At 38.1% G+C, this 1,153,433-nt stretch overlaps 8 protein-coding genes, 6 long non-coding RNA genes and 1 pseudogene across 46 annotated transcripts; 9 read left to right on the top strand and 6 right to left on the bottom strand.

Moving 5' to 3' along the window:
- Positions 1-290: 290 nt before the first annotated feature.
- On the bottom strand, positions 291-10,642 carry LOC113444541 (V-set domain-containing T-cell activation inhibitor 1-like). Its single transcript, XM_026713352.2, has 4 exons — positions 10,440-10,642; positions 8,934-9,338; positions 6,138-6,422; positions 291-533 (listed from the first exon to the last, which is right to left on the bottom strand). Exons 1-4 carry the CDS (start codon positions 10,501-10,503, stop codon positions 499-501), a joined length of 789 nt encoding a protein of 262 aa, XP_026569137.1. The 5' UTR covers positions 10,504-10,642; the 3' UTR covers positions 291-498.
- A 7,878-nt stretch (positions 10,643-18,520) lies between these two features.
- Positions 18,521-23,362, top strand: LOC113444519 (cystatin-B). The gene is made up of 3 exons (XM_026713321.2): positions 18,521-19,090; positions 21,741-21,842; positions 23,070-23,362. Exons 1-3 carry the CDS (start codon positions 19,025-19,027, stop codon positions 23,196-23,198), a joined length of 297 nt encoding a protein of 98 aa, XP_026569106.1. The 5' UTR covers positions 18,521-19,024; the 3' UTR covers positions 23,199-23,362.
- LOC148127202 (uncharacterized) lies at positions 23,068-26,240 on the bottom strand. The gene is made up of 2 exons (XR_015742066.1): positions 25,565-26,240; positions 23,068-25,530 (listed from the first exon to the last, which is right to left on the bottom strand). It is a non-coding gene; the product is annotated as an uncharacterized LOC148127202 (long non-coding RNA).
- Positions 26,241-30,771: 4,531 nt separating this feature from the next.
- On the bottom strand, positions 30,772-47,884 carry MIX23 (mitochondrial matrix import factor 23). The gene is made up of 5 exons (XM_026713277.2): positions 47,730-47,884; positions 43,670-43,795; positions 37,740-37,886; positions 35,526-35,585; positions 30,772-34,817 (listed from the first exon to the last, which is right to left on the bottom strand). Exons 1-5 carry the CDS (start codon positions 47,778-47,780, stop codon positions 34,767-34,769), a joined length of 435 nt encoding a protein of 144 aa, XP_026569062.1. The 5' UTR covers positions 47,781-47,884; the 3' UTR covers positions 30,772-34,766.
- Positions 47,885-51,530: 3,646 nt separating this feature from the next.
- Positions 51,531-62,347, top strand: FAM162A (family with sequence similarity 162 member A). Its single transcript, XM_026713276.2, has 5 exons — positions 51,531-51,677; positions 51,864-51,998; positions 58,147-58,249; positions 59,952-60,060; positions 62,058-62,347. The coding sequence occupies exons 1-5, from the start codon at positions 51,653-51,655 to the stop codon at positions 62,145-62,147; spliced, it is 462 nt and encodes a 153-aa protein (XP_026569061.1). The 5' UTR covers positions 51,531-51,652; the 3' UTR covers positions 62,148-62,347.
- A 3,947-nt stretch (positions 62,348-66,294) lies between these two features.
- Positions 66,295-105,851, bottom strand: KPNA1 (karyopherin subunit alpha 1). Of its 6 annotated transcripts, XM_087926215.1 has the most exons (15): positions 105,745-105,851; positions 99,966-100,086; positions 99,499-99,632; positions 94,943-95,050; positions 91,976-92,075; positions 84,611-84,705; positions 81,972-82,103; positions 81,578-81,666; positions 81,076-81,175; positions 77,460-77,623; positions 75,720-75,798; positions 71,196-71,321; positions 70,535-70,662; positions 69,605-69,783; positions 66,295-68,754 (listed from the first exon to the last, which is right to left on the bottom strand). In XM_087926215.1, the coding sequence occupies exons 3-15, from the start codon at positions 99,625-99,627 to the stop codon at positions 68,567-68,569; spliced, it is 1,617 nt and encodes a 538-aa protein (XP_087782341.1). In that variant the 5' UTR covers positions 99,628-99,632; positions 99,966-100,086; positions 105,745-105,851; the 3' UTR covers positions 66,295-68,566. The 6 variants fall into 6 exon arrangements, with proteins under 6 accessions (XP_087782341.1, XP_026569060.1, XP_087782346.1 ...); XM_026713275.2 differs by lacking the exon at positions 99,966-100,086; XM_087926220.1 differs by lacking the exon at positions 71,196-71,321.
- A 50-nt stretch (positions 105,852-105,901) lies between these two features.
- On the top strand, positions 105,902-139,191 carry FBXO40 (F-box protein 40). The gene is made up of 6 exons (XM_026713350.2): positions 105,902-106,025; positions 107,563-107,675; positions 112,468-112,573; positions 124,077-124,106; positions 128,224-130,101; positions 137,094-139,191. Exons 4-6 carry the CDS (start codon positions 124,104-124,106, stop codon positions 137,337-137,339), a joined length of 2,127 nt encoding a protein of 708 aa, XP_026569135.1. The 5' UTR covers positions 105,902-106,025; positions 107,563-107,675; positions 112,468-112,573; positions 124,077-124,103; the 3' UTR covers positions 137,340-139,191.
- A 2,413-nt stretch (positions 139,192-141,604) lies between these two features.
- Positions 141,605-149,010, top strand: SYCE3 (synaptonemal complex central element protein 3). The gene is made up of 3 exons (XM_026713359.2): positions 141,605-141,740; positions 146,942-147,050; positions 148,754-149,010. Exons 1-3 carry the CDS (start codon positions 141,726-141,728, stop codon positions 148,918-148,920), a joined length of 291 nt encoding a protein of 96 aa, XP_026569144.1. The 5' UTR covers positions 141,605-141,725; the 3' UTR covers positions 148,921-149,010.
- A 16,746-nt stretch (positions 149,011-165,756) lies between these two features.
- LOC148127203 (uncharacterized) lies at positions 165,757-192,835 on the top strand. Its single transcript, XR_015742069.1, has 3 exons — positions 165,757-165,997; positions 168,849-169,027; positions 191,902-192,835. It is a non-coding gene; the product is annotated as an uncharacterized LOC148127203 (long non-coding RNA).
- On the bottom strand, positions 170,047-738,338 carry ADGRL3 (adhesion G protein-coupled receptor L3). Of its 26 annotated transcripts, none has more exons than XM_087926189.1 (29): positions 738,125-738,338; positions 617,752-617,817; positions 573,903-573,987; positions 545,290-545,424; positions 525,883-526,126; positions 505,893-506,106; positions 464,055-464,164; positions 433,242-433,256; positions 427,129-427,929; positions 396,973-397,053; positions 383,097-383,399; positions 379,875-379,978; positions 371,588-371,773; positions 362,602-362,640; positions 360,138-360,321; positions 352,433-352,555; positions 342,596-342,804; positions 342,019-342,195; positions 330,971-331,180; positions 324,848-325,068; positions 299,737-299,803; positions 296,335-296,426; positions 281,741-281,767; positions 268,721-268,889; positions 256,315-256,440; positions 247,010-247,106; positions 222,682-222,810; positions 191,888-191,905; positions 177,384-179,848 (listed from the first exon to the last, which is right to left on the bottom strand). In XM_087926189.1, the coding sequence occupies exons 5-29, from the start codon at positions 525,938-525,940 to the stop codon at positions 179,052-179,054; spliced, it is 4,557 nt and encodes a 1,518-aa protein (XP_087782315.1). In that variant the 5' UTR covers positions 525,941-526,126; positions 545,290-545,424; positions 573,903-573,987; positions 617,752-617,817; positions 738,125-738,338; the 3' UTR covers positions 177,384-179,051. The 26 variants fall into 26 exon arrangements, with proteins under 26 accessions (XP_087782338.1, XP_087782333.1, XP_087782335.1 ...); XM_087926190.1 differs by lacking the exon at positions 738,125-738,338 and adding an exon at positions 737,779-737,985; XM_087926191.1 differs by lacking the exon at positions 573,903-573,987 and having other exon boundaries at positions 342,019-342,192.
- On the top strand, positions 213,229-227,291 carry LOC148127204 (uncharacterized). Of its 2 annotated transcripts, XR_015742072.1 has the most exons (4): positions 213,263-213,296; positions 215,301-215,319; positions 216,861-216,916; positions 225,840-227,291. It is a non-coding gene; the product is annotated as an uncharacterized LOC148127204 (long non-coding RNA). The 2 variants fall into 2 exon arrangements; XR_015742071.1 differs by lacking the exon at positions 225,840-227,291 and having other exon boundaries at positions 213,229-213,296; positions 215,298-215,319; positions 216,861-217,898.
- LOC148127205 (uncharacterized) lies at positions 569,248-571,188 on the top strand (annotated as a pseudogene).
- Positions 617,402-719,551, top strand: LOC148127206 (uncharacterized). Of its 2 annotated transcripts, none has more exons than XR_015742067.1 (4): positions 617,402-617,638; positions 645,383-645,481; positions 669,040-669,181; positions 718,078-719,551. It is a non-coding gene; the product is annotated as an uncharacterized LOC148127206 (long non-coding RNA). The 2 variants fall into 2 exon arrangements; XR_015742068.1 differs by having other exon boundaries at positions 617,402-617,626.
- Positions 738,339-738,701: 363 nt separating the features above from the next.
- On the top strand, positions 738,702-760,576 carry LOC148127207 (uncharacterized). Its single transcript, XR_015742070.1, has 3 exons — positions 738,702-738,823; positions 759,682-759,878; positions 759,974-760,576. It is a non-coding gene; the product is annotated as an uncharacterized LOC148127207 (long non-coding RNA).
- Positions 760,577-883,792: 123,216 nt separating this feature from the next.
- LOC148127208 (uncharacterized) lies at positions 883,793-918,900 on the bottom strand. Its single transcript, XR_015741467.1, has 3 exons — positions 918,834-918,900; positions 918,259-918,298; positions 883,793-883,883 (listed from the first exon to the last, which is right to left on the bottom strand). It is a non-coding gene; the product is annotated as an uncharacterized LOC148127208 (long non-coding RNA).
- Between the last annotated feature and the right edge of the window lie 234,533 nt (positions 918,901-1,153,433).

A 1,153,433-nucleotide genomic window follows, 5' to 3' on the forward strand; every position in this document is an offset into this window, starting at 1 on the left:
GACACAATTCAATGAGACCAAAGTCACTGGTTGTTGCAGACCTATGTTTATATTTGATTCCCATTGTTTTTATTACTTTTAAAGTTTCTTAATGGCAGGATTGGTTTAACAATGAAATAATTTCTCTGGACTAGAGGCTAGGTGGGCTCCCCTCAGCCAGATGTCTTCTACCACCGAATGGCATCTGTTGGGGATGGTTTAGTATAGGAGATGGGCTTATCAGCACCCCCCGCCCGCCCCCCGCCGGTAAGTATGAAAAAACTCAATCCAGTCTTGGTTGTCCAAATAGATTATTTTGGCAGTTTTTAATTCAATTCAATTTAATTCAAACATCTAACAGAATGATATAAACAATCCCTCCTTTCAACATGCAAAATGTATTGTCTCATTTTCTGTGTTTTCCCTCTTCCTTCTGCTGTTGCAGGCACTGTATCGAGCTGATATGATGAAAAAATGAGTGCTTATTTTCCCTCGCTGCATCAACTTGGTGTTGATTTTCTAGTAGTGATTGTACATATTGTGATATTTCCTCTCTAGAAAAAGAAAAGTTAAAAAGTTAAAAGAAATCCAGCCATACAAACAACCAGTTAAAAAGTTACTCCTGCATATCTCAAAAGTGCTTTTTCAAATGGCAACCGGATTATGTGTTTTTCTTTGAGGAAGAAGACGTTTCACTTCTCATCCAGGAAACTTCATCTGTTCTGACTCAAACCTTTGAGACAATCATGACCTGGATGACTGAGAGTCTCCATAGACATTGTCATGCCCCTGTTAGAATCTGACTCCGAGGGAGAAGAGGAACAGCCAACAGGGAATGGGAGTGTGGCTCCGGAAGTTGTGGAGGAGGCTGGGGAAGGGTACAGGCCAGCTGGGCATTCAGTGGAAGACCCAGGCCCACCCCCTCTTCATCCTAGGGCACGCAGGGAGGAATGGATAAGGGAGAAACGTGAATGGCCTGGTCTATGGGGGAGGAAAGGGCCTTGATCCCCTTCATGGACTGCAGCTGTGAGGACTGTTTAAAAGGACAAACTGTGCCTGGGCCAGTGCTGGAAGCAAAGCATGAAAATATTTCTAGTCTGTCTGTTCTTATCTGAGTTCTGGCATCCTTCTCAGTGTGTTTCGATATCTATGGACATCTTCAAGCCCTTATCCTGCCTTGTCTCCTTAATTGCTTCAGTGTGGTTTGTGTTGTTTTTTTCTATTTATAATTTATAAGTATTTTGAGTTTGAATGAAGTTCTTCCTTTTCGCAACTGTTTGTGGGGGAGTTTTTTCTCCAGTTAATGATATTTGGAACTTTGAAGCTAAGTTGAAGGAATTAAAGGGACTTCGCCTGTTTTTGTGACTTTGTTGCTTTTGTATCCCACTCTGGGTCCTCACAGATATTTACCCCTACATATTTATACCTATATACATACTTATTTATGTAGTCCTTGACTTACGACCACAATTAAGCCCAACATTTTAGTTGCTAAGCAAGACAGTTGTTAAGTGCATTTGGGCCCATTTTACAACCACTTTTGATACAGGTGTTAAGTGAATCACTTGCACTGTTATAAATACATGCTAGTGGCCAAGCATCCGAATTTTGGTCATATGACCTTGGGGATGCTGCAACAGTCTTGTGAAAAACAGTCATAAGTAATTTTTTCAGTGCCATTGTAAATTCAAACCATCAGTAAATGAATGATTGTAAGTTGAGGACTACCTGTATCTATATCTTCTATATATCTATACATACACTTTTGGTTGACCCATCGGACCAAACTTGCTAATATTTTCTGTCTGGTTCTGTAGCAACTTCATTGCTATTAAAGGTCAGATACCAACATTTTGAAATCCCAACTACTGCATCCATTTTACATGGGCTAAGGTGTATTTCATAGTTTCCTATGTAAAATATTTTCCCTGTTTACTGATGTGCTTATGCTACACTTTGTATGGATTGGAAAAAGTTGATTTCCTGAAACCTTTCCACCTCTATCATAGGAATGTGCTACCTGAAACATCATGATACCTTTGATCTAGTTTCATGCAGCCATTCACCCTAATTTCAAAGGCTCTTTTACTAGCTATCATTTCAGATCATTGGCAAGAACAACTTGCCCATCAGATTCTGGGCTCTTCCTCATGGTCCACTAATCACAGTATGAAACTGCCTCCCTAATCAGCGTTAAAGGGCACATCCTCATGAGGCTGCCTTGGGAACTCCAGCCCACTGCAGTAGCAGCCCAAAGACATATTTAGAAGTTCTCACATTAAAGGTGTGCTTTTAGTTTTCTCCTGGAACAAGAGTTCCTGTTTTAACCACTTCAACATCTTGCCAAGGATGCCTAGGGAGGGCATGGCTAGTGATTGCAACCTGCCCAGCACCTGAGGCTATTGGCAAGCATAGCTTTCCAGGACATCTTCGGCTTGCATGACAGGAGAAACCAAGAGTGTGTCACTCATTTTCCAGGAAAGTAATCCCCTGCCTATTATATCTCTTTTTCAAGCTGGCAAGGAAAGTGGTGAAAGCTGTTTTGAAACATAGATTTTGCTCTAACCTGCTGCCCCTGGTGATTTAATCCCCTTTCATTCTTTGGGATGTGGGGGGAGCAAAAGTGGGAAATGCTGTTTTTAAACATGGGCCACTTTGTCCCCATCTTTCCTGCTAGGAGAGAGAGTGGGGGAGAGGGAGAGAAGGAGAGGGAGAGGGAGGGAGAGAGGGAGAGGGAGGGAGAGAGGGAGAGGGAGGGAGAGAGAAAGAAGGAGAGGGAGAAGGAGGGAGAGAGGGAGAGGGAGGGAGAGGGAGGGGGGAAAGGAAAAGGCAGAGGGAATAAATTGTTTAACACTCCCCCACTTTTTTGGAAGCATGTCCATCAGTCTTCTGGAAGATTGCCTGTTTTCAAGTAGGTGCCCTTCAGTACCACCCCCACCCCCAATCAGCTGCAGGACTGCCGGATGTGCCAGGGCTGGATGGGCAACTTTACTGCAGGGGATGATGTTATGTTCTGCCTGATAAAGCCGACAGTTTCCTGCTTACTTGGATAGAATGAATACTCCCATGCAGACCATCCATTCCTGCAGATGAGTTAGTTGGGTTCACTCAATAAAGCACTGGTTGCTAGAACAGACAGAACTACTTCCCAACAAACACTGATCAGCTAACCATATTTTGATGGCTTGTTCTACCACTTGTGAAAACTTGTCTTCTCCTCACATAGCATTGTTTCTTCAGGCTGGTGAAGCCAAGAGAATTTCATCAATTACTCTCCTCTGATTGCCCCATTTGAGTCTCTTAAGAAGAGCATCATTTGCTTTGCTCACTGCTGAGGCAGAATGAGATTCATCAATGAGGGCAGAATAGAAATATCCCAGGATGGTTTTGTGATGCTGCATGGATTGGAGGAAAGCACAACAAGGCAGTCATGAGGAAGAGCACCCCCGCTTGCCCGCTGCATAGTGTCTTCCCCGTATCATCCAACTCACTGAAATGATTTTTTAAAAAGCTGTCATTCACCATTTACAGCATTATAGCATTTTCAGTGTCACCCGCTGTCATTGCTGTGGCAACCTATCAATAACGAAGACTATTTCTTCCATGGCAATAATTGAACAATGGTGTGAGATATTACAAATCACTAGTGTGGAACCAAATATTACTGCTATTTTTCTACTGTGGCGGATGCTCTAGAATACCCTGCAAATCACTAGTGGGGCAATGATCTGTGATGAGAAAGTCAAAGAAAAAAGAGAGTGCCAGAAAGATAAATAATAAATAGGGCCATTTACAATTTATACGTTGGCTCACTAGCAAATAAGTCTTCTAAGAATCTGCCCCTGAAGAGAAGAACGCTTTCCCATTTTGCTATAGGGACATTTACAGGTTCATACTCATTCAAAATTTCAGGATAAGTACTTACATAATCTTATATCAACACAAATTACCACAGAACGTGGCCTAATCCTCTCTCACCTGAATAGAACTTACTTCTACACAACTAACCTGCCAGGAGCCATTTTGTTTTCTCAGAGAGGTTTGTGAGACTCCCCTTGGGTAGCTGCATCAGCAGTACTGCTACATCTTTGAACTAAGTATACCAATCTCAATTATTAAGTACACTATCAATTGCTATATTAGAAATTAACTTTTTCTGTTTTTTTGCAAACAGAAAATGGAGATATGCATATAAAAAAACTAATTGGGCCCCACATTCTGTCTACTGTTTGTGAGAGAGAATAAAACACTTTTGACGTTCTAAACACCTGTTCTTTAAAGTTGCCAAATTAACTGATAATTACCATATTTTTTGCACTATAAGACAAACTTTTCCCCCTTAAAAAAATGGGTGGAATGTCTGTGCATCTTAAAGAACAAATGTTGACGAACCCCCCCCCCCCCATCTTTTGGGCATTTTCGGCCTCCATCCATGCACCCCGTTTTTGGCCTCCATATGTCCCATTTTTCATCCCTTCCAGGTGGTGGGGATTACTGCCGCTGCCTATTGCCACCTATTGTTGCCTATCACTACCTATCGCTGCCGTTTGCCGTTGCCAAAAGGCAGCAATCGGTGCCAGCACTAGCGATCGGCAGCAATAGGCAGCAATCCCCACCGTTTAGAACGGGCCGAAAATGGGATGTGCAAAGGCCAAAAATGGGGCACAAAAGCGCTGAAAATGGGGTTCACAAAGACCAAAAATGGGACGCGCAGGGGCATCAATGGGCGGCGGCAATGGGTGTTGATGGCAGCAATGGGCGGTGGGGAGGCCAATCCATCCACCAATCAGCTGCTCATGCTAAATCAGGCTGTGCTGAAGCTGACCAGCCTGTTTGCTGCAAGGAAGCAAAATGCTGGGAGGCAGAGGCAGATTTTTTTTTTCTTGTTTTCCTTCCCAAAAGCTAGGTGAGTCTTATGATCTGGAGCGTCTTATAGTGCAAAAAATATGGTAAGTTTATTTGAATTCAATGGAATGTATTTCTAAATATGTATTTTTAAAATTGAGGTGTCAACAAGCATTAATTGAAATGAGAAGCCAGTTTTCTAACTAGGAATAAATGACACCTTGTTGAGTGTCAAACCAGAAATGGCTTTTAAGATACCACAACTCTCAATCTGAACCTTCATGAATATTCAGAAGAGTAGTGTGGAAGTTTTTGCTCCTTCCTCTTGCCTGGACAGATGGATAATCAGATCCAGCTGATTGTTTTCGCATGTGGCCAAACTGCTTTCAAGAAACAGGAGAACTATATTGGGTCTACTAATACTAACTCAAGAGAGAACAACAGGGGTGGGATTCTACCGGTTCTGTACAGCTCTACAGAACTGGTAGCTCTGAAGAGCAGCAGACACAGAACCGATTCTGTGTCTGCTGCTGTTTTGGCCCACCTGCCCTCCCGGGTTCTTACCTCTCCTTTATTTCCTGCTTTTTCAACCGCAGCTGCTTTGCGTGGCACAGCTGCAGTGGAAAAAGCAGGAAAAAAGGGCTTTTCCAATCACTGTGCACCCACATGCAGCGCTGTTCAGCTGTCCGGGAAGCTCAGCAGGTCGTAAATTGCACTCACGCAACTCACTCAACTCTCACATGTGCATGAGACGCAGAACAACAGAACCGGTAGTTATACCAGTCGGATCCCATCCCTGGAGAACAATCTACACAAATTGTTGGTTTGGTCCATGATTCTACATGTGTGTGCATCTTTCCTCCATTACTTCTGATATTCATCACATCTTTGTTTGTCTGTGTATCTCTCTCACACACAAACTACTATAGAACTGGAGAATCTGTAATACCATAGCATTCCTGAATATAACTGCCAGATTCCATTAAGCATTATGATTGGGATGTATAATCAGCAACATCTCAAAGGCCAACACTCATTCTTGCACTTTCACCCTCTCTTTGTTGAGCTGCCCTCTCCTTCATGCCTCTTGTATTCTGTACCACAGTCAACGGGAACAAGGAAAAATCCATATGCCTTCCTCCTAGCCCAATAATTGGTTTAACCATTTCCCACCACTGAAAGATAGCATTGTGAGCAAGGTTGCTGGGAAGAAGAAAACAGCTACTCTATCATGCTTAATCCATGCTCCTTTGCTTAACAACGTATTTCTTCTTTCAACACCCAACAGAGACTTTCAACAAGAAATCACTAACTTGGAACTTTGTGGATGGACCTAACAGGTCTGTTGAGCACATCGCTCTCTTCAATGTGACAAGTGTAGATTTCATGGAGTAACACAGGGTAATGTAACGTAGATACCACTCGGTGGGACCCATCCTGTTTCTCTTCCAGAATCTCTGTTTTGGAATAGCCGGACAGATCCTCTTCTTTGCGGTTACGCCAGGTTACCTTAGGCATATGGTACCAGCCTGCTGAGATGCACTTGGCTACAAGTATGTCATCGACTGTGCTGAACTGCACCTGTGGCTCTTCAGCATCTAATTGAGAGAAGTGGAAAAACAGAACAATTACTAATAATCTAATTACAGCTTTGTAACAATTGCTCTGAGATGTCTCAAACGAGGTTTCCAGAGCTTGTATTCTTCATTTCCAGTAGTTATCAATTCAGTAGAGGCATTGGACATCCAGACTGTAGAACTAGAAGAGCTAAAGCCCTAAATATATAGAAAATGTGATGTGGGAAATGCTGGATTAGAACTTCTGAAAATCTGCTGTAGGATATTTTTTTTAGTATTAGTAAGATTCATTATATCTTAGCTATGACTTCCAATGTCTCAATTTCTTCAGAAGAAAAATAAGAAAAAAAATGATAGGGCATAAATTGTGGGTGTGAGAAGGAACACATTATTTCCAGAAAATTAATCTTCAAAGCTTCTCCTTTACTTATATAAATACTTCTGTTCGGCATTGATAGTCATGTCCCTTGTTCTCTGGTTACTTAGTTTCAAGTTCACCTCTGACTCCCCAAAATATACCAGTTTTATTGCCTGGTTTTACTTTTGAGGATTATCACTCTGAGAGCTATTCCCAATTTACTGCTGATCATTTATTCTGTTCCTCTAACTCAGCAGTCCCCAAACTTGGCAACTTTAAGACTTGTGGACTTCCTAGAATTCCCCAGCCAGCTATGCTTTGCTGGCTGGACATTTCTGGGAGTTGAAGTCCACAAGTCTTAAAGTTGCCAAGTTTGGAGACCTCTGCTCTAACTTTCCTCTCTTACTTGCTGCCCTGCTTTAAGTAATAATATAAAATAGATTCCTCTATTTTCATAATATGACTTAGCAGAATGTGGGAATAATGCAGCTAGGGTTGGTTTGTGGTGTATGCTTAAGAAATAAAATGTACATTTTTGAAAGGTCAGTTGAAATTGCATTCCTCTATATTTACTGGAAAAACAAGGCTCGTGTTGATCAAATAATTTTTTAACTGGGAAACAACTTCACCCTTCTAAAATCTTAACAAGATAATCTTTTAGCCAATATTCATGATTAACTATGTAAGAATTTGCTGAGATTTGCTTTGCTTAGAAATGCAATTTCTCCTAATTAAGCAAACTACATAACCACTCCAGCTTATTCTTCTGTTGCTATTTCTAGGCCTTTTCAGCTGAAGGAATAAAATATATATTCAGAAAAAGACTCTGTGTTTTACTAGACATACCAGCAATTTCTGTGGCATTCTGGATTCTCTTACATTAATAAAAATATTCCTCTTGAAATGTTAATGCTTTTAATGTCATCAAGCTCAGGCTCTGTGCATACGTTTTAAAAAAGCAAGCTATCTTATAGAAACAAAGTCGTAAAAGAAATCATTTTCAAAAATTACCAAAGGTCAAGTTAACAGTGGAATCTTGATATTTCTCGCCATTTGGAAATAGGACGCACTACTGTTAGTAACCTTTTAAGAGACCTTAAGATGACAGGTCTCACTTTATGGTAGGTCCAGTGTTCAAAAATTGTTCCTGAAAAATCATTTACCCTTCATATTCTGACTCAATTTTGATTGTCTAAAGATTGAAACCAAGAAATTTTGAGTTGCAACAATTTTGCAGTGTATATACAAAAACTGTTGGAATCTAAATTTATGCTTAATTTTTTTAAAAATATGCTGTGATATTTTAAAATGTTAATTACTCTCTATTATTCCCTGTTATTGTTTTTATTGCATATTTTACTATCTATTGCTAAGTCATATATCCCTCAGTCTATGATTTGATTTGTTTTCTAAGCAAGATAAAGTATTAAAAAATCTGGTGAGAGGAGATATATTCACTTTGAAATGAGCATTCTTCTACAGAAGTCAGGCTTATTGCAAAATAAACAGATAAAATTCATACCAGAAGAAAAAAAGTGTCAGCAATTTATAAAAGATAAATCACACACCACAGTTCTCCTGTATTAGGTATTTTCAACTGGGCAAAACTGGAAAACTGTCATGCCCCTGGTGGAGACTGACTCTGAGGGAGAGGAGGAACAGCCAACAGGGAGTGGAAGTATGGCTCTGGAGGTTGTGGAGGAGGCTGGGGAAGGGCAGAGACTGGCTGGGAAGTCAGAGGAGGACCCAGGCCCATCTCCTCTCCATCCTAGGGCACGCAGGGAGGAGAGGATAAGGGAGAGACGTGGTCTACTTGGGAGGAGAGGGCCTTGATTCTCTTCATGGGCTGCAGCTGTGACAACTGAATAAGAGAACAGACATATGTACGGGTGAGCGCTCGAAACAAAGCGTGGAAATATCTCTAGTTTATGGTTCCACTCCGAGTTTGGCGTCCTTCCCAATGTGTGTTCTGATATCTGTGGACGCCCTTATCTTGCCTGGTTTGTGTTGCTTTTTTGCTTCTTCTTGTAACTGTTTGTGTGGGAGTTTTTTGTCTTCAGTCAAGGATATTTGGAGTTTGGAAGCAAAGTGAAGGAATAAAAGGGGCTTCACCTGTTTTTTATGACTTTGTTTATTTTGTATCCCACCCTGGATCATAACAAAAACATTCTTACCTTCTACAACAAGCTTCATTTTTCTTGACCCTCTGCCCCGGGAATTAGTGGCCTTGCATATATACATAGCCTCATCAGAGAACTGAACCTGGTCCAGCATGAGGGTCAGGCTGCCCTCTGGAATCTCCTCCTCATCCACCCAGACTCTGCCTTCATAGAGGGAATTCCGCTCTTCCACTTGTTCCATGTTGTTGCTAAAGCTATATATCACCTTCGGATAAAACTGATAAAAATCATGAAGTCCAACAAAATATTTGTAAAAATCATCATCTTCTACTTCATGCTCCTCCTTGATATCTTCCCTCTCCCAGGTGAAGGATAAACCTTCCGTGCTATCCACAAAGGAGAACTGGCAGGGCAGAGAAATATTGTCGAACGGACGTACCCTGAACACATCCATTGCATCTAGATAATGGAATAGCCATCTTAGATTTAGCCATCAAGGGGGAAAAAAACCAATCAATCAATCAATTGCTGATATGAATCTAATATTTCCCGTACACCACAAGGATTAGATAAGCTATGCTTTTTCTCAACCATTTGTAACTTAAATAAAATAAAGCATACTATATAATTGCCATATATTATTTTCTAGATCAGTTAATTACATTCCTGGTACAGATCTCCTACATACTAACCATCTTGCTGAGCTTCTTCTTCCTCATTTATCCAACTTAGCCCAACCTAACTTGGAAATAGGAGCATCTATGATATTCCTTGCGTATCATTTAAACAGCATCTGAGAGCCTCAGGTGTGCCTATCCATTTGCAATAATTTCTGGCCGTCTCCCATCACAGGCTTTGAAAAGAAGGACTAGGGTTGACATGATAGCAGTTTTCCAATATTTGAGGGGCTGCCACAAAGAAGGGGGGGCTTAACGTATCCTCCAGAGCATCTGAGGGCAGGACAAGAAGCAATGGATGGAAAATAATCTAGGAGAGAAGCAACCTAGAACTAAGGAGAAATTGCCTGACAGTGAAAACAATTAACCAGTGGAATGACTTGCCTCCAGAAATTGTGAAAGCTCCAACACTGGAGGTTTTTAAGAAAAGACTGGGCAATCATTTGTCTGAAATGGTATAAGGTTTCCTGACTGAGCAGGGAGTTGGACGAGAAGACTTCCAAGGTCCCCTCCAACTCCTATTCTGTTCCATTCTGCTTTTCAAAACTTTTTGAGGTAGTTTTAGTTATCAGTTAAATAAAATATAATCCATGAAATAATGTCAATATAGTATATTGACAATTATATGTATTATCTAAACATAGATTAGAATATGATTCATTTATAATCTAAAATATAGATTATTTTACATATTTTATATATAAAATTCCTGACATGGAAAATCAGGAATGCCCTTATCAGGTTACAAAATTGCATTCAGAAACTCACCAGCTCATCATGTTAAAACTTAATGGACAAAATACATTTTCTTAGGTATCTTTCTCTTTAAAATATCACATTGATCATGGGGGGGATTGAAAACAAGAGTTCAAAGTTTACTTACTTGCATGATAAATAAGCAATAGAAGGAGTGAAGGGCAGATTAGGAGGATTGCAGGGGGTGCCATTTTTCCATTAAGAAACAAAGAGGAGACTCTCCTGCTTAAGCTCCAGGTTCAAACTCAGCCTGCCCTCCTTCTGCTACCAGCTGCTGCTCCTTTCCCAGGAACTCCTCCTAACCATTGCATCACTGAGTTAGCTTCCCCTGAGCTCTAAGGCCGGGAAAACAACTCGTGAAATGTACAAAATCTAAAATAGAGCTCAGATACGCTTACATACAATGTCCACACAGTATGTATGAAGTACACACAGTAGGCTTTCTTTTGGAAGATGTATACACTCTCACTTAGGCCTAGTTTGGGCATTAATTTCAACACAAGGGGATCTTGAAATTGTATATATATCTTGAAATTTGGATATGTATGTATGTATGTATGTATGTATCTATCTATGTATGTATGTGTTGTGACTCAGAGGTTTGAACCTGCTCTGTCAGAAGACATAGGCTCGAGTGATGAGGAAGATCTGGCATTAAGGTTTGAGCCTGCCTTGTTGAGTGACATAAATGGGAGTCAGGAGGAAGAGGAGGACTTGGTATTGGGGTTTGAACCTGCATTGCTGGAAGTTTCGGAATGCTCATCCTCTCCAGGACCTTCCTCATTAGTTATGCCTCAGGTATCGGCAGATAAGCAGGAGAACGTGCCGGAGTCCTTGGATGAAGATCAAACTGAAGAAAGTTGGTTTGATGCAAGGAACAGATGTAAGCAGAAACAAGCACAAACTGGAAGGAGACGTCGAATCAGGGACTGAGGAAAGAGATTGACACGCCCCTCAGGGACTATAAGGAGGCGTATTAGCTTTGAATCCCTGTTCGGGTCAAACTTGTTAATTTGCGTCTGCAGTTTGGACAAAGTATTCTGTTTGCTGTTCATCTCTGATTTATAGTTCTGCTCATTATCAGAATTTGCAGACAGCTTCTGGGAAATCTGCCAACGACGAATTCAGCCAAAGGAAAGTTAACTCTGTTGTTCCTGATGTTGTCTGTTCGTGCTTTTTCCTTTGGACATTTGGACTCTCAACTCGTGGCCATAGGTGAGACAGAACAAGTATGTATGTATGTATGTATATTCAAAATTTTAAGCCTCTGCCTGCTAGCATTTTTCAATTGAAATAATGTTTTAAATACAGCATTTTGAACTGAAAAAACCTGTTTTGAACTCAAAACATTTACATTCAAAGTATTCTGCACACAAAATATTCTCATTTTGAACTGAAGTGCAAAGTGAGATTTGGATTCTGCTTTATTAGAATTGCTTGCCTATTTTTGTTTTGGTATCAATACATGTTCTCAGTATCAGCAAAACTATTCTATACCTTGATGGTTTTCATTAATTACAAATAATCCTATATGTTAATCAGGGGTAGGATTAATTTTTTTTAATAACCGGTTCTGTGGGCGTGGCTTAGTTGGTGGGCGTGGCTTGGTGGTCATGTTATTGGCTGGGCGTGGCCAACTCAATATCACTCACATCGAGGCACGCATCTCCTCGCCTGGCCTCTCATGACTGTGGGGATGCTGCAACAGTCATAAGTGTGAAAAATGGTCATAAGTCACTTTTTTCAGTGCCATTGTAACTTTGAATGGTCACTCCACACAAGCAAAGTACCAGCAAAGGAAGGGGAAAAAACTCCAGAGAAGTTCCTGAGACAGGAAGTCTAGTCCTGCCAAGAACGTAATAAGGGTTAACGGAGAGGCAGTTTCTGTAAGGAACACCAGAATGTTTTCTTCCTGCCTTCCTTACAGGATTAGGCCAGTAATTTCTTTTAACAACCGGTTCTCTGAACTGCTTAGAATGTTAACAACCGGTTCTAGTGAATAGGTGTGAACTGGTAGAATCCCACCCCTGATGTTAATATCCTCTCAAGTTTTTGTATTGATAGAAAAATTCATACAATACCCACTTCTATAAAGTCCAAACAGAGAAAAGCATACAGAATGGAGCTTAGTTTGTAGCTGCAGATGTTGGTTCATGTTTTCTATGGACCACTAATTTAACAATAGCACTTAGATTTATACACCACTTCACAATGCTTTACAGCTCTCTCTGAGCAGTTTACAGAATCAGCATACTGCCCCCAACAACCTGGACCCTCATTTTACTGACCTCAGAAGGATGGATGGCTGAGTCAATCTTCAGGAGCCCATCAGGATCAAACTCCAGACTGTGGGTAGAGTTTGCCTGCAATACTGCATTCTAACCACTGCACCATCAGGACTCATCTTTACGAATCTTCTCAGAAACTAATCCTCTCTCTTAGATGAAATAGATTGACTTGCTGGTCCATCTTTTCTTTTTATTTTTGTAGATTGAAAAACATTATTATGAAGAAACAGAATTAAGTAGGAAAGCATGCAGTGACAAAAGCAATCAAAATAAAGAAATAAAAAACATTACATATGCAAATATTTTAAAAAATCTATATTTACTATTTCTATGCCAAAGGAGATTTGTACAGATTAAGAAAATCTATTAGGAAACTTTTATTAGTATAGCAGCCAAAGGTAAGTGGATGTGAATTAATACACTGCTAAAAAAAATAAAGGAATACAAAAATAAGACATCCTAGATCTGAATGAATGAAATATTCTTTTCAAATACTTTGTTCATTACATAGTTGAATGTGCTGTCAACAAAATCACACAAAATTTATCAATGGAAATCAAATTTAGCAACCCACGGAGCTCTGGATTTGGAGTTACACTCAAAATTAAAGTGGCAAAAAACACTACAGGCTGATCCAACTTTGATGTAATGTCCTTAAAACAAGTCAAAATGAGGCTCAGTAGTGTATGTGGACTCCATGTGCCTGTATGACCTCCCTACAACGCCTGGGCATGCTCCTGATGAGGTGGCAGATGGTCTCCTAAGGAATCTCCTTCCACACCTGAACTAAAGCATCCCCCAACTCCTGGACAGTCTGTGGTGCAACGTGGCATTGGTGGATGGAGCGAGACATAATGTCCCAGATGTGCTCAATTGGATTCAGGTCTGGGGAATGAGCGGGGTACTCCATAGCATCAATGCCTTCGTCTTACAGCAACTGCTGACACATTCCAGCCACATGAGGTCTAGAATTGTCTTGCATTAGGAGGAACCCAGGGCCAACCACACCAGCATATGGTTTCACAAGGCGTCTGAGGATCTCATTTCGGTACCTAATGGCAATCAGGCTCCTCTGGCAAGCACATGGAGGGCTATGCGGCCCCCTAAAGAAATGCCACCCCACATCATTACTGACCCACTGCCAAACCGGTCATGCTGGAGGATGTTGCAGGCAGCAAAATGTTCTCCACGGCGTCTCCAGATCTTGCCACATCTGTCACATGTGCTCAGTGTGAACCTGCTTTCATCTGTGAAGAGCACAGGGCGACAGTGGCCAATTTGCCAATCTTGGTGTTCTCTGGCAAATGCCAAACATCCTGCATGGTGTTGGGCTGTAAGCACAACCCCCACCTGTGGACGTCGGGCCCTCATACCACCCTCATGGAGTCTGTTTCTGACCGTTTGAGCAGCCACATGCACATTTGTGGCCCGCTGGAGGTCATTTTGCAGGGCTCTGGCAGTGCTCCTACTGTCCCTCCTTGCACAAAGGCAGAGGTAGTGGTCCTGATGCTGGGTTGTTGCCCTCCTACAGCCTCCTCCACATCTCCTGATGTACTGGCCTGTCTCCTGGTAGTGCCTCCATGCTCTGGACACTACCCTGACAGACACAGCAAACCTTCTTGCCACAGCTTGCATTGATGTGCCATCCTGGATGAGCTGCACTACCTGAGCCACTTGTGTGGATTGTAACTCCGTCTCATGCTACCACTAGAGTGAAAGCACCACCAGCATTCAAAAGTGACCAAACCATCAGCCAGAAAGCATAGGAACTGAGAAGTGGTTTGTGGTCACCACCTGCAGAACCACTCCTTTATTGGGGGTGTCTTGCTAACTGCCTCTGCTTTCCACCTGTTGTCTATTCCATTTGCACAACAGCATGTGAAATTGATTGTCAGTCAGTGTTGCTACCTAAGTGGATAGTTTGATTTCACAGAAGTGTAATTGACTTGGAGTTACATTGTGTTGTTTAAGTGTTCCCTTTATTTTTTTGAGCAGTGTATATTTGTTATTGTAAGCTTTTTCAAAGCTTTTTGTTCTATATCAAAAGCTTCAGCCAAGGCAATTTCCAATGCTATTAAACATCACTAAGCCAATGATGAATTTTACTTCTCCATTGTTTTCTACTATCACATCTGCAGGTAACAAAAAAACAACTCACCCTTATTTGTTCAAGGAAACAATGCCGTTCTGAGAAGAAGCACGTCCAAGTGTCAGATCTTTGTTTTTTTTAGACCTAAATTATTGTTGGTTCATACTATTCTATTCTTCCTGGCAGATCACCTCCTTATCACTCTCAATGACATTATTCTTCCCCAAATGTTTACATAAACCTTAAGTGAAAAAGACAAGTCCTGAGTCAGAACTATGCTAAAACTTATTATTCACAAACATGAATGCAGGATTAAAAGCATCCTATAATGGATAATCCTCAAGACACAAGCAGACTTGAAAAGAAGGTGCATGCACAATGCACCCCCTTCCCCTGTGAAATTTTAAACATCTTTGGGTAGACTGACTACAGAAGGCAACGGCGTTGCACCAGCATTACAGAAATAATTCAGATGCAGGTGAAGGGAACATGCCTTTGATTTAAAAGTCCCCATCTTTCAAGTCCCCATCTCAAAGGCAGATGTTTTCAAGATTTGTCAATGTCAGGGGTATGCAGAGCAATATAAATTCCAGATTTATTTTGATTATTGCAGTACAGATCTTTTTTAATAATTAAAAAAAATCCTGACAAGAAATGTAATTGCTCAGCCCTGAGAGCAGGAAAAAAATTAACTTATACAATATTTGCTGATATTCAAAATAGCCAACTGACTCTTGGAATCTGGAACACATCGAGTAGGAGTCATATCTGGACTGCAATTAATCCAGCAAACACTAGAGGGCAATAAACTACACTACAGTAAGTTTCCACTATCAAGTTGCTTAGCTTCTTTGCAGCCCAGCTACAGCTATTTTCTTAGAGCTTTTTATGGAACTCAGTATCCTGAAATTATTATTTCATTATTATTATATTATTATTATATTATTTATTTTAACTCCACATCTTCAGTCAACTCTCTTCCATATTATTTATGCTTCCACAAAGTGGGTCAAGTTGAAAGAAAGTGAGAGGGCTCACATATGCTACCCAACATTTCTCAATTAATTATATTTCACAAGTCCAGATACTGAATTATTGTCAATTTCATTTCTGAGTTGACTCTTAGAAAATATTAGCAATAAGTTATTTCTCTGGTTGGATTTGCACAAAGACTTTTTCAGAATCTACTGAATTTGGAAACTGAGAATTAAACTGAGACTTGAAGACTGGGCCCTATCCAACAAAATGCAATTCAGTGGTGAAAGAAGACCTTACTTAGGAAAGGAAAAACAAATGAACAGATATAAAATAGGTGGTATCTGGCTCATCAGCATTAACTGTGAGAGGGATCTAGGAGTCCTAACAGACCATAACTTAAGTATGAGCCAGCAGTGTGCTGCAGCTGCCAAAAAAATCCAGTATAATTCTAGGTTACATGAACAGAGGGATGGTATCAAGATCAAGTAATGTGTTAGTATTGCTATATACTGTCTTGGTATAAGACCACAGCTGGAATACTGCTTCCAGTTCTGGTCACCATGATACAGAAAAGATGTTGAGACTCTTGAAAGAGTGAGATTTCCCCCTCAACTTATAAACTAAAAGCTGTGGTTTTCTATCAGTTCTTTGATTGCTTAGTCCAGGGATCTTCAAATTTGATAGCTTTAAGATGTGTGGACTTCAACTCCCAGAATTCCTCCTCCAGTCATGTTAGTTCAGGAATTCTGGGAATTGAAGTCCACAAGTCTTAAACTTGCCAAGTTGGAAGACCCTTGCCTTAGTCCATTAAGATCAGGAAATTTCAGAAACCATTTGTAGTGATGTTGCTCATAATGAGACTATTGCTACTGCTGTGAGTTAGACAAATTTTAAAAAGTGCCCTGTAAAATTATACGAAGTGCCTCGTCTTATCAGCCCTTTATATAAAAAATTACTAAGAACTCTTCTGTGTTTGAATGTGTTTGAATCTTTAGAACATGAGTGTCAAACTCCCGGTGTCACGTTGCTGTCACATGATGTTTTGTAACATTTCCCCCATTCACGGAACTGGGGCGGATGTGGCCTGCATGTGACATCCCTGTTCTAGAAGAAACTATCAACGGCCAACTCAGTGGTAAACAAACAATGGTTTTTACAACTGAAGTGTCTCAGGAATATGAAGTAGAGAGAACTAAGAAAGTGTATTTTTGGTTCATAAAGAAATAGATTAGATGTGAAAATTAAAAATATATACATGCTATGGGAATAGAAAATGTAGAGGGTGAAATAGTCTGATAAATGCTGATAAATTTGCTGCAGTTTATATACAAATATACTATATCGTTTAAAAGTAATTTTAATTTTTGGTTTAATTAACTACAGTGAGTACTAGTTGATCAAAAATCCAGTACTCAGCATGTTAAATGCCATCCTAAAGCAATTAAATATTTATATAGTCTCCTTTTCATGCTAGCATAGATCCTGAAATATTGTTAGTAGTATCATTCTATACAGCTTACATGGCACACCCACTATTGGACATGGATTAGCCACTTTGTGATCTTGGGATCACTACTTTTCTACCCCCTGTCTTTTCTCTTCTCTGGGGAGGAATCCTTTGGTAAGAAACCATTGTGAACCTATATTGAAATGCTTTTGTCTGCTGCATGTAAAACTTCAGATATCCAGGGTCACATTGTATCTAGGCCCCCATTGCCTGCGGATACTGGAACAGAACCAGTCTATGGCATCACTTAGGTGATCTGGGGTGGAGATATAAAACTGAGTATCGTTAGCAGCTCTTCCATGGTTTGCTTAATGTGCAACTGTAACTAAAACACAGTTACAAAGTTTCAATTGCGCAGCTCAAAGCTCAGGACCTAGAAGCTTCTACAGCATTGCAATATTGTCATTGTATGTGTTTATTATTAGATGAACATTGCTTTTGAGCATCCATAGTTCAGCAAATATTGTATCATGGACACGGACACATTTGTGGCCATGTGCACTTCTGTCAAGTCCCTGTATACAAGGTAAGTGCAAACCTTCAAATCCAGTGAACGACCACCTCTGAGCACCCTTATAGTTAAAACTGTTCCAAAGCATCTAAGATTAGCTGGAGATCATTTTTACTCAAAATAAAAATAATTATTGCTAATACATTTTTGTTCCTTTATCACTGTGGATCTGAGGCATCAATTCATAAGAATCAGGAACAGATGGTCCTCGACTTATGACAATTGAGCCCAACATTTCTATTGTTAATTAAGTTTTGTCCCATTTTACGACCTTTCTTGCCTCAGTTGTTAAGTGAATCACTGCAATTGATAAGTTAGTAACCTGGTTGTTAAGTGAATCTGGCTTCCCCATTGACTTTGCTTGTAAGAAGTTTGCAAAAGTGACCTTGGGAAACATCAACTGTCATAAATATGAACCAAGTTTATCTGAATTTTGATCATATGATCATGGGGAGGCTGCAAAGGTTGTAACTATGAAAAACAGTCGTAAGTCACACTTTTCAGTGCCATTGTAACTTTGAATGGGTCACTAAATGAACTGTTGTCAGTCTTTTAACAACTTAAACATTATTCTAGAAACAAGGAAAACTAATACCAGGCAAGGCATGGATTTTCCCATTTCTATGCTCCTTGGGCAGGTGAGTGTGTTGTCATCTTGTGCTTTGTTGTTCACAAGGCTCCGTTTATCATTCTTTTGCTTTAATTCATTCAGGAGGGATCCCTGGTAATACTTAAAATGATCGTTAGACTCCACCCACAGGTGATCCATGCTTTAATGTTAGGCATTGCCAAAAAAGACTGGCTAGCTGTGATACACAGGATTTGCCGGCGGCCTCTGGGGGATGACGTGTAAAAGTAAAGGCCCGTGCTTCCCATACATGTTTTCGGTTTAGATTGAGGATTATGTGCAAACGCTGCCTCCATATTAACAGACCGGCCAAAATAATGGGGTTGCATTTGCATTCTGTCTGCAATCGCGCAGCGTTTAGGAACTAAGACGCTCAAATAAAAATGACGGGAGTTAGAAGAAGCGTCTCTTCCTAGCCTTTATTTCCACGCACTATTAACTGAGTCACCGACATGAGCCAGCCGACACCCTTCCCTAAAGCCTCCCAGCTTTTTGACTGACTCACAGCGCATGTTTTCCAAAAATGGCTTCGGAACCCGGAAATACTCTGTCCATCGAATGAGATGCTTGGTCCTCACCCCCCCCTCTGGTTACGCCCCTGACGAGACAGCTGATACAAGGCCTGGACGGCTAGGGGCGAGGGGCAGGAAACGCTGAGTTTGTGGTTTGCACAGCGAGTGGGCGCCGCTACCTCCTTTCCCTCCACCAGCGATGTCGTGCGGCGGACTCTCCGAGCCAAAGGCAGCGACTGCGGAGACGCAGCAAATCACGCAGGAGGTAAAAAGAAAAAAAGCCAACTTGGCATCCTCGCCTGACGACTTCTTTCCCTTTTCTCCCCACGGCCCCTGCGCTCGCCCTGAAGCCTTCAGTTGGTTGTCAAAAGTTTCTAACTTGGCGCCATCTGAACAAAGACTTTCTCCTTTCTAATCGGGGCACTGGGACGAGGGGGGCTTAAGGGTATTCGGAGGTGGAGGCTGCGATTTAATTGTCGTAGCCTTGGACGGAAGCCCGGGTAGTGGTGGGATGAAACTGCTCTGCTTCTTGCCTCACCTTTTCAACCAACTGTGGCTGTGGTTTGACCAAAAAAATCTAAGGAGCTCGGTTGGAATCTGCCGTTGGGTGTCCCACGGTAGCCGTGTGGATGCATTTTAGTTGCTCATAACGAGCCCAGATTGGAGGGCGTCGCCTCCTTCCATTGTTATTTTCAAGTTCCCTTTAAAACACCCAAATGGCAGCAGTGAGTATTGCCCTCCCCCATAGATAATCTTCAGCCTGTAAAGCCCTTCGAGATAGACCAGACAAGAAGTACAATTATGAATACTACCTCTAACTTTATTGTAAGAGTATATTAACAAACTGTTAAAAGCCCACAAGTATTTCTCCCCCTCCTTTTGCTTCTATTTTCCAGGAAACTAGGGAGGATCCCTTCTGAGACCTGTCCCATGCCCCCTTTCCTTCTATAGGCTGAGATATCTTTTGCAGGAGAGATGTCTAGCAGCTTGTTGTGAGGAAAATAGCTGGAGGAAAGAGTATCTGGTATATTTACAGCCTTGAATTCTATATGAAAGAAGCAGGATAATTTAAAAAAAAATCCAGAAATTATTTTGTGAAACATTTAAACTGATATTTTAAAGTTGCTGCTTCATTCCGGGGACCCAATTGTCACTCAGGAAATAGCATCTATTTTCTGGTATTGTATTTCTTTTAAAGTTTGAAAATTACCTGAGTCAGACACTTCAGTAAAGAGCTGGTTGAATATCCAGAATTAAATTTTTGCTTGTGCTTTGCAATATTGTAAAGATTGCATTTCCATACAAGATTTGTAAAATTATCTGGGCAGAATGTTCATTCATAAGACTGACCAATTGGAAGAATATGAGGATCCTGATTTAGGACAAACAAGCAACAAGAAATCCCCCTCCCAAATATTCTTATTTAATGAGAGGATAAAACATTTGCTCTTAATGCACTACTTCATTGCAGTGTAGCTCTGCTTTCTCTGTTGCTCTTTCTGATTATCTACCAGGCACAGCAAAGCAAATATATCTTTGCTGGTTCCTGATATACCTTGCGGTGTTACAGAGTTTAGCAAATAAAGTTTTGTGCATCACTTTCCACAGAACAGGATAATTTCTCCTATTTATTTCTTCAAAATTACTTTGCAGTCATTATTATTTTGCTGGTCATTGACTGAATAAGCAGTATTTCATTTCATGGTTATTAGTTCCTCGATTATTATTTTCTAATTTACAATTGGGCAAACATTCATGATTGACATAGTGACATATTGTTAAACTATAATGACCTTACAATAAAAAAGAACATAAAATGTCCTTGATTCTGGCATACTTTGTACTATGAAGCAAACCACTGTGATGGTTTAACATGTGGCATAAGCTAAGTTAGTTGTGGCTGTATTTATTAAGTTATGTTTCAGAAAACAGTGACATAATGCATTTTCTAAAAGCAGCCCATCAGAATTGCTCCTTTTTGTAGAATTAGAAGTCATATGAGTTGAAATAATTTGCTTTATTATGTGAGTAATCTGTATAGGAATTTGGTTCTAGAGCAGGACTCTAAACACAAGTGCACTGAATTCTACCTGCCCTTGTAGAATTAATTTTCAAATAGAAATGATGATAAAACATCAAACATAGGCTTTCCATTCTAACAGTAAAGCAAAAACCAGTTGAATAGTGCTGGTTAATTAAACTTTCTTATAAGACAGGATGGGTAACCTGTTGTTTTTTTTAAATACCCCTAACTGTATGTATTGCATCGGAATAAATCCCATTGAGATCAATGGAGCTTCCATCCCAGTAAGACAGAATAAGATGGTAAATTTAGTGAGCCACCGAAATTTCTTTCTTCATTTCTACTAGATTTGGACACCCAAAACACTCCAGAACAATTAAACTAAGCATAGTCTAATGTGAAATGTGAAACAGAAAAGGAAGGATTGTACAAATAGTCACAAAACATAACAGTTCATGTTTAGCTGGAAAAGAAGAATGGTTTAATTCTTCATCTGTGATGCAAACACTTCTAATTCTAGGATCTATCCATCAAATGCTAAATGGGGTAGAACAACTGGCTCTTGGGGCCAACCGGAGTGAGGTATAATTTGTAGAAGTGTGCTTGAACACCCCAAGACTGAGGCATTATAAAAATATAAACTTGAACAGAAGCATGGAATAAAAACAGTAAAACATTGCCTCAAGAATGTACCACATTTGGTTTGGGGGCATTTCAAGCTGGAATGCAGATGCTTTCAGTGATATCTTTTTAGAGACCATCTTTTCAACTTTCATTTTTTTATTTCATTTCTGCATTTTGTATTTGTATCTTCAAATAATGACTGTGGCATTGCAGGATGTGTGTTTTAAACAGCAACAACATGCATTTTTCTCCTTTTCTGTTCCCAAAGATAAAGTCACAACTGGAAGAAAAAGAAAGCAGAAAGTTTGACATCTTCGATGCCGTTTCATATAAAACACAAGTAGTTGCCGGAATAAACTACTTCATCAAGGTAGTACATGTGGTTCCTATAAGATGCTATAGTATAAATTTCTTCTTGCATAGGATTACCTTATCTGGGTTGTAAAAACACCCAATATCTCTTTGCGACTCTCTAGCCATCATTCAGATTTTACAGCCCAGATTTCCCCAACTTTTGTGAGTGATAAACTTCATCTATCGGCTGGAAATGAAAACACTCTAGATTTCCCTATAAGTGGCAATAGTCACTGCGCCTGCTGCCAATTAAAAGAAAAAATATCTGTGTTCTAATATTTGCTGCCCAGTTAATAGATATAATAAAGGTGGTTCAGGTAATATATGCAGGAGCTGTACAACTCCCATGAGTGCTCTGTGCCGATAATGGTAGTGGATCAGGAAAAAAAAAAGGCCAAGTCAGTTTTTTAAGTTGTATAAATGCAATTCATTTTGCTGTGTGATGGATCGAAGGAGTCTCTGTCAAGACCAATAACAGGTTTGATAGAGCCCTTTGCAACCATGGTGCACAGAGCATAAAGGGATCGTGTTAATACTACTTTATAATGCCTTGGTAAAATCACGCTTGGAACACTACATCTAGTTTTGGTTGCCACGATATAAAAAAGACATTGAGACTAGAGTGTAGAGAAGAGCAACAAAGATGATTAGGGGATTGGAGGCTAAAACATGAATGGTTGCAAGAATTTGGTATGTCTAGGTTAGTGAAAAGGATTAGGGGTGACATGATAGCTACCTTCCAATATTTAAGGGGCTGCCATTAAGAAGAGAGGGATCAACCTATTATCCAAAGCACCTGAAGGCAGATTAAGAAGCAGTGGATGGAAACTAATCAAGGAGAAGCAACCGAGAACTAATAAGAAGCTTCCTAACAGTTAGAACAATTAATCATAGGATGAGTAGTCTCCAGAAGTTGTGGGTGCTCCAACATTGGAGGTTTTTAAAAATAGATTGGACATCCATTTGTCTAAATTGGTATAAGGTGTCCTGCTTGAGCAGGAGGTTGGACTACAAGACCTCCAAGGTCCTTCCAACTCTGTTACTCTAAAGTCCATTTTCAAGGTAGGAAAGAGGGAGATGCCAAAATCCTCCCTTTGATCTGGATGCAGACACCACCCCCGCCCCCCACTCCTAACCTTCCTGAGATATTGTAAATTGTTTATAAGCAGTATTTCTTGCTAATTAGACTAACTTTCGCTTTCTCTGTCTGGTATTGGATCTGATTGTTTTTCTTATTTTCTAGATCCATGTGGGGAATGAAGAGTACTTTCATGTCCGAGTGTACCAAAGGCTCCCCCATGAAAACAAGCCAGTGGAGCTCACTAATTACCAGAGCAAGAAAGAAAAGCATGAGGATTTGACTTATTTCTAAAGAGCTACTTAGAAGATCTTTTGTTACATTCCTATGGAGTATATACATCTATCTATACACATAGTGCTTATTTTGCAAAAGTAAAAAAAATATCATTTTTTATAAACATGTTACTGTTAAATCTGTACTACACATCTTAATTCTATTAAAAACAAATGATATGACATTAGTTTTGCATGTAATTTGTTGTTGGAGCTCTTCTCTTAGCCAGTATATTGGTTAGGTAAAATGGAGGTGCAGGGAGAGGCTAAGCTGTATCAACAGACGGACAGTTATCAAGATCATGTGAAGTGTTCGTACCACTTTATACTGCTTTGGTAAGGCCATACTTGAAATACGGTACTTCATCCAGCTTTGGTCACCAGGATACAAAAGCAATATTGAGACTCCAGAAAGGTGCAGAGAAGAGCAACAAAGATGGGGGGACTGGAGACTAAAACATACGATGAACATTTGCAGGAACTGGGTATGTCTAGTCTAACCAAGAGGAGGACTGGGGTGACATATTTGAGGGGCTGTCACAGTAAAGGGGTCAACCTATTCTCCAAAGAGGGCAGAACAAGAAGTAACAGATGGAAACTTATCAAGGAGAGAATCCACCTAGAACTAATGTCCTGTCAATCAGAACAATTAATCAGTGGAACAGCTTTTCTCCAGAAGTTGTGGAGTTTTTTAACAAGAGATCAGACACATTTGTCCAGAATGGTATAAAGGCTCTCCTGTTGTTGGACTAGAAGACCTCCAAGTCCCTTCCAACTTTGTTATTCTGAGAAAGTAAAAGCTTGCTCTAAGTGGAGAACTCTATTTGTTGATGGGCATCAGGAAGTATGGTGGAAAAGGCTCTGTGTTTAAGGCCAATACTACAGTATATTTTGACCCCTGTGCTCAGCCACAAGGCCTGTTATCTGAAGCCCTGATACCTTTGGACTCTCTGGGTGTTGCTATTTAATACCAGCTTGGCCTGCAGTATCTAGACCCTTTTCAGTCAGGATTCAGGCCTGGTTATAGTGCTAAGACAGCATTAGTTGTCTCTGTGGATTAACTGTGGAGGGTCTGGGATGAGGTGGTCCATCCATTCTGACCCTCCTGGATCTTTCACTGGTTTTAGTATCACTGATTTTGATAATTTCCAGGACTAGCTCTGGTTTGTTGGGAATTGGAGTTTTGCTATGGTTCTCCTTCAGTAGGTTCCAGTTGGTGGACACTCTTGGCCTCTTCAATTTGGGGTGTCTCAATGCTTGAGGCAGAACTGAAGAAGCTTCTTGGGTGAGAAGCTAAATGTCTTCAAGGAAAAACAAGAAAGTCCAGTTACTTTTGAAAAGTCAATGCTTTGAGTCTTTTACTCTTCTTCAACATCTATCTACTTGATGCAGCTTGGAAGAGCTTATCCGATCACATGTTGTATATGTCTATCTTCCAAAGTAGTTCAAACTTAGAAACCAAAGTCATGGAAACTAATAGTACTTTTATTATAAGGTTATAGTAAATAAATTTTGAAATATGGACCCACTTCCCTTTGTCTTCATAAGAACCAGGGAGGGTATGTCTGAGATGCTTTCTATACCGTATTACATTTCTGCCCTGAACTTGGGTTTTGTTTTTTTATTTGACTGTTGTCTTAGCTCTTCCTCCTGTTATTTCCTCAAGGTTACTTCTTACAGTGTGGTATTATCAGTGAGTTTATGATACCCAGCTACTCATTTCCATCACTGGCCAACCAAGCAATTCTGACTGAGTGCCTGGATACTATAAGGATTTGGATAGGGAGGAATCGGCTTCAAAATTAAATGATTCTGGGTTTTTGAACCCCTACCCCAAAGTTCTGGCAAGACATCATCTTTGATTCTTGCTGGTGTTGCACATCTCTGGACAGAGCTGGTAGGGGATGTCCTCCTAGACCTAGACTCATAGTGCCTGCTCAAGATGGCGACTATGACACAGATTAATCTTGGGAAGCAATTGCATCCATTCCTGGAGCAGGAGGCCTTGTTTGCAGTCACACCTGGTTGGTTTACTGCAATGTGTTCTACATGAGGCTGGCCCTTGAAAACCATCCTGAAATTGCAACTGGTCCAGAATGAGATTGCAGGTGCACTTTTGGCACTCTTGTGGTTTGCTCATGTTAAATAGCTGCTGTGTGAGCTGGACTAGCTTTCAGTTTCTGGGTGTGATTCAAAATACTTGTTATCTTTAAAGCTTTTAATGATCCACAGTCAGGTCATTTACGGATTGCATCTTGAGGGTATCTGCCTATTCCATTAGCAATAGCAGCAATAGCAGTTACGTTTATATATGGCTTCACGGTGCTTTACAGCACTCTTTAAATGTCAGCCTATTGCCCTCAACAGTTTGGGTCCTCATTTGACCCACCTATGAAGGATGGAAGGCGGAGCCAACCTTGAGCCAGTGAGAATTGAAATGCTGAATTGCAGCCTGCAGTCAGCAGAAGTAGCCGGCACTACTGCACTCTAACCACTGCGCCACTATGGCTCATTAGGTCTGCCGAGTGAGCAGATTCCAGGTTCCTTCCTTAAATATTGCCATTTAGTGGGATCTAGGCAGTGCCCCCTGCTCTTTACTGCACCCTTCCTCCTGAGATCTGGTAAGCCCTGCCCTTCTAGCCTTCCAAAAGCTTTGACTTTCCCCAAAAGGGTTGGGATAATGTGAGGCTGAAGCTAAATGGAGCAGTCAATGTGCTACAACTGGGGACACCAGGAGTTTAGTATTGTGGGTTCCTCCCCCCCCCTATTTTTTTATGTTTTTAGTATTGTTTGTGATCTGTCCAAGGTTATGCTGTGTAAGGTGAGTGTATAAATCAAATGAGCAAGCAAGGAAGCAGTTTCAACTTCTCCATTTCTCCTATTACTACTCCGTCATGGGCCACGAGTCGCCTGTTCTTTTTCTAAAAAAATAAGGTTAAGAGGGAGCAGTTACTGAAAGAATTATGTCCTTACTCATCAGTTGCTCATCTGATCCATGAGTCAACTGCAGCTGTGTGACCCTCCCCCTTGGACCACATGCTCAGACATTTGCTTAGCCAACAGCCACTCAGAAAACCAGTCCAACAACTCTTTCCAAACCTAATAATTTGCTGACTCTGCCTGATCTGTCCAGGAACAAAGCAAAAGATAGCAGTAGAACCCGATTAACAACACAATAGTTCAGCAAATCACATATTGTCTTCCTGGGCTAATAATTGCTCAGGAAGAGGCCCTTCCAAAAAAAAAAAAGAGAGAGAGAGGTTAGAGTAAACACAAATATCCATATTCACTTCTGACCAACATTGTCTCATGTTGAAAAAAGAAATTGCATATTCTGGAAGTGCTCTGTTTTTTTCCCCATTGTAATTGAAATGTTTTGAGGACGTTGACAAAAATAATGTGCCTAGAAAGAACAGCAGTCGATTGCTTTATACCGCCACCCTTTGGCTCCAGGGCATCTACTCACTTAGAGGAGCGGTGAGTCTTGCACAGCTAATGGGGAGAAATCAGGTGGTATTGACTTGTCGAAAGTCTGGGCAGAGATTCCCAGAACAGATTTGGAAATAGGTTTTTAAAACAAGTCTAATCAAGCAGCATCTAAAGTTTATTTGTAATTGAGCAATAACGCTTCTCTGTCACTTCGATGAATGTTTCTCAACCTTGGCATCTTTTAAGATTTGTGCAGTTCAGCTTCCAGAATTCCCCAGCCACCTATCGCAAAGTCACCAAAATTCAGAAACACTGAATAAGCTCACATACCTCAGCAACAACCTTAGAAAAAAAACAACAGAGGAACATTGTTTTTTATTTGGAAAGAACCAGTTGATGGAGAGATGGATAGGATCAACGCAATTACTGGAATAGTTATGGGACAGCTATGAATTTTTATCAAAGATGGTTGCTAGGAGTTAAGCCTAACCACATTCCACTTAATTAGTTAACATATGTAGATCTATGTATTCATTTTTTTAAAAAAAATCTATTAATCCAATTTACCATATTAGTATTCTTTATTACAATCAAATGTATGTAATCCTTTTTATATTATTTAAACCTACATTAAGAAAAAGATGCCTAACATCTATAAACCTTTAATCTTTCTTTTTTTTTTTTGCTCCATAAAGGGAGCCCCCCGCCCCCCCCCCGAATAAACCTATATTAGGAAAAGGATGCCTAACCTCTATAAACTTTAATCTATCATTTTTTTGGTAATAAAGACCATAAAAGAAAAACAAAACCACAGAATTTCCCCTAACTAGTTTATTTCTGCTTCTCCAACTTACAATCAAGCTTCCTTAATATTTATAAAGCAATTCTTTCTATCCATCATCTATTGTCCTCCTTAGTGCCTCAATTCTTATTCGTTTTTTTACTTGTTTCCTACTCGTATCTATGTATTCAGATGACTACAGGAAATGGTGCACCTCATGGGAGTAGAACAAGCCAACCAATGGAGGTGGGGCTTGTAGCATAGGATCACTGCCTCTTTTAATGCATCAACCCATATTATCTAAGTGATGACAACTCACCATTATGTTACTGAGGTCATGCTTTTTAAACCATACATGGAGTCCTTGGCTTACAGCTGTTCATTTAGTGACTATTCAAAGTTACAGTGGCACTGAAAGAAGTGATTTATGACCGTTTTTCACATTTATGACCATTGCAGCATCCCCGTGGTCAATGATCAAAATTCAGATGCTTGGCAACCAGTTCATATTTATGAGGATTGCAGTGTCCCGGGATCATGTGGTCATCTTTTGCAACCCTCTGGTAAGCAAAGTCAACGGAGAAGCCAGGTTCATTTAACAACTGTGTTACTAGCTTAGTAACTTCAGTGATTCAGTTAACAACTTTGGGAAAAAGGTCGTAAAATAGAGCAAAACTCATTTAACAAACATCTCGCTTAGCAACAGAAATTTTGGGGTCAATTGTCATAAGCTGAGGACTACTTGTAGCTACAAGCATTGATTCCCTTAGTTGCTGAGCTCCACAGAATAGAGTGTATTCTGTACAGAACAGAGACTGTCTTTTCATATAATATGTGCTAAGTATCCTAAGGGGTATGACTTGAAATATTTTACAATATTTGGCATTGTTATCTGACTAGAGTATCTGGCTAGATAATGGTTAACAAGTTGCACTGGATATGAACCTGAAAGGAACTGTAAGAAAGGTTGTCAGTCAGGTTCTTTTGGTATGTTCGGTCTAAATGACCTAGGGGAAAAAATGGGAGACGACAAAATGAAACTTTTAAAATCTACTGGTAATCTTCTGGTGCTGCTGGTTGGTGCTTACTAACTTTACTTTGGTGCTGCATAAGGGATTCTCAATTCTACAGCAGAGGCCCAGCCTCTTCTAAGCATATCTATGACTCAGAATAGACTGACATTTCATAGGATCTTTTTGGGTTGGCTGTGGGGCTTGGAGGGAGGGAGGGAGAGAGAGAGAATTCCAACCCACAGCCATTCCCTTGTGGGGTGCCATAGGGCTCAGCTTCTACTCGCTTCTTTTTAACAAACATGAAACCATTGGACAAAGTATTATCACTATGCTTTACTTATCCATCCCTGATAATCCAAGTGATGCTGTGGCCACCCTTTCTCAGTGCCTGGAGGCTGTAGGGGATGTGGATACAGGACCACAGGGTTCAGCTGGACCCTGGCAAGATGGAATGACTGTGGGTGCAAGGCACCTCTTAAACTGGCTGATATAGTCTTCAGTTCTGGATGGGGTTGCACTGCAGACAGACTTGGTGTGGCAACCTGGGAGTCTCCTGGACTCGCGATTCCTGTTCAAAGAGCGGGAGGGCCGTTAGGCAACTTCATGTTGTGAACCAATCGCACCCTTATCTGGATCATGAGGTCACTTATGTCCTAGTCATCTCTCAGTTGGATTACTGCAATGTGCTCTACATGGGGCTACCTTTGAAGAGTATTCGAAAGTCCTAGGGTGCCACATATAACACCACTGCTGCATGATCTGAATTGGTTATTAGTTTGCTTCTGGGTCCAATTCAAGACTATAGTTAATTATTTTTAATACCCTTAAAACCCCAATGGCATTGGGCCTATTTGAGGAGTCATCTCACACCAATGAAACTAGCCTGTCCCACTCATACCAGCAGAAGAAGCCTGCTATGGACCCTATCTACTAAGGAATTCAGGCAGGTGGGGTCACAGAGAAGAGTGTCTTTTGCTGTGGCCCCACCCTGTGGAACACACTACCACTGGAGATGAGAACCGTTCACACCCTTTTAGCTTTCCAGAAGGGCATTCAAATTTGGGTTTGCTGGCTGGCTTGGAGTCATGAGAAGGGTGCTCATCACTGGAGGTTGTTGATGTGGTAAGAAGACCTCAACCCCATCCCATCTGTCTTCTTGATCCTGGTTTTCTGCATAGTTTTAAAATGTTAATGTGCAATTTGCTTTTCTATGTATCTTTTTCTGTTCTTTAAGCTGCCCAGAGTCACCCTATCGAGGAGATGGGTGCCATATAAATTTAATAAATAAATGAAGTCCAAATGTGATTAGTTTAGTTTTGGCTTAGCGTGTGAGAACGAGTCAGTATGTTACAGAAATTGAAGAGATGACCAGTGAGACCCAGGTTCAAGTTTCTTTTCCAATTTTGGGAAATCACTGGTAATTTGAGGCCTACCTCACAGGGGTATTTTTTGTGGAGATAAAATAGAGATTCCAAGTAAGTTGAAGGAAAGACAGATATTGTGTTTCCCTGAAAATAAGACCTGGTCTTTTTTTTTTTTTTCCTCTAAAAGAGGCATTAAGTCTTATTTTTGAGGATGCCTTTTTGACTGTCTCACCTTGCGGTGGCAGTACCAATAGCCCCATCCCAGAGGAACCCATGTGGCCACGGCCAGCCCACTTCTGCAGCCACCTACCACTGCTCACGCACAGCACCCCCTCCCAGCCTCCATTTTGGAAAGCTGAGAAACGAGCGTTGCACCCGTTTCACTACCAGAGGCCTTTCGCTGTCAATCCAGAGCTTGTTTCTTGGCTGCAGAAGCCTTTCCAAAGGCCTCTGACAGCAAAATAGAGGCCGGGTGGGGTGGGGGGGATACATGTCAATCTGGAGCAATAAGCAGCATGTGCTCCTGATTCTTGAACTTCACACTTCATTTTATAAACATTTATACACACCACGCGAGTTTGTACATGTGCTCACTCAGAAAAATAAATTTGTTCTAAACAGACATGCAACGTATTTATTATTGAAGATGCTGTCTTAGTTGTTTATATTTTTGTTGATAATGCTCTCAAAATGTTACACAAGGGCTTTGAATAAGGGACACTCCAAGGTCTTTTAGGGCTTCTCTGCAGCCCTAACATGATGACTGACTCAGTCATGCAATACTGACAATGGGGTTGACTTAAAAAAGGGGACGTGTATAGATTAACTCAGAAAAAGAAATCAAGGGATAGCTTATCAGACCCTCAGATAAGAAGAAAAAAGAAATCACCAATAATCAGCAAGTAGGCCAACTCATTAAAGGATAAGGAAACATGCCGTAGAATGACCAGAAGAGCAAAATCCTACATTCTTTAAGGAAACATTGAAAGAGACAGATTAATATGCTTGTTTTAGAGAAGAATTTATGTCTGAAAGATACAAAATGTAACAGGGCAACAAATGTTATGAGAGATATGGTATTTTTGAGTAAATGCTGCAAGAAACTTCCTACTAGCAAGTTGCTAGCAGAATACACAACTTTGTTAAATCAGATAAACCTAACTCAGGATCTGAGGAATTTCCTACAAATGTAATCAACAGAAGTATGTAGCCAACCTTTATTTAATTATCCATGGAGGCATTCAGTCCCGATAATTCCTTTCACCTCTTATCAGTGGCTTTGTTTGAAACGTCTCCAAACTTGGTAGCCTGAGCTTCCTTTAATACTGAAATAATTTTCTTCATTCATATCTTGTGATCTTTGGATATTCATATATTGCACCATTCTAATAAAAAATTAAAATCTCTTTATTGCTGAGCAAAATTCGCATTGACATTATTGACACAACCATGTGATTTTATAGATAACAGCATGGAGATTGTTTGCCAGTCTTTGCTCAGGAGGTTTTTCAGTTTCCCAGTTTGGCCCAAAGCCCCAGTAGTCTCCATCAACATACTAATGAGGCCCCACTAACCCTGCTTAAGGGCAGCAAATTCTATCACCAGCTGAGGGACACTAAATACTGTACAAATGTTTTGAAACTTAATAATGTAGAAGAGCTCCATCAAGACATCTATGTTATTAAAGTTTGGTCAATGTTGAAACTCCAAATATGCCTATCAAAATAGTGTTTCCGTGCAAAAACACTAGAAGTAATTTTCACTTTTATGTAAAATCTTCAACGTTTCTCAAGTCATACATATTCCTCTGGCTATTTACTTTCAGGATAAATGTTATGTAGAGCTCAGAAAAAAGGTATAAAAAACTAAATACATGATATGGGAAAAAGAGAAGGAAATTTAACTGAAACGAACATATACCAACACTATGCACTATTTCTCCATACTTTTTGATCTTTGTAAATCATCCTAGCTCCCACCGTATTAATTTATCATTTGATACTTTTGTTTTTGCAATTCATCAACTCTTTCAGTTGTAATTTTTTTCAGTCTTCCTCTTGACCCCTATAATCTTCCTTCATAATTTGTTTTACAATTGATTCTCTTTATACAATCAATTCCCCGTAAAATACTAAAATACTTATAATCTTGCTTTAGAGTACTAATGGTGTAATACTAATAGTGCAATGTACTAATAGCATAATCCTAGATTCCTGAAGGAATTGGCCGATGTGATCTCAGAAACCCAAATATATCTTTCAAAAACTCTGGAGCATTGAGGAAATACCAGAAGACTCGAAAAGAGCTGATGTGGTTCCCATCTTCAAAAAAGGGGGAAAAGTGGATCCAGGAAACTACAGATCAATCAGCCTGACATTAATATCTGGAAAGACTCTGGAAAAGATAATCAAACAGTCCATTTGTGAGCACGTAGAAATGAACAAGGCAATTATTAGAAGCCAGCAGGGGTTGTCAAAAACAGATCATGCCAGACAAACTTTATTGGCTTCTTTGACAAAATGACTAAATTAGAGAAGTGCTGTAGACATAGTTTACTTAGATTTCAGTAAGGCATTCGACAAAGCAGATGGCAGCCTACTTCTTAGTAAGATAGAAAAGTGTGGCATAGACAGCATCACTAGATGGATTCACAACTGGTTGACCAACTGCACCCAGCAGGTAATCCTCAATATATCTACAACTACATGGAGGGAAACATGCAGCGGAGTGGCTCAAAGTTCTGTCTTAAGCTATTTAACATCTTCATAAATGATTTTCATAAGGGGACAGAAGGGGAACTCATCATATTTGGAAACACCAGGGTGGGGGAAATAATGAACACTTTAGAAAACAGTCTCAATGTACAGAAGAATCTTGACAGACTTCAACAAAGACTATCCAACAAAATGCAATTAAGTGCTGAAAAAAATTAAGATCATACATTTAGGTAAGAAAACCCAAATGTACAGATATAAAATAGGTGGTACATGACTCAATAATTAGTGACTGTGAGAGAGATCTATGTGTCCTAATAGACAACCCCTTAAGCAGTGTTCTGCACCTGCTAAAAAGCCATTCAACCAAGATGTGGAAACATGAAAGATGAAAAATAGCTGGACTGAATAGTTTAGAAAACCAAAATGAAGCAGGAGATTAGTCTATCTATTTCTGTAACCAAAAGCAATAGCATTGAGATTAATATTCCACATCACAGCGCTTTATAGCATTCTCTGGGCTATTTACAATGTAGAAGCATTATTGCATATTGCCCCCAATATTCTGGGTCCTCAATTTATCAACCTCAAAAGGATGAAAAGTTGAATGAACTCCTGACTGTAGGCAGAGTTTTCCTGCAATACTGCACTTTTAACGACTGCACCACCAGGGCTCCAATCATTTCTTCATAGCTAACATGGTCTTCAAACAACCAAAAGGATGCTTTTATACATGGGCATAACCAGGGGTGGGATTCTACCAGTTTGCACCTATCCGCTAGAACCGGTTGTTTACATTCTAAGCAGTTCGGAGAACCAGTTGTTAGAAGAAATTACTGGCGTAATCCTGTAAGGAAGGCAGGAAGGAAACATTCTGGTGTTGCTTACAGAAACTGCCTCTCCGTTAACCCTTATTACGTTCTTGGCAGGACTAGACTTCCTGTCTCAGGAACTTCTCTGGAGTTTTTTTCCCTTCCTTTGCTGATACTTTGCTTGTGTGGAGTGACCATTCAAAGTTACAATGGCATTGAAAAAAGTGACTTATGACCATTTTTCACACTTATGACTATTGCAGCATCCCCACAGTCATGAGAGGCATGCCTCGATGTGAGTGATATTGAGTTGGCCATGCCCAGCCAATAACATGACCACCAAGCCACGGCCACCAACTAAGCCACGGCCACAGAACTGGTTGTTAAAAAATTTGAATCCCACCCCTGGTCATAACCAGATGGAGACACAAAATTAAATATAAAAAATACCAAACTAATATCAAACAGATAAAACAACTGTCCTTGGAACTGGAAAGGATGACAAGCAGCCAGTTGGATGGAGTCAGTTACAATGGTGATGGGTGCACCATTGGAAGTTCTGAAATATTTCCATAATGATGAGAGTCATAGATTCTCATGTTGTCAACACCAATTTGATGGCACATAATCAATCCAAAACCAAACTGTCTCTACAAGCATCCCTTAAGTGTTATGCATAACTATATTAAACAACTAAGATGATATCGTATCATATATATCAATATGGAACTCTTTACTAAGTATTGTATTTATTCTCACAGTACTTTACTTCGATCATACAGTACTATTATCACATTCAGAAATCAAACCTGAAATCCATATTCATACAAAACATTCCAAAATTCAACCTTACTAATTATTTGTGTATGCTTTACTTAAATCAACAAAAATTTCTAAGGGCGCTAGGGATTGGTTCCGTGGAGGGCAGTTTTTCTGAGGACTGGGGAGGCGTGGTTTTGAATGCTGCCTGGATCCTGCACATGTGCAGATGGGGCTTTGCTCATTGCGGCCCAGAGGTTGGGGACCTCTGCAGTGTAAGTCTTTCTCGTCTCTGAAACACGCCATCACAATGTGATGTGATTACTTTAGGATTATACAATGTTGGTAGTTATAATAAAGTTTTGTTTACCATCAATATTTCTCACAGTCTGAAAGGAACCTACATAATTAGCAGAGTACAACGTTGTTTTATATGTAAAAATCTTCAGATATATGAGAGTAGATAAAAGTAAAGTATATTTGCTTCTGTATCAAAAGAGGCCAAGTATGTGACATCACATTCCATCTGAATATTTTTAATGTTTTTTCTTCTAATATCTTGTACAAATTAACAGTTGGTTGATCTTTATTAGCAAAATCACTCATAGATCCCGTGGGTTTTCAAGAGGTCCCATGCATTTTGTTCCATGTTTCTTTTCCAGTTTATTTGCATGACTGAAGACCACTTTCAGGGGAATCTCCCCCCGCATTTGCATTATTGGGTCTTTGGGGGCTTATAATGAGTTCTGCAGCGTTCATTAAATATCTAAAACAGCAAAACAGAAAATTGATTGATACAAATGTGAATGGATCCAAATATCTAAAAACTTAATTAGCTTCTGTGCTTCAAAGCAGTAATCAGAGCCAAATGTATGTGCTCAGAAAAACAAAACTAGTGATATCTAGTTGTCCAGGTTTGTAAACTTTCAGAATAAAAGGGGTTAAATAACTGGTTAAAATATTTCCACACATGGAGGGCAAATGTTTTTATAACAGAACTGTTCCAAAGTTCTGATGGCAGCATCCTTGTGGTCACATGACAGGAATTACATGATCTTTATGGCCAGTTGCAGTTCTGTGCTCATGTGACAGGATTTGCTACACTATTTTTGTCAGAAATCAACCTTTTCAGCTGGTTCCTGGCAAAAAATGCCCATAGGAATGCATTGACTTGCTTAATGAATGTGGTGTTTGTTTAACAATTGCAGTGTTCACTTAATGACTGCTGCAAAAAGGGTTATAAAATCAGACTGGTCACATGGATGTCTTGAGTTATGACTTATGATGGAAGTTCTGGGCTCCATTACAATTGAAGACTACTTGTATGCATTTTTTTTTGGATGTAAGGTATTTCTACTTGATTTTCATATTTGGATTTAAGTTGAACTGTAGTTCTCTTCCTAGCTTTCATCCCCCATCAATCAGAGCCTTAATATGGTATGACAAAAATTCACAAATTAGGACTGTTCCTTACCTTCCAGCTTCTGTCATTTACCACTTCTTCAACATTTAACTCTGACTGCATTAATTTCAACTACAAGAGAAAGAAAAGAAGAAAGGCTTTAAAGACATTTGGGATTGACCATAAGCAGACAAACTGTATAAAAATAGATTTGGATAAAAATATTAAAAATATACTTAAAACAGATTAAAATAAAACATTTAATCAAGTTTTCTCACCATTCAGTAAATAAGTCTTCCTATGAAAAACTGGAATTTCATTGTAAAATATTGAGGAATTAAATATTAGAAGTAGTAAGCATTTTATAGACATTTAGAAGAGAACAAAGCTAAAATTCATATTGGTGAGAAATTAGAAAATCTTTTTTCTTTTCAGCCCAGCTGAAAAATTGCAAAATCAGAGAATATACTTTTGAATGGGTTATTTTAACTTTAATGCAACATTTTATGTGCAGCAGACTTAATTTTGCTGCGATTTACAATATTTGCATAATGATGTCATCAAATGATGCAAATTATATCATTTAAATCTATTTATTTCAGTGGCATAATGATACAATAACACAAATAATTAGATCACCTGGGTGATGATGTTGTCATATAGATGGCGTAAATCCCCACAATGACAAATTCTTTATTCAACATATGTATCTTTATAATGACACATTATAAATGTGTCATCCTAATTAGCTGTTAAAAAAAACAGGTTTTTTTGGTAATAATTGCAGTTAATTTTAATATTAGTGAGTCAAGACAAGAATGTCAGTCTTATTACATCAACAGAAATGTAGCAATGTATATTAAATCATTTCACATTTGTCTTATAAAAATTTTGCAGATTCTGATGCCTGAAATTACATTCATATGGAAAGTAGTTAGTAGAGCCTTATTTTCTATCCAGTTGACCCCTCTGCAACCCTTTAGGAAGAAACTGAGGGCTCCAGCTCACTGTTGAAGTTGCAGTGCTCAAAGTATGTTAGTCGCCTTGCCCTGTACTGCTCTCTTCTGGACAAAACATGATTTCACAATTTGTTCTGTTTCAGGAAACCTTTTTTCTTTTGTCAATACTCAGATTATTTAACAATAGATAATATGCCAAATGTTTGGGAAGCCACCCGATGGCAGTTGAAATGGATACAGTACATTTTAAGATCACAAAAATGTAAAAAATTGATAGAGCATGGGATCTCCAAACTGTACTATCATTACAGAAGAGTCTGCACCATTCACCTGTTTTTCTATATCTAAATAAGCGTCCCAAGGACTGCTTAGAAATTTAGATGTATAAAATGGTTTATAGATTAAATTTTCATGTTTGCTTTCCTTTCAAGTTGTGTTTGACTTCAGCTAGCAAACATTAATAATAATTTAATTATTAATTTATATTAATCAATAGAACATCTGTTTGTACAAGTTTCCATAAACAAGACTTAATTATGTGTGGTTAACAAGACATGAATACTTGTACATGTAATACAATATAAAACTGTGTGTATATGTGTGTGTGCATATATAAATTTTGTTCAGTATATGAGAAAATGGTACTGATGGTAGATTCCTTATTTTTGTCTTTCTGTTTGTGTGTATTCCTTCAAGACAGTCGTGCAACTACTTGGACCAGACCCTGCAGTTTACCTAACATTTTTGGAAATAGTTTGCTATAGTAGTTTCCTATGGTTGAGAGAGGGTGATTGGCTTTGCACCTAAGATAGGAGTAGAACACAGGGTCATTTTTTTCCCCCGAGTAATCCTGTTGTATTACCAAGCTGATCTTGGCTGAGCAGGCTCGGGCTTGCTTAGAATGAACCCCCAGGGCTCAAGGTGAAACTGGGAAGTTGAACTAATATCCTGAAATATGACATGGCTGGTCCATACTGTGGCTGAGAAAATTGCAGATATGCCCACGAAGATGCCAGGTGTTGAGCTTCAACTGAAGAAGGCATTGCCTTATCTAATAATACAATCTGCAACAGCCAGTTTGTCAATTCATGATTTCTATTTCTATCTGTTTTCTCCAGTGAAACATGGGTATAGAAGAATATCTAATGACAGAAACATTTGTTAGAGAGAACTGGTCCTTTTCCAGCATTAGGATGATTATAATGTCAAACCACAGATAACTATTTTTGTAATTTTACATATTTTACTTTCCTGTGCCACTGGAACAGTCAATTTTCAATCATATTTTATATAATAGAACTTAAAGCAACCAAATTTTGCTACTTACTTTTGTCTGCTCTTTCCTGAGTTGCTTTAGTAATGTTATGTCATCTGGAGATTTCTTCCTCTCTTCTTGAAGAAGTTTTACTACATTAGAAGTTTGGGCAATACAGCTTTTGATTATTCTCTCCCTACTTTCATGGGCTTCTTTCAACTAAATAGACAGTAAATATAAACAAAGAAAACTAGATAAGAAAGCAGTTCAATAATGAGTTAAATGTTAAGTAAAATAAAAGCAGAACTTGAAGAGGCTTTCATAAAATTACCACTTTCCATGCACATGTAATGGACATAGCAAGAGCTTCTTATTATTCTAAGGACTTTCTGTTCATAGCTCACCCAGATACTGTAGCTATTAAATAAGTGGTTAGCAGAAAAACCCTTGTCCTCTAAAAATACCACTTACACTCACTTTCTTTGAAAAGGGGGTGTGGCAAGGGTCCTAAAGGAGCTTCATTTAACCTTTCCTTGATTTGTCTGCACACTCAATTGCAATGCTCTCTGTTCAAACTTTTGCCTATTTCAAGGCCTGTGAAATAGATGACTATTTGTATTTATGTAGATCTACTTGACAATAACTAATGCTGTGTTTAGCTACCTTAAATAGGCAGGCAATCTGAAATCAAGAGAAAACCTCCATTTTCTTGGTCATCATTTTCCCTCCTTTTATCTACCAATGGAGATGATGAAAGTGTCACCTTCTTATACAAGTAAATAAAATACAACTCGTGAATTTAAAGGAATTGAAGATTTGATGGTTATCTTCCAAGCATTTGTCAATATAATGACAACAAAATGTCTTCCATTTAGATTCCAGATGAAAAGCTTCTGAATACTGCTATATAACAACTTAATAGCAAGCTTATCAAATCTCACAAATCGATTTTGGAAGGACAATTATGCAGGACAAAACAAAAATATTTTCCATGGAATGTAACATACAACTGCAATATTTTGAGCACATCTTAGTAGGGCTTTCTTAGTAACTGAAGAATTCCTCTGTAAGTGAAAATATTGACATTTTGCTGGCTAAATTACAATAATTTCAAAGAGGAAATAGCTATTTTGCTTCAAAAATATTTTGAGATAAAAAAGGTTTAGCACTGTCAAATTACTGAACAAGATATGTGCAAACTAATTTATTTCTTATGCTGCTGAAAAATGAAAGGGCATTTTGAGGAAAGCAAACACAAAATATAAAGTTCCCACTGTCCCAATAGGCTATGGATCCTTTTCCAGAACCAAGAGTTGCAAAGTGGCATGTATAAGCAGCATGTATTGCATTCCACTAAAGTAAACTTCATCAACATGTTTATGGCAAAGCTTTAGTAAGCTGGATAGAACAGTGGTCACTGATTATTAAAGCAACATGGTTGGTTTACAATAAAGCATATAAAATACCTAAGATATAAATGTACAAAATTCAAGAACTTCAGCTCCATCTTAACAAAATAAAATTAGGTTGAAAACTTAAACATATACTTTAGTGGTTCCCAAAGTGGGTGGTACCACCCCCTCGGGGGCGGTGGGATGCCTTAGGGTGGGGTGCTAAAAGGCAAGGGAGCCAGCAGGGGGGGCTCTAAGAGGTGGCAGGGGGGCATTCGAGGTGCCGACACTCATTGACTGTAGCACCGCTCCGGAGCCGGTGCCTCCAATGCGGAAGCGGTGGCACGTTATGTGCTGCCGCGGCCGCGTTCGATGCACCACCCCTGCCACCTCTTAGCGCCCCTCTGCCGGCCCCCTTGGGGACGCTAAGAGGCGGCAGGGGGGCGTTCAAGGAGCCGGCCAGCCCTGCAGGTTCACCCATTGATTAACACTGCTCTGGAGCCAGCACCTCCAAAGTGGCAGCACATTGGGAAAAGCTGCCACCCCCGCTTTCCCAAAGTGCCGCTGCTGTTGCATTCTGTCTGTCTGTCTGTCCGTCCATCCAAAAGTTCTGTCTGTTTGCCTGACTTCCTGCCTGCCTCTCTCTCTCTCTCTCCATCCATCCATCCATCCATGTTCGAAGCGCTAGCCCCACAGGCACATCGGGAAAGTAGAGCAAAGCCAGTCCGGTAGGGAGGGAGGGAGGGAGAGAAGGAGGGAAGGAGGGAGGGAGGGAGAGAGAGAAAAAGAAAGAGAGCGAGACCTAATGCATCAGATTGAATGAGGCCTAGTTTAGACTGAGGCCCTTTTCCACATTGAAACATCTTTGGCTTCTATTCAAGGTTTTGTGGATGAAACATGGTCAAGACTATCAGGAAGCTCTCACACTTTGTTGAGGCTTTAAACAGGATCCATTGGACTAGATCTCCACCCTAAAAATTACTTTTCCCCAATGTACAGTATTATAGTGCCAATTCTGAAGAAGGCAAAACCAAAATGTACTGGTAAATTACGAGCACACACACACACACACACACACACTCCCTTGTAACCCTGCTGGAGCAAGTGATTGGACTAGAATAGATATCTCATTATCTTTCTCCTCCCTCCCTCCTTTATTTCTTTTTCTTTCTGTCCCTTCCTTCCATCCCCCATTCTTTGTCTGTCCCTTTTTCTTTCTTTCCCTTTTCTCTTTCTTTTCTTCCTCTCTTCCTCTCTCTTTTTCTTTTCTCTCTCTCTTTGCCTCTCTCAGGCTCACCCCTTTAGATCAGGGGTCACCAAACTTTTGGACCTCAGGGACCACCAAACTCATAATTTTAAATCCCGGAGACCACTAATATGAATTTTGACTGACGGTGGCTTTCTGGCGTTGGTGGGAGAGAGAGAGAGTGAGAGAGATCTGATCCAACCTCTCTCTCACACTCTCTCTCTCACACACACAGGCAGGGGTGGGATTTAGACCCCTGATCTAAAGCTGTCAAAACTCCAAAAACAGGTCAAGTAGCTCTGGAGAGGCCACTCATAAATTAGAACACTTGCTAAACAACCGGCCATTAAGTGAGGACCCCTTGTATTTGGTTTGCCAGTCACCTGGCCATGCCCATGCCCACCCAGTCACATGACCAGCAAGCCACATGCACCCAGTCATGTGACCAGCAACCCACACCCCCAAATTAGGCCACACCCACAGAAATTTGAGTCCCACGCCTGGGTGGGGGGCACTGAGGATGAGTTTGTAGCACCAAGGGGGCAGTGGACCGAAAAAGTTTGGGAACCACTGATATACTTGATCATATTTGGAGAAATATCAAGACTCAATAATATGAAGAAAAAGGATATAATAGAAATATGGATATTTTGTTTAAATTTCTATTAGAATGTAATTGACTCTGGTACTGTGCTGGTATCTCTTAATGAAGCTTACATCAATATACTGTACTTAAAAGAAAGTTAACATGATGCCCATTGTCCTGATTAGCAGGATGGTGTCACCTTCTTGGCTGTTGCCCAATCCAGGGAAAAGAAAGGCAGTTTTAAAGGGTTGCAGAAAGTTGGTAGGTTTGTACCCCCATAACTTTCAAAGCACTTTTGTAACTAAATCAGAATCTTGTATCTGTATTACATGTTAAAATATATTGTTTTCAATGTTTATAATATTCAGCTGTAATCTGTACTGGCTACTGACAGTCTACAACAATAAAACAATACAATATAATAAAACAATACATTAACTTCCTCATCTCCTCAAATATTCGCTGGAAAAGCTACTTTTCCTGCTTATGGAGGGCAATTAAGATATGTGCTGATTTGATCTCAGGAGCTATTCCGTAACATAGGGTTTGCAACAAAAAAATAATGTTTGTGAGTCTGTGCCATCTTAGTAATGGAGTAATGTCTTAGTAATGGAGAACTGTTAATGGATTTTGTTGGGGAACATGTACCACAATGTAGATTCCACTTGGAGGAGGAGGAAGCCCCAAAGTTACTTAGGAGCCAAGCCATCTAGGATGTTAGATGTCACTTTGAATTGCATTCAGAACCAAATGCAGGATTTACAGCACTGACGTTATGTGGATGTGATGACTGTGAGCTCCACATTTTGCACAAACTTCAGCTTCCAGTATTCTTCAAAGCAGCCTTTTATATGACATTGTGAGGCAATATGTGCATGAATGGGCCTCTCTGGTCACCACCTCTACCTGCCTAATCTAGTTATAGCAAGAACCCCGATTGCATAATTGCTCCTTCAAGAAGTGGAACACCCCATCCAGAATTATAAATGGAGCTGGCAAAGAATCTCCCAAACAAACATCAACTCCATTTTGTTTGAGTTCAGTTTCAGTCCATTTTGTCCCAACCAAACTCTAACAGCTTCAGGTAACAGATGAGTATTTCCTTCGGCCTGACCCGAGTAGTGATGTAAAAGGAATAGCATGTTGGGGCAACTCTAATTATCTGAGATTGTTGCAAATTGACGTGCAAAGATATTAGAAAGCTTGTCATATCCATACTAATTTTTCACAGATAAGGATTTGACAGTCTCTTTGGCTAACTTACTACAGTAGGATTGCTACTTTTGTAAAGTAGCATATTTCTCTGAGGGCAGGACATTAACAAATAACAGCAGGTTGGTGGATAAACTCTCAATGCCTATTTGCTTATTTCTTTTATGTCATGAATATTTTATTTATTATTAGATTTATACCTTGACTTCTACTCGGGAATATAAGTAGCATGCATAGCACTGTTGTTGGTTTTACTTGTTACTTTTTATTGTGGTTGGCCTATTCCCTGGTGCCAAGTCCACTATAAATATTTGTTTTGTTTGCTTTGTGTATTCTTACAATGAAATAATAGTCCCAGGAATTTTTAAAATGAATCACAAGTCCTTTTGCTCCTCATACGTCCAAGTAGACATATGAGGAGCAAAAGGATTTTGGCTAAGTCTTTTCTGTTGGAAAACACAACAACCTGTTTTATTTTATAGTTTAATTTGGGGCACAAACCCTCTTGGCCTGTGCAATAAGAAAAACTAATATAGATTAGGTCTACTGCATGTACAGACAAACCTGAGGCTCATGCACCAAAATCAGTATAATTAATTGGTGGTTTTTAAAACCCTTTCTGGCTATAATATTAATTGATCTAAAAATCTGAGCTGAGACCTGTGGGAGCTACAAAATTGCCAAAGCCATTTTTCTTGAGACACATTCCATACCTATACAAAAGTAATAATTTACTTGAGGCTGAAAAAAAACCCCAATAATTGCTATCTGCCAATAGTGCACGTGCCAATTTATATAAAAACTAGTATGGGGAAGTTAAAATGCAAAATTATGATTGGGGAGACTCAGGTTTTAGATCTCCCCTAGGAATGAGAGCCACTGAGTGACTTTGAACCAGTCACTCTCTCTTGTCCTAGCCTGGAAATAAAAAATATCAAGCCACACTGGATCAGTGTGTGTGTGTGTGTGTGTGTGTGTATTCTTATAGTGTTAAATACACTTAACATTAGCAATAACTATACAACATAATATGACTAACTTTATAAGATCTGTTTTGAATAAAATAAGACAGAAGTACAGTTATCTTTATATATTTTTGTATATAAATGTACTTAAATAATTAAAAGCAGGATACAAATTAAATTGGCAGAGTTAAAATGATACACAAACAAGAGGGAGTTTGGAAGGAACAGCATTGCCACAGATCCTATATTATATAGTACTATGGAGGAGAAAGAAGTACAATAATCTCTGTCTCCTATTTGAGATAAGTATCTTTTATTGTATATGACACAAGCAGGAAAATTGGTGACAAGAACAATGAAAGAACAATACTGGTACATGCTTATGATTAAAAAGGCCAGCAGATATGAACTGCAAGAAACAGCTAGATGGCAGCAAAGAACTACAGAAAATTCTCAACCTTTGCTGACATCTAGTGGTCACCTAAATGTTGGCATTCCCAGATCTATAGCACTATAAATTGCCAATAATCATAACATCTGGTGAAAACAAAATCAGATTTTAAATGAAAAAAGCAATGAAGAGGAAGGACAAATATATTTACCGAATGATGAAGTTCTTCACAAGTTTGCCTAGCATCAACTTTTCCTGCGAAAGAAGCTGTTGGAACTGTAGTATTTAATTCATGGACTATTCTGTCATCAATTTGTCTTGTTACCCTGAGCAATTCCTGGGTGGGAGGGGGCAGGGGAGGAAAAACTTAGACTTAATGTTGCAAATTTTAAATTAAAAGAAATAAACAGTATGTTAGTAACCAGATCAGGTAATATATTTTTGAATCACATATTTAAAATTCCTAGAAACTTGCAGAGTATTTTTCATGTTGGTTGTGCCAGATTACTATAATAGATCATAAGATTGAAAGGAAGTCTAGAAGTCTTCTAGTCTAAACCTTGCTCAGGGCAGGAATCTCCAGATCAAAAGCCATAGTCAACAAAAATGACTGTCTACACTTGAAAATTTTGTGATGCCTTTTACTGGACAGGTCATTTGATTCCTTCTATGAAAAGAATAGCAAATTAAGTTGTGGGAGTATGTTTTAATGCCTACAATAACTTCATTATCTTAAATGTATATTTGACCTGGAATTCAACAAACTGGAATACATCTTGTTCCACCCTTTTTCCATAATACAAGAAAGATGCTGAGGAATTGGAAAAAAAACACAGACGAGTGACAAAGATAGTGAGGGGCTTGTGGCTAAATTCTGTGAAGAATGGTTAAAGAAATAGAGTATATTTCACTTAAAGAGAAGTGGAGACACAAGAGCAGTCTTCCAACTAAAGGACTGCCTCCTGGAGTAATGGGTGCTCCATCACCAGAGATTTTCAAACAAGACAGCCATTTTTCTGGGATGGTCTGAGGATTCTTCCACTGAGTTGTGACTTGCAGTAGAAGACTTCCAAGATCCCTTCCAATCCTACAATTCTATTACTGTATTTACAAAGTACGTTTCTCAGGGTTAAGCTAGCCATGATTTACTCATTCAGTCTGTATAATGCATTGAACTATAAATTATCTACATTGGCTATTTACTTAACACAATAGAGTACATTAATTGCCTGATTTGTGGTTTAGGATGTTGTGTGGACATGCTTTCTCACAAATAAATCTGACTGAACATGGATATATTATGGAGAAACAGAGGTGCATGTCATCAGAGTATACATGATGCCCAATCCATTTATATCCTCTGCTTGTTGATGCCCTCTTCTTCTCTTATTCTATTTACGATGCCTCCTCTCCCTACCTCTCCATTTCAGGACATCTCATTTTCCATGTGTGCGCTAATATTCTCAGAAAGGGAGGGAAATAGTTAAAATCCATGAACAATCACTTATATTGTCCATCCAACCAAACCTGAGACAGACATTCAATGATAGTAACCTAGCTCCTGTTGAAGCTGCTGTCTTCCTAACTCAGTTCTCATCAAGCAGGAGTGAATTCCCCACCCTCATGTTACCTTAGCTGAACATGGAAATATTCTCATACAACTCACTCTTTTACCCATTTATTGAATTTACAATAAATCATTGCCCTGATTTACAACAACTTCAAAACACAACAAAACATCCACAATAAATTAAACATAAAATAAAATTAAAATTGTAAACACAATGTCACAATTCACTTCAAAGCCCTCTGAAATAAATTGATTTTAATTAGCTTTTGGAGGTCTACTATCAATGGGGATGTAAACTGCCCAACCCTCGAAGTGATTCCAACTGAGATACAGGATCAAGATTCAACTGAGATACAGGATCAAGAAGTCTGGAGAAGGATCCCACTAAGCAGCAGGATCATCAGGATGACACGCAGCTTATCTTTGTAAGACACTATAATGCCATGCTTCCCAAACTTTTTCCTTCATTACCAAAAGCACTTATCAGAAAGTCCTTTTTATCCAACTTAGATTAAACATTAAGTTAATCTAAATGTCCTCTGTGAATGTGCTTATATGTCATTATCCAAGAAAAACCACTTTTACCCAACCCAAGTTTGGGGTGCGCTGGTATAATAGCTAGGCATTCACATTCACAGAGAAGGGAGTCTCTAGCTACAAATAAGATCAGTGTCATCTCTTCTGGGTTCACGGAGGTTGCTTTTTATGTGGCTGTGTCCATGGGTCTGTATTCATTTTTTTAAAAAATATAGACTTTTTAAAATTGTAAGCTGACATTTTGAGTCAGGTGCCTTGAAATCCAAGAAACAAATAAAAATCTAGAAGGGAAATTCTCCAAAAATAATACCTTATCCAGTCAATTTTGGTAATGCAAAACAGGAATAGGAAAAATAATTACCATGCACCTATACAAATAGTACTCCTGAAGGGATACATTCTTTGTTACTTCCAGTATAGCACTAGGGTGCTATTACTATGACGGGCTGTTCAACTGGTGAAAACAACCAAATGCTAGAGCAGGGCGGTCAAACTCGCAGCCCGTGGGCCAGATGTATTACGCACTTGCCATACCCTGTTTAGCAAACAGGAAGTCACTTGATGTCGCCCTGATGACGCGAGTTTGACACTTCTGCGCTAGAGGGTCTCAAAGCAATTCACAACTGGTTCTGGGATCAATTCTGAATTTGTAATTAATGCAGTATTTTGCCATTACAGTAACTGTAAACCCAAATGTGGCTTAACTTTTATTGTTCTGCTATGCTTCACACAATTAACTTTTAGACCACAAAATAAAGTAACAGAACTGAGTTATTCTGGTTTCAACAGTCATAATTCCCATTTTTATCCTGGCTAGCCCTTTTATCCCATTACACTCAACAAATAGACCATGTTTAGTGATTCTTCACAGTTACAACAACAGTGCTGAAAAAGTTTGCAATTGATCTTCATGTTTACCACCTGTAAAGCTGAAATAAGGTTGTAAGTACATTCATAGTTTTACTTAGTGTTCACTTCCCTTAATAATGGAGTTGCTGGTTCCATTTATGGTAGCTAAAGTAGTATTACCTGTATTTACTTCTAAGGGCAATGGTTGCAATCCCATGCCTATTTTCATCTAAAGAGGCCAACATTCCAGGTCTTGTCCTAATATTCCTCGCTACTCTAAGTAACAGTAGCGACCAACAAAATGCAGTGGAACACCAGCAATGACATGTTTGTCTCCAGCACTGATGTCTGTGGTATTGTGTTGAAGCAGCATCGGAATGCTACAGAGACTTCTTTTCATACTAAAGAAAAGGATGTCTGCTCCCAGGATAGTTCACTTTCCTAATGTTGTTATTCTACCTCAAGAGACCACCATTCCTGCTCCAGTCCAACCTTTTCATTCAGGGGAAACTATTCAAACCCGTTCTCCCTTTCAATATGGTTAAAATAACAGAATGAAAAGAGCAAGATTACATTCTCTATGCCTTTGCAATACTTTAAAATTATATTGAAGCTACCATAAGAATTATTACAGAAATATAACAAAAAGAAATGTGTAAATTAACTCTTCCCCTCTTTGGTCTATTCTATTTCGATTCAGAATTTGTCCATGCTTTATTCTGCCGCTCATTGTACCCGATAGTCTCTCAGCTCCCACCTCCTATTATCTGCCATTTGACCCTTTCCTTTTCGCGGGACAAAGGAAGGTTCTGATTGACATTCAGCTTTCTAAAAAGGATCCCCAAGGTCCTCCGGAGAGGCAAAACATTCACCCTCTCACTTCTTCCTTCCCTCGTGCAATGCAGTAATGCCGATCTATTTTAGAGAAAACTACAAGGAAGAGCGTTTCTAAAACCACGAAGACACTACACCCAGGCAGGCATCCCTCCACGCACGTGCACGGCTGTCGGGTGTGCTGGGCAAAGGAAACCTTTTACAGCAACCAGGAACCCGGCTCTCCTTCAAGCCCCCCCCCCCCCCACAAAACGAGCCTTCCACGCGTGAAGAATCATCTCTCGAAGTCTGCTCCACGTTGCTGTCCTCGCCCGCTCCGCTCCCCCTCTACGGCGCGAGCAAAGGTACTCCCGAGAGCGAGGAGGCGCAGCAGCTCCACATCGGGAGGCGAATCTGCGCGTGCCAGCCGACCGCGGGGAGGGAAACGTCCCGGGCGCCTCTACGCCGGGCTCCACCAGCCTCGCTTTCCTCCTCTCCGTACCTGAAACTCAGCGAAGTCCTCGCAATTTAGACCGGAGCCGGGCGCTGCCATGTTGGAAGGTCTCAACGCAGCCAATTGGAAGGCGTGATGGGGGCAGACCCGCCCCCTCCTGCTCCTTCGCCCCGCCAAGAGCCTGCTTCCGCGGGATCCCGAGCCGGGCCGGAAGTCGCCGGGCGTCTATTGTGCTGGCCGCTGGGCTTTCAGCTGCTCCCTGGGACTGATGGCCTGGAGCGTCTGGATGCAGGTGGTTAGAGATCTGGAACTCGTCAAGTAGTGCTTCAAACCTATTTTAAAAAGCAACAGCAGCCGCGTTGGAGATGAAAACCAAGACCTGCGGCCGGTCTTTTTCTCGGAGCAGCTTTCTTGGGATGTTTTGAAGCTCTTGTTTAGGCAAGCCGGTTAGGAAAAATAGCTCATTTAGTCCATGCAACCGATCTTGAAGCCATGTGCGAACCAGGGCATGCCACAAAGGAGACTGAAGAGAGGTTGAAATGCACCATTCCAAACGGCTATAAGAAATGGACTTTTAGGGATAATAGTTATTTAAAAGAAACCTTGTCAAAAGTTAAACTTCTCCTTAAAAGCTAGTTGGGCACTGATGTTCTGGCCACTGTACACATGATCAAAATCCCAGAGCTTGGCAACCTACCTGTACTTACAACCACAGGGGTGCTACAACTTCCCACACCTGCTTATCTCCCTCCATGTCTTCCTCTTTGGCCACCCTCCACCAATGAAGCCTTCAAAAATTTTACCAAAGCTTGTGGTTGGATGACACAAAGAATGGCTTGGCTTGATCTAGGGTTTGTGGTAAACAATGATTCTTGGTTTGTAACTGCAATGGGGAGTTGCTTTTGCAAGTTGGTGCAGTCATTTGACTTTTTGTTTTATAACCACACACAATAGCAATCCCAGTCACAACCGTGGTTTACCTATAATCTGTGCAATTCAATCGGTGTAACAACCAGTTTGGTGAGCTTGCACGGTGAGTGTGCTCAGACTGGTTTGCCTGAACCAGTCCAAACCGGTAGAATCCCATCCCTACCTATAGTGCCTGTGTGTCATTTGTTTCGGAGAAGGGTGGCATCAATGGTGGTAAGGAAATAGAGCATCATTAGTGAGACTGGGGTCCCCGGCATATTCTTTCAGGTTGCTGATGTCCTTTAAGGTGTATTTGCCTTCTTTGAGGGAATCCTATCAATGACAGTGACGACTCTGTGGGAAGGGAAAAGAGACAATTTCAATACAAATTGAGTAAAGAGAGGCTACTTCTGTGCATGATGCATCTCCCAAGCTGGAGGAATCCCCCAATTTAGGAGCTGTTTCTTCAATCTGAGGTAGAATCATAGAGCTGGAAGGGACCTTGGAGGGCTTTTAGTCCAATCCCCCAAGGTTGTACATAAGTGGTGGATTTGCACTGTGACACCCAATTTATTAAAACACTATTTTTAAATTATTATTAAAACACAATTAACACTATTCAACACCACTGATAATACTACTATCCTTCAAAGCGACCTTGATTATGTGTCTAAATGGTCAAACATCTGGCAACTCCAAATCTCGACCAACAAATGCTCTGTCCTACACATTGGTAAAAAAAATCAGTACACCAAATACAAACCAGGCAGATATGACCTTGTTGATGATCCTCACTCTGTCAAGGACCTTGGAGTTCTCATATCAAATGACCTAAGTGCCAGAGCTCACTGTAACAGCATTGCCAAAAAGGCATTAAGAGTTGTAAATCTAATCTTACGAAGCTTCTTCAGAAATATCGAATTGCTAATTAAAGCATACAAAACTTTTGCCAGACCAATACTTGAATACAGCTCATCAGTCTGGAATCTGCACTGCATATCAGACATTAATACAATCGAGCGAGTCCAGAAATATTTCACGAGAAGAGTACTACACTCCTCTGCTCGCAACAGAATACCCTATATCACCAGGCTTGAGATTTTGGGCTTGGACAACCTTGAACTATGCCACCTACAGTTAGACTTAAGCATTAAAATTATCTGCTACTATGTCCTTCCAGTCAATGACTACTTCAGCTTCAACCACAACAATACAAGAGCACACAACAGATACAAAATCAATGTAAACCGCTTCAAACTTGATTGCAGAAAGTACAACTTCAGCAACAGAGTGGTCAATGCCTGGAATGCACTACCTGACTTGTTGTTACATCCTCTAACCCCCACTCCTTTAACCTCAAACTAACCACTATTGACCTCACTCCATTCCTAAGAGGTCTGTAAGTGGCATGCATAAGTGCACCATTGTGCCTACTGTCCCTGTCCCCATTTATTTGTACCTGTTTCTGTATTCTTACTCATGTTTATACTTATATCTATTATCTTGTAAGTGATTGACAAATCAAATAAATAAATAAAATAAATTTAAAACCCCTTTATGGCATGAGATCAGTTTATCTGAGGGACTGCTTCTCCCCAGAGATTTCAGCCTGTCATATATTAGATTAGGCAAAGAAGGCATGCTATAGATACCATCAGCTAGAGATCTACATTTCTGTATCCCAGGAGACATTCCCCTTTATAAATTCAATCATGTATCATAATGTTCAGGGGTCACTTTAATCAGACATCTCCCTTGTTTTCACATTTAAATCTCTGGTAGACATGGGGTAGATGCATATAACTCAGTATATATCTTCACATTCCTCCAGATAAGTATTGTTTATTCCATTATCAAAAATCTTGCCAGGCTTGTAAATATGCAGCCCTTACAGCTGGTGAAGAATAATTTCTAGGCATCAATTTCCAGATTCTTTTGATCTCTGTTTTCAAAGTGATGGAGTGAGGTCTCATAAACTCATGGTTCTATATTTCAGTTTTGCACTAAACAGGCAAAAGTTATAGACCCTCAGCTGGGTTAGACAGTGGCTTAGAGCTACTGAGTCCAACTCTATAAGGAAACAACAGTATTATGAGGGCAATTGAGTTGGACCAGGAACCAGCGGAGAGGAGATGTATCCGCAGGAAAAACCAATAAATGCTGCTTGGTGCTGGTCACCTGACTTCTTCTTTGATGTAAAAGTGGGTAAAAGGTATCTTATACAGTCACCTTACAGCTGTTGTTGGCTTGAAGGAGGGAGTGGTTACAAAAGACTTCTTAAGCCTACATTATTTTTATGGGTATGGCAGAAATAAGATGCTGCCAGGGTGTATTTGTATTTTATTTAGGTGCAAATGAGGATGGGCTCTGTGATTCTCTATCATGGAAAAATGAGAGGCCAAATATCTACTAACAATGCAGGCATTTAAGGTAGTCATCAGATTCTTTTAGTAACATATAAGGCAGTAAGAGGGATTGTCCAGTCTAGGAATTCTATGCCACTATAAAAAGCAGTTATTTCTGGTTGATGACCAACTTGTATGGGCTATTATTACAATCCCAGATTTTTTGTTGGTCCCTTCCCACACTAGATCCAGCATTCTAGTCTCAAGGCTATATTTTACCTTTTCCAGTGAAAGAACCAATCTGAACATGTTGATACTGTATTTTTATCATAATATATTGGCATCACATTAAAGAAAATATGAATTAACTCTAGGAAAGCCCCAAAGGGCAATGAAAATTATTTCCACCCCTGAAATAGTAGACATTTTATCACATTAAAGTTAACATAAAAATAGTTTCTAGAGTAATGAAGCTAGCAGCAGAAATCCATATTATCCTAAGGAGCAATCCTTCTCCTCCTCCCTGCGCTCCACTCTCGCTTTTATTTGAAGTTCGCGCTGGTTCCACTAGTCGGCCTCAGCCACCCAACCACTCCCGCTTGGCAAGGGGAGAGAGGTGCCGTCGAGCCAGTACACGAAGAAGAGGCTGGGAGCCGGAGAGCGGAAAGGCCGGAAACTCAAAGTCGGATCGCGGAAATCCAAGGACGGTTTGCGATCATGTCTGAGTTATCCTTGGCTGTTGGTGGGTGCTTCTGTTGGCTGCTAAGCAGCTTTTAGGTTTTCTCTCCTTAGAAAACGGAGCCCCTTCTTTTCCGCTCGGTCCCGTAAAATTTACCCGATCTTTCGAGCTAGAGGAATCGGAAGCCAAGCGATTGAGTTACTTCATTTCTCGCCTTTAATTTAACACGCCTGCTTCTTTTTCGTCCAGGCAAAATTGTCAGGAGGTTGGACAAGAGCATTTTTTCGGTTGCACGTGCTGCTAAAAGACCGTATTCCACAACTAATAGGTTGCGTTGCAAACCTGAGAAGGCCGATGAAAAAAACCCGCATTTCAGAGAAACAGGTAAAGTGGAGCCTTCATAATTTCTTGACGAATCCTGTGAATACTTCGTTGGGAGCAATTCACATGGTATAGATTTATGCCCCAAAATGCAGGAAGCTGTTTTTTTTCAGAGAGTTGGAGAATTTGATTTATTTGTGGGATCAATAGCCTGTGCTTTCTAGTTCTACTAAGATCGCTGTCGCAATTAAATTTGGTTTTGATCAGGCTTTTAACTTGGAACATATGAGAAAATATTAAGGGCCTAAAAATAATATGAATGGAAGTTGACACATCTGTGGGTTCACACAGTATGCTGAACCAAAATGTGATTGCTTGTTTTTTCTTTCTTGGTATGTTATGTGAACTGAACCACCGTTAGCAAACCATGATTCTTATAGCTTGTGGTGTGTCAATCCAGGTAATTGTGGTTTGTTCTGGTTAGATGGACCATGGGTTATGTTTTTGGATGAACACAGCCAGTAGATGACTACATTGTATGGTCTATTCCCTTAGTTTTAAAACTGTATATGCAGAAAGACAAACTGCAATTTTAGGAAGTTGTATATATGTACCAAACTCTCACACTCAAACCATTCAGAGCAAATTTTTAATTTGCCCCTCAGGAAAAAGAAAGTCAGTTTGGTGTAGTGGTTAAGGTGTGAGGCTAGAAACCAGGAGACCATGAGTTCCAGTCCCACACTGGGCAAAAAGCCAGCAAGGTGACCTTGGGCCTGTCTCTTTCTCTCAGTTGTAGGAAGCAGGCAAGGACAAGCCATTTCTGAAATCTTGGCAAGAAAAGTTCAGGGCCTTCTCCAGGAAGTCACAGGTGTCAAAATCGGCTTGGTATTTTTACTTTTTTTGTTTTGTGTTGTAAGGAATTCACGTTCCAGAAATATATGTAGTTAAGAACTGTCTTAAACATTGTACCAAAGTTGACAGAGGGATGTCAAAATAAAATATAAACATACTTAAAATTTAGTAGAACAGAGTGGACCAATAATATACAGTCATCCCATATATAGATTCTGGGATGACAGGGAAGGATATGGAGTCACTCTTTTTGGAAAAGAGGGTATATTAAATTAGAAACAAAGCATTTTTCTGTGTTGGATTTCTGTATCATTCCCTTGACTGAAGTATTTGAGAATATCAAGGAAGAATAAATATTTTATTAATAGTTGATAAGAAGGGGCCACTTAGGCATACAGTCCAACTCTTTGCTGAATCTAAATTAAACATTCCAAATAGATAAATATGCCTCTGCTTGAACAATCTAGTCAGGGAAAACCACTATATCAATGGGTAATTGATTTAAATATTGAATTGCCCTATTTGCAGATAGGAGGAGGAAGGAATAGTAGATATGTGTGCCAGCCTGAGTTATTTATAAAAATAAAGGCAGGCTATAAATATATAAATAAGTAAAAGTTAGAAAGCAATCAGAATCTTTCTTTTGATAACTTAAATCCATTATTTTGTCTCATGTGCTCTAAAGAACAGATGTAGCCTTCTCTATATTACATCATTGCACATATTTGAAACATTCCTATACATTTTTTTCTTAAGATTAAAACTTTTCCAGTTCCTACCATCTATTTTTATAAATTTTAGTTTGACAAGGAATCTTCAACAAGAAATTGAGTTATGGTTTTGGAACCAGTTACATATTTTTTAAGTGTCATGCCATTCCCCTATTATCTAATTAGTTGAATAATCAGAATGTCATGATGTACAATATTTCCACAATTTATTAAGGAAATTACTCAACTAAAATATGAGATAAAGTTAATTTGACTTTTTGACAAATCTGAACTGATTTATAACTGTTTCTTTCAAAATGTTTTCACGTAGACCACGTTATGTTTGGTCTAGAATCTTCTCATTTATTGATGGCAAATTGACAGGCATGTAGTTACATATACCTTAGTTTGTACCTATTTTGATTATGATCAGTTTCTAAATGCTCTTACATTTAAGCAAGCCACAATTAGTATGTGAAGCTTCCTGAAACTAGGCTCTCTGCTTTAAAGGGGATAGCCACCGAGAACACTTGAGACATTATTAAATGAACAACTAAAGCTTCTCAATGAAATGAATAACAGAGCTACTTGTAAAGGTTTAGAGTAGTATTGAGTTACCTGTGACACAGCAAAATCCAAGCGAGTTCAATCCTTTGCTTGCTTATACTTAATAGAGACAAAGTTGCGAAACTAAAGCTATAACCCTATGAATTTCCTGAGAGATTCTAGGGCGTGACTACCCTGAACCTCTTCCTTCCTCATCCAACTCAGGATTGTGCAGTTGTTTAATCTGGTCCTCTCTCTGAGAAAGCTCTCAGTTGTCAAAACTCTCCCCAATTTCTCCTGATGATGCATATTCCACTGCAGTTTGTGAGTATACAGCAGCACGGAATTGCATACTTGGTCACTAGTGGCATTTTTGCCAATCCCACTGTTGTATCAAATGAAACCGCACAGGAATTGTGTGCTGTTTTTTGGTAGACAGTAGCTCACAAGAATCAAAACAATGGACATGGTTGAATATTCAGATATAATGGTGAGAGCAGTTTTTCTCAACTTTGGGAAGTTTAAGCTGTGTGGGGAATTCTGAGAGTTGGCCCATGTAAATTAAAGTTGCCAAACTTTAGAAAGAATGGGTTAGAGCACAGATGTCAAACTCAATTTCATTGAGGGCTGCATCAGGGTTGTATTTGAACTCCGTGGCCCGGTGCGTGTGGCCGAGTTGGGTGTGGCCAGTTTGATGTTACTCTTGTTGGGGGCACCCTCCCAGGCTCCATTTTCAGCTGTGACGACTTTCTGCAGTGTTCTGCCACGCAGCACTCCTGAGCTCCATTTTCGCTGGCAGAGCACCTGCAGGCCATTGCAGCCAAAAACAGCTCAGTGCATGGCCCTTCCGAGCTCCGTTTTGCTGGCAGAGGCGCCATGGGCCAGTCCTTAGCTGTTTCCAGGGTGGCCCTGCAGGCCACATCTAAGCACCCTGCAGGCCGCATTTGGCTATGGGCCCTGAATTTGATATCCCTGGGTTAGAGTGACTTGTAGACAGGAGTCTACAAGTCGCACCTATTCGCTAGAACCGGTTGTTAATAATCTAAGCAGTTCAGAGAACCCGTTGTTAGAAGCAATTATTGGCCTAATCCTGTAAGGAAGGCAGGAAGGAAACATTCTGGTGTTGCTTACAGAAACTGCCTCTCTGTTAACCCTTCTTGACAGGATTAGACTTCCTGTCTCAGGAACTTCTCTGGAGTTTTTTTCCCCTCTTTTGCTGGTACTTTACTTGTGTGGAGTGACCATTCAAAGTTACAATGGCACTGAAAAAGTGACTTATGACCATTTTTCACACTTACGACTGTTGCAACATCCCCACAGTCATGAGAGGCCAGGCGAGGAGATGTGTGCCTCGATGTGAGTGATATTGAGTTGGCCATGCCCAGCCAATACCATGACCACCAAGCCATGCCCACCAATTAAGCCACACCCACAGAGCCGGTTGTTAAAAAATTTGAATCCCACCCCTGCTTGTAGAGTTTTTCCAAGGAATTGTCCCCCACTGTGCTGATCTATCTACTATTTTGAAACCACATGCTTGTGATCACAGCACTGAACATTGATTTTCTAACTGTTTTGAATTCATAAATATATCTGATGGTTGGAAATGTGGTGTAACCAAGGATACTGAGCTATTTTTTTTCTTTTGAGCCCTATTTTGGGGGATATGTTTTCTTTTCCTTGTATAATGTATGTCACTCAATTAATTCTTGTAGTTCTTTATGAAATGTTTCATCACTAAATTCTATCTTGCTAACAAAAGGTGCATTCTCTCAGTTGCACAAAGCATGCAAGGTGAGTGGATTTAAATTGTATGTTTTGCAGAATTTATGTTTTCTGGCTGGACTGATAATAAATTTACCGTGAAAATTACAAATGTGCACTTACAGTGAGGATCATATCTTGATGATTAATGGTTGCAGCAAAAATCAATGATTATATGAGTGGCTTAAGGTTTCAAAACGTTGATTTCATAAAGTTTGAGAGAATGTAAGGCAGAGGTCTCCAAACTTGCAACTTTAAGACGTGTGGACTTCAACTCCCAGAATTCTCCAGCCAGCTGGCTGGAGAATTCTGGGAGTTGAAGTCCACACGTCTTAAAGTTGCCAAGTTTGGGGACCCCTGATGTAAGGCTTCCCCCTTCTTGCATAATGAATATATAGTGCAATGGCACCCTCATCATTTCTTTTCTTATCTCTTATTATTCAGCAGTAAGATTTTTTTTTCTAGGTAAGTAAACAGAGATTAAGTTGCAATGTAAACTTTTTTCAAACAAGCAATTGCAATATTAGCAGGTGTGCTACTACTATTTTACACAGGCTCCAGTCTCAGGGGAGTTAGCAGGTTTGATATTTTGAATCTTATTTTTAGTCATTTATGTTTTGAAACTAAAAAGCATATACAGGTCACCCTCGACTTACAACCATTTGTTAGCGACAGTTTGAAGTTACAGTGGCACTAAAAAAGGTGAAGTACAACTTAAAAGTATTGCAGCATTTCCAGTCACAGCATCCAAATTTGGGCACTTGACAACCAGCATGTCTTTACAATGGTTGCAGCATCTGAGGGTTATGTGATTTCCATCTGGGACTTTCCCACCTGGCTTCAGACAAGCAAAGTCAATGGGGGAAGCTGGTTTCACTTAACAAGCACAAGATTCACTTAACTGCAGTGATTCACTTAGCAACCTCATGACCCCCCCAAAATAAAATAAAATAGATTGTAAAACTGAGTGCAACTTATTTAATAACTGCCTTGCTTAGAAATAGAAATTGTTTGTGATTGCAAGGACTACCTATATGTAATACAGCCCTCTTTGTATTTTTACAGTCCTCACAGCACATTAGATTAGAATGATGTACTCAGACTAGTTCGTGAGCCTTCTGCTGACTGAGGTTTTGAATCCAGTTTAATTAGTGCAAAGCCATGATATTTCCTGTGACACTTTATGGAAGTGAAAGTTGAACTGAAGCAAGAGAGGTAGATTGTTGATGCTTTTGATCTTTGGTGTTGGTCTTAAGTACCACAGGCAGCAAGAAAACTACAAGTCAACCCAGAGTTCTCACTTGAAGCACAAATAATGAGGTCAAATTATTTTACTTTGGATATATTACACCCAGCTCTCTAGAAAAGGCTGCTATGAAAATATCCTTTTGATCTGAATATCAGGAGAGAACAATGAAAGGAGGAATAATGGCAGGAAATCTGGGAGTCACAAAAGTGAAATGTTTACCTCTGCTATCACATAGGAGTGGGGGAATGAATGCCAATTGCACAGTTGCTTCTCTTTGTTGTGGGCTAAAACTGTCTTCATTGTTGAAACAGGACGGCCATTTGTGCAGAATAGTATAGGAGCGTGATGGCGAACCTATGGCACATGTGCCACACGTGGCAAGCAGAGCCATTTGAGCAGGCACGCGAGCCCCAGCCAAGTTTACCTGCACTGCACATGCGCACGTCTCCCAGCTGATTTTCAGCTCTTTTGAGGCTGTTTTCGCTCTCCTGGAGGCTTGAGGAAAGCCTCTGCATCCTCAGGAGGCTGAAAAAAGGGCCATCCGGAAATACCGGAAGTGCCTGTTTTCACCTTCCGGAGGGCCTCTGGAACTCGAGGGAAGCTGTTTTCACCCTCCCAGAGGTTTGAGGCAAGCCTCAGCAGCCTCGGGAGGCTGAAAAACGGGCCTTCAGGAAATACTGGAAGTGCTGAAACAGGCCCATTTTCAGGCTCCAGAGGCTTCCCTCCAGCTTCTGGGAAGGTGAAAACAGTCTCAAACGGGCTGAAAATCAGCTGGGAGGTGCATGCATGTGCAGTGCAGGTAAAGGGGTGGGGTGGGGGTGTTGCACACGAGCAGGGGGGGGACAGGGTGCATTGCATTGTGGCTGTTGGCGCATGCACGCTTTCGACACACCACAACAAAAAAGTTCGGCCTCACTGGACTACAAGATCTCCAAGGTCTCTTCCAACTGTTTTATTCTCTATTCTCTGTCTGTACGGTACATTACCATGGGATGGGGTTCCTTGGCTGTGATGTTAGAATTCAGTTCTGATGCTGCCTTTTGTCCTTGGGTTTTCAGGTGGTGCATTTTCTCTTTTGTTTCTCCTGCAGTGCGCTCCTCTCCATTTAGCCACGAAGTTTCTGAATGGGATAAGAAACTGTTGCTGTGGTCAGGTCGCTTCAAGAAAAAAGAAGATATACCTCAGCATATTTCGTATGTTCATTACCCATTAAAAATGATCGTCACTGACACCAATTGTTTCAAGTAGATACATATTTTTCATGTGATGAAAAGGCAGATGGTCATTGGTGGGAGATGAGGACATGTTAATACAAGAGCAGCAATCTGAGGCCAACTTGCTTATTTTCTTGGAAGCTCTGGTGCAGCTTTTAGTTTATAGTCACCTTTGGAATTGCTGTCAGTTGAGCCAATTTGCTCTGTCTATAATGCAGTTTGTAAACTGGCTACAAAATGCACTCTGGACTGTAGATTATTTTGTCTACAAAATACTCCCATCAAGATCTAGAAGAATATTATCCTATCCTCATGAAATTTTCTTTCTCAAGATTAAACAATTTCCCCCAATCTCTCTTTGTAGGACCACTTTTCCATCTTCCTGTTCCAATTTGTTTGGAACAACAATCAATAATCAACAATCTTGAAGTATTGTTTTTCCAAAGCTTGACACAAAAATCTAGATTTAGTCTGACAGATGTAGAGTAGAACAGAATTACGGCCTGTGATTTGGAAACTCACATCAAATACTTAAGTCATTTCTTTGAGGAACTACCAAAAAGTTTGTCTGTTTAGTTTAGATAAAGGCTTATAAAACATAATAGACTTATAAAACATGTATTCTGGGATATTCAGTCAAGTGGATTTTCATCTGTTTTAGGCTAAATAAGGCTGAATACTACTGTGGAATTACAATATTGATAGTTTTTGGTAGACTGGCTTAAATAGTGATTTTTTAAATTATATAATTTTTTTGTGTAAAATTTTTAAATTTTATAAATAAATTATTAGGGAACTGGAGATAAATGTGTATGATGAATGCCTGCAAGAATTAGTCTAAGGAAGAGGACTAGGGGTGACATGATAGCAGTCTTCCAATATTTGAGGGGCTGTCACAGAGAAGAAGGTAATCAAGTCAGTATAGTTTCTCCGGCTTGAGCAGGAGGTTGGACTAGATGATTTCCAAGTTCCCTTCTGTATTCTGTAAATTTGGTGAGAATAACGTTTGTTGGCAGCTAAATGGAACGTCTTGTTCAGAGGACATATTTCATCTGCAAAAAACTCTTGTAAGGATGCTGAACTAAAAAGTAATTGTAGGTATGATTCAGTAAGCACTATTAGCTTTCCCCAGGCACATCTTTGTCCAGATGTTTAGATTTCCTTAGTTAATATGAGCAATGAAAATTCTGGAATTGAAGCTCAAACATCTGGCTCACATTCAGATTGGAGAAAGCTGTCCACTGTTCTTAACTTTCATAGTACAAGCCTACCTTTTACATTTCACTGTCATTGCTATTGTCATGCAAACATGCTGTTTCATCTTTTCTCATAAGCCTGTATAGGAAATTGCAAACATCCTACTGTAATTAACAGGAAGTATGATTGCTTTTCAGTGACTCATCTATGGAGTCAGTCTCTTCAAATGTTTTGTTGCAGAAGAGAATTGCAACAGAGATGATCCATCACATAGATTTGATATTTTCTCCTGTTGGAATAGGTTATTATCTCTCTAACTGAAATGGCAATATCACAATAAAGTAGAATAAAAACAGAGCAAATGCTTTAAACTGTTAAACTAGTAAAATTTAAGTTTAAGTTAAAACCATGGGAGGATTGCCTTCAAGATCTTACATACAGTATAGCCATTTCCATGGGATAACATTATGTTTGCTTTTTAAAGGGCAAAGATGATGAGTGCAACAAGGAGCAAACTTCGTGTGAAAGTTGCCTACTTCGCAATGGCTTTCCTGCTTATGGGTTTTGTATCTGCAGTTATCATAGGGAAACAGGTTAGTAGAAAATGGTTACAGGGTTGAAAGTGAGAACAAAAGTATTAATAGATTACCCATTATTCAATTATATTTCAAAGCTCATTGAAAATAGTGTGGAGAAGACCCTCTGCAATAATTGACAATAAAAGTATGACTTTCCTAGCCCCTGCCAATCAATCTGCCACTGTCCTATGGGACTGCATTATTTTCTCCCTTTTGTTTAAACATTTTCCATGGAGTAGAAAACACTTAGTTTATATGAGCCAATCAGTCAAATCAGTCAATCATCTATCCTAAACAGTGCCCAACGAGTCTCTTGGGTGCTCTCTTCCTTATATACATAACAATGACTTCATGATTGTTGTTGTATCCGTCATTTGTCCAAAGAACTCCAACCACATACTTTACATCTCTACCCCTGGTGACCCGAATGATGCTCTTGCTCCCCTCCAGTGTTGGACACTGTGGTGGCCCAGGTAGGGGACAGCAATTTCAATGCAACTCTGGCAAGACCAAACTCTGGCTTTGGATGCATGGAGCTTCAAGATAGCAATAGCACTTAGACTTATATACCGCTTTATAGTGCTTTACAGCCCTCTCAAAGCAGTTTACAGAGTCAGCATATTGCCGCCAACAATTTGGGTCCTCATTTTACCCACCTTGGAAGGATGGAAGAGCTGAGTCAACCTTGAGCCTGGATTCGATCTGCCAAATTGCAGTAGTAGCAGCTTGCAGTACTGCACTCTCACCACTGTGCCACTGAGGCTCCTAGATCCGGGACTCCCAGGCAGACCCAGTGCACAACTTTGGGGTTCTCCTGGACTCTTGACTTCTGCTCACAGTAATAGCCAGGAGAGTTTTGCCCAACTTTGCACCCTTTGTGCGTCAGTTGCACCCCTTCCTGGATCAGGAGTCCTTGCACTCAGTCACTCAAGCTGTAGTCATCTCATGCCTGGACTATTACAATGCACTCTAATGGGTTATCCTTGAAGAGTATAGCTCGGAAGCCGTAACTGGAGCAGTATGCAGCAGTACAGGTAGTTCTTGGAGCCTCAACTGCCCCATGATATACTGCTGCTTCATGAGCTTCATTGGCTGCTGGTTTGCTTCTGGCTGCAATTCAAGATGTTATTACCTTTAAAGCGCTGTATGGCTTGGATCCCAGGTAACTGAGGAACTGCCTCACCCCAATGAGATTGGTTCCCCCCATCCATGCCAGCAGAGGGGGCACTCTACAGATCCCGTCAGGCAAGGAATTCCAACAGACAGGATCCTGAAGAGACTTCTCTGCTGTGGCCCCTGCCTTTTAAAACATGCCTCCCAAGGTGAGATCAGCTGCACTGATCTTCCTGACCTTCCCAGGGGCCTGAAGACCTATCTCTACTAGTGCGCCTGGGTCCCCAACAAGGGGCCCATCACTGTGGAGGTGGTTAGTAGATTGAAGACCCTACCTCCCATGTTTATGCTTTCCCCCCCAATGAATTTTTAGTATAACTATGATTACAGTTATTACTGTTTTTAATGTTTCTGTTTTTAATGTTTTAAAGCTGCCCAGTGTTACCTCCAAAGAGATGAGTGACACATAAATCCAAAAAGACAAAACATACTTGAACATGGAGTACCCCAGTAAAAACATAGGCTGCCCACTTACCTCTTTTCTGTTGCAGATTTCAGGCTTATAGAATTTATACATGTATGTATATTCTTAGAACAATGAATGTAAATGGAAAAATGGTAGCAATTGAGAGATATTTGCTGCTCTCCTAAGATCGAACTGACCTGAATAAAGTCTGTAGCTTAGAAATATACCTCTGGGTTATTTTAGGAAGCAGTTGTTTTGCTCTCACTACTGCTGAAGTTAGAAATCTGAACGTTTGCTGATTTACTCTGTGTTATCTAGTAGATAACCAAATTTATCTTCTGTCCACTCCTGTTAGGGATATTTGCCATGCTCTGGATATAATGACAGGATTAATTGTCTCTTAACTTTCCATGTTATGATCATTCTGCTGCAGGATGCTCCAAAATATAGATCACTGCGGTATATGCACCAAAGTGTTGAGCCGATAGAAGAGACTGCTGAAAGTACTTCTACCAAGCCATAATCAAAAAGATTAGATCTGTTGGTGTGCAATTTTCATCAGGATTTGGAAGAGCAACAAAGGAAACATTTATTTCATTTTTTCACATTTCAAAAAAAATAAAAAAAAAATTATAGTTCAATGGTAATTCTAAAATTTTCATTCTTTCTGATGGAAGACTCGATTTCTGACTAAAACAAAAGCACTTTTTGTTTTTGAAAGTCTGAATCTATGTATTAGAATGTTTCTTTAAATCCTGGATGCTGGGGGGATGTATGTATGTATGTATGTATGTATGTATGGCATTCAGCTTTGTTGGTATTTTCCCACGACATTGTAGTTGTGCTTTTAAAGTTGTAGCAAAGTTTGGAGATCTCATCTGCCATCATCAGGCTTCTGTATAGTGTTCATCTATACAGAAGCCTGATGATGGCAGATGAGATTCTGCCGAAACTTTGCTACAACTTTAAAAGCACAACTACAATGACGTGGGAAAATACCCGAACAAAGCTGAATGCCATACATGTAAGTACCTGTGAAAACTTAAGAATATATATTTGTAACCTGTAAAATACACCCTGCTCTAATAATAAATGGATCTATCCAGGATACTGAATTCATCTGAACTGGGTAACATATACATGAATGGTAAAATAATTCGTACTTATTCCCGCTTATATGTAAACTTAAACAGATTTGCCTTGTTAGTATAGCCCTAAAGTTGTATCTCTTTAGTATGTTAGTCTAGTAATTGTATCCAAAATTCTTTATACTCTTGGACATTTTTTTCCATTTCATGAAATAAATGTCATGTATGATTTAATTTCAAACCAGAATACCGAAATGCAAGAAATGCATGGTATTTACAGCAACTATCTAAAAGCTACCTGGAATATGAAGGCCTTAAGAAACCATACAGCATACTTTTAATTGCTTCCCAATATTGCTCATGCCAATATTTATTTCAAATGGAAACTCATTTTTTTATTAAATGGATATTTGAAAAGATGCAAAAGGCTGGAATTTAAAAATAGATTCATTCCAAAAGTTGCAACTGAAGTTTAATGTGAAATTAAGTATTAAATTAGATGGTACTTTATGTCTTATTTGGCTGGTAAGAGCATCTTAACCTTGTACTGTAGTTACAGCATGTGCAAAAGAACCAGCTTTGTGCACTAGTTATGGAAGTATAGTTGATAATATTGAAAGCAAAGCAGGTAGCATCAGTTGGAAAGGCTATATTTCATGTTTTTTGTAATGTAAGGTCAATAGGTGGGGAGATGAACTATGGTAAGAATAGAGAAAAGCCTGTTTTGAACATCAGTTTTAATATTAATCTTCACTAAGGAAAGCTGGTCATGCCCAGTACAGTTTCTTATACAGGTAATCCTCAATTTACAACCACAATCGAGCCCAAATTTTCTGTGGTTAAGTGAAACATTTAAGTGAGTTTTGCTCCATTTTACGACCTTCCTTGCCAGTTAAATGTATTACTGCAATTGGTAAGTTAGTAACCCAGTTCTTAAGTGAATCTGGTTTCTCATTGACTATGCTTGTGAGGTCGCAAAAGGTGATCACATGACCCTGGGACATTGCAGTGGTCATAAATATGAACCAGTTGGCAAGCACCTGAATTTTAATCACATGTTCATGGGGAATAAGGTCATAACTTTGAAAAACAGTCATGTCACATTTTTCAGTGTTGTTGCAACTTTGACCAGTCATTAAACAAATTGTTGTAAGTTGAGGACTACCTATACCATTTCAGAATTATGCAGTAGCAGAACAAATTGGGAAGGAGGCAGCATGTTAGAAACATTCTCACAAAATGACTTCCATGATGGGTATGGCCAATCATAAAGGACAAAGTGGAAGGGCATACCATCCATTGTTTCATCTTTTTTTTTAAAAAAAAATAGACAATTGGGGATAACACCCCCCCCCCAAAAAAAAAAAACACCCAGGTGAAGCCACTTGCTTTTTCCCATTGCAAAAAAAAATAAATGTCTATGGGTCTTTTGTGTGCTGGAGCATGCCAATTTCAAAATTGGTTAAATTAAAAAGAATCTTTAAAAATGAAGTCAGATTGTCAGAGAACCTGGCTGACAATTGACAATACAACTCAGATGGGATTCCAAGTACAATGCACAGAAGATATGTTTAAAAGTTTGAAAAGTAAAGCATTAAATTTAAATTAAATGCAGGAAAAAACTGAGAAAGGAAACAACTTAAAAATAAAATGCATCTCAAATTATCAAAGGAGAACTGAATGGAGAAATTCCCATGTGCATTATTAATGGAATCATACAGGCTTTACTAAAATCTCTTCTGTGCTTTGTTCAGCACAGAATCTGTATCTGGGGCACAAAAATGATTCTCTGCAATAACCATCTCTTTTGGCAACCTATGCTCAAATTCTTACTGTGTTGTGCTTAAGAATGATATATAGATAATGCATTTCATAAGGCAACACCCCAGGTTTTAAACTGCAGGTAGTAACTATTTTCACTTAGGATTTAGTTCAGGACAAAATGACATTTCATTAAGACACACAAGTGCTGTCTCTTCCTGACTGCAGAAAGATTTCCTTAGCTGTTAATTGCCAACAATTTGGCGGAACAGCCAATTTACCATTGGGGAGCTGTCCTTACACAGCAGTTATGCTAACCATAGTGCTGTCCATGCGTACTTAGCAATGGCATTCTAGCAACTGGATAGCAACTTGAAGTTCAAATTCTCATTATTCTACTTTACATTTCTCCAAAAACTATGACAAAGATAAACTTATCTGCATTAATGCTAAATTAAAATCTCCTGATCTGCTCCTAATCTGCTCTTGCATTTTTGGGATTTGTCAGTGATGTGTAATTATTTAAAATTTACACATTTTCTTAAGACAAAAAGAAACATTTTATGCAATGTAATTACTCACTTGAATAATACTGATTATATCCTGTAGTTTTGGCCAAGCTTGCTGGCAGAACCCAATCTAATTCTCCCTTTCCAGTTAAAAATGTCCATTGCAGTTCAGGTTCAGAAATAGATCAAGGTACAGGTAATCCTAAACTAAGGATCAGTTGTTTAACAACCAAAGTTACAACATTCTCAGAAAGGGTGCTTTATGAGCTGTACAGCACATCTGGCTATTGCAAAATGATCACATGATCTCCATGATCCCAAGACTGAATTTCTAGCAAAAGTAATGTCCTTTCTGTATATTAGATTCAGACTTACAACCACGATTCACTAAATGATGACTGCAAACATGACCTAAAATTTGGGTCCGGTCATGTGGTATTTTGACATATAACTGCAACAACCTATGACTAAAATTCAGGTCCCAATTGTGGTTGTAAGTTGGGGACTATCTGTAGAATTATACAAGAGGGTTAGCCTTAAGTTTTGAAATTGGCCCTGAATTCATGAAGTGATGGAAAGTACAGGTTATCACAGAAGGAAAAGAACAATTTGTCTTTCCATGTTCATTTTCCTTCATTCTTCTGGCCTATGTTGGAACTATTAAAAGAGCATGGGTCCTCCAACCTCTGGGCTGTGGCCCATACCAGGCCGTGGTCTGTTTGGAACTAGGCTGCACAAGCAGCGTGCGTGTGGAACTCCACTTGTGTGAGTGGTGGGTGCTTGTGTGAGCACACAAAGCTCTGGTCACACAAATGGACCTGTGCATATGTGCACGCCTGCCACTCACAAAGAATCATCCCATCCCACTGCATTAGAGGAATCTCTGCTACTGCCAAAAATCTTGTGAATATAACTGTGGATATGTACATAGGATACTAAATCCAGTGTTGGCTTTCCCTAGTAAACAAAAGGTTTAGAAGCTCTTCAAAGGTCTTTCCAAACTCTCCCACCTCCCCCTTTTTTGAATCACTTTAAGACAACATAACAATTACAGTCCTCTTTCACATTCCATTCAAGCCACCTGAAAAGTGTTGACACTTGTTTCAGGAGTTTATCTCCTCTCCTTGGCTCCACATTAAACAAAAAAAACAAATAACTACCTTCAACAGGCTACAGAACTAGTAACATTTTACAGCTTCATCTATCTAAAATACTTCAATTATACAACTCTGGACTGTACAGTCTATTTCTATATTTCACCTGTATAATAAATCTAATTAACTCTTCTATAAACACATACACACTCCATTCATTTGAATATATGATTTAATTCACCCTTTTGAAGAGAGAACTGTCATTATTTACTAGAAGAAACACCAATGCACCATTATTCTAGGAGCTTCAGAGAAAAACTTCCACTGTGAAGTTTGTGTAAATATACATATATACATACACATTAGCAATTGTCCCAGAAGAGTGTGTATGTGCATGTACAAACTAAATATGCACACACATTAGTACTGGTGTACATGATACATTTCAGTATCACATACACACTTCATTGAAGCTGATTTACAAAATACGTAGCTCTCTCTAGAACAACTATGCAATAAAGTACATGATTTAAAGCATATTATATAGAAACAACATGTAGTCAGAAATTTATCCTTTAAAAAACCCAGCCACCAAAAAAAAAAAAAAACCGCTGTGGAAACAAAATGGACTTTTTTTCATCAGTGTTTCTACCATTCTTTAAGAAAAAAAGATGATTATATAAAATTAAAAATGTTAAAGATTGCTCATTTACTATTGAACTGCCAACTGTGTATTGTTTGATTTCCTATGCGTAAGATTTTTTTACCCATCTGACTTCTGGTATTAAAAATGGGGATCTCTTCCCAAAGCAATTCTAGCCAGTCAGGAAGCATGATTGTCGCATCATCTGGAGTCAAATTTGTTATATGTACACAACAATTAAAATGAGCCCATAAATTCCTTCTCTCACGTGGGGCCCAACAATCTGGACAATCAACAAAATGGACAATTAGTTTATTGCAAAATGTACCATCCCAGCCATCTTAGCTCTATTTTTAATATCCCAAGATCAAACAGGAAATTCAACTGACATCGTAACCTATGGTGCACCTTCAGCATAACAGAGTGCTATCATGAATACAATAATTTGGATTGTGGCTGCAGATATCAATGGAAGCTTTGTAGGACACAGAATTCGCTTCAGAGTTTGACAAAGTAGTATGTTGTAGTTGATGCTAGTTTTCTTTTGTAAAGCGTAAACAAAGGTCAAGTTAAATTGAATGAAAATGCCACTTAATTCATTCATAGGACAACACTCCTGAAATAATTATATTATACTACCAAGATCAGGGAACATGAATGTAGGAGAAGATCAAAGCAACTGGTATTCATTTCCAAGGTCTTAAATCCAAACTTATTAGAGACCTCCAACCTCATCTTACCCAAATGGTATTCAAGCTCTTAGCTGCTGCAGAGGCTTGAAGTACTAGTTTTTCATTGGAGATAGCTGTATTGAAAACTAAATGAAAGGTGCAAGAGTGTTAAATGGCTGAAGTGCTTATAGTTTAACCATGAAACAGATTATTATTTGAGTGTGTTGGAATCTATTATACAGGGCAGATGGTTTCTGGTATTTTTTAATGAAACTGTCTGATTTGATTTAGAAACTGCAGTTTGTGAAAGCAGATGCAAACCAGGGATCAAGTGTCCTAGCATCAATAATTTAGAATATTAACCATACATACAGCTTTGTTTGATGGAGCTGTACAAAAAATTAAGTTGGAAGTTTTCATCACATCAGTGGTGATGTGAAAGTACGCTTTAAGAGCTTTTAAATAAGCTTTGCTAATTTAGACAGTGTACAGAGGTTTTCTCTATCAATGGCCCAATTTAGAACATGTCAAAGAAAGTGCTATGTAGAAGGATGAGCTGATTCCCTGTCTGCATTGAAGAAAGTGAGGAACTCCAAATCCTATGCAGTCAAAATGGGAGCACTGAAATCAGCTTGCTGACAATTAGCAATATTCCTAAAACCTGGAGAAAGGTATTCATGGGCTGCCATAAACACAGGGAATAGAAATAATTCTAATCATATATGCTTATAAATTAACAGGAATCCAGGCTGCCGCACAGAAGAATGCCACTCAAATTCTGAGTCTGCATTAACTATTTCTCTTAAATTCTTTGAACAAGGCAGGCACCTAAAGGAATGCATGGGAAGGAAGAGTCTCTCAAAAGTCTCAGTAGACAGTAAAGAATGCTCCACATGGAAATGTCCTTGTTTTTGAGATTCTAGGGTTACGTTTTCAGTGTATTAGGAAAATAGGAAAAATCAGGAAAAACAGTATCTTTACAGAAGTGCACCAGTTCCGAACAATGGGCTCAGTATTTAAGATAAGCCCTTATCAAAGTGGCATCCTACAACTAAGAGCCAAGTATTTTTCCAGTTGTGTTTAAGGTAGTGTATGTGCAAAGCAAGCAAATTAGCTCACACATTTATGGTAAATGAGACCACTCAGAGTTCTACATTAATGGCAGACAGGAGCACTTCAGAGCTGGAAACCTTCCATGGGAGCCTCACACTGTTGGAAGATATATTGTTGCTGGCCAATATCTACTTGTGGGACAATGTTGCTGTCTTCTTCTTCTGTCCCAAAGTAATGCTCAATCAGGTCAAAGGCCTTTTGATATATTTCTTGGTTCTCATGACTTTGCAGGAATTCAATCTTATCCAGGCCTGCAAGAAAATACAGAATTTCCATCAAATTTTGAACTGGAAGATATAGTTGCTCTATTTCAATCTTTCCCTAAACCTAGAAACTGAACTAACAGACAGCCTGAACTCACTTATTCTTATGCAAACTGTAAAAAAAACTAGCACTGCTATATTCAAGGTGCTATAGGTCCCTTTGGCACTAAAGTTGGTTGAGCCTTATTAACTAATGTTCTCTTTACTATCTTAGAATCTGCAGATGTCAGCTAGACAACAGAGAATGCAGTGTACAAATAATTACATGTTCTCCAAATCTCTTAATGTTACAGTTGAAATAAATATGATTTGTTTTACCCAATGTAGCCAAGTATAGCTTAAATGGCAAGATATGGCTTCCACAATCTTTTGTTGGGTTATATAATAGAATTAGAGAATTTTCAAATCTTGTTCTTATTTTGAGAACAAAAACCAGATTTATATTTGTACTAATCTTTTCTATGGCAATATACAAATATTATTTGAAATGGAATATAGGAGGCAACTAAAAGGAAGCATATAGCAAAGATGAAGGCAAAGAGGCTTATAATAAGTGCTTTAGACAGGGAGTGAAAGAATAGGCACACTGCACTAAATTTCAAATTAAAATGGAAACAATGGAAAACAAGCTAGACCAATCTACTGGATATTATTACTTTTTTATCCCACCTTTTTATGTATGTTAACTCAAGGCAGCAAGCATAAATACTCCTGCCAATTTTCCCCATAGCAACCCTATAAGGCAAGTTGAGCTGAGAGGGGAGCTGACCTAACTGGCTTTCCTGCCAAGGCGGGCTTAGACCAACTCAATCTTCTGGTTCCTAGCCATCATCCTTACCATAGGCTTCTTCGATGAGCGCACAGTATGGATTAATGCCAGTGCCACTTCTTCTTGCTTCTTGCTCACCCAGCCTCAGAATGTTTTCCAGTCCATTAAGTGCTACCTGCACAATCTTTGGATCCATCACGGTAAGGAGATCGCAGAGTGGTTTGATGCAACCAAGTTCTACTAGATATCTGAAAACCATACCAATTGGAAGTCACTCAGAGGATTTTGTTGATCAACATGCACATCATAGTTATATCACTTGTAAGGACAGATAATTTTGAAACATAAAATTAATATGACTCAAATGTTCTAAATACATAAGGAAGATTATTACTGATAAATAATCAATTTTCTCTGGGAAAGTATTCAGTCAGTAGTAAAATAGAAAAACTGCTAAAAAGTATTAAAAGACCAACCTAAAGAATTAATGAAGATATATCAAATAAAATAAGTTGCAGGCCAGACAAAATAAAACATGGAATCGGCTCTTACCACAATTCTTCTATTTTAAAGTATCTGGGAGCAATTACAGGAAGGGCAGGCAATTGTTATGCAATGGAGAAAGGGTTTGGTTGATGTTTGGGTTTTTTTTGGGGGGGTGGGGTATCTGGTTTCTAAAGGAACAGAAGAAAGTTGGCAGTGATGTCATTGGAAGATGGAACCAAAATTGCTTATTTTCATTTTTTTGAAAAGTCTGGGAGGTTTAAAATGTAAAATAATGCATTAAGCACTGTAGAATCTTATTATTTTTCTTCTGCACTTTTAACCACAATAATATAAATATCTGCATTGTCAAAAATGGCACTCTGATGAATTTCAATAGCATGATTTTGGGGGGTCGTTTTAAGGGGGTCAAGAACATACAGCTCTTGGATCTCCACTCTTAATGTTTCGTAATGGTTCTGATCAATCATCTATGAGCAATTCACTACCACTTACTTTATTTGTTCTGCTGAGCCACCTGATGTTGCATTAGTGATCGCCCAAGCTGCTTCTTTTCTTGTCCGAAACTCAGCAGTTTGCAAAATATTTATTAGAGCTGGGAAAATATTGGCATCTATGACAGTCTGAAAAACAAAGGATTTAATATCAAATGAAAATTACAGACAAAAAACCCATCTTCCTAGAGTTAATTTAAATAAGAATTTAGTGGTAGTCATAGCAATGTGCATTTACCCCTATTTATGTCTACACTATATTATTTGACACCAGGTAACTGGTAGTCCTTGTTTAGCAACTGCCTTGTACAGAAACCATTCACAATTACAGTGGTGATGAAACTACCTTTGCAACTAACCCCACTTTTATAAACTTTGAAGGTCTGTAAAGCAAATGAAAGCTGAAGTAAGATCATTACCCCAATTATGGTTTCACTTAATCACAGCTTCACTTAACAACCAAGTTGCCAGTCCCAACTGTGGTCACTAAATGTCAATATAGCTGAAGTTCAGTTCTCTTAAAAGTTTCTACTTAGAAATACAATATAACATTTTTTGGATTACCAGGAGAAAGTTACATCCTTATCAAAAGCTTTATAAAGACGTTTCACTTTGCCCTTGCTAATATGTCCCTATTTCTCCCGCCCGAAAATGTTAATTACTTGAATCTGTGCTCTGTTTCCGGCTGTAATGTTTGATATTGTCCAACATGCCTCCTTGTTGATTGATTCTTTAGGACTACTTAACAAGTGTAATAAACTTTGCAGGGCTGCACAGTTCAGTATTACCTAGAAAAAGGGAGAATAGGTTTTAGACTATACTCAGATGATGTATTGACTTTAAAGAAATTGGGATAATTAACAGAAGCACAAAACATCATCAGAAAGTGTGGTCCTAGACTTCAGCAAGTAATTAAAAAAGAACCTTAAGAAAAACTTTCAGAGAGAAGCATGACAGCAGATGGCTTATCCAGTAAGAAAGGACTTGAGGGATGGTCAGTGGAAACAAATATGAACAATGACTATCAAAGGCTAAAGGAAACTCTCCCCTGAGTGGAGCTCATAGCAGCAATATGGGCCATTTGCAAGTTCTGTGATGCTTCTTCAACTATAGCCCTGGGATCCTCTTACACTCCCCCAATTCAAGTACTAACTAGGTCCACCCCCAACGAGACTTTTGAGATTAACCAAGAATGGCTGAGGGCTATCATGCTGTGGCATCAGAAGCAGCACTCTACGCTGATGTGTTTCTGTTTCTTTTTGCTGTTTACTAGTGGGTTTTTTTTTTTTTTGGTATTTAAGTGAGGATTTGGAAATGTGAAATTCAAAACAATGGAATAATAAAGGATATTAAAGGGAGATAGCAAGGCAGACCCGACACACGTGGCAGACAGAGAGGTGTGGAAGCAGTACTCAAGGACATTAGCGGACCTCGCCCGAGCGCGAGACAAACGCTGAAGAAAAAGAAGAAGAAGAAGATTAAAGGGAGATAGCACTCAAGCTGCACATCAGATTGATTCCATGTAGTTCCCTGGTTTTACTGGACCCTGGATGGAGATCACATGTATCTGCATTCACATATGGCTAGTGGGGGGCTAATGGCCTTAATGCTGCTGGGCAACAGTCCCTGACCAAGGCAGATCTGAAATGGTACACTTGTTTTGTAAGTCTACAACACACATGCATCATGGAGCCAACATGCTGGCAGCAGATCAGAGCCCAGACTGAAGAAACCTACTCTGCTCATAGCATCAGGAAGCATCTTCGTGGATGCGCAGGTCTGTGCCTTCTAATACTGTTTTTTTAAAAAGATTGTTAAGTGTAAAAAAGAAAATTTCTTTTTTTGCTCAGCAAAAGAGTGGTGCGAGCACACAGCAGCTCCTTTTATGCTGTGCACAAATGTTTAGGAGGCAAAAAGCACTACAGAGAGGATTTTTATGTGTTTTGATGGAGCTTGGGCAGGAGCAGCAATCTTGCCCTTTTCTTTAATCCAGCTTTTCCCAGCGTGTATGTAATGATAAAAATATTGGGTTAGGATTTTAGAGAAATTTGGGAACGGAACTTGCACAAAAGCTTACTGGGTTATTTTGAAACTCTCAGATCAATCAAATTCAGATGTTTTGCTGTGAAGATAAAATTAAAGCTGAATATGCCATGTAAGCCATATTCATAATCAATATGTTTTCAAAGAAATTCTCAGGAAAGTATTAACATAAGCAACAACTGAATACATAATTTTATTTTCTAACAGCCATCCAACACTAAGTTACCAGCAATTCTCTCAACATACTAAATCTGCTGCTTGAACCTGAACTACAGATCAATGGCAGGTTATGCTGACTGGCATCTGCCACAGAAGTTTTATTACAATAGACTGTGGACTAGGATTTTGAGCTTAACTGATTATTAGGTAGCCTACACATTTTTTAAAAAATGTGCAGATAACTAACTAAAGTCTTTGCTACATCTGCCTAAATAATAACAGGATAGGAAAGAATCTGAAAGCAAAACCAGTCAGTAAAACCAATTTACGTATCAGATTGGTAGCAGAGGATTATAGGAGAGCCGCAGATTTGACTGGTTATCTGACAGCTCTGCTGAGCTGTATAGAACTTTTTATGTTGCCCCGATTCTAACCTGAATTAAGGAATTACAGGATCATAAAAACATAGTAGCCATAATTTTTAAAAAGTATTTAGGCAAGATCTGAGAAACTGAAGAGCAGTTAGCTTAAACTTCTTTCAAGCAAACTGATAGAAATGGTAATAAAAAAAAAGCTGCTACATAAAGGACAAGTCTCTCTGAAACAAAACCTAAAATATTTGGAATATCAACAGACATGTGGATGGAAATGTACCAGAGGTGGGATTTTACCGGCTTGGACCAGTTCAGGAGAAGTGGATGTTAAATGTGCATCTGGTTCGCCAAACTGGTATTTGAACTGACCAGATGCCCCCCGCGCCCTCCCCCTTCCCAGGAGTCTCCATACAACCCATTTTTGATGCAGGTAAGTACGGACCATGTGGAGGCTCTGGGAGGGGGGAAAATGGGCCTTCCGGAATTTCCGGTAGGCCACGCCCACCCAGCAACTGGGTAGCAAACCGGTTGCTGGGATTTTTGAATCCCACCCCTAAGATATACCAATCATCACAATATACTCAGATTTTCAAAGTGTCTTTGATAAAAATTCCTCACTGACCTATCCTTTAATGCAGCAATTCCCAACCTTTCTGGCTCCATGGACTGGCGGCAACAGCAGCAGCATTGCGTGGGGATGGTTTCCCGCATGCAACCTAGATCATGTGCATGCAAAATCTAGATCCTGCACATGCACAAAGGAGGCTCCGTGCACTTGCCCGCTGCTTGCACGGCCCAATTCCCAGCAGGCCATGGATTGGTATCAATCCTCAGATTGGGGGTTGGAAACCCTGCTTTAATGGATGATTTATGGTTAAAAAAACAGAAAACAAAGAGTAGAATACACGGGCAATTTTCCCCACTGGCAACTAGAAAATTCTGAGAAAGATGTGGTGTCAATTCCTGTAAAATTAAGAAGTATTTAAAATGCACTAGTGTAGCAGATCCAACATAGTTCAGAACAGACGTTAAGCTGGAAGACCATGGGAAATCTGGGGATGTGTTTAAAAATGATCCAAAGAATCTAATAAAAAGGGTCAGCCTTATTATAGAATATATGAACTATTAGCCAAAAACTATCAATTATAGAAGACCTAACACATAATAGCTTTTCATGTAGCAGATAATCCTTGGCTATTTTCATTTTCATCTGAAGTAGCATGTACACTTACTGTCAAACCATAAAATCAATGCTTAATCACTGCTAATCAGAATATCATAGAATATTTTATCAAATACTTGGGCAAATGCTTGAGTCAAATATCAATAAATGCATACAACCAATAAAAAACTGATGATAATCTATGTTGCTCTTTGGCAATTATTGGCTATTATGATTTAAGGATGCGGTTAAGGTGATGGAGGATACAGAGTGAGAAGAAAAATGTTAGCCTACACCAAAGACTTATATTATTCCTCAACATCTAAACAGATTTTTCTTGAAGCCTAAGCATGCTGCATTCCCCCCTTCCCAACCATCTCAAAATCAAAGGATTAGAATAAAATTGGTTACAGGACAACTGACTAAGAGAAACTGGAGTTATCAATAATATTGATTGATTGACCAACTAATGTACTTCTAGCTATTTGAGGACCTGATTTTCCAGTCTTGCACTTGGAAATAACAAGCATATTTATGGATACAGATCACTACATTATTTGATACTCAACCACTCATCTGTTTAAACACCACTAAGATCAGATTATTTACATTTGTAGATTCATTTTGAGGAAGGAGAACATGTTCAGAACCAAATGTGTAATAACTAACATTCCTGTGTTAAAAAAAGCAGCTATCATCAAGGAACACCTACAAATGTAGGTAGTCTTACCCTGAGAAAAATGGTTGGATTCATTTCAACAGTACTGTCCAATAACTTTCCATTATTTAAGGAAGTTTTTAAAGTCCTAATTCAAGATTAGGATCTTATTGAAATGTTTTTGTTTAAGTATTTCCACACCATTTTATGATACATGATGGATCTTCAGGCATTACAGAAAATTCATATGTAGATCTGGTTGAAACCACCTGCTCAACCACTCAGCAATGGACTCTCTTTAATACATTAATAAGCAACAATATGTGTGACCCTCACAAAAAGAAAAGCACATACAGCAAAGAGTGAAGAATGAGCTTGGTCCTCCCTCCCCCAACTCACATTTTTATACCAGTTTTTATTCAAATTCTATGTAAAAAAACCATGTTCTTCAGGGATAAGTATTAATTCAACAATTTTGTATTTTGTTACCAAGAGTTGAACAATAAGAATTAAAAGGCAATAGATCCTATTTCTAAACCTTTAAGAAGGAATATACCAGATCATGTGAAATTATTTATGATCTAAAGATATAAGTACATTTCAAATAGATAAAATTTACAGGGAGACACATACCTATTCAGCAAACTATGTGTCTCAGACCCTGTAAAGTAACATTCAGCAAACCTCAAAGTACTGAAATCTGAAGTATGATAAGGGAACCATGTTGGCTTTTGGGAAAAAAAACTTGTTTGAAATGAGTACATTAAGTTCCTGTTTGAAAAGTTAATACCTGGGTCTGGATATCATCTCCTGTAACAATATTCCCAACTGCTCGCAAGGCAGGTGATATCACTTTGTAGTCATTGTGCCTAAAACAAGAAAAGGGTGCAGTTTAACAGATATAATCCTCTGCAGTAATCAAGAAGCACAGGAAGACTCCAAAAAAATCCAAACCTGATACCACAGGTGAAATTATTACTAGATTATAAAATATACACAAATGTTTATTCAAATATAGATATTCTGTGATGCTATGTGGTGTCATTGTTTTAATACTACCTTTTTTCAATGAATACTCATGAACATATGACATTGTAATATTTCTGGCTGTGTTTTGCTTTTGGGTTTTATGTAACAGTAATACTGAATGTTGCTTATTATAATATTGCTGTACAGTTGTTAACAAAGGCTGAAACCAAATTTGTCACATTTCTTGAAAACAAGTCATGAAAGGTTAAAGAAAAACTGCTTATCAAAAGTAGACAGAACTACATCACAGTCTGAGAAGAACCATGTGAGTCCATATATGAAAACTATGTACAACTTATATATTTAAATTACCAATAATTAAAAAATACAAGATGGAGAATGAATAAGAATCTATCTTCTAGTGTCAAATGGATAAACCATGTGTAAAAGAAGTAACATATCTGAATTCAGTACTTTTTAAAAAAATACTATTTGTTACTTTGGGGGGAGGGGAGTCTCTGAATAAAAGAAAAATATTACCCTAATGGAAGTCCAGAGTGAATACAATGTTAGTAAACAAATTCCTGTTTGAATTTTCACTACTCAGAAACTATAGCAAATTACTAAAAAATATAAGCAACGCTCAAAACTTCCCTAATTTATCAGTTTATTTGGGAGCAAAGTGGATTTTTTTTCCTGGAACGTATAAAAAGATTTAACTCAATGTCTTTGTACAAGACTACACTGCATGTATAGTTCATATTTGTTTAGTATTACATTTCAGAATGTTAAGCTATGTGATCCAGCATTATGAACATAAAGTCCAGAATTGTTCATGTTAAATTTTGTAATTTTGGGAGATCAGAAGAAGCTATCAGATGAGGGTAGGGAACCATATATATACAAAACCATATGAAGCGCTAATTTATTACTTCCGTTCCTCTTGGCCAATTGTGGATATCTGTTGTTCATGTGTGGGAGTGAAAGGTATGCAGATATGAATCTGCTTAAGCAAAATGTGTCTATATTGTCCTCATTAAAGCTAGTGTTAACCAAGGATTCTTTCTATGCTGTTCTGTCATTTAGTATAGATAACCCAGTCATCCTTAATCCCTCCGAGTTTATTATCTCACTGAGACGTGTGCAGTTCCCCACAAAAGCCTCCAACTATTAAACTTGGTTACATGTCCAGCAATGTCAAGATGCCCCTTCCCAGCTGTTCATGAACTGTGAATCATACAAAGGAAGAGTTGGTTATATAGCCCTCAATGAGTGGCAAAAGGAAGACTGGGCAACTAAAAGAGATATTGCAAATGAGCAAGTTTTACTTCCAAATAAACACCTTACTCTGAAAATTATTCTTCATCAAGATCATAGCTAGATAGAAAAATGTGCTGTAAAGCCAAGTTGAGTGTTTCTTTAAATGCTATTCAAAAAGGAGGCACTGGAACCAGATGAATCAATCACTGAATGTGCAACGAACATTGATTCAATCTTACACTGATACAGGAAACAGAATAACTCAATTAAAAATCACATTTACTTCATCTAAAATCCTTACATCAACAGTTCTACGAGTCTCCTACACACTCCAGCATCAATCACAGCCTGAATTTTATCATTCGGTCCATCAGACAAGTAGGAGAGAGCCCAACATGCATCTGCTAGAACATCTGTATCATTAACAAACAGCAGCCATGAAAGGACACTCAGACATGGTGATACCTACAAAGGAAGAAAGAGGAAAGTAATTAATCAAATGGTTTCTATTAAAATGACTCAAGAAATGCCAAAATTGAATTCTTATATATAAAAGGAGTGCTCCACTATACATCAAGTGTAGAGTGTAAAACTGAACCAGTCCAAAGATTAAATAATTGGAGTAAAAATGTATGTAACAAATGGATTATCTCTGTTGATTTTAATACTCTGAAATTAAGAAGAATTTCAGTTTCTACTGAAAAATAAAACCAAAATTTAGAAACCAATTCCTCTTTCAGATTTTACCCAAACTGAAATATGTATTATATGACAAATTGCTGGTCCTTAAAATGTCTGTCCATTTAATAATACATTTACTTTTGTATTTGATTTTGCATAACATTTGGAACCTTACAGAGGTAAACAAATTTTTTGTTGGAAAGGGCTCCTGCTTTCCATGCACATAGAAATTACTGACTTCCTGCCTAATTCCTAAAGAATAATTGTGGCTTTAAAACAAGCCAAAGATATAATTACCAGTACATGTCAATGAGAAAGAAAAAAGATCTATCAACATTTTCTTTTTTTTTAGTTTCTTGGAGAACATTTTTTAAACAGTAAGTATGGTGGAGATTTGAATGCTTACTCTGGAGTACGCCAGGAGAAAACAGGCAATAGAGAAGGAGATATTCTGACTCTCACACTAGGACAGCAATACAGCTACTAAACTTTCTTAACACCATATTAATTCACCTATTTTTTTAAAAAATAATGCAGCTATTCATTAAGACAGTTACTCTTATCCCTTGACCATTAGGTTTACTCCAAAACTTTTGAAGAGGAATTCTGTCAAATAATTTTTGAAAGTCCAAATGAATTATATTGATAAGGCCATCTCTAATCACTTGATACTCTCAAGTGTTTTGTTGATGAAATCAAGATATACTGTAATTGCACTTACAGTATTCCCACAATGGGTTTTCCTATTCCCCATATAGCAGCTTATCTGTAATATTTTCCTCAAGTAGACAAGTTACCATGTGTTCTATACCCATCACAAACTCCTCCTGTCATCGACTATGTGGGGGAGTGTCCTTGGTATGAAAGAATATGCATTCATCTCAGTCTTCTTCGAAATTATTGTCCAGCTCCAGCTCACATACTTTGGAGAATTCAAGAGGTTTACTGACGCTTTCCAAACCTTTCCAAGAGTCTTCCCCAGAAAATCCCCAATCCAGCAACAAGGAAAACCCTCTCCCAACGTTTACAGCTCAGTTCCGGAATGACTACAGTATGAATCCACAAAGCTGGAGAAACCCTCAAGGCAAGACAAAATAGAAGCAAGGCAAGGTACAAATACCAAATCCATCGTCCAGGGTCTGGAGACAGGATTCAAGGCAAAAACAAGTGCAAGAGCCAAGGCACAAATCTAGGGTCTAAAATATCGTATTTTTTTGGACTATAAGACGCAGTCTCCCAAAAAAAAGTGGGTGGAAATATTTGTGTTTCTTATGGAGCAAATGTTGCCAATGCCCCACCCACACGCCGTCCCCACCCTTCAGCCTCTGCCTCCCAGCAATTTGCCTCCTTGCAGCAAATAGCAAGATCAGCTTCAGCACCGCCTGATTTAGCACAAGCAGCTGATTGGCGGTTGGATCTGCCTCCGGGAATACCAACGATCAGCTGTTCTAGGCTGTGGGGATCTCTGCCACCCATCCATGCCATCGCCGCTGCCACTTATTGCCGCCTCTGTGTGCCCCATTTTTGGCCTCTGCGCAACAGATTTTCAGCTTCCAGCATCCCATTTTCGGCCCTTGCACACCTTGTTTTTGGCCCGTTCCAAGAAGTGGGGATGAACGCCAATGTCGCCTATCCCTGCCACCTGAAACAGGCTGAAAATGGAGGCAATAGGTGGCAGCGGTATTGGGCAGGAACAGTGCAGATGGGTGGCGGCGATCAATGCAGCCTGGAACAGCTGATCAGGAGACAGATCCAACTGCTAATCAGCTGCTTGTGCTAAATCAGGCTCTGGTGAAGCTGACCAAATTGTTGGGAGGCAGAGGCAGGTTTTTTTTTCCTTCCAAAAAGTTAGGTGCGTCTTATAGTCTGGAGCATTTTATGGTCCAAAAAATACGGTACATGGTCATGGTAGGAAGTTCAGCTAAGAGGCTGGTAAATGCTAGGTACCAAAACAAATGAATTTTCCTAATGTTGCTTCCCTCCTCCTCCTGCACTAAATAGTGGCACTCAGTGCAGCCCATCACGAGGGGCAAGGCTGCTGCTTCATAAGTAAGCGGGCTGGCCTCCATTGCTCCTGTCTCTTCTATACCCTTTGTGCTCTTGGACTGGATGGAGGAGACAGTTCCTTCTCCTCCTGCTGGCCAGCTGCGGCTGGGCACTTTTTCCACCTGAAGCCTCAGGGCTGTCCTGCTGCAGCTGGGCTTCAACTGACCCATGCTCAGCTAGCTGCTCATCTGATCGCTCCTTGTGATCACTCTGTGTGTGGACTTGTTGCTGTCTGCTTAAAGCCACTGGTTACCACCTGTTACTACCTCTCCGTAACATGCCTGGAAGCGGCTCATCTTCTTTCGAGCTGGCATCCGGAGAGGCATTCAGGAAGCATCCGAGGAGGCCATCACAATTATGTCTTTCTCCAAGTTCCTAACTCTTCTTTATAGCCAGTTATTTTTTTGAGGACTGTAATAAAGTTAATAGCTCCCAAATTATCTCCCCTCTGTATTTCTTCAACTCTATCGATCAACTATCTGGTGTTCAAGAGAATGAATTTCTTCCCTGAGCACAGGAGGTCAGTGCATCAAGCACAAGCCTATGACTTACACAGATGAGCACAAAAGTGACATCCTATGCAATATACCAAAAATAAAGCAGATATTGGCAAGCCTGGCTTTCTGTTTCTTTAGAAAAGTTCTTGTTTAACCATAGGAGCTATGTTTTACCTCCTATGATATATTTCTATAGAATTTGGACCCCTGTTTTCTTCTATGTAGATCTCATTTTTCACTCTGAAAAAAATCAATGGTTTTGAATAAGTTTGCAAAAAGGGAAAGAAACTTCCTGTTGTTTCTCAATTACTGTACTTGAAGTGCTTAGCCCCCTCTACTATTAATAATGAAAAATTAGCCACTTCTTCTCTATGCAGGAGCTGGTTGCTATTCCAAAGAAATATTCCAGAAAGATTATTTATAGTTTACAGTAACATAGCAATAATAGGTACAGTTGAGAATGAGAAAGTAATTGCGAATGAGGCATTCTGGGAAAATAAACCTATTGTGAACAACTTTTTCCACAAATAGAAAAAGTAACAGGAAAAAAAAAACCCAGAAAAAAACAAAAACTGAAGATGCTTCTTGGATGAGAAGCAAAATGTTTCCAAAGGAAAAAACTCAAGAAAGTCCAGTTGCCTTTGGGAAAAAGCACCTTTGGGACATTAACTCTTCTTGAATTTTATTGTGTACCTTAACAAAATCTGGAGGAGGGTTCTTCCCTCTGCAAAGATTAGATAGTGCCCATACTGCATTTCGAGTCATGGTAAGACGATTCTGTTTGGAAAGCAATCTGAAAATAGAAATAAGAGGTTTGCAATATCATTTTCCTGCATAGTTGATTGACTGTATATTATATATTTATTATTCAGGCTTATGGGATGCATTACTTATGAACCAACTGTAAGTGTCTTTTTATTGTTAATAAGAAATTACCAATTTGTGAAACACTTCCTTATTTTATCTACACTACACTTTTTATTTCATTTTCATCACGGAAATGAAGGGGGCATAAGTCAGTTTCCCCTGTGGTATTCCATCCAAGCACAGAACAGATCCAGATTATTTAGTTGTAGGATGGCCTGTCAATTCATAAAGTGGAATGATTTTGATGCATTTTGCTAGTAAATAGTTTCTTTTCACAAAGATTGTATCACCCTTACTAATAAATCTGAGTACCATTTGTATCACTTACTGTAATAGAGGGGGCAAGATGTTGCAGTCGAGTACATAGTCTCTACACATGGTACTATCACCTGCAATATTACCTAGAGCCCAAACAGCCTGAGAAAGAAAGAAAAGAGTCAGTATTAAATATGTTTAGTAGAATCTTCAGTGTCCTGTATTCCACTACGAAGACTTTTATAGTATTATATTATCCATCTAAGAAGATTTAAAGACTATACCTTCAGGCTAACTATCAGTAAAACAATACAATTTAAACAGCAATAAATCATAAAGTCACAGTAAAACAAGACACAGCATAGCAATCTAGTAAGATAGAATAACACGATAAAGACAAGTTTCAATTGTGGGGAAATCCATACTATTCTCCTTTTCCCTTTTTATTTTCTGAGAATCTAACTAACCTGTTCCTGCACATCTTCAAATTCTGAGCTGAGTAGTTCTATGAAGATAGGAACAGCTCCTGCTTGGATCACAATCCGAGTTTGAAGGGAATTTCCAGAGGCAATGTTAGTCAGAACCCAGGCAGCTTCAAACTGCATTAGGAGATAGAAAAAGCTTCAGTCACTGATTTTTAAAATATAACATTAAATTCCATTAGTTTATACTCATTTGAATTTACAAGGTCACATATAACTTACCAATAATAACAAGAAATACAAGGATGTCTTTAGTATCTGAGTATCTAAGTATCTATGGTTTCTCCAGTGATACTATCTAACTTAGAGAGGTAGATCAAGATGGATCTGAAGAAAAGGTTCTTAGATATAGAAGGTTAAACAGAAATTGCTGCTTTCATTCACACTATAATTCCAAATAACCACCTTTCAGTGTCCAAACCAGCCTATTTATATCATAGCAGTTCTCAAATTTAAGAGAGTTTTATCTTTAGCTCAATTTAATATTCTCCCCAGTTTCCCGGAAGGGAAATATAGGAAAACTCCATATGAAACTCAATATTGCCCTTATGATATGGGTGCCATAGAAACCACAGCCATGTTCTTCTGTATTACCAGTTCTACAGAGCCATTCGCCACCAGTTCATTACCTTTCTTTTCTTTAAATTTCCTAGGCACTCTGACAGCTTTTAGTTGTATCATCTGTTAAATAATCAAGAGAAATTTCTCTAAAAGTAGCAATTTTTTTCTAATTATATGTAAGCTTCACCCACAAATTGTTGCTAGTAGTTCTAGTAGGGGATAGTTTTGTGTTGTTCATTTTACTGATCTAATATACATTGGTCAATGACCAAAATAAAGTTCTATATGTCTGTCTATCTAGTAATCTATCACAATTGAGAGTCCTTGCTTATTGACCATTCATTCAGCAACCAAAGTTACAGTGGCAATGAACAAGTGATAGTTACACTTGATCCCCAAAGTTGCAACTGCAAAGCCCCAGCCACCCGTGCAATGCACAGCGCACTTTATCATCTTCCTCCCACTACTGACAAGGTGTACCGCCCAACCTGGTCCTCTGTGGTTGTTGGCTGCGCCAAGCCTTCCTCCTGAGGCTGCTTGTGCCCTTCTCTGAATACCACGCTCCATTCTCACAATGCTTCAAAGAGCTTCTGAGGCCTTCCAAAGCATTGCAAGATGGTTGTGCACACCAATCTCCAAATTATGCATGTCATTCTTCCAATGCTTCTGAGGCCTTCTGATGCAACACAAGAAGAGCATGTGCAAACTGAGGAATGGCAGGCACAGTCTTCTTATGAGGTTTTGGATTTCAGAAGCCATTCAAAGCATTAACAAACAGGGCAAATTATTTGTAGAATGGTTCACGCTATTTGGATCATTTGTCTTAGGCACCATTAAACTTACATTTTTATAAACAAGCCATAATGCAAATTGTGGTTTAAGGCACATATACAAAATGATTAATATGGGGAAACCACATAAAAAGGAAGAGAAAGAAAAAGATTTGGCTGCTTAAAGCCCACCATTTTAAAATGAGCATCTTGGATGCGATTAAAAAAAAAAACGGGATGGATGGGTGGGGGAGAACTCTCCAGAACTATTTGTCTTTATTTTCATATCTCCAATTATGGATACTGAAATATTTGCATCCAGGTTTGCAACCCTTTCAAGAGAGAGAGAGACAGAAATTCATAACAATAGGGAAAAGCTTCAGGGAAGGTAAACAGCAGCCCTTAGTCATCAGTCTACTACCTGAACAACATTACAAGACTCATGGACCAAACTAGTATTAGTTCAAGCTAATACTGATCCTTTGGACAGATTTATGTAAAGAACTCTATCAAACAACGCAATGCAAATCGTGACAAACCCACATATTCCACTTTTGTAGCCTTCCACCTTAATTTAAACTCAAGGGATTTTGCACACAAACATCTCACTAGTAGAGGGGAAGATGTCATAGCACATCAAGAATGTCATTAAAGTTTATTAAACATGCATTTAGTTGTATATTTATGCAATGGTGAGATTCAAATATTTTTACTACCAGTTCGGTGGGTGTGGCTTGGTGGGTGCACTTTGCGTGCATGCATACTTTATGTGTGCATGTGCACCAAATGCACACTTTGCACAGGCGCGGAGGTGTTCTAACTCACCTCCTGCAAGCCTGCACGATCCTGATTGCTTCAGCAGCTGCTGCCCACTCTTTTGTGCTGCGCAAAGCAGCTGCGCTTCAAATTCAGCGGATAAGGTGAGTATGGGAGGGCGGGAGGGCAGGTGGACCCAACAGCACAGGGAGAACCAGTTCGATCTCCGCTGCTTATCACTGCTACTGGCTCAGCATAACTGGGCATAAGCGGTAGAATACCACCACTGTACTTATGCATTCATTTGGGAATTTAAACAATTTATAAACAAATAAATAGGAAATAAAAACTAACATCCATGGTTTCACTGAGTGGAAATAAACTAAAATGAAACCATGTTCTTTGTAAAAATAAAAATTTTAATGATAAAAGTTTTTGAGTTATCATACAGTACCTTGACTGCAGTGAGTTTAGATTTTTTAAAATTATGTATGAATATGCATTTTACAAACTAATGAGCACACACAAACATCACACCTGTAATGTGCAGTTTTCCTTCCGTTTCAGGAACTCCACAAACCTTGCAACAACTCCTGGTGTGCTAATAACTTCATCTATAGGAGGATTTGGTTCTGTTTGAGATGATACAAAATGAAAATATATTAAAATAACGCTGTTATTCTTTGAATATGAAGCAATTTAACATTTGGGCAAATAGCTACAGTATGGTCTGTATCATAAAAGCAAAATCATTCTTTTAAGATATGGACTGAAACATATTTTGAACCAGATGCTATTTTCTCAAAAAGGGAGCAGGGAAAAATGAAAATTAAGATAATTAATTGTTAATTAAATGATAAACATATAGTTTCACTCACCTCCAACTTTTAACTGATTTTAATTATAAAATATATGATAAAATTTAGTATGAAGTGCATAGATTCATGTTAAAGGTGTCAACTTATAAAACATTCCTATGTCTGTTTTAGTAGTTGCCATAAAAAAGGGGGGGGGGAGGAAATCTGGAAGAGCTGTGCAGCAATTTTAAATTGAATGTACTTACCTTTAAAAGATTGTAACTAAACTACCAGAGCTTTTGCCCGTGAATATATTTAATTACCCACCCTGTGAACATGCTTAATTGGAGAATCTGGTTTATGAGACATCCAGGGGAGAGGGGGGAAATGGGGGCACAGGTGACTGTAAATTACATATGCCAGAGTTGGCTCCATACAGGGCAATGCCAGTATGTTGCCTCTAATAAATCCTTTGAAGCTTTTTGAAGTTTGGCTCAAGAATCATGATTTAATTAGGGCGATTGCTGGAATCCTGACAAAAGGTTTTAAACTATTTGTGCACTCATATATCATCCCAACTATTTCTCTCTCACATACAGACAAACATAAATTACAGAATTTAACTTTTCACCAATTGATTTTCTGCTCCTATGAAATCAAACAATTCTAGGGCAACAAATGCAGACAGGGACTCTGTGCTTTATTTCTTTCCTTTTCTAAAATATTTATTTTGTTTGTCTGTCTCAAAAGAACATGCCTCCAGTTGGGTAAACTGAAATTCTTCAGGCTTCCTTCCCTTCCCTTCCATCTCAGTTCAATGTCCTTTCTCTTCCATCTCTGGCCTGTTCTTATTGGATAGGCCTTTTCTCCATAATAGAGAAAAGAACATTAGAGACTGTAAGCTGTAAAAAGACTTGAAAGAAGCCATTTTATCACTATGTTATTTCCTTAATAAACCTTACATTTTATTTTTTTTCATGCAAGTGCCTGCTTCAAGACTAGGAATTTGAAAGTAGTCATTGTAAGAATGCGAGGCCAGGTGAGGAGATGCGTGCCCATCTGATCAATGTCACAATCCCTCCTCCCATCTAATGACAACAACAAATATGCAAAAGTGTAGAACCAGGTATGGTTGGAACTTCAATAGTCTCAAACTGTAATTTAGCTATCTGAATGGTTCTAGAAACAGGAGTGTTTGCTGAACGATTCTTTTTTTCACAGCGAGAGGGAAAAAAGGACAATTTTTAAAAAGCAGCACATGGGAATGATATAACAAGTGATTCTAGAAGAAATAGGCTTCCCAATTTCTACTTCAATAAGAGAAAGCAACAAAAATGAGTTTTTGTTATATAGTGCAAATACAGAGACAGAAGATAAGCAGCTGAAATTCAGCAATTCTATTTGTGATCTATATTTTTCATTCTTTCCTGTGTATGTTTTCTTCAATTTAATGTTATTGGATTAGCTTTCAATGCACTTAACTGTAACTACCAATAATCCAGCTATTTTATGCTAAATATCTGCATCTTTATTTTAATAAAGATTTTATCTGCAGCCTCTAAACCTGTTCAACAGTTTTCCTCAGAAATGTGACTTGACTTTACTCCTTAAAGCAGAAGTGTAAGTCTATTCCGGTTTGGGTTTCTTCACCGACAGACCAAAATCCACGATCGTGCGCGGTTTCGATCTGTGCTTGCCGCTAGAGCGCCCCGATCCTTCGCATTCAGGCCAGAAGCCACCCTGTAGAGGTGGTGAAGAGGGGGGAGATTGCTAGCCAAGTGGAGGGGAGCCGCATCTCTCCTCCTTGGCTGGTCTAAACTCCCTCTCCCGAAGGCGGTTGTAGCGGTGGTCAGAAATGGAAGACAAAGAGGAAAGCAGGACGGACCAGGCTAAACAACAGAGAACATTTAAGCAAGGTACCCTGAATCTAAAAGTACTTAGAGGGATACTTCTGAAAGAAGATTTTTAAGTGGCGAAGGAGAGAGAAAAGGAGGTTAAAAACCCTTTTCTTAAACCTTTATATTGACAATTACAAATGGTATGGAAAGAAATTCATGTTAAGCTATTTTTACACTAATAGGCAACTTTAAGCTGAAATCTAAGTGTCAAAAGGAGAATAAAGATTTTTCTTTGGTCATTTTAAGGCCCTAAAAAGGAGAAGAGTGGAGGCAAAAGGGTGGAACCTGGAATAATGAAAAAATGGAGTGCCACCTGGCAAAATAAGGAGGATTAACAGTGAAATTTTGAAAAGACTCCCGAGGATACATTGTAACTGAAATCTTATTAAAAGGTACAGTAACCCACGGAAAGGAAAAGTAAAGAAAGAAACAAGGAACATTCTGGGATCATTTGGTGATTTAAAAAAAAAAGTTTTTGGCATTGGATTTTTTTTTCTTTTTCTGTTTTGACTTAAAGTCAATCGGGTGGTTGTTCAAAAGTGAGATTCTGCTGAAACGTCGCTACAACTTTAAAAGCACAACTACTATGACATGGGAAAATACCCGAACAAAGCCGAATGCCATACATACATACATATATATTGTTTTTGCTATGTTTTTAGAATTTTTCTTTTTAATTTTCAAGGGGAAGTACCAAGCAGAGTCTGAATGATGAGATCTACATGATATAAAATAGATATTAGAAATTTGAATGTTATAATTTTAGAATGCACAAATTTAATGTTTAATGAGATTTCATACGATAATAACAATAAGACTTAAAAGTGTTGCACTCCGATTGGCAATCATAGGGGGAATTTTGCTTTTTAAGAATGTTGGAAGAGAACATATGAAATTGTGAACAAGACAGACGAAAGTATAAGTATAATGAATAAAAAGATATTCAAATTTAAGTAAAAGAAATACAATTGAATAAGAAGAAAATGAGATAACCATAAAAGAAAATTAAGAGAAGTAAAGGGAGAAAGAGTGAGAAGTTGGAAAAAGAGTAATAAGATATGAAGTTGAATACATAAGATGAATATGCATATGAAATTGTGTCTGTATGGAAATGTGATAACCTGGAACCATGCTGTACTCAAATAAGATGGTTTTATTTGCTTTGTTAAAACTCAATAAAACTTTCTTAAAAAAAAAAACCAGAAGTGTAAAATGCCATCTTTTTATGTGACATTTTGAAATGTTTTCAATATTTTTTATTTTGTATTTTAAGTCTAACTTTTCCTTGTGTTGATTTTGAGTATCTTTGGTAACAGGTAAGGAAATATTAAATAAACGAATAGTGAATACTCTACATCTACTCAGAAATTCAACTGAACAAATCTAATAATAGTGTAGAGAACATCTGGGTTAATATAAGTGGGGCAACAAATAAAAACTACTATTGTTGGTGTCAATTACTGTTTGCCCACATAAGGAAAAGACCTGCAAGTGTATCTAAAACCAAATTGCAAATATTTTTTAAAAGGAGGGGGAGGGGTTTAATCATCTAAATCAACCACTAAGAAAAACTCTGTCAAGTATAGTTCTAATCAAATTTCTGATTTGTGTCAAATTACCTTCAGAGGGTGAAGGAAGGTCAGCTGTTCTTCACATGATTCTAACAAAAATATTAATAGTCAATTAAATTTAACTATAGTCAAAAACATACTTTAAACCTCAAAAAGTGGATTTTATTAAATGTAGAGCAATAATCAAGAGGATCCTATGGCAGAATATTCTTATGGGAATATTAAGATACGTAAGAATTTCTTTTAAAGGAGATACTAAAAGCATTATCACAAATAATTCCAATGAATATAAAATGAAGGGCATAAAAAGAAGCCCATATGACAATTAAAAAGCATAGTGCTATTGAAAACTAAAGTTCAGAATTTGTGAAAGATGCTGAGTATAAAGATCAGTGGTGGTATCCAACCAGTTCTACCCGGTTCTGGAGAGCGGTAGGAGCAATAAGCAGCGGAGACCAAACCGGTTCTCTCCGCTGATCTGCTGGCTCTGCTGCTGGACCCACCTGCCCACCCAGGCTCCCACACTCATCTTTATCCGCTGAATTTGAAGCGCAGCTGCTTTGTGTGGCACAGAAGAATGCTGTGCGGCAACTGCTGAAGTGACTGGGATCGTGCAGGCTTGCAGGAGGCGAGTTAGAATGCCTCTGCGCCTGCGCAAACGCCTCTGCGCCTGTGCAAAGTGCGCATTTGGTACACACATGCACGCAAAGTGTGTGCACGCACACAAAGCGTACACACCAAGCCACACCCACCGAACCAGTGGCAACAATGTTTGAATCCCTCCACTGATAAAGATGAATGCATTAAGCATAGAATTATAAGAATCAGTACAAACAGCCCTCGTACTGTTTGCTATTTTTAACAATTACTTGATGTAGGAGGCATAAATAATGCTTATTCATTCTGTAGATGGCTTAAAATTGGATAGGATAGTTAATATCTTTACTAGAAAGAGAAATTATGATGATGTAGCTGCAAAAATGACAAATACAACTTCACTCTGGATCAAAAGAATTATAACTTCTAAGTCATTTTGCATTGGTCTAACTATCCCAAATACTGTGTTTCATTCTGGGCCTACATTTTAAGAATTCAGGAGAATGAATTCAGGATTCCAGAGAACTGGAACATGTTCATAGAAAAGTGATGAGGATGATCAAGGAACCAAAACCTAAGTTCTGTGAAGTGGGTTGAAGGAATTATGCAAAATCAAGTCTTAAGGACTGAATATTTAGAAGAGAATAGGAAAGCCCTGTTCAAATATCTCACGCAGAAATTATTCTTTGAATACAAAATACAGAATCCAAATTGAACAATGGATTTAAGTTGCAGGAAGGCAAATTTCAATCAGATTATAAAAGTGTTCTAATTGTAACAGTAATTCAACAGGTGGGAAATTTGAGTTTTGACAAATTGTGAACATAATTTAAAAAAAAAGAAACATGATAAACTAAGTAGTAACAACTGGTTATATTCAATATGCTAGTAGTCAGATATTAAACATTGCCTTTAAGTATTAATAAAGACCAAGAGTAGCATTTAGATCTTCATTTTGTGTTGCAGAATTAAGAAAATGATTACATAAATATAAGAAGGGTGTGTGAGGGTGCGTATGTGAGGGTATGTGAGAGAAGATATAGGAAAACTACAAAAAATGTTGTGAGTGTTAAGTGATTTACAAAATAAGAACCCAACAGCAAAGATGCTATGCAAAATCTACTAGAAGCAAACAATTCCTTGCAATTTCCATGAAGATCCGTTTTCCTTCAGTGGATAGAGGGAAATACTTTTCTGGGTTGCTCTTCCCATTCAGTCTGTTAGGTACAAATAAAGATTTTACATGCTCCTACTCTGGAAGAAGCAGCCCTACCCCTTGAGTTTTTGTGATAAACTCCTTCAGAATATAGAAGGATGAAAAATGAAAGAAAGGAACAAGTGTTTTCTCTTCCTCTGCTGGGTGAGCATTCACTTGAAAAGGATAGATGCAGTCTGTGCCCATCAAGGTGGCAACTTTTCTCTTCCTCAAGATGCTGGTTGCCTCACTTATTACACAGAGAGGAGGTTCCCTGTATGGTAGTGTAGTCTCCTTTGCCATTGGGGGAAATGGGCCATGAGGATTGAGTGGGGAGAAGTCTGCCAAGGTTACCTGGTGCATCCAATGGCAGAAGTCCAGATGAAACGCCGATCACTTGGTCGTGGGAGATGGGGGATTGGCTGCCCGTTGTCTCTAGGCTTAATCCCTTCCTACCCCATGGTCTCTCAGCTCTTCAAGGGGATTGAATGAGTTCTGTTCACCTGCAGAGGTGACACAAGTGGAATCTATTGACTCAGCTGTTGAGCTAAGAGCTGCTCCTGGGATAGTCTGTGGAAGGGAGGCTGCTGCAGAGGGGTCGGGAAAAGACTTTTAGGAAGACGAGTACCTTTTCAAATCAGAGACACTGTATGTTTTGATCCTCCTCTTAGGTCGAGTGGAGAAGAGCAACCCAGGCAAGCAAAATTTCCTCCACTGTGAAACACTGGATCCCTAGATGCACACTGTTTTATAAAACTGAATAAACTTTAATCTTGTTGAGAAAGAGAAGAGCAGACTTCATCTACAGAAAAATCTACATATTTAACTTTTACGGACAGCTTATGCACTAGGTCATTCTCTATTTTCCGACTTTGTGCTTTCTATGACATCATCCCAAAGTATAGTGTAGTAAGTATGAATACATGTATATGAATGAATGATGAATGGAACAGGAAATTAAAATATATTATTATTTAGAATTAGATAAGATCATTTCATCCACTTGTTTCTCTATATATTTATCCATCAAAGTTATATAAAATATGAATTATTTTACACTGTGTTCTAAATTTCTTTCCTCTACAACCTCTTTGGGATGGTGGGTATTATCGGGTATTCTGAAAACCCAATGTGAGTGCAGCTGCAAAATGATTATTGAGCGGGCATATAGTTGAATTGGAATAAACAGTTGCTAGAGCAATGCGGTGATTAGGATGTGAAAGGCAAAATATTTTGGGATGGACATGGAACACCTGTTAGGAATTCCTAACTAAATGTAGCTTTTCTTAAGAATCTATTCCTGCTGTGCCAGCCACAAAAGACCAAAAAAAAAATTCAGCTGCTTTAAATTATTTGAGTCAGGTGCAATGCACACATCTCTGAATGCTCTGGATTACATTCTGAATTCACCTCACTGTATAGCTTCAGGGCACCAGAATGCTAACTACAAATCTTTACCCTCCACCAAGACATGATCTATGTCCTCTATTTACCTTTGTCTATTTTCTGGACATGAAACTGAAATATAGGGAAGCAACCATTCAGCTTGTATTTTTCTAGGAGAATTTAGGGATCACAGGCATTCTCAGAAATTATCAAATCGTTGCACTTTTGCTCTACATTTTCAAGATCCAATGTTTTTAATTATTTTTTAATGTAGGAAGGAAGTTGAACAGGAATGAGCCTGATGAGCATCCAGGGAGGTTTCTTTGGCATTGGTACTCCTCAGCTCCTTATCTGGCATCCTGTTGATGTGTAGTAACTGCTAATAATAGGACAACTTTGATGGAAATTCACAAGACATGCCTAGGAGCAGCAACTTTCTCTAGTATTTTTGCACTCACCTTTTGAAAGAAGTTTTCGGAACTTTTGGGTAGCTGAAAGCTGCTGCTCTGGGCTGTTGGAAAAGATCATCTCAGTCATGTCAGAGGTGATCACTGCATTCTACAATTCCAAATGGAAAAAAAATTAACTAAAACACTGCTTCTAAATTCAAAAAAATTAAATTGACTCATTTAACAACTGTGGCAAGAAAGGTCATAAAATCGGGCAAAACTCACTTAACAAAAATGTTGAGCTCAATTGTAGTTGTAAGTCAAAGACTACCTATACAACCTAATACAGGTAGTCCTCGACTTACAACAGTTCATTTAGTGACCAAAGTTACAGCTCTGAAAAAAGTGAGTTATGACCATTTTTAACACAACCATTGCAGCATCCCTATGGTCGCATGATTAAAATTCAGAAGATTGGCAACTGCCATGTATTTATGATGGTTGCAGTGTCCTGGATCATGAGATCAACTTTTGTGACCTTCTGACAAGCAAATTCAATGGGGAAGCCAGATTCACTTAACAACCATGTTACTAACTTAACAAATGCAATGACTCACTTAACAACTGTGAGAAAATTTGTAAAATGGGGCAAAACCGACTTAACAAATTTCTCACTCAGCAAAATAAATTTTGGGCTCAACTGTGGTCATAACTCGAGGACTACCTGTACCATGTTCACACCAAACTATAAAGGATCTTCATAGTAGTTGACTAAAGTTCTCTTTCCCCTTTGGTGTTTGAAGGCATCCAAACATGGACTAACTCAGACTATATAGAATGGAAACAACCTACTGAACCTATGAAACAAAAGGACCTGTGGCAAAACTCAACATTCAAAAGCTTCTACAAAGCCATGACAATTTAATTTTATACATTATTGAATATGAATGGGTTATATCAAATTGAAGCACTGTCGCAGGAACATTAACAGAGAATACTAACAGGACAGCTGTGATCCTAAAGAATGGGAACTGTAGTGAGACAGTTCCTGAAATATCTTACTATAAGTAGCTAAATAAGTTAGGCTGTAATCATTAGGCCAGGTGAAAAGATGGAGCTAGTCAAAAGGACTAAGTATTTTTAATATAAGTTTTTAATGCTGTAAATCCAGTTGTAGCATTAGTGATGGATGGGAAATCGTCTCTTGAGACCTGAAAAAGATCTGTTTCAAACTTGCAAAGTCCCTCTAAGAGACAAATAATTTTTTGGAGATTAAGAGCTCTGTTTGGCTTTGTGCTGAAGACTTTCAGGGACCAAAGCCTGAGAGAAAATAAATCTCAGGTTGAAATGATTTGGCAGTCAGGCTTTGAGAACATGTAGGTTCTACAAAAGGAATCTATGCATTTCAGGTGAGTTAGAAGTGTTGGCTTTTTGATAAGAACAGATCTGAAAGAAAGTTTGCCTGAAAAAGGAAGGAGATATAAGGTTTGCCTTTTCCAGCTCTAAGCACTAAGAGGCCATCATATGTCGCTCATGTGTTGATGGAGATTCAGCATAAACTTATTACTAAAACATCCTTCAGAGCAAGGGTTTCCAATCTTGGCAACTTTAAGCCTGGAGGACTTCAACTTCCAGAATTCCCCAGCCAGCAAAGCTGGGAGTTGAAATCTGCCAGGTTTAAAGTTGCCAAGGTTGGAGACCCCTGCTTCAGAGGGAAACTGGAATGGTAACTAGTGTTGGTATGAATAATTACAGAATGCTTACTGGGCATTTACTTCCAAATCTACACATTGTTTCTCCTAAATTTTCTGTCTATTTTATATTTACTTCTTATATCAATTGATATGACCACCCATCTCATAATTACAACTCTCTGTTGTACATAGGATTAAAACCAGACAATACCAAAAACACTTAGCTAGGAAAGAATGGCAGCCAAAAAATACCCCCAACTCAAATAATACATTGCTTAAGTTCCAGAGAGTGCTAGTTTGGTGCAGTGGTAAGACATCAGGTTACAAACCCAGAGACCATGAGTTCCAATTTACACCTTAGGCACAAAGCCAGCTCTCAGCCCTAGGAAGCAGGTAAGGGCAAATCACTTCTAAAAATCTTGCCAAAAAAACTGCAAGGACTTGTCTAGAATCAGGCACAGCTGAATGGAAGAAAAATCAATTTATTTAAGTTTCAGATTCAATCAGGGCTGTAAAAAAGTCTGCTATTGATTTTGCTAGAAGCAATATCAGGTTGAAAGAAGATATGGGACAAAAGCTAGCAAGAATGAAGTTCAGTAGTTCAATTCCCCCTTTAAATAATCAGGTATAGCTTTGAAAGTGGTGTTAGGCTAGGGTTTTCCCTCCATCATTGCAAATATCCTGCAGAAATACTTTAACTATAGACTTTGTTTCTCCTATATAGAACAGAATGACTATGTCACTGTGCAACTTAAATACCATGTAGATTGTTTATCTGCAAGAGGCTTAAAACTACTGAAAATAGCTTATAAATACAATAACACATATATAGTGCATAGCCCAACTGTTATTTATCTGGGGTTTTTCCCCTGAAGGCAAGAACGTAGCATAAAATATACAGTGGAACCTCGGGTTGTGAACGCTTCTAGTCGTGACCAAATCAGGTGACAACCAGAATTTTTGCTTCTGTTTTGCTTCTGGTTGCGAACAGATCTTCGGGTGGCTACCAAGCAAAACCGAAAACCACCATGGCGATTTTTTTCTGCTGTGGCGATTTCCCCTTCAGCGTCAAATTTTTTTGGGTCCGTGCATGCAGACGGTCATGCTTCCAGGCACAACCAAATCAGGTTGCGACCATAGTCCTGGAATGGATTACGGTCGTGACCCGAGGTTTCACTGTACTTATTTTGAGACTGTTCATGAATTAGTAGATATCTTGATTCCAGAAAACTGTGTTTTGCGTTATAGCTTTCGAAATGATCAATAATGAAATTATTACAATGGCTGATCACACAGTCAGCCAGATGTTCAGACTGGATTTGGCATTTTATTATGGACTTACAGATGTCATTTCCATGTTATTCATTTGAGTTTCATGGAAACCACCATCTGACATAACTTCCTCCTCTGTCTCTTCATCAGCTGTAGCAACATTTCTACGTTTAAATAACTAGAAGAGAAATGCAATGATATTAAATAATATTAAAATTAAAAGTATGTAATTTAGAGAAAACAATTCACAATTTATCAAACAATCATAAGGTCCTAGACTCTATAACCTCTTCAGTCATGTTTGAAAAAAAAATGCTAGGAGGGGCACGAAATAATATAACTGTTGGAGAAAATGGCGATTATACAATCAGCTATATACAATGGATATAAAGCCTACACATTTCTGTTAAAGTGTCAGATTTTTGAAATGTAAAAAAAATCAGACCAAGATAAATCACTTCAGATTTTTTTTTTCAAGCTTTAACATAACATAAAAGCTGTACTATTCAAAACAAATTGAAATCTTTTAGGTGGAAATATAAAAGAAAGGTACATAAAGATGCATAACATAAAGATGCATAACCTTAAACAAATACCTTGTTGAAGCACTTTTGATTTTATGACAGCAGTCTTTTGAGGAAGGAGCCTGGCATCTTGCCTTCTGAATCTTTGTCCATTCTTCCTTGCAAAAGTGCTCCAAATCTGCCAAAATTTCAAGGTGATCTTCTAGGCTTTTCAGGTCATTCCCCAGAATTTTAATTGGATTCCAGTCTGGATCCTGGCTGGATCATTCAAAAATTTTGATCTTCTTATGGTGAAGCCATTATTTTGTTGACCTAGAGGTATGCTTCAGGCTGTTGTCATGTTGAAAAGTGAAATTCATCTTCACTGTCAGCATCAGAGGCCTGAAGGTTTTATGTCAAAATTGAGTGATATTTGGAACTGTTCCTAATTCCCTCCACCTTGATTAAAGCCCCAGTTCCAGCTGAAGAAAAACAGCCCCAAAGCATAATATTGCCACTACCATGCTTCTCTGTATGGTGTAGTTTGATGCTCAGTGTTGTTTTGTGCCAAACATACTTTTTAGAATTATGGCCAGAAAGTTCAACCTTGGGTGTCAAATTTAATCACGTCACATGACCTATCGCCACGTTTTTGCCTTTGCAGAGCCAGAATGGGTGTGGCCTGTGCATGACGCATCTGATCTGTGGGCCGCCAGTTTGACAGGCCTGCATTAGACTATAACATTTTCCCACATGCTTTTGTCAGACTTGACATAGGTTTTTGCAACAAGTTTGTTTTTCTCTGTAAGAAACTCTTTTGTTTTGCCACCTACTCCACAGCCCAGACATATGAAGAATACAGTAGATTGTTGTCACATGAAATACACAACCAGTATTTGCCAGAACTTTCCCGTAGCTCCTTTAATGTTGTTATAGTCCTCTTAGCTGCCTCTCGGACAGTTTTGTTTTTTCATCTGTTTTGGAGGAACGTCCAGTTCTTGGTAATGTCACTGTTGTGCCCTATTTTCTCCACCTGTTGATGACGTCTTCACTGCATTTCATGACATATCTAATGCCTTGGAATTTTTTTGTACTGTTTTTCTGACTGATATCTTCCAACAATAAAATCCTTTTTATGCTCTGTAACTTCTTTGCAGACCATGACTTTTACTGTAAGAGGCAACTGAGTAAATGCCAGAAAAATCCTACACCTGAACTTTATGTGAGCTTGATTAAAGTCGCTTTAATTGATGGCATGTACTGACTACTATTTAACATCAGTATGAATGTGACTATAACATATAGTATGAATATAGCCATAAGTGTGCACTTATGAGGACGTGCACACTTATGCAACCACGTTATTGTAAATTGTTATTTTTATCCCTAAAAGATTCCACTTTGTTTTTTCAATTGAATTATACAGCTTATATGTTGTATTAAAGGTTGAAAAAAAGATGATGTAATTTATCTTTTCTGATTTTTTTAACATATCAAAAATCTGGCATTTTAACAGGGATGTGTAGACTTTCTATATCATTCGGATACTGTGGAAGAGTATAAATTGAGGCAAAATATAAATATTGTGCGATGTATTTGAAAAATCCTATTCCTCCCCCACTTTCAGCTGTCATGTCTATCTTTATCTAGCTCAGGGCTGTCAAACTCCCGGCCTCTGGGCCGGATGCGTCATGCGCTGACAACCCCATGCCCAGTTTAGTGAAGGGGAAAAAAATCCCGATACATCACATGATGCTGTCGTGATGACGTCAGTTTGACACCCCTGATCTAGCTGAAAGAGTATAGATATTCTGCTGTACATCCATAACAGAATGACACACAGCTACTAATATCCTTTAACCTAAAGTAGTGGTCTCTGAATTTCAGTTTTGTTAGTCCACTTTAAGTGGGATGTAAGAGTATAGAGGAGCAGGATCATCCAGTTGCCTGTGCAACAGCTTTAAAACATGAAATACTAACCTTTCCAGAAGATTATCAACTAAATCATAAGTTTCCAAACTTTCTTAGTTGCTGGCTTCCTTAGTTAATTTAGTTTGGGAGTCACAGAGCTACATATTGAAAGGGGCTCACAGCTCCTAATTAAACTATTTATTTCACATATTTTAAAATAATCAGTGACATATTTTCTGTTAAGTTGGAGAGTAGGTAATAGTAAGCACTACTAATTTTTTTGGCCTTGGGGTAGAACAAAAGAGATTTTCTGAATTTCAATAGTTTCCAGTAGCAGAATACTCAACATATTTTACATTATTTCATATAAAATATAAAGTTCTTTAAATTACTGCAACACAATTATACTTAGAAAATTCATGTAATGTTAGAAAGAACATTATGAGTAGAACTCTTTTATCCAGTACTTGAAACCAAACACCAAAAGCATATCGAAAAGCTCATATTTTCTTCTTCCTTATTATTTCACAAGAACATAATTACAATTTAAGAAATTTAAGTTTCTAAGTAATAGGGAAGAAAAAAAATATGAAGTATGTTCAATGAACAGTATATAATAAAATGTATTCCAATCTGAAACTTGTTACATGTACATGGGAAGCAGTAAATTTTGTATAACACATAACAAAATTTAGATAAACTTTGAATAAGAGAACCATGTCCTTTTTGAAAGTAAAAATTATAAATAGAGCCAATAAGAGTGACCAGATTTCTTTAAACGTGTGCCAGCCTAAAAGATGCACTGTAATAAATGTATTTTATAGTTTTGTTAGCCCTTTCGTCACATGGGCAAAGCCTTTGCCAAATGGGACGCCCTTTTATCTCCCTGCTGTGGGATGGCCATTGAATTGAGCTACGGAAAATGCTAAAGGGTTGATTTGGTAAATATTTAGCAGGATGAAGAGGCTAGTCAAAAAATATCTTTGGGAAGAAATGCTAGTTTAATTGGCTAGCAATATCCTCAGTTCACTGTCTCAAAACTGTTGCTTCATTCTCATGTTTGAACATGCAGGGCTGATTTAAGGAAATTCCAGGATACATCAAACTTATCAATAAGAATCCAGGGTGCCAGACTTAAAGGGGCAGTATGTGAAAATTTTGGCCCAGTATCTAATAATGTGTAAATAGTTATACTGCCAGCCTCATGAGATTAAAAAAAACCTGCATTTAAGACACAGCAAGGAGCTTGGAATGTTCCTTAGAAATTTTATTTGAATGCTTTCTCAAAACAAGGAATTGTACAAGCTTAGTTGGGTACAAAAAACAGCTGAGCTCTAACACTTGGAGTATACAAGTAATAAATAATTCCCCTTTAATATATAAGAATGATAGCAATGCTGCACTAACTATCTCAACTTTTATTATTTTATTTATTATCTATATATTCTCTGCATTTTCTGTGAGATCACAGCATGAAAGGCTATGCATATGCCTTGAAATTGAAATCAAATGAGTCTTAATAATATATGTTCTTAGGAAATCCATGCTAATTTCAAGTAATCACTGAATGTTTTTCAAATGTTTACAGACCTGTCACTATGAACTGCACTAGCATCTTCCTAGGTATCAAAGTCAAACTGATTGGCCTTTAGTTCCTGGAACATTCTTTTTCTTATTTTTGAAGATAAAGTCAACATTTGGCTTCTTTTACTTAACTGGCCCTTCATCATCCAGGAAATTCATAGATATGGCCAGTGCCAATAAATTATTTCAAATACAAGTACTACTTTTAGTAAATAATTACATAATTTTACTGTTTAAATTTTAAAGATTTCTAAACTGTAATCACACATACACACACATAAAATGTTTTTATAACATGCCAAAAAGTATGTCTTTCTTAAAATCAATTAAGAATTCCATTAAACCAATTAAATTTTGGGGAAATCCATTGACTTAGAAGAATTAAAATACAGGAACGTAAAGCATTAGAAAATTTTACAATCAGAGAGGATTTTATTCATTTCTGTTTTTAATTATATTTGAACATATTACTTTATGGGAAGAATATTTTTCTTCTGTTTTCCCCTTTTGCTCCTTGATAATTTGATTTTCCACTAAATATTTAATGTATATATATATGTACGTATGTATGAGTGTATCTGTACGTATGTGCATATACATTTTCAATGTTCCTAGCATTTCATTCTACCTGCTCCTCTCGTTTTTGCTTCCGCAATTGAAGGCCCTCTTCTTCCCGACGGCGACGCATTTCATCAGGGTTCAGAGACTTGTTTTTATAACTTTTGAGTCGAAAATTCTCTTTGCCTGAAGATGTCATGGTTTCTAAACAATGAAGAGATTAGAAAGGAAATCTGTGTCAAGTGACATATAACTTTATGTTTTTACTTCAAGTGTATATTCTTTAAAATCAATAGTGAAAAGGGTTTAGAGGAATTATCTTGTTTGAGAAAAAAAAAGTTTGATAAGCTATTTTTATTCTTCTTAAAATTGGCCTCATTTGTCTAATTATTACTAGAGATATTTCTTAGCAACTATCTTGCCTTAATAAGAAAAACAAGCAAATTAAACATAATCTCAAAAATAAAAAAAAGAAGAAAATGCAAGCAAACTGGAACAAGCCAAATCTGAAAATAGGTGCAATCAGAATAAATTTACCTGGAAAAATGAACCAAGAATCAGTGTGATTTCTTCCTCTTTCTTTAATAAATGGACTAAAGCTACTTGATATCTTTCAAGTTTCTACAACTTCCCTTCTCCTTCACCTAATTTACAGCCACTATAGATATAATGTTAAAGAGACACAAAGATTTAGATTTCTGACTTGTTTTTTTCCCCATTTTTATTGCTCATTCTTCAATTTTTCTTGACCACTGAGAATCTAACCAAGCTAAAACCAGAGCCCCAAAAAGTCTTACCCAAATAGATTCTTACTGCTGGTAACCTAAAAGTAAGGAATTCTTCAATTCAAGCTTTACTTCAATTTCACAGCCATATCTATATATGTAATTCTCAAATACTGATCAGTGTTAGTTTACAATTCCAGACAATGTTGGTCCAAAACGTTCACCAGGTAATAATTTCACATATACATAAAAGAGTTTTCTAACAGGATATGGCTCTTTTTGTTTTATTTTAATCTCATGCTTATCTTAAAGATTTATTTCACCTTGATACAATCAATAAACCAATTTTGCTCAGCAATTCAACTGTAGATTGGTTACAAATACTGCATATAGTTCTAGGCAAGAAGAACTTGACAAACAGAAGCATATCCAAAGGAAAGCAGGCAAAGATTAGTGTTCAGGAAAGACCTGAACTATATCAAATATAGTTAATAGAATAACAGAACTGGAAGGGACCTTGAAGGTCTTCTAGTCCAATCCCTTGCTCAGGCAAGAGAACCTATACCATTTCAGACAAGTGGCTATCCAGGCTCTTCTTAAAAGCCTCCAGTGGTAGAGCACCCCCAACTTCTGAACGCAACCTATTGCGCTGGTTGATTGTTTTCATTGTCAGGAAATTTTTCCTTAGTTCTGGGTTGGAGAAACTGGGTATGCTTAATCTGGAGAAAATGGTGGGGAGATATGTTGGCAGTCTTCAAAAGCTACTGTGTAGAAAAACACTGAATCATTTGGTTGTTCCAGAAGACAAACAATGGCTTAAATTACAAGGAAATGGATGTTTTATGGACTTTAGAAAAAAAAATCCCTAATGGTTATGGCTCTCCTACACTTAAGCAGATTGCCTTATTAGGTAGTGGATTTTAAACAGAGAATGGAGGAAAGCTTTGTACTATGTTACACCACAGTAACAGAAAGTATTAGAAATAACTATTTTGGCAGTCAACCTCAAGCAATGAAGTTGTGAATTAGGTAGCTTAATAAAGTATAAGCTTTCTATATAAACTGATTTTAGGCTAAACGAAGATCTGAGGAAAGAATTTTAGTTACTGGACTCTGCACTCTGAAAGATATTGGTCCAAATGGTCTTTGGCACCAAAACTACTGCTACCCCATAGCAACTCCTAATGTAAACAACTGGAAGGATTTGAACATTTGTTCTGAAGGCTTCTTTATCTCTATAGGTAGAAGTAGGGGTGGGATTCCACCGGTATAACAACTGGTTCAATGATTGCATGCTATTAAGTGGTATGTAAGTCTAAGTGCTATTGCTTTTGTTTTCTGATTTCTACACAAGATACTTTCTCTTTCTCATTCATATGTTCATGATTGATAGAAAAGTCTAAATTTGTCTCCTTTCCCTCTAGCATTATATTAAACAATGTATTCCCAATATCTCTGCAAGCTTACAATGTGCAATCAAGAACCCATTCTCTACCAAAAGCTAAATATTTTTGCATTAAATGCCAGCTTTCCTCTCAATTCATCTACAAATTTGCCAGTCTTCTCTATAAACCTGTATTTGAATGCCTGACTTGTCATCCAGTTCTAGAAACATTCATTAATTAGGCTCATCCGTTCTCTTCCTTTTATTATTCCTCTTCTTCTTGTTTTTCCAAAGACAGAATTAAAAATGCATTCGTGTGTCTGTGAATTTCTCTCAAAGGTAAAACTGACTCAATTAAGAGGAGCTTTTTTGTGGCACAGTTCACAATTTCTTAAGAAAATGATTCCAAGTGCTTGGAGAATGATGACAATATGTTACTGGAATGGGCATGATCAGTTCTGGGGGCATTTTGTATTTTCATAAACATACTGTAATCAAAATGCTGTAAACAAAATCAAAGACACTGCCATATATAAATCCAGACACTAAGATGAAATGGACAATAAGCTTCATGTTGAACTGACAATAAGACATGGTGAGGCAGGCAGTAAGAAGGTAGTTGGGATCAAATCTGGTGATTTTATAACAATGTAGTATAAGAAAAAACAATTCAGAAAAGTAACACATATAACAAACTAAGAGAAAAATATGTACATATATTATTGTAAATAAGTAAAGGAAAAAACTCCTTGAAAATTGTGTCAGAAACAGAAAAATTCCAAAAGTGTATGCCAACTTGCTTGAAAATTCTCTTATTCATCCTTCTGTACAAAGAGAAAAAAAATGAAAAAGAGGCTATTTCCAACATTGAAAAGCTACACCTTTCAACAATCCTAGTATATATGTATCTATTATTGTATTTATTATTTTGACTACTTCCCCTGTGCAAGAACTCCACAATTCTTGGTGCTTTGATAAATTCCAAATTTATAAAACACAGCCAAGGATGCACATGCACCCTTACTAAGCAAGATCATTTACTTATTTACTAAATTTGTGTCCTATCTTTCCTCCATGGGCCTGAGCTATCTTACTTGAGAAATTCTCCTTATTTTAATATTTATATCCCTCCTAGGAAGTAGCCTTGGTTGCAGGAAACTCTTGAGTTTCCATGAGAGTGTACCCTTGAATTCTCTACAATATTAAATCACAATGCCACACAGTCTTTCTATTAATAATCGTGTAAATAATATGTGGAAAATAGTCCAAAATATGTCAATCACAGGATAAGCTGAGACCATGTGAGTTAATCTAACTACAGAAATGCATTGCCAAATAAGGTAATTATAACCAACCTTTGTTAAACATTATCCGAGATGTCCTATAAATAGAAAATTTTCTGTTGTATTATTTTTATTTTGAAATAAATGTTATTAATTAAACTAGCAAAAATGTTCAGCCCATATAGCATTCATTGAGCTGTCCATGAAACTTCTCACGGTAGACAGGTACAAGTAGGAGAGATGTTGCTGGGGCTTATAGCATCAATTTCACTCCAAACTCTCAAAAAATGGATCTATTCTGCCTACTGATAGAGTTCAACCCTATGATATAAAATCCTCAAGCTCACAAAAGTTGCATGCCTTGCTTTAAAACAAAATTTACCAGAACAGGGTACTTGCATAATACCATAAGACAAGACAGATAATTAAGAACTTAAGAAATTCAACAAATCTTCTAAAAAGATTTTAGAAGCATCCAGAAAAACATTTGCCATTTACTTACAAGGAAGTTCCACTTACATACTTTTATATAAGCATGGACAGAACTAGTGTGTTTTGGAATAATTCCAGTAGAGGGGTGAAACATAAGAGACTACCATTTCAGAATCAAAGTACTTAATATAATGACCAAGAACAGTAAAGAAAACAGAAACAACTTCCCCTGAGCTACCATTCCAGAAACATAAACCATGTCAGTTGAGGGAAAATAAAAATATGATATGTTCAAGTAATAAGCTTAGAGAAAGTCCTTAATTAAGATCACACCTATTTAGTCACTTACAATAGATTTCACTGTGAATTAGACAGATTGATATATAAAAAGAGAAAGTTACAGCTAGAGAGATGGAATAAAACATCTAGTTAAACCCAAAACATATTGCAGGAATTAAAAACAGCAGTCTGAAGAATTCCTTCATGTCTCATTGGCAATGCTCCTAAAATAAATAGCACAAGCCCTCTGACAAATACTTCAGCTTTATATATACATAATGCTTGTACAATATTGAAATGGAAATTGATTCCCTTATCCCCAAGTAGCATTTCATAGACATATCTATGTTGAACATAAGGGCAGGGGTCAGTATATGCTATTATCATTCTCAAAGAAAATGTAAGAATTGTAGCTTTAAAAGAAAATATTCCATATTTCTCTGAGCTTGAAGTACCTTAGCATGCATGCAATAAATAATCTTTACACATTTTTATCCACTGAGTCAAAGTTATTCTTATATGCTTAATATAGGCAGGTGCCGTAAATTATCGGGTGGTTTAAACTTTATTTGGATAAACAACTCATCTTCAACTTTGCCTGGCTCAAGGGCCACTTTTGGTTCCTGAAGAATATGCAGGGACATGTGGCCAGAGAAGGACAAGCAGGTACAATTGATGTATGCTTGGTATATGTACGTCAGTTTATAAACATATCACAACTTAACATAATTTTAAAATCCATGTTTTAAAATAAACTGATTCTCCATTCTATATCTTTAAAATGAAGCAATAAAACAATCTAAAAGTGCTAAAAGTTGTTAGAATAACTGGAAAAATGTATGGTACCAAAGTACCATAACAAAGATTATAAGTCATCCTCTTGGGGAGACCATTCCTTATGAAGCAATACCAAGGAACAGAATACTTCTGATTAATCAGGATAAGCAACTCTGAGGAAGAACTTAAGATCCAAGTAGATAAGTACCAAAAGAGATGTACCACTTGTAGCTTGAATGTAAACTGTTTAGGATTTTGTAAATACCAATATGTTGAATTTCACTTGGAAACAGTATAGGGTTAGAGTTAGTAGAGGGATCAAAAATATATCAATCATTCTCATAGTGATTTAACTGTCCTCCTTTGAATTGGAGAATACCTAAACCATGTACTTGATCTTTTATGGAAGTGAAATTCACTTTGTAACAGAATGAGTGCAAAACACTCACCTACGATTATAATCCATCTTTAATATCAACATATCTAACATTTCTCTATCCAGGATACCAATCCTTTTTAATTGGTTGGCTAAGTGATTATATAATTTTGATTCTGGAAGAATCCAAAATCAACAGCTACAAAGAATGAAACTAGGCATGAGGAAAAAAGACGGATATGAAATTCCGTGTGTATGGAATTTCACTGACTGACCTCTGAACTTCACAAGAATGGTTATTTGTGGTATCTCAGAAATCCCTGAAGTTATGTGCAAGTCAACAGGATTTACTACTTACAATACTGTTATCTCTCAGAAAAACAATTTGGTTAATTGTCTCCTCTGAAACAGCTACACTCTGGGTCTAATGATAATAATTAACAGAAAAATAAAGATCTGCATACTCTTAAACATTTGGGCAAGACTCGCTTCTTTGTACAAGGAGGCGGAGGGGCAATTGACAGGGATTGATCCCCCCCGCCCAAAGGAAATAAGATTGGTGTGAAAATTCTGTTCAGTATTTTATAAAAAAGGACCAAGCTTCATACAATGGGAAAAAGCTCCCCAAATCTTCCACAGGTGCCAAGCTGAGTCCCTGGAACTATCAAACCATCCCAGGTAGGAAATGCCAAGGCGAACTTTCATTCTAAACCCTGGAAGGAGAAGATAGGCCATGTCCAGCTACTTCATGCCTTCCGAGTAACCCCCTACCTTCCAGCGTCGCAAGTCAACACCTCAACGCCCCGCGAGTAAGAAGCAGCAGCCCTGCCGACTTCTCGAGGGGCCCCTCCCCCCCTCCAGTCCGCTCCCCTTTAGGGGGACGCCAGGCTCAGCCTGCGGGCGCCCCCAATCAAAAGGCCGCGCACACTCCTTTCCCCTCCTCTCTGGCCTGCTCACAGCCCTGGACGAAACGCAGCCCTGCGGCCGCTCTCTCTTACGCAAGGCCGCCCCCTCGGATCAGGCGCGCGCACACCTCACCTACCACCAGCACCCCCAGTACCTGCGGTTGCGGCCGGCTAAAGAGCCGGCCTACACGGTACCAAAATCCTTCTTGGGCCCAAGGCGCGCACAGGCGCCCCTCCCTCTACGCAAGGCGAAGCCGGGTGCGAAAAGCTACAGCGCGCAGGCGCGGTTGAGCAAGCCATTTGGCGCAGCTTCCGGTCCGCCGTACGTAAATAAGTCTAGGTACAGAAGCGGCTTGGGGAGAATTAAGTTTCCGACGAGATCCGGAGCGGAGGTTTGCCGTACTGACTTGCCGTGGGGGTGCAAGAAAGGTCCCATGTAAGACGCGCGAGATGCGTAACGAACGAGCCGTTTCTTTAGCTGCTTCTAGGGCGGAAAGTATAACCGGCCGACATCCATCGCTTTGCTCAGCGAGCCACTGAATGAGAGGAGGTTGCAGCTTCTTTCTTGGTGTTTGCGCACCTTCGACAGGGAAACTAAAGCCAGCGGGGTTGCCCACAGAGAGGAATTCACAAGGAAATTTTTTTAAAAAAGGAAGCAAATGGGCCATGAGCATTCCTCATAACGATGATTTTAAAAAGCTGGATTTTATCATAGTCTTTAATTGTTATTTATTATTATATGGTAGAATTTTACTTACTGATATTTACTGAGTGTTTTTATTTGTTCTGGTCTCTGGTCTTTGACTGTAATAAACTGAATTGAATTGATATTTTAAAAAAGGAAATCCAAAAGTGTGTTCTTTTTGGATACCCTTGGTGCAGCTCGAACACTGAACATGCACATTTTCTAAAATGATCCCTCTGCAACTTTATCCAATAGATCTTGGAAAGAGGTAGTAGATTCATTGGGAAGTCTGCATCATTTGTGGGAAACTTAATAAAAGTTTTCTTCAGGAGATCTGACACAGAACTTTATTTCATGTGATTTTCCCCCCAGGTTCCATGGGAAATTATGGATTGCATCTTTTTATACAGAATGATTTGGTTCACTCTCACAAAAACATGGACAATCATTTTTTGTAGGTTCCACCAGAAGCCATCTCTTGGTACAAATAACATCATATTATACCAAAAACAAAGAAACATGGAATTTTTATTTTATGGCATTAGTAGTACTTTTCCAACATTGACTTCTTCGGATAAATCTTAAAATAATCTACAAACTAATAAAAGCATTGGATATGAAACCTACTGGATGAAATGATCAGTTTCTGGTGTCTTTGTGGAAGGGGGTGTTGCCTCTCTGAACATCCTGTAAAGCAGTTCCATGCTGTGTTATAAACACACAAGGTGTTTGGTATATCATTTTTTTTTACACCTAATCCAGAATACATCGTTCAATGCTCAATGCTTGAAATCTCAACCATAAAGCACACTGTTTGGTTGCTGGAGGCACAACCCCCAGTTTTATCCCAAATGGTAATATTGCTGCATCATCACTATGCATCAGCCACAACACATTTCCCTGCCCTATGCTAAGAACTGAACTGGTTATTGTAAGAGTGGGTGATGATCAGAACAAGATGGAATTCTAGGGGACATTAGAAGACAAGAACTGAGATGCCAATACAATCTTGCAGCATTATCTTCGGGAAAGACTGTATGAAGCTACTATAGCGTGCCAGACAGACCAGAGTGTTGACATCCTGTGGTCTCAGTACTAATATGGCTGTACTTCTCCCATTCAGTTCCTGGCTGAAAAACTCATATTTATTTGAAACATTTATATTGCTGCCCATCTTATAACAAACTTTGTCAGCTTCCAATTTAAAATTAAAATAACCATATTAAAATGATAACCCAACACATTAAAGAAAAACCTGGTATGATATTCACTCATCTTGTCCCAGCAGTTGTTGGAAAAGCCAGGTCTTCAGTGCTGTGCAAAAGACCAGGGGAGTAGAGGTCTGCCAAACTTCAGGAGGAAGGACAGGGGCTGGTTTTTGGCAAGCCACTGGCACATCTGGTAAGTTGATGCCATGCTGAAAGATCTGAATGGATAAGCTGTTCCATATGAGTTATCCCAAGCCTTTCCGCAATGTAAAACTGTTTTGAAGTCTCAAGATCCTATAGATCTAGTTAATAATATAGATCTAGTTAATATTAAATATTATTATTATTAAATATCCAGACAATTATAAGTATAAAAATATTAAAATTAAAACTGACTAAAAAACCATGAGGTAGGTGGACAAGCACGACATTAAGACGTGCTTTCTGTCTTAATGCACCAACCACTTCTAGCCCAACAGCTTCTCCTTCAGAACTCAATGCCAGACAGCATAGCCAAGTTTTAAAAATTTTCTTGAAGGCTAAAAGGCGCATTGTGGGGGTGGGGGGGAATCTTACCTCCTGCAGCAAAATATTCCAAGGGGATCTCACCAGCTACACAGTAGGCCCCTTCTGCCAGCACAAGTGGGGTGGGCCCATTCCATTGGGGAAGGATGGTTCTGCAGATATCCTGCACCCATGCCATAGACTCATTAAAATTCAATTTTAATTTGAGTTTTCTGTGCTTGTTGCTTTATCTTATTTTTGACTATGTAAAGCTTTTTCAGTAAACTTTTGATATCTAGAGATCTGATCTCACTGGTTTAAAAATCAAATGTTATAGTTAAACTATAATTACATGCAAGGCAGCACAGAACTATCCTTGAATTTCAAGAGAGACACCAAGTTCCTTACAAAGTTTGTTAATTCCTGAGCTTTGGGCCAGAGGTCCTAAAACTTTTTTTTGCTATTTTTTAATACTGGATGAAAGGCAGAAGCACTAAGAGCTCCCCAGCAATACTAACTGTAGTTCATCATGAGTTTCAGTTTTAGTATCAACAACCCTTCATAATTATATAATTACTCTTGGGAATGGGTGAACTGCTAGATCTCTTCTCCCAGTCTGTAAGGCATTATCCAGTGTGAGTGGAGGAAAACAATAGGCTGTTAGGCTGCAAAAATCAAACTAGGAAATCTCATTTCAAAGCCATTTCTGGAATACAAATCTATGAATGGAATATCTCAAATTCGTGTGCTTGAGTTTATATTGGAATTAAAATATACTGCATATTACTTTAAAAAATAGAATGAAAACAAGAATGGAAAGGTACCCTGTTTCCCTTTTGTTTTGTGATGTTACTTTCTGTTGCCACTTTTGCCCATGAAAACAGGCTGGTGAATATATACATGTTGCCCTTGACCTATGACCACAATTTAGCCCAAAATTTATATTGCCAAGTGAGACAGTTCCTAAGTGAGCTTTGACCCATTTTAGTTACTTTCTTGCCACAATTATTAAGTGAATCACTGCAGTTGTTAAATGAATCTCACCTCCCCATTGACTTTGCTTGTCAGAGGATGTTGTGGTTAGCCGGCATCAGCTGCAGACAGCTGAGGAGAGCGAGGACTCAGATGAGGGGCCAGGACCATTAGAGAGTGGACTGCTGCCTTCAGAGATTGTGGGGCTGGCAGCAGCGATGAGGAGGTTCCCGAGGAGCCTGTGCCAAGTGCGTGTGCGTGCAGGATTGCTCGCAGGAAAGAGCAGCTACAACAGCATGGGCGACTCGGGAGTAAGGCTACAAGGTAATGGCCCCTCCTTCAAGAAGATAAAAGGGAGCTGTGCAGCGAACATTCTTTGTAGGAAGCAAAGACATTTTGAAATTCAGCCTCGTGGACATTACAGTTGGTATTTGAAGACTCTTGTGTTGTAAACTATTTCTTATCTGTTGTTTTTTGGCAGCCTTGCAAAAACTTGGCAAGGCTCTTTCTTGTCAGAGCTAATTAGTTGGAAGCATCCTTTTATCTGCTGCCTTTGTCTTGTGTTTGCTTTCTTGGAACCAGGCTTGGGTCAGAACAGAGGATCTCAAAAGGTGACATGACCCAAAGACACAGCAACCACCATAAATATGAACCAGTTGCCAAACAATAAAAACAATCCATGAAACTACAGGATTACTGCATGTTGTTAGCAAATTGTATGCTAAACACCTAAACCACAAACTTCAAAACTGGATAATCTCAGAAGGCATAATTAAAGACAAACAAGCTGGATTCAGGGAAGGGAGATCAACAGTTGATCATAGTTTGGTATTCACCACCTTGTACAAAAATATACATATAAAAAGAAATCTTCTCTTTTTGTAGCCTTCCTTGACTTTAAACAATCCTTTGATTCGATATCCAGAAGTACTCTCTGGAATAAACTAAAAAGTACTGCTATTGATAAACCCCTCCTCTATCCCATATAAAAACTATATTCTAACTCCACCTTAAAAGTAAGGTGTAACCCACAAGGGACTTTATCTGGCTCAATAAGTGCACAAAGTGGAGTATGCCAGGGATGAAGACATTCAAGTACCTTGGGATGGTTTTCCATAAGAAAGGTATTTGGAAGGCACATCTGAACCATACAATGCAATCAGCTATTAGGTCTTCAAAGGCTATCAAAACACTTTCTTTTACCTTGGTGGAGGACAATTAGTTCCTGCAGCCTTAAAACTAGTTGAGGCTAAAACACTGAGACAAGTTCTCTGTGGGGCACGAACAGGATTTTTTTTAAAGAAACCATGCAAACAAAATTCCTGTGATCCATTTTAGCTGCACCTAACGTGACATCAAATGTGCAGTTGAGAATTGAGACAGGAATGGCTCAAATTCAAATAAGGGCCTGGTTGAAAATTCCATTCCTCCCAGTGGGTTTGACCCTTTTAGTCCTGATAGACAACTTCCCCTCCCCCTATGAACAAGCGATGGAGCATAAGCTGGCTTTCTATGGACCTTCCCCACTATTTTTTATACCCCAGGATCAAGCCTAGCAAGTGGTTACCAATAGAATAGGAGACATACAGTTCCAGCTAGAATTTAACAGGATATCTCTCCACAGCAGAAACCGTATTAAATGGGGTGTGTGGAAACCAGCAAGGTATCTGAAAGATCTGACTTTTCCTAAGAGCAGAATAGCATTTTTTAGAGCCAGCTCTAATAACATCCCCTCAGCTTTTCTTCAGGCCAGGTATGATAAAACTCCAATAGCTGAGTGAATGTGTACATTTGGCAATGGGGAAGTTGAAGATATCTTATATTGCATTGCAAGTTCTACAGGGACATCAGATCAATGTATATCCTCCCTCTATTGGAGAGATTTTAGGGAAATCAGATAATTTCTATGTGCACTATCTCCTAGAGGTTTCAAATCCAGATACCATTCTTGCAGTAGCAAAATTTTGTGCTGCTGTAATTATAATAAGGAAAAAACACCTAAATAATTACCGGTAACTATCCTTATTCATATTATTACTTTGCTTAGTTATTTTCCAATATTTTTAGAGAACATATTTATTTTAACATTTAATTTTTGTGCTGGTCTGTGACTGTAATAAAGATTGATTCTGATTCTGAATCTGCCAAACATCTGAATTCTGATCATGGTGACTTTGGGCATGCTGTAATGGTCATAAGTGAAAAAAAAATGGTCAAATTTTTCAATGCTGTTGTAACTTCAAACAGTCACTAAATGAATGGTTGTAAGTCAAGGACTACCTGTATACAATTACTAAACAGCTAGAAACAGTGATGAGATGGGACATAGAACTGGGAAAACAATTAAGAAGGGAATGGCAGGTTTAATCACAATCTGCTATTGACCAATTTATAGTCAGATTGGGATTTAATTCAATTGTCAATATTTTCTCATATTGCGTGCTCCATTTTAACAAAACTTGGAAGTTTATCCAAAAGCAAACTGGCCACAATGGGAAGTATTTCAGTTTTGGACATGATATGTCTGTAGTGAAGATGTGTCCTTATAGAGGGCAGTCCTTTATTTCAGAAAACCATTGTTTACGTTATTAATTTTTTTAAATGCACTTTTGTCCTTTAGCTTTTAATCTACAAAAAGTATCACACAGTCTTTCACATTCATGTAAACTATGGAAATTGAATTGCTTTTTTAAAATAAATGTACATATACTGTTTGATTTTAGATATTTTTCTTAGAATGGACGTTTTGTGAAGTTTTCCTTTGTTTTGCTCTTTAAGGGTTTTTTGGAAAGCAAAGTTATAAATATAGCAAATAAATATTGTTATGCTTATGAACCCCTTTTAGATTTTCCCTTTTCCTGGTTTGTGCTTATTTTTTTGAAGAAAATGTGTTACTGTAGATGTGCTTCAAAATGAGGTTAAAAAGAAATTTGCAAGGAGTAGGATAGTAGGATCCATGCATTAGTCAAAATAATGGCCTAATTCTATAAAACCAGAATAAAACTCATTAGAAAATGGAATGAAAAGCTGCTGCCTAGGATGGAAGAAAAGAACAACCAACCCATATATGCTTTCAAGCATCTTAACTATGATTTGGACTTGGCTTTATTACTTAATGTTTAATGTCAGTAAGATTCATAATGATAGTTTAAACTTTATGTTTTCAGATATTTTGTACTGAATAAAGATTTGTGATCTGGCTGCTAAGTATGGAAAAGGTTGAGGAAAAATATTTGTAGTGAAAAATAAAAGGCAGAAGGAATGCAAAACTTTATAATACAGCAAAGAAAATATCATTGCCCTTTACTGGTAATAGTGTCCTTTATTAAAATATGAATCACCTGTTCAACAGCAACTCTGTTAAATATCACTCTAGCAGTAGTGGAGAGAAATACCATGAAAGGACAGTGTTCCATAAAGTGAATCATGCTGCTGAGTACATCAGTTTTATTTTTAACAGTCCATGTCACATGGATCCATTTCAGTTATTTTATTTCCTGCCTCCTCAGATTTCTTTGTACAGTGTTTTGCTCCAAGCATTCTCCGGCCATTTCAGCTCAACTGGATAAATCCAAGAGAACTTTGTGTACATGAAAAGAGATTGTACATTTAACGGTAAGGCTTTTTTGTGTTTTTAAACCCTTTCGAACAGAAGCTGGAAGATAAACACTATATTGTTATGTCAAAATCACCATCAAAAAGAATAACATGCAGTTAATTTGCAAATTGTTTTGTCCAAATATTTAGACTATTTTGAAGCTTGAAGGATTGATTAAAGTTGGGACCTACTGTACTTCCATTGGAAAATAAGAAATATATATCAAGTTAATTAACTGAAGAAAGATATTAAGCATTAACCTATTTGAGTTAACTGCTTCAGATACTTACCTCCCTAAATCCACCAGCACTTGCACAGTTTATGTATAAGTTTACATGTAGTCTTAAAGTTTTCTTATCTTGGTTACTTTCTTTTCTGTCTTGTATTTATTCCACTTCCGTCAACAGATGATAGTCAGCCTAAGATATGATCTCATCTTTAGAATCTCTTTTCAATGCCAGGGCTCCCTCCCGTAGGACATTAAATCAAAAGAAGGCCAGGAGTGCTCTTATTTCTCTTCTGATAAGCTTAGAGGCAGAGTGGACAGAATGATAATGTAATGACATCACACAGTTGTTGGCACTGGAATGTCAGTGGCTGTGCATTGTTTTTGAAGTGTGTTAAACCTAACTGTGATTTATATACCATTCTTGTTTTATGACAAATACCATGGGGAATTGTATTTTATATTTCAGGAATTTGTCACTACTCATCTAAGATGAAATTTCTGAGAGGAAATGGGCTGGGGACATTTAAAAAAAGAGCCTTTATAGCTGCATATAGCCCTCAACCTATCTATCTTTGTATCAAATAATAATGAGGAATCTTAGTAAATGAAAAAAAAAACTTTGTACTAAGTAATAATGATGATTTGTAATAAATGAAGGGGGTACAATGGCTCAGCAGTTAAAGACATTGAGCTTGTCAGCTGGAAAACTGACAGCCTGGTTTCGAGACCTGAGCACTGCACAACGGGCTGATCTCCTATTACTTGCCCCAGCTTCTGACCACCTAGCAGTTCAAAAGCATGCAAATGTGAGTAGATGAATAGGCACCACTTCAGTGGGAAGGTAACAATCACTTAAGTATGAGTCAGCAGTGTGCTGCAGATGCCAAAAAGGCCAATGGAGTCATAGGTTGCATCAATAGAGGGACAGCATCAAGATCACTTGAAGTTATAATACCATGTTATATTGCACTGGTAACAGCAAACTTGCAATATGTGTAGTAGAGCTGAGCTGGGGTGATACATACCATAGGTTCGCCATCACGGATATAGGCCTTCCTGCCTTGAACAAGGGCTTGAATTAGGAGACCTCCAAGAATCTTTTCAACTCTATTACTCTGTTATAGGAAGACTATTCTGCAGGCTAGCAGTACTTTATGCAGACAGAGGTCTGAGCAACTAGGAGTCAAAAGGAATGCAGTAGGTCATTTTTTAAAAGTTCTTTTTTATCCCACCTTTATTATTTTTATAAATAATGCACACACATATTAATACTCCTTCCTCTGTTTTCTCCAATAACAACCCTGAGAGATGAGTTAGGCTGAGAGATTGAATGGTCCAAAGTCACCTAGCTGGATTTCATGCCTAAGGCAGGACTAGAATTAAGTCTCCTGGATTCTTGCCTGAAGCCATAAGCACTAGATCAAACTGGCTCTCTCTCTATAGTCATTTATCTATGAATGGATATACATACATACAATATACCCATATCCAGACTTGTATACCTGTTTCTGTCTGTGTCTATACAGGTATTCCTCATTTAGTGACATCTTGATTAGTGACAATTTGTAGTTATGGTGATGAAAAAGCAAAGGAAAGCTGAAGTAAGATCATAAGCACAGTTGCAGTTTTACTTAGCAGCTACTTTGCATACTGATTATTTGCTGGTTCCAACTGTAGTTGCTAAGCAAGAACCATCTGTATTAGAGTTTCTGTCTTTGTTTGATTAGAATAGTGGTTAAGTAGAGGCAAACTACTTCATGATACACATTGTCCATGTTTTCCAATGCCAAATATGATTGTTCATGTTGATTTCATGAGAATAGAGTTTGCCAAAATAAATGACAATTGTCTCTCTGTTTTCTGTCATTGCAGAGTAGAATAGAATAGAATAGAATAGAATAGAATAGAATAGAATAGAATAGAATAGAATAGAATTCTTTATTGGCTAAGTGTGTTTGGACACACAAGGAATTTTTCTTGGTGCATATGCTCTCAGTGTACCTAAAAGAAAAGATACATTTGTCAAGAGTCAAGAATGATAAAGTTAATATTGATGATTTAATCACAGTCATAGGGTACAATAAGCAATTAAATCATACTAAGAAACCATCAATAAAAATCATTAGGATACAAGCAACAAAGTTACAGTCATACAGTCATAAGTGGGAGGAGATAAAAGGAAGGATGGGAGGATTAATAGTATTAGTAATGCAGACTTAGTAAATAGTTTGACAGTGTTGAGGGAATTATTTCTTTAGCAGAGTGATGGCGTTTGGGGGAAAAACTGTTCTTGTGTCTAGTTGTTCTGATGTGCAGTGCTCTATAGTGTTGTTTTGAGGGTAGGAGTTGAAACCATTTATGTCCAGGATGTGAGGGGGTCTGTAAATATTTTCACAGCCTTCTTTTTGACTTGTGCAAAATACAGGTCCTCAATGGAAGGCAGGTTGGTAGCAATCGTTTTTTCTGCAGTCCTAATTACTCTCTGAAGTCTGTGTCTGTCTTGTTGGGTTGCAGAACCAAACCAGACAGTTATAGAGGTGCAGATGACAGACTCAATAATTCCACTGTAGAACTGTATCAGCAGCTCCTTGGGCAGTTTGAGCTTTCTCAGTTGGTGCAGAAAGAACATTCTTCATTGTTTTATGATGTTTTTGATGTTAGGTGTCCATTTGAGGTCTTGTGATATGATAGAACCTAGAAATTTGAAGGTCTCTACTATTGATACTGTGTTGTCTAGTATTGTAAGAGGTAATAGTATGGGAGGATTTCTCCTAAAGTCTACCACCATTTCTACGGTTTTGAGTGTGTTCAGTTCCAGATTTTTCCGGTCATACCACAAGGCAAGTTGTACAACCTCCTGTCTGTATACGGATTTGTCATTGTCTCGAATGAGACCAATCACTGTTGTATCAGCTGAAAAACTTCAGTATTTTAACAGATGGATCATTTGAGATGCAATCATTGGTATATAGGAAGAAGAGAAGTGGAGAAAGCACACAGCCTTGGGAGTGGGGGAGCTGTGCTAATTGTACAGGTATCAGATGTGATTCTGCCTAGCTTCACCTGCTGCTTCCTGTCTGTTAGGAAGCTTATGATCCACTTACAAGTGTGTTCAGGTATTGCTAGCTGGTTTAGTTCAGTTAGAAGAATGTCTGGAATATTGGTATTGAATGCTGTACTAAAGTCAGAAAAAGACCCTTGCGTAGGTATTTGGAGATTCAAGGTGTTGTAGGATGTAGTGCAGAAGTTAGGGGAGAAAAAGTACTTCAGGAAGCAGTTCAAAGGAAGAGTTCTGAAGAATAAGTACCATCTTCAGGCTGATCTTGTCTCTTTATCACCATTTTGAACATGATCCTGTTTTCTTTGCAATATAAGAGTGCTGCCTTCTAGGATGTTTTTTCAACTTCCCACTCTAGCCCACAGCCCTGGTGTAATTTGGACATCTAAGTACTAATCCAGGCCCATCTTTTTCTTCCTTCCCAACCCTGACAAAGTCAAGCAGGGAAAAGGAGAACAAGTAGTCCATCTCTGGTTTGCTCTCTGTCCTTAAGTGCTTCTTATATTCAAAAGAATAAAAGTACAAAGAGTCAATGTTTTTGAGTTGCAACTTCAATGCTATATTTATTTAAAAAGGTAAACCGACGTGATATATAGCATTTCTGCACTAGGTGTTTACAGCATTATTCATATATTGCTGTGGTGATATAAAGCCTGTCTTTGATAATGATATATTGCCACAACAATGGCTGGAGTATGTTATAAATCACTAGTACAGTACTTGTCATATTTCAAATATAGAAGCATTGCACGTTAATATAAGTAAGTTTATTATTTATTAGTAATTCAGTTATATGGCGTTTACAAATAAGCCTTCTGTGAAGAGCAATAAAGATAATATTCAATAAACTACAGAAACTTCTACATGTTAATCACAATTAAAAGAATCTCTATGCCCTTTTCTTTTTGGAAGACTAACCAAGTATCTACATACTGAAATGAATACGTTTTTCCGAGGGATTTTCAATCTTTCATGTTTACTTCTCCTCCTTGCAAAATTATCTTGTGTACCTGCAAGGGGGAGGAATAAACCTGCTTCTAGATTTGTTATATCTACTGGTAGCATAAGAGAGTCTTTGGTAAATTTTGCACTTAGGACAATTTTAAAAATCATTTTTAAAAAATTCTTTACTCCTATTGTCATACACTGAGAGACTTTTATGACCCTCATAAACTTAGACAAATTTTCCTAGTAAGATTATTACCAGGATTTGACAAGAGACTTATGAGAAAGAGCATTGTGCTCTTCTTTCCTTCATTTAGTGGGAACATCCTGATAACCCAGGAGAATCAGTCATAACCTCGAATAGCACCCCAGATTGCATAGTGCCTCTTAGCAGCTTAGAGATTCAAGGTCAACATGAAGATGAGGTTAATAGTTTTTCTTTTAAACCTTTTTTCTATTATTGTGATGAGTGGAAACTAGGGCACCCATTAAATTTTATCAATGGATGCAGCCTCAGTGTTCATAGAATTACATAGGCTGAGGTGGGAAATCAGAGGTGGTATTCAGCAGGTTCTGACCAGTTCTGGAGAACCAGTAGCAGAACTTTTGAGTAGTTCGGAGAACCAGCAAATACCACCTCTGATTGTCCCAGCCCCCATCTATTCTCTGCTTCTCAAGTCCCAGCTGATTAGCTGGGTCTCCTTTTGTTGCCCCGCAAAGAAGAACGGAGCTGGAAAGCAGGTTAGTGGGCTGGGGAGGGAATGGGGATTTTGGAGTAAGCTTCCCCCAGGAGTGGGGAGGGAATGGAGATTTTACAGTATTTCCCTGCCATGCCCACCAAACCACGCCCACCACACCACACCCACCAAGCCATGCCCACAGAACTAGTAGTAAATTTTTTTGAATCTCACCACTGAGGGAAAGGCAGGAAACAATATTGCTAAGATTAGGTCCCTCTACTCTTCCAATAGACCTTGTTAAGGAAGAAAAAAAGCAAAATCATTCTTATACCTGTTATAGGAGTAAAGAAAAAAAAAGTGGGGGGGATTCTACTTCCTAACAGAGGTGGTATTCAGCAGGTTCTGACCAGTTCTGGAGAACTGGTAGCGGAAATTTTGAGTAGTTCAGAATACCATCTCTGATTGGCTCCACCCCCATCTATTCTCTGCCTTCTGAGTCCCAGCTGATTGGCTGGGTCTTCTTTTGTTGCCCTGCACAGGAGAACGGAGCTGGAAAGCAGGTTAGTGGAAAGCAGGTTAGTGGGGTGGGGAGAGAATAGGGACTTTACAGTATTCTTACCCCTGGAGAAGGGTGGGAATGGAGATTTTACAGTATCCTTCCCCTACCACACTCACCAAGCCACACCCAGAAAGCCACACCACGCCCACCAAGAACTGCTCACAGAACCGGTAATAAAATTTTTTGAATCCCACCACTGTTCCTGAGCCATTTTTTTTTTCTGAAGGAGGTTTCTCAGTTAAGACATGGTCCTCACTTAGCAAGAGGTAGAAAAGTAAACTTAAGCCTAACCCTGTTCTTGTTCAGTCACTAAGTCATGTCCAACTCTTTGTGACACCATGGACCATAGCATCCCAGCCCCCACTGCCCTCCACTGTCTCCCTGAGTCTTCCCAAACTCATGATGTTCGTCCATCATGTTCGAAGAGGACCTTGACATCTAGTAGGTATTGGGCTGTCCGCGGTGTGTCTGCAAGTGGCTGGTAAGGTCTATACGGGCATGGAATGTTGTGCCACATGTTGTGCAGACGTGTGGGCACCATTGCTGCAGCATTTGCAGTTCTGGCTTTGCGGAGTGCTCGCTTCTTTCGTGCTTTAGTTGTTCTTCTGTCTTCAAATGTCTGGCAGACAATATTGAACTGATTAAATGGCAGAATCTCTGGCAAATAATAGGAAATTAACAATGGCCACGGCTTATAAGGAAAACTTCTACAAGATGTTTTACAGGTGGCACCTCTCCCCAGCAAGGCTTGCCAAAATGTACAAAAATTTATCCCCAGAATGCTGGAAGTGCAAGGACTTACCAGGTATGTTCTACCACATGTGGTGGACGTGTAACTATGCAAAAAAAATACTGGAGATTGATACAGACTTGGATGGAATAAATGGTGGGAGAGCATATTCCATTTAAATCAGAATTATTTCTCTTGGGAATAATGATAGAAGGTTACATTGGAAAAATGAAACCATACCACCAGAAACAGAAATATTAAGGAAAATAATGGCTTGTGCAGAATTGCATAGGCTAACTTTAGAATTGAAAAATAAGGGGGAATCAGTTTAATATGAAATGTGGAATAAGTTTTATCAGTGATTACAAAAAAGAAGGGAAGGTCGGAACAAAAATAGCTAGGATAAATAAAACCAAAAATCAAATATTATATCAATAATATGAAAATTAATGGTTTAGCAATATCTTTGTATGAATGGTAAATGTAATGCCAAAATGGTAGCACTGTTGTATATTTACAGTTGTAAACATATATGTGTGTGTGTGTGTGTGTGTGTGTTTTCATAGATTTTCACGGGCACAGGTATGCAGGTCTTGGCATGTTCGGGTCTTTTTCCATGTAAGATTGAGAGCATCTTGGCAATGTTTCGAAAAGGTCCTACTCACCATCTTCAGGCTGGTGCTTTTGGCTTCATGCTTGTGCAAGCAAAGCATGATCAGAGCTGCCGTCTCCCTATATATACTGGTGGGGAGGTTGGCTGTGTTCTCATTTCTTGATTGGTGGATGGAGTTGATGTTTGCAGATTGGCTGGCTTTTTCATAAGAACATGTGTGGCTGAAGTATTTATTGGCTGTGTGTCTATCAGCCTCCTGTGTTGTAACCTCCTGTGTTGTTACACAGGCCCAGGAGCCCCAAAAATGCACACAGTCATGTGGTAACTCTACTTATGATCACAATGACTTATGACCAAAGTTCCTGCCTCAATTGTGGTCATGAGGCGAGGACTACCTGTAGATTTAAGTGTGCTGTAGTCAGCTTTTTTGCTCTTAATTTATGAAATTGGGATATTACTAAACTGAATAGTTCTTGAATTCTTGGGAGGAATATTTGGATTTTTTACTTTGCTAGATATCAGTAGCCCAGCTGAGCTGTTAAAGACTTGTGTGAGCAGAAAGTGGTTCAACAGTTCCATAGTTTAACAATATCTTTTAAAAACTCATTAACCCTTGTAAAGTTTCAGAAAGCTCATCCTTTGATAAAATATTTGTATGTAGTATGAATAATGAGGCTAACCTCTAATAAATAATTCTTTTCCTGGCCCACCATTGAAAGCTGTTTATTTTGGCTTTGCTTTTTCAAGGTCACTGGTAAAATTGAAGATTTGTATATATAGTATCAGCTGGCATGTTACTCACACAATTAGCAGTCAGTTACAGCTGCTTCACTTCAGAAATAGTGGATATACTTGTAGAACATTCAGAGTGGGAACATTTGAAAAGTATCCTGGGTTTTTATCATAAACAGCATGAATAGACTTAGACTGATTTAGTACTACTAAAGTTCTCTTTCTTCCTACTCATCTTCTTCTCACTCAAGATGGCTATGTATCAATCAGCATGCTAGTTATTTTAAGAATCACAGACTGGAGCTTTAATAAAGAAAGTTAATGTGACAGAAGTGTCATGAAGATCATTTATGAAAGCAGTTTAGTTAACTTGATCAAAGGTAGAAACTATAATGAACAGCTAAAGCATCCTGAACTTCACTCAGAAGAGATTCTCTGAAAAGAGCAACTGTATATCAGTAAGTGACACAGGGAAGGACCTCCATTGGACCTGTTCACCAAGACAATAAATGACAGCTCTAAAAGATGTTTCATTCCATTTACAGCTCCAATTCTGGTATATGGAAAAAGGAGGGATACTTAATTTACTTAACATTTCCTTGACTGACAAAGAGATTGTCAGAACGTTTGCAGCGTGACTACTATAATGAGACAACCCAGGAGCAAAACACAGCACACAGAGGCTTAGACATTTAACAGTGGTTTATATACAAGACATATACTGTAATATATATGGTAGGCAATCAAGCTTGCTGATAAGCAATCAATCTTCTTAACTCTACATGGAGAACTCTGCAATAGATATAGGACACAAGGAGAGAAAACGTACTCTCTAATGGCTGCCGTTATATAGATACCTCTTAAAGTGGTAAAGATTTCTGTGGACCCATCCTTAATCTAAAAAGGCAATACCAATGCTGATTCATTCTCATTGCATCAGCCTTGCAGCAACTGGTCAGCTCTTAAATCTCAATACCTTAACAGAGATCATCTATTTTTAATTGTTTTACTGGTTTAGCAAAAATCTGTCAACTTAGTCAGCTTAGTTAGTGCATTGATGAGATAACACTTAAAGCAGTATAATCTGTGGTAGGGGCAAGTTAGAACACTTTCTAAGGATGGTTGCAAAGATGATGCAAGGACTTAAAAGCATGTCCTTTAAGAATAGCTGATGGAACCTGAAATGTAAAAAGAAGACTGAGGGAAGACATAATGTCAGATACATAAAAGAATGTCATAGGGAAGATGATCAAGAACTAGTCCCCAATGCCTCAGAAACTAGGATCAGAAATAATGGATACAATATGCAGCTACTTAGATTTTGCTTAAATGTAAGGAAAACACTTTCTGACATTACTACTAACAATAATTGGTGATTCTTCATCTCTGGAAGTTTTTAAGAAGAGAGAGACAGTCAAGACAGTTATGTCAGGAGCTGGTTTGGTTAGCAGTTAAGGCATTAGAGTAGAAACCAGGGACCAGGAGTTCTAATCTCATTTTATGTATGAAGCCAGCTGGATGACCTTGGGCCAATGATTCACTCTCAGTTCTAGGAAGAATGTCATGGCAATCTACTGCAAAACCTTGCCAAGAAAAGTGTAGGGATTTGTTCAGGCAGTCATGAGGGGTTCAACAAGCCTCAAATTACAAGATGAATGACAAATACATTTAATAATAATAATAACACTAACTTGAAGACAGATAAAAATGTAATGCCACAAAGATGATTTGAATAATTTTCCTGCATGTTTCAAAGGGTTGAACTACATCAGGGCTGTCAAACATGTGGCCTGAGGGCTGGATTTGACACGCATTGGCCATGCCCATGCCCGGTTTTGAGAAGGGGGAAAAAGTCATGATACGTCATGTGATATTCCCATGACTACATGAGTTTGACACCCCTGGACTAGATGATCCTAATAGTCCCTTCTAACTGCAGAATATTATGATTCATTAGACTTGTTTATTGGTTCTGTTTTAATTATACAGGGAGCTGACGAACTGTGATTGTCTTATACTTCTCTTTCAGAAGTTGTTGTAGTTATCAAAAGCTCCAAAAGATAGAACCAAGTTGCATGAATTATTTACTATGGCTTAACTAAGCATTTTCCAGGTTTTTATATACATATTTTAAATATTTTTAGAGTAGTAGTTATGGATCAGGTAATTATAGCTGGAAATTTTTCTTTTTTTGGACTATAAGACAATTTCAACTAATTTTTAATTCCCCTACATGGAAAATGCTATAAGTGTAAGGACTAAAGTTTGATTTGGTAGTTAAATTCTTTGCAACAAGAATTTGTTTTTTTCAATTCAGATTTATTCCTGACATATTTTTTAGCATCCCACCCTTTAGTTGACTGGTCCATCAGAGAAGAAAAACTGAGATCATTATAACTTGGTACAGAATATCTGAGATATCAAAATAATTTAAATTTTCAGAACAAATCTTAATTTAACAGCTGCCTTTTTTACTCACTGCATTAAGATGTGCTATATTAATATTTGAGCCAAGAATATTACAAAATGAATTATTTCCTCATCTGTCAGGATGCCTTGTGGAATTCATCAAGGATTATTTTCATCTCCTCCTATAGTAAATTAGGTTTGGGGACTATTGACCTGTCTTAATGAAAATTGAAGGATATTCTGAATACAAAAGGAACTGGCATTCAACACATATTATTGCATGCTGATAATATATATCTGATTGATAATTATCAAAGTCGTACATAAAATTAGTTGATATAGTATGAGCATTTGATAAATTATCAAGTCAACTAGTTGAAATAAATCTCACATACTCTCTTATCTATGGAAATATGTAAAAAAAGGAGTCTCATATGTTGTTTAAATTTCAAACAATATTTTGAAATAATTCACCTGAAAAGTATTTATTTGGAAAAGTAAATATTTGTTTATATTACTATTATGCAAATGCAATCTCACTTACTTCTTTTTGTCAAACTGACTTAGTAACAATATCATAATCTGAAATAGCAACCTTTTTAAAAGTGCTCAAACCTTAATGGCTAATAATAATGAGAATGTCATCTGGTGAAGCTTTCCATCTTCAGTATGGACATGATCACAAAGTCAGTTATACTTAATCATATGTTGAATAGCATGAAAATTTCTGAGAGGAGTCCATTTACATATTGCATATTTTTTACATATCGTATATGCAAATTATTTCATATTGCATATCTTAAATGTTGCATATCTTTTTAAATACAGAAACATGAACAATGGATAGTCAGTTGCATTTTTGTCTCTGGGTTTAAATCAATTAATTAGTTTTACTCCTAGTAATCCTAGCATTGAAAGCATCAGTTATACTATGGAAGAAGTTGTAAACTCATTATGTAGCTAACTAATAGCATTGAAGAGTTTACTGTATGTCAGAATATGTGGCTTTTCTGCTTCTAGGAGGAAAAGTAAATGTTTCTTATAGTCAATCTATTGCAATATCATAGTATTAAGAATGAGGAGACCCACATTCACTTTGATTTACCAAAAACATGTAATCACTAATAGGGCGACATTACAAAATATATATATGGATCTGGTTGGCTCAAAATTCCTTCTTTATTCTACTGTTGGTCTTGACTGGGAGAAAGTAGGGATTCATTATTACTGTGTTAACTGCCCCTGCCCAAATTATATTAATTGCTGTTTAAGTGTTGACATGCACAACTGTTGGGCCCTGCCTAATGATGCAAGGAATAGGTATAATTTTCAAGGGGAATAGACTCTCAAGCCATCCTAGGAATTCTGGTAAATTTATCTTTTATCCTTCTCCTTTTATTCTAATAATAAAATGTCAAATACAATCTGTAAACTAATGGCATTAAAACCATACTTTTGGTATTGCTTTTCAATAGTATCTCTTTAAATGCAGTATCACACATCTCATTTTAAATTTCAGGAAGGAGCTGATCTCTTTTGATTAACTATTTTAATTTTTCTTCCAGAGACATCAAAGACAACTGACTGGAACTATGGTAGGTACATTTGAAAAATAATAGTTATAAAGAAAACATGTGTTTTTTTGTTAGTGTCATTTACCCTTCAGTTTTGTTTGAGGTGGTGATCTAATAATGGTTCTCTATAATAATTGCCAGCAGGTAAAGTCTCTCAAATGTTAACTGAGTTGGCATAGTCTGCTAAATCATGTTTGTTTCTCTGGTTTATTAAATGAACTACAATGGCCATTTTCATACAGAAACAAAAAACCATGTTATGAATGATGAGCGGGCTTCTGTTAAATTTCTGTTTCTCAGCTTCTTATTTTCTCTACTTCCCAAATGAAGAAATGGGATATTAATCCAATAATTAAATCAATAATAAGCTCTAAAAGCACTTGGTATCCTTGAATATTGCTTAAATTGATAGTTCAATAATTTCATAACCCTGTTTTTATAGGAAATAGCTATCTGATGCTAATTGCTTTTTGTGCTGATGAGTATAAATTGTTTAAAAAAATCTATATGGCCAGTCATTTAAGCAACTCTGGAAGTCCTCAACTATAGTTAAACAATTAGATGTAGAAATGAGCAAATTTCTATAATTTGAAATTTTATGTCTAAATCTCAATTCCCTACTCAGTAAAAGAATGCAAATTAATGTAATTAATGTAAATAACCTGTTTCAAGTTGCTTAATCTGTTAAGAAGACAATTAAGACATTTTCTTGCTTTCTTCTTATCTCCTTGTTTTTTGCTTATTCCTTTTTTCTTCCCAAATTATCCACTGGTATATTCAAACAGTCCATCTACATATTAGTACACTTGCAGCAGTGATTTTTAAGAGATTAACAGATTTGGAAGGGACCTTGTAGGTCATCTAGTCCAACCCTCCACCCAAGCAGGAAAGCCTACACCATTTCTGAAAGATGACTGTCCAGTCTCTTCTTGAAAGCTTCTAGGGATAAAATTCCCACAACTTCTGAAGGCAAGCTGTTCCATTGGCTGATTGCTCTCACTGTTAGAAAATTTCTTCTTATTTCCAGGTGAATCTCTTCTTGTTCAGTTTCCATCCATTATTCCTTGTCTGACCTTCAGGTGCTTTGGAAAATAGCTTGACCCCTTCCTCTCTGTGGCAACCCCTCAAATATTGGAACACTGCTATCATGTCTATCCTGTCTATCCTGATCCTTCTCTTCACTAGACTAGCCATGCCCAGTTCCTGCAACCGTTCATCTTATGTTTTAGTCTCCAATCCCCTAATCATCTTTGTTGCTCTTCTCTGCACTCTTTCTAGAGACTCAATATCTTTTTATAGCATGGTGACCAAAACTGGATGCAGTATTGTAGGTGTGGTCTTCCTAAGACTTTATAGACTGGTATTAGTACCTCACTCGATCTTGATTGTATTCCTTTCTGTTAATGCAATTTAGGATTGCATTGGCTTTTTTGGCTACCACCACTCACTGTTGGCTCGTATTTAATTGGTTGTCCACTAAGACTCTAAGATCCCACTCACAGTTACTGCTATTAAGCCTGATTTCACCCAGTATATATGTGTACTTTTGGTTTTTCTTGCCTAAGTGTAAGACCTTTCTTTACATTGAATTTCATTTTGTTAGATGGGGTCCGGTGTTCAAGTCTGTCAAGATTGATCTGTCCAGGTTATTGGCTATTCCTGCCAGCTGAGTATCATCTGAAAATTTGCTAAGTTCTCCTTCTATTCCCTTATCTAGGTCATTTATGAAGATATTGAAGAGTACTGGGCCTAAGACAGAACCTTGTGGCACCCCACTGCTTGCTTCCCTCCATGTAGATGTAATACCATTAAGGACTACTTGTTGATTTTTTTTGTCTAAGTGCTATGTAGAGAAGAAAAACAGAAAATAGATCACAAACTGTTCAAAGTTATAATGGCACTGAAAAAAGTGACCTATGACCAGTTTTCACACTTATGACTGTTGCAGTATCCTCATGGTCATGTGATCAAATTTGGGTGCTTGGCAACTGGCAGGAACTTATGAGAGTTGCACTGTACTAAAGCCATGTGATCACCATTTGTAACCTTGCCACCTGGCTTCCAACATGCAATGTCAATGGGATAAGTCAGATTTGCTTAACAACAGCTGGATTCACTTAACTTCAGTGATTTGCTCATCAACTGTGGCAAAAAGGTTACAATGGGGCATAACCCAACAACTGCTTTGCTTAACAATGGAAATGTTGGGCTCAATTGTGCTACTAAGTCAAGGATTAACTGTAATATATTTCCAGGTTCAGTTTAGGCTTTATTTCTCCAATTAAATGTTGGTCAAACACTGGTTGCTTCTTCTCTGATTGTAGGCGGACAACCACATTTAAAAGAGAAAGTAGCTTTGGGTAATGGGGAAATAAATTTCAGCACCTGGGCAAATACTTAAGGTATGTGCTGACCAGCTAGCCTCTGTTCTTACAGATATGTTCAATCTTTCACAGCGTCAGGCCTTGATTACATCATATTTTAAGACTGCTATCATTGTACCAGTCTCCCCCCAAAAATATAATTACATGCCTAAATAATTACTGTCCAGTTGCTCTCACTTCCATTATGATGAAGTGTTTTGAGTGATCGTTAAAGGACTACCGTATATTGTTTCATGCCTTCCCCCTACATTTGACACATTACAGTGTGCTTATCAGAAGAACCGCTCTATAGATGATGCACTTTCTTGCATGCTTCATCTTAGTTTGACACACTTGGAGAAGAATTCTCATGTGCAAATGCTGTTTGTTGACTTTGGTTTGGTGTTCAACACAATCATTCCTCAGCATTTGGTGAACAAACTGGGCCTATTAGGTTTTAATACTTCTTTATGTAACTGGATACTTGATTTCCTTATTGATGGGCCCCAGTTTGTGCAAGTTGGAAGGAAAGTTCCAATTCCATCTCCTTGAGTATAGGTTCCCCACACGGCTGTGAATTTGTTACTGTTCACCTTGATGACCCTAAATGCTGTGTCAGGTCTACTATGAATCATATTGTGAAGTATGCGAACCATACAGCAGTGGTGGGGCTTATCCAGGATGACAATGAAGATTCTTATAGGGAGGAGGTGAAGGCTTTGGTGGACTGGTACAATAAAAATAACCCAGTTTTGAATGTGAACAAAACAAAGGAGATCATGGTTGATTTTAAAAAGAGCGGCATAGTCATATTCCACTTTGTATCAAGGCTTTGTATCAGCTGTGGAAGTGGTCAGTAGTATTAAGTATCTTGGGGTACAGATAACTAACTGGTCTCTGAACTGGTTTCTCCACATGTCATCCTTAGGGAAGCATGCAAACCAGCATCTGCATTCCCTGTGTTGGATGAGGAGAACACATCTTTCTCTTTCTGTCCTTGCTACTTTTTACAGAGGAATGATTGAGAACATTTTAACAAGTGCATCAATTTATTTGGTGGTAGCAGTGCCTCAGATAGAAAGTCCATACAGAGAATAGTAAGGACAGCTGAGAAGATTGTAGGAAGCTTGCTTCCAATTATTCAGGATACTGTTTACAAATGCTATGTGCTTAGAGCTCAAAGTATTGTTAGAAACTCCAAACACCCACTTCACAGTCTGTAGCTCCCTCTGGGAGGAGATATTTATAGCAAGACTACAAGATTTTTTAACAGCTTTGTTCCTGATTGTAAATTTTCAGGATTCTTTTTTTTCACCATTCACATGTATACATTTGAAGTAGACTTTGATATTTCTCTGTGTCTTATATATGTGTGTATATACATAATGGTTATCTTTTGAAAGCTGAATTCAACGAAATTTCATTTTAATGTATGCTGATTAGTGTACATTTAAAGTGACAATAACATTTCTATTTTATTCTATTCTAATTTCACTGTAGGTTCAGGATTCATGTTTTGTGATGATTCAGACAGTTGTAATTTTCTTATTGGTTATGGATGAATAGTTACTTGATTTTTATATTAAAAATTTGCAGAGTTGTAGCTATATCTCATCGTTATTTTGAAAATGGCTGGTTATCTGCCAAATCTTTTTTTGTGTAAAACATTTCATTTACATTTCAGCAGGCAGAATTCTTTTAGCTATAAACATTGTTTCAGTGTTCCTAAATGCTTTGAATACTTGCTTTTCTTTTTTCCCCCTGCCTTCTTTTAGATTAGCAGGCGGCGGACTCCACTTGGACTACATAAGCACTGTGAGAAGTGTTTCAACAAATACTGCCAAGCTCCAGCAGAGCCTTCAGTCTCATGTGTGGTGATCAGTTGCCACTCTCACTGTGGTGCTGTTTTTCATATGTGCAAAGAGGATGATCATAAACTCCTGTGTCCCCTGGAACAAGTTTCATGCCTTAATTCTATTTATGGCTGCCCTTTTACAATGGCCCGTTTTAAAGTGGCAAAACATCTCCAAGTTTGCCCTGCCAGCATAGTTTCCTGTTCTATGGAATGGAACCGTTGGCCATGTACAGATTCTGAAGCCATTCTTCATGAGAACATTATGAAGCAACAGCCCAAGGAAGAGTGCCTGGATGTAGCCATAGCTCTGAGAGATCAGGCAGCTCTCTTTAAAGCACTCAAAATGGCTGAGCTTTTCCCAGAATGCAGAGGGGCTTGTACCCTGGAAGAAACAACAGATGATATTGACTACTTTGAAGAAAAAGCTGTTGGAGGAATTGCTGAACAGAGCACCACAAATGAAGCTGAGGCAGCTGTGCTCACCCAGCAGGAACTTGAAAATCTGGCGAAAACTAAAGAAGGGGTGGACTTGATTGGTTACAAAAGCTGGGAAACTATGTTTAGTAAAGAATTTAAAGCATGCCAGGAATCAGACCTGTCAACCAGAAATACAAAAAATGCATCTGAAAGTGGATCTCCATGTAAAGAACATGATTCTGGTAGCACTGTGGCAGAAAGCAGCGGTACAGAAGGCACTGAAAAAAACAAAATCCATCAAATCAATTTAGCAGCTGAAAAAACAGGGTTGGCTCCATGGCAAGATGGAGTGCTAGAGAGACTGAAGAATGAAGTTCCTGTTGGGGAGTATAACATGTACTTGGTGCACCATGGAAGGATGCTCATACATTTTGGTCAGATGCCTGCTTGCACTCCCAGAGAAAAAGACTTTGTATATGGAAACCTGGAAGCTCAGGAACTGAAAACTGAGACCACCTTCAGACCACCACTTAGTTACTGTGGCAAAAGAGCAAAGCTTGGGGATCCTGTGGCACATAAAAAGCCAGGTAAGAGCATATCCCTGGATACTTCAGAGTTGGACATAAGTGTTGAAGAACTTCCCAAATCAAACACAATAAAAACTACACTGTTGTGCGCTCTTGAGAAGGAACTAAAAGGTCATGAGATATCTAAAACAAAGTCCACTGATGCCTTATATGTGGATATCGGGACTCAAACATACAGCTTTGTTGCCCAACCTTTTTCTTCAAAAACTGTTCTAGCAGATATTTTGGATACAAAAGACCCACCAGACCTCCATCTACAGCTCCATAGTGAGAGTGTTACCCAAAGATACAACAAAAGCAGCTCTGCATTTACATTCTCTTGCAACCACTTTTTTAGGAGAGATGAATTTTCTTCACATTTCAAGAATGTTCATGCAGATATCCAGTCTTCCCTAGATGGGTGGTTCCAGCGTCGCTGCCCACTTGCCTATTTGGGATGCACTTTTGTTCAATATCCTTGGCATCCTTCTGAGCAAAAGACAAATGTTATCTACAATCAGCACCTCATGGCGTTTGCTGTTAAGCCAGAGATTGATCCTGTGCTCTCAGAAGCCAAGAAAAGTATAAGAAGTAGACAAAGGATTGAAAGGATTGCTCTAACTAGTCTTCCCTTGGAGATTCTGAAATACATTGCTGGATTTTTGGATAGTGTTAGCTTGTCTCAGCTGGCTCAGGTGTCAGTACAGATGAGGGATATCTGTGCTACTCTGCTCCATGAAAGAGGAATGGTTTTTCTGCTATGGAAAAAGAAAAGATATTCTCATGGAAGAACATCATGGAGAGTCTGTGGAAAGGTAAGCCCTGGGGGCACCAAAAGTACTATCAGCATTCCAAGTATTTGAGAGTTCCAGGTTTTCCCTAACCCCCCCAAACCCCCAAATCCAACCCTTGCACCCAATTGTCCATCACATTGTCTAATTCTCACTTTGTTCCAACTGGAAACTATTCCCAGTCACTCCCCTCCAGGTGCAGGGTAACATGTTCTTGACTTTCTGAGAAAGGAATGTTGTTGTGGCTAATCTTCCACCATTCCTTTGAAATCCCCCCTCCCAAATTCCCAGGGACTGAATGTGGCAGCCCAGAAGCCTCAAAGAAAAATGGCTTCCAAGCTGACAAGTACAGCAGAATTATCCAAATAGAAGGACAGGGGGATATTTATATTTGGCTTCTAAGTTATGCATATTTTAGCATTACAAAGTGCAGGTAGTCCTCAACTTACTCATTTAGTGACTGTCCAAAGTTACAATGGTACTGAAAAAAGTAACTTATGACTATTTTTCACATTTACAACATTTGCCTCATCTCCATCGTCATGTGTTCAAAATTCAGGCACTTGGCAATTAACTGATATTTATGACTTGCAATGTCCTGGGTCATGAGATCACCTTTCTGACAAGCAAAGTCAATGGGGAAGCCAGATATACTTAACAACCAGGTTACTAACTGAACAACTGCAGGGATTCACTTAACAACTTATGGCAAGAAAGATTGTAAAGTGGGGCAAAACTCACTTAAGAAATGTCTCACTGTTATGTATTGGTACTTTCCTTTTATGCCTTATAATATATTATTTATCTTTGGTCAATCCAATTATACCAACAATTCCAGCTGTCATAGTATAGTGAAGTGTCTTTGTTTTTTAGCGCCAAAGTCAATTTATCCATTTCTGCGCATCTTGAGATTTTTTCAATAATCATTTCTTCTGATGGAATTTGGTGTTGTTTCCAATGTTGAGCGAAGGCTAATCTGGCCGCTGTTAAAATGTGTATTGTTATGTATTTAGTTTTTTTGGAAATTTGCTTATCAAAAATCCCTAGTAGGAAGGACTCTGGTTTGTATTCGATCTGCTCTTTGGTGATTTCTTCCAACCAAGTTTTGATTTTCTTCCAATACTTTTGGGTTTCTGCACAGGACCACCACATATGGAAAAAGGTTCCTTCTTTTTCCTACACTTCCAGCAATGCGGACTCATGTTGGGGTGCATCTTCGCTAACCTCAAGGGGGAGATGCCATCTATAGAACATTTTATAAAGATTTTCCTTGTATGCTGCCGATTTGGTAATCTTATTGTTTCTGCCCCAAACTTTCTCCCATTCCGCTAATGTGATGCTGCGCCCTACATTCTTACTCCAAGCAATCATATTTCCTTTTACGATTTCTTCTTCTAGTTCTGTTTCTAATAAGTAGTTATAAAATTTTGTTATGTTTTTTTATTTGATCCTAATAAAATTTTATCTAACTGTTGTAGTTTGTTATTAATTCGAATTCTTTTTGTCTTGTTTATATCTGCTTTGAATCTGAAGATAAACCCATTGATCAATTTTATGTCCTTGCTCTTGAAGATCCAGCCTCGGTTTCAAATTTCCTTGTGGGTCTAATAAGTCTTTGTATTTAATCATTTTAGTAAGCTCCAAATTGTTTGGGTGAATCATTGCCTCCATTGTTGAAATCCATACTGGTACTTTTGTATAATGTTTTTTCCTTATTTTCCTCCAAATTGTTAATAGTGCGTCTCTAATTAAATGTCTATGGAAATATTTTTGACTGGTTTTCCCTACGTCCCATAGAAAGGCGATATAAGTTAAAAACAGGTGTGGTTTTATGACACAAGTTAAGGTGATGAAAACAAAAGAAGATCTTGCAAACTGTTAAATAAGAATAATTTTAATCCTGTAACCTCTTTCTTTCTTTTCTTAAAATTCTTTCCCTCTCTTCCTCTTCTCTTTTCTTTCTTTTCTTTCTTTCTTTCTTTTGCTTATTTGTGTATGTATTGTGACTGGTTTTAATTGTAAAAATTAATAAACTATATTTAAAAAAAAAAAAAAGAAATGTCTCACTTAGCAACAGAAATTTTGGGCTCAGTTGTAGTCATAAGTCAAGGACTACCTGTAATTTTAGTTAAACATGAACATACTACAGTTTAAACAATCCTGTGACAAGCAGAATTGCATGATTATAGAATTTGACTTAAACTTCTCAAATGAAAGGTCAGAGTTTCCAAATGACAAATTTCTAAATAATTGGCCAAACCATAGCCCCCAATTCCTCTTTGCCATATAACATTAGATTCCAAGCTCCATTTTTTTTATCTCAGTGACAAACAGTTATGTATTGCTTAACTGTGAGCACACTGCATGAAGCTGCGTTGTTCCCTTGCCTTTTAAAATTGCTTGCCTTTGTGAGGGACATGTGCGATTTAAAAATTTGATAAATGAAAATAGAAATTATGTAACTAACTGATAAAACATTGTGATAACAGCTCCATTGAGCTAAGTAGCAAAACCTGTTCAACCCTGATTTATCTTTAAAAGCTAAGTAGGATCTGATCAGGTTGTGCTTAAATGGGGGACCCCCAGGAAATACTAGTGATAAATAGCCTTGGAATATTAAAAAAAAACCAACCTCCCTTAAAGAAGTCAATGGCATAAGTCACTTACATAATGCTTTCAAAAAAACTAGGTAGACATATGCATGAATATAACAGCAGTTTACTGTCAAGTCTACCTCTTTAACAAGAGTTCCACTGAAGTTTAATCATATATTATTATAAATACTATGTTTGAACAAAGATTGTGAATCCATATCCTTTATGTTTTATGCCTATAAAACATAAATACCTTATGCCACCAGACTTGAAATTCTAGACCTAGAAAACCTTGAATTACACCGTCTTCGGTCTGATCTAAGTATGGCATATAAAATCATACATTGCAATGTCCTACCTGTCAATGAATACTTCAGCTTCAACCATAACAACGCAAGAGCACACAATAGATACCAACTCAAGGTTAACTGCACCAAACTTGATTGCAGGAAATACGACTTCAGCAACAGAGTGGTCAATGTCTGGAATACTCTACCTGACTCTGTGGTTTCTTCCCTAAACCCCAAAAACTTTAACCTTAGACTTTCTACTATTGACCTCACCCCTTTCCGAAGAGGCCTGTAGGGGGCATGCATAAGTGCACCAATGTGCCTACTGTCCCTGTCCTATTGTTTTTTTATCTTTCTTATATGTATCCATGTATTCATAACTATGTTTTTACTTATACCTATTATCTTGTAAGCAATCGACAAATCAAATCAAATAAAAATAAATAAAATAAATGAATAATCAAAATACATATAATTCATTTTAACTAGACAGGCATATAATCACCCTCTACGAGTACTGGTATCCAATCTCAAAAGCTGCCATTTTGCTAAGTACCCAAAATTTCTAAACTTTGCTTTATTATAAAGGTTATTTTTAATTTATTTGTTTTTTTATGTTACCTTATGTTCACTTAAATTTATAAGTGAGCTTATATCAGGTCACAGTAACATTTCATAATATGCATGACACAAACTTCACATTTGCTATGAAGTACTACAAATTGTTTTGTTGTGAATATTCTCATTTAATACTGTAAATAATGTAATGTTTAATTGGGTGTTAGAAATATACTATAAGGTGATACTATTTTATTCGTTCATTCTATTTTTTTCTTGAGAAAGGAATCATCCAAACATATAGAAAAAATTAAATGAATACAGATATTGATAAGAATGTAGGTTTTATTTCATTTTTTTCCTGCAGTATATGCAACTAAATTGTCCATGGTACAATCATAATGAGGATAGGCTGACTGATTGGTTTTACTAGGCTTATATGAATCTCAACCAACTCTTACTAAGTTACAACCCTATGTTTAGTCATAAAATATGGATTATAATCAATTACTTTGCACCCAGGAGTACATGAATAATTTAGCCTATTATCAGTTGTGGGCAAGGGACTAATGAAAATAAACCAGTAAAAGTATCACAAAATAATAGAACCAGCTTCAGAAGAAATAAGAGAACAACCAGCTTCAGAAGAAATAAGATGTTATTACCAAATATTTGTACACTTGTTTGTGGAGCACATCAAGTATAGAAAGAGGCTCACTGCTGTGTAGCATTTAACGGAATCAAGTCAACCAACACCCTAAAAAACACTCACTGCCAAAGATGTGCTTGCTAAAAGAGTAGGTTCCTGCAGGAGGTATAGAGGATCACAATGTTCTCATTGTGTTAATGGCAAAATGTCCAGAGGCTTCCCTGCACTGTATATGCAGGTATGAAACAAGTATGCACTGCATATTCCTTGCTGCTCAACTCTGATAGATGCAATAATGTGAAAAGTCTTTGCTACTCATTGTAATATAAAATTTGGACAAGGAATTTATCATAGATTTCATGTTTGCTGACAGGAATTATTTTTAATTGAAAGAGAGATTGAAAGAGAAGCCTACAACATTCTGTTTGATGTAAGAACTGCTGATCCTCATGGCTTAACCATTAATACCAACAAGACCAAAATATTCATAACTGAGGACTCTCAGGCCACTTTAATGGAGTTCAGATTGAGCAAGCTGAACAATTTCAATATCCTGGTTCATTTATCCAAAAACAGAAAGCAGTTGCTTCTGGTATAAACAATCCAATCAGCCAGGTTGCCTCAGCCTTTGGAGCACTGACATGATGCCTCTGGCAAATAAAACGGCATTAGCATTGCTAGAAAAAGCAATTCTATCAATCTTTAATATTTCCAATGCTATGTAAAATTTTAGCAATTTAAATGTATGACAAAATACAAAATGTGCCAAGTGTGATAGGCCCATAGAACCTCCAATCACGTAGTTATACTGTGGATCATTACTGGATGCAAGCTAAGTACTTTAAATTCAAATTCAAAATTCCTGCTCAAAGAATAAACAATGGATCAGCAACTTCATAGCAATTAGATTTTAAAAATATCCAGGTCATTTCTTCCAGGGCTCTCTGCAACTGGAAGTCTAACAAATTCTCAACAACCTTCTTTATAAAGGGCAAATGATGGCTTCATGGAAAAAGGGTAAATCACTACTTCCTTCGAGATGTCCCCCAGTCTAAAGTATTTTGCATCTCTCTAAACTAGATCTAAAATGTGACTTGACCATGAATGTCTGTGTTGTCACTGATTCTCTCCCAGACAGGAGCCAAGTTAAAGTTTCCCATAATCATGGGCTAGGAAAAAGAAAGCTGAAATTAAATCCAGACAAGATGGATTGGTGTTAGTCAGTAGAAGCTGTACATGGAGACTGAGTATTTTGTGTGATGTTATATTATCTCAGAAATAATAGATATGTAATATGGCAATGCACTTTGATTGTTATCTCTCACTGAACATAATTAGCAGCTGAGCGAAGAGCATCTTTATGTAATTATGACTATAGTACCAGCTACAAAAGTCCCTGAAAGAGTCAAGACTATGCTTTGGTTACATCTTCGGATTATTAGAGTGTACAATATGTAGGACTGTTTTTACATGTGTCAGAACTTACCACTGGTGTAAAATGAGGCAACTAGGCAGTTAACAATGCAAAGTTCAAGGATTTTATAATTGGAGGTCCATATTGATTATCAATTTTGTCACAGGTAGAACAGTGCATTACAGTTAATCCTGAAACATGAAATGACTTAGACATTGACAATTTGAGGGACAATATATCCTATTGCGAACCTGGCTAGGTGATAACATCTATAGGAAAGATCATAGAATCATAGGGCTGGAAGGGACCTTGGAGGTCTTTTTGTCTAATCTCCTGTCCAAGCAGGATACTTTATTCCATCTTAGACAAATGGCTTCTAATCTTTTCTTGAAAACCTTTAGTAATAGAACATCCATAGCTCTGGGAGGTAAGTCGTTCCGTTGGTTAATTCAATGGCCCCTCAGTGGGCACCTGGGACTGGTTCCATGGAGAGAGGTTTTCTGCAGACCAGAGGAGGGGTGGTTTCATGTGCTGCCTACATCCCGCAGATGGGGCTTTGCTTGTTTGCATGGACCAGTTTCTGGCATGCCGTGGATCGGTGTTGGTCCATAGACCGGGGAGACCTCTGGATTAATTGTTCTCACTGTCAGGAAATTTCTGTTTAGTTCTAAGTTGGATTTTATTTAGATCCTCCATGAATCCAAAGAATTATATATTTTGTATTTGAATCAGGGAAACAAGAACATTCAAATAAGAAGTATATTAACATCTGTACCCATACCACATCCATAGCTAAAGTTATCTAGAAATTTTACTATAATTTCCAACCATCTCAATTAAAGCATTTAACCAACAACTTGTTATATCAACTTCAGATGGTAACTACATAGATCAAAAATGGGCCTAGGAATCACATTAAAATAAAAAATATTTCCTCCTATAGAGAATATTTTATTTATCAACAGATACCACAGATAGCATAGTTTTCCTGACAAGCACAATAGTGAACATCTGGTGTTTGACTAAAAACATTCTGAAATACTCTTTAAAAAAGGTAGTAACATATGACTTAGAGGTTTAAAAAAAATCAATGCAGACTACAAAACTGTGGATGTCCTTGTTAACCAGTACTTGTCCAAGAGTTTTAAAGAAATCATATAAAATGCTTTTTCAACATCTAAAAAAAAAAATAGATGCTGGATTTTTAGTGTTTTGACCTAAAGCACATCATTAAATATTTTGTTAAAATCAAAGAAGTATTTAATTCCTATAATTGATACTATCTTTCATTTTTTAAAAAATCAGAGAGTATTTATTCTTTCAATGTGATCGGTGGCCACATAAATTTAATGAATAAAAAACACTTTCCTGTTTTCAAAGTTATTGAAATAATTAATATACAAATATTGTCCATACTTTCCTTTGGTTCATATAGGGAAGAGCTATTTGCAAGATCTTACTATCACAATACTGATATTTTCTTACTCTCTTTTGTTCATCTCTTTTTCTAGATCTGGAAATTTAGCACCCTGTTCTCCACTATCGATAGGTGGCAACTCAGCGATATTGCTTCCATAGCTGTACACTTGAAAACGTGCCCTTTTTATGAAGTGGAACATAAACGGGATCCTATTTTGCTTACAAGCATGCTTATATGTCAGGAACAAACAGAAGAGAATTTGGTCTCCACATTTAAATGCAGACATGGATGTGGACCTGGTTCCAAGAAATTTCAAGAAGACTGCACTGATTTCTGAAAGCACATGTCAAAGCATTTGGGATTCTTTGAAATGAGCTGTATAGTCTGTTTTAATAGGTTAACAAGGTTTTTTTTTATAGTTTGCTGATTGGTCAGGATAATATACTGTGCTCTAATTTTATAATGTTTGGTTCCTACATTGACTCTAGAAGTTCTAGAGGACTTTTTTGTTTATGAATATTATCTACAATAGTGCTGTTAACTATTTTTTCCTCTTTCCTGCAGGTTTTTTAATCTGCTTATTTTATCTGGTTTATTTAAATTCTTATTGCTGTTTTGGTCTATGATTGGACATTTAATAAATAAATATAAAACAGCATTATTAAAACCATTAATAGATATAATTAAGTGTACTTAAAACTAAACTAACCCAATTGAACGGCCAAATGCGCATTGGAATAAAATTACTTTAGCTCTGAGAAGAGGGTCTTCTATAAAACAGTTTGATAACATTGGTCAGCATAGATTTCTCAAGAAGTCTTGCTAGACTTCTTCTTGATTATTTACTTTTTTATTAGATTATTTGTTTAATTGATTGTGGAAAATGGGGTAGACATATCTTTATTTTTTACATAACGTAAGTAGAATGAAGAATCAAGTGGGGTGAGGTGCCAAAAGCTTCAATTCTGGACCTCTTTACTCATTAATATTTTTATTAAAGTCTTAGGTAAGATAGTGGAAGGTATCAATAGAAGATAATATTTGTAATTCAGGGTTGAACTGTGGGGTCCTCTGAGCTTGGTGGTTTTCGTGCAGACATTTCATTATCAAACTAGGTAACATCATCAGTGCAAGTAGGGACTGGGGTTTGCTCTTATTTTAATATAAGTTCAGAGAGCATCAAAGAAGGAATGGCTATCAGATCTAAAAGATACATTGTAATGGAGTATTCTTTCACACTTTAGACACATTAAAACTTTAAATGTTCTTATTTTTTATGGTAGAACATGAATATGTTAGACCCAAGGTTTAATTAATTGTTTGGGTTCTTCCTCAATTATTGCAATAAAAAGTATGCAGTATATTACTTGGGTTCAGTTTTCACTTTCACCATCAGTTCTCTCAATTCAACCTTCTTAACCACTAGAAAGCTCTGACTGAAAAATTTCCTCAAACACTATGTCAAAGATTTACACAGCACTTTAACTGAAGGAAAAAAATATTCATTTGTTGACATTGGATCCCCCGTTATTTTTATTTTGCTGCTTATTTTGTATTTCATTACCTCTGACATCAGAGTCTACATTTGTAGAGACCAGGAGATAGAGAATTGGCTGAAGAGAAATGGAAAACAAGAAAAAGAAAACAGAAAGCTCTGCATACTTTCTCCTGCCCCTTTTTTTCCTGGTAGCCCAAGTCCCAAAATTTTCTGCTTTTCAGAATTGCTCTGAGTTCTCCGAGTCCCTAAACTTTTCTTTATATTTCTCCTTTTTTTAAAAAATATGCTGATTTACATTCCCAAAATTCATACTCCACTCCCCCCATTCTTTGCTTATTTGCCTAGTGGATCCTAATGCCTGATGTGATCCTTCATATTGTCCCTCTTGGCTCATCAAGAGTGGTGTCCATATTATTGGGGGGACAAGGGAATATGATAGCTTTCTTCAGTGAAAGAAAGTCTAATCTGTTATCCCAGAATGCACTAACTCGTTGCAAGCAAGCAGATTCCATTTATGTTCGTTATGCATTTGGATGTGGTACTATTTTAGTGTGTATGTTTGATATTAATTATGCTTTAATGCTGTTTTATTTAAAGCTTTAATGTTCCTTGAGAGCTGTTTAAGAGAATGCCCTTGTAAGTTAAGATTGGACAATGCATAAATTATCTAAATAAATACTTTATGTGATCACTTTTATGTATTTCATATTTTTTTCAGTTTCATGACATAATATTTTAGAATTCAGCAGCAAATATGAAGGATCTATAAAGGCTACATCTAGGTCTGGGGAGCCATTGTATGTGGTCCCGAGGACTCAGATTTGCATCTTACAATGCATATGTATTTAACATGAAATGGGAAGAAATGGGAAGACTGGAATTCTACCCCTATTCGAGCACAGAGTTCTATGAATGATTTTGGATTAACCATTTTCTTAATCCAACTAGGTTTCTTGTAGAAATAAAATTAGGAAACTGCTACTTATACTGCCTTGACCTCTTAGAGAACAAGTTCAATGTGCATGCAGTAAATAGCTCAGGTTTATATTATATCCTACTATAAATAAATGTTTTCTATATGACCAGCCCATTTCCATTTTAATTATTTCACTCTCTTGATGATATTGTATATTTGTGTTTGTTCTCTAATCCATATGCAGGTCTTTCTATCTTGTCTTGTAATGCGGAGCATGTATCTTCCCATGGCTCTTTGCACCACTGGCTTATGTATCGATTTAATGGTTGTAAAAGTGGCCTCTTCCAGCATTTCCAGAAGCCTCCTGCAGCAACAGTTTGATCCTGAAAACAGACAGGGTTTGTTAATGTAACTGATATTCATCTCATATGACGTCAAACATTATTCTGAGCACTGAATAATACTATAGATCGAATGTTGAATTCTTAGTGTTCTCTGAACTTGGTTATCATCATTGATTGAGGAGACTTACTGTAACCCATTTCTGCTAGTGACCCTGTTCTCATTACACATTTAAAAACCCAGTGGCTCTTATATGATTTAACTGACCAAATCAATCATACCCCAAGAATTAACATCCTTGAGCGTCAGCAGTGCACAACCAAGGAGGACCTGTTTTTTTGGGTAGTAACTGTTTTTAGGATTCTCACAAATGCAGCAGAAGAAGCGGGATTTGTGTGTGTGTGTGCGTGTGTGTGAAAAATAAGTGCTCTTTATTGGCCAGAGACAAAAGTTCTCTTTTTGTGAAGTCTCCCTAGAAAAGGCCTACTCAATATACATCCCATAGATTACATGCATCATTATTTTTGGAAGAATAGCCATTCTATTATGTCCAAACATTTCACCTGAAAATAGGATCTGCCACCACCATATCTTTCACAAAGAAAGGCTTCCAAACATCTCAAACTGTTGCTGCTATTCTATGCCTTCAGCCAGTGAAGTCCTGATTGGTACAGCAAGTGATATTCCTCCAAACAGGAGGAAGGTGACCATCAGGTGCCCTTCAGCCTCCATTTATCTAAGGGCCAAAGAGGAGAAGCAATTCGCACCAGCCATATAGGCGTTGAATCTTCTTTTTATCCTGTTTTCTTTTAAAACAATTATTTTTCAAAATTACAGTACAAAACAATTGACAGACTGGGGGTTAGGGACTTCTGATGTAATAGATACAAACTAGAGTTTTTGACTGGCTGTTAGTTCACTATATCTCTGCTAAAACCCAATTTTTGCTTTAAGAGACTCAGAGAGCAGTTCAGGGACACTCAGACTCAACTTTTAAATTTATTTTACTTATATTTTGTGTGCTATTGGTTGAACATCCATGAGTTTTACAAAAATAAATATTCTTCTTAAATTAAAACCCAACCTTGATTTTTTTTATCATAAACCTACCTAGTACTATAAATCAACACCAGAGGAGGAAAATTTATGGTTATCTGAGGGACTGTCTCTTGCCGGTCACATCTACTCGACCCATTACAGTGAGGAGGCAGGGAATGCTGTGGGTCCCATCCCTGAGGGGGATGCACCTGGTGGGACCCAGAAGAAGGCCTTCTCCATGGTGGCTCCCTCTCTCTGGAAAATCATTCCCCCAGAGATTAGAATGGCCCCCACTCTAATACTCTTCCGGAAGGCACTGAAGACCTGGTTTTGCCTGGGGAACCCAGAGTGGGATGGAGCCCATCAAATGGCTAGTGTGATGTGCTGTCATGGGGTGGGGGGTGGGGTGAGAGTTGGGGGGTGGGTGATTTTTATTTATTTATTTTCCAGGTTTTGTTCTATTGTACTTTATTAATTTATTTGATTCTGTTTATTAGTTTTTATTGGGTTTTTTTTTGTATTAAATATGGTTTTACATTCTGTAAGCCGCCTCGAGTCACCATGGGTGAATAGGCGGCAATATAAATTCAATAAATAAATAAAATAAAATCAGAACACAAGTGCTCGATGCAAAATGGACAAATATTTTTTTTCTCAATTGAAAGACAAAATTATATATAACATGTGCGTGATGAGACAATAAGCGTCCTACTGTACGTGAAAAGTTAATGAATTCTTTTTTTTTAACATCACACGCCCGATGAAAGTTGTCGGCAGAAGTACCGGGTACGAACGCCCAGGGACCTTCCCGCTGCGGCAGCCGAGCAAAGAGGCGCGTGGGGGCGTCTCCCGCACCAACCGCGCGGCGTCCTTTCTCTTCGGACGAAGCCGAGGTCCAGCCTCAGCAGCCCCGGGGAAGTGGAGGAGGGATGGCGGGTGAGAAGGTAGGTCGGCCCGGGGAGGTTGATGCTGGCGGCTCAAGGGAAGCAGATCGAGTTCACCCTGGTTGCGAAGGCCGTTAGAAACCGTTTGTGAAACCGGGGCGGGAGGCAATGGAGGGCTAAACTGAGGGCGGCCTCTCTCTCTCTCTCTCTCTCCCTCTCCCTCCCTAGTTAGGTTTAATGTAGCTGCGACCGTTTCCCTGTGTGAAGATCGTTATCGTGGAAGAGGAGAAAGGGCTGCTAGGGACCACCATCCTCCTCCCGAGATACCGAAGGGGACAAAAAAACTTTTTTTTTGTCAAAGTCCCGCGTTTCCCCGCTGTCTGGTTTTTCTAGCCAAGTAGTTTGGCGGTAGTTGAGAGAAGTCTTGGAGGAAGTTCGCGTTTCTTAACTCAGCGCGAAAACCGGTGATCCAGTATAACTTATCGTTCCTAAAATATTTACTTCCTGTCTCGTGTGTACGTGTGTGTTGCGTGTGTTAAACCTCAGTGAAAAGTATTGAAAAAAATAATAAGTGGAATGAACTACGTTAAGCCAGTCTTCCTCAATCACGGGGGCGGCGAGCAGTTTATCCCGTAGGGTTCTTTAAAAGTCCTTCGTAAAAATAGTTTCATCCTTCATGAGGGCGGGAAATACTAATGACTTGGTTTAATTTATACCCCAATCCGACATAATTTTCATAGAACTAAGGTCAGTGGAATGAATATCCTGTTACCTATTTGTATCTTTCCGACTTCGGTTTACTTGCAGATAAACATGTTTTTGACGGCTGAGAAGTATATACCACTGAAGTAAAAAAAATATCTGAATGATAAATTATATTTCAGCAATGTTAAACATAACTTTCTTTGGATGTAAGTCCTATTAAATGGAATACCATGGACTTCTGACTAAATGTTAAGATTAATGTGGCTATATTAAGATTAATGTGGCTATATTACATGCAAGCTTAATAAACATTCGTTAAATTCATTGTGAATATATTGATATATAAGTAGGACATTGCAGAATTAAAGTAGTTTTGTTTAGGTAATACAAAACTTTGTGATTTTGTTTTTGTATTTTGCTTGTATATTTGTAGTAGAGACAAAACGCTGCAAAGTACAATGTATATTTTATATATTTCATTTGTGGTCTAGAAGGTTGCCATGTTCAATATCTCTTCACTTAAATACACTAAACACAATCCAAACTTGTTATGATATTATGAACAATTTTTATGAAGTAAAACCACAGCCAAATTCCAAGTAATTGGGATAGAGAATGACCCACATTCAGATTTGGCTTAAAAATAAATAGCTTCATTTAAAGTAGGTTTCCATCATTAAAATAGCATTTTGAACAGTAAACCCAGAACAGAGTATTTCATTTGACACACTTCCAATCAACAATCTAATCAAGTCCAATAAATAGGTTTGTATGTCTTTATTACTGCTCTTAATGAGATAATTCCTAAGTATTTCAGATTCATTGATACATGTGGGATAGTTATGTACTTCAACCTTGAAACTATAAAATCTATTCCTTCAGTTGTGAAGGGCGTTCAATATCATTTTTTCCAATTGCTTTAAAGGAGCAATTTACAAATTATTTACAAATCATTCAGTGTTTGGAAAATGTATTGACAGTATTCAGGCAGTAGTGTACAAAAGTATTTGTATTCACAAACAGAAAATAAGAACAAGATCTAGGATTCTAGTACGGATAATATTTTGCCACTCCAAAGGAGAGGTGTCTTTAGCATTAACCCTGTGTGAAGAATTCCTACCAAAGAATAACGGAACTACCAGAACATAGGCTATATACCCAGACTTACATATCAAAAAGATACAAATATGTACTGCCAGCATATTTTTTTCTACCTCATTTCCATGACTTTATCTCATCCATTTATCTGTGAGACAGGCATAAATCATTAGCTATACAAGTATTGTAATAGTATTTCCTTCTTTATTCTAATATTATTCAACCTTAAAATGTGTAAGTCTGGTATTTGCTAATCTGGGACAGGTATAATAGAGGGACAGTAATGGGCAGCATATTTCATTCTGATATAACATTCTGATTTAAAAACATATAAACAGTACTACAGCATGGTTGTGGAAAGAGCCCTTAGATTCCACAAAAGGTTTCACAAAATGATCAATCCTGACCCCTAAGGTTGATGGGACTAACCAAAGGTCAGTACTATTATTTGTACTACTGTTAGTTAAAGTATAATTTATTTAATTATTTTCCTACAAAAAACTTTTACAAGTCAGTGAACTGAAGAGTTTGGGGACCCCACCTTTGATCATTAAAATGTTTGAAATAGCATCTTTGGTAACTTGCAGGTTTAGCTTTCTATAGTAGCAAAACCCTCCTTTTTTGGCAATTTTCTTTGGCCTGAGATGGTTTGGATGGCCGCCTTAGGAAGCTTCTTATAAGCAAACTGCAACTATCCTCCAAGGAGAAAATACTAAAGGCTCTGAGCCTCAGGATTTCACAATATCCAGAAAGGTGAGAAGAAGGATGCTAGCAAAAGAGGTGGATTCTGGAATCCTTCTCTCTGGAGGAAAAAATGCTATTGAACCTGGCCTTCTGAAAGGCTCTGCTCAGAAAGTTCGGTTCCTCCAGAGTGAGGGAGGGTTTCCCCTCCTTGCATGAAGGTGAGTAAAATTCCTCAGTGTGCTTGGGTGGGGGTGGGCATGTCAAACCCTTTGTCCCGTTTGTTAGCAACTTTCCTCAGAAGCAGGCAGAGAAGATTGAAAATTGCAATCACACTTGTCAACTAGTTGTAAATGTGAACAGGTTGCCAAACAAGTTGGCAGGTGTCCAAAATGTGATTGTAACTGGAGGAGGGGAGGAAGGTAGCACAAGTGCTTGGAAGTGCTTGGTTCTGTGACCATCGTGACTGTCAACAGTTGTTAACCCAGTTGAAAGTCCAGGACTACCTAGTTAAAGGAATGTGGTATTTGAGACATATTTTTTTGTGATCTACAGGGATCATATCCTGTTTGGTTTTCGTTTTGAAATTACGTTAAAATTCTGAAATCTGTTTCATTTGTCTAATAAATTAATGGTTATTCGACAAAGATATTTTTGACTAATCAAAACAAGTATCTAACTTATTTTAAAATAAAGTTAAGTGATTCAGTAGACTTCAGTATAAGCAATAGTAGCATTTGCTATTTAAATTTTTGGATAAGAATGTGAATAAAAACAATTGTGCTGAATAAACATTCACACTGGGAAAGATTAAGATTATCCTACATATTAAACAAGTGTTTCACAGAGGAATTCTATTGAGGAGAAGGAGACAAACTGAGCAATGAGTTAAAAGAATTGTTACAGGAGATAGGACAAAAATGTGGATATATGTTCACTGTTCAGTGTTCACAAGGCAGCAGTCTTGGGTTGATTATTAGGAAATACTTCTACATAGTAAGAATTGTTCAAGAATGATGCTGAACTTTTTCTTTGGAAATATTTAAACAGAACCACATGATCATTTATCAGTAATATTATTATAACTGATATCTGCATTGGGCAAAGGGTTGGACTATATCAATCCATTGCAATAATCCATATGTGAGAAAGACCTGGAGAGCAGATGAAGAAATGCTACCTAGGGAATGGCCAGATAAGAGAGGGCATAGCTTGCAGCTGCATAATGGGCAGAGAAAAAGGCTCAGAAGGGACCCTCCCTAGTTTCTCAGGATGTAAAGGAGATGGTGGGAGATTTATACTTTCAGATTTGTAAGGTTGTGTTCACGTTGCTTTACAATAAAGTAGAATGAGCTCATCTGCTTGTGTTTCCTGTCTGGTCTGGTCCTACCTGGGAAGGCTGACAGGAGATGACTAAGGCATGAATGATTGAGAACAGGGCTCCCAGCTCCAGGAATAGGCACAATTAATATATAAGGCAAAGTTTTGCAAATATGCCTTCAACCACAGTTGCTACCTGCTCTTTCAATAGGAATTGTGAATTCAGAAGGACCCCCATGTCTCCAAATAAATTCAAATGGCGTAGGACTACCCCACTCAAAGACAAAGTTTAAACATTTTCCAGTTTTTGTAGGACCCCAAAACTGGCAGCTATTCAATCCTGGAACGATTGGACTGGAGTCTGTGGTTCACCATTCAGATCCCATAACCTCTATAACTGTGACAAAGCTTGTTAGCTTCACTTGATAGCAATTATGGTGGAGATATAAACTTGAATATCATAAGCGTGGTGGTAAGACTGCAACCTAATGTTAAAAAGGAGAGAAAAACACCTGCGGTACCCCACAAAGCAGGGGCCTAGAGGTAGACTGCTCTCCTTCAAACAACACTGGTTGGAGCAGGACCTGAAGGAAGGAGGAGACCATTCCAGGACAGTACTCAATCAAGTAAGTCAGTCCAAAAGATTACCATGGTTAATGGAATTGGAGGCTGCTGAGAGGTTAAAAAAAGTATAGAATGAATGTAACCTGGACTATATTTGATTGGAAAAGATTCACATAATCCATTTCTTCAGGACCTTTCCCAGGAAAAATGTTGGAGACTGGATGAAAATTGTCCTGATATGCAGGATTCAGTGATGATTTCTTCTTGAAAAAGGAGCATAGACCATAGCCGGTTTCAAGCATCAGGACCATCCGTTCTCTCAAGGAAGAATTTGCTACTAGACAGATCAACCTACGTGCCATCTTCCTGGCCTTGACCAACCAGGAGGAGCTTGAATCAAAATTGCATGTACTGTATCCACAGTATCAAGAACTCTATTCATTTCCTCAAGTCTACTAGGATCAAAATAATTATAGATAACCCAGGATCAAGCTTCAGTCAAATCCATAGGACTTGCCCAGCTAAACTTTAACTTGGAACAAATCCTAGCAATTTGATCCTTCCAAGATCCTCCTGAAACCAGGAAGCATGTCAAAGTATGCACAAGAAGAGTGCAATGGTGTGATCTGTTTGAAGGCATCACTACTGCCATATTCAAGTAGCGACCAGGGCCTTAACCAAACTTAAGAACAATCTCAAGCACCCTCTGAAACCTGGATGGGTCTGCACTCAAGAACTATTTTTATTTATTGTTTCTAAGTTATGCTGGGAATATTCTGGTTTGATAAAATGCTTAAAATGAATATTAAAAAATATTAAAACTATCATTTTATTGCATGCATCAAATATAGGTTCACACATGCATTACTATTAATATCATTTTTTTCTATTAGATGGCTAAATGTGAACCCTGCGAAAGAAGTTATGATAACATGGTAAAAATGCTTGAAGATTTGAACAGGGATTTGGAAAAACTTCTGGAAGACATGGAAAAATTATCAGGTGTGACATATTCCTGAAGTGTATTTATATATTGCTAACGAATTGTCAGTTCAGAGTAATAAGAATTTACTGCAATTTTTGTAGATGTGCATTCGAATTACAATGCTTATTAGTAACTTGTTAAATTTGATACTGTGTTGGATGTGCATTCCCATTTGGTAGCACTGGTCATATGTAGTATATAGTTAAGAACTATGGGTTTTTATGCTAGAACAGTTTTATGTAGCCTGATCTGTTTCTGCAGATTAGTATTTCATGGAATTAAGCTTAATGTGGTTTGTTCTTAGGGACTTTGTTATTTTGCTTTTTCTGAAAAATTGCTCATTTAAGTATATTTCCATAAATATTTAAGTACCATAATTATTTTTCATTTTTCAGAAGAATTTTTTAAAGTACTAAATTAAAATAATTTCTTATATGAATTTTCACCATTTTGTAAATGTGCAGACCCAATTATAAACACACTAGTAAAGAATGCAAATTTTTGTTTATCTTGGTTAAACATGGCAGGTATTTTTTTTCTGCCTTTCCATATAAAATGTTGCGTATGTATTAAGGGCCTTTAAAAACATGTTGTCAAGGAAGCAGATAATATGTTGGGGGAAAAGATTGAATATCTTCAATTCATTATGTCTCTGTATTGAAATCCATCTTTCCAGATTAGGTTTTCCAGTTCATTAAAGAATATTGTATTATTGGAAATGTTTAATGCATTAAAAAAACTGAAAGAAAAACTCCAATAATAAGGCTAAGTGATGTGGTTGCTAAGCAAAATACTGTATTACATGACCCTGATGGACTTAGGATCTCACTTCCACTGCAGTCATTAAGTGAATTATCCACAGTCGTTAATCAAGACATCACATAACTACAACTTTCAATTTTACTGCCAGCTTCTCTTTTGACTCTGCTTGTCAGAAGCTGGCTGTGAAGTGTGCAAATGGTGATCATGTGATTGCAGAATGCTGTGACAATACCCACCAATTACAAAGCACCCAAATCTCAATCATGTGACTGTAGGGACACTGCAATGATTATAAGTATGAAGACTGGTCATATTTTTTCAGTACTGTTGTAATTTCAAATAGTCGCTAAACAGGTAGTCATTTGACTGATTTTGCTCTCATTAAAATATCATTGTACAAATAAAAATTTGGTCTAAGACATTGTAAACATGTAGCAACTATGATAATATAAATCAGATTATGTAAAAAAAAAAACCGTTGACATACTCCTGTGTTCATCAGGAACGCATTTCAGGGAAGAGATTTTAACTTCCTTTTTATGGAGAAATTCCTGATTCATTCACACTACTGTTTTTAATGGACTAACAACATTGTGTGATTACTGGTAATTATTTAACAAATTTGTTTATTACATATCTGTACATTAGAGCATAGTGTCCATGTTAAAAGTAATCAGGAATGCACACATAGTCAAAACAAGAAGTTTTATAATTAAAAATTGTGACACAGAACTACTCTGAGGATTAGGGAAATGGAAAACAATAGACAAATAAACTATTTTCTGTAGCATAATACAAAAATTTGCAAGCATCGGCTTGCATCTTTAAATAACATATTTGAAAAAAAAATGGAAATAGAATTGGCAGTTCTGTTATTGTTTATTTTTTATTACTTTCTCATTCATCCCATTCAAATTCACCCATTGAATCACTGAATTTATCTGTTGGGTTGTCCCAGTGCAGGCTACTTGGATGGCTTATGATATGGTGGTAATGCGTGCTAATCCAGACTTGGCCAATTCAATGAGACGTCTGGAAGATGCCTTTCTCACTTGTAAGGAAGAAATGGAGAAAAACTGGCAAGAAATGTTGAAGGAGACTAAAAGTGCTGAACCAAAACAATAATTGTTTTTGAAATCAGTGGTAGAAGAGTTAGTATTGAGTAATGTGGTCACTGTTTATTTACAAAATACATTTAAAAAAATATGTTCTTAAGCTGTGTCTGTTTCAATTTTTATTCTTGAATGAAAATACTTCAAATGTTTAAGCGGTATGCACAACTACAGTATGATTTTATTTTTTCATCATTGATGATGTCAGTCACAAAACATTCTTCTCAAATTTATTTCCCCTATTATCCTGTAAAATTAATAACCTTAAGAATAGGAGTTACTGAAACTAAAGTTACTGATGTCTTGATCTTACTATATATATTTACATGAAAGAAAAATTTATAAATTCAATCCAGTTTATTCCCAACAGCATTTGTACCAGTGCAGACCTAAATCACAAATAAGATAAGAATAATTTGACCACAAGAGGGCACTCACACATAAGGATCAATTTTAGAAAAACAAATCTTACCAACACAGGTTGTATCCATATATACAGTAATAGACAATTCAGGGAAGAGATAGGATAGATGATAGATGTATGTCAAGACCAAAAGATGGAAATAGAACAATATAATTCATGAGAGGTGAAGGGATAGAAGATGAAATAAAGACATACGCTTTTTAAAAAAAAATTGAGGCAAGTCTAGAGGAGTTGGAGGGAGAAAAGTACCTTCTGATATGAGATAAAGAACCTACAGAATGGCTACCCATACTAGTGAAGTTAGCAGAGTAGAAGAAGATATGTTTGAAATTCTTGGCATTGATTGACAAGGAGAGAAGTCACATTTGGAAAGTGATGAGGTAGAAGCACGGATGCACCAAGAAGATGCAAAGAATCTGTTTAGCCTTCTACGCTTTTCTATGTTCAAGAAGGTAGAGGGAGATGGGAAAGTGACAGGCGAAAGTGGAACAGAAAGCATTCAAGACCGAGGAGTGAACCGTCATGACAGAGAAAAGTTGCCCTTGTTAGGTAGTACAATATAATAGATGCAAAAATTGTATGTATATCAAGATACAGAGAGACTGTTTGGATAAGGGTCTCTTTCTCTTTATGTTCAAAAGATAGGAAGGCATCTCACCTATTATGAGAGTAAGAGTGCTGTGAGTAAGTTTTGGTGGTAGTGATTGCAGTAGTGGTGCTTCAAGTCTCCAGACACAAACATGTCATGCAATGCATGCAGAGAAGGAGGCTGAAGCTCCACCCTCTTGAAATCTCCAGGGAAGCTGATTGAGAAGTGACCATTGTCGTGATTACTCTGCCAAACAATAGATACTATACAGAATCTGGAGACAAAGTCTTCATTGGAATTTTGTTTTGTATATGCAAAGACCGTTGAAAGGTGGTTTCTGTTACATTTTCCTATAATAAGCACTGGCTACCATTTATTATTGCAGTTTTATAGTGTTCATAAGTCCCATTCAGGTGATACATTTTCATGAATGTGTACTCCCCAAGCATAGCTGACACCTGTCCCCATGAGTGTAAGACAAGGAAGGTTCATAGAACATGTAGTGGTGCTGTATTTATGAACTATTGACAGTTCTGATGACACAGCATATCTTTATAGAGGGTTCCTTTACATGGGAGTTAGTAGTTCAACTACAGTATGTGGCAAGTATACCACACAGTATATTTTCAGAATAGGGTTACTGTTAATTACTTTCTAGTAATCAGTAACCGCTCTTTCATTACCTTTTCTTAATTATGATGTCACCCAGTCAAAAACCGTATGATCAGGATGCACTTCTGCACTGATACAAATGTTGAGTGTTGAACACTCATAGTTGTTTCTTAAAGCAGGAGATACAGCAGCACACATTGCTTCCATGTTTCCTTTCATTAGTGCTGCGAATGCACCTGTGCCTGAAAAAAAAAGATCAGAATTTTAAGATTTTCAGAATTACTTGCCATTTGTGGTTTACGTTATCTCTATGAAAACATACAAGTCTTGTTTCCTGATTCTCCCCTTCCCCCACCGCAAGAATATCAGTAACAGAAAAGATATGGTGGTACACCAACTGACTGCTCCAAACCTGTTTCTAGAAAACTTGGCTACAGATTATTCTTAATACATTTTTGCAAAAGGCTATTATATAGGGCTCTATGGAAAACTGTATGAACTGTATGAACCTAATCCTAACCTTTGCCCTTAAATATGAAAACAGATTTGTTTCTCTCTCCCCCCTCCCCCCTCCCCTTGTTTAGAACAGCTCCCAATCTCCCACATTCCTTTCAGTAACTTCTAGGGCAGGTTAAAAAATTAATTACTTTGGGTCAATCTACTGTTATAAACAAGATTTCTTCAAAAATATTTAAAATCTCTTTTAAGTTGTCTAAATTTCTGTCAGCAGTCTAGAAGTTTGCAGATTCAGTCACCAAAATTATGTTGTTTTGGGCAACTTGGAACTGATTAGCTGTGGGAAACAGCAAAACAAAAGATTCTGTTTTAGCTTGGTGGAATAGGATACTAAAGATACTAAAAAACAAATACACCGGCGAGAAATCCCAACCAAGGCAGCTGCTAGCATTTACTCCTAAACAGCAGCATAAAAAGAGCTGTTGTGAGCTTTGTACATATCCTTGCTCAGTGGAACAGTAATATTTTACATTTGAAGTGCCAGAAGAATAGAATTCCAGCTGGACAAACTTAAACATTTTTGTAATAAATTGCAAAATTGGACTGTAGTGACAGAACATAGGAGCAGGAGATGAAATGCATACATTTAAAAAATTCCTAGATGAACCAGAATGAAATATGCCTATGGAGTCATCCAGGTCATGGTTGTCCCAAAGGTGCTTTTTCAAGAGGCAACTTGACTTTCTGAATTTTCTTTGGAGATGTTTCACTTCTCATCCAAGAAGCTATGACCCATGATGGCATTGCTGAATCAAAACAGGTCATAACCACTGGCTTTGAGATCATATTGTATGATGTGCTATGATGAATCAATGACTGAGCCCCAGCATCCGATGAATAGTTATTTACTCCACTCTAGAGATTCCATGATTTTGTTATAACATCCCAGTATCCCAAGAATGAAATCTGAGAAAAATGTCTCTGGGTTTCTGAATTTCAAAGGTTATTGTCAAGAAAACATTTGGATGATTGGTTCAAAGGTTTGTTTTTCTTCAAAAGCCAGGACAGTATTCTATAAACTAGACAATTGACTATTTAAGGGTAAGATGCCTAAAGTGTGAATCAGAGGTGATTTTATCAGGTATTACCTGACCAACTTTGGCTGAAGAAAAGTCAATGCAGGCCACATCAGATTAATAATTGGGTAGGACACCACCAGGAAAGTTTCGGCTATAAATCTCAAAAAAAGACAAAAACTTTTCTATATTGCTCCTGGGAAAATTACATAGGTGTTTTGAAGTCACCAGGAATTGAGCTTGATCTGAACAATTTGATTTGTTTTTGCTTTTAAACAGATAAATAAGAGCATTTCACAAACAAGTGAAAGTGCTTTGTGTTGATCTTAAGTCATTTTATCTAATAGGGAAATGTTGTATTTATTTCCAAGGTATATTGTCTACGACTGAGACACCTTCCTTTCCTTTTGCCAATTTTTTTTTTTTTACTCAGGAAATGGCTTTATATGAAACTTCATCTCTTGCTTCTCCAGAACCTTCACAGTTAGAAAACTGGAACCTGTTTTTATAAACTGCAGGTGGTCCTCGACCTACAACTACAATGGAGCCTACCCATTATAACTATATCTTTAAGCGAGATGAATACTGCTCTCTCCAGTGTGGTTATTAAGTGAGCACACAGGTCATTAATGACTGTGCAAGGCATTAAGCTGAGCATGGAGTGCCTCAGGTGAGAAAGTCTCTGGGAGGCCCAGAACAAGCCCAACCCACCTGGCCTGGACTTCCCAAGACCTCCCCCAGCCACTGAAGCACCAAATGGTCTGGTTCCTGTTCCTCAAGTCCTGAGTCCCACAGTCTCTTCCTCACTCCCCATCACCAATTGCACATTTATCTTTAGATGAGTTCCAGAAATCGTGTGAGGAAAAAGGGCAGACCATTATGTCCCTTGGTGTTGCTGGACCGCATGGCTCCATCTTGGAGGCAAGTGCCATTTTTGGAGGAGACACAATACATTACAGGCACTTTGAAAATGGCCCCTGTTTCTGCAAATACAGTTCTGAAAATGGAGTAGATCAGAAGTGCATGATCACTGGCCCAGGAAAACCTTGTGTAGACTCAGTAGGTTTCTAAACGATGGCTTCAGATTAGAATTGGTTAATAAACAATAATTGCTAATTAAAGGTAATTAACTGGTTAATAAATGACTCAAGTTTTGTGATAAATAATTTAGAATATATCTATCCCTAAATAAAAAAGGCAATGAAGATTTGGTCCTGGGCACTATCATTTTTGAAGAATACAAAACTCACCTTAAAAGGTGAGTTGCAGAAGGGGTTGCAGCAAGCCAAGTGAAAATGGTTTGCAGCATTTCTGGGATCTGTATATAGTCCTTCAATATATACTGCTTTCCTTCCAAGTCTAGCAACTTTTAGAAATTGAAACCTGGCAAATCTGTTTACCAGTCAAAGCTGAGACAATTGTTACAAAGCAAGCCAAGCAATTTATCTGCCCAGTTGCCTTGAACAAGCTGATAAATTAATAAAAGTACTTGTTGAAGTATTCCCCATTAGGAGAATGAGTGCACTCAGGGAAATGTAGTGAGAGTGGTGTTGAATAACACACAACCAACACACAGATACACTGAATAGTAAAATGTAGGTTTTACTTCCAGTAAACGGGTAAACAAAGTCCAACAAACAGTCCGCATCATACATGGTTAAAGCAGGTAGTATTTTTTTGAAAATTTTATTTGGGTTTTCACAAAAGCATAATACAAATAAAACATTTTTTTAAAAAAATAGCATGGTGCCGGGTTACACTTCTTCATACAGATACAAACTCAATTTCATGCTCATTTTTGTGTTCTATTCCATATCTTATTACTGTTTTACATTTTCTACATAGTTTTCTCCCTCTTTTAATTTTCTCAACCTTATTTTGATTATCTCATCTCAATTCAAATCATTATATTCATACTTTTGTCTGTCCTGTTTCAATTTCATATTATCTTTTCTCATTAAACAAATTTTCTCCTGTAGTTACTAATTGGAGTATGACACCTTTATATCTTTTAATTTTATCCATTCAACTCTTATTTAAACTTCAATGTATACCTTTAAGATTATAACATTCAATATAATACATAACTTCCAATCAAATTCTGCTTGGTACATTCTTAAAATACACACTATATTCTTAAAAAAAGATTATAAATATATGTAATTAAGACACCCATTCCATTCCAATTCAATTCTATCATTAAAATTCATTAAAATCTTAACATCTTTAACATTTCTTTTCAATTAAATATCATACTTCCTGGGAACACTTATAAGCTTTCCATAATTAATTTTTTTCCCCATATTTCTTTTCACTTATATTTTATAAATCATTAATAATAATTAAAATGTTCCCATCCTTTCCTAATTTAATTCTCTCATTCGTTTTATTTCATTTGTTTATTAACAAACATTCCACTAAATTACGATAAATATTTTATCCATCATTTTAAGCATATTTTCAAAAATTATTTCTATTTGTAATATAACAATACTATCTTATGTACCTTTGCAGAATCCCTTTTACAATTAACTTTAACAGTTAATTATCTCTAAACAGGCTTATACTTTCAATTCGTATACCTTTGCCCTGTTTCTCTATATCTTGTTTCTGTCCTTTATAACTTCTTTTCCTTTTCTTCTTCCCTCTCTTCTTCTCCTCCCCCTTTTACCCCCTTGTCTCTCTACTTCTAATTCTCTCTTCTGTAATCCCCTCTTTTGTTGCTTTCTAATATTATACTTTTTTTTCAAACTGTTCTTCCTTTTTTGGGTTGTTTTTTCAAATCTTAAACTTTTCATTCTCTTCCCCCCTTTCCTTTTTTCTCCCACATAAAATTACTTGATCATTAAAGATGGCTTCTTTTTTGTCCCAATCTTCTTGTTCTGCAAGTGTTTCTTGTTGTTTCTCATAGTTCCAGATCTCCATTTCTAAGAGTTGAAATACGAAGCCAAAAGAACCTCTCCCTTCTTGTGCATCTTCTTTGTACTTTTTAGTTCCATTTTCAGTTCTTCTAAAAGTGATGCCATTTTAAACACTTTTAAACAACCTCCCAATTGATTTTAGTCATTCAAATGCAGTAACCAAAAATCCAGAAATCACCAAGTAATCTAAATACTCCCAAACTGTTTCTTCTTGCTTCTTCTTTCACTTTCTCTTCCTGGGGTTTTACTATTTTGTTGCCATATTTCAGTTAAAATGTATCTTTTAGAAGTCTTGTTGAGATTTTACTGTAAGTTCTTTTTAATTCCAGGCAGTCTTCTCCCTTCCAGATCCTGCCCTTTTATTCTTTTTCTCTCCTTTCCTGCTTTCAAAAGCTTTTAAGTATCCAGAAATCTTTATTATCCCTTTGACATTTTATTTTCAGCTTAAATGCCTATTGATGCCAAAGTGGATTTTTTTTTCAATTTCTTGCTTAGGTCTCTTAGCTGTCAGTATAGGGAAAGGAAGAGAAGAAAAAACCCAAATCCTTTCCCTTTTCTATCTCCTTCTCCGCTTGAAAGTCTTCTTTGGGAACAGTGTTATTTTTTTATATAGTTTAAATTCCAGGGTACCTTAGTTGTTGCTTTTGCTGTTTGACCTGGTCAACCAAAACTTTCTCTTCTTCCTCCTGCACATTCTTTTCTTTGAATTCTTCTTTGAGGTGGCCATTTCTGACCACCTCTACAACCGCCTTCGGGAAAGGGAGTAATGGCCAGCTGAGGAGGAGAGATGTGGCTCTCCTCAACCCTGCAGGCACTCTCCCCCCTCTTCACCACCTCTACTGGATGGCTTAGCCCTGAAACCAGCCGGCTTGGGGTGCTCCAGCGGCGAGCACGGATCGAAACCATGCACAATCGTGGTTTTGGTCTGTCACCGAAGAAGCTCAAACTGGAAATCCTTCCATATCTTTTTTATACTTTGTTTGCACCTGCAGGTAGGGCCACCAGTCTAATTTGATTCCTCCTTCCTTCAATTTTTGATTTGTTTTTAGGTTTCCATGATTATCTAATAACTGATTATACCTGAACATTTTAGAAATATCCATAGTATTTGGATTGAACATTGCTTCCATAGTCGAAAGCCAGCCCAGTATCTTAGTATAGTGTTTTGATTTAATTTTACGCCAAATCTCTATTAATGCCTCCCTAATTACATGTTGCCTAACATATGAATATGTCTTTTTATTTCTCTCTCATAGGATGGCATGCCATCCAACTTGCAAGTCATGTCCCTCTAGCATTAATGTTCTCCTGTTGTTTAAGGATATCCAATCTCTAATCCAAGTTAATGTTGCTGCCTGTTGATATATTTCCCAATCAGGGAGTCCGAAACCACCTCTGTATCTATTATTCTGCAATAGTTTTAATCTGATTCTAGGTTTTTTACCTTCCCATATAAATTTTGTTATATTATTTACTACCCCATAGAATTTTTTGTTTAACTGTACCAGCACAGTCTGAAATAAGTATGGCCATCTTGGTAGCAAGTTCATCTTTATTGCAGCAATCCTTCCTACTAAGCTCTTGTTGTATCCCATAAATTCTGGAGAGTTGTATTTTGATTCTTATTTACTTTAAGGAAAAATTCCATTTCTTTTCTAATCATTTGTAGGTATTCTTTTTCTTTCAGTATTTGTGTATCTAACATCCATCTTCTATTTTTTTTTGTTCTTTCCAAATTATCTGTAAGGGATTATGATCTGCCCAAGTATTATTCAATATATCTATATATTTTACATTGTTTTCTAATTCCTTGTTCATCCAAACCATATCTATTCAGGACCATGATCGATGGGGGCTTGAATAAAAAATACATTTACTTTCCTTCCCTTTTAACTCTAGCAGAGAGCTCTTCTGATGGGGTCAGTTCTTGAACCTCAGTTCTTTCTTACTCAGAAGTAAGCAAGTTTTGGCAATGAGGCTGGTGGGGGATTCATGCTTCAAGTTTGGGGGAAGTGGAAAAATTGTCTCCATTCAAGCTGTCAAACTCAGGAACAAGGCCCTTTGGATTCCTGAACAGATCTGTACAACTCAACATTTTCAGAGCCTTTCCAAGGACCCCACTTATGTAATTCTCCCTTGCAAAATTAAGGGTAGCTGTTCTAAAACTCCTCTGATGCTCCATTTCCAATTTGGCAAGGAAACTGCTATCACCTGAGGAATTCTTAAGCTGCCACTCATGTTACCCTACAGTCCTGAAGAAAAAAAGACTATGAGAAAACGGTAGAGGGGAGGTACATATTTTATAAAATAGGTGCTCTACCCACTGGGCAGAAAGACTTTATCTTCTCTCCTTAATCAGTGGATGGGGGGGCATGTGAGACGACACAATGAAGGTACCTGAGTGCATGCTTAAAGTGCAATAAGCTAAGTAAGTTTCTTGTGGTCTGAAGCAGAGGTGGTATTCAGCTGGTTCTGACCAGTTCTGAAGAATCGATAACGGAAATTTTGAGTAGTTTGGAGAACCGGCAAATAGCACCTCTGACTGGCCCCGCCCCCATTTATTATCTGCCTCCTGAGTCCCAGCTGATTGGCTGAGTCTTCTTTTGTTGCCCTGCACAGGAGAACAGAGTTGGAAAGTAGGTTAGTGGGGTGGGGAGGGAATGGGGATTTTGCAGTATCCTTCCCCTGCCATGCCCACCAAGCCATTCCTACCAAGGCACGCCCACCAAGCCACGCCCACCATGCCACACTCACCAAGCCATGCCCACAGAACCAGTAGTAAAAAAAATTGAATCGCACCACTGGTCTGAAGCCTAACTAAAAATTATGGCACAAAAGGTAACGTAGGGTTGAGAAAAGGAAAACAAAAATTCCATTCCACCCTCTAGCCCAGCTTATTGCAAGTGCTGAAGCTTAGCTAACTGGGGAGAAGACAAAGCTTGTTTGAAGCACCTTCTCCAAGAAATCCACTTCCTTTCCTTCTCTATCTCTGTTTCTGATAAAAGGAAGGATTCATGGTCACTCTTGAAAGAGGGTGCATGGCTAGTTTTGATCTTTGAGTCCTTTAATTTTTCCCCAGTGATGATGATCTGGACAAGAAGAGGCAGGGACTCTATGATAGAGGAGATCTTCAGTGAGTTGGTAAGTCATCACCATTTCCTTGCCTTTGCAAAGGCAGAAGCTCTCTCTCTGTGGCTTTGATGATATGCGAGCAGATGGATGGGATGAGGCTGGGGTGATAGTTTTGCATCCTGTTCTCTCTTTTTCTCCTTAACCCTCTTCTCTGCTGTTTTCCTTTATGCTGAGTAATTTCAGCTAACTGACATAGATAGGAACTCTGGTAGGCTGGTTTTTAGCTTATGGGTGGTTTTGCAAAAGTGTCAGCAAAGAAAGAACAAAGAGTCCTCCGTGTTCCTTCTTCCGCTACAATTTTCTCATGAGTAAAGACAGTTGGATATAGTGCAACTTTGCCAATCCAATTACCAGATGCTACGGACCTCGAGTTGCCTCCCTTACTCAATAGGGCCAGTCCTGATTTGACAAATCTGAAACTGAGAACCTCACATTCTCTCTAATTTTCCAAAGCAAACAATCCCCTTTAGCCTATATTCAGTTAAAGAAAGTTTAGATTGTAATTTTAGAATTCATCAAAAGTAACGCTGCCTTCAGATAAGACCAACTGCCTGGGGGACACAAAGTAGGAAATGAGTCCCGATCTGTTAAGGTAGACAGCATCTCAGTGGGTGAAGATATTATGGCAGCTTCCCAAAGAGGAAGGGTTCAAAGACTTTGGTGCATACATGGGCTTAGGATTTGTTTTCAAGAGGTGAGTTTATCAGATCCCTCCTTCCATTCCATTTGGGACATTCCTCCTAGGACCAAGAAGCGACAGGGATATGCTGCAGGGGAAGCAGTGGAGGCCAACATCTCTTCCAGTCTATGGATAAAATGGGATTTACTGTTCTTCTGGATCGCACGAATCCATTTCTTTTGGTCTTTATCTAGCAGTTGTCTGGAATTAACTTTTCCAGATTAGATACCTGTCACATGTTTTCAGTTTGGGATAAAGCCAAATTCTAAAGATAAACATTTAAATGAATATAAATACAGAAAAGGGGAATCTTTTTATTTTAAAGCTTTTTCTATATTTTAGTATGTCTGATTTGCAAAAGATTTGGTACTTACTAAGGTTTTGTTGAGATTCTTGCTCTACTACTTGCAGGTGTACTGAAGTGATGCTTCCTTCTACATTGGGTCCCCGCTCCCTTATGGTTTGGTTCTAGGAGTTAGCCTGCTTTTTTCTGTTCCCATTTGGAGAATTATATTATGGAAGAGGAGTACTTGTTAGCAAAATAATTACTTTGTGATTGTTAGTACAAACTATTACAGTTCCAAGGTTCACAACTTTTCTGCATTGGAATCTTTGGTGATGGAAATAATTGTGTCCACTGAAATATATGCAAATGTCTTTTTAAATTCTTCTCTGCTCTTCTTTGCTCTGCTCTGCTTTTCTGTATTCAACTCTTCTAGATGAAGACAGGAATAAGAATTGGGAAAAAATGATGTACCTTGGAATGGAATATTGTTTGAGAGAGCATGATAAAAATCATAAATGTGGGTCAGGCCTTAATCTTTTTATTATCAAGAGTGGACTTCTTGGAGTAAAAAGAAAAGTAAGGAAGGAAAAGTTGTTCAGTAGTAAAGTCTCACCGGCTCAAGGTTGACTCAGCCTTACATCCTTCTGAGATTGGTGAAATGAGGACCCAGATTGTTGGGGGTAATATGTTGACTCTGTAAATCAGCGGTTGCCAACCAGTGGTCTGTGGCCCACTGGTGGACCATGAGAAAATTTTGGTGGGCCGCAGAGAAATCTCACCCCCAGAGCACCCCCTCAAAGCAATTAATCCAGGCTGCGCAGAAACACAAGGCTGCGCCACCCACATGGCCTGCGGAAACCCTCCCCGCCCACTCACTCCTTACCCAGAAAACTTGCCTGCTAAATTGCTACTTTTCCTTTTTCCAAACATCAGCTGTTCTGCTGTGCTGGGGGATTTAGATTAACTAGGAAGCAGGAAATGGTTGGATTTCTTGCTTTCTAGCTAGTCTTTAGATCTTCGGCTCTGCTTTTAAGCACAGCCGAACCTCCCTTAGGACTGAAGTTTCTATTATTCAGTGCAGACTCACGGCAAGCAAATTTGAGAGACTGAGCTAGCCGATGGCAGATAGATAGATCACTGAATGATTCTGTGAGCAACTCCATCTGCCTGCCTGCTTTGCCTGATTTTGGGTAACAGTGGCTCTTTTTTTATTAAAAAATTCAATATTTACATACATGGTGTGTTGTGAGTTAATTTGTGAATTTTATGAGTTTGCTTGCAAGCAAATTTTATGTGACAGACTGAGCTAGCCAATGTCAGATAGACAGATTTCTGAATGAATCTGTGATTTTGTGAGCAACTCAATCTGCCTGCTTGCTTTTCCTGATTTTGGGTAAAAGTTACTCTTTATTATAAAACATTCAATATTTATATAAATATTTATAATATTTACATACAAGCCATGCCCAGCCAGTCACATGACCACAAAACCACACCCATAAATTAGGCCATGCCCACAGAACTGGTTAGTGGTCCCTGGGATTTAAAATTATGAGTTTGGTGGTCCCTGAGGTTTAAAAGGTTGGTGACACCTGCTGTAAATCACTTAGGGCTGTAAAGCACTGTGAAATGGTATATAAGTTGAAGTGCTATGTATAGAGATATATTAAAAGATGGAATAATTGTCTAGAAAAAATGGATAAAAATGAAATTATTGGTCAGAGAACATTGAAAAATGTTAAGATTGGAAAAGAATATGGTATAATTGGAAGTGGATATTAAAATATGGGTGTAGTTTGCTTATGAAGTGACTATGCAATTTATTCAACATGAGAGTATGCAAAAAAACAAGAAGCCTAAATTAAACCCTCAATAGCTAATGTTGAGATAGGTTACATGCCGCAACAAGGAGCATGAATTTTAAATTAATGTATCAGAGACTAAGATAGTTGTGTTTGACAGGGAAAAGAGAGTGAACAATAGGAAATTATATGTACTGTAAATAGCAAAGAAAAGACTAAGTAGATGGATTTATGTATCTTGATACAGTTCCAACTAAAAATGGGAAAATGAATGATGTTAAGATTTGCAAATGCTGGGAGAAGTGGATAATATGTACAGTAGCGTGTATAAAGACATTAATATTGAAGTAAGCAAAAATGGCTTTTTGCCTACTTTATTATATGGAAGTGAGATCTGAGTCTTAGGAGAAACATATAAGTTATCCAGTGGTGGGATTCAAATTTTTTTACTACCGGTTCTGTGGGCGTGGCTTGATGGGCGTGGCAGGGAAAGGATACTGTAAAATATCCCATCAATATTGGCCGGTTGTCCGAACTACTCAAAATTTCCGCTACCGGTTCTCCAGAACTGGTCAGAACCGGCTGAATACCACCTCTGAAGTTATCTGAATGCAATGAGAATAGGGAACTTGAGAAGCGTGTGTGGTATGTGCTGAATGATTAGAGGCTAAAGTCAAAAGAAATAAGTACATTGAAATGATTAAATCATATAGAGAGAATAAATGTGAGAACTGCAAAACAAATATACGAAGAGGGGATAAAACATAAGGAATCATAAGGCTGGAAGGGACATTGGAAGTCTTCTAGTCCAAAGTCCTGCTCAAAGCAGGAGACTTGACCATCCCAATCAAATTGTTGTCCAGTCTATTTTGAAAACCTCCAGTGATGGAGCACCCCCAACTCCTGGTGGCAAGCTATTCCACTGATTAATGGTTCTCACTGTCAGAAAATTTCTCCTTATTTGAAAGGAAAGGAAAAACAGAAAAATAAAGTTTGGATGGAACGTATGGATTTATTAGAGACAAGTGAGAAGTCCCCCCCCCCCCACCCCAAAAGGTAATGTATGAAATGGTGCATGGATGTGAGGGAAGCAAGAATGGTGTGAAAGAATATCAGAAAAATGAGAGGTATGGCAAATGTTGTGGGTGTAGCCTAAATTTGGCTGAATTTCCTTTTCTCGTGTCCTTTGTTTTGTCTTTGTTTTACTATTTCTTTCCTTTTTCTGTGCTTTGCGCACTGTTGCTTATCTCAAAAAGGAATAGACATACAGTAAGTATATTTTGTGGGTTCTGCAGTAATCCTGCAGAACTAATCAGAAGTGCAATAGTTTTCATTTCAATTACATTTAGAATTGCACAATTTATTTACACGGACAGCTACTGAAAAAGACACATTGACAAACACAGAGGAACACTGCTTTGACATAAAATAGATTTTATGCAATTGTACAACTAAGAATTTTATTGTTTCATATCTTCTAAACATTATTACTTTGCAGAAACTACCGCATTATATGCTATTCAACGTGTTTGGAATAATTTGAATTGAAATTCTTCAATTAATTTTTAAAATTCCCGTATTTTTCTTTTACTCACTAGAGGGAGCTCCAACATAAGAAATATTTATTTGAAATTAAATATTCAGTTGGAATTATATGAAACTGTAATGAAACTCAGTTCCTAATATACAACTTGATTGTTCAATAACTATTTTAACTTACCATGTTTAAGGACATTTTTCTCCTTTTTTCCATTTGGTCATTTATATATCATATTATAAAATGTTATTGAATGTTCTTTTTTCTGTTTTTGTATTCTTATTTATACAGGTAATCCTCAAATGACAGTTCACTTAGTGACCATTTGAAGTTACATGATCACTCCTCCAAATATTTATGACACAGTCCTAAAATTACGGATGTTGCAGCACCACAGCAGTTGTTCACCCTTATGAACCTGCTGGGTCTCCACATAACCCCTGGTGGATCTCCACAATTACTTTCCCCCTGCCACACTGGACTCACCTTGCGAAGATCTACCTCCTCTCTGCTGCGGTTTCTTTGAGAGTGGGATGATTTCACTTCCAGCATCCGATCAGCTTGCAAACATTTTGCATGGAGATTGGAAGCTTCTGAGGGCCGTGATTTCATGGGACTTCAGGCCACGAGATCACAGCACCCAGAAGCTTTCAGTCTTCTTTTTTTTTTTGTAAATTTTATTTGAGTTTTCACAAAAAGAAAAGAAACACAATTAAAACATCTTTTTTGAAAGCAGCATAATCCCGGGTTACATTTCTTCGTGCAGACACAATTTCAGGATCATGCTCATTTTTATATTCTATTCCATATCTTATTACGATTTTACATTTTCTACATAGCTTCTCCCCTCTTTTAATTTCCTCAATTTTATTGTATTTATATCATCTCAATTCAAATCATTATATTTATATTTTTTATCTGTCCTGTTTCAATTGTCTATCATCTTTTCTCATTAAACAATATTTCTCCTGTAGTTACTGATTGGAGTATGACGCCTTTATATCTTTCCCCTAAAGTTATAACACTCAATATAATACATAGCTTCCATTCGGATTCTGTTTGGTACATTCTTAAACTACACACAGTATTCTTTTAAAAAAAAATTATAAATGTATATAATTAAAACAACATTCCATTCCATTCCAATTCAATTCTATCATTAATATTAGTATTCATTAAAGTCTTAAGATTTTTCACGTTACTTTTCAATTAAATATCATACCTCTATGGGAACAATTATTAGCTTTCCATAATCATTTCTCCCACTCTTCACTTATATTTTATAAAACATTGACTAATTAAAGTGTTCCCATTCCTTCCTAATTCAATTTTCTCATTTATTTTATTTCATTTACTTTATTCACAAACATTTCACTAAGTTACACTAACCATTCTATCCCTCATTCTAATCATATGTTGTTTCCAATTTTCTAAAGTTATTTCTATTTCAAACATAACAACATAATCTCAGGTACCTTTACAGAATCCCCCTTTCAGTTAAATTTTCACCCATTATCTCTAAATAGATCCTGTTTCTTTATATCTTGCTCCGGACTTTTGTAACTTCTTTTCTTTTCCTTCTTCTCTTCTTCTCCCTCCCCTTTTTACCCCTTTGTCTCTCTACCTCTACTTCCCTCTTCTGTATTCCCCTTTTCTGTTGTTTTCCAGTATTATACTTATTTTTCGAATTATTTTTCTTTTCTTTGGTTGTTTTTTTAAATTTAAATTCTCCATCCTCTTTTCCCCCTTTCCTTTTTCTTCCCCACATAGAGTTACTTGTTCATTAAAGATGGCTTCTTCTTTGTCCCCGTCTTCTTGTTTTGCAGTCTTTTCTTGTTGTTTCTCATAGTTCCAAATCTCCATTTCTAAAAATTGAAAAATGAAGCCAAAGGAACCCTCCCCTTCTTGTGCATCTTCTTGGTACTTTTAAAGTTCCATTTTCAATTCATCGAAAAGTGATGCCATTGTAAAAAAATTTAAACAACCACCTGATTGATTTTAGTCATTCAAATATAATAGCCAAAAATCCAAAAGTCACCAAGTAATCCCAATACACACGAACTGTTTCTTTTTGCTCTTTCTTTTTTTTCTACTTTCTCTTCCTGGGGTTACTATTTAGTTGCAAAGTTTCAGTTAAAATGTATCTTTTAGAAGTCTGATTGAAATTTTACTTTAGATTCTTTTAAAGTCCAGGCAGTCTCCTCCCTCTCCCAGATCCTGCCCTTATTCTTTTTCTTTCCCTTCCTGCTTATAGAAGAAAGTTTTTAATATCCAGAAATCTTTATTGTCCCTTTGGCATTTAGTTATATTTTCAGCTTAATTGCCTATTGATGCCAAAGCAGATTTTTCCAATTTCTTATTCTTAATTGTCAATATAAGGAAGGAGAGAGAAGAAAAAAAAAGCCAAACCTTTCCCTTTTCACTTTCTTTCACTGATTCCGACTCTTCTTTGGGAGCGATGTTATTTCTTATAAAATGTAAATTCCAGGGTACCTTAGTTATTGCTTTTTCAACTTAGCCCGGTCAGCCAAAACTTTCACTTCTTATCTTCCTCCTGCATGTTCTTTTCCGGTTGAGTACTTCTTTGAGGTGGCCATTTCTGACCACCGCTCCTACCGCCTTCGGGAAAGGGAGTTTGACCAGCTGAGGAGGAGAGATGCGGCTCTCCTCAACCCTGCTGGCAGTCTCCCCCTTCACCACCTCTACGGGGTGGCTTAGCCCCGAAACCAGCCGGCTCGGGGCGCTCCAGCAGTGAGCCCAGGCAGAAACCGCGCATGATTGCAGATTCCTGTCTGTTGCCGAAGCCCTTCAAACCAGAAGTCAGAAGCTTTCAGTCTTCTTAGTGCAAAATATTTGCAAGTCGATGGGACTCTTTGAGGCAGTGCAATTTCATTCCCTCAAAGCATCCCATCACTTTGCAAATGTTTTGTGCAGAGATTGGAAGTTTCTGGGGACCACGATCTTGCATGGCAGAGAGGTTGGAGAGGAGAATCTCACTAGTTCTTCACAAGATAAGTAACCTGACATGGCAGGATGTGGAGGAAGCAATTGTGGGGAGCATGAGGTATCTCTGTGGGTTGGGGAAGGCCTTGGGTGGTCTTAAGCAGATGGCGTCTTCCATGACTACCCCCCCTGCATTGCCTTCCTCACCCTGAGATACCTCATGTGCACTTAACAACTTGTGCATTCAATTAGCCAATTTCACCTGTTCCAAACTTGTGCATTTGGGTTTTCTTTCCTAAGTGTAAAACCTTGCTTTCTCCATATTAAACTTCATTTTGTTGGTTAGGGCCCATTGTTCAAGTCTGTCAAATTCTTTTTTTTTTAGATCCTGAGCTGGTCTTCTGGGGTGTTAGCTAGTCCTGTCAGCTTATTGTCATCAATAGTCACCTGGCTGGGTTGGGTGGCTATAGAAATTAAATGAATAAATAAATAAATATTTGAAGGATATTGAATTGCATATATTTGCCTCCAGTGAGTCTGTCAATATATTCCAGTATCTGGAGACCATGAGGATATGGTTGAATTTGGGGCCTCACAGATTCTGGAACTGGAAAGATTTCATCTTTGTCTGAGGTAAGTGGCATTTTGTTCAGATGTGATGTACAGGTGGCCTCCATGACCAGGATGGTCTTTGTATAACTTTGTCTTAATGCCAGTTGAACTCATTACTGGCTCAAGGGTACCTGCTCATGGTCATTCATGCCTTAATTGTCCTTTGATTAGATTATTGCAATATGTTTTACATGGGGCTCCTCTTGAAGACTCTCTAGAAGCTTCAATTGGTCCAGAATGTGGTGATGCATTCTGGACCAGTAATGGGCATTCCTTATATTTATGTAGCATCTCTTCTCCACAAACTGCTATAGCTCTCCAAAGGCTTCTGGGTGCAATTCAAGGTACTAGATATTACCTTTATAGTATGCATGGCATAGGCCCAGTTTTTTTGTGGATCACATTCTCCCAACGGTTATCTGCCTATTCCACATGCTACAGCAGGCAGGACAGACTCTGGGTCCCTTCTCTGAAAGAATGTCATCTTATGAGACCTAGGAGATGCGCCTTTGTGGTGGCAAACCCTGATCTTTAGAACAATTTCCCTCCTCCCATATACAGTTGGCTGCCATCCTGCAGACCTTTAGAAAGTAAATCTCCAACTCATTCCCCAAGCATTTAATCCAGGATAAATAGATTGATAGGGATACAATACATTTCATTTCTGATCATGATTTGTTTTATTTTCTTTTACTGGCATTTACCAATATGTTATTTTCTTTTGTATTTTTAAATAATTTTATACGCTGGTCAGTCATATTGTTTAAGTTGGTAGCCATATAAATATAAAGATATGAATGAGGTTTTCATCCCAACTGGCAAACCTCCCCAAACCTCTAAGCCTGTATATCATTGTTCTCTCTCTTGGATGTGTGGAGATATAAATATCCAACAGAGAGAATACTTATTATTCTTCAGTTTAACACTTATTCAAGGATAGACATGTGTTGGATTTCTAACTCCTTGTTAACCAAGCCCATAAATGTGGAAGTTGCATCTCCTTATCCAGATCGTAATCCAATGATTGTAAGACTAAACAGTGAAATTTCCAGATCAAAAAGGTGGAGACTTAATGAACTTTTATATTACAAGAGAATATTATATTCTAGTGCTATCAGGAACTGTAGATCTTCCAAATCAATTTCACTTCTGATATCTCTTTATTGACAGTATGGGATGTTAGCAAAAAATTCACAATATGTTTGTTGATCTCTCTGGCATTAAATTAGAAAGCAAACCACGAGGAAACAGAAAGATTCATTCTGTTAGAATAAAGGCATTAATTCAATCTAGTTTTGGGTTTAGAATAAAAGATAAAAGTAATACAGAATTAGGTAGAGATAATGGGGGCAAAAATTTATAAGAAAGGTAATCAAGAAAAATGTTTTCTAAATAGCAGTAATTCAGATAAATTGACCTATCAAATATACAAGAAACAAAAAAGCATTAGGTTCATTCGGGGTGGAGTTAACATGTTTCTGTGACAAAAGAGAGCATTATTCCAGATTATAAAGCAGATCTAATTCCCAAAACATTAACAAATATTTGATTAAAACATTATTTACAAAATTTACAGATCAAGAAAAAGTACACTTTAATCAAGTGAAGACAAAAATAAAGAAGCAGGACTCAGTTATATTTCTGTAACAAGTCTTTCCAATAAATTCTGGTTACTGAAGTGATGAATGGGATTAGGAAATCACGCAAGGAAATTTTTATTTAATTTTTTTAGATGAAGGAAAGAGAGCTTTGACTTGTCCAGAGTCATTCCTAACTGTTTTATTATTAAAAGTAGATTAGATGAAGGAAAGAAAGCTTTGACTTGCCCAGAGTCATTTCTAACTGTTTTATTATTAAAAGTAGATTATATGTTTTTATGGCAATACTTACAAAAAGAATAAATAAAATATATTATTTAAGTGAATGATACATTTCAATCAGATTGGATTTGTTCCAGAGAGGTATGAAAGACATATTTTAAAAGTTACTGACAAAGAAAGAAATTGGTTGTGGTTTTTTTGATGTAGAAAAAGTGTTTGACAATTTGGAATGGCTTCCATATTTGCAGTTCTGAGAAAAATGAATTGTGATAATAATTTTTTTCATTTGGACACAAATATTTATAAAGAACAAAAATCCATGGCAACATAAATGGCTCTTTAACACAACAATGCACCATCTGCAGGGAACACAGTGTCACCTCTTTTCCCCATTTTTATTTTTCTGGCTTTAGAACTATTAACAATAAAAATATGTCAAGATAATATTTCGAGAGTTACATTAGCAGCTCAAGTTCATAAATTGAAATGATATGTTGATGAGGTACTCCCAGTAACCAAGCCAAAACATTCCTTTATACTCTTAATGACATAAAAGCAATATGTTTTTCTGTAAATTATTATTGGAATAATCAACAAAAATTCCCACTATATAAAGTGACCCTAAACATTTAGAGTGGTAGCAATGCTCCAGTAAGGCTCTTTTCCATATAATATGTAGTTTCCTAGCTGCCTGCTTATTGCAAAGATGGAAAACATATATCTGAGTTTTTGCTGGCTTTGGTCTTAACTGGGATCCAGCTTTGCCAGGTCTTCAATTAAATGTTGCCAACCTCCTCAAATGTTTTCCCCTGTTCATGCATTGCTCGATTATCAGCATACGTACATTTGTTACTACCTTTAGGGAGCAGCTGATCATTGGTGTAAATATTAAGAAGAGCTAGAGCCAATATACTACCCGGTGGTAAGATGCTCCTTTGATTCCTCCATCTACCGTATTTCACTTTCCCTGGAATTCCACATGTGGTTCTGAAGTAGTTTCCTAATGATATTTGTAAGTTTAAAATATTCAGGTCATAAACTTTCTGTTTCAGTATTCTTAGATTGATGCCATCACCATTGCCTGGGGAGGATCAGTTGTGGGGTCTTTTCATGTGCCTGGTAGGAGCTGGAGCAAAGGACAGAAGCTCACCCTGCCCAACGGCAAAACTCAGCATCTTAACCACATGAGTAAACTTGCTTCTGAAAGCATGCAAATACTGGAGATAAGAAGGTAACAAATCATCTTTGGAAAACTCTGTCTCCATTGGCAATGAAATGGAGATGAGCTCCAACCCTAGATTAGGACATGACTGGACAGGGAGAAACATTTACCTTTTTAAAAAAATCTACTATTTGGAGAAAAATGCTTGTCCAGATTGAAACAAATGGGGTTTTTCATTTAAAAAGAGTTTACAAATTGGGAGTAGTATTAATTGACCTCCTCCTCTTCATTGTTTAGTAACTATTGAATGAAAAATTTAAATCTGCCACATTACATACTGATAGATTTCATTGTTTCTTTGTTACTACTGGTGACATTTGCTAACAAGATGCAGTATTTAAATATGTATAATAATCTGAGTATACCCTAAACATTAATACTAAGATGTGGGGATGGTCCATAAATTTTCCTATTACCATTTGGTTATGATTTCTTCTATAATATCCTCTAGCTATTTAGATTGAATGAATGCTTTGCTATGGTCATTCTGCATCATAGTGCAAGTCCATTTGATACAGATGAAAGGCTTCTCCAAAGTTCTGCAACTAGAAAGCAACAGTGTACAAAATGCAAATTAGAACTGTCCAGAACTTGAAATACTCTGTTTCAACTTCAAAAAACAGGTGTATCATCTCTTTATTAACTGTTTTGACCTCAGGATGTTGGGTCATTTCAAATTTCTAATACTTAACTATATGAAAAAGTTTTTGAAAACTAGGCTCGGTAATAAAATGTGAACCTGGTGTTGTATAGTATTGAGAAACCAAAACAATGTCAAAGTTTTTATAGATACCAGCCCCTGCTTTTGTAGCATTTTGAAGATCTAAATCATTGATCAATCCCAGGTTAAATACATAGATTCAAATAATTTGAGCTTTGTAGAGATTCTGCTTTATTACATACCCTTGCGATTCTGCTATAAAATTGAACAATTTAATGTGAAATATGGATGATTATGATACAGTACATATCCCTAGGATTAATAATAGTTTGTTACCAAGTCTTAGTCAATTTGTACAGTACTTTCCTTTTTGGCCCATTCCTGGTTTGCTCTTTCTTTCTACTTGAGAATCAGCAAAAAGCTGTTGTTTATGAATATATAGCATATATTATTTGGGGGTAGTTGCTACAAATTTTTCTATATTAGTATGTTTAACAACATGTGGGGTTTTTTTAGATATGCAAAAAAAAATAAAAATTGGAGGGTGCATATATTCCCTGAGAGTTGCATTTGTAGTTTTGTAAATCTTCCATTAGTGGATTTTTGAAAGTGGCATTAAGCTTTTTATGTGAGGGGTTTTTTTTGTATGCATTTTCCAAGTACCAACAAAGCTGGTCAGACAGTCCCCCTGCTGAGATGAAGGGAGAGATCCAGCCCAGGCCAGGGTAACGAGGGCTGATCTATAAAGAAGTATGGTCATCGTTGTTGTTGGCTAGTCCAGGGCTGTTGGCTGAAAAAAAGTCCTGAGGAAGGGTTCAGAAATTGAACTTGATAAAATATTTTTTTTTTCTTTTTGCAAACAAAATTAACATTTCATAGAAATATGACCAGATGTTTTTTCTTTACATGAAAGTATTTGTCAACAGATTAAGATTTTGGATTTATCAATAGTATGTAGAGTTTTTGCAACAATTCATAACTGAATATTATTTGTAAATCAGCTGCTCTGGGATAGAAAGGAATATGTTGGAAAATAACCTGCAGAGGTCTGAGGCAGATGGGGATTTGGGAGGGAGGTACTTTGCTTGCGACGATCTGCTGCTTTCCAAGGATTCTTCTCCCATGAAAGATAGGCATCTGGCCAAGGGAAAAGTTTCTGGGCATTTTAAAGAGGATACCCCCAGCCCAGTTCTAGGAAGAAGAAAGTTGCTTTGTAAATCCTTTCTATGGCCCAGAAATACAAACACAGAACATAACAAAGCTCAACAAACAATTGAAGAAAATCCTAATAACTGTTAGAAATCTTTTAGGATAAATTATTTTAAAAAAAACATTAGACTTAAATGTCCAGATATAAAAACAAGTTTATTTGGATATGAAGAGGAGACAGGAAGATTAAGGAAGGCAACAAACACACAAGTCTATATGAAACCAGTAAAATCAGCTAGTTACATGTTACCAGGGTGTGTAGGATCTCAGCTTTCAAAGCAGTACAGAGATGTTGGTCTGAAATCAAAGCCAGTTAGTATCCAGGTTAGATGTCATTAGATAGGCTGAGAATCTCATTTTTATGTATTTCTGAGATCAGCAAATGCCAGTCTTTTAGTGAAGACTGGGAAGATTTTGTTGAAGAGAATTCCACTTCTGCATCATAGTCACCGTTACCTAGGCTGGCCATATATTTGAATGATAAAAAAATCCTTCTAATTTGATGTGGTAAGGAGACTTGAATGCATATTAGAGAAAAAAAACATAAGATCTGGATTATTCAAACTTTCTAGCATGTTACCAATTTCCCAGCACTAAAGGAAGAAGAGCATCAACTTAAGTTTTATCAGAATGCAGGGATTTGTTCCAGGATGATAACAGATGTAATAATTAGGATATTTCTTTATTTCATAGCTTTCTGGTAAATTAGCTTAATTCTGGTCATTTATATTGTTCATCAGGATTTTTTGTCAATTCTTTCAAGATGGGCTGAGAGAATAGGGTATGAAAATCCTGCAAATTCCCAGTTATATTTCTTGGTGTGTTGGAAGGCTATGTGAGGGAGTTGCTCACTGTTCATTTAATGGCAAAGCTTGGGCTATTTAAGATCTTCCTCGGATTAGTTCTCAGATCAGTACTCGCACTTCATTACATGGAAAAACCTCACATTCCATTGACTTGAATGCAGACTGGCTTCATTTGTAAATGCTTAGAACTTTTTTTTAAAAAAGAATTGCACCTGAAATAAAGTCCACTTTAGAGGAAATACTCCTGCTTTTTATATTTCTGTTTTCCAATCTCTTTAGGCACTGTTTTAGACCCTGAGTGACCTGCATGGTTATACTAATAGTTAATCAATTCTCCCAGGGCCAAAACAGAACCATCCATTAACATCCAGGCAACAGTGGCAAAATGCAGAAAATGATAAAAGACTAAAAAGGAAGCATTGCTCCCCAAGAGCCCTGGGAAACAGACTTTCTCAGTGGGCACAAAACATATATGCAGCGGGGCGGGGAGTTCAAGGGAGAGAGGCAATGTATCTCTAAGAAGAGATGAAACTAGAATTTGGACTAGAATTCTGAAAATGTGTGCCTCCCGTTGGAAGAATCTCAAGAATCTCTGCTGCTTTTCTAGCCCCCTCCCTTTACCTTGCATTTATGCTCAATGGAGAAAGTGCCCTGTTTGTAAGCAAAATAGTAACGATTTTGCACAATTTAGGAATATCTCAAAGGAATGGAGCATTTGGAATCCTGATCAGAAGTACTCTGCAATGCAATGGTTTTAAGTTTGTATTTGTTCTGTCTAATTCCAAACTCAGGCAAACTCTTCATTTGAAGCAAAATCGGGGTAAAAAATATCGATTAGTTCCTCAGTACCAGGGAAATTTCCAAGATACCATATGTGGGAATATTTAAATTTGCACAGCCTCATGCACATATTCCAAAATGACATAAGGATACAGCTTAGCTTGTTGTGAAGATATGAGTGGATAGTGAACTAAAACGATTATTGTATCTGGCAAATGTGAGGGAGGTAAAAGAAAGAAAACAACAGTTATGATTCAAGAGGAATGTAGAGCTCATATCAGGATGGGAAATGTCCATGCATCTACCAGACAGCAAACTTAGTTTATGATTCCTAATTATGGTAGGGAATGTCTGGGTTTAATTTAACCATCTAAGTCATTCATATCAATAAATTTAGTAGGTAAACGTCTGCTGTAAGTTCTTACATTTTTCGTATCAACTTTTGTCCTAAGAAAAGGAAGTGAAAGGCCCAAAGGAATCAGAAATGTGGAAAATTGTTTGGGACATGGTACAGAAGATAAGGAGGATGCAGTGGGAAAGAAATGGCTTTACTTGTCAATGACACCCTGCATGTCAATTTTGCTTCCTATCCCTTCCCCTGCTTCCCCTTAGTAATGCAGGGAATTAATTCAATAAAAAAGGCTCGTGGGTGTATATAAACCATTTTTGGGGGAAATGGTGTAGATAAATATAATTGTTGGTAATCTGGTGTTCAAAACACATTAGTTAATATGATTTGATCTTATGCTATGGTGGCTCTCATTCAAAAAACATTTATTTTTCTTTTTGAGCATTCATGATTTTTATAGATGATCATATTCTCTTAATTATATTGGAATTAACAGAGGGACTATATAATTAGATATTGCATAGTTTTATGAGTGCAAATAAAAATATTTTAAAAGGGCAATATTGGAAGGATAGCTATTCCTTGTCAATTCCTATAAATTCATGTCAAGTTGAAGTCATTATATGGTTATTTAACAATGTTACTTAATAGAAAATAAAAAATAAATAAAATATAAAGAAATATATACAGTCCAAATTTTTAAAAATAGTTTTCCATTTTTGACTTCTGGCAGCAAAATGCTTGTTCAGATATTAAAAACAGTAACTTCTTCAAACTGCTGTAAAATGGGAATGGGTATCCTTATGATTTGTCAATAATGGCAGGTCAAGAAAGCTTTGGTATGTGAAATGACATCCCAATGTTAGGACAAAGTGTCTGATGTGATGCATATTTCCCCCCCCCCGCCCCCCCTTTTTTTGTAGGCATTCAAATTTGTCTTACACACTCCATCTGGATTTTTCTATGTGTTCGGTGCAAACAGATATTTTGTATACCTGAACGAGGTTTCTGTAAATATCAATTAAATCTATGGTTACAAAATGCTGGGACACAAAATGTTAGGACCTCCTAGAATCAAGTGGAAGACAGGGATGAGATAACAGCATTTCAAAGTTGGAATGAAAAGTAGCGTTTTTTTTAAAGTGGGAAGTGGAAGGCAGGAAGGAAGTGGACTGCAGAGGAACAAAGGGCTTATTCTGCTAGATCAATGGTAGGAGTTAAGATTGGAGGATGTTCACCATGAACTTAAAAAAAAAACATTCTCCCTTCCATATGGGTATATTTTCAAATGCTATTCATGTGCCCATTTTCCTGCAGTCATGCTACATCACTATATAACCTATAGTTTTAGGAGTATATTTAAGATCATATAGGTTTAGGAATGCCGGCCACTCTTAAACTGTGCCTTTAATAGGCACAGTGCAGTAGGCACAGGCCTAATGTAAGGATGGATAATGTGTCACTCTATTCCTTGCACAACTACATTTGTGGCATCATTAATTATTGGGAATGTTGGCTAGGTTTGCTGGAGTTGTAGTTCAGCAAGATCTAGGCTTAAAAACAGAAAGGAAAATAGTGCAATCATGCCATCCGAGTTCTTAGTTTCCTGTCCTGAGTGGAATCCTGAACAATAGCAATTCTATACAGTTGTCATATATTGCAACATTTTTGTTTACAAAGACCACTTATTAGTTGAATAATTATGTCAACAAGGTGTTGTGATGGAATGTAGTCTGGATTCCCCAGAAGAAGGGAGTGCAAGACAGTGAAGTTTAGATCATTTGAGTGGGAGAAAAAGAGCCAGAACGGCTCTTCCATTGGGAGTCTTCGAAGACTATCTTTAATGGTGTAAGTAGTTTGTTTAGTTTGGAAAGATTTCATCTATGGACAAGAAACAATAAACAAAACTGCTCAGAAGAACTTCAGTGTGTCATTCTTAGTTTTTGGAGCCCAACTGGTGTTTTAAGAAGACTCTGTCCCTAATTTATGCTACTGGTATCTAATATATATTAGCTATCTAATATACAGTAACAACGTTTTGAGTGTATGTTTGAAATGCAGGGTCTATGCAGGAAGACATGTCATGAGGTGTGGCCAAATAAGCTGACAAATCAGAGCGGGAGGAGTATAAGATTTAGTCTTCGGGTGTGAGTTTTATGTTCAGCATTTAAGTCTTACAGAGTCAATGAAATGGCTCTCCTACCACTAGAGTTTAACAGCCTGTGTGTTTCTAACGTGTTGTGTGTTCCTATTTGCCCCACAGAGCTAAGTCATATATTCATTGAGACTTGTAGTTCTTTCATGGTACCTTTCTTACTGGACTTATCTCTCACAGAGAGACCTTCTTTGTCACAGAAGCTGCAACAGTTGCTCTTTCACCGGCTGCTTTAATCTTTCTTTCTTATCTTCCCCTGCACATATGGCAAGGGAGCAGAACGCCTTCTTTGGTCAGGTTTACAGCTGATAAGTAGTCAGCTGAATCTTGGCAATGCATTGTGTCCACATAGAACTGAATGATTGGGCACTGACATTTGCACATTTGTGTGGGAGGAAAACACAGAGGAAAGAGAAAGATGACAACAGGCGGTGGGGCTGTGGAGGTCCATACTGTTGATTTTAGTACACTGAGATAAGAAAAATGCAGTAATAAAAGAACTGTCTTTTGCAAAGGACAGTTATCATTGATGAACATTTCTGTGTGTTGTGTGTTGATTGGGAGATGGAAAGAGTGGACGAAATGTCATTTCCCTCCACACATTGATTCAATCTTGATTGTCACCTTCATTAGGCTAAAAGACGGGTATGAAAAATATTGGTCTGCTTCCATGTAAATTCAGAGAAAATCTACCTGAGATGTTCCTAAAAGTTAGGAAAATGTGCACAACACTCACAAAAGTAATAAATTATGTTGGTCACATCTCATTTCCTGAAATGTTATCTTCTATGTTCTTTGTTTCTTCTCATATTTTCCTAATCAAGTCACTTAAAAATGATTAATGTATGTGTCTCAGTAAATCAACTTCAGATAGAACTGGTGGATTTTAATTTTATTTTGCAAAATCCTGCAAGCAAGTATCAACAAAAGAGCACTTAGGTTGGGGTGTATGGAATAGCAAAGGGATTTTATCTACATCTCTTCAAAGGATACAATTCAGCACAGCTATTTGATCTCCTCCTGAATTTAGAAGGCTTTCTCCATGGTTAAAGCCAGTTAAAGCAACTGAGAGTAATATTGCCTTTCCAGAGAATTAACAAGGACCAAGTAGTAAAACAAGAACAAAAGATCTAGGAGAGACTTCAAATGTATTTGCATTTCTGTTTCACAAAACAGAATCAAATTAGCCATTACTGTACGTGAATGCCATTAATGCAAGTAATGTACCCTTCATAATACAGTAGCTTCAACCAAGTAAGAGCTGGAACATCCTTGAAGCAGCTACTTCTGTTTCAAGGAATTCGTCGAAATGCTTCTGAAAATGGAAATAATGTAACAATTAATATTTTTCTTGGGATTATGATAGGGAGAAGAGAATTAAGCAAATCCCAAAGCTGATCAAGATGTCCCTTGCTCTGTATACAGGCAGTCCTCGACTTATGACCAAAATTGATCCCAAAATTTCTGTTGTTATGTGAGACGTCTGTTAAGTCAGTTTGTACTCCATTTTATGACTTTTCTTGCCACAGTTAATCACCACAGTTGTTAAATTAGTGCCATAGTTGTAAAGTGAATATGGCTTCCCCATTGACTTTGCTTGTAAGAAGGTTGCAAATGGTGATCACAGGACGCTGGGACACTGCAATTGTCATAAATATGAGTCAGTTGCCATGTGTCTGGATTTTGATCATGTAACCAGGGGGGGATGCTGCAATTGTAAGTGTGAAAAATGGTCATTAGTCTCTTTTTCCAGTGTCGTCGTAAATTTGATCACTAGATGAACTGTTGTAAGTCGAGGACTACCTGCACTACATCCAGTTCTAGTATTCTGGGTAGCTGTAGCAGGAAGATTGAGTTAATTCCCAGTTTTGTCACCTCTGAGTATCATAAGGGCTATTGCTGTTATCCACAACTGCAAATATGAATTCTGCATTCACAGATTACTCCAGGAGTGCCCTACAGCACTCACATAATATCAGCAGTGGAGTTAAGGGCCTTCTGTTATCTGTTGGAATTAACTCTTCAAAATGGCCACATAAAAGATGCACAGGGACTGTTTCATGCCACTATGTTATGGGCTGGTATGATCTACAAAGATCCATCAAACAGTAAATGCTACATACAGTATAAATATGGTAGAAAAATGTATGTAAAAAAAATAGCTCATCTTTTTAGCTAAAGCTAAAGTCAGCGTGTCCCCAGCTAAGCCCCAGGCCCTTCCTTTTTATGCCTGCCTCACAAGTTTAGATACCTGGCTTATTTCCTTCTCTACATCAGTCTGTGCTGAGTAATCCTTTCATTTGTATAGCTACCTTCAGCACTAAAAGAACTAATATTCTTTTGCTAAAGATAGAAAGGGAGATAAATCAGAAGAGACTGATTGTACAGGACATATATACAGTGCCTTCTAAATCTTAATCAGTTGTTTATTGGTTGGCAAACAAATTTCACTGTTACAACAAATATTAGTAATGAGGTCATTCAACTGGGTGACCATACAAAATGCATCATAAATTAAAAAAAGAGTAAAATCTGTGCTGCTAATTTACCTCCTGGGAAGGTCTACATTACTTTAAACCTTGTCAAATAAATACATTTCCTGTTAGGAAAAATAATGGAAGGGTTTGTGTGTGTATATATACATACATACATACATACATACATACATACATACATACATACATACATATATATATATATATATATATATATATATATATATACACACACACACACACACACACAAACCCTTCCATTATATATATCTCCATCCACTTCAAAATAGGCTTTTAAAAATATCTTTGCTATGAAGCAGTTTTTCAAACCATCGCAGTGAAAGTTCCTAGCCTGAGGTTAGATTTTGACTCCTGTAAAGGCATTATGTTCATCTGCATAAGTCCCATTATGAAATCCCAGCTACTGGAAGGGACATAATGCCTTGGTGAAGGGACTGATGACCACAAAGGCTGCTGCATCTTATCAGTTGTGCCCTGGAAACACGTGGGTCAAATTTCTAATCTGAAAAAAAGAAACTGTTGGCAAATCCATAGATAAAAGAAACAGAGTATATTGTGTGGATGTTATCTGTGTCTATATGCACATTTATATATATTGCATACTGACACACAAACACACAGTGTGATATCACATAACCCAAAATTAAAGAATCATTACTTTGTTTACTCAGTGATTTTTTTAAAATGAGAGAGAGGAATAAAAGGCCAAATAAAGAATACATGAAAAGAATTGTTTCTACTGGTAGACAAACTTGCAAGACCAGCACAACAGAAAAAGGGTTTTTTTTCCACCACATTAACAGGGACGCAAGTTTTGGCGGAACAAAGAGTAGACTATATGTGCAATGCTAGTATCTGTACATTACATAGGAACTGTTCCATTTTTTCTGCCATTAGAATTATCATCAGTTAATACAGAAAAACATAAAAATATACCATGTAGCATACAATTACCAACTTTCTATTTCATTAGATTTTGTTTGCTCCACAGTTCAGTGAGCTTTGGCTAAATTAAGTGGTGAGAGAGAGAAAGAGAGACACACACACACAAAAAAACCCCCAAACCAAAAACCAAAACCCCAAACTATTATGTGATACAGATTCAGAATAAACAGTTTTGCTATTTTTGCTTCTGTTTTGTGCAGCACTCCAATCTAGACGCATCATTGCTAGTAGTTTCAAATGCATGTTTGGCCTTTTGTAAGTCAGGTCCTTGGTACTAAGAAGACAGCACCCAAAGATGCTTAAACAAATGCAGTATAATGTGAGAAGGCCACACAATGGACCACTTCCTTTTGCATCTTATTCATTAGCATATGGTCTCTCTGATGTGACGCCAGTGTATGTGTTGGGTGAGGGGGAACAACAGGCAGTTAGCCTTTTTTTTTCCTTCGTGGGCCTATCAATTCCATTAAAAAGTTATGAGAACTGTTGGTTGTTTAGAACAATATGGAGTAGGAGAACACACAATATTACCACTGCTTTGATTTAAATCCAGACAATAATCCAGATGTTGTACAGGGAGCATTTGTTTTATTAAAATGTTTACTTAGTGTTCTATAGACTAGTGACCAAGTGAGCTGGTCCTTTCAAGGTTTCTTCTGTCAGGGTCCCATCCTTGTTTGGTGGAACTATAAATCCATCACTACTGCCCCGCCCCAACTGATAGTAAGTGTGTAGCTGTTGGATATGGTTCCTGGAGCCCAAGTTTGGCATACTCTTGTAGTACACATCATCGCCATCGCCACCTTTAGTTGATGGGGGATCGGTCTGAGTGCTGGTGGTGACACTTTCTGTGCCTGGCATGCTGGCCAGAGCAGGCATACTAGTGTAAAGAGAATCCCTATTCGGTGACTGGAGATCTTCTGTGTGCTCATTGGTTAGCAAGGGAAAAAAACTTTCGCTGTTGTCTTGTGGAATCCGTCTTTTGCTATAATGGTGAGGCTGGTGGTTCTCTGCAGAATATGCCCTTGGGGGTAACAGTGGGGCATCTGATTCCTCATGAATGAGTTCTAAGCCCAGGTTCTCCTCCTGGTTAAACAAGGTGACATCATCGAGAACAATGGCATCGTCACTCCCACTGCCAAGATTATTGACAAATTTGTTCATCAGATTCCTACTTTGTTCATTAGAACATTCATGTTTGTTCAGGTAGGAAGGTATATAATTGGAAGTGAGTTCTTTCAGAATCTTTTTCTCTAAGGCAGTCTCACTGTGGTTATAGCTATGGTCAATTATTTGCACACAGTTGCTCAAGTACTCACTGCTAGCAATGCTGTAGCTATTGCCGTGGTTACCATTCAGTGGTAGAGTATCCATGACACTTGTATCCCTGGCATTGTTCAGAAGCCCCTCTGAAAAATATCACATAAGAAAATTTGATTTGTACCAAAAAGTATTTGTATATACTCTTGATTTGCATGGCTACTGTCCTAAGAAACAATAATATACTGTTTGTTACAATATACAGTAATTGTGTAAGAAAGGGAATAAAGAGAAAAGAAATTATATTGGGTTTCAAGACATGGAAATATGGATTTAAACCTTATCCATTAACTATTGTTTCAATTTGTAAATTGTTTGTCTTCCATAGTACACTGAAGATGGCTAAAAAGTCAGCATGTAAAGTACAAACAGTTGAAATCTAATTTAAAAAATTCTGAATTAATTATTATCTGAGCTCAAAAGGCCTGGTTGAAGAGAAGGATATTCTTTTCTTGTAGACTAAAAGAGTGGGAGTTAAAATTGATTAAAAGAAACTGGGATTAACACAAATAAAGATATTTTGTGCTCAACAAATGGGGCATTAAAAACAGTAGCCTTGCTTGCGAATCTCAATGCCTGCTCACTTTCATACTGTGAAAGACACTTCTTCAGACAGTCTTGCTCTAACATTTTTAACTGTGTTAAATTTTTTTAACCAATTTAACTATGCTGAGAAAACAACTGGCAACTACAGGTCTTTCAAGATAGGTTTAAATTAATTTAGGGCTCTGTATGCTTTGAAATGAACTGTTGTAGTTCAAGCTGTATAACTTTTCAAGCTAGTAGTGAAGCTTCAAAAAAATGCTTTAAAGAGGTGAGCCTATGTGCCTGTGTGTTCCATAGTATCTATCTTACATTTTAATGCATACATGATGTTATTGCATACTAGTTAACATCTTAATTGCTGCAGTTGAAGTATCTGGATACTCTTTAAAGTTAGTTCCATATAGGTTATACTAAAGTAGTCTAACTGTGATAGAACCAAACCAATAAATATGAACTCATCTAACTGGTTCAAAATGGCCATAACTGATATAGGAGACAAATTCTAGAAATGCATTACTTTGCCACCATTACCATCTAGACATCCAGAAACAGCTGGAATTCAAGAAGCATTCTGGGGCTCTTGGGCTATTTTTTTCAGGCTGGACTCTAATACCAAAACTTAATTTTTTTTTACTGATTAGCAGCAACTGCATGTTATACATATTTAATTACAACTTATTCATCTTATATATTGAATCTTGAAAATAAAACCTTAGATATGGGAATTATAGGCCTACATTTAGAAGGCCATAAGTTTCCCCATCTTATTCTAATTGACCTAAGCATTGGCAGTTCAGATGTATCTAATTATGATTATTAGGTACATCAAATATAATCAAAGAAGGAGTAAGGCAGTGATAGGCAGAATTCAGCTCATTCCCATACCCCCCCAGAACTTTGAGAAACTGAATCTGAGCCTGTTGTAAATGATAAACAATGAGAAATTTAGTCAGAATACCAGGTGAAGAGGGCTCAGAAATCTTCCATAATAAAAACCTGTCCTAGTTAGCATAAATGTTTTCATACCAGCTATATTATTTGAGTAGGGATGGGAAGAGATTGATAATTTTGTTACTGCTACTATTAAAATATTAAATGTTTGACACTTCAGCAATCTAACCCAGAGATCTATCATACAGATTTACTTTCTTCCCATTCACAAATTAAGGCATACAAAATTTCTAAATATTGTGAACAATCACATGTTTATTGCATTCCTTAAATGCGAGACCGGTAAAATGCCAAGAAACCTGTTGCTTGATTCTCCACTGTTTTTGTTTTAGAACAGAGCAGGGATATGTGCCAATAGATGCCAAAAAGGATGAAATAAAGGAAGTAGTACTGGAAGGACTGATTTTAATTCTTCCTCTCGTGTTAGTTTTCTGAACGAAATCATATTGCCCCTGCTAACTAATTTATATTCTGGAATTAATAGTTTCTTATGTATTCCCTTTAAACACAGACATGTACTACAATTATGAACACAGAGAATGATTTCCCACTATCCCTCTCACCATACTTCATTAGCTATCGCTACAGTCTTGACATATTTTAATGCAACAAAACCTACCTATATAGAGCTTTATCACTCAGATAATATAGTTAAAAATTAAAATAATAAAATAAGCATCTATGATCATATCAACAGTCTGAAATACTTAGTTGGTATAATCATGATGATAATTCAAATCAACCCCAACTAATCTGTTCCTTTAATTTACAAATCAACACAAATTGATTCATCTTCAATTAATTGCCCACTTCAGTCATGCTCCTAAATAACAGCCTTTCAATCAATTATTTCATTTGTATTTACCAATCAAGAATAAAAAAGAAATAGAGTGGACTAAGTTTTGGGTGGCTGATTCTATCCGATAAGGAAGCTAAGGCAACGATAATTTATGTAAAAGCATTGGGGAAGGCACCCAGGATCCAATAGAACCCTTCCCAAAAGTAGTAGTCTAAAAAAGCTTACCATCTTTAGACTGTTTGAGATGCAAGGAAAGTTCTCTACTTTTCCTGCTGCTGCTAGTCCTTATTGTCCCTTCTGGGCAAATTTCCCAGTAGCTTAGTCCTAGGCAAGAATCTCCAGATCTTTAGGAAGGGTCTCCAGATGAGTTTGGTGAGAAGCGCCCAGAAGGACACACTTCCCAGGACAATAATTATAACGAGATCATCAGGGCAGGGAGCAGGCCACTTCACATTTTACTAGTCAAAATAATCACTATCTGGGCCAGCTATCCTCATCAGCTCTTTGGCTGCTTTATGTCACTGAGCTTTAAGGTTAGGCCTGCCTTCCAAAATACGCTGAGAGTTTTTTAAAAAAGGCTCTTGGATGCATGCAGTTCCCTAGTATCCACCCTGTTTAGGAAAGAAAGGCTTCCAGGTCCTTCTCAATAAATATGTAGAGCATTACATGGTCCTAACCATAAAGAAGGCTGAATGCCGAAGAATTGATGCTTTTGAATTGTGGTGTTGGAGAAGACTCTTGAAAGTCCCTTGGACTGCAAGGAGATTCAGGTCAAATTAGGATGAAATCCTTGTACAGAGTATACAGTTAGAAGGATTTAAATTGTTTAAAAGAAGCAGACTTATATCTCTACAGAAACACAGCAGAGCAATGATGAAAACCGTCTTGAATATATTTGAGTCAATATAAAAGGAAAAAAGAATGACATTGCTATAGGCATATACTACAGGCCACCCAACCAAACAGAGTTAACTAGGTTAACTAAGGTATGCAAGAAGCATACTACAATAATAATGGGGGACTTTAACTATCCTGACATCAATTGGGAGACAAACTCTGCACCTAGTGGAAGATCAAATCGACTCATGACAGACAACATAGCAGACAACTTTGTCTTCCAAAAAGCAGAGAAGGGAACTAGAGGGACAGCCATTCTGGACTTAATCCTCACTAACAGAGATGAAACGATGGAACGTGTTGGAAGTTACAGGAACATTGGCAGGGAGTGACCATGCAATATTGGAACATTATGCAAACAGAAGAAATACAACAAAGTCAAACTATAATCTTGGACTTCAAAAAAGCTGATTTCAATAAACTTAAAGAGAGTTTCGAAAGGATTCTATGGATGAGAATCCTCAAAGGGAAAACAATCCAGGAATCTGGGGAAACTTTGAAAAATGAGATTATAAAAGTCCAGTCTAGCACAATTCCAATGAAGAAGAAAAATAAGAAATCTCAAAAGAAACCAGCATGGCTGTACAAAAAATTATCTAATAAACTGAAAAACAAAAAGGACAGATATAAAAAGTGAAAAAAGGGGCAAATAACCTAAAGTAGAATATCAGAAAATAGCCTGAACCTTCAAAAATAAAATCAGGAAAGCTAAGGCTCAAAATGAACTAAGGCTTGCAATAAAAGTCAAAAATAACAAATATAAGCTTTTTTCAACATGTAAAACACAAGAAAAAAAGTCAAGGAAACGATTGATCCATTAATGCAGGAGTTCCCAACACCTGAGCTGTGGCCCACTACCAGGCCTTGAACCATTCGGAAATGGGCCATGGAAATGGGCGAGCACGTTCAATAGATCATGCTTGTGCAAGCAGTGGGCAGGCCTGTGCATGCATGTTCCATTTGTGTGAGTGGCAGGTGTGTATGCCTGCCACGCATGCAAATAGAGCTGTGTACATGCATGCTTGCCTGCCGCTCACACAATGGCCAGCAAAGTTGGAACTCAGCATTGATGAGAGAAAATGGCAAGAAGGTGGTGAGCAGCAGGCACAAAGCAGAACTGCTCAACTGCAGTACAACCTATCCAAAAAAAGAGCAAAGAGCTGTAAAATGCAGATTAGTCATGAAAGTCTAAATAAGGAAGCAGCAGCAGATGGAAACTAATCAAAAAGAGAAGCAACCTAGAACTAAGGAGAAATTTCCTGACAGAACAATTAATCAGTGGAATGACTTGCTCCATCACAGGAGGTTTTTAAGAAGAGACTGAACAACTATTTGTCTGAAATTGTATAGGGCTCCCTGTTTGAGCAGGGGGGTGGACTAGAAGACCACCAAGGTCCTTTCCAACTAGGTTATTCTGTAGTCAATGCTAAATAAAACCAACCCTGATTGTTCTTTGGAAGGACAGATGCTGAAGCTGAAGCTCAAATACTTTGGCCACTAATTGAGAAGAGAGGACTAATTGGAAAAGGCCCTGATGTTGGGAAAGATTGATGAATAAAGAGAAGGGCTTGGCAGAGGATAAGAGAGTTATATAACACCATTGACATGAATTTGGGCATGAATTTTCCAGGAGACAATGGAAAAGGGGGGTTATTGTGCTATGGTCCATAAGGTTGCAAAGAGTCAGACATGACTTAGTGACTGAACAACAAATGGTCCTAAACTCAGTTGTGGCAGCCTGTGGCTGATCTGACTCAGAAGCTACGCAAGTCTAGCCCAGTTAGTAGTTGGTGGGAGGTTGTGAGGAAATACTAAGGCTAGATAGAGAAATAAAAAAACACCCAGAAGAAGACAATGGCAAGCCACTTTGGCATCACTGCCAAGAAAGCTGAATGAAGGATCCATGTAGCAGTTTAGAGTCAAGCTCAAAATTACTGCACTTTGCTGATTCCCCCCCGTTCCCAGAAATGTAGTAGGTAGTCCTCAGATTGCAAAGGCAATTGCCATCTCTAAGTAATGCAGTTGAAAAGTGCAATATCAAATCACTAGACTGCTTAATGATGGCAATCCCAGCAGTCCCAGTCGCCCCTGGACTGCATGGGTTATTAACTGAGGATCTCATGTGATGACATGGGAAGAAGTGGGGGTCCCAGGCAAAGAGGCCACTAGGCAAGACCTATGAGTGGGTGAGTGTTATGGGCAGATATTATCGAGCATGTGCAAGTATTTAGGTAGGGTGGGTAGGCTGGCAAAAACGTGATGGGAGGAGTTTGCAATCTTCTGCTGGCTTCCCCACTAATTTTGTCAGAAGCCAACCAGGAAGTTGCAAATTGAAATTGTATGACCATGCAACACTGCAACCATTATAATTGTGAGCCAGTTGCTGAACGCCCAAATCATGATAAAGTAATCAGGGATGTTGCAACAGATGCCTCATCTTCCTTGTTTATTGCCATTGTAATTTTGAATGGTTGCTGAACAAGGATTATAATCTGTGGACTAACTGTAGTCCTTGTGTTTGGTCATAAAAAACATTCTGCACAAGATAGTAGGCAACTATTTCTGTGACACCGCCAAGAAAACTTCATTTACATTTACATTTGATTTGATTTGTCAATCGCTTACAAGATACAGGTATAAGAATAAACATAATTTTGAATTCATGAGATAGAAACTTATAAGAAAAATAAAAAACAATAGGACAGGGACGGTAGGCACGATTGGTGCGCTTATGCACGCCCCCTATAGGCCTCTTAGGAAGGAGGTGAGGTCAATAGTAGTCAGTCTAAGATTAAAGTTTTTGGGGTTTGGGGAAGAAACCACAGTCAAGTAGAGTATTCCAAACATTGACCACTCTGTTGCTGAATTCGTATTTTCTGCAGTCAAGTTTGGTTTGGTTAACCTTGAGTTTGTATCTATTGTGTGCTCTTATATTGTTATGATTGAAGCTGAAGTATTCATTTGCAAGTAGGACACTGCAATGTATGATTTTATATACTATATTTAGATCGGACTGGAGGCGGTGTAGTTCTAGGTTTTCTAGGTCTAGAGTTTCAAGTCTGGTGGCATAAGGTATTCTGCAATGAGTAGAGGAGCAGAGAACTCTTCTTATGAAATATTTCTGGACTTTTTCAATTGTGTTAATATCAGATACATGATATGGGTTCCAGACTGATGAGCTGTATTCAAGTATAGGTCTAGCAAATGTTTTGTATGCTCTAGTTAGTAGTGCGATATTACCAGAGAAGAAGCTATGTAGGATTAGATTAACAACTCTTAATGCCTTTTTAGCTATGTAGTTACAGTGGGCTCTAGCACTTAGGTCATTAGAGATGAGTACTCCAAGGACTCTTTAAACTTGGCTTCAGGAAAACTTTCGCTTTTCTTTTTTCATGTTGATTTGAGAGCACTGAGAAACCAGTTAATATACCTAGCAGGGTATTTCCAGGACTATTTCCAAGCAAACAGGTAGGTCTCAATGGACTCAACAGAATAAGCATGCATAACATTTCCCCAAAACTTCTCTTGTGGTACTTTTGAATGATTTAGTTTCCTTTTCTGGAGACCACTAGGTGGACTTTTTGGTGCAGTTGGGGCCATTCTGAGTCTTGCTCTTTTTGTTGCTCAGAAGCAGTGAGGTAAGTTCCAGCAGTTCAGTCAAGTTGCCAGACATTCTTCTGCAACCATATGCTTTCTGTGGCCAGAGACTTAAAAAAAAATCTTAGCAGGTGTTGTTACTGGAAATGGGTGGGATGAACAGTGGAATGCTAATATCTTAACAATATGCAAGACAGCAAAATTTAGGGTAATGGGGATCCTGGTGGTATGATTCTGGGACACTAAATAGCAGAGAAACGGCTGGCCTCATGAAGATACGGCTACTAGACTGCATAGCCACTTCTCCAGAATGGTGTGAGGATTCCTGCACTGGCCAGGGAATTGGACCAGAAGACCTCCAAGCTCCCTTCTAACCATCTGATTCTATGTTTCCAAGATCACAAAAAGGTCCTTAAGCTGCATGAGTTTATATGCCAAACACATCTGGAAACCTTCAGTCCAGACAGAGGTAAACAGCTGAAGATGGTCCCTGCCATCTCCTCTAGTATCCCTTGTTCCCTGCTCCCCAGGTGTGAAGTTGCAATCCACCACATTGGAAGCCAGGCATAGAGAAAAAGAATTACTGTAGAATCATGGAGAAGACCCTGCACACTCTCCCAATAAAATGACTCTGGAAACAGGAAAGTGAAGAATTCATGGAGTCAGTTTGAAGAACTTCTGACAGCATGCTGGCTAAACCATCTTTAAAACAAAATGAAAAGTCCATCTTCCAATTTGGCTTGTATTGGCAAGGGCTAAAAAATGGCCAGAGGTTCAGTTGAGGCTCAATGAGATTGGGCATTACATTATTAGTGTTGTTAGTCTGAAAATATACACATATCAGGAAAGAAGTTTGCTATTGAAAATTGAGCATGCACAGGTATAGTCATTCCTTTAAAAAGTATTAAAAGCATTAGTAAAAATTGAAAGAAAAAATAGTTCTGAGAAAATGTATATGACAAAGCAGAGTAACCTGAACTTTAAAAAGGGCTTCTAAGTCATTCATTCTTCCTTACATATGTACATAAAGATGTACATAAAGCTTGTTTATATTAGGCACAATTGCAAGAATAAATATTTGAAATTGTTTTCAGTTTGTTTTTCTTTACTCCACCCCCCCTCCTTCCGCCCTTTGATCAACAGGCCACCTTTGGACAGTAAGCCAGATGAGATTTCACCCTACTTTCTGGTCAGATAACTGCTCCAGATTTCTATATAGCTATTTGATCAGTAAGGCGTGGTATAGTATGGTTTTCCCGATGGCGGACACAGCAAATTGGGGTAGTAGAATCATTTAGGGAGGACAGGCAATGGAGACCAGGAGATCATCAATACACATTTGAAGAAATTGCTGATACATGTCTTTTCATTTTGTTTTTAAAGAGATAAGCAGCATTTAGTGGCAGAATGCAGTATACTGCAAACCATGTGATGTTTGCTTAATTCTTTTCATTCTGACTCAGTAGCAAATCTAGTAGTGGATATTATTTCTAAGTCTGCATAGAATTTCAATCAGTGGAATACCATTCAGAGTACATTCATCTCAGATTAAGCAGAAAACTTGAACTTCCAAAAAGTCCTGCACCAAAATTTTCTGAATAGCAAACTTACAAACCATAAACTTAATTATCTCTTAATTAATTAATTATGCAATATTGTTTCAATCCTTCCCTTTTTTCCTATGATCTCAACTGCATCCCCAGTTTTATTCCCATAAAAATTTTATGAGCTAGATTGGACTGAGAGTAATGAGCATTCCACAATTGAAAGGCACAAATATTGTGCTATACTAGCTCTGTTATTAGAAAGTGAAATTGTCTCCTGAACTTAAGAGCCAGAGCATGCAAATCTGATAAAAAGAGCTACATGGCATTAGCATTAACCTATAGAAATTATTGTATTTAAAATGTATGGAGGACTCATCAATTAAAAATATTGGAAAGGTGGCTTAGATATGGAGGTCAGTGCCATTAATAACTGATTGATAGCAATAATGACTGTCATACCTTGAACATGGAAGACTTATATGTGTTAACTATGTAAGAGAGAAAAAAGGCATTATCTCTGGTGTTCTTGTGGATTTCTAGAACACATCTGGTTAGTCTTGTTTGACTTAGTTAGGCTTACCTGATCTATTGAACTAGAAACTGTCAACAAGATTTCTACATTCAGTGAACCCTGAGGATTCTATCACAAACATGTTCATGATTATGTTGCAAAGAGATGACCACGTTCTCCAACCAAAAGATATAAAAAATAAGGCCACTTGGAGTGCAACGAGGCCAGCACCAGCACCAGTTAACAGTTATTCCTGCTGTTATAGTTGATATGCACAGTTTAAATAAATTCCTTTCTCATATAAAATTTTGCTTATTTAAATCAGATTAATGATTTTTTTAAAAAGGAATGTTATTACTTTTATTTGCAATATTAATTCCCCAAATTGCCTCTCGGCAATGAGCTTGCACAATCAAACTATACGTATGTAGTTTCACGTCAAACTCAACCCTAGATGACTTCAGGGACTTGCCTGTGCAGTTTTTTTGGAATGATATGGAAGTGGCTTGCTGTTGCTTTCTTGCAAGATGTTTTTTGATGTCTGAATCTAGCCTATAACCTTGTTTTCCAATTTTAGAATCCCTCTGAGGGCATCTATACCTAGATAGCATTAAGGATAGATTTCATAGATTCAGTGTAACTTGTGGATAACTGCAGTATAGCTGGATAACTTCTGGATAACTTCTGGATAACTGCCCTATTGCTATCCCAAGAGTGGTAGATGACTGACCAATGATTAGGGCAAAGAGGGAACATGCTGAGGAATTCTGAGGTCAAATCAGTGGTGACTTTAGATCCACACTTCATTCCTTTACAAACATACTGTATGTTGTCTTTGTTATTTTCTCCTTATTGAAGCCAATGGGGAGCAAAAATACAAACAAAAACAAAAAACCACTTGGCCTTCTGCTGTAGGACACATGACCTTGGATACTGGTCTACCCATTACTTTAACATAGTAGTGTTTGCTATCTACAGAATAGTGACAATTATAACATCTATAATTATATTTCCTGTTCTCCATTTTTTTAAAAAAACCATTTTGCTGCAGCATTTTAGAAGAATGCAATAAAGTGGTGATGCCTTTTATCTTATTTTGGAAGATGTAATATCCAAAAGTGGATTTTCATTTTCATGCAATAAATAGCAGATGCCAATGGCTTATAAATAAGAATATGATTAGTTATCTACATTTATACCATTTGGGCCTAACCCTAACCCTAATCAAACCCTAATTTGATAAAAGTGTTTATCAAATGTTTAATAAAATTATTTTAGTTCAGTCAAATAGTGAACCTGTGTCTCAGTCTCATTTTCAAAAATGGTAATTGTTAATAGTGGACAAGAACATGAAGGAGAGATAAACACACATCAGTAAGTGTTTAGATCAAGCCCCCACCTCCCCAACTCTTCAGTGCATCAACCCTTCATGAAGCTTCAGATTGTTCATCAATTTGAAAATATTGATTATATAAAAATAATACCATTTTAACAGTATTACTACTAATAGTGGTACTAATACCACTACTACCATAACAACAGCAATGACATCAACTCCTTGGTGTAGCCCCAATGGCATCTTGGATAGTCTCATTAATTGTTAGGGATCAATATTGACCACTTTGTGGAAACCTGGTTTAGATATGTATGTTTATTTTCAGTATTTTCAGTTTAAAAAACCCTCCTTGGGAAAACAATTTTTCCATCTTTAATGTTAACTGAGAAAGTTACACTGTAGATTGCTGGCTGGGGACTTCTGGGAATTGTAGTCCACACATAAGAGTGTTGCATAGGTTGAGAAACACGGACCAAGACTACACAGTAGTCTTGCTTCTTCCTGGAGTCTGACACCTGTCAGACAACTATAACACATATCAAATTTATTACAGTAGATGTTTTCTCTTCTTTGAATTAATTTTTTACTAATGACTGAGATTTGAAGCTTTGGTATTTTTAACTGGAGCATAGGCACTGTTGCTTTGTCCTAACATGCCCAGCTGATCTTCACACTTTCCTGGTGGATGCAAAGTAACTGAGTTCCTAGCTGATGGCATCTTTAGATAGGTACATACTGCAAACATGGTTTTGTCATACAACAGAAAAAAAAAACATGCTTTTCTTCTTTTTTAACATTAGGGCAAGCACTATTACATTCAAAAACTAGTTCCTTTTCTTAGCTGATCCTACTAAAAGTATTGTGATACGGTTCCTATTTGGTTCCGTCAGTTATGTGAATCAACGCACTTCTGAAATAGCTGGAGTTGGAAGTACCAAAAAAGCATCTCACTGCAGCTTTTGGTGATAACCCTTATTTAGAATAACTAACAGTCTTCAAGCACTCACGATCCATCTGAGTATCTCTAATATTATAATCTTTTAAACACATGCAAAAGATGAGACATGCAAAGGGTTCACATTTTTCTGTTAATTGAGATGCTATTGCCAGAAAGAGCAGACAAGGCTAAACCAGCATCGTTTTGTGGAAGTAAATTGCTGGCCATTTGTTGGCCTTTCACTTTCAGAAAAAGACAAAGTTTCTGAAAACAATGAATTCAATCTGCATCTGTAAAGCCCTGTGATTGGGGAATATGCAGACCTTATAATTTTTCTGATCTTAAGTACATTTTTTCCCCAATTCCCCCCCACCCATAATGTTTTCAGGCGTATTTTACCACACTGTAATTCGGGTGTTATAGTATCTATATTTCATATAGACAGAAAAAAGTATGAGTGAAAAATAGCCATTACAGATGCAGAACAAAATCATTCATTTTCTGTCGTGTAAATTGATATTAACAATCCACATAATAGTTGAAGGTTGGAAAGATTAGTGGATCACTCCAAGCTGGTTATGCCTACCCATTAAGGCATTGTTTCTTGCTTTTTCAGCAAAAGCATACAGTTATTAGTTGGAAGTTATTATTTTTATATATTTGAGGAAAATAAAAGATTGCCTTGCATTGAAAATGAATATAGTTCTCATGAAATGTGCCACAGCAAGAAAACAGTATGATTTTGCAGACAAAAATATTCTTAATTAAAAAGAAATGTCATTCTCATACAATTACACAAAACTAAACATACTGGATGAAAAACAAAATGAAACAGACACGACATATCCACTATCTGTATATAGTTATAAAATATGGCTTATTATTCTTGATTCTGTATTGTGAGAGATGAATTGTTTTTAAATATGTACATCACTGATATATGATGCATTAAAAAGTGAACTAAAAAAATTACATTTGATATGCAATGTTTAGCTTTACTCCCATACTTGTCTCTCTGTAGGGCTCTAAACGACAGCATGAAGAAAAGGAAAGAAAAAACAACAAGTAAGCTTACAGTGACAATAGAAGAAATATGAATCAAAAGCAAATTGATGATATGCAGAAAAAAGTATTAACAGAAACTATTTCAACTCCCTGAAGCAAATGAATTTATTTACATGGGTTGTTTCTATTTGAGTATAAGTCACATATTTATAATAATAAATGAAGTTGTTTTCACCTCATCATCGGCTTTTTGAAAGAAAAAATCAAAATTAGAAACTGAAATTGAAAGTATCGTGGTATATATCCATATATAAAAATATTTAATGTATATTATACTGGTAAATATTTTTTTGTTAATTACATCATCTGATGCATAAATATTGAAATCCAATTCTGTATTAACATGGGTGTTTCTCTTTGTGGATATCATGTTAGCTTTTTTCAGCCATAATATTCTGTATACTCTTAAACAAACACTTATTTTGAGAAACATTTCAGAAACAACATCAAGCATTCTAAGTGCCGAGCCTGATGCAATTGGTAAAATACTGTTTGGATCCAAGAACACTTCTTAGTCTAATCAGAAAACTTCAGTGAAAGCTGGTCTTAATAAATAGAAATGCTTGGAATAAACAGATTAGCTGTCAACAATGTTGCAAATCCAATTTCATTTTACTGAAGGTTATTTCTGAGTAGTTTGGAGAACTGGCAAATACTACTTCTGACTGGAGATTTTACAGTACCCTTCCCCTGCCACGCCCACCAAGCCACGCCCAAGAACCAGTAATAAAAAAATTTGAATCCCATCACTGGATTGAATGTTTTATTATATAAAAAATTTGCAGGTTTTTTTTGAGACATTTTGTTTAGTTTTGATGAAAGATAGAAATATTAACTGTAGCTATATTAAAGTGTATAATTGATTGCACATGTATGCACTATACCAGGTGGTGTAGGCTTGTTGGATTATTTGAAGTAATTTCTCATATGGAATAACATTGACAATTTTTTGTTTTCATACCAAAATAACAGGGTCTGACAAACTAACTTAGTATAAACTGGCTGTTTTTTATAACTGCTGTTTTTCTGCTCTAAAAACCCATGTTTTAAAGAGCAAGTATACTTCTACTACAGTACTTATATTCCTCTCTAGCTTTATTCTTACACAATTCCTGTACATTCCACACAGTTCGACTAACATGGTAGCAGGAAGAAGCTTATAAGAAATACAGGTGGTCCTCACTTAACAATGCTAATTAGGAACAGAAGCTCCATTGTTATACAAAACGGTTGTAAATGGGAAAAATATGATGTGCTACTCGGCAAGGGCAGTTATGACTCTCCTGATTATTGTTGTTAAGTGAGGACCATGTGAGTTAATAAGCAAGGACCTCACTTGACTGTGACTTGTGACTTCTTGCCAACTTCCTGTTGATTTGCTTGTTTGAAGCTGAAAAGAAAAGGTCACAAATCACGATCATATAACCATGGCGACACTGATAAGGAGTGGTCATACAATGTTCAGTGCTGTCATATGTTTGAATGGTCACTGAGTGGTTGTTAAACAAGGGCTACCTGTAGATGTGAAAAGTCTCTTGTCTGGCTTTCTAACTCTTTCCAACGTACTCAGATTGTAGTAATATATTCACAGGCATCTTACTAACTACTAATTAATCACTGAATACATAGTGACCCTTCTTTTCTTGCACCTTTGACTCAGTCTTGACTCCTAGTGGCTGCCTGGACAAACCCTTTTGGTTTTCTTGGTAAGATTATGGAAGATGTTTGCCTATGACTGCATCCAAGGGCTGAGAGAGAAGGCCTGCCCCAAGATCACCCAGCTGGCTTCGTGCTTAAGATAGGATTCGAACTCACAGTCTCCTTGTTTCTAGCAGAGTTCTTTTAACTACTACACCGAACCAGTTCTTAGTGACATAAGACTCATTAGATATGTACTGTAGGACTAGAACTCTGTGTAATATTTTAACATCCTACTTTTAATTTCCAGATGAATAGAAGGTGCCTGAGAGAAAAAGAACTGCATTTGTAAACATTTTTTTAAAAATAAATGTAGTGTTGCCTGATCAGTCATATTTATTAAGAGGGAGTAACGGAGCTCTCATAAAACTTGAAGGAGTGCACAGCCATTTTTTTTCTAGAAAAAAAGGAGAACAGTAAGTTCCTTTCATTTCCTTCATGGCAGAGTATGGGAAAGTCATCACTGTCTTTTGTTGAATGTAATACAAGCAATAACATAAGTTTGCTTACTGTTCCTTCTCACTAAATAAGGATCACTTTAACCTTCACAGCCAGGTGGTAATTTATTGAAAAGAAAATATGCAAGCTGGAGGAGGAGGAGGAGGAGGAGGAGGAGGAGGAGGAAAAATGAATTACAAAAAAAGGCAACTTCCTCTTCCCTCACCCTTTGTATTCCACACAAAATTAGAATTATGATTTTTTGGCATCATTCTAGTTTTCTCTGTTTCTTGATAACAAGCAGTGAGTGAGCTATGGTTCATCAAGCAGTTCACATTTATCTCCTATGATTGTAAGAAGAGGTTTCTTCCAATCAAATCATGTTAATTACTTAAGCAGTGAAAAGATTATTGAGTTATTATTCAACAATCTGCAAATGCCACTATTAATGAAATATAATTATCTTGAATAAATTGTTTTATTTCTTTTTGATGTGGTTATCTATGATTTTCATTCCCAGTAATGTGTACATTACAGTGGACCTTGACTTTGGTTGGGGCATGACTTTAGTTCAGACTAAGAGAGTGAGAGAGGAGACTTCTATTTCTTTAGGGAGGAATCTACCAGTCAGGATCCACTCTATCTTGATCCTTGGGCTTTCATGAAGTTCTCATTCTGATCTCTTCCTCCTGAGCTGCAGTGTGTTGGAAAGTGTTTCAGTCAAGCAGCAGTGATAAAAGCAGGAGACAGACAAAATGACACTTTTGGCATTTATGTAAAATGTTATGATTGGGAAGGAAAGTGTTTTGTCCAAAACTGATTCTTGCAAGTTCAGGTAGTCACAGTTCCTGGGTTGTAAAAATACTAATGGTAGAGAAAAGTTTAATTTTAATATTTGCTTCTTGATGAGGTTCTGCCTCCCATTCAGAGCAGCTATTGAATTAGTTGAACAAACAACTGATTTCATTTTGAGGGGGGAAATGTGATTTCATCTCTTGTACTACTGCCTCAAGCTCCCAACTCCAACCATCAGCTTCATTATAATCAGAAAGTCATTTGTATGTGCATGTGTGTTGCTTCTCACAAAAATTTTTCTCTCTATGAAGGCATTTTTGCTGTAAGGGTCTTTAGATTCCCCCCTCTCAAAATGATGGTCATAGATTTTTCAAATGTATTGATATTTCCTCATACCAATTTCTATAAAATATGGCCTATTTTTTTACATAATTAAGATAGTTTGCTTTATAATGTTAATAGCTTCTTATTCAAGTTAATTCATACTATTGCTTTATAAGAAGGCCATTGTTTGTAAATCAAAATTCACTTAAAAATCTCTAATCATGGAGAGCATCTTAAATATTAGATTTATTAAATATAAATATATGTTACTAAGGATTATTCAATTGTTCAAACAATTTTAATTGATTTACATGACTACACAAACTGTATGTAGATTACTTATTGCAATGTCAAGGTTACTAGCTAAGGATACAAAACCTGAAAACCCGAGTACATATTTTCTTTACCTGATGGCTATAGTTAATGGAGGATTGAAAGCAGACAGACATTGAAACTGAAGTAAAAAATATGTGACTTACACCCACCTTTACTGATGAATAGTAAAAGAGAAGGCAGTCTACCTTTGGCTACTGCAATATTCAGAGCAGGCATGTTGGAAGGAAAATGAAAGACCACTATATTCCCTTTGAACTGATGACAAGAATGTCAGTGGAATATCTGGATGCTTATATACTACTAACTGCTATATAAGCTAGCAATATATAAGTTTTAACTAATATGGCTAGAAAAAAATAACACAAGAGGAGAAAAGAAAAGAAGTGAAAGATAACTAGAAAGGAAATCACTTAAACTTAGAGAGGTCCTAGCTATCTCTCCGTTTTTCTATCTATTGCATATGTTATGTTTTAAAGGAGAGAAGATTGTGGAATGAGGTAAGGGGTTTCTGAGTATGCAGAATGTCTACTGAGTCTGCTTTCTGAAGGGAGGAGAAACTTATCCTTAAAGCAATGTTTCTCACCCTTGGGAACTTTAAAATGGGTGGACCATGTTTATTTAGGGTGAGAAGTACTTCCCAAAAGTGTTGGGAGGGAGGAAACACTAGAAAAGCAACCAAGTTTAGGGCTAGTTGTAGACTTCGTAACTCAGATTGAGGCAGAGGGATCAGATATTTCTGAGTCTAAATTGGGTAACCCAAATATATGTTATTGTTGTTATTATTGTTATTATTGTTATTATTGTTGTTATTATTATTATTATTATTATTATTATTATTATTATTTTGTTAGCGTTTCTGTTGCTTCTGCTTTTATAGTTTTCTTTCCCTTTTTGACATTTTCCATTCAGTTTCCTCAGTAAAATTAAATTATTACTAGGCCATTTATTGAACAAAGATAACATTGTTGATAGTAATATTCTTATATATTTATGCCAGTTGAGTGACTGATTTAATTAAAATCTGGAGCAGTGGTGGTATTCAACTGGTTCGCACCGGATCGGGCAAACCAGTAGCAAGAATTCGGTGTAGGTCGCCGAACCGGTAGTAAGTTCTAGCCGGCCACTCCCCCGATCCGGTTGCCCTCCCACCTGATGCTTGCTTATCTGCCCGCCTGACATTCGCCTAGGATAATTTCTTTTTTTTCCCTCCTGACAATCAGCTGTGCATGGATCAGCTGTGCCGGGATTCTCCTTGCTAAGGCCCAGGAAGGCAAAAAATGGAGGGAGGAGCTCAGCCCCCCCTCCATTTTTTGCCTTCCAGAGTCCCAGAGGAGCCTTAGGGGAGCAAAAACGTCTCCTCGAGGCTCCTCTGAGGCTAGGAAGCTCCCAAAATGGAGCTTGGAGGGATGCTTTGCGCCCCTCCCATGCTCTGTTTTTTCCTTCCTGAGCCTCAGAAAAGGGGAGCAAAAATGCCCCCGCAGAGGCTCCTCTGAGGCTAGGAAGGTCCCAAAGATGGGTGGGGTGGGCAAAAAAGCCAAAAAAAAAAAAGCCACACCCATCCAGTCACATGGCCATGCCCACCAAGCCACGCCCACAGAACCGGTAGTAAAAAAATTTGAATCCCACCACTGATCTGGAGTGTCTTTGATATTGGTCATGTTCTTTCCTGCAACTAGATATTATACATTAGATTAATGCAATGACAGATGCAAAGTTTGAAAGTTAAAGTTCTTTGAAATATATTTTAGTTGAAATTTTTTGTTCATATTTAAGTCATGTTTCTTGTCTTGGAACAATTGCAGAAAACTTGTTGGAATTCAGAATGTCCTTTGGTATCATAATTCAGTTTAAAGTGATCCTGAGGAATGAAGAAGAAAGTAGCAGATAACAAGACCCAGGCTTGCATTTCAGGAATTGTGAATAAAACTGCCCTAACCATAATAATCGTCTAACCATAATACTAGAAGAAATGTCTATCTTTTGGTTTAAGAAATGTAAACTGGGGTGACAAGAAGTTTGAGGTATTAGCTGCAAGGTTAGGTCTGGTTAACTGCCTTATAGCTGAATCTATGGAGTTGGGGGATTTTCCTATGTCCATTATTACTGGATGATGCACTGTTCATTCATTACTGATGATGCACTGTTTCTCTCCTTTGCCAACTCTTGTCAGGGGTCTGGGTCTGTTTGGCTGGAGCCCAGAGGTCATTATTAGATTAACACTATCAAGAATTCTTGTTTCAGAACTTTATTGCTCCAGATCACTATCTTTCTCCTAGACATTGTTACATCAGTGACTAAATTATTCTCATAGGACAGTTTGGCAATCAGGAGAAATTATCTTTCCTAAAGAAGGAACATAGACAGGAGATTTTTCCATGTAATCAGTTCCTATACAGAAAATAAGCCTTAGCACTAAAGAACATAGTACTGATTTCACATAATTCTTCTTTAGAGAGTTGTGGGATTGATCTATAAAACACTTGTATAAAAGAGATAAAACTGAATATGGCAAAGAAAAATATAAAGTAACTATGAGCGAATGAATTGCAACTGAATTCTCAAATGTTTTATCACAACAAATGAAACCTCAAATAATGTCTTAAATATGTAAAAATCCATCATGCCATTATTTCCTTTTTGGGGAAAACAATGTTTTGCAAAGTGCAGAAAATAATTAAGGAATAGTAAGCCAAAGAAATAAATCATGAGGTAAGAAAAAGGAATGGGAATAAATATAGTTTGCAATAGCACCACTTGTCATATCTCTGTATACCTTCTGAGCCCTACAAATCATTCTTTCTTCACCACATTCATACAACTGCATGGTAAACTGCCTTTTGTTTTTAAACATATGAATTTCATTCAGCCATGACTTTTCTCAATCATTTTCTTCTTTCATTCATACTACTTCTCTCTGAAGACTCAGGCTTTATACATTCTCTCTATATCGCCAAACCACTTCCATGTACTTTTTTCATATTAGTCATTCATCCTTGCATTACGTCTCCATTGATCCAACATCTATTCACTCTTCACCTTTTCTTGTTTTACCCTATATTCTAGTTTTCCCATTGCATTGAACTTTTAGATTTCCCCAGCTCTAACTGTATACAATTAAGTGGGCAAAAGCACTTTCTCATTTAAAGCCAGTTTTGTTTCTTTTGACAAATATTCACTGCAATATATCCACATACTATTCACCAGCATTCTGCTAAAATACTTTAATTCATCTACATTTCTTTGTTATTATCCCTGCTCAGTATTAAATAATTTGCTAAGCATTCAATTTATGCTTTCAATTCATGCTTTTCTTCCATCATATCTTCCTCTTTTTTACATTGTGCTAACAACTTTTGTGCAAAATATCTTGTAGTTCCACCTGATCACTTTTTCATATGCTTTCTTTATATACCAATAGCCATGAAATTAGCTTTCTCACATCTATATCTTTCTCTTCTGAGAAGCAAAAATCTGATCAGTTCATCCTACCTGACGTAATGTCCCAAAATTTGCAGTTCCAAAATAATTATTTTCTTGGAGCATTATCCTTTCTTGCTCCATTCCACCAAGACCTGACCAAGCATATTTAGCATAGTAATCTCCCTGCAGTTTTGCATTCACTCTTTTTTATATCTGTTTGAAGCAGTAGAATAATCAGGCACACAGTCTTCACACAAATATTAAACAAGATGCACAATCATTTCCTACACAAACCACCTCCATATCCTAATACATCTCCCAGTCCCACTGTAATGTTTCTCCTGAAGCCTTCTCACAACTTTGAATTCTTTTCATCTATTCTTTTCTTGGGCAATAAAATTTAAAGCATTTGTTTGACTTTGATTTCTCCATATATTATTCTCATACAGATCTTTAAAATACTCCTCTGGTGTTCTGCCTCTTCAATTTCATCCTAAATTGTTTTTAATTCCATTTGTTCTGCTGCTGGCTACTTGTTGCTCTTTTTCTTCCCTTTCAAAACCATTAGAACTAAACCTTGCTCTATATTTTTCTGCCTCTTTAATTTAATTGTTCTCTTTGACTCCAAATTCAATTATCTTTGTTCTCTTTATATATGTCTTTCTCTCATTCTTATTTTTTTCAGTATGCATTTTCCCTCTTGTCCACCGCCTATTTTTGTCCATCATTCCATCAAGTATTTTTTTTTGCTTTGTTTTGTTCCCCATAAGAGTAACAAACAGCTTGAGTGCTTTACTTTAGGGTAACTGAACAGTTTCAATGCTATTCTGTAGAATATACAACCTAGATTTTAGTCACATATTTAATCTTTGTTGCTAGGGGACAGCATATTTCCCATGATAGATTGCCTGGTATACAAACTGGTGATTTCATTCCTCTGAGGGGGCATGGAGGGAGGCCAGCACACATTGCCTTCTAGGTGCTGGCACGCGAGTGTGTGCAAGTGAGCACGCACATGATTATTGGCACGGGAGCCAAAAAAGGTTAGCCACCACTGACCTAGGTTGTGCCGCCATGGCACGGCTAATAAACAACCAGATTTTTCTTGCTAAATGGCTTTTATTAGCACATTGGTCCGAATCCCAACATCAAGCCAACTCTCTCAAAACTAACCGAAAACAACAGGGATTCCTGAGTACTCTCCACTTTCTCTCTGATGCCTGGGGTGCATGGAAAAAGACTCAGGCCACCATGGCAGAGGGCAGACTCTCTGAAGAAAGTCTGTTCCTGGCAACCCAGAAGGAGGCAGATCCTACTCCCATCCAGGGAACTCCAGGAACCCAAGGGCAGCCATCTCTGACCATGGAAACTGAGACATCCAAGATGCTGCCTCAATGACCAAAGCGGGAAGGGTTGAATATTGGTGGAAAAAGTCCCAAAAGCAGCTGAGGCCAAATTTCTCCACCCTATCTCCCGTCATTTGGGGAAACCCATAAATGAACTAGGAAGACTGAAGTGTATGAAGGAGTAGGAAGAGGTCAGAACCCCAACATCCCTACTTGGGACCCAAGGTGAATCCTGGAGTAATTGGGGGAGAAATTCGACCGAGCCACCCTTCGCAATGAGAGGCAGTCGTTCTGCCCAAAAGAAAGGGGGAAAGAAATGTGTGTGTGGGTGTTACTATCAAACTCCCCAAAGGGAGTGGAAGCCAAATCCAACCCACAAAGCTCCAATTAGCTAGCCTAAGTTTAAACTGAGCTAACCACGGAGCAACACCGGAGTGCCCATGCGCATTCATCCGCCCAGAAATGGGGGAGACAGATGAGAACGCAGCCCCCTTCTTCACCCACCAGAAGGAAACAGCCTGAGGCTGTCGCCAGTGGCTGCTCCGCGCAAGCTAGCGGCTTGCATGGGGAAAACCTCTCTCCATGAGCTAGAGCTGATGGAGACCGCCAAGCGCCAACAAGATGAGGGAGCAGCAGTGTTGAACGAGTGGCTCAGATTTAAAATTTAATTTTTTAAAGATTTAGATTTTTTTAAAATTTAATTTTAAAAAAATTATTTTTTGAAAAAAAATGGTTTTATGAAGGGTTTTATTTTTTTTTATTTTTGGTAATAAATTGATCTAATTTTTACTTTTTGAGACTTATTTTTGTTCTTTTAAAAATCAAGAACAGAGAGAAAAAAATAAATGATTAAAAATAAAATACAAAAAAGAAAAACACATTTAAGGCCCCAGTTACCCAGGGAATAGAAGGGTTGATGTTACTTGCATCTTACGTAATGAATTAATTATAGACCTTGCAGTGCAATTGCAATAGAATGGAATTTTTAAATTCTAAAATTTCAAAAATCTATTTTGAAAAAAAAACAAATTTAATTAAAAATTTAATATTTTTAAAAGATCAGATTTATTCAGGAATTTATTTATGATCTTTTGCTTCCTCTTGAGTTAAGACTGAATATGCAGTTTTGCACTACTATTTCAGCTGCTGCGTTGAAAACTGTTTTTCTGCCATTCTCAGCTGTTGTGCTGCATGTCTTCTGATGCCATTCTGTCCTGATACCATCCTCTCTCTGTATCCTTCTCCATATCATGCCTTCTCCCTCTCCACCTCTTTTTTCCTTCCTTAGTGCTCTTTCACAGAATTCTTTTCACTAGGTTCCAATCCTTCTGTTCTTGCATTCCCTTTCCATTCATTCTGCTGACAAATCTGTTGCATTCACTTTTCATTCATTCTGTTGCAAGATGTATATTCTAATCTACACTGATCTAATCTATCCATAGAATTCATCCATTTCTTCTTACTACCATTTTAATTTCACTCTAGGTTCTTTGATATTTTTCTATCTGCCTCTTACATATTTTTTCTATTTTCCCAAGATCTACTCTTGATATTATAAAATAGCTATCTGTTTCATATTCAGAAACTCTCATCATTCTTGTATTTTTCATTACTAGCACTCCTAAATCTTTTATTATAATCTATCAACTGTCTCATTTTAATGATTCTTTTCATCTGGGTGCATGAATAAGCGCAGAAAAAGTAAACATTTTTCTATACTTCAAATGGCATTCTTGGTTTGTCCAAATGATCCATTTTTTTTCCACATTCTTTTTCCTCTCAGAATATTTCCTGTTTCTCATTTATTTAAAATATTGCATGGTTTTCTCCATCTATAGATTTTTTTATTGTCACAATTTACTAAAGTATTAGAGACAATTATTGCATTATCTGCATATAGATTCCTCCTTTCATTTGCAATATAAAATAAACATGGGTGACATCAATTCATACTTTCTGATATATATTTGAACTCCTATAGTTAAACTTATACCTTTTTGCATGTCTTTGAAACCTCCACCCACTCCACAAGAGCAGGTCATCTTCATTCAGATGATTGCATCCTTTCCCTTTCTCCTAAGTTTCATAGACATACTTTTCTTCCTCGTGTCAGTAAATCTATGCTCTTTACCATATTTAAAAATGGTTAGGTTTCCCTTCATTTGTTAATAGAAATGCAAAGGCTAGCTAGGCTACACTATGCTATGCTATGAAGTTGATTATGCAGCCTTCCTCTTACACTGAATGTAGTAATGCTGGCTGGGAAATTCTGAAGTTGAAGTTCACCCATCAATTTATGCTCTTTCAATTCATGCTTTTCTTCCATCATATCTTCCTCTTTTTACATTGTGCTAACAACTTTTGTGCAAAATATCTTGTAGTTCCACCTGCTACCAAGTGGCTCTCAATGACTTTGCTTTTCTAAAGAATGCAATGACCAGCTGTCTGCAAAGAATATAAATAAATCTTTCCATTCCCCACCATCACACTTTTTCATATGCTTTCTTTATATACCAATAGCCATGAAATTAGCTTTCTCACATCTATATCTTTCTCTTCTGAGAAGCAAAAATCTGATCAGTTCATCCTACCTGACGTAATGTCCCAAAATTTGCAGTTCCAAAATAATTATTTTCTTGGAGCATTATCCTTTCTTGCTCCATTCCACCAAGACCTGACCAAGCATATTTAGCATAGTAATCTCCTGCAGTTTTGCATTCACTCTTTTATATCTGTTTGAAGCAGTAGAATAATCAGGCACACAGTCTTCACACAAATATTAAACAAGATGCACAATCATTTCCTACACAAACCACCTCCATATCCTAATACATCTCCCAGTCCCACTGTAATGTTTCTCCTGAAGCCTTCTCACAACTTTGAATTCTTTTCATCTATTCTTTTTCTTGGGCAATAAAATTTAAAGCATTTGTTTGACTTTGATTTCTCCATATATTATTCTCATACAGATCTTTAAAATACTCCCTCTGGTGTTCTGCCTCTTCAATTTCATCCTAAATTGTTTTTAATTCCATTTGTTCTGCTGCTGGCTACTTGTTGCTCTTTTTCTTCCCTTTCAAAACCATTAGAACTAAACCTTGCTCTATATTTTTCTGCCTCTTTTAATTTAATTGTTCTCTTTGACTCCAAATTCAATTATCTTTGTTCTCTTTATATATGTCTTTCTCTCATTCTTATTTTTTTCAGTATGCATTTTCCCCTCTTGTCCACCGCCTATTTTTGTCCATCATTCCATCAAGTATTTTTTTTTTGCTTTGTTTTGTTCCCCATAAGAGTAACAAACAGCTTGAGTGCTTTACTTTAGGGTAACTGAACAGTTTCAATGCTATTCTGTAGAATATACAACCTAGATTTTAGTCACATATTTAATCTTTGTTGCTAGGGGACAGCATATTTCCCATGATAGATTGCCTGGTATACAAACTGGTGATTTCATTCCTCTGAGGGGGCATGGAGGGAGGCCAGCACACATTGCCTTCTAGGTGCTGGCACGCGAGTGTGTGCAAGTGAGCACGCACATGATTATTGGCACGGGAGCCAAAAAAAAGGTTAGCCACCACTGACCTAGGTTGTGCCGCCATGGCACGGCTAATAAACAACCAGATTTTTCTTGCTAAATGGCTTTTATTAGCACATTGGTCCGAATCCCAACATCAAGCCAACTCTCCCAAAACTAACCGAAAACAACAGGGATTCCTGAGTACTCTCCACTTTCTCTCTGATGCCTGGGGTGCATGGAAAAAACTCAGGCCACCATGGCAGAGGGCAGACTCTCTGAAGAAAGTCTGTTCCTGGCAACCCAGAAGGAGGCAGATCCTACTCCCATCCAGGGAACTCCAGGAACCCAAGGGCAGCCATCTCTGACCATGGAAACTGAGACATCCAAGATGCTGCCTCAATGACCAAAGCGGGAAGGGTTGAATATTGGTGGAAAAAAGTCCCAAAAGCAGCTGAGGCCAAATTTCTCCACCCTATCTCCCGTCATTTGGGGAAACCCATAAATGAACTAGGAAGACTGAAGTGTATGAAGGAGTAGGAAGAGGTCAGAACCCCAACATCCCTACTTGGGACCCAAGGTGAATCCCTGGAGTAATTGGGGGAGAAATTCGACCGAGCCACCCTTCGCAATGAGAGGCAGTCGTTCTGCCCAAAAGAAAGGGGGAAAGAAATGTGTGTGTGTGGGTGTTACTATCAAACTCCCCAAAGGGAGTGGAAGCCAAATCCAACCCACAAAGCTCCAATTAGCTAGCCTAAGTTTAAACTGGAGCTAACCACGGAGCAACACCGGAGTGCCCATGCGCATTCATCCGCCCAGAAATGGGGAGACAGATGAGAACGCAGCCCCTCTTCTTCACCCACCAGAAGGAAACAGCCTGAGGCTGCCGCCAGTGGCTGCTCCGCGCAAGCTAGCGGCTTGCGGGGGAAAACCCTCTCTCCATGAGCTAGAGCTGATGGAGACCGCCAAGCGCCAACAAGATGAGGGAGCAGCAGTGTTGAACGAGTGGCTCAGATTTAAAATTTAATTTTTTAAAGATTTAGATTTTTTTAAAATTTAATTTTAAAAAATTATTTTTTGAAAAAAAATGGTTTTATGAAGGGTTTTATTTTTTTTTTATTTTTTGGTAATAAATTGATCTAATTTTTTACTTTTTGAGACCTTTGTTCTTTTAAAAATCAAGAACAGAGAGAAAAAAATAAATGATTAAAAATAAAATACAAAAAAGAAAAAACACATTTAAGGCCCCAGTTACCCAGGGAATAGAAGGGTTGATGTTACTTGCATCTTACGAATGAATTAATTATAGACCTTGCAGTGCAATTGCAATAGAATGGAATTTTTTTAAATTCTAAAATTTCAAAAATCTATTTTTGAAAAACAAATTTAATTAAAAATTTAATATTTTTAAAAGATCAGATTTATTCAGGAATTTATTTATGATCTTTTGCTTCCTCTTGAGTTAAGACTGAAATATGCAGTTTTGCACTACTATTTCAGCTGCTGCGTTGAAAACTGTTTTTCTGCCATTCTCAGCTGTTGTGCTGCATGTCTTCTGATGCCATTCTGTCCTGATACCATCCTTCTCTGTATCCTTCTCCATATCATGCCTTCTCCCTCTCCACCTCTTTTTTCCTTCCTTGGCGTCTTTCACAGAATTCTTTTCACTAGGTTCCAATCCTTCTGTTCTTGCATTCCCTTTCCATTCATTCTGCTGACAAATCTGTTGCATTCACTTTTCATTCATTCTGTTGCAAGATGTATATTCTAATCTACACTGATCTAATCTATCCATAGAATTCATCCATTCTCTTACTACCATTTTAATTTCACTCTAGGTTCTTTGATATTTTTCTATCTGCCTCTTACATATTTTTTCTATTTTCCCAAGATCTACTCTTGATATTATAAAATAGCTATCTGTTTCATATTCAGAAACTCTCATCATTCTTGTATTTTTCATTACTAGCACTCTAAATCTTTTATTATAATCTATCAACTGTCTCATTTTAATGATTCTTTTTCATCTGGGTGCATGAATAAGCTCAGAAAAAGTAAACATTTTTCTATACTTCAAATGGCATTCTTGGTTTGTCCAAATGATCCATTTTTTTTCCACATTCTTTTTCCTCTCAGAATATTTCCTGTTTCTCATTTATTTAAAATATTGCATGGTTTTCTCCATCTATAGATTTTTTTTTATTGTCACAATTTACTAAAGTATTAGAGACAATTATTGCATTATCTGCATATAGATTCCTCCTTTCATTTGCAATATAAAATAAACATGGGTGACATCAATTCATACTTTCTGATATATATTTGAACTCCTATAGTTAAACTTATACCTTTTTGCATGTCTTTGAAACCTCCACCCACTCCACAAGAGCAGGTCATCTTCATTCAGATGATTGCATCCTTTCCCTTTCTCCTAAGTTTCATAGACATACTTTTCTTCCTCGTGTCAGTAAATCTATGCTCTTTACCATATTTAAAAATGGTTAGGTTTCCCTTCATTTGTTAATAGAAATGCAAAGGCTAGGCTAGGCTACACTATGCTATGCTATGAAGTTGATTATGCAGCCTTCCTCTTACACTGAAGTAGTAATGCTGGCTGGGAAATTCTGGAAGTTGAAGTTCACCCATCGTAAATATCTATGGTGATTCTCAGTCATCAGTCAATCTATGCTCTTTGGAATGAACACCCTTCAAATGGTATGGGAGTATGAACAGATTTCCAGAAAAATTGTAGACTACAGGTAGCATTTGAGCTTCAGTTTGAGATGCAGACAACACAGACTCATCCCCAGCAGCCTGTGCCTGTGTTCAACAGGGAAGGGATAGGACAGAAAACATCCTGCAGAATGCACAACTCCACAACACAGTCTTTCAGCAGTTCCAATTTCCATTTGCACTTCTCAGGTAACCCTAAGGACACAGACAAGCTACCAAGTGGCCTCAACGACTTTGCTTTCTCTAAAAGAATGCAAATGACCAGCTGTCTGCAAAGAATATAAATAAATCTTTCCATTCCCCACCATACAGTCAAAGCTGAAGAAGCTTCTTGAATAAGAAGCAAAATGTCTTCAAAAAAAGACATCCACCTCAAACTTGTCAAGATTGAGAAACAAAGCTTGACACATAAAAGGATATTCTAGAAGATGCATAATTAACCATTGACTTTAACCCTGATTAAAGGAATTAATGGCTTCTTCTGAGACAGAGTACTAGACAGCATCAGCATATGGTGGCAATATACTTCAAAGATATCAAGACCTCTCCCAGTAGTCTTATATGAATAATAGGCGCAAAATGGAGCATTGTGTGAGATAAGATAATCTAGGTATTAAACAGTAAGCAACATTAAAGATGGCCTGACCAAAAGGTTGAAGCCTACTGTTAAAAGTGTTCACAAGGATCAAAAGTGAGTGATTCAAAGTGACCCTGAGAGAAATTATGGACATTAATAAAAGGTCAAAGGAAACTAATAGAAAATCCCAACACTCCTCAGCTTCCTAGTACCAAGGCAGCAGAAGCAGTCATGCTCACATATCTTGGCTAAAAACACTAGTCAAGTGGGTCCAAAAAATAGCACCCTCCAGATATTTTTTTCTCATAGCCAAAAATGGTGCATTTGAGTCCAATCAATCACTTCCCCAAGGAAAGTTTCTTCATAACCGCCTCCTTGAAACTCAGTCTATTGTTAAAAGTTATAGTGTGGTTTCGCTCTGTGTTCTAGCTGAAGCCACATTATTTAACTCTGTTGAAATAAAGGTAGCCTGTAAGCCTTTGAATTTGACTTTTCCATGTTTAATAAATAAGAACTCAGACTGAGAGTATTTAAAGGGCATGCTGAATAGTAATGTACTTCTTAATTATGTCAAAACATCGAACATGAAGTATGTTAAAAATAGCAACACCACCCTCCATCAATTCTAATAATTGTATTAGAATGCAATTTCAAATTAAGAAATTCTTTTTTCTAAATCTGCATTAAAGACGTATATTACCTTCTCTTTTTCACTCCTTGCAAATGAAATGTTTTATTCCCTCATTAATGTATACTGAGCCAGACCTCTCTATTCTTTTCTCATAACATTTTTATTACCATAGCACAGCATTTCTCACTGTAGTTTATGGAGAAAAACAAATCATTAATATTTATGAAATCACAGAATTGAAAGAGGCTGTTTAACTATACAGTCCAATTCTTTGCTCGAAGGAGAAATTTAAATGAAAATCATGCCCAACAGATGGCTGTCCAACCACCATTTCAGCTTAGTGAATGGGAGCTCATCATTTCCCTAGGAAATTGGTATTAAACATCAAGCTGCTCTTATGACTATGTTTTTTCTCTTTTCTAGAATCTGAACTTATCATTTAAAGCATTACGTTGGGTTCTGGGTTCAGAGACAATAAAGGAGTTGCAGCTCTCACAAATATGGAGAATGCTAGCATGTCTTCAAATCTGTCAATTTTCTTCATTTCTAGTCCTATGATGTTTCTTGCCTTCTTCGAAACTGTTCCAATGTGTGTAGATTCTTCTTACATATAGTGGCACCGTGGCACTAGAAGTTTGGATCTGACCAATGCAGAAGTACTACTTCCTGTGCTTTAAAAGTTTGACATCTATTGATGCTGTCTAAAATTACATTTTCTTTTTTTCGTAGTCATATACCACTGGTGTTTGTAATTAACTTCTGTTCTAAGATCATTTTCCCAGCACTGTTGCCAGGCCAGATATCCTTCCATTCTAAACCTCTGAATTTAATTTGTTTCCTAGAGCACATACACTTTTCATTTATGTCTTTTAGATTAATATTCTGTTATTTTCAACCCATTTCCTTAATCTATCAAACTCATTTTTATTTCTACCTTCTAGATTATTAGCATTCCTGTCCAGTTGTGTGCCATTTGCAAACCTGCAAAGCAGTCTTTCCATTTTCTTCTTGAAATAATTCATAACAATGCTAAAGAGACAAGCTCTAGAAGTGACCACCCTCCCTTGAGTCTGATGAGCAGAATTGAGAATTCTTTGACTGTGCTTCTCAAGCCTGTTTTGCCATGTCATCCATCCATCCCACTGGTTTAGCTATCAAAAATGGATTTGTTGAAATAAAAATATATCTGCAATACTCCCACAGTCAAATAAATTAATCAAAAGGTGAAATCAGTTTATTCTCGCTAGATTTGTGCTTGATCAACCTATGTTCACTTCTTATAATAAACACATTGTTTTCAAGGTAACCTAGAACCTCTGCTGTTGAGAGGATTCTCTTCTGCACGGAAATACAACATCACAAGTATTTAAGTGAGGGTGGGGTTTGTTTGGGGTTTTTTGGGGTATCTAACTCTTGTTGGTTAATTCCCAGCAAGTTTTTCAAGTTGCTGTACAAAATATAGCAACACCAGACGGTAGGATTACAGTCAGAAAGAAAAGCAAAGACATGAAAATCAATATGGTCAAAAAGCCTTGTAAAAACTAAAACGAGAGATCTTCCACATTATTTATAAAAGGATTGAGGGAACAGGACATGTTTGATGCGCTCAAGTTCCCAGACTCACACAACAAAGAGTCCTCCTGCATTTTTCATTAGTACCTAGGACAAAAGTCACAAGTGAGGACAACAGAATCCTATTACTGTCCCCAGGAAATGCATGCTATCCCATGAATCCTTGTACTAGAAGTGCATAAACAAAGCCTAATTATATTATCAATATCTCTATTAAACAAGCAGACAGGCAGCAGGGATATGGAAGGGAAAAGGAGAAAAAAATGGGGGGGGGGGGAGGAATCAGAACATTGTTGACATTCCAAGTCACAATTCACAAAAACTTACAACTACATCTCCCGTGTTTCCTACTTTCTTTGTTTACTCCGGCAATTCTCTTTTTCCTTCTCACACTACCTTCCATATGGCCAATTTGCTGTGGGGACAACACACTGTGGGTGGCTGGAGGGAGAGCCGAGCAGGCAGTTGAGCGAGTGAGTGGTGAGCAGACTGCAGTGTGGTAGCGATGGCTGGAGATTCCTATTTTCACACACTGCTGCCGCTGCTACCATTGCTGTTGAGCTCCTGGCTGAAGAGGCCAGGACAGTGGTGGTGGTGGGTGGGGCAGTGGCAGCCTGGGCACCCCATATTTGCATGCTGTACTGCCCCCACCATCTCCAGCCTCTTTGGCTTGGAGCTCAGTGTGGTGGCAGCGGAGATGGTGGTGGGTGTGAGAATGGGACGGCCTGCCTACCACCATCCCCCCGCCGTTCACCACACCTACTGGCACTGCCATCACCATCACGAGCCTCTTAAGCCTGAAACTTGGTGCAGTGGCAGTGGTAGTGGCAGCAGCATGATGTGTGAAAATGGGAGGAGGCAAGAAGTTCCAGAAGGCAGGAGCAATAGCAGAGAAGGGCCTCCTCCTGGACCCCACCAGCCGGAATACTTGGACTGACAGGACCCACAGCATGTCTCCTCTGCCAGCATGAGTGGTACAGGCCAATCCCAGTGGTCCCTCAAGTAACCTGGACCCATGCCATGAAGGGCTTTAAAGGTGATCACCAATACCTTAATTGTACTGGAAGCAGACTGGTAATTACTGCAGCTTGTGGAGCAGTGTTGTCGCAGGGGCCATTCTTCCCCCCCCTCCCCAAAATACCCACACCACTGCACTCTATGCCAGCTGTAGCATCCAAATGCTCTTCAAGGGTAATCCCATGTACAGCACATTAAACTAATCCACTTGTGTGATGACTAGGGACTGGTCCAGGAAAGACCACAACTGGCACACAATATGAAGTGCAAAGGTTCTCCTAGCCATAACTGCCACCTGTTTCTTGAACAGGAGTTATGAGTCCAGGAGAACTCCCAAATTGCAGACTGGGTCTTTCTGGGGCAATGCCACCCCATCCAGAGTCAAAGAAGACAAAGTCCCAGATCCCGGATCCCTGTGTACCCAAAGCCACTTAGTTTTACCAGGGTTCAATCAAAACTGTTGTCCCCCATCCAGGCCCTCACAACCTCAAGACACCACAAAAGGGAAGCAAAAGGGAAGCCACAGTATCACTTGGGTACTAAGAATGGAAATATAGAGTAGAGTGTCAGCAGCATACAGTATATATCTTAACGGATGATCTCACCCAGCAGTTTCATATAGATGTTGAAAAGAAGTGGAGAAAGTACTGAGCCCTGCGGTACACCACAGAATAGTGGCCAAGGGCTGGAGCTCTCATTCCCTATCAATACAGATTGGTACCTGCCACAGAAAAAAGAGTCGAACCAGCGCAGAAGTGCGCCATTCATCCCATCCCCTGCAGCTGGCCCAGAAGGATGCGAATGGTATTGATAGACACTGAAAGGTCAAGGAAAGCAAGGATGGTTGCATTACCACCATGTTGCTGTTACCAGAGATCATCGATAAGCGTGACCAATGCTGTCTCTGTCCCATAACCAGGCATGAATCCTGACTGAAGGGGGTCCAGATAATCCATTTCATCAAGGACCTCTGCAGCTGCAAAAACCACCACCTTTTCTACAACTTTCCCTAAGAATGAGAGATTGGAAACTGCATGAAAATTGTCTAGACAGGTGATGGTGATGGTGATGGTGTTTTAAGGAGGGGGTGAACCAGAGCTTGCTTAAAAGCATCCCAAAATATCCCCCCCTCTAATGATGTATTAATCACTGTCTAGACCCACCTGCTAGTCACCATCCTGGAGGCTTTCCCCATCCAGTAGGGACAAGGATCTAACTGAGAGGTGGTGGCACTGACAGCATCAAGGGCCCTGTCTACTTCATCAGGGCCAGGGGCATCCCATATTCACGTTATATATTCACTGATTCTAACTTTTCCTTTAGGGCAGGGGTGTCAAACTTGCCGCCTGTTTGCATCACATGTTAAGTTTTTATTCATAAAGATCCTACTGAAAGCCTTTGAGGAAATATTATAGATCTAGATATATCTGCTGTGAAATCTCAGGGTCCTTGTTAATGCTATTTCCTGTATATCATAAAAGAGCTGGATTATAACAGTCCAGAATGTAAAATCTACCAACTGACTAGCCATGGAGAAAGAAAAATAATCCAAGTATTTATTCTAATTGTCACACTGTGAGCACTCCATATAAATTGCTCATTGAAGTAGACAGATAGATGATAGATAGATAGATAGATAGATAGATAGATAGATAGATAGATAGACAGATAGATATTTAAAATGATTATTAATTTCTATTTTTTCAAAAATTGCCCATCATTACCAGCTGATTATATTTAGAGAACGAAGATTCATACTATCTCAATATCAGAAGACATGTTTTCTGGAAGACATTAAAAATTGAAGTAATTATGTAATGAAGAATAATGTAGACACCTAGACACCCTGCCCTAACTGGCATTAAGCTTAAATTAAAATTATGAAACAACCAAAAATAAATATTTAGGCGATACTGAGTAACTATCAAAACAGATTCATTAAAATTTCTAAATTAATTCTCAATAACCCAAGTGGCTCACTTTAACTCTATGCTTCTGTGGTTTTAAATACAGTTTGTCCTCTACTTACAACTACAACTGAGCCCATTTTTTTTTTTGCTAAACGAGACATTTGTTAACTGAATTTTGTCACATTTATGACCTTCCTTTTCCACATTTGTTAAGTGGATCACTGCAGTTGTTAGGTTAGTAACACAATTATTAAATGTATCTGGTTTCCCCATTGATTTTGCTCAGAAGATCTCAAAAGGTGATCATGTGACCCCAGGACACTGCAACAATCATAAATCTGAACCAGTTGTCAAGCAACTGAATTTTGATCATGTGACCAAGATGCTGCAATGATTGTGAAATCATTGTGAGAAAAACGCTGATAAGTCATTGTTTTTTCCAGTGCAATTGTAACTGAATGGTTACTAAATTAACTGCTGTAAGTCGAGGATCATGTGTTTGCTTTTGGATGTTGGCAACATGTGTAATTTACCAAATCTTATGCTTCTGATATATTTATCCTTTATTGGGTTGGTATTATGCTAAATTTTGAATTAAGCAGCAAACTGACAGTAGGTAGTAATTGTAGATAGTTAAAGCCACTGGGCTCACATTAGTAATGCTACATTTGCTTTGAACTGTTTACATTTTTTCATGGCATTTGTAACTGCCTGAAGCAATGTTATGTATGAAATCTTTAAAATGAATAAACAAATTAAGAAAACTTATGTTTATAAGCAAATTTAGGAGGTGTTTTTAAAGGTGAAAACAGCAATAGAATATATATACATGCTCTGTTCTCTAAGGTAAATTAAACAAGTTGGGGAAACAAAAATGTCATGAATATGTATATAGCTTTCTCCAAGTCTATTTTTGCTCCTTAATTGCTGTGCACACAAATAAAAATAATGTGATTCTTTTATGTTACAAGTTTAAAAGGTATGGATGGAAGAATGAAAAAGAAAAACTACTACTTACACCTAGATAATCCTTGAATGTGAGTTAACAAACTTTTGATATTTTGGGATATTTCAAAATGAATCATCTTGTGCTAACAATTAAGAGATTCTGAAATGTAACTTTAGAACCTACTCCTATCACAAAATTGAATAAATTAGGATCCTGTCATGGGATGATCTATATCCATGATGGTGAATCTATGGCTCCGCGTGCCACAAGTGGCATGCAGAGCCATTTGTGCTGGCATGCAAGTTCAGGCAAACTTATCTCACTACACATGTGCACGCCTCACAGCTGATTTTTTTCTGTTGATTTGTGGCCTTTTTTGGCCTCCCAGAGGCTTGGAAAAAGCCTCTGCAAGGCTTTTCAGGCCAAATTATAGGTCCATTTCATCACTTCCTGTAATACCAGAAGTAACAAAATGGGCCTATAATTCAGCCTGAAAAGCTTTGCAGAGGCTTTTTCCAAGCCTCTGGGAGGCTGAGAAAGGCTTCAAACCAACTGAAAAATCAGCTGTGAGGCACAGTGCAGGTAAAGGGGGTGGCGGGGGGATTGTGTGCACATGTGTAGGGGGCGTGAGGACATGCATTTACACTTCGGGTGCTGGCACGCGAGTGTGTGTGTGCTGGCGCGCATGCAATTTTTGGCACAGGAGCCCAAAAAGGTTAGCCACCACTAGTCTATATGATAATTTTTGCATTAAGCCATGTAATTTATGTAAATAATAATCAGGAAACTTGCAAACAATAGAGGCATGTTCTATGTACATATCCAGAAAACATTTTCATATATTGTGCACTGTTTCATGTACAGTTTCATGGAGTTCTCCAGTTGTAAAGACATTTTTGAAAAAGATACTAACTGTCAGTTAAAGATGCAGGTTTTAGTTTTCTGAATCTTGAATTGTACCACTCTATATATTTTGATTAGTACCAGTTTTTAGATTTTTACTTGGCAGAAATTCTTTTTTTGAAAGTTTATATGGATTGTTAAAAATGAAATAGATTTGCTATATCTCCCATCACGTTACTATTGAATCAAATACATTTATATCGTTCTAATGATAAATTGGTGTTGAGAGGTAATCCAGATCTTGAAATAGTTTTGAAAATGCCCTTATGGAAAATCTGGATAGATGATGATCTCTATATCAGATAATCATCTGGATGATAATGATGCATTTTTAAATAATTTTTTATCTTAAAATATGAATAATGTTTATCAGTTTCTGACAGTATGTACAATTAAAGCATTTGTTGATATCTTTATTTGGACCAGTGACATGTTCAGCCTCAAAGTAATTAGAAAGAATCATAAAATTCTATGAGACTCCAAAGTTTACAATTTATCTTTATAAATATTCATTATCAATACATCAATTCAAGGCTTAAAGACTAAATGTCATTAGAAACTAGTGACCCATATTATTCCTAAACAGTGGGAAAATGCTTTAATCTCAATATTGGCAACTTTATTAGGTTTTAGAATATGGCTTATATAACAAAAAAATAAAATTATAAATTTCATAAAGCTTATTTTGTTTGTACAGAAAAAGAATGTGCATCATTAAAATCTATGTATTGCAATTTCCTGAATAATTATTTTTGGGGAAGAAGTAATTGCATACATTAATTTCAAACAAAGTTTAATATTTTCAGATGTATATATATTCTTTGGAATCTCTTAGCTACTGCAGAGAAACGGAGAGCTGGACAATGGAAATAGATTCTCTAGTGCCACAAGATCAGTTCTTCAAAACTGAAAGACACATTTATGGCCCCAGCTACCCAGGGAATTGAAAAACTGATGCCTCTCATGTATGAACTGCCTATAGACCTTGCAGGGCAATTGCAATGGAAATGGGATTATTTTTTTTACTGAACTGTTATATAAAGAATCATGCATTCATTTATTTATGCATGAGTACGGTTAATCATACAGTTTATATTATTGTAATTGCATTGTTTTGTTTTCTCTTTTTGTATTTTGTTTTTATTCATTTTGTTATTTTTTCCTCTCTATTCTTGATTATGAAAAGAAGAAAAAAGGAGACTTTTCATGTGAGTCTTGATTGCAATTTAATGTATCCACCAATCTCATATAATTTTTCATTTTACTAGCTCCAGCTAAAAAGGATATAAAACCACAATGAAGAATTTGATCCTATAAAAACAAACTGCTTAAAGAACTCTGTCTGGATTGTCTTATTAACACTGGGCTTTCCATTTGTCAGATCTTTTCTATACCTCTATTTCTGTTAGAGTAAAAAATTAATCTAAACAGTTCCAGACATTTATCTCACTGAGGGACTCATTATTTTCACAGAAGTCTTAATATTATTAAAAATCCTTTGAGAATTATAAACTTTCTGGCTATTCAAAGTTCAGGATTAATTGACTTGGATTCTTCCTCAGCCTGGTAACTCTTTGCTATAAAGTCACTCAGTGGTAACGTGTTAAGTTTTTCTTCCAGGCCTATTTCTGTTGAACTGTCATTGTGGTATAAAATCGGGAGGGTGTAATTTTTTTCACAGATAATATCACTGCCCCTTTACCATAATCCCTCACCCAGTTCATAGTCCTTGCAATAGGAGGACAACATGATGGAGATCAGAATTCCTGTTTTCCTCTGCTAGAGTTCTACCTTTTAATCAGTTTTGTCAAGGTAGCTTGCTACTGTGTTTTGATGGCTACATAAATTACTCCACTGAATTAACACTACTGAAAAAGAGAACCGTTGAATTTGAAAACTAGAAGGAACCACAAAGGCCATCTAATTCAACCTTCTGCAGTATTGCAGGAAAACTAGTTAAATAAACTTTAGAGATGGCTGACCATCTTTTTAATAAAAATTTCCAGAGGTAGAGAATCTTATTATAATTGACTTTGTGTCTTATCACATCTAGCTCACCTTTGTTGTTACTCATAATTTGTGTGTTAGTGTAATGTCAATAAATATAAATCTGACTATGGTAAAGGAAGAGAGCAATGAACAATTAAGAGAGGAAAAAAGATAAGTTAGTTCTGGGAAACAGGAAAGCATGAAAAGAAACTTAAAGTAATCCCATTTTGATTTAATTTGGTATAAGATGAAGTAAAACAAACTCTGACAAGCTTTCCAAATTCTGTTACTCTGCAATACTATAGAATATTCCTGGAATCCTTTCTGCATCTTTTTCATGGCTTTGCTTACCTCAAAGGGTTGACATGTACAGACATTTAACATAATTGGTTAATTGCTCTATATTCAATCTCTCCTTTTTTAAAAAAATTATGTGTACTTTCTTTGCTTCATTGTTAATGTAATATTTTCCAAAAGACTTTGTTTTACTGCTGTATTTAACTATTACTTATCAATTTGTTACTCACCAATTCTTCTTATAACTCCTGCCTCCTTAAATTCTACTTTAAAACCTTCCTGATCAAATTACCAAGTTGCCACCCAAAGATGAATTTGTTTAGTAACGACTAAAAAAGATGAATTACATTCCCATTTAGCAACTACATATCTCTGAAGTTTGCATCATTCGTGAAAAATGCTATGTTGCTTGCACCGACTATGCAATTAGTTCATTTGATTTTTTTTCTCTTTTCCTTGACAGGTTTTTGTCTTCAAAGGGAAGAACTAATGGAGAATATCACCTTAGCCCCAAGATAAGTAGGAAGGGTCCATGATTAGCAGGTTCAATGAACTTTGACATTCTTTCCATCTTAAACTGAATTTGGGCAGTTGGGAGATAGAATATATGTTGAAATGAAAAATCTTGGTGAAAAATGGGAACTTCTGTTCCTCTCATGTTTTATCTACAAACACAGTTTCCTCTTGTTTTTCTTGGTTGCTGATAGATTACTTCCTCTGTAAAAAGTTGGCAGAGTATTAAATTTGAAGGACTTTTGGAGCTCACTTATATTTCTAGAAGTTGCTATGGATAGTGGAGGTTGGAGCTGGTTGCTAACTACTACAAAAACGGTCTGTTTTGCTTTTAAAAGTGTCATGTGGCCAGGTCCCTTGTTGAAGTTGCATGTTTTGACTTTGGTTTCTTGATTGTTGTGAGCAATGACTTCCACACTGCTATTCAGTAAGTCTTCATCTTGACAAATAAGGTGTAAGGTTGATGCTCTAGCATCTACTCCACCAAGTTTCGCTTTCCAAATTTCCATTAATTGATTCTAGGTGAAGTCCATATTATTCTGGGTAGAAGAACAAACACGACACATCTGTTGCAGATAATTGCTGGAATTTTGGGCCACGATGCTTCTTATATGCTTTCCTGAGGCAATGTTAAATGAAATGTATTTCCCTCCATTTTCCTGGAGCAAAACATTTCCATTTTCTCTTTCCTTTGATGTTTGCTCTTCCTTGGGCCTGGATAGAAACAGCCAAAGCTCTGTTTTCCTTCACTGACTAGTTCATCAACAATTTCCACCAATCTAAGGATGCTGAAGGTTAGATACGTTAAGGTGAAAAAACAATATTTTGGAAATACGGATGTTTAAAGATTTTAAGGTCTATACACTTTAAGGTCTATTGAACTTTGAGTCTATACTGGAAAACATGAATTTGAAGTGGGATAAAACAGGTCTCCAGGCTTTTCAGTTTACCAGTTTTTGAGAAGTTATTGCCCAAGAGGTACCATTATCCTAAGCCAAAGAAAATATCTATGCAATAAGATACCTACAAATAGAACAAGAACCCTGAGTCCTTTGGCTTTTCTAGATTTATTTATTTTATTAGATCTATTTGCTGTTTCAATCAAGTTTTACTCTGAATGGCTTATATTCCAGAAAGGTAGTAAAATCAAACACTAAGCATATCAACAAACAATAAAATAACAATATAATCTATGTAATAATAACATCCTAAATACTGAGGAACAACCATAACACACATGCCCTCCAGGCTATCCCCTCAGTCCCTGAATATCTGCCATTTAAGTTTTAAGGAATTTACAAACAACAAGCAGGCTTGATGTCAGAGGAAGAACTCTTGATCTTCCACTTACAACCCTTTTGCACACTTCACAATTCTCAGGAGAGAGTCTACAGGGTAAATTTGTTACCATCAATTTTATTCCAGTAAAAGCTAACAACCTCTCATTGCAATGGTTTACTCAAGCAGTGGCAAGTTCCAGACCTGCTTTATTCTCATTCTAGTTTAAGCCAGGCAGCTGGCATGTGCTATGGGCTAAATTCCTTGTCAGAATAAGATTTAGCAGCTCATTTAGAATTCAATTTTTTATTAGACAAATAAAGAATTAGTCAAGATTTGAAGACAAAAGTAGAAAATAAAACAGTAACAAAAGACAATGCCTTCTGCAGAATTTACTCACCAGTCAGGAATATACAGACAGCATGAAGGCAGAATAAGTAAAGCAAAATATAACCAGTACATAGTACAAATGATTTTTTACTAAATGAAATCCAAAACTCTAATCAGAATCCAACATCATTATTCCCTAAATGGAAATATTTTTTCCAGGATCTTCAAACTCAGATTCTAAAGGCTGGGGGCATTGATTTATCAGGAGCCAGCACCGGTGGAGATATTTTAACTCCTCCTGTGAGAAAAAAAGCAAAAGAGAAAAAATGGAGCTGCCCCTTTCTTTTCTTAAAAGCTCTTCTTACTCCTGACTGGCTCTTTAGTGTTTGTTTTTCCTAGGCTTTGTGTCAGCACACTACCTAATTTGTCAGGTTATGTCTGGCAGAAAAAAATAGGATTTCATCTCATGCCTTCATATCCCAACCTTCTGGGATCAGGAGTTGCAGACAAAGAGTTCACCTCCCACAAATAAATCATACAGGTAATCCTTGTTTAGCGACTACTCATAGTTATGATGCTGATAGAAAAGTAACTTTGCAACTAATCCTCACATTTATAACCTTCACAGATATGTTAAGCAAAGAAAAGTTCAAATAAGACAATAAGCACAATTGTGGTTTCACTTAGCGACACTTAAGAACCAAGTTGCCTGCCTCAATTGTGGTCACTAAAAAGGATTGCCTGTATTGTTTTATTATTGTTACACATTCTATTTCCTGGGATAGTAAGGCTATGTACTAAATATACCAAATTTTGAGATCGTCTATCTACGTCAAGCTTTACTTCTCTAGCTATATGCAACATGGAATTTTTTTGCTGTGTGATCCAGGTATCCCAGTTTTTAATTAGGGGTAAGAAAACAGACTATGGTAGATTTCTAGTCTAAGTTCCTTATTCATATATCCCAGTGATTGTTTGGAAAATCAATTTGCAACAGTTCCCTCCCACACCCTTGGGATTTGATCTGAAGGCATTCATCTGCCCTACCAGAAGGTCTCATCTATCAAATGATGGGAGGGACCCACTTTGTAGCAGTGCCCATCCAATTCTCCCCACTGAGGCTTCTAACCTCCTGAACTTCTAAAAGGCCTGAAGATGTTGCATGGTCCGCAGGCTCTGGGCCAGGATGTGAATTGAGCTCAGCACGTATAGCTGGTGTGAGCTTATTATGATGCCTACTTAAAAGTATGATGTTTTTTTTAACTTGGAGGGTTTTTTTTCTTACGATATGAGTTTGATTTTTTTCTAAGCAGCCCAGGATTATATTGTGATGAGTGCCCATTGTGTGATGATAAACCTTTTAGCTAGACAGATAGACAGACAGACAGATCTGTCCATACTTGTTATTGTGGGGTCAGATTATTATTTACTTCTAAACATAGGGATACAAGTTAGATCTATGAAAAACAGTCTATTTAAGAATTATGTTGGAATTTTCACACTTAAAGCCATTCAATGAATTTCTATGGTAATTTGATATGGGCTATTTGGAAGTAGCTCAATTTGATTATGTGTTTTCATTCAGATCAAGCTTCAGATAAATGGAGTTTCTCTAAAGTCTATTATGGAGAAAAAGGCAGAAATGGTTATAGTTTTTAATCAGTTAATAAAACAGGATGAAATGTACAGGCAAGTTGGTTCATTATGCAAGGAGGAAATATGCCAGGTATGGTACAAATTATGCATTTGTTTTCAAACCAGGTTAAAATCTTTAGCAAGGGATGATGGTTCTTTCCTAAATGAAGTGCAGTTGGTTGTTGTAGCCGAGGTGCAAGTATAACATATGAACTTGCTGGTCTTTTCTACAATGCTAGTCATTAGGGAAGGCCAGCTTGCTAATGCAACTAGCATAAAAACTGTCACAATTAATCAAGATAAATAATTGTAATTATTTTCCTAGGTTTTTCTCTCTATGACCACATTTTCTCTGCTTTTTAGGGAACTGTGATAGGGTTAATCAACAGTCATGATTATAACTCAGATTCGAGGGCAAATCAGTGAACTGCTGAATCCAATATTCTCCCTCCCTCTCTTCCACATCATGCAATTTTACATACATGACACAAATATTTTGTGTACATGTGCCTGTGCAAAACTGTGCCACTTTGTCTGCATAGAAATATATTGGGATCAGTTTTGTGTGACTTCAGAATCAGTTGTAAAGCACTTCACTGGAGTACAGATAGTCCTTGATTTATGACCAATATTGGGACTGGAATTTCCACTGCTAAACAGGACAACTGTCAAGTGAGTCTTGGTTGATTTCATGACCTCTTTTTTGCCACAGTTAAGTGAATCACTGCAGTTGCTAAATGAATCATGTCATTTAAACAAATCCAACTTTTCCTATTGTTCGTGCTTGTTGGAGCTGACGGGGAAGGTCACAAATGGCAATCATATGACCCTGAGATGCTGCAACCATTGCAAATACATGCTTGTTGCCAATTACCCATATTTTGACCATTTGACCCTGGGGATATTGTGATGGTCATAATTACAGGGACTGGTTGCAAATCAATTTGTAACAATGCCGTTGTAACTTTGAATGGTCGCTAAATGAAAGGTTGTAAGTTGAGGATTAACTGTAGATGGATACCAATTGATCCTGGAAACCAATCCTGAAGAACAGAATGAATCAAGAGAAAAAGTTCAAGATTCCATAATCTACTATGTATTGACTATGGAAACTTCAACATATTGGTGATTTATTGTAATCTTTAGCTGAAATGAAACACTTGTATATCAGGAGAGCTGTTTACCAAGAAACCCAGATTTAAAATATTAGCAAGATAAGCCCTGACATTTGGCCAAACCATGTTTTCTGAAATTGCATATAAATTCATGTGAAACAAAAGTAACTTTGTGTAAAAAGCATGCAAACCTAACACATGATTAAATGAATAATTCTGCCATTCTATGCATGGGCAAGGGACCATGTTCCTTTTTTTTTGCAATTAAATCTCCAGCTGAAAGTATGTATTTTAACTTCATCCACATTAGAATGAAGATGTTATACAGATGAACACATTTGAGTTGTAATGTTGCAGATCTGCATATGTTTATTTGGGAATAAAATTTAATGGGACATATGTATATGTAATACTCCATGGAGGAAATTTAATTCCGATTTATCTGATGTAAACATTAAGAAATTGTAGTATCTTGTAAAAATAACATAATATTTGCAAGGAAATTTTTAAAAATAATTTCTTATGATGGTGTACAACACAATTATCCATTATTTTAGTTAATTTTTGAAAATAAAATGTAGTCATATGAGTAATGTTATAGAATGAATAATAGCTTTTAGATGCAATTAAATCCATTTCAAAACATAAAATACATCTTATCTCTCTGGGTGAAAGAGAAGTAATTATCTACCTATTTCAGAATCTTTGAGGTTACTGCTGTGATCTAAATTTCAGGCAACTATTGCAAGGAATAAAACAACCTTGGCTGTAATTAATAACACCTATGCATTATTCTGCAGGATAATGAGGTCAACTAATTCAATCCGGGTCACGTGGAATGGTATACTAATCAACTGTGGCTTTTAAAATGAAACTAGTGGACAATTTGCTAATATTCAGCTGTACTAATCTTAGTGGAATGTAAAGACAGTCAACTTCAATTTATTACCATTTTTTAAAGGGAAACACATCTGACTTATACTCTGTCCTCCTCTAGTTATCCTTTAAATTTGAAAATAAATGGTAAGCATCACTTACCTTGGCAGTGTTCCTGTTTCTCAAATGAATGATTGTCAAATAAATATACAAGAGATTAAATGGATAGAACTGAAGAGCAAATAAAAATGAAAATATCAAAATTTATATATATATATATATATTTGTATATATATATATATTTTGTATATATATATATATATTTTCTGATTAATAGGATGAAAAAAGATTTTCCAAAATTAATTGGGGCATTTTGCCAAAAAGCCTGGAAGAAATGGAAGGACTTTGTGAAATGCATGGGGAAATATTTGTGCTCAATTAGAAATAAAGAAAAGAAAACAGAAAGAAAGAAAAATTGTGTCTATAAAAGCACATCATGGGACTCTCACTAAAAAAATGAGAGAAACTCCACGACACCTGGTGTGTTGTACATGCTGACAGAAGGGTTGTTATAGACGGCCGATTCCCCGAGCAATGTGTTATAAGGGTTGTTAGTGCCATGAGGACGAAGGAGAGCATTGGTTATAAGATGGTTAGCCATGGCTCCTGGAGCAGCCAAGAGAAAGACAAAACAAAACAAAACAAAAAGCAAAAAAAAGTCAATCAGGCAAATTTGAATTAAAAAAAAGAAAAGAAAATATTCAGACTGACAACAATTTAAACAGTCCTGATTAAAAGCAGCCAGTTATTTCAAGCAACAAGCTAAATGCCATCAATGCAGACACTGCTGACAATGAAGACAGAAATGGATTGCGGTGATGCAAAACCAACTTTTGAGAATGTAAGTTGAAGTGTTACTCTGCATGCCTGCTACATTCAACCCTTGTGAGAAACTTGGTAGAAAAAGCCAAACAAATATAAGGAAGACAGCCAAAACAAAATGGCACAATTAACACCATCATGTTAGTCACAATTTTTCTTCAGAGTTCTCTAGGTTCTAGGCAAAAGGATTTAGGATACTCAAATAATAGTACAAAAAGTAAAATAAAAAAAGATTACTTTGAGCAATAATGCTATAATGTTCATTGTCCTTTTCTAACAGGATCTCCCCTAAGTCAGATTGTACTTCTGGTGAATACTTCATGATGATACAGAAGCTTATTATACCACATTCAGATATTATGGTTTCATATTCCATATTTACAATTCTGTTCTGTTTTTTTTTTTTTACAAAGAACCAACTCTCAAACTTTTTAGTAGCCAAAATTGGCAAATTTTCCTGATTAACTGACTGATTGTGTGCTGTCAATTTGTTGTTGACTCTTACCTAAACACAGAAACAGATTTTCTTTATGATGAACTGTCCCTAAACTCATCTTTGAACTCTTCCAATAGTGCCCTCAACAAGGCCCAATCTGTACTTTGCTCTTGATATAAAGTAATCCACCCAGAAACAACACCTAAAAGTTAATTCAGCGATCACAGATATGAAAACCCTTATCCATAGAAATTAGATTCCAGACAAGATTGATATGAGCAATCAAAGTTAAAGAAAAATAATGTTTTTGCCCAGCATGAGAGTAAACAAGCATGTTCCAAAGTCTGCCTAAACAAACAGCCTGATTAAAAATTATTGTCTTGTGAAGCTTTCCTTTATTTTAACAGAGTTGTTGCCAAACATTTCAAGAATTCTTGTTTTTTAAAAATGGATAACCTTCTGTCAATGATTGGCACAAGATGAGGTTCTGACATAATTCCAGGATGCTGGCCTTGTGCAAGAAATAATTCTGCAGGGCCAAAAACTGATGGATGGTTTGCAGGCTGTCCAGTTGACCATAAAATGCTATAGGAACTATATAGGAGAGGAAAGAATGGTGACAATAATGATGTAAAAGTATACTGTACAAGACAAACCTTTCAGATGGGATGTAAGATACATTATAATAGTAGTACAAAAAATGAACCTGGAGAAATGCTCAGTATTTTGGCAAACCAATCAGGAACCTCTTTTCCTTTGCCAATGACTATGAAAAAAAGTGAAGGCATCCGTGGTGCTCCAATTGGTGCTCCAAGTGAAAAGGGGCATATTGTTATTTTTTGGAAAACTGGATGTCACTAAAACCCAGCAAATGGAACTCAGGTACATAATTTCCTTATTGGAAATATCTATAGGTATGACCATCTATAGCTGTGATGGTGAACCTTATGGCATATGTGGCATGCAGAGCCCTCTCTGGGGGCATGCATGCTGTCATCCCAGCCCAGCTCCAATTGCATTTCTCCGTCAGGTTTCACTCAATCAATTCCAACTTCTCACGAAAGAAAAAGATCCCGTGAAGTTGGAATTGATTGAGGGAACTTTTTCACTTGTGCAGGGTCCTGTCCTCCTCCTGAAGCCTATTACAATGCAGAGCCACAATGCGACCCATGCAGCTCTTTCACCTCTCTACTGCAGCTCCCTGTGGCCCTGTTGTGGCAGAGGAACAAAACAGCTGTCGCTCTGTCGTGGTGGTGGTGAGGGCTGGAGTCTTAGTGTGGGAGCCCTTGTACTTGCTTTGCGCGGCAACAGGATTCCACCTTCATCATGGTACATTTGCTGTTGCTGCCAGCAAAGAAGGCTGGGAGAGAATGGTGGGGGCAGATCTTGCGGGGTGGGGGCCATCTCTCAAGCCTGACTTTCCTCCTCCCTTGTTGGCAGGGCCAAGAGAGAGAAGGGGCGGCATGGGGAAGCTCTCCCCTCCCCCACTGAGTGCTGAGCACAAAAGCCCCCGGGGGGGAGGGGGGCAACAGAAGCAAGCCTCCATCTCAGCAAGCTGGGCCTGGAAGAGCATGGAGAGTTGCTGTCAAAGTGCTGGAGGGTCAGAAAGTGCGCTCCGACATCACCCTAACATGTGTTTCCAGTGCACGCTCCTCTGTCTCGAAGTGGGATTGAGTGGGGGTAAGGGAAAAGGGAGCAGGGAAAAGGATAAGGGTGTTTCTAGGAGGAGAAGCCTGGCTGGCTTTCCTTTTGGCATAGAGTGGGGGGAAGACCCAATAAAAATCCAATTTCCTCCAGGATTTCCGGTTTGAAGGGCTTCGGCGACAGACAGAAATCTGCGATCGTGTGCAGTTTCTGTCTGGGCTCGCCACTGGAGCGCCCCGAGCCGGCTGGTTTCAGGGATCAGCCACCCCGTAGAGGTGGTGAAGAGGGGGGAGACCGCCAGCAGGGTCGAGGAGAGCCACATCTCTCCTCCTCAGCTGGCCATTACTGCCTTTCCCGAAGGCAGTTGCAGCAGTGGTCAGAAATGGCCACCACAAAGAAGAACTTGACTGGAAAAGAATGTGATAAGAAGTGAAAGTTTTGGCTGACTGGGTTAAATTGTAAAAGCAACAACCAAGGTACCCTGGAATTTAAATTTACAAAAAATAACATTGCTCCCAAAGAAGAGTTGGAAGCAGCAAAGGAAAGTAAAAAGGGAAAGGTTTGGCTTTTTTTTTTCTTCTCTCTCCTTCCCTATACTGACACTAAGAGACTTAAATAAGAAATTGGAAAAATCCGCTTTGACATCAATAGGCAATTAAGCTGAAAATAAAACAAAATGCCAAAGGGATAATAAAGATTTCTGGATATTAAAATCTTTCTTTTTCATAAGCAGGAAGGGAGAGAAAAAGAATAAGGGCAGGATCTGGAAGAGGGAGGAGACTGCCTGGAATTAAAAAGAATCTAAAATAAAACTTCAACAAGACTTCTAAAAGATACATTTTAACTGAAACTTTGAAACTAAATAGTAACCCCAGGAAGAGAAAGTGGAAAAAAAAGAGCAAAAAAGAAACAGCTTGCATGTATTTGGACTATTTGGTGATCTTTGGAGTTTGGGTTATTATATTTGAATGACTAAAATCAATTGGGTGGTTGTTTAAAAATTTATACAATGGCACCACTTCTGGATGAATTGAAAATGGAACTTAAAAAGTACAAAGAAGATGCACAAGAAGGGAAGGGTTCTTTTGACTTTGTTTTTCAATTCTTAGAAATGGAGATTTGGAACTATGAGAAACAACAAGAAAAGACTGCAAAACAAGAAGACTGGGACAAAGAAGAAGCCATCTTTAATGAACAAGTAATTCTATGTGGGGAAGAAAAAGGAAAGGGCAGAAAGAAAATGGAGAATTTAAGACTTAAAAAAACAACCAAAGAAAAGAAAAGAAGTTACAAAGGACCGGGGCAAGATATAGAGAAACAGGACCTATTTAGAGATAATGGGTGAAAATCTAACTGAAAAAGGGATTCTGTAAAGGTACATAAGATTGTATTATTATATTAGTAATAGAAATAACTTTAGAAAATTGGAAACAACGTATGATTAAAATGAGGGATAAAATAGTTAGTGTAATTTAGTGAAATGTTTGTGAATAAAATAAGTGAAATAAAATAAATGAGAAAATTGAATTAGGAAGGAACGGGAACATTTTAATTAGTTAATGTTTTATAAAATATAAGTGAAGTGGGGGGAATTAACTATGGAAAGCTTATAATTGTTCCCATAGAAGTATGATATTTAATTGAAAAGTAATGTTAAAGATGTTAAGATTTTAATGAATATTAATATTAATGATAGAATTGAATTGGAATGGAATGTTGTTTTAATTATATACATTTATAATTTTTTTTCTTTTTTTAAGAATACAGTGTGTATTTTAAGAATGTACCAAGCAGAATCGGAATGGAAGTTATGTATTATATTGAATGTTACAACTTTAGGGGAAAGATATAAAGGCGTCATACTCCAATCAGTAACTACAGGAGAAATTTTGTTTAATGAGAAAAGATAATAGATAATTGAAACAGGACAGACAAAAAATATAAATACAATGATTTGAATTGAGATGAGATAATTAAAACAAAACTGAGAAAATTAAAAGAGGGGAGAAGCTATGCACAAAATGTAAAATCGTAATAAGATATGGAATAGAATATAAAAATGAGCATGAACCTGAATTTATGTCTGTACGAAGAAATGTAACCCAGGATTATGCTGCTTTCAAAAAAGATGTTTTAGTTATATTTCTTTTCTCTTTGTGAAAACTCAAATAAAATTTACAAAAAATAATAATCCAATTTCCCCCAATAAATGGGGAAAATAAAATAAGAGTCCAAAAACAGGGGTGGGGGTCTATTCATCACAGGATCGGGGAGAAATCAGTCAAAATCTGAGTGGGAGGCTATTCACAGAGGGATCTGCCTGGGTCTCTTCTTCCCTCCCCCTTAGATTCCCCCTCCTGGCTTTCTTCCCTAGCCTCATTTTTAGGAGGGGTAAGCAAGGTGGACAATAGTAGCTAAAAGGCTGTGAGGGGAGATTAGGGTTTATTAAAGATGGGGATGAGGAAAAGATGCTATTCCTTTCCCAAGGACCCAGGGAAAGTGGAATAAAAATAGGGTGTGTGTGTACGTGTGTATAAATTACAGCCTAGGATAGCTACAAACAACAGCTGCTGTTATTTTTGCTGAGAGGTTCTAAGCTACACAGCATTCTTTAATAAATACTAACAATGACGAACCACAATATACAGGATTAAGGGAAGGAAGATGGGGGTGGGATTCAAATTTTTTAACAATCAGTTCTGTGGGCATGGGTTAGTTGGTGGGCATGGCTTGGTGGTCATATGACTGGCTGGGCGTGGCCAACTCAACATCACTCACATCGAGGCACACTTCTCCTTGCCTGGCCTCTCGTGACTGTGGGGATGCTGCAACAGTCGTAAGTGTGAAAAATGGTCATAAGTCACTTTTTTCAGTGCCACTGTACCTTTGAATGGTCACCCCACACAAACAAAGTACCAGCAAAGGAGGGAAAAAAGAGAGAAGTTCCAGAGACAGGAAGTCTAGTCCTGCCAAGAATGTAATAAGGGTTAACGGAGAGGCAGTTTCTGTAAGCAACACCAGAATGTTTCCTTCCTGCCTTCCTTACAGGATTAGGCCAGTAATTTCTTCTAACAACTGGTTCTCTGAACTCTTTAGAATGTTAACAACTGGTTCAGTGAATAGGTGAGAACCTGTAGAATCCCACCCCTGAATGAAGGTGAAATCAGAGGAGGGGGGAAGGAAGAAAGGAAAGGAAAAAAAGAAAGGAAGGAATAAGGATGTGATGGCCCTCCAGAGGCTACTGCACTACACTCCCATCATTCCTGAGTTGTGCTGTTAAAGAAATTCAGTGCCACTAAGGAGAAGTGAAAAAGTGATTGAAATTCCTCACAAAACCTCATTATTCAAGTTAAATCATCAGGTTGGCATTTTGTGATGAATTAAGTGCGTTTTGCGTTGCAGTTTGGGCACTCAGTCCCTAAAAGGTTCACCATCACTGACCTATAGGAAACCTAGTGCTTCCATCCCCAAATAATTGTAGATTAACTTGCATAGCAATAGCAATAGCTGTTAATATACCGCTTTATAGTGCTTTATAGTCCTCTCTAAGCAGTCAGCCTATTGCCCCCAACAATCTGGGCCCTATTTTACCAACCTCGGAAAGATGGAAAGTTGAGTCAACCTTGAGTCTGTCAGAATTGAACTCCTCACTGCAATGAGCAGTGAGGTAGCCTGCAATGCAGCAATCTAACCACTGCACCACCATGGCTCCTGTCGGTACATATCCCTATTAAGTTAATCCAGTTGGATGATGATGTTGAACTGGATTTGTTGCCCATTGTTCTGTTTCATCCAACACTGAATGCATTTTATAATAATAAAAATACAGAGTACAACAATAGTAACGCAATTGAAAATATCAACATTAATATCAAGGAGTGATGAGTCTTTATCATCTTTCTAATCCTGGAAGAAGCCATCTGCTTAGGGAGTGTGGTCCATAGCTTGGGAGCCAAAAGGAGAAGGTTGTTTCCTGCAGACCTGAACATCAAACTTCTGACAATGGGGGCATCTTCAGAAACTTCCTGCTGATCAAAATAATCTTTTCCCAAGAGCACAAGGTTGTGTGCATAAGGCTCCCTGATGCAATTTGTATTCATAGCAACAAGACTGTGAGATAGTGATTATCCTAAACTCACACAATAAGCATCCATGGCTGAGGCTTGAGTTGAATCTGAATCTCTCTGCTCTTAACTGCTATACCACACTAAATACTAAATGTGGAATGGATGTTTTTTACAACACTGACAAAAGTTGTACAGTTTTAAAACAGAATGTTTGAAACTACATTTTGAAATAAAAATAATTTGCATTTCGATGTTTTGATTTGAAATTAATATTCTTATTTCAGCATTAACATTTGAGCTTAGTTGCCAAGATATGTAGTATATACCATATTCCATGGTGATGTAAATCATATAATTACCAAGTTATAATTTATAAATTTAAACATACTCAATTCTCACCTTTCTTTAATTTTTAGGAAACAATTATTTAGGGCAACCTGTTCTCCTTTACAATGAATTGGATTACAGCCCCCAACATTCTTAGCCAGCATGGCTATTCCAAGTTTAGCAGATTGGAGAAAGTATGCATAAAATATGATGGAACTAGTTTGAATAAATACTCATTGCACTGAGAATAAAAACCCATGAATGACTTCCAAATGTTCAAACCATTTCTGCTTTAGGATGAAGAAAGAGAATTCCAGTGCACATTTTGTGCACTAAAACAAGTGTTGCAAATATTAGATAAAAACAACATGATATACAGAATACAGAATAAAAGACTTGAAAGGGACTTTGGTGGTCTTCTAGTCCAGCCCTCTTCTTAAGCAGGAGACCCTATTCCATTTGGGATAAATGGCTGTCTGATCACTCCTTAGAAATCTGCAGTAATGGAACACCCACCATTTCTGAAGACATACCAACCCATTGATTAATTGTTCTCGCTGACAGGAAATTTCACCTGAAATTTAGATTAGATTGCTCTTTGATAAACTTCCAACCGTTATTTCTTGTCCTGCCCTCAGGTGCTTCAGAGAATAGATCAACCCTCTCTTCTTTGCGACAGCCCCTCAAATATTGGAAGACTGCTATCATGTCACCCCTAGACCTTCTCTTCATTAGATTAGACATATCCAGTTCCCGCAACCATTCATCATGTGCTTTAGTCTCCAGTTCCCTAATAATCTTTGTTGCTCTTCTCTGCACTCTTTCTAGAGCCTCAACATCTTTTTTACATCATGTTGACCAATGGACTCAGTATTCCAAGGATGGTTTTACCACTAACAATATAAAAGCACTACTATCACTTCACATGATTTGTATTCTATCCCTCTGCTGATACAGCCTAAGACTGAATTGATGTTTTTGGCAGTTGCAGCTGATCTGTTTCACTGATTATTGTAAGACATCCTGACTATGTTTATAGTAATTACCAGAATACATATAACCAAAATGCATGGGGCTTGGCTGGAAAGAAATCTGAGCAAATAGGAACAAAAAAGCTCAACCTCTAGTATATTCTCCATATTTTAATATCTATGCTATCAACTTCAAAAGAACAGAATAATTTGTTTATGGGCCATCTGTGGGGTCACTTGAAACAATCACCAGAAAACAATTATTCATGCCATGCTTTAGCTGGCTGGAGACCTTCCCCAATTTTCTTTTAAAAGAGCTTTCTTCATGCTTATTTCCTCAGATATTTTGTGAAAAGGACAGAAATGAACAATGGTGTTTCTGTCATAACTTTTGGGAATTCTAGAAATGTTTTGGACTTTGGGTATGAGATAGTACAACTTATCTTAACTCGTCAGGCCAAAGAATTTGAGCCTCAGATCTCATCCCTTATCATTAAGTAAAAGTAAAACAATTACTTTAAAAGTAAACAATTTATTGCTGCCCAGCACCAATGGATGTCTGGTGTATTACATTTGATACATTTAAAAGCCTTTAATACATTTAGCCTGGACTAGTCAAAAACTGTCAGCTGATTTTAAGTTACGTAGTCCTCGTCTAGCAACTGCCTTGTACAGCAAACTTCAGTTATAACAGTAATGAAAAAGTAACTGTGCCACCAATCCTTGCATTTAAGACCTTCACAGGTCTGTAAAGCCAAGACAAGCCAAAATAAGATCATAAGTACAACCAAAAGTTTACTTAGTGACCATTTCACTTAATGACCAAGTTGCTGGCCTCAGTTATGGTAACTAAACAAGAATTACCTGTAATTGGCAGTTACGATTTGTTAGCATGAAAGATTTCCTTCACAACTTGGGAGGGGGCACAGACAGTTTAGTTCACGTTATATTAAGTAACCTAGTTAATTAATTAAACAATTACATTATGATCCCTCAGCTTCCACATTTTTTCCTCTAATCAAAGCATGATGCAAAAAGAGAGCTGAAGGGGAGTCACTTAGTTCATCAAGTCTATTCTGTGCTCAGTGTTCCTTTCCCTTTGCTCGAGCTCATCTCCTGAATGAAAAATCACCACTATCCTTGATAACTAGTTAGGCTACTTCCTTAATATTGGAAAAAGCACAATCTACCCTTTTGTAACATAAAAGCATTATTCCAGTTCCTGTTTTCTGGAAAGAGTCTTTAACTTTTTGTGTGTGACACCAGACTTGAACATTTCTATTGCTTTTCTTCTTGGTCGCTTATCCTGAAAAGAAAATATGCCTTGTTCTCTCTTTATCTTTGTAAGGGCTTGTTTACAATCCCTGATTATCCTCTTCATTTTTCTTTGAAGCAGTTCCAGCTTTCTCAAAACGTGGTGCTCAGAACTGGAAGCAGTAACTAAGAGGGACTCTAATCACTTCCAAAGAGAGAGGAAATAATATTTTCTTTTGATTTGGAAACTCACTGATCCTGCACTCGTACTTCCCTTTTAGCAGCCATGCCTGCCGATTTATTAATATCTTTTTATTCTTTTCAGATCAAATACAATTTCCAAATATATTTCACACACACTGTTATCAAGTCATCCTTATCCTATACCTGCTTTCATTTTTAAGTGAACTTTTTAAAAATGCTTTTGCATTTTGAAATAATTCATTCTATTATTTCTAGTCCATTTCTCCAACCAATCAATTTTTTTTTGTTTCCTTCAGTATTAGCTATTCTACCTAGTTTTGTATTAACATCATTTTTGATAAGATTTCTTCCACTTTTTCACCCAAGGCATTAGCAAAAATAAATGGCACCAATGTTAAACCTGAAGAGAAGCTTAGCTTGCCAAGAGTATTTGTGAGGGGAAAATCCTGGAATATAGAGCTGTAAAAAGGAGAAACACATTTTTTTAAACTCTCTCTCTTCCTTGTCCAAATTCTTATCACTACAGTCTTGCTGGGCAAACCCCATTTCATTCCTGGACACCATGAAAGGATTTAAACAGGACTAAGAATAAATAAAGACAATGATGATAGTTAGGGGATGCAAGTTGAGTCCTTAGCCTTTGGAAAAGATACCCAAAGGAGAAAATGATGCCTTTCTTCAAGTGCCTAACAATTTGTTCTCCGTTCTCTCAGAGTGCATGTTATGGAATAATGGGAACTGAATAATGCTCCCTTTCCAGAAGAAATGGGTCAGTCATCTGTCAGGAATGCTTTATAATGCTATACTGTGCAAATAAGCCTTGATGCATTTATGGGCTTAACACAAAAGGCTAAAAAAGATACATGAAACAGGATATGTAACATTAGAAAATAAATAGAAAGAGACATCTATTTACTGTCCAAGTGGAATATTTGGGTTAATGCTCTTATTATTGTTTGATTTGCATTTCATCCTCAATGTTTTGAATATCTTAAATAATATACAACATGTTAGATTAAAGGTAAAAATGCCAAATAATTGGGAGTTTTCTAACTATTAAGGGATTTTTGAAATAGCTAGGCAGTTTTTCTAGATGACTTTCTCTTTTATACTTATGAAGGAGGAGGGCAATAATATTGGTGTGGGAAGGCATTTGAGGGCACTTTAAGGTTTAATGTAATGGTCATGCTCTTCCTTATACTTCTTTTATAATGGTAATGTTATATAATATAAGACATTGACAATTGAGAAAACTCGGGTTTTTTAAAGAGTACAAATATTGTACTTAATTACACAGTGACTACTTGGAATTTAAAAAATTCAGAACAAAGATACTTTATTTCATGTTCTGATAATAGCAAAAAATAAGATGGAGAAATGTCACATTTTCAGATATAAAGGAATGGATTTCAGAGATGAGTGACTTAATGGCAGTCATTTGAAAGAATGATAAATGAGTAATAATGGTGGTGGACTTTATTTAACTTGAGATTTGCTTAAGGCAAAAACTGTCCAAATATTATAATTCCAGGAAATCTTGGACATCTCTTGCTGACAAAGTAGGACACAAAGGATCACATATCCTGGATCTGATTCAGAGAGAAGACTTCTTAGAGTGGGAAAGGGCATCAGGTAATGGCAGAGTGCTTGATTTTACAGGAAATTAAAGGTGAGCTAATCAAACACCTACTTTGAATTAAAAAAAAAACATTTTAAACAAATGAATGTCACAGCAAGTGGCTGTTCTTAGCTAACTAGCTTAAACAAAATTAAGCAAGGTCAGGCTTGGTTAGTATTTAGTGGGAGAACAGCGGAAATCCAGGGGCTGTAATCTACCTTGCACAATCAGGGAAGAAACCATATCTAAAGAGGACTGTGACTATATTCTTGCCAAGAAAACTATATAGACACCGTAATCATAACATATTGTTTCAAGAAGTGAAAGAAGGAAGCCAGCTGACTAAGTTGAAAGGCTGAAAATCAATCCAGATCCATACTGGAGATGAAAACAGGAACTAGTGAACTAAGAAGAATGTCTGAAATTAAAGAATTACAGCAATTACAGAGCTTGTATTGGGAAATGAAATGCACAAAATTTGCTAAGATTCCTGAGAGATGCTAACAGCAACAAAAACGGCCAATTTTGATACTTCAAAGAAAATTTGAAAAAAAAAAAAACAGTGTACCAGTAGCTCGGTGAAGATGTCAAATAGCAAAGAATTAAAAAGAAAAGTCAGAACTACTCTACTTCTATTTTCATTTAATCTTATCTGATAAGAGGTTATATTTTCCTTCAGGCAATTGTGAATTGTAGGTCACAGAAGTAGGATTTTAGCTGGAGTTTGATAGAAACAGTTCCTAGAAAATGGATGAAGTGTTTAATGCTGCATTTGTCTTCGGTAAATGCTATTTTCAGCCAATTCCTCAAGAGCATTTTGAAAGATTGCCTTCCACATATTAGCTACTCCACCCAGGTTTTTGTTATTGGCAATTCTGATTAGCAGATCTGTCTGCAAATGTTAGATGAGTAATATGTAGTTCCCCATATTTTATTATTCTCTTTTTTTGAAGATGGGAAAGGTTGCCCTCTTCCAGTTATCTTGACTCTTCATTCATTTTCCAGGACTATTATTTTTCTCATGCTCAAGGCTTATCAAGTCCACTGTCAATTATTCCTTTTTTTCCTGCACCCTGAGGACAATGATTCTGCAAAGAACACTTACAGCCATATTACTATGATCTTTGAAGGTCTGAGGAACGAGTTCAAGAATCTGGAAGCTCAAGTGGTGGAAACAGGAAACTTTTCAGGTCAGCAAATTACATAACAGTATTCTAACACATGTAGAATTCTGTTTTGGGGTCCACTTTAATGTCTTATTTTCAGCCATTTTACAGTATTTTTGCCAGTGCAAATTTGCCCACATGTTCCTTCAATGTCCTTTCTAATACAACTTGAACTCTACTTACAATGAAGCTCCACCTGTTCTAAGGATTATTTTATTTGCTTTGTTTGCTATTGCTTTCTGCAGGAAAATAATTGTCTTAATTTTAGGATTTTATTATTACGTAAGCATTTTTATGCTTTTATGCTGTTTTATGTTTTTTTTAATCACATGACAACTATAAAGTTATACACGGGTATAAAGGGGGAAAAAGAAGAATATAGGTGAATAACTGAGTATGTCAGTGGGAGAGATTTGGTTTCTGTGATCATGGTTTGCACTACCTGACATGAAATGGGTTGCATCTCAGAAGGACTTGTAAAGTTTGGCCAAAATATGGCAAGCTTGATTAGCAGGACATACTGAATTGTGTACAACCTAGAGATGGAAATCCTACAATAAGGACTTATGCACTGGAGAAAGAAGAGGATATGTTGTTACAATGGGTCTTATTAAACATTCAGTGAAAAATCAGAAACAACACTGGCTCATAAAATGCCTGACATGCAAATGACATGACATTCATAGACAGGATAGGATGATTCCCATGATTAAAATATTGCAAGTGAAAAATATTACTTATTCAAAAAAAAAAAACCCAGAAATAAAAAGGGAAGGAATAGGCTGAGTGCAGTCAAAAATATATTTTGGAAAATCTCAAAAGTATTTTAATAAAGTCAGAGCAAGATAAATAGGATTACATAGCAGGAGAAGATGTTTTTTTTTAAAAAAGTATATACTAAAAACAAAATTGCAAGCAATTCCAATTAGGAAAAATAGGAAAGACAGCATAAGAAGTCAATGTAGCTGCATAAAAATTTACTGAAGATCTGAAGATAAAAAAGGACACAGATGGGAGATAGAAAGATCACCAGGATACATATACATAAGCTACAGAGATAGTATCAGAAAAACTAATCTCACATGAAGTGAAGTTGGTACAGGATGCAAAACAGAACAGAAACTATTTAATTATGTGAATAAAAAAGAAGACAAAATCGTAGTATTCCAGCTGTTTAATGAAGATGACAAAACGCTAAAATGCAACAAGAAAAGGACAGAGCTATCCAGCTTGTATTTTGGCTCTGTGTTCTCCAAAGTGGGGGCATATATTCCACCAGACAACTGTGAAGAGGAACATGAAGGGGCAGAAATGAAACTTGAAATTGACAGAAGATTGTCAAGGAATTCTTTCAATGAGGGATAGGTGTATTGCTTTCTAGAATACAGAAGAACTTTGCTGATGGTCTGGCTGATCCTTAATGTCTGATCTTCGAAAATCCCAGAGACTGGATGAGATGCCAGATGACTGGAGAAGAGCAATTGCAGTCCCTCTCGTCAAAAAGGAGAAAAAGCAGAATCCAGCAGCACAGAGCTACAGTCAACCTGACACTGTAGCTGGGAGAATTTTAGAGAAGACCATAAAGAGACTGATTGAGAATAACACAGCTTGATGTTAGCACAGTAATTACCAAAGGTCAACATGGATTTGTCAAGAAGAATTCCTTATTTTCTGAATGGAAAATTTCCTTAGGGATTCAGTAGACATTAAATATGTTAATTTCAGGAAATCTGATTAGGAAGCTAGTTAAGTATGGATTGGATAGCATGTCTATTACATGGATCCACAGCTGGCTTGAAAAATCATACTCAAATAGTGTTCATCAGTGGTTCCTCATCAAATTGGAGAGAGGTATCAAGTGGGTGCCACAAGGATCAATCCTGGGTCCTCTACTCGTCAACAGTTTCATTAATGACTTGAATGAAGAGATGGAGGAATGCTTATCAAATTTGCAGTTGACACAAAACTGGGTGAGATAAATAATACCCTAGAAGACAGAAATAAAATTCAACATTGATAGGTTAGACAATCTAGCTTGAATATCTAGAATGAAATGTAATAGAACATGCAAAGTTCTATGCTTAGGAAAAAGAAATAGAATATAATAGGTATAGGAAGAGGATACTTGTAGAAGATGACCTATGTATTTTCCTCGAACTCAGTTCTATAATTCTGTGAAAATAGTAATCAAGTAAAAAGTTTATTCTGTATACATATGGCAAGTTTAGTTTTCAGAATATGAGATCAGAATCTGTGTTCTTTTAAAGATAACTTTCAACATTTAATTCTGCAAAAGTAATAACCAAAATACTAAAATTTTAATATATTTTCCTACATTACTGGAAAAAAGCTATTACTATTTTAAAAGATGGTATATTGATAATTTACAGGTGAAAGTCAAAAAATTAGAATATCGTGCAAAAGTTTATTTCAGTAATGGAACTTAAAAGGTGAAACTAATATATGAGATAGAGTCATTACATCCAAAGCAAGATAGTTCAAGCCGTGATTTGTCATAATTGAGATGATTATGGTTTATAGCTCATGAAAACTCCAAATCCACAATCTCAGAAAACTAGAATATTGTGAAAAGGTTCAATATTCTAGGCTCAAAGTGTCCCACTCTAATCAGCTAATTAAGCCATAACACCTGCAAAGGGTTCCTGAGCCTTTAAATAGTCTCTCGGTCTGGTTCAGTAGGAATCACAATCATGGGAAAGATTGCTGACCTGACAGTTGTGCAGAAAACCATTATTGATGCCCTCCATAAGGAGGGAAAGCCACAAAAAGTAATTGCAAAAGAAGTTGGATGTTCCCAAAGTGCTGTATCAAAGCACATTAATAGAAAGTTATGTGGAAGGGGAAAGTGGGGAAGAAAAAGGTGTACAAGCAGCAGGGATGACCGCAGCCTGGAGAGGGTTGTCAGAAAAAGGTTGGGGACTTTCACAAGGAGTGGACTGAAGCTGGAGTCAGTGCATCAAGAGCCACCACACACAGACGGATCCTGGACATGGGCTTCAAATGCCGTATTCCTCTTGTCAAGCCGCTCCTGAACAATGAACAACGTCAGAAGCGTCTTACCTGGGCTAAAGAAAAACAGAACTGGTCTGCTTCTCAGTGGTCCAAAGTCCTCTTTTGTGATGAGAGCAACTTTTGCATCTCATTTGGAAACCAAGGACCCAGAGTCTGGAGGAAGAATGGAGAGGCACACACTGCAAGATGCTTGAAGTCCAGTGTGAAGTTTCCACAGTCTGTGTTGATTTGGGGAGTCATGTCATCTGCTGGTGTTGGACCACTTTGCTTCATTAAGTCCAGGGTCAACGCAGCCGTCTACCAGGAGATTTTGGAGCACTTCATGCTTCCTTCCACAGACGAGCTTTATGGGGATGCTGACTTCATTTTCAAGCAGGACTTGGCACCTGCCCACACTGACAAAAGCACCAAAACCTGATTCAATGACTGTGGGATTACTGTGCTTGATTGGCCAGCAAACTCGCCTGACTTGAACCCCATAGAGAATCTATGGGGCATTGCCAAGGGAAAGATGAGAGACATGAGACCAAACTGCAGAAGAGCTGAATGCCGCTATTGAAGCATCCTGGTCTTCCATAACACCTCAGCAATGCCACAGGCTCATAGCTTCCATGCCACACCACATTGAGGCAGTAATTGCTGCAGAAGGGGCCCAAACCAAGTACTGAGTACATATGCATGCTCATACTTTTCAGAGGTCCGATATTGTTCTATGTACAATCCTTGTTTTATTGATTGCATGTAATATTCTAATTTTCTGAGATTGTGGATTTGGGGTTTTCATGAGTTGTAAGTCATAATCATTTAAATTATGACAAATCATGGCTTGAATTATCTTGCTTTGCATGTAATGAGTCTATCTCATATTAGTTTCACCTTTTAAGTTAAATTACTGAAATAAATGAACTTTTGCACGATATTCTAATTTTTCGACTTTCACCTGTATACCCAGACATTTGCAATACTGAATCTTATATATTTTGTAATCCTGTTTGCTGTATATTTAGTGTTAGATTCTTATTTCAGACATGGAAATACCCATTCAACCAATCTTTAATGCTCATCACAGGTATGAAATCAGAGTATGAGTCTGGAAAATACCATAAAGAAAACTGTACAAATTCAGCCCTATGAAGAGAAGACTGAGGGAGATACAGTAGAAACTCAAAATAGGGAAACTCACAAAGAGGAGAAAAAGTTCCCACAGGAAATCACTTCCTCCATTTCTCTCCAAAATAATAACAGTGGTCCATCATGTTGTATTATGTTTTGCGGATCAAGACCATAAGGGACAGGAGTGATGCTCAATCACAAAATTTCTTACAAGATTTCTAAATTTTTAATAATCTGAAATCGAACCAAAAAGGGGCACAGTCCAAAGACTGTGAACTGACATCCACTGTCAGAACTAAAAAAAAAAAAACATATAGTAAAGAAGGTAGCAAAAGGAGTTTTGACAATGATGCAATAGAAAGATTTGTAGATAGAAAAAGAGATTCCTTGACAAAAGGCATGTGGGCCTCTTTTTATTCTTCTGAGTCAATGGAGGGCTATTTCTTTCCATTTTATTTTTTATTTTTATTTTATTTTTTATTTCAACAGGATGTGGAATTAGTTGGAAACATTAGTAATTATGCATCTTTCACTCATATGTCTGAAACTATAGAAGGCAGCTAAGGCACCAGAAATAGATCTGACAGCTATTCTATGGGTGGGAACGAAAACCGTAGACAAATCCCCAAGGTTTGGATGAGTAGCTAAAAACATCTTTCTCAAGTGGGCACCCAAAGGTAAGATTATAGGATGTTTTCATACATTCTGGCAGGATGGGAAAATATATGCTATCATCTAAGACAAAGAACACAATGACAGTGCCATGCGTGGTAGCTTGCTCTCACATTTTTGAGCATTCAGATGTTTTTTGCCATAAGTCAAAAGTCAGAGGTATTTTATATAGGAAAAGGAAAATAAACACGAGGAAAATAAATTGGAAAAGTAACTTTTTTTTTTTGCATTTTCACAAGAGGAAGGCAGAGAAAGTCCTAAGAACATTATTGCTGTGGCAGTAAAACCACCATTGCCACCCAAAAAATCTGAGGGAATTGTGGGAAGTGGCTCCAGTCAATTTTTTCCTCAGCAACCTAACATTTCTTATGAAGCATCTGTGCAAGAGCATGGTCTATATGTATGATGCATAAAGACTAAGAACAAGGATTTTAAAAGCCATCAAATATATACATAGCACTTAAACTTATCTCTCGCTATTGTTGCCAATATTGTTTTGCCATTTACATTTTACAAGTATTTTTCACTTCACATAGAATAAGTCATCAGATAGTCAGAGATGGATAAAGATACTCATATATGTTATAGTCATAATTACAAGGGCCTACATCTCTTAGAATATTTAGAATCTCTTAGAATAGTGAACAGGAATTTTAACCCAATCTTGATATTTCTGTGTGTCATAAAAATAGAAGGCAGAATGCCAAACCACTATTACATTTTTAGTTTGAAGTAAAGAAATGTTAAGTTTGCATTTATAGTCAGAGATAGGGTAGGTGCAGTTGTGGCTGGTGGTCAGTCGGGCTAGTAGGGCAGGGTGACAGGTATCAGAAAGAGCCAGGGAATTCACAAGCAAAGCCAAATGTTTCTGTCTTGCAAAACTCACAGAGAAAGGTATTTTCAGAAATTCCCTACTATGTTTATGGTGTGCGGTTTGAACAACATGAAAGGGTTATTCTTCCATTCTCAGGCTCACTGCTGTAGTCCCAGCAGCTGTCATTCCACACTCTTGGTTCCTCCTTTCCACCAGAGCAGCTATCATCCCATTCTTCTCCTCAGGAAGCTTCCATGTTACATTATCGGCAGTTTTTTTTCCCTAAATGTAGTCAGTCTCTGTGATCCACCCCTTTAACCCAGGTGGGCCCACAAGAAAAAGTATCTATCTGGTCTTGCTCTTCTTCTCAGCAGCCATCAAGCAAAGATAGAATGATCCAACAGCACTTCTCATTCCCAACCTGGAAACAGCTGCCACTACTTCATTTCTAATACATGCAGTATTTATTTTGATAGCCTCAGCCGTGTGAACTGATATGGTACTCTATTCCTCCCACTGGTTCCAACAGGCCAGCCAGTGTTGTAGTTCCAGAACTCTGTAAGAAACTTGCCTGCAACTCCTGTTCGCACATATATTAATGTTGTAAGCCACCCAGAGTTGTCTTCTAGCAAGATGGGCAGCAAACAAATTTAACAAACGAACGAACAAACAGGCTTTAATTTCTGCATGAAGGGAACAAGTATGGTGGTGCCCTCTTCTCCCTTCGCTTAGTTAGTAGTCTCTTTTGGAGAGACATTTTGGTCTCAAGGAAATTCCCTCTGTGCCAAAGCAGAGTCAGAGGTTAATCCAGTGGCTGTTTTCTTTCTATTTATTGGGCTAGAGGAATTTGGAGAAGGAGCTTTATCTTGCTGTGCATCCCTAATCACTAGGACCATGCAAAGCTTTGTCACTTGCTCATGCTTTGATCAAGCCATTCCTTTGAAAGCACTTGGCCAAATAGCATGGTAGCAATATGCAGTCAATGTATTGATTTTCTTGTCCTTCCTGTTCTGTGTTGTTCAGCAATTCCTGCAAGAGCCCTCTCTCATGACAGTTGAGGCTTTGTGTCATATGAAGTACCTCCTTGAAGCAGATTGTGTTGCCATGACAAGGAGAATCACAGTCTTGTTCAGGCAAGCCCAAGCCACTTCTCATGAGTTTACAAATTACCCTCCTCGTAATTGTTCTGAAGTTTTAAAAAAAATCATGCAGACTGCAACATAATTGTCCCTGTGAAAACTAAATTGTTGAAACACCAAACCACTGATACTTTTATTATCCACATGATTCTGATTCAAGCCACATAGCACAGGATAGTTGGGGGGGTGGATTTATATTATATAAAAGCAATATAAGATGGAAAATAATATTTCAAACCAAACAAAATTGAGATAAAATCACCCAAACCATCTATTTATAACACAAAAAGCTGATGTTACTCAATGCAAAGGAAAGCAGAGCTGATAATCTGTAGTACCCGAGTTAAGGATCAGGAAATTATAGGCTGAGCTCTTACCTCTGCAAAGTCACCGGAATATTTCTTCTATTCCCACCCCAATACCTCAACTGTAATGCAAGGAAGATGCAGACTTATTTTGTGGGCTCTTTGAGGGGACTCAATCAATGGAAAATTTGGATTATGCAAAGGAAGCCCCATATAATTTTAACTAGGTTCTGTATAAGTTTGAATAATTCATTTAACTTCCTCATGAAGCAGCTGTGTCTCAATAGATTACAATTTTAGAATAAGAAGCAAAGGGTAGGCTATTTGGATCAAAAACTAAACCTAACTTTCAAAAGATAGTCATGTTAGTCCAGTAGGGCATGGAAATTTCTACACTTCAGAAAGACTTTTCTTATGGCCAACCCAAATCCTACAACTGGAAAATAGTTAATTTATTTTTTACTTCTGAAGCAAAAGGACCAGAATTCACTTTATTCTTTCCTCTACGACCATAGCAACCTTCCATCGTTTTTGTTGTAATTCTACTCCAATACACTTTCTATTTCCCCTCTTATTCACACATAACTTTCATTCATCCGTCTGTACTCTTTCTCTACCACTCACATTCCTATACAACTGTCTCTGTGCTAAAATTTTTATATAATCATAAACCCACAACATATAATGATTTAAGCATAGTGTATGCACAGACCAAATAAGAATTTTCATTTTACAATAAAGATAGAATATAAAATCAGATTGTCAAATAGATTGTCAGCAGCTGGCTAGATGATGAGGGGAGCAGCAAATGAAAAACCCACTGAAATAAGTGACAGAGAGAATTCAGGGAGTAGGTATCTTCTGGGTAAGGAAAAAGAGACAACATTGATGAAGAAAAATAGGTAAGGAAGGAAATAGAGAAGATGATTATACATTGCAGACAATTTTCCATATCTCGGGCTTCGCAGAGACTAGAAAAACAAGAGGTTTTCAGGTGAATGTGCCTGAAGTTTGCTCTCTGCTCCCTATCAGTAGGATTGCATTTTGAAAGAATCTCCCTCTTTGCCATAAATGAGGGTGAATAGGTACCCAAATACTTAGAATGATTAATTTACCTGGTTCTAGGCTTTCTTTAGGACAACAAGGTTTCTAAAAGCCACTTAAAACCCCAAGCAGAGAGCCAAGATTGTGACTTCTCCTAAACCAAATTCCATCCCACACCCTGTCCCTGCTCTCTGTTTCTTCTGCATATTACCAACTTATAGATCTGCCACAGAACTGGATATTGTATAGTCTTTACCATTGTAAATTTATGTCTACTACATGGAGGTTTGGGCCATAGAAAAATAACCGATCTTGGAAACAGATAAAATCACCTAGCCTTGCAGTTCTTTTAAACTCCAATCTCTACAATTTGTTCTGTGACTTTTAATCTTAGTGGTCTCTTTATGCATATTTTAACTGTTTTAATTGTCTCTGGGATTTTGTAAGTCACCTGATATTTGATGAAGTGGGTGGCCCTAACAAAATTAATAAATTGAAAGATCTTGAAAGGACTCAAGAGGAAGGCAATAATTGAAACATGTTAAAAATTTAAAAATGGTAGTTTAAAGCTAAAAAAAAACCCCACATCTGGATTAGAAATCTATAAGCCCCTGCATTTTATCTATTTTTACAGAGGACAGCTAGATAGTTACAGGATATCATAACACTTACAACATTTAAGCCTAAAAATACGTATGTCTTCCTTGCTCTATATTCTCAAGATCAGAAGCTGCTGCAGGTTCTCTTCTGCTCTTTGTCTGCTTCCTAAATGTGGCATCTTTTCCTCATACATGGTGCCAAATAATCTACTGAAAACAGTGAGCTGGGAGAAAGGCAACTAGGGCCCCCAGCAAGACAAGTCAAGATGAGAGTGTTGATGATCATCCATGGCTTACAAGCGGTTGGTCTGCATCCAGGGAGAAAGCTTTTTAAAAGGCAGTAATTAATATTGCCATCAATATTTATACTTTAAAAAATTACTCTTTGAATTTATTTTTATTATATTTGGAAACATAAATTATCTAAAGGAATCCCTGCACTTTAACATGAACATTTAGTACAGTATCTTCTTTTAAGCGGAAGGGTTTTTCTCTTAGCGCTGCTGTAGGAATACTTACTTCAAATATTATTTCTCACCTGAAGGGGGCAGATTACATTTTAAGTGAGATTGAAAGAGGCTAATGGGGAAGCAGATATAGTTTTTATGTCGTGGGTGCGTCTAGCAAGATGAGTGGGAGAAAATTGAATCTTCTTTTCAACCTTATGGGCAGAGCTACAACTAAGCAGTAAGATATTTGGCCAAAAGGAAAAAAAAGAGGGGGAGGGAGTTTGTAATATTTTAAAGTGAGATATTTCTTTTAAACAGTAATGGTTCTTCAGAGTTTCTCAATAGTTAATTCTGCCGCCCCGCCGCCCCCCCAAAAAAACAAAAACAAAAAACATTGCCCTGAAAATTCAGATAGATAATATGTTTTCTCTTATGGGAACAGACCTATTGCAAAAGGTCAGGTGGTGATTGAGAAAGTGTTAGTTACATCCATCCTGTTCTGGTTATATTTATAAGGAAAGAGAAAGTGATAATATAAATAATAAACCTGAAGTGATTAAGGTGTTAGGGAGGGAGGGAGGGAGGGAGAATCATAATTAGATTGGCCATTGTTGAGAATTTTGGGAAGAATAAAATTTAGATATGTGGAGGATACTGAGGCTGGGGAAGACTGACACAGTTGAGGGAAGCTAGGGAAATAAAATATTAATTTCAGTTAATGAATTTATGGAAAAAAGATTCTCACATAGGTGTCTCTATTTTGGGAGGCAGCTACAGTAGACCAGGTACTCTAGATGATCAGAAATGGATTTAGAAACAAAGCTAAATGTCCCAAGAGCATGTACTGTAGGTGGCTCAGAATTTAAGTAATAAAAAAAAATTTGGATAGCTAAGTGAAAAGGTGGCAGGGCAGAGATGATGAATGCGAAGTAATTCTAAACACAGACACCTTCCTAATTCACTTGAGGTTAAGACTACTTTCATTGTCTACAAGCAGCTGAGTCCTGGTCTCGTCTGTGTGGTGGTGCTGAGAACAATCTTTCAAATCTCATTGTGCTATACCTCATTTGCTTTTTAAGCTCATTTAAATTAGGAAGGTGTCTTAGCATCTTCTGCAAACTTTTGCTTGTTTTTTTTTCCTTGTGGTTTTTTAAAGATCTCATTCATCTCCATCAAAGTCTTTTTTCTTATTATTGCAATATCTTGAACTTGAAGAACAATTTTTAACAAATGTACAATAATGGCGATTAGAAGTTCATGGCAGAATAAGTTAACAAAGGAAGTTAGTTTCTATTTGGTCTCAGTCTTTTCCAATAAGGTAGCTTCTTATGGTCCACTAGGTGATTATAAAGAGCAAAATGAAGGGCTGTAGTTTGAGGTTAATACACATATAACGAAGAAAACTTGCTAACTTCAAATGAGTTTTAGTCTAGAGGATGAATTATATCCTAACATATAGAAGACAGTGACCGTGTTGTCCATTATCTTTCAAAAACATTGGACAACAGGTGAAAAGCCAAATGACTGAAAGAGGGCAAGCATTGCTTGTTCTCCAGAAGAACGTGGGGAATTACAGGTGAGAGTATGGCATCTACCTGGGGCAATTCTAGATCAGAGTATCTTGCAATGCATGGAAGCAATGCAGTGATTATCAGCATGGAATGGGAATCACTGGCTTTGTGAAAAAGATCACAGAATTTCAATTATAATTATAGTATATCATTGAAGTACAAAAGGCAAACATGAGCTGTATCAAGGAAAATAAGGTTTCTGAATCATAGGACTATTATTTCCTGTATCCTACTAAGCTCTTCTTAAGATTTTAATAGTGTTCTGGGAACCATGCTTAAGAAAAGTTGAGAAAAAAAACACAGAACAATGTCACAGAAGGACAATCAGGAAAGTCATTGGAAGGAATGAAAAATATTTGGAAGAACTGTACAAGATATGGTAGCATCTCAAACATGAAACAGAATTATGGTAACCTCATTTTTTTTCTGGCTGTATTTTTAAGTTAGAGACCCATCTGTCCTCCGTTACAGCTATTGAAGCTTGTACAGCATGAGTAAAAATGCCATTATTTTCATGGCTGTAGTTCTCATGCCCCCAGAAGGGTAGAGGAAACCATTCAGAAAACTGCCATTACTTACAATTCCCCTGGAAGACTAACACCCGTCATCTTGCATCATTCTTGGGATTTTCAGAGGGGGGAAAAAAAAGGCAATGCAAAGTGACATTGAAAGACACTGTCTTGCCTTCCTCCCCAATGGCTGTTTCTCTGTAGCCAAAATCTGATTGGGGATTTCAGATCTGTTTTTCAGCACTACTTTTACCCTCATTTTCCCATACAAACATACACTTACCCTCATTGCTGCTCCAATTAACATTCCCAGAATTTTTGGAGAAAGTTGTTTTCTAAAGCTAGTGATCACACAGTGTTGTGTGTGTGTGTGTGTGTGTGTGTGTGTGTGTGAGAGAGAGAGAGAGAGAGAGAGAGAGAGAAAACATTCCCCAAGAGGAATATTCTGGCATGTCTTTTAATGGAGTTCAGAACATTGGTGTCTTTGATTTTGGAAAGCTTTAATTTTAGATCCAATGTTGAGGCTGGCTGAAAACATCTTCATTACATTACTACATGTAGGTGATATCCATATGAATTTTCCCACTGACCTCTGAAAGACTCAGGAAGGCTATGCTGGGGAAAGGGCATAACTCGACATTATGCAGCAAGTTTTCTCCATCATGGAACCTTCTCTTGGACTTCAGAGTTTAGCAGGATCTACCAACACCTTTCATGGGTGGCCGTTAAGTTTGACAATATTTGTTACTGCAATAGCAGTAACATTAAGAAGACAGATAACTTTACCTGTCTGACCTCAAAACTATTCTGCCTCACTGCTGCTACTCCTTCTGCAACTGACTTTCAACAACATTTAATATCCATGTTAAAGAACTGAGAGAATGTTAAAAGAAATATTTTCTATTAATGAAATACAGTGCACAATGGATCTTTTATTCTGTGGTAACATTTTAATTCAAGGGAACAAGATGCTACATGTTGCAAAGCATTGCTGTTTAGATTCTTCATAATTACAAAGGTCATATGTATTTGAAAAGTCCATAATTACCTCTGTTAAGTGACGCTGAACTGTTTATATCACCAGTGATGAAGGAGGATTCTGATTGCTTTCGAACAGTGTCATTCCACATCCTGCGAATTCGGCTCTGCAGAAGCACAAGAAGAAGGGGCAGAAGATGAATATCAAGCAGAGGATCCATAGGAAACAATGACCTGCTTCTTTCTGTGTCTGTGGAGATGGCTTCTGGCAGTGCAGGAAGTAAGCAAGGTGTTTTGATTTTCTCTCTGAAATTGTTCTCCCCTTCATTTCCTAGGGCAAAGGTGGACAATATGCAGCTTACATGAACACCCTCCAGAGATGCCCACAGTGGGTCAAGTTGAAAGTCTTGGACCTTTTCCCCCCCTGACTTGGGGAAACCAAGTGCATTAAATCTCTCAGAAGCTCATGCACTTATAAGACCACCTAATACCTTCTACCCTGGAACAAGGTGTGTGGGGGGTTCGCTTGTTCCTTTTCAAGAGTGTTTTGGAGTAAAACATGTATGTTAAAGTTCAAGACAATTTCCACTTCTTAGAATTCACCAAAAACTCAAAAAAAGCTTATTGTCTTCAGCCCGCTCACTCTATAACAACACAAATTCACAAACCTTTCTTTTTTGTCCCTTAAACAAGATAAAAAGTAATAAAGTGGACTTCAAGTCAGAAAGTTACCCCAAACTATGCTAAAATGTGAATAAATTCATCTAATCCAGGATTTTTTTCCCTAAATTGGAAACTTGCAAGCAGTACAAGTGCCAGTTCAGTAAAGGAGTTAAAATGTTGTCTTTAGTTTTACTCTTAGCCACAGAAAATTCCTGGCTGAGTTAATGTTGCCCCTTTTCTCTTAGTCCAACCGCACAAGTCATTGTTGTGGGAAAAGATACGAGGAGGAGATATGCTACTTACGGTACCCTGAGCTCTTGAATAAAAATCAGTAGGTAAATAAAAACAAAAGTGTTTCCCATTCAGTTAATGTAACGAAAACATAATACTCATTCTACCTCTCTAACATTCAGACTGTCACTAGGAAAGTAAGTGATATTGTTGAATGCAAGTATCTGAGATAACTGCTCAGATAAATGTAGGATAATCGTTCATAAATTGATATATAAATTGAAATGTATGTTCAATTCCCAAGTCTAGAAATGTAATGAGGAGAAGAAATGTGGCATGCCTGATGCTTTATGTCTAAAATATTCTGAGAAAAATTTAATGCAGTAATTTGGATTATATTTTTCACTAGTTACATTAAAATTTCATTTGCAATGAGTTTCAGCATTTTCCATAAACCTTTTTGACACTAAATTCTGTTAATGAAATATAATGTATACATACATGTACAGCAAACAATTTCAGAAGAATAAAATATTAATTCTCAAACTGAACTCAAAAGACAACTTAATTTTGGCACTTTTATGCCACCCTTCAAAGAAAGGTAAGATGTATATCTGGTGAAAAACCTGATTTAAATTTAAATTTAATTTAAGTTCAAATTCCAGCTTTCCTCTAACAGTATTTAGATTTTATGTGTTCTAGTCTTTAAAAAATAAAGGGAAATACATTCACAAAGAAATCACAAGTAGTCTGAAGACAAGCACCCCCACATAAAAGTGTTCAACCACCACCCTGCCCCAAAGCCTGGGAGAGCAGCCACTTTGAGATCCTGAAAATTTTCAGGGTGGGGTCATCTGGATCTCAATGTGTGTGTGGTGTGTGTGAGAGAGATGTGTGTGTGTGTGAGAGAGAGAGAGAGAGAGAAGGAGGGAGGGAGGGAGGGGGCAGGGAGGAGGGGGGAGAGATAGAGAGATTTTTCCAGAAGACAGGTGTCACCAGAACAAAAACATGTTTCCAAGGTCCTACAAGATTTCACAGTTTAATCAACAGGACCCAAAACATATCCACTCTGCCAGAACTCGTTGGACAGACAAAACAATTGGAGGCATGCTTTCCTGGTCTTATGCCAGGAAGGGCTCTATAGGTGATACCTGACACCTTGGATTGCACTGCCAATTGACAATCAGTTTATTTTGTGTAGCAATGGGTTGACGGTGGCCTAATGGAACCTGCCATCATTGCCTGTGCTGTTGCATTCTTGCTAACTGTAGCTTTCAGATAATCTTCGAAGGTAGCCCCCATGTAAAGTGCATTATAGCAATCCTTTCATTAAGGCATGAAGGATCTCTTAGGCCAGGAAAGGGCACAACTACTACATAAGAAGTATGTGCACAAAAGCCTCCTTGGCCTTAGCTATCATCTGTTTGGTAAGTATAAGCTGGGAGTATAAGAGTCATTTGGTTGAGCTTTGTGGTTATAGAAAATAAATAAATAGATAAATAGATAGGTAGATAGATAGATAGGAAGGAAGGAGGAAGGAAGGAAGGAAGGAAGGAAGGAAGGAAAGAAAGAAAGAAAGAAAGAAAGAAAGAAAGAAAGAAAGAAAGAAAGAAAGAAAGAAAGAAAGAAAGAAAGAAAGAAAGAAAGAAAGAAAAAAAACAACCCTTGGTAGTCCATCATGCTTGGATGACTACATGCAACCATCCACAATAAAAAATGGAAGATCCCAAGACCCAGAGCCCAACTATTTGCAGTCACTCATTCTTGTTAGGATTGAGCCTCAGTCTCAATCCTACATCCAGACCACATCCAGACCTGGGTAGCTTTCAGAATTTGGGACAAGACCTTGGTCGTATCACTTGGATGGCCTCAGCCCAAGATGCATAATTATTTATCATCACTTTAGTGATATTACCAAACCTCAAGCCAGTCACAAAGAGTCACTACCCACACCAGTCACTACCCACATCATCAAGAAGCACAACTAATGCTGTCTCCATCTGGCTTAAAACCCATCTGAAACGAGTGCGTTCATATTCAATCTAGACTGGGCAGATAATAATAGCGAATATTGATAGATCTATCTGTCAATATCTCAGCATCCACATTTATCAAGGAATGAGAATTAGAACAGGATAGACTTATAGGAGAACCATTTTAAAAAAATGGTTAAAATGCAATAAAATAAAAGAAATCAAGATTTTTTTGAACCGATCAATTGGAAATCCACCACTTTAGGAGCTGTTTCCAATTTAATAGATTTCATGTTGAAATGTATCTATGCAAATTCCATTTCTATGGAAATTTCTCTATTGTTTCTAATTTTGATGACAAAAATGATGAAAACTGCAACTGTCATAGCATATGTTCAGCATATTCCGACTACTGCACAGCATATGTAAGTAAGTAAGGGGAGAGTTTGATTAAGGACATAGTTTCATTATGTCCTTTCCTGCCCCTCCCCCCACAGATAACAATAGCTCTTTGTTGGCTTACTGGTTTTTAAAAATACTTTAAAAACAGGCTTTTAAATGAATATTTTTAATTTTGGTTTTAATTAACTGGCTTTCATTCCGAGATTAAATTCATTATTGTTCATGCACAATAACATCAGCATGACTGTGGCTGATTATTGTTATATACAATTTCGTAAAATATCTGTCAAAGGTGTTTATTTATTAAATAATAGTTTTGTAAGAATAAAATATAGATGTTTCTAATTATAATCTCTACATATAGTTTTTTTGTCTTTTTGTATTAGGAGTCAGTAGTAGTATAATTTTAGTAATTCAGAAGTGTGGAAATAAAGGGTTATTACGGGTAAAAAATTGATTCAAATCTGCCATATGTCTGTCTATCTGTCTGCCTCTATCTATTATTACCTAGAGGTAAAATGTTACTATTGTACTCCAATACAAAGCTTGTTTTTCCTCTGCAGAAATTTCAAACCAAACTAAGAACCTAGTTATTCAGTGCTACAGAAACCTGGAAAGTTGTGAAATAGTTATGATGTTATGATTAAAAAAAATAGCATGCAATAAATAAAACATTAGAGGTTCCTTCTTCTTGGCAGATGCTTGTAAGGCAGGACATAAAAATATATTAATTTTAGAGAAATAATGATACAAGTTTTATAGATAGTGAAATATGTGGTATTAGCAAGAGAAAGAACAAGGAAGTATGAAACGCTAAAACCACAAGGATGATCTGTTGGTCACAAAGTCATATTTGCCAAGATATCTTGTCTCGTTTGTAACAAAACCACAAGCTAGGGAGTTTAGTAAGATGGGTTTGTGACATCCAGCCATCCTAGCCTAGCAAGAGGGGAGGGGGAAAGCTGTGTTTCAAGTAACCAATGAATGACTGACAAGTTATATTTCTGTGTTTTGCCCCTTCTGAAGAAGCATATAGGCATGTGCTGTTCTATAAGAAAGTTGTTCAGAAGTGACTCTCACTAAAATACTGTGAACCTGTTTGCGCAAATAAAACCAACTTATTTTTGGATTCCAAGGTCTGAGTCTCGTAATTTCCTGCAACACCTGGGCCTTAAAAATTCTCAGTACTCTGCTACAGTGCGATCTAGAAAAATCATGTTAAGATTCATTCATACCCTACTTGATCTTCTTTCTCTCACAAGCATACTTCAAGATTTTTGTTTTCAAATTTTGACAAAGGTCTGTCAAAACTGAAGCAAGGAAACGGATAGAACACAAAGAACACCTGTGAACAGGTAATATTTCACTATATATTATTTTTTTATATACGGGCTCTAGATGACTTCACCTAACCTCCCAAATCTGCAAACAAAATGGCAAAGATAAGGTTCCAAAAGTAACCATTTTTGCCTGCAAATTCTGGTTAAGTTCTTCTAATTTTGCTGCATATCACTCAGCACGAACCCCACGCTCCCACCTGTGAAATTTTGGGTCGAAAATCCTTTCACAAGATACTAATGACTTTTAAATTATGTTAAGGCTATGAATAATATTAGCACTTTTTGACTGTTTTATCTGTTCTTAGCATTTTTTAAAAGAACACTTACTTTTATATATTTATTATTATTGGTTATTCTGTATTTTAACAATAAGGAACTTAACTAATGAACAATTAATTAAGATTAATAAACAATTTGGCTAAGAAACATTACAAAACCAATCACATTCGCAGGAGTGCAAATTACTCAGATAAAGGCTTTGGAAAATTTAAAAGAAAAAGAACGATGCTTGAAGAATAACAATATTGAAGGCAGCTTTCGTTTTCCTTACGGCCACTGAAAGCATCTTCTCCAAGGTCCCCCCCAGCCCCCCAATCAGTCTCCCTGCTATTTGCTGGTCAGCCAGCAGACCAAATCTTTAACAAGTGAGAACCATGTGGAAGCAATGTCTTACAAAGTATCCTGAGCTGTTAGGATTGCATGTGTTCCAACCAACACATTAAACCGTGTTTAGAAATCTTCTATTAATCAGTGGAGAACCAGTGTTCAAATATGACACCATGTCATAGAAGTCCATTCAATGCCAAAGCAACAAAATGTGCATTCTGACATAGTACTGTGACACAATAGTGCCCTTTAACACCCATGTCATGACATCAAGTGCATGTACATAATTTGTGCTGCTTTGTTGCAGTGTTCTCTCTCCTTCTCCCCCCACCCGCCCACACACTCCGGAGATGCCCATGTGCTGTTTCCTAAATAAAGGTAAAGAAAGAAAACTCCTTATGCATTTTAATGCAAAAGTACATTTGCAACCCCCCTCCAAATAATTCTTGAATCTGTTTGTGTACTTTACCAACTAAAAACTGAAATGTTGAACGATCAACACCAGAGAGTAGAGAGATGAGTCTCTGATGTGGTGCCCTGGAACACAAGTTGACCCACCAATTCCATCTGTAAAGCAGCTAGCATGAAGTATTTCTCAGCACTCTATACCAAGATTCTTGTGGGGGAAGTCTGACCAGGGTTTCACTGTACCCTTCCCCTTTCTGCAATCGGAAGGTTATATAAAGGAAGAGCCCCTGTTTGCAGGAAAAGAGAGAAGACCAAGCCAAAAAGAAAGTGGCAGACAAATACTTACTAAACAGCAGAAGGTAAGAGTTATAGGTCCATTTTGGGGATAGGGACAGAAAGGCAAGGGAAGAAGGCAATTCCTATAAGCAGGCCTTTCATTATAAAAAGCTTTACACAAGTGAGTGTTCAATCTCGTTTGTTTTTAAACATTCTTCCTAAAGTTTAACCTACTCATGTATTCTATCCCTATGCCACTAGCCTTATCACTTATAATCCAAGATCCTAATTTATCTCTTAGCCAGTAACTAACATTTTATGCTGTATTTTCTGTGCTATATACGTATATAAATATATTTTTTCACAGTGAAAACTTGCTTCAAGGTCACATAGTGTGGATGAGGTAGAATGAGCTACCTAGCATTTGCTCCTGCGGTCAGATAGGATTTACTGGGTTTTCAGAGACTCTCTTCTGCTGCTTATATAACTGCTCTGGGCCTGAAGCTGTACCCTTAGACCAGAGGTCCCCAGACTTGGCAACTTTAAGATTTGTGGATTTCAACTCCCAGAATTCTTCAGCCAGCCTAGCTTGACAAGTTTGGGGACCCTTGCCTTAGATACTGTACATTCTTGAAACCTCAAAGGAGTGGTTAGTCTTTGGGTTGTTCTTCAATGCTGGCACTGTGAGCTGGTGCACTACCAGTGATTAAACTTCTGTTAAAAGCTTGGGTCATCTGATGACCACTGCTGTCATCATTCTGGCGTTACTCTCTCCCTTTCATGGCTGCTTCTGTTCTCTCCTAGCTCTTCAGGGCTTGAGTTTTCTTTCTTTGTTTATCTCATTTCCTTCCCAACAATAAAACCTATTCTGATGTATTGAACCCCTTTTAAAGGACAGGCTCAAAATAGGAAAACTGCACCAGTGTTTTATCTTTTGTTTAATGTAATGTCACTATTTTAGTCTTTTCTGGAAGCACATTAAAGGAGATGGACAAGTTAAGTCTGAGGCAGCAGTTGATAATGAAGAACAGGAGCAAAGGAAGAAATGAGGAACATGTCTCCTTTGAAAGGAAGATAGAGAAGGCAGAACTTTTTCATGGTATTTATTGTGGAGCAAATTGGCAGAATAATGGAGTAGAATCCGAGATCAGCACCCTGAAAGGCACTGAAAGAGAATTCTGAGTAACTTCATGGGCATACTACAAAAAAGGGGCTACAGCATTGCAAGTTGGACTACAAAATAAAACATTGGGTTGTGGGAAGGTCTCCCATTCAAGTGTCCAAGCAGAAACAACAAAAAGGGAAGAAGTGTGTGTGTGTGGCGGGGAGGAGAATAAAGCACGGCTGTTCATAGCATTTCACTCACCAAGACATAAAAACATTTTATTATGGCTAATCTGACCAGATCTGGTAGCAGTTGATACATTTTCATTCCTGCCCACCAAAATAAGCAAGACACATCAGAGCCATTCAATGCTCATCTACTGGTGAGGAACGGTGTTCCCCATTTTCTCTGTTTTATATTCATAAACAAATCCCTTCCCCCCAAAAGAAAGTAAAATAAGTATCCCACCTTTCTATAACAGTGGCATATTTGGGGGATTGGATGGGACGAAACGGGCTCCAACTCAACCCTAATAAAGCAGAGTTGCTATGGGCTCTTGGATCCTGTGGAGACAAGGATTTTCCATCTTTAGTTGTGGATGGGGTTAGTGTAGACCCTGTGCACAATCTGGGGGTCTGGGGATCCACTCTGGGGATCCAGGGATCTGCTCTGCATGGGGCTGCCCCTGAAGAAGATTTAAAAACTTCAACTGATGCAGAATGTGGCCGCATGGCCAATAAAAGGTGTCAGATATACAACACACACATAACATCACTTCTGCATGAGCTGCATTGGTATGTTCCTGGGTGCAATTTAAGGTGGGATCGTCACCCTTAAAGCTCTACATGAGTTGGGATTGAGTTACCCAAGGGGCCACCTGTTTTCAAGAATCTCTACCCGAATGTGGTATATTTACACATCTTTTTTTAGCCTGTCTTCTTTTTACTGGTTGCAGGGTGTGTTATGTGTGTGTGAAAAGTCCAGTCCTTTCTGATAATCTCTCACTTGGTTTAACCATTGATATACCTGTTGTACATTCAGATAGGAAATGGTGAACCAGCCAGGATTTATAGGAGCTTGCCCTTCTCATTGTATACAGAATGTTTGTGGAAACTGTGACCAGTGAACAGAAATATCTGTTTGAAAATATATGTGTGTGTTTGAAAATGTTACACAATGGAGCAGATGAGACAAGGAAGCGCAATTGCAAGCTGCAATCCATGCTGGGACAAGACAAAATGAAGCTGATGTGATCTGTTCAAGTCTCTCAATGAAGCATTTCTGCCTATGGTTAACAATTTGTGTGGAAGAACTCAAAGTTGCACCAATTTCTTTCTTTCTTTCTTTCTTTCTTTCTTTCTTTCTTTCTTTCTTTCTTTCTTTCTTTCTTTCTTTCTTTCTTTCTTTCTTTCTTTCTTTCTTTCTTTCTTTCTTTCTTTCTTTCTTTCTCATTCTTTATATAGCTTGAGTGCTAGCGACTTTGAGTGGTTGACACTGAACAAGCACGAGGCAAAGCATGATAATTTCCAGAGGATTTTGGAGACATAATGACTGCCAGAGCAGTAATGGAGGGTCTTTTGTACCTCTGTGGCTTTCATGATTTACAGTCAATGATTTGCTTGTAGCTGTGATGAACAATTACAGTAAGCTTGTTTTTAAGTAAATGCCTAAGCATATATAGATACCCATTACATGTCCTCCCCAAGACCAAAAGACAACTTTGCAATCACATGAAGGAAAAGCTTTATGACCCTCAGAATAAGAGTACCAGGACTAAGGGAAAACCAGTTACAGGGACTCATTGTTAACTGTATCTTGCTTATTCCTGTCCACATATCCTTCGAAGGATTTGTTAATATTTCTAGAAATAAGTTATATAGCAAACAAGATAACTGCATATCATCAAAAGTGCTATGATGTGGCCTTCAAAGAGAAATGAGGGATCTGTGCCTAGGCATGCATGAAAAAAAAAATGGGACCCCTGGCCAAAATGAGTTTTCATTTTGAGCTTTTCAAAGTTCTGAATAAGTCATAATGACAATTCTTTTAAGACTGTACTTTTGTAACATCTTCTATGTATTTTTTCTTGTTAGCCACGTTGAACACGTTTCGAAAGTATCAAAATGCAATTAATAACAACAGCTAAGTATTTTTTTCTCTCAGAACACAGAATCTGGGGCAGAATCTGACATGAAGTGAAAATCTTCTATTTTTATAAACCCCCGTCAGCCCATTTTCCTACTGTATAAGTAAACTGTATAAGGAAATTGCTAAAGAAACTTAGCTGAAAAGAACTCTAACAATTATGACTGAAAAGTTAATTATTTGGGCAAAGTAACTACATTTTTTCAACTTAAGAAATACTTTTTACCTGTGATCCTGTGGAGTACCGTCCAGGAGTTCGTGACCCAGAAGTTTTTCCTGAGCCGATGGAGTTCTCTGTACTTTTCCCACTACAACAATGTGTACGCAGGCATTTCCCATATTCTTTACGTACCTAACAAATTAAATCGTGATATTTATTAGCAGGAAATCCATTCTTCAATTTTGAAAATGATTTTGTATGTGCATGTATTGGGAAATTGATTCAACTATAATTGTTTCTGGACTGCTACTGTCATATTTTAAAATATATAGTATTTGCTATCAAGGTGTCCAATTAAAAATCCAGGCTTTTTGAGGAGTAATAAGAAATAAAATTAGATATTTTGGAGGTACAAAAAGAAAGTTTATCTATCTAATTCAGAAATTTCCATTTTCCTCTGCCAATATGCCCTACATCTTTGCATGTATGGTTCATTCATTCATATAATCACCTTTCAACATAGATAAGTACAAGATGATTGAATTTTTTAAACTTTACAGTATAAACCAGGAAACTTAAGAGCACACCAAAAAAACCTCCATAAAGCAGAGCAAGTCCATCTAAAACTTCTTCAATATGAAGTAGAATAGAAAAATATATCTTATCCATGGCTACATAGATCAGAAAAAATATAATCGGTATTGGGGTCACATGTATTTCTTGCCAACTCGATTCCATTTAATTTCTCAGCTAATTATTATTTGTAATTTAGCCACTAAAATGCAGATACTTTTATAATTTACATTTTAAATCAATTTACATGAAAAAACTCTATATTCTATTAATTGTTAAGTGAATATTTATTTTCATCTAGCCAAAGTCTATTGCAGGAGAAATGTATAAATACAGGGAAAAAACAGCATAAATTGGGAAATAAAGAAAAAACCCCACTTAAATACATTTTCCTATTATAATTTTAATATTTGTTTTAAATTTTGAATATTGTGTTTTAGTTGCTGCTTGAATTTTCAATATGAATAGAGAAGTAGAATTAATAACCCATCAACCAATCAATCCTTAATAAATACATCAACTGCAGTTTCAGACAAACACAGCTTTCTGGCTATTAATGCAAGCTATACAAAATGATTCTCAACCACTTTTAACTCAAGTTCCATTCCATGATGCCATTTCACTGCTGGCTAAACTGTGACAAGAAATTTCTTCCTGATTAAAAACCTTTCAGCTGAATTTTGTGCTAGTTGGAGATTGCTACTCAGAAGGACTTAATGTAACGACTTCATTGATTGGTTTATTAGTTTATTACCTTTCTTTTCCTACAATAAACAAAACAACTTATGAGAATGTGTGAGAGTAGTTCAATTAAAAAATTCAGAAAATATCATTATTCATAAATGTCATTATTTTCACTTTCTATATTCTAATACTCATATTATGGTTGTATCTATTAACTGAGACCTAATAAGAAATCTATAAGTGAAATACAGCAATGAAAAGATAGAATTTCTTTAAAAAGAACATGAACAATGGAAAAGGAGAAGTTGCATTGATTATTAAGAAATATTCCCAGCTTCTTAGAATTAAAGACCAAGAGAAGCTGGGTAGCTAGATATTGATGACATAATCACATGTTTTGAAGAACTCACCAGAAGAATTACAAACACTCAATCCAGGTAAAATAATGCCCATGAGATCACAGAAGCACCCAGACTCCTACTAAGCTAAATATACTAATCATTTTTAATTCACCATATGAGAACTGCTTAATTGTCTAAGATTGGAAGGCTCCTACTTCCCGTTAAGATCAAGGATCAGTATTTGTATAATGCTTTCTCTTCAGTGGTAGCTAGACATCTTCTGCCATAAAGCCTTCATATCCAGTTATTCACTTCTGAAGTATAATGCTTCAGATTCTGGAAATTCTATTTAGCTATTTTGCATTACTTTTCTCAATTAGACTTTAAAGATATTGAAAGGGGAAATATTTAGCTAACATATAATGTATTTTGGCATCTGAATTCTACCTAGAATGTGCCCTTATTGTCATTTGATGTATGAATACCTACAACTTGTCCCTTCTAAAAAAGGTTAGAATTGTGCCAAGTATAAGAGAAAATTTGACACACACGTTCTACCTGGAAGTGTCCCAATTGTGTCCCTATCATTTCAGAAAAGTATCAAAAATGAAATTCCCAATTACTAAGCTCAAACTAGAATTTATCTGAATTTGAAACAATTCCAGAATAGTTTCTAGTATAGAATATTAATTGATTTGGTGAGATTCTTTTCAGAATTTGATAAAATAGCTTTACAAGACACCTGCTTAAGCAGGGGTGGGTGACCCATTATAACTCCCAGATTTTCGGTGCTGATACATCTCTACCAAAAAATTAAAGTATAAAGGGAGAGCTTCAAGGGGATTGTGTATTCTTACTAAGGAATAATTGCAATGGCAGGTTGAGAAATCATATAACAGGAATAATTTGCTTCATATACTGGCCATTAAATTCAGATATAAAAATGTTGAGCTTATGCTGGTAAATGTTTCATTTACCAGCATAATTTTGTTCCATAAAAATACATCCCCTTATTACATGATATGAATATAGTCAATACAGTGAACTCTCAAATAATTTTTTGATAATCACCATTGGCATTCAAGAGATAAATAAAGATAATAATGCTGGTCTAAAGTTGACTGCTGATTTATAAATGTAATTTTCAAATTCTGGGAGGCAAGGATAATGATTATGTATACCCATCCATCCACCTTACACTCAAACATGTTAGTTAACTGAGGGATGAGTCAGAATAAAATAAAATGGTTAATATGATCCAAAGTATGTCTACCAAGGGAATGTGATATCGCAGGAGTGTCAAACTCGCGTAGTCACATCATTGTCACATGACAGCATGACTTTCCCCCCCCCCTTCGCTAAACTGGGGGTGGGCATGGCCAGCGTATGATGCATCTGGTCCGCAGGCCATGAGTTTGACACCCTTGCTGCATAGTTTCAAATCAGAGAATGCTATCAGTTGGGTCTTAACAATCCACTCACTCACAACTGACTAGCAGTCAGTCTTCAATGCATTCATAAATTTGTGGCACATGTTGACTAAAAACATCTATTAATCAAACCCTCCTCCAAAAGTTTCCTTATAGATAGTTCTCCCAGGTTTGACAAAGAAGCTCATTTGATGAAAAAGTGATTGAAGAACCAGTTATGAGATTTGCTCAGAGGCATTCCTTTGTATATATACAGGCTAGGATGCTATCTCTAAGAAGAAGATACAAAAAGCTCATTAATTCAAAGGAGTGGGGGAGCCAGGCTGCTTCAAATTGATCAGGACATGAGCTGTCAGCAAGAAGTCATAATTCAGCTATATTTTAGCTGGGATCCTGAAAGAATGGAGATTCACATTCAATATACCAATCACAGCTGAGGACTGGGAAAATTAATATCATCACCTGTTTGCTCTCTGGAACCTGTTGAGAAACGGTTACTAAACAGCAATTTACCACCTACTGAAACTACACCATGGCTACCAGTATTAGAAAAACAAGATTAAATCTATTACAAAAGGTATGAAGAACAATAAAGCTCCTGTTGAGGACTTTCTACCAGCCAAGCTATTAAAAAATTATCCAACCATGAGCCTCTCTCTTGGTAGGTTTATTTATACATATAAATAGTGTCTGTCATATTGCAGTCAGGGGGAAGATGGCAGTTGTAGTTCCTAAAAAGGATTCTAGCAATTACAGGCTCATGCATCTAATGGATATTGTGGCTAAAATATATGCCAGGTTCCTCTTGAGGAGAGTTGAGAGCTGGGTAGCTGACAAGTACTGTACATTCTTGCAGAAGGACAAGCTGACTTCAGACAATCCATTATTGCTTGAACCATCTAATTACCAAATATGTCAGTAAGGTGACCCAGCTGATTGCTGCCTTTATAAACCTTAGTGCAGCATTTGAGTAAACAGAAAAATATTATAGAGGAAATTGAAATTAATTGTCCTCAATACAGAATACAGCCTGCTTGCACTGACCAAAGTCCTTTAGACAAATACTGTAAAAAGTATATTGTAAACTGCTTCAGGGTGCGGTTTAGGGTTAAAGAAGTCATGACAAGGAGAATTGACTGCCTTACTCACAAAGGAATAAGACAAGGGTGCATAGTTGTACCATTGCTATTCACTCTATATGTTAATGACTTACCACGACTGATTAAGGATTCTGTACTACACATGACTAAGGTACTCAACATATGTTACTATATGTTGACAATACTCTTCTATTTTCAGTTGCATAGATTGTTAAGACTTGGCTACTGCCCTAATAATTCTTTGATTATTAATACATCAGAATAAAGATCATGGTTTTTAAAAAACCATCTCAGCCATAGATGGCTATTAAATGGTCAGTCAATTGAGCAAGCTAACGTATTTCCTTATTTAGATGTAATCTTCTATGATACTGGATCTGGATTCCCTCATCATCAAAGGAGTTCACCCAGAGAAGAGCAGGTAGAAATTCAGTGTTATAAATTACAAAGCATTAGGATTCAGATGTTTTAGCTCCAATTAATGCATGCAAAGTCAAAATTACCACTATACTATTATATGGAGATGAAGTTTGGGGCTTACAACGCATGCCATTACTATAACAAACACAAGCATAGCATCATTTGGGTGTGGATAAAAGAAGCTCAGCTGCTGCAGTATGAGTTGAATTAGAAATTTAAACAATTTGTTCTTTGTCTAAAATCAGGCCATACAATTATTGGTGCAAACCAAGGCTACGAAACTAAAGACCTCAAAAATATGTCTAATAGAATAGGCAAAATCTCAACTGGGGACCTTTTGGATTGCACAACTGACAAATTATATCAGGAATATATGGTCTCTGTTGTCTGACTCTTTCTGGAAGACAAAAGAAAAGATTTTTGCACAAAGAATTTTAGCTATACTATAGATACTTTGAAAGACACTGCTATCCTCAGTAAGCTGGTACATTGAAATGGATTAGCTGCTTTAAACACACTTCCCAAATTACCAAGTATTAAATACAGAAATGCTCAAGAACGTTAGGGAGGTATTACTTCAGTGAAATTTGGGCAGATGGATTTGTGATGAATGTACTTTTTTTTTTTTGAAGCTCCAGAGGTAAAGGACATAGCACATATATTTTTTGAATGTCAACTGTATAAGAGTCACATCTTGGATTTCACATTAGACAGCCTTTTGGGATCTTTGCATTAAAACAACTTATTTTATGTGAGGTCAGAACTCCAAAATAATATATAATATGGCCCTTTATCTGAACAAAACTGCATATGTGGAACTGGCTGGTTACTGTTAGTAATGATATAGAAATACCATTTTCATTTTCATTTAGTTATGTCTTTTACTCTACTTTATAACAAGTAATCTTATTCTATAAAATATTTTTTATTTTGATTTGGCATAAAAACCAAACAATAAATCATTAAAGATACAAAAATGTGAAATCACAGCTGGTTTAGCAGGTTTTGGTTTCATTCCATCCAGTTCTTCCCTAGGACCTAGGATGTCATAATGTATTAGTGTAGTATATGTTGTGGATCCAAACAGTGAGGCCTTTTGGAACTGACAGATAGAAATTTTGTTAACATGCATATTTTACAAGAGCCACCCAATATTTTTGGGATATTCTTATAATCTTATAATTATCATTTATTATATACAGAGATTTCACTTTGTCTTACAACTTGTAGTCTCATCAAACTACATTTGCTATTTTAACCATTCTTCAAGTTGGACAAGTTTTTTAATTACATTTTTTTGTTTTAGCTGCCAACTTATTTGAGTTTGACCATTTCACTGTTGATTCCTTATTCAAACCAAACCAAAAGGTACCTGTTGTAGCTGTTATTTAGTTTGAGAAGCAGCAACAGCAGTAAGAGTAATAATACTGTATAATTATAATAATAATCCTTGGGACTAATCAGTGACTGAGAAACTACTGGGTCTTTCCATGGTACCAAAATACATCATAAATCATATTGCTAAGGCTAAACTTGTTATATTTATCCACCCTTTCCGACCATGGCATAAAACAGTAAGTTTTTATGTGCCTCCCTTTTTGTTTATGTGCTCCCCAGGACATATATTGGATTACAACTACATCCTTCCATTACTATCCTTATCTCCATGCTATTTTTCCATGACGAACTATGCTAAAATGACTCACTATGGTCTCATAACATTTTCATTTCCAAATAGGTCATCAAAAGATGAATAATTTTAATAGTGACACAAATCTTAATAGATTAATCAAGATGACTAGTGGAGTCAAGCTGGCCCCTGCCCTTTTACTCAAGTGGAAATGAAACGGATGAAAAGTAGCAGGCATCAAGTCTAGACAGGGGTGGGTTTCTACCAGTTCTGTCTACCTCTGTAGAACCGGTAGCTCTGAAGAGCAGCAGACATAGAACCGGTTCTATGTCTGCTGATGTTTTTGCCCACCCGGCTCTTACCTGACCTTTATTTCCTGATTTTTCAACTTCACCTGCCAAACAAGCCACAGCTGCAGTTACAAAAACAGGAAAAAAGGGCTGTTTCAAAGGCTGCGTCTCTGCACACAGCATGCTGATGACGATTTACAGGTGCTTGGCTCACAGTGTGCAGGGAAGCTTGTAAATCCGGAACCAGTAGTTAACCCTGTTGTATCCCACCCCTGAGTCTAGCCATGGTTCCAGCTTACTGACTGACCTTTCGAGGTAGATGGTCATTCTTAAGATCAAGACGTGCTATTCGGAGGCCAGTTTCTATGTAGTCTTGATGAAAACAATGAGTGTTTATGTTGGGCCATTTCAAAAGAATACGTAGGTGGGTGCTAACAGAGTAACATTGGATATCAGAAAAAGGGAGAACAAACATGATAGTGTTTCTGGCTTGCTGGAACAATCATCCTATGTTTACATACTAAACCTGTTAAAAAGGTTGATATGACAAGAGCAAGCTCCACTGAATATTGTACACTACTTTCTCCTCACGGTCGAACTATATTGTCTTTGGTTTTCTTTTTATTTCTAACATGCCCTTTTTATTTATTTATTTTGGTATCTGTGCTAAGTCTCAACTCATACTCAGCTTTAGTTTATCTAATAGAGATCCTTTCTAGAAATTGCCTTGTAATCATCCCCTTTCCCTTGGCTAAGCATGCCCTTTTTGCTTTTCAACATTTTATAAAATTCTGCATGTATCCAAACTGAATTCTTTATGGGAATAATTTCTGATGGCTTCTTCAATATCTCATTCTATAGAATTTCCTATCTCCCATCCCTTTTGAATGTTTTTATTGTTTAGGATTTCAAGGCATTGAGTCTCACTTACGTTTCCCCTGACCAACTGAAAGTCTAATATGTATGCAGGTCTGCTTTTTTTTTTTTCAGTTCCTCCTCCTGGATATCACAGATCCAAGGGTAAGACAATCGCGTTTTTCACTACTTAACAGAACAGATAATTAACAGAATAACAGAGTTGAAAGGGACCAGATTATCAAGCAAGAGACCCTAAACTATTTCAGATAAATGGCTGTCCAATCTTTTCTTAAACACCTCTAGTGATGGATCATCCATACTGTCTGAAGGCAAGCATTCCACTAGTTAATTGTTCTCGCTGTTGGGAAATTTCTCCTTAGTTCTAGGTTGGTTCTTTCCTTGGTTAGTTTCCATCCATTGCTTCTTGTCCTCCTTCTGTTGCTATAGGCTGAATCCTTCTCTTCTTTGTGGCAGCTCCTCAAATATTGGAACACTGCTATTGTGTTACCCTGGTCCTTTTCATTAGACTAGGCATACCCATTCCTTCATGTTTTAGCTTCTAATCATCTTTGTTGCTCTTCTCTGCACTCTTTCCAGAGTCTCAACATTTTTTTTAATATTGTCGTGACTTACCAAGATATTATTAAGTGGTACTAATACTATATGTGATCTTGATTCTATCCCTCTGTTAATGCAGTCTAGGATTGTATTGGCCACTAGCACTCCATGATCCCTGTCACAGTTACCGCTATTGAGCTATTCCACCTATTCTGTACTTGTACATTTGGGTTTTTTTGCCTAAGTATAAAACCTTACTTTTATCACCACTGAATTTCATTTTGTTAGATAGAGCCTAGTGTTCAAGCCTGTTGAGATGCTTCTGAATCTTGAGCGTGTTCTGAAGTGTTGGCTATTCTTGCCAGCTTGGTGTCATCTGAAAATTTGATGAGTTTCCCTTCTAAATCATTTATGAAGATATTGAAGAGTACTGGACCTAAGACAGAATCTTGGGGTACCCCACTGCTTCCTTCCTTCCATGTAGATGTAGTTCCAGTAAGGACTACATGTTAACTACAATTTGTCAGCCAGTTACAAATCCATTTGGTGGTGATCCCACCTATCCCACATTTTCTAACTTACAAAGAAATAGGTAGTGGTCCACTTTGTCAAATGCCTTACCAAAATCCAAGTACACTATGTCCACATTATTTCACTGGTCCACTAATTCAGTCTCAGTATGAAATAAGATTTGTTTGGCACGACCTGTTTTTGTCAAACCATATTGATTTCTTGTTATAACTTTGCTTCTAGGTGTTTGCAGATCTATTGCTTGATTATCTTTTCCAGGATTTTCCAAGGTACTGATGTTAGGCTGACTGGTCTTCAGTTCCCTGGATCCATTTTGCTCCTCCCTCTTTTTTTTGTGCATGTGAAAATGAGAACCACATTGCTCTTTTCTAGTCCTCTGATAGTTCCCTGGTGCTCAAGGAACTTTGAATTAGTTCAGTGATTCCGAGATCATGTCTGCCAGCTCCTTCAGAACTCTGGGTAATCCATCTGTTCCTGGTGATTTGAACTCATCTAGGTAAACAGGTTTTCTCTCACCATTTTCTTGCCTATTTTAATTTGTATTTTATGGTTCTGTTTTTGGTAGGTTTGGCTATTTTTTTTTCTTTATGCATGAAGACAAATACAAAGAATGAATTAAGCAACTCTGCTTTCTCCCTGCTACTCACATTTCCTTGCCATTTTCTCCCATTAGTGGACCAATTGTTTCCTTGACCTTTTTCTTGTTTTTTTTACATGTTGAAAGAAACTTTTGAAATTATTTTTGACATTTGTTGCAAGTCTTAGTTCATTCTGAGCCTTAACTTTCCTGACTTCATTTTTGCAGATTCAGGCTATATCCTGGTATTCTGTCTTATAGTTATGTGTCCCTCTTTCCATTTTTTATACTTACTCCTTTTGTCTTTTAGTTTATCGGAGAGTTCTTTATACAACCATGCTGGTTTCTTCTTCTTCTACTACTTTTCTTTTTCAGCAATATTGTGGTGGACTGGCTTTTTATAATAACATTTTTCAGAGTTTCCCAAATTTCCTGAGTTGTTTTGTCTTTAATATTTTAATCCATGGAAAGCTCAAAGTTTGTTGAAATCAGCTCTTTTAAAGTCTAAGATACTAGTTTGATTTTGTTCTATTATGTGTGTCTGCATTATATTGAATTCAAATGTGACATGGTCACTCTCCACCAAACTTCCTGCAACTTCAACCCCTCTATCATTTCATCTCTTTTGGTAAGAATTAAATCCAATATTACTGACCCTTTAGTTCCCTCTGCTTTTTGGATGACAAAGTTGTCAGCTAGGCTCATAAGGAACCTGTTCGATATCCCATGTCATGCAGAGTCTGTTTCCCAGTTGATGTCAAGGTAGTTAAAGTCCCCCATTACTACTGTCGTATGTTTCCTACATACATTAGTTAACAGGTTAGCAAAAAAGTTCATCTATTTCTTCTGCTTGGTCGGGTGGCAATGTCATTCTTTTTTCCTTTTATACTAATCCATATGCATTCAAGGTTTTACCATTCATCTTTGGTTTTATGCATTTCTGTACAGGTGTAGTGATTTTTTTTTTACATATAATGCAAGTTCACCTTCTCTTTTGCTATATTTGTGTCAATTTTATCTGTTTTTCAGGTCATTGTCCATGTTACTTGGATTCTTCTCTATGAACTCTTCTAACCAAACTCACACATAAGTATTCACTATTTGCTTCTTGTGGTATTGAGTACAGAGAAATTCTAGATGAAGATTAGATTGGACCGAAAGAAGAAGATAGGTAAAAAGAAAAAGGAAAGGGTACACACTCCAAAAGAGTCTCCCCTGGGAACTCCCTTGCTAATCTCCCTACTAATTCCACTCACATTTTTCTCATCATGTCCATTTTAAGTGTTTGCTTTTTCTTTTCTTCAGTACCTGGAATGACCATCTCAATGTGCATTATTGTGTGGACATATTGCTATTCCAGGAAGCATTGGAGAAATATTTCTAATCCTCTAAAGGTTCCATGCTGCTATATGGTACATTGCCAAGAATTTTAAGGCCCTGGATGGCACTTCATCACTTGCTGCTTGCTTACTGTGAATTACATTTGCCATTTTAAAGTCCCTTTTCCAGACTGGAAAGATTAATTTTGGAGATGTATGCCATATTGCCCATCTGCAATTTCAGGTGGTTTATGAATATATTAAAAAGCAATCTCATTGCAAATCCTTAGGAGACCTCACTTTGGATACTTCCACCTTATGAAAATTATCCATTAATTCCTTCTTTCTTTTCCCTGTTCTTTAATTAGTTAGCAATCCATTAAAGGACTTCAATGAATCAAAGAGTTAGAAAGAACCCACAAGCCACTGAGTTCAGTTACTCAGAAATTAGACTTCTCCTTTTATCCCAATGATGTTAAATTTACTCTAGAGTTTTAGTGAAAGACTTCGTCAAAGTCTTTTTGAAGCCTAAATAGACAGAATAGAATATAATACTTTATTGGCCAAGTGTTATTGGACATACAAGGAATTTGTCTTGGTGTAAATACTCTCAGTTATACCTAAAGAAAAGGTACATTCAAATCACTGGAACAACTTGGAAACAACTAATTCAAATTCCAATGGATAAAGTTAACCTATGTAGATCACATCCACTGTTGACATTCAAAGCAGTTTTAAATGTTGTGAAGTAAGATTAACACTAGAAAACAACATTCTGTTGTTTAAAAAGATGTGACTTTCTATACGCTTACTTATTTTATTAATAATAATTCATCCAGGACATGTTAAAACTCTCTGGCCTATAATTTTCTGTATCTACCTGTACAAAAGTTGGATCTACAATTTTAAAGAAGATTGCTATGGATTATTTAGTCTCAAAACACATAGTTCAAAATGTACTTTTCACCCCACGTTCTATATTTTAATGTACACCAATATTATGTTCAATGAAATGAAAGTTCTTTTGGCTGATCTTTGATCCTAAAAAACTGAAACTGAAAATTTATATTGTTTGATGGCTAACAAAATCCCCATCTCTGCATTTATCTGGATGGAACAGGTGAAACCAGGTTGTACTAGTATCTGCCAAAAGCAAGTTCTTCATAGCTGGAATTGTTGGTATAATTGGATTGACCAAAGATAAATTATATATCATAAGGCATAAGAGGAAAGTATTAGGCTATAATAACGAGGTAGCGATATAAGTAAAGAACAGGTGTGTGTACATGACATAAATTAAGGTTATGAAAAAAGATCTTGCAAACTGTAAAAAGAATAAGAATACTTTTAACCTTCTTTTTTTCTTTTTTCTTTTTTTTTCTTTTCTTTCTTTCCTCCACATTTTTCCTTCTTTTCTTTCCTTTCTTCTTTTCTTTTTTTTGTTTATTTGTGTATGTATTGTTGGTTGGTTTTAATTGTAAAAATTAATAAACTATATTTTTTTTTAAAAAAAGCAAGTTCTTCAAGAATATTTCATTATTTATTTATATCCCAGCTTTATTATTTTTACAAATAAGGCAGGGAACATATTCAACACAATGTCCTCCTCCTAGTTTCCTGACAACAACCACCCTGTGATTGGGCTGAGTGAGAGGGACTGGCCCAAGGTCACCCAATTGGTTTTCATGGCTAAAGCAGCACTGGAACTCACAGTCTCTAGCCTAGTACCTTCACCACTGCACCAGATTGGTTCTCTCTTATCACAAAAGCTTCTACTACAAAAGCCAGATCAATACCCTGGCTCCTGAAAAGTTGCCACACTGCTGCCAAGGTAAAATCAATTGGAATAGTACAATTATGAGAGAAATTCAGAGGGATTGTTTTTTAAAATGTATTTCTAAATAATATACATTGAATGAAATGCTCCATGATCATTAATAACTGTTCATTTTTATCATAGGTTCAGACACATTCTATGAACAGCAAACCAATTAAAAGCCAAGGCGCAACAAGTGCAAAATATAAGACCCTGTATATATTTAAAATGTTGTTGTTATGAAAAAAATATTAAGCACCTGATTTGCTTTCTTTAAAAGATCCACCACCACCACCACCACCACCACCACCATCATCATCAAAATCAACATTGCATCATCCTTACCTTTTTTTGGAGAACACAATGGAAAATGAATATAAACATTCCCTGCAGAGAATTGAAAATGGTGAAGAGGTACGCCATGATCACCGTGCTTTCATTAATATACATAAGTCCAAAGGCCCAGGTGAGTCCCAATAGGCAGAGCAGAGCTATTGCACCTATAACCCATGACCTGTCAAGGAAAGAAGGAAGAAAGGAAGAAAGAAAGAAAGAAAGAAAGAAAAAAGAAAGGACAGAAAAGAAGTGTATTTGACTGATAAAGAAAACAATTCAATGAACACAACAGTATTTTAGATTATTCTTTGATGAAAAGAAAGGCAGAATGTGAATATTTGTGAGAAATGATTTTTTTGAATTCAATGCAGTTTATTATCAAATTCATAATCTGAAGAAAATATATAGATGGAAAATGTCATGAGCGTGAAAATGCCTCTCTAGAAAAACAGGCTTGTAGCAAATGTTTTTGAGCAGAGCAGTGCAGATGTAATAAAATATAGAGATATATGACACTGTAGAGGAAAATAAAAAATATTTTAAATTTGCCTCCTTCCCTTAAATGCCTAATTTTTAAAGCTTCATCACATTGATCCTACGTAAATCACTCTGGAAAAAAACGAGGACAGTTAAGGGAACAACAGTCCTATTATTTTTAAAAAGTGCAATGGTGGAACACTAGCAGATGGCTTTATACATTTTGTGTATTTTCTGCAGTTAGCTCCAAAATTCTTTGCATAATGTATTTTCAAATGAATTGTATATTAAATAACCTGAACCAAAATTTAAATACAACCTAGCCAGCTTTCAAAATAAATTTTGCCCATAAATTTCTGTTTTGTTGTAAGCATTGCTTGTTTTTTAAAAGAAGAAATTCCAAAGTGTATTATTAACTATTAATAAGTACTGATTTTCTAGATCCACTTCAGTCTGAGTTCTGTTCTGGCTTAATCATAAGAGAATCTCCCTTGGCTAATATGATGGATTACTTTCCCTTGAGAGGAACATAATCAGTATGGACATGGTATGGACATACCAACAACTGCTGTCCATGGTGCCAAAATGACAAAACATGTGTCATGATGCTATAGTATAACATTTGCCCCCTTTTTTGTTGTGTCTACATGAAAGTTACATATCAATGTAACAGCATACATCACTATGTAATGGGCAAAATTTGCATTGTGATATTATAATACATGATTCATCATACATCACCTCCCTTTTCCATTCTGAAAATGCTTTCAATCTGTTCTCCTATGGGATTTTTCTGCTATATTTAATCACCACTGATTTCAGTATCAGTCTGTATTGGCTTTGTGGATTAGGAACTGCTGGAGTGCTGCTATGTACTCCCAGCCCTGCACTTGTTCTGGAGCAAAACATTGAGATACAGTATTGTAGTTTGGCTTCCCGACTGTCTTTCTCTGGAATGACACAATTTACTTACAGTGTCATCTATAATACCTATGAAGTGGTTTGATACAGTAATGAGAACATTTGGGGTACCGTGTCATCCCAGCTCTATTAATTGGTGACTTTGGGATCAGGACAGGCCATGCAAGTCTTAAATTGTTGCTTGAATGCAATAGCGTAGAAAACAAATATGGACCACGTCAGTAGAACACAAGCATTGTGTGTCAACAGCTCCTGGGTAGGAATAGGAATTAAAAGTATTCCCTATTCTGGAGGGAACTGTAGACCCCTGAAGGAACAAGTTCACATTCTGATTTGTGATTTCCTAGATTTGTCATTGCTGCTCGAACAGCCGATCTTTGTAGAGCCCATTACTGAATAAAAATAGCTTGGCTACATAGATTCAGGCATCAGTAACTTCAAAACTCACTAATATAATCAACTTTCTAGGGCTTTCCTTTGGAATATTCTGGAACCTACAGTTCATCAACTAGGCTCCTGAATAGGGAACATTATCATGCATACATCTCTGTGCCGGTTGCCAGCCTAGTATTCAGCCAGAGAGCTGGTATTACTAAACTGAAACAGTTAATCTTCAATTAAATCTGTCTCCAGGTACCAACCTGGAGATAGATTTACAATTCTCCAGTGAGGCCCTGTTCTCTGCTCTGCAACCTGACAGTTGGTTGAGGTTTTCTTGCAAAGCATCTGTTCTCTGGAATGTCTTTCCCTCTTATGATGCTGGCCCCTGTGTTTAGGCGTCTTTGAAACTGTTGGCGTTATATGATTGACTTCCATAGCCATTAACTTCACTAATATTTGGAGAGGGGCTGGATTGTTTTTATTCTATTTCTATTCTGTTTATGATCTGTTTAACTTCATACTTGTCTACTTATTGAAAACAGTTCAGGTTTTCAGAATGTGAAACATATTAATAACACAAAAATAAATAAACAAGCATTCTGGGTTTATCACTACAAAATTCAAAGGAAGAATTTCTAGGGACAGATTTAAAAGGCCTCTGAATACTCTTGGAAAGAATTTAGAAAGATTGAGCCCCTACACTGATTCTATTCTTTAGAAAAACTGTCTCTCGCAAGAAGTTAAAAATAAAGAGGAGAAAGGATTAATAAGTAGAAGACATAACCCCATAAAAGTTTATAATAGAATAGAGGGAAAAGGAAAAAAATATCCTTAAGAAAAATAAAAAAGATTTGTTGATGGGAGTTCAAATACAGCAGAAGAAAGAGATAAAAGGTACTCAGAAGGGGAAAATTGGTAGGTACAAAAAAACAAAAAGAGATACAAGATTCCAAGAAAGAGAGAAAAGGTTGATTAAAAAATCAATAAATGATGGAATTTCAAAAAGGTCAAGAGATGAGGGATGAAAACATTTCAATAAAATGAGGAAATATATACAGGGAAAATAGTAGTATATATACTAATAGAAAATATAGTTTAATAATATAATCCAAATAAATCAGTAGATGGGATTTAGGATTAGGTAATTGAACTGTATTATCAATATTAATAGTGCGTTAAATTATATTATGAATTTAAAATAATTAAGGACTAGGAACTGTGTGGGATTTTGAGAAACACTCTTGGGATTGATTGAATATTGTCAATATTTAGCATTATTATTAACCCTACACATTTGGAATATTGAAGTTATGAAGTTGAACTATGAATAATTCTTTGAAAATATTAAAAAATAGTATTTAGGGACTATAAATACAAGGCACAAAGAAATGTTTTTATGTATAAATGAATTAATGGGAAAACGAGAAATGGATTTTGAAAAAAGATTATTAGCCCTGTTGAAGTTGTGGAAGTTGAACTACATTAGAACTACATATACCTATTTGTACTGTTATTGTTATTGTTGCTTAAAAAGACTTGACCCAGTTAATGCAATGTTCATAAAATTTGTATGTTTATATTGAAAATAAAAAAACTTATCTGAAAAAGAAAAGAAAAGAAAAACTGTCTCTAAGGGAATGAAAAAGATCAGGAAAATAATGGTGATAGAAAAATAGTAGTGGGAGGTGAACTACCATTTTCCTTGGTGGTGGAATATGGGTTACAAAATATTATATGGCTTGGAATATCATAATTATTTTGACTTAGATTAATCTGATAATTTGTAAGAGGTTTTTTTTTTTTAACTATGGGAGACTGCAGTGTATAAATTGTGGATTGGCCTGATCCAGGATTGTTCCATTCTGTGTCAAGGAGAATACTTCAAGCCTGTAGAAGGTCATTTCAGTGAGCATACAATGCATTCTTGTATTGGTAGTAGGTGCATGGGATCTAAAGGTGGGTAAACTACCAGGGATATTGTGTCCTAGCCTCTATTTGGCTGTGTTCCTAGCTGAATTTATCTTTATGTACCAATGTTAGTATTTTCCTAAGAAGTCTCAGAATCGCACAGAATTATACAGAAACAGTTACCAGATCAACCTGAAATATGTTTGATTAACACCAAAGTTATTCAACATTTTCATTGAATTAGAAATGAAAGAAATAGGAGCAATAGGACTGCAGGTGCAGCAAAAGCAATTTAAAATGTATACTGTTTATAGATAACAAAGTATCAGTGAGAGAATTCAGATGCAAGAATCAGCACTACTGGAACTGTTATAGACCCTTGTAGTTTGAAATTATGTGGAACAATCATAAAACTATGCAAAAATTCATTAGATGCCATTTTTGCTTTTGCGCTCTCAGTTAGCGATTGTTCAGATTTTTGCAGCCCAGATATGAGAGACTTGTATGTTTCTAGAATGCATTAAATGAATTAAGCACTGTGGCAAAATAAAATGCAAGACAATTTCATTTTTTAGGGGGGAAGTTCAGGACAAATATAAGGAGATTATCAAGAAATATTTGATTATTCAAGGAATAGTAATCCTGAAATATCATGGAAAGTAAAGAAAAAAAATGAATTATTTCTATTTCTATCTTCATGGGTAATGAGAAATTTTTCAGAGCTACAAACTGTGCCTGAGAATATTATGGTACTATGATGCTGGAATACATCTCTAAATTTTATCACAAGAAATCTAATAAATGTTATTAAATATCCTTCTCTCTCTCTCTCTCTCTCTCTCTCTGTGTGTGTGTGTGTGTGTGTGTGTGTGTGTCTGTGTGTCTATATTTGTATGTTGCGAATATAACTTCTGGTTCTGCCCCAATTTCATATCTGTAGTGAAAAGACATTCTAAACAATAAATATACCCAGCAGATACTGTCTTATAAGGAAAGGAGGAACCCACAAATGCAGGAATGAAATTTCTACTAGAAAATTTGCAAAATAACTATAAAGCAATTTACACACCTTAAATAAGCTACATTAATATTTCAATGAAAAGTTGCCAGTCATTTTATTAAAAATTAATGAGTGTCAGAAAGTTTGAATCACCCAGCAGTTTTGGAAATTCCTGCAAATATGAGGACTGAATGTGGAGTTTTCTTCCCCAGAATCTTTTGATATTAGGAGGCTTTTTGGGAAGGCAATTGAAAACAGAATTGCTATAGGAAATGAAATGAAAATCCAGGTATGTGCTCTCCATGTGACCACAGTATTATAGACATTGCAATTAAAAAAAAAACTTTGATCCTTGTTGCTACTGCAAATAAGAATGATTTCAGTTTTGTCTTCGGACAATGGGATCAATATTTTTGCCCAGGAAATTTTTTGCCCTTGATCTGTGGGTGTGCTTCCTTTTATTAAAGAACAAAGAAGCCTGCAGAAAAAGTTGAAGCCTGTATTAGGTGGCCTCTTCAGGAACTGTTGCTTTCTAGTGGTAAAACAACTTGTGTAAATGAGACCATGAGCTATTCTGCTGAAGCTGTATACTCCTAGAAGGCTTACTCATAATTGCCAAGGGATCAGAGTAAATATGATCCACAGGAGGATGGAAATAATCCACTTTAGGAATCTGAAAAGAAAACTAATTTGCATTTAACACCTAGGTTAATGTCAACATGATATTGGAAGATGATTCTCCAGAGACAGGAAGTTTCCAGATGGCTATAGGGAAAAGGGGCAACTAGGAGAGTGGCAGTGTTCCTTTTGGATTAAACCTGAAAAGATACCTTGCTGCTGATATGACCAAAGATAAAAGTTCAATGCTGTAAATTATTGATACCATCATTATAGCTATGAATGTGGAGAAACCTTATTGCTGTTAAATGCCAAAACTGAAGTTTGATATTCTAGAACTCACTGAACAGAAATGCACTGTAATATCACTTTACATACAAGGACCATCAAATCTTCTACCTCAGACAAGAAAATCACAGAAGAAATCAAGAAGCCATCAAAGGGTGTCAAGTCAGTGCTTGGATACAACTCTACAAAAGGATAGAATGATCTTGATTGCGGTCCAAAACAAGCCAATTAATATTAATTATCTAAATCTATGCTCCACCCACAGATGCAGAGGAAGTGAAATATTCCAACAGAACATAAAAATTATAGGAATCTGGAATGCTAAAGTTGGAAATCAAATGATAATAAGTAAAATATTAAATATATTCATAGAATTGTGCCTAGAAAATTCAGTGTTTATCACAAATGCCTTCTTCCAACAATCTAAAAGAGTAAATATTGGCATCATCATATGGATAACACCATAATTAATTAAGTAGATACACTGCAAATTAAGATGAAAAAACTACTAACATATCAAATTGACTGTGGCTTCCATCATGAACATCTTGCAGAATTGACAGTAAAGAAAACAAAATTATCAGTCAAACCTAATATGACCTCAGGAATATTTTATATGTAGTGGTTATGAATATATTTATTTGATTTAACTTGATGAATAGGGCGCCTAAAGAATTCTGCTCTGAAATTTATGACATTGTTAAGCATAAAGCAAACAAAAATATTCCAAAATAGAAAAGCAATAGAAAGTGAAATAGCTATCAGCTGTTCTGCTGAATACGGCTGAAGAACAGGAGAAAGCAACAGGCAACAAATAAGAAGAAAATTTACCCAGTTAAGTACAGAGTTTCTGAGAACAGCGAGATAAGACAGTAAATTATGTCTAAATCAACAGTGCAAAGAAAATAAAGATAACAATTGAATGGGATTTATTTGTGAAAAATATAGCAATGGAGGGAAACTTATACAAAAATAGGTACAATAAAAAATAAAGGCAGAGATTTGCTGATTTTTTTTTTTAAAGTGAAGATGCTATAAACATAAAAAAGAGCTATACAAAACAAATATCCAAGTCGCAAATACATATGGAAGTTTTATCTGTGAACTAGACCCAGATATTCTAGAAAAAACAGTCTGGAAAGTGAAATTAAGTGTGAGAAAACATTGCTAATAACTAGATAGTAAGAATTGGTGAAATACCTGCAGAATTTGAACAATCTTACAACAGTATGAGGCTTTACTTGTGGTTTATAGGCAGGTATGGAAAAGACAAAGGGACTTGGAAAGATTGCTTTATATTCCAACGTCAAAACGGGCAGTTTTACTCAAACTATGAATCAATTGCAGTTATCTCACATGCTAGCAAGATAATATTCCATATCTTTCAATCCAAATGTTATCAATATATGGACTGTGAAATAACAGGTGTACAAACTGGATTCAGAAAAGGCAGAGATGCTTGAGATTGCATAATTAACACCTAATAGAAAATGGAAAAGGCAAGGATGCATTTTTTCAAGATGATGTAGCAGAGCTGAAGCCTATGATATGGAATCATTCCAGCTACACATAAGTCTCAGGTCATTGGTTCCCTGATATAATTCAAAAGATTTGGCTTAATTAGCAAGAAGATACTAAGGGCTTCTTCAAATTCTAAGGTATTACCTTTGAATTGCATATTAGCTATAGTAGCAGATATTTTTTTTGTGATAATCGGTAGTGTTATCTGATTCAACTTTAATACGACTTTTAGAATAATCGAAGCAGAAGTGCCTCACTCAAATACTATTTCTGATTACCTTGTTTCCAACATATTACTTCTGCTGACTCAGAGCCACAAGCAATAATAAACTTCATACAAGACAGCATTCATACAGCATGCCCACTGGATTTAACTATTCTTTGCAGAGAGAGATGTACAACATTACAGATATTAATTTTCTATATTGACATAATTGTTATGGTGTTGTGCTGCAATTTGGCACAAAGTACTATAGAAAAGTTGAATTAAACATAATTAAATGCAGAGAATGTGTAAAACTATCTGCATGGTAGCCAAGTCAAATTCTTTAAAATTTTGTAGCTGGTTGACTGGCTACAATTCTTGCCAGAAGAATAAACTTTTCCAGTGAACAAAAACTCACTAATTATTGCTCCAGTGCCAGAAATCTGGAAGAGAATTGAAGTAAATATTAACTCCAATTTAATATTTATGAATTTAGAGGCTAGAAGCATTTAGTTTATATAGACTGTAATTCCATCATTCTCAGACTGCAACTTCTGCCAATCTTACAGGTTTTACTCTCATGAATTGTTTTAGAAAACATAATAATTAGATAAAAATGCTCTAATAAATTAATTAACAGATAAGTCTTCACTGTTCATGGGGGGGAGGGAGTTTGCCTGATTTGCTTATTTATTCATATGACAATCAGTATCAACTAGTCACAAGACAATAGGGAGATAGAAAGAAATGGTTGAAACCCATTTTATTATGTTAAAAATCTTCTTTCACATATGCCCTGGGCCTGCACAACTAATTATAAATCATGGTTTCATAACTGAGAATAAACTCTACTCTAACTGTCTTGATTTTATGAAAAAATATTTCTCTGATGCAAACACAGTCTGCATATTCCACTTTGATAATCATCATAGTTTGCAAGCTTTCTCATAATTACAACCAAGGTAATAAATCTGAATGAGACTGTTTAGAAAAGACAATTAGAAACAGAAATAACAGAGAAATAGAGTCAGACACCTTGATCTTATCAAAGCAAAAATAGGCACAATTTGCATGAGATAGACCTTGGGGGATTGGGCCCAGAAATGCTGCCTAGGAAGTGGTCAGATAAGAGATAGCATGGTCCATAGCTGGATAGTGGGCAGGCTAGAGTTCATAACAGATCCTCCCTAATATTTTGGAAGTAGAAGAAATGGGGGGAGAATTGTACTTTCAAACTTGCAAGATTATGTTAATACCTTTAATCTTACAATACAGTACAATTAGCTGATCATGTCATGTTTTCTGACTAATCTACCTGGTAGACTAACAGAATGTAAGATGCTTGCAGCCTTACATGAAGCTCCCACATTCATACAATTGTCAGAAACAGGGTTAAGAGTCACAGATCCAAGTTCCTAGATCTATAAACATTTCATGAATTTCATATTTTTTATTGAAAGGAAGAGATCTGCTTGTAATTAGCGAATTGGAAAAGGAGAAGCTCATATCTTACATGGCAAAGATGATCCCAGAAAATCAGAAATAGTAGTTAGCTTGTATGTAAATTTCTAATAGAAAAGAATGTCCTTCAACAGCATATATATTTTATCCGTGCATAAAGGCTTAGATCTGAGTAGATAATTTTGTTTGTTGACTATTTGTATTCTTGTAACAATTTTGGATTTTTTTTCCTCTTTACAAAATCACAGAATAGGAAGGATTTAGATGATTGAGTCCAATGCAGGAAACCAGACTTAAGGCACTACTAGCTAGGTTTCTCTTGAACCCATCTATTGATGGGAAATCTACCAACTGTCTGGGTACATGGTTCTGCTCTTAGGAATACTGTGTATAGACAGCCTATGAGATGGCATAAAATATTCTACCATCACTTGTTCTGTCTCAACAGCCTCGCTCTTTCTGCCTCTTTAGCTTTAATAGGGAATAAATTAAGGAAAGTGATCCATGGAATTCCTGATGGGGGAGTGACATCACCAGCTGCTTTCCCCAATGCTTTCCTCAGCAGAGGATGTGGATTTTGACAAATGGTTAGACTCACAGGCGTAGCCATCTATCAAACCTCCTCTATGGGATGGATGGAGGCTTCTGCTTTCTCCAGCTTTGTTTGGAACCTCCATTTACAGCATGGATAAACTGCAGATTAATTCTGGGGTTGAGGCAAAAGCTCTGTCACAGGGTTGTGTTCTTAGAGAATTATTAGTAAGGCATTTTCCAATTGCAGTTACAGAGGATATTTGAATGAGCCTTCAAAACTGGTCTCCCTGTTAGAAATTAGATATCACTTCTACTGTTTTATATTTTACTTTCTTGGTGACATATTAGATTACATGAATGATAATGTGTTGCTCCACTGCCAGTGTGCATAATGGGGAAAAGGAGCAATCTATATGATGCCTTTTGTCATCATACTACACTTATTAACCATGAAATGATTGGATTTTACACAATGCAATGCCTTGCAAACTACAGTCTCTGGAAGGGTAATTCCAGAAAACCTCATACATTGAATGAATTTGTCACTGTAAGTCAGAAGCCACTGAAACAGAAGTTCACACACATCTGTGTTATAAATTTATTAACTCGTAGTCAGGCTGTCCTGGTTCTTTTCATCTCAATTATCTTTTAGCTGGCCAGAGTGATGCATTCTCTTGTAATCTTGTCAACTTCTGTTTAATAGTCAGAAAGATTTGCCAGGATCTTAGTAGGGATATTTTGATTTAATTAAAATTCTTCAAAGTTTAACCATAACTGTTAACTTTTTATCTGTTTTAGTTATAATTTATGATGGTTGCTTATAAAAAATATACAGTTGACTTTGTGGAAGATATGGGAGAGTCATTAAGGGGGAAAGAAAAAGGAAGGCATTATGGAGAGATTTGGAGAAAACTTGTCTAGTGTTTGTCACAGTCTAGCAATGAGAAAGAAACTCAAAATAACTCCACCTTAGTTTGTTTAGTATGAGTAGGGAAATAGAGAAGTCTGAACAGATTTTCAAGATTATGTTGATGTATAAAATTTTTTTACATTTTCTGGGAATCCATGTGTTGTCTATTGCTTATCAGGCCAACCTCAACCTCTTAACTGAAGATTTACTGCTAATACTCTCAGAGATCTAACTGGTTTATTTGAATTAATAAATTTTCACCTATTATTGCTATGTTCAATATATCGTTCTTTATTCCATTTCTATATCATATTCATTTTTTAATCTTATGTAATTGTGTTTCTATGCCTTATGTTATTTAAGGCAGATCAATTACTGAAATAAAGTACTAATTTGATTAGCTGAGTTTTAGGTACTGTAAAACAACAATGTAGTGTATTAGTATATATTCTAAGGGTTAAGGTGGCCGATCATCTAAAGTGATTTTGGTGTATTACTGAAAAGGATAAATGTTTGATAAAAAGAATAAGTATAATAATCTATAATTAAGTAGTATGAATTAGGAGAACCTGTAGGGTGCAACAAGGTGCTATAATGATATGTTATTATTCAGAGTTCCCTTTAAAAATGCATGAAATGTAATGATACAAGAAAATGATTCCTGTAATCTCATTTTAGATTATTTTTCGAAAAAAATAGTTTTTTTATTTGTCAGTTTTAGGAGAGATATGAATTGCTTATAAAAATCACTGGGGCATGTTTCTATAGTTTTCTTGGCAAAGTGTAGAAGTCCATGACAGTGTCTCCTGCTACTGCTCCTGTTTGACCTGGAGGTCTCTCCACTAAGTACTAGCCAAATCCAATCTTGGAAATCTTTTTGAACAAGTATGCACAAGGTCAGCTAGGCCATATCATATATTTGCTAAGAAAATGAATTATGAATCAGGAATTTTCTAGTGCACATGACAACCATATTATGAAAGTTGACATGGAGCAAAACTCCATACATATTTGTGTTGGTGAGAAAATGTGGAATTTTGAGAGCATGTGATGGACCCTTTCACAGGAAGTCTCCAGAGAGGACTTGTCAATTATTTTAAAAACATTTATACATTTAGAAGGCAATCTGGTGACAATGCTACCCTCGCTCCCCATTTGTATGTTCTAACAAAGTCATACATGGCCCGAGGCATTCAGGTAAATAAAGATAATGTTGGAAATCTGTTCATAGGCTTTGTAAGATGCCAGTGTCCTAAAATTAAATATAACTAAAAATACATATGAACTGTCAAATGGAGGTGGGAGTTTGGCAGGACCAAGAAATATGTCCAGGGAAAAACAATGGACTTAGGCAAGTATTTTCTTTCAACTTTAGCTCTTCTTCCAAAATATAAGAGCAATAATGGAATAGAGTTATTGAAAGAAGTGTTAGCTTAATCTATATTTTAAGGATCTTGTCCCATCAATGCTATTGGAAAAAAACCTTGTCAGAGAAATGAGCACTTCCCTAAGATTACTTAGATCAACCAAAGTAAAAGCTGAGGAAGTAGCGTTTTCCTTTTTTGCTGCATTTTTCACATTAATTGTTGTTTTTTTGTTAAGCATTTCCACTGACTTCTAGAATCCATGGTTCCAAACTAAATACACTCCATTTACCCAACTATCACTGGAATAATGGTAGAAGCTTCTGCTGGCATAATGAGGCAGCCAGCTGCAAAGAGGAAAACCTACAGTAGGAATTAAGACCCACCAGAACTTCTAATAACTTATTCATCTCATCCCTGACCAAAAAGCACTATCATTATTCATCAACTCTTCTAAATATTTTTTTCTTTGAGGCTGCTATTGTTCCTAAAAATATATAGTAGAAAATCTTCCTCTTAATCTTTTGTTAAATGCAGGATGATTGATTTAGGAAGTATATAATCAAATCAGTAACAGATGTACATCAAGCAGGAAGTACATTATTAACTATTTTCTCCATGTTGTGTGTCTGTGTGTAAAACTGATGCATGTAAAAGGTGCAGCTGATAATATTTTGTTATAAACTGGTATATTTTAACACTAACAATTATACATAATTAAGATTTGGACTCTGTATAGTAATCACAAACCCAATGTAATAGATTGCATCTCATAATCTTGTAAAAGAATGACAATGATGAGAATGAGACAAAATAAATGAACATAAATGACTCCTCACCAGAAGAACAAACTGAAAGTCCACTGTAAAGTAGCAGTACTTGCAAAGATAATACCACTGATTGCAGGATTTGGGGTGGTGCATTATCTAAGGCCCATAATTAATATTTTGCTGTGTCTCTTAACATTCAGCTGTTCTACACATAAGGATGTTATTAGAAGTCTTCAGTTTTCAAAAAATGTAAATAACAGATCTAAATACTTTTGATTAATTATTTATTGCGGTGTATCTTTAAGTTGTCAGTTTAGGATCCCCTTTTCACATTAAATAAAGAGCATTCAGACTCATGCATTTAAAAAGAATCCTGCCAAACACCTGCATCAGCCAGTATAAACTAAAACACAATAAATGTTCTGGATATAATGGAGAAGGTATCTCAAGGCTATAATAAATAGTATTGAATAGGATGTCCAAGTAATTGCCAATCAAGATAGATACAGCATAACACTTTAGGTCTTACAGTTTTTCCCTCACAGTTTGCTCTTCTGCCTCTCTCAAAGGTGAATGACAGAAGCTGTAATGGTTTTAAATACTGATCTGACAGTCAGTTCATGGGAACACACTGATAAATAGAATTTATCAGTCATTCAGGTCATTCTTACTTGATGAAGGGTCTGTTATCCTCAAAGCTGAAGAATGCATAGACATAAAGACAAGAATGTCAGCATTAGAATATAATGACAAAAAGGTGCCATGTAGGTAAGCAATCAAACAAGTTCATCTCCAATTCAAATCATAGAAAGCTAGAGAAACAATTGGATAAGCAGGTTGAAAACTAACCTCTTTTAATGCCATTGAAAGATAATGTTTTGGTAGCCTATTAAAAATGTGAACAACCAAGGAAAAAAATCACCAATGTTGTTTAATTAACAATACATTTCTACAGCCTTTAATAAGCAATATTTTTGCAGCTGTACTTTCTGACTAAGCATTGATTTTCATGCCCTGCTTTTGAAATTAATCATTTCAGAAACAAACATACTGTAATATGAAAATAACCACGCATGACAATTTCTTTTTTAAAAATATAACATGAAAATTATGATCTGCATGAATTTTTGAATAAAGGATGAAGCTGTAGTTCAAAATTCTTGTTTTCCTTCTTATATCTATTACTGCTGAATAGGTATTTTCTGTAAGTTTGGGTGTTTTTACAACAGGGAGGTGTGTAAACTGTGACAGGAAAACTGACAAAGAATGATGTTGACTATACTCCACTTCACCAGTTACATGGAACATCATTTCCCCAACCCCCAACAAGCTATATGTATGTGTGTAACTTCCTATCTTAAGTTAATACTCTGCATCTGAATAAGTGAAACAAAAATCTCTATAAATATTTATGCCGTCATCAATGTATTATTCCAAACACTTTGAGGTTTTTTTTTTGGCTGAATCTGTTTTTCCATCAGCTCTCTTAGAATAAGAGTACAAATTACACTGCACTGATGATGCTAAAAGTAACAATACAACATAGAGTAACAGAGTTGGAAGGGACCTTGGAGGTCTTCTAGTCCAACCCCTGCTTGAACTTGAGATAATCTATACCATTCAGGACAAATGTTTGTTCAATTTCTTCTTGGAAACCTCCAATGATAGAGCACCTGTAACTTCTGGAGGAAAGCTGTTCCAGTGTCTAATAATCAAACAACGACTTCTGATTGATGATACCTATTACCATTTCTGAATTGTTTACTAGGATGCCTCTCATCATTATCATTTAACCAAATTGAGGTGTTAGAAGGAATAGATGAAATTTCTGGGTTAAAAATCAGAAACATTTTCTTCTCTTTCAGTTGTTTGTTAAATTTATTATTCATTTATTAGATTTGTATCTCACCTTTTGTTGCAGCAGTTTAAGATGCTGTATATTGTGTTGTATCCTGTTATTTCTACAGAATAACTCTGTGAAGTAGAATTGGCTGAAGGAGATAGACTGGCCTAAAGTAACTCAGCCAACTTCTATGGCTGAGGCTGGACTAGAATCTCGCTACTCCTAGTCTAACTCCTTAACCACTACACTGATATGGTACATCAATTTTTAATACTATACTGGTTTGATATGGTACATATCAATTGTGAGCAACTCAGACTTGTTTGCTGAGATGGGGATCTGTAGAAATCAAATAAATAAGTAAATAAATTGCTTCTGTCAATATGAAAAATTGCTAATTCAAAAGGAAATGAATTCACAACTTATCATAACTCCCTAATTTAAAAAACAAACTGCACAGAGAAACATTAAGACAAAACCCTCAGAAAAATTAAAAAGAAAGACAAATAAAAACAGAAACAAACAAAATAGTTCAATGTCTGTATATGTATATGAATAGATATGTTATCTCAAGGAAAAATACAAACATTTTAAACATGCCAATTCAATCATTCTTAAAAGTATAACATTTGTGCAGAGAAACATAATCTTTTAAGAAAAACTGTCAGAAATGATGAGCAGATTTGCTTAAATCTATTCTCGATTGTAAGGTTCTTCAAAGCTCTGCTAACATTGTATTAATTTCCACCAAAATTACTTCCACATTTTTAAATGTAACTAAACTAAAGAAAGATGAAGGGCCTCCATAATGCTTCCTTAACTGAAAAATCTGTGGTCAAATCTGATCTGAAGCACTTTTTTCTATACAGGATCTTAACAACTCTTGGAGTATTTTCCACCAGCTTCAGCTGTTTGCTAAAAGCAACTATTTCAGGACAGAGTTTAGCTTCAGTAGTTCATGTTTTACTAGTTTTCCTGCTTAATTATTATTTTATTTATCTATGTATTTATTTATTTGATTTGTCCAATCACTTTCAAGATAATAGGTATAAGTATAAACATGAGTAAGAATATAGGAAATAGGTACGAATAAATGAGGACAATAGGATTGTAATGAGTGGTGTGGCCCTTGAAATGACATGAAAGTTTCAATTCATTATTTGGCTTCTAGAATTGTCAATTGTGTTGCCATTTGAAACAATATTACCCAAAGTTTTAAAAAAGAATCACACTTACTGAATAATCACTTGGACAGTACAGTTTGATACTTACCATTAAAGACCCATCACAATAATTCAAGTATTAAGAATGTTGATTGGTGAGGTATTGTATCTTTTCTGTATGATACTTTAATATAAGTCAGACTGTCCTTGAAGTTTGACTGACAATACTATATTTTTAGCCAAAGGAGCTTTTTTTTGTTCTAGTTTGTTTTATAGACTTGGGACTCCTTAGATTTATAGTTGCATGAAGTCTGAGCATGGTAAGCTGCACTACTTTCCAAGAAGTACATTACCTAATAAATTAGTAATATTACCCACCAATGATGGCCAAAAATATGAAGTTTGAAATGAGCCAGGTGAGTGAAACTTTTCACATATTGTCCTCAAGCTATATAAAAGGATTTGAACGAATCTCTCTGACATACATGTACACATAAACACACAGTCACAAAACCTGAAAGGTAATTAGAAGAGCCTCTTCAAATAATTTCAAAACTACTGTTCTTGGGGCTGGAAGGATAGGCTTTCTGTTTGTCTTGAAATGGGGGTTCTTAAACTTTTTGCATATCCCTTTAGTATAATCTTAAAGAACATACTTCCCCTAAATATGTAAACACCAAAATGAAAACAAATGAACAATGAAAATGATACAATGAAACATTGGGGAAAGTAGAATTATTTTACCTCCTATGAACTCTACAAGCGAGGTACATCTCACAGCTTAGGAGATTCTGCCTTAATAGAATGTGGAATTTTGATCCAAGAATATACATACAAGCATTTCTCATACTCAAAATATGGACCCTCAAAATACTCAAGAGCTCATGAAGTTCATTCACAATAGCTATCTACTCTGTTCACCCAGAGTAGGAGAAAAGAGACAATGGGATCAGATACAGCACCTCCATATACAGGAAAAAGATCACTGTAAAGGTTCTATTATCATAGAATAACCCAAAGCATATATTCTAGTAAAGAGAAGCTCCCTGAAGATGGGCTCCATCACAAGTCCAAAAGCTTGGAAGAGTAAATCTCTGGTCCTGGTCATCGACTCAGATTGGATCTTGCAACTGTAAATATTGCACATTTACATACTGTGACAACTTAAGGGTTGAATCCAGTAAATGCAGTAAGGGACCTAATCCAATTTCCTAGGGTTGAATAAGAATTAATTAATTGATTTAGTCAGAATTAATCTCTATCACCCTTGTAAGTCATGCAATTTACACCAAGGCAGAAGATTTCTCAGAAAACCCTGTCTTGATTCAGAGGCAAAAATACAGTAGATTCTGTCTCTAAGGTTGAGCATTATATACATAGTATATAGCTGATATGCAGGCAAACAAGGTTTAATTTGAATCAGGAATTAATGAACTGGATAAGCTTAAACCTCCCTTAAAGTGTTGACTGACTTTAGAATATAATTATCTGTAATGAATAAAAAGAATAGGCACTTTACAGAAGAAAATTGTGGAGGTGGAATAGTGAAGTAGGGTGAAACTGAACATAGAAGAACATCTCAATGGCACTAGCAGTGATGCTGTGATTCCACAGAGCAATGGTTTTGGAGAAATATTATGTGAGTCCAATAAAAGAGAGAAAGGAGAAGAAGAAGAAGAAGGAGAAGGAGAAAGAGAAGAAGAAGAAGAAGAAGAAGAAGAAGAAGAAGAAGAAGAAGAAGAAGAAGAAGAAGAAGAAGAAGAAGAAGAAGAAGAAGAAGAAGAAGAGAGGAGGAGGAGGAGGAGGAGGAGGAGGAGGAGGAGAGGAGGAGGAGGAGGAGGAGGAGGAGGAGGAGGAGGAGGAGGAGGAGGAGGAGGAGGAGGAAGAAGAAGAAGAAGAAATAAAAGGATTTTAGCTGTGAGTTGAAAAGCATGGGAAAACTTAATTCTGCACTTGAACTTACTTTAGATTTCTCTGTGAGCTAATTGCTTGTGTTTGGTCTCACTGCAGTAGTGGCAAAAGACCACAAGCTCAGGGGAACAGTCCTGAGTTCTAAACAATGAATGATATGTATGCCTTGGCCCATGGTACGTTAAGTGATGCCATGTCCTCCTTCTCGCAGTGCCTGGAGACTGTTAGGGGTTGGATGGGGAGCAATGGGTTGAAACTAAACCCTGGCAAAACTGAATGGCTCTGGGTTTGGGGTTTGTTGGCTCAGGGAGAATTGCAACCTTTGGTCTTGGATGGGGTGGTACTGTCCCAAACAGACCCTGTGCGTAATCTAGGGCAGGTGAAAAAGCAGGTGGCACTCGTGGCCAGGAGAGCCTTTGAACAACTGCAGGTTGTGCACCAGTTATGTTTTTTTCTGGACCAACGGTCCCTACTCACAGTCACTCATGCCCTAATCACTTCCTGTCTTGGTTATTGCAATGCACTCTATATGGGGCTGCCCTTCAAATGCATCCGAAAGCTCCAGTTGGTGAAAAATGCAGCGGCCACATGGTTTTGTGCAGAGCCTGGTATGCACATGTATCACCTCTCCTGTGGGAGCTGCATTAGTTGCCGATTTGCTTTCGGGTGCAATTCAAGGTGCTGGTTGTCACTTTTAAAGCCCTTCATGGCTTGGAACCAGATTATCTGAGGGACCGTCTCTTGCCGGTCACATCTACCTGACCCATCAGAGTCGGGAGGCAGGGAATGCTGTGGGACCCAGAAGAAGGGACTTCTCCATGGTGGCTCCCTCTTTCTTCCAGAGATTAGAATGGCCCCCACTCTAATACTCTTCTAGAAGGGGCTGAAGACCTGGTTCTGCCAGTGGGCCTGGGGAACCCAGAGCAGGATGGAGCCTATTATATGGCTCATGTCATCTGCTGTCGCTGGGGCAGGGGGTGGGAGTTGAGGGGGGGTGATTGTGTTATGTTGTACTATATTAATTTGATTCTTTTTGTAAATTTTTATTGTTTTAAATGTGGTTTTTTATTCTGTAAGCCACCTTAAGTTGCAAATAGGCAGCAATATAAAATAAATAAATAAATAAACAAATAAATAAATAGCACTTAGGCTCTGCCTATTCTTAGCTGCCTTGTCCTTTGCCTCAGTGAGTTTTGTGGGGTGACAATGTCATCTGGGGATAAATATAATGGGCATATAATCCAGTCCAGTAATTTTCAAACGTGGCAACTTTAAGATATGTGTCCCAAAAATCTTCATAGACACTTAAGATGTGTGGACTTATGTCCAAGAATTGCCTCGGACATAACATAGATGGAGTTTCTATTGCACTGTCACAACCACCATCTTGATTTTTTTTTTACATATTAGGTGAACACCACTGATGCTATGTCTGTGCAGAAATCCAGATTCAAGGAGCAATGTGTGCTTCAGAGAGCATGCAGACATGCAACAGAGCATATCAATATTATTTTAAACAACAGATGTCTTCTGCCAGAATTGCATACCAGGTATGAAGGAAGCTTTGAGGGCTCAGTAAATAGTTGCTTTAAGATGTGCAAAATTTCTTAGTAATCTTTTTCAATGGCTTCACAAAGATGTGAAAAAACATGGGGAACAAAACATGAATTCTAATAAAGTACAGAAATAATTACTAATATTTTTTATTAACAGTTATTGGACAAAACTCTTGCCCATAGTTATGTGTCTGATAATAGTAAAATGGTTTTGGGGAAAAAGATATAGGAGACAAAGATTAGATCTGGAAAATTCTTAAGCAAAAGAAAAGAAAAGAGAGCAGTATATAAGAAGCTTGAAAACCATACAGTAATTACCAAAATCCATATGATTTTGTCAAAGCAATTTTGAAGTCCAGAGTTATCTCTTCTTTAGTAGACCCTGGGAATGATATTGACATATATTTTGACTTGAGCGAAACATTTCACTAAATCCTCCCTGACATTCTAGTTCAGTAGTTAGATAAGCATTGGCTGGATATTGTGATAGCAATTAGATGGATGCAGTGATGACTCTAACATTGTACTGAAATCAGTCAGCTAATCAGTAGTTCACTGTTAAACTCTAGTTAATACTGAATGACTATACACTTAAATCCTGGGCCCTGCACTTTTCAACATTTTATTATGTAAAATAATATGTTTAATCAAAATTGTTATATCATCATAACCATGAAATAGACGAGGTTATCAAATTTGCAGTTATTTCAAAATTGAGGGGAATAACAGAATATCTTAGAAGAGAGAAATTCAGAAAAAGGTGATGATAATTCAAAAGAATGAAATTTAACAAATGCAAAGTTATGCATTTAGGAAACAGAAATCAAATGTACCAATATAGTCTGAGTGATATCTCATTAAGTAAAAGTACTCGTGAAAAAGATCTTGGAATAGTAGTCAATTACTAACTTAATATGTGTCAGTAGTGTGATGCGGCAGCAAAAATGTTAAACTCATTTTAGACTGCATCAAGAAAAGTATAGTTTTTCAAATCACAGGAAGTAATTGTTTCACTTTATTCTACTTTGGTCAAGCCTCACCTCAAGCACTGTGTCCAATTCTAGGAAAAATTCAAAGAACCTGGGGCAGAAATCAAATTTATAAAAAGAAATTGCAAGAGCTGGAAATGAATAGCTTTGAGAAAAAAGTTCATGGGTTGGGAGGCTATATCAATACCATGCAGAGATATGTGGAAAAAAGATCATACAGAAGTTTGGATTTTCAAAAAATGTCCTAACTGGAGTTTGACAGTGGAACCAATTAACTAATAAAGTTGCAAATTCATTTCAGCAATGATTTAATTTGTATTCCTTTTATGAGCAGGGCATTGGGTACCATGAAATTGTTTGCAATTCTGTTTTTAAAACGATCTATTTAGGAAGTTCTACATTTTCAGCTCCTTATTAACAATTTCTACAATCTACCCTGTTAATCATGGCTACAGATTTATTAAAATTGGTTTTTTATAAATCTAACTTACACATATGATTATGCTGAGCTTTGGTTGACTAATATTACAATATTAAATGGGCACATTTAACTAAATTAATTACAATTGAGTCAAGAATAGTTAAACACCAAATACTTTCCTCTATCCTTTTGAAAGAAAACTATGTCCTAAACAGTGATGGGATTCAATTTTTTTTTACTACCAGTTCTGTGGTTGTGGCTTGGTGGGCATGGCACAAGGATACTGTAAAATCTCCAGTCAGAGGTGGTATTTGCTGGTTCTCCGAACTACTCAAAATTTCCACTATTGGTTCTCCAGAACTGGTCAGAACCTGCTGAATACCACCTCTGGTCCTAAAGGAATGTCCTAAAATGACTGTTTTGCAGCTCTTGTCTCTCAAGGGAAATTGGGGTAATTACTGAGTCTATTACATTGTGACTCAATCCCAAAGATGCTTTTTTTCAAAAGGCAACTGGACTTTGTTTTTTCTTGAAGATATTTCACTTCTTATCCTCAGTCCTGACTGAATGCTGGGGGTTTATCTATGTCCTCAGGGTCACCCGAATCAGAGTGCAAATGGAGATGGAATCTTCTTGGAACTGCTGAAAGGACTGTGTTGTAAACAGGAGAAATGTAGTGTTGTATCCCTCCACCTCTGTTGAGAGAGGGCTGATCAATTTTAACATAGATGTCCTCTTTTACCATGACCGACCTTCAAAGTGCTAACAACCAGATGACTACAAGGAATATAAATGTTTCCATTTTCCCAGCCTTCAGGCAGAACTGAGGATGCTTCTTGGATAAGTAATGAAATCTCTTCAAGAAAATAAAGAAAAGTCCAGTCGCCTTTTGAAAAAAGCGCCTTTGGGATAACCATGATCTGCATGACTGAGAAACTCCATAGACCAGCATTTCTCGACCTCAGCCATTTTATGAGGTATGGACTTGAACACCCAGAATTCCACAGCCAGGCTAGCAATTCTCCATGCTGGCTGAGGAATTCTGGGAATAGAAGTCCATACTTCATAAAATGGCTGAGGTTGAGGAACACTGCCATAGACTCTTTGAAAGATCTATTTGATGAATTTAAGCACTTGCTTTTTCATGGGCCTTCTGGGAAACAGCACACAGATAAAGCCAGCAGATCTGGCCAGCATATATTATTTCTAATTTCTATTCCTCACTGTAGCAAGTCACCAACTCTTACAACTCTTTTTGTCCTCTTGAAGGTACAGTTGAATCCACTCTGTTCATTTCTAGCTGTCCGTTCAGCATAGTTTCCGATGCTTTGTCTAGAGAACCAGAGCTTTTTCCTTTATGAGTTTTTAAAAGCTATGTCTGAATTCCAACTGCACAGAACTGATTTGATATAATCAAATCGTCTTTTCTTAAGAGCTGAAATATGGCCACTTACTGTTCCAAGTTCTTTTTACTTGATCCACAAAGCATGGCTATAACTTTGTTCTTGCAGCAAATATACAGCAAGTTCTTTTTCTGACTGCAGAGTTGTGTGTACTTATCTTAACTTCTTAAGACAGTATCAGTAGAAAAGCTTTTATTTCTTTTTGTTTCATTCTCAGATTCTCAAGAATATTTCACTGGAAATGTATCTCTGTGAATAATCGTTGAACACAGCTTCTCTACCTGATTAGTCTAGCTGAAGAAAAAGTAATACAGAAGCTTTATTCTGTACAGCAAACTAAATTGAATGTTCTAAATAGATATGATTTCCTATCTACCACAAAGAGCAATCCAAAGAAACATGTGCATTCAATTTCTTTTTTTTTTAAATATCAGCAGACCTACCAGTTGTGTCAGCATTTGTCAACTAAACTAAGATTCAGAGCATGTGGAAGAAAATATTTGCTTTAGATTAATCAATGTGATCTAATATCCAGCCTTCTCACAATTTTCAGTTAATTACTTCAGATACTGAATGTAACATATAATAATGTAACAAATAACAACAGTGGTGGTGGTTAGTATATTTATTTTCCAAGTTTAAACCAATTTTATACAGACAATCTAGTAATGCTTTCTGGGCAAAGTAAGTTATGTCAATTATACGTACTTTGAATTTCAAGGCAAAAAGGTATTTTGGACTATGCAGGACTGTGAATACAGAACTTCTCTGCAACTCTGTTAACCAAATAGGTGTTTTCTGTGATCATAAAGTAGCTGTGGAAGGCAACACTGTGATGCTGGGAAAAGATACAGCTGCTTTAATGGATTGATGCTAGGAAAAGATACAGCGGCTTTAATGGATTGCAGACAATTGCTGGCAACACAAGGCAAGACAAGAAACAATGGATGGAAACTAACCCAGGAAAAAAAGCAACCTAGAATTAAGGAGAAAACTCCTAACAGTTACAGCAATCAACCAATGGAATAGCTTCCCTTCAGAAGTTGTGGGTGCTCCATCAATGGAGATTTTCAAAAACTGTCTGAAATGGTATAAGGTTTCCTGCTTGAGCAGGGGGTTGGATTAGATTAGAAGACCTCCAAGGCCTTCTATTATTCTATATTCTAATTAAGTGGTTCCCAAACGTTTCCAGTCCACTGCCTCTTTGGTGTTACAAACTCATCCTCAGTACCCCTCACCTGGGGTGGGATTCAAATTTCTGTGGGCATGACCTAATTTGAGGGTGTGGCTTGTTGGTCACATGACTAGATGGGCGTGGCTTGCTGGTCACGTGACTGGCTGGCATGGCTTGCTGGCTGGGCATGGCTTTCTGGTCATGTGACTGGCTGGGCATGGGTAGGTGACTGGCAAACAAGCGGTCCTCACTTAATGGCCCATTGTTTAGCAAGTGTTCTAATTTATGACTGGCCTCTCCAGAGATACTTGACTTGTTTTTGGAGTTTTGACAGCCATGCACACACATACACACACACTCCCTTCTAACTCTGCTGGAGCAGGTCATTGGACTAGAATCGGCAAAGCATCTCTGATTAGATTTTAGTAGTGAATAAAATCTAATCAGAGATGCTTTGACAATTGTTGATTTGTTTTATTTGTATCTCTTTATTTTATGTTGCTGAATTGCATTGACATGTGTGTCCCTTCTTGTGCACAACCCAGAAGCTTTTGTGATTCTTTGCAGCAAAAATTACCGACCTCTGGCTTTGCTCTACTTTTCAAACATGCCGCCACTGCTGTATTCTAGGTGCCGGCCCCGCAGGTCCACTCCATTGAGCTAGAGGGACCTGCCCAAGCAAGTCAAGTCAATGGGGTGAGCTTGAGAGAGGGAAAGAGAGAGAGAGAAAAGAAAGAAAAGAAAGAGAAAAGGGAAAGAAAGAAAAAGGGACAAAGAAAGAGGGGTGGTGGTGGAAGGAAGGGACAAAAGAAAAAGAAATAAAGAAGGAAGGAGGGAGGGAGGGAGGAGAAAGATAATGAGATATCTATTCTAGTCCAATCACCTGCTCCAGCAGGGTTAGAAGGGAGTATGTGTGTGTGTGCGTGTGTGTATTCTCCTTGTAATTTACCAGTACATTTTGGTTTTGCCTTCTTCAGAAATGGCACTCTAATACATTGGGGAAAAGTAACTTTTAGGGTGGAGATCTGGTCCAATGGATCCTGTTTAAAGCCTCAACAAAATGTGAGAGCTTCCTGACCATGTTTCGTCTTGACCATGTTTCATCCACAAAACCTTTAATAGAAGCCAAAGACGTTTCAATGTGGAAAAGAGCCTCAGTCTAAACTAGGCCTCATTTCAATCTGATGCATCAGGTGCCCCCCCCCCCCCGTGACCATTTGGATGGATGGATGGATGGATGGATGGATAGGTAGGTAGATAAGTAGATAGATAGATAGATATTGGTAGGTAGGTAAGTAGGTAGGTAGACAGAAAGACAGGCAGGCAGGCAGGTAGTAGGCAGGAAGGCAGGCAGACAGACAGACCTTTTGGATGGATGGACGGATGGATGGATAGATAGGTAGGTAGATAGGTAGATAAGTAGACAGACAGAATGCAACAGTGGTGGCACTTTGGGAAAGTAAAGCAAAGCTGCCGCCACCGAATTCGAGGCGCTGCAACAGTCAATGGGGTGAGCCTGAAGTGCTGGTGCCTCAAATGCCCCCCTGCCACCTTTTAGCACCCCTCTGTCAGTCCCCTTGGGGGCGCTAAGAGGTGGCGGGGGGGGCATTCAAGGTGCCAGCCCTGCAGGGTCACCCTATTGACTGTTGCACCGGAGGGGCTCAATGGGGTGAGTTTGCGGAGCCAGCGCATTGAACGCAGTGGCAGCACATTGTGAAAGTAGAACAAAGCTACCTGCCCTGGGCTTCCTCAACCCTGCCCTGCTCCAGGAAGGAGGGAACAGCATTGCCCTCTATGATGTGAGTGCCCCATGGGGGGAAGCTTGGGAAGCTGATCCCTGGCGGGAGGGGCAGCCTGTGAACTTGCTGTCAGGCACAGTAACTACAAAGAGGGGTGGGCTTGGCTGAGCGGGATACTGGATATTGGCATGGGGTCAAAGCCCCCCTTCCTCTGCCTCTCCCTAGGTGATCCACGGATGCCATTGACTGCTGCACCAGAGCTGCCACATTCGAGGCACCAGCTACAGAGCAGTGCAACAGTCAATGGTATGACGCTGCGGGGCCGGTGCCTCAAATGCCCCCCTGCCACCTCTTAGAACCCCCCTGCCAGCCCCCTTGCCTCTTAGCACACACCCCTAAGGCATCTCATTGCCCCCCAGGGGGCGGTACCGCCCACTTTGGGAACCACTGTTCTAATTGCTACATTTGCAACCAGTGTGTTCTTAAGCTCCCTTTGATTCTTTTGGCTGCAAGGCTATGAATTCACGGTATGAATTTTTCTTGGTACAAATCAGCTTCATTGGACAACAGACAGAAATGGATGTAATTTATCTCACATAATTTTATAACTCTATCTTTCATCTTTTTAACCAAATCTTACAGCCTTATTTGGAAAAAAGATTTTTCTGCCTGTAATAATTATGGCTGACATTTTGCTGTACTTTTAATCTGTAAAATTGGTTTTTACATGTAGTGATAATTATGAGACTGAGGATTTTCCAGGAGTGGATTACAAACAGTATTCTAATTGCAGTAGTGTTGTTTTATAATCATTAGAAATTGGAAGGTGTTTACAATAATTATTAACCATGATGACTCATAATTATGGATCAGCAGCAATACCAAGAGGATGCCTCTTGACCTTCAAGTAAGGTGACAGGACAACCAGGGTGGGCAGTCTGCCATGACATGCTCCCATTTCAATCTCTCTTCCCCAGCAGACAAGAAACCAGATCACATTCCAGGAGAAGAGGGTCATCACCTTGCTCCCCAAATCCTATAAGATCTCTCTGTCAGTGATTGGATGTGATAAGACATCAAATTGTCTATGATTTGTTCATATGCATCTACATACCTACATGTCTACTCAGAAAACTACTCATTAAATTCTTGTCATTAAGAGTGTCACTAAACCCATTTTTAATTCTGGAAATCTTAGGAATGCTGGAAAGGGAAGTAGATTAGATAGATAGAATTTTTTCCCAGTTGATCATCAAGGAAGGTAACACAACTCCCCCCACCCCCCCTGAATCAAGCTAAGAGATTATTATCCAACTCAATGAAGCTTTAAGATAATAGATCCCAACTTAAGGGCCACAGACTCATCGAGGTCTTGAAGAGTATCATAGATCAGCTGTCCTCTTGAAGTTCTCTTCAAACACTTTTCTTCACCTTCCCCTACCACACACACACATACACACACACAAAATGAAGACAGAGGACAGAGGTTTGTGTATGCTCACTGACAAGAATGATGGATTGATTATTTTTTGTTGCTTTTAAAAGAGAATTCTTTTCATAGGCTGAGCAATTTCTCTTCAAAAAGCAAATACAGACCATCAATTGCCTTTTCAATCTATTTCACCATTTTGAACATTTTTTTTTCAAAAACAGCTTCAGTGTGTGCTTTCAACAGTTTTCCATCTTCTTTCTTTCAACAGTAATCACTTGACATTTATGTGTTCAAATAACCACTGTAGAACAGAACAGAATAGAACAGAATAGAATAGAATTCTTTATTGGCCAAGTGTGATTGGACACACAAGGAATTTGTCTTGGTGCATAGACACACATAGTGTAAGGTGGGTGGGTGGGTGGGGAGATAGAAGTAGTATCTGTTGTGCTGCTGAAAGAAGTCACCAGGTCTTTATGCATGTACAGAGGCATGTATTCTTGTATGTCGCCTACATGAGGACAAGGAATGACTACTTTACAAGATTAAGAGTAGCTAAAGGTCTGAAATACCTGTTCCTTGCTTTTTCTTCTAAATGTAATTTTGGAAAGTATTTGTAAGTGTCAGAGGAAAGATGCTGCAAAAGGTGGCAGATCTCCTCATGAAAAGAAAGCAAGTGGTGGTTTTTTTGTAATAATCTCTGATAATCTTTCTGAAACAGTTTGTGTAATGTCTTTCTAAATACTAGTTTTAATAATATTATTTTTAAATAATTGACCCAACTTTCCTTTAATGTTAAAAAAAAATCTGTTTGCCAATTTTGTTTAATTCAAGAGACTGTTATTCAAAGTATTCATTTTTAAAACTGTGCTCATGATTTGTTTCTGTTTTGATTTATTTAAACAAAATCATCCAAGGGCCACATAGTCACTCCAACAGAGAAGCAGAAACAGACATTCAATATATTACACCATAGAAAAGTGGGCCAGACATTACTCTTGCTAACATTGAATCAAGAAAAAAAATCCACCCATGCATTCAAAATATTTCAAGCAATATGAATTAAACCAACAACATAAAATTATTTCCTACCTCTTCATTCATTGTTTCAACATTAAGTACAAATTATATTGTTATCCTAATGGCACTCATATAACTGCCAAACTATATATAATTATATGACCAAAGTCTCGCAAGATTTCTGAAATCTGACACAAATGTTGAGAAAGACATTGCTAAAATGTCATAAAAACCTCATATTTGTGATATTTTTGCTATTTTTTCTTATTATTATTTTGAAACCTATGTCCATCATTTTGAAAGATTACTGACCCTCACCATGGCTTCCTGAAAAAGAAACTCCAATGTGCTTGCTATGCCTGAATATGACTTACCTGCCCTTCAACCCAAAGCAAGACATTAGTGTGAAAAACTGAATAATAGAACATGAACACTAATGGGAATCCACAGTAAATTGCTGCAAGTTAGTTTAGTTATTTAATTGTCTCTGACACCTGACACCCTTAATTTCACTCAGGACATAAGTATAGTGTGAGGACACAAGTGTCTTAGTTTGGTACTCCATTGTGTAGTTCAGCTGGAAACAATAATGAAAAGGGGAAGGATTTACTTACTTGATATTGTCGAGACACCCTGATTCAGGTTTCAGAATGGCTGTATGATGAAACATTTTATAAAGGGCAATTCCAAGGAAGATTACATTAAGCTGAAATAAAATCAAATAAATAAAATAAAATGGCAAGTTATAAGGAAAAAGGATGAATCTAATTCTCTTTGACATGGTACAACTATTTATAGACTATAATAGTTGCCAAAAGCAGAGAGAGATGCTCAAGACTGAATTACTTGTCCATACCACACAGTAAAGGTGAATCTATGTTCTAGAGTAGATGTCGTTGTCCCCCTCCCCGGAAGATTAGGAACCTTTTTCTGGCAGTATATTTAAATACTTATTCATTTTATATGGATGAATTCTTGTCCTGTGACCTTCTACCTCCAAGTCTGAAGAGGAATAAACTGATATGTACTCAATGAGAATTATACTATTTGCATTATCCACAGCAGATAAAGTCCACTGGACTTTTTTAGTTTGCATGGAAAACAGAAAGCTTTTCATAGAAAAGCAGTAAATAAAACTCACAAAACTATGCCAATAAACTTGTTTTAATGGTTTTTCTAATAGTAAAAGAGAAACATGACACATTGGATCACTGAATCTCTGGAGTTCGTTTATCTTTGTTCTTCAAGCAATTCTAGGATTGATATATAAGACTCGTAAGATTGAACAAGGCAGATTAGTAATACCGTATGTAGGACACTGCAAATAAAAAGCAGTACCATAAAAATAGACAAAAGTAGATTTCAATAGACAAGGTAGAGATACCCTCCCTTACACTACAAGAACTTTGTTTCTATAAATGTCCTGAAACATTATGAAAACTAGGCAATTTCAACATATTCAACTACTAGTTTGGTGTAAGTCATTAAGATCCTGGATTTTAAAAATGTCACCTTTAACTCAGAATAAACCAGATTTAGCATTTCTGCTCAGTAGAATTTTTCAAAGTAACTTTTTAAAAAAGAGTCTTTAGAAAACAAAAATTCTCCAAAAGGCTTTGATCCTTTTAAAGGGAGCCATTAATTCTTATATATTTTCTCATTTTGAGGGCAGCATTGTTATATCATACTCTTACACTGAATTATGTAAAAATGATTTCAATCTCAGAGGGTTTTTTAATATTTTTTCAAAGCTCACTGCAGTAATTTTGTGAGCAGCAAATCTTCTCTGAAGGATAATGGTTCCAATAGACACCAAGAATCCAAGTGAATCAGAGGAGGCAACTGAGTGAATTTACTCAATGTCTTCCCTCACTTAAAAAGAAAGACCTTTATGAGATATGAGCCTTTAGGGGACAATACTCTATTTAGCCTCTAGGCATTCTAAGCATGTCACTACACAAATACCTTGTTTCCCTGAAAATATGACCTATCCTGAGCTTGATTTTTACATGTGCACCCAATATAAGCCCTACCCCCCCAAATAAGCCCTAATTAAGATCCTGCCTACTCCAGTGTGCACAGGTAAAAATTAAGCTAGGGTGGGGATGGGGGTGTGTAGAGCTGCCCTACTATTTACCTGTGGACAGTTGTAGCGAGGCTTTGCACACCCCAACACCTGCCTTGCTGGCCCATTTCTTCTGCAACCAGCAAGGCTGGCAAGGCTTTCCTGAAGGCCTCTGTAGCTGATAACAAAGCTCCTGATCAATCCGGAGCTCTGTTATCAGCTGCAGAGGCCTTCAGGAAAGCCTTCCTGGCCGCAGAAGAAGAAGTTCCTGAAGGCCTCTGACAGCAAAAAGGAGGCAGTGGGGGGATGGGGACACACACACGCAATTGAGGTTAGTCAGTGGATGACATCCCCCCAAAATAAGACCTGGTGCTTTATTTGGTGGCAAAAAATATAAAACAGGGAAACAAAGCTCACTGCAGTAATTTTGTGAGCAGCAAATCTTCTCTGAAGGATAATGGTTCCAATAGACACCAAGAATCCAAGTGAATCAGAGGAGGCAACTGAGTGAATTTACTAGCTAGTAAAGCTAGTAAAGCTATAAATATAGATCTTGCTGATTGTATATGGCTAAATAAATTATATCTGGAGTGTGACCTGCCATTTAAAATCTAAAATTCTCTTCTATTTCAGATTTGTGTTCTACCTTCAAAACTCACAAATATTATAACATGCTGGCTGGAATGATGCATTGTAGAGTTTGATTACTCTCAAATAACACATAGTAAATAAACTAGCCCCAAAAGCCAATCAGTCAGTCACTCTATCAGTCTATCTTTCCATTATCTTGTCTAGGAAACAGATAAAGTGAATGGCATGGGGAGAAAAACACTCGTGAAAAAATGTTGATAGTTTTGCACTGAATCATTTTCTTACAAGGAAAACACCCATAAAAGAATACTGGTACAGTATTCTTCTTAATCCTGAAGAAATCCACCAGAGATTTATTTTCACACAAATAAGTGTGAATTCTCAAAAAGTCCTCTCTGATTTTAATTTTAACTGAAAAATAAAAGAATGAATATTCCTGAAAAGTTTTACAGAAAAGTGGTCTTTTAAGGAAATATGCATATTTACTCATTTATTATGCAGTTTTGAGTCTACTCAACTCCTTAACTATTACAAATAAAAAGGAAAAAACAATACACATAACAAGAACTTGCACCTGACTGGAAGAAAAATACTACCAGCTATAAAAACCAAACTTAACTGAATGGGCCATTTTGAGTGAAGGCCTTGAAAGACAACTAGGTTTTGAGCTGAACAACCTGGGGTGGTGGGGATGTTGAGCTAGTGGGCAGATGATACAACCGAGAAGAGTCATCATGGATTTCATAAGATGAAATCCATCTTCCCTGATTGTATCAGATGGAACAGAGGGTCACACACAATTGGAGATAAGTGGTCCCTCCATAGGTCCAAAGCTCTGAAGAGCTTTAAAAGTCATAATCAGCATCTTGAATTGCACCCAGAAGCCAACTGTGCAACCAGTGCAGCTCCCAAAGCAGTGGGGTCATGTGACCATAGCACAGTATCACCATCACTGTTTGTAACTCTGCATTCTGTATCAGCTGGATCTTTGAGTGGCCTCCAAGGTAACCCCATGCTTATAGTAATCCAATTGTGAAGTGACCAGGGCATGAATGACTATCTGAAGGACCTCCTGATCCAGCAAAAGGCCTAACTGGTACAGTAGATGTACCCCTGCAAAGACTTACTCTCTGCTCTCTTTGAGCTATCGTTATATGGCCAAGTCTGCTTTTTCCTATTCAGTGACAATATCTTCAGCGATTTAAAGCAAAACATTTTTATAATGTTCATCCATGATGGAAATTACCACTGACAGGTTTCTGACATCATCCTTTCCCAATTAAGTTACATTTGATGCAAGACATGCAAGATCCTAAGGATGCATTTCCAGAAAACAGCATAGCTAATTAAGAATTCTTACCATAATGATCAAAGTTGCAGGTCCTATAAAACTCCAAATGAAATAGGTGTCAAGTCGAAGCCAACATCTGAAATGATAATGGAAGAAAAATGGCATTCAGGGATAGCGCATGAAATAAATATCAGGAGTAAGTGAATAGAGATAAATGAGGGTTGTATAATATTCCATTAAGAGGCATGAGATGCTACACTGCTTCTTCAGTGAAATTGGATCATATGTTTTGTCTTTGGTAATGTTATTGAGAAAGTCAGGTGTTAGCTTCTGGACGAAACAAGGAAACAGCAGAGATTTTACTTGAAGATGTTCACAATTAAAAATAATTATGAAAACAGTCATAAAATCTAGCTTACAGCCATTCTTTGCAGCTATCAGCTTCACAGTAGGTGACTTTTTTGCTTAAGAAAATCTTTAAAAATTAAGTGAAGAGAAAAATAAATTAGCAGGTCTGAAACTTAACCAGATACAGATTTCTCCTTTCCTCATGAATATTTCTAGAAATGAACCTTATGATTAAGCCAGGAGATTCGTAATCTAAATTATTCATCACTTAATTTTGTCTATGTTTAATATCCCTAGCATTTAATGATCTTGGAAATTAAATTTCCATTTCTAATTTGTGTAGCGACAAAATAGGTATCACTAGCTACAAGACAGAATCTCAGAATTGGAAGGTACCATTAAGTCATTATGCCCAGCCTCTGGGCAATGCAGAAATCCAAATTATGCATCACAAATAGATGGCTGCCTAGTATCTAGCCTCCACTTGACCATCTTCATTGGGAAAGGGAGTCCACTCTGGCTGTCAAACTAGTATTAATATTAGGAAGCTTTTTTCTAACTTAGAATCTGCCTTCCTATAATTTAAGCCATTATTCTTGCATCCTGGAATGATAAAGAATGGGTCCTCCTCTCTTTTGGTTTGACATGAAGATGATGTTATCCATTCAGTCCTGTCCGAGTTTTGGTGATCCTAGGGGCCAGGTCTCTCCACATCTTCCAATCTTGCATTACTTCTTTGAATTTTTCTATGCTCTGGCTGGTGTCAGCTTTGATGGTGCCCAGCCATCTTGTTCTTTGACAGCCTGGTTTCCTTTTGCTGCTAACTATTCCAAACATAATTGCTTTCTCCAGTGATTGGTTTAACAACATTTCAAGAATCGTATCATCTCTCAGTCTTCTTACTCCATGGCTAAACATTCCAGGTATTGACTTATTTCTAGCCTCAAAATTCTCCATTGCCCTTTTCTGCATCTGTCCCAGTTAGTTTGAATCCTTTTTAATGTAAAATCTAGAGCTGTACACAATAATTCGTCTGGAGTCTAGAGCTGTACACAATAATTCATCTGAAGTCTGACCAATGAAAAATAAAAATAAATCATATTTTCTGTCATTTTTGAAAAATCTTTCTGTTGATAATAATTTTTATGATGAGCTGTTGATGAGCAATCCTTTAGTAACATTTTTAATTAGTCATGTATCCTCTTGATTTATACTATCTGGCATATACTTAACTAACTTGTTAATGAGATTATCTGGAAGTTTTTTGTAAATGCTTTGCTGAAATCATCGAAGTCTGCAAAGAAAATCTGCTAAGAAAATTACCTAATTAAAAAAAATAAGATAAGACTAGCATAGAAAGAGTTACCTTTAACAAATCCATGGTTATTACTGAATAGTATCACGGTCTGAATAATTTTATGATCTGCTCTAGAATCATCCCAGATAATAATGGCAAAGTGACCAATCTACAGCTCTTTGGATTTTTTTTGATACCATCTTTTCCACTCTCTTTTTCAAAGTATGGACAATATTTACCCTGCTCCAGTTATATTTTACAGTCTGTCCTTATTTTGCAATTTGTTCTGGTAAAATTGGCATTAAGTGAACTACTCTCTCTCTCTCTCTCTCTCACACACACACACACACACACACACACACATCTCTCTCTCTCTCTCTCTCTCTCTCTCATCTTCCCTCTCTCTTTCTCACAGACACACACACATGGACAGAGGATACAAAGTTTGTAGGTTGCTGCCATGTTATTTAAATAAAGTTCTCTTGTGTAGCAATGCCAGTGTTCTTCTTGCTCCGATGCATATGGTTGCAGGTGCAGAAATTTGGATATAATTATCCACATTGGTTGCCAAATGGTTACTTTACTACTGTTTACTACCATTTATTACCATAGTACTTTGCAAATGGTTGCTAACAAAGGTAGTCCCTGTAATGAGGAAGGCTGTATTTTACCAGTTCATCAAGTTTTCTCAAAAATCATGTTCAAAGACATGAACATCATCATGTCTCTAAAATACCCTATGATACAATTCGTCAATTTCTATGGAAACTCATAGATATTTTTACATAGTAAATATCTATGTAAAAAAGCCATAGAAATAGTTATTTTATAACCATGTTCACATCAAACTTTATTTGTGCTTATTCATCCTGCCCCTCAAAGTTGCCTATCAGCAAAAATGCTTGAATACAGTGGGCTAAATCAAATAAAGTAAAATCTGTCAGATTTTACTTGATTCAAAAATAAAACAGCCTGAGAAAATCCCTATACTTTTAAAGGCATCCTCTGGTAGATCAAAAGAATATATATGCTTAAGTAACTCTACCTGACTGTTGAGTAATCACTAATTAGGTGTGCACTATGTGTAAGCTGTACACACACATACACACACAGAGGGAGAAACAAACACACAAACCCCAAAACACACATTATATGGAATTTTGGAGAACTATTTCTAGCATAGGGGCGTGATTTCATTTCTCACCTACTCCAGTGGGGAAAATTATGTCTTGGGATTGGGCTGTAGTGAGAAGAAAAACATGATTCCACAATATACAAGTATTTCCAATTATATCATGAGTTTGTGTAGGAAGAAGTAGGAATTGGATACTCTTTGTCTCTCCCTGCATTTACAGGGGAGTCCATGCAGGATAAAGTAGGGAGGCATTATTCTTTGACTTACCCTGCAAAAAATGCTTTTGCTCCCTCTGGACCAAAAGAGGAAAGATGTCTCACTATATTTTCTTCATGGACATTCATAATTCATACAAGTTGGAAACCATGACTTAAACAGCAACTTCAACCATACCATACTTTTCCACTTTTGAAAAGGTATGAGTTAGCCAAAGAGTAATTGTCCTTGCAGGTATTCCAACTGATGAACGGGCTTTTCAGGAGGATACATCAGACACATGGCTAGCTAGATTACTTTTATAAACCGGCTAATCCTCTTTTCTCTTTAAAACTATTATAAGTCTCTTAACTGAATTAAGTTTCAGTTTGCTCCATTTTGATATGAAACCTAGTAATTTTGTTCTTTACCTCTTTCTAAAGATATGTAATAGGGATGCAGTGGCTCACTGGCTAAGACGCTGAGCTTGTTGATCAAAAGGTTGGCAGTTTGGCGGTTCGAATCCCCAGCACCACGTAACGTAGTGAGCTCCCGTTACTTGTCCCAACTTCTGCCAACCTAGCAGTTTGAAGGCATGTAAAAATGCAAGGAGAAAAAAAAACGACCACTTCAGTGGGAAGGTAACAGAGTTCCATGTGCCTTCAGCATTTAGTCATACCGGCCACATGACCATGGAGACGTCTTCAGACAGTGCTAGCTCTTCGGCTTTATAACGGAGATGAGCACATACACCCCAGAGCCAGAAATGACTAGCACATATGTGCAAGGGGAACCTTTACCTTTAAGGATCGATATGTGATTGTCCCACAAGTCACTCCAATTTCAGGCATGATCACAGTATTTGCAATATAATTGCAAACAATGCATAGTCATCACATCAGTGATATCTGTTCTGAGGTCTAAGTGACCCTTAAACTTGAACCATTCCAGGAGAAGGGTGGCTTGCAATCTGAATCAGTCATCACTTAGACAATGGCTGGATGGTAAAGGAGATAATCACTCCTTGTTTGAAGAGGGGTTAGTGCATGTGCCTTGAATGAGGCAAAGATACAATCTGCCTTGAAGAGGCTCCTCCTGGATCTAGCCATTTCAGTGGATTATCTAGATTGTTCTCATTCCATGCCCACACAGACAAGAGGAACCAATCTGTTTGTGCTGGTGGGAGATCTATTTGGGACCTGGATGAGGACAAGGAGTCATTTCTGGTCCTTTTTTACTTCTTGTTGGCACTAATTATCTTCCATGGCTCTTATCTTCTGAGATCCCTGTAATGATTGGGAATGAGGGGCACTGTTTTGCAGTGGTTCTGCTTCTTCCTTACTTTTAGTAAGTAATAGTATGGGCAGAGAATAATTTACATGAACCTACTGGGAGAAATCTTCTGTCACTTTGTGATGGACTATCATGAGTATGTTATAATGCCCAGATTGATATCTGGGCCTCAAGCCTGTAATGTAATAGAAGTGTTTACCTTGTGCCTAGATTCTGTGAGGGTCCAAGTGTGGAGAAATAGATTGCAATTGAATTCCAGAAAGACTGGTCACTATTTGACCAAAAACCATCTGATGATCTGAACAGAATATCACCTTCTTTGAAAAAGGAGGTACATGGTCTGAGGAGGTCTTTCCAGATTCATGACAAAAATCAGATAAAAGATGGAGACCATGGTTGGGGAAGGGAGATTCTGTCCAGCTTCAACTGGTGTGCCAGTTGTGGCACTTTCTGTAGGAGATAATCCTGCCAACAGTGACTCATACTCTTCTTGTGACTAAATTATGCAGTGGTCTTTGAAATGCAGTTGACAAAAAATTCAGCATCCTGTTTATTAGTGAATAAGAGTTGTTATTTGCATAGAACCTGAATGCTGTCAGTCCTTCAAGGTAGTCAAGATCAGAAAACCAACATCATTAAAAAAAATACTAGAATTTTAACTATATATAATCAGCATAGGTTAAAATAACATTATCTTAGAGTCCATTGAAGTTTAGCAGCTAATACATTCAAACAAATAGATAAATATTAAATAAAATATTGAAATCCTAACTCATTTCCCTCTCCCTCTTACATCAAAGAGAGTCAAAGTGAGGCAATGTTGAATTTCTTTCTTATACTTTCAGTTTTTTTCAGGCTAAATTCATGTTTACTCATGCGAAACCAAAGCAATGTTTTCTCCAAGGTCATCTCAGTACTCTTCTACATGTGTTGGCATATCTGCTTCAAAAAGATAAAAATATAGCCTTCTGGATACAATTCAAAGTGCTGGTTTTGATCTATATGACTTGGCTTGGATATTGTTAAGACCATACAGTATACTTTAAGTAGATCCTACTTGTCCAGCACAAACTTTCTGGGCAGAAATGCTGAGTCCTTTCCCCATTAAAGCAAGCAGTTTATGTATTTTTCTGTGGTCACAGTTACTCACTGAAATCTTCTGCCAGAAATCTACATGATACCATAGCCCCTGTTCTTCAGGAGTTGTTTAAAGTAGACCAGTTTAGAATCAGGCTTTAGATCTAGTTTTGGGATACCTAACATCCTAATGTGAGAATGTCACAATACTACACTAACCATTTGCTGAGGACATTTCATGTCAGTCAGCTGTTTCTGAGGTTTGCTATCATTGGTCTAAGGTATTCTCTCTCAAAAGTAATGTTTTCCTTGGCATTGTGACCCAAGACTCCTCATGCAGGACTCTTTAGAAGATAATGAACTGCTAGACTCAATCTTCTAGGACATTGTGTGATTGATATTCCTGTGGCAATGCACAAATTGAAAATTAATGTAAATCTGGAGTTTTTTTTAAAGGAAACTGTTCCACTGATGATTGGAGTAGGTGAAGGATGCTCAGAGTGACACGCATACACATACCTTCCACAGGTTCAGAACAATGATAAGTACTGCAGTGGATTTTCCCCTCTAGGCAAGTGAGATGGGGATGGAAGAGAAAGGATGGCTGCCCTGAAAGTGAGGGAAGCAACCTCAATCTGATAAAGGTAGGTTGTGGAGGTAGCACTTTTTGCAACTGAAACACTGCCCTCCCAAATCAAAGGTGGGAGGAAGCACATTAATCAAAACTCATTCTGCCCTTCCCCAAATCTTTTGAAGACCACAGCTGAGTTTATGAAAATTGCACAACTGCCCTCCAATTTGAATAATTTCCTTGGGGTCACTATACAGGAACAATTTGGTATGCCAGCACCTACATTTTTATATTGCATCTTTATACTTTGTAAGGTATATATTTAACGGCACAATCATCAATTAAGATGCTAAAATACGTTGTTAGTGTCTTTTGTGCTCTGGTAGAAGTCTCTGTGGAATTTGCATCTTGACTCTCTTTGGCTGTTCATGTCTGATGAAGTATGAATCAATTTTCCCTTTATATGATGCAATTCAAAGGCATTTCTGCCCAAGGTGGATATCTTATATATGTATTCACTTGCAAATCCATTAATTAGAAATGTTTCTGTACTAAATGGTCTACTTGTTTCTGTGGAAATGTCATGATAGCTGTTATTGATTAGTCATTTCATCTAGATAAGGCACATCCAAATAAAGATTCTGCATATGCCTTTGAGTGGCATGACATACAAAGACAGAAATCTATACCCCTCCTTCTACATTGATGTAGTGATTGATATCTAGTCTTCTGTTTTTTGCTGTCAAGTTCAGTGCACCAAATAATTCTGCAGTATCTCACTCATTCTTTCTCTGATTTGGGGCTTGTCTTTGTCTGCCTTTCTTTGAGCATTCTGGATACCTGTTTGGATTGTTTAGTCTTCCAGATCAAGCAGTCTTTCTTTAGAAACTTGTTTGTTTGCTTGATAATTTCTCTAACCTTAAAAGGATTGGCATTCATTTCTCCCTTATTCTTCTGTTCTACTAGTTCCTGCAAGAAATAAATTTGTTTGTACATTTGCTAGCTTCATGGCTTCATCTTATGAGTTGTGCAATACATGCACATACAGTACCTCTACCTGCACTGCACCTTTCTTTCTAATGTCGACCTGGTGTTTGGAGAAGGAGATAAGCACTTTCATGTTGAATTTCCACAGCTGATAATTTCCATTATTCATTTTTACTGTGCCACACTTTAATTTTTTCTTATAAGTTTTGTTTCTGTATGTCTTCTTCCTTTGAAATTGGTCACTAGTTATAGCTGCAGTGTTTCTGAGTTTATAGATTTTTACCAGAACTATCGGAATAAACGAATTGTTTTTATATAAACACACTATTTAACTTTGACTATATCTGGGCACCATTACAACTGCAGATTTGTAACAACCTTTATCAGTATTCTTTATTATCATACATTGCTGGATCAACCTTCTATGCTAAAACAATCTTCAGAGGTATGAATTGAACTTCTCTTTCACGTATAGACCATCACTTTCCATTTGCATTTCTTTCTTCGTTCCATATATCCAATAGTACAGAGTTCCAATACCCAATAGCCTTGGGACTAATATTACTGAATAATATTACTCAATCTCACAGTTTCTATATTTCACATAAATGAAAGGTACATTAATATCTTTAATGTCCAGTATTAATAAGTCTTTGCAGTTTGTATTTGAAACAGAATAAATTTCAGGAAATCCCATTTCTTTTTATTTAACTCCTACTTCCATTGTATTTTTTCATACTAATTCTTTTTAAATATAACATACAATTCATACTAAATATCTATTAGAGGCAGTTTTCATGGCATTCCATAAAACATAGGGTTTAAATTCAGATCATTTACTTGAACATCATTTTGCATATCCTCTGAATATAGTATTTAATCAAAATATTATGCAATAGAAAAAGGATATGATTTCTGTTTAAAACTGAAGTATGGTAGAGCTAAAATAGTATGCAGATCAAATGGAATGGAATGGAAGATTATGTCTGTTACAACTGAAACTTTGCTAACTATATGAACTTAATCAGATTTAGATACCAATTTTCTTGAATAATTTAGCGGATTAATTGATATATAACCTCTAACTAATGGGTTACTAGTCCTTCAAGCACCAAGAAGTTGATAAGCTTTAAGTAGTTCTCTGATTAAATAGTTCCATTGGACTGAGCATATTTTTCTTTAAAGTCATTGATACCTAAATATTTATTAAGGAACCATTTTCAATATCTTGCTAATATAATTCAACCTTTCTGACTCGTTCAGTCTTAAACAATTGATGATATATATGAATGTGGCATTTCCCCTTAAATTAGTTCTTAAGTTTAAAAAATTTCATTAGGGATGATATTAAATTTTAGATAGAGAGGTCACTGCAAGTCAGTGCAAATAAATTGTGGAAGACAAGCAAATGTAAAGAGCGAATTTACAATTAAAAACATAACAACATTACATATACAACAGGGGGAGAAAAAGGAAAAAGAAAAAAGGGAAAAAAAAAACGCTCAGTCTTGCGAACCGAAAAAGGAGAAAAAGAGGTATAAAAGAAAGAAGAAAACAAAGAAATGGAAGAAAAAAGAAAATACATTAAAAACAGTCAGATATCCTTTTTGACAGTCTGCAAGATCCAATTCTCCTACCTTACTTTAAATATACACATCTTATCACTATTTATGCTTAAATTACCCATTGTTCATTGAACAGTTTATCTCTGAGATAACCAATTATACCACGCATTCCAATTATCATAAAATGCTGAAGACTCTTTATTTTTAAGTGCTATGGTTAAATTGTCCATTTCTGCACAGTCACATATTTTCTGGATGACCATTTGATCTGTAGGTATATAGGATGATTTCCAGCACTGGGCAAATGCTAATCTGGCTGCAGTTAGAATATGAATTGTTATATATTTCGTCTTTTTAGGTAAATGTTTATCAGAGATCCCTAATAGGAAGAACTCTGGTTTGTATTCGATTTGTTCTTTGGTTATTTCCTCCAACCATTTTCTAATTTTTTGCCAGTATTTCTGGGCTTCCTTACAGGACCACCACATATGAAAGTAGGTTCCTTCTATGTTTTTACATTTCCAACATTTTGGACTAGAGTTTGGGTTCATTTTCGCTAAAATGAACGCAAATGTAAAGATCTAAGATAGATAAACTCCTGAATATAATTGACTCATTTATACTGTATTTAATAAACATGCCATCAGATGATAGTGCTTCAGGTTCTCAAAAATGGCAACATTAAGGGGAAAAAGTTAATTTGAGTAATAAGATATGCTAAGAATAACTAAATGAATCTAGTAATTCTATGGTTAGTCAAAAACATTTTAAAGCTGTGATTAAGTATTATTAGACAAGGCTTGCTAAGGAATTAATTGCTTAAATGTAACTGAGGCTCACAAGGTGCATATGGGAGATCCCATACCGGAAGTCCTGTGGTAGAGATTTTTGGTGGGAAGGAGATTTCTAGTGTCCCTTCATTGTTTGACCTTTGATAAGCCATCCAATAAACATGCATCAACGAGTGCTACAATCTCTTGGCATGAGAGGGAAGTGAAATAAAATATGCATGGAATCATCAGGTCAAGACATTCAACTATTTTAGCTTCTAATTACACTGGGTGATGATTTTTTGCATACAGTACATCAACCCAGAAGAAACTCCTGCTAGGGAACAATTAATGGCATAAAGCATGCTTGACTTCAGGTCAGGTGTGCACTCTTTTTGATCCCTGTAAGAGGATATCAGATCTGTCAGACTTTTTTTAGCCAGTTAGTGCATGAATTGACTTCCAAGAATACCCATGCTTTGATGAGTGGTTTTATTGTAGCAAAGTTAATGAGGCCATTAGAAATAATTCTCGTGTCTCTTGTATATCAAATAAAAATCTTCATTATCATAAAATGAAGGTTTATATCATTGTACTTCTTTGTCCTTCTCAAGCAATGCAGCAGACTAGAAGCCAATCTTTTGACTGGAAGGAACCTTTTAATCTGATTCTTACTTTTGCTTATTGACTGATTTGGTACCAGATTGTTTGACAACTGACTATTACATTGCCAATGAGGAAGGTATAAGCAGAACATAGAACATAGAATAACAGAGTTGGAAGGGACCTTGGGGGTCATCTAGTCCAACCCCCAGCTCGAGCAGGAGAGTCTATTCCAAATATTAGCCTTTACCTAGGATCGAACTCACAGCCTCCTGATTGTGAGGTGAGACCTCCACCTCCAGGCCACTGCTTCAGGTTCTAAGAAGTTCTTGTATATCTGAAATAATCTTTAAAATCAAGGTTGCATGGGTCCTCTCAGAGTGAGGAGACTTAACAAAAACTATTCAGCACTCTTATAATTGCAAGGATGGAGGAAAATGCATGTAGCAGTGGATCTTAGTATGAGAGAAACCTGTCCCCCTTTCTTGTCCTGCACACTTACTTTGATTTCAGGACTTCCCAGAAAGAATGGCAGACTGAAGATAGCTCCAGCCCTTTAATCTTAGCTGGTTAAAGGGAGAACATGAGATCACCCAAGGTGCGTTCCATATGGTTGCTTTTCAGAAGAAGACTGCAAAACAGCAGTTTCTGGAGAATGGGAGAACCGGTAGATGAAGGAATTTGTCATACTTGCTCTAATTGCAAACAGAGTCTTTCAAAGAGAACTAATTTTGCACTTTTCTTGTTAACCTCTTTCAGGAATTGTCTATTAACTGTTTTAAAGAAGTTAGACACCTTCAAATTACAAGGCTGAAAATATCAAGAGAGTGCCTTCAATCCTTAATATAAGAAAATGAAGATGCATCTTTACAACCTTTAAGTATTTAAAATAAACAGCAAGAAGCAAGGCAAGGTTTTGGCTTTAGAAATTTTTAAATAGATTAAGGACTTAGAAATCATTGGAATATTGGACTTTATATATTAAGACTTTGAAATTAATTTTAAAGAATAAACATATTTTTGTGGAAAAGAAAAACTGTTTTTGATATTAAAGACATAACAAATCAAGCAACTTATAATGACATTCAGAAATATACATAGGAACTGCAGTCTGTTCCCAAAAGAGGGTGTTACAAAAAATGATACGCAACACAGCACATCCAAAAACAATATAAACAAGTATTTGGACAAGATTTTTTCACTAGACATAAACTATCTTGGATGAGGCTTTAAAAATTAAGAAGGAAATAAAAATGACAATCCCATAAAGTAATTGGTATATTTTTTGTTGTAGTTATAGAAGAGTCTGTTGTAAAGTTTTGAAGAAATTTGAAGCAAGTATCAACAATCATCATAATGGATTAAAGAACAAAATTGTTTTATGTTAAAAGAAGGAATACAAAATCAGTTTATTTGACCAGGGTTAAAAGGGAGCATTTTGCAATTTGGGGTGGGTTTTTCTTTTTCTTTTTTAATTTTCTGACATCTGACTGGAAAAATGTTTATGTATTGGACCTACTTAACCTAACATGGTATTTAGGCTTTCCCCCTACATTACTTTATGTATCTTAGTCCTTTTACTTAAAAAGCTTGGACTGCTTGTGTGCTTGTTCTATTTAAAGAAAATATTATCAATCTTTGTTATGTTAAATTCCAGTCTTTTGTTTATATTAGGATACTGGGATTCCTTTTTGCCTTCTAAATGTGGATTTGCTTAGAATTGAGATATGTTTATTTGAATGTGACATATTGTTATTTGGGGATTTTATTTATTTTTGTTCACACTAGGATATTGGGACCACTTACCACTTTTAAATGTGGATTTGCTTACAGCTAAAAAATAAGATGTGGAATGTTTAGTTTTACATATGTTAATTAATGTTATTGTTTTAGGGCTCTATCTGGACATTTTGCTGACACCTGGACTGGAAATATGTTACCTGTTGTATAGGTCTATATTTAAGAGATGAATTATTGGATGAGGAGTTTTATATTTGTTAATTAAGAGATGAAAAGATAGTGAAATTTTTATACTTGGTTTGAGTTTAGGAAGTTGCTTTCTTAGGAATTTTTCTTTTTATTTCTATTTCTCTTTCTCCTTTGCTTTCTTGCACCTCTATCTTGTACAAAAAAAAGAAACTTTGATTTAAAATGCAAAGAAGTATATAGTAAGAATTCTATTATTGAAAAAGAAACTTTGCTACTGATTGATAGTATATAGCTTTCCTTTATATACTGCTGATGTTTTTCTGCTCAGAAACTCTGTTTCTCTGTTTATTATATATGGCACTTATATTAAGGGTTGCCTGATATATAGAGGGTCCCCATTGCATCCCATAGTCTTCAAGCAGCTTGCAAATGTAATCTTGGATCTTCTTCCTGTTTAATTTTTGACAAACAGTGGAGAACAATCATAGTGTCAAAATATTGGATATGTTCAAAAATGGGACAAATGAAGCTTCAGATAACTACAGATCAGTCAGCTAGATGTCGGTACCAGGCAAAACTCTGAAATTAGATCATTAAATAGTTTACTGATGAGCATTTTGCAAAGAATGCACTGCTTGGCAAGAGTTAACCAGGATTTATCAACAATATGTCATGCCAAATTAACTTTATTTAGTCATTTTATCTTTGAGTGGCCAGTTTAGTTGAACATGGGAGTATGGTGGATTTACTGTAAGTGTGTCCTAACTTCAGCAAAGCATTTGACAAAATTTTCCATGATATTTTAGTAGACAAGATGGCAAAGTGTAGGCCGGGTAATGCTTCTATTAGATGGATATAGGAATGGTTGAATAAAAATAGCACTTAGACTTATATACTGCTTCATAGCACACTCTGAGTGGTTTACAGAGACATTGTATTGCCCCCAATCATCTGGATCCTCATTTTACCAACTTGGAAGGATGTAAGGTTGTGTCAACCTTGAGTCGGTGAGAATCAAACTGCTGGCAGTTGGAAGAATTAGCCTGCAATACTGTAGTCTAATCCCTGCACCCCCACGGCTCTCACTGATTAAGCATATCCAGTAAAATTACTGAGAGGAGTGGTGTACCTGCTCTACATCTTGAATAAGGTCAGGAAATATGATTATCAAATTTAAAGTTGACTAAATATGACTGTATGGAGACAAATACAGGAGAAGTACTTAGTATTTTTAGCCTGGGGAAGAGAAGATTAAAGACAGACATGTCTTCTAGAATTTAAAGAAGCTGATGGGGAAGAATTTTTCAGAGTTGTTCCAGAAAACAAGAAACAATGGGTTTATACTAGAGGGAAATAGATTTCAGTTGGATACAGGAAAAATTTCCACTCTATAATACAATCTTGAGGCAGTTATATTTGTGTAGAAATAACTGTGGAGATGCTATTTGGAACTTTGGCTGAAAAGGCATGTGAAGCTTTAAAAAGGGTTTCCAGATAATTCAAGCCTGCAAAGAAAATATAGCTTTTCTGTTGTTAACATTGGACATTGAGTGATGCTCTCCAGTTTTACCTAAGCTTTTTATATACATCAATCTATATGATAATTTCCTTTTAGAATGACTGCAAAGCACAGTTGCACCAATATTTACAAAACGGAATTATCTAATCCTAGTAATTATCTACAGCCTATTGCAGCCTCTGAATATTTACATGCTATCTACTTCATACATTCAAGATTGGAATATATGTTATTTATGATAGAGATTAGAATGAATAAAAGTAAAAAATGATCAGGTCTCTGTTTTATTTAGGATTCAACTTAGCATTCCACACCAGCTTTTAACTGGTTTTTCATCAGTTTTTCATTTACCAAATAGGAATTGTTAGTGTCAGTCACTGATCATAACTAATATAGACAAAATATGACTTGGATTTATGCTGATATTGCAGTAACCATGCATAATTGCTATACAAAGGACATTAACTAAAGCCATCTATATTGACTGAAGGATAAAATAAGGATAAATTTTGTTCCTGTTGCTCTTAAAATGACCTTGTACTGCCAGCTGTCATTCCTCAAACCCTGTAGAACAGATTTCCTTCTGTATATGTCACTTGATTTGACATGGCAAAATTAAGGATTGAAAAGGATTCTGTGCTGCTCCCTTCAACTCAATTCCACATAAAGAAAGAAACAATGGGAGCAAAACCGGGTAGTCTCTTTTGGGGCTGAAGCATACAGTACTGAAATTAAGATGGAACAGACAAAACCCTTGTCAGTTTCACTCCTTTTACCTTGACTGAGCTGACCTGGCCAGTGGGGAGCTGCAAAGCTTTCAGATTTCCATTTTCCTTATATAATATTAGTGGCATAAAGCAAATAGACAGAGCAACAAAATGAAATAAAACAAACCTGTTCATGCATGCCATATTAAGTTCAACCAGCTCTGTTCCTCAACCCTGCCAAATTTATGTAAGCATGTCGGTCTAAAACAGTTTCCAGATTGGCACAGAAGCCTTATGTAGAAGTGCAGAGTTATGTATTTGATCTTGCAGGGAGAATAGCTTCTCCCTCCACCACTCCTCCTCCTCTTTTTTTTTTTTTAAGAACATAACAATGTTTTCAATCTGAAACATCTCAAGCTTAAAATTAGAATGCCATGAGCTTAGTACTATGGCAATTCTACTGAGGACAGAATGGCTGTTTCAAACTCAAATTGCTTTGAATTCGAAATGTTGGACACTACTACATTTGTCTCTTAACTAAAACTGCAACTATATTAAGAAACAGCCTCTATTCCTGACTCCAGCCCCGTGTACAGAAATGGCTCTAAGGACATTCACCACTTAATTGTAACTTAGAGTTAAGTAACTACTCCAAGCCGCAACAAAGCCCTAGCCTCCTGTCTGTAAGAACGAGAAGAGGTTTGGAAGATCCAGAGCTCAGGAGCTTGGAGCCAGGACCCAACACCCCTCCAAAAAAACACCAGGAAGAATGGAAAAATAATTACACCCTGTTCACATCAATCAGATCAAACCAGCTTGATAATATTCCTCAATTTCACCGCTACTTTACACTGATGAATTGATTTTTATTTCTTAAATAGTATCACTGTATCCTGTCTTGAACTGAATATATTTGTAGGGTAGTACAATCATTCAGTCATTCAGTCAATCATTCATTTTCAGATATATATGCTGTACAGAAATTTTTATTTGGCGGAATGTACAATAGATCCAGTTTCCCACTCTCTCTCTCTCTCTCTCTCTCTCTCTCTCTCTATATATATATATATATCTATCTCTATCTCTATCTTTATCTCTCATCCATCTCTCATCTATCTTATAAAGAAAAACAAAAATCTGAGAATGACACAGATCTCAGAGTCTTGGTACTTCTTCTAGGTTTTTTCATTCTAATAATATTCACTCACTTCTTATCTTCTTTATGGGTGCAGATTAAGCCAGTGTTATTAAATGATATTGGCTAAAACAACAAAGAAAGGGAAATTGGGTGCAAGTTTTGTGTCTACTGAACCAAATCTAAGCAATCACTTATTTTTAAAATCATTAGGTTAGGATAGCTTTAAGTGATTCCTATTTCTCAACCTATCATCTCAAAATCACAAAGTGAATAGTATACTGTTTTGAGATGTTGACCTTTCTTCAGAATTAGAGGGCATTTATAGTCTTTAGATTCCAGAGTGCTTTGCTTGAGGCATCGTACTTAGAAATATCAAACATTCATAATGTTGATATATATTTTAATATAAACAGATGGTACAAAAATATAGATCTGAACAGAGATAAAATCATATGATTATGAGTTCATTTTATTCAGTTCTGTATTTTGGACTAACTTTTTTCTTCACAAAATCCTCACCTTATTTGTATTTTATTGTTGCCATCCTTGCATAAAATCTCTTTGCCTTCTATAATTTTCTTAGCATCTGTTGTCCTCCTCTCCAAAGAAAAGAAATTCCAATGGTAGATGATAGCTGAAACTTTGACTGAAATGAAACCCAAGATCTTAGCATTGTTGATTGTTTTTCCCTCTCTACTTAGATCCCAGAGAAAAATCTTTATTGTATCTTTTAGAAGAAACCACTGATGATGGAAATATTGGACAACTAGTTTACTTGCTCTAGGTTAACCTGGGAAATAAAAAGAGTCACCCTGGAAGAAGGCAACCAGGAATCACTTGTCTACCATTGCTAAGAAAATTACATGGAGTGAAGCCTGACTTGGAAGTGTGTTTAAGCATACAACTGGGTTTAACCCTACAATGGTAGTAAGTATACAATTTAGTTAACTTATTTTTGAGCATTTTAATTATTTTATTTGCAAACATGTTCATATTCCTATCTCCTTATCTAAGGAGAGGTAAAAAATTGGCAAAGTCTTGACCTAAAGAACAAAGTATCCTGCTTATGCTCTGATGAAATTACATTTTCACCAAGTCTTGGAGAGTGGAGACTGCACCAAGCTGAGAGGACAGGGGCTTAGAGAAACACCAGAATCCAAGGAAGGCTATCATAGGGGTAATGATTTATTTTGGGGGAATCAGGAACTTCTCCCAAGTAGACCATGTCCTGCTTCAGGAGAATTAGTTCTGGCTGAACTTGTATAAGGGCTTGAAAGCTTCCTTTATAAAAGTTTCTCCTTGTGATCAGTTTGCTACTGGATCCTCCTCCTCCTCCTCCTCATTATTTTATTTATTAAATGGCTGCCCAACCAGTGGATTTGCATCAGCCATCCAACCAATGGATTCTCAACGTCTTGTACATTTATTACAGGGAAAATAGGAGGCGGAGTCCTTAAGAATTTACATCACCTTGAGTTGATCAAAACTAAAGGTGAGATAAAAATCAAATGAGTAAATAGATAATAAATTGATAAATCAATAATGGCTTCTCAATCATAAACCTGAAAAATGTGGCTTTGTGGATAACTGATTTCTGCTAATAACTATATAACACCTTTCTGCTTAACTCTTAGAAGTTGTTACTTATACCTTGTCTGTGAATTTTGATCTCTGAATTGTTCCTCAACCCCATTTTTCCTGCTAACTCTGCTGTGACGAAACTTGGACAATTCAATCCCAGACTGTGTGTGCTTAAGCTTTAGTTTGATAGCTTGTTGCCACAGATATTTAAGACAGCAAAGTTCCATAATCCGATTGTATTTTTTAATTTTATTCAACCTTTTATTGAGGCGATGTTATTCAGTGTGGTTAGGGTTATGATCACAGATCAAAATACAAAAGAGCAATTGAATGGCACTTGTAATTTTCAATATGAATAGAAACTTTAGGGTCCAGCATAAGCATGACTATAGTCTATTCAGTTGTAAATTGGTACCTAGACTTGTGGGGAGTGTAATAAAACCTAAGAATTTGGACTGTGTAGTTTGAGACTTGGTCTACCAGAATTTGATAAAGAATTCATGAGGATATCCAGGGATTTTCCTAATTATAAGTAATGCCATACTTTTACGACTATCCTTATAAAAAAAATTACAATGCTGTAAGTAGAATACTCATGTTTTGCCTATTTTATACAGTATTTGAATATCTACAGTAATGGGAAACAGTGCTCCAGCTGATTCTGTGAGCATACTATCTGGCAACCATACTTCTTTGTTTTAACACATTCCTTGTCAAACAGAACCAGGGTGTGTCAGTGTTTATTTACAAATTGTCACAAATGTGTCTTGCAGCACCATGAGTATTGTGATGCTTTTGGTGTGTGGAAAAATATTTACTTTTCTCAACCACTTGATTATAAGAAGAACTCATTTCTACATTTAAACTTGGGAGGGACAAATAACTTTCCAAGACAGAAGATGATTATGTGTTCATTTTGAAGTTGTCCAAATAGTGTAAGAGGATTCTAGCTGGCAGTGTTAAGTTGTCCAAATAGTGTAAGAAGACACCATTGATTTTTGAACCATTGATGGCACTCATAGTAGCTCTTGGCCAATCCCCACTTTCAGTAATTTACATCTAAAAAGATTTCACTTATATTTTTTAGATGTAAATTACTGAAAGAAGGATCCTGCAAGAAAGCTGCATGTCTTATTTGACTAATAGGCTACAGTGGCATACCTTTTGTTTAGTTGGGGCAAATGTGGGTGGTGGTGCTACTGGAATCATTTAAAAGTTATATTTTATTATGCTAAGTAATTTATTTATTTTATTATGCAAAACTAATCAAAATAATAGGAGTATACAACAGCCTTAAAGAAACAATACGAGTTCAAAATTGTTAAGCATAGCCATTTTTTAAAATGGGAAATAGTATAGAGGAAGCGGAGGCTGAGAAATTATGTTATCAATATAGGTTCAATATCAGCAGCCTTAGCTAGGCAAAATTCTGTGTTTTATCTCCCTTTAGTATTGTATGCCAGAAAGCTATTTTATTTTCTTTTATTTATTCATATGTGCACCCAGCCAAGGATTGTACTATAATATAGCAAATAAAGTAGATACTAGGTTTTAAAGGATTAGTTAACTGGACTAGATTAGTTCAAACATATTTTATGCTACTTTAAGTTTACCTACTTATTTATTTATTTACATATGCATAGTTCCTCTCTTTTTTTTGTACTGATCACTGACTGAAAAAATGTTTGTTCAATTTGTTCAGCAAGTTCAAAGTTAAAGTAAAGGATTATATATGAGAACCTTATCCTAGCATTAAAGTCACCTCCTATAGCTGCTAGTATTTCCAGGGAATTGACTCATAAATGCATTGTCAAATTTATGAGCCTGCAGCATCATTCTTGAATAGTAGTTGGATACAGGTAGCAGAAAGAATATACAGTTATTAGTAAAAGGCTGCAGACTCTAAATGTAAATCATGTAATTGCTTCACAGTCTTTAAATGGAGCTCTTTAGCATGTGACATTTAGATTTGATGGAAATAAAAGTAGCGGATCCTTGTCTGGCATTTCTCCCAATTTCATTTTGCCCGATGAATATCTATCTATCGGTCTGCATTTTGCCTGACAATCAGCTTCCGGGACAAAGACGAGATCAAATTTGAGAATGCATTAACACAAATGCTCAGTCAGGGGGAGCAATTATGCTACAATTGTTTTATTTGAGCTACAGGAAAACAAACAGCCCTAGCCTATGGCTCAATGCACCAGGAATTTCATTCCTTGCTTTCAGAAGGTTAAACTTTCTTCCTGCCCTAGGAGTTTTTAGGTTGTTTTTTCACAACAATATTGCTTTCCCTGGAATGAAACTTTGTCACAAACTTTTGGTACTAAATGGCTTCTTGATCTTCTCAAACTGGCCTTTGATTTCATTTACAGATTTGTGTTCAGGATCAGAATTAAGGTTGAATGGAGTCTCTGCTGTAAGACTACCATCTTGTTTATGTTTTCATCTAGATTAATTTCACTGGGGAGGGCACTGGGAAGAGTCTAAGGGTCAAATGCCTTATACTCCTTGGCACTGATGAGGGACTTGTTTCTTGAATCAATGCTCTTTCTCTCTGTTTTATTAAATCTGTTAGTAAATTCTGGAAAATTTACAGATTTGAATAAAAAACAAAAACCCAGAACTGAGCAGATTATCTTCTGACAGAGGCTTCCTGGTAAATTACTTCTAGACTGCTCTCAATTAATATAATTACCACTAAGAGCAATTTGCTTGTGGAGCAGACTGCCAAAAGAGCTTTTTTAATTTATGCACAGAATTGATTTACGTGAGTCAGTCACAAATGAGGTAACAAATTGTTCACCTTCTATACTTCTACTTGTGTTTGATCTCATGGAGGGATTATTTTCTATATCTACGTTCGTCCTCAAGAGAACTTCTTTTTCATTTTGCTTGATTTGCATGGACTCTTAATGTATTTATATTTGTTTGTTTTTTTATGTCTCCTACATTTCAACATATGACCTTGAAGGCAACAAAATTGGGGAGTAAAAGCTAGATCATGGGATAACTTTGAAAAATAAGGGATCGTGCTATTTGAAATCTTCATAGGCATTCGTTCATTATTAGAAACATTGGGGAGAAAGTGAGGTGTTAAAGCATAATTTCTTTTTGTTTAAATGATGAAAAAGGCATCCCCCCTCTTTGCTGATGTTTTCTATTGAATTGGAAACAATGCTTGAATTTCAGATTGATTACTTCTCCCCCTTTCTTTCGTCTATTCACTATTTTGCCAAATATTTTTCTTCTGCCATTATATTATTTAGGTCTGTACCTTCCAGACTATTTGTTTGAAAAGTTTTGTAGAAATGAATGAAAACATGTTTAATTCATCATGCTTCAGTAAATTGCTCAAAGATGGAGATCACTGTGACATTAGCAGTTCAAACATTGATGTGAAATACATTGGGAGAGTATGGGCATGGTTTAATCTTGGGATGGTATCATTCTTGTACACGCTTTAGGCAATTAATATATCTTCGTGTTGTCCTTCCATATTTTTTCTGTCACATAAAGAAGCAAGCACATCATACTTATTAGGAGACAGAAAACCCTTTAACCCTTCCAATCTTTAACCAAGTGTCAATTTCAAGCTGATTTGCCACGCAGGTGAAAGCTTGTCCTATAATTCTTCTGGTTTTTATTTTGCTTTCAATCATGTCAAACATCTCCTGTTTCCAACGTCAGAGGGTCCAAGCTTACATTTCAGAGAGGGGAAGACAAAGGAAGGGCATGCAATTGTGTCATTGACACGATTGGCACATGAGTTGATGAATGAATTTGTAGATCTCAAAATGAATTTTCTTAAATTCTTCCCCTGACCATCTCTGTGGAACCAATCTTTATTTTGCTGTTGAATTCAGATCCTTGTTGTTGTTTTTTTTGCTCTTGTTTATTGCAGTCTAATGTTTATTTGAAATAAGTCTTTCCTTGACCAGTATTGCAAACTTGACCTTTAAGTTTTTGCTGCTTCCATATCTGATGGAACTGAGTCTGGCAAAAGTACATGTTTGTTGCAAATCAATTGTTCTTCCTTTGTGCTGAGTTCTTGATGATTACTTGCTTCCAAATATTACTTCACTCAACTACCCATTTCAGTAGATGATCTTAACTGTCACCTTGGAATAAGCACCCTACTATAGTGTACTCTTTCTTCAATGATTTTGTAAGAAGGAAGGTCTAGATCAATTTGTCCTTCAGAAACATTGTTTTCTTAAAAAAACAACAACCCCAGTACATTCACTCCCTACATAACTTTGCATAAAACTTACTGTAGATATGTTAATTTATATACATAGGTACAAACTTAGGCTGACTTTCACAGGTACAAAAAAAAGAGCCATACCTTCATTGTACAGTACTGGTTGTTCCTAGACTGAAACTCGGCATCTCTATCTAGAGCTAGGGAAAAAACCTCTCTCAGACAATAATAGATGACAATAGCACTGGATTATCAATACCATTACTTATAATAGTACAATACCAGTATTGTACCAGTATTGTACAAGTCCAGTATTGTAATAGTACTGGACTTTCAAACCAATGTTTAAATTAGTGCAAAGCAACTGACGGGTTGAATTTGCACCAAATAAAACTAGGCTATAGTGGGGTTGGACTGTTTACAATCTGGTAAGATTTTTCTGGTCCCAGTTTACACTCATCATCAATTGGAATAAATTGCTGCTTCTGAACATGTTAAGTCTTGTCCAACAGTTCTTCCTCCTTTTCCAGGGTTGTTTTCTCCATCTAGGTCAACTAGCTACTAGTTGTGTCCCTGCTAGCAGTCAGTGCCATTTATTAATCAATGCAGTTGAGATAAGTACACTACAACTAGGAAAAATGACATGTTTTAGATGCAGAACAGTAATTGATACAATAACAAAGAATGAATTATCTAAAGGGCTTTCTAAAAGAAGTTCTCTTTATAGATGGAAAATGCTACTTTAAAAAAAACTTTAAAAAACCTGAAACATTCTCCACACATGCCTTTCATCAAGCCAAAACTAAATTTGCTATAAAATCTTTGCACATTTCTCTAATAATTAGGAATAAAATATTTAGAAAGAAAATAAAGATTTCTGTGATATTTCTGTCACAAAGGAAGAATAAATGAAATATATTAAATAGCAAGTCTACCTAGGGTAGATTAACCATGTTTATAGAAAGCTGAGATTTCCCTCAAATCGTAGCAAAAATAACAGAATGGCTTTAAAACAAAATCTCTTGCTAGCATTCTTGACATAGTAAACCAGCATGTGATAAGAAAATTAATGTGTACAGATCAAAATCTTTATCAATGATAAAAAACAAAACTTGGAAAACTTACATGTGGAAACATTTTGCCAATCTTGTTAGAGAACACTATCTATGAAGTCTACTGTGTTGCATTAAGAGCAAGTAATAGTTTTGCTCAATTTAAATAATTTTACCCAAATTTGCATTTTTTAAATAAATATGATGAAAAAAATTGAGATTATAGCACTCAATCCAGATTACTTAGTTCTTCTTTTGGGTTTAACTATTTTTATTGTTAAGATAATGAAATAAATAAAGACAAAAATAAGATGGAACAAAAAGGAACAACTGCTAAGCATGAATAAAAAGTATTGTGGGAAAACTTTTTAGTAACATATTCTTCCCTTCCCTCTCATTTGTTTCCCCAAATGACTAACCATAATTTAGATAGTTACACTTTACACTGAACATTATAGTGAACATTAAAGCATTCTGTTTAAGTATTTTCATCTGTTATTTTTAATTGATCTCATAATTTTTTTTAGAAACTATATTCCAAATGTTTAAATTTGCCCTGAGGTGTAGTATGTGTTATTTAAGGGAACAATTCCTGCATAAATTTAGTTAAGCTCTTATCACAAATTGCCCTTGCTGCATATTTTGGTCTCCCAATCTGATAATGTTGGCAGATTGTTCCTGTTTCCATCTTCCTGTTGTGCCAACTTTGTTCTTGCAGCTGTCAACATATATCTTAGTAAATTGTGATACTTTTCATGTATGTTTTCTGGATTTATTCCTAATAAAAATACTTGTAGTTTTAGTTGAAATGTTACTTTTAGGATTTTCTGAATATTAAAATGATTTCTTTCCAGCACTTTTGAGGTTTCTTTTACACAAACACCACTTTCTTCAACCCTTGTTATGGAATTTCCAATATTTATCATGAAATGATCTGTCTAATTTATTAATCATTAAGTGATCTATCTAATTTATTATTTACCATCTGTAAAACACTGTATGCCATTTTCTCCTCAAATTATAGCTTAACATAAATTTTAATGAATCTTCCATGACCCTTCCTGTTTTTCTTTTTTAAAATTAATTTTTATTGACAGTTTTACAAAGAACATCAAAACTAACACAAACAAATAAAGAGTAAAAACAATAATGAAAGAAAAGAAGAAAGAAAAAAAAGCAAGTATAGGAAGGAATAAGAAATAGAAAGTTTTTTATTTCTTTGCAGCATATATAAGTATGATTTCAAATCTACCTCTTACTCTATGATTATAAAACAAAGATCACACTTCCACTGTCCATTTTCTTCAAATCATCAAAACCACAAATAAGTGCAACTTTTCTGTTTTATGCAAAATAAGGGGCAAACTCCTAAACTCCCAGGTTCCTGAGACAAGCAAGAAAAGCTATGAAAGTAAGAGGGCCTGCATGAAACAAGGGCTCTACTGAAGGTGAGATGCTTCATTGGGCAGACTCTTAATGGTAAGGGACCAAGAGTTTATAAAGCATTTTAGCAGAATGGGAGGGAAAACCCAGCAACAACCTATCCACAATATCCACCTTTATGGACCCTGAAATCTCCTCTTCTCCTGCTCAATAATGTTTCAAATATTTCATCTCTGCTAATATGATACCAAAATGTGCTTGTTCTCTCTCTATTTTCGATTTGAAAAGGTTACATAAATAGTGATTTAACTGAATTCTCAGATTTCTTAGAGTTCACACATGTTAAAATCAGAGCCGTCCCAGTTTTCTAACTCACAAAATCCTTATATCAGGCTAGTTTTCCTTGATTTAGCACCACGGGTTCAGACTAAATACCCCAAATGTGACTGCTTCTCAACAAAACCCACAACTCCATTTCACAGAGAAAATTGGTGAGGTACAAAATAAATACCTGAGAAGGACACCAGAGGGGGACAGGTGTAAATCTGGAGGAGCCTGAAATATTGCTATTCTTTAAGCAAGGGACCCAAAAATATCTATGACCCGAGGTTATCAAATAAAAGTGTACCCTGTCTTCTGCTCCTTCGTTAAGAAAGGCCTTTTGAGGCTTTTCTGTGTACTTAAGTCAAATAATGAACAGACTACCAACAAATAACATACAAAATGCCTGGCCAAAAAAGAGGATTTTTTAAAAAATGTAATAGGAAAGAACTGCTTGTCATCAGAAATATTTAAGAAATTCAGATTTTTGGTGTCCATGTGATGATCATACCCTGATGGATTTGTAATTTGTCTAGAGTACTGATGGGCTGCTGGATGGTCGGTGAGGTTCGGGTGAACACCTAGCTATGATCTGTGGCTGGGCCCATCCACCAGCTCTTGTTGTATGCTTTCCCTAAAAAACTAACCTTTCCTCCACCCAGGCAAGTTCTGCGCTGCCCTGCTGTACTCACCGGAGCTGCCTGAGTTGATTAGCTGCCTGTTTGAAGCTGTGTTTCAGCCCCAAAGTGGCATATACGAGTAAAGGGAGCGTGCGCATGCTCACAACCAATGAACCCCTTGTCAACAAAAGTGCAGCCCACCTCTGATTAGAGATCTACCATATTTTAAAGATATCCTGCCAATACATGCAGATGAAATCCTTCATCAATAAATTCCTGCTACCAAAGGCAGGAATACTAAGGTTCAGTATTATTGTGCTCATCCTAAAGAAAAGGCGAAAAGAGGTCTGACCATCCAACAAGAACAGTCCAATGTTAGTTTTGGAGACAACAGTTCTCAGTATATAGATATGACATTTCTTCAGCACTCAATGTCATTTTATTGCTTTCAACTCAGAGAATACAATTTTACCCCATTTAACACTTTGGTGGGCCTTGTGGGATGTAATTCACACATGTCAAAATGTTCTAATAAATGACTAATGATGAGTGACAAAATTTGCCATCAATTATTCACCATGTTTTGGAAATTGGCTCAAAGCTCTGTTGATTAAAAAAGTAAAACTAGTATAAAGATTGAACTGCACTGCTCCCTTGTCACAATTTTTACTTAATTTCATGTTTTGATATGTGTAGGTTCCATACTCTCTTAATCTTGGGCACATTTTGATTCTTCTAAAATGGAAAATGGTTTTTCCACACAGACTATAAACTTACCTTTTGTGTCTATTTATTTACAGTTGTCTCTGTTCAATCCATATTCATTTCTACTAATTTTTCAGATTCCCCTCCCAAACCACAAATTGGACACAAAATGAAACTCACACTTTTCCAGTGCCATAACTTTTGTAGTCTACTACTGCCGAAACAGCTACAATTACAGCAGGCATGCCATAGCCAACCAAATAGAAGTATTTTCTACGTGAATGTTCACTCTCGAAGACTTCCACCAACATTATGTATAGCTGTACTCCTTCCAAAAACATCCAAGTGAAAGCAGAGAGGAAGAAGAAATGCAGCAGAGCAGCAAACACAGCACAGGCTATCTGGGAAAACAAAAAAGACAAAATAGAGCAGTAGTTATATGTGTATGTTGATTAAGGGTGGGTGCAAATTATGCAGTTAGGTGACCCTTCTGCTATTTACATATTAAATTGGAGGTATAAGTGTATGTATGGATCTTGTTTTTTTAATTTATACTTTATTTTCAGGATTCAACCATTTAATTATTGTTGCATAGAAAAACCATTCCATTACGATGTCTTACACATGTGATACAGTATCAGATTAAACTACTTGTTTAGACGCATATGCCAACTCACATATTTACATGTGTTCAGTTGGATTTTGGAATGAGTGATCTTTTTAAAATTATAATGCACGCTGCAAAACCATGCATTCTGCTTTCAACAGTTTCTAAAGTAGAAAAAGTTGCTGAACAACAACCACACAATTTTTCATTCGCCCCACCCAGAAAATCAGTAGCTTCGTTGATATCCATGTCTCCAAGAATATGGATAGGTGTTGCCATTTCTAAGGATCTTAATATACAGAGAATGAACGAGTTTGCAAATAAAGAATGGTGAGAAATCCTATAAATGCAGTAAAGCAGGCTTTGTTGCATATTAAAAATTAACTATTTGTGAGAAAAGAAGTAGGCAAGCTTCTCCTACACTCTCACCTTTGAATTAAAGACCTCAAGACACATGTTTGAGAGAGTTTATGGAGACACTATAAATTATCTGCTTTATTACTATACTACCATCATTTGTCTCAAACATGCCTCATGTAAAATCTGGTTTACTGGGGAACCTCCACCTTCTTTTTTTGGTGTGTTCAACTAAGTGTTGACACCTGACAACTGTCTGGACAAATCTCTGCAGGTTTGTTGTAAGATTTCAGAAGTGGTTTGTCCATGCCTGCTTCCTAGGGCTGAGCCTGGGCCGAGGTTCACCCAGCTGACTTTGTGTCTAAGGAGGGACTGGAATTCATAGTCTCTTGATTTCTAGCCTGATGTCTTAATCTCTACACCAAACTCTCCCTCCCTCCCTCTCTCTCTCCCTCTCTCTCAGGGGAAAGAGAGACTACATCATAATAAAAAAGTTTTGTTTTGTTTTCAAACAGTACTTTACCAATAGTAAATCCATCCAAATGTTGCCAAGAAAACTGCAGGGCCTTGTGTCTAGGCACAGTTGCCAGGAGTCAACATTGAAATGACACATATTGACAAACACACATACACAGAAATACTAAATGAGGTAAAGAAGTGCTTCAGAATATGAAACAGAGGAACTATGCAGTTTAATTGAGGTATTGCAAGAAAATAACTAAAAGCAGCTACTTTGGACATTATGCATTCTTATAGAATAGAAATTGATAAAATATTGCAAGTCTAAGCAAGATAATAGTTGAGACACAAGGCTAAAGGCTTAAAACAAAAACTGTAACGGTTCAATATAATAATGTCCCATGGGGGATAATGACATGGTAATAGGATTTCAGATAAAGAATTCTGGAATATAATCAGCAGTGTGATATAGCTACAAAAAGGACCAGTAATTTAAAAAAAAATCCTGAATCAACAAATGGTTTCCAACTCAAGATAAGTAACTGCTTTTATTGTCCAGATCCCTCCTTTTGTCCAATTCTGAATACCATACAAACTGGAACAGGTTTAGAGAAGAGCAAAAAAAATGATCAGGTCCTACAAGGAGAGAATGTAGATTCTGGGAATGTTTAGCATTGAGAAAAGGATGAGAAAGACTATAGTATTAGCTTTCAAATGCATAAAACGGCATTACACAGAAGGTTATCTATTGTCACTATATGCGAGATGATAGATTCTAAGTGAATGTTGGGGGGGAAAAAGTGCTGATGACAAAAGAAGATTGGTGAGCTTCTGGTTTGTCGGCTTCGGTGACAGCAGGGATTCGCTTTCTCTGCGATCCCTGCTGTGCTAGCCGCCTTGGTGCCTCCGATCCTGACGGATTTGGAGGCTAAGGCTGCCCTTTTGGGGCAGTTGAAGAAAGGGGGGATCCGGACAGGGATTGAGGGGTATCGCAACTCCCCCCCAGCCGGCAATAACCCCCTTCTCTCAAGACAGTGGAGCGGCGGTCTTTATGGCCGCCATAAAGAAGCCGGCAACTGGATAAAGAATGTGCAGGAGGAAGGAGTTTTAAAACGAAAGTTTTTTCTTGGTCGAACTGGGACCTTAAGGACATATTTAACACCTGGGAAAGTATTGGCTTGGAAGCTATAATGTTCCCGATTGATGTTTTCAGCTGTGAAGAAAAGTGACGAAAAGGGGAAGTTACTCTCCCTCCCTTATGGAATTAACAAATGGACAAGGGAAACCAGCCTTTTGATAGAAGGTAAAACCTAAACTCCTTTGTTATAAGTGGGAAGGGAGAGGCTTGGGAAAACAAATCTTTACTCTAAGACTTTGCTGGAGGAGATGCCTTGAAGATAAAGAGAATAGAAATTAATTCTAAGAAAGATTTAAAGCACAGATTGGACGTTTTTTCTTTCCCTAATTTGACTTCACCCCTAGAAGAGAAATTGTAAAAAGAAGAAGCTTGTACTCTGCCTGGACTGTTTGATGACTGCGGGATTTTGGGACTTTGGGGAACTGTTTTAAGTTTGGAAATAACTGATTGGCTTAATAATAAGAAGAGGATACAGAAAGAGAAGAAGAAACAGTTCAAAATGGCTCTATCTCTTGATGAACTAAAAAAACAATATTTAAAAATAAAGAAAGAAGGCAAAGATGTTATGGGAGAAGCCCTTTGTTTCCTAGATATGGCCCTTGTCATGTGTCAGCAAATTAAACAACAGCTGGAAGAAGCCGAGGAAGAAGAAGCCATTTTTAATGAACTAAACGGTGTGACTAAGAAAGAAAGGAGAAAGAGAGGAGCGAAAAGGAAGGACTTAAGAAATAAAAAAAATGTTTATGAAAGAGAAAAAGAAGATGCAAAAACAACAGAATGCTAGAAAGCAAAAGGAAAGAGGAATGCAACAGAAAGGGGAAATCAAGAAGGCAGAGGTTTGGAGAGGAGGGGGTAAAAAGTTTAGGCGGGTTAAGAAGGAAAGGGAAAAGGGGGAAAAAAGTTACAAAGATATAAAACAAGATGGAGAAAAGAAATTTTTTTTTAGGGATAATGGGTAATATATGGGGTTTTTTTTAAAAAAAAGGGGGATTCTGCAAAGTACACATGAGTATTGTAATAGTGGTATTTGTATTATAAGTAGATAATCAGAATTTTTTAAGATTTAATAAAAGACTAAAATATCAAGGTATAACTTTAAAAGGTTTAATAATGAATGATATTAAGTTTTAATAAAATACTAAAGGGAATGTTTAAAATATTAGTTTAAATATAGAGTTTAATGGATTAATGTGTTGACTGTTATGGATTTATTATTGTAGTATTGGTTTCTGAAATAGTAGAATGTACTAAGCAGAATCTGATTGGGATTTAGGTGTTATTTTAAATTTTAATTTAGGGGAATGATAGAAAGGCATCATACTCTGATTAGTGATTCCAGGGGAAACTATTCTTTTTTAAATTGGAAATGAGACAGATGTAAATGGACAAAAGATATAAAAATATTTTTCTTTAAAGCAAGATTAAATATATAAAACAGAATTAAGATGAGGCAAAAGTGGAGAGGAGTTATATAATAGATATAGAATGGTAAACAAGATAGGTAATGGTATATAAGAAGAGCATGAATTCAATTGAAGTCCATACAAAAAGAGGTAATCTGGGGCCAAGTTACTTTCTAGAAGAAAGTTTTATGTTTTTATGTCTATGTTTTATGTGTGTGTGTTTAATTAAGAATTAAATAATAAATAATAAAATCTCGGAGGAAGACTAGATGAGAATAATTATAAACAAGCCAGAGGAAAATATAAATGTGATGATTGAATAGCAGATAAATTAGAAAGGAAATATGATTGAATAATGATTAAAGAGAAACAATATGGAATTTGGTAAAGGGAATTTACGTGTTTATATGGAAATGGGATAAATTATAAGTACGTGATATAAAACAATATGTTACCTGCCTTGTAAAGATCTACAATGGAAAGAGGTTTTATGTTTTTAATGTTTAATGATGTTTTGTTTTGTTTGTTTGTTTGTAAAATCAATAAAACTTGTTTAAAAAAAAAAAAGAAGATTGGTGAGGAAGGGGAATCAACTATCCAAAGAGGTTACAAGCCTGAAAGCTTAGAAAAAATAAGCTCTGGTTCCGGAGTGACCGACTCAGATTGGATCCTCAAATAGGTGCCATGTTAGTGTTTGGCTTTCCAATACCATATCCTGACATCAGGTCGGAAACTGGCTTCTCATACTATTATTAAACCCCAAATAAAGGAATCATGAGGGAATTGTCCAAGGAGTCATGCTACTATCATCATATGTGAGGAATCCTACCTTAGATACATTTTTGGAAAGTTTCCCTGTTACTCAGTTTTCTGGCCCAAAAATTAGGTGGGCACTTTAAAAAGAAATTTGTATCTAATAAATTAGTAAAACTAGAATTGAATGTGTAGAATTCAGTTCAAAGTATCTCACTTATTTTTCTCACACCAGTAATTTTCTTATTTAAAATGGGAAGAGATATGTATGCTGTATGTGCACTTAGCAATTGTCTGAATCATCAAGAATAAGGTAGGATATTTAATGATGAGTAAATAACTGTATATAAGAGTTGGATATGGTCACTGCTTTTGTAAAAATTTGTAAAAATAATAAAGGCAGAATACGAGCGAACAAGCAAACAAACATGAGGCTGAAAGGAGTTACTTCAAAATCATATAGTTGACCAAATGGGAATCTAAGCTCTGATATCCCTCTTCATGGAAAGCGAAAGAAGTCAAATTAACTGTTTTAGAAAAAGATTTGAGGGGCTAGAATCAGGATAAAGTAAAAAAGTCAAAGTTTTGTTTATTTGACTTTGTAGGGAACATACTATTATGAGGAGCACTTTCTTTAAAGATTATATAGATAGAACTACATGAGTGAGGATTTTTTATGAACGTTCTTCTTTAGTACACTGTAATATTGTACAGTGCTTTAATTTTTTTACAGTATTTATCATTACATTTATTGTTAACATAACATAACTGAACTGAATGATTGAACGGGGGGGGGGTTTCTATAATTATACATTCAACCTAGCAATATCATAGGGGCAGGATCTCTGTTCTTAGAGGTGTTTTTCATCCTGAATAAATTGTTATAAAGACTTTAGAGTCAGATCTTTAAAGTTTCAGGAGGCATATTATATCCAAATAAGCTCTATTTAAAAATAATTATTTTCTGTAACATATGCCTTGTTTGAAGGAGTATCATCTTGAGTAGGTTGAACCATCTGTTATAGTTATGAGATACAATATCTTCTTCTTGAGATTGACAGAAAATAAAGAGGTTAGATTATTTCATTAATGAAATAAGCATTGGCTTATTAAAAACTCAATGTTGATAGACAGTCCTGTCAAAAGAATATCCACTGGGTCATGAAAAGATGGAAAAAATTAAATGACTGAAAAAAATCAAAACTTTTAATATAAAACCAACTTAAGCTTTCTGTATTTATGAAAATGCCAGTCAGCCAGAAAATAGATCATATAGAAAAGGTATAGCTGAAAAAAACCCTTCTAAATGCTGAGGGCTACAGTAACTGTTATCTCCAATTCCACCCCTCATGATGTTTAAAATCCAGCATGAAAATGAATTTTTATGAGCTTGAAAGCTTTCTCATGGTTTTGGGACATTTTATTTGAAAATGTATGGGGAAATGAGTGCCCCCTCAATTCCAAGTGATTACTCTAATTAGCTAGTTATAATTTTAATTTTAATGGAAAATATGCCAGTGGTGTAATATTACTAAGCCAGAGATAGGGAAAAAGATAAAATTCATCTTTTCTCACTGGTTACTTACTGGTTGGTCTGCCCTATTGATTCCAATAAGGAACAGAAGTTCTGCCACAAACAAGCTGATGCACAAGTTCTTATGGATAGTGTTTCGGTCACTTTGGAGTCCGCGGAAGAAGCAGAAAGTGAAAATGCAGATCAGGAGGCAGACAAGGGACAGAAGAATGCCAACCCAAGTGATGACATCCAGGATCAGATCATGGACTGCATCTCCATGCTGCAAATAATTAAAAAAAAAAAATTCATCAATTGACTCTCAAAATCTAAGAAAGCTTAATTGAGACACTTTGACATCTTTCTCTCACAAATGTACAGCGTGCATATTAACATAATTGAAGATGATGTTGTTTGCTTGTGTTTTTTCTTGCATTTGTTTTGCTTAAAAGTTAGTATCCTGAAAAGTATCATCTGAGTTTTGATCTCAGCTATACAAAGACAATGAACGTAAGTGACGCATATTATAGATTAATAGCATTAGCAATCTAGATCAAATCTGTGCTGCAGCATGAGACTTAAAGTGGGGTTCTTTGTTTTGGCAAATTTTTGAATAAAACAAGCTGCTTCAAAAACAAAGCAACCATGTTGCTTCACACCAGACTGCTTTGAACTGTCCTTAGACTTCACCTACATTGCTTGCACTATGGGAGAAAACAAAAGGAAGCTTTTTCTGGAAAGTAGTGCAGGAGAAGTCTGAGAGGAATTTTTGCTGAAAGTTTCTGAGGGTGCAACATCCTTGGTATGTTTTGAAGTTTTGCTAGGTCAGTCCCCAAACTTGGCAACTTTAAGACGTGTGGACTTCAACTCCAGAATTCTCCAGCCAACATAGTTAAAGTTGCCAAGTTTGGAGACCTCTGAGCTAGGTGGACAATTTTGGTCTGTGAGATCCTGAAGTTACCGTATCTGGCCTAGAATACTTTTAGCCAGGGCTGCAGGGGATTGCTGAGAGGGTCTTTCTCCCACTGAATCTGGTCTGAAGTATCTAACATTATCTGAGTTATTTCAAAGAAGTAAAGCAGATTACATCTTCATTTCAGTAAAGAAAACTGCATCATCTCCAAGGCAAAAATTGCTTAAATGAAATGAATCTAAATCACTTTGCACAGGCCAATTATAGATCAATATGATATTGGTCCTTAATTAGTTTTGCTTCATGGACCCCTATGAGGTTTTTGATTATTCACTGATTATTTTAATAAATTATATTTTTTAATTCTCTGCCTGCAATATCGAGGGATCCCACTGAGATTCTGCCAGAACTGGGGTAGGTTATAAATATTGTTAAATAAATGAATAAATGAAATGAAATATTTAGAGAGAATAATGATTGCATTTTTCATCCTTCCATATTGGCAATGTTTTAAAGTATGGTAATTCATTTCAAGAAGATAAAAGCCATCAACATTAAAATGAATTTCCACTTTTTAAATTATTATAGTATAGATTAAATACATATATATACATATACTTATATATATATCCACACACACACATATATATATATGATTTAAATATTATATATAGTATTAGAATATTAAGAAGGCAAAGCTAGCAATGTTGAAAATGCAAATTTTAACATGATTATCCAATATTTTGCATTTGATTTCCACCTGACTGACTGTTCACATTATTTTCATCTGTAATTATATGTACTGCAAATCAAGGTTGTACTTCTATTAAAATTACGAAGGATAGAAGAAAAACTTATTCACCTTTCTCTTTGCTTTTAAAAACTATTTATCTCAAAAGAACCTATTTTTCAGGTTTCCTGTAATAGAAATACATTACATGTTGAAATAGAAATCCTTATCTTGAAAGTCTAACTTTATATATTAGTAAGACAATACTGCAGCCATAAGTAGATTGAGTAAGCTTCCCCTCAGCATGAAATCCTTCCACAAGTTTGAATTGAAACAGATGTTGAATGAATTCAATTAAATTAACTACAATGTTTTCCTTCTCTAGTATTTGAAGCAGCCACTTGCCTATCTGCAGGCATAGATCCATTTTCATTCCTGCTATAATTTGGTGTTCATGTCTTTGAAGTATCATTAGAACTTGAATTCAACTTAATAAAATGTGTTTTTCTCCTTAATATGTATAACTTGCTCAAATTCCATGGTATATAATAGGACTGCATGAGGAATTTGTTTAGAAGGACCCTTCCCAGAGATGCTGGCACAATTATTTTATTGTTCATCTTACAGAACAGTTGATTTAATTGTCAGCTCAATGACAAGTCAGAGTGAATAATTCCTTTGTTTTTTGTCTTAAATTTATATACCTTCTGGATTTAACAGAGAAGCCTTGTTTTGTATTCCAACTTCCCCAGAATCTGTCGCTATCAATTAACTGGCTGTATCAACATTTTGAGGGATCCAGCAGTGATAGAGACCAAAGATTGTGAACATTTTAGTTCCTTCAATGCAGAGATAATCACTATGTATTCTTTCTGCAGGAGAGCTTTATAGAAATTAATTCATCTTTGTTCCTCTGCCTCATTTGTCATCTGTTTTTTTCATGTAATGAAACTTTGATTATTAAATTTGCCCTTGAAGAGGTTGGGAAATATAGCAGTATCACTGTTTAATCATGGGTATCTATAATACAACCAATCCAATAGCATCAAAACTATCAGTGCCATTTCACTGCCACAAGGGGGCAGATATAAACTGAGTATAGCATACATCAAAACTTGCTACCCAGGAGAGGGGTAGGAAGCAATGGTGAGACTGATAAATATTCTTATGACAAAAGCTCTCCTCATACTCGTCAGCCTTAGATTTGTTAGACATCCTATCCCTATCAAAATCCATATATGTGTAGGTCAAGCACTCGCTTAGTCTTAGGAAATCCTGCTAGCATTACTGATTCTAGGACACATCCAAATGGGATCTTTTACCCCAAATAGACAATTATTCTACAAACTGAACAGCAAACCTATGGGAAAAATGTTACTATCAGAGGGTTTATATCATTTCCTAATATTTGAACTAGCATGTACTTACACACTTAGATATTACAATTCTTGAAAGATGCCATTGAATGAAGTGGCACCTGTATTCCTCCCCCTCATACATTGAGAACAAAGAATCTTGAACAGTGCAAAGTTCATTTTAAAGAAAAAAAGAAATTTGGATAAAAAAGAATATGACTTGAAGTAATTTAATATCTAAACCGTACAAGAAAGATTTATACCAAGGAGAATTTTGCAAATCATATAAACACAAAACATGAACCTCGTTTCTGGCAGACAGCAAATTTATAATACAAGTACACCTTTTCAGATAACCACTTTTGATTGAAAGCTGGATTTTAATACATAACTAGACAGTGATCAAGTATTATGGTGGTAATGCCCATGAAGGGAATCAATGAACTCAAAACAGCAGAAATTCTCCTCCAGCAGAAAATTGCGTCACCACACACATAATATACTACATGATATCACAACTCTACCATTCATTCACTCTATTAGCATAAGCAGCAATTATATTATTATAATTATTTTTGCTAGCAAAACAGCTCTGTCAGTGTAATGTTCTGCTTTGTAACTGAGGTATTGCTCAAATATGGGTCACGAATGTAATACTGCCTTCTATTGGCATTGGACTGCTTCCACCAAATCCTAAGGTGAAATCCTGGTGAATTTTGAATATACTTTGCCTTATTCCCTTGAACATTTTAAAGTCAATATTCCATTTAATTGAATACTAAGATTCAATATGTTAAACATATCTTTAGGCAGACAATCTATACAAAAATATCCAGAATCAGGATTAGACTGAAATGTAGCCTTTCCTATGGAATCCAAGTTTTAGCTGTTAATCATGTAACAGAAAAAGTCTGGTGGTACCTTTTATAAGACAACACATTTTATTGAAAGTCACAAGTAAAAAACAAAGGAAGGAAAGAAGGAAACATTAAAAAATGTAACTTATATCCCCCTTTTTTCTTATTAGTCATATCACATACCAGGTTATTATATCACTCGCCCAATGTGTTGGAGTCATCTAGATCAGCAGTTGCCGACCGGTGGGCCGTGGCCCACTGGTGGGCTGTGAGAAAATTTTGGTGGGCCACAGATAAATCTCACCTCTAGAGCACCCCTCCAAAGCAATTAATCCAGGCTGCGCAGAAACACAAGGCTGCTCAGCTCACATGGCCCGCAGGAACCCTCCCTGCCCACTCACTCCTTACCCGGCAAACTTGGCTGCTAAGTTGCTATTTTTCCTTTTTGCAACCATCATCTGTTCTGCTGTGCCAGGAGATTTAGATTAGCTAGGAAGCAGGAAATGGTTGGATTTCTTGCTTTCTAGCTAGTCTTTAGATTTTCGGCTCAGCACAGCTGAACCTCCCTTAGGACTGAAGTTTTGCTTGCAAGCAATTTCAGTGCAGAGTCACGGCAAGCAAATTTGAGAGACTGAGCTAGCTGATGGCAGATAGATAGATCACTGAATGATTCTGTGAGCAACACAATTTGCCTGCTTTGCCTGATATTGGGTAAAAGTTGCTCTTTTTAAAAATAAAAATTTCAATATTTACATACATGGTGTGTTGTGAGTTAATTTTGTGAGTTCGCTAGCAAATTTTATGAGTTTGCTTGCAAGCAAATTTTATGTGACAGACTGAGCTAGCCAATGGCAGATAGATAGATCTCTGAATGAATCTGTGATTCTGTGAGCAACTCAATCTGCCTGCCTGCTTTGCCTGATTTTGGGTAAAAGTGGCTCTTTTTTAAAAATAAAAAATTCAATATTTACATGCCTGGTGTGTTGTGAGTTAATTTTGTGAGTTTGCTTGCTAGCAAATTTTATGAGTTTGCTTGCAAGCAAATTTTAAGTGACAGACTGAGCTAGCCAATGACAGATAGATAGATTTCTGAATGAATCTGTGATTTTGTGAGCAACTCAATCTGCCTGCCTGCTTTGCCTGATTTTGGGTAAAAGTGGCTCTTTTTTAAAAATAAAAAATTCAATATTTACATGCCTGGTGTGTTGTGAGTTAATTTTGTGAGTTTGCTTGCTAGCAAATTTTATGAGTTTGCTTGCAAGCAAATTTTATGTGACAGACTGAGCTAGCCAATGGCAGATAGATTTCTGAATGAATCTGTGATTCTGTGAGCAACTCAATCTGCCTGCCTGCTTTGCCTGATTTTGGGTAAAAGTTGCTCTTTTTTAATAAAAAATTCAATATTTATAAAATATTTATAATATTTACATACAAGCCATGCCCAGCCGGTCACATGGCCATCAAGCCACACCCACAAATTAGGCTACGGCCACAGAACCAGTTAGTGGTCCCTGGGATCTAAAATTATGAGTTTGGCGGTCCCTGAGGTCCAAAAGGTTGGTGACCCCTGCTCTAGATTCTCTTCAAACTTTAATCTCAGTTCATTTCTTGACATCCTTTTTAAGTTAACAATTATATCCTTTGGTTTCCACAATAATTGCTCCAAGTGAATTTATTCCAAATGGCTGTGGCTAAGAAGTAACTAAGAGAAGTTAAATGGGAAAATTTAGAAAAAAATCCTCTTAAACTGATACTATGTACTTGATTAATATGAGAAGTTGAGAAAGGAGTAAGAATAAATGATAACAAAGCAGATGATAGGGCTTGATTACCAAATGTTTCATTCAATTTTATAATTTTATGAAACAAGCAAAATCTCCTAAAAGTTGTAACTTGCAATGTTTATGGCAAGTTTACATTCCTGAAAAGAATTTGGTATATATTTAAAACAGCTATAAATCTATAACACTGCTTCAAAGAAAGGTTTGTTCAATTGCCTAGAATTAATTTAATCTGTCCTTAGTCAAGAATCCTCTTCAGATAAGTAAAACCAAGAAGAAACATTTCAAGAGCTGGAAGCAGTAGTTTCAACTCTAGCTCCCATGCCAAGTCAACAACAACATTATCTATGTCGTAATTATTTATGCTTCAGATCCATCCATATAAATATATGAAGAACAGATTAACAGAGTTGGAAGGGACCTTGTAGGTCTTCTAATCCAATGCCCCTGCACAAGCAGGAAGACCCTACACCATTTCTGACAAATGGCAGACAAGCGATTGCCCTTCTTGAAAGCTTCCAATAATGAAGCTCCCACAACTTCTGAAGGCAAGCTGTTCCATTGGTTGATTATCCTCACTGTCAGAAAATTTATCCTTATTTCTAGGTTGAATCTCTCCTTGACCAGTTTCCATCCATTATTCCTTGTCTGGCCTTCAGATGCTTTGGAAAATAGCTTGAGCTCCTCCTTTCTGTGACAGCCCCTCAAATATTGGAACACTGCTATCATGTCTCCCCTGGTCCTTCTCTTCATTAGACTAGCCATGCTGAGTACTTGCAACTGTTCATCGTGTGTTTTAGCCTCCAGTCCCCTAATCATCTTGATTGCTCTTTTCTGCACTTTTTCTAGAGTCTCAACATCTTTCTTTATATTGTGGTGACCAAAACTGGATGCAGTATTCTAGGTATGGTCTTACTAAGACTAGAGTAGTATTAGTACCTCACTTGATTTTGATTATATCATTATATCACTCGACCAGTGTATTGGAGTCCCCTAGATTCTCTTCACACTTCAATCTCAGTTGATTTCCTGATATCCTTCTTAAATTAAGAATTATATCCTTGATATTGGTTTTTACAATAATTGTTCCAAGTGAATTTATTCCAAATGACTTCCCTCTGTTAATGCAATTTAGGATTGCAATGGCTTTTTTGGCTGCTGCTGCACACCTGTTAACTCATATTTAATTGGTTGTCCACTAAGACTCCAAGATCCCTCTCACAGTTACTGCTATTAAGCCTGGTTTCACCCAGGCTATATGTGTGCTTTTGGTTTTGCTTGTCTGAGTGTAAGATTTTACTTTTATCTACATTGAATTTCATTTTGTTAGATAGGGCCCACTGTTCAAGTCCGTCAAGATCCATCTGAATCTTTAGCCTATCATCTAGGGTGTTGTCTATTCCTTCCAGCTTAGTATCATCCACAAATTTGGTAATTTCTCCTTCTAGTCCCTTATCGAAGTCATTTATGAAGATGTTGAAGACTACTGGGCCTAAGAAGGAACCTTGTAGTACCCCACTGCTTACTTCCCTCCATGTAGACATAGTACCATTAAGAACTACTCGTTAAGTATGGTTTGTCAGCCAGCTACAAATCCATCTGATGGTGATGCTATCTATCCCACTTGTGGTCTACTTTTTCGAATGCCTTGCTGAAGTCTAAGTATATTACGTCCACAGTATTTTGCTGATTTACGAATTTAATCACTGTGTTGAAGAATGAAATAAGATTGGTTTGGCATGATTTGTACTTTTACAAACCCATGCTGGCTTCTAGTTATTAGTTTACTTGTTTCTAGACGTTGGCAGATCTGGTTTTTTATTATCTTTTCCAATATCTTCCCAGGTATTGATGTTAGGATGATTGGTCTGTAGTTTTCCAGGTCTGTTCCCCTTTTCTTGAAGATGGGAACCACATCAACTCTTTTCCAGTCCTCTGGTAGTTCCCCAGTGTGCCACGATTTTTGAAAGATGTGGTAAAGGGGTTCTGAGATGACATCTGCCAGCTCCTTTAGAACTCTGGGATGTAATCTGTCAGGTCCTGGTGATTTATATTTGTCAAGATTAGATAGGTGTTTTCTTACCTTTTTACAGTGAGTAAGACAATGGCATGATCATAGTAGCAGAGGTCATATTATCTGCTGCATAAGAATAGCTACCATAAATCCATGGCAGGAAGAGAGACTAAGTACATAATTATCTAAAAGCTTAAGAAAATTAATGGTACAGTATATATCATTCTAAAGATGGAATAACTATAAGATCAGTGAAAACCATATTCAAAATTTTGGTGTGCATCAGGAATGGAAATGACAAGGTAACTAGCATCTAAGAGAACCAAGGTTGACTTAATTTTCATATCCAGGTTAGAGGCAACACTATAATCTTAATCTCTAAAGTAGAATTCAGTAATTGTAGTTCTCATGCAGTTAAGGTATACAATCTCAATTACATTTTCTACAAGGGTCTGCTTTCAAAATAATTTCTATAAATCACTGTACAGTTATCAAGGTATTTATAAAATAACTAACGATGAGTTATAGTATTTTCCCTAGTATCTATCTCTGAGTGACAAGGTTGTTCTCTCTCTGCTATAGCTGTGTGTTCACATCTTATGAATACAGGGACAAGAGATTAACAGTGCATCAGCAAGTTCCATTAAATTGTTTTTATTAAACTAGTATGAAATTCATTGGCCCTGAAGTTATGCATTCATTTAAAGCAACCATCTATTTATGTATTCATTAAAATAGTTCTAAAGCACCCTTCATCAAATGACAAGAAAGCAGTGTACAAAATGGGCCCCCAAATGTATAGTCATAATGAAACAGAAGAGAATGCAATAATAAAACAACTTAAATGACAGATTAGCCAATTGCCTTTAGCATTTATATGACAAGAGGTATAATGTGATCCTCTCCATGTTAGGAATAGCTGTATCTATATGATGAATTGAGCCAATGGAGAATTTGCTGAATTTCTTTCTTTCTACAGAATGTTTCAAAAGTCATTTGAGACAGAAGAAACATTAAAATGAAAAACAAGAAACATGAATGCATGTGGGAGCCAAATTCATATGGACTGTGAAGCTTCTTCCTCTTCCTTTTCCTCTTTCCTTCCTGAATTAACAGATACTTGGAAAGTCAGTTGGTAGCTTTGAGCGATTGATATTTTTTGATATGTTACTGGCATTTAATAGGGCTTGCCCCGCAAGCTTAAGCCCTTACACATTCCAAGTCTTATGCCTGTTTTCACCTTTAGTTTTCCACAAAATTCCAATGGTGTCCTGATGGTTACAATCATCTCTTCCCTTTCTCTGGGTCTGAAAAGAATACAATTATGTATATTATGGGCCATAACTTATGACCATAATTGAACCTGGAATTACTGTCATGTCATGCTGGACATGTAAGTGAGTCACCATGTGACCATGCCCAATTTTATGACCTTTCTTGAGGTGATCATTATGAGAACCCATTTTATCCAATGAGTGTTTTTTTTTCTATTTTTAGCTTCTTAATATAGTTCTTAATATGGCTCTCCCTTAGTATGAACCAGATGCGAAGGCAATAAAGCATATTTAAATGTGGGAGGCAACATTTGTCAATCACTACACAACTCTTTTAGGCTTTCTTGTGCCCCCATTACTAAATGTGCAACCCAGAAAGTTTAACTAAAGAAACAATGAGCAATACAATAATCTACAGCAGTTGCTACCATAACAAGAAAAAAATCATTACCTAGCCCTTCCTTCCTTCCTTCCTTCCTTCCTTCCTTCCTTCCTTCCTTCCTCGCTCCCTCCCTCCCTCTCCCCTCCTCCCCTCCCTCCCTCCATCTATCCCTTACCTTTTGAGTCGGTATTGACTCCTAATGATTGCCTGGACAAATCTCTGTAGTTTTCTTGGTAAGATTTTAGAAATAGTACACCATTGCTTGTCAGGGTTCAAGAGAGAATACTTGGCCCAAGTCACCTGGATAATTTTGTACCTAAGGTGAGACTAGAGCTTACACCCTCCCAGTTTCTAGCCTCATGGTAAAACTACACCAAAACTAGACCACTACGCTCAGGGGTGGGATTTAAATTTTTTAACAACCGGTTCTGTGGGCATGGCTTAGTTGATGGGCATGGCTTTGTGCTCATGTGACTGGGTGGATGTGGCTTGGTGGTCATGTTATTGGCTGGGCATGGCCAACTCAATATCGAGGCATGCATCTCCTCGCCTGGCCTCTCATGACTGTGGGGATGCTGCAACAGTCGTAAGTGTGAAAAATGGTCATAAGTCACTTTTTTCAGTGCCATTGTAACTTTGAATGGTCACTCCACACAAGCAAAGTACCAGCAAAGGAAGGGAAAAAAACTCCAGAGAAGTTCCTGAGACAGGAAGTCTAGTCCTGCCAAGAACATAATAAGGGTTAACGGAGAGGCAGTTTCTGTAAGCAACACCAGAATGTTTCCTTCCTGCCTTCCTTACAGGATTAGGCCAGTAATTTCTTCTAACAACCGGTTCTCCAAACTGCTTAGAATGTTAACAACTGGTTCTAGCGAATAGGTGTGAACTGGTGGAATCCCACCCCTAACTACGCTCTATAACCACAACCCTATAATAACATAATCACTCCACATATGCTGGGTTCACTTCCACCCTGGCTAAATGCCTTCACAATCCTCTGGAACCCTAACAATGTTGGAGTCTCTGAACCTCGGTGGAGAGGCTATTTCAAAAGGCCAGGACAGCAACAAACAAGGCACACCTCCAAAATCCCACCAGATAGCAACATTTAAGGGAAGAGGCCTGATGATACTCAACCTATCTGATCTGACTGGATGGGAAGATATCTTCACAGAAAAGCAGTTCCATAAATAACTTCACCCCATGTCATATAGGGCTTTAAAGGTGATAACCAGGTGTATTGAGAAAGCCAACTAAAAGCCAGAACAACTTATATAGCAATGATGTTACACAAATAAAATATATAATACACAGAACTTTGCATGATACCACATGAAGCACAAATTCCAGGAAATTTTCAAGGGCATCCCCATGTAGAGTATGTTACAGAATTAAGCTAAGACATAATTAACCCAGGAGCGAGCAAATCTCCCAGCTCTCCGAAAGGGTGCAAATGACACACAATATGAACATGTGCAAAGTCCTTCCCTAGTCATGACCTCCAACTGCTGCTACAGCAGGACTATGATTCCAGGAGACCTAAATTGCCTACAAACTCTGTTGGAGAGAGTGCTTCCTCATCAAATATGACAAATCACCAGGCCTTCAAGCATGGATAAAAGTCCAAAACCAGTCTGTCTTGCCAAGGTTGAGTTAAAGCTGGTTTCTCTTCATGCAGGCACTAAGTAGACAAGTGAATGACATCACTTTCTCAGCAAGAGGTGTATAATTGTAATATTGTTCACATACAATGACACCACCTTCCATTCTTTAACCATTTCCAATTTTTAATAGTTGTATTTATCCATTGCTTACCTTCACTTCCACATGGGCCATCAGAACAGCAAAGTTGGTTAAGTGATTACAGGAACATGTTGTGTGTGTCTTGTTTGTTGTGAGGAGCCGACAACCTTGAGTTGACCAGTATCCTGTCATTGTGCGTTTAGAATAACTCCAGAATGAACAGTTGGGGTTGAAATTTTCTTCTGACTGCTATAGGGAAGAAATAAATAGATGAAAAAAAAGTACTAAATTAAATCATCTCTGTTCGGTCATTAGCAGCAGAGGGTGATGAACGTCACAGAAACATTGCTCTTTTCATTTTAAGAATTACCCTTCCCCCAATTGTTTGATTTGTTTAGAGCTAAAGTCAGATCTGCAGAATTACTTCATTTCTACTACAAAAAAATTATAAACTCCAAGTGCTTAATGGAGATTATATATCTTTTAAGTAGCTCAGATAACTTCTGGGGAGGGAGATTGGCTTTGCCTGAAAAGTGTTATATATTGTGGGTAGGGGAGGAAGTGAACGTTTTGTATGATGTTTTCAGGAATAATGAAAAATAATCCACCCCAAAATGTGAGGCTTTCTGTCAGGGAAGCAAGTCCTCACCTTGATGTGTTTGACAGTGAACACAACAGGATCAGCCAAGTAAACCTTATTGCTGAACTCCTTATTAATCGCTGCTGTGATGATGGGAGAATTCACTATGACAGAATGATTAGTAGACATGGCTTCCATCCCTAATTTCATGCTGGCGTTCTCTGTGGATAGATAGGGGCCCAGATTGTTGTATAGGACAAAGGCCACTCTGATTTCACCTGAAACAGAAAATTTGGTAATTGATTAAATCAGTTCTCAGAATTTCTAATCCATAATCTTTTGTTCTATATCAGAAAACACTCTATTAATGGGGTTTAAAAAATTGCAGAACTGTTTGCAGGATTGGTGGTGCAGCAACCTACTAATGTGAAGAAAGTGATTAATGTAATTAATCAGAGTTGCTGTACATATCATCACAATAAAGATAATTGTAATACAGCCATATATAAAGATGCACTACTCTGTAACGTTGCCGGCTCAGTGTGAGTGTTATTATCTAGTTCTTGGTACTAATTAAAATAGGAATTTGGTAACTTTTCCACAGCATTAAAAGCAATTAGAGGGGAGGGCGGAGCTGGCATCGCGACGATATGGCATGCGATCTTGGAGGTCTGAGATCGCTGCTGATATCTTTGTTCCTGGACAGTCCTATCGGATCTAAACCGTCCCAAAGAGATGGTGAAAGTGAAGAGCGCATCCTGTTGATCCCAGGGATACTGCAAAGTCCCTGGTAGATCCAGGAGAAGCTCTTCTTGCCAGCGGCAAAGAGGCAGCCATTAAAGCTGCTGAAGTTGGGACAGCTCCGAAATGGAAGAGAGCAGAAAGAGAGAGTGTGCCGGTTTGATGGGAACAGTTTTTTTTACTCTAAGATTTGAAAGGACACCCTAAGGAAAAGAAAGAATCTGTAAAAGTTTTGACATAAGTGATTAAGTGATGATTTTAAACAGGAATGTCAAAGTAATGTTTTGTTTTTCTCATTGCTGGATTTTCTATATATGATCTTGTATTTTGAAACTGGACTGGTTTTTTCGCTTATATCTATTTTTTTCTTCTCCTTTTTGATTTTGTAATATTTTAGGCTAGAGGCTCCCTTTAGTTATTTCTTTTTTAAAAAATATCTTTTTCTTTTTTTATTAATTCTTATTATATCCTGCTCGGAAAAGGAGGGGGAAAGTGAGAGCAAAGAAACTTTGTAACACTGCCAACTAGAGGCTTGAAAATATTCTATTTCCCTGTGACCAGACAAAGCTGAGAAAGAAAGAACTGAGACTTTTTTTCAAGGACATTGCTATTTGATAAGATAGAAGGAAGAGCATAGGAGAGTATTATTGCAGGTGCTCTTCTGGGTTTCTATCAACAGCTGGAGTCTGGTGTTGAAATGTACGGGGGGAAAAATGTGGTAAGTTTTTGGAGAAGAGAGTTATAATAAGAGCCTTGGATAATTAAACAAAGTGCAGTGTGCCCTTTTTACTTTTCCTAAGTTGTGCTATCCCTCCTCACCAGCTTTATTGTATTTTTTTTAATCTTTTTTTTTTTGTAATAACTATTTGGGTTTTTGGCTTTGCTGGAGCTTGTTTTTTTTTTGGGGGGGGGGAAGTCCAATCTCTACATTTGCTTTTTATTTTAAAGGCCTTAAAAGCCTTTTTCTTTCCTGGTATTTTTGATTTTTCATCTACCTTTCTGGTTTATTCTTATGCACTTTTTTCTATTTGAGACCCTTCAATTGGATTAAGGTGTTGAACAACCTGAAGAATTTTTCCTGTTTCTTTTTTTCTTTTTTTTAAGCTCTTTTTCTTTATCCTGCTATTGATTGGATTAAGGTATACAAGAACCTGAAGAAATTTTGTCCTCCCTTTCTTTTTTTTTCTTTTTTTATTATTATTATTGGGCTTCTTTTTTCTACTATTCTTATTTTGAACTATAATTGGTTACTTCACAATTGGATTAAGGTTTAGAAGAACCTGAAGATTTTAAATTGCTTAAAATGAGCAGGAAATTTACAGCTCCTGGTTCTTCAACTTCTACTTCTTCCTCTGCACCATCTGGAGGACAACGTTCAATACAGACAATGTTAAAGCAAGAAAAAGAACAAGAAAAAGTGACTGCAGATGATTATGCAAGGAATTCAAAATATTCAAGCAAGATCAGAGAATATTGAAAAGAGAATAGAGAACATCGAACAAAGAACAGAGAACATTGAACAAAGAACTGAGAACATTGAATAAAGAACAGGGAAAAACAATGAAAAAGTGGAGAACATCCAACAAATGATGCTGAAGTATGATGAGAGATTCCAAAAAATTGAAGAAGATAAACAAAGAGACAAGAAGATTGGAGATATTGATAATAGATTAACGGTGGTTGAACAAGATAAAAGTGGTATGTTGAGATGGGAGATGGATAGATCAGAATTCTATCTTAGAATCCAAAATGTAGAGGAAGAAAAAGGACAAAACCTAGCTGAGATAATGATAGAAATACTGGCTGAAGCTTTGGAAATAACTCAAGAGAAGATGATGGATGGAATAGATGAAGTTTATCGAGTTTTCACAAGATATGCAATGAGAAATAGCTTACCAAGAGAAGTTCACATTAGATTTACAAAGAAAGCCATTAAAACGCAAATATTGCAAGTGGCAAAAGAGAAAACTTTGAAATATAAAGACAAGGAGATTGTGGTCTTGAAACAAATACCCAGAAGAGTGAGAGAGATGAGAAGAGAATATCGATTCCTGACTAAAATGCTACTTTAAAAAGAGGTGAATTATAGATGGCTGATTCCAGAAGGTTTAATGTTCACATGGCAAGAACAGAGACACAGAATTGACTCAATTGAGAAAGTGGAATTATTTTATACAGAATTTTTTGGAAGGAAAGAAAAGAAGATCTAGATGGACGTTAAATAATACTATTTTAAAGGAAAAAGACTTCACACAGTGGATTGAGAAAGAATTGGCCTTTTTCTTTAGAGAAAACAAAAAAGAAGATACATCAATACAGAATGTATGGGATACAATGAAGGCATATGTTAAGAGGCTTGATAATAGACTATACAAGGAAAAGGAATACTATGAAAAGGCTAGCCTCTAAGGCCCTAGAGGATGAGCATAAAAGACTTGAAAAAGAGCTACAGAAAACGCCACAGAAAAAGGACATCAAGCTAAAAATGGATATAATTAAACACAAATGGGTCAAATAGAAAAAGAAGAATTAACACAGAAAATTAGAGGTGCTAAACAGAACTACTTTGAAGATGCAAACAAACCAGGTGGATGGTTAGCATAAAAATTGAGAAAGGAGAAAGAATCAAGGAAAATATTGCAATTAATAGAGTTTACCATGGTAGCAAAGAGAAGAAGGAAATTGTTCGAGACTTCTATGGGAAATTATATATGCAAGAGAATATTGATGAAGAAAGAGTCAAGCAGTACTTACAGAATGCTAATTTACCTCAGATACCTAAAGAGACTGAAAAAAATGTTAGAAAGCAATATAACGATGATGGAGTTAACTGAAGTAATCAAGAAGCAAAATAATGGAAAGGCACTAGGCCCAGATGGACTTCCGGCAGAATTTTATAAAACATTACAAGAATTGTTGAATCTTCCATTGCTAGAAGTTATGAATGAGGTTATGTTAAAGAAGAAGATACCTAAATCATGGTCAGAAGCCTATATTACACTTATTCCAAAATAGGAGGCCGACCTATTACCAATTAAGAACTATAGACCCATTTCTCTAGTAAATGCAGATTACAAAATCTTTGCTTCAATATTGGCAGAAAGACTTAAAAAATATTTAAATAATTTTATCCATCTTGATCAAAATGGATTTCTGCCAAAGAGACAAATTAAAGACAATATGAGAGTAATCTTGGACACCTTGGAATACTACAAGGCACATCCTGAAAAACAAATGGCTCTGATATTTCTAGATGCACAGAAGGCATTTGATAATGTGAATTGGCGATTCATGTTATTACTGTTGGAACAGATGGGTTTTGCTAGAAAATTTATTCAAGCAATAGAAGCTATATACTATAAGCAAATGGCAAAGGTAATGATAGAGGGAGAACTGACAGACTTTATTAATATAAGAAAAGGAACAAGACAAGGGTGCCCACTATCACCTTTGTTGTTTGTGTTAACTTTGGAAGTGTTAAACAGAAATATTAGAGATGAAAAGAATATAAAAGGGATGAAAATCAAAAAGGAAGAATTTAAGCTGCAAGCATTTGTGGATGATCTGGTTTTCATTTTAGAAGACCCTTTAGGAACAGCATCAAAATTGATAGAAAAGATAGAGACATATGGAAAGGTGGCTGGTTTGAAAATAAATAAAGATAAGACAAAGATTTTGGCAAAGAATATGCTATTAAGACAAAAGGAAGAACTGGCAGACCTATTGAAAATTCAAGTCACGAATAAGATCAAGTACTTGGGGATATATTTGACAGCAAGATGTAGTACATTAAAAGAGAACGATTATATTAAACTTAAACAGCAGATAGCGCTAGATTTGGCAAAATGGGAAAACTTACAACTCTCACTAATAGGGAGAATTTCAACAATCAAGATGAATATATTACCCAGAATTTTATATTTGTTTCAAACAATTCCAGTTAGGCTTGGAAAAGACTACTTTGAAGATTTAAATAAAATTGTGTTAAAATATATATGCCAAGGTAAGAAAGCGAGAATAAAGTTAAAACTTGCAAGATGCTAGAATTAGAGGAGGATTTGGTTTGCCTAATTGGGAATTGTACTACCAAGCTACAAATCTGATGTGGGTTAAGGAATGGATAATGTTCCGGACTAGCAGGCTCGAAAGCCTGCAACTCTGATTGGCCCGCGAATATCAGATCATGATTGGTCACCGCAGACTAATCTGATTGGCTAGTAAACGGGCTGCCGCGATTGGCCCAGCCAAGAGTGGCAAACTCAAATCGCCTTCATTGGCTGCCTAGCCGCAGCCAGCCCTATATAAGGGACTGCTGTGGCTGGGATATTTCGCTCAGATCTGAAGTCACTAATAAAGAGCTGTTGTTGTTATCTGAGTCTTGCCTCCATTCTTGAACCATCCTCCCAGATCTAACAGATAACACTAAGAAATGCTAGATTGTTGACATTAGAAGGACATGATTTGTTGTTGGGGTGGCATGCTTTTTTTATGGTACGAAGGAACTAAAACACAGGGGTATTTTAGAAGACATTATATATGGGAGTCTCTGTGGTTAAACCGGGAGAAGATTAAAAGACAACGTTATTTGAAAATTCCAGTCTGGTTATCGACTATTGAAGCATTCTTGTATCCTATAATATACAAAAAGGAACAAACAGTTAGATATGGTGAAATACTGAATGAAAAGGGTGAACTTAAATCTATGCAAAAACTAGAGGAACAAGATATAAAGATGAATTGGTTTTCATATGCGCAAATACATTCAAGGTATGATAAAGATTCTAAAACAGAAGGTTTCTATGATAAACTGACTGACTTAGATAAGATTTTGACAGGTACTGATGAAAAGGTGATTAAATTGTATGGATATCTATTAGAAATTAAACTAGAAGAACAAGTTAAAGAAACTATGATTACTTGGGGGAAGAATTTTGGATGTGGGATTGATTTAGAGAAATGGCAAAAATTGTGGTCTCAAAATTATAAAATGACAATGTCAACAGCATATAAAGAAAATTTGTATAGGATGTTTTACAGGTGGCATTTCCCCCCAACGAGAATAAATCTGAAAAATGTTGGAAATGTCATCAGACACCTGGCTCATATTACCCTATGTGGTGGACTTGTGCGGATGCTAAAAAATACTAGATTAAAATCCACATGTGGTTGGAAAAAATGATGAAAAAACATATAGACTTGAAACCAGAGATATTTTTATTGGGAATTTTACCTGAAATATATAGTAAAGACTTGAAATACCTGATTGTAAATGTATTAACAGCGGCTAGGATTGTATTTGCTAAAAACTGGAAAAATGAGAAAATACCATTACAGGAGGAAATCATTAAGAAAATATTGGAATGTGTTGAAATGAGTAGATTGACATTTGAAATTAGAGAACAAGAGGATAAACAATTTTATAAAATTTGGGATCTTTTTTATCAATCGTTAGACAATAAAGTACAGTAATGAAATATATAGATTTTTAGAAAATAATAAATATATAAAGATGTACTTCTTTCTTATTATATCTACAAAATGATTTTAGGATAGTTTTGGGATGATAATATGAACTGTTATAAAATAAATTAGGTAAATTATGGTTATCTTGTAAAACATGAATGAATAAAAATATAGTCAAATGATTGATTAATAATGATACTAAGGTATTTAATTTTTGATTGACAATATGAGATTATATGTAATGTAATTGTAATTGAAGACTACGAAATGGAAGCACAAAACAATTTGTAAACCAACCGGCACACTGTATGTATACCTATGGAAGATAGCTTGATGTTTTTATGTTTTGTTTGTTTATGTTTGTTTTTAAAAACCAATAAAATTAAAAAAGAAAGCAATTTGACATATATAGGCCTATTGATTCTCAGGCTCAGCCTTGAGATAATCTGTGCGTGTTTTTTGGAACACATATTCATGACATTTTGCAGCCTGTGTCAATTTTATGAAAGTCTTTTCTTAATCAAACTGTAATCCTTTCCTATTCCTCTAATTGAAATATTCGTAGGAAAACATGCACATTTTCATTACTTTTAACCTCAGTTGCAGTCACAAGCCCAGCTATGCATTTAGCATTAGCAAAGCACTATTTATTGCACTAGAGGTGCACTAGAGGTTCAACCAGCATAGGTGTAGGTGCTACCAACTACCATTCCCTTAGTGTAGTTCAGTCTTAAGTTCAAACAATTTGATGAGATTGTTTTTGAAAATTCAAAAATCACAGGAATATGGAAATACAGAAATAGTGCATAGGCAAGGGTTTTAGGATAGGAGGGCTAAGAGGTTTTATTTTTATTTAGCATATGGCAAATACATGGCTAAGAGGTGACTTAGGCTAAAATGGGATAAACAAAAAGAATCCACTTGTTAATATTTATGCCCCTAAAGGTACCTATGAACAGAAGAAAAATGCTGTACTTTCAAAGCAAAGTTGTAATTTGTAAGGCTGGGGAAAATAATGCCCGTTTGATAACTTGGTCTTATAACATTTCCTTTTTGCCTTTACTCTTCACTCTTTTGCTAAAAGCCTACATGAAGATTTCAGTTCTAGCTGTTGTTTATGAGGATAGTATTTATCAGGTTAATTAATACTGGCCAATGGGGAGGGGAAAAAAAAAGAAATATTGAGGTTCTGGAACGGAATAAAGGTATAAGTTCTCCTTCCAAAAGAACCAGATTTGCATCCAATCCCTTCATCCCTTTCAAAAACACACTTTTAATTTTAAAAAAGTCTTAATGTTCTTGTTTAACAAAAAAAAGTAGCAGCCATGCAGTTAAAGTATGGGCAGCCAGAATAGTCAGAAAATGGAATCCAAATCCCTACAGACCATAAATAACTGCAAAACAAGAAAGGATGGAGAAAATATAATACAACACAAAACACAGTCCCTGAGTATGTTCTTCCAATTTCAAAGCCATAATAACAAGCCTTACATCTTGGGTTATTAAGCTCCCAGTCATAACAGGTATGGCCATATGGGAAGGAAATGTAAAGTGAATAGAAACCAAACTTCTAGCATATTGAACTGCAAATGTGTTGCCACTGCCATGCCAAAACCACTGAATGTGAGGCTGGTCATAATATGTACAATACACTATATGAGGTGCTTTCTGAAAATAAAGATATTATGGCTGCCTGAGCTTTTTCAACCTTGGCAGCTTTAAGGTGCGTGGACTACAACTCCCAGAATCCTCCAGCCTCCCATCAATTCTGGGAGATAAGGCCACCCATCTTATGGTTGCCAAGGTTGTGAAAGACTGAGTTAAACAATGAGAATGATACTATATATGATTTAGGCAACAGTTTCATAAATTCTGGTCAGTCTTTAATCAAATTACAGAAATGACCACCATGTTTACATCATGTTCTAAGCCTAAATAAAAAAACATATTTGCCTTTTGCACCTTCACCCCTACTGTGCTCAGGAACATCTTCACATTTGTACGCATTTTGGTGCCTATATTTCCTAATATATATGTTTTCAATGCAACTTCATTTAGATGTTTTGGCAAGCAACCTTCTTTTGATAATGCATTCTATACACATTTCTCCTAATACATGGATTTTTTAAAATCAATCTCTCTTAATTTGGGAACTACATGACAAATTGTGGATAGATGGAATTGTGGCCCTTGACAAGTCTACTTTAGAGACAAATGTTTTTAGTTCAGACTATGGATAAAATTGTATGTAATAATGCTCTTTTCTTCCAAGCCTTTTCGCTATGATTTAACATTACTTTCCTACATTTCTGCTATTGTCAATGGACCAATGGATATTAAGCTTCCTTGTGCAGTTGGTTGGCCACTGAGAGAGTAAACTGCTGAACCAGATGGGCCAGGGCACTGTCCATATTCTTATTTTCTTATGATATTCTTTTGGAACAGTTCAGGAGACTTGGAGCAGGATTTTGTTCTCTCTCTCCCTCAGATATGTACTAACTCATCCTAGACCCTTCAGAATTTGGTCTATAACCATGATCAATGGATCTCAGTGCTGCATCTTTGTGTAAAGAGGTCACTGATCACTTTTTCAGCAAGATTCCTCAAAAAAGGAAAAGATGGAGATTGGACAAAATTTGTGTCTACCATTCAGTGCAATAATGGTTTCTTGAAGAGTGGGCAGATCACTGCTTCTTTAAGCACAGACTAGGCCATCTCTCTCAAGGACTAACTTGAAGGGGTATAATCTGAACTAACTATACAGCATCTCCTTGGAGGCTTTCACCAACCAGGAGAGATATGGAATTAATACATATGTAGACAGGCTTGCTACTCCAAGGATTCTGTTAATTTTCTTGGGACCAGTAGGTTCAAACTCTTCCCAAATAACAAGCCAAACTGGTCTCTGTCAACTCAGTAGGACTGACATAGCTGAAGTCCAGCTCAGAGCAAATCCAAGCAATTTTGTATGACAGCTGCTCAAACAGTTTGCCATAGGCTCTTTTCTAGAGCTGACTTAAAGACAAAGCTAGCACCCAGCTGGCCTTGTGCCTAAGGTGGTCTTCAACCCCAGGGTTCAAGGCATCTGATTCTGGATGCAAGGAAGGCAGATTGAAAGTAATTGTAAGTTGAAAAACTCAATTGTAAGTGTAGCAACAGAATCATGATGATCAGATTGGGAGGCTGCTGTGCACCAGGACACCTGGTATAGCAACAGCAATTCCATGTGATCCCTGAAGCTCTAATGCACAAACAGGATTTCATATGGTTATCTGCACTGCAGTAACTCTCAAAGCCATCAGTCTCCCAAATGACTACAGCCACTTCACTTTCCCTGCCCCTGGAGTTGTAGCTGGGTGGTCAAGCTTCTGAGAGGGAACTGCCTTCTATGCTCAGGCTGACCTCAGTTATTTATGCCAGCCCAGCCCTCTCATGTACAATATATCTCAGATGGGGAAGAACTTATTGAGGCTGACCTGGCATTTAGCAGCAGCTGCTGCTGCTAGAGACCAGGGCAGCTAAGGATCCAGAGACTTTGTTCTGAGGATTCAGCTATTGTATGTTGTCTGTTTGATTCAATAAAGCAATTTGACTTACATGAATAATGTGCTATAGCCCGAAAGACAGTGAAAGTGCTATGATTTAAACTTAAAAGGAAACATTTCTCCACTCCTAAAAGCAGCAGTGAAGAGCTGAGCTTACCATTTCGACCGTTCTGTTTCAATGTGTTTGCTGACAGCTGGATGGTGCTGCCAAAGCCAGTATTCTGTGGAAATTTAAGATCTTCCAGGTTTCCATCTGTGCTTAGCCTTGCAACTTCCAGCTCTATTAGTATGAAAAAATGGAATGTGTGTAAGTGCAAAGTATTGATAATGGATTATAGGACAAGAGGAGAAACAACAGTTTGTTCAAATCAGCATGCCTTAAATAGAGATGTTTTTCGGGGTGGGGGTGGGGGATGGGATCCTGCTGACTTTGCTTTCTTTCTTCCCAGTGCTTGAGTTGGCTGTTTTTAGCTGATTAAACAGGCAGCAAAGCACCCTGCAGAGCAGATCGAATTACTGGAGATGATTTGTAAAATGATATGGACTGATGCCAAACCTATGCTCATCATTCCAAGAGACTTTCACACACAACAGTAGGGAGCATAAGGAGCTCACCAAATATTACCTTCCAACATTTTTTCCATTGCAAATTGGATATTGGAAAATTGGCTGGAAGAAGGAAGTCAATCCCTAGCAAGGATTTCACACCCTGAAACATAAGCACGGATATAGTGACAGCCAAAGGAGAAAAAAGGTAGTGATATTCTTTCTCTTAGCTGCTTAGATGGCAAATAAACACAAACTTTTGCAAGGCAGAGAGAATTCATTAAACTTGTTTATATTCAGGTTCTGTGATACATAAATTTCCTTGCATATAAAGCTCAATGTTGCAATATCTTCAGTACAAGTTATAATTTATCATTTAGCCTTAAATCCAAGCAAAATAACCAAACCAATCCATATCAAAATTCATATTTTCCATGATAAGGCAACGTTTTGTTACAAAATAGAAATGATGTTTCCACATATTTCAAATATTCAATAACATTCCTACTACGTCTGGGAAACTTTTCATTTGATCTGGCAAAATGGAGGTTCATAATTTTATCCCAATCAATAAAACTAATTCATCTCCTTAGCAGCAATTCATCATGCTGAATAAGAATACAGATTGTCCTAGCTAACGGAACCATATAGTCTACATAGGATACTTCTGTAGAATAAATTGCTTGAGAAGTCAACCAGTTTCTCTCAATATTTCTGTATGTATGTATGTATGTATGTAACAAGATGGCAATCTGATCAGTTAATTAATTATAGGAAAACTAATAAAGCTAACAAACTAATTCAAATGATTCTCATGTACCAAGTGAAAGCTCTATTTGTAATGAAATCAATGTTCAAATTTTTGTACTGCTTTGCACTCCCACCAACATGGTATAAGGCTACAACATTCTTTTTGGGAAAAAGGGTCTATTTCCATCTGTCTCTTGTTTTAGTAGTGAATTATTTTGACCCCAGGCTGATTGCTTGCAACAATATAAAAACTGGATCTTGCACAAAACTACAAAACACGTAAATGGCCACAATATATATCAGTTAATTGGTGAGTTATTAGCTAACACTAGAAAGGTTTTCTCCTCTGAACAGACATGAGAATGGATTAAGAAGGTATTCGATAAACTTATCAGGGCATATGAAGATGGAAACACATTTTATTGAACAGGTGCAAAATATATTTTGTTTAGAGACTTAATGAATCTTCCTTCTAAATGGCAAAAATACATAAAAGGCAAAAATGAAAGATTTTGTACATGACAGAGATCCCAAATAAGTCCTGTCTATAGAGGAGTGGGTTTTTGCTTAAGTCACTCTAAATATCAGTGTTGACAGCCCTTTGTATCATCAGTTCATCAATTCAGATCAGATAAAATTGTCCTGCAAGATCACGATGGCCATAAAGTTGCCAAAAAAAGAAAAAAATTAGGAAATTTTATTCCAAAATTTCAAGCAGAAACTGTGTCAGGGTTCTGACGACGAGTTGACAAATTGCATATGACAACTAGGCTAGATTCCAATCTCAGAAATGAATCTGATACAGAATGGGACACTTGCCACAAGCTCTCAAAATTTTGGATTGAACAACATCTCTAGAGCTTGCATTGGAATAGAAAAGCACCTATGTATATATAACAGGTGGCTAACGATCCTGGCTCTGAAGAGTTCCTTTGCAGCTGGAATATGGTTATTGCTGCCACAGTTAGCAATATGCAGAATTGCGTTTGAGAGATTATATGTCCTGGTAGTAACATCTCTTTGCTGATGATTCCAGGTTATCATAGTTTGGAAGGATGTGTCCAAATGTTTAAAAATCTTAATTTGATACATTCTGAAGCTTTTGATTTTCCAGGAATGACAGACAGAACATATCTTTTGGAGAAGTTGTCTACTTTAGTACATTTTTTTGTAGTTAATGATTAGCTTCTCATTGCAATGATGGACAAGAGTATAGAGGCCCCATCTCAAGCCCATATATGTTAAAAGGAGGATTGCTGCACTGTCCACTTATAAAAATCTGAGTATAGGAAGTTATGAAAGTTCTTGGCAGCTCTTTGCTTTTTAAATCCTGGTTTTACTGTATTTTTATTTGTTTTAATTATTCAATGCCTTGTATTATGTATAAAAGATGGGAAGCCATTAAAATTTATTAAATAGGCCAAAACCAGGTCTACTACTGAGCATGTCTGGTAGTGGGGAAACTGAAGTTTATCAAAACCTAGACTGATGAACTAAGACTAAGAGTTAAGAAGTAGGGGCACCAAAATGCAACCTTGCACAACCACCTTTTTATGAATGCACATCATAGGTACCCTAAAGTAGGTACGAGACCTCTGGGCCTCAGCCCACTACCTGGCCATGGCCTATTTGGAATTAGGCCCAATTCCCCTTCTCCCCCCCAACAAGCTGGGCCAGCAATTGCAAAGGTTGGGGACTGTTGCCCAAAAGCACTACAATGAATTTGATTCCATCTTATGTAATTTCATAACTGACAGAAAAAGGCATCAATAGAAGAAACAGCTAGATTCTCCCAGAGCCTGGTTCTAAGAGACTGAATAAGACATTATAGAGGTTCTGGGTGGACAACTGATATATTGTAGAGAAAAATAGAACACTGAACCCTCTACTTTTGCTTCTATCACAATATTATTCTGCACCATCCAGCTGATGGGGTAGAATTAATTTGATCCTTCTGCTCTCTCTCTCTCTCTCTCTCTCTCTCCCTCCCTCCCTCTCTCTCTCTCTTTGCATATCATGATTGTTCTACTCCAGGCTTCATTGATCAGGAAAGAATTTCTATTGGTGAAAAGGGTGCCCAAGAGTGCCAACCAGTCCATGTTTTTGGGGACCAGTACTTAATTACAACCTAAAGATGAGTTGTCCACGGGATATGATTGGAAGAAAGGGAAACAAAATTTTAAACTCAAATGAAGCACAATGTCTGAATCATGGGAATGACTTTACTTTATTTTGCAACAGATCCAACCTGGAATACTGACTTGGTGGTGGTGGGGATATATACTACCTCTCTTCAAATACCTGAAAAGATGTCATTGAAGAAGGACTGAATACAGAATAATGGTATGAGTTATAAAAAAATAGGTTTTGATTAAAAGTTAGGGGAACAAAATTCCTATAAGAGTTAATAATTGGAAAGATGTTGAATTCCCCCTCACTAGACAACTGTCTTCTGGGTGTGTTTTAACTTGGATTCTTGCATGGAGCAGGGAGTTTAGAATGATGGGCCCTTCCATCACTCAATTTTATAAAAAAATATTATATGGTATGTACCTTGTACAAAATGAAGTCTACACTCAGTACAGATGGATATATGTTTGAATACACTTTTATTAGGAATGAAATAGTTAACTAATCAGAATCTTCTTGATTAGCTAATTGATTGATTAAATCTTGGAAAGTAGCTAATTCCAGGTATTACAACAGAAAAATCTGGCAAACTGGTACCCTTTTTTCCAAGCATTGGAATAAGGTTAACGAGGAGACTATCAGCATATTTTTTTTCCCAATTTCATCTCCTTTAACTTGGCATCTAGCAATTATAGCATTCATGTTTAATAATGTTCTTGGAACATGAGCCAACTGAGACCAAATTATCAGGCCATGCTGCCTGAGGGAAAAGTTTCGGACACAATGGGGTAAAGAGCTCATTGAATTCTGCTATTTCACTGTATTTTATCAGTCCATGATTAAAACATTAGAGACCTCCACTACTGTCCCAGAATCTAATGGCCTCAATGATTCAGTCTGTAACCACAGAATAGCTGATTGTGGCTATTGGAACGCCATGTCTCAGCAAATGTAAGCGTAAAATTGATGGTTGGCCTGAAATGTACCATAATTAACACATGCCACTTCAAATGGTTCTACATTAATAAGGGCAAGAGATGTTTATGAGACAGCTAAATCCATTCTTAAATAATATCTGCTGAAATCTCCTAAGTATGGTTCCATTCCAGGTCTGGCATTAAAACTTAAACTAATTTTAAAAAATCGCCTACTAAATGATATCTTTGTTGAAATATCATATTACAGTATCAAGGGTTCTTTTAAAGATGTTATTTCAGTCTTGTCTTCTCAATAGGCATGGTAAAAGTTACCTCAGTAGAGAAAGGGGACATCAATTTTCTTTTAGAAATAGTTTTGGTACTTATAAAATGGAGATACAGATAATCTGAGCATAGAAATGGTTCAACTGAGGTGCAACAAATATATTAGTTACTAACTCAGTGAGTCTGTCTGTCTGTCTGTCCATCTGCCCGCCCATCCATCCATCCACCTACCCACCCACTTACCTACCTACCTATCTCTATCTAATTTTTACATCACCCTTTTCACCTGTGACTTTGGGCAGTTTAGAAGTAAAAAATATCTGAACTGTGCATGCTTCTGTGGGAAAACTTCCATAACTGAAGTGACTCTTGTGACTCAACTGCAGTTAGTAAAGGTGTTAGTAGCAATACCCATATTGTAACATATTGTCTTTGCTTGATATTTTGTAGCACAATTGCCATCTTCTCAGGTTATTATGGCAATGCTATATCCGTTTAAATCAATAGTGCAAAACACCAGGTTGGCATCAATTTATGATGAGTATACTCCATGATCACTGGCTTGATCTTTTTCATCTCCTACTTCAAATACCCATGTGCTCTCCCTTTCCTTTACTCAATCATCCTCATGAAGTAATGCAATGGATCTCACATTTCTAAATGTCTCTCTCACCTTTGCAAAAATGCTTTTGCAAAGAGGAGAAAGGCCTGCAGGAAAGAGAGTTTTGCCATTGTCTGCATATGCCTTCCCTCACCCACCCTTAATTCCACTAGTGTAATTAGCACTAGTGGAGCTAACGGTGGGCAAGAGTCTAGTGACAAAAGAAAAACAGCTTCACCAGAAAAAGACGGCCACTTTTCTGCCTGTTCTCCTTTCCTACCACAACATCTTGAACTCTGGAGATCTTTGAAGGTAAGTGAGCAATTGGTGATGGGGTGGGGAGCAGCATGTGGAACCAAGTGGGCTAGCAAAGCAGGCCCAGTGCCTGTGGGAGAAATAGGCAGGGGGCATGTTGCAGCATCTCTGTGGTCAGTCATAAGGGCAAATGAACACAGTGGTGCTGCAACATACATAACTTCGGAATTGGGTCATAAATGTTTTTGGGAGAGAGGGTGTCATAACTTTGAACCATCACTAAGTGACTTTCCTAACTTAAGGACTACCTGTATTAAAAAGTTGTCCGTAAATCTAAGTAATATTGTTTGATATTATTTATTATAGTAATATTAAGTAATTTTATTTGATCATTGGGTGCATATATTGCCTTGCTTTATCCTTTCTGGCTTTAGAACTATGATTTTTCTATCTTGTGTAATAAACAATACAATCTTTTTAGCAAAGATCTAGTCCATTTCAATGCACTGCTGTCTAAGACAATGTATATTCGATACATTTAGTCTTTCACAGTGTTGAACTTTCCCTTGTTCATGCTTTTTATTTTCCATGTTCTCACTGTAATTTGTCTATGGAGATGTAATTTTATTTTCCTGTATGGTAACATCAGTATGTAGATGGCTTTAATCTATTGTGCCATCCTCAGCTCTTCCTGGTAGCACACTGAGTGCCATCCAGCTTGAGAGGTCCAAAATCCAACACTACATCATCATCAATTTATCTTGTTTGTTAATGTGGTTTTATTGTATAGCAGTTGTTTGCTATTGTCTTCTCTTGTGCAATATGAAATCACGTCACCGCTACTTCCAGCATCCTCCCATATTGCTGCTGCCTGCTTACTGTAACTCTGTGCCTTAGTTCATTATACTGTATATTCTTGGCATATACAATGTTTTTTACTTATTCCTCCCAGAAATATCTCCACTGCTGCCCCTCACCATAATGAGACCGCACAGCAGGTGTGTGTGTGTGTGTGTGTGTGTGTGTGTGTGTGGGTGTGTGTGTTGTGTTTGTGTGATAAGACCATAACATCCCCTCAAACAATATGCAGTGGAACTGAATTATAAAAAAAAACCTCACTGTTCAGTTGCTGCTTACTTTGTACCCAGAGATGCCAAGATAGGTACTGCTTGAATTCAATAATTATCTAATATTATTCCAACAAACTGTAAAACAATATTTATTTTAGTTCACTTTGATGCTTAACATGAATTTTACTGCGGGGAAAATAGTGCAATACTTCAATTTCTGAACACATCAGTGTAAAGGATGTGTAAAGGATAGAAACAATAAGCCATTACACAAGTCTTGTGTCATGTATTCATTTATTTTCTGTTTAACACACAGAATAACAAGGGACCTTGGAGATCTTCTAGTCCAATCCCCTGCTCAAGCAGGAGACCCTATATTCTTTCAGACAAATGGTTGCCCAATCTCTTCATAAAACCTTCAGTGTTGGAGCACCCACAATTTCTGGAGGCAAGTTATTCCACTGATTAATTGTTTTAATTGTCAGAAAATTTCTCCTTCGTTCTAGAGTGCTTCTCCCCTTGATTAGTTTCCATCCATTGCTTCTTGTCCTGCCTTCAGGTGCTTTGGAAAAGAGGTTGATCCCATCTTCTTTTTAGCAGCCCCTCAGATATTGGAACACTGCTATCATGTCAACCCTGGTCCTTATTTTCATTAAAATAGACATACCCAATTCCTGCAACCATTCTTTGTATGCTTTTTAATATCATGGCAACCAAAACTGGATGCAATATTCCAATTGTGATCTTACCAAAGTATTATAAAATGATACTAATGCTTCATGTGATCTTGATTCTATCCCTCAATTAATGCAGCCCAGGACTGTATTGACAGTTGTATTTTTATCTTTCCAATAAATATAATTTCCAAAGAATCTACTGTACTGTGTTACTTGGCTGCTTATTGGATATGCCTTCATTCTTGATAATAGTAAGTCATTAGTCTACTGAATGAATTTATCTAATATATTTTGTATAACCTATACTAGTTAAATGAAGCAAACAACAAGTAAGTATGATGAGGCCTTCTTTTAAAAATATGCAGAATACTATTGAGAAATGCCACCGATCTTATTAAGTGTTTCTACAACCCATGGAAATGTGTTTGACATTTTCACTAAGCATGGACTATCATATTTCATTCATTCCAGCTAGAATACAACATGTAACACTATCTTTGTCAGCTTTCATTAAAGATTTGTAGAGCTGAGTTCTCCCATATATCTATCACATACAAATAATGGACTCAAAAACATGATCTAAGATACAACTGAAGAAATGTATTTCCCCCAAGTTACTTCTGCTACTTACGAATGTTGTCTGTGCTCTCCCTCACAATATCAGTCTTAAGGAGGTTATCTGCAAGCACAAAGGCACTTTCTTCCACAGTGTCCAGTAACATGGTGGCTGCCCGCAGCTGATCACGCGCAGGAAGGTCCCTCCATGCATTTAGAGCTTGTGGCTGCAGGAGGTTATTAACTGTTTCAACCATGGCCTGTGAAAGAGGAGAAAGATGGATTTTTGGCAGCCCCCATTCATTAAAAAGAACATAACAAGCAACAGGACTACGTTTTCCAGTGTAACAAACTACAGCTCTCAAATGTTAGTGAAGATTTAAAAATGAACAGTTACATGAGAGCAAAAGTAACATGTTCCAAATTAATCAGGATATGTTTAATAAATAAAGATAAACTATATTATTTATGATTGTGAACCAAAGAGTGGAAATTAATACATGTTAAATTACCCACCTTAAAATCTCTACAACATAAATTATAAACAGACAGACTTGTATATGAGCTTGCTCATATGTTAGCTTCATTCGACCTCCACTTTTACTTTCAAGTGTAATCCTCATCTTTTATAAATCAAAGCCAGTGTTAAGCTATTTAAGTCTTTAATTAGCTAGGTGTTTTTATAGTTTAATTGTTCATCCTGGAATCAAAATATACTTTGTGTATGTTCAGCTAAAACAAATAAGAATAATAATTGGTATAGTAGCTGATGTAGTTCAATAGCATCTACTTGAAAACAACCTCTTTCTACCTAAGCAGAAAAGAAACTACCCAAACAGCAGAAGAACAAAAGATTAGCCCCTAAATGACAAAATAATTTTGGGAAACTGCAAGAGAAGTATGACCAACTAGAACGTAGCTTGGCATGATTATAAAAAGATATTCAACTCCTGCCACATGACTGAATAATCAAGTGCCTAGAAATTTAAGGTTTCAGGAGAAACATCAGAAGTTTTTTGCAAAAATGAATGGCAAATGGAAGACAGAGTTGCTGATCAATGGTGATAGATTGAGAGAGGTTAATATTAAGAGAGGATTCTTTCAAGGAGATTCACTATGACCACTACTGTTTGTCATTGCACTGATTCCTCTGTCAACAATACTGAACAAGTCAGGTCATAGCTATGAAACATCAAAAACATCTGCCATGCTATCCCACTTCCTTTACATGGGTGATCTGAAGCTCTATGGAAAACACTATCTGAAATAAAATTGCTGCTCGATACTGTCTGTATATACAATCAAGATATTGCAAGATATTGGAGTTTGGACTTGGCAAATGTGCCGCCCTCAGCACAAACAAAGGAAAAATAGTGAAATCTGAAGGAATCAGGATGCCCTATGGAAATAAAATCAAGAGTCTAGATGAAGAAGACCACTACAAATATTTGGAAAGTTAAAAAAAAATCTTGCTTCTGACAACTCTTCACTTATTGGTTGGCCCCCATATTTAGTTCTACACATATATATTTCAGAGGTAGTATCCAGCAGGTTCTGACCAGTTCTGGAGAACTGGTAGCAGAAATGTTGAATAATTCGGAGAACCGGCAAATACCACCTCTGACTAGAAATTTTACAGTATCCTTCCCCTGCCACACCCACCAAGCCATCACCACAGAACCGGCAGTAAAAAAAGTTGAATCCCACCACTGATCTATTTCCTTTCCAGTTTCTTTCAGAGTGCTTATGTTTATAGAGATATTATGCATTCATAACTTTAGTTGCATTTTCAAAGCAGCATTTTGTCTCTTGGAAAAGAAGAATGGAAATGGGCAAACCTTTTCTTAAACAACTAAGGGAGGTTTAATTTTAATTTAATTAATTTAATTTAAACAATCATTAAAGATCAAAACCATTTGTAAAATTTCAGTAAATTATCCTTGATATGATATTTTGTATGTGTTTTTAAAAGTATTGCTATCTGAATATCATGGACAATAAACCTTTGTGCTCTCTGTAGTTCATAAGACAATTCTAGGAATCAGCAGTTTTCATCATGCCAGCCCCTCATCTAGTTACTTTTTAATATTAATATAATCTATTAAAAAAAGAAAAATCAGGACAAGACAGTTTGACAGGTAGTTACCCTTCACATATAACTTATAGGATATATAATCATGTGATAATTGATTTTCAGATCTAATGTAAAAAAACCTGGTGCCAATCACTTGTGAAAATGGAAAAAAAAATGAAATCACCCAAACCATCTACATATTGTGGTAGCATTATCTAAAGAATAAGTTGCCACAGAAATAATCATTTCAGTTAATGGGATTTTTCTGATCAGATCTTTACTTTCAGATACATTATACTTTTCAACAAGATTTTTTTATTATCCTTTTTCCTATTTTTTATTAATGATTCCTGAGACTAGATAATTGGCTATTTTTCTAAGAGTTGTAATAATAATAGTAGATAATAATAGTAGTAAAAATGAACACACAAAACAATGATATATTTAATGAGAAAATGGAAAGTACCTGGACATAAGCTCTACAAGAACGTTCCCGTTTCTGAAGCTGGTTCCACAAAGATGGCAGTTATGAAAACAGAATTTTAATAAATTAGCATTAGAAGAAAACAAAATATATAAAACAATGATACAAGAGTACTTTTTTCTTAATAATATTATAGACTCTAAGCTAGGCATCTAACTACTGAACACCAGATACAATTATTAAGTTATTAAAATTATTAAGATAAAGTATAAGTATTATAGATTTCCATTCAAATCTTTCTATCCTAAAAATATCTCTTTATTTTTAAGACTGTTTAAGTTACTTAAAATTAAGCAACAAAGCAATGTTTATGGTGTACTAAAACCAAGCAAAGATTTAGGACTTAGCATTTCCAGTTATGATTTTGCCATAGGCAATGTTCTCTTTTATAACTCAACAGTCTCATTCAGTCTCTTGGCAAATATAGAACTTCGCTCATCAGAATAGAATTTAAGAGAACTTGCCGTTTTTGCCAATTATCTAATTACTGTATATTTTTAAAAAGCTGAATTACAATATGCTAAACTAACTTATTTTAGAGAAATTTAAGTAGAATATCTCTATGGAAATAATTTATGAAGCAATAACAAACTTACATTTACATTCACTTATTCTCTCTCTCTCTCTCTCTCTCTCTCTCTCTCAATAAAACATAAACTTAGAAACAGCATAATGAGTGTTGTGGAAATTTAGAAAATCTCTTTAAGTGAATTTAGTTGAGAATATTTGAGTGATCAGAAACATAGCAACAAGAAGAGCAGAGCTTTTAAAAGTACCTATAAAATATTTATTAAAGCAGATAAATTACAATAGAACCACTACAACAATCATAGTGGTTCAAAATAATATGTTTCCACAATAACATTTGGAAAGTCCCAAATTTCAAGATAGATAATTATTCCCTGATCTTGTAAAATAGTAGGTCATCTGACAATAATATGGGTCTAAGAATTGGTGGCTTTTCTACAATTCAAACTTTTTTAAATTAAAAAAACCCAGTGACATGGAAATATTCTCAAAAGTGAAAGTGCTTTGCATTGCACATAATGTTTAGGAGTGCAAACATAAATAGTGTTATATTCACAGTGAGAACTAATATGGTAGTCCCATCCAGATTTGATAAGACTGCCTTCCATAGGCCATGGGTATATACAATGTTGTTTTAGAAGCATTCATTTTTTAAATGTACAAATAATTCAGTGTTGACAAAAACCTTCTCAAAATATAGTTAAACTGAGTAATTTATAATTTTCTTGCTGTATAGGAAAGATAAAGAAGTTGCAAAACTGTTACAAATTGAATATTTTCTTTCTTGGGTATACTACACAGATTTATACAAATTCCATCTGAAATGAAAATCCTTGCCAAAGTGGTTAGCTTTTTCACTGAGAGGGATATAGAAGAAAATCCAAGAAAAAAATACTATAATGAATTTAAATTTATTTATTGATTAAACATTTATGCATTCCATCTTTCCACAGGTGACTCTAGGTGGCTTAAATAAAGAGTGAATAAAAAATAACAAACCTTGATTCCAAATCTGTTTTGATACATTTTTATAAGTATATAACATATCAATATATTTGAAACATTTATTATTCTATTATTGATATGATAATTATCATTCAAAGATGATTCATAGATTTTGTTCTAACCTCTGTTTTTAACTAACAATTAATCCAACAGGATTAAAGAAAAAAATTATCTCAGTGTAATTGGACTAGTAATATGGACTATTATCAGATTATTTAAACCAGGGAACAAAGGTGGGCTGAAGACATCTTTGCTTTCAATGGAGCCAATGACCATGGCAGAATGAGGAAGTGATAAATGGATTGACGCCTCAAAATTGTTCTCCGATAAAGAAGAGGACTTGGATCACAAGGGCTTCATGTAGATGCTTCCCATGGTGAGACTGTAACATAGTCTCACTGTGGGAGACATCTCTCTGGAGAGGCAGTAAGAAGTTTTACCCAAGCTGCAATTTGAAGTCTTCAAAAGGAGACTGGTTCATACACTTCCTTTCTTAATCACTTCTGGAAATAGCTTGTAAATTGCTTTTTGGATACTAACAACCTTCAAAAAGACATATTTTAAACACTGAATGATTTTCTTTCAATCCTTAGCAAAAGAAATGTCATGTAAATTTAAGAACTTAAAGAAAATGTTTTATTTGGAAATAAGTAATAATGGGATGATCCCTTTATCCATATTTTGGATAGTTATAAATGGACTAAAGGGCCAGATTGACTGGAAATAAGATTTTGGAACTAATCATAAGAATCCATATAATCCTGTGGTTTGTTCAAAATCCTATTAAAGTATATGAAGAGAATGAGTCTTAAGTGTATGAAATCTTTTCATGGGAAAATGTTGTGGATTAGAGAAACCCGAAAGGCTGGTTACTAGAGGCAACAAGAAAAAAACTAAAGATTATAATTAAAGAAGACCCACTAATACAGAATAGAGAAAACTATTTTAATTTTGGAAGCATTCAAGGATATTTAGCAACAATGACCTCAGAAATTTCTCTTAAGATTGTCTCCTATTATACAAACAGATTTAAGAAGAGGAGATAGAATAGAAATCCTAAGAATCAGGCTGTTTTGGATATGGATTTAAAAAGACAGGTCACAATAATATTTGCCAAGGTGTTACAGATGACTTAGAAATGAAACAAGCAGATGTTTTAATAACTAAAAAAGTCATATAAATATCCAAAGTAAAGTGACTTTAGACATATTAATTTCTATTAAAAACTTTGACTTGGACAATTTTCTTATTTTGGCCTTACAAAAGATGAAGGTTTGTTGTTGTTGTTGTTGCATGTTTAGAGAAAATGATAAGCTCTAGTATTCAAAATGAAGAAAAGTGTTAAACTTGGGAAGGAGTTTCTGAGAGATGATAAAGAAAACAATTAATTTGTATGATATGATTTGAAAGGATTAAAGACCAAAATTTTCAATAAATTGCTTTTGGTAACAATGGATTTTTTCTTGATTAAGTTTGAATTGATGAAGTTTAAAAAAATTGTTTACAGACATGAGATAATATTTGAGAAAAAGTTTTTGTTGCACTTTTTGAGAAAATTATATACTTTCTCTGAAAGTGCAATGATAAGCTATTTTTTAAAAGAAAGAATATGAAATTGCATGTCTGTGTTTTAATGGATATTTGATGATTAAATGATGAGGCTTTTTATCTGCCAATAGATAAAAATAAGTTATTGATTTGTCTTGATGAAATGGAAAATTATTTCTTTTATATATCTTTTTTTCTTTAAAATTTTACCTTTCCCCCCTTTTTTCCTCTACACTTTTTATTATATATTTTTTTGGTTTGTAAATACAAACTATATACTTGGTACCCTAAACATCATCATGATATAATTAAAAACAAAATGTTTTCTGAGAAACATGAATGTTCCATGTTTATACAGTGAGATTCTGAAAGAAATGGGATTGAAAGAGAGGATAATTTGATATGCTGAGACCTAAAACTAATAGACAAAATTATACAAAATCCTGAAATCATGTGTGAACTAGTCAAAACTAACAATGTTTCAGCTACAGCTTTGCCGACATTTTCTGTGCTGTGTGATTCTTGGAAATAAGAGGAAGAGAGAAAGAGGGAGGAATCAGCATAACAGTGATTTGGGGGACACAAAGAGAAGAAAATGTAAACAAATGTATGCCCTGGAGGGAACTTATCTTAGCAGGTGATGGTAGTAACACAGAAGTTTCTTTATTTGCATTCTTTTCATTTAAAACTAATTGCTTTGCCACTATTTGCCACCATACAATTGCGAAATAGTATCCCAGTGGATTTTAATTTCCCTTTAATAGTTTCTGAAAGGCGTCTACATCTGTGCCATAGGGTTATCTCAGTCCTTTCCTGTGTCTGAAGAAGGGAGAGCTGAGACTGAAATAGTGAAATAGAATGCCTACTAAACTTATTCAAATTAACAAATTGTACTAAAATGTTATTCTTAAGCTGATATATTCATTCTTGTTTTGTCTTAAAGCAGGAACAGGAAATCTGAGACCCCAGGGTGACCACGTGTGGACTTCAAGACTCTCTATTCTGCACTTCCCAAAGGATTACACACAGGGGTGGGATTCTACCAGATTGCACCTCTTCACTAGAACCGGTTGTTAATATTCTAAGCAGTTCGGAGAACCGTTTGTTAGAAGAAATTACTGGCCTAATCCTGTAAGGAAGGCAGGAAGGAAACATTCTGATGTTGCTTAAAGAAACTGCCTCTCGGTTAACTCTTATTACATTCTTGGCAGGACTAGACTTCCTGTCTCAGGAACTTCTCTGAAGTTTTTTCCTCTCCTTTGCTGGTACTTTGCTTGTGTGGAGTGACCATTCAAAGTTACAATGGCGCTGAAAAAGTGACTCGTGACCATTTTTCACACTTGGATGGTTTGGCGAGGAGATGTGTGTCTCAATGTGAGTGATATTGAGTTGGCCACATCCAGCCAATAACATGACTACCAAGCCATGTCCACCCAGTCACATGACCACCAAGCCATGCCCACCACTTAAGCCATGCCCACAGAACCAGTTGTTAAAAAATTTGAATCCCACCCCTGATTATACAGCTTCTGGAACAAACTGCCTTTTCTTCCCCACATGATAGGTCCAAGTAACATCAACAGCAATAGTTTGTTTGAGTTCAGTGAATAACATGAAACATTGCCTTCTAGAATGGGGGTCCTTTACTTATCAGCTAGCAGATGGGAAGAGGCTAGCAGATGGAAAGTGAATTATACTTCCATATTGAACAATATCATTCTTGTACTAACCAGCAAGATCATCAAGAGTCTCACTGAGGTGAGGAAGATAATGATAATTCAAGAAGATAATTAGTATGCTTTGCTAATGGAGGATGTGAAGCTTTATTCTAACATTCTAGATCAAGAGCCGTCAAACTTGGCAACTTTAAGACTTGTACATTCAACTCCCAGAATTCCTCAGGCAGCCATGGAAGCCTAAAAGTCTTAAAGTTGCCAGATTTGGAGACCCCTGCTCTAGATTAAAATGATTCTAATATGGATCCTATGGCTGCAATCAGAACTCAACTGGAACTGCCACTTGAGTTGCATTGTTACTCCATTTCTTCCTTTTCCTAACTTTTTAAATTTTTGCATCCCTTGGCCATGAATATATATGAAGAGAAATTTACAAAGACATAAGAAAGAGTTTGGTAGCACCTTTTCAGACTACTATTAAAAGATGTATCCTTTAATGAGCTACAGACATGTATTCCAGGTAAATGCATACAGACAAATAAAATTTTACTGTTATTAAATACAATTCAGGTATATTGTAAAATGTAAAATAATACTAGGTATGGTGGCACCTCTTTTTTTTTAAAAAAAAAGAACAATCTGGTCCCAATGGGATGCCTAAACTTTCTGAAGTCAGTAAATCGGAAGGTCCGGTATGTCAGTATTTACTCCCAAATAAACTAATTGACATTTTGGTCACTTAGCAACTTCAGGCATAACTGAAGAGGAATATTATCTCTTAATAACCAAATGCAATGAATTATTTCACACAATTAGAATAGTTATAAAAATTAGCACTTGAACCACTATTTCAAGAGGACCTAATTAAATAACAGAATTAAATACCAGAATGCTAACTGGGAAATTGTGCTACTGCTACCCTATATTATACAATAGCAAGTAAAATTGTCAGGAGGCAAAAGGCTTCCTTACAACCTTTCCTCCTCACACGCCTCCTCATTTACATGTATTAGTCCTTGGACACCATGGCGAGAAACAAGAAGAAGATTACAGCAAAAGCTCTAAATGGCCTGAAAGGTTAATTATTTTTGAATTAATTATTTTGTTCTAATTGTATTCAGGCTATTCAAATGGGGACTGTAGACAAGAATGCTTTTTATCTGTTTTATTTAATTATTTGCCACTTGAGAGTTCTTGTAGATCACATTGAAAGAAGCTGATCTTCAGAATGGTTCCTAACCATGATCATTCAAAATGACTAAATGTGTATATCATGACATCACAAAGAAAACTCTGCTGTATTGTCAAATATTGTTAACATTTGATTAATATTGGGCAGAAGTCAGAATATCAAGTCTTCTAGATAGCACCTCTTTTTTTTCTGTAATCAGTACAAGAAGGCGATGTTGGTCTACAGATAAACCTTGGACCTGAATACCTAAGGAAACATAAAGACCTAGAAGTGGAAAGAACTAGACAGGTGTTAGGATTCCGGCATTTAAAGCATGAGTCTTGAGTCAAACTTCCAAAATTTCAAAAGGATTTATTGGGACTTAAAAGGTGCGGCATTGCCTGGGTGTAGCTGACTCTGAGACACATCATTCACTGTCACCCTTGACCCAGATTTTCCCCCACCCCCTGGATGTATCATAATTCATATTCTCCAATGGGACACATCCATAGCCAAGAGTCATCAATCATGCTCTCCAGTTAGAATTTTATGCGGCAGAAACTTCGGTCACCTAGTTACTATCTTGAAAACATTTATGGAATGCAGTTTCAGTTTGCAAGCTGTCGCAATGCTCCCCCCCTCCCTTTCTGTTGGCAACTCTAAAAGACCATAGAATTATTTTATGAGTTGACAATAGGCAATTGGGACCAATCATGTTGTACAGTGAGGGGATCCAAATTAAAACATCCCAGCTGAACGGTTGGTTCAATTCTGCTTGAGCTTAAAGGAAATGCTGCATTGGGGTAATTAGTTCCACTGTTGAACTACTCTTACACTGTTTGCCATTTTAAATCCCAATATTTTCAACAATTAATTATAATATGTTATTTTAGATATTGTCAGGGTTCCGATGGACGCCCTAATTAATTCATGAGTCTCCAGCGAAGTTTCAAAAGAAATCCAATTACTTATTAGGAGGAACATGCCCAAGTGCAGTTCTCTCCGCCCCACATAATTTACTGCCCACCTATGACACTGTTTCCCCCCTCCTCCCAGGGTGCGTCATAAATCACATTCTCCAATGGAACACTTTTGCGGACTGTAGAAAACACGCCTCTCCGGCTTGCTCTAGTAACCTGGGATAGAATCTAGAGAAAGGTATGCATGGAATGTGCTTCTGGTCATAGCAACCAAGCTTCTCCCTGCTCCTGCTTATGGCAACTCAAGAGCAGTCCAGGAATGCTTTACGAGTTGACAACATTTTGATTATGTTCGACTGAAAAATCTCTGGGCAGTGCTACTGCAAGCTGTACTTGATTCCTGTACATAGTAGATAGATGATTGAATGTTTCTCCATGTAAATGAACAAAATTTTCCCCAATCCAGTAATGAAATTCTAACCTAATCTTTTCTATAATATGCTAGTCTGTTATGTCTATCCCAGTTTTGCATATGAAGCAGTGATTTCACTTTTCCACTTCAACATGAATCTAATAAAGAAATACTTATTACTGGAGTTATCAAATGGATATCTGGGGCATACTACACTTTTTATACAATCAGTCTCACAATAACATAGCTATAGATTCAGTTATAAACACAGCAGCATGAAGAGGAAGAAAGGGGGGTAATGGTCTTCAAAACTGACAATGAAAACAAGTTTGGAAAAAGGGGAGGAAGATTATTAGAAATCCAGAAAGCAAGCAAGCACATCATTTTGCACTTTGGGTCCTGGGACTAGTTCCCCCACCCCATCTCTCTTTTCCCATAAATGCAAAGGGCAGGAGAAAATGACAGCAGGGAAGAAAGGCAAACAGTAAGAATTAATAAGTTTCCAGAGCTCTTCCACTGAAGTTTAGTGTTCTCCAATCTCCCAAATGCTTTGGGTCTCAAATTCCATTAGTTTCAACCAGAAAAATATCATTTACAGCAGGGATCTCCAACTTTGGCCGCTTTAAGACTTGTGGACTTCAACTCCCAGAATTACTTAGTCAGCAAAGCTGATGTACAGTATATTCAGAACCTCATTACATAGAACTAGGAACTCAGACAGCAAATTTTGTTTGCAATCCTCTTCCTTTTCCTCACATGGTAATTATTGGGAAGTGTTCTTGGGACAGAAGGAAAGTGAGGGTGGGGTATGTGTGCGGGGGAGTTGTAGAAGCAAAATTGACTAAATAAAGAAGTTTAAAAAAAAACTTCAGTAACATTGTTTAGTGCTGTAAAAACTGGAGTTTCCTCAATATGATGTAAATATTCAAACTATTTTTGCAGCATAGGTTATCCTGATATTACGTTTCTGTCATTCACAAAAGTTAAAGCTAGCTAAGAAATCCATAGGATTATCTACCAATAGAATACATGTAGCTCAGGGTTGAATGGTAGAGTTCTTGGTGGTCTTTGAGTTTGATTGTTTGCTTGCAGTTTTTTTTTTGTTACTTGATCAGTTTACATCTCCAGTGCTCATTGAATAGAATTATTTTTATACTGTAATGTCATATGTAGAAATAGCTATGCTAGGAGAAACTAATGCATAGTTTTAGAATCTAGTAAAATGATATATGGCCTACTGAAGAAAAGACATACCACCCAATAAATGGTTAATTGTAGAATGTGTACCATACGCTAAATAACTAAATGTAGAATGGGTGGAAATTGAAAATTACTATTCTACTGATAATCTATCCTGTGCCTTCTAGTTAAAAACTGGGTAAAGGGAAACTAAAACTTTATTTTATTTTGAACTTGGGAAAGGGGAATTGAAACTGGAGAATTTGGGGGGGATTAATACATTTTACTACTTATGTGTATCCTATTCATTCCTACAATCCATAGAAACTAAAGTTCAAAAAAATATTTTACACAATTCCCTTATCTTGATATTTTCTGAAACCACAGCTATATAAATAGAGAGCAACTGATTTCACAAAAAAGCAAAGAGCTCTTCAAAAGGGTCACAATGTCCCATCCCCAGAGAGTTGAATTCTCGTGGCTAAATGCACAAGCTACAATCATGAGTTTAGAAGATGCTATCTCTTACCTTGTTTAAGCTTCGTGCTGCACTGTCTTTTCCACCAGGTGTCAGGTTTCGAAGCTGCACATCCAATAATCCCACCAACTGGTCCATGGCACGAACTGAATAAGTGATATCCCCTGCATGCAAGTGGCTTTTTGTTTGTTCAGCAAGTTCTCTAGCAACATTGGCAGCTGTCTCTCCTGATTTCAACTATGGTTGAAAAAAAAAGTGAAAACATTATAAGGTTTTTTATGGGCTAGACTAAGAGAAATGAACACTGCTCAAAAAAATAAAGGGAACACAAAAATAAGACATCCTAGATCTGAATGAATGAAATATTCTTATTAAATACAGTACTTTGTTCATTACATAGTTGAATGTGCTGACAACAAAATCATACAAAAATTAGCAATGGAAATCAAATTTAGCAACCCATGGAGGTCTCAATTTGGAGTTATACTCAAAATTAAAGTGGAAAAAAACACTACAGGCTGATCCAACTTTGATGTAATGTCCTTAAAACAAGTCAGAATGAGGCTCCGTAATGTGTGTGGCCTCCACGTGCCTGTATGACCTCCGTACAATGCCTGGGCATGCTCCTGATGAGGTGGCGGATGGTCTCCTGAGGGATCTCCTCCCACACCTGGACTAAAGCATCCCCCAACTCCTGGACAGTCTGTGGTGCAACGTGGCATTGGTGGATGGAGCGAGACATGATGCCCCAGATGTGCTCAGTTGGATTCAGGTCTGGGGAACGGGCGGGCAGTCGATAGTGTCAATGCCTTCGTCTTGCAGGAACTGCTGACACACTCCAGCCACATAAAGTCTAGCATTGTCTTGCATTAGGAGGAACCCAGGGCCAACCGCACCAGCATATGGTCTCACAAGGGGTCTGAGGATCTCATCTCGGTACCTAATGGCAGTCAGGCTACCTCTAGTGAGCACACGGAGGGCTGTGCGGCCCCCTAAAGAAATGCTACCCCACACCATTACTGACCCACTGCCAAACCGGTCATGCTGGAGGATGTTGCAGGCAGCACATTCTCCACGGTGTCTCCAGACCCTGTCACATCTGTCACATGTGCTCAGTGTGAACCTGCTTTCATCTGTGAAGAGCACAGGGCACCAGTGGTGAATTTGCCAATCTTGGTGTTCTCTGGCACATGCCAAACGTCCTGCACAGTGTTGGGCTGTAAGTACAACCCCCACCTGTAGACATCGGGCCCTCATACCACCCTCATGGAGTCTGTTTCTGACTGTTTGAGCAGCCACATTTGTGGCCTGCTGGAGGTCATTTTGCAGGGCTCTGGCAGTGCTCCTCCTGTCCCTCTTTGCACAAAGGCGGAGGTAATGGTCCTGATGCTGGGTTGTTGCCCTCCTAAGGCCTCCTCCACGTCTCCTCCACGACCTGTTTCCTGGTAGTGCCTCCATGCTCTGGACACTACGCTGACAGACACAGTAAACTTTCTTGCCACAGCTCTCATTGATGTGCCATCCTGGATGAGCTGCACTACCCGAGCCACTTGTGTGGGTTGTAGACTCCGCATAGGAAATGAGAAGTGGTCTGTGGTCACCACCTGCAGAACCACTCCTTTATTGGGGATGTCTTGCTAACTGCCTCTGCTTTCCACCTGTTGTCTATTCCATTTTCACACAGCATGTGAAATTGATTGTCAATCAGTGTTGCTACCTAAGAGGACAGTTTGATTTTAAAGAAGTGTGATTGACTTGGAGTTACATTGTGTTGTTTAAGTGTTCCCTTTATTTTTTGAGCAGTGTATGTGTCATGATGAGGGAACATAAAAAGCAGCCCAGCTGATATCGGCAATAACAATATAGCATTTTCGAGGTTTTGAAAGGGCTTGAAGCATTTGCTAGGCCAATATAATTCTTAAAACAAATGACTTGACTAAGTCATTGGAATTTTGGAATTCTGTGTGAAATGTTCTTTGAATAGAATTCACGTCAAACATAAATGATTTAAATACTAATAAAATCCACAGGAGTTCCCTAAAATGGCAGACATTCCCTAAAATGTCAGAGCTGCAAGGGATACCATAAGCATATTAGTAAAATAAACATATTCTGAAGTTTCTGTACTTAGATAGATTGTGAAATCACATCAGATTCTTTGTCAGTTCTTAAACATCAAATTGTTTTCCACAACACCTTCCCACGAGTCAGGAAAAGCATCAGAAGATACAATTTCTCTCAAAAAAAAATGCTCAGATGTCACATTTGGAGGACAGGTGCTTCCCACCCTATACATTTGTGGCATTCACCCATTTCAGTAGGTTCTTTCTGTATGTCTTTTTTCACAAGGAGGACATCTTGATCTCTTTAGCTTGTGTTGGTACAGCTTGTATTAATCACAGGAAAGAGCTTTCGTATTTGTGTTGAAATTTTTGAGCCAACATAATAAATAATACAAATTTTAATAATTGACAATTATTAAAACAACAAATACATTTCTTTTCATGTAATTAATGAGTCATGCACCTGAAAAAGTTGACTAATCCATATAAACTAAAAGAGAAAGAAGGAAGTAGTAGTGTGGGCTGTAGCCTTATCTTTTCAGAGGTTCTACCAGTATACAAGGAACAAAAAGGGAAAGGCCAGCGTGTAGCGGAGTTTAATGTGTGGCTAAAGGAATGGTGTAAAAGGGAAGGCTTTGGTTTTATTGGTCATGATGTCTGCAGCTGGTCCAATGAAAAACTGTACGAAAGAGATGGTTTGCATCCATCAAAGAAAGGGACTGAGTTACTTGGCATTAAATTCACAGATTTCCGGGATAAACAATTAAACTGAACAGTGGGGACAGGGAATTAATGGATACAGAACATTTCTGCTACCAGCAACCTAAAATTAACAAGGATACCAGTGCACGTAAAATAGATGTTTGTGCAGGTAAGATTATCAACCTTGATGCCAACCAAAACCAAGCATTTAATAGTGAGTGCCATACCAGGTGCACTAATCAAACAGGTGGCAAGAAAATAAGGGCAGGCAGGCACAACACAGGATATGTAGACAAATAAACACAGCGTCAGTCATAAAGATCTCAAGTGCCTACATACAAATGCACAAAGTCTGGGGAACAAACAGGGTGAATTTGAACTACAAATACATGAAGGTAGATATGATATAGTTGGAATAACAGAAACTTGGTGGGATGAAACCCATGATTGGAACATACTGGTAGAAGGACACAAACACACAGACCCCATAAAAGAGGAGGTGGAGTTGCACTGGAGTGGCACTGTATGTAAAGGACCACTATATTGCTACAGAAATGCATGAAAGCAAAGATGAAAACCTCCTAGAATGCACATGGGTCAATATAAAAGAAAAAAAGGATGACATGGCCATGGGTGCATATTATAGGCCACTCAATCAAGCAGAAAAATAGATGTCCTTTTTGCCAACCAACTAACAAACATATGCAGGAAACACACAACAATAGTAATGGGAGACTTCAATCATCCTGATATCAATTGGAAAACTAATTCTGCACCAAGTGAGAAATCAAATAAGTTCCTAACCAACCTAGCTGACAACTTTGTTGTCCAAAAGGTAGAGGATGGAACTAGAAGGACAGCTATACTGGCCTAAATTCTTACAAACAGAGAAGAAGTGATAGAGGGAGCTGAAACTGCAAGAACCTTGGGTGAGAGTGACCATGTCATACTAGAATTCAACTTAACACAAACACAAGCAACAGAACATAATGACACCAGAGTCTTGGATTTTAAAAGAGCTGATTTTAATAAACTCAGAGAGAACTTGGGAAAGATTCCATGGATGAAAATCCTAAAGGGGAAAACAACTCAAGAATCTTGGGAAACTCTGAAAAGTACAATCATAGAAGCCCAAACCAGCACAATACCACTGAGAAAAAAAAACAAGAAATCCAAGAAGAAACCAGCATGGCTGCACAAAGATCTCTCTGGCAAATTGAAAGAAAAAAAGGTCAAGTATAAAAAATGGAAAGAAGGACATACAATTAAGGCAGAATATCAACAGATAGCCAGAATCTGCAAAGACGAAATCAGGAAAGCAAAAGCTCAGAACAAACAAAGACTTGCAACAAAAGTCAAAGATAATAAAAAAAGTTTCTTCCAACATATAAATAACAAGAAAAAAATCAAGGAAACAGTCGGTCCACTAAAGAGAGAAGATGGCAAGGAAGTAACAGGCAACAGACAGAAAGCAGAACTGCTTAACTCATTCTTTGCATCAGTCTTCACGCAAAAAGAAACTATAGCTCAACCCCCAAAAACGTAACTGTAAAAGACAGACCAGAAATAAAAGTTAAAATAAGCAAAAAAAATAGTAAGAGAACACCTGTCTGATCTTGATGAACACAAATCACCAGGGCCTGATGGATTATATCCCAGAGTTTTAAAGGAGCTGGCAGAGGTCATCTCAGAACCACTGCACCATATCTTTCAGAAATCCTGGAACACCGGGGAACTACCAGAGGACTGGAAAAGAGCTAATGTTGTTCTCATTTTCAAAAAAGGGAAAAAAAACAGACCCAGGAAACAATAGGCCAATCAGCCTAACATCAATACTCGGGAAGATACTAGAAAAGATAATAAAAAACAGATCTGTCAACATCTAGAAACAGTTAAAATAATAACTAGCAGTCAGCACGGATTTGTTAAACAGATCATGCCAAACCAATCTTATTTCATTCTTCAACATAGTGACTAAATTAGTAGACCAGCAAAATCCTGTGGACATAATATATTTAGATTTCAGCAAGGCATTCAACAAAGTAGACCACAACCTACTTCTTAGTAAGCTAGAAAAAAGTGGAGATTCGTAACTGGCTGACAAACCATATTCAACAAGTAGTCCTTAATGGGTCTAAGTCTACATGGAGGGAAGTAAGCAGTGGGGTGCCACAAGGTTCCATCTTAGGCCCAGTACTCTTCAATATCTTCATTAACGACTTAGATGAGGGAATAGAAGGGAAGCTTACCAAATTTGCAGATGATACTAAGCTGGCAGGAATAGCTAACACCCAAGAAGATAGGTTCAAGATTCAGATGGATCTTGACAGACTAGAACAAATGTGTGTGTAACAAAATGAAATTCAATGAAGAGAAAAGTAAAGTCCTACACTTAGGCAAGAAAAACCAAAAGTACCCATATAGATAGGCTCATTAGCAGTAACTGTGAGAGGAATCTTGGAGTCTTAGTGGACAACCAGCTAAATATGAGCCAGCAGTATGCAGCAGCCAAAAAAGCTAATACAATCCTAAGTTGCATTAACAGAGGGATACAATCAAGATCAAGTGAAGTACTAATACCACTCTATAAACCCTTAGTAAGACCACACCTAGAGTACTGCATCCAGTTTTGGTCACCACATTATAAAAAAGATGTTGAGACTCTAGAAAAAGTGCAGAGAAGAGCAACCAGGATGATTAAGGGACTGGAGACTAAGACATATGAAGAAAGGTTGCAGAAACTGGGCCCGGCTAGTCTAGTGAAGAGAAGGACCAGGGAAGACATGATAGCAGTCTTCCAATATTTGAGGGGCTGTCACAGAGAGGAAGAGGTCAAACTATTTTCTAAAGTGTCTGTAGGCCAGACAAGGAATACTGGATGGAAACTGAACAAGGAGAGATTCAACCTGGAAATAAGGAGAAACTTTCTGACAGTGAGAACAATCAACCAATGGAACAGCTTGGCCTCAGAAGTTGTGGGAGCATCATCACTTGAGACTTTCAAGAAGAGATTGGACTGTCATCTGTCAGAAATGGTGTAGGGTCTCCTGCTTCGGCGGGGCGGGGCGGGTGGGTTGGACTAGATGACTATAAGCTCCCTTTGAACTCTGATTATCTATTATCACATATATTATCACATTAAGAGAAAGTAACAGGAAAACGAATACCTTCATCTGGTGGCAGTATGTGACCTCTTTTATCCCTATTGGGAATCATCAGTCCTATATAGCCAGATCTTCAGGGGAGGGAAGTAATGTAAACCTCATACACAAGGAGCATGGCATAAAGTAACATCTGTATATACTGCATGTCTCTCTGAAAAGTTGACAGTACTGTACTTATATATACCATCCTGATATAAATTATTAAGAGTGGAATGACCTGAGATGTATTATATCTACAAAAATTACATTCTGCCTGGAGCACAGATGAGACAAATGAAACAGATTTAGATTATCAGCTCTGTGATAACCAATGAGCAATGTCCTGTTGCAGCTCTGTTTTGTTTAAAAGAAGAACTAAGGAAGAAATAGCTGATCTATATTTTGAACAGGGAACTATACAAAATACTGGACTTTTTTAAAAAAACATCCTGGTTTTGGGGAAGAAAACAGATTGCAAAAAGTATAGGTAAAACACATACCAAATATTTGTTTTATAATAAAATGAAGTTGCAAAATACTAATAAGAATGCAGCCCTATAAGTTACTTATATGACATGCACCACTGATTTCAAGGAGACTTATTTCTAAATAGGTCTAAATAGGATGTCAGAATGATGAATCTGTGGTCTTCAGAAGATGTTGAACTATAACTCCCAATTTCCCTATTGATCAAATGGGGCGTCTGGAAGCACCTGAAAGTTACAAATTGTACAAATCTCTGCTTTAAGGTACATTTTTACGTAAAACACTGAACTGTGGACAGTGGCGTTATTTCACTAGGGTGTTTTTTTTAAACTAATTGCTTTAAGAAATTAAAGAAGCCAAATCACAAAACTTCAGGGTTGCAATGATCACTGCTTAACTGAAAAAGAACCAATGTGTATATATAGAAGCATCCACAAGAGTGATCAAAAGCAGGTGTGACCAGGTGACTGAAGCTCAGCTCCCTTTTAAGGTATGTTCACACATTGCACAGACATCAAAAGGGGCAGATATTCAGTTAACTGATTGCACCCACCATTTTGTTGTCCCCTGTCAACAATATATGGGGAGCACTGCTTGAGCCTAATAAAGCACAAGAAAACATCTTCAAAAGGCCCCCTTTATATTTTTATATGAATTCATTATTTATAATATCTATCAAAATTGTCTTTATTCTATGGATAAATGACACTATTCCTTAGCTGTCTTTTCTCTAAGATCTTCAGTTCGCCCATTGTTATAAATAATGAATTCATATAAAAATAAAAAGACATTAAGAATCTAGCATGACCAATGTTTGGAGACATAATCTCCAGCCCAGAGCAACCAAATTAATAAAACTATTCCTCCACTTTTCAAATATGATAGCACATCAGTTACAGAATAAATAAAATGTAGACTATTTTAAAATGAGCTACTAGAGGCTACTTCATATGAAACACTATAAAAATGTTAAGACCATGAAGAAAAAAAATAAATATTAGAAGAACTTCTGCTTGGTCTATTTCACAAATAACTCTGTTATTCTGTTACAAATAGTTTTTAGCTATTTTGTAAAACTTGAAATAGAAAGTCTTTACCCATTTTATAATGTGAAACTAGCAATCATAACAACATTTTAAAATTGAGTAATTAAATGACATTTCAATCTATTTCCTGAAAAGATTAGATTACTTAATATAATGCAATTCTTTGAAACTGAAGGTACTTTAATGGGGACAATTCCATTCCTCCATTCCTACAGGACAGAGTATGGGAAAATATCCAAACAAAGCTAGAACTGAAACTGTAAACATGTCCTTATTTAGTCATATTTCATTTCATGAAATGCATGAAATTTTATGCTGAGAGAGTAAGATATCAGACACAATTTTTTTTTACTGTGAAGAAAACTAAAAGAAAAGTAATAAACTATGATATCAAAGGACAATAAAATGTAGGAACAGCACAAAGTACTTATTTTTGACATTATTTCATGTGCTCCTGAAATATTGCATAGGTGCATTGTGACTAGTGGTTATAATAAATACATTCTCCAGCTAACATCCATACTAGTAAAATCTGAAAGTATTTTTTTTGCATTTTCGTCATGTGTTACATTCTTTTTTTTTTTACATAATAAAACATTTCTTCTAAAAGATTTTAGGATATCTAAAAGTTTTAAGTTACAAAGATTTACATTTCTGATTATTCTCATGGAGTCCTTGAGTCAATCTCTAACTTAAGGTAAGTCACACTGAACTGATCTTCAGCCTTTTTTATACCTTTGCCTGACATAGTTCTCCACAGCTTTTTATTTTGCTGCATAGAGTAGTTTGCTTTGATTTAGTCAAAGTTTTGATTACAAAATCTTGTTTTTAAATGAATGCAGAATGACTGTAACATACACTGTTAGCACAAATATATCAAGTCTAAGTGAACAGTTACCTTCTGAGTGATGTGGTTGACCCAAAGTGAGGAACAATTGCTGAGGTCTGGCCCTTGAGGATCCCAGTTTCCACCAGGAGCAAGGCAAAGGAATGTCGAAACACCTGAAATTATAATACAATGTCATGCTTGAATTAATAATCAAATAAGATGACTTTTTGAAGAAGAGAATTCTTTTCCTCCTAGTTCATGCATTAACTTATACCTTAGAAAGATATCACTGTGATTGAGAAAACAAACTTTGTTTTGTTCCTATATATCTAGATTTCTGATACAATTATCTGGGTTGAAAACTCATGCTATCACTGAGATAATGCAAAATAAACATCCTGGCACAGAATACTACTCTGAAGTCCAGAATTCGACACAGGTTTTGAATTCTTGGAGGCAGCTCCCAGAGCTTCTAAAAACAATCATGGAATTACAGGGTCTAATGTGACCGAAAGGAGAAATTACTAAATATATGATGGGACCAGTTTGATTGGAGCAATACAAGAATCATTGGCCACACTATCACTTGCTCGTGAGTTCATTGAAGCCTGGCACACCACAAGCAATTCCATAAACAGATACATTGACCTACAACCAGCCTATGAACCCCACAGAATTCAAATCAAGCACACAATCAACCAGAGACAGCACTGACCCTCAACAAAGCCACGCAAGCCCCCCAACCAGCAATGACCCTCACCTGACACAACCTCCCCATCACAAGACTCTCACTGGTGACCTACATCTGACCCACCACAAGACCCTCACTTGACATACCCACATCTGATCCACCACAAGACCTATCACAAGACCCTGGCCTGATGTGACCCTCACCTGATGTGACCTCACCATCACAAGACCTACTGACTGCATGACACCTTATAAGCAGAAGAATACCGACATTGACATCCCCTAAATTCCACTGGAGATGTTTCAGAAACCAACTCAAATGCCCGGAGAATGAACCTCCACCTTCATATGATGGATGATCTTATGAAAGGCTTTCTGTGAAATGAATTTTTATTTAACTTAAATTTAGATGAAACTGAAGCCTTTTTTTCTTTTAAAAGATCCCTTGTTTCTAAATGAAAGGCAAAAGGAGTGCTCTCAATACACATTATTTTATGGCAAGGGTAACTTTTAAAAATGCCTCACCCCTAGATACTATAAATAAAGCCTTAGACTTTCATAGCTGATATACTCTTAAGAAAAACTGCATGTGGGGCACTTGATATGCCAGAAGCCAAACAGGGATGATTTCCCATAATTGAAATTGTGGGGAAAACAAATTGAAAATAATTCTGCATGCCAATCTTTACATTTACATGAAAACATTAAGAATTCAAAAATATTTTTTCCTGGAAAAAAAACAACCCTCAAATAGCTACTTAATAACTGTACTAATTACAGTATTTTTTAAAATATAATCACTGACTCTATTAAAGTACAGCAGAGCATCTTAATTCTGAATCTTACTGGTTCATATATATATTCTGAACATAGGGAGAAATGATGAGCAAAATAATTTGTCTACCATCTTCCAGTCTTTCACACAGTTACGTTAGAACAGGAACAGCTGTGTTCTGATTCCAATTTACTGATTTGGATCTTAAAAGCAAGTACTGTCTCTGCTCTTTTAATTCCAATCCAATGGAAAATAGGTATTCAACATTAATACTATAGCTTGTTAATGAACTGACATGTTCAACAATATATTTAGGTCACACTATTATAAAATATCATGGTAATACATAAAATGCATAACAACCTTGTTATGCTACAATGTCATACTATATAACAAAATTATAAAACAACCTCTTATTAATAGACTGCCTAACTGATATAATACCAGAGCAAATTAAATCATTGCCAACATAAATGTTATTCAAAGGATAATCAAAAAGACCATTACACTGAAAACAAGTGTTCCTTAACATGTATTATTGACTTTATTTGTTCTATTTTTTTTATTTAATTTTTCCAGCTGCCCATCTTACCAAACAAGCAACTCTGTTAAGCACTAATACTTTCAATGAATATGCAAGTAACATTCCTCTTTATTAGTTTCACATGCCTTTATTAAAATTCAGGCAACTATTTTCTATACTAAGGGAAGCCTTTGTGCCATGAAAATCTATTTTCATTGGCCTGATCCATTAGTATTCTGAACTGAAACAATCTTTAAAATGTAGGCAACAAGAACATATGGAGGATAGATATTCTTATTTCACCAAGGTCCAAAAAGGCACCTTGAAATGGGATGTTCCACCATCAATATTATCAGAAAATGTTGCACTCTTTCAGGCACTCTGTGATAGTTGCCATAGCCAAGTTCTACTGACTGTATTTAAAATAAGAAAATAACTAAACATCCCTGGAGCTCTGGTTAATAGTCAGCTAGACGTGGTCTAACTCTAAGTTAAGAATTAAGTTCTTTCTTTTAAAAAAAAAATCAAAATCACTCAATGACGGTTTTAATTTTTAAATGTTCTTTTAGCTAAAATTGTCTTACACTCTCTGTTATTCATTTTAATCCTTTAGTTTTATCCTTAGGCCTATTGCTGAGTGAAGCTTTTTATCTACATTTTCTTTCATCTTTGGGCATACTGTTATATTTGCTTTGTACTGCTAAAGGGGTGCAATAAAAATTGATTTAATTTGATTCATGGGCTGGCATTCCATACACTATCCTGCCAATTTCAATTAGAAAGTTAGGGAGCTTGTTAGGATCTGTATCAAAAGCCAGCTGGATGACTTTGGAACAGTCACTCTGTTAGTCCAAATCACCTCACAGGGTTGTTGCTGTGGAGAAAATAGGAGGAAAGAGGATTATATATGTTCACTGCCTTGAGTTATTTATAAAATTATAAAGGCAGGATAAAAATCTAATAAATAAGAGGGGACATTAGGAAGTTTCCTTTTTCTTTTCATCTTACCATCTCACATGGAAATTAGGATTTTTGCAGGAAAACAGATCAAGGCAGAGGAAATTCCCTTAAATCATTTCAGAATCCAGGGCCAATCATTGTTGAAAAGGTGATTAACAAACATAACAAAGGCCTTTTGATGCTAAGGTGTTTTTTTTAACCTCCACACAGATCATTTTGCAAAAAGACAGTAAGAAGGTGAAGGACAAGCAAAACTTTGATACCCTGTTATTTGTTTAACATTAATTAACTCCTGCTTAAATGTCTTAAAAAAGAAAAGAAATAGCATCCGGCTAGGGCTTACCCACAGTGCCTTTTGGGCATGGCTGCTTAGCCACCTGTCCTTGTCTGGTCTTGAACCACATGATTTCACGAGCTTCCACAGTTTCACAACTCTCTGCACCAACTGCAGGCAGCTGGGAAGAGGCAGGTGGCAGATGTGTTGTCATTTCATTCAGACTATCCAAAGCTGGAGAAAGTGTAGTTGTGCTTCTGTTCCTTCTACCCAGAGCTGATACAGTGGTTGTGTGTACAGTGCTGCTTGTAATAGCTCTGCTTGTTGTGACTGTGGTAGTCCCACCCAGGCCTGTTCCTCCAGATGTTGATGCTATCAATTCAAAGCAAAAGCAAGTTAGTGGCAAATCTTATGTTTTTTGTTCCTCTTCCTAGGTATGAAATGTTCTGCTAGAATTGGGAATATATGAATGTTGCTATTCTTTGGGGAATCTAAGGATATTAAAAAACAAGAAAAAATTAAATCCAATTTAACCAAATAGATAAAAAATAATAAAGTTACAACAATGGCTAAATGTTAAGATAAGCACCCCTACTTGCCACTCTGTAGGAAAAATGATTCAAATGATAAATGTGCATATGTGGTAAAACAGCTGAGGTAATTTTGAAACAAACATGGGACTATTTTATCATTGCATGCTAATTTTTAAAATTTCATAGCCTGCCTCCTGAAATTATGATGTTTCATTTTGGGAGTTTTCAAGAAAAGATTGAACTGCTAGTTGCTCAGGATGGCATGAAGATGGCATCCACCCGTTCCTTCCAACTACGGGATTCTATGGTAATACTTGAAACGTGATTAGGCTAAATTATTTTTAGACTACTTCCTGTTTTTTTTCTTTTTGAATCCAAAGGAATGAATTGAAACAAAGTTTTCAATATTTATTGAAATAAGTAAGAATGTGAAGAAGAAGAGCAAACAGATGATCAGCAATGGTATTCAATAGGAAAAAAGACAAGGGGGAGAAGGAACCTAATCTCCTTAATGGCTATTGATTACAAGGAATGTATCTTAATTCCCATTGTTGAGAGACCTGAATGACTGCTCCCTGCTAAATGAGTTTGGGCTGCTGCAGGGAGTCCAGAAGAAATATAAAGCAGCCAGTTTTCGAATAAATGGCAAGGGAGGCTGAATCCTGGGGTGAAAATTCAGTAGCAGGAGGTGGCAAATGAACTTTTCCTCACATGGAACATTGCTTCATTAACCTGAAAGTAGTGATTTGATAAACAAAAGTGAAGTTAAATAGACAGTACTTTGCAGTCAAGACTTACAACACCTTAGAGATGGTTGAGTTCCTCCATGAAATAATAATAGTAATGATAGCAGTAATGATGATGATGATGATGATGCTTGGGCAAATGCACAGAATTAAGGAAGGAAGGAAGACAAAATTGTATTAGATCAGTAAAGGAAATTAGACCAAAAAGGAAAGGCAAATAAAAGACAAAACTGACTTCACGTATAATAAAGGTTTGCTGCTTTTATAGACCTCACAGCAGCATTTGATATGGTAAACAGAGAAGTACTATGGAGTAAGCTTTTAAGTCTTGAGTGAGGTGTTGAGGGCACCTGCTGCCTTGGCTAGCAATACTTGTAACTCATCTGCCATTACCAATGTCCTGAAGGGCCACTGGTACTAGATACCCTGCAAGAAGACTTTGACTGATTAGCTATGCCAGCGCCCACAATGATGCCCACATACTGCCACATGTGCTGAGCCATAAGTATTTTCCCCTGGAGGAGGGAGATAGGTGGATATGGGGAGTTGAAATGAAATGTGGCAACATAGAAGAAGCATGAGGTAAGAAGAGAAATGGAAAAGGGAAAAAAAGTATGGGGCTGCTTAACAGAACACTACTCAAACTCCAGTTTAATTTGATGTTCTTCACCAAGAAAATATGTCTTTTACTAGGCAATTGTGAAGAGCAGAACATAGAGGCATGATTGAAACTCGAGAATAACAGAAGCAGAATCAGCAAATTGAACTAACCCTGAATGAGTTTTAAAATTTAGAGCCAGATGAATTGCTGATATGGTATTGTGGGAACTTGCTGATGGTCTAGCTGAAATTTTATTACTGTACCTTTGATGAATCCTAAACAAAAGCTGATGTGTCAGATGTGAGGAATTCAAATATTTTGCTTGTCCTCAAAATTGGGAAAACGGGGGGACACAGAAAAATAGAGTTGGGCATCAATAGATGATCATGATGGTCAGCAAAGCATATTGAAACCAAGGGTTACGAAAAGCCAATATGCATTTGTTAAGAACAAGTCATAATGGATTAACACTGTCCCTTACTAGGAAACAAATTACATGTAAGTAGATATATAACAGGTTCAAAAATTTTATGTAAAGCATATTCAGCTCATGAAAATGTATAAGGAATTGACTACTTCTCTTAAAGAAAGAGTTCAACAAACTGTGCATTTTCAGAGGAAGTAATGAGTATAATCAGGACACCTAAAACTAGCTCTCAAGTTGAATGAAGGAAAACTTAAGCAATATTAATTTTGAAAAGTTAAAACTGAGACAATATATTAGAACACTTCAAAGTATCTTAAAGGGTACCAAACAGGACAAAACTAAGAAAGGACAGGACCTAGAATAATGGCTAACATTCACAGGTTTTGTTTAAAAATAATTATAATTGTTTGATAGTGATCAAAGAAGTTATGGGTTTTCTACAGTGGAATGCAATCAATCAGAGGTGGAAACTATTTTTTGTGTGTATTCTAATTTGGATTATAGCATGAAAATGGAAGATTGTATGAGTTCTTCTAACATATTAGGAAAATTTGCGAAGTTTCTTCACTATGTTTTAGTGGAAGAAAACTATTCCTTTGTACAATGAAATTTCAGTTATAGAAAGGCAGATTATGTTAGGAAAAACATAAGTCTTTTAGTAGCAGAATTAATTACTCTGGTTGATAGCCTTTACTTCACTGGAATACTTTTAATGAGAGGATATTGTGAATGTTTAAATTGTATTCCTGCATGGAATGGGAAACTGGAGTTTTCCTTTATATTGTTTATTGTACTATTAAAAAACATAAGTAATATATTATATTATTTAGGATCAGTGGTATTTATTCAGTGTTGACTGGAGATTATTAATACTCCAATGTTTAAAAAATTCAAACCTTTACAGATAAAAATAACTTTATATTAATATTAACTATGATTTCTAAATTGGTAATGCTGATAAGCATAAAGTTGTTCAAATTTGCGTCAAAAGCTAAGTATGGAATTAATAAACAATTGTAAAATATCAGGAAACTTCCAGAAGTTTGGGTATTGCAAAATACCAGAATCTGTTGATTCTAAGGATTTTTTAAAAATTGACTTCAAAAATATTTCCCAACAAGAGGTTGTTGTGGTTAACTGAAAGAATATAAAACATCATTCATGCTTGGGCCTTTCCAAGACAGAAGTGCAAATTTTTCATGACAACCAGTGGGGAAATTTTAAATAAAAAGAATGCATAGTAAGAATTTTGTTACAGAATTACATATAGACAATTTGAGTTTCACCAGTATTCCATGATGCGTATTTTCTAGTCCCAAAGAGTTTGCTTACATTGGACAACCTACATTCCATTTGACTTCTTCTTGTAAATACCTAGCTTTTGTAACAAATACTTTCGTCTTACAATATTTGCAAAGCTGTCTTCCTAAGATACACCAAGGCAAAAGATCAACACTTTAAAGTAAAAATGGAAAAAGGAAGATGCAATGTAAATAAAATGTGCAATAGTCTGTAAATTGTTTAAGTTGGTTTAAGTTTTAATCTTGTTCTCCATGTCACAACTGAGCTAATGGGTAGATGTTATGGCCTGTGAGAATCACCTTCAGAGCCAGGAGGAAGAAGAACTACAGCCAGGACAATGGTCAGATAAGAGACAATTCAGTCCACAGAAGAAATGGGATATTTCCAGAGGGAGGGCGGAGCTGGTGTCATGGCAGTATGATGTGCGATCTTGATCCTCCAAGATCGCCGTCGATATCTCCACTGCTGCATGGTCCCGATGGACCTAAACCATCCCGTAGAGACAGTGATTGATTAGGGCACGTCCTGTCAATCCCAGGGACATCACAAAGTCCCTGGTCGATCCAGGAAAAGCCCTTTTGCCAGCGGCGGAGAGGCAGCCATTCAAGCTGCTGAAGCTGGGACAGCTCCGGAATGGAAGAGATTGAAGGAAAGTGTGTCAGTTTGGTGAAATGAACTTTTACTTATTATTGCTTGAAGAGAACACCCTGAAAGATTTAAAGTGAAATTAAAAGTGAAGAGAAAAGAGTTTAAGTGGTGAAATTAAGCTAGTTAAAGTGAAAGTTTTTTCCCCCTTTTTATCGGAACTTTGAATTTGGTAAAGCTATTGAATTTTAAACTGGACTGGTTTCTTTTAAATTTTCCATCTTTGTTTTTATTTTTTTTAACAATTTTTTGAAAGTCTGTTTTGATTAAGACTCTTCTTTGGGATTTGATAGAACAGAATTCTACTTAAGATTTCAAAATGTAGAAGAAGGAAAAGGTGAAAATCTTGCTGAAATAATGACAGAAATACTGACAGAAGCATTAGAGATAACCAAAGAGAAGATGATGGATGGGATGGATGAAGTGTTCCGTGTCTATACAAGATATTCAATGAGAAACAGACTACCAAGAGAAGTTCATATCAGATTCACTAAAAAGATTATCAAGACACAGATACTGCAGGTGGCAAGAGAGAAAACTTTAAAGTATAAAGATAAAGAAATTGTGGTGCTGAAACAGGTACCAAGAAGGCTGATGCTAGAAGGCCTCTTGTTCACCTGGCAAGAACAAAGACACAGAATTGACACAGTTGCAAAAGCTGAGCTATTCTACTTAGAATATTTCAGAGGAAAGGAGGAAGAAGCAAGAAAGGAAGAGTCATTAACTGAATTTCAAGAAGAGTGTATAGCAGTAATTGAAAAAGAAAAAGAAGGTGCAGTAGGTGGTGTACCCAGAGAGCAATGAGAATTAAGACCTACTAGAGCAATAAAAACCACTCACAAAGCCTAAAATGGAAGAAAGAAAATTGATTACGATTAACATAAATGGATTTAATTTGGGTACTAAAAGAAGGAAAGTATTTCACAAATTAGAAAAAATAAAATTTGATATAATTTGCCTACAAGAAGTACATATCAAGAAACAACATGAATATATATTGAAACAAAAAAAATTAGGGAAATTATTTATGTCACTGGCACAAGCTAAAAAAAGAGGTGTGGTTTTATATATTAAAGATACAATTTCGGCAGAATTAATTTACTCAGATGATGATGGAAGGATTTTGATGGTGGAAATAATCGACAATAATGTTAAAATACTTTTAATTGTAATCTATGCTCCGAATGATAACCAAGAAGAATTTTACAGGAAATTACATATGAAAATAATTGAATTGGACTATTTTAATATTTGTATGATGGGAGATCTTAATGGAATAGTTAATAATCAGTTGGACTATAAAATGCAGAAATCAACAAAGAAAGCTAGAAAGATACTACCAAAATCTTTCTTTCGAATAACTGAAGAATTTAACTTAAAAGATGCATGGAGAGAGAGAAATGTGGAAAATAAGCAATACACTTTTTATTCAAACAGACATGCATCATGGTCTAAAATCGATATGATATGGATGTCAGCAGAATTACTGGCCAACATACAAGAGATTGAAATAGAAACAAGCACCTAGGCAGATCATAATCCAGTGATAGTTATTTGGAAAGGATATAAGAGGAGATCTAGATGGACCTTAAATAATACAATATTAAAAGAAAAAGACTTTCAAAGCATTGGAGGATGATCATAAAAGATTGGAAAAGATCTACAGAAGTCCCCGCAAAAAAAGACATTAAAAATAAAATGGATATAATTAAACATAAAATGGGACAAATTGAAAAAGAGGAACTAGCACAAAAAATTAAAAATGCCAAACAGAATTATTTTGAAGATGCAAATAAACCAGGCAGATGGCTAGCTTATAAACTGAGAAAGGATAGAGAATCAAGAAGAATTCGCCAAATGATAAATGAAGAAGGACATGTATGCTATGGAAATGATGAGAAGAAAAAAAATATACAAGATTACTATGGAAAATTGTACTTTCAAGAGAATACTCAAGAAGAAAAAGTGAAGCAATATTTACAGAAAGCGAATTTACCTCAGATATCTAAAGATATTGAAACAATGCTAGAAGGAAATATAACAATGATGGAATTAACAGAAGCCTTAAAAAAACAGAATGTTGGGAAAGCACCAGGTCTAGATGTCTTACCAGTGGAGTTTTACAAGACTTTCCAGGAAATATTGAATCTTCACCTACTAGAAGTTATGAATGAAGTTATGCTAAAGAAAAGAATACTCAAAACATGGACAGAAGCATATATTACTCTTATACTGAAGGAGGATACAGACCTGCAGCAAGTTAAAAATTACAGACCTATATTCCTATTAAACTCAGACTAAAAAAGTTTTGCTTCAATTTTGGCAGAAAGACTAAAAAGATATTTAAATAATTTTATCCATATTGAATAAAATGGATTGCTGCCAAAGAGACAAATCAAAGACAATGTGAGAATTATTTTGGATACTCTGGAATACGATGAGGTGTATCCTGAAAAGCAAATGGCCTTGATGTTTTTAGACGCACAAAAATCCTTTGATAAGGTGAGTTGGCGATTCATCTTATTTCAATTGACACAAATGGGCTTTGGTAAAAAAAATATTCAAGCCATTGAAATGATATACTATGAACAAACTGCAAAGGTTATGGTAAATGGAGAACTAATCTATAGATATAAGAAAAGGGTCAAGGCAAGGCTGTCCACTGTTACTCCTGCTGTTTGTGTTAACATTGGAAGTGTTGAATAGAAATATTAGAGAAGATAAAGAAATAAAAGGAATGAAAATCAAAAGGAAGAGTATAAATTGCAAGCTTTTGCAGATGACCTGGTATTTATATTAGAAGACCCATTGGAAACAGCACCTAAACTAATAGAAAAAATAGAAGAATATGGAAAAGTAGCAGGTTTGAAAATAAATAAAGATAAAACAAAGATATTAACAAAGAATATGTTAGCAAGATGAATGAAAGAGTTGGAAGAAGTTTTAGAAATACAGGTCACAAACAAGGTTAAGTATTTAGGGATATACATTACACCAAGATGCAGCACACTGAAAGAGGATAATTATCTTAAACTCAAACAGCAGATTGCGACAGATTTGACAAAATGGGGAAATTTACAATTATCATTGATTGGGAGAATATCTACAGTTAAGATGAATGTACTGCCTAGAATTTTAGATCTATTCCAGACAATCCCAATCTGACTAGGGAAAGAGTTTTTTGAAGACCTAAATAGAATTGTGTTGAAATATATCTGGCAGGGCAAAAAAGCAAGAATAAAACTAAAATTATTACAAGATGCAAGAACAAGAGGAGGGTTTGCCTTGCCCAATTGGGAGTTGTATTACCAGGCGACAAATCTGATGTGGGTAAAGGAATGGATAACATTAAGGAACAGTAGACTATTGACCTTAGAAGGGCATGACTTGCTGTTGGGATGGCATGCCTTCCTTTGGTACAAGAGAACTAAAACACAGGGGTATTTTAGAAGACATCACATCCGAGAGGCATTGTTTTTGAATTGGGAGAAGATAAAAAGACAATACTATTTAAAAATTCCATTATGGATATCTACCATTGAAGCTTTTTCTTATCGAATAATATATAAAAAGGAACAAACAGTTAGATATGGTGAGATATTGAATGAAAAGGGTGAACTTAAACCTATGCAATCATTAGAAGAATAAGGTGTAAAAATGAATTGGTTTTCTTATTTGCAAATACAATCTAGATTTGACAAAGATGTTAAAACAGAAGGTATTTATGATAAGTTGACTGATTTAGATAAAATCTTGATGGGTACTGATGAAAAGGTGATTAAAAAACTTTATGGACATTTATTAGAATTTAAATTGGAGGAGGAACAAGTTAAAGAAACGATGACTGCTTGGGGTAAAATTTTTGGATATGGGATTGATTTAGAAAAATGGCAAAAATTGTGGTCTCAAAATTATAAAATGACAATGTCAACTGCATATAAAGAAAATTTGTATAAGATGTTTTACAGGTGGCATCTAACCCCGACGAGACTTGCGAGAATGTTTAAGAATAAATCGAATAAATGTTGGAAATGTCATCAGATACCTGGTTCATATTACCATATGTGGTGGACATGTTTGGACGCAAAAAAATATTGGACTAAAATCCACACGTGATTGTAAAAATGATAAAACAACATATAGACTTTAAACCAGAGATCTTTTTACTGGGAATTATACCGGAAATATATAACAAAGAGTTGAAATATTTGATTGTAAATGTTTTAACAGCGGCTAGGATTGTATTTGCTACGAATTGGAAAAACGATAAAATACCTATGCAGGAGGATGTTATTTAAAAAATTATGGACTGTGCTGAAATGAGTAAATTGACATTTGAAATTAGAGAACAAGAAGATAAACAATTTTATATGATATGGGATTTGTTTTATCAATGGTTGGACAAAAAGACATGGTAATGTAATAGACTAGACAATTCTATGATAAAAATTTAATAGACTGATACAAAACATAATATAGATATATATAACCATTGGTTGAAAGTATGACATAAATTTTAAGAAAAAAATTGTATAAAATGATGGAATAAATAGTTTAGTCATGGACGATTAATAACTGATAAATATATAAGCACATGTTACTTTGACAATGTGAAAATTGATATAAACTGTGAGTAATAACTACAAAAGGATAGCCCAAAAGATTCGTAACCAACTGACACACTGTATGTATATAAAATGTTTTTATGTTTTTATGTTTTGTATGCATATGTTTTTTTAAATAAAAACTCTTTAAAAAAAGGAAATGGGACATTTCCCTAGTTCCCTGGAAAGAAAAGGCAAAAGCGCGGGGGAGGATATGCTTTCATACCTGCAAGGTTATGTTACTGTAGTCTCATAATAAAGCGCCAACTCTATTAATATTCATGGTTTTGGTTTCTTGTCTGGGCTACCTTGAGTGAATTATGCAACCAAGGGGAAAAGCAATTTCTTCCTGTCCTCTTCCACTCAATTTCCTTTCTGTTTTTTAAACAAAATATTATGCAGACCAGAAAAGCGTGGGCATTCCACAAATATTATTGCCAGAAACTTCTAATGATGGTGTGTGCCTTCAAGTCAGTTTTTGATTCCTGGCAAATACCTGGACAAGTCCATGCAGTCATCTTGAGATGATTTCGGAAGTAGGTTGCCATTGTCTACTTCCTAGGCTGAGGGTTACCCAAGTGGCTTTGTGCCTAATGCAGGACTAGAACTCACAGTTTCCCAGTTTCTAGCCTTAATCATCATGAGGTGCAGGTTAAAAAAAAAGCCAAGACGCATGCTTGTGGCCCTTGCTAAAAGGGCGGGTTGCAGGTTAAAAAGAGCCTTCAAACTTGCCCACATCCAGGCAAGCAAATGAACAGCCCTCTGGGAAAATAGGTAGTTAGCTATGACATGGAGTTAAATGAATTACTGATGAGTGTTGCCTCAAACACTCACACTTGCTGCTTCTTTTAGTAGAAATTACTGCTCCCAAAAAGCACTCTGCTTTTGTTTTGCTCATCGCAAAATCCTCTGTAAGGAGACATGTGGTTTTCTTACCATATAAAGAAGGGATAAAAGTTGCTGCAGTATATAGAGAAAAGCATATTTCCATACGGATAGTCTTTCCCTGAGACATTCCCAGAGACAGAAAGCAAAGAGAAAATAGTCACCAAAGTTACAAAAGAGAAGCATAAAAATAGAAGAACAAGAAAAGAAGCGATCAATTTCAGGCCCAAGTGAAACTTTTTGTGAAAAGGGAATGGCAGACTGAGCTGTGAACTGGACACTTCTATATTGTTGCAGATTATGTACAGCTCTTGTTTTCCTTCCTTCCTTCCTTCCTTCCTTCCTTCCTTCCTTCCTTCCTTCCTTCCTTCCTTCCTTCCTTCCTTCCTTCCTTCCCTTTCTACAAATGTCAAAATATTTTTGTCTGGAGAACAATTCCCTTCCTCTGTTTTTCTTTTTCCTTTTACATACTTTTTATTAACTGATTGAGTGACATAACACTTTACTGTTATATAGCTACCGGCAATAAGAAAAGAAGGATATCATTTTAACATGTCACTCTATAAAATTAGTTTATACTCAGAGCAGGCAATCTGATGTCTTCCAGATGGTCTATATCTCCTAGAATGTCATGTCATTGGCCATATTTACCGGAGTAATAAAAATTGAAGTACAAAACATTTACAGGGAACAACTTTTTTATATGACCTTGGTAACAAAATAATAATTAAAATAGTACACAATATTAAACAACATGACAAGATCAAGAACATTGATTTGTAGGTTTGGATTATTCTTCACCTTTAAACTTCCAAAGATATAGTCTAAGAATGTTTGCTAAAGGCAACCGTATGTAACATAGCCTGGCCATAGTCATGCTTAAACACACTGAATCAAAAAACCTTTTATCTCCTCTATTTGTTATTATGTTTTTAAACCTTCTCTAATCAGCCTAATTTTTAATTAATGTACCTTAAATGCAATACAGTATTGAGATAATAATATATAAATTGCTCTTGTTGGTTCTCTTAATTCCATTGGGGAGATTTTAAATATTTTCACAAAAAAAGTTAAATAAATTTCTTTTCAAGAATAATTAGCTTTGAAATTAACTTTATAGTATCTAAAATGATTTAACTATCATTTGAACAAAATATAAAAATAAAAATGGTAAATTAGAAAGGCAAGAGAAAATGCATTCTGTACTATTGCCCTTTCTTTAAAAAAATCTGAAGTGGATGGACACTTTGAGGATAAGGCTTTGATCCGAAGTAACCAAGAGTTTCAACGTAAGACACTGAAGAAGAAGCTACACTTTTTTAGGAAGCTCTTTAGCTATAGTCCTATAAGAATACTGGAAAGGTGAGACTAAAAACAAGTAAATACATATACAAAAGGGGCAGGGCTTGCATCCCAAGTGTTGAGGTAGGACTTTCTTCCCTCCACAGTTGCTGTGGTGCATCCTTAAGAACAATTTAGAAATGAACCTGATTCTTAAAAAGGAATGCAGAAGGTCCATTGGCCCAAGTAAAATACCTAGGATATGCAGTACTATTGGATTTTTTTCTTGAAGGCACTAAGAGTATTATATAGTAATAGGGCCCACAAGAATAATTCCGTAAGGGTGTAACACTAATGGACTATAAAAGTTTTAAAAAATATTCTACATCAAGAAGACACATGGCTTTGGGGAACTGTCATCTAAATGCAGAAAAAGATTCAAACGAATTTTGATCTGGTCCATGAAGAAATTACTGAGTGATGTACTGATAATACACATTTACTCTGAAACATATGATTTATTTGCATTTCATTTATGTCTTACATAACATCTCCATTGAGTCTTAATCATAAGGCTTTGATCCAGAGTAACCAAAAGCTCTGAAACAGAGATGAGCACCACCCCGTATAGTCGGTAATGGCTTCCGGACTATAACCTGCAGGGATTCTTTTACCTTTACTTTACATCAAGGTGGCTGTCTGCCTGCCTCTGAACCAAGCTCGTGTTTACCTTTTTTTCTAATTTATCTTCTTCTACTAAGACAATATGATGTTTCCTTGCCCAAACTCAACATGATGCTTAAATACATTCCACATATAAAGTTGGGAATGTAGCTAGGAATGCATGTGTTCTAATGGGCAAATCCCATTGATTTCATTCTCATTTTAGGCATTCAATAATCTTTGGTGTTGATTTCTTTCTCTGAAGCTCCACTATAATTGGTTGCTCAACCAATAATGAAAGAAAACCCACAGCTGTTCTGGAAAATAGTTTCACAAACTGTTCTTATGGTTAAGTAGATCTTCCTTACTCCCTTTCCTGTCCAATTCAGTCAGAATCTTTATATCTGAAATTTAATTGATTTCATTTCTTTCATTCCTTAAAATCAAGAATAAATTTTGGCTACCTTCTGTGTGACACATTTCTTTCAAGTTTTTGTGATTATATCTGTCCCTCAATTGTACCTGTATTTTCAGTGTTAAACATTCCAAGTAGTTTAAATCTCACAATGGAAGATTTAATTTTCAATCCCTGATTATTCTCCTGACCCTTCTTCAAGTTTAACATTTTTATAGAATTATAACATAAAATAAGATACAACGGATACAAAGAAGGAAAATGTACCATTTTTTTTTCATGATTTGGAATCTAGATTTCTGTTAATTACAATTCAAATTGTATTTGGTCCTTTTGTAGCAACATTATTCTACTGATTCATATTTTATTTGTAACAACTACTATTTCAAATTATTTCTCAACAAGAAAAAGAGCCAAGCCAAATTTATATTTATCACTTGCTAAATTTCATTCTGTTATTTCTCACACAATTTGTCTAACACAGCTTTTATTTCTTTTTTAAAGTTCTTTTCTGAAGTTCTAATCTAAAGCTATGTTACACAATTTTGGACAATGTACAGATCTGGTAACTATTCACTTCATTTTTTCATCCATCTCATTAATAAAAATTGTTGAAGAATAAAGAACTAATATTGAATCTTTTGATCATTTATATAATATTTTCCCCAAATTGATAAGCACTCTGAGTTGACTTTCAAGCCCCCAATATATTAACTTAATTTTTATGTCACTTAGCCCATATTTAATTAGAATATTCACTGTATCAATCACTTTGTTACAAAGAAGATATATCTTGTATCTATGTGCCTTCCCGGTATCTCCAAGGAAGATATCTTTATTTGGCCATTCTTTTTTTCTAGTATTACATACTTACTTTTAGTAATTACTACATTATTTTAAAAAGTGCTATTTGGATCTAGAATCTTCCTGGGTAACAATGACAGCTTGACTAGACTTTAATTAACTGGATTTTCCTCCCCCCCCCTTTTTTTATTTGGGAAGATATGACATTCATCCATTTTATGGGATTTCTCTAGGATAATACATAAAGGTTTATCCAAACCACTAGCAAATTACAGAAGATAAACATTCAGCCAAGCCATCTGCCAGAGCATCCCTTTAAAGCTGAAGACAGTAGTGTTAATTTCCACTGTTAAAATGTTGGATATAAATGCATAGTAGCACTGTATATTGACAGTGAAATCAAAGCTAGAAAATTGAGTTCTTAGATTGGAAAGTAATTGAAAAGATTCTGTTCATGCACCAGATTACAGCCTAAATTGAATAGCCAGTGTCCTTTTTTTTTTCTGCTATCATTTTTGACGACTCTAAATTGCTTTGAGATTGGTGGTGTACTTTTTTATTTTCTATAATTTATTTATTTTTATAGCAAATATATAAGCTGCTCATCTCACAAAACATGACTTTGGCAGCTTATAAGAATAGTAACAGACCATATCAAAATGCAAAATATTAAAAATAAATGAAAACAAAAATAAAAACTTAAATATGAAATGTGAATAAAACATAGATTAAGTAGATAAACAAAATATGTGTCCAGTTATATTACACATGTTAAATCTAAATTTTAGGGAATTATTCAATTAATTCTGAGTAACAATAAGGCCCAGATAGTATGACAAAAGTATTAAAAAACAACCTTGAATTAAATATATGAAAACATTGCAATAAAATACATATTAAAACTAATTTCAGAAAGAAACACTTTCAAATCTGTTCAACAACAGCAAATCCTTTCAATAACTTTATGTGATCAAATTTTGACAAACTTCAATTAACAAATGAATCTTTTCAGTGTAGAATGATTTCAATGGCAACTCACCTTTAAATGATTGTCTTTCAAGATCTGAGTCTAGATGAATTGGAGGAACAAGATAGGAAACTTGACCATGATGTACTTGTCCTGTTGACAAAGAGAGCACATGAATTTCTAGCCCTTCTATTCATACTGGGAGTCTTAATTCACCTCACTAAAATAATCTAATTACATTCATATTAGGTAATATTAAAGTTTATTAGTAAAGGGGCTAATATAGGTAATGTAATGACCAAAGGTGGCATTCAGCAGGTTCTGACCAGTTCTGGAGAACGGTAGTGGAAATTTTGAGTAGTTCAGAGAACCGCCCCACCCCCATTTATTCTCTGCCTCCCGGGTCCCAGCTGATCGGCTGGGTCTTCTTTTGTTGCCCTGCACAGGAGAATGGAGCTGGAAAGCAGGTTAGTCAGGTGGGAATGGGATTTTGTAGTAACCTTCCCCTGCCACGCCCACAAAACCAGTAGTAAAATTTTTTGAATCCCACCACTGGTAATGACCCATAAATCTGAAAGCAAGAATAGGCCAGGGAGTAATGTACTAAAAAAGAGAAAAAAAAACAGCAAGGAAAAGAAGGTTAAAGTTATGTTAATGAGTTGGGGTTAAAGCTCGATTCTGAATCTCCTAATAGTAACAAATTACATTGCTAACAAATTTCCCAGTTCTTATGGTAGCCATACAAATAAAGGTTTACTTCACAATGTAACTTTATATTTAACATAAAACAATTAAATTCCACATTTGGTTCCTACAAATCAAGGATAATGGATTCAAAAGCATGGCTTGGTATAAATGTAAAAGAAGTTGGTGTAGGGATGGTTAATGTTTGGATTTCCTTAAACATTTCATTTATTCAATACTTTGAAGCAAAAGTATTTGATTTTTATTTCCCAAATCATTTTTCAGAAGGCTGGTAAATAGATTAGTTCTTGATTGTTAAAATATTTTATCACATAATGAGTTACATAATATACACAAAGCATTAATAAATGGTTTTATATTATTTCATTCTGCCCAGATTCAGTTGCAGCAATAATACACCAATAAATTTAAATCACCTTCATTATTTATAATATAAATTCATATTATAAATGTGTTTGTACAGCTCTCAGAATTTTGGTTTTGATCATTTTTATTTATTTTGTTTGGAAGCAATGGACTTGTCTATCGTCTGATAACTTTATAAAGTTTTCCCGGATTAATAATTTTTTTAAAATATACACATTTCTATATATCTACTTAAACATTTCCCTAATACCATCTTTATTTTGTTTCCCATTGAGTATAACAGTTTAAAACCACTTCATACAAAAACATTTTAATAAATGCTATTTTATCTTATTATAAATGTTTACAGTCTAAGCTATGTATTTGATCTTAAATGATCAATGTGAATTTCTTTGAAAATATTCAAAATGTAATGGAGGCTAATAATGACCTTTCTTCTTCATTTGTACTGTAAATAATAGAAGGAGAAAATGCTGGAAGACGTACTGTAGATATCAAACCGACATGAATAGGAAGAAAGGGTAAGAATGAAAAGTCACTGTGTATGAGTTGAGCAGCTACATAAATTTGTTTTATAAACAAATGAACAAATAAAAAGGCAGTTAAGCAAATAGGCAACTTCAGAAACCAGGTATGTAGGTTTACCACTTTAGGGTGATGGAATTCTTTTAGCCTGTGAATGAAAATTGACATTTCCAAAATACAGCACAAGAAGACATTTCTGTGGTAGCAATAAGTGATTAACATCTTTCCCATTCAATCAAGATTCTGTTAGAAAGAGGATCAAAGGTAAAAGAGAATTGAGTCCTCATTTAATATGGTCATCAGTAATGAAGACCATATAAATATCCATATAGATCCACTTTCCACTTTCCAAGATTCCGTAACTTAAATTCTTTTTTTTCTCTTTGCAATAAATCTGCCTTCCAAGAATCTGTGTGAGAATTTTGCTATCTTCATTATGAACTTCTGTAGGGGGCTTGATATTTTGGTAAGTAAATAATTTCCCATCCTGAATCACATTAAAGAAAGCCAGATCTGGAGGTAACAAACCAGTAAAATAGTAAGGGCGTGGAAATTACCAGCATCATATTTTACTGTAAATGACAGTTACAATAAGATTGCTACAGGCACAGGTTCTCAGTGTATGCTTAGTATAAAGCATATACATTCATAGAGTGCAAGTTAATTAATTCAGAAGAGCCGAGGCAATTTTAATTGCCAGTAGGTGGAAACGTCAGGGATGAGATTGCATTATGCCTCTGCTAGCAGTTGGTCTTTAGTTACAGGAAATTAGAGATTAGGAGAAAGAATGTGTCACATGAAGAGATTTGGAATGAAATACAGTGCTTGCAGCTGAACCTGCATCCTCTCAAAATGAGGATATTTTTCTACAATCACATAGTGGTCAGCAAACTGATCATGAAAAGTACAGGTATGAATTTGTATGTACAGAATCAGTGTAAGTCTGTACTTTGCACATTGACTTGCCAATTTGCACCAGCTGTGCATTTTACCAATTCCCTAGATAGACAGATAATGACAAATGGAATTAGCAATTGTGGTGCATCCTGGTGCTAATGACATGGAAATTGTTTCATGACATTAATTTTCCAAATGGAAGCTAATTTCTTTGATAGGAGTCCAGGACTTCCAAGAAAGTCTTCTCGAAAATGTTTCTCACAATGTAGTAGAAAAATAGCTTGGTTCTCAGAGTTTTATTTTATTTTTTATTTTTTTATAGTTTTATTACAGATAAAAAATTCCATTTCTAAATAATCAGTGTGTTGTCTGTGTACAAATAATTTTGAGAAATAATAACCATAATGGTTACAATAATATTCATTACATACATTGGTATTAATCTCATAATAATGATAATATTTGCTTATTCATTTTAATAAATGGAGATTGTAAAAATAAGATTTACTTATAATAAGATTATAAAAATTAATCCTTCTCTTAAATTTCCATATTTCTGACCTGTTTTTATTGGCTAGCCATTGATAAAATGAGTCCCATATTAAAAAAATATTCAGTTTCTTCCTTTTCCTTAATTTTGAGTGTTAATCTATCCATTTCTGCACATTTTGGTATTTTTAAATTACATTTTCCTCTGTATGGTTCACTTTTCCACTGTTGTGCAAATACAGTTCTAGCCGCTGTTACCACAACAGCAAAATGTAAAATCAAATATGTGTTCCCTTTATATTTTTCTGGTAAAATGCCCACGAGTCATTTTTTCCAACCATGTATGTATTTTAGTCCAATTTTTTTTGCCTTTGGGCATGTTCACCACATATGATAATATGAACCTGATGTTGTATTTCCAACATTTAGCGGACTTGTCCTTAAACATCTTTGCCAATCTTGTGGGTGAAAAATGCCATCTATAAAACATTTTGTAAAGACTTTCTTTATATGCAGTTGATATCGTTAATTTATAATTCCTGTCCCAAAGCTTCTGCCATTTATCTAACTCTATTGTGTAACCAAATTTTTGGTTCATACTATCATTGTCTCTTTTACTTGATCTCCTTCCATTTTAATGCACAATAGATAACTACACTGCTCAAAAAAATAAAGGGAACACAAAAATAAGACATCCTAGATCTGAGTGAATGAAATATTGTTATTAAATACTTTGTTCATTACATAGTTGAATGTGCTGACAACAAAATCACACAAAAATTATCAATGGAAATTAAATTTAGCAACCCATGGAAGTCTGGATTTGGAGTTATACTCAAAATTAAAGTGGAAAAAAACACTACAGGCTGATCCAACTTTGATGTAATGTCCTTAAAACAAGTCTTGCAGGAACTGCTGACACTCCAGCCACACGAGGTCTAGCATTGTTTTGCATTAGGAGGAACCCAGGGCCAACCGCACCAGCATATCGTCTCACAAGGGGTCTGAGGATCTCATCTCGGTACCTAATGGCAGTCAAGCTACCTCTGGCGAGCACATGGAGGGCTGTGCGGCCCCCCTAAAGAAATGCCACCCCACACCATTACTGATCCACTGCCAAACCGATCATGCTGGAGGATGTTGCAGGCAGCAGAACATTCTCCACGGCATCTCCAGACCCTGTCACGTCTGTCACATGTGCTCAGTGTGAACCTGCTTTCATCTGTGAAGAGCACAGGGCACCAGTGGTGAATTTGCCAATCTTGGTGTTCTCTGGCAAGTGCTAAACATCCTGCACGGTGTTGGGCTGTAAGCACAATCCCCACCTGTGGATGTCAGGCCCTCATACCACCCTCATGGAGTCTGTTTCTGACCGTTTGAGCAGCCACATGCACATTTGTGGCCTGCTGGAGGTCATTTTGCAGGGCTCTGGCAGTGCTCCTCCTGTCCCTCCTTGCACAAAGGCGGAGGTAGCAGTCCTGATTCTGGGTTGTTGCTCTCCTATGGCCTCCTCCACGTTTCCTGATGTACTGGCCTGTCTCCCGGTAGCGCCTCCATGCTCTGGACACTACGCTGACAGACACATCAAACCTTCTTGCCACAGCTCGCATTGATGTGCCATCCTGGATGAGCTGCACTACCTGAGTCACTTGTCTGGGTTGTAGACTCCATCTCATGCTACCACTAGAGTGAAATCACCACCAGCATTCAAAAGTGACCAAACCATCAGCCAGAAAGCATAGGAAATGAGAAGTGGTCTGTGGTCACCACCTGCAGGACCACTCCTTTATTGGGGATGTCTTGCTAACTGCCTATGCTTTCCACCTGTTGTCTATTCCATTTGCACAACAGCATGTGAAATTGATTGTCAATCAGTGTTGCTACCTAAGTGGACAATTTGATTTCACAAAAGTGTGATTGACTTGGAGTTACATTGTGTTTTTTAAGTGTTCCCTTTATTTTTTTGAGCAGTGTATATACATTTTTAGTTCTATTGGTTCTTTATAAAAACTGTACATTTTAGCATCTTTCTTATATTGAGATTGTATCTACACTTGTGACCACCATGCTATATCAATCCCTTGACTCCTCAATTCTTGTTTAGTTTTAAGTTCCCCCTCTTCATTCGAAATATCTTTATATCTTGACATTTTTTTCCATATTAATAACATTTGGATGTATCAGTGCCTCCATTGTAGAAAGACAGACTGGTATTTTCAAATAGTGCTGTGCTTTAGTTTTTGCTCATACTGACAATAGTGCATTTCTAATATAGTGTCTTTCAAAATAGCTATGCATTTTGTTTTTCCCATATCATAAAAAGGCACGCCACTCCAGTTCGAGATCATGTCTCTCCAAGGTCAAACCAATGTCTCAAATTAATCCATTCTTTCATCCATGTAAGCTGCCTTGAGTCACCATGGGTGAATAGGCGGCAATTTAAATTTGATAAACAAACAAACAAACTAATATAAGTACCAAAGCCTGATAGTACAACTCCCAGCCTGGCATTTTTAGAATATTGCAGCATTTTCAGACTTATTCTTGTTGTTTTCCCTTGCTAGATATATTTTGACATTGTTTTATTTAATTCTTCGAAGTATTTTTTTCCAGCTTTATCGGAATTGTTTGAAATAGATATAATAATCTCAGCAAAATACTCATTTTTATAGTAGCTATTCTTCCTGTCAAAGACAATTGTAAATTTTTCCACTTCAAGTCTGACTTGATTTGTTGTATCAACTTACAATAGTTGTCTTCTTTAATGGTTGCACATCTTGCTGTTAGCTGAATTCCTAAACATTTTACTTTATTGACTATCTGGATATCTGTCTTGTTCATTAAGTTTTTTTTTTCTGTTTATCTGTAAGGTTTTTGACTAGTACTTCAGTTTTTTCTTTGTTTTCAGTCCTGCAATCTTCTCGAAAATGTTTCTCATAATGTACTAGAAAAATAGCTTGGTTCCTAGAGTTTTCAAGAGTTGTATAGAACTCTGATATAGAGTAAAAAAGTAAACATAATATTCAAATTTACTAGGGCTTTGGGAACAGTTTGGGAAAAGTCAGACTTCTACAAAAGGGGCAAATCAGGCTGCTGACTTTTAGAATCAAAGTTGTTGACTTTCCAGTTACAGATGCCAAGAAAAAATGCAGAAGCCCACTCTTTGGGATCATCTCAAACTGCAGCCCTTGGGGGCACTATATTAGTTCCTTTAACCTTGCACATACTGTATGATTAGGCTGCTGCCAGCAGGATTCTTCCTTAATACTTTTTATCCACATTGTCTTTCCATGTTCATCGTATCTATCCTAGGTCTTATCCCCTTTTATTGGTTGGTAATAGTCAGTTCAATTGTGGAATATGGAGAGCAAGCCTTCCAGTCAATAAAGTAGATAAAGCACAGTGAAAAAGTAGAATATAACAGCTAATCAAGAAGGAATAATGCATAAACTAAAGAGGTGGAGAAGAATAAAGAGTGCTTTTAAGCAAATCTTAGCTCCAAACCATGAACAGGGAGCTGGAATCCTTGATTGGAAGGAAAGCATACTGGAAGCTTGATGGAATGAAAAGATCTAGTACAATACAGTCATTTCTGAATATAAACTCCAGAAGGATTAGAAAAAAACAGCTGCATGATATATATCTTCCATATATCTGAGTAAACTAGGAAAAAGGCCAAATTCTACAGAATAACTCTGGAGGACAATTTCAACATGCCTTCCACAATAATTTAGTACTAGGCACAAGCCACTATTTATTAAGCCATAATGCTCAAGGTCATCTTGAGAGGAAAAATGAATTATTATCTTTGTGGCAGAAGATGCAGGGAAAAATTGGTATTATCAGCAAAGCAAACTGAAGAATGAGGATCTGATGTCAATAAATAGAGCTCTGAACTTTCCTATCAAATAGAAAACCAGTAAATAATTGGTCTAGGAAGTATTCTGAAATATCTTGAATGTGAAATTGCTGACCTTTAGTGAAACAAAGCAACAGATATGGTTTAGAGAATGTTATATAGCTCTAGAGAAATACAACATGTCTAATATAAACTCAGTTTTTACAATAGGAAACTACTAGGTCCAGGTGATAGCAGCCCTGTTAAATATTTCCAGAATTCGAAAACGAATTATTGGAATGGACTGGCTTTCTGCATCTAAAAGCCTACTGATTATTAGGGATAAAAGATGTAGAGATGTTAGCAGTGATATTCTGTACTGTTATCATCGGTCTGTTTTGAAAATATAAACTCTTCATGTTTCCATGTAACATGCTTCTGATCAGGTAGACAGTCAAGTCTTTGAGTTACAGTCTTGACAAATGTTAAATGAACTACTTCAAGAAGTGGCCAGCCATCCCTGCTCTCCCTAGTGTATTCATTAAACGAATACATGGGTTGTTAAGTGGAGCTCAGGGGTGGAAGACATCCTGGGAGACCCAGTGCTGGCACCACCCACCTGCCTTAGGCTTCCCAAGTCCTTCCCCATTCAAGAGATGGCCCACTGCATAGCTCTCTTGGCAATGAGAAGCAATGAGGAAGGAAAACGCTGGGTGCCTTTTCTAATTTTGCTCCTGCCAAGATGTCCTGCCTTCCTGCAGCAAAAAAAGGACCAGTTCCCTAGCCTTTCTTTCTTTTTTTTAAACCTTTTTGATACAGAGCCTTTCAAAGCTTTCTGCCCCATTAGCTGGCCACTGATTAACTGGCTATCAGGAGGCTGCAAGCCTCTCCTGACTGCCTGTGGCTAGATTTAGGGAATCCAACCCTGCATGGAAAGGCAGCAGCTTCAGGATGAGTTTCAGCACCTAACTGGGAGGGAGGGAGCCCCCCCCAAATCTGTCCCTCCCAGCCTTTCTTGTTTCATGTTTTGAAGAAATGTTGAGGCGGGGTGGGGGTGGGTGGGGGGTGGGTTAAGCAAGGAAAAGCTTGTCCTGAAGCTATTGCCTTTGCATGCAGGGCTGGCTTCCCAAAGCCTAGCAATTAGCCATCCAGGAGAGCATTGCAGCCTCCTGACATTCAGCTGATGGAGGCAGAAAACTCTGAAAGCAGCTGACATTTCTGCAAGGAATTGTCAGAACTCTTAAAATGGTGGCTGCCTGCAGGAGGACTGGGGAGCAGGCCCAAATGCTGTGGGCTCCCATGGGAGCGAAATGGAAGGTAGAGAGATGGGACCCTGCAGCATCCCTCTGGCCTGTTGTAAAGGTGAATGACCACAGGGGCACTGCAGCTGTCCTAACATGTTTATACGTAGTTTTGGGGTGTCAGTCATAACTTTGAATGGTGATTAAGTGGCCTTCATTTCTTGAAGACTACTTGAACAACTTTCATCACTTCCTTCCTCTTTCAGTTCAGCCTTCTTTCTCATCTGTCTGTCTCTTCACTTCATAATGGAGGAGAACGTACTAAGGTTCTTAGTTGTAGATGCAGTTATTTATTTATTAAACTGATATGTCTCCCATCTTATTGTCACCTCTAGGCAGCTTACAACCAATAAACAATAAAGTAAAAATAAAACAATAGGTATTAATAGTAAGACTGATTTTAAAAACCCACAAAGATGGAAAGAAAGGGCAAGATGCACACAGGGAGGAGTTAATGAGGTCTTGGTCCATTAACCACCATCCCCATTGGGTCCCTGGCCCCATTGAGAGCCACGTCTTTAGGTCCTTTCAGAAGGCCAAAAGGGTGGATGTGCCTTTCATCTCAGAGACATGATGTCCCAATGGACAAATCCCATTGGGTGTGGCAGTTCCTCAAATAACCTAGACCATACCATGAAGGACTTTAAACACCTTGAATTGAACCCAGAAGTAAATTGGGAATAGGCGGCCTGTGTAACAGCTGTCTAATATGGGCCACTCTATGGATCCCAAGATCTGTCTTTGTGGCCTCAATCTATGCCAGTTGTAGCTTCTGAATACTCTTCAAGGGTAGCCCCATTTAGAGGGTGCTACAATAGTCTAGGTCAAGGGTCCCCAACCACTGGGCCCCGGACCGGTATCGGTCCGTGGATCATTTTCTACCAGGCCGCCGGTTTGCTGGGCGCCGCCATCTTGTTTTGACGAGAAAGTGCTTCTGGGTGAGCTTTTCTGGTTGGAAAGAGGCGTTTGGGTCCTGAAGGAATCCTCGCACCTTAGTTTCATCGAAGTGGGGGCAGCTTCGAATGAAGAGCCGTCCCGATGGTGGAGGAGATTAAGAAAGCACAAAAAAGCACAAAAAAGGTACAAAGGAGGAGTTGAAGGTGGCGGGGAGAAGCAGGGGACGGTTGGCTGGCCGGTCGCTCGGTGTTAGGTATAACATAGGTCACCTAACGTAGTTTGGGTAAAAATAATATATATAAGCTATCATTGTTAGTTTAAGTGTGTGTCACTTTAACTGCAAAGCATGTAATTTCGGGTGTGGTGTGAAACCACCATAAGAGGGAGCAAGAGACGCTGATGAGACGCTGACAGTTTGCTGGCAATTACTGACAATTACTGGATTGGATTACGTTGATGTTTGGTAGCTTCGTGTTTCTCTACTGCTGAGTTTGCTGATAAAAAGAGAGGTCAGTACACTTACAAAGATCAGTCCGGTGATTTATCTCCTCACAGTAGAGAGATATGCAAAAACTCAGAAACTGATAAGAAGAGAGGAGTTTCTGAGTTTTTGCATATCTCTCTACTGCCACCGGACTGATCTTTGTAAGTGTACTGACCTCTCTTTTTCGACACTGGAATTTGCAAATGAATAATCCCTGGACGGACTGAACTAAGTGAATGATATATGGACTGTTTTGACTATGCTTTAACTCTTGCTGGAATAAAACTATTTAATAGGCACTGTGTATCTGCTTTTACTGAGTGTAAGCTACACAACACTTATCTCACATATTTTGCCTGACTGCCTGACTGCCCTGCAGATCCTTGCTAGGGTATATCCCTAACACTCGGCTTGCCTTGCCTTGTCATGCGTGCTGATGCCGGTACCGGGCTGCAGATCATTTTGTGATGCCGGTACCAGGCTGTGGCACAAAAAAGGTTGGGGGCCACTGGTCTAGGTGTCAGATGACCAAGACTTGAGTGACTGAATGCAGAGATTCCCAATCTAGGAATGTAGGCTTTCCTATTACCCATATTATTTCCCAAATAAACCCTAACTTTTTTTGTATGCACGTATCAGCCTCAAGAACTTAATTCTCCTATATATTCATTTTTCTTCTGTCTAATACTGTCTACAATTCTACAAGCACATGAAGCCATCCTAAAACCTGTCATGCACTGCACTATATATTCTGTGCTGCTGTAGTATTTGACAAAAAGCTGGAAGGCACTGTGTCTTTTTGCGCTCAACACTGTCCTCCTTAAATGATTGAATATTAGATCTGTTCTGGGGTAGATGTATTAAAAACTCTAAAGATCGAATTTTCTCTTCTCCTATCCTATCACTTCCAAATCTTTGATCGATACAAAAGTCCAAATTAAAATATCCAGACAAATGTCTCTTCAACCCTTTCTTGAACCCATTTAATGAAAAATACCCACGTCTCCTTAGGTAATTCCTTCATAGTATTCAGCAAGTATGTTATTATTTCATGTCATGCCATATCTTATTTTTACAGTGTTAAAGTGCAGGACATGGATTTCTTCTGTCTGACATTTTTTCACGTAAACTAAGCTATCCTATTATTCTCAAAGATGAAAATCTCAGTTTCTCCTCACATTCTCTTGCTCATCTTCATTAATCTTCTTTCAACCTATTCCAAGTTTTCTTTAAGAGGCATACTTCTGGAGCCAGAGCTGACCATGAATGGCCTGCAAAGTGAATCCACCAGGGAAATACTATAAAGAAGCTAAATTCCAAATTACTTGGAGAAAGTATTAAGAGTGGCATGTACATAAAGATGCTATGATTTCAACAACTTTATAAGGTGACTGTGTTCAGAAAGTGGTGTACAGTTCTGCTCACTTGCACCTCTGTAACGACATTACAAAATTGAAAAGCAAAATCACCCAGTACTTATTGCAAGTGCACCAGTGGGATGGGCTGAGCAACTTTACAATTGCATCTAATTATCTGTGGCCTATCAGCTGAGGATTTAATATGTGTAATAGAATCCTTGATGACTTAGTTTAATATTTGGTTACTTTAGCAATAGCACTTAACCTTATATACCACTTTATAGTGCTTTTATAACCCTCTCTAAGCGGTTTACAGAGTGAGCATATTGCCCCCAACAATTAGGGTCCTCATTTTACCCACCTCGGAAGGATGGAAGGCTGAGTCAACCTGGAGCCTGGGGGGATTTGAACTGCCAAACTGTAGGCAGCTGGCTGCAGCAGAAGTAGCTTGCAGTATTACACTCTAACCACTGCGCCACAGAGGCTCCTATCATTTAACTATCATTTACAGCACTGTGTTATACAGCTTTATTCTGGAGTAGGTCTCACGGTGGTTAAACACTCTACTATATTTCTAATCTCTTTTGGGGATTTTGTTTCTTTCAAATCTCTTTTTGTTTTAGGCTGCTTTATTTTTAACAGTGTAATCTCTTGCACATCTATTCAGTATTCATCCCCACTAAGTACAATGGTGCTTAGTTCCAGGAATTTATGCATAAAATTGCAATCTTAATCTCTCTGTTTCGGGGCTATTAAATTTTTATCCCAACCCTCATATTTTCATTTCCTACTTATTTCAACGAATTCTGCTTTGGAGCTGAGAAAAGCACATTTAATGGAATATTCTAATGTTTCATTTGGTAGGTCATTGCATTCAACCGTTACTATGTTAGTAACCTTATTCTTCATTTAGTTCTTCATTTTTCAGAAGTAAGCTCTTCCGGTAATAGAAACATCTGTATATTCGAAGCCACTCTTGTTTCACAGAATATGAATTTTCCCCCCATTTCTCCACTTGCTGCTTTGCAATAGTGATCTCAAATTTAACTTACACTTGATTGTCTTTCTAAGTAATAGGTATTTCTGTGGGATGTAAGGTGGGCTCCAAGGTCTGCTTTTGGGTGTTATGAGGATTGTCTCTAGTTCTGACTTTTGCTTATAAATGCCGAGAAATTGCCTGCTTTCCCAGTGTGCCTTGCTGTAGAACACATTTTTCTTTCTCCACAATACATTCCTCCTCTCTAAGTATCACCTGTTTTTCTCTCATAATTAGCGTAACATTCTTTATGTACTGAATATCATTAGACCAGTGGTGGGATTCAACTTTTTTTTAACCACTGGTTCTGCGGGTGTGGCTTGGTGGGCGCGCTTTGTGTGAGCACGCAGAGGGTTTGATACTGACCTTCTCCTGCAATCCTGCACTCTCCCTGTGTGTTCCAACAGCTGATGCACCGCAATCCTCTGTGCCACACGAAGCAGCTGAGCTTCAAAACCAGGAAATCAAGGCCAGTATAGAACTGGGGTGGTTTGCCCACAGATGATCCTTGGAGCTACCTGTTCGGCCAAACAGGGCCGAAACGGTAGAATACCACTCCTGCATTAGACATTATTCAGTTGTTTTTTGAACAACTCAAACTTTGCTATTCTTTGAACTTCATCCAGAAGTAAATAAATTAGAGCTTATTTTTATAGACACGTTCCTATCATGGGCTGAAATACACATGATAAAGTACTACAGCAGGGGTGTCAAACTGAAGTCCTGTGTGTTGAATTTGGCCCGTAGGGTGCTTAAATCTGGCCTGTGGAATATCAAAGGTGCCTCTGCCACCAAAAATGGGCTGAAAATGGCCTGCATCATATTGCCTACCTTTGCTCTAGGTAATTGAGTTCACAACTGAGCTGCTTTTACTCTTAAGATATTTCTCCTTATAGTCAACTTAAGTTTAATTTATTAATTTAATTTATTGTAACTCAATTGCATTACAGTTTTACTGCCTAGATTAATTTTTGTCTTCCTCGATGTGACAGTGTCCCAAGTATTTGAAGAATGTTGTCATGCTTTCTCTGCTTTCAGTGTTTTCTTCAGTATATCCAATATGCTCAATATTTCCTCATGTCATAAAAGAGCTATCTTTCATGGTCTTCCCCGTTGTGTCTATACCTTATTTAAAACTTTAATGGCAGAATTGGATGAAATACTCTAGGTATGGTTTCATTCGGGTGAATTAAAGTGAACTTCTATGTTTTTGTGAGCGGAAAACAGTATTTCTATTAATTTAGTCTAAAATTGAATTAGCTTTCACTGCAGCTGCTTCTCAGTTGTTATTCCTGTCGAGCTTGTTACAAATGACAATTTGATTATGACAAGAAACGATTCATATAAGGGCTAACTTCTTCTGCCCTATATCTGTGCATCTGTTTTGTTTGGTTTCAGTCTTATGTTGGGACTCCTTTTGCAGAGTCAGTTATAAATAATAATGATAATGATAATAATAATGATAATAATAACAATAATATGTCTCATGTTCTAATTAGAATTGGGCAAAACAGCCCAAATTCTGTCTGCTCACTATACCATGCATTAAAAAAAAAAACAGCATTTGTTGTCACAAATCCGCTAATATAGATGTATTTTTTATTTTTTTTTATTTGTCACAGATATATTTATAGACAACTTTCCTACATGCCAGTGATGGTGAACCTATAGCACACATCCACAGAGTCCTCTCTGTGGGCATGTGAGCCATCGCCCCAGCTCAGCCACGCTTGCGCGTGCACCTCCTGTCAGCCAGCTGGTCTTTGGGTCTCTGCTGCGCATGCGTGGAAGGCAGATGAATGCATGGGGGACACGCATACATGTGTGTGTGCATTGCATTTTGGGGATGCACGCATGCGTGCTTTGTGCTCTTGGTGCCGAAAAGGTTAGCCATCACTGCTATATACAAATTATTTTATGCAAACCCCCTATGATGCACCTTTCCCAAATGTTTCTTACTTCCCCACTCAACTTTCTAAAACGTGTGCTATATAACACAACTTCTTTTATACTCCAAATTCTAATCATCCAAGGAAGTAGAAAAGACCCAGCAGACATCGAAGTATTGCCATCTTAACTTCTTCCTGCTTTTGACAACTCTTCCTTCAGAAAGGATATTAGAAGCAACTGCCAAGTGCAGAAGAACAACAGGTTCATCAGTTCTGAGGATGGTCACATCATCTTGCTCCCTCTACTTGAAGAAAAAACTTGATATAAAAAACTAGAATCGTAAAGCTCCATCTGTGCCTTGCTCTTCCCCTCAGAGACAACTAATTTCAGTCTGCATTACAGCTGTGTAAAACAAGGTTTATAAGGCCATTCCTTAAAGATCTTGCAAAGCTTATGTTTGAACTGTGAGCCCTTTCCTTCACAGCTGGGTAACATTAAAAATTGATTGGTAATTTCCCCTTAATTCCAAACATTTTAGCTTTTGACCTTGTTTTTATACTGTAAACCTAAGGGCAAGGATCGGGTAGTCCTTTGATGTTCAGATTCCTGTTGGGCCTTTTCAGCTCCAAAAAAGCGTAAGAAATACTTTAAACACATGCATAGCTACCCTGTTTCTCCAACAATACGGCCTCCCCCAATAGGAAGTCCCAGCATGTTTTATAGGCATGAAATGAAATTAAGCCCCTCCTCCCAAATTAAGGCCTATATTAAAACATGCGAAATGGGTGGTGGTGGTGGTGGGGGCTTGCCATTAGGAAGTACTTTTGTTGCACACCTGGATATGGTGCTGCCTGCGTTGACCCAATATGAAGTGCCCCACCAACACCGAGGTCAACATCCAAGCCGTCGCCACCCGCCTGAAGATGCAAGGGGGGGAATTAAGTCACCCCCGAAAAGTCGGCCTAGCCATTTTTTCGGGGCTCAAAAAAAAAAAAAAAAGACCCAGCCTTATTATATGAGAAACACGGTATTTACATATTCAGCATTGATACATACTCAGGGAACAGATATATACCTAAACTTGTTAATTACATTTTAGTCAACAGTTATATAAGCCTGTATTAGATTTATTATCCTGTGCTTTATCATGAATCCAGTCAAAATAGGTATGCTGGCATTTCAGAAGATATTAACACTTTTGTAGCTTGTTGGTTTCATTAATATTTCATTTTCTTTAAAAAATCAGCTAACTTAAGGCAAACTTAAGTACAAAATATTTCTTTTAATTTTTTGTTGAAATATATTTCAGCACTAACATATCCTTCAAACCGAGATTTTTTGTTTGTTTTTATTTTCTAGTTATATTCCACTTTTTCTCAAGTCAACACTTTTACGTTTACTTAACATTGTACCCTCTTTGAAATTATTGGAGGAAATGTTAAATATAGTTTTTATTGTATATAAATGGGGGTGCAATGGTTCAGTGGTTAAAAATGTGGAACATGTTAGCTGGAAAGCTGAGAACTCGGGTTTGAGACCCGAGTGCTATGCAATGGAGTGAGCCCCTGTTACTTGCCCCAGCTGCCACCTAGCAGTTTAGAACCATGAAAATGCAAGTAGATAAAAGGTACCACTTTGGTGGGAAGAAAAGAGTTTTCTGTGCATCTCGGCATACAGTCATGCTCGCCATATCACTGGCCACATAACCATGGAAAATATATTTGGACAAACACTGACTCCCTGAGCTAAGAAATACCACTCCCTTGAGTCAGACATGACTGGACAGGGGAAACCTTTACCTTTATCATGTATATGGTTTAAAAGGTGAAGGTTCCCCTCGCACATATGTGCCAGTTGTTTCTGGCTCTAGGGGGTGTAAAATAGTATTAATTACTTGGTATTCTTCCAACTCTGCTGTAGATAGTATAGCTGGACAAACTGTCTATTTCATGGGAACATATTCCCATTAGCTATTTTATTTACTGATACATAAGATTCATCTCAAAGTGATTATTCTGTATTTTTCATCCTACTGTGATCTTCCTTGGTAACTATGTATCAGAACTTTACACTGTATTGCAATGCACCTTGGCAGTGGATATTGGCAACTAGAATATCAAATATACTGTAGGTTATGTCATGTGTATAGATTGTGCCTGCTTGCCCTTCTCAGAGATAAGAGTTTTAGCCTTTCCTTCAACATTCCTAATATAAAGAAATAGACTAGAATAGAATAACTTAGTTGGAAGGGACCTTGTAGATCATCTAGTCCACCCCCCACCCCCGCTCAAGCAGAAGACTATACAATTTCTGACAGATGGCTGTCCAGTGTTGTTGAGGTATTCCCCGTTAGGAGAATGAGTGCACTCAGGGAAACATAGTGAGAGTGGTGATGAATAACACACAACCAGCACACAGATACACTGAATATTAAAAATGTAAGTTTTACTTCCTGTAAACGGGTAAACAAAGTCCAACAAACAGTCCAAATCATACGTGGTTAAAGCAGGTAGTATTCAAAATAATCAGTCCAGGGATAATCCAAAAACGAAGTCCTTTTCTTTACCAGTATCATAAACAAAGTTCAGTAAACAGAGTTTGCAAATAGTTGCAAGACTCACAGCAATTCAAGCAGAATGATGATCAGGCAAAAGGAAAGCAAAGGAAATGCAAAAAAGAACAAACCAGGATTTTGGCTCCATCTTATGGCCGTTGGAGGAAACTCAGCCAATCACAACATTCTCTTAAAGATACAACAGTATTAAATGACTATCCTGGTTTATATATTGCCAACCCAATTGTTAGGTGACGATCATTCCTAACAAGTGTCTTCTTGAAAGCTTCCAGTGATGAAGCACCCACAACTTCTGAAGACAAGGTGTTCCATTGGTTGATTGTTTTCACTGTCAGAAAATTTCTTATTTCTTGGTTGAATGTCTCCTTGATCAATTTCCATCCATTGTTCTTTGCCTGGCTTTTGGGTACTTTGGAAAATAGGTTGATCCCCTCCTCTCTGTGACAGCCCCTCAAATATTGGAACACTGCTATCCTGTCACTGCGGTCCTTCTCTTCACTATGAGCTATGGCCACTTAGCTATGGCTAGTTTTTGCAACTGTTCTTCATATGTTTTAGTCTCCAGTCCCCTAATCATCCTGGTTGCCCTTCTCTGTACTTTTTCTACAATCTCAACATCTTTTTGAACATGGGAAAACAATATTTGCATAGTTTGTCCTCCTCTTTGACTTTTTCAGGTATTATTTATTTATGAATGTTTGAATCAGTTGAAAACATTCACTTAACATGTCATACGAGTATATATTCAAGGGATTATTTTCAATTGCATAAAATTAACTATTTTCTGAATATCCCTATCCACCAAAATGTAGTTCAGCTGTGAGAAAATTAAGGTTTTTACACCTGGGCAAGAAAAACAAAGTGCATAGGTATAAAATAGGTACTCAAGAGCAGTAAACATGAGATGGATCTAGGAGTCCAAATAGACAATATGAGACAGGAATGTATTGCAGCTGCCCAAAAAGCCAATGTAGCCTTGGGATGCATCAGTACAGCAATGCATTGCTCAAGATCATTTTATACTGCTTTTGGAATAGTGCATCCAGTTTTGGTTACCAACATGCCAGAAATACTCTAGAAAGGGTGTAGAGAAGAATAACAAATATGATAAGGGGATTGCAGACTAAAACCTATGATGAAGGATTGCAGGAACTGGGTATGTCAGTCTACTGAAGAGAAGGACTATGGGTGACATGATTGCAGTCTTCCAATATTTGAAGGGCTGTCACAGAGAAGATGAGATCAACCTATTCTCTAAAGCACCTGAGGGAAAGACAAGAAATAATAGGTGGAAACTCTTCAAGGAGAGACCCAACTTAGAAGTTTCCTGACAATTAATCAGAGGAAGGTCTTCCCTCCAGAAGTTGTGGGTGCTCTATCACTGGAGATTTTAAACAAATGACTGGACAGACATTTATCTGGAATGGCACAGCATCTCCTATTTGAGCAGGGGGTTGGACTAGAAGTCCTCTAAGTTCCCTTCTGAGTCTGTTATTCTGGATTCTGGATTCTTTATCTACATTTGGAGGTTGTTTGAGATAATTTATGCAACTATTGATAACAAAATGAGCAATAAATGATTATTTTTAAACAACTCCATTTAATAAATGGCTTTGAACAATTTCCTTAAATATCTTTTCCTAATATACAATATATTACTTTGTTCAAAGGTTTTGAACTAAGAATAGATCATTATACAGTATTGCTTCTTATCGGAGAACTGGCAATTTAGTGTAAAATACCTGAAAGCAAATACTATTTGCATTCTTATTTAGGACCTACCAGAAAATATAATTCCAAAAATATGGAGACACTTGAGAGTAAGGTAAAGCTGCCCTACATTGACACATAAAGCAATGGGGCCAAAGCTAATCTTGACCGGTGAGGAAATGAATCTCGGGATTAAGAAAGAAAGGATGGTTTATTACATATAATTCTTCTTCCTCCCCATAGAAGAATAATATTTCTGCACACATCTATATATGATTGCATATGAACCTGACAGGAATTCTAATCTATAGAGGCCAGGACTTGATCAAAAAATACATTTGTATTATTTCAATTACTCAAAATAGAACTGGAAGGGACCTTGATGGCCTTGTAGTCCAACCTCCTACTCAAGCAGGAGACCCTATACCTATGATGACGAACCTATGGCACGCATGCCACAGGTGGCACGCAGAGCCATTTGTGCAGGCACACGAGCCCCAGGCAAACTTACCTCACTGTGCAAGTGTGTGCCTCCCAGCTGATTTTTGGCCAGTTTGAGGCCTTTTTGGGGAAGTATGGTATGACTAAGGATCAAGATTCATTGAAAAAGGTGACCAGAAATTCAGGAATATTTTTACTTATTGTTTTTATTAATTCTTGTTCACCACCCAGAGTTGCCTTTGATGATATGAGTGGCTATATACATTTGATTAAGAAATAATTTTTAAATTACCAGTTTGAGAAGAGAAATTACTAATCCATATAATCCACACTTGATTTTAGTCAAAAGACTGAGAATATATATAAATACACATTTAATGGTTTCTTCTGATAGATTTATTCCTTTCTGCTAACCTTCCTCTTTGGTTACCAGAAAATTTCAGAATTTCAGAAAATGCAAGAGCAGGTTCTATAGCTTCATAAAGGCCCTGCTGAAAATCAGTGAAGATATTCTATCTTCCAAAATATAGAAACAAAATCCAGAATAGATCATTTTTTATTTGTCAGTCTATTTAATAATACTGGCAATATTACTACATATTGCATGATGAGTTTAACTGTTCCAGGTCATAAAGAAAGGAATAGAATGGAAACCAAATATTTTAGGCCAATTAGTTGATGTAGTAAGCTAGGGGGTATTACAGCTTTCTTCAAATAAGATTGATGGCCAAATCAAACGCCCTTCATTGGGACTCTTAAATTAGAGATATAATTTCCCAATGGTAAATGTTTTTTTTCTAGCAATCTAAGTATAAAGGAGAGCATGCAAGTTCTTGCATGCATATTGCCCAAATGTTGATCAAGAGAAATTTCTTTTCTATGAAATCTCATTGAAACTAAGCACTTAAGGGAAATGCATGAGTCTGGAATCCACATTATGTATCTGATATTAGCATAATTGAGAAAGTCCAGAAATATTTCACAAGAAGAGTTCTCCACTCCTCTACTCATTGTAGAATACCTTATGCCACCAGACTTGAAATTCTAGAACTAGAAAACCTTGAATTACGCCGTCTTCGGTCTGATTTAAGCATGGTATATAAAATCATACATTGCAATGTCCTACCTGTCAATGAATACTTCAGCTTCAACCAAAACAACACAAGAGCACACAATAGATACAAACTCAAGGTTAACCGCACCAAACTTGATTGCAGGAAATACGACTTCAGCAACAGAGTGGTCAATGTCTGGAATACTCTACACGACTCTGTAGTTTCTTCCCCAAACCCCAAAAACTTTAACCTTAGACTGTCTTTCCTAAGAGGTCTCTAGGGGGTGTGCATAAGCTCACCAACGTGCCTACCGTCCCTGTCCTATTGTTTCTTTTATTTTTATTTTATTTTTCTTATATGTACCCATTTCATGTATTCATAACTATGTATACACTTATACTTATTATCTTGTAAACAATTGACAAATCAAATAAATACAAATAAATAAATATTTGCAAAACTATCCAAAGGATTAAACAAGTCAGGCAGATAGGGCAAAAATCAATTTTAGCCAAGCTTATATCAATATATCGAAGGTCAGTTGCAAGTCATTCAGAATCCAGTAGTAATGTGCAGCATAATATTGATATTCCTCTAGAAATTCTCTATAAAAATATTAAATTTGCATCTTCAATGAACTTCTTACATTAAATATGTTTCCAAGATGGTTACTCAGTAGAACATAACTTGCTTGATAGTGGCTTCCATTAATTTACCATATACATTTAGCTTGGCCTTTAGTAAATACCATCTTTTCATCTTTTGTAAGTGATTCCTCATTAAAATGAGTGGTAAGAACTATTAGTTTCCAAATGAATAAATGATTCTTGGATATATCTCTGCATGTTTTCTAGACTGTTTGGCTTTATCTGCCTTTGACTTAATAGCCAATAATTGCCAGCCAAAGCACCTGCAATTAATAGCCTGTAATTGCTGGTTCCAAAGTCACACCAGTGCTATATATATAAAATAAAATCCTTCAATATCTTATTTTATTTTCTGTTGTATTTTTACTTGTTATGTTTGTATCCTTATATTTTGTTTTTTCTTTTTCTTCTTTTTTATTACTATTTAAAAAGCAATAAAAATTCATTAGAAAAGTTTTAGAATGGAAGGTATTAAGAACCTTAAAAAGGATTATCTTTTGTCTCTTTTTCTTTTCAAATAAAAAAAAATCTAGTACTTGAGCTTCCATCTCTTCAGTTTCCCCCCCTATTTATTCTGGACTAGAAAGTACTTATTTTGACATATATTGACAATAGTATCATTGACTCACATTCCCTCAACCCAGTTAGATCTGATTGTAGGTTCACAAAGACAGATGAATTCTGCAAATAAGAATTAGTAATCAATCACTTCAACACCAAAATAGTTACCTTAAAGGTTTGTTTTAAAAAAAGAACATGGGGCCAGAACAGTCAACATACATTTTATTTCTAATTGGGCTAAGCCTGAAGCTGGTGCTTTATTTAGATTTGGTGAGGTGCTAAGCTATATAAAGCTAGGAAGCTACATATAGAGTCTTGGCTGTCAACATCTTATAAATGATTTAGATGAGGGGTTAGAAGGACTCAACAAATTTGCAGAAGATACCAAACTGGGGTGAATTGCTAACAGCCTGGAAGATAAACCCATGATTCAGAAGGATCTTGATAGATTTGAGTGTTAGGCCTTAGGCAACAAGATGCAGTTCAGTGGAGATAAAAGCAAGGTTCTGCTCTTTGGCAGCAAAAAAACAAACAAACAAAAGCCAGCTATAGAATGTAGACAGTACATGACTCAACACTAGTAACTGTGAGAGGGATCTTGGTGTCTTGGTGGGCCACCACTTAAGTATGAGCCAGCAGAGTATTGCAGCTGCCAACAAAGCCAATATAGTTCTAGAATGCATCAACAAAGGGATATAGTATCAAGATCAAGAGAAGTAATAGTACTGCTCTATACTGCATTAGCAAGGCCACACTTGGAATACTGCATCCAATTCTGGTCACCACAGTACAGAAAGGATTTGGAGGCCCTACTGCAGAGAAATGCAACAAAGATCATAAAAGGGTCTGGAGGCTAAACTATATGATGAAATGTTAAAGGAACTAGGTATGTCTGGCCTAATGAAGAAAAGGCTTATTAGGGGTGAAATGATAGCTATCATCCAAGTACTTGTGAGCCTTTCACAGGGAAGAGAGTATCAACTTATTTTCCAAAGCAAATGTGAGCAAAACAAGAAGCAACAGGCAGACGTTTATTAAAAAGAGATCCAATCTGGAACTAAGGAGAAATTTCCTGGCAGTAAGAACATTTAATCAATGGAACAGCTAACTTCCTAGAATTGTGGTTGCTCCATCACTCAAGCATTTCAAGAAAATATTGGACAGCCATTTGTTCAGGATAGTATAAGATCTCCTGCCCTGGGCAGGGGTTGACTATAAGACTTTCACGGTCACTTCCAGCCTTATGATTCTATGATTCCATGCCTAAGGGGCAGCTTTTTTAACATATGCCTAAATCTGGCATTGCCTGGTGCATTGCACATAGAACTACTCACTCAAGAAACATGCAGCAGAATGTAGAGAAACAATATTGTGCTATTGAAGTACTCCTAGATAGTCTATTAAAGAATATGGTATTGACAGATCCAGTAGAACAAGAAGACAGACTCATTCAATAATATTATACGGGACTCAGTCTAACTCATCTACCACACAATGAATGCTTTTTCCTCTTTCCACATTGAAAAATCTATGTAAAGAATAGATAAGAATAAGGGCCAAGGGATTTTCTCTAAATAAGTTAAACCCCTGGGCTTCCAGCAACATTCCTAAAAGTAGAAACGGTTGTACCATGTATAATAACATGAATTAATAAATCAGTATTATAACCTTGAAAGACGATGCTTCAAATGCCAAGATATCACTTATCTATCTTATATTGTAAAAAATAGTTGAGTTCAAATTGGTGCATCAAGAGGAAATCTGAATTATATTACTTCTGCCTTGAATATATTTATTTATAATAGAGTCAACCCACAGAGCCAGATTTATGACTATGATTTGGGGCTAACTTGGAAATCATCAACAACTTCATTTTTTTCAAATAGTACCATAAATTTAAAGCAAGCATGATAAATCACCCTATTTCCCAAATTTATTCTTCCTTTTCTTGCATTAAAATGTATCTCAGGCCCCAACAATCCTTTATGGGATATTTGTCCGCATTTCCTTGGTTCATTATGAAACTATCTATTGTAGGAAAGAAACTGGGGAAAAATCATATTATTTATTCTCCTCCTAATTATATGCCACCTCAATAAGGATTTTTTGGGGAACAGACCATACTTGGCAGTAGAATAGATCTTCAGATACTGACAGTGTAACAAAACTTTTGAGGGATGAGAATTCATAGAACACTGGGCAGCTCCCAAAGTATGTGTAGGAGACCGAAAATAGTGGACAACTTTTTTTTAAATATAGCTCACTGAAAAAGAGATGAATACTAATAACTTTATATTTTAAAATATAGTTCTACTGCTTTCAACTAATTAAGATGTCCATATATTCATACTTATTTTAATGTGTTATTTTATTTTAATTACTATACTTATATTGAAAAGACACTTTGTAAAAAGTAATTTATTTCTAGCTCTGTATTTTTATAGGTTTATTTAATTATGAAATAGTGCTTTTATAGATGAGTCTGTCCCGGACAGAAAAGCTTTGGTGGCAGTGGAGAACAGACAATTGTGCTATTTATCTGGTGAGTTTATTGCTTACTTTTCTATATGAATGTTTTCATCTAATGAATGCGTATCTGGAAGTAAAGCATGCTTTATGCACTTCACATGACACCGATAACTGTGACTGATGACCTATGTTGATACCAAGACAGGGACAATATGCTTGACTTGGTGCTTTTGGACTTTTCAGCAGCTTTTAATACCACTGACTCATGACGTCCTTCTAGACAGCTGCAAAGATTAGTGATTGGAGGCACTGTCTGCCAATGGTTCATCTCCTTGCTTAGCAGTGTGTTACAATCAGTGGTAGTTGGAGGAAAGAGATCATGGTTCAGAGGTGGTATTCAGCAGATTCTGACCAGTTCTGGAGAACTGGTAGCAGAAATTTTGAATAGTTCGGAGAACCAGCAAATGCCACCTCTGACTGGAAATTTGACAGTATCCTTCCCTTGCCACACCCACCAAGCCACGCCCACAGAACTGGTAGTAAAAAAATTTGAACCCTACCACTGCCATGGTTGCTCCTTTGTGGAATACCCCAGGGGTCAATGCTCTCTCCCTCTCTTGCTATTAATCATCTACATGGAGCTGCTGGGAGAGATATTTTATGATTAAGGGTTCAGTATCATCAATGTAATATGGTATCCCACTACGTATTGCAACCTTGTTCAGGCCAGAGAAGCTGTCAGACTTGGTGCCTGTGGGCTGCATGGGTGTGGATGGAAGAAACAAAAAATTAAATTCTAGGAAGAAAGAGCTACTGTTTATGCATTGGGGATGCTCTGCACTCCATTTAATCTCTGTACAGGGTTACTGAAGGAGCAAGTCTATGGCTGGAGTGGGAAGCATCTTCCTGCACTCAGGACTCTTGCCAGATCAGCATGTAGAAATTGTGACCAGGTGACCTTTGTCTAGTTTTAAGTAGTGCACCAGTTGTACTTTGGATGAGAGGACCCAACTATAGTGGCTCTTATCCTCATAACTAGCTATTTAGACTTTCAGATGTTCTTTAAAGGCAGCACCATGAGAGTAAGAGTAAATTGTTACTCTACATGGTGCTGCCTTTAAAGAACATCTGAAAGCTTCAGTTGATACAAAACACATTGGCTCAGGTGCTCATACGAATCAACTACTAGGCACATATTGCATTAATTCTGCAGGTCTGCATTGGCTTCCCAGTACAGCAGCTTCCAAGTGGAATTTAAGTGTTGGTATTAACTTATAAAGTCATGTATGGCTTGGAGCCTAGTTATCTGCAGGATTATATCTCCCTATTAGAGTAAGTCTGATTATGCTGGGAGAAACAACTACCATTCTCCCATTTTCAGGTGGTAAAGGGCTGAAGCTCAGAAGTGCTGTCTTTTGGTGCTGAAGCTGGCCCTCTGGAAAGACCACCCATTAGTGATTAATGTTTTCTTCAACATTGTTGAATTCTGGAAAAAGCTGAAGACAGAGCTTTTTGGGGAGGATTTGGGGACTTAATGCTCTGTATTTTATTTGGGTTTTGTCTCTTTTATTTCTATGTTCTTTACATTAATAAATTTGGTATCTTGTTTGGCGGAATACTGTCCCCAGCCCCCATATCCATTCATATTTTGGGCTAGGAGAGAATGCATGCCTGAGAAAAAAGAAGGAAACAACAGCAACAGGAAACAAAAGATGAAACCTTAGTGTGCAAAATCTACTGTTCTGGGAATAAAACAGTCTGGAAGCTCTGGACTGAATTAGTAATAGGCTTAGTAATACCTACTGTCAGATATACTCTATTTTTCCTGATCCTGCTCTTCTGTCTTCCTCCCTAATCAAGAAATAACCACTATATACATGTAATATTCCATGGTTTTAGTGATACTTATATTTTTGCTTTATTGTAAGTTGCCTATCTCAGGAGGGGGCAATATACATCTCATTGTTTGCATAAGTAAATAAATAGTGTGTTTTTCTACTGTGTGCCACTATAGTTTTCTTTCTTTTTTTAAAATGTTGCATGCATTTTGAGCAAAAATCATTGACTATGTTCTAACATTTAAAATTCACAATGTAAACATTGCCTGCTAAAGTATATCTCTGTCTCCTTTTTCTCCTAGTTTATTTTTAACTTTTTATTTTATGACATCAATTTTTGGATTTTTCTTTAAAGTAATATGCAGTTGGGTGGAAGGTTTGATGTACGTATTTCATGTTACATTAATAATTTAAAAATAAATCAGGATAAAAAATATGATTTGATCTCTGTATTCCCTAAAACATGTCCCTAATGGCACTATTATATATTTAATAATTTTTATTAATAGAATATTTTAGATCTTATATTGAATCTATAACTCCTTTAAGTGATTTGTTTATTCTTCCAAATGGGATTTTTTGCTTTTCTATATGTCCTATTATATGGCACTCTATTTTATGCTGCACAAGATTTTAGGTTGCCTTGTGGAGAAAACAAACAAACAAAAACACAAAATCCCCCAAATCCAGTGTCTCAGGTTTAAAGATATGTGTACGTGTATGTCTGCTGCATATCTATGTCTATCTACATTTACAGTATCTATAATAAATACAAATTCTGTTAAATAACTTTGTTTAAAACAGTTTTAATGTTTAATAAATCCCAAAAATATTCTTCTATTTTTATTGATATTATATATTTTATTATAGTAGAAAAGGCAGCAATTGTTTGTAGCAGGTGCATTTACAGGTTTTTTTTTTTAAATAAGTAGCCTGGGGCTTTCAGTTAACCACTGTCTTAATGTATACAAAAGAATGAAAGTATAGAAACAACTTATAATCTTTTATTTGCTTTTCTTCTGTGAAACAATATACTTCAGTTTGGGTTTCCTTTATGATATAATGAGTCCTATTTTACTGTATTTTCCTTCCTTTGAGCTGTAAATGATATATAATCCAGAAATATGTAATAAACAAGATTAAAATGTCCATTTCCTATCTCTGAAGTGATAAGTATGCTTGTTACCTTAATAGTATCTAGGGATTATTCTGATCCAATAACTCTTACCTGGAAAAATCAGTTGTGTAACTTGCAGGTTTCTGAACCACTCTGCCTTGAGAAGTCAGAGGCTCTAAGCTTGAAGATAAGGAAAATGAGTAGGACCTGAGGATCGCACTTTGTCATCCTTTGGTGGTATTTACAAAGTCTAGGACTTTGGGTCTGTTGATAAACTTCTGACTCCAAATCTTGTTCCTGGAAATTCCTATGGGTATTTCCTTTTTATCTATTTTATCTTGGAATTAGATCCTGTATTTTATTTTTATTTGATCTGATATGGCCACAACGATCAATTAATAATTACTACTAATACTGAGGAGATGAGAGCTGCTTCTCTGGACTTTGCTATAAGCATTTTGTGTAACTCCTAACTGTGCCCCTGCCAGTCTTGACAACTACTATTTAGGCTCTGGATATTTGTGGGACCATATTCCCTCAACAGCTTCTGCTAATCCAGTAAGAATGATGAATGACTTCTGAAGTACTATCCTTCCCATATTAGGCACACAAGGGCATGTTTTTTCTGTAGCTATTCCTCTCCTTTGAAGCAAAGTCCCACCCAAGGTCAACTCGCACCATCTTTGCTGGCACTCAGGAAAGCCTCTTCTTTCTCTGAACATTGGTAGTCTGGGAGGTGATCACTGCTACTAAATTCTACGGAATCCTGACAATATTTGGTGGTGTCTCAATGACTATTGTTTCTGTAGTTTAGACTGTTTTTTAAAAAAATATATTCTATTTTATTGTATCATTTTGCATCAATTAGGGTTTTTTTTGAAACTGGAACATATGTTTTAAGATTTTTATTTAATCATGGCCACTGAAAAGAAAGGCTACACTATATACAGAGCACCTGGCAAGATGCCCTTCATGACCACAATTATCTCCATAAAGAATTATTGCCCGTAGTTCAGTATTCTACAATTACATCAACGACATTTTCAACAGGGTGGTAATAAGGGCCAATTGATATTTTAAAACTTTAATATAAACAAGTTCAGATTTGTTTGTACTGAAAGATAGTGTGTAGGAACAGATACAATATTCTACCAGTAAATGAGTCACAGCTGTGTATTTTTAGATTTCTTCTATGTCACTCCAGAGATTAGGTAAAGTGTTGCTCTTCAAAAAATAATCAATGCTATAGGAACAAAACAAATAAAAACATATCTTGACGGCTATCTTTCTATTCCCTGTACTATATAAGGCACCTTTCTTTCCTTGCCAAACCATGAATTCATTTCCTTCCTCTGTGTTTCTATTTAATTCCCATTTTGTCTGACTTGCTGCTGAAAATTGATGGTCTGCTAATCCTCTGTTGAATTCCTTCATTCTTTGGTTTCATTCCTCTGACTACAAAATAGAAATAACCATCTCATTTCAATCTACATTAAAGCTTCCAGAAAACAACAGTATACAAATGTTCAACACTGCAACAGTATACTGTTTTCTAAACAGTCAATGGTGCTTTAGAAAATATAACATTCTTGTAGCAGTTGTTAAGGTAATCAATTAAAAATCATTTTGATTAGAAAAGCTTGGAATATCCGGGAGACTATGAGTTTAAGCCTTCTAGTAGGCATGGAAGCCAGTTGGGTAACTTGGGCCAATCATATTCTCCCAGCCCAATCTATTTTACAAAGTTGTTGTTGTATGGAACAAAGAAAAAGGAGCATTATTACTTTGAACTACACAAAATAAAGACATAATAAGTATTTACTTATTTAATAAGTAATTTTTTTTTCATTAACTGGAAATTATTTTCTGAAGCATTGCTTTTAACAAAAAAGCTACAAATGGCCTTCTACCATGTTCCTGGATGGCTTAACCATGAGTCAGAAACATCTTCTCTATATGGGGTGATGAATTTCTCTTCTGAAGCATCCCAACTAATAAAGCTCCAAATATTTCCTCTATATTTATGCCAAGCCACATTTTTCAATTATTTGCTTTTTTTCTAAAATTTGCTTTTTATGTCTCCCAAGTCCATCCAGGTTTTGCATGGTTGAATTAACACTGTGACTACACCAAGGAATTCCACATTGATCAACATCTTGATACACGATCCCTTTATGGCAGACTTTTTCACTTTTAGCAGTTTTTTTATAATTGGGATACTTTTTGTGTGTGAAAATCAGTTTTCCTTACCACTGAATATCACAAACAGTTCATTCAGTAGGGAAACTGCCGCTCCATTGCCACCTTAGCTTTATCTCCTATTGCTGAACATGGTGGCTTTCTTAACCATCTGGCAGGACTGGGCATTGGTGGCAGTATTTTACAAGGATTCTGGTTTTTCCCGTGGGATCATGTCTCAAAAATATTGTTAGGGAATTATTGTTCAGCACCTTAGCCTCTGCTGTCTCATTAGGATTCTACCTTTTCTTTAGGCAATACCATAGCTAAACAAAACTTGCTGGCAGAGATCATTTAATCAGGCATGATAGAAGGTAGGAGATCTCACCGTCCAGACTTCCAAGAGGAATCTAGCTTTCCAGGCCTTGCATCCTGATAGAGGAGGCACTATAATAATTGCCTCACCTACACACTTGTAAGACATTAACCAACCTAAATGCCATGGTTATTGCAAAGTGATCTAGTGGCACTCCACATTCTCAATCTTTGCAAAAGGATATGTTTGGGAATGCAAAGCAGAATGTGCAAAGTACTTTGTTTTGAAGGAAGTGGATATTTTGAGTGCTTTGGAAGCTCAGTTTGGTTGCCTCTGTCTTTGTTTGTAGAGATGCTTCTGGAGCAGCACAAACCTTAGAAAGACATGGCTGCTTTAATTATTCAAAAGATGCTTCCTCACATTCTAAAGCAGCTTTTTCTAATACACTGCAACTATGCAGAGTTAACCTAAAACTGAATTCTCTTTGACTTGCTGCCTGAGGTTCAAGATATATTTTCTAATTTTAAAGATTATGACTGTGTTCAAGCATGGAGCTAAGCTATATATTTTGCTTAAACATGGTTCATTGAATAATGCACAATTTATGAATTTACATATAACCTCAAATTGTAATATAAATCATAATCTAGTAGGGCTTCATATCTATCGAACCCCATTTGGAATAGTGTGTCCAGTTCTGGAGATCTCATTTATAAAAAGATATTGATAACATTAAGTGAGTCCAAAGATGGGCCACAAAAATGATGCAAGATCTGAGGGAGAAAACATATCAAGAGAGATTGTGAATAAGTAACAGCTCAGAGGACAAAAGAGAAGTGGGAGACATGATTGAAAACTTTAAATATATTAAGGGTACGTATGAGTAACATTCTAGAGGCTGTACAATATTAAGCAAAAATCAAGAACAAGGAAGCATAACCTCAAACTGTCAGGAAGAAAGTTCAGAAGTAATGTTAGAAAGTATTATTTCACAAAAAGGATAGTGGAAGCTTAGAACAAACTTGCAGCAGGGATAGTGGCTCAGTCATCAGTAACTGAATTTAAATATGCTTGGGATAAACACATACTTATCATCCAACAAAAATAAAAAAATAAAATCATAAAAATCATAAACTCATAGTAATAAAAAACTTCCAAGTGCAGACTCAATGGACCACTAGGTCTTTTTTTGCTGTCAGTTTTCTATGTTTCTATAAATGACAATGCAAATGAACAAAAATGACTTGCACCGAGAACATGTTAACTGAATAAATGATAAACCTCCTAAGGGGTTATATAAAGGGATACATGAATCCCATCACTGTCTTTCTCATCTCCACTGGAGTAGAAGTCAAGGAGAGGAAGGCTATTTAAGGTGAAAGAAAACATTCACAAATAGACGTTTTTGATCTATTTTCCAGTCAAACTCCCATCCTGCTGTTTTTAATGGAAGAAAAAAGTTTGGCCTTAGCCACGGACTAAATTGGTTGCAAATCAAGAGATAACAGAAAATAAAACTTATCGAAGAACCTTACCTGTTCTGCTGTCCATTGGTCCAAAATCCAATGAATATTTAACCACATGGTAGTTGTTCCATACATAAAGAAGGTTATCCCTTGGATTATAATCCACTGCAGCAATATACTGATATGAATTTGGAAATGGAACATCCACTACATTTTCCTTGCTTTGTTCAGTGTTGTATATATAGTCAATTTTATTTCCTGTAGCTTCATTATCATCGTCTTCATACACAGATTTCACTACATATAAAATGCCACAGATCATGAATGCATTAGAAGCTGACCTTTTGTCATAGGATGTATCCCATGTCCCTTCAATCCTCAAGGTATAAGGGTTTAGCTGACTAATGACTATTTTACCATTATTTTGTTCTGTTGCATAGATCACCCAAAGACCATTCTCATCAACAGCCAGGTCTATATCAGATTTGCCTCCCCATCTATAAGGGGATGTATCGTGATAGTTGGCATTAGCAATGATAGCTTCCCCACTTTTTATTCTTGTCCGTAGATCAAATTTGACAATGTTCCTTGTTCTTTCTTTGTTGAAGAATAAAGCCCCATCATACACCACAAACCCTGTGCCATCCACTCTGTGTGGGAGCTTGTACGTTGTTGTTGGCCTTCCAGCAATGAAATCATCTTTGGAAGAATATTCTGTCAGAGTGTCAGTTCTGTATGGTGTCCACGGCATGTAGTAAATCTTGTCAGAAGCCTGCAGTGGATCCTTACACCAGGCTCCTGACTGGTGATCAGATTCAAATAAATGTTCACTCTGGTATACTCCTTTTAGTAGTCCAGGGCAAAGAAAAACTGAAGGGAAGGAAGAGGTTAAAAGTAAAATTGATTATTAAATGTGATAGAAGACTTTTCTTGGCACTTAGACATTTATAACTCAAGTTCCAGGAGAAGAACTAAAAATATCAATCTTCTCCTAACTCTGAAAATACATAAATGGTGCTCTGCACTAAAAAGGTTATAAGGGGAAATTTATAGGGATTATAATTTTTAACTTTGACATGACATATACAACATATATTGCTATAAAACCAAAAAAGCAACTAAAAAGACATTTAAACTCTATTTCAGAGAAATCATTCTTATGGTGTGCAGTTTAAATATTAAAAAGGGCTGGGGAATTGCCACATAAATACATTTGGAATGAATCCATAGCAAATAATAAACAATTAAAAGAATGTGTCCTGAGGAAGGAAAAAACCAGTAGCAATAAAAAGCAAAAAGCAAAATGCAATACAGGAAGACTAAGTTAAAGCATTAAAATGTCCTCTGAAATACATAAAAATAAAAACATTACTTAAGCAAATTCATAACTGCCAAGACTGACCTGCTGAGATGTTCCATTCCACAAATCTTGTAACTAATATTATTTCCCTCCAACACCAAAATATGGTTTTAGATATACTTCCGTTTCTTTTTAAGAAACATTTTTAAATGCCAATTTTGCTATATGATTAACTATTGTACAGGTAGTCCTTGACTTATAGCCATTAGTTTAGTTACCATGGCCTTGAAAAAAGTAATTTATGACCAGTTCTTGCGCTTGCAAGTATCACAGCATTCTGATAGTCACATGATCAAAATTTGCACACTTGGCAACGAGGTTGCAGTGGTCCAGGGTCACGTGATTCATTTGCAACTTCCCCAACCAGCTTCCAACAAGCAAAATCAATGAGGAAAATTAAGTTTGCTTAGCGACCACAATTGCAGTGATTTTCTTAACAACCATGGCAAAAAGGTCATCAAATTGGGTGTGCCTTGCTTAGCAATGGAAATTTTGGTTCCAGTTGCGGACATAAGTTGAGAACTACCAGTACTTAATTTTTCGAATGTAATCTCTTGCATTACATTGCATTGGTTCAGATAAGGTATATTTTTTGTACACAGTTATTACATTAAGTTCTCTACTCATTATCCCAGCAAAAATGGAAATAGTCAAAAAAGTGTAATGCATAGAATTCCCCTTTCCTGTCTAAAACTAAGCCAAACAAAGTATGGCATGAAATTCATGTTTGCATTTAATATGTTGGTTTATAAAAATGCAAACAGCATCAGCTGGGATGTATGTACCAATTAATGGATAATAGCAAGTATGGCCTGCAAATCCTTTCCTCTTCTGTTTTGGTTCTTAGAACAATCCTTATACTGGATGGTATTTGCAACTGAAGCAGAAGGGGAATTTTCTTACAGGTTTAATCCATCTTCAAAAATTTCCTTTTGGCACCTGAGCTTGGAGGGCTCTCAATTATTATTTCTACACAACATTCAAAGAATGAATATGGCATCATCTTGGATCGGAAGGATCAAAGTAAAGCATGAGCAGAAGAAGTGTTCCCACATAAACTATATAGCAGAGCCTTATTTATGGAGGCCAATCTCTCACTAAAGCTCAGCTTGGCATCAGGACTGGTATTTCAAAAAGAAATATATGTTAATATTGAAACAGAGACTTTTTAAAGAGATCAGCAACAGCCATGGCTGAAAAAATAAGGCAGAGAAGGAAGTAGGATAGAAACTTTACTCGGTATGTCTATGTCAGCTCCAATTAGAAACTGGCAACAGATGCTGATCCCTTTGGTGCTTTTTCTAGCACTCATTTCACCATTGAGAATTCCTGGTGGCAGCCCTGTCCCTGAGTGTTGTGTTTGGCCTTCAAGCCAGTCAGAATTGCAATCCCAGTTCCATGAGGAAAAAGGGATGTACTTTCTTTGCCAGAGACTATTGGGAGTGGGAAATGTTTCACATATTCTATGGTGTCTTCTGAAATGAAAAAACTGAGGGGAAATGACAGCTCTGGCTCTTCCTTTTGCAGCTAGATAGTGAACTTTGGGTTTCTTTCTGTTTGGAAATGATTCCCTCCAAATGGTTTCTTCCAACAGCACTTTTTTATCCTAAGCCTACTTGCTCTGGACCTTAATTCTAAGTAAGTAAGGTAATATTTAGTTGAGTGTAGGAAGGTGTTTAAACCAGGCTTTCCTAATTTGCTTTACTTCTGCTACTTTATTATTGGCTCAAGAAATCAGAAGACATCTTTTAATCCTATATAGGGTCTTAAATCAGTTGCGTAGAACCTATGGACCATGGGCCACATATGGCCCTGGACAGCTAATAATGTAGCCCTACAAAATTGTAAATTTTTAACATTATTAAGTGATTATTAGTTATATTTTCTATGTCACCCAGGGCAATTCCTCTTCACTCAAAGTGGCCCAGGCAAGCCAAAGGTTTGGACAGCCATGCTTTACATCAAACGCTTAGGGTCAGACTAAATTTCCAAGGACTCCTGGACATGAGTGTTCTCAGCAAATATCCTTTGTTCCTTAAAAGAGTGGTTGAAATGCAGTAACAGCTCAAAGTAGGAACAGAACTTTCAGCTTTCATGCTTGTATTTGGAAAGTTACTTCCTCCTTCTTTCAATCTTTTTCAAAAAATATAATTTCAAAGAGAGATGTATTCCCTTTCTTTCTACAGTAGTATTCCTTTGCACTGGGACTATTGGAGTACATTCACCCAATACTCTCTATCTTCAGGATTAGTTTTGAATATCACTTCCTTTTGGGAACCTAATTCTGATTCTCAAAACTTTCATTTCTGGCTCTGCAACCTCTTTTTTCTTTTCTTTTACAGAACATCAGACAAATCTGCACATTTGATATACTGAAAAACATGATTGGAAAAATTCCCTAGCAATTTATTTCCTTTTGCGTGAATGAGGGGGTGACAGAAACATTGATGCTGTGGATGTGCCCTAAAGAATACCTCTCAAAATCAAATACTGAACACTTTGGATTGTCACTGAAAGATATCATTTTGAATACACTTAAAATTGGAGCATTTGAACTGATTACTAAGATAATTTATTTTTATATTAGTTATTATCAAGTTATGATTATAAATAGATATATTTTCCTCATCACTTTTCTTGTAACCTTAAACATAAACATTCCCAAGCACTGTAAATACCAGACTTTTGAACTGAGCAAATTGTAGGGGAAACAAGTCCCTTTGTATTTGCATTGAAAATGGAATGAGGTATATAAAAAAATGTATATTTAAAATGATAGCTGCCAGTGCCCAAGCAAGAGCATTTTTGTGTTCAATGAAACAAATTCGTACTTAGATAAAAATTAAGGAACATTCTCTTAGCTAGTTATTGTGCTTCTACTTTGTTAGTTCTTGGAGGTTGAAGAAAATTGCAGGAGTGAAAAGTAAGAAGCTGGAGAGGCACCGTGTGGTTGTGTGAACGCATGAGTGTAATGCTTCTCAGGGGAGTCTTGCCCAGGGTCACCTCTATCTACTATGATGAAAAAGCTAGTGTACAGTTACCAGTCCACTTGTGATTTTTCAGTTAATTGGATGATGTTGGAACTGCCTTAAGGAACATGGGCTGCTCCAGCTTCTTCAAAAGAAGCTGTTGTGAGCATGCTGCTATTTATGAGCCAGGTAGCATTCAAGTTTAATAAAATATTATTAATGGTGCAGTTTGAAAATTTAAAATAATTACTGCATGTTACCCTCACTGGGCACTTTTAAACTAAAGTCATTTTCTCTCAACAACTTTTAATCCAATTCACTTTATGAACAAATTAGGATGAAGAAGAAGTTAGCACAATGGTTTCCCTCCTATTTGGATAGCTAATTCCAAAAGTGGCACTGAGATGATTGTTTATTTCATGGAGATTATGAAATGGGCTCCTCCGGTGTTTATTTCCTGAGCTTTTAAATATGCATATTATTATCTATATGCTGCTGGTGACACCCAGTTCTCCTTTCCTAAAACAAATAAGGCCATTGATATTCAGAAGCAGAATAAATAATTGATTAAAGAGCTAATAAACTAAGATTCTGTCTAGACAAAACAGCATTAAAAGATGTATCCTGAAGAAACATTTGGGCCTTCAAAAATTTATAGGTATCTCAATCTGCTCTCACCAAAGAAGGGAAGTTACAAAAGTGATGATGGCCTGTTTATAAAATACCTTTGTCTGGCATCTATACTGTTTTTTTTTAGTGCTCTCCATTGCCAGCATTGAAAAACAATTTTAGTGGTTTTAGAACTTTTTTTTATGGCCTGCTTCATTAGTGTGAGTTTATAGATACATTTAATGTTACTTCCTTTTATTGCTGCTAGTGATTTTGCATTCACGATTCCTATGCTTTCTTTTATATTGTTTGGTTTTCCTTAATATGATTTCACTGATTATTCATTGCCCTGAGAACTTCAGGGGTCAGTTTCAAACAATAATAAATAAATGAGTAAAATAAGCAAGTAAGTGCATAAATAAATTCATTATTAAATAAGTGATATTGTACTATTATATTTTATGGTTTTGATAATGCAAACTTCAACAACAAAATGCGCAGTAAGTATACCAATCAACTTTATCCTAGATCTTCAGAAATCTATATTAAGTTTGTACAGTATACACTCAAATGTAGAAATATATGTTCTCTATGTACTTATGGATCCAAACTCTCCCAAAAGTGAGACCTTGGGTCAAGTAAACATAAACATTAAGCTAGAGGGAATAAACTATGCAATGTGGTCTTCATCCTTTGCTGTCTGTACTAGGCTTCAAACCATGTACAGTACAGAAAATTTAGTTTTTCAATTTTTGGACAAGAACTATTCAAACCCTTCTTCATTCAATGTATACTTTGAAGCTATAGCTTGTACACACTCAAAAAAATATACCACTGAAGTCCAAAAAGTTACTTATAAGCAGGCATGCATGAGATTCTGCCTTTTAATGTTTAATATTAAATATTATACAAAAATAATTTTCAATACTACAGTATGTGAGTATTCTTGCTAATTATTTCATATGCTTCCCATAAATTGTGAGGAAGCAGAAGGAATACATTGTAATTGTTAAAACAATCTGTAGGAAAGAAGAATGGTACTATTAAACATTTCTTGCAAAAAGATGACATGTTAGTATTAAATAGCAGCCACTCCTTCCCTGACCAAATCGTTAATAAAAGAGATTAAAGTGGTGTAGGTTAATGATGAAAGAGCTTCAACTAACATTTAAGCATTTAACATTTTATCCCTGAATTGCTTAGAATGAGTATATGTATAAAACAGGTGAAAGCTATTTAATTACCTTTTTGTTCCACTTCTATTGAAGAGAAAGAAGAAAAGCAAGAAAGAGAAAAAGAAAATAGATTAATGGTACTGTACTGAGCAGACATCTTTGCTGTTGCATTGAAGTTTTAGCCTCTGGTTCATTTTCAGTTACAGTTTGTGAACATGATGTATCTAAGATCTAAGGTCTTTAAATTAAAAAAAAAATACATTACAGTGTTAAAAGGCATTCAGCATCATTTCCAAGAAACCATTAACACCGTTATAAAACTTGTATTAATTTTAATGTGAAAAGTTTAGGATCGTAATGACTGAAAGTTCCTAATTACATTAATTCCAGGAATTGTCTCCAAATGAGAATATATTCCCGAAAAGATGTCATAGCCTGCAACCTCCAATAGCATTACATTAGTAAAGAACACATTTCTTCTTGCATTTTAATCAGGAAAAAAAACAATAGATCAAACACAATATTATATGATAAAAACTTCAGCTTTTCATTAATGAATTCATGAATGATATACTTTTTAAAACCAACTGCCCATCAATTAAGTAATATAAAAAGAATGATTTATAAGTGCATTAAGTAATTGCTTTCTTAATGGTACACAGTTTTCAAAAACTAATAACAAGAATTGATTTAGAAAAAGCAAAAAGCACAAATACAATATCATTTAAAGGATTTTAACCAGTGGTAGGATTCAATTTTTTTTTATTACCGGTTCTGTGGGCGTGGCTTGGTGGGCATGGCAGGGGAAGGATACTGTAAAATCTCCAGTCAAAGGTGGTATTTGTTGGTTCTCTGAACTACTCAAAATTTCCACTACCAGTTCTCCAGAACTGGTCAGGACCTGCTGAATACCACCTCTGATTTTAACAGATTTTGGATTGTTGCAGACATTAAAAGGTTTTCTATCTAATGTCAAAATCAGAACATAAGGATGAGGAAATGGCACTATATAGTGTTATATTAAAACAACAAAGGAAAGCTTCTGAGCTCATATTTAAAGAATGCCCACTTTCTCTATTTGTAATCATAGTAAACATACAGGCAGATAAAGTCATAAATAATTCTTGTTCCAAACTAGGTAAGTGTGTTAAAAATAAGGAGTTGTGACACTAGACTCAGCAAATGTCCTGGAGTTTATTTATATCCTGCCTTTATTATATTTAAAAATTATGGCAGCTAAGATATCCAGCACACCTCTTCCTCCTATTTTCCCCACAACAACCTTGTGAGGTGAATTGGGCTGAGAGAGTGTGACTGGCCCGAAGTCAAGCTGGCCTGGACTTCTTGAATGATAAGCCCGGGCTATGGGTGTTAGATAAGTATTTACCCAATTGGTAGTTTGGAATACTAAGCAGTAGAAAGAGAATGTGTGTGTGTGTGTGTGTGTGTGTGTGTGTGTGTGTGTGTGTGTGTGTGTGTATTCTAAGAACCAAATGGGAAATTGGTGACCAAAGAAATGCTTCCAAGCACATTTGTCTCCAACATTCTCTCTCTCCATTCCCAGTTAACAACCTTGTAAATAGCCAGTTCAGTGTAATAAAGCATCAGGATAGAAACAAGGAGACCTGAGTTCTAGTCCCGTTTTAGCATGAAGCTAGCTGGGTGACCTTGGGCTAGTTAGTTTCTCTCAGCCCTAGGAAGAAGGCAAAGGTACTTCTGAAAACCCTGGGAAGAAAACAGCAGGGACCTACCCAGGAGATCTCTAAGAATTTGAGATCAATCGGACATGAATGGAAGGAAAAAAAGAAAGAAAGAAAACCCCCAAAGGCAGCTAAATACTGTGAATGTAATGCGGAATGCAGAGAGGGAATCTAACAACAGAATATTAAAATGCCAGGCTATTTCACCGAGGAAGGCAGCAAGAACTGAGAACATGAGAGCTTTGATGGAATTACATCACAATGAGTGCCTGGGATTATCCAATTAGAGGTAATTGGGAGACTGGGAGCTAGTACTCACTGTTACTCACTGTTACGGCTAATAAGCATGCATGGAGATTGTTTTGGAAACACACTTGGGACCAGATTGTGTTCTGCATTTTTTTGATTCAGAAGTCTCCTTTTCCTTCATTAGTGTATAAAACAAAACTCATTTCCTTAGCAGATCACTAGAAGACAGAACACGAAGGAAGTAGATTTGGCTTATATAATCATTGTTCCTTCTCAGGTCTTGCTGCCTTATGTTTACTTTCTCAGTGCATTATTTCTTCTTCTGACTTCTCATATATGCAACTGCTGAACCCCTAATATTACAAGCAGCACAACTCAGCAGCTAGAAAGCTAGTAAGAAGAACAAATATTTAAAACACGTCAGGTTCCTTACATCTCTCTGTATGGGAAAAAATGATATATTTTTATTTTAATATATTTCCTGGTTCTTTCCTCATCCCTACTAAATATTTTAGTCCTATATGTTAAACATATGTTAAAAATGTGTTAAACAGGCCTTCTACTATAGTTACTGTGCATTGATAAAAGTGGAGTACACAAATGAATGATAATTTAATTTTGATTTGCATATTGGTTTACAAACTGTAATTTAGATTGTATAGCTAGTCCTTGATTTATGACTACAATTGAGCCCAGAATTTATATTCTTAAATGAGAAATTTGTTAAGTGAGTTTTGTCCCATTATAGAATAGAATAGAATAGAATAGAATAGAATAGAATAGAATAGAATAGAATAGAACAGAACAGAATACTTTATTGGCCAAGTGTGATTGGGCACACAAGGAATCTGTCTTGGTGTAAATACTCTCAGTATACATAAAGAAAAGGTACATTCGTTAAGAATCAAGAATCATAACGTACAACACTTAATGATAGTTATAGGGTACAATCAACAATCAAATCATACTAGGAAAAAGTCAAGTTGGAGGGGATGGGTGATAAGGGGTAGTGAGAAGATTAACAGTAATAGTAGTGCAGACTTTGTAAATAGTTGAACAGTGTTGAGGGAATTATTTGTTTAGCAGAGTGATGGCTTTCGGGGAAAAAACTGTTCTTGTGTCTAGTTGTTCTGGTGTGCAGCGTTCTATAGCGTCGTTTTGAGGGAAGGAGTTGAAAGAGTTTATGTCTGGGATGTGAGGGGTCTGTAAATATTTTCACAGCCCTCTTTTTGACTCGTGCAGTATACAGGTCCTTCGATTGAAAGGCAGGTGGGTAGTAATTGTTTTTTCTTGCCACATTTGTTATGTGAATCCCTGCAGTTGTTAAATTAGTAGCAATAGCAATAGCACTTAGCCTTATATAGGCTTCATAGTGCTTGTCATGCCCCTGTTGGAATCTGATTCCGAGGGGGAGGTCGAGCAGCTGACAGGGAGTGGGAGTGTGGCTTCAGTGGCTGTGGAAGAAACCGGGGAAGGGCACAGACCAGCTGGGCCTTCAGTGGAAGACCCAGGACCACCTCCTCTTCATCCTAGGGCATACAGGGAGGAACGGAGAAGGGAGTAATGTGAGTTATGTGGGTTACGGGGGAGAAAAGGGTCCTGTTTCCCTTCATTAGCTGCAGCTGGGAAAACAGGATTTAAAAAGGGCATTTGAGCATAGTACCTTGCTGGAACCAAAGTGTGAATTATTTTGGTTTGTCAAGTCTTATCTGATTTCCGTCCTCCCAACTGTATGTGTTTCATTACCTTTTGAAGTCTTCAATTCCTTATCCTGCCCTGTCTCGTTAATTGCTGCAGTGTGGTTTGTGTTGGTTTTTATTCATAATTTATATATACTTTGGGTTCGGACAGAATTTCTTCCCTTTAAAAACTGTTCTTGGGAGAGTTTTTTCTCCAGCTGATGATAACTGGACATTGGGAGCCAAGTTGGAGGTATTAAAGGGACTTTATCTACTTTTGTCACTTTGTTGCTTTTGTGCCTCTCTCCTGGTCATCACAGTGCCTTACAGCTCTCTCTGGTTTATAACATCAGCATATTGCCCCCAACCATCTGGGTCCTCATTTTACTGACCTCGGAAGGATGGAAGGCTGAGTCAATCTTGAGTCGGTCAGAATCAAACTCCTGGTAGTCAGCAGCCTCAGCACTCTGGGGTAGAGTGAATCTGGCTACCCCATTGACTTTGCTTGTCAGAAGGTTGCAAAAGATGGCCACGTGACCCTGGGACACTGCAACCATCATAAATATGAGCCAGTTGTCAAGCATCTGAATGTAAATCATGTGACTATGGGGATGCTGCAATGGTCATAAGTGTGAAAAATACCCATAAGTCACTTTTTTCAGTGCCGTTGTAATTTTGAACAGTCTCTAAACAAACCATTGCAAGTCAAGGACTACCTGTATTGTATTAAAAATACAAATCAAATGATGGTGCAAATCAAATTATTTTCTTTTCCATTAATTCCTGAAGTCGGAAAAAAAGTCTTGCAATCACATCTACGTAGATTGTCCTGCAACTCAAGCTTCAGTACCTTTTTTTTAATATTTCAGGTACCTTTTAATTTAGAAAAGACAAAACAGGGTCCACTACTTTCTGAAAGTGGATTCTCATTTACTGCTTCCCCACACCTACACAGATATACATAGGCAGGTAGTCCTTGATTTATTAACATTTGCTGAGTGAATGTTTGAATGTATAACGGACCTCCTCAAGGCTATGTACAACTCAGTTCCAATGTTCTGATGGCTGGGCCCTGGGCCCTCCCCCTCCCTCCCGCGCTCACAGGGCTGCATGTTGGGGTCTTGGCAATAGCCTTCCTTAATGGATGCTTGCAGTGTACCTGGCCCTTTTATGATATTTTGCTGAAAATCAGAATTCATTTCTATTTTTTAGCAAAAATGTCCATAGTAAAGAATGGTTTGCTTTACAACTGCAGCATTTTCTTTAGCACTGCTGCAAGAAAGGTCATAAAATTGGATCAGTCACATGAATGATCAGCTTTATGACTGTCACAACTTATGAACATAATAGGCAGGCTCAATTTTGGTTATAAGTTGAGGATTACCTCTACACACAATCACACTTATACAGAGTAGTGGGGGATACATATCTTCCCGCTCACCATGAAAAACAAATAGAATGACAGTAGAATAACAGAAAAGAATGACAGTGACATGATGGAAGAAATCTTGCTGGCCATATATCTGAAAGTGGTATGCAATAATATACTCCAAAATGGGTTTGTTCAATAAATTGAACCCTATTGGGGAGGATTAATAAAATGAAATTCAATAGAGAGAAAAGTAAAGTCCTACACTTAGGCAAGAAAAACCAAAAGTACCCATATAGATTGGGTGAAACCAAGCTCAATAGCAGTAACTGTGAGAGGGATCTTGGAGTCTTAGTGGACAACCAGCTAAATATGAGCCAGCAGTGTGCAGCTGCCATCAAAAAAGCTAATGCAATCCTAAGTTGTATTAACAGAGGGATACAGTCAAGATCAAGGGAAGTACTAATACCACTCTATAAAGCCTTAGTAAGACTACACCTAGAGTACTGAATCCAGTTTTGGTCACCATATTATAAAAAAGATGTTGAGACTCTAGAAAAAGTACAGCAAAGAAGAGCAACCAGGATGATTAGGGGACTGGAGGTTAAAACATACAACGAATGGTTGCAGGAACTGGGCTTGGCTAGTCTAGTAAACAGAAGGACTGGGGGAGACATGATAGTAGTCTTCCAATATTTGAAAGGCTGCCACAGGGAGGAAGGGGTCAAGCTATTTTCTAAAGCTTCTGTAGGCCACACAAAGAATAATGGATGGAAACTGAACAAGGAGAGATTTAACCTGGAAACAAGGAGAAACTTTCTGACAGTGAGAACAATCAACCAATGGAACAACTTGCCTTCGGAAGTTGTGGGAACGCCATCAGTTGAGACTTTCGAGAAGAGATTGGAGTGCCATTTGTCAGAAATGGTGTAGGGTTTCCCGCTTGGGTGGGGGGTTGGACTAGATGGCCTACAAGGTCCCTTCCAACTCTGATTATCTGTATCTGTATCTGTAGGATTAGAAGTGTGTATAGGAAGAAAACTGTCTAATGTGTTCATTACACTTGCTCCTTTTCAGAACTCTTCAGAAAGATACTAATAAGAACAGCATCCACCATCTGTAGTTTAATCCAGCTTTCAAATGCCACTCATTACAAAGAAAACTAGTTTTTACCACTGAGGTGAATTTAAACTAGGTGCTCTGAGGTACGTTTTTTTTTTTAAAGGTAGGAATAGTTACATCACACACCTGTTAATTCTAGTAAATGGGGGGACTCACTAACTTCGTTGATTCTGAGATCAGTATAAGCTGGAAGACAGAACTCCTATTAAATCCTATTGTCTCCTATTGTCAGGGGAGGGGAAAGCCAAGAATAATCCATAGCTAGCAGAGGGCAGATCTAGTACTGCAGAAGTGAAAGAAGTAAATCCACCTAGGATAAATAATTTCAAAATCAATCTGAAACCAAGCAATAGCAAACCACATCTATTTCAACAGTTGAAGACCCTTACAAAGTACTGGACATGTCTATAATATTTAAATACGTTTATTTGCCAGATGAGGAAACTCTCAGAGCCTCTAGTTATTGGAGCAGAGCATAGAACATTCACAAGTAGGTCTGGAGACAGAAATGTAACCACAAGAAAGCCCGGTCTTTGGTAGGAATTTGAGCTCTACAAACCAAGAAAATCTGAAATGGTCAAAGCAGAAATAAAAGCATGCCAAATTGGTTGCATTAAGAACAACTAAATGTCATTAAAGTGGAGAAAGCCGCTTTCACCTAGATATGCTATATACTATGTACTATGTATGATATATGATTCAGAACATGAGTAGAAATGAAGATCACTTGAAAGCTGTGGTTGGTACATAGTGCAGCAATCTGGATGTGACAGCTATTGTGGCTACATAACACAAGATGCGGTAGGGGTTATTTTAATTACAAATAAGCTTTTGAGGGTAATTCAAAGTGGTGGTTTTAACCATTAAAGTCTTACATGGATTGATGCCAAGGTATCCTCAGAACTGCCTTCTGGGTGCTGCTTATTCTGAACTGCATCCCAGATAAGGATGCTCAGGATACATCACAGGCTTTTGGTGAGAGGTGTGAGGGCCCAAGGGCATTTTTCTGCCTGTAATGCTGCCCATTTTTATAGAACAGCCTCTGCCCTTCTCTGTGGTTCAAGTTGAGGCTGGCATGATTTAGAACAACTTGAAAACAAAGGATATTGAGAGCCTAGGGGCTTTTCTAGATGTGCAAAGCTGTAGTTTTCTATTTATATTATGTGTATTTATTATAATTTTACTCTGTTATGGTTTCTTGTGCTGATTTTATGACCAAAACTATATTTCAGTTGAAGCTGACAGGATGCTGAATAAATAAACCATGTTACATTAATGAGAGCAGGTGTTCCAGAAAGACATAACCTGAAAAATATATAGTTAGAATATAAAGTCAATGTAAAGAACAAATTGAATACATTTCTTTATATGAAAGAGAACCTGAAAAGTTATGGGAGTAAGTGACTATCCCAAGGGGAAAAGATTTGTGTGACTTTCAGAACAAGCTATCAGGGTAGCCTTGGGCAACAGGGCTATACAATGAACAGAGACTTTCAACTCTAAAGCAAGGTGGGGCTAGGAAAGATAGCTTAACCAAGCATGTCAACAAACAGGAATATAAAAAAAGCGAAATGAGAGAAGATCAGAGAAATCACAGGAGGATGTATGGTTAATATAGGAATACTAAAGAGTACTCACCAAAAAGATCTGAAAGAGGCAAATGTGGTTAAAGGAAGATTATACTAAACCCTTTTCATATGGGCTTACAGAATGACAGATACATTTGTAGAAAGGATATATATTCAGGAGCTGACTCAATTAAAAAGGGAATCAGTACATCTAAGAGACTAGTTGACAAATAGGAAAGTATCAGGCATGGATGGAATACCCACAGAACTATTCAGAGTTTCAGGAGAAGAGGCAGTTAAAGTGCTAATAATTCTATGTCAAGTGTGTGTCAAGTGTAAAAAATGATATGGGGGGGGGGTTTCCTAGAAATTGGAAGATATTGGTTCATATCAGGGGTGTTAAACTTGATTTCATTGAGGGCCACATCAGGGTTGTGTTTGACCTCACGGGCTGGGATGCGTGATGTAACTCATACTAGGGGCGCCTGTGGTGGCTCGAGCACAGTGAAAACAGGTTCCCAAGTTCCGTTTTCAGCTGCGAGGGCCTCCTGCAACCCTCTGCCAGTGAAAACAGAGCTTGGGAAAATCGTCTGTGGCCCTCGCCAGCTCCATTTTAGCTGCGATGCCTCTTGCAATCCTCTGCCAGCAAAGATGGAGCTCAGGAAGGTCACACTCAGAGGCACTGCAGGCCGGTCCTCCAGTTTCCAGGGAGGCCCTGTGGGCCAGATCTAAGCACCTGCAGACCAAATCTGCCCCCCGGGCCTTGAGTTCAACACCCCTGATTTATATGCTTAACCAAAACCACAGAAATGTAAGAAAGTGTGCAAATTAGATTAATTCTTTAGACAATTTTTTGTTTAAAATGTTACTAGGGAGAATAGAGCTACATACAGAGACAAAATGCCAAAAAACATAAGATTTCATAAAAGACAGAAAAAATGAAATTGGATAGCTAACCTAAGATGGGTAATAGAAAAAGAACGTATGGAGGAGATTTATCTTTATGTTTCTTAGCAGCCTTTAGAAAGACAAGAAGCTGCTATAAAAACTGAATTTGGAGAACCGGGAAAGAAAAGAGAATGAGGCAATGATATGTGTCCATTTCTGAATATCTTAAAGAGCTAATATAGTATAAGAATGGCAGGAATGATCACAACTAGCCAGAACACCGACAGTCTGATATATTCAGAGGATAGAGCATCATTATTCAAAAGTAAAAAGAAGTTATAATAGTGTATTATGAAAGTAAAAAAAAACCACCCAGTTTTGTTTTAACGACATAAAAATGCATGCAAGTCAACTTGTAGTTGATGATAAGATTTAAAGGAGAGAGAGAGATAGCTTTATTTTCTGGAGCTCAAAAATAGATAAAAATAGAGAAAATACTGAAGAAGTAAACAACAGTTTTAATTGGGTGGGATTCTACCAGTTCGCACCTATTCACTAGAATCGGTTGTTAACATTCTAACCAGTTGTTAGAAGAAATTACTGGCCTAATCCTGTAAGGAAGACAGGAAGGAAACATTCTAGTGTTGCTTACAGAAACTGCTTCTCTGTTAACCCTTATTACATTCTTGGCAGGACTAAACTTCCTGTCTCAGGAATGTCTCTGGAGTTTTTTCCCCTTCCTTTGCTGGTACTTTGCTTGTGTGGAGTGGCCATTCAAAGTTACAGTGGCACTGAAAAAAATGACTTATGACCGTTTTTCACACTTACGACTGTTGCAGCATCCCCATAGTTATGAGAGGCCAGGCAAGGAGATGCATGCCTCGATGTGAGCGATGTTGACTTGACCACGCCCAGCCAGTCACACGCCCACCAACTAAGCCACGCTCACAGAACAGGTTGTTAAAAAATTTGAATCCCACCCCAGGTTTTAATCCTAGGTAGACAGGCAATGAAAGACTTAGACACACAATCATGAAGGATATTTCTATGATTTCTATGATAAAGCTTTAAAGGAATGCTTTGATACATAGAGCTCTGAATGAGGCACTGCTTTGCAGTCTGAGAGTAAGTTGAGGGGGGGCTTGTTGGAGAAGGCTCAGAGGAGACTTATTCCAAAGTGCTGGCTGGGGGGGTTTCCTAAGGGTAGTGCCAAACCTCCTCATATGTATAACAACTGTGAAGTTGGGCAGCAGTACCATGGACTTTGGAGGATGATCCATGCAAGGCCATGTGCAAGGAGTCTGTCAACCTCTTCGGCAGACTATATGGTGTCACAGAACTGTCCATCTTTTGCGGTTGATCAGATTAGGAAGCATTGTCCTGTAGGTTAGTACTATTTTTATTGTAAAACTATAGTAACAGCATCTTCGAAGTTTGAAAGAGTTTCCCCTCCCTCATTTTATCTTCATGAGAATGAGAGAGGAGCTAGTTACATTACTGCCCTGACTTTTTAAATCTCACTTCAGTCATAGTAATAACTCTCCCTCTTCTCCCTCCCTCTTCCCTCTAGTAGCAAACCATTGGTGACTTTAAGCTTGCTGCTTACATTGCAGCTAGTTGGTCAACCGTGCCACATTGCCACAACTTTCCAATTAACATCAAGGGTGTTTGGGAGTAGGTGACTATGGTACAAATTATGACACCGGTGCTGCTTTATCCTTGAGGGAAGGTGCACCACTACAGCTGCACATAATAGGCTATCCAGGATATTTCCTATCCCTGCCTGGGTTACCAGAGCTCCCTCATTGTTGGCACCTTCTTCGTGCCTGCAAACGATCCAAGCAAGTTAGGGTAAACAGCTGGGCATGCCTTAAACCCTCTGATTCACACTGCCAAAATGCTCAACAGGCTGTTCATGACTTCTGGCCGGCACATCTGGGGAGGTGAGACTTGAAGTGCTGTTTAGGAGCTTCATGCAAACCAATTTGAGACCATCTGAATCACTTCACTGAAGCAAAATGCATAATCTCTTAGTATCTTCCAAGTGAACAAGGTCACCTGAATGGCCCAAAGCACCTTTTTGAAATAAATTTTAGTCATTCAGCACAGGCTGACTGCAGCACACATTGAAACAAATACGGTGTCAAATCTCATATGACCTAATTCATGTGAAAGACATTAATTCCTGAGGGCCTTGCAACTTACAAATTAATAGCTTGGAGAATATAGTTAAGATCTTTGCTTATACTTTGCATGTTATCTGACTTCCCTCACAACGCATCCCTGCACTCATTCAACATACATTCCACATGCTACTCTGCCCCATTTCACCTCCATAGATACCACCATCTCCCACACAGTTTCTCCACTCCAATTTGGCCTGACATACACAAAATCCCTCTCCCATTTCCACACACATCCATCTAACTGCTCCGCATCTACAAACACATAATCTCCCCCACCCAAAGGAAACACATCCTCACTGCAAATTTCCTAATACATATATTACTACCTATGCCACCTTTTCTCTATCATTTACAATTCCCATTCCAGATGGACATTCCATCCTTTATTCCCTTTTGCACACTCACATATAAGTTACTCCTGTACACAAGACACCAAGTCGAACTCCGTTGCTTTTTTCACATACTCTTCTACATACACTCCACTTCCTGCATATTTTATTTCCAACTAAGTTGGATCCTCTGAGATTCACTCAGCATCTTCTCCTTCTAAAGCCACATCTCTGCCATATATAAATACAGCCCAGTCTTAGTATGTACTCCTCTTCTTTCCATGCAGGAAAATGCTGGTCATCCCATACTCCAACTTCCATTAACCCAGATAAATGAAATAAAGCTACACATTCTTCCTCTTCTCTCACACTGTCTTTTTCCACATGCAATTCATTTTCTCCACATTCTCTTTTATTATATTCCCCCTTTGTATATTTGGGCTTTATTAATGCAGAGAAGCAAATCATAACAACATTCCAATAACAAAACCTAAAATACAGATCTTGAATTCAGTTATTCAACTATTCCAAAAGCATAGTTTCATATAAAAGATAAAGCCTTATTTAAAATTGTCTGCCTGGAAATTCATATTATGGGAAGACAATATGATCCTCTGTGCTCAAAGTCCTTTTTTCCAACTCTCCTGTAACAAAAATAAGACATGCAAACAAAACCATCGAACACTTCAATCTTGTACACTAACTAGGAATGCACAAAACACCACCAAATAAAAGTTGCTAATTCAACTTCTGAATTAATTTCCAAAACATTAAGGTGCTCATAGCCTGCTCTGATACATTTTCTAAGTACCATTCATAAGAAGGTCTGCCAACTTGTTTTTTCAATCAATGGCAAGCAATTGTGAATGCAACTATTGAAGATAATCCTAGAACAAGGATGCACATGGCTGCCAAAAACTTCAAAGATATGGTATAATCCTTCCTCCCTCCCTCCTTTGCACACCGATTCCCTCACCCTATCCTTCTCCCCACATTGCCCTCCAATCCCCACTCTTTCTTATTTATATATTACCACATTGCTGGCTAAGCTAATTGACTCACCTGTGATTCTTTCATTCAAAGAAAGCAAATCAAAAGCATAGCTATGCTATCTTGTAAGAGCGTCCCTAGAATCTATTTTCTTTCCTATGATTAATACAGTTCACATTTAAGCTCCAGAAGAGGAAACAAACAAATATTTGATCATTCAGATGATACAGATTGCTCCACTACAGTGAGCAGGCAAAGCCAAATGAAGGCAAATACCATTCAAAATATATTTATAGTAGTCATTATCCCAAATCTATTTGTATCACTGCAAAGCAATCTCCTCAATCCACCTAGTATAGCATAAATCCTATGCATGCTAACTCAGAAGAAAACCTCAATTTTTTAATGTGGCTTATTCTCAAGCAACTGTCAATAAGATTGCTGCGTGATTTAAATACAAGCAATGTTTTCTTTAAAAGAAGTATCCTTCTGTTAGAAAGCATTTACAAAAAGGAATGGCTGGTATCACTAAGTGTACTCTGAGTTCCTTCCTGCATATTTCAGTGTGGTTTTTGTTCTAATTTTGTTCTTTTGTTCTAAGATCCTCACATTTTGGTTGTATTTATAAGATGGATTTAAAACTATTTCTTCAATAAAACAAACTGGTTGGTGGAAGTGGTTGTGAGCAGATTTTGAGAATGGCAGAAAGGTGGCTTATTGTAAATCTTATAAGGTGGTAAATTGGTGGAGATTTTGTAGATTGCAGCTTTATTTTCATTGTGATTATAAATATAATTTGGGATATATTGATTTTATTCTTTGTTAATTTTTTATTATTGTTGGCAAGTAATCCAGTGGGGGTATATTTTAAAAAACGTTTTGTTTGTTTGGATTTACCCTGGAGAATGCTGCTTTCTCTTCTGAGGTATGGTTGAAACACTGAGTCAGAAGTCCTTGAGGCAGAGAGATTGAGCATGACTCTGAAGAACAATTAAATAAATAATTTAAACATGATTGCACTGGTATTCTACCTCCCTTATGATTATGTTTATATTATTGTATGTTTGCTATGCACCAGTCAGCATTGGAACAATTCAGATCGTATATAATCATTCCAATATATAAACAAAAATAAGCAATAAATAAATAAAAAATAGAAAAGAACAGTGTCCCCTACCAGCATAGTCTGATTCCAAATTTCTGGCTAACTTTCTACAGTGCTTTCACTGATGCTAAAGGGTAACAGTCACTGGAATGAGGAAAGTTTCTAAGACAAAGGTCCCCAAACTTGGCAACTTTAAGTTATGCTAGCTGGAGAATTCTGGGAGTTGAAGTCCACAAGTCTTAATGTTGCCAAGTTTGGAGACCTCTGCTCTAGAAAGTGAGTTATGGTAGGAGGTAATAGCTGATGTAGAAGGCAGCAAAGAACAAGTATAGAACAGTGCAGGGTGACGAAAACAGAATCAAAATGGAGAAGATATGGAAGTCTCTGATGACAAAACTGAACATAAATACTGCACATCATTAGGCACCTGGTGAAATAGAGGAACAACAGGACATACAATGCTGTAGCAAAGAAGTAAGTTCCCTAGGGGAGCAGTTTGCGATGCCTTGAAATATTTCACTACTATTTGCTGTCATGTCTGTGAAAATCCTTAGGGAACCCTCAGTTTTGAAGGTGTAGTTTTTATCATGTACAGTAGAACTCTTTGTCCTGCCCTGTCCAACTTTTTAATTTTTTGCTCGGTCTTTTCCTGTGTCTTGTAATGTGTATCCTGGATGTCAGCTCAAATCCAAGTGCAGCTTTTGATCCAAAAAGGTTAAATAATCCTGATGTAAAGGAAGGATTAGTGAGTGAGTATTGGGAGTAATGTTACTCTATATGTGGAAAGGTGACATAACAGAACAATGAACTGAAATTTACAAGGAAATCAATATTATTCACAGTATCAAAATAGTCAACATTCAATTTGACTATTAATCAATCAATGGAATCAATGGAAAAATAGAAAGTGAAATTAGACATCTGCAAAAGAAACATTAGTAAAAGTCAAAAACACAAGCTCCAATCACAACAAACAGTATTTCTGGGTATTTTAAATATGTGTCTAACAGTAGTCAGTCAAGAAAGCAACCAGAGGACCAAAGAGTTTGGATGTGCCCCTGACCTGCTCCTGGAAATGGTGACTAAAATGCAATTTAGATCACCACTGCTATAGTCAGGATCACCACTGCTATAGTCTTTAAGTACTATCCTTATATCTTTTTCTCCCAAATAGTGCCAAGCCTGGCATCCACCATTCTGTTCCTATTCATTTAATTTCCTAGATGATTTGTTTCTGTTAAACTTAATCTAGCTGTTTTGAATGTTAAGTCTGCTAATTGTGCCGTTTAATGTTACGGCTTCTGCAAATTCATTCTATCTTTCACTGAAGCCATTATTCAAACTTTTGAAGAGTAAATGAAGAGTAGTTGAGTCATCCCACTCAATAGTTCATTTCAATTTGATGAATATCTTTGGTGTACAATTTTGTACCAGCTTTATATCCACGTACTTATCATGCTGTGCAGTATGTATTGATAAAGGAGAATATTTGCAGCTCAGTGTTGAAATAAGGGGTCCTTGGTGCTCTTTGAGCTTGGTTGCTTTCTTGTAGATGTTTCATACCAAAATGATTTACAAGTTCTGGTTTCTTACATTCACTACCCCTGCTCTTATCCTATTAATCTCAATTAATAGTAGCAAGGAAACAGCTGGTTCCTTCTGTTTTACTAGGTTTCTGCTGGACTTTTGTTTAAAAACAATTCTTTTGTGAAAAACAACAATAGCAACAATTACAACAATGCAGTTGTGATAATGGATATGGTTTTGTTCCAATCTCACTACAAAATAACCATCTTTTGTTAGGTCAGCATAAATTATTTGAATATGAATATTTACTTTGAAAGCTTAAAATGGCCACTGAGTTCAGAAATATTCCAAGCTCAAAATGTTTTTCACACTAATAATCACTGCACTCTTTTCATGGTGCTTATAGATCAATAGATCAATCAATATCAATAAAGTATTTCCAAGAAATTATACTACAGCAACCAATCTATAGTCTTCTCTATTCTCAGCTTTTAAAAGATTGGAACCACATTTCTTCTCTTATCACTAGCATATTACTTGTTTCCCAAAATGTATATATAAAAATAATAATACAAGTTCACAAAATGTTCATCAGGTCTTTTTCTGTATCCTAGGGTACAATTAATCAGGCCATACATTTGACTCTATCAGAATTACTAGTATTGACTAAACATATCTCTTTTAATCTCAAATTAGCATCCTGCTCCTTCAGCCTGTCTATCACAGATTCCTGGGGAACACAAATTCCCCTATGGGAGTGGGCTGAGCCAGAAAAATTGAGTAATGCTATTTTTTTTATATTTATGAGTTAACATTTTGCTATCCTCATGAAGCAGCTGGAATATTATTTCTTTTTCTTGCTTTTGTTGTTCTTATATTCTTCATTAATCTTTCCTCATTGTGAGCTTTTGCTATCCAATTCTTTATCTGTAAACTTCTTTAATGATCTCTTTAGAATCACAGAGTTGGAAGGGGCCATTGAGCTATCAAAAACAACTCCCACTATTTAAAGCATTTAAAGATTTAAAGCATTGGTTGCCCCTTTTCTTGAGCGCATTAAATAAACAAGGGATCATCATTAACTGGATAATTGGTTCTACCTTCAATTATGGCTAGAATGCTCTATTAAGATGCTTTCTTGTGATTTAAATTGATTGTCCTGACTTCTTGATCATACGATAATAAAAAAAGAGGCTTTATTTTTTGATAACCCTTCAAATATTCCCCCAATTCAGTTTTCTCTTCATCCTACTAAACGTATCTTGATTCCTTTGCCCTTTATCCGTTCGCTCTTTTCTGCTTTCAATATTTATTTATCATTTTGTACACACACTCCAATTTTTTCTTTTGCATTTGGAAACTATTTGCTGTTTTGCGTTTAGTATTGCTTTAATTGAAGCACTCCAAACATCCTGAGCTCATTTACCTACTAACTTCTACTATCATGAAATCCTAATTAGCTTTGTTTTGATGGAATTAAAGTCAGCAATCTTGAAATCCAGGCTACATGTTTGCCTGCACATTTTAGTTCCCCTTAAAATGAAGAAGTTCAGCATTTTGTAGTCATGGTACCCTTACATAAGTGTTCTGCCCCAATTTAGGATTGGTTCTATATATCTTGACTGATATCATAACAACAGCTGCTTCATGGTACTGAACTGATTTTTGATTTTACTTCAGGTTTACTAGCAAAGTTATCTTCCTTTGAACTTGTATGGCATTGTAGATTTGTGGGTGATTGATATTATTTTTGTTCAAAAGAATTCCTGTCCCTATCTTACTGCTCAAATCATATCTACACAAGTCCATTCCTGTAGAGCTTTGCCCAGAGGTGTGTTTCAAATATTATTACCACCAGTTCAGTGGGCTTGTTTTGGTGGGACTCACCTCTTGCAAGTCTGTACTCTTCCTGTCACTTCAGCAGCTGCTGCCCAGCAATCTACTTGGCATGCAAAGCAGCTGCACTTCAAAAGCAGGACATAAAGGTGAGTATGGGATCCCAGGTAGGCGGGTGGGCCCAACAGCAGAGTGTTGGAGAGAACCGGTTCACTCTCTGCTGCTCATCAGTGCTACTGGCTTGGCAGAAACGGCCGAACCGGTAGAATACCACCACTGGTTTTGCCTCTTGTAAGTGAATTTAAAAAAAAATAATTTAAAACTATAGTAGCTTGTTTTCTTGTAGGAGAAATTATTCTTTTTAGAAACAGGGCAGAAAATATAAATTAATAGGAATTCCTTGAGTTACTACAAATACCACCTATAATCATTATTGTGTTGTGATTTGAGACATATAGAATTTGTTCATAGCAACAGAAACAGAGACAATTTATCATTCTTCAGAGTTAGAGAAATAAATAGAAATCAGTTGAACATTATAGGAAGGGAAATACACTTTAAAACAGTGGTTGTCAACCAGTGGCCTGTGGCCCACTGGTGGGCCGTGAGAAAATTTTGGTGGGCTGCAGAGAAATCTCACCCCCAGAGCACTCCCTCACAGCACCCCCCCAAAGCAATTAATCCAGGCTGCGCAGAAACACAAGGCTGTGCTGCCCACGTGGCCTGCAGGAATCCTCCCCACCCACTCACTCCTTAACTGGGAACCTTGCCTGCTAAATTGCTATTTTTCCTTTTTCCCACCATCAGCTGTTCTGCTGTGCTGGGAGATTTAGATTAGCTAGAAAGCAGGAAACGGTTGGATTTCTTGCTTTCTAGCTAGTCTTTAGATCTTCGGCTCTGCTTTAAAGCACAACCGAATCTCCCTTAGGACTGAAGTTTCTATTATTCAGTGCAGACTCACGGCAAGCAAATTTGAGAGACTGAGCTAGCCGATGGCAGATAGATAGATCACTGAATGATTCTGTGAGCAACTCAATCTGCCTGCCTGCTTTGCCTGATTTTGGGTAAAAGTTGCTCTTTTTTTAAATAAAAAATTCAATATTTACATGCATGGTGTGTTGTGAGTTAATTTTGTGAGTTTGCTTGCAAGCAAATTTTATGTGACAGACTGAGCTAGCCAATGGCAGATAGATAGATTTCTGAATGAATCTGTGATTCTGTGAGCAACTCAATCTGCCTGCCCGCTTTGCCTGATTTTGGGTAAAAGTTGCTCTTTTTTAAATAAAAAATTCAATATTTATATAAATATTTATAATATTTACATACAAGCCATGCCCAGCCAGTCACATGACCAAGCCACACCCACAAATTAGGCCACACCCACAAAACTGGTTAGCGGTCCCTGGGATTTAAAATTATGAGTTTGGTGGTCCCTGAGGTCCAAACGGTTGGTGACCTCTGCTTTAAAAGGCATAATGGAGGCTCGTGGAATATGTCTTTAGTGACTAAAGGATATATAGTGGAACCTTGTGAATGCTTCTGTCCATGACAAAATCAGGTGATGACCAGAATTTTTGGAAACATTTTGCTTCTGATCGCAAACACATCTTCAGATGAAGACCAAACACAGCCACGGCGATTTTCCCTTCCATGGCGATTTCCCTTTCAGCGCCATTTTTCTGGACTGCACATGCACAGTCGGTTATGCTTACGGTCATGACCAAATCAGGTTGTGACCTAAGTCCTGGAATGGATTACAGTCACAACCTGAGGTTCCACTGTAATTTAATTCCTTTATTCAAAAGGAATAGAAACAAAAGCTAGGGAACAGTTACATCCCTACTCTGAAATCCAGTGAATTTATTTGGTTATACTGTAAAAAGATTAAAATAGAATAAATAAAAGCAATGCCTTTGTTAGAATCCACCATGATTTGCCCAACCAAGTCATTACTGCTTCCAAAAGCAAATTATAAAACTCAAATATATATCGAAAAATGGCTGAGAGAGCTCAGTTGTCCCAATATTTTAGGAGAGAAAAGTTCTGCCAAGCAAGGACCTTTCAAGGCTTATCTTTCTGCTTCAGAGAATGAAGTAAGAAGCAAAGGATCCCTGATTTGATCCTACTCAATAAAGTATAATTAATTGAGGAAGCAGAAATAGTAAGAAGTGACCATTTAACTCCGAAATTTTTAATTTTAAGAGAAGCTAAAGCTAAGTATAATTTAAAAATGTCTTTTCAAGAAAACAGAATAAGAATGATGAGGAGAAGCTAATAGGAAAGGAAGTTCAAGATGGGTGTGAGTCTTTTAATTTGGGGAAAAATGTAGAGAAACAGGAGAGACGAATGTAGCTATAACAGAAGAGAAGATCTGGAAAAAAAGACATATAGGAAATAGAAAGAGGGCTAGATCAACAAGGATTAATATAGAGATATTCTGGAACTGGAGCAACAGTGGCAAGAAAGATAAAACTCAGAATGAATTGTAGTTTGTTTTTTAAAAACATTAAGAACAATAAGAAGAAAAGAAAAACAGAAAAGAATCAATATACCAGCTACACAAGGAAGTGGCAACATGCTAAAAAGTAACAGAAAAAAGAGTTATTCAACTATTTTAGTTCAGTCTTTTCTAACACAAAGTTAGGTGGTCTGACAGGAAATTGTGAAAAGTAGGATGAAGGATGAAAAGGCATGACTGAAATGTTAAATAAATATGATCAGTGAAAACCTGTTTCCGAGGCCAAATGAATTGCATCATATTTACTGAATAAATTAGCTGTTGTCTGGATAAACATTGATGAAATTAAATGAGAAGACTGCAGAATTAGTTGCAATTGTGAGATGGACAAATAAACAAATAAATGTATTCGTCAAAACACAAACTCAAAAACAAAAATACAAAAAATGCAGGGTTTAAAGATAGAAGAGTAAGAAACAGCAATAATGGTTTGCTTATGGTTCCAATTCATGATGTTGGTTATGACTTTTAAAGCCCCTTAAACCACTAACCCCATGAGATTCTGTCCCCATCATTCTAGGTGAAGGGAGATATTACAGACCTGTCAACCAAGGAATTTCAGTGGGTTCAGGAGAATGATTTTTTCTGCTATGGCTCCCGTTCTTTGGAACATCATTCCCCTCAACGTGTGATCCATCCCCACCCTTCTGGCCTTGTGTAAGAGCCTCAAAACCTGCTTCTGCTGATTGCCTTGGGATCTGATGGGGCATTCCATGCTAAAGGTGGTTAGTTTCTATCCATCCCACTGCATTCTGGTGTGTAACCTATTTATTTTTTGTTTATTTTACAATTTAATATTTTCTATGTTTGCTTTTAACCTGCCCAGAGTCACTTGATAGTGACTAAGCAGCATATCAACAAACAAAAAAACAAACATTGTAAAGATGGCTGAATTTGTAGAAGTAACCAAATTCACATGTTTGATCAAGAAGGGAACTATAATTACTTTTATTAAAGACTGGAAATTGGAGGCTGGTTGCTGAGCATCCAAAATATGATTATGACTATGGGGGAAGGGTAGCTGTAGAACATCAGATCTGGATTGTAAATACCTTTTTGGGGTGGGAGTCCATCATAAATTTCAACAGTTACGTTGAGCAAGTCTGTTTTGCCATGTTTTGCAATGGATGCAACTTTCTGTCCTTATGAAGACAATGGAATCCCTCTTTTCCTAAGGACATTTCACAGCTTGACACAGCTAAAGGTCTTTATATAATCAGTGAAGCATATACTGATTTCAAATCAAATCAAATATTTATATTAACCACATGATGATTTTTTTTTGTATTCTTTTTTTTAAACTAATATAGAATGTATTAGCAAGTAGAATAAGAAGGCTGTCCTTATCAGAAACATGAAGGAGTTGTTACCTAGGCAAAAGTATCTTTTAAGCCAAGCAAAGTAACTTTCAGAAATAGATTCCTTCCTGTCAGGCACAAGAAACCAAGAAGCCAGGACAGAGTTCAAAAGTCCTACATGTTTATTCCATTGAACTTATTCACATGAATCTCATCTACTATTAGTCAATACAAATTGGTGCCAGATAAGAGCCAATGAACTTCAAGGGGGCTGGATTTAGATCTCTTTCAGGCGTCTCGGGATTCCAGACTGCTGATGCATTTCATTCGGAAAGAAGGAAAGAAGAGGAGGGAAATCAACACTTGTAAGATTCTGCTACAATAGCTAATCTCAATAAAAATTGTTTTAGTCTTCCTGGGAATTCATTACCTGGTCTGCTCCATCTACAATGTCTTGTTCCTTGGTCTTTTCTAAAAACAGCTTCAACATCTGACATCTCCCTTTTCATGTACAGCTCTAATCTGTATTGGATGATCCTAAACATCATTTTGCTAGTTTCTGAAATTAAGGATATTCTATAGTATTTTGCATAATCTGTTAAGTCTCCTTTCTTTGGTATTGGTATACAGATCAATCACTTCCAATCAGGTGGCCATGGTGTTAACTGTGTACTGAAATTCTATACAGAGAGATGTTAACATCCAAGATGTCTTTGAAAATATCCCCTATTTATAAGTACTTCTAAGCAATAAAGAATTATGCTAAAGCAGCACTCTGGTCATTAGTATATCAGAAGGCTAGAGGAATTGATGGAATACATACAGAAATATGGCAAGTAACAGAAGAACATTCTGTAAAGTTTCTAACAAAATGCCAGCAAATTTAAAGAAAACAGATGGTTGTTTCCAACAAAAAAGCATGGGTCAGATTTAAGTAATCTACACATTAGAATGGACAGTGATGTAATGGCACATAATCAATAATCAAGCATCCATCCAAATTCTTATTTATTTAATTTATATGCCACCCATCTCACTAATAGCTCCTTATTTTTGTAAAAAGACGAGGCAAATGTATATCAGAAAAATCATTTTAAACTAGTTTTCTAATTTTGTGAAAGACAGTAAACAATGTAAACATAATCAAACTAAAAAAATGCTTGCCCAAACAAGGAAAAGATGTGGATGATGCCGTCCTACAGCAATGCAGATATTGCAAACAGGCATAATTAGTAATGATGGTAATTACTTTGACATCTGCTGGAAGACGCATTCTGCTAAGACAGTCCTTCCAGGGATTTCTTAGATGATTGGAACTATTTTATCCTTTAGAGGACAAAGGAAGCCAAAAAAGGATCAAGTATCTTAATACAAACCAATAGGGAAAAGGTAGTCAAGGAAATGAAACTGGACTAGCTGGAACATTAGGACAAAATTAACATTTAAGACTGGAGCTTTTACTTTAATTGAAACGGAGTGCAATATGCAAGCATATTTTGGACTTCAAAAAGTGTGTTTGAATGAATTCAGATCAATTATTTTGTAGGATTTCATCACAGGTAAACATAATAGGAAAAATGAATCTCAAGGTAAAAGGAAGAACACACTGATCAAATAGGGAGACCACCTATCCAGAGAAGTGGTGGACTTCTCTTCAGAAACATTCAAATATAGTAGTCAGTAGGTAGCCATCTGTCAGTGATGCATTAATATGGATTTCTATAGTGAGAAGGCACTTTAAATCACTAGTTTAAATAGCCTCTAAATCTATGAAAAAAAGTCCCACTTCCCCTAAATATTGTTTGCACCAAAATAATTAAGAACTGGAGAAAAGAGCTCTCACTTTTTTCAGGTTGCAGTTTTGTCTCATTTTTCCCCATTAGTAATGTCAAAAAGCTATGAAGACACCATTATTTTGTATTACCTGGATCTTCATAAAATATATTTACTGTGTTTCAGGACTGATAAAAAGAGAAGATTTTATTTAAATGCATTACTGAGTTGGAAATCTTCATTAAATTGTATATGTCTCATTTTTACTGATGGGTAAACCATGTGAGTTTTCTGTCAGCAACAAATACACTGTCAACTTTATGTTTTCATTTATTATGATAATAACTAATAGTGTTTTTATCCAGATTATAATATATAACTAGCTTTCTATTTCTGCCTGTTTTATGTGCATCCAAAGATGCCCATAAAATACTGTTAAAATGCACGTATAAAAAAACATATCCAAAAAACTGTACATCCAAAGATGTACAAAATATAGTGAAAGTAGTGAAAACTCTCAGATGGTCCAGAAAGTATTGAAAGAAACACCAATAACCATACAAAGGTTATACTCATACTCAACAACAACAACAAAAAACCTTTGCTTTGTCTGGACAATACCTATATTGGCAACTGATATAAAATGTAAGCAATGGCAAAAAGATATTTTCAAATTTATTTGGCAAGGCAAGAAAGCAAGAATTAAATATAAACTGCTGCAGGATATTAAAGAAAGAGAGGATTACTAGACATGAAATTGTATATTGTTTAGTATTAATAAAAATGGGTGACTAAGAAATAAGTAATTATTGGAATTGGAAAGACATGATTAAGATTTGGTTGGTATGGCTATTTGTGGTACCATAAAATTACGGTTAATGTAGACTTTAAAAATAATTTTATTAGATTTGCCATATTGAGAATTTGGAACAGGTACAAGGCAAAATTGCCTTCCAACATCCCTTTATGGTTTTAATCTCAAGAAGCTTATTTGAGAAGTGAAATGATATTTATGCAAAAATAGTTAACATATGCTGATCTGCTGAACTTTTCCCAAAGAGAATTTAAATTTAAAACAAGAGAAAATGTAAGAGTTGGAAGGCTTTACACTCCATTGGTTTCTCTGTGAAGGTTAATAAGAAAAATTATGAATCTGAAAATGGTGAGACTGGATTTGATGTGGAGTTGTGTATAGATGATGATCGCATTATTGCTAAGATGTACAAACCTTTATTAAAAATGGATACAGAGGATGAGTAAGTTAAAGTGTATGATAAAATGCGTAAAACATTTTGGATATAATATATAGTTGGATCAATAGTAGAGTATGTGAAAGAAAGGGTTGAAGTAATTTTTTTTAAAAAATGATGGGTTGCTAGTATATGATGCCTGATAAGCTGTCAAAAATGTACAAGGGAATTCCAGATATTTGTTGGAAATGTGATCAAACAGATGGCACACTTTTTACCTTTGGTGGACATGCAAGAATGCTAGAAAATACTGGGATCATGTATATATTTTGATTTAATAGATTTCAAAAATGAATGTAAACAAATTTTTCTTTCGGCTTAATGAACAAGCAAATGGAAACATCTTATGAAACTTTGCTTTTATATATGATAAAAGGGGTCCCATTTACTGTTTTCCAGCTACCTAGCTACCTGGGAACGATGTTGTAGTTTAGAAGTGGATCACAAGCGTACAGAAGATCCAAGGCTCAATCTTGGTCTTCCATCATTCCAAGAAGGTTTGAATATTTCAGCTTCTGGATAAGCTGGTAGGCTTAAGCAATAAGCTCTCTAAGCATTTCTTGTTCCTCTTGCCTTTCATACAGTGATCAAAATAGTGTTGACATTTAATCAGCTTTAATTAGTACTAGTCGCATTGCAAGGTTACTCAAAGCATCTTATAAGCATCTGGATAAATCCCACATAATCCGATTGGGCAGTCATCCACTGAGACAAGTATACTTAGACAAGAAAGGTCACAGCCACAAGTTCATAAGAAACACTCTGGGAGATGGGTAGAAAATTAAGTGAATGACTGTAAGACAGTGGTGGGATTCAAATTTTTTTACTACCTGTTCTGTGGGCATGGCTTGGTGGGCGTGGCAGGGGAAGGATACTGTAAAATCTCCAGTCAGAGGTGTTATTTGCTGGTTCTCCAAACTACTCAAAATTTCTGCTACCAGTTCTCCAGAACTGGTCAGAACCTACTGAATACCACCTCTGCTGTAAGATATACATAAATGATGAAACATTAGTGCAAATAAATAAATCTGTGTACTTTGGTACAAGGAAAAGTGGTAAATATGGGAAAGTGTATAGAGAAATTTTACGAAATGCAAATATTAATAAGAAAGGCTATGGGTAATGGATGATCTGTTTTGAAGATTGATTGTTTACTGAAAGAAATGAAAATGGCTGTGCATAAGAATGTACTTCTGCCTACTTGTATGGAAGTGAAAACTGAATTTGACAGGAGAAGTAAACAGTAATAGGTTACTTAAATCTTGGTGAGAACCCAAGAAAAAGGTTGGAGATTAATGTGTGCTCATGAATGTGGACTGAAAACATGAGTAACTAGTATGAAAGTAGTATATTGAGATTGTCAAGAATAAAAATGAGGATCCAACTGCAAAATAAATATACTGCAGGAGAAGTAGTAAATGAGTCTAAGAGAAGGGGAAGATTGAGGAAGTCATGGTTTGATAGAATTGGGAAATTTAAAGAAAAAAATGCAATATATGAATTGATGTACACGGTGAAACTAAGGATGGTTTCTAAAATAGAAAGACAGATAAAGTATAATGAATAACAGTGATGCAAATGGTGTATACATATATGCTATGTTTATGTCATGTATATATGATAATATATTTATATGTGAATATGCTTCATATTCGAGTTTAATTTTTAGTGTTTTAAGCATGATCTAGTCTATACATTATAACACTCATTGTATTTGTTTGCTTCAGAAATATATTTCAAAATGAAAGTCTATGAAAGTATGAACTTTTTAAATGTCTTTCTAAGTAGGAACTAAACACTTGTTCTTTTAACAAAGATACCTTATTTTTTTCCATTTCATTCCAGTATTAGCTACCTATTCTTCTTCTATGTTATCACAGTGGACCTTGGCAAACAAATGAACTTTGATTTAAGATGAATCGGGAGACATTTCTTTAAAAACAAAACATTATATAGATTTACAAAGATCAGTGTCTTGAATAAAGCTATGCACAAAAAATCAATTTGCACATGCAGTTTCTTAGGTGAGAATCAGAAACAGTTTCTGTTTCCAGGGACCTGTGAAGGAGAAAGTGAAGAATGGTATTAAAAAGGTATTCTTTACAAATGCTAACAGATTTATCAAGGGAATAACACAGATTTCAGCTAATATAAACAATGATTGTTCTGAGAAGAAAATGGGTAAAGGAGGGGAAAATGCAAACACAGTTGTTCCATGGATTGAAGGCAAAGATGTGGGAAAAAAATCTGTCTTGCTATGAAAAAAGTGACAAAATTTTGGTTACTGGTAGTGGACAAAATAAGTACAAAACAGGTTTTTGATATATTTAACAATTTAAATGACTATAAAATGTGACATTATTGTACCAGATGACTTATGAAAACTATATTTTGATAAGAAGACCTGATACATATTCAGCAGGGTCTAGGACAGCTGGCCGTAGCCAACTCATCATGGCCATCTCATCCTGGTGAACATGGCATGGCCAGTTCACCATGGCCAGAAAACTCGCTGTTGCCAACTTGCCACAGGACAATCCACATGGGATTGCAATAGATGTTATATGCACTGTTTCTTCAATATTATCTCCATTTTTGTCAATGGAAATAATGTTGAAGAAACAGTGGCAGAAAACATTTATTGCTTTGAGTTATTCTGTGTGGAACTGTCCCACAGTGAATTGTCCTGTGGCGACTTGACCACAGCGAGATGGCCATACTAGTTTAGTTATGGTAAGATCAGTGGTGTGTTTCAAAATAGTTTAACACTGGTTTGGTGGGCGTGGCTTGGTGGGCGTGCTTTCCATGCACACATGCCTAACGTGCACTTTGCGCAGGCGCAGAGGCTTTCCGACTCACCTCCTGCAATCCTGCGCTCTCCCTGTCGCTTCAGCAGCTGATGCACAGCAATCTGCTGTGACGCACAAAGCAGCTGCATTTCAAAAGCAGGAAATAAAGGTCAGTATGGGAGCCAGGGTGGGTGGGTGGGCCCAACAGCAGCTCCAGCAGCTCCTCAGAGAGAACCGGTTCAGTATCCACAAAACTTCAGCGCTACAGGTACACCAGAACCGGGCCAAACTGGTAGAATACCACCACAGGGTAAGATGGCCATGGTGAGTTGGCCACAGTGAGTTATCCCATTCCGCACAACACATCAGAAATGAGGCTAACTCTACTGATGAACTCTAGTTCTTCTGTTTTGCACTGAAAACTGTAACTCCTCATTTCATTTATAACTACTGACATGAAAAACAGTAGCTATTAGGCCATTTACTCTGGATAAAATTCAACATATGAGGGGCAGAATGAAGTTGTACTGGTGACTTCACTGAAAAGCCAACTTCCACAAATATAGCTCCATGTCTACAGTGAAATAGGTAGGTTCTAGATGCAAACGTTTGGTAAGATTATGATTTATCTCTACATGATCAGCTGTATTTTCCAGGATCACCTCGAGGGAATAGAAAAAGGGGCAGTTTTGGAGGATGCCACACTGCAGTGTAAGCCCTGCCCCTTCTGTACATGCATGCACATTCCAAGTGTATGAGGTTTACATCTTAATGCTCTGTTTGCTATCCTGACTCCTCATTTGCCCCACGAACATTCCTGGTTTCTAGACATCCCTCACGGAAACCTAGCACATGAACAGGAACAATGTGTCCTAGGAAATTGAAATGCTTCCTATGACAACATCCTAGCTTTGGCATAGCACAATATTATTCTAAAACAACAGTCCCCAACCTTTCCGGCTCTGTGGACTGGAAGCAGCAGTAGCAGAAATGGTGGTGGAGTGGAAGAGGGGATAGTTTTGTGCAAGTGGCAGGTGCGTGACACGAAATTTCATTTGCGCAAGTGGAGCTTAATGTGTGAGTGTGCACTCCTGCTGCTGGCACCAATGGAGTTTTGCGTGCTCACCTGCTCAGCTGCTGCTTGTGTGGCCGGGGGTTGGGGTCCCTTATTTTAAAGCATCTGATCAATAGATCTTCATATAAAGATGGAATTATTTTTTTTCTATCCCCAAAAGATGTTGCTATATGATTCCATTTATATAAAAGCACAACAGGTAAAAAGCAGACTGCATCTATTTGCATAGAAGAGCCAGCAAATCAAAGCATAGTACCTTCCCAAACCACTCAGGTTTCACTTAGGATCAGTGCTTTGAAGATTACTAAGGTTCTGTATTTCTAGTCTCTGAGCTCTCAAGATTCAAAGCTCTTTATATTTGCCTATTCCTGAGTCAAAGAGAAAGTTCAAGGGAGATGGGTGGTTTCTAAATTTGATATATAAAATAAAAATAAAAGCCCATGATGGACCTAAGATCTCCCTATTCAGACAGTGTATGGTTTGTCAGGGCATTTAGCATGACTGCTGATACTTCATCATAACAAATATGTATTGGCAATCCCTTGGAAGAAGAGGTGTGGCAGGAGATCTTAAACTATCCCCTCAAATCTACTGGTTTTAGTATTTATCTTTCTCATGACAGTTTTGTTACATTTTGGGGTGTGCAAAAACTGGCTGTTTTGTGGGTACTGCAGACTGTGGAAGGCTATGACAAGTGTGAAAATTCTACTATCTTGTGATGCTCTGGAAGTTGTTGTTATATCCTGTTATGATACTGCCAGAGAAGACATAAGGAAAAAGTTGGCATCTAGCAAGTTACTTCTCTAGAAACTTTTAAAGACAATTAATTGCCTCCTCAAAAGCAAACAATCCTTAAAAATATTTTTTCTTTTTAAGAAACAGACTTGACAATGAGTGAAATCCTAACTTTCCCAGTACAGTATGCTGTTGTTCAAGGAGACAACAGATTATTTTAGTTATTTATGATCAATCATTTGAAGGTGAAAAGATCACAGTAATTAAACACCCTGAACAAAAAGAGGTTACTTTATTTGAGAGGAATGGTGGTGGTGGTTGCCTTTTTAATTTTTGTGGGGTTGTTATTTCAGGGTTGGCAGCAAGTAGTGCTGCTATGGCAACAAACAAGGAATTCAAGGCCATAAATTGATCTAGGATACCAATTTGTTTGTTACCAAAGTGACTCTCTCTTTAGATAGCACCGTTGTCTGAGTTGAAAAACCTATACTGATCTCCAGTGCTTCATAGATACAATAGAGTTGAAGATTTTAGTTCTAATCTTTAAAGCGGTAGATGGTTCATTGTCTAACTAACTGAGGACTAGACTTTTAATATGAATTTCTCACACTAACTTGAGCAAAAGAAATCCCCTTAAATATATCCTTACCTCTGGAGGCACAACACAGCACAAATATGTTTGTTGATATATGGAACAGAACATTTTCTTGCATTGTTCCTTAAACTATGGAACAAAAATCTAACTCCCCACTATTCTGCCTTGAGGAAAGATGCTTGAGACGTTAGATTAGTACAAAATATCAGATTAAATTGAGGCTGGGTAGTTGAGTCAATCTTATTGTAGGAATCCATATTTGCCTCTGAATAGCATGTAACATTTGTCATCATATTAAGCCATAACAAAGATGGATTTATTCAGACAGGACATTTTAAATAGATGCAATTTAGGGTGCTACCCAGTATTTGAACTGAATTAAGTTGATTTGAACTTTTTGTAAAACAACACTTAAACTATTTTACAAGGCCTTATTAGCTCCTTTGCCAACCCCGTTGTTCAAATGGCTCAGTATAAATTGAGATAGACAGATAGACTGGCCATATATACTTTGGATACACTTTATTGTGGGAATGATGCCACTTCTTTTAGTAAAATTGCCAAAATGGGCATGACCAAAAATCTATTACATATCTATTCATTCAGTTTCCAACTCAGATCTGCTCCCTTCATTCAATCATTAACTCAATTACTTCAAATACTTTCCTCTTTCCCAAAATGACTCTTCTCTGAGAATCTTCAAATTCTTTCTCTTCTAGCAATTGTTCAATAGAAATAGGCATTGTTCTTCTAACAACTTAATCCTATGCAAGCCGCTATTTATTTAGAAATAAAATGAATAAAATCAATGAGGCTTATTTGCGGCTGAATAAGATTTCAGCCTAAAATGTCTCAGATATTACCCATTTCAGAAACCTTTCATTTTAAGAAATATTCTCAAATATTATTATACTCATTTGGATAGATGAAGAATACATTATATTCTGAAAGCCAGTTATCAAATTTAGTTTTGTGAAAATCCCACAATTGTGATGGAGTAAATGCAAAGTTGTTCAAACAATAATGTTTGAAATTGTTTTACACTGAAAGAAGGTATGGGAGGATTGTTCTGAGAGTAATTACAAAAGAACAGTGCAGAAATGATATTTTCACAATAAAAATATAGATTTTGTGAATAATTAAGCAATAATTAAACTACAATAATTAAGCAATAATTAAACTGCAAGCAATAATTAAATTACAAATTCATGCTAAGTACTGCAGAAGTTCCCATCTCTTTATATAAGAAAAAGAGTGCTGAAACAGACCAAAATGTTATCTTTGTCCCTCAACTAATTTTCAACACAGGTAATCCACATTTACCAACTGCCTCTTTTAGCAACTCTTTGCAGTTAATGACAATGATGAAAAAGTAACTCTGTGACCAGTCCTCACATTTATGAGCTTCACAGGTCTGTAAATCAAAGGAAAGCTGAAGGAAGATTGTAATCCCAATTGTGATGCTAAACTAGGATTACCTGTGTTAACCAATGAAATACCTGCAGATCCCAAAAGGAAAATATGGAAACAATCTTCCTTGGTTGTCCTCGTTCAGAAATTGGAATGTTGGAATACAGGTAGTTCTCAGTTTATAAGCAGGACCGGAATTTTGGTTGTAAGTCACTGCAGTTGTAGGTTGAATCACCATGTGACCAGATCGAATTTTATGACCATTTTTAAAATGGTCATAAAGCGAGTCACTGTGGTCATTAAGCAAATCCCATGGTCATTAAGAAAAACATGCTGTCATTAGTTTGAATCAACTTTCCTCCATGGTAGTTTTTGCCAGAAACCAGAAAAAAAAGGGGAGGAGGGAATTGAAATCAGGCGGCTGTGGGACACGGCAATCGGACATAAATGTGAGCCAACTGCCAAACATCCAAGTTGCAATCGTGTGATTGAAACGGGGCATGTGTGACATTTTGTGACGGTCAGAACTGCATTACAGGCTGTAAGAGTAGTAACTTTGGACTGTCTTTATACAAACGGTCGTAAACTGAGGACTACCTGTATACTCTTTCAGAACCATTAAGGAATATAGCCATAAGGCTATAATTACTGTGAAATAAATAAAACTATTGGGGATGGGGAAATGGAACTAGATGGCTTCCTGTTGAGAACCACAATTCTACATTAGTCAACTTCTCTACTGTACACGACTCCTCAGTTTGTCAGAAGCCACTTATGTGAGCATGAGAGAACCTAAAAAACTGAATGCCAACAATTATAGCAATTTGGTATTCAGATCAACAATATTCCACCAACTATAATAGCAACGGCAATAGTAATAATAATACATACTGTAAGGGACACATTCGTATTGCACTTCCAAGTACTTGTATGTTCCTGGACAAGGGTCAGGAAACACATCTGGGCCAGCAACCACTGCACACTGGGTCCGGTTGCTACACCTGAAAAATGGGAATAAAAATGAGAATAAAAATTGGAGTAACACAGCTAATAATTCCAAAGCCTAGGCAACATTCAGGATAATATTTCATTAATTCAAAAATATTATGACTACAGTACTTTAGAAAGATACAGCTGTTTTAAAGACAAGCTTGATTCCTGGTGACTTCAGACATGTACCCATGGATTTTTCTTGGCACTAATACTGCCATCTGTTAAAAGCAGAAAACCCTCCAATTTAACGCCATACGTTTGCTTGGTCTGTCTGTCTGTCTGAATACATTTTATATGGCTATCTTTCTCCCTCCCTTATCCATCCATCCATCCATCCATCCATGAAAGCTGCCTGATACTTTAAGGAAGCATCACAATAAAAAAATAAGAATCAATGTAATAAAAATTTATGTCTAGAACAGGAAATCACCTCTGTTGTATCGATTTTAAATAATTATTTAGTTTTTTTTAGTAAAAGTACCTAAACTGATGGCAAAAAGTTTAACTTAAAACAAAATTCAAATGCACTATTTTAAAGATAGAGAGATAGATAAAGATAGCTATAAAATATATTCAAATTAGCAGTTCAGAATGCCGAAAGTTAATCAACTAAAAACTAGCAACATACAAGTCATTATTTTGTGCCTGAAAACAGAGCTGTAGATGGAATCAAGTTATTCAGGGTCTTGATAGTTATGCTTCAGATCATACTAGTAATCAATGAGTTGGAATAAAAATAATAAAGTGATGGCCCAAGGTGACCAGTTAGCTTTGTGTTCAAAATGGGATAGAACTCTTAGTTTCCAAGTGTCTAACTTGATGCCTTAACCACTACACCAAACTGGCTCTCTAATAACCTAAAGTGTATCCTAGAGACCCCAACCCAGTGTTGAGATTCAGCCGGTTCTCACCAGTTCACCCGAACAGTTAGTTAATTGCTTATGCAGTTCGGAGAATCGGCTGAAAATAAAGTGCAAGAGAGGTTTTTTTCTTCTCTCTCCCTTCAGTTAAGAGCTCCAGGCAGATTGCCAAGAACCACTTAACAATTCAGCTGGAATGCAGCTGACACACACTGAATAAAGTCAATAAACAACAGAAACTGACAGGAGTAGGGCAGGGAAACCCACCAATCACCCATCTTGGGATAGGATTAACCTCTTTCCTTCAGGAAGAAGGACAAGATTACAAATATTTTCATTATAAAGAGTATTAAGTAACATTTCTGTGATCAGCTGATACTCCCTGGAGTTCCCCAAGACCTTTTATGCTGCAGTGTTGGCTACTTCTTGTTTTTTTCTGGGGGAAAAAGGCACAGGAGAGGACAATGATGCTGCTTGATCATACAGACCATGAATTTAATGCATGTGTGGTCCAGCCAGCTGTATTGCTTCTCCTGTGAGGTACCAAATTTAGAACATAGAGAACATAGAATAGAATTGGAAGGGTTAATGGCTTTTGGCAGCATGCCCAGGGTTTCAATTAGCATGGCCAGTTGCTCTTAGTTTCTTCCTCAGCTGCTGCATTTGCTTTGGGGTTGACATTTTTTTTAAAAAAGGGGGAATGGCTGTTTTAAGTTTTCTGCATTGTTTTAGTAGTTCCGTTTGGGGTATACTTCCCTCACTCTTTTGGAAAGACTCTAATGATGGAGCACTCACAACTTCTGAAGGCAAGCTACTCCATTGGTTGATTGGTCTCACCCTTAGGAAATTTCTCCTTAATCCTAGGTTGCTTCTCTTTTTGGTTAGTTTCGATCCATTGTTTCTTGATGTGCTTTTTTTGGTGTTTTGGAAAATGGATTGACTTCCTCATTTTTGTAGGAGCCCCCAAATTTCCTGACAGAACAATTAATCAGTGGAACCACTTGCCTCCAGGAACTGTGACGTTTTTGGTTGATTGCTCCAACACTGGATGTTTTTAAAAAGAGATTGGATAACCATTTGTCTGAAGGGTGTAGGGTTTCCTGCTTAAGCAGGGGGTTGGACTAGAAGACCTCCAAGGTTCCTTCCAACTCTGCTTGTCAGCCTTCAAGATCTTCTGCTACTGCTTTGCGTCTTTTGGCTGCCATAAAGTAATGGTGGGAGGAGGGGGAATTGTCTCGGAAGAGAACTGGAGGTGTTACATTCTTGTATTGTATATATGGAGAATGGGGGGGGGGGAGTATAAATTCCTGCTTTAGGTTTCTATTTCTGGCTTGGCTTTATTTTCTCTGTGCAACTGCAAATCTTTATCAAAAAATGCCAAGGTCAATGGACAGAGGCCTTATCACCACCTGAAGATGTCCACATGATCATATCCAGAACTTTTAATTGGAAGAATCTTTTGAACTTTCGGGGGTGGGAACAATTCCATCATTTTGTATATATGATCTGCGCGCCTAATTTCTCAGATTCAGAATTTTACCTGAAGCTACCACTTCAATTTTCAGTAAAAGATTTCTTTCCTCTAATCTATGGAGTCTAAGTATTTCTTTCTTGGATTTTGAATGGAGCACAGACTGACACTTCTATTCTATTCTATTCTATTCTATTCTATTCTATTCTATTCTATTCTATTCTATTCTATTCCATTCCATTCCATTCCATTCCATTCCATATATTGGAACAGTGCTATTTTATTGTGAGTTGGACTAAGGAAAAATTTCCTAAGGGTGAGACCAATCAAGTTGGCCACACCCACCCAGTCACATGCCCACCTAGCCATGCCCACCCAGAGCAGAGAACTGGTTGTTAAATTATTTGAATCCCACCACTGCCCCAACCGTTTCACTTAATTCACAATTCACTTAACAGCTACCTTGCTTTGAAACATAAATTTGTGGCTTCTTTGTGGTTGTAAGTTGAGGACTACCTGTATTTGAAGAATTTTTACATTCCCTGCAAAAACAAGTATTTTTGTAAATATTTCAATGCAACTCCATTTTGAAGTTACATTAAAAAAATAATGTTTATACCCTAGTCATTAAATGGCATCCTGATTATTAAATGTCTACAAATTATGATTAAGTACATTTTATATAGCTAAAGTATCTCTCTGTATTTCATAGTTTTTATTTTAAGTTTTGATCTTAGTTTATGGAGTCAAAATGTGTAATTCCTTTTTTATTTTCCTGTTAATTGCCAACCTTATAAATATTTACTACTATTTCTATAATAGTTACCTAATGTATATTTTATATCATATAAAGTTCTTATTTGCTAAAGTGTTTTGAAATAGTAACAACTCCACAAACAAATCTGTCTCTCAACATATTCTAGGCAACACTTCCAAAAAATGTGATAAAAGGTATATCGGTAAAGTTTTTTTGATCAATAGTAATACTATTTTTCTTTCTTTTTCTGTCAAGGAATTTAAAATTATCACTATTCTGGTTTCTTTTGAATTGATTTGCACAGAAAAGGACATAAATATCTCAGCAACATAGGTCTCAGGGAATGTAAAAAGGTATAAGTTTAACTAAAACACATAAATAGAAATGTTAACTTTTCCTTCTCCATATATTAGTTATTTCATCTAGTAGAAAACTGACCCTATTATGCCATATATTATTGCCAGTCCTTCATCTCAGTTCCTCAGTTTTTGCAAAAAATGACATAATAAGCTTTTATTTTGTCTTTGGTGTATAGTTGCAGTTTATATTATATTTTGCCTGAAAAGAAGCAGCATTTTATTTATCTGTAATACGAACAAAGAATCTATTTATTTGCCTCAAATCTGAAAAGCTGTAATAAGCAGACGATTCAAGGGATCTGCCAAGTTATTTATTTACTGGAATGTATTAGTAGTGGTAGTTTTATCATAATTTATGATTATTCCTTTTAAAATCAGGGTATTTAACCAATATATGTAGGAAACCAACTACAATAGTAATGGGGAACTTTAACTACCTTGACATCAACTGGGAGACACTCTGCAGCACTCCTGATTCTTGCACCCACCTAGTTGACAACTTCATCACCCAAAAGGTTGAGAAGGCAATTATGAGGCAGCTATACTGGACCTTATTCTTACCAACAGTGAAAAAGTGATAGAGGGAATTGAATTTTCAGGAATTTTAGGGGAGAGTGACCATGCCATATTATAATTCAATATAAAACAGACACAAGCATAGAATATAATTAAAACAGTGTCTTAGACTTTAAAAGAGCTTGTTTTAATAAAAACAGAGAGAGTTTGGGAAGGATTCCATGGATGAAAATCTTAAAGGGGGAATCAACTCAAGAAGCTTGGGAAACTCTAAAAAATAGAATTATAGTCCAGTCCAGTTCAATTTCACTAAAAAAGAAAAACGAGAAAACCAAGAAAAAAACAGCATGGTAGCATAAAGAACTCTCAAACCAACTGAGAGAAAAAAAGGATAAGTACAAAAAAATGGAAAGAGGAATACATAACCTAAGGCAGAATACCCACAAATAGCCTGAATCTGCAAAGATGAAGTTAGGAAAGCTAAAGCTTTGAACAAAGTAAGACTTGCAACAAATGTTAAAGCAATAAAAACAATTTCTTTCAACAAAATAAAAAACACGACAAAAGTCAAAGATTGGTCCACTAATCGGAGAAGATGGCAAAGAAGTAATAGGCAGCAGAGAGAAAACAGAACTGCTTATTTCATACTTTGCAAAAAGTATCACGCACAAACAACTAATACTCAACTCACCAAAAGCAGAACTGTAAATGACAGGTTAGGAATGCAAATTAAAATATGCAAAAATAAGGCAAGATAACACCTGTTATCTCTAGATGGATTTAAACCACAGGGTCCTGATGGACTAAATCCCAGAGTTCTGAAGAAACTGGTAAATGTGATTTCAGAACTATTGAAACATATCTTTCAAAGTTCTTGGAACAACGGGATATTACCTGTGATCTGGAAAAGAGCTGATGTAGTTCCCATTTCAGAAAAGGGAAAAACAAATCCAGGAAATTGCAGACCAACCAGTCTGACATCAATACCTGGGAAGATTTTGGCAAAGATAACCAAGCAACAAATCTGCGAACACCTACAAGCAAACAAAGTTATAACCAGTAGCCAATTATGCCAAATGAATCTTATTTCATTCTTTGTCAAATTGACTAAATCAGTGGATCAGTGAAATGTTGTGGACATAGTATACTTAGGTTTCAGTAAGCATTTGATAAAGTAAACCACAACCTACTTATATGTATTCGAGTATTGGTCTAGCAAATGTTTTGTACGCTCTAGTTAGTAGTGTGATATTACCAGAGAAAAAGCTACATAAGATTAGGTTAACAACTCTTAATGCCTTTTTGGCTATGTAGTTACAGTAGGCTCTAGCACTTAGATCAGGGGTGGGCAAACTACGGCCCGGGGGCCACATCCGGCCCGTTGGTCTTTCTAATCCGGCCCGCCGAAGATTGGTACAGAATTAAGGTTTGATGTGAATGATTGAATGATTGCATTCATTTGATTTTGACTTGTAATGACAGGCATTTCGACACCAGGTGGCGGCCTGACTGTCAAATTTTAAAAGTCAATGAGGCCCCCGAGCCAAAAAGTTTGCCCACCCCTGACTTAGATCATTAAAGATGAGTATTCCAAGGTCCTTCACAGAGCTTGGATCATTAACAAGGTCTTGCCTATTCAGCTTGTATTTTATTTTCTGATTTTTTTTGCCAATATATAAGACAAAGCATTTATTTGTTGAGATTTGAAATTGCCATTTGTTTGACCATTCTGATACATAGTCGAGGTCTTTTTGAAGGGTAGCAGTATTGTCTGTGGTATTGAACAGCTTTACATCATCAGCGAAGATAATACAGTTGCTCTTAATATGATCACAGAGGTCATTTATGTAGAGTATGAAGAGAATTGGTCCTAGAACACTGCCTTGGGGGACACCACTATTGACAGGTACAGAATCTGATAGGACATTCCCAATTTTGACCATTTGTTGTCTGTTTGACAGGAATGCTTCTATCCAGTTATGCAGTTGTCAAGAGATACCATAAGTTTTTAGTTTTAGGAGTAGTTTCTCGTGTACCACTGAATCAAAGGCTTTACAGAAGTCTATGTAGATTGCGTCTATTGCTTTGCCCTGATAGAGTTGTGTAGTCCATATGTTTTTGAAGTGTAAGAGTTGCAGATTACAGGATAATTTTTTTCTGAAACCAAATTGTTTATTAGAGAGTAGGTTGTTTGTCTCTAAGTGGAGGATAATGCATTGGTTAATAATTGATTTCATGACTTTACAGGTGACGCAGCATAAAGAGATTGGTCTGTAATTTTCAACTAGGCTAGGGTCTCCCTTTTTGAAGATGGGGATGACCGTGGCTTGTGACCATAGGTTAGGCAAGGAGCTGGTCCTGAAAGATTTTTCAAAGATTATGCTTAGAGGTTCTGCTATGGCAGTGGATAGCTTTTTTAAGAAGTAGGCACATATTCCATCCGGTCCAATAGATAGAGATGGTTTTAGATTGCATAGTGCTTTTTCAACATTGTCTTCTGTAAAATTGATATGTATTAGATCATTGTAGTTTTCTGTGGTTCGGCTAGGAAATACTGGGCATGATCCATTGCTGTTTACAAATACTGAGCCAAATAATGTATTAAAGATGTTGGCTTTAATGATGTCGTTGTTGCAGTCTTTTCCATTAGGTCCTATCAGGGGTGGGATGGACCTTGAGTCTTTTAGTTTATTGTTTACAAAATTGTAAAAAGCGCGGTGGAATTGGTCTGTAGAAGGTTTTCCTCTTGTTTAATGTGATAATTGGTGCATTCAGTCTTTAACTGGTGGCATAAATTTTTGTATCAGCTTTTGAAGTTGGCAACGTGACCAGATTTGTTTTTCCACCAGAGTGATCTCTTTTTGGATTGAAGTTTCCTTATTGTTATGGGTAACCTGTTTTTTGTTTTGTTTTGGGAGTTGTTATTGGTACATATAGTTTGATGACTCTTTTGACTTCAAGTAAAAATATGTTGTAATGGTCTTCAACAGTATTCCATCCAGTGAATAGATCAAGGGATGAGAGATCCTTGTCTATAAGATCATAGTTGCCTTTTTTGAAGTTATAATTGGGGATTACATCACTGTGATGATTTTTGTGTGGGCATATGTTGAGACAAAAGTCAATCATATTGTGGTCATTCTTGGAAAGGGGTTTTTTAGTCTGTATTCCATAAATTAAATTCAAACTATTGCAGAAGATGAGATCGAGGCAGTTTTTAAGTCTAGTATTGTTGGTTACTAGTTGTTCCACTCCCAGATTTGTAACAGCATTGTAGAAGGTTGCATGTATGGGTTCAGTTGTACATTCGTTTAGGGTCCAGTTAATATGAGGTAGATTGAAGTAACCAAGAAAGATAAAAGCGTATGGGCAGGATGTTGCCCATGTTAGTAGTGAATTTAGCTTGTTTACATGTTTACTCTTGTTTACTCTTCAATGATATAGTCTTCAATGAAACTACGTCTACATGGAGGGAGTACCCCAAGGTTCCATTTTGGGGCCAATACTCTTCAATATCTTCATACTATCTAGATGAGGAATAGAAGGGGAACTCATTAAATTTGCAAATGACACCAAGCTGAGAGGAATAGCAAAGACACCAGAAGACAAGCTCAAGAGCCGGAAAAATCTTGACAAATTTGAACACGGGGCCCTTTCCAACAAAATGAAATTCAACATAGATAAAAGTAAGGTTTTATATTAGGCAAGAAAACCAGCTGTATAGATACAGGATAGGTGAATCACTTAAATATGAGCCAACAGTGTGCAGAAGCAGCCAAAAAAGCCAATGCATTCTTAGGCTAAAATCAAGATCATTTGAAGTTCTAGTGCCACTTTACAAAATCTTAATAAGACCACACTTGAAATACTGCATCCAGTTTTGATCAGCACAATATAAAAAAGATGTTAAGACTCTGGAAAGAGTGCAGATAACAGCAACAAGAATGAATAAGGGGCTGAAAGCTAAAATTGTTACAGGAATTGGGTATGTCTAGTCTAATGAAAAGAAGGACTGGGGTGACATAATAGCAGTGTTCCAGTAGGGAGTCAAACTATTTTCTAAAGCATCAAAAAGCAGAATAAGAATGGATGGGAACTAACCAAGGAGAGAAACAACATAGAACTAAGGAGAAATTTCCTAATGGTGAAAACAATCAATCAGTGGAATAGCTTATCTTCAGAAGCTGTGGGTGCTCCATCACTGGCGGCTTTCAAAAAGAGAGTGGACAATTATTTTCCTGAAATGGTATAGGGTCTCCTGCTTGAGCAGGGTGTTGGATTAGATGCCCCATAAGATCCCTTCCAACTCTATTATTCTATGTTCTAAAACATTTATAGTACTAAAAATATAATTTATTTATTTTTAGTAATTATACCCTGCCATCAAGTAAAAGTTCAATTCCGTTGAGATGCTCCAACTCTACCCCTAATTAAGGTATGACAGGATCATAAAAAGGAATTTTTTTTAATACTCTACCATCATTTCCATAGAATATTCAAAGAAAGAGTGAGTTAGATTTAATTGGTTTGACACCTAACTTGCATTAACTGCAATGTTTTACTAACTGGCTATTCTAGCAAGATGTCTTACAGTCAGAATGGTGAAAAGATTATTTTCTACTAGATTATTTTCCACTGCTTCTTATTCATGGTACTTGAGAGATGAGATGAGTCATAAAAGTCTTATGATATTAACACAGTCACAACAGTCTTACCATACTAATGCATTCCAGGGTTCTCTTTATTTTTATCAAATTTGTTTTCAATAGACAACTCATCCAAGTTTTAGCTTTAGCAGAAACATACCATAACTTTCTATATTAATTTCATTCCTTTAGCAGACTAAACAATAAAACTAGTAAAAGTTTCTATCTGTGCAGTGTTAAGTAGAACTTATAAACATTTAAGCATTGATAGCATGTACATTCTCACCAGGGGTGGGATTCAACCGGTGTTACTACTGGTTGAATGGACTACATTCAATCACACAAAATGAGTTTTCTTTACAATTAATGCCAAAAAATCAAGGCTTTCATCAGATAATCCCAGGATTTACATATGGTTCAATCAGTCATCAGCTGTAGTTTTGAGATGGTTTGTTTGGCCTGGGATCCAATTGATCAGTGATAGTACCTATTCTTTTTCTTCTGAAACTTTTATTGTGACATCCATTGTCACGTTATTTTTGTGTACCAGCTCCTCTTAATTTGACTGAAATGAAAGGCAAATCAAAAAGTAAAATATAAGGAGAATACTGGTAAAAATTATAGAATTGTTAAAAGTTGAGACATAGAAAATCTGGATGCCTATAGAGCTATCTTAGAGAACATTCTTGAACTACAATCTTAGAATAATTCTATCTCTACTAGTTGCATTTATGGCCAAATGCCCCCAATCTGGTACTTTTGTAGGTGATCCATTATAAGCAGCACAGTGTCATGTGAATGGGTTTCCTTGTATTAAGATAACAAATGTCTTGCTTCCAGCTGGACAAGCCAATCTTCACTTGCTGGAGAACTATACAATATAAAATTCTGCTAGCTGATCCATCTTATATTGAACCACATGACAGCTAAAGCACTTCCTAATGAGCACAGTCCCTGACTCAGAGAAGCACTTCACATTTATCTATGTCAAGAACCTGGTCTTGCATATCAATGTGATAGACTCAAAATAGCAGAGAATTTGTACGACAAAAACCAATTGATGCATTTGCTTAAATGTAGCTCGAAGTGATTGCTTCAGTATTAGTGTATAAATAAGCATGCAAGGATCAGAGTCACATTAAGCTTAAAAAATAAATGTGAATGCCTCAACATCACAACTCCTAATTCTAAAACAAACAAACAGTTTTTCAGTTTGAACATTGGAACATTTTATGGGATGATTTCTGGTAATATAAGATGACTGTCTATTTTTGTAACAGATAAATCTGATATTGAGTTATAAATATAAGAACCACAGTAATCAGATATGCTTACAGATTTCCACTAATATCCTTTCTCCCTCTCTCCCCCAATAAATAATACATCTACATAGAATTCTACAGCATAAAATCCATATTTATCCATATCCAGTTGGCATTAGTATCAGTATTTAATTGTTAGTTCATTCCACTGATGATTTGTATCGTTTTAACTATAAAAGCTATTTGTTTTCATACATAACTTTTGCTATCATAGCCAACAGCATCTTTTACATATCTCTCATTACTTTTTCCCAAGTTTTTCTATAAAATGAATCCTTTCCTGATCAGGAATTGGACAAGAACATTTACAAGATTCCTTCCAACCATATCACAATTTTATATAATTATGTATATGATTTTTAAGCCAAACAGCATCCTGAGATGGAATTATCATGTATAATGAATTGCATTTCCATTTATCTGGTGAGGGATTACATTAGGTGGTTCACATTTGAAAAAAAAAATCTAGCTATCCTGAATTAAGTTGCAAGTACCAAGCAAAAGTTAGGCTCATGAATCAAATAGGTGCCATTAAATAAAAGTGTTCTTTCATGCCTACTCAAAATCAATCCCTAAGATAATGAGATCAAGGAATAAACATACTGAGAAACAGCGCGTAGAAAAAAAATATGAAAGCTATGAATGGAGAACCTGGAACAAAAGGAAGCCAAAAGGAGCTAATAGGGCTTAGCCCACATCAAAGTCATTATAAGCCTGCACACAAAAACTCAAAGAGGGACAGAAAGTTATTTTATTTACAGCAACTCAAAACTGTAAAAAAAAAAAAAGGTCTGTGGGTGGGGACACTGCTGAGAAACAACAGGGATGCAAAGAAAAATGCTGTTCATTCTTTTTAGTAGAAATGTGAATTAAATCACTTTAGCAGAAAAGCAATTTAAACAGACAGAACTATACTGAGGGAATTCCTGATAGTTGAAGCATTCAACACATTGACGACCATCTAGATGGGGGGAAAAAAGAGGCAGTTTCATTCCTCAACCTGAATCCTCAGTCTGTCCACCCATTCTTCAATACACACAGACACACAGGCATAAACACATGTACTGTCTTAATAGAAGCTGAACAATATGAATGAATTGGTTCAGAATTATAATCACTGTTTTTTAGAAGAGCAGTTCAAAAATTGTTCTTAAAATAAATATGGAATTTTCTAGAAAATTAGCACTCTAATAAATTGTCTGTCTTGGTTGACTTCATAGGTAAAATCAGTCTAGAGATCATGAGGTTTTCCACATCTTTTGGATTTTCTCTGCATAACCCGCAGATACTATGGAACTGTCAATGCCAGGTAGGGAAGTCTAATGTATCTGGAAGCTCAAGTTTGGAAGAGAATAAGGTAAGCAGCTGGAATAGTTATCCTTCTTGCCAAATGTAAGATTAGACTTTGCACATTGTGTTGTGAGTCCCAGGTGTTATGGTGGCTAGATATTTGCTCATTCTTTATTTCAAACCTGGAGATTTTAGCTATACTCTTCCTTTATTTGAATCCAGAATTAGATCATAGGGAAAAAATGGTGGAAATCCAATGGAAAGATTAGGGAGTAGGAGGCACTGTATCCTGATATGTTATGAAGAGGTAAAAAATCTGGAGAGAAATAGAAGTCCACACATACATTTACCATATGCTGAAAGCTTTCTTTAATGTATCCTTATCTTATCTTCCCTTTAATTTAATTAAGAAGAAGACACAGTTTCTCTCTTGTATTCCATGCTTCTCCTTATCCTCCCTCATTTAGGGAGTTTGGTTCAGTTTAGAAAAAATTTAAAATATTTCTAAGCAACAAGAATGAAGATTATAATGGACCACCAGATAGGTGAATTTTTACATGATTATTTATATTTATATTATTTAAATATTATTTATTTATATTTATACTATTTAAAACAAAAAAAAATATCTTGCACCCCTGATGCCAACTATGTTTACAAGTCAAAACCACAAAAAATATTGAGTTTGGAATAAATATAAAACAAGCTTTTTTATGAAGATGCCTCTTTAGGTATCCCCTAAGGGTGTTCTTCCTTTTTTAGAAAAGAAATGGTGGCGAAGCCTGACTGGTGGACCTATGGTAAAATAATGTAGTTTAATCTTGGTGATTCTATCCTCAAGCCTAAGGAAGAGCTAGAATCAGAAGGACATATCTGCCAATAGTTTACATATTTACAACTGAAAGAAAGATTTAAATTAGACAAAAAGAGTTATAGGTTGACTTCATTAAAAATGAATTAGAAATCCTACTGTGTGCAAGTGATGAACATATTACTGCTAAGGTTTATAAAACATTATTGAATTTGAATTTGGAAAGTAAATATGTAAAACATTGTATGATTCAGTGGGCAAGGAACTTTGGATTTAATGTAAAGCTTGAACTATGGGTGAATAAGTGGATGAAAGGTTTAAACTTTACACTAAATCAGGCTTGTCCAACCCGCGGCCCACGGGCCGCATGCGGCCCAGGTCGCCTCGTAATGCGGCCCAGTGCCCATCCCAACCATCGTGCCACAGGCAGCGAGGAGGAGGAGGAGAGGCAGGCGCGAGGCGGGGTGAGGCGAGCGCCAGGCCAAGCAGCAAGAGAAAAGGCGGGCGCCGTCAGAGCGCCACCTCCTGCTGTTACCGCCGCCGCTTCTGCCCCGCCCCGCTGCTGCCCCCGCCGCCGCTGCTTCTGCCCCCATCGCCACCCCCGCCGCTTCTGCCCCCGCCGCCACCCCTGCCGCTTCTGCCCCGCCGCAGAAGCGGCGGCGGGGGCGGGGGAAGAAGCGGGGGTGGTGGCGGGGGCAGAAATGGCGGCGGCAGAAGCAGCAGCGGTGGCGGGGAAGAAGCGGCAGCAGAAGCGGCGGTGGGGGCAGAAGCAGCAGCGGTGGCGGGAAGAAGCGGCGTGGCGGGGGCAGAAGCAGCAGCGGTGGCGCGGGCAGAAGCGGCAGGGGCAGCGGCGGCGGGGCAGAAGCAGCAGCGGTGGCGGGGAAGAAGCGGCAGCGGGGACAGAAGCAGCAGCAGCGGCGGGGGCAGAAGCGGTGGCGGCGGCAGAAGCAGCGAGCGGGGGGGGGAAGAAGCGGGGTGGTGGCGGGGGCAGAAACAGCGGCGGCAGAAGCAGCAGCGGTGGCGGGGAAGAAGCGGCAGCAGAAGCGGCGGCGGGGCAGAAGCAGCAGCGGTGGGGGGAAGAAGTGGCGAGCGGGGCAGAAGCAGCAGCGGTGGCGGCAGAAGCGGCGGCGGGGGGCAGGGCGGCAGCGGGGGCAGAAGCAGCAGCAGCGGCGGGGGCAGAAGCGGTGGAGGCGGCGGGGCAGAAGCCTTCCCCGCTGCTGCAGCAGCAGCAGCGGCGGGGCAGAAGCGGCGAGGGTGCTGGCGGGGCAGAAACGCGGCGGCAGAAGCAGCAGCGGTGGCGGGGAAGAAGCGGCGGTGGCAGAAGCGGCGGCAGGGCAGCGGCGGCAGGGGCAGAAGCAGTAGCGGTGGCGGGGAAGAAGCGGCGGCGGGGGCAGTGGCGGGGGCAGAAGCCTTCCCCCGCCACTGCAGCAGCAGCAGCAGCAGCAGCGGCGGGGGCAGAAGACTTCCCCGCCACTGCTTCTGCCCCCGCCACTGCCGCTGCTGCTTCTGCCTTCCAGTCCTGCCTCATCCAGCCGGGCTATTTGCAGGAGGAGAGGTAGGCGTGAGGCAGGCGAGCTTTCTCCCCTCCCCCGCAAAATTTGGCGGAAAATAAACTGTGATAAAAAAACTGTGATAAAAAAACGTGATAAAAATAAATAATTTTTAATAAATAATTAATAATAAATAATAAAAACATCTCACTAACTTTATTTCCAAATAAATTTAATATGTTAACTATGTTTTCTATGGTTTTTTGGGATGATCGGGTATCGTTACTGTTATTTTATTTTATGTGCAGCCCAAACCAAATTTTCATCTTCTAATGTGGCCCAGGGAAGGTGAAAGGTTGGACACCCCTGCACTAAATTATAATTTAAAAGAAAATGTTTATATGATAATGTATCATTGGTAGATAAGATACATCAGATAAGTTATCAAGAATGTATAAAGGTACTTCAAATGAATGTTTTTGTTTTTGTATTTTTGTATTTTATATTATAAACTAATATGAAAGAAAAATTGTAAAAACCAAGAAAAATACCTTATTGGAGGACAGGAACTACTACCACAACAGTTATATATCTTCTATCTACTACACACAGCTGCAGTGATCCTAGGGATAATGAAGTGCCTTTTGGTGGCAGGGTTTTGTGTTAGTTGTTAAGGTTTATATAGTAACTTTACTACTGAGGCTCACCTGGCACAGAGCTATTCACTGCCCCACTTCAGAAGGAGTCCTTATTACTTTGAAACAGAAATTATTGGGGTTTATGCTGAGGCTCTCTGAAGCCACAATAAAATGAGCTGTTAAAAATAGGAAACCAAACATTGTTCTGTCAAAGAAAAACTGTTCCATATTTACATAACCGCACCATTACAGCAGAGACAAGAATCTTTTCTCTTCTGAATGGGGAATAGCTTGAAAAGGCACAATGTTACAGAGCTAAGCTAGTTCACAAAAAAAATTCAGATTTTTTTTTTTTGTGAGACAGAAACAGGTATGCATAAGAGAAAAAGCTCTGAGGCAAGCATTGCCCATGAAAGCAGCAAACTTTGAAAAAGGTTTGGAAGAAATGCTTCAAAGTCTTTGCAAGAGTAGCATCACTTTGCTAGTCCTAGCAGCCCTTTCATTATTTTCCTGGCTTCCACAATAGCCCAAAACGATTGTGCTGCTTCTTTAAGAGTTGCATTAAAGGTATGCTGATGAATTGATTGGATTCATTAAAGCAGTGGCATCTTCCCCTAGTTTGTATAGAAGCCTGGAAAAAGAGGTGTCTGTTTTAATAAATAGCTGAGACATGTATTTACTCAAGGTGGAAATAACTTCTTTCAAATCCTGTTTAGAGCATCCAGAGCCCTGTTTCCTAAAATTATCTCAGGACAGAAAAGAAAAGGAGGCAATAAGCATTCTATCCGCCAAACAAAGCAACCCATTTGTCTGATCTTGCTGCTTTCATCAAAATGGCAAAAGCAACATCAGGTCGCCCATTTCCACCATTTTTGTATATGTATGTGGTGTCACGACACACATACAAAAGGAGTGGAGCTTATGTCACAGCAGCACACTGCTGCTGCTGTTGCATTCTACCCCCTTGCCTACCCTGGGGATGCCACTGAAGCTACCCATTATATTGAAAGCATTTAAATGTCAATTTTGAGTTCACTGAAAGTATTTCAGGGCAATGCTATTAAAAACCGCTCTAACAAATTTACCCTGGAGTATCTACTTCAAAGTATCTATTTTTCTAATTCTTCCTGTCAATGCCATGTAATATCCTTTCCTAACTAGAAAATAATAGTAACACCACCACACTAACAAATGCAGGACCATCCAGAAGGCAGGGACCTCCACAAAAAGCATGCAATGGTTAGGAAGATGTTATTTATATTCCATTTCAAATAGTTAAGTTACAATTGTACACACCCCAGAAAGTTTAAATAGTGCCATTGAGCTTGTTTTCAAAAGAGAGGGAAATCCAGGGAGTTAACAATCTCTTATAGTCGTCATGGCTGTAAAGCCTGAAAGCAGGAAACTGAATCAAATATGACAAATTGCTGGCAATGGTTTCAGAAGCTATCAAAGTGAATACGCCCCTTGATAGGAATGATCAAAACAAGACAGTCAAATGTAGTATGTTTTAAACATGATTTTAAAAGAGAAAACAGAACAGTTGTATCGCTTATCAGAAGATCTTTTTATACAGTAAGATCAAAACAGAACATCTTGCAGTTCAATTTTGGTCCAGTTTGTCTCGTGGTGCCAAGTGTTTCATGTCTCCTTGCTGATACAATATGCATCAGTCACCATTCTAAATATTTCTGTGACAGTGAAATATCCTAAACTTGCTAGAATACTTAATAACTCTTACACCAGAATTTAAGAACCAAACCATTCCTATATTGATCAGCCAAACTCCTGCTTTTTAAAAAACCAGGAACTCTGGCACGAATGGGGTGCTGAGGCTCTAGTGAGCTCTGTCCATGTGCCACTTTTGAATCTCCTGGTGTAATTTCTTTTCCTACTCTTACACCTCTGCTATAAAATTTTCTAAAATAAAAAATCTAACCAAAGTGCCTGTTAGTGTTTGGTTACTGCTTCAGTCTTCTATTAGAGGAGAGGAAAGTTCTCTCTGTTCCTATATTCTTCAGTCAAGAAGGGCTTTATTGCTTATTTATGGAGTTTTCTTTATTCGGTAAGTATATTTTAATGTTTATACAGTTTATCATACAATAAAAGACACATATTTCTAGAATTGGAATCCATCTTTCTAGAATTGGAAAGCAGAGGTTATTTAACCAACATGAAGCATGCTCATATTTCAAATGCTTCATCAGCATTCATATAAATTTTAGGGTTTAAGAACTTGTGTAAAGTCATATAAATGAATGATGGAATATATCCATGCAGAGCGAAATGATCTAATGCTTGTTCTTTGTTGTTGTACTCAAGAGTTCCTATCTTAAATTTGATTCATTGCTATTCTCTCTTTTCAGGTCTTTATTATTGTTTTAAAAAAATATTGTATTTCTACAATTTTGTTCTTCAAAGTACTCACCTCATTTGTTGGAATCACAAGGTGAGTCATTCATATTAAGGTATTCAGCCTGCAATAATGCACAAGTTAAATCCTTTGGTCTCACTGCTGTTCAGCATAGCTTTATGCAGTTAATGAAGTTGGGGACATAATGAAATCTCTGAAACCATAGATTTGAGTACCCACTCTGAGATCCCATTCTGACCTCCTGCTTCTCCCTTTGCATCCTTCCATGGTCCCAACGCTTGATTGAATATTCAGTTCTGAGCTTTGTTACCCTCTTCCTTTTTTCTACTATGACGGGGTGGTGGTGTCAAACTCAATTTCATTGTTGGCAGCATTATGGTTGCATGTAAGTGCAACCAACTGCATGTAAGTGACGACTCACAGTGGTTAGGTGGGTGTGGCTGGGTAGGAGTGGCTGGGTGGTCACTGTGACTAGGCGTAGCTGGCTCAATGCCACTCAATGGGTGCATCTGACTCAGGATGGCTGGGTCAGGATATAACAAGTTGCCCTGGATATCTCAATGTGGGGACCATTCAGTGCCTGACAAGCTCCTTGCCTCTTCAAACTCCTGGCAGCCAAGTGTGTGTGTGTGTGTGTGTGTGTGTGTGTGTGTGTGTGCGCACACACTGCATTCCATGTTTGGGGACTTTTATCCACAGAGGAAGGAGGGGGGCCTTCTCCCCAAGCCCAGGAATGATTGGCAGTTTGCAAGCTCAGGTGTGGATAAAAGACTCCAAGCTTGGAATGTTGTGTTTGTGTACACGTTGTATGTATGTGTTTCCCTACCCGGTGCCCTCTCCCAGCAAAGCAGGAGGCGGAGGACGATGTTGCTGTGTGTGGAAGTATGGGGGAGAAAGTTTGCAGGAAGCAGTTTCCTCCAAGTCCAACTTCTGCCTTGACAAGGATCTTCAAACTTGGCAAGTTTAAGACTTGTGGACTTCAACTCCCAGAATTCCTGAGCTAACATGACTGGAAGAGGAATTCTGGGAGTTGAAGTCCACATGTCTTAAAACTATCAAGTTTGAAGATCCCTGCTCTGGAGAGCAAGAGGAGAAGGCAGGGGAGTAGCACTCCCTGGTCCTGCATGAGGGAGGCTGGCCCTTCTCGAAAGGGAATCCCCATTTCCAATAGTGTGTGGTAAGGATGCTGGCTTGTTGTGGCAGCCTTCCCTCTTGCAGTTCCCCCACCATCCCATCCTCCTCTCCAGAGATCTGCCAAGGCAGAAGTTGGACTCGGAGGAAACTGCTTCCTCGAAACTTTCTCCTCTATGCTTCCACATGCAGCAGCCTCCTGTGAGGGGACAGCAGGGATGGGATCTGACTGGTATAGTTACCGGTTCTGTTCCTCTGCATCGTGCATGCATGCGTGAGTTGCACAAGTAACGTGAGTGCAATTTACGACCTTCTGAGCTGCCTGGGCAACTGAGCAGCACTGCGTGCGGGTGCGCAGTGGTTGGAAAAGCCCTTTTTTCCTGCTTTTTCAACCGCAGCTGTGCTGCGCAAAGCAGCTGCAGTTGAAAAAGCAGGAAATAAAGGAAAGGTAAAAAACCCAGGTGGGCAGGTGGCCTAAAACAGCAGCAGACACAGAACTGGTCCTGTGTCTGCTGCTCTTCAGAGCTACCGGTTCTACAGAGGTGGACAGAACCAGTAGAATCCCATCCCTGGGGGACAGGCAAGGCTGGGAGGGGGATACGGTCTCCAGTGGAGGAGGGTGAGACCAAGGCGAGCACCAAAGCCTCATTCACCAGAGGAACCTCATTGTGCCTCTCAGGCCATGCAGAGGACCCCTGGATGGCAGAGTGGTCAGAGTCCTGGGCAGCAGAGACCAAATGCCCAGCCTGGTCCTCAAGCTCCTGGGGTACCTGGACCCAGCAGCCCAGTCCTGCTTCCCCTAAGGGGTGCCCAGCCATGCTCATAAGGGGTGTGGGAGGTGAGAGAGAGGCCCACTCCCTCTCCTTGCAAGAAGATTCAGGTTTGTAAGCAAAGCATCTTCAGCAATAGGATGGGAGACCACCAAGAGAGGCCAGGAGGAGTGGGCAAGGAGATGGTGAGAGGGCAGCAGGGCTGTTGGTGGCCAAGTACTAAGGCAGACTTCTCTCAGATGCTGCCTCCCTCTCATTCCAATCTCCCTCTTCCTTGCCTCCCTCCTTCTCCTTCCCATCTCCTTTCTTCCTTCCTCCCTCCTTCTCCTCCCTCCCTCCCTCCCTCCCTCTGTGCTCAGGAAGGGATGAGAGGAGGGGGAGAGGGCATCAGGGCTGCTGTTGGCCAGGGAGCCCCCTAGGAGCAAGGATGGGAGACAACCAAGAGAAGACCAGGAGGAGGAAACAAAGGGAGGGTGAGAGGGTGACAGTGCTGCCAGTGGCTGTGGCTTTCCCATGCAGTGGCAAGGGCCATCCCAATGAAAGGGAAGTGCTCATGGACTGTGGGGCCAGCAGGTAGGGCCAGGCCAGAGAGCGGACCATGGAGGTGGTGGAGGCATGGGGGCAGTTGTGGCACTGCTGCTGGGCTCTATGTGCTGCTCTACTACAGCTTTGTGGTGGCCACCTGGTGCAGGAACATGGTCAGCCTGTGGGGCAAAATGGTGCTCATCACAGGTCAGCTGTGCACTAGACCCTGTGCACTTGCCACCTCCTGTATGCGAGCCTAGATGAAGCACCTGGCCAGGCTGGGGTTGGTTGGGGCTGACGCAGTGGAGGCCGGTCCCTCGCTTTCTCCAAGGCACACCCTCAGGCCAGATCTAATCACATTGCAAGCTGGATCTGGGCCACAGGTCTTGAGTTTGACAGGTCTGTAGTGTGACATCCTCCCGATGAGACTGGTGTGTGCCAAACCCTTCTTTTGCTAGTTCTTTTACCCCTCTGCTCCAAATCTTGCTCTCTTCATAATTCTTTCAAAGCTAGTGGCCATCTTCATTCAACTTCACATGTATCAAGAGGAGAGGAGAGTTGGCAATGGTTTAAACACATCCTATATAAAGACATCTGGAAAACAATACACCTCCTGCAATATCCTATCACGCTTGCACATAGCTGCCTTGGTTTCCTTGATACAGAACACCACCACTACAACATGTCTCCCCTTTTTTTATGGTAGCTCTTGGATTTCTTCAGTTCATGGAAACCCAAGTCTCTCCTACAATACTTTGTGATGTTATTTGCTTAGATAGTAATGACTCAGTGTTTCATGCTTCAGCAGAACAAAATTTGAAACATTTAAGTATTCTAGTTGTAGGAACAAATTAGCCTGCAGTGTAACAACCTTGATCTCTTGCTTTTTACCTCAGGGCCAGAAAAGCAGATGACAAAGCAGTGAAAGATAATTGTTACTGAGTGAGTCAAAATTCAGAAGGATCTTGACAGACTTCAGCATCGGCCCTATGCAATAAGATGCAGTTCAGTGGTGAGAAAAACCAAACGCACAAGTACAGAATAGTGGGTTCTTGGTGTTTTACTAGATCACTGCTTAAATATGAGCCAGAAGTATGCTGCGACTGCCAAAAACGCCAATGCAGTCCTAGGCTGCATCAATAAATGGACAGCATCAAGATCACTAGAAGTGATAGTACCTTTTATTATGGCACTAGTAAGGCCACACTTGGAATATTGCATCCAGTTCTGGTCACCACAGTACAGAAAAGATGCTGAGGCCCTAGAAAGTGTTCAGAGAAGAGCAACAAAGGGGATTAAAGGGTCTGGAGGCTCAATTGTATGATGAATGGTTAAATGGATTGGGTATGTTTAGCCTAACATAGAAGGCTTATGAGTGACATAATAGCCATCTTCCAATGCTTGAAGAGTTGTCACAGGGAAGAGGGGGTCAATTTATTCTCCAAAGCACCTGAGGGCAGGACAAGAAGCAATGGATGGAAGCTATTCCAAACTGGAAGCTAGAGGAAGATCTAAAGTGGAACTAAGTGGAATTTTCCTGATGGTGAGGACACTTACTCATTGGAACAGCTTGCCTCCAGAGCTGTGGAGACGTTTTCAAGAAAAGACTGGACAACCATTTGCCTGGGAGAGAATTAAGACCCATGTTCTGAGGAGATCTCCAATGTCTCTTCTAGCCCTATGATTCTATGGTTGATAAGTTGTAGGAAGACTTCCAAAAGCTGTCAAATTTTCATAACTTTCTGAAAATTAAATTTCCATTCTCTATAGATACTCAGACTGAACACATGTCTTAGAAAATTCTTTTGGTGCATTTTGGAAAGCTTGAAAGTGGCATGAAAATAGGAAACCACCTGGAGGAAAACTGATTTTATTCTTCACTCTTAAAGCTTCATAGAACTATTGATATAGTAACTGGATAGATTAAGATATGTCAATATATGTTTCTTTAGTTCATATACTCTAGTTGCAAATCAATAATCTTGTTCAAGAAAAAGAATGTTCCTGTTAATATAAATCAAGCAAGTTTTAGGGATAATTATTTGTGTTAAAAAAACTAAGATGGATTGAAGTTTATAGTTCTTCTTGCAGACATTACAATATCTCAAATATAAAAGAAGTTGTAGTTCCCTCCTTAATCAAACAAGTCAATTGAGCTCTAGTGTTTCTGCAAACTCAGCCATCTTCAAAACCCTTTTCTCCATTATTGGTGTTTCTATAGTCTTCCATCTCTGTGCATATAATAGCCTCACTGCAGCTGTCATATATAAAACCAATTGTCCATGAGACTATTCTAGTTGACAGTCCATAAGTCTTAATAAGAAAAGTTCTGGTTTCATCTGAAAGTTAATTTTAGAACTCTCTGCATCATGATATATATTTGTATCCAGTATCTTTTCACTTTTGCAGAAGTCTACCATTCGTGATAAAATGTCCTTTCATGTGTTTAAAACATTTTCATTAGTAATTATGTCCTTTATATGTCTCAGACAATTTCTAAGGTGTCATATACCAATTCAGAAGTTTTCTTTTAAATTGTAAGACAATTTGAATTTCTTCTACATTCTAAAACAATTATTTATTATGATGTTGTTATAAGTTTTTTTTTTTTTAAAAAGTGGCCTTTTGCTGTAATAATTTTATATTTCTTATTGCACTTATTTTTAGATTAGTTTTCATTTAAAAACATTATTTGGGTATTTTATTTAATAGTAAAACAGTTAATTATTTATGAAGTCATTGGGAAATGAGACAGCTCCAATCCAATTAACCATGGATAGTTGGAAACTCTTTCCAGGATATGCTAAGAGAATATTACCATCACCCCATGAGCTTTTAAATTGTGAATTATATTTACTTATCCTGATTATCCTGGTTTTTTTCATTCAGCAACAACTAAGCAAAATAATATGTAAATACAACAAAAGGCAAACATATGTAAAAGCTACGGTCTGAATTGTACACTAAGCACAGTAAGTTGTTTTTTCAAATATAAGTTAAACAGGCACTTTAATTCAGCAAAGATAACATGAAAAGGATGGCACTTAATGGGAGAGGAAGGTGAGGAAGAAGAAGAATTATTTCTTGGTGATGATTGGGATATATCTTATGTGAATCCCTTAGCCCAAAATTTTCCACTCAAAAGGAGGTGATTTTGTACCACCAGCTCTAAAATTATATATAGCCCAATAAGAAATAAATGTATTAAAATTTCTTACAGGCTTCTTCCAAGCCCCACTATTGTCCAAAGTAGTCTTTTGTTGGGAAGCTGGACCATCGATGATGAAGGAAAAGTTTGTGCTTATCTACTTGTTGAAGTTAACATTCTTTCCAGTTGGGTTTGCACATTTTGTATTTATTGAGAACTTTCATTTGAGCTGGATAAAAGTCCATTTTAAGGAAACCGTTTAACTTTCCTGTTTTACCTGTGCTCAGATGTCAGTAAATATTTTCCTAGGCATATATGAATATTCTACTATGTGCTTTCTTAAATGAAAGACATAATAATGCCATTTGTAACAAGTGGCCCTGGAACCATTTGGAACAACTGCTCACCTTTCCCTAAATTATGATTTTTACATAGTAAAATGTATAGGGAATATTGTAGGGAAAATAATTGTATCCATCTTTCAAAAAGAAGAGATATGGTTTGGGACAGTATGAATAGTCAATTCAAACAATCCCTCCAATAGGTTTAAGAGCCATTTTAGTCTAGTGGTTAAAGGCACCAGACTAGAAAGTGAGGAAGTCCCATTTTAAGGCATGAAACCAGTTGGTGACTTTGGGCCAGTCATTTTCTCTCAGTCCATCTCACCTCACAGAGTTGTTGTTGTGGGGAAAATAGGAGGGGGGAGGAGCGTTAGGTATGTTTGCTAGTTTAAATTGTTTTTAACAATAATAAAGATGGGATATAAATATAGTATATCAACTCACATGTAACATTTCTACTGTCTTTACTTCAGTACTTTTAATATAGGAACTTTGAAGCTAAACTAAAGGGAAGGGAAGGCAATCTAAATTGTAGTTTAACCACAGGATTTATTACATTTTATTCTTGTTAATATATGGCTTGGCTACATTTTTGCATTTAGTGGATTTTGTTGAAAAGTTGCCTTATGTTTATGGCACAACTCTCCATTTTCTATTTAAATAGCAGCATATTCTTTGATATTAGCTTTCATTTCCCTATTTCCTACTTTAGATTAACATCTAGAACAGAAGCAGCTTGGGACAATAACCTAGCCTCTGATTTTCTATAATGTGCCATCTACATGAATCGAACAGTTAGCTCACTAATCATTTATACCATGAGGGATTTTTTGGGCTTATGTTTTAGTAGTCCATTTCTTTTTGCATTTTCTCTTTTGTGCAACATATTTTTACTAAAATAATAACAATACAGAAAATGCTTAATCTTGCCGTGCAATGTTTGAAGAACAATACAATCATTTAGCAATCAATATGAAATGTCAATAACAGGTGTGTACCCTACTGTATCATACATAAAGAACAGAAAATATCTGCAATATGATTTATTCTTCTAAGCTTCATTGATCAGGCACATTTCTTCTATATTGCATTCCATTCATTTCACAAAATATAAAAGATTTCTCCTGAACTCAATGAATGAAATTCACAATGAATTCCTGAGAATGCCTCCCCTAGTTGTGCATCCTCCACAAACTCCTTGTAGATGCTCTTGCATCCAGAAGTTGTGAGTGCTACATCAAGGATAAAAATAATTATTTTTGAAGGGAGATTAAAAATTTTTCCAACAATATCTTACATCTATATATTTTAACAATTGTGCTCCATCATACATGCTCAACCATATTCTTTTGATCATGAAGCAATAACTAAAAATGGTAAAATTGCAGACAATTCAACATATCTATTTATCACTCAAAGCAATTAACTTCATTTCAGATGAATGCAAGACTATGTCTAATTTTAATATTACATTAATTCCTCCCAGACCCTGGAAATTGCTTCTTCATCAGATGCATCACTTCAGCAGAAATCCTACTTCAACAGAGGAAGAGGCTATGCTATAGTCCTTAATCCTTCTTAAGGATTGGGAGTTGAAACTGAAACTGTCCATTCTTACTATGTAATTGTGTAATTTTTATGATCTCAATCTAGGTCAGGACTGACTGTAGAATAAAAAAAAGATTTCTCTCTTGGAAAATATAACCACCACATTCACCACTGGTTCATACAAACTGAATATTGTTTATACTTCCAAAGTGGATATTAGCAGTTTATATCAATTTAATAAAGAGATACATCCTAGGGAAAATCAATACTCATTCTACTCAACTAGGCACATGTCTTGGTCAAGAATAGGTATGATATGGATGTCAGCTGAACTGAAATCTAATGTACAAGGATTGAATATAGAAACACGTAATTGGGTAGACCATAATCCAAAAACAGTCACATGGAAAGGACAAAAAGGAAATTAAGATGGATGTTGAATGAATCAATGTTAAAAGACAAGGAATTTATTCAATTAATGGAAAAAGAATTAGATTTTTTTTATTTAAAGAGAATAGAAAAAAAGAGACCACATTACAAAATGTATGGGATACAGCCAAGGGATATATTAGAGGCTTAGTCATAACTTATATGGGAAAGAAAAATAAGAAGAAACAAAACCAAAAAGACATTAGAAGAGTAATATAAGAGACTAGAGACAGTATTACAAAAAGAACCACCATACACAAAAAAAGAACTTAAGAAACCAAATGGAATTAATAAAATGCAAGTTAAATATAATAAAGAAGATTTAGCACCAAAAATTAGAAATGACAATTTTTTTGAAAACGCAAATAAACCAGGAAGATGGCTGGTGTATAGCTTGAAAAAGGAGAAAGAAAAAGAAATGATACACCAATTAATGGATGAGGAAGTAAACCTTTACCATCAAAATGATGATTAAAAAGAAAGTAATTCAAAATTATTATGGAAAACTATATGACGAAGAGACAGTTCTGAAACTGAAGACAAAATAAAACAATACTTTAAAAAGTATAAAATAAAAACCTAAAATACCTGAAACAGAAAAAGCCATGTTAAAGGCATGTATAACAATGATGGAATTAACAGAAGCAATTAAGAGACAAAAAAATGGTAAAAAGCTAGGCCCAGATGGTCTACCAGGAGAACTTTACAAAGATTTGCAAAAAATCCCATGTATACCAATGCTGGAAGTGTTCAATGAAGTACTGTTAGAAGCAAAACTATCAAATTCATGGACGGAAGCATACATCACACTCATATCAAAAGAGGACTCAGACTTACAACAGATAAATAATTATAGACCAATACCCTTATTGAATGCAGACTACAAAATATATGCTTCAATAATCACAGAAAGATTTAAAAGATTTTTAAACCAATTTGTACATCCAGATCAAAATGGATTTTTACCTAAGAGACAAATTAAATAAAATATGAGAATAATCTTAAACACGCTGGAGTACTAGGAAGCACACCCAGGGAAGCAAATGGCATCGATCTTCCTAGACGCACAGAAAGCATTTGCCAATCTGAACTAGCAATTCATGTTAGTACAGTTAAAAGACATGGCTTTTGGGGAAAGATTTATTAATATAATTAAGGTGATATATTACAAGCAAACAGCAACGGTAAATGGAGATATGACATAGAAGGTTGATATTTAAAAAAGCACAAGGCAAGAATGTCTTTTGACTCCCCTACTATTCATATTGACACTGGAAAAGTATTAAATGGAAATATCAGACAAGATATAGAGATAAACAGTATGGAAATTAAATAATTTTTTGCAGATGACTTAGTTTTCATTTTGGAAGATCCACAAAAAACAGGCCTTAAACTAATTAAAAAAATAGAGGAATATAACAAAATGGCAGGATTGCAAATAAACAAAGAGGAAACTAAAATGTTAGTTAAAAATCTCACAGATATGCAGAAAAAAAGAGTTAATGAAGAGAATAGGTATTCAGATTACTAAAAAAGTAAAATACTTAGGGATTAATTTGACAGCAAGACGTGTAACTATTAAAGAAGATAATTATTATAAGCTGATGCAACAAATTAAAATTTTTTGGAGAAATGGAAAAACCTTCAATTATCACTGATAGGTAGGATAGCTACAATAAAAATGAATATATTGCCAAGATTATTGTGTCTATTTCAAACAATTCTAATAAAACTGGGAAAAAATATTTTGAGGAACTCAATGAAGTAATATTAAGATATATTTGGCAAGGGAAAAAAGCAAGAATAAATTTAAAAATGTTGCAAGATGTGAGAAATAGACAAGGCTTTGGGTTACCAAATTGGGAATTATATCAGGCTGCGGTACCCACTTGGGTGAAAGAATGGATTGTATTGAGGAACAAAAGACTATTGACTTTGGAGGGACATGATTTGCAATTGGGCTGGCATGCCTTCTTGTGGTATGGGAAAAATAAAATACATGGTTACTTTCAAAGGCATTATATTAGGAATGCATTATTGTTAGTATGGGAGAAAGTCAGAGAACAACACTATTTGAGGATACCAGTTTGGCTTTCGACAATGCAAGTACTGGTTCATCCAAATGTCGTTAACATAGAAAATATTGTTAGATATAAAGATATTTTAATGAGAAGGGGGAACTCAAAAATAAACAAGAATTGAACAATCAAGGGATTGATATGACATGATATTCACAACTGCAGATACATTCTAGATATGAGAAAGATGCAAAACTACACGGTTTTTATAAAGAATTAACAGAATTAAACAAGATACTAACAGGAGCAGAGGAAAAATTGATATACAGCTACCTACTATACATTAAATTGGAAGATGAACAAGTAAAGGAAACAATGATAGTATGGGCAAAAAACTTTGGTTGTACAATTGAATTAGATAAATGGCAAAAATTGTGGGACAAGAACTATAAATTAACAATGTCAACTGCATACAAAGAAAATTTGTATTTGTATAATCTGTTAAAAGAGATGGCATTTTGCACTAGCATGGTTGTCGGTTGGCAAGTCAGCTAAATGCTGGAAGTGCCACCAGGGTCATATTATCATATATGGTGGACTTGCAAAAAAAAAAAAACACTGGTCAAAAATACATATGTAGTTGGAAAAGATGATAAAACAGCATACTGATTTGAAGCCAGCAATATTTCTATTAGGGATTCTACCCCCCAAAAATAGTAAGGAAAATGCATATTTAGTTATTCATATATTAACTGCTGCTAGAATTGTATTTGCAGACAGCTGGAAGAGTGAAGAGTTACATACAGATGAGAATTTGATTAGGAAAATATTAGAATATGCAGAAATAAACAGACTAATATTTGCAATTAAGGAGAAAGAGCAAACTGAATATTATTTGACATGGGATTTATTTTATCAATGGTTAAATAACAAAAATGGAAGTTAAAAACAGGGAAACAAAATAAAGAAGGTAAATTAATAGAGATAAGCAAATATTACGATTAATATGTTGAATATTATTAGTTTAATATTGTAGAATATGTGGAATATTACAATTTTTATATTATAGAAATACCAATGTAATGAATGATGCTGCAAATTTTGATTACTATTCAACAAAGATATTTGTACCCAGACAACACACTGTTTAACTGAAGATGGAATTATTATATTAAAAATAAAAAAATAATTAAAAATAATAATATTTTAACTTTTTGTTCAAAGGAATTGCCTATTTAGGAGTCTCAACTATTTTTTTCTCAAGCTTAATATCCAAGGAATTTCATAATAGCATCAAGCCCAAGAAAGGGTTGCATAATTTACATAAACTGACAATAAGTACTGACTCATAGTTAAACTAAATGGCATGTCTTACAAAGGTTAAAACATAAGTTATATCAGAATTAAACTGGTCAAAAATAATAATGTCAGAACTCTAACTTACTTAAAAACAGAATAAGCAACAATTTTAGAATCGGGATTGTCTATAATGAAAGTTTTTGGTATGCAAAATGATCAGTGTTTATTATCTATTGTATCTGCAACTCTAGGTTTTCTGCCCCTCATGCATTAAGAATTGAAAACTCATATTATCTGAAACAAAGAATTCAGTGCATGCAACAAAGAACTTACAAACTGAATTCAGAGAGAAGTTCTTTATTCTAACAATGAGAGCCAAATTAAAGGATAAAATAAAAAGTGTGAAATTGAAAAAAAAATAATTTAATGTTTCTCATATAGGCAATGCCATTTATATCAGTGGTCTCCAACCTATCTGGTTTGCCGTGAGCGGGAGAGGAACAGGGGGGAGGAGAGGGGATGATTCTGTGTGAGTGGCAGGCACATGTGCAGTTCCATTTGCACAAGTGGCGGGCACATGCACCTGCCACTCGCACAAATGGAGCTGCGTGCACTTGCCCACCATTTCTGCAGTCCATTTCTGACCAAGCCGTGGTCAGGGGTTATGGATCCTTGATTTATACAGTTAAAATCTTAAGAAGTACCACTCAAAAAGGTTTATTATCCTAGAAATTTGCTTGAAATAGTATAAAGGATAAAAATATGTTAAAATATGCATCAGCTTTAGACTTACATTTAACTTGGCCATATTTAAATTATTACATATACTCAAAGGAATACCACAGTAACTATGTCTTTCTTCATTTGTGTCCACATTAGAGTTTTGTTAGAACATTAGTTCAGAATGCTACTGACATAACATACTGCCAAAAGCAATGAAGTCAAATATATACTCTCAAACCGCAATTTATGCATTTATTACTTAGAATCGGTAGTATGAAACCTGACTTCCTATAATTCATAGGTTAATCAAGTAGAGGACGAACATATGTGAAATGACAGTAAGAATTGATATTTTTGGCTGATCTACAAAACCATTTGCACATAGCAGGTTCCCTAATATTTCCAGATTTGCAATTATTGGAAGTTCTAAAGCTAAATTAAAAAAGAATAGGTGAAAGAAGACATTATTGGCAAGTAGCATGGTATATATAACAGTTTTATTTCCTTTTTATGAACATTCTTGTTATTTTTTTATAGAGTTTTTAGTGGAAATTGCCTTGAGCCTTTCTGATTTGACAGCCATTAAGTAAAAAAAATGATTAACTTTATGAAATCAATGAAAACTTTATCAAAAACAAGGATGCAGCACTGATATTCACACATGATTCATCAATTAAATATACTATTTCAAACTACATAACTTTGGAGAACTACATAACTATAAGTATGTATAATATATATATATATATATTTTCTATATATGGATCTTTGGTTGTTGGGTTTCTCCCGTATATATGATAAGTCTCATTCATCATCATCAGGCCTCTACACACACACACAATATATATATATATATATATATATATATATATATATACACACACACACACACACACACACACACACACACACACACTTAGATTGGCTGAAGGTCACCCAGTTGGCTTTCATGGCTAAGGCAGGAGTTAAAACTCATGGCCTCCTGCTTTCTACCCTGGTGCCTTAGCAACTAGATCAAACTGGCTCTGTATGATATACTGCTGGAAATATTAACTGCACATAAGCTGAACTGGACAGTTTGGACTGAAAAACAAGAAAATTATTGACTATACATTACATTCCTTTAGTGATATTGATAGATTATATGAGTCCTGCACAATTGGAGGTAGAAGTTTGCTTCAAGTCAAACAAGCTACTGAAGAAGAGAAGCAGGCATTGGCTGATTATGTGAAACAGTGAAGAACAAGCATTTAAAAATAGGAACTTATAATAGGAATGTACAAGAAATCAAATGTATATATTGAAATGGTATGGAAAAGCATTACATGGTCTATTTCGACAAAAGACAAGGGGAAAGAAGATAAAGATAAAACAAAGCATGGCTTACAGATGGTACATTAAAAAAAAAAGAAACGGAAGGCTTGTTTTTGGCTGCTCAAGAGTAAGCTATTCAAATTAATGAAGTCAAGGCCAGAACTGAAAAATCATCAAATGATTCAAAGTGCAGATTTTACAAGGAAGCAGTAACAGTAAATTACATATTCAGCTCATGCAAGAAGATTGTACAGACAATTATTAAAAAACATTACAACACAGTGGGCAAAATGTTTCATTGGAACATCTTTAAAAATTATCATGTGTCAGTAGTGAAAAATTGGTGGGAACACAGAATTGAAAAAGTAGTTGAGAATGAGCAGTTTAAAGTATTGTGAGATTTCCAAATTCAAACTGACAAAAGTTTGAATTTGGAACTAAGGAGAAATTTCCTGACAATGAGAGCAATTAACCAATGAAACAGCTTGCCTCCCAGAGTTTTGAATGTTCATCATTAGAGGTTTTCAAGAAAAGATTGGACAACTATTTCTCCAGGATGGAATAAGGACTTCTGCCTTGGCAGAGGGTTGTACTAGAAAACTTCCAAGGTTTCTTCCAGCCCTATGATTCTATGATAGTACACCAGATGTAACTGTGGTTGAAAAGAAGAAAGTGTAGATCAGTGGTTCCCAAACTTTTTCAGTCCACCGCCCCCTTGGTGCTACAAACTCATCCTTGGTGCCTCCCACCCAGGGGTGGGATTCAAATTTCTGTAGGCGTGGCCTAATTTGAGGGCATGGCTGGCTGGTCATGTGACTAGTTGGGCGTGGCTTGCTGGTCACGTGACCAGGTAGATGTGGTTTGGTGGTCATGTGACTGGGTGGGCGTGGCCAGGTGACTGGCGAACCAAATACAAGTGATCCTCACTTAATGGCTGGTTGTTTAGACATGTGTTCGAATTTATGACTGGCCTCCCCAGAGCTACCTGACCTGTTTTTGGAGTTTTGACAGTCATACACACACATACACATACACTCCCTTCCAACCCTGCTGGAGCAGGTCATTGGACTGGAATCGGCAAAGCATCTCTGATTAGATTCTAGTAGAGAATAGAATCTAATCAGAGATGCTTTGCCGATTCTTGTTGATTTTTTAAATTTGTATTTCTTTATTTTATGTTGCTGAATTGCATTGACATGTGTGTTCCTTCTTGTGCACAGCCCAGAAGATTTTGTGATTCTTTGCAGCAAAAAATACCGACCTCTGGCTTTGCTCTACTTTTCAAACATGCCGCCACTGCTGCGTTCTAGGTGCCAGCCCCACAGGCCAATCCCATTGAGCCCACTGCACCAGAGGGACCTACCCAAGCAAGTCTGAGCAGAGCGGTGCACCAAGTCAATGGGGTGAGCCTGAGAGAGGGAAAGAGAGAGAGAGAAAAGAAAGAGAGAAAGAAAGAGAGAAGAAAGAAAGAGAAAAGGGAAAGAAAGAAAAAGGGACAAAGAAAGGGAGGATGGAAGGAAGGGACAGAAAGAAAAAGAAATAAGGAGAGAGGGAGGGAGGAGAAAGATAATGAGATATCTATTCTAGTCCAATCACCTGCTCCAGCAGGGTTAGAAGGGTGTGTGTGTGTGTGTGTGTGTGTGTGTGTGCGCGCGTGCGCGCGCGCGCGCATTCTCCTTGTAATTTACCAGTACATTTTGGTTTTGCCTTCTTCAGAATTGGCACTGTAATACATTGGGGAAAAATATTTTTTTAGGATGGAGATCTGGTCCAATGGATCCTGTTTAAAGGGCCTCAGTCTAAACTAGGCCTCATTTCAATCTGATGCATCAGCTCTCTCTCTCTCTCTCTCTCTCTCTCTCCCTCCCCGCTCCCTCCCTCCCTCCTGGACTGGCTTTGCTCTACTTTCCCGATGTGCCTGCGGGGCCGGCGCTTCGAACATGGATGGATGGATGGATGGATGGAGAGAGAGAGAGTAGGTAGGTAGATAGCTAGATATATTGATAGCTAGCTAGATGGATGGATGGGTGGGCGGGCAGGTGGGCAGGCCTTTTGGATGAATGTATGGATAGATAGGTAGGTAAGTAGACAAGGTAGGCAGACAGGCAAGCAGGCAGGAAGACAGACAGTCAGATCTTTTGGACGGATGGATGGATAGGTAGGTAGGTAGATAGGTAGATGGATCTATATTGGTAGATAGGTAGGTAGGTAGACAGACAGAAAGACAGGCAGGCAGGTAGGTAGGCAGGAAGGCAGGCAGACAGACAGAAAGACCTTTTGGATGGATGGACGGACAGACGGACAGACAGATAGACAGACAGAATGCGACATAAAAAAGTAGCAATTCTTTGATGACAGAGAAATAAAATGAGATTAGTAACTTGGTTCTTTGGTAAATATGATAACCTCACTTTTTATTAAAAAAGAAAAGAAAGAATCAAGGTCATTTGTTGGTGACAATTTAGAAATATTGTATTTTAAGTAAAATCTAAATTTATTCACAAATAAGTATATATTCTCCCATTTTTCTCATGAATAGAGTACACACAGTTATGTTGCTTATTCTTTTCTAACCTTACCTAGAACAATACAATGCAATTGTTAAGAATATGTAATACAAATTTCAGCAGGATAAAAACTTATTAAGGTGCTATTTAGCAGAGATCAAGGATCTATATCTCTCAGAAAAACTTCTTCCATTTTGTTTTCTAAGGATTTAACTCAACCTATGGTTGCTTTCATTGAAGCAAATGTTCTTTTATAACCTATCAAAAACAGAGATCAAACCAAGTCCCTGATATTAGAATTCTTTTCCTTAGTAAAATTATTATTGTTCAATAAAGCTATTGTTCAAGTCATTTGAAAGTAGAAATGTTAATTATCAACAGAAATGCTTAATTCTGTGGCAGCGTGGTCTATAGTATCTCTCACACATATTTTACTTTAGAAGAGAATAATTATTGAAATACAGAAAGAAAGAAAGAAAGAAAGAAAGAAAGAAAGAAAGAAAGAAAGAAAGAAAGAAAGAAAGAAAGAAAGAAAGAAAGAAGTTTATGTGCAAAAAAAAAAGTATGGGGGGGCCATCAGAAGACAAATGATGAAATCAGCATTGTGCTGTCCCAATGTAAGCTCCCCCCCATTTTGAAATATGCCACATGAGACCACACACATACATGTAGTCCTTGAATTACAATCACAATTGAATCCAGAATATGGGGCGTAAGTTGTTGTGGTTTTAAATTGAGTCACCACATAACTTGAATTTAAAATTGTTTTTACAATGTCGTTTAAACGAATCCCATGGTTGTTAAGCAAGTAATATGGTCCCAATCCAACTCTCCAAAGGTTGGGTTTTTTTTTGCTGGAAAACCATTTTACTAGATGATCAAATCAAACTGGTTGTAAAAGTGAGTTGGCTGTCAAGCGCCCAAAATGCAATCATTTCATTGGAGAGATGTATCGATTGTAACTTGGAGAATGGGCCATAAGTAACATTTTTGGACTATTCCGTAATTTTGAATGGTCATTAAGCGATTGGTTCTAAGTTGAGGATTGTCTGCATAGAAAAGGGGCAGAATTTGCACTATAATAGCAGGACCATGCATGGGATCCTGTGAGCATTTGTGAAAGAAGGAGTGAGTATTCATTTTGGGAAACATCAACAAATTGCCAAATACTGGTTCATGTTAGATTTATATATATTCTCCTGCAAAATATAAGGAATCCAAAAATATCACTTTAGTGGGCAAGCATTATAATTTAAAATGGGATTTAAAGTTGTGTTACACCCTCTAAAAAGAATGAAAACAGTAATAGTTTTGGAAAGCCTGTGCTTGAGTCATACAAATTCCCAACCTGCCTTAGTTATTGCAGCCAATATTTGAACAGTCCCTACATGCACTAAATATATATTTATTAGCCATAACAGTACTGTGTAAACCAACATGATAGAAAAGTTAAAAAAGAAAAAAACTATTTCTGCCAAATACATTTTCAGCAAGCTTGAAAAACCATGAGGGTAAGGGGAAGGAAAAAGTTAATCACAGTTGGAAAAGAGATTATTGCTCAACATTTTTTTTTCTGTTAGCAAGGTCAATTATATAGAACAAAGAAAAGTCTAATTAAAAAGTAAAGATAAGTAGCCTGAAGTTGGTGGTAAGCAGAAACACAGAACATGGAACATTTGCAATCTTCCAATGAGATTTGAGCAGGAGCTGAAGATAAGAATTTTTTTGGCCTCAGCAGCACTGTGCAAATATCTCTGAACTCTGTCCAAATAATTGAGAATAAAAATACCCTGAAGCTAATAAAATACTGAAACTTTTTTTTTATAAGCCAAAAACTTCCTGCACTAAATGCCTTTCTGTTTGGCTGCATGACCACCCATTGCATAAAATAATTCTAATGTTTATGTATCTGTATAAACCTAGTTGTAGAACTGCGTTGTTTTAATGGTAAGTGGTAAACTAGGGCTCATGTTCACTTTGGTTCTGAATTCACACAATATAGTAAAACTGTCTTGCATTCTCATATAACCGGAAGCATTTCAGAATTGATTGGAGGGGGAGGGGAGAAATGACCCATATAGCCCTCTTGTAAGGGAAGATTTGATAGCAGTGATGACAATAAATTCAATAGGAGTTGGAAGCATTTATGCTCAGACAATCTCTGTGGGGAATAGGGCTCAAGTGCAGGACTGGCTTCAGCTGGGACACATGTATACTGGACACCTTGGATAATGTTAATAAAAGTTGGGTCCAGTTGCCTTGCTGTTGGAGATGTGATTTAAAAATTTTAAAAAATGTTCATGTCAAAATATTGACATGGCATTGAATACCAAATTCGATGAATTTCAAAAACAGTTGAGTACCAAGGTACCACTGTAATTAATTTATCTGGAGTATATACAGTATATATTATACATTTCCTTTTCTTTCTTTATTCCCTTCTGCATTAATTTACTAACTCATTTACATATGCCATCTGTATCTTTTGTTATTTAATTAATTGATGCAGTTTTTAAAGTGAAAATATAGTGGAATACCACTGATTCTAATTTATAACTGAACTCCTCAGAACTATTTGACCTGTTTTTGAAGTTTTGACAGCCACACACACACACACACACACACACAAACACAAACACACACACCCAACCTGCTATTCTTTGATTCTGTAAGGATCTTCTGTTAGAGCAGGGGTTGGACTAGATGACCTCTGAGATCCCTTGCAGGCCAGCCCTAGATTGCTGTGCTGCTTCAAAGAGTCTACTGAAGCCAGGGTTTGTGTCCTTCCTTTCTCTCCTTTTTTTCTCCCTCCCTCCCTCCCTCCCTTCCATGTGTTTATCTATCCATCCATATATCTCATTCACTTTTTCTTCCCTCCTTCTTTCTTTCTTTCTTTCTTTCTTTCTTTCTTTCTTTCTTTCTTTCTTTCTTTCTTTCTTTCTTTCTTTCTTTCTTTCTTTCTTTTTCTGTCCTTTCCTTCCATCCCCCTTTCTTCCTTTCACTTCCTTTCTTTCTTTTTCTTTCTTTCCCTATTCTTTTTCTTTTCTTTCTTGTCTCTTCCTTCTTTCTCTCGCACTTTCTCTCTCTCCCCCCTCTTTCTCTCCCCCCCTCTCTTTTTCTCTGTTTCCCCCCTTTCTTCCTTTCACTTCCTTTCTCTCTCCCTTTTTCTTTCTTTCTTGCTCTTTCTTTCTTTCTCTCCCTTCCTCTTTCTTGCCCTTCCTTCCTTCCTTCCTTCCTTCCTTCCTTCCTTCCTTCCTTCCTTCCTTCCTTCCTTCCCCTCCCTCCCTCCCTCCCCTCCCTCCCTCCCTCCCTTCCTTCCACGAGTGGGCAGTGGGAGAAGAAGAAAGCGAGCAGCCCCGGGAGTTCCCATCCTCCCTTTTGAAGCATCTCTGCTGCCGCTTCCTTCTCCTGGACAGCAGAGTTGATGGTGGCGGTGCTTCGAAAGGGAGGCCGGGAACTCTCAGGACAGCTCACTTCATCTGGCGATGGTGGTGGTACTGGGTGGAGGCATTCCAAAACACACACACACAAGCGGACAGCGGGAGAAGAAGAAAGTGAGCAGCCCCGGGAGTTCCCGTCCTCCCTTTTGAAGTACCTCTATTGCCGCTTCTCCTGGGCAGCAGAGGCGGTAGTGGTGGAGCTCTGAAAGGGAGGGCAGGAACTCCTGGGACTGCTCGCTTCATCCAGCGGCAGTGGCACTGGGCAGGGCCGAGTCGGCAGCTACTGGAAGCAAGCAGTCTGGCTGCCACCATCGCTGCATCACCCTGAGGCTTGGCAAAGGCCCCAGGTCGGTGAGGGGAGGCCCTGGGTTGGTGAGAGGAGGCATGACAAGTTCCGGGTTGGTGAGGGGAGACCTCAGGTTGGCGAGGGGAGGTGCGGCAAAGCCTGGGGGCGGCGGCGGAGGGGAGGTCCAGGGAGGGCTGGTCCTTCCAAGTGGTGGGAGGGAAGGAGCAAAACAAAAGGCAAGTGGTGGTGGTGGGGAAAGGCAACCAGGTCTTGCACTCACCCAGGGAGATAATCAGATCAGGCAGGGCTGCAGCAAAAGGCTGCCTTGGCAAGCAGGCTGCAGGCATGATGTAGCGCATGTGCGATAGGGACTGACTGGGCATGTAGCAGAGAAGCGGGTGGAGAGGGGTGGGGCCAGCCAGAGGCTCAATTTACCGGTTCTCAGAACTAACAGGAACCGTAACAACCGGTTCTATAGAACTGATCCGAACCGATAGAATCCCACCCCTGTCTGTAACCCTTAGCTGGGCAAAACACAGGGGTGGGATCCGACCGGTGTAACTACCAGTTTGGTGATTTAAGATTTGCCTGCCAGTTCGGTGATTTACAATTTACTGCACATGCGTGTGAATCATCGTCAGTTTGCTGCCTGGACAGCTGAGCAGCGCGGGTGCGCAGCAGTTGAAAAGGCACTTTTTTACTGCTTTTTCAACCACAGCTGTGCTGCGCAAAGCACCTGAGGTTGAAAAAGTAGGAAATAAAGGTCAGGTAAGGGCCCAGGTGGGCAGGCGAGTGGGTGGGTGGGCCAAAACAGCAGCAAACATAGAACTGGTTCTATGTCTGCTGCTCTTCAGAGCTACCGGTTCTACAGAGCCAGACAGAACCAGTAGAATCCCACCCCTGGTAAAACAGTACATCATAGCAGGGGTGGGATTCAAATTTTTAACTACCGATTCTGTGGGCGTGGCTTAGGTGGTGGGCATGGCTTGGTGGTCATGTGACTGTGTGGACATGGCTTGGTGGTCATGTTATTGGCTGGGTGTGGTCAACTCAATATTACTCACATCGAGGCACACATCTTTTCGCCTGGCCTCTCGTGACTGTGGGGATGCTGCAACAGTCGTAAGTGTGAAAAATGGTCATAAGTCACTTTTTTCAGTGCCATTGTAACTTTGAATGGTCACTCCATACAAGCAAAGTGCCAGCAAAGGAGGGGAAAAAAACTCCGAAGACGTTCCTGAGACAGGAAGTCTAGTCCTGCCAAGAATGTAATAAAGGTTAACGAAGAGGCAGTTTCTGTAAGCAACACCAGAATGTTTCCTTCCTGCCTTCCTTACAGGATTAGGCCAGTAATTTCTTCTAACAACCGAACTGCTTAGAATGTTAACAACCGGTTCTAGAGAATAGGTGTGAACTGGTAGAATCCCACCCCTGCATCATAGGGAAACAGAGTTTAAACGATGATATCTCAAAAGAGTTAACTTACAAAAAGCATCCAAAATCTGGGATCTGCAACTTCTGTGGAATAGAAATTTGGCAAATTTGTGATTCCTTCATTGCTGCCAATGTTGTCACATCATTACCCAGAAGTTCAGTAGATTGGCCTGCCCTAGTCCTTCAGCTCCTGCTCTTTTTAATCCACTGGAGATCAAATAGACTGGTCTTGTCCTAGCTCTCCAGAGGGCTCTAGGGATTGTAGACCAGGAGTGTCAAACTCGATTTCATTGAGGGCCGCACCAGGGTTGTGTTTGACCTTGGGGTGGGTGGGGTGGGGGGGCATGGTAAGCTTGATGTCACTCATGTGGGGGAGCACGTGTGGTGGCCAAGTACTAAGGCAGGGCTTCCCTCACTCACTCTCATTATAATCTTCCTTCCTTCCCTCCTCTTCTTTCTCCTCTCTTTCTGCTTTCTTTTTACTTCCTTGCTCACTTCGCTTCTTTTCCTTTCCCTTTCCTCTTTCCCTTTCTCCTTTCCTGTCCCTTTCTTGCATGCTCAAAGGTAAAAGGGGAAATATTTCTCCTTTTGTTTTTAGTTTGTTTTGCAGCCCTCTGTCAGCAAAAATGGAGCTCAAGGGGGGCTTTGTGTGGCCCCCACGGGCCCAGTTTTGGATACAACAGCCTCCTGCAGCCCTCTCCCAGCAAAAAGGAGCTCAGAGGGACCACCCTGAGCTCTGTTTTTGCTGGCAGAGGGCTGCAAGAAGCCGTCATGGCCAAAAATGGAACCCAGGAGGGCCGTGCTGGGGGCCAGTCCTTTGCTGTTTCCAGGGAGGCCCCATGGGCCAGATCTAAGCCTAAGTTTGACCCCCCTGCTGTAGACCAATCCTAACTTTGGCTGTCAAAAGGCAGTCAAGGCAGCAGGAAATCAAAAGTTGCTCCTGCTCCCACTGCCTTTTTGGCCTTGGTCAGACTGTTTCTCAGTTTAAGTAAGGGAATAGTTCTGAAACAATGACCCAATGGGTCACAGGTTTTCTAATCCCTTTTGGAAGTAGGGATATTGACTCTCCTCAATCACCTGGTACTTCTTCCACGTTTTCTCAAAGCAAAAACAAAAAGATTTGACTATATTATCTTTCTCAGTCCCCCTAGATAAAATTAATCTCCTCAGGAGATTTAAACTTTTTTAAAGTCAGTAATAATCTCTGACCATGTTTCCAATAGAGTTGACCTAGAATATTGCCCCTTCAGTCAGACAAATCACATCTCTTCTTTCTAACTGAGCCAGAAGAGGAATTTAATAGTTCTCCCTCCCCACTTCTCTTTTTTACATCATGTATGTGTGAATTTGGCTTACATCCAATTTGTAAGGAAGAGACTAATGGATTGGTGATTTTGCTCTTGAAAAGGATCTCCCACTAGGAGAGTTGTAAGAGGATCACCACCAATCTCTAATGCCCAGTATGGATTAAAAAGTATTTCCCTTGATTTTTGAACACTGTGCTATCACATTAGAAAATCAGAGTGAGGGAGAAATGCAGACAACAAAGACTACACAGAAGGCAGCTCAGTTGGATTCTTCCTCTCATAGGGCCATTGGTAGCAACTGCTATCTGTGAAGATGCCATAACATTCATTTGTTTTTAAGTAGTATTTATTGTATTCTGATGTATAATTGTTTGTACAAGCAGTCCCTGCCTGTAAGCTGTTTGGGGAGGATTGTTGCAAACCACAATAGCAGAAATAATAATGGGGAGTTGCTTACTGTCCAACCCCCATGACACTTTTTGCTACAGATTGTATACAGGAATGGGGAAGAGGGGGTCTCTTCAATTTTGTTTCTCCTTTTTCTAACTCTAATTTGTTTTTGTTATGTCTGGGCGGTGGTTCCCAAGGAGAGACAAGACTCGAAATAGTGACAACAGCTCTTTATTAGGAAACCAGATACTGAGACGAGACTCCCAGCCAAGGCAGCTCCTTTTATAGAGCTGGCTGCGGCTAGGCAGCCTATGACATGCATTTGAGCTTGCCGCGCTTGGTTTTACCCAATCGCGGCAGCCGAATAAGAACCAATCAGAACGCTTAGTTTTATCTAATCACGGCCCAGCTTTTCCGGACCAATAGGAATGCAGGCCTACAAGCCTGCTAGTATGGAACAGTTTTTATATATTTTATCTTAAGTTTGTGTTTTAGCAAAAAATGTACATATTGTTCTGAGATACATTACAGACTAGTACTCTTTCAATCAGAAGACACTTAAGAAATATAGGAACGACAGTCTTTCAAATGACAAGAGTACTAGACATACAGAATAATATTTTAATATGTTGGTTGTATTTCTTGCACATAAACAGTCCAGCTTTACTGCAATTTTAACTTCATATTTTCATTAAAGTGAAAACCATATATAATACATATAAAATTGAAAATCTTGCATGCCTCTAAAAGAGTAAACAAATAAACAGGAAATAAATAATCTCATAGTTAAACAACCACTAGACATTTTATATAACAAAAATGAGGGAGACTACAGATAATAGTTAAAGTATGCCATCATTTCCATTACAGGTTCAAATATCAATTATTATTTTAAGATGAAAGCCTGCCAGGCTAGCTTTCAAGCTAAAAATGCATTTAGTTTTATATTTTCTGGACATAAATGCTTACTACAGCTAATGTTAATGAGGATTTAAAATGAAATGATAAAAAATGTGGTTGGATATTTAGAAAGCTTTTCAACAAAAATAGACATTAAGTATTTCAGAAATAAATTGTGGATAATCTCTGGGAACATTGGGGTCATATGTGAAATTTAGGAACGTTTTGTTGAATGATGCTGCTTCTTTATAAGAAAGATATTCTGTCAGGAATTATGACATACTTATATAAAGGAAAGGCCAACTCAAAGCTGACATAAATATATTTGTTCCAATAGAGATTATAATATTGCACATATACATTTAAAGGGAAGCAAGATTAAGTAGGCAATGTTAGCTACCAAGAAGAGGATTATATACTAATTTGCAGCTGGAAGTAAATGTGAGTATCACACTCAGAAGTGATTGGCTTGTTTGTTTTAAAGAAGGAACAAGACCAGAGGGCAGAATAGAGGATGAGAATCTCATAAAAGGAATGATTAAATTTTGAAGTACTTTTTCAGCCCTGGAGCCATTTTCCTTGGTGTTTCCAGGGCTGCCACAGCAGTAGCTGGGTGAGCTGTGGAAACAGGATGGGGAGAGGTAGAGAAAGTGAGGGCTTTGTAACCAAAATAAAATTCTTTCCTCTGTGAACCAAGGATGTTCCCACCAGGTGTGAAGAGGTGGGCTGTGAGTCCAGATGAATTTTGGATTATGGCCTGATTGGGCTATGTGATGGTCTGATGAAGCAGGAAGAGAGAAAATGTTTTTTTTTTTTACTAGAGGGAAACCCGAGGGACTTTAGATTCGGGTTTCCCCAGGTGTGCCAATGTGACATGCCTAATAAATCTGTACTTTGAGGAATATGCTTGCCTAGGAGTTTTTATTCTGTTGGGGAAGTTACTTGGAATGCTGACATACGTCTTATGATTATGTGTGGTGTACTGTCTAAATTAATGGACTATTAAATAAGGAATCCTGTTTTAATTCTAGCGTCTGCCATTAACTCAGTAGGTTAGAGCTCTGTCAGTCAATTTCAGGCCCCTCATCTACAACTCACCTTACATGGGTGGGCAAGGACTATGGAGCGAACATATGTGAAGCATCTGTGACATCTACAAAGGTCTAAATTAAAAGTGGGACTAAGTTCAAACAAGGAAAAAAGGAAAAAGCAAAGCACGGAGTTGTAAGGATTCCAGTAAAAAAAAATCCACTTCTAAATATTTTCTAGTCACATTTGAAGTTAATGTAATACATACTTCCATGACCAGTTTCTAATCCCTGGAAAATTTAGGACAAGAGAAAATATGTGCTTTAGGGTGGCAAGTCAATAGAAAAAAAGAAAGAAAAGGCACCAGATAAAAGGAAATGAGAAACTATAAAGGGACCACAGATGAAACATGTCTAAATCAAGGTCATAACAACTTGAGGTTCTTGTACAATAAATACTGAGTTTAGTTTAAAATCATTTCCGAAGATCTGAATAAAGTTCTGTGGTTTGTAACTCACTCTTTTGTTCATTTTTACACTACCATAGCTGTGAAGCATGAAAACAGATTGCAAATACCTTAACAACCTCAAACAGTAACAGACTTTCATAAATAGCAAGCAAGATTAAAGCAAAACCCATCCAGCAAGAATGTTCAAACCTTACCTTTGAGTCATAATCTTATAAGCATCTGGCAGATAACAGCGGATATTCTCCATCTGAGCAGGATCTGAGTCACAGATTTTATCATCTGTCCTGCCATAGTTGGCACTTTCAATCATGATAACATCTGTTCCTGGGCAACGGAGCTCTATTGGGTAGCTTTCACAAGAGAGTTCCCTCCGGACCACTGCCATAGGAACAGGAGCACGACTAAAAGCTGTGGAAATAAGAGAGATGCTTAGAAGATACCAAAGCATCTTAAACAAAAATATTCCCCATAGTTTATAGAAGTGTCAAATCAAATGATTTGCAAAGTAACTTGGGTCATTCTATGTAGCCTTTCAAACCTATCACATGAACCTAAGCACATGAAGAGTGTCTTCCACTCACCCATGAATAACTGGAGAAACTTATTTATGTAACAGGCAAGAATTTAGAAGCACGGTAGGACTGTGCAGTGCTTCAATGTACATAGGAATTCAAATACAGCAAATGACATTATTCTAGTAATCTTATGTACTCCAAAGCAACTTTTCAGAACTGAATCCGAAGCACTGCAAATCCCTAACTTAAAGATGGTTCTTTTGTTGTTTATCACAACTAAGCCCACAACCCTTTGTTTTTCAAAATATTAATAAAAAATATTCTCCTCAGTCCCCATCATTCATCCCCTTTTGATAGCTATTATTTATTTATATATTATTTATGTTTTCCTTTTGTTGCTGTCTTCCTCACAAGATTCCAATTTTTTTGACAGTTACAATTTTTGGAAAAGTGGCTTTTTTTGCATCCAAAATGAAGACAATATAATATAATACATGTTAATTAATGTTCGCTTCATTTAGAAACTTGATGGATCAAGTCAAATGATCACCAGTCCAATATTCTGTTTCTCAAATAGCTGGTGAGATGCTTGCAAAAAACTGAGATGACGAGGGCAATTAAACTCCCTCTGCATTACTGAACAGCTCACATTATAAGGTGTTTCGATAATATAAAGTTAACTTAACACTGATATTGAACACATATTGTACTTCTGTATCCATACTGAATCTTAATTTTTTCTTATTATTATGAATGGGCTAGGAGAGTAACAAAAATCAAATAAGATAAATCCCCTAAAGACTAGATCCCCTAATAAAACCAGGGATAACCTAAGAATATTCCCCCCCAGAGCAGGGTTCTAAAAAACATGAAAATACTTGCAGATGAGGGAGACTTATAAGGAAAGTGTCTATTTTTAGGATCAGTGGTGCTTGAAACAGACAATTTGTTGCAGAGAATTGATATTGGACTTATAAACCTCATGAAAATAGAACTCTTCATCAGTTTTGACATTTCCACCTCAGTAGCCCTTGCCTGATTATGATGATCAATGATCCACATGCAAACATATAAAATCATAGTAATTGGAGATACAATGTTTGATAGCATGTTCCAAGAACAGCAATACAGAATTTAGCTCCACTACTAATAATGGTAGCACTGGAACCTGAAACCAGGAATTTTATTTAATCAAAGTTTGTTTTTCTACAATACTGTTACAGGTAGGGAATTCCATATGTGCCTGCCAGGACTGCTTTTAGATTAAGAGTAGGCAGTGACCTAGGCTGCTTAGGGAGCACTAACTCACACACCCCTTCAAAATCATTCTAAATGCAAGTGTTCAGACTGATGGGCACCATCAATCACCAAGCTCTATGGGCATCATATATTCTTAAGCTGGCACGGTGCCCTTAGAAATTGCAGTACAGCAGTACATGGACAATTGCTTTGATATCTTCTCAACCACAAGGGCAAACCTGTTCAGATAAAAGGGATTGGCATATCTATTCAGTACAAGTGTTGAATATAATGTATTAATCCTTCCTCAGCCCAGGGAATGTGAGAGATGTTTAATATTTGGCCAGCAACCAAGGTGTCCTTGACATCCAGCTCTACTGTCTGGGGCATCTTAACGACCTCTATAACATCTATCCATTATGAGAGTACATGCCTGGTTTTTTTCATAATTCAGAGTAAGAAGCCTATAACACGCTTACTCAGACGTTATAGCACCCCTCCAGGTAACAAAATAGCCCTCCATGAATAATAAGGCTAATAGACCATTAGAGAATAATTAATCTTCATGCTCCAGGCCTTCAGCTCTATTATATGCATCCCCACCTCAAGTCTAAGAGTGGCAAGGGATACATCTCTAGGGGCAGCAAGAATGGCTCTTAAAAATGTGGTTTGTAGCACTTTCATGGCATTCTTCATTGCATAGATTCCCATCTGAGTAATGAATAATATCAGAAGTAGTGTTTTGGCTTTATAGGGTTTAAGAATAGGATAGGATAGGATAGGATAGGATAGGATAGGATAGGATAGGATAGATACTTTATTGGCTAAGTGGGATTGGACACACAAGGAATTTGTCTTGGTGTAAATACTCTCAGTATACATAAAGAAAAGGTACATTCGTTAAGCACCGGGGAATTGGTTAGAATCTCCTCCACGTTTGCAAAGAGAGGTGGGGGTGGGGAATCAGAAAGCTGCTCCTTAAGGAAACATTGCCTAATTCTTAGCAGATGGTCTCGTGAGTATGAAATCCACAGTGAATTCCAGATAATAATAAGGAATAAAGAAATCATTAGAGAGCATTTCACTGAAGCAGCCGTTGTCGGCGCCATCTTGGCAACAGGAACTAATTCTCTACCCTTGGAGAAAAAAATAATTGCTCAATAATGGCATTTGATATTTTCCTTAGGATGAGTCTCTACATTATTGTAAACTAAGACTAAATCAAACAATTTTTGTCCTCTGTCCCAAAATTGTATCCTTGGGTGTCATAGTGTCCTAGGATTTTTTCAACCCATCACAGAAGGGAGTATGCTGCAGAAAACGAGCTTCAGAAAGTGCCTATATCTTGAACAATATCATTAGCTTCCAATAAACAGCAGAGATAAAATGGTGAATGGCTGTAGCCTTGCTTACAAGTTGCCCGGAAACCAAACAAAGTAAAACAAAATCAAGTCAATAGAGACCAATATGGAAGGTATTTGGGCAAGTGAGGAGGGGGCTCAATAATATATTTTGGGGTAAAAAAAAACATATTGTGATTCACCAAGCCCATAAGACAGCTAATTTGCATGCCATAATGTAGTAGTAGTAGTAGTAGTAGTAGTAGTAGTAGTAGTAATAGTAATAACAACAATGAAGGTGCAAATCAGAGCTATAAATCCATTCACCTTAACTTTGGACATTCTGGTAGGAAAACAGGCGAGAGAACTGAAAAGGTATTTTTTCCAAGAAATCTCAAAAGTGAGATGGTTTATAAACAAGCTAGAAAATCTCACAAATATTATCTATGTTAGGTTTGTGCAGAATGTAACAAAGAAAATATATGTTTGTTCTGTTTTTATATATTTGTATTGTTTCTTGTTTTTAAATATTTTAACTGCCCAGAATCACTGGGAGTATAGTATATTTATTTATTTACCTTCTAACTATTAAAATTGGAACAATCTAGCTAGAAAAATGTACAATCATTGAAAATTTAAAGGAAAATCTTAATCTTATCTGTGTGATCGTAGAACAAGATGAAATACTTCTAGAATCCATATAGAGAAAAATCTGCATTTTTCTCTACCATTTCTTAGTCAACGTGATGAAAAAGAATGTACTTTTAACGTATCTTTCAAAAGAGAAGAGACTTTTAGTAAAATTTTGATGACTGATGAAATGAACTGTGATGGTCTCAAAATAGCATAATTACAAAGTAGCCAAGTGTGTATGAATATCTTCAATTTCAATGTGTATAATCATCTCTGCAGTGTTCTACAGTGCTTTCCACACTTTAATGATGACCAAAAGGACAACATGTTTATTTATTAATTTACTTAAAAAAATATGTCTGGCTATATTATATAAAGTAACACAAACTAGCTAATAGATATTAGGTACACTGAAATACACAAGATTAAAAAATCTCTTGGACACCATTGATTGAAAGCAATGAAAGGAGGGACTATCCAAATATCAGGGGAAGGTGTTTCATTGGGAGTCTAGGTAGCCAGGAAACTTCAACATGGGGAAGACCAGTAAACTAAATCAAGAATGCTAGCCAGTAGAAACCTACTATTCTACCTTGAATAATAAAGAAAGGGAAGGAAAGGAAAGGGAAATGAAAGGAAAATTAATTTTCTCACCTGAGCTTTAAAAATGAAATGAATAAACAGAACATTTAAGGCAGATTTACTGATATTACAATCAAGCATCTGGCATACAGGTTATTTTTTCCTAGTTAAATTAGAACTGAAATGTTAGAAATGTTCAGCCTCTTTATGCAACATTATTGACTTAGCATCAAGAGTATAACCATATATTTACGAGTTGGAAACATGAACAAATTAATTTTGATTCTGTTTCAGTTCCAGAGCTGACTCTATTTGGCAGAGCCTACCATGTTCCATGACGAGCACGGCAGTGAGCTTTGGAAGCTAGGCCATGAGGTTTGGGACAAACATGAGGGAATCCTGAGACAACAATTTCCCTCATGGAGCTGTAACCTGATGGCTTTCAAGTCATTGTATTCATCTTGCCCTTCCAAACCATGTAATATATCTCACTTCCCTCTTCATTCTCCTCCTTGTGTTAAGAGATCCTTAGCAGTTGTCAGAAAAAAAGTGGCAAAATGAAGCATTACATCAAAATCAGTACTTTGGCTTGATTCCGCAGCTCTGTTTGTCAGCCAGCTGTTCTGGCAATCTGGATTATGCTTTGGGGCATCCAATGGCCATCTGTGTTTTGTGACAACTATTCAGGGGTGGGTATTTAAAATGGTAAGTTTTATCAATGTTTGTTCCAGTTTTACTTCTTTGGTTTAAACATCAGCTGTTAGTAATTTCAGATGTATAAAATCAACACTGCTTTTATACACTCAAACAGATTCAAAATCAATGACACCACTATCTAACAAGGGAGGCATAAGGAAGCACAAATTAAAGAACTGTTAATATAACTTCATAAAGAAAACCAAACAGAAAAACCCTTCACTGCTTATTTGCTTTCTTGTGCTTTTGAAAGCAAGCTTTGGACTGAATGCATAAAATATAATTATGCAGTTATGCAAGTTGAATAAAAAAATATAGTCTTGAATGATACTAAAATTACAATTGCAAGGATAATAATATAAGCAGTAGCTAAGACCCCCACAACTACTCTAGGTGGGCATGTGGTCTTGTTAGTGCAAATAAATACATAAATAAATCTGTCTGTAATACTCTTTGTGCATTCTACATCACATTCAACCTTGAAAATGAAATTTAATTGAAAAGGAATATGATGTACAATATAATGTGTGATTGGAGTTGGAGAAACTTAAAGAAAGCTATGATCTGATAATTCAGTTCCATAGACCAACACCATTTTTAAAGAAACTGGATTCTTAATATTCCATACTAAATGACCCTAAGCTTTATTATTGTGATGCATTCCATCACCTGGAGAGAGTCTCCACCACTAATACATAGCTGATTTTAAGATATGTCTAAGAGGTTTCCTGTCACTATTCCCTATCTACTCTTGGCTAGGCCATGTCATCTCAAACATAGCAAATAGGATTGAGATAATATACCATGAGAACTTCTCAGGATTCACTGAAAACTGTTGGTTTGCCAATGAAGAGATGAACTTTAGGACCAAAATAAGAAATCATACACATAAAAAAGGAAACATACACATTATATTGCTTAAGAACTGCCCTGTCTGGCAACCATTCTACATTGTGATGGTGCCGAGTAGGTAACTTTTACGACCATTACAGCATTCCTGCAGTAACATAATTGAGATTTGGGTGCTTCACTCCTAGGTTTCCAACAAGCTGAGTCAACAGAGAAACATGCAGTGAAATTTCAAGTTGCAGTCTCATGGCCCCTTTAATAACCGCAGTGATTCATTCAATGACAGCAGGGTCATGTGATGTCTTACTAACTGAATCACTGTACTTCAAAATTATACTTTATTGTATAATTTCAGATACTTATACTTGTCTAGGATTGGAACAAATTTGTTATAGAGAGATATAAAATCTGTTTTGCTGTTTGTTGTGTAGGACAAAGCAGTGTTTCTTCTTGCGGTCTTGTGTCTGGTATTTTTAAAATGAAAAATAACTACATTTTAAAAAGGGAAATAGAATATGATTTTTTGGGCTGGGCATGTAGTCAGAATGTTTAAGCCCTTCCTTCCCCTTCCAACCTTTGGGGAGACAGTATATTGGAATACTACATGACCATACAATTCACAAGCAGTTAGCCTGAGTCACTTAAGAAAAGAAAAGAACAGAAAGAAAAGAAAAGAAAAAGAAAAGGACTTCATTTCTACTAGGTTCATCCATCATAGACTTACTAAGACTTACTAAGATCAAAAATCGACTTCTCTCTCAGGCAAATTAATAATTTCTAACCGGCAATTTCAAAAGAATGTTGCTTTCTTGTGTTGAAGATCTGTTCACTAACAAAAAAACTCCCCAGGTCCCCTTCTATCGTCTTATTTTGTTACATTAGTAATACAGTAATTTAAAATAGTAAATTGCAAAATACAGTAATTTGGGTTGTATAACATAGCTGATGGCTACTAAACTTCTGATGCGGCTGCTCAATTTAAGGAGCTGACTAGGAACAAGGGATCCCCAGGTTCTGGCCCTTCCTTAGCCATCACCTTAGACCAGTCACCATCTTTCAGTCCTAGGCTGCAAAGTCAACAAACATCTATCTACAATACTGAATCAATGTGGAAAATTGTCTTTAACCTTTAATGAAGATAATATTAGTATTCAGAATATAATGATAATGATGGAAGAAAGACCAGCTTGAATGTAGCTTGTATTGATTACAAGAAAGCATTCAATTCCCTGCCATGTTTTTGAATAATCAAAATAACAGGAATCAGTAGAAACATCAGAAGCTTTGTGCAAAGATCAATGGCACAATGGAAGACACAGTTGCTGGTCAAGGGTGGTGACAGGCTGAGCGAGGCTAATATCAAGAAAGAAATTGTTCAAGGAGACTCAGTATCACCACTACTGTTTGTCATTGCAACAATTCTTCTGTAAACAATATGGAATGAGTCAGGCCATGGCTATCAAACAACAAAAACATCTGCTAGGCTATCCCACCTTTTTTACACGGACAATCTGAAGCTGTAGATGCTACATCAGATGGTGACAGGGTATTATAGAATATTTTTATAATGATATATATTATGATATAATATTCTGTAATGTTCTATTATAGAGTATTATAGATAGAATTGTATTCTATATATGGGAAAATACTATCTGATGTAGAATTGCTGCTCAAAATTATGTGGACAAAGATTGCACAGACAACATTAGCATGACAAAATAATAACAACAATACATTGGAATATCTATAAGAAATACTATTTGACTGCAAGCAAAAACTGGAGAGACTAACAATAGAAAACAAAGGAGCTAACGTACTCTCGGACTTTAGAATTCAGTAGACAAGTCCATGCCACATATCACTCTAGACTGAACAATTGTTGATAAGAAAGACAAAATAGCATGGATAGTGGATATGGCAGAAACTGGAGACAGCAGAAGAGACGAGAAAGAGTAATAATAATAGGTGCATTGAGTGTAATCCCAAAACATCGATTGGGCAGAATCAGGATTGCAAGATCACATTCAATCAATTGTAAAAGGCAGCTTTATTTAGAACAGCTTACATCCTGTGATAATACCTTTAACACCATCAAATAACATCTACCTTCTATCCCAGATACTTGTGAAGGATTCAATAAATGGAAAAAATGCTAAATCTATCTAGCTATGTAACCAACCATAATTATGACAATAATACAACATACTGTACACACAAACCCCATCTGAAATTATAGTGTACAGACCTGTAACTAAATTAATTAACAACTAACTTATTATATAATATATCTCTGTATGAGAGGTTGTTGGTGCTCTCTTAGCTTGATTATTTTCTTGCAGACATTTCATTACCCAAACCAGATAACATCCTCAGTTTAAGGAAGGAGGGGGTTTGCTCTCAGTCTATATTCTAGTGGCTTGACCTTTCATGTTGGTGGGGGTAGTTTTAGAGTTTCATTGGTTGGACTATTTATTATTGGTTTGTTTGGCAGTTCCTTGAATGGGATAATGTTTACTTCATTGTTAGTCTGATATTAAGCTTGGACTTAATCTATGCTCATCTGGGTGCTGATTGCTGGTGAGGAGTTGTTTTGGTCTTTTTGTTCTCTTTTTGGCTTGTTGATTGTCTCTTTTGCATAGTATGTAGATATTGTTTATGTCTATTTGTTTATTGATAGCTAATTTGTCAGAGTGCAAAGCTTCTAGAAATTCCCTAGTGTTTTTGGACTTGGCTTGGTCTAGGTCTAGGATAGTCACAATTTCTCAATTAAAACTATGGTTAAGTCTGTCCACATGTTGTGAAAATAAAGAGCTTTCATCATTTCTTCTGACTGCTAGTTGCTGTTCATGGATGCGTTCTGCCAGACTTTTGCCTGTTTGTCTACGTAGTGTTTGTTGCAGTCATTACACTGTATGACATACAGTGTAATGACTGCATACAGTGTATGTTGTAGATGATTCTTGTTTTTCCTTCTGAGGCTACTAGATCTTTTGGTTTACTTACAATGTTTTGAAGGGCTTTAGTTGTCTTGTGTGCTATCCTGTTTCCATGTGATTGTAGTAATCTATTGGTGATTTCTGATATGTTCTTCTGCATGGCAATGTTATTATTTTTAGGGCTTGTGTTGGTTGTGCTGTATTGGGTTGGGTGGTCAGATACTTTTTGATAAAGTTGCATGGATATCCATTTTGTTGGAATACATTGTATAGATGCTATTTCCTTTTTTGTTGTTCAAGGTTGCTGCAGTGAATTTGTGCTCATCTTGAATAAAGTTCTTACAGAGTTTCTCTTGTGGGAGGTTGCTTTGAGAGTGGAGCACTTGGTTTGTGTGGGTGTGTTTGTTTTACACTTGTGTTTCTGGTTTGCCATTGTGGTCTCTGCTGATCAAGATCTCTAGGAAAAGTAGTGAATTATTGTTTACTTCTTCTCTGGTAAATTGGATTCCTTTGAATATGTTATTGATGATTCTGTGGGTGTTCTCTTATTGGTCCTTTTTTTTATTACAGTGAAGATATTGCCCACATATCTGTTCCATATTTTGGGTTGTATTTGTGGAAGTGATGTTACCTAGCTTGGGTACTGAAATATCTGCAAGAAAACAATATCGAAGAGCATCAAGGACTCCTCATTTCAACCCTGAACTACTATTGGTATCTTCACATTCTTAGGAGCTTGTTGATTTATATATCAGTGGTTAATCAATAGACAGTGGTTGGACTAATTTTTAGCATTTTCAAATATTTTCAGAAAAGAAAATGCTTCAGATGAGAGCAAGTTAGGAAATGGCACAATGACAGTTCTTGTGAAATGCATACATTCGTACATGTAAACTGCATTATTTGTAATATGATTACTGATTAACACATTTAGTTTATAAAACATTAAACATGAATCATATCAAAAGCAAGTGTTGAGAAAAACATTATATTATTTGATCAAATGAGATACCTTCTACCAACCAATGTAAGATAAGGTTTCTTAATAGCAGCTGCTAGTGAGAATTTTCATGTATTCAATTAAACCTTCAGTTTAGAAAATAATCTAACCAATTAGAAAAATTGTGAGCTACTGTATAATACTAGAAGAGTTCAAGATATACCTTAGTGTATTTTTGTCACAATAAATAATGTGTCACAATGAGGAAATTGGGTCTTTATTTTTGATGTCCTGGGTAGCTCGAACCTGGATTACTGTTTTATATATGACTTCTCCAACTTCAGTATAATGGAGTGCAGCCAGAAAGTAGTTTTGCTCAGGTCACTAAGTTCAACCTGAAACTAACTACATAAAATACAACATAAATCATCTTTACTCTAAATATTCAGGAAGGGTGTGCTCTATTTCATATACATGTAATGATTTAAATTACACTCCAGAATTTTCTCCAATTTGCTTCTCTGATGCTTTCTACTGACTCTTTTTAATAGTTGTCATGTTTCATTTTATTTCCTTCTGTTATAAGGAAAAAATTACATGTAGAAATCTAAAATCAGTTCTAAAAACTGATATACTATAAAAACTATAGAATATTTTTTGGTTTTACCTATATCCTTGATTGCATTATATTCTAAATAAACTGAGAAGTTGTAAAAGAAATGTGCAAAAAAATAATTCTGTTCTTAACATTGGCTTAATATCTGCAGGATAATGACCATAATGACTTCCACAGCAAAGCTCAATATTAATTCCACTATTATCAATTAAATGAAACAAAATCCATTATTGGATATTCTCCCACTGTACTTGCACACATGACATAAACAATGCAAAGTTAAGGAATCATATATTCATTTATATTGCTTTGGACAGTTACAGATGATATTTAGTCATGAAATATAACACTGGGAAATAAGATATATTAAAAAGGCTAGTATTAAAGCATTGGACTGGAAGTCTATGAAATACAGTACACATTTCTTTATCCATGTCTATAGAATGAGGTATAAAGCAAGGCCCTTTTCAGTGATCTGTGTAAAGAGCACACAAATATAAATATAAGGGCAGCAAGTTGCTAAGTAACTGGGTTACTCTTGGTAATTTGGATGATTAGCAAGACTTTATAGTCTTGATGACTATATAAAAAGGTCAGTACAATTATGCAGTACTATAGTTTGGCCCATATAAAACACATTGTAGGGTTTAAATGAGTTTTCCAATGCCGAAATTATTCATGCCACAAACATTTATATTTAATACACTACCAGAAGATGATAACGCTTTTTTGCCACAGAAGTCAACTAGGTTTCTAAGTAAATAGAGAAGATTTCTTATTTACTAAGAAAATAGTGACTCTAGGGGCATCTCCAAACTGTTTTTCTCTTTAGAAATGTAATCAGTCGTACAATAAATTCTCCAATTCCATCTTTCAAAAGGATATCATAATTTAACCATAATTTGTTCATTCATTAAATGTAACGGCACTAGTCACTACATCAGAATTTTCAGTTTTCTCCTGATTCAGGTGTTACCAGAAAAAGAGAACTAAATTCCAACAGCAAACTGAAGAAACTTTACCTCCAAACATCTTTGACTGCTACTAGTATCTTCATGCATTCGTGGCAATGCAATGTATTTATACATTGAATAAAAATAAAATAAAAGGAAAAAACAGCCACGGAAAACAGTCAAGAATTCCCAATCATTCCATAGCATTTGGAACGATTTTTCAGCCAAATAGGATGATTAACATGCTTAATATACACTATCATAAAGTAAAAATTAAAACAAATCTATTAATACATGACTGAAAGTACAGTTTAACTTATCCTGCTTCTGCAGAAGTTCATACCAATAGCCAGTCTAAAACAAAAGTACCCAGCATTCCTACACCCTCACACATAGATTTCATCCAGGAGGAATATGAAATCATGTGTGCGCCTAGCTGCATGTGTTGATTAAAAATTGAACAACCTCAGAATAAACAACAGGTCTAGTACAATCCAACAGCAACCCAAATATTCCTCCAGGGAATTCAGCCTGGAGGAATGTTAAGACTGGATTAGTACTTCAACATGACCCCAGTAAACCAAATGCAGCAGCAACCAGTTGAAAGAAGCAGACCAGGAAAATAATCATGGGTGAAAGGACCCCAACTGATCTATTATTAAAAGGCAACCTTTTAGTTAGAGGGTCATCTTCTTTGTCACTGTGACTTCCTTAGGAGGACATTTAGCAACCAGCATTGGTCAGATTAGCACCTTTAACATATTCTCAAATTCCTTTCCGTTCACTGCCACATATGTAAAAAACAACACATTTCTCAATCACAGGACCAAATAAAAGCAGCAGCAAAGCTTATCTCTTCTCTGCGTACATAACAGAAAACCAAGACAGCAAATACCCAAAATAAAAAAAATCTTTGGCATCAAATTAGTCTTTGATATAAAATGAGACTGACTATAAATCCCAGAGTTCCCATAAAGATATTTACATATGAATTACCTTATTAGCTCTTTTATTTTTATAAAAATGGGACAATAAAAATAGCCCTTGTTATCATATTTCCTTGAAAGAAAAGAATCCTTTATTACTGTTTATTTTTCAATATTATTTAACCTGTTCATATTGTACTTGGAAAAAATAAGTATTTAATTTATTAATATTTCATAAGGCTATTAGATGTAACTTACATCATATGCTAAAAATATGAATCTATTCAGTCTTCTGGAAACCTGTCTGGTCTTTGAAAAGAATGGTATGGTTTTTATGCTACAGAGTATACTTTCTCATCCTTGTAGATCAAAAGAACTTTCTCTCTCCTTTTTTTAAAAAGTCCCTATCAAATAGGAAACATTTCATTTCAAAAATGTTGTCAGAAACTCTCTCTTCCAATAATTGGAATTAAAAAAAAAACCTAGTGACACATTTTCTTATTCCTGTAGAAGATATTCTTCTTACGTGTGTGTGGGAGAAGATAGTGAGAGAGCAAGGGAGAGAGAGAGAGAGAGGGAGGGAGGGAGGGAGAGAGAGTTTCTTAATTGATTTAAGGTCTATGTCTATTTCTATACAACAGGGGTGTCAAACTGAATGCCCGCAGGCTGGATCTGGCCTGCGGGGTGCTTAAATCTGGCCCACGGGGCTGGCCTGGAAATATGAAAGGAATGGCCTGTGGTGCCTCTGATAGCCAAAATGGGCCCCAGGGGGCCCCATGTGGGCCCCTGCAGCCCATTTTTGGCCTTCTCTACTGCCCAAAAATGGGTTATGTGAAGGTCCCATGAAGCCCCTGCATGGCCTGTTTTCTACCTCCCCAGCCTTCAACAGCACTCTGCCAGCCAAAAACAGGCTGTGCGGAGGCCTCACGGGGCCTCTGCACGCACCGTTTTGCCCAGCTAAGTGCTGCAAGAGGCCATCTAGGCCAAAAACAGGTCACGGGGGCACGCATGGTCATCCCACATCCCTTTTTTGGCCAGCAGAGTGCTGCAGAAGGCATCTATCCCATCCCCCCCCCTGCCCCCCTGCCGGCCTTTGGAGATTTACAATGCTGATCTGGCCCTCAAAGAAATCTAATTTGACACCCCTGCTATAGAAGCTATTTGTTACTTGCACATTAAATCTCAAAGAAATAAACCACATGTGTTCAAATTCATAGTAGAGAAATGCAAATTTGATTTAATAAATGTAACAGAACTCTGGTAGGAAGATTCCCATAATTGGAATATAGCAATTATTTCAAAGGAACAAAAGGAATGGATACATGGGAGTTATACTAATGCATGTCTGCTTGGAGATGGGAATAGGCATTGGGGGTTAAATGTCAACCTGCAAGTGATATTATGCAAGTACTACTACCTACAGTATATACTTATGTCAGACATTATCATAAATATACAACTGCACTGTTTCTGTGTGTCCCACATAGACCATTAAATAGTATGAATTCTTTAGATATTATCTGAGCACAGAACATTAATTAATATGCATTCCCATTGATAGTATTGTTTCACTCAGTGTTCAATGTTTATCTAAACTATAATATTGAATTCAGACCTGTTTTGCTAGAAACAAGTGTGCAGTGTTTCTATGGTGATAATTTTTAATATGCCTTTTGCCAATGAAAATATCTGTGATAAAATGAACACAGTTTTTTTAAAGGAAGAAGGTAGAAAAAGAAACCAAAATACACACTTGGTATAGGAGGCCAAACTCGGGTACATTCATTAGTTGCAGCTGCACCTTTCTTCCTGTCTAATATGGGATAGGAGGGGTGTACGTTTTTAGGAGTTCTACATAGAATGGAGTAGAAACCTCCCCCACTTTCATATTTCCGAGATCTATTCTTCAAATGCTACAGCTGTTTTCTCTAAAATGAAGAGCTACTTAAAATATACTATACATTTAAAGATTCTGCACCCAGAACAAACTCCCGTTTTTCCTTTTGAAATCCTGTGCCTTCCTCCAGTGCTAAATTCCTAAACCAGTTAGGGACATGGCTTTAAAAATTAATGTGTGTTATTATGAACAGAGAAGCAAAATTAATGGGCTGTGAAAATAACCTTGGGAAACAGGAGGAGGAAGAACTACAGCCTAGACAATGGTCAGACAAAAAATACCTCATCCTGCAAAAAGGAACAGGGCTGTGGAAAGGACCTCAAAAGAGAAACAACCCTCTCCCCCAGTTTTTGGGGAAGGGAAAGGAGGACATCTTTGAGGCAATATTTTGTGACTGTAACCTCATAATAAGGGTAGAATAAGTATTCATCGTTTTGGTTTCTTGTTTGGATTGCCTCAAAGAGCTCTCACATAAAGTCATTCCCTCACATGTTTGAATCTTATATTTAATCAGATTGAGCAAATATAGATTTTGACATTAGTTCCAGTAGAAGATAACATCTGTAGCTCAAGGTTGAACTATGGAGTTTTTGGTGCTCTGAAAGCTTGGTTGTTTGCTTGCAGATATTTCATTACCTACTAGGGACATCATCAATTCCAGTACTGATAATCAGTATTAATTTTCTGTTACCATTCCACAAGTACATATACATATTTTCTTCCTATAGCAGTCCTTTTATTGTTTATGTAATTGTAAATTGGAAGAAATCACATCCCAAGAAGTTCAAGACAGAAAAGAGTAAAAGTTAAAGGAAAGTTTACATCTGAATCTGTCAGCCCAATCTAAAACTGTCAATACTGATACTGGGCATTGATCATCAGAGCCTGGAAAATCAAGTTCTGAAAAATCGATCAGCATCAAGAAAACTTTTTTATCAGATGAACTCAAAAAAAGAAAGAATATAGCAGCTGTGTTTTGTCTTTGTTTTCAATTTTTTTTTGTCCTAAAAGGAAGAAATATTTCTTCTACATAAAAATAAATGCCAGGTAAGGAAGAAACCTGAATCCAAAAATGCTGGATTGGAGATAGAACAATAAGCAAATAAAAAACTGACTCTAAGGCTATGAGATATTTAATTTTGAGTATGTATATTGAAAAATCATCTGAGTTGTACTGATTTCTTTATTTGCATTTGTTTTCCTATTTCTCTCTGTTCTTGTTCTCTCTCTCTCTCTCTCTATATATATATATATATAATCTTGTCTGGAAAGCAGTCAGTTGAGACAAATCTCTTCAAGTTAGTTTTGCCATTTTTCTTTTTGTTTTCATTTCTCCCTTTGACTTTCACTCACATTAATTGCCTAATCTTGTTATCCATAATAAAAGGCTTGAATTTATTTACTGAATCAACCCATTCATTCTGTTACTTTGACCGCCAGGAGGCACAGTGTGACTGGTTTCATCCTTATTTGGAATACTCTTCATCTCCATTAAGCTAAGCACCTCGGAAAAGTCAAGGGACATTTACTACTCAACTGCTTGAAAAGTAAACCAAACCAGAGAAGGATTGGTTCTGGAAGGGAATGGATGGTAGCAGCAGAACAAGCAGGAGAGAGGGAAGATTCAATTATATGATTGTGGCTGAAGGATCTACAGCAGGGGTCCTCAAACTTGGCAACTTTAAGACTTTTGGACTTCAACTCCCATATTCTGGGAGTTGAAGTCCACAAGTCTTAACGCTGCCAAGTTTGGAGACCTCTGATCTACAGAATCCACCTGAATGTCATCATTTCCTTGTGCATTTTTGTGCAAGCACACAAGCACACAACCACAATAAAAAAGAAAAACCATAAAAAGTAGCTTCAGAATCGATCCTAAAAAAACAGATTAGTTTAAATTTTGATTGCTACCATAAAAACAGGTCAGTTTTATTTCAAGGATAAAAAAAGGTAAAGGAGTCCCTGCATATTTTACTCTGCTAGTCATCGCTGCCAACTATATGGGGCAGTGCTCATCTGTTTCTGTAAGCCATTGAGCCACTCTGTCCAAAGACATTTCTGTTATTTTCTCATCAACACTGTATCAACTATTTATCTATTCACATTTATTTCAAGACACCAAAAATACAGAACATAGAATTTAAGGGTATTTAAATTCAACATGATTTCCCTTTAATCATGCTGAATTTAAATATATGTAGAAGAGATAATATTCATGCAAATGAACAGCACCAAGAAATCCAAAATATTGTGTGTGTGTGTGTGTGTCAGTGAGATGGCTAATAATAGGACTTGAATGTTTTGCAGATCATTTAAAAGACAGGATCAAAACACAAAGATATGGGAATTCATCATTTTAAAGTATCCTGGTCAGTTTTCATGGTTTTACTGTAACAGCTTACTTTAAAGATGCAGTTGCTTTAATGAGTCAACTTGGAAAAAAATTAAAACAGATCATACTTGTTTCCCCTTTAAAATGACCAAGTAATTTCCTGAAAAGGGGAAAACATTCTACAAGTTCCTCATTTTAGGGCTAACACATTTTTCAGAGAAGACAAGTAAAATGCAGGAATTAAAGTCAATGAAAACTGACTAATACACATTACAAAGCCCAAAGGCCACACATAGTGCACTCTACCCATGTTCAAATGATGTTCACTTATCCGTTCTAAAGTGATGGTTGAAATATACTGATACTGACACAGTGAATTAACTAACATTGTTGCTTTAGGCCATCCAGTTTAGATGTTCTTTTCCCCTGAAGAAACTGTGACTTGATTGGAATAACATGATCTGACTGAGTCAACCATTCCCTTAGGCCTATCCATTGATAACATTTAATTGCAAGGGAGCAAAGTCCTCCCAGGCATCACAATGGAAGCCGCCAAATCTTGACTTTTGGGGTGGCAGCAAATGAAGAAAAATAATAGAAATCCAGCAACTTCTGGCAACTGGATTGGGATTAGCAGCATTGTGGATGAAGTTGGTTGGTAGCATATATACCCCTTTTTTGGCTCCTTTTCAATCTGCATTCAGTGGATACCAAGTGAAAAAGTGATAGAGCACCTAGCAGTTCTGCCTTGTCTGGAGCTTTCCTTTAGAAGTAGGGAAACAAATGTTAACACTTTATTAAACAGCTCAGCCCTATTTGTATCATTAACCAAGGAGATTTAATTTAGCTCTAATCAGCTACCTGGGATTAATTTACAGGTTATAGGTAATATCCTTGACTCAGCCAGGTGGAAATCCTCTTGACCTAATTGTGTATATCATATGAACAGGCTTGTTTGCAGAGAACCAGCTGTCAGCAATGGCCAAGGTATGAAAGATACAACTTATTCCAACTTTCATTCCAACATAGTATAACTCCTTTGTTGCCTTTCTTTATATTTCTTCCAGTTTGATCAAATTAAGTCCCCCTCCCCAAACCTGGATACAGTATCAGTCCAAGCCTTAACATATGTCATGTGCAAGCCCAGAGATAAGATAGCAAGATCCAGTTGAGTCCAATCCTTTATTTGCTTACATCCAATGTCCAGAATCTTGCCAAACTAAAGCTATAACTGTCTTGCCCACCAAATATATCCTGAGAGATTCTAGCTTGTGGCTACCCTGAACCTCTTCTCCCCTTCCTCATCCAGCTACAGACTGTGCAGTTTCTTAATCTGGACCTCTTTCTGGGAAGGTTCTGTGTTGCCAAAGTCTCCCCCATTGTTCCTGCAGGTGCACATTCCATCACAACATAATGGTCCTAGTGTTGTTGTATAAGATCTGTTGAGATAAGGAAAAAGTCTCCCTTCTGACACCAGTAGTCACACAAGGTGGACCATATCTCAGGAAAATGCCCAAAATTTTCCAGGAGCAGAACAAAGATGGAAGACAGGGCATAGGGTAAAAATATTTTAGGTTACCTGCTAATTAAGTTATATGTCATGCCAGAGTCTATTAGAGTTTGCAACCATATTTCTGCCTGAGTTTGAAGAGTAACATAAATGCCTAAATATTTGACTATAGTTCCACATATCTAGAATACATTTGATTTCTGAGTGCCCCTTAAAGTTAAGACTCATTTTTGAGTGACACTTTTTCTGACAATCCCGATATGGAACATTTAGGGTACCTCATTGCAAAAAAACCTCCACAAATATTTTAAGTCCTCCATTGATAACCAAACAATCTGCATCAGCAGTGGGATCCTATCTGTTCCACTATCGGTTCGATGATTGAGTACACGTGCACCTAATATCATGTGCAGCTTTCCCCATACCAGCTGAGACCTGTAGTGCCAATCAGCTGAGAGGACAAAGAAGAGAAAAGCACAGGGGCAGGTGGGAGGGCCGATCCTGCATTTCTGTTCTTTCTCCTCTCAGCTGATTGTCAGGATTTGTTTCCTCCTCTCAGCTGATCGTGGGAGGCTTTTTTTTTTTTTACTATGGTTCAGCTGAACCGGTCTGAACCGGTCGCATACCACCACTGGTCTGCATTAAATCAAGTGTGGGTACCAATGGATGACTTAAGAAACTGGCAGAATAGAAAGAGGAAGGAAAGAAACCACTATTCCCTTTTGTTCTTCCCTCTTCCTACATCCTTACATAAGAGATATCAGAAGTTGAGGATATCTGCTGAATGGGTTTCTTCATTATTACATCTGACAGTTCCTGTTCAAGCTAGTAAATGAAGCCTCTTTCTCATGCCAGGCAACATCCTAAACTAACAGCTGAAAGTCAGTAATATTGCACTGTGTGCTTACTTTATTGGAAGTGAAGGATTTCACAGTTGGTGGTCACTTACTTGACTAGATCATTAATATTAATCCTCAGGCAACAAGATAGTTATTCAGTAATGAAGGTTTGCGGCTGCTGCAGCTGCTCTAGCAATGACTGCCAGACTTTGGGCCAAAATTGTTATGGGACTTTATGATAGTGATCAGTTTTGTTCTACCTAGTACTTACCTAGTTAATTTTGGAGTAAACTGATCTATCTGTATCACAAATTGATTCAAGGCACGGGCTCTTTTGTAACACTGAGAACATAGGTAGTAAAGTTTTGCTTTCAGACTTCATGCAAGCATGGTAATAAATCTGGTCTTTCCAGGCACCATGAAACTCACAGATGTGGCACAATCAGATTTACTGCAGATAAAGTACAAACCTTATACACACAAAATATCCAAACACAGAAACCCCAGTACATATGTTTTCTCCAAGGTTTAAATTTTACACGTTTCCCTCCTACCTTTCAATGCAATGGTCACTTTTCCATTATCATGGCCTTGAAGGCCAGAGATATTTTCTCAAAAATTATATAACAGTTCCTCCTAGCTTGCTGATTTCTGGCTCACTATTTTTAACATTTGTAACTCTTATCAAGGAAGACAAGGATAAAATAAGATCTAATTAAATCTACATTTGCTGTAGTTTTAAATACATTCTAAATTCATAAATAATTAAGTTCTAAATTGATCTATTATTGCCTCCATTTTGGCCTTGCCTCCATTTTACTAGTGAGTACAATTGATATATTCCCAATGGTAATCAGTTTCCCTGGGAAATAAGGCAAGACTTAAGCACAACAGAAGCACAGTAGATGTTCAGTAGAAAAAAATTATTCAAAGATAAGTATTCTGCTTATTTCAAAAGGAATATCCATCTCCTCAAAGAGTGGGATTGACAGCCTTGGGAACTCCTTGATTTAATCTGCTCTGATCACAATTAACATTGCATAAACATCAGTTGTTCCTCCAGCTCTTTTTTAGTAGAAATAAAAAATCCTCCATAATGTTTCAGAAAAGAACACTTGCTGTTATCAAGCAATATAGTATATCTAGATCAGATTAACAGAATAACAGGTTAGAAAGATACGCTTAACAAAATTAAAGAAAATTATCTGAAAAAGTTTCCTCCCTTTATTTTTAAGAAATACATTTTTATTTCCCCCATTATTTTTAAGAAAATGGTAACAAACTCTTTTCCACTAATTGCAAATTGGAAGGTGCTGGAAATTTTCGGTCCCAGGAAACACTTCATATGATTAAAACCAACATTATTTTATGTACTTACCATGGACTGTGGATACCAAGAGAATTGTGAAGAACAGCAGCAACTGTGATGACCACATGACTGTGGCCCAAAATATAAGGTTACTTCAACAGTGGAAGTTTTCAGAAGAAAAATATAAAGATTTGTCTCTGATGGTAATCCTCTCAGGGATATTCACTTTAATCACAATTCAGTGAAGCAGGCGTAGGACAGAATAAACTAGCTCTAAAACCAACACCTTCGACAAATGTCCAAAACTCAAAACCTAGAAATAAAAATAAAAGTTACAATTAATTTAAAAAGTAAATTGTTGCTATTCAGCTCAACATAACCACTGAAACATTTGACATAAAACTGTATCAAAAAGTAAATGGCACATTTGGACATTTTGTCATTATTTTGTTTTGATAATCAAAACAAGAAACATGACAAGGTCAAACAGTATTGTGTTGCTTTCATCATATATATCAGGGGTGTCAAACTGGATTTCTTTGAGCGCCATATCAGCACTGTAGCTGTCTTCCATGGGCTGGCTGGGGATGGGATGGACAGCAGAAGGTACGGATGCGTCCTGCAGCACTCTGTCAGTCCAAATGGGGCATGGAAGACCTGTACATATCCCCCCTGCACCCCATTTTTGTCCTGGAGGGCCTCCTGCAGCACTCTGTCAGCCAAAACAGGACATGCCAGATCTGGCCCATGGGCCTTGAGTTTGACACCCTTGATATATATGAATACACTTTATGTTCCAGAGAATCTTGACATGATGGGTTGAAATACATGCGATTTGTTTGAATTACCATAGCTCTTTGGCTGAAAGAGATTTGAGAACAGCCAGAAATGAGAGACAATAAGTAGTTGGGAATAGGGTGAGGGAGTAATTAATTTAGGTATATGTAAATCACTTCCTGAAGTGATTATATTAATATCTTGAGATAAGTTCAGATTCTTAGCAACTATCAGTATATTATCCTAATGAAATAAGCCTTAGGGGGAATTTTTAAACAGTCAGTTCAAAACTCTATCAGTATGGACCAATATTAAATGTCAATTCTTAAACAGTCATCAGATTGAAGCAGTACTTTTGTTTCTATCTTCTTTATTCTGCATCTCTTTATTTCACTGTCTCTCAGACAGCTGTTATAATCAATCAAATAAGTACAAATTTATTTTAGGTTCTTTTTTTATTCAACTATTATGGCATATGCCATTATAAATCCAGGCAGAGGTTATTGGCAGCAGGAAGATTTCATCAGAAAGATCAAGTGAGCATTGAGATGTTCCATCCCTTATGTACAGTGCATTCAGAAAGTATTCAGACCCCCTTCACTTCTGTCAATTTTGTTATGCTGCTGCCTGATTCTGCAATTGTTGAAATTCATTTTTACCTCATTTCTCTCTCTACACTCAGTACCCCATAATAACAAAGTGAAACAAGAAATGTGTGTAAATTCATTAAAAAGAAAAAAATGAAATATCACTTTGTCATAAGTATTCAGACTCTTTTCAATAACACCTGAAATTTAGCTCAGGTGCCTCCCATTTCTCTTGACAGTGCTGTCACGCTTCTATACCTTGACTGGAGTCCACCTGCAGTAAATTAAATTGATTGGACATAATTTGGAAAGGCACACACCACTCTATAGAAGGCCTCATAGCTGGCAGTGCATCTGTAGCAGAACAAAAGGTCAAAGGAATTGCATGCAGGTCAAAGGAAGGTCAAAGGAATTGCATGCAGAATTCACAGATGGGATTATTGCAAGGCACAGATCTGGGGAAGGCTACAATAAAATTCCTGCTGCACTGAAGGTTCCTAAGAGCACAATGGCCTCCATAATTCTCAAATGGAAGAAGCAATTGGGGGAGTAGGGACCTTAGCAAGAAAGGTGACTAAAAACCTGATGGTCACTCACACGGAGTTCCAGAGGTCCTGTGTGGAGATGGGACAGAGTTCCACAAGCACATCCATCACTGCAGCCATCCACCGATTTGGGCTTTATGGCAGACTGGCTAGATGGAAGCCTCTTCTCAGTGCAAAACACATGAAAGTCCACTTGGAGTTTGCAAAAAAGCTCCTGAAGGACTCTCAAGACTGTGAGGAACAAGATTCTCTGGTCTGATGAAACCAAGATTGAACTATCTGGCTTCAATTCTAAACATTATGTCTCGAGGAAGCCAGGTACTGCTCATCACCTGCCCAATATCATCCCAACAATGAAGCATCATGCTCTGGAAGTGTTTTTTGGTAACAGGGACTGGGGAACAGGTCAGGGTTGAGGAAAAGCTGAATGGAGCAAAGTGCAGGGATATCCTCAATGAAACCTGTTCCACAGTGCTCATGTTGTCAGACTGGGTAGAAGGTTCACTTTCCAACATGACGATCCTAAGCACACAGCCAAAACAACACAGCAGTGACTTAGGGACAACTTTGTGAATGCCCTAGAGTAGCCCAGCTAGAGCCCTGGCTTATACCAATCAGATATTTCAGTTTTTTCTTTTTAATAAATTTACAGACATTTCTAAAATTTTGTTTTTGCTTTGTCATTATGAAATAATAGGTGTAGAGAATGAGAAAAAAAAAAGAACTTCAACAACTGTAGAACCAGGCTGCAGCATTAAAAAATTGACAACAGTGAAGGGGGTCTGAATACTTTCTGAATGCATCGTCTATGTGCACAATGTTATAATGTAAGTATCAAAGGGGTGGAGTTTGCATCATGGAATCACAATCATTTCATCACTTGCCTCTTAATATTACAACTGGTATCTTTTACTAGGTAAGGGTGAGATCACATAATCAGAAGTGCCTTTCTATTTTCGACATGAAGTACTGTTGAAATACTTTCACTCATTCATAATGATGAAATGTGCTTTTGTGGATGGAAAGTTTTTACATAATTATTTCAATAAGTTAATAATTTATTGGAAGATTTTGAAAATTATGGAGAAAAAAACAGTCACAACAAAAATGTTATTACTGCCATTTTACTGCATAGGAAAACTATGTGGGTACATTAAGTGAAAATTAAAGAGATGTACAAGGAAATAAGATATTAGAAATCTTTTGAAGTACATTATTGCTGTAACAAAACTTCTTCCAGAAAGACTTCCAATCTTTTATTAAAATCCTACAATAAAAGTTATTTTGGATTTGTCAGATTTGTTGCCCAGTTTGACAATATAGAACTTAAGTGCCATGTTTCATATTTTTATTCATAGATATGAGATAAATTCATTGAGTAATGGGGAAATAGATTTGCACGAAAACCCTTCCGGTCTTAGGCATCTGCAGCTAATCTCTGATGTTAGAATATATGCCATGATATGATGTCTGTGCCATTCTGTACTTTCATCATGACATCACACTCAAGTTTGTATAGGGCTGTTTTGGTCCATAATGTATGTTTGTTATTTGCCTCCCTTGTGGGGGTACCAATTTTCAGAAAATTTGAAAACTGCAGTGTTTTTCTCCTTTTGTTGACTTTATTATACCTGTCATTTTTGTATAGAACACTGATGTATCATTTTTCAATACTGCCTCAATGAAGACATAAAACCACGATGTTTTTGTGGCTTTTGATAATTGACAAGCACACAGAATAAGCCTGTGTGAAAGTATTGCTAACATTCTTCAAAAATATGTACTTGATTTCAATAATTTCAAAGGACAGGCACGATAAATGAATGGGCAATAAAACATCATCATCTTAATCAAAAACAACAAACACAGCATGAAAAAACAACCAAGTCACTCCCTGGTGACTGCATTCTTGGACACTGTTTGCCCTTACCTGCTTCCTATGGCTGGCTAAAGGTCACCCAGCTGGCTTTGTACCTAAGGTGCAATGAGAACTAAGTGCCTCAGTTTCTAGACTGGTGCTTTAACCACTATACCAAATTGCTCTCCTCCTAAGCCTTTATTTACTTTTTATTCAGCACCTATGCACAGTGGACTGTAATTCAGAACTATATTCGACCCTTGGTAGTCGATGTTTTTTAAAAATACCCTACAGATCACTTTCAAAAATGTGTCATAATCAAGCTGGCTCGATTTAAAATGTGGCACACAAGTATTCTCTTATGACTTTGGAATCCTCAATGAAGGTTGTAAAAGATTCCAAAAGAAAGAACTTGTGTAGTTAGAAGCAGAGAGTTTAATTAAAAAAATAGCTCTGAAACATTTGAAATTACTATTATGACAATATTCTAGCATAAAGTCCTACACAAATTTGGCTGTGACAGCATAATAAATCCTACAAAAACTAGGCCTTGATGTTATGTCAAGAAAAGAATTGCTTTCTTCTCTTGTCACTTTTGTTCATAATATCTGTAATAGCTTTGAAAAAAAATGATGAAAAAGCAAAGAAAATTATTCCCCATGTGGGAATCTCATATTCAGATAAAAGATCAACAGCAGAGACACAAATCAATTTTCCCAGATAGAAAATATCACTGCAGGCTAAGTAGAAGAGACATGTTCAGGATGGAAATGTATAACATTAGGTTAGAAAAACTTTAAGTCGTGAAACTATCTGTTTTCCTGGCAAGATTGGCCCAGGTTTCTCAAACTGATGATCCTATAAGAAAGAAATGTTGATCCAACATCTCTAATTCAACAGAGCTTCAAATTTCTTTCATGAGAATGGAAACTTTTCATTTTCTTCCTAAATACGATGCAGATCATTGGGATGGTTTTAAGACCACACATAATAGGAAGACAATTTACAATAAGGAACTGATTAAAGTTTTTCCAAATGTTGGAATAGCTTTTCACCTTTTTCTAATTTAGTCCATTTTAAACTGTGAAAAAAAGCTGTCTGCACACTATCCTTGATTAAAAATAAATTATAGTCTCCAGCACTGCAGCCAAGATTCTCATCTATTATCTGTTTCTTTACATAATGGGATCTTCTGAGGAGAAATGTTATTTGATGACTTTACATCCAAATTTCCTGAGAAGAAAAATCAGAAAAGGAAGCTATAATTTTTTAAATAACTTGCATAAAGAAATAAATGGGCCGTGCACATATTAATCATGGCAATGTTATAATGTTCATGGTTATTATCAGATTTTTAATCATAATATCTGGGAAAAATCACATGCTTACAATAAGCAAAATAAAACATTGAGAGCCAATGGGAAATTTGGGGGACTATTTAAATGTTAAAATAGTTGCTGAATCTGCTTTAGGCTTTTGGGAATCATCCTAAAATGTCAATATTTGCTTTCTGTGTATTTCTTAAGAAATGTAATTTCTTAGGAAATGTAATTAACTTTTATCATAAAGCTACAAGACCAATTCACCAATTGTTTTATAACCCAGTATCTTCCAAGAGACACTTTAACAACATTTGCCAAGAATAACCAACAAACAATAGAGAAATCTCTATTGGGTAATCTTTCTTGCCCATCACATTTGGAAAAACTTTAACATTTATTTTTTAAAAAATTGGGCAGTCTGTATTGCTCCATATGAATTTATTACACTCAATCATTCCTTCTTCTGTACTTTAAGATAAAATTTTTAAAAAAAGTTCTACTCTTTTGCAATTTTCCAGTATGATTTAGTTAAGATGTACAAACTTCACTTTGGAATAAGCCCTGTGTCAAAGTGAGCTTCCAACTTGTTCCAATTTGCAACAAACTATATTCCAACCGAAATCTTAGTGTAAATACCTGCTCTCTACAAGTAATGCCAGCTAGTTTCAAATGCCTAGTAGTTCTATGCTTTCCCTCCTAATCAGCCATTCCCAGTGTAGGTTTTATTTTGGTCCTGTACATTTTATTTTATGTAAACCTCTGAAAAAGTCATTTTAGTTGTCTCCAAGTTGTCTCCAATGTAGTTTTAATAATCCTTGAAGTTAAGTCTATCTACTCTTTTTATTCTTTTTATTTTACTTTTAAAACTCTACTGTTATAATCCATAGCAAAGTGATAGTAAACCATCCTTTGAAGTAATAATAAACCTATGCTTTCATTCTAGGGATAATATACTGTATCTTGTGTATAGGCAGATCACACTGGTATTGAAAAACTGTAGAAGTGCAAAAACTGAAAAGGAGATATCAAAAATAATGAAGCCCACTTATTCACTTATTCATAAGTTAATTAAACCTTTGAAAAGTCTGAAAACATCTACATACTTATCTGGCCAGAAGATTAATTGAAAGTAATATTTGTTTCTGTGCCTACACATTAAAGATTGTGTCAGGGTTCCGGCAGTTACTCCAATTAAATCATGAGCCTTGAGCCACATTCCCAAAACTAAAGAGGATTTTGTATACAGGTTTTATAGTTGACAGATTGGACACCAGGGGCATCTGATTAGGACTGGACACCCTTTACTCTGTCTCAGTGTGAGAAACCTTTCCCTCTGTTATGCCCTGACACTGGCAACTTCAGGCTGGTGCAGACATACTCTCTTCTATGTGGTGCCTATCATGCCCCTGGTGGAGACTGACTCTGAGGGAGAGGAGGAACAGCCGACAGGGAGTGGAAGTGCAGCTCCAAAGGTTGTGGAGGAGGCTGGGGAAGGGCAGAGGCCGGCTGGGCAGTTAGAGGAGGACCCAGGCCCATCCCCTCTCCATCCTAGGGCATGCAGGGAGGAGAGGATAAGGGAGAGATGTGGACTACTGTGGAGGAGAGGGCCTTGATCCTCTTCATGGGCTGCAGCTGTGACAACTGAATAAGAGGACGGACATGCATATGGGCGAGCGCTGGAAACAAAGCGTGGAAATATCTCTAGTTTATGGTTCTTCTCTGAGTTTGGCATCCTTCCCAGTGTGTATTCTGTTATCTGTGGATGTCCTCCAGCCCTTATCTTGCCTGGTTTGTGTTCCCTCCTTCTTGTAACTGCTTGTGTGGGAGTTTTTTGTCTTCTGTCAAAGATATTTGGAGCTTGGAAGCAAAGTGAAGGAATAAAAAGGACTTCACCGGGTTTTTGTGACTGTGTTTATTTTGTATCCCCACCCTGGGTCATCACAGTGCCTAGGCACTCCCTTCCAGGGCCATTCTGTTGTGGGGTACCAGACAGTGTAATTCCCTGAAACAAACCCCACATGAAATACCTTGTATGCCATAAGCCCCCAAGAGAGCTGTCCCATAGGATTCTTTCAAAGCAGCAATGCTTTAGAGTTGTGAGGACAAGCACTCCCCTCCTTCGCCCTCTGTTTGAGGGTTTCAAAAGAACACTCAACGAGAGAGAGAGACAGAGAGAGCGACAGACAGACAGACACTTTTGGCTTCATGCAAGGAAAGAGCTTAAGCAGCAGAAGTCTTTCTTTCTCTGCTCCAAACTCCACCAGAAATGAGTCTTTGCTGCGTCTTGGAGCAGGATGCCTTGCAGGGTCCCAAAGACTCATTTCTGGTGGAGTTTGGGGGAGAGAAAGAATTTTTTGCTGCTTTCCTTGCATGCAGCCAAAAACAGAAGAAAGAAGTGAAAAGAAGCAGCCCGGTGGCCAGGTCAGGTGTGTGGGGCACATGGGGCAAGTTCCCCCCCTTCACCCTTTCCCTCTCCCTTCACTACCTCGTGTTATTCACAATGCAAGCAACACAAGCCTTGTGTTCCCATGGGCCATGTGGGCAGCGCAGCCTTGTGTTCCCGCACAACCTGGATTAATTGCCTTGGGGGGTTGCTTTGGGGGTGACATTTCTCTGTGGACCACCAAAATTTTCTCGTGGACCACCAGTGGTCCCCAGCTCACTGGTTGGTAATCATTGCCCTATACCACTAGAAGGATTTGTCCAGAACTTTCCAGGAGGTTCAAGATAGACTTTAAACTTCTGCCTATATCTACATGTAAAACTTGTATATGGGAAACAGTATCTAAGGGTCCCCAACAAGGGAAACCCTCAAGCACTCCAAGCAAGAAATATTCTGGACCCCTGGTCCCCAACAAGGGAAACCAGCTATACAGGGCCTGGATGGATCCTTTCCTGTCAAAAACATCCCGCTGTTTGAAATGGCACTTGCGGCTTCACTCCAATGTAATGATCCAAAAGCAATTGCAAAAAGAAAAAAATTCTTGGTTAAGGACTAGCCTGCTTATCCAACACCAGCAAGATAAAAGAGAAATAATGCCAGGGAAGTGGAGTGGGAAGGTACCTGCCCGGTCCACAAGAAGGGAAACCAGGAGGGAATGGCGCCTGTGATATTTAGGTGCAAACTTGAAGCCAGCCGTTGAAAATGGTGGGAAAGCAGAATCTCCGGTGTTAATTGCCTGAGCAGTTTAATGAGCCACTGCTGCTGACTCTCTAAATTGTCAGATAAATGATCCTGTCAGTCGAAACGGCAAGGAGAAGTGAGCCGCGGCTGCGAGCGCTCCACCAAGATCGCAGAGATAAGACAATTGGGGGATTAGATAAGCTAATTGCCTGAAGTGGCCATCTCAGGCTGCCTGCGTAGTGGCAGGCTCCACCAGCCACAAAGAACCACTCTCAAACTGATCGGGGGGATGACCTAATAGAGCCACAAGCCTTGAAATCGCCAAATTAATTGGGGAAAAATTTAAAAGCCGAATTAACCCAAGAGCAAACCTGAATTTTGATTAGCTGAATCAGAAAACCATTCCAGTCAGGGAGCGCACAACCTCTTACCACGAAGGCTGAGCTAAAATTGGGGGACACTTGGGGAAGTGTCCTGTGGAGGAGGAGGAGCGTCCTGGAGTTTTAAGCCCAAGCTTTCCAGAAGAGACTGAAGCACCTCCCACTTCTGGATGCTCTGAACAGCTCATGGGAGAATGTGTATATATTCTGTTTTATTTTCTGCTAATAATTGTATGTTTATTTCTTTTTTAACCATATCCATATTAAAATTTGTTCAGATAAATCACAATGGTCATATTATATAGACCAGAGGTGTCAAAGTAAAAGCCCAGAGGCTGGATCTGACCCACAGGCCCGCCCTGGAAACAGCAAAGGACCGGCCCGTGGTGCCTCTGCCAATGAAACAATTGCTTGCGATATGGCCCTGTTTTTGCTGACAGCGGGTTGTAAGAGGCTGTCATGGCCCAAATGGAGCCTGGATGGGCTGTGCGCAGCCTCCCCAAGCTCCATTTTTGTTGGCAGATGCCTGCAGGAGGCCATCACATCCGAAAACGGAGCCCAGGAGAGCCATTGTGGCTGAAACGGAGCCTTGATGAGTGACCCTCAGCCCCAAATACAACCCTGATGCGGCCCTCAATGAAATTGAGTTTGACACTCCTGATATAGACCATAAGTTAGAAACTTTCAGAGCAGGAGGAGACTACTACTGTTCACTGATACTCACTTTGCCTTTTCTATTGTTCAGAATAACATACATGATTTTCTCTATTTTATCCTCTTCAATTTTTGTTTTAATTTTAATTAGGATAGGCTGAGAGACTGTAATCAGTAGGTCAGCCAGTACTTATCATGGCTGAGTGAGGACTTGATCCTGGGTGTAATCAATTTCAGTCCAGCACTCTTAATCACTGAGTTTCCTTGAATTTTAAATGCAGTGTAAAGTGTTATACCTATTGCCTCCAAATCTATCAGCATCCAAAATACTACTGGAACAGTGATATTGTCTAGTATTCTTTGCAACTAACACAGCAGATGCACACAGAACAGGCTTTTGTCTCCCAAAATTGATATTATTTATTGCTTAAGTCTAAAGTAAAAATTTTTTTTAAAACACCAGAAAGTTTGAGCTTAACCTTCTATATTCTGTACATACCACAGTTCTTATCCTATACATTAATTTTAATTACTATTTTCTTAAATATTCTTCCCATTGTTTTTGTTCCTTTACATTAAGTTGTGTCTGATTCTTGGAGATTGCTTGGACAAGTCCCTGCAGTTTCCTTGGTAAGTGATTTGCTATTGCCTTCTTCCTAGGGTTGGGAAAAAGTAACTTTTTTGTAATATAAAAAAGTGTACGTTTTTTAATTTAGTGCCAAAATCCCCACTATACTATTATAAATACTAAAAAAAGAAAGAAAAAACTAAAATAGTATAGGTAAGCATTTAATTTCTGACTTTCCTTCTTTTTTTGCTATAAATCTATTTCTTATAATTCTATTTTTATTTACAATTATACCTTTATTTTGGTCAACATTCATTTCTTTCTCTCTAAGGGTCTACATTAAACATCTTCGTTATCTTCCCCCTTATCTTCCACAATCTCTTACTTTAAAATAATAATGACAGTCCTTGCAAGTGCCTGAAAGTTCGAGGCCTCTCACCAAGCACCAGGCCACTCCTTGAGTCAATAAAGATCTTTTGTGCTCGCTACCACACAACTACTCACTGACTGCATTGGGTGAGTGGATCTCATGCAAACAGGAGGGTTGGCCTTGAAATGGGGAAGGAGATGTGGTCATTTTCCTCTTGGCACTGTATTTCTCCCTTCCACGGGGAAGCATCTTGATGCCCACTAGTAGTTTTTGATTGGCTCCCATCATTCCCAGAATTGAGCAGGATGACCTCTTGCACTTCCAATGTCTAGAGATTGGCAGGTACATAGCAGTATCTAGGAATATTATCTCTGTGTGGCTGAGTGTCTAAACCACCTTCTACATATAAAATTGGTGCCAGAAAAGAAAATGAAATATTGATATCTAAAGCAAAGGAATGTCTAAATTCACGTGTTGCATTAAGCCATGGTTTATTCAACAAGTCACAGTATATATATTTGAGGACTTCACACATTATATTATAAAGAGCAGAATAAAAATCCATGAATAGATGTATTCATAAATAAAGTCAGACAAAATAATAACACTAGAACATGCCATATTATGTGAACTACAGTTCTTTAATTATACGTGATATAATTTGAATTTATGTGACATTTGAAGGAAAAGAATCCACAGCGGTATCAAAATAAGTATGATGACTTTTTTATTATAATGTTCATGATGTTTATTGTAACAGTGAATAACCATTATCACACTGGAAGTAATGATTCAAAAATAATTATTTCTGTATCAATTGTTCACTCCTATGCAGTTTATTCAGAAGTAATTTCAGCAGAATTCAATTACTTTACTCCTAATAATTATACATAAAGTCATAGACATATTTTGTTGGAGGTCATTATTAGCATAGCATATGTTTATCGCAGAAATATTTTTAAACAGGAAAATGAAACCCTTTGAGGAAATGAGCAGAAGTCAGATGTGTATAGTTCAGATTTCAAAACAACTAAGGATTCAGCATTACCTCCTAAATATAAAAGAAAAGGCATCATAAAATGGCAACCCAAATGCAAATTACAAGGTTGGTTAAGCAAATACAAAAAGCCCTTTGCCACTGCTTAGGAGTATTTTTTTTCTTTGTTTCACTCCATCTCCTGCCCTCATCATCCCACTCTTAAGCTACAGAGAGAGTTTGCTGCATTTGCCTGAGAGCACCTGATAAAAACAAGGCAGAAATCAATAACACATTTATAAATGAAACTCATTCCCACCTATTTGCCTAATTAACACTAGCATACTTGCTAATGAAGTACTTTACAATAGCCACTTATGAAAACTGAGTGACAGATTGGCAAGTTGTTTGCTTCAGGCAATAGGTATTTTTCCAAGACTTGCATTCACATACTTAAATTTGTCCCATGTACTGTGCATATTAAATATTTGGATCTATACAATCCACAACTTTTCAAAAGTATTTAATTCAGTTCCTTTCATTCCCATTTAGAAATTCTTTTGCCTCACTAGCAAATACATTGAATATCCAATGTATTGCTCATTAATGTTAACAAAGAAGTCAACAATTTTTTTTCTTTATTGAATGATTGTATGATATATGTGACTGTGTCTATGATAAAATCTTTACCTTTAATCCAATATATGTAAGTGGAGGTTGTAATGCAAACCTGTTTTCTCAGGCATAAATGCCATGATTTTTAATGTTTACTCCACAAGGATTGAGTTATTAGACAGAAATTCCAAAAAAGTACCCCACTGGTTGCCACCCCACTTGCACACACACACACAAAAATAAATTACAATGAAAATAGCACTTGCTTTTCTTAACAGAGGAGGTGATCGTGAACTGCAAAATTAGAAGTTTAAGAAAGAATAATGGAATGGGAAAAAGAAATAGCATTCCATAAACTAATATTCGTCTCTTCTTCCCAGAAGAACAATTCAAACTTTTACATCACATATACATTGGTATATTTTGTTAGATGAGTAATGAGCAGGTATGTGTTAAGGTATAAGGAGATTTACTTTTCATTTGCTGCTTTCATCCTGCAAATCCAATAGGAGTATCATTTAGAAAAGACCTTATATATTTTTCTTTTATATGCTCTATGCGAAGGCAGCAATTTCAAAGCTTTACAAAAAGCATTAAGGTAAAATGGAGTGACAAGACAGAGAATTATATCTTTAAATAACTGCTACTATCTTCTAAATTTCCTTTTCAAGAATAATTGCCAAGGCCTCATTCTTTCAGTATAATCCTGGATTTGAATAAGGTTCTTCATGATTGCAAAAACTGAGTAAACTGTTTGGTTTACTCAAAAATAAGTCTCAATGTATTCAGTGGAATTAACTCCCAGAAGTATGTGTATTTATTTCAGTTACCCTTGATTTTAGACAAAAGACAGAGAAGTGGCATTCAGTTAATACAAGTAATACTCCTTTGTCCTCCATCTCCAGACAAGGCTGAGAGATGAAGAAACAATAAAATATACTACAGAAAAGCTCATAAACATAGTGAAAAGGTTTTTTTTTTTAAAAAATATCTCCATCATGGGTATTCCACTGAACAAAGATAGAGTGATTCTCCTCTTTTTGGTAGAGGTTGTTGGTGTTGTGTGTCTGCCTTCAAATCATTGTTGACTTCTGGCAGCTGCTGGGCAAGTCCTGGCAGGTTTTTTGACAAGGAGAGAAGTGCAAATACATTCTTGCATCAGATGTTAGGATAACAGAATAATAGAGTTGGAATGGACTTTGGAGATCCATGGACTAGTCCAGCTCTCTGCTCAGGCAGGAAACCCTATACCATTTCAAAAAAAGGTTGTCCAAACTCTTCTTAAAAACTTCCAATGTTGGAGCATCCACAACTTCTGTGGCATGTTTGATTAATTGTTATAACTGCCAGGAAATTTCTCTTTTGCTTTTCTCCTTGATTATTTTTCATCCATTGCTTCTTGCCCTGCCTTCAGGTGCTTTGGAGAATAGGTTGACTCTCTCTTCTTTGTGGCAGTCTCTGAGATATTGGAACAGTGCTATCATGTCACCCCTAGTCCTTCTTTTCATTAAACTAGAATAATGATAGGAAATTGCCTGTTTACGATTGCCTGTTTTCAGTTTCTTTCATTCATTTGTTTATTCATTCACTTATATTTAGGGACCACCCATCTCACTCATTTGTTTCTCTTCTTAGTAGCATCAGAAGAACAATGGTGGTTTTCTAAAATAGACATGTATGCCTGAATTTTTATTTTCATGCAGCTTCATGGATCACATGCTTTGAGTGGGTTGGTGGAGAAATTGGTGTTGTTGAGTAACTTACAGAACCATAGCACTGGAAGGGACCATTCCAGCCGTCAAATCCAACTCTCTGTTCAGTGCAAGAATATAAATATAAGTATTGAGGACAAACAGTTGTTCTGACTCGACTTGAATAGTGAAGAGGAAGCCATCTGTTGCACTGCTCTTACAGTTATTCTCTCCCCCCAGATTCAATTGGAATCTGTTCATCTGTAACCTGAGTCCATTATTCCACACCCTACAGTCTACACAGAGCCAGAAGAGGCTTTGACTTTCTTCTATGTGATATTTTTTTCAGGCATTTGAAGAGTGATATCATATTCTCCTTCAGTCTTATCTTCTCACGGCCAAACCATTTCCCCTTTATTCTCTCTGCATAGGATGAAATTATTAGTCCCTGGATTATCCTTGTGTCATTCTCTAAACTTGTTTTAGTTTCTCTGAATTCTCCAAATTGTGGGTTCAAAAACCAGATACATTGCTCAGCGAAGCAAAATAAATTGATCTAACCGAAGCAAATAAAGTATAACTACTTCCCATTATTTATAAATTCTGCCATAGGTATAACGTATGGGTCTACTGTGGGAAAGAAGTTAAATGCTAGGAGAGAGGAGACCCAGTTTCTAGTCCTTCTTTAGGAATAGAGCCAGTCGGGTGACTTTAGGCCAATCTTTCCGCTTAGCCCAAATTGGTTTTGGATTCTGGCAGTGGGGGAGTGTTACTGAGTAATTTTCATATTAAGCCTACGAGCCAAATTTCTAGATATAAAAATGGGATTTATTTGGAGAAAGAAATATAGGGGAAAAAAAATAAGGAATACAACTTTCAAAGGAAACCAATACAATCAGCCTTGCTAAATAAGCTATTATGTTTTGGGGGGGAAAATCTTACTAAAAATCTTTGAAAAATCTTCACCACATGTTCAACGTTCATCGCAAAGATGATAGTTACAAAGGGATTATCTGGGCTTCCTAATTTGATCTCTTTGTCTGTCTTTTTCATTTTTTTTCTAGGAGAACATTACATTTTGCAAACCTGATCCTTAAGAATAAGTGCAATCCACATGAACAGGTATGTCTTCCATATCCCTCAGTACCCAGAATCTGAAACCACATTTGTCCACCTTTAACATTAGTTCATTCTCCCACATGCAGGAGATATTCAGAGGCGTTCAACCTCAGTAACTCACAGGAAAGATGCACATCACTGATTATTATCATCACATTCATGACAACCCTTCCAACTATTTCACATATCTACTAACAACATGGGAGACACTTTCGAGGGTATTTCCCAAGGGAATGCACCAAAAACACCCAGCATAATTTTCTGCTAGTAGAGACATGAAAGGAATTACTGCAATGTGGCAATTTGAACCTCTACTATGGCAAGACCTCCAAAGAAATATCATACTGAATGGTAACCAAAGGGATCCAGCAGTATTTAACAGGATCACATTTCTACTTCCTCTCTCAATTCTCAGCATGCTGTATATCATCCATTAGAACAACTAGACTTCCTCCATTGTAAATCCAGATATAAAACCAGGTTGAAAATAATTTAGATAATCCACTAATTCAATTTAAGAGTGCAAAAACAGCATAGCATGTTGGGGTTTGGTGTAAGGATCTTGAGCTCTTCAGAATGCATAAGATAAAATCGTTCAATTTTTTGAATTGTGATGTTTGAAGGAAATTAAATGATAACATGGGTGCTTTAAGCCTCATGGAAAAAAGTACCGCTATTCTGTTAACCTCTCTCTTCAAGTTCCACTTCCATCTGTTTAAAAAAAAAAAAACCACGCATACACAACCCAAACGCTGCACTATTTTCTCTTTATCAGTAGAGGGAGATATAAGCTAAAAGAGATAGAGGGAGGGTGATAAAGAGGGAAAGATTCAATATCACTACTGATGAAAATAACAGCTCAAGCTTCTGGTAATTTTAATTTTACTATTATAGAAATATGGAAATAATAACATAATTTAAATTAAAACAGTAAAATGAAATATGATCCTGGCCAATGTTGCTTTATGAGCTTCAGCATATCACACAGAATTTGTACATGTCAAACTGAAGGTGCAACTCCTTAACCTAAAAATTGGGAATGGCAGGCCACTACTTTCTTCATCACATTGCATATATAAAAATATTTCAAATTGGCAGGTAGATCTAAGTGGACTCTTCAGCAATAGCTTCACTACTGCCCCTTTTTAAAGCAGCATGAAAGAATCGCTTGTCTGCAAGAAATAACAGCAGATGATCATTGGCAGCACAGAGTCTTGGAGGCTCTTTATATTTAGTTTTGGGGAAGGGTTCAATTTATAAGTACCAGTAACAGTTCAGATAGTTCCAAGAGCTTTTCTAATTCCTTGGAGATAAACTATTTAACAGGCTCAGACAGATTGTATTAACTACTAAATAATATAAAAATAGTACAAACAGAACAGAATTTATTTATGAAACTTTTCATAGCTAATGGATTTGAGTGCTATTGGAACTAATGAAGATCAGGTCATTGTTCTGATCATCTAACATTCTAACATTGGATTCTTTTGGTGATTCTTCATGGATGGAATCAAGGAATAGTCCCAGCTTCTCTTCTATGCCATTCTAATTAAGGAAGATATCTTATGACTCTGCCTGGATCACACTTAATCAGATTCAGTCTTGGATCTATACCATGATTGCTGCGCTGCCCTGCTCCCCACTATCTCTTGCACGTGTGCGCACACGCACACACACACACAGTGAGAATTCTAAATGTATTTATTCAACACCCCCCCCAAAAAAAAAACAGGTCCTCAGAAAGCACCTACATTGTGCAGGTTCGGTTCGGAGCTCAGCACGGCAAGAGTCCCCAGCTAAAATGAGTCTAACAGACACACAGGAAGTCCAGGGAAACAATCCATGAGTCAAATGGGTCAGGATGCATGGCATGAACACTAAAGGCACAGAACTGGGCACGTTGCTCCACCAACACTCAAGTCCTTAGGGCAGGATTAAGTAGATGATGCTGGTGCGGCCCTTCAGGAGGGTGAGGTTGTCTCCTCATGTGCAGCTTAGCTTACCGGCATTGCGCCTGTCTCCTCTCTGCCCTACATGTTCTTGGATTGGGTGGAGGTGTAGTCTCCATCTCCTCCTTGTCACTAATGGGGACAACTGCTTCTGATCCTTCCCTGAAGCCTCCTGGCCCAACTCTGTCAGGTTAGCACTCTCTGAGCCTCATGGGGTCAAATCCATGACACTTGCTTAAGCTTGCCTTTACACTTCATCATGCACAATTATTTTATATAGCACACTTCAAGGGATAATGGAAAATGGTAATGGTACTACCATGTCAAGTACCCAAAACACCTTCTGTTATTTATAAATTGGGTACCAAGGTCTTCTGGTACTTAACATGGTAACTCCTAAGCATCAAGCTGTTGACAGGATGGCCAGCCAGATTTTTTTAAAAAAAACTTCACCCAACACTATTTATCATGCTCTGGGGATTACTTTATCTAATCTTGCCTTTACCTGAATAAAAAAGAATATGTTGCAATAATAAAATCCTTATCAAGTATTGATCCACTCATGGCAAGATTTCCACTTCTATGTCTTTCATATATGATCTTTCCTTTTCAGAACAAATAGCATATTGAGACTATGACCTGCCCATAGCTTCTGAAATTATTAGTCTGAAGCCCATGAAAGTCACAACATTTTGATTCACCTGTTGGAGTGCAAAACCCTTAGAGCTTCTTCCACAGCTATGGGATTGCCCATGCAGGCTATTTGTGTTTGAGGAAATAAAAGTAGAAGTAACTGTAACTGAATGGTCCCATTTCTCTTAACATTATTTCTTCCTCTACTTCTCGTGAGGTGAAAGTTTCTCTCAATTCAGCAAAGTTTCTATTGAATCACCTCATTGGAACAGGTCTTGGAATTAAAACAAGGGCCTGCTTTGAAGCACTGTTAAATTAGGAACCTTCAAAAGAGCCTTACAAAGTATTTTGCAAGTAAATGGCTCTTCTGTTGTCTCTGGGGTAATCCTGGAATTATATATCATTGCAGACAACTTTAGTTCCATACATGGTGATTGAAAAGATGAGCTAAGCAGAGTGATGGATTCTCAGAATGACCTTTATCATCTCACTAAACCTTCTGCCTATCAAAACTCTTTTGAGGTGGGAAGACTAACATTATATTTGACTTCATTTATTTTCTCACCTCTTAGTTTCTTGAACATGGCCAGCTGGGAGCCTTAACTTTATTTCCTCTTGGGTTAGCAGAATGAGACACTTTTATTCTAGTTCTGTCAAAATAAGTTGGAGTTCAGTTTGGCATTCTGTATAAGGATTCAAGGCTCACCAATATAGTGTGTGTGTTTGAGTCAAATCATTGTCTGTTAACATTGTCATTTTCCCTCTTTATTATACAAAACTCTTTCTTGCAAAAAACACATTATTCTTAAGCTTGTAAAAGTTAGTAAAACAAAAACAAAAAAGCCCTAGGTTATTATATTTTTTGTAGATCTCTAATGTACCAAGTCACACTTTCAAAAACACATTAATTCCAAGAGATACACACATACAAAAATACATATAATATATACACATATACATACATACACAAGCAAAATATCAAAAGACAATGTTCAAAGCATACAATTATTTAAGAAAAGATCATGATCACAAAAAATAACCTTTTAAAACACCAACATTTACAATTTTGAACTGCTCATAAAGTTTTAAAGAAGAGTAATTATTGTTATAGTTCAAAAGTAGAGGGGGGAATGGGGGGATGGTAGAAATGGGTGAACCACCCCTCTCCTAAAAAAAATTAACAACTTTTTCTGATCCAGATAACTATTAATATGTTCCTTCTCCCTAGAGATTGCTCCAGCTATCTAATTAAAAAAAACATTGAACACTACTTCTACTGAGCATTTTTTTCAACACACTTCTAAGTTTTATGAAGAAATGGAGCTGGATCAAAGCCAGAAAAAATGTTTTATGGCTTCAGGCTTTTGAATACCGTCCCAACATTCTGGCAGCAAATAGAAAATAGAACATTTAATATGATACTGAGCATTTCTTTCTTTGACTACCTTTTAGGAATGGAAGGAACAATGCTGCACAATCTTTCTGTGGTCAGAAAAAAGTATTTGACTAAACCCAGCTCCTGCTGCTTCTTAGCTTTTGAAGGATTATTTATTTATCAATCATTACAGTTCTTTGAATGATCACCTATTACTCCATTCACATAGGCAACACATTTCTGCAGAGCCCATTAGAACTGTCTAAAAATTGCTTGTCTTATACACATACCATGCGACCTAGATGCAGCATCCACTGAATGTTTTCAGTTTCTAAGTTCAACACAATACATCTGAGGTATAGTGAGATCATCTAAGATCAAGCAAGGTAGAAGGGTCAGTTGTGTGGATTCACGATGACTGTTTAATGAAGTGCAGGTATAGGTTGGTCACTTCATCACTATCTCTGTGATTCATACAACTATTAGAGTAGCAACCTTCTTACCTAGAGGAAGATCTGATAATAAAGGGACACCTCATCAGGAACCAAGGTTCTGTCTATAATACTGAATGAAGATGAAAAAATGAGCCTATGTGTTTTTGCAGTCTACTCACATAGGGGAATATAATCAATGAGGACCACCGATGCCCTCATGGAATGAGGGCTGAGTAGAATAGCAGCTCATAGCAAAGTTTTTGTATGATTGTGTTTCCAAGTATGTAAGCTTCGTTCGTAACATTTGATTAGCTTTCTGTAAATTTGTTATAGCATTTCAGTATGTGATTGCTTGTCCGTTAATTGGGAGCTACTACTTTCTAATTTATTAATTCTGGTTTGAATTAATCAGCACACACTTAAAGCATATCCCTCCAAATTGCCATTCTTTTATATCTACAATAATATTTTTATTCATTTATTTCAAATAAAACATTACCCTTTCATCTTCTTCGTCGGTAGATGAAAGAGAAGATAGTGTTGCTGCCACCACCGCTGTGCCTTGATGGACACTGCTTCTCAGTTTTGGATTTTCCTCTTTTTGAAGACATCTAGACAACCTGTAAGCTATTTCCTAATAAAATCAATAAAAACAAAAATTACTCACCTGCATATCAGTTTAAATCCACAATTCTTTAGAAGAAAATAAAGCAAAAATCAACAGAAGCAGTTAATTATACAGATATTTTGGCCAAATATCCTATTCACTCCATTCATGAAATGCATGGTATTGGAAGATAAATGTTACATAGAAATCATATGGAAGCTTGTCTCAACAATAGTTTTTGCTGTTGTTTTAATAGAAATCCATTTTAGTTCTAATTAAAGGGCTTATATATACAAACAATTGGATTTCCTTCCAGATATAGATTCCCCATCTCTCAGTCCTACCACCAGAGAACCCTCTGAAATAAAAATTAGGTGCAACATTGTTTGGCTTTGTGTTATTTCTTCTGCAAAAGAAAGGGGAGATAAATAGGCAACCACCCTTTGCCCTGATTAGACACTTTCACTTTCTTTAACAGTTCATAACAGAAGTAAAACTCATAATTACGTCATTTTTCTTCTTCTTTCATTCAAACGCCATTACAAGTACTCCTCGACTTTTGACCATTCATTTAGAGACTGTTTGAAGTTAGGACAGCATTGAAAAAAGTGACTTACAATCAGCACGCTGTCCCTGCAATCACACGATCACCATTTGCAATCTTCCCAGATAGCTGCCAACAAGCAAAGTCAATGGGGAAGCCAGCATGTCAGCAAGTCAATGGGGAAGCCAGCATGGAAGGTTACAAGTCACAGTCATGTGATGTCTCACTTAATGACCATATGGCTCACTTAACCACCACAGCAAAAAGGTTGCAAAATTGGGTACAATCACATGATGCCTCACTTAATGACCACGCTGCTTAATGATGAATTTTCTAATTCTTATTGTGATTGTAAGTTGAGAACTACCTGTAGATCTATATTGGTTCTGAAAAAACTCTGAAAAAACTCCAACAATGTCTATCTCAACTAAACAACTGAGAATGGAGAGACTGAGAGTATTCTTTCATGCTTTTAATACAAATAAGACATACTGAATCTCAATTGCAACATTTGTTTTTCTCTCCCACTCAGACTTAAACGATGCAGTCTACCGTATCTGGTAGATCTCTTAATCTACCAGGGAATCTTTTCACGGGTTACATGGGGATGTATTGAGAATCAAAGGAGCATAAGATTTATTCAGCAAGTTTCTTTTTTGGTTATGTGGCATTAGACTTTAACGCTGAATTTTAACCTATAGAGGTGGAATTTATAGCAACAGAGACAGTGAAGGAATATATAAATACTACACAAAGTAGAATATAAGCCACTTCATCAAATTTTAGCATGTATTTAAGAAGCTTCCATAAAAGTTAGTTGATTGCACTGTTTGACTGTTAAGCAAGATTTTATATGCATACTCTATCACCGTGATGGCAAACCTGTGGCACACAGAGCCACTTCTGCTGGCATGCGAGAGGTTGCCGGAAGAGCCTCACTGTGCATGCGTGCGCCGCCCGACAGCTGATTGTCAAGTATCTGGCATGTATGCCCATGGAGCAGGGGGGCATGGGGGGGGGGGAACTGCACACATTGCCTTCTGGGTGCTGGCGCGCAAGTGCACGAGCGTGCATGCAAATTTTTGGCACAGGAGCCCAAAAAGGTTAGCTACCACTGCTCTATCATATAATTTTTATATCAGGCACTAAGTGTGTTTATGTGTGTGTGTGTGAGTGCGTGCGTGTGTGTGTAATTTCATATGATGTGGAGAAAGTAACTTGGCAGATTAGAGGCTGAGTCAACAGACTTCTTATTCTGCTGCCCTACATTCCTGCTACCCGAGGACACTGATATGTTTAGCTCTGAGGATCTCCCTTGTTGCCTTTAGGGGGCTTTAATTCATGCCAAGGCCACCTCATCAGGGTTTCCAGACCACTGCAAGACATGTATACAGGGGTGGGATTCTACCAGTTCACACCTATTCGCTAGAACCAGTTGTTAACATTCTAAGCCAGGGGTCCCCAACCACCGGTCCGTGGACCGGTACCGGTCCGTGGATCATTTGGTACCGGGCCGCAAAGAAAATAAAAATAAAAATGGCAGCTTTCTTTGCCTTCGGTGAATGCTGCTGGGATCAGGGATCAAGGACACAAATGAAAGAAGGGGAGGGAGGAAGCAACCAAAGCCTGTCCTGCTCTCCGGCTCAGCGGCTTCGGCTTCTCCTGCCTCGCCTCTCTCAGTCGCTCTCGCTCCTCCACCAGCCCAGGAAGAAACTGCTTCAAAGAAGCCGGCAGGGTGCTTTCCTGTCGGCGCAGCTCCTCTGAAGCGCCCGTTCACCCCCACCCCGCCCCCCGCGGTTCAATCCAGTGCTCTGTTTCTGGTTGTTTTGGAACAGCTTTGGCTGAGAATAATAACTATTCACCTCTTTTACTCAGCCGAAGCTGCTCCGAAACAACCAGAAACGAAGGCAGGCAGGCAGAACAGAGCACTGGATTGAACCGTGGGTGGCGGGGTGGGGGTGAACGGGCGCTTTGGAGGAGCTGCGCCGACAGGAAAAACCACCCTGCTGGCTTCTTTGAAGGAATGAGGCAGACACCTGAGGGATAAGGCTGAGGGAGGGAGGGAGACACCTGAGGGATGAGGCTGAGAGAGGAACGAGGCAGACACCTGAGGGATGAGGCTGAGGGAGGCAGGGCTGAGAGGCGGGCTTCTCAGTCATCCTGCAGGGACTTGTCCTGAGCCTCCCTGAACTTGGTGGTTTGCTGGCAGACATTTTATTACCCGACTAGGTAACAACATCAAACCACCAAACTCGGACTCCTCCCCCTCCCCCCCTCCTTGAAAAAGTGTCTCTCCCCCCCTCCTTGAAAAAGTGTTTCTGCGTGAAACTGGTCCCTGGTACAAAAAAAGGTTGGGGACCACTGTTCTAAGCAATTCAGAGAACTGGTTGTTAGAAGAAATTACTGGCCTAAATTCTGTAAGGAAGTCAGGAAGGAAACATTCTGGTGTAGCTTACAGAATTTGCCTCTCTGTTAACCCTTATTATGTTCTTGGCAGGACTAGACTTCCTGTCTCAGGAACTTCTCTGAAGTTTTTTCCCCTCCTTTGCTGGTACTTTATTTGTGTGGAGTGATCATTCAAAGTTACAATGGCACTGAAAAAGTGACTTATGACCATTTTTCACACTTACAACTGTTGCAGCATCCCCACAGTCATGAGAGGCCAGGCAAGGAGATGTGTGCCTCGATGTGAGTGATATTGAGTTGGCCACACCCAGCCAATAACATGACCACCAAGCCATGCCCACCAACTAAGCCATGCCCATAGAACCGGTTGTTAAAAAATTTGAATCCCACCCCTGCACATATAGGTAACAGTTTTGATATTGAATTTCTATTCTGCAATATTGCGTTGTCAATTAGAATGTTGTGCTACTGTACAAAGGCTGATGAATCACATGTTTCGTAAGTGCTCTACCATTATTTAAAAATGAGTTTTTGTTGCAGCCTTAGCTATGTGTCAGATTGAGGTAGTTCAGACAGTGGACAATTTTTTAAGTAGCCTCTCTAAATGAACAGAATTTCATTTTATTTCATCTCCTAGAAACCTAGAGGCATTGAAATAAGAACATTATAGCATGATCAGCAGAATACTGAAAATGAGTACAATGGATGTAAGTAAATAATTTTTTGTCAAGCCTATTCTATAGAGATGGTGACAATAGCAAAATATTTCTACTACTACTGCTCCTACAGTATCCTACAATCGACAATGGAACTTTTTCTGGGAAGTCAGGAACCTGTACTAACAATGCCACCAAAAAGATAGTGTAGTAACTATAGACAGACTTAACAATGATTGCAATGATGTGCTAGCATGTTAGAATTACCTCTTAGTAACCACATAGACTTTCTCCCTGAAAGAATGACCTACCGTCAGGTAAAACTCATCATACCCATAATATTGTATTGTTAACTCATAGTGCATTATTAGTTAGTTATTCAGTCAATTATTAACTGTTTAGCTTGTCTAATACACTTTTAAAGTGAAGCTAACCCTATATATTTGGTGACCAAATATCTTCTCCATGTTTTATAATTACAATAATTTAATTAGATATGTGGCTTTATTGTCCTATTGCTTTTTCCCTTTTCCAATAAAGAATTGTTGCATCAAACTGTTTTTCTTTTTCTACTGCAAAGTTTGGTCAAAGAGGATAATAAATATATTTGATTTGCACTCTTTGGTCAGAACTGACAGTGTAAAAAAAAACCTTGAGAATTTTTGTCATCCTTACCAGACAAGAGGTAACTGAAGGTTAACTAACGCTAAAAAGCTTGAGAAAATATGGTGCAGCATCTTTAGTTGTATGCTTTTCAGTTCAGAATGATGGTAGATATTTCTTACTGCATTTCTATTGGGAAGATGGAATGACTACATTAGGGTGGGGGGTTTACCTGTATTCCTCAAGAAATTATAATGGAACCAGGAGTAACATATTGTATATAGTTAAGGGAAAAGTCAAAATATCAGTCAATGACAGGAAGGAAGGAAGGAAGGAAGGAAGGAAGGAAGGAAGGAAGGAAGGAATTAATTTGTAAATATATCAATTGTTATGACCTTATCCACTATTTATCCTTTGAAAGTATTATGCACTTTTGCCCTTTATTAGCCATACGATAAATAACTAAATAAATGCCCTTTATTATCCAAATTATATTGCTTTTCAAATAAATAAAGTTTTTTTAAGGAAATATTAATTCTGCCGTTTCTACAAAGGGGTTTACAAACATATAAATGGATACCTCAAATATAAAAATTATCCATAATACACTAGTTATTGAATAAATACTCAGATAGACAACAATTTCAGCAGTAATGCTTTCCAAAGGAAATTGTCTTACAGATCAGAACTATGTAATAAATGTCGATTAATTCTTAGGGGCAGATTTCATCTCATGATGGTTGTTATTTGGGGCTTCAGATTGTTTAAATATAAAAAAAATACATGTACATTTTCCACCAGAATTGTTTTCTTGCTGAATGTTTTATTTTGAATTAACCTTTTTGCATCTCAGAAACCATTTAATATTATTTTAGCCCTAATAACCTGGAGACATACTTGGAGCTGTTCAAAACTGACACTGCTTTGACATATAAAATGTATCCAGTAAATGTTTTCATGCTTGGTATAGGGTGGTCAACAAATAATTGCACATAATTAGTAATTATTTAATTATTTTAATTAAAAATCAATACATATAAAAGTCAAGAGAAAATGATTTATGTTGCTTCTATACAGGTACTCCTTGACTTACGACAACTGAACCCAAAATTTATATTGCTAAGTGAGACATTTGTTAAGTGAGTTTTGCCCCATTTTACAACTTTTCTGTGATGACTCCCCCAAAAGCATTCCCAGATACCTCTCCAGATAATAATTCTGAGGGGGATGAACCAGGCCCAAGCACATCAGGATGAGAGTTGGTCAATGGATCAGAGTAGCCGGCTGAGAGCAATTTGGCTGAAGCACAGCCGCAGCAGAACAGCTCAGAGGCTTCAGGTGGGGAAAGAATGCAACTACAGCTGGTTAGTGATGAGGAGGGGGAACTGCCTTCTGCACCTGAGCCGAGAACATGTAGGGCAGAGAAAAGCAGGAGCAGCAAAGGTCATCCCAATTACTTGCAAGGTGGCAGCCTCATCCCTCTTGATGGGATGCACCAGAAGCTGGCTATTTAGCACAGCAGATAGATGGAGATGAAGCTGGAACAATGTGATCATTTCCTAGCTGCGTGTTTCCTGGACGTTGTCATTCCTGTCTTGCTTTGGACTGACACCCTACCTTGACTTTGGATTGTGCCTGGTGAACTCTGGACTTTTCTTACCTGGAGAACCTTCTTGTGTTGTGGATATAGTTTTGCCTGGTGGATTTGTCTTTGGGAAACTTTCAAGTGCACTGTGGATTCACTGGCTATTGCTCTACGGACTAGCATCGGTCTGCTTTTGGTTGGACTTAATTGGGTCACTTCTGGGGGTTTTGGTGGAGAGAATTGCTCGGGAATATTAATAAATGTACTAAACCACCATGATGTGTGTGTGTGCAATTGAGCGGGACAGCATACTTTCTTGCCCCAGGAGTTAAGTGAATCACTGTAGTTGTTAAGTTAGGCACAGGATTGTTAAATGAATCTGGCTTCCCTGTTGATTTGTCTTATCCGAAGGATGCAAAAGGGGGGCACATGGTCCTGGGTCATTGCAATCATCATAAACATGAGTCAGCTACCAAATGCTCCTGTTTCGATTATGTGACCATGGAGGTGCTGAAATGGTTGTAAGGGTGAAAAATGTCTCTTTTTTCAGTGCCACTATAACTTTCAACGGTCACTAAACGAAGTGTTGTAAGTCACCTGTACCAGATCAGTTATATGGACCAATGCACAAACTAAGTAGGCAAATCATCCAAAGCAGAGGTTTAAATACATGAAAGACCCATCTATAGCAATAGCACTTAGAGTTATATACCACTTTATAGTGCTTTACAGCCCCCTCTAAGCAGTTTACAGAGTCAGCATACTGCCCCCAACAATTTGGGTCCTCATTTTACCCACCTCGGAAGGATGGAAGGCTGAGTCAACCTTGAGCCTGGTGGGATTTGAACTGCCAAATTGTAGGCAGCTGGCTGCAGCATAAGTAGCTTGCAGTACTGCGCTCTAACCACTGCACCACAGAGGCTCCATGCTTACAAAGTAGCTCTCTATACATTCTCTCATAAGGAAAATCTTCCTGCAAGTGGGAATTCATTTATTTATATCCTGCTGTTTCTTCACAGGACTATGTGATGGCATTCAGAACTTTATTCATTTTTCTTTACACAGACCCTGTAAGACAAATCTGGGTTGAGACTTTCATGATGACTTCGCCTCAGACCAACTCTTTTCTGATTGAATTGAATCTTAGTTTCCAATAAATTGTATTCTTTAGAATAAAATCTGTACCGGAAGTGGTTTTTTTAAAGAAAGAATAAAATTTTGGCAAAACACTGGCATTATAATACTTAGAAACATGTAATCAAAATCTACAATGAAACATTAAAACATTTATCTTTCATTTGTCTAAAATGATCGTGAAGAATTGACAAAAAGGCTCCTGTTCTCCTGAGCCAACTGCTGATGAATAATGCATACTTGCTCAACACCAATAGCAGTGTTAGAGAATTAAAGTTCCTAATGCAAATAAAACAAATTAAATAGAATTGGCTGATTAAACACTTGGCTTATAAAAATAAAAAGAGAATAGCACATGATATGGCATGCAAATACACAAATTACTTCCCAATTAGCACATAGCCTTTAATTATAAAAACAGGAATATTCTTAGTATAACATTGCATTCACAAAAGTTATGTTTATTCTAGTAGTTGAATGGAATAATTATGCAACAGTTAAAATACACGTTAAAAAGTAAATGGCTTAGTTGACAGGTTTGGCCAGAGAAAATTTAGTTTTCTTGTTGTTCTCCCAGCCTAATACATTACACTTATTTCTGCTTTTCATTTATTTTCAGCGTTGGCACAAACACAGAAACAAATGTGGATACAGATCTTTTCTGAAGAAAAGACAAATGCTTATTCCACATGGGAGTTTCATGAGTAGTAGGCTTCAAAAAGGCATCCATTCAAAGGAATCATTTCAAACAAATAGACAAATAAATGAATACATTGATATATAGAAGATTTTATTGTTCACTATAGTCCTTTCCCCTATATCCATCATTCATCTGCCATATTGTTTACTATAACATGAAATTGCTCTTTTTGTCCATACAATATATTATACCAACCAAAGGGCAGATGTGGTATCTACAATACCACAGAAATTCCAAGATTTGAATATGAATAGTGAGTATCTCTCAGTATGTCTGGCACACAGATAATTATTTAATTTTGTAGTTTAAATCTGTACGTTGCTCTTCTAGATGCAGCTTTGCCCAGGACAGTTTACAACAGACTAAAATAGTCAAAATTCTTATGTTAAAAAAAAGCAAACACAATAATTAAAATATGATTAAAACAATAAAAACAACCACCTGTATTTTTTTTAAAGTATGTTTAACATGTAAACTAATTAATTTCCATTTGCTGTCTAGCAAAGACATGTCCATTTAATTTTTAAGATTTAAGTTTTCAGTCAGTGTAATCAGTGTGTGGTTTTTAAGCATGGATTCCCACATTGATAAAGAGGCTAATAGCTGTTGTGTAAACTATAGCCAGCTGAAAGTTGGCTCCTCTGAGAAGCAGCTTTAATTCCCAGCACACCATTACGGTGGGACAAATAAAACAAAAAGCTTTGATTGTTTTTAAAATTCAAATTTGAAAGTGAAAGTATTGATCAGAATTCTTGTGGAGTAACCATATCCTTTTCACCTAGCAAATCCTATTAATCAGGGCTCAGAGAAATTTAATTGTTATTTATTTATTAGTTACTACCTAACTTCTCAATGAATCTGGGTGGCTTACAATGAATAGAAATACAGTGCTCAAAAAATAAAGGGAACACTTAAACAACACAATGTAACTCCAAGTCAATCACACTTCTGTGAAATCAAACTGTCCACTTAGGTAGCAACACTGATTGACAATCAGTTTCACATGCTGTTGTGCAAATGGAATAGACAACAGGTGGAAAGCATAGGCAGTTAGCAAGACATCCCCAATAAAGGAGTGGTTCTGCAGGTGGTGACCACAGACCACTTCTCAGTTCCTATGCTTTCTGGCTGATGGTTTGGTTACTTTTGAATGCTGGCAGTGCTTTCACTCGACTGGTAGCATGAGACGGAGTCTACAACCCACACAAGTGGCTCATGTAGTGCAGCTCATCCAGGATAGCACATCAATGCGAGCTGTGGCAAGAAGGTTTGCTGTGTCAGTCAGCGTAGTGTCCAGAGCATGGAGGCACTACCAGGAGACAGGCCAGTACATCAGGAGACGTGGAGGAGGCCGTAGGAGGGCAACAACCCAGCATCAGGACCGCTACCTCCGCCTTTGTGCAAGGAGGGACAGGAGGAGCACTGCCAGAGCCCTGCAAAATGACCTCCAGCAGGCCACAAATGTGCATGTGGCTGCTCAAACGGTCAGAAACAGATTCCATGAGGGTGGTATGAGGACCGATGTCCACAGGTAGGGGTTGTGTTTATAGCCCAACACCGTGCAGGATGTTTGGCATTTGCCAGAGAACACCAAGATTGGCAAATTCACCACCGGCGCCCTGTGCTCTTTACAGATGAAAGCAGGTTCACACCGAGCACATGTGACAGACATGACAGGGTCTGGAGACGCTGTGGAGAATGTTCTGCTGCCTGCAACATCTCCAGCATGACCGGTTGGCAGTGGGTCAGTAATGGTGTGGGGTGGCATTTCTTTAGGGGGCGGCACAGCCTTCCATGTGCTTGCCAGAGGTAGCCTGACTGCCATTAGGTACCGAGATGAGATCCTCAGACTCCTTGTGAGACCATATGCTGGTGCGGTTGGCCCTGGGTTTCTCTTAATGCAAGACAATGCTAGACCTCATGTGGCTGGAATGTGTCAGCAGTTGCTGTAAGACGAAGGCATTGATGCTATGGACTGGCCCGCCCGTTCCCCAGACCTGAATCCAACTGAGCACATCTGGGACATCATGTCTCGCTCCATCCACTAATGCCACATTGCACCACAGACTGTCCAGGATTTAGGGCATGCTTTAGTCCAGGTGTGGGAGGAGATCCCTCAAGAGACCATCCGCCTCCTCATCAGGAGCATACCCAGGCATTGTAGGGAGTTTATGCAGGCATGTGGAGGCCACACACACTACTGAGCCTCATTTTGACTTGTTTTAAGGACATTACGTCAAAGTTGGATCAGCCAGTAGTGTTTTTTTCCACTTTAATTTTGAGTGTAACTCCAAACCCAGACCTCCATGGGTTGCTAAATTTAATTTCCATTGATAATTTTTGTGTGATTTTGTTGTCAGCACATTCAGCTATGTAATGAACAACGTATTTAATAAGAATATTTCATTCATTCAGATCTAGGATGTCTTATTTTTGTGTTCCCTTTATTTTTTTTGAGCAGTATATACATATACTCAAACACACACACACGACTGACTGCTCATGTGGAAGACCAACTCCATATCACAAACCCATAGCATCTAGAAAACCATCCTATCTCAAGGCCAGGAAGAACAATCCAAATTTTAACAGTTTGCAGAAAGTCATTAAGGTTGCAGCAGTATGTACCCCTAGGGGAGCTCATTCCAGACAGCAGATGCTCCCACACTGCTTGGGTCCCACAAGATACTGCTATTCAATCAATGGGAACTGAAGTGAGCCCACTCCTTCTGACTTCAACAGATGGGCAAAAAACATGACAAGTGATCGCTCAAATACCCAGGTCTTCCATGAGGGGCTTTCTGAATGATAACCAACACCTTGAACTGCAGCCAGAGATAATCTGGTAACTATCACAGCTCATGCAGCAATAGGGACACACAAGAATACCCCTACCACTTAGTGTCTGCATTCTGGACTAGCAATAGTTTCTTTTTCCCCCCCAAGGGCAACCCCTATATGAAGCACTATAATGCATAATCCAATTGGGAGATGACTGAAAGTGGGAACGGCTTATACATAGATGAATCAGTGTAAAAACTTTCTTGGCCACAGCTTGATTCTTTCCAGTTTTGACTGATGTTAGAGATCTAACAGGGAAAGAGAAAGGGAGAGAGAAGATTCTCGGTTGGTTGGTTGCAGATCTTTCAAAGCTACATGAAATGACAGTGATGGAAGGTGTGTGCTGGGAGATCACCTCTGGGTTGACTGTGTTGGAATTTAGCTTTCCATGCCTTGGCTATCTACAACCATAAATCTACTCCCACTAGGGGCCACAGAAATAGTAGAAACAGATAGCAAAGGAACTCGTAAGTGCAACAAATTATTTTCTATGGCTTTATGTAACATGCCTCTTTTGGTTGGTTTGATAGAAACAATCCTCATTTTGTGTTTAGCGACCACATTTAGAATCAGCAATTAAGTGGAATTGTGACTGTGCTTATGGTCTTACTTCAGTTTAACTTTCATGTTCAGGTTGTAAATGTAAAGACTGGTTATAAAGCTGTTTTTTCACTATTGTCATAACTGTGAATGCTTGCTAAATGAGGCAATTGCTAAGTGAGGACCACCACTATTTTTGAGGCTTCTACCATTTACTTCTTTTTTAGGTACAGTTCTTTTTCTATCATGATTCTGACCAGTGCATTTCAGGCTCTCACATATGTTGCTCCATATCTATTTAGTTATTATTAGTTGTGAAGTCAAGTCCGAACCATTGCCACCCCATGGACAACGTTCCTTCAGGCCTTCCTGTCCTCTACCATCTTCTGGAGTCTATTAAAGCTCATGCCGGGGTTTAGGCCAGTTTGGGCTCAGTCTTCTCTGAAAAGAGGAGATATTGTGCAAAGTACAGGTAGTCTACAAGTTAACAACCATTCATTCTGTGACCATTTGAAATTACAATGGGGCAGAATGAATGGCATGCCCAGTCCCTAAAGTTATGGTCATTGTAGCACTTCCATAGTCATGTGATCAAAATCTGGGTGCTTGGCAGCCAACCCACCCATAGACTCTGATTTATCAACATGGTTAAATATGGTCTGAGTTATATGGAAATTAAGTGGATGTATTATATAGTTGATTTGAAAATCATTTTTGAAGACTATTCATCAGTGGTTGCTCATCAGATTGGAGTGAGATATAAAATGGTTGCTACAAGGTTTAGTCCTGTACCCTATAACAATTTTATTGATGATTTAGATGAAGTGATGGAGGGAATTTACAGATAACACATTAGGAAGCATAGAACAGTTTGGTAGGTTAGTGAAACTTTCTGAAAAGTAACAAAATAAACATCCAGAGCAGAGCCTAGTCTGATAATGATTATGAAAACATCTTGGAATAGTAGCTCATTACAATCTGAATTTGACTTAACAATGTGACATCATGTGCGCAAGATAAGCAAATATAATTTTAGGTGCACAGTTTTCAAATTACAAGAAACTCCACTTGACTCCGCATTGACCATTGATTATATATTAACTGTAATTCTAGAGTATATACTTTTAAAAGGATTCAGGCAAACAGAACAAGTGTAGGGACTAAGAAGATGATTGATGGTTAAATATTGAATGCTATGAAAATAGAAGGAACTGGACAAGTTCAGACTTTAGAAGAGAAGCTGTAGAGGGGGACAAAGGATAGATTATTTAAATATCAGAAAATATACCACATAGATGACTGTCAATATCTGCTCTTTTCTATTGAGTAACAGGAAGTATTTCATTTAAATTATAGAAAAATAGTTCCAAAAAACATCCTAATACTAAGAGCAATTCAACCAGTGAACTAGACAGTAATGGGCTCCCTGTCTTGGATGCATCCAAGAAGCTAGATTGCCTCCACGTGTGTTAATTGGGATTGCTGCCCTGAGGAAAGGCTTGGACCTGATGGTCTAAATGTCTCCTTTGAACTCTAAGATTCTATAATTCTATTAATGCTATAGAACCATTCATCCTATGCAATACTAGAAACAAACAAATCAAAGCAATCAAAGTTCAACTGTGTCTATTGCATGATTATGAGCCCTAGTGCGTTTCTTTCTGCCTATCAAGCTGTCTGCCACCTGGTTTTCTAGTTATTCATTGATCAGCTTCATTGCTGTCCAGTAAACCCATGAGGCAGTCAAGCTCTGTAGTATCTGAGAAACAATTTAGTTAACTTTCATTGTTCCAAATCAAGATTGATAGTACTGATGATTCCAGCTATTGGAAAAGTATACAAACATCTAGAAACCATTGGATTCCACAAGTTTCTAAAGATAAATCATTTCAATATATTGATTTGCAATATATTATTTTATTTATTCATTTTACTAGTATGCAAAACGTAGTCACCGAACCGGTAGTAACACCAGTTGAATCCCACCCCTGTAGAATTGGGTATGCCTAGTTTAATGAAAAGAAGGACTAAGGGTGATATGATAGCAGTGTTTCAAAATCTAAGAGGTTGCCAAAAAGAAGAGGGAGTCAGCCTATTCTCCAAAGCATCTGAAGGCAGGACAAGAAACAATGGATGAAAACTAATCAAGGAAAGAAGCAACCAAACTAAGGATAAATTTTCTGACAGTTAGAACAATTAATCAATGGAACAACTTGCCTCCAGAAGTTACAGATGCTCCAATACTGGAAGTTTTTTAAGAAGAGGCTGAACAACCATTTGTCTGAAATGGCAGGGGTGGGATTCTACCAGTTCGCAACTATTCGCTAGAACCAGTTGTTAACATTCTAAGCAGTTTGGAGAAAGTTCTTCTAATGGTTGTTAGAAGAAATTACTGGCCTAATCCTGTAAGGAAGGCAGGAAGGAAACATTCTGGTGTTGCTTACAGAAACTGTCTCTCCATTGACCGTTATTACATTCTTGGCAGGACTAGACTTCCTGTCTCAGGAATGTCTCTGGAGTTTTCCCCACCTCCTTTGCTGGTACTTTGCTTGTGTGGAGTGACCATTCAAAGATACAATGGCACTGAAAAAGTGACTTATGACCATTTTTCACACTTATGACTGTTGCAGCATCCCCACAGTCACGAGAGGCCAGGTGAGGAGATGCATGCCTCGATGTGAGTGATATTGAGTTGGCCACACCCAGCCTATAACATGACCACCAAGCCATGTCCACCCAGTCACATGACCACCAACCACGCCCACTGCCTAAGCCACGCCCACAGAACCAGTTGTTAAAAATTTGAATCCCACACCTGTGAAATGGTATAGTGTTTCCTGCCTGAGCAGGGGGTTGGACTAGATGACCTCCAAGGTCCCTTCCAACTCTTTTATTCTGTTATATGTAGAATTATAATCTGTAAATGGTTTCCAAGTTGAATTATCGTTCTTCAGATAAGGTGGTTTGCCATTCTGAAAGGAAACTATAAGTAATTTTCAATGAAAAGCATGAAGAGTTCTGGCAGTCACAATCATATGCACAAGTAACTTAAGTGTTCTTTGTGAGGATAGTAGGCTTAATAATGTGTAACAAAAAATAGATGGCAGAAAAATGAATTCATCCTTTCATGTTTGTTTCATTGTATTATAAAGTGACTTACAAAATTGTTGAGCTGTATAGTATTTTCACCAAATGTGAAAAATGATCTGACCTATGATTATATTTGTAACAGGTTTTAGAAAGTGAGTTATCTGTTTTGTTATTCAATACAGAGGGAATATACCAGCAGTAAAACATCTTGTAGTAATTTTCCCTAAGTGATATTCCCATTGTTATATATCTATTGTCTTATTTAAATTCTGAACTCTTCAACTTAGTTCTGTTTTTGAATAGCAAATAGTAACTTATAAATATGCCTCAACAAATGTTCTGAGTTCTATGTTATCAGTCTTTTCAACTTATAAAACAAGGACTCTAAGTATAAACCCCACCCCCCCTTTTGTGTCATTCCTTTTGTGTCATTCCTTTTGAGGTATACTGCACACTGTGAATTAAAAAAAATCAAACTATTTCATTTTTGTTTTATGAAGAATTACTGGTTTGTATTATATTTTTGTGGATATTCCTTCATGAAAATAAATATTTAATGTTGAGGCAAGGGGTGATGACAGTGTTCATACAAGTATTTAATTCATTGCTTATGGCTGAGTGATTTCTTATAAGCTGTGCATTTTTATTTGTATCAAGTGAAAGGTATTAATGCAAACCATCTAGAAAAAGTAATGTAATATAATCTATTCTGTGACACAAGTTAGACAGTTGAGTTGATAATAAATTTGGTATTACCACCTTATTTTTTCAGGTATTGTAAAACACTGTACTGGGCCTAATTTTCATTTTTCTATTTGTTCACATTTAGTTAGTTATTTGTCTCTGTCACTCATTTAATACTGGTCTTCAGTTCTTATTTGGAAAATTTGAAATTGAAAACTGAGCATTGGTAAGAGATTCATTTTTATTGCTGATACTCTTCCTAATGAGAACAATTTTAATGTTCTCCATCTTAAAATGTTTGCCATTCTATTTTTCCAAAAAATAGTCCTAAATCATTTTTTAATTCAGTAAATTTGCAGAAGCTTAATTGATTTAAATACAATATGGAACCTTATAGTTTAGATATTGTTTTTATGTAATGATTTGAATCTTATTCTTAAGTGATATAGTCACTCTTTCTCTCTACCCTGGGAAATAAGCAATGGCAAGCCACTTCTGGAATCTGGTCTAGGAAACTTCAGGGACTTTTCCAGGCAGTCACCAAGAGTCAAATGAATATTATTTCTGTGATAAAAGTACGTTTAACATTATTTTAGCTTCATGTTCCTTACAAACTCTCTATATCCATGTTTGCATACTGAACCATGGTTAATTTTCTTCAGACTTATGAATATAAAGACCATTCCAAAGTATCACAGGCTTTCTCTCAGTCAAGAAAAATCACAGCCACTTTGTTTGGGTTTTCTGATGTACACTCCATTGAAAGGGTATAGGATATTCCACTTCATGTACCTTTTTGGAACAAATCCACTTTCAGCAGAATATTCTAAATTAGATAAAACATCTATTTAATTTTCTTTAAGTATTAGTATATATAGGTTATCATTTCCATTTAATAGAGGTTTCTAGGATGGTAAATGAGTTGGATCATTTCCCATGTTGTAAATAAAAAAATAAAATAAAGAGTTCTTGTCATGAAAAAAAGATGTACCTGACAGTGTTGCATCTCATTCATTACTTGAAAAGTAATGAAAAGTTTAAAAAGTTTATTTATTATTTCTGTAAATTCAGTTTCTGTTTTGCTTCTTTTGTTCCATGTTCTATAATTGACTTGACTAGAATCCTATACTATAAAATAAAAGAACACCAGGATTTAGAGCCTCCCTTGAAAGAGAATGCTTCATTCATTTTTACACTTTGACTTAATATCTTCCTGCAGTAGTAATAGCCATTTATTGTTCACCTGTTTGATTTAGAAATTCCTCTATGCTTTCTTATAGTAATTGGATTGGTAAAGACTGCAACTTCCATATCTTTAAGTTTAATAAATAATGATTTGGACTTCCAACACTTTGTTTTTTTAATAGGGTTAGGGTTATGAATAGAAGAATAATGTGTATATTATACAATTCATAATATATTATTAATTAGAAATAGTTTGTTGTTTTTAAATAGAAACCCCTGAAAGCAAAACAAAAACAAAATCACACATTTCTAAGCAGTGCAGTATTTTAATCTAGCAGGAAATATTTATAAGAAATCAAAGTAAATAATTAAAAATACAGAAAAATGTTGTTATGTTGGAGACCTCACAGTATGTATATGTTTCCTTTTCTCTTTATTATTTGCTAGCTAGGAATTGTTGAAAGTTCTATTAATCCTTGAAGATGCTGAATTTAATATGTCTTATCTATGAGTAAAGACTTTATTTAAAAAAAATAGATGAGTTGATAATTAGCTTCTCAGAAACTTTTCATTTTTATAGGGAATAAACAACTTGGCTTTAATGCTCTGTTAGCAGATACTGATGAAACATTTACTTTATTGTTTAAAATGATTAGGAATAAAAATATTTTTTCTTTAAATTTACAGACAGTATCCACACTGGAAGTCTGTAAAACATCCATTATTCAACAAGCTTTTTGCTCATCTAATTAAATTATATGTTGCGGACTGAAATATAGTGCAAGGTTAATGTCTAGAGGCTCTAATTATTTTCACAAAGACATGGACATTCATAAAATTTCTAATCTGTACACTGGAAATGTTAGGAAGACTATGAACTTTAGTGTAATTACGATCTGCAAGTTAGTCTATAAGCTCCCCATTTTACTAGTCTGTAAATTACTCCATTTGATTAGACACAAAATACAAAGGTCAAGACTGTCACCAGCTCAAGCAATAATGTAGCTTTTACTTTGCACTCTGAATTACAATTTTTAAAACTATTTTAAGCATCAACATACTGTTCCAAACTGATAATGAGATGCATGCTTCATATATGCATCTCTTCTACTATAGAAGCAAAACGTTACAGAAGCAAAAGTGCTCCAATTAGACAAGGACACATAAAATAGAGAAGTTCCAATTATTCACATTAATAAGGAACCCTGTTTCAAAAGTAACAGTGGGGAGAATATTTAATTTTAAAAGATTATAAGGTTTGTGGTGGTTCATGGTATTCTAGTGGAATTAAGTCTATGTATGAATGAATGACAAGTTTCTGTATTTCAGTTCTTCTGCACTCCATCGCAAAAAAGGCTTGAGTAAATTATCATGTTGGAGATTAATGCTTCTTTTAAAACATGTTTGTACACTGCCCTACAATTGTTACTTTTGGAAGAAATTACTCAATTGTAAGACCAGACCTGTTCATATTTTTTTGGATTATACAATATTCCTACTACATGGAAGTCAACATCTAGACCAGGGGTGTTTTAAAGTGGATTTCTTGGCGGGCCGGATCAGCATTGTAGTTGTCCTCCGTGGGCCGGCTGGCGGGGAGGGGAGGAGATAGGACGGATGCCCTCCTGCAGTACCCTGTCAGCCAAAACCGGGCATGGGGGGGGGGCTGCTTCCTGCAGCCCGCTATCAGCCAAAATGGCGCACGCCTGGACACACAGTACTGGTGCTTTGGCCAGCACCTTGATGGCCAAAATGGGGCACGGAGGGGTGGCAGGCAGCCCCACACCCCACTTTCTGCTTGGATGGCCTCCTGCAGTACCCTGCTGGCCCAAATGACAGACTCACACAGACACACACACAGACACACACACAGACACACAAATAAGCAGAAGCTGTCAAGATTGGCTCATAAAATGCAACCGAATAGGCTATGTTGAAAGGCAAACGTACCTTTCCCCAGGTTTTCTTTTCTAAAAAAGGTACATACCGTATATAGTTGTAAGGAGAAAGTATATAACTGATTATTATCATGTGGATTGTTTTTCTGCTTTTTAAATTAATAAAATCATTCCTATATAGTTGATACTTATTGTCAGATTAATGTATACTCTTATATCTAATAAGTATATTAAATGTGATACATTTATGAGTAAACCCAGATATACATAATACATTTTATATTCTTCAAGTGGCAAACTGAACAGAAATCAGTAAAAAAGAGCACATATATTTTAATTTTCCCCCCAAATAATTTCCATTCTCTCCCTGTAACAGAAAAACATATATATTTACTCTACCCAACAACTATCCTTCCTTTCCCCTTGCCCCTAATAAATATATTTTCCTTCAAGTAATTGGCATAACTTATATGGTAATTTGAAGGACGCACAGGGCTGGTGGTCCAAGGGAACCATAGCCTCTCATAACATTTCCCTTGCTAACCCTCACTGTGCTTTCTTCTGCATTCCCATTTTCTTGTGATTAATTTACTGACTTCAGGAAGAAGCAGACTTAGAGACTGGAGAAGGATAGCTACTGATTCTTGATTTTCTATCCAAGTTGAAACTCTCTCTCAATATCACAGAGGAAAAAAATTCCTATGGTTGCTGAGCGATAGTCTACATGAGTTCACTGACATTCTTCTACATTTTCATCCTTTTTCTATAAAACTGATAAATTATATTCATTATGCAATAGCCTGAATTAGGCTCCACAGGGCTTGGTACTCATGGTTCGGCATATTATAGGAAGATGGCCCGTTTATCTACACTGTGTGAAACAGGCGATCCTATCAAACTACAAAACAGTTTGCTTAGTCAAGTATGTTATATAAATACAACAATTGTGTAGAACTCGAATTCAGTCATAGCAGAATATGTACATTCCTGGTAAAGAAAAGAGGAAATATGGAAGATTTAATAATACAACTTTCCACAAGGATTAAAATGTTGGGTTGTTTTTTACTTCCTGCATAGATTTCTTCCTTCATTTATTTAATTTTTATCCACTCCTTAGCTGCGGATCTCACAATGGCAATGTGCTCCTTCCTCATCTTAAACATACTGGTGCAAAATGATGACTGTGATCTGCAGCACACCTCCACTAGTCTGACCCAGTTTTATTAAGGGTTCCCCCCCTCCCCATTCCCATTGAAGTCCCTGAGAGTCACTTCACAGAAGGACATGCATTTTCAACACCACTTTAATTTTAATACTATCAACTGGGGCATGATAAGGGAGAAGAAAGGAGACCCTTTGTTTCAGTCTCAAGTTGTGTGACATCTGGTGAAGGAAAATCTACAGCAGGGCTAATGCTGTAATTTATTGTTTGTTCACCTTGACTATTCAATGTTATAAATCAAAACCTTCATGCTTTAATATCCTATAGTAATATATCACAGCTTTCAAACAAAAACACCTTATTTGCATTCACTTGCAACTTTTTTCTCTAGTGAATAAATCACTTAACTCAAAATAAATTTAACAGAAAATATATTTCAGTCTACATGATTTGGGAACAAACATTTAATGCAGATCTTTAGCTGAACAGAACCAGTATCAACACAAGACTCCAAAATTGTTTTAAACTGAACATACAGTAGTTGAAGAAAAGAGACATTGTCATAGCAAGGATAGGTATCAGTCAAATTATGAATCCAAAGAAATATTGGAAGTTTAATAATAAATTTGAGACTAAGGTTTGTAGAGTTGTAATTGCAGGAATGTTCCAATCTTGGATGGCAAACCTCAGATAAAGAATGTTTCCAAGCAAATACAACTCAGGCAAACAAAGTCACTTATCTAAAGGAGGATTAGAAAGAGGAAGTAAACATATGTTAGACTTTAGCTAGAGATTACTAATTGTATTAATTACTGTGCTAAACAGTAACGAAAATTAAGCAGTAACCAAAGTTAACCAATGATGGAGGATAACTAAAAATGTGTATAAATGCAAGACTAGACTCAAATAAAGGGGATCATGATTCAGTTGTTCATGATCAAACAATTCGACTGCCTCGTCATTACAAGTAGCGCCTGAACAGGGACCCTCTTACTTCATCCGGCAAGGATTTGGTGCACTTTCAACCCTTTGTGGTTTCTTCAACCTTTTGGTTTCTGTAAGTATGGGGTCTTTGCTTTCTGAGGAACAAAGGAAGCATGTAGATGAATTAGGCTATTTGTTGAAGAAAAATAATACCGAGGTACCACAGAGAAATCTCTTAAGGCTAGTCCAGGAGATTGCAGCTCAGTGCCTATGGTACCCAGAAAAGGGGTCTTTAAAATTAACTGATTGGGAATGTTTAGGGAAAACATTGCATACTGAACCTCGAGCAAAAATAGAAGTTTTGCAAGTATGGCATTTATGTAGGCATACAATTGAAAAATTTGGTCACAATGAACTTTCTCTTTTAATACCTCCACCTTCACGTTATACTAATGCTGTCATTTGTCCCCCTTCTTCACCTGAATATATGTCTTCAATTGCCACAGCTCCTGCAGATACAGGGCAAAAGCCTCCTGACTCTATTGTTCAGTCTTCTTTTCAGAAAATGGTTGAAAATTGTAAAAGGGATGCCTCTGTCTCAGGAACAGAACTTGCAGAATTAGTGTCTGTTTGTCCAGTACAATATCATCCTGGTCAGGGACCACAGCTTGGACTGCAAGTAGCAGAATGGGTGGGTCTGCCTTATCAGATCTTAAGAGAGTTAAAAAAGGCAGTTACAGACTATAGGATTAGTGGTAATTTTACAAGAGGACTTTTGGAAGGAATAAAAAATGGTTATACAATGATCCCTGAATATTGGAAGCAAATATTACTTGACTCCAAATATTAATTGACTTTAAATTTCCCATGGAAGTTAAAATAGTTCCATCTCAATTTAAAGGTCCTCTTCCTTTGGGATTAGTTGGCTTAATTTTGCCTCGTTCTTCTGCACACAAAAAGGGCTGTTTTGTTGTGCCTGGGGTAATAGATTCAGATTACACTGGTATCCTCATGATTCAGATTTGGGTGAATCTTCCTCAAGTTCTTCCTTGTAATTCTTCTGTTGCTCAATTGCTTCTTCTTCCATATGAAAATCCATCTCCCAGTATAGGTAATCGTGGGGATGCAGGATTTGGATCAACTTTTTATCTGTAGCCTTACTTCATCAACTGAACTCCTCTTGTCCTTTGTTAATGCTCTTCCTTAATAAACAACCATTTCAAAGGTTATTGGATACTGGAGCCGATGTTACTGTCATCTCCTCTTTACAGTGGCCAGTACAGTGGCCAAAAACGACAGTTTCTTCATTGTGGGAAATAGGAGGTTCTACAGCTGCTTGGCAGAGTGTTCAAGAAATTAACGTTACAACATCTGCTGGTAAGTCCTTTTTCCTACAACCATACATTCTAGATATTCATACTAGTATTTGGGGCGTGATATCCTTTCTCTTCTTAATGCCCATTTGATTCTTGATGATGGCTCTTCCTCTTAAATGGCTCTGTTCTACACTGGTTTGGGTGGAACAATGGCCATTATCAAGAGAAAAACTCGCTGCTTTACAACAATTGGTTCAAGAACAATTGGCTGCTGGTCATATAGAACCTTCTACTAGTCCTTGGAATACTCCTGTTTTTGTTATAAAAAAGAAAAATGGGAAATGGCACCTCCTGCAGGATTTAAGAGAAATTAATAAATGTATCCAATCCATGGATCCTTTACAATGTGGTCTACCAAATCCTAACTTAATTCCTAATTTTTATAAATTATTGGTAGTTGATCTTAAAGACTGCTTTTTTACTATACCTTTGCAGCCTCAAGACAAAGAAAAATTTGCATTTACTGTCTCAGTTTTTAATAATAGCATGCCCATAAAACGATATCATTGGCAAGTGTTGCCTCAGGGAATGCTTAATTCCCCTACACTTTGTCAATATTTTGTGGATAATGCCCTTCAACCCTTTCGGAATAAATTTCCTTCCCATTTAGTCTATCATTATATGGATGATATATTGATAGCAGCCCCGGATTTTGATGAATCTAAGTTGTTAAAAGAGTTAACAGATATTGTGGCACAACAGGGATTGTATATAGCCTCAGACAAAATTCAAAAGGTAGAACCTTATACCTACTTAGGACATAGAATGTTGCACAATTTCTCCATTCCAATTCTTCCTGAATTACAAGTACAGAAATCATATACTTTAGTACAATGGCAAAAATTACTTGGCATTATTAATTGGGCACACCCATTCTTCTACATTACAACTGGTGATATGTTGCCCTTATTTCAGTCTTTGAAGGGAGCACAATCACCAGGAGATCTAGTTGTATTAACTGATCCTCAAAGAACATGCCTTCAAGAAATATTGAATAGGTTTAAGCATCAATATGTGGACAGGATAATATCCTTAACAATAGGACTTTGATTAGCTATTCTTCCTACTACACCCTTACCCACAGTATGTCTTTATTCTAATGCCTCCCCACAAGCAGTCAACATTCATGAATGGATTAATTTGTCAGTTACTCCACCTAGAAACATTTATCCTTATCAATCAGCATTAGAGGATTTGATTATTAAAGGTCGTAAACGAGCCTTACATCTTACAGGACAGGATCTCATTAGCATAGCTTTCACTCATACAAAAGTTGAAAATGAGCATTTGATGATGATTTCAGAATCATATCAGATAGCCTTTTCTCAATATGTGGGAAACTTGTTATATTCTTTACCCAAGGATCCTAGAATAGTGGTTACTACTACTTTAAATCCAGCCTTTTCTTCCATTTTTGTGCAAAATCCTATTTCTAAAGCTCTTACAGTCTTTACTGATGGATCACCTACAAGGAGTGTGGTTGTCTGGCAGATTCAATAACAATGGTATTCTAAATTTACTGCCACGCAGACTTCAGCTCAACGTGTTGAGCTGGCTGCTGTGATTTTGGCTTTACGATTGTTCAATGACCAACCTATTAGCTTGATCGTTGATACTCAATATGTGTATTTAGCTATGCAATCTCTTCCCTTTTCTTATTGTGCTCTCTCTTTGGATAAGAATTTGTTATTCTTGTTTTTATCTTTAAAGAATAGTTTGGAAGCTCGCTTGTGTTCTTTGTATGTAGAACACATTCGAAGTCATACTCCCTTGACTGAAGGAAATCAGAAGGCAGATGAACACTTAAAGGATGTTGCGTCTTTGTTTGTTGATCCTGTTGCCAGTCATTCTTATTTTCATCAAAATGCCAAATCGTTTGCAAAGCGATTTAAAATTTCATTATCTCAAGCCCGGGATATTGTCTGTGCTTGTCCAGCTTGTCAGCAACTGGCAGTTCCCTTTCCAGTGAGTGTCAACCCATGAGGAACCCAAGCTAATCAAATCTGGCAAATGGATGTAACTCCATTTTCAACCTTTAAGCCACACTGTTATCTTCATATGTCTATTGACACTCATTCACACTTGCTTTGGGTTACTGCTTCAAAACATGAACGTACTTCAGATGTTATTTCTCATTGCCTGTCCTCTTCTGCTGTAATGGGTCGGCCTTCTCAGTTTAAAACTGACAATGGCCCCGCTTATATTAGTAAGGAATTTCAAACCTTTTGTCAGAAATGGAATATTACTTTAGTGCACGGAATTCCTTACAACTCTCAGGGTCAAGCTATAGTTGAGCGAGCTCATCGTACTTTTAAGGCATTGCTTCAGAAACAATTACAAACTGAGTCTGGCCCTTACCATCTGCGAAAGATTCAAAATCTCATTACTGTAGCATTATATACTTGGAATTATTTAACCTTTTTAGATTCTCTTGCAGACTCACCTGTTAATTTGCATTTTCGAACTACTGAATCTTTAGCAAGGCCTTTTGGTAAAGTATCGCCAAGCTCCAGAGCCAACCTGGAAAGGCCCTACACCACTGATCACCTGGGGTCGTGGTTACGCTGCCGTGGAAGATCCTTCTACCTGACAAGCAGTGTGGGTTCCAGTGCGCTGTGTTCATCCGTATCATGGCATGGCATCAGGACCTTCACAACCCGATTCCAGATTTCAATCTTCATCTGAACACGGAAGTCTGTCTTCCAAGGTCAACGCGCCCGCAACCCATCACTTGGGGCCAGGTTAAATCTACTACATATCAAGCTCAACAACAACTGCAACAGGCCTCATTACCTCAGACTCCTGAAAATCTTGTTGCTACTGTTTTTGCTGTTATTACTGCTAACTCTGTTACCATTTTACTTTGTATTTTCTTGTTATGGTTAACGGTGTTTCTGCTCAAAATGACACTTCTGTGGTTCGTCTTAACCCTAATTTGTGGGTTCGTCATGCCCAATACATGTTTATGACCCATGGCACAAATATTACTTTATACTATGACCCCCCAATGGCATTTGGTCAAATTTCTTTTATCCCTAACTTGATCATGTCTTCTACATTTATTGTCTCACAACTACAATCTATTTCACACTCCTGGCTATTTTCTACACCCCCTATGCAATTGAATTCTGTCCGTTGGCGTTACTTGAAAGTTAGTCAATTTACAAGGGGTCTGTGTTTCTGTTGTCACACTAAACACACTTGGCTTCATAGTTGGTCTGATTATGATGCTGCCCAGCACATATTAAAAAAGCTAGGGAATTATAGTTATTGTTCTGACTACTATTGGTTGTCAAGTACCTTTAATTCTTCTTTGCATGGAATTAATATAGCTCCTGATATGTAACCTGACAATTTCCCTATTTTTAATGCCTCTGATCAATCTAATACAGGATCGATATGCACTGGTTGGCAGCTTAAGGATCCTAATATGTGGTTCTTTTTTGATAAATATGTCACGAATGTTCATCCTCAGAATTATCAATGTGCAACTATAGGTTATTTTACTCTACCTGTTCAAATAGGTACGCTCCTATCAACTCGACAGCGCCGTTCCTCTCTGGGGCCTACATGTAATGATGAAGTCATTATTGACACACAATTGTCTTCTGGTTCTACATTTGGCCGTGCATTGGCAGGGGCTGTTACAGGAGTCCTTACTCTAGGCTCTTATCCTGGCATAATTGCTCAAGAAAACAGACGATCTATTCTTGGTCTCACCTGCAGTCTTGAAAAACCCATCAATGCTACCGCTGCTATTATTCGTGATTTGCAGCATGAAATAGAAGACTTAAATCAAGATGTCTTACAGCAGCGTTTTGCCATAAACTATCTTTTAGCCCATCAGGGAGGGTTCTCTATGTTAGTTGGACACCGTGGATGTGCTGTGCATTTTCATTCTTTGAATAAAACTATTGAGGATGAGCTTGCCAATTTACAATCATACATTCAAAATAATATCCATGCTCATTACTCACCTTTTGAGTGGCTAACCAATTGGCTCCCTGATTGGTCTTGGCTCAGACAGTTTGTCTTTTATGCTATAATTATTATTATTGTACTAATTGCAACCTGTTGTTTTATTCAATGTATTCCAAATTTATTCACATTGTTTCGTCCTGCTTCCCCCTCTCTTAATCCTCTACAATTGCTATACATTCATAAATCTTTGAATCCTCCATTTAAAATAAAAAATGAGGATATGTAGAGTTGTAATTGTAGGAAGGTTCCAATCTCGGATGGCAAACCTCAGATAAAGAATGTTTCCAAGCAAATACAACTCAGGCAAACAAAGTCACTTATCTAAAGGAGGATTAGAGAGAGGAAGTAAACATATGTTAGACTTTAACTAGAGATAATTAATTGTATTAATTACTGTGCTAAACAGTAACCAAAGTTAAGCAGTAACCAAAGTTAACCAATGATGGAGGATAACTAAAAATGTGTATAAATGCAAGACTAGACTCCAATAAAGAGGATCATGATTCAGTTGTTCATGATCAAGCAACTCAACTGCCTCGTCATTACAACAAAGGTTAATCATCAACTTGGGTGATGATTATGGCTCTTTCCATTTTTGTTTTCTTAGAAAAAAGAGGAAAAATGTGGGTTTTTTTTCAGATTTAGGGGCTACCTTCTGTTTGCATTTTTGCTCCTTATTCATAGACTGTATTATCTTTAATATAAGATGTTAAAATGTGTGTGTGTGTGTGTGAGAGAGAGAGAGAGAGAGAAAGAGAGAGAGACGGATGCACACACACACCTTTTATCATATAAAAAGCATAGAATACTAGCATTCAAACAATTCTGTGGGAAATGGAACATTTAGCAATGGGCAATTCTTAAAACTCAGCTGACACAAGCAGACATTCTTCATTGTCATCTCCCTTCCCAATTTCTTCACAAAGAATGTTCAAATAAACACCACAATGGTTGCACTTCATTCACCATTTTTAGCCAATAATGCACAGCTAATTTTAAAAGAAGCAGTTGTCTGCAAATTCTGTGTCAGAGAAAAGAATGAAAGATACAAAGAAAAAGAAGGGAAAAGAAGTAGTTGCAATGACATTGATGCTTCATTGCCATCTTTCTTTGCCACTAGATACCTAATTTTCCAGAGTTTTATTTTGTTGTTGTTTATTTATTTGATTTATATGGTCACCCATTTCACAAACACAACCCTGGGTTAGCCACCATAAAGAAAAATAAACAAAAATGCATACAATTACTAAAAATAAAACAAAAATAAAAAACATAGGTCACAGAGAATCATACAAGGCTCTTAGCACAGACAGATATTGGCTAGCATCTTGCACCCAGGGCCTCAGGCTCAAGCACAAAATCTGGTGTTCAGAACCAAAAGGTATATGGCCCTGCAAAATGGGGGCCAGTAGATGTTGGGACCACCTCACCTTAGGATGGAGCAAGGTTTTTGTGTGTGTGTGTGTGTGTGCCACATTAGAGAAGCCTGTTTTGAGATCCCATCAGCTAACCTTCCTAAACTAACAATAGCCACAACATGCTGCTCTAACCAGAATGTGTAAGAAACAACTAGAAAGCGATTGTCTTGTAAGTAACAGTAATAATATGACAGGGTTGGAAGGCAGTCTTCTAGTCCAACCCATTGCTCAAGCAGGAGACCCCTATATTTGGGTCCAAATGGCTGTCCAAATAAGTAAGTTGCTACTTCCTTAGTCATTTCTCCCACTTCTTTTATGCTGGAGAAGTGTTGCAGCACAAGAATCATTTGCTATTTATAATGTGATTAATCTAATCTAATCTAATCTAATCTAATCTAATCTAACCTAAGCTAATCTAATCTTGTCAACAATATTTACAGACTGTACTGTGGCCATAAATTGACTGCTCTTGATTTTTTCTCTTTTCCCCTTTTGTTTCCCCTCAGTAGAAAGGAAATCTAATGGAAAACTTATATTCATGTGCCTGGTTATTAAAAACAATTATTTGAGGAGATATATATGCCCAAACCAGAAGGTATGCCTTGGCAATTCTCCAAAAATGAAGAGGTAGCCTAGTTCTCTCAGATTTCTTTCTGGTGAAAATTCACAGTGAAATTCTCAAAATTATTTTGCCACATCATTACATATAGGGTAATGTTTCTTAACCCTGGCAACTTTAAGATGCATGGATTTCAACTTCCAGAGTTCTCCAGTCACCATGTGGGAATTTTGGGACTTAAAGCCCACATATCTTAAAGTTGTTAATGTTGAAAAACACTGTTCTAGGAGATAAGAACTATCGGCTATCCCTTTTCTTCAGCTGTCTCATCCCCTAAGAGGAAATAACAAGCAGAGATATGAAGCAAAATGAATCAAAATTCAGATAATGAAGAATCAAATAATACCCTCCTGGAAGTCAGATCTTACATAAAATATAACAATACAATGCATGGTTTTCTATCTCCTCTGTATCCTTGAAAACATGGAGATTCAAGCACTATTATTCAACATGGCAGCTAAAACGTAATTTATATGCTTCATTTTGTTTAATAAGCATATTAATTCAAGGAAACAGAGTGGCAATCCAAACATTTTTCAATGTTCCTTAATATGCTGAAGTCCTTTCTGTAGTAGATACATTGAAACATCTATCAATTCACCGATGACAACTAGCTCTATCTATCTTTCAGCATGCCAAGTAAGGAGAAGTCTTGATTTAATGGGTGGGAATAGTAATCGACTGGATGACAGTAGAGATACTTTATATACAGGTAACAACTTCCTGAACTAGTAAGCAACTAGAACTGATAGCTTACAGGATAATGATTTAAGGCTTAGTGAAACATGATCTGACTTAAATCCCTGGCAGCCTTTCATGTGAGCTGCAGCTTCTGGATGTATTTTTTTTTTAAAGATAGTTGCATATACGATTTTAATAGACTTACAATCATGTACATATACTTATAGAGTGCAAGACAGTAATGGACATCTGCATGGGGAGCAAGGATGCAGATGATGAAACATGAATGTTAACATCACCCTGCAAATTTCAGGAACTAAACACTTCTGTTGAATATTGAGGTGCACGTGTATAACTGCATCATCTACATGATGATGTCACCATATGCATGACATTGTGACTGGTTGCAATTGCTGACAGTAATATAGTTATAAAATTATTAATGTAGGAAACTGTAGCTAGACAGAATGGATTATACCTGACAAATGTTGTTGCTCCTGAAGCCACCTATGTGCCTGGTGAAATATTTTCATTGTGGCAGTTCACCAAGGAAAGGCCCATTCCTTCACAGAAAGGGAAAACACATCAAGAACATGTACTTTATTTAAGTCCCAGAACTATCTTATTTCAGTCAATCTCTCTTTTCCCTATTCAGCTTTAATGTACTGGCCATCATCCAAAGCATCACTGTAGGCAGAAAATGCTAGATCAGCAATTGTGCAGCCTCTCTTGATACAAACAGAATAGACTAATGATAGTAGGTATAACCAATATACTGATAACACTTTATCTGAATCTGTGCACGACAGCCCCAAATTAAACAACTTGTAAAAGAATGTGAAGTTCTGGTAGCATCCTGTAGGTAAAAGTAACAACACCCAGTTCTTTGAGTTGATCAATCAAAACACCATGATTCATGAATCCAGTTCATTAAGGCAAGTTGTATCTTACTCATTCATTCTTTGCTAACAATTTATCAAAGTATTGTATTTTCACCAAACACCTTGGTTTCAATTATATTGCTTATATTACATGAGAGTCACTGTTTGTGGATACTGCAAACATCATCTTCACCCAAATTGTACTTTCCATTCCTCTTTATAGAGGTCAAAAAGATAATAATTAACTCTAAGCTAATAATGTTGGCAACTCCTGTGTACTCGATAGTTCATGTACTAGATACTTAAACATGATTTTTTATTTCATGTCAAACATATGTGGGGAAGCAAGAATTGTTTAGTTATAACTTCTGGAAGTACACAGGATTTCTTTGTCTCCTTTTTAGAATGCCAATTTTTGTCACAGAGACAGGATAGTATCTTTTGTATTTAGAAGAGATTGTCATCCATGTACACATCCTGAGGTTCAACAGAATTTCCTACTACAGGCATGCTTTGGGTGTTATTACTTCAGAATAAAACAAATGCTTTCCACGGTGTGAGGAATGGAAGTCAGAAAAGAGGCCAATGACATGGAAATTACAGGTAGTCCTGGAGTTACGAATGTTATGGAGACTGCCTATACCATTCGTAACCCAAGGATTAAGGGGAATGAATCTCATACCTTGAACGGGATCACTCCCTCCTTTCACCCATGCATTCACTAATCAAATGCAGTTTGTTAAGTGCACATGAGGTATTTCAGGATGGGGAAGGCCATAGGGGGCCTAGCGATGGAACAAGTCTCCTGCTGGAGATGGAGACCACCCAAGGCCTCCCTGACCCACTAAAATACCTCATGCTGCCCACAATTGTTTCCCCCCCATCCAAACTGCCATGCTGGGTCTCTACTCTGTGAAGATCTAGCAAGCTGTCTCCTTTCCAGCCTCTCAGCTGTGTGTGCCCCTCTGCAGCTGTGTTTTGGTCTGCACAGGCCTCGCCTGGCACTTTGCCAGCCAAAATGGAGCTCCATTTAGGCCTGCATAGACCTCACATTTTCAGGCCAAAATGGAGCATTGGAAGGGCACACACACTCCTCTGAACCTCTATTTTGGTTTGCAAAGTGATGAATGTTGCAGAGCCTCTGCAGTTGTTCATAAGGGTGAACAACTGCCATGGTTCTACAAGATTTGTAGTTTCGGGATTAGTTCATAAACATTAGGGGGCACTTATCATGAAATTTCAAATGTTCACTAAGGGAATGCTCATTACCCAGGGATTACCTGTATAACAAGCTTAGCAGTCCTGTCTCCATAGCTGCTAGTGTCAGAAGATTAGGGGGAAAGGGGAAAACATAGCAAACATGGCTTCCCATTAAAATGCTACCTTAATCTTTGGAGCTACCGGTTTGCCTGAACTGGGCCGAACTGGTAGAATCCCACCCCTGGCACCCTCCAAATGAAGGAGGCAAAGTTCAGATTGCAAGGGGAAGGAAATTAGCCCATTTCAGATGGGGGAGAAGGACACAACCATAATCTCTAGTCCTGCAAACCATTGAGGATGTGCTCCTAAATTACATTCACAGAGCACTGTGGCATCTTCTGTTACATAAAAGCCCTCACTGCAGAAACAGTTCCCTTTCATCCATAATTCACAGTAATAGAAAAGGGTAAAAAATACTGCAGTCAAGAAAACTTGAGATCCCAATAACCATGACTGAAGTAGTTTTTCAAGGGGAGAGAGCGCGAAAGGGAGAGGAGAGGAGAGGAGAGAATGAGCACAATATTACCAATGTAATGCACACTGAGCTAAATTCTAAGTAAAACTTATGAAAAGAAGAGGACAAGTCATGCCTAGTGGGAAAATCGTATCCAAAACTTGTGTTGTGCAAGGTTTATCACCAATCATATTGTGAAATATGCAGATGATACAACTGTAGAGGGCCTTATTCAGGATAATAATAAGGGTGCTTATCGCGAGGAGGTAGAGGGTTTGGTGAAAAATTAAAGAGATCATTGTCGATTTCAGACAGGGAGAGCCACACACCTCTCAGTATTAATGATTCACCTGTGGGGGTGGTCAGTAGCATCACATTTCTGGGTATGCAGCTAATGAGTAGGCTGGCTTGGTTGCTCAACAGTGAGACACTGGTGAAGCGGGCACAGCAGGGCTTACATTTTCTGCGTCACATGAGAAAAGTACATCTTCCTTCCCCTATCCTTACCACTTTCTATAGAGGGAGGATCAAGAGCATCCTGTCATATTGCACTACAGCCTGGTTTGGAAGCATTACTACTTCACCCACCCACCCACACCTATATCTGTATCTCTCTCTGTGTGTATAGCAAGTATATACATGTGTTACATATGTGTACATTTTGAGAGCAGGCAACAGAATTTCATTTTTAATGTGTGTCAATATGCCCACAGTAAAAATAATAATAAAGGTTATCTATCTAAATTGCTCCACCAGAACAAGATTCCTTCCTTCTCCAACTTAGATTAACATTCAAACAGGCAACCAAAAAGTCTGAAAAGCATTATTATATGAGGTTCTTCTCTTATTATGGGCCCTTTCCCATAGCATTGCTTCTTTATTAGCAGTGTGGCCTGGGGAACCTATGCCATCAATCTTCTTAGACACTCAAGACAATTTTCTTCTGGATTTGCGGCACCCCTGTTCAAATTGTAAAACTTCTGTTTTGTTACTTGTAATACAGGAACTCTATGGAACTTGGACACAGATCACTGTGTAGTTCATGTACTGAACTTGAAGTGGATTTACTGGACAACCTTAACGATGAATCACTTAATCACTCTAGTAAATTTCTAGACCCTTTAAAAAATCTACCTGGTTTGGGTTTGCCTCCTTATAAATGCAGATGCACTGAATTCTTACTTCACTGTGTGAGCCATTACCTGTTCTCCCAACTCCACACACACATAGAGACTGTTGCTCTACAACCTGCAACCATGGTTGGAACTGTTGGAAAGGTGCCTGGCTGTGCCAAAATTACAGCTTTCAGTGAGAATTTATATGCAGGAAGAATGGCCTTTTGACATCCAGGGATTTTTGTCTTTGTACAAATGGGTCGGGCACTTTTGAAAATGGCCAGACAAATGCACACAGCATGTACAAAAAATACAGAGCAGGGGCAACATTTCTCTCCTTTCTTTATGGACAGAAGCAAAAGAGGGTTTTATACTTAAAGAGATGTGATCGCTCAGGGGAACATTAGTGATTGATTATGTTCCCATTTTCTTTTCTTTTTATGAGCTTATATGTCCCTCCAATAAGAAATGACTCCGAGCGACATGCATCCCACAGTTCAGAACTGGGTTAACAATTAAGGCTAAATAGTAGGTACAAAATAACTAAACTGAAGGCAGAACATCTCTAAATATGATTGTCCTTAGAAAACCCTTCTAATCCCCCCAAAATATACGTTGCTGCATCTTCAGGAGTCACCCGCTATGGCATGCCCACAAACCATTTGGAAGAGAAAGTTTTTAATATCCCCTTGGATATTCCTTTAAAGGCGCACACCTTTATCTCAGTGGATCTGGTGTTCCAAAGAAGGAGTCTGTACGAGGAATGCTCATCCTCAGGCTTTTTGATGTCAACTTGTACATGGAACAAGTCTTAGATTTTACTTCATCCCGTGGTCATCTGAACACATTTTACAAGGTTTTACCAAAAACGGGCACTAACTTTTGGGTTCTGGCAAAACTGTGCTACAGAAAACAATAGGTTTGATTAATGTCTGTGGCATTCATTTTACAACCACTATGGTCACTTAACAACCTCTCCAAAAATGTTAAAAATTGGGTCAATTATGTGACCAGCTCATTTTATAACTGTTACTATTTATGACTGGAACAGACAGACGCCATTCCAGTTGTAACTTGAGGACTACATGAACTTTCAACCAATATAGCTCCCTGAGTAGTAGTGTCAAACCAAATGGAGCCTATTTCTATTCAGGTTATTCTGTACCAAATTAATTTTCCATTTTTTTGTTGACAGATAAAATAAGTTGCAAGTGTCCAACTATGAAATGACAAAGACAAGAGTAAAAATCAACAAAGCCTCCAACTCCAGGAATGGCTACAATTTAGTGCAAATTATGTAGATGTACTAAGATCCTCCTGATCACATGCCTCCAAGTTGCTTGTAGAAGCAGCTACATGGGTACCATATTGTGGACCAGCTCTGCACAGAAAGTCCATACAGTCCCAAATGATGGCATTTTACTGGAATCTCCTGGCTTCTGAATCCATAGACAGTCTTGCTGGAACAAAGTTTAAGTTTGTTTTTCCTGATTCTAACAAACTCCAGGCACTGAAATGGAAACTTTACAAGAGCTCCTGTTCAGAGTGGAGTGGAGATTCATAATTATGCATCACCAGCATGTTGATTAAACCCCACAATGTAATAGATAACCTCTCCTAGTGGCTTCATATACTGGGGATATTAATTAGGAGATGGAAGAGGGCTGAACTATCAGGAGTCCTATAGTGTAATGCTGAAGAACTTAAAGTCTCCCTCCTCTAACTCAAACCAACCCCTGAATAACCTTTAGGAAGTGAATGGATCCATATGCTCCGTGGGACAGACTGAATAGAACTATTCTCCTTGCAAAGGTCAGTGGCACTGGTTACCTCCATGGAAACAAAATTCTGATTCATCAGGATTATGAAGTGATGTTATGTCCCACCTTCAGATCTTAACTCAAAAATCATGACCATAAGCATTATCTCTAACACATTGGGTCTGTGATGATTAGGACAAACCTATGTTGACTTGCCTCTGATTCCTTCAACCAAATAAGGCAGATCGAAGTCATATTGAAGACATATTGGCAAAAAAATCAGAAAATAAAATACAAGCTGAATAGGCAAGACCTTGTTGATGATCCAAGCTCTGTCAAGGATCTTGGAATACTCATCTCTAATGATCTAAGTGCTAAAGCCCACTGTAACTACATAGCCAAAAAGGCATTAAGAGTTGTTAACCTAATCCTATGTAGCTTTTTCTCGGGTAATATCACACTACTAACTAGAGCATACAAAACATCTGCTAGACCAATACTCGAATACAGCTCATCAGTCTGGAACCCACATTACGTATCTGATATTAGCACAGTTGAGAAAGTCCAGAAATATTTCACAAGAAGAGTTCTTCACTCCTCTACTCATTGCAGAATATCTTATGCCACCAGACTTGAAATTCTAAGACCTAGAAAACCTTGAATTACGCCCTCTTCGGTCTGATCTAAGTATGGTATATAAATCATACATTGCAATGACTTACCTGTCAATGAATACTTCAGCTTCAACCATAGCAACACAAAACCACACAATAGATACAAACTCAAGGTTAACTGCACCAAAATTGATTGCAGGAAATACAACTTCATCAACAGAGTGGTGAATGTCTGGAATACTCTACCTGACTCTGTGGTTTCTTCCCCAAACCCACAAAAACTTTAACCTTAGACTGTCTACTATTGACCTCACCCCTTTCCTAAGAGGTCTGTAGGGGGCGTGCAAAAGCGCACCAATGTGCCTACCATCCCTGTCCTGTTGTTTCTTTTATTTTTCTTATATGTACCCATTTCATGTATTCATAACTATGTATATACTTATACCTATTATCTTGTAAGCGATTGACAAATCCAAATCCAAATAAATAAATAAATAAATTCCCCAGAAAAAATAAACCTGAGAAAATCAACACCACTCAGAACCAGCAGTTTGGATGGGGTGCAATTGCATATCAGAAGAACAGTACATCAGCTATGGTTTCAGCTTGTCACTTACAACCACCCTCAGGAATAAGGCCTCACATTCATTTTTATATGGATCAGAGCTTTTGTTAACTGGCCATAGAAAGTGATCTTAATAGAAAAGATGACCTTAACAGAGATGAGCAGGAGCTGTCACCTAAGCAAAAGAGTTGGAAACATTTTTTTAAGTCCAGAACAACAAGATAGGATTTGGAAATGACTCAGACAGTTACCTTTCTAATTCAATGAACTATAACAGAGGTGAGGAGGAAGGGCACAAACAGACTTTCAAGATTCTTTTACTGCAGCCAATAAGTTGTTCCTGTATAATTGGCTTCCTGGTCTGATCTGTTTAGGGGGCTGATACAGGCAGAGCCTTCCAAATGGCAATCACTATCCTTCCCCCTCTGCCATAAGAAGCTACTAATGACAAAACCTCAAACCTGGATTGGCACATTATCAAAAGGAGAACTTTCCTCTTCTGGTTTGAGCTTCTTCAGCGACAGACCGAAACCTCGTCTCTGCGAGGCTTCAATCCATGCTTGCTGCTGGAGTGCCCCGAGCCGGCTGGTTTCGGGGCTAAGCCACCCCATAGAGGTGGTGAAGAGGGGGAGACTGCCAGCAGGGTTGAGGAGAGCCGCATCTCTCCTTCCCAGCTGGCCATTACTCCCTTTCTTGAAGGCGGTTGCAGTGGTGGTCAGAAATGGCCACCACAAAGAAGAACTCCACCGGAAAAGAATGTGCAGGAGGAAGATAAGAAGAGAAAGTTTTGGTTGACTGGGTCAAACAGCAACAGCAACAAATAAGGCACCCTGGAATTGAAACTGTTAAAACACAATAACATTGTTCCCTAAGAAGATTTTTAAGCTGCAAAGGAGAGATAAAAGGGAAAAGATTTGGTTTTCTTCTTTTCCTATACTGACAGCTAAGAGACTTAAGCAAGAAATTGGAAAAAAATCCACTTTGACATCAATAGGCATTTAATGCTGAAAATAAAAAGTCAAAGGGATAATAAAGATTTCTGCATAATTAAAAGCTTTTAAAAACAGGAAAGGAGAGAAAAAGAATAAAAGGGTAGGATCTGGAAGGGAGGAGACTGCCTCGAATTAAAAAAGAACTTACAGCAAAATCTCAACAAGACTTCCAAAAGATACATTCTAACTGAAATATCGCAACAAAAACCCCAGGAAGAGAAAGTTGAAAAAGAAATAAGAAGATATAACTCGGGACTATCTGGATTACTTGATGATTTCTGGATTCTTGGTTATTGTTTTGAATGACTAAAATCAATCGGGTGGTTGTTTAAAACTTTTTAAAATGGCTCCACTTTTAGAAGAACTGAAAATGGAACTTAAAAAGTACAAAGAAGATGCACAAGAAGGGAGAGGTTCTTTTGGCTTCGTATTTCAGTTTTTAGAAATGGAGATTTGGAATGATGAGAAACAACAAGAAATGCCTGCAGAACAAGAAGATTGTGACAAAGAAGAAGCCATCTTTAATGAACAAATAATCTTAGATGGGAGGAAAAAAGGAAAGGGGGGAAAGAGAATGGAAAGTTTAAGATTGGGAAAAACAACTCCAAAAAAAAAAACAGAGTGAAAAATAAGTATAAAATCAGAAAGCAACAGAAGAGGGAAATGCAGAAGAGAGAATTAGAACTAGAGAGACAAGGGGGTATAAAGGGGAGGGAGAAGATGAGAGGGAAGAAAGAAAGGAAAAGAAGTTATAAAGGACAGAAGCAGAAACAGGGCCTATTTAGAGATAATGGGTGAAAACTTAATGGAAAAAGGGATTCTGCAAAGGTATATAAGATAGTATGGTTACATTAGAAGTAGAAATAATTTTAGAAAATATGAAACAATGTATGATTAAAATGTCTGATTAAATAGCTATCGTAATTCAGTGGAATGCTTGTCAATAAATAAATGTAACAAAAGGTATATTTAATGATTTATAAAACATATGTGAAGAGAAATAAGGGAAAAATTGATTATGGAGATTATATGTGTTTTTAAGGAAGTATGATATTTAATTGAAAAGAAGTGTTAAAGATGTTAAGATTTTAATGATTATTAATGATAGAACTGAACTGGATGGAATGAGGGTTTATAATTACATATATTTATAATCTTTCTTTTTATTAAAGAATATAGTGTGTATTATAAGAATGTACCAAGCAGAATTCGATTGGAAGTTATGTATTATATTGAAGGTCATAAACTTAAGGTATATATTGAGGCTTAAATAAGAGTTGAATGGATGTAATTAAAAGATATAAGCGTGTCATACTCCAATTAGTAACTACAGGAGAAAATTTGTTTAATGAGAAAAGATAATATGAACTTGAAACAGAACAGACAAAAGTATAAATATAATGATTTGAATTAAGATGAGATAACCAAAATAAAATTGAGAAAATTAAAAGAGGGGAAAAACTATATAGAAAATGTAAAATAGTATAAGATATGGAATAGAATACAAAAAGGAGCATGAAATTGAGTTTTGTGTCTGTATAAAGAAGTTCAACCCGGGACCATGCTATTTTCAAAAAAGATGTTTTACTTGTATTTTGTGTGTGAAAACCCAAATAAAACTTTATTTTTTAAAAAAGGAGAACTTTCGTCTCTTCAGATCTTCCCTCTCACCATTTAATTATGGATAAGGAGAGATGTATTACAGCAGACCTACCATTGAAAAGCTGCAGCTGGAACTCAAAGTTCCACAAAGGCAGCACCAGGTGAAGATGAGGTACATGGTTTTTGGTTGAAATAATTAATAGGTATGCACCCATTGATTGCCAAGATGTTTAACAAAATATTGTGAAACTGAACATTGGTTAATATCTGAGGACAAAACCTCAAACCTATTAATGAATGATCCAATAAAAGAATCAGCACCATGCAATTTCAAGCCAATCTCCTGTTTACCAACAACAAACTGCTAAGTGATGTGATAGCTGATGTAGTTCAACTTCACTGATTCCCCTATCAACTATACTGAACAAGTCAGGCCATGACTATCAAACATCAAAATAATCTGTCAGGCTATCCTACCTTCTTCACATGGACTATTTTGAGGCTGTATAGAAAAAAATACCACCTGAAATGGAATCATTGTTCAATTCTGTCCATATATACAGCCAAGACATTGTATGCAGTTTGGACCAGATGAATGTGTCACCCTCATCAACAGGGAATAAAATAGTGAAAACTGAAGGAATCAAGATGCTCTATGGAAATAACATAAAATGGATGAAGATGATTACTACGAATATTTCAGCATCCTTCAGGCTGACAACATCAAACACAGAAAAGTCAAGAAAAATACATCATGGGAATGAAGAAGATATTAAAGTTGAAACTCAGTGGCAGAAATAATATCAAGGTGATTAATATCTGGGCAATTCCAGTTGCTAGATATATAGCTAGAATAGTGGATTGGACTCAAACTGAAGTAGACGCTCTGGATACGCCAGTGGTCTTTAAACTTGACAGCTTTAAGACTTGTGGACTTCAACTCCCAGAATTTCCTCCTCCAGTCATGTTAGCTCAGGAATTCTGGGAGTTGAAGTCCACAAGTCTTAGTCAAGTTTGAAGACCCTCGGGATAGATATACTAGAGAAATAATGACAATGAATCATGCCCTTCATCCATGCAGCAACATTGACAAACTATTTAACAAGAAGTATATCTGGCTATGGCATGTTCGAAGTATAGTAGAAGAAGAAAATGGGCATTGGAAAAATATCTGAAGGACAGTGAAGAAAATACACTGAGGCTAGTACACCATGAAAGCTTAATGAGTACTGGAGAGACCAAACTGGCTTACAGGAAAGACCAAGTGAAGAGACATGGCAAGGCAAAGCACTGCAGGGCCAGTACACTAACACACTATCAGGCAAAGCATGACAAGAATCAGCAATAGCTAAGAGCATGAAAATTGAAAAAAAGAGACAGAGGCTGATTCTGGCTGCAATAAGATCAAGCCTTAAAAACATATGCACACAAAACCAGAATTGAGAAGAAAGCAACAAATGGCATGTGCCATTTCTGCAAAGAAGCTGAAGCAACAATCAACCAACTAGTTAGCTGCTTATAAGATGATCTCACAGACAAAATAGTAACAATGATGTGTTGGAATAACTTTGAGAAATACCATTTGCATTCAAACAAGAACTGGTAAAATAGACAAAGTAATATAAAATAAAAGAGTTAAGGTGTTTTGAGATGTTGGAATTCAAACAGACAAGTGCCTGACACATGGCACTCCTCACTTAAGACTTGTTGATAAGAAAAACAAAAAAGTTTGGGTAGTGAATGTGGCAGTATTTGGAAAGACCTGACAATAGAAATAGAACAACTGTGGCAAAAGAAAGCAAAGATACTACCAATAATACTAAACATCTTCGATGCAATCCCAAAACATTTGGAGTATTACTTGAACCCATCAGCACTGACAAAATCACCATCAATCAATTGCAAATAAACAGCTCTACTTGAAACAGCTTACTATACATCCTGCAATGATTCCTTTATTATTGTTAAACAACAACACCCACCTATCTCAGGGAAAGGATTTGATAGGTTGGAAGGACTTGGGAAAGACTTGATACATGGTTAAAAATGCTAAACCCAGTCTAAATATCTAGCTGACTATGCAATCAACTGTAATATATTAAACTTGTATGCCCTTGACTTCCAATGACCATGGACAGCTGACAACAATCAAATGAATTACAATAATATTGATGGAAGGTTAAAGATGGCTAGAATAATAGAGCAGCTGGGATGAAGCAGTGTCACTCCCTAAAAGTTTGTTAAAGCCCAAGTAGAGACTTAATATCTCAAGAATCACTTATGTTAAGTTACCTTTTTATAATCAGAAATAGAAAAAACACTGGTGTTAAATTAGCAAGCATTAAGAGAACAGAGGCATGAACAGAGAATGATGAGCAAATTCCAATAATTTTCTTGTCCTGTAGTATTCCACACTTCTGTTGTTACTAGGGACAGATGATTATACAAGCAATAGCAATAGCACTTAGATTATATACTAGTATATAGTATAATGAGTATATTATATACTTCATAGTGCTTTAAAGCCCCCTTTAAATGGTTTACAGAGTCAGCATATTGCTCCCAACAATCAGGGTCCTCATTTTACCAACCTTGGAAGGATGGAAGGCTCAGTCAACCTTAAGCTGGTGAGAATCGAACTGCTGGCAATCAGCAGAATTAGCCTGCATTACTGCATTCTAACCACTGCACCACCATGGCTCTCACTACTAACTTTACTGCCTGTATTCTTACGTCTCTGCAAATTAAGTGCCTGTGTAGAAACAGACACAAAACCAAAATGGCCAAAACTAGAGATGAAACTGAAGTATCAAATTCAGAAGAACTAAAAAACTCTTTAAAACCTAGCATGTGTGAAACTGTTTAGAACAGCACAAGAATCCCCAAAAGAAATATGGAGTATCTCCTATAGCTGTGATGGTGAACCTGTGGCACGTATACCACAGGTGGCACGCAGAGCCATTTATGCAGGCACATGATGAAATGGGCCCATTTTTCGGCTTCCAAAGGCTGCAGAGGCTTCCCTTGAGTCTCTGGGAGGCCGAAAAAGACCTCAAATGGGCCGAAAATCAGCTGGGAGGTGCACAGATGTGCAGTGTAGGTAAGGGGGCGGTGTGGGGGGGAATCACTTGTGCATGCATAGGGGGCATGGGGGGTCCACACACATTGCCTTCTGGGTGTTGGCATGCAAGCGTACAAGCACAATTTTCAGCACAGGAGCCCAAAAAGGTTAGCCACCACTATCCTACAGCAAAAAGAAAAGAAAACTAATCAGGAGGTTTTTGCTGCAGTTTCCACTTTTAATTGTAAAATTTAAATCATCAAAAACTACACTACTTTGCTTAAGGTCATCATCACCCATGCATAATTTTCTTGATAATACTTCTAAAAGTAAAATCAAAACATAATGTATACATTTCATCTGACAAAAAAGAAGTGGGTTCCCCCCCCTGCTCTGATCCCCTGTACATTGCTCTCCATTAGCTCCCCCTCCTTTACAAGAGCAGCCAAGACACATCTCTTCTGCAAGGCTTTTAACTGCTAATTGCCATTTAATAAATATTTTTCTTGCTTTTTGTTCTGTACTTTTATTTTTATTAGCTGCCTTGAATGCTTGATTGGAAAGAAAGGTGGAATATAAAATAAATGTATAAATAAATAAATCATGCATTAATAAACCGGAGGCCTGGAGAAATGTTATGATAAACTAGAGAGATAAATTTGGGATTCTGCAAAACTTCAGAAATGGCATTGCTTCAAGAACTCACCTTCCTGAATATCTCAGCTTTCTTTTTCTTTTCTTTTTAAAAATACACATTTATACTAACGTTTACTCTGAAGACATGTTTCTTGTCCAGAGCATATAATGCCGGTTTAAACCCCAGAATATGCATTTCCTTGTTACAAACATAAGGATGATAAATTATATACAGAAAGAGAAAAGATGTTATTATTCTGTATTTAGGTGTCATCAAATTAGGTTCACCTCCTAATGACTGTAACCTAACTTGTCTTTAACAATAACTACTAATATTTCCCAGGAGATTACAATAATCTTTCTGCCCTATCTGTGATCATCTTCTTCTGCTTCGTCTTCTCCCCACTTTTTAAACCATGCATTTTTAGAAAAAACAACAACCATCCATTTGCATCACTTGCTGAAAACATTCTATTTACTGATTTCTGCCTCAGGACCCAGGGGAATTAGTCATTCTTCTTAAGTCAAGGACAGATTGATTAGTTCTTCTTGCAGTCCATGATACTCTTAGTAACCAACTTCCAATCAATAATTTCAAGGCATCTATCAAATGCCCAACACTCCTGGCCATTCATCACCATTGGAAAGGCTTCCTTATTTAATATTCTTATCTTTGTCAACAAAGTCACATTAGTGGTCAACATTTTGAATTCTAACGGCATTGTGGAATTTTTTTCCTTGATTACAAAAGTACACAATGATTTTTTATTTTTTTAAGCAAATAAAAATAGACCTGACCTTAGAAACTTTTAGCCAACTAACATTAATGAATATTTAGAAATATATACATATTTATGAATTTTAGTTTTTGTTAGTAGTAGTAGTAGTTATTCCCAATTATTATAAAAGTTATTCCAATCAACTACCTGTTAACAGAACATGGATGTGTTGACATGTATTCATTGCTGGCATTACATAAGCTGGCAAAGGGCTCTGCAACAAGATAAATTGAGGAGAAAAGAAATCTAAAACTCCCCTATGCTAACATAGCTTTGCCATGATCAAAGATACTTTCATAAGTGAAACATATCCAATTGTGGTTCACGTAAAATCTGTCATTTTTCTAGATACCTTCCACGCTCTGTTTTGACAGCAACATTTCTCTTATATGAACTGAACTGGGCAGAGTCTGCAATTGCTTAAAACTGTTAGATGGCAGCAAAGAAAACAAAAGCAAACCCAAAGCCATAAAAAACAGAACAATTGACAGAAGGGGATTTCAAAGGTGTCAGTAGGAGAAGAACACGCATTGAGAATGTTATGCAATGCCAATGAAATCTATTCTCAGCTTATATTCTAGTACAGCTAGTCCTTGACTAATGATGGTAATTAGTTCACAGCTATCGTTGTAAGTCATGCTGGTCATTAAGTGGGTTACCACATGACTGTGCCCCAACTTCTAAACTTTTTTTATGGTGGTTGCCAGGCAGATGTTGCAGTGGTTAAGTGAATTCACTGTCTGCAAAGGGCTTTTTTTAAAAATGGAATCTGGAAGTAAAAAAAGTTGAAAATTGTGGGCACGTGACTGTGGGATGCTGCAAATGGTTGCTGGATGCCAAGTGGCCAAAATGGTATCACGTGTTTGTGAGGGTGGGCTGGCAGCCAGCAGAACTTCAAACCTGAGCCGTAAGCAACACTATGGAGCCAAGCTACTGATAATATACTGGAGGGCTACCAGTATATTATGTTCACCCAGAAGTCATAAATTATAGGAACAATTCCTTCTTTTTTTCTTTCAGGGTTCAAAGTTCAAGTAATCCCCAATTCATAACTAAAGCGGTCCTTCCATTTTATAGCCTTTGGAATCTTTGAGAGTGACATCAGAAAATAGATGTTAGCTACATGTGTACATTTCATGCTACACCCCTTTCCCAGCTGGCCTGGAGTAGGGTGCAGTGAATTTAACTAAACATGTATAGTATTGTATTGTAAATCTTTTGAAAATTAACTGCCAAGTCTCTATCATAAAGCATTCATTAATTTGAATAGTCTCTTTAGGATATTTATGAGTCTTAAATATGCGCAGTTATTAATTCTTCATATAAACACCTTAAAAATAATTACATGCTCTGTCAGAACTCTAATATACTTTCAGTTCTAGCTATAAAATAATTACCTGAACTGTTTCCCCCTACCTTCTTTCTCTTTTCAAAATTACCTTGGATTTTTTTGTTAAAAGTCATTAATGTCTGCAAAGCCAATCAAATGATGTTTTGCTCAATGAAGTGCCAGATGCTTAATTCTCAGCCATAATTGACAGCTATTATATATTACATAGTCAGAAACTCCAGATGTTATTTAATCAATCAATTTCTTTCTCATTTTGCTATAGCATTAATATTCAAACTGGCTTACAAATATATATTTAATAATAACTGGACAAGCAAAATATAACTCCGTACACAGTATGTTTTCTTAAAGGCCTTCTTAAATCAATTTGGTTTCAGATATCCTGATTTTAGCCATTAATACCCCAAAATTATTCCTTCCTTCCTCCCTCCCTCCTTCTCTTCCATTTGCATGTGGCCCTCCCAAGATCCATTTTCGCTGGCAAAGGGTTGCAGGAGGCCATTGCAGCCGAAAACAGAACTCTGGAGCCCATTTTTGCTGGCAAAGCAGTCAGGCCACTACAGGCACACCCAATATGACATCATGTTGGCCACGCCCACCCCAGCCCCCCAAGGTCAAACACGACCCTGATGTGGCCCTCAATGAAATCAAATTTGACACTCCTGCACTAGATCAACACTGATGTATTTTAGGCATTAGGTTTTTATGATGGATTTCCTTGTAATTGAACTATACTTCTCTCTAATATATGTTGTTTTATGGATTATTTTTATTCTCATCTTTATTCAGAGAATTTTGTAAATAATCCTTATAAATAATATTTAGATTATTTCTGAGATGAAGGGATATATAAGATACTTTAAACAACGGTAACAGTTACAGTAATAAACCACTGGACTAAATCAATAAGTCAGTTGTATAATTGTTAAATCAATAATACATTAACTTAAATAATCTTTTAGCATTATCCTAAACATTATTAGAGGGCACCTGAAAAATCTGCGGCAGATTTGCACAAAGTCAGACTTCCATTTCTTATCTATGAACTTGTAATTATTGCAAGTTTGTTGTTTAAAAAGCAGTTTCTTCAATATCTCCTCTTAATAGTCTTACATAATGCACTTGCGAGATTGTATGTCAAATCCATTTCTAAGCTTCCTAAATGGAAATTCCCTTTAAGAAGTTTTTGGGAGTGTTCTGATTAGGAATTGTCTCACATGCATATTAGTCAACATGTTGTCAAATTTAAAATTTGTTTCCACAGATCACATGTGGTTGCCAATGTAGTCCAGTCCATTAAAGAATATTTGGTTATTAAATTTAAATATACAGTATATATCGTGTTTCTCATATAATAAGGCCGGGTCTTTTTTTTTTTTTGAGCCCTGAAAAAATGGCTAGGCTATCTTAATGACTTAATTTCCCTCCCGCCTTGCATCTTCGGACAGGCGGGCGGTGACGGCTTGGATGTTGATCTCAGCGTTGGTGGGGCACTTTGTATAAGGGTCAATGCAGGCAGCACCATATCCGGGTTTGCAACAAAAGTACTTCCTAACAGCAAGCCCCCCCCCGCCATTTCCCCCCCATTTCGCATGTTTTAATATAGACCTTAATTTGGGGGGAGGGGCTTAATTTCATTTCATGCCTATAAAACATGCTGGGACTGCCTATTGGGGGAGGCCGTATTGTTGGAGAAACAGGGTAATAGATCTTCAGGTACCAAAGAGAAGGAATCTAATTTGCCTAATTATTCACTATAATATCTAACAAAACCACGTCTAAAATATTTCTTATTTTCTATTAGAGTTTCCTTTTCCAGTTTTAATATTTTTAGATCATATCTATTTCCAAGTTTTATCATTAAAGTATGGCAGGAGCCCTCAGGGCAGACCTGATTTTTATGTTTGCCAAATTTTAAATAGGCTACCAGTTCAGAGATGCTTTAATGGTTTCTGAATCCTTTTTGCTGGAGAACCAAATAATATTTATAATATATATGCTTAAAGTTAAGTTGCTCTATCATTTTACCTATTATTTTAATGAACTCATCGTAGCTGCTTTGTAATAACAATATGTTATGTTATAGTCACTGAATTAATAGGTTGTTACATGAGTCTGGCTGTTACTCTAGCTTTCTGTCTATCCATTTCTTTTATTTGTATTACTTTCTCTAAAAATGAATTCATTTAAAAAGGAATATTAAAATTATCTTTGGTTGTCACATTCATTTTAGAAGCAAGAGTTCATCCAAATTTCAATATTCTTTTATCTCTCTTTCAAACAAGGGTTATGATATATAATCTAAAATATTTTATCTCTGTAAGATTAAGTTCTGTAAAGTAGATACTCCATGTATTTTTTAACATTATTAAGTGGCTGGCTTTTCTGACATATACATTTTTTACAACTATGAAAGCAATAGGAATATCGCTGGAGTGGGTTACTTGGATAGCTTTACTTCAATTGTATCTTAAAAGTTTTTTCCTATTGGAGTATAAAGAAGAGGCACTTTGTAGTTTGGAATATTACAAACAGTAAAGAAATCCTGAGGAGAGTGGAACTGACTGATAAAATCTTAAAATTATTTTTTAAAAAGGAATTGAGAGATAAATCCATGGCCATAGTGTTGTGACTGCCTAACAATGCAGGAGACGAGGGAAACATCAGGAACAGGCATCCTCCTTTGATAAGGACTCCAGGAGTAAGAAATGTGCTAGAAAGGGTGTTGGTACTTACCTGATACGCCCGTTCTCCGTGAGCTGTGAAGAGCATTCAGTAGTGGGAGGTGCTTCCGTCTCCTCTTGGATAGGCTGAGCTTAATTACAAGGATGATCCTCCTCCTCCACGGTACTCCTCCCTAGCGTCCTCAGTTTTGGCGAATTGAAGTGTGGACACATTTCTGTTCTTCACCCTATCTAAGAGTTGGCCAGAATAGAAACCCCACCAGACAGAATTGGGTGTGGCTGGATGCTCTTCACAGCTCACGGAGAATGGGCGTATCAGGTAAGTACCAACGCCCTTTCTCCCCTGAGCTGTTCAGAGCATCCAGTAGTGGGACATACCAAAGCTTGGCCTGTCCTATGGGAGGGATGCCGTCTGGATCAATGGTCCCTCTTGGTTTCTGTGGACTCTTTGCAACACTCTCCTACCAAATGATGCCTCCACAGAGGCAAAGACTTCAATTTTATAGTGTCTGATGATGGAGAAGCCCAAATTGCTGCCCTGCAAATATCTTCTATTGGCGCTTGTGTGGCCCATGCTGCCAATGTTGCTGTGCTCCTTGTGGAATGCGCCGTTATGCCTCTAGGTACTGAAAGTGATTGGGGCTCATACGTTTTGGCAATTGTGGCCCTCAACCATTTGCCAATTGTAGAAGGAGAAACTTTGCACCCTTGGGTGTTAGGTTGAAAGGAAACTAAAAGAGATTCCGTTTTCCTGAAAGCAGCTATGATCTAAGTAAATACGTAGGGTGCGTCTCATGTCGAGTCAATGCCATTGGTATTCAAGTCTATGAGCTGGTTTCAGGCAAAAGTTTGGGAGAATTAACTCTTGTGCCCTGTTGAACACTGAACTGACCTTTGGCATGAACGTTGGATCTGAGCGGAGAACTACCCTGTCCTGGTGAAATATACAGAGGTCCTTTCTTACTGACAATGCGGCTAGTTCAGAAATTCAGAACATAATAGCTATTCAGAAATTGCTAGTTCAGAAATTGCTGACGTGATAGCTATCAAAAACACCACCTTATATGTTAGAAAGTGAAGGCTTGTCACCCTCAGAGGCTCAAAGGGTCCTTTCATGAGAGCAGAAAAGACCTTGTCAAGATCCCAAGTTGGGTAGCAGTGAATCACTGGGGGCTGTAGATTTTTGGCTCCCCAAATGGAACTACAAATGCTAGGGTGATGTGAAATGGAATGCAGATTACCCCAAGAAATGACCGCAGCTAAGGCTGCTACCTGCCTTCGCAAGGTGTTGGGCGAAAGATCTCTGTCCAGACCCTCTTGCAAGAATTCTAATATTAGTGTGACTGATGGAGAAGTGGGATCAATATAAAACTTAGTACACTATTTACAAAATATTTTCCAGGTGGCATTGTAAATACGATTAGTCGATGGGCGCCTGGGAGCCAGAATGGTGGAAATTACTCTGTTGGAAATTTTCTCACCTTTTAGACATCACCGCTCAATCTCCATATGTCAAGGTGGAGCCATTGAGGATCTGGGTGTAGGACTGGACCCTGAGAGAGAGTGGCTCTGTCTGGCGGAATTCTCCATGGTTCCACTAATGACAGATCTCGGAGGTGTGCAAACCGCTGCTGCCTGGGCCAGTATGGTGCTACTAGTAACATTTCCACTTTCTCCTCCAGAAGCTTTTGGATCACCTTGGGGATTGGGGGGGGGGGAAATGCATACAGTAGACCTGGTGGCCAATGGCATCGAAGGGCATTGATATTCTCTGCTCCCTGGGTTGGGTACCTTGATATGAATCTTGGGAGTTGTGTGTTGAGAGCTGAGGTGAATAAGTAGATCACTGGTTGTCCGAATTTCAGGCCGCTTCTTAAAATAGTGACGATGCAGTTTCCACTCCGACTGATTGATCGTGGCCCTGCTCATCCAGTCTGCCTGCATGTTTGACAGACCGGAGATGTGCTCTGCCCTGATGGAGAGTAAGTTCCTCTCTGCCCAAAGGCACAACTTCTCTGCCTCCCTCATCAGTTGACCCAAATGGGTACCCCTGTTTGTTTATATGAGCCTTCATTGTAACATTGTCTGTTAGAACCAGGACGTGTTTGGACTGAATTAGTGGAAGGAAGCTGTGAAGAGCCAGAAAGACAGCTCTGAGTTCCAATAGATTTATACTGCACGATTCTAGAACAGACCAATGCCCCTGTGCCGTGTGGTGTTCGTAGTGCACTCCCCATCCAAACAGGCTGGCGTCTGTCGTGAAGATCACTCTGTTGGGTTCCTTGAATAGGCAACTTTTGTTGATGACAGGTGCAGTCCACCAGTGAAGGGATCTGAGGACCTGTGAGTTGGAAGTGTCTCTTCCTGACCTTTGGAAGTGCAGCAGGTACTATTGTAGGGTTCTGGAATGCAAGCGGGCCCAGGGAACAATTGAAATATAGGAGATCAGTTTCCCTAATAGTTTAGATAACTGGATCAGGGGTACCCATTTAAGGGTCCTGATCTCCTGAGCTAGGAGTCTAATGCTCTTCTGCCTGTCAGGAGAAAGGAAGACTCTCCTTTCAATGGTATCTATGATGGCCCCTAGGTGAATTAGGTGAGTTGATGGGGTTAAGTGACTCTTGGCCCAATTTATAGAGAACCCATAATGTTGAAGAGTCTGGTGTCTAGTTCGGACTGACTAACCGATGATGACAGAATTAGAATGTCATCAAGGTAACACTGTAACCGGATGGGTCTACCTCGGAGATGTCCAGCCAGAGCTGCCAAGACCTTAGTGAATGCCCTGGGAGCTGATACTAGCCCGAAAGGAAGAGCCACATACTCAAAGTGCATATTATTATAGCAAAATCTAAGAAATTTACTGTGGGAAGGTCGAATTGGAATGTGCAAGTATGCCTCTGTTAGGTCTATAGATGTTAAAACATCACCCTTCCTGATGCCCAGTAGGATAGATTGTAACGTGGTCATCTTAAATTTCTGGTACATCAGAGAGCGGTTGAGGTGTTTTAGATCTATAATTGCCCTCTATCCCCCTAAACTCTTTGGAACTATGAAAAGGTGTGAATAGAACCCCTGTCCTTGCTGATCCGGAGGCACCAGTTGAATGGCCCGGATCTCCAGTAGGTGTTGTATAGCCGCTTGCATAGAGATCTTTTGGTTGGGTCTCCAGATGGGAGATTTCATAAAGAAGTTGGGGAGAGTGCATTGGAATTCCAGAGCCAAACCAAATCTGTGTCCCTAACCCACACCAATAGGAATCTCCTGGGATTCCTTACTTGGGACGCCGGAAAAACCTGTTTCTAGTCCCCCAGAAAGGTCTCTTGCTTTCACCTCCCCTCCTAGACCTGTCTTCAAAGTCGGACCTTTTGAGTGGTTGCCCTTGCCTATATCCCTGGGACCTTTGGAATCTGTTGGAGTAGGAACTCTGGTAGAAGGGGTGAAAAGAGTGCCTTCGAAAGGACTGTGGGTTTCTATTGGGCAATTTCCAAAAAAGAGATGGTAAGAATTTTTTCTTGTTCCGAGATTCTATTAGGAGTGGATCGAGGGCAGTGCCAAACAGCTTGTCACCTGAGATGGGTGCAAAGGCAAGCTTCTACTTGTGTTTAGTGTCAGCTTGCCAGTGTCTGAGCCAAAGTAGTCTGCGTGCAGATACCTGAGAGGCAATGGCTCTGGAGGAAAATTTAACTGCATTAAACGTTGCATCCACAGAAAATTCAGCTGCAGCTATGAGCTTGGCAATGTCCTTATGCGCTCACATATTGGAGTGGGGGATGGTGTGCCTCAGTCATCTTAAGGAAGATCTAGTAAAAAAGGATGCGGCAGTAGCTGCCTTTATGGCCCACGCATCAGCTTGGGGAGTCCTGCGAAGAGCTAGTTTTGTCCTTTTTTCTTCTGGTTTGAGTGCCTCCTCTGCTTCACCTGGGACAGTAGAGGAGGATGCCAAGGTTACTATAGGGTCATCTACCTCAGGGGTGTTAAGAGTATTTGCAAATTCAGGGGCCAGATTATAAAATTTCCTATCGTATCCCGTGGGAGCAGGATAAGATGCAGCAGAGGCCCACTGTTTTTGAACTAGGTTTGAAAACATATTAGGCACTAGAATGACATCTGCTTTGGTGACAGTTTGAGAGAAGATTAGGTCTTCTGACTCATCCTGTGAAATCTCTTGCTGTAAAGCTGGGGTTGGTTTGTTAAGACATGCAGTATTCTTGGCCTTGAATAATAGCGATTTAAATAATTGGGGATGAAACAGGCCCGTGAAAATCGGTTGGTTGGGAATAAGGCCTTCGTCCTCGGACATGCCCCATTCTAGAAGGTCCACCTCTGACAGCACCGGATCAGTCCCATGGGCTGAACCTAACTCAACCTGAGGCAACTGATCATCTTGCTCACCCTCCTCCTCTGGCTCCTGAAGGGGGGTGTCTGGGTAGATGGAAAACTCCCCATGGGAATGTACCTGTGTGCAATGTTGATCTATTCTGCTTACTGATCGCAGGGATTGTGAATCACAATCTGAGACTGTGGATCTTTGTCTGATGGCTACAGACTGTTGGACTCCTGCTGCGATGCCCTGCTGAATTGCCAGCTCCATCCACGCCCTCATCTTGGCAGGGACTTCGTCTGGTAAGATGCCCTCCTGATGAAGCCCAGCTGCTGTAGGGGTGAATGTGGCCTCGGGGGCTCGACGTGCTGGGGACATTGTGGCCAAGCTCTGAAGGTGAGGTTGTGAGATGGATCCCCTCCTGGACTGTGTGGACAGGTCCAGGGGTGGGGAAGGAGGGTTTGGGGCTTCAGCTGGTTGTGGAGTAGGTGGGACTGTAGTGGACTTCTCAGTCTCCTGCATATTTCTCCACATATTCCATTCAATGGCCAGGTGATGCCTTTGGGCATCCTTTTCGGGGGATGGTCTTTTGTGAGCCTTGGTTGAGTCTCTTGAGGAAGTGGCTCTGGAACTTTTGCCTCCTGCCATTGCCTCTAAAGATAAAATCTTTGTGAATAGTAAAATAGCAGCATGGGGTGATTGGCAAGCCCAGGGGCCTGTTCCACGATTGGACATGGAGCCCTGTTGAAATTAAGAATCCCCAGTAATTTGAACAAATTAATTATTATTATTATTATTATTATTATTGTTATTATTGTTATTATTGTTATTATTGTTATTGTTATTGTTGTTGTTGTATTATTAATCTCTCTATATACATATACATACATACATACATATGCACATATATACATATATACATCCATACACACACACACATACACACACACACATATATATTAAATTATTATGAATATTTTTGTTAATAATATCAGTAGTATTATTTGATATTATTGGGAGCCAAATTAGACCGAATACAAGGAGAGACATTTTGGAGAACACCTAATCAGGCCAAGGCCTTTGTATCTTAACAATAGGCCTGCTAGAGCTGCTGTGCACAGGCGGACTTAGGCCTTGGTGCTCGCTGTGAAAACTGCTGGAAATACACTGTGATAATCAGCCAACCGAAACTCTCTGATTGCAATAGCAGGGCTGAAACCTTTTGGTCTTATTGAGATAAGTCCAGTGAGAAAATAAAATTAAACTCTATCACAGTAAATATATGTTGCCTGGCTTGAGCACTAGGCAAAATGGCAGCCAATGTTTTTGGCGCGCAAACCTCCAGCAGTTACCCCCGCTTAAATCAGCGTCTCGCACAAGAAAAAGGCAAGCAGGGAAGCGTATCAGCGCTAGTGCTTCTACCCCCTGCGGTGTTCTGTGGGGAAATGCCTCGGGCTGTAGAATTGACCGACCACGAGTCACACTCATTGTTCAGTTTGGTGCTTCTTTAAATTCGCGATAACCAGCTGAATGGAGTGATGGATATGGAGGTCTGTTTAAGCAAATGCAATGTTAAGGCAAGAGACCTTTGAGGTAAAAGCCTCTTTTCTCCCTCGGAGCGCTGAAGGCGCAAACGAGGTATCGGAAGGTCCGTCGATGGTGATTCTTTTAGATAAGACTGACAGTGTTGGTAAGGAATCTCAAGAGGGTAATTAGAGAAAGAGAATCAAACCTGAGAGTCTTGGAGAGTTTTGGAGAGTCTTTTTTTGCTATTCTGGCCAACCAACAGAAAAATCCTGCAAAGGCTGAGCAAAAACTGGGAACGCTAGGGAGGAGTACAGTGGAGGAGGAGGAGTGTCCTTGTAATTAAGCCCAGCCTATCCAAGAGGAGACTGAAGTACCTCCCACTACTGGATTCTTTGAACAGCTCAGGGGAGAAAGATCAATTCAAGAAAGAGGACAAAATCAAGCCAATATGTAGTTTCTAATGAACAGCAAATTAACAAAAATACCAATCAGCAAGTATCTCAGGATAAAATTCTTCATCATTTTCTCACCCCATCAAAAAAGGAATGGGTGGCTGTGTCCAATATCGCAGCCTACAAGACAGACATTGTCCTGTTTCTCTCTACCCCACCACCCCCACCCCAGCAACATTCTGCTCCTACTCATAGGCTTTATTTATTTACTTGTATATTTATTTATTCTATTTATATAACCGTTCATCTCACATACATGACCCTGAATGGATTGGAATATTAAAAATTACAATAACCAAAATCATAAGAACAAAATAATAATCTTGTAGGAGGGTATACTCAATCTCACTAACAATACAGTCATTTTGCAGGTTCCACACCGCCACTATATCAGATTCCCAAGTCAAACAGCATTCTGTTCAGGTCCTTCCAGATGACCAATAAGATCAGGGCTATTCTAACCCTAAAGGGAAGATGTTCTGTGTTGGTCCTTGACTGTAATAAAGATTGAATTGAAAATCGGAATGGTGTTCCAGAGGATAGATGCCACAGTAGAAATGGTTCTCTTCCTGGGTCCCATTAGATGACATTCATTCATGGATAAGACCCATAACATGTCCTTTCTGCTGGAGTTGATAGGGCATGTAGATATGATTTGGGAAAGGAAGTTTCCTCAATAACCCAGCCAATGCCATGTATGGCTTTAGAGATCATAAATAGACTCTTGCATTGAATAGAGCAAACAGAAACTAATGCAGAATGTCAACAGTATTGCTTACTTCACCAGAAGAGATGTATAACTGGGTATCATCAGCATACTGATGTTACCTTATCCCGTAACTACAGATGACCTCACCCAGTGGCTTCATATAGATGTTAGACAGAAGTGAACAGTGCCAATTTGGTCTAGTGGGTAAGGCACCAGGTTAGAATACAGGAGACTGTGAATTCAAATCTTGCCTTAGCTGTGAAAGCCACTGGGTGACCTTGGGCCTGTCATTCTCTCTCAGCCCAACTCATCTCAGAGGATTCTTTTTGTGGAGAATATAGGAAGAGTAAGATATATTGAACATGTTAGCTGCTTTCAGTTGTTTGCAAAAATAATAAAGGTGGGATACAAATAAATACATTAAATAAAGTACATAAAGTAGGGGCTGAGGGCACGATTGCTTTTATTCTTGTATCTTCAGATTTTCTACTGAGAGCTAATTCTTGGTTATGGGGACTTGCTCTCTAAAAGCGGCATTATTCTGGAAGAGTGCTTTTATATAACTTTGCCTTCTGGCACAGCATTCTTATTCATGAGGGGCTTGGAAACAAATAGGTGACCCTTTCAGATTACAAGTGTGAGATAGCTAATTAATGTAAATTAAATGCATATGTATGTATACACAAAAATGTGTCTCAGACTTGATCAGACAGTCCAAGACTAAAAATTAAGAATTCTAGGGGAAAAAACTCAATCATTTCAAAAGCTAAAAGAGAGAGATCCTTTTCTATTAGTTGGCTTGAAGCATAATATTCCTACCGGGATGTCCAGTGAGCTTATTCAGATAAAACTGGTGCTTTTCCAACCATCTGGATGTATTCCTCAGGGCCTAGGCATTAACAGATTGCAATATTACTACTGAATATAAGGAGGCCTATTATTACAGGGCTTCTCACATTGTTAAGGTTAAGTATGACCTTCAAAATGATAAATTATGGCTAGTAAATGTACAGCATTTATAAAGGACATCCAAACAATACTAAATCAGTTAGGGCTGCCCCCAAGAAGGCTGCATTCTGTAAATTCTACAAGGAATATCAGAGTAAATAACAAGTTGCCCATTGTAAATTTGTGACAACTGCTTCACTCACTCACTCACACACACACACACACACACACACACAAATCTATTGTGTCCTTGGTAATGGAGTCCATGGGACACACTTTCAGGATCTCAGCAAAAAAAGGAAACGTACAGATATCTCCCCCTTCTAATATTACCAACTTATCTCCCAAACTGATAAAACATAATTAGAAGTGAGGAGCCTGGCATCCACAGAAATTGCCTGCATATTCCTCTCTCCTTTCTGCACCCCTATCCAGGCATATTTATTTGATTTACAGCTAACAACCAAAAAGAAAGCAATTATATACTATACAATAAAACAAAATAACATATTAAGATGATAGTATTTTGTGTCAAACATTGGCTGAAAATCTAGCTAGATTATTCAGTCTAAGAATAATTAAAATCCAACATCTTCTAAAAGCAATTAAATTGATCAGAATTTGGTAATTTTCATAAAAAATCACAATAGCATCCAATTATAGGTCATTCTGTCTTTGGCAAGAATGGGAAATATTAACTTGCATTACCAAATATGGTATGTGGTGCAATAAAAAGAAAACCTGCAGAATTGTCTTAGTGGCTTCATCCAAATATCACCAGAGGTATTTCAGCTATGGGATATTGTTCGACTCCCTTCCAACCCAATGTAGAATAAAACATTAAGATTTATTAAGTGAGAAAGGGAGAGATTAGCTGAAAAATAATTAGGCCTCTAAAATAATAACTTTGAATGTGTCACTGGTTAAGACCAAAATCAAAGTGCCCACCATGACTTTCCTCAGTCAAAATGTTAGCAGTAATTGTGCTGAGAATCTCCAGGTCTAGGAGATCAACTTATGGGCAAGTACAGATTCCCTTCTGAGAAATTTGCTTTAGTTAATATTTCAAATGCTCATTTAAATATCCACAAAAACATAGCCTAATTTGAACTGTAGAAGTATGCTTACCATGGATCAAGAAACATGAAGCATAGTTTTAATAAAGTTGACTGAGTTGTTTCTATACATTTTTTTAATTCTAAAACTGCTTCATACAGAAAGAGATTTAGGACCTTAACTCAAAATACTTTGATTGCTGCAAGAACAAAGTTATTCTAACCAGAAAATCACTCTAAAGCTCCAAAGCCCTCTGGGTATCAGCTATAATTTTTTTCAAGTTTGTTGGTTCAAAGCAGAAATACTTTCCTAAATATTTAAATAGTTTAATCTGTTCAATTTGAAATTTTCCAGTTTTCGTGGGAGTTGACACACTGCTTTAACAAATTAAAACACTTTCATTTAATTTCTAATTTTTCATCATGTCAATATATTACTAGAACCTGGAGGGTCCACTGAAGATTGGTTTGCGTCTATAGGTGAGAATGAAGGGGTCATCAAAATAAAGTAGGACAGACACAGTATTATTCCCTAAAGTCAGAGCAGTGTTGAGAATGTATAAACTTCAGCTCCCAGAATTCTTCAGCCAGCATGCTGGAAATGTTGAAGTCCATATGTCTTCAAGCTGCTAAGGCTGAGAAATACTGGATTAGAAGGTGAAATCCATGTTTTGAAAATACCTTTTCTAATAGAAAATTTTTAGCAGAATATAGAAAAATTTAGTAACAGGAGAGTAAGTATAACACTTTCATTTCTTTTTAGTATTGGGATTAGGGCATAAAAACCTCCAATGATTGCATACTTGATTTGCATATAGGTATTCTCATGCAGCAGCAGCAGCATGGCCAGTTACTTAGTGATTTATGGATGTAATTGCTAATTTCTTTCACTGAGGTTAGCAATGGTATGCTCCTTATAGAAAAGGAAATTGGATCACCAGAGATGCAAGTAACCTCATTTCCCCCAGGACATACATGGCAGAGAGAGCGGTTTGTCTCACTTTTTTTGTCTTGAACTGCTATGGTAGGATTTGGTTCTAAAAAAATCTTTTAAAATATCTCCAAGGAACTTCAGATGCATTCATCAGCTTCTTTATAGATGTTCCCTGGAACATGACAAAACCAGTGCTACAAATGTGCATCAGAGAAGATGCAGATATTACTGAATCACTTTCATTTTCTGTGACAAATAGTTTCTTCTGTGAGACTTTCTAAACTCAACTAAATAGGGTGTTGATTGAAATTCTTTTTCTCTCTTCTATTTTAGACATAAAAAGTAAATGTGGCTCTTTTGGTCCATGGGAAAAATATGCTTAGGTATTGTTTGTTTGTATCACCTTAGCTACAGTTAACTCACATTATTTTTATTATTCCACTCAAAGCTCCACCTCATTTTATCTAGCCCCTTCTCTTGAATGATTAAATTAGCATACTTTATTATCAGTATTGGCTAGCCGACTTGGTCTATTAGCAATATTAGTTATGGAAAAGTCCTCTAAGCTGATACCTTGTATTTGGGCTCAATATCAAAATCAGCTACTTTATGTTTAAGAATTAACTTAACCACTCCAAAATTTGGCAGGGATAATTCCCACCTTAGAAACTAATACTCCTCCAAGTTATTTGTTTGCTGCCCATCTCATATCCAATGACTCTGGACAGATTACAAGATAAAAGCATGAGCCCATTTAAAAAACATTAAAATCATCAATCATAGAAACACAGCAAATAAATCATTAGCAAATACTGTAATATCATTAATATCAGATGGCAAAGAGGACCCTGGACAAACGGGGGGGCGGGGCGGGGCGGGGGAGAGACAGACAAGAGGTGGGATTAAGTTTTAATTAGTCAACCATATCCAGTATGAAGTTCCCCCATTAGGTCCTCAAGACATCTAGAAGAAGCCAGGTCTTAAGGCTCTTACAAAATGTCCTAAGAATGGGAGCCAATCTCACTCCAGGAGGTAATATGTTCCATAGGGCAGGAACCAAAGCAGAGAAGGCTCATTTAATGATCATTCATAACAACAATGGTGATGAAAAATTACTTGCAAAACCAATCTTCACATTTATGACCTTTGCAGGTTTGTAAAGGAAAGGAAAACTACAGTATAATTGTGATGTTTCACTTAGTAACGGCTTCGCTTAATGACTGGCATGGCAATCCAAATTGTGGTTGCTAAATAAGAACTGTCTATATTAATAATTGTTCATCAACAAGCAATATTGAATACAAATCTCGTTGCATTGGTAAATTTGTCTCTAATTCATTGGTAACAGGATTAAACCTTCGAATGAATTCTAGATCAACAATTTTGTGACCCACTTGCACATTTTTTTCAGGAAGGCAACTGGCACATCATGGAGTATCTTGAGGAATTGAAATGATGTTGGATATTCCCTTTCTAATGTAACATTTGTTCCTATCTAATAAAATAATAATTATACTGTATTAAATTTATATTTTCCCCAATTCCCAGTGAGTGAATCTATTTATTCTTTTGTATAAAGATAGATTAGTTTACTAAGCAGTGGGTCATTTCTGAAAAATATCAAAAGCATATTCTGGCCATTAACTGGTTCTGCCATCTTTTGCATCAAAGCATCCAAATCTTTTGGGGGGATTTGCCAAAAGATGCCATCACCACTGCTTCCAGCCTGAGTAAATGAACCACAGCTTTGTAACTAATATTCTGTAAAAGTATTGTCAGAGCAGTTGAAAAGACAGCGTTGGCTTCTGAATCTGTCTACAGTTAGTTTTTGTTGTGTTGCAGTGTATGATGCCCTCTTACTGAATGAACAGCTGTTTTAGTTTTTGTTTAACTTTTGATTCCAACTGTGCTCTAATTTTTAGGTTTTTTGATAGCTCAACAGAATGTTAGAAAGTAATTGAGTTAAAAATGTGAGGACTCTCTCTATTCATCAGCAGGATAACACTCCAAAAACAGAAGAGAATGGGCCCAAATCTGTTATGGATTTTGGTCGGAGACAGATTAAGAAAATAATTTAGAGAAAATATTTTCCTCAAGCATCTCTATGGGAGAGACAACTGGACAGTGATTCAGCCTGTTGCCAATCACTCCATTGTTAAGGTGTACTTCCTCCTCTTCCCTCCTGTCATGTAATCTATAACATGTTACCCACATTTCTGCTTCACAGTGCACCCATACAAAACACATAGAGGCAAGCAGTGTTGGGATTCTACTGATTTGGGCCAGTTCGGGCGAATCAGTATTAAAAATTGCTACTGTTCAGCCAAACTGGTATTTCTTCTTTTTCTTTTCCTCCCGACAATCAGCTGTTATGAAGATCAGCTGTGCTGGGATTCCCCTCGCTGTCTTACTGTTTCACCCAGGTGGCTTCCTTGAGGCCCAGGAGGCAAAAAGAGGCACATGGGTGTATGTGTGCTCCACCCCACCCCACCCCACCCCACCCGCGCTCTATTTTTTTGCCTTTCTGGGCCTCGGGGAAGCCTCCTGGGAGCAAAAACACCCTCCCAGGAGGCTTCCCTGAGGCCCAGGAGGCCAAAAAACAGAGCGTGGAGGGGTGCTGTGTGCCCCCCTGCACTCATTGTTTGCCTTCCTGGGCCTCAGGAAAGCCTCCTCGGAGCAAAAATGGCCTCCCAGGAGGCTTCCCTGAGGCCCAGGAAGCAAAAAAACCTGGAATGCGTGGGGTGGTGCTGCACACCACGCCCACCCAGTCACTCCCACCTATCCACGCCCACAGAACTGGTAGTAAAAATATTTGCATCCCATCCACGGATGCAAGATTAGGGGAGAGAAGAAACACAAAACACACACAGACATCAACCCTGCTTAGACATTCTCTCTCTCATACACAGACCTGGTAAACACATATGCACCCACCCTAATTAAATCCCTGCACAAACACATAGACACAAAAAGAGGTAACACTAATGCATATTCCCTGATTAGATCTTCACAGGCATACAAGCAACACATATGAATGTATTCTAGTCCATGAAGACAAATTGCATGTACAGAAATGCATGCAAACAGACACTGTGTATCATTTCATTCAGGAAAAAAACCCTTGCTATGGCCACTGCTGGTAAAGGGCACTGGAAAAATATCTATTGTAGAAGCCATGCTCTGCATACTTTCTGTCCCGGGTTTTGTATTGCTTCATACTATACTGTTGTATTTGTTTGTAAGCTATCCAAAGAACTGAGTTATGGGCCGCATTACACAAATCCAATAAGAAAAAACAAATTAATAACAAAGAATCCAATATGTTAAATAGTGAAATACTCATTACCATCTACTATTAAAACTTGCAACGTTGATTCGAACTAAGTATTATATTAGCTGTGTCTTTACTTTACCGCAAAACAGCTAGCTTCACCAAAAATTACAGAATTCTATGATTATTTCCCCCCACCTCTCCATTTATCAGAATTCCAGCTATTCTTATCCCCATGAGCAAGAAAGGAAGAAATAACAGCAATGGCAGGAAATCAAAGAAATAAGCAATTCCCCCCCTCTTTCCCAATCATATATAGTACGTTTTCTGGTCTTTATTAATATATCTAATGGTATTTTTATTCACTTTTAAAAAAGTTCTAGGAAATACTCTCTTTAAAAACTGTTTTTGTGTGTTTGTGTATATGTACTATATTCTGAGAACATATTGGTGTACTTCATATACCTTGCCTCCTAGTTTGAGGGATGTGAGCAAACTATGCAATTTTTAGATTGGAAATGCCAGTTTCTAAAAGCATGCTTGGAGTAAAACCAGGCTTTGGTTACACTTGTGACATACTAGACAACATGTGACAAAACTCTTTGGGACTGTCCATAATATTGGCAGGGAATACTGCAAATAGTATGGGTACAATTTAGACCAGTAACTCTACCTATACTTTTCATACCTTACTAAAAACATTATGGGAAGAGCTTTATTGACTAAATCTGTCTGGCACTGTCCAGAGAATATGGAGGATTATGACTTGGGAAGTAGGAGTAAGTGGTAGAAAGTATGAATTAACTAATGAAATAGAAAAAAATATATATCTGGTATGTGAGAGAAGATGAAAGAATGAAATTGTTTCTTATTTAAAATGATAAAATGGCTGGAAGTGAAACTGAAGCAAGGAAAAGTAGTATTTTAGATATCTAAAGGGAATAATAAAGATATATCAGAGTGGAATAGAGTCAAAGGTTATAAATGTTAGCACCCAAGAAAAATGATGAAAAGATGCTATATTAAATGCTAAAAGAATTTTGAAAAACAGTAAGGCTGCATTTGTAGACTGTGTAGCCAGAGAATTATTAAAATATTGATGTATTTCACTAATGGAGGGGTTGTGGCTCTGAAGACTGGGTCTGTGCCCTACACATTCTTTGGGGTTTCCTTCCTCTGTAGACATTAGTTAAGTATAAGGGAATGGCCATTTCAGAAATGGGTGGCAAATGCTGGAAACAATGGGTATGGCATCTCTTGCAAATCCAGAAAACTCAGCTGGGCATCTGGATGCAAAAGATAACAGAATAACAGTTACAAAGGACCTTGGTGATCTTCTAGTCCAACCCTCTGATCAGGCAGTAAACCCTATACCATTCCAGACAAATGGTTGTGCAATCTCCTCTTAAAAACTTCCAGTGTTAGAGCATTCACAACTTCTGGATGCAAGTCATTCCACTGATTAATTGTTCTAACAGTCAGGAAATTTCTCCATAGTACTAGGTCTCCTTGATTAGTTTCCATCCATTGCTTCTTGAAAATTGGATGCACAGAGGCCAAAAATGGGATGCACAGAGGCTAAAAATGGGACGCGTGGAGGCTGATTAGTGGTGACGGTGGCAGCGATCCCCACTGCCTAGAACAGCTGATTGGCAATATGCTGGGTGGCTGATTCAACCACTGATCAGCTGCTCATGTTAAATCAGGCTGCAATAACGTGATGAAACTGACCAGGCTGTTTGCTATTTGCTGCAAGGATGCTAGCCAGATGAATACCAATGGATGCTGGGAGGCAGAGGCAGATTTTTTTTTCCTTGTTTTCCTTTCCAAAAGCTAGGTGCATCTTATGGTCTGGAGCGTCTTATAGTGCAAAAAATACAGTTAAGTTCATTCATTTTAGATGGCACAGCACCACAGAATTTGAGACCCCTGGGCCCAGAGGGAGTTTTTAAACACTAGAAGCACTTATAAAATCCCCAGAGATAATGGAAACAGAGTAAAAGCCTGCTTTCTGGAGGTCAGAAGCCATATTGATTCCAGTTGATTTCATTTCAAGATAGTCCACAAGCAACAACAAATCTCCCGCTTTCTCTAGACAGTGGCCTGTTGCCGGCACAGGTTTTGCATTTCAAACCTGGCCTAGTTCAACTGAATTCAATTCAACATAGTAAGAGACGAGTGTCAACAACAAAGAAGCGAGCAAGCAAAATATTTAGTTTAGTTGGCTATAGACTTGATAGAGATCTAGGCTTAATACATATGCATTAGGACATGTCAAATTTTTCAACTTTCAATTTCCAACTATAGCGATACTCAAAAGTTGTGACATGCCTTGGGGACTGTAAAGATATTTTGGTTACTTTAATTTAATTTAGATGTGCTTGGTAAATAACTACATAAATGTCATAACTCTTCAGACCAGCAATTCCCCAGCATAACAATATAGATTAGCAATTCCCCAGTACCATCAAAGAACGTTATTCTGTGTGCAGTGACCCGGGTATAAGATATCTTCATTGTTTCACTCAAGTGATTGCAAATAATCTGGTGTATTTCATGAAGAAGAAAGGCATTGACAAAAACTTGAAGGAAGAGATTCTACAAATGTTGATCCTGGCTGTAAAGATGATGCCATGCACTGGGTAGAGGTCAAGCCAGAGCATCCACTCTGCTGGAGCTGATTGACTGGTCTGAAGGTATATATGAGCCAACTTTGACATGCAAACTGACTACAGTGGAAATAAAGAAGTTCATTGAAAAACCAATGCAATGAACACAGTGGCCCTGTCATGTCCAATCAATAGAGAGATGTGTGAAACATGTTACAAAGGCAGCAAGCATAGTGTATACACATGAGAAACGTAAGGGTTATATCAGAGACCAAGAAGGAAGTTGGCAGCTAATGTAGAAGAATGAATCAAAACAAGACTTGATGAAACTCGCTTAAACATTTTTTTAACTTAGATAATTGCTTTCTGATGTTAGTTTATGATTGCATGGATTCTCTTTTGCATAGCTAAGTAAGATTCATGTAGAAAAAAACTTTCATTTTTGTAGCACAAGGTGTAATTTTGAGAAGATAAAATTAATGGTATTTCTGGGGTATATGATCAGATGCTAAACATTGTGCAACTCCAAAAATAACAGAAGATTTTAATTCTCGGTATAAAAACACATTATTTTAGAATATGTGAAAAGATTGTAAAAATGAATTTTCATCCCATTAAATGACATACCCTAATATGCATGTGCATTGTTTGGAAGACTGAGAACACCTGGTTCCTCATCAGCCTTTGAGAATGAGAGGGAGATCTTCACTTCATCACATTTGCCATCTTTTATCATTTTTTAATTGATTTTGTTGCAATTTAATTGCTGAGTTTTGGGTGGCATACACGTTGTAACGAATTCTCATCATTATCATCATCATCATCACTACCATCATCAATTTGGCTTCCTGTCAGTGCTCTCCAAAGTCAGACCAAGCATGTTGGCAAGCCTTCAACTACCCTTCAAGAACATATCCTTTGAATTTCCAACTGTTACTCTGCCAAAGAAAAATACACAAAGCAAGTGCAAAAGTTCTTCTCTAACCTCCCCATAACTAACACACACACACATACACACAACCCCAGGACATTTTCCAAATCAGCAGAATGTCCCGAAGGTGTCCCAGAAAGTCCAGTTGCCTCTTGAAAAAGCACATTTGGGTCAACCATGACCTGGATGACTGAGAATCTCCATAGACATATCAGCAGAATACAAAATTATTTTTCTCAACCTAGAATAGAATAGAATAGAATAGAATAGAATAGAATAGAATAGAATAGAATAGAATAGAATAGAATAGAATACTTTATTGGCCCAGTGTGATTGGACACACAAGGAATTTGTCTTGGTGTAAATACTCTCAGTATACATAAAGAAAAGATAAATTTATTAAGAATCAAGAATCATAATGTATAACACTTAATGATAGTCATAGGGTGCAATAAGCAATCAAATCATACTAGGAAAGAGTCAATATAAATCATAAGGATACAAGCGAGAAAGTTACAGTCCTACAATCACAAGTGGGAGGGGATGGGTGATAAGGAGTGATGAGAAGATTATCAGTAATAGTAGTGCAGACTTTGTAATAGTTGAACAGTGTTGAGGGAATTATTTGTTTAGCAGAGTGATGGCTTTCGGGAAAAAAATGTTCTTGTGTCTAGTTGTTCTGGTGTGCAGTGCTCTATAGCGTCGTTTTGAGGGAAGGAGTTGAAACAGTTGTAACTGCTAATACTGTATTATACTCCCATCAGTCCTAATTCTCACCCCACGAAACTTAGCCAAAGCAAGCAGCATGGATGGAACCTTTTCCAGTTATTTTATTGACCAAAGTTGGAGGATTGTCTGTTTAAAAAATAAAGCTAAATATGAATTAGAATACAATTAAACAAACTGCTTCATCAAGAAAAATCAAAATAGCCACTCAAAACAAGAATTTCTTTTTGGTTAGAACAGATTCATGTTGTCCTAACCATGATGCAAAATTACTGGAATATGGGTGTTTTGTTCTAAAGTGAGAACACTGAATATGATTTTTCCTTGCTACATAGTTTCCAGGCTCAGAATACATCAAAGTATACCGTCATCCTGAAGTCACAATTCTCTATCTCTATTTCTTTACTTGCCCTAAGGCTTTAGATTTTAGCATTTAAAATTTCTTGTTGCAAGCATGGATAGAAATCTCTCAGAATTCATACAAACTGAGCCAATCCCCCAAACAACAAAATGTTTAACTAAGGGAGAATCTCCTCTTAACTAGAAAATGACATAGATGCCGATTCTGCCAAACTCCTAGAGAAACAGATGGCTTCTGCAATTCACCCAGCCATGTTAACATGCCTGGTATATTCAAATATGCCAGAAGCCTGTAATATTGCCAACGATATAAGCATGAGCCCATCCTTGGGGGAACAGGAAAGACAGTTGCCTCTTTGATGAGCCATAATTCCCTGATTCCTAGTTTCTTTTTTTTTTAATAGAGCTATTCTATAGTAGCTGAATATATACCGTAGTCGTGTCTCTTTTTAGCAACTGAGTTCCGGGTGGGATGAGGGGGGGACATTTTTACATTTGTAAAAAAGGCTTTTTTTAATGTTTTCCAATGTTTTTAGCCAATGACTAAGTAGTACTTCCTATTTAGTACAGGCAATAATGGAAATGCATACCATCTGGAGAACCAAGTTCACATTTCATTTTTTTTAAAAAAAACTTTCCCTGCTAGAAATGATTATTGTTTCAGGAAACATAGTTCAGAAATCAAAATTTTGGTGCAGCTGTGACTGGGCATTATGATGTCTATCCTAAAAAACAATGTAAAAGAAAAGAGCTTATACTGTTTTTAACTGAACTGTTTATTTTAAATATAGGATTTCTTCTGGGCTTCTTTATGCCAATGCATATAAATAATCAGATTATCATTATGCACATACATTAAAAATTTGGGGCACTAGCAAAAGTGGGAATTATTCCAGTCCTATCATTCTTCTCCAGATTTCTGGTGATTTATTACAGGTAGTCATCGACTTACGATGTCAACAGAACCCAACATTTCTATTGTTAAGCAAGGCAGTTGTTAAGTGGGTTGTGCCCCATTTTACCGGTTTTTTTGTCACAGGGGTTAAATGAATCACAGCAATTGTTAAATGAATCATGAGGTCGTTAAGCGAATTTGGCTTCCATCATAGACTTTGCTTGTCGGAAACTAGCTGGGAAGGCTACAAATGGTAATCGTATGAGCCAGGACACAAATGTAACCATCATAAATACATGCCAGTTGCCAAGCGCTCAAATTTCATTCATGTGACTTTACGGATGCTGTAACTGTGTAAACCACTCATAAATCACCTTTTTCAGTGCTGTTGTAATTTCGAATGGTCATTAAATGAATAGTTGTAAGTCGAGGACTAACTGTATTTACTTCTAGGAAAATGAAAGTGGGATGGAGCTTTTCTGTTTTTTTACAGACCTGAAAAAGTTGTAAATGTGAGGGTTGGTTTCAAAGTTACATTTTCATCACCATCATAAACTTGAAAATGATCATGAAAGAAGGCAGGTGCTAAAAGAAGTCTGTCTACATATTTAAAGACAACATCCAGACCAGACATGTATTAGCTAATAGAAATTTTACTGCAACTTTTTCCTTTGGGCTAAGTGGTTTATAAGACGTTGGTAAGAATCAGGAAGTGGAAAGTAGGAGACACATGCAAAGAAGGGAGAATTTGGCAGCCAGCCACAACAGAACAAGAAAGGGAATATTATTGCCTGTGAAAATACCAGCCAATCAGTGGTGGGTTGCCACTGGTTTGGACCAGATCTAGTGAACCAGTAGTTCCAGTGAGCAGTTGGCCCCATCCACCCACCCATGCCCTTTCCTGTCCTATATTTCCCTGTTTTTTTTAGCTCAGCTGATTCGCGTGGCACAGTGGATTGTCACGCCTCAGCTGTTTTACTCACCAGCACTAACATAGAGGGTAATTTTTTAAGCTTAAAATGGCGTTTTTTAAATGCTGCACATGCAAGCTCACTGAACCAGTTGCTAAACCAGTTGCAGCCCACAACTGCAGCCAATCATGCTCAGTGACAGTTGGATCAGAAGCCATTTCAGTCTTTTCTAGCATGGAAGATTACATGGAGCAGAGAAGACCTAAATGGAACTTATTAAGAGGATGCTTCCAGAAAGGGCTCCCAAGAACTTCACCACCACATACAGTGAGAGAACACAGGAATTTTTTATTACATGTTGCAAACCAGGCTAGCATTAGATATAACTTATTTTGATCTCTGGGCTTGTTTTTGCTTCTCAGGTTTTGTCCAGCTATGTGGGGTTTGATGATTATCACCTATAAAAGTTATCACAATGGGATCAATCAGGAACCATCTTACCAAAATTAAATCAGCTCATCCAAGTGAAACATCTCAAGAGGGTCTGCTTGGTTCCTCCTTCGGGAAAGTACATAGAGTGTGGACAGGTGGCAAGCCTTCTTAGTACTAATCTCCCCAGTTTTGAGACACATTTCCCCCAGGTGAAGATCTGCCTCCTCCTTCCTTATATTTCACAAGATGGTTATAAAATAGTATTTTCCCATAGAGTCTTTTTCCCACATTAACTGTGAACATCTCCATCCTTACTGCAAAAGAAACTCAGCATAGATTCCATTACTACTCTACAAAATGCTCACCCACCATTTCTCTAAAATACAGGACAGTGCTTTAGTTCATTACTAGAACTTCTGCTTTGCTTAATTCAGTGCTTGAGCCCCAATAAGCACACACAGTAGTAAACTAAATGAATCCCAAACAATCATTAAAGCAAAAGGCAATGCATTCAACAAGGCACTCTGCATTGTTCCTTCTCTGACATGCCTGTAATAGACAGAAGAAAAGTTTTGGGGTATGCTTTGCATGTGAAGATTTTCTTTCCAGTGCTCTATCTACGAACAAATGCCTCTTCTGGGTACTAAATATGCAACATGAAGTGAAGCAACTCAGCCAGTCACTCTGCTCTTCAGAGGCTTCTTAGAAGCAGCATCTAAGGAGTTCTTTGTTTGAAGTATCATTGAAGCAAAGCACTTCTTTGAAGCTTTGCACAGCCCTACGGGCTTCATGCTGGAAACCACAGATTTACTGTTTTTAACTCCATAAGAAACTATTGTTGCTACAATGATTCAGTTGCAACATATATTTCTATGGTGTTAACAGCCAAACTTGGATTCCTAGAAGCACAGGATAGTAACATGTATTTCCACTAGGGCTCTCAAAGACACAAGTGCTGCAGGAAGCCAAGATTATTAGCCAGAAGGCAAAGATACTGAAGCCTTTTCATATACTGGTGCAGAAGCTGACCAAGAAAAAAGAAATGGAAATGTTTCACAATAACTATTAAACAAATTTATTACATAAATTGAATATTTTTTTAAAAAAAAACTACTGTGAAGCAGCTATTTACGAAACAAAGCTGCAAAATAGCCATTTATTTTGGCCACTGAGTTGGCATCATTTTTCATGAAGCAAAACATTAATACTTTGTAACTGAATTAATACGCAGCATTTTTTCATATAATATTTAGGATGATATAATATTGGAAACTCACCCTACTAAGAGATACCCAAACCTGTTTCTGTTTTCTTGTTTTCTAAGCAGAAAGATCTTTCAATTCCTTAATGTTTTGCTCATCTACTTTCCATTCTTTTTCCTTGACTCATAGACTCCTTCCTTTTTTCCCTTTGCCTAACAGAGAGACTTATGGTTGATTGCTCACTCACTGATGTTCCGATTCTTTACTTGGTAAAAGAACAGCACTGCACAGTGGCTGCTCCTGAGCTTTTCCTCCTTGGCTGTTTCCTCCTTCCTTCTTTTAGATAGCGACAGCCACAGCCTCTTGGCCTAGTTTCCCTGGCCAGACTCCTGGCTAGGATAGGCCAAATCTTGAAGCCAGTTCTTTTTCTGGAGAATTTCCAATGGGCCAGCCTTCATATCTACAGATCTTGGAGTCCTGGCCTTGCTGAGAAGCACCTGCAGATCCCACAGAGTACTGTTCTAGGCTCAAGAAAATTGCTGTGAGGTCTTAGAGCAGGGGTGTCAAACTCACGTCGTCATGGCAACATTACGTGATGTATCGAGATTTTTTTCCCATTCGCTAAACTGGGTGTGGGTCAGTGGTGGGATTCAAAATTTTTTACCAGCAGTTCTGTGGACGTGGCTTGGTGGGCCTGGCAGGGGAATGATACTGTAAAATCTCCAGTCAGAGGTGGTATTTGCCAGTTTTCTGACTACTCAAAATTTCCACTACCGGTTCTCCAGAACTGGTCAGAACCTGCTGAATGCCACCTCTGGTGTGGGTGTGGCCAGCATGTGATGCAATTGGCCTGTGGGCCTGGAGTTTGGCAGCCTGGTCTTAGAGTATCACATTGCAGGTAACGGGCTGCATGTTGAATCCTGAACTAGATAAACTTCTTAATCACCAGATTAATTTGGTTGACAGATTTAACAGACAAAAATATCAATAGCAATACAGTTAAAGTAGTATTATAAAGTATAATTTGTACAATTTATCCTTAGTACTGTAAATAATTTTGAAAATTCTGTAGCTAAACTTTCATTAATCTTTTCTAGGAAATCAAGAAATTTTGTACCATGAGTATTGCTTCTTGTCCTGCCTTCTGGTGATTTGGAAAATGGTGTGGTCTCCTCTTCTTTGTGGGAGCCCCTCAAATATTGGAACACTACTAACATGTCACCCCAATCTTTCTTTTCACTAGACTAGAAATACCCATGCACAACTCTACTTCATGTGTTTTAGCTCCCAGGCCCATAATCATCTCTGCATTCTTTCTAACATCTCAATATCTTTTTTATATTATAGCAATAAAAACTGGATATAAAATGATATGTAATATATATTATTATATGTATATATATTTTAAAATATTGATATGCTGATCTATGACCATGATAAATTTTGTTTTGATTTTATTTATAAAGGATGCAGTGCAGTATAATTCTGATTTTCCATTCACCGTGTGGAAACAGAGATGCTATGTCTGCCCTTTTAAAGAGCAGATGGAAGGCTATTACAGGCCAATGTAAAAGCTGTTCTGGTATTCTGGAATGTAACATCAAACAAATAATGGGCAAGTACAACAATTTTTACTGGTCTCAATTAAAGGAAGATGTGCTTAACTGAAATCACTTTGGAGAATTGCTTAAAGAATAGTTTGTCCTATTCAAAACCCACTGAGTTTGTCACATTACGTGAAAGCCTACAATACCTTTAAATGCAAATAAGTGATTTCCACCAGGAAGGCTGGAATTTTATCTTGGAGAGTCAAAGCAGTCAAAAGGCATGTTTTATTAAGCCAAGGATTAACATATACCACGTATACTCAAGTGTTCATTGATGCCACTGATGCCTGAATGACTGGGTTTGGGAAATATTGCAGAAATAAAACATGTCTAATTAAACTGTCTAAATTAAACATGTCTAATTAAACTGTCTAAATTAAACCTTAGACTGTCTACTATTGACCTCACCCCTTTCCTAAGAGGTCTGTAGGGGGCGTGCATAAGCGCATCTATGTGCCTACCGTCCCTGTCCTATTTTTTTTTTTTCTTATATGTATCCATTTCATGTATTCATAACTATGTTTATAGTTAAACCTGTTATTTTATAATTGCTTGACAAAATAAAATAAAATAAAATAAAATAAACATCTAACAGCTCTATGACTTTCTAAGCAGATATTTGAAAGCCATGCTATTTACTTTGGCCTCAAACATTTTAAATCTATTTCTGATATGAAAAAAGTCTAAGATGTTGACTACCATTCTTTTTTTTATTTTAAGATATTGACAACCTTACTTTTTACCACTTTTAATGATCGAATTTTGGCCCTCCAGGGAAAAAATATCTTTTCAGTAATGGTTCCATTATTTTGCTATTTATATTTAAATCTTGGACGGAAGTATTTAAAAATACTATTTTTTTTGTTTTCTCATAGTTAATAAACAGATACTTATACATGCAGTGGGAAGCAATTGATCTTAATGCTCTTCTCAATCCAAGAAGCAAAGTTGAGGTAATAGCTAAATGGCAGGTGATTTTCCAGATTTCTGCATTTTTCTACCATATATAAAACACTGAATAGCAAAGGACTAAAATACAGTCTTGTTAAATGCCCTTGGAAGTAGGCACCACAGCTGAGAGCTGACCTTGGCTGTCAATCTGATTTGAACATAGATGTTATCATGCAATGTTTTAATAAGTGCCAGCAGCAATCTCCAATTTGTTCTTCAGTTGTTTTCTAGAAACAAAATCAAAAGCTGTTCTGAAGTCAATCAACGCCACATACAGAACTCCTCTGGGAACTGATAAATATTTTTGATACATTGTAAAACCAAGCACAATTCCATGGTATCCCACTATTTATTTAAAAAAAAAATTCTAACAAAAAATTAATAATACAGTAATGCTGTTGAGTTAATTTCCATGAAAATTGGTTCACATGAATCTAACATCCGTGGACTGCAGATAGTTTATCTTGCTAGGAGATAGCAGTTCAAAAGTTAGCTACATTAATTACTTGCAAATAGTTTTCTAATGGTAATTACCAATTGTCAATTTCTCTGAGGAGGTTAAAGAGAATAGAAATTAAAGTAAGGACAGAGGTCGACTGAGATTACACTACATAAATTGCAACTCCTGTAGACTGCATGGGTGGAAATATAAATAAATTTGTAGATATTTGATTGTAATGCTCAGTCAGGGCTTTTGACTGAAATATTTTTAAAAAATTGAGAAAAATCACCTGACACTATTTGACAATGAAGCCTCAAGTCAGTTTGTTGTCTTAATACAGAGAAAATGATATTGATTCAGCTCTTGTTTTATCCATTATGGTTCTTACTTCAAAATACTTATAAACTAAAAAATTTTCCCATATGATGAAAGCAGTCCAGGTCAGAGAGCATTCATCATTACTGAGGAAGTGTAGAATCTTCACAAGTAGATCTGGAAATGGTCACCAAATTTGCAAGGAAGTCTCATCATTGGTGGAACAAAAATCAAAAAGAAGAATTTAATTTATGAGAAAACATGCAATTGGAATGTGGAAAGTGAGAAGCATGAACAAGGGAAAAATCAGAACTTAACTGTGTTAAATAGAATAGAATAGAATAGAATAGAATAGAATAGAATAGAATAGAATAGAATAGAATTCTTTATTGGCCAAGCATGATTGGTGTAAATACTCTCAGTATACATAAAAGAAAAGATACATTTGTTAAGAATCAAGAATCATAGCGTGGATTAATTAAACTGGATGTTTTAGGAATAAGAAACCTTAGATAGACTGGGTCACTTCAATTCTGATGACTACATGATTAAAAAGAATACACCGTTCAGCAATAAATCAATAAAAAGAGCAGAATTAGTGGATATAAAAATTAAACAAGAATACACACTTCTGTTTAGATGCACAAAATGAATTAAATAAATGACAGGAGGTCTCAATGCAGCCTCAAGAAAACGATAGTGTGTAGCTGGAATGTGAAGAGTGGAAAAATAAAGGGACTTGAAATTAAAGGAAGATTTGGAATAGATAAATATGTTAATTCAAGAGATAAGTTAATAAGAGATTTGTGTTGCAAATTTGTTGTTAACTGCCTAACTCCACTTCTGTCATGGGCCAGGACTCAGACTCTGATTCTGAAGAAGTTGCTCCACCTGACCCTTAGGGGGCACCATGGCAGGAATCACCTGAGGCAGCTCAAACACAGGTAAGATCAGAAAAGCTGAAGTGATCATATGATGAGAACTGGACCCCACGCCCTTGGATTAGAGTAGAAAGTAGAATGAAGACACTCAATGAGGGTCCTTGCCAAGCAAGAGAATAACTTAATTAAAGTTAGTTGGCTGCAGCCTGATTTAAGAAGCAATCTTGACTCATGTTCCTCTGTCAGAAACAACTCTCTGATCTTCTGCTCTGGTTTGTTGTTTCTATGATTCTGCTTGTGATTCCTGAAACCTTGACCTTTGAACTGGCTGACTTGGATCTCTGAATTTTGGAATAGATTTGACTTCTCTTCTGTGGTGTCCCTACTGAAAGTGATACTACACAAGCAAACTTTCTTTCCCAGAGACTGTTTTGACTTACATCTCTTTCCTTGTCTGCTATTATCTAACGAGCCTTGAGTAAATTGCTATTTTCATCTAGCAACTGAGTGAGTGTAACTGAGTGTATGAATTTGAAAGCTGAAAAAGGACAGCTTCAAAAACATGAACATAGATTCTACACTTAGATACCACAAAATGGACATTGGAATCAAACAGAAAATAGATAATGGAAAAGTTCAATCCAATCAGCCAGGACCAGGCACACATTGTATAATAAATCTTGATATACTGCTGTCAAATCCATAGCTAAGTATAGATTTTTTTAACAGCAGCGGATTATGCAATGCAAAACAAGTAACTGCAATGAGTAAAGCACTGCAAAACAGCCTCCTCACCTACAAGAACAAAGTTAAATGGTCATGTTGCTTCGCTTTGCTTTACTTCATAGCCCTCACAGCTTCTCCTGTAGCACTTCTCAAATCATATGTCCTTTGAACTGCTCACCAACAGATCTATCAAGAAATGCGGAAGATACACAGCTCACCTCCTGTGTACTGCAGGTGCCTGTAAGTTTGCCTGTAAGTTCTTAATATATAGTACAATTTGATTAAATTTATGCCATTCCAAAACATTTTGCAGTACTAGTAGCTATTGTGTATACTATATAGCTATAATATATAATGTAATTTACCTGTATTAGTTCTTTAGCTGCTAGAAATCCATATATCTTTTCTGCAGGGTATCAAATTCAGCATTTCTGAAGGAAAAGGAGAAAAGAAGAAATTATGATTACATACAAGGGACTCTAATAAATTCTCACAATTATAGGCAAGCCTTCAACCTTGCATGTAGAACACTTGAAACAATTATTCCCAGTGTACTCACACTGTTTATCTTTAAAGCTTTATGCAGCAATTGTATTTCAGAATTGTTTTTCTTAGAGACTTGTATACACCATAATAGGAAGTATTATGAAATGTATGTCTTTCCACATAAAACTCAGAATGGGTCAAATAAACCAGACCTACCAACTAAATGGCTAGATGGTTATAATGCAAAAAATAACTCTGAACCAAATCTACCATTTGTACATGAATATTTCCCGGAACTGATGCCATTAATTGAAAAGCTGTATTAAAAACCCCATTATTTATTTTGTACAACAGTCAAATCAGCAAAATGTATCCGTTCTAAAATTATACAGAAAACCAATGGCAAATTTAAATAACAAAATATGTTCACCTATTTGTTCTGGACATCTCTAATCACCTCTCATCTGCAACATACTCATGAAAGTTAATATTTAAGCTGAATCAGACCAACCATTTCATCAAATGGGATGGGTGAAATGATCTGTAAAATTGCCCTTTTGCTTCCAGATAACCCTCATCAAGCAGACGTATGGTACATCCCTGTGTTTTCTACACTAATGGAATGCAAGAATAGAACAGTCTCTAGTACATGCTCCATATGTCTTTTAGGATTAGGAAATGGAAGACAGGAAGAATATCTTGCAGCATCTTGCTGGAGTGTTAAAGGCAAATACCACAGAATACACCTTCCCTTAGTTTAACTTTCTTTACTATCCTCAAACAGTGTTTTTTTTTAATAATAGCTGTTTCATAACTTAATTGTGGTTCTCAATGGGTTTCTCACATTATCAAAGTTCTTTCATTGGGACTAAATTAAATATGCCATATGATAGCTCTTTAAATGTGCCACTGTTTCAAAAGCAAAAACCAGATTCAGAAGAGAAATGTTAATCTTTTAACTCACAGTAGAAATGATAGCTGGGAAATATTCTAAAACACCTTCCTTTGATTTTATTAAAAAAACAGTTTAATATAAATATTGGGGCCATTTTGACCTAGTCAGGAAGAATTTTATGAGAAAGAAATACACTCAGGCCATATTATGCTTCTCTGACTGTCAATTCTGAAGCTGGCCTGACTGAGGCCATCTTGGAGGCTTCAGCACTGCCACACTGGTGATGAGGCACAGGGAGAGGGGAATAGAGATAGCTGCGGTTTTGTAGCCAAAACAAAATAGTTTCCCCTGGGAACCAAGGACACTCCCACAGGTAGGTGAAGAGAGGAGGAATGAAGTTTCCAAGCAACTGGAAAGCACCTTAATTGGGTGATGTGACTGATGGGTTGGGAAAGAGCGGGGGACTTTTACTTTTTATTACGTGAAACTGCGGGAACCTTTAGAGTCGATTTTCACCACTCAGTGCCAATATGATATATCCAATAAAACTGTTCTTTAAGGAACCTATTTGCCTTGGAGTTCTGTTTGTTAGGGGTATATTACCTGAAACACTGACACTGACATGCCATGTTACTAACATGCTACATGAGACTGTATTGGTATAAGACAAGAAGTTGGGTATAAAAACCCAACTGGACTTTTCAAAATGCACCCAGTTGTTCTCCAATTGCTGACATTCAGAGGCATTTAATCCTAAAAGAAAGCAAGGGTGGAAAAAGTTCAGATGGAGTGATTTAATTGGAAGCTGATTTGTTCAAATACCATCAAAACAGATACAAACAAAGCAGGTTCCCTTTCTTCATTTTTAAAAGAGACACAAAGGAGCTGCACTGTTTCACTTTGCTTCTGAGGCGTCCTTCAGCAATTTCTGCAGCACTGCACTGACATTTATGAATGGCAGTTCTCATAAATCTTTGTTCCATTCTCCTGAAAAAAAAAAAGGTTATAGCAGTTGGGGTCTTCCTCGTGTAAAAATATGAATAAATGGAGCTCTGTTTTTCTAAATCTTACTCTGGATCCAAGAACGGCATTTATTTAATTTACTGTGCCTTCAAGTCAGTGTTGACTTTTGATGACTGCCTGGAAAAGTCCCTGCGGTTTTCTTGCCAAGATTTTGCAGAAGTGGTTTGCCTTTGCCCGTTTCCTAGGGTTGAGAGAAGGGCACTGGCTTTGTGCCTAAAGTGGAAGAAGAATTCACAGCCTCCCAGTTTCTAGCTAGGTACTTTAACCATTGCACCAGACTAGCTTTCCCTGAACTGCATAGACTAATCTTAAAAGGACCACAGCCAAATGAGCCATTTATGGATTGATAATTGATTTCACTGATTTCAGCTTTCAGCAGAGATTAGGAGGTATTCTAATAATCATGGCAGACATGGAGATGTTATCTATGATCTACCTCTTATCTCTAATAGACAATTCATAATCTATTGGAACATTGTTTCAAGAACATTTCCTTACCTAAACAGAGAAACAGAATGACCAAGGGCAAAAAGCAGTGGGAGCAAGAGTGATCCAGTTGGGTTGGTCACCAGGATTTAACTTCTCTCTACCAGAATTGTAGAGAGAAGAGAAAAGCAGAGAGGTTGAGAGAAGTTTCCTGAGGATGGGCTCCAAAATGAATCCAAAAGCTTGGAAGACTAAACCTCTGGTCCTAGTGACTGACCTAGATGAGATCCTGCAACATTATCCTGGCACACGTATATTTGCTCTCATTCATGGAGCAAGAGTGACTTCTGATTCTTCTGTCAGTGTGATTGCAGCTGGTTGTCCTCCAGGAACTGGTGGTGGGACTGATCTACCCAGTTTCTGGAGGGGTGGAGTGGATTATTTGGTTTCCAGTGGCTGAAGGAGTTGTGTAAACTTCAGGTTAACCAGAACAGACAATTGGGGAGGAGGAGTATCAAATTTATCTTTTTCCCCTCTTATATTAAAGTGAGTCATGTAAGAGGGAAGAAAAAAATCATTTCAAAATTGGGTTATTATCGTCTACAATGATAAGGCAGAGTTCCAATATTCATGTGGCATCGGTTTCCTGATCTGATCTACCCCGAAGGGCTGGCAGTTATAATCTTTGTAATATTGGGAATATCAAGATTCCCAATACTATAGATAACTCTTGCCAGTATTTAACTGAACTGCTATGATTCTATTTCAGAAGGGTACTGCAGCAATGAGATTCAAATCCTTGACACACCACCATACATTTGCAAATGCCTGGCGTGACCTTGATCACCTGATCCTTTGGGAAAATACATCGAAAAGGCAGAAGACAGCTCAGAACAGAAATCTGTCTCTTTTTTAAAAAAATAATATAATTAAAGCTTACAAGTACAAAGATAATTAAACTAATACTAATACAAGCTAAAGAAAATATAAAAAGTAAATTTAAGAAAAAGATGTTTTACAAGTGGCATTTTTCCCTGACAAGAATTGCAAGAATGTTTAAGAACAAATCTGAAAAGTGCTGGAAATGTCATCAGATACCTGGCTCATACTACCATATGTGGTGGACTTGTGAGGACGCTAGAAAATATTGGACTAAGATTTGTATATGGTTGGAAAAAATGACAAAGACACATATAGACTTGAAACCAGAGATTTTTTTATTGGGAATCTTACCTGATATATATAATAAAAATTTGAAGTATTTGATTGTAAATATATTAACAGTGGCTAGGATTGTATTTGCTAAAAACTGGAAGAGTGAGAAAACTCCATCAGAGGAAGAAATTATTAAGAAAATATTGGATTGTGCTGAAATGAGTAAATTGACATTTGAAATTAGAGAACAAGAAGATAAACAATTTTATGAAGTTTGGGATCTTTTTTATCAATGGTTAGATAATAAAACATAATAATAGAATATTCAGATTTAGCATAAAAATTTTTTTTCCCTTGATATTATCTTTATAAAACATTATCAAGATAGATTTGGTATGATCTTATGATTTATTGCAAAATAAACTAAGTAAACTATAGTTATCTCGTTAAAATATGAATTAACAAAATTATAGATAAATGATTTTTTTTAGTGATGATATTAGGTTATACAATTATTGATTGATAATATGAGCTATTATGTAATATAATTATATTAGTGACTAGGAAATGGATGCACAAAAAAAAAGTGGTAAACCAATGCACTGTTTGTAAATTTATGAAGAAGGATGATATTTTTATGTTTTATGTGGTATGTCTATGTTGTTTTGTTGTTAAAATAAAATAAAAAATTTAAAAAGAAAAGGAGGAATGCAAAGAGATAGGAAAAAGGAAAAAAGATATATAAAAGATGACTCCTTCTTCCTTCCATAAACAATTCCATAAATCAAAAACAATTTCAATAACTTAACACTTTGTCCAGTATTTCATTAAAAAAAAATCTTCTTCCCAAAATTCGTAATTCACTGGACTGAAGAATCTCCAAGGCAGAGTAGTACAGTTTTCGGTGAAAAATGCTTGAGTAGGAATTGCCAATGTATAGGGCCATACGATTTTGTTAGTGAGAAAGGTGATGCCAGTTTTCTTTCACAATGTTATGAGATGCCCTTCTGCACAGTTAACCAGTAGCACACTTGGTGTAGAACAAATGAGGCAGCAGAACCTTGCACAGGAAATAAAGATTTTAATTTCTGTCAATATTTTCTGGAGGAAAAGTCCTAAAAAACTTAAGCTACAATAAGAGTTACATATAATTGCTTCTATTTCAAGATACAGACTTTTGTCAACTGAACATTATAAAAACATTAAGGACAAAGATAAATAAATAATTTAAAATAACAGCTCATTTCCCTAAACTTAGAATTACTTGGAGCTCTTCCAGTACTGCATTGCCCTTAGCAATTCTTGCTCTAATTCCATCTCTTCTTTCTTCAAAGGCTTAACTGCTTTTAGGGGGTGCTTTTGTGGATATACAAAGAATTTAAAAGCTTGTTCTGACAGTTATCCCTTTGGGTTCACCTCAAAACAAATACACTTTTATCTAACGATAAGATAAAGTATATATTTTTTTTTGTAATTTAAGAGAACTTTGTTATGGAAAAGGTTAGAATAAATTTCTTCTCAAGCTGACAGAGCAATTGCGTTTTAATTTAAAGAGTTTTAACTGCAATGTACTTAACAATACTTCAACTTATTAATTTAGATGACCGGATGAATCTTAGTCGATGATATTTCTGGACTCCATTGGACCTTTTAACTTCTTTTATAAAGCTGTTATAATCACAGAAATTCCAACTTAGCTCAGACATGGAATAATGAGGACCCATGTTCATCTTCAGTGGAACTTTAAAAAGGTGAAAGTTAGGTCTTATTCAGGTTAAGTTTAGCTTCCCTGTTGCTTCTTGTCAGCAACAGAAAAATGGTTCATTACTACATCCAGAATGTATGTTTGAGTTCATGTAACCTAGTGCATAATGGTTGTCTCCCAACTAAATACTAACCAGATATTATACTGCTTAACTTTTTCAATGCCAACCAAGGTCATCTAAATGCCAGCACCTGTTAAAAAGAACCTTTTCCAGCCCCAAACTACTGATAATACAACTGGAATGAGTTCAACAAACTTTTATTCAAACGACAATTGTCAGGCCCAAACCCAAAGACAACACAGTGAAATTCATCCGGATCCAATTCTTTATTTGCTTACACCTAATAGATTCTTGCCAGACTAAAACTAAAACTCTGTAGCCTAAAGATATATCTTGAGAGATTCTGGGATGTGGCTACCTTCTCCTATTCAGCTCAGAACAACACAGTATCTCAATTTGGGTTTCTCTCTGGAATGGACCTCCTCCTCCTAGGAAACTCTGGTGCTCCTGGTTGGATTCCTCCCCACTCCTTCTCCAGATGCACTTAGATATGCAATAGATCTAGATGCAATAGAGGTCCATGGGTTATGAGTGCACATACACACATCAGTTACAACCTCTGTAGCCTGTGTCTCAAAACTGTTGTTGTTATGTCCTGGGAACTCTAGGAGTTCTCACTCAGGTCCATTCACTTTACGGGGGCGTTCTTCCCCTTCACTCATTGGTTGGTTCTCCCCAGCAGCCAGCTATAAAAGCAGGCTGCGGGGTCCAACCAGTTGCTGATCGCTGCGAGCCAGTTCCAGGCTTGGCAAGCACGGTCAGTCCTTTATTGTTATAATAAAGTATCGTTGCACTCATGCTATGGTTCAGCCTCTCTTTTCCCAAACTTAACACTGGCGACGAAGGTGGGATGGCTACCAGAAGCACCATGCAACCGCTGAGTCACTAGCCGCCGATCCGCAGCCAGAGAGAGCGATCGGCCGGCGATAAGAGCAACGCTGATCCGCAGCCAGATAGAGCGGTCAGCAAGCAAAAAGAGCGAACGCTGATCCGCTGACAGAGAAAGCGGTCAGCAAGCACTAAGAAGCGAACGCTGATCCGCAGCCAGAGAGAGCGGTCAGAATCGAAAGTTAGAAGCGTCTGTAGCCGCTTGTTAGCCCAGCTACAGGAAAAGTGAAGCGCTGCGAGCCGCAGCCGCTCGTTTGGTTTAGGCGCGAAATTCAAACGGCTGTCATTTGAATTTCAAACCTAAAAGGTACAGCACTTGCTGTAGTCAAGTCACTGACGCCCACACAGGCACGAATTCAAACGCCGCCAACGGCTGACAGCCAAACCGTGTGCTAGCCCAGAGAGAGAGAGAGGATTGCGAAAAGCCTCTCCAGAGCTGAAATCACTTGCCTGCCACAGGCACTAGAACCTTTTGCTGCTGCACCAGAGAGATTTGTCCACAGGTTCTTCTACTGGTTCCATTCACCATGAATTCCAATCCAGTCTTCCCAGCGTTCAAGCCGGATGAGGAGAAGTGGGAATCTTACAAGAACCGCTTCAACCATTATATCGATGCAATTGGGCTGGCTGATGCTGGGGAGCATCGGAAAAAATCGTATTTACTAATCAACTGTGGAGCCACCGTCTTCGATACTGCCACAGCCCTCGTGGCTCCACGTGAGTTGAAAAACGTTCCTTGGTCTGAACTGCTTGAAATTCTCACTAACCACTATTCTCCCAGGCTTTCACAGATTGCCAGGCGATTCACCTTCCGTATGAGGAAGCAATCAGACAAGGAGACCATCAATCAGTACATGGCCGCCCTCAGAACAGCAGCACTGCATTGTGGGTTTGGAACCTACCTGGAGGACATGCTCCTCGAGCAACTAGCCTGCGGGGTCAAGGACCTCCACCTTCAAAGGCGCCTTCTCGCAAAAAAAGACCTCAACCTCGCACAAGCTGTCGAGGAGGCCTTGGCAGCAGAACTGGCAGCACACTCAGCCACCGAAATTCATGGCCCGACGTCCAAGCTAACGACAGTTCCAGTCCACTCCGAGAAGGTGGTAGCAGAGGAAGCCCGTAGTGATGAAAACGACGTCCACCGCCTCTCCAACGCCAGACACCCGCAGGTAGGAGCCAAACAAGAAAACATCGGGCCACCCAAGCACATCACTCGGTGCCTAGCTTGTGGTGGATCTCATCTGAGGGCCACCTGCAAATTCAAAGGAGCCACTTGCAATACCTGCCATAAAAGGGGGCACATCGCGAGAGTCTGCCAAGCCTCTCAAAACCCAGCACAAAGGCACCCCCCCTTCTCACACTCTGGACCGCAGAGGCAAGTATTGAACTGTCGCACTCACCACCATGCCAAGCACACTCGCCACACTGTTAGTAAAATCTCTCTCTCCGTTGTGTTAGAAGGTAAACCGTGCTGCATGGAGGTCGACACAGGGTCAGCGCTCTCAATTATCTCGTGGAACACCCTCAAGAGGCTCCAGCCCAGCCTATCAACTAGCCAGCTCCAGAAGTGCCAGTTTAGCCTGAAGGACTACCAGGGGAAGACCATTCCTGTAATCGGCAGAGGCAAGTTCCTTGTCAATTTTAGAGCTTTCAAAGGTCACCTACCTCTAGTGGTAGTTAACGGCAATCTCCCTACATTATTGGGGCTCGATTGGTTTCCCCATCTCGGCCTAGGGCTATCAGGAGTCCATGCTGTCTCAGCCTCTGACACTGACTCCTTATTCGCTGATTACTCAGATGTATTCAGCGATGAGCTGGGGTGTTATAACGGTACCCCTATCTCATTTTCAGTCGACCCCCAGGCGGTCCCAATCAGGCTAAAACCGCGTAGGGTCCCATTCGCTATTCGGCCAAAACTAGATGCGGAATTGGATAAACTGTTAAAACAAGGGGTCATTGAGCCAACAGATTTCGCCAAATGGGAGACGCCCATTGTCACACCCCTCAAAAAAGACGGTAGCCTGAGAATTTGCTCGGACTACAAGACCACAATCAATAAGTTTCTGCAAGTTAGCGCTTACCCAGTGCCCGTCATTCAGCATTTATTACACACTTTTGAACCTGGCAGCATTTTTGCCAAATTGGACATGTCTCAAGCGTATCAACAGTTCCCTGTTGACAACCAAACAGTGGAACTCCAGACCATTGTCACTCACAGGGGTGCTTTCCGATGTAAGCGTCTCCAATTTGGCGTAAGCGTTGCCCCAGGCATTTTTCAATCCCTCATGGAGCGGATTTTGCAGGGCCTCCCTGGTGTAGTACCCTACTTCGACGACATTTTAGTCTCGGCCAGGGACAGACCCCAACTCTTCCAGAGAGTTCGAGCAGTATTAGAGAGGTTCAGACAGCATGGCCTCAAATTGAAAAAAGAAAAATGCGCCATTGCCACTAGACAGGTGGACTTTCTGGGTTATAAAATTGACGCCTCAGGCATTCACCCCCTGGAGTCCAAGGTTAAGGCAATTCACGAGGCACCCACCCCAACCTCCAAAACTGAACTACAGACCTTCTTGGGGCTATTGAACTTTTACGCGTCCTTCTTGCCCCATAAAGCATCAGTGGCAGAACCCCTACACAGATTACTGGATAAAAAATCACCTTGGCACTGGGGTCACAAAGAAGACTCTGCTTTTCACGCCGTCAAATCACTACTCACGTCAGAGGCGGTACTTATTCAGTTCGACCCCAACCTTCCATTAGTGCTGGCAGCAGACGCATCCCCCTTTGGAATCGGGGCAGTATTAAGTCACAGGCTCCCCAATGGCTCCGAGGCTCCCATTGCTTTTTTCTCCAGGACGCTCTCTGCAACAGAGCGTAATTACAGCCAGATCGATAAGGAAGCTCTAGCAGCTGTTGCAGCAGTGAAAAAATTTCACGAATTTCTCTTTGGCCATTTTTTCGAGCTGGTCACGGACCACAAGCCCCTCGTAGGTCTACTAGCTGGGGACAAACAGACCCCTCAAGTCCTTTCTCCTAGAATGACGAGATGGACCCTCTTCCTAGCAGCCTACTCCTACAGACTCATACACCGCCCAGGTAAAACTTTGTCCCACGCTGACGCTCTCAGCCGCTGTCCCTTGCCGGCTCCAGCTGAAGACCCTGCTCCTGTCCACGCTATTTTTGAGGTCACCCAATTGGACCTCCCCATCACTGCCCTCGACATTGCTGCTAAAACCAAGGCAGACAAAACGCTCGCCCAGGTGCTGGACTGGGTGAGGAGGGGGTGGCCGGGTGGTAATGTTGAAAACAAATTCACACCCTTCAAGACCCGCATGCAGGAATTATCCAGTTTGCAGGGCTGTCTACTGTGGGGCACTCGAGTGGTCATCCCGACCTCACTGCGTACCCGAGTTCTGGAGGCGTTGCACGAGGGACACTCTGGCATCGTTAGAATGAAGGCATTAGCACGCAGCTACGTATGGTGGCCGGGCCTCGACGAGGACATCGCCAGATGGGTAAGCTCCTGCAACCCCTGCCAGGAATCCCGTCCAGCTCCTCCTATTGCCACCCCTACTAAGTGGGAGAGCGCCAGCACTCCGTGGTCCAGAATTCACATCGACCTGGCCGGCCCATTGCATGGGAAAATGTTCCTAGTGGTCGTGGACTCCTATTCTAAATGGATTGACGTAGCCCAGCTATCCACGACCACCACACAAGCAATTACCAAAGTATTAACTCACCTGTTTGTAACACACGGGCTGCCTGACTCCATTGTCTCCGACAATGGCCCACAGTTCGCATCAACCGAGTTCAGCCGTTTCACTGCCAACCTGGGCATCCGCCACATTTTCACAGCCCCATTTCATCCTGCCAGTAACGGTTTGGCTGAAAGAGCCGTCAGGACCACTAAAGAAGCCCTGGCTAGGTTCAGCAAGGACGATTGGCACCACAAACTCTCGCGTTTCCTGATGAGCCAGCACTCAACTCCATGTTCAGTCACCAATAAGTCCCCAGCTGAGCTCCTGATGGGCAGGCGCCTGAGGACTGTATTGGACAGACTGCACCCACAATACTGCCCTGACTCTCCCCTCGCTTCCACATCGGGGGTTAGACATTTTATCTTACAGGAGCCGGTATTCGCGAGGAACTTCGCTGGAGACCCCCTGTGGATCCCGGGTGAGATCGTGGCCATCACTGGACCCAGGTCGTATCGAGTCAGACTGAAGGACGGCCGTGTCTGGAGAAGGCACCTAGACCAGCTGCGTAGGCGTCACAGCACCCTCGCTAGCAGGGACCCAGAATTACCAAACGAAGGGAGGCCTCAGCATCAACCCCACATCAACATCGTTCCCAGCGACCAACTCACACCAGCAGACATTCCAGAAAGCCCGAACACGGACAGCGGCGTCCAGTCGGCTGACCAGTCCGATCCAGTCAACGGGAGCACGTCCCCAGTGACCAACCCTACAAGTCCCGGGCCTGCCCGAACCGAGGGGCACGTTGGTGACACTTTACCGGCTCTGCCTTCCCAGACAGACCCGGAACGGACAGACAGCATTCCAGAGCTGCGCCGCTCCGGGCGCCAACATAAACCTCCTGCCTACCTCAAAGACTATGCGTGTTCGCATCTGGGGGGAAGGGGTGTTATGTCCTGGGAACTCTAGGAGTTCTCACTCAGGTCCATTCACTTTACGGGGGCGTTCTTCCCCTTCACTCATTGGTTGGTTCTCCCCAGCAGCCAGCTATAAAAGCAGGCTGCGGGGTCCAACCAGTTGCTGATCGCTGCAAGCCAGTTCCAGGCTTGGCAAGCACGGTCAGTCCTTTATTGTTATAATAAAGTATCGTTGCACTCATGCTCTGGTTCAGCCTCTCTTTTCCCAAACTTAACAGTTGTCTTCCCATTTCTGATATTGAAAATCAGCAGGGTAGAAAAGCACATAGATTTCAGGCAAACAAACAGCAGACAGAAGAAAGGTTTGATGTTCTTCATGCATTCAGGTGCTTATTCAACAGTCCAGAATGCAGAATGCAGCAGCAGTAACAGGTATGCTTTGGTTCCAAGTTGATTCAAGGTTCTGGTGGTAAAGCCTTATATGGCATAGAGCCTGCTTACTTATGACAGATAGTTATAATCTGATATAGGAAGGTTGCCATACTTTGGGTACCTTTGATTAAATATTGCCATCTATTAGGATTCTTGTGGAAGCATAACTCCTTTCTAGCAGTCCTGCTCTCTGGAATGAAGTTCCCCCTGAGATCTGGATGGCCCTCACCCAACTGGTGATTTGAAGGAGCTTAAAGACCTAGGTCTTCTCCCAGGCTTTTGGTGAGGGTGAGTTTGATGAGGGTTCTTTTTCCCCCTGATTCAGTGTGATTCTATCACCTTGCTATCTTTTACTTCTATGTTTGTTTTAGGTATATTTTTTCTAAAGTTAGGAGTTGGGCGGCATACAAATGCAATATCAAATAAAATAAATAGAAATAAATTTTGCTCTTCCATCTAGACCAAGGGTGTCAAATTCGATTTCACTGAGGGCATCAGGGTTGGGGGTCTGGGGTGGGCGTGGTCAGAATGGGCATAGCCTGCTCGATGTCACTCATGTTGGGGGTGCCTGTAGTGGCCCGAGTGCTCTCTCAGTGAAAATGTGCTCTCGAACTCCATTTCCAGCTGCAACGGCCTCCTGCAACCCTCTGCCAGCGAAAACAGAGCTCAGGACGTTGGCCTTCCTAAGCTCTGTTTTCATTGGCAGAGGCACCACAGGGCAGTCTTTCGCTGTTTCCAGGTGGCCCCGCAGGCCAGATCTAAGCATCCCGCAAGCAAGATTTGGCCTGCGGGCTTTTAGTCTGATACCCCTGATTTAGACCTTTCCCTCCCTATACTATCACTGTTAATAGAGAGTTCTGCAACTATGTAGTTTGGTTTAGATTTGAAACACTATGAATGAATGAACAGTTTCACTATAATGTGCCTCTGTGTTTGTAGCAAGTGTTTTGTATTTGGTTTGTTTGTGCTGTCTTATCTCTGTAATCCTTTTTGCCACCAACTGAAGTCTCTTCCCTGTCATTTCCACTTCCAATTGCATTTCATAAGAGCCAGAAAGAGAATGAAGTGGCAAATTGGATATGTTTCATTCCAGAACTGCTGGCTTATGTATTCATCAGCAGATTGCAAGAGAAGGGATCTGTTCGAATATGATTGGAGGTTTTACAAAATTTGCACAGCTAAATTGGAAGACAATTGTTATAATTTTTTTCAGGAAACTATTACAAAGCTAGCCTGAAAATACAATCTCTTTTCAGCCTTAGAGACTCCATTTTGTTAATGTTAAAATACACAGAAAAGCAAAATACTTAAAGCAGCATTAAATGTTCCATTCCATCTCATTAAAAAAACAACTATTATTTTGCAATAAAATTACTTGTTTCAAAATTCTATAGCTGCTTATTGTAACATATTACTCTAAAAATGACTAAAATATATCTTGTTCTTATTTTAAATGCAAGTCAGGATTCCCATTTCTCCTCAATTGCAGGAAGATAGAGAAAAAAAATTAACTCACTGCTGTGCTACTTATTGCTCTGTGAAAGTAAACATTCTGAAACACAGTAAATAATTTACATATAAACAAACCTAGTTGTGAAGATTATTTGGATTGTAGCAGAGGTGGGTATTCAGCAGGTTCTGACCAGTTTTGGAGAACTGGTAGTGGAAATTTTGAGTAGTTTGGAGAACCAGCAAATACCACCTCTGATTGGAGATTTTACAGCATCCTTCCCCTGCCATGCCCACCAAGCCACGCCCACAGAACCGGTAGTAAAAAAAAATTGAATCCCACCACTGGATTGTGGTCCTAAAATTACAGATAGTCCTCCACTAGCAACCAGAATGGAGTCTGACCATAAATTGTGACAGTTGTAAATCAGGTCACTCATATGATTAACCTGATTTTTACTACCCTTTTTTGTGGCGATCATCAAGTGAATATTGCAGTTGTTAAGCAAACCAATTGTTTGCTATGGGCCATTTTTGCCACAGAACAGAAGTCAATGCTGGTTTTCGGCAAAATGTTGTAAAATAGTCATGTGATCACAGGACACTGCAAATGGCCATAAATGCTGGCTGATTGCTCAACATGTGGTCATGTGACTGCAGGGTAGGGAGCTGCTGTTGGAACTGGATTGTAAGTGCCCTAGGGGACGAAACTTCAAACAGTTGCTAAATGACAGGCCATAAGTCAAGCACTATCTCTATTTGCTTAGACACTAATACACATAGCATAGAATGCTGAAATAAAACAACAGTCAATTTGGTCTAGTGGTTAAGACTCCAGGCTCGATAGAGGGAGACCACGAATTCAAGTTCCGCCTCCACCATGAAACTGCTGGGTGACTTTGGACCACTTGGTCTCTCTTTTACCCCAACCCACCTCACAGAGTTGCTCTGAGGAAAACAGGAAAAGGAAGGAGTGCTGGATATGTTTGTCACCTTGAATTATTTATATAAATAATAAAGGTGGGATATAAATAAATACATAAATAAATGCGTTCATAATAAACGTTCTACATTGTTTTCCACTGGGAGAGAAGATAGACACTTACAATTACCTCCCTGCAAGCAGACCAAGAGGTATTGTATTATATTTGTCTCTACCCAGCTACTTTTGTTGGGTAAGCTTTGTCTATATTTACAGGCCAAAATTAAATATTTTGAGAGCAGAGAACTCCAGATGTCTACTGTACTCTCCTGATAAGCCTAGAGCAAAGGAAGTGCCTCTCCTAAGGTCCTTTATCCTATGGCGTTCACAAACTGTAAAACTCAATTACAGCCTTTAGCTATCAAATGTTAATGCCTTGAAATTTAGCCAGACCCCCTAGGACTGTTAATACTACTTTCTTTTTCAGAAGGGGGGCAAAAAAAGAGAAGCTGGTGGCTAGGCAGGCTGCTAAAGCCTGATCAACATATCAGCATATGAGGCACAATATTGCAAAGAATATGTTGGACAAACAAAAACTTTTGACTCCCACATATATTTTAGTTCCATAGCATTCCCCTTATGCCTTGGGCCTGCTAGCCTCCTTTGGTCATATTCTTGATATGACCTTGATATGACCATATTCTCATGTCCAGAGCCACTTTTGGATAGTGAGGGAGGCACATACATTTAATTAATTAATTAATTGAATTAATTATCCAGGACCCAGATTCATGGGTGTTGCATTTTAGGGGTCCTTTAAGAATCCAGCTTCTTACAGAGCTAGAAGAAATAGAGAGGCAATGAATGGTTACTAGAGGTGGGGGTTACTAGGGATTTGCATACTGCTAGAATGGACAAAGATTCAAGAAAGCCATCCTTACATTTAACCAGTAAGTCCTTTGCCATCTTTTGGTCCTTTTAGTATCTTGCTTCATGTAACGGACCTTTGTCTTTGCTCCTTAATTTATTAAGAATTATTAATTTGCATAGCACTCTACCGTCTTCCTTCCCCCAGGGTTTTCCAATGCAAAGAAGTAGTTTGAGAATTGGGAAAAGGGACATTTTATATTGTCTAACAAATTAACAGCTGTTGAAAATAAAGGGAGCAAGAGGTAAAGATGCTAGTAATAAATGAAAATTAGCCTATCAATTGCATGCTGTCCCTTGGGAAGGCTTTTTGTCTAGCTAGTTATATCCTTTTTATACTACTCAAACTGGGCTTTTCTCTTTTCATTTGCTTCACTGCACAGTTACTTCTTCCTCTCCTTTTAACTTCATCCGTTCTCCTGCCTTCTTTTTCATTCCTCTTCAGGCAGTCCCTCCTATTTAGCTCATTTCAATCCCGTTTCTCCTTTTTTGGTCTATTTCTGTTGGGAGAGGGGAACACATGCATCTTTGCTTTTGTGTGCAGGAAAAGGAAGTCAGTCACTGATTGGCCTTCCTTTCAGAGAGCACTCTAATAAGCTAGTCAAGTTCACAATAGCGGAAGCATCTCCAACCTGAAAGCTGTACTCTTTAATGCCACATTCAAGAATATATGATGTGAAACCTATCAGTCCAATTCCCTTCTTACTCTAAGTATCCAATAAATTATCTTGACAGTTCCATTCTGTTCAAGAAAACTCCAGTAAGTGGGAGTTCACCTCAGATTGTTCCATTATTTAACAGCTTTTCTTATTAGGAAATTCCTTTTAATACTCATTTATATTTTGCTTTCAACCTCTTGGTTCCTTTATGTTCTTGGTTTCAACATAAAACAGTTCTCCCCTCACCCACCCACTTGCCTTCCTCCTTTTTTTGCAAGCTAAACCATCTATTTGAAGCATAAATAATATTTGAAGCATAAATAATTTCTTATTCAGGATTTAATTCTGGATGAAATGCTGACCTCATATGCATCATGGAGATTTGGCAGACAGAAGAGGGAGGAGTTCATACCTCCCATCTTTGTTGACCATCTTACTGTGTGCTAGAGCAGATTAAATAGCTTTTCTATAGAAATTTTATTTTGCTGACCAGATGCTCTATTGCCAATTTCCAGGACATGCTGCTGGATTTGGATGAGTATCAGACGGTTAGAAAATGTGACCAATGCCTGCTTGCAAGAAGTCATGTTCTTCCATACTGTAACAGAAAGGCAGAAATAAGGCCTTTACTAATGAAAATTATGCCTTGACTCAGGAGGTCTTTACAATTATACACCAGATTCAAATATTCTCCTTGCAATATAGTTTGTTGAGAAAAGAGTGATCACATCGTTCAATAGTTGCATCTCAATGATGCAGATTTTCTGGATCGATACCAATTGAGTTTTTACCTGGGATAGGCTATCAAAACCGTTTTTCAAAAACTACTGGAGTTATTGGCAGATGTCCATGTTATTGGCCATGGCATTCTGCTTTGTTGGCATTAAGGATAGTAGTTCCAGCCAATCGTTTCTAGAAAATGGTGCTAGAATAATGCTCTTCAACTCTGATAGTTGTCCTAAGTGTCCCACTGAGTTTGAAGTTGTCCCATGAGGTTTAACATCTAGATGAAACTGCTAAGATAATACCTGGCTTTCTAAAGTAAGGATGGCAGTAGGTTTAGTAGTCAGCAAGATGGGATTATGGCACCCAATTCCATTGCCCTAATCATCAAAATTCCGATACACATCAGTGTCTTGAATGCAGCATAAAGAGGAAACTGGACTTAGCAATGGAGTTCACCCTGTTATGGAAGGGATTTTCTCTCCTCTTGAACAACCAGGTTTGTTATCTGAAAGCACCCTCTGATTTTCAGCTATTTACAGGAGGCAACTTGTGAAAAATGCCTTTGTATAATTAATCCTAGTGCATCTACTGCAACCTTCTCTGAACTGATCAGATGTGACAATAGTTGGTTTTATCCCATTTTGACTACAACACTGTTTTCTACATAAGGCCATAAGAAAAGTGACTATTGAAGTAATTTTTGTGGTTGACTTACTATTAAATTATATTAACATGAATACCAAAATACCAAATGATATGCAAGATAAACCAGTACAACAAAAATACAATTAATGTATTTTCCAATAAAATGTAATATCAGAACAAAAATCCTAATATCATCAAAACCTTAGTGTAAATCTGTAGAAAGAGGAGTTTTTCTAGTTTCATAAATATCCTGTAAAATTAAGTTGTAACTTAGTACTGTAGTACTTAGTAACTAACTTTGAATTACGAGATGTAATTGAAAGGCGAACTTATTCCAGAGAGAAACTGAAAAGCACCATAAAACATGAAGTGTCTAATTTAAAACAGGGGGGAAAACCCCAATTGACCTTGATTGCAAAATCAAGCCAATTGCATACAGAAACATAAATTATAATCATTTCCCCTCACCCCCCCAAAAAACTAGGTTTTCTGTATAATCTGACTGAAGGCCAGTACCAACAAGTTAAACCAATAATTAAGATCCAACTAATATAGCTATTAATTAAAACAAAGGCGTGGCTGTATTTGGAGAGATCCAGGACAACAGAATTGTTCACGATATGAACCAGTGGGTGAGAAGCAGGCTATTACTATAGTGATCTAGGGATGATCCCACCAGTGTTTGAACTAAGTATTTAACCATTTCAAAAGTAAGATATGAAGAAACGTTCTGAATATTTAAAAGGTAAAAATTATAAGTTCTTGTAGATTCACTGATGAAAGACTTTAAAGAAAACTTCCCATTAATAAGAACTCCTAAATTGTATAACACAACCATGGAAACATCTTTGGATAAAGCTGGTTCCTTTAGCTAAGAAACAGAGATGAGCACTGCCTCCAGAGTCAGACACAACTGGACATGTATCTATCCTTGGCCTCTGAATTTTACTACCTGAATTGAACTATCTTGTTTTTAAGATCTGGAGATAGCAGTCCTAATAATATTACATTATACCCTCTCCAGCAGAGCACCTTGCAGAAATTGTAAACTATTCCTAGACTCCTTTTCTGAACACAGGGTGGGTGGAAGGATGAGCTGGAGATATGAAAGAATGATGGATCACTATGCTGTAGGGGACCATTTAGGCCAATTTTCTGCTCGATGCAGGAATTTTCCCACAGACAACTCTCTAGTCTTCCCTTGAACACAACTAATGAAGAGGAGCACACCATCTGTCTGGGTAATTGATTACTGTTGAACTGCTCCTCTTGTAACTTAAAATCATTCTATGTCCTACACTTTGGAACAAGAAAGAAGAGGTCTTGACTTTCTTCTATGTGACATACTTTGGGGTATTTGAAGAATGCTATGTATCCCTGCTCAGTTGGTTTTTCTCAAAGCCAATTATCTCTTTCAATCTCTCTTCACAGAAATATATTCCTAGTTCCCCTGGTCATCTTGGTTCCCCTTCTCTGAACCTGTTCCATTTTTGCTTAATCTTTTTTTTAAAGTAATGTAATGTTAACCACTGAACACAACCGGAATGACATATTTCTGATGATGCAGCCTAAAAACTGTCTTCTTTGCAACCACACTCTCTCATTTTCAGTTTCCAGTTAGTGGTTATTCTATTTTTTTTTACAAGAAATAATTGTGACCAGTGCACACCACAATCTGGTAAAAACTGATCGTCAGTTCTGAAGCTCAATAATATTTGAAAGCGAGGTTCACAAATATTGCATGCACTTGTGCACAAACTTTTCTGACATTATGTTGTCATGGATGACACAAACTTCATACATTCCTTCTACGTTGATAGGTTGGAAAATTATATGGATTCTCTCTTCGAGTGTGCTACATTCACCTTGGTCATCTGCTAAGATGACCAAGGGTGGTTGATTCCATTGGGGCTCTAACTGAAAAAAATGAACTCTATTGATATGCTGACTGTGCAGTTATTGTTGCTTTGTCTATTGTATTTCTCCCTCTTGATTCTCTCTAATTCCAGCTGAGGCTGAATTTAAGAGTAACTCTGCTTCCTTCTTTTTGGTGCAGCTGCTTCTTTTTCAGCAGAGATATATTTGTTTTCCTCTTAGGATAAGTCATATAGCAAGGCCCTGTACTTCACAGAGTATCTTCTCTTTGTCCTGCCAGTTATTTGCAGATGGACCTTGTCTGTGGTGGCACCTGTTCTGTGGAATGTTCTCCTCTGAAATCCAAGAAGAATTTTAAATTATGTCCTTCGGTATTATCTCTTAACTCATCCTTCCCTTATAATAAGGTTTTGAAGAAGCAGATTTCTCTCTCTCTTTCCCAAAACCTTGTAATGAATAGAGTCTATATTAGATTCCATAATAGACATTGGTGGGGTGCTTGTCAGAAAGAGAGGGATCATTTACCATGGGATGTTGTGGGAATAAGGTAACCCCAATCCTTTAAAAATTAATTCCTATATCCTCTAGATCAAAGCTCCAAAGGTTAGAAAATGCTCCAATTGTTTATACATTATCCCAGTTCTTTTGATAGCAAGCCTACTTCTCTCAAGTTGATTTATTTTGAGTCGTCCACCATGGCTGGGATTTTAATGTGAACAGAAGTATGTAGAGTCCAATTAAATATATACAGCTTCCTTAGACTGAATTAACATTCAGATATGTTCAGATATGTTCCTTAATTGTAAGTAATGAAATATTGCCCTCCCTGATTTTGAGTCAGAATTTGCTTTACCTCAATTATTTTAACAATAAATATAAGCTTTTTTCATATTCTTGGGATGGAATATCAAATACAAATATAAATAAGTGCCTGACCCCTGATAATGACAGAGATATATAACCATACAACCATACAGTTTTCTTGGCTATGGAATACTAGTGGTGGTTAGCTTGAGAATGGACAGGAATCCTAATGGCAGTCAAATGGTTCAATATAATGGTCTTCATTCAAACTGTGGCTGGATTCTAGGCCAAACAGATCTATCTGATTCCCTAGTAACTTGTTCTTTCACTTGGAATTTCTGCTGTTACATGCACCTTTTACACTTCAATAAACTGATGGAATAGTTGACTGAATAAAATTCAGAATTAAGAAACAGATTCAATCTTCCATTGAATTCATGCAATCAATGAACTATATTTGACTCTTGGCCTCTATTATACAAGGATTAACAGACAAACATGATGTCACTTCCTTTTAAGTTGATCAAGCCACAAAAGTGTTGAATCAAATGATTAAGGATTAGAACCACCTGCACAAAAATCTCTCAGTATATGGAGGCCCAGGTTCCTGCTGAATCGTTTATGGATGAACAAGATGGATTAAAAGAACCTTCCACATTTTCAGATTTAAAAAGAACTTTATTCAACATTAATGAACACTAATTTCCCTGTGATATAGAATTTCTACGGCCTTCTAAGACTCATTTTAAAAAATCTAGTAGGTATTTAGAGATCTTTTCCACCAGCTATTATACCCCTGAGTGATAATTCCTCGTATTATATCAATTTAGAAATATTTACTGATCTTATCTTGAGTATGTATAAGAAATAACTATTTTATTTATTGTAGTATATAATGCTATAATCTATTTGGATTTGTCCAAAGATAAATGAAAACATGTATAGCAAACTGTAGCAACTATTTTTATGCCAACTGACATCTTTATTGCCATAATTGCTAATGCTGCAAAATGGTAAAGGTGTTATCCCATGAGAGAATATAATACACATTTCAACAAAGATAAATATGTTTAGAGATAAAAGAGTTGGGTGTGATTGGGATGTTAGGAAAAATTATGGAAGGAAGAAAACCTCAATGGCCTATTTTTTATACATTTTAGAGAAAATAAAAAGTTTCTGAAGTCAAGATCATTCAGGATTTTTTAAAATTGAGGCAGGGCTTGTTAATGACACATCAGAAAACGGGGTATATACACAAATATCCTAAAATCAGTATAAAATAAGCTTTGTTTAAACAAACAATTTACATATTTTTGAAAAATATACTGTCTGGAGGGGGCCAACCACATGAGTGGGTGACTGAAACATCACCCTTTTGTTATGAGCACTGCATGCATTGCTTGCATCTTACACCTGCCATTTGATGTTATTGACATCTTCCCCTGTATGGTAGATGCTCTTGTTGGGATTTATAAAGTCATCACACTGGGATTAAAGGACTCGTAACAGTTGGATGTCCAGCTTCAGTTAAATCACATCCAGCAATAAGGATCTTACTACTTTCCAAGGAATTTGGTGATAATAGTCCAAATATTTATTTGGTATTCACCATTTTGTAACTTTTTTGTAATCCTGCTTCCTGGGAGAATAAATAGTAAATTTGTTTGATACCTGAAATATCCTACCATGTACTCCCTCACCTTCCCTTCTGAAGGTTAAGGGTTTTCACTATATCTCCTCACAATCTTTAGTTCTATGGATTATCTTTGTGTTCAGTATCTGAACTTGTTCTAATTTAATTCTAACTTTAAATTGAATGGGACATATAACCCAAGGTGAAGTGCAGTCATGAAAGGAGATACGGGAGGGAGGGAGGGAGAGAGAGAGAGAGAGAGAGAGAGAGAGAGAGTGAGAGAGAGAGAGATTGCTGTACAATACTGCAATAACTAATATAACATGTACACTTGTCATTTCTGGCTATATCTCTCTCACACACACTAACATTTTTTCAGTGTTAACTTTTGGCAACTGCCTGAACTAATGCCTGAGATTATGTTGGCAAGACTTTCATAAGTGGTTTGTTCTTGTCTTCCTCCTGACGCTGAGAGTGAGTGATGGACCTGAGGGCACTCAGCTGGTCTCATACCTAAGATGGTACTAGAACTCATGTCTCCTGGTTTCTAATCTAGTTCATTAACCACTCCACCAAACTAGCTCTATTTGAGGATATTAGTATTTGCAGAGTAAGAAAAGTGTTGATGACAACATGAAAAATTTACTAGGATCAAATTTGAATGACGCTACTAAGTACCACCTTCTAACGCAAGTTTTTTTTCTGCAAAACTCCAGCGTTCTGGCATGACATGAATAGGTTCTGAGGACTAGGGAGTGGGGGAAAGCTCAAATGCACTTAACTCTCACCGTTCCTGCCTTGATGCTGGTCTTTCTTTTCCTTTTGCTACATCACCAGAATTTGCAAGTAGTCCATTGGTTGTCTTGCTGTTTCCCCTGCCAGGTGCCCATGCACAAAAGCCGATTTCCTGCCTGTCTTCAAATTCCCTTTGGAGTGAGACCTCCTCTGATGAGGGAGACTATCTGTAAGTCTATATGAACATATGTGAGAATCATGTTTGTAAGGCAGGCAGGTAGCCAGCCAGCCAGCCAGGCAGGAGGAAGAACGGTGCTTGAGTGGCTTCAGCCAATACACTATGGAAAAAAAGTTTAATTTTGCTATATTAATCCATTGCTTCTATCTATATTATTATGCAGCATGCAGTGTTTTTGTGCATCAGACCATCAGGGATTTATTCTAAGTGACATCCCAGTTGGTGATTTTCCTTCATATTTTTTCACCTTTATAATTTTAAACTGTCATATCCATTCTAGGTGTATAACCTTCAGTATATGTGTATTATATTTATATTGTTTTTGACTAATTCAAATACACATTTATGCAATACACATTTATGCAATTCCCACCCACCCCAAACTTGGATCATTGGCAAGAAACTAGTACAATTGCAGACAATACAAAAACAAATAAATATAGCAGGGGAGGAGTGGTGGTTCTTAAGCTGTAAATTAAGTTCATACGAATAAATAAATTCAAATTTCAAATTATTGCCAATTTCCTATTACTGGTACTTTGATTCTTAATCAGGTGTCTCAAGATTATTTTTTTTAACTACCATGTTCCACAGTTGGAAAAACTGGGAAATATCCTATTCTAGACTCACAAAAATACTTTTGATTAATAGTCTTGCCATCCAGCCCACCCTTGAGTAGCATCTTAATCAAAATTCCATAAGGTACTTTATTGAATGACTTACTAATACCAAGATATACAGTATTATGCAATTTCCTTAGTAGATTGTGGGATTAGTAGATTGTTATAGATAAATTCCTTGATTTGATAATTGGAAAAAAAATTCCACAAGTAATGAAGCAGTAGCCAAATAACATTGGTTTGAATTAACTGGCAAACTACAAATGAGGTTTTCTGGAAAATGAAGGTTAAGAAAATATAGGGAAACATGTTGCCTGGCTTGAATTGTTTGTTCAGAAAAATCCAGTTTCTTTTTAACTCTATAACAATAATCTGACAAAAAGACAGAAAGATTTTGGTATTTTAAAACTAATATTCTGGGATATGTTTGTGACTAAATAAATTAGCTTCTAATTATATAATATTATTGTGGGATAATATCAGGGGAAAAAAATCCATCATGAGAGTTTTGTCTATCTGACTCTATTTACATATGACAAGGATATATTTTGCCAGTTATGCCCCCTCCTGGAGAAATGAAACGTAGCCTCCTTGGTGCTCATTCCATTGCCTTCTAGCACCTTGTTATTGTACATACATGGCGGGACTGCCCTTGAAAACAAGGAGAACTGAATAATAAAATAAAACCTTTTAAAATCTCTCTAGGCACATGCAGGGAACACCCATCAACTTACTCCTTTGTTTCCCCTTCCAATTTCAGAATTCCTGACATTTAGCAGCTGCTCAAATGTCTATAAAAACTAGGCCTCTTTTTTCAAGTTCACTTTCTCTCACTTTAGAACTAGACTTTTTTCTCCTTTTTTAATTAGAGGATAAAGAAATCCAGTCTGTTTTACCACACCTGGGAATTCACCAAGATGGGTGTCTACCAGATTACATATTGATAAGAGAGAGAAATGTTTTAATTAGCTTTCCCTTGTGTATTTTTTTCTCTTGTTTACACAGCTGGGTAAATACATATTGATTGAATTTCACTGTTCTCTATGATTTGTAGGGTGGTTTTAAATTGTGCCTCACCTAAGAAAATACCTTTAATCAATAATGATAAAAATATCTATGAAAACTAAATTCGCATTTGGTTCCACATATAAGTATTGAAGAGGTTTAATGATAGTCTGCTTAGTTGCTCCATTCAGCTATGAGGTGACATGGCATGATTTATGAATTGTCAATCTCTAGACAATTGTAATTACAATTATTTCTAGAGGTCACTTCAACAGGAAGACACAAGTAATTTTGTGCAACTGAATGCTAAAAATGTAGAAAACAAAAACAAAAAAAAGCAACATTTCTGTTTCGGGAAATTAACTTAGTGCAAGGCATTCCTTTGTACTGTTGTGTAATCAGACATCACAACCTGTTAGCAATAAACACAGAGTGATATTGTGAGCTGTCGTTTGTTCCTCTGTTTTATTGTAAGTTTATAATGCAAAAAGTGATGGCTTGCCCACACAGGATCAAGAATGAAACTGAAGAAAGATAGTCAAACTGCTTCCTCTTCTTTTCTTTATTAAACATTTTGAAGAAAATATATAATAAAATAAATGGAAAAGGTATAAGAATATTGATGTTATAGTATCGATACAAACTAGGGATTTGAAATGTCCTGGACATTAAAGCTTTCTAAAATATTAAATCAATCAATCTCTGTCTCTCTGTCCGTCCATCCATCCCTCCGTCCCTCCATCCATGAAATGATAATGTCTAGACTCTCAAAAGGTAAATGCCTAAATAAATTCTATTGAGGATTCTTGGATGGATGATATAACAGATAGAAAGCAGGAGACCATGAGTCTAAGACCTGTCTTAGCCATGAATGAATGCCATCTAGAAGATTTTGGGCCAGTCACTCTTTCTCAGCCCAACCCATCTCATAAGGTTCCTGTTGTAGGGAAAATAGGAGGAAGAAGGTATATTGGCTATGTTTGTCACCATAAGTTATTTGTAAGAACAATAAAGGCAGAATACAAATAAATAAAGTAACATGAAGTATATTTTATATTATTAATTCAAAAGAAAGTAGCATCTATAAATGCAAAAAATGGAGATGACTAGAATACTTAATAAAAATGTCTCCAACTTCTTTCGGAATAGAATAACAGAATCTTCAGTTTTGGAATATGCACAACTTCTGGAGGCAAACTGTAAATTATTCTGTCAGGAAATTCCTTTTTAGTTCTAGATTGTTTCTGCCCTTGATTAGTTTCCATCCATTGCTTCTTGTCCTGCCTTCAGGTGCTTTGGAGAATAGATTGAGCTCCTCTTCTTTGTGGCAGCAGATATCAGAACACTGCTACCATGTCAGTCCTAGTCCTTTTTTTCATTGGACTACCAGCAACAACCATTATTTATATGTTTTAGCCTCCAGTCCCCTAATCATCTGTTGCTTCTCTGCACTTTTCCTAGAGTCTCAACATCTTTTTTATATTATGCCAACGAAGTGGCTCCCTCCCACCAATCATGAGGGACTCTCCTTGGTACACTGAGAAATTATGGAGGTGGCAGAGCCAGAAGGCCAAAAACAAATGAGACCAGACAAGACAAAATTCCTTTGACTCTATATGGGTGTGGTCAGAGGAAATACATTCATTCATTCATTCATTCATTCTGTCTGTGCGTCCATCCATCCATCCATCCATCCATCCATCCATCCAATTCTATGTGGTTGACTCTAGATCAGGGCTGTCAAACTCGCAGCCCTGCCATGCCCACACCCAGTTTAGCAAAGGGGGAAAAAGTCACGATATGTCACATGATGCTGCCATGATGATGTGAGTTTGACAACCCTGCTCTAGATGATTAGTGTATATGATTAAAGTTGTGTTTTGCAAAATTATTTTGGATACTCTTCAGCTTGTAGACTCCAAGGAAGTGATGACGACTTTAGCCACTTGTGGGCAGTATCCATTTTCCTTTGGAAGTAAGTAGGAGTGTGAAGAGCTGGAAGAAGGTTATCAAAATCTTAGGAGGCAGTGGTGTGCCTCTTCCTGGGATTATATAGATCTATTTCAATCAGGATTCAGGCAATAGACAGAAATTATATTGATCCTAGTGGATAACCTTCATCAAAACATATAGGGCATGCAACCTTTTTCATTGTTTTAGAGCTCTTAGCAATTTCCAAATACAGTAAACACAATATTCTTCTGGTCATGGAGGATTTGGAGTTGGGAACTGTGCTGAGCAGTATTTCTCTGTGGTCAGTATCAGTCAGTGGTAGTGGAAGAAGAGAGGTCGTGTAGGCAATTATTCACTATGGGGTGCCACAAAGTCCACATTTTTCCCATTATAATTTCACTTCCAATTGAAGACATTCATTTTAGAATTTAGAAAATCTCAACCATTTTTGTTATAACAGGAATGAAACTCTAAATATTTCAGATGTGCTACATTTATTTCAGCCTGAGTGAAGTTAGTATTCTTAACCAAATACATCCCAAGTTGTCTCATTTTCACAGAACTGCGGCTTCTTTTCAAGATTAGGCTGGAAAACACACACACACACACACACATATACACAATTCTAATTTCCACCAACCAGCTTTTACTGTGGTGAGCATTAAATCATTACACAGTATTGATTGGTGATCAATTTTCATCTTGCAGTGCAATAGAGAACATACCATGCATAGCAATCTTAAGATACAGCCTGAATATGATGGGATGCCTAATTACGGCAAACAAAAACAAATGGTTGGCGAAGGCACTCCCCAAACACCTGCCTTTTTCTCTAAACCATTCATTGAAATAATAAACAACACACTGCATCTTTATTACTGTTCCTGTCAGGGCTGAGCTGTACAGTTCTCAGATGAGTCAAAAGCTAGATCAGAAAGAAACATAATGAAGCAAGAAAGATTATTTCTTTTTCAGACCGAAGTTCGAATTTGTGGCCAAAAGAAATAATTCCACACAGAGAACCTGGACAGTGGACAATTCTTATCCCACTTCCTTCCAAATTATTTCAGTTCTGTTAAAAGCACCTGTTAGTTTGGAGCATCCTTTTTCTATCCCTTCCTCCTTTCCTAATGGTACATTTTATGGTACACAGACCTTATTTGAAATCATTTGAAAGAAACTGTTTCAATTATTTAGATTCTTTGAGTGATAGTGAGATTAATAGTTGAACTTTTGCAGTTATGGCAAGATGGTATTTACATATTTCCCCCATCTCTAGCCCCATAGGTTTTGCAACATGAATTGGTATCCAAATTCTTTCAAGAATATTTTTTGGCATATCCAAAATATTTACTCCAGGTGAGGAAGGCAGAACAACCCCTTTCCTGCCCACTTTCATATTCCATGTTCTCATTAAGAAGAATTTGCAAGCATTACAACATTTATTGATTCACAAAAATTTTATCTGCAATCTTGTATTTTGCAAACAAACCAAGAGAAAATTGGAGCTGTAACAGCCAGTAAATTCATCAGCAAGACAAAACACCAGCAACAGACACATATACCCGCCCAATAGCTGCCCTTCTGGTTCCAACTCTTCTGAAGTGGGATGCTTGGCGGCGGGAAAATCCTGATCAGAATTTCTGGAGTTTGAGGTCCCTGCCATGATTTGACAAACATACAGACCGTGCACAACCCTACTACCCTTTTGCTCTCAGTTCCCCAAACATCACAAACACTGCTTGAAATGGATGGAAAAAAGGCTGCATGCCCCCAGAATGAAACTGTCCCCTGACTATTCGAGGATCCCTCTAATCTATCAACTATTATCCCGTCCCCAGATTGAAAAATACCTCCCTTGAACCAAGAAGTAAACAGATCTTCTACTGTTCAATTTTAAAGTAGTACGGAGTACTAGATGCTGTAAGATACTAAAATATGCCAGTAGGTTATGCTACTCTTGTTGTATAGGGTGGCAAGTGGCAGATGATGATACTATCAAGATACATACTATTATAATAGGAGCTGCAACCTTGATTTTGCTCTTTTTCACCAAATTTAGATATTTACAATTGCAAGTATCTCCAATGATGAACACCTATCCTAAAATACTCACATCGTTTTCAATTTCAAGAGGAATTCCTAACACCTGTGGAATAAGGTAACTGAATGGATGGCTCATAGTAATATAGTGTTCCAGTGCTCTGGGAAATTATTTGTCATGTTGCATAAGTTTCCCTTTTTACAGAATGGAATTTTGCTCATGTTTTCCTCTTATGTCCGCCGCACCCCTACCATTTTTAATCTTGCAGAAATAGATTCTGAGTCAAATTAGATGGCTAGAAAATAGGCTTGTGTGCTGAATCTGACAAAAGCTGGTATCACAAAGGATCAGCTGGGTCTTCTTTTGTTGCCCTGCACAGGAGAACGGAGCTGGAAAGCAGGTTAGTGGGGTGGGGAGGGAATGGGATTTTGCAGTAACCTTCCCCCAGGAGTGGGAGGGAATGGAGATTTTACAGTATCGTTCCCCTGCCAAGCTCACCAAGCCAAGCCTACCAAGCCACACCATACCCACCAAGCCACGCCCACATAACAGGTAGAAATTTTTTTTGAATGCCACCACTGGTGGAGCGGGTGGGGCGGGGCCAGCCAAGGGCGGGATTGTCCAGTTTGCCAAACTGGCCATAAAATTAGCTATGGGTTTGCCCAAACTGGGGCAAATTGGTAACAGCCCACCTCTGATTTTCACCCATTTTATTTATAATCAAAATCAAATCAAATGAAAAACAGATTAAACTTTTACCCCATTGAAAGCTCTTAGATTATAGCAAATATGTGAATGCCTTGTTCTTGATTTTTCCAAGTTTCTCAAGCTTTTGGGACAAAAGATTACAAAAATCCTTTATTTGGCAGTTTGAAACAAGAAAGATGGAACCTGTTTTATGGAAAAAATACCGCAGTTTAGAAACATCTATTTCGATTAACTGTAGGTCAGCTACATTGTAGAAACTCTAAATACAGATTATTTCTAATTCTATGAGTTGTGGTGGCATAGTGTTTAGAATGCAGTACTGCAAGCTACTTCTGCTGACTGACTGCAATTTGGCAGTTCAAATCTTACCAGGCTCAAGGTTGACTCAGCCTTCCATCCTCCCAAAGTCGGTAAAATGAGGACCCAGATTGTTGGGAACAATATGATGACTATGTAAACTGCTTAGAGAGGGCTGTAAAAGCACTGTGAAGCAGTATATAAGTCTAAGTGCTATTGTTATTGCTATTATTTTCAGTTAATTTCTAATCTTATTTTGTTTAGATTCTTTTACTTTAAAAAATGAAATTCTAAGCACAGCATAACTTAACTACCACTTTGTTTCTATAAGCGCCTTGAGGTCTGCAAAGACCCTAAGAACCACACTTAGGAAAACAGTACCATACATAGTTTGGGGATTTCTGTATTTACTTGGAAATATGCTCAAATGCCAATGAAAAGAAAATATTAGTTTGAAAGATTTCCAGGACATATCATGATCATCATTTTAGCCATATTCAGTGCAGAATGAATGTTTCCAACCAATACGGTCCTGAGTTTTCTTTTGCCAATTGGTCCTGCAATACTTGCTGATCCATCTTGTTTGGGATGCATGAAGGAAGCTGCAAAAGGGATGCATGAAGGAAGCTGCAGTCTATTTCTTTGTGGCATTGAATGTTTCATCCATCCACCTGCAACCAACCCCCTTTCTGTGCAACCAGCCCTCTTTCTGGATTCCTTCCTACCCAAATGAAATTAGAACTGGAAACTGACCACATTTGGCTTGTTCCTGAACTGATGTTTTGTCTCTCTGGATTATCTGAATAGTAAGCTTTTGTGTTTTCACTCACTAAGCGGAACATTTGTGTTTTGTAACGTGTTTGTTATACTGCTATTAGGAATATACAACTGCAAAAAAAAAAACCTTGAGTTTGTATAAAAAGTTGGCTCTGTATGTAATTGACAGCACAAAACAATTTCTACTAAACATGGCATTGTTTTTAAGATATTTACAGATGGCTTTATCATCTGTTATGCAATCTTTCCAGCACCAGATCAGATCACAGATTTTATATAATATGCACTTTTATTCGGTTGTCTGGCCCTACTGTTTTCCAGGATTTCTGGAGGGAAAATGGGTATAGCTAATCTCTAACATCGGGAATTATTTTCTTTGTTTCTTAAAATGCAGTTGATTTAAACTTAGAAAACTGAACTCCAAATAAATATTTCCTGTGTATTGCTTTACCAGTTTTAAACTGTAATGCTCCTTCAGCATTTTCTTCATAATTGTCTGTTATTAGAGTAATAGGTCAAAGTAAGAATATTTTCTTTGTTGACTCTTAGTATTTGCCATCTTCACAGATTGCTGGAAATATTACTTTTCATGTATTTATTTTTGTACAGCCATACTGACTTCTTTCATTGTTTTCCTTACTGGGTATGTTTGAGACTAGCCTTTTTGGGTATCTCCTTTCTTGCTCTTTTTGAGGTAAATTTTTCATTAGTTTCTTCTGCCATGCTACCCAACTTTTCAGTACTCTAATTTTACTAAAACATGTTTATTTCAGTTTGTTGGTGCTTTATTTTGACTTCAAGATCATTTTGAAAGGCTCGGGGACAGAATGTTCCATTTCCTACTTCTCCCTGCACCCTATGCACCCTGCACCAATGTAACCTCTTTTATCCACTGGATTTACTAGAGAGAACATGAGGAAATTTGACATACAGAAACTGCCATGGAATTATCTATGGAGATTCTCAGTCACCCAGGTGATGGTTGTCCCAAAGATGCTTTTTCAAGAAGCAACTGGACTTCCCGGTTTTTCTTTCAAGACGTTTTGCTTCTCATCTAAGAAGCTTCTTGGATGAGAAGTGAAACGTCTTTCAAGAAAAACTGGAAAGTACAATTGCCTCCTTGAAAAAGCACCTTTGGGACGGCCATGGAATTATATTTTAAGTAGTTAATTCTATTGCCTTGAAAATAGAAAGCAATAATCTATCTCAAATATACACTGGATGACCATAGGACATTCCCATGCCTTGCGAGGTCCTAAAGAGTCTGTTGTATTCTATATTACTTATCCTCAGTCACAACATATTAATTCTTCCTTTTGTTCAGCACCTCTACACTGATATTGCCCTATTTGTTTCCTTGCCTAGTGCTTTCTTCCTACAATACTATAGGGACGGAAACCTACAAGCAGTGGTAAGCTAGTACCACTACATATTATATCTTCTGCCCCATAAGTGAACCTGTATTGAAGTCCACAAGTATTTCAAAGTTTCACAAACGACTCTAAGAATAAGTCTGATGCTTGTCCTTTTCCACAAAAGTTCTCAATCTGTTTAATGGCGTTAGTCAAAGTTTCTTAAGGGATTCTGGTGGCGTGGAGTAAAACTGTGTTTTTATTGTTTGCCTTATTGCCTAATGTGTTGCCTGAAATGTGATAGTCCTCTTTTCAATTAGCTAGTTAGTTAAACTAGATTAACTTATTGATTCATTATAAGCAAAAGTAAAGTCTTAAATTTCGCTTGTCAATCAGCTTTATTACAATTAGGAAGAATTGAGTTTCTTTACTATTCTTTCTTTTGCACAGTATTTCCCTAACTTATCTGACTGATATTTGGCATGAGTGTTCCTTATTCTCCTGTGCCAAATTCTACAACATTTGGCATATTCTGGCACCACGTAAAGCTAGTCCAATCTGCTGAAAACAAACTCCAGCCATCTGTCTTTTCTCCTGTTTGAAACAGAGCTCAACCTTTCTTTGATGAGATTCACACTAATCCATAGAATAAACTGTCTGTAACTCAGTGTCTTATCTAAACACAACCACTATGACTTAGGAATCCATGTTAACAGTTTAGTGTATTGGTAGAAGCCAGTCAATTCTGATTGATTTAAGGAATAATAGTTCCATGGTTCTGGGTTTTGTATGATCACAGCTTCTATGGCTCTCTAGATCGAATTAGACTATTTCTAGAGTAACCACTGCAAATTAGACTATGTCTGAAGCTCTAGATCAAGTAGTTTTAGTAGCTAATTACTGTGAAATTTTCACTTTTCTCTCCTGATATTCAAAAGGCAAGAAAATAAAATGAATTTAATAAAATGAATACATTTCTAATTTATTGGTTTACATTTTTATAACAGCTCCACTCACCATACGTTGACTCTAGGTAGTGAACCACAAGATAATATAAATGATAACCAAAAAGAAATAGAAGCAGATTTGAGAGATGTGTGTGTATTAACTATACTGTATTCCATTACTGAGGTGCTTATATGTATTTTATATCTTAACTGCATGCTAATTAATACACATTTTGTACTATAATTAGGAGTAGGTTTAATTTTCAAAAGTAAAAGCTTGCAGGGTATAGAGTGGAAACTCAATGTACTTATCTTGGAGTACTTCTGCTATTTTCTAAAGTCTCAGTCTGTTCTAAAAATATGGCAGATTGAAAGAAAATATGAAACCGAAGGCCTGCCAGATACAGGAAGGATAGGCAAGAGAGAACTTTTCTCCCATCTACTACCAATTATGCAGATACTGTTTGCATGTAATATGTCAGAAAGTATTATGAGAAAACTTTATGTAATACAATAAGGAGACAAATTAATTACACATATCAGAATCAAAGACGAAACAAAAGATAATGAGCAATTCTATGAGTTTTCTACTGAGGTTTTTTTAGAAGCTATATTTGCAGTGGAGAACAAAAGAAGACTAAGAAAGTTCCTTAACTTCTTTTTCTGCATATTATCTGACTGTTTCATGCACAAGTTGTTTATTTTTTTCAACATAAATAAGCCTGGTTACTATTTTGAGCAACATCATCAAATAATGCTATTATTTATGTTCATTCTCCATAGAAAATTGTAATTTGTAGTTTGGCCCAGAATAACAAAAGTGTTTACAAAACAGCATCAACTTGACCATAAATGCCAAGTAAGGTTAGACCTCATTAGCAATTGAGTGGCAGTTCTGGGACTATTTATTAGACTCTGAAGAAGGCAAGGGCAAACGATATCCATGGTAAGGTCAAGATACAATGGGAAGAAGGAATAAACTTGAGAAGCAGAAGGAAGAGCCCCAACCAAATCAACAGTTAAAAGAAATATGAGCCCAGGGCATGAATGTAAATTGAGAAAACATCTCAGATATAATGCAGTTACTGCAGGCTACTTCTGTTGACTGCTAGCAGTTCGAGTCTTACTAGGCTCAAGGTTGACTCAGCCTTCCAACCTTCTGAGGTTGGTAAAATGAGGACTCAGATTGTTGGGGGCAATATGGTAAGTCTGTAAATGGCTTAGAGAGGGCTGGAAAGCACTGTGAAGTGGTATATAAGTCTAAGTGCTTTTACTATAATGATCCCTAGTTCTCCTGAAGACCTAAAGAGGGAGGGAGAGGCATATTCTAACTTGCAAGATTCTGTTACCATAGTCTTATAAAAGTAGTATTGCACCTTGCATGTCTTTGGTTTCCGGGTTTGATCTATCTTGGAGGGCTGACATACGAAAATTGCATGAATGCAGTCACCAAGAGTTGATCTCAAAGACATCTTTACAACTAAAGCTAAGAATTACACAGATTGGTCCACTTTGTTTATGTTTTCTATATCAGATTCATCCACTTTGGTTCATGTTAGATTCATTTGTTCTAGACTTTCATGAACTTAATCTAAGATTTATCTGTTCACAAAATTATATCTCCTACTTAAGAAGTCTTAATTTTTTTATACTACCGTGTTTCTCCAACAATACAGCCTCCACCAATAGGAAGCCCCACCATGTTTTATTGGCATAAAATCAAATTAAGCCCCTCCCCCCAAATTAAGGCCTATATTAAACATGCGAAATGGGGGGGAATGGCGGGGGGGGCTTGCCGTTAGGAAGTACTTTTGTTGCATACCCGGATATGGTGCTGTGTTGGTGGGGCACTTCATATTGGGAGACCTTTTGCCACCGTTGCTTTCCCTTCTCCCTTGCTGCCACAGCATTTAGAGCAACACTGCGGCATTTGGCGCAGCCATGCGCGGCCAGCCAGGGCTCCTCCCTGCAACCGGAGCCTAGCGGAGACACTTGGCTTCAAGCACTCCGGTCGCCGCCTTCCCTTTGCCTTCGAAGGTAAAGCCAATTCTTTTAAAAACGACACCCTACTACAACAAAGCCTCCCCTGCCCGAGAGGGCAGCCCAACCCCCCAAATGGGGAGGCGAATCTCCCGGAGCCGCAGCGCAGGATTGGCCCACCCTGGGAGAAGCACCCAGCCGCCATCCCTTACTGGAGGCGGGCAGAGCACGAAGAGCTTCGCCTGGGGTGTCCAGCACAGCTGACAGGCGGGCCCTCCTTCCCGGCGGCGGAGCTCTCACCAAGGCAGAGAGCGCCTCCCCGCAGGACCCTCCACTCATCCCACCAGGGCCGTGCCGGAGCCGTGCAGGCTGGGCAGAGCTGGGAAAGCGAGCTGCGGGTGCGCGCCCGACTGCCAAGCGAAAGATCCGGGCTGACCCAAGCTTGGCTTCCTTCCCAAGTCCCTCCAGCCCGAACCCGAAGGGGCCACTGGGAGAAGCCGCCCAAGGCAGTGATAGCGCCCACCCATCCGTGGACAGGGAGGCAAGGCGACGGCCTGCGCCACGTCCTCCGAGCTGAGCCCCGCCGAGTCAGCGCCTCTGCCTGATGCCCATTCCGCTGCAGCGTTTGGAGCTGACAGTGCCTTTGGAGATGCGTGGGGACAGGGATGGGCTGGGCGAGGGGTGGAAAGTACAGGCAGCTTCGGGCTCTCTCCGCTGGCCAGGGAAGCAGTGCTCCCTGAGCAGCGGGTAGCCTCTCCTGGTGGCACCTTCGGGTTTGTGCTGGAGGGACTTGGGAAGGAAGCCAAGCTCAGGTCGGCCCGGCTCTTTTGCTTGGCAGGCGGGCACGCACCCACGGCTCGCTTTCCTGGCTCTGCCTAGCCCGCATGGCTCTGGCATGGCCCTGGTGGGATGAATGGAGGGTCTGGCGGGGAGGCGCTTGCTGCCTTGGTGAGAGCTGTGCTGCCGGGAAGGAGGGCCTGCCTGTCAGATGCGCTGGGCGTCCCAGGAGAAGCTCTTCACACTCTGCCCGGCGCCAGGCAGGGATGGTGGCTGGGTGCTTCTCCCAGGGTGGGCCGATCCTGCGCTGCGGCCCTGGGAGATTCGCCTCCCCATGTGGGGTTGGGCTGCCCTCGGGCAGGGGAGGCTTTGTTGTAGTAGGGTGTCATTTTTAAAAGAATTGGCTTTACCTTCGAAGGCAAAGGGAAGGCGGCGACAGGAGCGCCTGAAGCCGAGTGTCTCCGCCAGGCTCCGGTTGCAGGGAGGAGCCCTGACTGGCCGCACGTGGCTGCGCCAAACGCTGTGGTGTTGCTCTAACACCATGGCAGCAAGGGAGAAGGGAAAGCAATGGTGGCGGAAGGTCTCCCGATACAAAGTGCCCCACCAACGCCAAGGTCAACATCCAAGCTGTCGCTGCCCGCCCACCCGAGGATGCAAGGGGGGGTAATTAAGTCACCCCCGAAAAGACGGCCTAGACATTTTTTCAGGGGGCAAAAAAAAAATAAGGCCCGGCCTTATTTTGTGAGAAACACGGTATACAAAATATCCAGAAAAGTTTGAAAGACATTGTTAAGGGAGTTTGTGTTACAACCCTATTCCTGAATCAGATGGAAACTTTCCTGGAGTTTCCCTCCACTTAATGTATTATAACAGTGCTTGTTAAATATCATCTCACAATTCTTTCTCCCAGTATATATGCTATCATCCACTGTTAACAAAAATCTGAAGGCTCTCTGAGTTTTGTTTCATGTTTGTGTAGACTATTAGGCTATTTCTTTGCCATTAGAAACCTGAATATTGATTGACAATCCTGAGGAGTCCAAAATTCTTCCATTGATATGAAACCTAGTGAAAAATTCTTTTAACCTAAGAAATCCACTGGATTTTATTAATTTAAATATAAGGATTTACATATATATCGAATTGGCTCCTTGGAGAAAAAAATGGTCAATAAACTAATTAATTAGTAAATACACGTAGCCCCCAATTTACCACTTTTCACACAACCATTGCAGCATCCCAATAGTCATGTCATCAAATTTTGGCTGCTTGCCAACTGGCATGTATTTATGAGGGAGTGTCCTGGGGTTTTGTGATCACCTTTTGTGACCTTCTGACAAGCAAAGTCAATAGAGAAACCAGATTCAAACCATGTTACTAATTTAACAATTGCAATGATTCACCAACAATTGTGGTCAGAAAATGGGGCAAAATTCACTTAATTGTCTTGCTTAGCCAAGGAAATTTGGAGCTCGATTGTAGCCATAAGTTGAGGACTACTTGTAAAAGAAGACATTAAGCTTGAGTAATATCTTGATTAATTTTGTATTAATGTATTAATTAATTGTATTAATGCTGTAAACCATTTCAGGATCACCCTGACACTTATATTTCAACCTTGTATTGTTTCTCTTTCCTGTTAGTGCTTATTATGCATTTTTAACTTTTCCCCCACATATTTAATATTTGATTGAATTACAGAAGCTGATCATGCAGTCTGAAATTAGTATATTCCTCGTGTATTATAACTTATAGTTTAGAGTCAACTACCTGATCTGCTGATTATTTATCTTTTTGGTTTTGTTTTATTAATTTTTATTCCTGCTTCCCAATCTATATTTTGTAGCCATTTCATAGCCTTTACAATCGTAATACAGGCATTAAACACTACTTTCCTTTATGAGAGGCTGTCTGTTAAAAAGTTTTGTGCTAGTAAGCCCTATAACAGAGTTATTGGTTTGTTATTATTAACCTTACATTCTAATTCCTGTAATTTCGTGTAACCTCCTTAGGAGTAATGGCAAAATAACCCCTTCTGGAGAAGTTGGATTTGCTTAACGACTGTATGGTTTGCTTAACTGCATGATTTGCCTTAACAACCCTCTTAAAAATTGTTACATTAGATCCAGTTTGACTGACAACCTCAACAATCTCTGACAGAAATTTGGGCCCCAACTGTGATCATAAATTAAAGACTATCTGTACTAATGAATGCCCAATGTTATGAAATATACAGTAAGATCATAATATAGGCTTGATTTTTGACTTGCTTATTATTTTAGGTTACTGTTTCATTCATTTTGAGTGATGTACCAGTGGCCATTCTTCTAGAAGTGGCGCCTGGGCTAAGACCAACTTTCATATGCAACCATTTACCTTTAAATGAATTTAAATATAAATAAAGTAAAACATATTTAAATATTTATTAAGTAGCATTTTTAAAAACTCTTGAAAGCCTGAACGCCATCCATTTTTACTGTAACTAGCTAAAGCATATGAAACTGAGTTAGCATTAGAGGAATTCACCTTGATTATTTATAGAAACAACATGTATCGTACGAGTCCACTTAAATTTTCCTTTCCTTGAATCTATCCCCAGAAGAAAGGTACCAAATTAAAACATGGCTAAACAACATGTTGTACACAAAAAACACACCTTCCACACACACAAGTTCAAAAGACAGTAAGTGACATATGTCTAAAGCTATTCCAACTGTTGATTCAAATATGGATTCATGAGATGTTCACAATCAACACGGAATTCTCCTAAACTTTTTTTCAGGTTTCTTTAATTTCATCTTCTTGAATAAACTACAGCTGGCTGAATCCTCACAACTGAAAACCACAGAGGAAAAAAAAATACACAGTAACATAAATGAAATATGCAATTAGAACTTTAATCTGGAGATAGCTCTTTACACAAACACTTCTTTACCACAAAATTTTTGTAATTCATCTGGGAATTAGGTAAGTATTGTAAGCAATAATACATACTTACATACATACATACATACATACATACATACATACATACATACATACACTTGTTTTTGTAGATTTTCACGGGTACAGGTATGCAGGCCTTGGCATGTTTGAGTCTTTTCCCATGTAAGATTGAGAGTATCTTGACAACAAAGCTCGCACAAGCACGAAGCCGAAAGCACCAGCCTGAAGAAGGCAAGTGGGATCTCGTTGAAACGTTACCAAGATACTCTCAATCTTACATGGGAAAAGACCCGAACACGCCAAGACCTGCATATATATAAGAAGAAGAAACCCCAAAGACAAGATCCAGCTAGAAAACCAATGAGTTTATGAAATACCATGCAACAATTGCCCAGCCACATACATTGGACAAACCAACAGGAGAATAAATGCATGCATCGCAGAACACAAAAACGCAGTCAGAAGAGAAGAAAATACTTCCTCCCTTTTCCAGCACCTTAAAGCCACATGACATGAAATTAATTTCAAAGGAACCAAATTAATATCCAACACTGAACACTCCAGCAAGAGAATAATCAGGGAAGCCATTGAGATAGAGAAACACCCCCATAACATCAATAGACAGAACGATACCTCCCACCTACCAGACATCTGGAAGCTAGCCCTCACCAACAAGCGAGTCCCAGCCACGAAAACCAATACCAGACCCGAAACAACACGGGACACCACCCCCAATCCCCCTCATCAGACCCAGGCCCAAGCCCATCCTATAAACGATGGACAACCACCATCCAGAAAACAGACCACAGCTGCCTCGCCAGCTGTCGCACCCCCCGACCCCAAAACCAAACAAGCTGACACAAACCAAGAACACAGACCCAGACCCCAAACTTGAAGCCAGACTAAAACCCAGAATGCTACGTCACGGCTACCCGCTCAGGATATCACATCAGAAACCTCAGAAAATTACAAGAACGCAAGAAGTTGCAACACAGCAAATGACCCAGGATATCACAGCACAAGACCAAGGATACCACAGCAATAAGTCTCACAAGGACATCACACAATCCATTACCCAAGCCATTAAAACATGAGAGGCTGATGGAAAAAAGATCACAACAAAACAAACGACCCAGGAGATTACAGCACAAGATCCAGAATATCTCCACAACAAAACTCACAAGGCCACACAGCCCATTATACCAACATCAACTCCATCAACCAATCAAGAGGCAGCAGCACAACCAACCAGCCCAGCACACCAGTCCCCCCCACCAGTATTTATAGAGAGATGGCAGCTCCGATCACACACTGCTTGCACTGGCACGAAGCCGAAAGCACCAGCCTGAGGATGGTGAGTGGGACCTCGCCGAAACGTTGCCAAGATACTCTTAATCTTACATAGGAAAAGACCCAAACAGACCTAGACGTACATACATGTACCCATGAAAATCTACCAATATATATATGTATATATATATATATATGTATGTATGTATATATGTATGTATGGTATTCAGCTTTGTTCGGGTATTTTCCCACGTCATTATAGTTGTGCTGTTAAAGTTACAACTTTAAAAGCACAACTATAATGACGTGGGAAAATACCTGAACAAAGCTGAATACCATACATGTAAGTACCTGTGAAAACTTAAGAATATATATATATATATATATTTGTTTTCTGAGGTTCTCGCGGGTATTTGTATGTGGATCTTTGGTTGTTTGGGTTTTCTCCCGCGTAAGACTCGAAGTATCTAAGCAACGTTTCGATGAAGTCTCATTCATCATCTTCAGGCTTCTGTCTTCGGCTCTGTGCTTCTCAGAGTGATGTGAGATTGCAGCTGCTTCTTCCTTTTAACTGCTAGTGGGGGTGTGACTTGATTGGGTGGGGGCTTGGCTGTGTTCTGATTGGGTGGGGTGTGTTCTCATTGGTAGGGGGTTTGGCTGTGTTCTGATTGGCTGGAGGCGTGTTTTGTTCAGGTGGGGGCTTGGTTGTGCTCAGGTTAGTCTTAGTTGCTGGGGGATTTGAGTTGGTGAGCTGTGATCTTGCTGTTTGGCTTCGAGTTCGTGGTCGTGCTGCATCTTCATAGTGGGTGTCGGTTTGCTTCATGTATGGCTCGGAGGGGTTTGAAGTGGGTAGTGATGCAGCTGCAGTGCGGCTTCTGGTCCGTGGTCGTGTCTCATCTTCTGAGTGGGTGTGAGTCTGTTTTCTACATGGAAGTGTGGTGGTGGCATCTTGTGTGGCTCTCATGGGTGTGGGTCTGGTGTCATTCTTCATGTTAGGTACTCGTCTGTTCATGAGGGCGGGTTTCCAAATGGCTGGAAGGCAGGAGGTGTCATCTCGTTTATTCATGCTGTGTGGGCATTTTTCTATCTCTATGGCTTCTCTGATTATTCTGTTGTTGAAGTGTTCAGTTTTGGCGATAGTTCTGATATTTTTAAAGTCAATCTCATGTCCTGTGGCTTTGAGGTGTTGGACCAGGGAAGAGGTCGGTTCTTCTTTTTTGATTGAGTTCTTGTGTTCTTTGATGCGTGCACTTATTCTTCTGTTAGTTTGTCCGATTTATGTGGTGGGGCAGGCGGTGCAGGGGATTTTGTATACTCCTTGGTTTTCTAACTCGATTTTGTCTTTGGGGTTTCTTAGGATGGTGGATATTTTTCTGTTAGTGCAGAATGCTGTTTTAATGTTGTGTTTTTGGAGGATCTTGCTGATTTTGTCTGTAGTGCCTTTTATATATGGGAGGAGGGCTTGCCATTTACTTGTTCTCTGTCTTGGATTTTGGTTGGGCTTTCTTTTTGGATTAGGTGGGTGAAAAACGCCCACACAGCATGAATAAATGAGATGACACCTCCCGCCTACCAGCCATTTGGAAACCCGCCCTCATGAACAGATGAGTACCTAACATGAAGAATGACACCAGACCCACACCCAAGAGGGCCACACAAGATGCCACCACCACACTTCCACGTAAAAAGCAGACTCACACCCACACAGAAGATGAGACACGACCACGGACCATAAGCGGCACTGCAGCTGCATCACTACCCACTTCAAACCCCTCCGATCCATATATGAAGTGAACTGACACCCACCATGTAGATGCAGCACGACCACGAACGCAAAGGCAAACAGCAGGATCACAGCTCACCAGCTCAAATCCCCCATCAACTAAGACTAACCTGAGCACAACCAAGCCCCCACCTGAACAGAACACCCCCCCAGCCAATCAGAACAGAGCCAACCCCCCAGCCAATCAGAGCACAGCCAAACCCCCAACCAATGAGAACACCCCCCCACCCAATCAGAACACAGCCAAGCCCCCATCCAATCAAGTCAAACCCCCACTAGCAGTTAAAAGGAAGAAGCAGCTGCAAGCCCACATTACTGAGAAGCACAAAGCTGAAGACACAAGCCTGAAGATGATGAATGAGACTTCATCGAAACGTCGCCTAGATACTTCCAATTTTATGCAGGAGAAAACCCGAATAACCAAAGAACCACATACAAATACCCTCGAGAGCCTCAGAAAACAAATATGTGTGTGTGTGTGTGTGTGTGTGTGTGTGTGTGTGTATGTATGTTATTCAGCTTTGTTTGAATATTTTCCCATGTCATTGTAGTTGTGCTTTTAAAGTTGTAGCAACGTTTCAGCAGAATCTCATCTGCCATCATCAGGCTTCTGTATTGTGTTCATTGAATACAGAATACAATACAGACGAACACAATACAGAAGCCTGATGATGGCAGATGAGATTCTGCCGAAACGTTGCTACAACTTTAAAAGCACAACTACAATGACGTGGGAAAATACCCGAACAAAGCTGAATACCATGCATGTAAGTACCCACGAAAACTTAAGAAAACATACCTACCTACCTACCTACCTACATATATATATATAGTGAATATAGATATATAAAAACTATTTTTGTTTTAAACTTTGTAGTTATTTCTTTTAAAATTATATTTAATCGTTTTGGTAGTTGTAATCAACTCAGGTTTTTTTGAAAAAGAACACCCAACTTCCAACCCGTTTTAATGAATTTATAATAGCATATGAACAAATTGTAAAAACTGGATAAAAAATGATTTTCCATTCTTCCAATGAAAATTGTCCTTTTGATGAACTAGGGTTTCCCAGGAAATGCCTCACAGGCATTTGGAATCCAGGTAAAGATAGTAAAGGAGCTTTTGTTTTTATATCCCTTTAGATTTTCAAGTGGATCATGTATTTTTTTTCAAAATGATATTCCCAGAAAGAATGCTATTTAAAATCAACTCCCAAATTTCTTATAGAATACTGAGTTCTGAATTATGTGGTATTTTGGAATCACTATTTCAAGTACTAAAGAAAAAATGAAGACAATTGCCTTTAAAAGATTATCCAGGGAATACCTTACCAGAGGATGAAACCTGGGCAAAATGTAAGCAATGAGAACACAACTCGCAAGTAAAATGTCTTCATGAAAAAGTGTGTTTCTGCAAAAGTATAAATCCATATTCAACTTTCTCTTCCATGTGCTTTATTTACTTATTTTCATGATCCTGGCTAAAATATTTACATTCTGTGATCAAAATCTCCATGGGATTAGACTAATTCAGCCAATTTTAGATTATTCAAAAGTTACTAGTTACTGTAAATATAATTTAATTGAAGGTGACAAGCATAATTCTTATGATTTTAATGATATTTTTCTACTCTTGGCCAAAGCACATTATAACAGATCTAAGTCAAAATAATTATCCCCCCCAACCCCGCACAAAAATCAAATGAATAGAAAAGCAGTCAGTCAGTCAGATAAATCAATTTAACTAATATATTTTTTCAATTGCAATTTGCAACTCTAGGCAAGAAATGAAAAGAAGATCAAGAAAAACAGCAACATAATGTAATTTGTCATCTCCCCCTCAATAATAATAATAATGCATTTTTGAATATTCGATTGAATTTCACGTTTAAAGAATAGAGTATATTATTATTATTATTATTATTATTATTATTATTATTATTATTATTATTATTATTATTATTATTATTATTACTATTAGATTCCTGCTGTAACGCCAACGGAGCTGCAAAAGACAACATTCTACTTGGAACAACATACTGTACATTTTAAGAAGATACTTGGTTGATACCTAGGATGCTGGCAGCAACCCACATCAACCATTAGTGCCAGTCAATGATATTTGTGATATATTTTTAAATGTTCAGTTGACTGAGTTTCATGTTTAATGAATAAAAGTTTTATATAGTAATAATAATAAATTGTAAAACAATAGCACATTGGGAACATTGAAACACATTGAGACATACCTCTGTGAGAAGGCTTCCAAGTTACCCTGTCCCTGGAACAGCTGGAATTGCATAGTTTTACAAAAATAGCAGAATTGGGGCGGCATAGAGCATTAGAAGGAATGAAGGCCTATCTACATAGCTCTGTCAGATGACACTGCTTTATCAATGAGACCAGTACTGAACCATCCAGATGAGCAAAAATAATCAAAGGAAAATGATCTCATACACATCTAGGTCCAGAGCCTTGCAGAGTTTACAGGTGACAACCGATGTCTTGAACTGTATCTGGAAGCCAACAGCAAATAACAGAGTTTGCAACTTTGTGCTATTATAGGAACAAACCAAGAATCACCCATAGTTACACCACTGCATACTGGATTAGCTATAGCTTCTTCCAGGGTAGACCCAAGTATAGTATATTGCTCTAATCAAAATGAAAGCTGACTAAGATACTAATAGCCATGAGAAGAACCTCCCAGGTGTGGAAATATCATAACTGGTGCCCAAAATGAATCTGTGCAAAAACCATCCTAGCCATGGCAATCACTTCTTCTTTGAACAAAAACTACAAATCCATGAGCAGCCCGATTGCACACAAGCTCCGGCTGGGAAAATGCAACATGTGATTTGTAAATGCATATAGGTGAATTTATTAGTGCACAAGGGTGAAATTATTTGAATCCATGAGTCATGTGGTTTTATATCCTAACTGCTGTTTCATCTCTTCTTGATTACAAGGTAGGGATTTTTTTCTAAAAAACCTCTTGTGTTATCTCTTCTATTTTTACATTTTCATTTGGCCAATGCTTTAGCAATCATAAAAGTCTAGATATATACTACATCTCAAGTAAATGCTGCATATGTTTTCCTCTGTATTTGAACCAGAACTTGTAACAAATTTATGATTTTATTTTATGCCTTAAGTAATAAATAAAAATGGTTTTATTTGATTCTTGTATATTTTCAGTTTCTGTTGTAGATACGGATCTCTATCCCCAAAACTTCATTTTTTTTCTAAATGTGTAGCTAATAAGTTGATTGATTGGTTGGATGTTTTACTTGAAACAAAGTTAAAATCCTTAAAATTCTAAATCAACTGAATTTGAAAATATTAAACCTATAGAAAGTTTTAAAAGTGGGAAATCACTGAGCCTAAATGGCTTAACTGGTGAAATTCATAAACAATCCAAGGGTATTTTAACACCAGAGTTCTTATTCATATATAATTCAGTATATCAAAGAGATGTTCCAACCTGGCACAATTCCAATTCTTCTTATTCCCAGATCAAGAAGATGCAACTTGTTATTCCATACGCATTTTACTATTTAACATTCTATCTTAACTACATGCTAGATTAATAGCTAAATCATCTTAAATTAGTAATAAATAAGACTGTACCAGACCAGTCAGGTTTTATTCCTTAGACAATTATATCTAGTCCTATTAAAAATATTAAAATATACACTTCTGTAAAATCAATTTATTTCTCTTATTAATATGTTCATTAGATATATCTGAAGCCTTAAATTGCAGATGGATTATTTATGAAAATAGCATTACAAAAACATAATCTGCCAAAGATTTTGTAAACATCAGATTTATCAACCCACTAAGGTATGCATAAGAATAATTGTGTTACAGAGGAAGTTTTACTTTTGAGAGTTATATATTGTCACCCGTATTCGATTTAATAATATATATTTTAACAACATCATCATGCATCAATAATAAAATCAAGGGGGGAGGAGACAGGGAAATTTATTACACCTTTTTCTATCCTGCCTTTATTACTTTATAAGTAACTCATACTTATAGAGATGGACATGCCTAACAATTCTCCCTCCTCCTATTTTCCCACAACAAAACAACTGTAGGAGATTACTTGCAGCACATTCATCTTGTCATATTGAAAAAGAGTTTATAAGATACTGCAGAAGTATCAGACTTAATTTTTTAAAAATCCAACTGCGATGCATTTGTACAAAATACAAAAAGCATATACAGTATTTTAGAAATACCACTGGAGTGTACATTTTTTAAATATTTCAATATAATCTTACCAAAAATCCTAAAAGTCATTTAGTAAACTACTTAGTATTTAGCACAGTAGTAATGTTATAGTATTGAAAAATAAAGTGTTGGAATAAAAGTGGTTTCAATATCCTGAGTCAAATTGATCCAGTTAAAATAATAGGTTTTGCTTTTATTAAGCTTCTTATTTGTGGTCCTCCCAGAAAAAGTTTTCACAAAATGGCAAGGGAAAATTGGCTCTATTATTTATTAATGGGATTGTCTGTATTTCAATCATAGACTTTCTTGTAACTTCTGTAAGCAAGTATGTGTGTGCATGCACACACATACACAATTTCAGGTTTACAGCCTTCTTAGGTTTACAATTTTCAGATTTGTTCTGATTTGCCTCCTAGAAGTATAGTATTATTTTGGTGTCATTGTGATATGAGTGACACAAAGCCATTACTTTTTGTACTACATTTGTGGTCCAACATATGCACTCACAAATAACTACTGCATGTTATGTCCTGAGGGCAAAACCAATGCAACTTTTTTCAATATAAAGATGAAAAGAGGCAGAAAGGGAGGGAGAATTCTAGTTTGCAGGGCAGAAATGTTCTTCCCATGAAAGAAAATAGATACTACTTAGTGGCCATATAAAGCTTCTACTTTACTGGGGAAGTCTGCAAAAAGAATTAAAAGGCAGATGGAAGAGGTAGGAATGTACAGCATAGTAGAAATAGGCAATAGTAGAGATACTGCAGTATATAAAAGTAATGGTATGAACATTCTTAGCTGCAAAAGATAAGGGAAACTGATCTTACGGCTCTACCATATCAACTCTAAACGTTTATTATTGATGATGCTGAATAGGTTATGAATGGGAAATTTCTAAAAGCTGTACTGTCCATAGGGAATTAGGCAGCAGAGTTTACCTTCTGAACATGAAAGGCTCCTCTTCATATTTGCGTCAGTGGATCAAGAGCATTCTGAATTCATGTAGCATTACTGGTTTGCTAATAAGGAAGTTGGACATAGACAGGAGAACTGTGTAGCATAATTTCTTGTAGGTGGCAGATCTGCCTTTGCTGCAAAAATCACAAGTGAAGGAGGCAAGGCAAGGCATTATAGCACTATCAGTATGATGACATACTTGCTGAAGCGACAGCAATCTATACAGCTAGTGCCAGAGGCAGAATTTGGCTGACAAGAGTAAAATACTTCTTTATGTTTCCACCTTCCAAAGATATTACATCCCCGATTCTTGCCCTTTCTTATCGTGGAAGCACCCTGAGTTTATTATGCACCTTGCAGTGGCAAGGAAGATATGGGATAGGAGGCAGGACCTATGCCTTCATCCCATAAGCATGCAGGGGACACTGCAAGAGATCACACGAAGCAGGTAGAAATGAATGAGCAGCATGGGATACCAGGATAAGCTAAATAAAATTCCATCAATTGGAACTGAATTATACAGGGGATCATTCAACTCCAAGGAATCTCAATTTGCTCTGTTCCAAAATTCTACACAGTATTTACTATAACAAAGTATAACATCCCCATTGGACTCTTAAATAGCCAATTTAACAAAACTTCTTCTACAGATATGACAATCCCTGTGTGCAGAACATTAAAGTCACTGACTCATATTTTTTGAAATATGCCTTTTATAACTGATAACAATTCTGTTTTAACTAGTTTCATCATAGTTTTTCTTGGTTGCTCCATAGACAGCTATCAATATGAAAAAATAGCTACCCTTGATATAAAGTTGGAATTAAAAATGGAAGTGCTTTTTCAACCAGATGGTACTATATTTTTAAACTTGCATTTATGTTTAACATGTTATTAACTGATCGGGTCTTAGTTACTCAGAGAACTGTTTTAGGTAAGCAAAACAAATATATATATATAAAAAACCCTCTTAAACTGCTTCTTAAGGCTCACCTAATAAGTGCTGGCATAATCCTCCTTAGCCAGGATGTTTCCTGATGTTACTCCAGTGGCTGAAGAGCTTCTTTGAGGCCAGTATTTAAGGATGTGCATGCAAGAGTCCTACTCAGCATTCACTAAGATAAAATACAGTAATGGGACTGAGCAGGGGTATTGAGTGCTGGGGCCGTTGTTCGGTAAGTAGATATGTGCATTATCAGATATGTTTGTTGGCTGATATATGGATCGCTGCCTAGAGGGCCGCATCTAATAGAAACACTAGCTTTATGCAGCAGTTGAAGATGGACTGACCAGGAATGGCCAGGAGGTTTAAGTTTAGGATGAACAAAAGTGAAAGACAAGACCCCACTTTGCTGGATGGGAGTCCTATCAGCATACAGTCATATATGAATGTAACTATCAATAGCGTTCCAGTCAGCGACTGCACCAACAAAAGAGAGGGAAGGTAGGAGCCAAAAAATATCAGTCCTCAATGTGAGCAATGGAAATGACTCCTTAAGTTGAACTGAAAACAATGCACAATGCAAAGCTGCCTATTCATGCTTACTTCTCAAAAGATGTGCAGGTGTAATCTAGGACTCCCTGGAGCAGTGTTTTTCAATCTTGGCAACTTTTAAATGTGTGAACCTCAACTTCTAGAATTCTCCAGCACAGCAGTTCAAGTCCACACATCTTGCCAAGCTTCTAAGATTGAGAAACATTGTTCTGGGGTCTGGGGGTATCCCAAAATCAAATATGGCAGGATTATAGCATGATCATGCAGGAACACGGGTTTCAATCTCTCAAAGCTACATTAAAAATACATTTTTAATGACTGTTTGGAACAAGGCCCATTTGCAGCCTTTCACTCATTTGCTCTTTCTGGGAAGAGAGAGAAAGAGAGCTGGTCTGCCAAACGGCAATTTTCCAAATGCTGTTGCTTTAAGATTAGAAGCCAAGGTTGTGAACAAGTTTTATCTCCAAATAAGTATTGTACTATTTTAAGATTATACTTTTAAGAAGCAAATATATGTGTGGAAGGAAGGCATCTAACCTTGCTTATGTCAAGCTTCTAACAGCATTCAAAGTCAGCTTCATGGATTTCTCTAAACTTTTTAGTTTTGTGCTAATACTTTAGTTTATTTTTGTGCTAATACTAAAAGAGCCATGGTGGCACATTGGGTGGAATGCAGTGTTGCAGGCTAATTCTTCTGACTGCCAGCAGTTCAATTTTCACTGGCTCAAGGTTGATTCGGTCTTCCATCCTTCCGAGGTCAGTAAAATGGGGACCAAGATTATTGGGGGCAATATGCTGACTCTGTAAACCACTTAGGGAGGGTTGTAAAGCACTGTGAAGTGGTATATAAATCTAAGTGCTATTGCTATTGATCTGAGCTGTGGAATGCAATGCTCTTCTTGCTTCTCCGTGCCTATCTCCACCATACCTTTGTCTCTACCAAACTGCCTCTGTCACTTTGCCTTTTTCTCAAGGCTCACCTTACTGTCTAACTATACTTGTTTCTGCCTAGTGGAAGTGATCCATAGGTAAAGTAAGATTATTCAGAGATTTTTGGGTAGCATCCAGCCTTCTGTTCAGTGGAAATGTAAGACAAGGTTCTGAATTCTTATACACAACAGCAGAAGTCACTGGCTTTAAAATGATGGGCAATAAAGCTTTGGGTGAATAAAGCTGCAATTCTTTTTAATGTATGTCACATGCATTGCACCTATGTAAAAAGCGGAAGGGTTTACTTGATTGTGTCTGCCATCTTAAAGCCTGTTACCAGTGCTGCAAACATTCTTACCAATTTAATCCTGGGAATTCTATCTTCTCAAAAAGCAAAACCAAGGAACTTAAGAACAACTAATGCTACTGATGTGGAATGTCGAAATCCTAGACTTGTAATTCTCAGAAGGGATCCCAATTCTGAACAAACAATGCCAATAAAAATCCCTAGCATACTGGAACAGTGAGATCCAAGTTTCAATCCAGGACCTGTTGAATCAACTTTTTGTTGAGCAATCTGTAGATTTTTCTGTCCTCTCAATCTGTAGTGCTATCATCTTTTGTCTTTGATTCAGTGTTGATTCCTCTATAATTGGATAAGTCCCTGCATTTTCTTTAGAATATTTTGGAAGTGGTTTCAGTGGTGGGATTCAAATTTTGTTGCTACCAGTTCTGTGGGCGTGGCTTGGTGGGCGTGGCAGGGGAAGGATACTGTAAAATCTCCAGTCAGAGGTGGTATTTGCTGATTCTCTAAACTACTCAAAATTTCCACTACCGGTTCTCCAGAACTGGTCAGAACCTGCTGAATATCACCACCGAGTCGTTTGCATGGTTCCCTTCCTACTGAGAAAGGGTGATTGGCCCAAGTTCACCCAGCTGGATTTGTGTCTAAAAGTGGGACTAGAACTCAAGGTCTTGTGGTTACTAATCAGGGACCTTTTAACTATTACATCAAATTGGGTTTCATACCATATTTATCCTAAAAAAATGTTGCAGCTTTTATACAATAGAAAAGATTCTTCAGCCACCTTCAGGCTGCCCTGTATTCATTTTTTGTTTAAATTATTATTTTTTCTTTGGTTTCTCTGGAACAGTTTAAATCCCAGCAGTACATGAATGGGAATAAACGTAAAATGAACCTCAATCCCAAATACTTCTGTTCAAAATGGAAGGGCTATAAATGAGTCTCATCTCTAAAGGAATATTGCTTTGTTTTGAGGTTAGGGAGCAGACTGCAAAGAAGTTTGAATAGAGAGAAGGGATAGGAAAGACTGTCTTTAAACAGTTTCTCAACCTTTACTGATGTATCCACAAGACTTAACTTTTGCAGGCCTATGCCAATGTTATATTTTCTTTGCCACTACTACAGGTACTCTTCGATCCAGGTGTTACCCTGTCTTCATCATTTCTCTCTCCCTGTTCCACTTCTGCCCTCCTGTCCTGGCTTGATTCGCAAACCCTTGCTCACAGCTAGACAAGAAGCAACGGGGAGGAAATGGGTTGGAATGCAAGGGCGAAGGGAATGGAATGCAAAAGCACCAATTCAGGGATGAGACATAACAGCGCTCCAAGGTCACCTGTTGGGAAAGTCCACTGGACAAAGAATCTGTTCCCAAAACAAACTGAATATAATTGATTGGAGGAAATAAAGTGACAATGAGAGGACCAGGGAAAAAGGAGAATGTTTAACTATGCTGTTCACCCACACAGATGTTAGAGTTGGCTTCATTACTTCCATATCCACGACCGCTCAGTAAATTATACTCTTGGCAACAAAAGATGCCACTGGTGTCTTTATTTATGTATGTACTGAGTGGGACGGTTGATACCTCCACTCTGAAAATATTCCAAGTGGCCTTATGGGTACCTTGGTGTGATAAACGGTTGACTATGTCACTTATTCCTTTTGTATGCACCAAAGCCCACAACTTAGCCAGTCTTGGGTTCTATGACTTGACTCAATCTCCTCCTTCTGAATATTCTCTCATGGTACCAGCTCTATCCCATATCCGTCTGCTTTCCTCCAGTTTTCCTGCCTGTGTAGTATCTCTAAATTCAATCAGTACTTGCTCTTAGAGTGCCAATTTTCCAGTTCCATGTTTGCATGCCTGTATGCATGGTATCATTTGCAATTCTAATTGGCACTTTTCTGCATCACTCTGCCAACTTACCATTACAATCTAGCCTTATAACTTGCTTTCTGAATCTCACAAATGGGTTTTCTCTCCAATCTGAGAAAGAACAGCAGATGTTAAAAAAGGAGGTTAAAATACAGCAGAGAGTCATTCCTTCTGAAATCAAATCTTTGATACCTAATTCTCAGAGGTCTCCAGAGTTTTCAACAATTTTATTTTATTTTTAAAAATAAACACTAACCAAGCATTCTGCTGGTAGTATTCTGCAAAGAAAGAACATTTGAGCCATTACCTTAATTTCTAAAATTGCCTCTGACTGCAAAGATTTTAAGAACCATATACACTTCTGGCTTCCCTAAAAATGTCATGCTCATAATCAATACGGCAGTCTGTTATTTGATCAGAATTGTACCTAACTGTGTGTGTGGGGGGGGGACCCTTTGACTAGGGTGGTAAACATTTTTTACTGGTCACATCCTCCAAAACAGCTGGATTCTGAGATTTCCCTTAATATGTTCTCCTAATTTCAAATGTGTTCACTGGAACTGCGGTTGGGGTTCTACCTTTTCACATACCAAAATCATTTTTATTCTGTCTTCTAAAAATTAGTTTTCCACTCATTTTTGTATCTTAAATATATATGTTAAATATGAACTCTTGTTTTCCAGATTTTTATTGTAAAAAGTACAGAACTTTGTAGCATCTTTGTGGCATTCAATGAAAAATCACTGATGACTACATTTATTTATATAATTTCTCTATCATTCCATACTGAATCAGCTCGCTAATCAGACTGTCATGGAGTTCTTTGTCAAATACTTTGCTGAATTCAACACATATCATATATATTACAATCTCACAATGTACTAACAAATTTAACAGATTTGAATAGAAAACAAAAATCCAAAGTTATGCAGAACTTTTATTTTATACAAATGCATCCACATTCCTAGTAATCATTTCCAAATCATTTATAAATTGTTTTACAATCTATTCCCAGGGAGTCCTATCAAACTATACACTGCCTATCCTCTAGTGGTTGGACACTTCACCAATTCTCCAGATGTTCTGAAAGTCAATGGACAGAAGTTCAGGATTTTTTTCAGTATCCTAGGACACAGTTGATCTGATTTGAACACAAAGTAAGTATTCCACATCCATGTCTTTATTAATCTTAAACTGCAATCGGTATTCTACAACTTCCTCTTCTAATTGCCTCTTGTTGGAGGATTTAACTAAAATAGAAATCAAAGAGTTCTATCTTTCCTTTGTTACCTATTAGCATTTTACTTCTTCATTAAAAAGATACCATACTGTTTCTTCTTATTGTCTTGTTATTTACAGATTGGAAGAGATATTCAATCACAGCACATTCTGAGTTTCAGTCTTTCTGACAACATCTTTACACTTCCAAGCTATTTGCATATTCTCTGTCTTTGTGAGCTGTTTCTATTGACCTCTATTTCCTTTTTATGCAGTTATAAGTATTTATTAAAGGTGTACCCTATTTTTCAGCCGACGCTGGTGTACATAGCACTCCTTCCTATTTCTCTATTACAATCCTGCTAAGTGAGAGTGAATGATGCAAAATCAATCAATGAGGATTTTGGTTGAAGGTGGATGCAGACCAGGATTTCTGTGCTCCTAGTCCTAACCATGGTAATTCTTAACCTCGGGTCTTAATTCTTCTTGTTTTGTACTTTTTGCATTACTTTAAGATTTTGCTTTTAACATCTCCACCTCAGACACTCTTGAGTTTGTTTTGCTATTAGTTTCTCCTGCTACAAAATTTCAGTTAGCCTTGCTAACATCCAAGATACACATTGACTATATTCAGTTTCATTTTACTGAAGAATTCCAGCATTACCTGCTGATTTTCTTCTCAAACTCTACTATGTGCCACTTTGCCAATCAACAACACTTCCCTCACAGCAGTAAACAAGCATAGATTTTTTTTCATGAAAGGAAAATGTTACCTAGAATCTTTTTACATAAACCAGACTTGAAAGAGTTGGTTTTCTAATGGATATCATGATCATTAACATAATTAGAGCCAGTTTGGTCTAATGGTTAAGGCTTCAGGCTAGAAAGCAGGAGATTGTAAGTTCTAGTCCCACTTTATGGGAAGCAAAGCTGGGGGACTTTGCACCAGTCACTTTCTCTCAGCCCAACTCACCTCACAGGGTTGTGATGGTGACGAAAATAAAAGGAGGAATATGGGTTGTATATGTTTGCAGCCTTAAGTTATTTCTAAAAATAACTAAAGGAAGGACATAAATAATTAAATAAATCTCCCAATGCTTTTAAACACTCTTTTAACTAGCAGGATTTTAGAGAAGGGGTACAGAATACCTGACCCCTGATTATAATTTCTTCTTCCTTCAGCATCAGTGAAAATTACTTCCATTTCAATCTTAGACACACTACCTAATGGTACAAAAACCCAAGAAAAAATCCTAGAAAAAATTGTAAACTAGTTTATGATCAAGAAACCAGAGGAGATTACAGGGGCGTCAAGTAGAGAAGGAGATGAGATGAATCAAGAATCAGACTTTTCCACTTCCTTTTACCACTTTCTAATCACTACTCCAAAGGAAAATTATCACAAACTCTTCAGATTTCTTTGGCAAAGATTCGGGGGAATCATCTGGCAAGAACTGGCTAGAGGATGTTCTCTGTGATGGACCTAGTTTCAGTCACTTCATCTAACAACAAATTCAGTGATCAGCAGTAATTTTCACAGGACTGTTTCCAAAAAATTGCTGAAACTTTCCAACACTAGCTTTTTGTGCATTCTAAAGCTCCTGAAAGATGGGACTGAGATACTTGTTGGCTAATTGTAACTAATTTAAAATAGATTTTAGCATTTCGAGTGTGGAATTTAGGAGAAATTTATTTCTTGACCTTGATATATAAGTTCATTTATTTAGTGTATGGCGATGTACATGAACCAGAACAATACAGTGCTGAGACTGATTAATTGTTTGGCTACTTAAGTCTGCAAGTCTGTTCCATTGATGTTCATGGACTATCCAGAAATATACCACAGTAAGCGAACTAGCTCCACATATAGAGTGGCTAATGGTGTTCTGCAGCAGCATCCGGGCTTTTTTCCCTCCACTAATATTGCCTTGCATTTGGGCAGATCCGGCACTGGTTGGATTTGTAGTTCCGCATGAAATGCCATTATTTTTCCCACCAAAGTGATACCTATTTATCTATTTGCATGTAATATAATATAGGTTAGTAATTATAACATTACTGTCCTACTTTTATCTTTCCAAATACAAGAATATTTAGTAGCACTTTAATTAGTGAAAGTGACTGAATTCTGTCATTATTTAATCTTATGTCTCATGACAATAGCTACTTTAGAAATAATGTTATCATAAATTAGCAACAGAAAGTTCTGTTCCCAATGGGCATCGTCCTCTGTATAAATTGGCTTTGGTTTCATATGATTCACAAATAATGTTTGTAAGATGCCATGAAACATTAACTGTGTCTTCCATGACTGCTGATTAATAATTTAACATGGTCAAAAAAAGACTCTTTTACCTGTAAGAATATGTAAAGTTCTTAAATAACTTTAAATATTTTCTGAACACTTTTAGCTAGTTTCTCATCATTATCAGCTTTTCCTTTAGACCAGCAAGCACTGTTGAGCAAATTTTGCTCTACAGGATAGCAAATTTTAAAAAGCATCATTTGAAGTTTCCTTCTTTTCAGCATAGATAAAGAGCTCCTCCATGATCGAGATAACTATAAACTTTACTTACTTAGAAAGAGAATTGAAAATATGACCCTGTAGCTTCTCATTAATCAACAAATCAGAATTGAAAGGCATGGAATGAAATTAATTTCTGTGTTTGGTACAAACCAGCAAATCATACTTTGCTCTGCCTTAGGAAACTATATGGCCATTTTTGGAGGTTCTCACTAGCAGCTCTTCAAAGTACACCCTCGCCTGGGGTGATATATCTTCAGTATGCAGATGACACCCAACTATATATCTCAATCCAAGCCTTTGCAGTGATGCCCTTGGATATCCTAACTCGGTGTCTGGAGGCTGTTGGGGACTGGATGAGGTGAAACAAACTACAACTCAAATCTAGCAAGATAAAATGGCAATGGGTATTGTGACCTCCTGGACACAGGGTTCTTTCATCTCTGGTTCTGCATGGAGTTACATGGCCCCAGATAGACCCTGGAGTGCAATCTGGGAGTCCTCCTGGACCCACAACTCCTGCTTGAAGAGTAGATGGCAGGTGTAGCTAGGAGGGCCTTACAGACCTTTGGGTGATGCTCCAGTTGTGCACATACCTGGACTGGGAGGCCCTACTCACAATAACTCACACTCTTGTAAACCTCCAATTTAGACTACTATAACATGCTCTATATGGGGCTGCCCCTAAAGACCATTCAGAAACTCCACCTGGTGCAGAATGCAGCCACACAGGTAGTAAACGTTGCTAGATATATGACACACGTAACACTGCTTCTACATGAGCTGCACTGATTATCAGCGGGTTTCAGGTGCAATTAAAGTTGCTGGTGGTTACCTTTAAAGCTCTACATAGCTTGGGACTAGAGTACCTAAGGATCATCTTTTTCAAGAGTCTCTTCCCAAATCAGGTGAGCAGAATGGCATGCTACAGATCCTGTTAGCCATAGCATGTCGGTTGTCTAGAAAATGGGCTTTTTCCACAGTGGCCCTTGCTCTACGGAACATCCTCCCTTCAGAGATTAGAATGGTCTCAACTCTGTTAACTTTTCATAAGGCCCTAAAAACCTGGCTGTTTCTGAGCCTGGGATGCTGAAGAGCCCCATTTTCTGGCTATATTGCTAATGGGACAAGTATCTTGCTCTTATGTATATTTAATTTAATTTAATTTTAATGTTTTTAATGGTTTTATTTTTTAATGTTTCAAAATGTTTTTAATATTTTAAATTGTAATATATATTTTTGAACTGTATGCTGCCCAGAGTCTTTGACTGAGTTGGGCGGCTATAGAAATTGCAGAAATAAATAAATAAAACCATCCTGCTCCCAGAGGTTAATTGCAGGAGTAATAATTATCTGAGAGGTTAAGGTAGCAACTTATATTCTCAACTTTATAAAGAACCATAGGAGGATGTCCAGTAATGCCATGATATTGTTAGGAGAATGGTGATATTTTAACTTAGTAATTACGGATATAAATATTGTTGGATTCTAGTTTTATTGAGCTAAATAACTCAGCATTACTATTAACTTCTATTAAAGGTCAAATTCATATTATTTCTGTTCTGCAAGAACAGGGCTTTTATCTTTAGAGGTGGTCTTTTAGTAGTTAAAACAAAGATATCATCCTAGATGAACATTTATTCTACTAAAATGAAGGGTTTGGAATACAGGCAGAATATCAAAAACCTCCTAGCAAGATATTAATCAAAGCACCAACTTGCAATTTAATTTCCTTTACATAGGTGAATACATTGGGACAAAGTTTCAGGCAATTTGCCACATGCACCTGTCTTTAGGAAAACAAAGTCTTGAAATGAATGACATAACCATGTTTTCAGAATCAGATTTTCCTGGCTTGAGGAATGAGGATATGATGGAGTATGCATGGTAAATTCTCTTCACAATCAATTTCTGACAAATCCATTCTTCTTTTTCCCAAAAGATCAGAACATAAACAGTTCCTTTTATAACACTGACAGGCAATATGTTTTTATGGTTAAAGAATTGCACTAGAATGGAGCAAGCCAGATTTAAGTCCATCCTTAGTCACAGAAGCTCACTGGGTGATTTGGGGAAACTTTCTCTCAGTCCAATCTCCCTCATAGAATTGTTGATGTAGCCGAAGATTGGAAATGCAATGTTCAGTTTCTTTAATTTCTAAATGAAATATATAAATTCATAAATAAATGTGAGTCGGATACACTATATCTTGAATTCCAGAAAGAAAAGAGAAAAGGAAAGGAAAAAGAAAAGGAAAAAAAGAAAAGAAAAAAAGAAAAGGGAGGGGAGGGGAGGGAGAGAGGGAGGGGAAAGAAGGAGAGGAAACAGCAGGGAAGGGAAATCTTTTTCCTTTCTTTGCCTAGTAGTTAAGATGCTGACCTAGAAACCAGGCCTCCCTTAAACATGAAAGCCAGCTGAGTGACTTTGGGCTAGTCTCAGTTCAACCCATATAACAAGGCTGATCTGGGAAAAGAGAAGGCAAGAGTATTAAGGAAGCTCAGTACCTTGAGTTTTATATATGGTATATTTAGAAAGTGAGATGAAAATATCAGCATCCATCAAATAGGGCAAGATGAGTTAGCCATTCAGATGTCACTAGTGAAATGATGCAATTCTGTCAAGCAGAGCCAACTACAGCTACCATACTTATGCCACTTATCATTTCTGAACCTCTAGCCATGTTGTTTTGCTTTCCTGGATAGTATGATGGATCTCAGACAAATCCAAGGCTTCAGTATTCAGTGTAACATTTCTTTGAGCAGCTGAGTTTTCCACAGAATGAGTTCAAGCAGAATTTTATTCCTGAATTCTCAACAGATGGGGTTGCCAAATGGACAATATCTATCACTGACAATAATGTTCCTGTAACTATTTCAATTGTATACGGAAAATGAAAACTGCCTTTGATTATTCTACAAGAACAACCACAACTAATCAAGAAATTGCAGATTGCATCAAGATTAAGTGACGAGTGCAGGCACATATATTGGAAATTCAATTGTATTTGAGAGAGGTGGGCTGAAATGAGCTGTCATTAACTGATCGATTTAAGAAGGCTCATCTAATGAATTGTGAGATGAACCAGTTCCTCAGGGTACCCTAAACAACTTAGAGAAGTTGTTCCAACACTGCATATCTATAGATGGAAAGCTACAAAAGCTGAGGCACACTGAAGAGAAGAGGGGAGAAGAGGAAGTTTTACATCTATCTACATCCACTCCCCTTTTCTCTACAATTCTTTGGATCCCCGTGGAGCTGAATCTAAGAATAAACAGAACCAATTTCAGCTATACAAAACCAATGCAGATGTACCATGGGTTATGGCCTTCACCGTGGGAATTCAGGATATTTTACACTAGCTGGCTCTTGGAAAAGTGCCATACCTACCAGTAGACCAGGTCAGGAATAAGACATCACACAACTGACCAGAATTTTACTTATTTTAGAGTATAATGTTGAGAGAGTGAGAGACTCTGTGTCTCCTCTCTTTAGTAAAGAAAATCCAGGCAGGGCAAATTTACCCAGTGATGCTTGAATAATGATTTTTGAATTTCTTCTCTACAATATCTTTGAAATCAAATGTCATGCTGCTTGTAAGTGCTCCAACCATGAGAATTCAAGAAACAAGGGAACTGTCCTTTCAAGAAGTCAGAAGAGGGAAATTAAGGGGAGTTCAGACATGAAATGTAAAAAAGCAACATATTAGCTCACTTGTAAACTTGCTCTCAAGTTGGCTGTGATGTATATTTTTCAATATCAGCCTCATCATAAAACAGCTAATTGTATTGGCAAAGGAATTTTACAATGATTTTATCTGTCAGACGACATAACAGCCAATACGTATTGAAATCATAGTGGGGAACGTTTTATGGTCTGGCCTGATCTCCTAACATATTGTCCAGCTTATCACTGATGATGGTTTGGTGACTGCACAATTATCTTTGACCTCTTCCTATTGTAGTTAAAATGAAATAGGCCCATAACTGTCAAACCCATCAGTTGCAGGCATTCCTTCTGTTTTATCAGGAAAATGCTCTTTGTAAAGGAAAAGGCAGGCATATGGTCGTTAACCCGCTCCCCCCCCCTTTTCCTTATAGCAATTGTTCTATCATCTTGATTTCTAGAGCTCATGTTCTTGCTATACACCAGATAGTCTATATCTACTAAATTGGTTTGTTGAAAGAAATGTATTAACAACCTGCAAAACAATTTATTAGATCTTAATTGTTTTCTGCTTCTGTAAGTACAAAGTAGCTTTCCAAAAGTAAATTCAGACTAATTATGTAACTGCCAACGGTTGCTTCTAGGACTCTGATCTTCTGGAATGATTCTAATGGCAAGTCTTTTTATAAAATAGACTTGGGAGGGACTTACAGTTTGATTGACATGAAAGAGAGCCATGAATATTTAACTATATTTGACACACTTGAGAGAAAGTCTGAATACAGTGATGGCCTTTACTTTATCAAATTATCTTTTCATCTCTAAGGGATTCAGGAATGAAATATTTTGTTGGTTAGACAACAATTGGGAGGGGGGTTTCCCCTGAATTCTGGATTAAACAAATGGGACCTCAGAAATACAGGGTGTATACTAAGCAGGAGAAATGCACCTTTGAATTTTAGAAGGCATTCAGATAGACACTATGAAAATGAAGATGTACAGGTGAAACTCGAAAAATTGGAATATCATGTAAAAGTTTATTTCAGTAATGCAACTTAAAAAGTGAAACTAATATATGAGATAGACTCACTACGTGCAAAGCAAAATAGTTCAAGCCATGATTTGTCATAATTGTGATGATTATGGCTTACAGTTCATGAAAACCCCAAATCCACAATCTCAGAAAATTAGAATATTACATGCAATCAATAAAACAAGGATTGTACAGAGAACAATATCGGACCTCTGAAAAGTATGAGCATGCATATGTACTCAGTACTTGGTTTGGGCCCCTTTTGCAGCAATTACTGCCTCAATGCAGCATGGCATGGAAGCTATCAGCCTGTGGCACTGCTGAGGTGTTATGGAAGACCAGGATGCTTCAATAGTGGCCTTCAGCTCTTCTGCATTGTCCGGTCTCATGCCTCTCATCTTTCTCTTGGCAATGCCCCATAGATTCTCTATGGGGTTCAGGTCAGGCGAGTTTGCTGGCCAATCAAGGACAGTAATCCCACGGTCATTGAATCAGGTTTTGGTGCTTTTGGCAGTGTGGGCAGGTGCCAAGTCCTGCTGGAAAATGAAGTCAGCATCCCCATAAAGCTTGTCTGCGGAAGGAAGCATGAAGTGCTCCAAAATCTCTTGGTAGATGGCTACATTGACCCTGGACTTAATGAAGCACAGTGGACCAACACCAGCAGATGACATGGCTCCCCAAATCAACACAGACTGTGGAAACTTCACACTGGACTTCAAGCATCTTGCAGTGTGTGCCTCTCCATTCTTCCTCCAGACTCTGGGTCCTTGGTTTCCAAGTGAGATACAAAAGTTGCTCTCATCAGAAAAGAGGACTTTGGACCACTGAGCAACAGACCAGTTCTCTTTTTCTTTAGCCCAAGTAAGACGCTTCTGACGTTGTTTGTTGTTCAGGAGCGGCTTGACAAGAGGAATACGACATTTCAAGCCCATGTCCAGCACCCGTCTGTGTGTGGTGGCTCTTGATGCACTGACTCCAGCTTCAGTCCCCAACACTTTTGAGTGGCCTTTTCCTGACAATCCTCTTGAAGCTGCGGTCATCCCTTAATATTTCTATTAATGTGCTTTGATACAGCACTTTGGGAACACCCAACTTCTTTTGTAATTACCTTTTGAGGCTTTCTCTCCTTACGGAGGGTGTCAATGATGGTTTTCGGCACAACTGTCAGGTCAGCAGTCTTTCCCATGATTGTGATTCCTACTGAACCTGACTGAGAGACCATTTAAAGGCTCAGGAACCCTTTGCAGGTGTTATGGCTTAATTAGCTGATTAGAGTGGGACACTTTGAGCCTAGAATATTGAACCTTTTCACAATATTCTAATTTTCTGAGATTGTGGATTTGGAGTTTTCATAAGCTGTAAGCCATAATCATCACAATTGTCACAAATCACGGCTTGAACTATCTTGCTTTGCATGTAATGAGTCTATCTCATATGTTAGTTTCACCTTTTAAGTTGCATTACTGAAATAAATGAACTTTTGCACGATGTTCTAATTTTTCGAGTTTCACCTGTATAGTGCTTTGGGGGACTGGAATAGCAGGAAGAGTGATCACTGACTGTTCTGCTTGAATCTACAGTTGTATCTTCCTCAATTGTCTTGGAAATGCACAGCCATCAGTTTGGGAAGAATCACTAGGAAAAAGCCAAGGAATTCTCTGCCTTAGCTGAAGGAAAAATTGAGTTCTTGAAATTTATATCACTTAACTTTGTTAAAGGAAGATTCAATGAGAATCTTGCTTGTAGGAAAACTGGCTGCCAGGAGTCTGACAATGCGTTTCTCCCCAAGTGCCTCTTTGAAGAAAGATGTCAGTGGTTGGAACTCTATTGCTAAAATAGCCTCTGTTGAAGCAACTGGCACAGACAACGATTTTTAAGGTTTTGAAGTGAGTGGAGAGAAGAGCCTCCTGCTGACATTCAAGTTTCCTCTCTCTGGAGGCTGTGCATCTTGTCCCTGTCTAATATCTTTGGAGGGTTTGTCTGAATAGGGAAATATTCTGATAAAATATACATTAAACATTCAGGGCTTTTTTTATATGCAGTAGTATAAATAAAACATTTCTCTTCCAATTGTTGAAGCAGCCTGATATTTATTTATTTATTTTGCAAATTTTGCATGGTTATGTACAATATGTATGTGTATAATGCACTTCGATTAGATCCAAAAGCTATATAAAATTGCTCTACATGTTCATGCAAAAATGTCCAGAGACAGTCATATGAGCCTTGTAAGACACAACGGCTTAAAGATTTGAGGAGAACTGATTTGTGTGCACCAACAGGCACTGAGAAGTGGTTGCTTCAAATGCTTTATGCTGTTTTGGAAAATATTTAAGCTATGGATGAATACTATGCAAGTAGTTTTATTTTTTCTTAAAATCACAGGATTGCTTGAGTAAATCATGTGAAGAAGAATTCACTATTTCTTTGATTCCACGATTGAGATGTTTTTACTGCTGAAAGTTTTTTCTTCTCACATTTATCCAGAATCTGACTTTCTGTAACTGATGACCATATCCTGCATTATTGGATGATAGAGAAGAGCTCATGTCCCTTTTTTGGGCGGGGGATATCCAAAATACCTGAAATGTCCATATTACAAAACCTTGAAAGTTGTGCAACTAATGAGATAATTGCTTTTTACACAGACACACTATCTTTTAATTAAAATAAAAAAGTTATTATTTGTTCACTAAAATTAACTTTGTGTTTTAGTACACTAGGTCCCACATGAAGCACTGATAGCATTAATGGCAACAATATATTGTTATATTTCAAATTCTGAAAACCTGAGATGAGATTTTTAGGTTTTCACAGAACTATAGTATATAATCAATACCCTATTTTGGGGTTATTGTCACTGGAGTGTGCAAAACATGCTCCCAAACACATGTGTGTAACACCAGTATGCAACTCCTTAAAACAACCACGCCTCTTCTAGGCTATTCTCTGTAGCTGCTACATGATTCCAAGAAAAACTGAGTATGTGGAAATTTCACTGGCAGAATTGAATCAGACTTACTACAACCTAAGGGAAGGTTTAAGTGTTACAATTTCTTTTTTCTTTCTTTATTTTTTGGCAGAAGGGTGATATCCCAAGTTCATTCTGAAACTCCTTATATTCTTGTGCTTACATTACTTTTTTCCCTCATGGAAAAAAATGATCAGCCTACTATTTTTTCTTTAAAAACAAGACTGAAAATCCACACATGACAGTCACATCCTAAAAGAAATGAACATTTTATTAACCACTTTCTTCTTTTTGTTCAGCTACCTAATTCCTTTAAAACAGATTTTTAAAAGTGATGCTTCTGAAACAATGGAGCTGGTAGCACTGTGGAAAACAGAATCTCAGTTCTGGCTCCTGATGTTATCTGGAGAGAATCAAGTTAAGCTTTTAACAGACACATAAATAGCAGCTAAAAAGTGTTAGAACCACTGTACAAATGACAACCTTAGATATGTTATCCCCCTCCCCAACCTCTTTTCAACCTCATGTGCATTAGAATGAAGCTCTCTATTTCCGCAGCAAACCATAACCATTCCCAGTAACACCACTGACATTTTTGTTTTACCAAAATGCAAGTTCATCACTGTTTGTAGGATAGACACAGACAAAAAAATACTTAAGGAGGTGGTGAGTCAAGATGGTATCAGAAGTAGGCAATCCTGCATATCTATAAACCGTTTTGTCTTCTGGATGGCATACAACAATCTAATAAATATAAAACGATCGTTACCTAAAACCATTATATATAATTAGTAAGAAACATTAAAAACTATTAAAGCAGAACTAAACAAAAAGCAAAAAATAAAATTAATAGACTGATATCAATAATAATGGAACCATCGCACCCATAAGTTCTTTTCATGTTCTGGACTTCCTAGGCCTGCTGGCATAACCATTGAAAGCTCAGGAGTGATGAGGTTGGCTTTTTCTCTGAAATGGCGGGAAGAGATGATACAACAGTGCAATACCTAGGACCTGCCCAATGTGGCTTCCTACACAACAGAATTCATAACATAACTATGGTATTAGATGTGGTGGGATGGACAGAGGAAACCGGGAAGAGGTGGTCTCTGAAATATACCAGGCCCTTGCCATGTAAGGATTTAAGGGACAACACCAGCACCTTTAAATGGACCCAGAAAAAAAACTGGTAACCAATGCTATTTGCACAGCAGAGCTATATTAGCATGTGCTTTACCACACATTTTGTGATAGTCTAATCTATAATGATAGCTGAGTATTGTATATAGCCTTTAGCTAATTCATTGCACTCATTGGTCTCATGACTGCAACCTCTGACAGCAGTACCTTGGAAAGATTTTGGTTTTAAATTATACAGTAGCTCTGATTACACTTTTAATTTTTCCATTTTATATTGCTTTAATAAATTTATAAATGATAGCATGAATTGGCCGCCAAAGCAAGGAAAGGTTTTTCCTTTCCTGGGGGAAGGAAACAAGCTGATTATGCAATTAACTTTTAAAAGATTTAATAATAAAACATTTACACATTGCCAAAATTCTAAGTACCATTTTAATATATTAAAGAAAATGCTACCTATAATTTAGTGAATAAAAGCCACTATCCTTTGTTCAAAGAAATGCAATAAATAATGTTTGTATTTTCCATTCCTTTTTACAGTAACATGTCACCTTACAAGTGCCCTCTGGATTAAACAAGAGCAATCTAGCGGATTAAAAATTGTCATCATTGATTTAAGAACCAAAGCTTTATTCACTTGCTATGCAGTATTGAGTGATGCCTCTGCAAACTGCCACTTCTTTCCACTGCTACAACAGTTCAAAGATTATAAATGAGGCCTGACTGGGGGTAGGGGATTTGGATTATAATAACATTTTTGAACCTCATTTACTTAAACCTTCAGGACAATAGAAAGAGGGGAGGTAGAGGAGTAAGTTAGAATGTTCAAGAGAGCAAATTAAAATTAACAAGAAAACATGATCCTTGAATGAATGAACGAATTAATTAATTAATTAATTGTTGGGGTTAAGCTTGGTAATTTTTCTGGCTGTCTCTCTCTTTCTCTTTGCGTGTATTATATGTATATATCATTCACACACACACACACACACACACACACACACACACATATATATATGTGAATGGCAAGAGCAATAGTGTACAATTTAATTACCTGTCTTGAGGCTTGTTCTGTATGCTTGCTTGCCAAAAAGACTAACACTATTTCCTCATCTGACTTAGCAGCAAGGGAGCTATAAGGTCTGAATGCTAGCCAACCAGAGAAGGTATCATAATAATTTACAAATTAATTACCTTCCCGGTGCATTCTCTTAGCTATTTGGATACATTATGAATTACATTTGTGCATTTTATATTTATTTATATTAATTTATTAAACGTATTTCCATGGTGCTGCAATCAAAGCAATTCCTGGTAGCTTACTTTAGATAGAAAAGAAATACAGATGTGCAAATACAGTACAGGAAAAAATTTGCCCTGTTATATGAAACACAGAGGCATGGCAGCAGGATTAAAAGTGAGGTGCTTCAAACCAAAAGAAAAAGTGGAAGACTGTCCATCCTCCTGGCTAATTGCCAGACTGAAATCCTTGGTCACTGTGGCAACCAGAGCAACAGGTTTTGTTCTCTGCTGATTGAGTGAAGCCCATTGTCTTTGATTAACTCGAAACAAGTCCACAGATAGCACTGTTGTATGATGTACTATAGTGATTGCAGTATTTTATAGATGCTTTACTTGAAAATAGTGATTGTGTACAGAAACTGATTGGTTGCCACTATATGTTGATATAAAGTTTTCCAAATTCTACCCTGCAAGCTTTTTATTCAATTGATTGCAGGATGGTTCAGAATATCTATGTTTGATCCATTTTTTTCTAGCAGATGCAGAATTGAGCACAGATTTGTTTTTTGTATCTCCTGTGCAGCATTTGCACCATACTCCCTTTTTTGAGACATTAGACAATAATGGTTTTTTTCTTTGTTAGTTCTAAGAATACGTAGCAAACTTTCTTTAAAAGAAAAAATTTATAAGATGATGTATCGCTGGTATTTAACACCAGATAAGTTATCCAAGATGAATAAAGGTATGTCAAATGAATGTTGGAAGTGTAAAAGTAAAGAAGGGACTTTTTATCATTTATGGATGTGTAAAACTTTGAAAATGAAGATGAAACCAGAAACTTTCCTTTTGGGTCTCATGGGACTTGGAGAAAAAATTTGGAACTCTTGACAGCAGCAAGATGATGAGATAGGCAGCAAATAAATTTAATAATAATAATATGTAAGCTACTTTTATGATGGCAACTTCATAATCAGTCAAAATGTGGGACACTCACAGCAGCAGTCATAATACGGCATCAATGCAAATCACCCAAACACCTATTTAGCAGTTCTTTTATGCACTGAATAGCAGGATATGAAGGAATTTCTGCTTCTAAATATTCAAGATTTTCTAGGGTAGATCACACAATAGAAAGCAAAGGATGTGTGTGTTTAAATAATCTTTCCCTTATTGTTGTTTTCCTGAGGTTACAGAAAATGTATGCTCAAAAGATTGCTTTTTGTTGTGTCTCATGCCTGCACCATCAGTTCTGAAATTCTTTGTTCACTTTTTTCTGGAACAGTGGATGAATAATTGTAATAGGAAATGTGAATCTAAGTAATTTTTGTTACTCTGTCTATCTCCCCTGCTTCTTTGCATTTAGGATCTTATAGTTTCTTATCTCAGTTTACTTCTCTTTGTCCAACTTTTGGTAGAACAGCCTCCCTGTGGAGATCAGGGCAGCTACCTCTTTAGTGGTCTTTTGAAGACCCAGCTATTTTGGAGGGTCCTTCTCTAATTTGTTTCTGTTAGATGTTGACTTCCTTGTATTGTTGTATGCTGTCGTGTTTCAGTTTTTACTGGCTATGATTTTTTCAGTATTCTTTTCCATGGCACTTTCTTCCCAACAAGAATTGTTCATTCACAAAGGACAATTCTGAACCATAAATTCAACAAAGCAAATTTCAATAGGAAACACCTAGTTAAAGATGAGTATCACAGAAAAGAGTTAAAATGTTGGGGTAGGCACCAAGATTTCATTTTGATTTAAATTATTAAAAAGAAAGGGCTGATTTATCTCTGATTGATTGCAGTGTTATTTGATTAAATTTGTTGGTGTCACTGGAAATATGTAAGACTTTTTCATTTTTAACAAAAGTCATCGAGATTTGAAGTTAAATTTACTGTTTCTGTAGGAATAAATCATAACAAATTTAATACAGAAAGATGTTAAAAAATTATGCAAGTAAGATCCCTATTATTCAGTGGGTAAAAACAATGAACAGAATGAAACACTTATATAAGACTCAATATCTTTAAAGCACTGTATCTTTAAAACACAGAACAGCCCCTTCCAGGTAAATATTTGCTGTGCTCCAAAATTAAATCTGTCAGTCACTCAACTTCTCCCTTGACATGTTATTTTCATATATTGAAAAGCAGAAGCAAAATAGTTTTTTGTTGGCAGATGCATTGGATCTTTTTATTCATTTCAGAGGTAGTATAATCTAACAAAGTCAGAGTGTAAATTTGAAAAAATAGAAATGAAAATGAAAAAAAATGCTTTGAGCTATTTTAATTTTCTGCAGGAAAAAACTCTATACCCAAGCTAAAAACTTACATTGGGATGAAAAATACCAAATTTAATAGAAACCAGAAATACAATTGTTAACATTTAGGAGGGGGGTGGTTTGTAGAGAGAGGGACTAGAACAGAATGTGACAAATTTAGCAACCCTAATATCCCTTTTCTTGAGGATATGAATGTAAAACTTTAGAGACACTTTAGGTGAAAATAAATTCTGTAAAGCATTTGTCAAGAATTCCGAATTCATTAATTAGAAATTTGAGTAAATTTCATAAAGCATTTCTCAAGAATTTAGAATTATTTATTATAATTAACTTTAGCCTTTGCAGAAAAAAATGTAATTCATTGGTTGTGCTTTCCATACTAAATCTGCTAGTTTAAAAGAATAAAAGAAAAGAAGCAGCAAAGAAGCAGAATCTTTTCATGGGGCAAACAGAAAAACTAGATATCTATTTCCAACCTTCCATACCCAGCAGGCATTCTTTGTGATCAAGAATAGTATGATTATGGCCTGAAATTAATCTATTTTGAGAACCCAGTTCCAAACTTCTATGTACCATGGCACTCTACTCTTTTTACCATTTGTTATAACTGCTGTGGTGCAAATATATAACAGGCCAGAGTTCCAGAAAAATGAAGGAAGCACTATGGAGGAATAGAATTAGTACAGAGAATTCAGTGTCCACTTTCACTCAAGGACTTTAAATCAATCTTTCCTGATAAATCAATAAATCAATCTTTCCTGATAAATCAATAAATCAATCTTTCCTGATAGTCTCTAGCTCAACTGGCCCTTGGCAGAAGTCTTACAGACACCGCTCAACTAAATTAGAATCTTCATTGCAGACAAAAATGTCTACTGCGATCATTAATATTTGTATTCCTTCCAAAGGATTTTCCCCAAATTATGAAATCATCAGACTATTTTAAAGATTAATACCATTTTTCTTTGGGACTAATGGATAGACAACTAGAAAAGACCAAAGGAAGTTTTACATTCATATCCTCAAGAAAAGGGATACTAGGGATGCACAAAGATCAAAAGACTGAAATATCCACAATGAAAGAATGGTTGGCAAAGATGAGAAAATTTGAAGAGATGATAATATTGACATGCCTGAATACGGAAAGAACAACAAATGCATTTATCAACAATTGGAAATTATTTTTGGACATTTTTCTGAAAATGGAAAAAAATGAATGTGAGGCTGATTGGTGTGATCATTAGAAAAAGTAAAATATGGATAAAAGAGAGCCACAATGTGACTATGGAGAGGAAAAGATATACATTTTTAAAATGTCAGCTGCAATCAGTTTATTGCCCCCATACTGCAAATATGCCACATATCTCTCTCCTTCTCCCTCCCCCTCCCTCCCCCTTGTAGCCTCTTCCTTCTGCCCTTCCTAAGTAATATTTGGTATGTTACTTGGCTTTGAGCAGCTGTGATGCCATTTGTAATTTGAAAACTACTGCTTCTTACATCACAAGTATCAATCCTCATATTCACTATAATTGAAAAACAGGGGATGAGGTTGGCAAAATAAAGTAGAATATTAAAAATCCAATGGAAGTTGAAGAAACTGGTATTTAACTTGATCTAAATAGGATATAGGCATAATTATCACCTAAGGTTTTATAGAGAACTAATAATTTAAGCAAAGTATTTTGAGGTGTTCTCTATCTTTTTGGCTTATCTTCCTATATATTCAAAACCCAAACTGAGCCTCTCCTATGTGATTTTTTGATAGCCCAAGTTAATGTGATTTGACAGCACTTTGAATTTTTTGATTCACTGGAGTTTCCTATTTGGAAACTGTTGCATAAGAGAAGAGTATACCTATCATATGCGATGAAAGTTGATATTTTTGTTCAGATAGGGTATGGAAGAACAAAAAGTGCTATAGCAATATTCTCTTCTCAGCAATCTAGAATATCAATTGCTTTGTCTAGTTTGCACACATGAATATGGATAAAAACCATTAAGTTACCTTCTCTTTAATAGCTATTTTGGGATTTGAGATGCCCATCAAAGTAGATCTTTTATAACTAAACAAGCTCATCAAGGTAGTCATTTTGTGAGAGTGCCTGTGACATATTCTCAAAATTCCAAAATATGACCACTAGAAGAACATAAAGTATATAAACAAAAGTGCCCTTTCCTCTCACCCAGTAAGTCATCAATCAGGATAATCAAAGCTATTTGGATACTATATCCAAGCCTGAAGCTAAAGTAAAATGGCTCTATAATCAGTACCTACCCAGGTCAGTTTTAATTGACCAGGCATGGTACTGTCCATCAGCTTATTATAAGAAATTATAAAATCAGCTCATTATAAGAAAGTTTACTGTAACTTAATAAAAGTTATTTAAAAACTTAACATCTTTTAAAATATAAAATAACTTTTTAAGAGAAGTTGGATCATGACCTCTTTCACAGAGTGCATCGACCAGAGTACATACAAAGATTAATTCATTGGTCAATGTTACCAGCCATAATGAACCAAGGAACAGAAAACTAGTATTACCTTTCCACTGGTGCCCTATCAATTTCCTTAGCAACTGATACAAATCCCACCATCTCTGATGAGAAATGCTATAATAAGCTCAGTAGGTTATTAATTAAACGTACTGTTTAATTTGAAATAGATACAAGGAACTTTATCTCCACAAATTTATTAAATAGGTGACTGAATTGTGATCAGGCTCTCTATCACTGGATTATCCTTAGGCAGCTCAACCACTACTCAATGAAGCTCTACTCGACAATTCACTAAGGATGGTGATGTAAGATCTTTTGCTGTCCTTTTTACCTGTGTGGTATTTGTGATGGTATGCTCCCATCTATCTAAATTATTCTGCTGCAGCATAAACTCCGTATGCCAGTTCATTGACTGAAGTCCTTCAGAAACTGCAGTATATTTCTAGCTATTGCTAGACAGCTATTGCAGCACTCAGTAGTAATAGCATTAATAATCATTTTTGTATAGCGTCAAGTCAGGGTTATTTATTTTAATTTTTAAAAATTAAAATATATAAACAATAAACTATAGAAAATGATAGCTAAAAGTAGGAATGTTGATAAGCAGGACAATATAATAGGGACCTCCAGAGTTAGAAAAAAACTTACAAATGTGAAGTCTTTCACTTAAAATTAAATCAAGCAAACAGGTTCATATTGGGGGATACCCAGAAAAAATGCAAGGTTGTCGTTACTTACAAAAGGGATCTTGCAGTTGTATTCAATCATAAACAGAATCCAAGTCAACAAGTGACATGAGTGCAAGTAAGAAAGATTGCATCAACAACATTTCCAAAATATGTAGTAATAGTTCCGTTCTATTTTGAATGACCAGGTTTCATCTCAATTTAAGAAAATAATTAGACAAATTGGAACAAGTTCTCAGAAGACCAGTAGGAATGATCAGGAGCTTGGAAATGTCTTACAAGAATAGATTCTGGAAAATGGGACAGTTAGCAGATGTGGGCAGTACAATATATGTAATTTCAAGGTTGCAGACAAGTGGAGCTTCTGATGGGGAAATTATTCTGGGCTTACATGCTCCAAAGGCACAGAGAGATATTGTAGCTGGAAGGTGGATTCTGGCCACTGCAATCCCTGTGGATAAAAGAGATATGCTGAGATAAACCATGTGTACTCCAGATGGCAGTTCCTTGTGAGTAAACTGCAAAAATGGAAATAGTGTTGTATTCGGCTCAGGAGTTTTGCTGCCAGGAGTTTGGGGATTTCATTTATGTTCCTAAATGCAGTGGAGCAGAGATGGACATTAAGCTTTGCCTTCCTCATTTCTTAATCACTTTTGAAAGTAATTAGTCTACAGAAGATTCCTCTATAGCAAGATAAGACCACAGGCAATGAGTTAAACCTTCTTTTACAATTAAAAAAACCCAGAAAAGAGATTTTGATTTAAAGATTCAAAAATCTAAGAAAGTTTTTAAATGGATAAGGGGACAGTTATTTTATTTTTCATTTTTATCATTTTTACTTATGATAATGTACTTTGATATGAATTTGCACTAAGTTAATAGGACCAGGCATGTGGGAATACTTGCTGTTTATTCTTAAAGAGTATATTTAATTGGAGGATTCTACATCATGAAAGATAAGGTAAAGAAGCAGACTGTCATGTTTAGTTGCTATGGAGATGGAATGTGTGTTCTGGCTGAAACTACCAAGAGCTATCAAAAAAAAAAAACTACAAAAAGATAGTAAAATGAGGGGAGGAGTGGCTTGCTGGAGACACCTTCACTTTTGGATTATTATAAAAAAAATGGCTACTAGAAAAATGGCAAGAGAAGGCTTTTTAGAGCAACATACACAAATTTAGAAATTGAACACGTGGAAAATAAAATGGATGCTTTTGAAAAAAAGTATAGATGAAGGATTTGTAAATTGAGAGAGAAGATGAGGGGAATTGTTTAACAAATGGAAAGTTCTATAAAGCAAATACCTGAAGAGGTAAAACAAATTAATGATAAAATTTAGAGAATCAGAGAGAGGATCAAGGCAAAGACATGGAAAAAAAAGAACGGGATTATCTGGCTTTATTAGAAATGAAAAATAATTTTGTTTTAGATTCAGAGATTTAAACTGAATTCAATTCAGAAAGCAAGAGGATTTTTAGATAGCCATAACAGAATATTGAAGGAGATAGAAACGGTACTTTCTGGGGAAACTGCACAAAAATGACAATGCAACAGGAACTGGAAAATGTGGTACTGAATTAGGCACTACAGCTATGACCTTTTCTAAATTTTTGGACTGAGTATGGATTACAAATGTTTAAAATGCCAATTTGGTCTAGTGGTTAAGCACCAAGCTAGAAAGCAGGAGATTGTGAATTTGATGGAAAATTGGAATTGAGCCTCCCCCCAAAAAGTGAATAGGATTTCTGAGAAAAATAGTAAAATTACTCAAGGTAAACTATCATATATCTTCCTTTATATGGTGGACATTTGAGGATTGGGTGATATATATAGACAGACAAATGGCAGCACAAGAGAGAATATTGGTAGTCGTCGCTTAATGACTAGTCACTTAGAGGCTGTTATAAGTTACCACATATCTCCCCAAAGATGCTTATGACTCAGTTTTGAAGTTCCAGGTGCTGCAGCACCCCCACAGTCATTTGCTCTTATGACTGACCGCAGGGATGTGGCCTCTCCCACCCCGATGGGACCTCAACGGTTTTGGACCTGGTCTTCACCCATCCATCATCCAGTGCACGCTTATCTTTTGAAGATCTCCAAACTTATGTTGGGGAAGGAGGAGAAACCACTCACCCTTGGGCCAGAAGTGGCTGCCATTTTCAGCATGTCGACACTTCCTTGTGTAGCTTTAGGGAAGCAGAAAGAAGTTTCAGAAGCACCACCATTTTCAACCTGCCCCAAATTCCCAGTGATTGCACTGAAATGGCAAGCCTCTTCCAGGAGGCTGTCACACAGCCCAGGGATAGACAGTTCCATTCTGCTTCCATATACAGTCTGCACAGAGCTGAGGAATCCTCTGGAGCTCCAGAGGTCTTCAAAAGATATGTGCACAATAGGTGATGGGGGTGGGAGTGGTGAAGAGGAAGAGGACCTATGGGGACCCAGTGTGGGAGGGGAGGGGAGAAAGGCCTGCAAAGATCCAGTGAGGGGCAAAAGAAAGCTTAAGGGCTGTGGGGACGCCAAGAGATGAGAAGCAGAGCACAGAGTATCTTAGGGAGTGGGGGAGGCTGGGGCTAAGGCCTCTAAGTCCTCCCCCATTCCTGAGGCACTCCAATTTCTGTTTAATGACTCACACATTCATTTAATGACTGCATAAAGGAAAGCAGAGAGTGGGGGGTCCTTAAGCAAGGCCATCTTAACTGACATTTTCGCTTATGACTCTAATGAGCAGGCTCCATTACATAAAGGTCAAAGATTACCTGTACTTGGTTTTTCAAAAAAAATATAGATCTTTTTGAAGAATAGGCATGATTTGGATTTTAAGAAACTAAAATTAGTAATGGTAAAAGTAGAGATTTTACCAGGGTTTTTTTTTTTCCAGACTAATTCTATAAGTTTGGTTTATTAAAGAAATCTAGTTCTTTCAGATAGTGACTAAATAAAGCATTGTGATACAAAAAATATGGTTGGTAAAGATGATGGATTTTGCAGCGATGTCTAGATTGATATCCTTGATTAGAGAAAAGATATCTACATTTATGATTGACTAGAAACCCCTTATACACTTTTCCCATAAAATAGAAAAAAATGCACTTGTATTTTGATGATTAGAAAAATAAACCTACATAACAGAAAAAGATTATTAGAAAAATAAATCTACATAACAGAAAAGGTTCAGCTTTTTGTAATCCTAAAGTAAGAGACAACCTTGTGGTCATATTTGCTGCAAAAGAAATCAGAAGCCCCTTTCTATTTTCTTTATGTTTTCTTTCTGCATTTTCTTTCCTTTTCGCTCTTTTTCTTTTTTTAATTCTGTATTTATGTAAGTTTTTATGTTCTTTTTGAAAACTTTTAATAAAATTTATTTGAAAAAAGTGCTGCACAAAAGTAGTACATGTATGCTGCTAAGAGCTTCAAAGCAGTTTTGGGCATCTGAATTTGAAGAACAGTGCTGTATGTCCTAATGCTTAGTCTTAGGAAAGCTAAAGGCAGCTATGATAACACTCCTTTGAAGTGGCATCACACCAAAAGCAACAACCCAAAATGAAGGGCATAGAATAATGATTTTATATTATGAAAAGGCATATTCCTACTGAATGGTTTTTAAAAGCTGAATCTTTGTAATAAAAAAAACAGCTTGACACTCAAATCAATTATCCAGAGAGATGGCAGTTCCTTATCGCTGGATGTGTCAAGCAAAGTTTGAATAGTCATTTGTCAAGGATGCTTTAATTTGGATCTATATAATCTCTATATGGATTAAATTCTTAAACTGAAGCACTGAAATTAAAGAGTAATCCAAAACAATTCGAATGTTGTGGTGTATATGTTACTTTTATACCAGCAAACAATTCTTAATACATTCCAAGTTTATAAAATTTTAAAAATTGTTTAACAGTAAAAAAAGATATATGCAAGCTTAATTTTTAAAAGGCAAAATTCTAATAGAATTGATATTAAAAACATTATTCTACTCTGCTTTAACACCAAACTGAAATGAAATAGTTATCACATTTACTTTAGAGTAGGACCCATTGAACTCAATGGTTCTCTGTATAGTTGTGCCTACAATTGCACTGTTAGAGAACCACCTATTTGTCTAGTTCTATAAGGTGTAAAGATTTTGAATTTTAAGGAACAACAATTAAAATACATTACAATGTTCCAAGTACATGATCCAATTTGGATCAGTCACCAGGACCAGAGATTTTGTCTTCTGACCTTAAGACCTGTGCTAGAGCCCATCTCTCTTTAAGGAACAAGTACATGAACACACCCACACAAAGACAGAAAATTCTTGGTGGTGCATGGACTCTGCTAACTAGGACGGAAGATATGGAGCAGAATGTCTATGGAGATTCTCAGTCATCCAGGTCATGGTTGTCCATAAGGTGCTTTTACACGAAGCAACTAGACTTTCTTGTTTTTCTTTGAAGACATTTCCCTTCTCATTCAAAAAGCTTCTTCAGTTCTGATTGGGTGGTGGTGAATGGAATGATTTATATTCCTTGCAGACAGTTGGTCATTTGCATTCTTTTAGAAAGTTGTTGAGGCTATTTGGAGGTTTATCTCTATCCTCATCTGAGTAGTGCAAATGGGTATGGAGCCTTCTTGGAACTGCTGAAAAAACTGTGTTGTAGACAGGAGATAGATAATGTCATATCCCTGCCCCTCTGTTGAGAGAGGACTGTTCAATTTCGACATAGATGGCCTCTTTGACCCCTCTTTCAAACCGACAGTCTTCTCTGTCCAAAATGTGGACTTTGCTATCTTCAAAAGAGTGGCCTTTTGTTTTTTAAATGCAGATAGATTGCTGAATCTTGTCCTGATGAGTTTGTTCGCCTATGTTGTGCCATGCATTTGTGAATTGGTTGTTTTGTTTCACAATGTACAGATCTGCACATGTCTCACTGCATATACTATGTTGCTCAATTTATGTCTGGGTATTTTATCCTTGGGGTGGACAAGCTTCTACTTAGTGTTTTCTTGGGTTTATTGTTCTTTTCTTTGTCTGTTATGGAGAAGCTCCTGCTGGCTCTTTTGGGGGATTTGATGAAGGCCCAGTTGGGATAGCCACACTTTCTGAGGGCTTCTTTGATTGCGTTTTAGTTCTTTTTCTTTCACATCTTTGCTGATAGGCAGACTTTCAGCTCGGTTTTGTAGGGTTCTGATAACTCACATTTTGTGCTCCAGAGGGTGGTGAGAATTAAAATGTAAATACTGATCTGTAGGTGTGGGTTTTCTATAAACTTCAATATTAAGGCTTCTGTCTTCCTTAATGTGTATTGCACAATCCAAAAAGCTAGACTATTTTCTTTAATATCTTGCGCGACTTTGATGTATCTGTCCACAGAGTTGATATATTTGGTGAATGCTTCCCAATCCTGTGTTTTGATCTTGACCCAAGCCATGTTTTTGTCTGTAGAAACCTGTATTTAAACTAGGTAGTGGTCAGGCAGAGGTCTCTCTGAAAGAATGAAAATGACCAGCTGTCTGCAAGGGATATAAATCCTTCCATTCCCCGCCATCCAGTCAGAACTAAAGAAGCTTCTTGAATGAGAAGTGAAACGTCTTCAAAGAAAAGAAAAACAAGAAAGTCTTCTTGGCAAAGCATCTTTGGAACATACGGAGTGGAAAGTAAAGGTGGCAGCTGTTCTCCCAAGCTCCCAGAACCCTACGGCCACTGAAATGAGCCTGGGTCCCTGGGCCAACCAGCTGGTTAACAGGGTTAAACAGATATTTAATGTATATGTGATTTGGTTTACTGTGGGGAATCCTGGCTTTCTTGACAGTAGTGCAATCATAACATCATTCAAAACCATTCTCTGTAACTTGTATATAGCAGTTTCCAATGTGGCATTAAAGCATTTGTCCATTTTTGTATTTCAGTTTAAAAGAACTGGAACTAGGGAGATCCAGATGGGCTCGGGGAGTAATGCCTCGTGTTGATGTCCTACCATATGCCTAAATGGGGTGATGCAATCAGGTTAGCAGCTTATGCGAAGGATAAAACTGCCAGGTCAGAAGCAGTTAGTAGGCTCCCTGTGAATGGATAGATCCAGGGCTCATTCTGTTCCAACCCTTTTATGTGCTGTTATCCGATGAAATGTCGGTATTTAACCCAAATGGAACAGAGATATTATTTTTTAATCTTCCCACATTCTTGCTAGCCGTGGATAGTTAGGTGGAGTTGCTGGCAAGGGGAAATGGCAGGGAAGAGGCAAACAGAAAATTATGGAAAAGTAGCAATTGGGCTGCCAGCAAATTTAGACTTCTTAGATGAATTACTGCCTTCTTAGATGAATTAATCTCACTACGGAATGTTCTTTCTCTCCCTGATCCACACATTACTAGACAGTGACAGAACTGACTAGCTCAGTCAGGATTGGTAGCAAACCATTCAGTGCTGCATTATATGGCAGTATTTTAACTTTGTTTTCTGTTCAGCTCCCAAACCAACTGAGGAAAATAGGAAGGAAATGAGGCAATAGTAGCTGTCCAGGATCACACTTTCAGCTTATCTTATTACAGAGTCTCTGGATTTTAGCTAAAGAGGGAAGGGTTGAGTGAAGGGCAATCTTGCATTGGAAACAGAAATGGATATAGAAACAGGTGTCATTAAGTTGCATTTGCAAAGTGGCTGAAGAGATTGGTTTGAAATGTAGCTGTGTGGATTGTAGCTGTAGGTAAATCAGAGGACAATCCTTTGTAATTTTGAGAAAAAAATTAGGAAATGATACATTGGTCATTTGAAATTTGATGAAAAAGCCACAATTTAATTACAATATTCTTTTCGTCAGTTTATTTCATAATTCTGTTAAGAGTTGAAATTATTAACCAATTTTTAATTGTGTGTTTTTAAAGCTTTTCTTCTGTGACAAATCAAGTGGACTGCCTGCTTGCCACTGCTTGGCCATAGTGATATTATGCAATTTTAATCCTTTCCAGCCCAAAAGAGTATTGGAAACAAATCATGTCCATGTAGTCCTTGACTTACAACTGACTGCTTAGCAACTGTTCAAAGTAATGACAAACCTCCCCAGGGCTACTTATGAGCCAGATTCAGAGTTCTAACAGCTGCCCCCATCCCTATGGCCACAGGATCACCTTTGGGGCACCTGACAACTTACAAACTTTAATTTACCCCAATTTGCTGCATCCTGTGGTCACATGACTGTGATTTGGGTTGGGTTGGGTTTTTTTGCAAGAAACTGTGTCAGAAACCAGTGTTTACTTCCAGGCGTTTTTTGGGGGGGTGGGGGGGGAGGGAATCTATTGTGGACAATAGATTCATTTAATAACCATTTTGTTCGCTTAATGGTTGCTTAATGACCACACTAATTCACTTAATGACTCCAAAAGATCATAAAATTGGCATGGTCACATGATGACCAGTTTAACAACATCACAATTTGCAATCTTAATTTAATGGATTGCCTTGCCTTGTGGAATTGTGGGTGCTCCATTGTTGGATGCTTTCAAGAAAAGATTGGACAACCATTTGTCCAGGATGCCATAAGGTCACCTGCCTTGGGGGAGATTGGAGTAAAAAGACCTCCAAGGTACCTTCCAGCTCTATGATTCTATGATTCTCTATAATTCAAAATTCAATTACAGTCATAGGTAAAGTGGTTCAGAACTATCCATCAAAAGAATAAACTTCCAAAAACTAAGCAGAAATTTGGTAGGATTAGAAAAATATTGCATTGGAGTATGGGCTGGATCTAGAATGGGGTTGTAAAGAAAAATACAGAAAAAACTGTCCCATGAATCCCTCTTGAGGAGAAAGGCTGCCATTTTCATTTATTCATTCATTCAATTTCTATAACCACACAACTCAATCAAGTGAATCTGGGAGGCTTACAATTATTTGATTCCAAGCTTCCCTCCCTCCTAACCATGACCTGGATGCCCACCTTGTATTTCTCGGTGCTTACTTAAACACAAGCACAAAGAGACATAGTATAAGAGAATAGCAGAAACATACAACACATTGTTCTGTTATACAGAAAAAAACAAGGGACTGGAAAGAATTGTAGAAGTTGTGCTCTGCATGCTTTCCCTACCTTCTTTTTTCCTGTTTTAGTGAGCATTTGGTGATAGATTTTGCTGAGGAGTGCCTGCTTTAGAATGGGAAGTGAGGGCCCTGGGGAATGGAATATCAGATGTTGGGGTAGAATTATGGTATCTGGGAAAAGCTTACAAACTTGCATTCCCCACATCTTACATCTCAATCCCAAAGCCATTATTTCATCTCCCAAAAAACCAACATCCCAGTTCCTAGAGCTGCTGTTTCCACCCCAACCTGTCTTCTAATCTCTCAGAAAGTGCTATTTGTTCTTCCTCACATGTCTCCATGTCTCCTATTCTCTTCACCCCAGTTAGTCTCTTTTAGTGATACAATCCATTCACTGTTATGATCTATGCCTTTTGTAGTTCCCTTTTGTATTTATTTCAGGAGAGCACAATCAGGTCAACAGGAATTCTTAATATCCTTTATTTCCAGTGGAACTGCTAGCTATTCTTATTGTGACTTTTGCTAGACAAATAAATTGGATTTCACTATTCCCGAGGCTACATTTTTTTTAGAAAGGGCGTTGGTACTTACCTGATACGCCCGTTCTCTGTGAACTGTGAAGAGCAACCAGAAGTGGGAGGTGCTTCAGTCTCTTCTGGAAAGGCTGGGCTTAAAGCTCCGGGATGCTCTTCCTCCTCCACAGGACACCTCCCCAGCATCCCCCAGTTTTGCGAAGACTGAGTGCCAAAGTCCGGAACTCATCACCTAATCTAGATCCCTGACCAGAACGGAACCCCACCAGACCGAAAGAAATGGGTGGGGCTGGATGCTCTTCACAGCTCACAGAGAACAGGCATATCAGGTAAGTACCAATGCTCTTTCTCCCATGAGCTGTTCAGAGCATCCAGAAGTGGGACATACCAAAGCTTGGCCTGTCCTTAGGGAGGGACTCTGGATCGAAATCCACTCCTAAACTCTGTGGACCCTCTGCAGGACTCTTCTGCCAAATGAAGCGTCTGCTGAGGCATAGATATTAATTTTATAATTTCTGACAAAGGGTGATTGTGAAGCCCAAGTTGCCGCTCTGCAAATTTTGTCTATGGAAGCCCGTGTGGCCCATGCTGCTGATGTTGCCACACTCTTGTTGAGTGGGCTGTAATGCCCTTAGGAACTGAGATGGACTGGCATTCGTAATTTTCAGCTATGGTGGCTCTCAACCATCTACCAATGGTCGTCGACGACACCTTGTGTCCTAAAGTGGATGGGTTGAAGGATAGGAATAGAGCCTCAGATTTTCGAAATGCCACCGTGCAGTCTAGATAGATGCTTAACGCCCTTTGAACGTCAAGTCGATGCCATTGATGCTCCAGTCTATAAGATGGTTTCGGACAAAAATTTGGAAGCACCAACTCCTGCGCTCTGTGGAAGATTGAATTTACTTCAGGGGTGAATGATGGATCCAATCTGAGAACCACTCTGTCCACATGAAACACGCACAAGTCCTTTCTCATCGACAATGCTGCCAATTCGGAAATCCTCCTTGCTGATGTGATTGCAATTAAGAAGACCACCTTATATGTCAGGAATTTGAGACTAACGGTTCTTAAAGGCTCAAACGGGCCAGTTGTAAGTGTGGTTAACACCTTGTTGAGCTCCCAAGTGGGATAGCGGTGAATTACAGGAGGTCGTAAGTTTGCAGCACCCTTAAGAAAGCTGCAGACATGTGGATGGTGCACTATGGAACGAAGGTCACCCCAGGATATCACCGAGGCTAAGGCCACCACCTGTCTGTGTAAATTATTTGGAGATAGGCCCTTGGTCAACCTCTCCTGTAAAAAGTCCAATCATTGTCCTATTGATGGGGCGGTTGGGTAGATCTTAGACCCCCAGCACCAGCAACAGAAAGCGGACCACGTAGCCTCATATATACGATTTGTTGAGGACCGTCTGGATGCTTGTATGGTGGCAATGGCATCCCCTGAAATCTGTTGGGCCCTTAAACGGCTCGGCTCAACCTCCAAACGGCTAGGCTGAACCATTGTGGGTCCGGGTGAAGTACCGACCCTTGCGAGAGGGAAACCCTCGATGGTGGAATTTTCCAAGGTTGTTCTCTCAACAGGTCCTGTAAGTCTGCGAACCACGTTTGCCTGGGCCAGTAAGGGGTGACCAATATCAATTCCGCTCGTTCCTCCAATAACTTCTAGATCAACCTGGGTATTACAGGGAGTAGAAGAAACGCATATAGAAGTCCGGGAGGCCACTGACATCACAGGGCGTTGACGGCCTTCACCCCCTGAGTCGGGTACCTGGAAATATACCAGGCCAATTGGGCATTGAGGGGAGAGACAAATAGATCGATCACCGCTTGCCTAAACCTCCGCACTGCTTCCTGGAAGACAGACGGGTGTAGGTGCCATTCTGTCTGATCTATCATGGCCCTGCTGAGCCAGTCCGCTTGTGTGTTGAAGACCCCTGCTATGTGCTCTGCCTTGAGCGAAAGCAGATTGGCCTTGGCCCACTTGAAAAACCTGGCCGTCTCAAGGATCAGAAGTTTGGAGTGGATACCCCCCTGTCTGTTTATGTGGGCCTTGGTTGTGATATTGTCTGTCAAGACCAGAACGTGGCATGATTGGAAAAGGGGTAGAAAGCTGCGTAACGCCAGATGAACTGCTCGCAGCTCCAACAGGTTAATGCTTTGTGATTGTTCGGAAATAGTCCAACTTCCCTGTGCAGTATGGGATTGGAAGTGAGCTCCCCATCCTACCAGGATGGCATCGGTTGTGATCGTTGCCCTGCAAGGTTCCTTGAAAGGACACCCCTTGTTTATCGTGTTTTCTGACCACCGGCGGAGCGATTGGAGAACATTGTGCGGTACCTTTATCCGGATGTTGGAAGTAGCTCTTCCGGATCGCTGGAAAGGTAGCAGGAACCATTGCAGATCTCTAGAATAGAATCGAGCCCAAAGCACAATGGAAATACAAGAAATCAGTTTCCCTAACAGTTGAGACAGAACTGCCAGGGGAACCCTCTTTAATGCTCTGATCTCTCTGGCCAAAGACTGGATACTGTTCAACCTGTCCTGAGAGAGAAAAACCTTGCCCTCCATGGTATCTATCACTGCCCCTAAATAAACTAACCTAGTTGAAGGGATCAAATGGCTTTTATCCCAATTTATGAAAAAGCTGTGACATTAAAGGATCTCCAGAGTAATCTTGGTATCCAAATTTGCTTGATGTCTGGAAGATGACAAAATTAAAATATCATCCAGATAACATTGTAAACGAATAGATTTGATCCTGAAGGAGGCAGCCAAAGCCACTAGGACCTTGGTAAAAGTCCTAGGGGCTGAAGCCAGACCCAATGATAGGGCGATATATTTGTAGTGCCGATCACAATAGCAAAATCTAAGATATTTGTAGTGAGCAGGTCTAATTGATATATGTAGATAAGCCTCTATCAGATCTATAGAGGTCAGGACATCGTTCTCTCTAACGCTGAGCAGAATGGACTGGAGAGTAGTCATCTTGAATTTTCGATAAACCAATGATCTGTTCAGACATTTGAGGTCCAGAATTGCCCTCCAGCCCCCCGAACTCTTTGGGACCACAAACAATAGAGAGTAACAGCCTTGACCCCATTGTTCAGATGGGACCTAATATGCAGAAGATGATTGATAGCCTCCTGCATCAACTCTCTCTTAATAGGGTCTGTGGACCTAGGGCTACTAATGAAAAAGTTCGGAGGGGAGGATTGAAACTCTAGCACCAAACCAAACCTAACACTGTCCCTGACCCACGCATCAGAGGTGGAACTATCCCATTGATCAGCAAACTATTTTAGCCGCCCTCCAATGGGAGCTGCTGTCAAGGACTCACTTGGGGCAATGAAAAAATCGGCCTCCGGTACCTCTGGGGTTTCTTCTGTTTTGGCCTCCCCGCTGACCTCTATCGGAAGATTCCGACCTATCCTGTCTAAAACTGGGCCTGTAGCCTGATGTTCTCTGCGATCTGGGAATGTATGGGCCTTGATAATAGGGCCGAAAGGAACCCCTTCAAAACGACTGGGGCGTTCTGTTTTCAGACCTCCGAAAAAGAGGGGGAAGGACTTTTTTCTTGTTCCTATTCTCAATAAGCAGGGGCTCTAAGACACTGCCAAATAATTTATCCCCCGATATTGGGGCTGATGCCAGCTTGCATTTATGCCCGGTATCTGCCTGCCAATGTCTGAGCCATAGCAGTCTCCGTTCTGATACGTGAGATGCTATGGCTCTAGATGAGAATTTAATGACTGCATTAAATGTGGCGTTGGCGGAGAATTCTGCCGCTGCAATAATCTTAGCAATGTCCTGGTGGGCTCTGACATTTGACGCTGACAATAAATCCCTCAAGTGGAAGAGCCATTGTAGGGAGGACCATGTGAAAAAAGACGCAGCTGTAGCTGCCCTAATGGCCCAGGCATCAGAAACGTGCGCCCTATGGAGTGCCAATTCTGCTCTCTTTTCCTCCAGTTTCAGGGCTTCCTCGGCCTCATTGGGAAAGGTTGAAGAAGAGGCCACTGCCACAATGGGCCATCCATCTCCGGCGTTTTGAGAAAATTTGTAAACTCTGGTGCTAAATTATAATATTGTTTATCGTACTCTGTTGGGCTGGGTAGGATGCTGCTGACGCCCACTGATTTTGTACTAAATCAGCAAACATACGAGGGACAGGAATAGTTTCTGCCTCATCAGCCAGTTGTGAGAATATTAGATCCTCGGATTCATCCTGAGACCCTGATGATAATGGATGAGGGCTTGATGTGCCTAGTTTAGTGGTGTTCTTTGCTTTGAACGTAAAGATTTAAAGAGGTGCAGATGAAAAAGGCCAGAAAAGGTAGGTTGGTCCAGAATGAGGCCTTCATCATCCGACATTCCTCGTTCTAGTGGGTTAGCCTCTGACAACCCCAAGTCCATCTGAAGGATCGACCCCACCTCCATGGGAACATCCTGATCATCTAATTCCACCTCCTCCCGAAGACCCTGGACTGGTAAGTCAGGAGTATTGGGGAATACCTGAGTTTGATGGTGCCCCAAATGCACAAAGGATCGAGCAGATAGGGATCCCACTTCTGAAGTAGCCGAAAGGTATCTGGTCCGGAGATAGTCTGTCTGGGCTGGGTAGATAAGTCTAAGGGCCCAAGCAATGGACTTGGGTCCTGATCCGATTGTTGTGTCATAGCCATCTTGTCCGCCTCCCTGGCCCGTTTCTGCAACTGCCTTTCCAAGGCTTGGTGCCATCTATGGGCATCCTTATCCGCTGCCTTAGAGGCCTTTTGGGGGCCCACTGACTTATCTCGGGATTTATTTGTCTTGGAGCGAAAGACGTTGTCACCTTCCATTGTGAAGGACTGATTCTCGTGCCTCTAACTTTAATTTTTTTTCTTTTAAAAAATTATTATTATTATTATTATTATTATTATTATTATTATTATTATTATTATTATTATTTAGGGGTGATGCCTACCCCTGTGGTTGAAAGTAGATCACTTCTCCAGGAGTGTAAGTCTCTCTCTATATATCTATATACACACACATATATACTCATACACACACACACACACACACACACACACACACACACACATATATATATATGTAAAACTGAGTATATGATAAATAGTATCTAAGGGTCCCCAGCAACGGAAACCAGCTATACAGGACCTGGATGGATCCTTTCCTGTCAAAAAACGTCCCACTGTTTGAAATGGCACTTGCAACTTCACTCCAATGTAATGATCCAAAAGGAATTGCAAAGAAATTCCTGTTTAAGGACTAGCCTGCTTATCCAACGCCAGCAAGATAAAAGAGAAATAATCCCAGGGAAGTGGAGTGGGAAGGTACTTGCCCTGGTCCCCAAGAAGGGAAACCAGCGGGGAATGGCGCCTGTGGTATTTAGGCTCGAACTTGAAGCCAGGCGTTGAAAATGGCGGGAAGGCAGAATCTCCGATGTTAATTGCCTGAGCAGTTTAACGAGCCGCTGCTGCTGACTCTCTAAATAGTCAGATAAATGATCCTGTCAGTTGAAATGGCACGGAGGAGAGAGCCACGGCTGCGAGCGCTCCACCAAGATCACAGAGATAAGATGATCGGGGGAATAGATAGGCTGATTGCCTGAAGCGGCCGTCTCAGGCTGCCTGCGGAGTGGCAGGCACCGCCAGCCACAGAGAACTGCTCTCAAACTGATTGGGGGGATAACCTAATAGAGCCACAAGCCTTGAAATTGCCAAATTAATTGGGGAAAAATTTACAAGCCGAATTAACCCAAGAGCAAACCTGAATTTTGAGTAGCTGAACCAGAAACTGTTCCAGTCAGGGAGTGCACAACCTCTTACCATGAAGGCTGAGCTAAAACTGGGGGATGCTGGGGAGGTGTCCCGTGGAGGAGGAAGAGCGCCCTGGAGTTTCTTCTTTCCAGAAGAGACTGAAGCACCTCCCACTTCTGGATGCTCTGAACAGCTCATGGGAGAAACCACAAGTGCTCAGTCTTCAGAACGAATTGTTGAAAATCCATGTGGAACATTTGCATAGTTTCTTCCTTCCTCCCCATGTTGCCTTATTTAATTACTTCTAGTAGCCTCATAGCTAACATGCAGCAATGTAAATGAGGGAGAAATAGACAGTAGATAAATTTAAGATCCGTGGAAAGCATTTCAATTTTTTGGGATACATTACAAGCATCTTTTGACCCTTTAATTCTTTACTTCTAAACTATTCTTTAACTAAATTATAAATTTTAATTGGTACTTTTTTCTGTTTCTACATCTTACATTTCTTTACCCCCTGAATTCCCTTTTATTATTTCTTCTTTTTCACTCCCAGAACAGCAAATGCATATATAATTCATCTCCCCTTGCACCTGTGGTCTGTGAAAAAGCTCATGCAGTAATACTTTGTTAAACTGAGATGCAACAAGACTGTTGTTTTTGCTATAGAATTTTCACAAATGTCTCTAAGATGAAGGAAATTATTCTAGAACACTGGGAGCATTTTTCTAACAAATTATATGAAGTTGTCAATGTTATCAAAACATTGCCAGAAATACCCATGTTTTTAAAAAACTAGTGCTTTGATTATAAGCAATAAAGCATACATCCCAAGAATTATGTAAAAGTGTATACACACAAATTGCAATCACACCCTACAGAGTAATTCTGTCAAATTGCTGGAAGAAAAATCCTTGTTGATGGCTGTAATGTTAATGAAAACCTTCTATTGCTGTGGCCTAACTGTGTGAGAAGCTGAATGAAGAAAATAAGGACATAATTGGGCACATTATCAAGCTGATAGTGAAACTAGTTGCCTAGAAGTGGTCCCCTACATCTTTTGAGGTTAGGGTATTTCACTTGATTTCTCCCTAAGAACAGCATCCTGGATTTCTGCTCCAAAGTTTTATAATAATGGAACAACAAATACCTCTCATGTCAAAGCTATTATGGGTTCAGAAATACGCCTGTTATGGCGAGTATTTTTTTCTGTTCTGACAGAATAACAAGCCCCAGCACTGTAGAACTCAGAAGCCACTTTCACTTCACCCTCAAAAACAAAGAATGTAAAATGTAACCTTCAATAAAAGTCACACCTGGAATAACTAGATTTTCCTTGTTCCCATTCTACACAAAAGGGGGAAAATATTACAGCATACTGCATGCACTCAACAAAATCCACGAGTAGTTGCTACAAGGTGATTCAAAAAGCTGCTGTTCCTTGTTTCTATTTGAAAGTCATTGCAAATTGTGACGCCAACTGGATGGTGGGTTAACATTTTTATAGCTAGGCATTTTTTACAGTAGTTCTAAGTATGGTTGATTGGAAACACAGCCGGGAACTATCTGTGCTTTACAACTTTTTCTCTGCATATTGTGGCCCCTGAGGTAAAGTGAAATGGGCCAAAATGGATTAGAATGCTATATGTTTCTTTCTTCTCTTCTGCAAGGGCCATTCAGCTGTAAATCACTGCACTGCTGCTGGTTGTTTTTTTGTCCAAATGATTCCTTGGAAACAGAAGGTCCCCAGAGATATTTCTAAATTGAAGCTCTGTTGAGAGATGAGTGAGATATGGCTGGTGTGAGTTCAAAAGCCAGGAGGTGGGTAAGACAGGAGTTCCTGCCAATGGGGAATGGAACTATCTACAACCTCAGCATTTCAAAGTGTTGAAAAAGATAATACTCCCTTAACTGATTATTCAAATGCAAATTAGATCTGCTCTTACATATTGCCAACTGGGAACACTGAGATCCAGAGTTGCTTTCAAACTGGTAAAGAATCCTCCTGGGGAAGTGCCCAGAGAGAGGGATAATTCTGCCTGAAGGTATAAATCTCATAACCCATCCCTCAGCTCCAAGTTTTGGAGAACTCCGCATACTACACATAGACAACAACCTCTGAAACATACTAAGAACTCAAATACTGTCAGATCCATTGGAAATGCCAGCCACAACCACCCAAATCTGCAAATCACATATTTACATGGAAAAGCTATCCTTCCCCCAGCCCCACTTTGTTTTAAATAACCCGAGTACTGCAGCATGTGGGAAAGTGCTTGTACAAAGAGAAGAAAAGCCAAAGTAGACAACTCATTGACATGTAACTATGATAAGTAATCTTGCTAGGTTATCAGATTATGCTTAAATTCAAAATCCACAACAATTTTTTTTTATTTTTTAAAAAGTTTTTTTAATAATGTTTATTCAAAATTTCAAAAAGAAAAAGCATTTTTAAAAAAAATGAGAAACATGTTCTCACATTTTGCAATGTTGCAGTGTATGTTTCTATTACTGTCAATTAAAGTCATTTGCTACAGGTAAATCTATAATTTGTTTCCTAAATCTTTATTTATTTTATTATTACATTTATAATATGATATTTATTTACTTATATTACTTTACATATATACATACCTATATATACATTTATCCTTATTCCCATTTTCCCTTGTTGTTTGATTAATTTCACTAGACATCTTTACTTTCTTTTTATTCAACCATTTGTATCATATATTCCAAATTGTGAAGAAATTTCCCTCTTCTTTGTTTTTTAATAGCATGGTTAATCTAACCTTTTCTGCGCATAGGTGGATTTTTATTAGTTATGCCAGGTCTGTAGGTATCATTGTTGAATTCCAGTTTTGGGCAAAGATTATCCTTGCCACTCTGATGATATGTGATATCAGATGCTGGTGTTTTTTGCTCCATGTTGATTCTGTCATTCCGAGTAAAAAGGTCTCTGGGTTAAATTTAATCTTTAGTTTTGTCATCTCTTGTAACCATGTCTGTATCTTAGACCAGTACTTTCGGGCTTTAGGACATGTCCACCACATGTGAAAATACGTTCCCTGGCTAAAGTTACACTTCCAACATTTAGGTGACATATTAGGGAACATTTTAGCAAGTCTTGCTGGTGGAAGGTGCCAGCAATAGAATATTTTATGAATATTTTCTTTATATGAGACTGATAACATTAATTTATGGTTAGTTTGCCAAATTTGTTCCCATTGTTCTAATTCAATATTGTGGCCACAATTTTTAGTCCATGTTATCATGTTCTCCTTGACCGTTTCCTCTTCCATTTTGAATTACAATAAGCAATTGTACATTTTGGTAATCATCTTTTTTTCACTTCCTTGTAAAATTTTATCAAGTTCCTGATCTGTATTATAAAATCTAAATTGTTCCTTCTCTTTTTTATGTTTTGTTTGAATTTGAATGTACGGCTACCACTCAATTTCAATTCCCTGTGTTTTTAAGTGTATCTGTGTTTTTAAGTCTCCCTCATCTGTTATTAATTCTTTATATATTATTGTTTTGTTCAAATCCATAACATTGGGACATACTGGTGCCTCCATTGGAGATAGCCAGAGAGGTATTTTTAAAAGTTTTTTTTTTTCAGTATAAACATACATATTTTGTGGGCATTGCATTGACTGGGTCCAATCTTTTTTAAACATCAGTAACAATAATAATACGATTAGGTATGTATAATTCTAATCTTCCAACTTCCACAACTTCAACGGAGCTAAACTCTTTTCATAATCCATTTCTTATTTTCCCATTAGTTCATTTAAACAAAAATAGCATTTATTTGCACCTTGTAGTTATAGTCTCTAAATACTATTAATTAATATTTTTAAGAATTATTCATAGTTCCACCATAACTTCCATATTCCAATTGTGTAGTGTTAATAATAACGCTAAATATTGACAATATTTAATCAATCCTGAAAGTATATCTCAAAATCCCACACACTTTCTTGTCCTTAATATTTTAAACTAGCTCTATACCCGTGCTTTGCTACGAACTATGCTATAGGGCTGTTTTGGGGGAGGAAAATAAGGAGGAAAAAATTCTGCCTCTGCCTACCAGCATCCATCGGTATTCATCCTGTCAGTGTGTGAGAGAGTTGAGGACTGTTTGGAAACAGTATTTGCTGTGTGAGCAAGTAGGAGACAGCAAGGAACCTGGGCTGTTTTGTACTAAAGCTGGTTGCTGCTGTGAAACTAAAACTGAAACTCCTCTCCTCTGCTTGTGTTTTGCATTTGGAACAGATTTCTTCTCAGGTGAGGAGAAGAAGTAGAACTCCTTAGCATGTTAATAATGTATGAAATACTAATGCTCTGATGGACATTTCAAAAAATCCTTTCTTAGTGAGCACCTAGAAGCCAAGAAGAACATATGTACCAAATTTCAAGTTTGTAGGCTTTACGGTTCTGGAGATTTTGTGATGATACATGAGTGATCTTTCACTTTTGTATATATAGATTAATAATATTAACTCACTATTAATATTAATAATACAGTTTACTTAATCCTGAATTCCCATTTACTGTCTTGACTTATTTGTATTGTATTATTAAATTATTTTTTCTATTAATGCATATACTAATATTTTCCCTATATATATTTTTACATTTTATGGAAATATTTTCTCATTATCCATCATCTTTTAACCTTTTTGAAATTCCATCGTTTATTGATTTTTGATCAACCTTTTCTCTTGGAATCTTGTATCTCTCTTTCTCTCTCTCTCTCTCTTTTGGTACCTACTAATATTCCCCTTCTGAGTACTTTTTGTCTCTTTCTTCTGTAGTATTTGAATTCCCATTGACAAAGCTTATTTTCGATGTTTCTTAAGGAGATTTTTTTTCCTTTTCTCTCTGTTCTGTTATAAACTTTTAGGGGGTTATGTCTTCTACTTATTAATCCTTTCTCCTCTTTATTTTTAACTGCTTGCATCTCATTTTATTTTTCCCCTTCCACTGCTTTTTCTAACTTCTCATCTATTTCTTTAATATCATATTCTTCTCCCCCCACCCATCCCCGCAATTGTTGAGTAGCTTCTACATTCATTTCTGTATCTTTAAGCCTTGTCTCATTGTCTTTTTAAAATTCACGCATATCTTTTAACATAAACAATATTTCTCCATATAGCTCTATTGTCTCTTGTAAATTCATTTTGTAAACCTTACTTTTACAATTCACAATTTATATTTCCCCACTTATATATCTCCCAATTATCCAAATTTTCAGGTCTTATTTAGCGGTCCTTTTCTCTTTTCTTCTAGCACTTTTCTTCTTTTGTCTCGTAGGATGTTCTGTTCAATAACATTAAAAATCCAAGTCCAAGTCCAAATTAAGTCCAATAGTCCAAGTCCAAATTAAACAACTAGATTCCTCCAATCTTTCAAATCCATAATCCAATAGCCAAATTTAGTTTAGTCATTTGCAGATTAATTCCTTTTTATAAATCTTCCAAAGGGGAAAAAAGGCTCAGTAAATGTTTCCAAATTATCCAAGTCGTCAACAGTAGAGTCAAGGTCAGGCTGTCTTCCAGATGTTGTTGCCTCTGTTCTGTGTATTAGGCTTTGTGTGCATTGAAATAACTCTAGTATGCTGCTCTAGTGTAGTGCTGTAGTACTTCTCTTCTTCCAGTAGATGGCACTCTCAACCCAAATCCAATATTAAATAGTCTGTCAAAAACAGCTGATTTTCTGATTAAATCTAGGGGGTTTAAAATTACAAATAAACCAGATAAATTCTCCCGGAAATTGCTTTTCAAATTATTTGAGCTTTTTCCAAACTTTCTATATTTTATTAGCTTGTCTTAGGCTTCTTTTGCCTCTTTGTTCTCATTTTTTTCCTCCAAGTATCAATCCGCTGCTATCTTAAGCTTAGGAGTTATATTTTAATGTTCTTGTTATTACTTCCAATCTTTAGAGTAAAAGTTGGTAATTATCTCACCCAGTTTGAATGCTCTGCCCATACACCGCTCCAGCACAAATATTGTGCTGTTGTCCCAGCTTCATGACAGCCAAAAAATGGCCGTCTTCCCTGCTATTATTCGGGGAGAGCTTGTTTTGGACCTAACGAGAAAATTGCGGTTTCCTTGTAGTCAGAGAAGCGCCTGTCCTTCCTTCACCACCTCTCCAAGGTGGCTATGACCCCAAAGGGTCTTCCGACAGCAGTTACCGGCTGGATTTCATAGGGCTCGAGAGAGCCCACTATTTTCACGCCGCGATGTCAACCGGAAGTCCAATCCACAACAAATTTAAATATGTTATGAATAACTTTAATATGCTTTACCAGAGTTATTCAACTCTCTAGCCATAGACCTCCAGGGCATTAGATACCTTTTCCATATTTCCAAGATTTTGAACCAAATTCTAGTTATCATGCATTGTTGTTACCTTTGCTGCCTTAGCCTTGCAATCTCCTCTTCTATCATCCATTATTTCCACTGCTATCTCAGAAACTAACTCTTAACTCTAATCCTAACAGTTCTTCTTGCATTTTGTATAGTAAAATGGGGTGAAGAAACTACACACAATTAACATCGTATGTCACCTAGGCTTCAATTCTTATGAAGATAATAATCTTTACATCTTACCTATGCCACTTCAGATTGTAGGCAAGAGTTTGAAGGATTGAGTACCATTCTATAAAAGAAATGCCACAGAAAAAAATAGATGCCAAGGAAAAAACTGGCACAGAGTTCTTAGATAACTCTGATTATTTAACTCCAGCTAAGTAATCATTTCTGAATTCACACATCTTTGTTAATTTCCAGAACTCATGAGAGTGTTTTTGTGAGAATATTTCTGTAGTATGACCAAGGAATGTGCAAAATTCACTGATCCAGGAACATAACAATTTCAAGAATTTGGGAACTCATCCTACTCCATAGGTGATTTGATGGTTTCTGAACATATATATCCAGAATATGTGCAAATCCAGAACAGCTCTAATTGCTTCCAGTTCAGAGGTCTTACTTTCAGAATCCATCAAACCACTCTAGACCTTCCACAGAACATTCTGCTCGGTGAATTTTGCACATCCCTCTTTCATTTTTCCAGTGAATGCTATGGTGATCTCAGAAAAAAGGTAAACCACTTGAAATAGAGTTTTGCATGAATTCACAAGGAGCATTCAGAAAAGCAAAGTTACAATGAGGTTTTTCATCATTGTCTCTACAACACAAACATAGAGATGAAAACAACATGATTACCTTGGCAGGTTATATAGCCTATGAAGTAGTCAGAATTGCTTAATTCAAAATTACATCCCTTTGAGCATACATCAAGTCTCAGACTTCATGAAAACAGATTACTGCTCTACAAAGTTCCTATAGTGGTAAGTGTCAATGCCAGAACCAAAATGAATACAGGCCTCTGAAGCTCACATAGCAGACTATTGAGCAAGGTGATAAAGAAATAAAAATGTTAGAAAATTGCTAGAGTGCAGCTAGGAAGAAACTGACAGTACTTTTGCAAATGTTTTAAACATTTTAAACATAAAAGTAAGGTTCTTTATAAAATGGTATTCTGTTGCAGGAGAAACTGAGTACTTTCATTTTTCGAAGAAAGTAGAATGGGTGGAGAAAAATATATTATCCTGCTTTAAATTAAAGGCTACAATTTTGATAGGGGATGTCAGAAAATGAAATGACTTTACTCTTACAAAAGATTCAATATACAGCATCTCTGATTCAAGAGCTTGTAAGTTCACCTGTTCTTCTTCTGAAGTAATAATAATAATTGGGAATCTAGACTTTCTAGTGAGTAAATAGGCTGAAATAGGCTGCATCAGCCATTCAAAGTGTTTCTTAGTCAATATAGAAAGAATCAAGGATAAGCTCCAAATGGACCTGGGTCTCTAATGGGATGTACTTGCATAATAAACAGTTAAGGAAAATGTTTAACTTTAGAGTGAGAAGAAACTGAGGGTCCTTTCACTGGCAGTCAAAATGCTGAGATTGCTGCCAACATGCCATTGATAGTCAACAAGGAGAGATCCTGTTCTTTTAAAGAGATGAGAAAAGCCAGGATAAGATCTATGTTATATGTGACAGAATTCTTTTCTACTAACAAGGAGAAATTCCTTTATCTATAGTTACATGCTTCCCTAATAGATGATTTGCAAAATACAATAACTTCAGCAATGCTACTGATACTGAAATAGGACCACATTTTCCACACCATAAGAGTGAGAGCATTGAGGCTGGATTGATGAATTCTGATCTCTAGAAAGGGTAGTGGTAGAAGTCCAACTTGCAAAGAATATGCCCAGAAAGGGCATCTGTAATAGCCACCAGTGGATGGAATTGAGAAATGATTGTAAATTGGCTATTTTATACTGAGGTATCCAGGCTGGAGAGAACTATAAGAACCAATGCATCAGTAAGCTGGCAAAAAGATAGTAGCCATCATGGAGGCCATATATCCTAGCAACATTGGGAAAGAGTAAAATGAAGTTCTCTGGTAGTAAAAAAGTATTATGAATTATAATTATAAAGCTGTGCTTCTCCGTTTGTATGGATTCTGCTTCTCTGTGATTCAAATAATTTTATTTACACTATTATAATTATGATAATAACATAAATAAAATATATTTGAATTATGGAGAAAAAGAACCAATGCAAATAGAGAAGCACGATCTTTAGTGTCTCCTCTTGTGTCCAGTCCTGTACCAATAAAGTCTTTTTGAAGTTGACTAGATGGTTTAATAACTATAGAGTTGACAATGTGAAAGATCTCTGAAGAAGCAGGAAGGAGCTGATCATTCCAACAGGAAAAGACTTTTTAATTCCCTGAAAGCAGAGATGTGCTATAATTCTCGTTGTACATTTAATAAAGATTTGTAAACTCCCGACAAGAACAAAAGGTAAAATGATGAACTGAAAATTCTAATATTAGACTGTAGAAAGCAAGTAGAATACAGCAAGCAAAAGGTCAGAATAGAATACAGTAACTCTTATTGACACATTGTCAATAGTAAGATAGATGGGAGCTAAGTTTCGATATATCTTAGATGGGGCACAGGCCATTATCTGCAAATAAAATAAAAATATCTACTGATGTTTGTGAATGAAACTGATTTGGGACCAAAATATTGCCAAAATATAATTTGGTAGATAGAAAACACTTATACTGATGCCGAGACAGGTCTTGGGAAAATGAGAAAAATGTTATTGTCCAGAAATATGATTGATAGAAGGTCTTCTGGTGGTGCAGTTCCCATTCTACCACACAGAATATTGGGTTTTCTGGACTCATGGTGTTATCTTTCCTTCCATTAAAATGTCTTTGTCCTCTGGGGTAACTCTTTGTTATTAGCCGTTGTTTTTATGTAATCCTTAAAATTGCAGTTATACTTGTCTGTTTCAACACAGATCTACAGCCCACAATTTCAATTGTATCTGCCAGTGCTAATCTGCTGCTTGCCCACCCTGTTGGAAGATAAGAGAAACTTATTTTTCTGTCTGATATGTCAGAGAGTGCCAGTTTGGTGTATTGATTAAGGCATCAGGCTAAAAAAGGGAGACGGTGACTTCTTATTTTGCCTTAAGAATAAAGCCAATTAAATTGGGTGGCCTTAGGCCAGTCCCTCTTTCTCAGACCTTGGAAACAGGCAAGGGGCAAACCACTTCTGAAATAAAACTTGGCAAGGGACATACAGGCAATTCAACAGGAGTCAAAACTGACTTGAAAGCATAAAATAAACATAATAAAAGAAGCCTGAACAAGGGTTGTCCTGCTCTAAGAAATATTAGGATTAATGAAGCCTGCTTGGAAATTGGCTGTTCTAAAAACTCAGGGCTCCCAAAAAGTTAAACTTTTCTCACCCATAATATCAATTTGTTTCCTTTTCTCTATCATGTAGGAGGGAGGGGGCATCTGTTTAATGCCACACTTAACTATTTCCACAATGAACAATTTAAATGTTCCTTTAAAAAATTACCAGCAGAATGAATACCCAGAATCACTTATACTCTGTTTTCTCTTCAGATGGTATAATCTTATATGTCTGGTGTTGAAAAAAGCTTCAAAAATATTGCCAATATTAATTTAATATTGCAAAGTAATACTGTCAACTCTAGAGACTCAACTCAATCAGAAAAAAATGCAGCTGGATTAAAAATGTAGATAATCTTAAATAATTAATGAAAAGAGATTTTTAATATATGTAAATTAAATTATATTTGCATCTTACTGAAATCAAAATTAATGTGAGCACTTTATTCAGGAGTCATTCTTGTTACAAACTAAGAGGCAACTTAATTTTATATCACTATAGACCGCAACATGATTATTTATGTTTTCCTATGGATAAAGCTGTAAAATTGTCTTATAAAATCTATAGGCACCATTATTTGGTGTTGCTAATATCAGGCAACATTTGACTGTATTTTGTTGTAGGGAATATGATCCAATAAACTTTACATTTCGTGCTTGGTAGAAAAGCAGTCTTCATTTTCTTATAGTGAAAGTAAGATCTTAATTAAGAAATATAGTAGGATTATAAATAACATTAGGTAATTTTAAAACCCCTGGCAAAAAATTAAATAATTATGAATGAAGGCAAATATACATATCCCAGAATAATGTTGCAGGATCCAGTCTGGGTCAGTAACCAGGACCAGAGGCTTTCAGACTTTTGTGGGAGCCCATCTTCAGGAAACGTCTCTCTCACCAGATGGTGAGACAGACGTTCCCTGAGGATGGGCTCCCAAAAATTTTTCAATATTTTTTATTGAAGTTTAAAAATGATGGTCAGTCATAGTATATAACACAGAATGGTTGTCTTATGTTTCCAAGCTTCATTTTATTTTTCCTATGGTTGAATATTAGTTCTATGTTTACTTTAATGGAATCTCTCTTCTCACCTTACCAAGAAGTGGGGCAAAGCCGGGCACAGTTCACAGAGCCAGATGATGGAGGAAATCAGGAGTTCTGAAACTTAAATCCTGAGTGGTGCACAGATAAGGTTTTCTTTCTTTCTTTCTTTCTTTCTTTCTTTCTTTCTTTCTTTCTTTCTTTCTTTCTTTCTTTCTTTCTCTTTCTTCCTTCCTTTCTTTCTTTTTCTTTCTTTCTTTTCCCTCCTTCCTCCTCTCACACACATTATCTAAATTGTATTATATATCTAACATAGAGGGCTCCAACCTTGGCCACTTTAAGACTTGTGGACTTCAACTCCCAGAATTGAAGTCCACAAGTCTTAAAGTGGCCAAGGTTGGAGACCCCTGATTCTAACAGAACACCTTACCTAATAAACTCTACCAAGATATAATCTCTAACTAGCAATTGGTGTATAACTATCAACTAAGATATAATCTATAAGTAGCAATTGGTGTATAACTATCAACTAAGTAAAAGAAAGTGAATATAGCCTGTGTTCTTTTACACCTGGCCCTAAAAAATCACTGCCCTTTTAAAACTAGCTGGGCAAAAGCAGTTGCTATGCAAAGCACAAAACCATCAGACAAATTGCGAAGAGTGTATTTTAACTCATGTTCTTTCTCAACTTCTAAAGAAGGAACCAGTCCTTTTAAAGCATACACCTGAATAAGTACAATAAGGGGGGAAATAAGACCTGAGAACCTCTCTCAGACACCAAGAGGCATTTGCTTGAGCGCCAGTATAGGATTTTTTGCACAATATAGGACTCCAATAAACACACACACACTTGTATTTGCTAAGAGATGTGGGTGAACAGAAGTTCTGTTTATTGATAGGTCCTAATTTCATTTGTGAACATTTTAATAGACTATTTTGTCCTGGTATATTTGCATATGTCATTAAATTCTTCTAAAATAAAAATGTTTATTGGTATTCAACAGCAATAATTTAATTTTGATCACACATTAATATTCTAGATTTTTTCCCCTTTGGATGATCAAGGCTGTGTATTGTTTAAGAGTTTTTTGAGTTTTCCACAGGCTGTATATTGCATAGGATTAAATATAATTAATAAGGTTTACTAATAAAAAGTAATTTATTTAGTTATCATTCGTTCTTAAAGGATCCAGGAAACTACGATATCTAACACAATTTGGCAAGTAAATAGTATATAGCAAACTTTCTCGAAGTGTGGTCTGCAGACCACTGGGGGTCCCTCAAGACTCTCTCATGAAAGCCAGCTATGCTTAAAAAATAATATATATTAAAATCCATGCAAATAATTGTAGAGAAGCAGCAGTGGTGAAGGAACAGCAGATTTATTTGTTTGATGTGATTCTCTTTCTCCAGTTTTAGGACTTGTGGAAAACAGATAACATTTTATGTCATATTTACACAGAAATTTTGAAAATTCACAAATTTTTAAAGTATCACTTTATGTATCTAATAATGGATTTATTATTATTTTTGCACAATCCAATCAATAAATAAAAGCCTATTCTATAAATACATCAATTTTAATTTTTAATATGATAAAAATAACCTATACAAACAAAATCTCTTTGGGGATCCTCCATAATTCTTAAAAAGTGAGAAAGGGTCCTGAGACCCCCCCCAAAAAATAACCCTGGCATATAGCATACCTGAAGCAAACTCAACATGGCAAACAGGAGAGTAATCTGAGTGGTTCAGTCATGATGGCTTTATTATATGCTTGCAATTTTGAATTCTTATTAGAATTGGCCTCTCGTCTAATTCATGTTATGGTCCTAAAATACACTGCTCAAAAAAATAGAGGGAACACTTAAACAACACAATGTAACTCCAAGTCAATCACTCTTCTGTGAAATCAAACTGTCCACTTAGGTAGCAACACTGATTGACAATCAATTTCACATGCTGTGTGCAAATGGAATAGACAACAGGTGGAAAGCAGAGGCAGTTAGCAAGACATCCCCAATAAAGGAGTGGTTCTGCAGATGGTGACCACAGACCACTTCTCAGTTCCTATGCTTTCTGGCTGATGGTTTGGTCACTTTTGAATGCTGGTGGTGCTTTCACTCTAGTGGTAGCATGAGACGGAGTTACAACCCATACAAGTGGCTCAGGTAGGCTCATCCAGGATGGCACATCAATGTGAGCTGTGGCAAGAAGGTTTGTTGTGTCTGTCAGGGTAGTGTCCAGAGAATGGAGGCGCTACCAGGAAACAGGCCAGTACATCAGGAGACGTGGAGGAGGCTATAGGAGGGCAACAACCCAGCATCAGGACCGCTACCTCCGCATTTGTGCAAGGACGGACAGGAGGAGCACTGCCAGAGCCCTGCAAAATGACCTCCAGTGGGCCACAAATATGCATGTGGCTGCTCAAACGGTCAGAAACAGACTCTATGAGGGTGGTATGAGGGCCCAACGTCCACAGGTGGGGGTTGTGCTTACAGCCCAACATCATGGAGGACGTTTGGCATTTGCCAGAGAACACCAAGATTGGCAAATTCGCCACTGGCACCCTGTGCTCTTCACAGATGAAAGCAGGTTCACACTGAGCACATGTGGCAGACGTGACAGGGTCTGGAGATGCCATGGAGAATGTTCTGCTGCCTGCAACATCCTCCAGCATGACCGGTTGGCAGTGGCTCAGTAATGGTGTGGGGCAGCATTTCTTTAGGGGGCTGCACAGCCCTCCATGTGCTTGCCAGAGGTAGCCTGACTGCCATTAGGTACCAAGATGAGATCCTCAGACCCCTTGTGAGACCATATGCTGGTGTGGTTGGCCCTGGGTTCCTCCTAATACACGACAATGCTAGACCTCATGTGGCTGGAGTGTGTCAGCAGCTCCTGCAAGATTAAGGCATTGATGCTATGGACTGGCCCGCTTGTTCCTCAGACCTGAATCCAATTGAGCACATCTGGGACATCATGTCTCGCTCCATCCACCAACGCCATGTTGCACCACAGACTGTCCAGGAGTTGGGGGATGCTTTAGTCCAGGTGTGGGAGGAGATCCTCAGGATACCATCCACCACCTCATCAGGAGTATGCCCAGGCATTGTAGGGAGGTCATACAGGTACGTGGAGGCCACACACACTACTAAGCCTCATTTTGACTTGTTTTAAGGACATTACATCAAAGTTGGATCAGCCGGTAGCGTTTTTTTCCACTTTAATTTTGAGCGTAACTCCAAATCCAGACCTCCATGGGTTGCTAAATTTGATTTTCATTGATAATTTTTGTGTGATTTTGTTGTCAGCACATTCAACTATGTAATGAACAAAGTATTTAATAAGAATATTTCATTCATTCAGATCTAGGATATCTTATTTTTGTGTTCCCTTTATTTTTTTGAGCAGTGTAGTTTAATTGGCAAGAGTTTCATAGATAGCAGAGAACAAGCACATAAGTGTGCATGTCCTTTATATAATTTATACTTCACTTTTAGTTCTTTTCTAAGTTGATTATTTGTTCATTACAGAAAGAAACTATTCCAGATTTTCTAAAGCAGTCTTCTCTTTACCCCCTCCTCTTGTGATGCTTCTGTGTTTTTCAAATTTCCATCCAATGTTCAATTTTTCTTTTCTTGTTTTGTTAATTTCCTGAGAATTGGTCTTTCTAAATGTCTTATTCATCTTTCCAGGTTCCTTTTAAGTAGGTTTCAAAATGAGACATATTTTATATCATCTTTTGGCAGTCAATCCCAATCAAACATAATCTGTGGGTGTTCTTTTAGATGCTTTGGCATCTAAAATGTTGGTATTCTGCTTTGTATCACACACCCCATAATTTTCTAGTTTTAATTTTATCTTTCAGGTCACTCATTATTTTTATACCTATGTGTCTTTTTCTCGTGTTTTTCCTTTATTACTTGTTGTTCCTCAGTTTCCATTTACTCTTTATTCTCTCTTCTTTAACCTTTAATTCTACCCTTTTAGTTATATATTTATGCCAATGACATCCTATCAGACCTTCAAGATAGACCAGATAGGATAGCAAAGTTATGCATGCTAATACTACTTTTTACTATAAAGTTACACTAAGAGAATCCTGAATGCACTTACCCATCCCTCCCTTTCTCTTCATGAGACCTAGGGAGAGTCTTGCCAGAAATGCTTTCACCAGTGCAGTTCCAGCCTGGGCTCAGATTTCTTTTATCTAATCGTTCTCTTGGTTGAATCTCATTTTCCTCTTCTTCAAATTGATTCTTTCTTCCCATTATGCACCCAGCAATGCTCAAATTCTCATTTTAGATTACAACAGTCTGAAACATCTTGGCTTGAACAATGCTTCAAACTCAATATGGGCAGAAAGAAATAACTAAAAGAAAAGCAACGATTATTGTTTTTATCATGACTATATTCCTTCTCCTTCGCTACTCCTGCTTTTGGTTTATCTTGACATCTACAGTTGTCAGGGACATGAGAGTGTTACACAATGGCTTCACAACAAGTGATGTATATTAACTTAAAAGTAGAATTTGAATTAAAAAAAAGGAATTTCTAGTTTGAGGACAAGTACCAGGTATAGTCTCTAAAACTGTGGAACAATTGATGTATTATTTCATTCATGGTTGTATTTCTGACTTCTGACCTTTTTTCTGATTATTTGAATACAAAACAGTACTACAAGAGCTTCCAGTTCAATCATGTTATCAATTTAGCCTCTTAAACTTCCCCATATTTTATAAATCCTTTATACCTGGATAAGTAACTCAGCCTGGAGCCTGTGATGATTCTATTCAATATGACCACAAACACTTTAATTTTGGGCTTTTATGCATCTTATAATGGACTTGTGGAATTGATTGTCTTTGAGCCTTTTATTAAACCCTGAATTAATAAAATATGAAAAGGGGATAAAACAGTGTTATTTCATACTCATGCTAGTGGAAGGACTGCCATTTCTTTGCAGTGCTATAACAGTATCATTAGATTGCATTTTATTATTTTGTGGAAGGTAGTAGTGAACAGAACTTGAAATGGCTTATGTAAATTGCATTGGTGGTTGATTTTTATTTGCTTATTAAGAATATATGATATCTAGTGGAGGTTATTGCAGCAATTAGGTTCTAGCTAATGAAACTATTTTTGCCATTATGTAGTTGTATTGAGCAGTAATTCCACTTTAACTGTATCTTGTATTTTAATTTGTATATGAGCTATTGTAGTTTGCATAGTATATTTTGTAATACACTTAGGTACAGGAGTGAAATTTGGGGGGGAAAAACTATTACTATTTCATATTACTATTGCTATTGATCAATGAATCTTTTACAGAAATCAGTGGGAATTACTCTGTTACTTGGAACTCCAGTTTCATGCAAATAAATATCTTCCAAACTGCCAAGTCATCATTTTAAACAAATAACCCAGAACAACACATCATCTTTCAAATAGCCAGCTTAGAAAATTGGCAGGAAACATGGTCTATAAAATGTCTGCATAAGGTAGCTTACAGCCGAACCTGGGTCCTTCTTAATGGTAGTTTTTTTCCCCTTTTCTTCTCTTCTCCTATGTGGCTGTATAAACAGATTGAATAGAACACATACATCATTGCTCTTATTCCACCCTTATTTTTTGTTCTTTTTCCGTAGTACTGTATTTTGAAGACAGAAGGTCTGGGATATGATTACTTTGAAGTACAATAAGCCTGCCTTGTAGCCCCATACCTGATCCTATGTACAATACAAATAAGCTTCATTTCTGACTCTCATAAAATAATTATTTACAATTCATAGAACTGAATTACCAGAACAGCTAGAATTTATGTGGCACAGGTAAAAGTGTTTTTAAAAAAAATCTTCATGAAAGAACAATATGAAGAAACAAAAGACAAGAAAAAAAATCTTTCATAGAGATGAAGAAATGCAATGAAACTTTTAGTGGTTGGAACTGGAGTATAAAACAAACGGGAGAACCCAGCAATGCGTTAGGAAAAAAACTAGGACCTATGTAGAAAAAGCAGATAATATGTCTAATATGAAACCAATTCACTATCACTATCCAACATCGATAGAAGTCAAAGGCAATTGATTGTTACACATGTGTAAAATGTTTTTCTTAAACAAAAGGGAGATCAGAGAAATTCCTTTCAAACCTAAAAAGAGTTATTTCAAACTTCAGAACATTTTGAGCTTATCCTGTTTTGAATGTGAAACATTTGAATCTTTTTGATGATAGCTTCGCTGTCCATTTTCACAGTAGGGTTCTCTTTCAAGGAACCTACCAAGGAACCCGTGGGTTTCTTTAAGAAGAACATACTTCTTGTATTCATGCACAGAGGATGAGTAGGCCAACACCCGCATGGAAATTCTCTTCTAATTTCACAATATATAAACTGTTTTCCACCTAATCTTCAATCACACAAATCTCTTTGTAGCCTTTGCTGTATTAGCATCTGAATTATCATGTGAATCAGAAGTGGTCAAACTGCATCATAAATTAGATCTCCGTTGCAAAAATGTAGGAATCCTGGATCAACTGGTATGTTGGAAGTCCATTTACCAGGACTGGGTGGAGGAAATTATGTAAGGCAGCAGCAATGGCTTTTCTGAAATTAAACGAATTCGGAGTAGGCATGTCTTCATGTCCATGAAACCTTAAGGTTGATGCCTGTATGGAGAAAGATGTCATAGATGACATCTTACAATAGATGCACTGACAACAATATGAAAGACTGTTGTGTTGGACTAAAAGATTGATACAGGAGAATTGAAGTTTTGAAAGTTCAATTTCTGGAAACCTCAGTCTAATAATGCAAACTGTGGAAAAGTGGGGGTTGTGCCAAAAAAACACAAGGAAGGAAGGAAGGATTCTTTTCTTTTTTTTCTTTGAAAAATTAACAATTTCCTAATGCAGCTTTTTAAAATTAGTTAAGATGTTAAAAAAAATCTTGGTTTTGTACATCCAAATAAAAAACATATTAGGAAATACAACTGTGCAAAAAAAGGCAAATCTTTATTTAGAAAATGATAAAAAGATAAATAAAGAAGCTCATAAACAGTAGAAAATGCAAGTAATTATATACTTGACATTTAAAAAATATAAATAAAACCAATCAGAAAGTATTTCATGTCATTTTGAGTCTTAATTCTCCCCGCACGTTTTTTCCCACTAAAAATTCTTTCTGTACATGTTTGAATTTCCTAATTTTTTGTTGTTGAAGATTTATCCTAATTCCAATATCAGTGTGTTTCTTAAACTGGTAAAAAAAAATGCTATTGTCCTTAGAGTTCACAAGTGTACAGGTGTATTTGTAATACAGCATTTATTTTTTTGCTTGTTTGTTTCAAGCCGTCAATTGATAATTAAACTTTTGAATTTTATAAGCTAGACATAAAAGTAAGCAAATAAAAATCCAGTTTGTACATAGTACATGTTTAGACTTCTGAAGACCTTCAAACTTGGCATTTTGGGGAAAGAAGGACTGGTACAACCAGGAGCTGACTTGGCCATACAGGTCTTCCAACACCGGAAAAAAACCACCTAAAGTTAAGTAGCATATAGCAGATTTTAGGGGGATGCTGGGTAGCAAGAGCAATTGCTCTTCCCCAAGGCCTACATGCCTTGGAGGATAGCATGAGGCAGCATTTCTCAGTGGCAGCAATGGTTTCATGGCTGAAGTCAAGGTCAGAGGAAAGTGGCAGCTGGCTGAGAGTACTAAAGGCCCTAGGCCTCTTCTGGGGGAAAGATAGATGGAGAAGGGGAAGTTGCAGTGTCCCTGTGGTCATAAGGATGGGCACACTGACAAGCATCTGAATTTTTATCACATGACTGCTGGGTGCTGCAACAACCATAACTTTGGACATGAGTCATAACTCCCTTTGTTCAGCGTGCTGCTAAACAAATGGTCATTAAGTTGAGGACTACCTGTATGTCCTCAACTTATAATTTACGGCAAACTTTTTTCTTTGTAATTCATATCCTTACATTATTTTTTAATTTATAATTTTAAATGGAAGTGGCTTTTGTTTGTTTTGTAGTTCTAATATCTGAAGGATTTTTAAAATCTTTTTAAGCAAAATCTGAAAAGTCCCCTTGCAAATATATACAAGTTTTGTCCAATTTGCAAAGATTGAGAATTGAAATGGCTTTTAACAGGATACTCCACATGATAAATTCCATTTCTATATGCAAATAACTACAAAAAGAAAGGAAAAGCAGTGCTAAATAAACCAATAATAAACCAATAAACCAGTGCTAAATAAACCAATATTTAGCACTAATAATTTTAAATGGATCAACTATAGAATTTCCAGAATAATTTAACATACATCTGTTTTCAACTTCTGTATAGCGTTTAGTTAATCATACAACTGGAGGAGGACATAAATATTTGAATTCCTTTCTATATCTCTTCTTTTTCTCTCATAGAAATCACAATTACATTCCAGATCCAAAATAGCTTGCAATTTATATGTGAGTTTAGCTTATAGTACTAAATAAAAACATTATCTTCATCTTTCCCAATATGAATATGATTTTCTTTCTTCAGAATATTAAAACGATATGCATGCCATTCTTTAACAGCCAAAGTGCTGAAATGCATAATTTTTATTATTACTATTTGAGAACAAGCACCAATAAACATTATAGCATAGTTTGAAACTAATTTAAAGCTTCTTTTAAGTGGTCTTTCAATACATCACTGTTGCATTATCAATAAATTATCAGGTAGATGGAACAAGAGTGGGTTTTATTTCATTTTAACAGAGATACAATTACATTATTATCTTTGACTTCAGCAGCTTCTCACACCAAGTCATACATTATTGGATAAACTCCTATAAAAAGAAACTTAGCTAAACTTAAATCTTTAAAGGAGAAAGCCAAATTATTTTTACCCTGAAATGCATTCCCGTGCTTGTCTTGAGCTAGATAGACATCTGGTCTTAACTATCAATTTATTACATAATTACAACTTCTGAAAAACACTGCACCCAATAATGAGAATGGGAACGGATAACAAACCTAGTAAGATATTAGTTTATGAAAATATTGTCATTATTAGATGTCAAGACAGAGTTTTCATACACAAAGTAAAACTTCACCTATTATGATTGGTTCTGATCCCCAATGTACTATATTTCTTCATAAAGTAGGAAATATAATTAAATTTATGAAACCAGAGAAACTTCCTGGCTACCTCTGATGGAGTTCCAGCTGACTAGCATAAAGAGCTTATTAGTCACTATTGTTGCTGCTAATACTATTATTTATTGTATTGGGGCAAGGAAAGTTGTTAATTGTGATGAAACTTCACAACTGGTATATGGACCAAAATAAAGATCCCCATAATCATACACAGCAGTCTTTCAAATCCCTAGTAATTATCCATAGCACAGAAAACTCAAGGCTGAAAGCGAGAGGGCACAATAAAATTCAGTCCTATGGATCAGATTCTTTTAATCCCACAACTGAAAATCATAAACTCTATGAACTCATAAACCTTACAGTAAATGAAAGTGTAGAAACCTAACTGGGGTTTAGGATGATTTGTAGATTATAAAACAAGTTCAGACCTACATTTGTTTTGTCTAAATTGAAGTCTACAGCTAGTTATATACCATATTTGTATTTAAAAAGATGACAAAAATCAAAAAAGGGAAAATTGGCTTTCTTTTCATTAAATAAACAAGTTACATATTGGCTAGAGGGTTTTTTTAATCAAATCCTTTAAAAAAAAACCATTTTGACACAATAAAAATAGAGAAAAAAGCTCTAATTTTTTGTAAAAAAATTGCTGATTTCGGTTGTGAATGAAAAAAATAGGCTCTCTGGTCCTTGTTAACTTAAATACTGTGTATTTTTGACATACTGCACAGAAGAGTAGGACAGTGTCTAATATACAAAGCATTTTCCCCTTACTGCTCATTTCTCTCCGTCAACAGCCACAACCTTACACAAATATAAGGAATTTTAAAAATGCCCATGGTGACCATAGATTGTCCTATCTCTGGCACAACTGAGAAAAGCTGGAGAAAGGGAAGACAATACAAAAAGTGGCTGGACAAGATCTCAAAGATCACTGAAAGAGCTCTGAATTGTTAGTAGACAGGTGGTAATGTAGACATTGCACTCAAGTTGATTGTATCTACCTATCTATATGTACTTGATGGTACCTATTGTCTATTGAAACGGGGCATAGATTTTAGAAGGTTTAACACTCAGTAATGAGAGATAGGCAGGGGGGCAATGCCATAAGTATACTAGGAGCCCTTGGTGGTCTCTGAACTTCATTGTTTTCTTGCAGATGTTTCATTACCCAAATTATATAACATTATAAGTATATGAAAAAATCATGTCTAAATTGCATACAATGAGCCTTTGATTTATTCTTCAATGTCTCTCACAGCAAAAACGTTTTCATAATTAAAGTAGTGTTACTATTCTACTTAAGGTAAATCTTCATATGTGAATAAGCTTAAAGCCACTTACCAAACTGAAGCTACAGTCCTATTCATATGTCTTTGGAATTATGTCATTGAACCATCATGCTAAATTGTGGCTGGATTTATTTTCGATACAACAGTGTCCAGGGCCACCAATGCAAAACATGCTCCCATTCCAAATAAGGGCCCTGCATGGATTATTTTCTCCCTGTCTGCTATTTGCTGCTGAAAATATTGCTTTCAGGAATCACCTTGGGGAACAAGAAGCCACCAGGACTGGTATGAGGCCCCAATTAGGATTCTGTCCTTTAATAGCGATTATCAACTCTTGTCACTTTGACTACATATTAACAGACCATGGCCATGACTGGATTAATCAGATAAAACACACACACACACACACTTTAATGAATGAGTCAGTACAAGAAATCTTTACAATTAATACCATTTGGTGGAAAATAACCTCTGATGGGTATGAGAAAAACATGAATCACATTGGACTGACAAAGCATAAATAATACAATTGCTGACAAGATACTGATTTTAAAGGAGGAAGAAAAAGAAGAAGTTAACATGGTCTTTGAAAACCCTTCCCGTTCTACATAGCAATGGAATCTATTCAGAAAGTCAGGGGGAGGGGCACCTTTTAAAATAGCTTTTGAGAGCTGGAAAAGGGGGAAAACAGGGAGCCATTGAAAAGGGCTCCTCACAGAGTGAATTATCAATGGAATGCGTTTTAGCATTCAGGATACCCGCCCATGCAGAACAGTGAAACTGGGCGAAGATTTCCCGCTTCGTTCCTAAACCTCAGACCAATCTGTCCATTCTTAAACCTCAGGCCAGAGCCTTAAAAACTGTGTAACAGAGACACATACTGCAAATCACTGAGACAATAGTCAAAGCCTCTCTAAAGTAATAAAGAGGAATCAATGCAACATTTCTATTCTGTTCTGTATGGTATTGTATTCTATACTGTAACACTCTCGGAGTCCTTTAATACATCCGATTAATTTCTGTTCCAAAACTACGCATACTGAAATGTGCTTCTCATAAGATGTCCATATAAGAGGCAACAAGGAAAATTATATTTTATAATACAAAAGTATTTTATAATAATTTCCTAATACTTGACGGTAAAAGCCCAAGGTAGCCTATAGCAAAAAAAAAATGTAAACACATTTGTCTTTCAAGAATATAACTTGCTTTACAAAAACCCGAATTTCACAATATGAGAACATCTGAAATTCCAGTTGTTCCCAAAGAAATATTTCTCTTTATAAGTTAGAAATAAAAGTAAATTAACCCCAACAAACATTTCAATCAAAACAACATATGTTCTTTCACCCATTCACTACGGGCATTCACTGTTGCCCTTTTTTCAAACTTCCTCCCTACTGAAATACTTTAGAGAAATGAATCACTGGCAATTATTATTATGTATTCATTTAGATATGATGCAAGTTACAAATTTAAAATATGGCTTCTAATTTTGTATAATTGATTAGTCATAAACAATATTTATCGATTAGTTAAATTTGCTAAGCTATCACTGAATTGGCTATTACTATCAGTTTTCCATGTGTTTATCCTCATGCTTTTCATATACATATTTTAGATTTTTTTATACCATAGCTAATAGATTGACACGTTTTCTTGGCAACAGCATGGAAGTTGTTCGCCTTTCTTCTCTCCAGAATAAGTCTTGACTTCTAGCCTACTTCAACATGGTTCTCAAGTACAGATAAGAGTCCAAAATTGTTTTAAATTTTAGCAAGGTATAGTTGGAATGAAGGGGTAGGAGGAAGGTAGGGCTGGCCAGATTTTGCCACCTACTGAGACTGTTATACTGTGACAAAATAAGTAACACTAAAATCAAAGAATATATTCCAAAAGCTTTCCAATGAAGTGAACCTTACAGAGGAATGGGAAAAAATTAAGGAAAACCACTTGAGAAATAAATATACTGGGCATGAAACAAAAGCAAACCACACCTGTATAATACACTTGACAATTAACCAGTCTTTCAATGATGACCATAAAGTCATATACCATAACCAATAACAGGCAAGCATTTGATCGGTTTGCAGTGTGTCCATTTACCTTTAGAATGTGAAGCCAAATTTTAGATTCATCAAATTGACCAAAAGCATTATTTTCCATAGAGCTGTCTCGAGTGTCCAGGTTGGGAGGAGCTCCAGTCTCGGCTCTCACAGGCTGAGCTTGAGATTGAGGCACGCCTCTCACCATCACGTGGTCCTCCGGGCGCGCCCCAGTTTTTTGCTCAGCCTCGTGGCAGTCAGGCTGGTTTTCTTTTTGCTCCTGGTCGTTCTAGCACCTTGTGTTTTCTTTTTTTTTGATCAACTTGGACTCTCAGACAGCGCAGGAAACTGAGGTTTGAGCTCCCTAGGGAGCCTTTTTCTTCTAAGGGGAATTGTTTCACTATCCTTTTAAGGGAGAATCCAGCGCTTCGAGCGCTGCCCCCCCCCCCTCCGATTGCTGCCTTTTCGCTCCGTGCGAAGCTGCATCGTTTCTTTCCTGCCTGGTTTTGTTCTTTGGCCGTTTCCCCCCCACGAACGCCCTCTAACCCAGGGAGATGCTTCCCTGCCTCTCCCAGGTACTTCTTTGTGGCCTCCGGGCCTTTTTAACTTCTCCTGGGTGATAGCCGCCGCTGGGGATTGCCTCGTCATTGCGCCCTCCATTTTGGGCTCCCTGTGGCGTCAGCCATCTTGGGAGTGGCAGGAGTCACCGCCATCTTGTGTGTGGCCGCATGGCCGGGCGCCATTTTTCAGAGGCCTATAACAGGGTTTTTCTTAATGTTTTATAGGCAGACTCCAGACTGCCTATATCCTTGCCTGTTTGCACTTAGTTTCTATCAGGCTAACCAGGGTTAGTTGGCTCTGTAGCCCTTCCCCCAGCAGGCGAGTTAGCAGCTCTGCCATCCCCCTTCCCCGGTCCGTCCGACAGGGGTAGCTGTCTGGCGTTCAACTTTTGGCTAATTGGCTTCTGGGCTAGGCCCTGCTGTGCAACAGCCTCCTATTTTAAATACAAAAAAATTTTTGATCAAAGGGGGTGCGAAAGCGTGCGCTAGGATCCCGGCCTCTCGTAGGCCGCATCCAAACGTGCAACTGTCCGAGGACCCGTGATGGCACTTTACTTTAAAATTTTTGGTTGGTAGCCCCAGGGACGCCTGCCACTGCTCGAGGCCTACCTGCAGGCCGCATTGTGTTTGATTCCTGGGCAGATCCTTGGAATGTCCAAATCCCTGCTGGTACCTTGCAATCCTGCCTTGGTACTCCTCTAGATATAGGAGTCTACTGGCTACACAGTCTCTCCCCAGCAAGGGAGGTAGCAGCTCCGCCATCCCCCTTCCCGGTCCGCCCGGCAGGCGGTTTTTTAGCGTCCATCTTTGGCAATTGGCTTCTGGGCTAGGCCCTACTTCTCAACAACGTGCAAAGCACCTCTGTTGCCCTTGACCTAGGGGGTGCGAAAGCAGTACTGGGTTTCCGGCCCCTGCTTAGGCTGTGTCCAGCCTTGTTAATCACCTCACGTTAATCAAGAACTTTTCCTCCTTTCTCCTCTCCAGATGGCAGACGACAATGCATCTCGTGGCACTTCCCTGAAGGCCAAGGCTAAGTCTCACCACCTGCGCAAACAAGCACAGGAAACATCCAAAGCCTCTCAAAGGGATGCCCTTAGGCGACACAGGGCCCTTGAAAAGGAGATTGACAGACGCTCTAAGGAGTCAAGCTCTGTGCCTCTGGACCCTTCCAATCCCACTCCCTCTACCTCCACCCATCCTCCCTCCTCCCCTGCTTCTGCCTCTTCATCGCAGCCTGGACAGGCCCCTGAGGCCACCTTCCCCCGCTGCTGCAGGTCTGCGCCCGGAGGAGCCTCACCCACCCCCACGGTGGAAATCCCGAAAATCTCAAGCGAGCGATGGAGCTGGCCATCCGGCACGGGATAGCACAACAGTTTCAGCAGCTGACCGGTCTGGCCCCTAGGCCTGAGGCCCCCGAGGCTCGAGGATCAGCAACTTCGCATGGTCAGGTAGCTCTCCACGGGGACTTGACCCTGCCCTTGGAGATGGAGGAGATGGAGGCCCAGGAACTCGGGGACCCTACCCTCTTTGGGGACGAGGAGGATCTCGAATTGGGGTCTGTCGTAGACAGTGAACTCCTCTCGGGAGCAGGCCCCCAGAAGGGGACATGTCGGAGGACGAGGGCCTCTCTCCAGGCCAGCCCGCGTTTCTGGGGCTGTTTAAACCACATCTATTTAGGTCCCTCCTGTTCAAGGCCAGGAATACCTCGGGCCTGAACCCTCCCCCCCCCACCCAACCCAGCGGCATCGGGGGTTCCTCCCGACTCCATTTTCTCCCAGCCTGTGGTGGAAACCGAAGTGATTCCTGTCCCACCCATATTCTCTGACATGGTCTCAAGGCAGCTAGCCTCCTCGGGGCCTCCTCCCCCTCCCAACGCCCAGGACAAGCGGTTTTTCAATCTTGAACCGCAGTTCTCTACCTTGCTCGATCCCCCTGTGGACGAGCCCGTAGTAGGTCTGGCCTCCCGCTCAACTCCCAGCGAGTCCCTCGAAGCTCTCCAGCCCGAGGACAAGCGAGCTGAACTGGCCCTGCGCCGCGCTCATCTCTCTGATGCCTGGGCGGTCAGGGCCTCCACGGCCGCGTCTTTTTCACCAGAACCTCCATCAAGTGGCTCCAGCAGCTCAAGCAGCACGTCCCCGCAGCTAATCTCAGAGCGCACCAGGATATTGCCAAGATCCTGGCCGCGGCCGAGTTCTCTGCAGACGCCACCTTCCAGGCTGCAAAATTCTCCACCAGGGCCATCTCGTCCCAGGTCACTGCCCGTCGCCTTCTCTGGCTCCGCCACTGGCAGGCGGACGTAAAAAACAAGGCTAAGCTAGCATCAGCCCCCATCTCTGGGGGGAAGCTATTTGGACCGGTTCTCGACCCATTCCTGGCGAGAACCGCAACAAGCGCAAATATCTCCCTTCTCTTGCTAGGAGGTCTGATTTCAGAGGTTCCTCTCCCTCTTCTCGCCAAGGTTCTTCCCGCTCTTCCTCCTTCCCCAGGTACTACCAATCATCTCCCTACAGGCCTCCCGACCGATCGGAACCAGACAGGTCCGGAGGCACCTCGTCCAGGAAGCCCTCCCGGGGATCCGGGAGAGGTTCGTTCCGTCGTTCCCGATAATGCAGTCGCCCCCAGGTGGCTGCCCCCTCCCCCCCCCCCAAAAAAAAAAAGAAAGAAAGAAAGAAAGAAGAAACAAGTATAAAAACGAGGAGAAGGAGAGCGAGAAAGCCAATCCTCTTCAGGCTTCTCGCCTAGTCTGGCTCCACTCTGACACTTAACTCCTGCAAAATCTCTTTCTCTTCAGCCTTGCCCAAACCGTTGGGGAAGCCTAATCCTCATATCTGCCTTACCTCTCCATACCAAGACTCCCGGTAGACCATACGGCTCCCGGACGCAGGCTCATAGTCTGGAGCACCCTTGTCCTCCTCACCTTGCCCCAGGGCATCTGGCCGGCAACACATTTATCCCCACCCCATGTTAGCTGGGGTTCCTTCTCTGGGCCCCGGCCCACAGCCTCATAATCCAGATACACGGACCCCTTGCCCTGGTCCTCACTACTACCCTTAGTTCCCTCTGGGCGGTCCTCGGTCAGTTGGCTCTTGAGCAGGGCCGACCGCTCGCTCTGGGCGGAACCAAACTTGGTCCCCACTAGCACAGGTCACAGTTTGGGAACTCCACGTCTCCCCTCCATCACTCTGACCTGGAGTTCTCTCAGGGGGTTCCCAACAGGGTCTATCCCATAACACCCTAGGGCGTCCCATTGCCACCCTCGCAACGGTGACCCTCCGGTTATTGAGGCGCCTCCCCTCACTCTGGCTAGGTCTTCTCAGGGAACTTCCATCCTCGCCTCTGCCCGGGCTCCTCGTGCGGGTCCCTAACAAGGTTTTGGCGCTCTACCTAGTCTCCTTGCCCCACGGTCTCAGTAAGCATCCGTGGCATCCCGGCAGGGCTACCTTTAGACAGCCCCGTCTCCTTCATCAGGCCCTCTCGTTGAGGCATTCCAACCTCCGAGGGGTTCTCCTGTTGGGCGTGCCCTCCAGCGGGTCATCAGGGTTCCAGGAGAGGTCCCATTCCAGACGGGAGCCCGCCCGCAGGACTAGCCAAGCTTTGGTATGTCCCAACCTGGACACTCGAGACAGCTCTATGGAAAGGGGCGTTGGTTCTTACCTGATACGCTTCTTTTCGTAGAGCTGTTGAGAGTGTCCAGCCCCACCCGTAGGCCGTCTGGTGGGAAACCCTGCTGTTCGACCGAGCAAACTAATATTTTTTTCCTGAGTAAGATGAGAACAGGACCTTCCTTCTCGTCTTCGCAAAACTGGGGCGCGCCCGGAGGACCACGTGATGGTGAGAGGCGTGCCTCAATCTCAAGCTCAGCCTGTGAGAGCCGAGACTGGAGCTCCTCCCAACCTGGACACTCTCAACAGCTCTACGAAAAGAAGCGTATCAGGTAAGAACCAACGCCCCTTCTCCAAGACATCAGGGCAATTTGTTCAATGCTGAATGATCACCAAGAACCTCTATTCCTCTTACAACCACGCATACTTATTTTCATCTTTGAAATAAAGCACTTGGTATTGGGTAAAATTCTTTCCACCTACTGTGTATCATTTAAATATCTTAACCATTTTAACTATCTTCTTTGCACTTAGGAGGACAGTATACAAAAGTAGGAAATACAACTCCTCTAATCACCATAATTATCATCCAGTACAGCAGACAGCACATACAACAGAACAGTATTATCATACACCCAACTGAAAAGTTTTTTTAGCAGCACCAAATGGTCATGATGTTGGTGACACAATAGAGAAAGCTCTTCCCTTTGTTACTATAACCAACTGCACTGAGGGAGGGAGGGGAAGCTTCATGGCAATTTTAAGTACTGAACCAGCTAACAGAAATGCATTTTTGCAGTTGACTGAAACATAGGCTGCCCTGGGCTCTTAAAGCAAGTATAGATTCTTGGAACAGAAGCTAATTGGGGAGGCCATGCAAGAGATAACCCAGTTCTATCAGGTTATTCCCAAGTCCATATCATATAAAAGTCTTGATTTCTAGTAGCAACTCGGATCCTGAGAAGAAATTATAAACTTGCAAATACAGTAAATGAGAATAGTAGTCAATCTTTGTCAGCATTCATCATTCTATATATAGTACATTAATCCAGAATTACTTCATTTTAGTGCATCCCCTTAATTATAAATAATATTGTACTGTATTATAAAAATAATAACAAAACATACTTATTTTCATGCGACTGATGAGAAACAGGTGGGATTTAAATAGGAATTTTGCAAATAACATGAAGGTAATTTAAAACAAGTTTGCTTGTGATCCTTCACACTAAAATTAAAAATTTAATGGCTACATTATAGCCACTAATAAGGCTGTTATTCTGCTAAACAAATTGATAAATTAATGTATGCTTCCATTACATTTTCAGATATAAAAACAAAATTCTAAAAAAAAGAAGTACATGTGGGGTATATGTATGTATGTATGTATGTATGTATATATATATTCTCATTCCTTCCTTCCTTCCTTCCTTCCTTCCTTCATTCATTCATTCATTCAGAGGGGACAGAAACCTTCTTAAATATGGTGCTTCACATCTGCAGAATTTTTAAAGTACTAGAATTAAAAAGGTATTTTAAGGATTCCTATTCTAAGGGAGAGGAGAGTATCATCTTAACTAAATGCTTTTTCTTAAAAACACTGGTGGTTACAGTTCTGATGGAAATCTCTATAATGTCAATTTGTGTTTTTTTTTTCTGTTTTGCTTAAAATCTTGATTCACTTATAATTTAAAACATCAGTTTTAACCATTTCATCCTGTTGATATTACTAGTTTTCAAGAAATAAATTCATGTTCTATGTAAATATTTTCAAACATATTTAATATTTGCCAGGCTTCATAACTGAGTTTGTTTTGATCACAAATTTCACTAATATCATATAGAACTAAGTTTCTCATCTATATTCTATCCATGATGCAAAATCTAGACATCCAAACAAGAGGTCATATTATTAAGAATAATTATGTTTTAAGTACAAGAACTAAATTTACAGATAAGTTGATATATACAATATACAAATACATACATGGGTGTATCACAGAGTAAATGCAACATTTCCTGAAATAGATTTATAAAACAGAATAATAGGATACAAATGCAAGTGATACTTAGTTGTTTTATATCCCATCCTTTCTATGGGAATTCAAAGCAACTTACATGGTACTCATTCCCCTCATTTGTCCCTACAAGAGGAACCCTTTAAGATAGGTTCAGCTAAGAAGGAGAGAAAAACTAGCCCAAAGTCATTCAATGAGCTTATTTTGCTCATAGCATATTAAAATTGGTCTTCTGATCCTAACCTATCACCTTAAACATTATACCACACTGACTACAGAAGAAGTAAAAAATGTTAGGCAATTTAATCTATCAATGATTATCACTGTAAGCTGCCTACACCTGCCAAAAGTATTATTCTCTGGAACTTCACAACAGATTCCAGGATTTCTTCACTTACGTCACTTCTAGATCCCTGGATGAAGAGCAGCTGCCATTAGATAGCGAGTGAGGAAGAAAACTCTGCAAAGATTCTTGTACCAGTTTTGAAGAAGAGGAAGTTACAAGTGATGGTGATTGGATATTTCCTTCTTGAGAACTGAGAACTGAAGCAGAGTTTGGCAAGCAGAGAGCTTGTCAAGAGATACGTATCCAAACTTTCTGGAGCATACATACTGCTAAGAGAGGGCTGTAAAGCACTATGAAGCAGTATATAAGTCTAAGTGCTATTGCTCTTTGAGATTCCCTCAAATTTCTTATGCTCACTAATCATTCCCCTGTAGTACTGATTATGTGGGAACAAATGACACAACTAGAATCAGCCTTGAAGGCACTGCAATGACTGGAAGGAGAGTGAAGGAGCTGGGAGCACAATAGACCATAAAGAGAAGAATATGGGTAAGTAATTAATGGGCAATGTAAATGGTGCAAACATGTGACATATTTCAAAATTTCTGGCAAAAATGAGATAATCTAATGAGAACCAGGAAAAATAGTTTTGAAAAGTCCCTTGCAAATCTGAACTAGAGGGATTTAAGATGAATTAAACTAAAATTCCTATGGAAATGGGAGAAGACTGACTAAAAAAACCAGTACAATGTCTAGGAGTGAGAACAAGTTTGGGAGAAGTTTAAAGGATATAAATGCCTGCAATGATATCCATGTAAATACGGGAAGAATGTGTTAAGCTGAATGACCCAAAGATCTCAAAGTCATGCAGACTATCGTGAACAACTAAAAATAATTAGAAATCTGAAAGCAGGATCTAGAAGGCATTACTGAAATATATTAGTATGAAATTCATGCATGCAGCACAATGACTGAAGAGTACCAAAAAGGAATAGGCTATACAAAAGTGAGGGGAGGGGAGATGGAAGATATATGTGAAGGAAGTACACATATGCCTTTATCCAGGAATCTGAATATGATAGTCAATTATATGAAGTTCCAGAGAATAATACTTTTGGCAGGTGTAGGCAGCTTACAGTGATAATCATCGATAGATTAAATTGCCTAACATTTCAGACTTTGGAGTAAGAATAAAAATAGAGGAAACACTATATTTTTGGGTGGGGTAGTGCTGTAGACAAGCCAGTGAGAAGATTTGGACAATCAAGTCCTGGACTAGAAAGAGTTCAGGGAATACAAATATAGTCACAGTGGAAGATTTTAACTATCTGGACATCTGTTGGAATAGCCAAGACTCCAAGATTTGTCAGGAGGTTTAATTTTTCTACCTTTATAACTTGTATTAATAATTCAAGGTGGCGAATATACCTAATTTTCCTCCTATTTTTGCCACAACAACCATGTGAGGTGGGTTAGTCTGAGAGAAAGCTCATTTATAAATGGATTGCACAGTACAGGGTCCCAAACCATGCTCCTATTTTCTTTTCAGTAGTATCTTGACTGTCCCAAACTCATCCAGGAGGCTTTCATACTTAAGGGAGAACTAGAACTCACAGTCTCCCGTTTTTTAGCCTGATGCCTTAATGACTAAACTGAACTGGTGCTCTTGCTAACTAATTAATTGATCTTGCTAACCAATTAGTTTTCCAAGATGTTAAAAAGGAGATAAGGTGTTTGCCTCTTCTTGATCTAATCCTAACCACTAGAAAGAGCTGGTTGAAGAGATAAAAGCAATGGGGAAAGTAATTATGTTGTCCTGGGATTCAAGATACTACTTAAAGAGAAATAGGAGCATAGTATGTAGCCCTGCACTGTGCAATTCCTTTAAAAATGAGTTGAATGAAAAATTAGAAAACAAAGTTATTAAATTTGCAAATGATACAAAAAAAAGGAATAGTAAATATAGAACAATATGTTGATTCAAGAGTAGCCTGACCATGGAACAATGGGAAGAACCCCCCAAAATGCAAGTATAACTTCATTTGGGTAGAAAGCCCAGAAACATCAGCAAAGGAAAGGAGTGTCCATACTGGGCAGGAGTACCTAAAACAAAAAATCTGATTGTCTTGGTAGATCACAAGTTGAACATGAGCCAACAATGTGATGCAGCTGAAAAACAAGCAAATGCAATCATGGGCTACACCAGCAGATGTTTAATGCCAACCTCAAGATAAGCTGTTATTCTGTTTATTCTACATCACTCAGACATAGAATAGACATAGAGTAATATCCACTTTTAGGCACTGCATTTTAGGATGGACATTGACAAATGGAAACCTGTCCAGAGGAGACCACTCAGATGATAAAGAATATAAAAGAAAATGCCTATGATGAAGCAGTGGGCATAATTAGCCAGGAGAAAAAAGTAGGAGACATAATCATTGCTTTGGAGTATCTGAGGGCTATCATACAGAAGGTGGAGCAAATGTTTCACAATTGTTCCATAAGACAGAAGAAGAAACAATGAGTTTGAATTCTAAAGAAGTAAATTTTGGCTGAACATTATGAACATTTCCTAATAATAAAAGCTTTTCAGCAATGGAACAGATTGCCTAATAAGCAGTACACTTTCTGTCACCGGAAGTGTGGTTGGATAGTCATTTCTTGGAAATGTCATAGTGGATTCCTAAACTGTGTAAGGATTGGACTGTCCAAGGAACCTTCCAGTCCTTCCATTTAATTCTGTGGTGATTGTGGTGGTGGTGATGTTTGTCTTGTTCTTAGAAGTACTAACAGACTAAAAGATCAGAGGCCCAAGATTCTATAGGTATGCATTGCATGTTTACATTTTAAGAATCAACTTCATGCTCTTTGACTTAGAGAGTGTAGACAGCATTATGTAGGGCTCAGATACAGACATAATACTACAAAGGTATAATAGATTTGCATTCAGGGTTGTTGTAAGCATTACCAAGGCACATTAAATAACTTGAGCATTTCACTATAGAAAACACAGCTGTTTTACGTAGTCTTAGAGCATTGCTTTGGCTACCAAAAGTGGCTTCTATTTTTGATGACCAAAGGCTCTTATCTCAAAGCAATGCAAATCTTACCAATAGATTGGTTCTGCCAGGATGCATCAGAGAAGCAAAATAATGTGACTTCATGAGACGAAAAATCTTTGTACGTTAGGTTAGCCACAATCCAAACAGTTCCATTGCCAATTAGCCTCTGGGCATAAGTCATCCTGTTGGCTATTACCTATAAGTGAATTGGGGAAGAATATCTGAAAAGTCTCTTGCTGTCCCATCACAAAAACGTACTAGATGAATGGGAATACAAAACAAGACTTTATCTTTGATATGATTAGAATGCTACCTTCTTCATTTGGTTTCAGGCTGACTACTAACGTGCACTTTGTTCCACATGGCTTTTAAACTATATAAGATATAATAACTTGATTTCTTTAAAGGACTATATTCCTTCTGTTTTCAATTTACATGCATGCGCACGTATGTTTTTGATTCTTAAATTACTGTAAAGTTGTACATTGTAAATTGTCTGTGCAGACCATTCTTGGCCAAAAATTGGTCACTTCTGCAATACATTGTTGGCAAAAATAAAACAACTATTGTTTCTCCATAGATGTCAACCAAAATTAGTTATATGCAGAAATTACTTATATGCATAAGTAAAAGAAGTCTTTCAAACATTATTATGCAATGGATATACGTCATTATGGATAATACGTCATTAAGGAATGGATAATACGTCATTAAGGAATTCATAAGAATTCTAAAAAGTTTCTAAGATTACGCAACTTACATCTTAGTTTCAAGTCCAATTAAAGCAGATATTCAAAGAAGAAGAAAAAAACAGTAAGAGTTTGGGGAAGACTCAGATAATCTCTTCCCTCAGAAAGGAATCGATAACATGGTAAAATATTGGTCTCGAGTGACCAGCAAGCTATTTCATTTCTAAGGAAATTATTACTGCTAGGTAGAGCTAGATTTAAGAAACACAAACCCTTTGTCAGAAGCTCCCATTTTCACCCAGTATAAGACAATAAATAACAAACATGAGTGAATGAAGGATATCCTGTGCAGTCTCAACTGTATGTTAGCATATGTATTCTTCCCTTTCTGCACTCCAAAAACCTCCCTTAAACAATCATAACTGCAAATTCCCAAAAGGGGGAATCAACTCTGCTGTTGTTTTCCATATATACATTTCAGGCTAAAGAGAGATAGAGATGTAACTATCAGGTTTTTTTACACCTTAGCCAGTGGAAACTTGAATTCAAAACTTATTTGTTATAGGTCCAGGTTAGAGGCAATATACATAATTAAATACCAGGCTACATCCAAATAATTTTTTGGACAATCAAACCCAAGGACAAAGATGGTACACACAAAGTGGGCACTAAAATTGCTCCATCTTAGGTCTTTATTGCAATAGAACACAAATTGCTGTTCATATTCCAGATGACATCATGGTCTATAGAATATACAAGCAATCTAAAATACTGGCTGTCAGAAAACAAAGAACATGGATCAAATCTCATCTTCCAGAAAGCCTGGATGTACCACAAAATTATCTTGGAAGACAAATGCTACTTGGTAACCCCTCGAAATTACAAACATCACTATGTAAAGAAACTGTAAAAATAATAATTTCTGTACATCAATAAGTCTGTGGAGTTTGCAGGCAACTGTACTCTAGAGTGAAGCAAAAATTACTCATAGTTTCACAATATATTGTTCTGATCATATCTGTTGAAATCCTGTAGATTCTCATAAATGAAATACTTTTGATTTCAATTTTTTAAAAATTCAGTTTGAATTAATGTGTAGACAGGCCTATACATAAAAAGGGCACGCTGCACAGCTGTAGATCAGTGGTGAATACCAATCTTCTTTTTACTTTATACTTTAACAGGATGCAACAAAATAGAGTTCCTTTGAGTATGCTAAGCTAAAAAAGGAATAACACTCATGACAAACAACAAAACAGCAGCAGCTGAAGCCACAAGAGAGAGGTTGCATCACCTCAGTGATAGTAACACAGTAGATGCAAGATTGTAAGGACAGCTGATTTACCTTTAAAAACACAAGAGAAATTGAAAGGTATTGTTTAATTCTGTTCTATAATCATCACTTTGGTCTCTTCCTTTTTAAATTTCAATCTGAAGAAAGCATTTATAGGAAAAGCAGACAGGGTAATTTATAGGCACACCTGACGGATTATTTTTTTGTCCTAATAAAAGTAGAATACTTATGTAGACATCTATCTGAAGAGACTAGGAAATAGTTCTCTCTCCCAGATAATTAATGGCAGAAAAAGCAGAAATATGGAGAGTAGAAACAGGAGCTACTCTTCCCTACATTTAAGTCTGCCTTTGAGTTAGGTTGACTTTAGCTTCTTTCTTTCTTTCTTTCTTTCTTTCTTTCTTTCTTTCTTTCTTTCTTTCCTTCCTTTCTTTCTTTCCTTCTCTCGCTCTCTTTCTCCCTCCCCAACCGGGTTCATAGTGCTGCAGGTATGAGGAAAAATGCACTATGACTTAAATTCCAGGAGCAAAGGCAGGAACAACAAATGTATTATTTTATTCATTAAAGTGTAGGATAAGGATGCCCGGGCAATTACAGCTAGAGGCTTTCATCGGTCGTCCACCAATCCCTTTTTTCTTAAGGTTTATAAACAGTAACTTCTGCATAGAAGAACCACAAATAAAGCAAAATACTGTAACATTCTCACATATTCTAATAAATAAAATAGCGAATCCTCCGTCTTTGCAACTGGGGAAGAAAATCTAAACATCTGGGCCACCGCATTTTTATGGCGGCTTGGAAAGAAGAAGCTGAACCGTTGCTATTGGCGACATTGAATTCCCGTCCGTTAATGAGAACAACGCCAGGTAGGGCCAAGACTTGGGGCGCTGTAAAGCAGGCTCTATTAACAGTCACTGGAGGAAGGGAAGGGAAGAATTCCTCTCCAAATTGACCGTTTTCGGGCTCCAAAAGACCCATCAAGGGGAACAGGCACCAGAACCATCCGACGACTGAGTAACGGAGAGAAGCACACTTTCCCTTTGAGCGTATCGGGCGATCTTTCCTTACCCCCTTCCCTTTTAAAGGCTACCCGGGCCAAAAGATCCCAGTCCCTCTTCCAGCCTCTCCCGCCTTTAAAAGATGGAGCTTCTCAGCGTACCTGCGACCCAAACAGAGCGGGGAGGGGAGGGGAGAAGAGAGGAGGGGAGAGGAGGGAAGGAAGCGCGATGCCATCCTTTCATGGCATCACCGCCTGGCTTCCTAGCACATTAGCTCCGCCGCAGAGCTGGGTAGCTGACCTCCTCCCGCTCATGCACGCAACCCCTTCCCAGAGAAAGGGGACTGCCGTTACCTGCCGCCAGCTAGGATCAGATTGCTGCAGCGGAAGAGGGGCATCATTGCTCAGCCCAGTACAAAGCACTGTCCCTCGTCTCGCTCCCCCTCCTCTCTCAGCGCTGTTGTCGTGAATGGCATCCAAACGCCCATCTACGGGCCATTTTCCGGGGAGCCTCCTGGCACATGCCCGGCACCGCTTCTCGCCGAAAAGGAGACTCTCGACCCTTTCACGCCCAAGAAGACAGAACACAACACCGCCTGTCCCCGCGGGAGAGACGCAGCAGGGAGGGAGGGAGGGAGGGAGGGACCGGCGGCGGCACCGCCAGAAAAGCTCAGAGAAAAGGAAGGGCGAGCTGGGTTACCTTTCCGCAGGGTCCAGAGGAGCGAGTCCCGCACCGCCGCGCCCGCCCGAGCCAGAATCCAGGGAGAGGCCGCCCGCACGGCGGGCCGTGCTGTACTCCTTCGCTCCCTCCGCCTCGCTCGCCGCCACGGCCAGCCTTGCGCCCTAGCGCGCGCGCGCGCGCGCCCCACCGCTGCGGCTGCGCTCCACTCAGTGCTCAGAAGAGCCGCTGCAGCGCCGTCGTCGCCACCTGTCCAGGCACTGAGAGCCCCAGGTCACCGCCATCCCCGACGCCGGTGGGCTCCTCTGCCTTCCTCGTTCTTCTCCAACCAGAGCCCGGGCTGGCGTCGCCCCTTCGCCTCCCCCCCGCGCCACGGGAGAGAGACAGCTGGCGAGGTCTAACGGAGCCCTAAGCGGAGGGCCAACCGACCCTGCCGCTGGTGTCCTGGGCGCAGGAACAGCAGCGAAGGACAAGTGAGAGCCCGGAAGTACTGTGGGCCGACAGCCAAGACCTCGATGCCTGGAGGGATGGAGGAAGGCACCTCTCCTCAATGAACGCCGCTCTTAGCCCCCGGACCGAAGCCCCCACAGAAGCCGAGCAAGAGGGGGAGGAGAGGGAGGAAGAGAGCCGCGCTGGGAAAACCTGGATCTGGATTCACTGGAGTTGCGAGCTCCACCTACAGCTTGGCGCCCTCGAGTGAGCCGGGGAAAGGGTGAGGAGGTAAAAACCAACGCGCTCAGTCCGACTTTGGTTTCTCGGGCAAGAGTGGTAACTGATTCCCGGCTCTGTTGGATGGTTTATCTCCTTCTTCGCTTTTCTTACTGTCGAGTACGTTAGTAGGAAATTGCAAGCTGTATTTCTTTTCTACCTGTCATCTCCAACATTTACGAGTTCTTTCCCCACCTCAGTAACTCCAAGTCCCCTTTGGTCATTTTCTTTTTGGTGCCTTCAGGTCTTGGAATATTCTCTATAGGCACTGCATGAAAGAGCTGCCGTTTCATTTCCAGTTAAAAAGAATGCTCCTCTTGGATATCTTCTCTCTCCCCGGCATACGCAGATTTTTCCTGCTTTCCATAAGACCATTTTCTTCCTGCATCAGGGACTTGCCTGAATCACAGACATGCCTATCCTTGTCAATGTTTTTCCCCTGTATTGTTACCTCTTACTCCCCCCACACACACACCTCCCCAGAGTCAACAACACACACAAAAATTGCAGCATACATGATTCATACCATATATGATTCAGATCAGGCTGAGAAGTGAGGGCAGGCTAATAGGTTGGCTATAAAGTCATTTGTAAAAAAAGAGGGGGTGCTGACATTTCAACCTTCCACATGTACAACTCTGTTTGCTTCCCCTATTCCTATCTTTCTTCACACAATTGCTGCAGCTCTGCAGTAAATAAAAATGATCTTTTGTAACTAGGCTTTGTACAATCTTAACTTCTCAGTGTATGGTTTTACAGTACTGCTGTACTGTACGTAAGTATAATAGCTCTTTCTCTAAGAATCGTTGCTGGCTGCAACTATGAAAAGATGCTTTACATTAATTAAATGTAGGTCCTGTAAGGATTCATTGGCATATAGTCTTTAGAGCATACTCCTTTCTGAGCACTGTGAATATTACCTTTTCCATTCTTCTCATTATTAATATTGGAAGGGGAAACTACTACAAAATAATTTGGGTTATGGTGTGAGCATGGTTGAGAGATTACTGAATCGAACATCAACAATAATAAAAAGATTTGGATTGGAAAAATGATTGAATAAGTAGCCTTTTGACTGAAGAGAGTCAGACAAACAGACACTGGAATGTGTGTATATTCTTCTATCTATGATCGATCAATCACAATGTATCAGTTTGTACTATCTACTATTGGTTTTATAAACTTGACAAAAAACAAAGTGGGAGACCTTTGAGGGAAAAAAACACCCATGAAAATAATCTATTGTTTTCAAGAAGTGATAGCTACTTTCTTTAAAACAGGAGGTCAAGAACTTAAAACGATGAATTTACAATTCATGCATGGTGCAGCTTTGCATTTGATAACCTGCCTGTATGATACAATTGTTTTTGCATGTTATCTGAAAGCAAATTACAGCAATATCTGTGCATGCCTTATTCTATTATTTGCATTTTTGCATTTCCTATATACACAAAATATTGCATTTCAACCCACAATTCTATTTTTTCCACAGAAAATGAATGAATGGGATAGCTAATTCTATAGCAGACAGAAATATAATTCAAAATTATCTTGCTTATTTAGAGAAATACACTAGAAATAAGAAAATGAAACAGAAAATAGAAATCATATGCTTAGGTATGATGTAGGGTTACCTGGTAATATCACTTATAAATTAAATCTTACAATAGTACTTGGTTACAAACTGAACATGATCAGTATTGTAAATGCAAAAAAAGCCAAATACTATTTTATGTTAGATCAAGAGAAGCAGAGCTTCCAGATCAAGGGAAGCAATAATTCTATTTGAAACAGGATTATTTAGACTTCACCTCAAATCCTGTATTCAGTTCTAGGCACTACACTTTAATTCTGATAATTTGGAACAATTCAGATACAGGCAACAGGGATCATCACTATGCTAAATCTGAGTGCTATCTAGAGAGTAAAGCTTTGTATATAACTTTAGTATCCTAAATACATAGCGATTGTTAGACTATCTCAATCCAAATCGAATTATATTTGGTATTTCAGATGGATCTAATTAACAGATCTCCGAGTCCTAGTGGCCAGTGGCAATGATAAATCCAATTGTAAGTCCATTTAATGTCCCTAATTCTTTACAGAATATCTACCATGCCTGAACTGATGGTAAATTTATTGGCCCATAATAAATGCTCATTCCTATATAACCACTGGTTTAAGGTATTTTTAATGGCCACACTATCAACTGACCCAAGTCATCAAGGGCCCAGTGTGTAACTATGATCACACTTGGAACTGGCTTCCCTATTGGGACAGAAGGGTGTGATCTGGGATGGGGAAGATTATCAGGGCAAGATCACATTGTTGTTGTTTTTTAAAAACATAAATTATGGGGAAAAAATAAGATCCCAATAACTTTGGAAAAAATAAAATAGTCTTGGCTAAATAGATTTCCCATTCCAAGTGGCATAATTTCAGTGATAGCCAAAAGCTTGGAGAACTGGCAAAAAATAATCAATAAAAGAAATATGCAGTGGTGGGGGGAACTGAGAGGAAGATTCAAAATTTTGCAAGATTCAATATAAATTGGTGGACTTGCTTTTCCCACCCTTATATTGAGCAAATTGTCTATTACGACAATACAATGAATAACAGCAGTCACAGAGCTGGTTTAACTATTGAACTTCATAGGTATTTGTGATATAAAGAAACAACAGAAGAATTTGAAGAGATAGGAGTCTGGCAATCTCATCATTAGCATCACAATCAAATGCTTTTTACTTCAGGGACAATTACAGTTAGATTTTAATCACATATTCCATATTGTACATTCAGACTCACTCAAGAAATAGACAGCCCAGCAATTACTGCCTAATGAAGATAAAAATTTACTCTAGTAGATATAGTATCTACTACTATAGTATCTACTTATAGTAGATGTATTTACAAATTGCTGGAATAATAAAAAGTGATCTCAGGAAAGAAAAAAAAGGACCTTGAGAAAGATGACAGAATTTCAAACACTTAACAAAACCAAGATCATCTACTGGGATGTATATATAAAATGTGATTAAAATATGATAGAAAAATGGAACAAATCAAAAATTTGTTACACAATAAAGGGGATGCCAAACTTGTAAGAAGTAATCACAGTAAAATAATGGGGAAAGCTGTGGAAAGCTTGTTTACTGCAAGCTTTAATATGAAGGAAAATTGGTATAAAATGTTTTACAAATGGTGCCTAACTCCACCAATATAACAAATGTTGGAAATGCTACAACAAAGAAGGAACATTTTATTAAAAGTACAGGGAAAAGTAGATGAAAAGCTTCTGAAGAATTAAAAAATGAAATTTGAACTGAAACCACAAATATTTTTCTATTATGAATAATTCCAGAAAACAAATGATAAGTATCAAGAATTTACTAAGATATATGTTGATAGCTGCAAGAACAGATTTGCACATTACTGAAAAAAATAAAATTTTTGCCAGTGATTCAGAACTGGAAGATCAAAGTATGGAGAAGTAGCAAAACTGACTGCATATAGAAGCTTAAGTAAATTCAAGCAAGAATGGCTCCTTCATATATGATGCATTGCACAGCAAAGCGAATTCAGATATTTGTAATACTGTTTGGGGATAAAAGAGGCCAATAAAAAACAATAAAGTGATTTGAATAGATACTAGCAATAACCTCCAATGTTTAACATTCAAACTACAATAGTAATATTTAAAGAAGAGTTTATGGGAAATAAGTGATAAGGTTACCAAAAATCTTCATGATGTTTTTACTTATATTTTATTAGTACTGACTTATTTCCTACTTTGCTTTTTGTATCTTCATTCTTGTCCAATTTCTGTTCAAATAATCTGTCAAAGCATTTATGCAATAAAAATGTAAAATAAATCTCTTTTTGATTGCCTTGGAATGTTTCTGAGCTGCTCTCTGGAAGGGATGTAAGACCTGTTTCCTATGTCCATCCCAGACATCGGATGGACCAGGATGGATTCAGATTGTTGTTGTTCCTGAAGGTTTGCTGCATAGTCCAATAGATGTTTTGGTTAATGGAAAGAATGGTGGGGGTGAAGTGTTTTCTTATAGATCCTGGAGTTCCCTGTCAGATCCATGTATCTGTCATTTCTTCAGTGGAAGAAGAAAGGGGGGGGGGAGGCTGATAAAGAAATCCTTTCTTGATGTAACCTGAATATATTTAACCCTATATCAAATTTGCATAACCCACACATGATACAATGGAGGGAGAAAAGCCAAATGGCCAGAACCTATCACCTCCGAGAGGCACAGCCAGGAGATGAGAAGATCATAAAAATTCCACACTGAGATGTATCTGGGGAATCTCTGGAAAAAGTTCATTCTAAAAAAGGGGTGGCGGGAAATTAGGTATGTCCTGGAAAACTGTGAGAAAGATCATTCCTACAGAAAGGGTGGGAGGGGAATTAGCATTCTGTCTTTTGTTTCACCAAATACACATTGAGATAAGGGGAGGGGTTTCTAAACTTCCTTATCTATCCCTGTATGCCTCAGGGACCTCAGGTGCTGCTTTGAACTCCTACATGAATTGTCTCATCTCAGTAAAGGATTCCTTTTGATACGTTTGGTTCTCAGAGGTTCATTCTTGCTAATCGAATGGGAAAAAGCTCTGTAGCCTGACATTCCCTCGATTTATAGTGACTCTAAGAAGAAGCGGCTCAGTGGCTAAGACACTGAGTTTGCCGATCAGAAAGGTCGGCAGTTCGGTGGTTCGAATCCCTAGCACCACGAAATGGAGTGAGCTCCCGTTACTTGTCCCAGCTTTTGCCAACCTAGCAGTTTGAAAGCTTGTAAAAATGCAAGTAGAAAAATAGGGACTCCTTTGGTGGGATCAGCGTTCCGTACACCTTCAGTGTTTAGTCATGCCAGCCACATGACCATGGAGACATCTTCGGACAGCGCTGGCTCTTCAGCTTTGTAACGGAGATGAGCACCACCCCTAGAGCCAGAAACGACTAGCACATATGTGCGAGGGGAACCTTTACCTTTTGAAGAGAGATAAGACAGATCACGAGATGCACAGTCCCATTGGAGCTTGATAGGGCATCCCAGCCTAATTTGAGCTAGAGCCACTAAAAAGCCCTACTTCATAGTCATAAGGGTGGCAAAATGCTCATACTTTTCCACCTGTATTGTGTCTGCAGACAGTTGCCAGCAACACAGTTTTGATGAAACTCATCCCTTCTTGGGAAGAAGCAGTAGCTGAAGGCTCATTTCTAGGTCTACTATGGAGTATAGTAGGGATGTGTTGGATAAAGTCACTGGGATATCTCCTTGTTGAACTCTGGGCTTAATGCAGGTTCCATGAATTTGAGCAGTCGACTTGTTATTTGGACCGAATTTGATTTTATTTCTATTGACTAAAACACCATTGGTTGTGCTTGTGAATAATCACCGGCAGGAGTGAAGGTGGCCATCCTGGTTCTCTCTAATCTTTCAGTGGCTTTCAATATCATTAGTCATGGTATCCTTCTGGACCAGTTCCAGGACTTAGGAATAGGGCACACAGTCTTGCACTGGGTATTTTCCTCCTCCAGATTCAATTATGTAGATTCTTATTCTCAGGTCTGGTAGTCATACAAGCATAAACTGAATTATAATAAAACAATTTCTTCAAGCTGCTTATAACACTTAGAAAAGGTGATTCCATGTTAATTAGTTTTACTTACCTCTTGCTTTTCCCAAAGAAAAGTTAAAGCAAAATCAGGAATGGTCACTCCAAAAAATTTCCAGTGTCTTTGGCACTTTTGCATTCTCTTTTCCTCCTAATCAAAATACACATTAATCTAATTTCCAAAGGAAATAGCTTTGTTCCTTACTATTTTAGCATATGACATCTTAAGAGTCCTTTTTTTTGCATTCAGGATAACCAATTATGAATGTTCTCCATTATTTGTTGGAACTTCTAGTGATAGAAATGGCGAAATGTATAAATTATTTTCCAGATTGGTTTTTTTTTCTACTTCTTTCTACACCGGAGAGAGCATAAACCCATGATGACAGACCTATGGCACCTGTGCCAAAAGTGGCACACAGAACCACTTCTGCTGGCACGCGAGAGGTCGCCCGGAAGAGTCCCACTGTGCATGCACGCTGCCTGCCTGACAGCTGATGATTGGGTATCTGGTGCGCATGTGCAAGGGGTGGGAGTAAGCGGGAAACACGCATGCATGTGCAGAGATGTGCAGCACATGCTGGGGGAGACCTGTGCTCGTTGCCTTCTGAGTGCTGGAATGCAAGCACGCACATGCACGCACGAGCACAATTTTCAGCATGGGAGCCCAAAAAGCTTAGCCACCACTGGCATAAACCCTAAGCTGGTCCAAGCAATTTTGCCCTGTAGTTTAACCAACAAACATTCTGGTTAGATCAAGGTAGTGCTCTAACCAGAAATTTTGCAAAATCAATGTAGCTTTCTCTAAATGGTGCTTGCTTTTTACATTTAAGTGCAGCAGGAGCAATGGGCTTTCTTTTTATTATCTGGCTCTTGCTTCTTCTTAGTTCTGAAAGGATCCTCATTATTCAAAAATGTCTCCTTTGGTAAGTAGATCTACTATTTTGTTGAGAGAAAAAAGGGCTCATAATTTCACACTGGTTTTATCTTTTAAGTCTGTAGGAATTATTTGGCTGTTACAACATTCTTCAAGTCTTATCATGTTCTGTTACCAAATCCGTGACAGATCTCTTTGGATTTGCAATTGACTCTCTGCAATTGACTTTCTCTTTGCTTGGGCAAAAAATAGGAGACAACAACTACAGGACTGCTTTTATGAGTTCCTTCATTCACTTATTTTAATCCAGATACTTTCAGCAGTTTCACTTGGTTTATTCAAGTCTCTTTCTGATAAAGTATGGATATATTTTATATGCTATATGGCTACTCTATTTCTTTTGAACAATTGGTAGTGCTATCATCCAAGCAAGGGAATTATCCTACAAGGTATATGTTATGTTTATTTAAAAATATTAGCTTTTCTATATTAAAAGCTACAGTTTATCCCATAAATTGAATTTTTTATGTCAAATAACTAAGTATTTTGAAACAAAGGTAAAAACTAACAAAAACTAATATAAAGGAAATGAAAGAAAGGAAAAAAGAAAAGAAAAAGCCAAGAGCGCAAAAGAAAAAAGAATAAAAAGAAACAGAAAGAAGTCGTTTCTACTTTTTTATAGTAATTACAAGTACCAACACAAAATTACCAGCCATATATTTTCCTATTTTCCATTTATATATTGTAACCAATTTTTTTATCATACATGCTTTCACTTGTTTCTTCTGTTTCAAATTTCAGTAAAAGTTTACATTTTGACAATTGGCAATGTTCATCATTTGTACAGTGTTCTATTTCAAATTTAATATTAATGTTCAAAACCATATATACTTTTATTTACTTTAAACCTTTCTAATAATTAAGAAAATGGTTGACAAAAATATATGCCTCTACTCCCTACATTTCTCTCGATTTTATCTTATAAGCCCCCTTTGAAAGAATCCTAATATCTTACAATAAGTTAGCTATTTGTATTTACTTACCATTTCTAATTTTTACAATGCTTGTGTCGAGAGTCATAAGGTGTTTCTTCTGACACAACCTAATTGGTATCTATAGGAAGTCCTTGACTTATAATTATTCATTTAGTGACCATTCAAAGTTTAATGGTACTGAAAAAAGTAAGTTATGATCATTTTTCACATTTATGACCATTACAATCACGTAATTAAAATTTGGACACTTGGCAACTGACATGTATTTATGATGGATGCAGTGTCCTGGGGTCATGTGATCACCTTTTGCATCCTTCTGACAAGCAAAATCAAGCCAGATTCATTTAAAAACCATGTTAGTAACTTAACAATTGCAGTGATTCACTTAACAACTGGTAAGAAAGGTTGTAAAATGACACAAAATTCACATAACAACTGTCTTGCTTAGCAACAGAGATTTTGGGCTCAATTATAGCTGTAAGTTGAGGACTAGCTATATTCCAAATTCTCAATATGGGATATGTGACATCATGATTTTTAAAATTAACCTCAATTTCGTCACACCACAAATATCTATGGCACCCAAATCTCACTCCAAATGCCTTCCATTTCACTCTAATTCCGAATGCTTTCTATTTCTCGGAATCATCCATTTTATATCCTTTTTTAATATCCTTTTATATCCTTTTGCCATTGTCAAGATGTCAATGTCAAAATAGATATTGTCTGAAACAAAAATAACATGCTAGGTAAAATATTCTTAACCTCAGAAATTCTCTCCAGCAATTATTATATTTTCTTCCATCCTAATATATCTTTTTCATTCCATTGTCTTCACATAATTATTTTGAAATAACAATTCATATTTGTCATAGCGATACCCAAGTATTTTACCTTCTCAGTTTCTCAAAAACCTGTTTTATCCATCAATTCTGTTTGATCTTGGATTTTCATGTTTGTTAACATCTTCATCTTCTATTTACTAATCTTAGAATCTGCAAATGCATCAAATTCTTTTAAGATATCCATTAATATTTCAGTTCTCTTTAAGGAACAAGCACCAAATCATATGCAAAAGCTCTTAATTTGTAAGTCTTTTGTTTAATATTTACTCCATCGATCCTCTCATCCTAAATTATGTCTCTATGTAGTATTTCAAGAAATAAAATAAACAGGAGAGGGACAAAGAGTAGACTTGTCTTGCCCATTTTCACATGGTTTTGTTAGATCTGCATTAACAATTGTTTATGCTTTCTGCGAAATATAAACTGATTTTACCTAATTTATAAATTTCATCTTAACATTCACATCTTCCAAAACTTTAAGCAGGAAAGTCAAGTTCAAATTGTCAAAATCTTCTCTTCATATAAAAGAAACCAGTGCAGCTTGTTTTTCCTTAAGTTGTTCCTAATGTTCCAAAATATCCAAAGAGTTCTAACGTTGTCTTTTAACCGTCTTTTAGGTAAAACTTGTATTGATCTTTATGAATAAATGTTTGCAAAAGTATTTTCAGTCTTTCAGCTAAAATAACTGTGAACAACTTTTGGCTATTGTTTAAGAGTAATATTGGTCTACATTTCTTATTAGAACCGGATCTTATCCCTCTTTGGGTATTAATGTTATACTAGCCTCTTTCCAAATTTCTGACATCTTCTCTCTTTACGGGTTAATATTTACTGTGTTTTATAGAGGTTGTAAAAGTTCATCCTCAAAACATTTATAATACAAAGCTGATAATCCATCCAGATACTTTTCCTTGTTTTATTCTTTTTTATAGCTTCCAAAATTTTCCTTATTGTTATAGGCCCATTCATAATTCGTCTTTATTTTTCGGTAATCCTTGGTAAATTTTATTTTCCAATAAATTCATCTATTTTCTCCAAAGAAATATCAGATCCTTTATATAAACTGGAATAATATTGATGAAAGGCTTTTTGCATTGCCACATTATCTATTCATAACAGTATCTCCCTCTTGCTGTTTCAATATAGTTTTGTTTTTCTTTCTTTTCTTAGTTTAAATATCAGTCAGTTCCCTGATTTACTCACAAATTCAAAGGGTTTTTTTTTTTTTTTGCTTTACACAGTTAAATTTTATTTCTGTGTCTCTTATTGTTAACATAGATAGCCATTGCTGTAAAAGCTTAATTTGTTGAGAGATATACTTAACTTCTCAGGAAATTTTTATACTTATTCTTTTCTTTTTGTCTTATCCAGAGTATTTCATCCTTTCTCTTGCTTCTTCTTCTTCTTAAGTTCAGTACTATGTTATATTAAATAACCTCTAATAAAAGCATTACCTGCATCCTAAATCATTCTTAAATCAGTGCCTTTATTTCAATTAGTTTCAAAAATATTTAAATTTCTTTTTGCAGCCTTCCATTATTGTTTCTGTACCATTTTATTTAATAACCATCTAAAAGAACTAGAAATCTTCAAGATAATTTGCCTTGAGTGATTTTAATATTTTCTCAGAAGGTCTGTCCAGTTGTCAGGGTGTCACTCCATTCCAATCCTGCATCAAGCACCAGTTTCCATTAGAAAAATCATTTTTGAGGAGCATTTACTCCATTATATTCCATGTTCCATTTGTAATCTATGATCTGGCCAAAAATTTAGAAAAGTCAATGCATACAGTGCCTAATTCAGTACCATCCCTTTCAGATTCTTGTTGCATCTGTTGTAATCTTTGTGTAATTTCTTCTGACAATTCCATTTGGATCTCTTCCAATTCTCCTTTAAATCTTCTAGAAACTCCCTTACCTTCTAAACTTTAATCATCCTTTTTCTAATTTCTTCATCTGAATTCTCAGGGATTGCTCTAAGTCTCTAACGAAAGTAAGTTCAGCTTTAATGTACCATACCAATAACAAAGGCAATGTGTTTTATGAAAGTGTCCTTTCTGATTTTTAAATTGATTATTTCATAGGCTATTAACACAAAACTTCTATCTTCTTCTATGAAGCACGAGTCTTTATCTAAGATCTTTATTTCTGAGATTTTATCTCCATCTGTCACAGCATTCATTGTAAGCCCTTCTGGTAAAGTTTACTATCTTAAACCAAATACATTTTTGTCAGTCCCTGTTAGGTACCATCCATCTAATACAAGCAATCTGTCATCCAGACAACTTGCTCATAGAGCCTAGCTATCAAATGAATTGCTTAAGAACATAAGAAAAGGCAGCCTGGATCAAAAGAAACCATAGCATTCTAACTTCTGTTGCAACAGAGCTTAATAAACATCCCTGGGAAGCCCCCAAAATGGCAAATAAAAAAAAACATATTTAATGCTCTCTAGCATATACATAGATCTCTAGCAAAAATAAATCTCTAGATACATACATCTCTAGCAAAAATAAATAAATAGAATTATGAGGAATGTATCCTCAATGATCTTTTCAAAGGCCCTTGAAGTATATCCAAGGTATCCATCATCACTAAATAACAATAGCACTTAAACTTATATACCGCTTCACAGTGCTTTACAGCCCTCTCTTAAGTGGTTTTACAGAGTCAGCATTTTGATCCCCCACAACAATCTGGGTCTTCCTTTTACCGACTTTGGAAGGATGGAAGGCTGAGGCAACCTTGAGTCTGGTGAGATTTGAACTGCCAAATTGCAGACAGTCATCAGTCAGCAGAAGTAGCCTGCAGTACTGCATTTTAACTACTGCGCCACCATGGCTCTAAATATTGGCTATCTAATACCAATGCTCACTCTTCTATTCTATTTGCAAGATATATTAATCTATTAACTTATGGAGTCATCCTTAGTAGGTTCACATCTCTGTATTTTAATAAAATAACTCCAGGCAAATATAAGTGCCATTTCTCAATACAAAATCAATCTTGGATGATATGATTCAGTTTGTACAGGATGAGGCTGCAATCTCCCAGAAAAAAACAGGTGTCCAGAAGTTTCATTTGGCACAAAATCAGCAGCTAAGCTGCTAAGTTATGCAAAACACAGGGATCATATTACACCTGTAATATGAACTGATTCAATTTTGATGAGGATTCAAGATTAGAAATTGCAACTCAACATTTGAGGACAAACTAATTTTATTGAAGCTGCTTCAAGATTTGAAAATGGATTTAGACCCCAAAAATGAATATGCTCCAAATGTTAAGCAGTGTCTGGCTCAGTCACTTAAGCCAGCTGCTCCCTTCCCCAGTTGCTCTCCCAGGAATTACATGCTACTTTTTTATTTAATTTTGCTTTCTCTCCAGTCCAAATAAAATATTAATAATTCTTTGCTCTTCTTGCAGTGCAGCTGTTTCCAATCCAGCGCCCTCCAAGTGTATTGCACTTTAGCTTCAAGTTCTCAGCTGTATTTAATTGCAAAACATCTGGAGGGCACAAGCTTGAAGAATGATGTTATAATAATTGGGCATTAATCAAATAACAGATATATTAGAAAATGATATTACATACGTAACATTCATCTTGTTATATTAAGAATTACGAGCACATATGCAAATGTTTAAACTTGTCATTATTCCTTAACACATCAAAAACATCTCAATTATATTTTAATAAATTTCAATTGTTACTATCAATCTTATCAAACATTTTAATAGCCATACTATATTTTGCAATTAATTGACCCTTCATCAAAAAACATCACTTCATGAGTTGCAAAATCATTGTATTCTGTTCATTCCTGAAATCTTGCCAATTATAGATCAGGATTACAAAATTCTCCCTCCTTCTTCATAAATTATACAATCCTTAATATTAAAATCGTTTAGACCTTAGTTCAAAATGATTTTAGTAGAACTGTCAAATAATGTTCTCTCTCCAACTTGATTAGATATTTACAAGTTCTTCTAATTCTCTAGTTGTCTTGTTAACCCTCAGTCTCTGGAGCCAATTCTTACAAACTTGGTTAATGCTACAACCCTTTGCTATTGTTCATCACTTTGAATTCTTTGTAATTCAATGGACACCAGTTTGCCAGCTTGCAATAATTGCTTCTTTGAGTTCTTGTAAGCACTGGCTGTGTCTTTAGTGATAGCATCTATTCACCTTACCTTGTCTCAACCTCTTTTTTATTGTCTTCAATTTTCCAAGCATCAAGGTTTTTTCCTAGTGACTTTTACCTATATGCAGGAGTGGGTTGCTGGGGGTTCACAGCGGTTCGGTAGATCCTCTAGCTAAGCTTCTGCACAGTTTGGAGAATCCCCAAATCCCACTCCTGGCTGGCCCTGCCCACGCTTCTCCGCCCTTCCCAGGAGTCCCCATGCAGCCCATTTTGGATGTAGGTAAGTGCAGGGCATACACGGAGGCTCGGGAAGGGCGAAAAAGAAGCCCCCCAGAAGTTCAGGAAGGCCAGAAATGGCCTTCCCAGCCTCCAGAGAGCCTCTGGAGCCTGGAGAAGCTGTTTTCGCCCTCCCAGAGGCTTGAGGGAAGCCTCCAGAGCCCAGGGAGGGCAAAAACACACCCCCCCCACCATAGTACAGGAGGCCGACTAGGCCATGCCCACCATGGCTACGCCCACCCAACAACCGGGCAGAGACCCCATTGCTAAAATTTTTGAAGCCCACCCCTGCCTATATGTGATGTGTTCAAAATATCTTAAACCGTAGCTTCATTATTAGTGTTTCTGGTGAATCCTCAGGTTTTACTTCATTTTGGAATTACTTGTCCTTTTCATGGACAAGCTATTCTAACCATTTTCTCCAGGCCCAACATTCAAAGACATCCACTTTACTGCATGCAGCTTTTCTGATGATCCAACTTTCACAGTCATATTTGAAATTTCAATTAATGCCATACTTGCATATAACAAAAGAATGGGAAGTTGCAATAATTTCTTCAGGTTGCTAGGAGAGAAGGCAGGGAAGAGTTACAGTAATGATAATAATCTGTGTTATGCACATTTGTTTATTTTTCTTGAAAAAAGAAAATAGGACAGAAAAGGCTATCTTGGTTTCATATTGTCTGTGCTGTGCTGAGCACTTCTCCAGGTTTTCTTCAGGCTTGTTCCTTTCCTAGCCTTACTTAAAGGCCCAGATTTTCCCTTGGCAATCTTTTATAACAAGAAGAGGGGTAGCCTTATAGTTACAGTCCTTTTCCTTCATTTTGGAAACATGTTAACATTGTATAAAGAGCAGGTGTAAAGTTCTGCCATGGGGCTCTATTGGAAGCCCTGTACTCCTTAAGGTATCTAAAATCTAAAGAGCCATGGTGGCACAGGGATTAGAATGCAGGCTACTTCTGCTGACTGCCAGCTGCTTGCAATTTGGCAGTTCAAATCTCACCAGGCTCAAGATTGACCCAGCCTTCCATCCTTCTGAGTTGGGTAAAATGAGGACCCAGATTGTTGGGGGCGGAGGGGGGGCAAAATGCTGACTCTGTAAATAGTTTACAGAGGGCTGTAAAAGCTCTATAAAGTGGTATATAAGTCTAAGTGCTATTGCTAAAAATGACTTGGATAAGGCATGCAAAAATAAGGATGATCAAATTTGCAAATGACAGAATGATAGGGGAAATAACATACATTTTGGAGGATGGTATTAAAATTCGGAGGATTTTTACAAGCAGAAACACTGGACAAAATCCAGAAGAATAAATTTCAACAGGAAAAAAAATGTAATTTGGTAGGAAAAACAAAGGCAATAGTATATCATGGCAGGAAATTATACTGGCAGCAGTACATGTGAAAAGGATCTGGGTGTCTTGGTAGATTACATGCTGAATGTGAGCCAATATTGTGATCAAGGACAAAAAACCCACAATCCTCTACTGCACCAATAGCGATACAATGTCAAGATCAAAAGAAATCATCATTCCTTATTCTACATTGGTCAAGCTAGAATATTGCATCCAGTTCTAAGAGCAGCATATTAAGAAATGGAAGAGAACAACAAGAATGATGAGGGATGCAAAGGAAAATACTTTAAGGAAGAAGTAGAGGCATGGGGGTATGCTTGAAGACAAAACTGCAGAGAAATATGATGCCTGTATTCAACAACCTGAAGGGCTGTCATGTAGAAGACCAAATAAGGAATTCAAATTATAAGGTTGCACTTTTTGTTGAACTTTGAGAAAAATGATCCAATGACAAGAGTTGTTAAAATATGGAAGAGGCTGTCTGAGGAAAGGACAGAATCTCCTTAGCTTTGTATATTTAACTAAGTGTTAGATAGCTATCTGTTATGAATGCTGTAGTCGTTGACTTCCTGGAATCCTAAGAAAGGAAGTGAGAACTGAAAGAAAAGTTTATTCCCATAGCAGTGGCAAGAATTACCTGCTATCCATTAGTGATTCCATCCCTCAGACCTGTTATTTTCTGCTCTGCATGTTAAGTCTCAGGGCAGCTTTAATTTGTCTCCTTATCTTCTTATGTATCTTCTCTCCCCTTCTTTCCTCTTCACGTTGCTCTACCAGTAGCCCCCTAGGGAGAAAAAAAATCAATTGAAACAAAAAAGAAGAAGTGCAAAAGTTTGCACTGAAGGAAAGGTTTACAGCTAATTATCTTCTTTCAGCAAAAAAAATCTGGAATTTACCAGGGTAAGGATTCACTGCAGGCAGGACTTTGAAAAGCATGTCAATTACAGAGTTTGTGACAGCTGGCCCGTATCTTTGTGTTCTTTATCAGCTTTATAGTTACATGTGCTTTTTAAAACAATAAATGTGCAACAACATCACCTTGAAAATGGCCCAGAATTTGTAAAACCAGTTTTGTCAAAATAGAAGATGACTCCAAAACCATCTAAAGAATCCAAAGATACAGAAATGGCCAACCTAATACATCTCAGCAATTTTTATATGCTTTTTCCACATTTGAAAGGTTTACTGCTTGATTTGTTTGTAATAAATGAATGCTGGAATGCATAATTTGGATTTTATTAGAGTAATGGAATTTTCTGAAAATAACTGCAGAACATTAAAAATCTTTCTCATCTTATGTAATGATCAGTTGGAGTGGAGAGACTGAAATAACATAAACTACAAAAAGAGCTTTCCCAGGTTCATTTGTTCCATGTTTCTGTTCCTGTGATGGCACAGTTGCATTTAGGGGGAAATCACTTTAATAAGTCTGTGTGGATCACAAATGATTCCTTGTGACATCGTCACAAATGAGTGATCATGTCATATTGGAATTCAATATAATGAAACACAAGCAGTACAATATAATCCAACCACTGTCTTAAAATTTAAATGAGCTGATTTTTAACAAACTCAGAGAGAGCTTAAGAAAAATCCCATGGATAGACTTTTGGTTTGCAGGGCTTCGGCAGCAGATCGTGCACAGTTTCTGCCTGGGTTCGCCGCTGGAGCACCCCGAGCCAGCTGGCTTCGGGGCTAAGCCACCCCATAGAGGTGGTGAAGAGGGGTGAGATTCCAGCAGGGTCGAGGAAAGCCGCATCTTTCCTCCTCAGCTGGCTAAATTCCCTTTCCCAAAGGCGGTAAGAGCGGCGGTCAGAAATGGCCGCCTCAAAGAAGCACTCATCTGGAAAAGAAAGTGCAGGAGGAAGTTAAGAAGTGAAAGTTCTGGCTGACCGGGATAAGAAGCAACAACTAAGATATCCTGGAATTTAAATTTTATAAAAGATACATCGCTCCCAAAGAAGATCCAGAAGCAGTAAATGAAAGTGAAAAGGGAAAGGTTTTTTTTTTTTTTCACTCTCCTTCCTTACGTTGACAGCGAAGAGAGATGAATGAGAAATCAGAAAAATCCACTTTGGCATCAATAGGTAATTAAACTGGAAAATTAAATGCCAAGGGGACAATAAAAATTTCTGAACACTTAAAGAAATATGTTTTTGCTGTAAGTGGAAAGGGAGAGGAAAAGAATAAGAGCAGGATTTGGAAGGAGGAGGCTGCCTGGAATCCAAAAGAAGTTAAATCTTAATAAGACTTCTAAAAGATACATTTTAACTGGAATCTTTTAACTAAATAGTAACCCCAGGAAGAGAAAGTGAAAAAAGAAGAAAATGTTAAAAGAAACAGCTTGTGTGTATTTGGATTGCTTGGTGACTTTGGGACTTCTGGAAATTATATTTGAATGATTAAAAACACTTGGGTGGTTGTTTAATTTTTTTTTTACAATGGCATCACTTGTGGATGAACTGAAAATGGAATTTAAAAAATATAAAGAAGAGGAACAAGAACGGAAGGGCTCTCTTGGCTCCATTTTTCAATTCTTAGAAATGGTGATCTGTACCTACAAGAAACTACAAGAAAAGACTATGCAACAAGAAGATTGGGACAAAGAAGAAGCCATCTTTAATAAACAAGTAACAGTAAAGGGGAACACAGAAGAGGCAAATGGAGGTGGAGAGACAAGGGGGTAAAAAGGGCAGAGAGAAGAAGCAAGGGAGGAAGGAAGGGAAGAGAAGCTACAAAGGTGTGGAGCAAGATGTAAAGAAACAGGACTTATTCAGAGATAATGGGTAAAAATTTAACTGAAAAAGCGATTCTGCAAAGGTACATAAGATTGTATTGTTATATTTGTATTAGAAATAATGTTAGAAAATTGGAAACAACATATGATTTAAAAGTGGGATAAAATACTCAGTGTAATTCAGTGAAACTATTGTGAACAAAATAAATGAAATGAAATAAATGAGAGAATTGAATTAGGGAGGAATGGGAACATTTTAATTACACAATGTTTTAAAATATAAGTGAAGTGGGGGGGAAGTAACTATGGAAAGTTTATAAGTGTTCCCATGGAAGCATGATACCTATTTGAAAAGTAACGTGTAAGATGTTTAAGATTTAAATGAATATTAATATTGACGATAGAATTGAATTGGTATGGATTGTTGTTTTAATTATATATTTATAATTTTTTCTCTTTTTAAAATATAGTGTGTAGCTTTAGAATGTACTAAGCAGAATCCGAATGGAAGTTATGTATTATATTAAGTGTTATAAATTTAGGGGAAAGATATAAAGGCGTCATACTCCAATCAGTGATTACAGGAGAAATTTTGTTTAATGAGAAAAGATAATAGACAGCTGAAACAGGACAGACAAAGAATATAAGTATAGTGATCTGAATTGAGATGAAATAAATAAAATAAAATTAAGAAGGTTAAAAGAGGGGAGAAGCTATATAGAAAATGTAGAATGGTAATAAGATATGGAATGGTATATAAAAATGAACATGAATTTGAATTTGTGTCTGTACGAAGAGATGTAACCCGGGATCAAGCTTCTTTCAAAAAAGATGTTTTATGTTTTTATGTTTTATGTTTTGTTTGTTTGTTTTTAAAAATCAATAAAAAATTTATAAAAAAAGAAAAAGAAAAATCCCATGGATGAAAATCCTAAAGCAACTCAAGAAGCATGGGAAACTCTGAAAAATATGATCATAAAAGCCTAGTCCAACACAATATCACTGAAAAAGAAAAATAATAAATCCAATAAGAAACCAGGATGGTTGCAGAAAGATTTCTCTGATAAACTGAAAGACAAAAAAGGATAAATAACCAGGACTTGATGGATTACATCCCAGAGTTCTGATGGAGCTGGCAGATGTTCAGAACCATTGTACCATATCTTTCAAAAATCTTGGAGCACTGGGAAACTACCTTAGGACTGGAAGAGGGCTGATGCAGTTCCTGTCTTCAAAAAAGGGGGAACAAAAAATAAAAAACAGACCCAGAAAACTACAGACCAATCAGTCTAACCCAATACTGGAAAGATACTGGAAAAATAATATGCAAAAATCTAGAAATAAATAAAGCTATAACTAGAAGCAAACATGGGTTTATTAAAAACAGATAATGTCAAACCAATCTTGTTTCATTCTTTGACAAAGTGACTAAATTAATAGAGCAGCAAAATGCTGTAGATTTAGTTATACTTAGATTTCAGCAAGGCATTCGACAAAGTAGACCATGATCTACTTCTTGGTAAGCTAGAAAAATGTGGGATAGCATCACCACCAAATCAAAGATACAAGTACAGATTGGGCAAAATCTGGTTCAAAAACATTAACTGTGAGAGGGACCTTGGAGTCCTAGTGGATGATTACTTAAACATGGGTCAGCAGTGTGTGGCAGCGACCAAGAAAGCTAATACAATCCTTGGTTGTATAAACAGAGGCATAGAATCAAAATCATGTGAAGTATTAGCATACTTTATAAATCTTTAGTAAGATCACACCTGGAATACTGCATCCAGTTTTGATCACCACATTGTAAAAAAGATGTTGACATTTGGAAAAAGTGCAAAGAAGAGCAGTTAAGATGATTAAAGGCTCGGAGACAAAAACATATGAAGAACAGTTGCAGGAATTGGGTATGACCAGTCTAGAGAAAAGAAGGACTAGGGGTGACATGATAGCAGTATTCCAATATTTGAGGGGCTGTCACAAAGAAGAGGGTGGGTCACTTATTTTCCAAAACACCAGAACACAAGAAACAATGGATAGAAACTAATCAAGGAGAGAAGCAACCTGGAAGAAACCTTGGAGAAACTGCCAAACAGCAAGGGCAATTACCCAGTGGAACAGCTTGCCTTTAGAAGTTGTAAATGCTTCATCACTGGATCTATTTAAGAAAAGACTGGACAGCCACCTACCTGAAATGGTGTAGTGCAGTGGTGGCGAACCTTTTCAGCACCAAGTGCCAAAACGGGAGCGCACGCATGCTTGCGTGCATGGAAACTGGAAAAGCAGCTCCTCAGCGCACACGGGAACACTGAAAAACAGAAGGTCAGCTTCTTGGTGCGCACATGCGTGCTGGCCATCTGGTCTTCTGGTTTATAATGTACATGTGTGTGCAAAGACCAGCTAGCTGGTGCACTTGCGCACACTGGAACCCGGAAGAACAGCAGGGAAAGGCTGGCATGCCCAGAGAGATGGCTCTGCATGCCATCAGGGGTATAGGGTCTCCTGCTTGAGCAGAGAGTTGGACTACAAGGCCTTCAAGGTCCCTTCTAGGTCTATTCTGATAGATTGTTTGATGTGAGCCTTTTGAAGAGAGTCTTCACCATGCAAAGGAAAAGTGCCATGCCTTGTTGAAGACCTTTGCTTCATGATCAAGTCAGCATCAAGACTGACTTGATCATGTAAAGAAGCTATTCCTACCAGCTCAGAACAAAGTGTGGCAGTTTCTTTTGTGCCAATCTTTAGCAACAAGATCCTGCATCATTTCATGGCATTGTTTCAGAAATACTTTGGTAAACTTCAATTGACACAAAGTGCCCCTTGGAAGATCTAACCCTGTTATCAATTAAGGGTCAGAAGTGTATCTTTTTCAAAAATTTAAAAATGGAATGGACAATGAGTCTTTTTTGACATATTTTTAAATCCAATTAATTTATAACTGAATGAACTGGAAGAAAATTAACAAGGAAGGGCAGTAGGAAGGGATGAATATGAATATTGAAAATACATTGTATTGGCTTCTTAAACTATATACCATTTTAATATACGGCATATATGTAGCAAATGAACAATTACAACTGAAAAACAACTGGCAGATTTATACTCTGTAAGATCTGACACAAAAGACAAATGGATGGGTGAAAAAGAAGCAAAGTCAGGCATGGTTTCTTAATGAGTTTGAGTTCCCATTTCCTAGTTTGACATCTACTGGTTTTACCAGCAAAGAGAAAAGAAATGTGGCTTTCATCATTATTTCCTTGAGCCTGTTTGGAAATTCAGTTTCCTAAAAGCAGACTTCATTTCTGAATTTCCCTTCATTTCAAGAAGTTAGGTGAAAGTATATCTGGATCCAAGTCCTGCTCCCAGTTTTTTCTCTCCCTGTTCACCACTCTAGCTATTCTCCTCATGTGACTTCTATGAAATACACATGTTCTTTTTCATACAGTTTCTTCTGTCTTTTAGCAAAACTTGTGTTTTTAGATTTCAAAATGATTGAATCCCGAATGTACCTATATATTTATCTATATATGAATGTTTCTTTTTCCAGTATCAGTTTATTCAGTTTGTAAAATTCCCTAATTATGAGGAACTTGAAGCAGCATAGCAATAGGATTGAAAATATATAACAATAAATATGAAAACAAAATAATAGCTCAATAATATATGCTGAATCCTTGACTTTTACTGACTGTCATTACAAATGCTAGCTTTAGAAGAAAATGTCATCCTTGCAGTTTGAAAACAAAATGTGTGAAAGAATGAAATTTAATCTTGGAAGTAATAACATGTCCCCTAGTTGCTTCCTCTGTAATTATCCACTGTTCATACTGTTTTTGTGCATGTTCATACTCTCTACTCAGTAATCAGTGGTTTATATTTATATATTTTTTAATATAAGCACATTTTTAATTGAGTTGATGTAGAATTAGTGCAGTATTTCTAATGAACTGAGAAATTATGTAGGGTGCTTCATTTGCTCACTAATTACTTCTGTGCTTATTCTATCCCGTCTTTAATAGATTGTGCTTGGTCCTACCATTCTTGCAAGAATAACAACAGAGGAATAAGAGCAAATAACAATGGAACTTTACAGGCTGCAAAGATTCAATGGGTAGAAAAGAGTATGAAAGGAGCAAAATTTTCCCAAAGAATTCAACATTTTAAAATGAATCTTGGTTCCATAAAATTAACTGACAGTCAATCAGTTAAGCATAAGGCAAGTAGTAAACATAATCCTCAAAAAACAGAATAGTATTTGATCAGTTTAACTAACCCCTCATTTATCACAGCTATTTTTCTTTCTTTCTGCAGTTTGGCTTCAGGACTAAACTGTTCTGAGTGAATCATCTCTATTGCAGCACTTCACGTTGTAAAATGCCCAACAGCACAGCTTCTGATTAATGATGTACTGCAAAAGAATCATGCATGGTACCAGCACCAAACCTGAGTTGCAATGCTAGTTCATTAATGCACTACGCCAAGTGGAATAGGATTATAATTCTTTGTATTACTTTTCTTCTGCTGCAGTTGAACCCAATAGTTTACGCTTGGTTACCCTACAGTATAACTTTTCAGTATGACTGAATTTCCTAATAATGTAGTTCTAAGAATTCATAAATATTAGAATTCACAACCCAGATGCTCCATAATATACTGAAGCAATTTAAGGGTTGGCATAACCATTGATACAAATGTGTTAATTGTGATGCATCTGTGAAGATCAAAATTATCACCATATCAAACTTACTGCAAATTGGGAATCACCAAAATTGTTTCAGGGTTTCATCCTCTGAGAATGGAAAGAAACGCATGTACCTCTCTCTAGTCTTCTCCTTCTAATTCACCTTTTTTTGTCCAACCAGAAGCTGATTGCACTTTGTACCTTTATACCTTGGATCAGTTCCCCTAGCTCCATACTTTTGGCATTTAACCTTTTGCAGCAGGTAAAATTAAAATCTTTTAACCTCTGGGGTGCCAAGCTACTGGAAGTCACAGGTGCTATTTAAGTTGATTGTACCCGTGGCTGCTTAGGTAGAACCAGTGCAGGGGGTGTGTGCTTAGGGGGCGGGGATAGGGTCTACTCAGAAGCCTAAACGGCGGCGCCGGCGGTCGTCCACCTCCACTGCAACTAGTTCCTTCGTATACCTGCGCGCCAGTTCTGAAAGCAAGGTAGGAGACGCGACAGCGGCCATCCGTCAGGGCGACCGTGGCCCTTCTCAGGGAGAGGTTTGGCGCCTTCATTTGCGCCACTCAGGGACCGCTAGCGGGTCGCCGACGAAGAGGTGAAAGAAGGCCCGTTGGCGCCTCGCTGGCTCCAGAGACGGGGAGAAGTTCGTGCGGGTCCAGTCGGCCGTTCCGTTATTTTTCCTCTCTGCGAAACCGAGCCGATGGCGGAGCGCTTCTGGGAAGAGATCGCTCGAATTCCCGGCGCGTTTTCTTCTTCGGTGGGAGAGGAAAAGGGACCGGTCTGAGCGGCGCTTGCCAAGCAAGAAGATTTGGGTCAGGGACAGGGCAGCGGTGTAGCCTGGCTGGAAGGAAGCAGCCGCGGTAGCTCCCGGGCAGCGAGGAAACTCGGCGTCTCTCTGTGCTGCTGCTGCTGCCTCTTTTGACTTTCTTTCTGGCGCGCCTCTTTCTCCGGTGAGTCGCGATACCGGGGAGAGAGAAGCCTATTTTTCCCGACGCGAACACCCGCCGAAGTGGAAAAGGGGAAGGAGTTACCCACAAACCCCCGAGTGGGTGGGCGAATGAGAAAGGCACGCCCGGCTGTGCGACCGGGTAGGAAAAAGGTCCGGGGAAAGTCCCATGGTCTTTCTGCTGGAGAAAGAGGTCCGAGTACTAGTCGGAGGATGCCCGTGCACCTCAAGCTCCCTTTTCAAACGCTGGAATTGGGAGCGGAGTGGGGTCGGGCGGAATCTGATTCCTTATGCCAGAGGCCTCCAAATTTGGCAACTTTCAGGCTTGTGGACTTCAACTCCCAGCTGGCTGGAGAATTCTGGGAATTGAAGTCCATAAGTCTGAAAGTTGCCAAATTTGGGGACCCCTGGGAGTTGGAGCTATGCTGGCTGGAGAATTCTGGGAATTGAAGTCCATAAGTCTGAAAGTTGCCAAATTTGGGGACCCCTGGGAGTTGGAGCTATGCTGGCTGGAGAATTCTGGGAATTGAAGTCCATAAGTCTTAAAGTTGCCAAATTTGGGGACCCCTGGGAGTTGGAGCTATGCTGGCTGGAGAATTCTGGGAATTGAAGTCCATAAGTCTTAAAGTTGCCAAGTTTGGGGACCCCTGGGAGTTGGAGCTATGCTGGCTGGAGAATTCTGGGAATTGAAGTTCATAAGCCTTAAAGTTGCCAAGTTTGGGGACCCCTGGGAGTTGGAGCTATGCTGGCTGGAGAATTCTGGGAATTAAAATTCATAAGCCTTAAAGTTGCCAAGTTTGGGGACCCCTGGGAGTTGGAGCTATGCTGGCTGGAGAATTCTGGGAATTAAAATTCATAAGCCTTAAAGTTGCCAAGTTTGGGGACCCCTGGGAGTTGGAGCTATGCTGGCTGGAGAATTCTGGGAATTAAAATTCATAAGTCTTAAAGTTGCCAAATTTGGGGACCCCTGGGAGTTGGAGCTATGCTGGCTGGAGAATTCTGGGAATTGAAGTCCATAAGTCTTAAAGTTGCCAAATTTGGGGACCCCTGGGAGTTGGAGCTATGCTGGCTGGGGAATTCTGGGAATTGAAGTCCACAAGTCTTAAAGTTGCCAAGTTTGGGGACCCCTGGGAGTTGGAGCTATGCTGGCTGGAGAATTCTGGGAATTGAAGTCCATAAGTCTTAAAGTTGCCAAATTTGGGGACCCCTGGGAGTTGGAGCTATGCTGGCTGGGGAATTCTGGGAATTGAAGTCCATAAGTCTTAAAGTTGCCAAGTTTGGGGACCCCTGGGAGTTGGAGCTATGCTGGCTGGAGAATTCTGGGAATTAAAATTCATAAGCCTTAAAGTTGCCAAGTTTGGGGACCCCTGGGAGTTGGAGCTATGCTGGCTGGAGAATTCTGGGAATTGAAGTTCATAAGCCTTAAAGTTGCCAAATTTGGGGACCCCTGGGAGTTGGAGCTATGCTGGCTGGGGAATTCTGGGAATTGAAGTCCATAAGTCTTAAAGTTGCCAAATTTGGGGACCCCTGGGAGTTGGAGCTATGCTGGCTGGAGAATTCTGGGAATTAAAATTCATAAGCCTTAAAGTTGCCAAGTTTGGGGACCCCTGGGAGTTGGAGCTATGCTGGCTGGAGAATTCTGGGAATTGAAGTTCATAAGCCTTAAAGTTGCCAAATTTGGGGACCCCTGGGAGTTGGAGCTATGCTGGCTGGAGAATTCTGGGAATTGAAGTCCATAAGTCTTAAAGTTGCCAAATTTGGGGACCCTGGGAGTTGGAGCTATGCTGGCTGGAGAATTCTGGGAATTGAAGTCCATAAGTCTTAAAGTTGCCAAGTTTGGGGACCCCTGGGAGTTGGAGCTATGCTGGCTGGAGAATTCTGGGAATTGAAGTTCATAAGCCTTAAAGTTGCCAAGTTTGGGGACCCCTGGGAGTTGGAGCTATGCTGGCTGGAGAATTCTGGGAATTGAAGTTCATAAGCCTTAAAGTTGCCAAGTTTGGGGACCCCTGGGAGTTGGAGCTATGCTGGCTGGAGAATTCTGGGAATTGAAGTTCATAAGCCTTAAAGTTGCCAAGTTTGGGGACCCCTGGGAGTTGGAGCTATGCTGGCTGGAGAATTCTGGGAATTAAAATTCATAAGTCTTAAAGTTGCCAAATTTGGGGACCCCTGGGAGTTGGAGCTATGCTGGCTGGAGAATTCTGGGAATTGAAGTCCATAAGTCTTAAAGTTGCCAAATTTGGGGACCCCTGGGAGTTGGAGCTATGCTGGCTGGAGAATTCTTGGAATTGAAGCCCATAAGTCTTAAAGTTGCCAAATTTGGGGACCCCTGGGAGTTGGAGCTATGCTGGCTGGGGAATTCTGGGAATTGAAGTCCACAAGTCTTAAAGTTGCCAAGTTTGGGGACCCCTGCTTTTATGTTATTGAATGTGCTCCACAGGTAATCCTGGCGTTACATTGGGGATTTAGCGGAAATCAAGTGCTGCTTTTGTGTTCTCTGCCTCTACACATTTTGGGTTGGAAATTCAAGCAGAGTATGAAGTGGATGGAACTATTTCTGGGGACAGTGCTTTTATATGAAGTATTGCTTTTAGAGTTTCATCTCAACTCTTACTGAGTTTCTTCAACAAGTATCCTCCATTTAAATGCAGGTGTGTTTGTGGAAGAGGAATAGCTGGGGGTGGGGGTGGGATTTTTAATCACTTACCAGTCATGGGAACCCAGGGAAACAGGATTAGATTTGAAAAGCTAGAGGAACAGTTTTAAAAGAAAACGATTTAGCACAATGTGTGAACTGAAGTATTTTTCTGCCAAGGCACAGAAGATTCTACTTGCTCCTATAAACTTTTATTTCTCCTTTGATTCCAAGATGATGGAATGCTGAAATCTAGCAGACACCTGAGGAAGAGCAAATGGCCTGACTCACACGACATACTGAGTTGTAGATAATTTATCTAACTTGGTTTTGTATGAATTCATCCATTGAGTGGTTACTACATAGCTATCAATCCAGGACAAAGGTTCTGCTTTTAAGATTTATAACCCTAAAAATCTTAAGACCAGGACATCTGACAAGAACTCCCTTGGCCATTGCTGGCCTAGTTTATATTATTTATTAAGAAAATATATATGACCACCCAACTCACTCACTGTGACTCCAAGCAACTTACAGATGTAAAACCCCAGTACAAAACCCAATGAACTTCACTCCTCTGATAACCATAATCAAACAAGCTACTTGAAGCATCACACTGGGGTCTCCATGCTCACTGGCAAAACTATGTCTTGGTTAGCTAAGTTAAATCAAACAAAACTATGATATGCATGCCGCAAGAGACAAGGAGATTGATTTTCTTTTGGTGCCTGCACTTTGGAATGTTTTCCTGGTTGAAATTTAATTCTTTTGTTATATATTTTAGACACCAGTTGAAGGCAATGTTTTATTATGTTGCATTTTATTATAGAGTCGGGTTTGTGGTTTTTTATAGACACCTCTTCGCAGCATGCAAGTTATTTATTAAAACTGGTCATGTAGATCCTGTTTGCATGTTTGCCATGTCGTAAACTTTTACTTCTGCATGGATATTAAGAGACTTTATAGACCAATTATTTCATATGCTTTTACAATCATCTTATAAAGTGAAGGTTATGAAATACTTCGAAAGAATCAAAAGATTTTTAAACAATGGTATATTTAACGTAGGCAGCTAAATCTGGTATATAATGGAAACCTAAACATCGTATATTTATATATAGGTAATAAAGTATATATCTATTTAAACATAGCTGATTATTGCTGCAGATAGGCCAAGTTGGCATTTATCCTTGTACTTGACAAAAGGCAAACTCAACCACCTAGCTAACCTATCTCCCCCCGACAATTTGAATATCAGACAATGATCCTCCTCTTGAAGATTTGAAGGAGAAAGTTCTACACACCAAGGAAAAGTTAACGTGCTGAAGGGGATCTTTTAGGGTTCCAAATTCCCACTGAAACCAACTATGTCCATGCAGGTGACTGATGAGATATCTACATTGTTTGTGGAGGGGAGTATCTGTGTGCTTTCTTGTATAAATAGGCAGAATCTACATAACCAGATCAAGGTCACAACCAGGAAAAAAAATGCAGCTCAATAAATAAATGGCTATTGATTCAAATTAATTGCCTGTGGAATAATGTACACTTCTTCTTCTTCTTTTTCTTCAGCGTTTGTCTCGCGCTCGGGCGAGGTCCGCTAATGTCCTTGAGTACTGCTTCCACACCTCTCTGTCTGCCACGCGTGTCGGGTCTGCCTTCACGATCTCTAGATCGGCCTTGATCGTGTCCATCCAGCGTTGTTTAGGTCTACCACGCGGTCTCGCTCCTCCGACAGTCACCTTCATTACAGATTTGATGATGGATTCTTCCTTGGCGCGGCTCACGTGGCCGAACCATCGTAGCGGGACTGCCTCATGACCGTGGGGATGGGCACGACGTTGAACCGTCACGCACTTCTTCGCTCCTGACGCGATCGAGTAGGGTGAGGCCTACCGACCATCGGAGCATTCGCATCTCCATTATCTGGAGTCTGCTTTCGACTTCTTTGGTCGTCGGCCAGCACTCTGCGCCGTATATGGCCATGGGCGCACCACAGAGTTATAGATTTTCGCCTTCAGGCGCATCGGCATCTTCTTGTCACAGAGGACGCCCGTGACGGACTTCCATTTGCCCCACGCTGCATTGATCCTGGCTGCCACCTCAGTTTGTAATAGGCCTTCTTCCCCAAGAGTAGTTCCCAGGTACTTGAAGGTGGAGGCGCGCGGTAGCTCTTGCCCGTTCACGTGGATGGAGCCTGTCATTTCATTGTCAGTGGTCAGGTATTCAGACTTCTTTAGGTTCAGCCGGAGCCCGAACTGCTCGAGGCGGTCGTGCCACTGTTGGACTCGGTGCTCGAGTTCAGCCTTGCACAGGTTTGCCAGGAACACATCATCGGCGAGAGCAGCGTCCATGGGGCGGGCGTGTACAGGTCGTGTGTAATTGTGTCCATCACCAGAATGAACAGCAGTGGTGAGAGAGCAGAGCCCTGGTGTACGCCGACGGTAATATTAAACTCTTCTGATATCCCAGCTGCCGCTTTTACACGGCTTTTGTGACATCTGTATAGGAGTTGGACCCATTGTACGAGCAGCTCAGGCACGCCGTGATCTCGCAGTGCGTACCAGATGAGATCGTGCAGGGACACGGTCGAAGGCCTTTTCCAAGTCTAGGAAGGCGGTGTGGAGCGGGATTTTCTTCTCTCTGTGAGCCTCCATCAGCATCCGCACACCGAAGATGGCGTCGGTGGTGCCGCAGTTCTTGATGAATCCAGCCTGGTTGACGCTGATGTCGACGATGTCCCGAATGCGCTTATCAAGGACGCGTTCAAAGATCTTCATAGTGTGTGACAGTAACCTGACCGGTCTGTAGTTGGAGCAGTCCGCTGGGCTGCCCTTTCCCTTCCAGATCGGAACAGTGGTGCTGCGGTACCAGTCGTGTGGCACTTTTCCCGTGGAGACGATGTTGTTGAACAGCTCGCACAGCCACAATGCCGAGCCCGGTAGTGCCTTTTTCCAGAAGTCGGCAGGGATGTCGTCTGGTCCTGTTGCCTTACCGCTTTTCATGGCCTTGATGGCGTCGGCGACCTCGCTGGCATAAATGCCTGAGACTGGGCCTTCAACTGGGTCACCTCGCGGGTTCGTGGGTGTGGGAACTCCTCGGTGGAGATCTTCTCGAAGTATTGCCGCCACCTCTCCGCAGCGTCTCTGGGGTTGACGATCAAATTTCCCCTTTCGTCGTTGATCCCATGAAACTGGCCAATGTCCAGGGTCTTCCTGTGTCTGCTTTTGGCTAGGCGGTAGATCTCATTCTCGCCTTCTCGCGTGTTCAGCTTCTCGTAGATGTCATCGTAGTGGGAGCTTCTGGCTGTCGCTACTGCTTTCTTGGCTGCCTTTTTGGCCGCCTTGTATTCGCAGAGCTTCGCTGGTCTTGTCCTGAAGAAAGGCCTTGTAGAGCCGTTTCTTCAGGTGTACGGCATCTTGTACTTCCGTGTCCAGAGCCATGTATCTCGCTCGATGCGTCTCCGTCCTGGCTTGGTGCAACCAAGCTGTTGGCAGCCGGCAGTGTGAACAGTGCTCTTCAGCATGGACCACGCTTCCTGTGGCCCGTCGACCATCTGCAGGAACTGCTCCGGTTTGATGAGGGGTCCCGCCATCTTCTTCTGGTTCCACCACTTGATTCGTGGCTGGTCTGCATTCCTTTTGTCAATCCTGGTCTTGGGCTTGTTGATCCTGATCTTCGCCATCAGCGGCCTGTGCTGACTGCTCGATCTGTACAGGTACACCTTGGCGTTGAGCACGTTTTTAGCGGCTCTTCGTCGTCAACGATGATGTAGTCGATCTGTGTGTGGTGGCTCCCGTTTCTGCTATGGTAGGTGAGGAGTTGAGATTCTCGCCTAATGAAGCAGGTATTCGTGATGGTCATATCATGGGAGTCGGCAAAGTCCAGGATCCTCTGGCCATTCTCATTCGATCGCCTGTGCCGTGCCCACCGTGGCACTGGTGTCCGCTTTTGTCCCGCCCTACATGACCATTCAGGTCGCCCGAGATGATGATGTCGTCTTCGTGTGGGATCTGCCTGAGTTGGATGTCGAGCAGTTCCCAGAAGGTATCCTTCTCCTCCTCGTGACATCCGGTCTGAGGGGCGTAGGCAGACAAGATGTGTAGGCGCTGCCTCTCGGTCGCCACGACGATTATCATCAGTCGTTCTGTGAGGCGCTTAACTTCTGCGACGGAACTTTGCCAGCTTGGACTGACAACCACAGCTACACCGCCGCGGTTTTCCTTACAGCTGGTGTATATGATCTTGTAGCCGTCTATAGTCGTAGCCTTGTTGCCCTTCCAGCGAGTTTCCTGGAGGCAGCAGATGTCCAGCTTCCTGTCCCGCATGGCCCTGACGATCTCGGTCGAGCGCCCAGTCAGCGAATCCACGTTCCAGGTGGCCACCTTGAGCGTCTGGCAGTCCTCTGTTCCCCGCTATGCGTTTTTCACACGGATCGGGTAGTCTCCGTGCGCATCGGACCCGGACGCAGTCGCCATAGCTTTCACACGGTGCAGGTGCGCCGTGCTTTCCGCGTGGACCATTTCGTTGATTTTTGGCGGCCAATGGTCTCCTGCGCCCGTCGGTTCCCCCGAACGCGGTAGCATTGGACGTGTGTTTTGTAGTGGACGTTTCCACCATGTTGATGCGGCATTTGAGTACTCCAGCCGGCCTGTCGCGTGGGCCTGTCGTCGGAGGGTCTGCTCTCAGTTACGGTCAGCGTTTGGCGGCTTCGCGCATCCAGGGGACACCACTTGGAGGTGGCAGACCGCTCGTCCCCCGTGGAATAATGTACACCCTTTGTAAAATTAATTGATTCCCTGTCTGTATGCACATACATAAACACTTCTTACAGATTTCTCCAGTTCTCTCTCAAGACTATGGAAAGTTGGGTCCAGGAAGCATTAACTATCTATGCTTAATCTATAGTAAATTCTATGAATTAAATGTCTCTTATCCCCAGGTTATTTGTATGCAGGATTTATTTAGTCTGGCATACTCCTTATAAATTAAGATGAAAACTTAAGTAGGATCCTTGGAATATTGAGTCGTCTTCTCCCTGATTACATCCAAGTAAACAAGATGACTCATGAATACTTTTTACTTTGATAACTCTCATTAAATTCAGTTGCTGTACAGTAAGTATCCCACACTAAGTCACAATGCCCTAAAACAAACTCCATTCTTTAAGATGCCCTTGTGATGTTGCAACACAAAAGCATGGAAGGGTGGAATTTACATTGTGATTTTGCACATTGGGGGCATGATTGTGATTTGAAATGGCAGTTCTTATTCCTCAAGTAAATATGGTTAGAACTTCTAGCTCAGTTCTTCTGCAGTTGTAGAGGATGAATGTCAGCCTTGGAGACCTTCTCTATCAACGGAATTTCCATTGAGTGAGATACTAGTTTTCCAGAATCCTCATCTGGAGAAAGAGACTTTTGAATAGAGAAAGCTTTCACAGATAGCCACTCACCATGTGCATATAAAGAGATACAAGAAAGGCTCTCCATAAAGAACAAAAGATACAAGAAAGGCTCTCCATAAAGAACAAAAGCAGCTTGTCCTCTTTGTCCTGTGATAGTTTCAACCATTTCCTTTTCATAGTTTCTTCTATTGCTGTAATGGCAGCAAGAAAGGTAGCAGGGTTACCATCCCATCTCAAATCCTTGAAGGCAGCTTCTCACTCACTTTTTCCATTACAATTTGTACATCTAACCCATTCATCCATTCATTTTCAGCAACTTCTTTCTCCGTTACTATATTCTCAGCAAATCTGAACTGACATTCCCTCCATTCACAGATTGGAGGGGACAAATAGGGCTTGAATTAATGTCAAACCAGCACATATAGCATCAATGCTAACACTACTTTCAAATCATTTTTCAGAAAGAGTTCATTTAGTCTTCGCTACACAAGTTGGTGTGCAGAATTATTTTCAGGACAGAATACTTCTTATTTTTTCTAATATTCTAACAGCCTAAAGAAGTCTAAATATTTTTCTCAATATCACAATTGTTCTTGATAAAATATTTTAGTCTATGTCATGGATTCTTTTTGACACAGCCTTTTAAGATTTTAAATACACTGTAACTTAATGACAAAATTAAATGGTACTTACTAATCCTGACATATTTTCTGACATGGAACTATGGGTTTGGGTTCTTGGATTTATTTCTTAAACAGGAACAGCAAGAAGAAATGTAATATTCTTGTACTTCTAAAGATAAAATTTGCAGTGTAAGAACAACACTTTCAGTGCATTTTTGGAAACTGGACTATTGAATTTTTAATGATGTTCTGAGTTTTTTGCTTCTTTATTTACTCATATTGCCCATGACTTACATGACTATGGAAGAAATGTTTTGTCCTGAGGAGTTCAGCAATCTATTGCCATACAGGAAATATATCTGGTGAACATTTACTACATCAGTTCCTATTGCAAAAACAGCCCCTATGGGACAATGTGAGCTGAGCTGACAGACCCAAAGCTGTACATTAGTTTACTGAGATAATAATCCAAAAAAGAATTCTATTTTGAAGCCCCATCCCTTCTTCTGGATAGGGATTTGTGGTAGGAAAACACTGTGTGTGCAGTTAATGTTCAAACTCAAGCAACTGTGTTATGTTGTGGATGAATGTTCGTCAAGTCTGCATTTTAGAGATTTTAAAAATTGCATGTACATCATCAAGTAGGAGATATAGAAGCATAGCCAGTCATATGAACAAGCTGAAGAACAGCTTTTATCCATGGGCTGTCAGACTCCTGAATGCAATATAATATAACCATGTAGTATGATAGACTTGCAGGGCCAGCGCAACGTGCAACATGTTCACACTGGTGCAATATAATAAGTACACATATAGGCTGGGTGAATCCAGGCTTAATAGCAGTAACTGTGAGAGGGATCTTGGAGTCTTAGTGGACAACCAGTTAAATATGAGCCAGCTGTGTGCAGCAGCCACCAAAAAAGTTAATGCAATCCTAAGTTGCATTAACACAGGGATACAATCAAGATCAAGTGAGGTACTAATGCCACCCTATAAAGCCTTAGTAAGACCATACCTGGAATACTGCATCCAGTTTTGGTCACCACAATATAGAAAAGATGTTGAGGCTCTAGAAAAAGTGCAGAGAAGAGCAACCAGGACGATTAGGGGACTGGACATTAAAACATATCAAGAATGGTTACAGGAACTGGGCGTGGCTTGTGTAGTGAAGAGAAGAACCAGGGGAGACATGATAGCAGCCTTCCAATATTTGAGGGGCTGCCACAGAGAGGAAGGGGTAAAGCTATTTTCTAAAGCAGCCGTGGCCCACTGGTGGGCTGTGAGAAAATTTTGGTGGGGCGCAGAGAAATCTCGCCCCCAGAGCACCCCCACAAAGCAATTAATCCAGGCTGCACAGAAACACAAGGCTATGCCGCCCGCATGGCCTGCGGGAACTCTCCCCATCCACTCACTCCTTACCTAGTAAACTTAGCTGCTAAATTGCTATTTTTCCTTTTTCCAACCATCATCTGTTCTGCTGTACCAGGAGATTTAGATTAGCTAGGAAGCAGAAAGTGGTTGGATTTCTTGCTTTCTAGCTAGTCTTTAGATCTTCGGCTCAGCACAGCTGTATCTCCCTTAGAAGGTTTGCTTGCAAGCAAATTCAGTGCAGACTCACGGCAAGCAAATTTGAGAGACTGAGCTAGCCAATGGCGGATAGATCACTGAATGATTCTGTGAGCAACTCAATCTGCCTGCTTTGCCTGATTTTGGGTAAAAGTTGCCCTTTTTAAATAAAAAATTCAACATTTACATGCATGGTGTGTTGTGAGTTAATTTTGTGGGTTTGCTTGCTAGCAAATTTTATGTGACAGACTGAGCTAGCCAATGGCAGATAGATAGATCTCTGAATGAATCTGTGATTCTGTGAGCAACTCAATCTGCCTATCTGCTTTGCCTGATTTTGGGTAAAAGTTGCTCTTTTTTAAAATAAAAAATTCAATATTTACATACATGGTGTATTGTGAATTAATTTTGTGAGTTTGCTTGCAAGCAAATTTTATGTGACATACTGAGCTAGCCAATGGCAGATAGATCTGTGAATGAATCTGTTATTCTGTGAGCAACTCAATCTACCTGCTTTGCCTGATTTTGGGTAAAAGTTGCTCTTTTTTGTAAAAAATTCAATATTTATATAAATATTTATAATATTTACATGCAAGCCATGCCAGCCAGTCACATGACCACCAAGCCACACCCACAAATTAGGCCACGCCCACAGAACCGGTTAGTGGACCCTGGGATCTAAAATTATGAGTTTGGTGGTCCCTGAGATCCAAAAGGTTGGCGGCCCCCTGTTCTAAAGCACCTGAAGATCAGACAAGGAATAATGGATGGAAACTGAACAAGGAGAGATTTAACCTGGAAATAAGGAGAAACTTTCTGACAGTGAGAAAAATCAACCAATGGGACAGCTTGCCCTCGGAAGTTGTGGGAGCTTCATCACTTGAGACTTTCAAGAAGAGATTTGTCAGAAATGGTGTAGGGCACTGATGGCGAACCTTTTCATCACCAAGTGCTGAAATGGGAGCGCACTCATGCATGCGCACATGGAAACCAGAAGAGCAGCTCCCTGGTCACACGGGAGTGCCAAAAGCCAGAAGGTCAGCTTCCTGGTGCGCAGATGCGTGCTGGCCACCTGGTGTTCTAGTTTATAATGTGCATGTACTTGCAAAGACCAGCTGGCTGGCGCGCATGTGCACACTGGAACCTGGAAGAACAACAGGCAATAGCTGGCATGCCCAGAGAGATGGCTCTGCATGCCACTTCCGGCACGTGTTGGAAGAGACCTATAAGGGACCTTCCAACTCTGATTATCTGTATCTGTATATAATGTAATGTTATGCACATATATGTATAGAGGATTGTGTGTTTGTTAGTATAATTTACTGGGTTAGGGATTTTCTTTCTTTCACTGTGAGTTATTGAGATGTATTGTGTTGAGGGAGTGCACTAAGGGTGGCTCAGCCAATCTCATTGTATACATGTTGTGCATTGACAATAAAGATTTGAAATTTGCTCACCTATGAAGCTCACCTATTGTCGTTTCACACATTTTCTATAAATGTAGAATGAGAAGTTATTGAGAGAAGTCAGTTGGTTTAAAATCTGATGCCATCAGTATATTGATGACATTCAGTTACACATTGCCACCCTAAATAAAGAGGAAAAATTCCTGAACTAGTATTTGGAATCTGGATAGGGTGAAACAAAAATCAGATTAAATCCTACAAGTTCATTAATAAACATTTTAGCAATCCAGAAACATTAGGCCTGGTAGCTATGCTTGATGGGGTTGGGCATGATTTCTGTGATTTGAAGGTTGCCCTGAACATTATATTTATGCAGAATATTAATTTAAAAACCATAGTTATTTATTATCCCCCTTGGATTACAACTGTTTTATATTAGTTGTATTATGACACTGTAGATAATGGCATACTTCTATATTTCTGTCAAATTCGGACCTCTGCAACTCCAGCAAAGTCATGGGTGTCAAACTCAATTGAGCCATGTGATGCCACATGATGTATCATGACATTTTTTGCCTTTGCAGAGCTAGGGTGGGTGTGGCTTGCACGTGATGCATCCAACCCGTGGGACACCAGTTTGACACCCCTGTTAAGCGGACTGAAATTCCACAAGTGGATTTCATTTCTCAGAATTCTTGGTAATGGGCATGGTTGTCGCGCCAAGCGACCGGTCCGTTGTTCCGTCAGCGTCCTTCCACTGCCTATGGAATTCCCCGCAGGGAAGAAGTTTAGCGGGACCCTCGCAAGGGTGAATACCAATAACAGACACCAGACATCCGATTGCTTCAAAGGAGGGAGCACATCACGCCCGGGGCAGGTGGAATGGTCCAGGCAGCCCCGATTGCTTTGCACAAAACCTCTTTTATTATTCTCTTTCCAGCGGGTGGGGGAGCACACAGGGGGTAGCAGAGTTTTACCTTATATGGAAGAAATCATAAACAAAGAACAAAGAACAAAGTATGTGATAGTTTGCAAGCTTGCAAGTATGCTTATCTTACTAGCTGACGCGTCCTGGGACGGAGAATACCATCAATCATTGTTTCGCGATCGTACTGCAACATTTTGCGGTAGGCTAAAACAAGGTCATCAGATATGTGCAAACATCCCTGTATCCGTGTTTGACAATGTCTGCCTAATGGTGGAATAGCTACAATTCCTCCTTTTTTATTATTTTTGTGATGCCGTCTCTAGGTAAAGTCCTTTTTCCTCTGAAATGGATTCAAAGGGTGGCAACAAACCCTTCGGTTTGTTGAGACCCTGTTGCACCAGTTCGTACGAGGAGGAACACTCACCTTCTGATCCTTCATCACTCATAACCAATAAGGCTCCTTTGGGATTTGTATCTATTTCATTCTCTGACTCTTGGTCAGAAGACCATTCCAGCAGAGGCTGTTTAACAGAATCTTTGGATACAATAACAGATGTGAGAAAACTGACCGTTTTTTGAGTATTATTGATTTCACTATCAAGTGCTTGTAAGCGACCTTTTAAGAATTTTAGCAATCGTCCCATAACACATGGACCTATTAAACAGGCAAGGCATAGCAATATCAGAGGACCGGCTACAGTAGACAACAAGGTAGTTAACCATGGAGAAAAATTGAACATGCCTTGATACCATGCTTGATTCTGCTGTCGCTCATTTTCTCTATCCTTCAATCGTTTGCGTAATTCAGCCATTGAATCTTTTAACAATACCTGAGTGATCAGCATAAAAACAGCATTCTTCTTTTAAGGCTACACATAATCCCCCTTTGTTTAAAAATAGCAGATCAAGACCTCTTCTATTCTGCAGAGCGACCTCAGCCAAAGAAGTGAGCGAGGCCTGGAGTGCAGAGATCGAGGTCTCAATACGTTTAAGATCCTCATCTACTTGTAAACTGAGTGCTGCTACTTGTTGATGACCAACAGCCAGAGCTGTGACCCCAGTTGCTGCGCTGGCAGCACCAAGGCCCAACAACACAGACAATGTGAGAGCTGTGACAATTTCTCTTTTTTGACGAAGTGGAAATTTTGGGGGTTCTAACACATTAACAAGTTCCGGCCCTGGGTAATAAGTTATCTTGGGGAGCAATTTTACTTGTATGCAAAAGGATTTTTGAGCAATGAGAACGTCCCCATGAACACAGGCTGTGGCTCCCGTGGAGCATGCCCAAACAGAGTTGTTACCCGGAATGAAATACTGACCCCGGAGGCGAGCAGTTATGTCGCCTCCAGAAGAGGTATATAATGGGTTATATCCACCATGCCCGGTAAAGGATGTGATGGCTAACCGTTCTTTGGTCAAATAGACTTGGCAATGATAACCTGATGAAACATTATGACAATACTTGGAATAATTAGCAGGGATATTTCCCAAACAGCATCCCTGACCTACTATGTCAGTAACCGTGATGGAAGAAGTATTCCATCGGCATTCGTTATCTGAGGTGGAATTACGAATGGGTTCATTTGAGGCTACTGCATCATAAAAGGGTGGCAGGTCAGATAGGCAGAGCCAGCATTGGTCCGTTTTGGAGGAGTCATTAAGGGTGGCTTTCAATAATGCAAAAGAAGAATTAACCAATTGAATTAATGGATTGGCCTGAGTGTCAGATTTTTGTAAAAAGGCAGACTTCAAATTTTGATTTGGACCTTTTATGTCATACGTGGGCAAAGACATTGTTAAACGAATAGTGAAAATGTTACCTTCATCCCTATGACCATCCCATTGGCGTCCCCCCCATATAAACCCTGACATCCATTGTTGTTGAGTTAATGTCTTCCCTTTTTCGGTAAAGGTAATGGTGAGCGGGTTCAGTCTCTGGCCACAACATGGCCACGAGGAGCAGTGAAGCTGTCCACGAGCGCGAGTAATGTGGACATAATCTCCTTTGGTAGGGGGTGACTACCGAATGTGGCCAGTGGACACACAGTTCCATTTTTTACAATACCTATCAACTGGACCACCACAAGCAGAGCGGGATTCGCCGGTACTGTGAGCAGGACAAAAGTACAAAGGAAAGTTTTCAGCAGGAGCTGGAGAGCAAGAGCCCTGTTTGTCCCATTTATCAGCTTGCAGTTTTTTGTCAGCAAATTTCTCGACCCCAGTACCCATTTCAGCAAAGTCCATGGATAATGGGGGAAACCATGGCCACCGAGTGTAGTTGGTGGTGCTATTAAGAACTTGTCCTTGAAAGTCCAGGATAGTCCAGGTATAGGTATGTGGCTGATGTTCATTCGTGGAGACTGCTCGAGGGGATCGACGGACATGATGAGTGATGTGTGGAGCATGCTGTTGATACAAAGTGAGAGTCAATCGGGAGGAAGTGGCAAATCCATTGACCATTTTTGTAATTTCACACTGGTACTGTCCATAGTCAGCCAATCGCACATGGTGAAGGGCCAGGGTTGTAGCACGGAAATGATAAGTGATGGAATATTGGGTGTCATCTGTCAACAGAGTATCATTTCGAAACCACCTCAAATAGTTCCCTTCTTTTTTACCGGAGAGCGTTGGACACATTCCATGGCGTTGGAAATGGAGCTGAGACCCAGAACCGCAGGGTATCTGAGGCGATGCGTCCGGATGAGTGTGGTTGTTTTATGAGAAGTGCCATCGAGGATGAGGCGGCATCTGCGGTCCGAGGGTGGCTTATAACGGCCTGGCCAATAAGATGGAAGAGTGGATCTCCAAAGGCAGGCAGCGGAGTCGCAGGGTGGAATGCAGCAGTGAAGGTGTCTCTCCATACGTTCCAAAAGAGGGGAGACGTTGGAGTCAAGCAGCTGTAGCCAGGATAGAAACGGTGGGGATAGGGGAGGAAAAGCAGAAGAGGGGGTAGACAGTAAGAGAACAGTATGATTAAGGTAAGTATGATTAAAAGAAAAGCCTAAACAAGAATAGGAGCCAATTGTTCGTGAAGTTACCTGTATAGTCAGAGAAATGAAGCAAGGGAAATAATAATATGAGAGAGTGATTTCTGAGGCAGGCAGAAGAGGGCAGCCATTATGCTGAAAGGCATAATTGCAGGCAGGAAGAGAATTGTCTTCATTAAAGAGTGAAAAGACTGGAAATATCATTGTCAGCAAGAGGGTGAGAGATAGAGGAGATGAGGCCACTGGGTGGCCCATGGTAAGGGCGGACACAACGAGCAGGAACCCAAAGCACTTTGTCAGGAAGTTGTACTGCAGCGTATCCTTTTCCCCACGTGATGAGCTGCGCAGGGCCTTTCCACGCAGGATCCGGAAGTTGCCTGAAATAGACAAGAGGGCGAGAGGAGGGGGGCACTGGCTTGGTAAAATGGCGAGAAGCAGCCGTAGAAGAAGGAGAGCCAGTGAGGTTAAGAAAGTTAAGAGCATAGAGTGTAATGTTCAAGATGTTTTGTAACGCTGGGAGGTTCGGGGGCCTAAACCCTTTTTTCCCGTTTGCCGATCAAGGGCGTTTTCAGAGTTTGGTTTGCCCTTTCCACAATAGTCTGACCCTGGCTATTGAATGGTATACCGACTTATGAATGATGGCCCACTTACGACAAAACTCAGCAAAGGGAGAGCTGACATAAGCAGGACCATTATCTGTTTTGAGAATTTTTGGACATCCCAACGTTACGAATGTTCGAATACAGTGATTAATAACATTTTTAGTTGCCTCTCCTCTTTGCAATGTTGCCATAATAAACCCTGAATAAGTGTCTACGGACACATGAATGTATTTCCAGGAGCAAAGGGAGGATAATGAGTGACGTCCATCTGCCATGTGTCACAAGCTTGGATACCCCTGGGATTAACACCCTCAGGGATACCTCTAGCCTGGAGACTACATGTGGGACATTGTTGGATTATTGCTGTGGCTTCCTGGTATGTAATCCCGAATTGCTGTACCAGGGCCTTCTTATTTTGATGGAAATAGTCATGACTCTCCCCAGCCGAAAGTGGTTGAGGAAAAGGGGAGGAGGTCATGATTTTGCAGGCCTCATCGGCCATATGATTGCCTTCTGATAAAAATCCGGGCAAGTGTTGATGACTTCTAATGTGAGCCACAAATAAGGGCTTACTTCTTTCCTTCAGTAAAGCTTGGAGCTGTAAAAAGAGTGTCATGAGAGGGGGAGGGGTAACAGGGGAAATATAGGCATCAAACATGCAAACAGCCATTTGAGTGACATACATAGTATCAGATATGACATTTAAAGGTTGCTGTGGAAAAAGAGACAAGGCCAATGAGAAAGCAGCCAACTCAGCCTGTTGTGCTGATCTCTGTGGGGCAGTTAAGCATTTGTTCCATTGAGCATCTATGTACCACACACAGGCCCCAATAGTCTTAGAGCCATCAGTGAACACAGTAAAGGCTTCTTTCAAGGGCTGCTGAACAAAAGGTGACTTCAGAACAAAAGGGACTGTTCGCAAAACTTGCAGCCGAGTATCAGGGGGAAGATGGCATGACACTTGACCACACCAATCTTCCAATGCATCCTGCAATACCATGGAGGTTTGCAGGAGAGGTTCCCATTGAGCAATCTTAAAAGGGATATATATAGTGTAAAAACATCCATTCCCATCAAGGCTTTGGTTCTGCTTTCGCCCTTCTCTATAAGGGAAGCCATCTGAGCTGCTCTAGTGGTTATAGATGTCTTGGGAGTGTGTGGTAGGTGTAACCATTCCAAAATATGGAGGCGTTTTTCATCTGAAATTTGGATCACTACAGCAGTTAATAGCTGTTGGGTAGAGAGAATGGCAAGGGAAGGTGGTCTATCAGTGAGGGCACGGTCCACCCATCTAGTGGCCAGGGCTGTATTTACCTGGTGTAAAGCGTGTAAGTGTTGTTCTGAAAGATAAATTTTGTCTGCTGGATGTTTTAATCCTACTAATGCCTGAAACAGGGGTGACAGCATATGTGTGGTCAGTGCAAGATAAGGTCTAGCCCAATTGATGACCCCTAGGCATTGTTGCAGCTGAACCAAGGTGGTTGGTTGAGGAAGTGTAAGCGAGGGAATAGATGGAGAAGCCGTGGAGGCTAATACCTTGTGACCTAAATACTGCATTGGGTAATGAGACTGGATTTTTTCAGGTGCTATGTGTAACCCTGCTTTTGCTAATGTGGTCAAAAGGACTGGAAAGGTTTTCTGAACTGTTCCTTTTGGCCCATCTGCAGCAATCAAGATGTCATCCATGTAATGACATAGTTGGTGAATTTAACATGCCTTGCGGAAGGACCTTCCACTGGTACCGAGCCGTAGGCTTTGAGTTGTTGAGCTCAGGTACTGTAAAGGCAAAAATGATCCTGTCCTTTTGTGCTAAAGGTATGGAGAAAAAACAGTCCTTCAAATCTATAATGATAAGATCATATCCAACAGGAATTAAGTTAGGATTAGGCAAGCCACACTGCAGAGGTCCCATGGGCTGCAAGATAATATTGACAGTCCTGAGATCTTGCAAGAGGCGCCATTTGCCTGATTTCTTTTTGATGACAAAAACAGGAGTGTTGTAAGGACTTGTAGATGGCTCAATATGCCCCTCCGTAAGCTGTTGCTGAACAAGAAGGTGCAATGCTTCTAACTTTTCTTTGGTAAGAGGCCATTGATCAGTCCATACAGGCAAAGATGTTTTCAATGCAAGAGCTAATGGTGCAATAGACATATTGAAAGAAAGCAAAGATTTTACACAGAGGTGTTAGGGTAGCTGGATATAGGCATGAAACTGAGAAAGCAAATCACGTCCCCACAGATTGCAGTGCAGGGGAAGAACATAAGGCTTAAGGTATGCTGTTATAGTTGAATGTGGAGTAGAAGCAGAGAGCCAATTAGAGCTGACCTTAGCGGCTTGCGCTCCGCCTACGCCTTGCACTGAGGCAGCCTCGGTAAGAGACCAAGTAGGTGGCCACTCAGCAGAGCAGATGACAGAAACGTCAGCACCGGTGTCAATCAGGCCATCAAAAGTGTGACCATTCAAGGTAACAGACAGGGTAGGTTTAGATGCGTGCACAGGTTGCTGTAATGCAAACAGGGAAGGCGGATCAGTAAGTGGCATTAAGATAAGCGTAGCGACCACAGTCCCCTTTTTAAAGGAAAAACAGCAATCCCCTATTGCAGCGAGAGCCAAGTTATTGAGAGCAGAGGAGTCATATAGATAAGGAGCAGCGACGATACCTTCTATGGTAAGAGTGGAATTGGGAATGAGCAGAATAGGCAATGAGGGAGGCAAGGGTGTTAAAAGAGTTGCAGTTAAAGGAAGCGTTACAACAGCACCAGGGTCATCATACACAAGGTCTTCAGATAACCGGGAAAGTGGTAGTGGGGAGGTCAGCCTTGGTAGCGGGGCTAGCTGAAAGCCCCATAGTTAGTTTCCCGAAGGCAGAGGAGAAGGGGGGTTGCTACGACACTGCGAAGCCCAGTGAAAGCCTTTACAACAGCGAGGACAGATAGTTTTTGGTTTTGCTTTAGAATCAGGAGGCGGAGGGCCCCTAGCTTGGCCGCGGGGTGCCCCTCCTCCTCCCGGCATCCGACACTGATTTTTAAAATGTCCAGGCTTGCCACAATTGAAACAGTTGCCATTACAAGTTAAAGCGAAAGTGTCAGGAGAAGAAGCAGAAGTAGGGAAAGAAGAAGAAATAGCCGCTGCGAGCGCATCCATTTTATGGGAGGTTGTGCCAACAATTCTACAAAGCTGGAGAAACTCAGCCAAAGTGACCCCTGGTTTGTTAGCGACAGGTTGCAAAATTTTTTGACAGTCATGATTAGCATTAGAAAAAGCCAATTTCATGAGTAATTCCTGTTTAGCAGTAGTGTTATCAATCTGACGATCCAATGCAGTTTGTAAGCGACTAATGAAAGAGGCATAGGATTCATCAGAATTCTGCATTATTTTTAAAAAGGCTTGGGTGGATTGTGAATCTGTATCATCCACTCATTTCAAAGCATTCATTGCACACATATGAATAATGGCGAAAGCACGGCGGGGACAATTCTGTTGTTGAGCTAAAGTGGCAAATTGTCCTGTCCCTTTAAGATGGCCTTCCGTGACTGCTGCCGGCAAACCTCGCCGTATTTCTGCATCAACACATTTTTCATATTCAGACTGCCACACAACATATTGTGCTGGGGTCATGAGCATAGAAAACAACATTTTCCAATCATAGAGCAACATGACAGTATTACCAGAAACTAAGGAATCAAGTATGCCTCTAGTGTAAGGTGAATGCAGACTATAATTAGTTGCCGCATCTTTTATGTTTTTCAAGACCTTAAATTCAATGTTAGTATGTACAAGGTTGCCGCCACCTCCCGGGGGAAGGGCAAGAGGGAAGGCAGAAAGAGTTTCAGAATCATCCAACGGTAGAGGGGAGGAAAGGAGATTGCTAATAAGGCCTCCTCGAGGAATTAATGGAGAGGAAGAAGGGGTAGGGGTAGAAGGAGAAGGATTAGAAGATTCCGCAGGATTGATGTAAGGTGGTGGAGGAGAGGGAGTTTCCACCTGTGCCACAAGAGGATCTCCAGATTTAGCAGGGTTGGTAGAAGAAGAAGAAGAAGAGAGAGGGGGAATATCAGAGGTAAGAGGTGCAGCATTCTCTTTCGGAGGATAGAGTGTGTTTAATGCTGCCATGACAGCCCGCCAAGATGTTAATATTTCGGGCGGGCTCGGGAATATCGTGTAGGTACTTCCCCAATTTCTGCCATGAAGAGTGTCGGAGCGCTCCCTTCTCAGGATAAGATGGACAATGTGCCTCTATATATGCCAATAGGTTAGTCAATGATTTTTTTGAAAGAGGATATATAGTGGTGCCATTAATTTTTTGAAATGAATTAGCCTTCTTCACTATAGTATAAAGTTCGTCCCTATGACCTGACGAAACTTTGGAAAGTGAGGAGCCCATTACTTACGATTGTACGATGCCTTTGCCAGGTGCGTAAGAACGGGAGTGAAGGAGGTGCACCTCTAGACAGAGATCACACCTTGAGACAGCGAAAGGCAGACGGATCCCGGACGAGCCCCCAGTTGTCGCGCCAAGCGACCGGTCCGTTGTTCCGTCAGCGTCCTTCCACTGCCTATGGAATTCCCCGCAGGGAAGAAGTTTAGCAGGACCCTTGCAAGGGTGAATACCAATAACAGACACCAGACATCCGATTGCTTCAAAGGAGGGAGCACATCGCGCCCGGGGCAGGTGGAATGGTCCAGGCAGCCCCGATTGCTTTGCACAAAACCTCTTTTATTATTCTCTTTCCAGCGGGTGGGGGAGCACACAGGGGGTAGCAGAGTTTTACCTTATATGGAAGAAATCATAAACAAAGAACAAAGAACAAAGTATGTGATAGTTTGCAAGCTTGCAAGTATGCTTATCTTACTAGCTGACGCGTCCTGGGACGGAGAATACCATCAATCATTGTTTCGCGATCGTACTGCAACATTTTGCGGTAGGCTAAAACAAGGTCATCAGATATGTGCAAACATCCCTGTATCCGTGTTTGACAATGTCTGCCTAATGGTGGAATAGCTACACATGGTGACTGGGAACTCTGGCCGTCTCTGTTACTTGGAGGGCACTCCACATTGGGGAAGGATGGGATCTAACTATCTCAATAGCTGAAATTAAAGCAAGTATGAAAAGTTACTGCAAAAACGATAGTTTACTAACATGAAATAGATTATACACAGTACTGAAAGTATTCCAGACCAAACAATACCTTCCAGAACTAGATGAGATGGAGAAGATTAGGACCCTCTTAAACCCCCTACAGTGCTATCCAGAAGATGTCCTGGCTGTTATATACTGTATATATCCCATCTTTCTTTTATAAAAAAATAGGAGTAGCTGTCAATACATCAAATTCCATTAAATTAGTTTATACTTAACAGAAAATTGGCAAAACCAACAAGAACAGCAGCAGCAATAGTTGGAAATTCTCATTTGGAGCAACTTGCACTAGGATGTTGATTAGAAATTGATTAGAAATTGAAAGTCAGCAGCTACTATATATTAGAGTACTTTGTACTTTTTGTACTTTGCCCCACTGAGGATCTGCACATTACTCCTCAATGTGTCTGGTCTTAAGTCGTGATACCAGAATGATAACATAAAGTATCTCACTATATATTAACTGAAATTAGTAATAGTTTTTGAGCAATGTCAAAGATGAATTCAAACTCAACATGATTCTCTGCCAAGGAATTTGCAGGAAAAAAATTGGCCTAGTCATCCACAAACACTGCATTTGCAGAAATCACAATACAAAGCTTTAATCAGACAGCAAAAGATGGATGCCTTGGAGGCAACTGGCAACCAATATTTCAGCTGCTAAGCTAAAAAGTTCTGCCATTTTTGGCATTGATTAGTGGGGATGCATTGGGTAATGGACTCTGTACCGACCATGGGAACTCAGCTGATGTCTGGCATGAATATTTTAGTTCTATCTTCACAATAGATTCCAGAAATGAATCTTAATTGAATCTATCTATTACTGGAATGGCCTCATGTTACATCTTTTGACTTCTGTCAGTTTATTTCACAGCTGAAGTCTGGGAAAGCTCCTGGATTTATGGCCGCAGAACTTTTGAATGGTGGATTCTCATACTTGCAACACTTCTTAGAGTATATAGAGAATATGCCCAAAGGCTGAGGGCTTGTGATCTTTATCTTTTTTATAAAATGAGATACAACTAGCCCTGCTGGTTATGGATCAGCTTGTTACATGTCATAAATAAATTGTGCATTAGATATTTATATTGCAAATTTCTAGATTAGTTGCATAGTAAGATGGTTCATGTAAGATTCATAGTAAGATGGTTCATTTAATGCAAAACAAAGGACAATAAATCCAGGCTTGATTTCAACCATTTGGCCAATAAACAGATAAATTCTGTCTTATATGCAACTTTGTGGATTTCAGATCTGCATTTGACAGAATTTTTAGAAGAAAGAGTTAGAAAGAAACTGCCATTTTTGTTCTGATTATTAACTCATTATATGAAAATATCTACATGCAAATGTGGATCATCAGGGACTCAAAGATATAAGACAAGAATATATTTTTTCTTGTCGAATTTCTATATAAGTTAAGTTATTAAATGTTTTTCTATCCCCTAGATTTGCCAACAGACCTTTATAAGACTTACTACATTATGTGCAGATGAGGATGTTTGTTTATTATTCTCTCTCATCAAAAAAAAAAAAACACTAAGTACATAGCAGAGCAGCTGGCCATTAATTATTTTTTAAAAAAGATCCTAGTCTTTGCAAAAGAAGAAAAGCCAATTGATGGGAATGTAACTTTATTAGAACATTGGTGTAGTCTTTTAAGAAATATTATGTTGGTAGGCACACATGAACTATTTGGTTGGGAACAGTAACAATTCTTAAATTGTGTAGCACAAGTAGCTTTTTAAAAAAAATTTCCAGCAGCATTAAAGGTTTATGAAGCAAATATTATATCTCAAATATTTTATGGGATGCAAATATTAATCCCTAAAGGAATAAGAACATGGGAAGTAATATAATATGATATGATATGATATATGATATGATATAAATTATAAATTACAGGAATTATTTATTTATTGTGCATAAGTGTACAATCGTGCCTACCATCCCTGTCCTATTGTCCCTAATTATTTGTATCTATTTCCTGTATTTATACTTAAGTTTATTATCTCTATTATCTTGTAAGTGATTGACAAATAAAATAAAATAAATAAATAAATTGCAATGTCCAGGTGCCTTCCAATGAGAGAGCTACTTTAGAAATGGGTTTAGTTGCAATAATGACTAGAATTTAAACACAGATCTGGCCCCTAGGGTGCTTAGATCTGGACCACATGTCCACTCTGGAAAGGACCAGCCCATGATGCCTCTACCAGTGAAAAAAGAGCTAGAGAGGGCTGTGCGTGGCCAAAAATGGAGCCCCGGAGGGCCATGCATGGCCTCTTTGAGCTCTGTTTTCGATGGCAGAGGCCTGCAGGAGGCCGTCATGGCGGAAAATGGATATTCGATGAGTGATGTCAAGCTGGCCATGCCCACCCTGGCTATGCCCCTTCCTGGCCCCCGAGGTCAAACACAACCTTGATGCGGCCCCCAGTGACATCGAGTTTGACCCCCTGATTTATTGTATAGCTGAACCCCTCCCCCCCACACACACAATCCAGCTGTTTTTGGATCTCTGTTTCTAGTGGATATCTAGCTAGTGGATATGTACCTACGTACTGTACATAATAACCTTCAGCATTAGCCCTGGAAGACTTATTCACTTGTAATTTACTTATTTACTTATTTATATATAGCTCTTGCTTTAATGCAGGGGCTGGACCTGAGTTTCAGAAGCAATTTCCAAGGGGATCTTCCAGTAGGATTCCTTCAACTGATCCATTTCATTATAAACAAACCAGTTGCCAATTCTTTAGTTAGCAAGGGAACACTAAGAGGTGTATCACTCACCCCTTCATGGATCTAGTAGGAAGAATATAAAGCTCCAATTATGAAAATAACAGTTTTACTTTACAACTTCTATTAAGGTCTAATATCCATGCAGGTATGCAGACAATTATACACATGTACAGCAGTGGACAAAACCATTTGAAAAAGCTTTCACAGAAGCAAAGAAAATGGTGACATCGGATGCAGTGTTCATCTATCACAACCTGCACTTGCTGGTGAAATTGGTTTATGATGCTTCACAAAATAGGATCAGTGCAGTTATGTCCTATTATGAAAAGTGGCAGTGAATACTCAATAGCTTTTACATCACACATTTAGTTGCAGAGAAGAATTAGGCACAAAAGAAATGGGAAATGCAGAATTTAGTGAAGAATTAAATGTTTCTCCCAGTAATTGTTTGGAAAGGGTGGGTCATCCTCTTTACTGCTTATCAGTCACTATTGTCAAGTTTTGGCCCAGAAAAAAAGAGTTTTAATTTACAACAAGGGCTCCAACTTAGCATCAGGCATTGCTTCTTGGAGGAATCTATATAAAATAGAATTCAGTAATCCAGACAATTGTGCAAATAGGGATAAATTGTTAACTCAATAATGGTAAATAAGACGGTCCAAAATGTCCACATTGGATGGATATTCTTTTGATATATAATGAAATAGTCTTTAATCAGTCAGTGATCAGCAAAAATTGAAAAAATACAAGACTAAAGTAGAATCAAATGGGTGAGATAAAATGCTAGCATAACAGGAATTTTAAAATGTAACACACACTATTATAATGGTAGATTAATTACCTGTGCAAAAATAACAATACAATCTAAAATAATAATACAATCTAGAAAGTAAAAATGTGTTGTCACCTAAAACAAGATAGCTAACACATAATAAAACTGAAGCAATGAATAAAACAGAAGTGGATATTCCTGTCACCAGTTACGCCTTATTTTGAGTGTGGCAATGCAGAATTTAGATACAGCAGAAGCGATAAAGAGTTTTGAATCTTCTAGAAGATGGTTCACATAAAGATTTTCTGGCCTTCTTGGTAATGTTCAGATAAGCAGAGCTAGTACCCCTGCAGAATTTTCAATGTAATAAAACATAACCTGTGATATATTTTTTTCTCACGTAGATCAAGACTGCACAGGAAGCCACAGTAAACTGGAATGCAAAACAAAAACATTGGCTTATAGGGTTTTATCAGTGCCATGATTAACTCATGTTTAACAGTGGTCACTTCACATGAGGATTGAGAGGGTCATTGTAGCGCCTGTGTTGAGATGTTGAGAATCAAAGAGGGTGCATGTTGAACATCATGGAGTAATTGAAGGTGCTAGCTTGTAGTTTTTCTTTTGGCTGGGAATACAGTAACAAATTGAACAACCTGTAATGAATTGCTCAGATTTCAGACATGTTCAAAAGTCATCCAGTTCAGTCATGGGAATACCCTGCCATACAAGGGCAAATAATGTTTTTTTAGTATTTTAATTTTTTTATTGTTTTCATTGTTTTAAACTGTTTTTAGGATTTTAATTGTGATATATGTTTTTGAATTGTGAGCCACGCAGAGTTGTTTGCTGAGATAGGTGTCTACTGAAATTAATTAAATAAATAGATAAAAATTCAAATAGTCTCTTCAGGACCACTTAGGAGCACAACTTGCTCAGATGTGTAGGATGGATGTTCATTGTCCTCAGATGAGCAACTTTAATAACAGTCACACGCATATCATAGATGTATTGACAGAACTCCATGTGAAAACAGGAACAACAGTTTTAGAAATTCCTGAAAAAGAATGGAATGCCAGCACTCTTGTCACCAACTACAAATACATTGATTGAAAGGTTTGTTCAGAATTTTAACGATGCTTTTCAAGCAATTATTGGAGAACACAACATAGTGAAATCAACAGTTTCCAAATTTTCAAATTGATATATTGTAACACAGTTTCTGCAACAGCAAATCCAACACCACTAATATTGTTCTTAGGTCATTATTTATATTCAAGGTTACATTTTCTCAACCTATTTTGAGAAATGTTCAGAATAAACAGCAGAAACAAACTGAGCACTTTTCATATTGAAACTGATTTACTGTCCAGCTAAAGAGAACAAGGGTACAGAAAGAGGAAATTGTAGCTAAGACAGTAGGAAATGCAACTATTATTCCTAAGATATCACTAGTAGCAACTTGCCCATTAAATAGCCTTCATAATTGTAAATACTGCCAGGTACCTTAAACATTCCAGACTGTGATAATGGACATTATCTAATTTGTATATGAAAACAATCAGGGCACCTATAAATATAACCAAATCTCTGATCTTGTATTTGACCTGCCTGTATATGTTGCAAATTATGCAGCTCCCTGGAGTTTTGGTAAACAAAATAAAGGAAAACAAAAACCACCCTATTCCTGTTTAAGACATCTGGATACACTTTACCTGAATCCTACTGAGGAAAGCATCATACAGGAAATCCTCGTAAGCTGATTAGGAAAGAGAAGATGGTTACTTAGCTGCTCATTATATTCATTAGCATCCATCATGGCAAAGAACCTAAACTAAAACATGTGACTTGTGCATTCTGTATAATCTACATAATATATACCTTTTTGCAGAGATGAGATGATATTTGATGGTAGTTGTTTATCAAATTCAGTGGCAGAAGGTTGCAATGATCAGGCAGGAATTAAAATAGGCAATGGGTGGGCCGGTATTGTGCTTGTTCGCTTCCTTTCTTCAGTCAATCAATTCCAGTCAGTGGTGATTGGGGAGGAGAGGTCCCACCTTCAGTCCCTACTATGTGGGATGCCAAGGTTTTGGTATTGTATCATTTCCTCTTTAATATCCATATGAGACTGGATAAGTCCATCCAATTTCCATGGGCTGAAGTATCATTGGTATGCTGATGAAATCCATTTGAACACCACCACCACCCCCCAGTGAATTAAGCAAGGGCATGAATATCTTATCTCAGTGCCTGTAGGCTGTGAGGGTCTGGATGGAGAATACCAGGCTTCAGATGAACCCAGGCAAGAATGAGTGGCTCTGGATTTTGGGGCCTACTTGTTCCAGAATTTTGCCAATTTTCGTGCTGAATGGGGTGGTGCTGCCCTAGAGAGACCCAGTGTGTCCTCCTAGATTCATGACTCCTGCTTGATCAGCAGGTGGCAGTCATCGCCAGGAGGGGCTTTGCACAGCTTTGTCTTGTGTGCTAGTTGCACCTGTTCCTGGATCAGCAGGCCCTGCTTACAATCAGGCCCTGCTTACAATCAGTCTTGCACAATGTGGTCTACATGGGACTGCCCTTGAAGCTTCAGCTGGTAGAAAATGCAGCAATATAGGCAATTATGTGTATTCCTCAAATGGTGCATGTTTCATGTTACAGCTCTGCTTCATTAGGTCCATTGGCTGACAGTTTTTCTTCACATCCAATTCAAGATGTTAGTTTTAAGATCTAAAGGTGAACTATCTGAGAGACCACCGATCCCCGGTTACATTAGCTTACCCCATTAGATTTAACACAGAGGGCATTCTGCAGCTACCATCAGTAGAGAGCTGCATTTGGTAGGTCCCAGGAGATGTGCCTCTCTGCCATGACACTTGCTCTATTGAGCACTCTTACCCCCATTAGATTAGCTCCATTTCTTTGACATTCTAAAAGTCTCCCAAGACCTGATTGTGTTATCAGGTCTGGGGCTCCCAAGGAACTCAGTACAAAAAAGAGAAAAAATGGATCCAGGAAACTAAAGACCATTCAGCCAGACATCGATCCCTGTAAAAGATAATCAAGCAGTGTATTTTTGAGCACCTAGAAATGAACAGTGAAATTATTAGAAGCCAACATGAGTTTGTCAAAAAGAAGTTATGCCAGACAAATCTTATTGCCTTCTTTGATAACAAAATTGGTGGATAAGGGAAATGCTGTGGACATAGTTTATTTAGACCTAAATAAGACATTTGACAAAGTAGACCACAGCTTACTTCTTGGTAAGATGGAACAATGTGGAATAGACAGTACCACCTCCAATTGGATTTGAAACTGGCCAACCAACCACCCTGAGCATATAGTTCTCAATGGAACATCTATATGGAGGGAAGCATGCAGTGAGGTCCTCAGGATTCTGCCTTAGGCCCAATATTCTTCAACATCTTTATAAATGATTTAGATGAGAGGATAGAAGGGGAACCATCAAATTTGCAGACAACATGAAGCTGGAAGGGATAGCCAACACTATAAGCAGGGGTGGGGTTCTACCAGTTCGCACCTATTTGCTAGAACTGGTTGTTAACATTCTAAGCAGTTCGGAGAAGCAGTTGTTAGAAGTAATTACTGGCCTACTCCTGTAAGGAAGGCAGGAAGGAAACATTCTGGTATTACTTACAGAAACTGCCCCTCCGTTAACCCTTATTATTCTTGGCAGGACTAGATTTCCTGTCTCAGGAACTTCTCTGGAGTTTTTTCCCCTCCTTTGCTGGTACTTTGCTTGTGTGGAGTGACCATTTAAAGTTACAATGGCACTGAAAAAAGTGACTTATGACCATTTTTCACACTTACGACTGTTGCAGCATCCCCACAATCATGAGAGGCCAGGAAAGAAGATGTGTGCCTTGATGTGAGTGATGTTGAGTTGGCCACACTCAGCCAATAACATGATCATGTCCATGCAGTCACATGACCACCAAGCCACGCCTACAGAACCGGTTGTTAAAAAATTTGAATCCCACCCCTAACTATAGGGTCTCCTGCTTGAGCAGGGGTTTGGACTAGAAAGCTTCCAAGTTCCCTTCCAACCCTATTCTATGATCTATATATACTTAGGTGGCTCCATTGCTGAAGTCTCCATTCTTATCCTCTCTTTGCCTATGGTTTGTTTTTATAATACTTATCTATTAATGTAGATTTTTACATTTTATATTTTTGTATCTGTTTTTTTTTAACTGTTGTTGAAAGTGCCATCCAAAATCACTTTTTGTGAGATGGGCAGCTATATACATCTGATTAATTAATTAATTAATGATGTCACACAAATGAGTAAAGATGGGCTTATTTTGAGACCTTTGTGACTGTTTTATTTTGAAGAGACTGTGCATTAAACCAGTCAGGCAATTTACAACTCTGTCTCTACAGCTTTGTGGTTTGCCATTGTTCATAATGCATTCTCTTGGAGCTTAACAACAACAACAAAAGTTTGGAAGCTATACGTGGCCTGTGAACAGCCCAACCCTGCAGCAGTAATTGATCCTTCCGAAAATGCATTGGTTTAACAGAGATTGAACTGATTTATGAATTCCACTCGCTTAGCATAGGAAACCTACCAATAATAGTAACTTTTCAATGGACAAGTTATACAAGCACAGTAAACCATTTGAATGAAACACCTAAAAATTTGGAAAAAGGGGAGAAGATTAATTTTCTAAAGTAATCTACCAAGAAATATGCCCAATTTCAGAAATTTCAAAGCAATTAATTGTCTTAATTCTATTTTTCTTTCTAAAGAAAAAAGGGATGCAATGGTCTTGATATAACAGTTTGGAAACAGACTTTTCCTCTGGTGAATAAAAAGCTTATTGAAAGTTAAACAAAACAGACTTTTTGTCCAAAATCAATATTTAAAACATTGAGGCCAGAGATGATATCCATCAGGCTCTGACCAGTTCGGGAGAACCAGTAGTGGAAATTTTGAGTAGTTCAGAGAACCAGCAAATGCCACCTATGACTGGCCCAGCCCCCATCGATTCTCTGCCTCCCAAGTCCCAGCTGATCAGCTGGGTCTTCTTTTGTTGTCCTGCACAGGAGAACAGAGCTGGGAAGCAGGTTAGTGGGGTGGGGAGGGAATGGGATTTTCAAGTAACCTTCCCCCAGGAGTGGGGTGGGAATGGGGATTTTGCAGTCTCCTTCCCCTGCCATGCCCACCAAGCCACAGCATGCCCACTAAGCCATGTCCATGGAACTGGGATGTTTGAGGTCATCTAGCCCAATCCCATGCTTGATTGCTTGATACAGGATGTGCTGTAGCATCTCTCTCGAGCCTTCATTTGAGGGCTCTGGTAACAGCCTGCTCAATTGGCTGACAAGTATGGTCAAGAGGTTCTTCCTGATGATAAGCATGCACCTTCTTTGTTGTAGTTTTAATCCATTGATTCTAATCTTGCCCTCCTGGGCAACAGAGGATAAGCCTTTGTGTGACAGCAAGTCGACATCTGGAGACTGTTGGATAAAACACCTAGATCCTTTCACCATTCCTCATGGAGCTTTATTGCACATCTGTTCACCACAGATGTTGTTAGGCTATCCCCAAACTTGCACCCATTTATCACAGTTAAAACTGGAACTCCAGATTGGATTTGATCAAGGCAGAATAGAATGAAGCAACTCTTTCCCATGAACTGGACTCTGTGGTCCTGTTAACCCCGAAAGAGAATTTGCCCTTTTAGCAACTGCATCAAACTGCTGGCTCATATCTAACTTTAATAAGGGCACCCAGATCCCTTTCACATTTATTACTTCCAGACCAGGTGTCTCCCATCCTATTCTTCTGCCTTGCATTTTTTCTGCCCAGATGTAGAACTTAAATTCCATTACATTTATGTAAACCTGCTAATTAAACTTATCTAGATCTTTTTAAAATATCCTCTTTCTCATCTAATGTATTAGCTATCATCTAATTTTGTCGCATCTGCAGACTCAGCAGTTTTACATCATCTGCAGAATTTTTCACCTTCTTCAGTTCATTTACAAAAAAGGAGAAGATGGCTCCAGAGCCAAAGAAAAGCCTGTGGTGTTCCATTTGATATTTCTGTTCAAGCCCCAGTCATTAATGAGCACCTTTTGGTCATACAGCCAACTACGAATTCATAGAAGCATAAAATAATACAGCTGGAAGGTCCCTTGGAGGTCTCCTAGATCAAACCCTGCCCAGGGCAGTCACCTGTAGGTTCTGTGATATTGTAAGACAGTATTAAATTGTACCAAAATTGAATCATTTTAATGTCACTCTTCTTCATCCCCCTTTCCCTACTATAGAATTATACAGAGAACTGAAAACATTTGCACATCCAAAGCACTCAATTACTTATAGATTTGGATGGGATTTATCTTATTTTGCCTTTTACAATCAAAAATATTTGTCTGAAGTACAGCAGATTGATCTGATTTGCATATTTACTAGATGCCTATGGTGGAGAAACAGATATTTAGCAGAGGCACTCTCAATCCTGAAAAATGTGCTTTCCACCTAGAATCAATTTGACTTTCTCAATGAGGAAAAATTGCTACAATATCTAGTAGAGCACCATGCCATTTTTATGGGTGATGACACAATTTCCTTGTCACTATAGTAGTAAACAAAGAAATGATTTAGCACAGTCTCTATTATTAGAAAGGGTTTAAATTAAAGCATATCTACATACTGACAGCCACATTAATTTTAATACAAGACAAATTTCCAAAATGGCAATATATATATGGCATTGCCCCTGAATATTCCACCAAAGACAAGGGTCAATTTTTCCCCTCCAAGTCTATAATTGACCTGCAGTCAGCAAAACAAAAGGAGAGAAAGAAATATGTTTATTGAGAAAATTATGTTTCCACTTATAACTCTGAATGGTTTATAAAAAATTAATGCTGTATCAAATAAGGTTTATTTAGAAATAACAAGTAAAAAATAAAACCCTCTGGCTCTTCCAAAACTACTTCTGACACATGTGCATAACCTTGTTTGTTTGTTTGTTTGAGGAATCTGATGTCCGGGTAGATTGCATATGAAAGGACACGAAAGATTCATAATTTTCCCATTACCTCTTTTTTTCCAAATTTTGTTCTCAATCATTGTTATTCTCTGGGGCTTTCTCTGTATTTTCCTCTTCCTTCTGTATTCTGGCTTACCCTTCTCTGGATGCTTCACTTTGCCTTCAACATAAGAAACTCTGACAGGTTTACAAGTTGCATATACTTAAAATATATGAAGTGACAAAAGGATATCTTTCAGCTTTGTTTATGCTTGGTGGGACTCATAACAGCTGAGTAGGCTTATTTTCTTAAAAGGTAAACTTTCCCCCCTATCCAGTTGTGTCTGACTCTAGGGAATAGTGTCCATCTCCATTTCTTATCCAAAGGAGCCAGGATTGTCCAAAGACGCTTCTGTGGTTATGTGGCCAGCATGACTGTGTGCCAAGACACATGGAATGCTGTTGCCTTCCCACCAAAGTGGTGCCTATTTATCTACTTGCATACTTTCAAACTGCTAGGTTGGCAGGATCTTGGAGCGAGTAACAGGTACTCACCCCATCATGCAGAACTTGCACCCCAAACCTGGGTTGTCAGCTTTCCAGTGGTCTTTAACCACTGAGCCATTGTTCCCCCTAATGTTTTCTTAAGTAGCAATGAAAACAACGCTTGAATTGAAACCTTAACAATGGATGTACCATTAAATAATGGCCAAAAAAAAAAAATACAGGTAAATTTTGACTTATGATCACAACTGGGACCAGAAATTCTATTGGTAAGCAAGATATTAATTGTATCGCAGCTCAATTTCACAACGTGCTTTGCTGCAGTTGTTAAGCAAATCTCTGTAGTTAAGTGCAAATATGTGGTTGTTAAGTGAATTTGGCTTCTTCATTTACTTTACTTGTTGGAAGCTGGCTGGGAAAGTAACAGATGACAGTTGCACGGCCATGGGATGCTGCAACCTTTATAAATATGTCCTTGTTGCCAAGTTCCTGAATCATGTGACTGTGGAGATGCCACAAGGGTTATTAAGGGTAATGACTGGTTGCAACTCACCTTTTTTCAGTGCTATTATAACTTTGAATGGTTGCCAAGTAAGTGTTTGTAAGTCGAGGACTTCCTGTATATGTAAATATATAGGTAAGGAAAAAATGAGAGCTAAAGTTTTATATGATGCGAACAAAAGAGGAGGCTCTAAAATTGTATTTCAGGGCTTGTTGTTTGGTGTGAATGAAAGAATGGATGCTGCTGAGAAATAAGAAACTTTTATAGTTAGAAGGCGACAACTTGAGATTTGGATGGCATGAGCATTTATGATATGATAGTATTCAGCAGGTTCTGACCAGTTCTGGAGAACTAGTAGCAGAAATTTAGAGTCGTTTGGAGAACCGGCAAATACCACCTCTGACTGGAGATTTTACAGTATCCTTCCCCTGCCACACCCACCAAGCCATGCCCACAGAACCGGTAGTAAAAAAAATTTGAATCCCACCACTGGTCCCTTTTATTATTTAAACTGCTATCTCTTCTTTACCATCTCATTCACTTGCATATGTGGAAATTAGTCTAGACTAGCAGCATATTTTCCCCAAAAGCTGTGGATCAGGATTTCTGAGATGTCAATGAAAGAGTTGCTCAGCTTCTCAGTTGCAAAAGCAGATGGAAAAAGTCTGTTAAACTGGGAAGGGTGATGATGAAGGGGGGTTATTAAAAAAGTAAATAGGGCAATCACCTCTTTTAATGCCTTCTTCCTAGCATACAATAAGGTTTCTTATCCATTTGTGCTATGTTGTTGTAAGCTGATTTTAAACCCGGGAATCTAGCTGTACCAATTCAAGAATCTCAGAACTACACTGCCAAGTTGATGTACAGAGTCCGATGTAAAAATTTAAAAGATTTCCACCTAAAATTATCTATCACACTTTCAAAACAGAACAGCCCATGTGTTTGGGACCTCTGGAGATTTCAGATTCTCACTTTCATACACTAGCAAGACTTCTGGAAGTAGCACATATATCTGTTATAGACCAGTTCCTGTCACCCAGTCTTTCAACTTTCTAATGGAAATGTCAGGTACAGTGTCATTTACTGCTAACCGTGTGGATGTTTCACATAACTTAGACCTCTCCTTTAGGAATTGGGTTCAGTCCAAGTCACTGCATTTAGACAAGGAGGGTTAATGGCTTTTGGTTGCCTTTCCAAGAATAATAAAAGACAAGGAAAACCATTGCAGCAGCAATATTTAATGTAAGCTTTTGGAAACTCTGCTACAGTTTGCTGCATAAGCTTGTGAAAGCCACAGATTAGTTACATTCATAAAACTTCCTTTGTTGCAATTGTTACATCTCTTATCCATTAAAACTTCCTTTGTTGCAATTGTTATATTCATTCAGAATTACAGACTCATGAATAAAACTTTCCCCAGTTCAATAAATAAGTAAACCACCCTTTAACCACTGATTTTTACCCTAATTCTGCTTTTCTAAGAATGACATTTTTTCAGTTTTAGTTAATTATAATGCTTTTAACTACTGTATTTTATAACAGTTCGTATTTTATTATTTACTAGACATCCCTTGTTTCACAGATTATTATTTTTTATTAAATCCCTCAATGCTTTCAATAATGATACAGTATCTAATGAAGTTCCTTTAGTGGAAAGGTTCTTAAAAATTCAGGGAGATACTCAGAATTATAGCTGTGTTGTAAATAGTCCATGTTGAACTGAATAGTCGAACATCAAGTGTGTTTGGTGTTTTAAGATATTTTGTATTATATCATAAATGGTTTTAAGATAATTTTGATATCATGAAATGTTTTACAATACAGATAGTCCTCATTGTATGACCACAATTGAGGAATCAGAGTTTTAGCAATAGATAGATGAGAGATTAGAGATGATAGATAGTTAGTTAGATAGATAGATGATAGATAGATAGATAGATAGATAGATAGATAGATAGATAGATAGATAGATAAAGTTGCTATTAATCCCCTATGAACAGAGGAGCATAAGGTTATATATAAAAAAATCAAGTATGATGAAAACTATTTTGATAAGGGCACATGCAAACCATTCCACAGCATTTGCTCCACAAGGTTTAGAGACTCCTCCATATTGACATTAGAAGCCAAAGAGTCCACTAAATCTACTAGGCATAAATTAAGTCTAGTAGTTTTGAGTCTAACTGATTTCAATTACATCATTGCTATAGATTCTTTGCTAGCATATCACAAGTATTATGCAAGTGTAGCATCATATACATGGAACTGAATTACTAATATAACTTTGTCAATATTGAGGAAATAGTTTCAGGTGCATTTAAAAATAGAAGTGTAGCTCCTAAGCCATCAAGATACTTAAATTTTTAAGATTTTCCATCCACCACCATGTGATAAACTACAAAAAGAAAAAGAAAAAAGGGAAAAAAAGGGCAGTAGAAATTAAAACTACCCTATTGAGAATAAACAACTACCCTTCTTGGGAATGGTGGAACAGTGAAACCAGACTAACTCTGCAGAAAATCTTGATAAATGGATATATACTTGGGAATCTTATATATCAGAGGATATGGCATAAAGCCACATTTCTCTGTCTTCGCATTCTGAAATTATAAGGATATTTGAATAGCATTTATGGTTGTGTGGAACTAAAATGGTTATATATTTTTTGAAATGCAAGGTTGTGGAGAGAGGGTAATCAGGTGAATTTCCATGCTGCGGTTCTGTATTGTTCAAACACAGATAGTACATCCAACTTGGCCTCTTGTAGAAATTCAGATATATGTTATTCCCTACTATCTATTTAAACTTAAAAGATATACCTGCATATGAGAAGCAAATGTACAACGTTTGCTCTTGCAATGAACCCAGTCAACTGGGCAGAAATTTTGGAATAGCTCTCTGGGCTGTGCAGATTAAATAAAATATTTTGTTGTTTACATTAAATATTTCACTTCCTCTCCCCTGACAAAAGATAACAATTATCCACGATTGTTCTCCCATCCCCAGCCCTTAATGATATACGCATGGCAGTATGCTTGAATTCACACACAATTGCCAGGGTCTGGAGGAGGCCTTCTTTATTATGTGCATAGGGTTTCCAAGACAGGACTATCAGTTTAAAATCCATGCTCTCCCATCTTAAATTGTCATGCTCACAGTCATCCCCATTCCATTTTTCTCTTCACATAGACAGACACCTTTCAGAAAGTATGCAGTAGTTAGCAAAACATGAATTTAGCCCCAAGAAGGAAGATATAGTTAGAAGAAAACTTAAAGTGACTGTATCTTGATTCTCTTTTGTATAAGAAAGAAGAAAGGGAAAATGTTGTCAGGCTTTCTATGACCCAGCCTATATAGCAATAGCAATATAATTTAGGCTTATATACCACCCATAGCATTTTCTGGGCAGTTACAATGTAAGCATTACAATGTAAGCATTATTTTAATATTTCCCCCCAACAATTTGGGTCCTTACCAATCTAGGAAGGATGGAAGGATGAGTGAACCTTATCAATATCAATAAAATAGAATTCCAATGTTTCACATGGAATCTGTTTTCTGTTCAGACCTATTCTGAAGGATGGACAGTGAGAACACTCATAAAATTCACAACATCTAACCTACTAACAGAACTATCTTTTCGTATCAGGTGAAGAAAAATTGTTCATGCCTTTGTATTTTTGTAGTTTCAGTCTGGTCAAGATAGGAACTCAGCTGAGGGGTTACCTTGAGCCTAGAGATTTTGAGCCTTCAGAACATGTAAAGAAATCTGAGGACTAACTAATAAAAAATGCGGAAAACTGGGAGATAAGCAAATTAAATCTACTTTGCACATCACAATGAAACAAATTCTGTCCTGAATTTACACTCCTAGATTGTGCTATTTTCCAGTCAGAACAGATGCTGCTGAAGTTGCATACAGCAAGCACTACAGAAGAAATATTCATTTTCTAGCATATAACAGTCCTAAGTACTTATGAAGCTGCTTATGAAAACATGTCAGTAACTCTAGTCGTTTCATACACACACACACATATGCACCTACACACGCGCGGAGTGAGAAGAAATTCAAGGAAGTAAATGTTTTATCAATATGATACTCTGCATGATTTTTATTTCTGAACATATGTATATTGTTCCTACACTCCATTCTCCAATTTTATTATTCATTTCTTGATACATTATTGATTCTTGAGGAAGTGGTCTAAGTTGTGGTAATAGTTCGGCAGAATATAGCCTGGGAGACTAGGACAAAGCCAAAACGACCCAGACCCAAACTTCTAGCAAAAAGAAAAAGCTAAAATTATGGAACTTCTGGTTTACAAGGCTTCGGCGGCAGCAGGGATTCGTGATACTGCGCGATCCCTGCTGCACTCACCGCCAAGGTTCCCCCGATCCGTTTGGATCTGGGGGATATAGCTGCCCTGTAGGGGCAGCTGAAGATAGGGGGAGGGATCTGGATAGGAGTTTGGGGGTATCGCAGACCCCCTCCCCAGCTGGCAAAACCCCCTTTTCCCAAGGCAGAGGAGTGGTGGTCTGTAATGGCCGCCACGAAGAAACCTACAGCTGGACAAGATTGTGCAGGAGGGAGAAAGTTGGAAGAGCTGTGAAAGTTGTTTTTGACCGGGACAGAGCAAAGCAAGAGAAAGTATCCTGGAATTTTGAAAAGTTGCTAAAAATACATTGTTTCCAGAGAGAGTTGCAAGCAGCGAATGGAACTCTAAAAGGGAAAGTTTTCTTCTTTTTTCACTCTCCTTCCTAACGTGACAGCAGATGGAACCATAAAAGAAATCGGAAAACCTGCATTGGAGGTATTTAAATGCTGAAGGGATATGGATTTCTGAACACTTAAAAAAAAAAAGAATCTTTTTTGCTGCGAGTGGGAAGGGAGAGGAAAAAAAAATTGGAGCAGAATTTGAAAATAAGGAGAAGATTGCCTAGAACTCTAAAGAGTTATTAAATATTAATAAGACTTTTAAAAGATATATCCTAAATGGAACTTTGTGATTAAACTTTAACCCCAGAAGGAGAAAGTGAAGAAGGAGAAAGTATTTAAAAAGTATTTAAAAGAAACAGCTTGTTTGGATTGTTTGGTGACTTTGGAACTTCTGAGAATTACCTCTGATTAAAGCTCTTGGGTGGTTGTTTGTTTGGAAAAACTTTTTCTCTTTATAATGGCATCACTTGTGGATGGATTGAAACTTGTATATCAAAAATATGAAAAAGAAAAGCAAGAAGGGAAGGATTGTTTGGGCACTCTCTTTCAATTTTTAGAAATGGCGGTTTGTAAAGCTGAATGCGCAACAGGATGACTGGGACAAAGAAGAAGCCATTTTCGATGAACAAGTGACTTTGGCTGGGGAAGGAAAGGAGAAAGAGAAAAAGGAAAAGAAGACTTTAAGACTTGGAAAAATAACCAAAAAAGAGAAGAATAAGATGAAAAGGGGACACTATGTTGGAAAACAACAGAAAGGAGGAAAGCAGAATAAAAGGGAGGTGGAGAGACAAGGGGGTAAAGAGGACGAGGAGAAGAATAAGCAAGGGAGGAAGGAAGGGATGAAAAGTCTCAATGGTGGGGAGCAAGATGCAAAGAAACAAAAGTTTTTTAGAGATAATGGGTAAAATTTACTGAAAAAGGGATTCTGGAAAGGTACACAAGATTGTATTATTGTATTTTCACATTTGTACTTAGAAATAATTATAGAAAATTGGAAATAATATGCAATTTAAAATGTGATAAGATATTTAGTATAATTTAGTGAAATTTTTGTCAAGAAAAGGGGAACACTTTAATGAAACAATGACTTAAGATATGTGATATGGAGGGGAAATAATCATGGAAAAGCATAAGTGTTCCCATAAAGGTATGGTATTTAATTGAAATGGGTAAAATGTTTAAGATTGTTAATATCAATGATTAGACTATGTTGTTCTAGTAGAATTTTTTTTTGAAATGAGAGATTTGGTGTAAGAGAAGGGGGAACAGCCTAATGAAATAATGATTTAAAATATGTGATGTGGGGGGGGAATAACCTTGGAAAGTAGGTGCTCCCATAAAAGTATGTGATTTAATTGAAAAGTAATGCGCTAAGTGTTTAAGATATAAATGAACATTAATATTAATGAATAGATTTGTATTGGTATTGATAATATTGTATAATTTTAGAATGTACCAAACAGAATCCCAATGTAAGCTATGTATTCTATATTAAGTATCATAAATGTAGGGGAAAGATAAAGGCGTCATACTCCAATTAGTGTACAGGAGAAGTTTTCTTTAAAGAAGAAAGATAAATGGATAGCTGGAAGTAGAACAGACAAAGAATAATATTATGATTTGAACTGAGGAGATAAACAAATAAAATAAAATTAAGAAAATTTAAAAGAGAGGAGAAGCTATATAGAAAATTGAAAATGTTAATAAGATATGGAATGGTATATAAAATGAATATGAATTTGATTTTGTGTCTGTACGAAGAGTTTTAACCCGGGACTAAGCAACCTTCAGAAAAGAGGTTTTTTATGTTTCTATGTTTTGTGTTTCTGTATGTCTTTAAAAATTAATAAAATTTGTTTTTTTTTTAAAGAAAAAGCTAAAATTATATGCTATGTAACAGATAGAGTCAGATGATAAAATCAGGGAAACAGCAGATCATATGGCAAGTCATATGCATAATGCTCACAACATATATATTGCGTTTTTGAACAAAGATGGGAACCATATGATAGATGGACTGCCTGTGACTTCCCAAATCATTTTTTGTGATTCTAGAAGACCCACTGATTTCACTTTGTTTGCTTTCGTGGGCCATAAGCATGCTTGTGATGGTTATGCCTTAAAATTAACCTCTAGAAAAATAGCTGGATAAAGATAGAATCCTGGAAAATTAAGACTTCAGATCTTTATTGAGAAATCACTGAGGACTTTTAATAATAGCTGCATTAATTATGAAATTCTTATTGATCAACCCTCAGTCTCAAAATCTCCCTAATACTGATATCAGACTGACTAACCTGGTTCCCTAAGTACTTCTTTTTTTCTTTTTCAAAACAAGTATATTTGTCTTCATTCACTTAACTTACTCTCTAGAATTTTCAAAGGTAATACATCTCAACTGAGCCATGTTGCTTCAATATCCTAAAATGCAGTTATTCTGGCCTTGGACTTTTGAATTTATTCCAAATAAACAGATTTTCCTGACTGTCCTTTCATCCTCATATTGCTGTCTACTGATGGGCATTTGCTAGTGACCTCAATAACATAAAAAGAACAAAACATACATTGTTATAACCCAGTACAAACCTTATCATACTTCTGACACATTGTGTTTCTGTCATGACATTAAGGCACTCATTTTTGCACTCTCCCCCATCCCTCTGGTTGACACCTATGATTTTGTTCCTTCAGTGTGCTCTGCCCAATTGCCAAATCTTGAGTCAGAATAGGAATGGAAGATCTCTGCTTTTTTCCTTACCAGTTAGTATGCATCTTCCCTGCAACTATACTTAAGTATACTAGGCAGAATCACATCTGATACCTGTACAATTAGCACAGGCCCCCCACAAAGCTGTGTGCTTTCTCCACTTCTCTTCTCCCTATATACCAATGACTGCATCTCAAATGATCCATCTGTTAAAATACTGAAGTTTGCAGATGACACAACAGTGATTGGTCTCATTTGAGACAATGACGTATCCGCATAAAGACAGGAGGTTGTACAACTTGCCTCGTGGTGTGACCAGAACAATCTGGAATTGACACACTCAAAACGTAGAAATGGTGGTAGACTTTAGAAGAAACCCTCCCATACTGCCAGCTCTTACAATACTAGACAACACAGTAGCAACAGTAGAGACCTTCAAATTTCTAGGTTCTACTGTATCACATGACCTAAAATCAGTTTTTGTTAGTTTTTGACCTAACATCAAAAAGTCATCAAAAAAACACAACAAAAAATGTTCTTTCTGTGCTAACTCAGAAACCTTAAACTGCCCAAGGAGCTGCAGATACAGTTCTACTGTGGAATTATTGAGTCTGTCATCTGCATCTCTATAACTGTCTGGTTTGGTTCTGCAACCCAACAAGACAGACACAGACTTCAGAGAGTAATTAGGACTGCAGAAAAAAACAATTATTTCCAACCTGCCTTCCATAAAGGACCTGTATACTGCACGAGTCAAAAAGAGGGCTGGGAAAATATTGACACACATCCCAGACATAAACATCCCAGACATAAACTGTTTCAACTCCTTCCCTCAAAACGATGCTATAGAGCACTGCACATCAGAACAACTAGACACAAGAACAGTTTTTTCCCAAATGCCATCATTCTGCTAAACAAATAATTCTCTCAACAGTTCCCAACTATTTACAAAGTCTGCACTACTATTACTATTAATCTTCTCATCACTCTTTATCACCCATCCCCTCCCACTTGTGACTGTATGACTGTAACTTTTTTGCTTGTATCCTTACGATTTATATTGTTTCCTAGTATGATTTGATTGCTTATTGTACCCTATGAGTATCATTAAGTGTTGTACCTTATTATTCTTGACTCTTGACGAATGTATCTTTTCTTTTATGTATACAGAGAGCATTTGTACCAAGACAAATTCCTTGTATGTCATACTTGGCCAATAAAGAATTATATTCTATTCTAAGAACTGGTATCTTTCTATCATTTTTCAAAATATGTCTGAAGCAAACACTTCATTAGTGTCCTTTGCCAAATTCAGCTCATAAGTATCTTTTTGCCTTTTTGACACCATAATTATAATTTCAGGATCCTTGGAGATATTCTTTATGATATGTTCCTCTTTCCAGTTTCTAATGTCTATCCTTGTTTATGTTCAGATCACCACTATTTTTTTCTGCAGCTACATTGTCTTTTACCAGTTCCTTGAAACTATGGCTATAGCATTTCCCCTTATTAGGAATTCCTCCTCATTTTATCTTTTTCACATTAGTTTCTCTTAACATGATTTTATTTTTATCATTTTTCTGAGCTTATTAAAATAACTTATATGAAGTCCAACATGTTTATTCCCACTCAACCTTGTTTTCTCTTAAAAATACTCTCATTAAGATGCTACTTCCCTGAATACTGCTGCTACTTTCACTTTATTGATTAGTAACTGGTTAGTATTACATAAGAAAATGTTGTCCCTATGTTCAACTTTTGAAAGAGAAAATTGTTAACAAGTCAAGAATACTTGCTGGGATGCCTAATAGACTGCAGAATAATCAAATTTCCTATCAGTATCATATTTTTTCTAAAAATCCACAAGTTTTTTAGACAACATCTCCCATTTCTTCTCCTTGGGATGGCTAGCCAGTAGATACCAAGTACAATACAGAAAGTATATGGTAAAGAAGAGTATCTTTTTTAAAATACGTTTTTATTTTATTTAACAAACATTCCACCTTTTCTTTGTACAGTGTGTCATCTGGTTACAAATATCTTGTGCATACTATTTGTGGTTAATACAATTTCCTTACCATAGCAACCACAATTATATTACATTCTTATTTGAACTTGTAAACATAATATCTCTTACCATTGTAACCATCCACTTTTTGACTCCTTCCCCTCTATATTCATATATAAATATACGTTCTATCTATCTATCTATCTATCTATCTATCTATCTATCTATCTATCTATCTATCTATCTATCATCTATCTTCTATGTTCATATATTTAATTTCTAATTTAGGTATAGAAGAGTATCTTGAAATCTACTATATTCTCTTGTATTTCTGAGGTGGTGTGCATATTTTCAATATATAATACAATTCTATAATATAAATTTTCAATTTTTATATTCCAGTTATTCATCTTACCAGCCTAGCTATTCCTATGATAGTACATGCTCCTTCTTAGAGCTAATTCTGTTTTTTTCTGTCTCTCATACTCTAAATGTTAGTAGCCAGATAATAAGGGCAATTGATTTCATGGCTTTTTAAAAATAAAGATCCTGATTTTTTTTTTCTGATTTTTAAAAATTGAATGACTTAATTTGCCTCCCAACAGGACTACAAAAACAGATGAAAATATACTCCAAGTTCTTGAGCTTTCTTCCTGGAACTTTAAGTGTGTGGTAAAATAAATGTAGTTATTTTTGATGGGTCAGTTCTACTTATATGTATTAGCAGGAAGTGATCATTTATTATTGGCAAACTTGATGAATCTAAGGAGGTTGTCCTATCACAATCCTAACCCTGTTGGTTAACATACCTATGATCCAGATGTTCTGGTGACATCTTTATTTCTATTCCTTGTGGCACCAAGCTAGAACCATCCTATTATTTTCTTTATTTTGCAAATAGCAGTTACATCCTCTCTGCTCTATAGGCTCTTCACAAGTTCATTGCAATCTGTCATTAATCTTCTTTTTCTGATAATCTTTTTTATTCATTGAACTTGGATTTTTTTGTGTGTTTGATAATGTCTCTTGTAATGCTGTAACAGTTCCTTTGTCAGTCTATAAGAATCTTCAATCTCCAATCACCTGAAGTGAAGCAATTGAAATGAAGATGTCTGTTGAAGTGTCCCTAGTTTTCTAGAATACATTTTAGCTCCCATTACTTCCCAAAATGCTGCCAACGTTAATCAGCACAAGAAGCTGTCAAAAAAAAAAAATGCAGAGTGTCATACCATTACCTATCAGCGAAGAAAAATTCTGCAGTTTTTGGAAAGTTTGCTTTTATAACTCCCTCTGAGTAAAATGAACAATTAAACAAATCTAAACATAAATAAAGTAAATAAAGTAAAATGAATATAGGAAGATTTTAAAATGAATAAAAAGCAAATACATAGGTATGCATGTACCTGCCCATCATGTTATTCTTTTTCAGAATAAGATATCTGCAGTGTATAGAAATAGTAAGCAAAAGAAATTGAAGGCAGGTATAAAAAGTAATTTGATAAAAGGAGAGGGCATCGCTGGTGTCGTGGCGGTACAGCATGCAATCTTTAAGCTCTAAGATCGCTGCTGATATCTCTATTGCAGGATGGTCCCAACAGACCTAAACCATTCCATAGAGACAGTGACTGAGGAGGGCACATCCTGTTGATCCCAGGGATATCACAAAGTCCCTGGTAGATTGGGGAGAAGCCCTTTTTTCCCATGGCGGAGAGGCAGCCATTAAAGCTGCTGAAGCTGGGACAGCTCCGGAACGGAAGAAAACTGGAAAGAAAGTGTGTCAGTTTGGTGAGATAATTTTCTACTTATTTTTTTTCTGGAGAGAACACCCTAAAAGACTAAAAATTAAATTTAAAAGTGAAGATAAAAGTGCTCAAGCGGCGAGATTAAGCACAAATTAAACCTGAAGGTTTTTTCTTTTTATTGGAACTTTGGATTTTTGTAAAAACTTTTCAATTTTTAAACTGGACTGGTCTTTCCTTTTTAATTTTAATTTTTTCCTTTCAAAATAACTTTTTGGAAAAGTTTTTGTTTTTGTTCTCTTGTTTCTTCTCTTTAATAATTTTAGACTCTTTTTATTTTTTTATTCCTGGTTTTAATATTAGAGGGGAAGGGAAAGGAAAGGGAAATAAGTAGCACTGCCACCTAGAGGCTTGGATACATTGTTTTCCTTTCTTTCTTTCTTTCTTGTTGATACATTTGGTGTTACATTCAAGGACTCTGTGCTTTTCATTGAAAAGATAGTGGGAAGAGCATGTAGATTGTTTGCAGGTGCTCTTCTGTGGAACTACTGAAAGCTGGAGTCTGGATTTGAAATTGAAGAAAGAAGATTGAAATGACCTTGAAAAGAGAACTGGAAATTTTTTTTTTTTTTATTTAGTAAAGAGCCTCGAACATTTAGTGGCAGTGCTTTGCTTACTGACAGAATTGCATTTTCTCTTTCCCTTTTTTTCTACTCCCCCCCCAGTTGGATTTTTATCTTTGGACTTGAGTCCTTCGATGCAGGAATAAGACTACTTTTTTCCCCCTCCCTCCTCCCTTTGTTCCACCTTTTTAGCAAGGGGAATATACATATTTCTGTCTTTTTAAATTTTTTCCTATTTTTTTTCATCCTTTTTCCATTTTCCCTTTACCCCCTTTTTTCTACATAATTGGAACCAATTGGATTAAGGTATTCAAGTGCCTGAAGATTTTTTCCCTTCCCTTTTTTATTTTTATTTTTTGCTTTTTTTTTTTTATTGGAGTGGCAGTTGGCTGCTCTTGCTTTTTCTTCTCAAGTTTCCTATTAAGTATTCTAAGATGAGCAGAAAGATACCAGCCTCAGCTTCTTCAATCCCGCCCTCCTCCTCCTCACCATCTGGAGGACAACGATCAATACAGGTGATGTTGCAACAAGAGAAGGAGAAAGAAGTGACACTGCAGAAGATTATGCAAGGAATTCAAAAGATACAAATGAAAATAGATAATATTGAAAAGGGAATGGAGAATATTGAGCAAAGAACTGAAAAGACAGATGAGAAAATTGGAAATATTCAACAGATGTTGATGCAATACGATGACAGAATCAAGAAAATTGAAGAACAATGTACAAAGAGATAAGAAGATTGGAGATATGGATACCAGGTTGAGTGAACTGGAAAGATACAAGGGCAGATCTCTGCAATCATTGGGATGGGAAATTGATAGATCAGAAAATCTATCTTAGATTTCAAAATATAGACGAAGAAAAGGGTGAAAACCTTGCTGAAATGATGACAGAAATCCTGGCAGAAGCATTAGAGGTAACTAAAGAGAAGATGATGGATGGAATGGATGAGGTTTTTCGTGTCTATACAAGATATGCAATGAGAAATAAACTGCCAAGAGAAGTTCATATCAGATTTACTAAGAAAATAATTAAATCACAAATACTGCAGGTGGCAAGAGAAAAAACACTAAAGTACAAAGATAAAGAAATAGTAGTACTGAAACAGTTACCGAGAAGAGTGAGAAAGATAAGAAGAGAATATTTATTCTTGACCAAAGAGTTACTTAAGAGAGGAATAAATTACAGATGGCTGATACCAGAAGACCTCATGTTTACCTGGCAGGAACAAAGACACAGAATTGATACAGTTGAAAAAGCTGAGTTATTCTATCTGGAATATTTCAGAGGAAGGGAGGAAGATACAAGAAAAGAAGAGTCGTTAATTGAATTTCAAGAGGAATGTATAGCAGTAATTGAAAAAGAAGAAGGAGCCATAGGTGGTGTACCCAGAGAGCAACGAGAACCAAGATCTACTAGAGCAACAAATCCATCTTATAAAGTCTAAAATGGATGAAAGAAAACTGATTACAATTAATATAAATGGACTTAATTCAGCTACTAAAAGAAGAAAAATATTTCATAAATTAGATAAATTAAAATTTGATATAATCTGTCTACAAGAAGTACATATTAAAAAACAACATGATTATATATTGAAACAACAAAAATTAGGGAAATTATTTACAGTGTTGACACAGTGTAAAAAGAGAGGAGTGGTATTATACATTAGAGATATACTCCCTGGGGAACAAATATATACAGATGATGATGAAAGGATTTTGAGGGTGGAGATAATGGATAATAATCTAAAGATACTTTTAATTGCAATTTATGCTACAAATAACCAAGAAGATTTTTACAGGAAATTACATAAGAAAATAATTGAACTTGACTATGCTAATATCTGTCTGATGGGAGATTTTAATGGAATAATAAATGATAAATTGGACTATAAAACACAAAAAACAGCAAAGAAAGCTAGAAAGACATTGCCAAAATCCTTCTTTCGAATGGTAGATGAGATAAATTTAAAAGATGCATGGAGAGAGAGAAATGTGTAAAATAAACAATATACTTTTTATTCAAATAGACGTGCATCATGGTCTAAAATAGATATGATATGGTTTTCAACAGAATTGCTTTCTAACATACAAGACATTGAAATAGAAGCAAGTACCTGGGCAGATCACAATGCAATGACACTTGTATGGAAAGGACAAAAAAGGAGATCTTTAAATAATACGATATTAAAGGAAAAAGACTTTAAACAGAAAATGGAGAGAGAATTGACTTTTTTCTTTAAAGAAAACACAAAAGAGGATACATCATTACAGAAGCTATGGGACACAATGAAGGCTTATACAAGAGGCTTGATAATGGATGATACAAGGAAAAGAAATATAAAACAGAAAAAAACTTTTAAAATATTGGAAGATGACTACAAGAAGTTGGAAAAAGAACTACAGAAATTTCCACAAAAAAAGGACATTAAAATTAAAATGGACATAACTAAACACAAAATGGGGCTAATGGAAAAAGAAGAAATAGCACACAAAAATTAAAAATGCTAAGCAGAACTATTTTGAAGATGCAAACAAACCAGGCAGATGGTTAGCATATAAAATGAGAAAGGAAAGAGATTCGAGAAGGATAAATCAATTGATAAATGAACAAGGACACGTATGCTATGGAAATGTGGAGAAGAAAAAATTATTCAAGATTATTATGGAAAACTGTACCATCAGGAGAATGTTCAGGAAGAAAGAATTCAACAATACTTACAGGAAGCAAATTTGCCTCAAATAACCAAAGATATTAAAATAATATTAGAAAGTAACATAACAATGATGGAATTAATAGAAGCTTTAAAAAAGCAAAACTTTGGGAAAGCACCAGGTCCGGATGGTTTGCCAGTGGAATTCTATAAGACATTCCAGGAAACATTGAATCTTCACTTATTAGAAGTTATGAATGAAGTTATGACAAAAAAGAGAATACCCAAAACATGGTCAGAAACATATATCACACTTGTACCGAAGGAGGACACAGACCCACAGCAAGTTAAAAACTACAGACCAATATCACTATTAAATTCAGACTATAAAATTTTTGCTTCAATTCTGGCAGAAAGACTGAAAAGATACTTAAACAATTTTATTCATCCTGATCAAAATGGATTTCTGCCGAAGAGACAGGTTAAAGATAATATGAGAATAATTTTAGATACACTGGAATACTATGAGGCACATCCTGAAAAGCAAATGGCTTTGATGTCTTTAGATGCACAAAAAGCCTTTGATAATGTGAATTGGCTTTTTATGCTGTTACAATTGGATCAAATGGGCTTTGGTAAAAAAAATACTCAAGCCATAGAAACGATATATCATAAACAAACTGCAAAGGTTATGATAAATGGAGAGTTAACAGACTTTATAGACATAAGAAAAGGGACTAGACAAGGCTGTCCACTGTCACCTTTGTTGTTTGTGTTAACACTGGAGGTGCTGAATAGGAACATCAGAGAAGAAAAAGAAATAAAAGGAATGAAAATTAAAAAAGAAGAGTATAAATTACAAGCTTTTGCAGATGACCTGGTATTTATATTAGAGGATCCATTGGAGTCAGCACCTAAACTGATAGAAAAGATAGAAGGGTATGGGAAAGTAGCAGGTTTGAAAATAAATAAAGATAAAACAAAGATTTTAGCAAAGAACATGTTAGTAAGACGAAAGAAAGAATTGGAGGAAGTTTGGGGGGATCCAGGTCACAAATAAGGTTAAGTATTTAGGGATACACATAAGACCAAGATGTAGCACACTTAAGGAGGATAATTATTTTAAACTAAACAACAGATTGCGACAGACTTGATAAAATGGGAAAATTTACAATTATCACTGATTGGGAGAATATCTACAATTAAGATGAATGTATTGCCTAGAATTTTATACTTATTCCAGACAATTCCAATCAGATTAGGGAAAGAATTTTTTGAAGATTTAAACAAAATAGTGCTAAAATACATCTGGCAGGGGAAGAAAGTGAGAATAAAACTTAAATTGTTACAAGACACAAGAATAAGAGGAGGATTTACTTTGCCCAATTGGGAATTATACTACCAAGTGATGAGTCTGATGTGGGTAAAGGAGTGGATAACACTAAGGAATACTAGACTTCTGAATTTAGAAGGACATGACTTGCTGTTAGGGTGGCATGCCTTCCTCTGGTATAAGGGAACTAAAAGGGGTATTTTAGAAGACATTATATTTGATAAGTATTGTTTCTAAACTGGGAGAAAATAAAAAAGCAATATTATTTAAAAATTCCACTATGCTTATCTACTATTGAAGCTTTTTCCTATCCAATAATATATAAAAAGGAACAAACAGATATGGTGAGACATTGAATGAAAAGGGTGAACTTAAATCTATGCAAGTGTTGGAAGAACAAGGTGTAAAAATGAATTGGTTTTCATATTTGCAAATACAATCTAGATTTGATAAAGATGTTAAAACAGAGGTATCTATGATAAATTGACTGATTTAGGTAAAATTTTGACAGGTACTGATGAAAAAGTAATAAAAAAACTTTATGGACATTTGCTAGAGTTTAAATTAGAGGAAGAACAAGTAAAAGAAACAATGATTGCGTGGGGGAAAAATTTTGGATATGGGATTGACTTAAATAAATGGAAAAAATTGTGGTTTCAAAATTATAAAATGACAATGTCAACTGCATATAAAGAAAATTTGTATAAGATGTTTTACAGATGGCACTTACCCCTGATGAGAATTGCGAGAATGTTCAAGGATAAATCAGATAAATGTTGGAAATGTCATCAGATACCTGGTTCATATTACCATATGTGGTGGACATGCTTGGATGCAAAAAGATATTGGACTATAATCCACACATGGTTGGAAAATATGACAAAACAACACATAGACTTTAAACCTGAGATATTTTTATTAGGAATTGTACCAGAAATATATTGTAAAGAATTGAAATATTTGATTGTAAATGTTTTAACAGCGGTTGGAATTGTATTTGCTAAGAACTGGAAAAATGAAAAAAATACCTATGCAGGAAGAAATTATTAAGAAAATCATGGACTGTGCCAAAATGAGTAAATTGACATTTGAAATTAGAGAACAAGAGGATAAACAATTTTATATGATATGGGATTTATTTTATCAATGGTTAGATAAAAAGACATGTTAAAGAAATAGATTAGTAAGCCTTACAATAAAAGTTAATAGATTGATATAGAATACAATACAAAATATATAACCATTGGATGAATGTATAAGATTAAATCATAATGAAAATTAGAATATCTTGTATAAAATGATGGAAAAAAAGTTTAGTTAAATAAATGTTTAATAATTGATATTGCATAAGCAAAAGCTAGATTGATAAGGTGAGAATTTATATAACTTGTGAGTAATGGTAAAAAAGAAAGGATAGCACAAAAGATTGTAACCAACTGACACACTGTGTTTATATAATTGAAAGAGGGTTTTATGTTTTTATGTTTTGTTTGTATGTTTGTTGTAAAAAATAAAAACTTTGTAAAAAAAAAAGTAATTTGATAAATAAATTTAAATGTATTAATAAATAAACAACCAAAAAAAAAATACACCAGCATCATTGGACTATACCTTTCTGTACCTTTCTATCTTTGCCAACCATCTTGTTTTATTTACCATTTTGCTTAACATGAGGCTTTTTATTCTTTAAATCTTTTTTTAGAATATCATCATTACTATCCCACCACAACGTTCTGTTCTTTCCTTCCTCTCAATCGTTTGTTCCTCTTACATACACTTTTTTGCAACCCCAACATAGCCTTTCCACTCATACTTCTCAAATGTCCCATTCTCATTGCATTCAAATCACTTGATGTTTCTTCTAATATGCCCAAATCTCATTTCCATATCATGAAATGGGCAGAAGCATAGTCTCGTACATAGTCATTTTTGCTTATTTCAGCAACCATGTATTCTTCGTTTCAGCCTACATATTACCTCCTGGCCTTTTATTCCAGCTTTTGTGTGTTTTACAGTCTTTCTTTTCATCTTTCCATTCTACCATATGACCCAAAGCATTGTAAAAGAAAATAGCAGAAAGTAAAGAAATAATGGACGCCCCTCCCCCTCAAGAAGAGCAAGCCTCTACATGCCACACAAAGCCTAGTACAGAGCCTGAGCCAATGGCAATTGTGAATCCCTGATTCAGGGTCTCTGAAAGAGCTTCTGTTTGCTCAGCAGGGTGCATTCAGTCGCTCACAGTGGGCAGGCAGTGGTGAGGAAGCTGTCTCTAGCAAGCAGCAGCCAGGCAGATGAACCTCTTTCTCCAAACACTTTTTCTGCAAAACTTTGATATTAGCATGCTTTGTTCACTTGGCCAGTGAAATACTGGCTTATTTTAATCCAAAATTTTGGGGAGTGGAGATGGAAATGACCCTTTGTGAAACATAATGGCTAGAATTTCCTGCTCAGTTTTAATGTTTGTAATTATACGGAGTTCAAAATATGGAGAAGGCCAGGAAGATGATATTTAAAGTTTAAGGAAAAATAATGCTGTCCCAAGAGACCCTGGTTTCTTTGAACCTGGCATGCAAAGACCAAACTCACAGGCAGAAATCTCTTTAAAAGCTTTATTGTGCAGAATAGATAGAGGGCACTTGTGACCTTTTAGCCCCCAAACAAGTGCAGGGATTTGTTCTGGAACACGGAAACATGGGTTTTAAAGGGTTGCAATCAGAAAATTGTGGAATCATACAATTGGCAAGTAGGTTAATCCGCCCCCACCAGTGAATTGCATTAATAAAAAGGGGGACACAAAATGTGGGCATTGTTGTTGGTAGAGAAATATCAGTCAGTTGGTAGGTATCTTATCTCATTACTAGCACAGTTGATTCCCACCCTATTTTACCCTATGAGAAAATAAAGTTTCCCTACTTGTAACTTACTCTTACCAATAAAACAGACTTACAGGGGAAAGGAATATATCAACTGGATAAGCTGCTTTAGTACCCATGAAGGTTAATTTAGAACCATGCATAACCTTTATTTGTTTTCATTTTTATATCCCTTTTCCATTCCATCAGTAAAGTGATCACAGCAGACAAGAAGGAGGCTTCTTTAAAAGGAATAGATCATAATGTGTATTCATGGAATATGATACAAAAGAAAACAAGTGTTTCTATATATATAAAAAGAGAGAGAGAGAGAGAGAGTATATGGGAAAAGGAAATTAAACTTAATGGGTGACCAATTAAAAATAGATTACTTGGTATGCTGAGCTGCAAAGTCATTAGGGATGGTAATAAATATAAAATGAAGAATGGATAGCAGAAGATAAAAAGGTAATATGTATTATTAAGTACTTATTAAGATACATAAGAAAATAAACTGTACTTCAATAGAGGAAAGTAAAGTATAGAAATAATAGTCATATACATGGCACTTAATCAGACTTTCCTTGCCCTCAGCAAAAAATAGTAAGTCTTCAGCAGATATTAATATCTCAGATTCTATCCCTCTACCATAGTTATTATTTCCCTCCTCTTTACTTCTCTCTATCTTGTGTAGAAGAGTTACTTTTTCTGTTTTATAATATGCTCAAACCATACATCCAAAGTGTTTTTGTTTGCTCAAGAGATCTGTCAGCCTTTATTTGGTTCGTGATGGATTGACTGGTTCTTCTTATAGTCCATGGTACTCCCAGTAATTATCTCCAAATCCATAATTCAAAGGCATCTGTCTTCTTTCTCTCACTCCTTAGTGTACAACTCTCTCAGCTGCTAGAAATCTATTGCTCTAAGTATTCAGAGTTTTGCTGCATTGAAATATCGTTATTCTTCATAATCTGAGCTAGTCATTTGTTTCCTCCCAGGATTCATATTCTTTCAAAATCTGTAATCCACTATCCATCTTGATCTATTGGAGCAATCAAAGAATATAAAACTTACCACCTTCAATGTCAATTGTAAGTCCACTAAGCATGGAAGCTCACCTTGCCCTTTATAACAATTAGATTATGTTTGTATTTCTTATTTATGAGTGCTTCTAAGTCTCCTTTATTTTCAGCAAAGTGTTGTTGTTTGTGTATCTCAGATTGGTAATATTTTGATTGCTATCATTTCCAAACCTATCACTAATATATTTTCTATGCAAATTAAACAGATATCGGGCTAATATTCATTCTCTTCTCCCTCCCTTCCCCCAAGAATAGTGAAATAGATATGTAAAGAAAGTTGATATTACTTATGGTTACATCCAGAAGACATAAGCAGTGAGGCATATTTTTTTCCTCCCTTTACATTTAATTCAATCTAGAAGCAGTATTATTTTAAAAATAATGGAAATACAGATAGTCCTTGACTTATGACCACAACTGACCCCAACATTTCTGTTGTTAAGTGAGACATTTGTTAAGTGAGTTTTGTACCATTTTATGAGCTTTCTTGCCACAGTTGTTAAGTGAATCACCACAGTTGATAAATTAGTAACTCGGTTGTTAAGTAAATCTGGCTTCCCCGTTGACTTTATATGTCAAAAATTTGCAAAAGATGATCACATGACCTTGGGAGGCAGCAACGGTCCTAAATATGAACCAGTTACCTGAATTTTGAACAGATGAGCATGGGGATGCTACAAAGGTTGTAAGTTTGAAAAATGGTCAGAAGTCCCTTTTTTCAGTGGCGTTGTAACTTTTAACATCACTAAATGAACTGTGAGAATGAGGCGGCTGGATGGATTCACTGAAGCAGTTGGTGTGAGCTTAAATGGACTCCGGGGGACGGTAGAGGATAGGAAGGCCTGGAGGAATGTTGTCCATGGGGTCACAATATGACACAATATGACACAACTGTTGGAAGTTAGCACCCACCCCTCTCCTAGAAAAATGAAATATTTTAGGCTGTACTAAAAGGGCAGAATATTTTCCCTAAAAGAGAAGTAGAAATTCAAGAGAGGCAGAAACTCAGCCCTCCCATTCTTGCCAATGGGGACATTAAGGCTTGGGCCAGAGCACGTGGTTTGGGAAGATTGCATCAGCCAGCACTCAGACAAAGCCTACAAAGTTAGCTAAGATGCCCCCCCTACCCCCGGGAGTCTGACAGCCAATGGGCATGACTAACAACAACAAAATGAACTACTGTAAATTATGGACTATCTGTACATTAGGTGTTGAAACAAGAAAGAATCTATTTGATTCGAATCAGGGGTGGTATTCAGCAGGTTCTGACCAGTTCTGCAGAACAGGTAGCGGGAATTTTGAGTAGTTCGGAGAACCGGCAAATACCACCTCTGATTGGAGATTTTACAATATTCTTCCCCTGCCAAGCCACGCTCACAGAACCGATAGTAAAAAAAATTGAATCCAACCACTGGTTCGAATCCAGATGTTCAAAGATAAATGTGATATAGCTACTTCAGTTTCAGTTCAAAAATTTAAAGAACCAACAGTAGAACCTGCATTATAAGCTGCCTACTGTCTAAATGTGATAACTATTTATCGGGTCCAAAAGATACTTTTCTATTAAGGAACCTTGATGGCAGAAAACATACAATTTACTCAATAAGCAAGTAATCATCTTCTGAAATGTTGCATTTCAGGAAGCAGGTGAAGGTATCAGGCTGTAAAGTCTCTGTATTATCCTTGTTCCATTCTCAAGGGCTGAAATATAGTTTTATGCTTAGATTTCTGTCACACCTTGTATTAATGGAAAACATACATTATATCTAACAAACTAATTAATATCTCTTCCTTGTCAAGAAAGATTAGATATTATGATGTCCTAAACTCCTGAGGATTAAAGACAAACCAAGAACTTAGAGAACAAGGGATGAAAATAGAGTGGGGGCCGTATTATAAACTTAAGACGAGATATAAAAAAGATATAGAAGAATTTGGAATTGAGGTAAAACCGAACCAATTAGATAAAATACTAGAGGGAATGGATGAAAAATTAATTCCTAAAATGTAAAATTACCTATTAGAATTTGAAATAGCGGAAGAAATAGTTAAAGGCCTAATGATTGCATGGACAAGGAATGTAGGGCGCAACATTAATCTGGAAGATTTGGAAAAAGTCTGGAAACAAAATTATAAAATAACAAAATCGGTTGTTTCTAAAGAAAACCAATATAAAGTGTGTTACCGGTGGTATCTGGCACCTTCAAGGTTAGCAAATATGTATCCAAACTTAAATCCAGCTTGCTGGAAATGTAAGCAAATGAGAGGTACCTTCTTTCATGCTTGGTGGCTTGGCCCAAAAAGTAAAAAGTACTGGAAAAAAATAGAATTTGGATAAAAGAAATTACAAATATACATCTAGAATTTAAGGCCGAAATATTTTTGTTGGGAATGTTAAAAGGGGACTATGCAAAAGAAACAAAATACTTAATTCTCCATATAATCATGGCAGCAAGAATTGCATTGGCACAATGCTGGAAGGGTGACCAAATGCCAACAAATAATTTGATAATTCAGAAAGTTCTTGCCTGCACTGAAATAGTCTTACTTACACAAAAACTTAAGGATAAGGTAGACTCAGAATATAGGACAGCTTGGGAAAAATTGTATAATTGGATTAGGGAGAAAAACCAGGGAGTTAAAAGATAAGGATTTTTCAAATCCTTATCTCAAAATATAGTACAGCTTGGGAAAAATGGTATAATTGGATTAGGGAGAAAAACCAGGGAATTAAAAGATAAGGATTTGAAAAATGAAGTTGGTTAGATTTAGAGCATATACCAAAAATAGAAAATGAATATTAGTAAAATTGTTTTCAATAAACGATCACACCATCTTAGCTGATTAGAAATATATATGTTTTAAGTTTGTATTTGTATATTGGTTTTGTTTGCAACGAAACATTGTATTCCACACATTGTATATATTTTTCTTTTTAATCTTTAATAAAGTTTATTTTATATCTAAAAAAAATCTCCTCCTTGTCAATTGGGGGTTACTTCACAATCATAAAGTAGTATAAAAGGGTTGTATCCAATTATATAAAATAATGTAGCTAAAAGTGTAGGTGGGATGACTTGTAGACCAAAGGCCCTCTCAAAGCTTTTGGTAATCTGCTACCAGAACTCCTAAGCAGACTTTGGAATCACACAAAACCTTTTAAAGGAACTTTCTGTTAAAGGGGAAAAAAGCAGACTGTAGAAATCAATGGCCGGTTCTTGTGATGCATTGAAGTAAATAGAACACACCAGGGAGTCTGCATTGAGATGTGCTTTTAAATTTGTTCATAAAGGAGATGGAGTTAAGGATGCAGAATGATATCGTAGAGCTGAAAAAGTTGTAGAGAAAGGCAAGCAAAACGGTCAAAGGGTAGGAACAAAACCCTTGTGAACAGAAGGTATAATGTTTAAGACATTTTAGCTTAACTTTTAAAAAAGAGAGAGCCAAATAGATGAGGAGGAAAAAGAGAGACTATGAAAAAGTATATTTGGCTTGTGTGGATTTTCCCCCTTTCTTAAGACTCAGGATCATTCTCTAAAACTTAATTATGGGAGATTTGAAGGTGATAAAATAAATACGTTTTCAAATAGCTCAGGGTTTTTATTATAAAAACAAGTAATATATTATTATTATTATTTGGTATTGTAGTATTTATATACAGTGGGGGCTTGCAACTGGTTTAACAACTGGTTCAGTAAGCATACATGTGCAGCATTCAAAAACCACCCATTTTAAGCTTAAAAACTTACCCTCTATGTCAGCGCTGGTGAGTAAAACAGCTAAGGTGCAGCAATCTGCTGTGCTGCGTGAATCAGCTGAGCTAAAAAACAGGGAAATATAGGATAGGAAAGGGCAGCATGGGTGGGCAGGTGGGGCCAACTGCTCACCGGAACTACCAGTTCGCTAGACCTGGTCAGAACCAGTAGCAACCCACCACTGTTTATATCAAGGGTCCGCAAACTTAGCAACTTTAAGACTTGTGGAAAACAAATAAAAGAAACATAAATATAAACAGCAACAAATAGAAAAGATAAAATAAAAAAACTATTTGGTTCCTAAATGCTCCTTGTGATATTTATAAGCATTAGCAAGCCAATTTGGTGTGCCAGGCTAGAAACAGGGAAACCAGAAGTTCTGCTCTTGCCTTAGACATAAAGCTAGTTGAGTGACTTTGAGGTGGTCACTTTCTCTCAGTCCTGGGAAGGAAGCAAGGGTAAACTAATTCTAAAAATATCACCAAGAAAACTGTAGAGACTTCTCCAGGCAATTGGCAAGAGTCAAAGCCAGAGGTGGTGTTCTGGAGAACCGGTCGTGGAACTTTTGAGTAGTTTGGAACACCACCTCTGACTGGCCCCACCCTCATCTATTCTCTGCCTCCTGAGTCCCAGCTGATTGGCTGGGTCTCCTTTTGTTGCCCTGCACAGGAGAACGGAGCTGGAAAGCAGGTTAGTGGGAGTGGGGAGAGAATGGGGATTTTAGAGTATCCTTTCCCTGGAGTGGGGTGGGAATGGAGTTTTTACAATATCCTTCCCCTGCCACACCCACCAAGCCATGCCCACCAAGCCACACCCACCAAGCCAAGCTTTGCCCACAGAACCGGTAGTAAAAATTTTTTAAGTCCACTACTGGTCAAAGCACATATAAACATTTAGGCCCACTTAGAAGACATACTACAAGAAGACATACTATATTTGCCAATATGAGGATAATTCTTATTTGAATATGGGCAAATAGCAGACACTTGAATAACATCATTAATAATTTCATGATGTAAAAAAAAGTTTTATTTATGTTTTTAAAATTTTAAAACTTAATAAAATTTATTCTAAAAGAAATAATAATTTCATGATGGCCACCAAATTCACAGAAGACAGTAGGTATTAATGATAGTAGTAATGTGTTACCGGTGTCTATGTTAGGGAACCTGAGTGGTAGGATAGGCACAAATGCTGAATGTTCAAGCTAATTTAGTTTGGGTTTCCTGCAAGGCGGGCAATGCCTTTTCTCGTTGCAACTTTTCCATTCCTTTTATTCTCCTACTAGAACAAAACATGGATTTCTGTTTCTGAGTATATTCCCTCTAATAGCTGGATATAATGATACTTCTTTTTAAAAAGGCACCAATCAGCATCAATGTAACTTGTAATTTACATTTTTTTTTAAAAAAAGGACAGAATGTTAAGTTTGAAGTATAAATGGGAATGCCTAATCAATAAAATACAGTAATAATAGATTTATATAAAATTTAGAATGAAGGAATTATTGACCGATGGGAAAATATTTAGCTTTTTAAAAAAATTATCCCTTCAGTTAAGCTGTTATAAAGGACTTCTATTTCAATTTCTTCCCCTTAAAACTTTAACAAAAAAATTAGTGTGACAGTACAAAATTAGACAATACAAAAAAGTAGGCGAAATCATTTTACATGATAAAGAAAAAGGAGAAAAGTTTCCTAACAGCACCAGTCCCTTCTCCCTAGTTTGGTATGACAGGCCACATTTCAGGCATCATTTTAAAAGCCATTTTTAACAACATTTAATAACATTTTCCTCCAGCCATGAATTCTTTCTGGCATGTCTATTTAATAGATTATTTTATTATAGATTTATAGTGATAAATTGCTTCAGAAATGTTTGAGATGTCATGGGCTGAGAAGGAATAATTTTTAAAATAATCTAAAGTTATAGATTTGTATTCAAGTATCTCCATCCATTGATGAAAGATTTCACAGCACAATGGATATTCTCCCACCCTAGTTTTACTCTGGAGGGATTTAGATCTTCATGTCAGATCTGGGTAAGGCACAGGGGAGAGGAAAGAAAAGACTAATCCTATTATTTGAGCAAAAGTCTGGTAAAAAAAGATTGGCTCTATCCCTAATTTCTTGATTTCCATATCTTGATAAAAAATTCATTACACAGAGCTTATCATAAGTACGAGCTGAATGGAAGGGGTTTGGTGGAACCATAGCTGGCTTGAAAGCTGCACCGAAAGACCCTTCCTTATATATATACTCTCTTGCTTTAGATTGCAGAACAAATAATGATTTGTTACAAGAAGGCAGTTTCTCCCTAAATTCTAGAAAAGGCTCCTTGTGACCGTTTGATAAATAGTAGAACAAATTAATAAGTTGACTTACCAAGTTGACTCTTTGCAGTGGCTAGATATCAGTCCGTGCACTTTGAATCTAGAACCGTGACGATGAACCTATGGCACACGTGCCAGAAGTCACCCAGAAGAGCCCCACTGTGTATGCGCGCATGCCCCCGCCTGCCAGGTATTTGCCGTGCATGCATGGTGAGGAGATGCATGCATGGGAGATGTGCATGCATGCACAGAGGCATGCGGTGTGCGGGGGGGGCGTTGTGTGCACATGTGCAGAGGCGTGCAGTGCAGGAGGGTCATGCATGCATGTGCAGAGGTGAGGGAGTCGTGTGTACACTGCATCATGGGTACAGTCACTTTTGGCATGCAATGTGGAAAAGGTTAGCTATCACTGACCTAGAGGATGAGGCAGCAGAGTGCGTGATGTACCTCCATGACAAAGGAGTGCCCGAGCTGGGGGATGTGTATACCCATCTGGACAAACTTTGAGCCAGGTTTGGGGACCCTGCCTGAGTCCGGCAAACAGAATCTGGGATCTGTGGCATAAGGCAGGGGAGCTGACTGGTAGCCGAATACATTTGGGAGTTCCATAGCCTGGCTGGGATTTGCTAATTGGAAGTTGACTACTTGTATTGATGAACTGAGCTACAGGTTGGACTTGAAATCCTAACTGGTCTTTTTTTTATCTCTATGTTTCTAGGGCAGGGGTCCCCACCCCCAGTCCATGGACTGGCACTGATTCACGGCATGCCAGCAACCAATCCGTGCAAACAAATGAAGCCCCAGCCACAGGATGCAGGCAGCATACAAAACCATGCCCTCATAGGTCCACGGAAAAACCTTTCTCTACAAAACCAGTTCTTGGTGCCCAAAAGGATGGGCGCCACTGTTCTGGGGTTCTGCTCTTGCATTATCTGAGCATTGGATTTTTCTGAAAGTTCATTAGATTTGGTTGTTTGCTTTAATGTGCATGAATCACTGGTGGGATTTCCAAGTGATATGAGAAGAGGAAAGCTAAGTTCTTAAACAAACCTGGAAAATTTGTTAAATTGGTATCAGTAAGGCAAATTAAGTTATTTCTTCTCCTTTGAATTGGCCCTGTATCCCCATTTACCATGACCCAAATTCTCAGTGAAGTTATGTTTCCAGGTGGAGTTTTTTGTGTCATGGAAACTGCCTTATGAAACTGTGTTCCCTGGAGATATGGATGCTCTCTGTCTTATTGGCCTTCAGAAAATGGCCTGGAGCCAGGAAATTGATAGAACCAGCATGGAGTGGTTGATGGAAGAAGCCCTGCTTCATTGAGGTCTCAGGTTGTTTGTTGTTTTAAATTGTAGTTTTGTTGTGTTGTGTTTTTATTTCGTTCACTGCCTAAAGTTGCTTCTGGTAGATAGGAAGCTATCCATTTTGGTTTAATTAATAAATAAATGATCCAGGAAGAGCCTTATTATTTTGTGTATACAGAGTCCATACAATGTTTTCAGATTTTCTAGCGTATGATTTATTGAACTGTGAATACAGGGTGTTTTATAAAGAAAGAAATTAACTGAACATGTAGTAATAAGTTTGAAAGGGCAATTAAAATGGTACAGTTTTCATGGCTTAACAGATAAGTTTCCAACTGCAGTTTTTATAATGATGCTTTGAAAAGGTTTATTTATTTCAATGACTAAATTTTAAGATTAGGAATGTGTTTTGGGAAGCAAATTGATGATATTTCCATAGTGATAATTGCATTGAAGTCACCTGTGCTAACAAAGTCAAAAGATATGAGTATAGATGAACTATCCCAATGTATCATTACAATTATTCCACTGTATCCTAGCTACTGTAAGATCTAGAATGGAGAGTGTATGTTCAGAGGACTGAAACCTAGTCTTTTAAGCTTGCTAGTACATGGATTGTAGTGTCAATTATTATGTAACTGATTTTACACTACAGAAAAGTTTGAATATTTCCAGTGAAGCCAGGGAAAATCCAAAATGATTAACCATCCGTTTGACCTCACATACAAATCCTGTTAACATTACAGCCCATACCTCCACAACAGCAGAGATACACGAACCTCAGATGAGGAACTAGGTTAGAATGATGAGGTAGATCCAAATCCTTGCTGCTTTACTAATAGAATTTAGAATCTGGATTTGCCTTGATTACCCAACTAGATGACCAGTATCAGGTCAATGATGGGGTCAAGGGCAATAAAGGTGCCCCTATACAACATGGCACTATCTCTTGCTGATGCAAAGATTTGCGTGTTTAAAATGATTTGGAAGGAGGGGCAGCATTAATGCAGGACCTGTTAATATGCTTCCTCTTTTTAACATTTTCTAATTTGAAGCAGCAAGAGGAATAGAAAGCATATCACACTGCCTGGGGTAATTACAGGAATGGATGAGGGTTGTGTTGATGGTGGTGGATTTCACCAGATGAAATGTATGAAATCAAATTATATTTCCTCTGAGCATTAAGTATATAGCTTCTACCTCAACTGCCGTTCCCAGACATTTAGGACTGCACTGGTGGCCAGTAGCACAGCTGATTTGGTAACCGAGGACTTCCTAAGTAAAATGTAATCTACCTTAAATAACTTGTATCCTGTTTTCATTGAGACATAATCAGAGGTGGTATTCAGCAGGTTCTGACTAGTTCTAGAGAACTGGTAGCGGAAATTTTGAGTAGTGTGGAGAACCAGCAAATGCCACCTCTGGCTGGAGATTTTACAGTATCCTTTACCTGCCAGCCCACCAAGCCATGCCCACAGAACCAATAGTAAAAAAATTTGAATCCCACCACTGGACATAATGCTGTGATACATGGGTATCACTTTGAAATATTACTGGCCATTCTTCATCCACAGACATATTTGCAGATATACAGGTAACCCTCAGTTAAGAAGGGTAATTGGGAATGGGAGTTCTGTCATTAAATGATGCAGTCTTAAAATGTGGCTGCATCGCTTAGAAACAAAAATATCTTAAGCAAGGACCTTCTTACAAATTCCTGTGAACTTCCAACAACCAAAGTCAATGTGGAAGCTGGCAGGAAATCCCAGATGGCTCACAAGCAGACTGTTTGTGGTAAGTGGCTGTTAACTGACAGAAGGGGTGCTCAGTATGTGCAGGTGTGGCACAAGTGCAACAAGACTTATGGTAGCTACCATGGAAAGGGGAGCATTTGAAAATGTGCTAGAAGCTAGTATGATGCAGCACAAGCACAAGCACAGGGATGGCTTTTGTGCAAGGGAGACACGCAAGGGTCTCAAGGGTCTGGCATGGTGCAGTACAAGCACAGCAAGGCTTGGGGTGGCTGCTGCTTGTTGCAGGAGACTTATCTGAGTGATGTGCAACTTTCTCTGCTGGTTCTCCCATTGATGTTGGTTTTCCAGAAGCTGTCAGGGATCTGCACAAATGACTGCAGGACATTGTAAACATTGTAAGTGCTAGCCAATTGCCAAGCACCAAAATCACGAATACATGACTGTGAGAGTGCTGGGGATAGCCAGAACTTTGGAGTCCAGTTGTAGGTATCATTTTTGGTTGCTGAACCAGTGGTTATTAACTTAGAATTACCTATATACCAGACCCTGAAATAATTTTATTATGAATATGTGGTAAACAAACAGTAGATGGATGCATATTTTTTTCACTAAATTAAAGAACAATGAAGCCTAATTTCTCATTTGGATACAATTCACTTAAATTGCCATTCAGACTGACAAATACTATGGAATCAGGAATGTAAGAAAGCACCCAATCCTATGAAAAAGTGGAATGGTTTTCTCAGACAAGCAACCAAGTTTCAATACTCAAATTCATTGGAAGGAGATTTTTTATCATTGCCCCTTGTTCACTGTAGGGAACTTCTTTGTTTGTAGATAACTTTTGAATAGTAGAGATTGTTCAATAGCTCTTTTTGGTTACATCTTGTTCAAATGTTTGTTCTTGTTTTGGATTCTCCTTAGAGTTCCCCAATCCATATATTATTAATCCTTTTATTTAACTGATCTAGCCCCGTGATAGTCTCTGTGCATGCACTCTCATTTCTTCTTCCACTTCCTCCCAAATGTTTACCTCTCGTTCTGCAAATCTTTTCTTATTTGCCACTTGTCTGTCTATTTTGAGTGGATAATATTGCATTACAGAATGTGAGACAATGTACTTGAGAGCAGCCAAGGGGAGAGAGGAGTGTTTAGTAGTGGCAGAGGAAGTCCTCAGTCCTCAAATTAAGATTGTACCAAAAAAGGCAGCATCCTTGGCTATTGTCAAGCCTTGTGGTAGTCCAAACAGGAAACATAGCCAGATGAACTAATTCTACTGTGTAACAAGGTTACATGAATAGAATTTTGCAAGCCTGAAAACATATTTCTCCCCTGTCCCCTTTATAGCTCAAGAAACAGGGGAGGGTCTCTTCCAAGCATCTTGCCCTACCAACATTCCTGCTGTGGGATAAGCTGCCTTTTATCTGATTATTCCCATGGCTGAGTTTTCTTGCACTATTTCCCAAGGCCATTCCCACATACCATTACAGACCCAGACAACAATAGACTATGCAGAGGATCCATTAAAGTCTACTTGCTTGAAGAAATGGACCTGATCACTGTCCTCTAGGAGTACAACGCAGCCACAAACTAGATTTAGTATGATCTTCCCACAAATAGCCAGGAACACATATCCTGCCCATCAGCAATATTTCAACAAAGGAAGCCGGAGGACAGGTAATGGTACCTAATTGGTACCTACCTAAAATCTAAACAGTTAGTGTTTCTTGAAAGAGAACTTTCTGCTCTTGAATTACTCCAAGCTGAATCTAAAGATAGAATGAGAAGTAATGCCTGGAGTGATGCCTTGTTTTGTTCACTGTTTAATTTGAACTCTGTGGAAAACATTTGTCACCACCCCCCCCAAAATACTCCACAATCCCAATAAAAGCTGTGTAAGAGATCATCAGCAATCTCTTGGTCACCACTCTGTAGAAAAGCCTGATAGTGGTCTTCAGTCTCTTTGTTCCACCCAGGAATGTAATCTTTTCTGGATCCTTGAGGGATGTATCTTAGCTGAAGCAAGTACAGCCCTCACAAATCTATAGTAATGTTGACTTGTTGGTGGGATACTATGATACTATCAAGGCTTTTGGCAAATTCTGGCCATTTGGCTTCATGAAAATTCCATATGGTCTAGGTGTGGAGAGAATTAGAAGAAACTGAATTCTGATTTCAAGTAAAACAGGATGACGTTGACTATGAGGAAACTTGTCCAGAACTTTCCTGGTTATTGGACTTGGCTGCATGTTTGGGCCTTCTGAAACAAAATACAAATCTAGGTTAGTTACACATTTCCAGGCAGCAGATTGGAAAGTGCCCTTGACTTTGACATCAAAAATCAAGTGGACTTTATTTGCAACAGCCCAGTCATAAAGCTGCTCCGCATTTTTATCAGAAGAGCGATAGTTCCAATTTATACGATGGCTGTTAAAATCATCTGTGTAAATTGTAAGGTGAGGTTTGACATTCAAAACATGCTGTGGCCAGGATATCTGAGGTGGCTTGTAAATGTTGACTATTGTGAGATCACCTAATTTTGAAACAACTTCATGTGTATTGTTGTTTGTGGAGGTTGTCAATAGAAAAGCATTCTCTATATTCCTTCTGACATACTGTATGTAGCTGTGCCATAACTATGGTGCTTTGTGGCCCCAGTAGATCAAATCCTTGGATTTTACCTCTGCTGTATTGCTGATCATCGTTCTCTATGAAGGATGGCCATATTGATATTCCTTTCAAATAAAAGTTTGGAAATGTATTGGTTCTTAGATTTGCTGAGCCCTTCAACATTAATTTGAATATTCTGACAATGTCCCCAATCTGTCTTGTCCTTTGGGACTGAAAAGGCCCATTTTGTTTATCTGTTGCCATGTATTTAGAGAACCAGGAGTTCTACAAAGATGTCTGGCTGCCAACTGTCGTTAACTGTCAATTCTCAATGTAGTCTGGCTGCCAATTGTTGCTAGTTGTTTGGTTCACACTACCGTGCTATCAAGGGTACATCATGAGGAGGCAAATCAGCATCACACTCCTACACATCCTCCAGCTAAGAAGACTCCACACACATTTGCACTACTCAGGTGACCCTGTGGACACAGATAAACGTTCAACTGGCCTCAACGATTCTCTAAAAGAATGCAAATGACCAGCTGTCTGCAAGGAGTATAAATCCTTCCATTCTCCACCATCCAGCCAGAGCTGAAGAAGCTTCTTGAATGAGAAGTGAAATGTCTTCAAAGGAAAAAAAACCAAGAAAGACCAATTGCCTCCTGAAAAAGCACCTTTGGGACAGCCATAACCTGAATGACTGAGAATCTCCATAGACTTTTTGGTGCATTAGGTACATGCTTCATGATAAACTATACCGTTTGCAAAGAATACTCAAATGCCATTTCTGTCAAAAGTTTGAATTCTTTACAAGAAATGAGAACATTCAGAAACATTTGGAACCTTATAAGCACAGTGAAAGCACTAAAGGCTCCAGTTGTCACCTTTGACACATGTAGAGTCAACACAGGTTTCCTTTTTTTTCCCAAAAAGTTTTCTATTTTTTAAGTTTTATACATCTCTTTGCGTGGACAATGTGGTTCCAGATTATAACACTTGTTCATAATCATACTTTCATTTCCACCAATCTTATATGATGTCATCTCAAATCATTATCTATTTCACTCATCTTTAAATAAATTTCCATTTAATATTTCAATTCATTAATTCAATATCAATATCATTTCATACAAATATAGATTCCCTGTACTTTATCCCCTATTATTACTAGTTCTACAGAGGAATTATTAAGTCTATCATCTGCACCTCTATAGCTGTCTGGTTTGGCTCTGCAACCCAACAGGACAGACATAGACTTCAGAGGATAATTAGGACTGCAGAAAAAACAATTACTACCCACCTGCCTTCAATTGAGGACCTGTATACTGCACGAGTCAAGAAGAGGGCTGTGAAAATATTTACAGACCCCTCACATCCTGGACATAAACTGTTTCAACTCCTTCCCTCAAAACGACACTATAGAGCACTGCACACCAGAACAACTAGACACAAGAACAGTTTTTTCCCGAAAGCCATCACTCTGTTAACAAATAATTCCCTCAACACTGTTCAACTATTTACAAAGTGTACACTACTATTACTGTTAATCTTCTCATCACTCCTTATCACCCATCCCCTCCCACTTGTGATTGTAGGACTGTAACTTCGTTGCTTCTATCCTTACGATTTATATTGATTGTTTCCTAGTATGATTTGATTGTTGATTGTACCCTATGACTATCATTAAGATTCATTAATGATTAAAGATACATTATGATTCTTGATTCTTAACGAATGTACCTTTTCTTTATGTATACTGAGAGTATTTACACCAAGAGAAATTCCTTGTGTGTCCAATCACACTTGGCCAATAAAGTATTCCACATTATTTTTTCAGCTTACCACCTATTTTATTTAACATTAAACATCATTATTATCCTTAATTTTTCCTAAGTGAATTATATAATAAACAATCTAAAAAAATAAAAACCAATATATTTAGGATCCACGTGGTATATCCCATCAATCTATCTAATTTAATAATTCATTCCCCAGCTTTAAACATATTCACATTAAATAATCAACTGTATATTTTAAAACATATATATTTTAAGGTATCCCCCCGAAATCACTAAAATTTATCCAAAATTTATCTATATGTTTTAATATATTTCCATTCCCCGTTTTAATCCTCCAATGTAAGCGTTCATAACAGCATAATTCATATACAATTATATATATATATAGTTCTAAAATCCTAAAATAATTTCCAAGAAGTTTTAAACTGAATGCCAATATGCATTCCCATGTGGTATCCCCCTTATACAATACCTAACCCTTATCTCTAAATCTTGAAACATTATCATTCCTTTTAATTTTGACCAGGTATCCCTTTTCTAAGTTTCCCCAGTCTTCTTTTTTCCTTCTAATTTTATTTTTATTTCCCTCTGTCTGTCGGCCATGTTCCCCCCCCTTTTCAGTTCTCTTTTTTGAGGTTTCTTCTTATGTATTTTCTTCTTCTTCTTAGTCTTGAGTGTCTTATCTCTTTTATTTATTGTCTCTAATGTCGATGTCTCTGTTTTAAGTCCTTTTAAGTCCTTTGACAATGGTCCTTGTTCTTCATGTTCGTCAAGGCTGTTATTTTCCTCTTTTAATTCATCCTCTCTGGGCTTCCTTTGTTCCTCAAGCTGTGATGCCATTACTTTACTCAGAATTAACTCCACCAATCTCATTCTTTCTTTAAGCATCTCTCTCAAATTTTGGAGCTTCAACTTAAATTATTTGCTTATTTCTTCCATTTCTTTGGTCTATTAAGTTATTCTTTATTTTATTAAAAGCCAATTTTTTCTGTTATAGTTCTTGTCAAAAGTCTCCATTTTAACTGTAATCCCCTATTCTTTTTTTTTAAATAAAGCTTCTGGGGATCTTGTTATATACAACTAGTAATTTTCTATAGAAACATAAAAGAAGGAAATCTTTAACTCTTAAATGGTGCTCTATATCACTTTCTTCTTAGAATTCTTTTATTTTTAATTCACTTTTCCATAACATTAATATTAGATTTAACCAATTCCAAATAAGTCCAGCATTTTATCCAATGCCTGATTAATGTCCAATTCTGTATGTTATTCCAAATTTAGTCTCTAATCACATATAATTCTTTTATTTCTGGTTTTTTCTTTACCTTATATTTTCCTCTTATTTCTCATTTGCCGCTACCACTCTTCCATATGAGAACTCTTTCTTTCCACTTTTTGGGGTTATCAAAAAGAATATTCAAAGTCTTTTATCCAGTTCCACGCTGCTCACCACTTTAACTCTCCAGCACAAAACTTGTGTCCTGACAGCTTCTCCTCTTCCGGACAGCCATTAAAAGACTGCCGCTTCTCCCTGTCTTCTAGGGGAGTTTGCCAAGCCAGGGAGGGGAGATGCGGCTCCCCTTGACCCAGATGGTGGTCTCCCCCTCTTCCCCCCACCCCTACGAGGTGGGTCAGATGGATCCAGTCCTTTAAGGACCCCTCCAACAGGGTAAGCATGGATCAAAGCCGCACACAATTGCAGTCTCTGATCTATCGTCGACCAGAACGCCACTGGAAGTCCCATCAACACAGGTTTCCAAGCCTATCCAAGGCCTATAACAACTTGCAAAGGAAAATTGCTTCCTTCCTTTTACAGATGTAGGGAATACTGAAAACTAGACTGTACGTGCAAACTTATTTCCAGCAAAAGTAGTTGGGAGCAAGTTGGGTGGCTGTTTGTTTTTTTTTTTGTAAAATAAAGCAGAATTGATACAGAGAACTGAAGTGGTCTTTTAGTATTTGTCTCCAAATGACTGTATAGAACTTCAGCAAAGCATTCAGAAAGTAACAAAAGCTGTCTAATCAAAAAATTGACTAAAGAAACACTGATATTCCCCTGAAGAATGATGGGAAAGTGAATTGAATCAGAATTGTATGTAGTAATGAAAGTCATAACAAAATCTGGTGATGAAAAACTTTTTTTTTTAGTAAACTCTATAACTGTGGAAGAAAAGAGTGTTGTCTGCAATTGAAAATGCCTGCAGCAAGGCAGTTAGTTCACAACATCTAATCATTCAATTTAATGTATTCAATTTAAGTGCTGCCTGACTCCAGACAACTCTGGGTGACTCACAGTGAAATACAATAACACACAATGTGAATAATTAGAAATAATATTTTAATCATGCAGGCATCTTCCTTGAACATAGGTGAACATCAAGTAAGATGTCTGCTTTATGGACTGTCTTTCAATCTAAAAGGAAGGTAATGAAGAATCATCTATCATTTATTGAAAAGCTGGTTTAGTGTTCATTGTACAAACATTTTAGATTGATCTGCAAATAATTTAGCAGTCAAAATTTGATGCATATTTCAACAGCTTATAGACCTTAGCTCATACTTGCACACTTCATGACTGAGATTCAAGGAACTTGAATTTGACACTGCAGAAGTTAATTGTCCTCTGCTTTTCACTCTCCAAGAGTTTCAAATCATCTGGGTATAATTTTTCTTCTTATTTGTGCTTTTATCTTAGTGTCCTGGGATTTTCTAGATCTCTTTATGAAGAAATCTGAATAAAAAAAAAGTACATGGATTTTTTACACTTGATAAATTATTACAGTTTTATACCACTTAGATTTCTTTGATTAAGTGGTGTAAAAAACATGCGTGTATGCATACATACATTCCTGAGTGCAATAAATGCATCTGGCTATGTTGAATGCTGACGTTTCTGCTGTTAATAAATAAGGAACTGAATGTGGTGAAGTCTATCCTGACCTGAAAAACTCTGGCTCTCAACTTTCAGAGATGAAATGATTATGTAGCCAGATGGAACAGCAAGGCTGAAAGAAATTCATCTGGCAACAAATCACATGAACAAGAAATGCCAACAGTATGGATCTGACAGGATAAATGTTTGTATTTGAAATGAAACGGTTCACTCTCTTGTTGAGTTCTTGAGTCGGTGTTTTCAAGCTGATCCTGACCTGATTATGAAGCTTTCGCTACATTCCCATCCTCAGTAAAGTTGGAAAGCCATACAGGGCTAGGAACAAACATTGATCTGGCAGAGCTGTCATGAGAATATGAGGAGACATTTCAACGTGACAATATCAATGTTCTTCTTACAATGACATGCTATTTAGTCCATTTTCTTTCATATTCAATGAAGACAGAAATGTGACAACACTCATGGCACGTCTCCTAGCAGCTAAGCTTCATAGCACTGATGTTGAACATCTCATTAGCACAAGTGCCATGTTGAAATCTATAACCAGAAACAGAATTTGAGTTGAGTCAGAAAGCGAATACCAGTATATTTATCACAATATGCCATCACTCACTGAATGGCATCCTAGGGCATCTGTGTTCTTATGGAATGATTGAAGAGGCCACAGAACCAAAGACTTAGCAAATGCAAGAGAGCAGATGTGGCTTGAAGTATTTTATCAGAGGCTCTTCACTCCCACTTTCAGAAGGTGACAATCTAGCCATCTTGAGGGGGGGGGAGAGGGGGAGGAATTTTGATGTGTTGATTATAGTGAGAGATAAGGAATGGCACACAATGCTGTAGTAGAGATTTCTTTATCACAATGGAAAGGCAGTGTATAAATCTAACAAATTTTAAAAAAGACATATTGCTTCTAGGTAATTCAAAATATTAATAAATATTTACAGCTACTTAAGTAGTTGAAAGGAGACAATCTTAATTTTCTCTTTCATTGTTTCTTACATATTTTAACATCTATTTTTTGTGAAGCCCCATTTTCCCAACAGCACAAAATCCTAGTTCTAATATGTTATCTTTTTTCTGCTACCACACACAATATGTCCAGCTGCACATTAAAATAAATCCAGTGTTTATCCCACCTTTATTAATTTTATCAATAACTCAAGGCACTCAACTCAAACATATTTAATTACTCCTTCTTCCTCCTGTATTCCCCACAAAAAACAAAACCCTGTGAGGCGAGTTGCACTGAAAAAAAGGGACTTGTCCAAGTCACCTAGCTGGCTTTCATGCATAAAGTGGGATTAGAACTCACATCCTCCTGGCTTCTAGCTTGGAGCCTTAATTGCTAGATCAAATTGGCATATCTGGTTGTGACACAATTCTCTTAATCAAGGCGATGAAGCATTTTTTTTGCCTGAATGAGACTTCTTGTTTAACCTCACAGCATCCACTTGCATTTTCAATGGACTATAAGAAGCTTTCAGTGGATAACCAGAAGCTCTGGTGTATGAGGCTTCTGTGCATAGATTGTACAGTCTAATGATTACAAATGCCAATTGAGGTGGGTGGAACAAAAAAAAAATGGCTTCTTTGCCTCAGATTTACATAAGTACAAGAGGGTTCTTGGTTCACAAAACAGTCTGAGGAGTTGCTGCAAGAGAAGCCAAGCACCCTGTTGAAAAACTGCACAGTCCTATTACCATTCAGTCTCTTTCACTCATTGACTGCTTTGGAAAACCTGCTTGGTCAGGTTTCAACTGCACACCAAATAAGTAGTGGTTAAAACCTGAAATGATGGGCTTTTTCTACAAATACTCAAAGATTAGGAAGAAGGTTTGTGAGAAAGGACATAAAGAATAGGGAACAAGGGGTGAATGGGCAGAGAAGCATTGCTGTGCTAGTGCTTTGTTTTCTTTTAAGGTTAGGGTCAAGGCTGTAAAAACAGACCTTGCCAGCTACCTTTTGATTTCAGAAGCAATGAAAACTGCGTTTGGCTGGGGGGAGTGGGAGAAGTTTATCATCACTTAATGGCAGGCTTGAGAAAAGCATTTTTAGAGCTTTTCCTCTTCTTATGGCCATGAGACTTACCATTGCAGTTATGAGTCTCTTGCCACTCTTAAAATTTCCCGAGGCACTCAGGAAAGAAGGTAATGACAAACCATTTCCTTATTGTTGCCTAGAAATAGTCACCAGGAGTAACTCAAGGGAGACTTTTACTTTACTTTATTCTACATTGAGAGAAACATCATCTCAAAGGGGCTACCCTTTCAATCCCTAGCTTAGAATATCAACATCAAGGCATACCTCATGGGAGTAAAAGATGTCTATGGGTATCTTTCAGGGACTTCTAGAAAATGAAAGCATGTTTTAAGGAAACATTGTTAAACTTTGTTAAACTAATAGTCAAGGAAACAAATGGCTTGGGGATAGAAGGTTGGAATAACATTTTTAAAAACTTGGTTTTGACAAACCTGCAAAGTGCATATTCTGAAATGCAAAGCTGATGGTTTGTGAACCCAAATTGATGAGCCCAGAAAGGTAGTCCAGATTTGTCACATTGGCCTCTGAAGTCTTTGTACTGAATAAATAGATGAGTGCAGGAGCCAAGCAATAGAGTATTTCCAAGTGCATGCAGATTGGGATTGGATATCAGACCTGTGAAAGTCTCATTCTGTACAAAGAACAGGATTGTGGTTTGAAATTTGCTAATCACTAGTTAGTTAGGTCCAGTTCCTAGTGATTCTAAATCAGGGCTCCCCAAACTTAGCAACTTTAAGACTTGTGGACTTCAACTCCCAGAATTCCTGAGGTAACATGACTGGAGGAGGAATTCTGGGAGTTGAAGTCTACAGGTCTTAAAGTTGCCAAGTTTGGAGACCTTTGATCTAAATGAACAAATCCATAAACATTTTGACCAATGAAGCTCTTCTAAAACTTCACAGTAATCTCCAGATCCCATCTATCTGCTTTACCCATAGTCTTCTTTGCTGTTTTCCTCAGGCTAGCCCAGGGGTCTTCAAACTTGACAGCTTGAAGAATTGTGGACTTCAACTCCCAAAATTCCTCCCCCAGTCATGTTAACTAAGGAATTCTGAGAGTTGAAGTCCACAAGTCTTAAACTTGCCAAGTTTGAAGACCCTTGGCCTAGCCAATCATAATCTGTCATATAATCAGTCAGTGAAGTTTGTGCTTGCTGATTATCTCCTCAAGAGAGCAGCCAACCTTTATTTGGTCTGCAATTGACTTCTGCTTCTTGTGGCTCACAGTTTTTTGTCCCCTCTTATGGTACAGTGTTCACAGCCACACATTAGTGTGGGAAAGTCCATTGCTTCAAGATTCTGAATGTTATTGGCACTAAAATGTGCTTATCCTTCATAGGATTGACCATTTGGATTAACCCTTCCATGATTCACTGCCTGTATTTAAATGTTTTGAAGAGAGAAAGAAAACAAAAAATACCTATCATCTTTACTTACTTGCTATGAAATTCACCAAAAAAGCAAACTTTCCATTGCCTTTTGTTATAAAGAAGTCTACCAGGTTTATTTCTGAACTGAGAATAAAGAAAGCAGGTAGTTGTTTGAACCAAAGGGGATGTTTATTCCAAGAGCACCATATACAATCAGCTATTGGAGGTGGTCCCAGTTTAAATCTTTCTCAATAGTGCCTTATATAGGAAAGTACTGTTACTGTTCCTTGAAGACGAAAGCTCATCCTCTAAGAATTCTAAGAAAATGCACTTAGCTGGTTTTCTAGGAAGTGATGCATTGTAGTTAGGTACCCTGTTGAATGTGGGTTTGAGGAAAATCTCTTTTTCTTAGTTGATCAAAGAGATGTCAGGTTAGGATTAGATAAAAAGGAATATTCACCTGATTACATTTGGTGTTTCCTATTGCACTTTGATGTTTTTCTGGAGGTTATTCTAATTTGTGATTTTGAATTACAGAGGTAAGGATGTTTGAAGGGAAACACTTTGTCTTCTTAAAAGAGCCAGTTTGATGTAGTGGTTAAAGCATCAGGCTAGAAACTAGGAGAATGTGAGTTCTAGTCCTGCCTTAGATACAAAACCAGCTGAGTGACCTTGGACCAGTCGTTCTCCCTCAGCCCTGGAAAGCAGACAAGGGGAACCCACTTCCAGGATCTTGCCCCCAAAACTGTAGGGACATGTCTAGGCAGTCACTAGGAGTCAACACTGAGTACACACACAAACACACACGTCTTGTTAATACACTTTTGAAATCAATTTTAAAATGGATATTTATTTTCAAAGTAATGCTGGAACATGATTTTAACTACATAACAGCATTTAGAATTATGTCCCTAAGACTCCCATCACAAGCCTTAGAATATTCTATAAGACTCAAATTGGTAATAAAATCTCCAAATCACATCTATGCCTCTATGAAAGCAGAGGGCAGTGGTTTATCAAAACTTTGCAAATAATCTCTTGGGTAGAAACATCACACGCACCAATGGAGAAGTCTCCAGTATCCTTCAGATACACATTGGCATGTGATGTGTGACAGTCCCCAAATAAATGTGGTTAGTGAGCATTAAATTCCTTTTCAATAAAGATCTATCGAAGAAAGCTACTTGACTCTGGCTCCTAAATCAACATCATATACTCCCACAAAACTTAATATTTTTCTACAGCACCCCTAACTGCAATTTTTACCTACATTGTTTCTTGCACTTCCTTTATCTAAGAAGCACAGCACAGATGAATAGTCTCATACACTACTTTCTCATGCATACACATACAAGTATTCACTCATGTGCAGAAAGTTGCTTGAAATACACATAAACCTATAAATGCTTATTCACTAGCAAAGGCCCACATTCTCAGATAAGTATGCATGAGCTATTTCTGTGAAGTTAATCAATCTGTTTAGTTCTGCTTATGCTAAGCAAGCTGGGGTGGAAACAGGGGAAGGTATCCTTGGGGTATTTCTTTTTTCCTTCTACTGGCTTTGTGGTGGGCTCTAAGCTCAAGCGACTCTGTGTGATTATTTTGTAAATATGCCCCGCTGAATTCATCAGTTTATAGATTGAGCAGGGGTCTCCAACCTTGGCAACTTTAAGCCTGGCGGACTTCAACTCCCAGAATTCCCCAGCCAGCAAAGCTGTTGAAGTCCGCCAGGCTTAAAGTTGCCGAGGTTGGAGACCCCTGAGATTGAGGACCATTAATCTTTTCCACTCACTGTGCTAGCACCATTTTTTTCCTGCTTCTTGCAGTATATACAGATGACATTCCTTACTGGAGAGCTTCTCTATCCATGTAACTCTCTACTACCGGTAGAAGAAGGACTCAGTTTTTCCTGAGTCCTCATCCACCTTGAGAGCTTCCACAGACAGAAGAGTCTTAGCAACCTTCACTGACTGCAAATAAAAGATGACAAAAGAGCTTGTCCCTCAACTCACATGAGGACTGTATCAGAGGCTTCTCCTGCTTTGAATTCCATTATTTGAACACACACACTTAGATTTACTTCTTTGGAGTAACATCTTCCTATGCTAATGCCTTCTAAGCCAGGGGTAAGCCAACCTTGGCAACTTTAAGAGTTGTGGACTTCAACTCCCAGAATTCCTCAGCCAGCTTTGCCGGGAGTTGAAGTCCACAAGTCTTAAAGTTGCCAAGGTTGGAGACCCTTGTTATAAGCAACAAAGGAGGGCAGAAGAATGAACCTGCTCACTCCCCTGAAATATCAGCTGTGGCTCCTCCCTGGTTCTGCAAGACTTAAGCCACTTCATTGCATCTCCTATCCATCCATTTCTTTCAACTATATCCTCAGCTATGAGTAAAAGAGTCTTTCCCATCCCTGGATTCACTGGTTATTATTTGGAGGACAAAAACCCCTCCTTTCTAATAAATATAACAGTTGCAGTTCACAAATATTTATTTCTAGAATATGATCTAATCAAAATCAACTACTTTTTACAGTTTTGCTTAAGTACATTACCATTATAACTACATCAAAATATACTGAATAAACTATACAAAATATAATGTTAAGTAATATAATAAGAAAGGAATGTCAGGAGAATTAAGACTTGGCGGGGGGGGGATCACAAAGAAAGGGAAAAAAGTGAAAGAAAATACTTTCCCATGTTATTCTGATGCATTTATTTTGAAAAAAAAAATAGTTATGGTCCATTGGTCCCATGTTGTATTTAACTTACATTAAATACAAAAGACTGTTCAGAGTTTTCAATACACTTCTAGACTTTTGCTTGCTTAAAGCAACTTTACTTTTCTATTGTTACTTTTAAATAGATTTACTGCTAGATGGATGTGTCCCCAAAGCCATTGCTGCAACATTTGTATCAATCTAACAAATCTCCCAAATTCACATCCAAAAGGTATTTATTGATTTGGAGTAGTAGGAGCCAATCCTGGAATGGAACAGGATGTCTATGGATGAGACTGTAAGCTGTTTAGAATTATACCAATTAAAGCACATAAAATGCCTAAATTTAGTTTAAGGCTATTGCAGATTAAGATCAAAACTGAAACTATCACATATGTTTTTCATGGGCACAACACATTTTTTTTAATATTTATAAGTAGGAAAATAGTACTTGATTAATACTGTATATATACAGACATACATATATATATACACACACATACATACACATATACACATACATAGTAATATACGTGTGTGTGTGTGTGTGTGTGTGTGTAACTACTACTCAGATTTAGCCTTGTTTTGAGTACCCTGGAATTCTTGTATATTGCTAGCTACATAAGAACAATTTGCTGACATAAACTAGCTTTGTATACAGAAACTGGGACTAGTGAACAGTATACTGTTGTTCATTGCACATTCCTGATTTTCATTTAGGGAAGTTTTCTAACTACAACACAATTATTATTTTACTATAATTTCTTATCTATTTTTTTTCAGTTCCTTAGTCAATCTAGCAGGTTCATTCTTCAAGATCAGGACTATAAATAGAACTTGAAAAAGTTGTGGGTAGATTCTGCTATTCTGAAGCAGAACAATGGACACCAAGATTCAAGTGAGAAAATGTAGCCATTGACCCAAGATTTATGGGACTATTGAAACAATGAAAACTTTACTAATCCTTAGCCCTGATCATTCTTTTGGGGAAGAATCTGCTTTTGAAAGTCACCTTTTGAGCCCAAGTGGTGAGCATGTGGATCACCTACCCATTCAGCCATTTCTGTTTTAAATTACTAATCACTGAGACATGTACTTGACAAGCCAGAGCAGTGCTCCAAATTGAAGCTTGGCCAGAGCAACAGAACAGAAATATTCATTAGGAAGCAGCATTGCAGCAAGTCATGCTGTTTTCCCAGGTCATTTGTGGCAGCCTTGATTCAAGAATAAAACTCATGATCTTAGAAACAAATCCTTCTACTGCTAGCTTTCTATACAGTTAAAATAGAACATCTAGTCTTTTGAAGTCAGTTCATAGTCAAATAATGAGGTGTTCATTCGTTCAGTTTCTATCAGGCTGCATCCCAGAAGTTTCAGTAGTTTTGATCTTTAAAATGTTATAATGTTAAATTTATGTGTTAAAAATCCATAAAATTGTAAAGTTCTTGCTTGGATGTACGGACAGATACATCCTCCCCATGGGCCTCCTCTTCTCCAGGCTTAATTTTAATACTCCACATTCCAAATTGTTCAACAATTTAACTGAAAATGAATGGAAGCAGTATGTTTGGGTTGGCTAGTAATCCAGTAGTGAATACTATTTTGCATTCACTGATGACTCTGGTTATGTTTTCAGAGTGTATCCTTGTAGATTATGTTATGCTGTGTGTATTGAAGTCCAGTAACGGCATGATTCCTATCTTGCCAAATTGTGACTTCTGCAGAAGAAGCTGGATTAAGCTCCTATGAACCTGATCACACAGAAAACGCCTTCTCCAAGAGCACTTCCCTAAAGTATTCTGAAGGCACCCAAATTGCTTTGTTCTGGCAAATTGGGTGACCTTTTTACTTTGCTGAAGCTAATCATGTTGTCTTCATGAGATGAATCCCTTTGCAAAGTGAATCTGTAACAGCTTTGCACAGATCTGTTAGCAATACTATCTGTGGAACACCTGGAGGAAAATTACAGTTTCATAAATGGATACTTTTCAATTCAGCAACATGCCGGCAACTATTTTGGATGCATTCCTATTGACCAAATGGTTGAAGAGACAGTAAACTGCAGTTGCTACAATGAAATTCAATCTAAAATTATTTGCTAGATCAGTTGACTGAAACATTAAAAAAATAAGGTCATTATGCTGAGCTGAACAAACCAAGAACTGAAAAAGATGAGAATATCGTGCCATCACAGATGAATCTAAGCATGGGCCTTTTATATTTCAACTTGAGTAGGATCTACAGGGGAATTCCTTTCATTATTGAGATATTGATGAGGTGGTTGATTTCTCCCCCAGCAGAACTGCTTCTTGTCAAACACACTGAATGAATAATGGAATCTAGTAAATATGTTGTAGCACCATTCTAAAATCCGAACACAAAATAATTTTCTATTGGACAGAAATGGTATCAGACTTTGAATTCAGTATCCTTTGGCACGATTCAATTGAGTGCAAAGTGTTCTGATTTATAGGGTGTCAACCATCTGTTGTCTTGAATTCTCAACTGCCAATGGTGTCTGCAGTTTTAAAAGCCAGATTGCTATGTTTGCATACTCTGCTTAACTCATGCGTTTGGTCATACAAACCTACCCAGAGCAATACAGCAGCATTTGGCCATTTGTTTCTGGACTTGGAAGCTACCGATCAGGCCTGGGAGACCACCAGAGAATTGGAAGGCTTGTTAGGGAAATGAGAAAACAATTTAATACAAGACAAGGGGAAACTACAGACATACAGTTCCTCAAAAATGTATAGTTGTGCTTATGGCGTCAAGAGAAGGTCTGCTTTCCTTCTACTTTTATGTGGCATGCAATGCACCACAACTGAAAATGGCAATGTGTTTAATGCAAACACAACTTTTACTTCCATCTTTTTGCAGCTTTTACACAATCTGAGAATAATAGGGGGATTGATTTAAATTATTATGAAGCTCTGCAAAGATGAAAAAACATATTGTTAGAAAAGTATTGGAATGGACTTCTCCCCTATTAATGTGGACATAAAAGTGACAGACATTTAAGGATTTATTGAGATCCTTATCCCTGCATATAAATGAATACTACTCTAATTGTGGGAAAATGACAAAGTTGGAAATGTGTATTTTATGATTCATATTTATAATAAAAGCAAACTTTTCAAGCTTTTAAAAAGTTGCTGCATCACCTAAATAGATAAATCAAAATGTTTGTGCATGTTTAAATTGTAAGAGACAATATACTTTTTACATAATACAAACTAAAAATAATCAGAAACAGGTCTACTGTATATCCATTTACTTTCTTGGATGTAAATTTCTTGAGCCATGCTTTTAGGGACAGAAGGAGAAGTGATAGCCAAATCAGCATAAGAAACAATATAATGAAAATCCTTGACTTATATGGAGCTGCCACTTCCAAACAACCTGAGTAAGTTTGAAGCGAAGGCTGTGAAGAGTGGAGTAGGCCAAGACCAAAAAATAATTACCTGCAGCTGGACCGTATCAGGTAGCCCCAAGATGTAGCTGAGTGTGCCATCCGTTGATGTTCCCTTAACAGTGCAGCCACAGTGACAAGAATGCCCTGCACTACTCCATTACTCTGAAAAATTATGAACAATCTATAATTGAGAATTACTGGATGGCATGTGAAGCAACCACTTACAGTAAGAATCTTGATGGGAAATCACTGTTGATTCCATGGGAATCCACATAGTAAGATTATTGGGGGAGTGGGGAATCAAACAAACTAGAAGTGAACAATCTCTGAACTGAACAATCTCAGTTCAAAAGAGAGCCATGGCATTGTCACAGGTTTTTTTTTCTCCCTTTCCTAATGTTTTCCTGAAAATGCAGGGTTTGCTTTTTTCAGATGAACCGAGTATGAGCCATTGAGTTGCAAAAGGAAATGACTGATTGGCTTGTCACCCAAATCTCAGACATAGGCTGAGAGAAAGTAAGTGACCCAAAGTCACCCAGCTCACTTTCATGCCTAAGGTAGGACTAGAATGCACCCTCTCCTGGCTTCTAGCCTTGTGCCTTGACCATTAAACCAAACTGGCTCTACCATGGTCACAGACAAGCCATTTATTTACTTGTTCAATTTATATAGCCCTTCATCTCACATGCATGATTCTGTGGGCTTTCAATATAACAGATAAAACAAAATACATAATATAAAATAAACCCACATAGCAGCAGAGCGTCATAAAATAATTCTCAACAAAACCAATGGTGAAATTTGAGAGAACTGTGGCTAATTCTCCTTAGAAAAGAAGGGGAACAATTAAAATTATGTTATCTAAGGGCTTGTAAAACAAAAACAAATCATAAATAAAAGAATGCTTCTCACTGAAGCTTGAACAGGTTAATCTTCCTTCTTAACCCCATGCATTTGTAGTTAACACATACCATACCTACCCACCTGTAACTATTCAACTAAGTTGAATTAAAATTCTGCAGTCCTTGAAAGAGTAGGTGTTTGAGATAATTGTTCTAACAGTTGTAAGTTACAAAGTAAAATAAAAAATGTTTGATGCTCTGTTATCTTTGCTGTCGAAATAATTTTAGGTGGAACAAACATCACGAGCTTATAAAATGGATGCAGATTTGAAAAAAAAGATAATGTAGTTAGAATATAAATTAGATTACTAGAAAATACAGAGTTCAGAAGTTGGAGGCAGATTGCTCAGATGGAATGCAAGCAAAGTAGATTTAATCATTGAATGAATGCTTGAATGCTTTGCATTTTCTAAGCAGATACTAGGCCTACTGTCATACACTGGACAACGTTAGCATTCAACTCAACACTATTGAGACATGAACAAAGCAAATAAAGTTAAAGTCAGTCATGAAGCCACTTTGGGAACAGTTGTAAAATATTCTAAGGACTTTTCAATCAACTAATTGTGTTCAAAGTTGAAAAGGCTGGACAAATTACTTATTTCCAAAAAACTGAAAGTGCCTGAGCTGTTGCCAGAGATTATTTAGAGCCAGACAGGGCAATTCTGGGCATGTTTATCCAGAACTGTGTCCCATTAAGTTCAAAGGGGTTCGTGACTGGTTATAAAGTTGCATTCTGAGATGGCAGATTTGGGAAAAGAAAGCTGAATAGGCTGCAGAAAGAAATCCATCGAAAATTAGGACTGCAAAGATGACAAGAAGAGGTACTAAAAGATTAGTAGTTTCTTAGAAATTTCAGCTGAAATACTTACCCCCTTTCCCAACTCAAGTTTGTTTGGTTGTTTGTCAAACAAAATTTACAATTTTGAACTAGCAAAATGAAAAAAGTTAAAACGTGGTAGGGTCAATGGGCACATTAGTGCACTTATGCATGCTTCATTAGGAACCTCTTAAATAAATTTTCTGGGGTATCAGAGATTCTGTTTTTATTAGACATTGGACTGTTCCTCAGAATGATTACAGGAATAAGGCATTGGAGATTAAAGAAAAGTTTTCCTTTACATCCTAGTTTAACATTTCCTATTTAGACAATCTGATTTAAAATTGTGTGTGGAATTATTTTTACTTTCATGAATGCTTTTGGTTCGCTTTTTCAAATGTTACCTTTGGGTTGGTTCTTCATTTGACTGAAGGTACACCGGAATGTTCCCATGGAAACAAGAAAGTAATCATTTAAATAAATGCAAATAAATGGAAGATGGTTCCCAGTCCCCAGTTTCCTCATAACACAACATTAACTGTATTTTTTATATGAGGTTCCTTTAATGGGCCTCTGCCTTGTGGCCCAGAGGGAAAATTAATCATTTAGGGTTCTAGAGGAAACTCTTCTTTGATTATATGTTGATTTGTAATATGTTTGCCCCTCACTGTTAACATTTCTGATACCTTTTCATATGAGTAGACACCTACCACTGCAAGATCCTTTGCTAGTAATTTAATTAAGCAGAGACACTGTCTCCTGATTCTAGTTATCCTCATTCAGTATGGTAGCAATGCCTTTAAATAAATAACTGTAATAAAAAAGTATTAGTTTAGCTCAAAAATATCTAAAACATGATCAACGCTTCTCCTTTCTTCAATTCAATCAGCAATCAATCTAAATCTTGGTTTAATATAGAACGAGTCACGGCAAAAGGATTAGCAATACTTGGATGTAAGAATGTCCAAAGTAACAATGATATTTCTTCCAGGGAACGTATTTTACTCTACAAAAACAGTTATAAAAAGACTTCTAAAGAAGATGAAACCAAAATATGGAATCAGAAGAAATAAAGAGCTGGACCAAGACCCAACAAGTCATAACAAATAAAGATGACTGTCGGTTCTCATTTCCCAATCCTCAGTAAAATCTAACCCGGCTAATAACAACTTGATCTCTTCTGAGTCTTGAAATGGATACTTCTATGGCCTATTTAATACATCTCCAGGTGGTGATTTGTACATTCTGCCACCAGATGACCCCCTTCCAGAATGGCCTGCGGTCTACATATTAAGTTCAAACATTAATTTCCCAACTGAAAAAAATAGCAAGGCCCCTGGCAAAGATATTATTTTAAAAGAACTTCTAAAATTTAACTGTTTGGTTGGCATCTATGCTAGCTCTCCTTTTTAATGCCTTAAATAACTCATTACAGATTCCCTAAGAGTGATTCAATTCCATTATTTTCCTTGTACACAAAAAGTAATAGAACAGAACAGAACATAATAGAATAGAACAGAACAGAACAGAACAGAATAGAATTCTTGGCCAAGATTGATTGGACACACAAGGAATTTTTCTTCAGTGCATAAGCTCTCAGGACAAAAAAAAAAAGGACAAATCAGACACAGCAATTTACCAGTTTTTTAATTTTTAATTAATAAAGTGGTTTACTTTGATACTGTAAACTCTTGCATTGGATAGTATCAAACTAAACCATTAACACAGAGTTTAGACCTGGCCATTCAACTATAGGCCAATGTATAATGTATAATGCTGTGCCACCTAGCATTGATTCATATCACCATACAAATGTCCACCTTTACAGGTATAAAACAGGGCTGTATTCATGTCCCACTATTGTTTTACATTGATGATATTGTACTTGTTTTGCTAAATCAGAATTTCATTAACCACCTTTCACCCATTGCCCTCTCCCTATTCTTCTCTATACTGACAATGTACCTATTTCAGGGGTAGGATATGACAGGGTTAACTACCGGTTCGGGATTTATGAGCTTCCCTGTCCGCTGTGAGCTGCATGCCTATAAATCGTCTTCAGCACGCTGCGTGCAGAGAAGCAGCCTTTGAAACAGCCCTTTTTTTCCTGCTTTTTAAACTACAGCTGTGCCTCGTTCGGCAGCTGAAGTTGAAAAATCAGGAAATAAAGGTCACATAAGAGCTCAGGTGGGTGGGTGGGTGGGCAAAAACATCAGCAGACATAGAACTGGTTCTATTTCTGCTGCTCTTCAGAGCTACTGGTTCTACAGAGATAGACGGAACCGGTAGAAACCCACCCCTGACCTATTTGTTCTATAACCCAGGTAGGCTTGAATAGATTCTTTGAGGCATAACTTTCCTAGTGCTTTAGGGAACATCTAATTACTCTTAATCACAAAGATTTTAATAACTCTGGAAAGTGCTTCAGGTCTCCAAGATCAATAAAAGATCTATGAGCAGGTCGTGACTTAAGTATTTAGGTATTTACTTTCAATCTTCTACTCACTAAACCAATCAAGAAAAGTTGCTTCTTTGAAGAGCTCCCAAAGGATCCTTTGCAATTTAGATATGCAAGTCAACATGGCAACAACTATGTACCATCAGCCATTAAACTATTCAAAGCTGAAGTTTTGAGTTTAATATGTTTCTACAGGGATGTTTTCGGCCTAGAAATATTCCATCTAAATTCTTAAAGGCAATAATTTTGTTCCTTATTCCAGCCTTAATTCTCTTATTCGTTAAGAATTAGGTTGTGTTTCCTCTGGGGCTCATTCTGGGACTATGCCACCTTGGTTACTGACTGAAGCAAATTCTTTCCACTTTACCTTATTAAGTAGGTTTGAGTCTTTCAAAAGAAGACAAATTAATCTTGATTTGGATTACTACAGTATGTCCTTTTCTTCCTAGCATTAGCCATTCTCAGTCCAGATAAAACTGGACAGATCTCAGGCAGATCTCCATATTGGTAGAATCAGGGATTCCTTCTTTCAAAATATAATTTTATTGGAAGTTTTAAAAATAAGAATAAAAGTTAATATGAACTAAAATAGAATAAGAAAGAAAATAAATAAAATAAATAAATAAATGAGAAAGCTCAGGTGCAAAAAGAAAAAAATGATAGAAGAAAAATAGAATAGAAAAGAAAAAGTTATAAAAAGAAGTTGTAAATACAACTGCAAATTTACCTCTTTGTCTAAAATTACATCATGAGTCTCTTCTTTCTATAATCTGTCCTACCTAAGTTATGAAAACCATAGAATAGGTCATTTTACTCTTTTACAGAAAATGGTATATATCTTTTTATAAAAAATTTCTTTAAGTTTATAATGTAGTGTAAATGTCAGTCTTTTCAATCATATACAGCATTTTCCCATTGTTCTATTTGCATATTATCATAAGGGGCATGCATAAGCGCACAATTGTGCCTACCACCCCTGTCCTATTATCCCCAATTATTAGTTCCTATTTCATGTATTTAAACTTATGTTTAGTCTTATTTCTATTATGTTGTAAGTGTTTGACAAAATAAATAAATACAATAAAAAATAAAAATAAAATAAATCATCAAAAAAAAATTAGCCCATTTTATCATACATTCTTTCTCTTGTTCTTTATCTGTTTCAAATTTCAGTAAAGTTTATATGTTTTAGCGTTCATATGTTCATCATTTGTATACAATTTCACTTCAAAGTCAGTCTTAAAATAATCAAAACTATATACTTTGGTCTACTTTTAATTTTTCTGATAATTGTAAATAGGAAAACCATTAACAACTGTCTTTGTATTCCACTTGACAGAAGTATCTCACAGTTTGTCAATAATTTGTGTTTGTCTCTTATTTCTTCTATATAAACATTTTGTGTCCTGAAAGCCACAAAGATGTTTCCAGATACAACCTGTATTGGTATCCATTCTGTAGTCTCAATATGGCAAGTCTAACCTAGTAATTTTAAATATCTAAATTAATATTGTAGTTTCTAGTTCCCAGAAGCTGCAAAATACAACTTCAAATCAGGCAAACCAATCTTTCTCTTTTCTCTGCAGGTTGTAACATATTACATTTCACTTGTGGTGTTTTACTTGCCATACAAAGTTAGTTATCCTTTTGCCACTGTTTACATTGTGGATTGGTTGTCAAAACAGGTATTGTCTGAAACAAAAATACCATTCTGGGCAAAAAAATCATTCTTATCACAGAAATTCAACCCAAGAATGACAGTTGTATTTGCTCCCATCATAGCATGTGTTTTTCAAACTTTATTCCATGCCCTAACATAATTATTTTGCAGGAGTGGGACCTTCATTCATGATAATTGTTTTGAAATATATAATTGTTTTGAAATATATTCTATATTCTATTCATATTTGTCACGGTGATACCTAGATGTTTTACTTTTTTCTCTATTTTAAAATCTGTTTTCTTTATTAATTCTGTTTGATCCTCTATTTTCACATGTTTTGCTAACATCTTCATTTTAAGATTATTAATCTTAAAACCTGCTAATTAAGCATATTCTTTTAATTTTTCTATTAATGTTTCTATTTGTTTTGATGGAACTTCCAAAACCAACACCAAGTTGTCTTCAACTTATAAGTTTCTTTTTAAAATCTTTAGTCCCACAGTTCCTAGTTTTCATTTTGTTTTGTACAGTATATGTTTAGTATTTCAAGAACTAAAATAAACAGGAGAGGAGATATTGGACATCCCTGCCTTGTTCCTTTTTGTATCCCACAGGTTTTTGTTAGCTCTCCATTGACAGTTATTTATGCTTTCTATGAAGTGTAAAGTGATCTTACCCATCTAATAAAATTCTCTCTTAAATCTGAATCTTCCAAAATTTATTTAATTTTTATTTATTTATTTTATTTGTCAAGTGAGTATTAGATAACAGGTATAATTATAAGCATGGTTATGAATACATGAAATGGATATGAATAAAAAAGAAACAATAGGACAGGGACGGTAGGCACGTTGGTTTAAACACGATGCCCCAGCTCAATTTGTCACAGATCTTCTATGGCAAGAAAATCAATATGACTAGTTTTTCATTACAGGTAGTCTTTGACTTACGACCACAATTGAGAGTGGAATTATGGTCATAAATTGTGGTAGTCATTAACTGAGATGCCCACGTGATTGCCTTCCTTAACTAATCCCAAGTCTCCCTGTTGTGGTTGTTAAGCAATTACTCTATCATTAAGTGTAGCACAGGGTGCCTTAGGTGGTGGGGAAAGCCTTGGTACAGGACTGCACTGCAGCCACCTCCCCAGGTCACATGTTGACTACTCTTGGCCTCCCAGGGCTTTCCTCATCCTCTGAGGCACCCCTTGTGCAGCATCCTGCCCTGCTGGATTCCACACTCTCAGGTCTCCTTTCCCCCGCCCCATCATGCCCCTTTTCACTTACTTTCCCCACCTAAAGATTGTGTTTTCTAAGGAGAAGCAACTAATCTGCTACACAGCCTTCCTATACAGAGACAGTTTCATGCCATCCTGGAAGCGGGTACCATTTTGGGAGTGGTCAAAATTCCAAAATGGTGCCCACTTCTGGTATGGCACCACCATGGCTTCTTTATAGGAAGGTAGAGACAGGTATAGATTCTATTCCTAAATGTGCTATGGAAAAATTTCCAGAAACATTATCCAATGCAAAATGCAGTACCTGGTGTTTTGCTCTTCAAGACATCATTTTACTGCTGTTTAATCTGCTGGGTCTGCCAATTTGTTCATGGCTTTGTTCTGTTTCTCTCAGAAATTCAATTGACATGGATGCAGCATGTGGCTTATTAAAAAGTTCTCCCCAGAATGTGGAATTTCTCCCACAGGAAGTCTGACAGGCTTCTGTCTCAATCGGTTTTTCAATGAAACATGAACATATGTTTATTTCTCCAAGCATTTGGATTATGTTGATCTTTTATTGTCTCCACCACCATCCTATCGTGAGTGTATTTACTGGTTGTTTTGAACTCCATTTCATATGGCTGTATCATTATTTTTTCATCAGTAAGCATAAGCTGCCTTGAGGCCCAGTTGTGGGCTAGAAATGGATGGACAAATTAAAAAAAAACATTTATGATATTCATTGTGCTTTCAGGTTTAACAATGTCAAATAAGCTTGGAATGTAATTAACAGATAACAGATAATCAGAGTTGGAAGGGACCTTGTAGGTCATCTAGTCCAACCCCCCGCCCAAGCAGGAGACCCTACACCATTTCTGACAAATGGCAGTCCAATCTCTTCTTGAAAGTCTCAAGTGGTGGCACTCCCACAACTTCTGAAGGCAAGCTGTTCCATTGGTTGATTGTTCTCACTGTCAGAAAGTTTCTCCTTATTTCCAGGTTAAATCTCTCCTTGTTCAGTTTCCATCCATTATTCCTTGTCTGGACTACAGGCGCTTTAGAAAATAGCTTGACCCCTTCCTCCCTGTGGCAGCCTCTCAAATATTGTAAGACCGCTATCATGTCTCCCCTGGTCCTTCTCTTTACTAGACTAGCCAAGCCAGTTCCTGCAACCATTCATTGTATGTTTTAGCTTCCAGTCCCCTAATCATCCTGGTTGCTCTTCTCTGTACTTTTTTTAGAGTCTCAACATCTTTTTTATAATGTGGTGAACAAAACTGGATGCAGTACTCTAGGTGTGGTCTTACTAAGGCTTTATAGAGTGGTATTAGTACTTCCCTTGATCTTGATTGTATCCCTCTGTTAATACAATTTAGGATTTAGCTTTTTTGGCTGCGGCTGCATACTGCTGGCTCATATTTAGCTGGTTGTCCACTAAGACTCCAAGATCCCTCTCACAGTTATTGCTATTGATCCTGGTTTCATCCAGTCTATATGTGTACTTTTGGTTTTTCTTGCCTAAGTGTACTTTTCTCTACACTGAATTTCATTTTGTTAGATACAGCCCAGTGTTCTAGTTTGTCAAGATCCATCTGGATCTTGAGCCTATCTTCTTGGGTGTTAGCTATTCCTGCCAGCTTAGTATCATCTGTAAATTTGGTAACTTCTATTCCCTCATCTAAGTTGTTAATGAAGATATTGAAGAGTACTGGGCCTAAGGGGGAACCTTGTGGCACCCCACTGCTTACTTCCCTCCATGTAGACTTAGACCCATTAAGGACTACTTGTTGAGTACCATTTGCCAGCCAGTTGCGAGTCCATCTAGTGGTGGTGCTATTTATTCCACTTTTTTCTAGCTTACTAAGAAGTAGGTTGTGGTCTACTTTGTCGAATGCCTTGCTGAAATCTAAATATATCATGTCCACAGTATTTTGCTGGTCTACTAATTTAGTCACTGTGTTGAAGAATGAAATAAAATTGGCTTGGCATGATCTGTTTTTAACAAACCCATGCTGACTGGTAGCTATTACTTTACTTGTTTCTAGAAGTTGGCAGATCTGTTTTTTTATTATCTTTTCCAGTATCTTCCTGGGTATTGATGTTAGGCTGATTGGTCTATAGTTTCCTGGGTCTGTTTTTTTTCTCCTTTTTTTGAAGATGGGAACCACATCAGCTCTTTTCCAGTCCTCTGGTAGTTCCCCGGTGCTCCAGGATTTTTGAAAGATATGGTGCAGTGGTTCTGAGATGACCTCTGCCAGCTCCTTTAAAACTCTAGGATGTAATCCATCTGGCCCCGGTGATTTGTTTTCATCAAGATCAGACAGGTGTTCTCTTACTATTTTTTTGCTTATTTTAACTTTTATTTCTGGTCTGTCTTTTACAGTTATGTTTTTGGCGGGTTGAACTATAGTTTCTTTTTGTGTGAAGACGGATGCAAAGAATGAGTTAAGCAGTTCTGCTTTCTGTCTGTTGCCTGTTACTTCCTTGCCGTCTTCTCTCTTTAGTGGACCGACTGTTTCCTTGATTTTTTTCTTGTTATTTATATGTTGGAAGAAACTTTTTTTTTATTATCTTTGACTTTTGTTGCAAGTCTTTGTTCATTCTGAGCCTTTGCTATCCTGACTTTGCCTTGCAGATTCTGGCTATCTGCTGATATTCTGCCTTAGTTGTATGTCCTTCTTTCCATTTTTTGTACTTGTCCTTTTTTTCTTTCAATTTGCCAGAGAGATCTTTATTCAGCCATGCTGGTTTCTTCTTGGGTTTCTTGTTTTTCTTTCTCAGTGATATTGTGCTGGTCTGAGCTTCTATGATCATACTTTTTAGAGTTTCCCAAGATTCTTGAGTTGTTTTCCCCTTTAGGATTTTCATCCATGGAATCTTTCCCAAGTTCTCTCTGAGTTTATTGAAATCAGCTCTTTTAAAATCCAAGATTCTGGTGTCATTATGTTCTGTTGCTTGTGTTTGTGTTATGTTGAATTAAAGTATAAATTCATAATCAAACTCTGAAAATAACATTTAATACCCAAATAATTAAAATATCAAAATATTTACAGCAGATGAAACTAAGTAAAGTGCACTCAATCATTGAAGACTAGAATAACACAATTTTTCTAGGGACCAGAAAAGAAGAATCCTTAGATACTTTGATGAGAGAGCATTTTAAAATTGTCAGGCTATCTTATTTTTCTTTGGGACTGAGCAACAGGGCTTAAAATCTTAAAGCTAAGGTAAATTTGTATGGGTACATTCAAGTAATGTGGTCTAAAACTATTTTGATCCTTGAATATTACCACTATAATTCTAAATACTGATGTGACTGTATATATGTTTTAGTGACATTAAAAATTAGCAAGCATACTAAGTGTCATGCCGAGCACCATTCAAAATCCAAGAAAGAAATACTTAGACTCTTTTAGTTAGAGAAAAGATATCTTTTACTGGAAATGAAGTGGTAGCTACAATAGAATTCTGAATCTGAGGAATTAGGCGTGCAAATCACATATACAAAGTGTTGGAAATGATCCCACCCTCAATAGTTCAAATGATTCTTCCAATTACAAGTTGTGAATATGATCACGTGGACATCCTCAGGTGGTGATGAGGCTTCTGTCCATTGACCTTGGCATACTTTGATAAAAGTTCGCAGTTGCGCAGAGGAAAGAAAGCTAAGCAAGAAATAGAAACCTAAGGAAGAATGTCCTCTCCCCCCCCAGCCCACTCATTTTATACAACACTAGAATGTAACACCTCCAGCTCACTTCCCAGACTTTACCCCCCTCCTCCCCTGGTTACTTATGACAGCGGAAAGATGCAAAGCAATAGTAGAAGATCTTGAAGGCTGACACTAAGGCTGAAAGCAAGCCCACTGGAATATGTTTAGGATTGCATGCTTAATGACAATTTATTTCATAAACATATGCCCTATTTTTCAAGGCAAAAAATCTTCCCAAAATTTGCTAATTTCTATTCCATATGGGGCGGTGAGGTAGGGGACACATTGTGGATGATATATTGAAGTAAGGAAAATTCTTTTCTTCCAATTCTGGCAAAAGCAAATTGAGCAATGCATGAAATCTGAAATTAACTACAAATCTATTTGAACATTTAGAAGCCAAGCACAGTAAATACACAGAAGTGCAGAATCAGTTGGGAGAGACCTTTGAAGTAGAAAAGAGGATGTTTTTGTATTCTAGAGAATGAAGAATAGAGGAGAAACAGTTATGATGGGAACGGTGAAAAGAGGATATAGAAAGCTAAAGGAATATGAGAAACTCAGTTCCAAGACACTTATTATAGAATGTGTGGATGATTAACTGAAAGCTGAAATTAAGTTCTTTCACCACTGAAAATAGACTCACTAGTAATTCTAAGTGCAAATGAATGTGAAATTAGAGTTGATGGAGATACTCCAACAAATGTGAAAGCGCCAATCACTTCTGTATACAAATTACAACTATCCAAAGCAAATCAGAAGTTGACCAATTCAAAGAAAAACATTTTTCAGCAGTGTAGCCTTTATGTGGGTTTTTGGGATTTAGGGGGAACACTCACACAGAGTTCCAAGGCAATCTATTCTTAAAGAACTAAATCTTAATAGGAAAAGCAAAGTTTATTCCGGAGCTGTCACATGGATCAAGGAGAGGTAAGTACAGTAAGGAAGATAGTGCATAAGTATCTTTCTCAGCTCCCATAGATAATATGATAGTTTTAAGTGCTCTGGCGGTCAAGGTAAGAGGAAAATTTCTTGTAGGTGCTTTGCCTTGAGGATCAGCATATTGTTAGCAATGATTGGACTCACTAAGAGTCCAACCAGGTTTTATGGCAACCCAGACTCTGCGAGTGGCAATTAATTGTGTAGTATTCTAATATATGGGAAGCTTGCTAATGATCCACATTAATTTTGTTTGTGACAGAGTGTTGCATTCAAAAGAACTTATTTGACATATGCTTTTTTTTTTCTAGATAGGAATTATAACTACCAAGTTACAGCTTAATCCAGAGGAAAATCATGGAACTAGTTGTGAACATCTACTCCGGAGGTGGTATTCAGCAGGTTCTGACCAGTTCTGGAGAACCGGTAGCGGAAATTTTGAGTTGTTCAGAGAACCAACAAATACCACCTTTGACTGGAGATTTTACAGTATCCTTCCCCTGCCACGCCCACCAAGCCACGCCCACAAAACCGGTAGTAAAATATTCAAAATATTGAATCCCACCACTGATCTACTCCTGAATAACATCCTTAGATGAATTTAAGGAACAAGAGGCAAAAGTTGAATGTATTCTGCATTGCCACTGGTAAAAGTAACATTCTAGATAGCATTAAAAGGTGCTGTTTCAATTGTTGGCAAGGATTCTCACTCAGTTCTCCCCTTGTTTAATCCATGTTTTGACTAGCCGTTCCTATTTATACAAAGGAATAACCATACCTAGTTTTCTGGGGTTTATTCAATATCGCTGTAAATATATAGTTTCAGTATAGAGATTGAGTTAGTTGTAATAGGACCTATTGTGAAGTCAGGGTGGGGGTGTCAAGGAGTTTGTTCTTGTACTCCTTGATCTCCTGGCAGCTACTGTGGACCCCAGGACCCTTTTGGGCCAGCTCTAAAGGTTGGGAAGGGTGCACTGTTTTATGGTGGCTGTCTTCCCTACTCGGAGACCATTTTCAGTTAGTATTGGCTGTGGAAAGAGGTTGCTTCCCTGCCTCCCACCCCACCTCACCCCATTTGGGGTAATGCCACAGGGTTTGGCATTCTTTCCACAGATATTCAACATCTACATAAAGCTGCTGAGTGACCCTATTTGCCACTTGGGGGTCAGGTATCATTGATACATTGTTTATAGTCAATTATATATTTGAACCCAGGCCAGCCAAGTGAGGCCTTTGAAGTCCTGCTCCAGTGCCTGGAAGCTGCACAGATCTAGATGGGGAGGAACATTTTCTTATGCAATCTTATTAAGACTTAGTGGCTATAGATATTATTCTCTCTCTAACTTTGGATGTGGTGGCACTTCCCCACTGAAGAGGGGAATCTGAGGGTCTTCCTGGACTCAATCCTTCTGCTTCACAAGCAGGTGGAGCTATGGCCAGGAAGGCTTTGGCACAGATCTATCTGGTGCACCAGTAGCACACTTTTCTGAAGTGAGAAGCATGTCAGTCATTCAATCATGACCTTGTGACCTCATGGCTTGATTACTGCAACATGCTCTACATAGGGCTACCCTTGAAAACCACTCAGAACAAGGCCAGAATGCAGTAGCGCAGGCAGTAATGGGTGTTCTTCAGTACAGCCATGTGACCTCTTTTCCCCATTAGCAGCACAGGTTGCCAGATTGCTTCCAGGTATGATTCAAGATCTTGTTTATCTATATACTAGTAAAACTCTCATTCCTGTAACCTTTAACTGAGAGAAAGGGCAGCAATCATCATAGGGCAGCAATTGTCGAATCAAGGTACTTAAAATGGACGAACTTACAGAATGTGTCCAAAATCCAGGACTCATGGCTCCTTTGGAACTTGCAAAGTTGGTAAATTTTATAAAACCTTTTATGACATAAACATTATAATAAAATAGGTATGACACAATGTGGTAGTCCTTGACTTACAACCACAATTGAGCTGAAAATGTATGTTGCTAAGTACGTTTTGTCCCATTTTACGACTTTTCTCGCCACATTTGTTAAGGGAATCACTGAAGCAGTGGTGGTATTCAACTGGTTCGCACTGGATCGGGCAAACCAGTAGCAAGAATTCGGTGTGGGTCTCCGAACCGGTAGTAAGTTCTGGCTGGCCACTCCCCCGATCCGGTCACCCTCCCACCTGATGCTCGCTTACCTGCCCGCCTGACATTCGCCTAAGATAATGTCTTTTTTTCCCCCTCCCGACAATCAGCTGTGCATAGATCAGCTGTGCTGGGATTCTCTTTGCTAAGGCCCAGGAAGGCAAAAAATGGAGGGAGGAGCTCAGGCCCCCCTCCATTTTTTGCCTTCCAGAGCCCCAGAGGAGCCTTAGGGGAGCAAAAACGTCTCCTTGAGGCTCCTCTGAGGCCAGGAAGCTCCCAAAATGGAGCTTGGAGGGATGCTGTGCACCCCTCCCATGCTCTGTTTTTTCCTTCCTGAGCCTCAGAAAAGCTTTACGGGAGCAAATATGCCCCCGCAGAGGCTCCTCTGAGGCTAGGAAGCTCCCAAAGATGGGTGGGGGTGGCAAAAAAGCAAAAAAAAAAAAAAGCCACACCCACCCAGTCACATGGCCATGCCCACCAAGCCACGCCCACAGAACCGGTAGTAAAAAAATTTGAATCCCACCACTGCACTGAGTTATTAAATTAGTAACACTGTTGTTAAATGAGTCTGGTTTCCCCACTGACTTTGCTTGTCAGGAGGTTGCAAAAAGGGACCACACAATCCCAGGACATTGCATCCGTCATAAATATGATTGAACCAGTTGCCAAGCTTTTGAATGTAAATCACGTGATCATGAGGATGCTGCACTGGTCATAAGTGAGAAAAAAGGTCGTAAGTCATTTTTCAGGGCTGTTGTAACTTCAAATGGTCACTAAGTGAACTGTTGAGGACTACCTGTACGAAATGTCATGTTGATGTTTGATTGTGCTATCCAGTTCAATATGGGTATTTAAGCCAGATAGATCTCTGAATGTAGCCCAACTTTTCCAGTGAAGGAAGTATATACAAGTCAGCACTGAAGGCATTGAGGGCTTAGAATATATAGATGACCCAAGAAGTCAAGGGTTGTCCAGGGATCTATAAAGCCCCATATAGCATAGGGTCTATTTACTTCAGAACTACCTAACTCTTGTGCTGCCTACCCAGCTGGTTTGATCTGACTAGGTTAGTGCATTCCCTTTGATTAACCAATTGTTGTGGTTAGCCAGCATCAGGTACGGATGGCTGAGGAGAGCGAGGACTCAGATGATGGGCCAGGAACATCAGGGAGTGGACTGCCGCCTTCAGAGATTGTGGGGGCTGGCAGCAGCGATGAGGAGGTTCCTGAGGAGCCTGTGCCAAGTGCGCAGGATTGCTCACAGGAAAGAGCAGCTAGAACAGCACAGGCGACTCGGGAGTAAGGCTACAAGGTAATGGCCCCTCCTTCATGAAGATAAAAGGCAGCTGTGAAGCGAACATTCTTTGCAGGAAGCAAAGACGTTTTGAAACTCAGTCTCATGGATATTACAGTATCTTAAGTTGGTATTTGAAGACTCTTACGTTGTGAAATATTTCTTATCTGTGATTCTTGGCAAGCTCGTACTGTTTTGGCAAAGTTTGTGCTTATCAAAGTTAATTAGTTTGCAGCAGCCTTTTAACTGGGGGTTTGTAAGAATCATTAAAAGGTTTCTGTTCCCTTTGCTTATTGTTTGTCTTATTGGAAAAGGGTTTGGTCAGAACAGCAATACTATCTTTTGGATGCCCCCCAAAGCATGCCTTCTCCATCATAGCATCTGCCCTCTGGAATTAGGTTCCCCTTGAAATCCAGGGGGCTCCCACCTTGACAGTGTTCAATCGGGTCTTAAAGTCCTGGTTCTTCTCCTTTGCTCTGGGCTAGGATGATTGGAGCTCCTAATTGGGTGTATGTTAATGTTGAGCAGATTTGTCATCTTGTTCCATGTTTACTGTTTCTATTCAAGCTTTGTATTTGTATTTGTTGTTTTGTTTGTTATGTTGTGAGCCACCCAGAGTCAATTTGGAGTTGGGCGCCACTTAAATTGAAGTCTGCATAATTTCCATGTGTTTCTTTCAAGTTACTAATTTGCACCAGTTCCATTGATTTAACCATAGAATAAACAGGAATCTTAATGTAGTCATGTAAGTTCATTTTCCCTCAAGATTTTTTTTTTGCACTGCGGTCTGATTATCATACATTTCATTGGTTTGTATATAGTATTTGATAATGCTTCTCACTGAAAAAAAAAATCCTGAAATGTTTTACAAATCCGATAAACTCAGAATAAAAACTAAAATTAAAAACAATCTATTAAAAACAAATCTTAAGGTTAATGCTGGGAAAAGCCAATCTAAGTGTGTCTGCATTGAGGTCTGCAGTACCACAGAAGGGTGATAATTTCATAGGATAGAGGTCATATGCTAAGGAACAATGTCCATTACTTTATTGTAAACTCAGCTCTGCTGGATAAATACCTCTGGGCAAGCACAGTGCTGATTGAAAAATGTTCCATCTTTGATGTCACTGGCATCATAGCTGAGCCTGTAAAGTGAACTTTAGCTTATGTTCCATAAAATTCATAGCTCTATTGTTCTGTCACTTTATTGACTCAACTCCACAATAAATCAATAAGGAGCTCTGGCTCCACCTTGCAAGCGACGTCCTCTGAAAACCAAGCAGACAGATCTTTGACAGAATACCACTTTGTCTACCACACCAGGATTGTGTCTGGGATCAATGTACTTTTCCAGGATTAAATCCAGATTGACAGTTGTCTTCTGAATCAGCATTTGGTTGCGGTGGTTTTAAAATATGAGACTGCTGACATTGTAACTTGAAAACACCGAGGTAAGAAGATCAGGGCAGAAAAACTCCGCTCAGTTCGAGTGCAACCTATTTCCTCTTCTATGGATCCAGGGAGGCCATTCCACACCTGTCTTTGTAGCAGCCACACCTATTACTGAACAGTTTATGTGACAGGGGTTTTTCAGAATGTGATGGGAGTGTGCATAAACTAATGTGCAATGCTTAAATTCAAAATGAAAAGGTGGGGGATGCTGACTTAGGGCCTGTCGACAGCTCCTTAAGGTGTCTGCCTTTTCCCCCAGCTTCATGTACCTGCCCTCCATAGCTGCATTGTGAGCTCAGGAAAAACATGCTTGGTTTAAGGAGGCGCTGTGTGTGTGTGTGCGTGTGTGTGTGTGCGCGTGTATTCACAAGCTCTTTAAATCCAAACCACAGCCCCAGTACAGAGCATCTTTTTTCCAACTTCCCAAGCTGCAAAATCATTTTCCAGGCTCACGCATCTTTTTGAAGGATATGTACAGCCCTACATTTTTAATGGCGAGTCCAGAATGCAAATTGCTTTCTTCTAATGAAATCTTTGATTGCAATTCCCTTTCCAACATTTTTAGCCATCAGAGGCTAGCAAGATACATTATCAGTTGTTGTTTATTATTTAAGAAGATAAATCATGAATAGGGGGTATGTGGCACAAATATAAATAGCAAAATATGCTTGTTCCTCACAGTGTCTGGGACGAGACTGATGAGTGTATATAAGAAACGCAGGAAAATGTGAATTCCATGTTTACAGCTGTAAAAGAACTACTGCAGTGTAGTCTCCCTGAATTATAGGGTGCTGTGATTTATGTCTTCTAGCCCAGACAAGAACGTGACTTGATATTAGAACACACTAGAGTTAATCAGTAGGATGAATACAGTCAACAGAAGAAAAAGAAGAGTAGTAAGAAAACCAAGAACTGGGAAACAACTTTCTTGTTAAGTGAAAACAACGGGCAGAAGACTGAAAGTAAGATGCGCTGCTTGCTGCAGGAAATCTGGTGATCAAAAGGTTACTCAATCTGGAATTATTAATAACACAGGTTGGCACCCCAGTTGCCCCAAGACAAAAATTCAAGGTGACTTACATCCCACCACGGAAGACAACCAGAATCTGTTAGAATGACAGTGAACATTCACATACACCAAGCCACACAACAGTCAAGTAGTTCCTAAATTTAATGGATTATTTCAGATACTACAGCAGATGTCTGATGAAACAAAAGAATTAACCAGTAAGAAAAATCATAGAGTAGTAGCAGTAGTTACAAATTAACTTCTACATGTTCCAATAAAGACTTGTTGCTATTTGAATTAATAACAGGGAACACTGTATAGACAAAATATTTTCTAAAATATGGAAAGAATCAGTCATGTTGTGGTTAAGGTAGGGGAGGACTGGAAGAATTCAGCTTTAAGATATCCTTTTGTTATGGAGGCTCACAGAATGGGTTTTGGCAAGTAGCAGACTAAACAAGGAGGGTGATGGATAAGGGAGGAACATAGCTTATGTTCATTGAGGAAAAAAGGACTAAGCACTGATATTATGTATTTCTGAACAGAAAAGCAGAAACAAACAAAAATTGCATACAATTTCTGAGTACACATTTTGCAAGCAAATTCCAGTCATGCTACCTTTTTAAATATTTATCTTGACAGTACATATTAAAATTTCTATGAATCCACCACAATTGATATATAATTTAAAAATTTACACATAATTTTGTCACAATCCCTTACCATTGTAGAACTTGTAGAAGATAGGTTACTTAGTAGACTTTTATTCTTTTATATATAGAGGGAGATTGTAGAGGAACAGAAAAACTGAGAAGAAAAAGGAGAGTATCTATACCGTAAAGTTGTTAATAAAGTATATAAATTGTAGTACAGGTACTAAATTAAGCTGCTGTCTTATTTCCTCCTTTTTCTTTTGTTCCTTTAACAGATAACAGATAATCAGAGTTGGAAGGGACCTTGTAGGTCATCTAGTCCAACCCCCCACCCAAGCGGGAGACCCTACACCATTTCTGACAAATGGCACCCCAATCTCTTCTTGAAAGTCTCAAGTGATGGCACTCCCACAACTTCCGAGGGCAAGCTGTTCCATTGGTTGATTGTTCTCACTGTCAGAAAGTTTCTCCTTATTTCCAGGTTAAATCTCTCCTAGTTCAGTTTCCATCCATTATTCCTTGTCTGGACTACAGGCGCTTTAGAAAATAGCTTGACCCCTTCCTCCCTGTGGCAGCCTCTCAAATATTGTAAGACCGCTATCATGTCTCTCCTGGTCCTTCTCTTTACTAGACTAGCTAAGCCCAGTTCCTGCAACCGTTCATTGGTTGCTCTTCTCTGTACTTTTTCTAGAGTCTCAACATCTTTGCTAAATCATTCAATATAACAATTTATCAATGGATACAATTTATCTCTCAGTGAATTAATACTTCTTCCATGTCTAGATTAAACTTTAGATTGCCAGAATGAAGCCACCTGCTTGGCTTTGTTGTTGGCCAAAAATAAATTACTATCGGTACACATTTCTGGTAGTAGATGACATACCAGCAGATGGGCCGGGATTTGCGTCTCTCCACTTTCACACAGGATGTTGTTTTCTGCTAAGAGCCTCCAGTTGAGTTTATTGATCTCACAGTTAGGCACTCCAACCCTCAACCTATTCAGGGCCCTCCAATATCACCCATATCCTCCTTTAATGTTATTCCTTGCTTGATGGTCTCCTTCCTCCACCTTTTAATTCAAGCTTGTTCTTGCCATAAAGCTGTTCCAGATCTGGGTCTGCAGGCTTGGAGCATATCTATTCAGAGAACATTGAGGGTCATTCTCGTGCTTAGTTCTCTCAGCATGTTTTGCTACCTCTCTTCTGACATTAAGTGGGGCAGTGCCAATGAGAGGATATATTTTCTCAGATGGGGTGTGGGTTTATGACATTCAGTCACTAAGCTTACCTGCTTCATTGGCAGAGATGTTAACTTGTTTTGTGTGTGCAGATGCACCCCACACTGGGGCAGCATATTCTGCTGCAGAGACCCTCAAGGCCAAAGCTGATGTGCACAATGTAGATGGTTGAGCTCACTTTAGCCTTAGTATTCAGGCAATGCTATTTAAAAGAGAGCATCCTGTCTAGGGTCACACTGAGATTCTTTGGTGTTGGACAAGGCTGTAGTCAATTCCTTTGCCATACAACATCCAGCTCCTCCCTTGCATATCGATTTCAGAGGTGGAAAGCATACATTTGGGTCCTGAACTAATACTGCAGGATACAGAAGTTATGTCACTTCAGCACTAGGCAACATCATTTGTGTCAAGATTTAGGAAAGGAATAAGCAGCCCATGCATCAACTGGCAGACGTCCAAAGCTTGAAATATTCATTTCCTGCAACTGGGCCCGAGATGGAGCCTTTGGGCTATTGCCCAATATTGCAGAGAAGAGCAACCTATCCTCAGTTACAATAAAACCAAAGCAGTCATTTTCTCCAAGGGACCCATTACCACTGGAAAATTAATAGCTCTGACCAATTTAGGGCACTCAGACATCTGGGTATTTCCTTACATGCCTCAATGACCTGGAATGAACAATGAAGGGTTATCAATGACTGGGTTCATATGCTTTCAAATGCCATTCTGTATGTTGACAACTTATTTCTGTATGGAAATAAGCATGTCTGAGCTGACATGAAAATGTTTAGAGCCAAGGTTCATTGGTTGTTTGCTCCATGGTACACAAATTTCCTACTATCACAACCCATTGAGGCAATTTCATGTAAATTTCTAAAAATGTGTATATATATATATATATATATATATATATATATATATATATATATATTTGTGTGTGTGTGTGTGTGTGTGTGTGTGTGTGTGTGTGTGTGTGTGTACATATATATATAAACTAAACATCGATACTATATATATATATATATATATATATATATATATATATATATATATATATATATACACATACTATCGATGCTTAGTTTATATGTATATCAAATTTTCATTCAAGATTAGAATCCAGAGTAATTTCACCAGAGCTCTACATATAGCTTTGTAAGTTGAAATACTAGGCTAAATACTTTTGCTGGCTTGGTTGAATGATTCAATTCACTCAAATTGCTTGCTTTTATCTGAAAGTGGATTGACTGGGAATGGGCTGGGTTGCAAACTAAAGTGGGCATTTCCCATGGTAATTTTCACATAAATTTCACCTGGTTCAGAGAGAGCCTGGTTGGAACAAAAAGAAAAGACCTTCAGTACTGACATTCAAGCAGAATTTAACCAAAAACTCTTGTTTGTAAACAGTGGACTCCAGTGGTGGGATTCAATTTTTTTTACTACCGGTTCTGTGGGCGTGGCTTGGTGGGCGTGGGATGGCTTGGTGACAGGTGAAGGATATTGTAAAATCCCCATTTCCACCCCACTCCAGGGGATGGTTACTGCAAAATCCCCTCCCGTCCCCACCCCACTAACCTGCTTTCCAGCTCCGTTCTCCTGTGCAGGGCAACAAAAGTAGACCCAGCCAATCAGCTGGGACTTGGGAGGCAGAGAATAGATGGGGGCGGGGCTAGTCAGGTGGCTTTTGCCAGTTTTCCGAACTACTCAAAATTTCTACTACCGGTTCTCCAGAACTGGTCAGAACCTGCTGAATACCACCTCTGGTGGACTCCCTCATACTAAATACTTAGCCAGCAGTTTTGTGTGACCCAGAGAAGAGTCACATTGTTAAAAGAAATGGAAACAATCTTACATAGTCTATTGCAATGACCTTTCTACATGATGTGACAAAATTAACTAACAGCATCTCTCTTAACCCAAAGACATGCAAGATCAGAGGAGAAAATTATTTGCCTTCTCTTAGCTGATAGATCACCAGATCTCTTGATGGGTTGCTAAATTAGTTGCAACTACTATTAGGTATTTAATTGTCTAGCACTGCTGATAATTAGATTTCCAGCAAGCTGATTTGGATTTTACATCTATTTTATTTATGACTTTTTAACTGCTTTAATATACAATATGTGAATCTTTGGTGTCTATGTTTTGGTCTTTATGAAACAGACCAATGCAAAAAATAATCTGAAAATGAAAAAAAAAAACCCTACTTAAGACAAAAACATTGTAGCCTTGTCATTCTTACCTATACTAATGAGTAACAAATAATATTTTTTTCGGCACCTTAGTAAATACTGTATTGTACTTGGCTAAAGTGAAAATAACTCTAATGATTCTGGAATAGACCCCGAACAATATCAGAAGAGAAAGTCATATGGAACAAATAAAGATATTGTTCTTGTAATCTGCATTGGTAATAATCAGCTCTGGTAAATTACAGCAAACAGAACTGAACCCTTACTCGCGTGTATTTTAAAGCAAAACCTGCATTGTATACTATGTATAAATCAACAGTAACTGACTGAATATGTCTGTATTCTGGATTAAAACACTCCATATGAATTAGTTTAGACAGTGTCAGTGCTGCATGGAAGACTTTTTGTATATTTGAGCCCCAGCTAATCTTGCCTTAATATTTTTAACAAGTGAAAAATTCCAATAAGTGATGCTTGAAATATGTTGTCTTGATGAAAGTTTGTCTTTTATTATTTCCTGTGTGATCAGTGAGAAGATCATGCAGTATAATCAGATTGATTAGTACCAACTGGGCTTCAACGTTAGAAAGTCCTGTGGTTATTCTCAGTCATCATCCTTCACTCAAAAGCAGTGCCCCCAAATGTTGAAACAATTGACTTACATTTTGTTTCTTCAGGGCTGATGTTGATTGATTCCATATGTCAGCAGAACAATGTTGTGATCGCTTTTAATTTGTACCACATTTCTCACTTCTTCTGTTCATCTCTTTGGGAGGGCGCACAAATCAAATATAAAGCATTTAAATAAGTGTAAATAACATGTGTTTTTTTCCCTTTTTCTTGAAATATATTTAATATGTCTAAATGCTGCAGGGTGAATTTGGAAAAACTCCATTCTCAAAAAGAGAGAAGGAGTCACAAATGTTCTTATAGCACATTTCTCTACACAATCCCTTGAAGGTTATCTTGAAACAGCGATAGCATCTGGGAAGTAAACAAAAACTATTTTAATAATAAAAAGGTCAGTCTGAAAAATATCAGATTAATAATTTCATCCATTGTATCTACTGGATTACTATCAGTGGTATGATATGGCCAAAAGGTAGATGAAATAATCATCCATCAAATGGAGATAAAGCAGGTGCAGGAACATGAATGTAAATGAATATTTTCTGGGATATTTTTGAATATATATCTATTTCATTTCAACTGGAAGATGTTGAATTAAATTTACATTAAAAAAGGGATCTCTTGGAATTATGGCAAGCATATGCTGCTGGAATCAATAAAGAGATTCCTCAGGGATGGTACAGTTGGAAATGGGTTTCAAGTGACCACTAGAAATGTCTCCAAGATGTATGCCAAACACAAAAGCTGTGACAGAACTTTGAAGTTCTTAAGAGTATATTGTTTCCAGTTTCCTAATGCAGAATATTTCACAGAACTTTCAATGGAAATGCAACACTTCAGATTTGAACCATTTAACTCAAATCTCATTTGATTAATAGCAAATGAGTGTCTGTCTTGCAACACTTCCCAAAGTTCTTGAAGCAACCCACTTAAAATAATGTTGTGGCCCTGGTGGGGAATTATGATGACTGTGTCCCATGATAAAAAGGTTCCTGTGTTACACCTCATCTTCTCTTAATTTCCTTGGGGACTACTAAGTCAGCCATTCTTCCTTTGTCTCTGAGATTTTCCCAGCCATTTTAAAATTCTTCCTACGTTTCCTTTCCTCATTCTGTAAGAAATGTCCTAGGTTTAATTCAGTCCTGTTAATACTTTGAGAATTTCATGCAGCAATACTGCTTCATAGGCAATAAATGAGAAAAGAAATGAAAGTGTGGGTTTCCCCACTGCACAACTGTTGTTGAAACTTGTGCCGTTGAACACAGGTGATACCTCCTCCTTGAAAAATATTGGAAACAGTCAGGAAGAATATGAATAGCCTAGCAAATGTCCTTTTATTTCTGAATGCACCAAGATCCCCCCCCCCAACCTTACTGCCTCATTAAATCTCTTTGCCTGGATGGGAGATTGGATTTGACCTTCAGCAGAAGGAATCTTTTTGGTAGGGACAGAGGAAAGATACTGCAATAAATAATTAGGCCTGCCAAGTTTAATAGGTGGCCCTTGGGGTTAATTAATCAGACAATTGAGGTACGCTTTAGCTCTTCAAACACTATCATAAAAGGACAAATGCAGAGATGCTTTTGTGGGTAGCAATAACGATGGCTGTTGAAACTCGAAATCAGCTGGTTTCATATTTCGAATCATGCAGTGCATGATGAGTCCTGACATTATGGCAACCAACATAAATATCCTCATAATTCAAATCAAGATGAAATGTCAGTTAATTTACAGTATATTTTCTGCTGCTGCAACTTCTGGGTGAGTAGACATTCGAACTCTCCTGTCTTAGCACATGCTCTTGTGTTGATTATTTTATCTCTTTAGTCTTTGATAGAATTTAAAATGCTCTATTGCCAGGCCTGTCTGCGGTTCATTATTTTACTACTATGTTTCAGTAATTTTTTTGTCAAAGGAACCAATACGATTGAAAACAATAGCTCTGATATATGGATATCAGTTATGCTGAGCTGTATGCTCTTCTTGGTAGTTCTTTTTCAATAGAAAAGGTTAGTTAATTTATATTTGACATTTCTTTATAGTGCAAGCAAAAAGAAAACCCTTCCTACCCTCCATTTTACATATGTAAAAGGTAAAATTGGGCATGTCTTGATATTGAGAAAGTTCATGAAAAATGTACATTTGATCCAGATGTTGAACAAAAATATTGAACTCAAGCCTTTGAGATGAGATAGTTTAGCAAACAAAAGTTGTAATTTTGAGGATGGCATTATATTATTCTATATTTTTGGTCCTAGAATATTTCAGTCACTGCTGAGGCTCAATCATAAGTGGCTCAGGATTTCATGGTCCAAACAGAATCGAGCCTGAGGCTTGCAGTTCCATTACATTTGATGTAGGATTATCTTAGGTGAAGAAGTGGTAGATAATTCACTTTTGGATTCACAAAGTCAGTGGATGTGGTTCTGCCTAGAGGCCTGATCATTCCAGTGGTCCCAAATCTGTTGTAGATGATCTTACTTATTCAGTTGCTGCTATTATTGAAGCTTAAGATATTCTATGGAGTACAGAAATGAGCTGGACCCATTCTGCATCAACTCTTGAATTTAATGAAAAGCTGAAAGCAATGAAGATAGTAAAATGAAGATAAGACCAAGAATAAGAGTGGTGGTGGTTCAGTGGTTTAATGACATGGAGAAGGACTTAGCTCCAGCAGTTTGAGTTCTAGCAGTGTGTGGTGGGTGAGCTCCTGTCATTTACCTCAGCTTCTGCCCACCTAGCAATTTTAAAGCATGTTATACATGAATGGATAAATAGGTACCACTTCAGTGGGAAAATGAGCCATGCACAGATGGTTAGAATTCTGAAGGTGCTGGACCTTCTCGGTTGCAATGCCCATTTGGCTTTGGTGAAGGAAGAGTGATGATGCTGTAGCAAAGAGGTAGTCTTTCTTTATGGTGTAGTGCTACCTCACCTGCTCTGGCACACTTTAGAAAGCACATAAACATCAGCCAAGTAGGGCTAGCAGTCTTAGGTAGCCAAACTACTTCTCTGCATTAGCATTGTAGTCTCCTAGCTAATGCAACCCCACCATAAGCTAAATAAATAAAACCAAGCATGAATTAAATTTCATTTGGAGTCGTATTTTATGGTAGAGGAGGAAGGAATTCATATTTGCTATTTTACCTCCTGTGATAGTTGAAGCATCATCTGCACCAGTAGGCGATATTAAGGAATCTAAGTGCAGAAAACTTCCAAACACACTTTTGCTCCCAGAACAATGAAACAGAAATGATTTGGGGGAATTTAGATAACAACTAAAATATTTCTGTGATCCTAGTATCTGGTGACCAGTGGAACTCAGCCAGACAAGGCCACAAAACAAAAGCTGTCAAAATCATATATATATATATTTTTGCTAGATAGGCAGACCTTCATCATGTGACAAAAACCTGTTAATAAAAGACACCATGTAGCTATTTCAGATACTGGCAAGCCTAACCCTATCCCCAAATGGAACAGTCTCTTCCCAGTGTCTTTAATTTCTAACTCACATAGAATGCTTGCAGTGCACTTTAGTCTATTCAGAAGCAAGCCCAGTTGAGTGCGGTCAAACTTGTCAATCTTAAGTGATCTAGTATCTAACAAACAAACAACTTATATTTAGTGAATTGTTCTCCTGAGCATAATTGCTTAAAATGTCACATTCAACATGTTTATATTTGTCATAATTATTTTAGAAGGGTGTATCTACCAAATATTAGAAAAACCAGTTAAAGTTTCCTTGTTCCAAAGAGAAAATGTTGTATTATCCTTTAATTTTCTAGATTTCTGACAAATATTTGAAAATCTATGAACTGAGCATTTGACTCTCAAGAGAGGCTAAATTCTAAATCACTGCAGAGAGTAGCCATGTTCCTTTATCTCCTGTAAAAAAAATGGTGTTATGTATCTGCTTTGCATGTATTTTCCAACAAATGCATGAAAGGAAATTTCCAAAAACTTTCCCCCATAGTTTTACCTAATGAAATTTTAATTTGCTTTTTTTTTTCAATCAAAAGAGCATTGCAGAATTCAAATGACCACTTTCAGCTAAAGGAACCTTTTGGGATTAACAAGCCATACTATACTACTGTATATAATTAGACAATTAATTATACATATAACAAAGTATCATAATTTAAATGATATGTCTTTAAAAATCTGTTCTATACTGTAATTATTATTCATTCCTGTTGTCTTGCAAGTTAAATATTGTTTATTAAATGGTTAAGGTTAGAGTATTTGGGTAAATCCCTGCCAAAGTTGTTTAAACAAAATATATATTACATTTAGATTAGATACTGTTATGAGTAATATTGGATAGCAATATAGTAATAAATTAAAGAAAATGATAAATGGTAAGTGTTTTAAAGCCCCTTTCTTATCTCTATTATCTCTATCTCTATCTGCTATTATCCTGTGTGCCAGGAATGAAATAATAGAAAAAACAGAAATGACTTTGGGGTATTTCTTTTTTCACTCATGCTATGACCTTACAGTTCAGCATGCAGTAGCCTTCTGTTTCAATAATTCATTTGCAATGCAATCCCAGCATTTTCTTGCAAGTAAATTAAACTGAGTTCAGTGGGATGCAACTACATACAGCTCATGCCTGATGCTATATAGAGAGAGGCTATTGGCCTTCTTTGGTTTTGGCAAGATCATACAGGAATATTGACTGATGCCTAATGAACAGAATACTCATAAAACTACTACAGCTAGACTTGGATGGGAATTCCATTAAATTATGGTTATAGCTCAGTTGTGGTTTGATAACACGTCTGCATTGGCAAACAAAATTTATATGGTCATCCAATTCAAGGTGGCTCACCACAAGAAAAAATAGGTCCCTAATCCATCATTTCTGTTTATTCATCTATACCAGAGGTCTCCAAACTTGGCAACTTGAAGACTTGTGGATTTCAACTGCCAGAATTCCTCAGCTAGCTATGCTATGCTGGCTGAGGAATTCTGGCAGTTGAAATCCATAAGTCTTCAAGTTGCCAAGTTTGGGGACCTCTGATCTATATAATCTCCGGAATCCATTTTACCTTATTCCCAGCACTTGGAGAAAAGTTAGTTCTTTACAGATTCTGGAAGATTAAAATTGTGAGAGCCTATTGGATCCTGGGAGAAATGTGTTCCACAGGGCAGAAACTACTAGGAGAAAGCACATTTCCTAGGTCCCACCAGATGGCAACGTTTAAAGGAAGGAATCTGGAGCATGATTTTTTTTATCCAATCTGGTGGAATAGTCAGATACCTTCAGGAGGGGGCAGTACTGCAAATAAACTGGCTTTGTGCCATTTAGAGCTTTTAAGGAGATGATCACCATCCTATAAGCACATTGGAAGAAACTGGGAACCAGTGCAGCTCACATAGCAATGATGTAATATGGGCAAACCAAAGAGAGCCTAACGCTTTGTGAGCGGTCTCAGTCTGGATCAGTTATAGCAATAGCACGTAGACTTATATACCGCTTCACAGAGCTTCACAGCCCTCTCTAAGTGGTTTATAGAGTCAGCATATTTCCCCCAACAATCTGGGTCCTCATTTTACCAACCTCGGAAGGAGGGAAGGCTGAGTCAACCTTGAGCCCATGGGACATGAACTGTCAAACTGCTGGCAGCTGGTGATCAGCAGTAGTAGCCTGCAGTACTGTACTCTAACCACTGCGCCACCATGACTCAACATTCAGAAGGCCCATATAAAACACATTACAGTGGTCCAACCAGGAAATGATTAAGGTATGACTGAACAAAACTTCCCAGTTAAGGAGTAAATGCAATTGGAACATAAGATATATCTATGCAAGGCGCCCCTTAGTCATAGCTGTCACCTGCTCCTCAAGCAGGAACTGCAACTTAAGAGCACCCCAAATTGTATACCAGCTCTATCTGGGGAAGTGCTCCCTCATCAAGAGTCAAAAATAACACTCGGGGGGCAAAAACTCAAAGCAAAAACCCATCTTGCTAGGGTTGGACAGGATCCAGTCCCTTCCCATCAAAAACCCTCACTGCCTCCAGGCACCGGGTCACTCTGAAACAGCATCACCTGCTCAGCCAGAGATGGAGATGTATAGCATGCAGATGACATCATCCAGTGGGTTCAAATAGATGTTAGAGGAACAGTGAGCAATCTTAGCCCTGGGGAACCCCACATTGTAAGGCCTTAAGGATAGATCCTTCCCTCCAAAATCCTGACTGGAATCGCTGACAGAGGAAAGAGAATTACCATAAAACACTCCCAATTCTTGGATCCAGTCTAGAAGGTTGTCCAGTACTATATTCTGTCTTTTACCCAGGCTCAAAATTCATAGTTTAAAATGAACATTTAAATAAAAATTAGCGCTAGCCGTAGTTTTGTATCTGTTGAATTTTCCAATCATATTAATTACCATTAGCCTAGATGGCTACATTACACTTACAGAAGATTAATATTTGTTGTTCTATTGATGGGTCTTAAATTTGTTCGATCTCTAGCTATCTCCTTCATAGGTCCTTCTAACTGTTTATAACTTTCCAACTGTAAATAATATATCAAGGAATTGAGAAGTTGACTTTTAATGAATTAAGAAGTTAGCATTGAGAACAAATTAATACAAATTATCACAAATTATGTATAATATTAGATGCATAAGATCAGAACACAGAAAGAGAGACCTCTTTCTATAATTTCAAAAAGCTGGTGTTTTTCTTTTATGTTATACAAGTTTTCATCAAACTTATTCTATGGAGAATTTGCCATATGGACGGTTATGAAGAACTGAAACTTTGAAAATATCATAAAATGTTTAGTTATAGTGGTACAAAGACTAGTGTCTTCAGATCTTTTTCAGATAAGATAAATAGAGAACCAGTGTTAATTGAGAATATACTTCTGTATTATTTCTTACTAAAAATTGGTACATAATTTAGGATCTTATCAACCTGTCACTCAGCTGCTACTTCAAGGTACAGGAAAGTACATCAATTAGAAGCTTATTTATTTCATATATATATACAACAGCATAAATCTCATCCTGAAATAGCTATGAGCATTGTAGTAAGGCTACTCAATTATTACAGACTAAATAGATTATAATTTCACAAATGGTGTGTATTATACCAACTGCAGTACTGCAATTGAGGTATATGGGTTAATGTTTGTAAAAACTTCAAAACAGTTATGAGAAAATAGATAAATTTTAAATCAAGTTGAGAATGTGCCTTTAATATAATACATTAATAGTTCCTGCAAATGCAGCAATATGAAACATAACTGCAGAGAAGTAATTACTAATCCAGATGGACCTAATCTAAGTGCTGCATTGTTACATAGAGAGCTTTTGAATATTTTCATTTAAATTGCAGAGCTTCTCAATGATTTAATGAAAATTATTTTGTAATCTTTTTTTATAAGAGATGTAGACATGCACTAATTAACATCTCTATATAACTGCTTAAATATGTATTTATAAAAAGTCCATACAGCAATATTGTTTAGCAAGATGCAAATATTTTAATAGACCACACTAGAGATTTACACCTTTAAATTTGTCTAGCATTACAGGCTCAATTGCGTTAGCCATGATAAGTACTAGGTAGAGCAATAAGAAAGTAAATTACATTCAGTACTAGCATCTCCAGAGAAATGAGCTCCACAGAACAGATTGATGATGTATATTTGGTAAAAATTATTTTACAGTGAGATTGTATACCAAAGCTTTAAATGAACTATATGAGATGAGAGATTATTTTTTCATTAAATATATATACATTATGTTTGGATTTCATCTTACTGTGTGAGCTTTAAATTTTTTAGAAGGTGATAAAATGAGTATCCTCAAGAAAGTTTAAAGTGGGTTTGTGGCTATTTTACATTTTACCAGTGGCAATGATTTTTCTTTATAATCTAGTTTTTGGTTAAATGATAACTGATGGCTGTCTATTTTGTAAGACATATGTAACTACAGTATAATGTTAGTGAAAAAAACCATGTAGTCAGTATTAAAATGAATATTTAATTTAATTGTTAACAATATTTTTATGCCATGCACACCTCCAGATTTGGGTTGCATACAAAAACAATCTTAACCATAAAACATCATAAAACCCATCCCTACCACAGATTAAAGTAACTTTCTCTCCCACCAAAAATAAATTTAAAAACATAAAGGAAGAAACATAGGCAATCCCAGTCACCACTACGAAATTTCCAAAGCCCATCTAGAACCACAGTTATGCAAAGGGAAGTATAATAAGGGGACCAAGATCTGAGGATAAAGTTTTCCTGACTGTCAGTGCTACTCCAGAGAACCTTGTGTTCTGGTCTATGACCCTCCCTCATCAAACATACAATGCTGTTGAAACTATTTAACACACATATGCAATTTTTCAAATCAATAACCGTTATATTTAGGTGTTCATGTGTTAAAGCCACAAGTGATGGAACCCTGCATGGCACCTTGGATCATTGCTGAAGAGGATGACAATGGGAATCATGAATATCAGCCAATGTGGTATAATTGGTAAGATGCTGGTAAAATGGCAGACCACATGGTTTGAGGCAAGCCTAGATTTGCACATGTGTCACCTCTCCTGCAGGAGATTAATTGGCTGCCAATTTGCTTCCTGGCCTAATTCAAAGTGATGGTTGTCACCTTGAAAACCCTACATGACTTGGGACAAGATTATCTGAAGTACTTATACAAGTCATATCTACACGACCCACTAGAGAAGTAAGGTAGGGAATGCTATGGGTTCCCTCTTCCAAGGAAATCTATCTAGCATGACCAAGAAGAAGGGCCTTCTCTGTGGTGGTTTCCCTCCAGTGGAAAATCATCCCTACAGAGATACAACGTGGCCCTCACTTTGACACTCTTTCACAAAGCCAGACATGGTTCTGCCAGAGGGTCTGGGGACCCCTTGAGAGATATGGAATTAAATTAATTTTCTTAAATAAATAAATAAGCACGGGTGAAACCCACGTTTTTGCCTGCCCTTAGAAGCTGGTAGGGTGACTTAGGCCTAGTACTGCTTTTTGAGCCCTGACTGGGATATTGAATAACCTCTATTATGCCAAATAGCACTGGCATGATATTATTAAGTCCAAATTGTTTTTCAGCCAGTCCAATTTAGTTTGGGAGATGGAATTCAGTGCTGCTTTAAGATCAGTAAAAGTTGAGAGGCGAGAGATACATATTCTGCAAAGCGAATTTGTCAAACATATGTTGAAGTATGCCGTGCTGATCAGTCATGGACAGCTTGTTCTGCAAGCAGATCTTCCTGTTTCAGCCTGTTTCCAAATTTTAATTGCAGGTGTCTCCCATAGAGTTTACTGAAAATATTGAAGAAGCTAATGGGTTCGGCAGAGTCGGTTTTACTCTTTTGATATAGGGATTGACATACATTGACATAGGGATAAGCTAGTTTCCAGTTGTTTAAATGCATCCATATTTGTTGATGACTGTAAAAAGGGACACACATCATACTGCTTTATTTTTAGTTATCTCAGGGTTGATGAACCATGCTGAGCCACCTCTACAGAGTTTGTTGAAAGGTTTTTCCCAGACTTCTCTCAATAGGTAGGTCTTGAGATGGACCATTACTAGGGTGCTCTGTCATGATGCACCTAAAAAGGATTGGGTTCTTTGTTGTAACATTGGTATTAGGGAAAGCCATAACTGCTTTTATGTCCTTTTTATTTTGCTTAATTAGCTGCTTATAGCATTGCTTCTGGCTAAGTAGGTTGTGTGCTATCGTCATTAGACTACTGGCTTTATGCAGGTTATATTAGCCCTTTTTCAAGCTTCTATGCATTTTGCACCAAACCATGATTTGGGGCTGCTTGTGATTGTTAGTATTATAGAATTCCTGCACCAACTTATCTTATTATAAGAATTGATAGCACACCAAAAAGTCACCAAATTTCATTCTTTACTTTGCTGCCTGAAGATTGCAAGAGTTGAAGTTCAATTTATTTAAAGGTACCATTTATAAATTAAGAGAAGACTGACATAATTTATATTCAAAAAAATCTTTATTCAAATAAATTACATTGCATTCATCACATCAATATTTTTACTTTTAGATTTTGAACGAATACATTGTTTAAAGGAGGTAGTTTCTATTTTACACAATGCTTAAGGATGGATTTAACCAATGTAGAATAGACTGGAAATTATTACTTTCTTCAATTTTGCAACTTTTATTAATTCAGTCTTAAATTTAACTTTTGACATTTTTTCTCCCAGGTCACACTGCTGACTTCAAGTCAGTAGCTCATGTTCCTTTTCACAAGTACTATCATCAAGCCAGATACCTCCACCCTAATCTGCTATTTTATTTCTGTTTCTTAAGTAAAAATATTGTAAGTTGTGTCTGCTAAATTTCATTCTGTTCATTTCAGTCCTCTAAACTACCAAACCCATGTTGAACTTTATTTCTGTCTTGCCAGATATTAGCTACTCCATCCAAATAAATAATATACACCAATCTTAGAAGAATTTCCTCTATCACTGCATTCAAGTCATTAATAAAAATACTGAAAGACACTAAGCTGACCCTTGCAGCACACATTTGGTAATTCATCCACACTGATGAGCTCTCTTTGAATACACTTTTCAAGCCAGCTGTGCCTGCATATAATAAATATGTCTTTCAATCCACATTTAACTGGCTTACTAATCAGAATGTTATGGGGTATTTTGTAGAACTTCAAAGAAGGAGTTCTGTGTGTGCCTTGTTCACTGCCACATTCCAAGATTGAGATACAGATGTCTTTTTAATTAAACTAACAGCTCCATATGTTTTCTTGGGAAGCGGGTCTAGCAGCATGAGAAACATTTTTTTATTGATTCAGACCACAGTCCATCTTTATTATCAAGAATGACTGCCAGAACTCCAAGTTTAAGACTGCAGGTTTTTTTCACTAAAACTAGGGAACCTGCAAAGTCTGGCACTAGGCTAAACATCAATTTCTTCATCTTCTGAAGCCTTAGTGAGATTTATAGAGAGAGTAGTAGTAGGTAAATATTTTGATATTTAGAACAGAGATAAAAAATACTACAAATTTGTATTTATTCCTACTGTTTTGTTTTGTTTTTTGTAAACAAGCTGCTGACAAATTATTTCTGCAACAAAAGCCTTCTGAAGGCATTAAAAAAAATAAGACAGCAATTGCTTCCTACTAGGAAGTGTATGTACCAGTCATTGCAAGTGTTTCTTGTCTGAAAACACTGCAAAGCAAGAATAGGCATCAGTTGCAAAATGAGGAGAATCATGACAATACTCTAGTCCCATAATTCAGTTTATATAAGGTCTATATACAGGCTCTATTTTAATAAAGAACTTTTGAAAAATGAGATTATGAGTTTTCTGAAACAGGCAGTTATTCCTCTCTGCAGATTGCCCATGAAGAAAAGTCTGGCATTTCCTAGAGAGATTAGTCCTTAAATATTTCCTTCCCAATAGATTTATAATTAAATAAAAAAATTCCCATCACTATTATTTCACGCTACTTTAGATTATCTCCAATTTGTTTTTGAGAAATATCATCCCTATTTTGGGGAGTAGTAGACTTTAGCAATATTGATTTTATTATGTCATGTCCCAAATCAATGACTAATTAAATTTGCAGGTGCACTTGGCAGCCATATTCTATTAAATATGAACAACTGAGAGGGCTTTTTCAAGAACTTTTAGAAAATTCCATAACTGGCTTCACAGTGACAGTGGCAACAATTCATTCTGGCAGTTTTGTAGTGTCCATTTTCAGTCTTAATAATTTCCAGAAACTCATGTAATTTCTGTTCTCCAAAGTGATTGTGGCTGACAGTTGACTTTCTTTCTATATTCCTCCTAATAATTTACTGTCTGAATAATTACACATACTTCCTCTCAAGAAGCAACTGATAAGAAGGAATATAAAGAGTTCAATTTGCTACTGCAATTAATACATTTGAAAGCTGTACTGTGGTAGAAGTCTTGGATTTAGAGAAAGGGTAATAAATAATAGAGCAATTTTTAAATTGCTGAAATGTTTAGTCATGGACTATTTTCTGTAATTAAATCTGTTTTGGAGAACAAAAAATGGGGCAGGTGTGAAGTGAAGATCCCAACAAATATTGCCTTGTGATATTTGTGTGCTGAATGCAAACATTTCAGAGGGTTTACTTTTCATGCTACACCACACTTTTTAAAATTAGGACTTCTTGAATCATTCATTCATTCATCCATTCATCCATTCATTCATTCATCAAATTTATTTGCCACCCTTCTCATGGTTCAGGCAACTCTGAAGATTTAACATTACTAGATTCATGCATTGTATTAATTTTTAAACTAGAATTTCAAAGTCAGTGAGGTATAATTAAGATGTTGGACTGAGACTGATTATAAGTGTGGACTGATCTCCCTCTTCCAAGTTATGGCAGTAAATAATATATAATAAACCACAACATAAATTTAATTTAATAATTTCAGTTAGCATATTAGATATATTTTAAACTGATATTTAAATATTTCCAAAGAATGCATTTTCAGTGGGTTGTCTGGCAGTTTCTGGCCTTTTATAGTTTTAAAAGATGTTAAAAATATATATAAAAATATATTTGTGACTCAGTTGTGTGTTTACCTTGTCACATTTTCTCATAAGCAGAATGGGAGAGAGGCAATGTAAAGTTGCTTTGCTCACTTCTCAAATGTCTGAAAAAACATTTAATGCAAACATAAAAGACAGAAAATATCCTATCTTTTTCTCTTACTGAACATTTTTTCTATTCTCTCAATAGAAAATGCAAGTAACAATGAAGAGCAGTTACAACAGCAATGCGGCCTTGAAGAAAAACAAAGAAAGCATTCAGAAAAACTTTTATCTTGTGCAAAGTCATCCCATTATTAATGAAGTTGCTTCTAGGATAAGATTAGGCAACTTTTTTGACTTTCTAAAAAAAACCTTGGAACACTTTGATTATTGGATTGCAAGTTTCTCAGTAACTCAGTTGCTTTTGACTTTTCATGGTTCAATGAGCATTATTCTGTCAGAATTTCAACTTGATACTATTTCTTTGAGTTCTTTTTTTTTTTTGAAAGTTTTATTTGGGTTTTCACAAAAACAAAATACAAATAAAACATCTTTTTTGAAAATAGCATAGTCCCAGGTTATCACTTCTTCATACAGACACCAAACTCAATTTCATGCTCATTTTTATATTCTATTCCATATCTTATTACCGTTTTATATTTTCTACATAGTTTTTCCCCCCTCTTTTAATTTTCTCAACTTTATTTTAATTATCTCATCTCACTCAAATGATTATATTTGTACTTTTGTCTGTCCTGTTTCACTTTCATATTATCTTTTCTTATTAAACAAATTTTTCCCTGTAGTTACCAATTGGAGTATGACACCTTTATATCTTTTAATTTTATCCATTCAAACTCTTATTTAAGCTTCAATGTATACCTTTAAGATTGTAGCATTCAATATAATACATAACTTCCAATCGACTTCTGCTTGGTACATTCTTAAAATACACACTATATTCTTAAAAAGAAAAAAATTATATATATATATATGTAAATAAAGCACACATTCCATTCCAATTCAATTCTATCATTAATATTCATTAAAATCTTAACATCTTTAACATTTCTTTTCAATTAAATATCATACTTCCTTGGGAACACTTATAAACTTTCCATAGTTAATTCTTTTTTTCCATATTTCTCACTTATATTTTTATAAATCATTACTAATAATTAAAAATGTTCCCATTTAATTCTCTCAATCATTTTAATTCATTTATTTATTACCAAACATTCAACTACATTACAGTAAATATTTTATCCTCATTTTAATCATATTTTCTAAAATTATTTCTGTTTATAATATAACAATGCTATCTTATGTACCTTTGCAGAATCCCTTTTGCAATTAAATTTTCACCCATAATCTCTAAACAAGCTTATGGTTACAATCTTTATATCTTTTCCCTGTTTCTCCATTTCTTGTTTCTGTCTTTTACAACTTCTTTTCCTTGTCTTCTTCCCCCTCTTCTTCTCCCTCCCCTTTTTACCCCCTCATCTCTCTACTTCTAACTCTCTCATCTGTAATCCCCTCTTCTGTTGCTTTCTAATATTATACTTATCTTTCAAATTCTTCTTCTTTTTGGTTGTTTTTGTAGTCTGAAACCTTTCACTCACTTTCCTCCCTTTTCTTTTTTCCCCTCACTTAAAATTATTTGATCATTAAAGATGGCTTCTTCTTTGTCCCAATCTTCTTGTTCTGCAAGCGTTTCTTGTTGTTTCCCATAGTTCCAGATCTCCATTTCTAAGAATTGAAATACGAAGCCAAAAGAACTTCTCCCTTCTTGTGCATCCTCTTTCCATTTTTTAAGTTCTATTTTCAGTTCTTCTAAGAGTGATACCATTTAAAAGACTTTTAAACAACCACCCTGTTAATTTTAGTCATCCAGATGCAAAAACCAAAAATCACCAAGTAATCCAAATAATCCAAGGCTGTTTCTTTCTGCTTCTTTTTTCCACTTTCTCTTCCTGGGGCTCTATTATTTTGTTACCAAGTTTCAATTCAGATGTATCTTTGAGGAATCTTGTTGAAATTTCAGTGTAAGTTCCTTTTAGTTACAGTTCCATTCCTTAGTTCCAGGCAGTCTCCTCCATTTTTCCAGATCCTGCCCTTTTATTCTTTTTTTCTCCTTTCCTGCTTTTAAAACTTTTAAATATCCAGAAATCTTTATTATCCCTTTGACTTTTATTTTCAGCTTAGATGCCTATTAATGTCAAAGTGGATTTTTTTTCAATTTCTTGCTTAAGTCTCTTAGCTGTCAGTATAAGGAAGGGAAGAAAAAAGAAACCTAATCCTTTCCCTTCTCTCTCTCCTTCGCAGCTTCAAAATTTTCTTTGGGAACAATGTTATTAAATTTAAATTCCAGGGTACCTTATTTGTTGCTTTTGCTGTTTGACCCGGTCAACCAAAACTTTCTCTTCTTATCTTCCCCCTGCACATTCTTTTCCGGTCAAGTTCCTCTTTGTGGTGGCCATTTCTGACCACCGCTACAACCGCCTTCAGGAAAGGGAGTAATGGCCAGCTGGCAAGGAGAGATGTGGCTCTCCTCAACCCTGCAGGCAGTCTCCCCCTTCTTCACCACCTCTACAGGGTGGCTTAGCCCCGAAACCAGCCGGCTCGGGGCACTCCAGTGGCGAGCACGGATCAAAGCCTCGCAGGGACGAGGTTTCAATCTGTCACCGAAGAAGCTCAAACTGGAAGCCCACTATTTCTTTGAGTTTTTGAAAGCATATGTTTGGGTCATCATTGATTGATTATAATTACATTAACTTTTGTCAGGCTATTTTTGATTGAGTGATTTTTACAGAGCCAGTTTGGTATGTACCAGGCTAGAAATCACAAGCCAGAAGAGTTCTAGTCTTGTCTGAGATATGAAGCCAGCTACATGATTTTGGCCAGTCTCTCTTTCTGAGACCTAGGTAGAGGCAATGAGAAACCAACCACTTCTGAAAATCTTCCCAAGAAAACTACAGGGACCAATTCAAGAGTAGTGAAGTGTTTCTGGTCTCCAAAAAGGATAAGGAAGGGTTTGTAAATATTTGCCTGCACACCTGTAAGATAAGAGAAGGAATGCAATAACCAGAACAAACTGGTTTACTCCAAAGATGTGAACTTTTTGTGAACTTTTACACTTTTTGCTTCATTATAATATTAAAAACCCATCCTTCAGTATTATAATGAAGAAAACATGTTATATGCTAAGAATATAATGGGATAGACAAAGCTTGGACACGAATGTTAGATTTGTGAGTTTGCATTAATAAATGAATAATTTTCCTTGTTTTAAAAGGGTATAAAAGTTATGCACAAATAATACTAAACTGTCCCTCTTGGTTAAGAAATCAAGGACTCTTGCTCCTGTGCAGAAATAAAGAGCTTTTAAAGCCTTCCTAGACTCGGTGTGTTTTTTGGCTTGGTTCAGTGAATTAGCCAGGCTTTTAGTTAACACAGGTAGTTGTCAGGAGTCAATACCGACTTAAAGGACATGCACAAACATTGGTTTTTTATGAGGCTTGTGTCCAATTACTCTTGCCTTCTCATGATAAGTATAAAATATCTAGCTTGAATTTCATTATTAGTACTTTTTCTAATAGTTTGATTATTTCAACTAGAATCAAATGATTAGTCCTTCTTACAGTCCAAGATATTCTCAGCCATTTTTCTAACACAATTCAAAGGCATTACTTGGTTTTGATTAAGCCTTTCTGATACCACAGCTTTCTTGGCTTTCCGATAGTACAACTGGGAAAATCTTGGTTTTGACAACATGTTCCTTTATCAGTGTGACATCTCTACATTTCGATATTATTTCGAGATCTGTCGTAGTATTTTCCCCAATCTCTGTATTTCATGGCTGCAGTCACTCTTTCTGTGAATTTGTGAACTTCAATATTGAGTTCTTATATCCAATTTTTATTGTGGAGGGAGTGCTCTGAGTTGTGAAATTTGAGGCAAGCACAACATTAATGATAAGTATACAAACAATTCTGCTCTGTGATTTTATGGAGAGAAGCATTTGTAGAAAACTACAAGAAAACAGAAGCTTAGAGAAACTTTTGAATTCAATGTTTAGTGGCATCCTTTTATAAGATTTGCAACAACAGATTTTATTTCAGGAGCTTCCAAAAGGATCATTAAAACAGTTTTATCATTAATGTGTTTGATTCAGCTATTCTCTTGTTCTTCATTTATGATAGGCATTGTATAATAGTTTATTCTATTTTAATGGATTATACTTGCCAGTTATTTTATAAGTTTGTTTTAATGTTAAAAATTTCACTATATTATTTAATTGTGAGTTACTTGAGAGCTCCTTAAAGGGAAAAAATAGGACATTAAAAATAGAACATACAGCTTTACACAGCTGAAAGCCTTCACTGGAGATTAATTATGCTTTCCATAAATTAAGAAATACACAGTTTGTAAGATATCTTAGGTTCTAAGTACAGATAATATTCATGAAAGGTTACCAAGTAATAGTTGCAAAGCACTCAAAACCTCAATTTGAATAGGTCCCCAAATACTTAAGAATTTATTCACCTAGAGGATGCAGCTATGAGACAAATTATCATATAACAATCCTTACAGTGTAGCCCCATATTTTTCAGCTAAGTTATTAAGAGATTCCATATCTCTATCATTTTGACCACACAAGCTTTCTGATATGATTGTATGTCTCCCACTGATTGCTGCCCACAGCATAACAAAAACTGTTTCTTTTTTTTGTAGGTGGGGGGAGAAGGTCTGTGGAATATCAATGAGCAAATCCTAAGCACATCTCTATGCATCTTTAAAAAAAACAAACAAGTCTGCTGCAGAATTTAGTAAATGTGCTGAGGATACTTGCAATAGCTGCATTGCTGTTACTTTTACCAGTAATTGGCATTTCTCAAACACTATGAAAATGCCAGCTGTCACACCATCTTGGCCTTGTTGACAAGAGGTCAGGATGAAAAGCAGCTTCTCAACTTAAATACTCACAGAGTTGGGGAGCAGGATGAGGAAGCCAGACTGTTGATCATATAAATATACACAGTATATTAAAAACAATGCTGCTCAGTGTACAATTCTAAAGTTCCCAATATTTGTCCAATGAAATGTGCCAACAAATACAATTACAGTTAAGCAGATCAGAAAGCCAATATTTTATGCCAGAGAGAAGTCATGAGCTAATCTTCTAGTATGCCTGAAAAAATTAAGAATGTTGTCTAAATATTCATCCATGATAAATGCCATTTTTATGCCTTCCCCCAAATGAAACATTTTCTCTCAGTTTAAAGGCTCGTTTTCATAAGAGCCATTTCTGGCATCCTGAAACTTTGCAGATTTGTAATCTACAGTTCTGTTTATAATGCCCTCCATCTAAATAAATAAGGTCCATATTTCACTCTTGTGCAACAGCCAAACAGTCAAATGCATTCCCATGTGAGAAGCCTACATGAGAAAGCAGACTTATAGCAAAACATGATGCATAGCAGGCTAGGAGGGGGAAAAAGCATGTTTATGTATTTGGAGAATTTTAAGAAAGCAAATTTAGTCTTGCTTCAAGACTTCCAAAAGAGAAGTCTTTTTACTAAAATGAATATGACTGGATTACTGTCAATGTTTCTTCCTCACCATTCTACATGCATCCACCTGTCATTATTAAGGTCAATTTTCATTTCAGGATTCATATGGATTAAAGGTTGTCTTAACAGATGCCTTTGACTGAAAGGCTTTCACTGGATAAAACTGTGTAGTAGCCTAATATTTTCAGCTCTGAAATTTTTTTCTGCCTGTCAGTGTCTTCTTGATCTTAGAACCAAATTCATAGTCATTTCTTCCCTCTTGGGAAACAGTTTACTGGAAAGACTTATATAGAAAAAGAATTTTCTATATCCATGCCAGTTACTATAAATGATTGTATACTAATAAGCCTCCATTTCTCATATTATCCTCCAATTCCCATCTCCCTTCTCACCTGAATTATACTCTGGGTTTCAAATTAACATTTTATATAAACTGATTTACTGGCCATGGTTTTACACACATTCAAGTGTTTGCCTGAATTCATGAGAAGTTTCACATAGGGCATACCGTGTTTCTCCAACAATACGGCCTCCCCCATTAGGAACTCCCAGCATGTTTTATAGGCATAAAATCAAATTAAGCCCCTCCCCCCAAATTAAGGCCTATATTAAACATTACTTTTGTTGCATACCGGGATATGATGCTGCCTGCATTGACTTTGGCGTTGGTGGGGCACTTCGACTTTGGCGTTGGTGGGGCACTTCCGCCACTGTTGCTTTCCCTTCTCGAGGCTGCCCGAGGCAGTGATAGCACCTACCCATCCATGAACAGGGAGGTAAGGTGACAGCCTGCACCACGTCCTCCTCCGAGCTGAGCCCCGCTGAGTGAACGCCTCTGCCTGATACTCATGTCGCTGCAGCATTTGGAGCTGCCGGCGCATTTGGAGATGCATGGGGATGAGGGCAGGTTGGGCGAGGGGTGGAAAGGACGGGTGGCTTCGGGCTCTCTTTGCCAGCCAGGGAAGCAGCGCTGCCATCGCCTTGCCTCCCTATCCGTGGATGGGTGGCCGCTATCACTGCTGGGCAGCCTCTCCCGGTGGCCCCTTCGGGTTCGGGCTGGAGGGACTTGGGAAGGAAGCCAAGCTCGGCTCGTTCGCTTGGCAGGTGGGTGTGCACCCATGGCTCGCTTTCCGGGCTCTACCCAGCCTGCAGGGCTCTGACATGGCCCTGGTAGGATGAGCGGAGGGCCCAGTGGGGAGATGCTCGCTGCCTTGGTGAGAGCTCCACCACCAGGCAGGAGGGCCTGCCTGTCAGCTGCACTGCTCGCCCCAGGCGAAGCTCTGCCCGGTGCCAGGCAGGGATGGCGGCTGGGTGCTTCTCCCGGGGTGGGCTGATCCTGCGCTATAGCCCTGGGAGATTCGCCTCCCCACATGGGATTGGGCTGCCCTCTTGGGCAGGGGAGTCTTTGTCGTACCGGTAGTAGGGCATAGTTTTTAAAAGAAGTGGCTTTGCCTTTGAAGACGAAGGGAAGATGGTGACAGGAGCACCTGAAGCCGAGTGTCTCCACAGGGCTCCATTTGCAGGGAGGATCCCTGGCTGGCTGCGTGTGTCTGTGCCAAACACTGCGGCATTGCTCTAAATGCCACGGCAGCACGGGGAGAAGGGAAAGCAACAGTGGTGGAAGGTCTCCCAATATGAAGTGCCCCACCAACGCCAAGGTCAACATCCAAGCCGTTGCCGCCCACCCACCTGAGGATGCAAGGGGGGGAATTAAGTCACCCCCCAAAAGACGGCCTAGCCGTTTTTTCAGGGGTCAAAAAAAAAAAAAAGTCCTGGCCTTATTTGTGAAAAACACAGTAGGTAAGTGGTGACACAGACTTATGCCCACAATACCCCGACATCCATGTATTCCTGACTTCATCCTTTCAGTAGATGTGAAGAGGAACTTGATTCATGATCACTATTATGGGCTGCTCAGAGCAGTCAAACTTTGATTTGGTGGAACAAGCTTGGCAGGTCCTAACCTTGCAATCCAAGAGCCAGTGGGTCTTCAACTGAGATATCTGCAATTGAGGCTCAGTAAGGGAAAATGTTGAAAGTGAGATAAAAAGAAAATATGTTGATGTTGAAGTTGGTTGGAAAATCCATATATATCCAATTAATTTCTTTATAATTATAACACAGTAGTTGCTTTGACGTTTATCTTTTCCTCTTCCAAAATCTAAGAGATTCCTTTATCATATTTTTATTTTATCTTTCTCCTGTTTTTTTTTTCAGTTAAAACAACTTTGTTGACAGTTCATTGTAATATGTGGCTGGGATGTAGCATTATCTACCTCTAGGAGCGAATGGATTCCAATTGGTTCTAGAGACCTTTAAGGGATTTTCTGGCTGGTATGGGAGATGTCCTTGTCAAAGACCTCTGGAATACAGAGATAAACTGAATAGGTGGCAGGATGCCTCCTGAACTTTCTCTCCTTATGTGCAGAGCTCATTCAGCCTCTTGATATAACCACAGCTGCAGGCAATGGAGCAAACTGGTAGATGACAAGAATATGGGAAGAGGAAAACTAATCTCAGGCTTGATTAAGAGTGCATTATGAAGGGTACCTTTTTGCTATAATAAAGGCAAAAAAGTAACTATTCTCCTTTCCTAGTGTATCTTCAGTTCACCCATGTTGCTTTTTCAAGTTTTTGGGGATCTTTGAAGATCTGACCCAGCAAATCCCACAGAAGCCTTGATATTGCATTAGTTAGATAGTTTGAAACAAATGTCATCATTTTAATTACGACCTAGATTGCCATTTTGATCATTAAATGGCCAAATTAAATTAAAGGCCATTTTTTAAGTCAAATTCTCTTATATGGATTTGATGTCTTAAGACAAATGGATTTGGAAGAGTTTGATTTGCCTCTTTGACCTTGCCCATTAGATTGATTACCTCTTGTAGGAATGAAATGCTCACCTTTTTATACTCATTATAAAAAGGTATATTGCTATCCTCAGAGCCTTTTCTCACTATACAATTAAAGAGTTATTGACCTATCCTTGAGTTGGCAGAAAAAACACCAATATTTGCATGAATTTTGCTGTCCTTAGTGCAAGTCCTTATCCTATCTTTATTCCAAATCATTGTCGAATAGTGTGCAGTGTGTGATAAGAAAGTGACTGGTTCAGTAGACCTTTAGTTTGTCACTAGACAGTGTGAAAAACATCCACCAATCACAGCACAGTAGAAGGATAGATCTTTCATCAAGTCGCTGTCAGCTATTTCTGTTAGAAATGATTTTTTTTTTTATACAGAAACACACACACACACACACTGCCACCATTTGACAGAGATAAGTCCTCTTATTTGTCAAAAACAAGTTGAATAAAGCATGCAAAAATATGAATAGAAAAGAATTCTGAAAGTGGCTCTTTGGGGAGAGTATTTTTATTTAGGATTTCACTTTTCTTCTTTTCCTTCTTCTATACAGTCATCTTTATAAATGTCTGAATTTCTCTGTGTTGTGTTCTGGTGGCAAAAATAGCAGAGGAAATAGGATTGGTCCTGTTGTTTCCTGGTTAAATTGCTTCAGTCTTGCTGCAGAGTGGTTTGTTGTTCTTGAGCATATCTTATGAATCCTTTAAAAAGTCTGGGTTGGTGCAGTCTCTGGCTGGGACTGGAGAAGGGGAAAGAAACCTTCTATTCATCCCATAAACACTTCTCTGTTTATGTCCAATTAAATTCACTCCACATTAATTTTACACACTTTTGAGATTTTCATATAAATAAGAAAGCACTAATTTAATAGTGGCACCGCTAGGGATGCATTGAACCTATCTTAATCATGGGCTAGGCAGAAGATGAAAACAGTGTCATGCTTGTGCCAAGGAATCATTGTGTCATGGTTAAAGGCAAGGGGGCTTGGCAACATTAAAGGAGCCTTTTGTGAGATGTCTTGGAAAAAAAAACACATAAGATTCAGATCTGAATAATTTTAATCTCATGGCCAATGGTTCTTCTTGAGAAGGTGCTCAAAGAGTAGTGACTGATCAGATACAAGCACTCCTTCTGGAGGGGATTGTTTAGATTCTTGGTTGCCTTGTAGGGTGATCTAGGCTGAAGACACAGTGAATTCACCTAATACCATTCCAGAAATACTTTCTGAATTGGGTGAAACTGCTTTGTGTGAGATCAGGTAATTCTTTGAAGGTGCTTTTATATCTACCTTTGTCATTAAGTGCATACAGAAGAATGCTTTTATAGATGGAGTACTTTTTATTAATATAAACTGATGTACTAACTACCTGTGTTTCCCTGAAAATAAGAACAGGTCTTATTTTCTTTTGGGCCCCAAAATAAGCACAGGGATTTTCTTTCAATGGTTGTTTAATTTTTTTTTTCTATGTATGAGAGACCCACTTCTTCTGCTTGCTCATGGTGGGACAGGAGGCCACATGGCATGCCAGTGCCATCACTGTGAGACAGGGGGGTGAAGCTGCTCCATGTGTCCCTGCTGGCTTACTTCAGGGCCCCCACAGCAAGGCCACCGATGCCCTGACACCTGCTTTGCCTTGCGATGGCAGCTCCAGCAGAAAGCTGAGTGATGCGTGGATGCTACAGCCATGAAGCGTGAGGTGGTGAAGCTGCCCTATGTGCTCCACATTGGCTTACTTCAGGGCCCCCACAGCTAGGCCATCAACGCCTTGCAGCTCCAGCAGCCCCATCCAGCAGGACCCTGTGTGGCCACTGGCCCACTTTTTCTGCTTGTTATGTCTGCAATGGAGCAGGTGGCCGAGCAATGTGCTGGTCCTGTGGCCACAAGGCAGAGGGGGGTGGAGCTGCTCCACATGCCCTGCACCAGCTTACCTCAGGGCCCCTGCAGCCAGACCATCCAAGCCCCAACACCTGTCTCACCTCATGGCCATGGCTCCAACACACCACTCAGCCTCCTGCTCTGTTGCAGCCATGAGCAAACAGAAGAAGTGGGCCAGTGGTCACACGGGGTCCTGCTACACATAGCTGTTGGTGCTACCACTGTGAGCTGTGGGCCTGGCTGTGGGGGCCCTGGGGTAAGCTGGTGCAGAGTGCATGGGGCTGCTCCACCTCCCCATGTAGCCGTGGCACCATGAGCAACCAGATGAAATGGGTGTGTGGCCGACTGCGCAGGCTGTTAAGTAGGGCTTATTTTTGGGTGGGTGGGTAGGGCTTTTAATAGGTGCAAATGTATAAAACATGCTAGGGCTTATTTTTGGGATAAGTCATACTACAGCAACTGATGGTTCAGTAGCCTATAATTTTAATCACTGCAAAGTCTTACATAAAGTCTTATAAAGACTTATAAAGTCTTCCTTTGAGGAAGTTCTGGAAATCCCAGTGATTACAAAATACTGAGTGGATTTGGGGAATATGAACTATGCCAGTTTCTTATTGTCTTTATTGACAGAAAAAATCAATAATGAACAGTTCATTATTGGTTCATATATAGGATACTATGTAGTTATCTGAAGTTTCCATAACTATGGATCACAGTAGCTGAATGTCTCATCGAGCAACAGTCTGTATTAAAAGATCATTTTTCATTAACTTGCTATAGATCTGTGAGGTGCACTGAAGGATTATTTAAGATAAAGCTTTTAGCTGTTGACCCCTTGATTCTTGAATATTTTCCCCAATGAGTACTTCACCAAAAATAGCCTTTCCAGAGCACTTGAGAAAATAAAAATGTTTTATTCTCTTAAGAGTAGGATTTTTTTTGCTAATTTTCTATGCTACCATACATAGGACATTTTCACCAAGTTGTCTGCCGCTTTTACTGATTTTTTTTTTTGGGGGGGGGGCACTTTAATTAATGTATTTATGGCATGTTTTCATTATTATTCAAAAATTATCTGTTTTTAATTATTCTAATCCAGCCTGGGTAAACTTGATTTTAAAAGGTGGCATAAAAATAAATATAATCTTGAGAAATTAAACATAATTGTATTTCATCACAATGACATTCTTGGTGTATTTTATTTTCAAGTAGACACTTTGACATCAATGTCCCAGAAATGGTGGTAGAGGTTAGAGTTTGCTGCTTTACCCTGGCAATCATTGCCATTAGCTTGGATTCTCTTGATAAAATTTAGTAATGCTATTTCTATTTCTCCCCATTAATTCCCTTCTCCAATCCAATATTCATATTGTTAACCTTTAAATAAAGTTAGATTAATTATGCCACTAAGCATTGAGATTACTACTAAATTATGGGACTGATGTGCATTATAACTCTTTGCATTATAAATTAAGCATGACCTCATATCTGGAGACCCGAGTTAAAATAGGGAACAAGCCCAGAGAAACAAAGAACCACACCAAACAGTTCAAGGTGTTAATTCTTCTAAAGTTTTTGTCTTGGTTTACCACCCACTCTTAGAGTCTGTTGTGACAACTCATTGCGAGGTCTGTGGTGTCAAGGCAGCAGCGCAGAAGGGGAGATCAAATGCAGCAGGAAGCAAATGGATGGCTAGGTTCGGTCGCCATAGCAATAGCTATAGCTCCCTTCAAGATGCATTGCTGAGCCCTTCTTTGGAAATAAGTGGTAAAACATTTCTTTATCACCTCTAGCAGATCTTCCCAGCATTATCCAGCTGAGCTTTTCCAGATGGTGAGAGGCATGTTGCCATCTGGTCCAGAGAGAAATTGGTGATACCCTTGATGGCATACTCTGATAAGTTTAGTAGGCACTAAAAAGTTAAAGCCACTTACATCTTGGAATCTGCAAATTGCTAAACATCTTGTCCCCTTCCTTGTGTGCATCGGTTGGTAAATTTTCTATTTTGGTAGGCTTTCTGATAGATTGCTTTTTAAAGTATATATGGGTTTGAATCATTTACATTAATATTACTTTATAACCTGTTGTGACCTCATCTTATGTCACGTGGCTTAACTTTTTCTAGCAGTTGCACAGTTAAACATTGTTCCTCTTGGTTTATATATATTCCTGATATCCCAGCAACAGTGTGGATAACCATAAGTCACTGCCAGTGGTCTTTTGATTCATTCAGAAAGACCACAGTAAACATTACAGAATGCTAAGTGAAGAGGAAATCATAATTGGTCAAAGGGAGGGAGGGATTGGAGCAAGAAGATACAAATTGAAAAATCTATCTTGGCACAATCAATATCTACAGTCTTAAGTCTGGGCAAATCTGTCCTAATTCAATTTTCATTGGAGGCTGAATTTTGAAGAGGGCAGGATTTGATCTGAATGTATGATTTGAGGTCCTACTTGTTTTGGAATTCAATTTGAAAAAAAAAAGATTAATCAATTGGCTATTATAAGAAAGTATCAATTGTCTGCAACCACTTCATTTTTTGCGAAATAATATGAAAACAACAGAGATGGTTGATTCTTTAGTGGGCATTGCCAAGACTCATTTAAGAGTTTCACTGCAATAAAATATTGGAATATTCTCCTTGTACTTGTTTTGAGGCAGAGATTTATTTATTTAACTTGATATACCACTGACTACAGATGTGTCTTGACAATTTAAAAAAAAAAAAAAAAACCACAGAAACAAGATATTAAAAATGGTCAAGTAGCTGGTAAGAAAAATCAAAACAGCAAATTAATGGTTAAAAGAAATAAATAGACTTCTACTGAAGATGATTTGCTCTAAGGTTTTTAAAACATTAATTAAAACATTAGACCTGAACTTTGCAGAGTATACTTTCCAATGCATTAGGACAGCATCAGAAAAGGCTCACAGTGACTGGTAACTTTCCTCAGATGATCTCATTAAGTGTGAAAATTCATATAAAAGAGTTCCCACAAACAGCCTGGAGCTAAACTATGGAGGGCTTTAAGATTAGGGTATATTGTCCAGAAACAAATTGGATCTAATGACAGATGGAATATGAGTCCTTTGCATTTTCCCTGAAACCAACTTGTTGCTAACTTTTATACTGAGGCTTTTGGACTAGTCACAAAGCAGCACCATGGGCTTCCAGTCTGGGTCTCTTCAGGGATAGACCAAAATCTGTGACCATGTGCAGTTTCAATCTGTGCTCACTGCTGGAGCGCCCTGATCCTTTGGATTTGGGGCTGAACCACCATGTAGAGGTGGTGAAGAGAGGCAAGATTGCTAGCTGAGTGGAGGGGAGCCGCATCTCTCCTCCTTGGCTGGTCTAAACTCCCTTCCCCGAAGGTGGTTGCAGCAGTGGTCAGAAATGGCCACCTCAAAGAAGAGCCCGACTGGATAAGATTGTGCAGGAGGAAGAAAAAGAGGAAAGCAGAACAGACTGGGCTAAACAACAGAGAATATCTAAGCAAGGTACCCTGAATCCAAAAGTACCTAGAGGGATACTTCTGAAAGAATATCTTTAAGCAGCGAAGGAGAGAGAAAAGGAGGTTAAAAACCCTTTTTTAACCTTTATATTAACAATTACAAATGGTATGGAAAGAAATTTATATTAATCTACTTTGACACTAATAGTCAACCTTAAGCTGAAATCTAAGTGTCAAAAGGAGAATAAAGATGTTTTCTTGGTCATTTTAAAGCCCTAAAAAGGAGAAGAGTGGAGGCAAAAGGGTGGGACTTGGAATAATGAAAAAATGGAGTGCCATCTGGAAAAATAAAGAGGATTAACAGTGAAACTTTGAAAAGACTCCTGAGGATACATTGTAACTGAAATGTTATTAAAAGATACAGTAACCCACAGAAAGGAAAAGTAAAGAAAAGAAATAAGGAACAGTCTGGGATCATTTGGTGATTTAAAAAAAAAGGTTTTGGCATTGGTTTTTTTCTTTCTTTTTCTGTTTTTACTTAAAGTCAATCGGGTGGTTGTTCAAAAGTGTTTAAAGTGCCATCACTCCTGGAGGAATTGAAGATGAGTCTTAAAAAACAGAAAGAAGATGCAGAAGGGGGAGGAAGATCCTTTGGCTTCGTAGTTGAATTTTTTGAAATGGAGATCCTGAACTATGAAAAGGAAAAGGAAAAGCTTCAAGAGCAAGAAAAAGGGTGGGACAAAGAAGAAGCCATTTTCAATGATCAAATAATACAAAGTGTGGTAAAAAGGGGGAAAGGGGGGAAAGGAGCTTGAGATCAAAGGGAATGGCCAAAAAGAAAAATAGTCTGAAAAAGAAGTATAACAGCAAGGAGAAGCAGAAAAGAAAACTACAGAAGGGAAAATTAGAGAGAGAAGGGCATAAAAAAAGGGATGAGAAAAAAAGGGGGGGGAGATAGAAAGGGAAAGAACTTATGAGGGACAAAAACAGGAAATAAAGAAAAAGGGGAAACATACTAGGATTAAAGGTATTTGCTCAGCTAGAAAAAACAGAGACAATGGCTAAATTAAGTTAAAAGTGAGGATTCTGCAAAGGTACAAAAGATAGTGTTGTGACAGTAGAATACTGTAATGAAATAAGAAATGAAATAAGTAAATAATCTAGAAATGAAATAAATAAAAAATCTGTGAGATAAAACTGTATTGTTATGTGGAAAGGGAACTTCATGAGGACAGTGGTGACACCCAAGCAGAAAAAAGCCCAAAGGCAACACCAGGCCAGCCATAAAACAAACTTGCATAGGAAAAGAGATTTAATAAAAGGTATTGAAAGAAGCCCCCTAGACAAAAAGCCAAGTAATTAAGAAAACTAGGGAAACAAAAAGAAATCCCTTACAAACAAAAGGTCATGCCAAATCAGCAAAACAAATAGACAAAAAGATACGAAATAAATCCCATAGCAGACAGGAGATTGCCACCAAACAAATATAAGAAAACATTAGGATGAAACTGATTCTTCTTCTTCTTCTTTTTCTTCAGCGTTTGTCTCGCGCTCGGGCGAGGTCCGCTAATGTCCTTGAGTACTGCTTCCACACCTCTCTGTCTGCCACGTGTGTCGGGTCTGCCTTCGCGATCTCTAGATCGGCCTTGATCGTGTCCATCCAGCGTTGTTTAGGTCTACCACGCGGTCTCGCTCCTCCGACAGTCACCTTCATTACAGATTTGATGATGGATTCTTCCTTGGCGCGGCTCACGTGGCCGAACCATCGTAGCCGGGACTGCCTCATGACCGTGGGGATGGGCACGACGTTGAACCGTCTACGCACTTCTTCGTTCCTGACGCGATCGAGTAGGGTGAGGCCTACCGACCATCGGAGCATTCGCATCTCCATTATCTGGAGTCTGCTTTCGACTTCTTTGGTCGCCGGCCAGCACTCTGCACCGTATATGGCCACGGGCGCACCACAGAGTTATAGATTTTCGCCTTCAGGCGCATCGGCATCTTCTTGTCACAGAGGACGCCCGTGACGGACTTCCATTTGCCCCACGCTGCATTGATCCTGGCTGCCACCTCAGTTTGTAGTAGGCCTTCTTCCCCAAGAGTAGTTCCCAGGTACTTGAAGGTGGAGGCGCGCGGTAGCTCCTGCCCGTTCACGTGGATGGAGCCTGTCATTTCATTGTCAGTGGTCAGGTATTCGGACTTCTTTAGGTTCAGCCGGAGCCCGAACTGCTCGAGGCGGTCGTGCCACTGTTGGACTCGGTGCTCTAGTTCAGCCTTGCACAGGTTGGCCAGGAACACATCATCGGCGTAGAGCAGCGTCCATGGGGCGGGCGTGTACAGGTCGTGTGTAATTGTGTCCATCACCAGAATGAACAGCAGTGGTGAGAGAGCAGAGCCCTGGTGTACGCCGACGGTAATATTAAACTCCTCTGATATCCCAGCTGCCGCTTTTACACGGCTTTTGTGACATCTGTATAGGAGTTGGACCCATTGTACGAGCAGCTCAGGCACGCCGTGGTCTCGCAGTGCGTACCAGATGACCGTGGTCTCGCAGTGCGTACCAGATGAATTAGGATGAAACTGATAATCCAATCAAACCACCCCGCAGAGTTTACCCTCTGGCGGAAATGAAGACAACCCCCTGATAGGATTTCACTCACACACAAAAGGAGAAAAGGTATAAAAATCAGGAGTTTATTACACAAAGCTGGCTAGCCCCAGGAACGCAGACTTCTTGCTATCTCTTGCCTTCCTGGAAATTAAAGAAACTTGCTTCCACATAGCTGCCTGTCTGTTTCCTTACTCTGGAGCACACCCAGCAGGAAAAAAAGAACCCTTGGAAGAAAGGCATTTTCAGCCTTTCAACAAATGGCGACCATGAAGGTTTTCCAGCCAACCCTGCCACCGGACCGGGCCCGCAGATCCAAACCCAGCCGGCATGGACCTTCTTTGTCCAGGGAAAACATCCGCGGACCCAGCCCGGAAGGCATAAGGGTAGTAAAGGGAGTCACTGAGCTTTTTTTCTGCTCAACAGCTACTTGAAAGCAGGTGAGTACCACTTCAAATTTATAATCTTACTAGGGAGGGGAGTGGAAGCGTGAGTGTACCAGGTGTGTGAGTGTGGGTTTTCTCTGCTGAAACAGTGGGACCTCACCTCCTCTGTGATTGCCAGCCGCACCCCAGCCAGCTGCTAGCTCCAACAAGCCGTGACCGGCTGGATTTGGGAACGCAAGGGGTAATCACAGAGTGTGAGTCCTTCTGAAGGACGTAAGAAAAACCGAGTGGGCTGAGAAAGGAACTGTTGTTGGGAAATAAATAGAAAGCAGAATAAATAGTCCCAGTGCATCCTGCAAGTAAAGCCCTGTGCATTTAGAAGGGGCCCGTACCGGCTGCTGGCAAACAAAATTGGAAATAGTTTGCCTTACAAAGCAGAGCAGGTCCTTCCAGATCCCCACCTTTAAGGGAGATCTGAAAACTGACGGCGGAGTGTAGGAAGGGGCCCGTACCGTGCTGCTAGGGGGCAGACGGTCCTCCAAGATCCCGTTTTTTAGGGGGGGTCTTAAAACTGACGGCGGAGTTTCCCTACGAGAAAGGGGCCTGTACTCCATGTGTAGGGAAACCGGAGTCCTTTCCAGACCTTTTTTGTCTGAAAACTGACGGCGGGAGCCCGGCTAAACCAAAGTAATCCCCACATCAGGTAGGGAATATGGGAAGTTGTAGCTCGAGGGCAATGGAAGAGACCCCCTTGGATAAATTACTTGAATAGAAAGGAAGTGAAAAGAGTTTGTAAAAAGTGGGCTAGCAAAAAGTGGGCTTTATTGCGAGATGACATGGGTAGACAAATTTGGCCTGATAGTGGTACTTTAGATTATAAAACCCTGAAAGCACTTAGAACATGCATTAAGCCCAGCCAAATACCCTATTGGTACTGCTGGGCTGAAATTGTTAGGACCAAAGACCTGACTGAGAAAAATAAAAAAGAAAGAAAGAAAAGCCTGAAACCCATTTCAGGGAAGGGAATACTGAGGCACAGATTATGGCTCCCCCTTTAAGCAAGCCAGTGCCAGGCAGGAATAGGGGACAACTAGAATATGTTTTTACCCACACTCCCTTCTCTGCCTCTGACCTAGTCATCTGGAAAAAGGATACCCCAGCTTTCAGGGCTGATCCTCAAACAGTTATTAAAACCCTAAAATCTATCATAGACAGCTATAATCCATCCTGGGGTGACATGACTCAGCTGTTACAAGTCTTTCTAATGAAAGACGAACTATTAAAACTGTTTGGAAAAAAAAACCAGTCCAAATAGCCAAACCACCAACTATCCCTGGTCAGGCAGCCCCAGCCCACATCGCAGGGCCAATACATCGCCCTGACTGGGATTATAATGATACCAATCAATGGGACAAATACACTAGAGCAAAAGATAACTTACTAGAAGCTCTAGAGGAAATAAGAAAAAAAAACTTTAAACTAGTCTGAATTTCAAAAGAAACAACACAAAGGGAAAAGGAAAACCCTGATGCCTTTTGGGTCCACTTGTCAGAAGCAGCTACTGCATATGCCCACCTAGACCTTAGCTGCCTGAAGGACCAAAGGATTTTAGCTTCAGCCTTCGTGGATCAGTCCACCTTAGATATTAAAGAACATTTCCACCGCTTCATCTCTAACCTTAGACATAGTAGAGTTGCACAGGATTGCTAACTTTGTCTATGATCAAAGAGACAAATTGAAAGAGGAAGAGAAAGATAGAAAGAGATGAATAGAAAGACAGGAAGACTTAAAAATGTTTGCTGTAATGAAACATGATGCCAGACAAATGCCAGGTAAAACCCCCTATAATTCAAAGAAATGCTAGCATTGCGATAAAGCAGGATGGTTGCAAGGCAAATGTCAGCATTGTTATAGGTGCAGACAGGAAGGTCATTTCAGCAAGCAATGTAGGCAACACCCCCCCCCCCCTGCAACCGGTATCACCCACCACCTAGAAACATGAGGCCAGGCAATAATCCAGCCCATTACACTGAGCAACAAAGTTTCAGTCATCAGGCACCACCCAGTGCTCACTTTCCTCCAAAAAATAATAACAATAGACATCAATGGGAGCAAAGGAAAGAACAAGATTTACCCCCTTCTTGACTAGAACATGACAATGAAAGCACTGAATTCATGGCTACCTTTAACAGGCTGGCTATCCCCCTAGAAAATGGCCCAGAAGGGGAACCCATTGTAACCATTCTTATAGGAGGAAAGAAATACAATTGCTTAGTTGATACTGGAGCCACCTCCTCATTCCTGAACTACCATATAAAGCTTCAGTGGCTGAAGGGGCTCAGGATAGCATAATGGGTGGTGGGGAGGAATAATCCCTGTAGAATTTACTCACAACGTACCAGTAGAACTAGGACCTTTCACAGTAGACCATGCATTTACTATTTGCCCCCAGTCCCCACTGTCTCTACTAGAAAGGGACCTCCTATGTAAAATGGGAGCTACCATAACATGGTATGAAAGCAGGGGCTGCAATTGGAAATCCCAGGAAAAGGCACACACAAGACAATCATGCTGATAACCAGCAACACAGGACTCCATGAAGATTTAAAAAGCCTGCCACCCTCCTTATGGGGCTGGGATACATCAGAAGTGGGACTACTTAAAGGAGACACACCTCTCCTGGCCACAAGTGCTCCCAATTGCCCTCTTTTATTTCAGAACCAGACCAGGACAAGATATAGGTATTTCCCCCACTTTGAGATCCTTTTTGGTCACCCCCCTTTGAGATCCTTTTTGCTCACCCCCCCCCCCATACCCTACTAGGATCCTCATTCTCAGCCTAGATCCTCATTCCCTTTGCTTAGATAGGAGGGATAGGGTTCTTTCTTCTTATCTTACAGCCCTGCAAAAGAGACTACAGACCCTCTGGACCCAGAGTGCGCTGACACAGACTTTACCCCTGGAAGAAGCCCTGCATCCATATGAGCCAGGAGATTGGGTGTGGATCAAGTTCTTCACCAGAACCTCCCCTCTACAACCCAGGTGGAAAGGACCCCACCAAGTTTTACTGACTACACACACTGCCATAAAGGTTTGCAGAATGAGACTTTTGGCTACATTGGACACATGCAAAGCCAGCAGTCATAGACCATAGCCAAACTCCACCACAATCAATCCCACCCATCAAACTCAAGAAAGATCGGGACACAGATCAATGGATGCTTGCAGCATTCTTCAACACTGTTGAACCACACCACTGTGAGGAACCAAGTGCAAAGGTTGCATTACACAAAACTGGACTCTCAGGTGCTGAGTTATAAACTATTTTTTTTTAATTTTTGTCTCACCTTCTCCATTTTTTCCTTTTATTAAAACCTTTTTTCATCGTATTTTTTTAACAAAAAGGACTTTACTCATAATTTTTTTTGATACTTGACCTTTTACATTTTTTTACATTGCTATTAAAAAAAAAAAAAAGAGGAGGGGCGAGGAAGGGAAGAAAAGAAACCTAGCAATGGGGAACATGAAATGCAATGTATTCTATGTATTATTATCTGTAATAATTGTAACATTTGTAACATAAGAAACTGCGCTCCTGGAACCAAAGCTTATCCCAGAGAAAGGAAAACATATGGGAATATTTAGCAAGAAAACTTTTGCTTAGCAGGAGGGAAATCATAATGTCACTGGGTGCAGCACACCTAGGGTCACAGAATACACCAGTCTTAGCAACACAGAACTAAAATGCAACTATACAGAGACCATATCATTTTCATATAGTTACCTGAAGCTCCCACCAGGATGTTTTTTCCTTTGTGGCTTAAAAGCCTACTCATACCTTCCTGCAAATGCCACAAATGGCCCCTGCACCTTGGGAAGGTTAACCATTCTTATGCCATCCTTACAGAGATGACACAGGAGAGCCTTCCAAACCCTAGACTCAGACTGTGATTCCAAAGTCTCCTTTCCCACAAAAACAGAATACATCTCATTGGCAATATCCTTGGTAGGGGTACCTGGATTGGCAGTGCGAAATTCTAAAAATTTGAACAGACTAGCATGTACCCTGGCAAAAAAGCTTGAATTTGACCTCCCATGCCCTGGATGCCCTTAACAGAGAACTGAGGGAGGTCAGAGAAGCCACCTTAGAGAATTGGGCAGCAATAGGCTTCCTTCTCTTGAAGCATAACTATGGCTGCGAAAAATTCCAAGGGATGTGTTGCCTCAATCTGGACGAAACCTCAGAACTCGTAGGGAGGGACATCCACCACCTGAAAGAGCTATCTCAGAATACTGGTCAGGAGCAATCATTCCTGGACTTTTCATGGCTCTTCTCATGGATGCCAGATTTCCATTGGCCAAAAAAAAAAAAATCCTTATAAAAACCACAGTCACTATTTGTGTCTTTGGAGACCTCATGTGTTGCCCCTGTCGATGCATACCACCCTGCCTTAGCTGCCTAAAGGCCTGTATTCCCTCTCAGAAGAGAAAATTAAAGGGGAGACAGGCAGCTATGATAATGATCCAGATTGATCACAAATAACAAGTGTACCCAGACATTCAATCAGAGACCACTCTTTAAAAAAAAATAAAAAATGAAGGATTGTGGAAAGGGAACTTCATGAGGACAGTGGTGACACCCAAGCAGAAAAAAGCCCAAAGGCAACACCAGGCCAGCCATAAAACAAACTTGCATAGGAAAAGAGATTTAATAAAAGGTATTGAAAAAAGCCCCCTAGACAAAAAGCCAAGTAATTAAGAAAACTAGGGAAACAAAAAGAAATCCCTTATAAACAAAAGGTCATGCCAAATCAGCAAAACAAATAGACAAAAAGATACGAAATAAATCCCATAGCAGACAGGAGATTGCCACCAAACAAATATAAGAAAACATTAGGATGAAACTGATAATCCAATCAAACCACCCCGCAGAGTTTACCCTCTGACGGAAATGAAGACAACCCCCTGATAGGATTTCACTCACACACAAAAGGAGAAAAGGTATAAAAATCAGGAGTTTATTACACAAAGCTGGCTAGCCCCAGGAACGCAGACTTCTTGCTATCTCTTGCCTTCCTGGAAATTAAAGAAACTTGCTTCCAAATAGCTGCCTGTCTGTTTCCTTACTCTGGAGCACTCCCAGCAGGAAAAAAAGAACCCTTGGAAGAAAGGCATTTTCAGCCTTTCAACAGTTATGTAATGGTATGTTCATTTATAATTAATGCAATAATAAAGAAGAGACATTGCAATTGTTTCTAAAGATTGATAGATATTGAAAAGAAACGTGAAAGATTTACAAGGTTCATACCAGTACTAGAATGATTTTGAATAACTATTTTGTTTACTAATATGTACGTATGTATGTGTGTGTATGTATGTATGTATATATATATGGTATTCAGCTTTGTTCGGGTATTTTCCCATGTCATTGTAGTTGTGCTTTTAAAGTTGTAGCAACGTTTCGGCAGAATCTCATCTGCCATCATCAGGCTTCTGTATAGTGTTCATCTGTGAGTCAGACTTTTATAGTGGTTTCAGATTTAAATTTGGGGCACCAAATTGCTATTGCTGTGCCAGAATGGTTTTTTCTTCATCCTGATTGATTGGGAGTCTTGGTCTGTGTTTATTGGTCTTGGAGTTTGCTGTGTTCTGCTTGATTGGTGTTTCTAATATCTTTTGTCTGTTTTGGGGCTCTTTTTGTGTCTTGATTGGCTGGCAACATTGTATTCCTTTATTGGAGGCCTTTAGTGCAGTTTGGCTCCGGGTAAATGGATCATTTCTAAGAAGTGAATTCTAAGATTCAAAGATCTACACATGGAGCAAGGAGATCTGCTTGTACGTTTTGACGTGGTTTCACTATTCACTCAAGTCCCGATAAAAGAGACCCTTGAAATCATCAAAAATAAATACCAACCAGCTAAACACCTCATGGAACTAACGGAACACTGCTTAACCAGCACATATTTCATATACAAAGGACAAAGATACAAAACAAATCGAAGGAGCCCCTATGGGATCACCACTGTCACCTGTCATTGCAAACCTGTTCATGGAAGAATTTGAATCCAGAGCCCTGGCCAATGCCATCCTCAAACCCAAACTATGGTTAAGATACATCGATGACACATTCATGATTTGGCCCCATGGAAAAGAAAACCTAAACAATTTCCTAACACACCTAAACAGCACACACTCCAAAATCAAGTTCACCATGGAAATGGAAACAAACAAACAACCACCATTCCTAGATGTACTAATCTACAAAAAAACCAGATGGCACACTAGGACACACCATATACCAGAAGAAAACACACACCAACCGCTACCTCAATGCCCAATCCCACCACCACCCAGCACAGATAAACTCTGTGGCTAAAACACTAATTGCTAGAACCAAATGCCTGGCAGACAAGACGCACATAAAGACTGAACTATGCACCCTGACTAAAGTACTGACAGCCAATGGCTTCCACAAAAGCAAAATCACCGGCTTGATCCACAAAAACACACTGAGACATAAGAGGTACTACAGACAAAATCAGTAAGATACTACACAGACATCACATCAAGACTGCCTTCAAAACAGACAGAAAAATAGCAGCCATCCTTAGAAACCCCAAAGATAAAATTGATCAGGAAAACCAAGGCATATATGAAGTCCCCTGTGCATCATGCCCGGCCACATACATTGGACAGACCAATAGAAGAATAAGTACCCACCTGGATGAACACAAAAATGCAGTAAAAAAGCTGGAACACACTTCCTCACTAGTTCAACACATGAAAGCCACAGGTCATAGCATCAACTTCAATGGCACCAAAACCCTAGCCACTATAGAAAACCCCAGCCACAGAATCATCAGAGAAGCCATAGAGATTGAAAAAAGACCAGAAAGCATGAATCGATGATTCCACCAGACTGTCAATCATTTGGAAGCCTGCACTCACAAACAAAAAAATCTCCACACCACTAGCCAGACAAGCACCTGGGCACAAACAGATCTCCCCTGATACCTCCAGCTCAAACACACCCCAACCAGGCACCCAGATGAAACCTAGCTTCCTAACAAATGATAACCATCCATTTACCTGGAGCCAAGCTGCACTAAAGGCCTCCAATAAAGAAATACAATGTTGCCAGCCAATCAAGACACAAAAAGAGCCCCAAAACAGACAAAAGATATTAGAAACACCAATCAAGCAGAACACAGCAAACTCCAAGACCAATAAACACAGACCAAGACTCCCAATCAATCAGGATGAAGAAAAAACCATTCTGGCGCAGTAATAGGCTGCCCCAAATTTAAATCTGAAACCACTAAAAAAGTCTGACTCACAGATGAACACTATACAGAAGCCTGATGATGGCAGATGAGATTCTGCCGAAACGTTGCTACAACTTTAAAAGCACAATTACAATGACATGGGAAAATACCCGAACAAAGCTGAATACCATACATGTAAGTACCCACGAAAACTTAACACACACACACACACACACACATGTATGTATGTATGTATGTATGTATGTATGTATACGTATACATATATGTATACGTATACATACATACATACATATGGATCTTTGGTTATTCGGGTTTTCTCCCGCGTAAAATTGGAAGTATCTAGGCGACGTTTCAATGAAGTCTCATTCATCATCTTCAGGCTTGTGTTTTCGGCTTTGTGCTTCTCGGAGGCACCTCAATATATATATTGTTTTTGCTATGTTTTTAGAATTTTTCTTTTTACATTTTCAAGGGGAAGTACCAAGCAGAGTCTGAATGATGAGAGCTATATGATATAAAATAGATATTACAAATTTGAATATTATAATTTTAGAATGCACAAATTCAATGTTTAATGAGATTTCATATGATAATAACAATAAGATTTAAAGGTGTTGCACTTCAATTGGCAATCATAGGGGGAATTTTGCTTTTTAAGAATGTTGGAAGAGAACATATGAAATTGTAAACAAGACAGACAAAAGTATAAGTACAATGAATAAAAAGATATAGAAATTTAGGTAAAAGAAATAGAATTGAATAAGAAGAAAATGAGATAACCATCAAAGAAAATTAAGAGAAGTAAAGGGAGAAATAGTGAGAAGTTGGAAAAAGAGTAATAAGATATGAAGTTGAATACATAAGATGAATATGCATATGAAATTGTGTCTGTATGGAAATGTGATAACCCGGAACGATGCTGTACTCAAATAAGATGTTTTATTTGTTTTGTTAAAACTCAATAAAACTTTATTTAAAAAAAGCAGCACCATGTAGAGTGCATTACAATTATCAAGCTAGAAGGTAACCAGCAGGTACAGCAAGTTATAAAAACCCTTGTCTTCCAGAAAGGGACACACTAAACTAAGAAAAGGCATTCCTGACTATTACCTCATTCTGGGAAAAAAGAGAAAGAATTGGGTCTAGAACCACCCACAAATTGCATATCTACTCCTTCTGGAAGACTCTACATATTTAGAAAAGGCAAAACTACTATTTCTTTGCGCTTGTGGCTTTTCACAATGAGTATCTTATTCTTGTCTAGGTTCAGTTTGTTTTTATTATCCCTCATTTGGTCTATTTCCGACTTGAAGCAAACATTCAGGACAGCCACAGCATATCCCAAAGATGCCATAAAGGAATAGATTCAGCATACTGATAGTATTCAGCCTCAGATCGATTGGAGATTTCCTTCACTGATTACACATAGATATTAAAAATCACTGGAGACAAGACAGAGTTCTGGGGGAAAGCATAGCATAATATCTGCTTTAAGGGTCACTATCCCCAAGTGACAATTTGAAATCCTCCTGAGAAATAGTATCTTTCAGGTAATCAAACCCTGTTTGTATCAAAAGCTACTGAAAGACCACAAAGAACCAAAAGAATTACACTCTCTTTGTTGATGTCTATATAAAGAGACTCTGTTAGGCCACCAAGTCTATCTTAACTATGAAGCCTGCTCTGAATTCAGTTTGAAAGGTAATTGCCGCCTTCTAGGACAACTTGGTTGTCCTAGAACCATAGAAGCAGTGGTGTATTAACCATTAAGCAGACTAAGCATGTGCTTAGGGCGCCAGGCCCAAAGTGGGCACCACAAAGTTGAGAAAGAAATAAAAAAACAATTAAGATTTGTAAAAAACCTTGTATGTACAAAGGAGGGAGGGGCATCAAAATTTGTCAGTGCTTAGGGCACCAGTGAGCCTTAATCCTCCACTGCATAGAAGGTTAGAGACAGGCCTGTATTGTCTATGTCTGAGACATCCAAGATAAGTTTCTTAAGTGGAGTTTAAATAATTGCCTCTTTTAAACAAGGATGGATTCTCTCTAAGAGAGGCATTTTCAGTACTAAAGAAGGTCTCTTCCTATAGCTTCCCAGCCAGAAGTTATAAGCCAATCTAGACAAGAATCCAGAGGAAAATTGGTGAAAGATACTGCTGCAGGTAGGCAGTTCATGCCTTCTATTATAATCGTTCCAGTTTCAGTTAAGCAGGCCAGCCAGCAGGAGCTCTAGGTGAGAGCAATGAGTGCACAGCAGTCACGGGGGTAGGATGGGGGCAGCAGGTGCCATGCGCTGGAACTATGGAGCAGAGACAAGTGGGTGAGTGGGCAGGTAAGTGAAAAAGTAACTGGAACAGTATTGACTTGCAACCTCCTGCCAACCTCCTGCCAGCTTCCCCATTATGGAGAACTGGCAAGAAAGATCACAAATGGCAATCATGAGTCCACAAGGACACTGCGACAGCTACAGCTTCACAGAACAATAGTCATCTTTATTCTGTTTCATTACAATAAATCGAAGTTAGTTAGCCAAATTCATACGTTGTGCAAGTTCAAATTCGTCTGCGGTAAATAAGTATAGTAATATTGTAGTTTTAGAAAATGATTTCATTTTATTTTTTTAAAAAAGAATGCTATGCCATAACCATTCCCAGCCCTTACACAAAAGAGAGAAAAACACTAAGAAAAGCCAACACATTTCTTTTTGTATATTTTTTTGACAAAATTTCTCAGGACAATCCTGTACATGGATATTTAGAAGTGAATTCTGAGTTTTTACATTTGGAATTTTACATTCAAAAATAGTGGTATTGATGAATATTCAGAACTAAAGCACTAAGGCAGTGTGGCTGAAATATGCAGCTCACTGTTTTCAGTGAGATTTCTTCCCAGATAAGCAAATATCACAACTATAGCAGCAATTTTGGCTCAACAGCACATCCAAGGATGTCAGATCACTATAATCAAATCATTACCATGGTGGCATGTAGGTAACCAGAACATGTTGCAAGGTCGGAGTTCATCTGGTCTTGAGTTTACCTGATCTCAGACAGCTTCCATTTTAAAAGTGTTAACTAAAAGTCAGGACCTCAAAGTGTACATAAGAAAAATAATGGATAAAATTGCTTAGAAAGAAAAAATAATAATATCATCTTGGTTTAAGAAGCATTTCACTACTGTAAGTGAAGCAGTGTATCTTGAAAAGTTCTATAAGAAAAAAAACATCAAAATTAGAATTAAGTATAGACAATTAGCTATTGACTTGACACAATAGACATATAACTTGCCCAACCATTCATCCAGCATATGAGAAGAAATGGAATATTGTCTTAGGTTACTGACTATAAACATGGAAGGGGCTAGAGGTGATGGGGTAACATGCACCCTACATAAATGGAGAGATTTACAACATCCCCTCTTCAAAAATGTATTTACCTTATCTTTCCTGCTGGGATTCACAAATGCCCCAAATGTTGAAGAATTTTGAACACCATATTTTGATTTTTGCTTCTAATCTGTTTTTATAATAAAAAGTGATTCTGGTTCATTGTTAAAGTATAAGCAGAAATGTAGGGGAACAATTTATTTTTTCCATAAAAAATAATGCTTATGCTTACTACAATTAATAGCTACCTGGTAGTTTAATTTTTTTGTCTCAGAACTACTTAGGACAGATAGGAAAACAAAGAATCTTCTTCCAAGATCTTCCCACTCTTCCCACTCCAAGAATGGTCCAATATTTCCACTCTATCTCTGCCTTCCCCGACACAGTGATACTTTTTCATACATGACAAAGACTCCTTCTAGTTTGCTCTCTTTTTGGCATGATGGCCTGGTTGATTTGAAGCCCAGAGATGCTCTCAAACATCAGACCAAAGCTTTATGGTGATTTAGAATAAGAGTGCAGCCAGTTGAGAGTCATCTGCTCCCTTCAGAGTAAATTAAAACCAAAATCTGTTTTAAATCAATCTGATCTAGCCCAACATTGGGCTTCTGCTACAACGGATGCATGATCCTAGAGGAGACAGAATACAGTCAATCCAGACTCCAATGATTTATAACTGTTTTAACATTAAAATTAATGTGCTGAGTTACTGAAGATACAACAAAAGCAGGAAACAAAAAATGACAAACCCTTCAAATTTAGCTCTTTCTATAGCGTAACATGTCAGCTAACTCACAGAAGTTAATTAAAGCAACAATCTCTACCTTTGTTGATGCTGCCTACTTTCTCTATTTCACATTTTCTTTGCAGTGTCTGCCCTTTTCTTGCCAACTTTCCAACTAGTTGAATCCATCCTCTCCTCTTCATCATCTCCCTCATTCTGTGCCTATCCCCACGTTACTCCAACACCCAAGTGCCTTTTAGGAGCATTTATTAATATTTTAATTTATAAATTATTATTTAATTTATAAATTATCCAGTAACTATGCTATAACATTTTTTAAAAGATGAAATAATAAAGGCAATGTACAAGACCCAGTTCTTTATTTCCCAATTCTACATCCCATATTTTAAAATCTAAAAAGCAAGAGAGCTGGACAATCTAGGAGTAAAATAGAGGTATATAGAATGGAATGGAAAAAATAATTCCAAAATCAATCTGGAGCTTTCCCTTGTTTTTCAAGTCCTTCTTCCACTATGTAAATGATTTATAATCTAGATACAAGGCATAAGAACTTTTTCTCTACATCGTCTGAAAATGCTAATAAATCAAACAGCACAAGTTATGAAACGTAGGTGGGAGTTTTAAAAAAAGTAATTAGTGTATCTTTTTAAATGCTAAGCCTTTGAAAGTTCACTGAGAAATTTAGTGAGGAAAGAAGCAAAACACCAAGGAGATGCAACTGATTAGCAATTAACAGTTGCAGTAAGCAAGTTTCTTCTTCAGAGCCACATGCAAATTTCAAGCCAATTTCTCTTGTGACTGCATTATATAGAGTACTTAAAATATTTTTCTATATTTGTCTTGTTGATAAATTATTATTAAATATTTTACATGTATTATACTTTTTTCATATAAGATTCAGTAGTTTATCAAGCAATTTCAGAACTTCATTCAAACTTGTTATTTTGGTTAATTTTTGTTGTGTTTGATTTATTTTTACAAAATGTCAAGATTAGGATAACCGTGATTTTTCTGCCTTCTGCACAGAGGTGGATTTGAAGCTGTACAGATGCAGATAGATAACTCAACAAGACATCCATAACAAATTATATTTATTAATTCCTAAGCAGCTATCCAATTCCCATAGACTGGCTGGGACAGCACACTCCCTGCCTGGAATTGTAAATTCCACTACTAAGAGAAGAGGAAAAAAAATTAACTATAAACTAAGATAAGCAGCACCATGGTTGTGCAGTACTTGGACAGGTGTTTGGATTCGCAACACCTATAGCAGTATTGGTACTCCCTTAGCAACTCTTTTCATTGCGTCAGTGATTTTGCTGCAAACCCAGTGCAGCTGTTCAGCGAGTGACGAGTGTTGTACATAGGATAAAACTGTATTCTCCTTGTGTTCAGAGATCTAAATTGGGTTGTATCTGATGAGTTCTCTCGCCAACTGTGTGTGGATGAGGAGTCAATCTCAGTGTTATGGACAACCATGAAAGGTCTTTCCCTGGTAGTGTGCATAGGGCCTTAGGGTGATATATGGTTGCTGTTGTATCTTCTGTCATTAGGAGGACTAACAGCTCTGAGTCCACGGGCCTGGTGTGTGTTGCACACTGTCGCCCAGTGGGCCACGAATTCTTCAAGAAGTGTGAAGGGTATAAAGCGGTGGTGACCCTTGGCCATGAAGATGTCAGTCAACTGGAGCCACTTTTTTTAAAAAACAAATTTTATTAATTTTTACAAAACAATACACAAACAAAGCATAGAATATAATAACATAAGAGATCTTTTCTAGAGAGACCAATAGAACATCTTATTTAAAAACAAAATAAATCCAAATTATCACATACAAACACAATTTAATATATATATTTACATTATTTGTTCAACTTCATATCTTATCCCAGCTTCTCTTTGCTTCTCCCTTTCATTCTATTATTCAAACTATATTTCTTACTAAAAAAAAAAGAAATTTTTTTGTTGCTTTTGAAGGACAAACATACACAAACATACACAAACAAACAACACATAAGACATAAAAACATAAAACATCTCTTCTGAAAGTTGCTTGATCCCGGGTTAAAACTCATCGTACAGACACAACTTCAAAAATCATGTTCATTTTATATACCATTCCATATCTTATTACCATTTTCAATGTTCTATATAGCTTCTTCCCTCTTTTAACTTTCTTAGTTTTATTCTACTTATCTCATCTCAGTTCAAATCATAATACTTGTCATTCTTTGTCTGTTCTATTTCCAGCTATCCATTCATCTTTTCTCTTTAAACAAAACTTCTCCTGTACACTGATTGGAGTATGACGCCTTTAACTCTTTCCCCTAGCTTAATAATACTTAATACCACACATAACTTGTATTGGGATTCTATTTAGTACATTCTAAGGTTACACAATGTATTATATATAAAAAAAACAACAACAACAAAGGAGCAAATTTATAGATATATAATGTGGCCAATACCACTATCAATACCATTAAGAAATTAATCATGCATATTAATACTCATTTATATCTTAAACATTTTATTCTAAAAACACATATAAAAACACAATCTTATGTACCTTACAGAATCCCTTTTTCAATTAAATTTACCCATTGTCTCTAAATGAATTTTGTTTCTTTAAATCTTGCTTCCTGTCATTAAGGCTTCTCATCCTTCCTTTCTCCCTTGCTTATACTTCTCCTTACCCTTTTTACCCCTTTGTCTCTCCACCTCCCTTTTCTTCTTCTGCTTTCCCCCTTTCTGTTGTTTTCTAACCTTGTATCCACCTTTCAACTCATTTTTATCTGTTTTGGTTGTTTTTCTAAGTCTTAAGGTCCCCCTTTTCTTTTCCTCTTTCTCCTCCTCCCCAAATAGAATAACTTGTTCATCAAAGATAGCTTCTTCTTTATCCCAATCGTCCTGCTGCGCAATCGATTCTCCATAAGTACGTACCGCCATTTCTAGAAATTGAAAAAGAGTGCCCAAAGTATCTTTCCATTCTTGTTCTTCCTTTTTGTATTTTTGATATTCAGTTTTTAATTCATCCACAGATAGTGCCATTATAAAGAGAAAAAGGTTTGCTCAAAACAACCACCCAAGTGCTTTTGATCAAAAATAATTCCCAAATGTTCCAAAGTCACCAAACAATCCAAATAGACTATTTCTTTTAGCACTTTTTTCTTTCTTCTGTTTCCTTTTCTGAGGTTGTTGTTGAATCACAAAGTTCCAATTAAAATATATCTTTTTGATGTCTTATTAATGTTCAAATAGCTCTTTAAAATTCTAGGCAGTCTCCTCCTTGTTTTCAAATTCTACTCCAATTTTTTTCCTCTCCCTTCCCACTTACAGCAAAAAGGATTTTTCTTTAAATATTCAGAAATCCATATCCCCTTAGCATTAGCATAGCCTTTAGCATTTAGCATACCTCCAATGCGGGTTTTCCGATTTCTCATAAAGTTCTATCGCTGTTACGTTTGGAAGGAGAGTGAAAAGAAAAAAAGTTTTCCCTTTAATTTCCATTCGCCACTTAGTACAATCTGGGAACAATGTATCTTTAGTAAATTTTGAGTTCCAGGATACTTTCACTGTTGCTTTGTCCCCATCAGCAAAGATCACTTTCATTTCTTCACGGCTCCTCCTGCACTTTCTTTTTCTGGCTGAGCTCTTCTATGTGACAGCCATTACTGACCGCCACTCAGCTGCCTTTGGAAAAGGGGGTTTAGCCGGCTAGGGAAGAGAGATGCGATGTCTCTTGTCCCTGCCAGAGCCCCCCTGTCTTCAACACCTTCTACGAAGGTGGCTTAGCTCCGAAGCCGGATGGCTCAGGGCACTCGGGCAGTGAACACAGGCAGAAACCGTGTACAGTCGCGGATTCCTGCCTGCTCCGAAGCACTGCAGACCGGGAGACCCTAGAGCCACTTTTCAATTAGCACCTGCAGAAGTTTTCAAACAATTTTGTTCTGGGTGTCAATGTGATTGAGACAGGCGAGTGCCAGTAAATTAGGATCCCATTGTGCCATTCTCAGCTGGACAAGTATGTTAGCAAGGTCTATGATTCAGCAAGGCTTGTCGATAGGAATTTTAGGAAAACTGTTGAGGCTATCCAAGAGTGATGCTTCTACGTCCTTGGAAGCGCCATACAGTTCATCAAGCCTTTTCCATGATAACTGTAGGGCAGTGGCTGGGTCGTCTAAGTGGGATGCCAAAAGTGCCCTCAGTATTTTGGCAGACTGTGGCCTTAGCCATGCTATCAAGTGTCCGATTATTTCATCAAGGTTCAGGCATGAACGGGGCACAGGAAGAGTTTCTTCCATACTAGATACTCGCTGCCTGGCTTGTCCGAGAATCTGTGAACTCCATTGGCATGCAAATTTAGCTTTCCACTCTGTACAGCCAAGTTTCTCCAGTAATCTTCAGCATTTGCTGAGTTGAGGGGGGGTATTGACATTGAGGGTTCTCCCCCTGGATTCTCATGGGTGGGTTTGGGGTGTAAGTCAATGATGGGTTGTAGTTGAGGGACTTCCAGTTTGAAGGGCTTCAGCGACAGACATAAATCCATGATCGTGTGTGGTTTCTGTCTGGAGCGCCCTGAGCTAGCTGGTTTCAGGGCTAAGCCACCCCGTAGAGGTGGTGAAGAGTGGGGAGACCACCAGCAGGGTCGAGGAGAGCCGCATCTCTCCTCCTCAGCTGGCCATTACTCCCTTTCCCGAAGGCGGTTGCAGTGGTGGTCAGAAATGGCCACCACAAAGAAGAACGCAACCGGAAAAGAATGTGCAGGAGGAAGATAAGAAGTGAAAGTTTTGGCTGACCAGGTTAAATTGTAAAAGCAATAACCAAGGTACCCTGGAATTTAAACTTACAAAAAATAACATCGCTCCCAAAGAAGAGTCAGAAGCAGCGAAGGAAAGTGAAAAGGGAAAGGTTTGGCTCCCCCCCCCACTTCTCTCTCCTTCCCTATACTGACAACTAAGAGACTTAAATAAGAAATCAGAAAAATCTGCTTTGACATCAATAGGAAATTAAGCTGAAAATAAAACAAAATGCCAAAGGAATAATAAAGATTTCTGGACATTAAAAACTTTCTTTTTCATAAGCAGGAAGGGAGAGAAAAAGAATAAGGGCAGGATCTGGAAGAGGGAGGAGAATCTAAAGTAAAACTTCAACAAGACTTCTAAAAGATACATTTTAACTGAAACTTTGCAACTAAATAGTAACCCCAGGAAGAGAAAGTGAAAAAAAGAGCAAAAAAGAAACAGCTTGTGTGTATTTGGATTATTTGGTGATTTTTGGATTTTTGGTTATTATATTTGAATGACTAAAGTCAATCGGGTGGTTATTTAAAAATTTATACAATGGCACCACTTCTGGATGAATTGAAAATGGAACTTAAAAGTACAAAGAAGATGCACAAGAAGGGAAGGGTTCTTTTGGCTTTGTTTTTCAATTCTTAGAAATGGAGATTTGGAACTATGAGAAACAACAAGAAAAGACTGCAAAACAAGAAGACTGGGACAAAGAAGAAGCCATCTTTAATGAACAAGTAACTCTATGTGGGGAAGAAAAAGGAAAGGGTGGAAAGAGAATGGAGAATTTAAGACTTAAAAAAACAACCAAAGAAAAGAAAAATAATTCAAAAAATAAGTATAATACTTGAAAGCAACGGAAAAGGGGAATACAGAAGAGAGAAATAGAGGTAGAGAGACACAGGGGGTAAAAAGGGGAGAGAGAAGAAGAGAGGGAAGAAGGAAAGGAAAAGAAGTTACTAAGGACCGGGGCAAGATATAGAGAAACAGGACCTATTTAGAGATAATGGGTGAAAATCTAACTGAAAAAGGGATTCTGTAAAGGTACATAAGATTGTATTGTTATATTAGTAATAGAAATAACTTTAGAAAATTGGAAACAATGTATGATTAAATTGAGGGATAAAATAGTTAGTGTAATTTAGTGAAATGTTTGTGAATAAAATAAGTGAAATAAAATAAATGAGAAAATTGAATTAGGAAGGAACGGGAACATTTTAATTAGTTAATGTTTTATAAAATATAAGTGAAGGGGGGGGTTAACTATGGAAAGCTTATAATTGTTCCCACAGAAGTATGATATTTAATTGAAAAGTAATGTTAAAGATGTTAAGACTTTAATGAATATTAATATTAATGATAGAATTGAATTGGAATGGAATGTTGTTTTAACTATATACATTTATAATTTTTTTTCTTTTTTTAAGAATGCAGTGTGCATTTTAAGAATGTACCAAGCAGAATCCGAATGGAAGTTATGTATTATATTGAATGTTACAACTTTAGGGAAAAGATATAAAGGCGTCATACTCCAATCAGTAACTACAGGATAAATTTTGTTTAATGAGAAAAGATAATAGATAATTAAACAGGACAGACCAAAAATATAAATACAATGATCTGAATTGAGATGAGATAATTAAAATAAAATTGAAAAAATTAAAAGAGGGGAGAAGCTATGAAGAAAATGTAAAATAGTAATAAGATATGGAATAGAATATAAAAATGAGCATGAACCTGAATTTGTGTCTGTACGAAGAAATGTAACCTGGGATTATGCTGCTTTCAAAAAAGATGTTTATTTGTATTTTTTTTCTCTTTGTGAAAACTCAAATAAAATTTTCAAAAAAAATAATAATGATGGGTTGTAGTCTTCCTCTCAGTACTTATGGAGGATGTCGTTCTCCCATACTGGGGTCTATGGTCGAGTGTCACACTGCTGTGTAGGCTGGGCGCAGTTACCTTGTGGTGCCTGGGAGCTGGATTAGTATTGAGGTGGTGGCAGGAACACTGTTGCCTGTGGATTGAGTGTGGCAGTTGTCGTTGATGGTATGTCGACTCGTTGAGAAGTTGTTGTGAGCACTGGTGGGTTATGTTGCTCAGCCAGCAGGGTGTGAGACGTTGCGGTAGGGTTGCTGGTGCTGGGAAGAGAATCTCAGACCTTAGTACGTACAACATCAGTTGGGGAAGGTTTGTTGTTGGTAGGAAGTGAATCTCGTATTTTAGGTCATACAACATCAGTTGTATAACTGACGTGTGGAGTCTGTGGTTAAGATTCATCCCTGTCCATTTGCTCATTTTGTAGTGAGTGCTGCTCATCCATGTAGGCCTTGACCCATGTATCTGGGCTCTCTTCTCCCAAGTCTTCGAGGTCAAAGTTGAGGGAGGCAGCATTGGCCGTCTTCTGCCATGCTGTGGCCCGTGCTGTTTTCGCTGCCATCTTTCTTTGTCATTCAAGTAACTGCACTTGGGCCTGAGTTTTGGCTATTTCTGCTTGTTGTTGATTTGGCCATTTCTGCTTGTTGTTTGGCCAGTTCAGCCTTCTGCCATATCACCTCTGTCGTAATATGTAAATCTGCCTCTGCTGCTGTAGCTTCAATCTGGGCTTCTACAGCTTGTTCAGCATAACTTGCTGCTTTGGAGGCCTGAGATGTGCCACTGCGACGGAAGGATGCTCTGGAAGGATGGTGAGAGCTGGTAGCAGAGAATTAGCATGAGACACTAGAACCTGCCTACGATCTAGCCAGTTTGGGATGGAGGGAGGAGGCTTTCTTTGAGTGGTAGGAAGAAGCTGCTTGTGATTGAAGATCTCTGTCGGATGTGATCTTCTCCCTCAGTATTTGCTCCTTCTGTAGCACAATGAGGAGTGTGGCCTGGAGGGAGTTTCCACCTTCCCGAACGCTGTCTTCATGTTCTTTGTTCACCTCCTCAAAGCAATGAATGTGTTCCTGGAGCTTTGGGTCTTCCAGGTTTGACTGTATGTATTTAAGCTTATTTTCACTATCTCTCCACCGTGCAAGGTGCTCCTCTAACTCCTTCTGCATCAGGAAGAAGCTCTCAAGGGGCAACTTGCTTTGGGGGGTGTCACAGATCTTGACCAGCTCCGTCTATGCATCTATATGATGGCAATACTGCCTTTCCCAATCCACTCTGAAGCATGTCACAGCGGGTGAGGTAAGCTTCCTATGCTGTCTGAGGTCGTAGGCCTTCTGAGGTATTGCGGCTTCTCCAGAGGGTTGGACATTTAAAACTGGGTTTCGGGAATCAGGGTCCACATTTACAATAAGGGTGAGTGGAGGAATTGGGTCTTCTGGTACAAAATTTTAGTAGTTTTCTGTGCAATTCCCTTTTTTGTACTAGGGGGCACTGCAAGCAGGTAGCAGAAATTAGAATTGCTGCTGGATTTAATACTTGAGCATGTAAGTGGCACTGCAGAGTTTGAGCGATGCTAGCACAGCACACAATATGCTGCTTCTAGGGTGCATTGTGAGCTTGCAACACAAGGGGGCACTAGAGGTTGCATCGTGAAGTCTGAAGACTAGAGGGCTGAACGCAGAAATATGCATAGCATAGTCTGAAGACTTGAGGGTGGAATGCAGAAATATGCCTGTAATTGTCGCTTGCTTCACAAGGTGGCAGCAGAGGGTCAGGAAGACACTATTGCTATGCCCATGTTAGGTTACAGTTACTCTTGGGACCTCTGAATTAAGTTGATTAAATTGTCCATAATAGTTTCAGGGAGATTTTTCTTTGAGCCCCATATGTAGCAGTGTGCTGAAGAGAAAAAGTGGGGGGGGGGGGGCTTCCTTGCCCACTCTTGAAAAAAGAGGAAAAAAATGGTAAGAATTCTTTAACTTCACTGTAAATTTCTTCTTCTTGACCACCAGATGGAGATGTAGGCTGCTTTACTTGAGTCTGATTTCTCTCTTTAGGGGGGTGAGCCTCGTGGCTATGAAGTTTGCTGATTGCCCAAAGGAATTTATTGCCTACTTCAGATGGTGCTATAAGCTAACAGTTGAGTGTCAGCTGATTTCCCTCGAAGGGAAACATTCATTAGGAAAAATACTTCAGTAAGTTGCATACACTGTGGCCATGTTATGCTTTTAATTTTTTAGTAAAGAGAGGAGACTATGAAGAAACGTTAGGCTTTTAAACAAAAGAAATTGCTCCTTGAATTATTTTGTTCAAATACCTTGCTTGAATCAGCCTTGTGACTTGGGGGGAGGAATTGCTCCATTGCTTTGAAGACAGTCCTTCACTAATGATTTATGACCCCAATAAACCGGCCAGAGTGGTTGTAAAATAGCTGGAGAGGCCTCTTTTATTGCGTCTTCAAAGAAGCCAAGAGCATAAGAAATGCAAAGCCTTTCCTTTTAGCAATACATGCAAGATTTCTCAAACTTTCCATTGCGTTTGGAAAGGGTTTGTAACTGGAGAGAGACATAGATGGAGAATACCTGGCCCCTTCCTTCAATTCCAAACAGGCTATAAGGTTACTTGGCCAACAACGGGAAGACGCAGATTAAGCCAGAGAATAGGATGTTTGAAAGTCTCTTGCTGCATTTGTAGAAGGTTTAAAGACAGAGGTTTGGTTTTCCTTTGAGAGCTGGGAAATATCTGACTCTCCTTGTTATGCAAATGGAGTCTTTGAGAGAGCAGGAAGACAAATTGAGCAAAGAAGAGGGTGGTGGGTGGGTTACTGGTTCTCTTTGTTTGTAGCATGTGGGGGAATTCCAACCCTTCCCACCATCCAAGCAGCATGTAAAAAATTCCGATGCTCACAGAGAGAGAGAGAGAGAGAGAGAGAGAGAGAGAGAGAGAGAGAGACAGATGTTTATACATGCAGGTTTAGATTAACATTGCATATTCACTCCTGGCTTCAATATTACTTTGCTTTATCACAAATCCAAATTAACAATCTTTATACAGATGGGTTTCAGGACTACATCTTTTACTTTTCTGCCTTCTGCACAGATGTGGATTTGAAGCTGTACAGATGCAGATAGATAACTCAACAAGATGTCCATAACATTTATTGGTTCATCAGGTATCCTCATAACTCACATTTGTGATGAAGTTCTTCTTTAATGACCAATCCTTTGTATATCTGCCTCCTAGTAAAAGATGGTTATCTCCTAACCCATCTCATAGCAATAGAAAGAAGCTGCCATGAGTTCGTGAGTTCAGGCAAGAATGAAGAAAACTCCCCTGACCCCTCGAGGGTCAATTTAGTGGCCAATCAGGAATGCAGATGTGGCCACGTGACATGAACTACATTTCCCAGGATACCTTTAACTACATTTACCATGATGCATTCCCTTAAGGGGACAGCAAATAAGTCCTAAGTAACTATCCAATTCCTATAGACTGGCTGGGATAGCACGGCGATCCTCATCAAGGGATCACTTCTACCACTGAGAAAGATAGCAAGCATCTAGAAAAGGAAGGTGTCCAAGAAAAGAAAAAGATGAATGGCTGCATACATTGAATCCACTCATTAAAATTAGTACAATTCTTAAAGCAGTGGTACATTTTTAAAAGATGCATGTGGAAACATGAAACAAGATGGGGGCCTTCAACAAGTAGCCAGTTGTACCATGTTTGAACCTTCCAAAGTATTTTCAAACTGGGATAAAAATCTTGTAGTTGAGCCTATGAAAACCATTTGTAACCCCAGATAATTGCAGATACATACAGAAATAGGGTAATGTTTAGAATAACCAAGCTATACAGTTTTAAAAGGCGCACCGTGTAAGACAGAAAGTCAAATTGGATATAATTACCTGAATGTCTGATAGAAACAGAGCATTCCAAGTAAAATGTCTTTCTTTCTAAGTAGTACAAAAATGATGTCCCCCACCCCAACCCCACAGGTGGAAAATTCTACCCTAAACATCTAAACATAGAAATCTTTAAGCAAATGGATTCATGCTGGTCTGGGTGGAAAAAAATATTATCAAAATTAGGCAAGTGCTGCATTTTGCTACAAGCAACCATTTTGAGTACATGATGAGCTGCTTTGGAGAATTTCAAATTTTGTGATATTTTAACCAGCTTTTATATAATCTCTTGGAATATTCCCTCAAAGGAACCATTACTTACTTACTTACTTAACTTACTGACTGACTGACTGACTTACTAACTAACTATAGTGGCCTTATGTCAAAACTCTATGATAGTGAATTTGAAAATATTTCTACTTTAGAGATAAATCTTGCTACCTGGGTTCAAGTAGTCTCATTGTTTTTCCAGGCTGATTTTTGAATAGATTTTGACTTGGGAGTGCCTTGGCCATATGTTATTAATTAAAAAAAGGCACACGAGGCTGAGCCAAGGTGATGTCACAGTGATGGGTGGCACTAGCTTCTTAAGAAAAAGTAAGGTTAATCGGGGACAGAGATGAGGCGTGAGTGCCCAATAAAAAGTTTGTCATCCATGTGTTTTTTGCCTTTATTTCAAGATGAAAGTATGATAAGTCACATTTCATACTTTTTTTTTTAATAATATGCAAATTCATAAGCTTCAAATTAATTCATTTTTTGGGTGAAATATGCAAACAAATCTGATAATTAACCCTAAAATTAATTCCAAGAGATTTTAAACCCTTGTGGCATTTATCCTTAATAGCCACTGACTTAAATAAGATTGAGTTGTTCGGTTATGATACATATGACAGAAACTGAAATGTCAACATGCATAGAGACTCTGTGTGTGTGTGTGTGTGTGTGTGTGTGTGTCTTAAATGCATTTACCATATGCGATGCCACGTATTATTTTATAACAGCGGGAAAAACACATTTATTTATTTAATTTATATTGCTGTCTATTCACCCATGGTGACTCGAGGCAGCTTACACAATGTAAAACCATATTTAAAACAAAAAATAAAAAACAATAAAAACTAACAAAAAGAATCAAATAAATTAGTAAAGTACAACAAAACAAAATTTGGAAAAAATTTAAAAAATATTTAATAAATATTAAAATAGAAATATAATAGAATGGTATAGCCTCTTCATGAAACTTCAACTGTACCATCCCTTTTTCTCTTTCTCAATGTTCCAAAACACTGTATTGTTCATAAAATACAAGGAAGACACTTTAGGAATATCAAAATAGGAGCTAAGAAGCCTTGGGCCACCTGTAGGAACATCATAGGTAGTTTGGTGAAGACTGACCCAAATACAATAGTTTTAAAATGTATACAATCTGGGATCTTGTGGCTAAACTCTGATTGTGAGCTCTGATTAGGAAGTAGAATTATTCTTATGAACACTTTGGAACATTTAAATTTGTCTTAAATTTTCACTGTAATGTTCAGTTAGGCATCACTGTAAAAGAATTTTATTCTTTGAGCAGCTCACCGTTTGAATTTACTAGATTAAATTAAATTAAGCAAAATCATTTAGTAATTTAATTTATTAGCCACCATCCCTGCCCCCCAATTTTTATTCTTAAAATTGCACAATGGCCCCTCAGGGTGAAGTCAAATAATACCATTTTTTAAGGTGGGACCCAAGAGATCTACAGGATGTGGTGGTCGATTGTATATGCCCTTCCAAGAACTATTGCACAACTTCAGTCCCACTGCCCGAGAAATGAACTTAGTAGTAGGGTCAACCTTATTGATGGGCTTGTCTGTTCCTAAGACTTTTAGTCAGTTTCTCATCATTAACGAACCATTTAAAAATCTGCCTTGCCTGATTATCTCTGTTCATATATATATCTACAGCAAACACTTACCTTAGCCCACCCCCAGCACCTGGACACAAATGAATCACTACTCTCCACTCCCCAAACACACATATACAGAAGCATTCCATTACTGTTGAGAATTCTGGTTGCAGTTGTTGGGAAAAGCTTCTGGCTGCCATGCTACAGTATGATTTCATCATCAAAACACTTTCTGAGGCTTTATATGCAGGAAGAATGATAACTTGATATGAAATCCAATACTGCCCTTGTGACATGGGTGCCATAGTAACTGCAACCCATGTTCTTCTCTACTGTCAGTTCTATAGGGACATTCTGTAGATGATTACCAATTGATCACCCCTCTTTTATTTAAATTTCCAAGGCACTGATTAATTTGTGTTTGTCTTAATTGCTAAACAACTCAGATAAATTTATTTGACAGAACTCTAGTATCTCTGAAAACTATCGTATTAGTTAGAAAGCTTTGGAATGTAATATCTAAAAAAAGAGATCTGATTCTTTTTGCCATGCGAAATTGACTTTATGGGGAAATCCAACATTAAAAATTGGGGGGTGGGAATTGTGATCTGGAAAAATTGGATGAAAGCAGGGATATTGACTTTGGATCACTTGATAGATGATGGCAATGAATTTTTAAAATGCATTGTGCTAAGAGACAAATATCCTCTATAAGATATCCTCAGTAGCAATATTTCCAGCTACAACATCTGTTAACAATATTGTTTGGACCAGCAGTATTTTTAGTTTCACAAACACCTAAGAACAATTGGTTGAATATTTTAAAACTAAAAAAAAACACCTATTACTTTCTATAGTTATTTCTTATGTATAAATCAATTTGATATGCAGGTAATAAGAGATGAGTGGAATAAAGAGAGGTTCCTATATTACTTATATAAATGGAATTTTGAAGAACACACCCACAACAAGCAACCTTGGGCCACCCAACTTTCAAATGTCATCTCTCAATATGGATTCTCCCTCCAATTCCCAGTCCAATCAGCTCTAAAGGCCAAGGAAGCTTTCAAACAAAGAATTATTGATGTGGCTGCCCAAGATGATATTGCAGCACTTAAATGTGTCAAGTCTCTAAAGTGGCTGGCTCAACACAAATCAGCCTCCCAGTTACAGAAAATATTTAACAACTTCTCAGAAGAGCTTTTTCTAGAGCTCAGTTTGAACAACTGGACTTCATGGTAAGATATGGGAATGGAGTCTCAAAGGAAGAAAGTTTGTGTGTTTGTGCAGCACCAGACATTGAAGACATTGGATGCATTCTTATCAACTGCAGATTGTACTCTCCTCAAAAAACTACATATTTAGATCTTTATTTAAAAAGTAAAAAAATATTGGGGCATTTGGGAGAAACAGTCTTATTAATGCAGGGAACAAATCTCCACATCCTCAGTAAGACTACACTCTTCATTTCAAAGGCCATCTCAAAGAGGACAGAATATCTTGGTCAGATTCATGTTAACTATTGCATTTTTGGATCAGCTTTATATATTTGATACACTCTTAATTAGCAAAGTTCTCTTCTACTTCTACTAATATTGCTTTATTCTAAAATTTATTTTTTAATCTATTTAAAAGAAATATTTCAAAATATTTAAAATTTATTTAAAATAAATTTATTTATTTATTAAAATGTATTCTACTTTATTCTTCTGTTAGATTATTTCATCTTACTCTTTTAACTTCATTTTATCTTACCTACTGTATTTAATTTAATTCTATCTCATCATAGCTATTACATATCACTTCAATGTATCTAACACATTTTATTGTATTTTACTGTGGCTGATGCTCATGTTTGATATGCTCAATTGACTAATCAATAAACTATACTTTATCACATATTGCCTAGACAATGAGAAAGTGTCTTAACTTCTATAACAAAGGTGCCCTATCCATTATAGAAAAAAAATATTTAGAATTTATTGCATTCCTGTATTCTTGTAGAGAAAGGAATGGTCTAGAGTAGACTCTAGAACAGCACTTTGTTGGAGATGTAATAAGGAAAATACTTCTTTAAAACCTATGTTTTTACAATGTCCTATGTTTACTAAGTTTGAGAGAAAGAAGTTAAATGTAAATTATGCAACAAAGCCAACATTTTCAAAGAATAATATTCTCTTGAATTACATAACTAGTTCCTGGAATATGATAAGAGACAACATAAATGTATTCTGCATGCCATTATTATAGGTAAAAGTCTAATAGTTCAACATTAGAAAGATAAATGTATATAATTCCACTTATTCAATGAAGACTTTATTACATTTCCTACCTATGAGCTGATTGCTGGTAGATGTAGGTTTTGTATGAATAAATATCAAAAATATGGGTTCAGGACCAGGTTACAAAAAAATGAGTTATATAAGCATAATAGAATATATGTGCATGTTTATTATGTGTGTGTATTTGAATAATGTTTGCATTAGATGATTATGCACTGAACTATATTTATTGTTCTATACTGCTGTATATTTTCTTTTTTCTGCTATAGTTTTTTACTTGTTTTAAAAGTGTTTTTATATACAGTATTTTTTCATAATATATTTTTATGTTTTATTCTTTTTGCTTGTTTTCCTTTTCTGATATTATTTTAAAAAGTCCTTAATCCACACTACTGAATTTAATTTAAATAAGCAAACTATATTCCTAAGAGATCAATATATTCAAGTTTCAAAAAACAAACAAAACCCACAACATCCAGCTAAACACTTGAGGTATATTTGTTGTAGATATTTGTCATTGTTATTTATTGGCTCAAAATGGCTTAGGCCTATCCTCATTTCCTCTCCATAGCAACCTTCTGAAGTAAAGCAAGGCGAGAGATTGAGTAATCTCCCAAACTCACCCAGTATTCCCATAGTGACTTCAGCCCGGCTCAGCCATTTCTGCAGGGGAGGAGAAAAAGGAAAAGTCAAAATGGCAAATGTAATTGTGGAATTGAAATTCTGGTTCCTTTTTTTTTTTTTACATGTGTGTGGTTTTTTTAAAAAAAATCTTTGTTACAATAACCCCTCTCCTGGTTGAAGTCTAATCCCTTAAGCACTACACTAAAGTATCTTCCATGTATCATAGAAGTAGGAGGGAGTAGACCTGTTTGTAAGGAGTTATCTTCAGACAATCTGAAGAGAGAAAAGTTGGTTTTGTTTTTGTTTTTTAAAGGCCTAATTACATTGTAATGGCTTGAGTTCAACTGCTTTATGGATTAAAGACCAGAAAGGGATAGGATGGTTTTGAAAAAATAGGGTTAATTTCTTCAAAATACCCTGGAGAAGCAGGAATAAGTGAGATACACTGACCAATGAATGGCCCAGCATGCAACATTCTGTTTCCAGAACTTCACTGAAGTGGGTTGCTTCTCCCTGACTATCTCAGGTGTATGATTATATCTGCCTGCTGAACCACATTTCCAATTGCACACACCGTGAAATAGCTCTTGCTTCTCGGGGAGTAAGTTGTTGCTGTGGAGAAATTGAGAGATAATGAGATGGAGAATCTGGTGGATAAATGGAAGTAATCATGACGTCTCGTTTGCAGGGTGTCACCTTCTCTCCTTTTATAAGGTAAGGTCTGAAGGAAGGAAAATGTCACACCAAGGAAGAGGGGAGTGTTTCTTTTGAAGTGACGTCTTCTTTGGATTCTTCAGATGCCCAGGATTTCACTTTTGGAAGTGGAGGACTGGTGGGTAATTTGACACTCAGAGACAGAGATATCTAGATCTGTGATCCACATGTAGATCTCATTTAACTTACCACCTGGAAGACAAGCTATATTTCATGTCTTCTGTAAATAGCCTGGGACAACCAGGGCTGAACTCAGCTGTCAAGCTGTAAAAGAATTCTGTCACAAATTCTTCTGGACCTGACCTCGGACTTTGCACTGGGGTAAATTATCAAAAATCCAAGAATGGTATTTGAAAAATATGTATTACTTACTAAGAGTGACCTTCAAATTGTACAGTAGTACAAAGGCGGAATTAGATGGAACAAAAACACTCAGTTTCACCTACTAAAGATAGCCCCACTGAATCCCTTTGTGGAATTTAAGGTTGTGATCGAGTGATGTACCTGACCTTTGTAAAGCCCTTGTTCAGTGGTGGGATTCAAAATTTCTTACTACCGGTTCTGTGGGCATGGCATGGTGGACATGGCATGGCTGGGTGGGTGTGTCTTGATTGGCATGGCAGGGGAAGGATACTGCAAAATCCCCTTCCCTCCCCATCCCACTAACCTGCTTTCCAGCTTCATTTTCCTGTGCAGGGTAACAAAAGAAGACCCAGCCGATCAGCTGGGACTCGGGAGGCAGAGAATTGATGGGGGCTGGGTCAGTCATAGGTGGCATTTGCCAGTTCTCTGAACTACTCAAAATTTCCACTGAATACCACCTCTGCCCTTGTTCTAGGAGAGATGATATAACCAGAGACAGTTGAGGTTGTTAAGGTAGCCATCTAATAGTGATCCAGATTTTTGCAGGCAATACATGGTAACTCAAGCAAAGTGTAAGGTAGCAAAATCTTTTGAATGGGATATTCATATGCCCAAATTAATCATTCTTACCTAGAAAGAGGTGTGGATTAATTTGGAAGATTTTCTAAATATAGTTTTTGCTACTATAACCAATGGGAAGAGTTTTTCCCATTTATTTTAAGGAAGTAGATGAAGTATTCTCCCATTCATACAAATATCTATAGTCTGCAGTTAACAATTCAATGGAAAGTTTTCAACTTCAAAACATGGAGTTCCCTTCTGTCATGAATTAGAAAAGAGGCTGATCTAAACTGAGTGTACCATAAATTATTATTATTATGCTCTGAACAGAATCCTAATCCTATTTTACCCAGTTGATTTGTAAGTGAATGAAAGCACACTGTGAAAAATGAAAAAATATTGCAATTTTCATGGGATGTGTTTTCACAATAAATCTCAAACAAATGTGCAAAAAGAGTAAACAAAACCAGGAAAATTTAAAAGCGGGATAAATTGCCATGAATAGGCCAATTTTCTGAATATATTGTTCCTTGCTCTAAAGGTGAAATTGATTAATGCTACTGGAAAGTTTGTAGAACTGATCTGGTAGTCCAACCTGATATTTATCTGTATTGCCACATGAAATTTAATATAATCCCCATAGGAATAAATTAGTATAGTGCAGTTGTATGTGCCATATCTCTGTAGGTATTAAGAGTATTAAAGATGAATACATCTGTGAATGTCACATTATTCCTCCTACACTAGTCAAGATTTTAAAAGAGAGCTTAAATTATGGAAATTTGCTTTGAAAAACATGCTTTAGGGAAATGCACATTAAAAAAAGAAATTTGGGGGAAATTAGTGTTGTCCCATAGAATGCATCGAAATTAACAAAATATTGGAATTGCAGCCAGCTAATGTGAGCAATAAAGAGGACATGAAATGGATTAATGCTCAGGGGACTATGGTGTAAGTTTGTATGTTTCTATAAGTGAAATGGAAAGAGATCATTGGGAGGTTTTGGATTGTGGCAGTAAAATTCCTTACTGGGAAGCTCAAATCTTAAAAAGCTCAAGAAAGATTTGTCTGAAATTATGCATGTTCCAGGTGCATAAACAACTAGACTAATGAAGTTGGACAATTTCAGTGGGTGAATTATAGTTCACTGGTGAAGTGCTTAGATTTCTTTTAGGAACTGGAGAACAACAAGTGCAAAGGGCAAGTGCAAAAAATACAGCTGTAATGGAACTAGACTTAACACATTACAGATAAAAGTTTGCTTTGAGTTGTGTCTGACTCATGTTCATGTGTATGGACCATAATTAGAGGTGGTTGCCATTGTTTTTTGCCAGTCTAGTTTGAGTCCTGCTATTCCCTTGGGGTCTTCTGTTCATGTATTAGCTGGGCCAGATCATGTTTAGCTTCCAAGCTTAAAGTCAGTTCATTGCTGCTGACTGCTGAGGCATCAAAAAAGTGTACAAAATGCTACCAGTCATGTAGGCTTTAAAGTGGACAATCAGCATCCTAAATGGTTTCCATAAATCCATTGAAGCCACAACAACTTACAAAGCAGCAATGTTACATGGATTGGGTTGAACATGGTTTTTCATTTATATTGAAATAAAGTGTGCATAAGCGCACCAACGTGCCTACCGTCCCTGTACTATTGTTTCTTTTATTTTTCTTATATGTATTCATTTCATGTATTCATAACTATGTTTATTCTTATACCTATTATCTTGTAAGTGATTGACAAATCAAATTAAATTAAAATTTTAAAAAATTATCAAAGCGGGTAATGAAATGTGTGCAAATCAAAACAGTCTCAAAGAACCCTTTCAACTTCATATATTCATATATTCCACTTATATTCTCAACCATAGCAATTTACCACAAACTTGGGACACACTGTGGTCTCAGGTTTCATGATGCAAGATCCAATTTGAGTCAATTACTGGGACCAAAGGTTGTATGGTGCGTGGTTGTGTGTGGCTTTTAGTTGTTAATTAGGGTATTGATGTTATTCATTATGTTTTAGGCATCCAAATATCTTGCAGATGGGAGAAACATGAAATTCTTCATCAAAAGGACAAGTACAGTATGAAATCATTGGCCAAAACATGATTTGAAAGCTACAACTTATTGAAAGAAAGGGTCTGTGATGGTGTTGTACATAAAGAAAGCATACCATGTACCTCCACCGAAGTTAATAAACACAACGTGGAAATCTTGTTGAGAGTATTTGGATAAGAATAAAAAGAGAGAGAAACAAAAGTGATGCTGTCATGGGAGTTTCTTTAGACAGCCTGGACAGCATATGCCCAGCTGCCTGCCTGGAACACACAATGGTGACAGTGGTGATTTCAACTACACTGACATCTATTGGAAATCTAAATCTGCCAATGTCTGAGGTCCAACAAATAAATTCATGTGCTCTTTTGCTGGCATCTTCATTTGACAGAGCATAGAAGAAGGGACGAAGGAGACATCTATAGGAAATGGGAAGAGGGGCATAGTACCTACAGAAGATGCAAAATAGTCATAGGCATTTTAAGAGTTGAACTGAACTGAAGCCTATGAAAAAGAGTGAAAAATCTCTTTTTGGGCAAAAATGGAAAAAGTATTTGGGGTAACTAAGAAAGAAAAGGACATGTAAGGGGGCTGGCAGCTGTTGCATGGAGAAAGGGGTAAATTAATAGTGTATAATGGTAAGAAGGCAGAATGTCTTAACTCGTATTTTTTTATCTGTTTTTGATGAGAACATAAACAAAATTCTAGCTGACCATTCAGCAAAGTTGCTTGGGATATACTTATTAATGAAATGGTGAAATATGGACTAGATGATACAACTAGTAGCTGGATTAATAACTGGCCAAATGATTGTCCCCAGATTATACTCATAAATGTCTTTATACCAGCTTGGAAAAGTAGCACTGCATGGAGAGCCCTGTTGCTCTGTGCTGTGCCCTCTGAGCCTCACCTGTTTTATTAATGACCAGAATGAAGGGTTGTATCAGACCTGTAGATAACAGAAAACATGATGGAGTGGATATCGCTTCAGATGAAAAAGAGATGTTTTTTTTTAAAGTATCCTGCCAGGCTTGAACAGGCTGAAATGAGTGGGATGAAATATGAATGACTGATCTGGGAGAAAAAGAGAAGACACAAATACAAGGACCTGCCTTAAGAGTAAATCACATGAAAAGGGTCTGGGTGTTCTAGCAGATCACAAACTGAGTATGTTCCAAGAATGTGATGCAGCTGTTAAACAGTCAAGTAATATCTTTAGATGTATTTATAGGATGAAAAGAGTAGATAACAGGAAACAATTGTCCCAGTCTACTCTGAGTTCAGCTAAGGAGGAAAAAAATAAAACAAATGGCTTATTGTACAAAACTCAATTCTCACTTGAAGCAAATGACCAGGGTCACATTACTGTACTTTGAATACATTATGCAAAGACCTAGCTCTCTAGAAAAAGCCCTAATGCTGGGAAAGTTAGAAGGAAAAAGTAGAAAAGGATGACTAGAAGGTAGATGGACTCAATTACAGTGATGATGGGGGAAGAGCTGAAGGATCAGGTTATCTGGAGAAAAATATTATCCATGTAGTTGCTGAGAGTTGACAATGACTTTAGGGCACACAATCAATCGACCACTCTGCTTTGGTGAGGTCCCATTTGGAATAATGTGTTAATACTGAACACATAGTCTAAAAGACATTGACAAACTAGAGTGAGTTCAGAAGGAAGTGAAGGAACTTACATATTTGGTTCTGTAAGCAATGGTTAAATGAACTGGGGATGTTTGGAAGAAAAGACTAAGGGGAAATACAATACAAGTCTTCAGTTTCTAAAGAGTTATCATTGAGAGAAGAGAGGAGATGTTGTTACCCTGGAGACATCAATCAAAACCAAAGCAATGAAACTACAGGGAAGTAGATTCAGGCTAGACAGTAGGACATATTTTCCGATGGTAAGAACTCTTGATTAGTGGAATGGGAAGCCTCCTTTATTGGATGTAAGGAGAAACTTCCTAACAATGAGAATAATTAACCGGTGGAACAGTTTGCCTTCAGAAGTTGTGGATGTTTCATCATTGGAGGTTTTAAGAAGAGACCAGACAGCCACCCATCTGAAATAGTATAGGATCTCCTGCTTGAGCAAGGGGGTTGGACTGCAAGACCTCCAAGGTCCCTTCCAGCTCTATTCTATTCTAAATATGAGCAGATCCTGCCCTGAACTGTGGGTTGGTTTAGATGATCACTAAGATATTTTCCAACACTGATTCTAAGGACAGCTGTGAGCTTAGAAAGGCAGTTAAAAGTTCACACATGCCTGTCTCGTAGTTAAGGTTAATGGTTAACATTATTCTATTTTGTGATGTGATGTCTTCTTCCTCTTAAACAGATCACCAGGTACAGAAATGCCAAATTTATACACATTATACATGTGGGTAACAGATAATATTGCTATTTATTGAGTTTTCAGGTCACTAAATACATAATAATCTGTAGCATTATTTTTGTTGTTTTTGCAAGCAGGCTGTCAAGTGAAAAAAAGGTATGTACCAGGCATCTACATAAATAAGAAGTCTCAAGTCTACAACCAGAAAAGCATAATTTGCTGTTCTTAAATAGTTCATGGGTTGTGTTGCTGAAATGATGCTACCACTATGATTTTGGAGCTGAAACCTGTTATTCTGCTATTTCTTTGGGAAAGCTGTAGAAAATGTGTACAACTGTAGCTTTCTGTGGTTAGTGTTTTTTAAAAAAATAAATAGATTGCACAGGGCATAACATTCAGGCTGGATGACCACCCTGAAGTTCTGTGCTGAAAAACAAGGATAAGAGAATGGCTTAGAATCCCCATTATACAATTTGGTAAAATGCTCAACATATTTGAGTGAGTTGGAACATAAACCTTTCAAAATCTGTTGGCCTTTTTATTTCATGTATACCTTGACAAAAGGTCTGCCATAGTTAGCATTTGAAAGAATCTGGAAAATTTGCTGAGACTCTAAAAATATTGGGTTCCAGCAGGGGATAAAGGTAAAAATATTTCTAAATTTAAAATAGAATAAAACATAATCCAGTCCATAGGGGAAGATGCATATGCCAGAATCATTTGAAGAAACATATTGTACGCAGGCATTTTATGTTAAATTCCTGCATTAAAATGGAGGAATCAGAGCACTGATTTTAAAAAAGAATTTGGCTGGTACCATTAAAATATGGTAGTCTCCGAGAAATGTAAGGTAAAGAAATCTCTGGAGACAAAGTCTATAGGAAGAACAAGGGAAAAAAAAGGATGTTAGATAATGTTGACACTTTTTCAGAAGGCTGGTCCTGAACTGAATGAGGAGTTGGGCATCTTGGTTTGTACAGAGTCCACCAGCACTGAGTCCCTAGTTATCAGGTTGAACCTGAGGTCTATCACACACACAGTACAAAGATGCTATGAAAGAGACCCTTTGCCATTTGACATCCAGCCCAGGAATCTAGAAGCTGCAGCTGCTGACAGAATCCACTGGCAACCCTTGCACTCTGAAGCTTCCCCTGGCTTTGAAGATAGATGCTGATAGAAAATGGTGAACAGCATCACAGAACAACAACTACAATTACTACAAAAATGGACTTTCAGTACCCCCATTGTGCTAGACTCTGCGCTTGCAGATTGGGATGGCAGAATCACCTCTGTGTTAATAGATGAAATGTACAACAGCATATCCTCTTTGAACCCACAAAAAAACTATTCATTCATTCATTATATTTCTAGGTTGCTTTCCAAGGGAGCTTGCATAAATGAGAATATTATAAAAACAACTTTAATATTAAAATACTTTGAAATTTAAGTCAGTTTTCCAAAATACTAAAAAACAAGCATTGACTGAAACCCTGGCAGCACAATGTATTAAGAAAAGAAAGAAACTCACCAGTCTTTTGATAAATAAATGGGTATTTGTAAATTCTGGCCTTGGGTACATAATGTTGAATTCTTTCCACCACTCAGAGTGTTTGTAATCAATTTTTAAATTGGGTGTTGGAAGCTGTTACTGCCCACTCATCAGTAGTGATTTCAGTGACATAAAAGAGCTAGTTGAAATTGTATACCACCTCAGAGGAGCTGAATTCCATCCTCCATTTGTGGCTGACAATCCACTTTCCATATTATTATATGCTGCTGCTGTTGCTGCAGTTGAGGCCCTAACAAACAAAGGTTATGCATGCTAGCGCTATCAATACTGCTGATAAGCTGGATAACGTTTATTATTCTTGAGAAATGTTGAATTGCCTGGAGATTATAATGAATCATCTTTATGTTCAAAATAAGGGGAAAATAAGGCTTCAGAGAACTGTGAACCAGTCAGTCTGACACTGATTTCTGAGAAGGTTCCAGAGCAGATCATCCAACGTGAGATAAAATGCAATGCCATAATGTTCAATTCTGGAACCTGTACTACTCCATATATTATTAGTGGCCCAGAGGTCATGAAGATGTGAATGCTCATCAAAATTATGGGTGACATGAAATGCTTCGTGGGAGGGTTCTGATTTCTTCATATTTTGAGTGATTCACAGATATTACCGTTAAGTTGTTGAAAAAGTTTTTAACTGGCTCACTCTTTATTCAGTCAACGTTTTATTAGTATTACAGTGAAAGGGGCTACAGTGAGCAGTTTGTTACCATTTTTTTCAGTCACAAAAAATTCAGACAGCAATCTTCCTTTCCAGAATCAAAGTTGTCATTGCAATGAGTGTTGTTGAACTAATATCACTTGCTCTGCTAAGCTGACCATTGTACCATACACATTGCTCTAATCAAATATTAACCCTCTTTGTAACTTGCTCCACCTGTACTATGAAAAAGAACATATTTTAAAAACTAGACAATAAATCCTCAGAAATCTAACAAAAGGTGACAAAATATTGCTTAGCCACCATTTCCGTAAGAAAACTTTAGCTTTAACAGAGCTCTGTTGTAAAGTATTAATGCTTTTAGTGTTGGAGAAGACTCTTGAGAATACTATGGATAGTCAAGTAAACAGACACATAGAACAGATAATTGCTGCCCTTTGGTTTTTCTAGACATTGTCTCTGGAAACCTTGTTACTTTTCATCAGGCGTGAAATTCCCAGGGACACTTTGCCACTTCTTCAAAGAGCATTTCCTAGAATTCTTCGAGCAACAACGCTGCATAATGATATAGCATCTCTCCTAATGTGTCACTTTGTAGCATCCCTGACTTATCCTGCAGCAGCTTCAACACTAATAAGGAGTCATAAAACCTATTTCAGAAGAGAAAGAAGAGAGTAGAAATCCCCCTTTCATGGAAAATAGTTAAGATTTCTACCCGTTGTTAAAATCAGAACAATGGGGATGACAAAGAACACACACTATTACAGTGTTTCTCAGCCTTGGCAGCTTGAAGACGTGTGGACTTCTACTCCCAGAATGCTTGCTGGGGAATCTGAGAGTTGAAGTCCACACATGTTCAAACTGCCAAGGTTGACAAACATTGCCCTATTACATAGACTTGGGTCTGGGGGTAGAGGGCAGCATTGGTGGTTTGACAATTCATCCTAAAAATAAAATGGTTAAATAAAATGGGTTTATAGCAGGAAGAGTTTTTAGATAATTTTGTTAAAATATGGGAAACATGGGAGGCTTAATTTGCAAAGACCACATCAGATTGATGAATCAAAAAATAAAAATAGATAGACCAACTTTTTAATGCCAAATGTGCTTGAAAAGGCTGGCCGCTTTTCTTGTTTTGAACAAGAGTGTGTTTTAGTTGGGTAGTTATAATACATTTGATTGATTGATTGATTGAATGAATGAATAAAATGGTTGCTTAAACTTCAAGACATGATGACTGTTTTTAAGGGCAAAAGCTGTTCTTTCCTATGAAATACAGTCATGTGATTTTCACAGCTGTAGCTGCATTGGAGGCATTCATTAATATGCCAATTAATGAAAATGAATTGGTCTTATTTGTTTCATTTGTAGGAAATAAAAGAACCCTACAGTAATATATAAGTTTTAAATGTCATATTCATTCACTGCTCATTTAAAATTAATTTGTTTCTTACAGAAGCTCAAATAATTTGAGATTATGGAAGTGGAAAACGAAACATACCAGCTACAGAAACTATCAAAGCTGACAACAGCCAGAGCATAGAAAAGCTCAAAGAAATAATGCAAGATCCAAAGAGACCCTGGCCCATAGAATGGCCAAAAGTCAGATTTGACCGAATGGATATCACTATCATCAAAGGGAAACTGAAGAGGTTACGCCAGTAACACATCAACTCAGAAACACTAAATCAAGATTCCAGTTTGGCATATTGCTCAAACTGAGCGAGCAGGAGTCACAAATAGTCAGATGCTCTTTTTAAATAAAAAAAGCTCTAGTTTAACAACCAAAGCCTATTAGAAACTGTAATCTTTTGAGATACTTACTGAGCATCATTTGGTGTCATTGTTTGCCAACTACTTGAAGATAAAATAATTTTCACCAAACAGAGATTTTAGGAGTGCAATGGGTATGGAGGAGCTTCTAAGGAAAGAAATTCAAGCAGATCAATCAATACCTCATCAACTGTCTTTCAGATTGTATCTGCAGAACTCATTTGACACAAGGCTGAGTCCTAGGGGAAATCAGTCCGGGATGTGAATTCATGTAGATTTGGCTGCATCTGTATTTGGCAGTATTCTTTGTTGGAGAAATGGTTCAGGAAGAATGAGGAACACTGGAGTTGTCACAAGGGAGTTTGGGAAGTCAATTAAAGGAAAAAAGTTTCTGTTCCTTGCTATTGGTATTCAGAGCCACATCATCTCCAAACTCAGAGGTTGCATATATACAGGTAACTGTATTAACTTGCAGACACTGTGAAATTCAGAAAGGAAAATTATTGCTAATCCTACTTTAAAAGAATCACAACTCAAATTGATCATCATATTCTGTGACACTGAACATTAATTTTGAATAATCCTTTTTCTTCTATCTTTACAAAAATGATACAAAAGATCACTGCAAATAGTTTCAAGGGTTAATTTTAAATTCTAGAATTACAAAACAGAAGAAGGTAATTTTCTATATTGCCATGTTGCGGGTATTTGTATGTGGATCTTTGGTTATTCACGTTTTCTCCCACGTAAAATTGGAAGTAACTTGGCGATGTTTTGATGAAGTCTCATTCGTCATCTTCAGGCTTGTGTCTTCGGCTTTGTGCTTCTCAGAGTAATGTGAACTTGCAGCTGCTTCTTCCTTTTAACTGCTAATGGGGGTGTTACTTGATTGGGTGGGGGCTTGGCTGTGTTCTGATTGGGTGGGGGTGTGTTCTCATTGGTTGTGGGGTTGGCTGTGTTCTGATTGGCTGGGGGTGTGCTCTGTTCAGGTGGGGGCTTGGTTGTGCTCAGGTTAGTCTTAGTTGCTGGGGGATTTGAGCTGGTGAGATGTGGTCCTGTTGTTTGGCTTCATGTTCATGGTCATGCCACATCTTCATGGTGGGCATCCGTTCGCTTCATGTATTGGTCGGAGGGGTTTGAAGCGGGTAGTGATGCAGCTGTGGTACGGCTTCTGGTCCGTGGTCATCTCTCATCATCTGTGTGGGTGTGAGTCTGCTTTCTACATGGAAGTGTGGTGGTAGCATCTTGTGTGGCCCTCATGGGTGTGGGTCTGGTGTCATTCTTCATGTTAGGTACTCGTTTGTTAATGAGGGCGGGTTTCCAAATGGCTGGTAGGTGGGAGGTATCATCTCGTTTATTCATGCTGTGTGGGCATTTTTCTATCTCTATGGCTTCTCTGATAATTCTGTTGTTGAAGTGTTCGGTTTTGGCGATAGTTCTGGTATTTTTAAAGTCAATCTCATGTCCTGTGGCTTTGAGGTGTTGGACCAGGGAAGAAGTCAGTTCTTCTTTTTTGATTGAGTTCTTGTGCTCTTCAATGAGTGCACTTATTCTTTGATTCTTTGTCCGATGTATGTGGTGGGGCAGGCGGTGCACGGGATTTCGTATACTCCTTGGTTTTCTAACTCGATTCTGTCTTTAGGGTTTCTTAGGATGGTGGATATTTTTCTGTTTGTGCAGAATGCTGTCTTAATGTTGTGTTTTTGGAGGATCTTGCTGATTTTACCTGTAGTGCCTTTTATATATGGGAGGAGGGCTTTGCTGTTCTCTTGTTCTCTGTCTTGGAGTTTGGTTGGGGTTTCTTTTTGGATTAGGTGGGTAATCTTCTTTCTTTGGAATCCATTGGCTGTTAGTACGTTAGTGAGAGTGTGTAGTTCGGTTTTTTGGTGTTGTTCGTCGGCTAAGCATTTTGTTCTGGAGATGAGTGTCTCGGCTACGGAATTGATCTGTGCTGGGTGGTGGTGTGAGAGTGCGTGTACATAGCAGATTGTATGTGTTTTCTTCTGGTAGATGGTGTGTCCTAGAGAGCCATTGGATTTTTTTTATACTAAGACATCTAGGAAGGGAAGTTGATTGTTAGCTTCTGTTTCCATGGTGAATTGTATTTTGGGGTATAGGCTGTTGAGGTGTGTGAGGAAGTTGTTCAGTTTTTCTTTCCCGTGTGGCCAGATTATGAAGGTGTCATCTACATATCTGAGCCAGAGTTTGAGTTTGTGATCATATTTTTCTAGAGCTTGTGTTTCAAAGTGTTCCATGTAGAGGTTTGCGATGACAGGTGAGAGGGGTGATCCCATGGGTGCTCCTCCTATTTGTTTGTATTTTTGTCCATTGTAGGTGAAGTATGTATTGGATAGGCAGTGGTTGGTCAGATCTAGAATGTGCTTGGGGGGATTGTATTTGTTTTGGATGGCTGTTAAGGCTTCTTTTATAGGCACTTGGGTGAAAAGGGATATGACATTGAAGCTCACTATTAGGTCGCTGGGCTGTAAGTTTTGTTTCTTTATGACCTCAATGAACTGGAATGAATTTCTTACGTGTGAGTTAATTGATTCTGCATAGGGCTGTAGTTGTTTGGCGAGAAATTTGCCTAGGTTTTGTAGAGGTGAGCCTATGGAGCTGACTATTGGTCTAAGTGGGGTTCCTTCTTTGTGTATCTTGGGGAGACCATAAAGCTTAGGGCATCTGGATGATTTCTCTCTGGGTATGATTCTTTGCTGGATTTCTTCGCTGATGGGGGAGGTTTTTATTTTGGAACTGGTGGTTTTTTCTAGGTAGGTGGTGGGGCCTGTGTTTAGGGGTTTGTATGTGGGGTCTTGGAGTAGGTTGATTAACTTGGTTTGGTAGTCAGATGTGTTCATAACCACTGTCGTATTGCCCTTGTCTGCTGGTAGGATTATTATGCTGGTGTCTTCTTTCAGGTTAAGTAGTGCAGTTTGTTCTTCTTTGCATAAGTTGCTTTTGGGTGGTTTGCTGGTACGGAGGATGTTGGTGGTTTCGAGTCTGATTCTGTTGGCATCATCAGGATTGGTTTTGGTCAGGCTGGTTTCAATTCCGCATATGATGGTTTTTGTGGGGATGTATTTGGGAGCGACAGTAAAGTTGAATCCTTTCAAAAGGACATTGGTTTCAGCTTTGGTGAGGATCTTGTCTGAGATGTTGTGCACTGTTTGTTTCATGTGTGGCTCTGAGGGGGGAGGTGTTTGTTTCTGGTGTTTTTGTAGTTTTCTGAGTTTGTTGGTGTGTGTGTCTGTCTTGAAGGTGGTTTATGTTTCAGCTCTCCAGACAGTGAGTTGTTTGGATTTGTCCCAAAGTGCGAGGTGAATCTTGTTGCTGAGTCTGAGGTGAAGTGTGAGGAGATCTTTGTTGATTTGGTCTAGGAGGAATCTTTTTGTGTGAAGTTCATTTCTAATTAGGGCCAATTCTGTTCTTTTTAGGATGCGTTTAGTGGCTGCTGTGTTGGCGTGGAATTTCAATTGGAAACTTATGGGGATTACATTTTGATCTTGGCAGTTGCGTAGGAATGCGAGGTCACACAAAATGGAAGCTCTTTGGACTTCAAGTTTTTCATAAGTCCTGGTCAGATGGTGGGTTTCCTCCCCGTAGAGGTACAATATTTGTTTTCTGAGGTTTTCGCAGGTATTTGTATCACTATGCACTTCAAACCCCTCCGAGCCATACATGAAGCAAACTGACACTCACCATGAAGATGCAGCATGACCACGAACTCGAAGCCAAAGAGCAGGATCACAGCTCACCAGCTCAAATCCCCCAGCAACTAAGACTAACCTGAACACAACCAAGCCCCCACCTGAACAGAACACGCCTCCAGCCAATCAGAACACAGCAACCCCCCCAACCAATCAGAACACAGCCAAACCCCCTACCAATGAGAACACACCCCCACCCAATCAGAACACAGCCAAGCCCCCACCCAATCAAGTCACACCCCCACTAGCAGTTAAAAGGAAGAAGCAACTGCAAGCTCACATCACTCTGAGAAGCACAGAGCCGAAGACAGAAGCCTGAAGATGATGAATGAGACTTCATCGAAACGTTGCCTAGATACTTCCAATCTTACATGGGAGAAAACCCGAATAACCAAAGATCCACATACTAATACCCGTGAGAACCTCAGAAAACACACACACACACACACACATATATAATATAATATATATATATATATATTCATAGATTTTCACGAGTACAGGTATGCAGGTCTTGGTGTGTTTGGGTCTTTTCTCATGTAAGATTGAGAGTATTTTGGCAACGTTTTGATGAGGTCCCACTCGCCATCTTCAGGCTGGTGGTTTTGGCTTCATGCTTGTGTGAGCAAAGCATGATCGGAGCTGCCGTCTCTCTATAAAGACTGGTGGGGAGGTGTGGTGTGCTGGCTCTGTTGTAAGCAGGCTGGTTGGCTGTGTTGTTATTTCTTGATTGGTTGATGGAGTTTATGTTTGCAGATTGGTTGGCTTTTTTGTAAGAACATGTGTGGCTGAGGTGTTGGCTTGTGTCTATCAGCCTCCTGTCTTGTAATGACCTGGGTAATGGGCTGTGTGATGACCTTCTGAGTTCTATTGTTGTGACATCCTGGGTCTTGTGCTGTAATCTCCTGGGTCGTTATCTGTGTTGTAACATCCTGAGGTTTTGTGGTGTAACCTCCTGTGTTCCGTGATGTGATATCCTGAGTGGGTGGCTGTGATGCAAGGCTCAGGGATTTGGTTTGGCTCCGAGTTTGAGGTCTGGCTATGTGTTCATGGCATGCGTCAGTTTGCTTGGTTTGGGGGTCAGGGGGTGTGGCAGCTGGTGATGAAATAAATTTTGAGGGAACCAAATTAATCTCCAATACTGAATACTTTAACAAGAGAATAATCAGGAAAACCATTGAAATAGCGAAACACCCCCATAATATGAATAAACGGGATGATACCTCCTGCCTACCAGACATCTGGAAACTAGCTCTTATCAACAAACGAGTTCCAGCCACGAAAACCAACACCAGACCCAAAACAACACACGACGCTACCACCAATCTCTCTCACCATATTCAAACCCAGATTCAAACCCAAACCCATCTCATAGGTGAAAGGCAACCACCATCCAGAAACTAGACCATGGCTGCATCACCAGCTGAGATTCTGCCGAAACGTTGCTACAACTTTAAAAACACAACTATAATGACGTGGGAAAATACCCAAACAAAGCTGAATACCATACATATAAATACCTGCAAAAATTTAAGAATATATATATATATATATATATATATATATATATGTGTGTGTGTGTGTGTGTGTGTGTGTGTGTGTGTGTGTGTGTGTGTGTGTTTTCTTAAGTTTTCTTAAGGTATTGGAAAATACCTGAAGAAACCTAAATACCATACATATAAATACCAGCAAAAACATAAGAAAACATACACACTGTCAGTGTTCCAGCAAGCCTCCACTCCAACCAATAACTCAGAGACAGACATCTTCTCAAAAGTTTATTTTGGATAGTAAATGGCACAACTGGGGAATACCGAATCTGAAAGTTCCGGGCTTCCTTGCAATAAGTAAAAACTACAAATCCATCCCCTGCACCCATCGTCACATCACATGCCCCCAATCTGTCCCAACTTAAGAGTTCCCCTCACTTATGCGCAAAATAACGTGACCTTGAATTAAAAAAAGAATGTTATTATGTCTAACTACATACACTCCAATAAATTTCCACTCCCACTTTCCCAGGCTCAGTTGTGGCAGTGTGGGAGCATTTGGTCTCAATATGGCTTCTAAAGCGCTCTCTCTCTCTCTCTCTCTCTCTCTCTCTCTCACACACACACACACACACACACACACACACACACACACACACACACCCTTGGGGCAATACTAGGCAATTCAGAGTATTGTCTTAAGAGCTTCCATTTCTCAATAATCTTCCTAAAAAATTCTCCTATTTTTAATTGTTTTAAAAAATGTTTTTATTTTTCAATTTTAGTTCTGTTTTTAATGCACAATTGTGGATATTTTGTATTGTGGATACAATAGCAATTGTATGAGTAGATATATGAGGGCATTATCTGTGGAAGAAGTTACTTTTTGTTTTACATTTTCCAGTGTTCAATATAGATTTTTTACTTTTCTGATTTTTTTTATATTTGTGTTGTAATGAGCCCAGAGAGCTTTGGCAATTTAGATAGTTTTACTTTTTTATGTATAATATTTTTATTAAAGTTCAACATCAAACATTAAGATACAAACATCATAAAGGGCAAGGGGAAAGGGAATAACAAAACAATTATAAATGATTAAAAAATACATCAAATAAATTTATTACAAGTTGACTTCTGACTTTCTTTTAGTGCAGAGATAATAAGAATACGATCACTTCTCCCTATCTTTAAACAAGTAATCCAAATCTATAAAATATCTTAAAATATTAATAACCAGCAAACCAAAAACCCATTATTTGTAAAATATTCTCATCTTAATTTTATCTAACACATAATAAATTATCAAATGCAAGTAATCTTGTATTTAAAAAAACTACAGTATTTCTCTAATCAAATGTAGTCTAATCTTTAAATCCCAAAGTCTAAAAGCTAAATTTCATTTGGTATTCTGGGTACTGAGAGTAATTTTAGGCACATGTGAAGGTTGTTGAAGAACTCACAATTCCTTGCTATCTTTATGTCTTTCCATTGTTTTTCATATTTATTTATTTATCTATCTATCTATTTATTTATTTATTATTTGTCAATCGCTTACATGATAATAGATATAAGTATAAACATGAGTAAGAATACAGGGAATAGATACGAATAAATGGGGACAATAGGACAGGGACAGTAGGCACGATGGTGCACTTATGCATGCTCCTTACAGACCTCTTAGGAATGGGATGAGGTCAATAGTGGATAGTTTGAGGTTAAAGGAGTGGGGGTTAGAGGATGTAACAACAGAGTCGGGTAGTGCATTCCACGCATTGACCACTCTGTTGCTGAAGTCGTACTTTCTGCAATCAAGTTTGAAGCGGTTTACATTGAGTTTGTTTCTGTTGTGTGCTCTTGTATAGTTTTGGTTGAATATCTTTCTCCCTGTTTTCCAGGGAACAATCCTCAGTATTTTCTACCCATTCTATGAACTCCAAATCTCTCTCCTATTATGGTTGGTTTTTTCCCCCCATGCGCTTTCATTTTATCTTCTCATAATCTATATTTTATATACTGTTCCCTCTCTGGGCGCCCGTGTTTTGGCATACAGTATCTTGTTATATTTAGTGATTTACTGTAACGTTGCCTGCTCTGAAGAACAAGAAGAAGCGGAGGCAGTTTGCAGTTTGTAACTCCATTCACTGACCTCTTAGCTGTGTTTACTGCAACTCATTGATTCCATCTACTGTTGATTACCCATTTAAGAGCACGTCTCACTGCACGCACGCACGCACGCACACATGCGCGCCCATGCCCGCACATGCACTCAAGTTCTTAGTACAAAACTGTAAAGCCCTTAAAATACCAGAATTGTAGAAGAATGTGGTCTATCTCATTCTGTTTCAGAATTGACAAGTGAAACATGTTCTTAAGGCTTCACTTTTAAGGCAGAGCTAAGACCAGACAACTTTTCTGTGTTGAATTTAGTCTCTTCTCCATATAAAGACACCTGTCTACCTGATAGTCACACCTCATAATATATCATCCTAGAGTCCTAATCTTTAATTGGAAAGTGATGTCTGGGTGACTGACTGCCTAGGGAGAAAGTATGCAGGAACAATACATTTGGACCCCACTGCTGGAAAGGAGGAGGTGGAAGTGAAGGAGGAGGAAGAAGTAGCATGTCTATCTTAGCAGCAGCCACAAAAGGCTTATGTGAAGTGGTGGGATTCATTTTTTTTTTTACTACCGGTTCGGTGGGTATGGTGTGGCTTGGTGGGCATGGCTTGGTGGGCGTGGCAGGGGAAGGTTATTGAAAAATCCCATTCCCTCCGCACCCCACTAACCTGCTTTCCAGCTCCGTTCTCCCGTGCAGGGCAACAAAAGAAGACCCAGATGATCAGCTGGTACTTGGGAAGCAGAGAATAGATAGGGGTGGGGCCATTCAGAGGTGGTATTTGCTGGTTCTCTGAACTACTCAAAATTTCCGCTACAGGTTTTCCAGAACTGATCAGAACCTGCTGAATACCACCTCTGCTTATGTGGCACTCCAAGATGTACCAAGATTAGTCTCTTCCAGTACCATGAACGATAATGATCACCCAGAAGCACCTGGGTGACTGCTGATGGTGCAGCAGACCCAAGTTTGCTCCTTCTTTAGCAAAATGAGCCTTTTAGAAAGGAGACTGAACAAAATGGTCAATCTAAGTAGATAATGCCCTTGATACTCTGTTTTTCCATACTTTAAACCCTCCTTGCTTTCATGACAACCTTATACAATATCATACACTGGCTTTTGTTCTTCATTGACATTATGAAACTACATTTGTATATCTTATGTACCTCATTGTTGGTGGTTTGCTTCTAATTTATTCCTGAATTTGATCACTTTTTCTATGGCACCCAGGTCATGGATACTTTCTGGATGCTTGACATCTGGCTCATCTCAGACTAATGCCTATAGTAAAGACCTGATTGTGAGTACTTCAGTTTAGCCCATTTTAAATTGAGATAAGGTTTGCCTAGCATTAATACCCTGTTCTTTGAACAGCAAGTTTCCTGGCTGGCAAATTACTAAGAATTCTATTTTCATGAAAGGTCTTGATAAGTAAGTGGATTAAACACCACTCAAGTGATTTTTTCTCATTTGGATGATTGGCTGTTACATACATTCTAGGCTAATGCTTATCTTTGCTCACAGGAGCCATTTTGTGCAGCACAAACAGTGAATGTCATTAGTGTACCCAGTCTTCTTATAACACACAATACATTGTTAAATAATCTAATGACTCTATGGCCCATTGACCTCTATCATCCATTGGTTAACAATGTTTGTGATCTACAGGCCGTACAGAAATACAGTCCCTGCAAGTTTAAGCAGGGATTATCATTGCTCCTCTTGCTCAACTCCCAACTCAACTTTTAGGCAAAATGTAAAAGTCTTGCAAATTGCTTCTAATGATCACTCAGCAAATAGATTGGAGTTTGCCAATTGGAGAGCTCAACAAGAGCAAAAGATAAGGAAGAGAAAAGTTCGGTATTCTGAGGGATGGGATCAGTTGTGAGTGCTGAAAACATACATCATGGGTTTGTCTTGCAAGTTGCCAGTCACAGCTTCCTGATTAGTAAGAAGAGAAATATTAAAGGGAACCAGAACAAGGGTTCTATCAATTAAATGACTACACAGGTAGTCCTCGACTTAGGACTAGCCAAAAATGTAATGGATATCCCTGGGGGATACTTATAACCCAGATTCGAAGTTCCTATGAAGAGGCTCCATCCTCATGGTCACATGACTGCAATTTGACAACTCAGCAACTGGTCCACATTTACAGCCATTTGCTATGTCTCATGATGACCATATTTTGCTATGATTTTGCTGAAAACTGGCATTTATTTTCAGTTTTTTGGCAAAACCAGCCCAGAGGAAATCATTGGTTTACTTAACAGCTATAGTGTTCATTTAATGGCCACTGTAAAAAAGATTGTAAAGTCAGTTCAGTTACATAATAGGTAAGCTCTATTATGGTCATTACTTAATGAGTACTCATCAACTTCCAATTTTTGCACCAATTATAAGTACAATTATAAATTTGCCTCTTTCTCTAAAGCTACATCATCTCCTTTCTATAATTTATGCTAAGTCATTATCAAAACTATAATTCATAAGTTCATTTTTTTTGTTTTATGCAAAACATCCATTAAGGATTTCCAGTTAGCAAATAGTAGATATTTTCTCTAACCAAGCAAAGTAATTTGGACATCTCAGCAAGGTGTACCATCTTCACCAACCATTCCTCCATTGTAGATATTGCCAAATCTTTTCATTTTGTATGTACAATAACCTTGCTGCTGTTATCATACATAAAGACAAAGTTCCATCACTTTTTTCAACTGTTCCAAGAGGAAAAATTCTGCCCTCAATTGTATATTTTAAAAACCTCTAAATCTGTGTATGTATTTAAATCCAACATTATCTGGGGTGTTGTTGTGTTTTTTGCACACACACCACCAGACCCTTCTTGTTCACATTTCTGACACAAATGTGACTTTATATATTTTAGACCTGTGGTTTCCAAGTTTACCAGCTTTGCAGATCAGCCGGGGGGATGGGATAGTTGTGATGAGTAGTGGTGAGTGCGTGAATGCACATGCTGCACATACATCTGCTCACATGCTCACCTGCCTGCTGTATGTCCAAGTGGAACTATGCACGTGCTCACCCACTGCTTCCGTGCCCTGGTTCAATGAGCCATAGCTAGGGATTGGGGATCCCTATTCTAGACAATTTTTCTGATGTCATATACTGATTGTACATCATTTTGTAAAAAATCTGTTTAAATTTCAGAACTAGAGTCTCCCAGGGAAGATTGGCAAGTTTAAGCAGGGATTACTTTTAAAAAAAACCAAAAACTCTGAATTAACAGTACAGACTTGGATAATCTGAGACCTACAGAGGAAAAGCCGTCTACCAGTGGTATCTCAAAAGTTCATTCAAAGATGAATGGCCAAGACACTATAGTCATGGTAGGCAATGCTTCAGGCATTTGCAGCAAGTACTAGCTTGTAGCCATTCTTTGGAAACAAAAAGTCAGAGGATCAAAACTGCAAGTGGGACATTTCAAGGAATGAGAGGATAAAGACTGATCAGATGGGAAAAATAAGAATCTGACAGAGGAAGCGTTTCACCTTAAGGAAGAGTTCTTTAAAAAAGACTAAGCCCCATGCTAGACAGTAACAATTTAGAAACAAGAACCATAAAATATATTTTGTACTGCTGGAAAGAAGAAAAAGCTTGCAGAAGAAGCAGACAATAAACTCTTTGGGGATCAAAAAGAGGCACTGAAGGACAACAGAATAGTAGCTGTCTGTTAAGTAGAGAGGGGACACTACTGTGTCATGCAAGAGGATAAGTGATGTGAAGAATTTGACCAAATGGGTGCTCTAGGGGCCCGTTGGCTTCTGAAGTTTCTATGAAAGGAGCACAGATATGAAGAAGAACTTCCAAGGTTTTCAGATCAACTAGTATTCCATGTGGTGACAAGGATATAGTCAAGATTAAATTGGAAGGGGAAGGATTGTTTTATGAACATCAGCAATAGTACTGAAACTCCCTTGTTCTCTCTGTTACTTTTTGGGACCTCCAGTACATTTGTGATACCTGATTGGATTCTATGACTTAACCTCTCTCTCAAGGGACTTCATTTACCATCAGCAATACAATCATTTATCAAAATCTTATTGATTGCATAGTGTTTGAAAGTTGTTCACAATGTCTGGTGGGATTTACTCGAAGGAAGAGTGGGAGAAAAAAAAGAAGGAAAAAAATGATTAAGCGTCTACAAAGGCAAAAATGGGTATCATATTGCAACACCAATAAAACAAATGAGAATAAGTTTCCTCTGGCATCACACAATAGTAAAATAAGAAAAAGAAAAAAAGAAAGAAAATGAAACCAGGAGGCCCTCATTATCCATGGTCTTGTTATCTGCTGTATCCATGGCTAGAAAATGAAGACCAGACCTTGTTATCCACAGTGAAGGATTTCACATAGCTGTAATTTGAATGTTATAGAGTTTAGATATCTGAAAAATGGTAGACAGACTTTTGTGCATGTATAAAGTATCTTTTCTCATAATTGTATTATCTACGGTCACTTTATCTGTAGTTTTCCTGGCTGGAACAATCACTGTGAATATCAAGGGCTGCCTGAACCACCAAAAGAAAATAAGCCCTGACACTGAGGAAGAAAAACAAATATGTTTTCTACAGGAATAAAACACTTGAGAAATTGGAGGATAGATTTAACAGAGTACTAAAAATGTCTCATGGGGGTCAGTTCGGAAAATTATTGCTCACCTAGGATACCAAGAGTCACTAGTTCTGCCCTTTCCTCAGTTTCAGAGTACCTTAATGCTTTACTATTTGTTAAGTTGAATTTGCTTTTTCCTTCTTGCTGAAGGAATTGGAGCGATAATTCAGTATAAATAAAGTATAGGCTGATTGACCAAATGGCTCTATTCAGAGAGCTGCCCGTATTTCTAGAAATTTACAAAGTAGCTTGCAGTTTCACTGTGGTTCTACAAGTTTCAAGTTCACCTCCATTGATTTCGGACGAGATATTTCGATGTTGTAGTCAACCAAACAAATATTTGCCCTGTTGAAGCATAACTTAGGAAAAGAGACAAGTACAGCTTCAGGTTGTATTTGCACTGTGAAACATTTTGTGATTTTTAAAATTTGGTTAGGGTAGGCAGTATGTCAGCATCCTTCTTGACGTTTCTGATCTTTTCAGCATTTTATGGCATTAAAGGGCAGACAGTGCAAAGCTAGAATCCCCTTAAGGTATTTAAATCCCCTGTGACTTTCACCTGAGCAATCTTCAATCTGGGAGAGTATGCCACACTAGAAGAAGGTCATCAAAACAAAGCAAAGCAGTGATTAATTACTAAGGCCCATTCTACAGATTCAGATTCTGCTGATTCTGGAAAAAGAGAGCCATTTTCAGCGACAGATCATGAGGATCTATTGACAAGGTTGTTTGCAAAGGGGAGAGCTGATCTCATCTCAGGATGAGCCATTATTCTCATATTCCCATTTCCATTAAATAAGAAAGAACTCCTCTCTACTCCTTCTAGAAGTCAAAATATGTAAAGCTTATAGCTACTTTCTACTTCTTATTTTATAAAAAGTCCTCTCATTTATTTTTATTTTTTGCCAATGAATGAACATTCTTAATGGTTAAGTGTTGTGACATGCACACAGACTGGAGAAGAAGAGCTTTTTTTTTTTCAAAAAAAAAAAAATCCAAAAAAAACACTGCTTGCCAGATGGTGTGATGACCCAGGATGGGATACAAAATAAACACAGTCCCCCAAACAGGTGAAGCACCTTTTATTCCTTCACTTTGCTTCCAAGCTCCAAATATCTTTGACTGGAGACAAAAAAACTCCCACAGGAGCAGTTACCAGAAGGAGGAAAATGCTGTTTAAATTATAAAGAGTAAAAAGCAACACAAACCAGGCAAGATAAGGGTGTCCACAGATATCAGAACACACATTGGGAAAGACACCAAACTCAGAGTGGAACCATAAACTCGAGATATTTCCATGCTTTGTTACGAGTGCTCACCCGTACATATGTCTGTTTTCTTATTCAGTTGTCACAGCTGCAGCCCATGAAGAGAATCAAGGCCCTCTCCTCCCAAGCAGACCACGTCTCTCCCTTATCGTCTCCTCCCTGCGTGCCCTAGGATGGAGAGGGGATGGGCCTGGGTCCTCCTCTGACTGCCCAGCCGGCCTCTGCCCTTCCCCAGCCTCCTCCACAACCTCCGGATCCACACTTCCACTCCCTCTCAGCTGTTCCTCCTCTCCCTCAGAGTCAGTCTACACCAGGGGCATGACAGGTGGGAAGTCATGGCCTGGGATAGTTATGAATGAATAGCAACAAGAATTCCAAAGGACAGGAATTTCACCATCTGCTTTGGATGAACTACCAAGTTAAATTCGAGGAGAGTTTTCATGCCAAAAGAAAGCGATGTCAATTGGATGTGTGACAGCAGAGGAAAAACAGCTTTTCCTGACTGATAATATTTGGGCCTTCCAAAGTTTAAATGAGATATTTTTGTATCCTTGAAGCTTATGGCCTCATTTATGAAGTCCTTGGATTAATATTGTACTACCTAATTGCATCATGGTTACAGCACATTTCCTTCTGCAATTAATGTTGATCTCCTTTCAAAGGTAAGTATATTGCAGATAAAGGAGATATGGAACTAACTTAAGGAACATCTATTTAAATTAATAAAATTTAGAGATTAGCTGGAGACATCAGGGCCAAAATGGTTGCAGATGATAACACATTCATTCCATGGCACCTGACTGAGATTTAACTAATGTTGATATAAGACAATCTAAGGACAAAAGAGGCAATATCGTGGCAGTATCAAAGTAAAACCAGTGTTACCCAGCTGGTTGTTAAACTTGGATTACTGGCTAGATTATATCATTTAGTGGCTAAAGAGCTTCAATTGAGGGGACAGGACTTCCTGATGGTTTGTATAATATTTTTGATTGGATACAAATGAAAAAATATAACTTGTAAAATAAATTTGATAATAAGCAGAATATTAAAAGTACATAATTAAATCAGGCTACTTGCTTCTTGTTTCAGTATTAGATATCTGTTTCTATGAAGGTGAATGTACCAAGAAATGTGACCAGTGGAGAGATACTAATTTGCAAAGGCTGCAAAATCTATTTATTTTTATTTATTTTATTTGGTTTGTCAATTGTTTACAAGGTAATATGTATAAGTAAAAACATAGTTATGAATACATGGATACATATAAGAAAAATAAAGAAACAATAGGACAGGGACGGTAGGCACATTGGTGCGCTTATGCACGCCCCCTACAGACCTCTTAGGAAAGGGATGAGGTCAATAGTAGACAGTCTAAGGTTAAAGTTTTGGGGGTTTGGGGAAGAAACCACAGAGTCAGGTAGAGTATTCCAGACATTGACCATTCTGTTGCTGAAGTCGTATTTCCTGCAATCAAGTTTGGTGCGATTAACCTTGAGTTTGTATCTATTGTTTGCTCTTGTGTTGTTATGGTTGAAGCTGAAGTGTTCATTGACAGGTAGGACATTGCAATGCATGATTTTATATACTATACTTAGATTGGACCGAAGGCGGCATAATTCAAGGTTTTCTAGATCTAGAATTTCAAGTCTGTTGGCATAAGGTATTCTGCTATGAGTAGAGGAGTGGAGAAATCTTCTTGTGAAATATTTCTGGACTTTCTCAACTGTGTTAATATCAGATACATCATGTGGGTTCCAGACTGATGAGCTGTATTCGAGTATTGGTCTAGCAAATATTTTGTATGCTCTAGTTAGCAGTGTAATATTACCAAAGAAAAAGCTACATAAGATTAGGTTAACAACTCTTAATGCCTTTTTGGCTATGTAGTTACAGTGGGCTCTAGCATTTAGATCATTAGAGATGAGTACTCCAAGATCCTTGACAGAGTTTGGATCATCAACAAAGTCTTGACTATTCAGCTTGTATTTTATTTTCTGATTTTTTTTGCCAATATGTAAGACAGAGCATTTATTTATTGAGATTTGAAGTTGCCATTTGTTTGACCATTCTGATACATAGTCAAGGCTTTTTTCAAGGGTAGCAGTATTGTCTGTGGTGTTGAATAGTTTTATATTGTCAGCGAAGAGAACGCAGTTGCTCTTAATATGATCACAAAAGGTATTTATGTAGAGTATGAAGAGAGTTGGTTCTAGAACACTACCTTGGGGGACACAACTATTGACAGGTACAGAATTTGATAGGACGCTCCCAATTTTGACCATTTAATGTCTGTTTGACAGGAATGCTTCTATGCAGGTGTCCAGAGATACCATAAGATTTCAGTTTTAGGAGTAGTTTGTCGTGTACCACTGAATCAAAGGCTTTACAGAAATCTATGCAGATTGAGTCTATTGTTTTGCCCTGATAGAATGCCCTGTGTAGTCCATATGTTTTTGCAGTGTAAGAATTGCAGATTGCAGGATAGTTTTTTTCTGAAACCAAATTGTTTATTAGAGAGTAGGTTGTTTGTCTCTAAGTGGAGGATAATGGATTGGTTAATAATTGATTCCATGACTTTACAGGTGACGCAGCATAAGGAGATTGGTCTGTAATTTTCAACTAGGCTGGGGTCTCCCTTTTTGAAGATGGGGATGACTGTGGCTTGTGACCATAGTTTTGGCAAGGAGCTGGTCCTGAAAGATTTTTTTGAAGATTATGCTTAGAGGTTTGGCTATGGCAGTGGATAGCTTTTTTAAGAAGTAGGCACATATTCCATCCGGTCCAATAGATAGAAATGGTTTTAGATTGCGTAGTGCTTTTTCAACGTTATCTACTGTAAAATCAATATGTATTAGATGATTGTAATTGTCTGTGGTTCAACTAGGAAATACTGGGCATGATCCATTGCTGTTTACAAATACTGAGCCAAAGAATGTGTTAAAGAGGTTGGCTTTAATAGTGTCATCATTGCAGTCTTTACCATTAGGTCCTTTCAGGGGTGGGATGGACCTTGAGTCTTTTAGTTTGTTGCTTCCAAAATTGTAGAAAATGCGGGTGGAATTGGTGCGTAGAAGGTTTTCTTTTTGTTTAATGTGATAATTGGTGCATTCAGTCTTTATCTGGTGGCATAAATTTTTGTATCGGCTTTGGAAGTTGGCAAAGTGACCAAATTTGTTTTTCCGCCAAAGTGATCTCTTTTTGGATTGAAGCTTCCTTTTTGTTATGGGTAATCTGTTTTTTCTGGTTTTTTGAGTCGTTATTGGTACATATAGTTTGACTTCAAGTAAAAATATGTTGTAATGGTCTTTAACAGTATTGCATCCAGTGAATAGAAATTGCCAATCAAGGGATGAGAGATCGTTTTCTTTTAGATCATAGTTGCCTTTTTTGAAGTTATAATTGGGGATCACATTGTTGTATTGATTTTTGTGTGGATGTATGTTGAGACAAAATTCAGTCACTGTTGGAAAAAGGTTCTTTAATTTGTATTCTGTAAATTGAATTCAAACTATTGCAGAAGATGAGATTGAGGCAGTTGTTAAGTACTAGTATTGTTGGTTACTAGTTGTTCCAGTCCCAGGTTTGTTACAGCATTGTAGAAGGTTGCATGTATGGGTTCAGTTTTACATTCGTTTAGGGTCCAGTTAATGTGTGGTAGATTGAAGTCACCAAGAAAGATAAAAGTGTGTGGGCAGGATGTTGCCCATGTTAGTAGTGAATTTAGCTTGTTTACAAGTTCGGTGTCATAATCAGGGGCTCTATAACATAGTAGGAATTGAAATGTGATATTTAAGGACAGTTCACAGATGATGGTCTCAGGAAGAGCAAGCTCTCCATTTAATAAGAAAACTATATATACTATAATAACATTTAATAAGAAAAATATGAAATCTTTTCTGATTTTTTTTCTTTAAAATGTTCACAATCACCTAAGTGGTTTCAATATCTCCACATAAGTAGTACATTTCTAAAGTATAATTACAAAGTTGAAGTAGAATATTTAAAGACTTTGTCCAAATTAGAAAAACTTGCAACAGAAAACTTCAAACATGGACTTGCTGCAGACAGGATTCAGAAACTGAACAAGTCAATGACAATATGATTAAATGAATGCAGAAGTGTACAAAACAAGTGACATGGAACAATAGGAATACCAATAGAATAATATTAAATTTACAGTGAGTATTACGGTTGGAGAAAACCATTCAAGATATTTTATTGATGGTATATTACTGCAGTACTGATTCCTAAAATAGGTATTTCATTTTCTAAAAATTGTTGGAAATGTAATAATCAGGTTGATTAATTGTTTTTATTCATGGTGGCTACATTGAAAGCCCAGCTTCTAGAAAATGATATAAAACAGAGTAAAACAAATTCGAAAGATTGAATTCACTTTCCAACCTGCTACTTTTCTAGTGACTATTATCACACTTCATATTTTCATAAAATGGCTTTGAATGTGGTTAGAGCTGCTAGGACACTGTCAGCTCCAATATGTAGAACAGACTAGGAAATCAACTCTACAGGTACGCTAAAACTTGTTTCCAAATGTTATCTTATTATGAATTTAAATAATAGCCTTTTTTGCTTAGGCTATGGAATATATTGTATATAGCTCAAGGTCAAATAAATAAATGGATAAACTCATTAAGTTGTTAACTGCTGTATAAATACAGCTCTGGCTGAGAGGCGCACCAGAGCTGACTTTAATTCCTTTTGGTTACTTGTTGTTACCTGAATCCAGAGCATTGTATGGACGAATAAAGACTCATTTGATCATTACCTTGAGACCTTTGTTTCCCTTCCTGTCTGGAATTCAGCAAAACAGCTGAGAGCCAGATTGCATTTAAAAATGCAGTTGTGACAGCTGAGGCCAAAGCATATTATATGGCCAACCCTAAGCCCATAGTTGGAAAAACTCCCTCTTAGATTAGTCCTTTCTTTAGAATATGTTATCTTTTAGGTCCCAAAAAGTAAAACACTGAAAGGGGGATCTTTGGCTACAATAAGGATGGGGAACTATGGCCCCTTTATGACTTGTGGACTTCAACTCCCAGAATTACTGATCCAGCTTGGTTCAGGAATTGTGGGAGTTGTAGTGCACAAGTCATAAAAGGGCCATAGTTCTCCACTCCGATTTACAGAATGACTCAGTCCAGATATTGCCCTTTATTGAAATTTAACAATGCTTTCCAACCAGCTACTTACTTGACCCCCCCCTTTTTTTTTGGTCTTGTTGGTTGGCTTTTTTTCAATTTACATTGTGTTTGTTATAAAGAATAACCAAAGTTGGGTACAGAACATAAGTTGTTATGTATTTCTGGAGTGATTAATTGACTAAAATTTTTAGACCAAATTTGATAACTGTCTTTGTATGACAACTGTGTAGTCAACTGCGCGTAGGCACATTAAGCAACCTGTTTAACTTTTCATAATGTAAAGTCTGTTATAGTTGAGATGCACAAATTTGGTAGAACAGAGAAATGTTCAACTTAGGTGACTTTATAATCGGCACATAATAACATCAAAAACAAAAATGTCAGTGGTAGATCTTCATGTTTATCCTGTGTTTTCTTCAATGGTGCTCATCAGCACAGCCTTTTAAATGCACGTCTCACTGTTGCCTTGCCTCACATACATGTCTAGAGCATCATTATTTGACTGAAAGCAATTATGGAAAATGTTAACAAGGAATGTGGTAGAATACTTCATTACAAGGAAGGGCAAATCTGAGAGGGCTTTGTCTTTTCTTCCTGATTTCTTTAACTAGGTGCACAAAATGGATCAATTGACTGGGTTATGGAATTCCCATGACACAACACACTGGATAGAGAGTTTATTTAATCTTGTGTGTGTGATTGGATCCATTTGGGATTACATTTAGGCCTGCTGTGATTTGCTGAAGGGCTCAGTAGATCTCGGTTGGGGGTTGTCATCAGACTACAAAATGTGATGATGTTTTTAATGAACCTTTAATCCCTTAATTAGAGGTAAAGTTGGGGCAACTGGATCAAGCTGAGTGCTTATTGGCGAAATGTCCTTCTTGATGCCATGTAGAGTTCACAGCAGATATTTTTTCTTTGCGTCCTAGGAGAGAAACTACCTAGACTAGAATTCTCAACCTTCTGAGTGCAGGCAAACATCTTAACCACTAGGCCACCATGCTGCTCTACAAAATGATACATATATGTAAAAGATATCTCTTTCTGCGGGTGGCAGCATCTGGATGCTCTTATTGGAGCAGAGACTAAGCACAGTTTGGCCTTGTTAGTACTTGGAAATAAGATTTCCAAAGAATAACAGGATTGCAGGTTGTTCTGGGCAGACAAAAAAGCAAAATAAGGAGTAGTCTCCCAGGCAGCAGCTGTGGCAAACCACTTCCCTATTGTTGCTAAGAAAATGACATAAACATACCCATGAAGACACCAAGAATCAACCTTGAAAAGACAAATGGGGAGATGAGAAGCAAGCTATATATTTATTGCACCCATGAAATCCTGGATAATAAATTGTAGCTTCCTGTCCATCTCCCAAGAAGCACAATTCATCAAATTGTACAATATCTTGAATACCGACATTTATTATCAACAAGTTTCAGCCTGTATAAACAAAAGGAGAGCAGCAATTGTTTGAGTGAAAAGCAATTTTATGCTGAACAGAAAACGTTGGCTAAGAGCTGGAGTGCCTGCCAGAACCTCTGTTGTCATATATTATTAACAGAATTAATTTAATCATGGGTGTTAACTAGGGTAGAAAGTTGCACAGAGAGGACTTTGGTTCTCTTTCATGCCAGTTTTAGCAGAGGGGACAAAGACAAATTCAGTATTTAGGAAATGAGCCAAACACAAACATAACCTGAGAGCAATTTATTGATGTTGAGTTTATAAGAAAGCTTCCAGAATGAGAGAGGTGAAGCAAAGAGGTTGTATTGCTATTAAAGCATCTGGCAATTCAGGTATGCCGCTCGGTCTAACAGAACATACTCAGGACTTTGGGACTCAACCTTGAAATTCTAATCAGTATGCTTGCAGAGTTGTGTCACCTTTCAGTTTCCGCAAAAGCGCACTGACAAGGCATCAAGCAACTCTCTGAATAGGCCATTCCTTCCACCATCACCACTCTATGCAGAAGTAAATTGGTCGCTTCCTTCAGCGCACAATTTATTTTGTTTGTCTGAGGGGAAGATGGTGTCCTTCTCCCTCTTCTATCCAGTGAGCTGTATTATCTCCTTGCATAATTGATTCCAAAATGCTTTTGCAGTTAGGATGTCTTTCTTTAAAATGCAGTTGAAATATTCTGAAGCTGAAATTCACTATTTTAAATCAAGAGAGAAGAGGTTTTCACCATGATCCAAATAACTAATTCAAAAGGCCACAGACCAGTAAAGACCAATATTATGAGGCAAAGAACAAAAGGAGAGGAATTCAAAAGGGGAAAAACATATAAAGATACTAACAGAGGGATCATTACTGCATCTGTTTGCAGCTCCTTCTCTTGAGGGGTGAGCAACATGTCTCTCCTCTATGGGTCTGAGAGCAAGGTAACTACAGGTGGAACAGCTACTATCATAAAGTAGCAGAGAGACAGTCACTCAAAAGCCAACTGGGAACCAGTGCAGCTTGCAAAGCAGTAAAGATGTATACATACTGAGACATACCCATCACCACTCATTCTAGATCAGATGCAGCTCCTGAGTAGTCTTCAAAGACAGCCCCATTTAGAGCACACTGCAGTAATCCAGTTGAAAGATGACAGAATAACAGAATAACAAACTTGGAAGGAACCTTGGAGGTCTTCTAGTCCAGTGGTTGCCAACCAGTAGGCCGGGGACCACTGGTGGTCCACAAGAAAAAGTTGGTGGTCCACAGAGAAATGTCCCCCCCCCCAAGCAATTAATCCAGGCTGTGTAGGAACACAAGGCTGCACCGCCCACATGGCCCCCACACTTTGGCCGAGCACAAACCTTACCTTGAGTAGAGCCACACGAGCTGGAACTGGAAAGTGAGACCAACGATGGGGAAAGGAAATCTGCCCTGGGGTGGCTTGCTGATGTTGGTGGGAAAGTCTGTCCCCTATTCTAGAGCTGCAGTAGTCAGAAGACTGGCCCTTTGGTTATCCCAGAGCAGTTGCTCCTGCAGTCTATGGCAGGCCGGTGCACCTGGGTGGAAGAGCAGCTGTTCCAGGATGACCAAAGGGCCAGTCCTGTGACTACTGCAGCTCCGGAATAGGGGACCAACTTTCCCACCAACGTCAGCAAGCCACCGTCAGTCAAAATTCATATTAGTGGTCCGCAGGATTTAAAATTATGAGTTTGGTGGTCCCTGAGGTCCAAAAGCTTGGCGACCCCTGTTCTAATCCAAGCAGAATACCATTTCAGACAAACCGTAGAGGCCCTCACAGTACAGGAACAAATGTGACTGATGCACAATGTGAACCTGTGCAAAGGCCCTTTAGGCCACAGCTGCCACCTGTTCTTTGACTTACGAGTCCAAAAGGACTACCAGATTGTGTTTCAGTCTCACATGGAAAAGGTACACATTTGACAGAGAAAGTGAAACTGTCCACTGCAGGTCAAAACATCTGGCTAAGAATCCCTGTGTATTATGTCTTAATGAGAACTAGTACATTTTTTTCCTAGAAGGATCCACAATTTTAATAACTACGTGGTAACATTATGGAAGCAAAAAATAATAGAATAAAAATATTTAAGGCCAAAGTATAAAAACAGAATTTAACCATAATACATTTGTTTCAAGATGATATGCTCATTTTCTTAAAAGTAAAAGCAGAGATATGGCTCAATTGAAATCTGAATTAAATGAACTCACAGTAGGTTGAGAAGTGAACTTGTCACATTTTCTGCTGTGTTAATAATTAACACTGACAAAGAATCACAGAAAGTGTTTCAAGAGTGACTGGACTTCACATTAATCCAAAAGGAAGATATTTAGAAATAATTACTACAAATGATTTAACTTAATTAAATTTAAATTCAAAATTTAAAATATAATCATGACTCTTTTTCGTGCAAGACTAAGATGAAGCTTAAGTGGCAGCAATATTTTCTATTATTACGGCTTGAGGACAAAATTAAATTCATTATACTTACACAAATGTTGGTTTTTTTCCAAGTCCCAATTCTACTGCTCTTTACATGAGTTCAAGTAAATTTTTATAAACTTAAAAAATATTAAGCGTTACATCAAATGTTAACAAACACGAGGGAGGCTTAGAAATGTCAAATCTGAATCTTTATTTGGATATTTTTCAATTAAGATAATTCCTACCATAAGGAAATCATATAATGCTTCATTGAACATATCTCAAACCTGTATTTAAAACTTACTATATCTTTTTTCTCCTTTTCCTTACTTTCATTTTGAAATTAGTTGATAAATTTGCCCAGAGACAAAAAGGCAGAAAATTTTATAGATTTAAAATGAATACATTTTGCAAGCAGATTACAAGTGTCAGTTTGGTCCCAGATGAGTAAAGTTCAATCACTCCTTTCTAAAATACCAAGATTTTTCAGTTAAGATTATTAAACATTTAAAATAAGGTGTATATCTATTTCATTTAACAGCAAAAAAATCTCAGCAGTGTCATATAATTTTCTTACATTAAACATGACAAACTATCTTGAAAATTGTAAAATAAAAAGGGAGATTGATTTGGGATTACAGTATTACAAATCCCTTGGGAACTTTCTGGATCACCAAATTTATTTTAAAAGCCTTTCAGCCAGCCAGCCGGAATTCCTTTTCTGCCCTGCTTGGCTGGCATACCTGTGGAAGTGTGATGTGTGCATTGACACAAATGCACAGACAGCTGGGGAAACAAGGGTTGCTCAGTGCTTCAGAAGCACTTCAGTTGTACAGCATGCCATGGAAAACACCCCTTTGAATGGTCTGCACTGCCCACACAATGGGAATGTTCTCTAGCTCAATGTGTCAGGTCATGCCTCAGGCAATCCTGAGTCAAATCACTTTGCAAGAAATTGTTAGAGCAAAGTTGCTAAAAAGTGTATGGTCACACTGAACACCCTGTGTTTAGGGTTCAAAGACTAGGCAAGCAGGGTTATTAGATTTCTGAAAAAGATTGTGTTCTATAGGAAACCAGAGTTTGTTTTGATTTTAGCAGGATAGGCCAGACTGTCCAGAACCTTCAATGTTGGAATCAGCCCAAGCAAATGCTTCTTTTCTCAGAATCTCCCATTCTCCATCTAAACCTGTGTTGGTACTGCTCAGACTGAATTGAAATTGCTGGCCTAGTTGGGAGCAAGAGGTAATCAAGAGCAATGTCCCTAGAGCAGGGATGGGATTCTACCAGTTCGCACCTATTCGCTAGAACCGGTTGTTAACATTCTAAGCAGTTCAGAGAACCAGTTGTTAGAAGAAATTACTGGCCTAATCCTGTAAGGAAGACAGAAAGGAAACATTCTGGTGTTGCTTACAGAAACTGCCTCTCTTTTAACCCTTATTACATTCTTGGCAGGACTAGACTTCTTGTCTCAGGAACCTCTCTGGAGTTTTCCCCCCCTCCTTTGCTGGTACTTTGCTTGTGTGGAGTGACCATTCAAAGTTACAATGGCACTGAAAAAAGTGACTTGTGACCGTTTTTCACTTTTACGATTGTTGCAGCATGAGAGGCCAGGTGAGGAGATGCGTGCCTTGATGTGAGTGATATTGAGTTGGACATGCCCAGTCAATAACATGACCACCAAGCCACGCCCACCAACTAAGCCACGCCCACAGAACCAGTTGTAAAATTTTTTGAATCCCATCCCTGCCCAAGAGTACCTTATCCAAGGAACTTTGCCCACTGTTCTTGTAGTCTTTGTCTTCTTTGATGTTGAAGTCAGAAGTGATAGCACTCTCAGGGATTTGGAGACTGTGTCTAGGTTTCCAGGGCAGGGACAGATAATTATCTTGCCAGGTCCAGTGGAAATCCCCTGCTCCTTCAAACTGGGGCATTGCTGCACTTCCTGCTTGGTTCAGCATCCATATGGCCCACCTATGTTTCCTGAGTGCAGCAACTAATGATGTCATCTTTCTCCCCTTCCCACCTTGGTATAAATACAGCCTTTGCTCAAATTTCCCAATTTGGTTCAAAATTACTGGCCTGAACCATCTTACATCATTTGAAATGGGGGGGGGGAGGCAATCCACTTTGACCTGGTGGCAGTCCCAGCTCTGATTGGCTGCATTGCCTGGCACACCCACTCTCTCCTAATGGCTGCATTTGCCCTGTGCAGCCATTTTGTCCTCAGCTGCCAGATTGCCATCATTTCTGTTAGTCAGAAGCTGCTATTCTTCATAATATTGCTATTGATTCAACAATTCCCAATTAACTCAATGAACTGTCCTCATCTGTCTATTGGAGGTCAGCCTCCATTCAACCCTTTCATATCTCAATGGACACTCTTTTTGGATCTGCCTAGGATGAGGGAAACATGATCCCCCACTCCTTACCCACAGTGCTTCCAAGCTTCCTTTCCTGTTTCTTAAGAAAACACCTTTAAGTTGCAGTGTAGGAACATTGCCACCTTATTTCTGGAGCTGAACTATATATATTCATTCTTGCTTCGGACTTCCCACAGACATAAAAAAAGAATTGGGGAAATGAAAGAATATAGCTCCTACTGCTTTGAATATAATAACATCAGAGCAATAATTAAAAGTGTGTGTGTGTGTGTGGTTGGAAGAGAAGAGAGAGATGAGTGAATAGAGAGAAAGAAAGAATTTGTATAAATTTCAGTGAGCACTAACTCTAGCATGTTGTGATGCTCTCTCCACAATGGTTCTTGAGGGTTGATACAAAAAAGTCCCATAGAAGCTCAGATTGTGCCCATGTGGACAAGGCGCCAATTGAAACTGCAGCTCATCTCCTGTTATATTGTACCCTCTAAAAGGACACGTGGACTCATTTTATAACTCTTTATCTGGCAAAATATTTGGGAAATTCTGATCTCTTTTATGTAGAGCTGCTGCTGTCAATAAGAAAGACAGAAGAGTCTGAATAGTGGATGTTTCAGTACTTGGAGACACCAGAATAAAAGAGAGAGAATTGGAGAAAATTACAAGATAAAAAGACCTGCAAATAGAAGGACTGTGGCAAAGAAAGCAGAGATAGTACCAATATTAAAAGGTGCCTTAAGTGAAATCCAAAATATCTGGAGCACCCCTTGAACACCATCAGCATTGACAAAATTACCATTAGTCAATTGCAAAATGCAGCTTTACTTGGAATAGCTTACATCCTGCAATGATACATTTAACTCCATCAAACAACATCTGCCTATACATAGATAAGTGTGAACATCTGATGATGTGACCACTATAAATAATAATATTAATTGTCTCAAGGTCTTACTGAGACCCACATCTGCAATATGCATGGCTTCTACATTCCATATAATTCATATAGAATGCTATATTGTTAAGCAACACAAACTCCTAGAGAAAAACCCCCATTCATACTGATTTCTTATCTTCAGCTGCTGAAGCAAACCACTTTTATTTCAAACCCAGCTAGCATATTAACTTCTAGTTTTAGAGCTGTCAATTCACAAAGCTCTGACCTTATCAAATAATTATTTGGGGTTAAACTTATCGCTTTTCAAATCTTCATTAATGTCTAACTTGGAAATCAGGCTGCCTTGTTTCCTCCTGTAGTTATATTTCACCTTTTCTGATTTGTCTCTGATGCAATCACTTTGCACCTCATACTTTTTCTCAAGTTATTGTGGCACATTTGCTGAGGTTTCAAGTAGCAAGGTGCAAGGTGCAGCAAAGATGGTTCTTTGCATGTTATCAGACAAAGAAGGAAAATTGTGTGGAAACTGAGATGTGGAATGCCTTTAGGCACCTATGACTTAAATAACATATATATACATGTGGAAAATGAATGTGGGAAAAGAGTAGCTGTCCTAATGGGGCTGATAAGAAAATAGGACTATTGCATCTGTAGTATAAAAATCTGCACAGGCACTGGATGGCAGTAATAGTAGGATAAAAATATCATTCTCTTTGTTGCCCTCTACTGGTCTTCTGGATTTTTGAGAGCATACTGTATATAGTAACTTCACTTCCTCATCTGTTTTACTGCCTGCTTTCCATGTCTATGATAGCCACTCCCTTGCTCGTTTTCTGCCTCTGGTGCCTGGATCATAGACTCATCAAGCTGGAATAAGCCATTCTAGGCCATTGATCCCAGCTGCTAGCTCAGTGCAGTAATCAAAAGGCAAGAAACTCAGCCAAATGGCCAGCCAAAATTTGCTTTTACAGAGAATCAATTCTAGCTAATTTGATTTGCTATTGACTTGCTCTTGCAATTCGAAAATTGTTTCTAACATTCTGTGGAATCTTTCTATAAATCAAAACCATTACTACAAATCCTGCAGTCTGAAACAGAAATTATGGCTTTGTTGTTGTTGTTATTGTTGTTGTTGTTGTTGTTGTTGTTGTGATATAATGCCAGTCACCCACTCTCCCCCAAAGTTATCTTTTCTCTAGGCTAAACACAAGCAGTAATTTAATCTTTGCTTGTAAGATTTAGTTTTGCAGCTGCTGTTCTTTTTATTTTTGTTTATGTATTAATCAAATTTATAAAGCCATTTGTTCCCCCCAAAGGGGACTCTGGGCAGCGCACGAGAGTTTTGCAACTCTTAAAAGGTAGTCCTCATAACTGGATACAGTTACAAAATAAACTACACATACAGGCTTCAGTAAATAGCTGTAATTGGGAACAGGAACTCTGTCGCTAAGCAACATGGTTGTAAACGGGAAAAAAATCACTTGGCTGTGCCAACTTACAATGCTGTTTCAGTTGTAGGCATTAAATGAATCCTGCAGTCATTAAGTGCAATGTCACATGGCCATAATTTGCAACTTCCTACCAGCTTCTCCTGGTTTGGAGGTGGACAGGGAAGGTCTCAAATGGTGGGCAGGTGACTGCAGGACCCTGAATCATTGTAACTGCGAGTTGCCAACTGTTTGGATCATGATCATGTGACTGTGGAGACACTGTAAGGATCCCTGGCCATAAGTCTCCTCATTCAGAGCCATTTGTAACTTCGAACAGTCACTGAATGAGAGATTGCTAAGTGAGAACTACTTGTACAATTATTCTTTTCCCTGACTTAGAAGCTATCTCTATTGACGCAAACTCAAATGAAGTTGGCCTTTTGCAGCAGCACTGCCTTCTTGATTCATAATCTGCTTCTAATCCACTATAATATCTTTTCACACACATATATTAAAAATTACATTACTTCTTATTCCGTACTTGTGCTTTTGATTTTTTCCCCCAAAAGAAATGTCTTTTGTCTCCATTTATATTTGAACAATTTCCTCTCATTTTGTTTCTGCATTCTCTTTCTCAAGTCATTAATAGAAATGTTGAACTATACTGAGTAGATTGAAACTGTAAATTGTGAGTCATGCTGTTCAATGCCTCATGCCACTTTGGTGAGGAGCTTTTGATGTCTTCACCAAGGAGATATATAGTTCAGCCCATATTAACTTCCTTCCTAAACAATGTTTAAGAACCATGTGTCAGTATATTATTAATTAACAAGAAGCTGCTGGAGAAAAGAAATATGACAATATTGAATGAGAGAGAGAGATATAGGGAGGGAGGGAGGGAGGGAGAGGGAGGGGGGACAGAGAGAGAGAGAGATTAGCTGGTTACCTCCTTTCTATCAATTTTTCAATACTAATTTGAATAATTTATTTCATTAAAAAGTACATTTTTGCTCTTTCTCACTATACAGATAGTCCTCAACTTATGGCCACAAATGAGCCCCAAATTTCTGTTGCTAAGTGAGACATTTATTGAATAAGTTTTGTCCCATTTTATGACCTTTCTTGCCACAGGTGAGTAACTGAAGTTGTTATTTTAGTAACATGGTTGTTACTACAGTAAGCGAATGTGACTTCTCCATTGACTTGTCAGAAGGTCACAAAAGACCCAGAAGACTGCAACCTTCATGCCAGGTGTCTGAATTTTGATCACATGACTTTGGGGGTGCTTTTTTCAGTACTGCTGTAGCTTCAAACAGTCACTACATGAACTATAAGCTGAGGACTACTTAGATTGCCTCTGAAAGATTTCTTATGGGGGTTGATTTAGAAGGAGGGGTGTATGGAGTGGATTAAGGCAATCTATGATGCTGTTATGTTGATGAAATTTGTTTTTATTACTGTTAACTTAAGGGTAGTTATGTGTCCCCTTCAGAGGATATGTATCACACTTCTGCTCTGTGAGCTGCATTTGTTGCCAGTTTGCTTCCAGGTACAAATTCAAGGTATGGTTTAAAACCCTACATGGCATGGCACCAGGTTATCTGAGCTACCATTTCTTCCTAATTATATTATCCTGTCCTATCAGGTCTGGCAGAAGAAGCATGCTGCAAGGTCCTGTCTGCAAAAGAATTTGGATGGAACCTAGGAGGAGAGTGTTTTCTGCCATCTGCCACCCTCTGGAACCTCATCCCCTGAAAGTGAAGTTAACTCCATCCTTACAATCTGGTAGAAATCCTTAAAACTTGGTTTTTCCAGCACTCTGGAGATTGTTAGATAATACAGAGCCCACGTGTTATCTGTATTAAATGTAATATTTTTCCTGCTGTGGTTTTAACTTTATGTTTACTCTTTTAAATGTTTTGAATGGCTTTGTATTTGTTATGTGCTCCACAAACCCACTTCATGTGAGTTGAGCAAAAACAAATGAATTTGATTTTATAATGACATAAAGGAATTGACTTATGTGAAATATATTAAAATGTTTCAAATGTGATATTCCTAAACCTCTGTATAGTTTGCATATTTCTTGATTTCTAATAATTAATGTGTAAATGAAGGAAAAAAGTGTATTGTCATTTAGGAAACCAAGGGGCAATGGAATAGAGATTTTACCTATATAAAAAAGGAGGAGCATAGTCATTTTAACAGCTGCTTGTCTATCAAAGAGTAATAATGAAAAATGTTGGCATGACTTCAGTTGTGTTTTAATCTTCAGCAAAAGAGGTCTTAATTACATATTTATAATTGATGTGGAACCTTTGTGATAATTACTCTTCCATCCTTTGGTCCATTTCAATATGAAGTCCAGGAACTTCTTGAAGCTGTTTTATTATTCTTTACTGAATTTAATTAACAAAGCAAAGATTTATTACAGTCAACTTATAAACCAACAATTGCATGAAATTTATTTTAACTTAGAACTGCAGTTATAACTAACTCTTTAAGAAAAAGGACCATATCAAAGAGATTAATTGCATTATGTTCAATTTTTATTTTGAAACCCTTAATACTAATATTATTCATAATACTCAGTGTTAATGTTTCTTTAATTATATTGAGTAAAATAGATGAGAATTGGTATAGTTGTTTGGTGCCCCTCTTTATTCAAAAGTTGTGTATCCAATTCACTGATACTAATTGCTGTTTATGTTGGTGAGAATAGTGATTAATTATAGAAATTAACTTGTGTTCCATTTTCAATAACATTTTTTAAGAAATAGAGCTTCTACCTGATCAGATGCTTGAAATAAAATGTAATAATATGAAAGCCAATAAAGCTTTGGTATATTTGGTATATTGCATTTGTAGTGGAATGGCTGAGCCTACGAAGAGAAAGCTGGAGGTTTCAAAATTCATCTCCCAGAAGCGATACAAATCTTTATTTAGCCCTTTTTGGTGGTATTTGTTAGTGGTTTGATAAAGATAGTCCTTGATTTACAACCATAATTGGGACAAGAATTTCAGTCACTAAGTGATGTACTTCTTAAGTGAGTCAGAACATGACCAAAGCTCATCTTATGACTGAATCACACAGTCGCTACTGGAATCTGTCTTCCTCAATTGATTTGTCTTGTTGGAAGCCAGGTGGGAAGGTCACAAATCATGACTATATGGCTGCTAGATACTCTAACCATTTCAAGTGTCAGCTAGCTGCCAAATATCCAAATTGTGATCATGTGTGGTGGGAATAACTTCAAGAACAGATTATAAGTCACTTTTTGTGAGGTAGTCATAAATTTGAACTGTTGTTAAATGACCAATTGTAAATTGAGGACTATCTGCAGTTCTTACTGCCACCATTTAAATTGCAGCAAGGGAAATACTGGGAATCAATTAATCAACCAAATATATAAATATATGTAATTTGATGAATTTTAAGCTTTAATCAAGTTAATCATGTTCAATTTGCTATGTGCATTTAACAACATGTAATTCCTTCTCAATGCTCACTGAGAATTTGCTCAATTTGAGTTGCCTGCTAATAGAACTTGACTCTCAGGTATATTTAGACATTTGTCCCTCCTTAGGTCTATAGTGTACATTGACTCAACAACAACATACCTATCTTCCAAAATGCTTTTGATAAATATTTTGTGGGTTTTTTTGGAATCAGTCAGTCTTCTGCGAGATGAGGGTTTTGTGGAAACAAAACTGTGACTTAATGGTGTGACAAGGCGTGACTTTGGTGTGCCTACACCAGACATTTTGTGCCATGGATACAAAGCAATTTTTGTCAAAGAGAAAGGATGCAGAATAAGAAGAAATGGAAAGCAGAAGCTTCTGATATCCTCTGCAGCAAATACTGTATAAGGTTGATCACAACTTTTCTCTTACTTTAGGATTACAAAAAAGCTCACACTTTTCCAGTATCCCTTTATGATTAATTGTCAAACCACATAATATTTCTTTTTATTCTTTCTTGGTGCACTTTTGTTTTTCTTTTTTCCATTTGTTCCCTCCATTTTGTATTAGTTTACATTTTGATGAAATTTATTTTGTCAAAAAGACTGTAACCTTCTTTGAAGGGGCACTGCAAGACATTTCCTCAAGCCTCCATAGAATTGGATCACCATGCATTTTCTGAGGGCTGGATAGTAGTCAAGAGAGGGAAGGTAGTTAAAACTGGTGGGTAAGACCTACCAGAAGGCCACACAGAAGACATACAGACTAATTCTGATATTCCACAGTCATACAGGCACCTCAATGAAGAGGTAAGGTAGATAGCAACATCCCAAAGGATAAGAGGTCCTGAAGAGCCAGCTCAATTTAGTGAGCTGGCCAAAAAAGGACATGGAAACTGCTGATGTGAAGACCTGGAAGTTCCTACAATGTACAAAGATTTTCGCTCCAAATCCAAAATTCAAATTGCACACCAGCAATCAAGAGGGAGAGTGGGGTCTGGTAAGTGTCAAAGCCATTTTCAGCCAGGAGAAATATATAGGAACTTCTGCATAGAACATGGACTAGACCCTCCTAAGTCCAAATGAAGAGATCCCACAGAAGGTCACGGAGAATAAGAAAGCGAAGATCCTGTAGAACATCCATTTCCAGTCAGACAGGCAGGTACTAGCCATATGACCAGATAGTGTGATAGTAGGCAAGGACCAGAACACAATGGTGGTAATAGATGTAGTGGTGCCAAGGGACTACAAGAAGCTGGATAAGTATCTGGGCTTGAAGGAGGAACTAGAGTTGATTTGGAAAGTAACCCTAGTGGTGGTAGGGACTGCTAAGCTGGAGCAGGGGCTCCAACAGCTCCCAGGAATGACATCAGAGGTCTCTGTTCAGAAGACTGCAGGACTGGAAAAAGCTAAGATCCTGTTCAGCTCTCAAATTCCTAGGCTTCTGGTAGAGGATATGAAATTGAGGAAGACACACACCACCCATAGAGATGAGAAGGGTTAGGTTAATGATAAATGATGTTTTTATTCTTCTTACTAATGTAATTTCCCAAAATGCATTTAGTAAAAATGTACCCAAAATGGTACGTTTTAACAGACATCAACAACAACTGCCCCCTCACTATTAACCCAAAGAAGAATATATTTCCTTTGGAGGCAGTTTCCTTAGCTGAGAAATCTCATTGAAATTGGATTTATCAGCTTCTCAGCTTTATGAATTACAAAAGACGGGAGCAAAATGAATTAATTAAGCAATTGGATGCTCTAGATCAGCGTTCCTCAACCTTGGCAACTTTCTGATGTGTGGACTTCCTCAGTAGGGGAATTCTGTGAGTTGAAGTCTACACATCTAAAAATTGCTGAAACACTGCTCTAGATAATCACGTCTCCTGGCACCAATCACTGTATATTGAGATATGTTATAATATTTATTTATTTCCATTCAATTAAGGCAGTGCCTGACTCTAGACAAACTCTGGATAGCTCTTAATATAACAAACAACAAAAACACAATCCAAAAATTTATGGGATCTGGTCTCTTGGTACCAAAAGCAGTTCCATCAAGGCACTCCATCCATCTTTTCCCAAGACCTAGGAGGACAACCAAATTTTTGTGGCCCATGTTACACCATTGTTCTGTGAGCTCCACTGGCTTCTGGTCTGAGTTAAAGTCCTGTGTGGCATGGGTCCAGGTTACTTGAGGAACTGACCCATTTCTCTTGTGCTGGCAAAAGTGTCATGCTGCGGGACTCATTGTCCAAGGAATTACAGCTGGTGGGGTCCAGGACACAAGCCTTTTCTGCTATGGCTCCAGCCCTTTGGAATATCTTAACCACCCCACTCCCCAAGTGAGATTGGCTCCCAGCCTCTCACCTTCCATAAGGGCCTGAAGACCTGGTTCTGCCAGACATCTTGGTGACCCAACGGAGGAGCATCACACTGAAGATGGTTGATAGATTATGACAAAATCCTACTTCCCACTGCATATCTTGTTCCTCCCTTTTCATCTTTTAATTGTAATTTTACTCCTGATTTTAATTCTATTTTATTGTCTTTAGAAATATTTATGTTTTAAAGTTTTAGAGCTTTTAACACTGTAAGCCACCCAGAGGTGAGATGAGTAGCAAACAAATTAAACAAAGAAACAAATAAATAATGAATAAATAAATATTGATATACTTATTATTTAATTAATAAATAAATTTATGAAATAAATATAATGTTCTTATTAAATAAATATAATATCTAGATAGCTACAGTAATACTTGTTCATATTATAGATCAGATATTTCAGACAAGGAGATGAATATGACATATAACTCCATCAGCATGTTGGGCAAAGCTTAAAACCTCTCATTTTTCAATCATATCTGATTCTTAGAGACTGACTGGACAAATCCTTGCAGTTTCCTTGGCAAGGTTTTTCAGAAGTGGTTTACCATCACCTTCCTTGGGCTAAGAGAAAGTGACTGACTCATGATGGTCACCTTGTTGGCTTCATGACTAAGGCAAGACTAGAATTCACAGTCTCCCAGTTCCTAACCTTCCTTCCTTGATAACTATAGGTAGTCCTTGACTTACAACAGTTTGCTTAGTGACTGTTCGAAGTTATAATGGGACTTATGACTGTTTTTCACACTTATGACATTGCACCATCTCCATGGTCATGTGATCAAAATTCAGATGCTTGACTCATATTTATGATGTTTGCAGTGTCCTGGAGTCATTGTGATCACCTTTTGCAACCTTCTGACAAGCAAGGTCAATGGGGAAGCCAGATTCAGAACACAATAACAGAGTTGATAGTGACCATGCAGCAGAAGTGGCATTCAGCAGGTTCTGACCAGTTCTGGAGAACCAGTAGGTGAAATTTTGAGTAGTTTGGAGAACCGGCCAATATCTCCTCTGACTGGAGATTTTACAGTAACCTTCCCCTGCCACACCCACCAAGCCACGCACACAGAACCGGTAGTAAAAAAAATTTAAATCCCACCACTGTCTTGGAGGCCTTCTAGTTCAACCCCCTGCTTGAGCAGGAGACTATCATTCAAACAAGTGGCTGTCCAGTCTCTTCTTAAAAGCCTCCAATGATGAAGCACCCTGAGCTTCTGAATTAACCAGTTCCACTGGTTAATTGTTCTCAATGTTAGGAAATTTCTCCTTAGTTATGGGTTGCTTCTCTCCTTGATTAGTTTCAATCCATTTTTTTCTTCTCTTGTCTTTTGGTGCTTTAGATAATAGGTTGACCCTGTCTTCTCTGTGGTAGCCCCTCAAATATTGGAACACTGGTATCATATCACCCTGTCTTTTCATTAGACTAAACAAACCCAATTCCTGCAATCATTCTCCACATGTTTTAGTCTCCAGTCCCCTAATTATCTTTGTTGCTCTTTTCTGCATGCTTTCCAGAGTCTCTACATCTTTGTTACATTATGGTGACCAAAATTGGACGTAATATTCTAAGGATGGTCTTATTAAGACTTGATAAAGTGTTAACAATACTTCACATAATCTTGATTTTATCCCTTTGTTAATGCAACCTAGGATTGCATTGGCTTTTTGGTCTGTTGTTGCAAACCACTGGCTCATATTTAAGTGATTGTCCATTAGGATTCCAAGATCCCTCTCACAGGTACTGCTATTGAAGAGGTTTCACCTAATTCACATGTGTAAATTGGGTTTTTCTTGCCTAAGTGTAAAATCTTAATTTTCTCTACATTGAATCTCATTTTGTTAGATAAGGCCCAGTGTTCAAGTCTGTTAAGATTCATCTGTATCTTGAGCCTATCTTCTAGGGTGTTGGCTATTCCTGCCAGTTTAGTGTCACCTGCTAATTTGATGAGTTCCCTTTATTCCCTCATTTAAATAGTTTAGATGAGGGAATAAAGATGTTGAAAAGTACTGGGCCTAAAAGGGAACCTGGGGGTGCTTACTTCCCTCCATGCAGACATAGTTCTATTGAGTATGATTTGTCACCCACAGAATTTGATAGGACAAAGACAATATTGTGCCACCCTTATAGGACCAGATAGAGTTCCACCTGTAGTAGTGTTGAGTTATTTCACTTTTCTGTCTATCTGCTCAAACATAATCCACACAATTAGGTCTTAGTTAGAGGAAAAAAATAAATAAGGTATTCTAACAATTTTATTTGCATATAAATGTAAGTAACAGCAATGAAAGGCAATTAAATGAAACATATATCTTGCAGAAAGCCTTGTTTGAGTAAGTGATCTCTAGCATGAAGATGTAATATATAGAAACTTGAGGGCAACTATGGAGTTCAAAGATAAGAACAGAAATAGCTATGTGGGTGCTCATGAAAAACTAACACCTCCATTTGGAACAAAACATCTTGCAATAATCCTTGTAAATATTACTTTTTACCTTGGAAGAATATTTATTTTATTCCATTTAGAGTCAGAGGGCAAATTTAAAAAGCAAAATAGCAAAATGCAGACAGAACAGGTAAAAGTATAAACCAGAACAAATATAAACTAAAAATACATGGACTGACAGTTATATATTTATAAACTAAATGTCAGGGTTCCAAGTAACACCCCCAATGGAATTAAAACTCCGAGGCAAACACCTTCCTTAAAGCACAGATTTATTAGGCATGTCATATTGGCACATCTGGGGAAACCCAAATCTAAAATCCCCCCCCCCCGGTTTCCCCCTAGTAAAAAGTTACAATTTTCTTCCTCCTGCACCTTCAGACCCTCACATGGTCCAATCAGGTCACAGTCCAAAGTTCACCCAGACTCACTCCCTGCCTCTTCGCACTGCTGGGAACATCCTTGGAGGAAATAATTTTATTTTGGTTGCAAAGCCCTTTGTTATCTCTACCTCCCCCCATCCTGGTTCCCACAGCTCTCCCAGCCACTGCAGCCCTGGAGACGCTAAAAGAAAATGGCTCCAGGGCTGACACTAAAAATGCATAGTTATATAAATAATGGCCTTACAATTACCAGTTGGATCCCAGTTATTGTTTTAAGGGCTGCATGTGAGCATGTGCAGTGGCAATCTAAATAGGGCCTGTTAAGGGCTTCCCCTCCTCACTTGGTGGAATAGAATAACAGAGTTGGAATAACCTTGGAGGTCTTCTAGTCTAACCCGCTGCTTAGACAGGAAATCTTATACCATTTCAGACAAATGGTTATCTAATCTCTTCTGGTACATCTGTGTGGACAAGGTGATAATCTCACTTTATGGTAGAGGCAGCAACAAGAGGAAATGCACCAATCAAATGTGTGTTTATGTTTTCTGTATTCTGTACTAGACTTCTTTTACAGAAATGGAAGAGGAGGGGATACATGACCAGCAACAGCCTGGAGATTATGGATGAAGGATTGGAAGATATAGATGGAAAAGAGTTGCTTGTTGGAAACATGTAAGACTGAAGTGACATGCTTACTTAAGGTGTGCTTTATATAAATATTTTAATTGTTATTTTTGGAGGTGCTATATTGAAAGTTGGGTACAGATTTATAATAAAACGGCCTCCCCCTAAAAAATATTTTTTTTAAATGGATTTACTACACTGAGTAAATGACCTCTGTTGAAATAATTATTTTTTAGTAATGAGAAGACAATTATAAAAGGAAAGATATATTTATTAAGGATGTATATGTATATCTGTGTTGGAATATACTCCCTCCCTCCTGGGAATCTGGTCTACATCTATTAATTTTGATGACTGGTAAATATGTGGGCTTAAAGAATTAAGTTTATGGTGAATTGTATCTTCAGTGAAATTTTTATAAAAATGTAAAGACAAAGTGTAATTGAGAATATGGATCTTTTGCTATGATAAATGAACAGAATGGGGGAAGTATGGGACTTCTTTTTTTTAGGATTATATTGGTGTGGTGACATAATGTACAGAGATGAAAGAAATAACAATTAGTAACGAAAGAGTGGATTTGAAAAAAATGAATTGATGGAGAAGTTATTATTGACTATTTGGTTATTTTAAGATTTTATTTAGGTTTATTTTTAATATAAAGATTATTTTTATAATTATTTGATAATGAGCATTTTTAATTAATCACTGGATAATTAGATTTGTTTAAGATTGTAGAAATATTATATATGTTGTTAGAGTTAGATATTGGTTATGTTATTTTTAATTTAGAATAAGAGATTACTTAATTATATATCAATATCTGAATTGATGAAAGTTGGAAGTTATTTTTCTAGTTTTTTTCTCTTTTCTTTCCCACACTTTTAACCTTCCAGCTTAATGTTTTTTTTAAAAAAAGAAGAGATAACTTAGGATTCACATATGAATAAACCAGGTAACAACAGTTCATTGCAAAATTAAGGTTAAACCATGACAACTGGACCTAAGTTTATTAAACTGACACATTTCATTACTCATCCAAGTAACTTCTTCAATCAAAATGACAATTTTTGATTAAACATAGACTTCTATGCTTAACCAAAAATTGTCATTTTTTTGATTGAAGAAGTTACTTGGTTGAGTAACAAAACATCTCAGTTTAATAAACTTTGGTGGGTTGCCATGATTTAATCTTTTACATGCTTTTGGCCTAGATGATTGAGTTTACTTTTACATATAGTTCATTGCAAACCATTTTATACTTTCCTCTCTCCCTTTGTGCTTGGAACTTTTATTTAAATATTTTGCTGTTTTTAAAGTCATGAAGTATTACATGATTTTAAAATCATTGCAGTTGTTTTAGAAAATATGCATTTGAGAGGAATAAAAATTGTGCTATAAATAATTAATAAACATGAATCCAACTTCCTGATGAATCTTTATTTTGTGACAAACCTAATTAGATTTCTGTTGATATGAAAAGACATATTTGTTATGAGAAATTCTTGCAAAAACATTTTTATTACACAAAAATAAATACTAGTAATATTCAGAACTTGTTTTATAGCCATTTTAATATGCCGTTGATACTGGTTCCTGATTAATGTTATTAAAGGCTTTACTGTTAAAATTCTTTAAAAATAGATTGTACATAAAATGCTAACATGCAATTGAATAATAGAAGACCTAGTTTTTTGTAAAAAATGTTCTTTGATATCACAAGTACAGGTCGTAGAATCATAGGGCTGGAAGAGATTTTGGAGGTCTTCTAATCCCCTCCACCCTGCTCAAGGCAGGAGTACTTATTCCATCCCAGGCAAATGGTTGTGTAAGCTTTTCTTGAAAACCTCCAACAATGGAGTACCCGGGATGCAAGCATTTCCACTGATTATTCATTCTGTCAGGAAATTCCTCCTTATTTCAAAGTTGGATCTTCCTCTGCCCAGCTTCAACCCATTGCTTCTTTTCCTGCCTTCAGGGGCTTTGGAAAACAAATCAACCCCCTCTTCTCTATAACAGCCCTTCAAATGTTGGAAGATGGCTAACATGTCACCCCTAAGCATCTCTTTGTTAGGCTAAACATAGCTAGTTTTCTTAGCTGTTCAGCATATGGTTTAGCCTCCAGACCATTTGCTAAGAACTGGGCAATGTTTCTTTAAGGAGCAGCTTCCTGATTCCTCACCCCACCCCCCAACTTGCTTAAAACTCTGTGCTGAGCAATTGCCCCCCCCCCCTTCACCCAAATCTTCAATAAATCACTAGAGGTGTGCTATGTTCCTTCTTGCTTCAAATGCTCTACTATCATCCCAGTGCCAAAGAAGCCCTCCATCAGGGAACTGAATGACTACAGATCACTTGCTCTAACATCTGTAGTTATGAAAACCTTTGAAAGGCTAGTGCTATCCCACCTGAAAACCATCATGGATCCACTGTTAGACCCCATGCAATTTACATGCTGAGCAAATAGATCGACAGATGCTGCTGCTAATATGGCCCTGTACTACATCCTACAATACCTTGAATCTCCAAATACCTATGCAAGGGTCCTCTTTGTAGACTTCAGTTCAGCATTTAACACCATCATTCCAGACATTCTTCTAACTAAACTAAACCAGCTAGCAGTACCTGAACACACTTGCAAGTGGATCATAAGCTTCCTAACAGACAGGAAGCAGCAGGTGAAGCTAGGCAGAATCACATCTATACAATTAGCACAGCCCCCGCAAGGCTGTGTTCTTTCTCCACTTTTCTTCTCCCTATATACCAATGACTGCATCTCAAATGATCCATCTGTTAAAATACTGAAGTTTGCAGATGACACAACAGCGATTAGTCTCATTTGAGAAAATGACGAATCTGCATACAGACAACTTGTTGTACAACTTGCTTCATGGTGTAACCAGAACTTTCCTCATGGTGTAACCGGAACAATCTGGAACTGAACACACTCAAAATCGTAGAAATGGTGGTAGACTTTAGAAGAAACCCTCCCATATTACCACCTCTTAAAATACTAGACAACACAGTATCAACAGTAGAGACCTTCAAATTTCTAGGTTCTATCATATCACAAGACGTAAAATGGACACCTAACATCAAAAATGTCATCAAAAAAGCACAACTAAGAATGTTCTTTCTGCGCCAACTCAGAAAGCTCAAACTGCCCAAGGAGCTGCTGATCCAGTTCTACAGAGGAATTATTGAGTTTGTCATCTGCACCTCTATAACTGTCTGGTTTGGTTCTGCAACCCAACAGGACAGACATAGACTTCAGAGGATAATTAGTACTGCAGAAAAAAACAATTACTACCAACCTGCCTTCCATAAAGGACCTGTATACTGCATGAGTCAAAAAGCAGGCTGTGAAAATATTTACAGACCCCTCACATCCATGGCATAAACTGTTTCAACTCCTACTCTCAAGACGACACTATAGAGCAGGGGTGTCCAACCTTTCACCTTCCCTGGGCCACATTAGAAGATGAAAATTTGGTTTGGGCCGCACATAAAATAAAATAACAGTAACGATACCTGATCATCCAAAAAACCATAGAAAACATAGTTAACATATTAAATTTATTTGGAAATGAAGTTAGTGAGATGTTTTTATTATTTATTATTAATTATTTATTAAAAATTATTTATTTTTATCACAGTTTTTTTTATCACGGTTTATTTTCCGGCCAAATTTTTTTGGGGGGGGCGGAGAAAGCTCGCCCGCCTCGCGCCTACCTCTCCTCCTGCAAATGGCCCGGCTGGATGAGGCAGGACTGGAAGGCAGAAGCAGCAGCAGTGACGGGGGCAGAAGCGGCGGCGGGGGCAGTGGCGGCGGGGGCAGAAGCAGCAGCGGTGGCGGGGGAAGAAGCGGCAGGGGCAGAAGCGGCGGTGGCGGGGGCAGAAGCGGCAGCAGAAGCGGCAGCGATGGCAGGGGCAGAAGTGGCAGCGGGAGCAGAAGCGGCGGGGGCAGAAGCAGCGGCGATGGTGGTGGTGGCAGCAGCAGGAGGTGGTGCTCTGACGGCGCCCGCCTTTTCTGTTGCTGCTTGGCCTGGCACTCGCCTCGCCCCACCTCGCGCCTGCCTCTCCTCCTCCTCCTCACTGGCTCAGGCACGAAGGTTGGGGTGGGCACTGGGCTGCATTACAAGGTGACTTGGGCCGCATGCGGCCCGTGGGCCGCAGGTTGGACAAGCCTGCTATAGAGCATTGCACACCAGAACAACTAGACACAAGAGCGTTTTTTTCCCCAAACGCCATCACTCTGCTAAACAAATAATTCCCTCAACACTGTCCAACTATTTACAAAGTCTGCACTACTATTACTATTAATCTTCTCATCACTCTTTATTACCCATCCCTCCCACTTGTGATTGTATGACTGTAACTTTGTTGCTTGTATCCTTACAATTTATATTGACTCTTCCTTGTATGATTTCATTGCTTATTATACCGTATGACTATTATTAAGTGTTGTACCTGATGATTCTTGACTCTTGATGAATGTATCTTTTCTTTTATGCACACTGAGAGCATTTGCACCAAGACAAATTCCTTGTGTGTCCAATCACACTTCACCAATAAAGAATTCTATTCTATTCTTCTCTCTGTACTCTTTCTAGGGCCTTAACATCTTTTTTGGTATTGAAGTGACCAGAACTGGACACACTATTCCAAATTCGGCCTCACTAGTAAAGTATTGCTCAGCAGTCCTACCTCTTCTTATGATCTTGATGCTATCCCTCTGTTGATGCAATCTAGGACTGCATTGGGTAATTTGGCAGCTGTGGCACATTGCTGGTTCCTACTTAAGTGATGATCCACTAGGACACCCAAATTCCTCTCATAAGCCCTGCCTACTCTGTATCTGTGCATTTGGTTTTTGCTAAGTGCAGAATCTTACTTTTGTCTCCAGTGAGCTGCATCTTGTTGGACAGAGTCCAATGCTTAAGATGGTGGATAAGTATAAATAATAGGCAGATATTACAGGTTGATCAATATAAATAAAAGCTATATGTAACACAGAAATGTTTGAAAAGAATAATTTGTATGACTGGCAATAGTGCTTTTTTAAAAATTCTGAATTAAATGAGATTGTTAAGACTTTAGTTGTCCTGAGGATGAAATACTGTTAGACTTTGATTTGTCCTTGGGCCCCAAAGATGTAATCACAATTTGATTCTGAAAAAAACTCATTAGACAATAGAAGCAATATTGTAAACAGCACCAAGTTCCCACACAATGAAAGGGCACATTGTTTGCTTTCATTAATACCAGGTAGATTTTTTTATTTTTGAAAAGAACAGAATATTTTTCTTGCCATGTTCATTTTTCTTCAAGTGTATTTACATCCTTGAATCTTCTTTAGTAAGGTTAAATTCATTCTGCTAAAAAGTATATAGTATACACAATTATGAATGCATAATATATGAATGTTACTGTGTGGAGATTTAAGGAATGAAGTTCATTTACTTTACATTGAATGTGAAATTGTGTAGTGATGCATGTTTAAATCAATACATAGACCAACACTTTCTTATACTTCCAAACTCTCCATTTTCTGAGAATTTTGCCAGTTGGCCCACAATTATGTTAAATATAGTCAAATAAGAAAAATGTTTTTTAAAATATATATTAGGCAAAAATTAAAAGCAAAATGTTGTGGAATTGAAAATATTTGCAAACATACAAATAACCCTCAGGTAGGGCAATCGCTTCTTTGCAACAATGAGAAATGAAGAAAAGTTTAATGCGTTTGGAATATAGAAAATGGAAAGAAATCCAAAATGATAGTCATCCATTCCTAAAAAGAATGTGACATTGAGAAATGCAAGTCCCCACTTAGCTTGGAGGTTGTTACTCAGTAGTTTAGTAGGAATCCAGATTAATCAAGACATTCTGCCCAGAAGGGGAGCTCACCACCTCCCTAGGTCATTGTGCTATAATTTCTTTGTGAAATTGCCCTTGTAATTTCAATAATTTTCCTATCTGTTTGTAAACCAAATCTATTATGCAGGGCCCCATCCACAAGTATGAGAGAAAACCGAACTAGGCCTTTTCTCTGACTGACCATTTTTCTAGTATTTCAAGAATCCTCTTCATTCATCTTCTCATGTCTAAATGTTCCAAGTTCCATCAATCTCTCTTTAAATTAGTTTTTAGTTGTCACCACCCCACTGTCTCCTTTATCTGAAGCTTCCGTACTGTCTGAATTATTCTTCCATAATGATACCCAATTCTTGAGTCTGATCACAATAAAGGGAAAAATTACCTCAGCTAAAAATTACCTCAGCTAAAAAAATTTGTAGCACAGGGATGAAATGAGGGTGAGCTTGTCCCCAAAGTGCTTTTTCAAGAGGCAACTAGGCTTTCTGGTTTTTCTTTTGGAAACGTACCTTTAGTTACAACCATGACATGGATGACTGGGAAACTCCATAGACATTTAGTGATACTCTCTGAGCTTGGTCATGTTCTTGCAGACATTTCATTAATAGGTAACATCATCAGCGCTAGTAAGAGATTGGGGTTTGCTCACAGTTTATATTCTAGTGGCTTGCCCTGGGGTGATCTTAGAGGTTCTTTTGTTGGGCTGTTTACTGTTGACTTGTTGACTTGGATCAGATATATAAATGACACCTTCATCATAATAAAAAAGGACGAACTAGAAAACACCTACACACCAACCAACAACTTCTTCAAAGGAATCCAGTTTACCAAAGAATAAGAAAACAATTCATTACTCTCCCTGGACATCTTGATTAGCAGACACCATAATGGCAAATTAGAAACACAAGTGTACAGAAAAACTACCCGCACCAACCAAGTGCTCCACTACGAAACAACAACCCAATCTCCCACAAGAAAAGCTGCGTAAAAACTTTATTTAGACAAGCACAAGCTCACTGAACACCCTTGAACAGCAGGAAAAAGGAAATAGAGTATCTATACAACATATTCCAACAGAATGGATATCCATGCAACTTTATGAAAAAGTGTCTGACCACTCAATACAATACAGCACAACCAACACAAGCCTTATAAAGAATAACACTGACATACATCAAGAACATCTCAGAAATCACTCGACTACTACAACCAAATGGAATCAGTGTACCAAACAAGCCAACTAAAGTTCTTTGAAACATCCTAAGTAAACTAAAATACCCAGCAACCCCAGAATAAAAAACAGGGATCATCTATAATACATAGTGTAATGACTGTAACAGTCAAAATGTAGGACAAGTATGGATATGAACATCAAGTAGCAGTTAAAAGACATGACAAAAACTCTTTGATTTCACAACATATGGACACATTTAAACCTAGTTTCAATTGGAAACTATTGTGATTATGCTAGACCAAGCCAAGTCTAAAAATGCTGGGGAATTTCTAGAAGCTTGGCACTCTGACAAATTAGCCATCAATAGACCCATAGATATAAACAATTTCTATAAACTATGCAAAAGAGACAATCAACAAGCCAAAAAGGGAACAAAAAGACTAAAACATTTCCCACCATCAATCAGCACCCAGATGAGCATAGATAAATTTCAAGATTAACATTAGACCAAACAAGCCAACAGTAAACAGCCCAGCCAAAGAACCACTAAGACAGGGGTGTCAAATTCACGTCATCATGGTGGTGTCATGTGACATATCGGGACTTTCCCCCTGTTTTCTAAACTGGGCATGGGTGTGGCTAGCACGTGATGCATCTGGCCCACAGGCTGGGAGTTAGACAGCCCTGCACTAATACCATCTCCAATACTGGCAGGGCAAGCCACTAGAATATAACCTGAGAGCAAAACCCCACTCCTTAACAGCACTGATGATGTTACCTTGTTTGGATAATGAAACATCTTCAAGAAAACAACCAAACTCAGAGAGCAAACTGCATGGTCGCCTCCACATACATACCAGGAACTGGGTTCAGTAACAGTCCACTTGCTTTTACTTAAAAGTTCCTCTTGAATGTTTCCACAAAGGCCGGGAAATTTATGACTTAATTATTTCTCTGATTTTATTTGCAGTGCTTTAATAGGCCCCACTGTCCCTATCTCCATTTACATTGTGCAAATAATAATCTGAAATTCACACTTCAAGGTTTTTTATCTTCAGATCCTGAGAAGATTCATTTTAAAGTCCTCCTGATCAAGCTCATTGTGCATTGGCCAAAGACGAATTTAATAATCCTTGGAGGTGCAACCCTTGCTGTGCCAGCCTTTCATCATTCAGATAATTACCTGAGCTCCCAGTGCTTGGGCTTCCTTCCTAGATCTTCAATGGCTTGCTTGTTTGAAGTTGCTCTCCATGGTGCAGTTTGTTCCCCATGGATTAGTGGGGAAAAAGAATTATCAGTGGTAAGTCTTCTAGGTTTTCTGTATCATCCCTAATTTTAGGAGGCAGCCTACTTGACCTATCTTATTGGCACAGTTTCAGTTCAGTTCCTCATAGTAGTAAATTATCAACTACTGCAAATCTGAGTTTCTGCTGCACCCTTCACCCTGACTGTACATGTTAGTGTTTGTTCCTCATAGTAATTAGTCATTAGCTAACCAAAATTCTATGGGGCACTGTTGCATTCCTTCTGCCTTTCAGGGAACAAACTTCCTGCTAAAAATGTCTTTTTTAAAATCTACTTGAGAACTCAGACCCCGTTTCTTTGATAAAGGGCTGAAAACTATTTCTGACTTGCAGCAGCACAGAGTATCTTTTATGCCTTTGCTTCTAGTTGTCATTCTCATCCACTGGGCTTGCTCCTTTGATTGTCTTGCATATGGAGAGTTGCTTTGTCTGTTAATTCCTAACAGAATAGCTCCTCTCATTGATCTGATTAATGCTCATCCTGTCTAATTAACAGAGCTTAGCTGTTCACACCTAGCCTTTCTTCAAGTATCATACAAATCTGCATTGGTTCCAAATATATTCTAGGTTGTTCTAAGAGTGGCATACAGACATAAGGGGAAAAAAATTAATTCTGTGGATGTTTACTTGGAAATAAGTCTCCTAATATTTAATGGGGCTGTTGACGTAAAAACATTCCTCATTAATTTCAAATAGAAATCCAAAGTAAACATTTGCTTCTATGCTTTTTAGAGTTTTATGGCTCAGATCAATTCTTCCCTTAGGAGTAGTACATTAAGGACTCTCAAGGTAATATAGTTTAGGGTTTATTCCACCACCACCCCCATTCCTTCTTCTCATGCTTTTTCATTTCCAAGAGAAAACCTGTTTCATGAATTATCTGTTTTCCTGGCCAATAGGTTTTATTGGCTAAAAACCCTCCATCAGATCTCATTGATCATCATCACTGTCCAAGGGAAATCACAGCTTGATAGGAATGAAAAGCAATGTATCAGCATTTTTAGGTGATCATTTTTAAGTGATCAAAATCCACATTTTTCATATTTTTATGATGCTGTCAATAGCTAAAAATATGGAAGATAGAAAACAGTATGCTCAAAATATATCGTTTGCTTTTGTCCACCATTCTTCCCCTCACTTCCTCTTGTTTCTGGTTCCAAGGACCATTTCAGCTGATTTGATTCATGGTAAAATAGTCTGCAGTTAGATCTTCAACCACACCTCAGGCAAGCTGGATTCTGTTACTCATTGACAGCTCAGCAATGTCTCTGCTTCAACCTACTTTGAAGTACAAGAAATATAGCCAGTAGAACTGACAGTCTAAGCGGGAAAAGGAAAAAAAAAACATGTTCTCAGTTCCTGAGTTCAAAATGTCCCCAAAGTGTAACTGGAAAAACTCCCTCAAGTATCTTTCTCCCCTCTTTCCTCTTCAGTTGTTTCAACTAGGTTTGACTCTGTGTCCTGTTTAAGCAATCAATTCAGAGTTTGGAGGCAAAAAAGAAAAAAGAAAAAAAGCCGCAGTCTCTGATGGAATAAAATTGTTTCGAAAGACTTTGGAAAGGGGAGAAATTCTGACCATTAAAATTTTTGTTCAAGTCAACAGAATAGAAGAAGAACCAAAGTGAAGTGTATTTTAAATACAAATATTTCATGACACAATCTTGACTGCAAATTTTTATTCTATTTAAAGGCTCTTCCAAGTTATTTTTGGTGTTGTGATTTAAGCTCTTAAATATGATCTTCTAGAAAAATATAGTAAAATTCTGCAGCTGAATTTTTTTTTAATAGCATCTGACACTGATGCCAGTTTCTAAATTAAAAAAAAATAGTGGGTTACATGGGGAATTTATATGTTGTTGCAATAATTATTTATTCTGACATTTAAAAATGGGTGACATTTCACACCAGTTTCATCCAAAGCAATTTATAAATTATTTAAAATCATAAAGCACTTTAAAAGTGCATGTGCTTGATAAGTATGAATTATGATAGGTGAAAGTGTGAAATACTTTTATTGTTTAAGAAATGCAAAAACTAAGTCAAGCAGCAAATTCTCAATCAACATAAGGATTATTTTTACCCATTTTCTCTCTCCATTTTACTAGACTGTTTTGATGGGTGGAAATCATATTGCCTTGAACTCTTGAAACAAAGGCGGAATATAATTATAATTAAAAAATAACTCTTCAAGGTTTTATAGGTATAGATCTAGGTATATAGATAGCTCTAAATCTAGATAGATAGATAGATAGATAGATAGATAGATAGATAGATAGATAGATAGATAGATAGATATAGTTGTGTGTGTGCACATTTACTCTCATCTTAAATGTTTTTTTTCTAATTGTGAATAATGTGTAATATTTGTGTTAAAGCCTAATGATGCTTTGATATAAATTTTGGAATGTTGAGTTCCCTGCTGTTGTTAGAGTTTAATACAAGATTTTTCTAGCTGCAGGAGTGATTCCTGCTAACTTCTGTATGGTTGAAAGGTATATTAGATCCTCAGCTCTAACCCATGATTCTTAGGAATAAATACAGAAATTACTCTCACTATAACATGAGATGCATTAACTAGATAAAACTAGTGATGAAATAATCCTTCACCTTTACATGCAGAATTGTCAATTCATATAACTGACTAATTTTGATTTCAGGTATGAATCCTGCTAATTAATTGCTTCCAGGACATTAAAATATGAAATAAACCTCTGGAAATATATGAAAATTTCTGTAGAGTCTACCACTGCTCAGTTGACATCCTCATCATGGTGTCCATGTAACTGAATTCTGCTGGTGCAGCAGCATTAGTCACTGTTATATCTGGGAGGACGGTTCAAGAACGGAGGCAAGACTCAGATAGTAACTAAAGCTCTTTATTTGTGATTTCAGATCTGAGCAACTAAACCCAGCCGCAGCAGCCCCTTTTATAGGGCTGGCTGCGGCTAGGCAGCCAATGAAGGCGCTTTGAGTTTGCTGCTCTTGGCAGGGCCAATCGCGGCAGCCCGTTTACTGGCCAATCGCATCAGTCTATGGCGACCAATCACGATCGGCTTTCAGCGGGCCAATCAGATTTGCAGGCTACGAGCCTGCTAGTCCAGAACACCCCTCCCCTCTCGGTTCCGTTTAAGGGGTGGAGTAATATAGTCTCGCAGGTAAGCAGGTCTTCGCACCTGTCTGCCTGACTGACGCAGTTCCGCTTGACCCTGTTCAAACCCGGGTTCAGATGGACTGCTTGCTGGATCAAACAGGAACAGTGAACCGGTGTTATAGTCAGGGCTCTCCTCTGGTGCCTCCGGGGTGATGAAGTCCTCAGCCTCGCTGTTGCTGTTCTGGCGATGTGAGTGCGTGTCGGATGCCCCGTTCCGCTAAGTACTGTTCAAAGGCTAAGGCAGTAAATTGGGGCCCATTGTCAGAGACCAGGACATCTGGTAACCCGTGTGTGGCGAAGAGTCAGTTCAGTTTTTTAATGACCGCCTCAGTAGTGGTTGCTTTCATTTTATTGACCTCAAGCCAGTTAGAATATGCATCGACAGTTATTAAGAAAGTGTGGCCTCTCGTAGGTCCCGCAAAGTCAATATGAATGCGAGACCAGGGACCCCTGGGTGTTTCCCATTCTGCTGGTGGAGCTTTTGGTGGGGCTGAGTGGTTGCTTTCATCTTATTGACCTCAAGCCAGTTTGAGTAGGCATCAACAGTTATTAAGAAGGTGTGGCCTCTCGTAGGTCCCGCAAAGTCAATATGAATGCAAGATCAAGGACCCCTGGGTGTTTCCCATTCTGTTGGTGGGGCTTTAGGTGGAGCTGAGTGGTTTTCCTGGCATTTATTACAAGAGGCGACCCAGTTTTCGATTTGTTTATCTATACCAGGCCACCAGGCATAACTTCTTGCCAGCGCTTTCATACGCATGATGCCCGGGTGTCCATCGTGTAGCATTTGCAAGACCCTTTTTTGTAACTTATTTGGTACAACAACTCGGTCTCCCCACAAAACGTACCCTTTTTGTGAAAAAAGTTCCGTTTGTCTGTTTTTAAACGGCTTAAACAGTTCCTTAGTGTCGTAATCTGGCCATCCCCTCTCCACCCAGCCAAGAACTCGTGCCAAACAAGAGTCTTTTTTGGTTTCAAAGGCGATGTCTTGAGCCGTTAGTGGAGGCAATGGCATTGTCTCTATCTGCAGTACCGAGACTGTGGGAGCTGGGTCTTCCTGTGGCTCGGGTAGCGGTGAGCGGCTCAAGGCATCTGCGTGGGGAATAGATTTCCCGTGGCGGTATTTTAATTGATAGTCGTAGGCGGCGAGAAATTCTGACCATCGCGTCATTCTGGGGGAGAGAATGTGTGGAGTAGGTTTGTCGCCCGCCAGGATCCCAAGTAGTGGCTTATGATCCGTTATAATAGAAAACGGTCTCCCATAAACATATTCATGAAATCATTTTATTGCAGAGACAATAGCAAGGGCTTCCTTATCTAATTGGCTATAGTTTCTTTCTGTTTTTGAAAGAGTTCATGAGAAAAATGCAATTGGTGCTTCTGAGCCGTTTGGTAGGACGTGGCTCAGGATGGCCCCTACCCCAAATGGTGAGGCGTCACACGTGACAGTCAAAGGTAGTGTCTCGTTATACTGAATTAGTACTGCCTTTGAGGTAAGGAGGTCTTTTACTTGCTGGAAGGCGTGTTCCTCCCGACGTCCCCAATTCCAGGATGCCCTTTTATCGAGTAGTCTATGAAGGGGCTCAGCAACAGTCGCCTTCTGGGGTAGGAAGATGTTATAAAAGTTAATAAGTCCCAGGAAGGCTTGGAGGTCGGTTTTGTTTTTAGGTCTTGGGGTGTTTTTGATAGCTGCCAATTTTTTTCTGTGGGGTGGATTCCTTGCTTGTCAAGGAGGTAGCCAAGAAACTCCACCCTTTCTGTGCAGAGCTGGCACTTTTCCTTCTTAACCTTGAGGCCAGTGTTTTTGAACCTCTGTAGGACCATTCTAAGATGTTTTTCTAATTGGGTTTTTGTGGGTGCTGCTATTAATACATCATCAAAATAGGGCACGACCCCTTTTATACCTTGTAATAGTCTCTCCATCAGGCTTTGAAAGATGCCTGGGGCTACGCTTACACCAAACTGTAGCCTGTTGCATTTGAATGCACCACGATGTGTGACTATAGTTTGGGCTTCTGCAGTCTCGGGATCAACTGGTAGCTGTTGATACGCTTGGGCCAGATCTAATTTTGCGAATATTTTGCCACCCCCAAGTGAATGCAGGAGATGTTGAACAACTGGCACTGGGTAGGCGCTCTGCTGTAGCGCATGGTTGAGGGTGGCCTTGTAGTCACCGCAGATTCTTATGGACCCTTAAGGTTTTATGGGGGTGACAATTGGTGTCTCCCATCGGGCGTGGTCAATAGGTTCTAACACGCCTTGAGTGATTAATTTGTCCAGTTGCTCGTCAATTTTGGCTTTAAGAGCAAAGGGTACTCGGCGTGGCTTTAGACGAATGGGTACTATGTCGGGGGCGAAGATTAAATGAAATAAGGGACCCCTTGTACCTGCCTAGGCTTTCGTTGAACACTTCTCGGAAGTCGTGGATGAGGGCCCCCTCCCAGTCATCATCTTCAGTATGATGGATGCCAGCCATTCCGATTCCTAATGGCGCGAACCACTGAAGACCCAATAAACTTGGCCGGTCTCGGTCTACGACGGTGAGTGGTAGAATTGCCTTATGTCCCTTGAACGAGACCTGCACATGGTGGGTACCTGCAACTAGAATCCGGTTGCCTTGATAGTCTTTTAGTATGAGTCTCTGACTGCTGAGGTCTTGGCGTCAGATGTTGGAGATTAGCTGCTTGAGTGTTCTGCAGGATACCATGGATAGAGATGACCCAGAGTTGACTTCCATGTTGCACAGTTTGTTTTCAATCGTGACCTCTACTCGGATCTTTTTAGCGTCAAGTGATGAAGCATGGCTGATGATGATGGTTTGATGAGCCTCCTCTCATCTGGGGGCGTCGTTAAACCTTCGGAGTCTGCTGTACCGGTTCCACTGGTTGCTAGGGCGGTCCCTCTGCATGGTGGCATTGCCATCGTTTCTCTTTGGGCTGCTCCCTCTCCGTCTGGGGCTGGAATTTCTCTTGTTTCTGCATACCTTCACGATGTGTCCCCGTTTCTCGCAAAAACGGCATATGGCATCTAAGAATCTGCATTCGGATCGGGGATGGTTTCCCCCGCATCCGGCGCATTGGTAGTTGGCTTTGTGACCCCGCTGGTCCCGTTGCTCACGGTCTGACCGGAGCCTGTGGACTTCTTCTTCCTCGCTGACTGAAGATGACTCGACGTCTTCGTGATGGGTGGTTGATGTGTACTTGTCTGAAAGTTTCCCAGCATTGTTGGTGGGTTGGCGGTTGGTCCCGCTGGTTCGACGCATTTGTGCTGCCGATTTACGAGTGGCTTCGGCTGCTGCGGCGTCTGCTATGGCATCTGCAAGCGAGATGTCCCCCTTGGCCATGATCTTGCTCTGGACGGTGGTGTCTCTGAGGCCAAGGACGATGTGATCTCTCATGGCTTCTTCGAGGTTGGCGAAGCCACACAAACCACCCAGGTTCCTCAGGTCTGCCACAAAATTCCCAACGCTCTCACCTTCACGTTGGTCCCTCTGGTAGAACTCATGCCTGCGAATGAGAGTTGGCACAGCTGGGGCGTAATGGTTGCGCAGGATGGGAGCAAGGGTGTCCCAATCCATGGTTTTAACTTCAGCTGGCTTGGCTAAGGCTTTAGCCATCTTAAAAATGGCTGGTCCACAGTGGGTTAGAAAAACGGCTCGTTTCTTGCTGGGCGTGGCATCTTTGAGGTTGTTGGACTCCAGGAACATTTGAAATCTGTCCATGTATGAGTCCCAATCTTCGCTAGCTGGATCGAATGGTGCGGGTGGTATAGCGCTGCTGGCCATGTCGCCGTCGTTGCGCTCTGTCAACCACGTGCTCCTTCAGCTAGCTCAATTCAATAGCTTCTGTTGCCTCCGCATCCCATCCTCGTCGCCAGTTTTATATCTGGGAGGACGGTTCAAGAACGGAGGCAAGACTCAGATAGTAACTAAAGCTCTTTATTTGTGACTTCAGAACTGAGCAACTAACCCCAGCCGCAGCAGCCCCTTATATAGGGCTGGCTGTGGCTAGGCAGCCAATGAAGGCGATTTGAGTTTGCCGCTCTTGGCAGGGCCAATTGTGGCAGCCCGTTTACTGGCCAATCGCATCAGTCTATGGCGACCAATCACGATCGGCTTTCAGCGGGCCAATCAGATTTGCAGGCTACGAGCCTGCTAGTCCGGAACAGTCACTGTAGGGAAAACTCCCAGATGTTTCTATTTCAAAGCAGTGTATAGTCTTCCCCCCTCCCTTTCTCTCCCTCCCTCGCTCCCTCCCCCCCCCCCCTCTGTAATGGTACTGGGATCAGGGCATTCTACTCCCTGTAGCTTTTTAAATTATAGCCTGTCAATGAAAAAAGATTCTGCTTTTGTGGTGGTATGCAAATTTGAACCTATAAAATAATATTTTAAAAAAGGAGACTAAACAAATTAAAACAGAAGAGGAAAATAACTATGAGCAGAAACTATGCAAGAAGGTAAAGTTGAAGCCTCCCCTAGGAAAAAAAACCTACTGAAAAAAAGCAGAAATCTTTGTTTTTTGTATTTTTTATTTTATGGTTATGCTACAGGTTATTATACTTTACTCTCCCTGATTTTTGATCAAAATAAATTAAATACAAGTTGCATAATGGTAATATTGGCCAATTTTCTCTGCTTTGTCCAACAAACTTGGGAAAAGTTGGCAGAAGCTGTGAGCAAAGTTCACAGGCTTGGATGATTTAGAGACAGCCAGAGCTGAAGAATGTTAACTTCTTTGTTCAGCTGCCCACTGAAGCTGAAAATATTCTGATGATGCATTTCAGTGAGACATAGGTTGCTAAGGAAGACATGGGTGATGCATTGAGACAACTCATCTCTGAGGAGTAAGACCTGTGTACACAGTAAGAAGTCATTTGGTGTTAGAACTGGGTCAGGAAAGAGCGCAGAGAGCCAAGCACTTGCTGTAGAGAACCAGTAGGGACTATAAATTCCCCCCGAAATCAGATGGAAAGCAAGAATTTATTGTAGTAGCAATATATCATCGTAGGTTATATATCTTCTCACAGTAAAGCTACAAGCCTCCAGCAGATATCTTCCATGGAAACTGAATTCTTTATGAGTGTTAAAATTACTGAAACTTCTCAGTGCTTAGGAATACACAGTTGTATGTATAACAGTCCAGTTACTCTGTGGTTGGGATGAGAAACCAGTAGACAGAACAGAAAATGTCTTCAACTATAAGTCAAGGAAGGTTTGAATCTTTTCAGGAATTTTGGTAAGCATGGGTTTACAGGTACCCTGCAATTAAATTGCCAGTGTGAGGAGCCAGAATATAGCATTTCTGTCATAGCAGAGGCTGTTGCATATACTTCACATTTTGAGAATTCAGCTCTGATGATGTTGATGGCCTTTGTTTCTATTTTGCATTTATGATTCTTATTTTAATTTTCAGGAAAACTAGATATAAAAGCAAGCAAGCAAACAAACAAACTTTTCAGCTATGCAGTTTATTGCTGAATATTGAGATGGACACATAGTTGAAATCCATTGAAGAATTGCTGCTGAGCCAAAAGGTCTTCCATCCCCTGGTTGAGATACTGGATCAGTACAACTTCCATGGCTTGATTCAGTTTCTAAAGTTGAACTTAGATCTGTTGGTCAACTTTTTTGTTAAGGAGGAGGAGGAAGTGGGGAGAGGAGGAAGAGGAAACTCTGAGATACAGGAATGTAACAATGATTTCCTTCTGAGAAATTAGTCTTCAGTAAGGCCTTCGCATCACGATTGGACTGGATTATAATTACGTGGCCACAAGTGAGTGCCTGATCTTGATAGAAAAGAAGCAACATCCTATGTTAATACTACATTTTAATGCCAGATTTCACATACTGTAGGCCAATTAAATCTATAATCAACAATCTATATTTGACAGCTGTTTCTATTTACTTTCCTGAAAATTTACCTCTGCTGTTAGATCTTCTATTATCATGTTATTTTATGCTACTGTATTTTTATTATTAGTTGAATACTAAAAATACAATAGCATAAATACCGTAGTTTTTCTGCCTGGGAAAGCAATTTACTATTAAACAATGGAGTATAAATTTAGAAATAAAAATTTTAGTAGAGTTTGAAGAATAAGTAATAAATGTTTTCCAGTAATATCTGGTAGAAGAGATAGGAAAACAGTTATAGTAAAGAACTGTGGAAAGAAAGAAGAGAAAAGATGGAATAGATTTTGTGAGAGTGAGAAGAATCAGAGAAAGTGCATGACTATCCAGCAACACAGCTTGGTAATCAGTGGCAGAGCATAAATAAATCTACACTTAATTATGCTATAATCAAGAAATGGGATTTAAAAGAGCATGCAAGCAGATAGGTTAAATAAGCTGCATGTATATGAACAATTTTGTGTTTATATCAAATTCAGTCACAGATCCATAGCAGAGAATTTTTTTAAAAAAATCACCTAATTAATCACTGAAAAAATAATATTTTCCCTCATAAATAATGAAATATGTTTCTTTTTTCCCCAATACTGAAAAAGAAGGAATACAGATTATGGATTAAAGTTTCACTAGCTGTAAATAATGATTACAACTCAGTTGCAAGAAACAACAAATAAAATAAAATAAAATGCATCTTCTCTTTTGACTGTCCACCACTATTTTTACCCTACATCTCTGCCCTTCTTCTTGTTATATAGATAAGGATTCTTTCCTTATTCCCTGCCACAGCAGTCTTTGCAAATCTTGTGTATTTTTTTTAAAAATCAGCTTTTAGGGAGAATGGATCAATGAGCACCCTGTAATTTTATGCCTCTATGGAGAAAAAAAAAATATTGCATCTATTCCCAGAAGGTGTGATTCTCATACTGTACAGAGAATCGTGCATTGTTTCCCTTTGTAAACATTATGAAAAACTCTTGTAAGATATACTCTTGTTAGAAATGGACCTGCGGTTGATTTAAAAATCTATATTAGCAATTTTGGCCCCGTTGGAGATATGCTTTTTTTAAATGCTATTCAGTGATCTTAAATGAAGTTATATATTTTTGGAAGAGAATACTGAACTGAATTGCATTGATATTTTGGTACACTATATTGTCTTTCTGATTGATTTGCAGTGATAGTAAAATAAACGCAGAGAACGTATTTGCAAAAATATTATTTTCAAATAAATGACATTGTTGCACTAAGGCATAAGAGATAGGAAATGTACAGACAAGAGAACAACGGGGATGCTGGAAAATATCACAGAACTCAGCCAGAAGGTTTTAGGAGTTCCATCAATATCAGCTTCTAGGAAAAGGAGTATTAATAAAGGGCAGAATGAAGGCATACAAACTGAAGATGAATCTCCAAAATATGGAGGTTTTGTATAATAGGCAGATGATCTCCATATCTGGTACTTCCTACACCTTAAAAGTCCAGATGTGCCTTTCACCACTTTCTATTGATTCATCATCTAGAACTACTATTCAGGATGCATATTCATGCTTGCAATTGGAATCAGGTTATTCAACAGGTTCTGACCAGTTCTGGAGAACCGGTAGCGGAAATTTTGAGTAGTTCAGAGAACCAGCAAATACCATCTCTGACTGGAGATTTTACAGTATTCTTCCCCTGCCACACCCACCAAACCACACCCACAGAACCGGTAATTAAAAAAAAATGAATCCCACTACTGATTGGAATGTAGTAAAATCTGAATTCTCCAGTTCTCTATTCAGCAAATTTAAGGAAGAATTTTATTTCACAATTCATCCCCAAGTATTAGAGAAACTCCATTGTCTCTGAAGTAGGTTGGAAAATTGATATAATCAATCCACTTTGATACATTGTTTCCACCCATTTACATCATTCAGAAAATTAACTAATGGATTTTCTTTTATCAATTGTATGAATTTACATATGTGATATAAAACTAGATCTAAGGGACATTTAGATGTAATATTATCCACTTCTCCCTCAATAGTTAGTTAGACCAAGAATTAGCATAGCAAAATAACTTGCACAGGTAGTCCTCAAATTACAACCGTTTGTTTAGTAACTGTTCAAAGTTACAAGCACTGAAATAGATGACTTATGACCATTTTTCTCCCCCCCCTCCCATTATGATTGTTGTAGCATACCAGTTGTGGGATTCAAATATTTTTGCCACTGGTTTGGTGGGAATGGCTTGGTGGGCGCGCTTTGCACGCATGCACACACTTTGTGTGCACTCGTGCGCCAAATGCGCACTTTGTGCAGGCTCAGAGGTGCAGAGGCATTTGTGCAGGTGCAGAGGCATTCTAACTTGCCTCCTGCAAGCCTGCACAGTCCCAGTCTCTTCAGCAGCTGCTGCGCAGCACTCTTCTGTGCTGTGCAAAACAGCTGAGCTTCAAATTCAGCTGATAAAAGAGAGTATGGGAGCCTAGGTGGGCGGGTGGGCCCAACAGCAGAGCCAGCAGAGAACCGCTGCTCATAGCTCCTACTGACTTGCCAGAACCGGGCCAAACCAGTCGAATACCACCACTGCAGCATACCCCCTGAATGCTGGTTCGGATGCTTGGTAACTGGCTTGTATTTATGATGGTTGTGGTGTCCCAGGGTCATGTACTCGCCTTATGCAACCTTCTGACAAGTGAAGTCAATTGGGAAGCCAGATTCACTTAACAACCATGTTACTAACTTAAGAATTACAGTGATTCACTTAACAACTGTGGCAAGGAAGATTGTAAACTGGAGCGAAACTCATTTAACTCATTTAAATTTTGGGCCTAACTGTGGATGTAAGTCAAGGACTACCTTTATAGTCAAGGAATACAGAAATCTGCTGCTGGAATGCCAACAAGCATCATGAATGTCTCTCCCTAGCTAAGCCTGCCTGAATCTTAAAAAAATACTGGGAGATCCTGCAAGAAAACAACCAGGCTCACAGACCACCAAGAGTGCCCGGTTTCTGGCATTCCCACCACAACTATCTGACTAACAGCACCAACTTTAATTGTTTTTTGGGCACCAGGTTAAATTTATTGGCTCCAGCATGTTAACTGGCTTCTCCTTTTATTGTGTACTGCTTCTGAAATTTTGTTAGCAGTTGCTGGAAAAACATGGAGGCAGTTCAGCATGAAGAAACCAACCATGCTAATCTAATTCAGGCAAACACTGGGTAGAAATGGTTTTCCTTCTTTTTTCTTTCTTTCTTCCTGCCAAACTACTAACATAATGTTTTCTAAAGCAAAGTTGTAATCTTTTGGCATTGTTTCTGACACTGCATCTGTTACAATCATTGACATTCAAGAAAAAAAATATTATATGATATTTAAATCTATTTTTGTATCTGCATACCTAATGGATAAGAAAGGAATCCATACTACTGAAAAAGGTGTGATTTGATCAGAATGGCAAAATTCCACAAATAATAAAATAACAATCAACAATTTTAATTCTGGTATATTATATATCATTTTCTTCAGTATACCAATTCTATGCTACAATAACTGTCTTTACTTAAAGGCCACACTGATACAAAGGAGAAAATTGGGAGATGATCAACCTCCAATTTCTGCCCATACTCTTTGACCTCACTTTTTCCCCCTGCACACACAATTCTCACATATGGCCTTGTTGCTGGAATATTTGCAAAAAGAATAGTTTTAAACATCTCTTAGTTGCAAACTCATCCTAAAAAATTATGATCAACTTCATGAAATAGTTTCGCTTTGAAACATCAACTCCACTGAAATTGAAATACATCCATTGTATTTGTTCTTTAACTGAAGACCAAGAGTTTCTGAAATAATCTTTTCAAGAAGTTTCCATCACCTTTCAGTTGTAGCTGCCTATAGGAATAAGCAAAATATTCCCTACATTCAGTAGACAAAAGAGCTGCTTTTGAGTGATACAAACTGAACTGAAATGTGTGCTTGGTATCTTTTTAGGTGTGCGTTTCACTATGAAATGCATGTGTTTGGCTTCAGTCAGAAGTGGTTGACAGAGCAGAGAGGGAAAAAAACCTAAGGATTTTAGTGGTTGGAGAAGCAGGGGGAAAAGGGAAGTAAAGGCTCCAGATTGGAAGCAAAATACATTGATTGATTGATTGATTTTTCACATTTCTGAACTGCCCATCTCCCTCAAAGTGGGATTTTGGGTGGTGTACAATAAAAGATCAAAATATAAAGCAGTATAGAAAAATCAAAATGTTTCGGTTAAAAATTTAAATTATTTTTTTTAAATTAAGGAGGCAAGAATAATTAAATACTGTTAAAAATTAGTTGACAAAGTAAAGGGAAAACTTTCATAGCACCATTCAACCCAGGATCGCGTGCTTCTTTGGGCTCCCTACACAAGGCTGTAAAGCCATGTTTTAATCCCTTTTCAGAAAGCCAGGAGAATGGGAGGGTCTGCCTAACTTCTGAGGGAAGACCATTCCATAGGGCAGGGAGAATGGCAGAGAAGGCTCTTTTCCTAGACTCTGCCAGCCAGAATTCTTCAACTGATGGAGTTTGCAACATACTTTTTCTGGCTGGCTGGGTAGGATGGGCTGATGTTAGGGGACAAAGCTGGATTCGTAGATAGCCTAGCCCCATGCCATGTAGGGCTTTGTAGATCATAACCAATGCCTTGAATTGGACCCAGAAGCAAACTAGATGCAGTTCAGTTCATGGAGCAGAGTGTTACTTGTGCCATATAACTTGCATGGCTCAATATAGCTTGCACCAGCTGAAGCTTGCACCAGCTGAAGCTTCCAGATACTTTCAAGGATGGCTCCATGAGAACACATTGTGGTAGTCTAAACAGAGATGATAAGGGCATATGGAGAGCCTCCCTATCTAGGAAAAGGAGTAACTGGCACATAGCATGAAGTTGACCAAAGGTCCTCCTAGCCACAACTGCCACCTGCTCCCTGAGCAGGAGTTGTGAGTCCAAGAGGATCCTCAAATCATGTACCAAGTCTATCTGGGATAGTGCAATCCCAAGACCAATGATGATAAACTCCTGGATACAGAGGGCCCCACCCAGAACCACTTCATTTTACCAGGTTTCAGCCGAAGCCAGGCACCATGAAGAGAGTCCACTAGATCACTCACTTCACATGGGACAGAGATATATAACTGGTTATCATCAGTGTACTGATGATACCTCATCCTGCATTGATGGATGATCTTACCCAGCTGTTCTTACCCAGCGGTTTCATTAGATGTTAAAAAGGAGAAACACCAAGTCCTGTGGTACCCCACAAAGCAGGGCCATGAGTTGGATCTTTCACACCCTATTAAAACCAGTTGGGACCGGCCTCTGAGGAACCAGCATAAAACTGTGCCACTCATTCCCATCTCCCTAAGTCAACCCAAAAGATACTGTGGTAGATTGTATTGAAAGCAGCTGTGAGGTCAAGAACAGCACCTCCACCCTGCTCCTGCCAAAGATAATTCATGGTTGCAACCAGTGCAGTTTCAGTCCCATATCCAGCCCTGAAATGTGACTGAAAAGGGTCCAGATAATCCATTTCCTCCAGGATCCTCTGGGGTTGCAATGCCACCACCTTCTTAACCATCTTTCCCAGAAAGAAGAGGTGAAAACTGAACAAAAATTATCCAAAATGGTGGGGTCCAGAGATGGCTTCTTGAATAGGGTGCCCCCAGCACCGCTTTAAAAGGAGTCAGGAACATCCCTCCAACAAGGATGAATTCCCCATTACTTGGATCCATCCACATGACACCTCCTAGGCAACTGGAGTCTGGGTGACCCTGAACAGGGCTGCTCGGTGAAATTCTGTGAATCACAAGGAGTAATGGGAATGAAGGGCCAGGAGAAGGCCCCATAAATCCTGTCTAAGGATCTGACAAAGTCTTCACAGGACTCTGAAACAGATTGGCAAGTATTTTCCCTTGCTCCCTTTGAAACTCAGTTGGATCCATCAGTTGCCAGGGGCAGATCAATCGAATGGGCCCCGTCTCCTTTGGAGAAGGGGTTGCACAAGAGTTTCTCTCTCAATTCACATTGCACTACTCCAACAAGAAAACCAAGTCTGAGGCCACTGTCCCAAGCCAGGCCTAGTCTACAAAGCAAGATGCTGTGATTCTAATCCTGACTTCACCATGAAATCCAGCTGGGTGATTTGGGCTAGTCACTCTCTCTGAGCTGAACCTACCTCAGATGGTTGCTGTTGTAGAGAAAAAAGAAGGAGGAAAGTGTGTCGAATATGTTTGCCACCTTGAGTTATTTGTGAAAATAATAAAGGCAGGGAATGAGTGAGTGAGTGAGTGAGTGAGTGAGTGAGTGAATGACCTGGGAGAAGCCCATGGCCATTATGGAGGCCATGAGCTCTCATGCATTTCGGACATATGCCCCGGGAGCAGCAAGTGGAAGTCCCTTAGGACTATAAACCTGGGAAACTGAGGCAGAGAAGTTGCTATGCAGCAAGGAGGCTGGTGCTGTAGCAACAATCCCAAGTGCTCCCATGAGGAACAGGGTCTCACAACTGAAAACTTGTGGAACAGGGCCCCTTGCAGCCACCAGAGATTCCTGGATTAAAACCGCTATCTCTCCTCCCCTGAGCTCTTGACTGGTGCCAACCAAACCCAGCTGAGTGTACTGTAGTTCTGATAGGGCAACTCCCATCCACCCCAGCCCAGCCTACTGCTCAGTGATATAGTTTTTATGTGAAGCATGAATTTAGGCAATAGGAGGAATTTTGGTGAAAGGGTAGAATTTCAGTAAGCTACCCTGGAGATTAGTTAGACTAAATCTGATCTGTAGATGGGAATCTTTGCATCTACAGAGAAATTTCAAAAGGTACTGCTTCCCTGGACGTCTAATTTGGCCATTACTTTTAAAGGCTTTGGAGATGGTTTATTCTTTAAAAAAACTGATCTATGCTGTATGTTATTGTCTATTCTTTATTTTATCTGTATTTTTTTATAATATAATATTCATTTTTTTGAAAGAAAATAGACTAACATTTGTCTTTCTGATTGAAGGTAGCTGTAACTGTGACACCGAAACCTTTGCCCCTGGATTTATGTAAAAAATAAGACATGAATCTTTTCAATTTTACAGCTATATTTTATGGATGAAAGCTTAGATTCATCACACAAAACTGCAAACGGCATTATGGGCCCTGATGCTGAGGTATTCATGAAAAGAATAGTGAATGAATCATTCTCTTTTTCCATAATTCACTGATATCCTTATCTTTCTGCCTATGAATGATTTCCCAGTAACAAAGCATGTCATCACATGCTGGGATTTAGTGTTCATTGTAAAACAATGGGAAAGATAATTGTATACAGCAATGACACAGGTTTCTGCTAGTAGTATTATATAAATTCAATTGACAGAAAAATGAGACAATTGGTCTTTTCATTCTGCAAGCATACAACTAATAGCACTTATGCAGTCTTGAGAAAAGCTAAAGCCATTTAGCAATTCTGTGGAGAAATTCACCCAATCCTCATTCTAGCCACTATTGCTTTGTCTTTAGTCTCCATGACAGTGAACTCTGCCACTATCTTTTATATTTTTAAAAGATTGTTGCAAAGGTGGTCTCCAAAGAGACTATTTGCAAATTGAAAATTCTAACACTCTTGTATCATTATGTTATGAAATCCTATTTGAATGCACGCACCCATCCATGCATCCCTCTCCAATAGCTGGCTAACACCTACAGTGCATTTGGAAATGAGGGTGATCTGAAAGATCTTACCCAAGTCCCCTGTGCATTGCAACAAGAGAATACTGCTTTAGAGGGATTATTAGATGGGGTAAAGATTTCTACCTCAAGGATTTGAGAAGTTATCGCCTAGATTAATTAATCACTTTAACACATTCAGAATGTCATGTGTGATTAACAAAATAACTGTATTTTCTAGTTTGACTGAGCCTATTCCTCTCAAAAAGGCTCAGACAAAGCAATCCATCAACTGGGAAGGATTTGTTTTGTTTTTTTTTTAAAAAAACTTTTAATTAAGTGAATCTGAATTTGGAGGAGCAAACTGGAATCCTTTACATGTCTACCAACCTTTGTTGTGGATCAGAAAAGGTATCTTTTACTGAATTTGAAGTGGTAGCAACCATAGAATTCTGAATCTGGGAAATTAGGCGCACAAATCACATATACAAAGTGATGGAAATGGTCCCTCCCCCAATAGTTCAAATGATTCTTCCAATTAAAAGTTGTGAATATGATCATGTGGACATCTTCAGGTGATGATGAGGCCTCTGTCCATTGACCTTGGCATATTTTGATAAAAGTTTGCAGTTGCGCAGAGAAAAGAAAGCTAAGCGAGAAATAGAAACCTAAGCAAGAATTTATACTCCCCCCTCCTCATTTTACACAACACTAGAATGTAACACCTCCAGCTCGCTTCCCAGACTTTACCCCCTCCTCCCCCCGTTACTTATGGCAGCCAAAAGATGCAAAGCAATAGTAGAAGATCTTGAAGGCTGAGACTGGGAAACTATCATTACGTAGTTTTTTAATTGGTTTAAAAAGTTGATCATTATATTATACACTAAATACATTTCAAGATACTCTAAACAAATATACTTATATATTGCCTGGTAGATACTGAAGTATAAATGATAGTTGTGTGATTTCCATGGAAGCTTGGTAAAATGCCAGAGAAGAAAACAATAATTTCCACTTATATAGTTCATTCAAGCTTCCAACCTACAAGAAGACCTTGACTTGCAACCATTCGTTTAGTGACTATTCAGAGTTAGAACAGCACAAAAAAATGTGACTTTTTCACCCTTACTGTTGCTGCATCCCTATGGTCATGTGATCCAAATTTGGATGCTTGCCAGCTGTCTCATATTTATGATGGTTACAGGGTCCCGGGGTCATGTCATCCCCTTTTGAACTTTTGATGAGCAAAGAAAATGGGAAGCCAGATTTGTTATGTCTTTGGGACTAGTTGAAGTCCCCAACCTGGTCCGTTCTTCGAGCGGGGGCGTTAGCAGCTCCCATTGGTTGGCTCCGTTTGACAGTCGGCTATAAAAGCCGGCTGTTGAGTTGAGCCAGCTGCTGTTCGCTGGGCAAGTCTGCATTGTTAGCAAGCAGACGCGACAGCCCCTTATTCTTGAATAAAGCCAGTTATTAGTATGCTCTGGTCTATGCCTCTCATTCCTCGATCTACAACACTGGCGACGAGGATGGGATTTGAAGGCTAGCCAGAAGCGCTTGTTCAAGAACTAGAGCCGTAGCCGTTTCGCGTACCGAGCCTCGGACTCAGACTTCTGTATCAGGTAGTGAAAGTGCGAGCGTTGGGGCCGCTCGAGTAGACTCGCCGCGGTTAGGGAAAAGCCGGGCGCTGTCAGTGAGAGTCGCGAGAGTTAGAGCACCACGGATTGTGAAAGTCGGGCGCTGAAGCCGCAGCTGCCCGCGTTTGCAAAAAGGGCGCGAAATTCAAACGGCTGTCACTAGCTGAAGTCACTAGAGCAAAGTTACGGCGCTGAGAGCCTCAGCCGCCACGATCGCAAAGGGGCGCGAAATTCAATTTGCTGCCACTAGCTGAAGCCACTAGAGCGAAGTTACGGCGCTGAGAGCCTCAGCCGCCACAATCACAAAGGGGCGCGGAAATTGAATCATTGTCAGTTATGGCGCTGTAGCCACAGCCGCCAAACGCCCGCAAAAGAGCGCGAAAATACAAGCGCCTTCTCGAAGGCTGGAGTCACAGAGCAAGTTAAGGGCGCTGCAGCCACAGCCGCCAATGCTCACGGTTAGCAATAACAGGGCCACGAACACCCAGAGAGACAGACCAGTCTATCAAAGGCTGCTGATCCAGGATGAATGCCAATCCGGCATTCCCTCCGTTCAAGCCCGACGAAGAAAAATGGGACTCATATAAGAACCGCTTCAACCATTATATAGATGCTATCGGTTTGGCTGATGTTGGGGAGCATAGGAAGAAATCCTACTTCCTCTGCTACTGTGGGGCTGCAGTCTTCGACACCGCCACGGCACTTTTCGTGCCTCGGGAGATCAAAAACGTCCCATGGGCCGAGCTGTTGGAAACACTTTCCAACCACTACTCACCGAAGCCGTCCCAGATCGCTAGACGCTTCGCTTTTAGAATGAGGAAGCAAGCCGAGGGGGAAACTATCAACCAATACATGGCCGCCCTGAGGACAGCAGCTCTACACTGCGAGTTTAAAAACTACTTGGACGACATGCTGCTTGACCAACTCGTCTGTGGGGTCAGAGATCTGAAGCTCCAGAGGCGTTTGCTGGCCAGAAAAGACCTAAACCTCTCCCAGGCCGTTGAAGAAGCCTTGGCTGCAGAACTTGCCGCCCAATCCGCAGCTGAGATCCAGGGCACCGCACCCAAGCCCAGCACTTCCTCCGTGCACTCTGAAGAAGCGGTGAGTGAGGATGACCCTACAGAATACTCCGATGTTCATCGCCTCAAACCGACGAGACATCTGCAGGTAGGGGCGAGACAAAGGAACAACAGTGGCCCAAAGCAAATTCTCTTGTGCCTAACCTGTGGAGGGGCCCACGCCCGAACATCTTGCAGGTTCAAGAACGCCACCTGCAACAACTGCCACAAAAAAGGTCACCTCGCAAGAGTCTGCCAGGCAGCGCGCGTTTCTCCACAAAAGCCTTTTTCTTCTCCGGGGCCCCAAAGGCAAGTAGAAAACTGCTACACGTGCTACCATGCTAACCACACTTTCCATTCCCCAAATAAAATTTCACTTTCTGTCTTATTAGAAGGTAAACCCTGCCGCATGGAGGTAGACACGGGGTCAGCGTTATCGATCATCTCCTGGGACACGCTTAAGAAAATCCAGCCCAGACTGACCAGGAACCAGCTTCAAAAGTGTCATCTCACTCTGAGGGACTACCAAGGGAAGAACATCCCTGTCATCGGGAAAGGCAAGTTCCTTGTTAAATTCCAAACCTTCAAAGGCCATTTGCCTTTAGTGGTGGTTAACGGTACTCTCCCTAGTCTTTTGGGGTTGGATTGGTTCCCCTCTCTCGGCCTTAGTATAATGGGGATCCATGCTGTCTCAACTTCAGATATTGACTCCCTCTTCTCAGAGTACTCCGATGTGTTCAGTAGCGAATTAGGCTGTTACAATGGCACGCCCATTTCCTTCTCAGTAGACCCCCAGGCAGTTCCCGTCCATTTAAAACCACGGAGAGTGCCTTTTGCCATCCGCCCTAAATTGGATGCGGAACTTGACAAACTGCTCAAGCAAGGGGTGATAGAACCCACTGATTTCGCTAAGTGGGAGACCCCCATAGTCACCCCACTAAAAAAGGATGGTAGTTTAAGAATTTCTTCTGATTACAAAACAACAATTAACCGCTACCTACAAGTTAGCGCTTATCCGGTCCCAGTCATTCAACACCTGCTACACACATTCGAACCTGGCACCATTTTCGCCAAACTGGACATGTCACAGGCGTACCAACAGTTCCCTGTTGACAGGCAAACGGCTGATTTACAGACCATCGTAACTCACAGAGGGGCGTTCAGGTGTAAACGTCTCCAGTTTGGCGTAAGTGTTGCCCCAGGTATCTTTCAGTCATTGATGGAACGAATCCTCCAAGGTCTCCCTGGCGTAGTTCCATATTTCGATGACATTTTGGTCTCAGCCAGAGACAGACCCCAACTCTTCCAGAGAGTCAGAGCAGTATTAGACAAGTTCAGGCAGCATGGCCTCAAACTAAAAAGGGAGAAGTGTGCCATCGCCACTAGACAGGTGGACTTTCTTGGGTACAGGATAGACGCCTCAGGTATCCACCCGGTGGAGTCTAAGGTCAAGGCCATCCACGAGGCGCCCACGCCTTCCACCAAAACTGAATGGCATTGGGGACCCAAAGAAGACTATGCATTTAGGGCAGTCAAATCTCTACTCACCTCTGACGCTGTCCTAATCCAGTTTGACCAACGCCTTCCGTTAGTCCTAGCCGCAGACGCATCCCCTTTTGGGATAGGAGCTGTCTTAAGCCACAGACTTCCCAATGGCTCCGAGGCACCAATTGCCTTCTTTTCTAGAACCTTCTCAGCGACTGAGCGTAATTACAGCCAAATTGATAAGGAGGCCCTGGCTGCAGTAGCTGCAGTGAAAAAATTTCACGAATTCCTCTTTGGACACAAATTCGAACTCATCACCGACCATAAGCCACTTCTGGGACTGTTATCCAGGGACAAACAAACCCCTCAGGTATTGTCACCCAGAATGACTAGATGGACCCTATTCCTGGCGGCTTACTCATACAAGCTGACCCATCGCCCCGGAAAGACCTTGAGCCACGCCGATGCCCTCAGCCGTTGCCCCTTACCGGCCCCAGTCAAGGACCCGGCTCCTGTACATTCTATCTTCGAGGTCAACGAGCTCAAGATACCAGTTACTGCAGACGACATCGCTGCACACTCTAAAAAAGACAGAACAATCGCCCAGGTCCTGGACTGGGTAGGGAGGGGGTGGCCGGCCACTAACTATACAGTTGATTTCACCCCGTTTAAAACTCGCCAGCAGGAACTTTCTAGTTTGCAGGGATGCCTGTTGTGGGGTACCAGAGTCGTCATTCCAACATCCCTTCGCACCCCCATCCTGAAAGTGCTGCACGAGGGCCACCTGGGTATCGTTCGGATGAAGGCGTTGGCTCGCAGTTACGTGTGGTGGCCCGGGATGGACGATGAAATCGCCAAGTGGGTAAGCTCATGCCGACCCTGTCAGGAATCTAGGGCAGCCCCGCCAACCACCATACCCACCAAGTGGGAGAGTGCCAACGCTCCTTGGTCTCGGCTTCATATTGACCTGGCTGGACCAATGCATGGCAAGACTTTCTTGGTGGTCGTGGATTCGTATTCCAAGTGGATTGATGTGGCCCTACTCCCCACGACCACCACCCAAGCAGTTGCCAAAGCCCTGACACGTTTGTTTGTCACTCACGGACTTCCAGACACGCTGGTATCAGACAATGGTCCCCAGTTTACCTCAGTGGAATTTAGCAGGTATGTCACCAATCTTGGCATCAGGCATGTCCTCATGGCCCCTTTTCATCCTGCCAGCAACGGGTTGGCAGAGAGAGCTGTCAGGTCAGCTAAAGAGGCATTGGCCAGGTTCGGCCAAGAAGACTGGCATTCTAAACTGTCCCGTTTTCTTCTAAGCCAGCACACGACTCCGTGCACTGCTACGAACAAGTCCCCAGCCGAACTGTTGATGGGTAGACGCCTGAGAACTACTTTGGACAGGCTACACCCCCACTATTGTCCTGACACCCCTTTAGGGTCTGACAGCCGGGTCAGAGACTTTACATTACAGGACCCAGTTTTTGTCAGAAACTACGCGGGGGATCCTTTGTGGGTGCCAGGGAAGGTCGTGGCTGTCACCGGTCCTAGGTCCTATCGGGTCCAGTTGGAAGACGGTCGCATATGGCGGAGGCACCTGGACCAGATAAGGAGGCGACGGAGTGGTCAGTCCCTTTCGGAACCGCTCGCGCCGGACAACCTCCACGTTCCACACCAGAGTCCGATCGAGAGTCTCCCGAGGGGCCTAAAACCACCAACAGAGCTGAGGGAACTGGCAGTAGACCGGGACTGCCCGCCAGAGTCTCTGCCACCGCTGACCAGCGAGGCCACCGGCCTTTCGGGCAGAGACTGTTCCACGAGCCAGCCCGAAGGTAGAGACTGTCCCCAGGTCCCAGATCATACACCTGGTCAAGCTCGCTCACCCACATCCTCTGACCTGGGTTCCTTGGGCCCTACACCACACAGTGACTCTCCAGAGTTACGTCGCTCCGGTCGCCAACACAGACCGCCGGCGTATCTTAAAGACTATGCATGTTCCCATCCAGGGGGAAGAGGTGTTATGTCTTTGGGACTAGTTGAAGTCCCCAACCTGGTCCGTTCTTCGAGCAGGGGCATTAGCAGCTCCCATTGGTTGGCTCCGTTTGACAGTCGGCTATAAAAGCTGCTGTTCGCTGGGCAAGTCTGCATTGTTAGCAAGCAGACGTGACAGCCCCTTATTCTTGAATAAAGCCAGTTATTAGTATGCTCTGGTCTATGCCTCTCATTCCTCGATCTACAACAAGATTCACTTAACAATTATAGCTAATAACAACTGTTATCAACAACTGCAATGATTCATTTAACAATTGTGGCAAGAAAGGTCATAAAATGGGCCAAAACTTATTTAACAACTATTTTGCTGAGCAACAGAAATTTTGGGCTCAATTGTGGTCATCAGTCTAAGACCGTGATGGTGGAAGAGTTATTTCTGCCGGCACATGAGAGGTCGCCCAGAAGAGCCCCACTGTGCATACACATGCACCCATACCAGCCAGCTGATTGTTGGGTATCTGCCACACATGCATGCGCAGGGGGCAGGGCTCACACAAGGGGGTCGTGCGTGCATGTGCAGAGGCGTATGGTGTGTGGGGTCGCACGTGCATGCACAGAGGTGCACGGTGTGCATGCAGGGGGTCATGTGCACATGCAGGGGGGTCACATGTGCATTGCATCATGGGTGCAGACACGTGAGCATGAGCGCATGCACACTTTAAGCACACAACATGGAAAAGGTTAACCATCACAGGTCTAGAACTACCTGTAGTCCTTTTACAAGAAGAAAAAGAGATAGACAGAATATCTGTGGAAAGGTGTATAAGTCACCTGGTTTCCCAAGTATGATGAAATTAAGATGGGATACATATAGAACTGAGCAACTGGCTATAATAAGGATTATATAGTCTATAGTCTTTATGGTCTATCGTCACGGTCGATATGGAGCCTTAAACAAAAATAGTATAAAGGATGAATAAGATCCAAGGAAATTATACCAGCTAACTTTTGAGAAAATAAAAGTATTCCTCTTTGTAATCTAAAATTGGAGGACAAAATCCCCTGGAGTTCCAATCAAAATATCAAAATGGAGATGGGAAGAACACCTCTATACATGTTTACTCTTCAGCTAATATTGTGGAATTTGGCCAAGGGATCTCACTTGGTGGCAATCAGGTTTGACATACCTGAGATTGCCAATACTGTCTATTTCACTAACATAGTTGGGATGTCATTTTATTATCCTCGTCTACAAGAAAATGGGAACATCTCATCCTGGAAAGTACTATTCCAATAGTTTCCTTTGCATCCTTTGTAAAGATTTACTCAAAATTCTTATTAAAAATAATTGACTGGATATCTCTGAGCAAGCAGATTTCAGATAACATAGATCTTCAGTCACTAGGACAAATCTTCATTCTCAATCATTTTATCTGTAATATACTGAACATTCTAAATCTCAGCTCTATGCTGCTTTTATTGATTTGAGAGCAGCCCTTGATAATATTCATAGAGATTTTGGGGTGGGAATAAACATCTTACCCTAACTACTGCTGAGAGACAGCTTATACTTAAATGAGACTCTTCATACGCCACAAATTGTAGAACACACATATTTTCAGATGGGCATTTGATCAATAATATCTGAATGTCAGCAGGAGTAAAGTAAAATTACTTCTTAGCCTGCCTTGTGTATGTGTGTGAATCTCCATACACACAATCACAAAACCTCACCATATACACAGTTATATATACAATTGTACATGTACACACATTTCATTCTGTCTTTGAATTAATAGAAGTTAATACTGGTGTTCTGGCTATTTAGGGAAGATGAGTAAACATACTGAAAGGATATGATAGTAATATCATTGACCAAGCAAAATCTTTTAAGCACATAGGAACACATTTTCAGAACCATATAATTTGATTGAAACACTGTGAAGAAGTTGGCTATGATAAATATAATATTTCACTTGACTGTGAGGATGCTTAGTTCCCTCTGAAATAAAGGTTTCTGACAGTAAAGTCATCACTGTAATTGAGTTTTTAGTATTTACCTAAAAAATAATAACCTTCCACCTCTCTTGAGCTTCTTTTCCATAAGTTTCTCTTGCCATGGAATCCTATCTACCTTTACCCTAGAGTCCATTAAAAAAAAAACTACTTTCTTGAGGTCCAACATATGCATTTAAATATGTTAAGCTTTAGTTAAAAGCAAGAGCTTCTTCATTATATGATCACTTTCCTTCGATGTTTCTGCTGTTTCCATTTTGTCACTGAAGACTTTCACTGGGAAAGGATAGCTGGTCTTCTTCAGACTTTCTTTAGAAGAAGAAAGTTACCACCAAGACAAATCCAATCATTTCCATGAAGGATCATCCTTGCAACATCCATTTCTGAACAGATTCAATAATTACAGGTTCAGTCACAATGGCAATTAGCACCAGATTTTTTATCTCTAAGAAATGTGGTCATAAAACGTGATGTTTCATTAATGTATCACTTACCAACAGCAATCCTGGCACTCCCTGTTGCCATCATTAACTGAATCTCACCAGTCAAGGACTCACTCCAACCACAACTTACCCCAACCCAATACAAGAATTTCTGGACTTGGTTTCCCCCCACTGCCCTGAGCCTCCCTTTCAACCTTTTCCCTGTTCCCCCAGATCTCTCCCCTTTTGACTGTCCTGCATCCAACATTTGTTCACTGATTCTATATTTTAAAAACAACAACACTGGAAGCCTTATATTCTTTCTACAGCCTACATAGCTACCTCTGCTTACACATCAAAAAGCAGTCACTCTTCCATATGATCAAGCAGCATCTCTCAAGAGCATCCTTTGCAATCAACTGCTACACAGAAGATAAGCTTTTCATTCTATAAAGCTAAGCACAAAGTTCCTCAGAACACACAGTTTATCTTATTACACTCATCTTCTAGTCTCGACCTTTTTAATTTCACTTCCAAACTCTTGTTTACTTGCTGCGGAGAAACTGTTTGACTTTTCTCCCTTATATATGGACTATGAGAGCTTTGGGTAATATGAAAGCTACTCTGATTGTAAATTAAATGTATATATATATATACCTTTGATATATTGCTAATGGCCTTGATTTGCAAAATCTCATGAGTTTAAGAATAAATTATTGCATTTCCCCCCCACAAGTTTCCAATCCTATGAAGATCCCTTTGTACTATTTTCATCATAAATTACTATTTGTTCTGGAAGGTTTAGTTCTAGAAGATTATGGAACTAGTTCTAGAATGACCAAGGTACCTTCTAACCCCATGATTCTACGACGAGATAGAACTGTTCCTGAAGAAAAATGGAGAGGTCTAATATTTCTTGGAATATTTTATCAGCAGAATAGAGTGTTTTGGATCTGTGATTTGGATCTGTGATTAGATCTGCTTAGTCTTTTTAACTCTTCTCTCATAATTTTCTATTAAGTAAGTCTGTTTGTTTAATTTATCTACAATTATTATGATCATTTTAATCCATGTTATAGTGTCTGTGCTGAGAAGAAATCTTCTGGAATGACAAAGTAATTGGCATAAGAGAAGAACAAGGGAAGTGAAAGATAGGGAAGAAAAATAGAAGCACAGTCATTAACTAAGAGTTACTGTAGTTGTGAGGGAAAGGATCCAGGCTATCAGAAAACATGGTTAATGAGGCTGGTGGAGCAGGAATTTTGAAAAGACTGAAAAGATCAAGGGGTAGATCTTCACCTACTGTGAATCCATCATTTGGAGTTGAGCCAATTGCCTATTGCCTCTCTATTTATGGATCTGTTGGATTCAAGTCAGTGATTAAGAGGAGACATTAAAGGATCCAGCCAATTTACTGCTCATATCTGCACTTAAGTATGTCTTTCAAAATATTTGTTCTGAGTCACATGGATGTTACAGAATTCTAGGGAACAAAATACTATTAAAGTAATGAATATCTAAGCAAAAATGAGTTTGATGCTGCTCTCTTGAATTCAGTGGTTTCTTATGACAATAGAGGCAGACCTCTCTCAATTTTGTTAATGACCATCATTTATGTGAAACATTAGAACATTCCAAAGGACTGAATTGTGCTTTCTTTTCAATGGATTGCCTCAGAGCATTAATTGGTGTGTTAAAGATTTATTTTATTATATCAACATCATTAGGAGCTTCTTTTTTATTCTTTTCAGAGGAAATTATAGCTATTATCAAACTTTTGTTTTCAATAAAAAGGAATACTTGTCTATGCTTCTTTTATATTTCTTCGATACCATATATTTTGTTGTTTGTACTAATCCTCCCTCTAACTGCTATAATATTTTCTATGTTTAAAACAGCACCAAAATAGAAGGAAGTGGGAAGGAATCTATCTTTGATGAAAGGGCTTAATTACAGAATTTTATAGTAGGATTTGTGGGTTTACATTTCATTTCTTTTAATATAGATTGTCCTCTTTTAATCAGTGAATAATCCCTACCTGTCTTTTCCCCACTTAAAATTCTCATCTCATTTCACAAAAAACATGACTGTCCAATACTCATATGCTTTACGCTAAAAATGGGAAGGGGAAAAACATTTCTGGGCTCCTAATGCGCTTCTCTTCTCAGTATTCTCCAGATCTATCATTGTGTCCAGCCAGATGTCAGGGTGAAAATCCAGAGCACAACCTATCTTTTCCACCCTTCAGCAAGAGCTTCTGAAACACCCTCGGCTGTGACACAGGAAGATAATCCTAGGACAACATGCACATCTTGGCTGATAGGAAACAGATTTTAATTGGTTCAGTGGGTGCCTGAAAGATAGTGCCAGTTAGATTGATAGAAGCATTTGTGAAAATATCATTAGCCTGCTTCCGCATTCTTTAAGTTCATAGTGCAATGTGCTGTCCCAGCCAGTCTATGGGAATTGGATAGTTACTTAGGAATTATGAGCTGTCCCCTTAAGGGAATGTATCATGGTAAATGTAGTTAAAGGTATCCTGGGAAATGTAGTTCATGTCACATGGCTACATCTGTAACCCTGTTTGGTCACTAAATTGACCCTCAAAAGGTGTGGGAGGTTTTCCTCATTCTTTGTCTGAACTCTCTGACTCAAAGAAGCTTCTTTCTATTGCTACGAGATGGGTTAGGAGATAACCATCTTTTACTACAAGGCAGATATACAAAGGATTGGTCATTAAAGAAGAACTTCATCACAAACGTGAGTTATGAGGATACCTGATGAACCAATAAATGTAATTTGTTATGGACGTCTTGTTGAGTTATCTATCTGCATCTGTACAGTTTCAAATCCACCTCGGTGCAGAAGGCAGAAAATGCAATATAGGGATGTGCAAAAGGCAAGCAATGTTTTGCAAACCCTCTCCCCACCCCCCAAACAATCCCATCCTTTGGAGAATTGTGTCAAAACAAAAATGCTTTTTCCAAAAAGATTTTTTGAAAGTTTTAGAATAAAATGGCTCTTATGTCCTATACTCAAATTTGTGTTGTATTGCTTTGAGTCTTTCAACAGCCACAGGATTGTACTTTGTCTTTTTATTTATTTATTTATTTTATTTTGTCAAGCGATTATAACATAACAGGTATAAGTATAAATATAATTATGAATACATGAAATGGATACATATAATAAAAATAAAAACAATAGGAAATATAGAAAATCTAGAAAAGCTTCTGTAAAGCTTTGAAAAAAAAAAGTCCTGACTTAACTAGTGTGATTGTCTATGGTCCTGAATTAAAGTCTAGACCAGCAAAAGGCAGCATCAAGGCCAAACCCTTTATTATTTAGTTCAGTTGCTTTCCAGGAGCAATTAGTTAGTTTTCCTTAGGGAAAAGTATCCAGAACAGCTTGTGATTCCCCTCTTCTCATCTGCACCACTATATTGAAGGCAAGTCAGGTGTCCAATTGAAGGGAACTAATTCTACTTTTATTTCAATAATTCTGACTGACTAAACAAAGGAGGGGCACAATTCAATTTGAAAAGGCAGAGAAATATGGCCTGGAGAAGAAAATTAATTATTCTCAGATACAGATAATCAGAGTTGGAAGGGACCTTGTAGGTCATCTCGTCCAACCCCACACCTAAGCAGGAGATCCTACACGATTTCTGACAAATGGCAGTCCAATCTCTTCTTGAAAGTCTCAAGTGATGGTTCTCCCATAACTTTGAAGGCAAGAGTTCCATTGGATTGTTCTCACTGTCAGAAAGTTTCTCCTTATTTCCAGGTTAAATCTCTCCTTGTTCAGTTTCCATCCATTATTCCTTGTCTGGCCTACAGGTGCTTTAGAAAATAGCTTTACCCTTTCCTCTCTGTGATAGCCCCTCAAATATTGGAACACTGCTATCATGTCTCCCCGGTCCTTCTCTTCACTAGACTAGCCATGTCCTGTCCCTGTAACTGTTCTTCATATGTTTTAGTCTCCAGTCCCCTAAACATCCTGGTTGCTCTTCTCTGCACTTTTTCTAGAGCCTCAACATCTTCTTTATAGTAAGGTGACCAAAACTGGATGCAGTATTCTAGGTGTGGTCTTACTAAGGCATTATTTTATACAGTGGAATTTGTAACTCACTTGATCTTGATTGTATCCCTTTGTTAATGCAACTTAGGATTGCATTGGCTTTTTTGGCTGTCACTGAACATTGCTGGCTCATATTTAGCTGGTTGTCCACTAAGACTCCACGATCCCTCTCACAGTTACTGCTATTGAGCCTGGTTTCACCCAGTCTATATGTGTACTTTTGGTTTTTCTTGCCTAAGTGTAGGACTTTATTTTTCTCTATATTGAATTTCATTTTGTTAGATATGGCCCAGTGTTCTAGTCTGTCAAGATCCATCTGGATCTTGAGCCTATCTTCTTGGGTGTTAGCTATTCCTGCCAGCTTAGTATCATCTGCAAATTTGGTAAGTTCCCCTTCTATTCCCTCATCTAAGTCGTTCTCTCAGTCAAGTAGTCACTTACTATTCTCTCATCATGATCACTCTGCTTTTAAAAAGGGTAGAAGAGAGGTCATCTTATTTTGTCAAATGATCAAAGGTTTGTTTTCTTTTAATTTAACTTTTTTTAAAGGTCCCACTTAGACTCCCATTGCATTTTTCTGGCTCAATTTTCTGGCCCAACTTTAAATTGCAGATAGGCTAAGATAGCTTAAGAACATCTTCACTAGTTGTAAAAACTGGAAGGCTATATTTCTTGAGCATGGATTTGGTACAATGGGACTTCAGCTGGAAAATTCAGAATTCCACCTAGATCAGCTGGCAAAAATGGTCCTCATGGAGAAATGCGGGATCTTCTACCTTCAGCTATATTTCCACCATCTCTTCCTAATGAACCTTGAAAATGATTTCCAGACTGAATCTGAATCTCAAGGCTGATGTGATCATTGATATGACCAGAGAATAGTGGATGGTTCTCATTTGTTCACCCAGTTTGGAAGATCCATTCTTCATTATCCCCCCAAAATTATGTTCAAGAATGATGCTTGTTTTAAACTATTGTAATAAAGTGGATGGTTAGTGGGGAAAGAAAGAGAGGTATATTCTCCTTCACCTTTTAGCTTTGAAATAACATTTCCTTCCAACTTCCACCCAGAATGCCTCTTTGCATTTTCATGGACTTAATTCTTCCAGTTAGGTGTTGTCCATATACTTACAGTAGTAGCGATAGCACTGCTGTGCTACATTAAATACATTAAAGAGAATTTTCTTCTGACTTTTTAATAAAACCATAAAGATTTTCTCCATTCCACCACTAGTTTGAATCAGCCAGCAGAAGCAAGGAGCAGGATAATCCACAAGCATCAGACACTATTATGCAGTTCTGAGCAATCAGTTCAGGATGGTGCAGCATGCCAGATTCCAGTTGCCTGCTTCATTTGTTTGCCTTTTAATAGTAGATTCATTTAGGTATTATCTTTAGCAGCCAGAGGGGAGCTATCCCACAATCATTGGTGAACGTTGGACAAGACCAAGCAGATGAGGCTGTAGACACAAGTACAGCCCCACCCGGACAGATGGTACTTTACAACAAGATACTTGACCTAGCATTCTTGGAGCAAGAATAGCAGCCATCTGGCATGATTTGTCAGTTCCGTAAATTGAACCAGCATTCTCATGATCTGCAAGATGGTTAATTATTCCCCTAGTGCATGACGGGAAGAGACTAGATCACCAGCAGATTGATTTCTATCTACTCTGATCTTGGGCTGGTTTGATGATGATGATGATTATTATTTTTTTGATGTGTATACATTCTGTTCATGCTCTTCTGCCTGTGGATCTGGAATATTAAGTATACATTTAAAATGCAAATAAGAGTCCTTGCTGGTTTCATGAATTTATCAAATTCAATTTTTTCCCAGGCTTTTAGTGTATATGCACCCTCTTGTGTTTGTCGATACTGAGCTCAAGTGTACATTTAAGAAACAGTAAATTCTGTATTGATTTACTTGTAGGTTGTTACCAAATATTAGCACTTAAAGTAGTACTTGTGTATAGGTCCTGATGAATTATAAATGCTTATGTTGTGATTGGCAGAACCTGGCAAAGTACTAGCAAGTGGTGAGAATGAGTGTCATTGGTCTCTTTTGGTTTTGGCATTGTGATATTAGGGTTTAGCAACTAAAGGAGATTTCCCTCCCTCCCTCCCTCCCTCCCTCCCTCCCTCCCCCTCCCTCCCTCCCTTCCTTCCTTCCTTCCTTCCTTCCTTCCTCAGAGAATGACTGAAAGAAGTACATCAAAAGGACAAGGATAAACTGAAAGTCATTTACTTTTGAGCTTCTTTTTATGTCATTGATGGGAGCCCCTCAGGGTGAAGCCTTTGGAAAGCCTGTGTCACAAGCTCACTCACAGGCAAAAAGAAAAGGATGAAAGAGAGCCTGATGTTGTTGAAGCTGCTTGATGTATCTCATATGTTCCAAATTAGAAGGACAGGGAAATCAGGTAATCCCCAATTGAAATTATAAAGTGAGAGGCTGTGTTGGGTCCTGCAGCACTAATATGGTCAGAATTAGAGACCTAACCCACTGAGCAGGATATGGACATGCTGAACAACCCGACAGTTTAGTGAATGGACTTGATTTCTAAAACAAAGCAGTGTGGTGAAATGTGCTACATGGGATCATTTCAGAGAGTTATTGAAGTGACCCAGATAACACTGTGTTATTGTTACAGATTGGGTTACAAATATAAAAAAACACACATGAATCAGATGGAGGAAAACACTGTATGCAACTTGAGTAATGTTTACTTACTTACTTTAAATGGTGATCAATCCCTATTGATTCATTTGATCAGTCATGCATGCTTATATCACCATATTTTATGTGGCTGTGTCAAAATGAAGATGAGGCAGGTTAAGAAATATGGGTTGGCACATAACATGCCCCATAGTTGTCCTACAGATGTAGTCATTCTGGGGTTTATCAGTCTCCAAGTGTTTGTGGTTTATCTTTGGAGAGAAAGGGGGAAAGAGAGAAGGACGTCATCATAAAAATGTTCTTGATAAAATATACAATTGTGGCTATGGATTAAATGTGATATAAAGCAAATTGCAAAATTAAAAAAAAACAGATTTAAATTTTTGTATAATAAATGTTAATTGTTTATGATAAACATATGGTTCACTGTTTTCCTGTAGATCTGTTAGCCATCTTGAGTTTGTTATTTTAAAAAGTATGGTAGAATAGCTTAAATAAACAACAACAACAACAGAGCAGTGAAGCCTAGGAGGGGCCTGCTTCCAAGGCATAGCTCTGGTGGTTGGCTAGTGCAATCAACATATTGTGATAAAGTGCCCTTCGTCTAATGGCACTTAATCTGGTTCCCCTGCATATATTTGGACACATGCTAGCTACTTGAAGAAAATTGAAATAGGCTCTGTTCCCACTCCTGTCACTGTTAACAGTAGCAGATACGAACAGACTGCCATTATCCCCTCAGAATTGCAAGCAAAACAGCGTAAAGGGAAGCAAGATGGAATGACACTCTTCCTGCATTTCCTTTGTCGGCTCACACAGCCTTGCTAACTTTTTGAGGACACTAAACTGAGCTGCAACAAAAGTTTAAGTTGTGGATCAAGCTAGTGACTCTCAAGGGCAGGATTCCCAGGCCATGTACTGTTTCCTCTCTGCATTGTTTCCCTTTGAATTTTATGCCGTATCAGAAAAGAGATTTTTTTGATCAATGAATATAATAAAGGAAATTCAATTCATTGGAAAAGATTAACCGTATTGGTTTTTACTCAAGTTAGGATGTTTTTGTATCACCATCACCATCATTGTCGACAATTTTTTAAAATGTTGCTTTCCACAATTTAAAATATGTAAATTACTCCTCTCTTAAGAATGTAAAGAGTTGCAGAAAATGTCTTAGGCTGCCTTTTAATGATTCTATTGGGAAATACAGTCTTAACTGCATAGAATAATAATGTTGAAAGCAAACTAATTTTCTCCTTGGTTTTGTAGTAGGTAAGAATGCCAACAATTTTGCTAGCATATGTGGTGTCACACTCCAGCAGACTGCTAATGAAATTTCTGTGTTGTAAAGCATGTAATGTTTTTTTGCACAGTTATAATTAGTGCTAAGCTAAAATGAGTATGAAAGTAAGTGAGGAGGGGGAGGGGGAAAGCAGATTTCATAAAATTAACCAAATAACCTTTTTAGTCATAGATTCTGAGGTTCCAAATTATGAGCTATTTCTGGAATAGCATCAAGGCAACTATATCTTATTATGATTCTTCTTTAAAAAAAAAAAAAGCCCAACAAAGATCTGAGCAATTTGTTCATTCCTATGACTTACTCCAGGGATCTCAAGATAGTTTGGTCAGAAGTACAAAATGTTTAAATATAATCAAAATCTCATAATTTCACCAGTCTGAAATCTCCTACGGTTTTATAGGAAACTGCTCAAATCTCTTACATCCTTTCCTCAGATATCCAGAAATCACCTGTGAGCAATATGGAATCTCACATGATTCTGCAAGCTTATAGCATTATCATGATTTCTGAAGAACATTTGGCAAAATGACTGTTTGGCGCTGTCAACATGCTTTTTTAATTTTTCAAATTCACTTTAATTAGTGTTAAAAGAAGGTAGCATCTTTTAACACTCCCTTTTCACACAAGCAGTTTATCAACATTTTTTCATTAAAATAAATTTGCAAAAGCAACCAGTATTAATCCAACCCACTTAAATTTGACACTTTAAGAACAAAGTTCAATTAAAAGGCAATTTGCTTTTTGCTGAGGAATAGTAATAGCACTTAGACTTATACATTGGCATTAGAGCACTCTCTGGGCTGTTTACAATGTCAACATATTGCCCCCGACAATCTGGGTCTTCATTTGACCAACCTTGGAAGGATGAAAGGCTGAGTCAACCTTGAGCCATCAGGATCTAACTCCAGACTGGGGACAGAGTTCACCTGAAATACTGCATTCTAACCAGAAGTTGTATTCAGCGGGTTCTGGAGAACTGGTAGCAGAAATTTTGAGTGTTCAGAGAACCAGCAAATACCACCTCTGACTGGAGATTTTACAGTATCCTTCCCCTGCCAAATCCACCAAGCCACGCCCACAGAACTGGTAGTAAAAAAATTTGAATCCCACCACTGATTCTAACCACTGAGTCACCAGGACTCTTAGGAAGCTGTTGCCTTAAAGTATGTCTTCAATGGATTATACCAACATGGTGATATTCAGCAGGAAATTTTGAGTAGTTTAGAGAACCAGCAAATACCACCTCTGACTGGAGATTTTACAGTATCTTTCCCCTGCCATGCCCACCAAGCCATGCCGACAGAACCGGTAGTAAAAAAAAAATTGAATCCCACCACTACCACAGAGATATAACAAACCATAAATAAATAATTGGCCTTTAAGATAAGGATCAGAAAACCATACTGAGGTAGCTTGATCTTTATTTTCTGATTTGGCCTCAGCTACCTGAATAATCTCTTGAGGAAATTTCAGGCCCTGGTTTTCTTCCATAAAAGAGATGGCTCATGTACATTATGTAACAGAAATAAACTGAGTAAAAGATCACAACATATAGGACAACATTCCTTCATTAAAATACCTTAACTGGAGACAATGGTAAATGGTTTTGTTTAATGAAAAGCATGGTCTAGATCAGCCTTGATACTTTTATATATGCCAGAGTGAAAGTAGATCTTGCTGTTTTCTATAGCAAGAAATACCAGACTGCTGTGAGAAAGTGCAGGTTTACCTTCCAATTTCTTGGGAGAGAATATTATTTCACTTTAGAGAGCCACAATATCTTTGTAGAATGGCCTGATCCATATCAGGCTTTGGCAAAACCCAATGCCTCCTCTTACTCTCTATTCAAAATTAATTTTGTAATCTGTCATTATCTATTCCGGAGGATGATCCTTTTCTGATGAAAAATTGCCTGTGCTATAAAAATGGTCAGCTTGAAGGCTGCTTCTGACAGTGGGCAGAAGTTGCAGCTTTTTTCCTCTGGGCTACCTCCTCCTTCTTTCTCTCCCACACAAGTGGAAAAAGAAGCCATTCCCAGAGGGGCTGCCATGAAAAGCATGAATGATCCTGGCATGACCAGAGCCAGATCTTGATGTGTCTTACACTGAAGAAATAGGACAAGGGTAATAATGCAGTTCTCTACCTCAAGGGAGTCTTGGTATTGTTGGATTCCTGTAATAGGAAGATTCTAGCCATGGCAGGAGTGGTCTTTCAGCATTTCAAATGTTTTTTCACCTCTTCAAACATCTTATATAAGATTTTAAGAACTGGCCACATTTGACTGTTCTCAGGTTTATCTACAAAGGTCATGCAATCACTGATATTCAATATTAATAAAACACATTATACATACAAACACAAATCTGAGTTTGAGTAAAGCATAAAAACCATGATAAAATTGTCATAATATGGCATCATAGAGTTCTCATAGTACTCATGTTAATGGTCTCGTAATTTTGCAGTTGGATTTCACTTATGGGAACATTTATTTGTACATTGTGTGCAGTTCAGAAATGAAGAATTGTGAGTTGAGTTACTGGATTCAGCAAGGACTACAACCTATCTAATATATTATTAATATCACATTATATCGCATTCAATCTCAGCTGCAGGGTGGGAATCTAATCACTCCACCATATATGGCATTTTCATCAACCTGGCACTGGTACCATGTCGCTGTGTCTCCACATAGTTCCCCTTGGGCAGCTGAATTAATTTCCTTCCGGTTCGGCTGCAGCCAGGTTGAATATCAAGTTGTCTGCTCTGTAATTGGTGATACTAAACCTCTGCAGGGCTTTGTGGTAGGGGGCAGGAATGTATGTTCCCCTGTACTGGAATTCTTGCTTTAACTTACCTCTCACCTGCTGAACTCAAAGTTTGCTTGTTAGCAAAAAGCTTGCTTGTTCACTTTACCAGTGAACCTGATCTTAATCTTTCTAGTCAGATTTCTAATACTCCTTTAGAAAAACCTGCCTACCTTGATTTTTCCTAATTATACATTGCTCAAAAAGACAGAGAGAACACAAAAATAAGACATCCTAGATCTGAATGAATGAAATATTCTTATTAAATACGTTGTTCATTACATAGTTGAATGTGATGACAACAAAATCACACAAAAATGATCAATGGAAATCAAATTTAGCAACCCATGGAGGTCTGGATTTGGAGTTATACTCAAAATTAAAGTGGAAAAAAACACTACAGGCTGATCCAACTTTAATGTAATGTCCTTAAAACAAGTCAAAATGAGGCTCAGTAGTGTGTGTGGCCTCCACGTGCCTGTATGACCTCCCTACAATGCCTGGGCATGCTCCTGATGAGGTGGTGGATGGTCTCCTGAGGGATCTCCTCCCACACCTGGACTAAAGCATCCCCCAACTCCTGGACAGTCTGTGGTGCAATGTGGCATTGGCAGATGGAGCGAGACATGATGTCCCAGATGTGCTCAATTGGATTCAGGTCTGGGGAATGGGCGGGTCAGTCCATAGCATCAATGCCTTTGTCTTGCAGGAACTGCTGACACATTCCAGCCACATGAGGTCTAGCATTGTCGTGCATTAGGAGGAACCCAGGGCCAACCGCACCAGCATATGGTCTCACAAGGGGTCTGAGGATATCATCTTGGTACCTAATGGCAGTCAGGCTACCTCTGGCGAGTGCATGGAGGGCTGTGTGGCCCCCTAAAGAAATGCCACCCCACATCATTATTGACCCACTGCCAAACCGGTCATGCTGGAGGATGTTGCAGGCAGCAGAATGTTCTCCATGGTGTCTCCAGATCCTGTCACGTTTGTCACATGTACTCAGTGTGAACCTGCTTTCATCTGTGAAGAGCACAGGGTGCCAGTGGCGAATTTCCCAATCTTGGTGTTCTCTGGCAAATGCCAAACGTCCTGCACGGTGTTGGGTTGCAAGTGTGATTGACTTGGAGTTACATTGTGTTGTTTAAGTGTTATCTTTATTTTTTTGAGCAGTGTATATGCAGCATTCATTGACTCTTGCTGAAGAAGCTATCTTCTAGATTCTGGGCTCAAAAAAGGCCATTATTTTCTCTCTGCACATACATAGATGGTGCTTCAGTCTGCAGTTGCAGCCAATAGAGAAAGTGCCTCACTGGAAACTCAGTGCCATGTCATCATCACAGTTAAGTGGGAATATATGTGTAGGAAGAATGATGTTCTGACAGCCAAACATTGTATCAACAGCTCAGATTTTTTTGCAAAGCGATTAGACAAATGCATGCAGCATGTACTGAAAATACTGAGAAACAAATTTATTTTTCCTCCTTCTTTTGTGGAGGAGGATGAGTGGTTTTTCTGTTGCAGGAACTGTCATAGCTCAGGGGGTGAATGAGAATTCTGACACTCTTCTACTACTTGTTTGCAAGGAACACTGATTGGCTAACAGTGTTCTATGCCAGGCTCAACATTTTAAGGTCAGCAGAAGTAAAAGTAAGGACATAAGAAAATCCCTGTTGGATTTGGCCATCTAGTTCAGCATTGTGTATTTCACAAGGGTGAAATGAATGTTTTGACCAAGCCCATAAGCCCAGATTGGAGAATGACAACCTTTATGTTGTCATTTATCTGCAAGCTAGGACTTCAGAGACTGAAACAATTATCAGTACCAATGAAGCAGAATATTGGTAACCCAGGGTTGCACTGATGATCTTACCTTGTTTGGGTAATGAAACATCTACAAGAAAGCAACCAAGCTCAGAGAGCATGACCCATCACAATTATCAGTATTACTAACTGTTGATAGTTAAAGTTATTAGTAATTGATCCTCCATGAACCTGCCCTATTACAACAAATGAATCACTTTGTTCTGTATCACATAAACAGTATTTCCTTCTATGATGCCCTGCATTTAATTTAATTAGGATATCTCATATTCTACCATTGCAAGAGAACAATTCTCTCTCTACCACATCTGTGCTGGTCATCTGTTATATATTTTTTATCCATCTCTCTCTCTCCTTACCTTTTTCTGTTCCATTCTAGAGAGTCCTGTTTGCTGAAGTTATTCTTCACAGAAGCTTCAAAATAGTATACCTGGCTTCCAAATGTTCTGGAAGGATTGGGGAGTGGAAACTTGCCATGTGGAAGTGCCCTCAATTATGTTCAATAATGATTGATCCGTTTCCACCCAGCTCATGTGTGCATTACTCTGATTCCAATTGCCCAAAGGATAACAAGTTCTTGTCAGAGGCACATCAAAAATGTGCTGAAGGAGGCCTGGCTCCTATCCAAGGCTTTAAAGCCTAATAGGTGAGATGGGAGTTCCAGTTCTCATGTTCCCAAGCCAACAATTCTGGATGGCAATTCCAGGAAAAGCAATTTAGGCAATCGGGGAGAGGAGAATTGCAGTTGGATGCTGAACAGCATGCTGTTCTTAATCCTACTGTAGAGGGGAATACAAGTTTACTTTCCACACTATGTAGTGTGATGTAGAATGTGATGGCCTAAGAACCTTTTCTGGCTTACTCCATGCTTCTGTACCCATCTTTCACCATGCTAGATCCCAGCATTATGTCTGACTGTTGCATTTTGTACCAACGGAAGCACACATAGGATGTACCCAATAAGGAACAGGCTTGAATGAATACAGTGAGACAATCTGAACTGCATTGTCAGATTGACTGCTTCCAGAGGAAGAAACAAGGAATATTGGTTGCAGCTTAAACATGATTAGTTAAGAGGAGTAACTTCCAATCCTTGTCATGGAAGAGGGGTACTTGCTTGTCTGCCAGGCAAAGAATTCTATCCAAAAGATTACACTGAGGGACAGGTAGATTTTAGGAAATGAAACAGGTAATCCTGCCTGGAAGAGATTAATTCCAAAATGGATGCCAGCCTCCCTTGATTATGTTTACCTACAACCTCCAAACTTGTTAAAATGCTATTTATTTTGGTTTCCAAGTTGTTTTTTGATCTATAAAATTATTTTTGTTATCTGTTTCCTGATTGGGAAAGCAGTAAGGAAGGGAACAATCTGATTATGCCTTTGTTATTGTACTGCACTTGACCTAAAAACCAGGATGCCGATGGGGTTCTGGCTTTCTCAGTGCTCTCTCCATGATCAAATTAGCAGCAGCTTAAAGCTCCCACATCTGTTTCCAAAACAAACCCAACAAGTTTTATTGTTCTTCCAAACCTTCTAAGCAGTGTCATTTCCAGAGAAATATTTTAGTGAGCTCTTAATTAAACACTGCCATGGAGAAAAGCTCACTTTAATAAGCTATCTGGATCTTCCTGCATCTAATTTACTGAAATACATCTGAAATGCTGGTTGTGTTCCTTTGGAATCTTGAGATAAAAGTAGAATTAATGCAAATGAGAACTCCAACAGATAAAACCATCCCTGGGTCCTTATGTTGAGAGGTAGATGGTGCAGAGAAACTGACACACCGCTTTGCACAGAGGTAGACAAGATAAAACCTGGATCACGAGGTGCCCTGCTGAGAATCGTGATCATTTAAAATATACATTCTGAGGAATGAGTGAAAAACAGAAATCTGAGCAGATGTTTTAAGTAAACAAGGATGCCAGCTGTCCTTTTTATCTTACAAACTGCACACTTTTCTGTTTTCAACACCACTGATAACTAAACATGCCCCCTCCCTTCCCCAAATGCAATCTTTCACTATAGAGAAACCTTTGATAAAGGTCTAATTCTCATTGAAATGGTGCAATTTGAGGCTCTCAGTTGGAGCATACGTGAGATTATATTTGATTAGAGAAAGAATTATTTTATTATTTTCAGCATTCCTTTTATTGCATTTTAATACTGTTGCATGCTACCGTATACTATCTTGGAAAGATCTGTCCTAAAAGCTAGATTGTAAATTGTGAAAAAGAGAGGGAAGATGATAAATTAATACCTTGAATTAATTAATTTATATAATAAAAAAACTTTCTTGTCACAACTAATTTCTGATTACATAAACTTTTATGTAGCACAGTTGGTTAACCAGGTGCATGCAAGGAAATTAATCTGTGATCATATCATATCATATAGCATAACATAGCATACTGTAGCATAGCATAGCATAGCATAGCACAGCACAGCACAGCACAACACAACACAACACAACACAACACAACATCCTAAGGGCTGGTAGGGTCTTCTACTCCAATTCCCTGCCCAAGGAAGGAGTCCTTATATCATCCCAGACAAAACAATCTTTTTTTGAGGACCTCCAGTCATGAGGCACCCACAACTGCAGGAGGCCAGCTATTTTATTGACTAATTATTCTCACTGGCAGGAAATTCCTCTTTAGTTCTAGGATGGATCTCTCTTTAACAAGCTTTCACCCATTGCTTCTTGATCTGCTGCAGATGTTGTGGAGAATAAGCTTACCCACTTTTCTCTATAACTGCCCTTGAAGTACTAGAAGTCAGTATCATGTTACCCACTAATCCTTCTCTCAATTAAGCTAGACATGACTGGTTTCCTTAGCTGTTTGTTATACAGCTTACTTCCAGACCCCTTATAATCGTTGTTCTTCTCCGCACTCTTTCAAGGGCCTTAGCACCTTTTTTGCATTGTGGTTAACAGAATTGGATGCAGTATTCCAAGTGCGGCCTTATTAATGCAGCATAAAGCAGTACTATCACTTCTAATGATCTTGATACTGCTCTCTGTGGATGCAGCCTAGGAGTGTGTTGGCTTTTGTGGCAGCTGATCCACACTGCTGACACACACTTAAGCAGTGGTCCACTAGGACACTTAGATCCCTCTCACAGTTACTCCTGTTGAGCCAGGTACTACCTATTTTATATCTGTGCATTTGATTTCATATCCTACTTCAGTCATTTCAAGGCCAAACTTCCTGGATTCCTTCAGTCTTTGGTTTCTAGCCTCCTAGTTGCAGAACATTATATTTTGTTTCTTTGTTAAGTTTAATCTGTTACGTTCAGTTCATTTTGCAAACCCTTCAAAGTTTTACTAAATGTTTTTCTTGATTTTCACAGCATTAACTATGTCAGTGACTTTTCTATATGCATTCACCTCTTTATCTAAGTTTTCTATAAAAATATTAACGAATAGAAGTTTAAAGCAGAGCATTGTAGCATACCCTGTGCCTGTAATTCAACATCTCCTCCATTCAATGGAAGAGGGCTCCATATTTGCTAAGCTTGACATGGCCTAAGCATATCAACAGCTGCCTGTCCATGAAACAACTGCTTTGGCCCAAACCATTGTAACACACAGGGGAACGTTTAAATGTAAACACTTGCAGTTTGGGGTATCTGTGGCTCCTAGCATATTCCAATGCCTTATGGAGCAATTGCTACAGGGTATCCCTGGCGTTATACCATACTTTGACGATGTCATCATTTAGGCACAACACAAGCAAGACCTTCTGCAACGCCCTAGACAAGACCTCACTTGCTTCCAGACCTCAGGACTCAAATTAAAAAGGGACAAATGCAAATTTGGTGTTTCCCAAGTGGACTTCCTGGGCTACCGCATTGATTCTCAATGGATTCAACCTACAGACTCTAAGGTTACAGCCATTAAAGAAGCACCTGTTCCTAGCAACAAAAAGGAGCTACAGGCCTTTTTAGGTTTCCTAAATTTCTATGCCTCATTCCTTCCACACAAGGCTTCTATTGCAGAACCGCTTCACAGCTCTCAAGCTCAATGGTCGTGGGGAAAACCACAACAGGATTCTTTTGATGCTATCAAAGTGATGCTTTCTTCTGACAGCATTTTTATGCAATTTGATAACCAATTGCCTTTGATCCTATGTTGAGATGCATCTCCTTATGGTATAGGTTCTGTTTTAGCTCACATATTGCCTAGCGGGGTGGAAGCCCCAATACCTTATTTTTCCAGGACTATGTCAGCATCAGAAAGAAAATACTCAAAAATTGATAAGGAGGCTTTGGCGGCCGTTGCCTCGGTTAAACGATTCCACGAATTCCTCTATGGCTCTCACTTCCATTTAATAACAGACCACAAGCCTCTCCTGGGTATCCTGGCCGGTGATTGACAAAGTATCCCTATTTTGTCCCCTAGGATGACCCACTGGGCATTATTTTTGGCTGCATACTCCTATACCTTGCAATACAGGGCGGGCAAGCACCTTGGACATGAGGATGCATTGAGTTGTTGCCCCTTGCCAGACAAAATTATAGACCTCACCCCTTCCTCATCTATACTAATTGATGATCACCAATTACCTATTACGGCCGCAGATGTTGCGAAAGCCTCGTCTAATGATCTTATTCTCTTACAGGTATTAGACTGGGTGAGGTGGGGGTCTCCAGAAGGGACTGTAGATGCCCCATTTATGCCATTCAGAGCTAAGCAGCATGAATTATCCACCCAACAGGGCTGCCTACTGTGGGGAGGTAGAGTAGTAGTTCCCAACCTCCTGAGACCTAAGATTTTAAACAGCTTGCATGACGGCCATCCAGGAATAGCCCACATGAAGGTTTTAGCTTGGAGCTATGTTTGGTGGCCTGGCATAGACTTTGATATCACCACAAAAGTTAGGGCGTGTCATACATGCCAAATGTCTAGAGCAGCACCTCCAGCCGCTACTTCTGAGGAATGGGAGTGTACTAAGTCGCCGTGGGTCAGGGTCCATATCGACCTAGCTAGGCCGTTTCAGGGTCACACCTCCCTTATCATTGTGGATTCATATTCGAAGTGGGTAGAGTTGGTCCTCATGCATTCTACCACCTCAGAGATGATTATCAAGGCATTAGATCACCTTTTTGCAACTCATGGTTTCCCTGACATCCTAGTGTCTGATAATGGTCCAGTTTACTGCAGTGAACTTTGAGCTATTCTTGGCATGCCAGGGCAAAAGGCACACCCTTGTCGCCCCTTATCACCCGGTGTCTAATGGTCAAGCAGAGAGAGCTGTGAGGGTTGCCAAGGAAGTGCTGGGGCGGTTAGAGGGTGAGGACTGGCATTCTAAGTTGGGAAAGTATCTGCTAATGCAACATGTTACCCCCAGCACAGTTATCAATCATTCCCCAGTGGAGTTATTAATGGGCCAAAAGTTGAGGAACCATATGGACAAACTCCACCCCAGTTATGTCCCAAATGTTCCCTTAAATTTCTTTAGTGGCATTAGAGTTTTCCGGGTTGGAGATTTGGTTTATGTCCGGAATTTTGTGTGTAATCCGTTGTGGCTGCTGGGGAAAATAGAGGCTGTTACCAGCCTGAAATTATATGAAATAAGTCTGTCGGTTGGCTGAGTTTGGCGCCCACATGTAGACCATGTAAGGGGGCATTGGGCTGAGTTCACAGAGGACCCGTCTGACAGTGAGCCGGCCAGTGCACAGTAACACAAACTTGGAGTGGCCGACATGCTAAGGCATGAAACTGACAATGAGCTGCCACAGGAGGACGACCTGTCTTTAGAAGTTCCTCCATCTGAGTCCAAGTCAGCCAAGGAGAAGGGTCCAGTGATGTCTCCGTCATCATCTGCAGGCCCTGCAAGTGATCATTCTCCAATGGCTGGGCAAGCCGAATTGCATAGGTCCAGCCAGACTAGACAACACCCCGCCTATCTGAATGACTATGCATGCACCTGACTGGTGGGAAGGGGTGTTATGTTTGGCTGAGCTGAGCGGGAACCGAAGTTCATTCTCATTGGCTGAGCCATCGGACAGCAAGCGATATAAAAACGAGCTGTCAGACCGCATCAGCTGTTGCTCGTTCCTGTCAGCCGACTCACACATATAGCGGCTATTGCGGCTATATTACTGCGGCTACAGTTAATAGTTAACAATTAATAGTCAATAGTTAATAAAGGTTGAGCTTATTGAGATCATGGACATCGTTTGTGCCTCACAAAATGACCCTTAGTTAAAATAGTAAGATAGGTGACAATCTTTGCCTCACCTCACCCCAATTGCCCTTCAACAATTGCAGGGAATAATTCTTGAAATCAGCATTCTGCCTATATAGACAATACAAAGGGTAAGAAATTCTAAGTAAAAACGGTTCTTGTGATTCAGCTCTTTGGAGATACCATCATTTTACTCAGCTTGGGTTGTGAACAGAATGGGATAGAAGGCGAAGGATTCAGGACCACATACAGTGATGACAGATCATACTCCTCCTGCTGTATTTTATTTGCAAGTTGTTCTTCTTAACACCTGATGACACGCAGGAAAGGTAAGATGGCCAAGTGGAAGAGAGGAGCTCTCCCCACTGCTGGCCTCAGAAATGACCATCGGTAGATAGCACTAGGGAATGAGATTAAAACTGGTTCGCTGGAGTGTGTTTAACTCTTGCTTGATACTGGTTCTGATGAAGGTGGATATCAGCTGTGTTATCATGTAGCAGCAAACAAGCATATCTGATATGTATGTTTGCATGGTTTCATATGTTAAATAATATCTAGGATGAGCTTTCCCATATACTATCTTGCTATTCTGGATCTAGATAACAAAGTAGAAGGAAAGATCTAATCCACAAGCTTCTTTAGAAAATACTTTATATCTCAGACCAATCTTATGTTAAAGAAGTGATTAAAGACTATTTTCCTGAGAAGAAAGCAAAGGGACTTGCTCTGATTCTATAAGATAACATTGTTACTACAAGAAATATTAAGAAGCAAAAAGAACCTGGCTGTGGGATTAAGCTATTTACAAGATCTTTTTGGAAATAACCACCAAAGGAAAGAAGCAACTAAGAAATAGCCCAGACAGCATCCATTCCAACAGTGTAAAAGAAAGCTGGGGAGACAGCAAGACACATTGAAGAAAAAAAAAAAAGGCGGGTGGGGGGACAGAATCTGGTTTACTTCTCATGTGGAGTCCATGAACAATCAAGACAACACCAGTAGTAGGCACTGAGGGCAGGGACTGCTTTGATGGGCTTACAAAATGATGGCTTTTAGAACCTGTTCTAGAATCTTTCTAGCTATGAATCTGCTCTGTAGATCTCTGGCTCTTTTTCCTATGTTTTGAAGAAAGAAGCAGGTTTCTCAGAGCCAATACGTAAAACAAATTCCTTCATTAGAGTGCAGTTAATTCATCCCTGGACGTTTAAACTTATTTCAATGAAATAGATATTTCCCAATCATAAGTCTATCCATCTCTAGCTTCGATGCTGCCTCTTCTTTTATACCAGCTGATAGCAAGAGTTTTAATAGTTAAAACAGATTATTAAAATTATTATATAATATTGTAAAAATAAGACATCAGCTTAAGAATCAAATAACAGAAAAGATAATGAGGGCAAAATAGTAATGGCAATAGAGCATAAAATTATGTATTAAAGAAGCAATAAAATATTAAAACATTACATATGTATGCATGCATGCATGTATTGGTGAAAAAAAGCTCTTGTTGAAGGGCAAAGAGAAGGGAAAGCAGAGAAAATTAAAAGGAGAGGTGAAAGACAAAACAGCTTTACAAATGACCCAACAAGATGAAGAAGTGATGCAGCCATTCTTACATTGAATAACTTAGTCAATATAGTCTACTCTCCTCTTGGTTTAGTCTGTAAGAAATAGCATTAAATGCAGTGGTGGGATTCAAATTTTTTTTACTACCGGTTCTGTGGGTGTGGCTTGGTGGGCATGGCAGGGGAAGGATACTGCAAAATCTCCATTCCCTCCCCACTTGGGGTAAGGTTACTGCAAAATCCCATTCCCTCCCCAGCCCACTAACCTGCTTTCCAGCTCCATTCTCCTGTGCAGGGCAACAAAAGAAGACCCAGCCAATCAGTTGGGACTCGGAAGGCAGAGAATAGATGGGGATGGGGCCAGTCAGAGGGGGTATTTGCTGGTTCTCCAAACCACTTAAAATTTCTGCTACCGGTTCTCCAGAACTGGTCAGAACCTGCTGAATACCACCTCTGATTAAATGGTCTCATGAAGTTAAGTTTAGCATTTTTATGATAAAATTGTTCTCTGCTTAAATTCTTTAAGTCAGAGAAAAGACACCACCAGGAGTTAAAATGTTCTTCACTGGTTTCTGCTACCACATTTTATGTTCACTTACTGTTTTTCATAGAGATTGGACAGTTTTTGCAATGTCATTTATAGTAGCTCATTGTTGACACATGACAGCCTTTCCACAATCAAGGATGAGTAAGCATATGGTTCTCCTGATCTCGTAATCTCATTATGTCCTTTAGCAGGGTTGTCAGGGTAGATCCAGGGACAAACTTGTCATCTGTCATTTGCCCATGTCTGTGTAACCTTGACTGACAAAAACTCTGGTCACCAAATTAGAAAAAGATATTTCAGTTAGTTCAGTCAAGTTGAACCGGTCTTATGGAATATGACTTTCTGCCTCTAGAAGTACATGTGCTGGAGGAAAGAAATTTGCAGCACAATCAAGAAAGCAGCTAAAAATGAAAGAGTGCTGAGTCTTGCTGATAGCAACAGCAAATTATGCTCATCATCTCATAACCTTAAAGGGATCAATGTAGTAATGAATTCAAAATTATGATAGGAAAAAGCAGCTGAACATTAGAAGACTCTCCATTTTAGCAATCTCAAAGTCTTAAGGAGATGAGACAATGGACATTTGTGATGGATGTCCCATGTTTTAAAATAAATGTGTAGATGGGGAGGAGTGAACAGGATGGAGATAATAGCAATGGGGAAAAACAAACATTTTCTCCAGTACTGTTTTAGCCTCTTCCTTCTCCAAGTTATTTTTTGCCCTGTTTACATGCTACATGACATTTAGACTCTAAGTAGCAGGTGCCAAATGCTGTCATTTTCATAAGTTTAATGAAAAAAATATGGAGCAACAACCTTTATTTTTCTGAATAATGGGTAATAGAACCTTTACACAGACTTCTTTAAAAAAAAGAAGAAGTACCTTTGTGGAAGCAAAGCAATATGTAAATGTATGCAAGTTTAATCAATCAATTGATTAATTGGTTAAAAGCCAGAGAGTTAATCAACTAAAAGGTCTTTAATCAGTTGATAGACCTAGAAAATATCCTTTATAAAAAAAAACCCAGATGAAAGCAATTTTACAGTTTGCCTATTCCCATCCATGAGAATGAATGTTAATGGAAAATAGACAATTCCTACTAATTAAAGCCATAACATTTCACAAAAGCAATTTCCTTCATGTGTTTTCATGACTGCACACCAAGCAGGTTGCAACTTTTTTACAAAGAGAGAAGACATTGTGTGATATACAATGACATTTGAATGAGTTGATGATGTTTTCAGAAGAGCAGCAGAGATAATAAGAACAGTACTGCAACTAATTAATTCAGTTTAAGCTCTTAACCCCAATATAAAGGATTGAAGAGAAAATTAGATTGCATGTTGTAGTTCTACAAACATGTGAAACAGCAGGATTCTAGTACAAAGAAAAACACAAGCCAGCAGCCATTTTTGAGTTCTTTGCCTTTTCCATCACTCCTGATCATACAAATTAGATCTTGAAAGTGATAGGCAACCTGTAGCTTTGCAGAAATTGTGGAAGTCTACCCCTCAACATCCCTCACTATTGGTCATAATCTCATATGTTCTGAAATATCTTTTAGCCTTTAAACCTGAAGAACCACCACAAATTTTCCTTCTAGGCAGAAATTTTCCTCACAAGATTTTAGCTTTCATTTTCATTGATTTCATTGGCTGTTGTTATTGTTGTTTTTGCTTTGCTGTCACTACTGGGATTATTTCATGATTTTTCTTTCTGTGATAATTTCTACTAATGATATAGGTTCAAAAGGGGAAAATCGTTTAGGAAGAGGGAACCTCTGAAGGGGTGTGCAAATGCACACCAATATGCCTACCGTCCCTGTCCTATTGTTTCTTTTTTTTCCCTTATTCGTAATCCATTTCATGTATTCATAACCATGTTTATACTTATACCTGTTATCTAATAATCACTTGACAAAATAAATAAATAAATAAATGAATCACTGTCTTGCTTTATCTACCCCATGGAAAAAATAATTTGTCTGCACCAAATAACCAAGCAATCATAGAAGCAGGTCTACTCTTCTGGTTTGGTTTTGTTGTTTTGTTGTTGTTGTTGTTTTATTTTTACTTTATTACAATTGGTTCATACAGAAATGTATTAAAAATTGAAGTAAAAACAGGAAAAGGGAAAGAAATGAAAAAAATAAAATGTAGTATTATGGCTTTTGCCTGTCTATTAAGTAATTTCCATTTTACCCTTTCTCCTCCCTCTTTAATTCTTTATAATCCCCAAATCCACAAATTAATTCAGATTTTTGTTCTTTCAACAATAAGCCCATGGAAGGCTCCCAGTCTTTTAAAAATCTTTATTCTTTTTTTTCCCTGACCAAACTGGTCAGCTTTGCTATTTTCACAAATTCCATCAATTTTATATTTCAATTTTTCTGACTTGGTATTTTATTATTTTTCCATCTTTGCGCATATAAAAATCTTACCAGAGTTTCCATACATATACGGGTAAATCCTCAATTTAAATCATTCGTTTAGTCACTGTTTAAAATTACAATGGTTCTGAAAAAATGTGACTTAACCCGTCCTCACATTTATGACCATTGCTGTATCCCTACAATCAAGGGACCAAATTAGGGTGCTTGACAACTGCCATATATTTACAATGGTTGCAGCATCCTGGAATCACACCATCATTATTTGCAACCTTCCCAGCCACTTTCTGACAAGCAAAGTCAATGGGGAAAGTTAGATTCGCTTAACAATTAGATGATTCATTTCATAACTGATTTGTTTAAGCATGGCAAAAATTTGGGTGCAACTTGCTTAACAATTGCCTTGCTTAGTAATGGAAATTCTGGTTTTGATTACAACTGAAAGTCAAGAATTAGCTATGAAATATTTTTCCATATTTCTTTTCTAGTTCAACATCCATACAACCTAATGGAAATAATTCCAGTTTCATCATAATGTAAATCCTCAATATTACTCTCCTAATTTGTATGAAGTGTAGTATTTTATCATTCTGTTTCCAAGTCCGCATTTCTATCTGGTCCTTTGGGTCATAAAACCTGCTAGCCAACAGCAGTGAAGGATAGTGCAAAGATGGATAAAAACCCAAATGTGTCTAGAATGGTTCTGTTTTGTGGAAACTCTTATTTGTATGGTTCTGAAATGGACTAGAGAAATTAATTCCCTCTTTTAGGTTTAGATGACCTGACCTGGTTAAGAGAATTAATACACAATTAACCTTGTGTATTTTCAGATACTCTAGATCACAAGGCAACTTAGAATTAATCAGGTTACTAAATTTGCATGGCATCCTAGATTTTTAACAGACCTTGTTAAAATCTCATGTGAACATATCTATACCAAAGGACTCATTTCCACATAAATCAGTTTAAAGGGCAGGAAATATTGAGCAGGTCCAAAGTATTTGCTGTCCCATATGGATTGGGAATTGTATTCTTCAAGGTTGGCCTTAGGTCAGTCTCTATACTCATGCTAGCTTTACTCAAAGATAATATCAAGTACTAGATACTAGTACTAGATAATATCAAGTACTTCAGGCACTAGAGGAGAAGCAGGGTGTAAATAGAATATTTTATAATGGAATTATAAAATAATATACTTGAAAAACAAGCATTACAGCTAAATATAATCCTTACTACGTAAAATGCCAATTTCTGCATTGTCTACAGATATATTTATAAGATGCACCTAGTGCCTTCTTTCAGATTAATCGTATTGACGTCTTGGAACAGGAGCAAAATCCTGAAGACAGATGCCAATTTCTATAATTCATAATAAGACCAAGATATGAAAAAATCCATTGATGTAGACCTGCACCAGGAACAATATAAACTTGTATATGTCAGCTCTGAAATAAGGATATTCAGTTTAATGAGACTTGCTAGCAAATATCTATAGGATTTCCGCCTATATAAATGGAATACATAATACACCATTTCAGGGGTGTCAAACTCAAGGCTTGGAGGGCTGAATCTGGCCTGTGGGGTGCTTAGAGCTGGCCCACAGGACCGCCCTGGAAATAGCAAAGGACTGCCCTGCTGTGCCTCTCCATCCAAAAAGGGGACCAGTGGGCCTTCTGGATGGCCTCCTGCAGTACTCTGCTGGCCAAAATGGGCAGCAGAGTGCTGTAGGAGGCATCGGTCCTATCTCTCCCCCTTCCCCACTCTGGCTGGCCCACAAAGGAGAATTACAATGCTGATCTGGCCCTCGAAGAAATCTAGTTTGACACTCCTGCACTATTTAGGAAAAAAAAAATCCAATAATTTTCTGAAATTGTAACCTGGACACTTTTCTCCACTCTCGACTTTCTCTGTGTTACTGTCTCGCTCTTAAATATCATAGAGTTGTCCTTAAAATTTGCATTTTCCTTAAAAACGAAAGCAAACTACCAGTCATATCAACAAATTGGAAAAGACCATACTAGGCCTACTTCAGTGGTGGCATTCAAATTTTTTTACTACCAGTTCTGTGGGTGTGGCTTGGTGGACATGGCCATGTGACTGGGTGGGTGTGGCTTTTTTTTGCAGCCCCCACCTGTTTTGGGGAGCTTCTTAGCCACAGAGGAGCCTCTGGGGGGCATTTTTGCTCCCCTAAGTCTCCTCTGGGGCTCAGGAAGAAAAGGAACAGAGCATGGGAGGGGCATGCAACACTTCTCCAAGCTCCGCTTTGGGAGCTTCCTAGCCTCAGAGAAGCCTCAGGGGTGTGTGTTTTTTTGCTCCCCTAAGGCTCCTCTTGGGCCCTGGAAGGCGAAAAAATGGAGGGGAGCTGAGCTCCTCCCTCCATTTTTTGCCTTCGTGGGCAGTGGTGAAATTCAAATTTTTTTACTACCGGTTCTGTAGGTGTGGCTTATTTGGTGGGCATGGCTTGTGGTAATGTGACTGGTTGGGTGTGGCTTAGTGGTCATGTGACTGGGTGGGTGTGGCCAAGTCAATGTCACTCACATCAAGGGGTGCCTCACCTGGCGCCTCCCCTCCCAGCCATTCCTTGTCACCCAGCCTCAACTTATCTATAGTTTTGTAAAAATGTTGTTCACCTTTTTTGACTTTATTATCTGCATACTATAGATGTACTTTCATGGACCACTGAAAGGAGGAAATGGCTCACATGCTTTGCCCAAGAGTGTGATAGGCAACAGGCTTTTAAGGGGCTGCCACAAAGAAAGGGGGACAATGTATTTTTCAAAGCACCAGAATGCAAACAAGAAGCAATGGATGGAAACTGAATAGAGAGAAGCAACCTAAAAGTAAGGAGAAACTTCCTAACAGTGAGAACAATTAACCAATGGAACTGCTTATTTCCAGAAGTTCTGGGTGCTCAATCACTGGAAGTTTTTAAGAAAAGACTGGACAGCCATTTCTCTGAAATGGTATAGGGTTCACCCCAAGGTCCCTTCTAAGTATTATTCTGACACCTTTCCCAGGATTTCTACTCAGTTTGGCATCCTCAGTTTTCTTGCCTGAGCTGGGGGTTGGACTGGAAGACCTCCAAGGTCCCTTTCAAATCTTGTTAAACACATTTGTATTTTATGCTCTGGACTATTGACATTGAATGCATGTAAACCCTGAAAAATATGTGGTTAGCCCTGGGCAAAAGAAAGGCAGAAAAATCACTCTAGGTATAGGGACAGTGTAAAATATTAACACATGATAAATAATGGAACAATTAAAAATAATATCACAGAGTTTTATCTCTCTCTCTTCCTATTTTTTTTCTTTCTTTCTCTACCTTCCTCTCTCTCTCTCTCTCTCTCTCTCTCTCTCTCTCTCTTTCTTTCTTTCTTTCTTTCTTTTTTTCTTTCTCTCTCTCTCTCTCTCTCTCTCTCTCTCTCTCTCACACACACACAGCACTTAACAGACAAGCATTTTGGAAGCAGCTCCTTTAAATTTCTCCAAGGCTTGAGTGAACATGCACCCCCTCTGTCAGACCACACTCCTTCTCACTTCAGCACTTAACTCACAAGGGGAAAGCAATACTTGCAGTGTCCATGGGGAATCCTTGGCGAAGTTTTTAAAAGACCTGCTTCCAAAATGCATTTCTTTTATGTTGCAAAAGTGCTCCAAGGCTCGATTCACTTCCACCCCCTCTGTCAGACCGCACTCCTTCTCACTCCAGCACACACGGGGAGTGATACTTGCAGCGTCCATGCCTTTCTTCCTTTTCCCTGGGGAGAAAGAGGACGTGGGGAATGGAAAGCTAGGAGAGTGATCGCAAGTGAGCGACTGGGCGACGAGGTTGGGGGAGTGGCCAGCCAGGGATTGCCACCAGTTCAGTGACCCATGCCAAATAACCGCTATCGGTTTGCCCGAATAGGTGCGAACCAATTGAATAGTACCTCTGTTCCTGGGCCTCAGCAAGGGGAATCCCGGCACAGCTGATCTTATCTACAGCTGATTATTGGGAGGGAAAAAAAGAAAGAAATACCTTAGGCAAATATCAGACAGGCAGGTGGGGTGAGCAAGCATTGGGTGGGAGGGCAACCAGGTGGGGGGCATGGCCAGCCAGAACTTACTACCGGTTTGGTGACCCACACCAAATTCTTGCTACCAGTTCACCCGATCCGTTGCGAACCGGCTGAATACCACCACTGGCCTACTTAGACACCCAGAAGTGAAGGCCAAAAGGATGATTTAGGAAGCAGGTAGGTTTCCTGCCAGCCACTTATTAAACAAGCTGAGTTTATGCCACAATCCAAGGGGAGGAGAATCACAGCTGATTTAAAGAAGTGCCACGAGGTGTTTATCCATGTCCCAAATGTTCTTCAAATCCTATTTTCCTCTTTTGGTCCAAATTCCTGGACAGTGGGCTTCACTACTCTTCCTCTTGCCTTTCTAGCAATGTGGAAATAGCTAAAGGCTATTTGCAAATGGATGCTAGCCATAGTGCGTACACCCGTCCTCCCTATACAGTATGGATAATGGATGTTCTTCACTTTGGCATGCTAATTTTTCATTATTAACAGCTTTAATAGAAGCTCTTTCATTTCTTTGCTTTCCTCCTCCTAATTTCTTTTCTCTTTTTTGTGAAATAAGACTTGAGGGGAAAAAATATTTAAAAACCCAGAATCCCTGTTGTTTTTGCTACCTGATATTTTCATTAGAATAAGATATTGCTTGGTCACCAACCAATTCTAGATTTCAGATTTTTTTTTCTGTAAGACACTGTCAATTCTGGTTGAAGGGACACAGACAAAGTATTCAGTTCAGATTGAATAAGGAAGCCTCTCTCTGAAAGGAAAAAAAAGGGCATTTTGCCTTTTTCTTTATAATCAGAAAAGCTCTCAGTCATGATTGGACTTCATTGTTAAACACACAGAATAGTGGTATGAGTTTTCTTTCTCACAAAACAATGGAATAGAAGAGACATATTTTATGTCATGTGTCTCATTTTTTGCAAGGGCAGGCTTGTTAAAACTGCAGACTATATATAGCTAGGAACTACTTGACTGAGAAATTTCTCTATTTTCAAACATTTTCTCATATGTCTGTTTTAGTTATGCCATTTTTACCAGCTGCCAGATGGATTTAGAGCTTTTGAAGAACACCTTCAAATTTTTCCGAGGACATATGTCTGTTTAGGGACTTAAATGCATAGTATTTTTCTTTAAATTATTCTATAGGCAAAAAAGCCTATAGAAGGTTCCAAAAACGGCATCAAAAGTCTATCAAGTTAGTTTAACGTGGCACAACATCCAAACAATCAAATCACTAAAACATTTTTACATCAAGGCTAGTCAAGACAAATCAGTCTGCCATCAACACCTGGGAAAATCCTGGAAACAACCATCAAGCAGAGGATTTGTGAGCACTTTGAAATGAACAAGATGATTACCAGAAGCCAGCATGGCTTGTTAAAAACAGATCATACCAGATAAACCTTATATCCTTCGTTGATAAAAAGTGACTAAATTAGTGGAGCAGTAAATGCGGTAGACATAGTAAACCTAAACTTCAGCAAGGTGACTTTGCAGAATTTGCAGGCAACACCAAGCTGGAGGGATTGCAAAACTGTAAGAAGACAGATTCAAGATTCAGAAGGATCTTGACAGACTTGAGCGTTGGGCTCTATCCAAGAAGATGCAGCCCAATGGTGAGAAAAGAAAAATCCTGCTCATAGGCAGAAAATAAAATGCACAGGTATAGAATAGGTGATTCAACAGTTGAAACTGTGAAAGGGATCTACAAGTCCTAGTCTAGTGGACCACCACTTAAGTATGAGCAGGGGTGGGATTCTACTGGTTCGAACTGGATCGGGAGAATCGGTTGTTATGATTCTCTGTAGTTCGGAGAACCAGTAAATCGGGTCTCTGGCTGGCCCCGCCCCTCTCCACCCACTTCTCCGCTGCTGTCAGTCCTTATCATGCATGCACAACACTGCTGCCTGCAGCTTGCTCTTGCGTGCCCGCCAGGCCAGCCATTGCTGCCTGCCTTCCACTGCGGCCTGTATGAGCCAGTGTACTGTGCCTCTCAAAAATGCCAATACTATCCTAGGATGAATCCATAGACAGCTAGTATCAAGATCACAAGAAGTGTTAGTGCTGCTTCATATTGCACTAGTGAGGTTACGCGTGGAATACTGCATCCAGTTCTGGTTACCACAACACAAAAAGGATGCTGAGATCTAGACAAAAGTACAAAGAAGAGCAACAAAGATGATAAGGAGTGTGGAGGCTAAACTGTATGATGAATGGTTAAGGGAACAAGGTATGTCTACTCTATCAAGGAGAAAGATTAGGTGTGTGTGTGACATAATACCTGTCTTCCAGTATTTGAAGGGCTGTCACAGAGAATAGGGGGTTGATCTATTCTCCAAAGCACTGAGGGCAGAAGAAGTAATGGGTGACAGCTCATTAAAGAGAACTAAGGAGTAATTTCCTGATAGTGAGAACAATTAATTGATAGAATAGCTTGCCTTCTGGCGTTGAGAGTGTTCCACAAAGGTTTTCACAAAGAGATTGGACAACAGTTTGTCCAGAATATTATAGGATCTTTGGATTAGAACAGCCCTAAGGTCTCTTTTAACTCAGTTATTCTGTGTTTTATATTCTAGCAAAGTATTTGCTTAACAGTTCTGCCTGAATTAGACATCCTGGATAGCTCAATCCACAAGCTTGGAGAGCAAACCTTTTCCCTCATCCTACCCCTGAGTTACAGATATTCACCACTATTGCAATTCATTTCTCTTTTTGTACACTTCTAATCTAATATACATTTAATCATTTGTATCTCACATTTGACAGATATTTCTAAGCAGATAACTTGCAGTAACACCATCTTCTCTCCCAGGTCATAAAATATTCTTGTGTCAAACTTCTTTATCAATATGCATTTTCCTGAGACAGATAGAGGTAGGTGAAATCATACTCCCCAAACATGGAACATTTGTGCATGTCTAGGTCTGCCTATCTAAAAACCAAGCAAAGAATTTGTGGCATTTTTACCACTCTTATGTCACCAATACTAGATAGCTGGGTGAACCCCCCTCCCCCCAAAAGGCAAATTGCTTTTTACTGAATTGTAGGCTTCTTCTTGCCAGAATCCTTTTCTTCAGTCTCTCTCTCCCTCCCTCCCTCTCCCCCCTCTCTCTGTCTCTCTCTCTCCACTATCTCTCCTCCCCTCTCCCCCTCTCCCTACACATACACATACACGCATACATACAAAGAGAGAAGACAGAAGTGTGAGATTTTCTAATTTTAATCTAGTAACAGATGGTACTTGACCAATGTGTAAAGCTTTAAAAAGAAATTACCTTTCCTCCATTTTTACTTTGAAAAATGGAAATTCAGATAACAGAAGTTAACTGAAGGCTGGCCCTTCAGAGTGTAGAATCATTCATACAGTTGTCTACAGTGTCTTATTCTGTTATTTGAATCCCTTATTGTTGCCAGGGGATGAAATAATTAAATTAAAGTGAGTGTTTGAGTACATACTAAGAAATTAGCAAACATATAGATTCAATTTATCAACATCCTGTGGTCATATGGCAATTCAAGCCAGATTTTGAGTAATTATTTTTCTTTTCATTACTTCTCACATGAATATAATCTTAAGAACAGGATTTTTTTTTCTTTATGGGGACTAACGCCAATTAACGACATGGAAGCCTTTGATTTATTTTGGAGACATATAATTAGAATCCCCAGAGAAGAGGCTTTTATCATTGAACTACCTATTCTATTATTTACTTGTGTTTATATAATATATATTTATACTGTCATTATGTAAGAACTTTTTGAGGTGATGTGCACTATGATTTTAACTGATCAGAACTGAAGACTTAAGAGCACCAAACATTGTCACATTCTCTCCTGAGCTTCTCAAAGAGAATACTTGGAGGCTTCTGAAGACAGCAAGAATATTTCCCTGGAGGGGAGGGCAGAGCTTGCATCGTGACGATACGGCCTGCGATCTCGGAGGTCCGAGATCGCTGCCAATATCTTTGCTCCTGGATGGTCCAAACGGATCTAAACCATCCCGAAGAGATGGTGAATGTAAAGAGCGCATCCTATCAATACCAGGGATATCGCAAAGTCCCTGGTAGATCCAGGAGAAGCTCTTTTTGTCAGCGGGAAAGAGGCAGACATTAAAGCTGCTGAAGTTGGGACAGCTCCGAAATGGAAGAGAACAGAAAGAGAAAGTATGCCGGTTTGGTGATAATTTTTTTTTTTACTTTAAGATTTGAAAGGACACCCTAAGGAAAAGAATCTGTAAAATTTTAGACAGAAGTGACTGAGCGGCAATCTTTAAACAGGAAGTCAAAGTAATACTTTTTTTCTCTTTGCTGGATTTTTTATATATGATTTTATATTTTGAAACTGGACTGATTTTTTTTCTACCTATTTTTTCTCTCCTTTTTGACTTTATAATATTTTAGGCTAGAGACTCCCTTCTAGTCATCTTTTTAAATATCTTTTCCCCTTTTTAATTAATTTTTATTATCTCTTGTTTGGAAAAGGACGGGGAAAGTGAAAGCAGAAGAAACTTTGTAACACTGCCAACTAGAGGCTTGGAAATATTCTATCTCTTTTTTTTTCTCTTGACCAGAGAAAGCTGAGAAAGATCTACGACTTTTTTCAAGGACTTTGAGCCTGTTTGATAAGATAGAGGGAAGAGCATGGGAGAGTATTATTGCAGGTGCTCTTCTGGGTTTCTATCAGTAGCTGGAGTCTGGTGTTGAAGTTTACAGAGAAAAAAGACAATAAGACTCTCGAGAAGAGTGTTATAAATTTTAACAAAAGCCTTGGATAACCAAATAAGGTGCAGTGTGCTCTTTCAATGAAGGAGATTGTGGCCCTGAAACAAGTACCCAGAAGAGTGAGAGAGTTGAGAAGAGAATACCAATTTATGATTAAAATTCTGCTTAAAAATGAGGTGAATTATAGATGGCTGATTCCAGAAGGTTTAATGTTCACATGGCAAGAACAGAGACATAGAATTGATGCAATTGAGAAAGCTGAATTATTTTATCCAGAATATTTTGGAGGGAAAGAGGAGGAGACAGAAAAAGAAATGTCACTAACTGAATTCCAAGAGGAGTACCAAATAGTGACTGAAAAAGAAGAAGGTGCAGTAGGTGGAAAGGTGGAAGTTAAAGAGCAATGTGAACCAAGATCTATGGGAGCTGCTAAACCTACCTATAAAATATAATCATGGATGAGAAAAAACTGATTACAATTAACATAAACAGACTTAACTCAGCTGTTAAAAGAAGGAAAACTTTCCATAAATTAGAGAAATTAAAATTTGTCATAATCTGCCTACAAGAAGTACATATTAAAAAGCAACATGAACAACTGTTGATACAGCCAAAATTAGGGAAAATATTTACTTCTTTGACACAAAGCAAGAAAAGAGGTATGGTTTTATATATTAAACATATTATCCCAGCGAAATTTATTTATACCGATGACGATGGAAGGTGGAAATAATGGTGGTGGAAATAATGGACAATAATATGAAAACACTCCTGATTGCAATCTATGCCCCGAACAACAATCAAGAAGAATTTTATAGAAAATTACACATGAAAATAATCGAATTGGACTATGATAATATAGTTATGATGGGAGACTTTAATGGAATTGTAGACAATAAATTGGACTATACAGCACAGAAAACAACAAAGCAAAACAGAAAGACTCTCCCTAAATCCTTTTTTAAAATGATAGATGAAATAAATCTAAAAGATACATGGAGAGAAAGAAATGCTAAGACTAAACAATACACCTTCTATTCAAACAGACATTTATCATGGTCCAAAATAGACATGATATGGATGTCAACAGAATTGTTAGCTAATATCCAAGAAATAAATATTAAAACAAGTACTTGGGCATATCACAATCCAATGACGATTAAATGGAAAGGACAAAGAAGAAGATCTAGATGGACATTAAATAATACTATACTAAAAGAAAAAGACTTCATACAGAGGATGGAGAAAGAACTGGCTTTTTTCTTTAGAGAAAATAAAAAAGATGACACATCAATGCAGAACGTATGGGATACAATGAAGGCATATGTTAGAGGCTTGATAATAGATTATACAAGGAAAAGAAATACCACGAAAAGACTAGCCTCTAAGACATTAGAGGATGAGTATAAAGGACTTGAAAAAAGTTACAGAAAATGGACATTAAGTTAAAAATGGATATAATTAAACATAAAATGGGACTAATGGAAAAAGAAGAACAAGCACAGAAAATCAGAGGTGTGAAACAGAACTATTTTGAAGATGCAAACAAACCAGGTAGATGGTTGGCATATAAACTGAGAAAGGAGAAAGAATCAAGGAAAATATTGCAATTAATAAATGATCAAGGCCAAGTTTGTTATGGAAGTAAAGAAAAAAAGGAAATTATATGAGACTACTATGGGAAACTATACACACAAGAGAATATTGACAAGGAAAGTGTTAAACAGTACTTACAGAATGCTAACCTACCCCAGATACCTAAAGAGATTGAGATAATGTTAGAAAGTAATATAACGATGATGGTGTTAACTGAAGCACTTGAGAAGCAAAACAATGGAAAGGCACCAAGCCCAGAGGGACTTCCAGCAGAATTCTACAAAACACTACAAGAATCGTTGAACCTTCCATTGCTAGAAGTTATGAATGAAGTTATGTTAAAGAAGAAGATACCTAAATCATGGTCAGAAGCTTATATTACACTTGTCCCAAAAGAGGAGGCCGACCCATTACAAATCAAGAACTATAGACCTATTTCCTTACTAAACGCAGGCTTCAATATTGGCAGAAAGACTTAAAAAATACCTAAATAATTTTATCCACCCCGATCAAAACTGATTTCTGCCAAAGAGACAAATCAAAGACAATATGGGAGTAATCTTGGACACTTTGGAATAATACGAGGCACACCCTGAAAAACAAATGGCTTTTTAGATGCACAGAAGGCATTTGATAATGTGAATTGGAGATTCATGTTATTACAGCTGGAACAGATGGGCTTTGGTAAAAAATTTATCCAAGCAATAGAAGCTATTTATCATAACCAAACGGCAAAGGTAATGATAGAGTGAGAACTGACAGACTCTATTGATATAAGAAAAGGAACAAGACAAGGGTGCCCACTGTCACCTTTGTTGTTTGTGTTAACCTTGGAAGTATTAAACAGAAATATTAGAGAAGAAAAGGATATAAAAGGGATGAAAATTTAAAAGGAAGAATTTAAGTTGCAAGCATTCACAGATGATCTGGTTTTCATTTTAGAAGACCCACTAGAAACAGCATTAAAATTGATAGAAAAGATAGAGACATATGGGAAGGTGGCAGGTTTGAAAATAAATAAAGACAAAACAAAGATTTTGACAAAGAATATGTGTCAATGTGTGCTCCTTTCAAAATCCAAGAAAGAAATACCCAGACTCCATGGATCAGAGCAAAGTTATCCTTTTACTGGAGAATGAAAAGGAAGCTACAAATGGAATTCCGAAACTGAGAATTTGGCGCGCAGATCACACATACAAAGAAATGGAATTGTTCCCACCCCCCGAAGTCCAGAAGTCTCTTCTAATTAAAAGTTCTGAATATGATCATGTGGGCATCTTCAGGTGGTGATGAGGCCTCTGTCCGTTGACCTTGACATATTTTGATAAGACTTCGCAGCTGCGCAAAGAGGGATAGAGGCTAGCAAGGAAATGGAAAGTTGAAAAGAAGAAATCATATACCCCCTCCTTTTTCTGCCCACAGTAAAAGAATGCAAAACACCTCCAGCTCTCTTCCCCCCCACAATTACCCCTCCCCCCATTGCTAATGACAGCCGAAAGAAAGTAAGCCTAGCAGTAGAGAAAATAAGGGAGAAATAAATGAGATAGATAGCAATTAGGGTACCCGAAGAGATCTTGAGGCTGACAATATGTTATCAAGACAAAAGGAAGAACTGGTGGATGTATTGAAAATCCAGGTCACAAATAAGATCAAGTACTTGGGAATACATTTGACAGCAAGATGTAGTACACTAAAAAAGAATAACTATATTAAACTTAAGCAGCAGATAGCGCTAGATTTGGCAAAATGGGAAAATTTACAACTGTCATTAATAGGAAGAATATCAACAATCAAGATGAATATATTACCCAGAATTTTATATTTGTTCCAAACAATTCCAGTTAGGCTTGGAAAAGATTACTTTGTAAATTTAAATAAAATTGTGTTGAAATATATATGACAAAGTAAGAAAGCGAGAATAAAGTTAAAACTTTTGCAAGATGCTAGAATAAGAGGAGGATTTGGTTTGCCTAATTGGGAGTTGTATTACCAAGCTGCAAATTTTGATGCGGGTTAAGGAATGGATAACATTAAGAAATGCTAGATTGTTGACTTTAGAAGGACATGATTCATTGTTGGGGTGGCATGCTTTTTTTATAGTATAAAGGAACTAAAACACCTGGGTATTTTGAAGACATTATATACGGGAGTCTCTGTGGTTAAACTGGGAGAAGACTAAAAGGCAATGCTATTTGAAAATTCCAGTCTGGCTATCAACTATTGAAGCATTTTCCTATCCTATAATGTATAAAAAGGAACAAACAGTTAGATATGGTGAAATATTGAATGAAAAGGGTAAACTTAAATCTATACAAAAAGTAGAGGAACAAGGTATAAAGATGAATTGGTTTTCATATGTGCAAATACATTCAAGGTACGATAAAGATTCTTAAACAGCAGGTTTCTATGATAAACTGACTGATTTAGATAAGATTTTGACAGGTACTGATGAAAAGGTGATTAAAAATTGTATGAATATTTATTTGAAATGTTGGAAATGTCATCAGGTACCTGGCTCTTACTACCATATGTGGTGGACTTGTGCGGATGCCAAAAAATATTGGACTAAAATCCACACATGGTTGGAAAAAATGACAAAAAAACATATATACTTGAAACCAGATATTTTTACTGGGAATTTTACCTGAAATATATAGTAAAAAATTGAAATATTTGATTGTAAATGTATTAACACAGCTAGGATTATATTTGCCAAAAACTGGAAAAATGAGAAAATACCATCGCAGGAGGAAATTATTAAGAAAATATTGGAATGTGCTGAAATGAGTAGATTGACATTTGAAATTAGAGAACAAGATGATAAACAATTTTATAAAATTTGGGATCTATTCTATCAATGGTTAGACAATAAAACATAGTAATGATATCTTGTTTCATTTGGCAGGGGAAAAAAGCTAGGATTAACGTAAAAGCCCTACAAGATCTGAAAAGCAGAGGAGGGTTAGCCTTGCCAAACTGGGAAATATATCATACGGCAGCCACCCTACTATGGATAAAGGATTGGGTGAACCTAACCAACAAAAGAACACTAGTATTAGAGGGCCACGATATGCAGAAAGGATGGCATGCCTTTCTGTGGGAATCTGGGAAACCCAGGCAATCATATTTCCATAGGCATCTTATCAGGGACTCTTTATTAACTAATTGGAAAAAAGTACGTAAAAAACTTTATCTAAAAATACCGATTTGGCTATCTCCAATGGAAGCGATAATACACCCTAATAATCTGGATATAACCAAAATGATTAAGTACGAAAATTTATTAGACCCACAAGGAAAGTTGAAAACACGACAAGAACTACAAGAGCGAGGATTTATAATTGATCAGTGGGTGTACCTTCAAATTCATAGTAAATACAAACAAGACATTAAGGAATTTGGAATCTACAATAAATTACAGACTCTAGACAAAATTCTACTAGGACCAAGTAAAAAAAATATATCTAAATTTTACAAATATTTATTAGAAACAGAACTAGAACAAGAAATTGTCAAGGGAAATATGATTGCGTGGAGCAGAAATGTGGGTCGGAGCATTACCCTAGCAGAATGGGAAAAGATCTGGAACAGGAACATTAAGATCACGAAATCAGCAGCTTATAAAGAAAACTTATATAAAATGTTTTATAGATGGCACCTGCCCCCTTCGAGATTGGCGAAGATGCACCCCAACACGAGCCCCAAGTATTGGAAATGTCAATACATAGAAGGTACCTTCTTCCACATGTGGTGGTCATGCAAGGAAGCCCAGAAGTACTGGCAAAAAATTAGGCACTGGCTAGAGGAAATAACCATGGAACAAATTGAGTACAAACCAGAGTCCTTTCTTCTAGGAATTTTTGATAAACAAATATCCAAAAATCGAAGTATATTACAATCCATATCTTAACCGTGCCAGACTGGCATTTGCCCAGTGCTGGAAACTACCCTCTATCCCCACTGAACTTATGGTTATTCAGAAAATTTTACAATGCACCGAAATGGACAAACTAACCCAAGCATTAAAAAATAAAGAATCTTCAACCTATTATAGCAATTGGAATCCTTTGTACATTTGGCTTAATCAAAGATAGATCACCTCTAAGGAAACTAAGGCCGAGGCCTCCGAGGCAGAGATAAAGAAAAGCACTGCCGACGATAGTTTGGAAGAAGAAAAGACCTTACAGACAGTCACAAAAATATGGTTTTATTATAATTGTTTTCTCTACTTTTGTTTTCCCCATTTCCCCCCCCCCCTTCCCTTCCCTTTCCCTCTTTCCTCTCTCAAGCTTTCCTCTCTTTCCCTCTTGGCCTATGCCAAGACCTGTTCGTCTTTTTGTTGTATATAATTTGTAGCTGTGTTGTTGTTGTTTTTTAAAAAGTAAAACTAATAAAGTTTATTTAAAAAAAAACATAGTAATGAAATATGTAGATTTTTAGAAAATAATTAATATATAAAGATGTATTTTTTATTATATCTACAAAATGATTGTAGGATAGATTTGAGATGATAATATGAACTGTCATAAAACAAATTAAGTAAAATATGGATTATTTCGTAAAACATGAATGAATAATAGTATAGTCAAATGATTGATTAACAATGATATTAATATACTTAATATTTGATTAAGGAATCAACAACTGAAAATGCACAGCTAAGGTATACCAACATAAAGATAAAGATTTTCCCTGTCCAGTCCTGTCTGACTCAAAGGGGCAGTGCTCATCTCTGTTTCTTAGTTGAGGGGCCAGCATTGTCCAAAGACACTTTCTTAGTTATGTGGCAGCATGATTATACATCAAGGCTCATGGAATGCTGTTACCTTCCCTCTTGAAGTGGTACCTATTTATCTACTCACATACTTTTCAACTGGGTGGGATTCTATAGACGGGTTTTATAGAACTAGTTGTTATGATTCTGCACAGTTCGGAGAACTGGGAAATTGTGCCCCTTGCTGGCCCTGCCCCTCTCTGCCTGCCCCTCCCCTTCCCGCCTAGTCAGTCCGGAACATTGCGCATATGCCCGACATCACTGACTATGTTCTTCCCCTCCCAGTCACTCCTTAAGGTATTTCTTTTTTTCCCCTCCTGATGATCAGCTGTTCCTATGATCAGCTGCACTGAGAGTCCCCTCGCTTACTTACTGCTTCGCCCAGGAGGCTTCCTTGAGGCCCAGGAAGGCAAAAATGGAGGGGGGTGGGCAGGGGTGCTCTGCCCATCCTCCATTTTTACCTTCTTGGGCCCTAGGGAAGCTTTCTAGGAGCAAAAATGCTTCCCTCAGGAGGCTCCCCTGAGGCCCAGGAGGCCCCAAAATGGAATGCAGGGGGATGCTGCGTGCCCCCCATGCTCCATTTCCCCCCCCCTTCTTGAGACCCAGGAAAGCCTTCTGGGAGCACAAATGCCCCCCAGGAGGCTTCCCTGAGGCCCAGAAGGCCCCAAAATGGGGGGTGGGGGTTGCTGCCAAAAAAAGAAGAAGCCATGCCTACCCAGTCACATGGCCACGCCCACCTAGTCACGCCCACCTAGCCACATCCAGAACCAGTTGTTACAAAATTTGAATCCTACCCCTGCTTTTCATACTTTCACACTCTAGGTGGGCAGGGGATGGGGCAGGTAATGGGAACTCACCCCACCACTCAGCCTTCAGGTCTCGAATCCAGGCTGTCTGCTTTCCAGCTGACAAGCCTGACATCTTTAGCCACTGAGCCATTGTGCTCCCTTCACCAACATATATTGTACTTTCCAAGATAAACTTATGTAACATCTTGGTTCCAATAGTCGGGGCCAGTTGACTCTCATGGGGGAGGTCATTCCACAGGTCAAGCATTATGATAGCAAAGGCATGCCTCCTGGGTCCCATCAAATAACATTGGATCATGGCCATTCTGTTGGAGCATGTGGCATGGGCAGAAATAAAAAGATAGGCACTAACTTGCTCCTGCACCATGAAGGATTTTTCAAGTGGATAAACAATTGGAAGCCTACTGGGAATCAATGCAGTTTGCAAAAGGGAAGTGTTATACAGGTGTATTGAAATGCACCCCTGACTACCCATTGCCACTTCATTCTGGACCAAACATACCTTCAAGGGCATCCCTGTAAGAGTGCACTGCGATAGTCCAGGTTGCAATAGGTTGAACTCTACCTCCAGCTTTTGGGTTTCCTTTTTGTAACTATCAAAGTGACCAAGATAGGCTTACTTCCCTATCAGAATGAGATTACAGATTTCAAAAGATAGAAGTGATTTACTTATGTAGATTAAAGTTAAGGAGTTTATTGAAGGTTTAAGAAAATGAGAGATATGAAAAGGAAAACCTCATAGGCTCTGCAGGTTTTAATTCACCACTAAATCTTCCTGGCAGTAATACCACCTTCTTCCAACTTGATAGAATAAAATTGGACCAATGATACAAAGAAACAATTCAATTGAATCCATATTACAAAAAAAAAAAAAAAGCCCAAATCCCTAATTTGCCTCTAGTGCCAAGTTTCCCTGAGTGAGTTCTCCATCTGTTCTCTGAGTCAGGTTACATTTCTTAATTGATAGAAGCCAGGCTGAGAAAAGAGGTCGAACTCACCACTGTGAATTCAAGTTCTGCCTTGGGCATGAAAAAGTAGATGGGTGACTTTGGGCCAGTCATTTTTTCTCAGGTCAGCCCACCTTATAGGGTTGTTGTTATAGGGAAAATATGAAGACGTAGGAAGTGGGTAAGTTTGTAGGCAGGGGTGGGATGCTACCGGTTCTGCCTGGCTCTATAGAACCAGTAGCTCTGAAGAGCAGCAGACACTGAACCGGTTCTGTCTTTGCTGCTGTTTGGCCCACCCTCCTGACCGGGCTCTTACCTGTCCTTTATTTACTGCTTTTTCAACCTCAGCTGCTTTGCACAGCACAGCTGAGATTGAAAAAGTAGGGGAAAAGAGGCTTTTCTAGCGCCGCTCTTTTCAGCTGTCCGGGAAGCACAGCTAAAGGTTTATTTTACACGTGTGCACAGCGCACATCTGGTGTGCATCTGGTCAACAAACCAGTAGTAACACCAGTTGAATCCCACCACTGTTTGTAAGTAGCAAGTAGGTAAATTTGCTGCCTTGGGTTATTTGAAATGAATAAGGCAGGATGAAAAAAATCGAACAAATAAGAAACAAAAATTCCCTGTGGTAGAGGCAAGAAGAAAAAGACTTCCCTCTTCTTTATAAACTCACTTAAGAAAGAGGGAAACATTGCTACTTATGATTAGTTGCTCAACGATTATGTTTCCTGGGTTTTGTTGGTCTCTGTCTACCTTGGAAGATTTAGAATTAATCAATGAACTCTTTCATATCTGAATCTCATATAATGTGCTCTCTCTTTCATGGCTCAGAACAAAATTATTTTTTAACTCCTACCAATAATAGAATAGCACAAAATAGAGCTTTATGCAATTGGAATAGTTAAGTTCTAAGCCTCTGCAAGGTTCAAGGCACCCATTTTAACCCAGACATCCAACGCCGTTCCCTAAACTCAGGCTCCAGAATTAAAAGTTGAATACAGAATAACAGAGTTGGGAGGGACCGTGTAATTCTAGTTCAACCCCCTCCTCAAGAAAGACACCCTATATTTATTAATTTATTTTATTTTTATTTGTTTATCAAATTTATTTGCCATCCATTTAGTGATTCAAGGCAACTCTTTATCAATATTTATTATTTATTTATTTGGGGTGTTGTTCTGGAGCCCATGGAAAGAGTCTGGAGCAGTGGTGGGATTCAAAAACTTTTATCACCGGTTCGGTGGGTGTAGCTTGGTGGGCGTGCTTTGCATGCACACACACACACCAAACACGTACTTTGCACAGGCGCAGAGGCGTTTGCGCAGGCATGGAGGCATTCCAACTCACCTCCTGCAAGCCAGCACTCTCCTGGTTGCTTCAGCAGCTGCTGCGCACCGCTCTTCTGCGCTGCACAAAGCAGCTGCGCTTCAAAAGCAGAAGATAAAGGTGAGTATGGGTGGGTGGGCGGGTGGGCCCAACAGCGGAGCGGAGGAGAGAACTGTCTTGGTCTCTGCTGCTCATCGCTGCTACTGGCTCGGCAGAATTGGGCTGAACTGGTAGCATACCACCACTGGTCTGGAGGCACATGAGAAGGTGATGCGTTTCTCTGAGCCTGGAAACATTTTTGCTTCTAAGATTTTGTAATCTGACCCCCTTTCCCTTGAAGTAATCATGGCTATTCAGAATCTGTGCAACAATTTTGCTTTCCAGGTTCTGAGCTATTGCGAATGCTTGATAGAGGCAAAAGGGTTTCCTATCTGTGCTTCAGTGAATATGTGGAAAGTGATCTTAAGTTGAAGTTACCTTGTACTATAGCCCAAAAGATCAGCTGCATGCTGCGAATTAAGTATGGGTGCTTTAACACACAGCTTATCTAAATTAGATAAGATGTGAGAGATCTGTGGAAAGATCATTTTTTAAAAAAAAATCAAAATCCTCTAAAAAGTAGTGTGAAGAATGAAAAGGTTGATGCAGTAATGGATATCTATTGGAGGCAGTGATGTGGGGGAGCAAGAGAGGAAAAGGCAGCAATTTATGTATTTGTGGCAGATGCTGTGGTGGCCTTTGCATGATATGCCATGACACATGTGTTGTCATGTGGGTGTCATTGTTGTTGACTTTGGACATTGCTGACTGAAATATTTATCAATGGTCATGTCAGCAGTGGAAAGGGAGATGTTTAATTCTTCTCCTGCAAACATTCCATTAATCCAGGTTGCCTTTTTCAAGTGGCTGTTTTGCAGAATGTACTGCTTCTTTTTTTGCAGAGTCAGGAAAACTACCAGCATGGATTCTTTTAAGACCTCAATGTGATAGTCCAATGCCTTTTGACTTAGAAATAATTTTCATTCCTTAAACTGTGCATTATTCTCAAAGACGTTTGTGGTTACATATAGCAGAAAAGGAGCCCAAAGGCTAGTTGGTATCTCAAAGAATTCTACAGCTCTACAAAACCACTGTCTTCTTCCAGTAAGAGGCAGGAGGGTGGAATTGGGACTGTTAGAAGACTCACCCCACCTCCTACACTTATTGTTCATTGGTTGTGGATCTTCAGAATAGCAAAGACTGTATTGGCAGATTTTCTGCTTGGGGCAGGATCTCAGGATCTTTGCCCCACAAACCCTAGTAGAACTGGAAAACTGTTAATTGTGCCCATTATAAATGTATTATGAGTTCAGCAGGATGATTTTCAACTTTGTGTTTTAAGGTGTGTGGATGTGCCTGTATGTGTATAGGGTTTTTTTTTGTTAGCCATCCAAGGTTATTTATTTAAGATGGTTGCCTGTATATATTATCCAGACAAATAGCTAAGAGTATTTAAGTGTTTTGTCCATTTCCAAATAACCCTTGCAATCCTAGTTGAGTTGCTATGTGAAAGTTGATTTCAACTTGATCCTCCATGTTATGTAATGTTTCAGTGACTGATTGTCACTATTCATAACCTTGAGACATTGAAAATACTCTTCAGATTCCATATGATACAGTTCTTATTCTCTGGCATCTTCTTAGGATGAAGAGAAACTAAACTAGAAGTAGAAAACCTGTTAGTGAAAATGGGATCTGATTTTAGGCATCCAATGTCTCCAATCCATTCTGGGCATTTCCTATATATCCTTTCTATGTTTCTTCACAGCTTTAATGTATCCTTCTCAGCTCATTAGGAGTAATAACCAGGCCTTAGGAAGGAATGCATCTCAGAAGGACATAACTCTGATCTGAGGGTTGATCTTCTGTGTGCCAGTGGAAAATCTGCAGGAGTTTGATACTGGTAGCATCAGGAACATTAACATTGTGAAAAGAATACTGATAATTCTTAAGAAGCAGATTTAGAAAAAGCAGCGTATGGCCAACTGAAGCTGTAGGAGATCTCATACAAGATTTAGAGAGCTCCCTTGCCTGTCTGTGGCATGTCTAGGGGAATCAGTGTTCTTTTCATGAAGGATTATCCAGCCTTGGCTAAGGGCCTGCAGTGCTGGAAAAAAACCTGTCGTTCAAAATAAACTAATAATTAGGTCAATGGGGAACTTTCACTTCCAGATAGCAGCTGAAGAGACATTCCAGAGTTTATAAGGAACCCTTGCTGTTTTCTGGTAAAACGGAGGTTCAGGATAGTTATCCTTGTGAACAGCAGTACATGTGAAGAACAAGGGTGATTTGATCAAATTTGAGAGCCAAAAGTAATCTGCTTATATATAACCTCTGTGACTCAGGGATTTGATTAAGAAGAGATGCAAGAGTCTCACTTCTCAATCTTTTCTCAGAATGAGTGGAAAGGGAGGCAACAATTATGCACTTCTTCTTTTCAGTGAAGCAAGCAGACATGATGAAAGGATGGAGTAAAAGTTTATTTTATTTGAAATATTATATCAGCTAACCCCATGACGGCAAAACTATGGCATGTGTGCCGGAAATGGCATGTAGAGCATTCTCTCTGGGCATGCCAGCTGTCATCTGTTGCTCTTCCGGGTTCCGGTGCATGCATGTGCCAGCTAGTCTTCGCATGTGTGGGAGCACCAGAGACCGGAAGAGCAGTTCCCTGGTGCACATGAGCTTCCAGTTTCCAGTGCACACATGCACACTACCCACCTGGTCTTCGCATGCACATGTGCTCCAGAAACCGGAAGACTGCTCTTCCTGTTTCCGGCACTCCCCCACACGTGTGTGCGCACTCCCATTTCAGCACTCGTTGTTGAAAAGGTTCGCCAACACTGAGCTCACCCATCTAAGCATCTTAGGAAATGATACATTGAATGATATGATACATATTATTGAAATTATACTGTGTATAATTGAAATACAGTATTACTTGAGAATATTAGGAAAAATATATGTATATTGTGTTACCTGTGTAAACATGTAAGAACGTATCAAAAGAATTAAGAGATGAGCAGGTGCATGAACTGAATATTCACAAGCATTTGGCAGCAAAATAAGGGAGGCTAAGATAGCTGATCCTTCCTCCTAGAATTATCAATGAAGAAATTAAAATTTTAGTTGAACACATCCTTTCCTCCAGTTTTACCCATCAAATAAATAATTTAATAAAATAATTAGAGGCAGCCCATAGAGAAAGGAGGGATATGCACAAACTAACCATAAATATGTTTTGTATAATTTTAAATTTTATTAAAAAATTTGATTATCATAGTAAAAATGAATACAAACTAATCTCAAAGGAAGAAAAACAGTAAGTTTAAAAATGCAAGAAAATTAAAAGAAAAAGAAAGAGAAAACATATAGTAAAGAAATATACAAAAAAGTGATTTCCAGTCCTCATTACAAGAGGAATTTAGTAACTTTTCATCCTCTGTAAGGTTACAGATATTTCTTCACACCATACCCCACTCCTTATCTATAAGCAAAAAAACCCATCAACTTTTCAATCCGGTATCAGCAAAAAAAAATCCATAAAGATTTACCAGAATTTTGCAAGTAAGTGTCTTATTTTAACCTTGATCAAAGAAACCAACTTTATATTCCTTCCTTTTACTTCTAACAGTCTTGGTCTTTAGTTCATTCAAATATTTTCATAAGATTTGATTTCTCTTTAGTTCTTCTTTATTCCACTGTATAGACTTCAAGAGTCTAACCAGCCTCTTTTGTTGATCTAATTAAAAAAGTTCCAAGTCATTCTCTTGGTTTGTCATTTGTATTTCTCCTTTAAATGTTAACTAAAAGCAATTTCTTTTACATATATAAGAAATCATCCTTTTCAAATTCATTCTCTTGGCCTGACATTTATAATTCCACTTATGTGCTTTCTCTTTCTTGTTACACTATTTTCTTCCACATCTGTCATTCCCTCATTGATATATTTTGAACATAATCTATCCATAGAATCACATATCATTTCTGACACTTATTGATATTGTAGCTACTAATTTCTGGCTCCATTCTTCAAAGATCTCAGTTAATATCTCCAATCTTATGAATTTTAGTGTCATTTTGTAAGCCCCAATTAGTTTGGTGTTTTTTTTATGCTACAGTACTTAGAATCTTTAGTGCCCTCTAGTGTCCACTTTCCTAAATCTTAAAGGTTTCTCAAAGTTCTATCCATATAACGGGCACAACCAAAGGATGGAGGCAATGTATGGAGAAGATAGTAGCACTAGAGAAGAGAGGCACAATCATTTAAAGTTTTGTTGCATTTGTATTGATCTGTAATTTCTACTTTTGTAATAAATATTTTTCCAATAAGCAATTTGGAAACAGCAAGATATTGATATTGGGGTTGGTTGCCTCTCTCCTCAACTCTTTTAGCAAAGTCAAACACAACCATTTTTCTTTACAGCAGCATTTATCACCATCACCATCCTGCAAAAAAAAAAAAACCTTGATAGGAATTGCTGATATCCACTTAATGTTAAAAGTGGGGTTAGTGGGGAGGGAGAGGGAGAGACTGTCATTTATTAGATGCATAAAATTAGATGACTACAAGAGGGCAGCAAGGAGATACAGAAAACGGTTACTTTTTACTGCCATCTAGCTGTACATTGTATAAACGATTGCTCATGTTTTTCTAAACCACAACAGATGGATACAAAGCAGTGGTGGGATTCAAATTTTTTTACTACTGGTTCTGTGGCTTGGTGGGGATGACAGGGGAAGGTACTGCAAAATCTCAAGTCAGAGGTGGTATTTGCTGGTTCTCTGAACTAATCAAAATTTCCACGACCGGTTGTCCTGAACTGGTCTGAACCTGCTGAATACCACCTCTGATACAAAGTTTTATAAAATTGAAACTCTAAACTGTAAAAGCAAAGGTGTTAAAACTGCTGCAAATTTTCCCAAGGTAACATCAGCAGAAAAATAAGAGATGCTAAATAGTTTTATCCACAAGCCATCTTCTAATCAAAATTGCCTTTCTCACGCTGCTTGTTCCCCTGCAGACAAAAAGGTGGAGAAAAAACACATTTTTATTATGTAGAAAAAGCAGCTGGAACTGATTATGAATGGGGAAACAGTTCATGCAGGAAAATATTAAGTATTCCCTTGCTCTGTTGGTTAGATCAAAACCCTTTTTATTATTAGTGGTGGTGATGGCAGGAGGCAATTGAATGTGTGTGTGTGTATGTTCTGTCTCACCTTTCTTCTTTCCAAAAGAAGAAAGAGTACAAACTCAAACAAACACAGGCAGGCAGGCTGGCTCGAACTTCACAGAGTTAATTCTTTGGAATTGATAACGTCCTTGGCATTCCAACACGCTCTGCCTCCCAAGTCCGAACTGATAACAAGTAAAAAGCTACTTACAGAAAATTACAAGGCAGACCACAAAAATCATTCACAAAGAAAACCTGAAGTAAGATCAAACTTAGTCCCATACAAAGTTCCAGCCAACAACACACCCACTTCTATCCCCTGTGGGGTGTGGCTCAATGACTCAGCTCACTCTCTGACCCTCCCATGCCTCCTATGTTGCTGCTCACATTTCTCCCTAATACGCTGCCTAGGATCAAGCCAACATTCTTCCTCTTGACTCCCTGTCAGGGGCTGTTCCGATATGCCTTCCTCCTGATTAATCTCAGGCTGTTCCTCTCAGTTGTCTGATGAAACCTGAGGCATTATCAGGGAGGAAGGCATTGCCAGAGAGGGTCCTGGGGAGGAAGGCATTCCCTGTTCTTCCTCCTCATCTTCCGAGTCCTCTTCCTCTAACAGCACAGGCTCAGGAATAGGAGCCACAACACACACACACACACACACACACACACACACACACACACACACACACACATCTATATATCTATATCTCTATATCTCTATCTCTATCTATCTATCTATCTATCTATCTATCTATCTATCTATAGATCTTTGGTTGTTTGGGTTTTCTCCCGTGTAAGATTCGAAGTATCTAGGCAGCGTTTCGATGAAGTCTCACTCATCATCTTCAGGCTTCTGTCTTCGGCTCTGTGCTTCTCATCACTCTGAGAAGCAAAGAGCCGAAGACAGAAGCCTGAAGATGATGAATGAGACTTCATCGAAACGTTGCCTAGATACTTCGAATCTTACACAGGAGAAAACCCGAACAACCAAAGATCCACATACAAATACCCGCGAGAACCTCAGAAAACACACACACACACACATATATATATTTTCTTAAGTTTTCGCGGGTACTTACATGTATGGCATTCGGCTTTGTTCGGGTATTTTCCCACGTCATTGTAGTTGTGCTTTTAAAGTTGTAGCAATGTTTCAGCAGAATCTCATCTGCCATCATCAGGCTTCTGTATAGTGTTCATCAGATGAACAAAGCCGAATGCCATATATATATATATATACACATACACATACACATACACATACACATACACATACATACATACATACATACATACGTACACACACACACACACACACACACATATATGTATGAAGGTTTTGGAGTGTTTGGGTCTTTTCCCGTGTAAGATTGAGAATATCTTGGCAACGTTTTGATGAGGTCCCACTCGCCATCTTCAGGCTGGTGCTTTCAGTTTCATGCTTATGTGAGCAAAGTGTCAACAGAGCTGCCATCTCTCTATAAATACTGGTGGGGAGGTGTGGTGTGCTGGCTCTGTTGTAAGCAGGTGGTTGGCTGTGTTGTTATTTCTTGATTGGTTGATGGAGTCAATGTTTGCAGATTGGTTGTCTTTTTCGTAAGAACCCATGTGGCTGAGGTACTGGCTGTGTGTCTATCAGCCTCCTGTGTTGTAATGACCTGGCTAATGGGCTGTGTGATGACCTTCTGAGTTCTATTGTTGTGACCTCCTGGGTCTTGTGCTGTAATCTCTTGGGTCGTTGGCTGTGTTGCAACATCCTGAGGTTTTGTGGTGTAACCTCATGAGTTCCATGATATGATATCCTGAGCGGATGGCTGTGATGCAATGTTCCAGATTTTGGTTTGGCTCTGAGTTTGAGGTCTGGCTATGTGTTTATGGTGTGTGTCAGTTTTCTTGGTTTGGGGGTTGGGGTGTGGGGCAGCTGGTGATGCAGATGTGGTCTGGTTTCTGGATGGTGGTTACCTTTCATCTCCAGAACACTTCAACATGAGAATAATCAGGGAAGCCATCGAAATAGAGAAACACCCCCATAACATGAATAAATGGATGATACCTCCCGCCTACCAGACATCTGGAAGCTAGCCCTTATCAACAAACGAGTCCCAGCCACGAAAACCAACATCAGACCCTAAACAACACATGATGCCACCACTAATCTCCCTCACCAAACCCATCCCATAGATGAAAGGCAACCACCATCCAGAAACCAGACCACAGCTACAGATGAACACAATACGCAAGACTGATGATGGCAGATGAGATTCTGCTGAAATGTCGCTACAACTTTAAAAGCACAACTATAATCACATGGGAAAATACCCAAACAAACCTGAATATGATACATATAGATACCTACAAAAACTTAAGAATGTATATATACAGTATGTGTATGTATGTATGTATGTATGTATGTATGTATGTATGTATGTGTATATGTGTATGTGTGTGTGTGTGTGTGTGTGTGTGTGTATGTATATGTATGTATATATATATATATATATATATATATATATATATATATATATATATGTATGTGGATCTTTGGTTGTTCGGGTTTTCTCCCGCCTAAGATTCGAAGTATCTAGGCAACGTTTCGATGAAGTCTCATTCATCATCTTCAGGCTTCTGTCTTCGGCTCTTGCTTCTCAGAGTGATGTGAGATTGCAGCTGCTTCTTCCTTTTAACTGCTAGTGGGGGTGGGACTTGATTGGAAACAAAACTTACAATCTAAAGAAACAAAACTTACAACCTAGCAACCTACTAGTAAGCTTCGATGTCATATCCCTCTTCACCCAAGTGCCAATAAAAGAAGCCTTGACAGCCATCCAAAACAAATACAACCCCCCAAGCACATCCTAGATCTGACCAACCACTGCCTATCCAATACATACTTCACCTACAATAGACAAAAATACAAACAAATAGAAGGAGCACCCATGGGATCACCCCTCTCACCTGTCATCGCAAACCTCTACATGGAACACTTTGAAACACAAGCTCTAGAAAAATACGACCACAAACCCAAACTCTGGCTCAGATACGTAGATGACACCTTCATAATCTGGCCACATGGGAAAGAAAAACTGAACAACTTCCTCACACACCTCAACAGCCTACACCCCAAAATACAATTCACCATGGAAACAGAAGCCAACAATCAACTTCCCTTCCTAGATGTCTTGGTATACAAAAGATCCAATGGCTCCCTAGGACACACCATCTACCAGAAGAAAACACATACAAACCGCTATCTACATGCACTCTCACACCACCACCCAGCACAGATCAATTCCGTAGCCAAGACACTCATCTCCAGAACAAAATGCTTAGCTGATGAACAACACCAAAAAACCGAACTACACACTCTCACCAACGTACTTACAGCCAATGGATTCCAAAGGAAGAAGATTACCCACCTAATCCAAAAAGAAACCCCAACCAAAATCCAAGACAGAGAACAAGAAAACGGCAAAGCCCTCCTCCCATATATAAAAGGCACTACAGACAAAATCAGCAGGATCCTCCAAAAACACAACATTAAAACAGCATTCTGCACAAACAGAAAAATATCCACCATCCTAAGAAACCCCAAAGACAAAATCGAATTAGAAAACCAAGGAGTATACGAAATCCCCTGCACTGCCTGCCCTACCACATACATTGGACAAACTAACAGAAGAATAAGTGCACGCATTGAAGAACATAAGAACTCAATCAAAAAAGAAGAAATGACCTCTTCCCTGGTCCAACACCTCAAAGCCACAGGACATGAAATTGACTTTAAAAATACCAGAACTATTACCAAAACTGAACACTTCAACAGCACAATAATCAGACAAGCCATAGAGATAGAAAAACACCCACACAGCATGAACAAACGAGATGACACCTCCCGCCTTCCAGCCATTTGGAAACCCACCCTCATGAACAGACGAGTACCTAACATGAAGAATGACACCAGACCCACACCCATGAGAGCCACACAAGATGCCACCACCACACTTCCATGTAGAAAACAGACTCACACCCACTCAGAAGATGAGACACGACCATGGACCAGAAGCTGCACTGCAGCTGCATCACTACCCACTTCAAACCCCTCCGAGCCATACATGAAGCAAACTGACACCCACTATGAAGATGCAGCACGACCACGAACTCGAAGCCAAACAGCAAGATCACAGCACACCAACGCAAATCCCCCAGCAACTAAGACTAACCTGAGCACAACCAAGCCCCCACCTGAACAGAACACGCCTCCAACCAATCAGAACACGGCCAACCCCCCAACCAATCAGAACACAGCCAAACCCCCTACCAATGAGAACACACCCCCACCCAATCAGAACACAGCCAAGCCCCCACCCAATCAAGTCCTACCCCCACTAGCAGTTAAAAGGAAGAAGCAGCTGCAATCTCACATCACTCTGAGAAGCAAGAGCCGAAGACAGAAGCCTGAAGATGATGAATGAGACTTCATCGAAACGTTGCCTAGATACTTGAATCTTGCGCGGAGAAAACCCAACAACCAAAGATCCACATACAAATACCCGAGAACCTCAGAAAATATATATATATATATATACACACATACATATACATACATACATATATGGCATTCAGCTTTGTTCGGGTATGAACACAGATGAACACTATACAGAAGCCTGATGATGACAGATGAGATTCTGCTGAAACATTGCTACAACTTTAAAAGCACAACTACAGTGACATGGGAAAATACCCGAACAAAACTGAATGCCATACATGTAAGTACCCGCGAAAACTTAAGAATATATCTATATCTATATCTATATCTATATCTATATCTATATCTATATCTATATCTATATCTATATCTATATCTATCTATCTATCTATCTATCTATCTATCTATCTATCTATCTATCTAACTATCTATCTATATTCTGAGGTTTTCATGGGTATTTGTATGTGGATCTTTGGTTATTCAGGTTTTCTCCCGTGTAAAATTGGAAATATCTAGGCGACATTTTGATGAAGTCTCATTCATCATCTTCAGGCTTGTGTCTTTGGCTGTGTGCTTCTTGGAGTAATGTTAGCTTGCAGCTGCTTCTTCCTTTTAACTGCTAGTGGGGGTGTGACTTGATTGGTTGGGCATTTGGCTGTGTTCTGATTGGTTGGGGAGTTGGCTGTGTTCTGATTGGCTGGGGGTGTATTCTGTTCAGGTGGGGGCTTGGTTGTGCTCAGGTTAGTCTTAGTTGCTGGAGGATTTGAGCTGGTGAGCTGTGATCCTGCTGTTTGGCTTCGCGTTCATGGTCATGCCGCATCTTCATGGTGGGCGTCAGTTCGCTTCATGTATGGGTCAGAGTGGTTTGAAGCGGGTAGTGATGCAGCTGCGGAGCGGTCTGGTCCATGGTCATGTCTCATCTTCTGTGTGGGTGTGAGTCTGCTTTCTACGTGGAGTTGTGGTGGTAGCATCTTGTGTGGCCCTTGTGGGTGTGGGTCTGGTGTTATTCTACACGTTAGGTACTCGTTTGAACAAACGAACCATTTGAAAACCCGCCCTCATGAACAGACACAAGCCTGAAGATGATGAATGAGACTTCATCAAAACGTCGCCTAGATACTTCCAATTTTACATGGGAGAAAACCCGAACAACCAAAGATCCACATACAAATACCCGCGAGAACCTCAGAAAATGTATGTATGTATGTATGTATGTATGTATGTATGTATGTATGGCATTCAGCTTTGTTTGGGTATTTTCCCATGTCATTATAGTTCTGCTTTTAAAGTTGTAGCAACGTTTCGGCAGTATCTCATCTGCCATCATCAGGCTTCTGGATGAATACCATACATGTAAGTACCCGTGAAAACTTAAGAAAAAAAAACCACACACACACACACGCACACACACACACACACACACACACATATATTTTATGAGCTTCTCATGGGTATTTGTATGTGGATCTTTGGTTGTTCGGGTTTTCTCCCGCGCAAGATTCAAAGTATCTAGGCAACGTTTCGATGAAGTCTGCTTCTTCCTTTTAACTGCTAGTGGGGGTGTGACTTGGGTAGTGATGCAGCTGCAGTGCGGCTTCTGGTCCGTGGTCGTGTCTCATCTTCTGTGTGGGTGTGAGTCTGCTTTCTGCGTGGAAGTGTGGTGGTGGCATCTTGTGTGGCCCTTGTGGGTGTGGGTCTGGTGTCATTCTTCATGTTAGGTACTCGTCTGTTCATGAGGGCGGGTTTCCAAATGGCTGGTAGGCGGGAGGTGTCATCTCGTTTATTCATGCTGTGTGGGCGTTTTTCTATCTCTATGGCTTCTCTGATTATTCTGCTATTGAAGTGTTTGGTTTTGGCGATAGTTCTACCATGGACCAGAAGCCGCACTGCAGCTGCATCACTACCCACTTCAAACCCCTCCGAGCCATACATGAAGCAAACTTACACCCACCATGAAGATGCAGCACGACCACGAACTCGAAGCCAAACAGCAGGATCACAGCTCACCAGCTCAAATCCCCCAGCAACCAAGACTAACCTGAGCACAACCAAGCCCCCACCTGAACAGAACACGCCTCCAGCCAATCAGAACACGGCCAACCCCCCCAACCAAACACAACACAGCCAAACCCCCTACCAATGAGAACACCCCCACTAGCAGTTAAAAGGAAGAAGCAGCTGCAAGCTCACATCACTCTGAGAAGCACAGAGCCGAAGACAGAAGCCTGAAGATGATGAATGAGACTTCATCGAAATGTTGCCTAGATACTTCGAATCTTACGCGGGAGAAAACCCGAACAACCAAAGATTTTTACAATATATATATGTACAATATATATATTGTACACAATATTTCATATATTGGACCAAACACTATCAACTTGACTGCACAATTATTTGACCTATCTGTATACACTGGAGAGATAATGCCAATGGGTTTCTAAGGTACCCTTGATAATTATCATTTCTTGACTTCAGAACTTCTTTAGATCCACAATTCCCAATGAATTTTATCAAATATAAGATTCAAGCACAACCCAGTCTATCCTTTTGAGACAAAACATCATGAAGATTTAATAGCCAGTTTAGAAAGAAAAATATGTTGCATTTAAATTTAAATTTAAATTTGGAATTAGTAAATTTTCTGTGAAGAAAAAAATCAAACTAACTCAGTCTTCTGTTTTTCTTGCAGCTATTGAAATTAAGAAACCTGTCCATTAATTAAACAATGCCTAAACATATAAATAGCATTCCATAAATATACAAAATTACATTTTATTAACAATGGCATAAATGAATTGAAATATAAGAGAACTATAAAACATATAGTTATGTGTATAAACTAAAATTCAAATATGTATGGTATTCACAATACACAAGCCTTATGATGGCAGATGAGATTCTGCTGAAAGATCGCTACATCTTTAAAAGCACAACTATAATGATGTGGGAAAATACCCAAACAAAGCTGAATACCATACATATAGATACCTGTGAAAACTTAAGAAAACAAATAAAATTCCAATATTATATACTGGGGTAATTACATTCTGAAATGTTATTTATTTATTTATTTATTTTGTTACTAATTTCCACGTTGTGATGCTTTGCATCAAAAGATTGAGTGTGTTCCTAACCACTCACTTTTTAAAGAGAGAAAGAAAGGTGGATCCTGGAAATCTCTAATTTGCCATTTTATTGCAAATGAATTACCTGAATTTCTAGTAGCTTACAAAACAAAACAAATTTCTAGTAATTTGCAAAACAAAAACAAAACCCAAAAAACTGAACCCAGGTTCTTGGGACTCATTCAGAAAGATGCACTCACTCTTTCTGAGATCTCATGTCACACCTGCAGAAAGCCTGAGGCCAGTCCTTTCTTCCCTGCATTGCTTTACTGATCCAGCTCTCTTTAGTTAGCTCTTCTCTGCACTTGTAACCTTTCCCTCGGCTTTCTTCACTTGACTCTAACTGCCGCTGCTGGCTCTTCTCTTCCTCCTTGCTTTCTGTAGCTTTCTCTGGGCCATATCATTGTCCTCAACCTTCCCATTGATCCCCTTGCCCTGCTTAAATATGAAGCATTTAAATATTTCAAAACACAGTCAGGATGTAACCAAAATCTACTGATCACAGCTAAACTACACTCACAAATAATTATGTGTTTGCCATTTACACAAAAACAGATCTACAGACTTGTATTTTCAACTTAGAAGCTTCCCACAGCTCCCTTTTTTGAAGTCCATGTGGGTTTAATATTGAGATCCTGACCTGTATTAATTCCATAACACTCGTATCACTTGTTTTATTTGTTTGTTGCTTTAGTTCTGAATTTTGCACCTTATCTAAAAAAAAAAAAAGCATTTTTACCTCTGCAGTTCCATCATTAATTTGAACTGAATAAAATTGGGATGTTTTATACTAGCTGATTACATTATCAGGCTTCCATAATCCATTTTATTTATGTAAACATTATCTTCTACTTCTAAAGGAAGTAAAACTTGGAAACAGTGATCATAATCTTTCTGGTCTCAGTTTCAATTATTCTAATGTGTTCTCTTGATCATTTTAGTGCTTTAGCAAGACTGTGGTTATTGGTGAGCATATTCTTTAAAGCTGCGCTGTTAAAAATTGAGATTTATAAGCCAAAAGATCAAATATTCATATCATCAACAGCAACACTTTTTTTTCTGAGTTTGTACTCTTTTTTTATCCATTCTCTTTGGCTAAACAAAATAGGAAGAAATATGAAGTCTTTAGTAAATAATCAACATTCCTCTGAACCAAGCTTATTATTCTTCAGGGGTTCTATTACCCACAAAAACAAAATGACAAAGTATTGTACCAGTTTCACTAATTAAGTATTATAACAATTGCACAAATCAATACAGTAAAATAAATAATAAAATCAAAATAAAATAAATAAGAAATTTCACAAATTTTGAATTTATTTAATTTTAAATTTCACCATGAAGCGATAGTTTCTCTTCTGAAACTCGAATAGCTCCAATTTTTCCTTTTATAGGCATCACATGTTTTTCCACAATTTGTTTTTTTTCCTCACAGTTTGTTCTTGTTGCTGTTGGGCATGCAGTCATTTAGAAGTTTGGACTGCATTTGGCATTTTTTATCAACATATCTATCCTTCCCAAGGACCTGAGATAGGCAGAGGTTGCTTCATGGTGTTCAAGGTATTGTAAGATTTAAGCTGCCTTTTGCAATTGACTGATGGTGATTTTGTAAATGTCAATGGTGTTCAAGTAGTGCTCTCATTCTTTTGGGATTGCACCTAATCTGTCCGCCTGCTTGAATTCTATATTCACAGAGCACTTTAGTTATTCATTTTCTATTACTTTGCTTATTTTGTGGTTCCACCAGTTCTTGCTTGCAGGCAAATAGTATTTCATGCAGATATTCCAGTCTGGGCATAAACATGCAGCAATATATAAGCAATATATAAGTCTGGGAATAAACATGCAGCAATATATCTATCCATACCAAATCATTAAACAGCATCATTGATTCTTCTCTTACAAAATTCAGTACCCAAATGAACTGCATAATTTTGGTTTTTGTTTTATCAGTTCAAATGTGTAACTTTTGATACAGTAATTGTGTGATTCTTAAACATTAGGTTTTGCCGGGCTAAATCATCTTAATAATGTTAATATGTTTTTATTTTTCATACAACTTTCTTTCTCTTCCTGGCAAAAATCACTTTTAATACTAAAGCTTTGTCTCTGAAAGTTCTATCTTTGAAACCTTGAACAGTAGGGGATGCTGTTGATGTCCTTTTTCAAAGCTTGGATGTTGTTAGGATCTGGATGGGATAGAACAGGGTAAACTGAAGCCAAAGAAGATGGAGACATTCATTTCTGTCAAGGTCCTCCTTTGATGCTATTGTTATTTCTGGGTGGGGGGCACCATCTCTGAAAAAGCAGATTTGTATCGTTCCGGACTAGCAGGCTCGAAAGCCTGCAACTCTTATTGGCCCACTGATAGCCGATCGTGATTGGTCGCCATAGACTGTTGCGATTGGCCAGTAAACGGGCTGCCGCGATTGGCCCTGCCAACAGCGGCAAACTCAAATCGCCTTCATTGGCTGCCTAGCCGCAGCCAGCCCTATATAAGGGGCTGCTGTGGCTGGGATTAGTTGCTCAGATCTGAAGTCACAAATAAAGAGCTGTTGTTGCTATCTGAGTCTTGCCTCCGTTCTTGAACCATCCTCCCAGATCTAACACTGGCGAAGAGGATGGGATGCGGAGGCAATGAACTCTATTGATTTTGAACTAGCTGAAGGAGCACGTGGCTGACAGAGCGCAACGACGGTGACATGGCCAGCAGCGTTATACCACCCGCCCCATTCGATCCAGCTAGCGAGGACTGGGACTCATATATGGACAGATTTCAAATGTTCCTGGAGTCCAACAACCTCAAAGATGCCATGCCCAGCAAGAAACGAGCCGTTTTTCTAACCCATTGTGGGCCAGCTGTTTTTAAGATGGCTAAAGCCTTAGTGAAGCCAGCTGAGGTTAAAACCATGGATTGGGACACCCTTGCTCCCATCCTGCGCAACCATTACGCCCCAGCTGTGCCAACTCTCATTCGCAGACACGAGTTCTACCAGAGGGACCAGCGTGAAGGTGAGAGCGTTGGGGATTTTGTGGCAGATCTGAGGAATCTGGGCGGATTATGTGGCTTCGCCAATCTTGAAGAAGCCATGAGAGACCGCATCGTCCTTGGCCTCAGAGACCCAACCGTCCAGAGCAAGATCATGGCCAAGGGAGACATTTCGCTTGAAGATGCCATAGCAGACGCCACCGCAGCTGAAGCCACTTGTAAATCAGCAGCACGAATGTGTCGAACCAGCAGAACCAACCGCCAACCCACCAACGATGCTGGGAAACCTCCAGACAAGTACACATCAATCACCCATCATGAAGATGTAGAGTCATCCTCAGACAGCGAGGAGGTAGAAGTCCACAGACTATGGTCAGAACGTGAGCAACGAGACCAACGGGGTCGTAAATCCAACTACCAATGCGCCGGATGCGGGGGAAACCATCCTTGATCCGAATGCAGATTTTTAGACGCCATGTGTCGTTTTTGCGAGAAACGAGGGCACATCGCGAAGGTATGCAGAAACAAGAGAAATTCCAGCCCCAGACGGAGAGGGAGCAGCCCAAAGAGGAATGATGGCGACTCCACCACACAGGGGGACCGCCCTAGCAACCAGTGGAACCAGTACAGCAGACCCCGAAGGTTTAACGGCACACCCAGACGAGAGGAGGCTCATCAAACCATCACCATCGGCCACGCTTCATCACTTGATGCTAAAAAAATCAGAGTAAAGGTCACCATTGAAAACAAACCGTGCATCATGGAAGTCGACTCTGGGTCATCACTATCCATGGTATCCTGGAAAACACCCAAGCAGCTGATTCCTAACATCCGACGCCAAGACCTCAGCAGTCAGAGACTCATACTGAAAGACTATCAAGGCAACCGGATCCCAGTCACAGGTACCCGCCACTTCCAGGTCTCTTTCAAGGGACATAATGCAATTCTACCACTCACCATCATAGACAGAGACCGGCCAAGTCTATTGGGCCTTCAGTGGTTCACGCCATTAGGAATCGGAATGGCTGGCATCCATCATACTGAAGATGATGACTGGGAGGCGGCCCTCGTACACGACTTCCGAGAAGTGTTCAACGAAAGCCTAGGCAAGTACAACGGGTCCCCTATTTCATTTAATCTTCGCCCCGACATCGCACCCATTCGCCTAAAGCCACGCCGAATTCCCTTTTCTCTCAAATCCAAAATTGATGAGCAACTGGACAAATTAATTGCACAAGGCGTGTTAGAACCCATTGACCACGCCCGATGGGAGACACCAATTGTCACCCCCATAAAGCCTGATGGGTCCATAAGAATCTGCGGTGACTACAAGGCCACCCTCAATCACGCGCTACAGCAGAGTGCCTACCCAGTACCAGTTGTTCAACATCTCCTGCATTCACTTGGGGGTGGCAAAATATTTGCAAAATTAGATCTGGCCCAAGCGTATCAACAGCTGCCAGTTGATCCTGAGACTGCAGAAGCCCAAACTATAGTCACACATCGTGGTGCATTCAAATGCAACAGACTCCAGTTTGGCGTAAGCGTAGCCCCAGGCATCTTTCAAAGCCTGATGGAGAGACTATTACAAGGTATAAAAGGGGTCGTGCCCTATTTTGATGATGTATTAATAGCAGCACCCACAAAAAGTCAATTAGAGAAACGCCTCAGAACAGTCCTACAGAGGTTCAAAGATGCTGGCCTCAAGGTTAAGAAGGAAAAGTGCCAGCTTTGCACAGAAAGGGTGGAGTTTCTTGGCTACCTCCTTGACAAACAAGGAATCCACCCTACAGAAAAGAAATTGGCAGCCATCAAAAATGCCCCAAGACCCAAAAACAAAACTGATCTCCAAGCCTTCCTGGGACTTATTAACTTTTATAACTTCTTCCTACCCCAGAAGGTGACCGTTGCTGAGCCCCTTCATAGACTACTCGATAAAAGGGCCTCCTGGATTTGGGGATGTCAGGAGGAACACGCCTTCCAGCAAGTAAAAGACCTCCTTACCTCTAAAGCAGTACTAATTCAACATAATGAGACACTTCCTTTAACTGTTACTTGTGATGCCTCACCATTTGGGGTGGGGGCCATCCTGAGCAAAGTCCCACCAATTGCATTTTTTTCAAGAACTCTATCAAAAACAGAAAGAAACTATAGCCATTTAGATAAGGAAGCCCTTGCTATTGTCTCTGCAATTAAAAGGTTTCATGAATATGTTTATGGGAGACCATTTTTTATTATAACGGATCATAAGCCACTACTTGGCATTCTGGCGGGCGACAAACCTACTCCCCACATTCTCTCCCCCAGATGGTCAGAATTTCTCGCTACCTACGACTATCAATTAAAGTATCGCCCGGGGAAATCTATTCCTCACGCAGATGCCTTGAGCCGCTCGCCACTACCCGAGCCACAAGAAGACCCAGCTCCCACGCTCCCAGTACTTCAAATAGAGACAATGCCCTCGCCTCCACTAACGGCCCTAGACATCGCCTTTGAAGCCAAAAGAGACTCTTGTTTGGCACGAGTTCTTGGCTGGGTGGAGAGGGGATGGCCAGATTATGAACCTAAGGAAATATTTAAGCCATTTAAAAACAGACAAACAGAACTTTTTTCACAAAGAGGATGCATTTTGTGGGGAGACCGAGTTGTTGTACCAACTAAGTTACAAAAAAGGGTCCTGCAAATGCTGCACGATGGACACCCGGGCATTGTGCATATGAAAGCGCTGGCAAGAAGTTACACCTGGTGGCCAGGTATGGACAAACAAATCGAAACCTGGGTTGCCTCTTTTAACAGATGCCAGGAAAACCACTCAGCCCCACCAAAAGCTCCACCAGCAGAATGGGAAACACCCAGGGGTCCCTGGTCTCGCATTCATATTGACTTTGCGGGACCTACGAGAGGCCACACTTTCTTAATAACTGTAGATGCGTATTCTAACTGGCTTGAGGTCAATAAAATGAAAGCAACCACTACAGAGGCAGTCATCAAAAAACTGAACAGACTCTTTGCCACACACGGCCTACCAGATGTCCTGGTCTCTGACAATGGGCCCCAATTTACTGCCTTAGCCTTTGAACAGTATTTAGTGGAACGGGGCATCCGACACGCATTCACATCGCCAGCTCATCCTGCGGCAAATTGTAGGGCTGAATGAATGGTTCAGTTTACAAAGAAAACCCTGCAGAAAATGGAACAAGGTAACATCCATGACAAAGTCACTAGAATGCTGCTCCTGCAACACATCACACCAAACAGCACGACCAACAAGAGCCCAGCTGAACTCCTGGTGGCCAGGAAACTCAGATCACCTCTAGACCGTTTGCACCCTGCCTACACCCCGGAAAAGCCCCTGGGTTCCATCAGCAAGCACCGTGCCTTTAAGGTAGGAGACCTTGTATTCGCAAAAAAATTTTCTGGGGATCCCCTCTGGATTCCTGCTCAAGTAACTCAAGTTACGGGTCCCCGCTCCTACCGTCTACTCACCAATGATGGCAGAGCGTGGAAACGCCATATTGACCAGCTACGCTCCAGACTGACCACAACTTCCACCCCTGACCCTAACTTTGACACCAGGGGGGGAGGGGAAGCCGTGAACTCAGAATTAGAACCAACACCTGTTTATTCTGAACTAACACCGAGATCACCACACCATAGCTTGCAACACTCACCAGCTGTAGCTGAGCCTGGGCAGACGAACACTTCGCCAAGAAACAGCAGCCAGGCAGGTTCAGCGAGCCCGGGGAGCCATGGCAGTAGCAACGAAGCTGAGGACTCTATCACCCCGGGGGCACCAGAAGAGAGCCCTGACCATGGCACCGGTTCACCGTTCCTGCCTTATCCAGCAAGCAGTCCATCTGAACCCGAATTTGAACATGGACAATTGGAATTGCGTAAGTCAGATAGACAGGTGCGAAGACCTGCCTACCTGTTAGACTATATTACTCCACCCCTTAAACAGAACCGAGAGGGGAGGGGTGTTCCGGACTAGCAGGCTCGAAAGCCTGCAACTCTGATTGGCCCGCTGATAGCCGATCGTAATTGGTCGTCATAGACTGTTGCGATTGGCCAGTAAATGGGCTGCCGCGATTGGCCCTGCCAACAGCGGCAAACTCAAATCGCCTTCATTGGCTGCCTAGCCGCAGCCAGCCCTATATAAGGGGCTGCTGCGGCTGGGATTAGTTGCTCAGATTTGAAGTCACAAATAAAGAGCTGTTGTTCTATCTGAGTCTTGCCTCCGTTCTTGAACCATCCTCCCAGATCTAACATGTATTGTAGGGATTCTAGACTTATGGGTCCTGCTACCTAAGGTTTTGTCCACTTTCAGTTGGTGTATCTCTTGTAGCCTTGTCAGGTGAAAGAGGACTCAATACATGACTGATGCCTTCACTGCCACTCAGTTAGACTGTTGCCATGAGTGTAGGGCTTCTTTTAAAAGAATTTTATACCTGTGATTAGTCCCCAATATAGCAGCCAATGCGTCATCTGGCTGTTGGAAGCACATTACAGCTTTTCTACAGTACTGCACTGGCTTCTGGATGCAATTTAAAATGCTGCATTTTATCTATAAAGCCCCCTATGGATTTGCACCTGGGTACATATGGTTGCTCCAGCTAGAGTTGGCCTCAAACTGCTCCTAATGTCTCATTCTGGGGTAGTAAAGAAAGTTGAGGCCAGAAGGGTCTGCTACTTGGTAGGTATACCAGTTTTTTGGGACAGCCTCCCTATGGAAATCAATCTGCGCCCCTTTTTGATTGCATCCAGAAAGATGCTGAACACACAAAACTATTCCAAAATGGTGTGTCCAGGAGATAAATACTAAAAATTAAATGAATTGCACTTGCAGAATAATATGAATGTGACACCTTTCCTTTGTCAAAATCTTTACTGCATTTATTTGTGATGGGATCACAACAACAACAATTTTATTTAGGGGATTGGCAATTCTTCTTCCATGTCCTCGTGGCTTCCTTCTTCTCCTCTCCTTCCTCACCTTTGTAGCTATCTTACCTCAGGCATTATCTAATAACTAGGATTACCTTCATTTATTGTGGGGCACAGTCTTTAGTGGCTTGCTCTTTTCCTGCTCTCTGTATGCTTCTGGGGTAGTCGATAACTTCAAAATGTGTGTGCTTAGACTGCAGATCTTCTTCCACATTATAAAGTTTTTTTTCCAGTCATGTGCCAATATTATAATTCAGACTGCTGTTCAATGCAGCAAAATTATAGTTCCTGAAGCTTTGTGAAGTACATGCACTCTTGTGTTTCTTTCTTTATCAGATTCATTCTCCAACACAGTCATCACCTGTCTTCCTATAAAGTCTTTTAGTCACCAAAATAATGCCTGGTTCATGGGATGCATCGCTGAAGTTGTATTTTGAGGCAAAAACATACATACATTTCTTGTGCTTTTGTTGATTGATTGGGTTTTATCAAGATTTAGTGTAATGTTTTCAGATGATATTTTCAGCATCTTATTTTGATACGTTCTGATTTTTGTCACAGAAAAACTGAAGACACAATCTTGATGATGTAAACCATGCTTTTGGTGAATTATAATATATGACTGGCAGTTGATGCATGATGTCTTTCAGCATTCTTGGAGAAAGAGACTTGCCAACAGTATCTATGCATTGGCATTTGCAGAAAAAGAACACAAGATCCACTCCTGGCTGATTTTTATTTCTATTATTGATCTGTTATGCTCAGGTGTCTGACCTTTGGGGGAAACTGAAAACCAGAATGCACCAGTCTCCACAGCATTGTAAATTTGGGACAGTATGAGTCATTCATCATCAATGAAAGGGTCTGTCTCCTCCATAGGTGCACTCAGTGTTTCATTGAATGTTCACTTGTTAACAATATCATGACATTTACAAAATCACTGCAGCTCCCCAATACTGGCTTTGAATGTTGTCTTCATGTGGTTTTCTATTAGTAAATATAAACACTACCTGAAGGTTGTTGAGCATGCCATTATACCACTGCTTCATTGAATGATGTTTCCTGCATTATTTTCATGTTTTTTTCCTCCATCATGCTTTCTAGATAAATTTCTCTTCTTTATACCATGCTTTACAAATACAAGCAATGGGCACCCCAAGTCTAATTTTTCACTAACTCTTAACTTCTGCTTTAATTCAGATTTCCTCTTCATTTTAAGCTTACCTGTGAAGCCTTTGGAGTTATACCAGAGTACTCTATGATACTGTGCTTTTCACAGTCAACATACCCAATTTCTTTCTCCAGCTCCACCAAATTTATTTATTTATGTATTTATTTATTTACCTGTGTTTGTTTGTTTGTTTGTTTGTTTGTTTATTCTTTCCTGCCAGCATGCCATCAGCCAACACCAGTATGCCAAATTCACCAGCAGTGAAACAGTATCTAAGCTGGAAAAAAAATACTGATGCCTGCACAGAATCAAACACTGCATGGACTGTTTGGAAATAATGAATCTTTACAATCTAATTTACTTCCTGATTTTTTTTTCTTCCATGATGATTATAGGATTTACACACTCTGAAGGTTGATTTATAAGTTATAATTGCCACCTGTTCTATTCATTTAAGTACTTTTTAAGTTTTTTCTTGTTCTCACAGTAATAATTTTTTCTGAGGTACAAGCCCCTAGAGATACATGCAGATTTAATATAATTGAACTGTGACCTGACCTATTTTTTCAAAATATATTTCTAAAGCTAGAGATACAGTCATCTTTTAGTTAAGAGAGTATGGTTAGTTACATTAAGTGTATGTTGACTCTTGACAATCAATCAAATATATGTGTGGATGGGGGGGAGGGAGGGAGGGAGGGAGAGGGAGAGAGAACACACAAATAAAGATAGTGGAACACCCTTCCCCAAAGATCAAATAAAGATAAAAGAACTGTTAAAAACAGTCAACAGCATCAGATTAAAAATATTATTTTTCTGACTGAGATAGCAGCTGATAAAAACAGCCACCCTATTAGCAAAAATTTAATTGTGATTGTGCAAGTGGATGTATACAGCATCTATGAGGTCATCGTATATTGCCACTACTGTATTAGTTTTAATTAGCTACTGCTATCATTCCTAGAACAACTTTAACCTCAGAATCAACCACTTGAACTTCATAATGCTTTGGTGAAGCAGTGTTGCTTCGTGTGGCCTCAGAAGTGTGCCTTCTCTGTCATGGCACCTGCCTTATGGAATAGGCTTCACTGGTGATATGCTTGGCCCAAGCCCTGTTGGCCTTCAGGAAAACAGTGAAGACCTTTGCCCAAGCACTGGGGTCAGGATGTTGATAGAACTAGCATGGGAATGGGGCCCCCATTCAGTTTATTGTTTAAAATTCTGTTTTTAACATATTATATTTTTATTTTGTTTGCTACCCAGAGTCCTTCTGGAAGATGAATGTTAGATGAATAAAATCCTTTCATTTAAAGTCTGTTCACATTTCCCAACAGCTGCAGTGTTTGTCCAGAATAAATAACTAATCCGATAATTAAAGTTTACAGAAATTAATAAACACTAAAGGAAAATTCATTTGTTTGTGCTCCTATATTTATATTTAAACATTCAGTTTTGTGTCTGTAAACAACTAAAGCAACTAGTCTTCTTCTAGTTCAACTGGATTCAACATACCAATAATTGTCCAAATTATTTAAACAAATTTGTCCAAAGTAAACAATTGTTTACAGTCCACTCAGAGGACTGCTCTAAGTCCTAGAACTTACTCATGGTTCTTTAGTTTCTTATCTAAAGTTTCTTGTGAAATATATGTCTTTCACCATATTAGCCTTTTTCTTATGTGATAACTTTCAAATGTATCATTTAACATACATATCCCTGGCTTATCTGCTTCTTCTCCAGCTACAGTATAAAACAAGGCATTAACCCCGCTTCTACTTCTTCCTCTATAGCATGTATAAGCAAGGCTACCTGTAATTTTTCATTTTTCATTAATCAGCACTGCTAGCTGGACAACATAGTTAAATACAATGTGTTACTGTTTCTTCCATTTTCAGCTGCATTTCCTTCAAAGTTTAACTTACCTGCAGAGTTGAGTTGATGTACATTTCCCAGACTTCTTCCTGCCTTCTTTAGATCCATCTTGTTCCATGTTATGTTATCCCAGGCAAAGGTGGATTCAAAGAATTCAGAAGAAAGTTGGATAAAACCAAAATACTTCACTGCTCTGAGTCAGTACTAACTGAGCTTAGCATACAACTCTATCAAATATAACCTTAACCATAGTTAATACAAACCTGCTCTACCTTGGTATTTTTCGTGGTCTCCTCATCCTTCCGCATCCCTCTGCCATAGTTTCAGCTCCTTTCCTCCCTCCCAACATAAATTCCTTACACCATTCCACTATTTCACGTCTTCTTAGAGAATCTTGGTTATTTCCCCATTCTTTCCCTGGTTTCCCCTCCCCACTGTTTCCTCTGCTTGGGTGAATTAAAGCCTCCCTGTCCTCAGTGCCACTCAGATTACTCTTTAGGTGTAATAATGGATCATGACTGCAGATACCTCCTTCCTTCCTTCCTTCCTTCCTTCCTTCCTTCCTTCCTTCCTTCCTTCCTTTTCATGTAGGAAGGGGAAAATAAAACTATGCTTGTTTTTATATAGTAAATCCATGTCTAGTATATATATTTATGATGCATTTCCTAGTCTATAATCACATGCGAGACATTATTATAAACAATGCTGAGGCAGCAAAATATTATTGGCAGGTTTCAGGATTCTTAGCTTTGTGCTAGATTGCAATACAGAACAAAATGAAGGCAACGGATGAGAGTTTCTTCTTAGAAACTACATTCTACAAATGCTTTTTGGGGTATTAATCATTCTTGCATTGCTAAACAGATGGAATATGCAAATAAAAGATGAGCTATGCTGTATACAGAGAACTCTGAATTTATGTTTGCAAACAAATGTGTACTTGTTACCTATGAAGCATGAACACATACATCTCTTTGGAAAAGAGGCCCATTGAATTGGTTAGATCTTTCCCTCTGATTAGTGTGCTTAGGATTACATTATGACAGCTTAAGTGAAAAGTAGCTTGTATATATAGGGAATTAATTTTGACTCAGTGGGTATCTGTATTCAGATCTTGACTTCTGGGGAGTAAATTGAGAGATACTACTGGCTGGCTGTTGGTTTTCTTCTGATCTCTCAGCAATGAGTAGAAACACATTTATGCATCATAGTACATTTGTTAAAAATAAACTCCCAGGAGGCAAATATCCATTTCTAGGAGGTTATCATGTATTTGAAAAACTCTCATTGGTCACAAGTGTAATTCCTTGCTCTAAATTCTTTATGTAATATATTTTCATGCTATGTCTCATTATTATAAATTTCAGATTATTTTAACATCAAAACATAAACACTATGATATAACAAATATATGTATAGTTCTAGCTTCAGGTTTTGGAAGCACACAGACAGATAAATATTCCTTTGTGCACTGTCTCCTAAACTTACACTTGAATGCTAAGATGCTTTGAAATTATATTTTCTCAAATGTTCTGAACAAGCTATATAAATGTCTCCTGCACTCTGCAAACATTGCCCTGAAACAATTTCACTCACTTCTGCAATTAGTGAGTGGAATATGGTAACTCCTGCCGTCTCTTTTTGTACTGCAGATAAAACTACTGTAAATGTGGATTTTATGACTATGTTCATTTTTCCTTTGCTGAAAAAGTCTTGATTTTTAAAAACCATTTTAATTTAGTTTGATAGAAAATGAATTGCTTGTAAGACATCTTTTGGAAAATTTGTTGATGAAATTCTTAATGCTTAATGAGTAGGACTCTTGTCCTTGCCAGCTGTATTTTATTGTGTCCTGTATTTTATTGCACCAACTGAAGAGATCTGCAGCACCTTGGCTTGCCATACTTCATTTAAAACCCATTGCTGGTAAAGTTTATTGAAATCCCAGCAAAAAGGAACTGTTATAAGCCTTTTCTGAAGCAGGAAGCAGGGTAGCCAGTGAGACAATTGAATGATGACAAGATGTATACAAAAACTAGCATCTTCTACAACTTTGTAACAAAGAAGTACCACTAAAACATGTTTAAAAGAACTTCTGAAGCATTCTAAAATGCGTTCCAGGCCTGGCTTTTTACTAGCATGACCCAAATATGCAGATACTCTGCGTGTTTGGGTTTATCCTTGCTTATCTGTCCCCTGGTGAAATTTTAATCCTATAATTCTGGTGCTGGGATAGCCAGCCAATGCTTACAAATTATTCTGCTGAACCATTTCTTTACCAAGCCAGCTAATTTCCCCCCACTCCAAATTCCTCTTTGTGTGGCATATTGCATCAGAAACACCTACCTTGGGGGGTTCTAGATAGCTGTCATAATCTAGTTTCCATATTCTACCCAGACAAAGTAAGTATCTTCTATGCTATTTTGAGCATTGATATTACAGTATCAGTCTCTGTACTTGCTGAAACACTGCTGGGAACCTATTACCTATTATCTGGCCACTTCTCTCAGGCAGGTCAGAGTAGAGAGACGATGAAAATTCCAGTCGAAAGCTAAAATTTGAAAAACTCTTTGATTAGCTGATGTGAAACATGCTCATTTTTTCCACCTCACAAAATTATCTATTATGATTTTAATTCGAATACATGTTTGATTGAATTGAATAATCTGAAGGCTTCAATTGGTCCAGAATGCAGTAGTGTGGAGACTTATAGGCATTTCTTCTACTCCACATAAAACACTTTATGAGGTGCACTGGCTCCTCACAGGCTTCCCATGATGCTATAAACCTTACATGGCATCAGACTGCATTCAGAACCACTGTCTCCCAAGGATAATGGCTAATTAAGTTAATGTAAATTAAATTAATGGTGAAATTAATTATATTACCCTTAGTCCTTTTCTTTGTTAGACTAGACCTAGTTCCTCAATCATTCATAATATGGTTTAGCCTCCAGATCCCTTATCATCTTTTTTTGGGTAAAATTTTACTGGGTTTTAGTCTGACTCACAGACGAACACAATACAGAAGCCTGATGATGGCAGATGAGATTCTGCCGAAACGTTGCTACAACTTTAAAAGCACAACTACAATGACGTGGGAAAATACCCGAACAAAGCTGAATACCCCTATATATATATATATATATATATATATATATATATATATATATATATATATATATATATATATATATATATATATATATATATATTCTATTCAAATTCATCCTAACAACTTGTATTGATTTCATTGTAAATCTTTCTTTTTTTTCAATTGTATTTTATTAATCTTTAAGAACAATTAAAATATTTCCATTCCTTCTTCTTATTTCAACTCCTTTTACCTTTATTCCCTTTCTCTCATTATTATATTAATTATTAATAAACATACCATTACATAACAATACCGTTTTATCTTATAATTTAATCACCTATTTCATTTCTAACTCATTACTACAGTATATTCTACTATAACAACACTATCTTTTGTACCCTTGCAGAATTCTCACTTTTAGTTTAATTTAACCATTATCTCTACATCTTCTAAATAAACTAATGCCTTTGATCCTTGTACGTTTCCCTTGTTTCTTTATTTCCAGCTTTTGTCCCTTATAACTTCTTTTCCTCTTTATGTTCCCCCACTTTTTCTCACCCCCTTTTTGTCCCCCCCTCTAACTCTCCCTTCTGTGATTCTCTTTTCTGCTTCTCCTTACTGTTGTGCTTCTTTTTCAAACTATTCTTTTTTTTAGTTGTTTCCTTTAATCTTAAGCTTTTAACTCATTTTCCCCATTTTACTCCACATTGCATTATTTGATCATTAAAAATGGCTTCTTCTTTGTCCCACCCTTCTTCTTGCTCTTCAAGCATTTCTTGTTGTTTTTCATAGTTCAAAATCTCCATTTCTAAAAATTGAAATATGAAGCCAAAAGATTCTCTTCCCTCTTGTGCATTTTCTTTCTGTTTTTTAAGTTTCATTTTTAATTCCTCAAGGAGTGATGCCATTTTAAATATTTTTAAACAACCACCTAATTGACTTTAATTAAAAATCCAACATCCAAAATTTTAAAAAATCACCAAGTAATCCAAAGCTGTTTCTTCTTGTTTCTTTCTTCTAGTTTTCCTTTCTGGGGGTTCTGTTATCTTTTAATAAAGTTTCTGTTAGTGATTGGGGACAAACCCCCAAGCAGAGTGTGCAGCAGCAGTCAAGCCAGGCAGCCAAATGAGAGAGGCTGGGCCCAAGAGTATACACACACTGGAGACAAAACACTGTTTGTTGTTTTAAATAGTTGTTTAATCCATTCAGAGTTTAAGCATTGTCAATCAGTCCATATGTCATTCACAAGTATATCCATCCAGTAACTTAGTCCATTAACTAGTCAGTATGTTCTTATCTGCTTGTAAATCTTCTCTTCCCGATACCTTTCTCTCGAAGACAACGCTGAGTATTCACAGGATATCAGCTCATCAAGGAAATAGTCCTTTTGTTCAGCAGAAACGGTATCCAGCACAGTAGCCAACAAACAGTATCAAGCAGACGTCTCAAACAGGAGTAAGCAGCAGGCAGGCAGAGAGCAGAGAGACGAGGCAGGGCAGTTACGTTTCTCTTACTGCCTTTTATTGCAGGTTGTAACTGCACCCTTAATTATCTAATTACATTGCAGTTTGGTGCTTAAAGCTACAAACACTTAAACCTTGGTTTATATATTTATTCACCCAAACCTAGTTGGTGTATCGATATACCCAACATTCTCCCCTTTTGGGTGATATAAATATATAATACCCTTACAATCTAAACCCATACTTTACACAACTCTCTTGGTGCTTAATGGCACCTTGGGCTTTAGTAAAATTATCAGCTATATTGTCCTCCGACATGCAGTACTCCAGCTGTATCATTTTACTCTTTACAGATTGTCTAACGTTTAGGTACCTTAAATCTGTATGCTTGCTCCTAGTTTTTACAGCAATATTTGTGGCCATTTGAATTGCTGCCTGATTATCTTCATGTACAATTATAGGATAATTTACAGTTATACCCATATCATTCATCATTTGTTTATACATGATTAACTCAGTACATAATAGCGATAAACAGGAGAATTCTGCCTCCATAGTAGACAAACTTATATGCTGTTGTCTTATTGACTTCCAACCTATTAATGTCTTACCCAGCATTATGGCTGTTCCTGAAGTCGACTTTCTTGTTTCTCTTTCTGATGCAAAACTAGCATCTGCATAAGCACTCAATATGAGTTCACCTTTTGGTTCTAGATACAGTGCATGGTGTAATGTTCCTTTAAGATATCTTAAAATCCTCTTTAATGCAATCCAGTGACATTGAAGTGGATCATTATTATGTCGTGCCAGTTGATTAACACCATAAGCTATATCTGGCCTTGACCAATTGCTAATGTATGATAAGCTACCAATCAAAGATTGATATATTACCTTATCAAACTTGGGACTTTGAGCATCCATTTTGCAAATATCCTGACTCATTGGAGTCTTTGCAGGCTTACAAAGTTCCATCTTATAATCTATTAGCAATTTAGATATCTTATCTTCCTGAGATATCTTAAAACCTTTCTGTGTTTTCAGTATATTCAAACCTAGATATCTCTTTATCTCTCCTAATTGCTTGATTTTTATTTTCTTGGCTAATGATGCTATTATTTTATTGGCTTCATCATTAGTTTCTGTAATCAAAGCAATATCATCAGTAAACAATAATAATAATGATATTTTCCCATTTGTCTCCCTTTTAAATAGACATGGATCGGCTAAACCAGCTTTAAACCCTATATTGTTTAGCTCCTTCACAATATACTGGTTCCATTCATAGCCAGATTGTTTAAGACCATAGAGGCTCTTCTTTAACAACCAACAATCATTATTATTTTCACCTTTAAATCCAATAGGCTTTTTCATATATACAGTATGTCTTAGTGGAGCGTGCAAGTAAGCAGTTTCCACATCTAGATGGTTAACTATATATTTCTTGCTTGCTGCCCACACTAAAGCTGCTCTTAATGTTGCTGCTTTAAGACTAGGTGCAAATACTTCATCATAGTCATTGGCACTTTGTCTAAAACCTTGGGCTACTAATCTTGCCTTATGGATTATATTTCCATCCTTATCAGTTTTTATCTTAAAAATCCATTTGCAGCCAATGGGTTTTATATCACCAGGTAATCTTGCATTTTCATATACCTTCATATCTTTTAAGGATCTCAATTCCTTATTCATTGCTGCATACCAACTTTCCTTATCCTTAGTAGGATACCTTTTTATTTCATCCACAGTATATGGAACTCTATTTTCCTGGCACATTGTATTAGCCTGGTATCTATCAGGCGGTCTAGATATTCGTGTAGTTCTTCTGGGAATTACAGGGCTTGTATGAGGACTTTTTTGAATTACTACCTGTTCATGTTCCTCAGCTTGCTCAGCTATTTCTTCCTTTATGGGCTCTATCTCTTCCTGTACTTCTCTCTTTACTTTATTCTTAAAGTTACAGGGATAATTAATGGGATTTCTATAGGATTCAATAATTACCTCTTTATTGCTATCCCGTTCTAACTTATCCCATCCTACGTGCTCTAGAAATTGGGCATTGGCACTACATAACACCTTAGTTGTGCCTTTCTCCCAAAATCTATATGCCCTATGGTTTGCTTGGTAACCAACGAAGAATAATTGTTTAGCTCTGTGTTGCCCTTTACGCCTGAGTTGTGTAGGGATATGCACCCATGCTGGTGCACCAAATGTGTGCAGGTAAGGCTTCCTGTCATGCCACATGGTGAATGGTATTTCACCAGTAGTTGTATTAACAACGTTGTTCAATATGTTATTAGCACACATTGTGGCCTCCCCCCACAAAGAATCAGGTAATCCAGAATCAGTTAACATTGTTCTAACCATTGCCTGTAGTGTTTGGCCTCTTCTCTCAATAAATGCGTTGTGTTGTGGTCTGTATGGTGCAGATTTCTTGTGCTCTATTCCAGCTACCTTTAATCTATTCTGGAATTTGCTGTTAACAAATTCCGTACCATTATCTGTCACCAGGGTTATCAGTTGCCGTTTAGTCTTTCTTTCTGCAAACTTTAACCAGTTGAAGAAGTGTTGATATGTTTCAGTTTTGCTTTTCATTAGGTAGCAAAACCCATATCTAGAGTAATGGTCCATAATGCTCAGTATATATCGAGCACCCCCCATACTGGGTTTCTTTGGACCTATAATGTCTGCAAATACTACCTCTAAAGGTTCTTTAGTTTTGAAACCATTTAGCCTATTTGCAGGCAATATCTTACTCTTATCTTCACAGCAGACATTACAACGCAAATATTTATCACAGGGTTTTAACCTTGTTCCATCAGATAACTCTACTGTACGTTTTAGCATTTTAAAATTTACATGCCCCAAACGCCTATGCAATAAATGGATACATTCATTATGAGGCTTTATATTGTTAAATACAGTCTGTGCCTCCCCTTTCTTACTATCATGTACTACATACAATGTTCCATTTAAAGCAGCAGTTACCCTTTTGTTATCTTTTTCAATTATGCAATTATTATCCTTAAATGTAATTACATAACCTAGTTTGTCTAATACCCTCACAGAAAGCAAGTTCATCTTTAACTGTGGTACATACAACATTTTTATATTCTGGTTTAAGCATGGACAGTATGCAATACCTTCACCCTTGGCCTTGAGGTTCCAACCATTGGCAAGTGATATATGTTGAGAGCTTGTAGACAGTTTTATAAATTTTTTCTTATCTCTCGTGATGCAGTGGGATGCACCACTGTCCACCACCCATAAATCATTCTTCACATCACAGTTGCTAAACGTGGCTAGTTCAAAGGATTTCTTTGGCTTTTTTACATTCTGGCTTTTTCCTTTTCTGCAGAATCTTGCCAAATGTCCTCTGCCTCCACAATTAAAACACTTTTTAATTGTGTATGCCGTCGAAGATAAATTCTCTTCTTCCGGGTGCTTTACTTTACTTAGTTGGTTTCTTTCAAGCTTTGAAGATAATTTCTCTTCTTCTCTCAGCTGGTCACGTTCAGACCTTCGAGCTCCTACATTGTCTCGAACATAAAGCTTCTTGAGGTTCTCCCAGCAGTTTGCAGCATTTTCCTCTCCACGGATATGGATGAGTTGCTGGTCAGAGAGAGTCAGTCCTATGATGCATAAAGCCTGCTCATTCTTTCGTTTATAGTCTTGTATCAGTTTATCATCCTCTTCATCATTAGGATCTAAGTTAGTCACATCTGGTGGGTTTGTTATTATGTCCCACAAACCTTCTCTTCGTAGAAGTAAACTACATTTCATTGACCATGAAACATAGTTTGTTCCATCTAGTCTGGATATCATGGACAGATTTGGCAAATTTACTTGTGCCATTGCTCTTCAGATATATAACTATTTAACAAACAGTTTGTTTTACAGTAATGTGCAACTCAGACCAACTCTCTCTGCTATATCCTGGTTAGTTAGACTGTGCTCACTGGGCCCATAACCAATGTTAGTGTTTGGGGACAAACCCCCAAGCAGAGTGTGCAGAGTGTGCAGCAGCAGTCAGAGAGCAGAGAGACGAGGCAGGGCAGTTACGTTTCTCTTACTGCCTTTTATTGCAGGTTGTGTAGTTGGTGTATCGATATACCCAACAGTTTCTGTTACAATATATCATTTGGAAGTCTTTTCAAAGTTTCACTGTTAATCCCTTTTATTTCCAGGTGGCAGTCCATTATTCTTTCCAAGTTCCACCCCTTTCCCTCCACTCTTCTCCTTTAAAAGGCTTTAAAGTATCCAGAAAGTCTTTATTTTCCTTTTGACACTTTAATTTCATTTTAAGATTGCCTATTAATGTCAAAGTAAATTATCACATTTTTTTTTACTTAGATGTCTTCTTTTTAACATTCAGTGCTGATTGTAACTGAATATAAAAAAGAGAAAAAAGGATTTCCCCCCTCCTTTTCTCTCTTCTTCATCACTTTAAAAATCTTCTTTTAGGAATAACAGTCTTAATACTTTTAAATCCATGGCACCTTGCTTATATGTTGTCTCTGCTTAGCCTGGTTTGTACTGCATTCCCTTTTGTCTTCCTCCTGCTCAATCTTGTCCAATCAGGTTCTTCTTTGAGATGGACATTTCTGACCACCGCTGCAACCACCTTCGGGAAAGGGAGTTTAGATCAGCTGAGGAGGAGAGAATGCGACTCCCCTCTACTCAGCTAGCAGTCTCCCCCTCTTCACCACCTCTGCGGGGTGGCTTCAGCCCTGAATCCAAAGGATTGGGGCGCTTGGGCAGCGAGCACAGATCGAAACCGCGTACGATCACGGATTTCGGTCCATCAACGAAATAGCCCAAACCGGAAGTCCAGATCCCTTATCATTGCTCTTCTCTGCAATTTTTCTATCTTTTTCCTGTTGTGGTGACCAAAATTGGATGCAGTATTCCAAATGTGGTCTCACCAGTGCAGTGAAAAGTAATGCTATCACTTCATTTGATCCTGAAACTATATTTAATGCAGTGGTTCCCAAACTTTTTCAGTCCACTGCCCCCTTGGTGCTACAAACTCATCCTCGGTGCCCCCCACCCAGGGGTGGGATTCAAATTTCTGTGGGCATGGCCTAATTTGGGGGTGTGGCTTGGTGGTCATGTGACTAGGTGGGCGTGGCCAGGCGACTGGCAAACCAAATACACGTGATCCTCACTTAATGGCCGGTTGCTTAGCAAGTGTTCTAATTTATGACTGGCCTCCCCAGAGATACTTGACCTGTTTTGGAGTTTTGTCAGCCATGCACACACATACACACACACTCCCTTCTAACCCTGCTGGAGCAGGTCATTGCACTAGAATCGGCAAAGTATCTCTGATTAGATTCTAGCAGTAAATAAAATCTAATCTAATCATTTGCTGATTCTTGTTGATTTGTTTTATTTGTATCTCTTTATTTTATGTTGCTGAATTGCATTGATGTGTGTCCCTTCTTGTGCACAACCCAGAAGCTTTTGTGATTCTTTGCAGCAAAAATTACCAACCTCTGGCTTTGCTCTACTTTTCAAACATGCCAACACTGCCGCGTTCTAGGTGCCGGCCCCACAAGTCCACCCCATTGAACCCACTGCATTGGAGGGACCTACCCAAGCAAGTCAAGTCAGTGGGGTGAGCCTGAGAGAGGGAAAGAGAGAGAAAGAAAACAGAGAGAGACAGAGAGAGAAGGAAGAAAAGAAAGAGAAAAGGGAAAGAAAGAAAAAGGGACAAAGAAAGAGGGGGGATGGAAGGAAGGGATAGAAAGAAAAAGAAATAAAGAAGGAGGGAGGGAGGGAGGAGAAAGATAATGAGATATCTATTCTAGTCCAATCATCTGCTCCAGCAGGGTTAGAAGTGTGTGTGTGTGTGTGTTCTCCTTGTAATTTACCAGTACATTTTGGTTTTGCCTTCTTCAGAATTGGCACTCTGATTAATACACTGGGGAAAAGTAATTTTTAGAATGGAGATCTGGTCCAGTGGATCCTGTTTAAAGCCTCAACAAAATGTGAGAGCTTCCTGATAGTCTTGACCATGTTTTGCGCACAAACCCTTTAATAGAAGCCAAAGATGTTTCAATGTCCTGGCAAAAATGTTTCAATGTGGAAAAGGGCCTCAGTCTACACTAGGCCTCATTTCAATCTGATACATCAGCTCTCGCTCTCGCTCTCTCCCCCCCTCTCTCTTTCTCTCTCTCTCTCTCTCCCTCCCTCCCTCCCTCCCTCCCTCCCAGACTGGCTTTGCTCTACTTTCCCAATGTGCCTGTGGGGCTGGTGCATGGATGGATGGATGGATAGATAGAGAGACAGACAGACAGACAGACAGCGAGAGACAGGTAGGTGGGTAGGTAGATAGAGGTACTCTGCAAATGCTCAGAGACTCCCAACTTCAGTGAAGCATTCCAGCTATCTTTATTCTCTGCCCAGGGGAGGAAGGCGGGCGGAAGCAGCCGAGATCGGTGGAGGCGGAGGGAATGATCACTTGGAAACTAAGTAAGCAAGCAAGCAAGCTCAGGGCTTGGTTGGAAGAACTGGGCTGCAGAGGGAGGCTAGATTCTAGGTCTGAGGCAGTCACATAGAGGCGAACCGAACCGAGCCATGCGCCTTGGAGAGCCTCAGCTGCACCCACCCGCATCCTGTGCACAAGCCCAGCTGGCTGGAGAGTCAATGGGCTGCGTAGCCAGCAGTCAGTGAGTCTGTGGGGCCGGCACCTCAAATGCCCCCCCTTCCACCTCTTAGCATCGTCCTGCTGGCCCCCGTGCCTCTTACCGCCCCCCTAAGGCATCCCACCACCCCTCAGGGGGTGGTACCACCCACTTTGGGAACCACTGTTCTAATGGATGTAATCTAGGGCTGCATTAGTTTGTTTGGTAGCTGCAGCACACTGCTGGCTCATACTTAAGTGGTAATATACTAGGAGAGCACAATCCCTCTCACAGTTACTACTGTTAAGCCAGGTACTGCCTATTCTATACCTGTGCATTTGGTTTTTCTTACCTATGTGTAGGACCTTACTTTTCTTATCATTAAATTGTATTTTGTTGAATAGGGCCCAGTGTCTAAGAGTGATAGGTTCCTCCTGAATCTTGAGTCTTATCATCTAAAGCAGGGGTGTCAAACTTGTGGTGTATTGCAACTTTTTTCCCCTTCACTAAACTGGGGTGTGTGTGTTTGTGTGTGGCCAGTGACACATCTGGCCCATGGGCCATGAGTTTGACACCCCTGATATTTCCCCCAGCATAAATATCAGATGGTGCTCCATTCAAAAATCCAAGAAAGAAATGCTTAAACTCCATTAATTAGAGAAAAGATAGCTTTTACTGGAAATCAAGTGGTAATAACAAAAGAATTCTGAAACTGAGAAAATGAGCGCATAAATCACATATACAAAGTGATGGCAATGTTCCCAGCCACAATAGTTCAATTTGTTCATCCATTAAAAAGTTGTGTATAACATCATGTGGGCATCTCCAGGTAGCGATGAGGCCTCTGTCTGTTGACCTTGACATATTTTGATAAAGAGCTGCGGCTGTACATAGCATAGGATAGAAACCTAAGCAAGAAACTCCCCCCCCCCCATTTATACAGTTCTGTTTTGTAAAATCTCCAGCTAGCTTCCTATAACAACGTCCCCCCTCCTCCCCCTGTTACTTATGACAGCCGAAAGATGCAAAGCAAAGGAAGAAAATCTTGAAGGCTGCCATTCGGTCTTCCTGCAAAAGAGGTGTTAGCCCTATAACAGAGAAAGAATAGAAGATAAAATAATAATATACATGTAACACCACAATACTATATTTTAGGGTTTATCAGGATATTTAGTACAAAACACCTTGACAAGCTTAAGAGCTTGTACATCCTTCTCATTCACCCATTTGGAATGGGAAGGAGGAAAATGTTTCCAAACAACTAAATATTGGAGCCGACCTCTTTGTTTTCTAGAATCCAAAATTTCTTTAACTTCAAAATGTTGTTCACCTTCAATTAGCAAAGGCACGGGGGTGGGGGGTCAACCTGACCCAGTCTCAGGTTGGAGATATGTTCAGGTTTTAATAAACTAACATGGAAAATGGGGTGGATTCGTCAGAGGGTTTTTGGTAATTGCAGTTGGACTGCCACAGGATTCACAATTCGTTCAATTGGAGAAGGTCCAACATACTTAGGTCCAAGATTTTTTGACTTTTGTGTGGTCTGCAAATATCTGGTAGATAAGAAGAACTTTTCACCAACTTAATATGGTTTTTGGGGAGTTCTCTTTTCATCTGCAAATTTTTTATGAGGTTGATGAGCATCATCTAATGCTTTACGGGTAACTGGCCAGGTAAACTGGAGTTGGGTTATCCACTCATTCAATGACTGAATGTTAGGTTTCTCCTGTGGAAGCTCGGGTATGGGTACAAAGTCTTGTCCCGAAGCCACTTTAAATGAAGTAAACCCAGTATTACTATATACCGAATTGTAATATGCCACCTCAATGAATGGCAATAGGTCAGCCCAATTATCTTGCTGATAATTTATAAAACATCTAAGATACTGTTCCAATACCGAGTTAGTTCTCTCACAAGCCCCATTGGTTTGTGGGTGGTGGACAGAGCTTAAGCCCTGGGTGGATCCCAATAACTTCAAGAACTCCTTCCAAAAGTTTGAGGTATACTGGACACCCCTATCTGAGATTATGCATTCAGGAACACCATGTAACCTGTAGATATGTAAATAAACAGTTTAGCCAAGGTTTTTGCAGATGGGATATTTGCACATGGTTTGAAGTGTACCTGTTTTGAAAACAAATCTGTTACTACCCAAATAACTGTATTTCCCCCACTTTCAGGTAAAATCACTATAAAATCTATAGAAATTTCTTTCCATGGAGCAGTTGGTTTAGCCATATTTTGTAGCAAGCCCGCTGGTTTACCAGGAAGTTGTTTAGCTGAGGCACAGATAGGACAACTAGCCACATAAGTCTCAATGTCCTTTTTCAAGGTAGGCCACCAAAATCGCCTTTTAACCAAGTGTAAGGTCTTCACAAATCCAAAATGTCCAGCAGCTTTAGAGTCATGAGCTTGCTGTAATATTTGGTTTCTCAACTTTGCTGGCACATATAATTTGGCCCCCACCCATGCCAATCCATCTCTAACTGTACAGTTATTTGAGTGAGCCAGGAAGCAATCATCAAGTTTCAGAGCTTCTTTTAATTGTGCAGATAAATCATTTGATAAATCAACTTCCTTCTTTTTCTGGGCTCTGGAAACCACTGGAGCCACCAACTGTTTGGTTGGGACAATAGGCTGGACCACTTCTGGGTGGCTACTATTATATTGAGGTAATCCAGATAAAGCATTAGCCATGAAGTTCTTCCCTCCTGGAATGTACTTCAATGAAAAATTAAAGCGTTTGAAGTACTGTGCCCAGAAAACTTGCTTGGGAGACAGCTTCCAAGGCGTTTTCAAAGCCTCCAAATTTTTATGACCCATCCAGACCTCAAAAGGGTGTTTTGCCCCTTCTAGAAAATGCCTCCAGATTAACAGAGCCCAGTGAACTACAAAAGCTTCTTTTTCCCAGATGGCCCATCTTCTTTCAGTCTCAGTTTACGGGAAGTATATGCACATGGTTGCAGAGTCCCTGTCTCGTTTGCTTGTGGTAACATCACCCTGACTGCTACATCACTCGCATCGGCTTGGATTATAAAAGGAGCATCCATGTCTGGGTGCTTGAGTACCGGCTCAGTGGCAAACAGTCGTTTCAGCTTCTCAAAAGTGGCTTGACATTCCATGGACCACTCCAGTGGTTTACTAGGCTTCAGTTTCACCTCTCCTTTGGTTTTTAGGAGATTTGTAATAGGCAGTGCAATCTTTCCAAAAACTGGGATAAACTGATGGTAAAAATTAGCAAATCCCAAGAAACTTTGCAGTTGTTTCCTGGTGCGGGGAGGGCCCATTCCAAAATGGCGCAAACTTTTCCCGGATCCATTTCTTTGCCATCACGTGATATGCGATAGCCTAAATAGACAATTTTTTCCTGGTGGAATTCACATTTAGATAACTTCGCATACAGTTCAGCAGCTTGAAGTTTTTCCAGAACTGAATGCACTAGTTTCACATGCTCATCATGAGTCTCCGTGTAGATAAGAATATCATCAAGATAAATCAGCACCCCCTTGTATAAATGTTCATGCAAAACCTGATTTATCATTTGCATGAATACTGCAGGGGTCCCCTGTAGGCCAAACAGAAGAATGTTGAATTGGAAACACCCCATTGGGCAGTTAAAAGCAGTTTTCCATTCATCTTCCTTAATTCGAACCTGGTAGTAAGTTTTTCTCATCAAGTTTCGTAAAAATTTCCCCTTTGGTTAAGTGGGCCAACATATCCTTCATCAAGGGGAGGGGGTACATGTTCTCCAGCAAAATTGAGTTGAGGTTCCTATAATCAACACACAAATGAAGAGAGCCATCTTCTCATGGAATAATACTGGGGCCACTAGCAGATTGGATGAAACTGCGTTCCAAATTTTTATCAATAAATGACCGCAGCTCTTCTAGCTCCTGTGGTGTCATTGAGTACAGTTCCAGTTTGGGGTGTTTCACTCCTGGCAAAATTTCAAAACTGCAATCTGTTGAGCGATGGGGGGGGGGCTCATCCGAGGCCTTCTCACTGAATACTTCCTTTAAGTCCCAATATTCTTCTGGAATTTTCTTTTTCCCCCTCAGATTTTCGGTGCCCGTGGAGGCCAGCTCTGTGGGATTCTGGGTTTTCTGTTGAGATTGCCTCTCCCCTTCTGGGGGTTGGTCAGTACGTATGCCCAATAATCCCCTCCTCCAGTCAACATGGGAGGAACTCCAGAGCCAGGGCAAACCCAATATTGGGGACACTCCATCCCAGAGGCAACAATAAAACATAAAGTCTCTCTATGCTTCCCCATTGTCATTTCTACTGGTTCCATTATGAAATGTGTAGGGCCGCCCCCAGCTACCGATCCATCCAGTTGGCAAAATGCGATGGGTGCTTTTAAAGTCTTTAGCCTCAAGCCCATTTTCTCTATGACTTCCGAGCTGATTATGCACCTTGTACACCCAGAGTCTAACAAGGCCAACATTTCCCCCTAGGCTCCCGATGTGGGTACCCTTAATCTCACTGGAATGGTCATAGGGCCCTTGTTTGGACTTACCACTGAGTCGTCTTCCGATTCGGATTCACTCTCTTCAGAAGAGATTGGAGTTCCCAGCTCCTCTCCTTTCGGAGGGGCAATCTCTACAACCTCCTCCGCTTTAAGTGCTGTTTCAAGGCTTGACTGGAGTTTTTCCAGGTTTTCTTCCTCCTCCTGGTGCCCCCTTTGGCTCTAGCTTGATACGGCAGTCTGCAGCCCGGTGACCTTCCTTCCCACATCAGAAGCATGCAGTGGTCTTGGGTTTTGCCATCAGCCCTCCCTTTTGAGGTTTTAAGGCTTCTCAAGGGCTGGTGGGGGATGACTTGCTCCAACCAAGCCTCCCCCCGGCATCTGTTTCAGGTCAGATCAATTTCCACCTCTGCTGCCAGCACATACCAGAGCTGCCACTCACTGGGGTCTCTTCTGGCAATATAGCTTTTATAAACATCTTCATTCAAACCATCTTTAAAAGCTTCTATCAGGGTTCCCTGGGACCAGCCTCGAATATGACATGCTAACTCTCTAAATTTCTGAGTGTAATCAGCCCCTGATCTCCGCCCCTGATTTATGGTTTTTATCCTAATTCTAGCCTTACATTCAGCTAGTGGGTCTTCAAATCTGGCATGCAATGCTGTCATGAACAAGTCATAATTCATCAGCTGGGGGGCATTATCATTATGCAAAGTCACCATCCACTTTGCAGCTGTTCCTTCCAGAGCCCTGGTAACACATCTAACTTTGGCTACTTCCGAGGAAAAATCATCCCCATATTCTTCCATGTGGCTCTAGACTTGTGCCAGGAAGAAACCTAACTCCTTGGAATCCCCTCCATATTTTACTTCCAATGGAGGCACCTTTGGAGTTCCAAGCCTTCTGGCGATTATTCCCCCTACTGGGGGGCCCTGGGCTGCTGCCACCTGTTGCACTGGCCCAGGTTGATTTATGGGGGTAGCTGCTCTGGTTATATATATATATATTTATATTATATATATATTTAATATATAAATATTTATACTAATATTCTATGTTTTCAAGAAAAGATTGGACAACCATTTGTACGAAGTGATATGAATACTCTTTTCCTTGGGCAGGGTGAGACCTCCAATCCCTACTCTCAATGGCATCATCACTAATATTTTTCCAGTTGTGTTATCAATTCTATCCATGGTTAGACTTGGGTTGACAGAAGAGGACAAACTTTAAACTTTAAACTGAAACAGCTAAAATTGAATTTAAGATGCTTCCATAGGATTAGATGAAGGCAGCAACATGAAGACATGATCTTTAAAAGTGGTTAGTGAGGTCATCTTCATTAGGCAGTTCCCCTAACTGGAGGAGAGTCTCCATAGATTATCTGTTGGATTGGAGCTGTGGATTCACTTATATTTTTTCCTGCACATAATTCATTCTCTCTCTCTCTCTCTCTCTCTCTCTCTCTCTCTCTCTCTCTCTCTCCCTCCCTCCCTCCCTCCCTCCCTCCCTCCCTCCCCCACTCCCTCCCTCTTGCTCTCTTTTTCTCTTGTGTGTATATAATAGATTTTGAAAGACAAATCTTATAAAGAGTCTTAACCTTTTTGAATTAAAGCTAAGAGGATGTTATCAGTTTGGGCAGAATAAAAACTGATTTTCTAATAATTTCTAATGGGTTTTCTGTAGCCTTGTTAAATTACATTTTATAGATGGTAATTGAACATTTATTGTTAATAAAAATTATAGCTATTGATAGCTGTTTGTATTTGGAGTAACATTTGGTCTATTGCCAACTCTTTTCCAATTTCTATAAAGGTAGGGAAAATGATTACTGTTAGAATTGTATGACTGAAGTCCATTATTGTGAAATTAACATCAAACACTAAGAAACCTTTTTAAAGTAATTCATTCTATTTCACAAAGAGATCTAATTCCAAACTACTATTTCTAACTATAGAAAATTGCATTAAGGTTAATAAGATAAACCATTAATGGACAGATAAACACTGTGTATCTACAAATTAAGTCTAGATGCATTTGTCTCAGTCTATCCTTTACAATCTTATATATACTAAAAAAAGTGGAAGAAGGTCAAATGATTTCAGTGAAATACATTATTCTTTGTTTATGTCTGCTGCAATTAAGGATAACAAAATTTGCCAAAATTAATTTGGCATACTTTTTCATTTTCTATCTTCCAGTTCATTCTACTTATTTTTATACAGTATATCTTGCATATCTTTTTTTTTTAAAGAGCTTGTATTCCTGTAGTTAATAATATGTGCATCCTTGAATGGAACTCTTCAGTCATGAATTGAATCATAAAATTTGGGAAACTGTAGGCATCTGGACAGTTTGTATATAGATTTAATTAATGTAAATTGGGTAGGTAAGTTTGAATAGAAATGCAGATACAACAAATTTATCTCCTGTTCCTCTGTCTGAAAGTAAATCAATAATTTCAAATTCAAAGGAAGAAGTATTTACACTTTAAGCTGTGAAATCCCCACAAGAAGACAGCCAGAGGTAGGATGAAGGAAGATTGAAAGAAAGTGCAAATCTTTTCATCAGTTTCACAAAAGTCAAATTTCTAAAACTAAAGTAAAGGATTTAATTAATCACTATCCTCAGGGATCCGTTTCAAATCCTGATCAAACTTTATTTTGCATAATAATACCCACCCTTTTAAATTAACAATTTATGATGCAGCAGAAACATAACAATCAGTCAAACTGCTAGCTGAAATTTCAGTAGATAGCATCGTGTACTACATTGACAGCTCCTGACCTGTACTTTCAAGATTTTTTGGATAGTGGTTTGTACATTCCTAGAGAGTGGAACTGCTCAAAAGTCATCTGTCTGGCTCTGTGCCTAAGGCAGGATTAGACTTCAGAGTCTTTCGGGTTTTTAGCCTGATGTCTTAATTAGTGAAATGGATTAGTAGATAGGCTAATTTGATAAGGCTGCTGATTACCAATTACAAGCAACATTTTTATGTTGCATTGTATGTTGAGGCAGATCTCTTTGCTGCTCTGTCAGATAAGTGGCTTGGCATTTCAGGACAACCCCACAGTGGTCCTATTCTCTGTGGAATTTTTGAAGGAAATGCAATATCATGGCTGCGCCAACCAGCTACTTCTTTTCCTCACAAGGGTATCCCTGAGAATTACCCTATACCAGCACCTGTAGTTTCTCAACTTAGCTCAGAGGTTTCAGAAGCCAACGCAAAAGCCAATAAACGAAAAGGGGGCCTAACTGATAGCAAAACCAAAGGCATTTGAAAAGACAGTTGCACTTTATTCTAGAGACAGGAATGACACTCTTTTCTTCAAAATTAAGAAGCAACAAAACTGCCTCACTATATTTGAAGTATTAGCACCAGTTTGGAGTGGAAGTGGTGGTAGAGAAATCCGTAAGGTCATTCTCAGTAATGATAAGTCTTTTTCTGTCATAATTCAGTTTCATGCTATCATCCAGCTCAGCATTGCATGGCACAGTGAAGCCTTAAAAACCACAAACAAACCATAATAATTTGATACAAATGTATGGGTATTGAATGAATTCATATGTATTGATTTATTTTCTTTGCCCTAGCCCTTCTCCTTTTTGTAGTGCTGTCCTCAGTGTACCAGACAAAAGCAAATATTCCCTTTGATATTGCACTGTCTAGATTTAGTTTTCAAGTTTACAACTGAGGTTTCAAGCTATCTACAGCCTTATAACTTTTAATGTGACAAAAGAGCAATATGATTAAACACATGATTGGAAAGTGTAATATATATGGTTAAATTACACTTATTTAAAATCAAACTTAGTTTTTATTTTGGCCCCACACATTTCTTTTGGGAATGTTAGCTTCATGATACCTCTCAAAGACTAAGTTTGGCACTTGATGATAAAAAGCTGTGAATTGTTTATTTATAGCAATAACAGGGTGAATCACTATATCTTCAAAGTGTACCACCCATGTTTGGGAACTGTAAAATGACATTCTCTAGAGTAAATATCAATAAACTGTGAATGAGCCAGGAAGGCTATGAAAGGTGGTTACATGTCCCCTAATCCTCCTTGTAATCCTCCTTCACAGCCAGTTGATGCACAAAATTATGGATTCTGATTTATGTCCACCCTGTCTCATACCAAGACTTATGCTTCTGGTATTTCCACTTTACATAGCAATCCTGTTTTCCAGATTGTTTAATTGTTTGGAACTCTCTAGTCAATTAGGGACTATCTATGTCTCCATTGGACTGCAGATGCCAGCTGGGAACAATTGTGTTGCTTCTTCATCATATCTTGCCATTCCATAGAGAGAGCAAAGGAGTGAGAGCATCACTAAATTTAGTTCCTGAACTGAAACCAGGATTTTGAAAAATGGATCTCTTCACTCCTGGTATAACATGAGAAAATATGAACAGCTAGAAGTATTTTATTTTTATATTCAAATGGGAAGGAATTTGCAAAAAACAGTATATCATTAGGAATAGTTATTAAATTTCACATAAATTGTATAAGGGTTTCTAAGCTGCTTTTTAAAAACTGACTTAATTGTAACTGCCAATCACATTGTTTTATTTCTTTTTTTAAAATTACATTTATTTATTCAACATTTCAACATTTAAAAAGACAATTTCCACTTTTTACGATTCCTTAATGGTGTTCACACGTTGATAAAGTCCAAAACTATATCAATTATTTCTCCATTCTTATTCACTTATATTCTTATTTCTCATTCTAACTTATAAATATATATATATATATATATATATATATATATATATATATATATATATATATATATATATATATGTGGATCTTTGGTTGTTCGGGTTTTCTCCGCGTAAGATTCGAGTATCTAGGCAACGTTTGATGAAGTCTCATTCATCATCTTCAGGCTTCTGTCTCCGGCTCTGTGCTTTTCAGAGTAATGTGAGGAAAAAGGAGGAAGCAGCTGCAATCTCACATTACTCTGAAAAGCACAGAGCCGGAGACAGAAGCCTGAAGATGATGAATGAGACTTCATCGAAACGTTGCCTAGATACTTCGAATCTTACGCTGGAGAAACCCGAACAACCAAAGATCCACATATAAATACCGCGAGAACCTCAGAAAACAAATATTGCACCTCTACGGGAGGAAACCCACCATCTGACCAGGACTTATGAAAAACTTGAAGTCCAAAGAGCCTCCATTTTATGTGACCTTGCATTCCTATGCAACTGCCGAGATCAAAATTTAATTCCCACAAGCTTCCAATTGAAATTCCACACCAACACAGCAGCCACCAAACGCATCCTTAAAAGAACAGAACTGGCCCTAATTAGAAATGAACTTCACACGAAAAGGTTTCTCCTAGACCAAATCAACAAAGATCTCCTCACACTCCACCTCAGACTCAGCAACAAGATTCACCCTCTACTTTGTGACAAATCCAAACAACTTGCTGTCTGGAGAGCCGAAACACAGACCACCCTCAAGACAGATACTCACACCAACAAACTCAGGAAACTACAACAATGCCAGAAACCAACTCCCCCTCCCCCCACAGCCACACATGAAACAAACATTGCACAACATCTCAGACAAGATCCTCACTGAAGCTGAAACCAAGGTCCTTTCAAAAGGATTCAACTTTGCTGTCGCTCCCAAACACATCCCCACAGAAACCATCATATGTGGAGTTGAAACCAGCCTGACCAATACCAACCCTGATGATGCTAACAAAATCAGACTCGAAATCACCAACATCCTCTGCACTAGCAAACCACCCAAAAGCAACTTATCCAAAGAAGAACAAACTGCACTACTTAACCTGAAAGAAGACACCAGCATAATAATCCTACCAGCAGACAAGGGCAATGCGACAGTGATTATGAACACATCTGACTACCAAACCAAGCTAACCAACCTACTCCAAGACCCCACATACAAACCCCTAAAGACAGACCCCACCACCTACCTAGAAAAAACTACCAAATCCAAAATAAAAGCCTCCCCCATCAGTGAAGAAATCCAGCAACGAATCATACCCAGAGAAAAATCATCCAGATGCCCCAAGCTTTATGGTCTCCCCAAAATACACAAAGAAGGAACCCCACTCAGACCAATAGTCAGCTCCATAGGCTCACCTCTACAAAACCTAGCCAAATTTCTCGCCAAACAACTACAACCTTATGCAGAATCCATCAACTCACACGTAAGAAACTCATTCCAGTTCATCGAGATCATAAAGAAACAAAACTTACAACCTAGCGACCTACTAGTAAGCTTCGATGTCATATCCCTCTTCACCCAAGTGCCAATAAAAGAAGCCTTGACAGCCATCCAAAACAAATACAACCCCCAAGCACATCCTAGATCTAACCAACCACTGCCTATCCAATACATACTTCACCTACAATGGACAAAAATACAAACAAATAGAAGGAGCACCCATGGGATCACCCCTCTCACCTGTCATCGCTAACCTCTACATGGAACACTTTGAAACACAAGCTCTAGAAAAATACGACCACAAACCCAAACTCTGGCTCAGATACGTAGATGACACCTTCATAATCTGGCCACATGGGAAAGAAAAACTGAACAACTTCCTCACACACCTCAACAGCCTACACCCCAAAATACAATTCACCATGGAAACAGAAGCCAACAACCAACTTCCTTCCTAGATGTCTTGGTATACAAAAGATCCAATGGCTCCCTAGGACACACCATCTACCAGAAGAAAACACACACTAACCGCTATCTACATGCACTCTCACACCACCACCCAGCACAGATCAATTCCGTAGCCAAGACACTCATCTCCAGAACAAAATGCTTAGCCGATGAACAACACCAAAAAACCGAACTACACACTCTCACCAACGTACTTACAGCCAATGGATTCCAAAGAAAGAAGATTACCCACCTAATCCAAAAGAAACCCCAACCAAAATCCAAGACAGAGAACAAGAAAACGGCAAAGCCCTCCTCCCATATATAAAAGGCACTACAGACAAAATCAGCAAGATCCTCCAAAAACACAACATCAAAACAGCATTCTGCACAAACAGAAAAATATCCACCATCCTAAGAAACCCCAAAGACAAAATCGAATTAGAAAACCAAGGAGTATACGAAATCCCCTGCACTGCCTGCCCTACCACATACATTGGACAAACTAACAGAAGAATAAATGCACGCATTGAAGAACATAAGAACTCAATCAAAAAGAAGAAACGACCTCTTCCCTGGTCCAACACCTCAAAGCCACAGGACATGAAATTGATTTTAAAAACACCAGAACTATCGCCAAAACCGAACACTTCAACAGCAGAATAATCAGAGAAGCCATAGAGATAGAAAAACGCCCACACAGCATGAACAAACGAGATGACACTTCCCGCCTTCCAGCCATTTGGAAACCCGCCCTCATGAACAGACGAGTACCTAACATGAAGAAGGACACCAGACCCACACCCATGAGAGCCACACAAGATGCCACCACCACACTTCCATGTAAAAACAGACTCTCACCCACTCAGAAGATGAGACACGACCATGGACCAGAAGCTGCACTACAGCTGCATCACTACCCACTTCAAACCCCTCCGAGCCATACATGAAGCAAACCGACACCCACTATGAAGATGCAACAGGACCACGAACTAGAAGCCAAACAGCAAGATCACAACTCACCAGCTCAAATCCCCCAGCAACTAAGACTAACCGGAGCACAGCCAAGCCCCCACCTGAACAGAACACGCCTCCAACCAATCAGAACACGGCTAACCCCCAACCAATCAGAACACAACCAAACCCCTACCAATGAGAACACACCCCCACCCAATCAGAACACAGCCAAGCCCCCACCCAATCAAGTCCCACCCCCACTGGCAGTTAAAAGGAGGAAGCAGCTGCAATCTCACATTACTCTGAAAAGCACAGAGCCGGAGACAGAAGCCTGAAGATGATGAATGAGACTTCATCGAAACGTTGCCTAGATACTTGAATCTTACGCGGAGAAAACCCGAACAACCAAAGATCCACATATAAATACCCTGAGAACCTCAGAAAACAAATATATATATATATATATATATATATATATATATATATATATATATATATATATATATAAAATTAACACTTTCACAATTTTGTTGTCGATTGATGCTTTTGCGTCTTCTTTCCAACCACTCATACCAAACATTCCATATCTTATAGAACTCTTTCTCTTCTTTCTTCTTTAATATCATTGTTAGCCTGTCCATTTCAGCACATTCGAGGATCTTTTTTATTATTGCTATCTTGGAGGGGATAGTGTCCTGTTTCCAGTTTTGAGGCAATGAAATTCTGGCAGTGGTTACTCTCTGGAATATAATATATTGGAAGTTCCTACCAACTTTTGATCCTATTATAACTAAAAAAAAACAAACAAAAACAATTCAGGTCTTAATTCAATTCTTTGTCTCATTATTTCTTCCAACCATGTTTTAATTTTGAGCCAATACTTCCGGGCTTGGGGACAGGTCCACCACATGTGAAAATACGTTCCTTGGCTGTGATTACATCTCTAATACTTTGCTGATATATTGGGAAACATCTTGGCTAGCCTGCCTGGGGGGAGGCCTCCAATGGTAAAACATTTTATGAAGGTTCTCTTTGTATGTAACTGACAACATTAATTTATGATTTACTTGCCATAGTTTTTCCCATTGTTCCAAATCAATACCATATCCAAAATTTTTGGCCCAAATTATCATATTTTCTTTTACTGTTTCTTCTTCCATTTTATATTCTAATAAATAATTATACATTTTACTAATCATTTGTTTCCCAGTTCATTGTATAGTTTTATCTAATTCTTGTTGAGTTCTATAAAAGCCAACACTATTTTATTTCTGAGGAGGTAAACATGATGTGAGGGGCAACTTTGTCTGGCAATGCATTTTTTTGCTAGGAGGCGCTTTAGCCAAGCCTGAATTAAAGCAAAGATACATAGATAATTGTGCGGAGAGTTGATATATGATATATAAGCATGAGGAAAAGCAGACAAATATAAAAGAGCAGGCAAACTGCCTGGAACTAAAGAAAAAGTTCCTGATAACAAGAGCAATTAACTAATGGAACAACTGCCTCCAGAAGCTGTGGGTAGTCCATCACAGAAGTTTTCAAGAAAAGACTGGACAGCCATTTGTCTGAAATGGTATAGGATCTCTTGCTTAAATGGAGGGTTGGATTAGAAAACCTCCAGGATCCCTTCCGGCCCTATGATTCTATGATCTTGGAGGAAGAGGAAGTAGATAATAGAAACCATACTGTTGTGTGGTATAAAGGGAGTCAATATACAGCCACAATAAATGTTACTGTTTATGGTACATGGTGTTAATATCTATAATTAGGGGGGAATAGAGCCCCATTAGTAGGTTGAATAGATAGCTGTAGCAAGGTCATCCAATAGTATTATCAGATGCTACATGCTGGTTGTAAATGTCACAGTATGATGATCACTATTTTCTTTATAGTTTCTGCATAACATTTTAGATGGTATATAACCTTTACCATGTTTAGTTCGGAGGTCTTTGGCTTCATTTGGCTGTGAGCCCAGCAAACACTATAGCTGTGCAAACCAAAAAATCGAACCTTTGTTGCATTTATTTTCAATTGTGTTGATTATTTAAGTGGGCATTTTTCCACAGCAATTGTCAGATAACACCATTCAACACACCATTCAACACAACACACCTTCACCTAAGGTTTGGTGTGTGTCAGAGTAAGAGCTTAGTGATATGTGACACATAGTAACTTGCCTGGAGAAGACTCTTGGTCAATATCAGTTAAGTTAACAAGGCTGAGAAAATAATTTTTAAATTAAACTATAACAACCATGGGACAAGTTCACCATTCTCTAATTCCTTTTGCTCAGTAGTTCCTCTCTTCCCACACTGGGCAGGCTCCAATTTCTCAGCAGCTGCTTGCTTAATTTCTCATTTAGAGAATTCAAATGCTCTACCAGCAATATTCTAAGAAGTAATAAAACAGGTTAAGCACTGGATAGATTTATTGGATAATGCCACACCAGTTTTACAAAGAGAAGAAAAGGAAGAAAAAAAAGGAAAGCTCATTAGTAAATGTCTTATGAAATACATATGAACTCCTATTATTCAACTGATCACAAGAATTAACTCATTCTGCATAAGCTACCTTTAAAAGAAATTAAATCACAGATTAGAAGGAAGCTAAGAATGGGAGTTTCTTAATAAAACATAGGGAAAAACCTGAATACAGTTGCAATGAAAATCAGTAAAGGATATTACAGAAGCTGTGCAGTTTATGATGGTCACGGCCCTTGGCCGAGTCCACTCATGCTAGTCAATATAAAGATTTTCTGATTATTAATACATAGGATATTAACTTCACTGGCTGACCCTAGCCACCCTAGACAAATATTGCCTCTGTAGGCTTGAGGAAAATTACAGAATATAGAATAACAGAGTTGGAAGGGACCTTGGAGGTCTTCTAGTCCAGGGGTTGCTAACCTTTTGGACCACAGGGACCACCAAACTCATAATTTAAAATCCTGCAGACCACTAATATGAATTTTGACTGACAGTGGCTTGCTGATATTGGTGGGAAAGTCGGTTCCATATTCCAGAGCTGCAATAGTCACAGGATTGACCCTTTGGTCGTCCTGGAGCAGCTGCTCCTCCACCCGGGTGCACTGGCCTGCCATGGACTGGAGGAGCTGCTCCGGGATGACCAAAGAGCCAGTTTTGTGACTACTGCAACTCTGGAATATGGGACTGACTTTCCCACCAATGTCAGCAAGCCATCCCGGGATAGATTTCCCTCCCCCACCATGGGTCTTACCTTCCAGTTCCAGCTCACATGACTCTACTCAAGGTAAGGTTTGCGCATGGCTGAAGGGTGGGGGCCAGTGAATAGGCAGGCCATTTGGGCAGTGTAGCCATGTGTTCCTGCACAGCCTGGATTAATTGCTATGGGAGGAGTGCTTTGGGGGGATATTTCTCTGCAGACCACCAAAATTTTCTCGCAGACCACCAGTGGTCCCTGGACCACTGGTTGGTGACCACTGTTCTAGTCCATCTCATGGCTCAAACAGAAGACTCTATACAATTTTAGACAAAAGGCTGTCCCGTCTCTTTTTAAAAGCCACCAGTGTTGTAGCATCCACCACTTCTGAAGGCAAGCTGTTCCACTGGTTGACTGTTCTTACTGTCAGGAAATTTCTCCTTAGTTCTATGTTGCTTTTCTCTTTGTTCAGTTTCCATCCATTACGTCTTGGTTTGCTTTCTGGTGCTTTGGAAAATAGGTTGAGCCCCTCTTCTTTGTGGCAGCCCCTCAAATATTGGAACACTGCTGTCATGCCAACCCTAGTTTTTGTTTTCACCAGACTAGACAATTCCTGCAACTGTTCTTCATATGTGTTAGCCTTCAACCCCCCTTTCCCCCCCAATCCTCTTTGTTGCTCTTCTCTGCACTCTTTCCAGAGTATCAATATCTTTTTATATTGTGGTGATCAAAATTGGATGCAGTACTCTAAGTGTGGCCTTACCAAGGCATTACAAAGGGATAGTACCACTTCTCATTGTCTTGAGTCTAACCTGCTGTTAATGCAGCCTAGGATTGCATTGGTTGTTTTGGTAGCTGCAGCATGATTTTGTTATATTTCTAGCTGAGCTGCGAATCAGCTAGGCACACCTGTCAGAAGGTGCAGGGAACAGGAAAAGAAGCCCTGGGATTCTCAGGATTGGTGGGGTTAGGATTAGGGTGGGTTGGCGGGAAGAGATGACATTGTACTGGTGGGCCTAGCCAGGTGAGGCCTCCCAACCCCTGGTAGGTTTCAGTGGCTGCCAGGCCTCCTAAGCTTCCATCCACTCCTGGAAGCAGTCCTGTGTGGTCACTTAACAAATGCAATGAGAAGAGTTGGGATTATGGTGGTTGGTTGGTATGTCTCACTTAGCAATTGCAATGGCTTACAACCAAAATTCCAGGCTCAATTGTGGTCGTAAGTCAAGGACTACATATATGCCAAATAACAATCACCAGTCACTGTCAGACATAGAAACATTCCACTATATACATTATTACTCATAGATAATTTCTTTTCTCTTCCAGCAGAAACTGCAAAAGAGAAACAGCAGAAAAGAAAAAGCAGATGGAGATCAGGTAGGGGGAAGTTGTGACACTGATAGCGGAAGTAAAGGAAGAGGGAGTCTGACATAGACAGAGGTGTTATGTCCCTGGAACTTAAAGAAGTTCCCACCCAGGTCCGTTCGCGCTGCGGGGGCGGTTGCCCCCTCTCATTGGTTGGTTCTCCCCAGCAGCCAGCTATAAAAGCAGGCTGCGGGGTCCGACCAGTTGCTGATCGCTGCGAGCCAGTTCCAGGCTTGGCAAGCACGTTCAGTCCTTTATTATTCTAATAAAGTATTTGTTGCACCCATGCCCTGGTTCAGCCTCTCATTACCCGAACTTAACACTGGCGACGAGGATGGGATGGCGACCAGAGGCACAATGCAACCGCTGAATCACTAGCCGCTGATCCGCAGCCAGAGAGAACGATCAGCAGGCAATAAGAGCAAACGCTGATCCGCAGCTAGAGAGAACGATCAGCAGGCAAACGAGAGCGAACGCTGATCCGCAGCCAGAGAGAGCGGTCAGCAAACAGCGAGGGTGAGAAGCGTCTGTAGCCGCTAGTTAGCCAAGCTACAGGGAAAGTGAAGCGCTGCGAGCCGCAGCCGCTCGTTTCTTTAGGCGCGAAATTCAAACAGCTGTCATTTGAATTTCCGCCCAAGAGTACAGCGCGGTGCTGTATTTCAAAGTCACTGACGCCCACGCAGGCGCGAATTTCAAAACGCTGCCAACGGCCGTTGCAGCCTAACCTTGTGTTAATCCAGAGAGAGGGAGAGAGTTGTGTAAACCTCCCCAGAGCTAAAATCACTAGCCTGCCTTAGGCACAAAAAACCTTCCTGCTGCTGCCCCAGAGAGATTTTCTCAACAGATTATCCAACGAGATTCTCATCATGAACTCCAACCCAGCTTTCCCATCGTTCAAGCCGGATGAGGAGAAGTGGGAGTCATACAAGAATCGTTTTAACCACTACATCGACGCCATAGGGCTGGCTGATGCAGGGGAGCACCGGAAAAAATCATATTTCCTGATCTACTGTGGAGCCATCGTCTTTGATACTGCCACAGCACTCGTGGCTCCACGTGAGTTAAAAAACGTTCCCTGGACAGAACTGTTAGAAATCCTTACTAACCACTATTCTCCTAGACCCTCACAGATTGCCAGGCGGTTCACCTTCCGAATGAGGAAGCAATCAGACAAAGAGACCATCAATCAGTACATGGCTGCCCTCAGAACTGCAGCTCTCCATTGTGGGTTTGGGACCTACCTGGAGGACATGCTCCTCGACCAGCTAGTCTGCGGAGTCAAGGACCTTCACCTCCAAGGGCGCCTACTCGCTAAGAAGGACCTCAACCTCACGCAAGCCGTCAAGGAAGCCCTGGCAGCAGAGCTGGCAGCACACTCAGCCACCGAAATCCAAGGGCCTGTTTCCAAGCAAAGTGCAGTTTCAGTCCACTCTGAAGAGGTGGTCATCGAAGAGGACCCCAGCGATGCAGCCGACATCCACCGCCTCGCCCACGCCAGACTCCCGCAGGTAGGAGCCAAGCAAGAAAGCATCAGTCCACCCAAGCACATCACCCTGTGCCTATCCTGTGGTGGATCTCACCTGAGGACCACCTGCAAATTCAAGGGAGCCACCTGCAACATTTGCCACAAAAAGGGGCACATCGCTAGAGTCTGTCAAGCCGCTCACAACTCGGCACAAAGGCACCCTTCCTTTTCACATTCTGGACCCCAAAGGCAAGTATTGAACTGTCGTACTCGCCACCATGCTAAGCACGCTTGCCATGCCATTAGTAAAATCTCTCCGTTTTGTTAGAAGGTAGACCTTGTCGCATGGAGGTTGACACGGGGTCAGCGCTCTCAATTATCTCTTGGAGCAACCTCAAGAGACTACAGCCCAATCTATCCAGAAACTGGCTCCAGAAGTGCCAGTTTAGCCTGAAGGACTACCAGGGGAAGGACATTCCTGTAATCGGCAGAGGCAAGTTTCTTGTTAATTTTAAAACTTTCAAAGGCCACCTACCTCTAGTGGTAGTTAACGGAAATCTCCCCACACTCTTGGGGCTTGATTGGTTTCCCCATCTCGGCCTAGGGTTAACAGGAGTCCATGCTGTCTCAACCTCTGACACTGACTCCTTATTCACTGATTACTCAGACGTATTCAGCAATGAACTGGGGTGTTATAACGGTACCCCTATCTCATTCTCAGTCGACCCCCAAGCAGTCCCAATCAGGCTAAAACCTCGTAGAGTCCCATTCACTATTCGGCCTAAATTAGATGCAGAACTGGATAAATTATTAAAACAAGGGGTCATTGAGCCAACAGATTTCGCCAAATGGGAGACGCCCATTGTCACACCCCTCAAAAAAGATGGTAGCCTGAGAATTTGCTCGGACTACAAAACCACAATTAATAAATTTTTACAAGTTAGCGCTTACCCAGTGCCCGTCATTCAGCACTTATTACACACTTTTGAACCTGGCAGCATTTTTGCCAAATTGGACATGTCTCAAGCGTATCAACAGTTCCCTGTTGACAACCAAACAGCGGAACTCCAGACCATTGTCACTCACAGGGGTGCTTTCCGGTGCAAGCGTCTCCAATTTGGTGTAAGTGTTGCCCCAGGCATTTTTCAATCCCTCATGGAGCGGATTTTGCAGGGCCTCCCTGGTGTAGTACCCTACTTCGACGACATCTTAGTCTCGGCCAGGGACAGACCCCAACTCTTCCAGAGAGTTCGAGCAGTGTTAGAGAGGTTCAGACAGCACGGCCTCAAATTAAAAAAAGAAAAATGTGCCATTGCCACTAGACAGGTGGACTTTCTGGGTTATAAAATTGACGCCTCAGGCATTCACCCCCTGGAGTCCAAGGTTAAGGCAATTCACGAGGCACCCACTCCAACCTCCAAAGCGGAACTTCAGGCCTTCTTGGGGCTATTGAACTTTTACGCGTCGTTCCTGCCCCATAAAGCATCTGTGGCGGAACCCCTGCACAGACTTTTGGACAAAAAATCGCCTTGGCATTGGGGACACAAGGAAGACTCCGCTTTTCGCGCCGTCAAATCACTACTCACGTCGGAGGCGGTCCTCATTCAGTTTGACCCCAACCTTCCATTAGTGCTAGCAGCGGACGCATCCCCTTTTGGAATTGGGGCAGTGTTAAGCCACAGGCTCCCCAATGGCTCCGAAGCCCCCATCGCTTTTTTTTCCAGGACGCTCTCTGCAACAGAGCGCAATTATAGCCAAATCGATAAGGAAGCTTTAGCAGCTGTCGCAGCTGTGAAGAAATTCCATGAATTTCTTTTTGGCCACTTTTTCGAGCTGGTCACGGATCATAAGCCTCTCCTGGGTCTACTAGCAGGTGACAAACAGACCCCTCAAGTCCTGTCTCCTAGAATGATGAGGTGGACTCTTTTCCTAGCGGCATACTCGTATAGACTCATACACCGTCCAGGTAAAACATTGTCTCACGCAGATGCCCTCAGCCGCTGCCCCCTGCCTGCTCCAGCTGAGGATCCTGCCCCGGTCCACGCTATTTTTGAGGTCACCCAACTGGACCTCCCCATCACTGCCCTAGATATTGCTGCCAAATCCAAGGCAGACAAAACGATCGCCCAGGTACTGGACTGGGTGAGGAGGGGGTGGCCGGGCAGTGATGTTGAAACCAAATTCACGCCTTTTAAGACCCGCCTACAGGAGTTATCCAGTTTGCAGGGATGTTTGCTGTGGGGCACACGAGTGGTCATCCCGACCTCACTGCGTACCCGAGTTCTGGAGGCGCTGCACGAGGGCCACCCTGGCATCGTCAGGATGAAGGCATTAGCGCGAAGCTACGTATGGTGGCCGGGCCTCGACGATGACATCATCAGATGGGTAAGCTCCTGCCATCCCTGCCAGGAATCCCATCCATCCCCTCCAATTGCCACACCCACCAAGTGGGAAAGCGCCAGCGCACCTTGGTCCAGGATCCACATCGACCTAGCGGGCCCGATGCACGGCAAAATGTTCCTGGTGGTCGTGGACTCTTACTCTAAATGGATTGACGTAGCACAACTATCCACAACCACCACGCAAGCGGTTACCAAGGTATTAACTCGCCTGTTCGTAACGCACGGGCTTCCAGACTCAATTGTTTCCGACAATGGCCCCCAGTTCGCATCGGCCGAGTTCAGTCGCTTCGCTGCCAACCTGGGCATCCGCCACATCTTCACGGCTCCCTTTCATCCTGCCAGTAACGGATTGGCAGAAAGAGCCGTTAGGACCACCAAAGAAGCCCTAGCTAGGTTCAGCAAGGAAGACTGGCACCACAGACTATCCCGTTTCTTGCTGAGCCAGCACTCAACCCCGTGCACAGTCACTAATAAGTCCCCGGCTGAACTCCTGATGGGTAGACGCCTGTGGACTGTATTGGACAGGCTTCACCCACATTACTGCCCTGACTCTCCCCTCGCTTCCACGTCGGGGGTTAGGCATTTTGTCTTACAGGAACCCATGTTCGCGAGGAACTTCGCTGGAGACCCTCTGTGGATCCCGGGCGAGATCGTGGCCATCACCGGACCCAGGTCGTATCGAGTCAGACTGGAGGATGGCCGGGTCTGGAGAAGGCACCTGGATCAGCTGCGGAGACGCCAAGGCACTCACGTCAGCAGTGACTCATGGTTGCAGACCGGTGCGAGGCTTCAGCATCAACCCCACATCAGCACCAATCCCGGGGACCAGTTAACGCCTGCAGCCGAGTCGGGGAGCTCGAACACGAATCGTGACCACCAGATGGCTGACCAGTCCGAACCAGCCAACGGAAGCACATCCCCAGTAACCAGCCCTACGAGTCCCGAACCGGCACTGACCGAGGAACACGTTCGTGACATCCCACCGGTCCAACCTTCCCTTGCAGACTCTGAACTACCAGACAACTCCCCAGAGTTGCGCCATTCTGGGCGCCAGCACAAGCCTCCCGCGTACCTTAAAGACTATGCGTGTTCGCATCTGGGGGGAAGGGGTGTTATGTCCCTGGAACTTAAAGAAGTTCCCACCCAGGTCCGTTCGCGCTGCGGGGGCGGTTGCCCCCTCTCATTGGTTGGTTCTCCCCAGCAGCCAGCTATAAAAGCAGGCTGCGGGGTCCGACCAGTTGCTGATCACTGCGAGCCAGTTCCAGGCTTGGCAAGCACGTTCAGTCCTTTATTATTCTAATAAAGTATTTGTTGCACCCATGCCCTGGTTCAGCCTCTCATTACCCGAACTTAACAAGAGGCATTTTGGGAGGCTCAAAACAGTTAAGATGATGTTTATAACCACGCAGTCAAAACCTTGCTCTTTTTTGCTTGTATGTGCAACACGGATACACAGGATGGATATCAGGTACAGTCAAAAGGTCAGGTGTGATGGAAAAAAATGAGAGTTCTGTTAGCTTAGTCTCCTTAAAGAGGACAAAATTCGTCAGACAAGCAGCCCTTTTCTCCTAAGACACCAGACACTTACTTTTGAACTTCCCACCTTTCCTCCTCCTCCTTCTCCTCCTCCTCCTCCTTCTCCTCCTCCTCGTTCTTCTCTTCCTCCTCCTCCTCTTCATTCTCCTCCTCCTCATTCTCCTCCTCATGTTCTCTTCCTCGTTCTCCTCGTTCTCCTCCTCCTCATTCTTCTCTTCCTCCTCATTCTCCTCCTCCTCGTTTTTCTCTTCCTCCTCACTCTCCTCCTCCTCCTCATTCTCCTCCTCCTCATTCTCCTCCTCATGTTCTCTTCCTTGTTCTCTTCATTCTCCTTCTCTTCCTCCTCTTCATACTCCTCCTCATTCTCTTCTTCCTCCTCATTTTCCTCATTCTCCTTCTTATTCTCCTCCTCATACTCCTCTTCCTCATGCTCCTCTTCCTCATTCTCCTCCTGGTTCTCCTCCTCTTCCTTGTTCTCCTCCTCCTCATTCTCCTCCTCCTCTCTCTTCTTGTGCTTTCCTCTTGGTTAAATATAATATTCTGCCCTTGATGTAGCCAACTCATATTTGAAAATGAGCCTTAGCTAGCATGATCTAATAACGAGTATTGGTTTTTCTCTTCTTCCTCTGCAAACTCTGGCTTATTATACTCTCGGATATCCCAGGGCTGTAAACAAGAGTGGGAAGTCAGGAAACCCTAGGAAAGGAATAGCTAGATACTATGGTATGCATAACCAGAGACAGAGATGATGGTGGGGGTGAAAAAAAGTTAACATGGGTTTGTGATCACACAATCAAAACCCTCATGCCTTTGTACATGCATTTGGCATTGATGCACACACAAAAAGGGGAAGGTTTGGGATTCCAATGAAAATGATGCCTTGTGAACAATTTCTTTATTGTCACCAGCAAAGTTACAAGGACTCAGAAGTGGAGCTTGACTTGAAGGAGTCTTTGAAGCAGTAATACATTTTGGGTGGGGAAATCCCCGTATTCACATTTTTCCAGCTTTCTGTAAAGGGGCCGTTTAATATCAGTGTGCCTTTGATCCCAAGGGACAAGGTTTTTATTTTAAAATTTGAACTGGCTTTTTATTATTCAGTTTTATGATTCAGTTTTTATATTTACATGCTATCCAGAGTTTTTTGGGATCAAGGTGGGCTGCTCGGTGAATAAGTAAATTAATTAATACCTCTTTCTGGGGCCATATTTTTATCCCTGTCCTAATAATCTCAGAAGTTCAGTTATACATCTGGAAAGCACCAAATCCATGCACATCTTTACAGTATTAATGTCTCCATTGATGGCTTCCCTCTAAGAGGCATGGATTGTAGTTCAGATTTTGAGGGACAGAAAAGGTGCCATTTCTTTGAACATCTCTACCTCTATTTATATATTGTTCACTGCATGGAATCTTATACCCTTGTACCAAAAGAGTATTTTATCCCTTGGCATAGAGTAATACTGTAGATTGGGCTCTTTAAATATTCTCTGGAAGTACTCAGATCCCTCCCGTTTTCACGTTGAAGATATTCAATAGAAAGAGCTGAAGAGCTGAATTGATTGACACTCCTCCCTAATTCAGTATATCTATTGCATACAAATAAGTGAATAAGCAAATAGCACACTAAACAGAAGAATTAAATCAAAGGCTTCATTCTTCTCTAGTGCTTTCTATTGCAGCACTGAAATTAGCATCATTCTCCATGTGGGAAATCAAGGAAAAAGATCCTCTAGTCTCCCAGATACCAGATCTGATAACTTCAAGTTGTTCACTGTGTTGGCCTTCTCCACGTCTACTAGTATGGATGTCTACTTGCCATTGTGACATGCTTAGACCTGAGATTTCCATTCAGAAAGACTACCTGTGATAGAGTTCCCAGATATAACAACTTTAGCACAGATAGTTCTTGACTTAGAACCAAAATTGGGACCACAATCTTGGTCTTTGAGCAAAGTGGTCATTAAGTGAAATGCCCATGTGCCTGCCCATGTGACTGTTTCACTCATCAACCATAATACATGCGGTTGTGGTTGTTAAGCAATCATACAGATCATTAAGCAGATGGAATCCTCAGTAATGAGTTCAGGGTGTCTCAAGGGTATGGAGGAAATTCTAGGAGACTGTTATGCCCCTGTCGGAATCTGACTCAGATGGGGAAGCTGAACAGCTGAGAGGGAGTGGGAGTGTGGCTCCATTGGCTGTGGAAGAAACTGGGGAAGAGCAAAGTCTGGCTGGGCAGAGCAGGGGAGAGGTAGAGCAAGGGAATTCAGCAGAAGACCCAGCCCACTCATTCTTCATCCTAGGGCATGCAGGGAAGAACGGAGAAGGGAGCAATGTGAGTTGCATGGCTTACGGGGGAGGAAAGGGCCCTGATTCCCTGCATTAGTTGCAGCTGGGAATACAGTGTATAAAAGAGGAAGCTGCGAACAGCAAATTATCTTGTATCGTTGTGGCTTATCTGTGTTCCTGTCATGGCTTATCTGTGTTCCTGGCGTCTTCCCAGCTATGTGAGTTTTGCTGTGCTTTCAAGTCTGAAATTCCTTCTTCAGTTTGATTTCTTTGGATTTTGTTTGTATGTATCTTGCTTTGGACTCAATTTTCTATAGTAAAGGCTGTGCCTGGGAGAGTTTTTCTCCAGCAGAAGGTAACCTGGACATTGGGGGCAAAGTTGGAGATAATAAAGGGACTCTTCTTGCTTATTTGACTTGTTGCCTTTGTGCCACGCCCCGGGTCATCATAGAGACTGTAGTCAGGAGCCGAAAATTCTCAGAAGCAATATCTGAACAGGACTTTCCATCCCTGAGCAAAAGAAATACTTGCACATGCATTGTGCCAGACCTTCCAGGATCCTGCCCACCCACCTGAGCCACCCAGTGCTCCTTATCTTACTAAACTGACTCTTCGTTTGTATTTTATATCTTGTTTCTGATGCTGGCTGAAAGAGCTGCCTGCCAAAGGAATTCAACTCTTTTTCAAGAGTGTAATGGGATGCCTTCATCAGGGAGTAGGAATAGAGCTGAACTCTTTAGGATTTTACCTCCATTTCTGCATCCTGCCGAAGGCGTTCAGCTCCCCTCAGTAGGCAACTTATTCAGCCTGAGACAAGAGGGAGACCTCTTAGCAGGTGACAGCAGTTTGTAACCTTCCCTGTTCGCTTTCCCATGGGCTATTTAGGGAAGCTAGCAAAGAAGATTGCAAATTGTGATCAGATGGTCATGGGGCAAGCATTCATACATGCGAACAGGTTACCAAGCACCCAGTTCACAATTACATGACTGTGAGGAATGGTGATGCAATATTTAGTGATGGCTTTCTATGCAATCATAATTCCAGACTATCATTAAATTGGTGGCTATAAGTTGAGAACTACAGTACTTGTAAATCCTCTCTTGAACCTACTCAAAAGTCCACTTTCTCCTTGATCACACACCATTAGCTTTTCAAGTTGAGTGTCCATGCCATATTATACTCAGAGGTCCTGGGTGGCAGCACTATTTCCCTACTCCAACCTTCTACAGCAAAATTGTAAGCACCAGGGTGGTACCTCTGACAATAATTGGATCACTTTCAGATTTTGTGTCCCTCTCTAACTATGTAGATTTTCTTTCATGGATACCATTGTAAACTCTTAACCAGTCTTATGCCAAATCTTCTTGTGGTTTCTAAAGCACTTCCAGAATTCTAGCAGGAAGTCTCCTCCCTTTAATGAAAAAGGGCAATAGAATTTATTCTTATGGAGTACTGTATACTTGCTCTCTTTCTTCTCCAAAAAGCATGGGTCTTTGTGATTTCATGCAGTTCTTCTAATTCAGGAACTTTTCACCCCTTACCATTTTTTTCACTCCTGCAGAAAAGATGTAATTTGCATCTATTAATTTGCAGGATATCTACTTTCCATTCACATTTCCATTCACCTTCCTTTCACTTTATAGTAGTATAGGGGTCTTCAAACTTGACAGCTTTAAGACTTGTGGACTTCAACTCCCAGAATTCCTCCTCCAGTCATGTTAGCTCAGGAATTCTGGAAGTTGAAATCCACAAGTCTTAAACTTGCCAAGTTTGAAGACCCTTGTTGTAGAGGGTTCCATTTATCACTTTTAAGTTTTGCCGTTTGACCATGTTCTGTTATTCTAAACATGCAATACCTGTTGGAGAGTTATCATTTTCTTTCTTTTTCTGGATGGCAGGCTTTTGCTTTTGCCTTTTAGTATTAAGTTTTCTTGACAAATAGCAAGGAATAAGCAGGATTTGTGCCATCATCTTCCTTTTATTGCCATCTATTCCTATGTCAGGTTTCCTCTTTAGTAAGAGTGAGATTGTAATCCAATTATGGCTATTATGACTTCAGTCTATCATTTTGCCGGTCTTGGAATACTGTAGCTCCTCATAGATATAACACCCTTGTACTGTTTCACCAGTGGCTTCATTTTTGCAAGGGTGGTGTTATGATATGTACAGAATAACCCTTGAGTAACAAGGATATGCACATGGAAATGTCTATGAGAGTAGTTATGAATAATTATTCAGCCACACACAGCTACACTGAATTGAGTTAAAGTTTACTTTAAGAAATAGCACAGTCCAATATATGGTCCAGGTCATATACGTTTAACAGTACAAAGAATATCCAATTACAAAATCTTCTTACCTGTTGCCTTTGTCAGTTACAATAAACAAAGATATCAAAGTATAAGCACAACAGAGAACCTTAGATAGCACAGAATGTCAGAGATAGAGCATGTCAGAGATACAGCATGTTAGAGAGAGAGCATTTCAGACAGAGCAAGCCATGATCTCTAGCTCTCTCTTATGTCAATCTGTAATACAATCAACCAATCGGAACATAGTACAAATCAATACAGTGACTTTGTCTTAAAGCTACAAACATACATTGTTGGTTTATATATTGCCAATGTTCCGGACTAGCAGGCTCGAAAGCCTGCAACTCTGATTGGCCTGCGAATAGCGGATCGTGATTGGTCATCGCAGACTGATCTGATTGGCTAGTAAATGGGCTGCCGCGATTGGCCCAGCCAAGCGCGGCAAACTCAAATCGCCGTCATTGGCTGCCTAGCCGCAGCCAGCCCTATATAAGGGGCTGCTGCGGCTGGGATATTTCGCTCAGATCTGAAGTCACTAATAAAGAGCTGTTGTTGCTATCTGAGTCTTGCCTCCATTCTTGGACCCATCCTCCCAGATCTAACACTGGTGATGAGGATGGGATGCGGAGGCAACGAAGTCTGCTGAAGGAGCACGTGGCTGACAGAGCACAACATCGGCAACATGGCCAGCAGCGCTATACCACCCGCCCCATTCGATCCAGCTAGCGAGGACTGGGACTCATATATGGACAGGTTTCAAATGTTCCTAGAATCCAACAACCTTAAGGATGCCACGCCCAGCAAGAAACGAGCCGTTTTTCTAATGCATTGCGGACCCGCCGTTTTTAAAATGGCTAAAGCACTTGCGAAGCCAGCTGAAGTTAAAACGATGGACTGGGATACCCATCCTTCGCAACCATTACGCCCCAGCAGTACCGACTCTCAATAGCAGGCACTAGTTTTATCAGAGGGACCAGCGTGAAGGTGAGAGCGTTGGGAATTTCGTGGCTGACCTGAGAAACCTGGGCGGATTATGTGGCTTCGCTAATTTAGAAGAAGCCATGAGAGACAGAATCGTCCTTGGCCTGAGAGACCCAACTGTCCAAAGGAAGATCATGGCCAAAGGAGACATTTCCCTTGCAGATTCCATAGCAGACGCCACTGCAGCTGAAGCCACTCATAAATCAGCAGCACGAATGTGCAGAACCAGCGGGACCAACTGCCAACCCACCAACGATGCTGGGAAACCTTCAGACAAGTACACATCGGCCGCCCATCATGAAGATATCGAGTCATCCTCAGACAGCGAGGAGGAAGAAGTCCATAGACTCCGGTCAGAACGTGAGCAACAGGACCAGCGGGGTCGTAAATTGAACTACCAATGTGCCGGATGCGGAGGGAACCACCCACAATCCGAATGCAGATTCCTAGACGCCATTTGTCGTTTTTGTGAAAAACGTGGACATATTGCTAAGGTATCCAGAAACAAAAGAGGCTCTAGCCCCAGATGGAGAGGGAACAGCCTGAAAAGAACTGATGGCAACCACACAGAGGGACCGCCCTAGCAACCAGTGGAACCAGTACAACAGACCCCGAAGGTTTAATGGCATGCCCAGACGAGAGGAGACTCATAAAACCATCACCATCAGCCACGCTTCATCGCTTGATTCAAAGAAAATCCGTGTAGAAGTCACCATCGAAAATAAACCGTGCATCATGGAAGTAGACTTCGGGTCTACCCTATCTATGGTATCCTGGAAAACCCTCAAGCAGCTGATTCCCAACATCCGACACCAAGACCTCAGCAGTCAGAGACTCATACTAAAAGATTACCAGGGCAACCGGATTCCAGTTGTGAGTACCAGCTATTTCCAGGTCTCTTTCAAGGGACATACCGACATGTGATACTACCACTCACCATTGTCGATAGAGACCGGCCAAGCCTACTGGGCCTTCAGTGGTTCGCCCCATTAGGAATCGGAATGGCTGGCATCCACCATACCGAAGACGATGACTGGGAAGCGGCCCTCGTCCACGATTTCCGAGAAGTTTTCAGCAAGAAATTAGGCAAGTACAAAGGGTCCCCTATTTCATTTAATCTTCGCCCTGACATTGCGCCCATTTGCCTAAAACCACGCCGAGTTCCCTTTGCTCTCAAACCCAAAATTGATGAGCAACTAGACAAATTAATTGCACAAGGCATGCTAGAACCCATTGACCACACCCGATGGGAGACACCAATTGTCACCCCCATAAAGCCTGACAGGTCTTTGAGAATCTGTGGTGACTACAAGGCCACCCTCAATCGCTCACTGCAGCAGAGCACTTATCCGGTACCAGTCGCTCAGCATCTCCTACATTCACTTGGGGGTGGCAGAATATTCGCAAAACTAGATCTGGCCCAAGTGTATCAACAGCTGCCAGTTGATGCCAAAACTGCAGAAGCCCAAACTATAGTTACACATCGTGGCGCATTCAAATGTAACAGGCTCCAGTTTGGCGTAAGCGTAGCACCAGGCATCTTTCAAAGCCTGATGGAGAGACTATTGCAGGGCATAAAGAGGGTCGTGCCCTATTTTGATGACGTATTAATAGCCGCCCCAATGAAAAGTCAATTAGAGAAACGCCACAGAACAGTCCTACAAAGGTTCAAAGATGCTGGCCTCAAGGTTAAAAAGGAAAAGTGCCAGTTATGCACAGAAACGGTAGAATTTCTTGGCTACCTTCTTGACAAACAAGGAATTCACCCTACAAAAAAGAAATTGGCAGCCATCAAAAATGCCCCAAGACCCAAAAACAAAACAGACCTTCAAGCCTTCCTGGGACTCATTAACTTTTATAACATTTTCCTACCCCAGAAGGCGACTGTTGCTGAACCCCTTCATAGACTCCTCGATAAAAGGGCCTCCTGGATTTGGGGACGACGGGAGGAACATGCTTTCCAACAAGTAAAGGACCTTCTCACTTCTGATGCAGTGCTAATACAATATAACGAGACACTCCCATTGACTGTTACTTGTGACGCCTCACCTTTTGGGGTGGGGGCCATCCTGAGCCACATCCTACCAAATGGTACCGAAGCACCAATTGCATTTTTTTCAAGGACTTTGTCAAAGACAGAAAGAAACTATAGCCACCTAGATAAGGAAGCCCTTGCAATTGTATCTGCGATCAAAAGGTTCCACGAATATGTATATGGGAGGTTGTTTTCCATCATCACAGATCATAAACCATTACTTGGCATCCTGGTGGGCGACAAACCTACTCCACACATTCTATCCCCTCGAATGACACGGTGGTCAGAATTCCTAGCTGCCTACGACTATCAACTAAGGAATCAACTAAGGAATGGAAAATCCATTCCTCACGCGGATGCTTTAAGCTGCTCTCCACTACCTGAACTACAAGATGACCCACCTCCCACGCTACCAATACTACAAATCGAGACAATTCCCTCACCTCCACTAACGGTGCAGGACATAGCCTTTGAAACCAAAAAAGACTCGTGTTTGGCACAAGTTCTTGGCTGGGTGGAGAGGGGATGGCCAGAAAACGAGCCCAAGGAAACTTTAAACCATTCAAAAACAGACAGACAGAACTTTTCTCACAAAGAGGGTGCGTATTATGGGGAGACCGAGTGGTCATACCAACTAAACTACAAAAAAAGTCCTTCAAATGCTACACGATGGACACCCGGGCATCGTGCGCATGAAAGCGCTGGCAAGGAGCTACGCCTGGTGGCAAGGTATGGACAAACAAATTGAAACCTGGGTCGCCTCTTGTAACAGATGCCAGGAAAACCACTCAGCCCCACCAAAAGCTCCACCAGCAGAATGGGAGACACCCAGAGGTCCCTGGTCGCGCATTCATATTGACTTTGCGGGACCTACTAAAGGACACACCTTCTTAATAACTGTAGATGCATATTCTAACTGGCTCGAGGTTAATAAAATGAAAACAACCACTACAGATGCAATCATCAAGAAACTAAACACTCTTTGCAACACACGGCCTACCCGATGTCCTGGTATCCGACAATGGGCCCCAATTTACTGCCTTAGACTTCGAACAATACCTAGCCAAACGGGGCATCCGACACGCACTCACATTGCCGGCTCACCCAGTGGCGAATGGTAGGGCTGAACTAATGGTTCAGTTCACAAAGAAAACCCTACAGAAAATGGAACAACGTAACATCCATGATAAAGTCACTAGAATGCTCCTTCTCCAGCACATCACACTGAACAGCATGACTAACAAGAGCCCAGCTGAACTCCTGATGGCCAGGAAACTCAGATTGCCTCTAGACCGGTTACACCCTGCTTACACCCCAGAGAAGCCCCTGGATTCCAGCAGCAAGCACCCCGCCTTTAAGGTAGGAGACCTTGTATTTGCAAAAAACTTTTCAGGGGATCCCCTTTGGATTCCTGCTCAAATAACTCAAGTCACGGGCCCCCGCTCCTACTGTTTACTGACCACTGATGGCAGAGCGTGGAAATGCCACATTGACCAGCTACGCTCCAGACTGACCACAACTTCCATCCCTGACCCCAACCTCAACACCTGGGGGGGAGGGGAAGCCGTGAGCCCGGAAATAGAACCAACACCTGTACCATCAGAGCTAACCCCGAGATCACCACATCATAGCTTACAATACTCACCAACTGTGGTTGAACCTAGGCAAACGAACACTTCACCTAGAAGCAGCAGCCAAGCGGGGAGCCATAGCAGTAGCAATGAAGCTGACGACTCAATCACCCCGAGGTCACCAGAGGAGAGTCCCAACTATGGCACCGGTTCACCGTTCCAGTTAGATCCAACAAGCAGTCCATCTGAACCCAAAATTGAACATGGACAATTGGAATTATGAAAGTCAGGTAGACAGGTACGAAGACCTGCCTACCTGCGAGACTACATAACTCCACCCCTTAAACGGAACTGAGAGGGGAGGGGTGTTCCGGACTAGCAGGCTCGAAAGCCTGCAACTCTGATTGGCCTGCAAATAGCGGATCGTGATTGGTCATCGCAGACTGATCTGATTGGCTAGTAAACGGGCTGCCACGATTGGCCCAGCCAAGAGCGGCAAACTCAAATCGCCGTCATTGGCTGCCTAGCCGCAGCCAGCCCTATATAAGGGGCTGCTGTGGCTGGGATATTTCGCTCAGATCTGAAGTCACTAATAAAGAGCTGTTGTTGCTATCTGAGTCTTGCCTCCGTTCTTGAACCCATCCTCCCAGATCTAACAGCCAACGTAACTAATTGTTAGACAGATTCCTAACAGGTGGGCTTCAAAAATTTTAGCAAAGGGTTCTCTGCCCAGTTGTTGGGTGGGTGTGGCCTAGTCAGTGTCCTACACCATGGCGGGAAAGAGGCATTTTTGCCCTCCCCAGGCTTTGGAGGCTTTCCTTGAGCCTCCGGGAGGGCAAAAACAGCCTCCCCAGGCTCCGGAGGCTCTCTGAAAGCTGGACATGGGTCCATTTCTGGCCTTCTCAAACTTCTAGGAGGCCTGGTTTTCACCCTCCCTGAGCCTCTGTGCAGGCCCTGCACTTACCTGGCATCTAAAACTGGCCACATGAGGACTCCTGGGAGCGGCAGGGTGGGGCCAGCCAGGAGTGGGATTTGGGGTTTTTCCAAACTGCACAGAATCTTAGCTAGGGGCTCTCCCAAACCCTTGCATACCCCCAGCAGCTCACCCCTGCATTTTTGGGCCCACCTAACATAAAAGAATACTGTTCTAGTCACAAATTATATGTGTTCCCACTGAAGATGCATCCCTTCCTGATGTAGGTCTTCACCACCAACACATCTTTGACTAGATAGAGTTCCTACCTATTTATCTTTATATCTTGATACATATGGCTATTATCCAAGCACTTGATCCATATTAGGGACCCAGTGACATATCAATGAATTCATATTTATGGTTATGGTCTGAGATTTTTTTTTATCATTATCTGAACTGTCTTTAACAACATTATATTTGTCTGGTACATAGACAACAATTTGGAACCAGATTTCACCACTGTGTACACCTTGCATTGCAGATATGGCACTAATGTGCTCTTATGTTCCACATTTATCCTATAGGTCTGGAAATGACAATGTCCTTGTTCACCAGCTCAAGTATGCCCTCAGCTCTGGCTCTTATCAAACTGTATTGGTTTATGTCAGGTTTAGTCTTTTTACATATGAAGCAAGCTGTCAAGTTTCTGCAGCAGGGCAGGATAAATCCCCAGGCTTCGGGTAATGCATTCCTGCTCTCTTGAAACTGACCTCTACTAAACTATTTTCCCAGCAACTCCTCTTCAAGCCTTTAGGGATTCATAGTTGGCCTTAACAACGTTGATTCACTCTTATGATGTGTTTCTCTCACCAAAGTCATCTTTATCTCCCAAAGTTCCCTGACTACTTTATTTAACAAAGACTGGTGGACCACTGAGATCTTGCTTTTCTATACTTTACAACTTAAAAGGATTTGATGCCTTTGTGTAGAAATATTATGATGGCTTTTTCACAAAACAATACAGTTTGATCCTCTGCTATATCATGTTCATCATACTGTGGTCTTCCTCTAGTTCAGGTGTGTCAAATTCGATTTCACTGAGGGCCACATCAGGATTGTGTTTGACTTTGGGGAAAGGATGGGCATAGCCAGGGTGGGCATGGCCAGCTCAATGTCACTTGTGTTGGGGCACCTGTGGTGGCCCAAGTGCTCTGCCGGTGAAAACGCAGTTGGGGAGGGCCATGTGCCACCCTCCTGAGCTGCATTTTTACTGGCAGAAGGCTGCAGGAGGCCATCGCAGCCAAAAATGGAGCTTGCACTCATTGCTCCCAACTCTGTTTTCACAGGCCGGTCCATCGCTGTTTCCAGGGTGGCCCATGGGCCAGATCTAAGTACCCCATGGGCTGGATCCAGCCCGTGGCCTTGTGTTTGACATCCCTGCTTTACTTTATAAAATAGCATAGCTTCCTGTTTCCTTTTGTACAAGTGTAGCTTGCACTCATTTCCTCCTTTTCTCTGTGGAATCATATAGGTTCCATCTTGGAATCCTTCCCTCTAAATGTTGGGGTTAGTATCATTTGAGATCATGGTTGCAGCCCCCATGTGCTGCCAAGTAAAATAGCAACTCCGGCAACTCTGACGAAATGAATAGTAGAATTTAAAGTCTTATGAAAAGATGCTCCCTTATTTATTTTTCATGAGGACGAAGTACTCCTTTGTCCATGTATCTCCACTCTGCCAAATATATCTAGGCATTCCATTGGATTCAGGACATTATATTGCTACTTCTTTCTTTTCCCTTAATCCCTTGACACCAACAGAAAGATTGCTTCTTTTTGATATACTAAAGATGCTTTTTCAGGAGGCAACTGGACTTTTTGTTTGCTTTTTAAAGATGTTTTGCTTCTCATCCAAGAAACTTCTTCAGCTCTGACAGGATAGTGAGGAATGGAAGGATTTATATTCCTTGCAGACAGCTGGTAATCTGCATCCTTTTAGAGGGTTGTTGAAGCACTTGGAGATAGATAAACCTCCAAGTTCTCCAACAAACCTCTAAAAGGATACAAATTACCAACTGTCTGCAAGGAATATAAATTCTTCCATTCCTTATTATCTTGTCAGAGCTGAAGAAGCTTCTTGGATGCGAAGTGAAACATCTTCAAAGCAAAAAAACTAGAAAGTCCAGTTGCCTCCTGAAAAACTACCTTTGGGACAACCATGACCTGGATGACTGAAAATCTCTACAGACTTTCTTTGTGAAATCTAAATAAAGTTAGTATTAACACATCCAAAAGAATTTATATTTCCCTCTGCACAAGAATGAAGATATGGGAAGCTGATGTTGCATAAAATAGTACAAATGTTATTCATTATAGTAGGAACTATATTATGGAAATTCCTGGATGTAATAAATAACTAGAACGGTTTGTCCTCCTCTTCTCTCATCAGTAGTACAAAATAAGGTGGATAAGTTAGTAGTTCAGTTGTTAGGCATATCAAGAAGATTTATCTCTCAGTTGTTTGTATTACTTGTTAAGGTATGACCAATGAAATGAATCCAATTAGCAAATACAATTTTAGCTCTAGAGCCAATAATCTGAAATAGACAAAAGGGGAAGACAATTGTCAAGCAGGGCAATCAACTAAACATACAGTGTCATTTTGCTATGTAAAGACATGCCCTCTGCCCTGCTCGAACACCCAGGCTTACAAGTGCAGTTGCTTTGTGCCTCCTTCTTGCAAAGAGAAAGGGAGGCAACTATAATTTATTTTTGCCAGGGTACACTTTTTTGCATGATTACTTTAATGATAATGTGTCTGTTGGCTAGTAGGATGGATTCATCTGGGCCTGCAGTATAAAGTTACTGTACATATTTAATGGAAAGACTCAAATCAGTTACTAGATGTCTTCACATTTACATTATGGTAAAATTCATCAAAGTGTATAGCTCGGAGAGAGAAGGCAGATTCACAGTGACATTCTCATTCCTTTCAGACTATCTTTGAGCTTGTTTGTATGCATTACCATGAAGCACAGCTTTGCAGAGACCACCTGTGGAGGAATGATGAACTCTGCAGATAATGCTTAATCTCAAATGGCGTTTTAACCCAATTGAAGCATGCACAGAATTTTGAACACCTTATTTCTGCTAGAGTATTCTTTGTGCTGCTATATTAAAAGCATTTGTAGCTTCAAACAAATTCCTGACAACTTTAATAGAAGGTAAAAGAGCCAAAATGAAAATGAGGAAAAAATGAAGATTAAATGATAAAACCACAAAATCAAATCCTAACCCTGCTCTTAATGCATATTGGGACTGAAATCCTGGGGCAGTAGTTGGGAAACTTAGTTTACACTGAATTAACTTGTGTTTGGACATACTGTACAGGTGATACTGTGACTTGTGTGCCAGTGCTGTTGGTCCCAGGTCAACACTGGCAGAGACACCCCACAGTAGCTATGTGGCTTTACTAAGCAAGCCTGGAACAACCTTATCTCTCATACCACATTTACACTCTTGAACATGTAAATAGGCTGAAGGGGAAACAATTGCTGCTTAACATTCAGAGAATCTAGACTGGTTCTGATGATTTGTGTTCACTTCCTCTTCACTTACAAAGGAAAGTGAGGAGGGGGTGGTTCAGTCCTAGGAAGAGCCACTGCAAGGATTGCCAGATCCTTGAGAGAAATGGGAGAGTGGGAAGGGCTTTAGTTTAGGATCAGCAAAATTGAAATTTCCCTGAATCTGTCCTAGAACGAATGATCAGGATATAGAACACTTCTGTCTCCAGTAGTTTGAACCTGATTTCGTATTATCTTTACAACCTTGCTGACAAGTAACCTGGCCAATAAATGAAACACCATTTTGTTAATCTTAGCATGTCTTAATTGTTGCTAGTGTGTGTAAAACTTGTGCTTCCAGTTGTTTCACTGCTTTTTAAAATTATTTTGAGTGCTTTAAGTAGACCATTTTATTAAACGATCATATTCATCTTCTTCATCAGTTTGTTTAAAATACATTGAAAAAAACTGTTTGGGAGACTTAGGGACCTCACTGATGATAGTCAACTAGTGGTAGGTGAAAAGCTAACACAAAGAAGACAAAGCTTCCCTCTGGGAAATTTAAAATTTTACAATCCAGAACATAATAAGTATCCTTCTACAGAAATGTCACTACTTAAATTTAGTATGTATGTATGTATTCCCCATATAATCCTGAATAAAATCTAAATGGATATATGGGTACGTGGGTACAGAATCCTAAAACTAGAATCCAGCAATTCCATAGAGTTCCAGACGAATGTAATGTATGAACATTATGGAAAGCAGGAAAAGTTCAAGAGTTTTTTCTCACTTTCTTTTAAACATGGTATAAAGATGCCCAGTTGCTACTGTTTTGTTTTGTTTTGTTACATCCACATGACATGGCCTTTGCCTCTAGCCCATCAGGCATTTAAAGTCCGCTTTAGTTCTTCCATAACTCTTTTCCCTCTTTCCTTAACACATTTTTTGCCATGGATATATTTTACTAATCACTTAATTGCTGGTACAGTGGAGTATTGAAATCTCTGCAGTTCCTTTTGGCCCCTTCAGGCTGCTGTGAGTCCATCCCTTCCCTTCCAGTTACTGCATGCTCCTCTCCATGCAGCCTTGGCCTCATCAGCAGGCCAGATCTGACATCAAGCTTCTACAGAGGCATCTGCTCATTCAACTAGGGTGTTCCACAGGGCTGATCAAACAAGGTTCTCTATGGCAAAGTTCCCCAACCTGTCTGGGTTGGCAGCCTGGAGAGGCAGGCACCTTTTTGCATGCATGTGCATGAGCAAATGGGGCTGTGAGTGAATGTACGAATGGCACCGTGGGCACGTATGTGGCACTTGCAGCATCATTAGCCCATGTGACATTCATGGTGATGCTAGCATGAGTGGTAGGTGTGCACACATGCACATGCACTGGCCAGCCATTCACGCAGCCTGGTGGCTTAGAGGTCACAGCCCAATAGTGGGCCATGACCCACAGGTTGGGGATCCCTGCTATATGGCATCTTCATGCATATGCATTTTCTGGTCTTTTGACATAATACTAGACTCTCTCTCTCTGTCTCTCTCTCTCTCTCTCACACACACACATTTATGACTCTTTTGGAAGAGTGTTAAGTCAGAGCTGTTCTTCTACCTGTGTTCCTAATTCTGCCACACTAGATATGTTAGATTTTTTCCATTACTTCAATGATCTTGGGGAAAAAAATATTCTTCCAGAGTAAGACTTTCTGAGGCTTTGATCAACAAAACACTGACCTTCTGGTGTGGAATAAAGGTGCTGAAGGCAGGACATTTCTTGAGTATGCTATAGACAAATACAGCAAATACTTAGGTTGTTCTGATTCCTCATATCTTTGTTTGAGATGGTCTCCCAGATAAAAATAGATATTCGCAGGCAATCTAGTGGGATTCTTAATATTATATTGCATGGAATGAGCAGAGGTTGAAACACAAGTCAATTGTTTGCTTAAACCAGCAAGTGAGTTAAAAGGCATCCCATTTAGATCCAGATTTTGCATGGATGGTGAAGAAATAATTTAAACCACTTAAATACAGGGGTGTCAAACTCATGTCGTCACAATGGCATCATGTGATGTATCAGGACTTTTCCCCCCTTTGCTAAACCGAGCGTGGGCATGGCCAGCACGTGACAGATCTGGCTCACAGGCTGAGAGTTTAACAGCCCTGACCTAATGTATTTTATTACACTGCCATTTTATGCTGATACTTACTGTGAACTGCTTACCCCACCCCTAATTAAATATTCTAGCCACTCTGATCAGTTTTTTTTTTTTTTAACTTTCAGGTTCAATAATTTCATTTCCTTAAGTGTGGCTATGTTTTGACATGTAATAAGTCAGATGTGCGGTGCTTTAATTGATCTGTTTATCTAATTGGTTAATCAATATCAGTTTTATGTATGCAGGGTGTTTTATGGACTAGTCATTGGCCATAACACGGTTTCTACTTCTTCACTGTTGAGTTCACAAGAGGCAAGATGTTTACAAGGAAAAGTGATCAGGATAAATTTGAATCTTTGAGTTCTCATTTAAATATTCCACCACCTACTTATCCTCTCCTATGTCAGATATCAAATAAACTTTAAACCATATTACTGAAATGAATTGCAATATTAAATATTAATTTATAATTTGAAAGTGAGTCATTATTTCTTTACAACTTCTACTTGTGAAAGATATCATGATCTGGGATTTTACAGCTGTACCTCTGCTCATTTGATCATTTCTCTTGTGTCACCATGAGACTTTTGCTTCCATGTCAAGGGCTGTTATAAAGGAAAAATGAAAGGAAGAATGTGCCACTGCCGTCATTAATTATTCAAGGCATGATGATAATTGCCTGTCTACCTGACTGTAGGGCTGTATCTTGTAACTGATAGTATCAACATATACAGCACTGCACTCACTACTTTGTTCAAATGGTCCACTTTTTTTTCTGCCTGAAAAGAGGATATCACAAAAATGGAGAACAGTTATTCAAATAATAGGAACAATTAAGCTCCAAAATGAAAACTGATGAAAGCTTACTGAACATCACACGATACAGTTCAAATGAATAAAAGCACTTATTGATAGCTTTTAATGTACATCACTTTCTTCTATTGCCTGAATTAGAGAGTCTACTTTAAATATTATTGGCTGGAAAATTACTGTGGAAGAGACTCTCAACACGATGGCCTGCTTGTGGGTTTGCTTGATGTGTAATATCAGACGAGGCCCTGTTGCCCTGATCTTTTTTTTTTTTTTAAGATTCTTCTGGACCATTTCTCAAAATGGACAGCCATGGACAAAAAAACTTTACAGAGGGTGGTGAGCACAGCACAAAACATCGTGGTCTGTTCCCTGATACCACTAGGTGACCTCGCTAGGGCTTGCTGCCTTAGAAGAGTGAGGAAAATTCTCAGGGACGACTCACACCCTGGTCAGTACTTCTTCACTCTCTTCACATCAGGTAGAAGATATAGAAGCATAGCCAGCCGCACCAACAGGCTGAAGAACAGTTTCTACCTGTGGGCTGTCAGACTTCTGAACAGAAAATAACTTCGTGTCAACATAGTATGATAGACTTGCGGGGCCAGGGCATTGTGCAACAAGGTCACATAGTGTAATAAGATTGGGACTGGGTTAGGGACTTCTGTCCTCACTGTGAGTTGTGTTGGGGAGGGGGTGCACAAAGAGAGGCCCAGCCAATCTCCCTGTACACATGTTATACTCTGACAATAAAGGTAATAATAGTAAACTATAACAATTCAGAAAAAAATATTCAGAATTTTTAAAACATGTGATGATAATACACCTAGCACAGGCAAAATCAAATCCTTCATGCTTCTTTAATTACCTAAAAGTTTGCTTTACAGCTACACTGTCATCTCTTTATAATAATGAAATAAATGTTTGTTCTGCAGGAAACTGATTAACTAGCATTAGACACTTAATCCTTAATTTGGATTCCTGCACTGAGCAGGAAATTAAACATGGTGGCTAAATGGTTCTTTCCAATCTATGATTCTATGACACTATATTATACCAGGAAAAAACAGGTAAGAGGTGCTAGAAAACAGATCTTTTAATTATCATTCCAATTGGAAGTGGAACACTTACCAGTAGTAATGCCATGATGTTCATTAATATGTACAAACCATTCAGGAACCCAACAGCTCTGTAGGATCAGACCATATGTCCACCTAGTCCAGCAATTTGTGTGGCCAACTGGATGAAACAAAAATGCTTTTAAGCTTGGACTGGAGGATGACAATTCTCTTTCCATTATCATTTCCCAGCAATTGGTATTTAAATAGACAATGGTAGTCCAATCATTCATAAAATTATTTCACTCACTGAAATGGCTCGGTCATCTTTTAAAGCCATCTAAATTTCTTATCGTTACAATGTTGGCAATAAATCAAACATTTTAACAATGCACAATACAAACAAGTATTTCCCTCTATTGGACTTAATCTTCTAGCATTACCTTTCTTCTTTCCAAGCTAAAAAGATTTGAGTGCCATGCTGTGTTAATTTCTTATTTATGTGAGCAGGTCCTAATTATTTTTATAATTATCTAATTGTTTTCATTGTCATTTTTACACAATTTGTAGTTCTTTTTAAAGTGTGGTATCTAAAAATCTTCACTTGGATAGTCTCACAATGCAGTAGATATATTTAAGGGCATTATCATATTGGCAGTTCTATTTTTAATTCTCTGCTTAACTATTTAAAATGAAGAATTTGTGTGCGCACATGCTCTCTCTCTCTCTTCCCTTCTCTCTCTCTCTCTCTCTCTCTCTCTCTCTCTCTCTCTCTCTCTCTCTCTTTCTCTCCCCCTCCCTCCCTCTTTTGACAGAACTTATACATTGGGTTGACATTTTCATAAAGATATTCACTGTGACTCTGACCCTTTTCCTGGTCAGTCACTGCTAGCCCAGATCACATGAATGTAAATGTGATGTTTGGATTCCTTGTTCCATTTTACACTGAACTCCCTATGATAGCATTCCCCAACTTTTCCAGGTTGGGGGCCTGGTGCAGGAGTGGGAAGAGGGGATGATTTTGTGCAAGGGGCAGGGGCGTGCATAAGCACATTTTCATTTGTGTGATTGGTGGGTACCAATGCCTGCTGCTCACATGAATGGGGCTGCAAGAGGCGGTGCCCACCGCTTGTGTGAAGCAGGCTGCACACATGCATGCACCGGCCCACCACTCATGCGGTGTGATTCAAATAGGACACGGACCACAGGTTCGGGACTCCTGGCATGTGACATTTTAAAACCCATTTGTCCAATCTAGAGAGAGCATATGGGAATTATTCCTTTTTGATTTTACTACCTTGCAGTGTTAACATGACTGGTCCAAGAGGCACATAGGGACATTTCTATTATTATAGAAAAGTAGGATGAAAGTTCCCTGTCTGTTTTTATATCTAAAAGTTAATCCAGCATTCCTTCATCCCTAAAGCAGGCCAACAAATGGAGGACTGATCCAATCATCTAAATTCAGAATTCAGTTTCTTGAATGGAAAGTATAGTAAAAGCATAGGGGCCCTTACTGGAACATCTTTAATATGGAAATATTCCAGACATGACTTACACAGTTCTTCACCTCATCACATTTCCGAAATTGTATCCTCATATTTTTTTATAAGGATTAATTTGAATGTTCCCTTTGGCCCATGTTTCTTTATCATTGCCAGAGTTCAGGCTGCTGCCTCAAATGGGATGGTTCTATATACACATTTTGAATAACCAGATTTGGAAAGCAAGAGTTTAGAAGTATTTCATTATTAAAATATGATATTCTGCCACCCCTTTCCAGGACATGACTACACAGGTTATTATTAAGGCAAAACAAACTGTTAAAATAGCACCACATGCTATTTTAAAGCTGCCAAATGAATTCTAAATAATCTATAATTGTATAATTATGTAACAATGATAAGCATTATATATTATGTAATAATAATGTAATTTATATTGACTGCAGCTGTTCTGGGTGGCATTTGGCGAGTGAATGGTAATCACTGGACCTATTGTATCATAGCAGATTTGTTATTTATCTTATTTTTTCGTTTTTACTATGATTTATCTTTAATGGTGTAAATTATGATACTGTTTTCCAATGTGGGCAGGATACAAATAAATGAATGAATGAATGAATGAACGAATTAATTAATTAATGAAGTAGGTAAGTAGATACTGAAATCTTAACCTAGAAGCATGAGTAAGTTTGGGGTGAAAAAGTCTAAATACTATCTTTGTGATAATTTTTTGATTTCATTTTATTAAACTGCAGAATTTCAAAAAATTTATTTCATTTAGAAAAAAATACTACTAAGAAAACACATGTGTTAATTTTTAAAAATTTCAAACACACAGAATGAACAATTCTCATTGCTCCATGAATCTTCATTTATTGCTGGGAATGAAATTTTCCTTCCTTAAAGTCTAATTTGGCCAGTCAACTTTGTTACTTCACTAGTGGGGCTACTAGCAAGCCCATCTATTCCTTACATTGCAATTGCAATAGTATTCATAATACTTTACAACCCTCTCTAAGTGATTTAGTCAGCATATTGTCTCCAACAATTTGGGTCCCCATTTTACTGACCTTGGAAAAATGGAGTCAACCTTAAACCAGTCAGGATCAAACTCCTGACAGTGAGCAGAGTCAGCCTGCAATACTGCATTCTAATCACTGCACCACCATGGCTCTTATACATTCCTCCCCGCTCCTCCTTGCTACTGTGGCAATGTGTGTTCTATCCTTTCCTTATCCCAAAGGGGGATAAGCAGAGCATATAGAAAAACACATCAGAATCACCACAAAGCTCCCACAGTTCATCCAGTGTGCATCTTCTGTGGCTCTGTTACACAGGCACAGTAAGACAGCAGAGCTGTTAATGTCATCCACTCTTCCAGGTGAGATGAGGTGGGTGGCTTGGCTTCCAGACCAATCCGTTTTTCCTTTCTTTGCCTAGTACAAATGTCCTGTCCAAACATTTGTACCATGCCATTTTAGTCACAGCAGGTATTTGTCAGCTCTTTTCAAACAAAGTGGCAGAGACTTTCCTCTGGTTTGCTGACAGATCAATCTTAGCAGCACACTGAAGATTCACTGCAAATTCAAAATCATATATTTGAACTTTTCACTTCACAAGGTGAAGGGTTAAGCTTTTGTATGAAGATAAAAGATGGATGAATGATCAGTCTTGGTTTGGAAATAAGTTATGAATTGGGAAATAGTTTGGATCACGGCCAGGTGAAGGAAAATTTACTCCTTCCCCTGATATCTAGGATTTGTGGAGAATTATTTCCCCCACCCGCAATCCAGACTTTAAAATACTCTAAGCTGCAACACAAACTACAACGTGCAGAATCATGGAGAACTGCAAAGCCCAAAGATCCCCAACTGTCAAAGGCCACATTTAAGAAAACTTGACGGCAAAGGACTGATGAGAATTATAAACATTCAACATCATTAGCTCTTTATTTCCAATCCCTGGATTGGCCTGGGGAATCTCTCTTGTCTTTGGATAATGTCTGGCATTGACAACCTCCAGTTCCTTGTCTTTCAAAGGCTGACCTTGCATCACCCCAAATCTGGCAGATCTGGCAGCACTGCCCACTATCAAGGAGCTTCTGGTTGGCAAGGAACATTGTAGCTGAGAGTCATGTTACATTTCTTCCTCCCTGTGGCCCTTTGGAGAGGAAAATCTCTGCTTCTCCAATGAAGTAATAACATCATACCATTTGTGTTCTTTCAGATTAATATCAACACTCACTGTTTGGGACTGTAAGAAACTAATGAAAAGGTTGGATAAACATTTTAGTAAATGCAAAAAGATTACAAACAGCATCAAGAATGGATTAATACAGCTGTCATAAAATATAATGTCTTCTATCTCCCCTTTGTGTTTGCAAGCATCTCAGTTTGGATTATTTTGTTTTTCCTCCAGGTACAAGTCAGAACTTGCCTATGTAGTTCTTGGGTAACCTAAAGAGAAATGAAGATGAATGGAACCCATCAGAATCAGAGAGGGAGATGAATGGAAAACCACTTTTAACTGACCACTTGGCTGTTTCCAATTCAAAGTGTTCCCTTTTGGGCTGCAAGGGGCACCTGCAGTATTCATGCAGCTGATTAACAAGGTGCTGCATGAGCACCTGTACAAAGGAGTGTTTGTGTATTTAGATGACATTTTTATCTACAGAGAAACAAAAGCTGAGCATGTGAAACAGACCAGAGCAGTCCTACAGAAGCTCCGTGCTGCTAGGTTATATGCCAAGCTATGTAAGTGCAAATTCCACCAAGACAAGATTGATTATTTGGGCTATTGAATTTCTAATGAGGGGGTTAAAATGGACCCAGAAAAGGTGTGAGCAATGCTACAATGGATATCCCCATGCACTAGAAAGCAGCTGTAAAGCTTCTTAGGGTTCACCAACTTTTACTGAAATTCATTCTCTCATTCTCTCAGATAGCTCTCCCCATCACAAACCTGTTAAAATGAAGAGAGAGAATAAGCCTAAACCCAGCCAACCTAAAAAAATTCCACGTTGGGGAACTTATCCACCCAGTTCCTCCAATCTTTACAACCCTCAAAAATGTTGGGACCTAAATTAGTAGGATGTTTTCCTATCAAGCACGTTATTAATCCAGTCACAGTAGAATTAGAGTTGCCAAAGTCACTGAGAAGAATTCACCCCATTTTCCACTGCAGCTTTTTAAAACCTGACGGTGATTTCCCCATTAAGACCAACCACTCCAACTGTACCCAAACTGGTTATGGTGGAAGGGGAATAACATTTCCCTTCCCATGCAGGCACAGGAGTAACATCCAATACTTAGTAGCTTGGAAATATTTTCCTGGGGCCCAAAATGAATGGGTAGATAAATGACACTTTAAGACCCTTAGGTTGCTTTAAACAGTTCCACAACCAATACCCTGATAAAACAAAATGACCATAACCATTGTTTTCTTTTCCCTGCTTATTAATTTCCTCTGGGTGCAGATCTCTTTCTTTTAGGGGGGCAGCATGTTATGTTCCTGCTGGAATGCTGCCATTCCAAAAGGAAGGGGGGATGCTTCTTGGGATTGAATGCTTTGAATGCTTTTGCTTTTGCTGTAACCACAGGGGAATTAGGGAGGGAGCCTGGCCATCAGGATGGATTCCCTCCCAGCTGGTTCCAGCCTGTTACTCAAGGCCGTGACATCCCGAGGATGATCTATTATCACCATCCTGCCTTGGAGTTCTCATAACACCTTTGCGGAATCTTCACACTCTGCCTGACTTCTCTGCAATCACTTCTCTCAGTAAAAGTTCCTTTTGAAATACCATTTGTTTCAAGAGTCATGCTTTCCTGAGAAGATAGCTGAGGCAGGTCCTTACAATTCCCTTATGATCTGGAGCCAGAACAGAAGAAAAATCCATGGTCCACAGCTCTTTTTTCATGTAAAAATACAGGTGATTATTGACTTGTCAGCTTCAAATCAGGATTCAGAAGGCTGAGTCAGTGGGTATGGAAGCCATGGTCTTTGAAGCATATATGATACTGTAACCAAGGATAGACTCTTGTTGGAAAGTTTCTAAGCTGATTGTGATAACCCAGGGTGGGGATACAAAATAAACACAGTCACAAAAACCCGGTGAAGCCCCTTCTACTCCTTCACTTTGCTTCCAAGCTCCAAATATCCTTGATGGAAGACAAAAAAATTCCCACACAAGCAGTTACAAGAAGGAGGGATAAAACAACACAAACCAGGCAAGATAAGGGCTGGAGGACATCCACAGATAACAGAACACACACTGGGAAGGATGCCAAACTCAGAGATGAACCATAAATTAGAGATATTTCCATGCTTTGTTTCCAGCGTTTGCCCATATGGATGTCCATCCTCTTATTCAGTTGTCACAGCTGCAGCCCATGAAGAAGATCAAAGCCCTCTCCTCCCAAATAAACCACGTCTCTCCCTTTTCGTCTCCTCCCTGCGTGCCCTAGGATGCAGAGGGGATGGGCCTGGGTCCTCCTCTGACTTCCCAGCTGGCCTCTGCCCTTCCCCAGCCTCCTCTACAACCTCCGGAGCCACACTTCTACTCCCTGTCGGCTGTTCCTCCTCTCCCTCAGAGTTAGTTTCCACCAGGGGCATGACACTGGTGAAAGGTAAGTTGCACTCAACTGCTTATACATGTGCCTATTTCTACCACGTGTTCCAAAAAATTCAACACAACATTAAAAATTCCGAACTGAAGATGGGCAAAGGAATGTGATTGCTCTTTATTTAAAAAGGTGTTTGCAAAACATTTGTGCCTCATTTTATAAGTGCCTCACTTATATGCAAAGAACTTTGTTCTTTGTATATAATAACACTGAATTGTGTCAGGACAATTGTAAAAGCTTTTATTTTTGATGCTAGTTTTATATTGGTTTACATTATTGTAACTGTTTTTTGTGATATGTTTTTATAATTTTCATTTCCCTGAACATTGTCCAGAAAACTCCAATTACTAAGCACTCTAAAAAACAGAAAGAGAAGGAAAAAATTAATTGATCAATTGATTGATTATAAAGCACCCTGAGACCCTCAGGCACAAAATGTTCCATTAAAACAAATTACCCTTCCTAGCTGTTCTCATATTAAGATTTAGTGTCCCCGTTTGAATGTGGAAACTTAAACTCTGCTTAGGTTTTTTTTCAAAATAACCACTTTTCTACTGTCAGTCTTTTATCACTGAAATCTGCACCTTTCTTCCAACAATTTAGGAGGAAAGTTGATTTACTTCAGGCATCCAATTTGCCACCCCAATCATTTTAATTTATGCTTTTTCAACACCTTATTCAATCCTATTTTCATTGCAGTTCTTGCAGCTGGCAGTAAACTACTGTGCAAATGTTGACTTTTCCGCAATGCTGACACCACGTTAAATACCTGTCTGCTTCTGGCAGGTTTTTCTTCCCTTGATGAGAATATTTTAGCCACTGACAGAATCCAAGGCAAGCTGCCAGCGACCCTTGAAATGTGTGCAAAAACTCTATTGGTATGCAGCAGGCTGCTTAGGAAGAAAGAGATCAGCAAGTCGGTAAGAAAAGAAAGAATGAAGATTCCCCCAAAGGGATGTGTGTGTAGGTTCATGCAGGCACATGTACATAGAGGGTGGGGGGAGAGGTTTTATTGTATGGGGAAAATGTTCATGCTTAAGATTAACCTATGTGCTCTGACATTAGTTTTCAGACTATTAGAAATTAGTTTCTTGTCCCAAGACATGGGGGTTGCAGATGGGGGAGTGGGGGGAGAGATACCCTGAAAGAATTATTCAGGACTGATGTGATGAAAATCCTGAGCAGAATTAAACTAATTAAAAAAACAAATATGCTACACTTATCATGACTATCTAATCTGTAATTGGTTAACAAAATGGAAATTAAAGGTTTTGGATTTTCATGTGGCCTCTAACATATTTACATAGTATAGCAACTTAGAACAATTGTTTTGCTGTCTAAAGAATATCATGATGGGTTCTTAGTGTAAATTTATGTGATCTTGTATATGTTTGATCAAAAGTAAAGCTAGCTAAGCAAGGAAGAACATTTATTAGAATTTAATATGTTTCATATTTTCTATATCATAGTCCTCACTCTATTAAGTTAGACCTGGCTACTAAATTGCACAGGCCTGGCTACATCTAGTCTGTCTCTGGCTACTAAACTGATTACTAAATTGGTTACTAAACTCTGGCTACTAAATTAAGCTAGAAAAGATTTTGGCCTGGGAGCTAGTCTTTGGCTGCTGAGAGTATGATTTGTTTGGGGTTCTTCTGCCTGAATTTCTGGTTTAACTGTGTGTTGTTGTTTTTTCAGGACAATTGGATATGCAGTGCAGGACAGTGGAATAGCCACTGTATGAGGCTGTTCTAGGAAGGGGACTCGAATCCTCCAGCTGAAGTAAGTAAAGTAATGTCATTATCTCTCTGCACTAAGTCATAATGGCTGCTGATGGAGACAATGAAGGAGTAAATAGCAAGAGCAAAATTGTAACCGTAGCAGTTCACTGCCCTGTAAAATGTAAAGCTTAGCTTCAGAAATGGTGGGCACTTCATCACTGGAGGTTTTTAAGAAGAGACTAAACAGCTACTTGTCTAAAATGGTATAGAATATCCTGCTTGAGCAGGGGGCTGGTCTAGAAGACCTCCAAGGTCCCTTTCAGATTCTATTCTGTTCTGTTCTGTTCTGCTCTGTTCTATTCTATTCTATTCTACTCTTTCTGAGTAGATACTACAGAATTATACAGCTGGAAGCAATTTAGTTTAAAAGGTGTGCAAGAGGTGCTGTGTATATTGGGAAGGTTGTATGTGGGCCATGGGGTGTGTGCAAGAGATGCTAGGTAAGTCAAGTAGAGCATGCTGGGGATAGAGCAGATAAAAACAGTGCATAGGTATCGTGAGTGTGTGAGAAGTGCCGTGCCCTTCAGGGATGGCACACTGTGTGGTGTAAGTTGGGAAGGGTGCCTGTGGTTGCTTGAGAATGCACAAGAAATGCCATACAGGCTAGGGACAGCATATTGGGGGACACAAGATGTGTCAAGAAAAGTGCTGCTCAAGAAGTGCTACAGGGGTTGGGAAGGTGCTTAGGAGAGGTGTGGGTTGGGGAGGTTGTGCAAAAGTGTGCAAAAGGTGCTATGCAGATCAATGAAGAAATGTGGAGTTGTGGTGAGGGTTAGGAAGGATGGATGGTGGCACACAACAGGGGCTGTACAGGTCAGGGAAGGTATGCAAGGGGTTAGTGTTGTGTGAGAAAGATGCAGGTGGGCTGGCACTGGATGGAGAGCACAAGATGGGGTGGCATGAATTGGAAAGTATGACAAGGGGTTTCTCCCTCCCAGTTCTATTTTCCCTCCTTCCTTCCCTTTTCAGTGATTGATGCTTGGTGATGGAGGGAGGGAATGATTGTGAGACTGGCTGGGAGACTGTCACAGAACATTGAAAATGAAGATCATATGACTGCAACTGCAGCCCAGCAGTGCACAGCAGCCAGTAGCACTAAAGCAACCACAATTTCCCCAAATTTCATTCCCTCAGGAGTTATGGCTTGTGGATTTTGGACAGACTGTGTAAGTTAGCCTACTTGAGGTACCTTGTTTCAAAAATTGTTGCCCTATGATACACTATTCAGGCCAGTTAAAGATCATAACAAGAGTTTTAGTAGTAAATAGATACAACAACTATGGTTTAATTCCTATCTAAACAAGATAGAGAATGCATGATCTCCAAAAGTTCCAGCAGCCATTCCAACAGCCACAAGGAAACGTTTGGAGTCATGTGACCCTATGACTGTGGCCTGCCAACTTCTGCTTCAATACAAACTCTGTATATGATACCTACATCCTTATTTGATTTATACTCCATCTTTTTCTTCTGCCAAGTACTCAGAATGATTGTTGATACAGAATAGATGATTTTTTAAAAATATATGGCAACCCTCCACCTCTCCTTGTGCTTTGTTTCCATTTTCCTGATTAGCTTTGCTGCCCATCTCAGAAATCTCTTCTTTATCTCCTTTCTAAACTGTGGTGCCCCTAGCTGGACACAATAATCAGTTGGAATATCATTGTTGCAAAGAAGAAGAAATTATTACTTGGCATGATTTGAAAATCGTGCAACTTAAAATTGCATTTGTCACATCATACTTGTACATTTTCTCCACTAGCTATGGAATTTTATATTAATCTGTATTAAAATTCATGTTGTTATTCCCCGCCCTATTTTGTAAACTATCAAGATTAATCTGAATTTTATTTTCATCTTCTAGGACATTACTATTCCACTTAATTTTGTGTCTCTCTCATTTAACAAGCATTCCCTTATGACTTCAGGTTTTTAATAAAAATGTTGAAGACTCAGGTCCCGGATCACGTTCCACTGCATCCCCTTTGATATGACTCTCCTTCAGTTTGACAGAAAGCCATTGACAAGCATTCTTTAAATAAGATTCTTCACACACTGTGGATTCACCTGATAAGAATATCATTTAATTCATAATTAATCAGCCTGTTAATCATATCACCAAATACAAAATTGAATGTTTGGCTGAAGTCATGGTATATTATATTCACAACATTTCAATATTCTGTGACTGTGAAAATGCTATTTATTTGGACCTACTTGTAAGCAAATTAATCCACATATTTGTTTTGGTTTTTGTATTAAGGTAGAGGATTCATCTCATTCTTATCAAATATAGGAGTGGATAAGGAATACAGGGAAGGAAGGGGGGGGGAGGGAAGGAATGCTGAAGCAGTTTATTTTGGAAAAGCCTTTGCTTTAATTACTTTCCGGATACATGAGAGGTTAACTCAGGGTTGTGCAAATTTTTTGCAAGGAGGGCCAGATTTGGTGAGATGAAAAATGTGGGGGGGCCAATCATTCAGCCTGACATTCTGTGAACCATTAACATTATATGTAAGTGAACTATTTTATGAAAGACTAAACAAATAACAAATAAAAAATTCCTTCAATTTTTTGCCATGTTTGTTCCCAGTTAGCTTGTTGTAGTTAGCATGTTTCGTCTGGTAGTGCCTCTTGATATTGAATTCCTTGAAAACAGCCACAGTTCTCTTAGCAAATTAGGCAGACACAGTTGTTTCATATTTCAGTAAAAAATACTCCAATTTTCACTTGTCCTGGAAGCGTTGGTCCTCACTGTCAACTTTACTTTTTTTAGTTACAGTCGCCATTTTAGAAATGGGCACACAAGCCTTGTGTCGCAAGGGTCAGGTGGCAAGAGTGCTGACTCAGGTCTACTGCCATCTTCTGGTGAAATATAACCTCCAGCCTTAAAGGTGGTGCTCACCCAGCTGGTGAAGAGCAGCTAGATGGACTGGATGAGCTGCTGCGATGTTCTGCAGAGCTAGGTGGCTGAGATGCTCTGCAGAGCAGGGTGGCTATGGAGCAGGAGGCAGCAGGCGACAACTGCGGGAACTGCTGTGCGGGAAAGGGAAAAATGCTGGCCAGCAGGGATGAGTGACAGGCTGAGCCGGCAGTGAGAAGAGGCTGCGGGCCACTCAAAATTTGAAAATAGGCTGCAATTGGGCCCCGGGCCAGACTTTGGACATGCCTGGGTTAATTTATACCTCAAAGTATATTAGTGATAATCTCAGTACACTGATGTGATCTGATACATAATTTGAGATGATATGCAATCTGTGTTCTATCATTTCTAAAGAATATAACCTATTTGATTTTCCATTCTATCACTTTGATCTTCTCATATCTCTTGGCATGGTTGCTATGATAATTTATTTCACTCTTTGCTTGTTCAAGGGTCACCCAACTTCAAATGTTCGTACTTTGTGAGCTCCAGAATCCAACCTCAAATGTGCCAACGCCTGGATGGCAACTTTTCTGCTTTTGACACCTTCATTTTTGTAACTCTATAAGCCATTGTTTAGCTAAGTACAGAAAACTGTGAAAAAAGACCAAATTTCAAACATGGATTTTAATTCCTATGTTTAAACATCTAATCAGTTTTATGCCTTGTTAATGGATTATAATCAAAGAAAATAAATTTAACATTTTTAGAAGACTGTATAGAATGTATAGAAATCTAACAAGATTACTTTGGCATCTTTAATAACTAATTAAGTGTAAGGATTTATAAATCTTTAATACCATTAAGTAAGTTGTCTTAAAGGTTTACCCCCTCCCTTTATAAATTAATAAAAAGGACCTAATTTCTTAATGGGCTATCTTTCTCCCATTCTTTCTGCCCATCCCATATGATCAGGCAGAGTTGAAATATTTTGGGTCCCAACCTTTAGACAATGTAATGAAGCAGGTCCCAGAAAGCCTGCCTTCTCTGGTAGCACCTGCCTCTGGTGTCTCTCCCCACAAGAAGTTTGTGTTGCCCCAAACTGTCATTCTTTAAGAAAGCCATGAAGATCCATCTCTTCCCAAAGGCCCAGGAATGAGGGGTTATATGGTTGAGTTTTGTTCTTTGATTCAAGTTACTTTTTGATTTTGGTGGCTATCTTACTGGATTTTCTTTATTAGTTATTTTTATTGTAAATAGTCAGTGGGTGGATCTATAAACTTATGATCACAACTGAATGCAGGATTTCCATTTTTAAGCAACGTAGTTAAGTGAACACAGCTGATTTAATGACCTTTTTGCCATGGTTATTAAGTGAATCACTTTCAGTTGTTAATTACACAGTTGTTAATTGAATCTGGCTTCCCCCTTTGACTTTGCTTGTTGGATACTAGCTGGGGAGAACACAAATGGCGATTTGTGGGACATAACCCCAGGACACTGCAACTACATGCCGATATATGTCAATATATGTAAGCAACTTAATTTTGATCACATGACTGTGGGGATGCTGCAATGATTATAAGTGAAAGTATTGGTTGTAAGTCACTTTTTCCAATGCTGTTGTAACTTCGAACAGTCACTGCATGAATGGTTGTAAGTTGAGGACCACGTGTACACAAAAACTGTTTTCTATTTACCCTGTAACAATAAAAAGGCATTCTAGCATATCTGGGATTAATATGAAGACTTCAAGTAAATCAGGCTGCTTGGTCAACTACAGCTGTTTTTGCCCTGTTTTTACCTAAAAAGATGTGTATTTCCTTCATCAAAGCTGATAAAGAGCCAACTATTTTTCCTAACTGGGAAGTAGCTAATAGCAACAGCGTTTAGACTATATACCATTTCACAGTGCTTTTATAGCCCTCTCTAAGCGGTTTACAGAGTCAGCATATTGCCCCCAACAATCTGGGTCCTCGTTTTACTGATCTCAGAAGGATGGAAGACTGAGTCAACCTTGAACCGGTGGGACTGGAACTGCCAAACTGCTGGCAATCATCAGTCAGCAGAAATAGCCTGCAATATTGCACTCCAACCACTATGCCACCACAGCTCTAATAAGCTCTCTAAATCGGGCTCTCCAACCTTGGCAACTTTAAGACTTGTGGACTTCAACTCCCATAGTTCCTCAGACAGCTTTGCTGGGAATTGAAGTCCACAAGTCTCAAAGTTGCCAAGGTTGGAAACCCCTGCTGTAGATGCCTTCAAAGAGGAAAAAAAAACCCCCAAAGCTCCAAACTAGGGTTGCAGGATCATCATCTTCCTCCTTTACCTAACAATAAAAAAATTACAGCATGTAATATCTCATATTAAACAAATGGAAACATGATTGGTGTATTTAGAAATAATGGACAATTCATTGGGTGTACTCCAAGCATTTGTTGATAAGTCTCAATTAGAAGTGATAAAATAGAACACAATATTTCCTGATTAAAGACAGGCAACAGTTAGAGAAACTGTTATAATAACTTTATAGAAAGCTAATCAAATTTAAATCCAAGTTTATATATTTGGAAGCACAATCTCATTGAAGCAATACACTTCTTTTGGCATAACCAAAGCTAAAAGAAGGGAGAAAGATTTCCTACCACAATTTATCAAGACTTTCTTACATGAGATACTCTGATAGAATTAAAATGATCAGATTCCAGCTCTCACCATCCCCAATGGGATTAATAATGATGATCCTTGGCCCTTATTTGCCACATTAGTGTGTGATGTACATCAAAAGAGGTTCTTCAAGAGACATGTGAGTTGAAAAAGTTGATGCAAAGGTCAGTATGAAAGCCACGTTCATGTCAAATAACTTGTCAGAATAAGAAATCTTCAGGATTTTATAAGCATCCACCTATTTCACTAGGAAGGCAGAAAAAAAAATTAAAAGGTCAGGACCACTGACCAATTTATACAGTATCTGGTTTAAATTCATCCCCTTTTGAAGTTTCTAAATAGAAAATTGAGAAGTTTTTCTATTCTTTATTTTGTTCTTATTTTTATATCTCCCAAGCAATCTTATCCTTTCCATACCCATTTAGTTAAATTACCCTTAAAAGCAAAATAAAATCAAGCTCCAACAATGTTTGTCTGTTAAGAAAAGCTCTTTGCTAAATTCTAGAACAAATGCAAAAAAGCCCTCTTTAAAATGTAAACAGCAAATACAAAATTATTGTAAAGTTATATCATTTCTTCAACAAGCATCATTAAATTTTAATATGTAAAAATTATGTAGGATAACTAATGAAATTGATTTTAGTAGGAAAGTGTTGTAAAATACCATCTCTCTCTCTCACACACTTGTTTAGAAAAGCAAATATTTGCATATTGTTCATTTGTTTTATAACATAATAAAATCAACTTTATTGCTTATCTTAGCCTGTCTAGAAATTCATAGTAAAGGAAGTAGTAAAGTGAATTATAAGTTAATCACCAATAACAGGAACCTCCAAGGGTGCATGTCAACTCAAGTTCTTGTTACTCTGAGGTCAATAAGGCTATGAGAATCATGCTACACATACTCTTTATAATTATGCTTGATTTTCATTGTCTCATTGATCTCATTTTGGCATTTGTTTTGTAAAGGCAGAGTCATTCCAACCTCCAATTCCAGAATGATTGCTTTTCACAGTACATTCTTTTCTGAAGAATATAGGAAAACATGATACTAGGACTAGTGAATTTGACATGCTTCAGCTATACATCTGCTTCTTGGTCTTTCTAACTGTAGTCTACTTTAGGCCAGCAGTCATAACTATTATAAGACAATACAGACCATACTTTTAGAAACAAAGCCTCTCACGTCAATATGTTTTCCTTAACCAGCCACTCACCTGAAGCATTTTTCCTTTTCCATTCTTTTCTAACAACTGGAAGGGTGGATAAGAATATTATCTTAGCCCCCAGATTCTCCAGCTTCCTTTCTAAAACATCTAAGTCTAAAATAATATCGTTGTAGCTGCTCTTGTGGGGGTATCAATTTTCCCAGTTAAACTCTTCTTTCAGTTTTTGAAAAGCTCCTGTGTTTACAACAGTGGACCTGTGACAATTCAAGAAAACAGACTAATGTTCTATTACTACAGACAATAGAACAGAGCAGATTTATAGTATTCGGACACCTCGAGTTGGAAAAGGAATGAATTTACTTTCACACACCCATTATTGAACACTCTCCCAACAATAGATAAGCTCTTAGTGAAAACTGACCATCTATGTTTGATAAAGTTTAGTGTTTGGACTATGGCAAAAAAAATTTTGCACACTGGACTGCTTTATGTTGCTTTGATGTTTTTGTGTTGTGCTGTCTTATTCTGTTTGTTATTGGCATCCTGCATAAGATGTGTTGATATAGGGTTATTAATATTTTAATGAATATATAATAAAAAGTGTATTTGACTTTTAAATTTCTATTTACTTTATACTGTTATTTATTTCTTTAGTTACATGGAGCACAATTAACCTCAGGACAGCAGGGTAGACTACAACAAATTAAATGGTATACATTTCAACTATTTGTAACTCTGTATCTAATTTTTAGTCCATCTCAATTCCCAGCTTGAGTTTTTCCGCCATAGAGACCAAAATGAATCTTGATGTTGGTTAATCTTTGTTTTATCTGAACTTTATTGATATGTCAAAATACATATGGGTACACATTAGTTGGATACACTGTTGTTTCTGTCTCAGTAGTAACAACTCTTACTTCTGCCTTTGGTTTTCAGCTAAGCCTTTATGTGTACTTGGTTAAATAGACCCATTCTCCAGAGTTTCCTTGAAGTTAGCTAAATCTATTCTCTGGAATCCAGGATATAACTTTTGCCAAGAAGGCACAGCTAACCTTTGTGCTTCTGGGAAGGGATTCTGAGATTGGCTACCACATTTAGCCAATGACATGGTGTCATGATCCAAGTTCTGTAAGTTGCAAGTTTTGCATTGTGGCCCTCTCCTTCTTGCCCCTTCATTTATTTATTTTATTTATTTATTTGGTTTGTCAATTACTTATAAGATAATAGGTATAAGTAAAGACATAGTTATGAATACATGGATACATATAAGAAAAATAAAAGAAACAATAGGACAGGGACAGTAGGAAAGTTGGTGCGCTTATGTACGCCCCCTACAGACCTCTTAGGAAAGGGGTGAGGTCAATAGTAGAAAGTCTAAGGTTAAAGTTTTTGGGGTTTGGGGAAGAAACTACAGAGTCAGGTAGAGTATTCCAGACATTGACCACTCTGTTGCTGAAGTTGTATTTCCTGCAGTCAAGTTTGGTGCAGTTAACCTTGAGTTTGTATCTATTATTTGCTCTTGTGTTGTTATGGTTGAAGCTGAAGTATTCATTGACAGGTAGGACATTGCAATGATTGATTTTATATACTATACTTAGATTGGACCGAAGGCGGCGTAGTTCTAGGTTTGCTAGGTCTAGAATTTCAAGTCTGGTGGCATAAGGTATTCATAAGGTATTCTGCAATGGGTAGAGGAGTGGACACATTCAATAGTTTCAATTATCAATGCTAACAATTTTCAATAATTTAGCAGGGAAGTTGATCTCCATTGGTCTATTTCTTGAAGAAATGTTGCCTATTTTGGTTACTTACAAGGGCTTAATGGGACTATTACTGTCAACATTTCTGCTGGCCTGGTAACCATGCAAACATAACACAGCTGCAGTTTCACCAGAGAACCCTAAGCTCCAATTCTCCCTTCTGAGGACTTCTACACCAACTCCAGCAGATCATGCTATCAAACAGCTCTTAGTTGGCAGCCAGTTTGAGCTGTACATTGTCCTGAAAATGAACTTTGGCTGAATGCCTTTGGCAAATAAATCAAAACGCTTGGCTTGAGGTGAATCTCACTTGTTCTCTCTTTGCAATAATCAAAATTAAATCAATTCCAGTGTTTACACCATTAAAATATCATGGTTGAACCTGTTTTAGTCAGTTAAGTAAAACTTTTGTTTCCATTGCAACATATATAAAGTAAATCACAAATCACTCTTTTGTAAAGACACAAAGATGCTGTAAAGTAAATGCAATCTGGAGTTCACCTATAAACACAATTTTAGAACTTGGTTCAAAACATCTTTCATTACTAATTCATTAGCAATAGATATTGTTGCTTTAGAGCTTCTGAAAAAAATCTTTCTTATTTGTTTATTTGAGCGTGTTATCATCACCATAAAGCCACATTTTTGAAATGTTGTATGATGGGTGCTTAGCTTCCTATTCCCATTAACGCTCATGAAACATTAAATGGATATGCTCCTCCACATACATGCGCACACATGCAATTCTGTGCACATAGGACTCTATAAGCTATATCTTTAAAAATGTTTTGCAGTTTGCTACCCAAACCAAAATTATAATAGTATAATGTACAAATAATGTAAAATTTACACAAAATAAACCTATCTTTTAACATATCACATAATCAAGTAACAATTTAAATATCCATATATTGTGGTATTATTACTGTTACTTCTGCTGATGTTACTAATAGTAACAATTCAACAAGCATTCCAATAGTATTGCAACAATTTCAACAGTCGCAGTTTCCTTACCTACTATGTTAATTATCCTCTGCATGCAAAACAAAATTTTCTACAACACTTAAATAACTATATGAAATATAAATGGAACTCTTAATTGACTAATAGAAGCAGATTTGTTTCTAAGATCTTTATATCATAGAGGCAAGAACACAGAATTGTTACTAGAGATACAGTATCTGTTCTGATCCAAACCTTTTCCTAGGAAACAAACACGAAACAGGTAACAGAAAAACCTTTAATTATTCTTTATGAATTCTGTTCCTTCACAGTTAAAAGCCTGTTTCAAACTAATTATCTCTGATAATTAGATAGATAAAGTTACTAAGAAATATTTCAAACACAAAGAGTCTCCAAACATGAACCAAGATATTCCGAACGTCTACAAGGCTTGAGTACAAAAACTTATTTGCTTCCTACAAAGAACTCCAGTTTCTAAGCTGGCTTTTTATCTCTTGAGGAAGGGGTCATTACCTTGCAGCCTTATTCCTGAGTCGCCCATGCTGCTGCAGCTGCTCTTTCCTTCAAGCAGCGCACTGGGTACAGGTTCCTCCGGAACCTCTTCATCACTGCTGCCAGCCTCACAATCTCCAAAGGCAGCATTCTACTCCCTGATGGTCCTGGCCCCATTCCTGCATCACATGCAAGCCCCTCATGTGAGTGCTTGCTCTCCGAGACCTCAGCCATCCACACCTGCTGCCGGCGAATCACAACAGTATATTTGAATGCGGGACTAAAATAAAAACTTTGTTATGGAGGAAGTGACTTGTAAAGATGATTAATTGTTGAAACCTCATTGGTTGGCTTTCAAATAAATTTGAGAAGCATGGATTTATTGGATAAAACAGAATAAGATATGAGTGTCTTCCATCAGCAAGGAAGAGAAGGGAAGGTCTGTTGAAGGGAGAGGGAAGTCTATCTTAGAGGTTCGGGGAAATCTTTCCAGTACAGATTTATAACTGGTGATGATTCTGAAGCCAGCACATCTAAAATAAAGGTAGTCCTCAATTTATGACAACTGAGTCCAAAATTTTCTTTGCTAAGCAAGATAGTTGTTAAGTGAGCTGCTGCTATCTTACATGATTTTTGCCACATTTAAGTGAATCACTGCAGTTGTTAAGTGAAACATACAACTGGGAAGGTTACAAATGATGATCACATGACCCGAGAGCACTGCAACTGTCATAAATATATGTCAGATGCCAAGTGCCAAATTTTAGTCATATGATCACGGGAATGCTGCAACAGTTATAAATGTGAAAAACGATCATAAGTCACTTTTTTCAGTGCTGTTGTAACTTTGAAGACTCACTACAACAAGGACTATCTGTAAGGATGTTATGGGTCTCAGTATTTTCTAAAGAAGCTCTTGTATCAATTCTATTAAAATTAAGCAATTTGACTTCAGAATAACAACTTCCTGTTCACCACTGATTTCAATGTGGAATGAAAACCCAGAGTTTAGCTCCTTCTGTGCTATTAATGTGAGAGGAACTGAGACAATGAGAAAATGTTATTTTTTAATTTCCTAACCATTAATATCTGTTTCATTTAAAATAATTATTTAATTTATTTGTATATTTTAACATTTGTTGCTGCTGACATTCAGAATGAATAATGGGTTTCAAGCTACTTCAGTTATGTTGCCTAGTCTTGAAAGTTTCTTCTATTCATAAATTAAATGAAGTATAGGGGAATGTGGCGATTCGGCTGCTCCAGAGACAATCATCATCATCCCTGTCATACAAAACTGTTAGTTATTACTGGTAGAGTATAAATACATGCTTGCTTTAAGCCTTTAGTTCAATGAACCTATCGTTAAATATTATAATTTGAGTCATAGTGTTTAAATAAGAGATGGCTAGAGAATTAGACATAGCCACAGTTAGTGGGCAGTTGTATAAACTTGTTTAACAAATAAATAAGACAAGTAAATATTGCCTGGCTGACAGTTAACAACTATCTAGTTTCTTTTTAGGATGATCTTCTAATAAGTCTTGCTGAATTTTACATTCCTTTCTTTCTGGTTTATCAGGAGTAAGCTTGATTTATAATGTACATACATTTCAGCTAAAGTCAATAAACATTTACAACTTTGCAAATGGTGGTGTCACTAATGTTTCTTTGAGTTCCAGTCTGGTCTAATGGTTAAGACACCCAGCTGGAAACGGGGAGACCGTGAAACACAATCACAGTCACTCTCTCTCATCTCTAGGAAGCAGGCATGGGCAAACCAGTTCTGAAAATCTTGCCAGGAAAATTGCAGGGTCTACAACCAGGTGGTTGCCAGAAGTCAGCACGGACTCAAAGACTTGAAAAAAAGAAAGAAAACAATTGGACAGACTATTTCTACATCTCTGGCACACTCCTATTGGAAATTTAGAAATTGGGGCTGGAAATACCCACACTGATTTCTCTTTGACTATAAATGGGAGCCTGATAGTTAAGAAAAATAATAATGGCCTTCATCCAAAAGTAGTTGTCCAGGGTTTAGTCCACTGACACTAGGTCCTTCCTTTAAAGTAGTTAAGAATAATGTCTCATGGGCTTGATGTCTCATGGGCTTTCAGTACCACTGACTGTAATATCATTCTGGACTAGCCCTGTGGGTTCAGAGTGGGAGGCACTGTGTTGCAATGTTCACTCCTTTTCTTCAGTGGTCATTTCCAGTTGTTGGTAGGGAGTTGTTGTTCCTAACCCCTCATTTGGATCACTATGAAACAGTTGGGTGAGGTCATCTGTCAGTTTGGGAATTGGTATCATCAGTATGCTGATGGAATTCATCAGTACAGAAATACAAAAGTTAAAATTAGCGAAATAAAATCATTGACATTTAACAGGTTGATTCAAGAATCCCATCTTGATTGCTCTTTCAAAAGCGGTGAGTGCTTGAATGGTAATTTATCTTTTTTTCCTACTTGTTTGCACTCAGGCTAGAGAGCAGAGGTGATACTCAGCAGGTTCTGACGAGTTCTGGAGAACCGATAGTGGAAATTTTGAGTAGTTTGGAGAACCAGCAAATACCACCTCTGACTGGCCCCGCCCCCATCTATTATCTGCCTCCCGAGTCCAAGCTGATCGGCTGGGTCTTCTTTTGTTGCTCTGCACAGGAGAATGGAGCTGGAAAGCAGGTTAGTGAGGTGGAGAGGGAATTGGATTTTGCAGTAACCTTCCCCCACGAGTGGGGAGGGAATGGAGATTTTGCAGTATCCTTCCTCTGGAGTGGGGTGGGAATGGAGATTTTACAATATCCTTCCCCTGCCATGCCCACCAAACCACACCATGCCCACCAAGACACACCAAGCCCACCAAGCAACACCCACAGAACGAGTAGTAAAAAAATTTGAATCCCACCACTGCTAGGGAGGTATAGGCAATTAATTTGCCTGGTCATTATATACATAGTCCTTGGATAACCATGGCAATTGGGACTCGAATTGCCACTGCTGAGTAATGCTTGCAATAAAGCGCAAAACCTTGTGGCTACACTGCTTTACCACTTACAGTTCCAGCACTTCTTGTTTCTGTATTATGAATCTAGAACCATCATTAAGCACAACACTACGTGATTACTATTTGTGACCTCACCTTGGTTTTCCTCATTGACTTTGCCTTTCATAAGTCAGCAACAGAGATAGCAAACGGCAATCACATGACCGTAGGATGCTTCAACATTATAGCTGCAAACACATTTCCAAGTGCCTGGCTCACAAACACGTGATTATAAGGATGCTGCAACAGCTGCTACTATCAGTCCCTGTCATTCAACACCCATAGATGACATGGAGAATAAATTTACCCCCTCTTTCCTGGGCAGCCCTTCAAGTATTGGAAAACTACATGGTACCCTTAGTCCTTCTTTTCATTAAGTTAAACACACCCAATTCAACCTCGAGCTACAATTATTCTCTTTTATCACTAACACCAAGTTTCTTTAGCTGTTCTTCATAGGATTTAGCCTCCAGACTCCTTATCATCTTTCTTTCAAATTATTCCTGCAAAGTAGAAACGTTTGCTGGTGCTTCAAGGACTTTAGTCCACTTCTTTTCTGATATTTATTGCTCAGGGTTTTTTTTAGTTAACAAGTAGCAACAGAACCTAGCAGGACATAGGAGAGGAGGCAATGTAACTGACCTTCCTTCCTTCTTCCCTTTTTTTCCATTTTTCCTTCTTTCCTTCCCTCCTTCTTTCTCAACATCACATTTAATAAATTAAAAGAGATTAATTTCATGCTGAACTCTTATGAGGATAATTTCAACAGTAAATTCCTTTATTTGCTACTTTAAAAAAGCCCTAAAATACATTTTTCTCTCCATTAAATATTTATGGTGTATGCCTTGTTATTTCTCACTTAAAATTGATTGCATCAATTAGTTTCTTGAAATCTCTCTCCAGCTCTACAAAATCTCCCTGTGGCACTATACAAATCTTATAACCGCCTTCAGCTGTTGCATGGCAATAGAAATAGTAAACTGCTTGTTACTGTCTTTAAAGAAAGTAGGTGGAACCAAGTGGGAAGAACAGTGCTGTCCATCAAAGCAGCAGGAATTTGGTTTCCGTGGGTGCAGTTGGTATTTCAGTTGCATCTTGCTTTAAAGTAAAGCTTGTCAACTTTTCATTTTCAACCCATGCTTCCTCTTGATGAACACAAACATCTCATTTCTCCTTCAAACTTGCCTCTTCCAATAATTTATTTGAAAGTTCAAAAGGAATGAAATATCGCAACTAAAACAAATCAAAGCAGGAAATTTAGAAAGAAAAATATTTCACTCTGCATTTTTACAGTAAATATTTATTTATTTGTTTGTTCATATGCTATGTTTTCATGCTGTCATATTTTCTGAGGACTCATGGTAGTGCATAGTTGAAATCAAAACAGGCTACAGTTCAATAAATCAATGAAATAAATGAAATCATACAGCAACAAGACAGTAAAATACAAATGTCTCTGAATAGATATCAATTTCCAAATACAATAGCTCCATTGCAATAGCTCCTTTTGCAAAGCCTTCCTGAAATTCAATAGTGAAGATAATATCCAAGTCTCTGATGGAATACTACTCCAGAAGATGGATGCTATTATATAAGAACACACATTTCTCTCTCATACAGAAGCTTCTCCTGGGTAAGGAACCTAGAACAGGGCCACCTGGATTAGTCTACCAAACTCATAGAATCCATTGAAGTAAACAATCCTAAAGGTATCTGTGTTCAAAAACACTTAGGACTCAGCTGATCAATATTAACACTTTGGATTGTACCTAAGAACATATCCAACTTTCTACGTGAGTACTGGTTCTGACTCAATAACCATGTAGGATGGTACATTTTATACCACTAGCAGCTTCAGAGTAGTCTCCAGAGGTGGTCTAGAACAACTCACCATGGCCAACTCGTCATAGCCAACTTGCCATGGGACAAGAGTTACACTAATATAGAAGAAATGGTGGAATAGAATAATTAAAGAATGGATGCTAAGGGAGGGACAATTGGTAATGTGAATGATAAAAATTAAAATATTTTTAAAATTATTTTAAATAATTAAATTGAATTGTTGAATTGTCCTGTGGCGAGTTGTCCCGTGATGAGTTGGCATGGTGCATTGTCATGTGGCAAGTTGGCTGTGGCGAGTTAGCCAGTGAATTGTCCCATTCTGGCATGAGTAGAGAAGACAAGGATATGAATTACTATGGCCAGGGTATCCTTCTCCAGAAAAGGTTGCAACTGACTCATAAAGTGAAACTGGGCAAAAGTTTATTTAGCCATGTCCTCTACCTGTCTGTCAAGCAGTAGCTGTAAGTCTAGGCAAACCTCCAAACTGGAGTACAGCTCCTTCAAGGAGAGTGCTAACATATCCAGAAGGGAATCACTGAACCACAGTGAGTTCCTGATATTTTCTGGACAGACAGGCTTGCTGGGATTTAATTTTAGTTTGTTTCTTGCCATATAGATCTTTACAGCCTTCAGACAAAGGGTCAAGACTTCCAGCAGATCAATGTTCTGGTCCAAGAGCTACATGTAAATGTTGAACAGCAGGGGAGAGGGGGGGGAGGGGGGGAGAGAGAGAGAGAGAGAGAGAGAAACTGGCTGCATCCCACATTAGCATGGTTGGTGGGTAGATGTCTTCTCCACCATTTATCAGCTGAAACTGCCCACTTAGAAAGGCATTGAATAGTGCTCCCAACTCCTAATCTTCATAGTTGGAAAGAAAACCATATCTGGCAATACTGAATGCTGCTAAGTAATCCAACAAGATAAAGAGGGGAGCATTCCCTTCATCTACTGCTTTGTGATACAGAAAAAGAATTTTGCACAGGTAACTTTATGAAAATAGGATAAGGTCACATAGAATGATTTGACCACTTATGATTTGATGCTTACCTATGACTATCACGAAGTGCTGTATCTTCTGATTCTTGATGAATGTATTTTATTTTTTCTTTATGTACACTTTATGTACAATTCCTTGTGTGTCCAATCACACTTGGCCAATAAATAATTCTATTCTGTTCTTCTGTTCTACAACCCTCTTACTTGATTTGAGCTATATGGCACGAATAAAATCCTAACCACAACAATGTTTGTAACCATTTTTATTCTCCCTCTCCTATAGTTTATATCTTTCTCTTTTGTGATATTCATTAATAAGGATTTTCTATGCTTTTCATATTTATTTATTTATTTATTTATTATTTATTTATTTATTTATTCGATGTCTATAGTCACCCACTCAATCAATGACTCTGGCAGCTTACACACACACAAAGACACACAGACACACAGACACACAATATAATTAAAAGAATAAATACATTTTAAAACAATAAAAACAACAGAAAACTAAATAAAATATTTAGCCAAAATAAATATCCATTAGCAGCCTTGATTTTGTCTGACTATTGTGCGCTAGCAAGAGTTGCTTTTGGTGAGATGGGTAGCTAAATATATTTGATGAATAAATAAATAAATTTCAGCATTGCTAGAATGCAGTCCAACCAATTCTTCCAAAAGTCCAATCAGTTCCTTCCAATTCATCTCATTAGTTTTGAGACATTTCGATACAATTCCAAATATGTAATTAGCTTATATGGTGATCTCCTACACATATCTTTAGCAACATATTGCATATTGATAACTCAGCATTAATTTCATTCCTCGCACTTTTTATTATATACAGCAAAAAAAAAAAAATGATGACGATCATTTCTAAAGCTTGAATTTTGATGTCCTCAGCTAAATTAGTAGCCTGGTTAAGACTGGATATGGAAGTTTTCCAGAATGGCTTCTCACTTTCCTCTTCAAACAAAGTTTGACCAATCCTGGAACCCAGAACGTTTTTCTTTTCAAAGTTACATTGTTTTCTTCACTTTACAATTAGAAGGCCCTTCGTGGTGCTCTCTGAGTTTCACCATCATTGTCATGCCCCTGCTACAATTTGACTCTGAGGGTGAGGAGGAACAGCTGACAGGAAGTGGGAATGTGGCTCCGGAGGTTGTGGAGGAAACCGGGGAAGGGCACAGGCCAGCTGGGCATTCAGAAGAAGACCCAGGCCCATCCCCTTTTCATCCTAGGGCACGCAGGGAGGAATGGATAATGGAGAAACGTGAATGGCATGGTCTACGGGGGAGGAAACGGCCTTGATCCCCTTCATGGGCTGCAGCTGTGAGGACTGTTTAAAAGGACAAACTGCGCATGGGCCAGTGCCAAAAGCAAAGTGTGAAAATATTTCTAGTCTGTCAGTTCTTATCTGAGTTCTAGCATCCTTCCCAGAGTGTGTATTTTGATACCTGTGGACATCTTCAAGCCCTTATCCTGCCTTGCCTCATTAATTTTTCATGTGGTTTGTGTTGTTGTTTTTCAATTTATAATTTATATGTATTTTGAGTTTGAATGGAGGTTCTTCCTTTTTGCAATTGTTTGTGGGGGAGTTTTTTCTCCAATCAATGATAATTGGACCTTTGAAGCCACACTGAAGGAATTAAAGGGACTTCACCTTTTTTGGTGACTTTGTTACTTTTGTATCCCACCCTGGGTCATCACAGTCAGTTTACCAGGTTACAAACAACCAAGCTCAGAGGGTATCAGGTACTCCACAGCCATATATATTCTCTTCTATAACAAGACTGTCCCTATACAAAGCTTTCGCAGCATTTTCAGATCCCATTTCCTTCTACTGGGCAGACTAAGGAGTTTGCAATTGGGTTTTGCAGCAAAATACTGATTTTCAAATAATGATTTTTTCCCTCTCAAATGTTATTCAAGTCAACAGCACCACTTGGCATAATTTTTAGACATGTACAAAAAATATGGATGCTACTTCTGCAATAAAAATGATTCCATACTTGATATAATTCTCGTTACATGATTGAGGTTTGATTGCCATATTAAAGCATCCCGATTGATGAAAAAAGAAGAAAGCTAAGGAAAATACCTTTATGGTGTTGAAAAATATTCTTATGTACACTTTTATTTCTAGGTTTCTTTTGTGTTATTAAGAACAGAATACAGAATAACAGAGTTTTACCAAAGTAGCAATATGTGTTTACTTTAAAGGCAAATAGCAGAAGAAGACTGAGACATGCTATTCAGCCTCTTTTTCTAGCTCTCCTAGTGTAAGGCACCATCCAGTTCCTTGGGTACTCTCAAGAGAAGTTACTAATCAGATATGGAGGGAACTACTAGACTAGGATCAATAGTAACTTGAAGGGTGCTACATGGGAAAGAAAATAACCCTGCCTGGTGGTCTTCTGTTCTGTACTAGAAGCAAGAATTCCCCGCTTCCAAAGAATGTTATTTCTACCCAGAGCCTAAAGCCAATAAGAGATTATTACAGCAAAACATTCTGTGCTTCTTCAGTGACCATCTAATGCCATATATTTCCTGCTGCCTCAATAAACGCCCTGTCAGCCCCCAGATTTCATCCTATCTGTAGTAACCAGTTTTTTTAGTCCCAAGGAGGATTTGTTCCTGATGCAGAAGATGATCCCAGACTCATGACAGGTACAGAATCCAGGGGTAGCCGAGGTGAATGGAAAATGTGAGGTCTGTCTGACTGGCATTTAAAACATGCCTCAAGATATATTTTATACTTTAGTTCCAGGCCTTATCAAAAGAAGTATGATTTCTAAACCAAAGAATTCCATTTTATAGGTTCCATTTTATTCTATTTGGTCAGATCCTAGCTAAGGTAGCCAGGCACCACATTCTAAAAAGGATTCAGGCTAAGTAGAACAGATTCAGGGAATGAAAATAGTGGTGATAAGGAAACTAGAAACTGCTCCACGAAGAAAGATTTTTTAAAAAACCAGGAACTTTTTGTCTAAAGAGCAGAAGGCAAAGACGGGGGAAAATAGGACTAAGGGAGAATAGGATGATGTATTTCAAGTACCTGAGAAGTTATTACATGGCCAAGGTTCACCCCCAAAATATAAGACATGAATATATGGATTTAGGTGACAGGAAGGTAATTTTATCCTGAACGTTAGAAAAAAAAATCTAATAAGAGCAATCTGACAGGGGATCAATTAATCTGAAAGAGGGTAGGCTCCCTGCAAATGATAAATTCAAGTAAAGTCTGGAAACAATCTGTCTGGAAGTTTTAATTTGAATTGTTTTCACTGGACAAAGGATTGATGTGGCCTAAATGGACACTTTTGACCTTCTGAATGTAAGAAACATGGACTGGCATGGAAGGTTCATCAAAATCCTCCTGACCTGATCCTATTAAATCATCCAGGATGACCCTACAGTATGGTCAATACTAGACCTCCAATACTAGAATTTTGAGAAATGAAGCTAAAAATATTCTGCTATCAACCACGGAGTAAACAGTAGAAGTATGTATATGCATGCATATGCATTGCATATATTGGAGTAAATGCAAGCCTTTAATTCAGTCTTTCTCAAGCTTAGCAATTTTAAGAAGTCTGGATTTCAATACCCAGAATTCCCCAGACAGCATCGCTGGCTGGGGAATTCTGGGAGTTAAAGTTTAGATTTCTTATAGTTGCAAAAGTTGAGAAATACTGCTGTTTCCTTTCAGGGTAAGCAAATTCCCAGAAACTCAATCTTACGGGAGAAAGGCCCAGCAGGCAGATTCTCCGGAGAGGGGCATCGTGCTGGAAGGCAGGATGCCATCTGCAGCATCTCTGGATGGGAGGGGCATTGAAACCACCTGTGACAGCCTCCTGCTGCTATCAGCCAAGGCAGGCAGGAATAAGGAATAGCCACAGTGCTTTGTAAGTGGGCATTTCTTTTTCATGAACAGCTGCTCACCTCTCCTGCTAGCCATAATTTGGGGAAATCTTGAGTAAATTAAACAAGAACAACTATATCTGTACTTGATTGGTTCAACCCCTAAAGTAATTTTTTTCTGCTTTTTCTTCTAGTTCCTTGTCTTTTCTAAATGGGGGGCAAACTCTATCACCTCCCCAAAAGATGCTGGAGGGGAACAGTTTGATTATGGTTGTCGTGGGTAATTTCTTATGAAGACAGTAAAGAGTTGAATCAAGATTTGACTGTTCTTCATTAGTCACTGGCATGAGCAATTTTAGTGTTTTTAATTATTTGATAAAACCTTAACATAATCTCTCTATTTCTTCTGTATTACTTCATCTTTTGTCAGACAACCATTTGTAAAGTTGATAGCTTTCTGGTAGTACAGAATGACACTGATATTTTGTCTGGGGAAGCAAATGGCAGAAACTCCCTGAAGAGAAGAACCTGGCAAGAATAAACACCCTTCTGGCTGTGTTAAATCAGGTTTGCAGTTTGAATTCATTGAACAAATGAGCAAAACGACATTCTGAAACTGTTAGGATAGCTAGGGGCAAAACCCAGAATTGCTTTGGATTTATCTCTCTTTGATGCTTTCTGGGAAAAAAGCTGCTATTATTAATGTTCACACATTAGAACACTAACTTATTTATGTTACAATCGTTATTGTTATTACTTTCCAAATTGCTTCCCTTTATTCCAAATTAAGTAAGTTGAGGGTTAAGATGGAAGATAGCCAAGGCTCAAATTAGAAAAATACAACCGGGAAGAAAGCAATGACAAACTAACTCTCTATTGCTTTTTTTTTTTTAAAGCTTGAAATAGATGTAACCATACAGTGTAATCATGACCAGGAGTGAAGCTTAATCTGAAGGAGTTTTGATTTTATCTTTCAGGATCATTTGGTGTGATGCCACAAGCAGAGACTAGACAGATGCTTCTGGGAACTCACCAAGAGTCTAGATAGCTTTTCCCTGGTTGTCTGTCCCTAGCTACACATGAAGAGGAAACAAACAGGATGGGTGCCAGAGGCAGTATAATATTTATCCTTCGTTTCTGTCTCTATAAATGGCAATGTAGGAATGACTTACAATTTTGAATGGCAAACAAATCACAGAAAGTGAACACAATTTTCATTTGAAAACAAGCTGTGAAGTTTACCGCTGAAATCTTCCCAAGGAAAATGGTCCTATGATTTATAAGTACTATAGAAATGAGAAGCAATTTGCAAGGTTCTCCATGAATAATGCAACATGACAATGAGACTCAATGAAATCACTGGAAAAATGAAGTCTCCTAAAACGTCTTTGCAAGTATATATAATGTATACATTTGTTTATATGGGTATGCTTAAATTTAAATAATTCAATAGTAACAGGGAAATTGTGAAAGGAACCACTGGCCAATAATTATTGTTGTCGTTAAATCCATAAAAAGATTTCAATAATAAATCAAACATATTAAAGCATATGAATATGGAAGATGATTCTAAGACATGTCTGCAAAAAATAAGAACCATGTTCAAATTACTTTCTTGAAATTTGTCACATATACAAGTGTCTTCAGTAAATCCAAAAACAGCTCACTATGTTAAGTCAGCTGATTTGCAAAAGCACACATATTTTTAAACAATCGCTCTAACATGTAGAAAAACAGTAAACGATTTCCATCCCCTGAATTCCAGACACTTTTTCCAGGTTTGGTTGGTGCTTGAAACGAAATGATTTCTGAGATGGAAACCTATCTCTGGAAATACTAATCATTGTTTGCAGCCAGTGTTGCAATGTAATGCAATACTTGTTTCCTAATTTGATGGACTTATTCAAGGAAAAATAGAAAAGAAGAAGAAAAAAATTAGCAAGCAGGAGTGGAAAGCTGCATAAGTTTAAGTCTGGTTTGGTTTTTACGGTGATCAGAAAAATTCTTCACTTGTGGCTTGTCTCATTTTGAATCAGCATTAAAATTATTTTCGGAGTACTTTCAGATACTTTTAATCTCAACATAGAGTCACAGAGTAAACCATTTGCTATACCACAGATATACAATTGCATATCTAAAGACAGACAGAAACCAATAATTTCTAGGCTGGGTCAACTCGGTCATGTGCCTTCCATGGCTATCAAGGGTACAGTCAGGTTTCTGTTCACTCAGAAAGGCAAGACAAAAAAAATTACAGGCAGCCAATCGATTTAACACTAGGTTGCTTAATGATATTTTGAAATTATGCCAGGCCTGGAACAGGTGCTTTATGGTCTGTGAAGCACTTCTAGCCATTATAAAATGTTTTGTTACGCCCAGGTCACATGACTGCATTTTGGGTGCTTAGTCTTTATGACCGGTTGCAGTGTACAAAGGTCAGGCGACTGTGATTTGTGACATTTTTTGCTGATTTCTGGCAAAAAAAAAGCCCATTCAGAAGAATGAGGTTGTGCTTATGATAACAGTGTTTGCTTAATGACTGCCACAAAAATGTCATAAAATTGAGTACAGTCACATAGATGTCTCAGCTTATGACCATAATTACAACTGAAAATCTGGTCCCAGTCCAGGGCTACCTGCATAGAATTTAAACCTTGGAGCAAAAACCTGGATAATTTATGTGCAGTGCAATGGGAAAATTTTTTCTATGTATATGGTGTTGATTTTGCCTTCAGTAAAGAGACTGTCTACTATAAGAGACAGTAAACAATTTTAACAGTATTCTTCCAAATGAGGAAGTGGTGTAGACAGGTGTGAAGCAAAACAGCTTACAGCACAAATGTGAACTGAACATGTAACCTGGTGAGATCTCAAATAGCACTGACTGAACAGAAAAGGATCTCTGAATGGTGATGGAAATAATATCTCAGCATGCTACAAGAAAAGCAAATTCTGTGCTAGCAATCATTAGGAAAAGAATGCAAAATTGCCAGTATTGTAATCCCTTTATACACTGTCTTAGAGTATTATGTGCAGTAAATGGATGCATATATATCAAGCAGAAGATTTTGATCAAAATTTAAACATTGTTGCTGTTCAACTTATAATAAATCAGAGGCCTACAAAATAAATGTTTTTGACCCTCAACCCACTCCCCACTAGGACACACACATACACATGCACGCACGCGCGCACACACACACACACACAAGTGTTAATATCTCAAATTGCCAAGGGCAAGACAATGATAAACAGCTGCAATTGGTTTTAGTTTGTCATAGAACTGAATTAAATTTCCAATACATAAATTAAATTAAATTTCCTTTTCTAGGAGTTCACTAGGAGTGTGTGACATTTTGGACTCAGTAACTGCTTTGTCTTTGATTTGTATAACAGGAGTCAGTTAATAGTGGGAGAGTCTGAGACAATTGTTTTGTGCAGTCTGTTCAAAATTGGATGTTCAAAAAAAATCTGTTATCTCAGATTTTTTTTAAAAAAGTATTTATTTTAGGAAGGCAATGTCTATGAAAATCACATATATTGTAGAATTGCTCTTAGGTAAGAAATATGCCAACCATCAAGAAGAAAAATGCAGGAGCTTTGGAAATTGTTTTGATTTCATTTGGAGAGTAGAAAAGGAATGTCCTAATAATATGGGATAGGCTCCTGAAAACAGCAATGGCCAGAAATAACTTTAACCTGGGACCCAATATCAATGATGCAAAAGAATGCTGAGCAGGAAACAGGGATTACTTGCCCCAAACTGTGAAGCTTAAATAAAGTCAAATGCACCAAAAATTACATCTGATGAACAAGGGAAGTTTAGAAATTAATTTACATCACCTGGATAGAAGACATTTCCATTATGGATTTCAGGAAGGGAAGAAAAATGTTCAATTCTGGAATGGAATATTCTTTCTTTTCACGGGGATTAATAGGAAGGGATAGTTGTCAATGGAATTGATACATTTTGCAAGTTGAACTGTGAATGGCCATTCACCATCATTCTTTTTTTTTTCAGAATCAGAATAGAGATGGAAGGAACCTTAGTGGTCTTATAGTCCAGCCCCCTGCTTAAACAGGAAATCCTATACCATTTCAGACAAGTGACTATCTACTCTTCTTAAAAATCTCCAGTGATGAAGCACCCACAAAGTCTGAAGGCAAGCTGTTCCACTGGTTAATTGTCCTTGCTCTTAGGAAGTTTCTCTTTAATTCCAGGTTGATTCTCTCCTTGATTAGTTTCCATCCATTGTTTCTTGTCCTGGCCTCTGGTGCTTTGGTAAATAAGTTGACCCCCTCTTTCTTGTGGCAGCTTCTCAAATACTGGAATAATGCTATCATGTCTCCCCGGTCCTTCTTTTCTCTAGATTAGCCAAACCCAAATCCTGCAACCATTCTTCAAATGTTTTAGTGTCCAGGCTTTAATCATCTTAGTTGTTCTTCTAGGCACTTTTTTTCAAAGTCTCAACATCTTTTTTGCAATGTGGTGACCAAAACTGGATGCAGTATTCCAGGTGTGGTCTTACTAAGGCTTTATAAGGCGGTACTAATACTTTATGTGATTTTGATTCTATGTCTCTGTTTATACAACCAAGGATTGTATTAGCTTTTATTTGGCTGCTGTCGCACACTGCTGACTCATATTTAAGTTATCCTCCACTAAGACTCCAAGATCCCTTTCACAGTTACTGTTTTTGAGCCAGGTTTCACCTAATCTGTACTTGTACTTTTGGTTTTTCCTGCAGAGGTGTAAAACCTTGTTTTTATCTACATTAAATTTCATTTTGTTGGATAGGACCCATTGTTCAAGCCTGTCAAGATCTTTCTGGATCCTGATCCTAGGATAATCAGATGTGGGTTGGGATGTTAAAATGGAAAGGCTGAACTTTAACACTTGCAGAATTTTGTCACTTGCACCATCCCCTCATGAGGAGGCCTGCAGGTGGCTATCAAAATCTCCCAATACCATTATTTGAGAATAAAAGAAAAAGAATAGGGAGAGCATTGGAATTATTTGTCACTGACTACTCAGTCTGATGAAATCTGTGAAAAATTACCTAGATGACACCGAGTAAATAGGAAGGTTGTCAAGATAAAGTGCAATGTCTCACAATCCTTTTATAAAGACACTTCTTTTGAGCCAGACTCTTCATTCAGTAATCTGGATGGCTTCCTCACAGTGCCGATTACTGGTTTCAGGCTATCTTTGCTGAAACCAATAATCTTAATCAAATTGCCAGAGGGAAGCCTTCTTGCTTTCTCCTTTCTCAGCAGTCCTCATGCAGAGTGCTGGTTTCCTACAGCTGTTGGCAGCACAAAAGCACAACCTTCATTAGAGCCACTGAGGGAGCGTTGGAAGCAACATGGCTTCTCCCTTTCCCAGCAACTCTCTACAGACACTGTTAAGGATTTCTCCACACCATCAGTGCCTGTCTTACCCACAGGTAAGTTGCTTTATATCTAATCATCAGTCTGCTGTGCAATTAACAACCACTTTTATTTATTTTCCTGTTCAGGAGTGGTCCCTAAGCTCAAAATGAAGGAAAGCTCATGCAGATTCTTATTGACATGGTGTACTTCTTGCAATCTAGCCTGAAATGCTTTATGGCGTTGATCCAGTTGGCTGTGAAAGCCAGACATCTATTCACCCTCATCTTGGTGGATATTTCTGAAATGAAAAATACAATCAGGTGCATTTGCCAGAAGGGGTCAATAGTGTCAAAATGGCAGGTACAACCAGGCGTTCAATGCCCACTCCCATTTAATGCAAAAATTGGATGAAGCTTTGATTCCCTAGCTACACCCACCTAACAAAAATTCTTTCTGCAGCCAAACCAACCCTTTCTCACTGATTGTTTGGAACATCACTTCCTGCTAAAACTAGTGTGCAGTTGTCAGATGGGATCTAGGGATCCCTCACATTCAATGGTTCAGTTGACTTTGCCATTGATTGGCCTCCATCCCACATCCTGTATCACTCTTCCCTTATATCCCTGCTTCTGGGAAAGAGACAGCTGGGGAAAGTCATCTCTTTTCCTATTCTATGATCTACCACATCAAACTTGCCCTTTCCCTGCCCCATATAACAAAGCTGAATGTCACATTACTCTGCCTTGCTTGGGGATAGAGAAGATTGTTTCTTTATATCCTGGGATTAATCTTTGAGAACATTTGGATAGATGGCAAGTACACTATTAAAACACAATATTCTCTTCCACTTTGCCTGAACCCATGATTTGAGATGGCTGATGGAGGACTGCAAGATACCACATTCCTGTTTACGACGGTTTCTGGCAGTACATTGAATGATGGCATCAAAGGGGGGAAAGGCTCAATATTCCCCTTAATAACATAGGCTTTGGAGACAGAAAAGATGCTCTCAAGACAGGTGGATGAAACCAGGACCAAGTGGCTTAAGTTAGCACCTGCAAGACTGGAGAAGCAGCAACCCTTGAGGACAATTAGCAGGCTTCGGGTCTTTCTCATTTGCTGAAATGCTAATGGGCTTGTCTGTGTTGTATTTATAGTTCAGTGCCAATGCTAGGCTACATTAAGAGACTTCAGACATGATATACTGTAAATGTTCAAGTTTCTTTTTTAAAAAAAACACATTTTACTGATTTTACAATTAAAACAGACCAACAACACATACATAAATGTAGGAGAGAAAAAGAAAAGAAGAAGAAAATAGAAAGAAAAAGATAGAAAACAATTAAAAACATTTTCATCTTCAACAGTTCATGAGACCTCCTTTTTATCCTTATTTTATGCCATATACACACACTTAATCCTTACGTATATCTGTATATCACTACTATGATTCTATCCTATCTTCTTTTGCATTTTAGTGTGAAATCTATCTTTGGTCTATCCATTTGTATCAACAGTTCCAGCTGTTGTAGTATATTGAAGTGTCTTTATCTTTTAATGCCAAAGTTAATTTGTCCATTTCTGCACAACTTGAAATTTTTTGAATAATCATCTCCTCTGATGGAACATGAGGCTGTTTCCAACATTGTGCAAAAGCCAATCTGGCCGCTGTCAAAATATGTATTATTATATATTTCACCTTTTTTGGTATTTGTTTATCAAAGATCCCCAATAGAAAGGACTCTGGTTTGAATTCGATCTGTTCTCTTGTCATTTCCTCCAGCCAATTTCTAACTTTCTGCCAATATATTTGAGCTTCTGTACAAGATCACCACATATGGAAGAAAATTCCCTCTTTTTTTTTTTTTTGCATTTCCAGCAATTCGGACTCATACTGGGGTGCATCTTCGCTAATCTTGAAGGAGGAAGGTGCCATCTATAAAACATTTTATAGGCATTTTCTTTGTATGCTACCGATTTTATAATTTTATTATTTCTACCCCAGACCTTTTCCCATTCTGTTATGGTGATACTACGTCCTATATTCCTACTCCAGGCTATCATGTTCCCTTTAACAATTTCTTCTTCTAATTCTACTTCTAATAAATAATTATAAAATTTTGTAATATTTTTTTGCCTGATCCTAATAAAATTTACAAAATATACACAAAATTATAGGCTGATTTCATTGCTAAATACTGATTACAAAATATTTACTTCTATTATAGCAAGTAGACTAAAAAGAATGTTAAATGAGCATATACATGAAGATCAAAATGGATTTCTCCCGACCAGACAAATCAGGAATAACTTAAGAATAGTATTAGATGTTTTAGAATTTTATGAAGCCCACCCCGAAAAACAAATTGCACTTATGTTTTTAGATGCAGAGAAGACCTTCGATAATTTAAATTGGCAATTTTTAATCCAAAAAAATTATAATATGAATTTAGGCACCAAATTTGAAAATATTATAACAACCATTTATGATACACAACAGCCGGATATCATAATAAATGGGGAATATACCCGCCCAATAAAAATAGCAAAAGGAGTCAGACAGGGCTGCCCACTCTCACCCCTGCTCTTCATATTATCACTAGAAGCATTATTAACGCAAATTAGACAGAACCCAGACATAAAAGGATTAAAGGTTAAGAAAGAAGAATATAAGTTGCAAGCGTTTGCGGATGATATGATTTTTTTTCATTGAGGAACCAATAGAAAGAGGACAAAAATTGATGAATGAATTAGAACAATTTGGAGCAGTAGCAGGACTAAAAATTAATAGGAAGAAAACAAAATTAATGACCAAAAATTTAACAGAAAAACAGAAATTAGAACTAGAAGAAGACAGCACATTGTAAGACACTTAAGAAAAATAATTATGATAAATTGATGCAACAGGCAAAGAAGCATTTAAAAACATGGGGCAAGCTACAACTTTCATTATTAGACAGAATCGCTGCTATTAAAATGAATATTCTTCCAAAATTCCTCTATATATTTCAGACGATCCCAATCAAAGTACACAATATTTTTTTTGAAGAACTTAATAAAATAACTGTAAAATTCATCTGGCAAGGGAAAAAAACCCTAGAATAAACTTAAAGGCAATGCAGGATATGGCACTTCCAAATTGGGAGTTGTATTATAGTGTAGCCTCTTTAGTATGGTTGAAGGAATGGATGAATTTAACCAATAAGAGAATATTATTCTTAGAAGGCCATGACTTACAGAGGGGGTGGCATGCTTTTTTATGGGATGTTGGGAAAACTAGCCAGAAATATTTTCACAGACACCTAATCAGAGATTCATTATTGACTAATTGGAAGAAAATACAGAAAAAACACTATTTAAAAATACCAGTTTGGATCTCAACAATGGAGGTGATGATTCACCCAAATAATCTGGATATTACTAAAATGATTAAATATAGTATAAGGACCTAATGGATACGCAAGGAAATTTGAAATCGTGGCAAGACCTTCAAGATCACAGATTAGAAATTGATCAGTGGACATATCTTCAAATTCAAAGTAGATATAAACAGAACAAGAAGAAATTTGGAATTAACAATAAACTCCAGCAATTAGATAAAATTTTATTAGGATCAAGTTTCTAATATCTATTTTTATTCAGGTCTATCTGCCATTTTGTAGTCATCCAGAGATTTACAGCCTAATTCTAAACATGATAGCCTTGAAATTTAAAATAGGAGATTACACATATTAACTAGCTACACAGCACAGGAACATCTATGCGATGCCTGAATGTTGGATTGTATCTGGTTCCTTTTAAAGCAATTCTGTATCTCCCCATCCTTTCTCTTTTCCCTTCTCTGGATTATATTCCATGCTGTTAGAAAAGTAGGCACAATGCAAATGAAGTTGATGCTGTAATAATCTGTAAAATGATACAAGCTTATTGAGTTGTTACAAAAGGCTAATACAGCTGCTTCTCTGGAAACTTACAAATAGGTAATGCTTCACCTGAGGATTCACTTGGAAACATACCACTTATGGCTTCTTTGAGGATCAGTACTGGTTAGACAGAAGATGAGTAACAAAATGATGTGTTACATTTAACCAATGTAACACAAAATGGTTATATCTGACCATTTTTATTGGATAAAAAAATCATTTTGGAGTCCATTGAAATATTGGCAATTTGCTTTATTCTGTGGGCCATGACGGTAATGCGCCATTGTTTCCTCACAAGTCTTAAGTGTTCGGTTAAAATCTTGTGAAGAAACAGTAAATACCTTAAGATTCTACCTAGGAGGGTAAATTTCATAGTTACAATAGACTTCCCAGGAATATCAACTAAACTGAACCCATAAAATTGTCTGTTCTCTGTTTATAAAATATAATGTCACTGTATTATAGAGCTGCAGGTATAAACCATGCAGAAACCTCAGCTCCAAATGCATTAGATATGCATAGTTACCTCTGCCTCAAGGTAAAACAGAAATGAAGGGGAGAAAGCTTGGGTAGCATCGCTATATATTTTGTAGGGAAACACTGAAGGTCAGAGCATTACTGACTGAATGGAGGAGACTGAATAGAAAGACAGAAAATAAGGCAATTAAAGGAGCCAAAAACATTAGATCAGGTGCCAAAAAAAGATTCAAAGAGAGGGAAGTCCTGAATATGAATGAAGTAATGTTTAGGCAGACAACAAGATTCAATAAAAGCAATGTTCCATAGATTTTAGGGAACTTAGCTGGCAAGAACATTCATTGAACGATTAGAATTTTACTCATCCTGTAAAATAGAATTTTGAATATGACTGTCAGGTTGTCGTAATCAATTTTCACTTGTAACATGGAGGAAAATAGAGTATTTTCCACTGTATTATTCCAATCAAGATAAGAAAAAATCTTGGGCTGGATCAAACAAAAGTCCTGCAGCTCAGCTCGTGGAAACACTATTGTACTATGTCCAACCTTTGGCTGATGACATCATACACTTCTGAGAGGTCCAGCAGAGCCACTGGGGACAGACTCTCCCTTTCTGCACTTCATACATTGTTAATCAAAGCAACCCATGCTATTTCTGTTCCAAAATCAGGCCTGAAGCTGGATTGAAATGGAGTGGCCATAACTCTACTTTTGGACAGACTATAATGAAATTTGTAGCAGAAATGGGTTCCATACTCTTAAATATATATGACAGATTTTAAGCAGATAAATTGAGGGGTGTGGGCTGTGCATAGAGACATAACGCTAACAATGTTAAAAATTTGTTACAATGCTGTAACAAACCTGGGACTGGAACAACTAGTAACCAACAATACTAGACTTAACAACTGCCTCGATCTCATCTTCTGCAATAGTTTGAATGCAATTTACGGAATACAAATTAAAGAATCCTTTTCCAACAGTGACCACAACATGATTGACTTTTCTCTCAACATACGTCTACACAAAAATCATCACAATGATGGAATCCCCAATTACAACTTCAAAAAAGGCAACTATGATTTTATACACAACGATCTCTCATCCCTTGATTGCCAATTTCTATTCACTGGATGCAATTCTGTTGAAGACCATCACAACATATTTTTACTTGAAGTCAAAAGCGTGCCTACCGTCCCTGTCCTATTGTTTCCTTTTATTTTTCTTATATGTATCCATTTCATGTATTCATAAATATGTTTATATTTATACTTATTATCTTGTAAGCGATTGACAAATAAATAAATAAAAAAATAAAACAAAGAACAAGTATGTCTTTTTATTGGGTTGGATGATCCAAGGTAAAAGGCAGAAAAAAAATACATACATTTTGTTTCATTTTATAACAAACAGTGCCTAAAATAGTTAAGTGCATGCCATAAAGCATCTAAGAATGGAAAATAGTGAGATGAGCAAATAATTAAACACCCTCCAGTTCCCTACAACCG

Source organism: Pseudonaja textilis, chromosome 2, assembly GCF_049901715.1.
Source record: "Pseudonaja textilis isolate UNSWEBS1 chromosome 2, rPseTex1.2, whole genome shotgun sequence".
Classification (NCBI taxonomy): Eukaryota; Metazoa; Chordata; class Lepidosauria; order Squamata; family Elapidae; genus Pseudonaja; species Pseudonaja textilis.

Excerpts from the sequence above, each read along its gene's own strand:
- LOC113444541 (XM_026713352.2), bottom strand. The coding sequence starts at position 10,503 with ATGGCACCCCCTGCAATCCTCCTAATCTGCCCTTCACTCCTTCTATTG. Across the intron at positions 9,339-10,439 it reads ATTGCTTATTTATCATGCAA|ATGCAATGGATGTGTTCAGG; the intron begins GTAAGTAAACTT and ends TCCATTATCTAG. Across the intron at positions 534-6,137 it reads GTCCATCCACAAAGTTCCAA|AGAGGAAATATCACAATATG; the intron begins GTTAGTGATTTC and ends TTCTTTTTCTAG.
- LOC113444519 (XM_026713321.2), top strand. The coding sequence starts at position 19,025 with ATGTCGTGCGGCGGACTCTCCGAGCCAAAGGCAGCGACTGCGGAGACG. Across the intron at positions 19,091-21,740 it reads CGCAGCAAATCACGCAGGAG|ATAAAGTCACAACTGGAAGA; the intron begins GTAAAAAGAAAA and ends CTGTTCCCAAAG. Across the intron at positions 21,843-23,069 it reads GAATAAACTACTTCATCAAG|ATCCATGTGGGGAATGAAGA; the intron begins GTAGTACATGTG and ends CTTATTTTCTAG.
- MIX23 (XM_026713277.2), bottom strand. The coding sequence starts at position 47,780 with ATGGCAGCGCCCGGCTCCGGTCTAAATTGCGAGGACTTCGCTGAGTTT. Across the intron at positions 35,586-37,739 it reads TCAGGAAAGAGCAGACAAAA|TTGAAATTAATGCAGTCAGA; the intron begins GTAAGTAGCAAA and ends TTTCTCTTGTAG. Across the intron at positions 34,818-35,525 it reads TAAATGACAGAAGCTGGAAG|ATATTTAATGAACGCTGCAG; the intron begins GTAAGGAACAGT and ends TTGCTGTTTTAG.
- FAM162A (XM_026713276.2), top strand. The coding sequence starts at position 51,653 with ATGTCTGAGTTATCCTTGGCTGTTG. Across the intron at positions 51,678-51,863 it reads TGAGTTATCCTTGGCTGTTG|GCAAAATTGTCAGGAGGTTG; the intron begins GTGGGTGCTTCT and ends TTTTTCGTCCAG. Across the intron at positions 58,250-59,951 it reads GATATACCTCAGCATATTTC|GGCAAAGATGATGAGTGCAA; the intron begins GTATGTTCATTA and ends TGCTTTTTAAAG.
- KPNA1 (XM_026713275.2), bottom strand. The coding sequence starts at position 99,627 with ATGACATCTTCAGGCAAAGAGAATTTTCGACTCAAAAGTTATAAAAAC. Across the intron at positions 95,051-99,498 it reads AGCAAAAACGAGAGGAGCAG|TTATTTAAACGTAGAAATGT; the intron begins GTAGAATGAAAT and ends TTTCTCTTCTAG. Across the intron at positions 84,706-91,975 it reads CCGAAAACTTCTTTCAAAAG|AACCAAATCCTCCTATAGAT; the intron begins GTGAGTGCAAAA and ends CATCTCAAACAG.
- FBXO40 (XM_026713350.2), top strand. Across the intron at positions 130,102-137,093 it reads CATGGAGAGTCTGTGGAAAG|ATCTGGAAATTTAGCACCCT; the intron begins GTAAGCCCTGGG and ends CTCTTTTTCTAG.
- SYCE3 (XM_026713359.2), top strand. Across the intron at positions 147,051-148,753 it reads AGACATGGAAAAATTATCAG|TGCAGGCTACTTGGATGGCT; the intron begins GTGTGACATATT and ends GGGTTGTCCCAG.
- ADGRL3 (XM_087926187.1), bottom strand. The coding sequence starts at position 525,940 with ATGTGGTCATCACAGTTGCTGCTGTTCTTCACAATTCTCTTGGTATCC. Across the intron at positions 360,322-362,601 it reads CTTGTAGAGCTTATGTCCAG|GCCATGGTTGAAACAGTTAA; the intron begins GTACTTTCCATT and ends CCTCTTTCACAG. Across the intron at positions 281,768-296,334 it reads GGGTGTCTCGACAATATCAA|CTTTGAGGATAACAGACCCT; the intron begins GTAAGTAAATCC and ends TGCATTCTTCAG.